Source organism: Macaca nemestrina, chromosome 12 (genome assembly GCF_043159975.1).
Source record: "Macaca nemestrina isolate mMacNem1 chromosome 12, mMacNem.hap1, whole genome shotgun sequence".
Lineage (NCBI taxonomy): Eukaryota > Metazoa > Chordata > Mammalia > Primates > Cercopithecidae > Macaca > Macaca nemestrina.
In genome coordinates, this window is record NC_092136.1 from 125851706 (window position 1) to 127005138 (window position 1153433).

The following is a 1153433-nucleotide window of genomic DNA, read 5'->3' on the forward strand; positions in this document are numbered from 1 at the left end:
CTGCAGTGAGCTGTAATCACAACACTGCACTCCAGCCTGGGTGACAGAGCAAGACCCTGTCTGGAAAAAAAAAAAAAAAAAGGTCGGGCACGGTGGCTCATGCCTGTATGCAATCCCAGCACTTTGGGAGGTTGAGGTGGGCCAATCACTTGAGGTCATGAGTTCCAGACCAGCCTGGCCAACATGGTGAAATCCCACATCTACTAAAAATATAAAAATTAGCTGGATGTGGTGGCGAGCACCTGTAGTCCCAGCTACTCGGGAGGCTGAGGCACAAGAATCACTTGAACCCAGGAGGCAGAGGTTGCAGTGAGCTGAGATTGCACCACTGCACTCCAGCCTGGGTAATGGAGTGAGTCTGTCTGAAAAAAAAAAAAGAAAGTCCCACGTGTGAACACAGGGGCCACCCTAGGTCTGCACCATAGTCTCCAAACCTCTTTGAGAACACTGTTTTGTGTCTATCAAGCTATAAATGAATTATATTCAGGCTTTTAAGTGACATTGTCCTACAAACCGGAATTAATCCTACCCAAATGTTTTAGCAAGTGACTGAGAACAAAACAGCCTTTGAAACCAAAATTCTTTTAAATGTAAAGTCAGGTGAAGATGGTAATTTATTTATTTAAATATGTAAAAACTGTTTCAAACAATTTGAACCTTTAAACAGACCAGTTTTTAGCACTCAACTGAAATCCAATACTGTCTCCATTCATTGGCCTGATCTCATCAGACATAGTGTCGTAGTTTCCTATTGCTGCTGTAACAAATTGCCACAAACTTAGTGGCCTCAAACAACACACGTTGATTATCCTACCGTTCTAAGATGGCCATCAGCGAGGCCGTGCTCCTTCTGAAGCCTCCAGGAAAGAAACCAGGGACTTGCCTTTCCAGCTTCTAGAGGCCACCTACATCCCACTGGCACCTGCTTCCCTCGGCACAGCTCTTTCGTCTGCCTCAGACCTTCCTGCCTCCCTCTTGAAAGGATCTTTGTGGTTACATGAGGCTCACCTGGGTAATCCAGGAACCCCCTCCCCATCTCAAGGTTCTTAATCACAACTGCCAAATCCCCTTTTGTCATGGAAGGTAACATAGTCTCAGTTCTGGGGATTAGGATGTGGGCCTCTTTGTGGGCCACTATTCTGTTTACCCCAGATAGTGATTCCTGCTTAACGGAAATCGCATATGAACTCTAAGAGATACTTATTCTAATTATATGCCTTCACAGGCTTCAGTACATTTCCTATATAATAGAAATTGGAGACCAGTTTGATATTGGATACTAAATACACTTTGGATTTTTTTTTTTTTTTGAGACTTGACTCTTGCTCTGTCGCCCAGGCTGCAGTGCAGTGACACAATCTCGGCTCACTGCAACCTCCACCTCCCAGGTTCAAGCGATTCTCCTGCCTCAGCCTCCCGAGTAGCTGCAATTACTGGTGCGTACCACCACGCCTAGCTAATTTTTGTGTTTTTAGTAGAGATGGCGTTTCACCATGTTGGCCAGGCTGATCTCAAACTCCTGACCTCGTGATCCGCCCACCTCAGCCTCCCAAAGTACTGGGATTACAGGCGTGAGCCACTGTGCCCTGGCCCACTTTGGGTTTTATACGACAAAACTCTGTAGTGTTTCCTTTACATCAATTTCTGCACACAATATTGGAAAAGCATTCTAGAAAGCACTAAAGGTATTGTGTTACTTCTTGTCTGAAGAAATTCTTTACTAATTTTTTATTTTTTTGAGATCGAATCTCGCTCTGTCACTCAGGCTGGAGTGCAGTGGCGTGATCTCGGCTCACCATAGCCTCCGCCTCCCAGGTTCAAGGGATTCTCCAGCCTCAGCCACCTGAGTAGCTAGGATTACAGGTGTGTGACACCATGCCCGGCTGATTTTTGTATTTTTAGTAGAGACAGGATTTCGACGTGTTGGCCAGTCTCGTCTGGAACTCCTGAGCTCACATGATCTGCCCACCTCGGCCTCCCAAAGTGCTGGGATTACAGGCATGAGCCACCATACCCGGCCTCTTTACTCATTTTCTATCAAGTCTTTGTTCTTACAAAGTGGGCATTTTTGGTATGATTCTACTTTATGAATTTTTTCAAATCACAAAAAAAGCGACTGCATATTATACTACACAGCAAATCAGAGAATAGGCAGAGCGAATGAGTACAGCTTCCAGTTGGATATTTGGGTTCATTATCTTACCTACTTGTCAGCCACATCTCAAGATATGATGACAGTTACCAGGTCTTGGAAACATTAACACGTTTGAATGTGTGACAGTTCCACAGCCCCAGCTACAAAAGAACTGAAAAGGAACAAGGAAGGTGCGTGGCATCTTGGATTCCAGGAAGTAGGCAGTGTGTATGGTTACTGGAATTTACCTGCCATCTTGCTCAATTATCCTGTCAAAGGTGCTGTTATTTTTCTTAAAACGTTTCCATAGTGTTTCTCATGAGGGCTTATACCACCCCACTTCTAGTGGCATATACTGCTGGACAACTGGATTTCTTCTTAACCAAGCAATGCAAAAGCAATTTCCCCAAATCAGCATGTGTTGCCAAAAGGGCAAGTCATTTTATAAAATGAGAAACTGAAACTTTTAAATCTACATATATTAAGTAGATTAACATATTATGCTAATTTTTAACCTTTAGAATATTTAGAAATCAAATGATGCTTTAGTTTACAAGTGCACCAAGGCCAAATAATGAATATTAAAACAGAATTGAAAAAAATATTTAAATAATGCAAAAACCAACTGACATCATGTTTACTACTAGGGGCAAAAAGGCATTCTGAATGGCCCTAGCTGCAGCCTACCACTTAGGCTGTCTGAAATCCCAAGCATATTAGGAAAGAAAAGAAACTCATACGTATCAGTCAACTTGCAGTGCCTTTTTGGTGGCTTCCCATTTAGCTGTGTTGCTTTTTCAGATGTCTTCTCTGGTTCCTGGACCCATTCCAACTCTTCACTCTGCCTCCTTTGCTGCTATGGTTTAAGTTCTACTTCTTTTTTGAACTTTGATATATGTTCACAAATCCTCAGCATCCCTTGTCTTCTACACGTCAGTGAACAAAGCATTAATGTGCAGCATAGAAAGATGTTAATTTTTTTTTTTTTTTTTTTTTTTTTGAGATAGAGTTTCACCCTTGTTGCCCAGGCAGTGGTGTGATCTCAGCTCACTGCAACCTCCGCTTCCGGGTTCAAGAGATTCTCCTGCTTCAGCCTCCCGAGTAGCTGGGATTATAGGTGCCCGCCACCACACCCAGCTAATTTTTGTATTTTTAGTAGAGATGGGGTTTTACCATGTTGGCCAGGCTGGGCTTGAACTCCTGACCTCAGGTGATCCGCCGCCTTGGCCTCCCAAAGCGCTAGGATTACAGGCATGAGCCATCGTGCCTGGCCACATTCTTTAAATTTTGAAACGTTTTATTTTAGTGTGTCTAATAATACTTGTTTCTATGAGTTTTCAGGTTTGTTTTGATCTCACAGATCCACCAGAGAGAAAGCAGCCCCGTGCCAGTTGCTCTGCTAGCCTTTCACAGAAGTGTCACTAGCATACTACAGCCCCCACAGGCTCTGCTGCACAGAAACTTAAGGCTGAAGGAGTGTCCACTGTCAGGGGCGTCCTCTGTCACTATGGTGGGAAGAGAACATGGGGGGTTGCCTTTCTAAGGGAGTCTTGGGCTTTCTTATTTCCATATAAATGTAGAAGCAGTCTGACAACCTCCCCACCAAAAAACCTAAAAAACAAAAATCTTCTAGACTTTGCAACAGCACTGAATTAATAATCAGTTGGGGAAACATTAATGTTACAAGCTTTATAAACCATGAACATAATATATCCCTCCAATATCTAGATTATTTTATATACATAGTAGCCCACGTTTTCTAAGCATTTATTACATGCCAGGCACCATTAGGACTTTACATAAATTATTTCATTTAATCTTCACAATAATGCTGAGAAGGAGGCTTTAGTACTTCCATTTCATGGATAGAGAAACTGGAGTGTAGTAAGATGGCCAAAGGCCACGGTTAACCAGAGATGAGAATCAGGCCCTCTACCTGCAGTCTGCAGTCTTCACCACTTTTTGACATGACCTTCCTGAGCTGCTGGCTGCAGGAGCGATGGGTCTACGGATGGAGTTATTCAGGGGGAGGCAGACTTGGAGGAAAAGTCTCCCAAGATTTCCTGCATGAGCTCGCTCTCTACTGTTCAGCTTCTGTCTATCTGGATACATAATTATTTGTCCAAATAGCAACTGTCCTTCTTCTACCATTTCAGGCCTTACATAGGAAGTCCTTCTAAAGAGCTGCCTGACAGCTGCCCTTCCCCAGATCCTGAATATCCTCCTGGCCAGGTGGAGCAGAGAACAGTCCCTCAGCTGGTCATGCTGAGCTCATACCCTGTAAGTCTGACCACACTACACAGCTCTGGCTTTATCTAGAACCCAGCTCCAATCACAGTCGTGTCTGGCCCTAATCTCATGAGGAATGAAGGACCCATTTAGAGAGGAAGCGTCTGTCAGGCATTAGGAGAAAAACAGAACTTCCCAGAGCTCATCCACGGGGAATGAGAGCAGGGTAAGTGCAGCCTTTGTGATTCTCTCTCTCTGCCCTCTGTAGGATGGCTGCTCCATGAGGTCAAGACTGGGTCTTCTCCCTCCTCCCCCTTTACCGATGCCTGGTCTCACGGGGCTAGTTTTGACCCCCACGCTATGGCATCATCGACCTCCCTCCCAGCTCCTGGCTCTCGGCCTAAGAAGCCTCTAGGCAAGATGGCTGGTGAGTGGAACCGGACTCGCGACTCTGCTGTGTTCCTGAGGGTAGTGCTCAGTCTCCACAGGGCGTGGTGGGAGGCCTGCCTGGTCCCAACTCAGAGAGAGACGCAGGAAGGCTGACGGGGGGACTCCTGACCTGACTTCAGGGCCTGGACGCGTGGTGGAGTGAGGAGAGGAGGCCTGCGTCAGCTTAGCCAGATCTTGATCCTTTTGGCTCAGAGGTTTTCCAAGGCTGCTCAGCTAGCTTTCCCAGCCTGGAAACCACGGTGCTGAGGGCTTAACACTGTCTCTCGTTGTCTAAATCTTTGTTCCAGAACCATCTGGAGGAGAAGCCAAGCAGAGAGAGAAAATGAATCAATCCCCACCACTATCTGTCCTTATCAAAGGCTGGGGAAGCTGGGTTTTCATCTCCTTACGGAGTCCCCACAGCACACCTGACACTGCATTCTCAGTGAACTTTCAGCACCTAAGACAAACCCATTTTACAGATGAGGCAATGGAGACACAGACTAATTTGCTGAAGGTCATGGAGAAAGTGAGCCACAGTCAGAACCGTGTCCCTGACTCCCGAGTGCGGGTTCTGAATCGCGCAGCTCTCCGCTCCTCAGCAGCTCCGAGCAGTAGCCTCTTCCCCATCTGGCGACAATCTAGGATTTCTTGGGGCCATGCAGATGCCAGTCCTCCATGCCCCTTCCTTCCTGCATAGGTAGCCCTTCCTAATCGAAGTCCACCTCCCCTCGGTGCTGGAAGTGGGCTCTGGGACTGGTGGATCCTTGCTCGCATAACGTAGCTCTGCCTGCAGACTCCCGGGTGGCTGACGAGTCAGCTCTAGTGGGAAGTTCTGCTTAAGGTGGGCTGGGGGTGCCAGGTATCAAAGAGCCTGGGAGTAGTGCAAGGCCATTTCTCTTACCCAGGCTGGTGGAACACTCTCACATAAGGATTCCAGAGTTCTGACATACGTCCCAAACCTTTACCTTTAGAAGGCACTTTTAGGCAAGTCCCAAAGGATATACAAAAACAGCGGAGTGTCGGGCGCGGTGGCTCACGCCTGTAATCCCAGCACTTTGGGAGGCTGAGGCGGGCAGATCATGAGGTCAGAAGTTCAAGACCAGCCTGACCAACATGGTGAAATCCCGTCTCTACTGAAAATACAAAAATTAGCCAGGGGTGGTGGTACGAATCTGTAATCCCAACTACGCAGGAGGCTGAGGCAGGAGAATTGTTTGAACCTGGGAGGCGGAGGTTGCAGTGAGCCAAGATCACGCCACTGCACTCCAGCCTAGGTGAGAGTGAGACTCCATCTCAAAACAAAAAAAAAATAGTGGAGCAATAGGTCTCTGAGAATACGATGTTTCCCAGTGCAGGGACGCGGACTGCAGTCTGTCTGTCCTCCCTGTGAGGCGGGGCTCCTCCCTGTGTGGGCAGTGAGAGGGCACCTGTTAAGAAGACACAGGCCTGAGCAGTGTTTCTCCCCCACAGACTGGTTCAGGCAGACCCTGCTGAAGAAGCCCAAGAAGAGGCCCGACTCCCCAGAAAGCACTTCCAGCGATACTTCACAGCCTGCCTCACAGGACAGACTATCCCCAGGCCTCAGCTTAGTCACGTCTCCCAGCCTGCCACCCACACATGCGAGTGACAGTGGCAGTAGTCGCTGGAGCAAAGACTATGATGTCTGTGTGTGCCACAGTGAGGAAGACCTGGTGGCTGCCCAGAACCTGGTCTCCTACCTGGAAGGCAGCAGCACCAGCCTGCGCTGCTTCCTGCAGCTCCGGGATGCAACCCCAGGCGGTGCTATCGTGTCCGAGCTGTGCCAGGCACTGAACAATAGTCACTGCCGTGTGCTGCTCATCACGCCGGGCTTCCTTCAGGACCCCTGGTGCAAGTACCAGATGCTGCAGGCCCTGACCGAGGCCCCAGGGGCTGAGGGCCGCACCATCCCCCTGCTGTCGGGCCTCAGCAGAGATGCCTACCCACCTGAGCTCCGATTCATGTACTACGTCGATGGCAGGGGCCCTGATGGTGGCTTTCGCCAAGTCAAAGAAGCTGTCATGCGTTGTAAGCTACTACGGCGGGGAGAAGGGGAACGGGATTCAGCCACAGTATCTGATCTACTTTGACTTTTAGGAGACAGCCCTGTAGCCTAGTAGTTCAAAGTGCAGCCTCTGGAAAAGGCTGTCAGGGTTTGTATCCTGGTTCCTGCACTTATTATTAACCCATAAAAAGTAACCTGGGCAAGTTACTTACCCGCTCTGTGCCTGGTTTCCTCACTGACCACTAGGTTTCCATTGCTATGAAATGAGAACAGTATACAGACTAAGGCCTCAGAACATGGCCTAGCACATGTATTCATAATAGGCAGAGCCTAGCACAAATCAGGTCCCCAATAAATTATTAGCTAGTAGTAGTAACAGTAACAGCATTACGTTTCTCTGAGATCAGGCTGGAGATGTCCATCAAGAGCTGGGAAGGTGCCAGGGACATTGGTTTAGTAAGGCAAAATGATGCAAAATAATCGGAAAGAAGTGCATATGAGTGTATCTGGGGAGGGCCATGCTATTGCAGTAGGTTTGGAAATGTGATAACAGATAAAAAGGTAGAAGAGGCAGGACCTGTTGGGGAAAACAGAGATGCTGGGTTTGGGAAGGGTGACAATGCTGTGACTGGTCTCTTTCAGATCTGCAGACACTCAGTTGACACTTTTTATATCATGGGACCCCAGAAGTTGGAGTAAAGCTGGAAATAGAAAACCCACGCAGGGCCTTGGATTCCCACAGATGTGACAAGAGGTATAGGGAGCGAGTCTGCAGCACTTTGCCCGTGTCCCTGGGATCACAGCACCCATCAGCCTTCCATTACTGTGGGCTCCCTAAGAAGACCATGGAGAGGTTGGGGACTCCCCCAGGAAAGCCATGAAGCTGGGGATTCCCCCTAGGAAAGCCACGAGGAAGCAGGGGACTCCCCAAGAAGGCCATGAGGAAGCCAGAAACTGGAGGTGGTAGGAGGTGGTACTGACCAATGATGGCCAGCAGGGCTCGTATCCTGCCTAACTGGACAAGAAGCCTGGCACACACTTCTGTCTTCCCCTGGAACTGGGTACTGGCGTACACTGGTATCCCTCCTAAAGAGGTGACTCACCTGACTGATCAGCAAGAAGCCGAGACTGCAGGCCTCACCGTGGATGGTCTTCCCAGTTGCCTGGGGAAACCCTGGAATGGGCGTCAGGAGAAAGCAAGAGGAATCCAGTCCTTCACACTCACACTACTCTGTTCCTCCTTCCAGAGACATCGATTCACTTCAGAAAGCTGTAAGGAAGACGCAGTCAGCACTGCAACTATACTTTTTATTTATTGCCTAAGTGCCATTAAAGACACAAACCTAGAAGCCATTCTGAATGTGGGGGTGAGGTGGTGGAGGGAGCAAGTGAAGAGACGGGAAGCCAGGGCTCAGGGTTCAACGCCTTCACCTGAGATCACAAGCCCATGGATGCTGTGACATCTGAGAGCTTCATCCATGGTCTGGCTAAAGCTGATACTTTCACAGTCACCATCTTCACCTTTGGACTGGGAAGAATCAGCATTTTTCTTCTGGCAGATGACTGTATTCCTTATAGGACAGGCAAGGTCTCATTCATCTGTTCTCAGTAAGTTTGCTGCTGAACTGAAATGAATTTCATTATTTCCTCCAACATGTACTCTTGTGCCCCCTCTCTCACTTCTCCCTATCATGACCCCTCTTTTGCTGAAAAAAAGTTTTATTATTTTTTCTATCTCCAGTTCTAGAAAGAGAAAATTTATTTTTTAAATTATAAATTATTTTGCCAGGCACTGTGGCTCACACCTGTAATCTCAGCACTTGGGGAGGCCAAGGCAGGTGGATCACCTGAGGTCAGGAGTTCAAGACCATCCTGGCCAATATGGTGAAACCCCGTCTCTACTAAAAATACAAAAATTAGCTGGGTGTGGTGGCGGGCACCTGTAATCCCAACTACTCAGGAGGTTGAGGCAGGAGAATTGCTTGAACCTGGGAGGTGGAGGCTGCAGTGAGCCAAAATCACGCCACTGCACTCTAGCCTGGGCAATTAAGCAAGACCCTGTCTCAAAAAAAAAAAAAGGCCGGGCGTGGTGGCTCATGCCTGTAATACCAGCACTTTGGGAGGCCAAGGTGGGCAGATCAAAATGTCAAGGGATCGAGACCATCCTGGCCAACATGGTGAAACCCCGTCTCTAGCAAAAATACAAAAATTAGTTGGGTGTGGTGGCGCGGGCCTGCAGTCCCAGCTACTTGGGAGGCGGAGGCAGTAGAATTGCTTGAATCCAGGAGGCAGAGGTTGCAGTGAGCCAAGATCGTACCACTGCACTCCAGCCTGGGTAACAAAGCGAGACTCCATCTCAAAAAAAAAAAAAAAAACAAACCAAAAAATTATTTTAGTATAAAAGGATTAACAAATAATGTTAATTTGTTAACAAATGTTAACAAATTAACACTCATGTGCCGACCACCCAGTTTAAGAAGCAAAACCTTATCATCTCTTATAGTGGTCCCTTTGTGCCCCGAATTGCACTCCCCCCTCCCCCACCAGAAATAACCAATATTTTGAATTTTGAACTTCTTGCTTTTAGCTTTTCTGTATACATTTACCACATATGTATGCACCCCCACCAGCATATTGTTTAGTTTTACATGGTTTTATGTTTTTTTTTTTTTTTTTTTGAGACAGAGTCTCGCTCTGTCGCCCAGGCTGGAGTGCAGTGGCCGGATCTCAGCTCACTGCAAGCTCCGCCTCCCGGGTTCACGCCATTCTCCTGCCTCAGCCTCCCGAGTAGCTGGGACTACAGGCGCCCGCCACCTCGCCCGGCTAGTTTTTTGTATTTTTTTTAGTAGAGACGGGGTTTCACCGTGTTAGCCAGGATGGTCTCGATCTCCTGACCTCGTGATCCACCCGTCTCGGCCTCCCAAAGTGCTGGGATTACAGGCTTGAGCCACCGCGCCCGGCCGGTTTTATGTTTTATGTAAACAGCATTACGATGTTTGTATTCTGCAGATTCCTCTCCTTGTTCACCAAATGTTTGTGAGATTTATCCATGCGGATAGATGACATGCCAGTTAATAATACACTTTCATCCCACGATGTAAATATGCCACCATTTAGTTACACATTCTTCTCCAAATGGATATTTGTTGTTCCTAGGTTTTTGCTATTAAAAACAATGAGCCTCTGAACTTTTTTGTACATTTTCACAAGCAAGATTTTCTAGGATTTAGCCTAGAAAATCCTGCTGGGCCTGGGCGTGGTGGCCCATGCCTGTAATCCCAGCACTTTGGGAGGCTGAGGCGGGCGGATCACTTGAAGTCAGGAGTTTGAGACCAGCCTGGTCAACATGGTGAAACCCTGTCTTTACTAAAAATACAAAAATTAGCCAGGCGTGGTGGTGCATGCCTGTAACCCCAGCTACCTGGGAGGCTGAGGCAGAAGAATTGCTTGAGCCTGGGAGGCGGAGATTGCAGTGAGCTGAGATATCGCACCACTGCACTCCAGCCTGGGTGATAGAGCGAGACTCCATCTCAAAAAAAAAAAAAAAAAAGATCCTGCTGGGTAACAAATATACTGCTGCTGGGTAGTAAAGAAAATACATGCTGTTCTTCTAGAAGATGCCACAGTTTCTTCCAAATTGGCTGTACCAATTTAAGTTCCTACCATTTGTGTTTAAGACTTCCCACTTTTGGCCGGGCGCGGTGGCTCACGCCTGTAATCCCAGCACTTTGGGAGGCCAAGGCGGGCGAAATCACGAGGTCAGGAGATTGAGACCATCCTGGCTAATACGGCGAAACCCTGTCTCTACTAAAACTTCAAAAAATTAGCTGGGTGCGGTGGTGGGTGCCTGTAGTCCAAGCTACTCGGGAGGCTGAGGAAGGAGAATGGCGTGAACCCGGGAGGCGGAGCTTGCAGTGAGCCGAGATGGCACCACTGCATTCCAGCCTGGGCGACACAGCGAGACTCCGTCTCAAAAAAATAAAAAATAAAATAAAATAAAAGAGTTTCCACTTTTTCATGTTCTTGCTAACACTTAATCAGATTTTTAAATGTCTGCTAATCTGGTGGGTGAAAACTGGTAACCTATTGTAATTTTTTTTTCTTTTCACCATTTTTGTGGGGAAAAAAAATCAAGCATATACTGAAAGGAAAAAGTTTGATAAATCCCTATGTACCCATCAGCTAGCTTCAACAATTACCAACTCTGAGCTAATCTTTTATCCAGAATACCCTAACCATATCTCTCACTCCTCCCCAGATCATCGGAAGCAAATCTCAGAAATCATTTTACTCCTAAATATTTAAGTATGCATCTCTAAATTATTAAACTTTTTTTGGTTTTGTTTTTTGTTTTTCTGAGATGGAGTTTCGCTGTTGTTACCCAGGCTGGAGTGCAGTGGCACAATCTTGGCTCACTGCAACCTCTGCCTCACAGGTTCAAGTGATTCTCCTGCCTAAGCCTGGGGTTACAGGCATGCACCACCACACCTGGCTAATTTTTGTATTTTTAGTAGAGATGGGGTTTCACCATATTGGCCAGGCTGGTCTTGAACTTCTGACCTCAGGTGATCCACCCGCCTTGGCCTCCCAAAATGCTGGGATTACAGGCATGAACCACCATGCCCAGCCTAAAATATTTTACCTTTTACTTTGTGCTTTTTGTGTTTTACTCAGGAAGTCCTCCCTACATCTGTATATTTTCTTCTGTCTTTAATCCACCTGGATTTTCTGTTTGGGTTTTTGTTGGTCTTTAGTCAAAGATCCAATTCTTTTTTCTATTTGAATAACCATCATTTACTGACTAGTCCATCCTTACCCCACCCCTGCTGATTATGATGTCACTGCTGTGACATACTATCATACGTTGGGGGCTATTACTGGGTTCTCCAGTCTCCTCCCTTTATCTGTTTGTGTAACCCTGTGCTGGTGCCACACTGGCTTGTTTACTGATGTTTTTAATAAGCCTGGACCATTTGTAGGTCAATTCTTCCTGCTCTTCTTATACATCAAAAATCACTTTTTCGGCCGGGCGCGGTGGCTCAAGCCTGTAATCCCAGCACTTTGGGAGGCCGAGACGGGTGGATCACGAGGTCAGGAGATCGAGACCATCCTGGCTAACACAGTGAAACCCCGTCTCTACTAAGAAATACAAAAAAAAAACTAGCCGGGCGAGGTGGCGGGCGCCTGTAGTCCCAGCTACCTGGGAGGCTGAGGCCGGAGAATGGCGTGAACCCGGGAGGCGGAGCTTGCAGTGAGCTGAGATCCGGCCACTGCACTCCAGCCTGGGCTACAGAGTGAGACTCCGTCTCAAAAAAAACAAAAAAAACAAAAATCACTTTTTCTTGTTCCTTTACTCTTCCATATAAATTGTTTATTCAACCACCACGTTCCAGGAAAAAGCCTGTTAGTATTTTTATTGGACTTACGTGGAATTTATAGATTTATTTTGAAAAAACAGATATGTTTATGAGTCTTCCTATTCATAAATATAGTATGTCTCCATTTACTTATGTCTTTCAGTGTATTTCAATAAAGCTTTCTATCTTTTCCACATTGGTCAGCTCCTCTTTTTATTAGAATTATTCCCTACCATTTCATATTTTCTGTTGCTGTTGTAAAGGGTAATTTTACATTTTTATCTATTACTGATATAAAGAATTGTAATTTATTTCACATATTGATCTAGTATTAAACAGCATGCTGAATTACTTAATTCTTTTTTTTTTTTTTTTTTTTTTTTTGAGACGGAGTCTCGCTCTGTCGCCCAGGCTGGAGTGCAGTGGCGCGATCTCGGCTCACTGCAAGCTCCGCCTCCTGGGTTTACGCCATTCTCCTGCCTCAGCCTCCTGAGTAGCTGGGACTACAGGCGCCCGCCACCGTGCCCGGCTAATTTTTTGTATTTTTAGTAGAGACGGGGTTTCACCGTGGTCTCGATCTCCTGACCTTGTGATCCGCCCGCCTCGGCCTCCCAAAGTGCTGGGATTACAGGCGTGAGCCACCGCGCCCGGCTGAATTACTTAATTCTATACGACTATAAACTTTGCAGGGTCTTGCTGTTGCCCAGGCTGGAGTGCAGTGGCGTGATCATGGCTCACCACTGCCTCGACCTCCTGGGCCCAAGCGATGATTCTCCTACCTCAGCCCTCTGGGTAGCTGGGACCACAGGCCTGTGCCACAACTCCTGACTAATTTATTTGTACTTTTTGTAGAGATGGGGTTTCGCCATGTTGCCCAGGCTTGTCTTGAACGCCTGGGCTCAAGCCATCTGCCTGCCTGGGCTTCCCAAAGTGCTGGGATGATAGGCTTGAGCCACCACACCTGTCCTGTCAGATTTTCTATAAACAGTCATACAATTTACAAAAGAAAACAAAAACTTTAGTTCCTTTTATGGCTCCTAAGGCCTCCAATAAAACAAAGTGACAATAGCAGCCATCCTTGTCTCATTCCTTCCTTAAAAGGAATGCTTTACACATTTCTCCACTAAATGTGTGCGTTGTAGGTTTTCTGATATGTAATTTTTTCTTTCCCTTTTTTTTTTTTTGAGACAGAGTCTTGCTCTGTCTCCCAGGCTGGAGTGCCGTGGTGCAACCTTGGCTCACTGCAACCTTTGCCTCCCGGGTTCAAGCAATTCTCTTGTCTCAGCCTCCCAAGTAGCTGGAACTACAGGTGCGTGCCACCACAACAGGATAATTTTTTGTATTTTTAGTACAAACAGGGTTTTACCGTGTTAGCCAGGAGGGTCTTGATCTCCTGACCTCATGATCCACCTACCTCGGCCTCCCAAAGTGCTGGAATTACAGGCGTGAGCTACTGCGCCCAGCCTTTTTTTTTTTTTTTTTTTTTTTAATTTGAAGAATTTAAGATTGGAATTAATTGCTCCTCAAATGTTTGTTAGACTCATCTGTAATACCATTTGGGCCTAGAATATTCTCTGTTTTTTTTGAGATGGAGTCTTGCTCTATTGCCCAGGCCTGAGTGCAGTGGGATTACAGGCGTGAGCCACCATGCCCGGCCAGAATATTCTTTATTGTAAAATTTAAAGCTGTAATTTCAATGTCTTGAAGAGTTACAGATCTATTTAGATTTTCCATTTCTCCTGGAGTCAATTTGGTATAAAAGTCAATAAAGACTACAAGACCAGTTTAAGTAGATTTTTCAGTCTGAGTGTCCTGGATCATGTACACAATCATGAATGTGAAGTCTGTCTGCATGAAGAATCATCTGTGGTTATAAATTCTTAGGAGGTTTTTTCCTTCTTCCCTCTGGGACAACGGTTGAAGCAGCAAGTTTCCTAATCACCTTCTCTCCTTTAGTGGGGCAGCATTTTTCTTTTTAAAAAATAGTTGGCCTGGCCAGCCACAGTGGCTCATGCCTATAATCCTAGCACTTTGGGAGGCCAAGGCGAGATCTCCCAAGGTCAGAAGTTCAAGACCAGCCTGACCAACATGGCGAAACCCTGTCTCTACTAAAAATACAAAAAAATTAGCCATGCGTGGTGGTGGGCGCCTGTAATCCCAGCTATTCAGGAGGCTGATGCATGAGAATTGCTTGAACCGAGGCGGTGGAGGTTGCAGTGAGCCAAGATTGCGCCACTGTACTCCAGCCTGGGCGACAGAGTGAGACTCCGTATCCAAAAAAATAAAAAATAAAAAATAAAAAAAATTGTTGGCCCCTTCATTGAGCTGGTGGACCTTCAGGGATCTTAGCTCTATGGAAAGTTCTGTATCTTAATTCCTCTTTACATAAGCTCAGGTCTTGTCTCTTGTCCTTTGAATCGTGTCCTAGATGTCTAGAGATCAGGAATGGCCCTTAAAATAGCTTCCACCTTAAAAATCCCCTTACCACTCTATAGATTCAAACTCCCACATCATTTTTGGTTCCTGCAATTTTTACTTTTTTGAGAGCCCAGCAACGTAACTAAAAGAATGTTTTAGTTATGTTTGAGTGTTTTGTAGCTGACTTGTTTTCAGTTTAGTCTGTCATAATTACTGAAATGGAGGTGGGAAGTATCCAGTCCTTCTTTAGACTAAAAAAGAAAAGATTTGGGAGGTTTTTTTTTTTTTTTTTTTTTTTGAGACACAGTCTCGCTCTGTCACTCAGGCTGGAGCGCAGTGGCGCGATCTTGGCTCATTACAACCTCCGCCTCCAGGCTGAAGCCATTCTCCTGCCTCAGCCTCCCGAGTAGCTGGAATTATAGGCGCCTGCTGCCACACTCAGCTCATTTTTGTATTTTTAATAGAGATGGGTTTCATCATGTTAGCCAGGATAGTCTCAAACTCCTGACCTCAAGAGATCCACCGCCTTGGCCTCCCAAAGTGCTGGGATTACTGGCATGAGCCACTGCACCTTGCATGGGAGAAATTTTAAGATTTCTAAAAAACTAAACGATTGAACAGGGCTTTATAATAAATGAGTAACCTAACATAGCATTGTCTAGTAGAACTTCCTTTGATAATGAAAATGTTCTCCATCTGTGCTCATATGGTAGCCACTAGTCACAAGTGGCTATCAAGCACTTGCTAAGTGGCTAATGTAACTGAGGAACTGAATCTTAACTGTGCTACCATAAAGATTCCTTTCACTCTGAGGTCTGGTATTTAATAGAACTTCTGGTAGCTGAGGCTTCCTATGAGCTCATCCTTTCCTTGAAACAGGCATTCTTTTTTTTTCAGAGACAAAGCCTCGCTCTCTTGCTCAGGCTGGAGTGCAGTGGTGTGATTATAGCTCACTGCAGCCCCAAACTCCTGGGGCTGTAACTACACCTGTAGTCCCAGCCTCCTGAGTACCTGGGACTACAGGTGTGAGCCACCACGTGGGGCATGAGCCAGACTTTTTGAAGAGCAGAATTCTGGTTTTATATTTTAATCAAAATTATACCCATATTGATGAATTTTGCTTCTAATGAATACATTCCTCTACTATTTCATTTCAAATGTTTCTCTTTTGCTCATTATATTTTAGCTACACAGGTCATTCCTTTTTTTTCAGACGGAGTCTTGCTCTGTCACCCAGGTTGAAGTGCAGTGGTGCGATCTTGGCTCATTGCAACCTGCACCTCCTGAGTTCAAGTGATTCTCCTGCCTCAGCCTCCCAGGTAGCTAGGATTACAGGTGCACACCACCACACCCGGCTAATTTTTGTATTTTTAGTAGAGACTGTGTTTCACCATGTTGGCCAAGCTGGTCTTGAACTCCGGACCTGAAGTGGTCCGCCTGCCTCGGCCTCCCAAAGTGCTGGGATTACAGGTGTAAGCCACTGCGCCCAGCAGTCATTCTTATTTTTTAAAAAATGTCAAGTACGTTACTGCTCTAGGGTCTTTGACAGCTAATATTTACTCTGCCTGGGCTCTTCATATGGCTGGTATGGCTGGTTCCTTCTCCTCATTCAAGTCTCAGCTCAAATGTCACCTTTTGAGAGGCTGACCACGATCATCTTATCTAAAGGGCTTGGCCAGGCATTGTGACGCATGCCTGTAATTCCAGCACTTTGGGAGGTGGGCAGGTCACCTGAGGTCAGGAGTTTGAGACCAGCCTGGCCAACATAGCAAAACCCCGTCTCTACTAAAAATACAAAAATTAGCCAGGTGTGCTAGTGTATACCTGTAATCCCAGCTACTCTGGAGGCTGAGGCAGGAGAGTCGCTTGAACCTGGGAGGCGAAGGTTGCAGTGAGCCAAAATTGCGCCACTGTACTCCAGCCTAGGTGACAGAGTGAGACTCTGTCCCAGATAAAAAAAAATGCGGGGGGCTCCTATCCCCAGGCTCTTTCACACTGTCCAGTTTTGTTCTATTAACAGTACTTGGCCTGGCACAGTGGCTAATGCCTGTAATCCCAGCACTCTGGGAGGCTGAGGCAGGCAGATCACGAGGTCAGGAGATCGAGACCATCCTGGCTAACACGGTGAAACCCTGTCTCTACTAAAAACACAAAAAATTAGCCGGGTGTGGTGGCAGGCGCCTGTAGTCCCAGCTACTTGGGAGGCTGAGGCAGGAGAATGGTGTGAACCCGGGAGGTGGAGCTTGCAGTGAGCTGAGATTGCACCACTGCACTCCAGCCTGGGAGACAGAGCGAGACTCCCTCTCCAGGGGAAAACAAAACAAAACAAAATAACAAAACACCATACACAGCACTTAATCATTATCTTGTTTATCTCACGTACCCCATTTGAATATACATTTTATGAAAGAAGAGGCCTCGCTGTCTTGCTCAGAACTAACAGTGGCTGGCACATGGAAAATGGAGACCTGGAGAGGTTAAGAGACTTTTCCAAAGTTGCACAGCTAGTCAGTGTTGGGGCCCGACTTCATGGCTCTCAATTCTGGGCTCTTTTTGTAAAAACGCAGCTACTTTGGCAAGGTGCGGTGGCTCACACCCGTAATGCCAGCACTTTGGGAGGCCCAGGCGGACGGATCACGACCTCAGGAGTTCGAGACCAGACTGGCCAACACAGTGAAACCCTGACTCTACTAAAAATACAAAATATTAGCTGGGCTGGTGGCACGCGCCTGTAATCCCAACTACTCAGGAGGCTGAGGCAGGAGAATCGCTTGAACCCGGAAGGCGGAGGTTGCAGTGAGCCGAGATGGCGCCATTGCACTCTGGCCTGGGTGACAGATCCTAAGTCTCTCCTAATAATGCTTTCTGCATCACACAAAAAAAGCAGTCTTTTATCCAACTCCTAATCTATATTTCTGGTAGAAGTAATCCAAAAATCAAACTAACACATGGTACACTTTGTTACTGACCAAAACTGACTGTAAGTTGCATCTTGTTGCTAATGTTGAAAATGGCAAAAACTGTCCCATTAGATCTGTCTGAAAACTAAACTCAAATCACTGGCAAAAATAATGTGTGGCTGACTTAAACGATGTAACTCTTTTTTTTTTGTTTTTGAGACGGAGTCTTGCTCTGTCGCCAGGCTGGCGTGCAGTGGTGCTATCTGGGCTCACTGCAACACTCCGCCTCCCGCGTTCAAGCGATTCTCCCGCCTCCGCCTCCGCGAGGCTGGGACTACAGGGGCCGGCCACCACGCCCGGGTAAATTTTTAATTTTTGTATTTTTAGTAGAGACAGGGTTTCACCATGTTGGCCAGGATGGTCTCGCTATCTTAACCTCGTGATCCGCACACCTCGACCTTTCAAGGGGCTGAGATTACAGGCGTGAATCACCGCGCCCGGCCGTAAGCACCAACTCTTGACAAAATTTAGATCTGTTAAATAACACCAGCGAAAAACGGGCTAACCAGAAACAATGGTCACTAAAGAAACCCTCAACAGCAGAAGTTACAAGTAATAATTTCATACAGCAAAAAAAAAAAGAGAAACGAAACCCTGGGAGACGAATCATTCTGCAAATCATAACCCCAGGTAGCGGGGCAGAAATACAGGCCAACCAGAGAGAGAGGCATGGGATGCCTCCAGCCCGGAAATAAGTGGGTGATGGAAATGGTTCTTCTGGCCCTATTCGTTTACCTTTCTTGTCAGCGGAAAGGTGCTGAGTCTACAAAGTAAAAAACTGATCACGACGAAAATTTCTGCAAAGTAATTAAAATGGAAGAAAAATGGAAATGACCTAAATACTCGGTATAAAAAATCGACCAAGGAATAAAATGGGTTCACGGATTTGCGTCAGAAACGTTGCTTCCCTTATAATTGGTCAACGTCGGTGAAACCATGATTAAAATGTCAGTATTCAAACGAGGCCTCCAACACTCCCGTGGCCCAAGGGGGTCTTCGGCTCCCACCCCGGGGCACGGGCCTGGGGGTCCCTCTTCACTGCGCAGCCACCTCTAGCCCGCCGCTTTCGGGACTCTCAACCTTCTTTTCCCTTCCCTGAGGGCCGGCCAGCACCACAACCGGGCCAAAGGCAGTAACTTGGTTGAAAGGCGCGCCCTGGGACAGGTCAGCGGGCTCCGCTTTGCGATGCACGCAGCCCGCAGGAGCCGGCGCCAGAGCAGGGTACGCCGGGAGTTAGCAGCCCAGCCAGGCCGCTAGGCTGGGGCGAGGGGCGGGGCCGGCGCAGGGCGCGCAGGCGCACGGCGCCTTCCTGGCAGCATGGCGGACGCAGCCCCTCAACTCGGCAAGAGAAAGCGTGAATTGGACGTGGAGGAGGCCCACGCCGCCAGCACAGAAGAAAAGGAGGCAGGAGTTGGAAATGGTACCTGTGCTCCTGTGCGCTTACCATTCTCGGGCTTCAGAGTGCAGAAAGTGCTGAGGGAGTCTGCGCGGGACAAAATCATTTTCCTACACGGGAAGGTACCAGGAGGCAACCCTGAGGCGGGATGCGGGAAGCGGTGAACCAATCATCGCCTTGGAGGCGGATTTTTTTTCGGATCTCGGCCGGAAAATACCAATCATTATCACTCGGGGGAGGTGGGAGTGCGCTACTAGAATGCATAGAGGGTCGGTAAAAGGCGGCAAGATTGCCCTTGAAATTAAGGCAATGAACACATCTAGCTCTAATTTTTCTAATGTCTCTTTCACTAGAAATATCTACTAGGAGAGTGTATTGTAGATTAAAGATCACATGTTACATTCCCCAAGCCGTTCATCCATTTATGTGTATAGGGACTAGGAACCCAGTAAATGTTAGATGTCTTGCTCATCCCTGTCGCTGGAAACATGTCCCTCAGTCCATGAGACTGTAGGAGATGTGATCTCTGCCTTACACGACTTCAGCCCTAACAGGAGAACAACAGAGAACAATATATTATAATTGTTAATTCAGTTCTACACGCGCGCTTTCAAGCATGCCAGACACTAACCTCGGTCCTGAGAATGTGGAGATGAAAGTTACCATCCCTGATCTTCAGGACTACGGAATATTTCTGGCGAGACAGATACAGCTTGCTCCAATACCAGCGTGCTTAGCAGTCTGGCAGGGGCTGAGGAGAGATGGAGACCATTCCAGGAACTAGTGAGGAGGCCTAGCCAGGGCAGGTATGGGGGTTCCCCAGAACTACTAGCAGGAACTCTCACCTTTGGGAGGATCAGGGAACCTTGGCCTAGGCTTCCATGCGTCTGTATCTGTTTTTTTTTGTTGTTGTTGTTGTTGTTTTTATTTATTTATTTTGAGACGGAGTCTCTTCTCTCTGTCGCCCAGGCTAGAGAGCAGTGGTGTGATCACTGCAACCTCCATCTCCCGAGTTCAAACGATTCTCCCTGCCTCAGCCTCCCGAGTAGATGGGATTACAGGCGCCCGCCGCCATGCCCAGCTAATTTTTGTATTTTTAGTAGCGACGGGGTTTCCCCATGTTGGCCAGGCTGGTCTGGAACTCCTGACCTCAGGTGATCCGCCTGCCTCTGCCTCCCAAAGTGCTGGGATTATAGGCGTGAGCCACCGCGCCCAGCCTTATTTTTTATTTATTTATTTTTTGTATGAGGCTCTGTCTGATTTTCTCAGCCCAGCTGTCCTCAGTGTGCAGCACCTGTTGAAGGTGTTAGCCACGAGAGCTTTCGAGCTAGGAGTCACTTGGGAGACCCAGGTTCTAGTTTCTGTTTCAGTGCTGACTGTTCGTGTGACTTTGGGCAAGTCACTCAAGATCTGTTTTTCATCTTTTCTTCTGAAATGGGGAGAACTTGACAGAAGTCTTGTAAGCCTAAAATGGAAGACAACTGAGAAGCCTTGTATTCTGGGGAAGAAAGGTGTGAGAGCTGCCACAAGGATTTGTGTGGAGATGCCTTCTCTGTCTGGGCACGGTGGCTCACGCCTGTGATCCCAGCACTTTGGGAGGCCGAGGCAGGCAGATCATTTGAGGTCGGGGGTTCAAGACCAGCCTGGCCAACATGATGAAACCCTGTCTCTACTAAAAATACAAAAATTAGCCAGGTGTGGTGACCTGCGCTTGTAATCCCAGCTACTTGGGAGGCTGTGGCAGGAGAATTGCTTGAACCCAGGAGGTGGAGGTTGCAGTGAGCCGAGATTGCGCCATTGCACTCCAGCCTGGGCGACAGAGCAAGACTCCATCTCAAAAAAAAAGACAGATGCCTTCTCTGAGAAAAGAAATGTGAGTGCCATTGGCTAGACTTCCCAGAAGGAAAACTTCAGGGAAGGAAATCCCAAGTACTTTCAAAGTTGATTTCAAAGGCCCTGGGAGCTTCTGTCTCTGCTCTCCACAGTCTCATTGTGGTTCTGCCCTTGAGCCCACTGATGATGCCTCTACCCACAGGTGAATGAGTCCTCTGGGGATGGGGATGGAGAGGATGCCGTTGTGATCTTGGAGAAGACACCATTTCAGGTGGAACAGGTGGCTCAGCTCCTGACAGGCAGCCCTGAGCTCCAGTTGCAGTTCTCCAACGATATCTACAGCACCTATCACTTGTTCCCTCCAAGACAACTGAGTGGTGAGCAAGAGGTGGCCAAGGTGGCTGTATGGAGGGAGAATGGGATGGTGGGAAATTAGGTGGTATAGTGACCAGACTTTCTATTTGCATATTCTAGTACAATAGAGAGATTTCCTCCCTAGTGGACATTTGGCCATCGGTTAAGACATTTTTGGTTGTCAGAATGAGGGGTGGTGGTGGGGTGTTACTTCTGGCATCTAGTGGGTGGAGACCAAGAATGCTGCTAAACACCTTACAATATACAGGACAGGCTCCCACAGCAAAGTAATGTCAATAGTGCTGAAACTCAGAAACCTGGCCGGGCGCGGTGGCCTTTGCCTGTAATCCCAGCACTTTGGGAGGCCAAGGCAGGCAGATCACCTGAGGTCGGGAGTTCAAGACCAGACTCTTGGCCAACATGGTGAAACCTCATCTCTACTAAAAATACAAAATTTAGCCAGGGTGGTGGTGCTCACCTGTAATCCCAGCTACTTGGGAGGCTGAGGTGGGAGACTCGCTTGAACCCAGGAGGCAGAGGTTGCAGTGAGCTGAGATTGCACCACTGCACTCCAGCCTGGGTGACAGAGCAAAACCCTGTCTCAAAAAAAAAAAAAAGAGAGAAACCTTGTTCTAGTGTAGTATGTTTTAGGGAGAGAGTGTGATTTATGGGACAGAATAATAGATTTTTTTTTTTTTTTTTTTAATGGAGTCTTGCTCTGTCGCCTAGGCTGGAGTGCAATGGCGTGATCTCAGCTCACTGCAACCTCCGCCTCACAGGTTCAAGCAATTCTCCTGCCATGGCCTCCCAAGTAGCTGGGATTACAGGCGCCTGCCACCACGCCCGGCTAATTTTTGTGTTTTTAGTAGAGATGGGGGTTTTCATCATGGCCAGTCTGGTCTTGAACTTCTGACCTTGTGATCCACCCGTCTTGGCCTCCCAAAGTGCTGGGATTACAGGTGTGAGCCACCGCGCCCGGCCAGAATAATAGATTAATCTACTAATTGAATGATAAAAATTGTCAACACTTGGCTGGGCGCGGTGGCTCAAGCCTATAATCCCAGCACTTTGGGAGGCCGAGACAGGCCGATCACGAGGTCAGGAGATGGAGACCATCCTGGCTAACACGGTGAAACCCCGTCTCTACTAAAAAATACAAAAAACTAGCCGGGCGAGGTGGCGGGCGCCTGTAGTGCCAGCTACTCGGGAGGCTGAGGCAGGAGAATGGCCTGAACCTGGGAGGCGGAGCTTGCAGTGAGCTGAGATCCGGCCACTGCACTCCAGCCTGGGCTACAGAGTGAGACTCCATCTCAAAAAAAAAAAAAAATTGTCAACACTTAGGAAATCCTTACTATTGTGCCAGTCAGCATTCCAAGTAATCTACATGTATTAACGCAGTTAATCCTCAAAACAGCCCTCTTGTGAGAGGACTTTACAAGTCAGGAAACTGGCTTTTGAAAGTTTAAATAACTTGTCCAAAGTCACACAGCCAGTAGGTGGCAGGAAAGCTAAGGCTTTTCAGTAGACTGGGGTCTTGCTCACCATCCTCATTCTGTGGGCCGGACAGCTTGTCGGGTGCTGCAAAAATCAGTCACTTCCCTGAAGGAACCTACTTTCTGGTGGGAGAGACAACTAGTGTGATCAAGGGGGATGGGAGAGAAGGGCAGGAATTCATGGGTTAAAAGGCAGAGATTTGTTTTTCATTGCAAACATTTCTTAATTTATTAAAAAGAATATTCCATGCCAAAAGCCAGGTGTGACATGGGCATTTTTTCTCAAGATGGTTAGATTTTGTAGGCAGCTTTGTTAGAAACATGAGGGAGACTGGTTGACCTTAAAGATTCCTTCCAACCAGCAAATTCTGGAATCTGTTTTACAGCACATGGTGACTTTGTCATATCCTTCTATCTCTTTGTTTGCCCTCCAGCATTTAATAGCAGTCTGGCTTTACAGATATCCTGCCCCACAGTCTTTTGATAGATATTTTTTTCTGCCCTCCATGAATGGGTGCTATTATTGTCCTTTGGAAATATATGTGAACACTTGATGGTGAGACAAGCAAACCTTTCATGACTTAATGCAAAACAGCCTTGTCTTCCATTGAGCAAAAGCCAGATTAATTGGTACAAGTTGATGGAAATGGACAGCTGTATTTACTTTCTCAGGCATTGACATTTAAGCAAATGTATTCCTCAGCACAGGGCGGCAGAAGCATGACAGAAGGCACTGTGGCCAAACACAACTTGGGGTGGCCTCCACATTACAGGCTCTGAGGCTGTTATTTTACTGCCACACCCTTTTCCTCACCTTCCGAAATCCCTCTACCTACCTTCCCCACCCTTGGCCAAAATTCAGAAGGTTCTGCCCCACAGATGTACCCTGTGGAATTCACAGGCTCTCCTCTTTATTTTCCCAGTTCTTCTGTGGCACTGCACACAAATGGAGGTAGTCCCTGCCCACTCCTTCTGTTTCTATTGTCTTTTCCAAGATAAGCACTGAAAGAGGCAGTGCGTTATTGGCCTACCACAAGTCCTTGTTCCCACTCAGAACCCCAGGTGTCTCCATAACCATTTCCCCAGGGCCACCCCCACCCACCTGGGAGCCTCAGATGTTAGTTCACTTTTTCCTGCCGCCTTTTTTTTTTTTTTTGAGATGGAGTTTCACTCTTGTTGCTCAGGCTGGAGTACAATGGCGCGTTCTCGGCTCACTGCAACCTTCGCCTCCCAGGTTCAAGTGATTCTCCTACCTCAGCCTCCTGAGTAGCTGGAATTTACAGGTGCATGCCACCATGCCCAGCTAATTTTTGTATTTTTAGTAGAGATGGGATTTCACCATGTTGGCCAGGCTGGTCACGAACTCCTGACCTCAGGTGATCCAAAGTGCTGGGATTACAGGTGTGAGCCATTGCCCCTGGCCTTCCTGCCTTCTTGGCATATAAGTCATCCCTCAGTATCCACTGGGGATTGATTCCAGGACCCTCCTCAGATACTAAAATCTTTGGATGCTCAAGTCCCTGATATAAAATGGTGTAGTATTTGCATGTACCCTAAGCACATCCTCCCATATACTTTAAATCATCTCTAGGTTACTTAACTACCTGCTACAATGTAAATGCTATGTAAATAGTTGTTATACCATGTTTTTTAGGTAATAATGACAAGAAAAGTCTGTACATGTTCAGTATAGACGCAATGTCCTTCTTTTTTTAAGTATTTTTAATCTTCATTTGATTGAATCCGCAGATACGGAACCCACAATACAGAGGGCCGACTGTACATGTGGTGCCTTGCACTCCTGCTTTTCCTACCAAAACTGGGAATGGGGATTTGGAAGTCACAGCGGTTTGCTTCAGGGCCCAGTTGCTCCCTTGTTTAGCTGCATGCCTTGTCCCTGGGTGATATTCAAGGTCAGGGTTGGCAAACTTTTTCTGTCAAAAACCAAAGAGTGACTATTTTAGGCCTTGTGAGGCACAAATGGTCTCCCCAACTCCTTCTTCTGCCTTTTCCACCTTCTCCTTCCTTCTTCTTTTTCTCAACCCCTGTGAAAATGAAAATATCACTCTTGGTTTGCCGATTGTACAAATAGAGGCCCAGCTGGCCATCGTTTGTTAACCTCTGTTCCAGATTTTTACCACTCAAAGTGTGGTTTGTGAACCAGCAGTATTGGCACCACCTGGGAGGCTGGTAGAACCAGAATCTCCGCTCTGTTTCAGAGCACAGAATCATTGGAGTCTGCGTTTTAGCACAACTCCCTGGTGAGCCATAAGCACGTAAAACTTTGAGAGGCACTAGTCTTTTAAAAAACACCATCTGTGCGCCTTCGCCGCCCACCTTTATTTCCCCATCCCTGACCTCTCTAAGAACTCCAGGCTCGTATTGAAATAAACCTCTCCTTGACATCTCCATTTGGAGGTCTCATAGTTGCAATTCACGAATCCGATGCACTAATGTACTTAAAAGCACTGAGCACGTATTAAGTAGTAGCTGCCATTATTAGTCTCAGGTGCCAGGCCCTATGCCGCGTACCGTAGCTTCAGAGATGAGTAAGATACCATCCTTGTCCTCACAGTCTTGTTTGGGGTCGGGGTGGAGACACAGTGGTGAAAAGCAGAGAGTTTGGTCACTGCCTGGATATAAGGAGTGAGGTCCTTGAAGGTTGGAGCCATGTCACCCATATTAGGTGCTTTCAATAAGTGAAGAATGAACCCACAGACTGACCTGTGTAGATTTTTTTTCCTGTGGGCTGGGCATTCCACAGCCACAAGGTGGCAGCATTGCCAAAATAGTCCTGTGGCCACTCCAGCTGTCCCCTCTGTGGGAAGGCCAGCTAAGTCAGCGCCTGGGACCTCCCTCTCCAGTCCCAGCCTTGGAGTCAATCAACGCTGCCCACCCCAAGGGCCCTGAATGTGCAGTCCTGCAGCCTCAGCCCTCTGCCCCCCTGCATGGTTGCTCGTTTGAGTTTTTCTGCTGTCTTTGGCTGCTTCTCTAGATCTCCTTTCTAGAATACTGTTTGCCTAGGGGAGCCCCCACCCCTCATTTCTGAGCTGGCCACAGTGGAAATCATGGGCTCAACTGATTTTTTTCTGGTATTTCTCTGGTCACTGGCAGCTTTCTTTTTCTCTTCAAGTCTGGAGGTTTTGCAGTCTCCTCATTCATTTATCCCCTCCACGTTCTCAGCTCCTGTGAGCCACTCATCCTGCCAGCTGCAATGTCTGTTCCAGTGACATAACGGAGAGAGCACAGGCTTTAGGAGTTAGTCATGCTGGGGCACTCATGCTTTCGCATGGTGTGCACTGGGGCAGCAACGTGCTGTTTCTGAGTTTTAGCACGGCGCCAGTGCTGAGAACAAGCCTCATGTCAGACAGACCTGGGTGTGAATCCTGCCTTTGCCATTTGCTAACCATGAGGACCTGGGACATTTCTTTATTCACTTAACACATGTGAAGTGTCTGCTATGTGCCAGCTACTCTAGTAGAAGCGAGGCCTGTGTTGGTGAAGATAAGCAATGTCTCCCTGTCTCTGCAGTTCTAGTGGGGAAGGCAGACAGCAAACCAGGAAGCAGATGTCTGAGTGGCCATGAGCAGGAGAGAGCCTACTCAAACCAGGGCTCTAGGAGGGCTCTCTGCAGTGGAGATGATGCCCAGGCTGAGACCTGAAGGATGGGAAGAAAGCCAGCCGTGCAAAGAGGGGAGAACACTCTGGGCTGAGGAACAGCATGTGTTCTGGGGAAGGAAAGAAGAAAAGAAATGAGGCTGTTATGTCAGGAGTGATGGGGTGGGATGGTGGCAGTGGTGTGTACTACAGATGAAGTTGGGGAAGTAGCTTCAGTTATTTTCTCTGTTCAATTAGATTAGAAACTGAACTTACCTCAGTAGGACAGTTACGAAACAGGTAAGGAAGTTTTCACAACGCTCTTTAGCCACCACCCGCAGGGAGAGATACGTTTCACTTTATGGTCTATTACACATGGACTAACAGACATGAACAGAAGTGAAACTTTATTTGTTTATTTAGTTTGTTCGTTTGTTTTTGAAAGGAGTTTCGCTCTTGTCATCCAGGCTAGAGTGAAATCGTGCAATCTTGGCTCACTGCAACCTCCGCCTCCCGGGTTCGAGTGATTCTCCAGCCTCAGCCTCCTGAGTAGCTGGGATTATAGACACGTGCCACCACGCCCAGCTAATTTTTGTATTTTTAGTGGAGACGGGGTTTTACCATGTTGGCCAGGCTGGTCTCGAACTCCTGACCTCAGGTGATCCGCCTGCCTCGGCCTCCCAAAGTGCTGAGATTTCAGGTGTGAGCCACTGCACCTGGCCAGATGTGAAACTTTAAACAATACTTATCCATCCACTATGACGTACTGTCTAGTATTTTCTATCTAGTTTCAGTCTTACTGGTTTCCTTTTTTATTTTTTAATTTTTACAATTATTCATTTATTTTTGAGGCAGAATCTCTCTCTTGCCCAGGCTGGAGTGCAGTGGTGTGATCTCAGCTCACTGCAACCTCCGCCTCCTGGGTTCAAGCCATTCTCCTGCCTCATCCTCCTGAGTAGCTGGGACTACAGGCACCCGCCACCACGCCCAGCTATTTTTTTTGTTTTTTTTTTTTTTTTTTTTTTTTTTTTTTTTTTTTTTTGAGACAGAGTCTCGCTCTGTCACCCAGGCTGGAGTGCAGTGGCCGGATCTCAGCTCACTGCAAGCTCCGCCCCCCGGGTTCACGCCATTCTCCTGCCTCAGCCTCCCGAGTAGCTGGGACTATAGGCGCCCGCCACCTCGCCCGGCTAGTTTTTTGTATTTTTTAGTAGAGATGGGGTTTCACTGTGTTAGCCAGGATGGTCTCGATCTCCTGACCTCGTGATCCGCCCGTCTCGGCCTCCCAAAGTGCTGGGATTACAGGCGTGAGCCACCGCGCCCGGCCTTTTTTTGTATTTTTAATAGAGACGGGGTTTCACCACATTGGCCAGGCTGGTCTCAAACTCCTGATCTCAGGTGATCCGCCTGCTTTGGCCACTCAGAGTGCTGGGATTACAGGAGTCAGCCACCACACCCAGCTGGTTTCCTTTTTTAAAATGCTGGTCTTAATCCTCTAAATTGACTTCATGGCCACTGTCCTGGATTGGGACCCATTAAGAGAAGGCGTATAGAGCATGTGGCACAGTAGCTGGCATATGGTCTGCATCCAATCAGTGTAATTATGGTGTTGCCTATAATTTTTTTCTAACTGTCCATTTATGTGAGCTTTAAATGGAATAATATATATAAGATGGAAAAGTGACTGGCTCTGCCCATGGGTAGGTTTCCTTTCTTCTTCCTGTTGCTGTGTGGCACATGTCTGGAGCCAGTGGCCTGAAGGCTGGCATCTGAGAGCTTCCTCTGACCCTCTAGGCAGGGCAGGGCCTGCATCTCCTTTCTATCATAGCTGTCACCCTGCCGCCTGTCAATGGAGCTCTTTCATTGCGGTCTGTTCTCTTTTACCTGGGGAGATAGCAGGGAGAGGGGTGTGACTCAGAAATCCCAGCTACCTCTTAAAAGGCCAATTGTTTCCCCTTGTAAACCAGGAGATGGAATCTCAAGTTCAGAAGAGGAGACAGGCATTTGTGAGTGAGGCCAGGGCGGGGAGCAGAGGGATGGGATCCTGGGAATCATGTCTCTGGTTGCAGAGAACTCCCGGTACTGTAGCCACAGGCCAGGGTTTTCCGCCCTGTGCTATTTGCAGAGGCAAAACCCAGACCTCCTGAGGGAGGGGTGAGGACTTGTTTGGAAGGAGCGTTTTAAAAGACAGGCCATTCTCCAAAGAGTTTGCTTGGTAGCATTGTTAATGATACAACAAACTAGAAACAAATAACAGTAGAGTAGGTAGATAAACCGAGGTATAGCCCTACAGTGCCTCTCTACAGTAGCGAAAATGAACTACAGCTGCCTGTATCAATGAAGGATAAATCTCACCATGTAGGGCAAGAAAAGCAAGACACAGAATACACATGGTGTGATTCAAATGGTACGAAGTTGAAAGACAAGCAGAACTGAACAATATACTGCTTAGGGATGCATACACGTGTAATAAGACTATGAGGACAAAAAGGAAACGATTAACCCCCCAGTCAGGGAGGTGATTATCCCTGGTCGGGGTGGGGCAGGACAGACAGAATGTTAAAATTTCTGGTTATATTCTGTTTCTTGGATTGTGTGTTCTGAGCATATGTATTCTTTTTATTTTACTTAGGTCTTTAAGTGGTACATATTTTACATACACACACACCCATGTTTTATATGTGCAATGTATTTCACAGTTGAAAGTTAAGACAAATTGGCAGGTCCTTAGATGGACTAGAAGAATCATCCCATGAATTTCAAGGGCTCCATCCTCATTCTGAAGTATGGTTTTCAGTCACAGTTCTGAAAGTGAAAGTATTTGGTTTCAGCCTCCTACTTCTAGGTTTTGGGCATTTGTGGACTTTCATTTCTGCATGCTTCCCCTTCTCTGGGGTGTGGGGATGACTGGGCCAGCCCCTTTTCTCCCCAGTGATTGTTGTTCTCTTCTTTGTGTCCATATGTCCTCAATGTTTAGCTCCCACTTATAAATAAGAACACACAGGCGGGGCGCGGTGGCTCAAGCCTGTAATCCCAGTACTTTGGGAGGCCGAGACGGGTGGATCACAAGGTCAGGAGATTGAGACCATCCTGGCTAACCTGGTGAAACCCCGTCTCTACTAAAAAATACCAAAAAACTAGCCGGGCGAGGTGGCGGGCGCCTGTAATCCCAGCTACTTGGGAGGCTGGGGCAGGAGAATGGCATAAACCCGGGAGGCGGAACTTGCAGTGAGCTGAGATCCGGCCACTGTACTTCAGCCTGGGAGACAGAGTGAGACTCCGTCTCAAAAAAAAAAAAAAAAAGAACACACATATTTGGTTTTCTGTTCCTGCCTTAGTTGGCTTAGGATAATGGCCTCCAGCTCCATCCATGTTGCAGCAAACGACATAATCTCACTTTCCTATGGCTGTATAGTATTCCATGGTGTATATGTACCACATTTCTTTATCCAGTCTAGATGTTGGTGTGTATGCATGCAGTGAAAAGGGAACACTTCTACACTGTTGGTGAGAATGGAAACTAGTACAACCATTACGGGAAACAGTGTGGAGATTCCTTAAAGAACTAAAAGTAGATCTACTGTTTGATCCAGCAGTCCCACTACTAGGTATCTACCCAGAGGAACAGAAGTCATTATATGAAAAAGACAATTTGCACTTGCGTGTGTATAGCAGCACAACTTGCAACTGCAAAAATATGGAACCAACCCAAATGTCCATCAATCAACAAGTAGATAAAGAAAATGTGGTGTATATAATACCATGGAATACTACTCAGCCATAAAAAGGAATGAAATAATGGCATTTGCAGCAATCTGGATGGAATTGGAGAATATTATTCTAAGTGAAATAACTCAGGAATGGAAAACCAAACATTGTATGTTCTCATTCATATGCGAGAGCTAAACTATCAGGATGAAAGGCGTAAGAATGATACATGGGACTTAAGGGAAAGGGTGGGGAGTGGTGAGGGATAAAAGACTACACAGTAGGTACAATGTACACTGCTCAGGTGATGCGTGCATCAGAATCTCAGAAATCACCACTAAAAAATTTATTTGTGTAAGTTCCTACCTGTTCCCAAAAAACCTATTGAAGTAAAAAAATAAGAAATTTTAAAAAATTGCTCTACTGTAAAGACACATGCACATATATGTTCATTGTAGAACTATTCATGATAGCAAAGACATGGAATCAACCTAAATGCCCACTTGACAGTGGAGGGTTGGAGGATGGGAGGATCAAAAAACTCACTATCAGGTGTTATGCTTATTACCTGGGTGATGAAATAGTTTCTATGCCAAACCCCTGCGAGACAGTTTACCTGTAAACAAAGCTTTACATGTACCCTTTAACCTAAAATAAAAGTTAAAAAATAAAAAGAATATTTCTGAGCCGGGTGCAGTAGCTCATGCCTGTAATTCCAGCAATTTGGGAGGCCAAGGCAGGCGGATCACTTGAGGTCAGGAGTTCGAGACCAGCCTGGCCAACATGGTGAAACCCTTTATCTACTAAAAATACAAAAATTAGCTGGATGTGGTGGCACGTGCCTGTAGTTCCAACTACCCAGGAGGCTGAAGTTGGAGGATTGCTTGAGCTCAGGAGGTCAAGGCTGCAGTGAACCATGATTCTGCCACTACACTCCAACCTGGGTACAGAGCAAGACCCTGTCTCTTAAAAAAAAGAGAAAAGAAAACCAGTAAAACCAGTTAGCAGTGTTTACATGATTGAGGCCATATTAATATGCCTGCTCAACCACAGTGCTAAGGTTTTAGTTTTTTCTCCACCTGCCCAGTGTATAATCCCCATGCCACTCAAAGGACAGTGCTTTTTTTTCCTTCGAGACAGTCTCACTCTGTTGTCCAGACTGGAGTACAGTGGTACATCTTGGCTCACTGCAACCTCCACCTCCTGGGTTCAAGCGATTCTCCTGCCTCAGCCTCCTGGGTAGCTGGGATTACAGGCGCCCGCCACCACACCAGGCCAATTTTTGTATTTTTAGTAGAGACAGGGTTTCATCATGTTGGCCAGGTTGGTCTTGAACTCCTGTCCTCAAGTGATCCGCCCACCTTGGCCTCTCAAAGTGCTGGGATTACAGATATGAGTCACCACGCCTGGTTGGAGAGTGCTTTTGATGTCCAGGTTGAGTGGATTCTCTTTTCTTGCATTCTAACAGTCCTTCAAATCATGCTACTTTTTAGTTTGTTTCATGTTTGAACCACTGTTTTATTAGCTTTTACTTTTTCATGGAGTTTTTAGTTGCCTCTTTTTTCATTGTGGTTAAAAGAATAATGCACCTTTACTTTGCTCTTGAAATTATCCAGTTTGATAATCCATTACATCAAGCTTGTCCAGCCCGCAGCCCAGGACAGCTTTGAATGCGGCCTGACACAAATTTATAAACTTTCTTAAAACATCAGATTTTTTTCATGGTTTCTTTTTTTTTAAGTTCATCAGTTATTGTTAGTGTTAGTATATTTCAGGTAAAGCCCAAGACAGTTCTTCCAATGTGGCCCAGGGAAGCGAGAAGATTGGACACCCCTGCATTACATCATATCTCCTTCCTTGCTGGCAACATTGTTTCCAGAAAGCTCTTTCCTGCTTCTCCAATCTGAACAGGTGATTCTTTAAGCAAGTTGTTCAGGTATCAATCTGAGACTTCCTTTTGCAACTTTTTGGGTTAGATGTTTTCTGGATTCTACATCTTTTTCTTTCTTGTTTTACTCTCTTGATTAGCTAAAGTACATTCTTTTTTTTTTTTTTTTTTCTTGTTTGTTTTGAGACAGAGTCTCACTCTGTTGCTCAGGCTGGAGTGCTACGGCCTGATTTCAGCTCACTGCAACCTCCACCTCCCAGGTTCAAGCCATTCTCCTGCCTCAGCTTCCGAGTAGCTGGGATTACAGATGCCTGCCATTACGCCCAGCTAATTTTTTGTTTTTTTAATAGAGGCGGGGTTTCACCTTGTTGGCCAGGCTGGTCTTGAACTCCTGACCTCAGGTCGCCCGTCCGCCTCAGCCTCCCAAAGTGCCAGGATTACAGGTGTGACCCACTGTGCCTGGCCTCTTTCTTGTAATCTGGTAGATTGTCTGCATTTTGTCTTCTAGACCTTTTAGTGAAGGTGTTAATTTGACAGTCATATTTCAAATTCTCCTCTCTCTGGTTCTCTGATTATTTCATTCTCATAGCATTTTGCTCCTTTTTTTTTTTTTATAGAGGCCAAATTTTGTTGAATTTCTCTGGCACACTAATTAGAATTATTTTTAAAATTATCTCCTGACCCTCAAATTATTTTATTTCCTCTGGGATCTGGTTGTTTATCTTGGTCATCCTTATTCAGGCTGCTAGTTTCTTTCAATGGCTGGTGATTCACAGGAGCTCACTCCTATTTTACAATGAAGCACAGTATGGCATGTCCAGGGACAAACATTGAGACTTGGTACCCGTGCCCCTTTCAGAGTGAACTAAAGACATGCCTTCAGGCAGGAAGTCGAGAGAGGCCATATTTTGGAGTGTTCAGCCTACAGCTCTTATTGTGGTCTGGTCCACTCAGCCCCAGCGTTGTTTCTTTCTGTGTGTGGGGAAGTGGGGGGCTTGCAACTCTAAGGCCAAGTCTGTCATTTCATAGCTCCCTGATGCACTGCATATCAGCTCTTGCTCTTCCTATTCACGTGGAGCTTTGCAGAGTGCCATTAGCCCCACAGCCATCCTGAAGTAGCATTTCCCACTCTCTATCCATTGTAACCGAGGGCTCTTCTGCCACCCCAGGGCTGCGTTTGGAGTTACCAAATTTGCTTGTGGGCCAGGAGACCCTGGGGTTTTGCCATCAGGTCCTGTTGCCTCCCTCCCCCCTCTGCTTTCTGGACTTCAGAGGACTAGCAAGATGGGGAGGGAAGGAGCTGAGGGTTTGTACAAGAAGCCTGTCAGATCCAGGGTCTTGCTAAAGTCAGCGTCTGCCTCTCCCCTGTCTCTAATAGCAGTTCTGTGCTTTCCTAGAGACAGGTAATTAGTGGTTAGAGGCTTGCTGTGGAGTGGTTGAAGTTTCCAGTAGGATCCTGACCACACCCTTCAGCCGTGTTTATCCTTGACGTGGAGGTCTCTTTGGGCTTCACTTGAGCACTTCCAGTATCTCTGTAGTGTAGGACAGAGAACACCCTGCCTTGCTTGGCCTGGGGCCAGAGGATGACTTAAGATCCATGGCAGCCAGCCTTCCCTCCACCCTCTGGCCTGGTCTCCCCGTTACCATGCAGCCAGGGCTGAGGAGAGTGTCACCCAGCCAGGGGACATCCCACAGAGGAGGAAAGAGAAAACAGATCCAGGAGAGCCTCCCACCAGCCTCGTTCTTTCAGGCCTTCTCTGGCATGCCTCGCGAAGCCTGGTTATCTGACCCATCACCGGCTGGCTCTGCCTGGCTCTCGTGGAGAGGACATGGCGGGTGGGCTTCAACTCAGATCATGCATTGCTGTTGCTGCTTCTCAGTGCTGCTGGGCCTGCACATCTGGGTTAAATAAGTTAAACTGGCTCCTCCGAGTGAAGGGGAAGCAAAAGCCACAGACCGAGCCATAGAGATGAGCTCATCCTGTAGAAGCCATCAGCAACGGCTGGAAAGCAGTCTTGTTTGAACATGTGTATGGGAAGGAGAGCAGACTGTCTGTGGTTTGTGTTTTCATGTTTCATGTGCAGCAGCATTTTCCTGGGGATTTGGCTAAGCTAGCTTTGGCAGGGAGCAGAGAGGCAGCTGCTCTTAACTTTCCTCTAGATAGCTCTGCCTCCCACCTCTGAGAGCAGTTGGGCTTTTGTGTCTAGATGGGGGACAAAGGGTGGCTTTATTTATTGGAGAAGGGCTTGCAGCAGATCCTCAGGGTCTTGATGGACAAGTCAGAGCTGTGTTAGTCCGGGGCACATCAGCCTGCTCATCTGAGCTGCAGAGAGAAGGAACATATGCCTAGAGGGGGTGCTTTTCAGCTGGAGACATCACTATCATCATTCTGGCCGCTAGAACATCCTGTAGATGAAGAGCTGCTACCCTGAACTTCACCAGGCCCCTCTTCTGGGACTTCCCCCCTTATGCCTCCCACCGCATAATCTAACACTGCCGTACTTGGTGGGGGTGATGGTAGGGTACAGGATGGTACCACAAATGTAGGCCAAAACAGCTATTGCTTCTAGTTGTGAGCCAGTCTGGAAGAAGGTCCTCTTCTGTCCCTTTGAGCTCCCCCCAGAACCTGCTCTCCCGCGGCATTTGGCCACAGTATCCCATGGTGCGGCTGTCCTCACACGGCTCTCCAGAGCTCAGGGGAGTGGACTGTCCTTCCCTGAGCTTCTCAGGAAGCATCGTGGAGAACACAAGCAGAGCATGAGCAGCGCCATCTCTGCATGCTCTGACCGCACCCCTCTGTCTGTACCTCACTTGCTCTGGCACCTCATTTTGCCTTCTGGTTTCGCTGACAGCTGTTTATGTGTCTCTAGGAAGAATTGGAACTAGTCATGCTTCTCCTATCTGATAGGGCTGCTTGTGGAAAACATGACCCCAGCACAGGTATCCTAGGAACGGCCCAAAAGAGGATGGGCCTTTGGGATATGGGAGTACTGCATAGAGGAACCAGACTGCTTGGGTTCAGATCTCAGCTCTGCCACTATTAATAGCTGTGTGTCCTTGGGCAAATTACGTAACATCTCTGGGGCTCAGTTATAAGGGGTAGCTTCCTTTTAACATATTTTTTACACAAGTGATACGTAAATATATATAACTCTATCACCCAGGATTGATTGCTCTTAACATCTCAGAGTATGTCCTTTCAGATTTTTTTTTTTTTTTGAGATGGAATCTTGCTGTGTCACCCAGGCTGGAGTGCAGTGAGGCAGTCTTGACTCACTACAATCTCTGCCTCCTGGGTTCAAACGACTCTCCTACCTTTGCCTCCCAAATAGCTGAGACTACAGGCACCCCCACAATGCCCAGCTAATTTTTGTATTTTTAGTAGAGACAGGGTTTTACCATGTTGGCCAGGCTGGTCTCTAACTGCTGACCTCTAGTGATCCGCCCACCTTGGCTTCCCAAAGTGCTGGGATTACAGGTGTGAGCCACCACACCCAGCCTGTCCTTTCAGACTTTTCTGTGTGTGCATATGGTATGCAGTTGCATGTGTACACACTTTTTTTTTGAGACGGAGTCTTGCTCTGTTGTCCAGGCAGGAGTGCATTTGTGCGATCTCTGCTCACTGCAAGCTCCGCCTCCTGGTTCACACCATTCTCCTGCCCCAGCCTCCCGAGTAGCTGGGACTACAGGTGCCCGCCACCGTGCCCGGCTAATTTTTTGTATTTTTAGTAGAGACGGGGTTTCACTGTGTTCTCCAGTATGGTCTCGATCTCCCGACCTCGTGATCCGCCCACCTTAGCCTCCCAAAGCATGAGCCACCGCGCCCGGCCATTCCTGCCATTCTTTTTTTTTTTTTTTTTTTTCAGCCGAAGTCTCACTCTCACCCAGGCTGGAGTACAGTGGCACAATCTCAGCTCATTGCAACCTCTGCCTCCAAGGTTCAAGTGATTCTCTTGCCTCAGCCTCCTGAGTAGCTGGGACTACATGCGTGTGCCACCACGCCCAGCTAATTTTTTGTATTTTTAGTAGTGACGGGGTTTCACCATGTTGGCCAGTCTATCCTAAAATTCTTTAGCAAAGAGAAAAAAACAATTTTTGAGACAGGCCTTACTTTGTTGCCAGGTTGGAGTCCAGTGGTACAGTCATAGCTCATGGCAGCCTCAAACTCCCGAGTTCAAGTGATTCTCCCACTTCAGTCTCCCGAGTAGTGGCGACCAGAGGCAGGTACCAGCACACATGGCTAATGTATTATTTTTTGTAGAGATGGGGTCTTGCCATGGTCTCGAACTCCTGGGCTCAAGAGATTTCCCCCCTGTTTCAGCCTCCCAGAGTGTTGAGCCACCACACCCAGCCACCGAATTCCTATGTGTGACAGTAGAATAAATATATTTTCAGATGTTTCAAGTCTCAAAATATATCTCGCTTGCACCATGTCTCTGGACCCAACTTGAGTTTGTGATTCACAGTTTACAAATTTGATGATTCTGTACTGTTACCAATAGTTACAAGAGACCTTTTTAATCCTCTTATCTGGGAAACAATTTTCAAAATACAATTATTGTTTTACCTTGAGCAGTAGAAAGTTCAGCTTTAGAAACATTGTGTTTATTTTCATTGTAATGTTATATATGCAAGCCGATGCATGTATTTTTCAAAGCAGGTATACGTTAATGATTAAAAAAAAAAATACACGTGATGCAAAAAGTTCTTTGACCAAGTAAGGCATTCAAACAATGCTAAATGTATTAAAGTTGCATTTCTTTCTTTTCTTTTGTTTTTGAGACAGGGTCTTGCTCAGTCACCCAGGCTGGAGTGCACTGGCACGATCACAGCTCATTGCAGCCTTGACCTCCCAGGCTCAAGCGATCCTCCCACCACCTCAGCCTCCAGAGTCACTGGGACTACAGGCATGGCCTATCACAGCCAGCTAATTTTTGTATTTTTTGTAGAGATAGGGTTTTGCCATGTTGCCCAGGCTGGTCTCGAACTCCTGGGCTCAGGTGATCCAAAGTGCTAGGATTATAGGCATGAGCCACCAAACCTGGCCCTAAAGTTGTTTTTTTGTTTTGTTTGTTTTTTGAGATGGTGTCTCGCTCTGTCGCCCAGGCTGGAGTGCAATGGTGTGGTCTCGGCTCACCACAACCTCCACCTCCCAGGTTCAAGCGATTCTTCCGCCTCCACCTCCCAAGTATCTGGGATTACAGAAGCGAGCCACTATGCCTGACTAATTTTTTTGTGTTTTTGTAGAGACGGGGTTTCACCATATTGGCCAGGCAGAACTTCTGACCTCAGGTGATCCGTCCGCCTTGGCCTCCCAAAGTGCTGGGATTACAGGTGTGAACTACTGCACACAGCCCTAAAGTTGTATTTCTACAGTTCTTTATTGTATTCACATAGCAGATTGCAGTAGCAAAAAAATTTTTTTTTTTAGTATAACTTTTAAATTTTAACTGACAATTGTGTATAATGATTTCTGTTTTATGCTGTGGTGGAACTTTGAATACCTATTTGCTGATCTACTTGGTAAATTATTTCAGAGAATTGAAAATATTTTCTCAGTTTTCCTAATGAAAATTCCAGGAATTGAATTTATAATAATAATAATGCCACACTAAAGTTTGAGAATTACTTCTGGGGGTGGCAACCGGAAGTTCTGGGAAGACACATTGTTCATGTACCTGATGAGGTTTTTTGTTTTTTGGCAGGGTCTTGCTCTGTCCCCCAGGTGGGAGTGCAGTGGCGAGATCTCCGCTCATCACAACCTCCGTTTCCCTGGCTCAAGGGATCCTCCCACTTCAGCCTTCTGAGTAGCCACTATGCCCAGCTAATTTTTCTGCTTTTTTTTTTTTTTTTTTTTTTTTGTAAAGACGGGATCTCACTATGTTGCTCAGGCTGGTCTCAAACTCATGGTCTCAAGCAATCTCCCTGCCTTGGCCTCCCAAATTGCTGGGACTATAGGCATGAGCCACTGTGCCTGGCTTGCCTGATGAGTTTAACACATCAAGAGATTTATGTAAACAGGGAAGTGGATTTGGGAATGAATTAGTGTCATGTTTATAGAAGATTAAGCAAGTGGCCAGGATTTGGGTGGAGATGCCTTCTCTGGCTGGGCACGATGTCTCACACCTATATTCCAGCATTTTGGGAGGCTGAAGTGGGTGGATCACCTGAGGTCAGGAGTTTGAGACCAGCCTGACTAACATGGTGAAACCCCATCTCTACTAAAAATACAAAAATTAGCAGGGCATGGGGTGGGTACCTGTAATCTCAGCTACTCACTTGGGTTGCTGAGGTGCGAGAATTGCTTGAACCTGGGAGGTGGAGGTTGCAGTGAGCCAAGATCGCGCCATTGTACTCCAGCCTGGGAGATAGAGTGAGACGCAGTGTCAAAAAAAAAAAAAAAAAAGGAAGAAAAACAGAAAATTAAACAAGTAAAAATGTAATTACTTATTCCATACACCAAAGATTTATGCTGAAGAGAAAAAATAATCACAATAAATTTGGCAGTGAACAGCATGTACATCATCATCATAGCATCAATATTGAATTCTGATTTATCAAAAATTGTGGTAAAGTTGTACTCTGAGGTTGAGGGTTAGGAAGTATCTGTATATGTGTGTGTGTGTGCATGTGTGTACATTTGGTGGAGGGACGGTAAAAAGAGGTAAATCCTCATCTTCCTTAATGAGAAGTCAGTAAGTAATAGAAGTTAAAAGTCAAGTAGGAACAAGATAAAAAAATATAATTTAGAATTCTGGAAGTATATAACCAAAGAGGTGGCCAGAAGCGTTGAAAGTGGTGCCTTTGAAGGAGCTGAAAATTGGGAGCAGGGAGGAGCAGAAAAGTGTTTTTGAAAACAAGCTTCGTTTGACTCTTTGACATATATGCAAGTACAATTTGAATTAAAAAGACAAACACAATGTTAAAAAGCATGACGGGGAACTCTGTAAGGAGTGTTGGAGGTGCTCTTAATATATTGTGAACATTTTCCAGGGATAGGCTTTTGAGGGTTATCCCGGGCTGTTACCAGAATGCCAACAGGAAGGCCAGGCGCGGTGGCTCACGCCTGTAATCCCAGCATTTTGGGAGGCTGAGGCAGGCGGATTACGAGATCACGAAATCAAGGCCATCCTGGCCAACTTGGTGAAACCCCGTCTCTACTAAAAATGCAAAAATTCAGTGGCTCACGCCTGTAATCCCAGCACTTTGGGAGGCCGAGGTGGGCAGATCACAAGGTCAGGAGATCGAGACCACGGTGAAACCCCGTCTCTACTAAAAATACAAAAAAAATTAGCTGGGCGCGGTGGCGGGCGCCTGTAGTCCCAGCTACTCAGGAGGCTGAGGCAGGAGAACGGCGTGAACCCGGGAGGCGGAGCTTGCAGTGAGCCGAGATCGCGCCACTGCACTCCAGCCTGGGCGACAGAGCGAGACTCCACCTCAAAAAAAAAAAAAAAAAAAAAAAAAAGCAAAAATTAGCCAGGCATGGTGGCGGGGGCCTGTAATCCTAGCTACTGGGGACGCTGAGGCAGGAGAATCGCTGAAACCCAGGAGGCGGAGGTTGCAGTGACCTGAGATCGCACCACCGCACTCCAGCCTGGTGATAGAGCAAGACCCCATCTCAAATAAATAAATAAATACATAAATAATTAATGAGAATGCCAGCAGGAGGGTGGGACTGGGGAGTTGGTCAGTTCTCTGGCCACTGGGAAGAGCTCTGGGTAGGGGTATCACCAGTATCACCCATCCTGAGCAGGTGGTGCCCTCAGTCCACTTGCCAGGCAGCATGTGGCAGGAAGAGCCTGGCAAGGCCACCAGGCCTCAACTGCTGACCTGCCGTGGGCAGACGGGGCTGCTGGTGTGGGGCCCGGCCCTGAGCACCACACAGGGCTGTGGGCCCTTGGGGGCCACTCCAGGCCCTGGGCCTCAGTTTCCTCATATGTAAAATGCAATCATAGTAATACTTGTTCATGTTGGTCATGAGGAGTAGATGAGCTCATGTGCGTGTCAGGCTTAGAATAGTGTTATAGGGCTGAGGTTCCAAAAGGTATTAACACCTTTAAAAAATTTTCCTACGAAAAAAAAATTCCAATCCTGCAGAGAAGCTGTAAGAATAGTACAAAGAACTCCCTTATTAAAGGACTTTGCCTGTTAACATTTGCCACGTTGGCTTTTTCTGTCTCCACATATATACATATAATAATGATAACGATGGATATAAAAAAGGGTAAAATTATCAATTTCAGGAAATTTCCCATTCGTATGAGACTTCTGTGACATACAGTCCATTGTTAAGTTGTGCCAGTTGCTTCAGTGCAGGGTGCCCCTCCCCGGATCCCAACCCCGGATGTAATCCAATCCCTTTAAGTCCCGTCTCTTTAGTCTCCCTTCATCTGGAGCAATTCCTCAGCCTTCTTTGTCTTTCCTAACTGTGACATTTTTGCGGTGTTATAAAGCCACTCGTTTTGTTGAATGCCCCTGGATTTTGGTTTGCTGATATTTCCTCGTGACTAGACTCAGGTTATGCGTTTTTGGCCAGAATTCCACAGGATCAGGAGGCACGTGATGTCAGCGTGCCCAGCAGGGGTGACGGTGACTCCCATGGCCTGGCTGAGGTGGCAGCCTTTTGCTGCTGTAAAGCGACTACTCGTGTTCCCTTTGTAATTAATAAGTAATCTCTGCGGGGATATTTTTGAGACTGTGCCTGTGTATCCTGTTTCCCCACATGTTTTCACCTGATGGTGTGATTGTTTATTGAGCATTGACTCTTGACCAAACTCCTCCTGAAGTTCAGCTGCAGGTCAACATCTTGACGGGCATTGAGGTAAACACCAGCGTTCATTTTTTTTTCGGCTGCCAAGGTAAACTTTAGCATTAGGAAATATATTGATTTGTATCAAAGAGGTTTTATTCCATTTAGGACAAAAATGTTCTTCCTGGGTTTAAAGTCGAAAAGGCCAGATTCATTTATTCATTTGTTCACTAAACATTTATTGAGTGCTTACTGTATGCCAGGCACTATTCCAGGTGCTGGGGACAATTTTTTTTTTTCTTCTGGAAGCTACACAGTAGTTGGGGAGTCAGTCAATCCACATGCTGCTGCGAGGGAGTGAGAAGTGAAGAGGAAGCAGGTTGGCGGAGGAGACAGGGCCACGAGGTTAGGGCTGCTGTTTTACCAGGGCTGAGCGAGCCTGAGGATCTGGCCTCAGAGCAGAGGCCTGGATGAAGCAAGGAGCAGCGTGGCTCCATGGGTAGGAGGGTCAGCCTGGCCGTGGGGGCGGCCCGTGCACGGCCCAGAGAGGAGCCCATAGCTGACGCGAGTGAGTGGGTCCGTGGGGAGCTGGTGTGGCTGGAGCAGAGGCCCCAGGCGGGAGAGAGGCAGTGCATGAAGGTGGAGAGAGGGCCAGGGCGAGGTCACCAACAGCCTCGTAGACCACGGCAGGAAGCACAGGAGCTGTGGAGCAGGGGACAGTTTGAGGTGGCAGCCCCCACCTCAGTGTGACCCTGACGGAGGCTTTTGGTGGAGATCTGAGGGAAGCCAGGCCCCTGAGGAGTGAGTGCTCTCGGGGCCGTGGGGAGCTGTGAGAGTGCTGCAGTGGGGTTCCCAGCCCTGCAGGCGCACCTCAGGAAAGGCAGGAGGGTGGCAGGAAGTGAGCAGTTGGAAAATAAGCGCCTGTGGATGCTCTTGCTGCTGAGGGGAGGCGGGAGGGGCTGGCTCAGTGAGACACCAGTTTCCCTGCACCCCGGGTGACTGGGGCGGGCCTTGCACAGGCCTCGGCAGACCAGGGCATGCTCACAGGCCAGGTGGCTTTCTGATCTGGAGCAGCCAGGGGCTGGGAGCCCGGCTGGGTGACCCTGCCCACAGAGCCCGGCTGCTCTCCAGCGCCCGCTCTGCCTCTGTGCCCTGCCCATCTCGCCCCGACTCTCAGGGAGCTCCACTGCCCAACCCAGGCAACTGAGGCAACAGTGGAGAGAATCCAAGCTAGCCTTGGTGGAGCGCTTTTCTCTGTGTGAGGCACTTCCTGAATCTTTCCTTCTACTGACTCATTTAGTTCCCCCAACAGCCCTGGAAGGTCGGTGCTGTTATTGTTACCCCAGATTGTAGAGGTCAGGAGACTGAAGCCACAGAGAGGGCCAGTCAGTTGCCTGAGGTTACGCAGCTAGTAAGTGCAGAGCCAGGACTTGCATCTAGACTGACTGGCTCGAAAATCTCTGTTCTCATCCACCAAGCTCCACTGCAGATGTATGAATTTCCCTCAGGTCCACTGCAAGGGCCAAGGTGGTGCCGTTCAGTCTACTTCAAGCAGTCTCCCGCCTCTTGAGATCTTGGTGTGCCTGACCTCTGACCTCTGCCTTCTGGCCTATGACCCATGACCCTGAGCTGTTAGAGAACAGAGTAAGAAGCAAGGAACAGTTTTTTTGCTGCGTTCTCAGAGAGTTGTGAGGAGGTCTTCATGCCCCCTTTTCACGGTCAGATCCAGGGATTCCCAGGATTGGGTGACATTTATTTAGCACCTCCAGTGATCCAGGTGACATGTTTTATTTAATGTAAACAACTCTGTAAGGCAGATTTGATGACCACCCTTTAATAGGTGAGGAAGCCAAGGCTCTAAGACGTTAAGCCCCATGCCCAAGGGTACACAGCCAGTATGGAGAGTCGTGTGGCCAGCCTGGGGCCAGCGTCCATGTCTTCCCACTGTGCTGCTGTGCCTCCCAGAGCTGATGGACTGGGATGTTTGATGGGACAGAAGCCATGTGCCTGGTATGTCATCTCTGTACATCCTCACTGGGACTTGGAAGTAGAAGTTGAAAGTAGCCTGTGGTGTTATAGGAGCGCTGGCTTTAGGGTAAGAAGGCCTCAGTTCCAGGCTCGCCTCTGCCACATTTCACAGTGTGATACTGAATGACTCTTTTGAGTCCCAGCCCACCCTTGTCACTGATGTATGAAAGTGGGGTTAAAACCACCTATGACCTCAGACCAAATATGGAAGTATAGATGGATAGTTCTTAGCTGGGGTTCGCGGTGTGTGAGTGAGCATGAGGACTTCGTGGTGGTAAAGTGTCCCTGCGGGCTTTCGGCTCTCTCTTGGGTTTCTCTGGGACAGCCTATCTGAACCCAGATTAAGAAAGTCAGAGGGGACATGGGTCTTTTGAGAAAGATCCAAGCTGATTTTGAAATACCCCTAAGATCTGTGTTAAAACACTATGTATAAATGTTAGAGTAATGATAACAATTGTACCAGATGTTATTAAAAATAAGGGAAAGGACTTAACCAAAACCAGGTGGTTTTGGACCAGGACGCCAGCCTAGAGTCTGTTTAGGAAAACTGCAAGACGTCCTTCTAGTTTAAAACTGTAGTTCTCACCTGGGGACAGTTTTTCCTTTCAGGGGACACATTTGGCAAAGTCTGGAGACATTTTGCGTTGTCACAACTCGGGGAGGGTGCTACTAACATCCCAATAGAGGCCAGGGATGCAGCTGAACATCCTTCAATGCACAGGACAGCCCCCGCAACAGAGAATTATCCAGGCCAAAATGTCAGTGGTGCTGAGATTCAGAAACCCTGGATGAAACATCACAGCATTTATGTGGTATTTACTGTGTGCCAGATATTGTTCTAAGAACTTCACAGGTAATTGACTTGTTTAATCCTCCCAGCCTTGTGACACAGGAGCTTTTACTATCCTCATTTGACAGATGAGGAAGTAGAGGCACCAAGAAGTTAAACAAGAAGTTAAACAGCTGAACCTTGCTCCCGGGTGATGCCAAGGTCCCATTCAGAATAAGGAGCAGGCAGAGCCAGTACTTGAACTCAGTCTGGCTCCAGAGTCTGTGCCTGGAACCACTGCGCTGTGCTGCACTGCCCATCATTAAGGGGACTACTGGGTTTTAAACCTTTTTTTTTTTTTTTTGAGACGGAGTTTCGCTCTTGTTGCCCAGGCTGGAGTGCAATGGCGCCATCTGGGCTCACCGCAACCTCTGCCTCCCAGGTTCAAGCGGTTCTCCCGCCTCAGCCTCCCGAGTAGCTGGGATTACTGGCATGCGCCACCACGCCTGGTTAATTTTGTATTTTTAGTAGAGATGGGGTTTCTCTACGTTGGTCAGATTGGTCTCGAACTCCCGACCTCAGGTGATCCGCCTGCCTCGGCCTCCCAAAGTGCTGGGGTTACAGGCGTGAGCCACCGTGCCCAGGCTTTAAACCATATTTTCAGCTTTGGGTCCAGAAAGCCACATACCTAGAAATTTGGCATGTGAGAAGAGTTAGGGACCTCTCATTCCTGTGCCTGGAAGGTGGAGCAGGAAGGGCTGGGGCTTGCCTGACGAGGGGCCCCGTGTTTTCCAGGTTCTGAGTGTGGCTCAGCTCATGAATGCAGTGGCACAAGGCACTCTGTGGGGGTGGATCTTGGGTGCGTGATCCTCTTGGATTTTGGCTTCCCTCAGGGAATCAAAGCCAGGGCGGGAGGTCTCTCCTCACCGTGGTGCCTGTGGCGTAGAGAGTGGGCATTGCTTCCGTGTCACGGGCTGTGCTGTGTCGTTGCAGATGTAAAGACGACCGTGGTTTACCCTGCCACAGAGAAACACCTGCAGAAGTACCTACGCCAGGACCTCCGCCTGATCCGAGAGACGGGAGATGACTACAGGAACATTACTTTACCCCACCTGGAGTCCCAGAGCCTCAGCATCCAGGTGACTGGCTGCATGTCTCAGATGCAGAGCACTGCTCCCGTGGCTGGTGCCTCCTCTTACGAGTGTCTGTTGGGGTCGTATTCGGGGCCAGGCGCTGTGCTCGGTGAGGGGATGGGGGTACAGTAGAGAGCATGGCGGACAGAATCCCCACGTTGTGCAGCTTACATCCCATGCACGGTCACACAGTGTGTGACCATACATAGATATCTCAGGATCTGTATGCTCTGTGAGATAATGAGGGCTGCGGAGAGAAATGGACAGGGTAAGTGCGACCAAAAGGCCTGGGGTGGACAGTTGCCATTTTATGTAGCATGGTCAGAGAAGGCTTTGGGGGTGAGGGAACTGATGCTGGTCTTGGTCCCACCTGATGTGCTTGGGCATGCCATGGAGGCTCTCTGGGGACCTCAAAGCAATCCAGTCCTTTGGAAGAATGTGTGTCTGCTCTGCAGTAGCCCTGATCCAGCCTCAGGATGACTGTGCCTTTGCTTTGGGTCCATGAATGGGTAAAAGGCTGATGTTGAGTTAGTCCCACCCAGTCCAGACTCTTATTCCTGGTTTTACCTGTGGCAAACTGGCCTGCAGGATCTCAGTCTCAGAGCAAAAAGCTCTTCACTCACCCACTCCCCCTTGCATTCGTCCAAAAGAAGGCAAGACTCCATTGGCCCCGGGGATTTGGTGCAGGGACTCCATTCACAAGCTGGCAGTCGTCTGGCCAGGCCAGATGCAAGGCCATTTAGCGCCAAGATCCTGACTCCTCCCTGGGCCTAGGCCCAGTGCCAACTGGAGCCTCTGCCTAGAACTGGCCCCATGTGAGTACTCAAAGTTAAATATGATTGATGCTTATTGATGAGTCAGTTTCTTGCCCACTCAGTGACTCTCACACTGTTCCTTATCTTTATCGTTCACCCTTGTTCTCTTTGAGCATTTCTCACTTTTGTCCCCAAGATTCAGGTCACTGTGGTGGAGGGTGTTGTGATGTGAGGAACTCACAGCCACTCCTCCCTGGCCCAGAAGAAGGGAGGGTGTGCTGTGTCTGTGGGCACTGCAAGGTGAATTGTACTCGAGAGGAGTAAGGAAGGGGAGGTTGGCAGGACCTGCAGGAACAACGTTTCCTTGGGAGGCCTGTGTGCCGCCAGCCCCCTTCCCCAGCCTGGTTCAGCCGTGGTGTCCCTGGGCGGCAGTTTGCACGGGGTGCGTCTGGCTCAAGCTGACTCACTTTTTTTTGTTGTTGGTTGGTTGTTTGTTTTTAAAGTCCCAGCACTTGTTCTGTTTTCCAAGTGGAAAGGAACTACGTCTCCACCTTCTTAGACTTTCCGCTGTTCAGGGTCCTAGGGAATCTCCTGGAACAGTTGTTCTGTTGTGCTGGTTGCGCAAACCTGAGATTCAAGTAAGGAAGGCCTGATGTGGTTGGTGTGAGTAGCTGGGATTACAAGCGCGCGCCACCATGCCTGGTTAATTTTTTGTATTTTTAGTAGAGATGGGGTTTTGCCATGTTGCCCAGGCTGGCCTCAAACTCCTGAGCTCAGGCAATCTGCCTGCCTTGGCCTCCCAAAGTGCTAGGAGTACAGGTGTGAGCCACTGTGCCTGACTGTGTATATTCCTCATTATACACCATTCTGCAGTTCCACTTGGAGAAGAGCACAATGAAAATTCCACTACTCTTCCAGCTCCTGACAGACGGGAGCGCTTTATGTATTCCTTCTTGGCTATTTCTAGTTTACAAGCACTCAGCTTCACTGGCAACAGTCGTTATGTTTACTGAGTACCTACTATGGACCTGGTCCTATGCCAGGCTTTGGAGAGTCACCAAGATGATGAAACCTAGACAGGATCCTCACAGTCTAACAGGGAAGATAGACTTGTAAACGGGCAATTGTGACAATGGGATGAGCACTCTGATCCCTAGATGAGCTACCGTGCTGATGCAGAGGGACAGTGACCAGCACAGACAGTCGGGACTTCACAGGGAGAAGATCCTCCCCTTGGGTCTTAAAGGACAAATAGAAATTTACCAGGAGCACAGAGGGAGGGAGGAGCAAGTCCAGAGGCACACAGAGCTGGAATCATCTGATGCTTTGGGGGAGCTGCAAGGAGTTTGGTGTGACTGGGGCTTGGGCTGCTGGAGGGTCAGAGGCGACAGCACAGAGATGGTAGGCAGGGGCCAGGCGGAGGCACATGGACTTTGTCCAGGGGGCCAGGAGTTCCTGAACCTTGCTTACCATTAGGATTGCCTGGGGATTTTCATAAATACTGAGCACGGAGCACTATTCCGTATCTGCTGAATCTCACCCTTCAGGGAGTGGAGCTGGGAATTGTGCATTTAAAAAAACCTCTCTCTCTCTCTCTCTCTGTCTCTCTCTCATATTTCTAACAACCATCAGATGCGAGAACAGTTGCCATAGGCGGTGAGGGTGCCCTAAACGGTTTTAAGCATGTGGACAATATGGTCCGATTTGCAGAATTAATTGGTGGCATTGGGGTGAGCATAGAACAAGAAGACTGGGAAAGCCCAGTGTGGGTATGAACCAAGGTAGGGACAGTGGGAAAGGATTCTGGAGCAATTTCAGAGGTAGGTCTTCACAGGGCTGGGTGGGGCTTAGCAACTGGTTGATGTGGAGAGGGGAGGGAAGAGGTTAGGTGATGAGTGGATAGAAGGATAATTCATGACCCAGTATAGGGGACAGAAACAGAAGAGTGGGTTTGCATGGAAGACAGTGAGTTCAGTTTGGAATTTATTGAGTACTTACTATGCATAGTGCCAAGAACTGCTCTAAGCATTTATGTGCATCACACCTCATTTATTTATTTATTTATTTATTTATTTATCTATTTATCTATTTTTGAGACAGAGTTTCACTCTTGTTGCCCAAGCTGGAGTGCAATGGTGTGATCTCGGCTCACTGTAGCCTTCTTCTCTCAGGTTCAAGTGATTCTCCTGCCTCACCCTCCCAGATAGCTGGGATTACAGGTGCCCACCACTACGCTGGGCTTATTTTTGTATTTTTAGTAGAGATGGAGTTTCACCATATTGGCCAGGCTGGTCTCAAACTCCTGACCTCAAGTGACCTGCCCACCTTGGCCTCCCAAAGTGCTGGGATTATAGGTGTGAGCCACCGCGCCCAGCCTCGCACCTCATTTATTCTTCACAGCAGCCATTTTGGAGACAGGTCTCAAAGCCCGGCAGTCTGGCCCTAAGCCAGAGATACTATTTGACTCCTTAGATGTGAGGTACTTATAACTTCCCAGTAAAAACTGCAGTGGGATGTCTGGATCTGGAGCCTTCGAGATCATCTAGTTACAAATGTCTGTCTGTGAGTCATCCAGCTAGACTTCAACCTCAACCTGGTGTTTGGATTCTCTGTCTGTCATCTAAGAGCAGCGTGACATTGTCCTTAATTTCAGAGCCTTGGTTTCCTTGTCTGAAAAATGTAACTAATGGCTCCTCCCTCCTGGGTGTTGTGGAAGTTGAGAGAGGTGCCATGTATCATGTGCCTGCTATTGTTTCCAGCACAGAATGATGCCAGGATGGTAGCCACCATTCTCTACTCCAGGTGACTGTTCAGAGGAACAGGCACAGCAATGTGCAGAGCTGAGACACCTGGGAGACATGGTCACACCACACATGGCTAGAGGGGAAGTGCAAGGCAGCAGGCAGAAGCAGACAGCAGGAGGTGATGAGGAAGGAGCAAGATGTCTCATGGGAGGTAAGGGCGGGAGAGAGGGTACCGAGGGAGCTGCTAGTGTCACCTACTGCAAAGAAGTCCAGCCAGGTGAGTTGCAGAAAGCTGATGGCATCACCCACTGCCCAGTTTATCCGCAGGGCTGGCCAGGTCTCTTGGGCTTGGTTTCAGATGGTGGCACTCCCCATTACATAGCCCTCTGTGTTTGTGTGAATTTTGTTCTTTCTTTCTCCTCTTTTTCTTATCTGGGCCTCTGGCCTTGAGGCTTCCTGTGGATGCAGCTCCCTCCCACTTTCCCAGCGGCCTCTCCCAGGAGGCAGCAGGTACCCTGGCCCAGGGCGCAGGCTCAGGAGCCAGATACTCATGGTTGGAATTGGCTGACCCAGCGTGAACATCCTTGCACTTGCATTCTCCTTACCTGTAAAATGGGGACAATGTCCAGGCGCGGGGGCTCACGCCTGTAATCCAGCACTTTGGGAGGCCAAGGCGGCAGATCACTTGAGGTCAAGAGTTCGAGACCAGCCTGGCCAACATGGCGAAACCCCATCTCTACCAAAAATATAAAAATGAGTTGAGTGTGGTGGCACATGCCTGTAATCCCAGCTTCTTGGGAGGCTGAGGCAGGAGAATCACTTAAACCTGGGAGGCGGAGGTTGCAGTGAGCCAAGATCATGCCATTACACTCCGGCCAAGAGTGAAACTCCAGCTCAGAAAAAACAAAAAGCAAAAACAAACAACCCATCTCTACTAAAAATACAAAAATTAGCCGGGCGTGGTGGTAGGCACCTATAATCCTAGCTCCTGAGGCAAGAGAATCACTTGAACCTGGGTGGCGGAGGTTGCAGTGAGCCGAGATCACGCCACTGCACTCCAGTCTGGGCGAAAGAGCAAGGCTCCATCTCAACAACAACAAAAAAATGGTGACAATGATAGCAGCCACCTCTCAGGGTTGCTGTGACACTGAGAGCAGTGCCAGGCAGAGTGTAGCTGCTCTCACGGTCATCACCCCTTCCTGCAGTCACTCGTCCTCCAGCCCTGCTCTTATTACCTCTCTCACCACCTCCTTTGCTTTCACCGCCTTTCCCTCTTTTCCTGTCCCCAGTGACTCTTGTAGCTTCTGGCATACCATCCCACCACCTTTGCCACTCGTAGGGGGCCTCCCTTATGCTGGCTGTGCTGGGCGCTTTCATGCGCATGTTCTCTCTGAAAGCCTTCACCATGCTTACGTATATATCATCAGCCCTATTTTACAAAGGAGGCATCAGTTGCTCACCCAGTGACAGCTGGGAGATAAAACCAGGTCTCCTTGGCTCAGAACCTGCTCACGCTCGCTCTACCAGTCAGAGGCAGATGCCGCTTTTCTGTGAACCAGGGACGGACCGTGGGGAGGCTTGCTTATGGGTGCATTGGGGCTTTCCGTAGGGAATGCCATCTCCCTCCCTCCCTTTTATTTCCGCTGGCTTTTTCCTCCGGCAGCACATTCCCAGGAGATTTCAGGTCAGAGAGGAAATGCCTCTGTGGATGTGCTGGCCATGCATTGCTCTGGCCCAGGCACTGCATGAGGAAGCGGCTGTTGGGTGTCCTCCAAACCCCTCCCAGGAAGGGGCCTCATTCAGTTTCTTGGGAACTGCCTGTCTTTTGTTGTGAATGGACCACATTGTGACTGGCCTGTGGGTCTTGTCAGGGGTTTGGGGCCTTGTGAGGGGTTTGGGGCCCTCTGAACTGAAATGCTTCCTGTGGGTAGAGAGCTGCAGGAGACCTCGAGGCCCAGCTGCCCTCACCCCTAGTCCGTCGCAGCTGAGAGGTGAGGATGCAATGCAGTGTATTCAGCCCTCCGGGCTCAAGGTGTGAGGTTGTGTGGACCCTAAGGCAGTCCCCGTGTCCCTGGCCTTCGGTGATGATGCCTGTCCAGCACTTCTGGGAGGAGAAGGAGGATCATGGATGGCTGCCTGGTAGTGTCGGTTCTCTGGCCTCCCCAGCCTACCTCCTGTCCGTGGCTCCTTCTCCTACATCAGTGAGCTCGGAGACTGTTCTGACTATGAGGAGGAAGGGGCGGTAGTGTGTCCTCAGCCACTCCCCTCTCTGGTTTCCCAGCAGGTCTCTCCCCCGGATGTAGGGCTGAGTTCACTGTCCTGCATGAGTTCATGTTTGCAAAGGGCCCTGAGAGCTGGGGGAAGTAGAGAAGAGCTGGGGGTACTGAGGTTTGACGCCTGTGACCCCCAAGGCCTTCTCAGCCCAACCTCCTGCAGCCTCCTAACCTCAGACAGGCCTCCAGGACCATCTCTGTAAAGTGATGTCCTCGGGTCCACATAGGCCTGGGAAGGGTCCTCTGCAAACTGTTGACAGCAGATGATCCAAGGGTGACACAAGGGCCAGGAGCCTGGGTAGCCCTGAAAGGTCTTGGTGAGGTCGCTGTCTCTGTGTCTCCACACAGCTTTCATTTCTGCTTTGCCATGCGGGGCCTGTGTCAGCAGAGACTGCTGATTAACCGGCATCTGCAGCAGCTCCAGGCGGGCCAAGGTGCTGAGCCCGCTGCTGATGAGAATCCCGGTGCGGCGGGAAACCTGCACACATGAGCTGCTAGAGGCAAAGGCTCTCACTGCCCTGGTGGGTAGCCGGCCCTCCACAGAAGGAAACCTTGGTGCCCTCAGCCTCCTACCTTGCTTTGCCCCATAGTCCTGAATAGAGTGAAATAGGATCCATGGAGGCAGCTCTTCCCCTGAGTCCTGTGGGCAGTGGAGGGGGTCACTGCTATAAAGGGCAGACACAGCCTGGGTCTGCGAGGCCTCCGCTGAGCGCGTGCACTATGCTGACCAGGAAGAGCCTGGCCCCATCCGAGCTGCAGAGACCCTTGTGATGACTCATGGCTGAGTGCCAGCTGGAGTGGGAAGGGGGAAAATCACTTCTGGACCCCTAAAGACAGATGCTTAGGGACAGGGCAGCCCGGATGTAGATCCTCTGAGTGTGGCGGCCTTTTATGGCTTGGTCCTGTCTCCTGGAGAGGCCAGGGAGTGCACCTAGCTCAGTTTGGGGTGTCTCTCAAGGGGTGATGAGTATATTTGTGAACCATCTCTCTCCCCCTCCTTTCAGTGGGTGTATAACATTCTTGACAAGAAGGCTGAAGCGGACCGGATTGTTTTCGAGAACCCAGATCCCTCTGATGGTTTTGTCCTCATCCCTGACCTCAAGTGGAACCAACAGCAGGTAAAGGTTTCTGGCTGGAATGCCCTGGTCTCTGGCCACCCTGCTGCAAGTGCGGGTCCTTCTGACTGTCCTCTTTCTCACGCTGGCCTGTCTCTAAGCAGATTATAATTAACCAACAAGGGTTGGCCTGAGCTCTCTGTGGGAACCGGGTGGATACCTGTCATACCTAAGTGCTTTTGCTTTAATGGGTCAGCTTAAAACCCTTTCTGGCTGTCCTCCCACCCAAGAGGTAAAATGGGGTGATGTTTGCGCCCGTGACTACATAGGCCATTCCTTACCAGCCAAGTGGTCTGGGCAGCCGCCTGTGCTTCCAGCTGCACCTGGAGCCCTCAGTGGGGTGTTTCCATTTTGTCTGTTCCCCATGACACCAGCAGATCCAGGCAGGCCTGTGTTCTGAAGCACTGGCAGGCAGGAACCCTGGTGACCAACACAAGGCATCACCTCCTCAGCCCGAGCTGTGGAGTAGCTTAGTCCAGACTTCCACTCGGGCCGCTCGGCCCCTTGCCCTGGCCTCCAAGCACCTCTGCTTCTCCTACTTTCCTAAGGAGCAGGTTTGGGAGGAGCCGTCCTCCCTCACAGGTATCCCTTTCCAGTTCCCTATGCGCTTCTGTCTCCCAGACCAGCCCACCACCAGGGTTATCACTTACCACCACCTCTTTTACACCTGAGAGTTCACAAACCTTTATACCCTGACGGGGTCAGAAACTGGCAGAGCCACTGTGTTGCAGAGACTGCTGTTCTTACCACAGACTGGAACCTGGCTGAGCTCAGCCTGCAATAGAAGAGGGGCCTGGATAAGGCCGAGGTAGGCAGGCAGGCATGGACACTGGGAGCAGACGGACATCTCTCCTCCACTTTCACCTGTGGAGTAATCCGGGCTCAGATGTGCTGTTCTGCTCTTGGTGGGCCCATCTAGTTTTTGCACCCCTCACAGGCTGGAGAGACTCGCAGAGAAGGTCTGCCCCTCCGTGGGCTCATTCCCTCTGCTTTCTCAGTTGTGGCTGCCCGTGAGGCCTTCAGTTTTGACTTGGGGTTTAAAGGGGTGGGATTTTGGCTCAGAGTTACACAGGCAAGTGAGCATAATTCGTCTCTTGACAAGTGGCTTGTGGGAATTCCCAAATGTGGCCCAAGGGGTGGAAAGAATTTGAAGGGATTTTCCGAACTTGCAGCATTGATTGATGATTTCCTAGAGCAAGTAAGTTCAAAGAAGAGGGCTCTCCTTGTGTGGGGCGCTGCAGCGAGAGGCTAAGGGGACGCCTGCATCCACTCTGCCCTTCCCTGCAGCTTCTCTCTGCCTGTGCCACCTTCAGGCCTTGAAGGAGGGAGCCAGGACTGGCTCTGTAGGCATTTGAAGAGGTAGGACCTGAAGGCCCCTTGTCTCAAACTGAGCGGTGGCTCTGCAAACCCCCATCTGTCCGCTGGGGCTGCTCTGCACCTAGAGATCCAGGGTCAGAGCCTGGGTCACAGGAGGTGGGGCCCACCATTAATGAGAATCCCAGCAGGGCCATGGAGGTGTGGGGTAGGAGGACCTTCTGCCGCACGAGACCCTTGAAGACTGAGGAGCTTGCCAGGGGATTGCAGTCTTAAGGCCAAGGAGGGACAACAAGAGATAGACTTATCCGTCTCTATTCCAGAAACCCTGAATGCATTTGAGCCCATGGCAGAGAAGAGAAATCTGCCATCCTTCTGACTCCAGTGCCGGCAGGCTTTGCTTCACCTGCCAGTGGACCCTCCCTTTCTCTGTCCCCTTTAAGACAGGAAAGGCTTTAGGAGCTGCACTGTGGCTGCCAGCCACAGGGCTGGAATTACTTGTCCTCAAGGGTCATGAAAGGGCCAGCTTAAATGTCACACTTTGCTTCATAGCGATGGCAGGTGTGGTCCTTCTTAACCTTTGCTTAATTCTTTTTTTTTTTTTTTTGAGACAGAGTCTCACTCTGTTGCCCAGGCTGGAGTGCAGTGGCATGATCTCAACTCACTGCAACCTCCACCTCCCGGGTTCAAGCAATTCTCGTGCCACAGCAACCCAAGTAGCTGGGACTACAGGCGTGAGCCACCGTGCCCAACCTTAATTCTTACTTGACTTTTGATGATGCCCTATTTTAGTGTCTCAAATATTTGACTTGTGACAGCACTGAATTTGATAATTCTCTTTGAATTAGGCAATGTATCCAGCAGGAAGACAGGCCATGCCTGGGCTTCTATTCTTTGTCTTTGGGACAGGGAAGGGCTGGGGATAGGGAGGCACCCTGGTGTTTGCTTTGAGGAGCTTTCCTAGCCACCTTGATTCTCCTGCCACTCGTCTTGAAAGTTACTGTCTCCAAACTGATGGCCCTGAATTAAAGAGATAATCCATTTTTTCATCCATTCAACATATATTTATCAGGTGCCTGTTTGCTAGAGACTGTGCCTCCTTAGAGGTAACATCCCTTCTTCTGTTCTCTTAAAGGATCACCTATGTATTCTTTTTTTTTATTTGTTTATTTTCTTGTAGGTTTAGTTTATGCATGTGGCAAAAATGCACACAGTACAGAGGATATTCAGTGAAAGTATGCTCCCTCACCTCACAGCCCTTCCTTTCCCTTCCCCAAAACAACTATTGTTGCTATTTCTATGTCTTTGGTGACCTTTCTGTATTGGGTATATAAACATATATGTACATGTGTATATGGATACACACGCATGTTCAGTTCATATGATTTAAGTTCTTTGGTCTAAAGTTCTCAGATCAGGCAACTCTTCTTTTGAGTCACCCCAGAGGTTAAGAGCTGAGTCTCCAATGCTCCAGCAATTCTCTTTCTTCCTGCCAGGAAACTATTACTTTGATTTTACTGTCTTGACTTGTAAAAAGAGACTGACGATGTCTATCTGTCTTCCCAGAGTGACTGATGGGCCACCTTCTGGGGCGCCAGCCTGAGGCCCTCTCCTGCCCTGGCCTAGCTTTCTTCAGATCACTTCTCTGAGCGAGCAGGCCCTTTGGCTGCCAGCAGGAAATTTTGGGTCATGTCTAATATCAAAGAATGGATTATTTTCCCTGCCTTACCCAGCCTGTTAACTGACACCCAACACCACGGGCTGACACCCAGCACCAGGCTCCATGCCCTATTCTGTGCCAGTGGAGCAGAGAGTTGTGAGTTAGAGTCATGTTTGTGACTTGTCAGCAGACATCATCTGAAACAAATGTTACTATTATTTGGGAGTTCCGTTACAGTAACACATAGAACAGCTGAAAACATACACATCCACCACCACATGCACATGCGTGCATGCGCACACACAAAATTCAAGTTCAATTTTGTTTCTGGGCTTCTCTTTGCACTCCTAAGTCCAAAGTGAGAGAGTACATTTCTTGGCCACAGGCCATGAGAGAGTACACAGGGGACTTGGGGCAAACTGAGGCCTGGTGCATGCAGCTCGGCTACACGTGGGAGCTTCCTGTGGGCTCATCTGCAGAAGGTCTGAGGCAGAGAACACAGATTCTTAGAACTCTGGCAGGAAAGAATGTTCATGGCATGTAAAGACCATGGCATAGTTGGATATCAGGCAGTCATATAGAAAAGCCCATCCTGAATTTTCAATTTGAGGCCCCAGGAAATTTGGTTGGGCGAGTCATGGTCCTCAAATTATCTCCACAAGGAATCTGGTAGCTCAGACAGAAGGGCAGGACACTGCTGGGTTCTCCCTGTGCCTGGCCCCTCAGAGCCTTGATGTCTGGGGCCTGCCAGGCGCATGGATGTAATTACCAGGCAAGGCCAGGGTTTAGGTGAGCAGGGTGGGTTTTCTGGGCAAGAGGAAGAGTTCATTTGCTCTCTGGCACAAGATCTTGACTTTAATTCTTTGTACTGTTGTGACCTCCAGGTTTTTAGCCAGGCTGTGCTCAGGAAGGACGGCCAGAAGGTGTCCTGTGAGATAGGGGAAGAGAGCAACAGGCTTACTGCCCTGGTGTGTGTGTGCTGCTGAGCTGGCCCTTGGCTCCCTTCTTGGCCTTCAAACCCTACTCCACCCCTTCATGAGCCTTGACTCCAGATAAATCAAGTTGCTTCCTCTCCCCTTATGTATACATTCTATGCCCTATACATTTGTACCCTATACAGTCTTGCCTCCAAGCCTTTGCTCTGTTTCCTTTACCTGAATATCCTTTCTCCAAATTCTACCTCTTTTTCTAGACCTGATCCTCTGCCTTCTCTTCCAGGAGGCCTTCCTGGGTTCCTCCAGGTAGCTAGAGTCTTTCCTTCCTCCTGTGCTGGGATTATGTTGTGTCTTACAGCAGAGCTACCTGCATCCATGCGATGAGACTGTAAACTCTTGGAGGGAGAGAGTTGCCCTTGCTCTTTCTTGAACCTCCTGGCTCCCTGCCCCTGACAGCTCTGGGGAGTGAGTATATAGAACTGTCTGCCGGACGTGGTGGCTCACACCTGTAATCCCAGCACTTTGGGAGGCCGAGGCGGGCGGATCATGAGGTCAGGAGTTTGAGACCAGCCTGGCCAATATGGTGAAACCCCGTCTCTACTAAAAATACAAAAAAAAAAAAAAAGAGCCGAGCATGGTGGCACGCACCTGTAGTCCCAGCTACTTGGGAGGCTGAGGCAGAAGAATCGCTTGAACCCAGGAGGTGGAGGTTGCAGTGAGCCAAGATTGCGCCACTGCACTCCAGTCTGGGTGACAGAGCGAGACTCTGTCAAAAAAAAAAAAAAAAAAAAAAAGAACTCTCACATGGTATTCTCTGGCAAGAAGCATACACAGAAGGCCTGCTTCTCAGACCATCCCACACGCCCGGGGTATGCGGATGCGCGCATTGCCGGCGCGTCAGTCCTGCTGCGGGGTTTCTCCTGGCGCTGTAGGCCTCAGGGGTGGGTGCTTCCTGGCTTATGTGAGAACTCCGGGGTTGGCAGCCTCCCCAGGTCTGTTCCCTGCTGAGCCTGGTCTCCCCTTGCTCTCTACGCAGCTCGATGACCTGTACTTGATCGCCATCTGCCATCGCCGGGGCATCAGATCCCTACGCGACCTTACTCCGGAGCACCTGCCGCTGCTCAGGAACATCCTCCACCAGGGGCAGGTGAGCGGCTTCACCAAACCACGTGGAAGCCCAGGGAAATTAGACTCAGATTCCAGTGTGTTCCCGGGCCCCTTTCCTCACCCTTCCCAGAGTCCATCTTGGAGAGACTTCTCTCTGGATGCCAGTCTCGGGGACCCCATTAGGCTCTTCAGGTTGAAGAGCAGGGCTCTTTGTCCCTGGTCCTGCCTGGCGCCCCAGCTCTGCTTTCAGCCACCTTTCCTCACCCTCACACGCCTTCCTCAGCCTTTCTGCATCCGGGATGCACTTCCACCCCTCACCCCATAGACTCTGGTCCTTAAGTCCTGGCCCCTCCTACTCCAGGATCACCTGTCTCTCTCACAACCATGACAACCACATCATGCCAGAGTTTCTTGGGAGTATGGGCACATGACTTCGATATGTGTGTACACATGTGTCTCCTTGTCTAGATTGAAAACAGGCTGAATTCTGTAGCACCTGGTGTTCTGGGATACTTTCTGTCTGGGATATTTGTTGAATTGAATGAAATTATCGGGGCTCTAAACAGAGCCCAGGAGCAGGGGGGGATAGGGGAAGAGTGTCTAGAATCTTGGGTGTGGTCCTGGCCTGACATTTGGACCCTAACCAGCCGAGTGGCCTCGGGTGGGTCACTTCACCTCCCTAAACCACATTATCTAGATGGATCCCTTCTAAATCCACCATCCTAGGGGCTGGGTCTCAGTCTTTTTTCTACTCTGAAATGTGATGATCTGCCTAACACGCCAGAGCTAGCAGTCACAACGATGCCCAGCCAGGAGAGAGCTTGGCCCCTTTTTGACCAGTGCTGCTTCGAGGTGTTAATGCAGACCTGGAGGAAAGGCTCTGCCCACACCCAGCTTCCCCCTGCCGCTGGGCCCCAATCTGTCTTCCCTCCTGCCCACCCATGGCACCACCCCTCGGCTGCCTTTACCTTTGTGGGGTGACTTGTTCAGATCCTGAAGCAGTTCCTGGATATTACAAATGGCAGAGAATGGTGTCTTTCTCTTGGGGAGATGCCAGGTCAACACTTTGATCTGCCCAAGGAGCTCTGACAGCTCCGCCCTGGCAGGCAGACCTCACTTACTCCAGGATGCCCCTTGGGTGCCTTGGCCCTGGTCCCACCCTGCTGCAGAGATTCCTGGGGTGAGCTCCAAATGCAGAACACAGTTCTGGGGTGTATACTGAGCCCACTGAGGCCCTAGTATTTTTCTCTTCACCTCTGACCACCTCAGTGATTTGCCCACAGTGGAGATAAGAGTCTCCGCTTAATTCTATGCCTTGCAGGCTCCTGAAGGTGGAGGTTGGTAGAAAAATACCCACCCCTGAGCAAGGTGGAGGTGGGCAGAGGGAGCCAGGGCCACAGTCAACGCTTTCCTCTTCTGCGAGGAGCCCACCGAGACTTCCCCGGGTCTGTGTGGGAGCAGCCCCTCCCATACCCCTTCCACAGTCCTTGCTCTTTCACCAAATTCTCAGCATAGCCCCATCCCCATCTTCATTGTTTCCAAGCTCCACCCTGTCCTATGCTAAAAGAGAGAATGAGGCTTCCTCCCATCCACTTCATGACTGATTAAAGGCTCCTAAATCATGAAAGTCCCCATAGTCTTGGGAGTCTGGGGCCTGTCTGTAGACACTGGACCTTCCAAGATTCCCGGCAGCAGCTGTTTGAGGAAGCCAGTGTTTTATCCACGTTGGGTGGGGAATGCTGATTGAGGCCACTCCCCGCTTCCTTTGGGAGAAAGAGTCTCAGCTTTGCTGCTGTCACCTGCACTTGTGGATTTCCTAGACTAGAAGACAGAGGAAGCTGAAGCGGACAGCAGGCAGAGAGCTGTTCGGAGGGTTTTTATGAGCTGTCCCAGGCCAACCCGGGATTCAGACGGGAGGAGGGTCTCGGTGGGGACATGGCGCCGGGCCTCAGACAGCACGGTGACTCCTGGCCTGCCTGCCCCTGTCTCATCAGGAGGCCATCCTGCAGCGCTACCAGATGAAGGGAGACCGTCTGCGAGTATACCTGCACTACCTGCCCTCCTACTACCACCTGCACGTGCACTTCACTGCCCTGGGCTTCGAGGCCCCCGGCTCAGGCGTGGAGCGGGCCCACCTGCTGGCTGAGGTGATCGAGAACCTGGAGTGTGACCCCAGGCACTACCAGCAGCGCACGCTCACCTTCGCCCTCAGGGCCGACGACCCCCTGGCTCAAGCTCTTGCAGGAGGCTCAGCAAAGCTGAATTAACTCAGGCAGAAGAGCACAGATGTATGGGACTGGGGGAGGAGTGGGGACAAGATTTTTTATCTCCAAGTGAATTTTCTAAAAATGTATTTTGTACCGGCTTATTCCTAGTAGTGAATAAACTAGTGGGCTCACTCAGTGTGGACAGTGTGGCCTGGGAGGCAGACAGATGGTGGGGGAGAGTGGGTGGGTAGAACCTGTAGGGAAGGCCTTGAGAATGGTGGAAAGTCTCCAGGTGGTGGTTTCAACTGACGGGTGGGAACTGCCCTGGAAGGGTGCCAAAGGCCTTCTCCAAGCCCCAGGGCTCACCGTCCATGGTGGCTTCTTGTCCCCACTCTGTGCCTCTCCTGTTTGCACTCCTTATTCTGCTCCTCCCCCTCTCCCCTCCTCCTTCCTCTGCCATCCACCTCTCCTTTGAGGAGTTCCCCAAAAAACCAAACTTGGAACCTTTCAGGAAATTATCTATAGAGGTTTCTGATGGCACTTCCTCCTTCCAGCAGTGAGGTCACACCTCCCTGTGAGTCAGTCAACCCTGTTGATAAACTTCTTGTTGACGAGGATAGGGGCTTGGTGCCTGGAAATGGGCGGGTTTTAATATGAATCAGATTATGCAAGCCTGAAAAGCCTGCCTTGCTTTGTTATTTGGTCAGTGAGTCCCCGGCCTTGAGTTTTTATCGCGGCAGAAAGACAAAACAGACTCACATGAAGCAGCCAGAAGATCAAGTGCCAAACAGTGAATCAGCAAAGGGCAAATGATATGGTTGCAGTTGAATACAAAAGCCCGGAGGCGGCTCAGGTTCAAGGCCTATCAGAGGCAGACGTTCAGAGGATCTTGAGACCAGGAAGGGACCTCAAAGCATCAGAGGCTGAAGACCAGTTAGGGAGCCATCAGGACTTACCTGGGAAGGGTGACACCTGCCACTGCTCAAGCAGAGCAGGGACATGGCTTGTATAGGCGGTCACACAAGTAAACACACAAGGCTTTCTCTCCAGCACACAGGACCAAGGCATCATGCTGCCAGAGGGGCTGGCATTTGCCACTTTGTCAGATTAGGGCTGTGGATTTTGTGCCTTGCTTGGGAAGCTCTCAGGGATGGCAGGATGGTAGGCTCTTAAGTGACAGCAGGGGGGAGGCTTGAGGCACAGTGGGTGGTCCTTACTCTCCATCCCCTGCCTGAGTACCAGGCAGCCTCATTCAGAGACTAGCCCCTGCACGTGCAGGTGGTAGCGCAGGTGCAGCCAACCTGCTTCAGGGTCTCAGGGCCTGCTGTGGACCCCTGTGGCCCTGGGAGAGACTCCTTAGAAACAGCAGAATCACCAACATGGTGAAACCCCATCTCTACTAAAAATAGAAAAATTGGCCAGGTGTGGTGGTGGGCTTCTGTAATCCCAGCTACTTGGGAGGCTGAAGCAGGAGAATCACTTGAACCTGAGAGGTGGAGGTTGCAGTGAGCCACTGCACTTCAGCCTGGGTGACAGAGCAAGACTCCGTCTCAAAATAAATAAATAAATAAATAAATAAATAAATAAATAAATAAATAAAAAGAAACGGCCGGGAAGTGGAGGATGTGGTCAGAAAGCCTCAGGGACCTGCTTCAGCCTTCAGGGAGTTCGGATGAGGCACAACGAAGCCACTGGCCTCTACTCAGCCATTCTTCCCTGCAGCTGTATTTGTTTTGTTTTATTTTTTTGAGACAATCTCGCTTTGTCACCCAGGCTGGAGTGCAGTGGCGCATCTAGGCTCACTGCAACCTCCGCCTCCCAGGTTCAAGTGATTCTCCTGCCTCAGCCTCCCGAGTAGCTGGGACTACAGGGGTGCACCACCACACCCAGCTAATTTTTGTATTTTTAGTAGAGATGGGTTTTCACCATGTTGGCCAGGCTGGTCTCCAAATCCTGGACTCAGGTGATCCCCCTGTCTCGGCCTCCCAAAGTGCTGGGATTCCAGGCATGAGTCACGGTGCCCAGCCCCCTGTAGTACTTCAACAGTCCCTAGATTCAGGCAACATGGAGTTGCAGCCAAGGAACTTTGAGGTGGTGACCGATGCAGGGAGGTCTGGCAGAACCAGCAGGATCCATTTCATGGCCACCACACATCTGACTGACTCTTGGGCTAAGCAAATACTTCTGTGGGCAGTGACACTAGCAGCTGCTGGGGTCTTGGGGGCAGGAAGCTGGATGGAGGTCTTCTCCCAGAGCAGTGTCCCGCTTGCAGGAATGCTCCCTAGGTCTCAGTTGTGCCCATTCCAGGTCCAGGGGAAAGAAGTGACCCGCTTCCCCTCTGAAAGCAGATGTGGTCCCGACAAGCAAACACGGGCTCCATCTCCAGCACCGCCACGGAGCAGAGGGAGGCCTCCCTGTGGAGCAGCCCTTCCCTGCGGCCTGAGCCCATGCCCTCCTGCCCAGCCCCCAATGGTGCCGCTGGAGGGTCTGTCTCGGTGGCCTCCTGCTGACCTTGCCGTTCCTTCCCCTCCTCTTGTAGCGCCTGGCCCCTGGAGGAAGGTGGATAGGAATTTGACACTGGATGAATAAAGGTTTGAGGGGCAAGAGAGATGGGACAGAGTTCACCCAATGGGACAGACAAGGCTGGAAGTCACAGCAGACGCCAGGCACTCGGGTCTGGAGAGGCAGGGCATGGAGACAGGGACCCACACGCTGGAAGGCTTCTCCACTCCCCCAAGGGGCTGGCCAGTTCTGTCTTCCTTCTGCCCACTCTGTGGGGAGGGGCCTCTCTGGGATGGCATCCCCTGACTCCTCTCCCAGCCCCGTTCATCTTCACCACGGTACAGAAGGGGGCCCCTCTCCGGGCCTCACCACTTAACTTTTCTTGTACATGGAAAGATAAGCCTCTGCTAGAAGCCTGGCAAGGGTTCCCCTTCAGAGCCAGTCAGTGCTCTGCTGCTGTAATCGCCAGGGACCCTGCTCTGCTGCTGTAATCGCCAGGTCCCCATGCAGCTCCCTCCCTCAATCCAACCCTCTTTGGGCTTATCACCCTCAAGGTCTAGAGTGCACCAGGGATGGCTGCTCTGCCAAGCCCTGTTGAAACTCCTAAAAGCATAGTCTGTCTTTGTAGGGTGACCTTCATATCAGACTCCTGGGAAACTCAAGATGATAGCTTTGCATATAGTGCCTCCTTTTGTTCCTGTTGGTGAGTTTTCCGCTTTCCCCACTAGACTGAGAGGGTGTTGAGGGCAGGAGCTTTGTTTTAGTTATCTCTGTATCCCTGGCCCCTAAGACACTACCTGGCTCAGCAAACCAACCTTTGAGACAAAGCAATATTATAACACTACGTTCATATAGCAGGTCATTTCATGACCCACATTCTCACTCCTTTTTACAAAGAAATGGGCTCAGGATGTCTTGTCCAGCATTATGGAGTGAACGTCAGCTCCAGGAAGCAAGACTTCTGGCCTTTTGTTCACCGTTTCCCCAGAACCTAGGGTGGTGACTCACCTATAAGTGCTCAATAAACATGTGGTAAATGGAGGACCAGAGCTAGGCTCTGAATGAGGCATCCTGGATCTCAGGCAGGGGATGGACAGTAAGGACCTGCCCCTCTACCTCATGCTTTCCTCCTGCTATCACTTAAGAGCCCATCATCCTCCTGTCCTGATCAAGCCACAATCTGCAGCCCTGCCTTGACAAAATGGCAAATGCCAGCGCCTGTCTGGTAGCATGACACCTTGGTCCTGTGTGCTGCAGTGTGCCTCACGTGTTGAACTGTGTGCCCACAGAAGCATGCCATGCCCCCGCTCTGCTGGAGCAGTGGCAGATGTCACCCTTCCTAGATAAATCCTGGACGGCTCCACGACTGGCTTTTAGCCCCAACACTTGGCCTACATTCTTTCTGGCTTGGTTGAAGAAGGAAAGAAGCAGTTGGAGGCATGACTGCTATTGTTCCTTGGCTTCTCTCCGTTTGCCTCAAAGTTTCCTAATAGAGCAAAATTGCTGAGTGGTCTCTATTTATCAACATGAAACAGAAAAATACCATCTCAGGCTCCCCATTCCATGTCCCTGTTGAATACAGATCCCCGAACTGAGAAATAAGAAACAACTACATATGAAGTAATACTTGAAAATGTTTCTCTTGTAATGCTCCCAGACCCAAAACATTTGAATATATTTATTTTATTGATGTAGGTCTGCCAACTCTTCCTTCTCAGGAAGGACTGTTTTTATTCCAAACATGTGTATAGATAAGGTTAAAATGTACTTTTTAAAATAAGTAGATAGTGATAATTATTGATAGTTGTTTTTAAAATAGCCTTGCTTAACAAAATAAATGTTGGCAACCCTAAGTCTGTTCTATTATACTATTATTGACATTACATTGAATTTGGAAATCCATGTCAACTTGAAGTTACCAAGTTTTAACCACTGTTAGAAAATAAGCAGGAACGAAATCTGTTTCAAGTGTTTCAATATGATTTAATAAACAGGTTTGGAGCATCTACCCCCACCCCCTTTGGTTTTTTTTGCAAGCACTTGGAGGCAGAGCTCATGTGGAGCTTACAATTTAGTGAGGAACAAAGGCATTAATTACAAAGTAATTACAATGCTGATGAGTGTGTTGAAGTGGAGGGGCTATGAGGCTTCAGTCCCGAAAAGCTAAACCTGCAGACTACAACTTTAAAAAAAAAATTATTTAATTGGCAAATAAAAATAGTATACATTTATGGTGTACAACATGATGTTTTGTTATATGTATACATTGTGGAATCACTAAATCAGGCTAATTAACATATGCACTATCTCACATACTTACCATTTTGTAATGCTGAGAACATTTAAAATCTCTGCGAGCAATTTTCAAGTATACAGTATATATATATGTATTTTATTTATTTATTTTTTTTTTTGAGACAGAGTCTTGCTGTGTCACCCAGGCTGGAGTGCAATGGCGCAGTCTCGACTCACTGCAACCTCTGCCTCCCGGGTTCAAGTGATTCTCCTGCCTCAGCCTCCCGAGTAGCTGGGATTACAGGCATGCACCACCACGCCCGGCTAATTTTGTAGTTTTACTAGAGACGGGATTTCACTATGTTGGCGAAGCTGGTCTAGAACTCCTGACCTCAAGTGATCTGCCTGCCTCAGCCTCCCAAAGTGCTGGGATCACAGGCATGAGCCACCGCGCCCCACCCAGTACATTGTTATTAACTATTGTCACCATGTGGCACAATAGATCTCTGAAACTTCTTCCTCCCACCCAACTGAAAGTTTGCATTCTTTCACCATCTCCCCATTCCAACAGATAACCACCACTCTACTCTCTGCTTCTGTGAGTTCCACTTTGTTAGCTTCTACACGTGAGATCACGCAGTGTTTGTTTTCTTGTGCTCTAGGCTGGATCTTGGTCATCAGCCCAATGACAAGCAGAGCAAAGGCCCAGAAGTTAGGGAGACCAGGGCTCAGTGTGGCTGGCACTGAGAACTGAGCTTCGAGTGTGGGCCCCCACATACATTTAGGACTCTAGCCAATTTTCCCTTCAGAACCACGATGAAGAAATGAAAGCCAAGGCCAAGAAAATCTTTAATGTTCTGTTCCTCCCCTGTTTGGGAAGCAGAGTGGTCTGATGGCTCCAACAGAATCTGTGCCATAACCAAGTCTCATCTGGGGCAAGTTACATAACTGCTCATGAAATAGGAGTGATCACAGTGTTTCCCCCAGAGGGTTTTTGTGAGGGTTAAATAAGAATTTTGTGGGACATAGTAATCACTCAGTAAATGTTCTGGTCTGAGAGTGACCAAAAGGATGGAACTAGAGATATTTGGGCATGAATGTCTGTGTTCCCCTAAAATTCATATGTGGAAATCCTAACCCCCAAGGCAATCGTGGGGCCTTTGGGAGGTGACTAGGCCATGAAGGTAGGGGGCCCCATTAATGGGATTAGTGTCTCATAGAAGAGATCCTAGAGTCACCCCTAGGCCTTTCCCCTCACTGTGAGGTTACAGTGAGAAGATGACCTTCTGTGAACCAGGAAGCAGGCTGCTGGCATCTTGATCTCAGACTTTCTAGCCTACAGAACTGTGAGAGATTTCTGTAGCTTATAAGCCACCCAGTCTATACTTCGTATAACAGACCAAACAAAGACAATATTAAAAATAACTTCCTGATTAGAAGCACTATGAAATGCTAGACTACGCATGGAACCAAGAAGTTTTATTTATTTATTTATTATTTATTTATTTATTTTTTTTTTTTTGAGACAGAGTCTCGCTGTGTCGCCCAGGCTGGAGTGCAGTGGCTCGATCTCGGCTCACTGCAAGCTCCGCCTCCCGGGTTCACGCCATTCTCCCGCCTCAGCCTCCCGAGTAGCTGGGACTACAGGCGCCGCCACCTCGCCCGGCTAGTTTTTTTGTATTTTTTAGTAGAGACGGGGTTTCACCATGTTAGCCAGGATGGTCTCGATCTCCTGACCTCGTGATCCACCCGTCTCGGCCTCCCAAAGTGCTGGGATTACAGGCTTGAGCCACCGCGCCCGGCCCTATTTATTTATTTTTTGAGACAGAGTCTCACTCTGTTGCCTAGGCTGGAGCGCAGTGGCTCAGTCTCGGCTCACTGCAACTTCCGCCTCCCGGGTTCAAGTGATTCTCTTGCCTCAGCCTCCTGAGTAGTTGGGATTACAGGCACCAACCGCCACGCCCGGTTAATTTTTGTGTTTTTAGTAGAGATGGGGTTTCACCATGTTGGCAGGCTGGTCTCGAAATCCTGACCTCAGGTGATCTGCCCACCTCGGCCTCCCAAAGGCATAAGCCACCGTTTCTGGCCAACCAAGAGGTTTTAAGGAAAAAAGCCATAAACTTTTGGTGGTTAATTGACTGTGGCCCTAAACAGAGGCAGGGGCTGCGTGCAATGACTTCTCAGGATCTCTTTCAGCCTACAGGTTCCTGGAATGCATTTCAGCTAACACAACAACACTGATGTCCCTTGCTATTGAGAACCCTGGGAACAGCTCAGCTCCATGGTCCAGCCATATAAATCTGATAAAAATAGGAGCTGAAATACCATCCTGGAGTTGCTATTTTTAAAAGCATCTGAGATGCTGGATGGGGTGTATTTCTTCCTCAAACACATCTTGCTGTTCCCTCCTCTTGGTGGGCAGGATACTAACGTGGCACATGAGACAGGAGCTGTTCCATGCTGCTGCTCACACCCACTCCTGCCAGAGAAGGGCCGCAGGGCCAGGGCTTCCCAGGTCTAGATGCACCTGCTCCTCCCTCTGCTCCTGAGGCCCCTCTGGTTGCCCCAGCACAGAGGTGTCCTGCCACTTCCACCAAGGAGAAACACAGGAGAGTTTGGGAGGCAAAGGAAATGGGAATGGAGGCAGCACTGGTGGCTTGGAAGGGGCATGTTCCTCAGGTTACCTTGGCCCCACTTTGGCACAGTTAACATCCAAAAGAAATGGTCCCCATGGGCCAAAGCCCTGCTTACCCCATCCTACTGCCTCTTGCTGAGCTGCTCATAATGTGCTGTAGTTGCACCAAAGGGGTGCCTGGGGTCAAAAAAGCAGAAGGAGAGGAGAGAGGAGAGGAGAGGAGACGGAAAGGAAAGATGGAAAGAAAAGAAAAGAAAAAAGAAAAGAGAGAGAAAGGAAGGAAGAAGGGAAAGAAGGAAGAAAAGTGTGGGGAAAAGAAAGAGATCAGCCTGTTACTGTGTCTATATAGAAAGAAGTAGACATAAGAGACTCCATTTTGTTCTGTATTTGAGATGCTGTTAATCTGTGACCCTACCCCCAACCTTGTCCTTGCAAGAGACATGTGCTGTGGTAACTCAAGGTTTAATGGATTTTGGGCGTGCAGGGTGTGACTTTGTTCCTAGAAAAGCTGGGTATTGTCCAAGGTTTATTCCCATGTGATAGGATGAAACAATGTTGCTAAAAGGTTTATCTCAAGGCACAGGATTTTCCTTTAAACTTATTCATGTCACAGATCCTTGTTCTTATGTCTTACTGCTAATTTCCTCCCTAAAAATGATCCTATTGTCCTGCCACTCCCTTATCTTTAAGATGGTAAAGATAATTATCTATAAATACTAAGGGAACTCAGAGGCCGGTGCCGGCGTGGGTCCTCTGTAAGCTGAGCGCCGGTCCCCTGGGCCCCCGCTTTTCTTTCTCTATACTTTGTCTCTGTGTCTTATTTCTTTTCTCAAGTCTCTCGTTCCACCTAACGAGAAACACCCACAGGTGTGGAGGGGCAGGCCACCCTTCAGAAAAGAGAAAGAAAAAGAAAGAAAAGAGAGGAGAAAGAAAGAAGAGAAGAAGAGAGAAAGGCACCAGAATTGCTTCCCTCCTGCCCCAAAGATGATATGGCTTCTAGGCAGTGAGCTAAGCTTCTGGCCGTGCTGTTAAGAAACTGGAGGGAAAAGATCATCATGAGTAAGCACATTGTGGCCTAACCTGAGGGGAGCAGAATTACAGTTAGCTTCTGGGCACCTAGTAACCAGGCTTGGGATAAGCTGGGGGAAGGAGGGGGAGAGGCCTGAATACAGCTTATAGGTTAGAAAAGGCATGCCACCTGCATAGTAACAGCACACACTTACATATAGCAAGTTATGCTTTCAAAGCAAATTCGCATCCATTGCCTGATTTAATGCCAACAAATAGGCCTTTCAATAAGCAGTTATTTCCATTTTTCCCCCCTAGTAAGAAAACTAAAGCTATTTAGTGGCAGAGATAGAGTTGGAACTCAGGTCTCCAGGAACAAATGCTGGTTCTTAAGTTCCATTTTCTGGTAGAGTGACATTTACGTGATTCACGAAAAGAACTGCAAACTGTGCTTAGATCTAGTTCATCAAATGGCCAAGTTTAGAGGCTGGGCTGATGCTTGGATCAGTTCTGCCAGATTCACCTAGTTATTGAGGGCAGCTGCTTACTCCCTTTGGGCCAGTTTTCCCATCTGTAGAACAAGGAGGCTCTTCCCTCTTCCTCGACTTGCCCAAGGCAGGGACTTAGTCATTGTGTTCTTTATACCCAGCTTAATTCCAGGCCTGGAGATGGCATGCAATAAATAGTTGTTGAATGGCTCATGCCTGTAATCTCAACACTTTGGGAGGCCAAGGCGAGCAGATCACAAGGTCAAGAGATCGAGACCATCCTGGTCAACATGGTGAAATCTCGTCTTTACTAAAAATACAAAAATTAGCTGGGCATGGTGGTGGGCGCCTGTAGTCCCAGCTACTTGGGAGGCTGAGGCAGGAGAATCACTGGAACCTGGGAGGCGGAGGTTGCAGTGAGCCAAGATGGCGCCACTGCACTCCAGCCTGGCGACAGAGACTCCGTCTCAAAATAATCAATCAATCAATAAACAGTTGTTGAATCTATGTTTGACTGATTAAGCCAAAGGAACCATATTCAAACAAAATGAGACACTGGTGAAATGCCAAACAGCTTCTGCCCGTGCAAGGAATGATTTAGGATGGAGCACAGTCAGCTGCAGAGGAACAACTTGGAGGCAGACTCTCCTTATTCAGCTCATTTGGAGCAGAGCTTCCTGAGTTGGGGGTTCTTGACAGATAAGTCCTCCAGCTTCAGCTGAAGCAGGCTTGGAGCTGCCACTTCTCTGAACCCCCTTGCACTTACTGTCAGTTACTCACACTTTGCACTTAGTCACATCCTATCCTGCCTCGTTCTTGAATGGAGTCCATGGTGAGCCTTCTCTGTGCCGCTGGATGGTAAGCTTCCTAGGGACAGGGAACGGGTCTGACACTTTCCTTGGAGCCCCTGGCGCTGCCGGCACAAGGCTGTTCACACTTGGGGCTCCGGAAACACCGTGCTGACCTACGAAAGGGACTGGCCTAGGGGGCTGTGGATTGTCCTGCAGGGTGACTTCTGAACTGTTCTGCAGCCTGGGCAGTTCCCAGGTTTATTGGGGGAATGCCTCGGTCTAAGGAACCAGAGTCAGGGGCCCAGGGGTTTCTTCCTGGAGACAGGATGCCTGGCGCCTTCAATAACGGAAAGGAAACTGAGAAACTTTCTGAGGCCAAGATAAAGAGTATGCAAGTGAGGGGTGCAGAGGGAGCAGTTGGGAGGTGGCAGGCCCCAACCGAAGCAGAGGAAGGGCCCACGTCTGGGCCCAGGGGACTGATTGGCTGCCTTGCGTGCATGGGGCATGGGAAGCATAGGCTCCCGGAAGAAGGACCTACCTCCCCTCTGCCTCAGTTTCCCCAGTGAGGGAAGGACACGGTTGCCTGTGCGACAGAGCACTGAACCCTTTCTTGATTTCTCATTGTTCCCGGGAGGGTGCGCATTGGCTGCGCTGGCCATACCCACCCTGGCGCCACTCACAGGCAGCGCCTGCCCTGGCCCTGTGCTCACCCCATCAGGCCTCCTCTTCCGCCTCTCCGCCCCTCCGGGACCCCCGGCGCCCCTGCTCGCCTCCGTCCGGGCCTCGGAGGCGCGCACACCATCCCAAGCCGGCGACCGCGCAGCATCGCCCCCGCCCTTCCCCCCTTCCCCCCTCCTCCACCCCGCCCTTTCTCCCCCGCCCGGTAGCTCCTGGGAGTCGGGCCGCCGTGTGCGCAAGCGTGTCCAACCCCTTCCCCGCCCTCAGCCCGGGCCCCGGCCCCCGCCTCCCCTGCAGGCGGACTCGCCCGCTCCCAGGCCGGCCCCGCGCCCGGGACAGGGACCGGGCCGAGCGGAGCCGTCGCGCCAGCGCTGCGCCGCCGGTCGGTGCGCCTAGCGGATCGGAGCTGCGCGCGGAACTGTGCTGCCCCGCCCCGCTCCACCCGCGAGGGTGAGTACGCGGCGGCCGTGCGCCGGGGCCCGCGGGGCGGGGCGGGGAGCCGCGGGGTCCTCGGCCGCCTGACCTCAGCCGGCGCCGCGCCTCCAGGAGGGGGTCGGGCCCGGCACGTGGGCGCAGCGCGGGTCGGGGTGGGGCGGCCACAGCCCTGCGGAGCTGCTTTCCGGGGTCCCTTTCCCTGGACCAGATTTTCGCGGGAAGCCGGATCATCTCCGCTCCCATGGAGTGAGCAAGCGGGACAGTCCTGCGGAAAGTTTCCGCCCCCACTCCTCCAGCCCTGCGCCCGGACTTCAGCGGCGGCCCCCACCTCCAGCATCCTCGAAAAATGGTTTCTCCCACAACTACCCCGATCAGGTCCAGCACTTGGGAGCTGACTGTGCTGGAGGTGACAGTCTTTGCGGGGTCCGCCTGTGTGCAGGAGTCGCAAGGTCGCTGATCAGGACCCAAAGGTGGAGTTGTCAGTGGGAGGCCGACAGTGCCCAGAGTCCTAGGGCCAAGTTATGGGGGTCGTCAGGCCTAGGCCACTGTGCCTCAGAGCTGCATGGGTGGTGAGCAGTGGGAGGGATGCGATGGGGGAGTGGGCTCCGCTGTCTGCTGTGGGTGTTTCCTCAGGGGCCTGGCTGGCAGGGACCTCCCGGCCAGCTCAGAACTGCCAACATGTCTGCCAGCACTGCCCCTCCATTCCCAGTCCTGGGGGGAGGCTCTGTCTGGGCAGCGTGAGGCCTGACCTACTGTGGCTGCTTCCTCTGCTTCCCAGCCTGGGTCCCGAGGGCCTGGCTTAAGGGAACTGCTGCCAGAAGGCTGGGAGTGTAGGCAGTGTTCGGGTGCCCAGCTGTGCCCTGTCTGACCTCATGGCCACCCACAGGCTGGCACCCCCACAGGCTTCTTGGGGAAGCCTGTACTTTCCACCGCCGGAGGGAGGTACCGCGTGGAAGCCAGGCTCAGGCGGACTCGTTCTTTGTGAACTTTGGGAACAGGCCTGGTACAGGCTGAGTTCTCACAAGAGACACACACGTGTGTCACTCTCTCCTGAGCTGTGACGGACCCGTCCCCCTCCTCTAGGTCCTGGCCCTGGCATCTGCCAGGGAGATTTTAAATGAGTTGATATGTGCTAAGTGCTTTGAAAGGCACCTTCACGGAGGAAGAGCTGTATCAATGTTCACTATTGGTAGTATTTCTCCCATGCTGTTACTCTCCAAAGCTGCCCGATAATTCTAGAGCGGGTTCCGGGGACGCGCCGGCTGTTTGGGGCCTAGAAATGAACTCGGGAGGCTGTTTTGCTTGCTGAGAGCTGGTCTGGGAATGCCCCTTGACCAAGCTCAGGTGTTCCGGGTTCCTGGGACCGTTCCCTGCCCTGCTCCTGGCCCGCTCCCAGACTGCTCCTGTGCCCCGCCCATTGTGCTGGGTGGGTGATCTTAGGGCCTGGGCTCCGTCAAGATGTGGGGAGCTTGCCAGGAGTTGGGACCAGATCCCCCAGACTCCAAGATGGCAGCCGAGGTTGTGAGGGTGCACACATGGAAGGAGAAGTTAGAAAAGTGAATTCGAAATTGCCAGCTTGGACTTTGGGCAGAGTGGGTGTCTTTGGTTGGGGGATAGGTTGTTGTTCAGAGACAACAGGGCCGCTTTCCCTGTGAGTTGAGGGCCCAGGCTGAGGTGCCTCCGGACTGTCTTCCCTACTGAAGCAGTGACTGGCCCTCTGCTTCTCAGGAACAGAGTGCGGTGCCCCCGCCAGCCTCCCAACCTCGTTAGACTCCTAGAATCAGTTTTCTGGATAGAACTAAGAATCTGCTCCGTTCTGGACTTTTAATCCCCGGCAGGAGCAGAGGCCAGACCCCCTTTCTGTGCTCCATCTTGAGGTGTCATTCTGTCCTTACTCCCCACTGGCCGCCATCTGCCCTTGCCTTGGGGGCTACCCCAGGTCTGACTTGGGCACGTTCTCTGGGTCCCTCCTCAGAGGCTGCTCCAGGGGTTGTCCCAATGGAATTGGGAATTCTTCTCAGAATGGCTCAAAGCTTTGCACCACCTGTTGGAGGGAAGGGACCCCTCTAATACCAATGTTTCTATGCCTGCCAAGTTCCAGACCCTGGGCTGATAGGGAAAGGAGCTGGCTGAGGGACCCGCAGAGGATGGAGAGGGAGCTTGGGCCGCAAGTGGGGTCTGAAGTCCAAGCCTACAGATTGCTATCTAATCAGCCATCAGAGCCTAGCCCAGCTCCTGGCTCCTCGGAGATGGATCTTGGATGCTGGAGGTGGGGCAGTCTGGCAGTGCAGGGTGGGACACCCCAAGCACACAGTCACTGCTTCCTGCCCCCTCAGCTCAGTCGCACTGGGCCGGCTGGACGTTTCCCAGCAGCAGGCCGCTGCAGGTGGTTTAGCTCCCGCTCTGTGTTCCCCTCACCCTGCGATCCTCCTTCCTTCTCAAGACCCACAACCTTGACCTTAAGCTTTTGGTTGCCGGGAGGAAATGGTGAGTGCAGGCGGATTTGGGTGACTGTTGTCATTAACCCCCTCTTCTTTGTTGCCCCCTTCCCAGAGGTGTTCAGTGCTACTGTATGAGTGTCCTGAGTGGCCCTGGATGGGCTACTGGCTGTCCCTGGCCTCAGAATCACCCCTAACCCCTGCCACATTTCAGGGATGGAGGTGTGTGAATGATGTCCTTTATTCTGCAGACTGAGGAAGTGGTCAGTGTAGCTTCACGTGGTAGCAGCAGCATGCGATGCCCAGGCCCTAGCCAAGTGTTTGTCCGCCTCTGACCGGAGCCCCTGAGCCCTGCAGGGGCTGAATTTCCCCCAAAGAGTTGCTTGGGTTGTTGCTTTTCGGGGTTAGAGGGTGTGAGCCTCCAGAGCTGTGGGTTTTTAGCGTAGGCTGAGCCCTTTGCCTGGGACCTACAGCCAGGCCACAACCCCATCTCTGTTCCCCTGCATCTCACACTGCCCTGCAGAAAGATGATAGGATTGCCCTAGACGGAAGCCCTGGGTTCCGCTGCTGGCCCAGCAAAGAGGAGGTTGCTGCTGCTTGGGCTGAAGTGAGGTGTGGGTCTGGCTGGGCCTTCAGTTTCCCACCTGGGCCTTGATTGTGAGGAAGGCCTGGCTGCAGAAGCCCAGAAACACCTGAGTAGGAGAGTCCCTTTGTCCCACCTGCAGCTCATTCAAGCCTCTGCATGGGGGTTGGGGTCCTCAGGATCTTGTTTTCCTGTTTAGGGGAGGCAGCCCCAAAGAGTGCTGGGACCAGTTTGGAGAGTGCTAGGGCATGCTGGTCTGCAGCGACCCTACTTGTGCTCTGCGTCCTCTGCCAACTGCAGCATGGGTGAACATCTGTCCCCATAATGAAAATGGCCTCAGCAAATAACAAAAATATTACCGTTTAGCAATCAGGCACTTATTAAAAACCTGGCTCAATAAACTTTAAAAAAAAAAAGATGTGCTAGACGCTTTACATCACTTCATGTGAGCCTCACACAACCCTGTAATTAAGCCCATTTATAAATGAAGAAATGGAGGATTGAAGGATTAAGTTACTTGGCCAAGGTCACATAGCTCGTAAGCAGCTGAGCTAGGACTCAAATCCAGGCCTGCTTCCAAAACCTTCACTTTTCAGCCCAGTTCTCAACTGCCCCCTGGAGTTTGCTCATTTTGCCTGATGAAGAAACAGATCCCAGCTCAAAGGTGTGAAGGGGTTTGCTCAAGGCCACAGTGTATTAGCGTCAAAGGTGGAACACAAACCCTGGGCTCTGAGTGCTCTCCCGAACCCTACATCCTGGCTGGGCCGGCACCCTGAGCACAGGCTCGTTCGCTTTCTCGGTTGGGCAGGGTGAGGCAGGACAGGATTCTCCTCCCTCCTTCCTTCCTCCTTCCCTCCTTCCCAGCGGGCCCTCCCAGCCCCCCAGCCCCCCAGCCTCCACCTCTGCTGCTTTCCCTTGGCAATTGCTTCCATCTGGCCTGCCTGCAGCTCCTATTCCTTTGGAAATGTGGCTGCCGCCCACATGACTGCAAGGCAACCACGGCCACACGTGGGAAGGGGAGGGGCCTTATGGGGTCTAAGCACAGGGAACTCAGCCAAGGTGGCTGCTCCCGGCATCTGGCATCCTGATTTCCTGCCAGGCAGAAGCACCTTGGCTGCCTGGCCCTCCTTGATGCCTGTCCTGGGCTGGCTCAAGGCCAGAGAGGCTCCCAAAGACCCAATTCTCCTTCCAACATGGTGAGCTGTTTCGCCCACAGACAAGCTCCGCACCAGCAGCCCTCCCTGTCTCTTAGAGGTTGCTCAGGTTGGGGGAGGGATTCCTGGCAGGAGAGAATTAGGGGCCAGCCGGGGTATACCCTGGATTCCCACTGGGTTCTGATCATTTGGAGGGAAGTCGTGCAAGGGACTGACGAGGGCAGAGGCTGAGGGATCCGCGGAGTTCTGGGCAGGCGAGGAGGCGGCTGACTTGCTTCATGACTATAGGTATGCGCCACCACACTAGGCTAATTTTTCTGTTTTTTGTAGAGACGGGGTTTTGCCATGTTGCCCAGGCTGGTTTTTGTTTGTTTGTTCAAGATGGAGTTTTGCTCTTGTTGCCCAGGCTGGAGTGCAGTGGCGCGATCTCAGCTAACTGCAACCTCCACCTTCTGGTTTCGAGTGATTCTCCTGCCTCAGCCTCCTGAGTAGCTGAGATTACAGGCCTGCGCCACCATGCCTGGCTAATTTTTGTATTTTTAGTAGAGATGGGGTTTCATCATGTTGGTCAGGCTGGTCTCGGACTCCTGACCTCGTGATCCACCTGCCTCGGCCTCCCAAAGTGCTGGGATTACAGGCGTGAGCCACCGCGCCCAGCCGAGCGTGTCTGGCTTGTTCACTGGTATATATTCTTAATGCCTGGAATGATGTCTAGCAAACAATAAGCGCTCAATAGATTCTTGTGTGATGAGTGATGGAAATGCAGCTCAGGTAAGCTAATTTGTCTTTGCTGCATCTTTACTGTGCTTCCTCCTTCTCCCAGGGCAAAGGGAAAAAGTTTCCCTTTTGCCAGGTGAGCTGTTTGCCAGAGAAAGGTCTGGCCCCAGCTGTGTGCTGCCACCTCGGGGGTCTCTGTTCAGACACCAGAGAGGCAGGCAGGAGTCCAGGTGAGGATGGGCAGGAGCTTGTCCCCTGGGGAGTGCATGCCCCGTTCCACCCACCACATTTCTCTGCCCATCACCCCTCCCCGGTAACCTTCAGATCCCTGCAGACAGGTCCTGACCTCAGCTCCAATCCCTATGTCAGTCCTCTCCTTATTTGAGGCCCAGGAAAGGTACCCCTATGGTAGAACCCTCACTTGGGCGGCTCTCAGGAGTGACGGCTTTGGAAGAGCGAGGGGTTCACCCACATTTGCCTCCTCCTGAACAGCTCCACTTTTATTCCTTGTACATACTGCTTTTCCACTTAAATTTTGTTTGAAAATGCGACAGAGGGTTTCTTGGCTTTAATTTTTTTTTTTTAAACCCCCTTTGAGCTCTAATTGTGACCCCCGTGGTTCTCATTTTCTGGTAGCATGCCATGTATGATCTCACCTCCTCGCCTTTGCTTCCACAGCCCCCTCACATGGCTTGGGCATTGCTGGTAATGACCTTGCTAGACTGCAAATGTCCTTCAGTATCAACTGAAGTCCCAATGCTGGGAAGCCTCCCTGGCCACCCAGCACCGGCACTTCCTCCCGCTGCATTCTCCACTCCCTGTAGGTCCCATGCCTGTGACAGGGAGGGAACCCTGTGCTGGGGTGACCCCAGCATGGACCTCAGTGGGGCTCAGGCTGAACCAAAGGTAGGTGGTTCTGGGGGTAGTACCCGAGGTGGTGGTATGGAGCTGTGAGATTTGTATTCCTAGAAGCAGGTTGGAGGCTCTCAGCCCTTCCCTGCATGCATAGCCTTGGGTACAGCCACAGCCTGCCGTTGTAGCCTCCGTTTCCTTCTCCTAGAAATTAACACTTTTTTTTTTTTTTTTTTGAGACAGAGTCTGGCTCTGTCGCCCAGGCTGGAATGCAGTGGTGTGATCTCAGCTCACTGCAACCTCTGCCTCCCGGGTTCAAGCGATTCTCCCGCCTCATCCTCCCGAGTAGCTGGAATCACAGATGTGTGCTACCACACCTGGCTAATTTTTGTACTTTAAGTAGAGGTGGGGTTTCACCATGTTGGCCAGGCTGGTCTCAAACTCCTGACCTCAGGTGATCTGCCCACCTTGAGCCTCCCAGAGTGCCAGGATTACAGGAGTGAGCCACTGTGTGTGGCCAACACTTTTTTTTTTTAATATAAAGACAGAGTCTCACCCTGTTGCCCAGGCTGGAGTGCAGTGGCACGATCTCAGCTTACTGCAACCTCTGCCTCCTGGGTTCAAGCAATTCTTCTGCCTCAGCCTCCCAAGTAGCTGGGATTACAGGTGCCCACCACCACGCCTGGCTAATTTTTGTGTTCTAATAGAGATGGGGTCTCACCATGTTGGCCAAGCTGGTCTCGAACTCCTGACCTCAAATGATCCACCTGTCTTGGCCTCCCAAAGTGCTGGGATTATAGGCGTGAGCTACCGTGCTCGGCCTGGCCAACACTTCTTAATAAGATAACATTTCAGATAACATCCAGTGCCTGGAATCCAACACTCTATAAATGCTGGCTGGTGTGCTTTTCTGGGATTCCAGGGTGGGGTCCAGAGACTGAAGAGGGTCTATCTACTTTCTGGTCCAGGGGAAGAGGGGAAGGTGGCTCACTAGGAGCTGTCCTGGCATCCTTTGTCCCTGTCCACTTACCAGTTATGTGACCCCAGGCAGGTCTTGCACTCTGGTACTCAATTAGCATCTGTGTTAATTGGGATAAGAGTATCTGCCACATCTCACAGCCTGGTGATGGGCAAACAAAACAAACATTTTTCAGGCTGGGAGAGGCCTCAGAGGTTGGCTGTCATTTGGCAGTCGAGGGAGCAGACACTCAGAAAAGTAACTTAGTTGTTCAAGGTCACAGAGCACCTCTCTCACCACAGGCAGGGAGCAGGTGATTGGGCTGAGCCTCAGGAGTAACCCTTCTCTCTCTGCCTCTCCAGCCCCTACCTCATGCCTGGCCCATTCAGCTGGTCTGTTCTCCAGGCCCCTAGGACTGGGTGGGCTAAGCTAAGCGGTCTAGAAATCCCTCCCCAGCTGGGCTGGACTGAATGGGGGGCTGGCCGAGGAGGGGGTGTTGATGGAGCGTGGGAGGTTGTCCTCACAGGCAGTGTGGGCCGTTTCTCTAGACCTCCTGCCCCCATCTCCTTCCTGTCCCTGTTTGAGCTGTGCTCTTCCTGTTAAGTCCCTTTCTGCCTGCCTTCCCTTTCCACCCCTAGATTTCTTACCATCTTCAGTGATCTCTCTTCCTTCCTTTCTGCCTCCTCTGAGTTCTCTCCTTGCCCTTGCTTCTCTGATCCGCCTTCTTTCTCCAGCCTCAGCATTCAGGTTGTCCTCATAGTGGAACCGGGACTCTGGGGGTGGCCGGGTTGGGTTGCCTGGGTCTGGGGATGTTCAGGAGAGCCTTCATTGGGAGCCCGTGGGAGCAGGAGTCAGCTCCTCCTGTTGGCAGCTCCAGCATTTTCGAATGAAAATGGCTCCTCCAGGAGTTGAGTTTGGTGAAGAGACAGTGCCTGCCCAAAGTACGCAATGCGTTTATCGTTAGCTGAGCTCCCGGGCCCTCATGCAACTCTTTGGACATCTTCCTGCAAGAGACGGTGGGATCTCATCTTTCTGGGGCCTGAGGGTCTCCAAAGATGGGCTGAGCTTCCCTAGCCTGGGACCTGAACCCTCCACCCTCCTCTCTCTTGAGCTCTTTCTCCCAGGGGAACCTGCTTGAATGAGGGAAGTTGGCCAACACAGAGAGATTTCTACTCTCAGACCCCATTGAGGTAAGCACACAACAGTGTGCTATGCTAGGGTCTGGATACACTCCCCGCCCTCCCACGCCCGGCACGGTGCCGCCCTGCCCCAGCCCAGAGCTTGCCTCTATTGGCTTTGTGACCCTGGCTTTGTACTGTGGCTTTGTTCTGCCTTAGGGACCAGCTGGTCCCCTGCTGTGGTTCCACACAGTGGAGATGATCCCTGACCACCCATTCAGCTGCCTGGCAGTCCTGGGGCAAGTGTTTGTCCCCCATCTCCCAAAATGGAGGGGTTTAGGGGCTCCCTGCCCGGAGTCCCAACCCTGCCAAGGCAAAGGGAATGGGGAACAGCTGCGTTGGCCGATTCCGGCTCCATATGGATTTGGTTTGACAACAAAGCTCCCTCTGTGTGTTCCCAAGCCCCTTACATAACCGGGGGCTGTGGGCAGAGGAGGAAAGGAGGAGGAGGTGGAGATGGGAACCAGGAGACACCAGGATGGGATGGCTGGAAAGGACACAGGGACCAGGAGGAGAGGGCAGGAGATGAGGGCCAGAGAGGAGGAGAGAGTGGGAGCAGGAGGGGAGAGTGCTGGTCTTGACCACCCAGTTCTACCTCCTGCTTCCTGGGGAGGGGAGGGTGGAGGCCAGCCACCGACCTCTGCTTGTGGATGCTTTGTCGTCTTTTCTTTGGACCTTTCTCACCAGTCCTGGAAGGGCTGAGGAGGGGGCTGTGGGACTGTCTGGGGTGAGGTGAGGTCAGGTGTTGGGCTGGACTTGGGAGGCTGGTCCTTGGCCCCAGCCTGTAACTGAATAAATGCCATTAAAAGGGGAATCAGTTCCTGGCTTCCGTTGCCTCCAGCCAGGTGCCAGCCCTGGTTCCAGAACCCCTCTGACCACTCCTCTTGCGTGCTCAAGAGGGCAGAATCACTGCAGCTTGTCCGTGTGCCCTGCCAGGCTGGTCCGGGGCCCCCTCCCAGCCCGCTCATCCAGGGATGCAGCTCTGGCCTTGGCCCACCCCCATCAGAGGGCCTGTGGCCCTGATCACCGCACTCCCCACTCCGTGATGAGACGTTCTCTCCTGAGCATCACTGACCCTGCAGCTGTCCAAACAGACCAAGAAGCGAATGTTCTCTTTGGGGCACAGCTGGACTGGCAGCCCTGCAGGGCCAGGTGAGCTGCCAGTCCTGGGTGTGTTCTCGGGGGTGGGGGTAGGAGGATCCTGGGCCACGATCCCTTCAGCTTCTCCTGAGCTGAAGGAAACAGCCATGCAGGGGTGGCCAGGAGGATTCGGGCCGGGGGGCGCTCTGAGCTCTCCCGGCTTCGATTGGGGCCGGGACCCTGGGGGATGTGACCCTGGGGGGCGTGCTCTTCTGGGTGTTCCCAGGCTCTGTGTCTGGTCTGTGCCTCAGTGTCTGGGTTTTCTGGCACCAGGCTTCCTTGGGAAGAGCCTCTGGTTGTGCACCAGCCCTTAGGGTGGGTCTTATCCCAGGCTGCAGGGGACTGAGGGCCGAGCTCTTCCACCTTGAGAACAAGGATGGTTCCTCAGGGCTGGGAGGAGGAGGAGGCGCTGGCCAGGACCTTAGATTACCCAGGGCTGGGTTTGGGGCCTCACAGAAGATGGAGAAGCCCGGGTTCAGGCACTTGGCATGACCCCTGGCACCTCCTTCAGTTGATTTAGTGTCTCTGCCCTGGGGTATTCCATGGGACCCTGGGCTGGCTGCAGTGTGCAGAAGTGGGTGTGGGCCATAGCCCAGACCTGCTGAACAAGTTGTAGGCTCTGGAATCCTCCGTCCCCAGGCAGTGACCAGGCCCTGACAGGCCTGAGTCTGTCCCTCCCATCACTCCCCCAGGTATGGGTGCAGATGACCTTGAAATTGCTGAAGCCTCAGGGCTTGAGCCCAGAAAGTGTGAGCAGTGAGCAGGCTGGCGGGGCCGCTGGAGGAAGGCCTTGCAGGTTCCTGGATTTGGGTGCTGGTTGGGCTGGGAGGACAGTCCCTGTCACTGGGACTAAGCACAGGTGCGGAGAGGCTGAGACGGGCCCAGAGGACAGTGAGTGTGTGTTGTGTGGGTGCCGGGCCAGGGAGTGCCCTCCATGGGGCAGCAGGTTCTGCAGTACCCTCGGCCAAATGGCCACAGGCTTCCCCGAGGACACTCTCCAGGCCCGCTGGGGACACACCTGTGGAGCTAATAGGTGTGGCTGGGTCTCCGGTCAGGAGCCAGACTCTTCCTGGGAGCTGAGTTTGCTGGACAGAAGGTGAGGAGCCCAGGGCTCCCCTTTCCCTGGCTTTGGGGGATGAGGTCCCTGAGGGCTGGCACGGCCACTCCCTGCCCCTTAGAGGCTCCGGGCTGCCAGGTGATAGCTCCAGGGAACTGCAAGCTGACAAACAAAGTCTCCAGGAGCCAGAGCTGGGGTGGGAGGAACCCAGTGGGCCTGGGGGAGGTAAAGCATCAGCTGCTGCAGCTGAGTCTGTCTCCCCCTTCCCCACCAGCCCTGAGGAATGGAGGAAGAGATCACCCTGACTGGGGGAGCCCCGCAAGCCCTGGAAGCTGTATGTGGGCATGGGGTGATGAGGAGGGGGCAGAGAGGAGGAGGACTGAGAGCTGGGTGTGAGTGTCTGTGTGATCTGGTTCCTGGGTGTCTGAGTAGGGACCAGTGTGTTTGTGCTGGAGAAGCCTGTGTAGGTTACTGACATGGGCGGAGGAGGGGGCTTGCTTTCCTTACTCCCCCCTCCCCCATCTTCACTGAGTCCTCATCTGGGGGCCCTACTCCACTCTCCCTCCCATGTGCAGGGCCCTCCCCTGGCAAATCTGCCTCTCCCTTGTTGAGCCCCTTTAACCCTGCTGGCTCCCAATGAAACTTCAGGTGTGGACCCTTGGACCCTCAGCTGCACAGATCCAGAAACATCCTTGTTCATCAAGTGCCAGGCTGACCATGGTGTCCGTCTCAGTGCCCAGCAGATGTTCTGGTGAGGGGAGGCGGGAGTGCAAGACCTGCCGAGTGAGGGTTCCTTCCGGGAGGAGGCAGAGTGAGCTCAGAAACCACTGCTCCAAAACACTTAAAAGCAGAGCTGTGAGCCCGAATTCAGAGGCTGTGCTGTGGGGCAGGGCTGGAATTTGTGGCACCTGTGTGGGGACTGCAGGGCTGAATGTTGCCTTTGCTGTCCCTGCTTGGGGATTTTGGGGTACTGGGTTTGGATAGAGTGTGTCGTCTGCATAGGGACCACTGTTCTGGAAGTGGACTTTGCTCAGGTGTGGGGGGCCTGCCTGTCGGGGGCACTGTGGTGGAGATGGAGCACCGCTCATGACAGGAGGCTGGTGTCTGGTCAGGCTGAGGGATCCATGTGCCAGCCTTTCTGTGAAGGCTGAATGGGGTGAAACTGGTCAGGGCCTGGTGCCAACTCCAGGAGGTGCTACACCCAGAAAGACAGAGATGGAGAGCCACCTCCCCAGGGGCCTCCTCCTCCTATCCCTCCTACCCTTCCACATGCCATTGCACCCCAGCAGCATCCCCTGAGGCTGGGCCATGGGTGATCTGAGTCAGGGCAGGGTAGAGTGGGAGTGGCAGTGCCTCTGCCTGTCGCCCTGGCGGCGGCAGGTCCTGTGTCACATAGAGACCAGGAGGGGTGAGTATGATTGTGGTAGTGGCGGGAGCTGTGGCTGAGGACCCCTCTCTTTGCTGGGCTGGGCAGAGCTTGAATGGAGAGGGGCGGGCTGCCTTGTGCCTGGGAGGAAAGGACCAAGTGTTGCTGGCACCTTCCAGGTCCTGAGTGCTTGTTCTGTGCCCAGCCCCTGCTGAGGCTGTGGAGGTTAAATACCAGGATATGTTTTGAGGCTCAGGACACCTCTGAGGACTTGCTGCTGTTACCCCCATTTAAAAGATGAGGACTCTGAAGCTCTGAGGTGCATAGAGTGTAGGGATTAAAAGTAGTTCTGGCTGAATTTTAGATCCTGGTTCACTGTTTTCGAGCTTGGGACCCTCAGTGTATTCCCTCTGTGTCTCAGTTTCCCCATCTGTAAATGAGAATGAAAGAGTACTCCCACATCTATTGGCTGAAAACTTCAATAAGACTACGCTTAGCAGGCTGGGCGTGGTGGCTCACACCTGTCATCCCAGCACTTTGGGAGACCAAGGTGAGTGGATCACTTGAGGTCAGAAGTTCGAGACCAGCCTGGCCAACATGGTGAAGACCCATCTCTACTAAAAATAAAAAATTAGCTGGACGTGATGGTGCGCGCCTGTAATCCCAGCTACTTGGCAGGCTGAGCAGGAGAATCCTTTGAACTCAGGAGGTGGAGGTTGCAGTAAGCCGAGATCATGCCACTGCACTCCAGTCGGGACCACAGAGTGAGACTCTGTCTCACAAAAAAAAAAAAAAAAAAAAAAAAAAAAAAAAAAAAAAAAAAGATTTTGCACAGCAATTGCAGCACAGCCCCAGAGATGATTAAAAAACGAATACAGGGCCAGGCGTGGTGGCTCATGCCTGTAATCCCAGCACGTGGGGAGGCTGAGGCAGGTGGATTACCTGAGGTCAGGAGTTTGTGACCAGCCTGGCCAATATGGTGAAACCCCATCTCTACTAAAAAGAAACCCCTGTTTCTGCCATGCCACAGTGCCCGAGTCAGTGACCTGCTTGCAGTCGGCCCTTAGGCCTTGTGGCTCCTGTTTCTGCTGACCTGTCCAGCCTCTTGGTCTGGGGAGGCCTTGGGGTCCCCAGCCTGCGCTGGGACAGGGGTATTATTCCACTAGCCCTTCTGTGGAGCAAGTAGGGAAGGAGTGATGTGGCCTCTGTGGCTCTCCTGGGACCACACAGGTTAGTCTGTGGGTGACCTCACTTTAGAGAGGGCTGGCCAGCTGTCCCGGACTTAGGAAGTGGGTACAGCTGGACAAAAAGTGGCTGGAGTCAACTCTGCAGAAGCCACACCTGCTCATGAGAAGGATATCCTTGTGAGTACAGGGGAAATGACATGGAGAAAGACAAACACTGATGGGTGGCTCTGCCAGCTTCCCCTGGGGTGCTTCTGGCGACTCCCAGGTCTGTGCACACCCAGATCTTTGCACTGTGCTGTTTTAACTTGGAGAAGAGAGGAGGAAGTTAGCTGCTCTGAATGGTGTTGCTGCTAATCTCTACAACACTTTCCTGTAAATTAGGAAAGGGAACATACCCCCCCACCTCTCTCTCCCCCGCCCCGTTGGAGAAGCCCTGCGCCAGAGTATACAGTTTGGCAAGCAGGGGGAGGGCTGGAGCCCAGCCTCACTTGCCACCCTGGCCAGGCCGTGATTGCCCAGGGTGCGTGCTGTGGCTGGTGCTCTGCCACTGCTGTTTGTGTCCTCAGGGTAGGACACAGGTAGGCAAGTAGGGCCTGTCAGTGAGAGGCGCAGGGGATGCGTGTTCTAGGGTCTGAGATCGGCTGCTTCCATTTCAGTGATTGTCTTTGGAGCTACGTCATTTGCTCATACAACCTCCCTTCAAGATAGTGCCTTTTTCTTTCTTTCTTTCTTTTTTTTTTTTTTGGAGACAGAGCTTTGCGCTCATCACCAGACTGGAGCACAGTGGTGTGATCTCGGCTCACTGCAACCTCCGCCTCTGGGATTCAACCAGTTCTCGTGCCTCAGCCTCCCGAGTAGCTGGGATTACAGGTGCGTGCCACCATGCCCAGCTAACTTTTTTATTTTTAGTAAAGATGGGTTTCCCATGTTGGCCAGGCTGGTCTCGATCTCCTGACCTCAGGTAGTCGGCTCGCCTGGCCTCCCAAAGTGTTGGGATTATAGGCATGAGCCGCCGTGCCAGCTGATAGTGCCATTTTTAAAAAATCCCTATTTACCCAACGGAAAACCTGAGACCCGGAAAAGTCATTCGCAGAAGTGATGGTCAGTCCAAAACTCAGGTCCAAGTGTGAGACTTCAACATTTACATTCCTTATTTCTTCGTCTTCCTTTTTTTCTTTTAATCAAATGATTAGTTGAAAATGTATCACACTCATCAGTTTAAGACAGTTAAGCAGTACAAATGGGAATATGAGAGAAAGTCACTCTCCAGCCTGCCCTCTTGAGAGGCAATAGCCTTGTTTTGCATCCTTCTGAGTACTCTGTTCACATAAGATGTATCTGAATATGCATGTAATTCTTTTGTGAAAGTGCATTTGGAGAGAAGATCACTGTTTTACGCCTGCCTTTTACGTCTTAATATTATGCTTTGGAGCTCAGTTGACATCAGCATGCATTGATTTGCATCCTATTTTTCACAGCTGCATAGTGTTTAGTTTTGTGTGCCTAATTTTTTAAAGCAGGTGCCTGTGCATAGATTTCAGGTTTCCGTCTTATACTGTTAGAAAAAGTGCTGCAGTAAAGATCCTAACAGACAAGTGTCTTTGCAAATTAGGAAACTTTTCTGTGGAATAAGCTTCTGGCCACGGAAGCCCCAGGGTAAAGGATATTTTGATAAATATTGTGAAATGTCTTCCTAGAAGGTGGCCTGGTTTTCACTTCCAGCATGTGTCTGTGAGACGTCCTGCTTCCCACACTCCCCCAGCACTATGTAGCTCAGGACCCTTGTTTTTTGCTGTTACTATTTATGAAAAATGGTGTCTCAACCACACTGGAAGTTTTAAATGTAGATAAATGTCTTATGTGCCATTTATATTTCTCTAAAGTATATATTCATAGCCTTAGCTTATTTTTAAATTATGTTCCTTCGTTATTTGGGGAGGAGGGGTGGACTTGCATGAGTATATTATAGGCTAAGGAAATTAACTGATATGTTAATGTATGTACATATTGCAAATCACTTCTTAGTTTTTCATTCTTTTAAGTATGAGCTTGCTCGCTTGCTCTCTGTATCTCACTTAAACTATATGTGACTGTATTCATCTTTCATTATTTAGCTTCTGAATTTATGTTTCTTCAATCTCCATTCTTTTTTTTTTTTTTTTCTTGAAATGGAGACTCACTCTGTCACCCAGGCTGGAGTGCAGTGGCATGATCTCGGCTCACTGCAACCTTTGCCTCCCGGGTTCAAGCAGTTCTCCTGCCTCAGCCTCCCGAGTTGCTGGGACTACAGATATGCACCACTACGCCCAGCTAATTCTTGTATTTTGTAGTAGAGACCATGTTGGTAAGGCAGGTCTCGAACTCCTGAACTCAATCAGTTCACTTGCCTTGGCCTCCCAAAGTGCCGGATTACTGGCGTGAACCACTGTGCCTGGCCCTCATTCTTTTTTTATATGAAAATATTTCAAATATGTAAAACTTAATAAACAGACTTCCATGTGATAATCAGCCAGATTTATCAAGTGTGAACCTAATCCCATATGATATTAGATTTTTTTTCCTTTAAGAAATAAAATATTACAAGTAGAGAACTAAAGATGTGCCACTATGATCTATTCTATTCTTCCCCATATTCCTTTTTTTGTTTTTTTTTGAGATGGAGTGTCGCTTTGTCGCCCAGGCTGGAGTGCAGTGGCGCGACCTTGGCTCACTATAACCTCTGCTTCCCGGGTTCAAGTGATTTTCCTGCCTCAGCCTCCTGAATAGCTGGGATTACAGACGCGCGCCATCTTGCCTGTCTAATTTTTGTATTTTTAGTAGAGACGGTGTTTCACCATGTTGACCAGGCTGATCTCAAACTCCTGACGTCATGATCTGCCCGCCTCGGCCTCCCAAAGTGCTGGGATTATAGGCGTGAGCCACCGCGCCTGGTCTATTCTTTCATTATACACATAAGCACACACTATTTACAAATGTACACAAACTTCTTGCTGTTTTCAGATTCATCCTTTATATATTTGCAACACTTTAAACAGTTGATGTTACGTTTTCACATTGATCCCAGTTGACCCATATGGATTGATTTCTTCAGTTGACATGGCTATATAGTATTCAGTTGCATGAATGTAGCACCACTTCTGTAGCCATCCCTCTCCTGAGGATAGTTAAAGTTGTTTCCATTTTTTGCTCTTGTAGCACTGCTTAATAAACAGGCTTGAATGGGGTGTCCCGTACAAGGGAGGGTCACTCGAGGCTATGCCTGGAAATGCAATCACCAGATTGTAAGGTATGCACATCTTCAGCCTGACTACATATTGTGAAGTGCTCTTCTAAGCCTTTGTATCAACTGGTACTCCCACCAGCAATGTGTGAGAAACTAAATTTGGTTTTAATCTGTATTCCCTGGTTACTAGTGAGCCTGAGCATCTTTTCTTATGTCTATTAGGTGTTTGAATTTATTCTGTGAATTGCCTTTTTGTGTTCTTTTTTATTCCTTTGATTGTTTTGGTGGTTGTTATGGTAAAATGCACAAGCACAAGGTTCTATTGACCATCTTAACCTTTTTTATGTGTGTAGTTCAGTGGCATTAAGTACATTTAGAATGTGCTACCATCCCGCCATCCATCTCCAGAAATCTTTTCATCTCATCAAACTGAAACATCCTACCTGCTAGTCAGTAGCTCATTTCCTTTTCCCCTCAGCCCTTGGCAGCCACCATTCTGCTTTCTGTGTCTATGAGTTTGACTGCTTTTGAGTACCTCCTATAAGTGGAATGATACAGTATTTGTCCTTTTGTAACTGGCTTATTTCACTTTGCATAGCAGTCTTCAAGGTTGATACATGTTGCAGTGTATGTCAGAATTTCTTTCTTTTTCTTTTTTCTTTTGAGACAGTTTCATTCTTGTTGCCCAGGCTGGAGTGTAATGGCACGATCTCAGCTCACCGCAACCTCTGCCTCCTGGGTTCAAGTGATTCTTCTGCCTCAGCCTCCCGAGTAGCTGGGATTACAGGCATGCACCACCACACTTGGCTAATTTTGTATTTTTAGTAGAGACGGGGTTTCTCCATGTTGGTCAGACTGGTCTCGAACTCCCAACCTCAGGTGATCCGCCCGCCTCGGCCTCCCAAAGTGCTGGGATTAAAGGCGTGAGCCACTGCACTTAGCCCACTTTGGATTTTGTACAGCAAAACTCCATAATATTTCCTTTACATGAATTTCCTTTCTGTTTCAGGCTGAATCATATTCCATTGTATGCATAGATCACATTTTGTGCATTCATCCGTTGATGGACACTTGGGTTGCTTCCGCATCAGCTATTGTGAATAATGCTGCTATGAACATGGGTGTACAAATCTCGCCTTGATATCCTGATTTCAGTTCTTTGGGGTATATACCCAGAAGCACAATTGCGAGATCTTATCTTGTCTCTTGTTTTCTCTTTGATTCCATGTTTTTTTCTCTTTGTTTCATGGGAATGCTGATATTATATATTCAAGTATTTGTTGATTACATGCACTGTACCTGACTTGTTCAAAGCCTGACATCTTGAGTACTGTGCACCCCTGTGCCTGCTGAGTCATGGAGGAGCTTTGAGAGCGTCTGTTCTGGAGAGGGGGTGCTGCTCTTGAGAGGGGGTGCTGCTTTGGAGATGGATTAATCAAGAATTTGGGTGCTGACTCTAGGAGGTACTGCCTCTAGAAAGATGGGAGGTGGGGAGTGCAACTTCCCCAATTTTGCCTTTAACTTCAAATCCTTGGGGTGGGTGCATTGCTTTTCCTGGGACGGAGGGGTGCCGGGGAGCCCCCAACCAGGACCTGGAGCAGGTCCACACAGGCACTGGATTTGTCCTTTACTTTGGGCCCGGGCTGCGCTCTTGACTTCTACCTCCTCACACTGGCTTCAGCTTTCTCACCCTGAGAATGGAATTCAGAGCCTCTGCCCCTCCCAGGCAGACACCAAGGTATGATTTTCAAGTGTTTGGTGTCTTGTGACTGGCAGCTGATAAACGGGTGATACAATGTTTCTATACAGGAGTCTGCAGAGCCAGGCTGCAGGGGCGGATGCGGGGGTAGCCTGTGGAGCCCGAGGGTGGGAACAGAGCGCGCCTTTTTCTGTAGGTGGAAGCCTGGCTGGCTCCTTTCCCTCAAAGGTCAGACAGCCTGAGAGATGTTTCCATCCTCCCATGCGTGGCCCTGAGGCAGTTAGCTGGTCAGTTACTCACTGTGCTCTCTGCCAACTCTATGAGCCAGGAAGCCTCCCCGTGCCCAGGCGTGCTGTGATCACAGTGTTCAATGATGGGGTGAGGCTGCAGTGTCCAGCCAGGGGCTGTGCCACAGGGCCCAAAGGATATCTGACCTGCTGTCACTGCCTCTTCCATTCTATTCCACCGTCACTGGGGCGATGCCATCCGATGAACAGATCCATTTATTAATTCAACATGTTTGTATTGAGAGCCCACTGGGTGCCGGGCACTGTTGTCGACACGGGTGATAAAGCAGCAAAAAAACAAGAGAAGCATTTTTGCAAGCAGGGGAGGGGACCTGCAGTGTTGGGTGTGTGGAGTTGTTGCTGGGAAGTAGAGAAGCTGAGTAAAGAGCTGGACAAAGAAGCCAGGCACAGTGGCTCACCCCTGTAATCCGAGCACTTTGGGAGGTTGAGGCTGGTGGATCACTTGAGGTCAGGAGTTCGAGACCAGCCTGGACAACATGGGGAAACCCCATCCCTACTAAAAACACAAAAATTAGCTGGGTATGGTGGTGCACGTCTGAAATCCCAGCTACTTGGGAGGCTGAGGCACGAGAATTGCTTGAACCCGGGAGGTGGAGGTTAGAGTGAGCCAAGATCACACCACTGTACCCCAGCCTGAACGACAAAGCAAGAGTTTGTCTCCAAAAAAAAAAAAAAAAAAGAGAGAGAGAGAAAAGGAAAGCTGGATGAAGAGAGATAACCAAGCCCATGTCTAGGGAAGAGCATTCCTGACTGAGTGAACAGAAATTACAAAGCCTCAGAGGAGGGAGCATGCCTAGGTAGCCTCCGAGACCTGGTGAGGCTGGTTCGTGGAGCAGCCTCCACGGAGAGGAGTTAGGCAAGGAGGGAGGAGGTGCTGGCCAGTAGACCTCATGTGTCTCTGTGGGTCAGAGCAAGGACCCGGACTCTCCCCGTGAGTGAGAAGAGGAGCCCATGGAGGTTTTGGAGCTGAGGAGGAGTTTTACAGATGACCGGTCTGTTCTGGGGACTTGCAATTAGTGGACCATCTGTATCCGAGTGGCGTCTAACCCTGTGGGAGAACTCCCCAGCCTGCTCTCGCTGTACCTGGCAGTTGTATTAATGACGTTAACTGCACAGTCCAGCTTGAGTCCCCTGTAGAATGTGGGCGGTGGACACTAAACCGAGAGGAATCGCTGTGGGTTGGCAGACACAGTGGAGACTCACTCCTGGACAGGCTGTGGAATGTGTGGAAGCAGGTACAGCCCAGGCCGGCGCTGAGGTTCAGCAGGGAAGCCAGAGGAGTCCGTAGCCCGGGAGACCTGGCCTACAGCGGAGAGAGTGAGTCCGTGCCAGTGGTGGGATGTGGCTGCAAAAAATGGTCAGATTCATGGAAGTCTGGTGTCCAGCTGGCAGACGTTAGTGATCCCACAAATACAGCTGTGTGCCTTGAACACGCACTCCAGAGCTTCCAGAGAACACCTGGGCTGTGGGGGCTAGAGACTGTGTCTCGTGTGGAAGCGTGGCTGAGGACGGGCTCGACAGGCTCTTTGTCACTGTGCGGAGCCTCTGAAGGACTTGGATGTGCTCGAAGCCCCTTCCCCTAATTGCTGTATAGGTCAGGGTGGACATCCCAGGGATCCTGGAGGCTAGGGAGCCAGTCTGCACAGGATGGTTTTAGAAGAAGCTGTAGGGGCCAGGCACGGTGGCTCACGCCTGTAATCTCAGCACTTTGGGAGGCCAAGGCGGGTGGATCACTTGAGGTCAGGAGTTCGAGACCAGCCTGGCCAACATGGTAAAACTCCATCTCTACTGAAACAATACAAATATTAGCCGAGTGTGGTGGCGGGTGCCTGTCATCCCAGCTACTCGGGAGCCTGAGGCAGGAGAATTGCTTGAACCCAGGAGGCAGAGGTTGCAGTGAGCCAAGATCATGCCATTGCACTCCAGCCTGGGTGACAGAGCAAGACTCTGTCTCAAAAAAAAAAAAAAAACCAAAAAAAAAAAAAAAAAAACAAGAAGCTGTATGATGTGGGGGTTTGGGGTGTGTTCTGGGCAGAGGAGGCAGAATTCTAGCCCTAGCTCCACTCCTCACGAGCTGTATAACCTGGGCCCGTGACTGACCCCTTTCTCACCTTAGTTCCCTGGCTCCACAATGGAGGTAATTATCATGTTGAACCCACCGGGTTGAGATCTTACTTAATACTTGCACAGCCCTTAGAAGCATCTAGCACAGTGGTCTTCAGCATCTGGAAACGTCTGGAAACATTTTGTCACACCTGAGGAGTGGGATTTCCTACTGGTGTCTGGTGGGTAGAGGCCAGAGATGCTGCTAAACATCCCGTAATACACAAGACAGACCCCGCAGCAATGAACTCTGTGGCCCTCAAAGTTAGTGGGGCAGTGATTGTGAGATCCTGATTCCTTTTTCTTTTCCTCCTTTTTTTTTGTTTTTTGCCCCCAGCCATGAGTAAGAGATCCTGGTTTCGCATAAAGTGAACGTGCAGTATGTTGTTTCAGTTGTTTTTTTTTTTTTTTTTTTTTTTTTTTTTTTTGAGACGGAGTCTCACGCTGTTGCCCAGGCTGGAGTGCAGTGGCGCGATCTCGGCTCACTGCAAGCTCCGCCTCCCGGGTTCCCGCCATTCTCCTGCCTCAGCCTCCTGAGTAGCTGGGACTACAGGCGCCCGCCACCGCGCCCGGCTAATTTTTTTTTGTATTTTTAGTAGAGACGGGGTTTCACTGTGGTCTCGATCTCCTGACCTTGTGATCCGCCCGCCTCGGCCTCCCAAAGTGCTGGGATTACAGGCTTGAGCCACCGCGCCCGGCCCGTTGTTTCAGTTGTTAATTCGCCATGCAATACATCGTTATTCACATATTATTGTTTGTCAAATGTCTATAAAACATCTGCCACATTCTTGGCAGTTTAATAGAACCTAGAGATATAAAGAAGTTCCTGACCACAGAGGTCATAGTCTCACAGGCAAGACAGGAAAACACAGAATTATATAATACGAAATTACATTATATCATAGAGCATATTCTATAGTAAGTTACTCCGATTGGCTCTTGGTATTAAAATGTCTTCAGTTTCAGAGGTCACAGGATAGTAGGCAATACTTGAAAGCCAGTAATGATATAAAATAAAATATATTACCTGTGTGAAAGAGAATTTCAGGCACAATAATATTTTAAAGAGTTTATTTGTGTGAGAAGTGAATTGGGAAACAGAAAACCAAAAAAGGTTTAGTGGCCCAATGACAAAGTTTCAGATGCAGGTGTTGGGAGGGTGAATGTGAAAGCAAAATAAAGAATTTATTTGATTTAGTTGGTTGCAATTACAAAATTGCCTTGTTTGGTTTACCTTGTTGGAAGTTTCCTAGTCACATAACCATATGTTAGTTGGCCTTTTATGATTGGCTGAAGTTTTATTTGTGTCAAACAGAAGCATTTACCATAAATAACCCCAGTTAAGATTTGATTATGCTGTCTTTTAAGCAAGGTTAAGGCTGTTGTTAAGGCCTCATTGGTTTTGTTTGGTAAGGAATTTTTCAGGCCTGTTCTCCAAATTTTGCTTTAATAGTTCCTTGCTTTTTGTTATTCTCTCAGCAAGCTGATAGTGTGACTAGATAACACAGCGTTACTCTCTGTTACCACCACTGATGTAGTCGCTGGGACAGAGTCAGGTAGATGTTCTTGTTGTCATGATCAGCAGGTAGGTTGGGGATCAGAATTCCTTGGCCACAGTTAGCAGTTACATAGTCAGTGTTGCTTTCCTCAAGTTGGATGATCCTCATGGTAATCATTTGATGTTCGAGCAGCTGTTGGAAATCATTTAGAACCCTTGAGAGAATACAAGGCACCAGGGGGGTAAACATAATAATTATAAGGAGAGTAATAGCCAAGGGTTGAAGGATTCCTCTGAGCAAAGATTCCCAGGAGCCAAGACTTAACCAACTGAGTGAATCAATGGAGGAGGCAGTGCCCATGTCATGAAAAACTCTTGTGTGTTCTTTAAAGTTTTTTAAATTTTCGGTAATACCTGATTTGTTAACATAAAAACGACACTTTTTTTTTTTTTTTTTTGAGATCGAGTCTCACTCTGTTGCCCAGGCTGGAGTGCAGTGGCGCAATCTCAGCTAACTGTAACCTCCACCTTCCAGGTTCAAGTGATTCTCCTGCCTCAACCTCCCAAGTAGCTGGGACTACAGGTGTGCACCACCACACCCGGCTAATTTTTGTGTTTTTAGTAGAGATGGGATTTCACTATGTTGGCCACGCTGGTCTTGAACGCCTCACCTCAGGTGATCCACCCACCTCAGCCTCCCGAAGTGCTGGGATTACAGGTGTGAGCCACCGGGCCTGGCCAACAACAACTTTTTTTTTTTTTTTTTTTTTTTTGAGATGGAGTCTCACTCTGTCTTGCCCAACCAGGCTGGAGTGCAGTGGTGTGATCTTGACTCACTGCAACTTCTGCCTTCAGGTTCAAGTGATTCTCCTGTCTCAGCCTCCTGAGTAGCTGGGAATACAGGCATGTGCCACCACACCCGGCTAATTTTGTATTTTTAGTAGAGACAGGGTTTCACTGTGTTGGCCAGGCTGGTCTCGGACTCTTGACCTCAGGTGATCCACTTCCCTCAGCTTCCCAGAGTGCTGGGATTATAGGCATGAGCCACGCGCCCGGCCAACTACACCTTTTTACCAATTAGGGAACAGGGTCTCCCTTTTTGAGCAGTTAAAGTAGCAAGAAGTCTTCTATGGTACAGCACTACTGAGGCCAATTTATTCAGCCCAGATTGTACTGCTGAAGATAATTCGAAGTGTCATTTAAACTTTTTTTCAGAGGTTGGTAAAATTTAAAATATTAATTGATTTTTTTCAATTCAGACATTCTCAACTGAGAGAAAAGGGCTCTTACAGAAGTATGAAATCCAGAACCCCTTCATAAGATTGTGTCTGGGATATTATGATTCTCTTTTGTGAGGGGTCACTTTATGCACAAATGACTCAAAGGTTAAGGATTTGTATGGCAGTTGAAGAGTCATATCTAGTCATTTTAGGTAGAAGATAGCCCAAACCACAGATCCAGACTGGCTAGGTGGAACATCTTTATATATGTTGTTGCTGCATAACATGAATAATTCAGTGTTATTGATAGAAAGGGTCAAAGTGGATCCTATTACCCACCAGTTAGGGGTGATACAAATGTCATGGTTATTCTTGGTCACATCTGCATCTGCACAGTGCCACGTTGAATGGTTATGGTTTCAATTGGAGTAGGAACAAAAAACATTTCTGTGAATTTGATAAAATGACTGTATGCCATCATCAATTAGGGATGATTGGTTTTCTTTTTCTTTGAGATGCAGTCTTGCTGTGTCACCCAGGCTAGAGTGCAGTGGCGCGATCTCGACTCACTGCTACCTCCACTTCCCGGGTTCAAGTGATTCTCCTGTCTGAGCCTCCCCAATAGCTGAGACTACAGGCGCCCGCCACCAGGCCCGGCTAATTTTTTGTATTTTTAGTAGTGACGGGGTTTCACCGTGTTAGCCAGGATGGTCTCAATCTCCCGACCTCGTGATCTGCCCACTTCGGCCTCCCAAAGGGATGATTGGTTTTCTTTCCAAATATGACCTGAGCATTGATCTGTCCAATAAGCAAGATGATTATTTACTTTATATAGCAGATCTTATTGAGGCATACAGTTTTCCTGTAGTGTTTCCATTGAACCAATGTCTAGTTCTAGTAAGTTCTCTGATGATATGGTTGAGGCTTTCGTGGTCATGTTCTGATTTTATATGTGTCATATATAGGAGTCTAGTCTTCATAATCTGTGTCAAACCTAAGAATTTGATTACAGAGGGATTCTGGAACACTGCTTAGATTAGGCCCAGTTCCATTCGTGTTTTCTGTGCATAGGGATAAGTTACCATTCATGACATCAATCATCGTTGTGGGCCATCCCTTTGCCTCTATTGCTTCTTCCCAGTGCTACCCTGGTTGATCATAAATATCAGCCAACCTGCCAAGGGAAGGATACCAACCCTTTTCATAGGGTTGAAATGCCATTTTCCTGAATTGCTCACTCAAGTGTGTATGGGAGCAGGTTCTAATATTAGTTTTGATTGTTTCCATTTATCTAGAGGATGACGTAGCCAGCAGTTGTTTGCTTAGTAGTGAGAATGGCTTCGTGTTGAGCAGTAGATCTTAGAGGGTATTCAGTTTGAATAATGAAATTCCCTAACAAAACTAAAAGTGTGAACATTTTGTGCTAAAACCAAACAAAAACAAGTCTGAGTCAATGGAAGGGAGCGACATGGAGTCTTGTTTCATTGTCTTGGGAAACCTGTGTCTATTTCGTGGTATCATCTACTTTTTTTTTTTTTTGAGACAGAGTTTCGCCCTGTTGCCCAGGCTGGAGTGCAGTGGTGCGATCTCGGCTCACTGCAAGCTCCGCCTCCCGGGTTCAAGCGATTCTCCTGCCTCAGGTTCCCAAGTAACTGGGACTACAGGTGCGCACCACTGCACCCAGCTAATTTTTGTATTTTTAGTAGAGACAGGGTTTCACTATGTTGGTCAGGCTAGTCTGGAACTCTTGACCTCGTGATCCGCCCGCCTCAGCCTGCTAAAGTGCTGGGATTACAGGCATGAGCCACTGTGCCCAGCCAATATCATCTACTTTTATGGAAGAATTTCTCTTGGGGATCCTTAATTTTATTTTTATTTTATTATTATTATTATTATTATTATTATTGAGACGTAGTTTCTCTCTTTTTGTCCAGGCTGCAGTGCAGTGGCACAGTCTCAGCTCACTGCAACCTCCGCTTCCCAGGTTCAAGTGATTCTCCTGCCTCATCCTCCTGAGTAACTGAGATTACAGGAATCTGCCACCACACCTGGCTAATTTTTGTATTTTTAGTAGAGATTGGGTTTCACCACGTTGGCCAGGCTGTTCTCAAACTCCTGACCTCAGGTGATCCACCTGCCTCGGCCTCCCTAAGTGCTGAGATTACAGGCGTGAGCCACCACACCCGGCCGGGTATCCTTAATTTTAAATCACATGTGGGTTGACAAGTCCAAAAGTCTAAGAGAGCTCTCATTAGCTGTGAAACATGTACCCAAGGTTCAAGATCCTGACATTTTACTACGCTGAGAATAGTAAGAAGAAACTGGTGTAGTCTCTTTCAACAGGGCTCAGGGGCAGTTGTTCTCTGCTGTCTTTTACAAAAGAGCTAGTCTTGGTTGGGCGCAGTGACTCACGCCTGTAATCCCAGCACTTTGGGAGGCTGAGGCAGGCGGATGACCTGAGGTCAGGAGTTTGAGACCAGCCTGGCCAACATGGTGAAACCCCATGTCTGCTAAAAATACAAAAATTAGCCGGGCGTGGTGACGCATGCCTGTAATCCCAGCTACTTGGAAGGCTGAGGCAGGAGAATTGCTTGAACCCATGAGGTAGAGGTTGCAGTGTGCTGAGATTGTGCCACTGCACTCCAGCCCGGGCGACACAGCGCGACTGTCTCAAAAAAAAAAAAAAAAAAAAAAAAAAAAGAGCCAGTTTCCAGATTCCAGGTCACAGAAGGTGGGATCATCAGTAGGCAGGTCACAGAAAGCCTCCTTCACCTGGCGGAATATACTTTGGCATAATAAATCAAGGCCTTGCAGGATTGAGTCGTATCAGAGCCAACAGTGCATTGGATAAATGAAGTTCTATTATGAAAGGCACAAGTCGTTCAGTATTTATTTCATGAAGGGCCACTTTGTGTGTTCCACTGGGGGTTGATGTTCTTGCCATAAAGGTCGGTGGTAATTCTTTTGGCCAAGATAATCCAGTTGACTCTGTTAATTTAGCTCATTTTAGTTTTGTGATGCCATTTCTCCATTCAGCCTTTCCAGAAGACTGAGAGTGATAAGGGCAATGATAGTGCCGTTAGGTCTGTAAACTCTTATTTGGTGGATGACCTGTCAAATAAAGCGAATCGCCCTAGCACTAGAGACCTCCTCAGCAGGTAGGTGGGATTTCATCTTTCTGGAGCCTGAGCATCTCCAAAGAAGAGCTGGCTGATGGAGCTTCCCTGACCGGTGACCTCCACCCTCTTCTCTCCAGAGCTCTTTGCCCCAGCGGTATCTGCAGGAATGGAGGGAGTTGGCCAAAGCAGAGAGATTTTTACTCAGCCCCCATCCAGGTGAGCACACAACAGCCTTTTGTGCTTGGGCTGATGCGTGCATTTCTGTCTCTACATGCATGCCTGGAAGTGTGCAGATGAGTGTGTGAGAGAGGGTATATGGCCACGCATCCTTGCACAGACAAGAACATGGGTGCACTTGTGCATGTGCACAGCCCCTCCCCACCCCAGGCCTGCTGTGGTGCTGCCCTGCCCCTGGCCCAGAGCTTGCCTCTGTTGGCTTTGAGACCCTGGCTTTGCACTGTGGCTTTGCTTTGCCTTGGAGACCAGCTGCTCCCCTGCTGTGGTCTCTCATAGTGGAGACTGATCCCTGGCCACCCATTCAGCTGCCTGAGAGCCCTGGGACCAGTGTTCATCCCCTGCCTCCCAAAACAGAGGTGTGTAGAAGTTCCCTGCCTGGAGTCCCAGCCCTGCCAGGATGGAGAAAATGGGCACCAGTTACTGTGACCCATTCCGGCTCCATATGGATTTGGTTTGACAACAAAGCTCCCTCTGTGTGTTCCCAAGCCCCTTACATGACCGGGGGCTGTGGGCAGAGGAGGAGAGGAGGAGGAGGTGGAGATGGGAACCAGGAGACACCAGGATGGGATGGCTGGAAAGGACACAGGGACCAGGAGGAGAGGGCAGGAGATGAGGGCCAGAGAGGAGGAGAGAGTGGGAGCAGGAGGGGAGAGTGCTGGTCTTGACTACCCAGTTCTACCTCCTGCTTCCTGGGGAGGGGAGGGTGGAGGCCAGCCACCGACCTCTGCTTGTGGATGCTTTGTCGTCTTTTCTTTGGACCTTTCTCACCAGTCCTGGAAGGGCTGAGGAGGGGGCTGTGGGACTGTCTGGGGTGAGGTGAGGTCAGGTGTTGGGCTGGACTTGGGAGGCTGGTCCTTGGCCCCAGCCTGTAACTGAATAAATGCCATTAAAAGGGGAATCAGTTCCTGGCTTCCGTTGCCTCCAGCCAGGTGCCAGCCCTGGTTCCAGAACCCCTCTGACCACTCCTCTTGTGTGCTCAAGAGGGCAGAATCACTGCAGCTTGTCCGTGTGCCCTGCCAGGCTGGTCCGGGGCCCCCTCCCAGGCCACTCATCCAGGGATGCAGCTCTGGCCTTGGCCCACCCCCATCAGAGGGCCTGTGGCCCTGATCACCGCACTCCCCACTCCGTGATGAGATGTTCTCTCCTGAGCATCACTGACCCTGCAGCTGTCCAAACAGAGCAAGAAGCGAATGTTCTCTTTGGGGCACAGCTGGACTGGTAGCCCTGCAGGGCCAGGTGAGCTGCCAGTCCTGGGTGTGTTCTCGGGGGTGGGGGTAGGAGGATCCTGGGCCACAATCCCTTCAGCTTCTCCTGGGCATGAGGAAACAGCCACGCAGGGGTGGCCAGGAGGACTGGGGGGACGTCTGAGCTCTCCTGGCTTCGACTGGGGCCGGGACCCTGGGGGATGTGACCCTGGGGGGCATGCTCTTCTGGGTGTTCCCAGGCTCTGTGTCTGGTCTGTGCCTCAGTGTCTGGGTTTTCTGGCACCAGGCTTCCTTGGGAAGAGCCTCTGGTTGTGCACCAGCCCTTAGGGTGGGTCTTATCCCAGGCTGCAGGGGACTGAGGGCCGAGCTCTTCCACCTTGAGAACAAGGATGGTTCCTCAGGGCTGGGAGGAGGAGGAGGCGCTGGCCAGGACCTTAGATTACCCAGGGCTGGGTTTGGGGCCTCACAGAAGATGGAGAAGCCCGGGTTCAGGCACTTGGCATGACCCCTGGCACCTCCTTCAGTTGATTTAGTGTCTCTGCCCTGGGGTATTCCATGGGACCCTGGGCTGGCTGCTGTGTGCAGAAGTGGGTGTGGGCCATAGCCCAGACCTGCTGAACAAGTTGTAGGCTCTGGAATCCTCCGTCCCCAGGCAGTGACCAGGCCCTGACAGGCCTGAGTCTGTCCCTCCCATCACTCCCCTAGGTATGGGTGCAGATGACCATGAAATTGCTGAAGCCTCAGGGCTTGAGCCCAGAAAGTGTGAGCAGTGAGCAGGCTGGCGGGGCCGCTGGAGGAAGGCCTTGCAGGTTCCTGGATTTGGGTGCTGGTTGGGCTGGGAGGACAGTCCCTGTCACTGGGACTAAGCACAGGTGCGGAGAGGCTGAGACGGGCCCAGAGGACAGTGAGTGTGTGTTGTGTGGGTGCTGGGCCAGGTGCCCTCCATGGGGCAGCAGGTTCTGCAGTACCCTTGGCCAAACGGCCACAGGCTGCCCCAGGACACTCCCCAGGCCCACTGGGGACACACCTGTGGGGCTCTTAGTTGTGGCTCGGTCTCCTCTCAGGAGCCAGAATCTTTCTGGGAGCTGAGCCTGGCTGGGCAGAGGGCGAGGAGCCCAGGGTTCCCCTTTCCCTGACTTTGGAGGAAAGAGGTCCCTGAGGGCTGGCACAGCCACTCCCTGCCCCTTAGAGGCTTTGGGCTGCCTGGCGATAGCTCCAGGGACCTGCAAGCTGACACAGTCTCTAGGAGCCAGAGCGGGGTGGAGGCTCTGGGCTGCCTGGCGATAGCTCCAGGGACCTGCAAGCTGACAGAGTCTCCAGGAGCCAGAGCTGGGGTGGGAGGAACCCAGTGGGCCTGAGGGAGGTAGAGCAGCAGCAGCAGCTGAGCCCAGCCTCGGCCAGCCCTGAGGAATGGGGGAAGAGAGTGCCCCGGCTTAGGGGGGGCCCTCAAGCCCCGGAAGCTGTATGTGGTTATGGGGGGCGGGGGCAGAGAGGAGGAGGTCTGAGGGCTGGGTGTATGTGTAGGGGGGTGGTGAGTGTGTGTGTGTGTGTGTGACCAGGCTTGCAGGTGCCTGAGTATGGACTAGTGTGTTTGTGCTGGAGAAGCCTGTGTAGGTTACTGACATGGGAGGGCCTGTGTGAGCAGACGGGACCGGAGAGCTGCTGGAAGGGGCTATCTGTGCCATCAGGCTCTGAGTGTGGATGCAGCTCTGCCTGTTCAGGCAGATTCACTGGAGGGGCTACTGCGCAGAGCCTGGGCCCTGGACACCTAGAAAGGCCCCTCCTCCCCTCGTCTTCCCTCCCTCATGGCCCACCTTTACTCTGAGGGGTTGGACTCCCTGCTGGGGGCAAGCTGGAGAGGGAATCTCTTGGCGCCTTCTCTGTTCCCAGGGACAGGCTGCTGCAGGTTGGAGGGCTTGCTTTTCCTGCCCACCCTCGTCTTCACCAAGTCCTCATCTGGGGGCCCTGCCCCACTCTCCCTCCCAGTGCAGGGCCCTCCCCTCTGGCGAGCCTGCCTCGCTACTCCCCAGCTCAACCCCTTTAACCCTGCTGGCTCCTAATGGGACTCATGGGACTTCAGGTGTGGACCCTCAGACCCTCAGCTGCATAGTTCCAGAAACTTGTTCATCGAGCGCCAGGCTGACCATGGTGTCCATCTCAGTGCCCAGCAGATGTTCTGGTGGGGGGAGGTGGGAGTACAAGGTCTGCCGAGTGAGGGTTCCTTCCAGGAGGAGGCAGAGGAAAGGGGTTTCTGAGCCCAGATCTGCGATGCTCCAAGGCACTCAAAACCAGAGCTGAGAGCCTGAATTCAGAGGCTGTGCTGTGGGGCAGGGCTGGAATTTGTGGCACCTGTGTGGGGACCGCAGGGCTGAACGTTACCTTTACTGTCCCTGCTTGGGGATTTTGGGGTACTGGGTTTGGATAAAGTGTGTCACCTGCATAGGGAGCACTGTTCTGGAAGTGGACTCTGCTCAGGTGTGGGGGGCCTGCCTGTGGGGCACACCATGGACAGGAGGCTGGTGTCTGGTCAGGCTGAGGGATCTGTGTGCCAGGCCTTCTGGGAAGGCTGAATGGGGCAGAACTGGTCAGGGCCTGGCACAAACTCCAGGAAGTGCTACTCCCAGAGAGAGAGAGAGATGGAGAGCCACCTCCCTAGGGGCCTCCTCCCCATCCCCTTCTGCATGCCACCGCACCCCAGCAGGCTGGGGTGCATGCCACCGTCCCTTGAGGCTGGGCCATGGGTGGATCTGAGTCAGGGCAGGGCAGAGTGGGAGTGGCAGTGCCTCTGCCTGTCTCCCTGGCCGTGGCAGGTCCTGTGTCACATAGAGACCAGGAGAGGTGAGTGTGACTGTGGTACTAGTGGGGGCAGTGGCTGAGGACCCCTCTCTTTGCTGGGCTGGGGCAGAGCTTGAATGGAGAGGGGCTGCCTTGTGCCTGGGAGGGGAGGGCCAGGTGTCGCTGGCACCTTCCGGGTCCTGAGTGCTTGCTCTGTGCCCAGCCCCTGCTGAAGCTGCAGACGTTAAATACCAGGATATGTTTTGAGACTCAGGACACCTTTGAGGACTTGCTGCTGTTTTCTGCATTTAAAAGACGAGGACTCCGAGGCTCTGAGAGGTTAAGTACCTGGTCCGGGTCACCTGGTCAGTTTCTGAGCTCCAGACGGCTCATCCCAAATTTCATGGGTGCATAGGGATTACAAGTAGTTCTGGCTGAATTTTAGATCCTGGTTCCACTATTTTCAAGCTGTCTGGTCTTAGGACCGTTGATGTAGTCCCTCTGTGCCTCAGTTTCCCCATCTGTAAATGAGAATGAAAGAGTACTCCCCCATCAATTGGTTGAAAACTAGAGTGAAATTATGCACAGCAGCTGCAGCACAGCCCCAGGGATGATCTAAAAGTGAATTCAGGACAGGACGTGGTGGCTCAGGCCTGTACTTTCAGCACTTTGGGAGGCTGAGGTGGGAGGATCCCTTGAGCCCAGGAGTTTGAGGCCACCCTGAACAACATAGTGAGACCTCGTCTCAACAAAAAAAGTGAATCCAGTGGTGTCACTCTTTGTTATTAATGCCCTCCGGTGACATTCATGACACCCAAACGTAGAATCTTAGCTGTTAGGGTGGCCTGTGACATCTATACCATGTGTCCCCATGGCCTCCCTGGCACTCCCTCTCCTTCCTGGCTGTCTGCCATTGCATGGGACTCCCTGCCTTGGACCCAACAAGCTCAGGGTGGTCTTGGGCACTTCTCAGTCTGGAACCTTCTGTTGCCTACCCCGTCTTCCCATGGCTGCCTTTCATGTAGGCCTCCGGTTTATAGCCAGCTCCTCGGAGACATGGTTCTAACCCCCTAGTGGCTAAGGGCTGGCCCTTACTCTCTGCCCCCATGCCCTTTGTTAGTGGTCCTGTGGTTGTCATTGTCCCGTCATCTCCACCATATCCTGTTTGCTGTCTGTCTGTGTCCCCCGAGGATGAATGCCATGAGTGCAGGCGTGTCACCCTGTTTCTCTCCTGCCATGGTGCTCGAGTCAGTGCCTTCCCTGCTTTCATTCGGCCGGCAGGCCCTGTGGCTCCTGTTTCTGCTGACCTGTCCAGCCTCATGGTCTGGGGAGGCCTTGGGGTCCCCAGCCTGCGCTGGGACAGGGGTATTATTCCACTAGCCCTTCTGTGGAGCAAGTAGGGAAGGAGTGATGTGGCCTCTGTGGCTCTCCTGGGACCACACAGGTTAGTCTGTGGGTGACCTCACTTTAGAGAGGGCTGGCCAGCTGTCCCAGACTTAGGAAGTGGGTACAGCTGGACAAAAAGTGGCTGGAGTCAACTCTGCAGAAGCCACACCTGCTCATGAGAAGGATATCCTTGTGAGTACAGGGGAAATGACCTGGAGAAAGACAAACACTGATGGGTGGCTCTGCCAGCTTCCCCTGGGGTGCTTCTGGCGACTCCCAGGTCTGTGCACACCCAGATCTTTGCACTGTGCTGTTTTAACTTGGAGAAGAGAGGAGGAAGTTAGCTGCTCTGAATGGTGTTGCTGCTAATCTCTACAACACTTTCCTGTAGATTAGGAAAGGGAATGCACCCCCCTACCTCTCTCTCCCCCGCCCCGTTGGAGAAGCCCTGCACCAGAGCATACAGTTTGGCAAGCAGGGGGAGGGCTGGAGCCCAGCCTCACTTGCCACCCTGGCCAGGCCGTGATTGCCCAGGGTGCGTGCTGTGGCTGGTGCTCTGCCACTGCTGTTTGTGTCCTCAGGGTAGGACACAGGTAGGCAAGTAGGGCCTGTCAGTGAGAGGCGCAGGGGATGCGTGTTCTAGGGTCTGAGATCGGCTGCTTCCATTTCAGTGATTGTCTTTGGAGCTACGTCATTTGCTCATACAACCTCCCTTCAAGATAGTGCCTTTTTAAAATCCCATTTACCCAGAAGAAAACCTGAGACGTGGAAAGGTCGTTCGCACTCACTCACAGCAGTGATGGTTGGTCCAGAATTCACCTCCAAGTGTGAGATTTCAGTATTTTTTTTTTCTTCCTCTCTTTTTTAAATCAAATTTTATTTGAAAGGATATCACAGTCACCGGTTTGAAAAAGGTAAGCAGGCCAGGTGTGATGGCTCATACCTTTAATCTCCGCATTTTGGGAGGCAGAAGCAGGCGTGTCAGTTGAGCCCAAGAGTTTGAGACCAGCCCGTTCTACGTGGTGAGACCCCAGCTCTCCAAAATTTCCAAAACCAGCTGGTCGTGGTGGTATGTGCGTGTGGTCCCAGCCACTGGCGAGGCTGAGGTGGAAGGGTTACTTCAGCCTGGTGGGTGGCTGCAGTGAGCTGAGATTGGGCCTCTGCTCTTCAGTCTGGGCTACAGAGCAAGACTCTATCTCCAAAAAAAAAAAAAAAAAAAATTATAAAGGTAAACAGTACAGATGGGAATATGAGCATAAGTCACTCTCATTCAGACCTCTGGTCCCCAGGACTTTTCTCTTGAGAGGCCATAGCCTTTGTTTTGCATCCTTCTGAGTAAACCTATTCGTGTACAGACATATCTCGGTATGCATGTAACTGTTTTGTGAAAGTGCATTTGGAGATATGGATATCATTGTTTTGCACCCATCTTACGTTTTGATACTATGGATACTATGTTTTGGAGATTAGATGATACCAGCACTTTGCATAGGTTTGCACCCTCTTTTTCACAGCTGCGTAGTGTTTCCTTGTCTGTGAGTAGATTTCAAGTTCTTTCCATCTTAAGCTCTTAGAAAAAGTGCTGTTGAAGATCTTGATAGACAAGTCTCTGTGCAAACATAGGAAACTTTTTAGAATGAGGTTCTGGCCATGGGCCAAATTCCCTCCGCGAGGTGGCCCTAGTTTTTACTTCCTTGTACATCCGTGAGAGCTCAGGCCCCTTGTGTTTTGCTGTTATGATGAAATACGATGTCTCCGTCACGTTGGAATTTGTAGATGTAGATGACCATAGTTTCTTATTTGCCATTCATTTCTTTACATTAAGGTAAATATTCATGTTCTTTGCCTATTTTATTTTACTTTATTTTTTTTGAGACAGTCTCGCTCTGTCTCCCAGGCTGGAATGAAGTGGCTCACTCCTGGCTCACTGCACCCTCCACCTCCTGGGTTCAAGCAATTCTCCAGCCTCAGCCTCCTAAGTAGCAGGGATTACAGGCACCCACCACCACGTGGGCCTGGCTAATTTTTGTATTTTTAGTAGAGGCGGAGGTTTCACCATGTTGGCCAGGCTGATCTCGAACTCCTTATCTCAAATGATCCACCCACCTTGGCCTTCCAGAGTGCTGGGATAACAGGCGTGAGCCACTGCGCCCAGCCCTTTGCCTATTTTTAAATTAGGTTTCTTGTTTTGTTTTTCTTCCTAATTTACGTGAACATGTTATAGGCTCAGGGAATTTACTGATATGTATAGGTTGCAAATGTACTTTAGTTTTTCAGTTTTTTTTTTTTTTTCTTTTTTTTGAGAAGGAGTTTTGCTCTTGTTGCCCAGGCTGGAGTGCAATGACACGATCTTGGCTCACTGCAACCTCCACCTCCTGGGTTCAGGCAATTCTCCAGCCTCAGCCTCTTAAGTAGCTGGGATTACAGGTGCGCACCACCACGCCTGGCTAATTTTTGTATTTTTAGTAGAGACGGGGTTTCACCTTGTTGGCCAGATTGGTCGCTAACTCCTGACAGGTGATCCACCCGCCTTGGCCTCCCACAGTGCTGGGATTACAGGCATGAGCCACTGTGCCGGGCCTCAGTTGTCTTTTAAGTGTTTCATTTGTCTTCTCTCTACTCCTCCCTCTCTCTTGTGCACTTGCTGTCTCACTTAAATTTTATGTAGATGAATATATTCATCTTTCTTTGTTTAGCTTCTCAATTTATATTTCTTCACTATCTCTATTATGAAAATATTTCATCTATATAAATATTAATGTAACAGACTTGCGTGTGATAATCTGCCAGGTTGAACAAATGGGAATATTATCTCTCATATGATGTTAGATTTTTCTCCTTTAAAAAATAAAGTATTACAAGTATAGAACCAAAGACATGCCCCGTGACCTCTTCTATTCTTCCCAATCTCCCCAGAATATAATTATCACTTAAAGTTGGGTGTGTACCTGTATTTAATTCTTTCATCATACACACAAGCACACACTGTTTATACACATAAATAGTGTTGTTTTGGACTCATACTTTGTTTTTACAACACCTTTTAGCATAAGTTTTTACTTTTATTGTTTTATTTAAGATAGGATCTTGCTCTGTCACCCAGACTGGAGTACAGTGGCGTGATCGTAGCTCATTGCCACCTCCCATCTCCTGGGCTCAAGTGATCCTCCCACCTCAGTCTCCTGAGGAACTGGGATGGTGACAGTCATAAGCCACCAAGCCCAGCTAAGTTGTTTATTTTGTTTTTTTATTTTTTAAATAAAGATGAAATCTTGCTATGTTATCAAGGCTGGTCTCAAACTCTTGGGCTCAAGCAATGCACCTGCCTTGGCCTCCCAAAGTACTGGGATTACAGGCATGACTTTAAAAAGTTAATATTATGTCTTCAGGTTTATCCCAGTTGACCCATATGGATTGATTTCTTCAGTTGACATGGCTATATAGTATTCAGTTTCATGAATGTAGCACAGTGTATCTAGCCATGGCTATACTGATGATAGTTGTTTCCAGTTTTTTTTGCTATTGCAGCACTGCCTAATAAATATCCTGGAGTGGGTTGTACTTCTATACTTCAAAATGAAATTACCAGATTGTAAAATATGCACATCTTCAGCCTCACTCAATATTGTGAAGTGCTCCTCTAAGCCTTTGTGTCAATTTGTACCTCTACCAGCAATGTGGAAATGATCCTTGGTTTTAGTCTGTATTCCCTGGTCATGAGTGAGCTGCAGCATCTTTTCATATGTCCATCAAGTGTTGGGGTTGAATCTGTGAATTGCCTTTTTGTGTTCTTTGCTTTTTCTTTTATTTTTTTATTCCTTTGATTGTTTTGGTGGTTGTTATGGTAAAATGCACAAGCACAAGGTTATATTTACCATCTTAACTGTTTTTGTGTGTATAGTTCAGTTTTCATTAAGCACTTTCAGAATGTGCTACCATCCCACCATCCATCTCCAGAACCCTCTTCATCTTGCCAAACTGAAACATCCTACCCACTAGTCAAAAACTCCTCCTTTCCGTCTCCCCACAGCCCTTGGCAGCCACCATTCTGCTTTCTGCGTCTATGAGTTTGACTACTTTGAGTATCTCTTATAAGTGGAATGATACAGGACTTGTCTTTTCGAGACTGGCTTATTTCACTTTGCATAGTACCTTCAAGGTTGATCCATACTGGTAGCAGAATTTCCTTTCTTCAGGCTGGATAGTATTCCATTGTATGCACAGACCACATTTTGTTGATCTGTTCATCCACTGATGGACACTTGGGGGATTGCCTCCACATTAGCTATTGCGAAGTCAATAATGCTGCTATGAACATGGGTGTACAGATACCTCTTTGACATCCTGGTTTCAAATATTTTGGGAACATACCCAGAAGTGCAATTGCTTGATCCTGTCCTGTCCCTTGCTTTTCCCTTTGCTCACTTGTTTTTGTTGTTGTTTTATGGGAGTGCTGATATATTCAAGTATTTGTTGATTACGTGCATTATGCCTGACTTACTCAAAGCATGATGTCTTGAGAACTTAGCAACCCTGTGCCTGCTGAGTGGTAGAACAGCTCTGAAAAGGTCTGTTCTGGAGTGGGGGTGCTGCTTTGGAGAGCGATTAATCAGGGGCTTGGGTGCTGACTCTAGGAGGTGCGGCACTTAGAAAGACAGAGTGTGACTTCCCCAATGTGGTCTCCTTCCTTTTCCTCACTCCTTCTCCCACCTAACCCCAACAATGAGCCCTTGAGTCTGGCTCAATAGGTGGATCTGCATTCAGTGCAGGGCAGAGCCTGGGTGGCAGTGCCTCTCATTGCCTCCCTGGCTGCCACAAGGTCCTGTGTGGCATATGGTGTGGACCCAGCAGCCAGGAGGAGGAGCTGAGTGTGGTTGGGGTCGTGGTGGGGCCAGTGGCAGTGGATCTCTCTCTTTGTTGGGCTGGGCCAGTGCTTGAATGGAGAAGGGCTGCCATGTGTCTGGGGAGGGCAGAACCCAGTGTCACTGACACCTTCCAGATACAGAGTTCTTGCTCTGTGTTTGGCCCATACCTAATGTTGTGAAGTTGAAATACTGGGGTGTGTTTTGAGGCTCAGAACACCTGTGATAACTTGGTCATGTGTTTGTATATACACATATATATACATACACACACACACACACACACACACACACACAAATATATATATATATACACACACGCACAATTATTTTCCTTAACACCACTGACCTGAAGGCAGTTACCCATAATTTACAGATGAGGAATCTGAGGCTTTTGAGATTGTCAAGGTCACCTGGCCAGTGACTGGAATGGCCCATGGGTCTGAGTCCGTACCCCTTTTCACTGGCTCCCGGAGGCCACACGTACCTTACGCTTCCTGGGGCTTGGTCCTGGGGTTTCATCTCAGGTTGACCCTCTTTAGGGGGAAATAAGTAGGGAGGAAGGAGATTTCCTGGTATTAGGGTGTCCTCAAGCCTTCAGCTCTCCTGGGACTGCACGGAGTTTATTGTCTGACATCAGTGACGTGGGGCAGCAGACATGGAGCTGGTAAGTGGTTAAGATCAGTCGGACATGACAGCCCAGTTCTGCAGAAACCACATCATTTGCCTGGGGAAAAAGGGGGTCCTTGTGAGCTCGTCGACATGCATTTGGCAGAAAGTGTTCTGGCTCTGCCAGCTTCCAGTATAAGCTTCTAGCAAGCCCCTTGTGCCTTAGATGCCCAGGTCTTTTCAAAATAAACCTGGCATGTTTTAACTTGATGACTTTCTGCTCACAGTCATCTTATTGTTTGCTGATGAATTCAGACCTCCATTCATTTAAATATTTGTCAATTATCTACCATGGGTCAGGCATTAAATTTAGTGCTGGAGATACTATGGGACATAAGAAGTCCCTGCTTGCTCGGAGTGTGCAGTCTAATTGATATTTGGAACAGTATGGTTTAACTGCCACAAAGAAAATAAAGCAGCAGGATGTGACAGAGCTGGATGGGGGGAGTGAGGAGGCTTCTCTGGACCGGGCAGTCTGAACCCCATGCAGGGAGAAAACTGTGGCTGGGAGGAGAGGAGGCCGGAAGAAAGGTCTGGGCTTGGGTCCCAACCACTGATTCCAGATCTCTCAACATTTATAACATGACCAACTCCTGTTCTTTTTTTTATTTTTTTTTGAGACAGGGTTTCCCTCTGTCACCCAGGCTGGAGTGCAGGGGTCGATCATAGCTCACTGCAGCCTCAATCTCATGGACTCAGGGGGTCCTCCTGTATCTAGGACTACAGGTGTGTGCCACTACACCCAGCTAATTGTATTACTTTCGTAGACATGGGGCAGGGTCTGCAGTCACATGCCTTGCAAGTGGCAGAGACAGGGTTTAGTCTCAGTAGCCAGTGCCTAGGGCACAGGTCTTGGCCAGAAGAGAGAAGGCTCAGGTGAACCAGTTTCATCTGACCTGCTTGATAACTCAAACATGGCTGCCCAACTGTGCGGTCTCTGGCAGGGTATGTGAGGTGGGTAGCTGGGTGGCCTGCCCCTTTCAGGCACTGGGGCGACATATCCGGGGATCAGGAAGAGGTTGGGTTTAGGCAGGGTAGAGGTGATTGTGTAGGCTGGCCGGGGGAGCAGTGTCACCTTGAATGTGTTTCCATACCCAGGGACCAGATGGCCCGGGAGGAGGGGGATGGAGGCAGGGGGAAGAATGAGGTCTTTTTGACTTTGATGTGCTTTGACTGCAAGTCAGAATGAGCGGGACACCCCCACAGGCATCTCAGCCCTCCTAATTTAGACTTTCTGAAGTGGAGCCTTGGGAACCGATGAAGCTTAATAAACTCTCCTGGTGCTTCCAGCAGGCACTTGAGGGTGAACACCACTGTCTTTGGGTCATAGGAAGTGTGAGCTAGTAGGAATCCTGGAGATTTTCTAGCCCAACAGTGTCCAGTCAAAATAGAATGGGAGCCGGAAATACAAGCCACATGTAATTTTAAATTACTTTTAAAACATTTAAATTTAGCCATGGTTTTAAAAAGTAAAAATCAATAGGTGAAACTCATTTTAATATTTTAACCCAATATAGCCAAAATCTTGGCATTTCAACATGGGATGAGTATAAAATAATGAAGGTGATATTTTATTCTTTTTTTTTTTTTTTGGTACTAAATCTGTGCACTCCAGTGTATATTTTCCACTTAAAGCACATGTCAGTGTGGACTGGCCCCATTGCAAATACTCAGTGGCCACTTGGGGCTGGGGTGACCAAGTGGGACGTGATGGGGCTGGTGCAGTCCACCATTCTCATGACAGGCATCTGGGGTCAGCGAGGCAGGGCACTGGCTGTGCTGGTGGGAAGCCAGATTCCAGCCCCAGACACCAGAACCTTTGGCTTTAGATCCTTGGGGTGGGTGCGTTGCTTCTCCTGGGAGGAAGGAGTGCCCGGGAGCCCCTGACCAGGACCTGGGGCAGGTCCACACAGGCCCTGGATGTCTTCTGTATCCTGAGCCTGGCCCTGCTCTCCTGTCTCCCACCTCGTCACACTGGCTTCAGCTTTTTCACCCTGAGAAGGGAATTCAAAGCCTCTGCCCCTCCCAGACAGACACCAGGATATGATCTTCTTTTTTCTTTTCTTTTTGTTTGAGATAGGATCTCACTTGGTCTGGAGTGTAGTGGCCTGATCTCAGCTCACTGCAGCCTCCACCTACCGGGCTCAAATGATCATCCCACCTCAGCCTCTGAAGTAGTTGGGATTACAGGCACATGCCACCATGCCTGGCTGATTTTTGTATTTTTTGTAGAGATGGGGTTTCACCATGTTGCCCAGGCTGGTCTTGAACTCCTGACCTCAAGCAATCTGCCCTCCTCGGCCTCCCAAAGTGCTGGGATTACGGGCATGAGCCATGGGGCCCTGCCCTGGGTATGATTTTCAAGTGGTTGGTGTCTTGTGACTGGCAGCTGATAAACAGGTGATACAATGTTTCTATACAGGAGTCTGCAGAGCCAGGCTGCAGGGGCGGATGCGGGGGTAGCCTGTGGAGCCCGAGGGTGGGAACAGAGAGCGCCTTTTGTTGTAGGTGGAAGCCTGGCTGGCTCCTTTCCCTCAAAGGTCAGACAGCCTGAGAGATGTTTCCATCCTCCCATGCGTGGCCCTGAGGCAGTTAGCCGGTCAGTTACTCACTGTGCTCTCTGCCAACTCTAATGAGCCAGGAAGCCTCCCCGTGCCCAGGCGTGCTGTGATCACAGTGTTCAATGATGGAGTGAGGCTGCAGTGTCCAGCCAGGGGCTGTGCCACAGGGGCCAAAGGATATCTGACCTGCTGTCACTGCCTCTTCCATTCTGTTCTACCGGCACTGGGGCGATGCCATCCGATGAACAGATCCATTTATTAATTCAACATGTTTGTATTGAGAGCCCACTGGGTGCCGGGCACTGTTGTCGACACGGGCGATAAAGCAGCAGGCAAAACAAGAGAAACATCTTTGCAAGCAGGGGAGGGGACCTGCAGTGTTGGGTGTGGAGTTGTTGCCGGGAAGTAGAGAAGCTGAGTAAAGAGCTGGATGGAGAGAGATGGCCAAGCCCATGTCTAGAGAAAAGCATTGTAGACTGAGTGAGCAGAAATCGCAGAGGCCCAGAGGAGGGAGCATGCCTAGCTAGCCCCCTAGACCTGGTGAGGCTGGTGTGGGCTGGGCAGTGATACGGTGTGACTGTGTCCCCACCCAAATCTCATATTGAATTATAGCTCCCATAATTCCCGTGTGTCATGGGAGACACTGGTGGAGATAATTGAATCATGGTGGCGGTTTCCCCACGTTGTTCTCGAGGCGGTAAGTCTCACGAAAGCTGATGATTTTGTAAGGGGTTTCCCCTTTCACGTGGCTCTCCTTCTCTCTCGCCTGCTGCCATGTAAGATGTACCTTTTTTCTTCTGTCATCATTGTGAGGCCTCCCCAGCCACGTGGAACTGGGAGTCTATTAAACGTCTTTTTCTTTATAAATTCCCCAGTTTCGGGCATGTCTTTATCAGCAGCATGAAAACAGACTAATGCAGGCAGCCTGCATTGGGAGGATTTAGGCAAGGAGGGAGGAGGTGCTGGCCAGTAGACCTCGTGTGTCTCTGTGGGTCAGAGCAAGGACCCGGACTCTCACCGTGAGAAGAGGAGCCCATGGAGGTTTTGGAGCTGAGGAGGAGTTTTACAGATGACCAGTCTGTTCTGGGTACTTGCAATTAGTGGACCATCTGTATTCAAGTGTTGATTGGGTTGTTTTAACCCTGTGGGAGAACTCCCCAGCCTGTACCCTGCTCTCGCTGTACCTGGCAGTTGTATTAATGACGTTAACTGCACAGTCCAGCTTGAGTCCCCTGTAGAACGTGGGCAGTGGACACTAAACCGAGAGGAATCGCTGTGGGTTGGCAGACACAGTGGAGACTCACTCCTGGACAGGCTGTGGAATGTGTGGAAGCAGGTACAGCTTAGGCCGGCGCTAAGGTTTAGCAGGGAAGCCAGAGGAGTCCGTAGCCCGGGAGACCTGGCCTATAGAGGAGAGAGTGAGTCCGTGCCAGTGGTGGGATGTGGCTGCAAAAAATGGTCAGATTCATGGAAGTCTGGTGTCCAGCTGGCAGGCATTAGTGATCCCACAAATACAGCTGTGTGCCTTGAACACGCACTCCAGAGCTTCCAGAGAACACCTGGGCTGTGGGGGCTAGAGACTGTGTCTCATGTGGAGGCGTGGCTGAGAAGGGGCTCGACAGGCTCTTCATCACTGTGTGCAGCCTTTGAAGGACTTGGATGTGCTTGAAGCCCCTTCCCCTAATTGCTGTATAGGGCAGGGTGGACATCCCAGGGATCCTGGAGGCTAGGGAGCCAGTCTGCACAGAATGGTTTTAGAAGCCATAGGATATGGGGGCTCTGGGTGAAGGAGCCAGAATTCCAGCCCCAGCTCCACTCCTCACGAGCTGTACAACCTGTGCCCGTTACTGACCCCTTTCTCACCTTAGTTCCCTGGCTCTACAATGGAGGTAATTATCATGTTGAACCCACCGGGTTGAGATCTTATTTAATACTTGCACGGCCCTTAGAAACATCTAGCACAGTGGTCCTCAGCATTTGGAAATGTCTGGAAACATTTTGTCACACCTGAGAAGAGGGATTTCCTACTGGTGTCTAGCGGGTAGAGGCCAGAGATGACTGTTAAACATCCCATAATACACAAGACAGACCCCGCAACAATGAACTATCTGGCCCCCAAAGTCAGTGGTGCAGAGATTAAGAGATCCTGGTTTCACGTTTAGAGCGTGCAGTACATTTCAGTTGTTAATGGAACATGCAATACATCTTTATTCACATGTTATTACTTATTTGTCAGATGTTTATAAAACATCTGCTACATACTTGGCAGTTTAATGGAATCTGCAGATTCAAAAAAGTTCCTGACCACAGAGGTCATTTAGGCAAGCTAGGAAAGCACAGAATTATATAACACAAAATTACATTATACCATAAAGCATATTCTATAGTACACTTACTCTGGTGGGCTCTTGGCATAAAAATGTCTCCAATCTCAGAGGTCATGGGATAGTGGGCAAGACACGAAAACCTCATATAATATAAAATTATGTTACCTCTAAGTGCTGAAATTAAGGTATAAACAATGTTTCATGGGAACCAAAACATCAGTCATTTGGAAGTATAGGTCAAGCCTTCATAGGAGAGGAACCATTTGAGCCAGATGTTGCCAGAGTGGGATGGTCTCAGTGAGCGGGATGTGGAGGGTTAGGATGTTATCTTAGTCTGTTTTGTGCTGCCATTACCACCAAGTAGGTAATTTATAAGGAGCAGAAGTTTATTTGCCTCACAGTTCCAGAGGCTGGGATGTCCAGGATCTACAGGCTACATCTGATGAGGGTCTTCTTGCTGCATCATCTCATGGTAGATGGAAGAAGGGCAAGGTGGAGAGAGAGAACAGGAAGGGGTCTAATTGTCCTTTTATAAGGAACCCACTCCCATAATAATGACATTAACCCATTCATGAGAACAGAGCCCTTAACCCATTCATTAGAACAGAGCCCTCAAGTATTGGGGGAACCCGCCCACAATATTTCAACATGGGTTCTTTCTATTTTCCATAAGCATTGGCTGACTGAGAAATAGAGACAGTATAAAGAGAGGAATTTTACAGCTGTGCTGCTGGGGGTGACATCACATACCGATAGGACCATGATGCTCACCTGAGTCTCAGATCAACCAGTTTTTATTAAGGGTTTCAAAAGGGGAGAGGGTGTAAGAACAGGGAGTACGTACAAAGATCACATGCTTCAAAGGGCAAAAAACAGAACTGATAAGGGTCTAATAAACATTACATGCTTCTGAGGGAACAGGACCAAGGGCAAAAGCAGAATTACTGATAAGGGTCCAACAAAGATCACAAGACTAAGGGCAAAAGCAGAATTGCTGATAAGGGTCTATGTTCAGTGGTGCACATATTGTCTTGATAAACATCTTAACAGAAAACAGGGTTTGAGAGCAGAGAACTGACGACAAATGCTGCTAATTTGTCTGACCACAAATTTACCAGGGCAGAGTTTTTCCCCACCCTAATAAGCCTGAGGGTACTGCAGGAGACCAGGGTGTATCTCAGCTCTTAACCACGTAAGACAGACATTTCTGGAGTGGCTGTTTATAGACCTCCCCCCAGGAATGCATTCCTTTCCCAGAGTATTAATATTAATATTCCTTGCTAGGAAAAGAATTTAGTGATATCTCTCCTACTTGCACATCCGTTTATAGGCTCTCTGCAAGAAGAAAAATATGGCTCTTTTTGCCCAACCCAGCAGGCAGTCAGACCTTATGGTTGTCTTCCCTTGTTCCCTAAAAATCGCTGCTATTCTGTTCTTTTTCAAGGTGCACTGATTTCATATTGTTCAAACACACATGTTTTACAATCAATTTATACAGTTAACACAGTTATCATCACAGTGGTCCAGAGGTGACGTACATCCTCAGCTTGCAAAGATAACAGGATTAAGAGATTAAAGACAGGCACAAGAAATTATAAAAGTTATTATTTGGGAACTGATAAATGTCCATGAAATCTTCACAATTTATGTTCCTCTGCCACGGCTCCAGCCAGTCCCTCCGTTCGGGGTCCCTGACTTCCCACAGCACTCATGGCCTACTCTTATGAGACCCCACCTCACAACATTGTTACGTTTAGGATCAAGTTTCTAGCACGTGAACTTTGAGGGACTACGGACTCCTCCATTCCAAAAGGGAGAGATAGGCAAGAAGAAAGGGGCAACTGGTCCAAACAACTCCAAAAACCCAGCAGGGGAAATAATACTAAATCCCAACTTGTCAAATAATCTTTTTCGACTCCATGTCCTGCCTTCCAGACACACTTGGGTAGGGACGTGGGCCCCCAAGGCCTCCGGCAGCCCTGCTTCTCTGGCTTTGCTGGGCTCATTCCTGCAGCAGCTCTCACAGGTTGGAGTCTTGTGCCTGCATCTCCCCCAGGTTGCTGTTGCACATTGGTAGCTCTGCAGTTCTGGGGTGTCAGGACGGCCTTACTCCCACAGCTCCACTAGGCTTCCTGGGGACTCTGAGCAGCTCTGACTCCACAGTTCTGCTGGGCATTGCCCTACAGAGGGCTCCCTGGTTGTGGCTCTGCCCCTGCAACAAGTCTCTGCCTGGGTCCCCAGACTGTCTGCAGTATCCTTTGAAATCTAGTTGGAAAGAGCCAGGCCCATAGCCCCTGCATTCTGTACTCCAGTGGCATTAGGACCATGTGGATGCCACCAAGACTCACCACTTGCACCTTCTAGAGTGCAGGTCAAGCTGCATCTGGGCCCATTTGAGCCATAGCTGGGGAGGCCAAGGAGCACTGTGCCCAAATGTGGGAGCAGAGACTTGAGGTGGCCCTGGACAGTGAGCCACAGGTCCTGAGGGTTCCCAAGACATGGCTTTTGATATAGTTACTTCCTTCAGATTTTGGTACTCTGGGACTGTGATCACAGGTCATCTTTACAGTGCCTTTGGGATCATTCTCATTTCTTGATGAATAGCCTCTGGCTTCATTCTTATTGTACTAATATTCCTATCAAACAGTGGCTCTGGCCAATACTAATCTCCTTATCAAGTGGTCCATACTAATATTCTTATCAAACTATCAAATGGTAACATGCCTGCACCCTTGCTTTCCTCTCCTGAAAGTTCTTTCTCTACTACAGGGCCAGTCTCAGAATCCTTCCAGTCTCTAAGTTCTGTTTTGCTTTTTGTTATAAATTCCTTTCTTTCTTTTTCTCTTTCTCTCTTTCTCTCTCCCTCCCTCCCTCCCTCCCTCCCTCCCTCTCTCTCTCTCTCTCTCTCTCTCTCTCTCTCTCTTTTTGAGATGGAGTCTCCCTCTGTTGCCCAGGCTGGAGTTCAGTGGTACGATCTCAGCTTACCGCAACTTCTGTCTCCCAGGTTCAAGCCATTCTCCTACCTTAGCCTTTAATAGCTGGAATTTCAGGTGTGTGCCACCATGCCCAGCTAATTTTTTTGTATTTTTACTAGAGATGGGGTTTCATCATGTCAGCCAGGCTGGTCTCGAACTCCTGACCTCAAATGATCCACCTACCTCAGCCTCCCAAAGTGCTGGGATTACAGATGTGAGCTACTGCACCCAACCCTGCTTTTCTTTATAAATTTCATCTTTAAAGTATTTATTTCTTCTCAAATTTTACAGTTAAGTATACAGTTAAAATAAGTTATACAGCAACCCAGATGCTTTGCTGCTTAGATATTTCTTCCACCAAATAGCCTAGTTTATCACTCTTAAGTTCTGCCTGCCATACAGTTTGAGGACCTGGACACAATGTAGCCACATTCTTTGCTGCTTTATAACAAGGATGACTGTTACATCAGTTTCCAGTACCTTAATCTTGAAATAGAGAGACCTCATCAGAATGCCCTTTACCATCCATATTTCTACCACCATTCTGATCACAACCACTTAGTCTAAGAAGTTTCAGACTTTCCCTACAGATCTTCTAATCCCTCTTTATTGCCTCTCTCCCTCCCTCCCTTCCTCCCTCCCCTCCCTCCCCTCCCTCCCTCCCTCCCTCCTTCCCTCCCCTCCCCTCCCTCCCTCCCTCCCTCCTTCGCTTCCTCCCTCCCTCCCTCTCTGCTCTCTCTTTTCTTCCTTTCCCTCCCCTCCCCTGCTTTCCTCTCCCCTCCCCTGCTTTCCTCTCCCCTCCCCTGCTTTCCCCTCCCCTCCCCTGCTTTCTCCTCCCCTCTCCACTTCTTGGCACCAATTTTCTGTCTTAGTACGTTTTGTGCCGCTGTAACAGAATACCGCAGATTGAGTACATTATAATTAATAGAATTTTATTTGGCTCATGGTTCTGGAGGCTGGGAAGTCCAAGATCAAGGGGCTGCTCTGGCAAGGGCCTTCTTGCTGCATCATCCCATGGTGGAAAGTGGAATGGCAGGACAGATCAAGAGGGGACCTAACTGGCCTTTTATAAGGAACCCCGTCCCACAATAATGGCATTAACCCATCCATGAGAGCAGAGCCCCATGATCTAAACACCTTTTATTAGGCCCTACCTACACTTTGCACTGGGGATCGAGTTGCAGCATGTGGACTTTGGGGGACACATTCAAACCATAGCAGGCACCTTAATAAAGGTGGAAAAGGGATGTGGCAGCTACAGTGGGAGGGAAAAGGTGGCTCCCTTAGTGTGCTTGGGAGGAGGGTAAGAGATGCATTTGCAATTCTCATGGCCACAAACTGAAGGGGCCTGGTTACCTGATAAGGAGCGTTGGCTTCGTGTAAGGAATGTGGAGCAATTGAAGCGAGAGGGTGGTTTGATCCGTATCATTTCTTAGAAGGATACCATGTTGGCAGTTTCGAAGAAGAGGCATGAGTGAGGAAACACTTGTGGTGAAGAGACCGGTTAGGAAGCTGTAACTTGGGGTGGGATCTGGAACCAGGCTGTGACTCTGGAAGGGGAGCTGGAGGGCTGCACTCTGAAGTATTTCTGAGGGTCTAGATAATGTGACCTTCACACTGGGGCTGAGTTTTGTAAAATCTGGCATCCCCAGTTTCACCTATGATGCCAGGCCTGTGGTAAGGAGCTTAGCAAGCATTTGCTAGAATATGAGCAAATGGGGGTATAACTGATAATATTTAGTAACCATGGCGGGGGTGAAAGAGGGAGGTGTTGGGAGACTGGGTTGATAATATGGGGGTTGGGAGCAAGGAGAGAGGCTAGCTTTGAACATACTCCATTTGAGGAATTTAAGATCATCCAGCTAGAATATTAGAAATATTAGGATGGGATGTGGAAGAGAAATTAGCACTGAAAATAAAGAGCTCAAATCATCAGTGTATGAATAGTAGCTAAACCTCTGAAAACAAGTGAACTTGTCCCGTGAAAATGTGTAGCAGGGGAGAAGCAGAGGTTCAAGGACAGCGCCCCCGAGAATGCCAGCATTTAAAGGGTGGACCCTTGGTGGCTCACGCATGTAATCTCAGCACTTTGGGAGGCTGAGGTGGGCGGATCACGTGAGGTCAGGAGTTTGAGACCAGCTTGGCCAACATGGTGAAACCCTGTCTCTACTAAAAATACAAAAATCAGCCAGGCATGGTGGTGGGTGCCTGTAATCCCAGCTACTTGGGAGGCACAAGAATCACTTGAACCTGCAAGGCAGAGGTTCCAGTGGGATCGTGCCACTTCATTCCAGCCTGGGTGACAGAGGGAGACTCCCTCTCAGAAAAAAAAAAAAAGAAAGAAAAAGAAAAAGGGTGGGCCCCAGCAGCACAGCCTACTGTCCGGGAGTCAGGAGGAAAACCTGGAGGGAATCTTGACCTTGACTTAGAAGCCAAGGAGGAGTCATGGCCAACAGCATCAAAGGCCTCCAAGCACAGTGGAGACTGACAAGAGACCTTTCTTAGGTTTGGCAATTAGAAGGTCCCTGGCCTCAGCAAGAGCAATTTCAGAATAAAAACAAGGGTGGAAGGACTGGTGTAGGGGTCGGGGGATAGAGTAGGAAGTGAGGGTGTAGTACAGGTGAAGAAGTTTGATCACTGGAGGGAATGAGGGAGATGCGGGGGTAGCTTGAAGAGCAGAGAGAGGTTTGTTTGTTTGTTTGTTTTAGGAAGAAGGAAGCTCGGGCATGTTTATAAGTCAGAGAATAGAGAAGGAGAGGTGGGAGACACAGGGCAAAGACGAGTCGGTTGGAGACTATTCTGTGAAGGTGAGGTGGATCTGGTGTCTAGGTGGAAGGATTTGGGGCGAAGAGGGAAGGTAGGAGAGTCTAGAGGTAGGCAGCAGGCAGATGGGGGCTCCAGGTTTTCCCTACAGAACTGAGGACAGTGATGGCCAGGCATGGTGGCTCACGCCTGTAATCCCAGCACTTTGCGATGCCACGGTGGATGCATCGCTTGAGGCCAGGAGTTCAAGACAAGCCTGGGCAACATGAGAAACCCCATCTCTACTGAAAATACAAAAATTAGCCGGGCGTGGTGACACATGCCTGTAGTCCCAGCTACTCAGGAGGTTGAGGCACAAGAATCACTTGAACCTGGGAGGCGGAGGTTGCCATGAGCTGATGGCACCACTAGACTCCAGCCTGGGTGACAGAGCAAGACTCTGGGAAAAAAAAAAACAAAAAAACTGAGGACAGTAAGAATAAGTGATCGCTAGTGATCACAGACCCAGCAAGTACACCACGAGCTTCTGCCCCTCTGGTCTTCCCAGACCCCTTCCCTAGAACATTAAGCCGTATCACTTTTATGGGTCCAGGGTCTCTGAGGGGCTGGGCACCACACTGTGCCCCTGGGGGCATATCTAGTTCTGCCCCTCTTGGTTTGGCGGGTACCTGCTGAGTACTCACTGTATGTTAGGCCATGAATGCTGGGCAGCAGGAGGCATGGTTTCTGCCTCCACTGGGCCTTATTTTTTCACCTTGTCTCCCAGTTCTGCCCTTGGGCAAGTTCTGTGGCAGAACTGACCAGCTCCCTTCAGCCAGGGACATCTTGGTTCCTGGCAGAGCACCAAGAAGAGCAGATTGTCTTCCTACCCGGGGGCACCTTTGCCCAGCAGGTCGGGTGAGCTGGCCTCCTGGTGAGAAGCTGGTGCCCTTGGACATGAGTGGATGTGATGCCTGCTTTCCCACCCAGATACTCTACTGCGGCTTTTCTCCAGCCCTTTATGCTCAGAGCTAGACCAGCAATGTGGGGTAGCCGCTGGGGGAAGGCGTCATGTTGTCTTGAGGCAGCAGCCAGCCCCGGAAGCCCCGGAATGCCTGGGGCCACTGAGCAATCCTCTCGCTTGGCCCCACAAGGGGAGGGGGTGGGCTCGTGAAATCCCTCGTTGGGTATAGCAGAGCAAGCCCTAAGACTCGCCCAGTCTGCTTAGCGCAACACTGACGCTGTTTTGGAATGAAGACAAGACCATGTAGAACTTTACTGGGGAAGAGGTCGAAGAAGGGCTAATTGTCTTGTTGTTCAGGTCTGGTTAGGGCTGCTCACCTCTGACGCCAAAGGTCTTTTCCCTGGAGGACAGCCCTGGAGGATGTCTGAGTATTTGTCTTTCGCAAAAGGTGAAATGAGTAGTGTTTCCCCACCCAGGCTGCATTTTAGAATCAGGGGAGGTGGGTCACTGGTTTGTTTCACTATTCACTATTCATACTTGGGCCCCACCCCTAACCAATTAAATAAACATCGTGGAGAGTGGGGCCTAGTAAATGTTGAAGCTCCTCAGGTCATTGCATTGTGCAGCCAATGCTGTGACTTAGGAATAGAAAGGAAGATGAAATGCACGCTGGTCATGCAAGGGAGATGTAGAGAGGGAGCAGGGAGGGTGAGAGAGGCTGCAGTTCATAATGTCCTGAAATGTTAGAGCTGGAGGGATCCTGGTTCGGAGCACTGCAACTCAAAGAGTAGTTCCAGCCACACAGCAGGCCCCATTAGGGAGCTGCTTAGAATGCAAATCCCCGCCTGCCCTGTACCCCCATCTGGCACCCTCTGAGTCACAATGTGCGCATCAAGGTTTGAGAAGTGTGCTTTCAGATCACCCACAGATCATCCAGACCAGTGGCTCTCAACCTTGGCTGCGCTTTAGAATCACCCAGGGGGCTTCAGCGAATTCCAGTGCTGGGCTACATGAATTAACTCAGAATTTCTAGGTGTTGGGACCCAGATACTCATTTAAAAAAAAAAATGTTTTTTAAGTCTGAGTCTCCTCTTCAGCCATAATCAAGAACATGAGGCTTGACCAGTGCTTCTCAAACTCGGACAGATACATGAATCGCCAGGCTATCGTGTTCAAATGCACATTCTGATTTTATAGGTCTGGAAGGGGGCCAAAGTATCCACTTGTCTAAGAATGGCTCTGGGATGCCCATGGGACGGATCTGGCCTTTTTTGAGCAGTGGGAATAGGCTGACTTCTCAGTTTGACAGCAAGGAGACTGCAGGTCAGAGAGGGAAGTGTGATCGTCCACGGTAACCAGCCTGATACACATTCAGTACTTTCTGATGTACTCTACTGTGTGCCAGGCAGCGTGCTACATGTGGGACTAGAGCTGCGAACGGGACAGACCCCATTCCAACCCCCCCAGAGCTTATATCTCAGTTGGGGAGATGACAGAAAGCAAATAAGTAACTAAGCTGATGACAGATGGGAAATGCCATGAAGGCAAGGAGGGCCGTGTGTAGGGAATGACTCAGAGACTGCTGTGGGGTGAGGGGTAGGGAAGGCATGCCCCTTTCAGAAGAGCTGTCTGGGGAGTTACTAGGACAACACCTTTAACTGGGAACTTGTGCTGATTACAAACCGATCACTTTTCTTTACTGGACGGGGCCAGGCTTCATCCCCTCTGGGGTTTGGGGATGGTGCTTCTGACTCTCCCAAGGGAGTCTGACCCTGGTCCCTGCCTGCTTGTTTCCTCTGACTCAAGACTCTGATTCTTCAGTGTTTGTGGGCTCAGAGCGGGGCCTGGGAATGAGTCTGCTGGGGAGCAGGACACTGACTTCATCACAAGCCAGGGCTGAGGGTCATTGGTTAATGGTGTGTAAAATGGACCAGACCTCATCCAGATGCTATCCCCAGCCCCTATGAAAACATGGAAGGTTTCCATTGGTGCACAAACACTAGTGTTTGCCTCCCTTTCCTGATCGACCGTCAGATTCACATGGGCTATTTGTGAAAAGGCCCGTCCCAGGCCATACTCAGGCTGACCACGGTGGTCTCCAGGGAAGGGACCTGAAATGTGTTTTTAGGAAGTGGTCCAAGTGACTCTTCCGATCCAGATCATCAGGAAGCATGGCGTGGATGGAAGAAACTGGCACCTGGCATCTGGTGCCTCTTTGTGTGGCTGTGGAAGCCACAGAAATTTCTTCTGCAGTCAGTCTGCGGCGTGGCCCTGGCTGAGCTGGTGGTGCTTGTGAGGAAGCCTTTGCTTGTGTGATGGGGGAACAGCAGCTCACCCCTTCCCGTGCACAGTCCTCACCTTACTGTCTTCGCCCTTACTGGAAGCATCTCCTGACTCCTCTTTGGCCGGCCAGACCCTCCCAGCTCCCTGTGCTCCCCATTCAAACACCTTCCCTCCCTGAACTTACCCCATGGCCAGGTGGGGAGGCGTGAGCACTGTTTGCATTTGGTCAGAGTCTAGAAGGGATCAAGGAGCCCTCATGAGGACCATGTCATAGCCCCACCCTCACTCCCAGCCTCTGGCCTGAGCAGACCTGTTTGGCTGGATTGATGATGGAGAGGCAGGCACTGACCAAGGGACGCCTTGGATGGTGGAGAATAGGTGACCCTCTGTTGGGCAAAATAGGACTCAAGCCCTCACACAGTGAGTTGGCTTGACTTTCGTGTCAACAGTGGGCGGGGGTAGCTGTCTGCCTCCTGGAGCTGGCCCTTCCTGGGTCAAAATGCAGAAGGGGACGGTGAGAAGAACCACACATAGAGGCTGCAGTAGGCCAGCCTGGCTTGGGACCAAGTCTGTGAGGGCTGGACCCTCGGTTTTCCCTTCCATGGCAGGACTCACCTGGATCCCTGATGCCACCCTTGGAGGCGTTAGGAGGAATCCTGGATGAGAAAGGTCACCCTCAGGATGACTGCCCCGGGGAACGGCTTCCTGCTTTCTGGAGGAAGGGAGGGGCGGACAGTGGGTGTGTCCTGCTCCGGTGTCTAGGCAGGAGAGTTTGTAAAGCTGACCAGACACCTGTGACTCCTATTTCCTAGGTGGCCCGAGGCAGCCGGGATGACAGCTCTCCCCAGGAATCCTGCTGCCTGCTGAGAAACATGGTCAGCAAGTCCCGTGAGTGTCGTCCGAGGGCTCCCCCACCCTGGAGGACGGGCCACCAGAAGCCGTCTTCAGCAGGATCCTGGGACCTCTGGGGGCTGTGGAGGGACAGACAGGGAGCCAGGAGCCCTTCTCTTCATCTTGAAGGACACTGGGTACAATCAGCGTCAAGCCCTCAGCCAGGGCCAGGAGAGGACCAGAGACTGCTCCTGTTGAGTTAGGGGTCAGAGGGGCTCAGAAGGGGGCAGATGGGAAGGTGGACGGGGGCTGTACCTGCCTATTTCGGCCTCTAGCTCCTCTGTGCATGTGTCCTGCAGGCTGGAAGCTCCTGGCCATGTTGGCTCTGGTCCTGGTCGTCATGGTGTTGTATTCCATCTCCCGGGAAGACAGGTACATCGAGCTGTGAGTTCACCTTCCATGTCGTTCCACTGGTTCTTGTCAGGGACGGGGCTTAGGGATGGAGCATCATGGAGCGGGGGACCTAGGGGGCAGGAACGTTTCAAAAGCCGGCGCATGACCTCATCCCTTCAGCTACTGGTACGGAGTGTTTCCGTGAGGGTGGATGGGGGTAGGGCCTGGGATGTCTCACTGGACCCTCACCCAGGGAGTACAGCGGCAGGAAGACCTGGATCAGTGGAACTTAACTTGAGATGATTCCTGCTTGGCACCCTGGGACCTTCACGCCATGGGAGAAGGCTTAGGCTGCCTGGAACATGGGCCCCTGGGTCTGACTGGGGCTCCTGCCTCCTGTCCTTTTTTCTCTCCAGTTTTTATTTTCCCATCCCAGAGAAGAAGGAGCCGTGCCTCCAGGGTGAGGCAGAGAGGAAGGCCTCTAAGCTCTTTGGCAAGTAAGTACTCGAGGATGAGGAGGGTAGAGCAGGGCATGGAGCGAGCTGGGATTGAGGGCAGCCTCAGTGTGAGGAGTAGATGGAAGGAGCAGCCTTGGTGGTGGACATGGGTTAGGTGAAGCCAGGGAGGGAAGTGAGGGCCTTATAATATTAGTCATGGGCCTAACCCTGCTTCTGGCATCAAGATTAATTCTGTTCTCATCCCCACCCGGCTTTCACCTCTGTGCAGCTACTCCCGGGATCAGCCCATCTTCCTGCAGCTTAAGGATTATTTCTGGGTCAAGACGCCATCTGCTTACGAGCTGCCCTATGGGACCAAGGGGAGTGGTAAGTTCCCACCCAGCTCTGTGGGAACCATGGGCTCACCGTGACCAGAGTGCTGCTGCTTCTCTGCTGTCCCTGGCCCCAGTGCCCAAGTTCTGAGCCCGGCTCCAGCACCACGGTCAGGGGAAGAAGGGCTCTGAGGAGCAGTGGAGGGAGGGCAGGCAGCCTTCAGAATGCTAGCTGTCGCATCAGTCCCTCCGCCTGGCTCTTTTTGTAGAGGACCTGCTCCTCCGGGTGCTAGCCATCACCAGTTCCTCTATCCCCGAGAACATCCAGAGGTAAGGCGGCACTCCCCCGACTCCAGTCTGGGCACCTTCTCGTCTTTCCTGGCCCTGTGTGAAACAGTCATGGCCTGGCCCAGGGGTGTAAAGCCAGCATGACCGTAAGCAGGACCATGGGGTGATGCCTGCCCCATGGGGACCAGGGGCTGAGGGGGCCTAGGAAGTGGTCCTGAGGCGGGCGCAGGCAGATCCAGGGCAGCGAGCGTGGGGTAGAGCAGGGGTGACTTCTGGGCTTGACCACTCCTCTTCCTATGGCAGCCTCAGGTGCCGCCGCTGCGTGGTCGTGGGGAACGGACACCGACTGCGGAACAGCTCACTGGGAGATGCCATCAACAAGTATGATGTGGTCATCAGGTGTGTGTGTGGGGACTTCCTACTGCTGTTTGGGAACTGGATATCCAAGCCAGGGACTGTTCACAGGCCCAGGAGGCCTCTAGTGATGGGAATCCTCCCCCCAACCCCCAGATTGAACAATGCCCCAGTGGCTGGCTATGAGGGTGACGTGGGCTCCAAGACCACCATGCGTCTCTTCTACCCTGAATCTGCCCACTTCGACCCCAAAGTAGAAAACAACCCAGACACACTCCTCGTCCTGGTGGCTTTCAAGGCAATGGACTTCCACTGGATTGAGACCATCCTGAGTGATAAGAAGCGGGTAAGTTGGGGGACAGACTGGGGGCTGAGGCCTGGGGGTGGGGACACTGCCCGAGTCAGGACCTCACGCTCCTTGATGTCGGCCTGGCAGTCCTAAAGAGCCTGTGCGGGGATAGCAAGAACTAGGCTCCCGGCAGTCAGCGCCTTAGGCTGCCCTCCAATGGTAGTGTTCGGGTAAGCCGCCCCAGCAACTGGGTATAAAAGCCTGCAGGCGTCAGGTGGCAGCAGCCAAAGGCACCCATGCTCCAGGGCTGTCTGCGACAGGAACGCTTTCTGAGTAGGTGTTTGCCTGTGAGGAACTCGGGAGCCGAGGAACCCTCCAGCAGCCATCTCTAGGCCGAGGGTAGGTTAGAGCAATGAGGCGTGTGTCCTAACAGACGGTCCCCAGAAAGAGTTCACTACATCACTTTGCCATCGGTCACAGGCTGAACTGTCCCATCTGGCTTTTTTGTCAAGTGTTTAGACAGCCTAAAACTTTTAGTTCCTTCTACCTGTGTGGATGGTCTTGGAAGTGGTCCATGGCTTCGACCCTCTGCTTTATACACCTGGTCACCTGGCCTCCCGAGGGGGCGCCTCTCTTTCCCTGGTCCTCTCCTGGTCTCCCATCTCTGGCACAGACTTCACCTCCCTTTCCTGTCACCTTGTGTTCCTGAAGGCCTCTGCCATCACTTGGCGCCCCTCGTCTGGCTGAGGACCACTGGGTTGGATTTGAGAAACAGGGCTTCACCTGCTGCTGTCTCTCTTCTGACCCCATCCTCCTAGGTGCGAAAGGGTTTCTGGAAACAGCCTCCCCTCATCTGGGACGTCAACCCTAAACAGATTCGGATTCTCAACCCCTTCTTCATGGAGATTGCAGCTGACAAACTGCTGAGCCTGCCAATGCAGCAGCCACGGAAGATTAAGCAGGTGATGATGGGAAGTCGGGTCCGAAGGCTAGGGTCCTGGGTGGGATGTAGGAGGGACGTTCCTGTGGGCTTAGGAAGCCGTGGAAGGACCCATAACAGAGGCAGTGGTTTGCATTTTCCCTCCAGGAACACACCTGTCATTAAAGTTGCTGCCGCAAAGGGGAGTCCACACTCTGGAGAACTAAGGGGCGTTTACTGAGTGGGGAGGGATGGGGACGGCCTGGATGTGGTTTAGGGGCTGGTATGAGAGGATGATTTTGGCAGGCACCGGTCAGAATTTGTCAACTGGGGAGTTGCTGGAACAATCAGTGGTCTGATCTGTGGAACAACTTGAGCCATGCGGTTACTATGAGATATGCTTCATCTGTGATCTGATCTTGAAACCCTGGTCTGAACGAGTTCTAAGAGTTGGAGTTTCAACAGTTTGTCTTGCATGTCATGGTTTGGGATGGTGTGTCAATTCAGGGAGTCAATGCAGTTTTGCAAGTTATGGGTTTTTGTTTTGTTTTAGAGATAGGGTCTCACTCTGTCACCCAGGATGGGGTACAGTGGTACAATCATAGCCCACTGTAACCTCGAACTTCCAGGCTCAGGTGATCCTTCTGCCTCAGCCTCCTGAGTAGCTGTGAGACTACAGGTATGCACCATCACACCTGGCTAATTTTTAAATTTTTTTGTAGAGATGGGGGTCTCACTGTGTGGCCCAGGCTGGTCCCAAACTCCTGGCCTCAAGTGATCCTCGTGTCTCAGCCTCCCAAAATGCTGGGATTACAGGTGTAAGGCACTGTGTCCGACCACAAGTTATGTGTTTCTTCTTTTTAACCTGATGTCCTTGAGCCATAGCAAGTTATGGTTTTGAGTGCAGTGCCCTGGTAGTCTTCAGCTGGTGGGCTCTAACCCACTTTGTAGCTTCCCAAGTACTTCCACCCATATCTTGGAGCCCCTTGGGGAGGCCGTGTGGGATGGTGAGAGACAGGTACCAGCAGACACAGGTATGGCGCTTGGCTGTGCTGTGTACTGTGTGTGGCTTGGCAGGTCAACTGCTCAGAGCCTTGTTTTTCTTGCCTGTATAGTGGGATAATATCCATAATGACCTTTTAAGGCCTGTTGTAGGATTTTAAAAAATAATAATGATGTAAAATACCTATTCTGGAGACCGATACACAGGGCCTGCTCTTTAAATATTTGCCAGATTTTGAATAAATGCTTTTATTGTTTCCTGAGCATCTCCTGTTATTGCATGTTCGGTGGTGAATAGCTGCTTTTGTGACTGCTCAATGCCAGGCCCCGAGTCTGCATGCTTGGTGAGGAGGTTGTGCTCCTTGCCCTACGGAACCTCAGTCCAACAGAGTAAGAATGCAGCTTGCACTGTGGAGTGATAAAATTCCACAATGGAGAGTTGTTCCCAATGTCGTGGAATCTCAGAGGAGGGACAGACATCTGCTGAGAGATGTCTGGGAGGCTCCCCAGAGGAGGTGATGCTGGAGCTGGGTCTGGAAGGATCAGGCAGAGAGCTGGGGAAAGGCATTTGGCCAGAGCCAAATTTGGCCAGAGCAGGCGGCATCTCCAGCACTGAACTGTTCCAGTACAAGTGGCACTGAAGGGCAACAAGGAGGAGTTTCATGCCATGCATAGGATTACAGATGGAGAGGAGGCTGGAGAGGGAGATGAGAGAGGGCCAGGACCTGAACCCAGCTCCTGGCGGTGGAAAGGGAAAAGGAGGAAATGGACTCAACATTGTATTGGTTTTTTTTTTTTGAGACTGAGTCTCGCTTTGTCTCCCAGGCTGGAGTGCAGTGGTGCCATCTCAGCTCACTGCAGCCTCTACCTCCCAGGTTCAAGCGATTTTCCTGCCTCAGCCTCCCAAGTAGCTGAGATTACAGGCACACGCCACCACACCTAGCTAATTTTTGTATTTTTAGCAGAGACGGGATTTCGCCATGTTGGCCAGGCTGGTCTCGAACTCCTGACCTCAGGTGACCTACCCGCCTCAACCTCCCAAAATGTTGGGATTACAGGTGTGAGCCACTGCGCCCAGCCTGTGTTAGCTTTCCATTGCTCCTTAACTAATACCACAAGTTTAGCGGCTAAAACAGTACCCACGTACTGGCTCGTAGTCCTGTAGATCAGAACAGCAGGGTTTGGCTGGTTCTCTGTTTAGGCTGTCACAAGGCTGGACTCGGTTTGTCAACCAGACAGTTCTCATCTGGAAGCTTAGGGGAAAATTTTGCTTCCAGGTTCATTCTTGTGGTTGAAATAATTTGGTTCCTGCAATTGTAGAACTGAGGTCCCTATTTCCTTGCCGGCTGTCAGCTGGAGGCTGGGGGCCGTGCCCGGCTCTTAGAGGTGGCCCACATTTCTTGCCATCCAGCCTCCATCTTCAAGCCGGCGATGGCACAGTAGATCTTTCTGTGCTTCAGATCTCTGACCTTCTCCGCTTCTGGTCTTGACACCCGGATTTAAACGTTCAGGTAATTAGGTCAAGCCCAGCAGGACAGCCTCTCCTCTTATGTTCAACTGTGCCATATAAAGTAACGTCACATAATCGCATCATATTCACGGGCTCCCCACACGTGCCAGGGAGGAGATCACACGAGAGTTAGGGTCACTGGGGTTCTCTTACAATTGTGCCTTATATGTTTTACAAGTGGAATTGAGAGATTTCTGACCAATTCTGGGTTTCTAGCTTGGACAGCATTGGGGATGGTAACATATTTAACTAATAGAGTGGCAGGAAGAGGAGGAATTTGGTGAGTATAAGGAGCCTGTGACCAGGCAGAGCTGGCTAGAAGGCCATGGAAGTGTGTCAGCCCAACTGGATGAGATGACACACTGGTGGTGAAAGCAACAAAGGTGGAAAAAGAAGGCCCAGCCAGGGAGTGGAAGATGAGAAGACAGGAGAGCTCCGAGAGGGAGAAAGTTGGCGTGTCGACAGGCCTGATGAGGTCCAGGAATGGCTCCCAAACGGGTATGGGCAGCTGAAATTGTGTGCAAAGCAGGTTACTGAAGCTGAGGAAGGCGAGGTTGGAGAAGTGAGAATATCAGGCTGCCCATCACTGCGGATGAACTAGGCATGAGCAAGTGAGGTCCTCAGAGCAGCCAGTAAGGTGGATGGGAAAGGTACTGCTGTCCTGCTTTGAAGAAGGAGAGGCCAGGCACGGTGGCTCATGCCTGTAATCCCAGCACTTTGGGAGGCAGAGTGGGCAGATCGCTTGAGCCCGGGAGTTCGAGATCAGCCTGGGCAACATGGTGAAACCCCATCTCTATAAAAAAAAAAAAAATAGAGCGCCACCCCCATAAAGGGTCGCACAGCTAGTTCATGTCAGAGTCCCCAGGTCTTCTAAATGAGGTCAGGCTCTCCAAGGAGGAGGACAGAACACTTCCTTTCCTTTGAATGAGTTGCTTAACACTTTTGTAAGCCCCGGTTTTCTCATCTGTAAAAGGGGGCTAATAATAATATGTACCTCCAGGTGTTTTTGTGAGACTGGATGAGATAATGTCTTATGGTAGGTAGGTAAAATACTAAACATAGTGTCTGGCGCATAGTGTTTAAAAGGTAACTAATATGATGATGATGGTCATTCTGATTGTTAGTCTTATCTCTAGAGGCCCCAGGCCTCCCCCAGGTGTATGGAGCTGGACCATCCAGAATGGTAGCCACTAGGCACATGTGGCTATTTACTTATTTATATTTGTTTATTTTTAGAGATGGGGGTCTTACTATATTGCCTAGGCTGGAGAGCAGCGGCTTTTCACAGGTGCATTCTTAGTGCATGACAGCCCAGGACTCCTGGGCTCAAGCAGTCTTCTGACCTCAGCCCCCTGAGTTGCTGGATCTATAGGCATATGCACCTCTGCACCCAGCACATGTGGCGATTTAAATTTACAATTTAATTAATTAAAAATTAATAAAGTAAATTCAGTTCCTCAGCTGCCCTGGCCCGATTTGCATGCTCATTAGTTGCATGCTCATTAGTTCATGGCTCGTCTTGCTGGACAGCACAGATGGAGAACATTTCCAAGACTGCAGAAAGTTCCAGTGCAGAGCGCTGGCAGAGATGATGGAGGGAGGAGCAGGGCTCCCGCTAACGCTGTTTTGCCCCTGTTCCTCAGAAGCCCACCACAGGCCTGTTGGCCATCACGCTGGCCCTCCACCTCTGTGACTTGGTGCACATTGCCGGCTTCGGCTACCCAGATGCCTACAACAAGAAGCAGACCATTCACTACTATGAGCAGATCACGCTCAAGTCCATGGTGGTAAGTGCCTAGCTCGTGAGCACGGTGGGGCAGGGGGCGGATGGGAAGACAGTCAGAGGGACACTGGGTGAGTGGGAGCAGCGCTGAGACCCAGAGGTGGCTCCTGGAGTCAGAACTGGAACCGAAGCATCTGGACTCCCTGGCCAGCATCGTCCATGTTCAGCCACATGGATTTCGTCTTCCTTCCAAGAACCAGCCTGGGAAAGGGAGCTCCCAAGAAGTGTGGGGCCATGGGGAGGGGCAAGGAGACTTTCCTGGGGACAGAGAGGTCCCTGGGAGTCCCTCAGTTTATTTCCTTGGCTGTCTCCACAGGGGTCAGGCCATAATGTCTCCCAAGAGGCCCTGGCCATTAAGCGGATGCTGGAGATGGGAGCTGTCAAGAACCTCACGTCCTTCTGACCTGGGCAAGAGTTGTAGCCTGTCGGTTGCCTACTCTGCTGTCTGGGTGACCCCCGTCCGTGGCTGTGGGGGTGCCTGGTGCCAGTATGACCCACTTGGACTCACCCCCTCTTGGGGAGGGAGTTCTGGGCCTGGCCAGGTCTGAGATGAGGCCATGCCCCTGGCTGCTCTTATGGAGCCGAGATCCAGTCAGGGTGGGGGCGCTGGAGCCGTGGGAGCCCGGCCAGGGCAGGGGGCTCGTTGCTGTGGCACCCCCTCTCTGCCAGCACCAAGAGATTATTTAATGGGCTATTTAATGAAGGGGTAGGAAGGTGCAGCGGGCTGGTCCCATGCATCCAGGAAAGAGGCCAGTAGAGTATTCCGCCCACTTTTTATAAAAATCTACAGTGATGGCCCCACCAAGGCCTAGACACAGCACCGGCCTCCCAGGAGGGCAGGGGCATTGGGAATGGGTGGGTGCCCTCCAGAGAGGGGCTGCTGCCTCCCAGCGGGCATGGGAAGGGCACTGGTGTGGGGGTTCCACCGAGAAGGGGACCTCATCTAGAAAAGAGGTTACAAACCTACCATTAAACTATTTTTCCTAAAATGGAAGCAGTTGTGATGTCCTGTGTCCTTTCAGGTGGGGGAAGGCATGGGATGGGGTGTAGCAGTGGGCAGGCTTGTTAGACCAGAGCAGGGCATGATCGCTTGGGAAATAATTACTTATTGAGTCCAGTGTTGGGTGCCTGGTCATGCATTATCACCCTGGCACAGCAGGAGAGCGAGTGGTGCTCGCAGCAGCCCTGTCTGCAGACACCCAGCCTGGCACCCTGCATTCTGGGTTACTGCCAGAGGAGGGAGGGGCTGGAGGATGCCAGATGAGAGTGCCAGAGTCTGCTCCCACCTTCCTTCCTCTCTCCCCCACCATTCTTCAGTTACCCAAATCTCATGCTTGGGAGGTACGTGTTTTAAGGACAGGGGTGGGGTCAGACAAAGAAAGCCAAGTTTCCCTTCTCAGATTAAGTGGGAACCAGAAAATGGAGTTTACGGAAGGTCTTGCCAGCAGCCCAGGCTGCCAGGATGGGGTGGGCAGGCCTGGAGGGCAGCGTCGAAGGGATTTGGCAAGGCCTATCAGCCAGTTGCCGGGCCAGGGGATGAAATGGTTTCTTTCCTGGGTCTTTAGAATCATAACAATCCTGCCGTTTGCCTGTCTCTCCCGCCCTCGTTCTCCATCTTCCCAGATCCTGCTTAGCTGCCAACTGGGCTTCCCGCCACCCCACAGCTGTTCCTTTACATCTGGAGCCAGGAGGGAGAGCTGGAGCTCCCCGCTTGGGGAATGGAACTGGCAGCTGTGTTCCTGGCTTTCTCGGAAAGACTTGCAGCCTGGAGGTTTTGAGACAAGCCAGGCTGGGACAGGACAGATAAAGAGGGGCAGCAGTTTGGGAGGAACAGAGGAAGATGACATGGTTCTCCACAGAGTGTTGGAATGGCCTTGAGGACACCCACCTCATCCCCCAGAATGGCCCCAAGGACCCTCCCAGGGAATAGAAGGCCTGCTCTCTCAGTGGCCTGGCCGCTTTGCTCGGGGAGATGGGAGTTCTGAGGGTGAGTAGAGCCCCAGCATCTGCAGCCCCAAGCCTGCTCCCCTCCACACGGGCACCCTTTGTCTTGAAGGCTGTGTCCTGGGGAGGGAGCCTGCAAACAGCAGGGGTTGTGAGTGGGGGGGGGGTCTCAACTCTGCTCACCCCTGATGCATCCCCAGCTGCCGCTCATGCAGAGATGCAAAGGAGTGTCCTTTTTCCCATCCAGGGCCATTGAGAATGGCTGTCTGCATACATGATCCAGCTGGCCTGGACTGAGGCCACTGCCTGTTACTGAACGTGCCTAAACTCAAGCCAGAATCCGGCACACAGGGGTGGGTCAGACCCCTCCAAACTCCACACACGCACACATGTAGACATGGGAGCATTTTACATTCTTGGTGGGTTGTTTGTGATTCCGTGTGCAGACAGTCCTTCCTGCTCACATACTGAGAAGACTGCGAATGTGGGGTGTGTGTGCACCCAAATAGGCCATTGTTTGCTTGGGAGGTGGGGATAGCTTCTCCTGGGTGCCCAACATCCTACGCATATTGAGGCAATACTGGCCAAGGGTCGGAGCTGAGAGTGGAGCTTTGATGTGGGGCTGTTGGATGGGGTTCTTTGGTTTTCTGGGAAAGGGACTTTCAGTCTTCAATTAGCCCAACCAATGCGAATGAACTGCCTGCCAGCCTGCCTGGGATTGATTAAACCATGCCCTGGAAATGAGGAAGGGAAAGAGCACAGTAGGGCACGTGCTTGAGGGCAAGTCAGGAGATCTGGGTTCTCAACCAGCCTCTGTCGCCTTATTCTGTAAGTACGTGGGCCAGTCATTTCTCTGCAACAAAAGGGTGGGTCCAGCTAAGGAGAACCGCTTATCTGGGAATTACCTAGGGAGACCTGGGAATGGAGATTCCCGGGTCTCACCCAGGCTGCTGGGGACAGGACCCACGAATCTGGAATTTCATCAAGCACCCAGAAGCACCGCTCTAGGAATCTAGACCCAAGGATCATCGTACGAGCCTCTTGAGTCTACGGTCTGCGTGTCAAGCCTGCGCTAATCCCCGGCGTCCTTAGGCGGCGTTAATTAAGCGCACGCGCAGTTTCCTCCCCACCCCGGCGGGCGGGCGTTGGGCGGGGGAGGAGCTACTGATGCAGATGGCCCCGCCCTGGCGGCGGGCCGTGCAAGCGCTGTCCGCACCGGCGCCGCGTCGACCCTCGCGGCCGTGGGAACCCGCCTGGAATCTCGCAGGGTCGGCCGGGCTTCGTCCAGGTTGCCGGCCTCCTCCCCGGGCTTCTCGGGATGCTGGCCCCGGCGCCCCGCCTCAGGCGAGGCCGGCCCTTCCCTGGCAAGCGGCTCAAGGCTTGGCGACGGCTCAGGGGAGGCCGGGCGGACTGGGGAGCCGCGCCCCTCCGAACTCTCGCTGGGCCTCCGTCTTACGACCTGCTTTGGGTTCACCGCAGAGGCCGAGGTGAAACCGCCTTAGGCTGCGAGGGAGTGGAAGAGCTCTGCCCCATTGAATTTAGATTCTGAAAGTCCACAGAGGGGAAACTGAGGCCCGGAGAGGAGAAGGGACTCCCCCCTCCATCACCTTGCTGGGCAGGATAAGAGTCAAGGTCTGTACCACAGGAACACGTTTAAATGTTACTCTATGTTCACATCACATGGGGTGCCTTAAGTTTGGACGCTTAAGGTTTTATTTACATTTTCCAAGGACATAAATACATCCCGTTGCTTTCCTCCAGAGGCTGCCTAGCCTACGAAGAGTTTGAGCTTGGAAGCGGTGCACACCAAATAGGGACACGGTTGGACTGTGAGTTCAACTCCCTACTCTGTCGTTTAATTAGCCGAGTAAACCTCTGCTTCTCCATCTGCAGAAGAATGATTATGCATGTCTCTCTCACAATGAGGTTTTAAGGACCTAATGGGAATATGATCATAAAAACATTTTGTAGACTGTAAAGTATGATATCAATATTAATTGGAAAGCTGCCTTGCATCATGGAAAATGCCAGAGGGTTTGAAACAGGTGAGGTACATTTGTAGGGCCAAATACTTGTCCAGGAAGTAACATGGCTGGTTACAGAAAAGTCTTTGTCTTCAAATCACCCACAAGCTAGGCAGGGGAAGGTAAGACATCAGTGAAATGACTGCAACACAGGCTTTGCGTAATCAAAACATGAACATTGTTTAAACTGCTTTCTATTGGTGGTTTTCTTTTTTTCTTTTTCTTTTTTCTTTTTTTTTTTTGAGACAGGGTTTCACTCCTGTCACCCAGGCTAGAGTGCAATGGCACGATCTCAGCTCACTGCAACCTCCACCCCCCAGGTTCAATAGATTCTCCTGCCTCAGCCTCCCGAGTAGCTGGGATTACAGGCACCCAGCTAATTTTTGTATTTTTAGTAGAGATGGCGTTTCATCATGTTGACCAGGCTGGTCTCAAACTCCTGACCTCAGGTGATCCACCCACCCTCAGCTTCCCAAAGTGTTGGGATTATGGGCATGAGCCGCCGCGCTCGGCTGTCAGCGGTTTTCAAGTTGAAGTCGGACACCTTTAGGGATTCTTGGGGAAAGAGTTTTCTTGGGAGACACTATCCATTTCAGTGGTACCTAGCATGCCACAGTAGATCCCTAAACAAAGGTTGAGAAGTGTAACCTGCGTTTGTCAGCTCTGTTCTGATCTCTCCAACCTTTTTGAAGTCTTCGTTATAGCTTCAGAAAACTGTTTGTTAGTTTCCAACAGTCCCATGATTCTGTACCAGATGTGGTTCCAAGAAATCAGACCTTTCTGACCTATAAGTTTAAGGAGGGTATGCAGGTGGTGTGGGTGTGGGTGTGTGTCTGTCTGTCTGTAGTTATAGCCAGTTTTCCTGTCCAGTTCATTCTCATTGAGTTTATCTCTCTTGTTAGAGATTTTTGGGATCCTGCACCCAATAAATAAGAGGAGATGAGCCTTGAGTCTCATTAGATGACAGATTTTTGAGAAGCTCAAATGTATGGGAAGGTTCCACTTCTTCACTTCAAGGGACTGCAGATGGTGTGAAGCAGGTGGGAGAGACCACAGTGCAAAGAGGGTTATTACAACAGGGCTTGGCAAAAATTTTTTAGGGAAAAATGAACTTCGGGAGGCAGGTGCTGTTTTTTGCCCCATTTCGGGTTCCCAGGGAAGGCTAACAATTTAGACCCCCACCACCTGAAAAGAGATATAGCTTCCTCTCAAGAGCCTTGGAAAGCTGGGAGGGTAGAGCTGGGTGGAGAGAATGAGAGCAGTCTCAGATGTTGAAACAACCCTAGGGGTTTGGAGTTGGAATTGCTGAACTGAGTTAGTCCAGAACCATCTATCATTCTGAGTCTTCCCAAAACACTGTTTACACACATCACCAACTTTCAGACTTAAGGAGTGTCTCTCCCTGTTTCTCTTCTTACTAAGCATAGAGCTAGTAGAGTCTGGTTGGAGATACCCTTCAGGTCTGTGCTCTTTTTCTCAGTGAATTTATGTTGCACTGATGGAGCCCTTGCGTGGCAGGAGAGCTAGAGAAACTTTTATTTATTTATTTATTTTTATTTTATTTTATTTTTTTGAGACGGAGTCTCACTGTGTCTCCCAGGCTGGAGTGCAGTGACGCGATCTCGGCTCCACCACCAGGGTTCACCCCATTCTCCTGCCTCAGCCTCCCGAGTAGCTGGGAGTACAGGTGCCTGCCACCATGCCTGGCTAATTTTTTGTATTGTTAGTAGAGACGGAGTTTCACCATGGTCTCGATCTCCTGACCTCGTGATCCACTCGCCTCGGTCTCCCAAAGTGTTGGGATTACAGGCATGAGCCACCACACCCGGCCGAGAAACTTTTCTTTTTTTTTTTTTTTTTTTTTTTTTTTGAGATGGAGTTTCGCTCTGTCGCCCAGGCTGGAGTGCAGTGGCCGGATCTCAGCTCACTGCAAGCTCCGCCTCCTGGGTTCACGCCATTCTCCTGCCTCAGCCTCCCGAGTAGCTGGGACTACAGGCGCCCGCCACCTCGCCCGGCTAACTTTTTTTTTGTATTTTTTAGTAGAGACGGGGTTTCACCGTGTTAGCCAGCATGGTCTCGATCTCCTGACCTTGTGATCCGCCCATCTCGGCCTCCCAAAGTGCTGGGATTACAGGCTTGAGCCACCGTGCCCGGCCGAAACTTTTCATTTATATTAAAAGTCAAATAGGAATCCCTTATCTGAAAATTCTGCTTAAATCCTTATCTATATCACTTTATCTCTACTTGTCTTCTTCTTTTATTCTCTGAAGTGCAATGCCCATTATGTCAGGCCTCTGAGCCCAAGCTAAGCCATCATATCCCCTGTGACCTGCACGTATACATCCAGATGGCCTGAAGCAACTGAAGATCCACAAAAGAACTGAAAATAGCCTTAACTGATGACTTTTCACCACTGTGATTTGTTCCTGCCCCACCCTAACTGATAACAGTATATTCTCCTCCGCCCTTAAGAAGGTAATTTGTACGCCTATCCCAAACCTATAAGAACTAATGATAATCCCATCCCCCTTTGCTGACTCTCTTTTCAGACTCCGCCCGACTGTACCCACATGAAATAAACAGCCTTGTTGCTTACACAAAGCCTGTTTGGTAGTCTCTTCAGACGGACGGACGTCACACATTAATGTCTCAAATGTACTTCCTAGTCCTTGGGCAGCAGAGCCTAGCCCTTTAATTTCCTTCCAAAGGTAGTGAAGGTGGTAACTTTTAGTCCACCTGGACTTTGTCTCATTGAAAGTCTCATCTTCAGACTGGGCATGGTAGCTCATGCCTGTAATCACAGCACTTTGGGAGGCCGAGGCGGGTGGATCACCTGAGGTCAGGAGTACGAGACCAGCCTGGCCAACATGGTAAAACCCCCATCTCTACTAAAAATACAAAAAAAATTAACTGGCCATGGTGGTGGGCACCTGTAATCCCAGCTACTTGGCAGGCTAAGGCAGGAGAATCATTTGAACGCGGGGGTGGAGCTTGCAGTGAGATAAGATCACACCACTGCACTTCAGCCTGGGCAATAGGGCGAGACTCCGTCTCAAAAAAAAAAAAGAAAAAAGTGATCTTCAGAGGGATGAATCCCTTCCTATATTCAGCTTTTATCCAGAATAGTACTTTTTCTCTTGCATAATTGGGAATAGATTTTGGATAAGCTCCATTTAATTAAACTCCAGTTCTTTCCAGGAACATCTGGACTTCCTGAGACCTCACTAACCTTCTTTTTGAGCATTAATAGAGCACCATAAAGAAGACAGTTAGAAAGAACCATTTTTTGAATGTTTTCAGCATTCCAAGATATTGCCAAGGCCGTAAGGTTAAGGAACAGCGGAAGGAAATGCTATTTCTTGTCTGGTACTCTCCAATCAGGGAACTCAAGGAAGCTCTCTACTCAGGGATTGAGGATGTCTCAGCCCCGTGGGTGGGCTGAGTGGACTGTTTCCGAGAAAAGCACTGGGAACACAGAGTGGCAGGCAGATATTGGCAGAGACATAAATATAACCAGGGAGGTAGATGACAATTTGGTGATGTATCTTGTGAATGGTGTATATTCACAGAAGGCCTTTTAAAGATGGAGGCTGTGGGAGTAGGAAAACTTTAGGGCTTGTAGTAATGAAAGCTTTCAGTGTATGTCAAAGAACTTGCTGTTAGTGAGGATGGGAGGAGGGCCAAGGAAGAATGGCAGTTAGAGAGGGAAATAATTAATGGTTTTGCAGCAAACATGGACTTGGCCAGGAAAACAATTCCTTATTTCTAGAAAGAAGAGGAGCGTTTAAAATTTTTAAAATTTTTCTCTGTTTATGACCTGGTTAGGAGCACTGAAACATAAGGAGTCGGGGAAAAGATGGTTGGAGGCTCACTGGAAATGACAGGCGGCTATCAGTGAACGAACTCTTTATCAATGACTCCCAGAGACTGCTGCTAATTTTGATTTGAAAGCTGCAAATCGCTGGTATGTGGTTACAGTTCCTAAGAACAACTTAGATAAGAGGCTTTCAAAAGAGGTTTTGAAAGGGGAAGTGAAATTTAAGATTTAGTTGTCATTGGTCTACATCTAAATGTTTGTTTCTTTAGATATGCACACCAAGGAGCATTTAAAATAAAAAATATTTGCCGCCGGGCGCGGTGGCTCAAGCCTGTAATCCCAGCACTTTGGGAGGCGGAGACGGGCGGATGACGAGGTCAGGAGATGGAGACCATCCTGGCTAACACGGTGGTGAAACCCCGTCTCTACTAAAAAATACAAAAAACTAGCCGGGCGCGGTGGCAGGCGCCTGTAGTCCCAGCTACACAGGAGGCTGAGGCAGGAGAATGGCGTAAGCCCGGGAGGCGGAGCTTGCAGTGAGCTGAGATCCGGCCACTGCACTCCAGCCCGGGCGACAGAGCGAGACTCCATCTCAAAAAAAAAAAAAAAAAAAAAAAAAAAAAAAATTTGCAAATTAAGATAGTCTTTATTTAAATTTTATATTTTTATTTCAGTAACAAGTGTGTTTTATAGGGAAAGATCCCAGAGAATAAACTAATCTCAAGACTCCCTTTTATCTTTTTTTTTTTTCTGGTGCCAGGACAAACCACACACATAATACCTGGGAAGAACTAATCAAATGTGTGTGTGTGTGCGTGCACGCGTGTGTGTACCTTGTGCCTTTGGTTCTGATTCCATAATAGCAAATGCCCCAAGCAGCATGGACTCCTCTCCAACTAGGAAATGAGAAATAGAATTTTGGTCAGCTCCTTTGTCCTGTTCTAAGAAATCTCCCAAGGACTGCACCATGTTTATTTTCATTTCCCTGGCTCCTTTCCATTCTGGAAACTTAAAATCGGCTTCATGGCCTCTTGCTTTATATAATTTGTTCAAAAAGGCTTCGTCAGAAACGGATTTGATGTGACATTTTTGCTCTTCCCGTGAAAGTACTTCCTATTCCATGAAAGTAGAAGAGGTGGTGGAAATAACCCTGGCCTTGGCAGACTGATCTTGAACCTGAGAATTAGAGACTGGGCTCCCATCCAGTGACTCTGAGCCAGTAATGAAGTTTAAAGCTATTGGAAGACTGGATGCTGGCTTTGGTAGAGGTGGGGGTGATTTGATACACAGAATAGCTTTGTTTCCCAGAGCGTTGCGGTCTTTCAGGTCATTTGAGGACTTAGGGTGGAGGAAGCCAGTCTTGCCTTCCTCATGGAGCTATGCTTGTTCTTGCCTGGCCTGCACCAGAGCGCATGGCCTTTACCATCAGCCACTTCCAGCCACATTCTACGATGAGTGTGGCCTGGAGTTTTCACTGTATGGCGGAAACATCTCGTGGCGGAAATCATGTGTGTTTAAATCTCATGTTTGTCACTCGTTAGCGCTTGACCCTGGGCAAGTTTTTTGACTTCTTTAAGCCTCAACCCACATTTGTAAAACGGTGATACTTTGTAGAGTTGTGAGGATTAAATAAGATTACAAATGTCGAGCACTCGTTTTATTTAATGTGAAATCACCTACAGGGGAATTCGGGGATTCCCACTGCCTTTGTTTGTTGGCACCTCCCTTCACCAGCTTTTCTGCACCCCCACTCCTTTGTGAGAAGTAGATAGTGCTGGAGACAGCTGAGGGATGCACCCAGCTCAATCCGGGCTTCTCAGTACCCCAGAGTCCTCCACATCCCCCTCATTTTTTCCCTCTCTGCTCTTGTCTCTCACAAAGATCATCCTTGCGACCTCCTATCCCTTGGGCTATTCTTCGCTGCATTGGGCCTTGGAGAGCGCTCAGAGGGTTGGGCATCCGGCAGCCTAGTGTTTGCACTTGCCCTGGAGCGCTCTGCTCAGTCCACATTCTTACCCTGGGTGTGCTGAGGGACAGGAAGAAGGGCTCATTTTATAGAACACATTTCTTCCCCATTCTGCTGGTTTATAACTTTGGCTCCCAGGAAAGAATGGAAGGATGGACACCTCCACCCTATTAGTGCGCTCTCGCTCTCTCTCTCTGTCTCTCTCTCTCTCTCCTCCTCTGTGTGCATGTGTGTATAGCAGGAGCAAGGGGCAGGGTCAGCTGTGTTGAGGACTAGGAGGTAGATGGTCTACCCATATCCAAGGTGGGAAGACCAGGAGAAATAAGAGAAGTAAATGGACAGATCCTCTAAAGTCATCTTTTCCTTATTCCAGCACACCAAGGCATTGTGCATATGGTCTTGGATCTTTGTTCTCTGTTAGCCAAGGGAAAACATATATGGAAAGAAAGAAAGAACGCTTGCTGAGATTAACCTAGAGGGGGCAGGGGCCAGCATCCTGATGTCTATGCTAGGCCAGCATGGTACCAGCAGCAGAATGTGGGCTGTGGACGTGCACTTACCATTTCTGATCAGTTTTTACTCCCTCAGGCTTGGGGGCTGCAAAGGAAGCTAGCCAGGTTTCTGGGAAATTTTGAAGTACTTGGAAATATGATTGAAACAGAAAATTCCTCTGAGTGGAGGAGCTATGTAGGCTGTGTATAGAATCTGTGGATTGGGACCATCCAAGGAATCAGTGTCTGGAAAGCAGCACAAGCTGGTGTGGTGAAGGTTCCCATGATGAGTAAGGACTACCAGGGAAGGTTGGAGAAGAAAGGTTTAAAACTGACGAGGAACCTCCAACCCACCTTAGGGACAATTTGGGTTCTTTAAAGTTCCATTTGGATCCCAGTCCCTCAACAAGCACTCGAACTTGCCCCTGTTTATCCATCCCATCTGCCATGACCACATCAAGGCTCTTCTTAGAACATTATTTGAGTTGTATATTAAAGTGTTAGGGTGCCTGGTGGTCTAGACTCTTTCTAGGGGGTCTTGTTCTCTGAACCTTTAGAGGAGGAAATTTTCCCTGCTGAATATTGCTGAGAGGAAAGGTCCGGAATGGCCTGGCCAGTGTCTAGTGTGACCACTCTGCCTCTGAGCTATATTTGACTGAGTCAGGTGGTTGGTGAGTCCCACGCGTCCTCTGGATTGGGTCTACCCGCAAAGGAGAGGACTCAGCCTGTAGATTTTATTGCCACCACAACCAGAGCTGTCAACTGCCTTCAATGTCTAGGAAGATTGAATCAAAGGAGGGCAGAGAACCTTGGGTCCCCAACGCGTTCTATGAGCTCTTGGGTTCTTCCTGTGGTGCTTTGTAGGAACAAAAGAACAGAACAAACATGTTGGAGTACTGTCCCTAACATTTATTCTCAGGTGGTGACTGGGAGGGGTGAGGTGTAGATATACTTCCTCTCTTCTCGTGGAGCCTTACTGAAGACAGGATTGTCGTTCTTGTGTTTATCAGCTGAGAAGGGCAGTCTCGCCATCTTAAAGACCTGCCCTCCAGCCCCTTCAAATGCCACACCTCGCAGGAAGCACTCTCTCCACAACTGTTCAGAGAACCCTGACCAGAGAAGCTCCCGCACTTCTCATATTAACTCCGATTGTGCTGAGGGGGAGGGGAGGAGTACACAAAGCAGGAGGTGGGTGGGGAGGCTGGGGTCACACAGCCCAGGAGGGGCACGCCGGGCCAGGTGCTCCGTAAGCACAGGCTCCCTCCTCCCTCCCTCCCCCCCAGTGCACCAGGCTCTGGTGGGGCCGGTCCCACCGCAGAGTTCAGAGGCATCAAGTCCAAGGACAGAACTGCAAGAGTATGGACACGAAACACCAAACAAATTGGGGGTGGGCTCCCGGCCATCCTGGTGAGAGGGAGGCTCCTTTAGCCAAGGCCGTTTCTGGCTTCTCAGCCTCCAGGGTATGGGCTATGAGCAGCCGTGGGGAGCCGGGGTTTCTGGGGCGGCTCAGTGCTGGGAAGACCTCATCCCCCTCTCCCCAGGGCTGTATGGGAGCACAGGCACAGGGGCAGGGAGGGCTTGTGGTCAGCGAGGGGTAGAGCCCACGGAGAGTCCAGAGAGTGGACCGCAGTTTCGTGAAAGCAAAGTTCTAGCTGCCACTTGTGCCTGTGGGCAGAGCAGGTGGTAGAGGGGCCTCCAGGAAAGGGCCGGGGACATGGTGTCCAGCACTGAGCACAGCGCACTCGGCCGCGCCCTCTGTCTCCCCACCCGCCCACCTCTGGCACACCGCACCTGGGGACCCAGATTTGTGCTTGATCAGAGCTTCGAAGGAAGGCGGTGGCAGAGGCGCTGGGAGGCTGTCCTGGAGGTGGCCAGTTCTGGGGTCCTCTGCAAAGTACCCCTCGTCCCTGGACAACCGGAACCTGCCCTGCCCTCTTCCCTGGCCCATCCCACCCGCAGTGTGTGATCCTTAGACGTGAGTCTGCATCCGCCGCTGCAGGGGTCGGCTGGGGTCAGAGTTCTGGGACGAGGACTGGGAGTGGTGGGAGGAGGAGGCAGAAGCCTTGCTGGCCTTGTCGAACTGCACATAGCCGTCCTGCTTGCCGCTGCTGCTGACGCTGCTGTCACACTGCGTGTCCAGGAAGGAGCTGCTGTCGCTGAGGGAGCCTCTCTGGAACTCCCGCTCACAAAGCTCGATGGACGAGCTGCCCATCCCCAGCACGAACCGCTGCCCGTAGTCGTAGAGGCGGCCCTGGCCGCTCAGGGTGCTATAGATGTTGGTGAAGGACATGCCTGTGGGCACACGCTGCTTGCCCGCAGGACGCAGGTCGGGCTGGCAGCTGGAGAGGGAGATGGTTGGGGTTGAGTGGTGCTCTTTGAAGGTGTTGACGCTGTAGTAGCCATTGGTGGGGTCCTGGGTGGGCGAGAGAAAGAGGAGCATCACCTGGTGGAGCCTCCACTGAACATGACTGGGGTTTCCAGGCTGAGCCCGTCCTCTTATGCGGGGAGGGAAGAGGGAAGACAGGAGGAAGGGAGTGACCTGGTAGGGAGCAAACTCGGGGGTGAACAGCTGCGGGGAGGGTGCAGGGGCAGAAGGACACTGAGCAGGAGATGGCAGAAGGGGAACTGCGGACCCCAGGAGGGGAGGGCCGGCAAGGGTGAGGGCTGAGGGCCAAAGGAGGGAAGCAGAGGCTCTTGACTGGGTTTATGTCAGGGTGATGCAAGGTCATTTGGAAATCAGACTTTTTAATTGTTTTTATCCAGAACATGGATGCTTCATTTTGAATCTACATGTGAGGAGGCTATGGAAGAGAACTGGGGAGTCTCAGCATTAGCTCTCTCAGCCTCCTCATCGTTGGGGTGGGGAGAGCAGGTGCCTTAGGCAGGGACGGGTACCTGCCACCAAGCTGGCCTCTGGCCTTCTCTTCTCGACTTGCTGTCATTTGTTGTATAGATTTGGGGTTTGGGCCATCAGAGCTTAAGACCGGATTCCACGGCTGTGTCTTATAACCTGGGGCCCTTCTTACCTTCAGGTTCTGAAACTCTTTCTCCTCTTCTTTGAGCACCTCCAGCTGTTTCAGGACTGAGTCTTGCTGGAATTCACCCCGGTCCATCTGCAACCCAAAAAAGGCTGCTCAGTGGATCGGAGGTGGCTACACCTCCACTTCCCCCAGGGAAAAGATGAGATCAGAAACTCAAAAGATTGCCCTATATAAGCCCCACAACCCCTCACTGCCTGGACCATGTGGAAGACTCAGGATGAGTTCCTGGACCCCCATCCTAGGAGACAGGAAAGCAGCTGAGGGGGATGGGTAGGTCGGTGAGGTGAGGGGCAGTTAGGGGAGGCAAGGGGCAGGTATCTGAGGCCACACTTTCCTCGCTTGGGCGAGGGCATCACCAGAGATCTCACATGCCTGATTCAATTCCATTCACTGAACGTTTGTTGTAAAATGCCGGCCAGGTGCTCTGCTAAGGATCAGGGATCCACAGATTAACGTACATTAAGATACAGCTTTGCTCATCAGGGAGATGGACTTGTAGATAAATAATTTCAGAATATCAACCACTGGGCACGGCCAGGCTCCTTAGGGCAGTTTCTTATCCAGCGTGCAGGCCTAGTGCAGGCCTTAAGGAGTCACAAGGAATAACCATCTGTGAGATGCTGGCGACATGGGCCACACCTGTTATTCTAATGAAAAGTTATCTTCCTTAGAGATGCCAAGCAGCCTGAGGGCAAGGATCACTTCCTGCTTGTCTCTGGGTAACCCCACACCTGGTTCAGTGCTTTGCATGTTGTGGTCACTGACCTTGCATGCTTTTGGGATGGAATCTCTTAATTATTTGATTTGCCAATGCCTAGCACAGTGCCTGATACACAATAGAGCTGCTTCAAATCGTATGTATATGTTGAAGGAATAGGCAAAGTGGCTTAGCTCTAAATTACTAAAAATTAACATAATTATTAGACGTAAGATGAAAAAGCATACTCCACACACAGTGGGCGTATGAATTAATCTGAATAACCACAGTGATGCTTAACCTGCTTGCCATGTGTCTCTCTGCTAGTTGCATGGTATAGGTAGTAGGTTCCCTCCTACTCTCTGGGCTGGGATGTTTCTTCTCTCTTGCAACTTGCTTTCCTCGTTTCTTTTTGGAGCCCCGTGGAATGAGCCAAGGTGCTGCCACCCTGCTGCCTCCTCACTAAGGAGACCACGTGGTTCATTTTTCCAGTAAATGCTCTGGCACTGTCCGGCTTGGAGACCTTCTTTCCCATCAGATTCAATTGCTAAGTCTGCCTCTCCTTGCAGATGGGTCTGTCTTGGGGCCAGGAGGTGAAAGGAATGGGAGAATGACGATCTCCTCAAGGGGTGGCTTAGCCCAGAGCCCACAGCAAGTCCCTTCTGCTCCCGCCTGACGCTGAGCGGCCCACACTCTTGCTGTGGGTTTGGACTAAGGGATGTGGAGACAGTCTGAGGCAAACAGAATGTCCCAGTGGGAGAGAATTCAAGGTCCCATTTGGGATGAAGGACACACCTGATTAAGCTTAAGTATAGAGACATCATCCCTTCTGAGGTCTAGGCTGTGGTTTCCTCCCTCATAAAATTAAACACTCCACTGTGTCAGGCCCTGTGTTAGGCCCCGGGGGAAACAGATGAGCGTAGACTCGAACATGACCTTTGCCCTCGAGGAACTCTGGGATAACTGGGGAAGCTAACATGGAACGGGGGGAATGCACTATAAAGGAGGCACATACAAAGTGTTTTGGGAGAGCAGAAGGTGCACAGCTCTGCCAGGGGCGGGGAGGACAAGCCCGGAACATCTTGGAGTTGATTGTTATAAGAGAATGTGAAATTCAACAGACAAAATTAGCAGGCAGAGGGAACAGCCGGTGCACAGGCCTTTGAAGTCTAAAAGACTCGAAGGCCAGGAATCAAGCTCTTTGGCATGTCTGGAAGGCCAGATGCACTTGGCCGGAAAATGGAGCTGGAGAGGTTGGTGGCTGCCTGGCACTGAGGAGCCCTGATGACACACCAGGAAGTTGGACTTTGTCCAGCAGATGTGGGGAGCCGCCGAGGAATTTTAAGTGGGCAAGTAACAGGACCAGATTTGCATTTTAGAAAGACTCCTTTCTCAAGGCTCTCGAGGGTGGATTGAGAAAAGAGACAAAAGACTAGAAGGCTGACACCAACTGGGAGGCTGCTGTAATCATCCAGGGGAGGAAGGATGAGGCCGGAAGTCAAGAAGTGATGGTGGAGGACAGGTGGGGCACACATTTGAGACACTTTTTGAAGTGGAATTGACAGGACCTGAAAATCAATTGGAGAGAGAAAGCGTAGCCAAGGGAAAAGTCAGTTTGACTCAGTAAACGTCTCTACCGGGGTCTGTGTAAGGCTCTGAAGACCCCAGGATTAACACAGCAGCAGCTGCTCACCCTCTAGCAACATAAATAGCTAATATTTGTTGAGCACTTACTGTGTTCCATGGGCTTCAAGCCCTTCTGAGTTTTGCCCACTTCACCCTCACCACAGCCCTGTATACTGTGGCTTTCAGACCCATTTCATGGATGAGGACACTGAGGCACCAAAAAGCCCATCTACTTTATCCCTTGCTTCGCCGCCTCCACTCCAACATGTTACAACCAAGGCAACTAGAAACTTCTAGCATAGGCCGGGCGCGGTGGCTCAAGCCTGTAATCCCAGCACTTTGGGAGGCCGAGACGGGCGGATCACGAGGTCAGGAGATCGAGACCATCCTGGCTAACCCCATGAAACCCCGTCTCTACTAAAAAAATACAAAAAACTAGCCGGGCGAGGTGGCGGGCGCCTGCAGTCCCAGCTACTCGGGAGGCTGAGGCAGGAGAATGGCATAAACCCAGGAGGCAGAGCTTGCAGTGAGCTGAGATCCGGCCACTGCACTCCAGCCTGGGTGACAGAGCGAGACTCTGTCTCAAAAAAAAAAAAAAAAAAGAAACTTCTAGCATGGTTGTCTAGGTTTCTGCCTGGACAACTGGGTAGATGATGGCCCATAAATGGGGATTCGGAAGGGGAGGAGCAGGCTTAATGTGGCTGGAGAAGTGATGAGTTCACTTGCAATCCAGTCCCCAAGGAGGAACCTGTGTTTCGTGCAGACTTCGTTTTGGTGGGGTGTGGCGGATGAGGGAGAGGACTTGTATTGAATATCTATAATAGCTATGTGTGTGTGTGCAGTGGGTTGGGGGGGATTATATGTTATATAACAACATATTGTGGCAATTTATGCATATGTCTTTTCTCCTTACGGAAGAGCCAGGCTCTCTGAAGGCTGGACTGCAACTTTTTCGTTGTTATTGTTTTGAGATGGAGTCTCGCTCTCACCCAGGCTGGGGTGCAATGGCCTGAGCTCAACTCACTGCAACCTCCACCTCCCGGGTTCAAGCAGTTCTCCTGCCTCAGTTTCCCTAGTAGCTGGGATTACAGGCGCCTGCCACCACGCCCAGTTAATTTTTGTATTTTTAGTAGAGATGCAGTTTCACCATGTTGGCCAGGCTGGTCTTGAACTCCTACCCTCAAGTGATCCTCCCAACTCGGTCTCCCAAAGTGTTGGGATTACAGGCGTGAGCCACTGCGCCTGGCCTGCACTGCATCTTAGATGCCTTTGAGTCTCCCAGAACACAAGCACAGTATAGCAGGCACACAATCACATTTGTTGGCTGACAGTGTGTGCCTCACCTATTGTGGGGTGGGCGGGGGGCATCTTGACCGCTGCTTTGCTTTTTGGAAGCATCTAGGTCATTGAGAAGCCTCTAGTCCCAGGACCTTCTGGGAATGGGTCACGGGATGGGATGGGGCGTAATCGCATTCTTACCATTAGCTGCTTGATGGTGGAGTGCTCCTCAGCCTCCCGACCAGAGGCCGGTTCCTTGTGGACAATTTCCACTCGGATATCATTTTTGGCTGACACAACACCTTTGAGATCTGGAGATAAAATAGTAAAGTGTAGATGATAGATTTAGTTCTTACTTTTGAGATGTCAAGCTCCCTTGCAGTCCCCTGCCTCCGCTCTGCCACCCTCTGCTTTTCCCCTTCAGCCCCTGAACTCGGCAGCTTCACTGACCCGCCACCAACAGAACCTCCATATGGAGATGCTGTGGGCATTTGGGCCTCAGAGGAGGCTGACCCCATGGGCGGCCTGGCTCCTGTCACATGCCCCTCAGCCATGCACCCTTGGCTTGAAAGATTGTCTTCAGCCACTTGTCCACCTTACTGAGCTAGGTCCTTTTCATCCTACTGAATTCTCACTTCTTTCTAGAAGTCTTCTCTGACTTACTCTACCAGGCAGACTCCGATCCCTCCATTCATAGAACCACAAATCTCAGTGTTGGAAAGGACCTTAAATTGCCCATGGCCAACCCCCATCTAAAGAGAAACACCCCTGAGGCGCTGGGCAGCTTCTCTGTGGACGCCTCCATGATGGAAGCTTTACTGCCACTTCTGCAGGAGGCAGCCTGTTTCTAGTTGGAGAACTCTGTTAGAACATTCTTGGCTGGACGCGGTGGCTCACGCCTGTAATCCCAGCACTTTGGGAGGCCAAGGTGGGCAGATCACGAGGTCAGGAGTTTGACACCAGCCTGACCAACATGGTGAAACCCTGTCTCTATTAAAAATCCAAAAATGAGCTGGGCATGGTGGTGGGCACCTGTAATGCCAGCTACTGGGGAGGCTGAGCACGAGAATCACTTGAATGAACCCGGGAGGCGGGGGTTGCAGTAAGCTGAGATTGTGCCACTGCGCTCCAGCCTGGGCAACAGGGCAAGACTCCGTCTCAAAAGAGAAAAAAAAAAAAAAAGGGAAATTCTTGAGGAGCTGGCGCTGTGGCTCATGCCTGTAATCCCAGCACTTTGGGAGGCTGAGGCAGGCAGACCACTTGAGGCCAGGAGTTCGAGACCAGCCTGGGCAACATGGTGAAACCCTGTCTCTGCAAAAAATTTAAAAAATAGCCAGGCATGGTGGCACACGCCTGTAATCCCAGTGACTCAGGAGGCTGAGGCATGAGAATCGCTTGAACCTGGGAGGCAGAGGTTGCAGTGAGCTGAGATCATGTCACTGCACTCCAGCATGGCCAAAAGAGAGAGACTCTCTATCAAAAAAAATCATATGTATATATATGCATATATATGTGTGTGTGTGTATATATGCATATATATGTGTGTATATATATGTGTATGTGTATATATTTATATGCTCCCCTATAATTTCCACTGAGAGGGTGGTGATGGAGGTCCTGAGACCACATTATTGCTGGGGTGGTCATGAGAGCCAAGGCTGCTTAGCTCGGAGTGCAGGAGACACAAGGGGAACAGCTTTCTTCAGACATGTGCAGGCTGCTGAGTGGAGGAGGAGACCATCCCGGTGATTGATTTTGTGCATTACACTCATACAATATTTTTTTTTTTTTTTTTTTGAGACGGAGTCTCGCTCTGTCGCCCAGGCTGGAGTGCAGTGGCCAGATCTCAGCTCACTGCAAGCTCCGCCTCCCGGGTTCCCGCCATTCTCCTGCCTCAGCCTCCCAAGTAGCTGGGACCACAGGCGCCGCCACCTCGCCCGGCTAATTTTTTGTGTTTTTAGTAGAGACAGGGTTTCGCCATGTTAGCCAGGATGGTCTCGATCTCCTGACCTTGTGATCCGCCCGTCTCGGCCTCCCAAAGTGCTGGGATTACAGGCTTGAGCCACCGCGCCCGGCCTACACTCATACAATATTAGTGCCAGATGGGGTCATCAGGGTCGTATCCTCATTATAAATGATTAAGCCAAGGCCTGGAATCGCTGTAGCTGGCCCAGGGTCATGTGGCAGAAAAGGTGGGACTGGAACACTGTGTCTCCATTGCCTTCACCTGTTCTCTGCCATCCAATCTCTCACGCATATCTCCTGGGTGCATGCAACTCTTCAAGCATGCACTAACACTAGAATTTTATTGGTAATCACTGAAGACCTTTACAAGTTTGCTATAAGCAATTCCTTTATTGCTTCCCCACCCACTCCCCCACAGCTCTGTGAGTGACCCGATTTTTCTGGTGAGACTAGCAGCTCTTTAGTTTATTTTTATTTTGTTGTATAGATGGGGTCTTCCTAGACTAACAGCTCTTGTAGAGCAAGGATCAAACCACAAACCACTTTTCCCCCTATCTTTCTGTACAGTTCCTGATCGAAAGAGCTATGTGTTCAATCCAAAATGCTGGCTGCCCTGCAGATGAAGCTCAGTCTAGTCCAGGTCAACCTCAGCCTACTGCCCACTCTGCCAGAAGCCATGTTGCCCAGGCTCACATACACCGATACATCAGACCCACTCCCTGCCCAGGAGCTCACAGCACTGTTAGGACCCCTGTTCATTGCACTCCTGCTTACTTGCTCTCCGGGGCAGCCTAAGCCTGGCCTTTTTCTCTGTCCCCCTCCCTGAGATCCCGGATCTCCCTCCCGTACTTCTCTGGGAACGGGCACAGCAGAAGGCCACGATGGTTGCCATAAGGACGAGGAAGGCCACACCAGCTCCTACGGCCACCCCAATGATGACGGCCATCGGCACAGACTCTGTGGGAGAGAAGCGGGCACAGCTGACGAGGGATGGGGAATGGCCTACTATCCCCCCAAGATCTCACCCCGTTCCTGTGGGTGCAGCCCCTGCCACATGGGGCCCTCCTGGGAAATGCCTCAGTCGGGCCTGGGCAGGCACAGGCCGAGTCCAACCGGGGTCAGCTCTAGCTGGGACTGCAAAGACCAGGGTGGAGGACACGGGGGCTTGGTGGGTGGAGGAGAGGGCGGGGGAACTGGGGCAAAGGGCAGAGGAAGGAGAGCGAGGCAGGCAGACACGGAGAAGGGAGGGCCAGGGAACAGGAGGACCGGAGATGAAGGGTGAGGCTGGCACGATGGAGCTCTCTCTGGCATTAAACAGGAATGCTCTATCACACTTTGGCCAGTGAGTCATAGGCCCTGGCTTTTTTTTGAAAAACGACTATGGTCACTGCCCTTGTTTGTTCAGAATGTTCTCTCCTTCCCTTCCCTTTCTCGGGTGAATACAGAGGACATCCAGCTCTTAGCATTTCCAGGTCTAAGCAGCTTCCCTGCAGGTCTGCTGGGCATCAGTTGTGGCCCTCAGGTGTCCAAGTCTCAGGGGCCAGGGAGCAGGGTTACAGCTTCTCCACTGCAACCTCTTTAAGGAGAGAGGCCCCTTTCCCTCCATCTCCAGGTCTGCAGCTTCTCCCTGGAGGCCTCCCCTCTGAGCATCCTTGCACCCCTCCCGGCAAGAGAGGCCCACACACTGGGCAGGCAAGGCCTCACCCCTGCTGAGTCTCTGCCGCCTGTCTCCTGCCCAAGCCGAGTGGGGGTAGGGATAGGGAGGGTAAGGATGGAGTTGGGGGTGATCTTCCAGACAGCTCTGGCCCTTCTACGGCTGCAAGTGGGGCCTGAGCACACGATCTGGGGCCATGAGGAGTCCATCAGGAACAGAACTAGAGAATGCTGGGGCAGGGAGAGCTTGGGGCTCTCACTGAGGTCCAGAGAAGTCAAGTGATTTGGCCAAGGACACACAGGAGCTGCACAGCCAGGGTCAATCTAGGTCTCCTGTCACTGCCCTCGCCCCTCCACTCACCCCACTCCCACCCTGTCCAGCTCCACCCACAGAGTGACATGTGAGATCCTCTACATCTCATATGCTCGGTACCACCCAGGCTGCCGCTGCTCCGAGTCCTGGCTCCATCCCTTCTTCTGAGCAACGGACTTTGCCTTTCTTATATCTGTAGAGTGGGGATAATGCTACCGCCCCTCTGAGAGTTGTTATGGGCTTGAGCTGGGTGTGTGGGCAGAGGCCTCGGAGCAGAGTCTGGTACCCAGCCCTGTTTGGTGTTTGCTGTTGTTGTTACCTGGGAAGGGGTCACCAGCAGTTCACAGTCCTTTATTTTTGGGACGAAGTCTGGCTGTGACGCCCAGGCTGGAGTGCAGTGGCATGATCTCAGCTCACTGCAACCTCTGCCTCCTGGTTCAAGTGATTCTCCTGACTCAGCCTCTTGAATAGCTGGGATGACAGGCGCCCACCACCATGCCTGGCTAATTTTTGTATTTTTAGTAGAGATGGGGTTTCACCATATTGGCCAGGCTGGTCTCAAACTCCTGACCTCAGGTGATCCGCCCGCCTCAGCCTCCAAAAGTGCTGAGATTACAGGCGTGAGCCACTGCGCCTGATCAGCAGTTCACAGTCTTAAAGGCCAGGAAAGCTCCTTTTAAAGACTGAGCCCCTCCCCAGCCTACCCTGCGTTCGTCAGTGTGGGCGACTGGGGACAACTAGGTATCCGTTCTGGGTTACAACCCAACAAGCCTTTTGTTGTCTTTTTCTTTAAAGAGAGGAGAAAGACCTCAAACCCTGGCCTCTGAAGATGCTGGTGGGAGGAGGCATCGAAGGGTGGCGGTAGGGGGGCAGCCATTTGCCCTCCGGCCAGAGGAAGCTGGCGCCCCTGGCTGGCAGTGTTGTTAGTTAAGTTGGCGCATCCCTTTGCCACCCCAGGACTTGCACACGAAGCCATTCGTTACCTACCGATTAGTGGCCAGGACAACTGCGGGGGTGACGGGGAGGGGACCAAGAGGAAGAGGTAGACACTTGGGGGTTGAAACGCGAGGTGCCCAAGTTGGTTCAAGAGTCAGACTGAGAAAAGGGGCTGGGACTCAGCTGAGCTTGCCTTGCCCAATAGATGACAGTGTCTCTAGGTTTCAGTTCCATGAGGAAAGGGAAACGGCTTTGGCAGCTCATGGACTCTCTGCTTTGGAATTGGATGGATTTGGGTTGGTTTCTCCTCAGATTCCTGGTAACTTTCCTTGGAAAAACACAGGGCTTGTCTCAGCAGAACTCAGAGCCAAAGTATGCCCATGGAAGGCTCCTTAACACCTCTGGGCCTCAGTGCCTTGTCTGCAGCCTGGAGAGCTGGGCAGCGGCATTGAAGGTGCCTTCCGATCCTGGGATCCACAGCCCGTGTTTCCACATGCTGCTGACGGCTGGGGGGGGGCGCCCTCTTAGCGGGACAATGGTCCCTGGGCAGGTGGGCAGGGGGAGAGCAGGGGGTCCTGTGGGGGTGAGCGCCCCGGGGTGGCATCCCTTTCCAGTCCCCAGCCTGCCCGTGTGTGTTTCTTCCTTGCCTGGCTCCCTCAGGTTTGGCCTAGGGTGATGTGCAGGCCCCTCCTCTCTGCACAGAGCCTTCCCTGCATGGCCCCTGGAGAGAGACTGGAGGGAGGGGCTGTCCCCGCTCAGCCTCCCCTCCATCCAAGGAGGTTGCCAGGCACCAGGAGTCAGCCACCGAGGGGAGAGGGTGTTAGGGAGCTCTGGATGAGTGTCAGCAGACACAGGAGACACGGAGACAGGAGACACCACCCTTAGCATTAGCACGGACCTGGGGAGAATGCAGCGGGAGGCTGGCAGCTTTCTGGGTTGCCCCAGCGTGGGCTGCAGGGGCCTCTGTGAGCGACCTGTGCCCTGGGTTGGTGCTCTGATAGGGGCATGTCTGCCAGGAGGGGCAGAGGCAGGGGCACGAGGATCCCACGTAGAGCTTGAGGAGGTAACACGGGCCAGGGGCCAGTGTGGCAGGAGGCCTAGAGTGGAGGACCACTCAAGTCTTCAGCATGGCCATAGAGCCTGGCATGCTGGTCCTGATTCTCTTTTCTGTTTTTCTGCTTGGGGGTGGGGTTGAGAGCAACCCAGGGGGCATGATGACTGCTTTGCTGTCTGTGCCTGGGGAGGGAGGCGCTGCCCTGCAGCCTCAGCCTGGGGTGAGATGACACTTCCACGGGGACTGCAGGAGTAGGGAGGGGTGGCAAACAGCAAGCATGGATGCACAAGCCACAGCAGGGGCTGGGGCCCCCGGTGTCCTGGGAAGCAGTGGCCAAGCTGGTGATGATGTGGAGAAGTAGGAAGGGTCGGAGAGAGCCTGGAAGCAGAAGGCAGTCAGGACAGGGACCAGCTGACCCCAGAGGCCAGCTGACCCCAGAGGCCAGGAGTCAGGGCTCCCGAAGAGAAAGGATGGAAGGAATGGAGCAGGGAAGAGTGAGAGCCAGTGTCCCAGAGCGGAAGGAGTTGTGGGTTCCAGCGGCAGGCAGGAGACAGGTCTCTGGGGTCCCTAGGCCCAAGATGGCTGGGACCCCCCCGCCCCGCTGCTCTGACTACACTAAACCCTCAGGACGGGGGAGGGCAGAGACATTATTGGCCAGCACAGGCCTCCCTACCCCCTGCTGGGTTCCCTCCCCAGCTAGCCAAGAAATCCCTTCCCCCACCCCCTGCCCAGGGCCATTCTCATCATCTCCTTCCGTACCTGCTTCCAGCCCGGCTCCCGACTTCATTTCCGAACCTGTTTGGAAATAAAGCAAGCGTCTACAGCCAGGGCCTGGCTGGCCAGGGTAGGGTGGGACTGGGGATTAGCTGCTTGAGGGGGGCTGGGTGAGGGGTTCCTTTCCCAGTCATGTCTCTGGGACCCCCAACAGATCCAGGCTAGCCCAGTTGAACTTGGAGTTCATTCAGACTGACTTAGAGACTGGAGGGGCTAGGGACCAGAGAGAGAAATCATGTCTCGGAGGGGTCTGGGAAGGTTGGGGTGAGAACACTTGGGGGAGGGCATGGGGGTGGGGGCACCAAGGAGAAGACACGGAGGGTAGGCAACAGGGGACCAGGAAGGTTTGGGATGATGTGTGGATGATATTATGCAAATTATGTGCAAAGCATTATGCAAAGCAGCATCTATTAGGGAAGAGGTGTTGGGAGATACTGTGTGATTTGACCCATAGGTGTGATCCTGGTGTGGTCCACTGAGGCCTGGGGACCCTACTGAGACCACCCACTTGGCCTAGAATCTCTTGCTGGGTCTGACAGCCTGCGAATGGGCCTTTACGTAAGAGGGTGTCAGAGACTGCCAGGACTGAGGCCTCCTGGGCGCCCGAGGCCCATCCAAAGGCCCAGGCCCAGCTGAGCACGAATCCCTGGTCCACCATGGCTTAGCCCCTGCTGGCAAAAGGGCAAGATTGACCACCCCTCTCAGAACCCGGCTTGCTGCTGGCTGTGGTGGAGCTTCCGGAGCCACCCCTCCGGGCCCCTCCAAGGCTCCCCATCCTGCTGTCTGTGCCTGAGAGCTCCAAGCAGACCTGGAGATCTGAGCATCTTTGACCAGGAGCTGGGACGTCAGTGCACGGGGGCTAGTGGGGTGAGCCTTCTTCCTCCTCCTTCTCACCCACCGGACTGCTTTGCCCAGCGCTGCCTTTGCGGCACAGGGGTCCCTGTGCCTCCTAGGTCTGCAGGTGGTGTGAGCCCAGCCCCCGGCCCTAGGGATCTGGACAAACAAGCCCGACCCCTTAGCTTTGGAGTGGGTGCCCTCTGTGGGACTTCCGTCTGAGTAACTGGATGGGCTTGTCATCTTCACTGTGGCTGGGCCAGGTTCCCAGCACACCCATGCCAGTATATCCCACGCTCCACCCAGGTATGACACCTCCCAAAGGGCACTTTGGTGTCAGACCAGGGCCCACGGCGGAGGGCAGGGCGCAGAAGCCGAGGCCTCTGGAGGCTGCTGGGCAGCTTGTCATTGCCACCCGCCTGCTCATTGCTGTGGTCACCTCCTACTGAAGTATCGCCCTCAAGGGCTGCCGCTCTGAGCTGTGTGCTTCCCTTTCTTGGTTCCTGGTGGAGGCTGGTGGCCCTTGCTTCAGCGAGAGCCTGGCTGAGGAGGCTTGTGGCTGGCTAGGCTGTGTGGTCGGCCAGGAGGAGCACTGTGGCTTGTCCTTGGGCCCCGGCCCACCTTGCAGCCACCTGGGCCCTGCCCTAGGCGAGGAGAGGGCCCCTCTGGTTCCATCATTCATCGTTCCCTCACGGCCCTGGCAGCTCTCACCTTGCTCCTTGAGCCGGATGATCTCAGTATCGGAGCCGAAGCTGTTCCAGGCCGTGCAGTTGTAGATGGTCTGGAAGTCGGCCCGCACGATGTTGCTGATGGTCAGGGTGGAGATGACGCCCTCCTCGGTGCTGATGGTCTCCACCGTGTAGCGCCCCGATGTCCCCGACTCCAGAACGTTCTCCTTCCAGGACCAGGCCTGTCCGGGGGCGCAGAATCAGGAGCAGACTCCACCAGAGGGGCCCAGGACACGCCCACACCAGAGTCACAGTGCCACTGCCCTGCTCATGTTCATGCTCACTGCCACACACTAACACATGTACACTCGGGTATGTATGCAGGCACACACGCCACACACCACAAATATGCACACATGCAGGTGCACACACAACACACATCACCACACATGTGCATGCACAACATCCCACACAGCACAAACATGCATGTACACATGTGCACACACAACACACAAACACATGTCAATGCACAGCACCGCACACATGGTCAACACATTTATATACATACCACACACCATAAATGTGCACCCATTATAACACACACAACATACACATACCACCAATGTGTATACACACAGGCTTGTGCACACGCACCACAAACATGCATACGCAAGTACATGTACCACAACACACATAAACATGCATCACAGCATATGCACACACCAAATCACACACATCACATCGCACACATGCCTGCATACATGTGCACATGCCACAACATGCATACACACCTCACAATACATGCACATCACACTTCACACTAAAAACATGATACAGACATGTACATACACATGGCAGACACGATACCACATCTACACGCAACACACAGACACTCCCCCAAATACATGTACACATGCACACACACCAAGATGCACACACTATATGCCACATACAATACAAGCATGCTTACACGCATGTATGTACCACAACACACACTGCAACACATGTACGCATTCGCCATACACACACCATCATGTGTACATACAGGTACACACACTGACATACACACACACCATGTGCTCACACACACAAGTACACCACCGACAGATATACATGTTCACATATGCCATGACACACATACATGACAACACACCCACACCACACATGTACACAATCCACAAGCACAAGCACACACACATACTCCGGGGCATCCTCAGAGGGTCTTTCCATCCCAGAAGGGGGCCTGGGGAGCATCATTCGGGGCAAAGTGGGCACCCTGCTGGCCTGCGCCCTGCGCCTCCACACAAGTGTCCCCTGGGACTGCGGCTGCCTGGGCGGGTGTGAGTTAGGACAGCAGCCCCATGAATGCGTCTACCTGTGTGACATTGTATGTCTGTGTGAGAAATGTGTCTACAGAGCTGTGTCTGCGATCACCTTTGTCTACCTTAGTTTACAGGGCTGCTGGTTAACAGTTTTCAGAGCCGGCCACATACACTGTCTGCACCTCATCGTGTAAGCGCCTTGCACACCCTGGTTCAGGGCTGATGAGAGGGACTGAGTTTCTCAAACTCGGTGCTGTTGTCATGCTGGACTGACCCATTCCTGGCTGTGGGGCTGTCCCAGGCAGTGCAGGATGTCAGCAGCACCCTGGCCCCTACACACCCAGTGCCAGGAGTATCCTCCAAGTAATGACAACCAAAGTGTCCCCAGGCACTGCCAAATGTCCCCTGGGGCCAGCGAGAACCGCTGGCCTAGAATCAGATATTTCTGGAGAGAAGGTGCGAAAATGTCCAAGAGTGAATGGAATATTTGACAGTGAGCTTGTGTTACATTTATAATTAAAAACATTAAAGAATAAAATGAATGACGAGGCATAGGTATTAGTTTTATTTGTGAGTTCTTGCAATTTTTTTTGTGAATCTTTCAGAAAGCGAATGAACTGAATGCTTGAGAAAGTGTGTAGCGGCAATAATACTCTAATAATATCTTAGTTTACAGGATGACAGTTTCAACTGGTGCAGCCTGGGTGTCAGCCCCCGCATGCACAGATTAGGAGTGACCTCAGCTGCTCCATGTCTGGGCCAACCCCACCCTCCCTGCACTGCCGCCTTGTGAAAAGGTACAGCTGCCCTGCCCACTCCACCCCTGGGCAGTCTTCTAGCAGGATTTTGCCAGACACTGGGAATTACTACAAATAATAGTTTTCCCCAGTAGTGCTATAAAATGCTCACTTTTCTTTGTTTTCATGCCTGAGATCCCTCCAGTTTCAGATGGATTTGGGTACAAGACTCTGCCCCCTGGATCACTAAAAATACAAAAAAACTAGCCGAGTGTGGTGGCAGGTGCCTGTAATCCCAGTTACTGGAGGTCGAGGCAGGAGAATTGCTTGAACCCAGGAGGCAGAGGTCGCAGTGAGCCAAGATTGCGCCATTGCACCCAGCCTGCGCCATTGCACCCAGCCTGCGTGATAGAGTGAGACTCTGTCTCAAAAAAGAAAGAAAGAAAGAAAGAAAAGACTCTGCCCTCACCTTAAACTTTGTTGTAGAGACAGGGTCTCACTATGTTGCCCAGGCTCGTCTCAAACTCCTGGGCTCAATTGATCTTCCCACCTCAGCCTTCCAAAGTGCTGGGATTACAGACATGAGGCTCCGTGCTCAGCAAGACCCTCCCTTTAAAAAAATGCAAATGCTGGCTGGGCACAGTGGCTCATGCCTGTAATCCCAGCACTTTGGGAGGCTAGGGTAGGAGGATCAATTGAGCCCAGGAGTTTGAGACCAGCCTGACCAACATGGTAAGACCCCGTCTCTACTGAAAATACAAAAATTAGCTAGGCATGGTGGCAGATGCCTGTAATCCCAGCTACTCAGAAGGCTGAGGCACGAGAATTGCTTGAACCCAGGAGGTAGAGGTTGCAGTGAGCCGAGATTGTGTCACTGCATTCCAGCCTGGGTGACAGAGCGAGACTCCATCTCAAAAAAAAAAAAAAAAAAAAAAAAGGCAAGCAAATACCTGGTAGGAGGTGCTGAGGGTGGACTCCTCAGTTGCCTTAGCTGCACTGCAAGGATAAGTTCTTTGAAGAAGGGAGGGAGACTGGAATGGTCACTTTAGAGGGGATGATTGATAGGTAACAGGGCAGGCTACCATGGACGGTAAAGGCCGTGGAGACCTGGCAAGGAGGACTCAGGGAGGCACAGAAAGGAGTTGCTAACTATTAACTGCACTCTAAGATTTTGCTAAATACTGGCCTGGAGCCCAGGAAAGGGAAGAAGTCATTTGTCTTTTCTCTCCACTACCCTCGTGTGCCCCTCTGCCCTTAGGATGCGGAATTTGGTCAGAACTGTTCATGTCAGAGCTCAGCAGAACGGCAGATGAATCCTGGGAGAGCACTGCCTATTCTGAGAAAGGCCTGCAATTTGGTCTTCGCGACGCTTTTCCAAGACAGCCAAGGCAGGTATAATTTTCCTCAGCAAGGAAAAGGAGCCTCGGAGGTGTGCATTGCCACCGCCTGGCTGGCCACCCAGCTATTGGCAAAAGTGACCGTCTGGCTGCTGGCCCGGCCCCCGCCTGCCCCTGGAGCACTCACGATGCGGTCCGGCGGCGGTGTGCTCCGGATGAAGCACTTGATCTGGCCCTTCTCGCCGTGGAGGGCGTGCTGGGTCTGGGTGCTGGAGATGATGGGGGGTCCTGTTGAGAGACAGCGTCCCATTAGGCACCTGGGAAGGGCACGTCCCTGCTGGCGCCCTTTTGGGTGGGTTCAGAAGTGTATTCATTAATCCAAGCATTCAGCAAACATTTGCAGAAGGCCTGTATGTGCAAGGTAAAGTGCAAGGTAGGAACTCAGAGATAAAATTGGCATTCAGTCATAAACCTCTCAAGGGATCATGAGTGAATGCTTCTAAGTCAAAATCCCCAGAAGATATAAATAACTGTAATAAAAGGTGGTGAGTCTTAGTACTACAGGAGCGGTGCAGATAAAGTGCTAACTGACTTCAGAGGAGAGAGAATAATTCTATCTGGCGGACGGGGAAAGCTTTAGGGAGGAGGTAGTAAGCCTGGAAAGGAGGTGGGAAGGTGTCTGGATGAAGGAAGACTCCCCCTGCCTCAGCCAGCTGCACCCCTGCAAGCCATTCCTTAGACATCCAGTAGAGGGCACCCTTGCCTAACAAACGGGAGGTCCTCGGCCAGCCGGGCCAACGAGAAGAAATGGTTGATGTCCCCCTCCTAAGGGCGGGGATCACCCTGGACGGTGGAATGCATACGCTGTGAGGCCATGGTTCCCAAACGGACCCCGATGTTATATCACAGAGTGTGGCACATGTTCATGGGTCAGGTTCTGAGAGCACCTGCCTCATTCACCACATTGCACAGGCAAGAGAGTCTGCCTGGTGGAGGGGAGCCTGTTCCCCAGCACCTCTTGTCCAGTTCCTCCTGTTACCTAACCCAAGTCTTTCCCGTGTGACGCCTGCCTGGCCGTGAAAGCCAAAAGGAGCCGCTAGTTTAGCTTCGCTCTGCTGGCTTCCTGGCTGGGCTGGGTGTTTGAAGGATGGGTGTAGGGACGGAAATGGTCATGCTCCCTTTTCAATCCCCGGGGTAACAGTTGAGACTTAGGTGGTAGATACCAGAGGAAAGAGAGCTGGGAGCAACGCATCTGGAGAACAGGCAGAATTATGCCGGGAACAAAACAAAAATTGCTGCAAACATAATTGCTGTTTATTAGCCACCTTAATTAAAGCAGATTTGCATTTCTATGAGTAGCTCCCAGCCAAAGGAGAAAAGGTACTGGAGACACTCCGGTGACTTCTGTTGAGTCTGAGAAGGCAAAGGGCTTGGGGCAGCGTGAGGTGGGCGTGGGGAACCCTCCATGGCTTTAAGAATGGGCTGAGCGCTGCCCTCCTTCCTACAAATCCTTTAGCTCCAACAGGTCTAGGACCCAAAGAGATGAGGAGATTGATGTTTTCGGAACCGGATGGTGCTTTGTTTTGCTGCTGGACTAAAAGGTGACAATACTATAAAACCTTTTCTGGTCAGGCGCGGTGGCTCACGCCTATAATCCCAGCACTTTGGGAGGCTGAGGCGGGCGGATCACAAGGTCAGGAGTTCGAGACCAGCCTGGCCAATATGGTGAAACTCCGTCTGTACTAAAAATACAAAAATTAGTCGGACGTGGTGGCAGGAGTCTGTAGTCCCAGCTATTTGGGAGCCTGAGGCAGGAGAATTGCTTGAACCTGGGAGGCAGAGGTTGCAGTGAGTCAAGACCACCCCACTACATTCCAGCCTGGGCGACAGAGCAAGACTCTGTCTCAAAAACAAACAAATAAAACCAAAAAAAAAAAAAAAAAAAACCCCCAACACACACACACACACACACACACACACACACACACACACACACACACACAACCTTTTCCTTGTGCTTCCAGGAGCTAGGAATTCCCTGAGGGGTTTTCAGGATTCTAAAAGGCATCATCAAATGCATCTGCTTCTTAAAAGAAAACAAAAACCAGATAAAGGGAAACAGGGTGAGGGTTAGTAAGGTTTCTCTCCCCTTCCTGCAGATACCTGATTTGAGCCAAATCGGTTGAGGTCTGTGCCAATTTCTTTCCCAAAGGATTGCTGCGCTGGTCAGCAGTTGTCAAAAACCTGATCTCATTTGAATGCTTTCATAGCACCAGCTCCCTCCAGCCCATGCCCAGGTCCCATCCACTGGGTTTCACCCTCCCTCTGCCTGCTCTGCAGAAACAGGGACAGACAGTTCACTCCCAGGAGGGTCTGGCGGGCTCCTCTCCAGGGCCACTGAACTCATCCCCCTGCCTCCAGGTGTGTGAGGCCACCCTAGTCCAGCAGAAATAAATGAGCAGCTTCTTTGCTTCCCTCCAATCCCTCCAGCTTTTCTCTGCCTGGAAGCCTCGGGGAGCTTGTGCTGGCAGGGGTTGAGGCAGAGGAGGGGAGAGAAAGAGACCTGGAGAGTGCAGATTCAACCTTGGTCAGCACCAGGAACTGGGTTTCAGTGTCCTCCCCATCCAAGAGAAATGTCCCTCCAGGCCTGTGTTCCCCAGGGGGCATTCTGTCCTCAAGAAATCTCTTTATATCTCCCTTGGAAATGCCTGAACATCTAAAGTGACAGCAGATGTCAGCTCCTCCTTTATCCACCTGCTTTTTCCCAGAAACACCAATGCTCATTTAATGCTCCAGGCTTGGGGGCCCTGGAGTGTGTGAATGAGCGTGAGGGTTCTGGGCTGGTTGGTCATGGGGCCAGCAGAGCAGAGCCGGCTGCAGGCACGGACAGCCTGACTTCCGAGTGCCCTGGCTGGTGCGGGCTGTGTGGAGGCCGCTGGTTTCACTGGGGCCTGGAGCTCTGAGCCGAGTGTCAGACACCTGCGCTGAAAGGAAAAGGCTGCAGCCTGTGTTGCCATGGATATACGGAGGCGCGATCAGATGCTGTTATTTTTAGCCCTGCAGTGCCAATTTATTGGTGGCGTCCTGGGGACACGCAGGAAAGGCAGGAGGGCTCTGAGTCAGGGCTCTGCCAGGACAGGTGGCTGGGAACGTGCTGGGGTCTGGGTAGACTCAGCCTCCCTCTGGGGCTGCCACGGCTCTGGGGTGGGGGGAGAGGAATGGAAATGCCTGGGAAGTGGGGGGAGCTAGTGAATGGGGACAGCAGAGAAGGCTGAGGAGACACCAAGCTGGTTTTGGTTTTCTAGCGAAGGGAATCGATGAGGCCACCAGCAGGTGGCTTTCTGGGTAGAGAGGACGCTGAAGCCCACTGAGCTCATTTGGAGACCTCAGCTGGCCCCTCCCTAAGGCCCTGCTCTGGGGCCAGGACCCAGATGCCCTGCAAACGTTGGTGGCTCAGTTCCTGCAGGGGCCCAGAGCTTTGGGGTTTTCATCTGAGGCAGGCTATGGTGGGAACAGGGGCCTCCCAAAGGGCGGCGGGCATGACAGAGGTTTGGGGGGAGCCTTCGGAAATGGCAGAGGAGTCGAACTGGCAGCTTTGCTTTTTGCCTGTGGCCAAAGCACCTGATGGGGCAGGGATGTCCGCATTTGCGTCCTGGTGCCACAGCCTTCTTGGGTCTGGCCTGAGCCAGGTCCCAGCTTCTCCATGACTGTCTACACCCCATCATCCAGGCCTGGTCTGACACCCTTGTCCCTACACATTTCATGTAATAGTCATTCATCTACTAACTCCCACCGTGAAAAGACTCCCCTGCTGTAATTATTTGTATTATATATAATAAGACATGCTTCCTGCCCTCGAGGGGGCCCCTGAACACGTGGCCTGGTGGAGATGGTGACAGGGCTCCCTGGCTGGGTGGCTCACACGTAACGGAAAGAGGCTGGTCAGGAGGTGCAGAGATGCTCTCTTAAATTCCCATGGGGCCAGGAGAGGTGGCTCCTGCCTATAATCCCAGCACTTTGGGAGGGCGAGGCAGGCGGCTCACTTGAGGTTAGGAGTTGGAGACCAGCCTGGCCAACGATGGTGAAACCCTGTCTCTACTAAAAATACAAAAATTAGCTGGGCATAGTGGCACATGCCTGTAGTCCCAGCTACTCAGGAGGGTGAGGTTGCAGTGAGCTGAGATCGCGCCACTGCATTCCAGTCTGGACAACAGAGCGAGACTCCATCTCAAAAAAAAAAAAAAAAAATTCTCATGGGCCAAGGCCATGGTGAGTGGATGAAATACATTGGCCACCTAGTGACCTCCGATGCTTTTTTCCCTGGCCAGGATAAAATTCATCACCCACCGGTCTTAGGGCCGAGACCCCTTCGAAGGTAACAAACAAAAAGGTGACCAGAAAACTCTCCAGGCCCTTCCTCCCCTGGCCTGGGTCTGACAGGGAATCCAGGAGGTGGACCTAATTGCTATCTACCCACAGCTGGAGGTGACAGCAAGGCCCAGAGCCAGTGACAGCTCCTTTGGGGCAATGCCAAGATGCCTGAGGTCCTTCTTCCCTCCCTCAGGCCTGGCTCACCCCAGTGAGGGTCTTACCATTGACAGTGAGGGTCACCTCTCTCTCCCCGGCTCCCACACGGGGCACCACAGCCCGGCACACGTACTTGCCCGCGTCCTCCTGGCGCACGGATTTGAGGGTCAGGGTCTTCTCATTGCTCAGGACCTAGGAGAATTGGCAGGCTCAGACACCAAGAGCAGGCGGAGGGGCGCGCTCCGTCTCTGGGAACAGGGCAGCTGAGAGGCTGGCCTGGGGTAACTGACGCAGTCTCCCGCATCTCAGTAGGAAGCAAGGTGGGGAGGAAAGAGGCCAAAAATGTCCTGGCACAGACAATGCCTGTGGGCTGTACAGAGGAGACTCCGCCGGCAGAGAGGCCGCCCCGTGTGGCTGAGGATGTTGCATCCCAGGTGCAGCCCTGTGGGCTGGGGGCACGCGGGGGTACATGTGCCGGAGGAGGGGGATGCCTGCCTGGGGACTTCCAGGCTTCCTCCTACAGGAACCTCCCTGTACCTGCGGTGGCTTCTCCTCTCCCAGGCTAGCCATGGGTGACCTGATCCTACAGCTGAACTTCTTTGAGAGCCCCTGGACCTGTTTTCAGAGTCATTTTCAGGATCCCTTTGGGTTATAGCTTGGAGTGATGAAAACAGGCTCTGGCATGAGCTTGGTCTGTGTTCGAATCCTGGCTCCAGCAGTGAACACCTGTGTCTGTCTGGTCAGTTGCTTATCTTCTCAGATGCTCACGTTCTGTCTATGTGGGGGCCTGGCAGGATAATGCAGTATCTGCTACGTAACAGGCCACACAAAGGTTGGTTTCCTTCTGGTCCCCCTGCTTTCCCACCCGAGGCTCTCCCTGCTTCTTCTTATGTGAGGACACCTGACAGCCTCTCATGCACTGAAGAATACGTACATCTTAAAAGAGGAACACAAAGGCCGGTGGCTCACGCCTGTAATCCCAGCACTTTGGGAGGCCGAGGTGGGCGGATCACTTGAGGTTGGGAGTTTGAGACCAGTGTGACCAACATGGAGAAACCCCGTCTCTACTAAAAATACAAAATTAGCTGGGCATGGTCGCCCGTGCCTGTAGTCCCAGCCACTTGGGAGACTGAGGCAGGAGAATCTCTTGAACCCGGGAGGTGGAGGTTGCGGTGAGCCAAGATCACACCATTGCACTCCAGCCTGGGCAGCAAGAGCAAAACTCCACCTCAAAAAAAAAAAAAGGAACACGAGAAAGTGAAGCCCAGGTTCAAGGCTAAAGGGTGGCTTTATTTGGGGGAAGTTACAAAATTTCTTTCTTCTCTCTCTCTCTCTTTTCTTTTTTAAGGTCTTGCTCTGTTGTCCAGGCTGGACTTAAACTCTTGAGCTCATGTGATCCACCCACCTCAGCTTCCTGAGTAGCTGGGACTACAGGTGTGTACCACTGTGCCCGCTTGAAAAGCCCTTCTAGTGCCTTCCCTCCCAGCACGTTGGTGACCACCAACTTTTCTTATAAGGTTTAGGACAGGGCAAGACTGCAATGGCTGAATGTGGTCAGGGTGGGACAGGCACATGAGGGTACCTGGGTTCCCCCTCCTCTTTCTGGGGTCTTTCTCCCTGTGGCTTACACTGGAGGCTGACTCCCCCAGTCTAATAGTGAGAGAGGCCTGGGCAGCAGTTCCTTCTTGCCCCACTGTCCCCCACCCCCTGCCAGGGCGACCCGAAGTCTGAGCTGCAGACTTACCACTCCAGAGCCCCGCTTCATCCAGACGATGGTCAGGGATGGGTTACCGGTCCAGGCGCAGTTGAAGACGGCATCAGAGCCCAGATCCACGAGCAAGGATTGCGGTTCTGTGGTCATCCGGGGCCCAACTGCAATGCGGGGAAGAAGGAGACAGGTTTGGGTGGCTGGGGAGCTCTGGGATCCTCCTTGCTGCTGCCTCCTTTCCCCCCCAGACCTTGACTGGGGGAAGGGAGGCAGCAGGGTACTTGTGCCACCTCAGTCGCTTCCATTTTAGTCCTCTGCCCGGGCGGGGTCTGGGGTCTGGGACTGGGACTCAGGAAGTAGGGAGCAGACCCCTGTCCCTGAGGCTTCGCCTCTCTTGGGCCCACGGAGGTGGTCGGCAGCGTGGGGCCTGGGAAGAAGGTGCTGGGGACCAGGTTCTGCCTGGATTTACCCCCAGGGCTCTCATCCCCTTCCCTCTGTCTGGATCCCAAATGGTGCCAGAAAGTTGGGGAAGCCCTTCCATCCCAGCGGCAGGCATGGGCCCTCCTCCTGTCCTGGAGGTCTGGGCCCTTGGGATCTTCATGCCTCTGTCTTCAAGCTGGCTCCCATCTCCTCCAGCCTCAGCTTTCATGACCTGGAATCGAGTGACTGGTGCACCTCTGGGGTGGGATGGGGGCTCTGAGATGCAGGGTGATGGAGGCAGGGCTCTTGTGATCCACTCCTCCTCCCCCAGCGTTTCCCACCCAGTGCTCTCAGGCCACCCTCCTATTCCAGCTATTCTGGTCTCTGTGTCAGCCCCACTGCAGCAGAGCAGCCCTGGGTTCCACTTCCCACCCCTCTCCTAAGCATTAAAGAGCTGAATGCAGGCTCCTCTCCACCTTCTCCAGCATGTCTGGAGCTTCCTGTAGACCCAGCTTGGTCTACACAGTGGGGGCTGTGGGGGGATTCCAGGCCCAGGGTCCGGCCTTGGCCAGGCAGGTCTCAGAGTGCTCCTTCCAGGGAGCAGACAGAGCCTGAAGCCTGGTGCCAGGAGACTGGGATTTGTCCCCTGATGTAAAAAGGGAGTAACAGCACTTTCTTCAGAGGCTTCAAGGGAGAGGGGAAGGGTCAGATTTTTTAAAGTTTGTAAAAGCGAGTTTAAAACTGTAAGGGGCAGTGTATGAGCTAATGATGCTTGTTTTGAACACATCCAGCCAGTTAGTCCATGGCGATGCGCTACCTTGCTGTGGGTCCCTGCCAGCCTCCAGTGGAAAGGAGGGGATGGGCCAGGCGCGGTGGCTCACGCCTGTACCCCAGCACTTTGAGAGGCCGAGGCGGGTAGATCACAAGGTCAGGTCAGGAGATCTAGACCATCCTGGCCAACATGGCGAAACCATCTCTACTAAAAATACAAAAATTATCTAGGTGTGGTGGCAAGTGCCTGTAGTCCCAGCTACTCGGGAGGCTGAGGCGGGAGAATCTCTTGAACCAGGGAGTCAGAGGTTGCAGTGAGCAGAGATCTTGCCACTGCACTCCAGCCTGGCAGCAGAGTGAGACTCTGTTTCAAAAAAAAAAAGAAAAAGAGAGTATATCCATGAGTCCCCTCAGTGGAAGGCAGTGGAATGTGTGGATGGGCAATGGATTTGGTCATTGCCCAGGTTCAGTTCTCATTTGGCCACTTACTGTGTGACCTCAGACCTCCATCTCCTCATTTACATGATGGGAATAATAATATCTACCCATGATGGCCTGCATGCTTGTGTCCCCTGTCAACCCTGCAATTGAGCTCATGTGATCCTCCCACCTCAGCCTCCTGAGTAGCTGGGACTACAGGTGTGTACCACTGTGCCCGCTTGAAAAGCCCTTCTAGTGCCTTCCCTCCCAGCACGTTGGTGACCACCTACTTTTCTTATAAGGTTTAGGACAGGGCAAGACTGCAATGGCTGAATGTGCTCAGGGTGGGACAGGCACATGAGGGTGCCTGGGTTCCCCCTTCTCTTTCTGGGGTCCTTCTCCCTGTGGAAGAAAGTTGAAATCCTCGCCCCTGTGGGATGGTAGTAGTAGGAGGAGCTTTGCGGGGAGCAGGGGGATTAGATCATGAGAGTGGAGCCCTCATGATGAGATTAGTGCCCTTGGAATAAAGGCCCCAAGAGCTTGCTTTTCTCTTTCTCTGCCATGGGATGCCACAGCAAGAAGGCAGCTGCCTGCAAGCCAGTAAGGGAGTCCCCACCAGATCCCACCATGATGGCACCCTGATTTCAGCCATTTAAGTCACCGAGTCTATGGTAACGTGTCATAGCAGCCCCAGCCAAGACCCTGACTCATGGGGTCATTACGGGGATCGAAATAAACACGAAACACTGCACAAAGCAGGTTTTTGTTGAGTGCAAAGCATCCTACGTCATGACGCATGAAGCTTGTGTTGTGTGCAATGAATCAAGCCCTGGTTTCTCCAGCTCTAAGCAGAAGCCACTGGATGCCTGCTCGCCTGGGGAAGCCTGCACCACTGCACTCACAGTAGACGTCAACCGTGCGGCTGAGGTTGGTGCTGCCCAGGGCGTTGGTCACCTCGCAGGAGACAGGCTCTGAGAAGTACGTGTAGTCCACTGTGGTCCTGTACACCTCTCCAGATGCCTCCTTGATGATCTGGCCCCGCTTGGCCCACCTGCAACAAAGGCCAGGGGCTGATGTGGGCCTTGAGTGGCAAGGCCAACCCTCTGGGAGCTGGATGCATCCATCCCATGGGAAAATGAAGCCTGGGGTGGGCGGCAAGTTGTGGGGGTCCTATGGGGTCCCTCGAGGGGAATCTTCACAGAGGGGCTACTTCAAGGGCTCAGAAGGAGTTGGTTTTGCTCCCATCCAGGCAGTTGTGAAGGTGGCGGGCTTTGGTTTGTGGTCACCAGGCAGTCAGTGGCACTCAACAAGTAGGTTATTCTGGAGGGGGTGAGTGGATTACTCGGCTGGTCAGCCCATCTGCTGGCTAGATGATGGAAAATCCAACTGTCAGTGGGCAGACAGCTGACTGTCCTGCTCTGAACTGGATCATGGGCCCCTTTGGAAAAGAAGGAGGCCAAGTCCTTGACCTCAAAGGCCAGGGTCAAATGGAGCACACCCCTACATGCATGCTCATACGTGTGCACGAGCATGCACACACACACACTGACAAGGCGAGAAGCTGTAGGAGAGGTATGCTGTAGGGGTTCCATCTCCCATCCAAACAGTGGAATACTAATACCCATCAGGAGGAGTGGCATGAGCCAGTGGCCTTGGCTGCCCCTCTTTCCTCTCGACCAGCTCTCAGCTCTCCTGTCCTGTTCTGCCTCCTGCCTCTATGGGGTTCTGCATGGTGCCTCCTCACCCCAGAAAGTCCTCCCAGTTTCCCCAGATGACACTTGCTCTTCTTCCTGCCTGGCCTCTGCCCTTGCAGCCTGGCTTTGCTCCTCTGAGGCAGTGGCTCCATCAGCACTGGATTGGTGAGGGGATGTGAGTCTTAAGGCTCTTTTGTCGGCCAATCGGTACCATAGAATAAGGGAGGACAAGAGGCCTCTGACTTGCTTTGGATCTGGTTCTGGGGCAGTGGCCTCTGTTGGACCAGTGACCCAGCAGCCTGCTGTGTGCAGGAAGCACTGGAGCCTCACAGGGGTGTATATGTGTACACATGTATGTGTGTGCATGTGTGTGTGCAGGTGTGCATATGAAAGTGCATGTGCGAGTGTGCATGTGTGTGCATGTGCATGTGTGTGTGCATGTGTGAATGTGTCCATGTGCACGTGTGCATTCGTGAGTGTGCATGTGTGAGTGTGGGCATTGTGTGTCCATGTGCATGTGTGCATGTGTATGTGCATGTGTGAGTGTGGGTATGTGAGTGTGTGCATATGTGTCCGTGTGTGTGCATGTGTGAGCGTGTGCATATGTAAGCATGTGCATGTGTGTGTGCATGTGTGTCTCTGTGTGTGCATGCGTGTGTGCATGTGTGTCCGTGTGTGCATGTGTGTGCATGTGTGCATGTGTGAGTGTGTACATGTGTCCGTGCATGCATGTGTGAGCATGTGCATGTCTGTATATGTGTGTCCGTGTGTGTGCATGTGTGAGCGTGTGCATGTGTAAGCATGTGCATGTGTGCATGTGTGTCCATGTGAGTGTGTCCATGTGTAAGCGTGTGCATGTGTGTCCGCATATGTGTGTCCATGTGTGTGTGCATGTGTGTCATGTGCATGTGTGAATGTGTTCATGTGCATGTGTGCATGTGAGTGTGTGCGTGTGTGTCCATGTGCATGTATACATGTGTGTGTCCATGTACATGTGTGTATGTGTGAGCGTGTGCATGTGTGAGAGTGTGGATATGTGGGTGTGGGCATGTGCATGTGTGAGCGTGTGCATGTGCATATGCATGTGAAGTTGGGGGCTTCCTTACGGATCTCCAGGGAAAGAGTTCGTTTCCCCTGGTTTAATCCTATTCTGGCCAACATTCTGTTTTTGAAACCACGGAACTTCTCTTTAGGCTCCTCCCATTGCAGGTGACGTGTCTTTCGGAGAGTTTGTCTTTCCAGAGCTTCAGCGGCTCGTTGCCTCCAGAAGCGTCGCCCCGCAGCCACTGCTCCCTGGAACTGCAGTGTCTCTGCCCCCTGCTTTGCCTCCCCTTTATCTTATTCCTGGAGTCTTTCCTGGCACCACAGATGCCGTCTCCTACCCTTCCCTCCATTAGCTTCTTGCCTCCGTCTGGCCCATCCAGCCCCGAGAGACGGCTATTTCTCGGCATCACACAGAACACCTAGGCTGGCACCACGCAGTTGTTATTGCAAATTAATATTGGGTAATTATTAATAACACAATTAATAATAACAATTGTAGTTTAACAACAGAGCAAACCATAGCTCCCTTAGAGCTTAAGGAGCTTCCCAGTAAGCTATTATGTGTTAACTCATGTGTCGTTTCAATTTCTAACTTTAATTTAATGACCAGACTTAAGAGTCAAGCCGGCCCCTGCCTGCGGCAAATGAATTCAGTTCCAGGCACAGCTGGGGAAGTGCGTCCAGCCCTGCAGTTCCTTCCACCCTGCTGAGGCGAGGGGGCCAGGTGGTGGATGCAGCGGGAGGCCAGCCGGGGAGCTGGCTGGGCTGGGAGGACAGGGATCCCCGGCTGCTCACAGCTCTGGGTGCCGGGCTGGGGCTGGAGGGTTTGGGCGCAGGTGATTGGGCCAAACATGTGTCTTCCTCAGGGCTTCCTGGAGAAGACGCAACTCTCTCCTCTCCTTTCCTCCCAGGGCCCCTCACCAGGAGCGTCATGGAGGGTGGAAGCCCCACGTGCTTGGCCCCAAGTTATCAGCAGAACTGCTGCTGGCTCCAGGTGCCAAGGTTCCCTGCCCTCCCTGTCCTCTCCTCTCACGGTGAGGGAGCCGGAGAAGGAAGAGGAAGGGGCCCGCTGTGGGGGCTGGGTCTGCAGGAGCCCAAGCCAGGCCTTCTGGGGAGGTGCCTCCGCAGCCGACAGAGCCCCCAGCTCACATCTTGCCCAGCCGGTCTTTCTTCCCCTTCTGCATTGAAAAACCCTCTGAGGGGTCCCTGCCAAAAACACAGACACTCAAACCACTGCATCCACGCAGTTGGCCAAGGATCCAGGCCAAGAGCTAAAGAGCGAGTCCTGCCCCACCCTCTTTGTGCCTCTTCTGATTTTGGTGCAGTTTCTTCTTCCCTGTCCTTTCTCTTCGTCTCCTCCCCTTTCCCCACCTACCTCCCCCGACTCACTGTTGCTTCCCCACCTCTCCCAGCCCCTCTGAAAGTGGAGTCAATTTAAGCCTCTCCCAATCAATGTCTAATTTGGTCTGAACAAATGTAAGATGATTATTTATATCACAGAATCAGGGGACCCAGCGTGTCACAGCAGCCAGGTTGTCCTCAAATAGCCCAAAGTTTCATCTCTGGTGGGGGGGGCCACATCCCGCTATCTGCTGGGATAGCTGAGACTCTCAGAGGAAAGGGCCCCAAAGCACTTTGGGCTCCTGGTCCCTGGGAGCATCTGCAGCGACACCCTCATGCCACTCAGGCCTCCTTCCCAGACACGGGGATGGAGGAGGGCGTTCTCTCTAGTTTCAGAGATGACAGCCTCTTAGTGAGAGCAGGGAGGAAGTTATCAAGATGAATGAAAGTAAAGAAACAAAGATTCCTGTAATCTTGTCAGTTAGTTGGGAAAAATCAATGCACTTATGTGATGAGATTTGCTTATGACTTTCTTCGTGGATCCCAACATTGTATCTGAACACCTGGCTGCTTGGTGAGACCTTGCTGGAGTGAAGGGGCTGAGCGAGTGTGGGTGGGTGCAGGCGCCCACCACCTCCCTTCTCCGTGGCCCCTCCACCTCCTCCCTTCCCAGGCCACTCCAGCTCTCTGGCATGAACCTGGGGGCCGGAAGGCTCCCTGAAAGCCTCTGGAGTCCTGGAGGGAGATGACCCCTCAGTGAGGTGTTTTCTGGGCCCTTCACTAATCAGAAGGCCATGAGGGAAGGTGACCAGTAAGAACTAGAGAGTCTCTGCAGGGCACCCTGCGCTCCCAGCCTCTCAGCTCCTGCTTGGTATCGGAGGGGCTGGCTGTGATACTGTGAGCTCCAGGGGAGTATGAAAGGGAGGACCCACAGGCCACCTGTAGCCCAGGGAATCCTGCATGTTCTCTGCTTATTCATTAACTTTTCAGCTTGCAAAAAGTAAACTTCGGAATTACAGAAAAGTTGTAAGAATAGTCCCATTAACTGCCACCCTCCCATCGCCCAGATTCACCAGTCGTTAACATTTTCTCACACGTGCTTTGCAGTGACCTCTCCTCTCCTCCCACCTTCTTCTCCTTCCTATTATTGCTGTTCTGCTTTTGGGAGGTTGGTGACTCTGGGAATTGGGCCCAGCACTTGGTTTCCTGGGTGTTTGCTCAACCTTTCTGGGTCAGTAGGCAGGTGTGTGTGGGGGGAGGCAGGCCTGGGGGTGGAGGGGTCAGGTCCCAGGGCGTGCAGCCCTGCTGTCTGCCCAGCCCACCCATCACTAGGTCCCCAGGTGACCGGAGCCTGGCAGTGAGGGGAAATGAAAGTTGAAAGTTGTGTGTCCTGGTCTCTGGGGCACCCAACAGGCATTCTAAGGGCGGCTGTGAGGGTGAATCGGGTGCTTACGGGGCGGTCTGTGAGTGTGAAGGGCTGCCCTGGGAAACTAGCATGACAGGTATTTTCTGGGCATGTTGTACCTGGTGTTTAGGGACCAGAAGCAGAGACCTGGGAGCAGACAGAGGAGAGAAGCTGAACTTGTACAGAGGAACCCAGGCCTGGCAGGTGCGGCGTGGACGCCCAGGGCCAGGAAGTCTCATCGGGCTCCTCTCCTGTATCTTCAGTGGCTTCTGAATAGATGCCAGACCACAGCCAAACCAGACTTGCCCCCTGGACCTGGCTGGATCCACATGATTCCAGGGAGCCTGGAGTCCTTGGCTCAGAAGGGACCCTGGAGGTCACCTGATCTTTCTTCTGACTCCAGTCAAGCAAATGGTTAAATTGGACAGGACAGTTGGATTCATCCTATTTTAAAATATCCTTAGAGATAGGGACTGTGTGCTCTGCCTCTGTCTGGGTTTCTGACTCCAGTGCTGCTTAATTATGCACTCTGCAGGGAGCACCTCCTCATGTCCAACCTGAATCCCTGGCTGTCCCTGTGGCCCATTGCCTTCCATTCTGCCCACTGGGGCCACACTGCCTCTTGTCTTCCCTGTTCTCCACTCCCCCAGGCCAGCTTATTTCCTAGGCTGGGACCATTAGTATCATTGGCCTTTGCAGATGCTGCATCTTAATGACCCAGATCAACGGCAGAGGTGCCACCTGGGCTCCACCCCCAAGCCTGGTCTGGTGGAAAGAGATCAGGCTGAGTCAGGGCCATGGCACGTTCCACATGGCACCCAAAAGGATGTGAGTCTGCCCTTGAGTGCCTCCAAGGTTGCTTAGTCTCCGAGAGTCCTGTGCAGTGACAGTGCCCAGGCAGAAGGGCGCCCAGAGGAGCAGCCCTGTGTGTTTACTGGATCAGTCAGACACATTTAAGGACTTGGTTTATGCCATGTGCTGTGCCGCATGCTGAGAGCCATCAGTGACTAAATTGCAGTTTCTGCCTTCATGAAGCTCTGTCACAAGGCAGAAACAAGTTAAAAAAAAAAAAAAACAAAAAATAGGGATGCTTTGGCCGGGCGCCGTGGCTCACACCTGTAATCCCAGCAGTTTGGGAGGCCGAGGCGGGGGTATCATGAGATCGAGATCGAGATCAGGAGATGGAGACCATCCTGGCTAACATGGTGAAACCCCGTCTCTACTAAAAATACAAAAAAAAAAAAAAAAAAAAAAAAAAAATTAGCCGGGCGCGGTGGCGGGTGCCTGTAGTCACAGCTACTCGGGAGCCTGAGGCAGGAGAATGGCGTGAACCCAGGAGGGAGAGCTTGCAGTGAGCCGAGATCATGCCACTGTGCTCCAGCCTGGGCGACAGAGTGAGACTCCGTCTCAAAACAAAAACAAAAAAACACACACACACAAAACAAAAAAAACCAAACAGTGATGCTTTTATCCATATTGTGAGCAAGAGACACACAGGGGCCATGAGCATGTGTGATCCCGGATGCTCACTGGACCGGGCTGGGGCCCAGACATCCTGACCCACCCAGGTGAACCAGTTTGATGGGCACAAGACTAGAACGGAGGTTCTGATCTTGCTGCTTCTCCTGGTTGTTCTTTTTTTTTTTTTTTCTCCTGAGCCTTTCCCACGTTCGGAGTGTGGGATAAACAGGCTATTCAAGCAGAAGGCGTGAGTCCTGCTTCCTCCAGTGGAAGAGGGCATGTGCATGCACAGAGGATAGGAAGGGTCCACCCGGCCACCAGGCAGCCGGGTGCTTCCCCCGGGAAGGGAAGAAGGCTACTGGACACGCAATGTGGACCAGGCACACACTGCGGCCATGCTAAGGACCCTAAGTGACATCCCACCTGAGAGGCATAGGGGTGGGGGCCAGTGGCCAGGCCAGGCCTCCTCAGCAGTGACTCTCACCTGTACTGGGTGACAGCTGGGTTGGCCTTTGCAGAGCAGTGGAAAGTCACGACGTTGTCCTCCAGCACTGGCTGTGGCTCCACCGAGAGGTTGACCAGTGGGGGGTCTGCAGGGAGAGGGCAGTCACTTGTAGACCCGAGAAAGAATGGGGGCAGGGAGATCCTGGTGACTTGGAGGGTAGAGCCAGAGACTCCACCACCCAGGAACCCTCAGAGCAGCCACCACCCTGGTGGTCTCCAGGAAGTTGGGGGCTCCATGGGAGGTGCCTGCTTCAGACAGTCCTGGAAGTGGGATCAGGGCTCCCCCGTGGACTTGGGGCCTGGTGTTGACACGAACCCCAAGCCAGGAAGCCTCAGCCTTGGGTCCAGGGGTTTCCCATCCTCCAACTTTCGGGCAGAACAAAATACTCCAGGAAGGAGAAATGGGAAGAGGGGTGCAGGGCAGAGAGGGGCGGGTGGACACTCAGCCTCACTTCAGTGCAAACTGTCTTTGAAATGTCTGTTTATTATCTCTTTTCCGTAAAGGTTCTGGGGCATTTGTTAACTTGAAAGTGGCATTTATATCCTTTCATCAGCCTAATCATCTCCACTCAGTCCTGGCTGGTGGCCCACGGCCTCAGCTCCCCAGGCTGGGGCTTGCTTTCTCATTTGACGTGATAAGAAGCCAGGCTCTGAAGTGCTAAATGGTAGGAGGGGGAGGAGACAGAAAGTCAGAGAGAGAAAAAGTCAGGGAGACAGGAGCCAGAGACACAGAGACACACAGAGAGATCTGTACAGAAGGGACCAGAGGCTGACAGTGAGACATGTACACAGAGGAGAGACATGGAGACCACAGAGGAAGAGAGATTATGTGTGTGTGTGTATGTATATGTGTGTGCATGTGTGTGTATATGTGTGCATGCATGTGTGCCTGTGTGTATGCATGCGTGTGTGTGTTGTGTGTAGAGAGAGAGAGAGAAAGAGAGACAAAGATGAGGAAGTGACAGGGACAGAGAGAGACATAGGCTGAGAGACAGAAAGACACACACATAGAAATTGAGAAGTGCAGAGAAAGGGTGAGAAAAAGAGACAGAAATCTAGAGAAGCAGAGAGCAGAGTGATGGAGAGACAGAGAGACTGACCTGTTTGCAGAGACTGTGAATCAGACAAGGATTTCAGACCAAAAGCAGAAAAGGCCACAGAGACCCAGCACACAGGGCCGGACAATGATGGTGTCAGAGAGAAAGACCAAGTGAAACAACGAGGAAAAGGAGGAGCAGACACTGCAGGATAGAAAGATGGAAACAGCTCGAGAGGGCTGCAGTGGAGAGGCAGAGGTGGGAATGGCTTCCGTCAGCCTGTCCCTGCCCAGCTCAGGGGCAGCTGGCTCTGGACCCTCTCCAGAGGCTGGTGTCACCTGGGCTCCTGGTGGCCCCCAGGCCTCAGCACCCCTGGGGCATCCACACACCGAGGGAGGGGGGGATGATGGGCCAGTTCCCATCCTTCTTCCCTGTCACGGCCCAGATGTCTGGCTGAGTTGAGTGGGCAGCCCAGGACCTGGTCCCCATGGACAGGCTGGGCCCTGGGCCGCATCTTCTGGGTCAGTCCCCACCAACAAGCAGAGCAAATTGCAGGAAAGTCACGAGGACTTCTAGGGGTCCAGCCCATTTCCAGAAGAAGAAGTAAAGAAGCCAGTTTCTCAGAGGCAATGAGGAAAAATGCTGGTCTCTCTGGGTCCCCATGGGGGCATCACAAAGGGACCAGCTGGCCCAGTTGGTCTGGGCTCTGGTTGGAACTACGGTGGGGTCCTGACACCCTCAGAAAGTCATACACTCAGCCTCTCAGCTGCAGACCGAGCCGGCCTTACCCTGGAGCTGGGATCACATAACTGCTCAGCCGCCCTCTGCCTGCTGGTGCCCAAGAGTGCCAGGCACAGGAGCTGGCCTGGGAGATGGCCCCAGGGGCTGCACTGGTATCTGCCGGCACTGGGAAGAGAGCTCTGTTTTCTGAGTAGCAGGTGGCCAACTGTGCCGGGGAGCCTGTTCTCCCACATTTTCCCCAGTTCCGGACGGGGGACCACAAATCCAGGACACGTCTGCTCCTGGTGCGGCCGGCCTGCCTGCCTTTCGTGGGGAGTTACAAGGGAAGTGAGGATATTTCTGTGATCTCAATCCCAGTTTTAAGGCATAATTCGAGTGGTCACAAAGATGGGGTGACAGGGAATAGCCACAAGAACTCTCCTCCCACCCCGACAACCCCCGGCCTCTCCTCGAAGCTGCACCCTAGCTTCCAGGGCAAGGCTGAATCAGGAGCCCCAGCCCTCTTTCCGTGCAAGGCTGACTGGCTGAGCTGGGCGTCCGTGGGACCCTACGTAGCGAACATGACACCCAGGGAGGAGCCTGCAGTTCGCCATGGGCTGGAGAAGCAGCGGAGGCAGAGGCACCTGGGAACTGCCACCTGGATCCAAACGCATGGCCGGCCCATGCCCTCGCATTATGAAGGCCAATGCTGGGAGGTGAGTACCTACCCCAAGTCTGGTTTGAAGAGGTGAGTGCCAGTCCCATAGACTCGAGGGACCTGTCAGAGAACTTGGGGGGCTGTTCCAGGAGGCCCTTCCCTCACCTGGGGGTCCTTTCTAAAGTGATGAGGTCTGAGAGGCAGGGAGGTGGGGCACCCACCTGCTGTAGGACCTTCCTGCTGCCCGATGCCTTGTCACACCCCTGCCATGATCAGCTCACCGTGAGGCCTCTCTCCTGCGCTTTCCCTTCCTCTTAGCATCGTCTTTGGTGATCACCTGCCCTGAAGCGATTCACAAGGGTTCCACACTCACTGGCCTTATCTGCACCTCCACCCCAAGACCAGAGGTGCCCAAGCTTCTCTCTCCACTTCTGCTGGTGTACAGAATATAAATTTTCAGGAGTCTGCCAAGCTCCAGAGGTATAAATAGTTTATGTCATATCCAACTATTAAACATGATTTTAATCCCACTTGTGATGTCGGCAGCATAACTTGCAGGAGGGCAGCTTTGATGTAGCTGGTGGAACTGAGATCACATTGAACAGATGTTACAGCTGAGAGTCTGTTAGTGTTTCTATCCACCCGTGTGTGCGTGTGTGTGTGTGTTTTCAGAGGAAGTAGTACACGGAGGAGAGGGTGGGAAAAGAGAGAATCTTCATGACTCAGTGATTTTATAGCACATTCATTTGAAACTTGGCAGCTGGACACAGAGTCCAGATGTGGTGAGGCTTTGGGGGTGTTAAGCTTTCTTTCCCATTACTCAATCTGAGGGCTTTGTCTTGCGTTGGGTAACATATGAAGACCAAGAGAAACAAACAACAAATGTGCTTTTGCTGAGTTTGGATGCTTCTTGGTCGACGGAGAAAATGAGCAGGTTCGCAAAGGCAGCTCTGATGCAGCCCATGGTGTCCTTAGTAAACAGTTGGATGTTGACTGAATGAACAAATGAATAAATGGAGGAGGAGCTGAAGCAGGAGGAGGGGGAAGGAGGGAGGGAGCGGGTGGACAATGTGTGTTTGCTTGGCAAGCACATAGAAGCACCTTCAGGCTAGGGGTGGTGAGTGCGGGGACACATGGATGAAGATCCCTTCCTGTTAGGGCTGTGGGGACACCTGATGAGGGTCGCCACTCACCTCTGGCTCTGTGTCCTGACAGCAGCTGATAGGTGTGGGGCATTCACAATGTGTCGGACACTGCGCTAGGGGCTTGAGAGGAAGGATTTCATTTAATCCTCCCTGCAACCTTAGGAGGTGAGCATGATTACTTCCATGTACAGAGGAGGAAACCGGGGCACAAGGAGGTTAACTAACCGGGTCAGTGCCTCTCAGTAAGTGGCAGAGAGTTCAAAGCAGGAAGAATGCTGTGGCCTTCACCACTATTACCACTATTACTGGTAGTACTACTACCCAGTACTGCCTTGGATGAGGCTGGTCTGGGAAACTGGGCTGCTGGGCTCCAAGTGTCACTCTGACCTCATTCCAGTGCCTCCAAAGGTGGCTGAGAGATCCTTGGAAAGGAAGCCAGAAAGGGCCCAGAGGCCTGGCAAGACCCAGTGTCCTCCCGGATGCAGACTGTCACCTGTGCCCTGGTGAACAATCCTCTGTGGGCCTGAGTGCAGAAGGCCGGGCGGGCTGTGGTTAGGAGGGCGAGTTTCCCGCTGCCTGGAGAGGTTCTCCTGGGGTAAACGGATGGTGGCCTGGAGCAGGAAACACCGCTTCTTCCCACTTCTCCCTGCCAGGACCTACGCTGCTGTCGCAGGGGGCCAGCTAGATTGTCGCTTTTGTACAGGAGTCTGTAACATTTTGTACAGGCCTCCTGACCAGGTTGGGCATGGGCTGGGGAAGAAGGGAGCGGGGTGGTGGTGGCGGTGAATCGAATGGCAGCCTGGAAGTAGGGAGCCTGGATGCTCGGTGTCTCCCGCCCTCTCCCCTTCCTGATTTGGATTGCATCTGGACAGAGAGCTCTGATCCATGGCCAGTCCTAGGGCAAGAAGGGGCCTTGGATGTCATTTGGCCAAATCAGAGAAGGAACCAGAGTCCCCAGGGGTGATGTGAGAGGCGTGGGCCCAGCCCGCCCGTGGGTGGTGGAGCCGTCCTGGACGCTGGACTGCTGGCCTCGCAGCATCTCACCTCTTCCAGCAGTGGGGCTTACTGCTCCATGCCGACTGCTCACCACACAGGGGGAGGTGGTGCTCAGACCCAGGACCCAGGTCAGGGCCAGGGCCAGTGGTGGGAAGAGCCGAGGGACAGAGATTAAGCAGGCCTTGCCTCCTTAATTTTCAGGGCCAGCCTGCCTTGCATTTTGTGCCCTGGGGCCTCGTTCCATCACCGTAGCTCTAGGCTTGGCCAGAGCTCTGCTGCCCTGGATCCTTGTGAATGAGGACTGCAAGAAGGCTCCTTGGTCCAGGGGTGTGTCAGGGGTCATGGGGGGGACAGGGATATTTGTTAATAGCTGGTGGCAAGACAGTGAAGATAAAGTGCCCTCCTGCCTCAAGAACTCAGCCTTTGTGTGTGGGTGCCTTGAGCCTACCTGAGGTTTTCAACCCTTTCTTCTGCCCTCTGGAATCTAAATGGTGTCTGTCGGGATTCTAGACACTGGCTGGGAACTTCTGTTCTCTAGCTGCCAAGATGAGCTCTCAGAACCCTAAGACCTGAACCCCATCTCTGGACTCTAGGTCCTTGGAGAGCCACTCAGAGCCTAGAATCCAGAAGGCTTAGATGAATCAGGGCTGTTAGGAAGTGTTTTTAAATGCACTTGCCTTAAAATGAATAAAAGGCTAAGGAGGACACGAATGCCAGCCTGCAGCTCCAGCCTTGTAATTCAGAGACCAAGCCAGAAGCAGCCACCAGCTTGCGGTGGCATTACGCTTGGCGGCAGGGAGGGGATCTCGAAGGAGAGAAGTCCACTTCTGAGTCCCGACCCTTTAAACTGAACTAATCCAGTCCTGAGAGGAAGGCCACTGGAACACCTTGCTGAGCTCTTCTTGGTTCTGGGGCTGGCGGGCACCTTAGGGAGACTTTTAGGAGACCTTCAGGGGTCTCTGTTGGGTGGTTTTGGGATGCGATGCTGGTGGAACCCTAAAGCATCATAATTGTCAATATCAATCCTAACACGGTCCACTGAGGGCTGGCTGTGCAGGAGTGTGGAGAGGACGTTACCAGGCTGGGCTCTGGAAAGCTATGCTGCCTGCATTTGAAACATAAGTGGCCTTGGGCAAGTTAATCACCCTTTTGGTGCCTCAGTTTCCCACAGTAGGGACCACAGTCACACCTTCTCCAAACAGTTGTTGAAAAGATTAAATAAGGCTGGGCGTGGTGGCTTACACCTGTAATCCCAGTACTTTGGGAGTCCAAGGCAGGAGGATCACTTGCGGTAAGGAGTTCGAGACCAGCTTAACAGGGTGAAACCCTATCTCTACTAAAGATACAAAAACTAGCTGGGTGTAGTGATGGATGCCTGTAATCCCAGCTATTCAGGAGGCTGAGGCAGGAGAATCGCTTGAACCTTGGCAGCGGAGGTTGCAGTGAGCTGAGATTGCTCCACTACACTCCAGCCTGGGCAACAGAGCGAGACTCTGTCTCAAAAGAATAAAACAAAAGATTAAATGAGATAATACATGTAGATTTCCTTCCTCATATCCCTTGATCGACCCTTCCATGAGAGTGGCCGGTGCACCCTCTCCAGAGCACAGCGACGCTTGCCGATTCTGGAGCCTGAGGACCCTTCAAATATCAGCATCTCCACTCAGACTTCCTCTCCAACAGAGGGGCCACCGGCTAGGCCAGCAGGGGCAGCAGCTGACCATATTTATTGGTGTGAAAGTCCCACCTTGTACAGGTGTTGAAATGTGGCCTGAAGATGTCCGTTGCAAAAGACCCTCATCTGTGAGGTTGCATCTCATGACAGTAAGGAAGACAAGATGGTCCTTCCTGTCCATACCTACAAGCTGGCCGATCCACAGAGCTGCCTGACCCATTGCCTGCCATCAGATGGGCCAGGCTATAAGCAGGGTTGCTGGGTGTTTCACCCCGGGCCTGGCAGGGCTGGGTTGGGGGAGGGGGTGGGTACTCACGCTGGATGTCAATGGTGACCGACGTCTCCTTTCCTCCGGGGATGGCTTTGTTGGTGGCACGGCACACGATGCTCTGGCCGTTTTCCACGTCACCAGGGGAAATGAAGAGGGTGCTGACGATGCTTTCCCGCTTGCCGTCCCGAAGCAGAGTCTTGGGAGAAGGGGAGAGGGGAGAGAAAGCTCCATGTCATTTGGCTGGGGTGGCCAGCCTGGGTTGGGGGTGAACAAGCACTAGCTTAGACAGAACGGGGAGCTGAGGATGGAGGGGTTCAGCTCAGGAGACCCGGTCTGCCAATGTCTATGTAGAGCTCGGGGGTTACCCTTGGCTCCCTGGCCTGGGTAAGTGCTGGGCTGCGGAAGGAAAAAGGAACTAGCCAGTTTTCCATCGTGTGAAAATTAGCCTGGATTCACATGCTAAAAGCACAAAATAAACCAGGATAGGCTTCTTGGAAACCAGGCTTCAGGGGGGTCCCATGTTGAAATGAACTCTCATTTGTTTTGCCTCTGGTGCCTGAGTGAGTCTCAGGCTCTGTAGGACACAAGGAGATGGTTTGCAACCAGCAGGGACTGTGGCCCCTGAGCAGGGACAGTCTGCAGAGGGGGCACAGTTTGGGGAATGGGAGTCAGAGTGGGTGGGGACATGGGCAGAATCAGTGCACATCAACTTTTTGATTATTTGCCTATGTAAATCCTTTCAACTTTCCAAAGCATTTCACTCCCTGATCTCATTAGAGCCTCAATCAAACCACAGGTGGGACAGACACCATCATCTCCCATTGGATAGGGGAGAAAATAGGTGGGTTAGACAGTGGCTGTGGAGCTTGACCAAACTTACACTTCGAGTTGGTCCTGAAATAAGTACTAGGCTCTTACAGGAGGTTGAATGGTGTCATCTCCAAATTATTTTCTACCTGGAATCTCAGAAAATGACCTTATTTAGGAATAGGGTCCTTGCAGTTTAGTCAAGCAATTAGTAATTAGTTAAGGCTCTTGAGATGAGGTCATACTGGATTCAGAGTGAGCCTTAAACCCAATGACTGGTGTCCTTGGAAGAAAAGAAGACAGTCTGTGGGGCATGGAGGCTCATGCCTGTAATCCCAGCACTTTGGGAGGCTGAGGTGGGAGGATTGCTTGGCCTAGGACTTGGAGACCAGCCTGGGCAACATAGGAAGACCATGTCTCTACAAAAGGAAAAAAAAAAAAAGAAAAGAAAAAAATTAAAAAAAATTTAGCTAGGCGTGGTGGCTCGTGCCTGTAGTCCCAGCTACTTGGGAGGCTAAGGTGAGAGGATCACTTGATCCCTGCAGGTTGAGGCTGCAGTGAGCCGAGGTTGTGCCACTGTACTCCAGCTAGGGCCACAGAGTGAGACCCTGCCTCAGAAGAAGAAAAAGGAGAAGGAGAAAGAGAAAGAGAAAGAGAAGGAGAAAGAGAAGAGGAGGAGGAGAAGAGGGGAATGAGGAGAAGACAGAGAGACAGAGAGACACAGAGAAGGCCAGGTGAAGTTGGAGGCAGAGATTGGAGGGATGCTGCCACAAGCCAAGCAATGCCAGGAGCCACCAGGAGCTGGAAGAGGCAAGGACAGATTTTTGCCTGGAGCCTTTGGAGGGGCATAGCCCTGCTGCCACCGTGATTCCAGACTTGTTGGCTTCTACAACTGTGCGATAATTGATTTCCGTTGTGTTAAGCACCGAATTGTGGTGCTTTGTAATGGCAGCCCTGGGAAGCAAACCCATCTTAACTGCTGGTCTCCCATCTTCCCAGGTCATTGCTTTACTCTACTGGGCCACAATGTCATTCTGAAGCTACTTCCCCATTGTGGCTGCTACCTCCTTCCCTCTCCTGCTCCTCTTTGCAGCTACTTCCCCATCACTTTGGGGCCCACTAAGTCAGGTGCACCCCGGGGAGGGTGTGCTGAGTGTGGGGGATGCACTTGCAGATTGGGATTGGAGTCTGGTCAGTGTGCAAAGGCTTCTGGTACTAGGAGGTACCAGGAAGGGGCTTCAGTACGGGTGCAGTCCTGTTTCCCCCTGACTGGAGCCAGGGAGTAGATGAACAGACCACTCCTCCCTCAAAACCTCCCATAAAGTGACCATGGCAGTGTCTCTAATTCTTATGAGGGCCCGGAAGAGAGCAGCATTATCTTTGATTAGCCAAAGAGAAACTTGCTGGGTGGAGCTAGGATTTGCACTTAAGAATGGGTGAACCCTGAGCCACAGCCTCTGCCGCAGCTCCCGGGGTGCTGGAGGGTGGGTACCGTGCTCTTGGCAGGACAGGTGGGAACAGTTAGGGCCACAGGGAGAAACCTGTAGGTGCCTGGAACCCCACCTTCTGGGTCCTTAATTCAGTGCAGTTTTTCTCAATGTGGGGCAAACCTCATGGCCTCAGGAGAACAGGGCCAGAGCCTCTATCTAGAACAGCACATCTTGCTGGAGGCAAAGCCAGACTGTGACATTCTAGAGAGCCACGCGGTACAGCTGCAGGCCTGGGACTCAGGGTGCCAGCCACGGCCCTGGGCAGAGGGGCTGGAGGAGAGTGATGTGGCCAGATGCAGCAAGCCGGGGGCAGGACCAGTGGCACAGCAGGTGAGAGCCTTCGATCTGTCCCGGGGCTGGCAAAATCGGGCAGAGGAGTGAAGTTGAACCCCAAGCCTAAGCCCGGGCGGTGAGGAAGCAGCAGCCGGCACCGCTTTACCACCCTGGCTTGGGCTCCTCAGCAGACCTCACCGAGTCTATAAATAGCCAAGTGATAATAAGAACAATTTCCTGGCTGAAACTAAGACTTTGGGTAGGGTGAGCAGAGGCGGGAGGTGGTGAAGAGCGGGTCGGTATTGTTCTCTTCTCCTCTACTGTTCCGTTGTGCTAACAAGGGACATTTACATAAGCTTGACTCTGCCAGGAAAGCTTCCAATGGATGGGCTCTGGGAGGTGGGTGCCAGCGGGAGGGGAGTGAGGGGCCCCAGCTCTAATTAGGCCCTCTGACTGCTCTCCCTCCTCCCTGCACCCAGTGTGCTCCTCCGCCGCGGAATGATGATTAATGACATATTTACTGGGTACGGGCGTGTGCTTTTCTGGGAAATAAAAATTCTGGTTCAAGTGTTTGTTCCACCTAATTAGAGAAAAAGGGAGATGTGTTCATTAAACAAAAGGAGGGTGAGGCGAAGGCGCGTGCCCCAGCACCAGCACCCTCTCTGTCCCCGTGGAAGGCCCCAGCACCTCCTGGGCCCCCAGCTTGCCGGGGACCCCAGACCCCATGTGGCAGGCGTCCCAGGGAGGAAGGCTGGGTCTGCCAGCTCTGCTACAGTATGACTGAGGGGAGGAAGGTGGGACAGAGCCAGGGGGCCAAGGGGGAAGGCTGGAGGGAGCCCTGCATCTGAAGGGCAGGGCGGGATGCTGAGGGTGCAGGGGGTCTGCATTCTCTGGTTTCTCTTCCCCTCATTCCTTTCTGATCTCACCTCTCGTTTCTTGTTTCTTTGTTTCATTCCTTTTCAGAAATGAATCTCCCCTAGTCGTCACTTTTCTCATACACAAATGGAGCCTCTGGACTTTGCAGTCTTGAAGGTACTGTCCAGGTGAACATTCTATCATCCACAGGTTCTAGCCACAGCTCTGCTCTGCCCCTCCCTTCTCTGCTTCCCTTCACCGAGCTTGGCTCTGGGGACACGCCATGGGCACTGAGCCCCCCACCTCCTGCTTCAGGCAGTTTCATGGGTTGCAGGTGAGCTCCGGAAGGAAGTGAATTATTCATGGTGGACCACTCGCTTTGGGGGCCACCGCCTCCAAGGCCTCCCTCCAGTGTGGTGAGCACTAATGTGCTGCCAGTCCCCGGGTCACCCAGTCACCATGTGACTGCCATGGTGGCTCCTGAGGGTCCCCGAGGACCCAGCCCCTGTGTGTGCAGATAGGGACCAGGGCCAGGCGTATAGACGGTGTGTGTCCAGGAATGAGCGTGCTGGGGCACACACCCCCATGGGTATGTGTGCGTACCTGTTTTTGTCTGTGGGTGTTCATGGGCCTCTGTCCACTGACGGCTGTGACTGTGCAGGGCCCCAGGTTCTCTCTGGACGCTGCCTGCTCAGATGTTGCCTCAGGGCTGTGCACACACCCTCACTGCCCTTCCCTAAGGGCAGGGATTTGGCATTCACCTCTCTAGTTTCCCAGCGCTGGCCTGGGAGGCTGGTCTTCCCAGGTGTGGTGGTACACAGGGTACCCCACCCCGTGGTTTTCCTACTTGGGTGGCAGTGGCTGGCCACTCTGCTCTTTCCAAAGCCCCCAGGGCCTCCGCTGGTCAGTGGAGAGCCAGGCCGAGCCCTCAGAGATGGGCGGGCTGGAGGGCAGGCAGGGAGTGGGGACCCAAGCACTGGTGCTCAGTGTGGGATGCTCACTGATATGCAAACAGTCTGGAAAGGCCGAGAGCAGGCCTGATCGCCTGGCAACAAGGCCGCCTCGCTTCTCCCCCCTACTCACCTTCCCCACCTGCTGGGTCCCCTTTAAAAAAAAATCATCACTCTGCTTCCCCTTTTGATAGCTGCTTGGGGCTCCATGTGGGCTGGTTGCCACCTGGATTGAATAAGGGTGTGTGGGCCAGGTGCAAGATGCACAGTGCTATTTGCTGCAGTCCCTGCATCCAGCCTTGAGGCCAGAGGCCAGAGGGGTGCCCTTCACAGAGAAGGCCAGGATGAGCCTCGGCCACACCCAGTAGACTCTTGGCCCCTAAGCTGGGCAGATAGGTGGAGGGTGATGGGATGAGTGATCAGGGAAGGGGTGCCCAGTGGAGGGGGAGGGCCTGTGCATGTGGACACTTATCCCTTTCCTGAGTGGGGTGTCCAGAGCTCCTCTTAGCAAAGGTGGTAAAAGGCGAGGCCAGTGGTCCTGGTGGTAGGGGTAGAGGGCAGGGCAAGGGGCTCCAAGTAGACACGGACACGACTGTGCGTGGTAAGACCACGCAACCCTCTTGCCTGGCAGGAAGCTGCTCTTAGGAAGGGTTCTCTCCGGGCTCAGCCTGTCCTCTCACTGTTCCGTAACCCATCCTTCCTCCCCGGCTGTGTGGACTTGTGGGCTTTCCAGAAGAAAGAATGTGGCCTCCACTCTGGTGCTGGGCCCTCAGAAGTACGAGGAACAGGGGAGGAACCCACTGTCCCCAGATGGCTCAGGGTTGAGTCTCCAGGAAGAAGCTTGGAGGGGCCTTTCCCTGCTCCGTGCCTCTGCTGCTGACACCCCTGGGAGCCTACAGTGGGTACTGCCCAAGGCCCCATCCGGCAGTGTGGCTCACCCGGCACGCTGGGGGCTGTGACAGTGGCCTGTTAAGGAGAAGCATGGCCAGTCTGTGCTGGGGGAGGGGCTGAGTGCTTCCTCTGCTGCCCTTCCTCCTGGCGAAGGGGCCAGGTGCCCTCCAGGGATGAGGCTCATCCCTCCCCTACTGGTCCCATGGTGGAGTCACAGAGAGGATGGTCGGTGAGCAACCCAGAAACTTTGAGAACAGGCCTGGTATTTTATGAAATAGCTGTATGACCCCTGGGGCGGGGGACTGGGGTTCCCCCTGTAGGACAGGAGCCAATAATAGTAGCTCACATTTATCCAGCCCTTACTCCTGCCCTTGACAGGGTACTTCCGATACATAATTTCTTGTAAGTCACTCTGTAACCCTGATAGACAGCTGTGATCATTACCATTGCATTTTGTAGCTGGGGAAACTGAGGCAGAGGGTGACTCACCATGTTATGTTATGGATCCTAGGTTTGAGCCGGGCCTTCAGAACCATGTGGCCATCCTAACTATGACACTGATGTCTGCATACGGGAAACACAAGGTCCACAGCAGGGTGGACCTTGCAGCTGTGTGGATCCAGTGAGGGAGTGACAATCCCAACAGCCATGCTTGTTGCAAGCTCGCTCTGTGCCAGGCGTGTTTCTCATTCAGTCCTCACAAGCACCCCTTGAAGCGGGTGCTGCTGTCCTTCCCACTGTATGGCAAGGACAGGGAGGCACGGCAAGGTTAGGTCACACAGCTGGAAAGTGGCAGAGCCCGGATCCGAACTCAGGCTGCTGGCTCCTGAGCCCTAATCATCCACCATGTGGACAGCCACTGAGGGCGTCAGACCCGACAGCAGCCAGGGCTGCCCTGTGGGGTCTTTTCTGGGGTTCTTGGAGGCTGCTTGATTTTGTGTGTGCTCCCAGCTTCTCTCTCTCTCTGCGGCTAATGCTCCGGCCCCTCCTCATATGTAGCCTCTCTGGGGAAGTCAGGAGTGCTGCTGGCCTATGGCAGGGCTCCTTGCAGCCCTGGGGGATGAGGAGGTAGGCTGGGCCCCTGGGAGGGGAAGCAGAGGGGTTGCTTGGACAGCCCCTAGAGCCTGATCCATAGGAGCCCCAGACTGTGCACCCTGCTGGGTGTACTCCACGTCACAGGCTTGTAGCTTCTCCATGCCCAGCACAGAGCCCTGTGCCCGGGGAAGCTCCACTGACGTGTGCTGGCTCTGCTGGTCACCCCTTTGGTCTCCGTGAGAACCACTGGGCATAGGGTGGACAGGTGCATAGGATGGTGGATGACCATGGTTTGGAGGAGAGGCCCAGAGAAATGAAGTGCCTTGCCTCGGGACACAGGGCCTCTTCCCATGCTCATGTCTAGGGACACATTGAGGGTCTCAGGCCTCTGCTGCTCCCTGGACAAGCCAAAGAGGGGCAGGAGACCATCTGAGGTAACTGTCCCCCGAGGAATCTGTTTCCCTTCCGGAGTGTCTGATCCAATACCTTCATTTTGCAGATGAGGAAACAGAGGCCAAGGGAGGGGGTTGTCTGAAGTTATGCAGTGGAACCTGGAACCCAGGCCTGGGGCTGCCTGGCGCTGCTGTTGACGTCACAGGCCCAGGAGCATGGACGGGGTCCCCCGCCCTGCTGTGCAGAAGCACGGCACCAGGCTCTCCGAGGGGCCTTCATGATGTAGACAAGGACGACATGCTGAGCTCAAGGTGATCCCAGGACAGGTCCAGCAGAGTGACCCTGACCTCTCTCTCCACCTGATGGCGTGTGTCCTCTGCAGGACATTGACCCTGCCAGGGGCCAGGCTGGCCTATCTTCAGGAAGGGATGGGACAGGCGCTCAGACTGGAAGGAAAGCCCCTGTCCTTCCTTTTCATTCTCCTCTGGACAACCCTCTCTCTGTGTCTTATCCTTGTATTATATAACACGACACGGTGGCTCCAGCCCAGGACAGAAGGGAGGGGTTTGTCTTCCAAGAGGTGGCCACCTCATCCCTGGACTTGTGTCTGAGGGCAGGAGTTTGCCCTGGGTTCTGGAACCAGGTGCTGGGTGCTTGATCAGCAGCCCTGGAGTGACTTCTTGGCAGGTGGTCAGTTTGGGACAGGAAGGACACACCCTCAGAGCAGGGACGGGCCTGTCTCACATCCTCCTCGGATGGCCAAGGTGCTGGTTATCTTTCCAGGACTGCTGAGAGGACCGGTGGGTCGCGGGGACCAGGCCGTGTACCTCCCCAGTCTCTGAGTCTAAGGAAAACCTCAGAGCTGGGGCGAGAAGGCGTTCTGGAGGCGTTCAGTTGCAGAGCTTGGGGTCGGCTTGCCCTGGGAGGAGCATGGGCAAGGGCAGAGGCCGGGGCGTCAGGAGATTGTGGTTCCAGGCCTGGCATTGCCCACTCCACCACTGAGAAGGACAGCCACTTCCCCACTAGGCCTCAATTTTCTAGCTGCAGACAAAAGAGGTCGGCCCAGCTATCCTGTAAGGCCTCGTTCATCTTAAAGTCTCTGCAGTACATTAACCCCATGTGGGACTCTATGCAGTTTTGTTCAGTGGAGTTTGGTGGGGGCTGTTTAAAAAGGTATCTGAAATTTTGTCTTTATTCAGGTAGAGGGAGACCAACAGATCAGGAGACAACTGCCGTTGAAAAGACAGTTTGCGGCTGGGCACGGTGGCTCACTCCTGTAATCCCAGCACTTTGGGAGGCAGAGGCAGGCGGATCACCTGAGGTTGGGAGACCAGCCTAACCAACATGGAGTAACCCTGTCTCTTCTAAAAATACAAAAAAAGAAAAAAAATTAGCTGGGCATGATGGCACGTGCCTGTAACCCCAGCTACTCCGGAGGCTGAGGCAGGAGAATCGCTTGAACCCAGGAGGCGGATGTTGCGGTGAGCCGAGATCACGCCACTGCACTCCAGCCTGGGCAACAAGAGTGAAACTCTGTCTCAAAACAAAAAAAAAAAAAAGAAAGAAAAGACAGTTTGCTACTCCTGTTTCCCAGAGGAAGGGGAGGCCCCAGGGTCAGTGGGGGCCGGGGTGGGAGGTGTGGGGACAGTATGGGCAGAGCCCCTGCTGTGGCTTGCTTTCTTAGGAAGGATTGGTGAGGCAGGGTTGGTGGCTCAGCAGGCTTAGGATCGGATAGCTTGAATAATTTCCCTGGGCCCTGAGCTGTAGGGGTGGTCTGATGTGTGGCCCTGGGGAGATTTAGGGTAGGGGCATAACATCCTGGACTATAGAGCCTGATGAAAAAGGCTGTGGGGGCCTGGGCTCCGGATTGGTTGGTCTGCTTTGATACAAAGCATGCTTGCTGTCTCTAGGAATTAGCTTACCCTGGTCCTTTCCTGGGTCTGCAAGGCCCCAGATGTCAAAGCATCATAAAATACACAACATTTTAAAGACACAATTAATACGGGGGCCAGTTCAGGGTGCTTCCAGCCCTTGGTATCGTGTGTGAATTAGAGGCAAGCACCCCTGTTGGTAGACACAGCAGGGCCAGGGCTGTTGGGCAAGGGATTATGGGCTGGATTTCAGCCCTCCCTGGCCCCTGAGCCAGGCACCTTGGAGATGGTGGAGCCTAAACAGCTTCACCTGGCAGCCCTGGAAAGTGGCCAGGTTTGGCAAATAAAATACAGGATACTCAGTTAAATGTGAATTTCAGATATTTAATGACTATTTTCTTTAGTATAAGTATGGCTTGTATGTCCCATGCAGTATTTGGAAGATATTTATATTAAAAGGTTATTATTTTTCTCAAACTCAAATTTAACTGGGCATCTGTCGTAGCCCAGTTGGGCTGCTATAACAAGACACCATAAACTGGATGGCTGAGAAACCACAGAAATGTATGTCTCACTGTTCTGCAGGCCGGGAAGTCCAAGATCAAGGCAGATTTGTTTTCTATTGAGGGACAGACACCTGGTTCACAGATGCCCTCTTCTCACTGTGTCCTCACAATGTGGAAGGGACAAGGGGTCTCCCTCAGGCCTCTGCACTGATCCCATTTATGAGGCTCCACCCCCATGACCTAATCATCTAGTAAAGTCCCCACCTCCTAATACCTGGGGGTTAGGATCTCGACATAGGAATTTTGGAAGCCACAAAGATTCAGACTGTGATTGCATCCTGCGTCTTATCTGCACCCCTAGACCCTGGCCACTACTGTGCCTGAGTCTCCTCATCTGACCATGGTCTATTGTTAGGGTCTTCCCCAGCAGTTACCCTAGGACATAGAGAGAGAGAGAGAGAGAGCGCGCGCACAAGTCAGATAAAGGGATGGACACACACACAAATGAGTAGGAGAACCACAGCATGAGCGAGAAAAAGTGACACAGAGTGAGAGCGCAAAGAAAGATACAGGGAGACAAAGAGTGAGAGAAACCAAAAGGGACAGGACAGAGGGACAGCTGCAGAGACACACAGGGGAGCTGGTTCCCTCCCCATTCAGACCCCACTATCCCCGTCTCTACCTAACCCCTCAGTCCCTCTTCCCAGCCCCTACCATCTCCCTCTCTACCTAACCCCTCCAGCCGCTCCCAACCAGGCCCCACCATCCTCCTCTCTACCCAACCCCCCAGCCCTTCCCAACCAGCCCCCACCATCCTCCTCTCTACCTAACCCCCCAGCCCCTCCCAACCAGCCCCCACCATCCTCCTCTCTACCTAACCCCCCAGCCCCTCCCAACCAGCCCCCACCATGTTCCTCTCTACCTAACCCCCCCAGCTCCTCCCAACCAGTCCCCCACCATCCTCCTCTCTACCTAACCCTGCAGCCCCTCCCAACCAGCCCCCACCATCCTCCTCTCTACCTAACCCCCCAGCCCCTCCCAACCAGCCGCCACCATCCTCCTCTCTACCTAACCCCGCAGACCCTCCCAACCAGCCCCCCCGACCCCTCTCTACCTAACCTCCCAGCCCCTCCCAACCAGCCTCCACCATCCTCCTCTCTACCTAACCCCGCAGCCCCTCCCAACCAGCCGCCACCATCCTCCTCTCTACCTAACCCCGCAGCCCCTCCCAACCAGCCTCCACCATCCTCCTCTCTACCTAACCCCGCAGACCCTCCCAACCAGCCCCCCACCACCCCCCTCTACTTAACCCCCCAGTCCCTCCCCCCAGCCCCCACCATCCTCCTCTCTACCTAACCCCGCGGACCCTCCCAACCAGCCCCCCACCACCCCCCTCTACTTAACCCCCAGCCCCTCCCCCAGCCCTCACCATCCCCTTCTCTACCTAACCTCCAGCCTCTTCCCCACCAGCCCCCCACCATTCCCCTTCTACCTAATCCCCCAGCCCCTCCCCTGTTACCCCCCTCCCCACCTAGCTCCCTCTCTACTTAACCTCCACCCCTCCTAGTCCCCTCCTCATCCAGGCCCCACTCCTTTTAGCCCCCTCCTTACCTAGCCTCCTCCCCATCAACTCCCTGTCCCCCTAGCCCCCTCCCCGCACACTCCTCTTGAAGCCCACCCACACCCACCCCCTCCCCTCCAGGCCTCACCTTGGAGTAGGTGGCCCCATTGATGACCTCTCCCTTTCGCAACCAGATGATGGAGGCTGCAGGCTTGGCATTGTCTGCGTGGCATGTGAGGTTGAGAGGGTCCCCCGCACGCAGGCTGATCACAGGGCCCCCCAGGATGACGGGGTCATCAGGCGGCACTGCGGGGAGAGAAGCAGAAGGTCAGGCTGAGGCTGCTTCCTCAGGTAGGACGGCAGGCGGGCTGGGAGGATTTTGTGGAGATGATGACAAATAATAATTATCATACGTTGATAAAATGCATCATCTGCTTGTATCGTAACGATGAGAGCAGCACCCGCAGTGATCCCTGACATGTGCACTGCGTGCTTACAGTGGAGGCTATTCCCGCCAGTCATCGCATCCCTGCTCAGGCCCAGCCGAGAGGGGACAGGGCCAGCAGCCTCAGCCTGCACTACCAGGCCTGGTAGCAGAGCTCTGTGGCCCAGGCGATGTCTGTGGCTTCTTTCTTTTTAACTTCTTTTTTCTTTTTATTTTTTTGAGACGAAGTCTCTCTCTGTCACTCAGGCTGGAGTGCAGTGGCGCGATCTCAGCTCACTGCAACCTCTGCCTCCCAGGTTCAACCCAGGTTCAAGCGATTCTCCTGACTCAGCCTCCCAAGTAGCTGGGACGACAGGCACGTGGCAGCACGCCTTAGTAATTTTTTTTGTATTTTAAGTAGAGATGGGGTTTCAACATATTGGTCAGGCTGGTCTTAAACTCCTGATCTCAGGTGATCTGCTTGCCTTGCCTCCCAAAGTGCTGGGATTACAGGCCTGAGCCACCACGCCCGGCCAACACCTGGCTACATTTTGTATTTTTAGTAGAGACGGGGTTTCACCATGCTGGCCAGGATGGTCTCAACGTCCTGACCTCAGGTAATCGGCCCGCCTCAGCCTCCCAAAGTGCTGGGATTACAGGCGTGAGCCATGGCGCCCAGCTCTTCTTTTTTCTTTAAATGAAGCACTGTCACACCTGCTGTCTGTGTTAGTCCTCACAATAGTCTGGTGAGGTCCACATTATCACCCCAAAGACACAGATCCGGAAGCCGAGTTCCAGCAAGATTAGCGACTGGCTCAAGGTCACATGGTGGCAGAGCCAGGGCTGGAGGCCAGGCCCAGGGAACCTGGGAGCACCAGGCCGGCCCCTTCCCTGGCAGGGGGCAGGGTACAGGGCAGCCCTTCAGGGTGGAGCCAGCGCTTCGGAGGGCTACGCAAGTGCTGGCATCTCCTGAGCTCCTGACTCCTCCGGAGTGGCTCCAGCTCCTTCATCCCCAGAGGCGGCCTGATTCTTTCCTGTCCCGGCCTTCCCACTGCATTTTGTAGCAGGGTCAGAGACGGGTGGCTCCCGTCAAGGGATCCCGAGTGCCAGGAGCAGGGGGCATCCACGTCAGAGCACGGTCTCCGCAGTGCCCAGCACAGAGCCCTGTGCCTGGGGGAAGCTCCACTGACATTTGCTGGCCCCAATGGAGTCACCCCTTTGATTCCCATGAGGACTATGGGCCGAAGGACGGCGGATGGTCATGGCTCGGAGGAGGGCCTGGAGATGTGAAGTGCCTTGCCTTAGGGCACAGCCTCTTCCCATGCTTGTGCTTGGGGACATGTTGAGGGTCTCAGGCCTCTGCTGCTCCCTGGACAGGCCACAGAAGGGACAGGAGATGAGGCGACTGTTCTCTGAGGAATCCCTGTTTCCCTTCCCCCGGGAGGAGCTGGACCCACAAGCTCTGGAGGCTGAGAGAGGCCCAGGGCTTCCGGACACATCAAGACGTGAGCCGTCTGTGTACACAGCAAACAGAGAAGGGGTAGTTGGATAACAGGGGTCTGGGGACCTAGCACAAAGGGTCCTCTGTGCCTGGTGGCCAGAGAAAGCCCACCCTTCTATGCAGGCTCTGTGCTCGGGACTCTGGGCTGGAGAAGTTCAGAGCCGGACAGTCACAGCTCCAGGCCGTCCTGACTCCGCTGGCTCAGCCTTCCAGACTCGGCCTGCATGGGAGTTTCCCTTCCCTTCCCAGGGCATCGCCCCATCAGCACCTCTCCTGGTCCACTCCGGCTTCTCCGAAAGCTCCAGGAGGGACAGGAAGCCCCCATGGGGGCCCAGTAAGAAGCCAAGAAGCAAACCTTCAGACCAGCTGCCTTGCCCTCCCTGCCCAGCCTTGGAGGCCTGCTCCGACACTAACAGCACAGCAGTGCCATTTCCTGAGGAATCAACAACCTCCCCCGGCTTCCAAGAAGCTGATCCCAGGGGCAGCGAGCCCTGGACTCCACCGAGATCCTGGCTCAGGAACAGAGTCTGCCTCATGCAACCCTGCCTGGCCCTGGGCTCTCGAGCCAGGCCTTCTGGAGGCCCGGAGGAAGCAGGCGGGAATGGGGTGGATGGAGAAGACGACCCCCCAGCCGCCCGCCCCGCACCCTTCCATTAGTGCCCACGGACCTCCTTGGGGTGGGCCTGGCCACAGGGCAAAAGGGAGGCAGATTAGGGCTTTCCACCAAGCAGGGGTGGGTGCAACCGCTTGCGGAGGAGGGGAATTGCATCTCCACGCGGTGGGTAGGGGCCTTCCAGTGGGAAGAGCCGGGCTCAGAGGTGACCAGCCTTCAACCTTCTTTCTTCGAAGCAGCCTCCCTGACCAGGATGGAGGAGCTCAGGCTCCATGAGCTAGCTGAGGGCCTGGAAAAAGAGCCACGTGGAGCCCTGGGGACAGCCTGGATACTTGGGGCCTCAGCCTTCCCAGTGACTGTGGAAAGTGCCTGAGAGCAGAGGGTGGAGCAGGAAGCCCCTTCTCTCAGGGTGGCTTCAGGTGCAAACGTGAGAGCAAGGAGGATCTGGGAGCTGACTGCTCTCCAGCACTGACATTCGCTGGGCCTTGAGCAGGGGTTTGAAGTCTTGACTGCATACTCCTCTGCAGAGGTTTTCAAACCTCACTGGCAGGCGGCACCCTGAGCAGCCAAGTCCAGTCTCTGGAGGGGACCCCAGGCATCAGGACTTTGGGGAGCTCCCCAGGGGGTCCCATGGCAGAAACAGCTTTCTGGGCTCTGGCCTGAGGTACAGGAGCCACTGCTTGCTCCGAGCACAGTGCAGCCACCAAGGCCTTCCTGAGAATCCAAGACCCAGAGGACAGGCCCTTCCTGCTTGTGGCTGGAGTGTTGTGTTACTGGAATATTGGATTAGAGGGAGCATGGACGGGGGAGGAGGGAGTGGGGTGTGTTGTGGGAGTGCTCAGGCACACACACAGCCACGCACACACAGCCACCCTCAGAATGGGGCCTGATTACATCTTCCCAAATAAGTGGTTATCACGCTGGGTATTCATGTAGCCATGCATTATTGATTGGTCTTCGCCTCACTGCACACCAGATGGGGGGTGGGGGCTGGGGTGGGGTGGGGGTCGGTGAGGAGGGGGGATGTTTGGGGGCCGGCAGGCTGAAGAGAAATCAGCAGTCGCTCTTGGCAGCTGTGTCTGGCGTGGAAGGGGGCTCCTCATTACCTCCCCATTCAGACTCGGCCAGGCTGGGCCGGGCAGTGGGCAGGGGAGGAAGTTTTGGAGCAGCCCCCACCCGGAGATGCATTATTCATCACCCCCTTGCAGGATTGGTTATTATCCTCAACCACTATAGAGTTTGGGCTTCTAATTTTTAATCACAAGGAAGGTGGAAGCGTTAGCCTTTTCGTGATTAATCCAGAGATAAAAATAGTTGACTGTTTTGGTGGTGTGCTTGTTGTCAGTCAGGGAAAAAATGGCATTAACTGTTGGGGCACTGAGGCCTGGGGAGGACAGAGTGGGTACCAGGCGGAGTGGGTCCCCAGAGCTGGAAGCTGGCCTGAGAGGCCACAGCGTGGCCTTAGCTAGGGGTGGCTGAGTGACACTCCTGCACCCAGCTGGCTCCTGGAGCATTGATTATGAAAGAAACACATCATCATGGGATGCTGAGCTCTTTACAGTTTACTCTCCCGTTGGCCATTCTGTAGCAGGCAGCTTCGGTCTCCCTCCCTGCTCTGCCCTTCCCTGCCCAGCTCCGAAGACTTTGCCTTGTGTGGGTGGGCAGTAGGGGCACCTGTCCCTTTCCCTGTGTGTGGGAGGGAGCCCCCAAGAGCTTTCCCCAAGTTCTGCTGCCAAAGACAGTGGGGTTTCTGGTGGAGAGGTGGCATGGGGAGAGGGAAACTGAGGCCAGAGAGCGCAAGAGGCTGACCCAAAGTTACCAATGATGAGAGCAAAGAAGGGTGAGGGTGGGCTTGGGATGCACATCCTGGCTCCAACTGGAGAGGTAAAGTTTTCATCTATTTCACGCACTAAGGTTCTCTCTAACCTCTATACTCCCTGTTTTTTAGAGACAGTTTGTCAGGCTGGCCAGCCTCGTCTGAGCAGGCTGGAAAAACTCTCTTGGTGCCAGGACAAGGACAGCACTGAGGGAATTCCCTCCAGTGTCCACTTGGTCACCCAATGGGACCTGGCTGGGCTTCCAGGAACTCCTCGATGCTCCATCAGCCTGGATGGCCGGCCTCTGAGCATGGCTGATCCACCGACCAGCTGGAGGGCTGGGGGACCAACAGGGCCACCGTCCTGCCCCGATACTGCATGGAGGAGAACCTCACAGATGCCCAGCCCTTTGGAAAGCAAGACTGGTTCTCATTTAACTCAATGAGCAATGAGTTCCCCACAGAGCTGGCAGAGTGGCCCATCACGAACACAAAACCCTCCAGGGGCTTCCTGCTGAAGGAGAGTAGGCATTGCCTGCAAGCACTGGCACCCACAGCCCTTGCTGCCCCTGGGGCCTCAGTCTGTTCCGGCCACTCCTTACTCAGCAGGCCCTGGCCCCACTGGCTCTCTGCTGCTCAGCAAACCTGGCTCCTTCAGGGCCGGTCTTGCCCTGGTCCTCTCTGTCGAATGCTTTTTTCTGTTCCTCACTCTGCTGGCTCTTCCTGTCAATGAAGGTGCAGCTTCAAGAGCCCCTCACTGACTCTCCACTACCCACCCCTGCACTGTCTGGATCACTGGGTTCATTTATTATCTGTCACCATTCTAGAAAGGACAGCAAAGACCTTATCTATCTTGGTCATTGTGATATTGATGTATCACATAGCAGGCGCTAAAGAAATATGTGTTGAATATTATTTGTTAAATAAAAGACCCTCAGAAGGGGAGTGGGGATGGGGCTGGGGGTGTGGTTATCATGGGCTTTGGCTTCTGAGGTCAGCGTTTTTAATCTTGTGTGTGTGTGTATGTGTGTGTGTATATATGTGTGCACGTGTGTATATGTGTGTATGTGTATATATGTGTGTACACGTTGTATGTGTATATGTGTGTGTGCATGTATATGCGTGAATGTGTGTATGTGTCTATGTGTGTGTATGTGTATATGTATGTATATATGCATGTGTGTATATGTGTACATATATGTACATGTGTATCTACTTGTGTATACATGTGTATGTATGTGTGTACACGTGTATACCTGTGTATGTAAGTGTGTGTGTATATATGTGTATATATGTATGCACATGCATGTGTGTGTGCATTGGGTAGAGTTGGGAGTGGGCTGGGTGAGTAGTGGGAGGGAGGAGGGCAAAGCGGGGACCCTTCTGAGGCCAGCTGGGATAGCAGTGTAGGAACTCTGCTGCTTGCTGTGGCATCAGGGTTGGTGCTCATGCCTCTCCTGGAGAAGGGGAAGCCTGGCTGAGGAGGGCTTGGCGCTGGGAGCTGGTTCTCAGCCTGCTTTTCCGTGGCTGCTGTCCTCTGATTTGTCTGGAACATAGGATGGGAGAGGTGGCAGGCTGAGTGTGGTGACAGATCAGAGACACTTGGCTGAGCAGGGAGGAGGACGTTTGTGGGTTCTTTGCTTTTGTTCTGCCGCAGGGGCTCTGGGAGAGTCGGTGCTAGGAGTTCCAGCACTGACTACAGTGGAGGGAGGATGCTGAGGCCTCGGGGTGCATCTCCCTCACCGTCAGCATCTTCTCTGTCCCCACATTCCCTGCTGCAGCCCTGCAGTCAGCCTGCCGTGTGCCCTGCCCTCCTGCCTGCCTCCCTCCCAACCTTTCTCTCACCAGCCTTCTCCACCTCACAAGCTGAGGCTATGATAGCTGAGTGAAGCCATACACGGGCTGCCGTCTTAGAGCTGATGGGGAGGCCCTTGTCACTCCAGGCCGGTGCCCAAGATGGATGTGTGTGCAGCCTTGGCACCTCCTGGGAGCTTGTTAGAAAAGCAGACTCTTGTTCTCCACCTCAGACCTCCTAAGTCAGAATCTGCCTTTCAAAAGACCCCAGACAATTCATATACATTTTCAAGCTGGAGGAGCGCTGCTCTAAGGGTTCCTAGGTAGAAATCATGACAAACTGACAGTGCTATGAAGGGAAGACTCGCTGGACGAAGAGCACGTATGGGGACCCTTGATCCCTTCACAGGCTTCCTGCTCCCTTCGCTCCCCCGGGGCAGGCCAGAGAAAGGAGTAGACTGCTCCCTGCTTACTGGCTTTGGAGTTACACAATCTTGTTTCAGAACAGGTTCCTTTGTGTATGCCATTTCTTTAGCTTGGAATGTTGGCATTCTCCTGGATCACTGGTCTTCTCCTGGGTCACTCTTACACACCCTTTGAGAGACTTAGTTCAGAGGGCACCCTCTCTGAGGGGCCTTTCTAGAATCTCCCAGTTGGGCCAAATATATAGGGCTTCTGTCTACGATCCCACAGCATCCCGGGCATCCCCTGACTCACTAGCTGCCACAGCCTATGGAAATCTCTGTGTGTGTGTCTCTTCCCTGAACCATGATCTCTATCCGGATCCCCATCTCCCCGCAGAGTGCCCGCCCGCTGCACAGGGCACAGGGTGGCATATACATTTGCTGAGCTCAACTTGACTTGAGTCCATCACTTTATGAACCATATGATTGCGGACAAGTTATATAATCTGACAACCTTAGTCTTCTTATCTGGGAAGTGAGATAATAAAAATACCTATCTTGCACCGTTATAATGAGGATTCCCTTACACTATGGAAGATACACAGAGAACATTGTAAAGGGCTACACAAATGTTGGTTATCATGTCTACTTTTTAGGAGTAATATTTAGCTTTGTGGTTGTGTGAAAAGTGCTGTGCCAAGGCCCTCCCACTTTATTCCCAATATCTTTTGAGTCAGGGACTATTAGGGTCTTCATTTTATAGGTTAAGAAGCTGAGACTCAGAGAGGGCAAATTACTTGGCAAAGATCACACAGCCATAAGTGGTGAAGTTGGAATTTAGACTCGAGTTTTTTTGACCCTACAATATGTTCTGTTGGAGTTAGAGCAGCTCCCAGACTGTCCCCGCAGCTGCAGCAGCCCTTCCCTTAACCCCTGCCTTTGTCCTGGCCCTACAGTTCTGCAAAGCAGGCTCTCTGCCCGTCCCAGGGGGCCTTCAGACCTGGCAGGCACTCTCCTCCCTTCCCTCCCGCAATCTGAATTTCAGAAGGCCCCAGGAAGCATGAGCCTGGCTCGCAGTTGGTGCTGCAGCGATGTCTGCTAAGGGAACGGACGAATGATGTTTGTGGTCCCCCCAAGTCTTTGCTCCCTTTTGTGGTTGTGCGCGGTTTTCACGTTCTGGGCCGCGTGTAATCCCAGCCTCCGGTTTCCTCACTTACACGGATGCGCCACCTAATGGCCACGATGCAGAACTGCAGGAGGTATAGACAGGAGGGAGGGGACCTGGTTTTAAAGGGTCAGCTTCCCAGTGCTACCTGAACATTCTTTGGAGAAATTCGTATTGAGCCCCTACTATACACTAGTCCCTTTCTCTGCACTAGGGACAAGAAGCTTCTGCCCTAGTGGAGTTTGCCTTCTAGTGGGAGAGAGAGACCATCAATGAATAAACAAATACGTACATAATATAAGGTTAGGTGTTGATAAGCACTAAAAGGAGAATAACACTGGGTGGGGAATAGATACATCCTAAATTGGCCTCCAGGATTCCCTCCTGGCTTTTCTCCTTCCTCTCTGGTTGTTACTTTTTGTTTTCTTCCCACCCCTTAAATGTTGGTCTTCCCTAGTTAGCTCTTGCTGGCCGTATCTCATTTGACACACTATCAAATGAAAAACCTTCACTTTTCTGTGAACTCAACTCACATCTTTATGCTGATAAATTCCCAAGAAGCATCTCGGGCCAGACCTCTCTCTTGAGCTCCAGAGTCATGACCCAACTGTCCACGGGCCTTCAAAGTTCAGCAGGTGTGACACCAAACTCACCACCTCTCCCGGACACCCATCCCTCCCCATATTCCGTATTTTGGAGAACGGTCCCACTGTTTGGGGACCAAGTCAGAAATCTGGGGCTCTTTCTGGATTCCACTCTCCGTCACCTTGCCTTGCCAACCAGCCTGGTTAACCCTCTGAAATATCACTCAGATTTGTCTCTTTCCATTCTCACAGGCTTCCTGGCTCAGCCATTATCATTTTTTGCTTGGATTATAATACTGCATCTCCCCTCCAACTCCAGTCCTCTGTGCTTTTCCACAGTGACTGTTACAAAAGTCTGATTATTCACCCATCCAGTCAACCAGTAATTCACCCACCATGTGCTGAATATCTAGCATTCCTCTGTTTCAAATCCTCTGAAAGTCCCTCTTTGCCATCGGAATAGTCTGAACTTCTTGGCCACTGCCGACTCTTTAGCCTTGCTTTCCATCACTTCTTACCTCAATTCCTCCTTGTGGATAAGAGCCACCTGCAGTTGTTGGAGTAAATTACTCTTCCCCAATTGCCCCTTTCCTTTATTTATTTATTTATTTATTTATTTTTGAGATGGATTTTTCACTCTTGTTGCCCAGGCTGGAATGCAATGGCATGATCTCGGCTCACTGCAACCTCCACTTCCTGGGTTCAAGCAATTCTCCTGCCTCAGCCTCCTGAGCAGCTTGGATTACAGGTGCCTGCCATCATGCCCGGCTAATTTTTATATTTTTAGTAGAGACGGGGTTTCACCATGTTGGCTAGGCTGGTCTCGAACTCCTGACCTCAGGTGATCCACCTGCCTCAGCCTCCCAAAGTGTTGGGATTACAGGCGTGAGCCACCAGTCTGGCCTGCCCCTTTCCTTTTGCGTCGCTAACTTGAAGGTTGGGCAGCTTGGGTTTAAATCCTGGGTGCTATGTTTACTGGCTTGTGGCCAAGGGAAAATTGGTTAGCCTCTCTGTGCCTCAGTGTCCTCATTTGTAAAATATGAAATAAAATAACAAAACCAGGTTCACTGTATAGTTGCCAGGGTCAAGGAAGATACAACATGGGAAAATGCTTTATAAAGGGTCTGATATATGATGTGGCATGTTATTGGTTCTCTAAGCAGACTGGGCTCATTCCTTTGAAAGGTGATAGATGGGCAGGGGAGCTGGGACTTAGACGTCCCAGATTGTCCCCTTGGTAAAGCAGATGTCTATGTCCTTTTCCCTGCTCTGTCCTGCTGGGAACTGGGTGAAGACCCTGCTACTCCCATGGGTGATTCCACGCTGCCCTGCTTGGCTTGGAAACCCCTCCCTCCGGGCCCCCCGCATTCTGTGCCTACTGAGGCACACACTACTTATGGGCTGCCAAGGCACATATGAGTCCTGTGTGATGAATTGTCTTAGCTGAGCTCAGCCCAGATTGCTGACTTACAGTTTTGGGGTGGTTTATTATGTAGTATCAGTGCTCAGAACACAATACTCCAAGATATCGTATCTTAAAAGTTGAGAAAACAGCAGAAGCAAAAAGATTACTCTCCAATCCCCTGCCTTCCTGGGCGAGAGCTAGCTGTAAAAAATTCTTTGACCCATCTCCCCTGAAACTAGGTCATGAGATCCTCATTCCAGAGGGATCCTGCCCTACGCTCAGAGGAAAGAAATGGTGCACAGGAACTCCAAGAGGAATGCAAGCAAGGCCTTGCTAAGTTCTTCCAGTTCGTTACCATGAGGTCATAGCCCCTTTTTTGTCCAGTCACATTTCTGCACAATTGCCAGTTCTTCATTGAACATAAGCCTGCAAATACACAGTTTCCCCATGGCGCTGAGGCCTTCATTTCTGAAAGCTCACATAAAACTTTGGTTAAATACATTTGTTGCACTTTTCTCTTGTTAATCTATCTTTTGTTACAGAGGTGTCAGCTGCAAACCTTGTAATGAATGAGGGAAATATATTACTTTTTCTTCCCTGCAGCAGCAAAAGCTAACTGATGTAACCCTGTAGTCCCCTGCTGTTTGATTCAGAACTGGGCCCACGGCATCAACTGTCTCTCCACTTCCCTCCGATCCATTCTCCCTCCACTTCGGCCAGGTGACTATTCTGGACGCTCCGTCTGCTGCTCACAATGTTCAATGACTCCCACTTCTCCAGCACAAAAATCAATTCCTTATCATGGGGGCATTCCCCGGTTCTCTCCAGTGAGGCGTCATCTCTGTAGCTTTCTCCTGTGTGACTGTTCACTCTTCTATAAGGATAGCCTGCCCTCTTACAACTACACTCTTTGGCTTGTGAAGTTCCCTTTGCTGGGAATCTCCTTGCCTGAGTCTTAACTGGCTGGAATCCCAGCCTCTTTTCAATCAGCTCAAAGGCCTATCATGCCTTGTTAACTCTTGGTTATTCTTTAAGACTCAGGCTATTGTTGCCTCCTCCAGGAAGTCTTCTCTCAATCTCGACCCCTGCCTCTCCTGCCTGCAGCCTCTGCACTGCCACAAGACCATGTGCCCACCTCGGCAGGTACACGTGGTGCCTGGCGCCATTACTGCCTGCTGTTCCCCCGAGGCTGTGAGCTCCTTGAGGGCTGGCTTGCCAAATTCTCTCTCTAGTACTTAGTTCAGTGTCTGGCATAGTGAGCACTTGATAATTACTTGTTGCCTGGTGCCTTGCCTGACCCCATTGAATTAGAAGCCCCCCTCCCCAGCTGAGCACCTCTTACACCACGTCACATTGCATTGACCTGTGGACTTGTTTCAGGTTCCCCACAGTTGCAGGGTAGGAGTCTTGATGCCTCTTTGCCTGTCTCCCACCGCCTAGTGTATTATCTTGGATGCAGTCATAAAAAAACAGCACCGATAATATGAATAATAGCTAACATTGATATAGGGCTTACCACAGAGCAAGAACTCTTCTGTGTGCTTTACAGATATCCTTTGATCCTCACAACTCTATATAAGGTAGATACAACGATGATGCATATTTTGGAGGTGAGGAACCAGCCACAAAGTAGTTAAGTTACTTGCCCAACATCACATAGCTAGTAAGCAGCGGAGCTGGGATATGGGTAGGGTTGCCAGACTTAGCAAATCAAAGAACAGTATGCCCTGTTAAATGTAAATTTCAGATAAATTAAAAAATGGTAGTGTATGTTTATCTGAAATTCACATTTAACAGGGTGTCCTGTATTTTATCTGGCAATCCTGTAGATGTGTTAATTATGTATATGTGATTTAATTAATGTAGGTATGCTTTCCCCCTCTTCAGACTCTCCCCACCTCCACTTAGGTCTACATTAAGAAGATGTGGGGCAAGATGCAAATGGGATTTTTTTTTTTTGAGATTGAGTCTCGCTCTTGTCACCCAGGCTGGAGTGCAATGGGGCAATCTTGGCTCACTGCAACCTCTGCCTCCTGGGTTCAAGCGATTCTCCTGTCTCAGCCTCCTAAATAGCTGGGATTACAGGCACCTGCCACCTAATTAGCACCTGCTAATGTTTTTTGGTACTTTTAGTAGGGATGAGGTTTTGCCATGTTGGCCAGGCTGGTCTCAAACTCCTGACCTCAGGTGATCCGCCCACTTCGGCCTCCCAAAGTGCTGGGATTATAGCCGTGAGCCACCGTGCCCGGCCACAAATGGGATTTTTAAAGGATATGGCATCCAATATATTTGGCGGCACAATAGCACAGACATGTCTCCAACGAGGTTGGGGACAGACAGAAAAGAGGAACAAGGAGCAAGATGCAGGTTTAGGATGATGGCATGTAGCTTGGGGAAGGTGTGCTGGAGGCTGTTTCAGTTCTGCCCCTAACCTGGGGGTGGGGGGACCCTGAACTAGCTGACTTCAGAGGTCCCCTGCAAAGGTTTGGGACACTGGGACGTCTACTTCTCAGCTGGAGCTCATATTGTTTAGGGGATAAGAAGGGAGGCCCTGAAGTCAGAGTGCCTGGCTGGGCTTCTGGCTCCATCACTCACTGGCCGTGTGACCATGTGCAAATGCTCTGTGCTGGATGATATTAATGTCATAGATATTATAGTAGCTATTGTACAGGGCTGGTGTGCTGTTTAAATGAGTTAATGTAAGAGTTATGCAGTGTCTTGTCCCAGAGCTTGGCACTGTAGTAAGAACCCACTAAATTTTAGCTCTTAGTATTATTATTGTTTATTCAATAAGTAACTCCACATGGGGGCAGAGAGTAGCATATTGCATGTAAAATGGGCTTGTTTCCATCTCATGTTCTGCTATTACCTTGTTCCATGCCCAGCCCTGAACTCCCAAGATGGAACGGTCAGTACCTTGCCTCAAAGCACCTTCAAACCACCAGAGTGATGACAAGGAAGTCACAGACCCAGAGATCCCACTGCTGTGCAGATGCGACGGGCAGCCTCGCTGCCTTTAGGCAGGAGCCCCCAAGGGAGGGAGGGCTGGGCCAGTGCAAGGGAGCCAGGTGCTGTCAGGGTCAAAGTCAGCGGTGGCTTGGTTCCCTCCTTAAATTAGGGAGGGTGAGTGATCTGTTGATTTTTGGTTAAACCCTGAAAGAGGATCTGAGCATCTCAGGGTGGAGCTACTTGTGAGGAGACGGGTGTTTCATTAATACTGAGCAGGCATGTAAATCCTAGGCTGTATGTGGAGTGGAGGAAGGGAGGTGGGTAGAGAAGGGAGCCGCAGTGATTTGCACACACGCAGACTAGCGTGCTTGTGCCGGCTCCAGGTGACAGAGGACACTATGTGGCCGCCATGTGCACAGCAAGGGTGAGAGGGCTTGGGAGAGGCCAGCAGAGAAGGGACAGTGGGATGGGGCAGTGCATCACACTGGAGAGAGGAAGGGGCGAGTAGGGCCAGGGCAGGGAGGCCAGTGTGTGGTGCTGGGTGGCTTCCAGTCACCCTCCCAGTCTTGTGGAGCGAGAGACTTTCTCCTTTCTCCAGCCCAGCTCCTATGCTGATGGCTGCAGGATGGGTGAGAGCACTTCTTAGGGTGTGTTTGCAGGAATAACCAGCACATGCCCCCTTGCAGCTGCTCACAAAGCTCTCCAGGTGGTTTCGACCTTAACCTGATTTGGTTCTTTTGCTCAACACAGCTGGGTTGGTGGAAAAAGCCCGTCATGGTGGCTGCCGTGGACTTGTATAAATCCGTGCTTCATGGTATGGTGGCCCTTGCAGTAGCCTTATTTCGTAGGTGGGTAAACTGAGGCATAGACTAGTCAAAGCATTTGGGGCAAGTCACACAACTGGCAAGGAGTCTGGCTCAGATCCTGCTGCCCCACCCACCCAGCCCTAACGGTGGCACCATAGGCTACGCTAGCACGAGGATCTGCGTTGGTTCACTTCGGCAGCCATCCTGACCCAGCAAAGGGGCCAGGTGGGGACTTGGAGTGTCCCCGCTGGTCCCATAAATAGAAAGCAGAACTGATATGGTTGGTTTTGCTATGGGCTCCCCATCCGGCAAATCCACTTCCTCAAGGAGCCTCATGGTTTCAGTAAGGACGAAAACGAGGCCAGTTAGAAATCCTGCCTACCGACGCCCTGGAGCCTCAGAAGGTTCAACAGACACAGAGGGGTGCAGGAAGAGGGTCATTATGTTAAGGGGTTTAAAAAATAAGCGTAAGACATTCCAATAGCTTTCTTTTGAGATGACAGATTAGGAACACTGCGTTTTGCAAGATAAAAGCATGCATTTGTTCCATATCTTAGTTGGTTACAGGCCAGCAGGGCAGACGGAGGAGGGAATAGAGAGGTGACCGTGAGACAGAAGGGCACAAATAAAGTAAGACAGGCAAAGAGGCAAAGACACAGGGGGCGTGGGGTTCCAGTCACCTGCTCAGGAAGAAGATGGATGTGGGGAGAGACACAGTCCTTTGGGATGGAGGACCATAAAACCAAATGGCAGCATTCAAAGGAAGGAAACAAGCAAAAACACGTTCTCTAGGTCTCTTGCTACAAACAGTCGTTTCAGGGAATCCCAGAAAATCACTGAAATATACCTTTCAACTTTATGCAAATTTACCAGATCCACTGTTTGCCAGAATCCCAAGAGGAAAAAGTCAACATCTTTTCCCGACCTGAGCCTTCTTTTTTTTTTTTCCCCCAAAAAGTACAAGCCTCTACATTTGAAAAGGGCACTATTTTTAGAACTCATTAGATGAAAGTGCTTTAATTCTCATTTACAGTCTGGCCTTACAGTTATTTTTTGAAATCCCCTCTCTTCCTCATTTTTCACATTTGCCCCATTCTGGGGAGGGAGGTCTGGCCATTATACCCCATGGGGACAGTCACTGGAAGTGAGCTTCCTCTCTTTAGCCACAGGTACCTCCAGAGTGGAAGTCAGCAGGGAGCTGGCCGCCCCGCACTCCAGCATGAGTCCTTCTGTCCTGTATTGAAAGGGGTAGAGAGAAACTTGGTGGCACCGCAGCTTCCACCACGGGTGCCGCTCGCAGGAGGCCGAGGTGGAGGGAGGGAATGGCCTCTTCCCCCAGGGTGTCTTCTTTGGCTCCATCACTGTTGAGGTGGGATGGGGCTGGTTTTGCCACTAGAGTGCTTTCTATGAGAATAAGCCCCTTATTCAGAATAAGAGGAGCTTGGTAACTGGGTAAGGAGGGGACTGTGGGCTTCTTATGTTCGTCTGAGCCATTTTCACTGGGGCAGGGAGGGACTCCTCATCTGGCTCTGATCATCCCTTCAATTAAGTTTGCTGGTGTTGGAGGGGCTGGCTTTGGGGCCAGCCAGGCTCCTGCATCTCCAGCCCTTGGTAGGTGATGTCAGGCAGGTGAAGAAAGGGCACAGCTTTTGCTCTCAGACAGAGCTGGGAATGACCCCACAGGGTGACCCTGAACAAGTTTATCAACCTTCCTGAGCCTCAGTTTCCTCGTCTGTAAAGTGGAGCTAATACGTGCCTCGAATCACGCAGGATTAAAGGAGAAAACGTAGTAGGTCCTCGGTCATGGAGGCAGCCAGCTGGTCAGCCTGAAGACTGCCTTCCCTCGTGTTAAGATGAGCTGCTCCCCTGGTTAAGGCAGAGTGTCAAGGAAGCTCAGACCAAATGCATATGTGCAGGAGAAGAGAAGCATCACGGAAGGAGCCACGGCTCCCAGTGACCTGACCTGTGGCGCAGGGAGCTGCAGATGGAGGCTCCGTGAGCTGGAGCCCATACTCTCACCACCCATGAGCCACACAGGGAGAGCCTGCTAGGTGACTTCTCTCCTCTGGCCTCTCCCTGCTCCCACCCGTTTCCTGTTCCCCACAGGGGATCCCCCAAAATGACAATGTAATCAAGTTGTCCCTCTGCTTATGGTGTCCAAACCCCATAGTACGCGGGCCTGGTCACCTTTGCAGCCTTACCCCATGCCTGTCTCCAGCCACAGGGCTCCTCACTGCAGGCCACAGTCACACAGCCACGGGCCTCAGACCCCGGCTCTTCGGCTCTGTCCTCCGAGACTGTGCTTCCTTCCCTTTCCTGACTTGTGGACACCTACACGATGTTCAGTCTTTGCTCAAATGTGCCCTCTGACCTCCACTAGACTGTGCTTAAGCATCTGGAGTGCAGCAGTCAGTGTCATCCTGGGGTGTGTCCCAGGGCTCAGCCTGGGACCTCGGCACAGGGCTGAGCTGGACGGTAGCTGTAGATGGATGCGCTGCGTTTGCCGTGGAGAGCCGGCTGCATGGGAATCACTGCTGGCTGGACCCGGGTGCCTGGCTCAATGGGAGCTTCCCGAGGGAAGCAGTCCCGTCATGTTCCTCTTTGTCTCTCCTGCCCCAGCTCAGCCTGCACGGAGCAGGTGCTCAACAGATGAGCACCCCATCAATGATGGAAGGATAAGAAGAGATGCCTGCATGAAGTGGGAGTTAGGTGGGGAAAACAAAGCTTCCAGAGGGGATAGTTTGGGAGGGGCAGATCTAGAACACGTTGATATGCATTGAATGTCAACTATGTTCCAAAAGCTTCCTGTTGGCCCTGTTGTTACTCCATCTTGGATTCCTGGGTCAATTTTGGGAGATGCTGAGATTTGCAGTCCATAAGGGCATTGCTGGAGGCAGATGTGTGAATCACCATGAGTTTGGGCCCAGGACAGCTGGTGTCCCCTGACTTTCCTGAGGCCTTGGACATGTCCCTTCCCCTCCGCATTCCCCACTCTCCACCTTCCACCACCCCTTTCTCGGGGACCCATCAGCGAGGCCTAACAACCCTCGGATCCTTAACCACCTCTGTTACTTTGCTGGCTCTCCCTGAGGCTTCCCTTTCAGTTTTGATGAGCAACTCACTTGCCATGGAAAGTGTTGTTCATGGCGGATCCTCTATCAAAAAACATGATGGTGTCGAGTTGCAGTGGGTGTGCTGGGATCAGTCCGGGTTAAAATATACGTCTCAGCTCAGATCTCCATCCCTGGCACTGTGCAGGAGTCTGGGCGTGCTAGTGCTGCACACGTTGGGGAAAATGAGACGCGTTGCTTGGGAGCAGCCCATGAGCTGTTCTGAGGAGTGGATGGGGTGAGGTGTCTAGTGTTGCTTTGAGGTGAAATGTATTGGGTGTGTCTTAAAGTCACATTTAGCTCCCGTGATGGGCACTTGTGTTTGTGGCCAGAGGCATACATAATCCAAACCTGGTCTATAATTGAAAATATTATTTGCATTTGACTTTGGGAATCATTGTGTGCGTGTGTGTGTGTGTGTGTGTGTGTGGTGGGGGCAGGGGAGGCAACGCAGCTTTACTGTCTGAGTATGTTTATTTTAGACTCCCATTAGCATTAATTTGCATTCACTGGACACAACCACGAGGGAGAGGTGAGCAGAGCTTTCTCTCCATGAAGCATTCTTCAGCCTGGCCCTGTCCACGAGGCAGGTTATTGGAAATAGACCATGTAGGCCTGTGTTCCACAGGTGCTCAGAAATTCTGGGGGCTGAGATACAACATCAGTGAACATGCCCCTGGGCCAGGGATACAGAGCTGTGTTTGCAGCGAGACCTGGGATTGACTCCTGGCCTCCCGGCTCTGGGCTGTGTGGCCTTGGATACATTAATTAGGTCTTTGAGCCTGTGTCTTCATCATAAAATTAGAGGGATAATAATACTGTGAAGGTTAGGGGATGCTCCATGGTGAAGTCCCCAGAGCAGGGCTCAGTGAATGCTCATTCCTTTTCTTGTCTCTCCTCCCTCCTCATCTCCCAAAGAATGGGTCTGCCTCCTTCATCTCTTTCGAGTCTGGGACTCCAAGGGCCGAGCAGAAGCAGCAGTAGCATTTGGGGTCAAAAAGGAAGACACCACTGCTTCCTCCCGGAGTGCAAGGTCAGGCGGGGACGCTCATTTCCTCTTAAGGGTACAGGGGGTCCACAAATGCTGGAGAATCCACAGTCAACCTGCCTGGGGAGGGGGCGTTTGGAGGGTGGAGGAGAGCCTGTTGTCTCTTTGGAGAATGGGGCAGGGCTCTGTCTGGATTTCAGGTCCATCCCGTGGTGGAAAGGGGTCTTGTGTGAAAAGAAGGGAGGGCTTCAGATAATCCTGAAACCGGAATTCCAAAGACAAGCCCTGAGTCTCCAGGCCACCACTTTCTAGCTGTGCGGACTCGGGCAAGCTGCACCTCCCTGAGTGTCAGCTTCTGCATCTGAAAGTGGGCACGGCAGTGAAACTGAGGCTCAGGAAGGCTGAGTGAAGGCCAGAAGCCTGTGAGCCGGGAACTCCGCTCAGGTGTCCGAATGTAATGTGAGCCCAGGTGTCCGAATGTAATGTGAGCCCAGGAGGCCGGGCCCGTGCTGGCTCTGGGTGGGGGCTTTGTTGTGTGACGGGTGGGGACACTTGCTCTCAGGGGGAAAGAAAGCACCCTCTCTTCCTGCAGGACTGGCTGAGAACCAATTCAAGGCCATGTGACTCTGGCTAAAGCCTGCGTCCTGGTTCTCTGCTCCCCTCTGGGCCAGACTGTAGGACTCCAGTGTTGTCTGTCCCCGAGTCGAAGTCTGTGGCAGGTAAGAAGACCATATTAGGAACACCTGCCCATGTCTGTCCCCAGAGAGAAGACCCAGGAGTTCCAGCATGGTGCAGAGAAATTGAGCAACATGCCCAAAGCAGCCAAGGTTACCATTTCTTTGGGTTTCCCACAGCACAGATTTGGATTTTTTTTTTTTTTTTAATACGGGGTCTTGCTCTGTCGCCCATGCTGGAGTGCAGTGGCATAATCTTGGCTCACTGCAACCTCTACCTCCCAGGTTCAAGTGATTCTCCTGCCTCAGCTGCCTGAGTAGCTGGGACTACAGGTGCGTACCACCACGCCTTGCTAATTTTTGTATTCTTAGTAGAGATGGGGTTTCACCATGTTGGCCAGGCTGTTCTCGAACTTCTGACCTTAGGTGATCCTCCCGCATCATCCTATCAAAGTGCTAGGATTACAGGTGTGAGCCACTGCGCCTGGCAGATTTGGAGTACTGATAGAGTGATCTCAGAATCCGGACTTTTATTTTCTCACTTCCCTTCAGTGAACCAAAGGGCTCCATCCTTGCTTACCTCAGTTTCCTCCGGGCTTATAAAATGGACAAAAGAATAAGTTGCAGAGGGCCACCAAGGAACTGAGAGAATGATCTATAGATAGTTTCCTCTCCACTGAAAGGGGAAGATGGGCTCAGGCCGCAGCGTGAGGGAGTGAGGTTGGACATCTGGAAGAACTGTTGTTGGAGGCACAGTTGGGGAAGAGAGGTCAGGCCTCTTTTTCTCAAGCCTGTTCCCATTACCCCCATCAGGGATGAGGTGGATGTGACAAGGTGACATGACTCTAAGGCAGGGGGATGGACCTGGTGGCTCTGCAAAGCCCCTCTCAGCCCCTGTCCACTCAAGTACTTCCTCATTAGTTTTGCTGAAGTTACTTCCCTGCTCCCAATTAGCCTTTGTCTGTCCAGTTCTCTGAGAGGTGTTTCTATTTGTAGGGGCCGAGGGGCCAGGGAAGCATGGGCTGGAGTGGGAAGGAGGAGGACCAGGGGATGGGGTTGCTAATTGCCACTGCCAGACAGCAAGCTCTGGCTCGGCTGTTGGAGGGGAACAGCCACCAGGCCATTTTTATGACTTCCTATCAAACTTTGATAAATTGACTCTGAAAGGGCCTTTTCTTCCAAGCAGTTCATGCCTCAGTGGCTGTTAATGGTGAAATATCAAGATGTTCAAGGGGCTCTGAGCTGGGCTATGCAGGGAGGACTGGCTTCTTATCTGCCCCAAGACCCTGCTCTTTCCTCCTCTCGGACGCTCTGGAGAGGGAGGGGGCAGGACTAGATAGAGACCTCCAGGCAGATGGCAAGGCTGGCCTCCAGAAAAGACAGACCAGGGGATGAGGGTGGAGGAATTAAGTTAGACACACAGTAGAACTTCCTGGCCCTGGGCTGAGTGACCCAAGAGGCCGTAGAGCAGCCTCGGTGCTGCAGCTAACCGACAGGGGAAGGAATTGGCACTGCTTGTTGCAGAGCAGTTTCCCTGCAGGGATTGACCTGGAGCCTCAGAAAGACAGTGAGGTAGGCAGTGAGGTAGGCAGGGTAGCAGTCTGCCTCTATCTCATGGCCTCTCAGGCCGGGCAGCAGCCCTCCTGGACTCAGGAGGAAAGGGCTCAGTGGGGACCACTGAGTCCAATGCCTGTCAGGCATTATGCAGTGAGAATTGGAGCTGAACCTGAACTTCAAGTCCAGAGAGGTTTCCCTACCCCCTCCCCCTCCCCCACAGTAGCCTGCATCTTCTACTCAGTCCCCAGCTGGCCCCACCTGGACAAACGCATGGTGACAGGGCAGTTGCTGGCCCAGAGCTGGTTTATTCCTACTTCTCCCTTCCTTCAAGGGTGGTTCTGTGTCCCAGAGCCATCCTTTCCTGGTTCAGGCTGGGCGCAGGCCATCCAGCACCCCCTCTCTGACTCAAGGCTAGGATTAGGGGGAGGTGAGTGAGGCTCTTGTCTCGGGCACAAACTTTAAGGGTGTACTCAAAACCCTGGTAATGGAAATAAATAATATCTTAATGCAAATTTAAAAAATCAGAACAAATGTAAAAATATCCATGATGAGCAAAATATCATAATTTTAAGTAAAGGCATGATCAGGGAGCTGCAGTTAATTAAGAATTATTTAAGATGGTCACTTGGTCAAGAGAAATGGTCAAAATGCTAATTCTCTCAATCGAAAATGAGATAAGCAAAGAAGTAGATGATTACTATTACTGGTGAGTTAGCTGCCATTAAAGCCAGGAAAGTAAAATGAAATACATTCTGTTTTTGCTGTAAATAAAACATTTAAGAGTAACATAATGTTGTGGGTTTTAATACACCAGCTTTTAAATGTTTCAATATTTTTCCAACTACTTCAATGTTCTGGAAAACATTTACCACTTAAAGAATACGTTAAAAATATAAAATATAAATGGGGCGCACGTTTTTCCTCTTGCTGCAGGGTCTGTTGCGGCTTGGCTCGGCGCTGTTGCTGATCCTATCTTTGTCTAATATTTTGGTATTTTGTTTATCATGGATTTTTTCATATTCATTTGCATTTTAAAAAATACTGCTTTAAAATGTTGTCTAGATTATTGATTTTTTTGGTACCCTTTACATTTTGTGCCTGAGAATGATGCCTCACTCTGAACTTAGTTTTACTCTGTTCCCAGGGAGGGAAGCTACCTCTCTTTCCTGTCCTTGGTGGGGACAAAATGGAGAAGAACCCCCTCTCGGGCCCCGGGATCCACCTCGGGCGTGTTCAGGCCTGGAACTGTTTTGGGGAGGTGAGCGCTGGGGCAGGCGCAGGCTGCCAAGGAAAGATGGATGGGCTCCTGAGGCACCACAGATAGAGACGGGCAGCCACTACCGAGCTCATCCATCAAGACCCCTGTGGGATGACACTCACCTTAATCAGGCCACAAGCCACAAGGCCCCGGGCCTGAGGGATGCAGGTGGTGCGGGACGGGGAGAAGCCAGGTGAGCAGACGCTCTTGCAGGCTCTAAGTTGGTGTCTGGAGAGGAGTGAGAGGTTCAACCAGGGTGGCTAGGCTGTGCACTGGCCAATTCCAGTGGGCACTGAGCACTTAGCTGGCCTCATAGGCCCTGACCTCCAGGCAAGTCCCAGGGCCTGTTGCTCGGACCCTGCGCTGTGCTGTGGGTGCGGAGGGACTGCGGGAAGGGAGGAGAGCAAGTGGAGGCAGATGGAGGAGGATGCTTAGGGCAGGGCCCGTAAACTGGCTCTTCTTGCCTTTCAGGAACTCCCAGTGGCTTTCCCTTGTTTGCAGAGTGCAGTGTGACCCATCAGGTTGACTTCTGGGCCCTCGGTCCCCCAGCCCCAGCCTCTGTTGCCCTCTGAGCCCCAGAGATGCTCTACATGAAACCCCCTCTCTGTGCCCTACCTCCAGGGCCCTCTGACCTCCCTGCCTGACCCCAGAGTGGTTCTGCTTTCTCCCCAAAGCCTCCATCAACTGTCTGTGTTCGTCTTCTCCGCTCATCCTTGCTGGCCGGGTTTCTGGTTGTGGCTGTTGTGTGTGTGGACATGTTCGGAATAAGGGCCTGAGTTGTTGTTTATACCTGGCCTTCCTCCTCTGGGTCTAGCGCCTCCCTGGCAACAGATGCCTCAGGAAGGAAGTGACCCTGTTGTGTCCTCCCTGTTGTGACACCAGGTATAAGCAGTAACTTATGGCCACAGTCAGGACCGTGGAGGAGGAGGGGCACTCAGAGATTCACCTGCCCTCTCGGAGCCCATGTGGGTGCTCCCTGCCCTTCTCACTGCTCTCCTTGTAAAAGGCAGTGCTGTGCACCAGCCTGAGGCACAGGACACCAGGCCTCTGGTCCTGACACTCAGCAAATGGCAACTGCATGCTACCAGGAGCTCAGGCCAAACACCTTGGGGTTGTCCTTGACTTGCCCTTTCTCTCATATCCTAATTGCTGTGGGCTCCACCTTTGAAACATGCACAGATCTCATCCTTTCTCAATATTTTCACTGCTACTACCCCAGCACTCCAGCCCCCAGCTGTTTGCATCTGCCCAGCCCGGGCACCAGACATGTGACCCCAGCCCCTCCCATGTCTGATTGCAGAGATACAGAACCATCCAGCTAAGCCGGGCTCAGCTTCTTGACCTGCAGAAACTGTGAGAGCTAAGAAATGATTTCTGTAGTTTTAAGCCACTGAGCTTGGAGGTGATTTGTTATGCAGAAATCGACAACCAGACAGATTTTGCAGAACTAGCCAGTCAACTTTCAAAGGTACTTTGTGCTCAGAACATTGAGAGGCACTGTGCTATTTACAAAATACTTTCTATACACATTCATCTTTCTCTTTACCATAACCCTGAACACCGGTAAGGCAGGCATTCCTAGTCCTCACTTTATAGAGGAAGAAACTGAGGGTCAGAGAGGCTCAGTGGTTTGGACACGGGTACACAGCTGAAAAATGAAAGGGTCAGTCTTAGGGCCTAGGAATTCTGATGGTAAGTTCAGTGCCTTCCTTTCCACCCCATGGCTGCTGTTTGTTCTCACTCCCTTCATACATGAGAACCCAAGGTGTCAGCCAAGTTTGGAGGGAAGGGTGGGTGTGATGGAGGCAAAGGGAAGGAAGACCACATCCACAGGGTCTTGGGAGGTGGGGTGAAGGGCATTCCTGGAGAAGGAGGCTAAGTCTGGGGTAGGTGTCAAGAGACTGAGGGCTACTCTTGGCTTCTTGTATCTGCCAAAACCCAAACAGAAGCCCTCAGAAAAGTTGGAGGGCCTGTGTGTGAACTCAAGGCCTGCGGCTGTAGGCAGGGAGTCAGGCTGGGGAAGCCGGGCTCAGCCAGGGCATGGAGACACAGGTCACAAATCTAGGACACTTCTTTCTGGGGCCTCTGGAAGCTGGGGCCAGTTCTCCAGCGCCTCAATGGCCCGGAATTGCTTCTCGGAGGCCAATGAGAGTGGGCGGAACTGAGCCATGGAGGAGGAGGCCCACCCTTGCTGTAGGGAAATGGCCAAGGAAATGCATCCCAGCCTGGGAATCCTGTCAGGGAGTGGGGCCTAGTGCACACCCAGAGCGGCTGCATACAGGACCACATGTGACACAGTGGGCATATGTGGCTCTGCATGTGCCTGGGCTTAAAGCCTGCTTGGCTGTGCGTGTGTGCGTGTGTGTGTGTGTGTGTGTGTGTGAGAGAGAGAGAGAGAGAGACTGTGAGGGTGTGCATGTGTAACAGAGAGTGTGAGAGAATGTGTGAAAGAGTGTGTGTGACAGAGTGTGAGTGTGTGAGTGTGAGAGGGTGTGTGAAAGAGTGTGTGTGACAGAGTGTGAGAGGGTGTGTGTGAGAGTGTGAGAGGGTGTGTGTGAGAGTGTGAGAGGGTGTGTGTGAGAGTGTGAGTGTGTGTGTGAGAGTGTGAGAGGGTGTGTGTGAGAGTGTGAGAGGGTGTGTGTGAGAGTGTGAGAGGGTGTGTGTGAGAGTGTGAGGGTGTGTGAGAGTGTGAGAGGGTGTGTGTGAGAGTGTGAGAGGGTGTGTGTGAGAGTGTGAGGGTGTGTGTGAGAGTGTGAGAGGGTGTGTGTGAGAGTGTGAGAGGGTGTGTGTGAGAGTGTGAGGGTGTGTGTGAGAGTGTGAGAGGGTGTGTGTGAGAGTGTGAGGGTGTGTGTGAGAGTGTGAGAGGGTGTGTGTGAGAGTGTGAGAGGGTGTGTGTGAGAGTGTGAGGGTGTGTGTGAGAGTGTGAGAGGGTGTGTGTGAGAGAGAGAGAGCAAGAGAGAGACAGCAAGAGAGAGAGAGTGAGAGAGAAAGAGAGAGAGAGACTGACTCCCTTTTCCCCAACACATCACCAAGGGGGCTTATTTTCTGTGTGCCTGGCATCTCTGCTCCCAGTCACCGGCATACTGCAAGTCAAAGGGAGCCCTTTCTGGTGATTCGAGCATTTCCAACAAATAACTCTGGTGTCCCAGTGCACCAGCCCACAGTGACCCCGGGGCCACATAAGGGCCACAATGCACTCTTCCCAGAGCTGCTGGAGCTCACCTCTGCTCTTCAGCTCAGGTTCTAGTTGGGATCTGTTACCACAGGGAGCTCTCTTTGGATGAAGATGCTCAAGCTCAGAGAAGTGAGCAAACTCTCCTCTGGTTGCCCAGCGTGCTCTCAGCCTTCCCACTTCCGGTAAGCTGCTTGAACTGAGAAGTCACTGACTTTTCTCACAGATGAGGAAGCCGTGCCAGTGCATGTGGAAGCATGCCGACTGATGTTTAGCCCCACTTCCAGGTGCTCTCTTGGGGAGGGAGGGGCCCCTCTACCGGCCCTGGCTGGGGGTGTAGTGCAGTTCCTCCTTCAGTTGCCAAGCACTTTCTCTGTGCCAAGCTTGAGCCTGAGCCTGGAGATTCCCAGATGATGAAGCCACGGTCTCTGATCCCCAGAGAGTCTGTGGGCCTCTGTGGAACACACACAGTCGCTTCCTAACCTTCCTAGAGGCCCTGCAGATAAATGAGTCAGGCATCTGGCTCAGTAAAAAGTGTCTTCTCCATTTTATGGACAAGGAAGCAGAGGCTCAGAAAGGGTAAATGACTTGCCCCAAATCACACAGCTAGAAAGTCTGCTTATTAGGTCTACTGTATCACACTGGTCTGGACCAAGCTGATTGACAGAAAGGGGGCAGAGTTGGGGTGGCTATCAAACCCCTAAAACCTGAGGAGGGGAAGAGAGGTGTAGCACAAAAGAGGATTTACCTTCTTCCCCCAAAATGATGTCATCGATAGCTAAGACAAAAAGAAAAAAAAAATGCCCATTTTCTCACTCAAAGTTTCCCCCTCATTAATTTTAATCTAATTTGCTCACAACATTCCTCAGTAAACAGCAGCCTCTCTTTAATAAGCCAGGCTCTTCCCCGCAACCCTGCAATTGTGTTCCTAATCAGCCAGTGTATCAAGAAAGACCTGCTGCTAATTGTCGCAAGGCATCACACTATCCTGTGTGTCAGGTAAGGGATGGCAGTGAGAGATAATTATAATCAGATCTAATTAGTAATTATAACAGATCCTGACTAGAAATTGTTTTCAGTTAAATATTCCCAGAGAGGTGCTAATGGTCTCCAGGGCATGCCAAGTGTCACAGTCAGGAGGGGAAGGGGCCTGTGACCACCTGGCACCCTGTCTGTGACGACAAGCAGAGGAGACTCAGTGATGAGAGGAATGGTGAGTCCATGGGGACACTGCCGACTGGTGTCCCAGTATCCTGCTTCCTTAGGAGGAGCACTCACCTAAGGTTGAATCCCCCTCCCACAGACCACCTTCATGGGCCCTCAGTAAATGCAGGTTCTTCACAGGCTCAGGACCCCAAGCATGGAAACTTCTGGATCATTTAAGAAGCTGTGTGGGCCAGGTGCGGTGGCTCCGCCTGTAATCCCAGCACTTTGGGAGGCTGAGGTGGGTGGATCACCTGAGGTCATGAGTTTGAGACCAGCTTGGGCAACATGGCCAGCATTTAATACAAAAATTAGCCAGGTGTGGTGGCACACTTCCGTAATCCCAGCTACTCGGGAGGTAGACGCATGAGAATCACCTGAACCTGGGAGACAGAGGTTGCAGTGAGCAGAGATTGTGCCACTGCACCCCAGCCTGGGCAACAGAGCAAGGCTCCATTTCCAAAAAAAAAAAAAAAAAAAAAAAAAAAAGCTGTGCGTTGCTCAGGCAGCATGGGATATTTCAGCTGGATTCATCATTGAATTGAATGGGATTAAAGGCTTTACCTAGGAGTTCCCTGGCTAACAAAAATCAATCGGGTGACTCTCCGCCCCACTTTAGCGCCTTCTGCCCCGGGACTTTCCCGTTCTTTTTCATCTCTAGTAAGCGTCTGCAAACTCCCGGTTGCCCTACTTACTTTCTGTTAACAGGACCTAACTACCCAACACGTCCCTGCCTTCAGATTCATGCCCCATGCTCTGCATGGTTCTGTTCCTGGGAACCTCGGATCAGGCGATGAGCTCTCTTAAACACGTAGGACGGCTCCACACTGCCCACAGCCAAATTCAAATGCTCTAGCGTGGCTCAAAGCCCTTTCCACTGAGCCCCATCCTCTTGACTGGCCAACGTCTGACTACACTTGCTCAAGCATTGCACGTCAAACACCCCAAACACTCCTGTTAGGGAGTGGGGGCTTCTGTCTTTCTGTGCCTTTGATTTTGTGACTATGATTACGTTTTCATTTTCCAGCTGCTAAAACCCTACCCATTCTACCAAGGGAGAGTTCAGGAGTTACTGAAGTCTTGTGAGGTCATCCCAGATTTTCTGAGTTGGAATGAACACTCTCAGTATTGTGCTTATATAGGTGAGGGTTTCTTTTATCCTGCCTCGGATGGTAGTGAGTTGTTTCTATGTCTTCTCCCTCCTTTGGCTGTAAACTCCTTGAGGGCACAGAGGGCATTTTGCTATTTCTGCATCTTCCCATTGGGTCTGATACAATGCTTTTGCACATCATAAGCGTTTAATAAAGATTTGAAGGATAAACAAGTGAATGTATTAATGGGAGGCTTCTGCCCACTGACTGCACTGTGATTTCAATGTAAATGCTTCTGGGAAGCCGACCTCTAGTTCCCCAAGTCCAGACCCTTGAACCTGTCCTTATTATTAGATGTTGTTGGGTTGTTGGAGTATGATTAGGTGGAATTTGGCCAGAAGACCCAGGAATCTCAGCCTCCCCAAAGCCACCTGATGTGAGGCTAGCGTCACTGAGGAGCTGTATTTTTAGTCTTATTTAATTTGAATTAATTTAAATTTAAATAGCCGCTGTGGCTAGCGGCTTGGTGCATCTCAGCTGAGAGTCCTTGGAGACACCTCTATGTAGGGCAGCCTGGAGAGTCTAGACTCAAAGCCTGCTTGGTGTCAGGTGAGCCTGGCCACAAGTGACTCACATTAATTTAGTTGAAAAACAGGATATCGTCGGTGCAGTTGCTCATGCCTATAATCCCAGCACTTCAGGAGGCCAAGGCGAGCGGATCACTTGAGATCAGGAGTTTGAGACCAGCCTGATCAACACGGTGAAACCCTGTCTCTACAAAAAGTACAAAAATTAGCTGGGCGTGGTGGCGGGCACCTGTAATCCCAGCTACTTGGGAAGCTGAGGCAAGAGAATTGCCTGAACCCGGGAGGCAGAGGTTGCAGTGAGCTGAGATTGTGCCACTGCACTCCAGCCTGGGCAACAGAGTGAGACTCCATCTCAAAGGAAAAAAAAAAAAAAAAGAAAAACAGGATAATTTTCACTGCATTCTTATTTATTTCAGTGCTGATATCAGATCAGCATACTCAAAACTCTCTGTTCACCAGAATGGGAGACTAAGTGGGGAGACGCCACTCCCTGACCATGTGAGGAGTTCGAGTGTAATTTACTTCATTCACAGCCTCTCCAATGGCTGCTGCAGGTCTGTTGCATTTGTACACCTGTTTGCATCTGCACGCGGATCCCAAAATGTCAGCCTTTCCCCTTCTGACGCCCTCCATCCGCTGCCGAGATACCTCCTCGTGGCTTTCCTGGCTCTGCCTCTCCCAGCCTCCTCCTCTGGGTTTCATTTCCTTGCTGCGAGCCTTGTGGCAGGCAGGGTATCTCCAGCACACGGACACTACTGGCAGACAGCTGGGCCATCCCACACTTTTCTCTGCAGGTCTGAGGAGTCCAGGAGGACTTGGGGACGACTGGCTGAGGCTGCAGGCAGGAAGCTCAGTTGGGTGAACCCAGGCAAACCCAGGAGTCAGCTTGGCTCTGGTCTCAGCCTGAATGCCTCAGTCGTAGTTCTAAAGCCTATTCATTTCCTCCATGTTCACATCTTTAAGAGGGGAAGACAGGGCTGCAGAGGGAGAGGAGCCAGCTCGGGGCCTGGGGTGCAGTCTTAGAGGCTGAGGAGGCTCTTCTGGGGAGCGAGGGTGCCCGGGAGAGGAAGGCAGAGCGCAGGTTGAGCAAATTCTTCCGCAGCCCATCCCCGGTCCTGTTGATGTGCCACACATTGTAGGGAGCATTTTCATCCCAGGTGGTGTGAGACAGAGAGCTAGGATTTGAACCCAGGCTGTTCAACTCTGAGTTCTGGGCTCTTTAAAAAAGGACAGCTATCAGCAGGGAAGGAACACACTGGCCACTCATCTATGACAAATCAATTAATTTGTCCAAATTGCACTCATGCTTTCCACACTCAAACTCTCCTTAAAGCCTACACTTGCCAACTCGCCTGGCCATGGGCACTGCTTGTCTCTGCCTGCCTTTGCCTCCTTTTCCTGCTTCTGTTCCTAGTTCAACCCCCATCTGCATTGTGAGCTCCCTGAAGGCAGGTCTGTGTCTGGGGTGGGCCAGGTGAGGGGTGGAAAACGTCAATGCCAGAGACAGGTACACCCAGGTGCCAAGGTAAGCACTGGTGAGCGGGGACTGGTGGGCCACACCCCGCCAAGGGAGCAGCCATTACATAATTGTTGGCAAACAGGCAAACAGGCATAAGCTGACCATGTCTTTGTAAGAGAAGCCAGAAATCAGAATTTTTTTACATAAAAACCCCCAGAATCTTAAATGTGGATAATGAATGTAAAACACTCTACAGCTGCTCCGGAAGCTCACCGGATCCATCCACGCGCCTGCCCTGGCCTGCTAATTGTCAGCTGCTGCTTATGAATCCAGGTTCAGCCATTCAAAAGTTCTCTGCCCACTTGAAGAGGGTCTCACCTTGGGCAGACCTCATGCTGCCTCGCACAGGGGATGCATCCACCCACCGCACTGGACCAGCACACCAGCTTGGGAAGCAGTTTGAGAGCTCCTGGGACCTGTCCTGGCTGTGCTGCCCACAGCCCCTCCTCCACTCCTCCTGGCAAGAGGAGACAGGGCAGCTCCTCCAGCCCAGACACAGTCAGAAGCAGCTGTCCCTTCTGCGCGGGCACACCTCAGAGGGAAAGCAATTCAATTAAGCCCTGGTTCACAGTGAGTGCTACAAACCTCCCTCCGGAGAACCATTTTCTGCTATAGATTTTTAAGACTAGCAGCTGGAGAATCACTCTTCCTTTTTCTCTTTTGGTGCTGTGTCTCTAGTCAATAAATAAGTGGGAAATAAAGGATTTGCAAGAAAATAGAATGCAGTCAAAAGGTAAATTGTGGGCTTAAAAGCCCCTAAGAGACTGGCACAGACTTGCAAGTGTTTCCTAGTTTGACACCTTTTGCTTCTTTCTAAGCCCAGCTTCTGGCTCTCCAGTTTGCATCTCTGAAAGGTGATCTTTAAAACTGATTTCCTTCAGTTGCATTTCATTGGTGTAGAAACTAAGCAGGCTGTTGCATTACAGTAATAACATCAACATTTCACCCTACCTTGGCCTTAATTATTTTTCTGTCTTGCTGATGGAATCCATTTAATAAGATTTATAGGTGGCAAGGAGGTGGGGTGAGCTGGTGTGCAGCTCAGATAATCGGCCAGGCTGATTTCTCCCTCATTGGGTGTCACCAATATAAAAACATGAACTAAAAGCTTTGCAGTGCTTAAGTAATAATAATGTCAGCATTTCACCTGCCTCCCCTTAATTATTTTTCTCCCTCATTCTTGCCACCTGAACCTGTTTAGATAAGATTGCCACACAGATAGAAACCAAGGGCTCTCATTCTCTTGGATAAGCTGCTGTTTTTCTATGGTTTGGTGTGAAAAGGGAGTGTTGCTGGCAGAAAGGTTCTCTCTCAGATCTTCCTGGTGGGGGTGTCAGAGCCTGTGGATCCTGGGTGGACCAAAGGCAGCAATGGAGTAGGGGGCAGGCGGCTGTTAAGGTGGATGTGGGCACTCTGGTACTACCCTGGCCTAGGAGCAGAGGAGGGACCATCTCTAAACATCTGCTCTCTCCCCTAGACGCCCCTAGGGGATCCAGACTGAGGTGAATGGGTTTCATTTGTTGAGGGGAAGGGGTTCTGATTATACAGCACAAGGCAAGTCCCCGGTTTAGTGTAAAAAACGTTTGGGTAGCCCTAGCTTTACAACTAGTTAGCTGGGTGGCCACGGGGAAAGAACCCAGCCCTTCTGAGCCATAGTTGCCTAAAAGCAAAGAGGTGGGTTGCTATGGACTGAATGTTTGTGATGGCCCCCGGCTGCAGTTAATATGTTGCAACTCTAACCTCCATTGTGATGATGTGGGAGGTAATTAAGCTCATCAGGGTGGAACCCTCCTGATGGAATTAGTGCCCTTAAAAGAGGAAGAGAGAGGATCTCCCTCTCCCTCCCTCCCTCTCCCTCTCCCTCTCTCTCTTTCTCCCTCTATCTCTCCATTCCTCTATCTCTCCCTCCCTCTATCTCTCCCTCCCTCTATCTCTCTCTCCCTCTATCTCTCTCTCCCTCTATCTCTCCCTCCCTCTATCTCTCCCTCCCTCTATCTCCCTCTCCCTCTATCTCTCCCTCCCTCTATCTCCCTCTCCCTCTATCTCCCTCTCCCTCTATCTCTCTCTCCCTCTATCTCTCCCTCCCTCTATCTCTCCCTCCCTCTATCTCTCCCTCCCTCTATCTCTCCCTCCCTCTATCTCTCCCTCCCTCTATCTCTCCCTCCCTCTATCTCTCCCTCCCTCTATCTCTCCCTCCCTCTCTCTCCCTCCCTCTATCTCTCCCTCCCTCTATCTCTCCCTCCCTCTATCTCTCCCTCCCTCTATCTCTCCCTCCCTCTATCTCTCTCTCCCTCTATCTCTCCCTCCCTCTATCTCTCCCTCCCTCTATCTCTCCCTCCCTCTATCTCCCTCTCCCTCTATCTCTCTCTCCCTCTATCTCTCTCTCCCTCTATCTCTCTCTCCCTCTATCTCCCTCTCCCTCTATCTCCCTCTCCCTCTATCTCCCTCTCCCTCTATCTCCCTCTCCCTCTATCTCTCCCTCCCTCTATCTCTCCCTCCCTCTATCTCTCCCTCCCTCTATCTCTCCCTCCTCTATCTCTCCCTCCCTCTATCTCTCCCTCCCTCTCTCTCCCTCCCTCTATCTCTCCCTCCCTCTATCTCTCCCTCCCTCTATCTCTCCCTCCCTCTATCTCTCCCTCCCTCTATCTCTCCCTCCCTCTATCTCTCCCTCCCTCTATCTCCCTCTCCCTCTATCTCCCTCTCCCTCTATCTCTCCCTCCCTCTATCTCTCCCTCCCTCTATCTCTCCCTCCCTCTATCTCTCCCTCCCTCTATCTCTCCCTCCCTCTATCTCCCTCTCCCTCTATCTCCCTCTCCCTCTATCTCCCTCTCCCTCTATCTCTCCCTCCCTCTATCTCTCCCTCCCTCTATCTCTGCCTCCCTCTATCTCTCCCTCCCTCTATCTCTCCCTCCCTCTATCTCTCCCTCCCTCTATCTCTCCCTCCCTCTATCTCTCCCTCCCTCTATCTCTCCCTCCATCTCCCTCTCCCTCCATCTCCCTCTCCCTCTATCTCTCCCTCCCTCTATCTCTCCCTCCCTCTATCTCTCCCTCCCTCTATCTCCCTCTCCCTCTATCTCCCTCCCTCTATCTCCCTCTCCCTCTATCTCTCCCTCCCTCTATCTCTCCCTCCCTCTATCTCTCCCTCCCTCTATCTCTCCCTCCCTCTATCTCCCTCTCCCTCTATCTCCCTCTCCCTCTATCTCTCCCTCCCTCTATCTCTCCCTCCCTCTATCTCTCCCTCCCTCTATCTCTCCCTCCATCTCCCTCTCCCTCTATCTCCCTCTCCCTCTATCTCCCTCTCCCTCTATCTCTCCCTCCCTCTATCTCTCTCTCCCTCTATCTCTCTCTCCCTCTATCTCCCTCTCCCTCTATCTCCCTCTCCCTCTATCTCTCTCTCCCTCTATCTCCCTCTCCCTCTATCTCCCTCTCCCTCTATCTCCCTCTCCCTCTATCTCTCCCTCCCTCTATCTCTCCCTCCCTCTATCTCTCCCTCCCTCTATCTCTCCCTCCCTCTATCTCTCCCTCCCTCTATCTCTCTCTCCCTCTATCTCCCTCTCCCTCTATCTCTCTCTCCCTCTATCTCTCCCTCCCTCTATCTCTCCCTCCCTCTATCTCTCCCTCCCTCTATCTCTCTCTCCCTCTATCTCCCTCTCCCTCTATCTCTCCCTCCCTCTATCTCTCTCTCCCTCTATCTCTCTCTCCCTCTATCTCTCTCTCCCTCTATCTCTCTCTCCCTCTATCTCTCTCTCCCTCTATCTCCCTCTCCCTCTATCTCCCTCTCCCTCTATCTCCCTCTCCCTCTATCTCCCTCTCCCTCTATCTCTCCCTCCCTCTATCTCCCTCTCCCTCTATCTCTCCCTCCCTCTATCTCTCCCTCCCTCTATCTCTCCCTCCCTCTATCTCTCTCTCCATCTCCCTCTATCTCTCTCTCCCTCTATCTCTCTCTCCTCTATCTCCCTCTCCCTCTATCTCCCTCTCCCTCTATCTCCCTCTCCCTCTATCTCCCTCTCCCTCTATCTCTCCCTCCCTCTATCTCTCCCTCCCTCTATCTCTCCCTCCCTCTATCTCCCTCTCCCTCTATCTCCCTCTCCCTCTATCTCTCCCTCCCTCTATCTCTCCCTCCCTCTATCTCCCTCTCCCTCTATCTCTCCCTCCCTCTATCTCTCTCTCCCTCTATCTCCCTCTCCCTCTATCTCTCCCTCCCTCTATCTCTCCCTCCCTCTATCTCCCTCTCCCTCTATCTCTCCCTCCCTCTATCTCTCCCTCCCTCTATCTCTCTCTCCCTCTATCTCCCTCTCCTCTATCTCTCTCTCCCTCTATCTCTCCTCCCTCTATCTCTCCCTCCCTCTATCTCTCTCTCCCTCTATCTCCCTCTCCCTCTATCTCTCTCTCCCTCTATCTCTCTCTCCCTCTATCTCCCTCTCCCTCTATCTCCCTCTCCCTCTATCTCCCTCTCCCTCTATCTCCCTCTCCCTCTATCTCTCCCTCCCTCTATCTCTCTCTCCCTCTATCTCTCCCTCCCTCTATCTCTCTCTCCCTCTATCTCTCTCTCCCTCTATCTCTCTCTCCCTCTATCTCCCTCTCCCTCTATCTCCCTCTCCCTCTATCTCTCTCTCCCTCTATCTCTCCCTCCCTCTATCTCTCCCTCCCTCTATCTCTCTCTCCCTCTATCTCTCTCTCCCTCTATCTCCCTCTCCCTCTATCTCCCTCTCTCTCTATCTCCCTCTCCCTCTATCTCTCTCTCCCTCTATCTCCCTCTCCCTCTATCTCCCTCTCCCTCTATCTCCCTCTCCCTCTATCTCCCTCTCCCTCTATCTCCTCTCCTCTATCTCCCTCTCCCTCTATCTCCCTCTCCCTCTATCTCCTTTTTCTCTATCTCCCTCTCCCTCTTTCTGTCATGCTGGCACTGAACTCAAACTTCCAGGCTCCAGACCGAGTCTGGAGAAATAAATGTTTGTTGTTTAAGCCGCCTAGTCTATAGCATTTGTTATAGCAGCCTGAGCTAAGACACTGGTCTGGAATATCTTAAATTTTAAGCTTGAAACTTTTGGGGCCTTACTGAATGACTCCTTTGAGAATGTGAAATCTCTCCCCAGAAATGTGCACATATATTCTGAATATTGCATCCAACTTTGTAGCGATAAAAGGCCCCACACCAAAAACCTTGGCATCCTCTGTGACCCCTCTCTTTCTTTCACACTAGCTGTCTGCTATCTCTGCTGCTACTATTCCAGCCTGAGTCCCTCATCTCTTCTCTGTATTACTGCAAGAGCCTCTTAACAGAGGCTCTTGTCTTCCCTTGTCCTCTTACAGTCTCTTCTCAACCTAGCAGCCAGGGTGAGTCTTTTAAAATATCAGTCAGATCCCATCACTCCTCTATTTAGAACCCTTCCATGAGTGATTTTCTCTTTAAATAGAAATTTGGCTCTAAGATCCACGGCTGACTTCTTTACTTCTATAAGTCTTTGTTTACATGAAGTCAGCTTCTAGAGGAAAAATATGAATTGACCTATATCAAGTAAAGAGATTGAACTAATAAAAATCTTCCCATAAAGAAAACCCCAGGCCCATTATTTGATAGGTGAATTCTATCAAATAATAGCAATCCTTTATGAAATCTTCTAGAAAATAGAGGAGGAATAAACACTTCCCTACTGATCCTACAAAACCAGTGTTACCTGATACTAAAGTCAGACAGACATTATAAGAAAAGAGAGCTATAGATCATTGTCCATCATGAATTTAGACAAAAACCCTTTAAGATGTTAGCAAACTGAATCGAACAACATATAAAAAAGATCATATGCCATGACCAAATGGGATTTTTATCCCAGGAATTCAAGGTTGGCTTAACATCTGAAAATCAATCAGTGTAAGACACTATATTAATAGAATAATAAATAAAAACTACATTATCATCTCAGTAGATGTAGAGAAAACATTTCACAAAACCCAACACCATTCGTAGTAAAAACTCTCAACAAAGTAGTAACAGACAAAAACTTCCTCAACCTGATATAGGTCACCAGTGAAACATTTTCTGCTAACATTATACTTTATAGTGAAAGACTGGATGCTTTCCCCTAAGATTGGAAACAAACCCAGAATGTCTGCTCTCACCATTTCTATTCAGCATTTTACTGTAAGTTCTAGCCAGTGCAATAAGACAAAAATGTATTAGGTTGAAAAAGACTAAAACTGTCTTTCTTCACAGACAAAATGCTCCTGTATGCAGAAAATCTTAAATTTACAAACAGCTATTAGGTTTAAAAAATGAGTTTATCAGCCAGGTGCGGTGGCTCACGCTTGTAATCACAGCACTTTGGGAGGCCAAGGTGGGCAGATCACTTGAGGCCAGAAGTTTGAGGCCAGCCTGGCCAACATGGTGAAACCCTATGTCTACTAAAAATACAAAAAATTAGCCAGGCATCGTGGTGGATGCCTGTAATCCCAGCTACTCAGGAGGCTGAGACAGAAGAATCACTTGAACCCAGGAGGCAGAGATTGCAGTGAGCTGAGATTGCGCCATTGCACTTCAGCCTGGGCAACAAGAGTGAAACTCTATCTCTTAAAAAAAAAAACAAAAAACAAAAAACAAAAAACAAAACAAACAAAAGAAAAACCAAAAAAGAGTTTAGCAAGATCTGAGAGTCATACACAAAAATTAATTGTGTGTGTATATAGATATACCATATATATATAAAATCTTAGCAGTGAACAATCTGAAAATGAAGTTAAGAAAATTTCATTCACAGTAGCATCAAACAGAATAAAATACTTAGGGATAAATTTATCAAAGGAAGTACAAGATATACACTGAAAACTAGAAAACACTGTTGAGAAAAATTGAAGACCTAAAAAAATAAAGAGGCATTCCATATTCATGAATGGGAATGCTCAATATTGTTAAGGTGGCAATTAATCCTAAACTCATCTGTAGCTTTCATGCAATTCCTATAAAAATTCCAGCAACCATTTTTTTTTTTTGCAGATGTTGACAGACTAATCCTAAAATTCCTATAAAAATGCAAAGGACCTAAAATAGCTGGAACCATTTTGAAATTCACTGTGGGAAAGGACAGTCTTTTTAAACAAATGATGTTGGAACAATTGGATATCTGTATGCAAAAATGAATTTAGGGTCTTCACAAATCACTAAAACTTAAAATGAATCAAGATGAAATATAAGAACTAAACTTGTAAAACTTACAGGAGAAAATACAGTAGTAAATTTTTGTGACCTTTGATTAGGCAGAGTTCTTAAGAGACAATATCAAAAACACAATCTATAAGGAAAAAATTATCAAATTGAACTTGATTAAATTAAAAGTTTTTGTGCTTCATAAGACACCATTAAGTAAAGGAAAAGGCAAGCTACAAACTGAGAGAAAATATTTGCAAGTCATATATCTGGTCAAGGACTTATATCCAAGCTATACAGAACTCCTATAACGTAGTAAGACATATGATTCAATTTAAAAATGGGCAATATATTTGAATAGACGTTTCACCAAAGAAGGTATACAAATGGATAATTATCACATCAAAAGATGCTCAATATCATTATTCATTAGGGGAATGCAAATTAAAACCATAATGGAACACCGCTTCAAACCTCTAACAGTGTTGGCAAGGACGTAGAGAAACTGGAATGCTCATTTATTGCTGGTGGGAATGGATACAGCCACTTTGGAAAACAGCATGGCAGTTTCTTAACAAGCTGAGCATAAACTTTCCATATTATGTAGCCATTCCACTACTAGGAATCTACTCATGAAAAGTGAAAACATACACCCACACACAGACTTGTTTGAGAATGTTCATAGCAACATTTTTGTTTTTGGTATTTTTAGTAGAGATGGGATTTTGCCATGTTGGCCAAACTGGTCGTGAACTCCTGGACTCAAGTGATCCACCCGTCTTGGCCTCCCAAAGTGCTGGGATTACAGGTGTAAGCCACCAAACCTGGCCAGCAACATTCTTTATAATAGCCCCAAACTGGAAACAATCTGACTGTCTGCCAACTAAGTGAACAGATAAACAGAATGTGGTATATCCATATAATGGAATACTATTCAGCAATAAAAAGAAGTGAACTACAGATACATGCTGCAACACAGAAAAATCTCAAACACATTATTCCAAGAGAAAGGGGCTAGACACACAAGGCCACATACGATATGATTCTACTCATACCATATATCCAGAAAAGGCAAATCTAAGAGAGAGGCACTGCACTGGTTGCCTGAGACTGGGTGGAAGTGAGGATTGACCAGGGATCATTTTAGGGTGATGGAAGTGTTCTAATACTGGATTGTGGGGGTGTTTGCACAACTCTATAAATTTATTAAAATAATTGAGTTGTACACTTAAAATGGATGAATTTAATGATATGTAGCGTTTACCCAAATAAAGCTGTTAAAAAATAAGGGGAAAGAAAAAGATCACTTCCCCATGAAGTCTATTCCAACCTCTCAACACCCCCTTTCCCTAGGAAACCCAATCCCTCATACTGTGCTCTACTTTTTTGAATAGCATTGATCACCTTCTAATATATTATAAAGTTTTCTTTTTATGTTTTTTGTCTAACTCCCTCTGCTACAATATGTTTCACAGAGGTAGGAGTTTTAAGTCTGTTTTCATTGCTAACCCATATTCCCGGAGTCTAGAACAGTACCTGGCATGTGGAAGGTATATACATAGATGCTGAAAAATGAAATGAATGAAAATTCTTGACTAAAGGGCTCCTTCATCTCTAAAATTATCTAATCAAAGGTTTTTGAGGGTCTTTCTGGCATCTTGTGTTTCTTAGCAGAACTATTGCCCAGACCAAGTTGGCATTTTGGGCTGAACCTGGACATGAGACGGGGAAGTCCCAGGGGACCCTGGCTAGGGCTCGGCATTGTCTGGAAGAGTTAGAGGACCCGCTCTCCCTTGCCCATGCCGTGTGCAGCCTCTAGCTATTTCCTTTCTTTGTTGACCTCAGTTGACCCATCTTTAAAACGAGTTCTCTCCAGCAGCCTAGTGACTTCGTGTGTGTCTGTCTGTGTGCGACAGAGGGGAAGGGGGCAGTGGGATTGGGGTTAGGGCAGAGACAGTCCTTCCTAGGGGGTGGCTGTGTGGCCATCGGCCTTCTCCTCCCTTTCTTGCCTGCACCACTGAAGCTGCTGGGTGATCTCTCAGCTGCTAACATTGTTTCTGACATATTTTCACATGAAAACCTCTTCCTTTATATAAACATTTATAAACACCTGGATCGACTTGTGAAAGTGCGACACTTTTTTTGGAAACCGGTTTTTATGGGTCGTGGGACTCAGCTATTTATTTTTGTGAGATGGAGGCTTCCGGGTGCCTGCGAACCTCCCCCTTGCAAAAACCTCCTTCACATGGACAGAACAATTTAGAGGCTCAGAGTGATGGAGAAAGATGTGGCTGGTGGCCGCCCAGAGGGTGATACTGAATGGAATGGCAAATAAATGCTGTGGGTTTCGGGGCTCCCCAGGTTCATCTGAGGAGGAGGGGCTGCCAGGAAGGGTTTTTGGAAGCCTTGGCTTTGCTCTTCGAGCTGACTCCCCAATTCCGTGAGCCCTAGTTCGGTGGCAGGGTTCAAGCAGGGCTCCTGGAGTTCCCAGGGGCTAGAAAGAAGCGTGTATCATAGTCCATGATTTTAGGGGGAGTCAGGCAGCAGAGAGAGTGGAGTTTGGGAAAGAGGAGGGGCATAACTGAGCATAAAGGGCAAGGGTTTCAGAGCCAGAAGCGCCTGCATTCAGATTCTGGTTCTTTACCTTTCTTGCGTGTGACCTTGGGCAAGTTAATGAGCCTCTGTGTCTCAGCTTCCCCGTCCTTAAAAGGGGACATGGGACCTGCCTGGCAGAGTTGGTCAGAGGGCAGATGAAGGCATGCGAGTGGGTTCCCCAGCACAGTGCCTGCCATAGAGTGGCAGCTCACCAGCGTCACCCTCGCCCTTCTCTCTTCTCTGCACTCAAGCAACTCACCTACTGCCCTTTCTGTGCATAGAAGGTGTGGCTGAACTTAGATCTTCTCATCCCTGCCTAGCGGGGCACATGCAGGGTGCAGCTCCTGGAGTTTGGGACCATCAGGATCTCTGAATGGGGGCTTTGGAGCTGTGTCCAGTCCCTGTCTTTCCTATTACCTATCAGAACTTCTGGTGAGTGAAAACCAGTCTCCCAGGCATGGGCATCTCATCTCTGATGAAGCCCCCAGCTTTTTGCTCTGATATCCTGCCACTGTTTCTCATCGTTCCATGGGACATACCTTCTGTTCCTGCTGGGGGCCCTCACTCACAAGCCCTGTTCTGCCTGGACTGATTTTCACCTTGCTGTTTCACCCAGGTGAACTCTCAGGCCTGGAATGCCCTCACCCCTCCTTTGTACTAAATCACGTCTCTGCCACCCTCCTAGGTTGGCTTCAGGTGGAGTTCCTCCAGGAAGGTAGCTGTGTTGAACACCTACTGCCTGACCTTTTCACGTTCTGTCCAAACTCTGAGACATTATTGTAGCTGGTATGTAGGTCATGAGGGTGACATTAGAAAGAATGTATCGGGTTCTCCAGCCTCTTTTTTTCTTTTTTCCCCCAGCCATTCTGTGTGTGTTCGTAAATGTGACATTCCCATGATGGACCCAGATTTTGCCGGCAGTTTGCAGAATGGTAAAGTTTTGAATCAAAGTCAACAGCTTCCAACTATCTGTCACTTTCCCGCCTTGTGGCATCCTGCCACCACAGAGGCACCAACATATCTCAGCACTCAAGCTGGGCCTGGTGTGGTAGCTCACACCTGTAATCCCAGCACTTTGGGAGGCCAAGGTGGGGGAATCATCTGAGGTCAGGAGTTCAAGACCAGCCTGTCCAGCACGGTGAAAACTTGTGTCTACTAAAAATACAAAATATTAGCTGGGCGTGGTAGTGCACACCTGTAATCCCAGGAGCTTCGCAGGAGAATCACTTGAACCCGGGAGGCAGAGGTTGCAGTGAGCCGAGATTACACCACTGTACTCCAGCCTGGACTGGATGACAGAGTAAGACTCCGTCTCAAAAAAAAAAAAAAAAAAAAAAAAAAAAGAAAACACACCACTCAAATTGAGAACTTTGGATCTGGGCTAATATTTCACCTGGGGCTGAAATTGTCTTTGCAGAGCCTGCAACAAACTGTGCTCTGGGGACAGCTGGATAGGAAGGGAACATCTTTAAATGGTTCTGGCTCTCTTCTCTCTGAATCTTCCCCCCTCTCTTGGGCCAGCCCGTGACCTCACTCAGCTCCAGAACTGGCAGACTTGCTGCCATCATCTCGTCTCTGGAGATGAATCCACTTCCTACCTATAGAAACAAGCATGCAAGAAAACTCAACGTCTGCTTGACAACTCCCAGAGACAGGAAGCTTACTACTTAACTGAACTCTGTTAGTTTTAATTGTTGAGATAAGAAACGTCCTCCCTGGTGTTTTTCCTTTTCCTTCCTTCCTTCCTTCCTTCCTTCCTTCCTTCCTTCCTTCCTTCCTTCCTTCCTTCCTTCCTTTTTTCCTTCCTTCCTTTTTTTTTTTGAGATAGGGGTCTCACTGTTGACCAGACACTGTACCCTTTGCCTCTTGGGTTCAGGCAATCCACCCGCCTTAGCCTCTCAAAGTGCTGGGATTACAGGTGTGAGCCACTGTGCCCAGGTAACTTGGCTCTGTTTCCATCTTCTGGAGCCCCAGAGTAAATCTAATGTGCTGCTTTAGATATTTGGGAGGGACCCTATTCCCCTACATCTTCTCTTTAGTGAGCTGAACCTCCTCATTTTAAAAAATTGTGTACACAGTATCTCTCTTGTGTCTTTTATAGGTGCTGCGTCCCTGTTAGGCTTCAGGGACTTTGCACTGGCCATGGTGCTGACTGATCACAGGCTGCCTGGACCAAGGATTGGGTCTGGTGCTGCTGGAGATACTGACTGCTTAACTCTTTCTCTGCTGTTGCTCCTCTTCATCTACTCGCACTCCCATGGCCTGAGTTAAATCATGACAGTTCTCTTGGTGCCTCCTGGGCTAGTGCACATAGGGAAGTAAACGGCTGAAGTAGGGAGGAGAGGAACACACAAGGGCCAATGCTGGGTTCCCTGGAGATCTGCAGTGCTGTGTATATGTTTGTGTGTGTGTGTGTGTGTGTGTGTGTGTGTGTGTGTGTGTGTGTGTGTTTGTGTTGGAGCAGAACAGTGAGTTGTTGGTTGTGCCTCCATCTCTAGAGTCTGCAGGGATGTCACCAGGTATGCCATGATGAGAAGAGTGGTTTCAAGAGCTATACAGGCCAGGCGCAGTGGCTCACGTCTGTAGTCCCAGCTATTCGGGAGGCTGAGGCAGGAGAATTGCTTGAACCCGGGAGGTGGAGGTTGCAGTGAGCTGAAATCGTGCCCCTGTTCTCCATGCTGGGCGACAGAGGGAGACTCTGTCTCAAAAAAAAAAAAAAAAAAAAAAAAAAAAACTACACGAAGAGTGGACTCCCCAGGCTGCCTGGAGAGGCAGTGGGTCATGGGTCCCCAAACACCTCTCTCCACTGGACCTACAACACAGGTCCCATCACAGCAGCAAGATAACAAAGCTGTGGCCATTCCCACTCTGAAGGCAGCAACGCATCTTTCCTCTGCAGAACACTGACCACAGCTGTCAGTCCTGGCTCCCGGTTCACGGGCATCTCTCCTCTGCTTCTGTGGTGTCCTATCCTGCCCCGAAACAGTGGGAGCGCCCTTAGGCTCTGGCCCCTGCCCATCTTCCGGGACCTCTCTTTCTCCCAGGCTTGGCCTCTGCGAGTCTACTTTGGGTTGTGTGACTTCGTCTCTAAACTCCCTCTGAGGATGACACCCCTCCTCACCCCGCTGGCTGCTGGGGAAAGGCTTCCATTTAGTGGCATTTTCCTTTCTCATTTCATGCTGTAATGGAGATTCATTGCCAGTTTTAAATCCATAATTTGCCGTGAAACCCTTGTTTTGGGCCCGGGCTGAGGTCGGAGCGGAGAAGTGGGTTATTTTTAGCCCTCAGGGGCTCCCTTTGCAGCTGCAGCTCCCCTGGGCTTCCCTCAGGGCAGGCCTCAGACAGCGTCCTGGGTCTGACACTCAGGATACCCAGGGAGCTGGAGCCGGGATGGGGGTGAACACTCACGTGGGACTGGCTGGCCTGCCCCTCCCTCAGTTGGCTCTGGCTCTCTTCCTCCTCTGTTTCATGAGATGAGGGGGAATCAGTAGAGAAACAGGGCCTCACGCCGGTGAGTCTGTTCTTCCATTACCCCCCTCTTTCCTGGGCCTGACAACGAGTGAGAGTCAGTACTTCAGTCCTCCAAGAATGTGTCCATTTCCTAACAGTGACTGATTCCCCTGGCCGAATGTTCTTGTGTCTTTCTATGCGGACAACACTGATGATTTGGCTCTGAGGTGTGTGTGTAAGTGTCCACGTGCGCCAGTGCATTTGTCCTTGAGGTGAAGCTGTCCATGTGTATATCCATATGATTGACGCATACACAGGGAATCCTGTCAATGGCCAGTGGCCAGTGGGCCTTCCTGACTGAGGATCCCGGTAGGGCGCCAGGACATAGGTGGGCTCTTGTCTGTGCTTTTGCAGGCTTGTGGGGATGTTGAAAGAGATCCCCAGGCCGGAGGAGCAGCCGTATGAGGGGTAAGTGGGTAAGGGCCTCCTCCAGGCAGCTGCCCCCTGCATGTTACAGGAAGGTGGCTTAGATGTCACTTGCAGCCCTGGAGCTGATGGTTCCATGTCGAATGGCAGACACCCAAGGATCGAGGTCCTGACGTTTGCAATTCTCCACAGTCTGAGCTCACTCTTTGCTGAGCTGTTGAGCCTGCTCAGCATCTCCCAGGGTCACGCTTGGTTCCAGCAGCGGAAGGGTATATTATCCTTGCTCTCAGGAGGAAGGGAAGAGGCACTCAGGGAACGATGCCCCTCATGCCCCACCCCCAAACCGCAAGCAAATGAGAGAGAATCACGGTCAACCTGTGAAGTGGGTTTATACTTCATCTCTCCTGCTACTGGCTCCACCAGGGAGAGGGCGGGCCCTGAGAGATTAAGCATCATCAGCCCATGTCTCACAGCTGGACGGTGGCAGGACCGGGGCAGGGGGGAATGTGTCCCAGCTCCCCAGCGAGGGCCCTTTGTCCTGCTTGGTTCTGGAGAATTTCCAATGCCCTGGGGATGGTGGTGACACACTCCAGGACTGCCCTGGGCTGTCCTGAAGAGCCTGTCTCTTGGTGATGGGGGTGTAGACACTGGGGCCAGGCAACAGCAGGAGGCTGAGCCCCTTCCATGAGCAGTAGACCCCAAGTGGGCTCCTGAGAACCTCCCTGCCTTCCCTTGTCCTGGTGTTGGGAGAAAAAGATCCTGGGGCGTTTGAGGAGCTGGCCCTGGGGATGGTCATTTGGGACACCACCCCCAGATTTCAGTGGCGAGTGAGCACTTGGATATAGGCAGTGTAGAGCTTCTGGGCTCCTCCAGAAATCACCCATGGTGGCACCGGCTGGGATGGGTGGGGCTGCGTGTTCCTTGCATCAAGTCTTCTTCTTGGAGAGGCCCCTGCCTGCCCCTCTCCACACTCAGGCAGGGAAGGGAAAAGATGCGCTGAGTTTACCTCCATCCCTGAGGGATCCTTGCTTCCTCCAGGCCTTGGAAGTCATTTAATGTTTGAGTCTCCTGCCCCCACCTCATTTCCCAACATGAGGGATGGCCCCAGGCTGGGGAGAGTTTTGACATCCAGCCAGGCTGTGATGAGGATCGGAGAAGGGGTGGGTAAAGAGACAGAGGCCATGCTTGCCCATGGCAACATGCATATTATGGGGACAGGCAGACTGGGTGGGGGGGTGACCTTGGAGTGCAGCAGGAGGGCAGGGCTGGGGCAACCTGCACACCTCAACTCAACAGCTGCAAGACATCCAGGGAGACCTTCTATCTCATCTGGCCCCCAACAGCAACTACTCAGCATGGCATTATGGCATTGAACCCACAGGGTGGACCTCAGGGAGCTATAATGTAACTTAGAGGTGAGAGACTATATGTCAGCCTCAGATACCCTTGATGGCCCCCAGCTCTGCTCACTTTGTCACCCGCCCAGCAGGTGAGCTCCGAGTTAGATGGGAGGCTAAGGGGTGTCAGTGGCCAAAGGGAGAAGGAGGAGAGGAATCTGCTTCTGGCCCAGGGGATATGGGGGCATGGTCTGGGCTGCCAGGAAGGGAGCTGGGAGTGAGTTGGTGGCAGGGGTGGGGTGTGTGGGGAGAGCGAGAGGTCCAATAGCTCTGACACAGCTCCCGTGTGGAACCTCAGGAGATAAGGATGTTTTCTGCTCCTGTCTTCCGTCTCCGGCTTGTTTGTTACCCCTATTTGGGGATTATTGCAGGGTAATGAATGTGGCAGGAAACAGCCACACAGCACAAATGAGATACGGCACCTAAGACCAGGCCAGGGCCCAGGCAAAACACGCTTAATAAGCAGATAAGGAAATCAATTCTGCCTTTCTTCCCAGGTGTGCTGCCTGCCGGGAGGGGCCTGCAGGAATCGCATCTTCCTGCCTTGCTTGATGCATGGAAAAGCTTCTCTAGGATACAGGGTCTGATCCCCCGGGATGCAGGGATGCTTGTTGGTGTCTCATAACATTGTGCAATAATAGCAATAACGAAAACAGTTATAATACTAGCAGCCAATGCTCCTATGCCTTGCTGCATAACAGGTGCTATTCTGAGATGTGCTTTACATATATTATTTCATTAAATCCTCTCTATAACCCTGTGAAGGCAGTTATGATTATTTCCTTCATTTTACACAGAAAGAAATAGGCACAGAGTGGTTAAATAACTTGCTCAAGGTCACACCACTGGCAAAGTGATACAGCTAGGCTTCAAGTGCAGACAACCTGGCTTCCAGAGGCTGGGTGCTTAGCCACAAAGCCACATTGCCTCTCCAACACAACACAATTGTCATCATGTTTGGGGTTTACTATCTGCCAGACTGTGTTCTCTGTGGTGAGGTTCAGTGTAAACTCCCCCTAAATTTCCCCTAAGCCTTGTTGTTTCAATTGCCATGAGGAACATTTACTGAACACCCAGTACATGATTCTAGGCTGTGCTAGGCGTGAAGGATGAAAGATGCTCCCAAGAGACCCAGTGGGAGAAACAGACATGAAAACAGTTACTATAAGCATAGCACGTTGAGACCTGTGATCAAGGTGCATAAGAAGGCTGGGTGTCATGGCTCACGCCTGTAATCTCAGCACTTTAGGAGGCTGAGGTGGGTGGATCCCTTGAGCCCAGGAGTTCAAGACCGGCCTGAGCAAAATGGCGAAACCCTGTTCCTACAAAAACAAAACAAAACGAAACAAACAAACAAAAATTAGCTGGGTGAGGTGGTGCCTGCCTGTGGTCTCAGCTACTCGGGAGGCTGAGGTGGGAGGATCGCTTGAGCCAGGGAGGTTGAGGCTGCAGTGAGCTGTAATAGTGCCACCGCACTTTGGTCTGGATGACAGAGCAAGACCCTGTCTCAACAAAAAAGATACCTAAGGAAGTGAAAAGGACCACAAGGGGACACGCAGGTCATGTGGGCTCCAGAGAAGCTCCAGAGAAGGCTTCCTGGAGGAGGAGATGTCTAAGGTGAATCTTGACAGCTGAACACAAGTTAGCCAAGGGAAGAAAGGTAGGAAGGGCACTCCAGGAAGAAACACAGTGTGAATGAGGGCCCAGAGGCTTGGTGAGTGGAGGGAGATGCCAGGTGCTTGTTAGTGCGGGAGCAGGTTAGTGGTGGGTCTGAGGCTGGGGACACAGCTGGGGGCTGGCCTCGGGGGGCCTTGTTCGGCCTGGCAGGGAACTTGGGTTTTGTTCTGTGGGGGCACTTTCTCGCCCCTGAAGAACCCCTCAGACTGTCTCCTACTGATTTGCCTTTTTATGTCAGGGTGACTATGGATGGGTTTCTTGCAACCAGTTTCTGGAAGAATGGTTTAGAAGCCAGCACCCTCGGGGTCTGTTTCAGCTCTGCCTTCCCTTGCTGGCAGACTCTGAGTTATTTACCACTGTTCTCTGGACCCATCTCCCCAGAAGATTCATGGATGGGAGACGGGGGGAGGCTGCCAGTGCGGTGGGCTGAGGAGGCCCTGCAGCTCCGCTGGTAGAGCTGTGGCCAAGGGAGCTTGCGGTTTTGAAAAACAAACTAGCTAAGGACACATCACAGATTGGACCTTATCTGTTTTCCTCTCCCAGTTTTGGGGCTTGACATCATTTAAAAAGATGCCCTCTTTATTTGAATTGACTTAGTCTCCCTCTTAAATAATTCATGTTGATTTAGGAAGCTTTATTTCTAACGGGAGCCACAAGACAGCAGAGTTAATATTAGAACACGCCAGGAAGAAGAGGGAAATGGGGAGGGAGACTGGGAAAAATGGCTCTCTTAATAATTAATCTGATGCCAGCACCCCCTCCTCCCACTTCTGATCCCCCCATCGTGCTCCACTTTTTCCTTTCCATAGCATTTATTACCACCTCGCATCCGGCACAGCAATGCAATTTACGGTTTAATCTGTGCATCACTTATCGACCGCCTGCTCTCTGCCAGAATGCAAGCTCCACCAAGGCAAGGATGGTTTTCTCTTTCTTTTCCTGATGAATCCCACGTGTCTAGACTAGTGCTTGGCATATAACAGGTACTCAGTAAACATTTATTGATCGAATCCTTGGTACCCATTTGCTGCCTGCCTGGGATGTCCCAACACCTTGCTTCCCAAGTGTAATGCCACCCTTACAACTCTGGCCCTGGGACAATTTCCATATTTTTCAACCCTGGGATTCCTGCAGGTAGAAAAAGGAGCCATCTGTGTGTATATGTGTGTGTGCACAACTTTAAAATACAGGCGTGGTGGCTCACGCCTATAATCCCAGAACTTTGGGAGGCCAAGACGGGTGGATCACTTGAGGTCAGGTGTTCAAGACCAGCCTGGGCAACATGGCTAAAAATGCAAAAATTAGCCAGGTGTGGTGACACATGCCTGTAATCCCAGCTACTCGGGAGGCTGGAGCAGGAGAACCCAGGAGGCGGAGGTTGCGGTGAGCTGAGAATGTGCCACTGCACTCCAACCTGGGTGAGAGAGCCAGATTCCATCTCAAAAGACAAAAAAACAAACAAAAAAAGTGTATGACACTTCACTGTTAGTGATTGAGAGAGAGAGAGACAGAGTGTTTAATGCTTACAGCAATTCTATGACTTTGGTATTTTTAACCCTCTATCTTACAGATGAAGAACCAGAAACTTCATTCATTCATTCATTCATTCATTCAAAAAATTCTGCTCTGTGGTAAGGGCTGGTTATAGAGGCTTGAGCCAAAGAGGCCCAGTTCCAGCCTTAAGGACCTTGCCCAAGGTCACACAGTCAGTGAGCAGCAAGAGCATATCCTACTTCCTGGCCCAGGGCTCTTCCTACCCCATCACAGCTCTCTCTGCGCAGGTGCACCGGGGTCCTCTGATGCCCAACCAAGCTGAGTCTTTGGAGAGGGCTAGGTCTATGTGGAAGCTGGCTACAGAGGGGCAGTGGGGTGGGGTGGGGGGTGTCCTTTGCAGGGAGGACTAGGGTTGAGGTCCTCAGCCAGGGCCAGGACCCCAGGGCTGAACAGGACTTGGAGAGGTCCCATCTCCCAGCCTTGAAGTGGGATGCTGTTTAAACCACCGTAATCAGTTTCCTTCTATGCCTTAGTTACCGCGCCAGTCTCGGTTCCAGGGAGGGCTGGCCCAGTTTCCTGAAATAGTTGGTACAGCCTGTTGGACCCCTTACAGTGGAAGTCATGGCCTTTTGGGAGCGAGATAGCTCTCAGTGATCATCTTATTTACCACCACCTCTCATTCTACAGATGAGGAAACTGAGACCCAGGTTGAGAAACAAGGGCCACCATCACACAGCTGGATACTGGTAGAACCAAGACCACTGCCTCTAAGTCTAATGCTGTTTCCGTGGCGCCGTGATTCTCCAGATGTTCTGCAGGTGGAAAGACGCGTGTCTTGACCCGAGCTGAGTCAAGGCAGAGTCCTTGGCAGCTGGCTGGGCCGCAGAGGTCGTGCAGCCTGACTGTTGATTGACCTGACCTAAAATCCCCAGTCTTTGCCTCTCTCAGCTTTGCAAACTCAACGCCTTCCCCCGTCTTTCTCTTCTCATTTCCTAGCTCCCTCCCTCTGCCTCCCGAGGTAGCAAATGCTCAGATCCGAAGTTGCTCCTTGCCTGATTGCATCTGAGAGCTGGAAACACAACGCTAATTAATGTGTCTGTGACTCTAGGCTTGGCTGCCAGGCCGAGTCCCCTGCCCTCCCTAGGGCCCGGCGGCTCTGCGAGCTGGCCCTCTGGCTTCATCTGAGCACGCGGCCGGCAGATGCATATTTTAACAATGCACATCTGTTGGCTATATAATCTCTCGTATTTGCCCTCCTCACTTGGTACTTTGATGGAAGACCCCCGGGGGCCTCCCTCTGTTCTAGCCAAAGTGTTTGCTTTGCAATTTTGCCGGAATACCATCTGATTCTGCTCTCGCATCTTCCACAGGTTCTAATCAGGCTCTTACTTTATTTAATTAAAAATCTATCTCAGGCAAATACAGACTAAATTAGGAAGCTCTCTCATTCCTGGAACACAGGGAAAGCAGCCCCCCTTGGGGAACTGGCTAGGACATTTTCCCGGGCTGAGATGTCACAGCAAAGCAGATGGGGTCTTGGTAGGGAACGTGGCTGGACCAAGGGGCAGAAACACCTCTCCCCCATCTGTGGGAACAGCCGCTCTGTCCATCTACCTTCCCCAGACCAGGGGTCCCTTTCCAGCTGGCTGGGTCGACTGCTGCATTGGGGGCCTCCTTGCAGAGCAGTAGGTGGGGCGCTATACCCCAGGACACTCAGCCAGGCGGAGCCCTACAAGACCAGCTGGGGTGGGGACCTGGGAGTGTCCCAGGGAGTCAGGGAGGACCACAGGCAGAGTGCTGGGAAGCACTGTCTTGCCTGGGGTTTTAGTTCGTTCAGGATGAATGGTTTTTGTGGAGCTGCCTGAAAGGCTGATGGACAAGATGCTGGCTCAGGCTCCCTTTCTGGCTCTCAGGAATTTCATGGAGGGGACCCTGCTGGGGCACCATGGAAACTTCCTCTGCCCTCCTTCCGCTGATCTCCAGACTTGAATAAAACATCTCCCCCACACAAACCCAGCTCTGTGCCCAGAGGGCGGTGTCAGGCCATGCCACTGGAGAGGAAAGGGGAGCGAATGCCTTTTAGACATGACCTAAGACAAAATCGGGTCTGTTCAGATTGGATCCTGAGGCCCTGCTTTGAGAAGCCTGGCCCCTCACCAGCCAGACAGATGAGGCGCTGCTGACATCTGGGAACAGAAGGCTAGGCAAAGAGCTTGGAGCTGAAAAATCTGGAGTTGATTTTGAAGGTTAATTAAGCTGTGTCACCTCTTGTGAGTGCCTTTGCCTTTCTGAGTTTCCATTCTCTCATCTGTAAAACATTTGAAATAATCTGGACTTTTAATACGTTGGACTTTGTTACCTAACATAGAGCAGAGAGGAAAGGACGTGTAGTGATCACGTCAGGACTGGGGAAGTCGATACAGCCTTAAGGATGAGATGTGGCTCCATCTATTTTTGGTCCCTGTGAAGTCAGAGGAGTGGACAATGCTCATGTTCCTGTGGTTCCAGCATCCTCTGGCCCCTCTAGAAGGTGTATGAGTCCGTAGAGGCAGATTCTTCTGAGGAGGGAGGGGCTGAACCATCTCTGAAGATGAGGAGCCTACAACTTAGCAAATCTGTTCTGGCATTTTGCAACCCTCAAAATCAGAAACTAATTCTTCCTCCTCTCCTCCCACAACCCCCATACCACATGGCAGACTCATTCTCATTTTAGTCACCATCTTGGGAGAAATGAGAACGGCGCTGCTGCCTTTAATACCCCAATTACTCCTCGGAAGGCCTGCTTCCTGGCCATGGAATCCCAACTTATTTACCCCCGCCGGAACAGGTTGATTTTCTCATTCCTTTCATCGCGGGCCAGGGGAGATTTCAAAGGTTGCAGAAGGTTTCTGAGGCTGGCCCCAAGTTCTTCCCCTGTGTCTCAAGAAGCCAAGCTCCGAGCTTGGTAAGGGGTCCTCCAGGGCCTGTCTGCTGCACTGCTTGGAATAATCTGCCCTGGTGTCTTTGGCCGTGTAGATCTGAAGATAACCTGACATGCTTTTAAATATTTCATCTCTGAGCAGCCGCGTGCTTTAGCTGCCAGGAGAGGAGGCAGCACCCCAGCTGCTGACCCTGTTGTTGAACCTTCACAACAGCTGCTAAGGGGTGGGCCTGGGCTTTCCCACTTCCCTCCTGTATGCGTGCCTGGCACAGACTCATGTAAGGGGGCAGCGAGGTGAAGTCCTGGAGCCCTGGCCAGGAGCCCATGGGCCAAGCCCTTTGCATCTGTGGGCCTTGGTTTCTCACCTGAGGTAACAGTCCCTGTCCCACCGAGTAGCGTCAGAAACAGTGGAGGTCAAGTGCGTGAAAGAGCCTGGAGAGCTACGGTGAACTGCTTGGCAAATGTGAGCTCTCATGACTTATGTGCAAGGCCTGGTTCCCAGCAGCCTCGATCCTCAGTAACCTTTGGCCAGAGGAGGGAGACTCCCAGGACTGACCTCTAAATCAGAACTAGGTGGTTGAAGAGGTCACCGAGCCCAATCCCCTGCCTTCAGGTAGGATGATCCAGGAACGCTGGGCTCCTGGGAACATAAGATGAAGAAAGACCAAGGGGAAAAGTAGGATTTGGAATAAGGACCTGAGATGAATTTTCCTAGGAAGGCCCGGTCAGCCAGGATTCCCAGGGAGCAGTGGGGGGTGGAGAAGTCACGGGGGTCACTGGTGTCCACATAGATACTAGAATCATGGGGAGACTCTCGCGCTGATTCTACAGAGAAGGTGGACACATAGGGCTTTATTAGCACTGGAGTGGGGGTCAGTGCAGAAAGAAGGGACCCACGGCCTGTGCCACATTCTTCCTGGCAAGGAGCCTGGCTTAGATAACGTGTGCAAAGCATGCTTTCTGATGGAATAAATAAGCACGTAGGAGCCCTAATTAGCTGCCTAAGGTACCATCAAACACACTGGAGTTGGACTGAGTCCGCTGGCACTGGCTGTCTGGTTTCCTAGGGAAAGAGCCGTCGCCTGTCCCGTTTGGGTGGGAAGGTGGGCATGGACCTTGTAGAAGCAGCAGTGTCTGGAGCCCTGTGGGATGATCCCCAGAGGGGAGTCTCTCCATGTCTGACCAAAAAGATACCCTCTTGGAGCTGAGCCCTTGGTGCTTCACGTAGTGTCCCTGCCCCGTGTGCAGATGGTTCTTACCCAGGACCGTGAGGCGTGCGGGGCGGGAGCGGATGGCGGCCTGGATGGCCTGACACTCGTACACCGCATCGTCTTGCAACTCGGCCCGCAGGATCTTCAGGTGGTGCTCCCCCGACAGGTGGTTCCCCACCACCAGGTACTGTGGGTAACCTGTGGAGACAACAGGCAGGTCAGGGAGCTGGGGCGGGGTGGAGGGGACTCCCATGACAAAGAGGCACAGAGTGGGGGACCCAAGCAGGGGCCATTCTATAAGGCTGGCAGAGCAGGTGATTGCTCAGGGCTCTGATCTCAGTTCAAGGAACACAAATGCAAGAGCTTTCCTAAGGCATTGGCGCACGCTCTCTCTCTCTCTCTCTCTGTGTGTGTATAAGGGCATTTTGTTTGTTTGTTTTTGAGACAGGGTCTTGCTGTGTCACTCAGGTTGAAGTATAGTGGCAGGATCATAGCTCTCTGCAGCCTCCACCTCCCAGACTCAAGTGATCCTCCCACCTCAGCCTCCCAAGTAACTGGGACTACAGGCATGCACCACCACGTTGGCTAATTTTTTTTTTTTTTTTTAATCTTTTGTAGAGATGGGATCTCACTATGTCACCCTGGCTGGTCTTGAACTCCTGGACTTAGGCAGTTCTCCCTCCTCAACCTCCCAAAGTTCTAGGATTATAGGCATGAGCCACCATGCCCGGCCATGTAAGGGTCTTGTTGGTTTCAAGTTCAGGAAAATCAGAGGAGCCACTGTTAGAGAGGAAAGAGGGAGAAGAGATGGAAACGCTAAGTGTGGACAGACACCGCTGGGTTATTATTCTGGAAAGTGGTGGGCTCAGCACTGTGGTCTACCGAGCAGACATGCATTTTGATAAGATAGAGTGGAGAGAGAGAGAGACAGACAGAGAGACCCAGGCTGAGAATTACAGAGAGAAGACAGTCAGAGAGAGAAGGAAGGAAAAAGAGAAATATTTAGAAAAGGATCAAGAGTGACTCTGCAAAAAGTTTCGTTTCAGGACGGACAGGAAGTAGAAATCTAGGCCCACCCTCCCAGTGTCTAGGAACCTCGGGTCACTTGGAGCCACAGTGGCCCCGTCTCATCATTCCTCATGTCCCGCCACAAACCCCAGGGCCTGGTGACGCACTTAAGTGCTCAGGACACTTCAGAATTGGGGGCCCCTTGTACCATGGGCAATGAATAAGAGATAAATAAAAGTTTGAGAATATAAATCATTAATCAGCGCTCCTGCTGCTGTGTAGGGTTGAAAATAAATGCCGACTGAAGTCGTGGCTGGCCACGTTGGGCAGATCCTCTTTTTCCTGGGTCTCAGGACCTAAACCTCCCTACTTTCTCCCAGTAGGATCCACTTTCCATCCATCTCCTCACCGAGCTCTGCCCTCCCCTGAGTCCCTCACTGTGTGGATTTACAACTGCACCCCAATCCCCGCCATTCTTCATCTCTGTCCTCATTCCCTTCTCTCCTCAGAGGCTGCCCTCAGCTTCCACTCCCCTCTGGCAGCCCCAGACTGCTCCTCCTTTTGAAGGACGCTCACGAGCACAGGGAGTGTTCTCAGACAGGTGCTGTGGGAGAATGAGATGGGACACATTCAGCCTTTTAAAGAGAAGATGAGGGCTTAAGCTAGTGAGAGACAGAAACAAAGACAGACAGGGAGACCTGCAAGAGCTTGCCTCAAGTATTTCAAACAGTCTCTCGTGTGGGTTAGATGTGTTCCTGAGCTCCCAAGGGCGACGCTAGCACCAACAGGCAGAATTAACATGTGGTGGGGGGCGGGATACGTTAGAATATTCTCAAGTATTTGAGGTATCCAACAAGGATCTGGGCTGCCAGAGACGGTAGTGAGGTCCCCATCACTGGCTGTATTCAAGCAGAGGTTGGATGATCGCCTCTCAGGAATGTTGCAGAGGTGATTTTTACACAAGGTGAAAGATCAGGCTAGATGAGCTTGAAGGCCCCTCTCACCATCATAAGTGAAGCGTCTTCTGGAGGTGGGGCAGGTCTCCTTGGGGGTGGGCTGGACAAGGGGCCACCAGCACTCGTTCCTGGTCGGGGGAGGTAGCCGTGATGATCCTCTGCCAGCCATGCTCTGGAGTGCTTCCTGTGCAGCAGGGCCCTTCAGACTCATGTCTTCATGGCTCCCATCCTCATCATGCAATAAAATGGCCCTGTCATCCCCTGCTGTGCAGGCCTGGCCAGAAAAGCTCACAAGGCCTCAGCTGCACCCCTGAGAGCACGGCCTCTCCTCTTGCCCACACTTCCTGCCTTCTGCCGGGCTTTGGGAAGGAGCCCAGGTGAGTTAAGCTGTCTTCCTCCGAGGGCCAGGAGAGGGGCTGGAAATGGGTTCTAGCCCTATCCTCTCCCTGCTGCTGCTGCCTTCGTTGTAGCTGCCTGGCCACCCCCAGCCCCTCCAGCCCAGCCTCTGGATCCCACTATCCTGTGATTAGTCTCTGGTCTCCTGCAGGCATTTTGGCTGGAGCTTCTGTTTTTGTTGTCTTGCAAGCTATCAACAGCAGGATTTTGCTCTCACGAGCTGCTGAAAACATCAGTGATGGGTTGGTTTGTATTTGCCTAATTAGGCAGCGAGCTGTGATGCTATCCCAAGGACTGGCAGCATCTTTGAAAAACAGACTCGGAAGCATGGATTCTGAGAAAGTTCTAGCTCCTTCCACAGTATCATTACTCTCTCTTGCTACTCCCAAAGGAAGCAAAATTACTTAGAGTCTGGGTTCTGCAGTCGAGTTGCCTGGGTTCCAGTGCCAGCTGGATCACTTCCTAGCTCTGCTGTCTTGGGTGAGTTACTTTAACTTCTTTGTGCCTCATAGACTACTTACTATGTGCCAGTCCCCATTTTATGGGGACAATACCAGTACCTTATAAGGTTATGGTGAAGGTTAAATAGGATAATCTATGTAAAGTGCCTGGCACATTGTAAGTGGTCTATAAATGCCAATTTAAATGAAGAGAAAGGTAAGTCATGAGGTCAGGTGGCCACACAGGTCTTCATCTTTAGAAGGGAGAGCATACAGCGTATCTGGGCCCTTTGGGTTTAACAGGTAGGTCTCATGCACTGGGATTGGTTATAGAGTTGAGTCAATTTCTTTCTCAGTTGTGACTTTGTTTACCTGTCCAACAAACGGGAAAATCCTTCTTTTCTCCCTCCGGATCACTGTAGATTTATGAGATAATGTCTGTGAAGTACTTGAGCTTCTTAGAAGAAAAATGTTCTATCAATATGAGGAAGTGCGTTTATAAATCATTTTCTTTGACTCTTTTTTCCAGCTTCGGCGACTAGAAAAACATTTAGGACTTCAGGGAGGGTGTCATTTCTGGGAGATTCAGGGGGGGCCACACGGTTACAGTGGGAGAGGACAGAGATGTAGCAGGCTGAAATCCCACAACCCTGGGCCTCAGTTTCCCTGTAAGAGAGCTTTCGCAGTGTTAAGTGCTCTACAAGTACTTGCTGAATTGAGTTGAGGGCTGTCCTGCCTGTTTCCACATCAGGCAAGCGAGCAGAGTTAATTGAGCATGTAAGTATCTGTCATGATTGCCATGATGCTGTTTTTGGGACAAGTGATAACATACAGGGCAAGTATTTTATCAGGAGTTTGAGGTCGTTGGCTCTGTACGGAGAGGCAAACCAAGTCAAGCTGGAGAGGACACAGGCCCCAGTTCGTCAGAGGCTGTTGTCCTGCAGCCCTGAGCAGGTACCAGTCCTGGATCCCAGAAAGCCCTTCATGCCACTGGATGCTAGAGAGTCAGTTATCCGTGCTGGGATGACCACCCTATGCACCATCCCTGCTGACCTGAGCCTCCTCTTGGCCACTGACCCAACAAGACCCCAGTCCCTGATGGAAGTTGGAGACCCACTGACAGCGACCTCAGACAACCTCCTTAACTAGCGGCAGTGCTCACCCCAACTCAGAGCCATCCAGTGCACCAACTATTCTAGTTTGGGAAGGTTGTATCACTCCCCGAGTTTCTCTAGGGTAAAGGCGTTCGGAGTCTCTGAAATTGACTGGTTCCCATAACAGTTAAACTTTATGGCAGCACAGTATATTTTGGAGATATTTTTGTGTATTTTATCCATGCTCAGCTGGGCTGCAGCATTCAAACCTTGTGCCTGCTATTGACCATTGCTATAATGTTTCAATATACATTTTTGGCAAGACATAACTCACATTTTAAAATATTAATTTCCCAGCCATCATGTTCCTGAGTACACTTCGATTTTTATTTTCCTGCAGGCGTACACCACGCGAGACGCAAAGTTTCTTCTCAGTTGAATAATATTTTTCTCTCCTCCTCCACCCTCAGCTCTTCCCAAATCCCAGGGGAATGACACCCAGGGGTCACTCCTTCTGAATTTTACTGTGTATGCCAAGCCTAACAAACAACCACTGCCTACCTGCAGGACAGAATAATGATAGCTGAAGGGTGTGTGACCAGGGGCAGGAGCCATTGTTTTTTTCTCCAGGGAAGAGGATGGATTGGAAAAGCATCTGTATAGTCTTACTGGGTCGCTATTCACAATAGTTAACAAATGATCTGTTGTCGGCACTGGCCAGTGAGTTCACATGTCAGCCATCAACAACCACCGGAACCCTCACTGCCTGCCCCAGGGTAGCTTTGCTGAACACCAGCCTGCCCAAGCCGAACATGGTTTGAAATTTATTTTTAATACTTCCTGCATTTTCTTCCCATCTTGTGATAGCTCCTAAGATCAACCAGGTGTCTTTGTGAATTTTCAGTTTACTTGGTTCCCTTTAATGGGTGAGAAGCCTGGAAGAACCAGGTTGTGACTTGTATTTTCTTAATAATCATGCCTTAATAAATGCGGGGGTGCATCTTGGGCCAAGACACAGGAACACTTGATTTCTGGAAACTGGACTTTACATGAATCATGTTTGACTTTGGAGTAGATGCTCGAGGGCATTGTCGAGTTAGGTTAGGACCCACCGCTAGACTGAGGGTTTGCTCATGGTTCATTATGCACATCCGAGGCCCTCAGAGTCTAGGGATGCTGGGTGCAGTGCTTGTCTAACCTCATCCTGCCTGAGGAGTTGCAGTGAAAGCTGGAGATTTGATACCCAGATGCCTGTGAAGATGGGTGCTCCCTAGGAAGGCGGATGGGTTAGTAAGGGAGTGACAGCCCCAGGCCCGCCCCAGGAGGTCTGGAGGTACTCACTTGAGAGGTCCCTGCCCACACCCAGAGCCAAGCCGTCCTTGATCCACAGAACAAAGCCATCGTATTCAGGGATGGCGCACAGTAGCGTCACTGGCTGTCCCGACACCACCACTTGGTCCTGGGGCTGCTGGCTGAAGGAATAGACTTGACCTGGGAAGGAGACAAACACAACGGTCAGTTACCTGCTGGCTGCAGGGGTGAGAAGGCTCCCCTCCAGCTATGGAAGCAGAGCAGCAGAGCAGGGCTGGCCCAGGAGACTGAGCCTCCTGAATCACCTGGCTTTTCTGCTGGGGGTCTGGTAGAACTTCCTAACTGGTCTCAGCCCCAGCTCTATGCCCTCCTGTGAGGAGCTGGCTTCCAGCTCCAGCCCCTCTGCCCATGAGTCCCTAACACATGGACTGGTCTAGCCACACCCCAGCTCCCTATGGGCCATCTCCTTCCACCGTTGGGATGTGCCACTTCCCATGCATTGGTGAGCTCCTACTTAATGCCATGTGCTGGGCACACAGTTCCACAGGGCAGAAACAGGAGAGAGAGAGAGAGACCTCTAGCTAGAAGCATTCTGTGGTGGCTGTGTGTTAAGAAGGTGGGCGATGGAGGGTGGTGTGGCTTTGGTTAAACCTGAGAATTCAGGAAATCATTTTGTTGTTTCATTGGCTCCTGGGGTGGGCTGAGAGCCAAGTTCAGAGGGGTGGGTGGTGGTGCAGTGTGGCAGGAGGCATGCTGAGGGGGTGTGCTGTCCCACCATGTCCTCCCTGTCCGTTTCTTTTCCGCAGCAGACCTTACTCCAGCCTCACAATCACTTGGGAAAAAATCATTAGGAACACCATGCCACATCAAAATGAGATGGCCAGAACCATCAAAGAGAGTCAGTTGACAGTATTTTATTAAACAAACCCACCCACAATGCTTTTAAGATGCCATGCTCTATTTTGAGGCTTTAAAATATTAGTTCATTAATATTTTCATCCTCATAACAACCTAAAAACAGTAAGCACCATTTTTATCCCCATTTTCCAGATGGGGGAATGAGGCACAGGGAGGTGAAAAATAGTAATGGGAGTTGTGCTTGTGAATTGCTCACCAAATACAGCACATGCCCTGACTCTAGTTATCACTGTGGCAACACTTATATGGGGCATTGTCAACCCCATTTTACAGGGCTTTAGGAAACGGAGGCTCAGGGTTAACTGAATTGCCCAGGGAACTGTCTAGTGGGAGTGGGGGTGGGGGGTGCTGTGAATCCAAGTCTTTCTGGCTCCAAAGACCATGCTGTCTTCTACTGAGCTACATACACTATGTGCAGATCCTCATGCCTGGCCTTGGAAGGAGTTGCTGATGAGGAGGTGTGATGTGATCTGTGTCTCCTGGGAGTCCACAGTTGAATGGACATATGGGACGCTGACATTCACTGAGCATCTGGCCCACAATACGACCAGTGCTTCACACAACCCCTTCTCCTGTGATCCACTTAATTATACTTCAGAGCAGAAATAGCCCCATTTTACAACAAAGAAACCAGGATCAGAGAGGCACAGTAACCTGCCCAAGGTCACACAGCTAATGAGTGGTAGAGCGGGGGTTTCAGCAGGGGCCCATCTGCATTCCAAGCCCTCCCTTTTTCCTTTATCCTACCTCCTGCTCTTCAGACCCAGACCTGATTGAGGCAAAATGGAACCTGGCACGCCAGCTGCTGATGCTGTGGCCTCTCCTCCCCGACCTGGGAGAGTCAGGGGCAGCCACAGAGGTCCTGGACACTGGCTACTGCCCATCTTGGGGACAAAAAGCCCCAGGCTTGGGCCACACCTAGGACTGAGCTCTCAGCAACAGATGACCCCAAGAGGGGGACACTTGGTGTGTATCAACCCAGGGGAGCCTGGATGGCAGCAGAGCTTGGGGTGGAGGCTCCCCAGAAGGAGGGGTGAGTTTCACGGTGGAGAGCTGGGGGCAGGCAGGAAGGTGGCCGAGTTCACAACCTGATGAGAGCTTGGCAGGGTCTCTGAGGAGTCTCATTAAAAATCCAATTGGCCTTGAATTGTGGGAGTAACACTTTTTGTTCTGATTTGAGCTTTACAAATTAGATTTCATAGGACATTTTAATCAGCTATGTATGGTAGGGTTTTTTTTTTTTCCTCTCTGTCTCTTCAAGCTCTCTGTTGTAATTAGACTGTTTCTGGCACCAAAACAGGGTAGAAAAGGAGGGAAGAGATGAGAGAGGAGAAGAGGAGAGGAGGGAGGAACTGGAGAGAAAGCAGAGGAGTGAAGTGAGGACGTGGGAGAGAAAAGGTGAGGGAGAGGAAGAGAAGGAAGCAGGGGAGGAGCGTGAGGGGAAGCATGGAGAGGGAGGGCGTGGGCGGAAAGGGCTCCTTCTCTAGGCTCCTTTTACTCTAATGATGATTTCACAGCTCATCCTTTTATCTCAAAATCTTTCTTGCAAGAAGGACAGAGTCAAGACAGCCGCAGTGACTGCCGAAGATTGTGCTATCAGAGAGAATTATCAGGTTGTCAGCTGGACGCGGAGGGGGTTATAATGAGAGCGCCTTAAATGAAGCAGTGCCCGAGCCCTCTGAGATGTCCATTATTAGGAAGCACCCACAATGGGTAACAGTCCCGGTCTCTCTCCATCCCGCATCCTCTTGGAGGAAGGTGTGGGAGGTACTGGGTGAGGGCCCCCGGGGAGGTGGGGTGCAGGAAGCATCTGAGGGCCAAGGGTAAATTGTGGACTGGCTGGAGCCCCCAGGGAGAGGAGGGGGCTATCACCATGGAAACCAGGCTCTGGAGGAAGGCAACGCTGGGAGGGGGGCCCAGTTAAAGCAGGCCGTGGAGGTGGACTCTGAGTGGCTACAGACCCTTTTGGTGGGTGTCTCAGAGTCAGGGGTGGCAGCAGGCACAAGATCCCTGGAATAAGACCTGGGGTCTGCAAGAAAGGAACCTGACGGGATGGAGCTGAGTAGGACAGGGCCTTTCGAGGAGGAACATCGCCTGATGCCATCTGAGCAGGCTTGGAGGTGTAGAATCCCACAGGTTGCAGTGAGCCAAGATCGCCCCACTGCACTCCAGCCTGAGTGACAGAGTGAGACTTGGTCTAAAAAAAAAAAAAAAAAAAGCCTTCCTAGAGCCTGTCACATTCTGTCTGCTTGGATCCACTAGCTTTTCTATGGAAAGACTGTTTCTAGGGCAGATGAGTTCACAGGAAAAATCCACCCAAAGGACATGATTTACAAACTATTATTTTTGGGGATGGGACACAGTACTCTGACAATTTCCCTTTTCAGTCTAATTTTAATTTTTGCACATTATATTTAAGTCACTATAATTACTTTTCTCTTTTAAACCAATGAGTTTTTTTTTTTTTAAATGAATTTTAAACTGTTACTGAGTATCTAGAGTGGATAAAAGTTGAGGTGCCATGGATGAAGGTGGAGATGGAGGGATGGAGCCCACTTTTTTTTCATCCATCTGACAGATCTTGAGGCCTCTCATTTGGGCTCAAGAGCCCCTCAGAGCACAGCTTTTGAGCCATGGCTGTAAGTTATTGCCAGAAGAATACTCCTCACCCACCAACTCTTTATTTTCTTTTGAGACTGAGTCTCACTCTGTCGCCCAAGTTGGAGTTCAGTGGGGCAATCTTGGCTCACTGCAACCTCCACCTCCCGGGTTCAAGCGATTCTCCTGCCTCAGCCTCCTGAGTAGCTGGGGTTACAGGTGTGCACCACCATGCCCAGCTAATTTTTGTATTTTTAGTGGAGACAGGGTTTCACCATGTTGGCCATGTTGGCTGGTCTTGAACTTCTGACCTCAAGTGATCCTCCCACCTCGGACTCCCAAAGTACTGGGATCACAGGCATGAGCCACCGTGCCTGGCTTCTACTTGCTTTATTTTCCTCATTTTCTTTTCTACTCTAAAGAAGTGAAATGCGAGTGAACCCAAGGTCATTCTCTGCAACCTCCTGGGTTAGTACCTTAAGTAGACAGTGAGCTTCTGAGAACCTGTTTCTTCCACACACACTGACTGAACCCTGCAGTGAGGCAGGCACTGTGCTGTCTGGTGAGGAGCAGGGGAACAGGCCTGGTCACCCCTCCAGGAGCTCACAGCTATGCCCCCTCCTCATCACACCTGAGGGTCTCAGATGGAACACAGAGTAGGTGCCTCCCAGGCTCGGGTCCTGCTCTCGGTAGAGATGTGGCACACCTAGCACCTTCCACCGGCCCAAGACTTCCATCTTCTCTGCTTCCCATTTTCCCCGATGACGTTCCCCTGGTGTAAAGCCTTGGCGGTCGGTGCAACCTCCCCATCCCACACTTTTATTTTTATTTTATTATTTTTTTTAAGATGGAGTCTCACTCTGTTGCCCAGGCTGTAGTGCAGTGGCGCGATCTCCGCTTACTGCAACCCTTGCCTCCTGGGTTCAAGTGATTCTTCTGCCTCAGCCTATTGAGTAGCTGGGACTACAGGCACGCGCCACCATGCCTTCTAATTTTTGTAGTTTTAGTAGAGATGGGGTTTCACTGTATTAGCCAGGCTGGTCTCGAACTCCTGACCTCGTGATCCACCTGCCTCGACCTCCCAAAGTGCTGGGATTACGGGTATGAGCCACTGCGCCCGGTGCCATGCTTTTTTTTGAGTGTGTCACCATCACTGAGCCTAGCCCAGCAGGCTGCACATCTCTCAGACTTCCCCTTTCCTCTCTGTTCCCACTGCTACCACCCAAGTTCAAGCTCTCATTGCCCCAGCCTGGGGTCTTGCCACAGACTCTGAATGTTCTCTTTGCCTGATCCATTAATGTGCTGAACCTGGATTTCCTTCTTAGTTCACCACTTGCTTTAGGGCTCCCCTCTTTTAAAGGGTGGGACCTCTCATGGCTCTCCACTCTCTCCGGGACAACGCCCAACCTTCCATGCTGGATTCTAATCTCCAAAATCCAGCTCCTTTTCTTCCTGGGAGCTCCACAGCACCCCTGTGCTGGCTGATCACTAAGGCCACCTGCCCCGAGTTCTCCTCGCTGTTTCATTGTCCTGGGATGCACCTCGCTCCCTGACCCTGCCCAAGGCGCCCCCTCCTGCTAAGCAACCCCACCTTTCATTGAAGGCCCAGTTCTCTTCCTAGGCAGCTCCTGTGACCCACAGGGAATCTTCTTTTTTCTCATCTTCCCTCTAGTTTCTCATTTTGCCTCTTCTTCATCAATTTCTCCAAACCTTTATTGAGCATCTACTATATGTCAGATGCTGATGAAACAAATAAGGAAGAAACAGGGTACACTTCTTGAGGGCAGGGGCCACAGCTATCTTTTCTGTCTTGTGTTCCCAGCTGTGGGTGAGCATCGGTTACATGTCTGTCACATGTGCCTTTGCACTTAGAGTTTGCCTGCTCTTGTTGGTCCGCTGAGATCGGTGGTCACTGCAGGAAAATTGCTTTTGCATTATAAACTCCTAACCCGGCAGATACTATGCAGAGCACACCACACAGGAGAAAGATGAGAAATCACAGGGTGGGCTGGAGTCTCAAGGAATCAGGCTTGACAGGAGAAAACAAGAATGCTGTTCATGGAAGATTTCCTTGATGCCAGGTCTTTGACCGTATACGTTGTTTCTGGCATGCACATTAGCCATATTACCCACATTTTATAGATGAATCGAGGCTCACAGCAGGGACTTGCGCAAATTCACTTAGTTAGCTCAGGTGTTACTCAAACCCCAGTGATCTGGGTTCAGCCCTGTTTTCTCACCACTATCCGATGTGGGTTGTTGAACCAAGGGTCTCAAACGCAGATTTTGATTCTCAAACAAGTACTCACCCCACCAACAAGGCAGCCTCCTCAGATCATTTATTTTTATTTATTTTTGAGATGGAGTCTTGCTCTTGTCGCCCAGGATGGAGTGCAATGGTATGATCTCAGCTCACTGCAACCTCTGCCTCCTGGGTTCAAGGGATTCTCCTGCCTCAGCCTCCCGAGTAGCTGAGACTACAGGTGTGCACCACTATGCCTGGCTAATTTTTGTATTTTTAGTAGAGACAGGGTTTCACCATGTTGCCCAGGCCGGTCTTGAACTCCCGACCTCGAGTGATCTGCCCACTCTCAGCCTCCCAAAATGCTGGGATTACAGGTGTGAGCCATTGCACCCGACCCCTGTGCAATTCTCTTCCCATCCACGCTTGGAGGCAGTTCAGAGTCAATCAGGAGGTAGCTCAAGGGTGGGATCACTCCCTGCCTCCCCTTTCTCCACTGGTCATTTGGCCTGGCCTTTGTTCCAGCAGCAGATTGAGGGGACATGGCCACTCCCCTTAGGATTAAACCCAGCCAGACCTGGACAGGAAGTGAGGGTCACTAATATAAGGTCAGAAATGATTGCCCTTGCTTCTAAGGAGCCTGGTGCTAACACATGCACACACCCGCCTGCATGCCTGTGAGTGTGGGCAGCCCAGCTGAAACCCTACCTGCCCCCCTCAGCTCTCAGGACATTCTGTGAAACTCGCTGAGAGCCTTGGATGGTCACATTTGACCACAGGTCACTGGATTACAAGGGATAAAGTGGTCTCATAGAGAAGTCATATAAAGCTTTTTGGGGGTTTAGGAGAGTCCTGCTTCAAGCAAGGGAGTTGCAGGGAGGAAGCAGAGAAGGCATCCTGGAGGAGGAATCATCATATGGGGAAAGTGATGGAGGAGAAATGTCATTCTGGGGTAGGAAAAAAATATAAGCAAGACCATGAGTGATGGGTAACCCTCCGTCACCTGCCCGGAGTACCCAACCGATGGCTCACCTGTCGGAGCCTGGGTCCTGGACAGTAGGAAGAACACAGGGTCAGTCAGGCCTGGGAAGGAACTCTGACCTTGTCCCTAGCAGTGTGATCTGGGGCCAGTGCCTCACCCTTTCTGAGCCTCAGTTTCCTTATCTGAAAAATGGGGAGGACACACCTCCCTGGCAAAGCTGCTGTGAGCATGAGAGGTTTTATATGTAAATAGTCTTGGTAGACAGGTGTTTTACAAAGGGTCATTCTTACTTTCATCACTATCCATAAGTCTTTCCTGTGCTTGGGACTGTTAAAACAGGGACAAGAGGAGCACCTGTCTTGCGGAGTCCCCGAGCTGAGAACGGAGGCTTTGCAAATCTGAAGTTGTACCCATTAGAAAGCTGTGTGGGTGGTGCAGGAGACAGTGGGTGAGCCCTCCCATTGGCTCTGCCTCTTCTGCTCATCCCAGTTGGCTTCACAGTCTCCTGGAGTGTCGGGTCAGCCATGCAGAAAGGGCTCAGATGTCACTGTCTGCCTTTTATTAGTGACCAATTGGAAAAGGCTTAAGAATACTTGTGCTGGGGATATTTATTGCCGACTTTCTCCCAGCCCGGAGCTTGCAAGTTGCCTCTTATGGGATTAAGGAAAGCTGCCCCTGTCCAGAGAAGCAAGCAGATAGGAAGAAGAGAAGGAGAGAAGAAGCCAGCTCAGTGGCTGCTGGTGACATGAGAACAACATCAGGTGGAATGGGAAAGACAAGGGCAGCATGATTCAGATCATACCTGGAAACCCAAGTCTTGAATTCTGCTGTGTTCCTGCTGCACAGTACAGGGCCAGCATCTAACACAGGAGGATCAGCTTTCAGACATTTCCAGAATGCCGTTGGTGACCTGCTCAGGGGAGCAGGATTGGGGGTGGTAGAGTATGTTCTGGCCCACTGATTGACTAATAAAATGGATTTTTATGGAGGGTCTAGGGAGTGTCAGTCATAGTGCCAGCTCTCAGGATGCCATGGTGGCCTCAGGCATGGGCAGGAGCTACTTCAGCAGTCTCCAAGTCCCCAGGTTGGGTGTGGGGTGTGCAGGAGGGGCCGATATGTCTTCTGCTGAGTAGGCTCTGACCTGTGGGGAGGCAAATATGTGCAGAAGAAACTAGAATAAAAAGCTCTACACTATAAGCATCAGAGTGAGGCACAAAGTCCCAAAGAAGGAGTCACAGAAGGGTTGGCTTCTGAAATGGCCAGGATGAAGACAAGGCGGGAATGTTCCCTGGAATGGGGAACAGCTTACGTCAAGTGTGGAGAACAGATGTGTTCATGGAATAAAAGCAGCAGTGCCACATGGTCTGGGCTTGATCTCTGGCCCTGCCATTATGGCTGTAAGTTCCTGAGAAAATTGCTTAGTCCCTCTGAGTCTCAGTTTCCCTATTGGGTTAGCAATCAATACTTGTTGAGCTGTTTGTGAGAATGAAAGAGGTCATTCTGTGTGACGTGCACAGGGCCCTGCCTGCCTTCCACAATGGCAGCTGGCAGTATCATTGCAAGCCTAGCAGGCTGGGTGCATGGAGAATGTGTGTGCAGACGCTCTTAGTAGAATGTAAATCTAGAAAGTCCTGGTGGGTTGGACTGTGTGGGCCCTTGAACGCGTGCCGAGAAGTTCGCACTTCATGAGAAGTCATCAAAGGTTTTTGACCCACATGCTCAGATCTGAGTTCTAGAAAGATCACAGTGGTGACAGCAAGGAGGATGAATGAAGGAGGATAATCTGAAGACAGGGAGACTGATCAGCAAGCTTTTGCTGTCATGAGGGCTCAGGCTAACACTGCATCCATGGAAAGAAGAAATGGATTTAGGAGCCATTTGTGGGTAGAACTGATAGCACTTGACTGGAGATGAGGAGATGAGGAAGATGAAGGCGTAAAGGCCCCAGTCTCTGGCTTGCAGGACAGGATAAATAGAGGACGGAGGAGATATTTGCTGCTCAGGAGGAGAAGCGGGCTTGAGCTGAGGCAGTGAGTTCAGTTTTAAATGTGCTGATGGAGAGGGGTCCAGAATCCCTCAGGTGATGCTGTCCCAGATGTAGCTGGGTCAATGGTTCTGGAGCTGGGAAGGAGGTGTGAAGAACTCACACTGACTGAGCACTCTCTATGGGTCAGGCAGTAGGAGAAGTATTTTCAGATGTCCTCTCACTTGATGTTGACCTGAGAATTCACCTCCAAATATGGAAAGTTATAGATGTTGATGTGACTAAGAGGGACAGGGTTCCTCCAGTCTGGGAGTGTTGGAAGTAGCTGCCTTGGGTGAAACATCTAACTCTTGTTGAGGTTTGCACAGGTTTTGAACCCTATTGGGATGGCAAGAGATCATCTAGCCTAATCTTCTCCCTTTAGACTGGGATTGGAAATATAAACAGGGAAACCAGAAGAACGAGGCAGGGGTGGAAGACAGCGTCTTTTCTCTATTGTCTGTTTCTCCTAAATTTCTACTGGGAGAGAGACAAAGAAACATTTTCCATCCCAGCGTCACCATTTGCAGCCACTGGTATCTTGATTCTGATACACGCGTGAGGAGAAGCTTGCCAGTCTCATGAACATTCCTGAAATTGCACTAGAATTTCACTTGGACTTACAAAAAAGAGGCTGACCGCTCTTCGCAGGGCTGGATGAGGGGGTGGAAAGTCTGAGGGCACATTCCCCTATGCTTGCTCCTCACACGGGTGGGCCAGCGTGGGCAGCCTGCGATTCTCCCGGCCTCACACTTCTCTCCCCAGGACACAAAATCCACCAAGGTTGTCCTGGACAGTGTGGATCTTTAATGAAGAGCAATTGGGTTGGCCGAGGCAGGGTGAGTCCAAAGTCACTATAAATCCTTTGCCTACTGATGATCAGGCTGGCAGCCCCGGCCAGAGCCTGCACTGTGCTCATTAGTGGCAAGGAGAGGGATTCTTCCATCGATCCAGCCAAGGCCTGGATGCCACGAAGACACTGATAAGTGCTGCTGGAAATACGGGCTCTTCAGTGCCCGTGACGGAGCCCATCCATCCCTGCCCGAGGTCACCTGGAGGTCTAAATGAGACGGGATGGGCATAGCAGAGTGGGTTTATGGTGGGGGAGTGGAGATGGGAGACACTCCACAACGTATGAAGCAGAGACCCTGTCTGTGGTCTCAGGCCTCTTGCTGGCCAGCCATGGGACCCCAGCTAAGCCCCCTTTCTTCTCTGAGTCTCAGGCTCTTGTGTCTTCCGACTGGAATATGCCCTCACTGAGCCGGCACCTTGGGATGTGTTGGAGCAGCATGGAAGGAAGAGAGTGGCACTAAGGGGCAGGGATGGAACTATGCCATTAGCCCAAGAGGGAGCTGCAGACTCGGCTACAGGCAGGCTTGGCTGCAGGCAGAGAGAGTACCCATCAACCCTTCTCAGAGGGCATTGACATGGGCACCACCAGGAGAGGCTGGAGGCTAGGCCATGGATTGGCTGACTCCAAGATGCCCAGCACCTCTTGCTCCCATGTCTAAGGGGTACCATGTGGACACACAAAGCTTTGTCCTTGCCCTGAGCACCTGGGCCCAGAAGGTACCAGTTGGTGCTGCCTCTGCCACCTCTTAACTGTGTGCCCTTGGGCCTGACTCTTCCCTTAACTAAGGCTCAGATGCCTCATCTGTAAAATGCAGGGTTTAAGTCCCTTCCTCCCAACCCTGATGCTTGATGTTCTAATTTATCCAAACTCCTATTTCGGGGGGCGAGGGATGGTCCTAAGGTTGAAAATAATAAAATCAAGGTGCAAGGAAGTCAAAGCAAGTCTCTCAAGGACACTTGGTCTTTTGGGGGTCAGATCTATATCCTAAACCTTAAAAAAAGTAAACAAAATAATCATTTATGCTGCTGTAGCCTTGTCAGTCAGACATGGTTCTGAAACTTCCATGTACATGAGGATCACCTGGGGGACTGGCTAAAAATAACAGTTTCCTGGGCTCCAACTCAGAGATTCTGGGAGAGTGGGTCTGAGCTGGGTCAAGGAATCTGCGTTTTAATAGCTTCTGGGTCATCCTTCTGCAGGTGGTTCCTGGACCACATCTGAAGGGCACTGTTGTGTGCCCGCAGCACAGGCCTGTGGGCCTGGGTTATTTCTAGTTCTGACTCTGTCACTGGGTGGCCTTGATCAAGTGACTGTCTCTCAGGGTGCTCTTTGGTGTTCCCACTGCACAGTGAAGGCATTTTCACACATTTTGAAAGTTCATGCAACCCTTTTTGTCAGTAAAATCTCACAGGGAACCCCAATGTATAAAATGGTGAAGGCAGAGCTGAGGCAGCACTGGAAGGACTAAGTCCTGCCCATGGCAGCCCTGAGAGGGCCCTGAGGACCTCAAGGATTCCAAAGGCCCTGTGCAGTTCTGATGCTCTTCAGGTGTCCTGTGAAGGGCTACGTGGCCACATCCCACTGACAGTGTGAAACCTGGCCCACCCGGCATGCACTGTGTGGCTCAGGCAGGCCGGCCTAAAGCATAAGGTACCTTGTTCTTGCTCTCTGAACCTGCGTGGAGAATCACAACTCAGACCTGGTGCTTATAGATGAGTCTTCTCATGGCTCCTGGAGTTGTTCCCAATTGGACACAGACCATCTTGGTGCAATGCCCTGGATTTCTCCCCTCTTGGAGACCAAATACAATCAACTCTTAATTATCTTTGTTAATGGAGAAGAGCAAGGGTGTGAATAATCTAAAATGATAGACAATCCAAAACAATGAATAATCCTAAGTTACATTCATTTTCGACTTTGGAATGCATTTTGATATTCACATTTCAATATGGATATGTTTGATGTTCTAGGAATTTTTAATACTTAAAAAAACAGTCAACCCAAGGATGGGGCTCCCTGTCTGCCTCCTACTGAGCTGAGGGGAGAACATCACCTCTGGGACTGGCCCAAAGCTAGAGTCAGGTGCACTCCACCTTCCCCAACTCCTGTCTTTATGGCTCATACCTTATCTAGGAGGGGAGGGGGATATTAACAGATTTTGCCTTTAAAGGACTTTTATTCCCTTTGGACCTCATGCACATAAGAGCAAAATAAGAAGCTGTGAAATGTTAACAGAGGACTTCATTAAGCAAACTTGGTGATAGCATTTGCCAGGAATGGGGACAATTTGCCAACAGATAATTGAGTGCTGACTATATATGTGTCCTAATTAAAAAAGTGATTCTTCTTCTCACTGCCCTGGGATTGTGGGCCGTCTTCTGGTGGGTTTGGGATATTAACCACAACTAACTCCTATACAAAGCACTTCACATACATTATCTTACCTAATCCACCCTCACAGCACCCCGTGGAGCAGGTCCCGTCATCAGCCCCCCATGTAGAGACGTGAATATCACAGCTCCAAGCCTGATGTCCCCTGTGAATGCACCCTCCCAAGTCCTCCCTCTTCTACCCCACCCTGCCTCTCTTGTCACCCACCAAACAGGGGCCCTGCAAGGCCTCAGCTGGTCTGCATCAATCAAAGAGAACAAAGCAAAACTAACTTGCCATTACTGCCCCAGTCTCTCTGATTGTTGGAAGTAGAGATGTTCGTCAAGGAGAAATTTTGTGCTGGAAGCCCCTTGAGAGGATGGAGAGGGAGTGTGAGGGCTGCCTGGGACGCCCAGCCTGGGAAGGGAAGTTTTCTGTTTTTCCAGTAGGACAGAGCTCCTTAGAAGCAGGGGTAGCCCTGGCTCACATCCACCATCCTGAGAGATGGAGAATCTTTCCCATTTTATGGACAAGGAAACTCAGAGAGGTTACATAACCCATCCAGGGTCACAGCGTGTGGTAGAGCTAGGGTTTGAGCCATTTGACTGCAGGCCTGGCTTTTTTTCCCCCAACAGTAGCAGGTCAGCAGAGGGTGCTTGATCTGTGTGGTTTCCTCTTCAGAAAGCAGAGACTCACTACTGTGCCACCTACCTGTCCCCGGTTGAGCTCCAAAAACAGCTATAAAGCCAATGGGAAGCCGATAGGACAGTCCCTGCCCTACCTGAAGACCACGGAAACTTCTCCCACGGTGCCCTTGGGGCTGAAATCAGCTCTGTCAACAATATTTTAGGGCAAAAGTCGTCTGCACCACTTTTAACCCTAACTCTCTGTGGCCCTATTCAGAAGCCCTTTGCAGAGGCCGATCCCTGGCCATAGCTCTCTCTGCTCGGCCCTGGGCTGGGTGAATAATGACTTCCATTCCCTGCCCTGTTGGAGCCTTGGGCCTTTGCCACCGCCACCATGGTGCTGAGCCACTTATTTGTTGTGAGATGACCCAAGGAGGACCAGCCGGTACCTGCTAGACCCTTCTGCTGGGGCACAGGGTCAGGGGGCAGCACGTGGGCATGTGGCCCCACTCCTGTCTGCTCCCCAGGACAGCTCTATTCTCCAGCCTGGAGTGCCCCTGGAGATGGCGACAGCTCCTCTAATAAGAGAGTTACTCATGGCTTCACTGGAGAGAAGAGAGCAGCTTTCAACCCCCCTCCCCTAAACACAACAATATTTGGTAACACTTGGCATCTTGGGGAGAGAATTCATGTCTGTAATTAGTTACTGTATATCACCGTTAGTACTCTGCTCAGAATTTACGGGACAAATACCATTTAACTGCACAATAACTACAGGTCCTTGCTGCTTATTGGGTAATTTACTAAGGCTGGAAGAACGGGACAGGAGGGATTCTGAATGGGAGGTATTGTAACCCCTTGAATCAAACTTTATGAGTTTGGGTTTGGCAGGGAGGCAGCTGCTTGCAGCCAGTTCTCTTCGCTTTGTTTTGCAGAGTTGGCTGGCAGACTGCTTCCTTCCCTTGATTTATTGCAGGATGATAGGTCTGGGACTGGGGGTGGGACTGCCCGGGGCTACCTAGGGCTATAGAAGGGACTTTCCATAGAGGGTCTTTGGCTGAGAGTCTGCAGCAGGAACCTGGATTCGGTGTCCTGGGGGCTCCATCCAGGACAGTAAATGGGCCCTGTCATTTACTCCCTCCACGGGGCTGCTTTTTGTATCTGGGCCAGTGGGTGGGGAGTGCAGGGAGCTGTCCTTGGTTGGCAGCATCAAGATAATCGCCTAAGCCCTTTCTTCTCTTGCAAGTCTGGTGCTGCTTGGGAAGCAGCCATTCCTGGACACTTGGCTGACATTCCTGGCCTTAATCTGCTTGAGCAAAGTCTGTCTTTGTTTGGCCGTGCACTGTCTAAACTCCTCTAACCTATTTAGGCCATGGAGAGGGGAAAAGACACAATAACGAAAAACTCAACGTGCAACATTGCCTTACGCAATCTAATAAATTACTCGGTACCCGGCTGCCAGCTCAGACTAAGCCCAATATTGCCTGCAGTAATTATTTGGATCAAATGCAGTTTATCTGCTTCATATTTGTGCTTCTGTGCTCAGTGGTAACTTATAAATGTCATTGTGGTGTTTATTTGTTATAATGAAACTTAATGGCATTGGAAGCCAAGAGCAGAGCTGGTGGGGCGGCAGGTTTAAAACAATCTCTTCATCTCGGGAGAAGGAATGAGCCAAGATAACATGAAACTGCCCTACAGGGTAGAGATTTGCAGATATGGTGGTGTCCTCGTGCTGTGTGGTGGGCGGGAGTGAGCCAGGAGCTTCGAGCTGGCGCCAAGGGGAGCCGTCTTTGCCTCCAGAGACATCTCTCTGGAGCGGGGAGACATGGCTGAGCATGTTCACCCTGCACTGCCTGGTCTGTCCCTGCTGCTTTCAGGGGTGGGAGGTGTTCAGTCTTTACACCGCCTGATGCCTGCCTGGGATAAGAGATGAATAGGGATGGAAATTAGAGTCCCCAGGCCAGGCTCGGTGGCTCATGCCTGTAATCCCAGCACTTCGGGAGGCCACTGAGGGAGGATTGCTTGAGCCCAGGAGTTTGAGACCAGCCTAGGCAACATGGTGAGACCCCATCTCAATTTTTAAAAATAAAATAAAATAAAGAAATGAAATAAAAAAGAACCCCTGGATGACTGCATCATGGAGAACAGTCCTTCAAGGAGAAGGAAGGGAGCAGAGTTGGAGAACAAAGGAGGGTATCCTCAGGGCCCAGACAGAAGGTGGCAGGGCTTTCTCTTCTGGTTCTGGAGGGGCACTGGTGGTAGGAAGCATGGAGCATGAGCAGAACAGGGAGGAGCTGTCAAGGGTTGCAGGGCAGGGCCCCCACTGGCACTGCAGAAGTACTTGAGGCAAGGATGGGCCATTTAATGTAGAGCTCAGGGTTTTGGCTTCACACAGTCCTGGGCTCTGCCATTTCCTAGCTGTGTGGCTTTGGGCAAGCTATTTCTCTTTCCTAAGTTTCATTTTCTTTATGTGGAAAACGGGAGTGATAATAGATACCTCTCAAGATTCTGGTGATGATTAAATGGAGTGATGTGTGTAAAGTGATGACTGTGGTGTTTGGCACACAGGATATATGATAAGGGGCTGTGGCAGTGATTGGCACATAGTAGATGTTCAGTAAATGTTGAGTGTATACATGAATAATAACACTTCCCACTTACGTGCATTACAAAGCCCTCCTCCAAACAGCTGAGCTTGGATTTAGACCTCACAATTGTTCAGGGTTGATCTTCTCATTTTACAGTGTGGAAATGGAGGCCCAGTGAGGTTATGGTAACTCGCCCAAGGCTTTCCAGCTGGTAGAGGGAGTGGGATCTTAGTTCTCCTACCTCCCAGGGCAAAGTTGCTGCCACCAGTCCACCTGGACAGCTCCCAGTCTGTGCTGGGAGGCTGAGCTCATCCTTCCAGACCAACTGCCCCGCTCCTTGGAGACCAGGCACAGAGCCTGTGCTGACCTCCCCAGCACAACCTGGAGGCAGAGGCAAGCGGGCCGCTTTCTGTGCATTTCATCTTAATACAGCATTCAGCGTTCACTCATAAAATATTCATTTTCTCTCCTCAGTGACATGCTCATACAAGGCTCCTAACATCATAAATATGGATGAAGATTATCAGTCATTTTTGTTTATGTCACTAGCCCTCTCCTCCCCAGCACCCCTTTTGTCTTGATCTCAGCACAAATTGGACTGAATTGGGGGTATTAACCTGGATCTCTGATAATAACTTGCATTCTGTGGTACTTCATACTTTTTTTCAAAGCATCACACAATCGTGATGCATATTTTCTCCTTCTGACAAATACATGGAAGAAAGAGTGCTAGCATCATGAGTATGCCCATTTCGCAGATGAGAAAATATAGGTCAAGAGAGATCAAGGTCAAAGTCATATACTGAGACAGGAACAGAACTAATTTTTAAAAAACATTATTATTATTCTTTGTTTGACCTCCAATGAAAGGTTCTCTAGGACACTGAGTGTGTTTGCTTTACACAAATAAATAATCTGTCTAGTATTTTACAAGTTTATAAAGAGTGTTCATCCATGTTACTTTGTGAGTCCTCACAAGGCAGTTATGATTTACTCTTGTTTGACAAAGCTCACACCACCAGTTAGTGGAAGATCTGGGCTCTAAAACACTAGTTTCCAAAGTGCATTCCAGGGAACACTAGTCCTGACACATGCTACAGGAAAAATGTTTTGTGGTCAAATGAGTTTGGGAACTTTGTGAGTTGTATCTCCTTTGGGCGGCTCACCATGGCCTTTGGTGTATTAGTGTCTCCGAGAAGTTCTGCAGGAAAGACTCTCATTTTGTTAGGTCTCATGTAGCTTCTCCCCACCGTGTCTAATCATGAAGGCTGCATCTGACAGAAAACCTATTAGCATGCTACAGAAATGCTGCCTGTGTGTACGCGTGATCCCTCCTCCCCCATGTTTTTGGAGGCAGTGAGGCTTAGAGCGCGGCTGGGAGAGGAGTGTGCAGGGGTGAGGACAGGGGAGGGGACCCACTGCTGGGGACTACTAGAGCTGAAGCTCCCCTTCCCAGGCTGTGTCCTCTCTTTTCCTCTGGGCAGCGCAGAAAATTCACTCAATGTTAGGCACACTCAGCCCAGCCCATACCTGGGGCAGGATCAGAAGGGCTGCCTGAGTGGCTGAGGGGGGGCGTCTGTGGTCAGTGCGTGGTGGGAGATTTGGGGACGGCAGTCCTTGACCATGGGGAAAAATCAACAGGGACCCACGACAGGGGTTCAGTCATGTCTGCCCTGGGTGATGACGGGGAAGTCACCCCATCCTCATCGCCCAGACACAAAGCTCCGAGGCAGGGTGGAAGTAAGAAGGCCAGGCTTTGGCGCTCTGCTGGTTTACTCTAACATCTGTGTGCCTTTAGGTGATGACCTCGTCTTCTGAGCCTCTGTTTAGTCCTCCTCTGAATGGGGGTGACACTACCCACTTTGTGACGTGGTGAGGATTAGATGGTGCGAGTGTGCAAAAGGGCTGCCTTGGCCCTCGTCTTTATGTGTCAGCTCCGTCTCTCTTCTCCTGCTTTTTTGGAGCCCCTCAGTCAGAACAAACAGCTTTCCACCTCCAGTTCTCCATGAGCCTGTCATCTCTACCTCCTTTTCGTTCTCCCATCGCCCTGCCTTCTGCCATTTTATTATATGCCCATCTCCCCAATGGACCTGAAGTTCTCTGCAGGCTGCCGCCGACTCTGTCAGTGCCCACTTGTATCTGCAGGCCCGACCATCTCAAGTCTTCAGGCCAATCTCCCATTGCCGGTGCCTGGACCCCTTCTCTTGAGGGCTGTTTCTTTAGCTGCGGATGCTACTGTGCCCTCACACAGAGCAGGCCAGACCCGCTGGGAGGAACACCCTCACCCAGCAGCCCTCCACCCATGCCTCACAGGAGCTCCACTCAATACCCCACCCCTTGGGTGCCCTAGCTGTGAGGTGGTGTTCAATAGCACGTCTCAGAGTTTCTCACTGGGACTGGGCTCTGACTGCCCACAGTGGTAGCAGGCTTGGGGTCCCCCCGTGCCGACGCCTCCTTTTCCATGTCAATTTCCAACCCTCCTGCTGGCACCTCTGCACCTTCATGAGGAATGACTTCACTCCAGCTCTTGCTTAGGGTCTGCTTCCAGGGGAGCCTAAGCTAAGATAAGGGCATCCTCCATGTGTCATTCATCTCTGTGTACACAGTGGGTGCTGATGAATCTCTGAATCCAGCAGTAATGAGCCATAGGAACAGCACAGGAGTGACTATCAATCAAGGCAATGACGTCAGTGGGCTCACCAAGCGGGTGGGCCCTGGGAGCAACGAGATAGAACGCCTGCTATCTTTCACACCTGGAAGCATCCACAGCCACACTCATGCCTCTGTACCTTCCCCACCTGATATTTGGTCAAACTTTGGCAGGCACAGAGGAGCTGAGGTCCAAGGTCCTTTCTCCATGAGCCGAGAGCAGGTTAGTGTCATGTTTTGAGATCCTTTCATGAAAAATGGTTGAGAAGTGCTGCTCTTTAGTACTAAGAATAGTGGTTATTCCTAGTGCATTTGACTCGGAGGTGGTGACTATTCCATTGCTCTATTTATCCCGCACTCGGTACACAGTTACTGAAACTGTCACCGTGTCCTATATTCCATAGGCCATTATGTGTATTTCAAACCATTATATAAATGGACTTGATTTGGCACTTCTGAATGTCATTAAACTCCTCCCATACCAGTAACAACACAGTTTCCATAGAAACGAATACATTTCAGAAAGGAAGGCACGGGGAAGAAAGCAGATGGAGTTGGGGGGAAAACGCGGCCCCCTGGTTCCTACTTGCAGAGCGCAGGGCCCAGCACTGTGACATGAGCACTCTGTGGAGGTGGGGCGCGCTCCTTTGGGTTTTATTGACTCCCTTTGATAAAGGCCCTGGATCATTCATCTCAGCCTGAACCTGCTCATTCCAGTGCACAGCTCTAAAAACTTTATGGCACCGCAAGCCATTAAGCACCTTCATTTATTCCAACTTCTCTGGGGCTTTCTTCAGACCCTGGGGAGAGGGCTGGGGGAGGGTCTCAGCACTCAAAGAATTCTGTGATGAAGCCTTTGAGGCTGGCTGGGGATGGAAGGAAGAAGCAGAGAGAAGAAAGGAGGCCCCCCTGGTACAGTTGGCATAGTGGAGACCCCAGGATCTTGCCAGTGGCTGCTGTCCGAGTCACTGGGTCCCCCTGTCATCAATAAAGCTAGAATGAGAAAACTGCAGCCTCCTGGGGTGGAAGGGGTGTGGTGTTTGGAGAGCCTGGCTGAGGAGCTGCCCACCGCCTCGGCAGGCTGCAAGTTTCTTGTCTTTGGAGGGGTTCAAGCATAGACTGCAACGGCCTTTTATAATAGAACATCTCAGAGGGCTCAGGCAAATACCACTTTCTCCAGAAACCATGCTGGACACTCCTCTCCTGGCCAACGGTGTGATTGGATTCTCCTTTTCTGTTTCCATAGCTACTTATTCATACCCAGTTACCGCAACTGCGACATTGTATTGTAGTTGCTGACGTGTTTGTCTCTCCCCACAAAAGACAGTGGTATTCTTGGGGGCAGGGACTGTGTTTTTACATGCACAGTGCCAGGCACAGAGCGGGCACTGGATGCATGGTTGGTGAATAAATCAGCATGCAATATGGCCGTGTTCACAGTCTTTACCTACATTGGTACTTGGCAGGGATATGGAACCAGATGACCTTGGTCCGTTCTGGCCTGGAGAATCTGTAATGATAGGGGTCTAAGCCTGCCCTGACTACACCTGGGATTTGAATCTAGATTTATTCTACTCCGAAGCCACAGGGTGTACATTAGGAATATTAGTTGCACGCCTGTAATCCCAGCACTTTGGGAGGCTGAGGCGGGCAGATCATCTGAGGTCAGAGTTCGAGACCAGCCTGCCCAACGTGGTGAAACCCCATCTCTACTAAACATACAAAAAATCAGCCGGGTGAGGTGGCGGGTGCCTGTAATCCCAGCTACTCAGGAGGCTGAGGCAGGAGAATCGCTTGAACCTGGGAGGGGGAGCTTGCAGTGAGCCGAGATCATGCCATTGCACCCGAGCCTGGGCAACAAGAGTGAAACTCCGCTTTGTCTCAAAACAAACAAACAAACAAACAAAAATTAGTAACAATGCTAAAAGGAAAACCAGAACCAAAACAGCCACAAAAACAGCTGGGTGTGAAATGTTGGAGAGAACTCTCTCCCCAACTGCATTTTCCCTCTACACTCACCACAACACTCAACACAGGAGACTTCTGTGATGGAACGGGTGGGAGCAGCGGACACCAGCTGGGTGTCCTCCAGTTCAATTCTGACACTGCCTACTGGAGATAGTGGCAGATCCCCCAGGCTGGGGGCCCAGTCCCCAAGACTTCCCCCACACCCCAGCACCTGTCGCAAGTTCAGGCTTCCAGAACTCCTGGCAGACCCGCTTCACGTTGGGGGTTCCCATGACCTCCTGTTTGGGTTTGATTAAGGTGCTGGAGTGGCACGGAGAGCTCAGGGAAACACTTCCCGATGTTTACAGTTTATTCTAAAGGATATTACGAAGAATACAGAGGAAGAGGCCGGGGGTAAGGGGCACGGAGCTTCCACGTCCTCCCTGGGTGCACGGTGCACCACCCTCCAGGAAGCTTTCCATGCTCAGCTGCCCAGAAGATCCTGAAACTCAGTCCTCTTGGGTTTTTATAGAAGCACTCCTTCCCCCAGGATGTGAGGCGGGACTCTCTCAGGGGAGGGTCTTAAGACCCACAGTCAGAAAGGTGGTGAAAGATCAGAGTCCTGCGATGGGGCAGGGGAAAGGAGGGCCAGAAAGAGATCCTGTTTCCCGAGGCCTGCCCGAAGCCTAACACACCCAACATATGACAAAAGATTGTAGCAAGGGCTATGGGAGTTATGAGCCAGGAACCGTGGATGAAATCCCCCCATCCCATGCCCCTCTATATAGAAACATGTCTAGATACATCATAACACCTCAGGCCATGCCCTGGTTTTCAACCACTGATCCCTTACGTCAAAAGAATATGTATTATCATTTAACAATTAGTCCAGTGCACTGTATTGCATGAATGTCTCCCAGGGTGAAGCCACTCAGGTTTGCAGGCTTTTTTTTTTTTCTGACACGAAGTCTCACTCTGTCTCTCAGGCTGGAGTGCAATGGCGTGACCTCGGCTCACTGCAACCTCTCCTGGGTTCAAGCGATTCTCCTGCCTCAGCCTCCCAAGTAGCTGAGATTACAGGTGTAGGCCACGATGCCTGACTAATTTTTGTATTTTTAGTAGAGATGGGGTTTCACCATGTTGGTCAGGCTGGTCTTGAACTCCCAACCTCAGGTGATCCACCCGCCTCAGCCTCCCAAAGTGCTGGGATTACAGGCATGAGCTACTGTGCCCAGCCTGCAGGCCTTCTTTAGATTTGAAGAAAAGGTTCCAAAACCAGGAGTGGTCCCAGCAAACACAGCTTTCCCCTTCCAGGCATCTGGGGATACCAAGCTAAGAGACAATGTCCTCTTTTGGTTTGAGACTGTTTCCAGTTGTTAATGTAGTATTGGATTTCCTTCTTTTTATAATCCATTATTCATTTCTTTACCCTCAGGTACGATTCTTCATTTTCTCCACTAGTCATTTATTTTTACCTGCACTTTTCCACCTTTGGAAGGGACATTGGGTTTGGCCACTGTGTGGTCCAGATGGCTGCTGGCAGCACTAGTCCAGCCAGTGCCTCCCCTCAGTCCATTTCCATTCATATCCGGGAAGGTTATGTAGGTTCCAAACTAGTGGATTATTTTTACCACGAGACACCCTAGTTGTATTTATTCTTAGCCCTAATTTTGCTAGACAGGGTGAAGGCACCTCCCACCCCCATCAGGGCCCTAGGAATTCTGACATAAGGTTTAAAAACGCAGTGACAGTTTTTTGCTTAGAAATTATCTCTGCTTCCAGAACTTGTAGTTGCAGCCCTGATCCTGGGATCACTGCATTAGGTAGGGGACAAAGAAAAGTTTTTTTTTTTTTTTTTTTTTTTTGGAGACGGAGTTTTGCTGTTGCCCAGGCTGGAGTGGAATGGCGTGATCTCGGCTCACTGTAACCTCCACCTCCCGGGTTCAAGTGATTCTCCTGCCTCAGTCTCCTGAGTAGCTGGGATTACAGGCACCTGTCACCATGCCCAGCTAATTTTTTTTGTATTTTTAGTAGAGATGGGGTTTCACCATGTTGGCCAGGCTGATCTCAAACTCCTGACCCCAGGTGATCCATCCACCTCAGCCTCCCGAAGTGCTGGGATTACAGGCGTGAGCCACCGTGCCTGGCCAAGAAAAGTTTTTTTTTTTAAACCAAGTTGGGAAAGAAAGAAAAAAAAAATAGTCATTATACCAGTGTACTCCTTCCTTGGCAAGAATTGCATAGTTATCTAGCATCCTTCCCACCTCCTCGTCCCCAGATCAGCCAGAAAAACAGAGGGAAAATCTAGTGGGGACACTGGTACCACTCATGGTGCGTGTGAGCACACACTCGTGAAGGCGTGCAAGCCACCCCTTCATGCTTTTGTCTCCCCATTTTAGACAACCAATGTTTCAATTGCCTGTTGCATTTCTCTACCAAATTCTTACTCTAAGGAGATCTCTCTGTCCATTGCTGGACGTTATGGGCTTACAGTGTGTCTCTTGGTCTGAAGAAATGATGGTCAACTGTCCAAATGCATACAATATCTTCTGTTCTGTTTTTTTTTTAAATGACACTCTGAGCACTTCTATCTTCTACTGAGTAAGGAAAACCCACTCCAGAGTCAGGTCAGTGTCTATTCTAGACAAGACCCACTTGTAGACCCCCAGCATCAGTCTCACTTGCCAGCTGTGTTTAGAGCCTTCCCACCAGGGAATCTTCCACATAGCCACTGGCAGTCTCTGTCTCTCTTGCTGGCAGACAGAATAGCTCTTGCTGGAATTATGTGCCTGAGAGGGTGCAAAGGGAACATGTCTAGATTCAGCCCATCTCTACACTGCTGCCGTGTCTCCATATCTACCCATTTCATGAGCCCAGGTGGCCACCTCAAGGGAGAACCCGGGGCTATCTGTGTGTCGATTCCTGTCACCTTCTGAACCTCAAAGGGAGTTCTTCTGATGGGAACTGACTTGTTCAGCTTTAATGCACCCCTCAAATTTCCATAGGGCTGTGCTTCACATGGGCATCCCATTAATAGGCCAGGTTTCCATTGCCCTTCTGCCTGGCCACATGGCCAGGCCATTGGTCACTGCCCATGATTCAGTAAAACCTAAACACAGAGGCTTCTACCATTGTTCGTTTTTTCCATCACTATTAGGAACACAGCATGCAATTCAGTTCATATGCAGACCTGTTTTTACCTTCTCTGATCAAAGTAGTAACTTTCGGAACAGGTTGGTGTCCCTTCACACTGGAACTGCTGTCAACCAAACAGCTCCTGAGTCAATCAAGAGCTGTTCTAATGCACTGTCCATGTGTCGATCAAATCCAGCAGCACCTCACACAGCTCCAGAGTCAGTTCTGGGGGAGAAGAAACTCCCTGCCTGAGAGTGTCTTGTCCTTGAATTCCACAGGCAGCTTGATCCTCTAGAAACCATTTCCATTTTATGCATCTTCTGGGCACTGCTGTCCCCATTAGAATGTTTCTCTGACATCACCAAAGACAGGATGAGTATTTCAGGTGGGTCCTGTGCACCCACCTTCCAAGACAGCTAACATTTCATAGCAAGGGAGTAAATGCCCTCAGGTGGAAATTCTCTAGTCCGAAGTCCTGGCAATTGTTGCTGGGAGGTGCTCAGAGGCGTTTGCCATAAGCCCCAGGAAATGCTCCACGGAAGTACGTTGAATCTCCCCACGTGGAGGTAAACTTTCTGGGGACCAAGACAATTGCCCGCTGCCTGTGTTACTTTGGATGAATCACATCCCTTTCCTGAGTCTCAGTTTTCTCCTCTCCAGGTGACTACCAGTGTTCCTTTAAAAAGTCTATGATTGTCAAATTATCCAGTCCCAGCATCTTGGAGCTACTGACTAGGGGCAGAGAAGGTCACTGTCCTCACTTTGCTGTCAACCTCTACTCTATTCAAACACTGTGCTGGGCTCCTTGGATCTAATGGAGACCAAACAGAGACAACTGACTGGTAGGGGAGACAGGAGTTACTGACATGGAACAACTGGGCTCCCAGCTAAACCCCACCCTTAAGCCTGGAACTGCAGCCCTTAGTGAAAACAGGTGACTCAATTTTTCTCCCAAATGTTGCTTGTTTGGACTGCCACATCCCTATCCTGTGCCCATAAAAAGACTTCAGCTGGCAGAGTAACACAAGCAGCTGAGCATCGGGGATACAAGCGGCTGAGTGGTGAGCAGGGCAGCAACTGGGTGTCGGAGACTGTGGATAGATGAGGCTAACTTCAGAGAGTGCAGTGTCAGGGAACGATTGCCTTCTTCCTGCACCATCCCCTTTCCAACTCCCCATTCTGCCAAGAGCCCCGTTCATCGCCCAATACCTTTCTCTGCATATACTACCCTTCAGTCCGTTCATGTGACCTGATTCTTCCTGACGCTGGACAAGAACCTGGATGCCGAGAGGGCAGGAGCTTGGACACTGCTGTGGGGCCGCACAGAGCCTGCTCCTGCCAGAGAGGAGCAACTGGCCGGTTCCAGCATTCATTCCCTCTGGTTCCTGCACTCGCTCACACGCTCCCTCTCTCAAGGAGTGGCCAGAGGTAGGCTGAGTGAAAGGAGCCACTCCAATTCCCACCCATAAAGAGGGTCAAGGGAATTATCCCATCTCATTAGTAAATAATTGCAGTATGAATGTGTATGTACAGACTGAGCTCAGAGCTCTGAAAGGAAGGATCTTGTTCTACAGGACCATGTAACACAGGAACTGGATCTTGACCGAGGAGGGGTGGGTCAGAGGAGGCGTCACTGGAGCAGAGACTTGAGCTGTGATTTGAAGGATGAGCGGGAATTACCACGTGAAGGGTTTGGGGACGGGGTGAATGTGGCAAGCACCCCAAGAAGAGGGAGCAGGGTAGACAGGCCCTATGACAGGGGCCCTGCTTGAGGAGCAGCGGGAAGGCCCATGTGACTGGAGCACAGGGTGTTTAAGGGGTAGGATGAGGTCAGATGTAGGTAGGAACCAGATCACATGGCACCTTGTAGAACATGCTAACAATTTGAGTATTCTTTTTTTTTTTGAGATGGAGTCTCCCTCTGTCACCCAGGCTGGAGTGCAGTGGCACGATCTCAGCTCACTGCAACCTCTGCCTCCCAGGTTCAGGCGATTCTCCTATCTCCGCCTCCCGAGTAGTTGGGATTACAGGTGCATGCCACCATGCCCAGCTAATATTTTATATTTTTAGTAGAGATGTGGTTTCGCTATGTGGGCCAGGCTGATCTTGAACTCCTGACCTCAGGTGATCCACCTGCCTCAGCCTTTCAAAGTGCCAGGATTATAAACATGAGCCACTGTGCCCAGACTTGAATATATATTTTTTAAAGCCATTCAAATATTTTCAAAAAGAACATGACGTGGTCCAGTTTGCATTTTGAAACACTGCTCTGACTAAAGTGTGGAAAACGACCTGGGCATGGGGATTGGGCATGACAGATGCAAGGAGACAGTTAGGAGAGCCCTGATGCAGTCCAGGGGAGAGAGGCTGGGGACAGGGACTAGGGTGGTGGCACGAGATGGAGAGAGGAGGGTGGGTACAGGAGGCACTCAGGAAATAACATCCATAGGACTTGGTGAGGATTGGGTATGAGTGTGAGGGAAAGGGAAGTTTAAAAAGGAACTTTGGCTGGGTGCAGTGGCTCATGTCTGTAATCCTAGCATTTTGGGAGGCCCAGGTGGGAGGATTGCTTGAGCCAGGGGTTTGACACCAGTCTGGGCAACATAGTGAGGCACTGTCTCTACAAAAATTTAAAAAATTAGCTGGGCCTGGTGGTACATGCTTGTTCCTCTAGCTACTTGGGAGGCTGGGGTGAGATGATTGCTTGAGCTTAGGAATTGGAGGCTATAGTGACCCGTGATGGTACCACTGTCCTCTAGCGGAATGAAGCCTTGTTTCAGTAAGAAAAAAAAAAAAAGGAACTTGGCAGGGTCTGTAGCACAGGCATCCACAGTCTAAGAGAGGCAGGACTCCTGGTAGGAAAGGTGGCTGGAGGAATGGGCTGAGAAAAAGCTTTGGAATGTTCCCTCAGATCCTGGCTGGAGAGTGGAAACGGCAGGTCTCTTGTTCCAAGACACCAAGCGAATTAAATAACAATCATAAAGTGCCCTGGAAATCTGAGTCTTGCCATAAATAATAAACAGGGACGTTATACAAATAACGGGCTTTGCAGCCCCAGTGGAAGAAAACACATCAGTAAGAAAAATGGAGTTAGAAAAAAATGCACCCCAAAGCCCCAACTAACAAAATGACGGTATTAGCCAACATCCCGGGGGCTCAGCAGGCAGTGGAGGAATGGGCTCAGGAAAATGACTGCGGCCCTTAGCGTGAGCCAGACTGTACGGCTGCAACAGAGTGAGAAGAGCTGCCGGCAGCAGGGAAGCCCGCTCACCGCTGGGTCTGGTCCCCAGGCCAAGGACCCTGGCCTCCTGCTTCCCCTCTGCCCTGAAAAAAGCACAGCTTATCCCGCAGGCCTGCCAGACTCTTGCCCTGCCACCCAGCGTACAGCTGATATGACCTGAGTTCACCCTTAATGACAGATGGGAGAAAGAAACACGGATCCACCTTCAGAGGCTCCCAAGGAAAGCCAGTCCATTGACTTTTTTCTACTGGTTCCTTTGGTGACCAAGACATTTAAAATTATGGGATGGGCTGTGAGAACAGGGTGTGGGCTGGGTGTTGAGAGCCAAGATAGATTTTTGAATCATCACATTTTAAAGACATACAGGTCATCTTATGCAACATGATTCCATTTTGCATATGAGAAGGTTGAGATCTGAGTGTCTAGGGACTTGTCCAAGCTCACACAGCCTGCTCCTCACTCTTAGGTGCTCCTCCCACTACACATCCCAGCTGAGAGGCACCTCTCTTTCTATAGGCAGGAAACAGTAGATGCTTTAGACTCATTTTTTTTAAGTTAGTGTATAAGGGTGCAGAAAGAACAGGCTCTCACGCCATCATAAAGAATTTTAGAGCTGTCAGAAGAAGCCAGATTCCCAACCTCCCAGGGCTCTGACTCCCCTGTAAGGCTTGGAGGTGAGGACAGGTGCTGCTGGCGAGGGGCATTTGCACACAGAGCCTGGACTGGGACCATGGTGCTGTTCAGGAGCTGTGGGCCATACAAGAGGCTGCTAGTTATTTATGGAACCAGCCTTCCCCTTCCTGGGTGCGCCAGTTCTTCCCACAGAGGGCTAGAGGTCTCCAGCAAGCAGAAGCTGCCTTTGCTAATCACTCACAAGTGTTTCGCCCTGAAAGATGAAAGGGACAGCGCCCAGAGGCATTTCTGCTCTCCTTTGCTCTCTTGAAGCAGCCATCATTGCAATGCTGAAAGTCCAGGGAAACCGACACCCACCCTGATGGGCAGCCCGAGAGGGCACCAGTGTGAGGGAGTAGAACCCTCCTGTGCAGGCCCCCCTTGGCCCCAGGGGGATGGCTGGAGGGAAGGTCAAAACTTGGGTGCCTCTGCTTCTTCCCTCCTTTAAACATCCTCTTCCTCATTTCCCTTCTCAGGACTCCTGTGGCCTGCCAGCTTTTCGGGTTCCCTAGGAATGGCCTTCTCTGTTTGTGTCCCTCACTCCAGGTCTTCCCTGATCTTCTGCATGTCAACTCAAGTTTTCCCTGTGTTCTGCCCTCTCTTCTCCCTGCCTTGCCACTTTCTCTCTTTCCAACCACCCTGAAAAATGAAACCAAGCTAAAGTGTTAGAGGCTTCCCCTCTGCTCATGGCCTCAGCCTCCTCTTCCTGAATTCTAAGACCCCTGGGTGCCTGGAGCCCTGGGCTGTGGTCCTGGCTTTTCCAGCCACTTCCCATGGGCCCTGGGCAAGTTGCTGCATGCTCTTGGGCCATGCTGAGTTATTGGGTTGCACTGTTATCTCTGGGGTTGTTGACAGTTCTAACAGAGGACCTCTGAGCTCTCTGAGACAGGCAGAGCCCCTTTCCTGATACATGTGACAGCTTTCTACTTGGCCTGGGAATAGGATCAGGTCTGGGGAAGCCATGTGCTTTGAGAAGGTGAGTGGTCTGGATCTCCAGGAGGGAAACATCATAAAGGGGGAGGGCCAGTAAGGGGAGGTGAAGGGTGTGTTCATGTGTGCACACATGTGGGTGTATATGTGCATGTGTATACATGTGTGCAGGTGTGTGCATGCGTGTGCATGCATGTGTGCATGTATGCATGTGCATGCAGGTGTGTGCATGTGTGTGTGCATGCTCATGTGTGTGTTGGAGATGTGACTGAGGAACCAGTGAGAGCAGGCCGGATCTGCTTAAAGATTCCCTAAGAGCATGGGCTGGCAGTAGGTGGGGTTAGGAAGGAGAGCTGGTACAGAAAGAAGGGTAACTGCCCCTGGGGAAGGCCTCCCCACCCAGCCCTCCTTCCGTGGCTTGCCTGGACCCTGCCTCCCAGGAAGGGGCTGTAGCACTGGAACTGGAAGAAAGCCTGAGAGTGAGCACCAAGGTAGACTCTAGGAATCACCTAGAACAGGGAGACCGTTTTGTGGAGTGTTCCACATTTGTCTGCTCTGTCTGAGGTGCTCCTTTTCAAGACCTACCTGACACCTGCGGGGGACTTTGTACATTCCTCCATTGTCACTCAGGGCCCTAGTTAATTACCTAAATGAAAGTTGAGCGACTACTCCCTGTGTACAAGACACTGGGCGAAGGCCCAGGGAGAGGAGAGGAAGGAACAGGAGTCTTTGCCCTCCTCCAGCTGATTCTCTAGGTGAGACTGACAGCACATGGGGAAGCAGTCCAACAAATAATCACACATCATAATAGCTGCCACTTGATATGCTCACTGGCTGTTGTGATGAGCACAGGGTGCAGGGAGAGGGGTGTCTGTGTAATTTAGGTAGGTGGAAGGCAGGATCTCTTTGTGGAGGTGACACACACTGAGATGTATTTTTACTGTGAGCTCTTTGAGGGCAGGAAATGTGTCGTACTGTACTTCTTCTATTTTTTTTAGATGGAGCCTCACTCTGTTACCCAGGCTGGGGTGCAAAGGCAGGATCTTGGCTCACTGTGGCCTCTGCCTCCTGTGTTCAAGCAATTCTCCTGCCTCAGCTTCCTGAGTAACTGGGACTACAGGTGTGCACCACCATGCCTGGCTGATTTGTGTGTGTGTGTGTGTGTTTTTAGTAGAGACGGGATTTCACCATGTTGGCCAGGCTGGTCTTGAACTCCTGACCTCAAGTGATCTGCCTGCCTCGGCCTCTCAGAGTGCTGGGATTACAGGCATGGGCCATTGTGCCTGGCTTGTGTCTTACTTTTATAGCTCCAGTGCTTAGAACAATGTCTGGCACTTGTGAGAAATTGGTATTATTTTTATGGTATTCAATAAATGTTTGATGAATAACTGAATGATCACTCATCAGCAGTTCCTATATAAAGCACATGTGCTTAATCACAGGAAGACAATGATCTCAAACAAATGTGATATTGTTATGGCTAGTCTGTCTTCATTTCCTCCTTTCTTGCCTGCCCTTTGTTGATTTTTGCTCATATCTCCTTTTGATGGCTCAGTTGTGTTGAGTTCACACAGTAGAGAATACACACGCACACCCACACATACACTCTCCATATATTACCAACCACCTCCATTCCTGCAAAGACTGCAGATTCTATCCACGAAGCTATTAAGCACTCCCAAATAGAGCAAACCTTTCATTGACTATCACATGCCTCCTTAAATGATCTTTGAATAGCATTTTCTTTTTATTGCTTTGTGTAGTTTAATGGCACCAATTGCGATTACTCTAACTTATGATAAACCCCAGATCTATAAAGCTCCTGTTCATTCATTATTTTCCTCTCGCTCCTTCTCAAGCTGTTATTTTTTGGAATGTAGTGAGGAGGGAGGAGTGGAGAGAGAAGAAAATAAAAGGACACCAAATTAACAGGAAAACAAATAAAATAGGGAAGCACTTCTCCCTGGGTGACAGGCACCCTATTAGATACTGTTAAACAGAACAAATATGCTTTAATACAGCACAAGTAGGTCTTTTATATTTATTCTAAATGGGAAATATAATGATCACCAACTTATCTTTAAGGGAAGAAGAAGCTAATTGTTCTAATATCTCACTAATCCTAGCAACTGGGAGAAAAATAATTGTTTTTCACTATTATACCAATTGTTCAATTTATACCAAGGTGTGTTGTGTAGCATGGACAGAGATTTCTATTTCTTGATCTATGTCATGGCTGCTATTCCATTTTAATTATTAATATGTGGAAATTATAATTATTTTGAGTATTGGTATGAGATAATTATAAATATAAAACAGCTTCATATGCTTTCTGGTGCTCTTTCTTATTTGCAGACGTGCTGGAGTTTGGGTGCATGAGCTTTAGAGGGAGAGAAACGTATAATGTGGTCCTTAGGGTAGCAAGGCTGGCTGGAGTGGAAGCAGAGGAGCCTCCTCCCTCCAGGGCCCTCCCTCTCCTTCACCTCTGCCTTCCAGCCCTCCAGAGCCAAAGCTGACCCACCTGTGTGTCTCTCCTCTGCCCCACTGCCTCACCCTCCTCCTACCTGTCTGAGTTGTTAGTTGAGATTTCTAACTCATCACACACGTTGGCTCAGCTTGCATCCCAACCCCTCATCTCCTCAGCAATCCAGAAGCTGAGGTCAGACACCTGGAGCTTTGGGTTTCAAATCCAGCCCAGCTCCTGACTTTTTTGGCTTCCCCAATCCCTACAAACCTCTTTGGAGTTTCTCTAATGAGCTTTGCCAGCAAGAGAACATGTCTATTCAGCACCACGGACAGAGGCACGCTGTCAGTTCCCACAAATTAGAAGTGACTGCCCAGCAGTCTTGTCAAGGCAGTGGTGTTGGGGAGGGAAGGGGAGGCTGAGAAAGAGAAAAGTCAGTAAAGGCAACTGACTGGCAGGACACAGAAAATGCGGCCCCCAACTCTGGCTGTACTCAGTCATGGAGTTCCTACAAATGGGAAGTAGCTTTTTGATGCTGTTGGCTTCTTTCAGGCAGGCAGCAAATGGGGAAGGTGATCACTTCCTGTGCTTAATTGTGTTGGCCTAACTCTTGTCAGATTGTCACCATGATGGGTGCTGGAAACAGGCCCCAGAGCTGGCAAAGTCTCAGGCATGGGGAACGCATGGGGATGTGGGTGTCGTGGTCGGGGTTGGGAGGAGAGACAGCTGAGGAGCTTGGAAAGAGGGCACTGAGACCATGCTATGGTCATGCTCTGGGGGTAGAGATGGTAGAAAGGAGCTGCCTCCTTCACACTGGAAGGGGGAATGAGGAGACATGGGCCCCGGGCCCTGGAAGGGGAGGGGTCCAGCTCATGGCAAGCATGGCTGGTGGGATCCAAGGCTTCATTTGTCTGACTTTAATGAATAAATGGCATCCCCAGCCATTGTTTATCTACTTTTGAATCCTGACAAACAGCCTGTGGCATCTGATGGAAAGGGTTATTAGCTGCATGGAGACAGATGGCTAGGGATGGAAAGGATTGGTTCTTTATTACAGCAGACCCGTAAGTGACAGCACTCCTTCTCCCAGCCTCCATGCCAATGTCAATACGTTTCTCAAGCCTTCAGTGACCCAGTGAAGCCAGTGCAAGAGGAAGACAGAATGGCCTGTGAGTAAGAGTGAGAAGTAGGGTCAGCGGAGTTGGGAAAAGGGGCAGGTTTCCAAGGGTAAGTTCTTTGGGAGTAAAGACATTGCCTTATTCTTCTTTAGTATTCTCCTAAGTGCCTGTATAGTGCTGTTTATTCAACAGGCATTCAAGAAACATGAGTGATGGAGGAGGCAGGTAGAGAGGTCCGGATTAGAAATGAGAATAGGAGCAGATTTAATTGGGCTGGCTGTGGGGTGGGGTGAGGAAGAAATGGTAGGAAAGAGAGAGGAAGAGAAGTAGGGGACACAAAGGGAGAAGGGAAGATTGCATAAAGAAAATGCTCCTGAATAAGCATTCTGTGTTTTAGGCATTCACTATGCTTCCCCACATTATTGAACAAATGGCTTCATGGAAACAAAACTGGTCTTCCCACTGTCCCCTTCAGAGAGGTCCCAGGTTCTTATTCCTGGTTCCTCTGTCCTGTGGCTGTAGGGGATAACTTCCTCCCTCCAGATTACCCCCAGGACGATGGGGAGGTTCTTACTGACCTTCATTCATTCTCCGAAACTTGTCCTTGGCCATGTAGCCCAGCACCAGACAGCATCCTCTCTTCTGGAGGCCCAGCTCTGGAAGAGAAGAACAGGTGGGTGAGTTGGGAATGGGAACAGGTCAGGCATTAGGAGATGCCCCTCTGCAGGGGCCTGTGGAGCTTGTTGCTCTTACAAACAGAGGTACTTTTTTGTTTAGCCAACATTTATATGGAACTTATTAGGTTGCGGGCATAATTTTAAGCCAGCAATTCTTCATTTTGATTTTTCATAACAACCCTGTTTCCCCATTTTCTATCATCCCCATTTACAGATATATGAAGTTAGTGGCATTGGATGAAAGAGCTAGCAGGTGGTAAAGCAAGAGCTTTGAACCTAGGCAGTCTGGCTCTGAGTCCATGCTCATAACCATAACTCTGGGTTTTTGAGGCCCTTTGTATCTCAGGCTTGGGGACTATGCTCAGATCAACTTGGGACTGTGGCCAGACCTGCCAGGGATGATGCAAAATCTACCCAGTGGTGTCTAGGATGAAACAGTGCAAGCAGACACAGTGGGTGACTCAGGAGGATGAAGAAGTGATCGTGTGAGTTTAGGGCAGTGAGGTGACAGAGAAGTTAAGGTATAGGCAGAAGAACTCTTTCTACCTTTTAGAGAGGATGCATTTCTGGTGTTAGAGATTCCTGTGCCTTCCCATATCAAGGCCCAATTTAGCACCATCATCAAGCACTTATGAAGTGTAGACTTAGAGCACAGGGGTCGAGATAGCTGAGAGACACAGACTCCACAGGGCTTTGACCCAGTTGGAAAAACAAGATGGAATAACAATTCCAGGTAGCAGATGCAAGAGACAATTTTTTAAATTTGTGCAGTATTTTGTAAATAGTGTCCATTGTGTGTGTGAGCATTAAATTGGAGTCCATCTGCCTTACAAGAAGGCAAGCTTTCCTCTCTGGTATTTGTGCTTTTATCCTGATTTGTCTTAAGCACTTTATGGGTTCTGAAGCAATGGCCCACTCATTTTTTTGACCCCCTCTACCCCCAAACAACCCCCTGAGGTGGGCAGGTGGGCCACTGCAACTGATATTACGCAGACGGGAACACTGAGGTTCAACCATGTTAAATGACTTCCCATGATTGTATTAGACCTCCACCCCACCTTGTAGCATACAAGTCATACAAATGTGACAGCTGCCACAAACTTGGTAAATAGATAGGGAATTTGGTTTCTAGAAGAGGGAATGTGATTGCAGCTCTACCCGGCCCTTGCCAGGATTTCTGGGCTCCTGCCTGCTCCTTCCTTTGGTTTCTCAGAGAAAGAGGGTCCCAATGAGTGATGCATCACAGCACCTTTTCCCACAACACCGAGTGTCTCCCTGAACCCAGCCAGTCAGTGTCCAGGCTCGAGAGGTTAGACAGAGCGGGTCATTCCTCTTTCTCCTTCTCCATCCACCATCTGCAGCCCAGGTCCACCCGCTAAGCATAGCAGGATGAAAGGGAGTGCAGGGCCCATGAGACACAGATAAGTCAAGCTCAGGGGCTCCTGCCCTAGAGAAAAACAAAGCATGGCAGGAGGTGACAGAACGCCATGGCCCAGGGAGGTCGCAGGCTTTGATCTCCTGATTCTTTAAAGGGGTTTATTGACTATCAGTAAAGAGCAGAGAAGCAGATCTGAGGGCACCGTTTCCAAAGGCACTCACTTCTCTTCCTTCCCCTCCACACTGGCGTCTGAAGGCTCAGCCAAACCGCCCTCACTTCAAACGGCCTTACATCTTAGGCGCCCAAATTGAGGATGTTAAGTTCCCTCATTCAAGGCCTTGGCCCTTTCTTCAGGGGCTCCTGCTCTGTCGCGGGCCTCATGGATCAAAGCCCCTTTGATGTTTACTTACTATATTTGTGGATTCTTTCTGACAACCACCTTCAAGAGGCAGGAATGCAGCCTGCCAGGAGGGGGCCAGCGGAAGTACAAGCTGCGAGGAGGTGCTGAGCCCCCTGGAACAATAGCCTCTTGAGGGAGACTGTATTGAAACCTCAACACGCTGATGACAGGCAGAGTTAACCAGCCCATTATAATTGCACACACATTGTTCATCATTAGAATGATACAATTGCTGATGATTCCCATTATATTTTTGCCATTGACTTCTTATGCCCATCTAAAGCACATCAGCAATGGCTCCTAATAAGAAAAGGAGTTTGGGCTCCTGGACTAAGCCCCAACTCAATCCAGGAGCCTGGGAGGGAGGCAGGGGAGCACTGAGTAGGAAGGGCAGAAGATGCTGGACGGATTTAGGCCAATGCTCCAGCTGGTCTACTGGACTGTCACTGAACGCTCAGGCAAATGGAAAGGCGAACAATTCTTCTACAGATTTAGAGAGTGTGAGCAATCTGTTGAATCTGGATTATCTCAGTTGGGTAGAGAACTCAATCTCTCCTATGCCACATACTAGGACACCCCCCAGGGCAACTGCTTGAGGAGAGGCTGTGTGGACAAGCGGTTATGATATAATAACTAAGAGTCTCACTGACTATGTTTGATTTTTACAAATGAGCAGGAAAAGAAGTTTTAAAAAACCTGATTAATAAAAGAAACTGAGAATGAGGCAATTTCTCAATGTATTTGGCTCATTTAATTTGACACGTGTGGGTTAGTCTTAATTATTTAGGCTGCTACATTACAAGGCGCTAATAAGCACACTGCAGAAATTTATTAAGTGCGAGGGCTCTCTGACTGAGACTTTGTAGAGAAGTGGGGAGAAGCTACTGGGATCTTTGCAAGAACGAGCAGGTTGGAGGATGAGTGAAGTGAGAATTAGTTGTCCATATATGAAAATCTGGGATGTCCTTTGGAGAGATTTGCAGAGGTAAATTAGAAGTCATTTGGTTCACATGAGGAAGTGTGCCAGCAGGGAGTGAAGTGGGGGAAGGGAGGAGAGGCTGGAAACCCAAGTGGAGAGGTGAATATTGTCCAAGGTACTAACAATAGAGAGAACCAGGAGGAAGCTGGAGGCAATTGCTTTGGCTTGGGGAGACTCCACCAAGCCAAACTAGGTTATTAGGAGAGAGATGATAGAACATGACAGAAAGAACAGGAATCTCTCTTTTTGAGGTAGACCAGCCACCATCAGACTGTCACCTTCCTTATCCCATAGCATGGAGATGAATGGGAGAGTCAGATCACAGATGCCCATTTTGGAACTGTAAGATGATGGGGTCTTTTCCAAGTAGGCTTTAGGGGTGCTGTCTTTGGCTTTATCAGTGGCAGAACCACCCAGATACTCTAAAAGTGGCTATGGAAAAATAATTACCATGAAAGGAGTTGGTCCTGGCTTAAAAGGACAAAGAAGTCCACAGTCACCTGCAGATGGGGTAGTGGAGGGCACTGTCCCAGGAACGAGGAAGGTTTAGGAATACTGCCTGTGCAAGGAAACATGGATTGGAGCAGGGCATGTTTCTTAGGGAGAAGAGAAGGTTGCGCCCTTGGGAAGTCCTGGTCTCTGGCCTCTAAGCAACAGAAGTGTTAGGACTGTGCCTTCTCCTGCTCTGAGCCCGTAGGACCAAGCACAGTGCCTGACACATGGCACTTGCTCAGGAAAAGTCTGCTGACTTAATGAAAGGGCTGGTTACAAAATAAGGGGCAGCGAAGTGTTCCCTTTGACTCAGGTCAGAATGGAAATAAGTGGGCTTCACTGTAATACAATGTTTTTAGGTTAGTGGAGGTTGGTTGTAGAGTGAATGAAACTTGTAGCTTAAAGAAAGAGAAGCCTAGAGAACATAGTGGGATTTCCTCCTGGGAGGAATAAAAGGGGATGGCTTTTTAAATGGGATGGGTTTTCTTCCATTTCAGAAGGTGCAGATGGGATGTTTTCTAGCCTTAGAATTTCTTCATTCTTACTAATAATGTAGTGATACAGTGGTATTATTTCATATTTGTGGGATACTTATTTTTTAATGATGCTGTCATATTCCCGTTCTTTTTAGATGCTCACAGTAAGTAGTTCTGTGACATAGGCAAGTCAGAAATTATTTTCTCCATTTTGGTTTCACAAATTGAGGCTCAGAAGTAAAGTGACAGTTTAAGGCCAATGCACTAGTAGCAATAGTGCCCATGCTGGAACCCACGGCTGATTTCTGGCTTGGTTCTTAGGGTAAAGTACAGGGTCACAGGGCTGCAGATGCTGCAAATCAAGACAAACCAGAGACTAGAGCACAGATCAGTGGTGTGGGCTGAGATGGTGCTATGGGTGGAATTCCTCACTCTCCTAATAACCTAGTTCTGCGTTCCCCTCCTGCACCAAATTCATACATCGAAGTCCTAATCCCAGTCCCTCAGAGTGTGCCCTTATTTGGAGACAGGAACTTTGTAGAGGTGATCATGTTATAATGAGGTCATTAGGATGGACCTTTATCCTATGACTGATGTCCTTATGAAGAGGAAAATCTAGGGATAGGCACATATACAGGGACACGCCATATAAACTTGAAGACAGCCATCTGCAAGCCAAAGAGGGTGCCTGGGACAGATCCTTCCCTCCCAGCCCTCAGAAGGAACCAACTCTACTGACTTTGGACCTCTAGGCTCCAGAACTGTGGGACAATACATTTCTGTTGTTTAAGCCCCACAGCTGGTGGTGCTTTGTAACAGCAGCCCTAGCAAATGAATACAGACAGGACAGGGTGGAGTGGGTCTTCTCTGAGGCCTCGCAATTTCCACTGGCCATGGTTCTCTGGAACCCACCCCCTAGGGCACAAAGCTGCCTTCGGGGAGCAGCATCACACCCTGCTAAGGAGACCCCAGGTGACTGGGGAGCGGCTACCAGGGTGGGTAAGATCTGATGGGGGTGGCGGCTACAAGAGACAGGAAAGAGGGAAGGTGGGGAGAGAAGGCTGGTTACGTGTCTCACGCCCGGCACCCAGTGGCAAGCTGGAATGCCATTAGTGTTCCTGCTTCCAGGGTGAGGACCGTGTTGGCCAGGACAGCAGTTGCTGGTTGCCCGGTTGCTCTGTTCAGACACTAATGTACCCTCAAGTAACTGCAGATGGAGCCAGTGACAACGGACAGGCACCAGCCTCTGCTACCGCACCATTTCTGAGGCCATCAAGTGCATCTGGATGGCTGCTTGTGGGAGGCCTTCCTGTCCTGTCCCCAACTTGCCCAGTCATAATAGTTCAGGTGTGCTTGCTAAAGACTAACCTCTTCCCACCTAAAGCTAGTAGACTTGAGCACATCCCGGGAAGCCTATCAAACAAGAAACAGAGTATTATTGGCAGGCAGTTTGGTGTGGCTGCAGCAGAAGGAAAAAGATGAGGCAGGAGATCTAGCCAGGGACCAGATCCTGGAGCAGCCAATGAGCCTCACCCAGGAGTTTGTGCTCTCTCTTAAAGGAGGTGGGGAGCCACGCAGAATGCTAGGCAGGGGAAAGACGGGTGAGACTTGCATTTCATAAAGATCCCTTCAGCACTGGTGCAGATGATGGATGGGAGGAGATGAGCTCAGAGAAGGGAGGCCGGCTGGGAGACTGCTGCCATATTCCAGGTGGGAGATGGTGGGCTTGCCTCTCCTGCTTCTTCCTGCTCTCTGAAGATGGCCAGAGATCAGAAAGCAAGGGAAGAACCCTCAGTTTTATCCTGGCATTCATCCCTGCCATGCTGACACAGAGAGCAGGGGAGGGGCTGAGAAAATAGCTCCCATTCCCCAGACAGTGCCTGAGATCATCTGGAGGAGACACCAGCTGGGCTTGGTTGGACTCACAGGGAGGCCACATGGGGCAGGGGAGGCTTCAGAACTAACAGAGCTGGCTGGAGCTGTGCTGCAGCACTTACCAGTGAGCAACTCTCAGGCTTCTCTGAGCTTTAGTTTCCTCACCTATAAAACATTGATTCTAATAGTAAGACCCTCCTCACATGATTCATGTGAAAAGCAAATGAGCTGACACATGGGCAGAAGTGCCCAGAATGAAGTACCTAATAAGGGTGAGTTCAATAAGTAGAAACAAAATGCCAAAGTGTGGTTTAGAGATCATCAAATTCTACCCCCTCCTTTTTTCCTTTTTCGGATATGAAAGTGGAGATGCAGAGAGGTGGAGTGAGTTCTCCACGGAGACATAATGAACTATTAGGTGGCATACTTCCCAGGTTAGCATGTAGCTACCAGTGACATAGACTGGAAACGTGAGGCCAGTCAGGAAGACCAGCCACATGGGAGACGCCAAGGGACCAGAGGGCTTGGGAATGGAGAGGAAATGATGAATCAGAGACATTCCAGGAAGAGACAGTGGTGCTAAGTGACAGAGTGGGTGAAGCAGAGGAAGAGGGCAAGGATGACGCCAGTGTCTTTTGTTGGACATATTGGACAAAGAGTGATGTCTGTATCAGAGTAGGGTGATGACAAAGGAAGGCTATTAAGTCACAGGTGATAATGGTACATTTCTGGACTTCCTGTGTTCGAGGTGACAAGGTTCTAAAGTGAAGAGGACTTGGATGATCATGTGAGAAGGAGTTCCAGGCTAAAGAAATATTTTTAACCAGCTGCATTGACCTCAGAGGGTAAACATTTTGTTGGGGGAAACAGCAGTTGGATCCCATGGGTAGACTCTGCTACAAGCATTAATCCTGCCCCTCTGGAACCAGGACATATTAATGTGACTGGTATAAAGTTCAAAGCACAGACACTCACAAAGAGGCCACTAAGTGCTAGGCACTATGTGCAAGAGAAAAAAACAGTAGGCAAACTTTCTAGCCCAAAGATACTATAATCCAGTTGGCTATACAAGACATATACTTGTGAAAAGGTAACTAAAAGTCAGAGACAGGTAATAATTTGGTAAAGAAAGTCTTGAGGCAGCACACAAGTTATTTCTGCATGAATGGCAATTCTTACTGCAGGAGTCCCAGCGAGGAAAAGAGAGCTTCAGGCTGTGGGAGGCCCTTGCAAAAGGCCTTGAAGGCTGGAGATTGTCCCTAGTTTCGTCTTTGTTTTGGGTGTCTACCAGTGGTCTCTCTCATTGGTTATTGTCTATCAACAGCCATCAGTAGCCATTCTGCCCAGCAATGCCATGCTGATTGCAGAATCCTGGGGTCTCCTGTTTGGAAAGTTTTCACTTTGACTGTGATAACTGCTTTCTGCATCGGTTCTGCCTACTCCTATTTTCAGCATAATTACTCACATCCCAGGCAATAATGATGCCCATGTATCATGCAAAGATCATAATTTTCTGATCAACCTCTATCATAAAGAGGCCTGAAGAGTGGAGGAGCAAAGGTATATTAATCCTGACTAGTGCCTGGCCCTGGACCTCCAGGACAAGTGATAAATGTTTAATAGCCCAATAATACCTGTTTTATAATTTTTGGATCTCATTGCTTGCTAATTCTAAGTTTATTAAATAACTATAAACTTTACGTTGTTGTAAAGACATAATTGTTACTTCATTGCTTATTTCATATGAGTTAATTATACTAGAACCAAGTTTTTCCCCATTCATATTAAGTATCAATTAGTTGTTTTAAACTATTGATTTGTATTTAATTAACTATGCTATTACATACCAATTAAATTCATATAAGAGGAATCTGAAACAGCTGTGGTCTTAAATTAAGTTTTTGAAATAATGAGTTCTATAACATTTCATGTCAAGTTATTGTCAGTTAGGAAGAGATGACAGTCATTTGTGATAATTCCAAAAAGTTGTTGTGACCCACCAGCCCCTCTCACTAGCTCCCGCAGGTAGCAAGTTTCCCTCACACACTTGCTGATCACATGCCGATCAGCACCTTACAGCTTGGTAGGCAGTGGAAGTGCTTAACACTGTAACACTGGGGTAACCCTTTGCCAGCCCTGCCCTCTCCAGCCTGCTCCAGCCATGCCATTATTTGGCTGGCACAGCTCCATCCCCCATGCGGCCAAGGTAGGCATTATTAGCAACTCCTCACCACCAGTTGTGGGGTCTAGAATGATCTGTGCTGTTATGTCTCAGATCCCGTGTGCCTGCAGGAAATCTACATGCCTGTGTGGTCATCTATCCTTTGGCTTCTTCAAATCTCTGCTTACTGGCTTAAGTCTGTACATCTCAGGTGGGAAAAAAGATGGCAGACATTTGCTGAGCCACAATGGGCATTAACTTTTCTCATCTTATTTCACCCTCACAACACCTTTATGATCACAGATGTTATTCTCCTTGTTATTTTGCAAGAAACTGACATTTTAGAGGAGTGAGGAGTTTGTCCTGAGTCCCACAGCTGGTGAGTGGTGAGGCTTGCCATATACCTGCCTCTATGTTGGTGCTTGTTGGTGCGTCATGCCATGCTCTGTCTCCATTCTCTGTGAGATTTGACTCCTAACTAATTCGGAGTCTCAGCCCTTTGGGCTGGGTTTTCAACACCTTGCCTAGCTCTTGTCATCTTTCTTTCCTTGGAGGGCTGGGTTCCTCCCCTGCCCTCAGACACTGCCTGGGATCTTTCTCCCAACTGATGAATGGCCTGGAATTCCAACACAGCCATCATCTTTCTCTGGGGCACTTGGCCATCAACATGGGACCCAAGGTTGGCAGAGTTCACCCCACTCCTCCGTACACCGAAAGTGGGACACTGGTTACTCCCTTTGGAGGCTGGGTGCAGCCCAGCCTTGCCCCTCTCCCTTGGCCAGCATCACCAAGGGTCTGCCCACCTGGGACCAAGTTCATGTAGTTGACCATCACAATGAAAGCTCCCATGTTCTGATTGTTATGCTTCATTAGTCTCTGGGCTAAGCACTTTACATGCCTTACCTTCTTTATTCCTCATCAAAACTCTATAAGGTAAGTGCTGTTATTATTCCTATTTGACAGAAAGGAAACTGAGGATCCAAAAGGTTACATAACTTCCCCAAGGTCACATAGCTAGTAAGTGCTGAGGTTAGTAAAGCTAATCATGAATGAGATTCTTTGGACTTCCAGTATAATCCCTTTGTGAGAGGGGTGGAGGGTGAGGGATGTTAAATAATGTTGGTTAAATAATTTTATGGCAAACAGTTTTATCCCATGTACAAGGATGCCTCAGCCCGTTTCTGACTTAAGGTGTCTAATCCCAGTGAGTTACTTGCTAGGTGGGGGAACAGAGAAACAGGATCGGGAAGGCCATTCTTGTCCTCCAGTCTGTCTTCCACTCACCCTGTGAGGAACAGGAACTGCCAAAAGCCACATGCCTGAGGGCTGTTAGACTTTTCCTAAGAGCAAGTTGGAAGTGGTGACTAGTGTTTGAATGGGGCCAGATGCTTGACAGCTGTGTGTCCTACCCCTGGGGAGGCTCAGCCTGGTCCATTCAGTCCGTCATAGCCGGGAGGCCACGCAGGGAAAGGCATCTCTGTTTTCCTTATTTCTAGAAGGACCAAGAGTTCCCGAAAGACCAAGACTGAAGGCAAAAAGGAGGCAGGCAAAGTCCCGGCCTGCCTCCAAGTATTCCCTTCCCCAGCCCCTACAGTTCTTTTGAAGCCAAGATTTTGCAAAGCCAGAGACCCAATAAGAGGTTATACATACAGGATTGATTTGTGAAATTAGTCTTTGCACAGATTGGCGAATGTATGGATTATTAGCTTTGCTGCACAGGTGAGGCTCAGGGAAGTCAAGCAATTTTCCTAAAGTCACACAACTGGGAAATGGAGGACCCAGGATTAGAACCCAGGCCCATTTGGTGCCAGAGCCCAGGCCTGCTGTGCCCTTCTTCCAGGATGCAGTCCCAATGTCATGCATACAGCCCAGCTGACCAGCAGAGACCCCAGTGGGAAGAGGGGAGCCCCCAGCAGTGCTGCTGATGGAGTCACGGCATCACTGTCAGGTGGTCAGGAGCACTGAGAAGCCCTGTGGGCATGAGGCCCCTGGAGAGCTCATTTCTCAGGGACTGGAGAGGCAGGGAGGTGGGGTGAAGTGGGGAAGCGTGGAGAGTGCCTGCCTACTTGGTGTGCGGGCAGCAGGGGTGGGGCTGCTGTTTAGTGATGGGCTTACAAACCTTCTTGTCACCTATTTATGGCCCACATAAAACTCTGAACACAGAGGATTAATTGAGAGGGTCCCAGAAGGGCCACACGCTGACTTTAGATAATTGATCACTGGAGTCAGGCAGGAAGGTCCAGCCCTTGCCCTCAGGCCCCTCACATGCTGCTGAATGAGTAGGGGTCGGGGGAGATGTCTGCTCTCATTTGGCACAAGGGAAGAGGGCAGAGAGAGAACAAAATGTCCTGCGAGTAGGGAGTGCAGGGTTTTTAGGGGTGGAGAGGGTGGGCTAAGGTCCAGTGGGCTGCGAATGCCCCCTCCACATTCTGGGTGGAAAAGCAGCACGGGAGAGAGGCCAGCGGACAGCACGTCCTTGCCCCCAGCCAAGACACAGTCACAGCTGCCTGGTTCACAGTCCAGTGGGCATGCCTTGCCTCGCGGGGTGGGTCCTGTTCATCCAGGAATGCTGCGCACCTTCACTGGGGTGGAAGGAGGGAGGGCTGTCCAGCTCTCCCTGCTGTCTCTCCTCTCCCACACGTTTCCGCAGAGAGGACTGTCCTCTAGGGCACTGTAACTTGGGCCACCTTGGGAGCTGAGGCCAGTGAGAAGCAGAGGACGAGGAACTGGTGCCATCTCCCCAACAGCAGAGCCAAGCCCAGGCAGCTACCCGCTTCCCCCACCCACTCCAGCCCACACAGCAAGGAGGGAAAGTAGGTGGTGGGGTTAGGAGAGGACCCAGAGGAAAAGGCGGGGAACCCTGCTGTCCTCCCATTACTGAAATCCTCCTTGAGCCTTACACACCCCATTACGACGCTGTATCTTATAATTAAATTGAATCTGCCAGTTACCTCTCAGCACGGCAGCAATTCAAGCTCATTGGAGGCTTTCTTTGTTTATTTTCATTTATTTATTTATATAGTAATTATTTATCTAGCTATCCAGATAGCTGGATGGAGGCCCTAGCCCAGTGTTTCTTTTGTCTTCAAAAACAAGAAAGCTCAAATGCAGTCTCTCCCACTTCAGGTCAAGACAGGAGAGGAATAACAGAGACCACAGGGTGGCAGTGGATCCACGGGGGGACCTCTTGCTGGGGGGATATGGCTGGGACAGGGTTAAGGTCAAGATTGCAGGGGAAGCTTTGTCTGCCTGCCAGGTGTGGCCTGGATCCTGCTCCTGATTCTACCCATTCTGCTCTTGTCAAAGATACTTTATGGAAACTCCACACATTCCAGAAATCTCCATGGAAGCCCCTTACAGGCCCCAGACCAGGAGCCTCATTCTGAGGGACTAGAACATGGGTTGCAGAATGTGGAAACCAGGTTAACTGAGTATTATCGGCAACTAACACACCTGCAGATCTTTGCAGTTGGAGAAGCAAGTACATGTTCTTCTTTAACCCTGAACATTCATGGAGGACACTGAGGATCAGAGAGGTGCCACAACCTCCCTTGCTCAAAATCACCCCGCTGCTAATGGCAGGGCTGGGATTTGACCACAACGCTTGGGGTAAAACCAAACTCCCCCACCTCCGTCAGAGCCCCAGATCCAAGCTGGTGGCCCAGCAACAAAAATCAAAGCTCCTTTCTTCTCTTTAATGATAACCTTTCAGCAGTGAGGGGGCAAAGGAGAGCATGATGGCTTTGAGCACGGAATCAACCTCAAACAGATCCAGGGGAGTGATTCGGAGCCACCAGCCATCACTCAATCAGAACATGAAAGTTTATTTACCACGAGGCCAGCCCAGTGGGAGGCAGATTGCTAATAGGCATGCCACAGACTGCACAGACCCTGCACGTCAATAGCTGAGCCCCAGAGAGCTGACTGCTTTTGGGGTTATCCGACCTAGCAGGCCCACCAGAGCAAAGGATGAGGGTGGTTGGGATAGTGTGTGCTTACATGTGTGCATGCATTTGGAGAATGGGAAGGAATTCCAGACTTGAGATGGCTCCTTAGACTTAAATCTCCCTTGAAGAGAAAATGCTGTTTATGCACCACTTCCACCCTTGCCTACATACTCCTGCCAACCCATTCATTTGGTTATTCATGAGCTGCTTAATACTTCTTGGAATAGGAAGGAATGGTACCAGAAAATACCTGGGTCCACACTGGCAATTCCTGGGTCTATTCAGGAACAATCATGCTTACAAGGTTTTCGGTGCACATGGGAGGTGGGGATCCGTGTGCCTCTGGGACCTATTTACCCAGATGAACCACTGGGGTTCTTGACTCAGGCTCTGTCAGTCCACAGGGGGTGGTCACGGCAATGTGGAGGAGGCCGGTGGCCCAGGGCCTGAGCTACAGGAGAATTTATACCTCTTGTTCATCTGGAGAAAGTTCTCTGGACAGAGGACACAGTGAGGGAGCCTGGTTTAAAAGAAAGGGGCTTAAGCTAAGAAGCCCAGGGAGTAGGAAGTTCTATGCTACTCTGGCTTAAAGCTTTGGACAGTTGGGGCAGGTTCTCTCTTGGCTCCTGAGGCCAAGAGAAGCCAGCCTAGGAAGGTTGGACCATTGATCCCACAGCCCTGGGGCCTTCTCACACAGTAGTGTGGGCATCACAACCACCTCTTAGCTCTTGATCACAGATGTCCGCCTTCAGTCTCCTCAATGTGTACAATGGAGAGGTCTTGGGCTGCAATGAGGACTGGAGATAATACTGGGAGGTAAGGGTAAAGAGAGGTGTGTTCCTAAACCCTGTCTAAATGTATGGAACCAAGGCTGGACACGTCGTAAGCCCCTATAAATGGTACTTAGTTAGAAATATAATATATTATTAGAAAGTACAGGGGTATGCTAAAAGTCCAGAAAATAATAAGATACTCTAAGATTAGCCTGAGAATTCCAGTTCTGTAGCTTGAATAGAGACTGCTATGCTGTTGGAGTTAATACCCATAGCAGCTCAGGGAACAGCTTTGTTCAGCTCTCAGAGAAAGGGGCTGCCTGGTGGCTGTCCTACTGGGGCTGCTGTTCCTTCTATCGGGGATTCTCATACCCCTCTCAAACATCACATTTCATTCACAGTTCAAGAGCCCCCAAGAAACTCCTCTGTGTGTGGCCTTCTCTACCCCTACCATTGCAGATGGGCATCCCGTCCTCTGGGCACACCCCAACTGCCTTATTCATACCTCTTCATTCATTCATACCTTTGCTATGAGACTGCCTTATAGATGCAACCATGGTTTTGTATTTTTGCTCCACCCCTCCCAGACTGTGAGGTGGGAACCATCTCTATTAATCTCTAGAACCTGGCACAGGGCCTGGCACATCGTAGGCACTCAGTGCACATGTATATGTGACGAGTGACTCCACAGACAGGGATGATCTACTCTAATTCAACAGATTAATATTTGATTTGGCACTGTGTGCCCCTTCAAAATTCTGGGGGCCAAGATGAGGGCTGAGGTCTGAGATCTTCTCTGCTGGTTTGAGAATGGGACTCTGAGCAGGGCTCCAGCCTTGCTCCTTCCTCCTACCTTCATTTGTCCTTCCTTTTACAGAACTATAAGTCAGCCTCAAGTATGGGTCAGCTTTATGTAGTTAACCTTCCAGTCATTCAGGTTTTTATCTTTGAGTTTATTCTAATGTCATTCATTCATTCTCATTCATTCGTTCAAGGATAGCTCACTCTGTGTCAGTTCTGGCTGTTATGAATATTGTGATGAACAAGATAGACAAGAATTTTTGCCTTCCTGAGCTTCCATTTTAGACAGCCTCTATTTAGGTCCTTTCCCTTACATGTAATTTAGTTGTAGGAAGTTTCCTGTGGGCTTGGGCAAATTATTAAACATCCCTGGACCTCAGCATCCCCAAAATGCTCTCACCAAACCCTATCTCAAGCTGGCAGTGTGCCACCCACCACAGCTTGGCCTTGCATGGCTGGTGCTTGGTACCTCTAGTTGGTTTGAATGTGGGTGCACACGCATGTACGAGTTCATTAATTTGCTTCCTTTCTTCTCGGGCACTTAGATTTTTGATGCACACTGAGAGGGTCCTTTTTAATCAGCTGAGGAGCAAGGGATTCCTGAGCCACAGATGAAGCTCTCCCTACTGGAATGCAAAAGGAAGGACAAGAGATGGGCCTTTACTGAGATGCTGCTACGTGCTGGGCACTTTACACACACGGAGTTCTGCCATTTAGTCCACACTGTAACTGGGCAGGGAGTTGTTGCTTCCTGTACTTCTCATACGAGAAGACTGAGGCTCAGAGAGGCTCAAGGGCTCCCATAACTGAGGACCTGTGCCTTTGCTGCTGATGGCCACTCAACCTCTGGGCGGGGGTGGGGGGAAGGGCATTGGGGCTCAGTCCACGTGGAAGGAAGAGAGAAATAGAATGTCACAGAGCCCTCTTTCAATAAAGGGCTCAGCAAAATGTTTGTCTTGGCAGTGTTTCATATCGACCCAGTATGTGGCACATGGATTAAGTATGCAGTTTGGTGGTCTTTAAAGGATGAACATTTTCTCTAGGATCAATAAGCTGAGTGAGTTTGGGTCTGAATTCATCAAAATGTCACCTGAAACAAATTTAGTATCAGGACTTCTGCACTCAGGTCAGGTCGATGGGAGGGGGCAGGGACAAAACCTAAGGAATACCAGGTCTCTGGGAAAAGGTCCAGGGCGCCTGTTGGACAAATTTGGGTGTGATAACTCAGAGTGGGGAGGGGGCCCTGCTGGAAACCAGCATCCTAGAAACTAACCGCTGGCCTGGCACAGTGGCTTATGCTTGTAATCCCAGCACTTTGGAAGGCCGAGGCAGGTGGATCACCTGAGGTCAGGAGATTGAGACCAGCCTGGCCAATGTGGCGAAACCCCATCTCTACTAAAAAAAAAAAAAAAAAAAAATTAGCCAGGCGTGGTGGCAGGTGCTTGTAACCCCAGTTATTTGGGAGGCTGAGGCAGAAGAATAGCTTGAACGCGGGAAGCGGAGCTTGCAGTGAGCTGAGATTGTGCCACTGCACTCCAGCCTAGGCAACAGAGCAAGACTCTGTCTCAATTAAAAAAAAAAAAAAAATAAAGAAGAAACTAACTGTCCTGCCTCTGGTCTAGATGTCATCCTTACCTTCAGAGAGAATAGCTGAGTGAGAGGCTGTGTGATGACCGCCCAGTTCTAGATTCATTGAACAAAAAGGGTCTTTGAGGTTAATCAGTGCCGTTCTCACACCCAGTGCTAAAGGATTCCCTTGTTAGCACCTTGGAGAAGTAGTCACATGGGTTTCCCTTGGATCATTCTAAAGACAGGGAGCTCATTACTTTGGAAGCTGTGCTTTTCATTTTTGGAGAGTTTAAATAATTTTAGAGTTCTTCTATGTTGAGTTTAAATATTCCCTACAGCCTTGCAACTTTGCCTCATTAGTCCCAAATCTGCACCGTGAGGCAACACAGAATGAGACTAATCCCTCTTCCACTCAACTACTGAGAAGTTTAACAGACAATCTTTTCTTTTCCGAAATAAACAACCCTGAGGCTGTTTGGGTCCTGGGACGCTTGCAGCCCAGGAAATGCTCCCTCCCTCTCCCCTTAGACTCTGGCTTCATTCCCTGGTCCTTCCTCAGCATCTCACAGAGAAAGAGGAGGGCAAAATGGTAATTCATTGGAAGAGAGCGTTCGTTCACATACTAGGAAAGAAAAGGGATGATCGTGGGCTTGGCGTGAACTTCCACATGAGCGCGACTCGGCGCCTACCTGCTAATAGGAGCGGGAGTGTGTATTGTGCACACAGGTGGGGACGGGGTGAGAACTTGGGGTGTGGCATGTCCCTGTGGGTGGGCACATTGTGAACAGTAAGTATCATGAATGTGTGACAGCATGTGGAGCACATGGGTGAGCGCGTATGCGTATACACATGCTGCCTGCTTAGGTCCTGGGGGAGGGACTCAGAATCCGCCTCACACCATGGACAGTTCTGGCAATGGGTATGGCAAACTATTCCTGACCAACAGGCTTCCGGACTTCTGACTCAGCACCAGTCCTGCTCCTTCTGTCTCAATGACTGTCCCCTGTCCCTGGAGATGTAAGAGTTCCAGGGTCTCCTATCACACCTAGTCTGGACTTACTGATTCCAAGGTGAAAATGAGCCACCACGTATTGGCCATCTATGAGCAAGTATCTTCCCTGCAAAACGCTTTTCACACACTCTCTCACTCAGCCTCATCATGCCTAGAGAAAGGACTTTCTGTGACTTATGAAGACAACGAGGACCGGCAAGGCGAGACAACTGTCTGAGGCCACAGCAACAGAACGAGACTGGATCAAACCCAAAGCCCATGCTCTGTCTGTGTGCTGCCTCCAAGAAGCCATGGCCAAGAAAGCCACGCACCAGAGCTCACCAATGTCGCAGAGAGGCCCTCCCTTCCTGCCAGCCATCGACGGTCCCGGAGGACGAATGGGTCGTCTGAAACAGATGACGGTGGTGCGGGCCCCAGGGAGTTCCACCAAGAGCCTTAGGATTTATCACGTGGGAGGGCAGTTAGCTCCCAAACGCAGGTGAGTATAAAATCCAGTTTCTTAAATTGCATCCAGGGCCAGGGGGTGCGAGCTGCTCTGTCAGTTATGACTTCCTTGGGTACCTGAGAGTGCAGCTCCTCATTTCCTAAATCCTCCTGCTTGTTGTCTGAGCTTTTATCGCTCTGATTTACTTATTAGATTTCTACTAAGTCTCTTCTGTGCCGAGTGCTCAGTGTCCCTGGGAACCACCCTCTAATTTAACGAATAACTTCTCTCAGGAACAAACGGGGCCCAGGTTCATGCAGGAAGCCAGTGGAAGAGGAGAACTGGGGAGACAGAAGAGGGGCAGAAAAAACAGGGCGGGGTACAAAGGAGGCAAATGCACCTGTGGCCCTAGAGTGGGGAGCCCTGAGGGGGATGGCATTTGTATCTGGAGTTGTACCTGGATCTGGACAATGCTTCCAGGTTACCACTGCTGGTAAGCAATGTGCCCAAACACCCTCTCTGGTCTCATGACCCCCTGTCTCTCTCCACCTCTGTGTGATGTTTTTCTGTTCACCTGTCTGTCTCCTTGAATTGTGAGGTCCTTAAAAGAGGGAGCCAAGTCATATATATATATATATATATATATATATATTTTTTTTTTTTTGAGGCAGAGTCTTGCTCTGTCCAGGCTGGAGTACAATGGTGCGATCTTGGCTCACCGCAATCCCCGCCTTCCGGGTTCATGCCATTCTCCTTCCTCAGTCTCCCGAGTAGCTGGGACTACACGCCACCATGCCCGGCTAATTTTTACTAATTTTTTGTAGAGATGGGGTTTCACTGTGTTAGCCAGGATGGTTTCAATCTCCTGACCTTGTGATCCACCGCCTCTGCCTCCCAAAGTGCTGGGATTACAGACATGAGTCACTGAGCCCGGCCCCAAGTCATCTTTTAACACTTTTAACACTTGTCACTGTGTCTGGTCCACAGTAGGAATTTGACACATACTTGCTGGAGGGGCCAGTTATGGGGCACAGCTGAAAGCATAAAGATGCACTGGATGGCACTGCAGCCTCCAGAGGACCCGCAGTTGGGGAGACAGGGTGTGTACACAAAGGATAGCCACAGACACCATGGCTGGGCTGGCCAGGGAGGTCTTTGTGGAGGAGGTTGGACTAGACCGGGCCACCTGTAGTGCTGGGGACTGGTCAGCCAGAGAGCAGGAGAACATTCTAGGAGGAGGAATGGCTTGAGCCAAGGGTTCAGGTAGCGATGGGCAAGGGTGGCCCTGAGTGGAGGGCAGGACCTGTGCAGGGAAGTCTAGAAAGGTCAGTGGAGGTATACTGTGGAGGGCTTTGAGCACAGAGGGTGGAGCCTGGAATTTCTTCTCCTGTGTTGGAGCCTCTTGTTCGCCCTGGCTCAGCCCTGTGTGCTGTCAGGCACATTTGTTCACTGCCCTCCTGCAGGAGAGGGCCTGGCACAGTTTCTGTGCACCCTGGACAAGCAGGGCCACATGTGGTCCAGGACTGCTCTGCCCTGTCTTCCCCTCTGATTCAGGAAGGAAGAACTTGCCCTGGACTCTGTCTGTCTAAAATAACCTCCCTCCCCAGCCCCACCTGGCCCTACCTGTTCTAGGAGTTTCTAGTTTTTTTTTTTTTTTTCTTCTTCCTTGACGTTACAGTCTCTGGGTTGCACTTAAACCTCAATGGCATCCCCTTTCAGTCTTTGCATGTGCTTCATAAATAAATGACTCTTTTGTGCAGATCCACTGCCTATGGTGAAGTAGGTGCTCACATAAATGCCAGGTCCTAGCTCTGGAAAGGGTTAGACAGCCCTTCTCAAACCATGCCTGCAATGCCAGTTTAAAGAACATGGAGGCGGGACAGCAGCCATGGGAATGAAGAGTGGCAGATAAAATCAGCGCCCCAGAAGCTCTGGGGCCTCCCCTCATTGCTTAGAATTTCAAATATAATTTTGCTATAGTTTGGGGGTTTAGAGCTGGTCACATTATATTCTTTTTTTTTTTTTTTTTTGAGACAGAGTCTCAGTCTGTTGCCCAGGCTGGAGTGCAGTTGTGCAATCTTAGCTCACTGCAACCTCTACCTCCCGGGTTCAAGCGATTTTCCCGCTTCAGGCTCCCGAGTAGCTGGGGTTACAGGCACCCGCCATCATGCCTGGCTAATTTTTGTATTTTTGTAGAGACAGGGTTTCACCATGTTGACCAGGCTGGCCTTGAACTCCTGACCTCAGGTGATCTGCCCTCCTCAGCCTCCCAAAGTGCTGGGATTACAGGCATGAGCCACCACGCCCAGCCTGTATTCAATTTTAAAACTTGCATTTATTTTTAAAATTGAAGCTAAAAGTTGTAGATCTATTTATGGTATACGAGATGACGTTTTGATAAAAGCATACATTGTGGAATGAATAGATCAGTGAATTAACATATCCATTACCTCACATACATATCATTTTTTTTTGTGCATGGTGAGAACATTTAAAACCTATTCTCTGAGCAATTTCCAATTATACAATCCATTGTTATTAACTATAATCACCATGTCCTGCAATAGACAGGAGTCTCCTCTTAAACCAGGGTTATGTCTCAGAACCGGAGTAGGAGGCAAAGCACCTCACACGAGAGCCTCTGCTGTCCTGACGCGGCAGGGAAGTGAATGACAGGGACAAGGGGAAGGTGCTGGAAAGGGGCCAGCTATGAACTGAGCACAGGTAACAGACCACACCCGGCCTCCTGGATCCCTGCTTACACAAGGGCGTGTATTCATTGTTCCATTCCACAGATGGGAATGGAACAATGAATACAGAGAGTCCTGGAGCTTAAGCAGCTTGCCCAAGGTCACACGGCTATGTGACAGAAGGGCTGGAACCTAGATCCTCACACCCCAAAGCCAGGCTCTTCCCTGTGATCTGGCCCTGGTTTTGCCTGTGTGATTCCTCTGGCCTTACTGGGTGATATTGAGCCAATCGTGGAGTCTCTTTGGGCTTCTGTCTTCTCATCTCTCAAGCGAGGGGTGTACTCTCAACTGAGCGTCCTCTGCACAGCCTGTCCTCCCACTCAGGCCAGACCAGGACCGACTCCTGCCACTGTGCATTGCAAGGATGCACTGCTTGCTAGTGGGCCTGAGATTCACCAGCGGCAACACAGTGGTGCCTTCACCAGCCTTGCTGAGCTCTGGTGTGTGTTTCTGCCTTGGTGTTTGGTATCAGAACGCATTCCCCTGATGCTGCCGGAAGCAATAATCCAGACACGGTTCGGGGGTTTAGTGGAAATCCTCCGCTATAGCGGAAGAAAATGAAACCCAGTGAAGCAAGGATTTCGGCAGATGTGAAAATCTGCCCATTTACCTTCCCAATCTGAACTGCACGGCAGGGACAGCTGAGAAGCAGGCGGATGGGTGACCTGAGCGGCAGGTCAGGTGGGGGAGGGGTGAGAACTGAATTCAGAAGATTGGGGCTTCTGCAGGCCTAAAGCCCCACGAGGATGGGAAGGGAAGGTCACCAAGTATTTGCAAAAACGTTGTAAGATCAGCATTGACCTTAATTGAGTGTTGACTGTTAAAGGTCAGTGCTTCATGCAGCGACATATTTTCCTTTTAAGCTCTTGCAACACTGACGTATTGAAGAAGTACTAAAGAAGTATTATCCTTAATTATCTGACATACTGAAAAAGTATTATGCTGAATTATCTGACTTACTGAAGAAGTATTATCCTTAATTTTGGTTTGAGGGCTTAGATAGCCTAAGTGACTTGCCCAAAGCTACACAGTCAGCAAATGGCAGAGCATAGCAGAGATGCTCATTGCTAACAGAGGGACACTGCTATCTGTTCTTGATACTCAGACCCTCCTATCTCTCCCATCCACACCAGTTACCCACCATCGTGGAAGAATGTGGTTCCAGATGTGGACAGCTGGCTCCCTGGGCCCCATACCTCCTGTGTGCTTCTGGAGCCTCCTCCATCTGACACGCCATGCCAGATATAGTCCTGGACCTTCCTGCTATCCTCAGCTCACTATGGACTCTTTCTGAGCCAAGGGTATTGTGCGGCTACCAGGGAAAATATGCCCCCGCTCTAGGCCTGCCAGCAGCTCTAGAGCAATAAGCCGTCTTTCTAAAATGAGATTTCCTATTTCAGGGACTCTGAAATCTCCAGTTCTGCCAAACCACAGGTCTCCTCCTCAGCTTAGGATAGCTGGGATCATGGCTGAGGTTGAGCTGATCACAGACCATCCCTCACTGAACCAATGATAACACCCTGCCAAGGGCCTCAGCACGAGCACCTGGAGCTTCTCTGTTCATACATTTACATATCGAGTTAGAAATGAATACACGAAGGAGTCTAGCATGAGGAGGACGGGATGCGCTGTGGAGTTAGACGCACTTAGGCTCAAATCCCAGTGTCATCACTTATTAGTTGTGCGACCCCTGGCAAGACATTTAACTCCTCTGTGAGTCTGCTTCCTTCTTTGTAAAATGCAAAGAATCATCCCACCTACCTCAAGGAGCTTCTATGGGGATAAACGAGAACAAGCCCTCAGTACGGTGCCTGGCACACAGCGAGGCTCCCGAAATGGAGGCTCCTGCTGTCACGACCCTGGCCCGGGGAAATGCCTGTCTCCTCCATTTAGAAAGTGACAGCTGACAGCAGGCCCGAGGCAGCCAGGTAGGGAGGCTGCCTGTGTGCAACCCGCTGTGGAGGCTGCTGGTGGCTGCAGGCTTTCAGAAGGCATTACAGGCCATTGTTTTAATCAATACTATATTATTTCCTCCACGGCAACTATCCCCATGTTTATTATGTGTAAATAGGGCTTTTCAATGATGTGAATGTGTTAGCTTAATATAGCTGACATTCAGCGTGCACAATCTGGTGGCTGCCCCTCAGGACTTCCAGGAAAATGAGATGATGCATCCGTCACAAAGCCATCCTCGTGAGTAAAATTTGAGCAGTGGCGGCAGCCAGGGCACCCGACGAATTCTGCATTGTGGGCTGCTTGCTTGAGCAAGGAAAACAGACCATCACCATAGCCTGGGAGCACGGTCCACAGGCAGTGTGGACGGTTGGTGCCCTGGAATTAGGGTGTTGGCGTTCCCATCTCTTTGCTGCCATATCTAGATCCTATACAACTTATTCTAACACTTCTCCAACGTCTGGTCAGCGCCTGTGGATGCGCTCCTCTGAGTGCCCCGGGAACTTGTCAAGGTTTGCCCTCTCTGATGGCAGCTCCTTACTCTCCTGGACTCTAGGATGGGCCCCTCCCTTCCCCATACAAAGCCCCCAGTAGTCTGAAAACTCATTTTGTCCATGCTCCTCAGCTCAGCCCAGGCCTGTGAGTATGATTGAGGCTGGCTGCAGAGGCAGGCAGAGGGGAGCAAAGGTGGCCTTTCTCCATGTCCCACGTGGGCTTAGCTCTCCTCCTCCTGTACCAGGGCACTCAGAATAACACCGCCAATGACACTACCAGCTTCTCTCCAGTGTCTAACCGGACTGAAGCCGAAGCAGGAGGGGTGTCGTTTAGAGCTGGGGCAGAGCTTCCCCACTGTGACACCCTTGAAGTGGCAGGCCAGATACCACTACCACACATGGGTCACTGTCAACAGGCCACAACCCCAATAATGGGCACTTAACTCAATAATATCAGATATCAGACAACTGTGACTTCATCCGTTAGCCAGGCTGGAGTGCAATGACGCGATCTCAGCTCACTGCAACCTCTGCCTCCGGGATTCAAGTAATTCTTGTGCCGCGCCTCCCCAGTAGCTGGGATTACAGGCACTCACCACCACGCCCGGCTAAATTTTGTATTTTTAGTAGAGAGGGGTTTTCAACATGTCGGCCAGGCTACTCTCGAATTCCTAACCTCAGGTGATCCGCCCGCCTCAGCCTCCCAAAGCGTTGGAATTACAGGCATGAGCCACCGCGCCCGGCCAGGAATTAACCTTTACCAAGACAGTTTGTGGAATTTTATCAAGAGGCTTCACTCCCAGCCCCTGCTTTCTTAACAGAGTTTGGAAGCAGTGGACTGGATAGGAGAACTGCTTGGAGTTCCACCCTCATGCCAAGTGGCAGAGGCCCTGGGGGATGCGCCTCTGTGGAACGTGGGAACGAAGGGATGCGGTGCCTAGCACTCTACGCCGGTCTGTTTGTCTGTCCTGAAGCCTTGTCACACTCTGGGGGGCCATCTAGCTAAAAGGTACTCCATCAGTGTAAACGACCGTCGCTCTCGTTAAGTTCCGTCTGTGTCTTAAACCTAAGGCACGGAAGGTGATTGGAGTTGGGCTTCGGCTTCCCTGAGCTGCCTGAGACAGAGGAGGGAGATGTTTTTCTTGGCAAATAAATATGATATCATAAGCCCTGGCAGGATTCCAGCCTGAGTAATGGCCGTCTGCCTTCCTAATTCCCTCAGCAGCTTGGAACAGGAACATTATTCTTTACTTCCTCTCTTTAAAAACAAACCCTCTATTGGAGAGCATTACTCAGCCACAGGATCCCTCCCCGGACGCGTTCAGATGATGGGAGAAGGGGATGAGCTCAGATTTCGGCGCACATTAGGGAAAACACAGCAAGACATTTGGTCCAGAAAAGGCACCTGAGGACCTTGAATTGGAGAGACCACTCCTCATGTGTCCTTGTTCATGAAGAACATAGAGCTAAAATCAATAAAAATCACATTGTCTAGCGCTGCCATTTCCCTGTTTAAATCATGAAGGAGTAAGTAGGTAACTAGGTAATCCAGCTTGGACTGGATAGTTACATCAAATAGGAAGCTGTCTTGCTGAGAGCCTCTCACTGAACTTGAGCGGGTGAAAGGGTCTCACAGCCTCTCTACTGACGGGAGCACTGCTGCCTCTAAGCACATAACCGTGCCCTCTTTCTGCTTGTCATTAGTTCTTCCTAACAACAGAGGCATCAGGTATTGTTACTTTCCATTTTATAAACCTCAGGCTCAGTGAGATTAATTAGGTAACTCGTTCAGGACCATAAACTGCACGTAGCAGAAATCAAGAGTTGAACTCGGGTCTTTTGGCTTCAGATTCAATGTTTACAACGGCACATCAAGCTTCGTCACTTTCTCTGGCTGTGAGGACTTGGGTGCTGCCTCTTGTCCCTGTTGAAGTAGCGGATACAAGGTGGCACTGTGAAGGCACTGGGTCAGGAGCTGGGGCATGGCTTCGCATCACTTGGGCACTGTTCTGCTGGGGGCTCTTGGTGACCAACCATCCAGATGAGGATAAAACCCGACCCAGCTTGTAGGGAGATCTGGAGGCAGGCATGCCGCAAGGGCCCTAAAAGTACTGGGAGAAGGGCAAGTCACTGTTCGAAGGCTTGGGGTGGTGAATTCAGTCAATGAACATCCATTGAACACCTACTATGGCTAAGCATGGGGGCACAACTGTAAACCAGAGAGAGTCCCTGCCTCAAGGAACTGGGAGTCAGTGGGAGAGATGCATCAACAGACAGTGACGATGCAGTGTGACGGATGCTCTAGTGGAAGAGCCCAGAGCATTGTGGTGTTGTGTAGGGAGAGCCACCCTCCAGACATGGCAGTTCTTGGAAAATGTCCACTGGGGGCATGACAGCCAAGCTGAAACCCGACGGACAAATAGGAGACAGGGAGATGAAGACGGGGCTGCAGAGTGTTCCAGGCTGTGGAGGCAGCATGTGCAAAGGCTGGAAGGTCAGAAAGAACACGCTCTGCTCTGGTGATGGCATGTTGGGTCTGGCCTGGAGCAGAGCTGCAGGGGAAGCTGTGAGGCGTGAGGCAGAGAGGTAAGCCAGGAGCAGTTCGCAGACCCTGGCTGGGCAGCTTTCCAATCAGGAGCAGTGGGTCATGAAGCCGTCACATTCCCAAACCCACAGCCCTTCCCTCTCCCCAACCCTGTAGCCTGCAGTCTTCATTGTGCTCTCCACTCCCCCAGCCTTTCACTGTGTGTGGAAGAGGAGCCAGAAATGCACCCAAATCGAAAGAGGAGCAGGCAGCACCAATTCCTGAATTTAAAAAAAAAAAAAAAAAAAAAATCTGGTTGCACTTTATCTCGCTGAAGGACTGTAATCTGGGAGATGTTCATTTAACATATTTCTGCCTCTGAATGGCTTTTACTTTTCACTAAATTGAAACCGCAGTACAATATATGTGAATGATTAGGTTGTGTAATACATTCCAGCAAATTTAGATTAGGAATGATTATGACTTAAGTAAAATAGTTGAACACAATTCTCATTGCCATCTATCTTTTCTCTTCTTTTCAGTTTTTGTGGGAGTGAGTGAATGCACGGAATGAATGACTCTAAGGGGAGCTGGGCCCTGGTACAGGGAGGGGCAGAGGTCTGTCTTTGGAGGGCTTTAGGAAGAAGGGAGAGGTGGACTGCACGGCTCAGATCTAGGGCTCAGCGGGAGAGCATTGGGCCATGTGGTAGATTGTGGACAAGTCCTATATCTGCCGTTTGCTAGCTGTGTGACCTTGGCTAGTTACTTAAACTCTCTAGTCTTAGTTTCCCATCAGCAAAATGGGATTTATTGTTTCCGGCTCATGGAATCATTGTGGGATGCAATGAGATCATGGACGTGAGAGTAACACTGGCCGAGAGGTCAGATGGGGAGTCAAAGTCCTGATCAAGGTCTGGCTCTACCACTTATTAGAGATGTGTGGTGTTGCCCTTTGATACTCAGCTTCTCTGACCCCCAGCTTCCTAATCCACAAAATGAGAATAAGTGTACTTGGACATGGGTGTCCTTGAAGAGGGGCTTAAACAGGATGTGTTTGCATGTTAAAAGTGCTTTGCAATATGCAAGTTACCTGGGAGGGCTATGCTGGCTGGTAGGGGTGGGAATAGGAATTGGGGACTCCAGTGGAATCTGGGGACTCCCCTTCCCTGGAACAGCAACCTGGAGGGGTTTGGGTGGAGCCTTGCTGGGGGCCCTGAGGCAGGGAGGGGAAAGAGAGGAGGAGTCCTTGCTGGAATTTCCCTTTGGAGTCCAAACCTTGCACCTGCCCTGGGCACTCCAATCCTCCTCACTCCCCTGCTCTATTTTCCCCATAGCATTGAACATGCTATAACATTCTATATAATTTACCAATTTATTATGCTTTTGTTTAGAGTCTGTCTCCCTGGTTCAAAGGTAAGGCCTACAAGGACAGGGAGCTGTTTTATTCCCTGATAAATCCCAAGCACCTAAAGCACAGCTTGGCAATTAGGAGGTGTGCTCAGGAAATATACGTCAAATGAATGGATTTATGAGTGGAGCTGGAATTCTGTCTCCTGAGAACAAGTGAGCTGAGGTGGGAAGAAGGTGGCGCTGGTGGGGGACCAGGGGAGACCGAGGGCATCAGTCATTCCAGCAGGGAGCTTGCTGCAGGGAGAAAGAGAGGACAGCACTTTGGGCTGTGGAGCCTGGCACTCATTCTTCAATGGGGCTGCAAGCCCCCAGGATTTTCCTGGAACCCAGGGCATCCACGCACTAGCTGCCTCTCCCAGTCCCTTCCAGCAACCTGAGGAAACGCCTTCCAATCAGAGCAATTACTGCTGCCCTGGAGCCGCTGCCTCTCGAGGTGTCTGCCTCCAGAGGCTCTGGCTGGAGACAATATTTCTCCTCTGTTCATCACGACAACAGGGACAACAAATAACACAATGGCAGATGAAGGGCCCTCCAAGCCCTCCAGAGCTGAAGGAGTCTGGGCTGTCGGCAGCGTCTGAGTGCAGGGGAACAGAAGCTACAGCCTGGTGGGGTGTGGGGACGCCCTCTGACTCCTCCTGGATGGGGGCACTGTGGCCAACTTTGTCCCGGAACTGTGCTGCTCCTGGTCAAGGCAAGCAGGGCTGTGGCAGCCGCCCTCCGCCCGCCCACCAGCAGGCTGGGACTCAGGGCCCCATGGGCTTGGGAAACTGAGAGAGAGCTATGCATGTCAGTTGTCTTAAGTTTTTTCCCCTTGGTCTTAACCCTGTAGGTACTCTTGTGTTCAAAGGAGGAAATGGAATCTCAGAGAGGCTGAGTCACTGGTGCATAGTAACACGGCTCATCACATAGCAGTGCTGGGACAAACACTCCCACGTTTCTGAACTCAAAGCACATCCCGTCTCTCCGGCACTGAGTCATCCATGACACAGAGGTCCCTATAGGGCGTGAGTGCAGCCCCTTACCTCCCAGCCTCAGTTTCTCGACGAGTGCACCAGTCATTGAAGCTTGGGAGTGTGCCAAGCTTTATCCTGCCACTTTATCCTGCCGCCTCACCTGACCTTGCTGGCATTTCATCCCTGCCTCCTGGGGCTGGGGCTAGACCTTGCCTAGTGTCTCAGCTGCTGGCTGAGGCTCTGCTCAGCCACTCCTGGACACTCCTTTTTCTGCTGTGCCCCATCCTTAGGAGCAGGGGCTCCCTCGGAACCAGCCAGGGCCACTACAGCAGCGCGTGCCACCGTCCTTTGGAAGCTGATCTCAACACCAGTCTGGACACTAACTCTGGCTTACATTGTTGAGCATTTGTTGAGCTCAAATGTAAACCCAGGAACTGGACTCTGAGGTCTGCCTACCTAACTATTATACAGACTTGCCTCTTCCTCATTTGATACGGTTTTTTTGACCTTAACTACCTTGGTTATTCTGTTTTGTTAATATCTCCTTTCAAAATGATTTTTAGAACTGAACCCAAAATTCCAGATGTAGCCCGACCAAGCAAAGCCCAGAAGAACATTACCTCCCTCTGTTTTAAAAATTGCTTTGCAATTTTTAATGCAGTCTAAGATTACACCCACTTTCCTGGGCCCCCAGTTCCCAGAGTCGACTCCCATGAGGCTTTTCAGCCAGCCCTGTCTGCAGGGCTCTGCCTTAAATCCCTAAGTCTTCCAGAAATTAGATGCTGTGGCAGACCTTTTGTGTGGCTGAGGTCTGCAACACCCCAGCGGTCCCCACCTCAAGGGCTGTGTCTGCCATGGCTACATGCGGCCCTGCTGTGGCTCACTGTGGACGCAGCAGAAGAAAGAGAACATGGTCTCAGGTAAGCAGGGGGCTGGAAGGAGGAGAAATGGTCTGTGAAGGTCACTGCCACTGCACGGTGAGTGATCTGCCCCAATTTCAGCCTCAGTGGGAAAGTGATGGAGGGTGTAATTAGGGCCTGAGCTGTGCCTGTGGGGGCTGCTGCACCAGGCTCAAGGAGGCTGGGGACGCAGCCTGTAGTCTCTGTCCTCCTAGATACCTTGGTAGCAGGAGCCGCCCTTCTTGGGATCATTCCCTCCCTGGCCGTCCTACCCAGGTCTTCCATCCCTGTTCTCCCCACTCCTTCTTTCATCTAAATTTGTCCTGTATGTCTCATTTCACCCATTCCCTTGAGGATTTGCTTATTAGAAAGTGATCTGGCTGGGTGTGGTGGCTCACACCTGTAATCCCAGCACTTTGGGAGGCTGCTGAGGTGGGCAGATCACTTGAGCTCAGGAGTTGGAGACCAGCCTGGGCTACATGGTAAAATTATGTCTCTACTAAAAATACAAAAATTAGCTGGGCGTGGTGGTGTGTGCCTGTAGTCACAGCTTCTTGGGAGTCTGAGGCAGGAGGATCGCTTGAGCCCAGGAGGTGGAGGTTGCAGTGAGCCGTTATTGCACCACTGTACTCCAGCCTGGGTGACAGAGGGAAATCCTGTCTCCCCCACACCTGTACCCCAAAAGTCATCTGATTCGAATGCTGTATTAAGGTGTTAACATCTAACGATTGGCTGGACGCTTGTAACCAGCCGTATTCCATAGGTAACAATCCTTCGCCAGGAGAATCCCTTAACCTAAAGGCATACATCCTTTAGGGGGAAATCCTGTGTGTTCTGGTGGGAAGTTTGTGCAAGGTTGGCCCCAGCTGGTCGTAACAGGCAGGGCATTACTGCACACGTAACCTGCACTTTCCAGTGATGAGGAAATGGCAGCTTAGAGGGCTTCTACATCTTGCCCAAGATCTCACACATGCTCTTTCTGTCCAGCCTCGTGTATCCCTGCCATGCTCTGCCTTGCACCTGGACCTGAGGTGTGTATCCCAGCTATGCTCTGCCTTGCACCTGGATCTGAGGTCAGCTCTGGGGGCCCCATCAAGGTGGTAGTGCTTCTAGAAGAATCTGGCTATTCAGAGGAAGTTCTCTGTCCTGAAGGCCTGAAGTGGGTGAGGAACAGGAGAACATCGCTACAATTTCTTCATCACCTGCCATGTCCTAGGTACTAAGTCAGGCTCTTTACAGTTCATATCACGTTGTCATATATATGACCATGCTCTGTTTTACCAGTGAGGAAACTAAAGTTCAGAAAGTTTAAGTAACTTATACTTGGCCACTAAGTAGGAAGTCCTGGCAGGAGGAAAGGCAGGCCTGAGTCAGCAGCTGGGCCCCCTCACCACCCCTGGAGCCCAAGCAACACAGGCCTCTCATAGGGCCAACAGCTCCCACCCCATCACATCCTTCAGGGTGCAGTGCCAGGGCTGGGGGCTGCTTGCCTTTGGACTCTCCAGGGAGGAGTCCCTGGGACCACTGAGGACTTGCTCACAGCCCTAGGTGGACCGTGAAATAACATTCCAGGACTTTTGGTTGAGCCCCTGGGATGGGGACTTGCGTGTACTGGGTGCCTGTGATGCCTCGGGCCTTGTTCTAGGTATTTTCCAGTTAGTGTCGTAATCCTTCTAACAACACCATAACTTAATCCTTATAACAACACCACACTATAAAGGTATCATTGTTGCCTTTATATGGATGAGAAATACTATGTCTTAATCCTTATAATACTATGTCTTACTATACAATGCTATGTCTTAATCCTTATAACAACACAGTACTATGAAGGTACCATTGTTCCCTTTATATGAATGAGAAAAACAAGGCCAAGGGAAGTCTCAAGTTACCTAGCTAAGAAAGTGGAAGGAGCTGAGATTTGACAGTTTCCAGCGATTCCAAACTCACGCTCTTTCTCCTACACCCTGTAGCTTCTCCAACAAGATTGGGGTCTAAAGGGGCAGAGTTTTCTCCAGGAGCTTCTGGTCCATTAAGGGAGATGGAATACATCAGGATGGAAATGATCATGGCAAAAAACCCACACAGTACACCCTGTGTGCCTGCTGTGCAGGGACCAGTGCACCTGGGGCCAGAGGGAAGGGAGGAGGGAGCCAGGGTGGGGAGCCCAGGAGGCACATCAGGGGAGGCCTTGGGGAAGATGTGAATTTGGCACCAGTCCCAGGTAAGGCCTTTTTCTGTGTGCTCTGGGAAGAGAAAGCTGCAGTATTGAGCTGGGTGTGGTCAGAGCAGGGAAGGGCTGAGAGCAAGACACTCTCAGCTCAGGCAGAAAAGGCCTGTTGTTGAGAGAACAGATGCAGGCTGTCGCTCATAGCAGAGGGCTAGACCTGGCATGCCTTTCTTTCCTGTGAGAGGACTAGGAGCCAGCTGGGGTGGGAGGGCTGCGGGGAGCAGGCACATGGTCCAGCCATGTTAGGAGGCTTGCACAAAGGGCTTCTAGGCCTGAAGCCTCCAGCTCCCATCCCTTCAGCTCACTTGCAGCTTGTCTGAACGCTTCTCCAATAGGAAAAATGCCAGGGCTTTGGAGAGACAAATGCTGTGGGCTTGGCTTCCCACGGAACCAGGATGCTGTCGTCTGCAGGTCACCCTTGTGTGGACGCAGACCATAGGCCAGGAGGCTCTTCAGAGCGTATCCCCCACAGCTTGCCCTGTAATTGACTGACTCATCGGTCACTGCTTGTGTGCTCAGCCATTGTTAACTGGTGACTTGAAAATTACCTTTATTTAGCACCGTTATCGGGAGGCTGCAGGGGCTCCAGCATTTCCACACCACCAGCTCTCTCTGGCTGATGGCAGCAAGCAGCCTCATCACACTGTCCCCAGCTCCAAGCCACAGCCACTCTCCGCCCACTGTGGAGAGCAGGGAGGGGGCCTTGTGCTAATTGGATGCAGTAGGCAGGCCAGGCCAGCACCTCCCAATCTGCTGTAACCCCCTCTAGGTACAGGTGGGCAGTGAATACCCGGCTGGCCCTGTGGCCTGCTGTCTGTTCTCCTCACCAACTTGCTTGCCTGCTGGTCATTTCTCCATGGCCACGTTGCTCTGTGTGCATGAGACAATCTAGAACGGGGGTCATCCATGGGGGTCTGGGCCTGCACAGAGTGGAATGATTTGCAGAACTTGTGCAATTCCTTAATTCTGAGTGAATGTGCATCTTAGCCTTAGGGAGAGAGAACATTCATAGCTTTTAGTAGATTCTCAAGAGGATTTTTAAGCCCTAGGAAGCTGGGAAGCCAGGTTCTGAGTCATGGTTCTCAGATCACCTCTCCAGGAAGCTGCTCAGGTTAGCCCATTGCACCGTTGCCATCACTGCGAGACTCAGGGGATCCAGTGGTGCAATACAACTGTCCCTCCCCACCCAGAGGGCAAGGCCAGGTCTGGACTCTGTCCAGTGGTGGATGCAGATGAATGCTTCCAGACTGACAAATCATAAAGACAGAACAAAGGGACGACATTTGCCGAAACTCCTGCCTTTCACCTTCTGCTTTATTGGGGAAAAGAAATCACATCCCCAGGCTCCCTTCCCTCTGTCCATTGGCACAGTGTATCCTCCCATCCTCGACCCCTGCCTCCTGGTCACAGGTCCTGCCTGAGATCTGAAGTAAGCTGTGGGACTCATCTACCTGGAGAAGAAGGCGGGCGGAAGAGGAAGGGAGGGAAGGATGGAGGAGTTGGTGACAACTAAGAGTAAGGTGCAGGGTAGGACTGGGGACTGGATCGGAGCCACAGGATTCATGGCGTACTGTGATTTTTTTTTTTTTTTTTTTGGTCCTTTCCACCTGGATGAATTCCATCTCCCTCATTGGACCAGAAGCTCCTCAAGGAAACTCTGCCCCCTTTAGACTCCAATCTTCTTGGAGAAGTTACAGGGAGTAGGAGAAAGAGCGTAAGTTTGGACTCGCTGGAAACTGTCAAATCTCAGCTCCTTCCACATTTTTAGCTGTGTAACTTTAGAATTTCTTTAGCCTCATTTTCCCTTCTTTCTTTCCACACAGCACGGGGAACTGCTGGAGAGTTTGGGCGATCATTTATCCTTGCTGGGCCTCAGAGGCCTCATGAGTGGTGCCTTTAAGAGTGCAATGAGGCCGCAGCAGAAACTATCTCTAAGGCCAGCTCTTAAATTCTCTAACCCACGCTCCTGGCCAACTCTCCTCTGTCCAGCTACAGGTCCTCATAGAAAGGCAGAGACTCTGAATAGAACATAGAAGGGGTCGTTGTCCTAAAGCTCATATAAAATTCTGAAGCCTCAGCGACAGAACCTGTGTTTAGGAGCCGCTCGATCTTTTCTGTTAGTGTTTCCGCCACGTGCGCTTTGCCCTAGTTGGCCTTCAGCCCCTGGGAGGGGGAACAGTGTCTCCTGGTGAAAGTCACCTTGCAGCTGCCCTGGGCCCTCTGACCCTCAGGGGCCTTCTGGGTTGTGAGGCGTGGAGCACCCCGTCCTAAGCGTGCCCCAAAGATGGGCACAGAGCTCCCCCAGCTGCCGTGGCTCTGTTTTCATGCAGCTGTGGGGATGGTGACAAGGCCTGTGGGCTGTCAGCCCGGCTGAGAGCACTCGAGAGCCACTTCACTGACCTTCTCTTCTCTTTCCAAGGCTCTTAACCCACTTGTGGAGGGGGTGGGGGTGGATGTCCACTTTGGGCAGACAAAGGAGCTGCAGTCAGCCTCCTCTCCAGCCTGGCTCCAGAGATCTGGAGCTGAGGGCAGTGTAGGAGCTGAGGGCAGTGTAGGAGCTGGCAGGGCCCTTGGCAAAGTGGAGCCCAGCAGGCTAGTTGTCCCAGGAGGTTTATCGCCCAGGACTGGGGGGCTCTGTGTGGCTCCTGTCTTAGCTGATGACTCAGGTCTTGGACTATTTCTCCCTTATCAAGGTCTTCCTCATCCTAAACTTGGCCTTGATTGAGCCTCTTTAGTTTACCAAGTGTTTACCTGAGTTATCCCATTTAATTTCACAACAACCAGTAAGGGATGCATTGTGAGCCCCATCTTACTGAGGACTCAGCTGCTATGACTCAGAGACTGTGTCCTTTGCTTAAGGCCACACAGCTAGTCAGTGGCATAGATAGGACTAGAATGAGTTCTTTTTCTCCCAGGGAGATCCAGTGGCCACCAGGCACCTACAGCCAGGCCACACCACCCCCTTAGGAGTGATGGGGGACAGCAAGAACTGACAAGCCCTGATGACATAAAAGCCTCCAGGTGACCAGCAGTGACAGAAGCCAGCCAGGACATCCTTTCCAGAACCTTCTCTAGCTCTGCTGGCATAAACAGCATCTGGTTTTGCAAGGCTTTCTTTGGTATGTGTCTATGGTCATAAAGAATTGTAATCAACAATGATTAAGGGTCAGAATATAGGCTGGTGCTGTGTTTCATCGCTTAGGAGCAGAGGAAAGTGGTTGAGGTCTCCAAGCAGGTGGGGAGCCCTTGGCCCCTAGGAAGGCAGGAAAGTCCCCCAGGATAAATCTCTCTGTTCTAGACTCTGGTGAACCCAGCGGAAAGCCCTATGGGCCTGGCTAGTGACTGAGCTGCCTTCTCCATAGGCTGTTCACCAGTCTTGAGAGTCACCTGCCCATGAAGTCCCAGGAGCTCTGACATCCGGTGTTCATGCCCATGGAGCAACCAACAAGAATGCTCTGTTCACTGCCTCATCCTTCGATCTAATGCAGCACCTGGCATATGGTAGATGCTGAGTACATTGTCAAACGTAAGTGAAAGGAAACCTACAAGATCATCATCTGCAGATAAGCCACAAGGTATCAGCCCTATTTTTAGAGGTGGCAGCAAGGCCCAGAGAGGTAAAGTAACATGCCCAATGTCACACAGCCAGTTAGTGAGGGAAGTGCTAGACTCTAGGTCTCCTCTCACTATACTCTCTTCCTTCTGAAGAGGGGAAGGTAGGAATGTGATGACCTCGGCCCCAGGGCCAAGATCTGTTCTTGCCATGTTTCTTAGCCGCATTGAGTTGACAGTGATCTGATGTGGCCGGGTAAAGAAGAGATGGGTTTTCTCCGGAAAGTGACTCTGCTCCCTGACTTCTGGCAGGCATGCAGGAGTGGGGAGGAGGTGTCTCTGCATGGAGTTCTACATTCTGTCTTAGGAGCACAGAGCTCTTCACAGCTCACCTACGCATCTTGAGCCCAGCTTTCTTCTTCCAGGAAGGGGGAACTAATGCAACTATTAATGAGGTAATAAGAACCGAATCAACCATCCAGCCTGGTCTTCCAAACGAGTTTGATGGCTTCTGGTCCTGGGCAAGAGAGACAGAGCCCGCGCTGCAGTTTCCTGGCCTAGAGGATGAGTGTCTGCAGGTCCATCTACCAGTTTCTAGAATCTTTACAGCAGCAGGAGGAAGCAGGATGGGGCTTTATACAGGCTCTAGTCTCTTTACAAAATCACTCAGAGGAAAGCAGGGACCTAGGAGAATTTCGGAGTGTGGTAGCCAGACAGACCTCTGAGAAATTCCCTTGATCTACACTAGCCATCACCAATATCCCTGTGCCTCCATTCTCTCCCTTTGGAGGGCCATTCCCGGCACGAGTTACCCAGAACTACCCGCCCAATCAGAGTCCTTGGCTTTCTGTGGCAGGGGGTTCTCTCGCCAAGAGCAGCCTCACCAGTCCTGGAGCCTGGGCCAGAGCCTGCCTGTCACTCTGCAACTCCGCAATGTCGGGACACCAAAGGGCAGTGCCAGTAGCCCGCTGCAAGCTGACAAGGCTGAGTTCACATCAGTGCCGAGGAGTCGACAGGACCATCTGAATTAAGTGGCCAAGTTTAGTTTTTAATTAAGTCCCCGTGGTCTTTTAAAAAGGTCACTGACGACACCATCTTCTTTAAGGCCAATATGAAAAGACATTCAAAGTCAAAGTTCTGAGATGGGAGCCTTGTAACTTGAAATGTCACAGGAAGAAATTTGGAAACAGGGAAAGAGGAAGCTGGTGGGAAGGACAACCCTGTCACATTCTTTTGCTGTCAGCTTCACAGTTCCCACATGGAGCTCCAAACTATTTCGGTCTCAAAGGGCAAGTGGTCCCAAGATTCTCTCGAGTGCCTTCCCTGACAGAGGATTGTGGAGCCCCTTGTTTGCTGTGCCAGTGAAAAATGGAGCCCCTGTGGTCCCTGACATGGAATAAGTGTTGATAGCAATGGGGCAGAATGTGGCAACTTACCCCTGATGGCTGGGGAATTAACAAAAATGTATGCAATTGGTCACCATCCTCTGCACCCATTCCTGTGTTCACTTTTCTACTACCTTGATCAATACTGTATCATCTGGAAATACAGTTCTGTCTAAAGCAGAGCACAGCAGCCACTTAAGTCACCCATAGCATCCTATGAGGATTGTACAGTGAGAACAAAGACCTGTGCCTGGCTTATACCCCTAAGAGAAGTAGAGACTTGAGGTAATTTGAGCAGAGTAGAACACACCTCCTAGAGAAGAGATTTGGACTAGCCAATAGCTAATGAGCAGGTGCAAGAATATTTTCCTGGAGTTCTTGGCTCACGCCAATGTCTGGGCAGCGGGACTTTCTGAATGGTGAAGCGTTCAGAGACTTTGCCAGGGTTAGAGGGTTTGGAAGTGCTCAGTAGTCTGTGTCACATTTTGTTCATGGTTTCAATAGACCATATAGGAAGTGGAAAGAATTTTGGATTTAGATTCAGGAAATTTGGGTCTTGGGGCAAAGAGTGCTATTTGCCTACCTAATATACATTCTCCTATTTATTTGCCATTACAATACTTTCATTGTTGGTGTGGCAAGTTACCCAAGTTAACCAAATATGGATTTCCTAGCCTTCCTTAAGAAGCTAGAAGTGATTAATGAGAAATAATCAGAAATCACCGGTAGCCTTCTTTAAAGATGGCTGATTCACCTGGGAGGTGCACCTCTTTTGTCCTTTCCTCTTCTTTCTTCTTCCGGCCTGAAATGTGGGGCTGATGACTGGTGCTTCAGCAGCCATTTTATGATCATGAGGTATGACCTAAGAATGGAAGCCAGTGCTAAGGCTGGTCTGCCCGCCTACCCCTAGGCTTCATTTTATGTGAGAGAAAAGCAAATCCCTAATTTGCTTATGCCACTCTTACTTTGGATCTCTGCTACACCCAGTTGAATGCCAAACTGATACACATTGATTGCCCACTCTGTCATTCACTCCTGAGGGACTTTGGGCAAGTCACTTAATTTCTCTGAGCTTCGGTTTCCTTACCTGTGCAGTGGGAATAATAATTCAAGCTTTGCCTTGCAAGCGTTACTTCTGACCTGTAGGGCCCACTCTTAGACTTCTTAGAATGTTCTCAACCCCAGTCTGAAGATCATGTGGTCTTTTGCCTGAGCAGTGGCTGCCTCCCTCCCATTGTTTGGCCAGATAATTGTTCCCAAACTAAGGAATGTGCCTGCCTTCCGACTTCAATGGCTGTTATAAAGTCCCCTTGTGGGCTCCCATTTTCTAGAGACACAATAGCTTTTCCCTGGCTTGCCCAGGCCTCACCCCTCCTTGCTGGGTGCAGAGACATCTGCTGTTTCAAGCTGCTAAAAGGGAAGCTTCAAAGAGCCCCATATTGGCCCCTCTTAGGGCTCTGACTCATATAAATGTTTCTGGAAATCCTCAAAAGCCTTATTAATCTGTGAAGACATCCCAGAAGCGGGAGTCTGCACACCCAATTTCCAGGGCTTTTCAGCTGCTTCCATTGTCTCAGGCGCATTGTCCCTGCTCGGTGTCTTGGCCCCTAATGGACTCTCTCTGAGGCAGGCACGCTTTCGGCTGCACCTGCTATTCCATTGCCTGACTCTTTTCTTCTTCTTCTCTGTTCTTTTTAACTCTTAAAATGAAAAGGTGACCAGCTCTTCCTGGGCTGTTTATTCCTCTAGCTCCCCTGTGCGGGTCTCTGCTTCACCCCCTTTCTCTTCTGGTATGTGGCTAGATCTGAGTCAGAGACATAGAGGCCCACATAGAAAGTAGGGGCCCATTTGTCTTTTCCATCAAATGGAAGCCACTAGGGGTCTGTCATGCCTCATGCCTAGCCAAGATACCTGGTATCCCCAAAAGCCTCTGAAGGGGACCTGCTTACAGCTCTTGCATATAGAAGCTCTAATCAGGCTTCTCCAGGAACCCCCCTGTCTCTGGTCCATACAGTAATGACCCTCTGATGTGTAACCTTCACTGTGATTGAAGGGCCCTGGAGAAAGAGCCAGAAGACCAAGGCTCTGTTCCTGGCTTGACCCCAGCTGGTTTCTATTTTCTTAGTCTAGCATCAGGGGACTTAACTTGACAGCCAAGATCCCAAGGTGGGCAGTTTGCCAATTACTCCTGCCTCCTGGTTTTCAGACCCCTGTGTGCTCCCTTCCCTTGAGTATGGGCTACACCTGGTGACTTGCTTCTACCCAGTAGAACACAGCGAGAGTGATGGGCTATCACCTCTGTAGTCAGGTTATAAAAGACTGGTTTGCGCGTTCTGTCCTGTTGGCTCTCTTTTTCTCTCTGTCTCTTCTTCTCAGATGCTTGCTTTGATGAAGAAAGCTGCTGCATTGGAGAGGCCCACGTGACAAGAACTGAGTGTGGCCTGTAGCCAGTATCCAGTGGGCAACTGAGGCTCTCAATCCAACAGCCTGCAAGGAACTGAATCCAGCTGACAAGCATTGGAGTGAGTGAGCTTGGAAGCCAACCCTGCCCCAGGTAAGCCTTGAGATGGCAAAGCCCTGACTTACTCCTTGATTGTAGCCTTGGGAGCGACCTTGAAGCAGAGGGCCCATCTAAGCTGTGCCCAGATTCTTGACCCACATATATTTAAAGATAATAAATATCTGTTGTCTTAAGCTGCTAATTTTAATACAGCAAGAGATAATTAATATAGGTCCTTATTAGCTAAGAAGAAATGTGTTTCTTGCCTTGTTCCTCTGTACTTAAACTGTAGGTCCTTAAACCTTTCGTACCCACGAGCTAGCCACTTGGGCGGTGCATGTGCACCACCCAACTCCACCAACCACCCCACTCCAACACTCAAATCTATGGGCTGTGCAAATCCCTTTACTCTTACTCCAAACACACATGATCAGAAAAAATGGAAGAAAGATGTAGCTGAAATAGAGCTCCAATGAGATGATTCCTGGTTTCTACTAGGAAGATAAGTAAAATTTGAATTTTTGCCAGAATCCAAAGTATGCAACGAAGAGCTCCTTATACACTTCTGATCATTCACTTCCGATCATTCACTTCCAAAACTTGGCTTAAAATTTCCTTCTCTGGGAAAAAGGACCCTGACTTCATCAGTTAGGGTTACTGTTCCCTCTCCCAGTCACCCATCAGTTTTGTCTATATCAGAGCATTCTATTTTAATTATTTGCATGTTTCCTTCTCTCTCTCACCCCTCCACGGATCTCCTACTCCAGGAAGGTCAGCATCCAGTGACCTCTTCAGGAAATTACCCACTATTTCACAACCCTAGTCAGAAGCGAAATTTAAAACCCTTTGTCCTCCCTCCTCCCCCAGCCCCACGATGTTCCAGGAAGCCAAAGCACACAGCAATCTTTCCAATCTAGGAAGCAATAAAGAAATGTATTTATGAACCAGCCTCTATCTAAGGGAGAGAATTTATGTCTCTTCATGCTCTTGTTGACAATAATAACTGATTGCTGCATCAATGTGATGCAATATAATTTTAAAACCCTCCAGAACAAGGATCAGAAAACAACTGGCAGAGAGACTGAGCGGCTGCCGTGGGCACCTTGGGTTTTGCAGCTCAGCCCTGGGCCTGCTAATGCCCTGAGGCGATGGGAACACAGCTCCGGGAGCACCTGCAATCTCATCTCGTTTCTTTCCAAGCACCGGGGAAGAAAAGCAATTTGTTTGCTCTCATACTCTAAAGATGAACTTCCCGTGCTCAATCAAACGTTATTATCCCAATGTAAGTCAATTTACCTTTGAATTTGAAGGCTATTTTCTTCCTAAATGGCTAATTATGGGAGATAGATGGCTGTAAACAGAAGCCTTCTACCTCAACACTCAGCCAGGTTTTCTCCTTATGGCACCTGAGAGAACCAGAGAAAGGAGGCCTCGCAGTGTCCCGGTCCCCTCTGCCCTCGTGCCGCCCCTCGCCATTCTTCTCATGCATCCTGCGATGCCATTCTGCCTCCCCACCTACATTCCTGGACACCTATTTGGAGTTTCATCCCCCTGAATTCTGTCCCCTGCCGTGCCCATTTCTAGGAACTCCGTTCCCTCGTGCCATCTCCCCTTTTTAAGGACAGGACTACAGGTGGGGGTCTTGGCCTGAGAACCGTGCATACAGGACAGCATGAGTTTTAGGAGACAAGGGGTCCTGTGTGTGTTTGAGATGAAACAAGGTCACCTGAGGCTGCCTCTTTGATTTGCCTGGCGGAGTCACAGAAGCAGACCGCTGTGAGGCAGGGGCTGCGGCCTGTTCCCGTGGCGTGATCAACACCTCACAGGAACTAATTGAATGGCTGAGTTTGTTTACTGAGAGGAGGAGCAGCCCCCTCCTTTCTCGCAAAACAAAGTCTTTCCCCAGGAGCGGTGGCGAAGAGGTCAGCCCTGGCGGCATTTCTATTTGCCTTTTGATGAATGCCTATTGTGGCTGCTCTGAAGAAGGGAGCTCATTGTGTGCTCACTGTCAGAGGTGGCTCCCACAGGGAGGCCACAGCCCTTGGAGCTTTTTGGGCCTTAGGGTTATGGAACCCGGCGTGTGGGGTTATCTACCCGGACTGAGCTTTCCAGTTCTTCTCCCAGAAGTCTGGCCTCTGGTCCTCTGCCCTTTACACCTGGGCCCCAGAAGCCATAGTAATAGCAACCTGCCTTTGTCTGGTGCCTCGTGGTTTATGCGAGTCTACATACTTTATCTCACTTGATCCTCACAACCATCCTGTGGTGTCATCCTCCCCGACAGATGAGGGAGAGGCCCAGAGAGGTCAAGTGCTCTGCCTGAGGTCACACAGCTAGGAAGTGACATAACTGGGACCTGCCTCCAGGCCCTTTGGCTTGAACGCCTCTGATATCTCCCATCTGTCACAGTCCCATCACAGAAAGGCAGGCGCGTGGCCCCGTGGTTGGAGTCCTGCCCCAGCTGTGGATCCGCGTCACCTGGGCCAGGCTTCCAATTTATGATCCTTACTGAGACCTTGGCACCACGGTCTTGATAAAACCCTCTTCCCCGAGTTTGAGCTTGCTGTTCTGTCGGGGGCAGTTTGCGGGGCTGGGAGGACAGGTAAGAAGGGAGGAGCTTTTCATGAACTGCTCTGGAAAAGTTTAAGGCCGTGGTAAGGTCAGCTCAGGAAAGCACAGCAGGACAAGGGGCAGGTAGGCCTGTCCAGCTCAGTTACGGATACAGAAATCTCAAGAAGTAATGATTGGAGGCCTGACTGAGGCATGGAGGCCAATAGGAGACACTCTTTCTCCTAGCTCAGACCAGGGAACCTAGAACATGCTCCTCCAAGTTCACCCACCGTCACCCTGCAGGGGAGGGGTCTGCCGCCCTCCAAAAAAGAATCCACTGTGCATTGTGTGGACTGTTATTTAGAGATCTCCCTACAGATTCCTGGAGCTGCTGGGCCCCATGCCGGGGTGAGAATCCCAGGACTCCCTGTTAAGCTTGGTACTTTGATTAAAACAATAAATTCCCATTGAATACTGATGGGCAGGCAAGTGGGGGGCTCCTGCCAGCCTCGGCTCCCTCCTGGCATCATCTCACAGCAACTGGTTTGGGGAGAAATACCTCCCTCCCCTGTGATGAGAGCCCTCATTCCCAATGGGTGAAGGGGAGAAGCTGCCTGGGAGTCTCAGGAATGAGGGCATCATGGGCAGGACAGGGTAGGACTGGGGCAGCTGCAGACAGCACTGAGGATATGGGGGCCTTGACTAAGCAGGGAGGGGCAACAGAAGGGGAGAGAGGGAGCACATGGAAACCTCAGTGGCTGGCCCCTGTCTGGTCCTCACCTCCTGACCCTGTCTCCGCAGACATGCTGAACCCGGAGGAACACACTTGGGTCTTGGCCCCCTGAGCAGCTGTGCTGGAGCCACGCCTCAGTGCCCAGCACTGCTGCTTCTGCTCTCCGGCAGCACATGGCTGCGTGTTTCTCTGGGCCCTGCCTGGTGCACAGCAGCCGTATCCTGGGCAGGTGTGCTGGGGCTGCTGCCTCACCTGGCCCTGGGTCGCTGGTAGCTCCGGATTGACCCGGGTTTCTGACGGGAAGGGCCGTGTGGGAGAAGCCAGGGAGTGGAAAGAGAACCCATGTTCCCTGGTACAAGGCTTTCACTCGTGTCTCCCCACATAGGCCCCCTCGTCCCACTGGCCTCGAGACTAGAGATCAACATCACAGTCCCATCTTTAAAAGGAACCAGGATCTGTTTTGAGATGGCCGATCAGCCAAAGAAAACCATAATTTGCATTATCCATTCACTTTTCAGTTGACTTCCTTCCTTCCTTCCTCCCTATCTTTTCCTTCCTCCCTCCCTTCTATCCATTCAGTAATATTTACTGATAATCCTTCACATGAGGCTGTGGAAATTGAAGATGAATAAGCAACAGCTTCTGTCCTTGTGCTGTCTCCTTCTGGTGTCCAGTATTATGACCACTGTATTTCTGAACCGAAAACAAGGACACAGAGCTGACAGGGGTGACTGTACACATAGGAACGGGCAGGGAGACCACCCTGAAGGTCTGAGGCATTCTGCTCCTAAGCTAGGATGAAACCAAGTATTCTATACATACAGGCCGCAATGCATTTTTGTCTAGCATCCTTTAATAAGTACAGTAAGAGCTGCCATTTGTTGAACATGTACCATGTGCCAGGCTTGTTCAAGATAATGTATATACCATATCTCATTTAGTCTTCACCACAGCCCTACAGAGAAATTCACTGTCCAGACAGGGCAACTGAGGACCAGGCTGTTCACAGTCAGTGTCAGTACTGGCTACTCTTCTTGGCTACTCTAAATCCTCTGCTGCTCCTATGGCTGGAGGGTTCTGATCTGTTGGCGTATAGGTGTGTCCTGTGGGCCACATGGGGTGGGTGGGTGTCCACAGCACATGGCCTGGAGCCATGGTGCACACAGCAGGGTGTCTAAGGCTGTGCAGAAAGGCCCACTTCTAAACAATGTGTCTGAGCTTTGCTAGGTGTTCGCGTTTGGAACATAATAAAAGAGGAGGTCTTCGAAAGGAGGTGACTCAGAGAAGCAACGCTAGACTCACCCCAGAGCTGCAACCTGCTAACTTCACAGACCCTCACAGCAGAATTACTTAACACCCCCACCACCCCCTGAACCCCTCTCCTCATGGGGACAAAAGAGAAATCAGGCTGATGCTATCTTCCTCACAGCAGGACTTAGGAGGAGCAAATGAAACAGCATATGTAAAAGTGCCTTGTAAATTGCAAAGTGGCAGATGAGATTATTATTACTGCTTCCTGCACCTTAGCAAAGACCCATAATCACAAACGATGCATTGAGCATGGCGTGGGGTGGCCTTTCTTGGCCCTGCCCTTTCTCCCTGGTTCCTCCCACCCTCTTGGCTTTTCTCCTGGATTCCCTGCTCTCCCATCTGCAGCAGGTTGGGGCCCCACGGATAACGATATCTAAGAACCGACTCCTGGGATCTTCTCAAGTCACCTCTACAGTTGGTGCCTCCTTAGTCACTGCCAAGATCCCAGGCAGGTATAATGTGCCAATCGGGGCCCAGTGGGCAGCTTCATCTTCAAGTGCAGGGGGTGGGAGCAATGGAGCACCTGTGGTCTCCAGGTCTCAGGCCACTCGGGTCTGGGACTCGAGGCTCAGAGGGAGAAGTCCTGTGGTGACTGCTGTGAGGGAGTGGAGTGGGGGCTTAGGATGGGACCTACTTCGTGGGACATGATGGATGAGACTCGGGATGCCAGGAGGGAGGCACAGCTCGCACTCAGCAGCTTGGCGCATGCAAGCAGGAGCTCTGCTCACAGCCTGTGCTGGGCACTTCATTTCCCAGAGACAACCAGCGCGTTTTAATAATGTCTACTTGGGTTAATGGAAGTTGTCAGTTTCGCTTAATAAATACATCGCCATTCTCGGCCATACATATCCGTCATGCTGGGCCTGGAGCTGTGCGTCCCGCCTGAGTTAAGTAGGGATGCTGGGAGTGGGAATGGGGTGGGAAAAGCATGGGGCATATGGGTAGCAACTGAGGTCTGGAGGGCAGGGGACATGGTCCCTCTTGGGAGTTAAGCAGAGGGAGTCCTGTCATTGCATCTTTCCTCTGGGATCCAATCAGAGGCACAAAGGGCAGAAGGGAAGCTTGGAGGTTCCTCCTGTTCATTCTCTGGCTCAGGGAAAGGACACACAGACTGGCCCCTTTGGAAGGGAGAAGTGAGCCATGGTGTGGCCAAGAGGGATGCAGCCCATCTTGGGAAGGAATCCCAGTTGACCACTCATTATCTCTGTAACTAAGTCAGTTATTCAATCTCCCTGAGCCTCCGTTTCTCATCTGTAAAATGGAGCTAATAATCATATTTGCTTCATAGAGCCTGTTTCGAGAATTCCAACATAAGCCATGGGAAGCTCTTAGCATGCACCCAGCATCTAAAGCACTCAAATCAGAGTCGGTAGTATTATTAATGTGAAAACATTATTTTTATGAAGGCACAGTTTACTATGGTGTTTATGAGTGTGGGTTTGGATTTCGGTTGTATCACTTACTAGCTGTGTCACTTTGGACAAGTTACTTAATCTTTCTGTGTTTCAGTTTCCAAGTCTGTAAAATATGGGGAAATAATACCTATCTTATGGAGTCGTGAGGATTGAGCAAATTAAGACATGCACATCCTTTGGACACAGACCCAGTAAATGTTAAGAATTATTAAGTTGTTGATTTCACAGGGCCATTGGGGAGGGAAATCTGGGCTCCCTGGGAACTGCCTTGCACATATCCCCACCAGACCACATCCCTGATGACCTTACACACCCCAGGGGTAATGCCAGGCAGAGACCCTGGACCTTCCAGGGAGGGAACCGGAGGACTCTAGTCAGAGTTTCCAAGCTGCATAACTTGGTTCATGGCTGGCAGCGAGGGGAGAGACCCAGGGAGGGAGCATGTTTCACATTCTGGGGACATTCTCCTTGAACTCTGCAGGGGCTTAAAACGTCCCTAAGTACCATACATCTACATGCTGGCCTTCTTCTGCACTCTTTTTTTCTTTCTTTAAAAGCTTAGACTGATTAAAGATGGGAAGGGATTTGGGGGGTCAAGGGAGGACCTTGGATGGGAAGGGACGGAAGCTCAGATGACGTGGAGGGGTGGGGGTGGCCGGGCGGTGCTTTCTAGCTGAAGTAAGCAGCTTCGGAACCTGCCTACCACGCGGCCTGGTATTCCAGGGTTTGTAAACTGCATGCCACATGTTTATCCTTATTAAGCAGTTGTTCTCTTCCAAGGGGCTCTCTCTGGCAGCCAAGAAGCAACCACAGGGCTTGTCGTGGGGCTTATGAGTAGCTAGGGCCTCCCAGGAGGTCATCAGAGTGGATGGGGCGGGGTGGGGGGCAAAGCCAGGTAAATACCTGGAGGCTTCCACTCCCTAAACCCAGGGAAATGATGGAGTAGCTGAACCGAGATTGACCCACCTCCTCCTTGTACGGAAAGAAAAGCTGTGGCCAGAGGGGCAAGGCGAGGAAGTCGCCATAACACATTTGGTGTGGTTTTGGGCAGACAGAACGGGCTTTTTAGGGCTGGGGCTGCTTTCTAATGTGAATATGAGAACTCTTGGCTGGGAGGGGAAGGGCTGGAGGAGAGGTCAGGAAGGAGAGATCCACATCTGACTCCAGGCTGGCTCTCGGTGACCATGACCACCTCCTTCCACTGGAGGGAGCAGCCTCTCCGCAGGTGGGGCGGTCCCTCAGGAGCAGGAACTGGGCTCCCGCTGGAGAGAAGCAGTGCTCCACGTTCAAAGACCATTGTTGCCATTATTAATTGATCTCTGTTATTATCATGTAGGCATTAAGTGGCTTCCTCTGCCCTTTGAGTTGTAACACTTAGGGCAGCTGCTAGTGAGGACAAAACAAAGCTTCCCTACTGCAAGAGCTTGATCTGGGTCCCTGCTGCTGTGTGGCCTTCTGCAATGAGCCATTTTACAGATGGAGAAACTTAGTCCTCAATGATTTGCTGAAGGGCCGAGTTGCTTAGCCCTGCAGGGTACACAGATGAATAGGGAGGGTCGCTGAGCACTTGCAGCCGAGACAGGGTTGCCACCCACTGCAAGGACAAAAATCACTACTGGGTCAGCTCTGCAGCTGCAAATCTGGGGAAAAGGGACCCACCCAGGCACTAGGGCAACTGCCCAGCTCCATTGCATCAGGGTCCCAAGGAACAAGCACATCAGCTCTCTCCAGAGCCCTTCTCACCATCTCACGTGCCTGCCATGCTGTTTCTTACCAACCCAGGAGGCAGAGCTGGTGGCTGCTGCTCCACCCTCACCCTTTGGACCTCCCCACAGGGTGGGACAGGGTGGGCCCAGGTGGAGTCTGAGCTGGGTGCCAATTCCAGGAATGCAGCTGGAGGTGGGGGTGGGCGGTGCTGGGCCTGGACAGGTGGGAGAGAAAGGCAGGAGGCAGCTGAAGGGGGCGGTCTCAGAAGCCCCCACGGGGAGACTCCTATCCACCTGGCAGGCATTTGGAACAACGTGCTTAATAACGGCAGCATTTGTGAAATCTAATTAGTGCAGGCCCAACTTCTGACTTCCTGCGCAGGGGCTCCTCCTCTAGCCCTAGGCTATCGAGCTGAATTAAGCTGCCTAAGATCACCTCATTAAATTCACTAACCTTGCTTTTCCACCACGTTTAGCCCCTGGTGCCCTTCCTCTGTCTGTGGGAGGTGCGCGTCTGGCATTCCTCCAGTGCGTTCCCAGGCAGGTGTTTTGAGAAACTCCCCTCCTCTTCCCGCCTCTTCCCTCCCCAAACGGCTCCCTTAATCACGAGTTGCTTTCTTCTGAGCTCAATAATCACCCTGGACTAATCCGTCCACAAAATCCTGTGGCTGCAGTAGGAGCCCTCTTCCCAGCCCTCCCTGGCTAAGAGATGGTGGTCCCAGAGGGGCTGAGGACTCCTCCTGGAGGCAGGCAGGGGGCTGTCTGGAGGCAGAGCGTTGGGCCTGCTGGCAAACTGGTAACTGGCACATGTGACTTGCATTTCCTGGGGCCTAACTGCTGGGAGTGCACTTCTGGAGTAGAGATGGGCGATGGGGATGCCTGGTGAGAACAGTGTCCAGGATAAGAGGGGAGGGGATGGAGAAGCGGCTCTGGAGCCCAACTCGCCGTTAGCCCTGATAAACAAACGACTCCCTGTGGGTCAGAGTACAGGGTAGGTAGCAGAAACAATCAGGCCAGAGGGGTATTCGTTGCAGAAAAGAAATGTGATGCAATTAGTATGCTAGGGGAATGGAAAACTCTAACGTGGAGACAGGGCTAAAGTTACTGCCCACTCAACTCTGCGTGGAATTGTGCTGAATGGAGGAGCACTGCAGCAAGGGCTGACCACCGCCCAGTCCAGGTTGGGTGCGTGTGCCCTGCTGTGAGACCGGACCTCAGGAAAGGGGTCGGGGGAAGGTTGGGTTGGGAAGGAGAGGCTCTGTAGCCACACCTGTGAAGCTCCAGGCAGCTTCCCTAATGTCTCTCCTTAGCCTCTTGCAGAGAGGGCTGATGCACGTCTTCCCCGCCCGGCTGGTGTCTGGGTTAATTGGACCTTGTTTATATAGCATCTATTATTTATGATTTCCTTTCGTCTCTCCTGAGTGTGACAACCATGGTTAAACAACCAGAGTTATTCCTGCCTTGGGACATGTATGAGGACGGTCTCCTTTGCAGCCTACCTGAAGTGAATGTGAGGCCGAGAGGCTTTGTGAAAGGTTAGTGTGTGGGGGGCCTGCTGGGAGAGATGGGCAGGGGAATGTGCCTGAGACCAGACAGCCTTGCACTAAGCGCAGCTCCTTTCTGGGGGGACCTCTGATGCATGCTCACTCGTAAAAAATCCAGCTGGAACTGGGATCTTGGATCGCATCCCATTCTGGGGGGTCCGAACTTTGGCTGCATATTGGAATTATTTGAGTGGTTTGAAAACCTGACAACCAGAGATTCCAACTTAATTGGTATGGGCGTGTGACTACAAGGTTTTAGAGCTCTCCAGATATTCTAATATGCAGCAAAAGTTGAGAGCCACTCGCAGCTCCAACACATTCTTACTGTGTCAGTTTTTTTTCTGTTAATTATGAACAATAGCAGCTAACTTTAATAGAACCCTGATGAGGCCGGGCGCGGTGGCTCACTCCTGTAATCCCAGCACTTTGGGAGGCCGAGGCGGGCGGATCACGAGGTTAGGGGATCGAGACCATCCTGGCTAACACAGTGAAACCCCGTCTCTGCTAAAAACACAAAAAATTAGCCGGGCGTGGTGGCGGGCACCTGTAGTCCCAGTTACTTGGGAGGCTGAGACAGAAGAATGGCGTGAACCTGGGAGGCGGAGCTTGCAGTGAGCCGAGATCGTGCCACAGCACTCCAGCCTGGGCGACGAGCGAGACTCTATCTCAAAAAAAAAAAAAAAAAAGTAAAAATAGAACCCTGATGATGCAGTGGGCACAGATAATTTTATGTAGATGGCTTCAACGAATCCTCAGAACAACCCAATGTTGTTGGAAGGTGCAATGATCGTCTTCCCTTTACAGATGAAGAAACTGAGGCTCAGGGAGGTTAAGTAAATGAGGCCAAAGTCACACATTGTTTCAGTCACAAAGTTAGGCCTGACCTGACTCCAAAACCTGTGCTGTTAACTATTTTTTTTGAGACAGAGTTTTGCCCTTTCATCCAGACTGGAGTGCAGCGGCATTATCTCGGCTCACTGCAACCTTCGTCTCCCAGGTTCAAGCGATTCTCCTGCCTCAGCCTCCCGAGTAACTAGGATTACAGGCATGCACCACCACACCTGGCTAATTTTTGTGTTTTTAGTAGAGACAGGGGTTTCGGCATGTTTGCTAGGCTGGTCTTGAACTCCTGGCCTCAAACGATCTGTCTGCCTTGGCCTCCAAAGTGCTGGGATTACAGGCATGAGCCTCCTTGTCTGACCTGTAAGAGGATTTTAACAGTTTCCCAAGCAATGCTTCATATTCACAAATTAACACGTTAGGCTCAAGGACAGAAGGGACATACTTAGGATGATAGACTAACCTGGCCCTGCCTGCGACCTCATGGGAATGTGGGATGATGAGAGAGAATGTTTGCATTGGAGTCTGTGGGGATAGAGCCCTCAACAAATGTCAAGCACTGGTGCTATAATCAAATGGGGAGAGGGAGCCAGCTATGCATGTCTGAAGCAGGTATTCTCTTCCCTGCAGGTGCCAGGACTACAGACAGGGCAAGGGAGAGCAGGGGCTTGCTGGAGAAATCCATCCTTCTCTGAGATCTCTTGGAGGGCTCTCCATCTCTCTTAGAGCAGTTTCTTTCATAGACAGTTGAAGCTGCCTCAGTGGTCTCCCCAGATCATGCAGGTCGGGGCAGAAGCTTCTCACTCAGAGAACTGAGAATATAATTTGTCACAGAAGGCTAAGGTGGAACTTAGACCAAGATGTTCTTGACCTTAGCAGTTTGACTTGGGTGGGGGTTTGGAAGCTGGAACTTTTCAACATATATCTCCAAGCTTCAGGAGGAAGCTAGACACATCTGAAAGCCTCTGAACAGCCTGTGATGAAGATTCTTGAAGAAAGAGACCGTTTGCGTTAGTGACTAAGAGTACAGGTGCAAGAGGCAGACCGCCCACGTTAAAATCTGGCTCCACTCCTGAGCTGTGTGACCTTGGGAAAGTTTTTCAACTGAAGCCACAAAGACCTAATCTGGGAGGTGGGAATAGTCATAGGGAAGGGTCGTGGGGAAATAAAATGAGAGAATGCATGTAATGTTCTTGGCTGACAGTGCCCGGTGAATATTAGCTGCTATTACGGTTGTTCCTACCACCACACCCTCTCCCATTCGTTTCCTTCTCAATTCTATTGACATTTTCAGTGTCTAACTCCTTTTGAGGGATCATGGATTTTGTAGAACTAGGCTGCTTTCACTCTTCGAGGGTGGTCTTTCTGATTGATCCATCAGTCTGTCTTCTCCTTGCCGTCCTTGGTATGCACACACATACGTGGAAGCTATATTCCTCCTTCATACTGGACTTTGAGGACAACATTTTCATGTTTCACGTTTCCCACTTCATCTCCTTTGTTTTCCACTTGCTTAGTTTCCTACTCTTCCCTTTATCCTGAGGTGTTGTGAGGGGAATGGCCTGCAGAGTCCAAAGGCGGCTCTCGTGTCATTTGTCCATGTTTGCATTCCCGTGCCCTCCCCACAGTTGGTTGATCTCTGGGCTGCACGCATGTTGGGTTCACTGATCGCAGAGCCTTTTTCTGGCTGCCAAGAGCACGGGAGCCTCCCAGAGGCTGTTGGCATGTGGATGCTGCCTCTGCGATCCACAACCCCACCAGGCTGATGCTTCAGGAACAGATCACACCTCGGCTGAACCCATCAGGCTGGAACACTGGATTCTTAACCAACCGTAGGTGCTACTGCCGCTCTATGACCTGCCGATGCCCTCTGTCCTTCTCTGGTGCCTTTGTCCACATGGGTCTTCAGTTCCTTCAACATGCATGCTTGTGGCCCCTTGGAGCTCACCTCCTCAAGCAAGCCTCCCAGCCCAGTCAGCCCCTGCGCACTCTCACGTTGCCTGTACGTCTCCTTCACAACTCACGTCACTGATGGACTTACACAGTTGGGTGTGTATTTGGAAACTTGTCTTCTTCATGCTGGAATATCAGCCCTAAGAGGGCAAGAAGTGTTCCTATTTGTTCACTACAGTATTATATGAACACCCCTGGCATATAATAAATGCTCCCTCAGTAGTTGACTATTATATGGACACCCCTGGCATAGAAAAAATGCTCCCTCAGTATTTGAATAAATAATTGTGGTGTCAATTTAGATTAATTTTCTTGATCTCATACTTGCGTTCACTATGCAATCCTATCATCTGGCTCTGCTACTAACTGTCTCATGAACTTGGAAGTTTTAGGGGATAGTCTTTTTAAAGTACGTTCGTTAAAAAAGAGGTATTATTCATATAACATGAAGTTTTCCCCTTTAAAATAGACAGTTCAGTAGTTTTGAAGTATATTTACAACATTTTGCAACCATGGCCATGACCTCATTTTGGAACATTTTCATCACCCCAAAATAAACCCCATACCCATCACTTGCCATTTCTGTCCCCCTGTCGGTAACCATTAACCCACTTTCTGCCTCTATGGATTCGCCTATACTGGACACTCCAAATAAATGGAATCGTACAACATGTGGCCTTTTGTATCTGTCTCCTTTCACTTAAAATGCTTTCAAGGTTCCATCCCAGTTGCCGTATGCATCAGTAGTTTATTCCTTTGTAGGGGTGAATAATGTTCCATGGCGTGGCTATAAGCACATTTTGTTCATTCATCATCTGCTAGACATTTGGGCTGTTTCCACTTTTCAGCTATTGTGAGTAATGCTGCTGTGAACATCTGTGTAAATTTTTTGTGTGAACATATTTTTTCAGTACTCTTGGGTAGATACTTAGAAGTGGAATCATTGGGTCATATGGTAATTCTATGTTTAATTTTTGCAGAACTACCAAACTGCTTTCTGAGGAGTTTTTATTTGATTTTTTTTTTTTTAAATGAAAGGGGTGGGCCAATTTAGTGTCCACCCCCTTACCTTTTAATTTTTATTTGATAAAGAACTCCTTTAGAAACATATTAAAAACCATGGAATCTCCAGATAAATGCATATGTGTGAATACATATCATTTCAGGGGTCCCAGAACCATCAGAAACTGGCTATGGATCCCAATGTTTCGTGATTACAGGCTCGCACACGGCAGTGTTTTAAGGTAAGATGATTTTCTCCAACACAGAACTTGGCTTTTTCACATGGATATTGGAGATGGATAATTTGGCTAATGAGTTCTGATCCATGTTCTGATTTGCATCTGGGATCAGAACATTCAGCAGCCATTTAGTTGCCTTAATTTTTTCCACCCACTCTGCAATCATTTGATTGATGTGCAATTACCTCCCCCTGCTTGGACACGCGCTTTCTCCTGCTCACGTGTGTTATCCAATGCCTGATAACCTTCATTTTTTCCCGTTTATTTTGTGTGTGCTGGCCACTGTTTGATGTAATTATTTTTGTAATCATCTTCTATTAGGTGAAAGAATATTGCAGTAGAGAAAGAAGGAAAAAGAAAATAAATGCCTTCCTGACAAGTTCTAATATTTTATGTTCACAAATCTCCCAATATCAGAGCAATAATATTATTTTCTCGATGTGCATTTATTAAAATGTAAAGTAGCTCCACACATAGGGAACGAAAACCCTTGCATTACCTTGGCCAGAAAATATCACTTATTTATTTCAGATTGCATTTCTGGAATGTTAATACTGTTGCTTTTTTTTTCCCCCATAGCCTTTATCTAGCAGGGGAGTGAACCTGAAGGTCTGATTTCTAAACAGGCCTTGCTGAATGCACAGGACTTTAATTTGGTTTTAAGAATTGCTTTTGGCTCTTGATTGACGATGAGGTTCTTTTCTGTGTAATTCTTTTGGCTGAAAACTGAATAGAGTTCTCCCTTTGTGGATGGCATTTTGACATCACATTGTAAGACAGGGTACAGATGTAAATGGGGAGTAGGGAAGATTTATAAAAGAGAAGTGGGATTAACATGTGGACTTTAAGGGTTGGAAGAGTTTGATCTGTTATCGATTTCTCTATGGCATCAATGGCACACCCCTTAGATTCCAGTTCCTAAGTCAGAATGTTCATTTCCAGGTAGCCTAGTAAAAGAGATACTAGATTGGAAGTCAGAAGCCAGGAGTTCTAATCCTATTTTTCCCTCTAAGTAGTTTTGTGACCTTGGACAATTCACTTCCACTCTTTGGGCTGTTTTCTCAAGTGCAAAAGGAAATGTTGAACTAAGATGCATGGGTTTTAATCTTAGCTGCATATTAGAATGCCCTGGAGAACTTTGAAAACTATAGTGATACTCAGGCCCTTAGATCAATTAAATCAGACTTTCTCGTGAGGGTGCATGGACCTGGGCATTGGTGTCTCTACTAAACACCCCCCAGGTGGTTCTATCATCAAGCCAGAGATGAGGACCCCCAGTGCAGGTGATCTCAGATGTTCCTCCAGATTTCTGATTCCTCAACGTTATGAGCTGGGCAGTGATGTCAGTCCAGCCAAGGTTGGTGAGATGTATTTGCAGACAAGTGGGCCACAATCACAGGATTGTGATTCTGTGCTGGGGTTTGAGGTGTCTCTGCTGGGAGACTCTGGGGAGATCCTGAATGGAATTGAATTTCTCTCAGTATCAGGTCTGGGTTGGGGCAGGTAAATCTTCCTTTCTTTGTGGGCTCTTGGTGCTGAGAAGATGGATGAGCTGGGGCCGGTAATATAGCTTTGTTCCTTGGAGAAAGGCATGTAGAGAGATAAGGTAGGCTTATTATTTTTAGAGTGGAACTGGGACTATTTAGCCTAGAAAAGAGGGGACTTGGGGAGAGGCATGATTTGTGGTCTTCAAGAGGCTGAAAGCCTGTCATGTGGAAGAGGGATTGGAGTGATTTGAGATGCTCTGGGGGGCTGAACTCAGGTCAGTGGGCAGAGAGTCAGGGAAAGACATTTTGGTGCATTATGAGGAAGAATTGTAAAGTAGAGCTGTGCTCCATATTCCCTGTGCATACTTCTGTCTTAGCACCTGCTTTTATAACAGTCTTCTCTATAATGAGACAACGTCTTTCTCATCTCTGTATTCTCAGCACCTAATCCGGTTCCTGACATAGTCCTCAATAAATGTTTATTGTCATTCATATGATTATTAATTACTGTCATGAATGCCCACTATGCAGAGTACTTTTTTTGCTTTATCTTGTTTAACCCTCCTAATGCTTTAGGAAGTAAGTATATTTATTACCCCACTCTACAGTTAAGGAAACCAGAGCTTTGGGAGGTTAAGGAATGGGCAGAATCACAGCCAGTATGTAGCAGAGGCTGGATGTGAACTTAGGTCTGTCTGACTAAAAAACCTGTGTTCCTAACCATCATGCAACCCTGCCCACCAGGACCCTGGAGGTATCAAGCTGAAGATAGACAACCACTTAGGGGACCTAGTTATGCCATGGCAATAAATATGGATTGAGTTAGGACAGTCCCAGATGATGATGGAGCCAGGAGCTGAGTGATTTTTAGAGTCTGAGGTCACCCTGTTACTGCTCTATCAGCCTCCTACCCCACAATCCACCAGTGAGGCATTGGCCCGGTCCGGAGGCAGAGCCTTACTACCTTTGCTACATAGGCTCTGGGATGGCACTGCTCTCTCAGCAGTTATGGTCATTTGCAGGTAATAGGTATTGTGGCCTCCTCTGCCACCTGCCTGCGTTAAGCCTTTTGGTCACATGTCTGGGGAGCAGTCTTCTTTGTATGCCCCTGGGGACAGGGCAGGATGGAGGGAGGAGCCCCAGGTGTGTGTGTGGGGTGCGTGGGTGGGGAGATGCATGACTGCTTTGGTTATGAAACTTTGTGTTAGTGTGTCCGTTCATTTCACACAGACACAGTGATTGCATTATCACGCGGCTGAGCGTACATGGCAGAGGGTGGAAGCAGCTGAGGAAGGAGCGGGTGCTCCAAGGAAATCTTTCATCAAAGTGATGGCATAGCTAAAGGCACAGAAATGCATTACTGAGATGGCCTTGCCCATTAGTGGGCGGCCGCAAGGAAGGCTGAAATGGTGGTTGGGGAGAATGAATGGGAGAGGGGCTGGAATTGACTGGAAAGACAGGAAAAGGAAAGAGGGGGAGAAACAAGTTGGTGGGAATGGTGATTCCTTTAAAATGGGGTGCACTGCCTGACAAGTTGTGCATTCTTCTTAAACACAGCTCAAATCAAGCCTTAACTTGAAAGAAAATTAAGTCAGATGCAGTCATGACCCTCCTGTTAGCCCAGTTGGGCATAGAGGCTTTCCAGAAAACTCTCTCTCCAGAGCGGTTGGGCGGTGGTTGTAGTAGTGATAAGCATGAAAGAGGGAGCCAGCATTTGAGAATCAAGCGCTTAAAATACATCATCCCATTTGTTTCTGATAATGAACACACAGAGTGGGTGATACGATTATCCTTTTACTGATAAGACTGAGGCTCACATGGTTTTTGTGGTGGTTGTTTTAGAGATGAAGTCTTGCTCTGTCACCCAGGTTGAAGATTCTTGGTGTGATTATGGCTCACTCCAGCCTTGAACTCCTGGACTCCAGTGATCCTTGAGTCTTAGCCTCCCAAGTAGCTGGGACTACAGGCACACACCACTGTGATTGGCTATTTTTAATTTTTTTGTAGAGGCAGGGTCTCACTATTTTGCCCAGACTGGTCTTGAACTCCTAGGCTCAAGTGATCCTCTTGCCTTAGCCTCCCAAAGTGTTGGGATTACAGGTGTGAGCCACTTTGCCTGGGTTCACAGGTGTTTTAAAGCTTAAATTATAAATGAAAGCGAGCAAGTCTTACTTAAATATGACTTAAAAAGTTGTTTATTTCACCACACCATGTGATCTTCCAGTTTTCCGTCAGGGAAGGCAGTTCGGAGGTTGGGGACTTAGGAGTTGGCTTTCACAGCCAAACAGCTTTGTCGAGTCACTAAATGAATTTTGGGAGGTGACCACAGATTCTAGCGGGCCTGTTAGCCTGACTAGGTTGAGATTGCTGACGTGACCCACAGAACAGGAGAAGCTGAGTTACTTGCAAGTTGGAAAGATGCTATCATCATGAAACAAAATAGATTTGGTTGGTTGGCTTGCCCATGCAGTTAGATGGCAGGCCATGAAGAAACATGGCCTCGTCTCTCTTATAGCTCTGAGGGGCAGGAGGAGAGAGCTGGGAATCACTAGATTCACTGCAGAGAAGTTCAGGGCTGTATCTAGGTCATGGGTCAACTGATAATTGGAAGAGAAATTCAAGGTTGGACATTTGTTTTGATTTTTGGTTTTCAAAATTTATACTTATCTACTTTCAAAAATAACTTGAAGAGACATACTATTTTCTCAGGAAAAGAAAAAGATGCCCTATAAATAGTTTTCTTGCTTGAATGTTGCCAGCAAATCAGCCATCTCATCGCATGTTGATGGTTGTAGACCAAATCATGAATGGTTAACTAGAGCTGCCATTTGTTGAGTTCCTACTAGGCATTTGACTCTGTGTTAGGTACCTTGCACATATTAGCTTTATAAACACTCCCCACAACCCAGCAAGATAGGCATTTTTATCTCCATTTTTCACATGAGGAAACTGAGGTTCACGGAGGTTAACTGACTTGCCCAAAGTCCCACTGTATATAAGTAGCAAAACTAAGATTTGAACTCAGATCTCTCTGACTTCAAAATCAGGTGCTCTTTCTACTCTGTGACATGAGGCTATGAACATGTGAATCTCAGAGGTAAAAAGTAGAGTTTGGCTCACTAATATGGTTTGGATCTGTGTCCCCCCCACCAAGTCTTATGTTTAACTGTGTTCCTCAGTGTTGGAGGTGGGGCCTGGTGGGAGGTGATTGGATCACGTGGTTGGTGTATTCATGAATGGGTTAGCACCATCCCTTCAGTGCTGTTCTCATGATAGTATGTGAGTTATTGTGAGATCTGGTTGTTTAAAAGTGTGTAGCACCTCCCCCGTCTCCTCTCCTCCTGCTCTGGCCATGTGAGACATCTCGCTCCTCCTACGCCTTCTCCCACGACTGTAAGTTTCCTGAGGCCTCAGCTATGCTGAGGCAGATTTATAGTTAGGCATTGGCCAGGGTGGTGCTAACCCATTCATGAGAACTCCACCCACATGATCCAAACCGTATTAGTGAGCCAAACTCTACTTTTTAGCTCTAAGATTCATGTGTATAGAAACGGCCATGCTTCTTGTACAGCCTGTGGAACTAGGAGCCAATTAAACTTCTTTTCTTTATAAATTACCCAGTCTTTCTCTTCCTTCCTTCCTTCCTTCCTGACAGAGTCTCATATGGAACCAGGAGCCAATTACACTTCTTTTCTTTATAAATTACCCAGTCTTTCTTTCTTTCTTTCTCTCTCTCTCTCTCTCTTTCTTTCTCTCTCTCTCTCTCTCTCTCTTTCTTTCTTTCTTTCTTTCTTTCTTTCTTTCTTTCTTTCTTTCTTTCTTTCTTTCTTTCTTTCTTTCTTTCTTTCTTTCTTTCCTTCTTTCTTTCTTTCTTTCTTTCTTTCTTTCTTTCTTTCTTTCTTTCTTTCTTTCTTTCTTTTTCTTTCTTTCTTTCTCTTTCTTTCTTTCCTTCTTTCTTTCTCTTTCTTTCTTTCCCCCTTCCTTCCTTCCTTCCTTCCTTCCTTCCTTCCTTCCTTCCTTCCTTCCTTCCTTCCTTCCTTCCCTCCTTCCCTCCCTCCCTCCCTCCCTCCCTCCCTCCCTCCCTTCTTTCCTTCCTTCTCTTCTTTCCTTCTTTCTTTCTTTCCTGACAGAGTCTCATTCTGTTACCCAGGTTGGAGTGCAGTGGCACAATCTCGGCTCACTGCAACCTCCGCCTCCTGGGTTCCAGCGATTCTCCTGCCTCAGCCTCCTGAGTAGCTGGGATTACAGTCATGCACCACCATACCTGACTAATTTTTATGTCTTTAGTAGAGACAGGGTTGCACCATGTTGGCCATGCTGGTCTCAAACTCCTGACCTCAGGTGATCCACCTGCCTTGGCCTCCCAAAGTGCTGGGATTACAAGCATGAGCCACCGTGCCTGGCCTAGTTTCAGATATTTCTTTATAGCAATGCGAGAACAACCTAATATACTCACCCTTACCTCTTCAACACAGAGTATTCCCAGGGCATCCCTAGTAAGGGCTGTGACTTGACTCACCTTCCTCTACTAATGGAAGACTCGTTAATTACTCCATGAGGCATCAGGTCCACTGTGTGATCCTGCATTTGTTCACCCAAGGAATATTTAATACATGTCTGCTGTGTGTTAGGTACTATTCTAGAACTTGGAAGGCCAGACAAGGGCCTGGTTCTCGTGGATCTTGACTTCTAGTTGGAGAAGCAAGCACTTGAAAACAAAGTAAATAGACAAAGAGTTCCGGGTGCTGACAAATGCATTGGAGATAATGAGATAGAGATCTAGAGGGTGTCTGGTCATAGGGACCCCTTTAGATGGAACAGTCAGGGAAGATTTTGCTAAAGAGATGGCAACTGAGTTGAGACCTGAATGACAAGGATATGCCTTTCAAAGATCTGGGGGAAAGGGGATTTAAGGCAGAGGAAACAGGAGATGCCAAAGCTTTGAGGCCAGACTGAGTTTGGCACATTAAGTAAGCCCAGTGGCCTGGAGAGAACAATCAACTAGGGGGAGAATGGGACGAGATGAGCCCAGAGAGGAAGGCGGAAGCCAGATGGTGTAGGGCCCACCTGCCATAGTGAGGGCTTTGGATTTTATCCTAAGTGTGGTGGGATGCCATCGGATGGGTTTGAATGGGAAAATGACATAATCTGATTCACATTTTAAAAAAAGATCCTATGTGGAAATTGGATTGCAGGAAGCACTTCTAATTGTTGGAAGGACTGTTCTCTCTCCTACTGATCAAACTTGGTTCCTCAAGTAATGACCCTTGTGAAACTGTCCTCACAACATTAATGAGAATTATAAACCAGGCTTTAGGCGGATTTGTAGTTAAGCATTGGCCAGGGTGCACTGGTGCACTTCAACCCCCTTGCCAGCAGCTGCTGACTGACCAAGAGTCACACAGCATGCTGACCACCTGCTCCCCCATTGTTCCTATAGATAGAATCTCTGACACTGGACCTTTTTACCCAAGAATTACTTAAGTTATTTTTCGGATCCTGAAATCCAGTGGAATGGCTCAGGCCCACCAGTCTGAAGACCCCCAACCAAGGAACTGACCCAGCACAGGCATGTGGTTTCTTCATCTCCCTGTCTCATGACTTCATTCCTCACTTCTTGACCAATTAGTGATCCCCACACTTTAGTCTATTCCCTTACAAAATCAAACTCCTTAAAAATCCCATCCTAAGTTTCTCAGGGAGGCAGATTTAAGGTTTCCTCTCGTTTGGCTGCTGTGTGATTATTGAACTCTCTCTCTGCTGCAACTTCCACTGCTTTGCTGTTTGCCCACACAATGTGCAATAGAATCTGGTGGTCTTATAACACTTGACCAAAAACCAATCAGCAAAAACAAGGCTACTTTCTTCCTTCTTAAAATTTTTCCAATCAGCTATTATAATTCCCTTTAGTTCTTTCTAAACTTCCCTTGTTCTTTGAATTGATCCTTGGATTCTAGACCCAAGGTGGATTCTAGACCCATTATCTTGATCGTTCTTTATCAGTGGATCTCTTGCTTCTCCATGTCCTTATTAAAACGTGGCATCCAGTACCAAACACACTTTCACCAGCCCAGGATTCTGAGGGGCTGTGAATTCCAAGGACATCCATTAATGAAGAGTGTTAGACTAAGTCTTTGTTGACTAGGACTTCTTAATGTGAGGCTCTGGGTTCATGGAAGGGCCCACATAACACCACACACCATTGTCTATGGGGTGTGTGTGCATGTGTGTATTGTGTATGCATTTCTCGGAGGAGAGTCCATAGCTCTGATTAAAGTCTCAAGAAGAGCCTCCTCCTTGAGAACCACTGCCCTAGAAAGTTAAATCAAAGGATTTCTCTACTAAGCAGATGTTACAATGAATTCCTTCTTGGTCCCACATTCATTCCCTTGCTGCCTTCTTCAAATGCTTTTATAGGTCTCTTGATCTCTTCTTCCTGCCTCATACCCCACTTTAAATTCCTTCTTTAGCTTCTTATAAATCATCCAAACCTAGAGAAGATATCTTCTGCTTTCTTCTTGGAGCAGAGACTAGTGAGGAAGGCTGTACCCAACTGGCTGGATGAGAACATACTGACAAATAGACCTAGGACCAGAGGCTTATTGCTTTTTCTTCTCTCTGGACTCATAGGTCTTTGGAACTGACCTGTGTGCCTGACTTGCAGACTTCTTAAGAGCAGGGCCCAGAGAGACTGGAAAGTGCTTGAGTGTTAGCGAATGCGAAGGGCAAAGTCATCTTAAAAGAATTATTATTCATTTCCCATTGCAGTTAATTTTGGCACCTTCATCAGGGTTTAAATTCTAGTACCATATCATATCAAAGGAAAAAAGTATTTGATGTACGTGTTAATTACTGCTAAGATGTAGCTACTTAAATCAAGAGTTTAATCTTCATTTGACTATTCAGAACAGCTCTGAGTGGGGGATGGGGAGAACCCCTTTTGATTTGGGTTATTTAAATAGGTGATGAGAACTTCAAGCAAAATGGCTTCCTAATTTCAGTATTTGGACGTCTTGCAATTAGTACAAGCTAAAGGAAAAATAGGAAAATCAGGTTCCTCTAGGAATTCCTAAGTTTTCACTTGTTCTGTGAAGTGGAAGAATGTTCTGAATAATATAATTTCATGTGCTCAGAGGCTTGAGAATCTGCAGAGTGATAGCCTAATGGTAAGTGATATCTTAAAAGCATGTGAGAGGCTTAAAAAGTAGATCCATGTATAAAATAATATACTATTATTTAAAAGCACAAATTGTCAAAATGATACTACTCTTAGATACACTCTTTATAAGAACCATCTTGGTTGAATCTCCAATGTGTATTTTTTTAATACCATGAAACTATAAAACCCATTGAAACACCACATTATTTACCAAGTGATTAAATCATAGTAATCTATTATAGTTTTACTAGAACATTGTTTTCTTGGAATTCCAAGGTTTTATTGCCTCAGATATAACACTTTACTCCTAATAATCCCTATTGATTTTATTATATTACCTTACATTTTTAGATTTGTTTTAGTGCCTTGCATTAAATTTTAGCCTTAATGTGCTACATAAAATGAGATATATCATCATGTTTCTCAAACCTTCTCAAGGTAATTATCTTACCTAACATGGATGAAAAATGCTCATGGTTGGCTGCTGACAGCGGTGGGAGTCTGGGGGTGGGGAAGGTACATCGTAGTCTCTGGGACTGTTGGTTGTATTTCTGGACAGTTGAGGTGCTGCCCATGGGCTGGGTGAATGCTGGTGGGTGTGGTAATGGGGCATTGCCACAGATTAGAGGAGGTATCTGGTATCTTATTTGTGTCATTATTTTGCTATCCTTGCTAATCTCTCTTGGGGTTTGTGGCTCACACTGCATTTACAAGGTGTTTTGCATACAGTAATTGTTCACTTGCTAAATCAGCCAGTAGAGAACTTGGTGTTCTTGGAGAAAGTTATTGCACCTTTGGGTGCTGTTTTAATTACTTTTTCAAGGTGCCTTCTAAATGTTAAAAGTGGTGACACATTTTATCTCAAGTTGAACTTTCCATCCCCATTCTCTGGATTTGGGGTCATTCTCTTGCCTTGGAGTCTGGAGGGAGGAGAGGAGTCAGTTCTGGCTTGTGAGCCATGGTGCTACTGGTCCCTTTGGAGGAAGGGTAGCTACTGATGAGCCTTCCCTGCAGCAATTGTGTCCCAGCAAGATCTGACACACTCTTATCAGGGCCCCGGCAAATAACTCAGCACCTTCATTACAAAAGTTAGCCAGGTATGGTGGCATGTGCCTGTAATCCCAGCTACTTGGGAGGCTGAGGCAGAAGAATCGCTTGAACCCGGGAGGCGGAGGTTGCAGTGAGCCGAGATGACGCCAATGCACTCCACCCTGGGTGACAAGAGTGAAACTCAAAAAACAAAAAACCAAAAACCAAATAAAACCCCACAAAACTTCAGTGGGTACTAGATTCTTGACTAGTAGGAGCTCAAATTTTAAAAGGAGAAAATAATCACACCAGCTACACTTTTTATAGTGCTAATTATACTTTTTGTAGAGTTAACTATATGCACAGTTTTATTTGCTTTATCTGTATTAATTCTTTTCATCCTTATGAAAAGCAGATACTATCATTAGCTCCATTTCACAGTGAGGAAATGGAAGTACCTAGAGGTTAAGTATTTTCCCCAAGGTCACACAGCTAGAGAGTGGTAGACCCAGAATTCAAACCCAGGCAATGTGATGCTCAGAACCTAGACTCTTAATTACACAAATATGATATTTATAATTTACAAAGCGATATCCCCTAGTTATCTCACTGATTTTCCCAGGAGACTTTGGCTCCACTGTAGACACAAGAAAACAGAAATAGATCATCGTTTGTCTAAGGTGACACAGCCCAAACCCACTAACAGGACAGTTATCTTCCTCTTCAACTCATCTCCATGGGTGGAAAAACCTACCCACATACTATGAAGATGGGAAGCCAAAGTGTCTCTGCACATAAACAGACTGCCTCCCTGGAAACCACACCTGTCCTTGGTGGTGTATGACCAGGCCCCTGGGATCGACACATGGATGAAGACACACTCTGAATTCTCCCACATCTCTGGGCACCCCTCTAATGTGCTCTTCTCAGCTTGTTGCTCCTTCACTGTAAGTCCAAGTTCTTTGAAGGAAGGGACTATGTTGGTATTCTGTGATGTAGGCGGCTCTGTGTGCTGATGAGATTTTGTAGCCACTGGAATGATCAGAAAAACATCTGTGTGAATCTTGCATGATGGAAGAGGAAACCAGGTAAGAGTGAGCAAGCAGGAAGGTAAAAGGGGCAACAGCTGATGGGCCAGCAAGGATGCGGGGAGGATACCTGTGGTCATGACTAGGCTGTGTACAGGGCAGCCCTGCTTGCTTTCTTAACAGAAAGCACAAGACCAGCCAAAGCAGGCGAGGAGAAAGCCATTGAATGCATACTAAGCTAGGAAACAAAGACATATGTTGAAATTCTAGGTTCTCAAGAAGATGAACAAACCAACCTACAGAAAATCCCTTTCTCTGTGTTGGGGCTGTCTGTTGAACCTGGCAATAAAAGTTATGCCTCTCCTCAGTCCCACTCCAGAAGGGGCTGGCAGGCACCTCTTTTTACTCATTGAGAAAGTAGCAGTGAGCAGTTCTGTGAATTCTGTGAAGGGAAGAGCTAATCTCTTCTTCACCTGTGGTGACAGTTTTCCCACCTGTGGCTTGGGAAGGACCATCCTTGCTGGTGATGGATGTTGATTTAGTGCTTTGAGATCCCTGGAGGACAGGTCAGGCAACTAACAAGGAAAATGGCATTTTGGGTCAAGTCAATAAGAATGAAGAACTAGAACACAGGGAGCCAGGGGGTGGTGGTGGTGGGGAGGCCAGAATGAAAGATAGGAGGATCAGAGAATGGAGATAAGTTTGTATAGCTGGGATCATCAGTTATTCTCCCTAGACAGATTATTCTTTTCTTCTCCTTTGATTTCCACTAGGGAAAAACAAAACAAAACAAAACCTGAGGTCTTTCTTAGAACACGAAGCATGAATCACTCACACTAGAGATGAGAAAAGCACCATCAGGTGCCTAAAACACAATTAAAATTGGAAAGACCAAGAATTTTTGGTTCATTTCTAGCAGGTAAACAAATGTGTGTTTATAATGGTGTAAAAACCCTGGCTTCCCCTTCCTATTCCGGGTGCCTTCCCAGTGCGCTTGGAACACTCTACTGTGTTATTCACCTGAAGGATTAAGCTCAGCAGAGGCAGGCTGCCTAGGCATGTCGTGTAATTCAGCATTAAGTATCCTATTGATTCACTGAAGTGCTGCCATGGATGTTAATGGAGACAAATATTGTGGCTGTGATTTTTCAAAGGGCTGAGTAATTCCTGAGCATCAATAACATCTGTCATGATGTAATACAGGGCGACCTCCAGATGCTTGACTTGAGGCCAACTATGGAGGGCAGGGCTGATGGAAGGAGACCTTGGATACTGACCCAGGGCTTGGGGAGACAGCCTGCACTTTCTCCAGACCCACCATCAGTAGGGATGATGGAAACTGGGGTAGGGCAGGGACTGCTGACAGCATTTCCTAGTCACTCATCACAAGGTCACTGACTGTTGGATGGTGTGGGCACCCTTTCCATTATGGAAGCTTGCTGGGCCTTACGAACTCATACCGTACCCTGTTTCAGGGAATAGGGTGGGTTTTTTCCCCTCTTCAGTTGGAAACACTACATATCCCTGATGATAATGCAGCAAAGCTACTATCTAATCTTAACAGCATCTACCCTGTGCCCTACTTGATCTGAGCATGTGACCACTTCAGGGCACGATTCCAGTGACTGCTCTCAGAGAGGTTAGATGCCTTCCTCAAGGTCACTCAGCTTCCTCAAGGTCATGGACTAGGCTACAATCCAGGTCTCAGGATTGCTTCCCCTGGTCTATTCTCAGTCACCTTTAGGTAGGGTCTCTGGAAATCATTTGAGTATATGGCCTGAAACAAACGGTATTTTCTTCTAAAAAGTCTCTGTAAAAATCTCAGGGTTGGTCATTGTAAGGAATCAATTACTCCCAAACAAATCTCATTTCAGTCAAATTCTACAGACTGCCTTATCTTTCCTACACTCCAATTCATTCTCCATATTGCTACTTACATTATCTTGAAACAAGACAAATCCAGTCTTGTCACTCCCTAGCATGAAGACTTCCATCAGCCTCTCTCTGCTGACAGGATAAACTCCTTGCCTGATATTCACAATCTCTCCCCCAAGCCTGCAGTGTGATGTCCTGCCCCTCCTGTCCCTGGCACTTGGAACATTGCTGACCACTTTATGCCCTTTGCCCTCTGAATATTTTATACAAGTGATTCCTGGTGTCTAGAACATCTTTCCCTCACCTGCTGCCCAGAAAACCTCAGCCCATTCTTCAAGAGCCAATTCTACTATCCCATCCCAGGAAACCATCCCCACCTCTCCAGGGTAGAGTTAGGAGTGGTCCTTTCTCTGAGACCCCACAGAACGCTGCTTATCCCTTTATTACCCCTGTATATGACTGTCTTCCTGTTGAACTTACTGATTTATTTTCTTGTGTATCTTCTTGCATTGGAATTTGGATTTCTGTGGTTGGGGGATGTGTCTTTGTCATTTTTGTCCTCTTGTTGGCATGCAGTAAGTGTACGACATATGTTTATTCACTGAACGGATGAATGGATTCTGGAATCAGAACCCTGCTGGGGTAGGGACTATCAGTAGGGTACAGGGCATATAAATTGGCCCTGTGAGATACATGTTTCTATAGTTCTGGGTCCAGAAAGGACCCTTGGGGGCTTGAGAACTGGAGGCAGAAAAACAGTACTTCAACTCAGCAGCATGTTGGGGTCTTGGAGAGAGACTGTGGGGCTGGGTGTGCCCTTTTACTACCATGTCCCTTGAATATGGTAGCCCTGAGAATATATGCAAACATGTATTCCCTTGGGGAACAGAGTCTGACATTCTAATGAGGAACCAGCACACCTGACTTTGATCGACATCAGCCTTATAAGCAGCATGGATATTGAAACATTCAGTAACCAGCATGGCATGTGCATGTGTCAGTCAGAATGCACACAGGCCACGGGGCTGAAGCAGAGGCCTGGAGGGCTCCATTGTGCCAACCATTAACTCTTTAGTAGCTGGACAGTAGGGGGTGTCTTGGAGGAGGATCTGAGAATAGCAAGAGAAACACGAGTAAGGGGGCTTGCAGCGGTGACTACTGACCAGCCAGTATAAAAATATTTCGTTATTTTAACAACTGGCCCTGGTACTGCTCCACCAGTGCCTATCAGCCCGTTGATAAGTCTTGTTAAAGAATAACCACAATTTTGTCTGGGCATGGTGGCTCATGCCTGTAATCCTAGCACCTTGGAAGGCTGAGGTGGGCAGATCGCCTGAGGTCAGGAATTTGAGACCAGCCTTGGCCAATAAGGTGAAACCCCATGTTTCACCCCATGTTTCTATAAAAAATACAAAAATTAGCCAGGCATGGTGGTGCATGCCTGTAATCCCGGCTACTCAGAAGGCTGAGGCAGGAGAATCGCTTGAACCCGGTGGGGTGAAGGTTGCAGTGAGCCAAGATTGCACACCATTGCACTCCAGCCTGGGCCACAAGAGCGAAACCCTGTCTCAAAAAAAAAAAAAAAAAAAAAAAAAAAAACCACAGTTTTGAAGCCTCAAAGGAAGGTGTGTATGCAGGAGTGTGTGTGTGTGTGTGTGTGTGTGTGTGTGTGTGTGTGTGTAAGAATGAGGCAGAGCTCTATAAAGGCAGTATTGGAGTGGAATCTTTCATTTTTAGTTGTATTTCAATATAAGCATAAGGAGGTGGAGGTGAGAGAATTTCAGGCCGAGGAACTGAAAGAGCCAGGGCACAGAGTGTGAAAGGGACCTATTTGGGAGAGGTGGTTGTAGGACGCTGGGGATTCCTGGGGGAGATGAGGAAGGAGACAGAGGCTGGAGCAGGTTGCCAAGGGCCTTGAAAGTCATGTTGAAGCATAGTGACCTGGTCTGTGTTCCTACAGGCAGCCCTTTAGGCAAATCTTATTGCTCGGGCTGGCTTTTGGGTGGTCCTTGCTGGGACAACCAGTGACGTCGTCTTCACCAAGTCTAGGGTTGTCACCTGGTGATGGGAACAAGCTTCCCCTTAATTAAGAATGTCATAGCAGCCTCCCCGGCTCCATGATGACTGACGCTGCCAGTCCAGCTGCCATGTGGCCAATGTGTCCTACCATGGTACATCATCTCCTAATTAACATGTCTTGTCAGGTCCAGCGGTTGGCTTCAGTAAATATGCCTCAAGCAGCTGTCACTGGGACCCTGCGTGGGGCCTGCTGCCTCATTAGCTCCAGAGAAGGGAGATGGCATTGGCGGCAGGAGGGAGGGAGAAGAATGTTCTTTATGGGAGGTGTTGGCAGGATTAGAGGGATGTCAGATGCTCAGAGAGAACTCACAGGCCCCAGTAGAGGGCTTGGATTTGACCGCCATGAGCCTCTCTCTCCCACGTGTAGTGAGAGGATAGGTGGGTAACTGTGTGGGCGGGAAAACAGCCCAGGAGTCGGCAGACCCACATCCTCATTCTGTCTCTCCCACCACCAAGCAAGGCTCGGTCTCCTGGTTTGAGAAAGAGGAATGATCCCAATCCCAGCTCTACCTATCCTGAAGTTTGTTGAGTGGTTCTAACGAGCAAATGACCTATACTATTCCGAAGGATAAAAAATGCTAAATATTGCAGAAATCAAGCCAGGGCCCGGTTGTAATTTGGGGCTATCAGAGGGAAGTCTTTGGTCAGACAAGACTGGTCCCTCTGAACACACTTTGCACGCCCCTCCAAGGCTTCTGGCCTGCGTCCCACTGCACTGTCTGAGCACTCATCAAGACCTGCTCACCACCCACCAATCCTGCCAGACTCTCTCTCTCCAGCCTGGCCTCGCCTTCTCCATGAGAAGGAAAATGAGAACATTCCAGAAGGAAGCACTCTCCTTTCTCTGGCTGATGGAGTACCTCCCAGGCTGTGGGGGCAGTGAGCTGACTTCACAGTGACTGAGGAGACATACCTTAGCCCACCCCCAACTGGATTTTGAGCACATGCGTAAACTTTGTACCCATGAGAGCACATAGTAGGTGGTTAATGAATGTTTGCTAACCAGGAAGAACAGTATATCCTGCTCTCCTAGCTCTCAAAACAATAGTGGGTGATCTCATAGTTTCTTTCTTTTTTCTTTTCTTTTTTTTTCTTTTTTTTTTTTTTTTTTTTTTTTGAGATAGAGTCTAGCTCTGTCGCCCAGGCTGGAGTGCAGTGGCATGATCTCGGCTCGCTGCAAGCTCCACCTCCTGGGTTCACACCATTCTCCTGCCTCAGCCTCCCGAGTAGCTGGGACTACAGGCGCCTGCCACCATGCCTGGCTATTTTTTTTTGTACTTTTAGTAAAGACGGGGTTTCACCGTGTCAGCCAGGATGGTCTCGATCTCCTGACCTTGTGATCCACCCGCCTCGGGCTCCCAAAGTGCTGGGATTACAGGCATGAGCCACCGCGCCCGGCCCGACCCCATAGTTTCTTTCAGCAACTTGTTCTATTGCCAACCTTTCTATAGGCCTTCTTCTGAGGTCCAGCCCAGTCTCCTTGGGCAGTGTGTATCTGTTTCCTCTTTGTCCCCAGCAGAGAATAGAAACGGATTGCCATTTTCTCTGCTTCTCCTGTAAGACTGACACTAAGCTCTCTTATTTCACCCCTTCCCATGTTTCCTATTCATCAGATTTCCTGGAGCCCAGCCTGCTACCTGGAGCCAGGGCCTCGCCTCTACTGCCCCCTTCACTTGCTCCTCCCATGCAGGGTCCATCCTGAGGAGAGTCTGAGCAACTGAGGATGTTGTGAAAGCATCTGACAGCAGCAGGGAGACAGGCTTCCCCAGCCCAGCAGAGGCACCAAACCCATGCAATTTGTAAATCTTTGATAATGAGCATTTAAAGGGCACGTCCTAATGAAGAGAGCCAGGAATGGCTGGCCATGGAATGCAGGCAGAAGATTTTAATTAAAATGCTTATCTTTTTAGTTTTCCTCTTCCCTTGTCTCTTCCAAACACCATCTCCCCACAACCCCTGCCAATGATGCACATGTCTTGCTTCTGGACCAGGCCTGTGCTAAAAGTGTGGATCTCCTATTTCCCTTGATTGAGTTGCTCTCTGGGGGACTGGGAGCTCTTCTTCAGCTGGGTGTGCTGTGTGGGTTTGACAGGGGCTGTGCACATGTGGGTAGAGGCGGACCAGGACTGGGCTGCCTGCAGCCAAGCAGATGTCCTCACCCCAGGAAGCACAGTGGGGCTCTAAGAGGGCTCATGAATGAGTGGCAGCTGCCAGCCTTGTGAGCTTCCTGTAGTAAAGCTCTGGGGGGAGCTCTGGGGGGCCAGCTGGGAGACTTCTGGGCCAAAGGGGCGTTTTCTGGGGCCTCTCACGATACTTTTCTCTCCAAATGGCTAAATGGAGTGTGGAGGCAGAGCAGCTGTGAGGGGCTTTGCACTGCTCTCTCTGCAGGTGGACGGACCGTTGGCTGGATACCTTTCACGTGCTCCTCCAGATCCATGTCCACCCTGCCCTGTGCCCTGGGAATCTGAGCTGTGTGGATTCCAGCAGCAGACTTCCTTGCCGTAGGCTTCAGATTGGGTCTGGCCAATGAGGAGGCCTTGCAGGACAGGTGGAAGTAGGAAAATGAGGTTGGACTATATTTTCTGGTGCTTTCTCTGCAGAATCATCTCAGGGCTGGTTGTGTCTTTTGATTGAAGTTCACAGTGCCTTGTCAAGGTGGCTTCTCTGAAAGATGCTCTCCTTCGTGGTTCTATGAGCCACTCTCTCCCCTCACTGCTGCCACCCTTTCTAACCCCACGGTACTATACTCTTCCTTATATTACTCCCGGAGTAGAACCTTGTAAACAGTCCCTTTATTAAACTCTCCAGATTCCCCAATTTGAGTGTATTGTCTGCTTTCTGCCAGGATCCTGATAGAATCACCTGTTCTTTTCCAGACGGGTTCCTTCGCACCAGACACATGGTCAGAGGGATCCCCTTGGATTTGGGTTATTCCTGGGATCCTAGCTCTGATGTGGAACATAATGTAGTCTGGTGGGTGATAAAGGTCCCTACTTCCACATAGATGAACTGGGTTTAGAAAAGTGCTTGTGAATTTGTTTCCCAGGAACCAATGATAGTCTTTGGACTTCTCCAAAGGTCTATGTTGAATGGAATAGAAGCCCCCTCTCTGTGTGGGATGAGGTGGGAGTGGAATTTATTCCTCCCCAACATGTTTTCATCTGGGCTGTGATGCCATTCTCATTTTATAGATAAGGTCACTGTTGTTGAGTGACTTGCCCAGAGCCTAAGAGGCATGTTCTCTTCAACTGATATTTAGCAAAGAATTAAAACAGGTATTGAACCAGTTGATGGAAATCTCTCCTCCTTTTGTTCCTTGCCCCTTTTGTTATTTGTTCACTTTGAAGACCTGGCTTCAAGGATCTTGTTGGGAAGTGAGTAGGGCATTGGCCTTGGACTGGGAAAACTCCACTCAGATACACTGTCAGTCAAGCTCTCAGGCTTTTCCTTATCCAGCGATGACTTACCTCTTACCTCTGCCTGGAGCTGGCCCCTGAGTAGGGTTTCTGATCTTGGCTTAGCAGACTGATTGCCTCCTGCTTGTGCCTCAGGGCCCTGAGGTTTTAGAAGCATGCCTCACTCCCAGCCTAAGAGCTTGTCTTTGACTCCTGATTGTCCCTTTTGCCTAATGTGTGGGTTGGTGTTCTCGACCCCACAGGGCGCTGAACTCCAGTTAGAACTGCCACCCATGGCAACACCACAACGTGAGCCTGTCCTTTGGAACTGACACTGTGCCTGATCACTCCTTCACAGACTTCCTCCTTCCTTCCCACTCCACTCGAGTCAAAGCTCCTGACCAACTGGGAGACAGGCCCTTTCTCCTTGACACATCCTGCCTGAAGTGTCAGCTTCCATCCCCGCCTGGTGTTTCCCACACCAAAATATGAAACTAATACTTCTTCTCATACAAAGTGACACAGTAGCTACTTCATGTTCCCTCTTCATTCAGTTGTCTGTGCAATCAGTCCGTATGCATTAATTCGCTCATTCATTCATTCATTCTGCTATGTATTCAGCAACCTCTAGGTGCCACAGTTTGCAAATATCCTCTGAATTCGTCCTCACAGATCTCTAGCAGATCTCTAGTGTTCACTGTTACTGCCATTTTACACATGAGGAAACCGGGTCAAAGAGTAACTAAGTGGCTGGATGAGCGCCGCACAGCTGGCAAATGTCGGAGCCAGAGTTTGAAGCAGAAAGTACGGCATTCGCACTCGAACTCTCAAACTCCAGCACAAGGCGCCTATTCACAGACAGTTTGAATTTGTTCATATGCAGAATCGGAAGATCCTGAGCAGATTCCATCCCTCCTCCCCATAAGCCACACTTCCATTAGCTCTGCTCGGGGCAGGTGGGCCCGGTGTGTGGGAAAGAGAGAGATGGAGAGACATGAGGAGAGAACACCCTGAGGGAGAAGTGTGTGGGGGTGGTGCAGGCAGGACCAATTCACCCTGAGGTGATTTGCATCTTTAGCAGGAGTACATGTCACGCTGTCACAGCCTTTTCCTGTATTGACATAATAACAATCCCTTACTTTTGTTAGCACTTGGTAGCTTTCAAAGCAGTTTCAAATCCATTAGCTCGTTTTATCCCTACAACAATCTCACAAAAGGCAGAAATTATTATCCTTATTTTGTAGATGAACATGCTCCGTGAGGCTATATAACTTCTCCAGAGTCAGGGAGCCTCGATGTAGGCTCAGATCCCTGACTCCTGGTCTTATACCTTGTGCACCTTGCCTCACTTTTCTCATTGTTACTTTCTGATTTTGAGCCATTTAGGGGGAAAGGATGGCTTCCTAGACTCTCAGAAACGCCTCACTCCTGGGTTCCAGGCCACCTAGCCTATATAAAGCAGTGGTTCTCAAATTTTATTTGACACCAGGATCACTTGGAAGGCCATTACATAGACTACTAGGCCCCACCACCAGAGTTCTGATTCAGGAGGTCTGGGAGGGCCCCAAGAATTTGAATTTCCAGTAAGTTTCCAGGTAAGGTTGATGCTGCTGGTGTGGTCTCACACTTTGAGGATCACAGATATAAGGCAATGCCTACGAGTCTGAATTTCTCTAACCAGGGCTCATCTTCTGGGCTGCAGAAACCTCAGATACAGAAAGAAATGTCCCTGTGGGTGAGAAATTTGTGTATGTCTTGCTTCACTGACTGTGGTGTGACCCAGAGAATGGGAAGAAAACCTCAGGCTTTTTGGTTCATACATATACACAAAAGGAAAATGTCCACACATGAGATTATTAATTCATTGTTCAATTAAGTTATGATCTCTAAAATTATCACAATATTTGGCTCGGAGGAAGGCAGCACTGAATAGCTTGTTACACGTAATGTGTGAATAATGTAACTTTATTACTTTTCCTGCTCGTAAGTAATTGTGACTGACACATTGGCAATAACACAGATTGCCTTCTTACCCTCCCCTCTCCCTACTCTCAGCACGGAGCGTTTACTTTCTCGTCTCTATTCTTTTCTTGCTCACCCTCCTCCCTGCCACAAGCCTCCTTCCCTGTGCAGCTGCTTTTCTGTCCTGCCCAAGAGCAGCCCTGGGGAGGGGGCAATTGAGTGAGGGACTGTGAATACCAGAAAACATGGGTGAGCAGCATGTCTGCACCTCCCACCCGACCTGATGGGAATCCTGTAAAGCCTGCCTGAACTCTTGTTCACATCATTGCTGCATACTCTCCCTCGCCCTCCATTTCTTCCAAGTCCTGACATGTCTGCTCAGGCAGACCAGCTGCAGCTCAGATGTCCACTCCATGACAGGTATGAGCTGACCTGGGTATGCATTCTCTGCAGGGAGACAATTACTGTTGCTGTGTGTGACAGGGCTGATATATCCTGCTGAAGGTAGGCGTCTCTGTGTTTCCTTATTTTGTAATCCTTTCAAGCCTTCTGAATCCAGCCTCTGTCTCCAGTTGTCCAGTTCTGGACAAGCCTGCTACGGAACCCCTCATTTCTATCCCCAGTTGGTCTAGGCACTGAGGCTACAGAGCGCTGTAGAAATGAGCGGAACCCCTCATTTCTATCCCCAGTTGGTCTAGGCACTGAGGCTACAGAGCGCTGTAAGGGCTGTTGTCAGCACCTTGAACAGCCCCTACCCCACCCTTCCTTCCTTTCTTCCTTCCTTTCTCTCTTTCTCTCCCTCCCTCCCTCCCTTCTTTCTTTCCCTTCCTTCCTTCCTTCCTTCCTTCCTTCCTTCCTTCCTTCCTTCCTTCCTTCCTTCCTTCCTTCCTTCCTTCCTTCCTTCCTTCCTTCCTTCCTTTCTTTCTTTCTTTCTTTCTTTCTTTCTTTCTTTCTTTCTTTCTTTCTCTCTCTCTCTCTCTCTCTCTTTCTTTCTTTCTTTCTTTCTTTCTTTCTTTCTTTCTCCCTTTCCCTTTCCCTTTCCCTTTCCCTTTCCCTTTCCCTTTCCCTTTCCCTTCCCTTTCTCTCTCTCTCTCTCTCCACAAGCCACTGCATATAGGCCACTGCTGTAACAAGTATACTAATGTCTCCTCAACAGTTTTTATCTCCCAGTGCCCAGACACTTGGAGTCTAAACTAAAAACAACAACAACAACAAACAAAACAAAACAAAAAAACATCAGGCGCGGTAGCTCACGCCTGTAATCCCAGCACTTTGGGAGGTCGAGGTGGGCGGATCACTTGAGGTCAGGAGTTCAAGACCAGCCTGGTCAATATGGTGAAACCCCTTCTTTACTAAAAATACAAAAATTAGCCGGGTGTGGTGGTGCACGCTTGTAGTCCCAGCTACTTGGGAGGCTGAGGCAGGAGAATCTCTTGAACCCGGGAGGCAGAGGTCGCTCTATCACTACTGCACTGAATTCAGCCTGGGCAATAGAGTGAGACCCTGTCTAAAAAAATAAATAGACCTAAAAAAATCATTCTCTGTTAAAATCTAGTTTAAGCTCTGCCATGGTTTGGGTATGGTGTGTTTGGCCATGGCAAGTCCCAAGTCTCTTGTTAAAATCTGATTCCCCAACACACACCGGGGCCTGTTGGGGAGTGGGGGTGAGGGGAGGGAACGTAGAGGATGGGTCAACAAGTGCAGCAAACCACCATGGCACACATATCCCTATGGAACAATCCTGCACATCTTCACACGTATCTCGTTTTTAGAAGAAATAGAGAAACAAAAAAATTCCTAGTGTTAGAGGTGGGGGCTGGTGGGAGGTGTTTGGGTTGTCGGGGGATCTGTCATGAATGGCTTGATGTCATTCTCCTGGGAGTGAGTGAGTGAATTCCCATTCTTAGTTCCCACAAGAACTGGTTGTTGGAAAGAGCCTGGCACCTCACTGCCCCCCGCTTCCTCTCTTGCTCTGTGATCTGCACATGCCAGTTCCATTTTCCCTTCTGCCATGAGTGGAAGATTCCTGAAGCCCTCACCAAAAGAAAATGCTGGCACAACGTTTCTTGCACACCCTACGTAACCATGAGCCAAATAGATGTCTTTTCTTTACTAATTACCCAGCCTCCAGTATTCCTTTATAGCAATGCAAAGGAACTAAGAAAAACACTGTCTTGTGTTCCTTTTCCATCATCCATCAGCGTGTGTTTTTGTACCAGCAAGTATGTTTATTTAGGCAGAACCACAGGTGCTGGCAATGTATCTACAGTGTAGACATGAAAAGAACAGGAACAGCATAAGGAATAGAGATTTTGTTCACATAGTTTAGTCATGTTCCCACCGAAATGTCCCTCTTCATACACCATTTCTTACTTCCTTCCACCTCTTCAGAAAGTAGAACCTACACCACATGAATGAGACCTGAGTGCACCGGGGCATCCTTCCCTCTTGCTCTGGGGGTCAGGTTTGGTAATCTGGCTTAGCTTCCTCCAAAGCTTCCGCTGGAAGGGAGCATGTTCTCTTTTTCTGGGTTGATCCAGTGCCGAAGGCCAATTTACATGCAGACTGGGCGTGTTGCCTGTATCGCTCTGTTCACCGGTACCGAAGGCTCTGAGTAGGGTGGAATCAGACCCTACTCTACTTTCCCTGAACAGTGAGAGCAGCAAGAGCTAACCGCTGAGCATCTACTTTGTGCCAGACCCTATAACATGCACTTTCCGTGAATGATTTCATGCGGTCTTCACAATAATTGAATGTGGAAGACGCCATCGTTCCCTGCATCGTACCTCTGGCAAGTGACAGAGTTAGAAGACTCTGCTCTTCACAATACCATAGTTTTCAGTCCCCAGGCTAACATCTACCCTCTCTCCTGGTGCCTGGGACCCTTCTGGACCTGATCGAGGTGCCGTAGCTAGTAGACTCGGAACAAGTCTCTGTGGAGTTAGGTGGAGGCACCACTCGGGCTGGGGAGGCTGGGAGGGGCTTTGCAGAGGAAATGAAGCTTGATTCTTGGCTCCTCAGGGTTTAAGGTTTGCCTTTTTTCTCAAAAAAGTCTCAGAGGGAACCAGGTCCCTTGTACCTGCTGTGTGCACCTGGCAAAGAGTGCATTGGGTGGAATGCAGTCCTCTCTCAACAAGCCCTCCTTGCACTCTTTCCCCCTAACCTAGAATACTTGTTCCCTGCTCAGTAAAGAATCAGATTCCCCCAAATATCCATCCTCGGTCATAAGCTATAGGTCTGGGCCCTCTCGGCAGCCCTTGCTGGTGCTCTTTCCACTAAGCCTCACTGCTTCTCCTGTCTCCAAGGGGGCTGACTGCATTAGAGAAGTATGGGGGGAGGGAATATGCACCCAGGGAAGAAAGCCGCACAGCACTTCTCACAGCCCTGGTCTACAGTTGCTCCACTCAGCAAATAGGGACAGTTCCAGCTTCTGGGCTCTTCTTGCCCCTAAACTTCTCCTCGACCAGGAGTAATGCTAGTCTAAGAATGAGCATGAAGAATACTTTTTCTTTTAAGAATTGACCTTTTGCTCAATGAGCAGAATTGAACCTTGAACCCAACAAAAGGGTCTGCAGTGAGGTGGGGCTGGACAGTTCCACCTCTAGGCAGGCACAGCAAGTGTGGGCATTGCTTCCTGCAGAAGGGCTTCCCTTCTAAATCCACTCATGGGGGGTGCCAGGTGCTTCCCTCCAAGGCAGACGATAGCCCCTCCCAGTCCAGAGCAAATCATAGTCTCCATGTTTTTCCTCCCTGGTCCCGCATAAGTGAGTGATATATGCAGAGGTTTGACCTCAGGGTTATGTTATGGATTGGAGGGAGCAGAGAAGCTTCCTCATTAAAAGGGCTGAGCTGGTTGGCTGGCTCCAAGGCCTCAGCACCTCTGGGCTTCCGAGCCATGGGAGAGTTGGGCAGAAGGCTGAATGGTGGCTGATGGCCTGGAGGAGGAGATAGGGAGGGAGGAGAAGGCTGGATGCTAGGTTCCCATTGTACACCCCCAGCAACTAACCTCACTGGCAGCCCAGAGTAACCAGAGATCTCGGGCCACAAGTCAGACAGACTTAGACAGAGATGTGGCTTTGACGCCAACTTGATATCTGCTCAAGTCATCAAAGCTCTTGGGGCCTCAACTTCCTCATCTGTGAAATGGGCCTGGGAATACCTGCTCTACCTATCTGAAGAATTGTTGTGGTAATCTGAAGAGGCGATGGATATAAAAATACCAGGTAAAAGGCAGAGTGTGTCCCAGGAATGAGACACCCTGTCCTTTTCCCTCAAGAAGTCCTCTATGTTTCTCACTCCCAGTATGAAAATAACAAATCATTCTAGGTTATTTTTGGGTCATGGGAGGGGCCAGCAGGCCTACAGGTAGTGGGAGGGATCAGTGGAGGAAGTGATGTGATTCCTGTAAGACTTGGATGCCCCTGAGTCAAAGTCTGCTCTGAAGAGCATCCCCCTTAGAGTGACAGACATGGGGCTACATCACAACTCTGCTACTTACTATTTTTAGGACCTTGGGGAAGTCATATAGAATTTTGAATTTTAGTTCCTTCATTTGTAAAAATGGGAAGGGTAATAGCACTGTCCTTAGAATTATAATATAATGGATACTTATGGCATACCCAGGTTGTGGCAGGTGCTAAGCATTCAATCATTGTGGACCATTATTGTCATTTTCTTCTTGAGCTAGTTGTCTTTGCTTACTACAGAGGAAATACCCATTCAAAGAACTGGGAGGATAAAATCAAGAGACTTGTAAGCAGCACCTGCCATTTAACAGATGCCCTGTAAGTGAGTGCCTTCCTCTTTCTCTCTTCTGGCACTTGTTCTGTTGAGAGTCTGTGATGCCCAAACCTTGGAATTAACCCTGATGGAAAAAGGGCATAAAGCCATTGGTTTATGTGGCAGCTCTGCCTTCGTGTTGGGCTCACATTACAGAGATTTGAGGGTCTGCCCCTCATCCTGCCTCCCAGATCTCGCTGCTCTCTGAGTCTTGCCTTAGCCTCCTGTCTTTTCTGCTGCCCTCCTGGACCCAGCTTTACTGCCTGCTGTGCTGCCAGCACCCTTTCCTGTGTCTTGGTATCTGCCTGAGACCTTTGTTTTGCTGGTTACGGTCTTGGCCTGAGGGGGTAAGCTAGGCCCTTTGCACCACCTCAGAACAGCAGGAGATGCAGCAATAATGCCAACTAGGAGTCTGGATGATCTGGACTTGAATTTGAATCCTGGTTTAACCACTTACTGTGTAGCCTTAGGCAAGGCACTTAATGATATTGCGTGTCATTATCACATCATGACGATGAAGGTAACACCTACATCATGGCATTACTGGAGGATGAAAAGAGATGACCGAGGGATAAAAAGAAGATGTGAAAGTCCCTAGGAGGGTAGGCACTTAATGATACTAGTCTACCTCCTTCCTTCTCACTCCTCTGGTCTTAATGCCTGCTTGGGTGGGGGCGTAGAGATCAGGCTGGTGAGTTCCCTCCTCTGCAGGAGGACTCAGCCCCTACTCCCCTACTCTGTTACTGCCATTGCCTCATCATACTCTGGAAAACCTAGACCAAAGTAGGTTTTTTAGCTGGACTTATTTTTGGAGGTGGAGAATGGAGCTTCCTCACTGGTATGCTGAGTTTTGATTTCCATATGGGCTGATTTCAGAGTAACTGGGAAAATTCAGTAATTAGCAGTAGCAGCATTAGTGAATCATGTTGTAATCATCCTCTTCTCACTGCTTCCCTCTTCTGCATGTTCCAAATGCTATTACCAACACTGCCTTGCCCTCCACTGGCGCTTGGCCTCGTGTTCCCACTGCAGACATTGTGCTTCCTGCTTAGCACTACGGGTCAGCCTCTGGGCGTGCTCCTCCTTCCCAGCTCCAGCCTCCTGCCCAAGCCTCTGCCTATGTGTCCAGAACGCTGGTGGGCATACTTAGCTAGCTTGTCCTCTTGCAAATTCAACCTACAGGTTTATTTCAATTCAAAGAAAAAAATGACTCATCTAAATCCTGATAAAAACACGGCTGGTGCCGTCTGGGCCGATGAAATCTACTTGGAGAATGGAGAACCTAAGAGAACCTTTTCTCTCTAAGTCTGGATATCTCTGCAGATGGTCACTTAAAAAAAGATAAAAATGCAGAGGAGGGTTTTCCTTAGCAAAAACTAATAATCAGTGGCTCCATCCATTTATCCATCTATCTGTCTAGTAAACATGCAATGTCTACAATGTGCCAAGCCTAGCGCTGGGCTTTGAGGACATACACATGATAGCTGAGAAGACCAGCAAGTAAATCGATGACCCCTGTACAGTGGAAAACCTGCCAAGAGCACAGTGGGAGCATGAGTGAGTGAGCAGAAGGGGCAGCTTCCCTGAGAAGGAAACGCTTAAAAGATTGAGGAATGGAGAGAATTCAGCTTTGCAGAGTTTGCTTTCATTGGTATGTGTGTGGAACTAAGGATCAACAAATGGAAACCTGTAAAATCTATACTTACTCAAATTTTTGTAGAGCATTGTAATGTGCTGGGGATGGGAAGCTCAGAAGAGGAATAATAATGGGCTTTGCTTTGGGGTTTAGCACTGACTTCTTAGAATTTGAGAATTTAGAACATTTAAGTAATCCCATTTCCTCTTGACAGAATTTTCCTAAAACATGCCAGAGAGATGGGAATAGAAACACCTTGCTTGTTCTTAAAGAATCTAAAGCTCCACAGTGTTCCTGTTTCATTCCATCATCTCCTGTTGTTGGAAAAACGTACTTGTCTGTCCTCTGGCTGCAACTAAAGTCAGTCCTCTCCTTAGGGCACCCAGGAACACTTGATGTTTCATCAGCCTTCTGGCTGAACTAAACCCAAGAGTTGTTCTATATTCTACACTGAGTCCGGCCTAGTCTCACAGAATCTGTATGAGACGTAGAAATAATTACTGCATCAATGTGGGGCAATATTAACAAAAAGCTGAAGCACTCAGATGAAGAGGCAGCTGTTTTGCCTTAGGCGGGCTGGGGTAGGGTAGCCCCATAGTCCACGGATAATTCTCCCTCCTTCTCTTTCCCTCACTTATCCTATATGTTCACATCACTGCAGTTATTTGGTGGGCAGTTGTAGTCTTAGATCAGCTTTGGTGAATGGGAACCCAGCCTGAGGGCTTGGAATTCATTTAGTGAAGGAACCTTGGTGAGCAGGTTGCTGCTGTGGAGGGACCACTATGTGAAAGGACTTTAGTCTTCAAGAGCCACCTAATGACCCCAAGCATCACCCTGTCTCCCCATGGCTTAATTACCTATTTCCTTTTCTAGATGATGTAAGCTCTATTTTGCTTACCACTGCATCCATGGGGGCTGGACAGTACAGTTTAATGAATTTTTTAAATTGAATGAATTAAGATTCACAAGTAATTTGAAAGGAATCTCTATTTATCCCGTTGGTGTTTCTCAGTCCTGAGCTGCATTGCCAAAGTTTCCAGTTGCTTCATGACTTGGCCAGTCCCCAATTGTCTCAAAGCCCAGTTAAGAGAAACACTTCAGTGCTAATAGATCTGGAAACTTAAGCTCTGGAGCGCCACCTGTCAGATGAGATTTGCCTTCAAAGGCCACTGGCTCTGACCTTTTGATAACATTTAAAAAAAAGAAACCTTACATATTGACTGAATCAGGCCTGTCTCCAGTGAAGATCTAGGCAGCTATTTGTATTTCTGTTTGGATTTTTGGGTCCTTTTCTTTTTGTACTTCTGGGTAAGGATAAAGGAAAAACGTTCCTTTGCTTGACAAAACCTCATTTAAAAGTTGTTTGTATATATTTTTTAATGGAACCCAATCCCTTAAGCCTTTAAAAGCAACCTCTACTGAGCTCGATAAACCATTTCCAATGTGGCAGCTTCTAATCCAGGAGAGTTAAGAAGGCAGATGCTAACCAACCACCAATTGCATCCCAGGACAGTTGCTGGAAGTCTCAAGGCTCTGCAAGCTGAAGATGAGATCGGCTAATCCTGACTCTATTCTTTCATCTGCTCTGTTAGCTGGCCCTACTTGTACAATTAATATTCTCCCTGGTGTTGATTTTGTTCAAATATATTGGGCCCATCAATCACCCACTTTCCAACTCATCTGTCTGCATCAGTCAATTACAAAGTTATTTTTGAACCACTAGGATTCTTGTGAGATAGACACAAGAAGGAGCTAAACTCATTTCAGGTTTGACCTCTGTGGCTGGGATCTGAGAAGGCTTAGTTTGCTTACACTTCATGGCCATCCAATCCAATCTGGCTTGTAGAATAGAAAGGCCACTTGCTTAATTGGGAACACTTTAATATAGATATCCATTAACTTATGCTAAATTACAGTAAAACATCTATGGAAGAACTTGATGTGACATCTGCATGAATACTAAATAACTTCATTACAATCAGTACTGTGACAATGAATATGAAATGAACGTGCCCAGAGAAGACAATTAATCTCCCACCTTCCCAAGCCAGCACTGTTTTATTTTACCCTGCATTGTACTAAAAAAATAAGGTATAGAAGCTCTATGATTTTTCTGTCTATCTCACTCACTCTTCAGCTGGTGAGTGGACCCCGAGAGCTCCTGTCATTTGTAGAGTGGAGACTGACCCACCCTGAGGAATAGCCATGGGCAGTGGGTATGTGGGGCTCCTGGGGTCCCACTTTGGTTTGGGAAAGGAAGCTGTCAAGACTACCTGAACACAACACACACACAGACGCGTGCGCACACACACACACACGCACGCACACACACAAAATTAAAAGACGTCCTCATCCGGAACTAGCAAACAGACTGTCAGTTCAGATTAGCAACATCAAAAGCATTCCAATCTGTTCCCTGCATATATTACATGCATAGATCTGAGAGAAGAATTTGGCCTCTGAATTAAGTCAACTTTTTCCTTCTGGGCTGCTTGTACCTGAAATGTGTGGTGAAGAGCGTCCAGCAGTCAGATGAATATACCTCATAGCACTTAGTCTGAACCTTACAGCATGGTCTTAAAGAGACGCCCTCTCATATTACTTGCTGCTATTTCACATGGGTTCTTTCTGAATCCAGGAAGAACCATGGGACCCTTGGGTTGAAGACTATGCCTAACTCTGTATGAGGGTCACTCAGAATGGAGGCATGCATGAAAGAACATTCCTGGGTTCTCCATTCTAGTCATTTCCCTCCTATGTCACTGACTTATTGCTGGCATCTCCTCTCCTTTACCTTCATATTGGAGTCCTTAGATCTCTTCTCAGTCTTATGGCTTTAAACATCAACTCTACTCTGATGTCTCTCAATTTTGTATCCACAGCCTAGACCACCCCTTAAATTCTGGACTCATCTATCCAATTGCCTAGTCATCCCCTCCACTTGCATGTGTAATAGGCATCTCAAATTTCACATGCTCTGAAAAGAACTCCTGATCTTCTCCCACAGGTCTGCCCCTCTCACGGTCTTCTTCATCTTTGAAGAAGATGATAAACTTGTCAGTGGCAATTTTATCCTTCCAGTTACTCAGACCAGGAAACTTGGAGTGAGTGATCCTAGACTCTTCTCTTCCTTTCACACCCACATCCAATCTGTGAATATAGCCTGTTGTCTCAAAATATATTATAAACCAACCACCTCTCACCACTTCCTCTGCTACTTTCTTGGCCCAAATCTCACCACTTGTTGCTCAGATGGTTGTTACAGTCAGGGTTCTGGGTTTAGCAGGGTCTCTACTCCAGGCCTAATCTCTGAAGAGCCTCTTGGTGGTCACAAAGCTACTTGCCACTCTCATCAGATCAGGGTGCAGAGTGTCATGAGGAGTTTTACAGATTCTGGCTACAAAGACCTGAGGTAAAAAGATACCTTTGACGTTAGTAACAACAGAAAGTGAGAAAATTGCTATTACCACCTAGACTGCAAGCAAATAACATTCTGGCCAGTGGGATATGTCTCACCAATACATTTACAGGTCGCAGACATCTATGACACCAGCCTCTTGGCTTCTTATGGGGATAGTGGCTGCATCATGTCCCACTGTATCCTTGCAGCTGACTCCATTTCCCTATTACATAACACAAGTCTTTCTCCCTCTCTCTTTGTATCCAGAGGCTCCAGCATATTTACATAGCATAATCAATGCTATGTAAATACACAATTATATATGAATTCATAGCATATGTGAGAACTCAGAGTAAATCCAATTCCATTTAGAACCATGTAATACTCACTGAGGTTCCCATCACAGTCCCCTTGCTTACATGTGTACATCCTCAACTTTCACTCTTTCTCAGGTCAGGAGAGTGTCAATTCTGCAACTTCAAGTGGCAGTTAGGGAAGGATCCTCTCTCCATTATATGAAAAGTAGGTGTCTAGTGGGGAGGAGCTTCCTTCTGAAATGCTCAGAAATGTACCAATGTCCTTGGATGCTGCAGATGGAGCCCAGATCCCAGTGGGCCACTGCTGGGCTGTTCACAGAGAGCCAGAGACCCCTTTGGAAAGGGTGGATCTCCATAACCCATGGGAGGGGAGGGAGCTCCAACAATCTTGTTAGTGTATCAAGTAATAGATTTTTGACAGACGATTTCCTGCCTTCTAGTCCCAACTTCAAAATGCTTCCTGCACTGGTCTCACTGAGGTTGGTGATTAGTTCTCACTTTCCCCTCTTCTGAGACCAGCAAGAGGCTCTGTTTGTGCCAAGTCTCCCTGTAAACACTGTGGTTATGCCCACACTAGGCAATGCCTTCCCGGGAGATAACATTGCATTTACTCCAGGACTCCTACAGGGAACAGGAGGGGAAGAAAATTGCCTCTCTGTGAAAGCACATTACAATGTGGCCCAAGCTAGACTCACCAGAAATGTTAACTCTGCCCTGCTCTTTCCATTCCCTACCGCCTTTCCTCTGCCTTTTCCAAGTAAACTCTTACTCTAGGAAATACAGGTTTGATTTTCTTGGGTGACCACCATCTCCAAGAGAACCTCTGGAAGTAGGCCAAAGAACAAAGAGGAAGCCCCAGAAAGTTCAAGAGCATCTTACAGGAAAGGAAAGTGGTTATGGCAGATTGGAGTTGTAGGAGGTAATGACACAAAAGGGGTAGGCTAGAATCAGAGTCACGTAGGAGCAGTCTTCTGGAGGCAGGGGGATGGATGAAAGAAATGTCTTTATGTCCCTTCCAGGGTTACAATTTTGTATGTGCAAAATTCTTAACTGTACATCCAGTTGAACAAAGTAAACATTTATCAAGCATCTCCTCTGTGTCAGGCTCGAAGTGAGAAATTCAAAGGTGAACCAAACATGGTTCCAGAGTGCAAGATCCTACAAAGTAAAAGGGTAAAAAAAAGGCATTTTGGCTTCTTTTCCTCCCTCCCATCCATCCATCCATCCATCCATCCAGCCAGCCAGCCAGCCATCCAATGCAAGGCATATTGTAATAAAGGAGACACAACTCTAGGCAGATGTCATAAGTACTAGAATCAGATTGAAAAACTGACTCTACCACTTACTAACTCTATAATATTGAGCAGAAAATGTAAACATGCATAGCTTCAATTTTCCCATTTCTGTAGCAAGAATGTTAATTATATCTATATCATAGGGTTAACATGGGAATTAAAGAAGATAATGCATATTAAAGTTCTTGGTACATAGCAGATGCTCAGTAAATTAATATTTATTAAACTAATGAATTACAAATAAAGAAAATGTTAGGGAAACACAGAGGGGAGCTCATCAATAGTTGAAGAGATTGGGCTAAAATTTACAGGAAGGATGGAATTTGAGATGATCTTGAAAGGTGAAGAGGATTTTAACATATACAGATGCAAGCTATTTCAGACAAAGGGAAAAAACGTGAGTATTGAAGTGGAAAAGAGGAGGTCATGGTTCAGGGAAAGGTGAGTAGTGGGAAATAGGACTGAAGATGTAGGCTGAGGCGATATCATGGCAAATCTTTATCGCTACACTGATGATATGGACTTGATCCTTGGACAAAAGTGCATTAGCAGGGATTCTGGAGCAAGGCATAACTGTGGTTTAGGAAGATCAATGTGGCAACACAATGAGTAGGATTGTACTGAAGATGAATTGGAGATAGGGAGAGGAGTTTGGAGGCAGCAGTAATCTCAATGAGATTACATGAGGATTTTAACAAAGCTGGTTACAGTAGAAATGGAGGAAATAGAAACAGAGTTGTTAGGAACTGGTGACCAAAAAGATGAAGAGAATGAGGGGAGGGAGAGCAAAGCTGACCCTGAGCATTTAGGGAGAGAGAATAGAGAAGACCATGATGTCAACTCTAGCTCGGGAACACAGAGAAAAGGCAAGAGTTTTTGCAGGAAGGTAAGCTATGTGCTAGATGGAGAGTTAGGGACCTTGTAGGAAACCATGTGCAGATGCTCAGTCTAGCTTGATCTATGTGCCTACATCCAGGCCATGGTCCAGAACTGGATATAAGGAAGTAGCATCAGCCTCATAGGGGTAATGGCTGAAAGTGTGGGGAAGGATGTCATTGAGAAAGGGCTAAAATAACTCTTGGTTTAGGGGACTAGCATGGTAGATTGAAGTAGATCCAATGAATAGTGGGCTCTGAGTACTGGGGACTGGAAAATCAAGTAGGCAGAAGGACTAAAAGCTGAGTGTTAGTAATAGTAGAGGTAAAATGTGAGGCTTATAGGATTCAGATGGACTGAAGCCACCAAGGGAAGTGGGAAAATAGGAAAGGATGAAAAGACTGAAGACCAAGGGAAGGCCAAAAAGTAGGTCAAGAGGGAGTGAGAAAATGAGTGAGGACAGAGAAGAACTTTGACAATTGGAGCTGAATGTTCACTAGTTTTGAGTTGTGCATTTCAAGATGCAAATGGGGTAGATGCAGGTCACTTGGGGGAAGACTGCTGGGACCTGAGGAGGGCAGAGGCTTGGGAGGGACTGAAGTCACCAAGGATGAAGCTGGTGATGACATGGGTTGGGGGTGGGGGCTGAGAGCCTGGTACTAAAATCCTAGAGGAAGATGGAGTCCTGTCCAGAAAACCAGAAGATGAGGTGAGAAGAATAAAGAGATGGGACAGTGGATGGAAATATTGGGACAAATTGCTGAAACTGAAGTGGGTCTGGGGAAAACAACATGCAGGATGAATTTATCGATTCCTATTAAATGCCTCAAAGAGTTAAAGTGTTTAAGTTGGAGGGTCAAAGAACATCTATGAAACAAATAATAATCTATAGATGTATAAAGCTAGCAAATATTTTAAGTGCTAAAATGTGTGGTGCTGGTCACATATAGCTTGAGCCTAGTGCCTTTGACCAGCCCTCCTGACAAACAGCAAACGTGCCAAGTTCCATAAGGCACCATTGCAGCCCAGGAGAGCTAAGATCTATGCCCTGAGGTGAGGGCATAGATGAGGTGAGGACTTGGGATGAACCTTGAGGGAGGGGGTGGGATTGAAGGGGGAGGAGCATTTCAATCAACGGGAGAGTGGATAAATGAGCAGAGGTGAGGTGAACACAGCATATTCTGAAGATATTGCAGGAGGGGTGCAGGCTGGGGGTTATGAAGGAAAAAGCTGGAGGAAGATAGAGTGGGACCAGAAAGCGAAGGGATGCAGACTGACATCATAACAATTCAGAAGCCAATGAAATATCCTCAACTTGATTTCCCTGTGGTTGTGGTCATGGGCCAATTGCAGCATTTAGTTTTTATGTGGACCTCCAGCGTCTTCATGTGTGGTCCTCAAATCCTGAATACTTCTATCCCAGAGCATTTACCACACAGTGCTGCTGGTATGCCAGCCTTTCTCCCTCCACTGTGAGCCATTTGAGGGCAGAGACCAGACCGTCTCCGCAGCCTCTCAGGCTATAGGATACCCTGCATTATGCAGACTGAGAGCTCTAGAAATATTTGTGGCATGAATGAAACAATTCATGAGTAACAGCTGGGCATAAATCAGAATATGCACTTGAACTGGGCTACAGCGTTCCACCAGAGGCCTTCCACATCTAAATGGAAGCATCGCGGCGCAAGGTGAAATTCTAGGTTTCTGAAGAAGAAAAGGTAAGAAGGACTCTCAAAGCCTTTGTTAATTAAAAACACACACAGCTCTTCAGGGAACATTTCCCTGCCTCCCATTCTCCCTCATTGCACTGAGCGGCAGATAAGGTGGTGTCTTCACCTATGCTTTGGACCACATTTAATTAAAAGCCTACATTACTGCTTCTTCACACACCTTGTTTTATTTCCTTTCCTTCCTTCCATGCTAAAGAGGGCCAGGGCTAATACTAATGCATATGCTGTTAAACCTTTTTAATTAACTTCAACTTCTCCCAGAGATTTATGTTTAAACAGTAAATTTTTTGTTGATACTCAAATACATAGGCGGCACTCGGAATGATGTACGAGTACTCTTGTCCTCAAAATGATTCTTCATGAGTTACCACCAGAGACGTTTCCATGAGCCTCTTTTATTAAAATAATAATACTCAGCAAGGCAATAATGCTTTACAACCGGCAGCTAATTAACCCACACCACCCCCCAAACAGGTCAGCATTAGCATCTGCAGGTTCGCGATATGATCGCCCAGTGGGTCCCCTTGTACCTTCGAGTCAGCACTGAATCGGTCTGGGTTTGTGCTCCGGCATCTGTGAGTAATGATTTTCATTTAAAACACATCTTTGTTCTTAGACTGTAGCTCAATCTATTATTATCGTTATTTATTTTGTTCTTGTTTAGTGCCTTCCCTGCACTGGGTATCAGTATTTCTGATCTGCAGTTGACCTCTTGAAACAGAATTTAACCATGCCTTGGAAAATCCAATTGATTTAAAACTCTTGTCTAATTGCAAAATCCATTTATTTTTCTGCAACTCTGAATTTGTGCCCCAAGTATTTTTTTTTTTTTTTCAAACAGAGTCTCATTCTGTTGCCCAGGCTGGAGTGCAGTGGCACGACCTCGGCTCACTGCAACCTTCATCTCCTGAGTTCAGGTGATTCTCCTGCCTCAGCCTCCTCAGTAGCTGGGATTATAGGCATGCACCACCACACCCAGCTAATTTTTGTATTTTTAGTAGAGACGGGGTTTCACCATGTTGGCCAGACTGGTCTCGATCTCCTGACCTTGAGTGATTCAGCCGCCTTGGGCTCCCAAAGTGCTGGGATTACAGGTGTGAGCCACTTCGCCTGGCCACCCCAAGTATTTTTAATCATGATCTATGCTGTCAATTGTAATTTCCATGTAGCAATTCTTTGCCAACAAAACCAATCTACCTACCCAAGTTCCTGTTCTTTTCTTCATGTTGAGACAACGTTTTTCTCCACAAGCTGATGTGGTTATATTCCATGTTGCACCACCGATGAGCCAATTATTTCAATTTTGGCATCAGATTCAGAAGAGACTTTAATGATCCTCAATGGCATAAACTGAATTTTTATTCCTACAGCAATTTAGTAATGATGATGACACTTAAGCACTTAGAAAGTATTACTCATCTTCCAACCACTGACAAACAGGAGGCTGGGCACTTTTCATTTTAGACGCTTTTCTAGGCAGGCCTGATGGGCACCTCAGCATGGACAGCATTTCACAATATTTAGGGAGCCCAGGCTCACCCCTGCTACTCTGCCAGGAGCTATAGAAAGAAAAATCTCCAAGCCCCAGTGCCTGTCTGCTGGGGTTTCTAGCTGGAAGTCAGAATGAGCTCCCAAGCCTTGCACGCCCATTTTAATTAACTCGTCTATTCACGCATCCAACAAATATTTAATGAGTTTCTGCTAGGTAAGGAAACCCAGCCCCAGGAGGAAGACTGAGATAGATGAGGTATGCCCCTTTCCCTCTAATCAAATTCAACCCCACCCCTCTCACCAGGGTCCAAGTTATTTGAATACTTCATTTATGCATATGTTTACTCCTTTCATTCAGTAAACGTTTATCAGGCACCTTTTAGTGTAAGGTACTCTGCTGGGAGCCCAAAAGTTTACCAAGAAGATCAAATCTGTCAGCAAGTCCCTTTGGTTCTTCCTTCAAAGTAAATTTGGAATCTGATCTTCTTGCCCCTCCAAGGCTACCCCCTGGACCAAGTCACTCGGACCCTGTGCCCGGATGGCGGCCAGATCCTCCTAATTGGTCTCGCAGCTTCCATCCTTGCCTTCTGCTGTCTAGTTTCAACAGAGCAGTCTGAGTAGTGCTTTTAAAAACCTAAGTCAGAGGGAGCCATTCCTTTGTTCGGAACGGTGCAGAGCATCCCATCTCACTGAGAGTGAAAGCCAGCACCCTCTTCGTGACTCATGTTACCCTCTGGGGTCTGGTCTCATTGTTACACTTCACTCTTCCTTTTGCTTGCTGATACGGTTTGGATTTGTGTCCCCACTCAAATCTCATGTCGAATTGTAATCCCTAGTGTTGGAGGACGGGCCTGGTGGGAGGTGATTGGATCATAGGGGTTGATTTCCCCCTTGCTGTCCTTGTGATGGTGAGTGAGTTCTCATGAGATTTGGTTGTTTGAAAGTGTGTATCACCTACTCCTTCACTCTCTTCCTCCTCCTCTGGCCATCTAATATGGGCTTACTTCCCCTTCGCCTTCTGCCACAATTGTAAGTTTTCTGAGGCCTCCCCAGATATGCCTGCCTTCAGAACCGTGAGTCAATTAAACTTCTATCCTTTTTATCCCATCTCAGGTAGTTCTTTATAGTAATGTGAGAATGAATGAGTGTACTTGCCCTGGCCTCTTTGCTTTTCCTGAAACTCACCAGGCATGCTCCTGTCTCAGGGTCTTTGCATTTGTGCAGTTCCCTCTGCCTGGGATGTCCTGTCCTCGGGCTCTCCCCTGCTTCAAGACATTGCTCAGTGGCTACCTTTTTGCGGACTGACCACCTTATTTAAAATGTACACCCCACCCCTATAGGAGTACTTTATCTCCCTCTCCATGTTTTGCCTGCCTGTAGAGTGCTTATCTCCATCTGATATGATTCATTTTTATTTGTTCATTTCGTGTCTTCCCCACTAACATGTCAGCCCCATGAAGGCTTAGCTATTTGTTTTATTGACTGATGTATCAATGCCTAGCACACAGATATTTAATACTTGTTGAACATATATATGTATGTAATGAGTGCATGTAATAAATAGTACTGTCATTATCTTCAAGCAGAACATGGTGAAACAGGAGTTATATCTAAAAATAAATAATGAGCTATGTTTTAAGAAAGCTGGAAATAAATATGGTAGCTCAAAGGGTAGAAAATTCATTTTGCCTGGTTGAATGGGTGGCTAAAATCAGAGTCCTACAATTTCAGGTGTGTCATGTTGGAAAATGTATTAGTCCGTTTTCACACTGCTGATAAAGACATACCCGAGACTAGGAAGAAAAACAGATTTAATTGGACTTACAGTTCCACATGGGTGGGGAGGCCTTAGAATCATGGAGTGAGGTGAAAGGCAGTTCTCACATGGTGGTGGCAAGGGAAAAATGAGGAAGATGCAAAAGTGAAAACCCCTGATAAAACCATGAGATCTTGTGAGACATATTCACTACCCCTAGAACAGTATAGGGGAAACCACCCTCATGATTAAAATTATCTCCTATTTGGTTCCTCCCACAACACGTGGGAATTATTGGAGTATAATTCAAGATGGGATTTGGGTGGGGACACAGCCAAACCATATCATTCTGCCCCTGGCCCCTCTGAATCTAATGTTCTCGTATTTCAAAACCAATCATGTCTTCCCCTCAGTCCCCAAATTCTTAACTCATTTCACTATTAACCCAAAAGTCCACAGTCCAAACTCTCATCTGAGACAAGACAAATCCCTTCTACCTATAAGCCTGTAAAACCAAAAGCAAGCTAGTTACTCCCTTGATACAATGGGGGTACAGGTATTGGGTAAATACAGCGATTCCAAATGGGAGAAATTGACCAAAACAAAGGGGTTACAGGGCCCATGCAAGTCTGAAATCCAGTGGGGCAAATTTTAAAGTGCAAAATGATCTCCTTTGACTCCAGGTCTCATATCCAGGTCATGCTGATGCAAGAGGTAAGTTCCCATGGTCTTGGGTAGCTCTATCCTTGTGGCTTTGCAGGGTACAGCCTCCCTCCCAACTGCTTTCATAGGCTGGCATTGAGTGTCTGCGGCTTTTCCAGGTGAACGGTGCAAGCTGTTGGTGGATCTACCATTCTGGGATCTGGAGGACGATGGCCCTCTTCTCACAGCTCCACTAGGCAGTGCCCTAGTAGGGACTCTGTGTGAGGGCTCTGACCCCACATTTCCCTTCTGCACTGCCCTAGCAGAGGTTCTCCATGAGGGTCCCACCCCTGCAGCAAACTTCTGCCTGGGCATCCAGTTTTCATACATTTTCTGAAATCTAGGTGGAGGTTCCCAAACCCCAATTCTTGACTTCTGTACACTCTCAGGCTCAACACCACATGGAAACTGCCAAGGCTTGGGGCTTGCACCCTATGAAGCCATGGCCTGAGCTCTACATTGGCCCCTTTCAGCCATGGCTGGAGCAGCTGGGATGCAGGGCACCAAGTCCCTAGGCAGCACACAACACAGGGACCCTGGGCCTGTCCCATGAAACCATTTTGTCCTAAGCCTATGGCCCTGTGATAGGAAGGGCTGCCGTGAAGACCTCTGACATGCCCTAGAGACATTTCCCCATCGTCTTGGGGATTAATATTCGACTCCTCATTACTTATGCAAATTTCTGCAGCCAGCTTGAATTTTTCCTCAGAAAATGGGCTTTTCTTTTCTATTGCATTGTCAGGCTGTGAATTTTCTGAACTTTTATGCTTGGCTTCCCTTATCAAACTGAATGCCTTTAGCAGCACCCAAGTCACATCTGGAACTCTTTGCTGCTTAGAAATTTCTTCCACTAGATACCGTAGATCATCTATCTCAAGTTCAAAGTTCCACAAAGTTCAAAGTTCTACAAATCTCTAGGGCAGGGGCAAAATGCTGCCAGTCTCTTTGCTAAAACATAACGAGAGTCTCCTTTGCTTCAGTTCCAAACAATTTCCTTATCTCCATCTGAGACAACCTCAGCCTGGACCTTATTGTCCATATCACTATCAGGCTTCTGGTCAAAGCCATTCAACAAGTCTCTAGGAAGTTCCAAACTTTCCCACATTTTCCTGTCATCCTCTGAGCCCTCCAACCTCTCCCTGTTACCAGGTTCCAAAGTCACTTCCACATTTTTGGGTATCTTTTTAGCAATGCCGCACTCTACTGGTACCAATTTACTGCATTAGTCTGTTTTCATGCTGCTGATAAAGACATACTCAAGACTGGGAAGAAAAAGGTTTAATTGGACTTACAGTTCCACATGACTAGGAAGGTCTCAGAATCATGGCAGGAGGTAAAAGGCACTTCTTACATGGCAGTGGTAGGAGAAAAATGAGGAAGATGCAAAAGTGAAAACCCCTGATAAAACCATCAGATCTCATGAGACATATTCACTACCATGAGAACAGTATGGGGGAAACCACCCCCATGATTCAAATTATCTCCCACTAAGTCCGTCCCACAACACATAGGAGTTGTGGGAGTACAATTCAAGATGATATGGGGGTGGGGACACAGCCAAACCATATCAGAAAAGAACTGCAATCCATGTCGAAATGAGAAAAGGGTTCCTTGCTATAGGATTTCTCAGTTAGATTAAGAAAGTCTTTTGGGAATTGGTGGGATGGTGCACAGTTTGTGTGTTTCATTGAACCTTGATAATTATTCCAACCAGGAATCCCTCTCCATCTTCCCCAAATCTCACAAACAAATTCCAACGATAAACTCCACTCCATGTTTCAAACAGGGACTATTTTCGAGAACCATGCATGCTCTTTCCAGATGTCAGTGGACAGCATCCAGGGGGCAGAGTCAGTGTAATTTCTCACGGCTGATTTTGACAGGAGATGTCAGGTTAGTCTTAGTTATCCTGGAGCCTAACTGGATCCTGGGAATAAATCTCTTATTTTGGTAGCACTTTAAAATAAGTGGCAGCAGTTCATGCATAATTACTGCTGAATTATCTAGGGGATTTATCAGGTTTGATTATAGATGCATAATGAATTTACCAGATTTGTGGGTATTAGGGAGATATTAATTCCATATGAAACCTCACAATTCATTCATGTGCCATTTGTTTTCATTCTTTTTTATAATAAGAGTTTAAATTATTAGTTTAATTAGTTTAAATTATTTGTACTTGTACAAGGTCTTGAAACACATATAAGGAATGATTATACCAGAGAACCCAATAAATGAGAAGTTTTGGAGACAGCATTAATTGTGATGAAGGGTTCATAAAGCAGTGGATGTTCAATTTTCCCATTTGGGGTGGTAATAACAGGTCTAATCATGACACCTCTATAAAGTCGTGGGAAGTCCCTAATTAACGTTTCTGAATTCAGATATTTAAATGAAGGTAGGGTAAGTCATTATGCCAGCTGGAGAATGAGGCAAAAAGGGGAGCTCATCCTTGTGCTAACCAAAGAAAAGATGAAATGGTGAGGGCTCATCGATTCTGGGCTGGGAGGAAGATAGGCACTAGTATGTCTGATCCGTCTGGAGGATTCCTTTAAAAAAAAACCCCAAGGTTCTGGAGGTCACTGGCAGGCTGGAATTTCAGCCTCTCAGAGTGAAGGGATGGGCTTCTTTGGGTTGGGTTCCAGCATCTGTTAACCCCCACCCCTTGTTCTTTGTGTGAAACCAGCACCCTCTAGCCAATGAGCCCAGGCTGGGCACTCTGTGGGTTGATGGATATAAACCATCTTCTTTCCTTAGGGCACAAAGAAGAACTAAGAGAGGAGAGGAAGCCTGGGCCAAGCCTGCCCAGGGAGTCTGTGGTGGTAGGAACAAGAGCTACCATGCCTTGAGCCCATTCTAAATGGTAGGCAAGTGCTAGATACTTTGCTCACACATTTCATCCTCATAACAGCCCTATGGTGTAGACAATATCATTATCTCCACTTCACAGGTCAGGGGACTGTGGACAAGAGGTCAGGCCATTTGCCAAAGTCCCCCACTCAGTCTATAGGTAGCAGGGCTCAGTTCCTGAGGATGTCTGATTCTAAAACCTGGTCCTTGATCTCTGTGCTCCATGACCTTCTGTAATCCCCACTGTCTCCCAAACATCAATGATGTCATTATAACCCCATCACCTACTCTTATCCATACCACCCCAAAGAGATACTATTTTTTGAAATCTGAATCTCAGATTTTCACTTTCCAGGCAATTCACTAGGACAGAGGCCTTTCAACTTTCCTCTCTGAGATCTTCCTCCATGAACCAATGACAAAAGGACCAGCCACCTCACTGTTCCCCTGTTGCCAGTAGAAAAAGCCCTACAAGGATTAATGCAAGAGGAAGTTCTGCTTTGGGTGAGACATCAGTTTAATTTATATTTGATTAAAAAAGTCATTCATTCATGCATTCAGCAGCCGGTATTTGTTAAATGTCTCCTACACTCTTAATTGGGTTTTGTTGGGTTGTGGGGGTGGGGGAGGGGAAAAGGAGAGCAGGTATAATAAAGCTTATGCCAGACACCTTGTTTATAATTTTCTTGTAAGGAATATATGTACACACCTGAAAAGTTAAGTAAACAAGAGAATGATGGAATAACTAGGCAAGCGAGAGAGTCAGATGGTGCGCTGTCTACAGAGTCCAACAGAGGAGGTGGTACTGGGGCCCGCGGTGGCCGAGGATGATGGCTTTGCAGAGGCAGAGGAATGACTGACTTGCTCGGTGAAGGATGGGCAGGGTTGGGGTGGCAGAAGAGGCACCAGCTGGACCTGCCCAGCAAACCAAGCCCCTGTGCTGCCTCGGTCTGTAAGTAGGCGTTTGACCTTGGGGGAATCACTCTCTAGCACCTCACTGTCTTTGCTGTAAGATGAAGACAATGATACCTCATGGGGTTGTCATGAAATTCAAATCGGGAAATGGATATGAAATGGTTCTGAAAGATGTAAAGAGCAATATAAACGCCACATATGGAATGAGAAAAAAGCAACACCGGAAGTGGCATTTTGCAAACTCCAATCTCCCAGGACCACATGTGGAGGAGCTCTTTTCAAGGTCACGTGGACACTTTGACCCGACTCTCTCCTGGCAGCATTCAGTGTGACATGCCAGGGCAATGAGAAATGGGAGGGGCTGCATGAGACATGGCAAGGCCGAGGCCAAGCCCCCAGGTTCATGGACATTCCATAAAAAGTGCATGGTGGAACCTGAGAAGGAGGAGAAGGGCAGGGATGCCTCTGACATTTTTTTCATCTCTGGTGCTATCAAACAGAAAATGTCACTTTGTTCCTCTGTAGCCATTTTTAGTTGCACCAAAAGGGGGAATTGAAAAATAGACCTTGTAGCTGCCTCCATGAGACTCAGGGGAAGGTGATACCACTTCTGCCTAGAGGGTGATCCCCGAGCCCAGCACATATCTCACCCTCAGTCACAGCAAGGCCACAGCCTTTGATTCTAGAATCTGATGTCCTTGAATCTCCCCATCATGGGCTTCCAGTTTCAAGGGGCACCTGGCCACATTAGTTTCTACTTTGAGAATCAGTTTGGCTGTGTTTCGATGTCTGCATTCAGCTTCACAAGGCTGGTGAGCGAGGGCTCATGGTTGGGACACCTGACAGGTGGCGGGGAAGACCTCTACTGGGGACACTGATTTTATTGTTAAAAGTTGCTAAAGGATGAGCAACTTAGCAGCTAGGACTTTTACCACTTCAGTGATAGAATGTAAAGTCAACCCCGAGAAGATGGATCTAGGGTACCTAAACTGAAAGTTTCCCCCCCCCCCCACAGCATATTGCAATGCAACAGTGAAAGGAATTTTAAATGGGCAGCTTCTCCTTTTCTCCTACCTCCAGGCATCTGCCTCTGAAATATTGAAGGTGGAGGGAGATAGGATTGGCATTTCTGGGAAGACCTCTAAGAAAGCGGTTTCCATCGAGAGGAAACTACAGGTAACAGTTAAAGAGGAAGAGCATGTGTAATGTAGGAAGCTCTTTTGCTTCAGATAGATGTCCTTCCCTCACCCGAGAGCACAGTAACCCTAAAGCGATATCCTGCATCTGTCTGGAGGGATTGTCTAGCCTGGCCCACATCCTGAGCCCTCGTCACCTGGGCAACCACACAGCCGACATCGTGAGAGGTCTGAGCCCCTCATACTCTTGAAGGTCAATGGATATTGCATATACTGCTTCAATGCTTTTCAACCGTTTTTGTTTTTGTTTTTTACAACCTTGAGTATTTTAAGGATATGCTTCTTTAAAGGCTTTGCTTCCCTCTGAATATTATGACTAGCCTATTGGGTCAGAGGCCAGGAGTCTGCAGAGGACGATTCATTCACCCCAGAGGCAGCTCCTTGCTTTTATCCTGGCCTCAACATGGTAGCTCAAACTGCCAGATTTTACGTAGGAGGAAGGAAGACACCGAAGGATGTTCCTAGCTGGCACAGGCTGTACTGAACACAGGTCTCACCCCACCGTGGGCAGGTGGTGGTGGAGTACATCTGTCTGTCTCTGTGTTGGTGGCTGTGATTTGGCAGCTCTGCCGAAGATTTGTGAGATGGAGAAGAAAGTTCAGGGTTGGGGTACGGGGAAAGGGATAAGAAAGAAGATTAGTCACTTGAGTCAGGATAATTTTTCCTGATGTCAAAGCCTCACCCAGGAGAGCTCTCGCTGTTGCCTGCTTTTATCTGGAAAACAATGTGAGCAGTATCTCTCAAAATTAGGTCAGGGCTTGCAGAGGCAGGGGCTTGCCAAGGTGCTAACTGCCTGAATCCTCGGTGGGTTTACACAGCTCTCTGCTCTGACAAATGCCTCCTTTGTCTCCCTGAAAAGCCTGCCTCTTTTCTCCTTCACCCCTTCACTCCCCCCACAAACAACTGAATTTGGAAGGTTAAAAATCACTTCGCTTGACAAGTTGAAAGCTCTCCCTCCCCCATCACATTGTTTCTCTTCCTGCCCAGGGAAGGCAGCTACTGTGTGTCACCCTGGGGACTGGAATCACTTTGCAAAGAGCGCAGATCTGCAGTTTTCACAATCGCAGTTGTCATCTTCGGAGCAGCGTGTGCCTGTCCACCCTGGGAGAGCCTTATGAAGGGTGTGTCTCAAGCATTTCAGGGGGCTGCAGAATTAGGGGGACAGTCCTGGTGGCTTGGTCTCCTTAGGCTTGTCTTGGCTTAGGTTTCTGTGTGACAACAGCATGATAAAAATTCTGTCCACCGTACCAAAGCAAGAGAAGCAATAGCGGGATAACAGGGCAGCAACAGTCAGTTCTTGTTTGGCTTTCCAGGACAACGTGGCTTTCTCTTATTTTTTGTGGCTGACACTGTTTGCACTGACTAAGATATCATGATGATGAAACACTGTTGAATCTAAAAGGTGGGTAGGGCCTCAGAAGGGGTGAGAGGAGGCCTTAGAAGCTAATTATAATCTTCTAGAAGTGTGTGGAAATGGGAACCTGAGCCAGGAAAGTCCTGTGGATTCACTAGATTCTGGGACTGTACCTTATCTACGCTGTGCAAAGCAATAAGAAACCAGAGCCGTCTTGGGAACCAGCAACATCAGATGTTCCCAGGAGCAATGTTTGCAGGTGAGTGAGGTCAGGGAGGGCGACAGAGTTAGGACTCTGAAGTCAGAAAGATGCCTGTTGGTTCTGCCATTCATATCTGTCAGATATCAGGCTGGTTTCTTAACCATAACCTCCATGATTCAGTTTCTTCATTTGCAAAATCATTAAATAAGATAATATATCGAAAACTCTTAGCACCCAATATGTCTTCAAAATTATGATAATTGTTTTGTATGTTTTGGCTAGAAAATAGAATAATAATGTTATTGGAGTCTCTGGAATAACAGGTTTGGAATAAAAGGTTTGGAAAAGGTTTCCAAACCTTTCACCTTAAGTAGATTTTTATAAAATGAGACTTTACATGGAATCTCAACACACAAAATTGGCATAAGTGGGGGATAAGGCAGCAGGTGACAGTGGTTGCAGGTTCCTGGGCACTGTCTGCTCAGCCCCTGCACTGATTGTCTTACCCACAGGGGCAGTTTAAATCTTCATGCTTTTACTACCTTAGACTGAGTAAGAAGATGAATTTGCACAGATTTCTCCTGGCATAATTTCTCCATATCTTTAGCACCGTTTGGTGATGACTTTTAAGCTTTTACATCATGTACTCATAACCTATCTCTTATGAAAATAAATGAAACTGGCTGGGTGTGGTGGCTCACGCCTGTGGTCCCAGCATTTTGGGAGGCCAAGGTGTGTGCGTCGCTTGGGGCTGGGAGTTCCAGACCAGCCTGGCTGTCGTGGTGGGACCCTGTCTCTACTAGGAATACAGGGGTTGGCTGGGCATGGTGGTGTGCGCCTGTGGTCCCAGCTGCCTGGGAGGCTGAGGCATGAGAGTTGCTTGAAACCAGGAGGCTAGGGTTGTGGTGAGCCAAGATCATGCCACTGCACTGCATCTAGCCTGGGTGATGGAGCAAGACTGTGTCTAAAAAAAAAAAAAAAAAAAAAAAAAAAAATCAAAAAACCAAGCAAACAAAAAAACCAGAAAAAAAAAAAATGCAACCTTGATTTTCTCTCACACTGTATTATGTTTAATTTTCATTTGTTTATTCCATAAACACAACAGGCTTTTGAACTTTGTATTACCTGTATATTTTATAATGGATCATGCACAATTTCTCAGGAGGATAAAATGAGAATTCTAAATTAAAAAAAAAATAAATCTTCATGGAATCTCAAGGCTCTGAGGGGCCTAGTAAGACAATTGCTGGTTTAAAATATTAGAGAAATAGTGGGCCATTTCCAAAAAGGTAGAGCCCTGATGACATCCAGCCAGTTAACACATTTTAGTAACCAAGCAAACCAACCCAGAAAGACATGGATCAGGAGAAACCTCCATATGTGGCAGGGGACAGGTCTGAGACATGAGTGCAGAGGAACCGAAGTCAAAGTGGGACATGCTCTTTAGAAAAGAAGGGCAGTGTCATTCCTCTTCTCACCCAGAGTGTGGCTGGGACGTGTGGGAACCCAGGGTCTGTAGATGGGTTGGGGGTGAGGTGGAATAGGGAGATGGAGACAATGACACAGAGACTGTCTGTCCCCAGCCTGAAGAGGACTGTGCTAGCTTGGGAGGGAATGAGACTCAGTTGGCATTTCTGCACATGGGCTGGGTGGACCTGTGCAACTCTGATTGTGTCCATGTAGAAACCTGTGCTGTGTTCAGTCGCTGCAATGCTTTTGTAGTTCTGTGACTTTTTCCCCTTTTGCTTCCCCTTAGTTTTCAGAGAAATTCCAATCAGGCTTTACTACTATCTACTGGAAGAGACAAGAAGGTAATTTGACCAGATCAAGACCATCCAGGCCGGCAGAGCACAATTCATGACCAGTCCATAGAGCTCTCCTCAAGGATCCCACCAGCTTCACACAGAAGATGGCGTTGCCAAAGCCTGGGGCTCACCCCATCCCTTTGTGTCTGTCACAGCTCTCCCATTTCTGGAGGAGTCGAGTTAGCCCCCTCCTCCTCCTTTGAATCTCTTCTCTTTAAGACTCGCAGCTTCAATACCCAAATGCTGCCATGTTTGTAGTGGTAATGCATGGAATAACAAGTAGTTATTGTCATACAAGAAGAATAAGGAAGCTTTTGATGATCTCAAATAATGTGGATATCTACATCATTTTTGCATGCCAGTGAGTATATCCAGCTTTGAGGAGATGGTTATTTTTATACCTTTCAAGACTTGGTATACTTAATTATCTAGGGAAACTCATAACCCCAACTTCCTAAGCCACTCCTAAAGAAAAAGCACAGATGCAGTGACTGTGCTAAATGCAGTGACTAAAGGCTTTCTGGCCTCCTTATACTTCATCTCAGGGCTGGAGGTAACTCAGATGTACCTTGCTATTTTCATGATCCATTGGTGTCTCAGTAATGAATGTTCACCGCTGCAGTGCCCTCATTTAGCCTAGTAACCTCAGTAAGGTAATATTTGATTTGTGCTAAGTATCTGATTAAACAACATAAAGTATTTAACCTATTGATCTTTTATACTTTGCCAGCCCTACATTGCTGGATATACTTTAATTACTGATGTGGAGAACTTTCCTGAATGGGATTCGCATCTCGTTAAGACCTTCTCTTTGTCTTTAAGGTGCCATGTCAACAACTTCTCCTTCTTGTTGCCTCTAGGCTTTTTTTCCACCCACTAGACCCTGCTTGATTCTGCAAGACTGACATTTGGTTAATCTACTGAAAGTAGAGTCCTTTATGTAACCATGAATCTTACTGCTTATTTTAGAAAGTCAATGACCACATAAACAATCGGACTTGTTACTTTGTCCACCCTGATCTTTGGAGCATGGGAAGTTGTCCAAAGTGACAACCCCATTTTAGGCAACTGGTCACAGCTGTTGGATGGACCTAACCCTTCTATCTCACAAGGAGAAGAGGCCAGTGGGCATCCGTCAAGAGAAATCACAGGAAACCATTTAGACTGGTCAATTGGTTAGCTAATTGCTCTAGTCTGAACCACTTCTTAGAAAACTACAGAAAAATCATACATTTTTCCTCTTGCCTGCAAGGATATAGTAATGAATATTAATAATGATTAGCTGCTTTACATGCTGTCTTTTCTTCAAGAATCTCAGACATGGTAAGTTTATTTATTTTTTTCTCTTATTTTAAAACTAGATCTACAAAGGCTGAGATAGCTCTCCATTGGCCCCCCAAAATGAGAGTGACACCTCATAGGATTAAGAGAATTCAATGAGAAAATTCACATGGAACACTTACCATAATGCCACTGAGTAAGCACTAAAAAAATAGGAGTTATACTATTAGTTATTATTATATCTTCTAAGAAGCCTGTGACTTGTGGGTTGCCCAGGAATTTCTGAATAGAGTCAGGCTGGGAGGAAGGCACACTGGTCCAAGTGTCTAGTTACTTTGCCCAGCCTGCCTGGTAAAGACCGTCCCACCCTGCATGCCAACATCCTTTGGTCTGTACTGGCCCATCACACATAGGTCTTGGACAAAAAAGAGTGGTTTGTGGAGGATTAAAGGCCATGAAAAGGCGAACGTTCACCTTCACTCAAGATGCTGCCCGAAGTCAGATCAGAAGCAGAGTCTGAATGACTCTCTAAACAGCTTCTCAAAGGATGCTTTCCATGGGCTGATGTGCTTGACAACAACGCAAATTCAAGGAACATGTCCCAGCCAACTGAACTGGAATTTCTATGAGTACGGCCTAGGAATTTGCAATTAAATCAAGCTCATGGGTGATTCTTATGTTCAATAAAGTTTGAGAAGCATACTACTAAGTGGTGCCTTTAGAGGCAACTCAAAAACTTGCAGAAAACATCTACAGAAGGCTGGAGGTGGCCTGGTGCTTACTGTATAAGAGCATCTGACAAGCTCCACCCTGTAGGTGGCATTCTAGTCTTGAAAAGCATGATAAAAATTTGGGGTTGCTGCTAAGCAGGGACAACTGCACAGCCTGTAGAGTGGCTTGGAGACCTACCGATAGCCCTGCTAGGATCTGGGGCAGACAGTGGGCACCAGCCAATGCCAGGGTATGTGAAGGGCAAAGTGGGCCCTTTGGGGTAAGAGAACTGTGAGGCCAGTGGTGCCCATAGGACTATTGAAATAGTGCTCCATGACCTTCTCCATTGCCTCTGCAAATACCCCGGGGAGCACTTTTACTCCCTTCTGGCTTCTCTGTCACTTGGGATGCAGTTGGGATGCTTACTTTCACTTCCAAAGGATGACACCTCAGAGAATGCAAACTCTAATACACATAAGACACAGACAATCCATGGAAAACACGATACTGCTGAGATGTATGCACATGTGCACACTGATGTGCACTGCATCATTGCATTTGTTCCAAAGCCAGTAAAAATGATTTTCAGATAATCTGCTATTTTGGATCGTCTGCACTGCTGCTTACTTCCATTAGCATGGCTAATTGAGAACTGACTGTGTGTCTTGGACTGTTTCCAGGAAAGGAACCCATTGCCTGTATAATACAGGCTCCCTGAGAGAGCCAAGTAAATGGCTGGAAATGTCAGGTTGAATGCCCATTGGGAGAGCAAACTTTTAAGGACGACCTGACCATTCTCAGGCCAGAGAAGCAATCTTGTTCAGCGTGTCACATTGATTGCCAAGTCAGTAAACCATAAAACTGTCCCACAGCTAGAGCATGCACTGACTCTGAGAAAGATGAGGCTTGGTTGGTAAAGGATGAAGCCATTCCAAGACCAATAAAAGATGCAATATGGTTTTCCCTGGGCTGTATATTAACACCATCCTGGAAGCTATAGGGGATAGAGGCTTGGCAAACAACTGCGTTTTGCTTTGACTTTTGCAAAGTGAGGATGAGATAGAGGCCAATGGGGAGATCATCTGAGGCCAGATGAAAGGCTTGGAAAGAGTAAGTCTTTACAGAAACCTAGTCTCTAAAGAAACCACTGATGTTTATGTGTCTTGGCCAGTGTCTTCTGTCATATAACATCTTGGTGAAATACCCCGAATAGATCTTAAAACCAAAACATAAGAAGAAAAAAGGAAAATAGAAAGCACAATGTTGTAACTGCCTTCTGGGTAACCATGTTTTGGATGGTGTCATTTTTCTTATGACATAAGCTCCCAGATGGCACAGACAGTGTCTCTCAGGAAAAATAGCAACTAGCAGAGGGTCATGCCTTGTGTGAGTTTCTGATACATATTGTTTGGTTGTGTGTTGTTTATCACAAAGAGAACAGATATTATTGTCAGACAATCTCACCAGCTGTGTTTTGCAAGAAGAATGAGAGAAGTTCCCTACAACTTTTACAATTCTGTGTTCTGTCCCAAATAATGATGAGAGATGAATCACCTGGGCTGAAGGATGATTGAAGAAGGAGGTACATTGCTCAAGAAGGTCAGAAAGCCTGTGTCTAGGGTTAATCTGTGCTCACGGAGTCCTTTCTATGTGTCGCTAATAGCTAGAGGGTCTGCTGATTTCATTTGTGCCCAGTCAACTCCCTGGGCACACCCCTAATCAAAACCAGAGGACATAAACTGTGAAGATTTCCAGGATGGGTTTCTGAGGACGGCTGTCTATAGCTTCAGATATGGCACTAGACACAGTGGTGCTCATGATTGGCTGCACATTAGAATCACCTGGGGGAGCTAGAAAACTATGGATACCCAGACTCCAGCCCCAAATACTCTGATTTAATTGGTCGGGGGTGGGTCCCCAGTATGAAAAAATTTTTAAATCACCTAGGAGATTTTACTTGCAAGCAGGGTTGAGATAGCCTGAGCTAAAGCCTCTTTAGTGGTATGAGGGAAAACAGGAGGCTCTGACTCAGTTCACAAAGTTGAAGATCAAATACAGCCTTTGAAACAACATTGTTCCTCTTTACATTATGCCAGGAAATAAATGACTGTGGGAGATGGGGTGTAGGTAAAAAGGAATGAAGGAAAAGGAGAAAAAAGGAGAGAGCCAAAATGCCCATTGAGAGGAGAGGAATAAGATTGATTTTCCCCTAATAGTTTTTATTCAACCAGGGTCTGAAATATGCTCAGTCTACCTCATGAAAAGTGTGTCACCCAGGGCACAGTGGTGTTTCTATCGCCAGTCACGGAGGAGTCAGGCAACTGCTGAACTGCAGCATTAGGGACCCATAAAAGGAAAAACGCATTGCTATGACTAACAGCCCATTACCATAACAATTGTAAATGACTTTAGGGAGTCTGCCCATTGACCATCAAAGAAACCAGAAAACGGGGCCAGGCCTCTTGGAGAGCACTAGAGGCTTATGAAAGCTGTGCACTGGGAATCTTAGTGTCTTAGTTCCTTCGTGCTGCTGTCACAGAGTACCTGAGAGTGGGTAACTTATAAATAACAGAAATTTATTTCTTACAGTTCTAGAGGCTGGGAAGTGCAAGATCAAAGCACTGGCATCTGTTCTGGTGAGAGCCTTGCTGTATCCTCATATGCAGAAGGTGGAAGGCAAGCTAGAATAAGTTAGCCAAACACTGCATGAGACCCCTTGCATAAGGGCATTAATCCCATTAATAAGGAAGGAGGTCTTATAGCCTAATCACCTCTTAGAGCCCCACCTCTCAATACTGTCACGTTGGCAACACCTGAATTTTGGAGGCAATTAGGTTTCAATATGAATTTTGGAGGAGTCAAAAACATTCAAATCCTAGCAGTTGGAGATAGCAAAGCACATTGTGTGATGTGACAAGAAAGTCACATGGGGGCAGAAAAAGAAGAGAACCAGTGGGTCACCCCAACTTCAAATGGGTTCTCAGCATTAGCTTTCTAGAGTGTAGGATTTTACTTTTTCCAAAGTCCTTTCTTTTTTCTTTGCTCCATCTCTCTACTTCTTACTCGTGTATTTCTACTCAGAACTGGAGCCAGGAATCCATACTCCCTGTCCACTGTCCCTTCTGGCAGAAATACTGTGGAAAAGCAGATGTCAGTAATACTGCCCAGTCTTGGCAAGGGAAGAACCAGCAAGAAGAGTGCAGGGCATCTCCACACATGGGATTGATGAGCATGGGGAGTGTGGAGTGTGAGAGGCAGGAGGGGGATGTGGGGGAAGTTTTGATATCGTGTCTGGCTTATTTATTTATTTATTTATTTATTTATTTATTTATATGAGACGGGGTCGCCCAGGCTGGAGTGCAGTGACATGATCTTGGCTCACTGCAACCTCCGCCTCCCGGGGTCAAGTGATTCTCCTGCCTCAGCCTCCTGAGTAGCTGGGACTACAGGCGCCTGCCACCATACCCAGCTACTTTTTTGTGTATTTATTAGAGACGGGGTTTCACTGTATTAGCCAGAATGGTCTTGGTGTTCTGACCTCATGATCTGCTTGCCTCAGCCTCCCAAAGTGCTGGGATTACAATGTCTGGCTTTAACAAGACAAAGCTTTTGATGGTTTATCTCCTACGATTCCTGGTTTTCTCTAACGTGGTGCTGGTTTCTACCACACAGGGAGAGGGATCCACTTGTCATATTTAAAACATCTCATGGAAGTGTATGCTTCTGTGCTCTCCTGGAAAATGTACAAATAGCTGGGGATGGCAGGTTCCCAGGGAAGTGGCACATGACATGTCAGGGGAGTCTAGCAAGGGGGAGGCACAATCCCTAGGCCCTTAGATTTGTAGCCTCTGAACCCATTGCATCCTGGAGCGAGTTACAGATTTCATCTGAGCGACAAAAGGAGAGTGAGAGACTTGGAGGCTCCCTTTGGAGCTCTCTGGCAATTCATGATCGCTGAGCAAGAAAGACAGGGAACGAGGAATTAATTTTCACTGAAGTGCCACAGGGCCTGCTCTGACTATAAGCATGGGAGAGCTGCCCCAGTCCTGTAAAGCCCTAGAGTTGGGCTAGCAGGGGAAAGCACAAGGTCTGGAGATTGGAAGGAATTTTCCTGAGAGTGTGTGTGTCTGTGCTTTTGAGCCTGTGGCCCCCGGCACAAGGGAAATTAACCAGACTCTGCATGTTGTGGGAATTCTGCATGGCAACCTAATAGAGGCTTAGTTTTTCATTAAAATTTCCATTAATACTGGAGCTGTTTAGAGCAAGTTGAGTGGGAATATCCATAATGCACCTCCCATCCTCTATTACCATTCTGAGGATCAGAGTGAGGTTTCAGGCTTTTGCTGGGGCCATTAGCATTTTTTTTTAAACCATCATTATGATCATCATCCCAGCACCTATTATGTAGAGCAGGCAAAGTACAAAGAGGATCACACAGAACCTATCCTTGTCCTACATGACAGGCAGGGCAAGAGTAAGAGAGGAGGCACGCAGGGGCAGAGAGTGAAGTCTGGTGAGGCCTCGCGGACACGGACTTTCCAGTATTGAGAAGCACCTCCCTCCTCCCACCTGCCTACTTTAAATGAAACAGCTGTCGTACTGGGCTAGAGCAATCTCAGGTGCAGGGAAGGCATGGATTTTCTGTTGGAACTGGGGATACTGAAAGGGATGAAGAAGTTCAGGCCTCACCTCTTGGGATCATTTCTATAGCAGAGCTGCCCAGAGGATCACCATTGTTACCAGCTCCGATGTGCCCTTCCTGCATGCCAAAGCCAGTACTCTCTTGGAGATGGCCACTGTTGTTCTCTGGGCTGTGGGACATCTAGGAAACTGGGGTCCTTGTTTCAGGGTCCTGGGAGGCTGGTTCAATGACATCTCATAGAGACAGTTTCCTTTCTATCCCTGGCTGCAGCCTCATGGCACTACTTCCTCATCTATGAACTTCTTGTGCCCTTAGGGGTGCGCTTCTGCCTCACCCACAGGTAGCTGGAGCTCATTCTACAGTGTCCAGAGTGAAAGCCACCAACCTGTCCCCTCCAGGCAGAATGAACTGTGCTCTTACTCTGCAGCCTTCCACATATTATTCATAACATGAAGATTATTTTGGAGTGCGTTCTTTCGCTTCTCACAATGAGCAGATACTCTACTTTATCCAGCTTGTATCCTCTATGCTAAGTGCAGGGCAGATCACATGGTAGTTCCTTATAAATTTTAAAAAAATTGTTGTAGATTTTCTTTCACCTGCCTGAGGTGAGGCTCAACACTGTTACTGATAAAACCGTCTATATGTAGAAAAACAGAGCCCATTAAAAAGAAAACCCAAACACAGCTAATAGTCTGGGAATGGTGTCTGCAGGATGATGCAGTTCACACATTCTGTTTGTGCCACACGTGTGTTTTGTCACTGAGACTGCCAGCTCTGAGGGGAAAAATTCTACTATAAGAATATTTAAAATAAGATTGAGTACTGTGGCTCTTCGCCAGGTATGTGTTTCAGGAGGCATTTCAATGAGAACATGCTGTCATAGTCTGAATGTTTGTGTTTCTCCAAAATTCATGTGTTGAAATCCTTACCCCTGAAGTGATACTATTAGGAAGTGGGGCCTTCGGGAGGTGATTAGGGCATGAGGGTGGAACCCTCATGAATGAAATTAGTGCCCTTGTAAAAGAGGCCCCAGAGAGCTGCCGTCTTCCACCATGTGAGGACAGAGAAAGAAGGTGCCGTCTATGAACCAGGAGGCGGGTCCGGCCCAGACATCAGATCTGCCAGCACCTTGATCTTTGACTTCTCCACCTCCAGAATGGTGAGAAATACATTTCTGTTGTTCAGTCTAAGATTGTTTGTTACTACAGCCCAAGTGGACTGAGGCACGTGCTGCAGCCCCATTGGTGAAGAGCATAGACTTTGAAAACATGCTATGTGGCCTTGAGGTCTGCCTGCAACACTTAACTGTGTGACCTCAGGAAGGTTTCTTAATCTCTATGTGCATTCGTTTTTTCACTTGTAAAATGGGAATCATAATAGACCCATCACCTTGTGCCATTGTGAGGATGACATGAGGTAAAAATATATACAAAGCTTAGAGTAATTTATACTTACACCGTGTCAGTCTAAAGCGTTGTTGCTATTACTGAATCAGAATGCCTGGAATTATGATCTGGACCTTTTTATTCTGAAGGTGCTGCTCAGAGATTCTGATTTGCATCCATGGTTCAGAACCACTTGCCTACTGGACTGTCTGTGTCATCGAAGTTGAGGAACCATTAAGCATTACCAAATATGTACAGCAGGATCTTGGTTCAGCAGGAAAAGTGTGGATTCTTGGAATGCAATTCTCATGTGGCAAGTTATTTCAGGTTTTCTTGTCATCCTCCTCCCTGTATCTATAATGGACAGCCTTGGGTTTTACCTCTTGTCCAGGCACCAGTTCCTCTTTCTGCAGGGATGTGAGTGAGCAAGGAAGTGCTTAAGCACCAGGGAAAGGGGAGAAAGAAAAAGTGGAGGTAATCCACCAACTGTCTAACCAGTTCCTGAAAAATAGAGGGCCAACTACCATTAGAGCTCTTAGAGGATTGCTGAGCCTTCTAAGAGTTTACCAAGAAGGGAGAAATCTAATGATAAGAAAGTTACAGCCAAGTTTATTGAACAATAACCCATTTCCTTCACACAGAAACAATGAAGAAACATTTTTTCTCACATGGCACAAGGAAAACAATATCAGTGATTTGTGCTGCCTGGTTGTCGAGTCTCTTTACCAACTTGTCTTATTTTCTTACTGCATGATAGGAACACGTAGGGTTAAACACAGCTCCCTTTTTCTCTCTGGTGAGGTTTTTGCTTTTCCCATTTTTATTTGTGTTGACTAGGAGGTCTTTCATCAGAAGAATAAAAGACCATGCTTTTGAGGAGCCAGTCACTGAGTTTCTGTGTTGATCAAGCAGCATTGCTGGTGCAGGTGCATTCATTTTGGGTCTGGGATGGATACAGGTTTGTTGAAAGGTCCCTGGGGAATGAGAGGGCTTAGCCAACAGTCTCAGGGTCAGCATTTCCTAGTCCTACAAGATTCAGATCCCTGATGTGGAGCCAAGGAAAGGCTTGAGTGACTAGGGAGCTTTTTGACCAAGGCACTTTAATTTGCTAAGAACTCTACATCATTTTGTACAATTTATTTCAGGGAGAGATATCACTTTACGTTAAAAAAAAAAAAACAAAGGAAAAAAAGCTCCAGACTAGTCCATGATGGAGGACAAAGCATCTCAGTAAATAACTTTGAAAGTCAAGAGTTACAGGAAATAAAAAAAGCAAACAATCAGAGAATGTGCCGCTAATGAATTCAATCGCAGCAAAAGTCCATTTCCATTCCCTTGAACTCTACACAATTTCCAGTTGCAAATATCTTTCAGAAGTACTGTACACACACAGTTGGATACTGAGTTGCTTGACAAACATTTCTGATCAAAACTACTTGCCTAGAAATGGCTGCTGGAACAACAATAATGTGGTTTTAAAACGAGCTGGGCTGTTTGCACATAGGTGTAGTCTAGGAGTTTAATGGAGTTTTGCAGAAGGGAATTGCCTAGAAAATAGTGGGTTTTTAAGGATGAACTTTTGACTCCCAACACGAGATGAAGGGAAGATCGGGGGAGAATAGGGAGAGAAGGGCTGTCTCTTCTGTTTTCTCTGGAGCACCATGGCTATACTAACTTCTACTTTGCTGTACTGGACTCAGCAATCAATTTCTTCTACAATCTGTTCCCAGACACACTCTCAACTCACGTCGGTTTAGTTGAATGGTTGCCCTACCTGGATTCTGAGACTCTTCTTGGGGCCTTATCTGGGATATTTACAGCTTCCATTTTTGAGAAGTGTGTGTGTAGGGGCACTAATTTAAGAACTAAAAAGGCCGGTGACATCTAGGGAAATGTCTTCACTTTGGGCAGGAGTGGGATGATCCTCTGAATGCTGCACAAAAGGCCATGGATCTGACTGATCTGAGGAGGCTGGTGTTTTCTGATCTTGGGACAAAGCAGTTACCTGGAGCTCTTGCACCCTGGAGAAAAATCTTGTAACTTCTTTCTCTGGGGCAAGGGGCAAGGCTGTTTGGTCACACTCTTTAGTGATTCACATCTGGGAATCTTCTGTCTCTGAGCAATTGCAGCACCTCATAAGGGGTTGATAGCTGAGCCCCTGTGTCTTAGTCATTTTGGGCTATAACAAAACACCATAAACTGAGTGGTTTATAAACAACAGTAATTTATTTCTTATAGTTCTAGAGGCTGAAAGATCAAGATCAAGGTGGTGGCAGATTTGGTGACTGGTGAGGGTTGGCTTCTTCATAGGCAGTGCCTTCTCTCTGTGTCCTCACATCGTGGAAGGGACCAGGGGCCTTTCTTGGACATCTTTCATAAAGGCACTAATCCCATTCATGAACTCCATTTTCATGACCTAATCACCTCCCAAAGGCCCCACCTCCTAATACCGTGGCTTTGGAGGTGAGAATTTTAGCATGTGAATTTGGGGGAACATAACCATTCAGAATAAAACACCCTGGCTATAGAAGAGAGGTGGCTTTTCCTCTCCCCAGACGGCTTCCCTTTCCCCACAGTCCAATTGGCTGTCTAAGCTTAGAGAGCTGCCCCTGGGGAAGAGTAGCCCTGTCAACTGCACCCGGAATGATGGCCTTTCCTCCTGTTCTTCCTCATTAGTTTCTTCCCGCTTCTATAGGATGACAGAGAGGCCCCCCTCTCAGTTTTCACTGTGGCTGGGAGCCAGTGGATAGCATGCCATTTGCCGTCTCAAATCTATAAAGAGCTGTTGGCAGGTCTTTCTTTTCTTTTCTTTTCTTTTCTTTTCTTTTCTTTTCTTTTCTTTTCTTTCCTTCTTTCTCAAAAAAGTTCAGTTCTCCTAGGTGGTTCACCTGGGCTTTTAATAATGTTTGGCTCCGTTTTAGATGCCTGGCTCTGAGTGTGCTGCTAAGCATCTATTCCTACAGGCATTTGGTCATTGCAGGGTTGAGAAAATTTGAACCGTTCCTTTCCTGCCCATTTTGGGGTGCTGTGCACTGAGAATAAGAGTGTCTAGGACGAGGGAATGCATGTTTCCAGTGACACCTGAAGTTTTAGTCACCTATTAGGGCTTTCCATCCCAATTTTCATCCCTTTTTGACAATCTTGGTAAAAGCTTTGCTAGTACAGAGCTAATCAAAGGATTTCTGCCTCCCAACTTGTCTGCTCTTTGTTTTGTTTTTGCTTTGGTTTTTTGCTTCTCTGGGATATGGATCTTCAACTTGTTTGTTTTGTCAGGAATTCCCTTTAGTGACTAGTGTTGGGGTTGTTAGACCCATTGAACAAAATGAAAGTAAAAGGGGTCTCTAGATCTGTGATCCTGGCCCTGAGTCAAGCTTTCCTTCAGGGTATTTCAAACGCGTGCAAGGTCTTCCTCCTTCCCTGAGACACTTGCCTCTCCTTTAGTTCTCAGGTCTTGGATCATGTCCTCTAGAAAACTTTTTCCTATTTAATCCCATGTATTTTTAACCCATGAATGTATTCCCCAATCTTTCCATATCTTTAGTTAATTCTTGTAATATCTATGTATTTAACGGCTTAATTGTGGGCGGTTAGATTTTTAACTCCTGGTTCGGACTAATACATCTTTTCCAGTGCACGGCTACAGATCTCAGTAGCACACACGGAACACTTGCTAACTGTGGTTGACTCATTCAAGCCCTCCCACGAGTCAGATTACCCAGTCAGCCAGTAAATGTTGGAGGACTCCCGCGCTTCATTGTGGGCTTTTCTCTCTTCTCCATTTACCTTTTTCTCCCAAGGTATTGCATGAAATTCCAAGGCTTTAAATACCATTGAGATACAGATGACTTTTTAAATTATAAATCCAGTCTTGACCTATCCCTTGGGCTAAAGATTTGTAAATTCAACTGTCTTCCTAAATCTTTTTTTGGAGGTCTAATAGTTACCAAAAACTGTACCATGTCCAAAACAGACTTGTAGGCCCCACCCTGCATATCTGTCTCTCTCTCAGTCTTCAGCATGTCAGTGCACTGCAGCACCATCCACCCTGTTGCTCAAGCTCATGCCTCAGTCTCCTCTGATTCTTCCCATTCCTCCTCCCAGCACATTCCACGCACCAGCATGTCCTGTTGGCTCTTGTTTCAAGATATACCCAGAATCTGTTCACTTCTCTGCACTGCCACCATTTCAGTCCAAGCCTTCATCAACTCTTGCCTGGGCTTCTGTATTAGTCTTCCCAACTGGTCTCCCTGTTTCTCTTCTTGCCCCCTAAAATCCATGCCCCACATGGCAGGCATAACGATTTAAAAAAATCAGCATTTGACAAAATCTAATGCCTGTTCATAATAAAAACTATCAAATAACTAGGAATAGAAGAGAACTTCATTAACTTAACATAAAGAGTATAAGAAAGACCTAGAGTTAACATCATACTTAATGGTAAGAGACTGAATGCTTTTGTCCTAAGATTGGAACAAGGTGAGAATGTCTGCTCTCACCATTCCTATTAAACCCTGTACTGGAAGTCCTAGCTTAGCGCAATAAGACAAGTAAAAGAAATAAAAGGTGTAGAGACTTGGAAGGAAGAAATAAAACTCTCTTTATGCTCAGGTAACATAATTATCTATGTAAAAAACCCAAAGAAGCAACAAGAAAAGTCTTAATAAGTCAATACAGCAAGATTGTAGGATACAAGGTGAATAAACAGAAGTTAATTTTTTCAATAGAAAGTCAGAACCATGGTAAGCTGCCTACGTTGCCTCACCCTTGGAGGCTACATTTTAGCTTTTACTGAATGGAATGAAGAACGATAAATACAAACTTGTGTCTGTAATGAAGAAAAAATTAACTGCTTTCCTCTACACCAACAATAATGGTCCGACTAAAAAATGGGCAAAAGATCTGAACAGACGTTTCACCAGAGAAGATATGCGGATGGCAAAGAAACATATCAAAAGATGCTCCGTAGCCTTTGTCATTAGAGAAATGCAAATTGAAATTACAACATACCTCTACACACCTCTTAGAATGGCTAAAATCCAGAAAAGCTGACGATACTGGCAAGTATATAGAGCAATAGGAGCTCTCATTCATTGCTGCTGGGAATGCAAAGTGGTACAGCCACTTTGGAAAATAGTTTGAGAGTTTCTTATAATGCTAAACATAATTTTACCACATGATCAAGTAATTGCACTCCTAGGTGTTTACCCAGCTGATATGAAAACTTATGTGCACACCAAAACCTCCATGAGAAGGTTTATAGTATCTTGATTTGCGATCATCAAAACTGGAAGCAACCAAGATGTTCTCCAGTAGGTGAATGGATTAATAAACTTGGGATTTTTAAATAAACAATCAAGCCACAATTAATAGCATGCCCCGTGCATAATCACAGAGAAAAACAAGAAAGGCCCAAGCCCGTTAGGTCAAACATGCTGAGTGCTGTGGAATAGCAAAAATCTATTACTAAAGACTTGAACAGTAGCTGGAAACATAAAAGGTCAGATCATTGGCTCAGTTAGACTTGATTATATGAGACTAGCGTGTAGATAAAGGCCCTAGCATTGGGAGGATATGTTTAAGAGATAAATGAAACCAGCAGGACAGGGTGGTGCTGACATCACTTTACTACACATAAAGTTGTTATAAATCCATATAGTGGGATACTATTGGGCAATAAAAAGAAATGAGCTATCAGGCCACAACACGGATGAATCTTAGATACATATTGCTAAGTGAAAGAAGCCAGTCTGAAAAAAACACATTGTATGATTCCATTTAGATGACACTCGAAAAGGCAAAACTATAGAAAAAAAGCAGTAGTTGCCAGGGGCGTGGGCACAGGAGAGGGTTGAATAGATGAAGCACAGGGGATGTTTTTAAGGCCGTGAAACTATTCTGTACAATACTGTAATGGTGGTGGGGTATAATAAAAATACATATATTGAGTCTTTGTCCTCGGTTCCCAGCATGGAGCTGGGAGGATACAAAGAATAATACCAACAGCTCTAAGAGTACATAGGGAATTTGCTATCTAGTCAGATACCTGTTGGAGTCTCTTTTCTTCTATGTCCAATGAGTTCCTACTTTACTTGTTAAGGACCTAAACTGACAATCTAGTTAATTAACCAACTAATTCCCTCACTGGTATTTGAATTAGTGTTTCAATTGCTTTGCGTTAACCTTTTCTCAAGTTTCAAAATTTCTTAAGCCAGTTTTCAGTAATCTGCCCTCCATCAAATTGTAGAAAGTAGCATAACAAATAGGCTTGAGTTTCCTCATCTCCTGGCCCTCCTCCATCTCTGGGGAAAATATGAAAGACAGAAATGGTCCCCTGGTGTAGAGCTGGAGCCAGGAAGGAGGAATACAGTTGAGGGCTAGGATAACCAAATGAAAAGCAGAGCTGGGTGATGGGCAAATTGTTCATATTCTGTGAATTCAGACAGCCACACCTGCAAAGACACAGGAACGCAGATGATCAGATAAACCAAGTTCAAAGAAACGAGGCCACACTTGGCTCGGAAGGGCAGAGAGGTTGGTGGGTCAGTGAGAGAATTGTGCTGCTTGTTCAGAATCTGAGCCGGTCCCATCTGTTATCTGGTCAGGACAGGTGGCTTGCAGGCAGAGTTTGGGCTCAGGCAGGTGGCACCAAGAGGAAAATTTATGGATAGACCTTTAACTCTGGTCACTTTGGAGCCCAGCAGCTCTGGAAATTGGATCCAGATGGATAGTATTTTGATAGCTTCTCCTAACCAAGGAATTTATGCTGATTTTCAGGGCCCAAGGGGAAGGAGGGAGCACCTAAAGGCAAGGAATTCATAATTGCTTCTTACCATGTTTCCAAAATTCATCTGTGTTTTCACTCACCACCACAGTCAGGGCTGGCACAGGGACTGGGGAATTAAAAATAAATGGGGGCTGAGGGCCTCACTCATCACACATGCGTCTTCCATGGGATGTCCTGGAGCAGAACAGGGAGGAGTGTGGGGAATAGTCTCCTAATCAAGGAAAAAGTCTAGGTTGGGTCTGTAAGATCTTCCTCCACTGAGAAATGTATTAATCCTTGCCCTGCTCATAGAAGCATTGAAAGAAGCTCTAAACACCGGGACAGATTTTCCTCCCTCCACATTTGGGTTTTTCCGTGAGTTAAACTACTGGAAGGGTGGAGGGTTCTCCCTCTGTACGGGGCTCAGTACAGGCCAGGAAGGCCCGTCTATGTGAAGACTTCTCTGAAAATGAAGCTACTTCTGGTCATAGCTTTGCTGCTAACTGTGTAATGTGGGTAACCCTTTAACTGCCTGTGGGCCATGGTGTCTTCAACGGACATTTGCATGAGAGCCGGAGGACGACCAGGACCCGTTCAAGCTCTCATCTTCAATGCTCCTAGAATCTCCGTTGGAAACCATTTGGCTCTGCTGGAATGTTACAGAAAGAAGGCAAGGGTGATTCTTCTTTTCTCATGAGTGTTTTGGGAATTCTGTTGCTTGGAAAAGACTTCAAAGACTGTATCTTCTGCCTCTCTGTGAGATTCATCTCCAATTTATGTCACAGGGAGATGGGATTTTGAAGGCATACTAGGTGATCTCCGTCCAGGTTTTCATAGCTTTTGCAAGCACTTACTGACACCTGCTATGTGCCAGACCTTGTTCTCATAAGTCCTGATTTCATACTAAGACATCCAGACGAAGAGGTAGCATAAACAAAGGGCTTGAGCCAGTAAAGATGATCAACAGGATGAAGAATACTGTTGCTCAGTCCCCAGTCAGATACAGCATCAACAACAGCCTGCCCAGCTACTCTCAGAATCCTGACACTGTGGCCCAGTGCCCATCTCCCTTCCTAATTCCAAGCAAGAAATCATCCCTAGTACTGACATTCACCAACAGCCCTTGCACTGCTTGGGGACCTACAAAAGGAGATTCTTTTCCTTTCTTTTCCAAATTTCATGACAAGGACATTTGGAGGAGTTAGTGGAGACGGATGGCAGGGGTTTTGAGTTGTCATCTTTTCTTAGGGGCTAAGAATTTTAAATTCTACTTAATTGCTGGTCACAGTCAATGGATTCTAAGAATCCAGTGTGCTTACCCTGCACGCTCCCACTAGTCCCTCAGCCTGGGTTAGCCATAAAAACATATTACTGGTGTCTGTGCCATTTGGATGGCTGGAGGGGATGGCGTAGTGAGTTTTATTTTTACCTGAAAAGTGGGGAGCCAGCTGACATAGTGCACCTCGTGTTAACCAATAAGCACCTGATGGGATCTGCCTCACGTCAAGAGGAGGAAGGGGCTCTTGACTCTCTCTACTGGGCCACATCCTGGTTCAGGGTTTGTGGAAGGCCTTCACCTTGGAGCTTGCTGCCTGCCAGGCCCCACTCTTAGGGCCTCTTAGATGCTGGGGAGAATGATGTCAGCACCACCCCTTCCTGCTGGTTTCATTTATCTCTTAAACATACCATCTTGGCATTGGAGCCTTTACACGCTAGTCTCATACAATCAAGTCCAACAGAGGCAACGATCTGACCTTCTATGTTTCCAGCTACTATTTATATCTTTAGAAATGGTTTTCTACATTCCACAGTACTCAGCATGTTTGACCTAATGGGCTGGGTCTTTCTTGCTTTCCTCTGTGATTATGCACCAGGCATGTTATTAATTATGGCTCAATTTTACATTTTAAAAGCCCACAACTTTGGACTGAGGTTACCATGAACAACATTTAGCATTGGCTTACCTCTGCTTTCACGTGGGGCTGAGAGATGGAGTGGGGTAGTAGGGAGTGAAGTTTGCTATGATAGGAGTGAAACCTGCAGGCAGCAGTATTAGATAATTTTTCTCTATCTGGGGATCTGGGGGTGGTGGAGACCAAGAGGTCAATCACCTGCATGCAATGTGGGGGCATCCCCACATTGTGCCTACTGTCTTTGCCACTCCCAAGAACAAAGAGCCTGCTTGCTGGATAACTGGGAACCAACCATGGTGGAAGTAGGGAGTAAAAAGGATGAACTAACAGGGTCAGCTCATGAAAGGTTTTGTAAGTCAAGCATAGGAATTTGAACTTTATTTTGTAGGCAACGGGAAGTCATTTGAAGCAGGGAAATGATCACTTCAGCAGCTGTATGGGTAATGGATTAATGAGGAGAGACTGGAAGCTTGGAGACCACTTAGGAGGCCACAGCAGTAATCCAAGCAGAGAAGAGGAAGCTGTTTAATAGGCAGAATTGAATGAACGTGTTGACTGAAAGATAGAAGGAGAGGGAGGTGTTGATGATTCCAAGCTTTTGGTTTGAGAAACTGGATGGATGATGATAACACCCAGAATAAGAAATCCAGTAGGAGGGAGAAGTTTGAGAAAGGAAGAGGATGCCAGGTCCAGTTTGGGACATACTGAATTTCGAATGGTTTGGGTACATTCAGGTGTTTCATTGTTTGTCCATGTAGGTCTAGAGCTCTGGAGAGAGACTTCATTAGAGATTACAAGCAGGGGTGTCATCAGCATCAAGGTGCTGGTAAATATCATGGGCAAAGATGAAATCAGCTGGGAAAGAAAGCACAGAACCATCATGAGGGAAACTCTCAGGGCGAGGCTGAGGCAGAGAAGCTTTTGGAGGGCAGAGACTGAGAAGATGCTTTCATAGCCTGGATGAAGTCCGCCCCATCTGTCCTATCTCAGTTCAGGCTAGAACTCTCTCCTACCCTGGGGCCTCTCTAGTTCCCCGGGGCCACTGGGCTGGCTCTGCAGATGGCCACACTGAGGCTACTCTTTGACCAGTGTTTCTCAGACTTGCACCTGCAGATGTATTGTTTTGCTTTGTTTGAGTTGGGGGGAGATGCTGAGAGTCCTTTAAAGAACCTCCCATAGCAGTCTGTGAATGCGTATTCTGAGGGACCTTTGAGTTCTCAGGTTCAGAAACTCAGTCATGGCCCTGGAGTCTCCTTGCCTGGACTTGAGGTAACTGTCTTGGCTTCCCTAGGCCAAAGATGCATCTGAGTCCCACGTGTGACCCAGGGTTTCCCATGGCAGCATGTGGTGCTGTTTTTACTACTGCAACTTTTTATTTTTATTTAGAGCTGATCTTTTTTTTTTTCTTTTGAGGCAGAGTCTCCCTCTGTCGTCTGGGCTGGTATACAGTGGCTCAGCCATAGGTAACTGCAGCCTCGATCTCCCAGGCTCAAGCAGTCATCCTGCCTCAGCCTCCCAAGTAGCTGGGACTACAGGCATGCACTACCATACCACGCTAATATTTGAATTTTTTTTTGTAGAGACAGGGTCTTGCTATGTTGCCAGGGCTGATCTTGAACTCCTGGGCTCAAGTGATCCTCCTGCCTTGGCCTCTCAACATTTTTTTTTAAACAGCTGTGTTAAGATATAGTTCACATATGGCCCATTTAAAGTATACAATTCAGTGATTTTTAATCCATTCACAGATATGCACAACCACTACCACAGACCATTTTAGAACATTTTTTTTGTCACCCCAAAGAAACCCTGTACTTTTAGCTGTCCCCTTAGCCTCAGCCTCTCCCTCCCCATCATCCTGGGTTTTAGGCAACCACTAATTTACTTTCTGGTTAATGGATTAATGAGGAGAGGCTATAGATTTCCCTATTTTGGACATTTCATATAAATGGAGCCATAGATTGTGCTTTCTACTGTAACTTTTTTAGGATTTCACGTTCCCATCTAATAACTGAATCTTCATTCTGGAGAAAGGATGTTGGCATAGTCTGGGTGCTTTTCTATCTATTATCTCCTCTAATTCTCACCATCTCTTTGGAAAGCTAGGCTTATCAACCCCATTTTACAGTTGAGAGAGCTGTGGTTCAGAGGTTAAATGACTTGTCAGAGGCCCCAGAGACAGTAAGTGGAAGCACGCTGAACAGGGAGGGCACCCAGCTCTGTCTGGCTGCAAACATTCACTGAGCTGCTGCAGTGCTAAGTGCTGAAATGGGGCGGGGGTGGGGGGCATGAAGACAAAGATCCACCAACAGCTTGCCTGAGTGAGTCCTCCCAGAATGAGTCCAGGGGAGCCCCTGGACCAAGGCAGGACAGAGCTAATTCCAGGAACAACCGCACATTTGCCCAGTGCTTGGAGTGAACCTTCCCGTTTTACTGCATCTCCACCAGGCAGAGGAAGCGGTAGTGGCCTGAGCCCTCAGATACCTGCTGCCCTGGGAATGTGCCCAATCAGATGATTATGGCTGTTGTCACCACCAAGCCCTGTCTTGTCATCAGCCTCAGTGTCAAGCCCTGGCACCCAGAGACACACCCCATCCCCAGGCTCCAGCTTCATGGAGCTTCAGAATCGGGCCCTGTTACATCCACTGCAGGGAACTTATCATCTCATTATAAAGGATAAGGCATATTTTTTCAGTATGGTTATATGCGGTAATGAAGCATGCAGAAAACCACACAAGATAGATGGCAGCTTTCACTAGTGAAGCTGAAAACTTGGTTAACTTAATAGTCTATTTATTACACTCACTCTCTGAGCTTGCAGCACCTGATTAATATTTCCCATCTTCTCCCTTGCTATACAATTAAAACTAGTAATATGTGATTGCACATGCTGACTCCAGCACAGATGGGTGTGTGGAGTTGGAGGCCGAGATAAGATGTGGAGAAGGGGCCAGGCGCAGTGGCTCACACCTGTAATCCCAGCACTTTGGGAGGCTGAGGTGGGTGGATCATGAGGTCAGGAGATTTGAGACCATCCTGGCTAACACAGTGAAACCCTGTCTCTACTAAAAATACAAAAAAGTAGCTGGGATTGGTGGCGGGCGCCTGTAGTCCCAGCTACTCGGGAGGCTGAGGCAGGAGAATGGCGCGAACCTGGGAGGCGGAGCTTGCAGTGAGCTGAGATCGCTCCAGTGTACTCCAGCCTGGGCAACGGAGCAAGACTCTGTCTCAAAAAAAATGATGGTGGAGTCAGATCCCTTGCAGGTTTAATAAGAACTGCTGCTAAGGGAGTGATCTTACAGAATTAATTACACTTGAGGAGAAAAGGACCCTTTGTCCACTGCCCAGTCTCACCCATTGCCATGGCTTCTGGCAGGAGAGTGGTGAAGAGAGGGTATCAGTGGAGGTGGCCACACGGCCTTTCATCAGCAAAAGGAAAGACGGCTGGGCTTTACCTCATTTGCTTGGATGAGAATGTTTGAGGTCGAATTCGATTATAATGATGTAGCTACTCAAAAGCCACTCACAACTTCCTGCTCCCCTGCCCACCTGCTCCTGAAATGCTGAGCATTTGGCCAAGTTCTGACAAATGAGATGTAAAGAGAACTCTGCTGAGCGGTTTCTGGGAAAGATGCTTTGCTTTTTGACAAAATGGCAAGGCACACTATGAGAACCTGCTGGTGCTGCCCTCTGCCCCTTCTTCCTGAATGTGGATTTGATGCCTGAGTTTGGGCTGCCATCTTGTGAGCATGAGGATGAACATGTAACATGCCATGGATGGTGGAGAATCACCAGGGAGAGCCTGGGTTCATGACTACATCACCCAGCTGGCAGCCCAACCCTGGGGCCATCTACTTCTGGACATTTTGTTAAGCAAACAATATATAGCCTTATGGTTTAAGCCACAGATAGAAGGGCATTATGTTCCTTGAAGCTGAGAAACATGCCTACATAATCTAAATGGTTCCATTTATTGAGCAGCATGTGCATGTCCTTTGCTAAGTGCTTTGTGTTCGTTTTGAAGCTTCAAAACATGTTCCCTTTAAAGGAGCTACTATGACCTCTATTTTATAAAGGAGGACACGAGTTTAAGTGTGTAAGGTCACACACCTATTCCAGGAAATAGCAAGCTAAGATTTGAATCCAAGTCTTTCTGACTAGAGAATTATTACTATGAATCATAATATTGTGACTTTGAAGACAGTTCACCTCAACACTGAACTCTGGAATGAGTGTTACTTAAAGTCTGGTTGACATAATAGTACTCAGTATAAATCATGAAGTTTTTCTACATGACCCACTAAAATAAGGTGAAATTCAGCCTTACTGGTGATTGGAAATTGCGTGTTTTTACCTGCCTCAACCCACTACAAATAGCCCGGGCTGAAATGAGTTAAGCAAACCTAACTTGCCCCAGTCAATTGGATGACCCAAAAGTGAAGTGTATGTGAAGGGAAAAGGTCCCAGAGAGAGAATCTGAGTTAAAAGACCACCAGTCTAAGCCTGTGTGCATCTCACAACTTTTGAGTACAAAGCAGGAAGCCTCTCTTTCCGTGGCATTGGAAGACTCGGAGCAAGGTTAACATGGCTTTGAAACCTGGGCCTGGTCCTCCCAGACACACTTCCGTTGCTTCTTCTCATTAAAGAAAACAATCCAAGTGTGCAATTGTTCTCTGAGATGATTTTCTCAAAACACGTGTGAACTACTTGAGACTATTCTAATTCCTGGAGGTGCCTAGTCAGTGCTGACCATATAACAGATGCTCAGTAAAGATTGGTTGCCTTCATGAACAGTGAGGGCAACAGAAAAAAAAATATCTCTTAATGAATCTGATTCATCCTCCCAGCCTCAGTGAAAAGGCATAAAATAGGCTGCTTTCTTGGAAACGTGCCAGTTAATGGTACTTAGCATCCAAGGGACCACTTATTGATCCACTCCCATTAGCCCAATGCTCATCAACTCTTCTACTGGAGATATATATATATATATATAGCCAGCAGCCAGCAGAGGGACTTGGCCACATGCTGATTCTCTCTCCCCTCCCAGCCCCTCAGACCATTATTCAGCAGGAGGTAGAAGAGTCTTCTCCCTCTTACGCCCTCTAGGGCAGGAATTATCTAGAGAGGGGAAAAAAGTCAGAATAAACATATGCAAGGACTGGGGTTTAAACATCCCAGGAAGATTAACTTATCTGGAGTAATTGCCTTAACTAGGGGATTTTTAATGCTTTTCAAAGTTTTTTAGAGGAAGAAAAATATGCAGAATGAGTCTTATAGCAGCCAACAGAGGAGACACTTAGAGAAAAAAAAAAAAAAGGTATCAACCGTAAGAAGCCCATAGCTAGGAAATTTTAAGGCACTGATTCTAGGGGATTTAATAAGAATGTAATTTGTATAATTAACCATTCATCAATGTCAATTTCATTAAATGAATGCCAGAAATATTACCTTCAGCAGCATGACCTAACAGGATTGGAATATATTATATGAAAAATGAACACTTAGTGGTTTCCCCCACTGCTCTGTCTGTCACAGCAAGATTTGCAAGGCTCAGAAATAATTTAAAGGGTAGTAAATGAAACCGGCTAAGGCAAATGTGTGCATTTTGGTAACTAACCTCCGTCATGATGTATGAGAGTTCATGTCAAAACGTTTTCCTGCAGCAATGACTAAAGGGACTTGTAGCTCTCTCCCAGGTGGCAAAATGTGAGAAATAATGCCAGGAGCTTCCCAAAGGTCCCCCTTGTCACCTGCCTGGATACAGCTTACTTGTTCCCTAGATAGGCTGCCTAGAGTCTAAGAACAAAAGCAATGGGTTTTTGTGTCCAGAATTTGTAGACCTTCCCTTCACACCTCCAGGGTAGCCTTACATCCAATCACTTGCCTACCTGTCCAGAAAAAGTGATGATTGATGTGCAGGAGAGAGAAATCATTCTGAGTTTTATTTATGTTATTGCCTACAGTCATCAGGGGAGCATGAAGCTTGAGGTAGGTGGGCTGATGAAATATTTGTAAATAGGACTTATTTCCAAGGTTGCTCATGAGGGAGGCAGTTTATGGGGATTTATCCATTTCAGTTCATCATAGGAAAAGTGGAGGACTTGGAGGGGCGGGCTGTAATAACCTGTCCATGTGTGTGCTCCTGGGAATGTATATACAGACAGACAGACAGACACACACACACACACACACACACCAGATCAAGCCCGCACTGGAGGTTAGTGCTTGAGATTTGCAAATTATTGTCACTGGAGTTGGCCTGGTGCCTTGTGTATAGTAGGTGATCAATAAATATTTGTTTAATTGAATTTCTCTTAGTTTTAATTCCACTCCCATTCTCTTCTGTTTCAGGGTTCTATGAGGCTGATAATATTGGATCAGTATTCCTGAGGAATCTCCTTTTCAGAATCCCAGGTCCTGAAGGACAAAAATACTTTGCAAAAAAATCAAATGTACATTTAGGAAGATGAAATAATGCAACAGAAAGATTTTTCAGAATTCTTCAGCAACAGATTTTACACACAATTCAGAAGGAAGAAAGAACAGATGAGTTTGGGAATCAGGAGACCAGATGTCAAGACTGGACTACATCTTTATATTCATTTCCAGATTTAAAGTTCTATGTTGTATTTTATTTGATGCAAAGCAGTGAAATATTCTCCCTCCCGTAAGCACTGAAAAGGTCATATTTAGGACCTAGGTGAAGGAAGAGTGGGCATGACAGAGCTGCTGTGGAGTATGTGCACGAATTCTGTGTACTAGGTCTTTGGGCTCTGCAGGACTCGAAATCAATTGCTGAAACACTTCTTAAATGTGTTTCTTCCTATGCATTCTCCTATGCATAGTCACCCTCTCTTCCTTTTAGGTTAGCCTGGGTCACACTGAGCATGTAACCTATCCTCTCTGAAGCACAATTTCCTCATCTGCAAAATGAGGATGATAATCTCCTCCTCCCAGGGTTGCTGGGAGAATGAAGTGAGATGAACCTGGTGATACCGAGTAGGTGTGCAATCAGTATTTGTTTTTCCGTCCCATTCCTTTACCAGGCCTTTTTTCCCCTCAAATGAGTGATGACCTCTGAGTGCTGAGCTCTTTTGTCAATTTTTTTTTTTTTTTGAGACAGAGTCTCGCTCTGTTGCCCAGGCTGGAGTGCAGTGGCGCGATCGGCTCACTGCAAGCTCTGCCTTCTGGGTTCTCGCCATTCTCCTGCCTCAGCCTCCCGAGTAACTGGGACTACAGCGCCCGCCACCACGCCCTGCTAATTTTTTGTATTTTTAGTAGAGACGGGGTTTCACCATGTTAGCCGGGATGGTCTCGATCTCCTGACCTCGTGATCCACCTGCCTCGGTCTCCCAAAGTGCTGGGATTATAGACGTGAGCCACCACGCCCGGCCTCTTTTGTCAATTTTTTAAAGACAGTGGTCCCCAGCCTTTTTGGCACCAGGGACAGGTTTCATGGACGGCAAGTTCTCCTTGGACCTGGGTAGGGGTGGTTTCTGGATGAAACCGTTCCATCGCAGATCTTCAGGCACTAGTTAGATTCTCATAAGAAGCACACATCCTAGACCCCTTGCATGCACAGTTCACCATAGCGCGGGCACTCCTACGAGAATCTAACACCTCTGTTGATCTGACAGGGGGCAGAGTTCGGGTGGCAATGCTCACTCACCTGCCGCTTACCTCCTGTTGTGTGGCCTGGTTCCCAAAAGGCTGCGGACAGGTACCCCGGGTCTGGGGACCCTTGTTCTATGAGGATGGAAAATCTGGTAAAGTAATTCACCCTAAGATGCCATTAAATTACTCTGGGCTCAAGCGATCCTCCCACCTCAGCCTCCCAACTAGCTAGGACTTCAGGCATGCACCACCATGCCTGGCTAATTTTTTTGATTTTTAGTAGAGATGAGGTCTCACAATGTTTCCTAGGCTGGTTTTGACCTCCTGAACTCAAGTGATCTTACAGCCTCAGCCTCCCAAAGTGTTGCAATTACAAGTGTGAGCCACAGCACAGGGCTCTACTTTGTTACTCTTTAGGAGTATTGGTAATATTAAGAAAATTCAGCAGGGAGAGATTGATGTTCAGGATTTAAAAAGAAAAAGAACAGAGTTCACGACAGAATTTCAGATAGCTTTCCGTGAGATCTTTTTAGAGATAAGAATTAATGTCAAGCCCTTTGATCCATACTATATGAATATCATGACCTACATTTTCTGACCCCAAAGGTGGGATATATTGAGTGACAAGAGTTCTGGGAGCTACTTCCAAGGGCATGAACCAAATCTGGAGGTAGAGTAGGGGTTGTGAAGTATTAGAATGTGTGGATAGTCTGATGGTTTGCAAGTAAGTGGGATCCACCATGGTGTCTCTGGACAGCTCCCCAGATGGCTGTGGTCCACAAAGGGAAACACGGTCCCATCCAACTCTGAGAAGTGGGTCTGGGCATCCACTGCTTTCACCGAGGGTCTCTGCAGGACTTTAGGAAAGTCACTAGACTTCTGTAACCCTCTGTTTCTTATCTGCAAAATGGGAAGAGTAAGGGCAGCCATCTTGGAGAGCTGCAGGAGGATAACAGGAGATTTGGCACGTGACGCTCAGCACATTGCCTGACACATAGTAAGGGTTCGATCAATGCTCATGATTGGCGGGGCATTGGTGGCAGAACCACAGGGATCACAGAGACCTCAGGAACACGGGTCTGAAGGACGGGAGCTGAAAATCAGTGTGCTGATATCGGCCCTTTTGTCTATGAGGAGTGCATGTCTCCAATTAGGCTCCATTCAGTAGGCCTGGCAGCCTCCTCTCTTTTGGGATGCAAACTGCTTATGGAGTAGAAACAGGAAGCTGTCTTGAAACCCTGGCCAGGCCCCAGACATGCGTAGGTCCACCTACTGTCCACCTACTGGGGTCACTGAGTCACTCCTGCCAAGGTCCCCTTTCAGGGACTGTCATGGGCTGTGGCCTCAGAGGTCCCTTACTGGGTAGTGGGACCCAGGGCCCAGGGTTTGGTTTTGGGTTTTTGGGCAGCCCCGCCTTCATTCTGAAGGCAGCTTAGCATGGCACTGTCTCATCTGCTGACAGCTGTGAACCTGCCACCTGCTCAGTGGAATGGCATCTTGGGGGAGCACCTTGGGCAAGCCTGCCAAGAGCCCTGGAACTGGACTCTCCCTGTGCAGGGCTGACGGGAAGGAGGTGTGTTCAATATGGTGGGAGGAGCCAGGCTGGAAGCTGCAGACACCATGTCTGTGCCCTTTCTGGGAAAGCCCCTGAGCTTGCTGGACCCCTTTCTGCCCTTCTGAAAGAGGGAGTTGGACTAGATTGGGGCTTTCAACATTGCTAGTATTTTGAACAGCAGAATCCTTATCACAAATTCGATGGAAACAGAGAAGTGATACATACAAACACGTCGAAGCAAAACTTTCTGGTTAAAGTGGCTTCCCCACACACCCAAAGTGGTTCCACGATGCCTCCACAAAGCCTCAGGGTTCTGAGGGTGTTAGGGAAACCATAGGTGTCCACGGTGCCTGCCATGCTATGATTTCATCCAGCTGACGTGTCACTTCAGGATTCTGATGAATTTCCCCTATCAGGGCCAGTCAGAATTGACTCACTAATGATCAAATAAGAGAGGACACTTAGAATTAAATTCGTTTATTTGGGTCGGTCTCCTCCTTTGTCTGTACTTTCTGAGAAGGCATTTATGATCCCAGTGTGACTTACAGTTATCCTGGTAGGTACTGAAGCTTGTAAAGGCCACCTAATGGCTTTGCTTTGATATTCATTAGTCATTTTACACCTCTAAAGAAAGGAACGGGGCAGCTGGTTGCGTGTGCAGGAGGGGAGGGGTAGTGTTAGCTTGGACCATGGGCGGTGGGACCTGGGAAAAGGGAGAAGTTGATGGTTTGGTCACTAATGGTCCTCAGCAGGACAGGCTTCTTTGTCCTGGTCTCCTCCTCCCTTTTGTCCTCTTCTCTCTGTCTGTCTCCCTCATTTCTGCCTTCCCTCTTTTTCTCCTTCCACTGCTCCTCCTCTACTATGAAAGGAACGTTAGACCCACATTCCTGTAGATGCTGGAGTGGAAAGGCAGTTTGGAGGAAATACAAATACAAAGGACATAGTCAATCTTTTCAAGGGGCTCATGGCTAAGTGTGCAAGGGGACCTGAAGAAGCCCAGTGTGACAAGGATTGAGAGGTGTGCTGAGAGCAGAGGATAGCCCCAGCTCTACACTGGGGAGTCAAGGGCTGGGTGGCAGGTGCTTAGGGTCATGTGAACACACAATGGAGCAACAAAACATACTCACACAGGGCCTCTCTCACACCCAGCACTGGGCAGGTTTTGTGCAGGAGAACTTCTTGAAGGAGACCTGGAGATAAAAATTCCCTGGGAAGGAGATGGGGTAGCTGCCTTGTCAGAGGGAGCGGGATTTCTCAGGCAACACTAACTTCCCACCTCCACACAAGCTGATGAGATGGCTCAGAAAAGGGGTCTGCCCCCGGTGCATAATAATAGCAGTGATAATTAATAATCTATAGTTAATAAGATTAAGTTAATAATTATTTTAATTGTGACATGTTTTCCTCCTCTCTTCCCCCGCCGGGGCAGGTTTGGCACTTCCCAGGATTACAGTCATAATGGTAACAGATAAACCTTAATTAAAACATTCCAAAATACCATGACTGAGTTAAAGTGCTGTGACACGTCGTTTCTATCTCGTTTTGAACTCTTGTCTATGACAGCAAATGTCTCCCCACCGTCGGCAGCGTCTTGGCCGTTCAGAGCTGTTGCCCACACAGCATTCAGTGATGTTTGCCAGAGTGACTCCACGCCCCTTGGGGGCAGATGGCAGACCCACTGGATTGGGGCCACTTGAGCCTTTTCCCTCGTGCTGGGCTCTTCACCGCCTGTGCCTGCTTGATGCTGAATCCACTTCCCATGTGCACAGCTTACTCCTTTTTCCACCTGGCTCTGCCTCTGTTCCCTTCTCCTGCTTCTTCTCAGGCCAAGGCAGACCTGAGGAAATGATGGCCTGCTCTAGCTCTGGGCACTGCTCCTGAGGTGTGAGCAAGTAAACCCTGCCTCAGGTGGCCCCCGAGTGCATCAGCAGCTCCTTCCCTCTGGTCGGAGTTACTGGCAGGTTCTCCGCGTTCTGCCTTCGAGTTGAGCTTCTCCTCCATAGCCCACCCACCTGCAGGGGCTTTCTCACGTGTGGCACAGGCGTGGAGGCAGGATTCCATGGATTGTACGGCTTTCCCAAGGCCTGCTCCAGACTGGTGGACTTTTAACAGTGGTTAGCGTTCTTTCGTTAATCCACTCACATATTTTCACTCATTACTAAACACTTATGGACCATTCTAGGCACTGTGCTTGGTGAAGAGCTGCAGAGACAGAAAACACCATCCTATTTTCATAAGCCTTTTGGGTCCGTGGAAGAGAATGGAAGATACACGAACAAAGGGAGTCCCAAGCTGAGTGTTTTGATAGAGTCAGTGCTCGCCAGTGAGCGGGGAGGATGGGGAGCGACTGTGCGTTCCTGCGCATGTGACCCTACACTGAATTTTATTTTATTTTATTTTAATTTTGAGGCAGAGTCTCACTCTGTGGCACAGGCTGGAGTGCAGTGACACAATCCCGGCTCACCGCAACCTCTGCCTCTTGAGTTCAAGCAGTTCTCCTGCCTCAGCCTCCCAAGTAGCTGGGATTATAAGTGCCTGCTCCCACCCCTGGCTAATTTCTGTATTTTTAGTAGAGACGGGGTTTCACATGTTGGCCAGACTGGTCTCGAACTCCTGACCTCAAGTGATTCACCCACCTCGGCCTCCCAAAGCGCTGGAATTACAGGAGTGAGCCACTATGCCTTGCCCCTACACTGAATTTTGAAACATAAGAAGGAGTTATCCAGATGGTAACGGGGAAGGAAGGTCACACTGAGAAGAGTCACATTCAGAAGGCCTAACAGAGATGACATCCCTGGAACTGCAATAGAGGCGTGTGGCTGGAAGGCAGGATGATGAGGATGACAGGCCAAAGGTGAGGTTGCAAGTGTGGTTGGGATCAAGACCACAACACGTGTTCAAGGCATGTCTAAGAGGTGCATCAAAGAGCCACACCCCAGAAAGAAGCTAAGTAATATCTACAACACTGTCATCAAATGTGCTGAGCCCTTCCTTGTGCCAGGCAGCAAGTTAGTCCTTATTTTCACGTCTGTCGTTCTTGCCTAAGCAAATTCAGAGTCGCCCTAACTTGGGTCATTTGCATCACAAAGTTGCCTTCAAATTAGCACAGAGAGGGAAAAATTAACACATACCTCCCAACATAACATCCCCAAATTTACCTAGCCCACAGTTTAAAAAAATTTATATTTTTTAATCATTATACCCAAGAAAGCAGGCAATCTCATCCAGTTGGAAGCTCTCCTGTACAGAGGTCACAAAAATACACCCCAAAGCCTCTAGATATTCCCATGGCCCTTTGGAGCTGCTAATTCTGGAGACACTATGGGGGAAATTGTAGGATTTTCTATTAGTTTGAAGGAGGTTTTACTACTTCCTGAGACATTCTTCTGCTACCATCTCTTGCATGCTCAGTTCATTGATTGATAGATTAAATCATTGATATTTTTCCCCATTGCTTCATTCAACAAATTTACATTGCACTCTCCTACATGCCAGGCATTGTTTTGGATGTTGGGGATACAAAGATAAATACTCTGAGGCTCCTATTCTCACAGCGCTCAGTCCAATGTGAAACTAGAAAAGTCTGCAGGTAATGACAGGCAAAGAGAGATGTGGTGAAATGGTTGTGGGAGCACAGCCTTGAAGAGATGCCCATGTGAGAAACAGGCTCTACTGCAAGCGAGGGAGAAAGCCCTCCTAGGCCCCAAGCAGCAAAAGAAAGCATGTAGAAAAAGGAAATGAAGGGTTGTAGGTGTATCAGAGGTATCCCACTGCTAGTTAAATTTGAGAGAGAAATCATTTTATTTATGAAAATGTCAAGGAGAAGAAGATGCATAACTTCTTTAAGAATGACTCCTGCCTCTGCTAGTATGTCAATACCGAGTGGCCTAAAATAATTTGGGCTTGAAGATGGATGGAGGTGGAGAGCTGGGCCTCATTGCCAACACTGTTAATTAGCAGCACCAAGAGCAGCTTTCTCCCGCCTGTCCCACTTCAGGTCTCTGGCTACCTCTTCACCCAGCTCTGGCCACAGTCAGATGATCTCTGATGAGCGCATTCAATCACCTTCCTCTTCCATTTGGAACATGATTGTGTGCATGCTGCACATAAGAGATATTCATTGCAAATAAGTCGTTGACTGGAAGACATGCCTCTGTGGACATGTTTGGGTGGTGGGTGGAGGGGAAATAAAATTAAACAGAGAGTAAGAAAACACCTATGGCCCCCAGTTGGAAGCTTCTCAAATATTTGAAGCTAACAGTGTTTTGGTTGCCTATTTCTTTTTTCTTTTTTTTTTTTTTTCTAGGAGCTAAACATCAATATTGCATTTATTGCTGAACAAACTAAAATCATAACAAATATAACAAAAGGAGAGAGTTAGCCTCAGCTTTCTGCAGAGAATGATTGGCACTTTTGAGCCCTGGATTGGTTGGGCCTTTGTCTTAGCTGCGTCAGCTCATAATTAAACAATAAAAGGAGGAATTGTTACTTGCTTTGAATATATAGAGTCAGTTTTACATAAGGAGGGGGCAGCGTGTATTTTATAAGCCCTTTTGCCATCCCAGTTTTCTGTAAGAAGGGAAATGTGGGTATTTTATGAACTCTCTTCTTGTTTCTGTCAGTGCTGAAAGACTCAGAGATGACATGATAGCTGTCACAAGACATTTTTGCTTAATAATGATGAACACTAACCACCCAGAGCTCTTTAGGCCCCAAAGAGGAATGGGAAGATGATGAGGGAGGAGGCAATAAAAGCAAGAAAATGGTAGGACAGGAAAGTTTTTTTTTTCTGCTCTCAATCTTGTTTTTGTTTGGCTGACCATAGAGAAGCTGTGTAGAACTGTGTGTGTGTGTGTAAGGGGGAGAGGAGAGAAAGAGGAAGAGAAAGAGAGAGAGAGAGGGAGAAAGAGAGAGAGAGAGGGAGGGAGAGAGAGAGAGAGTATTGTAGTAATGTGTTGAGCGTGAGCTGCCAGATCTTCACCAGGTGATAAACTGGCCCACTGTGATCTTGCAGGAAATGTCAACAGTCTGAGAATTGTTGTTTCAGGGACTAGAAAAAATCCTGGAAATAGTTAAGAAAGATGATTTTCCAATGGGCCAATACCGTCTCCCAGTGGCTTCCGAGATTAAGATGTGGTAGAGGAATTTGTCCCATCTAGACTTGGAAGAATGAGTCACCTTGGAAGATGAGGCTGACAGGGCCGTGAAGCTGCCTAGACCCTCTGGGAACCCAGAGTCCCCAGCCTTGCATCTCATGATCTATCATTTAACAGCCCGGTCGAAAGCGCGTGCTGGAGATCACAGGGCTAGGCCACTTCTGCTCCTTGCAAGCTCCAAAGAGGAGGTCTCCTATGCACCCAAGGAGGATGAGTCTTCAGAGTTTTCAGCTGCTTCTTGTCACCTGGCTCGATCTTACCTTGACACTCCCAAGTGTAGACATGCCTGATTATTCTATCCAAACCCAGCTGGGAGATGGGAAGAGGCACCTTGTTAGCCAGTTGCTCTGGTAGCTTGCATTGCAAGGGCCTGGCTTTTACACAGTTTCGCTTCAAGTCAGTGCAACTAGCTACCTGTCTTCCTGTCACTTTTCTCTGGCCACCTGGGTCTCAGCAGAGGCCTTCCTAAGACTGACAGGTTAGCACGGAAGGTATAATCTGCTAGTCAGATTTCACATGGCTGCTCAGGGAATCGGTGCCCTTGACAGGTAAGTGAATAAATATGGGAAGACATTTGCTGTTAACTGCAAATGGCAAGCAGCATCTTAGAAAGCTAGTTAGTGAAACAGGGACGGGAGTGTGAGAGTTGATGCTTATTTTAGCCCCTGTTTATCTCCCGGCCTCACACTGCCTTCCTCTTGCTTGGACGTTCCCTCTTGCAGTATCTCCTAAGCCACTGGAGGAGGCCCGAGAAGAAAGTCACAACCCCCATTTGTGTGACTAAGATGTTTTCCTAGCATCAGTCTCTCAACCTCCCCAGCTTCAGCTGCCCTACTTCAGAATGGGACCTCTCCCGGCTTTATCTATAGTGCAGACTATGTGTAAGATCACTGGCCGTGAGTGTTTACGTGCCTTAATTCATGTATTTGCTGATAGCTTATACCCCGTCTCTGTATTCTCCATCAGAAACCCACACCTCAGCAGGGAAATTCTTTGAAGCCTAAATACTTAACCATTTCTTTGGCTCCAGGGAATGTTTGAAAGAAATTAGTTCTAAGTAGGGGTTGTTGTTTTTTTTTGTTTGTTTGTTTGTTTGTTTTTTCATTAGTTTCAGAGCAGTTTTAGGGCCAGAAGAATAATTCCTCTTTCCTCAGTGGATGGATAATGATGGGGTCACCTCCCTTCCCCTGGGATTACTCTGGAAGGGCTCTGGTTGGGAAAATGTTACCTGATTCTTTGGGGAAGGACAATGGTTTTGTGCCTTACGTTTTGGGGTTTTCTGGGTGTCCCGAGGCAACCATCTGTGAGAGCAAGTTTTCGTTACTGTGAACACCTTCTTTGGACTCAAGTGAAGTCTCCAGTGGGCAAAGGAGGGAGTGCAGGCTTCTCTGACTAAGCCCTGAACCAGCTAAGGGCAAGGCCTTGGAAAGTTTCATCTACATTCAAGAAGCTTTTATCTGATGTCGAGGAATCTTTACCACTAGCCGCTGTCGGAAATACAAGTGCACCTTTATGGCTGACAGTAAGCACTGGGGGGTTTCCTGTGAAATCCTTGTCATTTCTTTTACCCATTTTCCTAGGAGGTGAGTTGTGCTCTTGTATATGCTCTTCACACTGTGCAAAGTCAGTTATGTGTGTGGCAAAGAACTTGCCTTGGTTTCTAACTTGTTTTTCACTTTCTTTGCAGTGTCTTGATGAACAGAAGTTCTTAATTGGATTAAAGAAACACATATGGTCAATAAACATATGACAGGATAGTCAACTTCATTAATAATCAGGGAAGTGCATATCAAGGGCACATGCGATACCAACCTCACCCACTCGGCTGTTAAGAGTATGGACATGTGACAATATCGGGTGTTGGAGGGAGTGTGGATCTGCAGAAGGTTTTGTACAGTGCTGATGGGAGGGCGAAATTGTACAGCCACTTCGTCGTGATCTCGTAAAGTTGAACACTGAAATGCTCCATCATCCATCAATCCCACTCTTAGGAAGTCAGGCCAGGGCAACTCTTTCTCATATATACCGGCAGACATATATGAGAACGGTCATATCAGCACTACTTATATAAAGCAAAACTTGGGGGCAATACAAACATTCTCTGACAGGAGACTGGATCAATATACTGTGGTGTGCCTATATAATGGAATAATAAACCTCAGTCAAAATGAATGAACAATAGTCCCACGCAACAGTATGAATCAGTTTTAGTAGCAGAATTCAAGTGAAAAAAAGTCTCAGAAAAATGCATATTACATGATAGCCGTTGTATACAGTTAAAATAAATCCAAACTGAAAATTCTTTTTTTTTTTTTTAAAAAAATATGTAGCAGTGATAAAACTTTATTTGAAAAAGGGGAAAGCAAGTCAATGGTGAACATAAGATTCAAGAAAGTGCTTACTTACTTTGGGCAGAGGAAGAGAAAGAATGCATTGCAGATTGATTTGCTGCTCTAGTTTTCTGTTTGTTTGGTAATTTAAAGAATATTTATTATAGTATTAAAGAGAAATACATAAATGCAACAATAAAAAAGTCAAATAACCAGATTTAAAAAATGGGAAAAGGACTTGAATAGACATTTCTCCAAGGATGATTTACAAATGGCCAAGAAGCATATGAAAAGATGTTAAACATCGCTAATCATCAGAGAAATGCAAATCGAAATGACAGTGACATATCACCTCACACCCATTACGATAGCCACTATAGAGAAAAGCCAGAAAATAGCAAATGTCGGCAAGAACAGGAGAAATTGGGACCCTTGTTCCCTGTTGGTGGTGTTGTAAAATGGTGCAACTGCTATGGACAACACAATGATGGTTCCTTAAAAAATTAAAAATAGGACTACCATCTGATACAACAATTCCACTTCCGAGTAGACATTCAGAAACATTAAAAGCAGGGTGTTGATTCACACACCCATGTTCACAGCCACACTATTCACAATAAATAGCTAAGAGGTGGAAACAGGCTGGGCACGGTGGTTCATGCCCGTAATCCTAGCACTTTGGGAAGCTGAGGTGGGCGGATCACTTGAGGACAGGGTTCGAGACCAGTCTGGCCAACATGGAGAAACTCCGTGTCTATTAAAAATACAAAAATTAGCTGGTTGTGGTGGTACACACCTGTAGTCCCAGCTACTCAGGAGGCTGAGGCAGGAGGATTACTTGAACCCATGAGGTGAAGGTTGCAGTGAACTGAGATTGCAACATTGCACTCCAGCCTGGGTGACAGACTGAGAGTCTGTTTCAAAAAAAAAAAAAAAAAAAAAAAGAGGTGGAAACAACCCAAATGTTCGTCAATGATGAACGGATAAACAAAATATAGTATATACATACAATGGAATATTCTTCAGCTTTAAAAAGGAAGGAAATCCTTCCACATGCTACAACATAGATGAACCTTGAGGACATTATGCTAAGTGAAATAAGCCAGTCACAAAAGGACGAATATTGTATGACTTCACTTCTATGAGGGTCTAACCTGGTCAGATTCCTAGACAAACCAGAAAGTAGGATGTTCATTACCAGGGACAGGTGACCCCTCCTTGGATCTATTCGCTTTGCAATGTGACTCTGCAGCTCTTCCCACCAAGGGGTGGAGACTGTTTTCCCAGCCCTTGGATCTGAGCTGGCCTGGTGACTTGCTTTGGCCCATAGCCTTTGGTGGAAGTCAGGCTGTGCTGGTGCTGAGCCAAGGCCTCAAGAAGCTCACGTGCTCCTGCTCATGCCCTTGGAAACCAGACACATGGGGCCATCTTAGACCAGCCACTCCCTAGGTGACCCTCCAGGTGAGTGCATATAGACGAGTGAGTGCAGTTAAATTCAGCTGTGCCAGGCCAGGCGCGGTGGCTCACACCTGTAATCCCAGTACTTTGGGAGGCCGAGGTGGGCGGATCACGAGGTCAGGAGTTCACCACCAGCCTGGGCAACACAGTAAAACCCCGTCTCTACTAAAATACAAAAAAAATTAGTTGGGCGTGGTGGCACGTGTCTGTAGTCCCAGCTACTTGGGAGGCTGCGGCAGGAGAGTTGCTTGAACCTGGGAGGTGGAGGCTGCAGTGAGCTGAGATTGCGCCATTGTATTCCAGCCTGGGTGACAGAGCGAGACTCTGTCTCCAAAAAAAAAAAAAGCCATAACGTAAAAAACTGGCTATCAGGAGATGAAGAATGCATTTGAAAGTCAACAAGGAGTGAAAGAGACTCTGCCAGCATGCCATAAAAGCATGCAAGTCATGGCAGGGGAACATGTAAGTGCGTTACATCTGTATGTACATGCATGTGACTGTCTGTGACCACACACACACACACACACACTCATAGTCAGAGGAAGCCTCAAATCAGGCTGAGTTTCCAAAGGGAAAATCTCATTTGTCCACCAGTGATAGCCTATGTAGCCTTCTACATTAATGTAAATTGAGGCAGGATTATCTTCTAGTGATAAAGTCACATCTGGCAGCAGAGAAAAAGTCAGTGGAAACGGACACATTTCCAACCATGCTCTGGCCTGGGCTGCAGCCCCACTCCACTGAACACCTAGATTCACCTTTATAAAACCCAGGATCCTTCAGGGTCAGCCTCTTAGTCCCTGCCCCTTCCCCAGATCCCACCCCTGTCTGCCCACATTGTCTTCTTGGGCCCTTGAAACTTAAGCTGGAGGTCTGGGCAGGTCAGTAGAGGAAGGAGCCAGGGCCCAGGCAGCCACAGGTCAAAGAGGTGGAGGGAAGGGGCCCAGCTCATAGTCACACCAGGATAACTTGGAAGTTGAATTGGCAAGTTGCAGCAGGAGATGGGAGCATGGGCTCCATCCCTAAGGGAGCCACATTCGTTTTTTTCCTTTCAAAGTCGTCAGGCAGTAAAAGAAAATTGCAGGAATGGGGAAATAATGAAAAAGGCTCTTTGCTTTCCCCCCAGTCCGAACTCCTAGCTCATCAAACCTTGGAAATGCTCACTGCAAATGGCTGTTCTTGTTTTATTGCTTATTTATGGGAATCTATTTAAAGTGAATTGCACTTTTCCATTGTATCCTAGTGAGCGTGTGCCGGAGTTGTGTCTCCCCTGGCTGTGGGGCTGTCTGGACTGGGGATTCTGTCTGATTGTGTCAGCATCACGCTCCGTGACATTTAAAAGTGGGGAAGGAAAATACTGCAGAGGAAGCAGGGCGAGCATGGAGAATGATTGCTCAGGCCTCCATCAGCTCCAGGCGGGTGCGGGAAATGCTGTTCTAGGGCAGGTTTGGGGGTGCTGACCAGGCCTTCACACAAAGAGGAAGCTGCTCTTGTGGGTGAAGGAATGGCGTGACAAATCAAACTTTAATCTGGCTCTGCTGTAAGCATCGTGACCTTCAGGCAGTTACTGACTTCTGTGAGCCACTTTTTTTTAAAAAAAATAATTCTCTACAGAGAGGTGAATACTGGGCTGTTGTTAATAATAATGATGGAATTCATCATACATATGAGAGTGCTTACTTAGTATCAGGTAGATGCTTACTAAATGTAAAAGTCCCTTCTCAGGGCGGCTGGAATGGGGACTGGAAGAGATAGGGAAGCCCCCAACCTATCTTCATTTTCTTAACCCATGCCTTTTGACCCAAAAAGAATGAAGGCTTCCTCACTCCTTTGCTTTGATTGGGAGATGAGATGCAAGGCTCAATGCCTAGAATGCTCTACAGCAGGGGTCAGCAAACTGGCCGAATCGGCTGCTGTTCCCGTAACTAAAGCATTATGGGAATCCACCCCTCACCCCCGTCTGCCTGCGAGCCATCTATGACAGCTTTCTTGCTACAGCGGCAGAGCGGAGTAGGTGTGAAAGAGATCATGGGGCCCACAAAGCCCTAAGTATTTACTTTTTCACCCTTTACAGAAAAAGTTTGCCAACCCCTGCTCTAATTCATTGGTATCTTGGGGTTCTCCTATCTGTGTGATCAGAAGGTCTGAGCCTCAGAGAAAGGAAGCAACAACTTATCCAAGATCGCAAAGTTCATGTTTGAGTTGGAACTGCAATCAGGTTTCCTGATTCCTGGCCCAGTGCTTTTCCATTGTTTAACTGTACCATTTCACAGATTCCTGATTCCTGGCCCAGTGCTTTTTCATTGTTTAACTGTACCATTTCACAGATTCCTGATTCCTGGCCCAGTGCTTTTCCATTGTTTAACTGTACCATTTCACAGATTCCTGATTCCTGGCCCAGTGCTTTTTCATTGTTTAACTGTACCATTTCACAGATTCCTGATTCCTGGCCCAGTGCTTTTTCATTGTTTAACCGTACCATTTCACAGAGACCCCAACGCCTTTGGGATTAGCTTTACCAAAAAAAAAAAAAAAAAAGAAAAAAAAAAAAATCTCTAAGTCACTTGGCATCTGAGCTCCATTTGATCAGTAAAGTTGGCATTAGTCCCTCCCACATTTCCCAAGGCCCCACCTTCTATAACCCTGCTCACCGCACCACTGTCTCTCCAGGCTCAGCAAATACTTCTAGGGACACCGATGTGTCCTTGTCCTGAAATCTCTGTGAGTCAGCTGCATTGATTCCTGCTCCAGGAAGCTGAGGGCCAATCCCTGGTGAAGGGCCATCTGCCTGTGTCTGGCTGCCTGTGGGCTTTCGTGTCTCGGGGGCTCTGCTGCATTGTGAGAGGGAGCTGGGACAGAGCTCTGAGAGAGGGGAATGAGGCAGGGAGAGGGAGTTTGGTTCCTGAAGAATCTTCCTTTTCCCATGAAGACAAGCAAGCTGATGGCCACAGCCTGGAAAACTTTATTTTTAAATTTACTTTTGATGGGGAAAGAGTTGGGTTAGCTCTAATTCATGGCAACCTCCCCAGTTCCCTGACACTGCTGCCTCCTCATATGCTTTGCTAAGAAAGCCTGGATGGGCCGGGCGAGGTGGCTTATGCCTGTAATCCCAGCATTTTGGGAGGCTGAGGCTGGTGGATCACCTGAGGTCAGGAGTTCAAGACCAGCCTGACCAACATGGTGAAACCCCATCTCCACTAAAAATACAAAAAAAAATTAGCTGGACATGGTGGCATGTGCTTATAGTCCCAGCTACTTGGGAGGCTGAGGTATGAGAATTACTTGAATCTGGGTGGCAGAGGTTGCAGCGAGCCAACATCCTGCCACTGTAACTCCAGCCTGGGTGACTGAGCAAGATTCTATCTCAATTAAAAAAAAAAAAAAAAAAAAAAAAAAAAAAGCCTGGAAGGCCTAGTGCTTGCTTCTTGCTTAATTTACCCTTCTCCCTTTCTTTGAACCTTCTCCTCCTTGGTTGCCTAGCGTGGTTAATGGTGACGTCATCCATCCAATTTCTTATTCTGTAACTTCCAAGTTACCCTTAACTCCTGCCTTTCCCCCATCCCTAGCCTCCTATCAGATACCACAAGCAGCCTGCAAACTCCCACCGTTGTACTCAGGCACATGGCCTCTTGCCTCGACTTCTGGCCCCACCGTCCAACCCATCTTCCAGCCTCCAGGCAGGTCCTCACCTCTGCCGTCCTCCACGTGATCCCCAAACATTGCTGATCAACACACCACAGCTGTAATCCACAGAGGTGCCCCAGTACTGAGAGGGTGGCTCAAACCACGCTGCATGGCTCATAAGCCCCTTGGCAAGTTGACCTCAGGCTCCCTCTCCCACAAAGCCACACCGTCTTCCTGCAAGCACCGCCAGTGGACACACCGAACACCCATCTTGTCCAAACACACTGCGCCTCTACATACAAAGGGCAGGAGCTAGACTGTGGAATGAGATTGACCAGGGCTTACATCCAGACACTACTGTAGCACTTGCTTCCCCGGGCAGATTATCTTCCCTTTCTGAGCCTCAGTTTCTTCATCTGTGTTAACGGAGACTACCTAAGAGCTGCCCGGAGGATTACGTGGTATAATGCACTTAAACAGGACAACAAAAATGCACTAAATAAGTGTCATCTCCTTCCTTTCCAGCCTCTGCCTGCACAAACCCGCTGTTCCTTTTGCTCAGGACGCTCTGCCCTGCAACTCTGCCTTCTTTGGGCTGCGGCTTAGCATGCTCCCCTCAGCCTCCTTGCAAATGAAGCCTTAGTCACTTCCTCCGCTGTTCCCCCAGACCTGTGTTCACCTGGCTCACAGCCCTCCTTAATTACAATCGTAATTGTTTATGTGCTTGTTTATGCAGGAGATGACAGTACAAGAAGGCAAGTCTTCTTCTATTACCCTAGGCCCTGGGGTGAACTGCAGCCAGCACTGGCTTTGCCGGCTCACTGCACAGCGTGGGTACTCAGTCTCTGACTTGTGCAAGCCACTCAACCCCTAGGAACCTGTTTTCTTATCTAGAACATGAGGGTAATAGTTCCCAGTTGCTAAAGCTTTTCCCACAGACCCTGACTCAGAGGAGACGTTCAGTGAATGTTGGTTCTACTCTACCTTTCCAGTGCTGAGTTGCGACTGTGACACAGTTGATGCTCAGTGGCTCTTTGTTTAATGAATGAATACGTGAATAGTGATGAGAGATGAGGCCCCAGGACCTGTAGCTTTAGATCCAAAAGAGGTCGGAAGATTTAGACCAACCCTAATAACCTGAACTCAGGTAAAAGTGGCTCTTTCCTCCCAGTCCAAACCACAGATCCTAAATGCTCATCCAGCCTCACTTGCCGGGGACTCAGCTTCTCCTGGGGCCTCCAGGTGGGTCCCATGATTGCTCTGGTCACCTCCCTATTATTGGATATTAATCAAGTCCTACTCAGGCTACAAACAAGCAGCTGTGCTCTTGACAGGGGTCTGAGGATCTTTGTTGGGGATGAGGGAAGCGGGAGGAAGGGAGAGTGAAGGAAGAAGAGAGGGGAAGAGATGAGAAGAGAGAGTGCAGGGAGGCTCAGAGACTGAGCAAGTACCAAGAAGGGAAGATGGCAATGCTGGTGAAGTCTGAACAAATGCAAAGTCAAGCACAATAATAATTTGGGCAAAATGGCAAATGGCACAGCTGAGGAGGAAATAGCATTGTGAATGTAAAAACTCCTAAATGGAGCGCAGATGGGAGGGAAAAGTGTAATCTTCTGGAAAAGCCTCTAATTGTCTGCCCACACTAATAATTTCAGCAAACGCTCCCTCTCTCCCTCCTGCGTATAATTACACCATTCCATCTGTCTATCAGCAGGTTTTTTACTGTGCCTTACTGCTACCGCGTTCTCATGCTCACGGAGAGATGAGGAGTTTTTGAAGATTTAAGAATCCTTCTGACACATATCCTGAAGAAAAGACACTCAGGAGAGGCAAATCCCTCTCCCAGGCCTGCTAAGACTCTATTTTAAAAAGTCGTATCATCTCTCCAACCGCTATTATGGAGGCCAAAGGAGGCAGGACCACATGGTCCCTCCACCTTGGAGGTTCTCTTCTGCCGGCTTGTCTTAGTAGGTCAGCTCTGGGGAGACCACAGGTCAGGGGCTGCAGGGAGAAAGGGGCTGGCAGAGACACCGGTCCGTGCATCCCGCAGGTGGCAGGCCGTGAGAGCATCTGCTCAGGCCTATCCCTTTAGAGTGTCTTAGGTGTCAAGGCCAGGGTTCTGCTGCATGAGGAGGAAGAGGAATGCAAATGGAAGAGAAGAAGCCAGCCGGGAGTGGTGGGGGAGGGTCTGTGGCCACCCATTAGCTCAGCTCAGCTGGCCTGGGGAGTGCTGCCCAGCGCCCACGTCCAGGGCTCCGAGTGACTCCAACTGCCATTGGCTTCTCTCCCTGCTCTGGCAGTGAGTCCCAGAGAAGACAGGTGGCCTTGTGCACAGAGCCCAGTGGGAAAGGCTCCAGGTTTCCCGCCCAAGTCACTGCCCTTCGTGCAGGAGGTGCAGAGCTTCTCATCTGCTTGCTGCACGGGCCGGAGCTGAGATCTTAGGGGGCTGGGAGGTTCTTCATCAGGGAGTTTTCTTTTCATGTGAAAAATCACATCCCAGCTCTTCTCCCTTTCCTTGCCAATAAGTGGGTCCTAAGTAGTTACTGGGAGGGGTGCCAGGAGAGAGGCAGGACCGGTCAAAAAGGGGAATGAAGGCCAATGCCCCCGAGAGGATCTTGAAGGCTGAGAGGTGATGGTGGCAGTGGGTGCCACGAGGTGTGACCTACTCACCAGATGTGGACTGGGCCAAGGAAATGACACACAGAGGCGATTATGACAGAGCCAGAGCCCCTCCATCCAGCTTGTCTTCACACAGCCTGATATCCTAACTGCATCTTCCCCAGAATTGCTGAGTGGATGGGGAGAAGAGTTGACTCACATCACAATTCATTCGACAAATATTGATAGTGTTCCCACAAGGTGCAGTAAAGGCTGAATACAACACGTTTCCAATTCTCCAGGGCAGCAACATCTAATAGAAATATAACACGAGCTGCAGCTGCAATTTTAAATTTTCTAGTAGCCACATTCAACGAGTAAAAAGAAATGTGAAATTTATTTGAATAGTATGTTTTATTTTAGTAATATTTCAAAATATTATTAATTCAATATATTATAATTACAAAATTATTTGTTATCTATTTTACCTTTTTTTAGGTAATAAGTCTTCAAAGCCTGGTATATATTTATATTTCCAGCATACTTCAGTTTGAGCTGGCCATGCTTCAAGCGCTCACTGCCACATGTGGCTAGTAATGAGTGTATTAGATGGTATCGATCTAGAGCTTACTAAGGAGAAAAAATTGTATATATAATTATAATTATAGTATGTGCATTACTATTATTATAGTTTAAGCCCGGAAAGTAATTCGCTAAATACTTTCACATACATTATCTCTGATCTTAGCAATTTTGTGAGATGATTAGTTACTGATATTCCTTATCAGATACATAAAAATGAGGCCAGACATGGTGGCTTATGTGTGTAATCCCAGCACTTTGGGAGGCTGAGGTGGGAGGATCACTTGAGTTCAGGGGTTCGAGACCAGCCCGAGCAAGAAAGTGGGACCCCCATCTTTACAAAAAATTAAAAAATTCATTGAGCGTGGTGGCTCATGCCTGTGGTCCCAGCTACACGGGAGATCGAGGCAGGAGGATGGCTTGATCCCAGGAGGTTGAGGTGCAGTGAACTATGTTTGTGCCACTGCAGACCAGCCTAGGTGACAGAGCAAAACCCTGGCTCAAAAAAAAAAAAAAAAAAAAAAAAAAAATTCAGAGAACTGAAGTGACTTGTAACTTCAGAGCATTAACTTGATATCCTTATTTCCTACTTTCTGAAACAAGTACAGGTACACACACATTTTTCTGCATGACTCACTATGGCACATTGGACGAGGCAGCATACCACCTTATTTTCCCCTTCATTACAGCTGCTTTCTTCTTAAGAACCCTCTGAAGAACAGGACTGGAAAACTATGTGAGGTCACCACACTGTGTTCCACACACAATTATTAGGTTGGTGCAAAAGCAATTGGGGTTTTTGCAATTACTTTTAATGGCAAAACTGCAATTACTTTTGCACTAACCTAATATCTCCCTTTACTAATCTCTGCTGCTGTCTCCAGATCAGCTGCGGCCCCACCTTTGGCCGATCCTCTGCCTCCTAGCCTTTCTGGCGGACCCCATTCTCAGAAGGCTGGGGAATGGGCCTCAGGAAGCAGCTGGGCTCTGGGGAGCCCAGGCATTGTCTTTTCTGTGAGACTCATCCCGCTATTCAGCAGGTGAAACCTCTCGCCCTGTAATCCCCTCCCCGCCCCACAGTGTGCCACAGGCCTGACTTGGTGATGGGCAAACAGCTCTCTGAGATCTTCTTTACAAGCATTCACCCCCCACACCCTCCTCAGCAGTCTTGAGCTAATGAGCTCAGTTCCTTTAAACTCAGCTCCTGCCTCAGCCCTTCTCAGAAACTTATATCCGGCCACGTAGACAAAGCCAGAATTAAGGCCTCCAGATTTATTTCATTTAACAAGAACCCACAAAGCCAGCCCAGTAGCCCATTCATCCCAAAATAGCTTCTGAAAGCCTGAACATACGTCAGTGTCTCTTTGCAGAAACCACACTGCATTGCCATGAAAGGGCCATTTGAACAAGGTAGCTACAATGAAATTATCTCAATGCATTTCAATCGCTTTGCAACATCAAGGTTCATTTCTCAGTAACACTCTCTTTGACAATAAATGAATTACGTGATTGGTGTGTGTATGCGTGTGTGCATGTGTGTGACACCCCTTCATGATGAATTCCTGGATATGCCAACGTTACAGGTGATTGGTCTTTGCATCCATCTCTCAACATAAATCCCCGGCATCAGCGTGACATGTTGAGCAGCACTGAGCCCCCTGGATTCTCTCAGTCTTGGTGGGAGAGGGAGCGGGGGCTGTGTTCGCGCTGTTACAAAGGACTTCTAAGAGGAACAGCTGGGAGGAAGCTGGGCAGAAACGCTCTGAATCAATAGTTCTTCCTTCTTGGTAGCTTGGAGCTTGCGATCTCTCAGCCTGTGTCCCGTCATCATGAAACTGAAGAATCCTTGGAAAGTCATTGGGTTGGGTACTCTTAGAAGTAGAGTCTTTTCTGTTCTGCTTAGAAACTCTCATGGCATGCTACAGAGAAAAGAGGAGCAGAGGCCCACAGAACTCCCTTCACCAGGGAAGGCAGTGAGGAGGTCAGAGGGTGGAGGAGATTGCCTGGGACCTCCCAGGGCAGCACCTGGGCAGAGTCCTGGAGCCACTCCCTGCCTGGGGAGAAGCCCTGCCCCTACTGTTTGCTAGAAGAATTTGGACAAATCCTTCTCTAACCTGTACCTTAGGTTTTCCATCTATAAAGAGGGAAGACAACCATCCTATGGAGGTGCCATAAAAGATTCTTAGGGGGAGCTTAAAAGGTTCTTTAGGCGCCAGTCAAGTCCTGGGGTCTAGATTTGTCATTAACTTGCTGTGTGGTCTTGGGCAAGTTACTTGACACTTGTTAGGTCTCCTTCCTTTCTTTATAACAGGGTAATAACCTACCTCCCTATTCACTTACGAGTAAAGCGGAATGGCTGTGAGAGTGGGCCTGGAGCCAAAGATACCTGACTGTAAATCTGAGCTCTGCTCCATTATCTAGGGAATTCTGCTAAGGTCTCTGTCTCCTGTCCAAACCTTCATCTGTAGACAGGGGCAAATCCTCTCTATCTTGTAGATTTGTTGTGAGAATTTAATGATAATGCAGGTAAAATGCCTAGCAGGGGCCTGCCACATAGAATGTACCCTATTGATGGTAGCTGCAGGTATATTACAAGGTTGTGCTGAAAAACCAATGAAAGAAAGCAATCTTTCCTGGAAAAATGCACAGAACTCCACAAATCTATGACATCATGATGATGATGATTATTGTTGCAAATGTCACATCTTTGTGTGAAGTCGAGGTAGACATTAGCCACACTGTTCCCATTACTCAAACCCCGGATGCTCCAATGACAGAGACTCTGCTGACAGGCTGATGTTAGGGAGAGGTGGAGGAGGGCAGAGCTCCCAACCCTTGGCTTTCACCAGCTTCCTCTCACCATGGCGCCCTAAGGCCTCAGCAGACACGCTGCCTTCTTTTCAGAACAAAGCACAGCAAAACAAAACACACAGCAGCTGCCGAATGGAAAACACTTGCACTCTAGAAAGACTGGCAGATTCCCTGCCTCGTCCCACCCTGCACCGACAGGGCCCTCTCTGCCCAGCCGCCTCCTGGCGCACCCCGCTGTATCTCTGATCACACTTTAAATGTGCACTCTAGAGGTGGATGGTCTGCAGAGAGTGTGTGTGTCTGATCTGAGGCCTGTGGTCCTCTGAAGAAGGATCAGCGGGACTGGGTGCCATCCTGTGCCCAAGTTGTTCCCAGGAGGAGAAAGCCTGTAGCAGGGGAGCAAGCCCCCGTTCTGCCTCCATCCATTGCAAGGTCAGCCAACTGCAGCCTTTCCTCCGGCTGGGCCCCTGAGGACACTTGTTGCTTTTTCCTCTTGAGGAGTCTTTTTATTTTCAGAGTGGCAGGGAGGACGGCTTATGGTGAGTGTGGACCTACATGAGAAGGGTGAATAGTAGATGGCAGATTCTCTGGGCTCTGAATCCTGGTCAGGTGGGGGGTGGCTGGGCTGGGGCAGGAGACACTGTAAAGAGCCAGGAGGCCTGGATTCCTTCCAGCTGTGCTGCTTCCTGCCATTTACTCCATCTGACCTACTTCACAGGCTGGGCTGCCGTGGGCGGCTGCTGCAGGCTGTGCACTGCACAAGGCCGAGGCTTGCCATTTGCATGGTCTGTGGATGAACCGTGTTCCTGAGGGCTGTTCTCTGAAGCAGCTTTGCTCACGGGGTGCTTGCGAGCAGCAAACAGAATCATCATCTTCATCACCAGGAGCAACGACGTTCCAATGATTGATAGTTGTTATGTGCCAGGCTCTGTGCTAAGTGCTTTGCACTTTATCCTCCCCTCTACCCTATATCAGGTAAGTTCTGTTATTATCTCACCCCCATTTTATAAGTGAGAAGACGGAGGCCAGAGGGATTACATGATCGGTCAGAGGTCAGTCAGATTGTGAGTGATGGGGCTATAATCTGAATGCTGGGCTGGCTGACTCCTAAGTTCACACTTAGTCTTCATTCATGACACGAAAGAGACGTCTGTTTTCCTGAGGCCCACGGGCAGGGAAGGCAGGACTCCTAAGCCTGGGCCCTCTGACTCATGGGGCCAGTGTTTCCCTGCCGGAACCCCTGTCTCAGAGGGCAGGAAAGAGAATGGGGAGTCCTTGCAGAATGTGGCTGGATCCTTCTCTCTTGGCTCTGTCATCCTTGTCTTGGGAAGTCCCCCCAACACAGGCCGTGAATCTCACTCAAGGGCCGGTGCTGGCAGCGGTTATGCTGGGGACATCTACATATCTTGCGTTCCTCCCCTTTCTCAGAAGGGAAGAAGAAATGGAATTGTCTGTCAGATTGCTTGAACTCGCTCTCTGGAATCACTGTGCCCGTCTTTTCAGAGATGTTGCTACCAGAATCACCGCCCCCCTTCTCTTATTTATATACACTCACACAATTAGATATAACTATATTCACACATAGTCACACGTTACACCTTGAACTTAGCACCTGCTCTTGATATGTATGCCCAGAAGGCTGTCACACAATCCTGCACACACCCACACATTTGCACATGCCCTTCCAGCTGAGCAACATGTATTTACACAGCACACACATTTGCATCATATCCGTTCATGTGCATGCATGTGCACAGCTGTTCCCCTTAACTGCAGAATCCAGTGAGCACAGCAGCACAGAATAACAGCTGGTAGGAGGCATGTTTGTCGGGTGTGGGGAGTGCAGGAGAGAGGAGGTGGGGTGGGGCTGGAAAGAAGTGAGTACCAGCAGAACAGAGGCTTGCAAAAGACTGCAGCAACCAGTCCCAGCTGACTGCAGGGGCTCACAGTCTTGCCGCTTAGAATGTCTGTCTGAGAGACCTTGGTGGAGTGCAGCTTCAGTTTTGGGGCACAGTTCTGCAGGGTTTTTCTCTAGGAGGCTGTCCTCTTTGTGTTGTGTGTCCCTGCACACGTGCGTATCTGGCTCAAGCTGACTCTCCATACACAGACAGGGCTCTATTTTTGGATGTCTTGGTTCTCATGAGTTGTGGCTAAGTGAGGAAGTCTGAGTCTCTCCTGATGCCCACGCTTCCAGGATGGCTCCTGGCTGTCTGTGTTAGCAGGTCACTTTTGGGCTAGCTGCCTGTACCAATCCAAAGGCTTGATACAGGAACCATATCAGAACTGGTGACAAAACAAGCTGGGGGCCTCCTAAAGGAAGATATTGGGATTCTCCATAGGCCATCACCCAAAGGGAAGCAGTATTCTCCTCCTCCGACCATGCCATGGGATGAAAGCCTCTGCCCTTTATGTCTGGCCAGCTTGCTAAAAACTATCAGCCAGCTCTAGGCAGCTTCAGAGCTGTATGATTGGAGTGGGAGGACTCTCGGGTCAGAACTGTGTTTGTGGGTGGTAAATTTATAGCTCACCCACTGAATATAGCTTTTTATGGCTCAATACATACGTTTGGTTTTCTTAAAAAAAGGTTTTCTTAATTCAAAAAATGTACACATTTATAGTAAGAATACAAACAGTACAAAGATGTCAGTCCTTTTCCACTGGTGCCAAGACTACAAACCGTTTATTTGCATCATTCTGCAAATTTTATTTATGTCTTTGTGAAATGGTTTGGATGTCTGTCCTCTTCAAATCTCATATTGAAATGTGATCCCCAGTATAGAAGGTGGGGCCTGGTGGGAGGTGATTGGGCCATGAAGTTCCGCTCCCCCAGGAACGGTTCGGCGCTAACCTCTTGGTGATAAGTGAGTTCTTGCTTAGTTAGTTCACATGAGATCTGGTTGTTTAAAAGTCTGGTACTTCTCCTTCCCTCTCTCTTGCACCTTCTCTCCCCATGTGATATGCCTGCTCCCGCTTCACCTTCTGCCATGATTGGAAGCTTCCTGAGGCCTCACCAGAAGCTGAGAAGATACTGGCAACATGCTTCCTGTACAGCCTGCAGAACTGTGAGCCAATTAAACTCCTTTTCTTTATAAATTACCCTGCCTTAGGTATTTCTTTATAGTAATGTAAGAATGGTCTAACACTATGTATGTGCAAGTGTATATGCATATGCAATGTATAGCCATGTATATTTGCATAAATGGAAAATGCACTGTGGTAAGCTACAGGTGGCTATAAACACTTAGCCACTCCTCCCAGAAAGAGGTGGAGGCTACCTCCCCTGTTTTAGAACTGCCATGGCACTGTGACTTGCCTTGATCACTAAAATGTGGAGGAAGTGATGCTGTGTAACTTCTGGGAAAAACTTGAAGAGATTTGCTGTTTCTGCTTGCAGGCACTTAGAATGTTCCTTTTCAGAATCCGGCCACTATGCTGTGAGAAGCCTACCCCACATGGAAATACACACGGAGGAAAATGGAGGCAGTGGCCAAAAACATAAGCCGAGCTCCTAGTCAACAGCCAGTGCTGATTGCCAGCCATGTGAGTGAACCATTAGGGCCTTCTAGCCCAGTCAAGCCTTCAGGTGACTGCAGCCTCCGATGTCACCATAAGGAGCAGGTAAACCACTCAACTGAACATTGCCAAGCCACAGAAACATGAAAGATCGTACGTGGTGGGTTTTATTTTCAGTGGCTATATTTTGGGATAGTTTGTTACATAGAAATAGAGAATTGAAACATGAAGATTTATTTGATTCATTTAAATAAATATCCAATAATTTGCTGATTGGCTTTACCATTTTCTTTTTAATGAATACCATACTTAATAGGTAAATATACAGCTATGTGTATAATGGAAAGTGTACTGGGGACATGCAAACATCCTTTCAGTACATTTAGGTTTTTATCTAGTTATTTGCAAAAATGCAGCAATAGACATCCTGTATGTGGATATTGTTTGCATTTATAAATATATACTTCTAGGTTAAATTTCTAGAAACAAAATGCTTAGTAAAAGACACGCAAATTTAAAATTTTAATAGATATTGCCAAATTTTCTTCCAAAGGTACCATGCCACCAATGGTGTGAATGTGCTGGATTCCCCACTTCCTTGTACACAGGGCATGGAGATATGCTCAAACCTTTCATCTTCCCTTGTGTAATAAATTTTTATAAATCATTTATTTTGCTTTTCTTCAATAACAATTGAAGTGGTTCATCTTTTGATATGTTTATAAGCTATATTTTTCTTTTTCTGTAAACGTCTTTTGCCCATTTTTCTACTGGTTCATAAGAGCTTTCTTCTGTACTGAATTTTAATAATTCCTTTTCCTTTTTGAATTGTAAGAACTCTCAGATGACAAATGAAAGAAATTAGCTCTTTATCAGCCATTTGTGCTATACATTTTTTTTTTCCCACAGATTGTTTTTTGACTTTTTTTTTTTTTTTTTTTTAAGAGACGGGAACTCATTCTGTCACCCAGGCTGGAGTGCAATGGTAATCATAGCTCACAGTAATCTCAACTTCCTAGGCTCAAGCAATCCTCTTGGCTCAGCCTCTCGAGCAGCTGGGACTACAGGTGCATGCCACCACACTTGGCTAATTTTTAAATGTTTTTGTAGAGATGGGGACCTTGCCCAGGCTGGTCTTGAATTCCTTTCCTCAGGTGATCCTCTCACCTCAGCCTCTCAAAGTATTTGGATTACAGACGTGAGACACCTCATCCATGTCTTTTTTTTTTGGCTGTTGACTGTGCATACACTCACACGCATATACATCTGACACATTTTATTTTTGTCTGATTTTATGGTTTTGGCTTTCATCCAAGTGGATGTTTGTCTTGCTACAAGGGGTGAGGAAGGGATCCTGTCTAATTTTTTCTCCACAAATGTTGGGCCAGTTGCCCATAGCCTTCATTGATCATTGATCTATCCCCCCACTGCTTCAAAACACTACTTGGTCATATATTATCTGCCCAGGTATATATTTGGGCCTATGTCTATACCCTATGTCAGTCCATTGCTCTCTCTGTTCATATGTCAATACTGAAGGCTGCTTCTTAGCCTTTTCAGTCTGCATTTCCTCTGAGACTGCAGTTTGCTCTTGGAGCCAGGGGCTAAGGTACTCAGCCTGTACTGCCAGTCCTGGATAGAATGCTTCCATTTAAATTCTAATCTAACTCATTCTTTTCACCCTGTGGATTCTTCTCAGCACTTCTTTAGAAAGTCTCCTTTCCCTGGGTCATTGGTCCCAGACTACAAAAATTCCTTCCCATAATGGCTCTTAAGTGCTTCCTCTAGGTCCTTGTGATGAGCTTTTTCTTCTTTTTTTGGGCTTTCCTAGGAATTCTTCCACTCTGGGCCAAAACTTCACCCTTCTTGCCTCCCCTGAGAAAGCAGTTCTCTTTTTGTTGGCCATCCCCATACATTCATTCTCTTGCCTGTTCACTCACTTGCAGTATTACATGGGGTAGTGGGGTCAAGTTGGTGGAGGGTGAAACAGGCGATTGACAGTACTCTCCTCCCTATCCCTGAACCAGGTGATGATCTCCATAGGTCCCAGTGTATCCCTGTGCCATTTGATCAGAAAGAAACACACCCAATCTTCCTCCTCCACTGACTTTTCCCATGTGAAAGGACTCCCTTGTCAGGGAGTCAGAAATATCCATGCCGCCTGAAAACTCATCTGCCTGTGCTGCTGCTTTTTCCTGGCAGTTTACAATGTTATATTGCTACCAAAGCGGGCAAAATGAGGATGTGAAGTCAAGCATCTGAGAAGGCTCAGAAAGTCTGAATAAGCAAAACTGGAATGACAATGTCTTCCTCACCAAGGGCATTTAGCCAGAAAAGTGCTCTGCTTAGGAATTCTATTTGTTTTTCTCTTGGAAAATGGGGAAGTAGATGGGTAATTCAGCTGTGAATACCCTATTTTCTTTGGAGGGGAAGACTGGAAATAGAGTCCTTTATCTCAGATCTCAAACCCTGGCCCAGGGCGCACAAGACCAGGAGTCATCACTATCAGTAGCAGCAGCTTAATTAACAAGTTGCAGTTCCCACGTGGGTTCTGGGGTGGGGAAGGAAGGAGGGTGTGCAGCTCAATGTCCAGAAGAGGCACCAGCGAACCAGAGAGCCAAGAACGGCACTCCCAGCTGGGCACTCCTTGCTGATGGACCGGGACCTCCTCTCCCATTTCTCCAGGGCCTCCAGGGCCCTGCCACACATTCAGCATGACCTCTGAGGAGTTCACTAACCTTCCTCCCTCCGCTCTCCAGCTCCCGTTTCTATCAAATGCACCAATCACCACTAAGCCAGGTCTAAGGCCAAAGGATCAGCTATGATCTCTCCCTTTCTTTTTCATCCTCCTCTCCTCATATCCAAACTGTCATTAAACTCAGTGTTTCTTCCTTCAGGGTGTTTCTCGAATTGGTTTCTTCTCTATCCCAATGTTACTGTCCTGATCCGTGCTAATCCAACAGTTTCTGCCCCCAACCAAGGACAGCCTGTGTTATCATGGCCAGGTGGATCTTTCTAGAACACCAAACTCAGCGTATCCCTTCTGATCAACAGAGAAGGAGAGCAGAGCCTACACTGTGCAAAAAGGTGAAGAGATTATTAGATCAATTTCAAGTCCTCTTCCTGGCATTCAAAACTCTCCCCAAAATATGGGTGCCTTGACTATTTGGCTTTATCATCTCCTCTATCCCAAGATGACCTCTGGGGTTCCAATCAGCCCTATCTCTTCCCTGGGAGTAGGGGTGGAGGGGCAGCACCTCCGGGCAGAAGATGCAGCCAAACAGGAAAGACAGAGTTCACGCCTAACTGGCTAAAGTACAGCAAACACCTGCTAATGAGTGCTGGTGGTGGTGATAGGGAGAAGATTGAACTGAGCCCCCAATATTCATATGCCCCAATACTTCAGAATGTGTCTATATTTGGAGATAGGGTCTTTAAAGAGGTGATTAAGTGAAAATGAGGTCATTAGGGTGGGTCCTAATCCTGCATAACTGGTGTCCTTATAAAAAGAGAAAATTTGGACACAAAGAGGTACAGAGGGAAGACCATGTGAAGATAAGGGAAGGCAGACATCTGTAAGCCAAGGGGAGGCCTCAGGAGAAACCAACCCTGCAGACACCTCCATCTCAGACCTCCTGCCTCCAGAATTGTGAGAAAATAAGTTTCTGTTGTTTAAGCCACAGGACTGTAGTATTTTGTTACAGCAGCCCAGGGAAACTAATACAAGAGGCCAGGCAGGCATTGTCCAAGGGAGCTGGAGAGGCTGAGTACTGGGGCACGACGGTAGGTAATGATGTGAGCTACCTTTACTGAGCGTCTTCTATACAGCAAGCACCAGGCTACTCTGTGAACATTCCGCATTCATTATCTCTAATCCTTACACATGGCCTGCCAGGAAGTTACTGTCACAGCCATTTTAGAGATATAAGATCCAAAGCTCAGGGTGGAAAGAAATATTCCTAGGAGATATACATAATGAGTATCAAGTCTGGCACTGGAATCCCAATCTCCTCCTCACTAAGCCCATGCTCATTCTACTATTCTGCCCTGTGTCCATCAGCAGATGGGCTGGCACTGGTGGACCCCAGACCTGTCCACAGGCAGCAGGGCCCTGACCACCAGGTGGCTTCTCGGAGCAGTGCCTTGTCTTAGGGGGCCGTGTTCACCGAACTCATGAGGTCAGAACACAGGACTTCACAAAGCTGAGGAGAGAAGGGAGATAGCTAGCTCACTGTGGCACCCTATTCTTCCCGTTGAGCCCTCCCCTCTTCCTGTTTAAGTTCAGCGTGGTTCCGGAAGTACCTGAGTGGGAAGTAGCTTTAGCTTCCCAACACCGTTCAATAGCATTCAAGTAACCCTTCATGGCATGCCGAGATTCCTAATGAGATGAGAAGGCAGTCTTTAAAGCTCCAGTTAAAGTGTATGCAGATGGAAGCTTGGAGAACTATTTTGCTAAATGATGCACCCTGTGAATAACCATCACCCTCCATATATACTAGGGCAGGAGCCCCTTCTCTGTCCTCAGCTGGGGACCCCTCTCATCCCACTTGGACTCAGAATCCCTGGTGCCCCGAAGGAAAACAAATCAGCCTCACTTATAATTAAGTGTCTCAAATAAAGGTTTGTTTTAGGCTAAATAAGAAAAGTGATTCCAAGTCAAGCAGATCACAATTGATTATTAAGAACAGAACTACTACAGTTTGACAACTGCCACAAACATGAAGGTTATTTGGGAGTTGCTAAACCTCAATAAATACCACTTTAATAATCAATTAAACTTTAATTAATGCATGACTGTAGTCTCAACCTGATAGGCCTCTTCACAATGTGCAGGCTGTGATGAGGATGGTGGCTGCCGGGACAGCCAAGGGCAGCTAGGTTTCAGGTGTCCCCTCCTTGGAACAAGGAGAACTAAGTTCGCTTTCCCCCAAGAAAAATCTGTGGTCTACACGAAACAACCTAACCACGAATCATCAAACACTCTGAGTATTCAGGTTACCAACAGTGACTGCAGGAGACTCTAAAGTGCTTTTGGATCCTGAGAGAAAAATCTCTGCTCCATCTTTTTATGGATCCAGTGGGTGGCAGAAGGAATGGAGTTACTGCAATAGGACAGTCTCCATCCTGCCTGATGCGCGAGCACACAACCGCCCAAGTTTAAAGAGAATTCTGGATATAATTTATTATATAAGCCTGTAATCCCAGCACTTCGGGAGGCCAAGGCAAGTGGATCACCTGAGGTCAGGAGTTTGAGACCAGCCTGGCCAATATGGTGAAACCCCTGCCTCTACTAAAAATACAAAAAGTAGCTGGGTGTGGTGGCTCACGCCTATAATCCCAGCTACTTGGGAGGCTGAGGCATGAGAATCACTTGAACCCGGGAGGCAGAGGTTGCATTGAACTGAGATCACGCCACTGCACTCCAGCCTAGGTGACAGAGCGAGACTCCGTCTCAAAAAAGAAAAACCCAAAAAACAAACAAACAAAAATTTATTATATGAGTAGTTCCCAAATAGCAGAATTAGTATCATGTTAGCTGTAAAATTAAACAAAAAAGACTTCTGTCCAGTTCCCTAGAAATTCTAACTTAGTAGGAATGAGCCAAAAGGTCTGATTTAGTAAGGTGAGAATTTGGTAGGCTCAGGAATCTATATTTTTAATCAGTTCCCACTGTGCGAGGATGCTGTGCCAGCAACCGGCCTCTTCAAGCCACAGAGCCTCCCCTCCCAGCTGCCCTCTCTCCGGTGAACCTGATGCATGGGCGGCGGTGGGATCCGCTTCATTATAAAAAGCAGAACATCCCTAACAACAAGATATTCCAGGGACACCAAAGAGCCGACACTCCACTGGAAACGACTCCTCTGGGGTCCAGGAAGGCCGCTCCGCAGTGGCGCTGACCTCCTGTTTCTTAGCAAGGCGGCCCGGGCCTTCTGCCGTCAGCCAGCCACGCCCCACTCCCCGTGGTCCTCTTCCGACATGAAAGATGCCAGGAACGGGAAGAGCAAAACAGCGCGCGGCGACTTTCCTACTCTAGTAGCATTTTCTTTCTGTGTCTCTGGTGAGTCAGAGTTTGTTTGAATGCGAATTATCTGCAATCACGAAAGTGACAGTACAGCTGGCTGCCGGGCCCGAAGGAAATGTGTGCTCCAGATAAGGGCGAGTGTGTGTGGGGTGTGTGTGTGTGTGTGTGTGTGTGTGTGCACGTGCGCACATGTATTTTGGGGGGCTGGGGCTGTCCTCACTTATCAAAGCAACTCCTAAGGCGGCCTCTCTGAGTGAGGCAGGGTCTGGGAGGACGGAGCCCCTCAGAGCCCTCTGCCCAGATGCTGCTGTGCCGGGAAAGGCCACGCCTCTTCAATCTGGGGCACCCCTGCTGCCTGCTCCACCTCGTCAGCCCTTGCGTTCTGGTCAATGTTGGCTTGCCCCCTTTTCCTAGGGATGTGGGAGGAGAAGAGAAGATGGAGGTCTATATTGCCACCTCATTCTCCGGGTGCGGGACCTTTCCCTCAGAGCCAGGACACAGGCAGGTGAGGGTCATGCGCTACAGCTTTTCCCACTCATGGCATGAGTCTCAAGAGGAGGGAAAGGGGGTAGGGCCTCTAAGTTTGGTACTGTGGCCTTCTGAGGTTGGCGACAACCTGAAAGCTACCAGCAGAGAAAAGTAGGTGGAGATAGTGTTTTTGGCCACGACCCGTTTTTGTCATCCTTGTTCCTCCTACAAGATGAAAAACGGTCCAGAGGCCATTTAAATCCCCCCACTAGTCACTGAAAAGAAACCACAGTTTAGGTGTCCAAGGCTTTTTGGTCATGTACGAGACATTTATTGAGTGCCTTCTAAGCCCTGGTGTGGTGCTAGGTATTAGGTGCTAGGTGCTAGGTGTTGAATGTTGGGTGCTAGGTGCTGGCACTGGGTGCTGGGTGCTAGGTTCCTGGTCTCAGGGTGTTCATTCTCTCATAAGAGTGGCAGATAGGTAAACAGCTATAGCAAGGTGTGAGAAACCTGAAACTGAGGAAGCACAGGGGGCTATGGAAGCCCACATTGCTGATTCCTAACCAAGACCGGAAGAGTTGGGGCTGTGAGGACGAACGGTCTGAGAAGGCCATTTAGGGGAGCTGATGGTGCAGACTGATGCTGGGATGTGCACAAAGGGAGAAAGGAAGTTCCATGCAGAGGTCACAGCCCATGCAAAGGCCTGGAAACCAGAGAGCCTCATGCATTTAGGAAGTAGGGGACAATGGGCAGGGCAGCATCACTGAAGCAAAGCGAGTGGGCCAAGGCGGGGAGGAGATGAGGGCAGAGCTAGGGGCAGGGCCCCAGATGTGAAGCGCTATTTATGCCATTCTTAGAAGTTTGGACGTTCTCATGAAGATAATGGGGAACCCCAGGATGCCTTGAGGTATGCAGGAAGATCAGGCAGGAGGCTGTTGCGGACCTAGGTAAGAAATGATGAAGGCCTGGGTCAGGGTTGCGCTGGGTGGTGAGGAGCGAAAGATTCCAGGCTTATTAGGAAGTAGACGCAACAGTCCCTGGTAACTGATGGGAATGTACATTTTACAGAGGGTGACAGACATTCAACAACAAATGACACAATTAACTATGCAATTACCATGGTGATAAGTGCGCTGAGGGAGAGTGGAGGGTGTGGGATTCTGTAGGGGGATCTGACTTGGCCAGAAGTGGGCGAGATCTCCTTGAAGAGGTGATGTTTGACCTGAGGCTAACAGGCGAGTAGGAAATATCCAGGTGAGGTGATGAGTGGGGAGCACGGAACAGCATCTGAAAATGGGGTGCGGGGGAGCATAGGGCTTGGAGGACCTAAAAGACCAGTCTGGCTAGATAGGGCGGGTCAGCTAAGGACTGCAGACCAAATTTGATTCCCTGACTGTTTTTGTAAAGGAGGTTTTGTTGGAACACAGCCACGCCCTCTGCATTTGTATTGGGTACTGCAGCTTTTGCATCACATAGGGCCAGGACTGGGGAGGGGAGAGGGAGGTGCCCAGGGTGCAACATTGAGGGAGACCCTCACTCCCAGGGTGGTGCACAAGCCACAGCCCTGACGGTCAGTGCCTCCCTCAATTTTGTACCTAGAGCACCTTACCTGCCTTACACAGCTCTGGCCTCTCTGCCACACTGCACTGGCAGAATCAATGGAGGAGTTGCAGCAGAGACCTTCTGGTGGCAAAGCTTAATGTATTTACTCTCTGGCTCTTTGTAGAAGCTGTAGACCCCTGGGCTAGAGCAGCATAAAGAGGGGAGCATGTGGCCGAGGCCAAGCCCTGATGTTGTTGCAGCCCTGGCCACAGCCTCTTAGCATTCAACTAGACATGCGGAAGGCACCTGTGCTAAGGCCTGTGATTTTCTGTGGGACGGCAGGTGTGATGGAGTCGGGATGTGATGGGGGGCATTTGGGAACATGCTTATTCTGTCTTGGGCAAATGGCATGTGCTGGAGAGTTTCTGTCCTGGGAGGCAGCCCTCAACATATGATGGGTGTGGAGCTGGTGGGGATAAATGCCCCAATTTCCTCACTTCTCCGTGGGGAGTATGCCATGTCCCAGAGTTGCACGGTGGGCTGACTGCCAGTCCCACACAGTGGTATCTACATGATGATGAATCCTTTACTGGCATCTTTCCTTCCTTTCCTATTCACTTCCTCCCTCCCCTACCAGGGTTTCCTGGGATCACCTCCTGAAACAAACTACTTGCATTTGAATCCTTGTCTCTGGGTCTGCTTTGAGGGAAGATGTGGGATATCCTTGAGCTGCTCCATGTGGGAGCACATGTACCAAATCCCACCATAGAGAAGGAGGCCCCTTCTGGGTGATCAGCGGAGTTTTACTTCCATGAACTTTCCTCCTGCTTCCCCACCGCAGGCACCCCGGGCCTCAAGCCACGGGATGAAGACTCAGGCTTCCTCTTTTTCTCACATTCTAAACTCACAGCCCACCTTTCTGCGTGGCTGCGTGGCTGGGGACTCCACACTCCTAACAATTAGGTTCCTGTGCAATCCCATGACACTTTCACCCCGTGACAATGCCCAGACAACTGATAGAGTCTCTGTTTTGTCACCTGATAATTGTTTGTTTCCTCTTTCAAGGGAACTGTGTAAAGGAAGAAATCGGTTGAGAAAAATAGTCTTGAGCTACTCACCCTATCCCCCTCTGTTTTGTGGGGGAAGAAAACTATTCAGCATTTTCAGGTTCCTTCCTTTCAGATCTTCCCAAAGATCTCAGTGCACAACCGGGGCCGGTCTGGGCCAGTTGCTGTACTTCCGCTCTGCCCTGGCCAGCCTCTGAGGGGGTCTCCAAATTAAAATGCAAGTTTTAAGTCAGTGCTCTCCTTTCCTGTGGATTGTTGACAGCTCAAGACCACATGGGCTCATCACTGTGATCTTAAGGAAAGAAATGATCTGGGCAAATGCCTCCAAATGGAGATGAAAAAGCTTTTACAGTGACAGGGAAGAAATATTGCAGGCTGCTTGAGAAAATGCAGTTTGGGAATATAAGAGAACATGGGCCATTTTGCAAATCAAAAACAAGAGGAAAAGGGACTACAGCACATGAAACGTACAAAAGAGAAGAGAAAAAATGAGATTAGAAATAAGGAGAGGGCAGGCAAAGGAGGAAAAGAGAATACGGGGGAGGCAAACATCAGAGAGAACGCACAAGAGCAAGAGGGAAGACAGAGAATGTTCAAACACCATCCACGATGAACACGGTGGCAGAGGGGCCAGTGTTCCACTGTCAAGTACGCAGAAAAGCCCTTGGTGCTCCTCTGAAGAATACAAGAGCAATCTGCAGTGTTATTGACTAGTGGAAAAATGGCTCCTCTCTGACTTAGCACAGGATGCAATTTATCTTTGGAGAGTACCCTCCATACACCCAATGTTAGTTCTTAGGCACGAGGTTGGGCAGGAGAAGGGCGGAGGAAGAGGTGTGGGAAAAAGAGGCAGACAGGGAGGTGAGGGGAAATGCGAGAGGTGATGAGAAAGAAGGAGAAAGAAGAAAGGAGATGGAGAGAGGGAGAGGGAGACAGGAGGGGAGAAGGAGATACAGACAGGAGGGAGCTATGAAAGAAAGAGAAAGGTTAGGGTGAAGATTTGGGAAGAAGAGGGAGGGGGAGGAAAATAGGGGAAGGGAGGGAGCTGGAAAGCAAGATTTTGAAACCCTTAAACTAAAAAGAGCAAAGCAGCTAGTATGTATGGAGCACCTGCTAGGTGTCACGCATTGAGCTAGGTGCCATTTCGTTATTATTTGATCTCACGCTAACACTGCCTTGGTGTTATCTCCCGCATTTTTATAGGTGAGGGATGGGGGCTGTGAGAGTTTCAACAACTTTGCCCAGAACCACAGCATTGAGGAGGTAGGGAGGTTAGCATTGGAGCTCAGGAGACAAAGGCAGTTTCAGATGACACAGCTCAGCCACATCCCAGGGAAACAGGCAGGGACTGACTTTTATGGGTCTCTAGCTCCCATCTAAGTGATACTGGTTGAGCACAGAAGATTCCTGGGGACACTCACTGGGGCCTGTGAAAACCTGGGCCTCCAAACACCAGGGGGAGCTATCTCCCCAGAAGAAACAGTCAAATTCATCTAAAAACTGGCCATATCAGTCAAAGAAGGTATTTGCTAGCCTGAGTGTGAGTGCGAGTGTGTGTGTGTGGCGGGCAGGCATGGGGGAGAGTAACAGCTGATTCACGCCAGCTGATTTTCATTTTATCCTGGACCTCATCTAGATGGGATCCACCCATTATTTGCAGTGGGTGCCTGTTTTGCTTCCTTTCCCTGGCTTGTGGCTGCCGACTTCTTTGCTCTGGTTACCGGGGAAGGTGGGGATGAGCTTAGGGCAGGAATAGAGCTCAGTGCATGCTGAGCTGGTTGGGTGCGTTTTTGACAGATGAATGACCAATGGGAGGATGAACATGTGCTTGAACCGGAAGGGATCTGGAAGAAGCATTTGATCCTTCCTCACTCAGGTCAGATCACCATCTCAAACATCACTTTAAAACAAAGAACACCACAGAGGGAGCTTCCTTTGCTTTCCTTAGACCTTCACGCTGGTCCTTACCTTCAAGGTTGTCCTCCCTGGACTTTAACTGTTGAACCCACTGGTATCCTTTTGGGAGGCTGAGGTTGGGAGTTAGGAGGGAAGCTAATTATTCTATGGTGTCTTGGATATGTTAACAATAACAGCTCCCATCCAAGGCTGTCATGTTATTTAATGAAATAGTGGAAGTGTGATTATAGTTTATAAGCTCAGGTACTTTGACAGTGGTCACTGCTCTGAAGGTGCCACTGTTGTACAAGTGGCTATGTGAACCAGCAGTGATAGAATGTTCCACCTGTTGGCTGCTCCTTACCCTAGATCTATTGACTTAAATGCTCTGGAAGTTCTCGCGGGGAACTGCTCCTTGTAGACTCTGCTCAGGCAGGGTGGCGTGGCCAGGCTTGGGAACGGCTGTCACCACACACCTTCTCCTCCGTCCTGACTCATCTCTGTCCTCCTGCTGGCCAGTCACCCCCACCTAGTGGTTCTCGTCTGTTTTAGTGAGTTCAGGGTCATTGCCAAACTAAGAAGTCCGTTTCCATCAGTGCTATTCTTCATGTTGAGCCACAACATAAAACACTTTATTGCAATTACAAATAGCAAAATGATTTTCTACTGAGCCTCAGCATCTGAACTTAATGGCATGCTGTAATGCCACCCTGCGCTGATGTGTGGCATATTTAATATCCATCTTTCTTAGAAATAACAGTGTTCAGAAATTAGAAGGGACTTTAGCAGTGAAATAATTAATGTGGATAACCATCATAAACGGCACAAATGGAACAAATACAGATGGTAGTGAGCCGTGATTGCTAATATGCTAACCTGTTTTGACAGAACTTTACATTTTTTCATTGGGAGGTTCGTGGATAGAAGTTAAAACGTCCCTTTCCTCATGACAAGAGCTTTGTCTTTCTGGGTCAGAGATTCAGTGATCTGCTACCTGGGCAAGGTAGCATCACCAGAGTTTGGGCTGAGAGAAGGGCTTGCATCCCAGCTCTGGGCTCTCTCACACCCTTCCATCTCCTGCAGCCACATTTCTGCCCTTTGCCTCAGGCTCAGGCAGGCGGGGCCCACCCAGAACTGCAGCCAGACACCCACCTCTTCTGTGCTGTGGCTCTGAGGGAGGGGCTCCCTGGCTGGGCTCACTCAGTGGGAAGCAGCTCTTTGAAGATCCTAGCTGCATGCAGGTGCAAGTTGCGGAACCCAACTCCAAGAGGCTGCACGGAAATGAAAAATTGCCATAGAAAGATGACTCACCAAATCATAGACACTAAGCTATTGAGACAAATATAAGGACGGGGGTGTTTGGGGGCACTGGAAGCACTTGGCTGTGCCTGCTTTTGGCCCTGCTGGCCTTTAAGCAGCATTAGCAGCGGAAGGGCCATCCAAGTTTCTCTGGATGAGTCAGAAGTCCTCAGAGAAATGCTGGAGGGCAAACTGGGGAAAGAAGGTAGAAAGGATCTAGCCTTAACTTGTTAAGGATAAGTGCTGTGCTTTACACATATTCTATTTACTTTCAACAGTAATCATTTGCCGTGGGCATGGTAAGTTAATATTTAAGATGAGGAACCTGAGAATTAGACAATAAGTGATTTGCCAAGTTCACCAGGGGCAGGGAAGCCATGGGCAGAGCTGCTAAGGATTAGGGTCACACCGCCCCAGCCAGGAGCCCCATTGATATGATACCAGGGGGCCTCACTGAGTCTTTCTGCCCCAGGAAGCCAAGCCCTCCTCTCTGATGCTGAATCCTAGCCCGCTTCTCCCACTCAAGGGCATTGATCCAAACGTTTGTCTCCTTTCCCTCCAGAGTCATCATTCCCCCTTTATTTAATCATCTTCTTAAAAATATGCTGTAATATCTCTAACTTTTTTTTTAATGGAGAAAGCTTTCTCAATGTTTGTTTTCCTCCTGCTATAGCTCCTTTGCTGTGTTCTCTTTTACAGAACTCAAAAGAGCTGTCTCTCACTGTCTCCATCTAGACGAACGCATTTCCCTTCATTCTGATGCTCGGTAACCCACTTATTCTGGTTTTGTCTCAAATCTAAAAGTAAGCCACTGAAATGGCTTCTTCCTAAATTACCAATGACTCCATGTTGACAAATCCAATGGTCAACTCCTTATTGACACAAATGGCCAGCTCTTATGTTAGAACACCTTCTTCTCTTAGCCTCTGGGAAAGCAATCTCTTATGGGTCTACTCTTACAGCTATGCCTTCTCCATCTCCTTTGTTAGTTCCTCCCTATCTCTATTATTCCTAAATGTTGGAGGACCCCAGGGCTTCTCCAGGCTGTCTACATTCACTGCCTGGGTGATCTTACTTAGTCTCATGGCTTTTGTTCCACCTGCATGCTGAAGTCTACCTCCTTGCTGGGCATTTCCATTTGAACGTCTCCTAGGTTTCTAAAATGTAACTCATCCACAGCCAACTCCTGCCTTTGCCACACAGCCCCTCCCTCCAGACCTTGTCAAAATCATCCCTATCTCAGCCAATGGCAACTTATGCTTCCTTTTGTGGCTTCCAAGGCCACAACATTAGAAGTCATCCCTGATGCCTTTCCTTCATGCTTCTCATTCAATCTTTTATCCAGAAAATGACCACTTCTTACAATCTCTGCTGCCCCCACCCTGGTCCAAGACAGCATCACCTTGCATCTGATGAGGCTCCTGAGAGACACCCTGCTTCTTCCCTGCTTCAGCCTCTTCTCAACCCAGTGGCCAGAGGAGCCATCCTTATTCAATGTAGCAATGTCAGTTGAATCCAATCGCTCCTCTCTCCAAACTTTCGATGGCTTAGGGTCAGGGTCTGGTGTCTCTGCCTCTCCGATTTCAGCTCCTACCCATTCCCCTTTGACTCATCTGCTTTCGCTGAACTAACCTCCTTGCCACTTCTCAAGCCAATCTGCAGGCTCCTCTTCAGCTTCTTGGTCCTTACTATTTTTCCTGCCTCTTGACTTTGTCTTATGTTTCTTCATTGAACTTATTGCCTGACATAGCATATATTTATTTGTAAATTGCCTGAGCTCCCACTTGAATGTAAGCTCTTTGAGGGCAGGGGCTTAATCTGTCTTGTCCACTATGTCTTTCCAGTGCTCAGAATAGTAGGTGCCAAATAAATATTTGCTGAGGGGATGGATTTGGACCTGGTGAGACTCTGCCGTCCTTGCCTGTCCCACCAGCCCTCATGGTAGTGTTTGCATGCAGGAGGTTCTGTGTTTGCATGGTGGGGCTGTATCTGCCTGATTCCCTGGAGATATGAAGTTCTAAATGTCAGTGAAATCCCAAATCCCTCAAAGAAGGATTTTACCACTCTAGTTAAAAATCAGGCCTGGAGGAAATATGCTACATTGCAGGGTGTATCTAAGGAAGTAAAAATATTAGGTGGGTGAAAAATTGCAAAAAACAAAATTATTTTCAACTTAGATCTGAGGGTTTAAATTAGTGTTCACTCCCATGCCCAGTGTAGGTGAAGATATTCAGCACCCAGACACAGACACTCTTGAGAGTGAATGAGAGTTATAATAGTTATGTTAGGGCCACAGGCACAGGCCAAGACTGTCCTGGGAAAACCAGTTATGATCACCCTCATGAGAGAGAAAGGAATTGGCTTGTGGCTGGGCCAGGGGACACGCAGGTGATGCTGTAGGGCTGGCATTGAAGAGGATGCCTGGGAGAAGGTGGGGGAAGATAGTGAGGGGACCTGGAGGAGAAGAGCGTCCAGTAAAGGGCAGAGGAGAGCAGGAAGATCTGGAGTCATATGTTAAAGGGTGGGGGCAGGGAACAGTCTGGGAGAAAGGTCTATTTCATGTGCTTGAGAGAGGGGAGAGAGAGAAACTGGGATTCCTAGGGAAGAAGCTAATTGGGCACCAGCCGAGCTGGCAAGGGAGGGAGCCCTGAAATGAGAACAATTTTGGCTGGGAGCCAAAGTGCTTTCTGAGACAGATTGAATGAGAAACAACATGGCGATTTGGAAAGAACTTTGAGACTAGATTGACTTAGTCTCAAATTCTGGCTCTCATTTGGTTTGACTGTGGGGAAGACACTGATTGTGCTTAGCCTCAGTTTCCACAAGACAGCACCTTCCTTAAAGAATCATGAGGCCAGGTGTGGTGGCTCATGCCTGTAGTCCCAGCACTTTGAGAGGCCGAGGCGGGTAGATCATCTGAGGTCGGGAGTTTGAGACCAGCTTGACCAACATGGAGAAGCCCTGTCTCTACTAAAAATACAAAATTAGGTGGGTATGGTGGCATATGCCTATAATCCCAGCTACTTGGGAGGCTGAGGCAGGAGAATTGCTTGAACCCAGGAGGTAGAAGTTGCGGTGAGCCAAGATGCGCCATTGCACTCTAGCCTGAGCAACAAGAGTAAAACTCCGTCTCAAAAAAAAAAAAAAAAAAAAAAAAAATCACGTGGAATAAATAAGATAACACACGCAAGACATCTAACACGGTGCATGGCACAGAGTAGGTGCTTCTCTGGCAATAGCAAAGAAGCCTGCTCAAGAAGACAGAGACTGAAGGCCAAGGCTTTATTTTGGATTTGCTGAGAGAAGTCAGGGGAAGAGCTTGAGTCCCCATAACTGCACTCTCCCCTAGGATCTGGCAAGGAGGCCCTGATACTGAAGGAAGGATGGTAACAGGGTGCTTTGGAGGGATAGCTGCAGCTTCACACCTGTGCAGAGCCACCTGGGTCACCAGCACAGTCCCTGATGTAGGACAGCTCCATGTGGCTGATACCAGGATGGTGACTCACAGTCCAAAAGCCTGTTTGTGTTCTGGAACCATTTGTGAGTGCTCTGGTCAGAAGAGAAGGGTTCTCAGGGAAGTCCTTCCCTATGAACAATGTCAGGACCCCTTAGCATGGCAGTCAAGGCTCCCAATGATATGTCATGGTTTCCACTTCCAGCCTTGTCTTCTGTCTATAACTCTACCATATACACCTCATGCTCCTGCCAAACTGTTCCTCAAGCACCTGCTGTCACTTCTCTCCTCCATCCCAGTCTGTCTGCCTGAAAACATCCAGTTTCCAGTCATCAGCCCTCAGCTGACACTTGAACTTGGCAGACTCATTCCACTCCCTGGGGTCTGGACTAGCTGTTCCCTCTGCCCAAAAGGCTCTTCTCCTGGCCATCTGCATGGTTCACTCCCTCACTTCCTACAGGAAGTCTCGTTCACCTTTTGGGGATTTTTTTCCCTACTGAAATTTGAAGCCCTTTCTCCAACATTTCTTGTATGTATTTATTTATTCCTGATTTATGTTTTCTGTTTAGCTCTTCGGACTATCTACCTTACACTGTATCGGGGGTTGGCAAACGATGACCCTTGGGGCCAAATTCAGTCCACTCCCTGTTTTTGTAAATAAAGTTTTATGAGAACACAGACATGCTTATTCATGTATGTATTGTCTATGACTGCTTTCATGCCACAATGGCAAAACTGAGTAGTTGCTAAAGAGATCACAAGATCTATAAAGACTAGAATATTCACTTACTAGTGATTAGGCTTTTCCAGGAAAAATGTGCTGAGCCATGCTCTAACTCATGTATGTCATGTACTTTATGTCTTCTCCACTAGAATGTAAGCTCCGTGTGGGCAAGGATGTTTGTCTCTCTTCTAAATTACTGCATTCCCCTTATCTGGGAAAACATTAACTACTCAGTATATATCTGTTGGATGAACGAATGAATGTTGAAAATTTTATTCATTGGCATGGTCTAGCTCAAATATCACTTTTCAGGAAGCACTCCTTTGCATCATGGGGATTTCTGCACAAAATCTCATTTCTCTTACTAGATGGTAAGCTTCGAGTGTCACCTCTATCTTGAAACCATCCTTTGTCTCCCACGATGGAACTGACCTTTCTTCATCTATTCCTCTTACAGTCTTCTGTGGCTGCACATAGTGTACGGTCGGTATTGAGGTATTTGACACATGTTGGACTCTCCACTTGACTGAGATTAAGTGGGTGGGGACTGTGGTTTGTCTCTGTCCCAGGCATATATCACAGAGCCTGCAGCCTGGCACATTGCAGGTTCTTAGCATACGGAGCTGGATTTCCCCCACTGAAACCTTCACAGCCCTCCTAGCAGAGACAGACACACATTTAGTAGGGGCTAAGCTATGTTTGTGGAGTAGAATGAAAGGCAAAGGGAACAGTGCTGAGCCAGAGAACACAGCATTAGTGGGAGCTGTGGAGAGGAAGCTAGAAATAGGCAAAGAAGGGAGGGGACAGGCTCTGTTTCATTTCACTCTAGCATAAAGAGGTAACAATTAAAAAAAATCAACTCTCCTCGGCCTCCAGACACACATGCTCTGTGGCATCATTAAGCAGCTGGTGCCAACATTTACCTCACACCTCCCTTAGTAGGCAAGAAAGCATTTCCTAAACCCTTCTCCTCTACGCTTTTAAAATAAAGGCCTTAGTGGATCTCAACTTCAGCAAACATAACATTTTCTACTCTTCTATACTGTAAGATTTTTGAGAGTAATGACTGTGTCATTCTTTTATATTCCTAGTACCTAGACCATGATTACATAATAATAGATGCAGAATTAATTTTCATTGAGTTACACAAATGGTACAATATGAAAAGAGAAGGGAAGAAGGAAAGATGGAAGAAAAAGACTTGCACAGATGCTTGTTGTGACTTGGAACTTGGGAAGAAGTCCAACAATCAACAAAATACTCAAAATACTTTAAATGAAGGTAAAAACCATCATTGTTTTCTCTCTGCCTAAGGTTTTTAGGAATTTTCTTCTATTCAAGAACATAATTGCAGAAAACTAGACCGATGATCTGATTGCTTTCATAAGCTCCATGATGATTAAAAGAGGTGTAGGCAGCTCCAAGGCCACACATGAAAAGAGAAATGCTGAGCCTGTTCCATTTGAGCCTTTGTGTCTTGCTTGGCTCTTTGTCAAAACCAAGTCTCCTTCTGGAGATAGAGATGCAGATCACCACCTACCCCAACTGTTCCCACTTGACTTAAGAGACAATGAGGGGAAGAACATCACCCCCACTTCACCCTTCAGAGGCAGGTTGCTTCTGCTATGGCAAGGAGAAGAGAAGATCGCTTTCTATGTAAGATTTCTTATTTCTGTCTTCCGGAGGTTGGTTCATTTTCTTTTAAACACCTGTGCTGTAATATGCTAACCTGATCCTAAGACAGGCCCCAACTAGTACACACACAGATCCATGCACACCCACACACATACACAAGCAGACTTATTGTCATAGCTCGTGTCTCTTATGGACAAGATGCAGAGTGAGTGAGCCAGCAGATGGACACCCTGGAGGTTTGGAGCCATGTCACTCCCTATCAGCTCTCTCCAAACATCCAGGCAGGATCTGGGAGGGACTGCCCTTGAGATGGGTGGGCACCATGAATTTCCAGCTGGAGCAACATGTTTCTATCCCTGAGGGGTGAAGAAGTTTCTTCAGCTGTTCTGTAGATATGTCATGTTGAGAGTGAATTCAGGTGTAGTTTTAGCTGCCTTCCTTCTTAAAACTTCCCTCTTCCTTTTTGAATTCCAATGAGGCATCTTTTGAATGCTGAGATTGGGAAGCAAGACTGAGACCTGCTTATGGGCCAAGGGTTCTAACTATCAGATAAGGGTTAGGATCATTAGACCTGCCTATGGGCCAAGGGTTCTTACTAATAGATTTTGAATAACCATAAAAACAACTTTCCTGCATTCCTCTTTATCACAGATCAACTGGTTAATTAATCATTCACTTAATGATTCACTACCTGACTTTGTGTCAGGTGTCAGGTAGTATGCTAGGTGCAGAAGTAGATATTCTTATTTCGGTGTTTCAGATAAGGAGAATGAGGTTCATAGAGGTGGGGGGTTTAGGTGGAAAGTGGCCGAGTCAGGAACCAAAGGCCTGTCTTCTGGTGCCTGCTTAATGGGGTTTTAACCAATGTGGGTATTAGGTGAGAGGTGGCCAGGAGAAGGCAGGACATTAGGGGTTATTTCTTAAGCCTGTGGGTAACCACTGAGGCAGTAGGCCAGAAAGTCACGTGACCCAGTGTGATGTATGGGAGAGGACAGCGTGGTGCCTTGTATGCCATGAAGAATTAATCTCAAGGAGATGCTAGTGTGCTCCAGAGACTTAACATCAGTGCCGAGAGATCAAAGATATGATATCTCTGGCAGAGTGCGCTATCAGGAGCGATCAAAGCAAAACAAAAGGGTTCATTTCAGTGCCCTATGCAATAGCGGCCTGACTCACTGACTCTGGGCACAAAGGAATCCGTCATGGTTTGGGAACGGTGCTAACACCCGCATGGGCGTTTTCTTCTTGACATCTCCATACATCTCACTGTTGCCTGTCCATAAACAAAAATGTTATCAGGCCCATGGGTTTGCCCCTGCTCATCCCCAAGCTGGCTGTCCTCACCTTCTTCTGAGTGTGTGTATGTGCTCAGTAGCTTTCCTGCCTTCCTCGGATGATGGTGGTAGAGGCCATCCTTGTCTGGAGGAGGCTTGTCAGGGTGCACTGCTGCAGGCTGGACCCTGAGCCTGCCCTGCCCTCGCTGCAAGGCTGCTGCTGGACTGGATGTGCCGGGCTGGTGATGCTCTGTGTCCTGGGTCCAGCCTGCACAAACGCAGGACCAGGGACTACAGAGAGCATCGGGGGAGGCGTCAGGATTGGCCACCAACTCCCTGAGGGACTTTGGTCAAGTTGCTTCACTTCGCTGAGTCTCAGTTTCCTTATCTGTGAATTAGGCAGTTGGTCTGTGTCAATAACTTTCACCCCCAGCTTCTCTGATGATGTAAGTTTTCCAATCAAATTATAATAACCCAAATAGAGGAGATGCCCCATAAATACTTCTTGAATGAATCAAAGCAAATCTATAAAGATAAGCATGGAAACACGTGGACTGCAATGGACAGGGCCCTGGAGAATGCCCTTCTGAGTGCCCTCTCTCCATTCTAACCCCTGGCATCCCAGTGTGGGTCTCTAAGGCCCTTCTGTGGAACCCCAAGGCTCCACTGAACCCAGCCTGACAACCACAAATATGTACTTTCTTGTTTCTTAAAGCTCTGACATTCAGTGATTCTAGGGGAGCTGATAAGTCTCAAATCTCTCACAAATTCAAGAAAGATCTCTGACATATTTTCTACATTTTTTTTGCAGAAATTTCCCTGGACTTCTCTGGGGCTCTCCTGCTGGCTTTATGAAAAAGTCTGAACTGCTCAAGATGCCTCCTTTGGTTTCTTTTTAGATGGAGTCCCCCTCTGTTGCCCAGGCTGGAGTGCAATGGCGTGATCTTGGCTCACTGCAACCTCCACCTCCTGGGTTCAAGCGATTCTCCTGCCTCAGCCTCCTGAGTAGCTGGGATTACAGGCATGTACCACCACACCTGGCTAAATTTTGTATTTTTAGTAGAGACGGGGTTTCGCCATGTTGGCCAGGCTGGTTCCGAACTCCTGACCTCAAGTGATCCGCCCGCCTCGGCCTCCCAAAGTGCTGGGGTTATAGGTATGAGCCACTGTGCCCAGCCACAAAATGCCTCTTCATAAGAGGCTCCAGCCTGCCTTTCCAGCTGTTTCTTCCCACTCCTATCATTTCCCTTCTCCTAGCAAAACTCTGTATTGGCTTACGCATGCCATGTGTTCTTGCGCCCTGCATCTTTGCTTTTGCCATTCCTTGCGCTATTGCTTTTCCACTTTCTTCCTGCAAAACTCCTGTTCATCCTTTAAGACCTGGCTGTGATGTCCCGGCTCTTGAACGGTTCTACCTCTCACTCACTCACACAGGGAGGTCAGCTGCTTCTTTCTCCGAGCCGCCTTACCTTCTGGGACAACACAGATCTTTTGGTAAGCCGCCTTACCTTCTGCCTCCAACACAGATCTTTGCATAGCCTACCTTGGCTCATCTGGATATGTTCATCTTCCCTGACAGATGGAGTGCCCTGAAAGGCAGAGACTTAGCTTTGAATTCCCAGTGCCTAGCATGGAGCCTGATCCATAAAAACCACTCCATCCTTGTTCGTGAAATGATTGACAGAAACAGCAAGGGCTCCTGTGCATTTGGGTGTGGCCCCAGAAGAGGCAGCTTCTGCGGCTGTTCCCTGTGGAGGCCAGCCGGCCACTCTCCCTGCACACAGCAGGCTGGCTTCGCCACCACAGGCCGCTTCTAGAAGCTTGGCTGTCTCTCCTTCCTCACCTCCCAGACCCCTAGGAAAGTGTTTCCCACCAGAAGTGTCTTTTTGGTGGCCTCAATCTGAGAAGAAAGGCTACAGAGCTTACAGATCTTAAACTGAAATGAATAAACAATTCACAGTGGTCTCCTGGCTTAGGCTGAATCTCAACTTGGAGGACTTGGTGTCCACGGTAAGTCACCCACCTGAAGGTGGGAGGCGCTCAGTTGTCTTCAGCGGCTGTACCCTGCACCCTGCCTGGCTACACAGCTTTCCTCCCCCGTCCCTCGGGGGTCTGGCCCTCCCACCCTGGGTTAGTTGCATTTTCGTGGTCCTCCTCCTTCTAATCTCTCTGCCTGCCTCACAAAGTGGAGAATTCAATTTTCTTCCCAAAGAAAATCAGATTTGACTCAGCTCCATCCATTTTCACAATTGCTACTGAAACGCTAACTGTCTCTGTGAGGACAAAAGAACCACACGAAGGACTTTCGGAGGGGAATGAGCATGTGGACACAACTGTGCCTGACTGAGAATCCCTTACAGACCTGGGAGAGACACCTGCAGGCAGTGGGATGCGGATTGGAAGCCCTGGGTCTCCAGAGTCTGGCGATGAGGAGACCCAGAGGGAAGGAATTGGCTTGAAGTAGGGCTGCCTCGGGGGTGAGCATTTCTCCCGCAGCCCCACACCCAGCAGCTCTGAGAGAAGCCGGAGCTTCCTGATGCACCTGGCATGACGCTGGGACAAAGGCAATCCATTATGTGACTGGTATATCAGAGTCACAGAGGGCCTGGGTGCAGTGGGGTAAAGAGGCTGCAAGGCCACAGATGGACAAGGTGTGGCTGTCACAGCTGTGGTGGCTGGCCCCATGAAATAATTGGGACACCAGGAGGTACAGGGTCAGAGCACCTCTAAATAGCTCTGTAACCTTGGATGAGTCACTTGAAGCCCCCGAGTCTCACCATCTGCAGACCAGGGAGAAATATCACCTACCTGGTGGGCTGTCCCGGGGCTCAGTGTTCTCCTGCAGCACACTGCACATGCCTCTACTGCGCATGAGAGTGCGAGGCCCAGGTAGTGCATGGATAAAGCATGGTAAAGCATGTTGACTATGGATGTGCTCCCCAGGGGAGTGTAGGCTTCCAGAGCAGGAAGGGGTGCATCTTACTCACTGCTTTATTCCCAGGGTCAAGCACCCTGCCTGGTCCCTGTGGAGCTCAGGGCGTCCGGTCGCCTGAGTGAGATGATGTCATTTCGACTGCTTGCCACCTGCTGCACGCAGGAATTAGCTTCCAGGCTGAAGTGGGGCCAGTGTAGGGCCCACAGGAACCTGGACCATCCTGACTCTTTATATAGGGCGGGGAAAGGAGGCAGGAGAAGCCCTGAGTACTTGTCAGTGGAGTGAAGCCTGTTAAGCTTTAAGCGGGAGGATCCAGTTCAGTAAGTAACTTGGTCCCCTGGGAGGGAGGGCCCCCAGGTCCCTTCTGTGTTGGCTCCACGGCCTCTCTTCTCTCCTGCATTAATTCAAGTGGGGAAGGCCTGAGCTTGCCTCCCCGAATTCCCTGCACCCCGCAGACGCTGCCCCATTCTCAAGGTGCCATGTGTAATCAGGAAGCAGAGGCTAGCTCCAAAGCTTTCGGGGCAGAGGGAGGAGGGCAGTGGCTAGGCAGTGGGTTGTCCTGTTGCTGAGGAGACCTTGAGGAGGAGGCTTTTGGGGCAGGCATGCCTGCTGCAGGCTTGGAATGGGCCTTGGGGAGGGGTAGTACCCTCTAGGCCAGAAAACACACTGGCCCATCTTCCCTCATCTCTGGCAGAATGGCTGCCTTCTTAGTCCAGACTGAGTCCTGTGGAATGTGCGGTTGGAGCAAAAAGATGAAGAATAAGTCTAAGAGGTCGTGAAGAAAGACAGACCCAGTAGACTGTGGCTCAGCCTTTCTTAGGAAGTAGACTTCTAAGAAACAAGAATGTTGGTTTAACAACAAATCGAATTGTTTTAGGGAAAAGAGGTAGTGCACGGATAAAATGTGGAAAGATATAGAAGCAGAAACAGGAAGTGGAGCCTGGTGAGGAACAAAAGGTGTCACAAGGGTCATTTTAGGGACATGTTGCGGGAGAGACAGGAAGTCGAAATTGGCGCCATTCTTCTAGATTGCCCAGAGCCCCCCAGCATCACAGGGGGAGTCAAAGGGTCAATAGGTGCTTCTCCTTTGCAGCCTCAGGGAGTGATTACCTGCAACAAGCCCGGGTACTGTCCCTGTAAACAATGAGACAGGCAGGCAAGACAGGAGCAGCGCCCTGGCGTTCTGCTGCTGGAGCACGGAAGCAGTGCTGGCCAGGAGCTCACAAGTGGGTGTGAACCTGGGGGCTCCGTAGATATTCATGGGACCCATAGCACTCCACCCGACAGGAGAAAAACTCACAGCCCAGGGTCGCCTGTTATTTTAGGAGCTTGGGAGGTTCCTGCGGCTAGAAGCACAAGGGAGGGAGCCCTAATCATAATTACTAAGAGCACGCCATGTTTGCTGCTTTTAACTGTTTCCAAATCCTTCGAGTTCATAGGCTCATGTGCTCCTAAACCAGTCCTTTGAGGAATCTGGCAGGCACTTTTCCATCCTTCCCTTCCTTGACATTTCTGTGACATTTGGCTCTGTGGTGGCTTCCTTCTTCGCTTCCTTCTTCTGGAAACTCTCTTTTGTTGTCCTCTTTCTGGGGCACCCTCCTCCAGAGTTTCCATTCCTTCTCAGTCCCTGTCCTCACTCTCCTTCCTGTCCCCAGCCACTTAAATATTGATGTCCCTAGGTTCTATTCTCAGCCATCTTCTCGTTCAGAAATCGTCTCCTCAGAGTAGACTCATCACTCCCTGAGACATTTACATCATGTCTCCACCTAGCCTGTGGCCACGGCCCTCAGCCCCGCAGAGCCCGCTGCCTGCCGACTAGACCCGTCCACATGGGGGTCCACAGGCCCCTCGAATGTGACACATCCAAATGAGTTACTCACCTTCTCCTCCCTCTTGTCATCATCTCTGCACCATCAACATCCCATAACTGTCCACCAGAAATCAGGGAGCCATCCTGGCCTCCAACCTCTCCCCACCTTAAATGTCTGGTCAATCACGCCTTCCTCTCAACCTGACTCCTGCAGGTATCTTCAATCTGTGCCCATCCTCGCAGCTCTGAGCTCATTCCATACTTCGTAAGTTTGCTTAGACTGGTGGTTCTCCACCATGGTTGATTTTTGTCTTCCCCGCCTAGGGGACATTTGACACCATCCAGAGACAGTTTCTGATGGTCACAATGAAGTGATTGCTACTAGCCTTAAGTGGGTAGAGGCCAGGGATGCAGCTGAACACGATACAACGCACCAGGCCGCCTCTGCAACCAAGAACCAAAATGGCGATAGTCCCCGGGTAAAGAAAACCTGGCTTACAACATGCAATGCTTTTCTTTCTTTTTTTTTTTAGACAGAGTCTTGCTCAGTTGCCCAGGCTGGAGTGCAGTGGCATGATCTCGGCTCCCTGCAACCTCCACCTCCCGGGTTCATGCTATTCTCCTGACTCAGCCTCCCAAGTAGCTGGGACTACAGGCTCCCACCACCACGCCTGGCTAATTTTTTTTATATTTTTTGTAGAGACGGGGTTTCACCATATTAGGCAGGATGGTCTCCATCTCCTGACCTCGTGATCCACCTGTCTCAGCCTCCCAAAGTGCTGGGATTACAGGCGTAAGCCACCGTGCCCGGCCAACATTCAGTACTTTTCTAACTGGTGTCTCTGATAATCAGGTTGGTTCCCCTTCAAGCCCCTCTTGCTGCCTCCTGCGAGAATGCTTAGCTTACAAATGAATCTGTCTGCATGTCTCCATTTCCCAACTTCTCAGCATAGTTTACAAAGCTCCCTGAGATCTGGCCCTGCCCACCTCTCCAGACCCACCTTCCATTTCCTCTCTTAGTCCATGCTCCAGCAGTACTAGATAGTCTGGCATTCTCTGAGTAAATAATGCTCTTCCATACCTCTGGGCCTCTGCCTAGGTCTCAAATGACCCTATCCCAGGGTCCATCCCGCTGTGTCCACTGTTTGCATCGTGTCAGAGCTTACTTAGTCTTTCAAGACTCAGCCTGAATATCACTTCCTGGACAAAGCCTTCTCTTGGCTATGCTTCTACCACAATTTGCATGTATTCTCATGTCTACCTCTCACATTTCTGTTTCTGCAATCTTCTTGAGGTCACAGATGTGATTTTATTTATCTTTACAGACCCAATGCGTAGCGCCATGTCTGGTGAGTAAATGCACACAGGAAGAAAGCTTTGCCAAAATTTGCACACCTTGTTGCTAGATTAGAACTGGCATTCAGGTCTTTGGACTTTTAAGCTATGCTCACCTCATCAGACCTGATGCCTCTAAGTAGGTCAGTTTTAGGTCCTGAGCTACTTGATCCATCTGGCTCCCAGTTAGAGAAGCACAAGAAACTAATCACACACGGTGGCTGCTGCCTCCATAAGTGCTTCCATTTATTCACAAGCTGAAAGACAAGAGCTTGGCCCCCCAGCATATGCTGGATCAAAAGCAAGGAACAGAAAGGATTGCAAAAGAAAGATGCAGGAAACAGTAGCTACTTTGATGCAGGCAGCTCTTTGAGGAAGCAGCTGAGGACTGTGCCCCCAGCAGCGAAGAGAGAGAGAAGTCACTGTCAGAGGGTGAAGGAAATCGCTGCAGGAAGGGTGGTACCTCACTAGCTTCTCTGCTGGTTTCCAGCGAGTGCCAGGAATGGGGGAGGGGTGTCTCATTAATCTCACCTCCTTGCTGCCCTGCCTGGGGTCTTTACAATCTGCTCCATTTGGAGACTAAGGATTCCTACAGGAATGGCAATCTGAGCCAGAGATTTAGGAAGGAGGTTTATAAGTAATCGCCAGAGCGATAATTAATAGGAAACTATTATTAACAATACAATGATTTCATAATGATTCCACAATTTATAATATAAATGTATACATCATTTGATGAATTATTGTATTGAGCCCAACGATGCAGGAATGCCCAGACCCTGTCCTTGAAATAGCCACCCCTTCTCGTGAGGACCCCTCAGAAAATATAAGCACATAAAGAAAGGAAAGCAAAGCAATCCTTCATTGTTAGCTGGACTTGTGATCAAAACCCTCACGCTCTCTGGTCAGCTGGACTAGGTGACATTTTCCACTAAGCAAGTTAGGACTAAGCAGCTCATAACAACAGCCAATCGAGTGCACCAGCTAGCCTCGGGAAAGTGTAGTCAGCTGCAGAGACAGTGAGAGTTACTGTTTCCTTCAAATTCCTGTTCTATGGAGTTGACTTGGGCAGCCTGGCTCTGAACCAGGACACCATCTCTGGGTTGGCGGCCGTCTGAGAAAACATAGAGAGAAGACACTTTGAGGAAGGCAACCTTGTAATGCTGAGAGGAAACTTGTGCTCAAGGAGACTCCGAGGAGAATTTGGATCTAACCCCAAGGCACTGCAGAGTGGAAAAGGCCGTTGGGAACCCCTTGTCTTACCAGAAAACCAAGCAAAGGAGACGATAGCAAGAGACTGGACTGAAGTTAAAGAATAATGCTTAAGTGTTTTGTGTGGCACTCAAAGGGCTTGCCTTCCCATTGTATTCACAGATACTGCAGAAGACTTTGGTGAAATGCAAGGTGGAAGGAGGAGGATTGGTTCCCATTGTGAATATTGAAAAAATGAGTCCCGGGGTTCTGAAGGCAGCTTGAGATATTTTGAGCGTTTCACCTCTGAAGTAAGAGTGCAACCCTCCAATTCAAAACTGTAATTTCTAGTCCCTTTGTTGAAAAGTCATTTATGAAACTTTACAGTTTTACTTTTGGCTTTGGGCTGAACTTTTCAGAGGCTTTAAGGCAAGGTGGGTAAGTATTTTTAGAGATGGTAATGAGGCCTGGGGGCTATGCACACAACTGGAGCTCAGCAGGTGTCTCTGAGGAGAAGGATAAGGACCTCAGTCATGGTCAAGACCCCTCTCCAGATGGCTTCTCATCCCTCAGACCCACAAGAGAGGTGCACCGTAAGCTTAAGACACCTGAGACACCTTAATCCTCTTCCCCAGTCCTCTGTCTGTCCCTTGAAGGGATGCAATGCGCTGGGGAGATGAAACCAGTTTGCATCTTAGGAAGGATATGGATTGTTTTTTTCCTTTTTCTGAGCTGTCACTTGCTATAAAAACGATCATTGATATTCAGCCATTATACTTCCATAATCATTAATATTCTTAAAAGGCTCTTGGAAACACATTTATACAAGGCTACATGATCAGTTCCTACATTTACTTTCAATTTAAATAACAGTTTTAGCCAGGGTTTTGATGTGCTGTTTACTTTAATTACCATTCTGCCCCTTTCTGTGTCTTGACACAGTGTCATTTAATATTTTATGAATTTCCCTTAGCCCTTTTTTCCCTGATATGTGTGATTTGAATGGGTTGCTGCTTTTGTTTTTGTTTTTTTTTTAAATTGTAGTTTTAACTTTTCTGAGACTTGCTGTAAACAAGATGTGGCATGCTTATGGATTCTCTTCCCCCAGTGATAATGGGAAGGAATAAATAAAACAGCAAATAGCTGCTTTACCCAGATGGCACAGGGATGCCAGGGGGTTCTGGCCCTGCTGCAGGCACAGAGTGACAAGCCAGCAACTTCAGGTGAGGTGGGAAGCAGCCCAGAGGAGGTCAGTGCCTGCCTCTCAGGGTGTGGGCCATCAGCATGAGGATCACCTGGGAGCCCCACTCCAGAACCACTGAGGCAGAAGCTGCCTTAGAACAAGATCCCTAGGTGGTTTGTTTGAACACTGGAGTTTGGGAAGCACTGCACTAACGGAAATCAATCAGTGGATCTGAAGAAAATAGGCGTTTCTCAGCTGTTTTCTCCCAAGTCCCAGGCTTTCATCAGAAAAAAGCTCTACTTTTGGGATCTCTGGCAGGTTCTTGGGGTCATTTATAAATAAGTGCTATACTTTAAACACTGTGTTCATGATCTGTTTTTTCAGTGATCCATTGGTTTACTTAAGAAATATATGGCCAGGTGTGGTGGCTCATGCATGTAATCCCAGCACTTTGGGTGGCCGAGGCGAGTGGAACACCTGAGGTCGGGAGTTCGAGACCAGCCTACCAACATGGAGAAACCCTGTCTCTACTAAAAATAGAAAAATTAGCCAGGCGTGGTGGCGCATGCCTGTAATCCCAGATACTCAGAAGGCTGAGGCAGGAGAATCTCTTGAACCCAGGAGGTGGAGGTTGCAGTGAGCCGAGATCATGCCATTGCATTCCAGCCTGGGCAACAAGAGCGAAACTCTGTCTCAAAAAAAAAAAAAAAAAAAAAAAAAAGAAATTTAGTATTTTATGTACTAGGAACCACAGAAAGTGATAAAGGAGACTGTGTAATATGGTCAGTAACAGAATGTGTCAAAGTGCTAAGGAATCACAGTGGTGGAGACTGATGAGCAGGTCAGAGAAGTTTTCGTTGGAAGGGTACTTTCTGAACGATTCTTGAAGGATGCATGGGAGTTAGGGGTGGTTGGGGAGGACAGTGTTAATTGCGGCAGGATGGGGTTGGTGGTTGGAACGGTGCTGTCTTCTGGTCCAGCTGCGCCTGGCTCCGGCCAAGGGCAGGGCCAATGTGTACCACCTGCAGCAAGCATAGCAGTTTGGCAGGGAGGCTCATAGCGGGACGTTTACCCATCCTCAGAAAGCAAGGGCTTTCCTATGGGACCATTGTTGGCTCCTGCCCTACAGAAGAGCATGCACTGGAACTCGGAGCTAGGAGGTTACATGCAAACTCAGTTCTACCAATTGCTAGTTGGGGCCTTTGATGACACCTTTTATGTCTCTGTAAAAGTCATAAAATGTGCTTCTGTGAGGGCTAGATGAGATAAAACCCATGACACAGACTGGCAGTCAGTAGTAACATTAGCTGGGTCTGAGCGTGAATCCGAGGTTGATGAGTACGGGAAGGAATAATAGCAAAGATAAGGAGAAGAATAAGCCCATGTAAGCATCTCTGGGATCCTAGAACAACAGAGACCGATGCGTGACCAACTGGGGAGAGAGAGAGAAAGAGAGCTTCCACCGGCCCCATTTCCCGCCTCCTCCACCTACTCTTTGTTGACACTTAATATAGAAACTAGGCCTGTAACTGGCGACAGATCAATACTTCCACTGAAGAATAAAACCTCTCATGGGACAGGCCAGACCAGGTATATGATCTCAATAACGCGCGTCGGGGAATTGGGGCTTATTGGAAAACGTGGCTTTGGAGGTAACAGGCAGCTGTCAGGCCCCAGAAAATGGGAAAGAAGTGGATATCAAAACCTGTAACTCTGGTTTAAGGACAGACATTATTTCCTTGTCTCTTTCTGTGGGAACTGAAGTAAATTGCCCTTTAGGCAGAACCAAACCAAAGAGGAGACATAAACTCATTTTTGAGTGGGCAAATCCAGCTAAAAATTACTTTCCCATTGCTTCCTTTCTCAGATATGGCATTTATCATGGGTAACAGATGAATGGATAATCTTCATTTAACGGCAAAGATAAGGGGGATCCTTCCTGATACTGAAGGTACAAAATAAACATCCCGGTGTTTCCAGACTCCCACCTTCCAGGCACTGGCAATTCAGCAGAGGTCTGGGTTTATTCTCTGGTCATCACTGCATTTATGAATCTTCAATTAGTCCTGACTTAGCTTGAGAGTTTTTTAAAACTGCCTAGCGTAGTGCGTAGCAGAGAGTGCATGTCGCATACGTTTGTTAGTTTCTTTCTTTCCACAGCTACTGCTGGGGGCTACCTTGCGTTTGTGAGGATTTGGTCACAAGAGGGATTGTCTAGAGAGAGCAGATGGTCTGGTTTACTTTCAGTTGTAGTCACAGCAACAATAGCACCATTTATGGGGCCATACACTATATGCCAGAGGTTTTACACACATTTCCTCATTTAATACTCCAATGAACCCTGTGAAATGGACACTATCACCTCCGTTTTGCAGGTAAGCAAACCGAGGCTCATGGCAGTGAAATCATTTGACGAGTCATACAAAGCTGAAACGTAGATGCCGGAGCCAGGATTTGATGAGAGGTCCCGTGACATTTCAAACCAAGCTGTTGTTGGTGTTCATACCACTTTCTAAACAGAGAACTGGAGAGCTGGAAGGACCCTCAGAGATCATCGGGGCTGGTGGTTCTCACCCGGGGGCGATTTTGTCCCCAGGGGACATTTGAGAACATCTGAAGATTTTTTTGGTTGCTACGACTAAGTGGGGGAGTAGGGGCACCTGCTCCTGGCCTCCAGTCGGGAGGCCAGGGTGCTGCTAACCACTCTGCAATGCGCAGGCCAGCCCCCATGACATGAATTATCCTACCCAAAATGTCATTCATGCTGAGGTTGGGAAACACTGGTCTAGACCAATCTCCTGATTTTACAGATAAGAAAACCTGGGTGTGGGTAAGGTTAAAGGTCTTGCTAATTTCCTTGGGACAGAGGCTGCTGGGGATCACCATACATCCCCACAGTCCTCCCCTACCCTGCGCTGCCAGGAAGAAGAGCTCAAAGGGAGTGCCCCAGACTGGCCGTCAAGCATGGTGTGGAAAGGTCCTGCTTAGTTTTCCAGGGAGCCAGCAATTGGTTACATCAGAAAACTTGGTTCTCAGGAGCAGTGCCCTTATTTAGATTTCAGGGAAAAATAAAAACAGCTAAAGTTTTCTCAAATAGTGAGTTTCCCAATTTGCTCCCGTTGGCAATTTTCTAATGTAGATTCAGTGGAATCTGGGTGAGAGTGTGCTGCTGAGTGGGGATGTGCTTGCCAAGGGGAAAATGAATGTGTCCCCTGATTGGAGGCCAGCTTGCCAGACAACTGTGACTGTCAGCACACAGGGCTGGGGCCCTGGCCTCAGGAAGGGAGTGGGGAGGAGCAGGGATGGGGCCTGGGGCTCAGGAAGGGGGTAAGGAGGAGCAGGGATGCACCTTCAGGGCAGAAAGGGTGCTGGTGGAGCCCAGCTCCGAAGGACAGAGAGGGGACCAGGCACAGTGGGCAGGGAGAGGGCAGAGGAGGGAGTGAACTGTCCCCCTCCTCTGTCATGCCTGCATCACTGCCTGGGCAGTCTCCACAGTCCTGGGGGCCTAGGGAAGGAGTGGAGGGGAGAGACGATAGTTTCCTAAGTCACACTGTCCCATGGATTCTGGGGAAGGATCTGGGCAAATCTGTAGCAGCTCCGAGTCTCAGTTTCTTTCCCTGCTGGTAGGATGATGGCAATAATACCCGTGATGGATAAAGTGAGAGACTCTTGGGACACACAGTACGTGCCTGCTTCTTCCCCAGCTCGGAATCCTCCAGTAGAGGGGGGCATTTTCAGACACAGTGAGCTAGAGGAGGCTTTTTTCAGTTTCTTAATTCTAAATGTTTAATTATTATAGGCACCTAATAGTTGTATATATTTATGGGGTACCTGTGATGTTTTGACACAAGTGTACAATATGTAATGGTCAAATCGGGATAACTGGTATCCATCAACTCAAGCATTTATTATTTCTTTGTGTTAGAAACATTCCAATTCTACTCTTTTTGTTATTTTAAAATATGCAATAAAATACTGTTAACTACAGTCACCCTGTGGTACTACTGAATATTAGATCTTATTTTCCTATTTAACTGTATTTTTGTCCTCATTAACCATCCCACTTTCTCTCTCCCTTCCCACTACCCTTCGCAGCTTCTGGTAACCATCATTCTCCCTAGTGAGGGTTGCTGTTTGCAGAATGTTGGCCAGGGCAGGAGAATGTAAATACATGAGTATACCTAGACCTTCCGACACGCCAGCAGCCAAGCATGTACCACCAGCAGCCAAGCATGTGCCACCAGCACCTAAGCCCAGGAACTAAATCCAACGCATTTTCGTTCATAGAGGAATGAAGTTAATTAATTAACTTTGAATTAATCATAGGGGAGAAGCCTCCAACAGCCCCTGTCGCCCCCTCCACCCCTGTCTCGCCTTATCTGGTCCTTTTCCTTTGAGCAGGTGAGCGATCTCTTGATTCCTCACTCTGAGATTCCCAGCCACGGGCCGCAGCTGGAAGCGGGTTTCACAGAAGGTCCCGGGCTGGCCTCACCTGACATGCCCTGTGTGTACCTCACTTGGGTCCTCAGTGTCAAAGGCAGGACTGTGCGTGACGTGGGGTTTCCACAGAGCACTAATGGAGTCCGTTAGTATTCAGACCGAGTTTCCTATTTTTTTTTTCCCCCTAAGAGTGCAACGTTGTGGTTCAATATTTGCTGGGTGGTAATTAATAGCACTTAATCTGTAGATCTGGAGTTGGTTTCTCATCTGCTGAGAAATGAGGTTACCATAGCCACCCCATGTTTGGCTCCTTCTCTCCTTTTCCCTTCCCAGAAATGTCCTTTTGTGTTTTTCTCAGCCCTAGGAGGGCTCAGGACAAGAAGGCTAAAAGCACCCAGAGAGATTTGCTGCTGCATTAGCAGGCAGCTACCTGAAAGAAAAGTTTATGAAGACAAAGAAGAAATGGACTTCCACCCACCTCAGCGGCCTGATGTGGTGTCAGACAAGACATCCTCACAGGCGGAGGGGCCTCTTATTCTTCCACACAGGGTCCTAAACAAAGCACCTTCAGTTATCAAACTACGATTTTTTGACTGCGTACTGTGTTCCAGGTGGATCAGATAGGTATTTTATCGAATTCTCATAACACTACAACTATCTTGAAAGGCAGGTATATATGATACAAATGGTACAAATGAAGAAACTGGCTTTCAGAGAGACCAAGTAACTTGCTCAAGGCCACACAGCTAGAAATTAGCAGAAAGAAAACTCCAATCCAAAGTCAAGCCCTTCCCCCCGTTCCATGCTATTGTTGAAGATGTGAATTCCACCGGTGTGAATTTCTAGCCTTCTGCATATGACTTGCCCACAGAGCATTAGGTGACACGTATAGTATTAATTCGACCGCATTTTGGCATGGTTATGGGGCTTCTCTGCAAATCGTTTCATCATCCTCTGCCTAACACCTTTGTGTAGGAGGCTGGGTAGACATCACTAAATTACTTTCACTTTACAGATGGAGACACTGAGGCCCTGAGACATGGAGGGATCTGGGTAAAGCGAAACAGCTCTTGAGTAGTGTTTGCTCTGTTGGTCAGTGTGTCAGGTGCAGGTAGCATCACGTGCCCTACCTGGGTCTTAAGGAATGATGAGATCCAGGCAGCTGGTGCTGACAGTGGCCTGTGCATTCTCTTCCTGAAGGTATCTCACCTGCCTTTGTTTGACAGCGTGTTAGCAACATCTGTAATTTGGGCAGGAATGAGGAGAAGGAAACCACAGTTAAGGTGTGTGCGGGGTGCTCTGCAGGCAAACCAGCCCACAAGGGATGCTCCGGTCACCGGTGCAGATGATGGCAAACACCTGAAGGAGAATCGTAGCCAACACTGCAAATCAGGCAGCATGTATCAGAGTTTAAAAACCTCAGGGAGTTTTGGGCCAGCCAATAAAATGTGCTCCATTTTGCCAGAGCTGAGGGGACTGGGCAAGAAGGAGCACTTAGAATTTTGACACTGCACTTTGATCAGTTTGACGGGTTTAGTATTATAGAAATATTCCATTGTTTCAGCAGAGACGAGGAAATCTAATCATCCATCCAGCTGCCTCTGAATTTGTCATGATTTGCTAGAAGCGGGGGTGTATGGAGGGGGGGCAGAGAAAGAAAGAAACAACTGATTTAAAATGCAGTTTAACCTGAGGTAATTTGGTCCATTAGTTCAAATTGTGTTTTTTTCTTCCCTCCTTTTTTTATTTAAGTCATTGCTCTATTTTCAAGATATTATTTTTTAAAGGTGGCATCTAATTATGTTTTCTCTCCACATTCATTTTGAGCAGGTAATAAAGGCTCAAGATGGGGGAGTTCTACAGTGATTAATGGAAGAAAATGCAGATGGGGCTGAATTGAAGCAACAGTGTAAAATATGATTTTATAAATAGGATAGAAAGAAATTGAAGTGCTCCATTGCTAAACTCAGTGGGGATGGTATTCATTCTGTGTTGGGTGATGCAGTAGTGGTCTGGAATTTGTCTGGAGAGAAGTCTTTCTGGATATACCAGACCTGCCTTTGGTGGTCACTAGGTCCTCTGACTTGGGTGTGATACAAAAGCCCCCCACTTACAGATCCCTCTCCTACCCAGGAGATAACGTTGCTTATATTTGTGATGTATTCCGGTGGGCAAAGCGTTGCTCTATCCCAGCATCCCCTTTTATCTTGAGAGGGAAGGCCAATAAGATTATAATCCCTTAGTCTGATTATGGCTCCAAGGAGGAGGGGCTGGTAGAGGGGCCCTAGTAAGGTGTCTTGATGGGACACAGGGGATGGGGCTAGGGACAGGGAGCACAAAAATGGCCTGAAAGACACATTTAGATAAATTTTTATTTTTGCATTGCTGGGCTAAAATATATCCTTTTCTTGTTGGGAGCAGAGAGGGTAATCCTTGTTAGATTTACCTTAGAATGAGGTCATGCTTCTTGGAAACAGCCACTCAATGAGAAAGAAGATACCCGTTGTTCCATGAGAGCCCCCATGGGAGAGTGAGTGACAAGGTTCTTGGAAATATCATCAGAGAGTGCCTACTTTGGGGCTGAGTGAGAACAGGAAAGTGGCAGAACAGGGAAAAGGTTTCACCACAAGTTGCTCATTCCTGCAGACCCTGAATGGAAAACCAGCTCTTGGCATTATATAACACAGGCCAACTTTCTCTTCCGAACAACAGGAAGAGGCAATTCAGGTCAAAGACAGACTCTCCTTTCCTGTGCAGAGGCCTCTTGTCACTTTGCTAATTTCTTTGTTTGTGCTTCACCTTCTGTTCTCCATTTTCACTTTTCCCATCCCACTGGAGCGCAGATCCAAGTTTTAATCCAGATGCCCATAATGCTGCTCGCCCATCACCTGCTTGTGATATGGATATTAATATGCATATAATTTTAATGATGCAGTCTTCATGGTCTTTCAATTCCCTTATTTAATATTTTTGTGTTTGTTCATAGTCAATGGGCTCCTGTGGGGCCAGCACAACGACTCTTGCAGGGCTCTGTAGTTCATATGGAGCCAGACACTGAACTCCACCCTTCAGATATCCCATGCCCATGTGTTGAGGGTGACAAGGAATGATTTCTTCCATCTAACCAGAGTGCAGCAAATGCATCTTGATCTTCAAAGAAAACACCCGAAAGTCCACAACAGGGGACATAGGATGAATGGGAACTGCATAGGAGAGTTTAAAAGGCAGATAGGGGAATATGAGTTGAAAAGGGGTACTTGGCAACAAATCGGACTCTTACGCATAGAAAGGAGAGACCGCTAAGTGGAGAGGATGTGAAAAATTCAGATTGTGGGGCTTCGCTCTTGGAGATTGTAATTCAGTAGGTCAGGGTTAGAAGTCCAGAATCTTCTCCTCAGGCAATTCTAATGCAGCTAACATTTGGGAACCACTGAGGTCTTGGATGGCTCCCAAATGAAGAAACTGAAGCCTAGGAAAATTCAGTGGCTCATCTAATGCCATACGGCTAGGTAATAGGGGAGGAGTGAGACTATCATTCCATTGCTCTTTCCATTCACCTTAATTCTACCACTTAGCATTTCACTAGTAGAGAAGGGCTGTTGGTCTGGGGGTACCAGGAGGTTGAATGGAGGACGCTTGTGTTAAGAAGGGAGAACTATTTAGAACACATGTGAAACTCTATTTACACCAAGCTTTAAATTGAACTTCCCATTTCCCAGTTTCAGCTTCCAGAATGCAACCTTAATCTAGTTCATTTGCATAAGCTTTAAAATAAGCCTTTAGAACAAATGTAAATGGATCTTCAAAGAACAATATTATGATGGGTTCAGTGTAAATGACTCAAAAACATATGGATGGCATTTCTTGAGGATTTCCCAGAGAGTCTTGCTGTCTGTCTGTATGCAAGGGAAGTTTATTATCAAAGCAAAACTAGGGGTTGGGAGAAGTGTGATATTCTTAAGATAGTGTATCCTAACCTGTCTGTGGTTCTAATTTATTTTCATGCCTCAGTGAGCTGGACTGATAACATAGAATGGCCAACATGAAGCAGAAGTCAATCTCTTCATCAGGCTTAATGTGGCTCACAGAAGCATCTGACACCCCAGGTCGTAGGACACATGACATAGATCTCAGAACTGAAAAGAACAAGAGATTTTTCCCGTAAAGCTCCCCTCACCATGGTCATGAGGAAACCAAGGTTCAGAGAGGGCAAGTGACTTGTCAAGGTCGCAAAACCAGAACATGGTTGAATTGGGATATCAGCCTAGGTATGTCTAACTCCAAATTTTATTTTCTCTTGAATATATCACCTAGCAGCTAAGAAATCAGCAGACAGTGGGCTTTAGAACCAGACAGGCAAACACAGCTTCAGGGCGAGGTTAGGCAGCTAGAACTTTATTGATCAACAACTTTGCCACATCACTGGCACATTGGTTGCTGCGCAACGTGGCTCCTCTCCAAAGAGGCAAGAAAAAGATTCTGAAGATGATGGATCTGCATTAAGCAAAACCCAATAACCAGGCACTTTCAGGTCAAAAACTTGGTTTGCTGTGGTTTGGAGTTTCTAGGTCAGCTACCCAGAGGCTGTCCTCTGCTCAGCTTGTCTGAGATGAGGCCATCAGTAAGGACCTCCTCAGAGAGAAGAGACAGGAAAACCAATTTAAGATCCCCTTAGACAGAGCAGATGGAGATATGGGCTTGTTTTCTACTCAATGTTAGTACTGTATCTTATCTTACAGCTAGGTTGAAGTTAGAGGAATTGGCAAAACAAACAAACAAACAAACAAAAAAACAAAACAGCACAAAGAGATGACTTAGGAATAGGAGGTGGGTGTTGCTAAACAGGGGCAAGTCATTTACTACTTGGGCCTCAGTTTCCCTATTTATAGAATGGTGAGCCTGGGCTAGCTTCATGCTAGTCTATCAACAGGTGCTGGCTGGCTATAATAATCACCTGGAATGTTTGTTAACCTAGAGACTCTGAGGCCCCAATTTCAGCTATTCTGATTTAGGTTTGACATGATACTCAACAATAATTTCATCCGTGCTATCAGAGGTATTTACTGCATGTCCAGGAGATGTTCTGGGCTCTGTGTTAGGTACTGGGGATATAACTGTGAATGCATATTGAATGCAAAGCACTGTATAAGGCAAATGGGGTATTTAAATCTTTAAAGGAGAATTCTTGTTGGATGAATGGCAGTGTAATATTACATACATGAGATTTAGTCAGAATTGGATTTGAATCTTTACTTTTCTACTTACTAGCTGTGTGACCTTATTTATGCAATTTACTTAACCTCTTTGATCTCATCTATAATATGGTGATATGATTACGGTACCTACTTCGTAAGATGGTTGATGATTACATGAGATAATCTGGCTGAGTTGCTCAGCACAGTTCCTGGAACACAGCCAAGGCTCACCAATGGCAAATATGCACAGATTCCTGGGGTTTTAGGAGCTTGTAGGAGTGTGTGCAGTATGTATAAGAGTGTGTGTGAGACCCACATCATGCATGCATGTACAGTGTGTACGTTTCTCGAATGAATTTAGTGATGGGGAGACTACTCCTATATTTCTGCTTGGTTTCATCAGGATGGCCTCATGGAAGAGGTAACATTAGATTTGGGCCTTAGCAATGGGCAGAATTTTAATAAGCAGCAATGAAGAGGAGCAGAAAATGTTCCAGAAATTGGGGTACTAGCTAAGGGGCAGAGAGCCCAGGAAGGTGGAGCTGTGCTTGGGAAAGTGGTGGACAGGCCATTCGTGGAAGGCTGGCCAATGGCAGAAGGGCCTTGGGTGCCAATCAAGGGACAAAATAGACATTGATTTGTCTTTTGAAACACACAACTTTTTTTTTTTTTTTTTTTTTAAATGAGTGGAAAGCCTTTGATAAGCGTTTGTTGAACTAATGACTGAGATGTTGAGCAGGTGAACAGCCTTTTCTGGGAAGTTCACCTGGAGGAGGTGTGCTGACCAGAGAGGATGAAAGGGAGGCTGGAGGCAGGGAGGTCAGGACTGCCATACTGTCCCAGACATGCAGAACAGGCTGCTGGACTAGACAGGGACAAGGAAATAGAGAGGTGGGGCTGGTGCGAAATGTATCTTGATGGAAGCAGCACCAAGTTGTGGAGACTGATCACGAAGCAGGTGTGGAAACAAGCAGCAGAGACCTCAATTTTCAAAGTGTGTATCTGGAACAATACAGAAGAGACAAGGCCACTAAATGGGGCTGAGGAAAAGCACTCAGAGCCTTTCCAGGTTGAGCCAGGGCTCCCTGTTCTGTGCCCCATGGTGCCGGCAATAGTGTCTTATAGAAACTAAGGACCCGATGAACAGTAGTCATATTACTATTCTTTATAATACTCATGCCAATGTCAATGTTTTGAATGCTGCCTTCCCTGCTAGAATACAGGCTTCATGAGGCAGGTACTGCGTCTGCCCTGTTGCTTGCTCTGTCCCTGACACATAAAATTGTGTCTGCCACATAGTGAGTGCTAAAAAAAAAAAAAAAAAAAAGGTGGGAAAAGTAGCTGAGAACTGGTTTACTGAGGAAGGAAGTTGACTCACTTTGAGACACATTAGGTTGAAGGTGATGGGAACTGTCTTGCTGGAAGTGTCTGCTGGGCAATTGCATATTCTGGTTAGAGGTCCAGTTTCAAGGAGACCCTGGTCACCACTGGGCACTTCCTTCCATGCCAGGTATCACCTGCCTGTGGCCCTTCCCTTGAGAGGATCTCATGGGACCTCCTTCCAAATCCATCCTTACTCTCCCAGCCACACATACTGGTTTCTCCCCTGAAGGCTGTGAATTTGAGCTGTGATGATATCTCTGTGATACAGGATAGCCTCTTTTGCCTAAAGAAAACCACTCTGAAATTGCAGGCTTTCAAATGAAGCTTTGTAGTACACCCTATAGCAATTCAAAACGGGGTGGAGGGAGGGGGGAGAAGTCTGAACAATTGCTTAGCTCATTAAAAACAGCAGTTGGATCGCATTTTAACATCTGAAAAAAAAAAGACAAAATGGAATTTTACAATGTGGTCACATGAGCTAAGACTAGTGAAGCAAGATCAAGACAGATAAAAAAAAAAGAAAAAGAAAAAGAAAAGAAAAGAAACAAAGCCCAAACAAAACCCCCAGATAACTGGTTGCATTACTGTGAATGCTTGGTGCGGCCACTTCCAGTGGCTCTTTGTTTCCCCTGTAAATTTAAAGATACCGGCATGAAAGCCAAAACAGGAGATGAGGAGATAAGAAAAAAGGTATCCAGGTAGTGTCAGGTGGTCTAACCACTGAGCTTCACCCCCTTGGTACTCTAGGCGAGAGCTTAGCCTGCAGTAGCTCTCCTGGATTCTTCTGGTCATTCATTGCTTAAAATGTGGGTTTCCATAACTTCACAATTCACCTCCAAGGTGTAGACTGCATGGATTCCCAAGGAAAAGAACATCTGAAAGTTCCAGAGGCCAGGCTTGGTGTTGGGTGTTTATCATTGTACAACTCCCTCCCTGCCTTACTCCTGAAAGGGGCACACTAGTGGTCACTGTGACTAGTTGGAGCCTGCTTGGCCTCTGTAGCAACTGAAGCTGTTGGCCACCCTGCCATTCCTGAAGGGTTTTTTTAAATCCCTCTTTCCTCCTTGTCACTCTTTTCTTTTGCTTTCTCTCCTGCTACTCCATCCACTTTTTGTTAGGTTTCTTTGTAGACTTCTACCCACCCTTTAAATGTTGGTGGTCCCTGAGGGTCCATAGAGATTTTCTTAATTTTGTCTACATTCCTTATTCTCTTTCATCTCTCCGGCAATTTTTAAAAGAAATTTCTATGTGCCAGACACTGTCCTGGGCATTTGGGGATATGAACATGAATGATGGGCCCTTGCCTTTAATCAGCCTGTGGTTTATTAGAGGAGAAAGTATGTAAAACAAACACAACAAAGTGTGACATGTATTGTGCAAAGTGTCATGGAAGTGAGAGGAGAGCGGGGGTAACTCTGCTTGGGACTTCAGGATCAACTTTCAGCAGGAGGTGGCAATACATTGAGACTCCCTAATTCATTTCTCTGGCCATGACCTCCCCCTGTCTTCTAGCTCCACACTTGAGTTTCAGATGACTTGCCAGACATCTCTACTAGCAAATCCTGCAGATACATCAGACTCACAGTTTTCAAAATGAAACCCCAACCTCCTTGCATTGACATTGCCAGCCACCCAGCCACCCAATCTGGAACCTGAGCCTGATCCTGGTCCCCCCTCTCTCTCCCTCCCCTAACCTGCACCCTGATGATAGTATCTCTATGACAGTTCTGACCTGCCTCTTTCTACATGACCACGAGATCTGCTCAAGTTCAGGCCCTCGTTATCTCCAACCTGGAGTATTACAAGTATTGCAACTCCTGTCCAGCTCTTTGTTCTCAAACCCCGTTGTGCTTAGGAATAACCTGCAGAGCTGATCACACACACATCCTGCAGTCACAGACATCCTGCAGTCCCTCCCCTTGAGATTCTGGTTCGGGAGGAACAGTCTCAGGTGGCCCCAAGGGGAGTGGTTTGTGGACCTCACTGAGCATAGACAGTATCTCTCTGCTTTTAGTGTGTTCTGTTCTAATTAGTGCTGGCTACTTCCAGCGTATATTCTGAAGCACAGACATGCTCCTGCCATGCCTTGGATTAAAAACCTCCAGTGGTTCTGAACATCTTAACCAAGCATTGAAGACCTTTCCCGAAATGACTGGAATCGCCTCAGCTGTGTAGCTCACTTGTTTTCCTTCCCCATAAATGAGCAAGTTGACCTCATGGCATAGAGCTTGGTGCTTGGTTTCATCCCAGGCCAGCAGGACTCATACCTCTACTCTACCCTGACAAGTTGTAACTCTCAGTAAACAACACAATCAGTGAATACTTCCAAAGGTGGTTGTATGAGGTTAAATAAAATATTGGGAATAGAGCTCTTCGCTCAGTATCCAGCATAGAGTAAGGCCTCCATACTGAAAGCTAGTACGGCCGTCCCATGTTCTTCCCCATTATGTCCTCTACACCCCAATTATCCCAGACCATTTACCATTCCCTGATTAAGTCATGCAACCTCATCGCCGCTACCTGGGACTGTCCTTAATTGGAAAACTCCTATTCATCCATCAAAGGCCTGCTCACATGCCACCTCCCTGCAAAGCAGTGCTCTCTGTGGTTGTGGCTGTGCTCACAGAAAAGGCACTGTGTATCCCTCTTTTGTGGTATTAGGAACCTGGAATAACTGAGAGTGCATCTCCCTTGAGCTTCTTGAGACTAGAAACTGTTTTATTTATTTTGGAATCTCAAACCTAGCAAAGTGCCTGTCACAGAACAGGCCCTCAGCACCCGCGCATGAAGGAATGAGGTAAGGGAACGTCTGTGGGCAGAGAGTCATGAGAGAACCCCTGTTCCCCTTCCTCTGCTTTGCAGAACTGTCCTTTGTAGAGGCGACTCTCAGTGGCCCTTGCCCCTTAGAGACCTCAGGTCAACTGGAAGACTCCCCTCCAGATGGGCGTTGCGGTCTTTTCCTATCCCGCAGGTCCTAGACGCGGCCTTCCCAGACTCTTTCTCAGTCTGCATCTGACCCGTGCCTAGCATCGTGGCCCCCGTAAAGGGCTCTTCCATTAATAATTGCCTCCCTATAGTGACTGATTTATCTGCTCCTTGAATCTGAGGAGGTTGACCTTTTAAGGTGAAAATGGCCAGTCACTGAAAAGCTGAATTGTTTTTATGTTATTCCCATTCCAGTGACTTCAGAGGTGGCCCAGGGCCCATCATTTGGGGGCAAGAAGCTGCCTGGATGCTTTCTGGCCTTCTGGGTGTGCAGACAATCTCACTGTTTCACCAGCCACTTCCTTTTACTCCCTTGCCCAGGCTTCAGCGGCAGAAGACAGTGTAAGCCCCAGGAAACTGTGAAAGCAATAAAAGAACTAAATGTTTTCTAGGTCACCGCCTGATCAAGTCCCCACTTAAACAATAATCTTGCCATTGCATCTGCAAAACCCCAGACTCAGGCCCCAAAAGGTTATTTCATCAATAATTCTTGAGCTTGCCTACGGCGAGAATTATTCCCAGCAGGCGTTTCAGGCCATCTCTAAACAGGCTCTGTGGAGGCGAGGCCTGGCTCCATTCGCGTGCTTAGGCAGGGACCATTAATATCGTTGAAGGGCAAGGGTGGGGCAGGAAGGGAGGGAACTGTGTGCTGTGGCAGGAAAAAAGAGGCCTTTTTGGGAAGCGGGCAGGGGCAGGAAGGCCAAGGCTGATTCGGCCTTGGTCTGGCAAGGGAAGCTGCGTTTCGTGCTAACAAATGAGGATTAAACCAGGCCACGTGTGCCATCCAGCACGGTGATAAAAGCCTCTCTGCCCACCGAAACTGTGCATGGGATCCTTTTGTAATCTGTAAGCTTCAGTCTACCCAGTCCCTAGCTACTGTGTTGTTGAAACGAGCTTCTTTGATTTACTCAGTGTATTTACCAAGCAATTTGCAAGACCAGGTAATTACTTCTCAGTTCATTGACTCATAGGTGGGAGAGCCGCTTGGGTCCTCTTATGTGACCTCCATCCAACCTTCCTGGGCCTTCCTCGAGCTTTTCATCTCCTCTCCCTCCAGTCTTCAGGTGGCAGGGGGTTGCGACCACCTCCCCTAGAGAGCCTGGGCCTCTGCCCAGTCACTTCTCTGAGCCATGAACTTTTTGCTATTGTGCTTTCCATCTCCCGCTCCAAGCTGACGGCTGTGGCACCTTGTCCTCCCTGCTTTGGAGTCGGTGATGAATTCCCTCCCTTCATTTCGACTGTTTCCGTGGAGGTATTTATAGACCCTGATTGTGCTCCCTCTGAGCCGGATCCTTTCTCAACTATATAAATTTGACTCTCTCGCTCTCTCCCGATGTGACTTATCTGCTAATCCCTAGAACATTTGTTGGTATTTATGTCTTGCTTGGATTTTCTACACCTTTTCTAAATTGCTCCGACTTGCGTGGTTCAAGTTACCCCATTCCTTGGTGCTCAATAAAAAGAGCCTCATCTCCCCATCCTCGCCGGTTTGCTCCTGGGGACATCAGCTGCTGAGAATCAGAAAGATCATGCACGGGGGGAGAGGAGGTTAACAGATGGCTCGTAATTGTATTACAAGAGCATCTCCAAAGGAAATAGGATCATTTTTCAAGTGACTTCTTTATGAAAGTCTTCTGTTTCAATTCGTTCTCCCCACCCCAGCAAAAAGTCCTTCTTTTTAAAAAAAAAAAGTCAACAATTCTTTCGAGAAGAAAATAAAAAAGTCCACTGAGTCTTTACAGGGGAAAGGAGACAACTATTAAGGGGTGGAGGTGAGGGAGGTGAAAGTGACTGTTGCGATCATTTTCGTAACCCGACCCTCATCATGTTCAGGCTGCCTGCTGAAGCTAGGAAGTCCAGAATGAGATTCCTCGACTCTCAAGGCCACAGAAGACCCTAGAGATTGTTGTCTAACTTCATTTTCTAGGTGTGGAGACCGAGTCAGGGCTGTGTAGAGAAACGAGTGCGTGTTTTGATGTCACTCATCCTGGGTTTTGAGGTCCGCTCATCTGTTTACTAGAAACAAGTGGTTCTTGATGAAGTTTCCCGACTTTACTGAACCTCAGTTTAGTTTCCTCATCTGTAAAATGCAGGCTGTGCTTCTTACCTGGGGCTTTTTGTGGATATCGAAAATAACGGATGGAATAAATCAGTGCCTTGCACACAGTAGGCACAGATTACATCATCATTTCTTCTGAGCCACAGAACAGTGAAGCCACCTGCCTCAAGCCACTTTGTCAAACCTGGGGCCTGAACTTGAGGCCTTTATTTCTCAGTTCGGGACTTCTACTATGGTACCTCCTTCTCCACAGCCACCCCATTGAACATGTTCCTGTTCCTTGAAGGTGGCACGAGGACATTCTGAACTATGGCACTCTGGCTGTAAATATGTTTGATGCTCTTGCGTGTAGGTGCTCAAAGCCCACAGTGAAGCTTCAAGTGAGGTTAGCCAGAGAGGAACACTCTTACCCTCTTTAGAAACAGAAGGGACTGGAGACGTTTGGCTGAGAGACTTAAGAATGTAGTATAAACTTATCAGTGAATGTAGCAGCTAGGCCTTTCTTAGGGCAACTGGGCTGGGCCGGGGTCACTAGCCTAAGCTGGAATGGAAAAGCTTCTACAGAACTTTTTACTGGGAAAAAATCAATCTGTGTTGCCAATCATTCTGCTGTGTGATTTACAAATGCCATCTAATTTAGTGGTTCCCCAGCTCCCAGTTCCCTGACACCAGGAAGTAGGTGTAGTTTTTTTATTTTATAGGTAAGGAAGCTGAGACCTAGCTATATCACATGGATTGTCCAAGCTAACATTTGAACTCAGGTCCTCGGTGACTGATGCTCATATATTCTTTCCATTTTCATGAGTGCTAATCAAACACATGATGGTTGTCACTCTAGGGATGGCTTTGATTTACAGGGCACCCCTCCCTAAGGTGTTAAACACATTTATAGATTTTTATAAATCCAATTAAGTTTATTATCTTAATATGATCTTGTCTAATTTCTCTATATGGATGTGTACACGTGTGATTTGGACAGGAAAATCAATTTAGATGATTTGGACCAAATGTATTTTATCTTCTGTCAATGCTGTGGAATTTACCAGAGAATTGATGAAACTTCATGTCAACAGTATAGACACACTGTCGGAATGCATCCTGTAGCGCCATAGGACTCAGGTTGGATGAATTTCCCCCTCAGCTCATGCAATCCACTCCTCTAGGTCTAAAAGGAAGCAAACTGTCTTATTCTGAAAGGTCTTCAAGGACAACCTTCCTGGGTGCACCATCTCCTTGTCTCACAATTCTTCACAGCCAGAAAGTTCTTATGCCTAAGCAGAATGTCTATTGCTTTGAGCAAACCACTTTTCCTTCTGTTCCATTCTTGCTGGCTAAGGAGAACAGCTGGGAAGGTTTCAATATCTCTGTTATGAACTTGAAAGCTGTTTTAAAAACACTGCTCAAGTTTCTCTTCTGCTAGCCAAATACACTTGATTCTTTTAGCATTCGTCACAGGGAGAGATGATTTTCTACACATCCAACCATTTGTTAAGAGAGTTACAATAATTTTGGAATGTGAGATCTTAGGGGGCAAGAGTGACCACTGGTTAAAAAGCTGCCCAAAGTAGTTATTGCAATAGCTGCTACAAGTAGATCCTCACTAAATATTCTTTTTGAGAAAAAAAAGAAAATAGTGAGAACTATTGCTAGATCCTGGTGTCTATCTGTATGGGAAGGAAAAATCATAGAGGAGAAAAGAGTCAAATGAAAGGAAAAAAGATAGTCCATGCTCCAAAATTTGTATTTCTCAGTAAGTCAAGGTAGTAGAATATTATAGTAAGCATGTGGAGTTTATTTTTTGTTTATTTTTATATTTTTAGAGATAGGGTTTTGCTATGTTGACCAGGCTGGTCTCAAACTTCTGGCCTCAAGCGATCCTCCCATCTCGACCTCCCAAAGTGCTGGGATTACAGGCGTGAGCCACCATGCCAAACTTAGAATGTAGAGTTTAGAGTAAGAGAGAAGTGGCTTCAAATTCCAGCTCTGCCTTGGTGTGTGACTTCGATTGAGTTGCTTCATCTCCTCGTGTCTCAGTTTTTTCTTTGCAAAATAGGAACAATGGTGATACCTGTCACTGAGTTATGGAGACGGGGTAAGTTGATGTGTTTAAAGGATTCCCCAGGCTCAGCATGGGTTGGTGGGGGGTTTATTGAAACCCTGTAGCTCCCATTATTCTCTTAACCCAATAGTTGTCTATGGGTCTTGGGTTTTGAAACTATCTTTAGGAACTTCCTCGCTTTTGGATTTTGCAGATTCCTTTCCTGAGACTCGAAATGATGGCTTTAAAAAATGTCAGGATTAGTTAGGCATTTATGAGTTCAAGGGATCCTAGATGCTAACTGGATGATGAGTTAATTATGTAGCTGTGGAATTAACATTATCATTACAGTGCTAATAATAATAATAATTACATAATAGCATTATTCTTACAGCAGAATAAGACCACTGAGTGTTGTTCTTGAAAACTGATGCAGAACTAGAGAATACTTAACTCTCTCAAGTTTGGGTACAATTTCTAGAAATCTATAGTTTAGTGCCTCATTGGCACTCTAATGACTACTATTCCCCCACCACCCACTGCCTCCAAGATTCACATGTGAAATAATGCAAATTCAATTCCTCCTGACAACAGATCTAAATTCTTGGATTTTCCCAGGTGTACCCTTGAACGAGAACTTTCCCAAAGTGAAGAGCATGGAAAAAAGCAATTGGTTCTGCATGCTTCCTTGGGAATTTCAGGAAGAAATGCAGCTGGAAAGGCTGAGATGTTGATGGAGAAAAGCCCTCTTCTTTCTATAAAACATGTGCCCTTTGTTGAAGGAAGTGTTAGAAGGCTGCCATGAACCCAGTTTTCTGAACTCTTCCAGAATCTCTTGTGATAACATTGCTCTGTTTTAGCTGAGAAACCTTTGGGTTTTCATGTGACCCATGGGTACAACGGTCATGATGGAGACATGAGCCCTCCACAAATATTCTACCTTCCTCAAGTCAGCATTTAGGGATATGGAGTGAATGAACTCGAGGACCAGCACCCATCCAATAAAACCTGCTCTAGGAAAGACAGAAGAAACAAATAGGCTAAACGTTCCCCAGGGCATGAAGTCTTGGTAGATATTTGTTTGCCCGTTCCTCACACCAGAGGAGGCCTCTCCATTCAAAGCGACCTGGCTCAAAGCAGACGGAGCATCTGGGGCTGCCTCAGAGGGGCTCCATGGCTTCCTCTGCAATCCACAGCCAGCCAGTCAGGCCTTCCAGAACCAAACAGGAGGGTGCTTCAGTTACTCCCAGGAGCTACTTCATTCCATCCTGTGGGATGTAGACAGCGCCCTTCTTTAGATTACTTAGGAAAAAACAACAAGCAGAAATCACAATTGAAAAAGAGCCTTTTGGATTGCATGGTGATTTTTTAAAATAAAATGAAATAAAAGACAATTGTGGGGGACACGAGTCTTCTCTCCAACTCTCCAGATGGAATGTCTGTGTTGATTTGTTGACTCAATAACAACTCAGGGTTCTATTTTCTTGGACAGTGAAGACCTAGTTCAGATTATATTAAGATCTAGGGAAGGGTGACAAATGGAGTATCGCCCTATAAAGCAGAGGACTGAGAAGCTGAGCATTGGGTCTGAGCTCGTGCCTCCCATTTCCAAGTTCTCCGTATGATGCTGGGTAAATCTCATCACCACCTGTCTCCTTATCTAGAAAATGGGAATCATCACATCTGTTCCCTCATGAGGCTCCATGCATCTTCATTACATGCTTAGAGATGATTAGATAGAAGGGTCCACGGATCGTATTAGTCTTAACTATAATGGTCTTAATAAATATGTGTGCTGCCCAAGATAGGAGTGTATGGTGTTGAAAGGGTTCATGTGTTTTCTGTTTCAGACTGGGACTGGGAAATGAGAGGAAGAGCCTATTTTGTCGCTATTTATCATTCTAGTTAACAACGTAAGATATATGATGGCTGCTAAACAATTTGGTGGCAGAACATCATAAATGAAGTCTGTTTTCCCTGGAAACTGCATAACCATTTGAATTAATTTAATTTGAAATATCAAATTAAATTAAACTGTAGAATAATCCCCAAGGGAGAGCATATTTCATTTGCAATGTCTTTTGATAGAGTAGTCCCTGCCAAAAGTTTTGCTTTGCATCTGGCTACAGATCTAAATTTACTGCATTAGCTTTGAGAAGACTTTTAATAGAAAGTGAGATTAAAAGAAAACTTGATGGAAAATAAAGATGTTCACTGCTGAAAACAGCATTCCTCAGAACGTACCTCTCTAACTTTACGCTCTCTGTATGTCTGTCTCTGGTCTCCAATTCAGACCGTGTAACTAGGCTGGTTGAAGGGCTTTCTTTTGATAATGCTAATTAACATGCACAGAAAGTATCAGCACAAAATGGGCAGAGTCTACATGGTTCAAGGCCTACAAACTGCATGTCTTTGCCAGACACTGGTGAAGGGGATCGTCTGCGAAGCCAAGAATAGAGATACGAGATGAATTAAAGAGATCACTCTTAAAGTCACCAGGGAGTTCGTGTGCACTCAGTGGTGTCAGGTGGCTGTGTTGTCTTCTTTCTGAATTGTCTTCTCTCTTCTCCTTCTTAATAATCTCCCCTCTAAGTGCAGGTCTCGATTAAGGCTTTGGGTTTACAGGTTGGAAGGATAGAAGCTGATGGTGAATCCAACAGTTTCCTAAAATATAGGTCACCCCAAATCACCACTTAGGAAATGACTGGTCTCTTTTTCCATGGCCAGACATTGATGAAAATTGTACTGAGCAGCTGCCTGGAAGTTGATGCAGTGGGAATAATTTATTTCTTCTTCCTGGTGAGCAAATACACAGCAGGAGAGGCGGATGTGAAGAAAAGGTGTTTGCTTGAAACAAACAGAGCCGGCCCTTTAAGAAAGGTTTGTATGAGTTTAAATGGGGCCCAAAGAACCCAGATAAGAGTATCTTAATCAAATAAAAAAAGCATTAGGCTTTAATCTCCAGCACTTTAGTAACCTCCTAGTTTGTTTTAAATCTTGATTGGAAGAATTATTCTGACAAGAAAATTAGCAGTAAGTCAATAAGTCTGTGGCCCAAAGATAGGGCATTAAGTAACCAGAGGGGAAAAAATTTATTCCCGTCCAAGGCCCTTGCCTGCCCTCCTTTAGCCACAAACATAGCCCTGCAGGCAGTTCTCTCTTGATCCCTTGCACTGGGCTGGGTGGAGAAGTTCATTATGATTTTAGCCCTGAAGTCCTGAAGTGCAGGTAATCATATTTAAAAAGATAGGGAACATGACAGGAAAAGAACCCAGCTTCATGAAGAAATTCTAATTTTCAGCAGTCATGGGTGGAAAATCAATACTACTCTCTGATGCAAAATGAGAACTGGACTTGATAAAGCTACCTCTTCCCCCTACTCTCTTTAAAAAAGACACGCACAAGAAAGAAAGAAAAAAAAAAACAGAAAAAAAAAAAAACAAAAAGGAGAAAATGGAGAAGAAGAGAAAGGCCTACAATAGGAAAGGTCTGCATGCTGACACTCTCAACTTCCCTGAGTGCCTGTACACTCCCACCCCCAATTCTTGTTGCCGGAGAGCCCTCCCCTGGCAGCAATCTAATTCCAGCTCTCCTTGTCAGAACGTGTCTTCCTGCCAGCTTCAAGCAACTCTTTCCATGCCCCTTCTTTGCACTTTTTCCACCCCCTCACCACTACCCTGAATGTTTGCTCGCCATCTGCCATTCAGGCAGAGAGAGAGGAGAGAGAGAGAGGGAGAGAGAAAAGACAGAGAGAGAGAGAGAGAGAAGACTGAGCCAAGCACCCAGCACCTAATTTTGGAAGCTCACTCAGGAATTTCAATCACATATAGGTGTTATCTTGATATAAGAGAAGGTTTCATTAATGGACTAGCAATGGAATGGGAGCTCTTTTATACTTTATAATCCATTTAGAATGGCAGCTTTAGACATATTGGGAGATTTCTGTTTTAATCACTGATTATGTATTTGGCCAATAAAGCTCATATTGTTAACATTAATATATACATATTTATAACTCGATGAAGCCAGACATAATTAAGCAGAAATGTTCAAATTAACAATGATGATAATCATTCAAAATAAGATTCTCATGATGTCTCCCAGTAGATGACTCCACCCCCAACACTGCCGTGAGAATTGTATGCGCTGAGATGTTGTTCTTCCCACCCTTCAAAATGGTCTGTCAAGTTTAACAAACGGTAAATGGAATAATGATGAATGTCTTCATTGTGTTGTATTGAATGTCAGCTGTATTCTAAAACCTCCAGTGTGGGAGGAATTCTTGCAGAGAAAGGGGCTTCCAGGAGGGCCTGAGTACAAGGCCCATGCCAGTATGGCAGGTCCCTTAGAAGGCATGTCTTCTGGATGATCGGGCCAACAGTTGACCAGGACCAGGACAGAAGTATTGTTGGTCTAGGCCCCTGGAATGCCAGTGGTGTTATCTCACATCCCTGGAAGGGAGTGGAGCCATCTGCTCATCTTGGCTTCAGTAGTTACATGCAACAGGTTCCCCAAGGAGGAGGCATGCAGCTCTGAAGTCAGCAGGGAGACAGGAGAGAAGTAAAGCCTTTCATCTGGGTCAGGCTGACATCTGCCCTCCATTCCACCTCCACTCCCAATGTGCCAGCACAGCTTTCTCCTTCCTTTGCTTTGAGCAGTGTATACTCTGAATTCCATTTGGAGTATATCCCTGTGTCCCTGCCAAATTCACTAGTGGGGAAAATTGGTGGTATTGTGGGTAAGCTGACTTGGGACTGAAGTCCATTTCTTGAAGGCGCCACCTGCACTCAAGACATTGGTTTCTTTGAGTGCCTGGCCAGACATATCCACTGAGACTCAGGGGTCTGTCTTCCAACAAATGCGGCTCCAATTCTCACATTTTTATATGCCATGTTACACACATCATTTCTGAACCTCTCAGAAACCCATGCATTTCTGAGCATTGGCAATCAAGCATAAAGTTCTGGGGCAAGCTGTGAAATCTCTGAAATGAAAATCAATTCCATCTCCATTTCATGGAGACTAATGTGGCATTTACAACATAAACAATCACTTCTGTTAGGGAGGAAAATTAAAAGCTGTGCTACATAAAGGCACAATGTTTAAAGTTCTGGTGGAAATGAGCACTTGGCTTTGAGATGATTACAAAGGGAATTGGAAAAGGAAAATAAAAAAAGAAAAAAAAAGAAAAGAGAAGAAAAGAAAAAGCCAGTCCCAACAATTCAGAAGTGCAGAGGTTTCATAACACAAATTTCCTATGACTGAAACCACTGGCCTCAGCTCAGACCTCTGGGAGAAAAAGAAAATCCTTGGGTATTTCCTAAGCAATGTAGGAAAGGTATTTCAAGGGCCCAGGAAAGTCACATCTGTTTCCTTTCCTGATGGTGTTCGGAGACACAGACAATTTCCTATGGGAAAGGGCTTGAGACCTACAGGATAGGCAGAGGGCCCAGTGGTTTTAGGGTCCCCTCAAAATATAGGTCTTTTGAGTCCTTGATCTGGTGAAATTTTTCATTGTATCAACCTTCATTTCCCTGTAGTTATAATAGGGCTCATGAGTGTCTATGTGCAGAATACCAAGATTTACAGATTGAAATAAAAATTAAAGGCAAGAAAAAAAAAGTCTACTGTTCTTTTAAAATCCTGGAAATTAGCTCATATTTACCATTAGCTAACGAAGGAAATCTAGTCAAGGATCTCAACATCTGAGGACTCAGTTTCCCCATCTGTAAATTGAGATACTCGACCATGTGATTTCCAAAGGGGGCTGTCTCTAAAATTTTATCATTCTCTTATTCTGTATGGGATGACAACCAAACATTCAATGGGTATCATTTGCAAGGGTGGTGGGGAAAAGCATAAGTTGTGGCCAATAGGGAGGTGCTCATTTGCATAATGACTGATTTCCTAATTAGGCAGAAAGACGTCCAGTGTCCCCATATAGGAGCACACCAGGGTTCCTGCTGTGACGTTACTTAGTTGAGCTCTCTGATTTGGCTATTAAGACTCTCAAAGTACTAGCCAGCCACTAACTGACTTTTCGATAAAGCTGCCCAGGCAATTAAGAGCATTAGCGTAAAAGAATCTTTCTGAATTAGCTATTTTTAGAGTGGGCTGGAAATGCTATCTTGCAGCTTTTTAGAAATTTTTATAACAGTATTGTGTTTGTTGTATTACCAGTGTATTTTCATTCTATTTTTGTTCTGCATCAAATAATTTGTAGTAATACTATTTTGAGGGGTAGTTATTTGCAAACCATTTGAAGAGAAGTCAAATGAACTTCTGATAAAGGCAGCCCTCGTTAATTCCAATCTGAACAAGGGACAGCCCAGGGTATGGCTTGTATACCTATGTCAGCCAATCATCTCATCAGACATCTTGATCTGCCTTGATCAAAGAAGCAATTTGTGAGGCAGTCCCTCCCCTCTCCCCACCCAAGTGCTAATCACCTTTTCCAGGTGGAAGATAGATGGGAAACACTGCACAAATTGCTTGCCATCGCCCCAAAATGCTAATCACTTACGAACATCTAAATTATGACTTGAGGCCTTGCATGATAAGGTAAGAAAACAGTATCGGTGCATACAGAACTATTATTTACCAGCGTCAAAAATAACTATCGCATTTGCATAACTGTGGTGCTAGATGACAATTTCTCCCTCAAAACTGCTTCTGTAGCAGAAAAAGCTTTGACCGATATGAAGTGTGGCATGCCCGTTATTTTTTTAACCCTTACAAAATGGAATGAGACCTCTTGGAATTAGACGTTAGAGCACTGATTTGGGAAACAGGAGCTACCCAAGAAAAGCAATTTAAAATGCTTTCTTTGATTATATTTCCTTTGGGTGCATTGGTTGCTGTCTTGTGTAAGTCAATGGCCTCCAAAGTGGGTCATGTACACCCCAAGGAGTCATTTGACCCTTCCGCATACAGGAAGAAACTATTTTATTTCTTAATTCTGTAATGTCTACTTTGTGGGTATTTTTGTTGTTGTTGTTTGAGATAAAGCCTTGCTCTGTCACCCAGGCTGGAGTGCAGTGGTACATGGTGCGATCTCGGCTCACTGCAACCTCCACCTCTTAGGTTCAAACGATTCTCCTGCCTCAGCCTCCCAAGTACCTGGGATTACAGGCACCCACCACCATGCCTGGCTAATTTTTGCATTTTTAGTAGAGATGGAATTTCACCATATTGGCCAGGCTGGTCTCGAACTCCTGACCTTGTGATCTGCCCTCCTCAGGTACCCAAAGTGCTGGGACTACAGGCGTGAGCCACCGCACCTGGCCATGGGTATGTTTTTTAATGCATGTCATATATTAGAACCAGAGCACGTATATATAATTTACAGAGAAATGCATATATTCTGGAGGGATGCTCATAGTTTTTACTGATGGATGTTAGCGATAAAAGAAAAAATCTGTGGAGATCATTAGGCAACACGTAGCATGGTGCTGGCCAGGAAGATGACCTGCTTCTAAGGAGAAGTTTCTAGAGGGACAAGCTCATTAGCTGTAGCTACAATTATATTGTTAGAGAAGGTATTTCCATGACATAAAGAAGCCTGCTTATAAGCACTGGACATATCTAACATGTTGTACCCCTTTCTATTCAGACAATAATGAAATTTACTTTCCTACAGTTATAAATATAGTCTCTCAAAGTGAAGAATCACAGATTGAATTCTTTTCCGGGTAGGAAAATACATCTAGAATAAGAGACACATCAGAGAAGAAGGGCCAAGATGAAGAAGTAGCAGGAAACAAAACTAGTTTAACAAGCCTGAGAACCTAGGCTTCCTATATGAACACAGACATCCCATGCCAACCCCAGCTCAACCCCAGGACTCCCTGCACGGACAGAAAGACCTCTGAGGTTGCCCAGGCAACTGGTTTTGATCTAGCACAGTTTTCTTCTTATCCCCACGGCCCTGCCTCTTATCTCTCATTCATTCAATCACAAATATTTATTGGGTGTTTAGCATGTGCCAGACATAGTTCTGGCAATCTTGAGATTTTTCTTTTCCTCCCTCCTCTCTGTCTGGGGGTCACCCATGGGTCTCCATGCAGGAATTTCGAGAGGCTGCAAACTCATGATTCCTATTTATTGTTCATTGCTGCCCTACTGAGATACCTAGATCATCAAATACGTTTCAAACAGAGCTCTAGCAGTGGGAGTAGAGATGAGAACTTATAGACAGAGGAGTCTTCTATGCTCAGCTGAACTGCTGTCTCACTTTGGAATGTTTCACCTAGCTTGGTCTTTCAGTTTGCATTTCTAGGGAACATCAACAAATACTGTATTCGTTTCTGAGAAGCACATTCATGGTCAATCTTGAGCTTGTTGCTGGAGAGATCCAGAGAAGCACCGAAGGAGAGTCAACCCCTGTTCTCATCGAGCTTGCACAAGAGTTGGAGGAATTAAATACACACCTAAGACTATTCAGAAGCACTCTCACAGAGCAGGACATGGGTAAGTGGGAGAGCTCTATTCAGGATCTTCAGGAGTTGAGAGACTATTGTGATATACTGGAAGCAGTCTAGACCTTGAAGTCAGACCATGATGATTCCAGTCTTCGTTCCATCACTTACCAGCTATGTGACCTTGGGCAAACCACTTCTTTCTCTGAGTCTCAGTTTGCTTATCGATAGAATGGGAATAATAATACCTATTGATAGGATGGTTTTAAGGATTCTGTGAAACAGTGGATATGGAAAAGCACTTTATAGGCTGGAAAGTTGCAATGCACATTTTAGGAATTACCATTCATGGAGGGAAGTCACTGTGGTCTGGTGTGGTTAGGGAAGGCTTTATTCTGTTATCCACTGATACCCTCCAGGACAGATACCGTTAAACATAACTGAAAGAGGGAAGATGAAGCCCAGTTGCTCTATGCACTCTTTGCTGCTGGACCATGGAAGATATATGGAATGGGTGTGGGGGTGGCCCACTTTCTCCTACCCGCTTCTTCTGAAGAATCTACTAGGACTTGGAATACCTGTCTTGATAATTCTGAGAAGAATGGAAACACTGGAAAGATATGGTGTTGGCAGCAACTCGGGACCCTGCAAGACCCAGTGGGAAAGGAATGGTGGTCAGGTTGTCAGGCCCCTGCACTCTGCCCAGGCAAAGGTATTCACAAGCCTCCCTGGGGGCTCACCAGAGGGGACTGTGCTGAACGGGCTTCTCAGAAGCTTCTTACTCTCTGGGGCCTGTGATGCATGGCAACTTGCCTGCTTGTCCCCAGCAAAGGACAGTGTCCAGAGTCCATTCCTCCTGCCTCATCACTGAGGAGGAGCAAGACAACCCCAGTCCCAGCCCTGCTCCTCTCTCCTTCAAGGCACGGTTAACTGTTGACAGTGCAATGTAAATGCTGGGAAGTGTCAAGATTAGTAAAAAGGAAGAGGATTTAGAAGCTAAATGCATGCCTAACTCATAGGGCAGATGATGTGGTTACACCATTATTACTTTGAGACATAGTTACTCTTTCTTCCAAGGAATCCTGTAGAAATGTGATTACGGTGTAGTTTCTGTATATCACCAGATCTTATGAAGTAGACCGGTGGGCCCCACTCAGCCCCTGGGGGCTAGAGAAGAGTTATGGGCTACACTAGTTTGTCTTGGTTTTATCTTCATTCCTATGAACTCTCTTGGGGAGAAGCCTGCCTAGGAAGCTGCTCCCTAATTTCAACCTCATTTTCTGATATCTAGTTGTGAATTTCCTATAACTAAATATAGTTTGGGCTGGGAGAGGTGGCTCATGCCTGTAATCCCAACACTTCGGGAAGCCAATGGGGGTAGATCATCTGAGGTCAGGAGTTGAAGACTAGCCTGGCTAACATGGTGAAACCCTGTCTCTACTAAAAATACAAAAGTTAGCTGGGAATGGTGGTATGCAACTGTAATCTCAGCTACTCGGGAGGTTGAGGCATGAGAATCACTGAACCCTGGAGGTGGAGGTTGCAGTGAGCCGAGGTCACAACATTGCACTCTGTCTGGGTGACAGAGTGAGACTGTCTCCAATAAATAAATACATAAATAAAGTCTGATGTCCTGGTTGTTCACCGTGGCTTACTCATCTTTCCTTTTGTAGATGCCCTGGTGAGTGCTATTCTGAGGCAAGACCAGTTGACCACGAAACCAGGTCAGGTTATGTACCCAAAGCAGATTTATTAGAACATTTATTGCAACATTTATTAGAACTAGTGCCCACTGAGACAAAAATTCCTGGCTGTTCTTTAAAATGCATTCTTCTACTCTTCTTTAGCTACTGTTAAATATTAGTAGAAAACAAGACTGCTCAGCAAAGGCACTTCATTCCCCAGCCCCCCTTGCTGCCATGTGATCAAGTCTTGGCCAATGGGATGGGAGCAGAAGGGCTGTGTAAAACTTCCAGATGAAGCCTTTCCCATCTGTTTCTCTCCTCCCCATTGACCCCAATCTGGTCACAACAGTGGGAGCTGGAGCAACCCTCGTGGACTCAGAGATGGAAATCAGGCTCTTCTGTGTACCTCCTGAATGTTAGTGACAGAGCAAGAAGCTCTTTTCTGGTTTCAGGGTTGTTGAGTTGAGCCTTTGTCACATGGCCCTCAATGGAGACCTTTGCTCTGGAGATCTTCAGTGGAATACCTGAGAGTGTAGACTCATGTCACAGTCTCTTTCGTCAACCTGCCTGGCAGGCTATCTGTGGCTTAATGCCAAGTGGGATCTTGAGCAAAACTCTATTGAATTTGGGACCATCTTTTGCAATAGCGTCTGCAGCTCACACTTGGCCCCAAATTTCTCCTCTGTTTCATTTCTCTTTGTCTGTGGCTGACAGCTGTGGGGCTGCACTCTCAGAGGCCACCCATCCTCAGGGCTCTTGGGATTCAACTTTGCGAGCACACCTAGGTAGGTGGAGAGGGGCTATCCCCAGGAGTATTGCCCCAACTTCCAAACATATTTCTATCCTAGTCTGGCATTGAGAGGAGAGCGCAGGACTGGGTTTGAGAGCTGATTCTGGCTCTGTTGTCAACAAGCTGTGTGATCTTGAACAACTCCTCTTCTCCCTGAGCAAAATGAGGGGGCTAGATGAGAAGATTTCTGGAACATCTCCCAGTGTTAGCATTCTGTGATGTGACAATTCCATGACCAGCCTCATGGCTGAGGTGCCACCTTTGATACATAAAACAAGAGTCCACATCTGTGCCAAAGGCTGAGCAGGGCAGTGCCCCTCACTTCCTCCATCTGCTCAGCACCCAACAGTGCTCTGGTGCAGGGGGAGAGGAGAGGGAGAGGGCATGAGGGTGCGGTAGGTGGAAGGTGTTACAAAGGGGACAGATGGTGGAGTCCTTCTTTTGAGAAGTCTAGTCTTTCTGGGGCCACATGACACCCGAACGCACAGAATCTGTGGGAACAAGTGACCCAAGAAATATGCTCAGGCTGAGGGACCAAGGCCCGGTGAGAGTAGGTGGGAAGTGGGCAATGGCTGGTGGGGCCAGTGTAGGTTTGAAATCTATCCTCCACATACTTGCTGCATGACCTCCAATGAGTTCCCACACTTTTGAGCCTTTGTTTTCTCACTTGTGAAACAGGGACAATAGAAACATCCCCCTCAAACGTAGGGAAAGTTTGTCCACAAAGCACCTGACACACAGTAGGTACTGAGTAAATTCTAGCTTCCCTGGCATCCCCTCTCCTTTCCTATTTTGAAAACAGCAGTCTGTCTGATTAAGTATCCCACTTAGTTTTCAGCTGCCATTCCCACTCTTTTACCTTCTGCCCCCTTAATTTTTCCTCTCTTTTTCCTGTATCTTTTTTCCCCTACAACTCTGCATTCCCCTCCCCATCCATAGCAAAGTTCTCCCATCATTCCTTCTTTGTAGGGGGCAAGGAAAGGTGGGTTATACAGATGCCCAGTGATATTTCAGAAGCTCTAATTAAGGGGAAGATTATGCATGCCATTTGAGTTTTAAAAGAGATTCAGATCAGAATGAAAGAAATGCTAACTTTTCCCCTGTCTAACCCACTCACCCACATACCCTGGGGCAAAATGAAACATAACTCAGTTTTTCCTGGAAAGGCATCAGACAGCAGGTCGCTCTGGTCAACGGGCCCATGGCAGCACCCACCGTCTTGGCAAATGTCCGTTCCGTCAGGCTCCCTGCTTCTTACCACCTCTTTCTCAGCTAGATACAGATGGAAAAAAATGACAGCATTGTGCTGACTCCTGCATCAAATGGAAGCTACACATTTCTGTCCTACAGATAGGTGGCAGTGTGGATTTGGGGCTGTGTGGTTCAAGATCGACTTTGCAGAGAAACACTGTTTCCAGAAGCAGTGAGGATCTTTCATCATATGGGCCTCTGATGCTCAACCTCCTTCTTTGCTGCACCCGCCGCTGCCTCATGAGGTTCCTGGCAGCTATTACTGCACCAGTAAGGGTGCAGATTGAATCTCATCCTTGAGATTTGAATCTCAATCCCCAAAACAATTCCCTGCTCGTTGTGTGAGTTGCAGTTTAGTTAATCTTTGATTAGCACATGCACATGTGGGCACGTGCAAACTCACTCTCAGTGTAGGCTCTGAATGCTGGTTTTATGTTATTGCACACACGAGTGGGACATACTGCCCAGCTTCTTAGGGCCTGTGCTGTCAGCCTCTGGGACCCTCTAAACATGGCTGTTTTCACAGTCCAACTTCAGAACCCAGAGGGGCAGCTCTCCTTTGGACTAGGCCTTTGGCGGGAGTCCTCTACTCTCGGCCTGGATCCTCTTCAATGAACCACCTGTGTGTCATTTATGTCAATATCTCAGCTCGGTTTTTCAAGTGCAAGGATTATTTGCTATATTTTGGAGACTTCTGAGGGTTCAAATAGTAAACAGGTGAAAAAGTAAAAGATATCAGCTTAGAGAATACAAAGCAGGCAATCATGACATTCCTAGAGATGGACAGGAGACCATTTACTGGAGATCAGAGAGTAACAAAGAGTTTCTGAAATCTTCAAGTCATCTGTGGCTGCAGAATGGTAACCGAGAAGCCCCTTGAGGGTCACCAAATACCCTGGCCCAACTACACCCCATGGCTCTGCCAGTTCTTTTCATTGACTAAATATCAGTTTCCTCATCTGTAAAATGGAGACCGTGACAATGAGCAACCTTCTCAGGTGGAAATAAGAAGAATCTTGTCAAAATTATTTTCAAGCTTATCTACACATGAGAATCAAACCCTCACCCAGACCCCACAGAGCTAAGTCTCTGTGTTCTATACCCACTCACTTGCCAGTGTCTCTCCCAGCCACAGGCACTGCAGAGGTTAATGAGACAGTAATGAAGAGTGCTCTGCCAATGCCCCCACCTGGCCGGTCCTCCTGAGGCTCGAGGTGTGTGTGTGAGGAGGCATCTAAAACAAAACCAGCAGCCCACTGCCATGCCTGCTCAACCAGCCCTCCCACAGCATATGGCTTTTAATATTCCTTATTATAGGTGTTCATAATGCTTTATCTCAACGGGTCTGTGGCCCCTGCATTTAGCTGTGGAATAAACAATGCTCCGATAATTGCCGGGTCACCATTATTTACTACTACAGTTGTTTTTATTTAAGAAAGCCCCTTTCCTTCGGGCTCCAGGAAGAGAGCAATACTATCATTTTCTTCACTGTCTCCCTTTAATGAGGTCGAAGGCCAGGCAAAGGGAGTTAGGCAGTTTTCGAAGAGGCAACCCAGCCACAAAGCTGACCTCAGCCAGGAGAGTTAAACACAACTCAGTCTTCAGGCGGGTTCACTGCTCCCGGCTCCTGCAGCCTGGCTGAAAGGTGAGGAAACGATGGCAGCCAGGCACTCTAACTAGGTTCAAGCTTGCCATTTCTTTTTCTAGTTAAATCCTTCCCCCACCCCCAGCCCCAATTTGCTACCTGGGCAAGGAAGCCCCTCCCTTCCCCTCCAGTCCCATCATCAAGTGCTCTACAATTTCCACTGTAACTTCATGCTACAGAATCCATCATCAGCTACCTGAGCTTAGCCACCCTGGGAGAATGATCTTAGCTGAGCAAATGCACCTCCTTGCTTTGCTGTTTACTTCCAAATTCCCTTAACTCACTGCTTTTGCCAGCCCTCCTGGGATGGCATCTAGTATCATTTCATCTCTAATGTTGTGAGTGAGCTAAAACAGTCATCTCTTAGGATGCCCACACTAACTGGAGTCTCTATCTCCCTCCTCCGCCCCTGTCTTCTCCTTGTCTTCCTGGCCCTCGGTTGGCTGAGAACAGTAGGAGCCCATAACAGACAGCATGTCATCCATTCCTGACAGCCTTGGGGCTGTAATACGGTCCTGCCAAACCCATTACAGTAATGACAGCGTTGCAGAATTAGAACACTCACTCCTACATGGAGAAGAAAAAACTTGGGGAGAGAGGGGCAGAGTTGGAATTTTCTGCTCTTTTGCTTTTTCTCTCTTTTCTCCTCCTTAGATATGGCATTGTCCCTTTTCTTTCTCTTTTATTCTATTAAAAAGGTAAATGAGCACAAAACCATGTGGTGCTAACTCAGCAAACAGGTTTCCAGGGCAGGTGATGGTATCTTCTGGGTTTTGGGAAACCTTCCAAAAGAGGTTATTGTGCCTCATGATGGTGCCAGTGGTATCATTCCATTACCATTTCCCCAAATGGGGTGTGTACACACAGAAGTTCTTTGCTGGGGCTTCGATAATCTCAATAGACACTTACAGAATTGACTTTTCTGCCTTGGCCTGGAGGAGGCGGGTGTTGCAAAACTTAATGATCATCTTTCTGACTAGGGATTATAAAGTGCTGTTGATAATTGTGTTAGTTAAAGTGATTTGCTTACAGTAATTAGTTCCTAGGGCTCCCTTGTGGAGGTAAGAGAAAGAGATTGCTCTGTCTTGCATATGGGCAAAGTGAGGCACAGAGAGCTGGGATCTATTACGAAGAGCTAGTCTTGCTTGACCACCAGAGCCTGGTCTAGGCACACAGATTAGAGACTCCGCATTGAGGAGGGGGTACTTGGTGGCTCTTCGTGGGTAAGGGGGCATGCATCATGAGAGGTACAGGGCTGATTTAATGTGACAAAGAGATATGCCTGGCCCAGAGACCCCCAGAGCTCCTGCCGAATGTGAAAGCATATCAGTGCAAAGTCTGGGAGACAAAAGGACCAGTAGTTTACACTAAGACACAAGAAGAGAGCAAGCCTGGGAATCAGCCTCCCACCCAGTGCTTTTCCTCCCTGACATCCGACCCAAGGGTCAGAGGAGCTCTTGGAAAAGCGAGGGCATTTTCTACCCAATCTGACAGGAGGGAGCTGGTAGCATGCTTGGGACAAGAGGCAGAACTCACATCAGCGGTGATCAAGCTATAGAAACCTGAGGGAGACCCCCACCCCGAGCTCTTGCCTCCGTTGTGACTACCGAGTCAGCTTCTGGGACAGACATGTCCAGGGACTCCTAAAGCCAGGAATGTAGATGACAACCAATTCCAGGGCAGCAGGGAATAGCGGAAAGAGCCCTGAGCCTTAGTTTTGAACCCTGGCCCTGTTGCTAGTTGGCTGTGTATAATGATATACACCGTGTATAATGACATACACTGTATAGACCACTGTAGGGACTGAATATGTGAAGCACCTTGCCCAGGGTTCAGGTCATTGTCATGCTGATACATGTTAGTTTCCTTCCTTTTACTCTTTTAAGGAACCCCCTCAGACATTCGATCAGTCAGCAGATATCTATTGAGAATCTACCATATGTTCAGCCTGGTGCTAGAGAAGGCTGAAAGAGGAAACTTGCCATAAGAATCCAGTAAAATAATGGACATTGAAACACTACATAGAATTCGCTTCTAGAATTTGTTAATGCTATGTGGCTGACAATTTGATTGGTGAGATAAGGTTCAGGCATGAGAAATCGTCAGAAGCCAGTGCAGGGCGAGAGATAATCAAATGCTAAATTGTCTGGTAGGAATGATAATTTCTCTAATGTCCCTATCGGCTACTATAGGGTGAAGTCCAAATAATCTTCATGACATCCAAAGCCCTGTGTTCTGCTTCGGAAATGTCTCTCCATCCTCAAAATTTTATGATTCCTCTTATCAGCCATTTCTGGCAACTGTCATTCATTATTTCATCCATCTGTCCATCCATCCATCCATCCATCCATCCATCCATCCATCCATCCATCCATCCAATTCATCCATCCATCCATCCATCCATCCATCCATCCATCCATCCACCCACCCATTCATCCAATCTGTCCATCCATCCATCCATCCATCCATCCATCCATCCATCCATCCATCCAATCTATCCATCCATCCATCCATCCATCCATCCATCCATCCATCCATCCACCCACCCATCCATCCAATCTGTCCATCCATCCATCCATCCATCCATCCATCCATCCATCCATCCACCCATCCATCCATCCATCCATCCATCCATCCATCCATCCATCCATCCATCCATCCAATCTGTCCATCTGTCTATCCATCCATCCATCCATCCATCCATCCATCCATCCATCCATCCATCCACTTATCCCACAAATACTGAGTGCTCATTTTATGCAGGAACTGCATGTCCCAGGTCTGGAAATGCCTATGAATCAGTCAGGCAGGCCAAGGATCTCATGAACTTGGTTTGTGAGATACTTGGTTTAATCTGTGTAGAAGAGACCGACAATATAAAGACTAGACATACACAAGACAGATTCCAACAGTCAGAGTGCAAAGGAGAAAGAAAAACAGGGGCATGAGCTAGACAGGGACTCGAGGGGGGTTGGAGGACCACTTTGGATGGGGTAGTCAGGATGGACTCTTGGAGGATGTGACCTTTGGGCTAAGACCTGCATAGGAGAGCCCATCCCTCAAAATGAGAGAGTTCCAAGCAGCTGCAACAGCAAGGGCAAAGGCCCTAAGGTGAGAATGAACCAGGTGCCTTCAGGAACAGAAGGAAGGTCACTGTGACTGAGCTTGATGGTCCTGGGGGTAGGTGGTATGGCAGGATGTCTAGGCAGGCGGCGGAGACCAGACATAGAGCTCCATGGAGCACAAGAGCCATGGCAAGAAGGCGATGTTGCTTCCCACATGTGTGGGAGCCAGTGAAGTGTTGTAAGCAGAGAAGTAACATGATCTGCTTTGTGTCTCAACATCTTTTTACATGATCACGACTTGTAGTTTCCCAAATACACATTTCCGCAGCACATTTCCATGCCTCTGCATAGGCTGTCCCTTGGGGTCTCCTTTCCGCATCTTGTTTACCTGTCAGACTCCTCGGGGCCTTTGAGCTCTAAGTCAGGTATCTCTTCCTCTGTGGGGCTTCCCCTCTTCCCACAGGTCCCATCTCTGCCAATCACTGCTTTTCCTTGCTCCTATGCTTCCGACACATCTTTAATATGGCACACGGCATAATACATTGCCATTGCCTGCTTACGTGTCCTCCCTAGCAAGGACCCTGCAACATGGTAGAGGCTTAATAGATTCGATAAGGGCCGGTAATCAGGGTAGGCTCTGTGGAAGCAAATCTTGAAGAATGGATAGAATTTTGGTGACAAAGAGAGGCCAGAGTCTCACAAATCCTCCAATATCTGTTCAAGGCAACATGAGACATTATTGGATACATATTGCCATCAAGAAGAGGAGCCCACCCCCCGTGAAAACCATGCACCCCTGTCTTCTCTCTAACAGTTAATGAGAATGATAGGCATTGATTTGCATATGATATTCATGCATTCTGCATATTTTCATTTACCACTGAATGCATGGACAGATTTCTCAATCCTCTCTTTCAAGCCTTCCTTCCTTCATTTAGCAACTTTTAATTAAATGACTCCTGGAATATCCTGCACAATGCTAGGCCCTGTGAAGGACAAGCAAGCAGACATTTGTCCTTGGTGAGCTCACATCTTACAGCTTCCAGGGGCAAGGTGGAGGGTGCAGTGGTTTCCAGCTGGGGTTCTGGAATCAGATGATGTGGATATGCGTCTGAATATTGGCCCTGATGAGGTGTAGGATCTTTAGCAACCTGCTCAACCTCTCTGAGCCTTGATTTCCTCATTTATAAGATAAAGGTAATACTCTATACCCAGTGGGGTTGGCTTGACAGAGTGTTGGGCACATAGCTAGAGCTTTGTGGATATTAGCTGTTGATTACAATTGTTTTTCCCAGATCCCTGTATGGGAAGATGTGGAGATCCCATTAAAATACCCTGGTTGGGCTCTGGGTAGGTGTGTGAAGCCTCTTTTCTTCCCCAATTCCAAGCCTTCCGAGTCCAGCTAAACTGCAGTTTAACTTGGAATAGGCACTGAGCAGTCCAGTGGGAAGCCTGAGTTGCGGGGGGGAGTTGGGGGAGCCTCCCTGTTTTGTGCTTGTCAAGGGCCCACCTCCCCTTGCTTCTTCAGTTGCAAGCAGAATCTACCCGTTCACATCCTTTCTCTTGTCTTGCCTTAAATATACCTCAGAGAGATCACAAATTGATTTTCACCCTGACCTACAGACACCCGCAAAAGTCTTCTGGTTGGCCCCCAAGACTTCTGCCCTGTCTCTGCCAGTCAGTCACTGTTCTTGTCACTACAGTCGCAGCAGCACTGGGGTCAGTGCGTGGGTTGAGAGAGCTCAGATAGGATGTATGGTGTGATTCATTTGCACCAGGGGATTCTGAATAGATAATAATTGTCTGCAAATGGCAATTAACAGAATCTTTTTAAAAATGCTTTGATGGTTGTAAAACGGAAGGCGAAGCACATCGTCCCTCTTGTTGCAAGTAATTATGGAGGCGGCCTGTTATGCACAGGTTTTGAGTGACCTGATATTTCCACTCAGACACTCGGCACAGAGACACTCCCTCAACTTCAGTCTGTGACCCTCAGACCTCATCCTCAAAGATGATATTTGAAGAAGACTCACTTTGACTTCTTCCTGAAGCCCTTTCCTTGGCTTCATACGGAGCCCCAAAGCAGGGAAGAGAACTGAAAATCAGCACTCATGGAAGATGGAAGGGGCAGAAAGAGGCACAAGCATTTACTCATTTATTTATTTTCTTTTGAGACAGAGTCTCGCTCTGTCACCCAGGCTGGAGTGGAGTGGTGCAATCCCGTCTCACTGCCACCTCCACCTCCCAGGTTCAAGTGATTTTCCTGCCTCAGCCTCCCGAGTAGCTGGGATTACAGGTGCTTGCCACCACGCCCGGCTAAGTTTTGTATTTTTAGTAGAGATGGAGTTTTGCCATGTTGAGGGGTCTTGAACTCCTGACCTTAGAGTGATCTGCTTGCCTTGGCATCCCAAAGTGCTAGGATTACAGGTGTGAGCCACCCCTCTGGCCAGAACGATCATTCATTAAAGAGTGTTGTATACCAAGTCTTGTGTTAACTGCTTTTACAATCATTGTCTCAGTGCATCCCTAAATAGCCTGGCAAGGAACGGAATTTTATTCCCTTACTTTTTTTTTTTTTAAACAGATGAGGAAACTGATGCTTAGAGTGGTTAAATGACCTGCTCGAGGCCAGTTAACGGACATGAGATTTGAACTTTGAAATACCTGCTTACAGAGCCCATATTCCTTTCCATTCCGCTGGTGGTAATGAATCATTGGAAGTGACCAATACAAGATTATCTGATGATCAATCAACACCTTTATTAAAAACAATGTTTTCATGTGAAGCCACAGATTTGACACTGGCTAATCTAGGCAGGCATGGATGGTATCTTGCAGACATCTACCCTGAAATAGAGATCTGAAGCTCATCTCTGCAATTCCTTTGTTGACAGGCTGAGCATGCAGCAATAGAAGATGAGGTCCTCTTGCCTTGGCTAGATTCTAATGCCCTCTAATTCAGTCCAGCTTTCCTAAATGCCTCCTCTCCTCCTGCTTTCTAAGGTAGAGGAGGGGAGGCACTATTGGGAAACCATGACCTTTCCACCTGTCAGAGCTCTAGAGCACTAAGAGGTGCCAACTGATTCTCGGGGCAGAAGAACCAGTGTAGGCTCTCATTGATGGCTTAGCTCAGGTCTGTTCTAGATTCCTAAACCTGAGCAGGTTCACAAGGTTTTGCTGAATTCTCCAAGTGTTAGTTGGGAGGGAGGATGCACTACAAATCAGAAAGAACAGTGCTAAGATATGAGTTGGGGAGTTGAGGAAGAATGTCAATGTGTTTCTGGTCAATGTTTGTAAGACCAGACCCTTAAGCTCAAGGCAGCTAAGGCCGGTTCTGGGACAGAGAACAACAAGGAAGAGGCAAGAAGGTGAAACGCCAGGCTTGCCAGCACCACGCAGTGTGGGGATGGCTTATAATTTGAGGAGAACATTTGGGAGGAGGATGTTTCAGCCGCTTGTCTTCTAACAGCTTTTGACAACTCTGCTATTCTTATGACCTGAAATGACATGTGTGTGGCATGTGTGTTTCACCTCCGGAGTCAGTCAATGTGGCTCACAGGGTGGAAAGGGCAGGTGAGCAGAATCAAGGTGGGCAGGAAAGAGCAAAGGCGAGTGGCAAGTTGCTAACTCACGTTTGTCAAAAAGCATCCCGTTCCTGGTACTCATGTCCACCCCCTCACTGCCTCAGCCTTGAAAGCTCTAGAGAGGCCACAGGCCACCAGGGAAGTCACTGCAGCCTCTGGGGGTGCCATCCTGGTGCCTTCTGCTTCCTCCTGCCCTGAGGGGTTTCTTCCTCTGCTTCCTTAGTTTTGAACCTTTGCCCCTAATGCTGGCACCACAGCTACTGCATCTGGATCTTCATAGTTTGGCCAGAAACCTGCTTGGCCAACAAGCTCCCCAGTGATTCTTATGGACATCAGGACTGAGGTCCTGGGGTCCTGTCATCCGGACTAAGGTAGGGGTGAGCAAGCTATGGAAACATTTAGTGACATTAGTGATCTTGTGAAAGCCACTAAAGATATCACGGTTCTCCAAAGAGTTTCCAAATGAAAAGACTGTGTGTTGTTGACCAGAGCCATTAGCTCCTAAAATACTAGGAATGAGGGAATCTTCAAAATCACTGCACTTTAATTCATTGGTTTTGTAGGTCTGTGATGATTGAGTTTTTGTGTCAGCTTGGCTGGGACATGGTGCCCAGATATTTGGTCAAACATTCTAGACATTTCTGTGAGGGTGTTTCAGGATGAGGCTAACACTCTTGAATCAGGGGACCGAGTGAAGTCAATACAGTGTGGGTGGACTTTGTCCCATCAGTTCGGGGCCAGAGTGGAACCGAAGGCTGGCCTCACCGAGCAAGACGGAACTCTCCAGCAGATGACCTCTTGACTTGAATTGCAATGTGGACTCCTTCCTGGGCCTCAGGTCTGACAGCCCACCCTTCAGATTTTGTACTTAACCAGTCTCCATCATTGTGTGAGCCAGTCCCTTAAAATAAATCTGTCTTTCTCTATGTATCGCTTCCTGCTGGTTCTGTTTCTCTGGAGAATCCTGACTAATTCAAAGCCAAAGAGTGTCAGAGCTGGGTCTAGATCCTAGATCACAGAGATGTGGGAATAATGAACATAATTGACAGTTCTCCTTACAGGGAGCACACTAGCTTCTGCCATAAGAAGAACATCAAGCTGTGTGTGTGTGTGTGTGTGTGTGTGTGTGTGTGTGTGTGTTTTCCTGTGAGCTCCTTGGAGGCTGGGGCCCACATATCTTATTTATCTCTACTTTCCCAGCCCCAAATACTGAATCTGGCAGATACTGGGTGATGCATAGATGAAAAGTAAAACAGAATGTGATTCCAAATTGTTTGAATACTTCTGGGACTTTAAAAAGTGCAAGCAGCAGAACACAGCCCAGGGAGGTGAGGAGATTGTGCACTTGTCCACTCTCTACTCTTTTTTACTGTTGAATATCTTATCAAACAGGAACAAGGCCAGGGACAGGGTTAGTGCCTCCAGCTGGAGAAAGAAGTGATGGGGTCCCTCGGGTAAAGTGAGTGAGCATCAAGGGCTGAAGAAAAGGAGGGAGGAGAAACGCCTCTTCGTGGCTGCCACTCTGTTGAATACTTGCATGTCGAAACTTGCTTTTAATCTTCATGTCAACATAAAGAAGGAGATAGTGAAGCTTTTTTTTTTTTTTTTTTTAAATAAATGAATTGGGATAGGAAATAGAGAAGAGGAGTAAGGAAAAGGGCTCTAAAACCTAAGTCTAACCCTGCAGGAAAATAGGCCCTAGGAAGAAATCTCTCATTGCAGAAGAAGGGGGAAAGAACTCCGAGTCCACTCTGGAGGCCATCTCTGTCCCCTCTAGCAGGTTCCTTAGAGCTTGCACACTGGTTCCTCTGTGGCAGGAGAGTGGGGCCTCCTTGGCCTTTGACTTTGTTCTCAGATAAACAAACAAAGAGCTATGGGTGAGATCTGGTTTGACTTCAGTGGAATTTTGCTTTGGTCCTCCGCGCTCTGGGCTACCTGGACCCAGGACAGTGTGCATGCCTTCACCCAGGCCTGGAGCAGTGTGAGTGTGCAGTATGCAAACGGTGGGGCTGAGAGTGGGCTTGGGCTGCATGCTCTGCACCCCAACGCTGCATTTATGTGACTGTATCTTCCCCTGGGCAGAGGAGGAAAGGGGCTTCCATCAAGTTCTCTCAGGTCCAGCTGAAAAAATACTCTCCTTTGAACGACCAAACCCATGGGCTGGGTTGGTTTCTCCAGGGCAGGGCTCTCTTGGAGACAGAGACGCTGACCCATCTTCTGAACCAATTGGATCTGCATCCTAAATGGAAGCCAAGCTGACAGCCTGGCTCCTGCTGAGCCCAGCTTCATATTCCCTCAAGCTTCTATTTTTAAAGTTGCTACTCCTGCTCCTGTCTGCTCTGTAACAAGCCTTGGACTAGGTGTCAGAGCCATCAGTAGGGTTAATGCAGGTCCCTGAAGAGATATAAAGTCCTTCTCTAGCAATAGGCCCTAGCATGACTCAAAAGCTTGCAGAAACACTTTAGTTTATAAGCTGCTCCACCCAACAGCACTCCAGGATGAACCTCTGCTGTACCTGAGAACTCCTAGATGCAGTCTGTCTTAATAAAATAATAACAGACTTTCCCAGTATGCAACTGGTAACCAGTTGTCTGCTAGGCTTTAGTCTTCCCGAGCAGTTGGGGCAAATATCCAACAAATACCGAACTCCCCAGGTCCCAGAACAGTTCCCCCTTCTTAGACGTCATTGCCTTTCACCTCCCGGTGTATCTGTAAAAGAGTATGCAAGCCATGGGAGGCAAGCATGAGGAGCTCTGTGCCAGATGTGCTCACTTAAGGAGCTGATCGATTTAAAAAATTCAGGTAGATGCATTGGAAGCTGGTTCCCGACAGCAAAAAGAAATTCTCCGCTGTCCCACTGAGTTAAACACCACGCTGCATATTTTTCCTGCCAGGATGGACACTTCCAATAAAGCAAACTTTGCGGAGGTGACGCAGGCTGGTAACTCCTTGAAGGGGGTGCCCATCTTGACTCCCTGTGAGACAAATATAAGTCCCAGGACAGTGTTACTATCCTTGCATCCCCGTGACAACAGGCTTGGCCTTATTTGTGACCCTCCTTTCCAGCTCCCTCAGTTCATCTTTGTAAATGAGTCTGAACAACCCAGTTTGGGGTCTGCCTGGCTCACTCGCTGCTGGGTCCTTAGGGCCTATTAGCATTCCTGGTGCATAGTAGGTGCTCAAGAAATACTCCCTAAGAAAAGAATGCCATTGGTGTACCACATACTGGGAATTGTCTTGTGTATGTGCTGTTTCAATTTTTGTTTTTTAGCCTAACACAGATCTTGGAGGTGGAAGTGCTGTTCTGTGCATTTTATAGATGAGGGAATTGAGCTGGGCTGTGGAGCTGGGGTTTGAATTCTTATCTTTTCAATCCAAGCGTGGGCTCTTCCGCACATCACAATGGCAATGTCTCTGCTCTTTTTGCCTGAAGAACTCTGGGAAAGGGGCTGCCTTGAGACCCCTGACTCCTATGGCTTGGGGGAGATACAATGACTGAGGCTGATGGACAACAGCCCTTTCTGCAAGCTAGGGCTCCTGGATGGGGGGCCACACTCCTGAGGCAGCAGAGTGGGAGCCTGGGGAAGCTCCCCCAGAGGGAAGTCAAGCCTGGCCTGGGGATTGTGGGGTCTTCTCTTCAGGGGATCCCTGAGTTTCTGTCAGCTCTGCCGGGAGCCCTGACCTCTAGAAACTGGTCCAGGCTGGTTGGCAGGTGGCTTCCCTCCTGTGGCTGCTTTCAGGGGCAGCCCTGCTCTCTCTTAGGCTTCTTTCATGCTCTCTGAACAGGGAGGAGCTGGAGCACTTGGAAGGGAATGTGTGCTTTAGGTGGAGTTTGCTGAGATGCCATGGAGGGAACACTAGCCTGAGAGTCAAAACACCTGAGCTTCAGGTCTGTCTTCCGCAAGTCATGAAACCTCGCTGAACCACAGTTTCCCACTGGTAAATGCGCTGATACCTCCTTCTCAGGGTGGCTGTGAGAATTAAATGAAACGATATACAAGTGCCATGAAAATATATCTTAGCAGAGATATGGTGTTGCAGGGCGCTGGCTACAGGCAGGTCTCTACTAGGTGTCAGAGCCATCAGTTGGGTTAATGCAAGTCCCTTAAGAGATATTAAGTCCTTCTCTAGCAATAGGCCCTAGCATGACTCAAGAGCTTGCAGAAACACTTTAATTGAACAAGTCTCTGGGACAAACGAAGGATTGTTGGGTCGCAGAAGTCAACTGTTAAAACCTTATGGTAATCCAAAGAGAGCAAAGGGAATGCTTATGGAACACCAACACCATTTCTTCTTTCACAAAGTCCTCTCCCTGCTGCTTGTTCCTATAGGGAGGGAGCATTTTCAGAGGAGCCCTGAGAGATGGGAGCTCATACCCAGCCAGCAGTGCTCCAGCTTTCATGGCCCTGCCTGGGGTAGTCCAAATAGAGTGCAAGAGACCAGTGCCCATGGGAAGCCCCCAAAAGTCTTGAAAGTTTGGATTTGCAATCACAGATGCCCCATGTGGCTTCTTGAGGATATCAGCACTGCCATTTGTGAGCTGTGCTAAACCTCAGATGTCAGAAGAGAAACTGTCTCCTTTCCACAGGGTCCTGGAACAGCATAACCAGTAGGACTGTAGTATAGGAATGTCCAGGGCCACCAAACTGGACCCGTCTTGCACAGTGGAGTGTATTGCTTGCTAATTGCTGGATTGCAATGTCTGGGGATTTTTTTGATTATCATGACTGAGGGATGCTATTGAATGCGGACATCCTACAATGCACAGCGTGGTCCCCCATAATCAGGAAGTATCTGGCCCCAAATGTCAATACTGCTGAGGTGAAGAAACTAACATGTGCAAAGCACTGGGCCTGGCAGGTCAAGGGAACAGTGATAATTCAGGTGTGAAGCAGGAGCATGGAGTTAATGAAGGCAATGGCAAGAGATGAGGTTAGAAATGTAGGTTGGAGCCAGAGAGAGAAGGGTCTTGGACACCAAATGACGAGGTTTTACTCCAAAAAACCCAAAGCATTCCAGGGTTAGTTAAAAGGCCAGGACAGAGCTGACTCCCAGCCCAGTGCTCTTTCCATCCTATCATTTGGCCTCTTTCCCCACCATGTGTTAGACAAGATAAGAATGATTCATGGAGAACAGGACTAGCAGCCCAAAGCAAGTCACTTTTTACCACCTACAGGATAAAATCAGACCCCTTTGTGAACACATAAAACCACGTAGATATTTCTATCACTGGTTTACCATCTGCATCTTTGAAGAGGGGCTAAATCAGTGTGAACATCTTTCCATATCCATAAATATACTTCCTCACCATGCTGTAACTATTTATCTCTAGATCAGCCTTCTTGTTAGATTGTGGGCTCCTTGAAGACAGGAACCATGTTGAATCATCCTCATATACCCGGTCCCCTTCCATGATGGTAGAAATACTTAGTTCATCAAGCAGGAAGCCTGGACAAATGAAGCAACAGGAAGGAGCAGACTAGCCTGCTGCATGGTTGCAAGGACTGGGGAAGGCTTCCCCCTACTCTCTTTTCCTGGTATATGAGAAATACATGCTCATGGTAGAAAAAAAGAGAAAAGCTGTAGACAATCCAAAAGAGTAAGATGAAAATTATGCCAGTCCCCTGACTTCTCCACCCAGAGATAAATACATTTAACATTTCAGTGGATATCCTGCACCTTTTCTAGGGTTGTATATTCATAAGATTCACATGCAGGTATTTTTCTTTTTAATTAAAATGGGATCATATTATACATGTTGTTCTGTATCTTGCTTCTTCACTTAAAAATATTTTGGAAACTAGTGCAAGAGGAGGCCAGGGGATTTGTCTTGAAGTTGTATTTGCATAGCAATCACCCATTTTTATTGAGACTGCATCTTTGAAGAGGGGCTAAATCAGTGGGAACATCTTTCTATGTCCATAAATATACTTCCACACCATAGCATTTAATGCCTGCAGGCTATGCAACCGTGAGGTTGTGCTATAATGTATTAAGCCAATCCTCCATTGTTGGAATTTGTATTACTTTTATGTTTTCACTGTAACAACAATGCTGCGGTAAATACCCTTTTACTGAAATCTTTGCACACATCCCAGAGTTTTCCTTCGTTTGAATTTCTAGAATAGAAACTGCTGGAACCAAAAAAAAAAAAGGCATATATTACAGCTTTTTAACAGTGTGATCACATGGCTTCCAGAAAGGTGGTACCAACATATATTCCCCCTAGTGATGTACAGAGAGTCCTATGTTAGCTCTTTGTGAACAAAAGCTATCATGCAGGGCCCATGTAAACTCCAAGATAAGCTATTTCCATTCCATTCAAGGACCTATTTATATAAGTCTAGCATGGAAAAGCTGTCATTCTTGTTATTTTATAGTCTACCAGGTAAATGTACTCAGTTTTGGTAAGATGAGCTATGCAGTTGTTTACCTGTTTCTGAACACACACACAAGGTAATACATGTAAGAGCACCTAGCGTGGAACTCGGAACACAGCAGAAACTCAACGAATGCCTTCCATGCCCAGAATTGCTGCTGTGCTTATAGCACTACCATCCTTTATCTGGATGGCTGAATCCAGCTTCCTGTCTTGGAAACTGATAAGCCAATCTACATACCTGCCAGAGTGAATGATCAAAAATGTAAGATGGAGTATGTCCCTCCCTTGCTTACACATCTTCAGGTGCTCCTCATTGTCCATACACGGAAATCTGGACTGCTTGGTAAGGCTTGGAAAGCTCCACGACATGCCTTGAGATCCCGCAGCTTTATCCCAGACAGATACCACCTCTCCCAGCTCCCCCAGGTCCCAGCCGTGCTCTCCCAGTGGGCCACCCAGTAAGATTCAGCCCTTCATTCCTCTGTGACCCAGCACAGGGCATTCTCTCTCCCTGAAACCTGTTGTCTTCCTTCCTCCCTTGTTTGTTTGCAGAATTGCCTCCTGGGAAACAATTCCATATGCTGACAGCCTTTTCTACTTGCCTCACCCAAGCAACACAATCCGTTTCTTCTATATTCCCAGAAAATCTTGGACAATCGTTATAACACATCTCTCATCGCACTGTAATTATTGTTTTTATGTGTATATCTCCAGCTAGGCTGTTTAGAATCAGAACCTTTTAAAATTTATGTCCATAGTCTCAACACCTGGTATCAATCTTAGGACACAGTAGGTGCTTAATAAATGCTTCTCACGTGAATGAACAAAATTATAATGTCCTTCCTCTCTTCCTTCCATTTGTCTAGGCATTGCAGGGCTCTGTCCACCGTAGTTACTATTGGTACTATCAAGTTACTACCAAGGCATCATTATGATGCTTTCTCTTTTTTCAATTGGTGTTCCAGTTTCCATGAACTGATGTACGTAATACTCCTGTCTTAGGATCAAGCAGAATCAACTGAACCAAGTGCTTTGCTACCATTGAACCTTTAGAAAGAGACAGAGCTGGCAGGAAAGGAGAGAGGGTAGGTGTGTCACCAGAGGCAGAGCACACGGGAGCGGCTAGTGGGGAAGAGTGGGCTGAGTCTGGCTCTGTGGCATCAACAGGGAGCCCCAAGCTGTATCTGCAAGGGAGGACTGAACTTCAGAGGGAGAAGCAGGAGGCATAGTACAGGAAGAGACCGAGAGGGAGTAGGATAGAGGAGATGCACATGGAAGCACAGGGAGAGACGGGGCGGGGGGAGAAATTCAGGTTCAATGAAAGGAAAACATGAAAAGACTGCAGAAGGAAGAAGATAAGGAAGCAATAGAAACCCAAGCTAGCGTGGGTGTGTGGACTGCAGTTTTGTGAGAGCAGCCTGTCTTCCGCCGAGTCCACTAGAGGAGTGTGGCGCAGGAGACAGCCTTAGCTTTTTACTCAATGTAATTAATGACATTGTGGCTTTAAATAAAAACCAGCTATTCGTGGGGAAGCCTGACAGGGTTTCTTTTAACTTAATGTTTGCTGAACCATCCCTTCTATCTCACTTACCTGATGTGGAACATATGCTGGGATCAGAATGACAGAGAATAAATCACCAGATTTGCTTGGCTTCTTTGAAAAATGAATTTGGGGGCTGAGATTTCTCATCAGTGTATATCTTCCCCGAGCATCCTCCTGACAGAGCATCAAGCTTGGGGGATGTCCCGTGCAAAGGTAAACGAGTACCCAGAGGTTGCCAGATGCCTGCATCTGGCAACAGATCCATCTCCTTGAGACACAGGCCAGGCCTCTTGTGCTAGGCTGGCAGGTGTATCCAGGGCAGGATGTGAAAGCCTCCTGCAATCTCAGGAATAGGATACAATTGTGGTCTTTACATGAAATCAACAAACATATATGGAGCTTTCAACATGCATCAAAAACACCACACAGCAGGAAGGCTTCTTAGCTTTGCCACTGAGAACCATGAGCATGCACCAGTCTGTTCATCTATAAAATGGGATGAAGCTGCCTTATGGCTTAGTTTGTTATCAGTTTAAATCTATCATAGATGCTAAATAAAAGTTTGTATTTTCTCCCTGGATACACCTAGCAGCTGCAAGAGCTCCCAGGCCTCTGTGCTGAAACAGAGGCAGGGACCAGGAAACAATTTTAACTCTGGAAACTTTGGATGAGGGTGAAAAGGGTGGGTGTGGACGTGCACGTGGTGTGGGTGTGAGTGGGGGTGACGTCTTCTGGGCTCTTAGTCTATGTCTGTGAGACTGTCTAACTTGGCTCCTGACCTTTCACTATAATATCTGTGTGATGTTGGACACATAATTTAATCTCTCTGGGCATCAGTTTCCTCATCTCTACAATGGGAAGATGAGTTGGATTGAATACCTTAACATTTTTTTCTTAACATTCCTTTTCAGGTTACAAAAGTTCACGCATACTCATTATAGAAAGCTTAGAAAACACATACAAAGATACAAACAAGTTAATTTAAAACACCCATTATTCTGCCACCCAAAGGAAACCACTGCTAGTGGTTTGGTGTATTCTGCTTTCTGTTTGCATGGTGTATTAGAGAGTGAAATCATACTGTGTATACAATTTTGTTTCATGCTCCCTCCCTTTAATGTTAAATTATCATAAGCATTTTATCTGTGTCATTAGAAAATTATCTGGACCTATTTTTTAAGGTTCCTCCTGACACTAAAATTCTATGAATAATGGGGCTTATCTCCTTTTCTATTAAAAACATTTATTCTCTTACAGCAGCAGAAATCACCTTGTGGAAGGTGCCCTTGAATGGTGCCTCTAAACTCCCTTTGGCCCATGCATCATGCAACGACACCAAAGGGCTCTATGGGCCCCCTGGCTCACCCACTTTGATTTACCATCTTAGCTCCCAAGAATAAAAGGAATGATGATGCTTTTAAAAAAATTGAATATCATCAAAAATGACCTTATTCATTGGTAGAAATAGGGGCCATTTATATGATAGATTTTCAAAGGTGGGGTTGCTAAAAGTTTCCCTAAACCTTCTTTTCCCTTTTCCCTTGGCTATGAGTGTTTAAAATTCCTTTTAAAACAAGACCTTTTGTTACAAAGTTAAGATTTTAAATAAAAGTGATTTGGGGAAAGTTAACACATTGACTAAAATTCACACTAGGATTAAAGCAGAGACAATGCGATGTGCTCAACATATAGTTTCCTGGGTTCACAGGAAGACTAGCGTTGCTCAGCCTTCCTAGGAATTAGGTTCAGGCCACGAGACTGAGTTCTGGCCATTGGCATCTGGGTTGAGGGAGTATAAATGACTTTCAGGCCTGAATCTTAAACGAGTCCTGTGTGATCTTTCACACAGCCCCTCTTCCCTCCTGTCCCTACCCTGGAGGCCACGAGTTCAAAATGATAAAGCTAAAAGTTGAAAAGGGCTGCCCACGCTGCCTTGGAATCTGATAGGAATAAGGAATAATGCTTTGATGTGCTAAGCTGAGATTTTTTGATGTTTATTTGTTCCTGCAGCTTTGCCTAGCTTATTCAGACTAATACAAAGATATAAATAACTGATAGCAGTTCCCTTTGTGAGACTAGGTTTGGGCATTAGAGAAAAATGAGGGAGAAAGTACAGGCTCTTGAACTCAGCTGGGAGGAAGTTCAGTTTGGAGAGGAGGCAGGGGTGCCACTAGCTGATTTAGCAACTTTTGTATTAATTCAGAAATGAAATTCCCAGGTTAACAATTCTATATGCTATACATGTGCACTGAAACTGAACAGTTAAATAACCGGATGGCAGATGGTGGGAGACAGGCTTTTCACTGTTGGAGTGGGAGGTTACAAATAAGCAAAAGGAGGAGGCTAGAATGATCCAGATCCATGTGGTAACGAATTAGAGTTGGAGACATCAGTATGAACTTATATTTAGCCTAATATAGATATAGATGTTACATATGGCAATATTTATAGCTATGTATATGTGAAGGCTAGTATACACACAGATATTTCCAAGCTATATCTCCTGAGAAAGCCTACTAGCAACAACACTACAGTAGCAACAAACACACCTAACAATCCAGAGTTTGGTTTCTAATACCATTCTGTAATAAAAGAAACCAGGCTCCTTGAAGAAATGGCCAGTTCTAGGGCTGGATCAGGAAATATACAAGTTGAACCTGGAGCATCTTGTAGTGCCAGAAAATAAGGAAGTGCTCTGTGCTAGTTTCCTAGAGATGCTATAACAAATAACTACAACTGGGTGGCTAAAAGCAACAGAAATTTATTCTCTCACTGTTCTGGAGAATGCACGTTTAAAAATTAAGGTGTCTGCAGAGCCTTGCTTCCCCTGAAACCTGGAGGAGAGAATCCTTCTTTGCACTGTCCTGTTTTCTGGTGATTTTTGGTATTCCTTGGCATTTCCTTGGCTTGTAAATGTGTCCCTACAATCTCTGCCTCTGTGGTGACATGGTTGTCTTTTCTCCGTGTGTCCCTCTTCTCTTCTTATAAGGACACTGGTCACATTGGATTAAGGGCTTACCTTACTCCAGTATGACTTCATCCTAACTAGTTACATCTGCAATAGCCCTACTTCAAAATAAGGTCATATTCTGTGGTATTGGGTGGTAGGACTTCCACGTATTATATTTGAAGAGGAAGACACAATCCAACACATAATATATTCTCTTCCAAAAAAGCCACATTAATGAGGGTCTGTAAAAGGGACACAGAAGCCAACTGAAAGAGCTCCCATCAGCCAAAGATGGCATGCTTTGAGCAATAAAATTTTGAGTGTTGGATTATAACCCGAAGCAAGTCCATACTGATGTAAATAAATGACTGAACGAACAAATACAGAAATAAATAAATGGAGGAGAATAGACAGACTCTGGTGCAGAATTCCAAATAATTCATGTAAATGCCTTGCCCTCAAGGAAGTAGAGTATAGCTTCCCGTTCCTTAAGTGTGGGCTGCACATAGTGACTTCCTTCTAAAGAATACAGTGTGAAAACGAGAGAAAAAGAGGAGCTTTGCAGTAGAGGAAACTGACCAACAGTCTCAGCTAGGTGAGCAAGGCTGGCAGCAACAGTGATTCACCATAATGATAGCACACACCCTTGAAAGGATACGATGGAAACAGCATTTGTCTTTGTGGTCTTCCCCCTCAACCTCAATGTAATCTTGAAAAGAGCATCAAACAAATCCCCTTCGAGGGGCACTCTGCAAGACACCGGGCCAGTACTCCTCAAAACTGCGAAGGTCATAAAAAACGCACAGAATCTGAGAAGCCGTCACAGCCAAGTGGAGGCTAAGGAGACAAGACTGCTAAATGCAATGTGGTATCCTGGATGAACTCCTGGGGCAGAAAAAGGACATTATGTAAAAACTAAGGAAATGTAAAGGAAGTGTAGACTTCAGTTCATAATAATGTATCAATACTGGTTCATTAATTATAACAAATGTACCATACTAATGCAAGATGTTAACAATAGAGAAAACTGGGTGTGGGGTATATGGGAACCCTCTGTACTATTTTGCCACTTTCATGTATGCCAAATCTAAAACTACTCTCAAGTAAAAAGCTTAGCTTTTAAAAGGGCACTGCTAGAATAATAATAATAAGTGAACATAGCCTCATGTTAGGGTACATGACTTGGTTAAAGGTAAAGGCTAGTAGCCTGGGTGTCAGTCTCCACTTACGTCCTCAATCGGGTGCCCTTGTGCAGTGAACAGCCTGTACAACCTTGGTAGTCCTAAAGTCAGACATACCCTCTAACATTTTACTTAGCGCTTGTCCTGCATCTGAACATAGTACTAACTGGTGCTAGACATTAAAGCATAGCCAACTGCATCATAAATAGACTACAAAGGATCACCTATGACTGTCGAGGAGAAAAGGAGAAACCCCGTGACCATCCATGGGCAGCGAATTTGTTCTCAAGAAGCGCTTCCTTTCAAACCCGGAGAGGTTCCTACCTGTGTGGAGGTAGAAATGCCCAGTGTGTTAAGGGGGATAGTGTTCTTGTGGAGAAAGTGTCCTCAAATCACATTTTGCCTGTGAAGATGAAGTAGAGGAGAATCTTATACTAAACTCTACTGAATCCTCGTGGGGGCAAGGGAACGTGGCAGGTGCAGGCGGGGAGAGTGATGGAAAGGAGGGGGATTCCTTCAGAGTTTTGTCCTCAGAGAGTTGTTTTTCGTTATTTACACGTGGCCTGGTGACAGCAAGCCGGGTGTCTCCTTATGGAAGTATCGTAATACAACAGAAACAAGCATTTTGAGTTATGCATGCCAAGTCTGACATTAATTTTCTCCTTTTCAGCCTTACAAAGAAATGCACCAGTATATTTCTTCCCAAGACTGCCCCCACCTCCTGCATGGTCAGAGCCTCACTTGTCCCTTCCTGGTCCATCACATGCCCTGTGGTATGAAGCGCTCCAGGGGAGTGGGAGGGGCTTCTCAAGAAGCCTTCTTTCTAAGGGCTAGGAGAGCCCACATGGTACCATCTGATGCAATGTAAGGGTCATATTGTGTCCCTCCAAAATATAAAACAACACTGCTGATTAAAAAGCCTAGAGAAGGCCAGGTGCGGTGGCTCACGCCTATAATCCCAGCACTCTGGGAGGCTGAGGTGGGCGGATCATGAGGTCAGGAGATCAAGACCATCCTCCAACATGGTGAAACTCCATCTCTACCAAAATACAAAAATTTAGCTGGGCATGGTGGTGTGCACCTGTAGTCCCAGCTACTTGGGAGGCTGAGGCAGGGGAATCGCTTGAACCCAGGAGGTGGACATTGCTGTGAGCTGAGATCATGCCACTGCACTCCAGTCTGGCGACAGAGCGAGACTCCATCTCAAAAACAAAAACAAACAAACAAACAAAAAGCCTACAGAATACACAGAATACAGTTAGGCTAAAATGTGGATTAGAAAGCAATTTGGCAATGTGTACCACAGTCAAAAAAATGTTCATGCCCTCTGGTGCAGTAAGTGATGCCACTTTTGTCAACCTGTTCCAGGAAAATAATCCTAAACACTAAAAAATCTGTAAACGTAATAGCAAAAACAGCCTAAACATTCAACAGTTGAGAAATGGTTAAATAAATCATGGTTCATAGACTTGATGGAATATTATGGAATCATTAGAATGATCATTTATGAGAATTATATAATATGAAAATTGCATATGATAACTATACTAAGTGAAAAAAAGGGGAAGATAAAAATATGAGTAAAGATAATTACTATCATGTTAAAATATGCATAAGAAAAAGACTCAAAGGAAATTCACCAAAATACTAATAGTGTTTGTATTAGACTGGTGGGATTTGAGTTGATTCTTTTTTCTTTTCTGTAGTTTCTAAATTTTCTAGAATGTGGTAATATTACATTATAATAAAACTTTTTTAAAAAAAATGTGTTAAGTCCTGTTTCCTAATACAATTAATCGTAGACCAGCATTCCATTTTATTTGTAGAAAAGCATAATAATGGTCATCAATAATAAAATAACCTTCATAAAAATTAATAGCATTAAAAGAAATATGGCCTGGAAAAAAATAGTGTAATGGTTTCCTAATAGAGACACACTGACTTCCTCCAGGATCTTGTCTGGGAACCTTTTTCTTATCAAAATGACTGAAGTTTTGTCAATTAGGTTGGTTGAGGAAAACAGTCCAACTCTAGGCCTGCATGCTGCTCACAGCCTGGCAGCCCAGAAGCAAATGTACTGCCACCGGGCTCCTTAGGCTGAAACCGTGAAGCATGAGCTGGCCTGGTCTGGGCATCTCTGTTGGTCTGCTTGGAGGGCACTCTGGATGAAGCCCTCATTTGGTTTCCTAATAGGGCTGAGGCTGCTGGCCAGGCAGTCAGTTGAGATGGAGGGTATGCAGGAAGGGAGGACGGGGAACAGAGCTGGTCTTTCCTAATGAGCAGCAGGAACTGCTATTCCTGTGAGCAAGGGTTGGAAGGGAGAGGCAGTGGCTCTCTTCACACACCCTTTTTTGTAGTTAGAGGAAATATTAGCTGATAGAGCAATGGGTTCTGTCTTTTGCCTGCATTAATGGCAAGGAAAGGGCCAGCACAGGGGGCCAGTTATGTGATCGGTAGGAGTGTGGGCTGAATATAATGTTAGTTCAGCCCGAGGGCCACTCACAAGAGAGAACACCTGATGACAAAATGATGAAGTGATGGAGCCAATCAACCCCCACATAGATGGGTTTTCTCTTCCCCTATGGCACATATTTTCAAGACTCTGAGTTGCAAGACATGGACCAGAAAAAGACAGCCTGCTTTATGTGTGGGGAGTTTGCACAATTAATAATATAATACTGCAAGGGCCAGCAATTTGATGGTATTTATTATTCACATAATTTAAATCATTGCCAAATGCTAAAAACAATATAGTCCACCCCACCCAAATCAGTATAAACATATCCCAAATACACAGCAGAACTTTCTCCATATTGTTTTTCTTGCCAAAGCTGAAGAAGGGAGACCTAACTTTTCATGCAAACTTCTGGCATCTTCTTTTCATGTTTTTCACTAGAGGAAAAAAGTCTGGTTCTTTTTTCCTGGAAAGATAAATTTTTAATGAATGTAAATGTTCTTTCAATTCCTTAGTCTGGTGGAAGGGATGGTACAGCTTGGACAGCCAGTCTCAGGAATATAATTGACTTGCTTCTTGTTATTTCTTTTCCCTTTCACTACCCAGTGAAGCACAAATGCTCTCAGCTTGTGCCTTTGTTTCTGAGCTTGTCATACCCTCAGCCAGCAGATACAGGTTGCCTTACATGGGAACACTCCTGATGAATTGGCCTCACTGCATTGTCTTCTAACAATGGAAGCAGGTCTACTCTGACATATCTGCTCCTCACCCTGCTTCTTCTTGGCATTCATTAAGTTTGTATTTATCAAATATCTATTATGTGCCAGGCACTCTTCTATTGAATCCTCACAACTCTATGATGTAGCTTCTATTATTATCGTCACCCCCATTTTACAGGCAGGGAAGCTGAAGCACAGAGAGGTCAAGTCAATTGCCCCAGCTGATCCATGACCAACTTGGCAGCCTGGCTCCAGAGCCCATACTCTTAACCATGACAATATTCTGCCTCCCATAGCATCTAATATCTGCTAGACACTGTGTGCGAAAGGAGTGGGTGATGGAGTTGGGGTTGGGACAAATGCAAATCTGGAAGGAAATCATTTCTAACCATCTCTTTTTCATTCCTATGGACGTTGCCTCCCAGGGCTGCTCTCCAAGTCTCAATTCTTTTGCATACATTTGGGCTTCCACTTCCACTTGCTGAGATATGGTTTTTCTCACTGTGCTACTCAGACAGGGTATGCAAGTTGCATTTGACACTTCTGTAGGGTCTGTGGCCCTTGGTTTTGAGACTGAGACAGGGCTGTGCTCCTTCCCTTGCCTCCTCTGTCCATTTTCTTTTTTTTTTTTTTTTTTTTTTTTTTTTTTGAGACGGAGTCTCGCTTTGTCGCCCAGGCTGGAGTGCAGTGGCTGGATCTCAGCTCACTTCAAGCTCCGCCTCCCGGGTTTACGCCATTCTCCTGCCTCAGCCTCCCGAGTAGCTGGGACTACAGGCGCCCACCACCTCGCCCGGCTAGTTTTTTGTATTTTTAGTAGAGACGGGGTTTCACCATATTAGCCAGGATGGTCTCGATCTCCTGACCTCGTGATCCGCCCGTCTCGGCCTCCCAAAGTGCTGGGATTACAGCTCTGTCCATTTTCTAACAGGAGCTCTGCAGAGTGGCAAACACTCCTGTCTAAGAAGTCCAAGGGAACATGAAGTCCAAGAGAATGGTGCAGCCACTTCTCAGGGTATCCACCCGGAGAGAAGCCTGCAGCATTAAGCTCACCTCTGAGAGGGCTGCTTTAAGAATGGAGGAAGGACCTCTGTTCTGCCAGGCTGTGCTGCAGTTGCTATGTCTTGGGTTAAAATCTGCTTAACCTCACCAGACCCACCAGCACTACTCCTCCACATTAGAAACCACAAAGGCCCTACAATTGCTATCAAAGGAACTGATTGTTTTGATCTGGAGGCAGTCAGAGTTCAATCTGGAGTCACCCAGGCAGCTGCACGTTGTATTATCCACATCATAGGGCGAGGAGAGAGAAATAATAGACTCTTCTGTAGATTTCAGTTCCCAAATCATGACTTCCATGTGTAGAAAATCTGCATCGTAAATAATCATTATCATCAAAGAGTGTCATGTATTATGTACCTACTGGAGTGTGAGGCTGGGCACCTGGCCAAACAAATCCCTGTCAAGATTTCTTCAACCCAACAATGGTCTGGGTTGTGCCCTTCCTTCCCGCTCCCATAAGGTCCTCTGAATAGCTTCGTCACTGCAGGGGATGGTGCTGTAACACAGGTGTCTGTCTTCCCCATGTGACCATGAGCTCTTTAGGGACATGGACTACTCTTCATCACCTTTGCTTCCCCAGTGCCTAGCAGCCCTGGCATACAGTAGGCACTTAATACAGGTGTGCTAAATGTTGACGACTCTCACATTTCCATCACCAAACCTGCCACTGCTGCATTCATCTTTTCTTCTTCCTTTCTCCTAAATGTAGTCTTTCTCATGACCAAAGCCGACCCTCGCCACGTGCAGTGCCCCCTTCCCCTTCGCTTTCTCAAGGTCTCCCTCACTCAGTGCCTCTCTTTCTTGCATCTGAAGCTCTTTCTTCCTTTCCCGGACCATTCCCACAAAGCAGAAATGAGCAAACCCATGTTCAATGATCCCTCACTCCTGCAATCTCCCCTGGAACTCACACCCTGTTCTGGCCGCCATTCCACTTCTCTGTATCCCCTCCTAGAAAAACTGGAGAAAGTTGTCTGCACACCTTGCTTCCACTTCACCTTCTCTCATTCGGTCTTGAGCCTACTCTTTCTGGTTTTTACTCTCTGGTTCCAAAAAATGTTTTGCCCTTGTTAAGACCCTTGCCAACCTCTCAAACTGCCAAATCTTGAGGTCCCTCTGTCTCCATCTCCCTGGAGTTGTAGGAAGAATCCCACCACAGTGGCCTCGTCTAAAGTTCTCCAAATTCATTTGTCTTCAGTATGGAGACAGGGTACCACATACTGTGTGGTTTTCTGCCCACACTTCTCTTCTAGCCTCTTCTCAGTCTTCCTGTTAGCTTCTTCCTCTTTTCCACTCCCTAAATATGGAATCCCATCCTTGACCTTTCTCTTTCTAGGCTGTACTCTCTTTCATAATCTAATCAATTCTGAAAAATATAGCTGACCATTCCCGTTATTTATACCTTCAGCCCAAACCTGTACATTATATCTGACTGCTGACTGGACACACTTTCTTGGATGTCTCATAGGACCTCAAAACGACCCAGTCCTGAACCTCTTGAAGTCTCGTTGCTCTCCCCAGACCACATCCTCTTCTAGTCTTCTCTATCTTAGTAACTAAAACCTCTGTTCACTTAGTTGCTCAAGCAGGAAACCTGAGTGTCATCCCTAACTCCCCTCACCCACTCTATTGCAGCGGTCCTCCCATGACCTACAGGTTTGTTCACTTGTTTCTTGTCCACTTGCCTCTCTTCCCACAATCTGAGGTCACCGAACATTGCGCTGGGCTTTAAGCACACACTGACTGATTAGACAGACTCAGTCCACATGCTTTGTTGGATGAATGAATGGATAAAGACTGGTTGGAGAAGAACAGGAAAGGCCCAGAGCCTTAGATTCCCAGTCAAAAGCATAGCCTCCCAGATTCCATGGCAAGAGGCTCTCCCCTGGTTAGCTTGGTGACATTGGTCGTCAAAGTTAGCCTTCCTAACACTCAGTTTCTTGATCTATAAAATGAGACCAGTAATAACTCATGAGGTTATTGTAAGGATTCAATAGCATAATACCTACCATATAGTTAGTGCTCAATTCATGTTTAATAAAAAAATACTGGTTAGACAACTACCTAACCATGTGATCGATTTTTTTTTCCTATTGTTTTGGCCTGTGTCGCACCCAGCTTGAGGTGAACGTAAACAACATAACCAGGAATGAGTACACGAGCAGAGTCACTGCCAGTGAGTCAGAGGAAAGAGTGATTTCCAACCCTAATCGCAGACGTGGGAAGAGCCTTGCTGTGCCGGCAACGACTGGAGCTCAGCTCTGTGGAGCGGCCACGTCTGCGTGGGTGGGGGCACTCTTCCCACCTTCTCTGTCTTGCATCTACCACCAGCTGGGCTTTGCCACTGTCTCCTATTCCTGCTCCCAGGGGGCAAATGATGGATGGAAACGTCATAAACAAGAACAATGCCTATTGTGCTCTGCTTAGAAATGGCCTGTGTTCTTTTTAAAAAATATGAATAAAATAATATACTGAGTAAATTGGGTGGTGTGGAGGATTTGCCGATGAGAATGCAAATGAGCATGCTGTCACTTCTTAGCTTTGGGAGGAAAAAATGAGTGATCCTTGAAATGGTCTTTTTCTGCTGTTAGGACAGGAAGGAAAAACCATCTTTGGTAACAAAAGATCAGAAATTGCCTCCTGAGTGCTGCCTGTCTGCTTCAGAAGAAAATCTGTGTTTAGGAAACCTCTTATTGAGGAAAGAGTACATTTTGGGGGGCCTGTACAGGCAATTTAGTGGTATTTGTTGACCTGATGAGATGGGAAATAGTTGAGGTATTAAATCGTAAAGGGAAGGCAGGTGTTATAATAATAGAAAACTCCGATTCATCGTCCCTGGCCTGGGCTGCATGCAGCCGGCTACCCGCTTCCCAGGCTTCTTCTCACAGGATCTTCAGCTTGGCCTCAGCTTATGCGGAATGAAAGCCCAGCCACTCCTGATGGTGACAGCATTTGCAGAAAATTGTACATATTGTGCAGATCCATCTCCTTTTCTTCCCCTTCTTTCAAAAGAAATGAATTCACTGGGCACTTATGAAAATAAATGACTGATGGGAGGAGGCTGGAGCCAAGCCTTTTGTAGGCAAAGGGATCTGCGTGCAGTTTCGAAGCCCATAGTCAGGGGTCAGCTATCCAGGCCACAGAGTCCAGGGGCCCAGATTCCCGGGCCCAGGCCAGGTGTGAATGAGTCTGAGCCTAGTGGAAGAGGGAGAGGGAACAGAGAGGGATGGCCAGACCTTGCCTTCTTTGATTTCTAGAAAACTTCCTTTCCTCATGGAAACCTTTAGCAGGTGGAGGGACACTTGTGGGGCTGTAGGGCGGTTTCTCAGAGTGCGAGATAAGGGAATGTGGAGGTAGCCTTGATTCACACTTGCTGTCTGCTGTGAAAACAGTTTAGAGGGAACAGGAGGGGCCTAGGGGGAGGGGGGCGGGGCTGCTTTCAAAGAAAACCAGGTGAAATTCCTTGGTGGTGTGGTTCTCCTCTTCTCTCTACGCCACTCTTCCCCAATTCCTGGTGCCCCTGCCAACCTTCCCAACCCCAGCCTCCCTTTTTGGGGAGACTTGCTCTTAGGTGGCTACTAAGGGAATTGAGCCAGCAGAATGTTAAGGATGGGAGGCAGCGAGATGTAAATCAACCCAGCTCTGAGGATAGATGGGCCAGGAATCAGATCCCCTTTCTGTCACTCATTGGCTAGCAGATCACTGTGAGTCATTAACCTCAGTGCCTTCCAATCTGTAGAATGGGCACCATCACGGCCGCCGCACAGTGTTGTTGTAAACATAAGATGAAATCGTAGGTGGTATTGGCAAAGTTGTAGTCATTTAACCCTTCACACAACTTTAGTAGATAGGTACTATTATTATTGTTATTTTTCAGTTGAGAAAATGGTGATGCGGAGAAGTTAAGTAATTTTCGCCAAGTCACACAACTTGCAAGCGATACAACCTAGGCTGAAACCAAGCAGTTTAGCACCAGAACTCATGTGCAAAACCACTGGACTCCACTGGATTGTTAAGTTGAATCTTTACCTGCCTAATGGCCCAGCAATTCTTCAGGTATAAATCCTATTGCCTCCGTCAGAAAACATACACAAGGCAGTTCACAGCAGCCATTGTTTATAACAGAGCCCAAATTGGATACAACTCAATTACCCATTAATAGGAGAAGAGATACATAAATTATGTTACATGCACACAGTGTGATTAACAATGGTTACAAGTAACAACGTGGATAAATCTTAGAACATGATACGAAGTGGAAAAAGCAAATTGCAAAATGCTGTATAAAGTCTTAATCCAGTTTTACAAAGCTCAAGAGCAAGCAGAACTAAACTATATTGTTTAGGGATATACATGTGTGATAAAGCTACCAATAACAACAGCAAAAAACTAATAAGAAGATGAAAAACAGTGGTTACTTGTGGGGATGGGGAAGGATGACACAGGAGTGCGGTGGACAAGCTCTGGTTATTCTACCGGAGTGTTCACAGATGGCCATTTCCTTATTAAGTTTACATCTCTGCTGTGCGTTTTCCTTTGGACCTTTCAAATATTACACGATACAATTAAAGTGTTCACTATCTCACATGCGTTAACTGATACCTTTTTAGCTCCCCACCCCCACCCACCTCCAATAATGTCTTGTAAGATTTATTGTAAACCAGCAGAGGACAAAATAATGACCTCTTTAGGGAGACAACAGGTCAGGGCATGTAAAAGTCGCTGGAAATTCCTTCAGACTGTGGAAGAAAGCCACTGTGCACGGGGCTTTCTTGGTATATTCATGGGCACCATGGGTCTTATTTTAGTTTTGCTAATGCAATAAGGTTGAAATCCTGAACAGTGCAGGTAATCTGGGTGGAGTGAGCAGTCAGGCTGAGGAAGGGTTACTTTTGTTCTTTCAAAGCGCTCTTGGTTCCCTTGGACGTGAATGCTCAGCCAAAGGTCCAAGGAGTTAGCCAGAGAGTGAAGGAGAAAGGGAGCAGGAGAGACAGATGACAACGGGTGCAGCAGCCCAGATGTCACTTGCAGGGAGCTCCTGCAGAAGGTGCTTGGCTGCGGCAGATGCTGGGTGGACAACTCAGGTCACTGGCAGCGACTCACACAGAGGAACCAGAGCAAGGAGAGCGCAGGTCCTTCCTAAGAGGGAGCAGTTGAAGGAAGAGGTTGGAATTCGAGAGACTAAACTATTTCACCCAAAAGGACTGAGAATTAACTAAGGAAAATGTGTAAATGATTGCACTGGACCAAGGTTACTGGAGTGGACTGGAAGCCTGCTCATGCTCATGAGACACTCAGATAAGGAACAGGCAGATGTGAAGAACTCGCATTCCTCTGCATAGCTGAGCTCCACTGTGAATAAATTTGCAATCCAAATACACATGTTGCTTCTCTTCTCTCTCCCCCAGTACCTAGATTTTAATAGGCACCTACTGAAAATCTGAAAAGTTATATAACGGCCTGAAAGAATGCTTTTCTAATGGTTGAATTTCCAATGCCGGTGATAGACTAGGAGATAACTTGACTAGGGAGAGAGCAGGGCTGGATTAAAGAATTTAAAGGATAAAACACTGAAAACATTATAGTATGCTTTCTTATGTTATTTAAAAGTAAAAGTGGTCCTGAGACATAAAATAATGGTAAGGAAGTCCAACAGAATTCAGATATTTCTCATGATGGCTGGGATTAATTTTTAAAATAAAATATTAAGTATCCAATTTTATTCAAAAGATGTTTAGGTGCCTTTAGGAGTTACCTTGTCTATCTCCTGGATAATTTAGTCCTCGTAGAGCATACCAGCCTGGGCCATGGTTCCCTGCACAGTATTTTTGGCTTTCCCTCTGTGAAGGCTGGTTCAGTGGGGTGGACTCAAGAGGACATGAGTTTTTTAGGTAGAAGACCAGATGCCAGCCCCTGCTCTGGGCACTTTGTGTAACCTTGGGTTTTTCATATAATCAGTCTGAGCCTCAGTCTCCTTATCTATAAAATAAGGATGATAAAAACTCCCTCACAGGGTGGTAACACAGATGACATGAGAGAATATAGGGAACTTGTCCAATAGTATTGATGTGTATTACAAAGCTATTTTAACCTGGGTGTTTTCAGAAAGTTAATTACAACCAAACACTGGTGAGAAACAACAGGAACATCCCTGGAACGAATGCAAAGTGCTACGGCCACTTGGAAGACACTTCGGCACCTTCTTACAAGACGAAACAGAGTCTTACCGTGGGATCCAACAATCGTGCTGCTACGTTTAAATTCCAAAGGAATTAAAAACTTCTGTCCACCTAAAAACTTGCATATGAATGTTTATAACAAATCTATTAATCATTGCCAAAAATGAAAGCAACCTAGATGTCCTTCGATGGGTGAATGGATAAACTGTGGTACCTCCGCACAGTGAAATGTTAATCAGTGATAAAAAGAAATGAGCCACCAAGCCACAAAAATACATGGACGACTTAAATGCACATTGCTAAGCAAAAGAAGTCAGCCTGAGAAGGCCAAATACTATGTGATGTCAACTATATAACATTCAGGAAAGGCCGACAGAAGAACGTTCCGTGTTTGCCAGGGGTTGGGCAGGAGGACGAGGAGAGAGATGAACTGTGGAACACAGGTGCTTGTTAGGGGACTGAAACTATTCTGTATGATTGTGTAACGGTGGATGCGTGTTGTCATATATTTGTCCAAACCCATAGAGTGTACAGCACAAAGAATGACCTCTAATGTAAATTAGGGACTTCAATTCATAATGATGTATCTATATTGGTTTACCAATGGTAACAGATATACTACACTAATGCGAGATGCTAATAATAGGGGACACTCAGGGCAGAGGTTGGGAGGGAGAGGACACATGTAAAAATTTTATTTTGTTTTATTTTTTGAGGTGGAGTCTCCATCTATTACCCAGGCTGGAGTGCAGTGGTGTGATCTTTGCTCACTGCAACCTCCGCTTCCTGGATTCAAGTGATTCTCCTGCCTCAGCCTCCTGAGTAGCTGGGACTACAGGAATGCACCAACTTGCCTGGCTAGTTTTTTTTAAAAAATATATTTTTGTTAGAGACGGGGTTTCACCATGTTGGCCAGACTGGTCTCAAACTCCTGACCTCAGGTGATCCACCTGCCTCAGCCTCCCAAAGTGTTGGGATTACAGGCGTGAGCCATCGCACCTGGTCACAAATATGTAGAAATTATTTGCACTTTGTGTTTAATATTCTTGTAAATCTAAAAATGCTCAAAAATGAAGTTTTTTAATTAAAAGGAATTAATTACAGAGCCGCTTCAATCACCAACTCTTCTCCCCCACCATGAACCCCTAAGAGCATCAACTCTTTGGAGGAGCATGTAGATACCCTAGGCCAGCCCAGTCTCTGGACTGCCAGGCTCGTCCTCACCCTGGAAAAAGGCTCATGCAGGCTTTGGGAAAAGCATGAATCAGAAATGAGAGTACATGTTTCATGTTGTGCTAGTACCTTGTCTGGTTAAGTTGCTATTCACACAGCCAGTAATAAGCCACTCCTCTGTCATGTCTTTATTTAATTCGTTGTTTAGACTAACCTTTCACTGGGACACGTTTTTGGTTTTTTTTTTTTTTTTTTGAGACGGAGTCTTGCTCTGTCGCCCAGGCTGGAGTGCAGTGGCCGGATCTCAGCTCACTGCAAGCTCCGCCTCCCGGGTTCATGCCATTCTCCTGCCTCAGTCTCCCGAGTAGCTGGGACTACAGGCGCCCGCCACCTCGCCCGGCTAGTTTTTTGTATTTTTTAGTAGAGATGGGGTTTCACCGTGTTAGCCAGGATGGTCTCGATCTCCTGACCTCGTGATCCGCCCGTCTCGGCCTCCCAAAGTGCTGGGATTACAGGCTTGAGCCACCGCGCCCGGCCACTGGGACACGTTTTTATCCATGGGGCCCATGGGTCTTATTTCAGTTTTGCTAATGCAATAAAGTTGGAATCCTGAACATTCTTTTCAGGCTCTAGAGGTCATGAGGGGAAGAAGCGGGGAGGGGGAAGGCAAGACACAACATAAAATCAGACTGAGTATATGTTAAAATGGTGAACAAAAACACCAAGGACTTGACCAGATAAAAAGAGAGGGGCTCAAACCATGTTAGTTCCCTGGCTTGCTGATCCCAGACGGGGCTGACCTAGGGCATCAGGGCCGGGGACTGTCTCGGATGGAAGGATCTCATTCTGCCGGTCCTGTCCCACAGCACTGGGTTTGGAGGACGGCTGAAGGAGGGAACTCACAGTTGTGGGCAGCTGACCTTCACTTTAAATACAGTAAGTTGCTTGAATGGTGCGATTTGAAAAGCCTCCGGTGTCTGCTGCTGACACCTGAAGTTCCCCTCCTTCATCATGTGAAGTGCCTAGCAGGTATCCACTGGGCAGTTGGGCTCTAGAAATGTTAAACATTGCCGCCAACCCTGCTTTTTATTTATTTTTACTCTTTTATTTTTATTTTATTTTATTTTGTTTTTACAACAGGGTCTTGCTCTGTTGCCCAGGCTGGAGTGCAGTGGCACGATCTTGGTTAACTGCAGCCTCAACTTCCCAGGCTGAAGCTATCCTCCCACCTCAGCCTCCTGAGTAGCTGGGACCACAGGCGTGCCCCACCGCACCTGGCTGATTTTTTCCCACCCCCGTTATTTAAAAATGTTGGTGCTCCAATCAGAGCTGCACCTTAGGTAGAGTGCATGAAATCTGATTGTCGGCAGAGCCCTCAGACTTAGAAAAAGGCCTGCTTGATGGGGGTTGTGAACTAGCACAGAGCAGGAAGTGGGGAAGAGACCAGGGAAAATGTTTCTGGGGTGGGGGTCATAACAGGGCTGGGGACAGAAAGGCTGATCCTGTGAAGATTCTCTGCACTCTTTTGGGGGAGCTGTCTGTTGTGGGAGGGAAGGAGAAGCAACATTCAGATCCCTCACAGCCCATATTTGGGACCACCTGGAGTTAGCAAACCAGAGCTCTGGGGATGTGGCACTGAATTTGGGGGCTGTGTTACTGTGCAGGGAATATGAGCCTAGGCTCTGATTATGGGACCGGTTTGAATGTAGATCCCACCTCTGCCACTTATTGACCTCTCCGAGACTCCATTTCTCCTCGATGAAATAGGCCAATAGCAACACTGTTTCACGGAGCTGTGGTGAGCATCAAATGCGTCTGATTCTCAGCGTAATATCCGGCACAGAGAAGCACTGGGTGCTGATAGTTTTGGTGGTGTGGTTTTATTGGTTGGAAGAACCTGCTGGTCAGTGTCGGGGGCCCTTCAGCTTCTGCATGCAGAAGCCCCATTCATCTGTTACCTGGGAAGCTAAACTGTCCACACCCTCCTCCCGTGGTGATCCCCAGAAGAAGCTTTCAGGGGCACTCCAGTTTTATCAGTGGCTTACCATGGCACTTAGTCCCAATCTACTCCACAGCCTGTGACAGCTGGGGCTGTGCGATGGGGCTTGTGATGGGGCCCTGGCAGCGGGAGTCTCAGCATCCAAGCACAATCAGCACTGGGTTGATGTATATGAGGAAAGCACAGAATCATATGGTTGAAAAGAACTGTAATTGTAATGGAAATTCAAATCACTCCACTGAACCTGTTTTCTGCATTCGTATTTTGTCCTTGTAAATCAGAAGCACCGGGAGCAATTTATTTCTAAACATCAACAATCCAGAATGCAAAGAAAAATGAAATAATTGCATTCTGACTTGCTCAAAACAATTCATCTGCATGTACATGCTGATCCTGAGGGGCTTTGGACACTGCAAAGTAACACATGGGCTCTTCGTGCTGTTGCTAACTCCTGTGCTCCTGGAGAGGAGGAGGAAGGCTCCTATCTTGGGGCCAGGTGGATTTCTGCTCCCCACTGTGAGACTCTGATGACTGTGGAAGTGATGGCTCATTGCACCCACCACAGCCAGGTGGAGAGGAAAGATGTTCCTGTGCTTGGGGGCTCTGGGCAGCATCTGTGCAACCCCCTTCTGCTTCCCTGATTCCTGAGCCCCCAGGGGTGGCCTGGAGAGGCCCCAGGTGACCTCCTCTCTCTGAGATCCCGGGTGCACAGCTCCTTCCTCTCTCGGAACATGCTGATTCTTCCTTTTCTTTCCAAGACTTCTCCTTTGCCAGCACCCTCGCTTATTGCTTTCTGGGGTTCCTAACCTGCTGGCTGATGTTCAGGGCGCCTCCTGTGATTCTTGTTCAGGGTTTGAGTATCTAGTGGGTGGCAGAACTGAATGCTCTGGACCCCAGAAAAGCAGAGGTAACCAAAGAATCAGGAAAACACATTTTGGAAATAATTTTCCATTTGATATTTCATTAAAAGAATTATCATTAGGAAAAGCAAAACATTGGAGGGTTTCCTTGTACTGGCTTTATGGATTAGTATTATTTGTAAGTACATTTAGCCTGGAGCTCAGGGGGGAGTATGAGGGAACCCATAATATTTTTAACATGTAGAGCCTCTAAATTTCCCACCGGGGTCCTGCCCTTCCAGGTTCTTCCAGGTCCTTTTGGTTTCTAAGGTTCTAATGGATGGGTGGCCACTTATTTGGGGTTAGCATAAGGGATCTCTTTAGAGAAACCACATGGAGCAGCATTAGCCTAGGAAACACTTTTTGATTGAGGAGGCAAAATGCTATGAAAAGAAAGAACATGGGTTTGGGTCTAAAGCTGGGTTCAAGTTTGTAGTGGCTCTGTGATTTTAATCATGCTGTGCCTCAGTTTCTGCATTTGCAAAATGAAGAGTACAACGGGCCTACCACAGAGGAGTACATGCAGGGACTCACATGAAAGTACTTATGAACTACCAAGTGTGAGTGCGTGTATCATATGTGTGTGCGTGTGTGTGTGTATCTGTGCGTGTGCATGTGTGCATCTGTGTGTGCATGTATCTGTGTGTGCATGTGTGTATCTGTGTGTGTTCCTGTGTGTATCTGTGTGTGCTTGTATCTGTGTGTGCATGTGTGTATCTGTGTGTGTGCATGTGTGTATCTATGTATATGCATGTATCTGTGTGCATGTGCATGTGTGTATCTGTGTGTGCATGTGTGTATTTGTGTGTGCCTGTATCTGTGTGTGCATGTGTGTATCTGTGCGTGCTGTGTGTATCTGTGTGCATGTGTGCATGTATGTATCTGTGTGTGCATGTGTGTATCGGTGTGTGTGCCTGTGTGTATCTGTCTGTGCATGTGTGTGTGTGTGCATGTATCTGTGTGTGCATGTATGTATCTATGTGTATGCACGTATCTGTGTGCATGTGTGTATTTGTGTGTGCATATGTGTATCTGTGTGTGTGCATGTGTCTGTGTGCATGTGCATGCGTGTATCTGTGTGTGTGTGTATCTGTGTGTGTATGTGTGTATCTGTGTTCACATGTGTATCTGTGTGTGCATATGTGTATCTGTGTGTGTGCATGTATTTCCGTATGTGCATGCATCTGTGTGAGCATGTGTGTATTTGTGTGTGCATGTCCATGTATGTATCTGTGTACGTGCATATGTGTATCTGTGTGTGTGCATGTTTGTATCTGTGTGTGTGCACATATCTGTGTGCATGTGCATGTGTATCTGTGTGTGCATGTATGTGTGTGCCTGTGTGTATCTGTGTGCATGTGTGTATCTGTGTGTGTGCATGTGTGTATCTGTGTGTGCATGTATCTCTGTGTGCATGTGCATGTATGTGTCTGTGTATGTGCATGCGTGTATCTCTGTGTGTGTGCATATTTGTATCTGTGTGTGTGCGCATGTGCATCAGCTGTCCCCCAGATTTCTCCTGAGTATGAATTTTGTTGGAAAAATAAGAGGATAAGAGCGTGGGGAAAGATGATGAGACTCCTAGGAACTTGAGCCCATGTGGATCTCAGCATTCTGCAGAAAACTAGGGGAGGATCTTGTATCATTCCTTAGAGCAGGGAGCCAGGAGGAAGGAACGGGGTGGAGCAGGAGGAGCCAGGAGAATCAGGGAGATGGCAGAACCTTTTCTTCCTCCCTGGAAACCCCTCTGCCCCCAGTTTTTATTAACTTCCAGTAGAATAACGGAAGGCTTGCCCTGAGTGATTTCTTATGGAGACATTAAAAGGAGCTAAGTCTGCTTTCCAGGGGTTGGGGAAGTAACTGAACAAATACACCTAAAAGCGCAGGCACCTGGCTGGGATGGTGAGATGCTGGGACTCAGGGAAGGCATCAGCAAGTGGTCTCAACTCCAGCTGCTGTAGAATATCATCGCAGGAGTTAAATGACACTCCCCAGTTCAATCAATCAGGATCTCTGTGGGTGGGGCTCTGAGCATTGGCGTTATTTTGTGAGCCAAAGTTGAGGACCATTCCTGACACCGTCTCAGGTCACCTCTAACCAGATCTCCAGGGGCTGGGCCCCACTGCATCTAGGGCACAACAGTTATGACCTCGGGTCTGGCATCACCAAGAATGTCCTGGTGATCTCAGGGAAGTAACCTAGACCAACTGAAGACTAATTAACTTGGGCCATTTAGAATCTGACTCCGTGAGATAAAGAGCCTGTGACTTGGCGTCCCAGGGCTTTGGAGCAGCCCCGTGTCCTCATCTGAGCACTCAGCCACTTGCTTGAGCTCCTGCTCTGTCTTCTAGTCTGGGGAAAGATAGGTTCTCACAGTAAAGCATTGTGATCACCTGGGTCAGAGGAGCTTGAAGACTGGTGGCTACAGAAACAGTCTCATTAGGGTATTAGCATAAGTGGTACAGAAGGCAGGTAGGGAGGTCTCCAGGGAAGGATTTCTCTCTTGATTAAGATTCAACTGCAGTGAAATATCAGCAACCTTATACCTCTTGTATGTATCATAAAAAAGTGCTAGGATTCTCAAATATCCTTCTCTCCTCCCTTTGCTGCCTGCAAACAGCATTTGATAGTGCAACCTTCAGGATTACCTCAGGAATAATGAGCTCCAGGCACCCTTTCAGCTGTGTTAGTGAGGGAAACGCAACACTCTGTTCCTGGCACACAAACAGGCCACCCCTACAGCCAGGTGCGAACTCCAGGCTTTCTGGCTGCACAGAGTCATTCAACCCCTGGACAATGAGTGAGCAAACTAGAAGCCCAGGTATCACTTTACAGTGGATTTGGCTGTGATGGCGGATAATCGGATGGTGGAGCAGAGTGGCTGCATTCTGAGCCACAGCGTGGGAAGCTCTGGTTAATAGGATGTCTGCTTGCTGTTGGAAGTTGGTGAGGGACAGGGACATTCAGGAGTGAGGACATGGGGAACACTGCTTTAGCAGCTGATATTTGTGGTGCATGCATGCTCACATACCTGACATTTGCAAAAATTCAATCCCATTGGGTTTTCTGGTGTTTAGAAAAACCTTGATTAACTTGAGTGCTTGAAAAAGATGTAGATTTAGGGTTACCTAAATGTATTCTGCATAATTGGGAATTAATGAGAAACTCACCCCTTTTACATTTCAATTTTTGTGAAAAATGTTTCTTAAATACTCTAGCTTTCTTTTCTATCCTAAGGATTATAGTTAATTGACAATTTTTGGGTCTTTGGGGACATTGGCCTGGTATATCGTTTTTCATCAATTAATTTACTTAAATGTTTTGAGTTTCCATTTTAAGTCAAACACCATGTGAGCTGCTGGAAGAATGTTGCCATAGGTATAGTCACTGATAGGGGTGAGGTAGCCCCCTGAATACAAACCTCAAGACAAATTCCATAACTCAGAGTATTTCAGTGTGGGGTAACCATCCCCAAATCTCTCATATGTGGAAGTCAGATGAGAAAACAATTCTACCCAAATATGAGCCATATTAGCACCAGGATGCAGTGCAAAGAGCACACGGTTTGCATGAGAGGCCCTGGGTTCAAATCCTTGCTCTGCCACTCACCAGCTGTGGGACCTTGGCCAGGCACTTTCTCTCCCAGCCTATTTCTTCGTCTGTGAGATGGAACCGTAACACCTACCCTAGAAAGTGGGAAAGGAATAAGTGACAAACATGCCAGTGGCCAGCATAGCTCCTGGCCTGTAATAAATTCTTAGTTAATATTTGTTTGAAATACAAAGTTGTGCTGGGAGTAGTGGTGCCTCAGTAGTCCTAACTACTTGGAGGCTGAGGCAGGAGGATCGCATGATCCCAGGAGTTCAAGGCTGCCGTGAACTCTAACTGCACCACGGCACTCCAACCGGGCTACAGAGTGAGACGCTGCCTCTTAAAAAAAATTGAATCATTATCCTAAAATCTAAGAAAAGCAAAGTAAGCTTTCACCTCACTGTCACCAAACACCCCCAAATCAGTTGGTAAAAACCCAATTAATTGCTTTTCCATAGGCAAATGATGCTGCCAAACAGTCATTTGTGGCTGTGAGGAAGAATGGCCAGGACAGTAGACATTCAGAAACTCAGTTTTAATGTCACAGGTTGTGACTGTTGTTTACCAGGTGCCTTAACCCTCTGCTTGCAGTTTTTCTTCCTTTCTTTGCCTTGGCCCTACCTCACCTGGAGAAGTTAACCAAAGAGGAGTAAGAGATCCTCCAGGTGGAGTGGGCCATGGTCAAGGCAGGTGGGGGCAGAAATAAATAAAGAGCAGCCCAGGGAGATGGCGTTAGTACTAGGCGGCCCGTGGAGAAAGGCTTTCTCTCTACTGAAGGTCTGTGAATAATGGTGATCGTTCAATGCCATTAACTATAACATTGATGAGAAAACCACATCACTTTCCAGCTGGGTCCATAGTCTGGGTGGCGTCGTTCTCCCCGTGTCTGCGTGGATTTTCTCTGTGTCCTCCAGCTTCCTCCCACATCCCAAAGCTGTGCACATGAGGTGGCCTGGCATGTCTGCATGGCCTCAGTGTGAGTGAGTGTGGGCATGTGTGTGTGTGAGTGACCCTGTGATGGGAGGGTGTCCTGTCCGGGGCTGGCTCCCACCTGATACCCCGAGCTGCCGGGATAGGCTCTGGCCACTGCAACCCTGAATTGGAATAACTGGATAAGTAACTATCCTACTTTTTAAATCAATCTTTCTTAAATGTATGTATAGATCTTTTTTAAAATGTTTAACATTACGAGTATTTTGGTCTTTGTTTAGAAGTTCAATGATATTTCTGTGACCAGGAATATGCCATAGGAACTTAACTCTTGTTTATATAAATTAGCCTATGGGAAAATTGGCTTTGTTGTATGGTGTTTTGCTCAAGGTTGTAGTTTCCAAGAACCTATCAACAACGTTAAGTGAGGACTTACTGTGTAAGGGAGCTGTATTCCCTGGGAGCTTCCTACATGGGTATTACAGAGTTAGCTAATTGATTCCTCCATTCACGTGAAAATTAAGTGCCAGCACAGATAAGATTCCAGGTGCTTTGAGGAACTGAGAAGAGACTGAGGGAGCACACCTGGCTCTCTGCAGTGCCCTGTCTGAGGGGTCCAGCCCTAACTGATTAAATGCAACATATGCTCCAGCAGTGGCAGGCTTATGACTCAGGGGACTTCATAAGAAAGTGTGAGACATCCATGCTGTTTAGGGAAGGTGGAAAGGCCACATAGGGATGAACGCAACCGATTTGGGGCCTGAAAGTGAGGAACAGAGATCACCAGGCACAGAATTGGAGAAGTGGCTTTGGAAGTAGAGGAAACCGCGTGTACAAAAGCAGCGAGGTATGAGAGGTGCCTTGGAGAGGTGCCTAGTCCCATGAGGATTGGGTGTCAACAGAAGATTGGAGTTAGGAAACTCTTACTTTCTAAAGAAAAAAAATACATATTCTCTCAATCATATATATGTATTATTATACATAAAATAAATATTTATTATTGTGTATACAAATAAATCTCACTGTTAATGGTATTAATAAAATATACAAATTATAGTATTTGGCTACTATAGAATCAGATTAACATTAGCTGGAAGAAATGGCCTCTTAATGAAAGGAGGGCTCCCACCTCAGAATGATTGAGTTAACTTTCCCCACACACTTCCCTCGGGCAATTGCTGGCTGTCACCTGTGCTATTCCCCAACATCGACCCCCCAACTCAGTACATGGAGTTTTTACCTCTTTTCTAACCTGCTTGTTTTATGTTCAATTTCTTTCAGCTATCAACTAGATACACTCAAGGGTAAGAGCTCCATAGGGACCTGGGATGCTACTGCCACACATACAACATCTATATCTGTTGCCAAGGCAATGGGTAATAACATCAAATTGGAAGAGGGCCCTTTGTGGTTGGACATAGCTGAGTGGTACCTTGAAGACTTATCCAAACCAAAGAGGGAAGACAAATGGCATTTGTGGCTATGCATATGTCTATGTGTGCATATATGTGTCATCCGTGTTTGTAAGTATGTGGACATGCATGTTTGCTTGGGAATATGTGTGTGTGTGTTTCACTCTGGCTGTATTTCAATAAGGGCACGTGAGGTACAGTTTATATCTCAGTCAATAGCCAGCAACATGCAAGGAAATAAACCTGATGAAACGAAAAACCTGTGACCATTGAGGTCTTAATCTGTGAAGGAAATTACAGTTTAGGAGTGTGTGATTTCTCAACTTGCTGTCAAGAATCTCCGAGTTCTGTGGAGTGCAAAAGTCTGAAGATGACCTTTTCCTGGCAGAGGCGAGAGTGGAGAAGCCTATTACAGAGCATAAGCCAATTTACTTTGTACAAATAAGTGGCAATTTTCTTTCTAAAATACATAAGGGTGGAAGGAAAATGTGTATAAACTGAAAGATCCTCTCCTATGGTAAATCTCCTCTTGTTTGTGGAAAGTAAAAGATAGCAACCCATTTAGGGCCTTGTGGGAAGATGTCAGCAGAAGTGAGTCTGAGTCCTCCGCTGAACTTCACCTTGAAAAATATTTCTGAAACTGGTTTTTGGTTGGGGAGGAGGAGGAAGTAAGTATATGAGTAAATATCTCTTGGCAAAAGCATTTTAGTGGAAGGAGAAAGGAGCTATGAAATATACCTCCCTGCTTTAATTTGTCACTTCTTTTTGTTTAAAAAATTCATGAGGGTTTGTAGGCTGAAAGTAACTGAAAATCATAGATCACAATCTTTTTTCCAAGCAGGGGCTTACAACCTGAGAATGTTCAGATCCCTAAGAGTGGATGAACTATGCTGGGTGCAGGCTTCCGGATTTCATTAGGTTTTCAAAGGCACCGCCGATACAAAAAAAAGGTCAAGGCTCACGTTCTTGTGACTTATTCTGCAATTTTTGGCTAGGGGTTAAGATCAGAGGGCGGATGAGGTTGGGTCCACGATCATTTTTGGTTGTGGGAAAGGGTTATGAGGATATTAAGATTCAGAAAAGTTGGCTTATCATTTAAGGAGCACAGTTCATAGTGTCTGAGGAGTTTTAGCAGGTGTTTGGTAACCTGCAATGAAGGAGTTCTATATGTGTGCATGTATGTATTCATACATTAACGTATTAAGGTATCATCTTTGTATTCGGATTAATCCCTTCATAAATTAATACATGAAACAATGCAGTGATGACAAGTGTTCTAAAAACTGTAGAGGACTTGTTTATGAAATTAGGGCTCATACTGAAAGTCGGGAGAAGGGCTACCATTCATTAGCAAGCATTGATATGGAGAAGGAAAAGAGATTGACCTATTACAAGTCATACTGGGTGGAGGAGATTAATTACTTGGATGATCTTCTCATGCTCCTCAGAGGTCCTAGCGCACCTCTTTAGACAGTTTCCCCCACCAGCCTCAGCCCATCTCATCTGGTTTTGTTCTGAACCCCAAGGTTGAGTCAGCTGTGCTGTCCCATCAAAGGAAAAGAAATCTTGAGCTGATTGCAGACTGTTTCCAGGTTGTCATCCATTAATTAATGAATAAATTAAACAATGCTTTCCCACTCTGTCATCTTGTCACCTGAAGAACATTTATTTTCAGGGTGATTGCTAAACTCCACAGTACAAAGTGTGTAATAGATATTACGTATTTATTTACTATGTACGTAAATGAAAGAAAGAGAAGGGAAGGACAGAGAGAGGGAGGAAGAGAAGCAAGGAAGAAAAACCAAGGGAGGAAGGAACTCTTGATAGTCTCTGTCTTTTATGATTTTCCTGCTCAGCTTCTTCATCCAAGTTCCCACACAACACCCAGCAGACCAGAGAGTCAAACCCAACCCAGTGGGCCTGGGCAGGTGCCGTGCCATCCCCTCCACCTTACCTGTGCGACCTGTCCCTTGACTGTCCTCTGAATGTGCCTGTGCCCCCAAATCCTCCCTTCAATGACATCAACAAATGTTTAAAAACCACACCAAATCTGTCACCTGTCAAATTAAATGCCTGAATAGTCACCAGCCCGGCAGTTGTATAAACATCCAGACCTTGAATCCCAATTTGAGTTTAAACTGCAAAAAGACACAAAGAGAGGCTGGGGACTGAATAAGATGAAAGGCCAGCTAAGATCTTCAGGGAAAGCTATTGTCTTGATTTTTCAGCCTTGATGAGCCTCATGGAGGTAATAAAACCATGAATAACATTCTCCCTCATGTGCTCACAACAACAATATGACTACTAATAGTGATGCTAATAAAAAGGACATATTGCCTCAAATGCCATCCTTTGCCTCGCATTGCCCCCAGTAGCCTTGGGGCCCTGGGCTAGCAGTCATCTACTCCTACAGATCTCTATCTATAAACTAGGTGGACTGGCAGGAGAATTAGTACTCTTCAGTCCTAAGATTCTATAATTCCATGACAGGGAGCTCAACAAGTTTGAGTAATTATAAAAGTCTTTCCTTCATGTTGTAGTTTCAAGTCGTAGTTACTCTTCACAGGTTTTTCAGTGATACTCCCTGAGTTGAACTCTTAGTTGGACCATGTGTTGGCTGCATCTCCAACTCCTAACCTATCAGTTAGGGATAACACGAGCATTACTAGGTAAGGATCAGATATTAACCATGTTGTATATTTATTTATTTGTTATACTTTAAGTTCTGGGATACATGTGCAGAACGTGCAGGTTTGTTACATAGGTATACATGTTCCATGGTGGTTTGCTGCACCCATCAACCAGTCATCTAGGTTTTAAGCCCCGCATGCATTAAAAATTTGTCCTAATGCTCTCCTTCCCCTTGCCCCCAACCCCCAACAGGCTCTGGTGTGTGATGTTCACCTCCCTGTGTGCATGTGTTCTCACTGTTCAGCTCTCACTTATGAGTGAGAACATATGGTGTTTGGTTTTCTGTTCCTGTGTTAGTTTGCTGAGAATAATGATTTCCAGCTTCATCCGTGTCCCTGCAAAGGACATGAATTCATTCCTTTTTACGACTGCATAGAATTCCATGGCACTATGTGCCACAGCACCATGCTGTACTCTTCAAAGGGAATGAACCTGAGACCCTACAAGGATAACTACCTTTTCCAAGTTCCCAAGCAAGTTTGGGAGTAGGATGTGGTCTGGGAAGGGAGGTGGGCTGACTGCCCCGGGCCCCACCTCCTGCTAACATTTTATTTTCTCTGATTTCCACTGAGAAAATCCTATACTTCCAACAAAGAAATGTCATCTGAAGAATGGAGCACAGGAAACTGCCAGGTCACTAAGGTGAATTATGGGCACATTTCCATGTGGTGAAGATGGCAGGAGAAAGGGCAAACCTGGGGAATGAAACTCTGCCATGTACACATGTTCTAACCTGTACTTTGGCTTCTAGTGGTTAAGACCTCATTAGCTATGTGTCTCACCATTCGTGTCTAACTATTCAAATTTAAAAATGTGTTTCAGTATAAAAATATAAAAAGTCACCCCAAATCTCCCAGCAATATGTGCACCACGATAGGGAACACAGGTTTCGTGCATTCATAGACACAGGGAACCTCGTGTAGGTACTCGATTATGCTGTGCCCTTTCCCACCTCCATGTCTTTAAACTTGCCACTGTTCCTGCCTGGAGTGCTTTTCCCCTTACCATTCACCTGGATTTTGCAAAATGGTCCTTTACCCCATTTCTAGGAGGCTTCTGAGATTATTCTACATGTCTCCTTTGATGTGGTTGGGGAGTCCTTGAATGGGTGCTGCTGATGGCTATCACTGACTTCGTGTTTACCCACTACCAGGCACTCTGTCAGGCACTTTACATATATTGTCTCAAATAATAGTCCTCATAGGAAGATGATGAAAGGAAACTCAAGTTGTGTGAGTAATATGCCCAAGGCCATGGGCTGTAGCCTTTTTATCTGTATCCCTCAGTGCCTGGCATGGTGTATTTTTTCCCAAATGCACATTTGTGTGAGGCTCCGCGCTGGATAAATATGGAATGAATGAATGAATGTCTGAACTGGTGTGGATTAGGAGGAAGGTGAGCCAAGATTTGCAGGGTAAATGGTAGATACTCTCCAGGCCAGCTGCAGGGCTGCAGATACTGACCCCGGGATGAGGAGCAATTGTCTGCAGTTTGGAGAGTGGGGCCCTCATCTTGAGGAAAGAAGGATCCATGGAGTAAGAGGTCCCTGCAGGGGAGTCATTAGCAAAAGAGAATCCTTATTTGAAAATTAAATGTCTTCACTTCTTTTCCAGGAGGCTCCATGACCTGTTTTTCGCAAGCTGCAATGGAGGGTGCAGCTTTCAAGGAGTCATTTCAGCAACTTAGTCCTTGCTCCAGGGCTAACTCCCCCTCCCCTGCCCAGTGCAGTCGGAGGGCTCTGCTAAGATGTAGGGGCGTTGTTAAGGCCTTAAGATAAAGGCAGTTTTTTTTCACGGGGTCTGTTTTTTTCCCAGTGATCTCCTGAGGCAGCAGACTCCACAGGCTCACTGCAGGGCTCTACAGAAAGGTATTTTATGTCCTTAGCCTTATAAATCAATTTTAATTGTAACAACAGAAACATCAGCAGCAAAATGGAGCCCAATGGGCTGGGGCCTTTTCTGCGCTTTTTAACCATCTCAAATTAAATGCTGAATTGTATTTTGGGGCCTGAGTTTTGTCATGCAAACGAAGAAAAACAACTTGCTTTCCAATTTCCACATGCAAATATAGAGTGAATTGTTGAGACGGAGAATATATTTTGCCATCTCAGTGCTTCTAGAAAAGATAAGGGGCTCTTGTAAAAAGTTCTACAATTTGTCAGCTGGCAGCTTATTAAATACCCAAAACAAATGTTTATATAGCATGAGAAGGCCACTGTCAAGGTCGGGAGGTTCCAGAATGGACTGATTCTGCTTTATTCATAACTGTTTGCAAAATCTCTTGTTCTTTTCTTTCCCCCCCAAAAACAAATGCAACTATTCTGTTTTCTTTGCCTTAGGAAAAAAAAAAATAACAGGCAAGGAGCCAGCCCTTGTGTACAGGCCTCTAATAATAAACCCGCATGCATGGCTAGTTGTTCAGCAGTCATGAGCAACCCTACAATAACAGAGTCTCACAACATGGAGCCTTTGGCTTCAGCAGAACCTTCATTAAGGGGTGGCAGAGCAGACGAGGGTCACCCTATCTTGAAAACAAGCTCTGACTCACATGTCCTAGGAGCAAATGAAATTGGGCAGGAGTCTGAAGAGAAGATGGAATCTCCTCCGTGCTCTGGGAGGGGCGTTATAAAGCCATAGGTCTTGTTAATAAGAGAGACCCTAATTCAATCCAATGACCATTTATTTAGGTGCCTGCTAAGTGCAGTGTATGTTGGGTGACACAGAAGACAGACAAGGAACTGACTGTGCCCCCAAAGGGTCTTAGAATCTGTCAGGGAGATAGGGGAGACAGGCACTGAAGTAACTGCAGTGCCAGGTAGAATAATAAGGGTTATAAGTAATAGCAAATGCGAAGAAGGGAGAGGCAACAAGAACAAATTAAATAGCCTCATTCCTTTGTCTTTAGACCAGTAACTTTATTTGAGAGCTTTAACTAATTCATTAATTCAATCTCTGTATGCTAACTGTAGAGGTTAGAGGACTCACAGAGGTCACTAGCTGCTTAGAGGTTGGGGCACAGTGCTTAAGACCCTGTCCTGTGCAGGGCTTTGCTATCATCCCTACCTCTAGAGAAGAGATTTGCCCTCTCCAAGATCTATGTGTCCAGTTAAAGTGGGATTAGAGACAAACCCTCCTGATACTGTCTCTTGTCTCCTTGCATCTCCCTCCTTCCCTTCCCCACCAAATCTCCAGAATCTTTTCTCACAGTCAGTTAACTTGAGATGGTCTGAATTTTGGCAAAACAGGTTGTCCTGGGGGCTCTGGGGGTCTAGGTGTGAAAAAGTTATCTCTCTTTGATGACATGTCATTTGCCTCAGCTTGTTTCATGGCTCGAAATAGATGTCTCTCATTGTTAATGATGGCCCCGTTTGGTTTGGGATAAGCAGCATGTTGAGTCACTGACCACGCAGGGCACTGGAGCAGCGAAGTGAAGGATGATGGGGAGGGGGAGCGCTGTCAGCCCCTTGCTCACACTGGACTAAAAGCATATAATTCGCAACTTCCGTAAGCTTGGAAAGTTATCATTTGGAAGTTGTTGCTCTAGAATGCCTTGACAGTCTAACAATACAAAATAAATCTTCTATTCACGCCTCTCCAGCAAGCGAGGATCCCCGGAATATGCAGCAACAGCGGAAAGCAGTGATAAGTTCCCTGTTATGTTGTCGAAACTTACAGCAGCTTCACACTGCCCTGATTACCATATATTAGCTTTCTGCAGACCCACAAGGACTTGCTGGGAGGCCTTCTTTCTGGTCAGCACTTTAAAAATATTTTATGTAAACTCCCAAGTCCCTTTGGATCCCTCCAGAATCTCTGATTTCCACGTTTCCAAGCTGTAACATGCTCCTCTCGTTAGGTTAAGTAGCTTGCAAACATCCGTAAATGGAAGTATGGAACTGCAAGGGAAAACAATAAGACCGGAGATCATCTCTGTGCTCAGGCTCTACACCTGGGCATCCCTAACATTTTAGAGGCTGCTTGCAGCCAGAGGTGTTTATGTTGAGGAGGGAAATTGCTTCCCAAGGAAAGGCGCAGGAATGGCTCATAAAATGGGCATCTGCTTGGAGGAGTAATGGGAAGAGATGAAGTCCTCATGGACTACTGAGTCTGAAACACCAAATTAATCGGGGAGGCCGAGCAACAGAGAGCAGCTTCCAGCTTTGGTTGCAGTCCTGGCTGCAACCCTGAGAGTGTGATGGTTTTTCTGGAGGTTGTCTTAAGCACCTCAAGCCCCTGGCTCTCTCCCTGACAGCTGTGGGTGTGTGTGCACATTGGAGTGTGTGCAGAAAGGAGGTAGTATGTTAATGAGCCTTGCAGCCCGTCTGACAAACCCCATCTGCTTCATTCTCTTGGCCACCCAGGCTGTCTGCCTTCCCTGGCTACACCCCTGGGCACCTGGTGGCCCTGCAGAGGGCCAAATAAGAGTGTTTACATCCCCTTCTAAGCTCCTGCAGCAGCCAGACTCTTAAGCAGCCAGCTAGCAACTCCATGTTTTGTTGCTCCACCTGAGAGTTCACCATTGCCTCTTTCCTCCAGCTGAGAATTCTTCTGTTTTCCAGGAGGTGTCTCTATACCCTCCCCGTCCTCTTTCATCCTCTTTATTCAGAGAGAACTTTGACCCAGAACCAAGTGACTGTTACGGAGCTATGAGGTCCTTGTCTGAATTCTCCATGTGGTTGCTGGCCTGTAAGCACCAAGAGGGTAGGGGGCTGTGTCTGAATTTTGGTTAATTGCTGCGTCCCTAGAACTATGAAAAGTGTCTAGCACATAGCTGTTGATGAACCAGACAAATGTGTGAGTAATGAATAGGAACCAGTGCATTGGACAGGGACGGTGCCAGCTACAGCTGACCCTTCTCTCGCAGCATCCAACATTAGCAATGAACTTCTTTTTTTTTTTTCTTTGGAGATGGAGTTTTGCTCTTGTCACCCAGGCTGGTGTGGAATGTCATGATCTCAGCTCACTGCAACCTCTGCCTCCTGGGTTCAAGAGATTATTCTACTTCAGCCTCCCGAATGACTGGGATTACAGGTACCTGCCACCATACCCAGATGATTTTTGTACCTTTAGTAGAGATGGGGTTTCACTATATTGGCCAGGCTAGTCTCAAACTCCTGATCTCAGGTGATCCACCTGCCTTGGCCTCCTAAAGTGCTGGGATTACAGGCGTGAACCACTGCAACCAGCCAGCAATAAACTTCTAAGATAAATCAGACCAAGCCCTCAAACATTAATTTACAGTTAAGAGACCATCTCTGAATCCAACCCTCCCCCTCCCCCAGCACTGGTATTGACATACTGCAGACTTTCTATTGTTGGTGGTAAAGATGAGCAGGTTACGGCACTTTTCAGGATAAAAGAATCTTCAAACTTGATTTGCATTAAGAATCATTTATTCTGATGATCAGATAGAATAGATTCTGCCCATTAAGGCAACTGTTTGCCATTTGCTACTATTTAACCCATTCTTTCCATTGTGATCACAAGAAGAGGAAGGCCAAAGGATCATTGCTTTCCTTACTTTGGAACTTTGGGGCTCTTAGGATAGCGCTGTGTATATGGCAGGCACTCATTACTATTGTTTTGTAGATGTGGCTGGTGATGATAATGGGAAGGACTGGGGGAAAATGAAGTATGCTCTCCAGACTAACCATTGGTGGTTTAGGCAGACAGAGCTCCTCTCAGGATTTATTCAGATTCAATGATAGCACTTCTTGAACTCCGACACCACTCCCCAATTAATATTGTCCAGTGAACAGAATGGTGCACCCTGAGCATCTTTCCCAAGGAAGGCAAGACAAATACACATGAGTCAATTCTGCATCTCCTGTACTCCACACAGTGTCTGGCACACAGTAGACACCTTCACAAATGCTAACAACAATTTGACAACTAGATTCCAAGCTGTAGATTTCAGATGCCAGGCAATGGTTAGTAACTAGACTTTCTTAGTCCGCCCTGACTTTGGGCCTCTGTCCATACAGTACTATACTGGGTGTCAAGGTCCTTTTGCTGGGATGAGTGGCTCTGTCATTCTTTCACTGAGACGAAGGCTCAGGCAATCAAGCAATGCATTTCAATCAGCTTCTACAGTGATCCAATTTCTGGGTCGGGCTCTGTTTCTCCATTTCCCATTTACTTGCCCAAGAACATGGCTCCATCTAAAGGAAGTGGCCTGTGGGAATCTGCGCACCTCTGCTGTGACCAGAAAGCTGGGCTCTCATTGGAGGGTGTTGGGCTTCTGTTCACAGCCCAGGTGAGACCACACTGCAGAACATAATGTGCAGATCAAGGCAATAATGCCTGTTTCTCCATTTCATTAGCCACAGCTCACTATGTGTCAAGTCCTGTTTTCTCCAGTTTAGACTCAGAAACTGACTTCCATCATTGAAATAGGGCTCGTGTCTCCTTGTAATAACTGCAAGGCTTTAGGGAGGTAGAAAAAATTTAGTGAAAATAATTCAGCAACTCGTTTGAGCTGAAAATAACTTGACTCAAGGACTGTGCCTTCAGATACTTGGGACGCATGAAGATGAAGGCATTTGCAGTCTTGTTTTCCCTTGTGACTGGGGCATTAATAAGGCTTTGGAATTCACTTCCAAATCATTAAAAACATGTTCATTAGTGCAAAGCACCTCTCCCACCTGTGTATGAAACAAATGAATTGGTGGGACCTTGGATCCTCGTAATTTGCTTCTCCTGGGGTAGTCCCTCACTAAGCTCCTTATCACACATTTGCACTGCCAAGATGATGTTTTTGGTTAAAAAGTTATAAATATTTTGGACCAAAATATTACCTTGAGATTTTGTCCACCTGACATCCACTTCATTGAGTGGGGATTCTGCACAAAGAATTACTGAAGAATGAATTCCCCTGTTTATTTAGAGCTTGATATCTTCATAACCATTTTGACTAACATTAACCATTTAGTCATTAGGACCCAGGAGCACAGATAATTGGTATTGAGGTTCACATATGTGATGAATTTCAAGCAAAGAGGTCTCAAATATGAATAAGCGAATAGTGCCCTTAAAGCTTCTTATTCAGAATCTACAAAGTGATAAACAAAGGCCAAAAAAAAAAAAAAAAAAAAAAAAGTGGGATACTCGAAACTCTAAAAACCCTAGAAGAAAATCTAGGCAATACTTTTCAGAACATAGGCATAGGCAAGGGTTTCATGATGAAAACGCCAAAAGCAATTGCAACAAAAGCAAAAATTGACAAATGGGATCTAATTAAACTAAAGAGCTTCTGTACAGTGAAAGAAACTATCATCAGAGTAAACAGACAACCTGCAGAATGGGAGAAAATTTTTGCAGTCTATTCAACTGACAAAGGTCTAATATCCAGAGTCTACAAGGAACTCAAATTTACAAGAAAAAAAAACCCCATTAAAAAGTTGGCAAAGGACATGAACAGACACTTCTCAAAAGAAGACATACATGTGGCCAACAAATGTATGATAAAAAGCTCAACATCACTGATCATTAGATAAATGCAAATAAAAGCCACAATGACATACCATCTCACGCCAGTCAGGATGGCTTTTTTTTTCTTTTTTTAATTAAAAAGTCAAAAAACAACAGATGCTGGCAAGGCTATGGAGAAAAAGGAGTGCTTTTACACTATTGGTAGGAGTGTAAATTACACCATTGTGTAAATTAGTTCAACCATTGTGGTCTCAAAGACCTACAGGCAGAAACACCATCTGACCCAGCAATCCCATTACTGGGTATATATCCAAAGGAATATAAATCATTGTATTATAAAGATACATGCACTTTATAGGTTCATTGCAGCATTATTCACAATAGCAAAGACATGGAATCTACCCAAATGCCCATCAATGATAGACTGGATAAAGAAAATGTGGTACACATACACCATGGACTACTATGCAGCCACAAAAAGGAATGAGATCATGTCTTTTGCAGGGACATGGATGGAGCTGGAGGCCATTATCCTCAGTAAACTAACACAGGAACAGAAAACAAAACACTGCATGTTCTCACTTCTAAGTAGGAGCTGAACAGTGAGAACACATGGACACAGGGAGGGGAACAACACACACTGGGGCCTGATGGGGGTGGGGGTTGGGGGAGGGAGAGCACTAGGAAGAATAGCTAATGGACGCTGAGCTTAATACCTGGGTGATGATGATGGGTTGATCTGTGTAGCAAATCACCATGGCACATATACCTATGTAACAAACCTGCATATCCTGCCCACGTGCCCCAAAACTTAAAAGTTGAGAGAAAAGAAGAAAGAAAAAGAAATTAAAAAGTGGGTTCCTTTAGGTCACCTTCTTGCAGTTGTACCCTAAATTTAGAGGGTTCATCACTGACATGCAAAACACCTAAACTTGTTGATCCATTCTTTTGGGTGTAAAGCTTTAAAAGAAAAAAAAGTCTCTTATAGCATTGACTTATTTAAAAACAGATGACAAAAGACACCTGGCTAGCAGTTTTGTCTTTATTTTCCAGATCCATGAGGAGCAATGAGCTTTTACAAGTTCATTTCCATAACAACCTTTAGCACACGATATTTCTGGATTGAGTTAAGGATGGGGGCATCAAGAGATGACTTGGGTCTACTTAAGATTCCACGTGGAAGGAAGGGACAAGCCTATTGAAAGAGACACACCCTGATTCTGTTCTAACTCTCACTTCTCCCACTGTGTGACCTGAGGCACACAACTAACTTCTCTAAACCCTCATCTTATTTCTCTGTAACATGGGGAAGGATAGCGGCTATTTTGTGAGGTGTGGAGGGGATGAATGGGACAATTTTTGAAAGCACACAGTACTTGGCATGTAGTAGCATTTCATAAATGTGAGCTATTATTATTATTATTATTGAGACGCAGTCTCCCTCTGCCGCCCAGGCTGGAGTGATGTGGCGCTATCTCAGCTCACTGCAAACTCCACCTCCCGGGTTCACGCCATTCTCCTGCCTCAGCCTCCCGAGTAGCTGGGACTACAGGCACCCGCCACCTCGCCCGGCTAGTTTTTTGTATGTTTTTAGTAGAGACAGGTTTTACCGTGTTAGCCAGGATGGTCTCGATCTCCTGACCTTGTGATCCGCCTGCCTCGGTCTCCCAAAGTGCTGGGATTACAGGCGTGAGCTACGGCGCCTGGCAGAGCTATTATTTTTATTATGAGGTATATTCTTTGTTCTCTTTTCCCTTTGCGGCAGCTCTTATTGACTCTTACTAAGCAAAAACCGCACGATGACAGTTTTAACTGGCTTAAGTAAAGTTCTTATAGGCCCAGAGCTGAGTTCATCCACTACAGATTAAGAGGAATTAGTGTGTCTTTTGAATATTAATGAATAAATAACCTCTTTCCTTGTTATTTATTTGTATTCAAAATGTTATTGCTAGTTCTAGTGATAATTATTGAATTTTCAACATTTATAGAAAAACGGCATATACCGTATAAAGATAATTGCCCTATTGGAGTCTTAAGAAAGAGTTAGTTTTGTATAAATATGGAATGCCAGTAATTATCACTAGTGCTACATGTTAAAATTAGAAAATAGGTAAATAACAGATAAGGACAGTATTTATTCATTATAATTCAAATGCATGTCAGCTCAATTATCCTAAAGTTGCACAGACAATAGGTGAACTGTTTTTCTCCTTTTAGGGGAAGAGTTCTTTCTGAGTTTACATTTCCTGAAGTTGAGTGAAGAGTCCATTGTTTGACAAGCCAATAGTATTACAATGGGCAATATTATTTAGGAGTGGGCTGATGGCAGGTTTGATCTCTCTGTGTTTGGATTCACTGCCTCAATTCTGAGTTATGTTACAACTGCTTAGAATTTTAAAGTTAGAGACTCACTGTGGAGAAATAAAATCCTGGCTATGTTTCCATTTTATAATCTCTCAGGCTGAATTTTGAGGCCAGACCTGAGTACAAATCTCTAACCCAGGAATCTCCCATGTGCTCACAAAGTTCCAAGGATACTACTTAATCTCCTCCTTTTCACCCACCCCATCTGCACCCTAGCAGGCAGGCCAGTGGCTATATGAAAGCAAAATCTATGGCTCTTCTTTGCGCCAACGCCTGGTCTCCATGTTGTTACAGACCGAAGCCACTCTGAAAGCCACAGGAGGCTGACCACAATCAATAATTGTTCAGGAAACAAACGCAGGGAAGAGAAATAAGTGACTTATTGAAAAGGCACCCGGAAATGGCATTAGCACAGCACTGCTTCTAATCATAGACTGAGCACCTCAGAGGAACAGCTGAGCAGAGCCTTGTTAAGCAAATGTAGATGTCATGGGCATTTAAAGGAAACATGTTACTTTAGGGAAGGAAGAACCTGTTGCATTAAAAATAGAGCTAAGTTAAAGAGCATGTACTTGTAGGTCTGCAGGGAGAAAAAGAACAAATGAGGAAAAGCCAACACTATTAAAATTAATAAGAAAGAGAAAAAAAATTAAGCAGCTGGACCATGGTTAAATAGCAAAAAAGCCAAGTGTATAAAACAGATCATCTAAGACCAGAGGAGGCAGAGGGGATAAACAGCTCACTCTGTTGAGGATGTTTACTTTTGCATCTGTCAACTGAAAAGGAAGGAAACAAGGATTTGCCTGAGTCAGAATGAGTTTCCAAGGGAAATGCAGCGAACCACAGGCAATGGTGATGACGACGACAGTGAGTCAACAGAAGCTGATGGTGACTTAGCTGGCATGCTGGCCATGGGATGCGAGTGACTGAGGCCTTCAGCTTCCTCATTTTGGGGGACAGAAGGGGATGGTTTAGCAATACCCTCAGGCCTCTACCTTCTCATTTCTCCCACCAATCAGGCATTAGCATCCCCAGTCCTCTGGTGTCCTGTGGTTGGAACCCCTGCTCAGTACTCCCTGTCCCATGCCCAGAAGGGGATGCCTTGCTTTCTCATCCTTCCAGTGGCTGCAAAATGACACTTGTAAAATGACATTCAGAAGAGCAATCAGACTCAATGCCGGATCCCAGAGGGGTCAGGGAGCTCCACCGAGCTTCCCTAACTCGTTCATGTCCTGACACACCAGCTAATGATAGTATTTGTAGGGCAGTTGGAATAAACAGGTGATGGACCCATATCTAGAGGTGATTCTGGCACTCTGGCTGCCCCAACCCCACCCTGGTCTGAAGGTTGACGGGGTCATTATGTGGACCCACTACAACCCACGGCAGGGAAGCTCTAGATCTTGGCACCCCTTCTGCTTGGCTCCGGCTGAGCCACTCAGCTCTCGAATCAGAGGCTTCAGCAGGAGGAGACGCTCAAATGAGCCCAAGCTGATTAAGGAAGTGGCCATGCTCCACAGAAGTACAGATCCATCTTGATTAGCGTATTAGGAACCTTTCGAGGATGCCTTGACTTAGCAGACAACTGGCACGGTGGCTCTCTCGACAGGGCAAGAACATCTGTCAAAGATCAGCTTGTGAGGTGAGTCTAAGTGTCTAGGGCCACGGACACTGCACAACCAGGGGAGAAGCCAGCTGCGTGCCAGACAAAGTGTTTTCATAGCCAGGGGAAGGAAAGGCACAGATGATAGGACAGCTCTTTGCAATTGCTTCTGGCCCATCAATAAGGCAAACAGCGACTTAGGAATGGGAAGAGTGAAGACAGTAAGTGATTTTAGGCAGGCAGTGTGGCAGAACAGAAGAGGCTCAATAGACTTTCACGTAATGCAGAAGGAACTTGAATCCGGCCTCTGCCATTTACTAGCTGTGTGGCTTTAGGCACCTTCCGTAACCTCTCTGAGCCTGTTTCCTCACTACTTATGATAACATCTCTTTTATGGAGTTGTTGCATATATTAAATAAAAACATGTATACACCTAGAATGCTATAGAGTTTCAATAAAATGTTAACCATTCCTCTTTACTATGTATGCTGTTTAAAAGCAGAAATTATGTAGTAGTAGTGTGTGTGTGTATGTGTGTGTTGGGAGGAGGGAACATTAAACTTATCTGAAGGCTTAGAAAATACTACAGAAAGACACATCCTTATTGATTGACAGATATTCTCCTGCAAATACTCTGTCTTCTCCCCATTGTGTAGACTCCAAAAAGTTATTGTAATTGTTGATTTCAGGTCAGCCTCTACCTGCAGCTTGGTCTCTGGTTTTCAAATTCTGTAGAAATTTTTACAGTTGTTTGACTTCCTTAGACATGAGACATGTATTAGATGGCAATGGAGGGATGTATCCCCTACACTCCTGTCCTGGTCCAATGCCTAACCCATGGGGAATACTCAATACATTAATGTGAACAGAAATGAACTTGGTTGGTGGGCCAAGCTGCTAGGGGTAGAGGCAGTTGGGGAGGAAGGTGGCAGCCATGTGCATGTTGGAGACATGTGTGTAGCTTTAGGTATCTGGACCCCAACCAGCCCAGTGAAAAGAGGGTAGAGATGCAAGACCTGTAGAGATGACATCAGAGGGTGCAAAGAGTCTGGGTCCCTAGCATGCTGGGCAGCCTGAGGTGACGGGCCGGTGAGCCAGGCTCAGCCAAGCCCCTGAGAGCATCTCCCAGGAGGTACTGTTCTGTCCCCAGCTAAGAGGTGCTAAGGCTTTCCCAGCAGAGGTCCAGCCCTACCAGAGCCGCTCAGGGGAACATGCAGAAGGAGGACAAGGGGAGCAACTACCTGACATCGCTCTGCCCTGCTTGTCAAGACAAAACAACATGAATATTAATTTCTCAGGCATAATGAGGTGTGGAGGCGCGGGAGTGGGCAGGGCCATTGTGTGGGAGGCTGCTCCTTCCTGCCATTTGTCACTGGCAGGAGTGATAGATGGTTCTTCTAGGCAGCTTCCCAATTAGATGGATGCAGCCACCCCAAGTAAGAGCATGTCGGCCATCTCCTCCGCAGGTACGATGGCATTAGGTGCTTTGGGCAGGGCTCAGGCCAGACTTTGCAAGACACTAGAGGAGGCAGGAACACTCACATACACGTTGGTGAGCAGAGGCTACAGGCATCACTGAGGTCAACCCCTAGGCCTGTCAAGAGGAATGTACCTGCAGATAATCTGTCAATGTACTTACAGCCTTTTGCCAGACTCACAACCAATAACAATTCTCTGTAAGACAGTGGCTCTTGAAATTTGGTGAGCATCAGAATTATCCAGGGAGAGTATTTAAGAATACCATTTTCCCGACCCTCCCCAAACATTCAGAGTTGGACTTCCCAACTTGATCAGGGTCCAGGACACCTGGGTTCCACTTGATTATGACTAATTAGGTTGTTCGTTTAATGAACAGCTCATTAAGATAGTCATCTGAAATTTGAAGGGCTTTCAACAACTGTCATTCATTCTCTCATTTGTTGGTGGAAGATTTTTAGAGCACCTACCAGGTGCCGGGCACTATCCTAAGTCCTGCGGGTACACCAGTGAACAGAACAGACAAAACCCCTGCCCCATTCATTTTGTTCATGTGAACACTTTCTTGATGAGCATGATTTCAGCTAGCACATAGTTTAGAGAGAAAGCTGCAGAGGGAGGCAGACAGCTGAGTTTCAGGGTTAACCCAGAGTTGCTGAGTGGCAAGGCCTGCTCCTGAACTTTCTGAGTGAAACTTTGTAGCAAGCCTTAAAAAAAAAAGTAACCATGAAGGTCTGAAGATAAAGTAAGCCAACCTTTTGTTGCAGGAAAGGATACACGCATAGAGGATCTGTGCAGCCAGTGCTAAATGGCAGCTTCTGTGATGATCCCAAGTGGAATAACTGTTTAAGGTGTGGATTCTGACCCAGAGGAGTTTACAATCTATCCTGGAGAAATGAATAAAACCCAAGAACAGAGGAAAATACAAACACATGATAAGAGGTATAAAATGTTGTTGAAGGAGGGAGCAGAAAAACTTAAAGCAGCTGGGGCAGGCTGCATAGCAGGCAGGTGGTAGGGTGTGGATTTGGGCCTGCAAGGACGGATGGGAGGGTCTGGACAGGTGGGACATGTGGTGGGAGATATGTCCTCAGGGAGGACAAGGCACAAGCAGAGTCTCATCAGGCAGAACAGCAGGCTAGAGGCAGGACACAGAGGCCAGAGCTGGAGTTGAGGCCAAACAGCCCTGGGTTTGAATTCTCCTTTTGTCACTTACTGGCTATTGTAGCTGTGGAGAGGATACGTATCCCCCTTTTCCAGGTGCGGAAACTGTGGATAAGAGAGGTTGACAGCTCCCTTGAGTTTTCGTGAGGATTAAAGGTTGTATATCTCCAGGACCTGGCGTGCCTCCAAGGTGCTGGACGGGTGTGTTTCGAGCTTACTAGCTCTGAGATACCACGGGCACACACAATGTTTCTAAACAACTCCAAAACATTCCCTCTTTATCTCTCTTGGGACTGCAAGGGTTGATGCACTGGAATGATTTGTGGCTTCACTATGAATGGAGTCCCCTTATCACAGAGTTCATTATCGGAAGGTTTTAGTGGATATGAGAAATGTTGTTTCTTCAACTCTCGGGGACAGATAAGCAAGCAATGTCAGAGGGATTTTCCTAGACAAGCCTTCTCTAACTTTTGTTAGGGCTGAAGAAGCTGGCAGGGGGACACGCCCCAGCAGTGCTTCTCACCATTGTAAAGCTGATAGAATATTAGATTTTCATGGGTCAATGGATAGACACAGTATATATATATTATATATACGTATATATAATATATATACACATGTATTAGACATGTATTAGATGGCAATGGCAGGGGATGTATCCCCTACACTCCTGTCCTGGTCCAATGCCTAACCCATGGGGAACACTCAATACATTAATTTGAACAGAAATGAACCTGGTTGGTTCATATACATATAGATATGCAACTTCCAACCAACATCCCTGCCTTTGGAAAGGGCTTATCTGGCCATTTTTGGAAATTCTTGCTTTTTAACCTGGGACCCTGTAGTTTTCAGGAGAAGTGACATTTAATATGTGTGACCTGGGTAAAAATTATTTAACCATTAGGGTCCCCGGCTCCCTCATTTATAAAAGGGGAGACATCATTATTTCCATCTTATAGGGTGAGGTAGGCAGAATAATGCACTCCCTCCTAAGATGTCCATGAATGTGTGAATGTGTTATGTTACATGGCAAATGGGAATTAAGGTGCAGATGGAATTGAGGTTGCTGATCAGCTGAAATTGAGATGAGGAGAGTATCCTGGGCCATCTCAGTGGCCCGACGTAATCACGAGAGTCCTTATAAGTGGAGGAGAGAGACAGCAGAGTTCAGGTCAGAATGATGCAAGGTGCAAAAGATCCCACCAGCCCTAATTGGCTTGGAAGATGGAGGTAGGGGACACATGCCAAGGAATCCAGGCAACCTCTGGAAGCCGGAAGAGGCATGGAAGCAAATTCTCCCTAGAGTTTCCAGAAGGAACAGAGCCTTGTGGACACCTTGATTTCATCCCAGTTAAATGCATTTTGGACTTCTCACCTCCAGAACTGTAAGATAGTCAATTAGTGGTGTTGTGAGTCACCACATCTGTGGTAAGTTGTTACAGCAACGATGGGAAGCAAAAGCAGAGTTAATGAGAGAATGACATATTACAATGCTTTCGTAATCTGTAACCTTGGGCAAGCCCCTTGATATCTCTGTCCCTCGTTTTTTTTTAAGTGTAATGTGGGTATGATAAGAATAACTATCTTATGGAATTGCCTAGTACACATGAAGTCTTGGAACGCTGAGACATAGTAAGGGCCCTGGACGTGTTGGCTAATGGTACTACCATTATATAAAGCACATAGACTGGCCATGTAGTATGTTCTCAAACATAACTATGCTTATTATCTGTTGTATGGGAAGGAGAAGGAGCCTTGGTGAGTGCTTTAGAACTTCCCCTAATTTCAGTAGCTCCGCTTACAATGAGGCAACTCAGCAAATCCTGAGCCCATGGGCCTGCCTCACACTAACCATTCTGGATTCAACTAACATTGATTATCTACCATTTAGAAGGACTGGTGCTAGGTACTCATATACTTGATGTCTTTTGCTGCTTTGAAATGAAAGCGTTGTACTTCAGCTAAGGGATAAACCAAAGCCTGGAGGACAAGTGGGGGTGCAATTGAAAGTTGCTCATCTAACCTCCAGGGCCTTTGCTTTTCATTACAGGCTCATCTAACCTGGGCTTTATGCCTCCATTTTTTCTGACTCTAGGCAGACGGAATGGCCTCAGCAGGAATGCAGCTGTGTTAGACATGTGTGTCCTGGGAGACCCTGGGGCACTTTGAATCCTGGTCAGAATGGACCCTAAATGAGCTCATGTTTCTAAAGTGCTCTGCGCTCCTCAGAGAGCAGAATCCATTTAACTCCAGAGCCTGGATGGTCTCATTGGTGGGTCCCTGCAGTGGGGGACATGGTTTGTCACTGCTAGCACCAGGCTGGGGCCTTGGATAAATAGGGGGAAATCAGTCTCCAGGCTTCTCTCTCTGCCATCTTTTCAGCCACAATAAATTAATCTTCAGAAAGATAGAACACAATAAAAGAAGAGGGGGAAAAGAAACAATGACCAATCTGATAAGGCTGAAAGGAAAACACGCTTTCTGCTGCTCCAGTGCCCCAGGTGAAGTAGGGGGCTCAAGCTGGCAGGCGGGTCTGAAGGAGCAGACCAGGCACCCTGGTGCCAAGCACACTCCAGGAGTTGGGGACAGGTGGGCAGGGACCAGGTGAAGAGCCAGGGGGTGTCTTGCTGGAGCTACCTGTAGATTGTTCTGGATTCGTTAGCATCTCTCAAAATAAGATCAACTTGATGCTGATTAAGGCTGAAAAACCCCACAAGCCTAGCATTCTGAGTGTCTGACTCTAGGGCCCCTGAACAAATTGTTTTCCCTTTTCATGCTGATCCTTGTGAACTCTTCGGTTCAGCATGGCTCGCCCATGGGGACAGGGCTGGAAATGGAAGCACAGGTTTCCTCTTGGCACCTAGCTGTCAGAGCTGTCCCCCCAGGAGGCAGACAAACAAGCATTCTCATCCTGCAAGCTGATGTCTGTATATGCAAATGGACTGAAGAGCTCTCAGCCTTGAATCCTATTCAGAAAAGGTTTACAGAGCACCTACCTGTGCCAGGTGCATTCCTAGAAATGAGCTCATTTCATACTCACAACAGCTCCGTGAAGCAGCTAGGTATTATTTACCTAAGATTTGTTATGAGGACACTCGAGTTCAGGGAGGGTAAACAACTCACCTAAAGTCTCACATCTAGCTGTGGCTCTCTGAGACAGGTCTCAATCTATCTAGAAAGTTTATTTAAGGGCGCATGCCCAGGAGGTGGGTCTGTGGCTTTTTCCAAAGATGATGTTGAGGGCTTCAGTATTTAATGGGGAAAGGGATGATGTTAGGAAGAGAGGGAGACATTTTTTAAAGGTGTGGGTAAGTAAGAGACAAACGATTGCTTTCTTTTGAGTCTTTGATCAGCCTTTCGCTGAATACCCAATTTATATGTGAGAGGGGGTAGAGGAATAGCCATTTATGCTTTGGTCTAGCTCAGTAAATCTGCATTTTTACATGAGAGGAAGCAATCAGATATGCATTTATCTCAGGTGAGCAGAGGGATGACCTAGAGTTCTGTCTTTTGTCCCGCACCTGTGAAGACAAGCTGTCGATTTACACTGTCGGGGGTAAAATTCAGTGGAACCATTTTAGAGTAAAGATCTTGGGGCCCACAAGGAATTTCCTAGTGGAAAATTGTGAGGGAGGTATGTAGCTTTTTTTAATCTTTGTAGTTATCTTATTTAGGAATAAAATGGAGACAGGATTGACTGATGAAGTTCCCAGCTTGAATTTTCCCTTTGGCTTAGAGATTTAGGGGTCCTGAGATTTATTTTCCTTTCATAGTGATTTCCAATTATAAATATGGGTGCCTGACCCAGTCTAGGGTACTTTCCACCATCCAGTGGCTACAGGTAATGTGGCTGTATGTAGACCAGTGAAAATGAAGCGCTTGGGCACAAATGCCCCTTGGAATTATGCTTCGAGTCTGTGCACTTGACCTCAAACAGGAATTTTAAACTTTGACAGCCTGGCGATGCTATGACCCACTTCTCAGAATAATGTTTCAAAATATGAATATAAATCAAAATACCTAGGATTACAAAAGCAAGTTATTACACTGAAATACAATCATAAAAATATTAAAAAACAAATTTGTGGTATGGTAATGCGCCTTCTTCTTTATTAATACAATGAATAATGAGATCTAGCAAAGGTTTAATAACTACGGTAATTTCAACTAGTGATGAGCATAAATAACGTTTTGAGATTTCTGCAAAAACATTCACATGGTCTGAATACACCTGAGATTTTAATTGGTGACAAAAATCACAGGCCACGGCTGTTACCACTGGGTTTATTGTCTATACTTACAAGGAAAGGGAATGCTGCATTCCTGTTAGAAGTTACTGAAAACAAAATGTGATTTTTTTCCACCGTCCAGGCTCATTGGTCCCTTTGATTCCCTTGGGTCAAGCACTTTATGTATTTTTACATGTTTAATCCCCACAGCAACCCAATGAGGTAGGTAGTTTTACTATCCGCATTTCACAGATAAAAAACCTGGGGCACAGAGGGATTAAGTATCTTGCCGAAGGTCACACAAGGCCACTGAGTTGATACGGTGAATCAGGTTGTCCTTCTCTCTCCAAGGGGGGATTCTGCAACCCTCTTGAGGAATACCATGTCAAGGAAAATCTTTCTTTTGGATTTTTCCCAGTTGGGTTCAAACTTTTCTAGTCACTCCCCTTCCGGCAGAATTTTTCGAGTGCTGGTCCCTCCTCTCAGCCTGGTTAGCTCCTAGTCACCCATCAGATGCCCCCTTGCCAAGGAAGGTTTCCTTGGATACTCCCCACCCCATTACATTTGCCCCCAGCTCTGGAATGTCTTTCCCACGGTATTTGTGAAACCTCTGTCTGTGTGGTCATTAAGTTATCACCTGCTTTTCTTGCTAATAGTGCACGCACAGGACAGAACTCTGCCTGGTTTGGATCACCTTTGTATACCTAGCACCCAACTGTCTGTCTGGAAAAATGCAGATGCTCAGTAACTGCTTGCAGATTGAATGAATGGAGAATAAATGAATTACTAGTCACAGAGGTAAAACTGGTTTCCTCATCATGATTACCTACTTCCTTGATTTCCCTCCCTCCATATGACCACGTAGCCAATCATCAGCTATTCTTTTATTGCTCTTTATTAAATGGGTCTCTTTGTCTCTCTGGCCTTCAGAGCATCATTCTTTCTCTCCTGTGAACCCTCTCCAATTTTTTCAAACGTTATTTCTGCTTTCAGCTTCCTCTCGGCCGGCTTTGAACTTCCACGTTCTGCGTGGAAATTATTTCTGCTTTGAACTTTCACGGCTAAGATGTTTTGGGAAATACATGTTGGAGGTGTTGGGAGGTATGACTCCACACAGAAGCTGGCTCTCCTCCAGAGTTCTGCGTTCTGGTCTGCGGCAAGGTGGAAGCCTATGGGGTTTCAACCTGAGAGCACCGTTTCTACTCACCTCGAGGAACGTAGCTGTAAGACAGGAGTCAACAGTTTAGGCTGGGCAACAGATGGGTATCTGGCAAGATGCTTAAAGTGCTCTCCCCCAAAACAAATGTTGTCATTAGGACGTTTAATTTCGGACTCTAGAGTCTCTCCTGCAGAGGGAAGACCTTATTCCTCAGCTTCTTTGCTGCAATGTTGAAAATGAGGCAGCGTAGCAGTGGTCAGCCCCCTCCCTTTTCAGGCTGCTGGGATTGCGGTGGGCAGAGGGCTTTCCTTAGTCTGTTTCTGGGGTGCTCCCCACCCAAGCGGCCTTTAATTTAGTCCGTATTTTCCTGTTTTACTGCTAGGTGTTTAGATAAATAATAGACAAGAACAAAATGACATCCACTCCTCAGAGCCCCCAAACGTGAAGAATCGATATGGAAGTCTTCCCCGATTCAGATTTTTTTTTTTTTTTTTTTAGATGGAGTCTCGCTCTGTAACCCAGCCTGGCGTGCAGTGGCACGGTCTTGGTTCACTGCAATCTCTGCCTCCCAGGTTCAAGTGATTCTTTTGCCTCAGTCTTCCACGTAGCTGGGGCTATAGGTGCATGCCAACACGCCCGACTGATTTTTGTATTTTTAGTAGAGACGGGGTTTCTCTAAATTGGCCAGGCTGGTCTTGAACTCCTGACCTCATGATTCGTCCACCTCGGGCTCCCAAAGTGCTGGGAATACAGGTATGAGCCACCGTGCCTGGCTAATTAAAATATTTTATTACATTTTCTGGGGGCAATTTAGATTACCTTAGAGAATTATAATATTGTCTCTTCTAGGGGTGAGAAAAACAGTAATGCACTTTAGAGGATATTCGTTTGAACCCGTTTTGAAAATAATTCTAAAGGATTTCTGAAACCATATAAATGTATGGCTGCACCATTACATAGGTGGGCATATCCCAAAGTGACTGCCTTAAAGTTGATAGCAATCATTTGGGTGTGTAAGTTTAGGTGTGTCATGTACTTTGGCTTGCACCTGCCTAAGTGAAAGGGTTCTGGGTGTGGGAAGGAGATCTTCAAATGACAGGCAGCAGAGAGGGGCAATTTTCTTCCTGTCTTTATCTGAGCTACTCTGAAAGAGGAGAGGGCACTGCCTTGTCATCTGATTGCCACTGGATAACATTCCAATAAATTACACAATGGTAAGAGCATTGGGTTTTGGAATTAGAATGACTTGGATTCAATCTTAGCTGATTTGTGACCTTGGGAGCAATGTGACTTATCTTCTCTGACACAGTTTTTCATCTGTAAATGGGGATAATATGACTTACCTCAAAGGATTATTATGAGCATTAAGTAAAATAAAGTATGTGAAGCATTTAGTAGAGTGCATAACATATGGTAAATATTTGTTAAAGGGCAGTACTTTCAAAAAGAGGTTATTCATCCAATTCTTCATCACGCATGCTGTTTATGACTCAGTTTACTGAGTGCTTTAACATGCAGGTTAACCTGCATTAATCAAGTTAATCCCAACGTCCCCCTCCAGAGGGTACATTCCTTTCCCTATTCTGAGCTGAGAAGTGATGCTAGCAAGGTGATGTGACCTGCTTGAGGTGGCCCAGGTAGTGGCAGGGAGGAGAGGTCTGAAAGGCAGGTCTCCTGGCCTCATCTGGGGTGACTTTCCCTACATCAAGCCTTGGTCTCTCCTACAAAATTATCTTGGAAGTCATTGAATAAGAGGATCTGGACTTCTTAGAATGTGGCAGTATAAAATAATATGGAATTCTAAAAATGAGTGTGGTTGTCCAATGTGATTGGTAAACAGCAGGACCAGGGGAGCAGGAAGCAAGCCAGGTGTCAAAGCAGCAAACATGAAGGGAGCACCCTGCTGGGCACAGATCTGCCCTCATCGGACCTGGGAATGGTGCCTCCTTAGGTCTGCATCCCTGTCCTAGTCTTGCACATAGGCTCTGCAGTCACGCTTAAGAATTCCTGGATCAATGGCAGCTTCTGGAAAGAGTGCACAACCTTTGAATGTGCCAGCTTGGAAATGCATCCCCATCTAGGTGTCTCAGTTCTGAGAGTTTTTGTTTAATTTTTATGTTTTTAAGACCAGAGCTTAGCCAGACTGAATAGTTGGGTTCCCCTGAAAGTGGTGGTGGTAGATTGGGAGGGAATCCAAGGAAGCAGATCTGAAGGAGAGAGGACAGTGAGATGGGAAACCAGGAGAAGCCAGTAGGAGAGATGGTACTGAGGCCACTGCTGTGATTCCTCTGGACCTCTTAGGAAGTCTACAGAATGCCTCCCAAATTTATCCCTGAAGGACAGGAGGCTGGAGGGCTTGTCTGTCTGTCCCTGCAAGTGTTCCCTGAGCAGTAACTTCTGGACCCCTGTGGAATACTTGTGTGAAGGCTGAGGGGACTTCCACGGTGCTGGCGAAGGCTCCGAGGTGGGAAGTAGCAAGGTGGAAGCAGGAGGAGGAGAGCCTGAGCTCCTGCAGAGTGTCTAGCCCAGTTCGGGCTAAAATCAGTGGTGGATCAACAGGATCTGTCACGGGTGCTAATGGCAAAGCCAAGAGGGTTTTTCTGCTTTTCATCAAAGGTAAAGGGTAAAAGTTACAAGACAAGGAAATAGATGTGAAAAAGAATCAATTTGCGGGTATGCCCTTCATGAATCAATAACTTTTGCTAATCAATCCTAGTTGATTAAAAAGATCTTTTTGACCAAGTTTCACCCACTAGATTCCATAGGCATTGAGAATCCAGCTCAGAGGTAGAGTAGGCTACCTCTGTGATTTCAAGGGCCTCAGGGTGGTCTGGTGCTCCAAACTACCTTCTTACCTGCCCTGGAGTTACTTAAAATCCTTGGCTTATAGATTGACCCTTTGCATTGGGAAACCTACTTCCCAATGTTCACGTGTTCATTTACATTGTCATTCATCAAGAAATAGTTAGTGAGAACCTACTAGGTGCCAGGGACCAAGCATAGGGACTATAGTGTGGTCAAAATAGGAAGAGGGGAGGTAAGAATGGGTCCATTTGAAGAGCTTACAGTATATATAGGAAACAAGGAAATACACATGTGAAAACCTTTATCATTAAAAGGCAAACTCTGGTTAAATTCTGAGAGAGTGTAACAGAGTCAGACAAGTGCGATGGGAATGTAGAGGCAGGGTTCCAGAAGACTGGATTTGCCAAGAAAGGCTGTTGGGAGGAAGTGAGTTTTGTCCTGAGCCTGGAAGGATGTGCATAGTCTTTCCACAGTTATTTCTCTAACCACACAAGCACTCTGCCTCTTTTCTTTTTCTTCCAGACTATTTCAAGGTACCAAAATAAATCCAAGAGTATGGCATTAATAGCCATGTTATGATCTTAAACCTTTGGTTGCCTTGCAAAAGCAAAAAAATCATCCCCTTACTGCTGGAAATCACGTTGCTGGCTTACCTGGAAGTTGTTCATGAACGAACAACCCTTGCTAATCACTCTGGTCGATATTTATCATAGGTACATTTTACGAGATGAATTCTGTCACCAGTGTTGGCAGCTTCTCACCAAGTCCCACCAGCAGCTGCAAATATTCATTAATAATATTTTGTTTGGGTTCCCACTTGCCACTTTCCATCCTCCTGCTTCATAAGTATGAACAGCATCATTACCAAGTGGCACCCACAGAATGGAACACAAAGGCAACTTGGAAATTTTAATGAAAACAGATGTTGAGAAATGCCATTATCCCATGCACGCTACAATAAATAGCATTAACATTTCTAAGTGACAGGCCTCTGAATTGGACTGCAAGGAGCTCACATTTACAATTAAATGAGGGACTTATCCTTTTGCATCCCTGGATTCTACAGGTGGCTCGGTGACAGTCATCTCTTAGTGTTTCGATTTTAGTGCGGCTGTTAAGAGCCAGCTAAGCAGGGATTGGACAGGCAGGCACTTAGGAAGGTGTTAGTGCCAGATGCATTCATTGTCTAACTGCCTGGATGCAAAACTAACTTAGCATAGCAGCTGAATGTGAAAGCTCTTGAAATGATTTCTTCTTAAACAGGGCACTCCCTGTGCCAAGGAGGGGCATCATTGTTTATGTCACTAATGACTACATCCTGGGCCTCCGTGCATTTTGTAACCCCTGTTCCTTTATTAGAGCAATCAGAAAAAAGATCACATAATTACCAAGATGTTGCTTTATGGGCAAGGGGTATGGCCACATATGCCTTCATAGATGTGAATAATACCACCCTGGGTATTATTATCATCCAGATTTCACAGATGCTAAACCCCAGCATAGCAGTTAGGAGCACGGACTGCGGATCGTAGGAGATTGAGGTTGAAGCCTGGCACTGCTACTTACTAGCTCTTGGTTCTCAAGCAAATTGTTTATTTGGTATGGGCCTCACTGTCTGCACCTGTAAAACAGGGGACAGTGATATTTACTTTCAGGATGTTGGGTGAGTATCAAGTACCCGGCGTGATGCTCACTGATAGCTGTTGGCTTAGGCTCAATTTTGAGGTCACTATTATCCCACCTATTCACCGGTGTAAGATCGCCTTTACCAAGGTAATGTTCCATGAGAACGGTGATGGCCAGAGAAATGTTGGACTCAAGCAGGGCACAGCTTTCTTGGAGCCTATGCTCCTTATATGTTAAGTCAATCTCTATGACTCTTTCTATCTCACTCTCTCTCTCTTTACCCAACGACTCATCTTTTGAATAGCCATCCCAGACATCAGGTAAACCTTGCCATGACTGAAAGCATTCTTTGAACCACTTTCTCCAAGCAAATAGGTACATTTAATTCTAAGAAGACCAAGACACCTTACAAGCAATACATGGAAACCTCCTTAATTGACTCAGCAATTGCAGAATGCATCCCTGAATGACTTTTACCCCAAATTTAGAAGTTGGAAAGGGGTCACATGTAACAGAAAATACATATTTTCTAGTTTTTTTTTTGAAGTATACTTGGCCTATAGTATTTCCTGAGGGGATCCTAATACCTTTCTATTAAAGTGCCAACCTGAAGCTGTAAATTTAGAGAAACAATTTGAGGTGAGGGTTTGACACAGCAGATGGCAGTTCAAACTCTTGGCTGAGCGTTTGGAACATCTCATTATTTGTAAAGCATTGTTTAGAAATTGCCTTCCTGGCACAGAACTGGTTGACACACAGATATTAATGCATCTAACCCTCCAAACTGTACAGATAATTTGCTCCTTAAGTCTTTATATTTAATTGATTTAATTGGCTTTATACTATATAAATATTGGAAACTGAAAAATTCAATGTTATTTCCTTATCAAGTATTTCTGCATTTACACTTTTAAGATGAGGAAAATGAGCCACATGTCCCAGATTCCACAGCAAGAGGGAGTCCAAATGGGACAATAGGGTCAAGTTATTCTCACACTTGACAGCATATCAGGATGATCCTAGGTGTGCACACAGTGTGAACAGACCTTCCTCCCTTTGGCTCAGTGCTGTATGAAATGTGCACACTGAGAATCTACTAGTGTAAGGCCAAGGGGTCAATGTATGTTTGCTTTGAACGTGAATCTCTCACAATGATTACACGCCAGGGAGATAAATGCGATGGAGAAAATAAATAAACAAACATGTGAAAGTTATAATAGCTTTAGAATAAACGTGTTCCTACAAGGAGATCCCTGGAAGTTCTTGTACATAAAGGCAACCTCCTCCCTTTCCCAGACCTGAGATTATCCTGAAAGAAGCTTGAAGCAGGACTGTATTTGAAGACAGCAGGTTCCTTGCACGTTCAAAACCACTCAGAGTTAGTGCTCTGTATCTCGTTATGGCAGAACCAGATCGTGAGGTAAGCTTGTGGTGCTACAATATTACTGTTGCAAATGCGTGGTCCTAAAGGGTCTTCTTTGGAAGGGCTCTGCTCTCAGAAACGGCCTTGGGCTTGCAGGCTGGGAATGTTTTCATGAGCGGACGTGGATTCGGAAAGGGTCGGTGTGGCTCAGGATGCAGCAACTGGGGAAATGGAAAACCTACTCTGTTTTGGTCTGGACTCCTTTCTCGTGCTTCAATTCTTCAAGGATCAGACAGTGTTTGTTTCGTGTTTCTGTTTGGTGTGCAGACGATATATTCCCTTTAACATGGATTTGTTCAAGTAGACTTCACTGTGGTGCACAGATCAAGCTATGTTAAAATAATGTGAAAGGTCTGCATTGAAGCAATCTGAAGCAGAGAATTCCGCGTTTCAGGCTGCTACACCACCTTTAAATCAACTGAATGTGTCCGTGTGTGGCTGTCCATAGACTCTTCTCACTGCTGTTATCCTCATAATAGGATCATTCAGGTTCTCTTATCTGGTCTCCTAGATGCTCGTCTCCAACTATTTCAAAACGAAATGATTTGTTACCCAGCACCACCCTTCTTCCTGCAAGAGGCATAAGGATGAAGCAAGTTTGCTTTAATGGGGGACTCAGTTTTCCCTGTCCTTAGTTAAGTATTTTATTTACAGAGCTAATGAGCCCTTAGAAGCATGAAATAGACACACCCACACATTACAGAAAAGGCACACACAAGTGCAAGTTAAAATAATTTAGAGCAGACTGGATTCACTGGTGGCTCTGAGACCAGTTTGCCCACTGCAGGTCTGCGCAGCCATGTCCCTGTTGACAGAGATGCATTTGATCACCTCCACCTCCACATCATTTGCTGTATTAGCCAAGTGTGTGTCTCTTCATCCACTGTGGCTCCCACTTAATTGGTACCCTTTGAATATCAGCAACCCTCCCTTTGGAGAGCCGGGGAATGGGAGTCACAAAAGTGTTTTCTCATGCTGAAACACGCAAATTGGAATTTCTTTATGAAGACAGTTGGTGATGTGCTAACATGTACAACAGATGTACGCCCTCACACCTTTAGCCCCCGAGCACAGCACGTCTCCAGGTAGGCAGACAGGCTGCAGACACACAGAGCTCCCCTGCTGCTGTTCAGCAAACCCTGATTTCAAATCACACACCGCCCATCTTCCTGAGGGTCACATTTCTCTTTGCTCATTGTTTTTGTAGGTCTGATTAAGTCTTATATTCCTGAAAATGAGGTTCAGCCTATATCTGACTCCAGATTTATGAGGAAGAATTAACACCCTGCTGCTTCCTGAAGCTTTATTCCCTTGCAAGTCTACGTTTTGTTTCAGCCCTTGGAGTCGACCACATATTTTCTTGCAACTTCTGTTGCTGTCAGAGTCCATGTCTCCAAATGCACTGACCCAAACGTACCAGTGCTTGGGAGAAAGCTTGTCTTCTATTCATTTAAGATTTTTTTTCCTACTTTATAATTATGCACCAGGAATAGCCCAAATATCACCAAAATGTAACCTACTGCAATACATAAAGAAATTTAAGTTGCAGTTTGAGGTTTGCCTCTAATTCCTGGAGGCACTTTTTAGTGCTTTCCGATCCCAGCACATTATCTGTTTTGTAAGCTGGGAGGTGAGGTTGTCATAGGTCATTTGGCCCAGAATTTGGGTGGGCCTTTGATTTCTTTCCAGGGTTTACTTTCCACACATCTGCAGCCACCAGAATGAGTCAGAGCTAGGCTGAAACTATTAATCGGTATCGTGGTTAACATCTTATCCAATTTTGGCCTAAGAGAAAAGCCTGACTCATAGATACAATGTGGAATTTATTTGCCTTTTCGGAAGCCCCAGGAATCCTTTCTATCAGACTCTGGCTCCCGGCAGAAAAGAGAAAAAACTGATGACATTGGAGATCATCTCATCTGCTCACTATTGAGGAAAAATTAGAAATCACATCACTCAAGAGCACTGTGAATGCCATGACAAAAAATTATTTTGAGATGCGATTGGCTTGAAATTCTGATGTCTAAGAATCTTGCCCTATCTGATTTGTAAAGAAGAGAATTCTCAGGACAGGAGTCTCAGCAACATCCTTGAAGGCCTTCCTCACTGGTGCATGCACCCCATGCTGGACTGCACAGAATGGCACTGCCAAAGCACTCCCATCCGTGCAGCTGGCCCTGCGGCCCCGGCCTATGCCACCATTCCAGACACACGAGGAACGCACCACAGCTGGCACATAATTAGAAGCTCACAGCAAACAGATCATTGCTTTTTTGTCAGTGTTCCTCCTACTGACCGTGCTCAGAGCATGGCAGATCCACCCACATGCCAACAAAGACAGGGCAACAAACAGATATCAGGGAAAAACAACCCAGGTGCCTCCAGTCGTGTGTTTTGCAGTGGTTTCCCTGCCACTTCCCTCCTGTCCAGGACATAATTTTGTTTGAAATTTTCTGTCTCTACCATCGTGGAGTTTCCCAGCAAAAGTCCTGTGATGAATCCTCAGTGAGTTGAATTCTCCTGAAGACTTATCTTTAATAACGTCACTCCATGCAGAAAACAATTCAAAGCAAAGAAGAGCTGCTTTAGGCTCTATACCTCCCAGGGCTTGGGAGTAATTTTCTCCTATAAACATCATTGACATGCCCAAGAAGGTATGTGGCACTTGCTCAGATTTAAGAAGGTCCTTTGACCCCTTGTGGATGCTAAGATATAGCCAAGGAATAAATAGGCTGGTAGAAACTTTAACAATGTGTGATGTCCAGAACTTGAATGTAGGAAAAGAATTACATTAAAACAAACCAAAAGTCAGCCAGAAAAGAAAAGCAAAGCAGCCAGAAAGATTCAAGCTCCTTGCAAATCCAAAGATGGGCTTCCCTATCAAATTTTAAACAAACACAACTAAAATTTATGAAAGGCCTACTACGTGTTTAATCCTATATGTGTTGAGCATTGGAGGCAGAATGAGAATTCTGATGTGGTCCCTAGCCCCAGGGAATTTATAATATCATCAATGTGAGCAGAGGCTTGAATAAAGCACTATGGGGGTTCAGAGGGGGACACAGATTCTGCATGAAGGAGTGTACCTAGGAGATGGGTGTTGAAGGGTGGTGTTGTAAAGAATATACTCCCCTAAAGAGGTCTGGCTTCTGCCAGTACCTTTGCTAGTGTCTCTAGTGCCTTCCTTTGCCTAGGGGATTTGGTTCACACTTGGATAGTCTAGCAATATGATTTAGGATGGGGGCTTTGGGTCACGAGGCACCAGCGCACTAGAGACTGAGATCAACCATATGGGCAATCAATCAATCAAGCTTGCCTCTGTAGTGGGGCCCCAATAACAACTCTGAACACAGAGGCTCAGGTGAGCCGCCCTGTCTTTAATGATACTTGGTGTGAGTTGTTACACATTGATACCAGGAAAGTAACATGCCCTGACTCCAAGGGAAGAAGACGGGCAAAGCTCTGTGTTCTGTACTTCTCCAGACCCTTCCCTGTGTTCTTCTTTCTATGGCTTATTTTAATCCTTTCCCCACAATAAACCATAACCGTGAGTATAATAGCTTTCAGTCGGTTCTGTGAGTACTTCTCACAAATTATCAAACCTGACAGTGGCTTGGGGACCCTTTTGCCCTTGCAGCTGATGTCAGAAGTAATGTGGTCTCTTGAGGGACCTATTCGTTCTAATGGTTCAGTTGGCGTAACTCACACAAAGATGAACGGGATTTTGTAAGGGAGAGGAGAAAGGTGCCACAGGAAAACTACTCAATCTGATACCTTTAAGGTTCCTCCCTGATATAAATCCTGACTCCAACAAAGCCTTGATAAACAGCTTTTGTGCCCTTACCAGGATTCTAAAGTATATGATAAGGATCTGAGCCAAGCCGATATATGGAAGATGAACAGAGTGCCTGAACTGAAGTTAAACCATACAGTTCAAAACATCTTTACTGTATTGACAATCTGGTTAAAGGTGCCTGTTTGAGACTCCCGGAGGATAAAGTTCTTTTTCTTATTTACCAAATGAAAGAATATGGTAGCAAGAAAGCCAACTTTTTGTTGTGTATATGACTTGTGGAGAGAAGAGAAAATGTTGAGAAATTTTTTCTTAACTCCTCATTGCAGAATGAGTCAATGAAAGAGTTGTCATCTCCTAGTGCACAAAGTGGACATTATCTAGGGGGATGAAGCATGCACGTGCTGTGTGGTGAGATTTGACATAGGGCTGCATCCTTGAGGAAGCTTTCTTTGAACCTGGTGGTCATGGAAACCTCACATATGTTCTCATGACACCCTGGGCATGACTCTGCCATACCTCTTCTTATAGAACAACAAACTTATTTGTGTGCTGCCTTCTAACAGAACCTGAGACCCCTAATGGTTGGATCAGTGTGGTCCTTGCTTTGGTATTTTTAGTCCCTCAGACATTTATGGGCCTGACCCACAGAAGATATTTGTTAAGTTTTTTTTTTTTTTTTTTGGTTGAATGAATGAACTAACCAACAGCTTCAGAGTAGTGTGGTTTAGAGGAAAGAATGGAACTTTTGGATTAAAAAGCCAATTGGGTTCAAATCCAAGCTTGGTCTTTAACAAGTGTGTGGCCTTGGGTAAATGACAACTTCATCCAAAATCCAGTTTATTCAACTGTGAAGTGGGTTTAATATAACCAGTCTTAGAACCTTGAGGGAGGCAATACATATAAGAACACTTGCTCTGGGTCTGACAGCTAGTAAATGTTCAATACCAATTAATCCCCTTTCTTTTTTCCTGGAGTACAAAAAAGAAAACAATCAAATATAGCTGAGATAATATTTCAAAACCCTGAATTCAAAACTATGAACTTGTTAGACAAAGACATGTCTAGACTCAGAGTGGGAATAGAAACCTGGTGAATTGGTGGGTAGGAGTCTCTATCATGGGATTACTTCCATAATAATTACGAGGGAATCAGATCTTGCCTAGGACACAGGTCCAGATTTGAAAGAACCCCCCTTCCCACCTTTTTCAATGCTCGCTACATCCAGGGACATACTCTGCTGTGAAAGTGTCACAGCAACACAGGGAATAATGACTCCATCTCCTTTGAACTGAAGCATAGGTAGGCTAACTAAAAGTAATTTTACAAAAGATGTCAGTGGTCTGGCAATGGTACCTTAGTGACAAACTGTTGTGATTAAAGGTGATTTTGTCAAAGCATAACACTACCTCTCACAATGGAAGCTTTGTTTATTTCACATGGGACAGCAACTTGCTATCCATTTCTAACAGCTTGCAGTCTATGTCCAGGCATACATCCTATCTCTCTACACTCCTAAAGCCCCAAAGAACTGCCATTTACAGAAATACGTCTAGGATATAATCTGAAGTTAAATGCGTAGTTGATTCATCATTATCTTGGGTTATTTGGAATTCACATTATGTTACTAATCCTGTCCCCAGACCTCTAAGTCATTGCCCATCATCCCTCTAACAAATAATAATAACAGAAAAATCTCCCTCAACGTTATATTTGGACATCATCTGTCTGAAAGGTAATAAGATACTGCAACTACAATGATTGAAATGAAGGGAAAAGATTGTTAATATAATAGAGTTTCTACTGGGCATGCTTTAAATCAACGTGCAGAAGCAATTTAAACGACCCATCCTGTCATCATGTTTACAATACATTGATTTCTCTCTTTCCTTTTCCCCCCTGTGGTTTTTATCTCTTAGGTTATTTTTCCCCTTCCTGTGAATTTGGATAGCGAGCCAAAGGAAAAGAAACTTCAACAAGAAGTCTGGCTCCAATCACTCTACGGCCAGACTGCACCTTTTATAACATTTCTAATAAATCATGAGGAAGAAGAAATCTCTGCCATAGTAGCACATTTGACAAATTGAAATTAAATTTTGCCAACTCTGGAGACACCAAGATAACCTGCTTTGATATTTCTTCCCTGTTAATAGTTAATGGGTAAGAGGGAACATTTGAGATTTCTGTTTTTTAAAGCACCTCCCTCTGATCAAGTGTGATTCTCAAAACCTCAAGTCCGTATTCAGCAAGGAGTATGAGTTCAGGGGCTAACAATAAATGTGGATATTTTTGCATATAGATGTATATGTATTTTTTCCTTTAATTCTGAAATTATTATCTCAGAGAGTGGTAAATGGAAGTTTTTGCTGGCAGTGAATTTTCAGTGTTTTCAGCTGTCAGGTTGGAAAAATGTATGGCAGTAATAAAGGGGGGAAATATATGATCCATGCATAAAGAAAAACGGGACTTGTTTGGCATTATAAAGTTTTAATGCCTCTAGGTAGCAAAGGCTCCAAACAAATTCCCTTCCTTTAAATCTTCTTATGCTCACTTCAGATTGTGTCTCTCACATTCCTGCTCCCAAGCCTGTAAACAGTGCTGTGGCTGCAGAGACCTGCATATCAAGGAGGAAGAGGCACCGCACCGGCTGCCTCCACGGGAGGACTTGGCTTTTCTTCTTCTGTACGGGTCAGGGTGAAGAGTGCGTCAAACCTCTAGCCGGCAATGAGCCATGAAAAAGTTTTTCACGGAAACAACGTTCATGGAGTGTGCCTTTGTGCCTTTCTAGAAATTTCCACATGCTGCTGAAAAATAATGATCAAGATCATCAACATGTATTGATCACATACAATTAGACCATGGTCAAGGTTGGGTGCAGCAATACTAGGGTGACGGCACCTGCCTTCAGAGAGCTCATTGTCTTTTGGGGGAGAAAGATAAGATACCCTATGAGGCCGCCGACATAGCCTAGAATAGTGTTTACATGCAGCACGGGGATGAGGATTATTAGTTGAATAAACGAATATGAATGTAAGGTTGTCATTAATTAATTGGTAGTGGAAAGGGTATTGAAAAGTTTTGTTTTGTTTTGTTTGGGGGGCTGGAGGAAAAGAGGTTGGATGTGTATCAATGAAGGAAGTGACTCTTGATCAGGGAGGAGAGGAGGAAACGCCACACTAGTTCCAGAAAGCTGTTCTTCAACATCACTTTATATGACATACATTTTGTTTTTAATGACAGGTTTGCCTTGGGTAAAAAGATAATGATGAGTCAGCATATTATAGGCAAACAATCCAGGCCATTGTGTGAAGGTCTTCGCTCTGGTGGAAATGTGTTATCTCCCTGAAACATCCAGGCGGGTTCCACTGCTGTCACTGTACAATTTGCATGCTTCGGTAATGTTTTATGTATTATGCTACTTACACGCTAAAATGTACATGCACGCTCCTGCAAATTTAGGTAAATTATGAATAAATTAAATCTTATCTAAATAAACAAGTGTCTTTTTGAACCAAAATGCAAGCTGTCATGAATATTTAAGTGGACAAGGATGAATCCTCTTCCTCCTGCACTTCTTACAGAGTGCATTCTGTACTCTTGATTGCAGGAAGGAAAGTGTGCACAGCTAGAGAAACAAAATCGACTGCTCACTAGGGACATGAACGTTGAGAAATCTGATCTGGCGGAGCGATACATTAAAAAATAAGATGCATTATGGAAATTAAGTTATATGGGTGTCTCCTAACCCTGGTAATCTCTGCCTTTTCACACTATATTGGAGATGCAGAGTTTGAGCACGGAGTTATTATTTTGATCTTTCTTTTAGTGGAAAGAGGCATCTCATGCATATTTCAACTCCAGAACCTAAGGAAATCCGGACTAGTTGCTTGTTGGTTTATATCATGAGCATAAGGATCGGCTCATTGAAAATCTAAGTTTTCAAGAACATTCAGCGCCCAGGGTCAAGTCTAAGGATCTCAGTTAATGTTTTCAGGCCGCATTTCCATAGTCTTGTTTTCCATTACTCATAGCATCTGAGAATCTGAGTTGAAAGGGCAGATGGGGATGGAGTTAGAAAATAATCAACAGGGAAGTTTTATAAACTTCCTTCAAAAGGCCATGCTTTCCCACCTACACACATTAGCCCCCTTCATCCAAGGTTTCACGCTCCGATGTCAGTTCTCTCACAACTGTGGACTGAAAATATATGTGGGAAATTCCAGAAACAAAAAATTCCTAAGTTTTAAATGGCACGCCATTCTGGGTAGCATGATAAAATCTTGTGCAGAACAGCTCCATCCTGCTCAGAACCTGAATCATCCCTCTGTGCAATTTCTCTGGGCTGTCTGTGCTATTTGCCTGTAAGTCACTTGGTAGCCCTCTGGGTTTTCAGATTGAATTTCACAGTATCACAGTGACTGTGATCAAGTAACTTTTATTTTACTTAATAATGGCCCCAAAGAGCAAGACTAAGGATGCTGGCAATTTGGAGATGCCAAAGAGAAGCTGTAAAGTGCTTTCTATAAGTGAAAAAGTGAAAGTTCTCGACTTAAGGAAGGAAAAAATTATATACTCAGGTTGCTAACGTCTATAGTAAGAATAAATCTTCTATTCGTGAAACTGTCAACAGTACATTGCTATTGTTTAATTTTATGATTGTTGTTGTTAGTCTCTTACTGTGCCTCATTTATAAATTAAGTTTTATCATAGGTGTGTATGCATAGGAAAGAACATATATAGGGTTTGGGACTATCTGTGGTTTCAGGCATCCCCTAGGGGTCATGAAACATATCTCCTGCAGATAAAGGGGTCAACAGTCCTCTTATATATTCTGTTCCTTCTGTCTAGAGGCCCTCATCCTCTTTGTCTGAAACAACTGCAGCTTTCTTGCTTCAAGACTTGGGTCTTCTCCTTCATGGAGCCTTGTCTAAGTTCCCCAGGCAGAGCAAGGCATGTTAACCTAGTTGGAAGCCCCAGGAAGGCAAGGCCTGTGTCTGCTTCTTCTCCATATATCCCTGGCAGCCAGCACAATGCCAGGCATGTAGAAGGCGTTAAAAGGAAATTCCTCCTAAAAAATGTGTCTCCTGTGGTGTCTGAGCTTATTGAATAAATCTCTCTATGGCACCACAAGATTGCTGTAATTCATTGTTTGTTTACAGGTTAGTCTGGCCCAATGGATGGCTGTGCCCTCAAAGGCAGAGGTCCATCTTATTGATCTTGTATTCCCAGGACCAAGTGCCGCAAGTATTTGATAGATGTTTGTTTACTGAAAGAAGGAAAGTTATATCCATTACATTGCAATTAACTGCAGCAACAAACCTGAGACTTATTAGCTCCTGTGCACCCTACAATATCATCTTTGTCATAGTCAGTGTCTAGGCATCCTCTTTCGTGATTGTTGACAGTGGTCTTCTGAATCTCAACAGGCCCCAAAGGTCTTAGTCATGCCCACCTATACAATAGTTGTCTGTTTTCTACTTAAATCCTTCAGGAAAAGACAAAGGCTTCATGCATGGTCAAGGTGGGCCACTGGGTTGAAATAAGGAAGCACAATAACAGTCTTAGGGAGTAACCTTGCTTCCCTTTTATTTCTCCAGCTCTGGATCAGCTCTGGGCAGACCATGTACCAGGTTAGAATGGGGTAGGGTGAGGAGTGGACGCGTGTCCATTGAACTCTGCAGCAGAGAAGAGGCAGGGCAGAGGAGAGAAGAGAGCGCTTTCAGAGGAGGTGGTGAGGAGGGCAGGGGAGCTGCTGAGCCTGTCTGTGTGGGGTTGCTGTTTGGAAGACCAACTCTGTCACGATCTATATCTGGGCTCTGCACTTAGGACAACAGACAGAGACAGCAAATCAATGTCACATCCAGTCTGCCCCTTTCCACATGGATGCCCCTGCTCAATCGGCCATGTATGAACTTCTATGGAATTTCTATGAACTCGTTTTAGAACGTAACTCTCTTTGCCATGAAAAAAACTTCCCTTCGTATCAAGTCTAAATCTCTCAGGGCTCTGTAATGTAAATCCTCTTCTATCTACTCTGTTCTAAGCGGAAGGGCTGACACCTGTCCCCTTCCTTCTCACCATAAGCATATATCCACTGCAACACCATGACCATACTGGGGTTCTTACTCTTCTTTTTCAGACTAAGTCCCCCAATATCGTCCATCCACCTTCACTTGGGACTTCATCCTGGGAACACAATGCTCATGTGGGAGAGGTGGTCCTGCCTCTGCAGAGCTTCAGGGTCAGACCTGGCCTGGTCTACATGTGTTGGTTTATAAAATAATACTAAAGACCTCATGCCCACTAGAGGTGACGTGGAAGTGGTGGAGACACAATTAGGGGGCTGTAATGGGCCAGTTAATGTTGTCGATAATGAGGATACATTTATTCACAGAAAGAGGACTGCCACCTGCCAAATGGCCAATGTCCCTTTGAACCCTGTCATAGACAGAACACTGGGCCGACCATGAGTTTGACTCTATCTCATATCCTTTCAGTCAGACTGAGAGCTGGCCTCTCCATCGGAGAGAATATGGGTCAAGTTCAGAAGGACCAAGCATCACAGATTTTTTTTTTTCTTTCTGTAAATGCAGGGCCTTTACTTGGTGCTGTGAGGAACTTGTGAGTTCTGAGTTCATCTGATCCCCGGACTCCCTGCCTAACTGCACACAATCCAAAGTCAAACTGAGGGGCTGGCCCACATTTCTATATAACAGTGTCCTCGTTCCCGCCTGCCCTTTAGGACAATATCCTGCATGATCAGAGCAGCAAGAGATGACACAGAGCAGCTCTCTGGGAGGAAGATACGGTCTCTGAGCAAGACAAAAACAAGAAAAAAACACTAATGGAAAACCCACTGATGCAGTTCAAACTGTGTCCCCATCAGTATGAAAGGCAAGTTTGCAGGGCTGGAGACAGGCTTTGATCTTGCCGTGAAGTCAAAGGCAATCTGGAAGATCTCCAAGTGTAAAGGTGCATGAGAAATGCTTCCAGAGAGAGAGATTTCATGGGAGGTTGGAGTGGGGTGAGCTCACTCACTCTGCCGTATATCCTACTGGGAAGAAACTCCATTCCCAAAGTCCTGTTTTCAACTATGATCTGCCCAGTCTCATCCCACAGAGACTTCCAGCCTAGTCAGTTGTGCAATCAACCCGAAGTGTGCCTAAGTGCTAACTGGAGTTCTGATGGCTAGTGAGTGGGACTGTCAGAGGTGTTTGAACCAGAGCAACTCCATCTTGAATAGGGGCTGGGTAAAAAAAGCCTAACTTATTTAGCTTTATTTAGCCTTAAAATAATTTTCCCAGTAAGTTAATCACAGAATGAGATAGGATCAAGATACGGGTCATGGAGACTTTGCTGATAAAACAGGTTACAGTGAAAAAGCCGGTTAAAACACACCAAAATCAAGATGGCGACAAGAGTGACCTCTGGTTGTCCTCACTGCTACACTCCCACCAGCGCTATGATGGTTTACAAATGCCATGGCAACATCAAAAAGTTACCCTATGTGGGCTCAAAAGGGGAGGCATGAATAATCCCCTTGTTTAGCATATTGTCAAGAAATAATCATAAAAATGGGCCACCAGTAGCCCTCAGGACTACTGTCTATGGAGTAGCCATTCTTTTATTCCTTTACTTTCCTAATAAACTTGCCTTCACTTTACGCTGTGGACTCGCCCTGAATTCTTTCTTGCACGAGATCCAAGAACCCTCTTTTGGAGTCTGGATGGGGGCCCCTTTCCAGTAACATCTTCTTGGTGACCCAGATAGGACAATAGTGTGGAAACCCCTGATCCAAAGGCTAACTTTGGGTAAGTGGTGGGGGTCCGGTAACATCTTTCTGGTGACCACAGAAGAGACAATACTGAGTAAACCTCTGACCCAAATGCTAACTTTGGGTAAGTGGTGGGGTCTGGTGACATCTTTCTGGTGACCACAGAAGGGACACTACTAAGGAAACCCCAGACCCAAAGGCTAACCTTGGGTAAGCAGTGTGGTGCAGTAACATCTTTCTGGCAAACCACACAAGGGATGATACTGAGGAGACCCTCAATCCAAAGGAAATAGACTGCAGCACTGATTGGTGGACTTTGCGTAGGCGGTGGTATACCCAGATAAAGGATGGGATTGGGTTAGGGGCCTGACTTAAGGGAGTTGGAGTCTCTGCTAAGACAGAGACCATTAAAGGCTCCTCTCAATAAAAGGCAAGGACACTTGACCGAACTTGGGTTTGAGGTCCAGCTTAGGAAGGTTAGAGTCCTTCCTAAGATTTAGGGAATTAGAGGCCTCTCTTGGTAAATAACTAATAAAGGGTTTGGCACTATAGGATGTTAACTGCTATTATCTTTGGACTATTTTACTTGGCACTCTTTACTGAAGGCTATGGGTGACAGAATTAGGCATGTACAGTATCTTGGGATATGGGGAGCTTTTTCTTCCTTAAAAAGGGAAACTTGAGAGCCAACAGGTCTGCTGGAAGAGATCCCTTTGCTACGAACAAGTGGCCACCTGAAATTTTCAGTGTTGTTGCAATAGGTGGGTCTTACTCTGGCCTCTCTGAGCTCTCTGCCTTCCCCACCCTGCTGCACACAATGCTTTTTACTCTCTTTCTCTTTTCAATCTTTTCTGTTACTCAGGGCAACCATCTTGGCCAGCGACCACAAGTTGAAACTTCTGGTCAGGGGGTGGATTAACGATGATGGGCCCAACTAGGTGCAAGTTTGGGCCTTGCCAGTTTGATATTGAGTACTAAGCAGAGCGGCCAATGTCTGTGTTTTGTCACATGTATTTTGCTCTGGAAAAATGGAAAAAGATAATTTTCTTTTATGTTGCAGGTTGGCGCCCAGGGCTATGGTGCTGTGAGCTGGGTCACTAGGGCTGCTCAAAAAAGGGAACCCAGAAGCCTGGCATGCTGGCAAAAGGGTAAGAACTTCTTACTAATCAGGCTTCTGGGCTCTCTCTCTCTCTTTGTGCAAACTGGTTGAATGCATGGTAAAAATCACTGTTTATCTCCTCTGTACAAAGTTTTGATTAATGAGAAAAAGAATTTGTGAGGCTAAGCTTAAGCTGTAGTGAATCTGGTGTGCTCTGTGTGTCTTTTTGTACTGTTCTCTCATAACGAGGGGTTCCTTAAGACAGAATGAGGGCCTAGGACCCCATAAGCCTGCTGTTCAAGATGGCCCAGAAAACTGGTCAGCCATGTCTTCAGAAGTTTGACCTTGTTACCGTGTGGCCGTGCTTTCTTTTTTCAGAATGGCAGCCTGGGTTCACCGTTCAATTCCCAGCTGAGGGAATGGGTTATTCTTGGTTTAATATCTGTTTGACCTTTACCATTTGTTTATTCTCTTCCCCTCCATGAACCACCTTAAATTTTCCTTTTTCTGAGCACAGAAATGTTGGCAGTTTGGCATGGCTAAAGTTGGATTAAAAAAAAAGGTTTAAAGGACTTTTTAAAAGAGTGCTATATTTAAAAGTCAGCTTAATTAAAAGCAGATCTTCAGGCTCTAAGAGCCTGTAGTTTCTTGGGAAAAACAGAGAAGGCATCACAGACCTCATTTGGGGGGAAAAAAAACCACGAAAAATAAAAAAAACTCTGTTTTCCTCATGGAACCCCAGGAATTAAAAGTGGATCGATTCCTCTCAAAATCTAAGGTTCTGTTCTGTTTTGCATTGTGTTATCTGATGGTTTTAACTTTTGGGGATATCAGAAATTACTCTGCATTATGAGAGAGCTTTGATGCGTAGTATCTAGGTAGGAAACGTACTTTCCGGAATGGGCTGATGCACTTTTTGGGATTCAGGATCTGGTATAAAAATGGGACCCTTAATATCTGGAGATCTGTTCTGCCTTCCAGCTGTGCCTGCTTATTAGGCCCTAGAAACTTTATGCTTTAAAGAGAAACTTAAAAACTGGCAAATGAAAAATGTTACAACTACTGAATCTTCTTCCGTCTGCCTATTTACACGTTATGTGTGTGATGTTTGTATATGAAAGAGCTTTAATTAATTCGTTTAAAAATAATACAAGCTTGAATCAAGTATTTTAAAAGGAAAATAAAAATTATCATGCCTTTCTGTTCACAGGACTTTAGTAATCTTTGGGAAATAAAAATCGCTTTAAAGATTATCGGTAAAATAAAGACATTTGGTCTTCTGTCTGGTGTCCTAGGCTCCACACCTAGGACATAATGAAAATCCCTTACTTACCACAGTTTTCACCAAAAGTAAAGGTCGCTAAGAGTTAACATTGTGACAAGTATTTGAGACTACTAAAAAAAAAAAAAAAAAAAAAAAAATTTCACATGCAAGGTGTGTAAAGAAAGTAAAATGCATTTTTGGTAAAAGATTATAAGAAGGTGTGAGAATATGGATTTCTTACCTGAGTTTGGAATTTTAAAGGATTGTTTTAAGTTAGATAAGATAAAACTGAACAGTTGAACAAATTGTGAAAGATTTGTAAAAAATTATTCTTGTAAAAAAATTCTGTGTGTGAACATACTGGCTAAAGTTAAGAGGGTATTATACAGTTTTTCCATAAATTTGAATAAAAGCATAATGAGTTTTTCTTAGAGTGAAAACCTGCTTATAATCTGCTCTTTAACAAAATTATAAAGGGTTATAAAAGGTTTATAAAGAGCTTACCTTATGGTCAGGCATTAAAATTGGATAGATTTATCTATAAGGTTTTATTAAGAATTTAACAGTAATAGTACACCAACGGAAGGGTGAAATTTGGCTTACTTGGCATAAAAATCATACAGGAAGCATTGTCAAATATGAAATAGTGTTTGGCTTTCTTTGGGTTGTATTTGTATAAATATCTTATTGGTATGTGGTCCAAAATTATGTGAAACTCCTATAATTCGGATAGGACTTAGTGTAGATTATCAGTAATAATCATAATTGTTAAATAAAATCATTGTATGCCACATAGGTAACCAAATTTCTTTGTCAATCATGTTTTTGACTATGGCCGCCCTAAACATTTTTGTTGTCCACAGACAACTGTTGTCTTGTTTTAATCCTCTTCAAAAGGTGGCTTATAAAAAAAGGTGGCTTATAATCAATATAGGACCTTAACAGGTGCTCTTAAACGCAAGTTTCTGATAACTTTAGAGATTGTGACATTAGAATAGAGGAACAAACTTTCAGGACTCATGGAGACTGAAATGCTCATGAACATCAAGCAGAATAGAGTTAACTGCATGGACTAAACTAATACTAAACATATGGAAGTCTGAAGTAATCTTTTTTAACTTTTTGTTTAAAACATTGCTAATCCTTTGTTTTTCCGAGTTAAGAAAAATCTTCTGTTGAGCTATTTACAGCTTGAAGCAGTTAAGTAAAGTATACTCCTGTAAACAAAATTTGGAACATATTTTTTTCCTTCTACCTGATTTCTAAATTTGGAAGTTACTTGTATTCTTAACTTATGGCAATATAGTTATTTGCATAAGTGCAATACGAATCTATTTTCTTTTGTAACAGGACCCAATTGGAGAAACTGGTTATTTTACCAAGGCTTTGACTGGGATGGCGTGCTTTCTTTAAGGAATCAAACTTACAGAGTTAATAAAAGCCCCTTGGGAAACTGGCCTCATACCTTCTCCACACAGTCCCTGTACAGGGTTCCTGACCTGTGGTGAGTAAAGAATGTCACTTTCTGACACGTCCAGGAGCCCAAGTCATCTTGGGACCTCAAAAGGAGAGGAATTTATCCAACTCATAGGTATTTGAGGGTACAAACCCACAACAGGGCTTGGCTTTTAAAAAGCCTTATCTGAGATTACTTAGGGAACAGAGTTTCATCAAAGCCAATTTTAAAAGCCTATGTGAAATAATTATTCTTGCTGCACTTTATACAAATAATCAGGCCAAGTATAATAAAGTAAATCAGTCTTACCATAATTTGTCTTTAGTAAAAATGGAAAATTGGAGAGAGAAAAATTATGTTTCAAGAACTATGGTATACCTGTTATTAAATTCCAGTCTCATCAGTTGTTTTTAAGTTTTTAAGTTTTTTTCCTGCATTGTAGGCTGACCCTGCTTATTCCTGTAAACCAGCCAGTGATTGGTTGCTTCTTCTGGCTGCTACTCAGAAGAAACAAGACTGGGTAATGTAAAAATCTGGATTGGATCAATATTCTAATCCTGGACATATACTGGAATCATCTAGCAACTCCATACCAGTTTGGTTCCAAAAATTGCCCAGTTCATGGAAAACCTTCTAATTTAGTTTACATGGGATAATTTTGCTTATTTTGTTATGTTGCTTTTGGACTCCCTGTGTAGGAATGCAGAATAAGCTTGCTCAACGTTTTCTTAAATGGAACACTTATCACTCTTCCAGATACCACCTTTTGTCGGAACTCAAGAGTTATAAATGGCCCTTGACATACCAAAGCTTTCTGACTGAGCTCCTGTCTACCCTGAATACAAGAGACCTTCATAGTTTGGCAAAAACATCATCACCTCTATTCAGCATGAAGAAGTTATGGAAGATGGATCTTCGTCCCTCTACATCCCTTAGGATTAAGGGTTCTCTTATAAAAGGGAGTTGGGAATCATCAGAGGTGTTTAAACCAGAGCAACTCCATCTTGAACAGGGGCTGGGTAAAATAAGGCTAAGACCTGTTGAGCTGCATTCCCAGTAAGTGAAGGCATTCTTAATCACAGTATGAGATAGGGGGTCGACACAAGAGGCAGGTCATAAAGACCTTGTTGATAAAACAGTTTACAACAAAGAAGCTGGCCAAAACCCACCAAAACCAAGATGTCGATGAGAGTCACCTCTGGTTGTCCTCACTGCTACACTCCCACCAGAGCCATGACAATTTACAAATGCCATGGCAATGCCAGAAAGTTACCCTATACAGTCTCAAAAGGGGAGGCACGAACAATCCACCCCTTGTTTAGCATATCATCAAGAAATAACAATAAAAATGGGCAACTAGCAGCCCTTGGGGTACTCTACCTATAGAGTAGCCATTCTTTTATTTCTTTACTTTCTTAGTAAACTTGCTTTCACTTTACTCTATGGACTTGCCCTGAATTCCTTCTTATGTGAGATCCAAGAACCCTCTCTGGATTGAGGCCCCTTTCCAGCAACAGGACCACACAGTTTGGGAAAGGAATGGGGTCCCGACGGCCACCTGTTCAGGTAGAGGCTTCCTATTTCCCCTGTCCCTGTTGACCAGAAATCAGGTGCAGGAGAAAGGCTTGGGCAGCTCAGAGATGTCTAGTCACAGACATTTGACTAAAGGGCAGTGGGGAGAACGGGCACTTGAGGTCATGATGGGACACTACAGAGAAGGCAAAGAGACTGAAGGTGGAGATGGTGTGAAATGGGCAGCACCCAGGAGGTATAGATTCAGCTTTTCCAATGGATGCCCCTGTTGAGGATGGAGATGACTGGACACATGATCACCATGGCACAGGCAGCAGTGAGTTTCATCCATTTTCAGGAGACTGACAGAATACCGACAGCCTGTCTCAGAACTTTACTTAATAAATCAAAGCTGACAACTCCTCCCAAAGTGATATGAAAACGCTCTTTAGTGTCCATGACCGGCATACGTTGTATTCATTTCACTTTCTAAAGTAAGAGGTGAATCGTAATCACAAACAATCCATTTTTGTCAGATATCAACAGTACATCTTTCTTTAGCCACCAAAGCGGGGGTCCCTGTAATCTGGCACTGCCTGGGCCTGGGGCGAAGGAGTCAGAGTGAAACAGCAAACAAAGCAGAGACAACAGCTCCCATCTGCAGAGCACTTTGGAATATCCAAAGATATTTCACCCATATGATTTCTTTTGGGAATCATGACCACCTTATCAGATGGATTTTATTAACTTCCCTTTTCACAAGGGCAAGTGCAGGTGGAGAGGGCATAGCTGGCACTCTGTGCACGCCACGGTCCTTGTGGTGGGCAGCCCTATGCAGCAGGAGAGCCTTGCCCTCAGACACCTGCCCTCCTGGTGCTTGCAAGTGAGCTGCCGGGTGGGCTCCCTTTGTTGGCAGCTCTAGGCCTTGAGTTGGGATAGAGGCAAAGCTAACCCAGGCCTGTCCTCATGGGTGCTCCCAACTCTTCCTCTACCCAAACTGCTGCCTCTTCTTTAACTCTTTGATTCAGGGTAGGGTTCCCTGTGCCTTCCACAGAGGCCATGAGCTAATCATAAAAACTAGTAAGGGTCAAGAGGCAAGAGTGTGTGGTTGCCATCTTTGCTGCCAACAGAGGAAGACTTTACCAGGAACTTCAAAAGGCAGAGTTCCAGTCACTGTTTATCACCAGAATAAGAGGAAGGACTCAACTGGTTGAAATGAGCCTCACCTGTGAGGGGGTCTCAGCTGTGCAGGGGACCCGAGGATAATAGATTAGAACCCTGGAGTACTCTGCCTGCGAGAAACCTTCATCTGGTTCACTAGGAGATCCCATATCCACAGCCAGGCCAAAGTGGCAATCAGAACAAAAGACCAACAGATACTGGACAGGCCCAAGCCACACATACACTGTGAAAGAAACCTTAACTCCAATCGAGTAAGAGGCAGAGCAGCAGTAGCTGTTGAAAGTTCAGCCAATTAATATGGCCAGCCCACCTGGGTCTCACTAGGCACTCTCTGAAGGTGATAGGGCCTTGAACTGTCCCTGGTGGGGTTGGGTAGGAAAATAATTCTGTATAAAGAAGGTTTTGATCTCAGATCATTCCGTCAGTGTCCGATTACACTTAGGACCCGACTGCCATTGAGTGAATGTGTACTGTGCTTTAAGGTGACATAGTGAATGAAGGAGCCACATTTTGGTAGAGTGTGTGGGTCACTTCACCTAGATGATGTGCTGGTGGTTCACCGGAAAAAGTCTGAGACCAGAGGTCAGGGCATCACTTATACCCTAGTGGCCCTGAAAAGGCTGCTCAGACATTTGGGGTGCATATAGGACTGAGTCCATGCAGGGAAGGTACCTGTCTTGATTGCTGCTTTCTCAGCGATATCACCTTGGTGCTACATGTGCAAATATTTATATGTAAATGCAAGGATGTGATTTATTGTTGAAATTCCTGAGGGGAATACCATGGAAGTCACTCTGGAGCAATATCTACTCCCCGACTTTCAAGCCACACAGTGTGTTTCAGACAGAGAGACCATCTCAAATGTCCTCTCTGCCTGGCCCTGGGAACCACATCTTGAATCCCCACCAAGACCAAGGTGCCTTTATTCAGGCCACCTTCTCTATCTCAGTGTGGTTTTCTGTCTTTCCTAGACTGCAGGATGCAAATTGTGGACTCAGGCTCCCAGTGAGAGCGATTAAGACATCCTGGCAGGGAGGCAAGCTCTTTATTTGCCCATTTTTGATGGGACAGCATAAAGCTGATCGTTTCTCTGAGCTCCCTTGGGACCATCAAAGTCTACATGGACAGATGGAGCATATAAGCAGGCCAGGCAACTCTCCAGGAGAGTGGGGCGGGTGGAAGTCAGGCACAGAGGCCTTTGCACCTGCCGCTTCCTTGCCTGACCCTACTGGCTTTCCATTTGCCACTCTTCCATGATCACATGGATTCAGAAGATCGTGGCTATAATCTTTTTTTTTTTTTTTTTTTTTTGAGACAGAGTCTCGCACTGTTGCCCAGGCTGGAGTGCGGTGGTGCGATCTCGGCTCATTGCAACCCCTGCCTCCCGGGTTCAAGCAATTCTCATGCCTCAGCCTCCCGAGTAGCTGGGACCACAGGCACGCGCCACCACACCCAGCTACTGTTTGTATTTTTAGTAGAGACGGGTTTCACAATGTGAACGTCTCGATCTTTCAACCTTGTGATCCACCCCCCTCGGCCTCCCAAAGTGCTGAGATTACAGGCGTGAGCCACCGGCGCCCGGCCAATGGTGGCTATAGTCTTAGCTCTACTATTTATTACTTACCTAGCCTAAGACCAATCATCTAATCTCTCTTAAGCCCATTTGCATAACAAAATGTTATTCATACCAGTTTGCATGGTAGGAAAGGAGGAAACTGACTACTTCTGAGCACCGACTGTGTGCCATATATATAGTATCTGGAGACAGTAAGTCCTCTGGGAAGGTCAACCAGCATTGTGACTCCAAAACTTGAGATACCTCCACTTTAATATGATGAGGGCTGGGATCATCATGATGAGGTGAGCAAAGAAAGCACTTGATAAGCTCCAAATACCTATGCAAATTTAAGACATTACATGTGAGCTGAAACACCTGTTGTGCTTTTATCACACTAATTTTCAAAGGAGAAACTGAGGCCTGGGGTCAAGGCACTGTACTAAAGGTCCCCCAGCAAGGCAATGGCGGGCTCTGAACCCTGGGCTCTTTGCTCTTGGCTTCCTGCCCAGCCCTGGAAGGCAGGTGGACTCCCTGAGTAGAGACTGCGCCATCCTTGGCTGGACTGGAACCAACTGCCCTCAGAGAACGTCCAGGGAGCAGACGCTCTTTCCATGTCATTTGCCAAGTTCCTCAGGGTGTTATTTCTCCAAGGAAACCTGTTATTCCTTCCTAGAGTCACTAAAAGCTCACAACGGGAACTTCATGTAACTTAGTTTTTTGTGTCGTGCAAGTTTTTTTGTGTTGTTGCTGTCTTTTTTTTTAAATGGGAAAAATACTTCCTTTTTCCAAATGCTATCAATTTCAATCAAACTGTGTATACTGCTGAACCAAAAAGGCTGTTCAAATCGCTGTGTGTGTTTTTTTCCTTCAGTTTCTCTCAATCCTTCTACTCAGCTTCTCGAAGAATTAAGATTTGATCTTTTCAAATGTAAATTAAGCAATTTACAAAATATGTATTTTGGCATATAGGAAAGTTGGCTTTCCAAACAAACTGGAGTTTTATTGATGCTGTGAACTGCCATGGAGTTATCTTGTGGCCGTAATTTGAATCTCTAATGTGAGACTTTTCATTTATAACAAGAAGTACATTCTGCTTTTATCTAACTTCACTCTCCATTTCTGCGTTTTTAAATGGGTAAAATAAGTGATGTCAGTTTTAATATGCTTTTCATGAGTTTAGTTTCTCAAATGTTATTTTTATCGTTTTGTCAATTTTACTTATTACTGAAACAATATTTGATGCCACAAAAGAAATTGAAATATGAAAAACATCCACCCACAGCTTCCCCAGCCTGAGACAGCTTTTCGTATTCACCCATGCTCTCGCCAAGTTTTTGACACCCTGCATATGCTTTTATGGAGTTAAAACAATTCTGGAAAAGTAATTCTCAAAATAAGTTTCACACAAACTCAAAAAACAAAACAAAACTTCCTTGACTTCCTTTTCAAGGTCTCCAGCTCAGTTTTGCATAAAACTTTTCTGTATGTTTCATTCTAAGTATATGACAGGGACTTTACATTTCAGAGATTAATAATACATTTCTCAGTGTCTAGTTAATGATATTAACAGTGGGGCAGAAAATATTAATAAATGCAGTGCAACTGATCTTCAAGGTTAATTATTCAACTCTTTGCATCAACAAATAGTACACATGAATCATCCCACACAAGTCTCCTCTTAAAGCATTCAGGGAAAAGGGTTCTCCAGTCTGGATTGTGGATCTTTTTTTTTTTTTTTTTCTTTTTTTTTAAGTAAAAACAAAGCTCCTGTTCACATATGGCCTAAACTCTTCCGGTAGTAAGTTTCTTCTGTGTGTGTGTGGTTTTTCGGTTTTCTATTTTTCTCTTTAATAGTTGATACTTCTTTTTAAAAATTGTGTTAAAATGCACTAAAATAAAATTTACGATTTAAACTATTTTAATGGTACAGGTCAGTGGCGTTTAGTACATTGTACATTCCTATTGTCATGCAACTGTCGCTACCACCCATCTCCAGAAACTCCGTACCTGTTAAATCCTAACTCCTCATCCCAATACCTCCAGCCCCTGAAAAGCACCCTTCTACTTTCTGTCTCTATGAATTTAACTACTCTACAGACATCATATAAGTAGAATCATACAACATTCATTCTTTTGTGTCTGGCTTATTTCACTTAGAATGTATTCCAGGTTCATCCATGTTGTAGCATAGGCCAGAATTTCCTTCCTTTTTAAAGCTGAATAATATTCTCTTGTTAATATTCACCACATTTTGTTTATCCATTCATCCATTGATACTTTGACTGTTGTAAATAATGTTGCCATGAACATGGATGTACGAATACCTGTTTCAATCTCTGCTTTCAATTCCTTTGGGTATATACCTGAAAGTGGAATTTCTAGTTCATATGGTAATTCTATGTTTAATTTTTTGAGGAACCTCCATATTGTTTTCAACAGTGGCTGCACCATTTTTATATTCTTACCAACAGTGAGCAAAGGGTTCAATTCATCCTCTGCAGTCATTTCAATCTCTTTCTCTGTACTTGGAATAACTAGCCACAGCCCTCATTATAGTCCTTCACAGATGTAGGTTCACCCTTGTCTCTAAGTCATGGCTGTGGTACAGATGTGGAGTCCGAGGCACAGAGATGTTCAGCCCCAGCCCGAGGGCCCAGGGCAGGGCAGAGGCAGGAGCCATTCCAGCGGCAGTCTGGCTCGGGAGCCTGGACACTTCATCATCATCACGGTGTTAGATCGGCTCTCAGAGAAACTGCTCTTAGCCCCTCTTGCAACCTTATTGATATGGTTTGGATTTGTGTCCCCACCAAAATCTCACGTCCAATTGTAATCCCCTATGTTGAAGGAGGGCCCTAGTGGGAGGTGATTGGATCATGTGGGGAGATCCCCCTTGCTGTTTTTGTGACAGTGAGTGAGTTAACAGGAGATCTGGTTGTTTAAAAGTGGGGAACCCCCGGCTCCTGCACCTTCTCTTTCTTCCTCCGTCCCCAGCCATGTAAGACGCGCCTACTTTCCCTTCACCTTCTACCATGATTTTAACTTTCCTGAGGCCTCCCCAGTCCTTCCTGGACAGCCTGCAGAATTGTGAGTCAATGAAACCTCTTTTCTTTCATAAATTACCCAGTCTTAGGTGCTTCTTTATAGCAATGTGAGAACAAACTAATATACTTATTTTTCAAATTTGCTGTTTTTCAACTCAGAACTGCTTCATGAAAAGTAGCATCATGTGTGAGACTCAGTGAGAGGTGAGGCTCTGGCGGCCAGATGGGGCAGGCTTGCCCATCAGCTCCATCACCAGCCTTTCCAGTCCTGAGAGCTTATCCTCCTTAGCTTCCTTGGCTGTGGGTTTGGGTGAGGTCTAGTGCCAGACTTGACACGACCAACCTATGACTCTAGGAGGTGGTCCGTGTCCTCTTCCTTCCCACCACCATCTCTATGCCCTCTGGGCTCCTTCGTCAGGGTTTCCCTGGACCTGGTCTAGGCTGTGAGCAGGGAGGAGGGGACGGGGCCTGTGGACCCAGCAGGGGCTACATAGGGAGATTTGGAGGCACCAGAAGGTATTCTTGCCCTCAAATTTCTTGAAAAGGACACCAGAGACCCCCATCTTCCCTCTACCTTAAGCCTAGTATTTCCCAAAGTTGGTTCCTGGGATGAAAGTCCCTCAAATGCACCTTGCAAAAAGGGTTCCAATGCTAAGTAAGTTTGGGGAACACTTTGTGGACTATGTGTCTCTGCAGAGTCATATGCACTTTGATATGGTAAAGGCTCCGGAAAATTCCACAGTAATGAAACCTGTTTAACTGTATTTAAGCCACAGTATCCACCAAGATCTTCGTTAAAATACAAACACATAACCAGGATGGTAACTAATCAAAGATAACAATCTGTCTACCTTGCAACTTTGCTTCTGCATTGAAATGTAGGAACTGGGAACAAGTGAAGACAAGATGGCCTTTAATTTTTTTTCTCACGTTATTTAATTAAACTACTTGATCTTTCTAAGTCTTCATGTTTTAAAGTATGATTTAATATAAAAGTAACACTTGCTCATGACAGAATAATCAGACAAGTATAAAATTAAAATGAAAAATAACTCGTAATTTCAACAGCCAGAAATAATCACTATTAGCATATTGAGTATTTTCTGATAATATTTTCTAAGTATATATGTGTATATATACACACACTTTTTTTTTTTTTTTTTTTTTGAGATGGGGTCTCGCTCTGTGTCCCAGGCTGGAGTGCAGTGGTGCAATCTTGGCTCACTGCAAGCTCCACCTCCCAGGTTCATGCCATTCTCCTGCCTCAGCCTCCCGAGTAGCTGGGACTACAGGTGCCCGCCACCGTGCTTGGCTAATTTTTTTGTATTTTTAGTAGAGACAGGGTTTCACCATGTTAGCCAGGATGGTCTCAATCTCCTGACCTCGTGATCTGCCCATGTCAGCCTCTCAAAGTGCTGGGATTACAGGCGTGAGCCACGGCACCAGGCCCATATTTTGTATTTTTATGAAATGGTGAGCATGCCAGGGATACCATTTTATATTTTGATTTTTTTCTCACCTAACATTACAACATGAGCATCCAATTTAATTGAGTGGAACTGTCTCCTGAAGGTGTATGGGAAAGAAGGCACTTACATTTACGTGCACCTATGAGGTGAGAGACCATCTGCATTTGAGGCCCCCTTTTATTCTCACATCAACTTTATGGTACACATATTGCCCCCTCCATACACTGAAGGGCATGAAGCCCAGTGGGGTGAGGGGGTGGAGAGCACACGATCGATGCTCCTCCCAACCCCCCAACATCTATTCCAGAATCCTGGGTGCCCAGCCCACCCACCTGTGTACCTTGCTCCGATGGCCCCCACCTGTGACTGTGTGCTGTCTGATGTCCTTGGGCCAGCCTAGGTGCTTCACTCTCCTGTCTGCCCCAACTTGCAGAGAATGGGAAGTGCTTGGCAGTTCATTTAGCCAATGATTGCTGTGGGCAGATGAGTATTTGCTTAGAAAGTCCAATACACTGTAAGCTGTATGTTACATCCTAGAGCTTCCCAGCAGGATCAAGCTTAGACTGGGAGTTTACTTAAAATCACACTTCTGTTTGGCGTCATCCCTGTCTCTATTCTGCTTCCCTTTTTTCTTCCTGTTTCTCCTGGGAGCATCTGCCTAGGAATCCTTGCTCAGGGTCTCCCTCTGGGGATTGATCTGAGACTGGTATTTCCTTTATGGTCATATGTCTTAAAGCAGAAAAAGCAGCATTTCCAGGACTCAAACTTAGGTCTTCCTGACCTCAGAGTCAACCGTTTTTCTATCACAGACCCTTCCTTGCCTGATTCCTAAGAGGGCAGCCGATGTGTGTGGGAGGAAAGTCTTCAGGCTGTGGGGGGTGAGGCTGGGCCCTCTAGATGCCCGGGATGTGAGTGGAAGGAGGACTGCAGGTGGCTGTGTGCAGTGGGAGGCTCATGAAGGATGAGAAGCCTACCGCTATCCTCTGTATACACACACCTCGGGGAAATTCACTGTGTCGTGCCTCAGCCTTGCCCCAGACAGCCACAGGGCACACAGCACATGCTGCAGATGAAAGAAGCAATGGGCTTACCACTCTAACATACTGGCCCCCAGCCAGGTCCCCACTTACCGTGCGAACGACCTCGCCAAATGTGCCAGGAGCCTCCTGTACGAAGGCCAGAGAAATGTGACTGTGGGCTCATGCTGGGAAGCAATTTGGTCCATTTCAACCATCATGTCATGGCAGTGGAATACACAAATATAGACTAGACTTGTCCAAGGGAGCTTTTCTTTCATTAACCTTGAAGAACGATGCACATCCCATTGACGGCTGCTCTAGAGCCTGTGATTATGAGTGGCCAGGTTCGATGAAGCAATAGGACTTCAACAGCAAACATTAGTGCTGCCAAATGCATTTTTCCTCTTAATACACTAAAGATCCATCATAAATGCTGAGGAGGGGGTGTGTGGGAGGGACAGAAAGGCTGGGATGATGTGGCAGGGTGCAGACGCTTGCCATTGGGTGCTGTTTGTCTTCAGCAAAAGAGATTAATCTCTCAGTTCTGACCTCCTAAGAAGTTAGCAATCTCTCTTTCTCTCTCTCTCTCTCTTTTTCTCTCTCCACATGCACACACCTCCAGTGTGAGTTCTCATCTGTCATTCACAATGCAGACTCATATTTTGACTTTGATCTCATAAGAGGTCAGCAGCAGTGACTGTGGTGTGTGTGTGTGTGTGTGGTGTGTGTGTGGTGTGTGTGGTGTGTGTGTGGGGTGTGTGTATGTGTGGGGGGGGTGTGTGTGGGGTGTGTGTGTGTATGTGTGGTGTGTGTGTGTGTATGTGTGGTGTGTGTGTGTGGTGTGTGGTGCGTGTGTGTGGTGTGTGTGGTATGTGTGTGTGGTGTGTGTGTGTGGTGTGTGTGGTGTGTGTGTGTGGTGTGTGTGTGTGTGGGGTGTGTGTGTGTGGTGTGTGTGTGTGTGTGGTGTGTGATGTGTGTGTGTGGTGTGTGTGTGTGGTGTGTGTGTGTGTGGTGTGTGTGTGTGGTGTGTGTGTGTGTGGGGTGTGTGTGGGGTGTGTGTGTGTGGTGTGTGTGGTGTGTGTGTGTGTGTGTGGTGTGTGTGGTGTGTGTGTGTGGGGTGTGTGTGGGGTGTGTGTGTGTGTGTGTGTGGTGTGTGGTGTGTGTGTGTGTTGTGTGTGGGGTGTGTGTGTGTGTGGTGTGTGTGTGTGGTGTGTGTGTGTGTGTGTGGTGTGTGTGGTGTGTGTGTGTGTGTGTGGTGTGTGTGGTGTGTGTGGGGTGTGTGTGTGTGTGGTGTGTGTGGTGTGGGGTGTGTGGTGTGTGTGTGTGTGTGGTGTGTGTGTGGTGTGTGTGGTGTGTGTGGTGTGTCTGGTGTGTGTGGTGTGTGTGGTGTGTGTGGTGTGTGTGGTGTGTGTGTGTGTGTGTGTGTGTGTGTGGTTTTTGCATGGGTTCTGTGAGCAGAAGAAGGGCAGAAATGCTTGTGATGAAGATGCGTAAACAGATCTGTGCAGAGACAGCTGATAGGCAGTGTCTTCTGCAAATGACACGAAGGGAAAGATGTCCTCAAAGCCATCCCAGTCATCGTGCTATTTATGACTGGAGTGGCGGAACAGTCTTCACCTGGATGTCAGGTTGCTAGAAAGGACTGTGGATTTTCCTAGGAAAAAGATTAATTCAGGAAGGAAGCATGGTTTAAACAAAGCTGAGGTTCTGCTCCTGGCTCTGGCATTTAGGACAGAAGTGGCAGCCGCTGAGGGACGAGGACTCCTGCTATGTACAGGGTTCCTGGTTTCCCACAAATTGACTTCATGTGCTGCTGAGGCACAAACACTCTCTTAAAGAAATTCTGCAAAGATAACTGTTGACCTTTGCTGAGCTACCTTGTAGGTAGAGTCTTATAAAGGAGACTTTATAATACACAAAAGAAAAAAGAGCCCTATCGTTGGTTCCAAGGATGGGAAGAGGGGAGGAACACAGGCTATCTGGGGGTGAAAAGTGGTAATGATAATAAAAGCAAATATGAAATGTGTTAGCTTCTTTAATTCTCACGATGGGCCCAGGAGGGAGCTTCTATCATTATTCCCATTTTTACTGAGGAAGAAACTGATGCATGGCAACTTATTCAGGGTCACTGAGCAACATTTAGCAGAGCTTGGATGGGAGCCAAGGCAGTCTGGTTCCAGGGACCACACTTTGAATCACGGTGCTATACAAGCCATTCTATAAACAAAGAGACAACTGAACTGGACAATGGATAGCAGCCTCAAAGGAAGCCAGGCCAATAGGAGGAGGAGGAGACCCCCAAAGTATATCTGAGCTGCCAAAGTTCATTCATAATCTAATGAGAGAAGCCACACACATAAACACTCATGGAAAAGGCTTCTAACTCTGACAAAAACATACATAAATTGAATTGACATTAAAGGTAAAACTATACCTCAACTGGGGAAGGACCATAGTTGTGGAAATAAGTTTCTCCCCAACGTTTCTTCCTCTTCTTCTTGGAAGAGGAAGTGACCTCCAAATGAACCAGGTTTGAGGAGAGGAAGGAGGATGAACCGAGAGTCCATGAGGCAACTGGAGTTGCTTGTTATAGCACCAACCTTAACCTGAGTCTTGCTATTTCCGTTTTTGGCCATGGCAACATATCACTCCTTCTTACCTCACCCTCCTTTCTATCTCTACATATCTCAGTTTAAAACCAATCTTTTCTTTTTGGAATTTTCTTCATCATTTACTTCTTTCCTGCTCCGATTTACCCTTTAGAGCTGTAATTAACTCTGACAATCTACTATTGTATAAGAAGCATAATCTGAAAGGGGACAGACATTTTTTACCAATAGCTTCAGTAGCAGGAATTCAGGAAGGGAGTAAGGAGAAGGAGGATAAGGAGAGAAAGAGGGGGGATGATATCGGAATTAATTTCAATACAACAAACAGGTAATGAGCATTTGTGACGTGCCAGTTGCTGGTGCTTGGTGCTGGGAATACAAAAGACGAGTTCTCCAACACCAAGCTGCGAGCTCCCAGAGGGTAGGAACTGACACTTAAATGTGTAATGACATGACAATTTGATTAAATTTAATAAAGGCGTGGGCAATGTGTCTGGGAGCACAGAGAAGGTTGCCTTTATTTATGTTTCAGGCAGAAAAGCTGGGAAAGTTACAGAAGTGATATTTAAGAGCCTCAGGTGTTGGGAAGGAATTTGCTGAATGAAGGGAGGAAGAGCATTCCAGGCAGAGGAAAGAGTTTGAGCAAAGGAGGAGAAGTGCATGACCTTCTCAAGACGTAGTGATTGCTCTGGGTGTGGCCAGGCAGCAGGCTGCGTGGAGGCAGAGGGGCCAGACAGCCAAAGGCCTGGGATTCAGGGCTCAAGAGTTGGGACCTGCCCTACAAACAACATATAGTTGTTGAAGGTTTCCAGACAGAAGAATGGCTTGGGGGGTTGTGTGTTTGAGAGACTTCTTCCCAACCACAGGGTGGAGAGTGGGTGGCAGGCCAGTGAGGAGGTTCCTGCCCTGGTCTAAAGGAGAAAGGCTGAGACTCTTAGAATCTCCAAGGAGAGGGCAGAGTACAAGCGCAGGACGGCATCCGTGGACATGTTGAAAGTTTAATGATCCTACACTTGATTCTTCTCACAGTTTCAGAAATACTACCTCCTTTGTACCACTCTAGGTACTTGCCACCTCCTGTACAAAGCCTTTCCTGGTACTCCCAGAGGCAGACAAATTCTCCTTCCTTTGTGCCCTCCTGCTTTATGTGTGTGGCCTTTCTCTCAGGGTTCTCTAGATTTATATTAATTTGTGTATTGGTTTTGTTTGTTCTCACACAGGTACAGAAAAGGGCAAAGCTCTGGAAGTTTGAAAACTTGTTTTGCACTAAAGATATAGTTCTCGATTGCTGCATTGCCCTGGGAAAATGAATTTACCTCTTTGAAGGCTTGGTGTCATCATTTCTGGGAATGTATCATTTAGGCTGCAGGCAGGAAAACAGCGTTCATGCAGGTGTCTGCAAGGGAGAGTGAGGCAGCCTAGAGGTTAGTAACAGTAGGCAGCCAATCCTGGACTAGAGGTACAAAGGAAGGAGGAGGTACTTCCTGAACTTCCTGAAGACCACTTAGTGGGAACTGACACTACCCAGAAGAACTCAACTACTCTCTTAGAAGCCACCTGGGGCAGAGATAGAGAGATGCAGTACCCTACGTCTCCCGTCCTCTACCCTCCAACCCCTTGACAGTGCCTTCCGTTGGCTGAACCTACACAGTAATCAGTTGACCAGGAGGTTTGGGAGGTGGAGTTCGCAGGGAAGAGCGGGAATGGATCTGAGTGTGACAACTGGCAAGTGACCAATATAAAAAATTCACAAAAAGTCTCTGGCCCTACTTATTTCACAGGATATGAGTTAGAATCAAATGAAATGATACATGTGAAAGCCCTTTGTAAATTACAGAGAGCTATGCAAATGTATGCTCGTATATTAACGTTTTATCTGGCAGTCAAAAAAATCCACATTTAGCTGTTATGAATTCTCTGCCCACCTGGATCTGAAGTGGAGTGTGGACTGACTGCTTCTCTAGGGATAGTCCCTGAGGTGTGGACGTCCAAAAGTCTGCCAGGGATGTCTGGGGGCACATGGACTGTACTGCGTAACACAAAATCTTCTGGGCACCTGTCTCTAAACTTTTACCATCAGACCAGTTGAGTGCACATGAGCACGGCCGGTAGATACCTGGGCATGGAAAAGGACCTCTCCAACCCCGCCCTTCTTGGCAGTGAGCGGTGAGTGGCCCTGAGGAATGAAGCCACAGCCAAGTGAAGGAGTTCCATGCTGTCCAGGTGATGGAGGGAGGAAATTGAAAAGACATTCGAGAGTTTTTTGAGCCGAGCTCTTCCTCTCGCATCGTGCTGGGCACTCTACACATGCTGTTTTGCTCCTGATGATAAAGGAGATGCTAGGGTAATAGGGCTGACACAGTTGAACCCTGTAGTCTCTTCAGCCCCATTAACCCACATCCACCCAAATGGATTCTCAGCCAGTCCCATTAAGACATCCTGTCAGAACCATCCCACGTCATTTGCAGAGTGAAGTGAATATCAATAAAATTGTAATGAGTAATTTTCCCAGCTTCACTGACTCTTACTGGAAATGAAGCCAGCCCTCTGCTGTGGGTATTGACAACAACTTCATTCCTCCTGGGAGCTGCTTTTCTTCCGCTGGGTAAATCAGAATTCATCTGAGCAGATACCAGGTGAGCTAGTTTAACATCCATGGGCACATGGGCAGCAGGTTTGGAAAGGGGACTCTAGGCCCTGTCCCTTCTGGGCAGTGAGCAGCCCTGATGAATGAAGAGGTTCACTGCTCTCCCTGCTACGTCAACAGAACGATTGTTGCACCAGGAGGCAGGGCACCTGGCTTCCCCAGCCACTGTCGACTACTCCCACCATCCACCCCAACTCCATCAGGCCTCGTTATTCCTTCTATAATACCATAGGTCCCTTCCAGTTCTGGCATTCTGTGATGCTGAGAGACAGAACAGCCACAGAGAAATCAATCTGCCAGAGAGTGATGCATTTGACAGTGTAGACCCTCAAGGCCCGGTCGACATTGCCAGGCATTTGCGAAGCAGACAGAGTGGGAGCTTTGCTGGCAGTTTCTCACTGTGGCTTTCTGACCACAGAGAGCCCGAGCATCACACCTGCTCCATGGTCATGACAGCCGGCACTGGGATACCAGAGCTGTAAGTGACAAGGTGTTAATTCAAGGCTTAGGAAGTGTGATGGTTAGGGACTGGCCCACCCTTTCCCGTTCTCTGCCTGCTGTCTGAAAGGCTGTCAGCACCTCCTGCTGATGGCTGGCTGCTGGTGACTTGCTGCCTGCTTCCCCCACATGAACGTGTGGAACACGGCACGAAGGTGTTTCTGCAGCACCTGGGCTGCTGGTTTGGAATGTGCTACCTGTGGGGGAAGACTGGAGGACTGCTCCGTTGGTGTTCTGTGCTGGGATGCCAGCCTCTTCTTCCCGGCTGCCCAGGAAATGACAGCGCAGGCCAAGTTGGGGTTCCAGAAGTGTGAGTGTGTGGGGAGGTGTGCATGGGTGCATGTGTGTGTGTGTTTGGGTGCATGTGTGCATGTCTGTAGCCGTGTAGTAGTGGAGGAACAAAGAGGTACAAAGAGGAATGGAATCAGTGAAGCTCAGATCCTTAAAGTCACTTTAAGTTGGGTTTTCAGGGGGGATTTACAGGCTTCTGGGGAACCCGAAGTGGGTGGTATTCCTCTGCCCTGCCTCCCTCCCATGCCAAAGCTCACACAACAACGGTAGGCTGCAGGTCTTGCCTGGCTGCCAAAGCTTTCTTAGAGCCAGGGGGCCAAGAGCAAGTTCTGTGGGGACCCCTGTTATGTGGCTACACCGCGTGTTAACCCAGTGCTGGCCAGGTTGGTTCGGATGGCACAGGTGGTGAAGTGGGTACTGGTTTCCTCCCCTCCTCCCCCACTGGGCATCCTGCTTAAAGCTGAACACTTGGCTGAAGAGAGGGTCTGACCAGACAATTCACATTACAAAGTGTAGAACAGGATGCAACTTATAAAAGCCCTTCCTTATCTATTTTTCATGTGAAGTGAAGTTGAGAAGGTGGAGTTATTATTCTCATTTTAGGGATAAGGAAACTGAACCCAGCAATGAACTTGGAGTGCCAAAGTTCAAGCCCAGTACCTCACTCCATCCCAGGATCTGTCTCTTACATGAGCGGACAGTGGCTTCCAAAATAATTCCAAGGGTGCTGATAAAGGAGCATCTTCCTTCCTCTCTCCTCCACGAAAGTTGGAGAAAGGCAGGTGTGGGACCAGGAGGACTGCACGGCTTGTAGTATGCCTGCCTGGCCATGGTGACATGTGACAGTCACACGGTAGAGGTGAGTGGCACAGTTCTGGAATTCTTATTCCCTGGGAAGGTGCATTGCCCTTTTAGCAGCAAATATAAGACCCAAGCTATGTGTCTGAACTGGTCCTGGGTAGTCTCCATTTCACAGACTCCAGTCTGAATTAAGCATCAACCTGCTTGATCTTTTTCCATAAGAAGTAGTAACCTACATTGAATTGCACTATGTGCTTCACATGTATTTTTCTCTCACCGTAAACCCATGCATTTGGTATAGAATTATCCTTGTTTACAGATGAGAAAACAGGAACAGAGGGAAAATAAATTGCCTTGAGTGCATGCCTCTAAAGTTGATGGAGCTAGGATTCAAATCCAGGCCGTGTGAGCTACTTTGGATCCTCCCTCTCCATCATGCATATACCGCACTGTCCTTCCCTTGCAGCTCACCCACCATCATCTGCTCACCTGCCTGTTTTCCTACTGGCCTTAGCTGTGAACAGAGTACATGTCCTATTCCACCGCCAGATCAAACAGAGAGCTCCTCCTCGCCCCTCCCTGCAAGCACCTGTGCATGGACCCACCCATACCTGGGGCACTCGTGATAAGGCTCAGGGAATTATGTGACTCGCCTCCAGGCATCAAGGCGTCTCCAGCTTGGACCAGTTTCCTGGATCCCAAGGCCTCTTTCTCTTCTGCCCCTGGGCCACATTGCTAAATATATCCCTGTATGAACCCATTTACCATCTGTAGCTAAAATGCCTCTTGACTGTTCTGAGCCAAGATTAGAAGTCTGTCTAAACGTCAATGATTATTTCATCGGCTAAAAGCAAATTGACCAAGCTCACCCTCCCTGCAGACTAAGAAGGCTCTCAGTCTATTTGTAGCTCAGTCTGATGTGCAAGAGGCGGCTGCTCTGAGTCAAGGCTGCCTGCTGCTTTCTGTACCAGTAGAGTTTGCTGAGCGAGTCATTGATGTGTTTAGTCTGGGATTAGCAGATACCGTGGCATAAGTCAGGTGGGCTTCTTAAAGCAGACTCGGGTTATCAAAGCAACAATGCCCCGGTGCTTGCACACCCTGCAGGGCCACCACAGCAGAATCCCATGGGGGTGGGGAGCTCAGGTGGGCAAGTCCCTCCTGGAGGTCTGCACACCTTGTTCAGCACTGGACGTCCTGAACGCTCACAAGGAAGAGGTTGAACTGAACATGGTCTTTGAGAAATGTGCAGAAACATGACTGATTGTACAGGACCCTGAGGGATCGAAGAAGTCTGTTTCTGTCTATTGATGAAGTTAAGGAATGAGAGCAGGGACTTGGGTGGAGGAAAAAACGCACAAAGAAGTACAGAAAAGAAGTTTTCCTTTCCAAAAAACTTCTGCAGAGTTTTTTTTTAAGTGAGAGCTAGAGAAAACGACTTGTATATGTTTCAGAACATATTCTTTCTTTTTTTAATTTTAACTTTGTTTTTCTTTGTAATCCCAAGCTTCTCACCTGCACTGAGTTTCCGGCTGCCTCCTCTGCACTGAATAATACAGTAGCCAGCCCAGTAGACACAGCCCATTGCTGGGCAAGAGGCTCCCAATACACAAGGAAGGGATTGTTCATTTCATACATCATTTAAAGCCTGCTGCAGTGATTTACCAGTGTCAGCCTGTCTTTGGAGCACAGAAGGAGAAGAAAGAGAAATATGTATGCTTCCATTGTGTATCTGGACCTGGATCCTAGAGAGTGATGGGGGAGGGAGGTCGACTGGGTTTTCTTCCTTATCTAAACACTATGGAGAAGCCAAAGATTACCCCACAGTTAGGGAGAAAGAGGATAGGAAAGTGGTTGATGCCTTGCAGGGAGATACTGCTTCCTTTTCCGCCTGAGCTGGCCAGGCAGGGCGGGCTGCCTGCCCCCAGCCTGTGTATAGTCTCCTCATTCCCAGGTGCTTGCACTTAGATTCACCCTGCACCCCATAAAAAGTATCTCTCAAAACCATGCTGCTATCATGCTACTAAGGACCTAACACCTTTTCCCAAGGCAAATGGAATCACTCCTTGCCAGTGATAGTGATACAGGAGGGGGGCAGGGAAGTGCAGGAAGAAGGATGGGGTCCCTGGGGAGGGCTCCACCCTCTGGCCTGTGCCCACGGACCTAAGTGAGGACAAGCCACTCCTGTTTTCATGCCCAAATGTTGCATTTTCCAAGACCACTCTGGCCTGCCACCCTCCTCACTCACCACCCCCCGTCCACCAGCCTACAAAAACCCCGAGACCCTAGCAGGGAGGAACACACCAGCAGAACACATTGGCAGACGCTGGCAGGCCATCAGCAGCAGAACGAGAATGACGCAGACGTCGAGGAGAATTTATTTGGTCAGAGGAGAGTCTGACCACTGGGTCAGACTGCAGGGGAAGACCACCTTCCCACTCCATTCCCTTTGTGGCCTCCTCATGTACGTTGCTGAGAACCACCTCCAGTTAATAAAACCTTGCACTCATTCTCCAAGCCCACATGTGATCTGATTTTTCCGGTACACTAAGGCAAGAACCCAGGATACAGAAAGCCCCCTCTGTCCTTGCAATAAGACAGAGGGTCTAAGTGAGCTGATTAACACAAGCTGCCAACCCAATGGCTGAACTGAAAGGGGACACTGTAACACACGCCCACTGTGGCTTCAGGAGCTGTCACACTCAACCCTACATGCTGCCTTGGGGCCGGAGCCCAAAAAATGCTCCCCACAATCTGCCCGTCTGCCTGCTCCTCCCCCTAGGGGTTTGAGCAGGGGGGCTCCTATGAAGCAAGCCTCATCCCTGTTGCACAGCCTGTGATGGGGATAAGGGAGCGACTCCCATTTCTTTTTTTTTTGAGACAGAGTCTCGCTCTGTCACCCAGGCTGGACTGTAGTGGCCAGATCTCAGCTCACTGCAAGCTCCGCCTCCCGGGTTCACGCCATTCTCCTGCCTCAGCCTCCTGAGTAGCTGGGACTACAGGCGCCCGCCACCTCGCCCGGCTAGTTTTTTGTATTTTTTTAGTAGAGACGGGATTTCACCGTGTTAGCCAGGATGGTCTTGATCTCCTGACCTCGTGATCCGCCCGTCTCGGCCTCCCAAAGTGCTGGGATTACAGGCTTGAGCCACCGCGGCCGGCCACAACTCCCATTTCAACAGCAGGTCTTCAGGACCTGTGCCTGGACTCTCCCCTCATTACCTATACTCCAATGGGTCCAGGTGCCTCGAGGTTCTACACACTGCCTGCCTCAGCCATCAGGCTTCCCATCCGGCTGTTCTCCAGCTTGGAACGCTCTTTCTCCTCTCTCCCGTTTCCAAAACTCTTTCAAGGACCAGCCTAACACCCACTCCATCTGTTACTCTTTTTGTAACTAAGCTAGCCCTTTCTGATGAGTCACTTCCCCAAACTTCCATAGCACTTCAAATCAGCAATGACTGGGATTAGATAATAGATAATACTAGTGTTAGTTAATAACACTAATACATTTCACTGAATGATTACCGAGTGCCACGCCCCATCGGGATGTGCTGTTAACATTTCCAGGTGAAAGAAATGAAGGCACAGCCTCTCTTGGGTACTTATTTAAAGCTACATTCAGCTAAGATGTAAGTTGGCCAGAATCTGAACCCAGACTTTCTACCTGTTTTTATGAGCCTTTAACCACATTTTTTACTGCCGCTCAGTCCAGTATTACTTCTAAGGTAATTGATTTTTAGGTTTGAGTTTAGTTTTGCAATAAAACTGTGGACTCCCCATGGATGCCACGCGTGTCTTATATATCTGTATCCCCTACAGCACCTAACCTCAGAGCTAGACATGCAATAGGCATTCAATATAAACTTGATCATTCATTGATTGACCAGACAGCTCCCAGACTTGAGCATTTCTCTCTCTTCCCATTGTGGAAATGTCTGAGTAATACAGCTCTCAAGGAAGACTGGGGGTTGGGGGTGGGTGTGAAGTGGGGGTGGGAGAGCATAGCCAGTTTGTTTTTAGGAGAGTCTCGTATTGGACTACTTCAAATTAACCAGTCAGATGTCTATTAAGCATGTGTTATGGCATACCACACACATGGAGGATGAGAGAAAAGAAAAAACATTCCTGTTACAAAGGTGGCAATGCTCAGATCGGAAGAAGCTGCACCAGGCGGTCCAGCAGGGCAGCCCTTGATGAGGGCTTTGCTGTGTGGGGCAGAGTGTGGATAAGGGCATTAGAGGACCCTGTAGATCAATGTGGGTCATCAGCAAGGCTGGAGAGGGCTCAGGAGAAGGTGCGGCTGGTGGGGCTTTGAGGGAGGGCCACATCACCCTAGGTGGAGAGCAAAGGAGGGCTGGAAGAAGGAAATTGCCCCTGATTTACAGCCTTCCCTCTTTGGTGACTGTAATGGTGAGGCTGGGATTCATTTAGCCTTTTCCCCCACTCCTGACGACTACTAAGCTCTGCTGCTTGCTCAGTCTTTCTTACAGGTTGGTCAGGAGGGTAAAGTGTAGGAGTGTCGTATACTATAACCCTGGATTCCATCCACATGTAAGGGCCGATCATTATTTGTTATCGTCTTTGATGCTGTTCGTGCCCTTTCTTATCCTCTTAGCAGCATTCAACTCTGCTGGCTGTCTGCTTGGGGCTGCTATATCCGAATACCATACGCTGAGTGGCTAACAAATGACAGAGATTTACGGCTCACACTTCTGGAGACTGGGACGTCCACAACTAAGACACTGGCAGATTAGGTGTCTGGGGAGGGCCTGGCTTCCTGCTTCATAGACAGCTGCCTTCTGGCTGTATCCTCACTTGTGGGAGGGGCAAGAGAGCTCCCTGAGGTTTATTTTATAAAAGCACTAATCCCATTCATGAGGGCTCCACCCTCATGACCAATCACCTCCCAAAGGCCCCATGTCCTAATACTTCTAATACCATCACCTTGGAGACTAGGTTTCAACATATGAATTTTGAGGGGACAGAAACATTCAGTCCATTGCATCTATATACAAAAAGCTGTTTGTGGTGAACATTGGTGACCCTCTGCCTGAGGGCTTTTTTTTTTTTTTTTTTTCCTAGCAGGACATGGCAGAATCCCTGGGTAGTTAATGCCTCAAATGCAGTCCTCAGCCAGTGACAGAGGGAGGTGGGGGGATGAACACCTGGCTTCCTTGCCCCTTGGTGGGGATGCTCTGAGGGCTATTCTGTACAGCGTGAGGCCTGGCTGCCGTAGTCATGACTTGCTGGATAAGGAACCTGTTGCTGCCTACCTTCCCTCCCTGTCTTCCTGCCCACTCTCCTGCAGTGTCTCCAGGGATCACCCCTGACATGAGTTACTGGCAGTAGAATTGCAGGGTTTATTTCTGGGGGACTGAAAGTAGGACATGGTAGTCTTTAATAATTGAAGAGATATGCATATTTGGCGAATAGATAAATTCCTCTAATTGTACAAATGGGTCCAGCTCAAGTCTAATAAACCAGGTGGACCCATTCTCACTGTCTAGACTCAGCCCTGCCATGTCGTCCATGTTCACAGGGAGCTGGCTGCATCCGCCTCAGGATGCTCTCATTACAGTGTTCAACTTACCCACCCCCGACCTCACCCCACTCCCAACTAGGATTGTAAAGTCCTGGAAAGCAGGGGCCTTGCCACACTGAGTCTTTACTGTAAGACCCTCACTCAGAGTAAGTGTTCGGTGAATCACTTTCTAATTGGATCCAGTTAGGCAGAAGAAAGCCCCCCCTCTGTGAAAAGGCAAAGCTATTTCCAGCGCCTTTCTCTGGCTTCCAAAGTGATGAAATTCAGTTCCCAAGGCCACAGTGGTTCACTACAACCTTGTAATGGGTTCATTATTTATCCCGTTGTACCACCCCTGAGTGACCTTTCAAATGGTCTCACAAATGTCCTTTCCACAATTCATTTCAAATGCCCCTAAACAGTCCTCTAATCTTGAGTAAAGTTCATCGGGTCCATGTACAGCCAGCACCTCCTTTGAAACAGGGGACCATGAGCACTGTGATTAATCACCAGGAGTGAGTGTGGGCGAGTGTGGGGCACAGGGGTGTATGTCCCGGGGCATAGCTCCCTGTTCATGGTCTAAAGCCACAGCCTGTCTGCTCCAGGCTCATATTCTGCCAGGGACCACACTGAACACCCTCCTCAAGATGCCAGGGCTGCCTGTGCCATGCATTCCACAGCCGACCCGCAAGACAGCTGGGATTGTCATGGACATCAATATGAAAGGCAGTGCAGAAGCCAGGCTGGATTCCAATGCCGTGGCTGGCTGGAGGCCCCATCCAGTCAAGTGGCTCGCCACTTAGGTCTGAACCAAAGAGCTAAACAGGAGCTGGAGGGCTCTCCTTGAAGCTTCCATCTCCGGCCTTTAGAGATGTAAGTCTCCTGAAAGGCAGGTCCTTATGAGAGGTAAATGGCTCAGTAGAATGCAGCTTCCTGGCCCAGCCCCCATAGTGGCCCCTCCTGGCTCCACCATACCCTCACCATGCCAGGCTTGGCAGGCCCCAAACTGGACAGACAGAAGCTCCCTCCAACCTCCTTTCCAATTCCACTCATGGCTGCCATCTATTTGCACAGCTTATCTGGGAAGGCAGCAGTGATAATGTGAGCAGGAGTCCAAGAGGCCACGAGGCATACCCAGCCCCTGCCATTACAGAGGAGGACAGCCACACAGAGCACAGTTCCTGCCCCCACCCTCTTGCAGTGTAGATGTGGGCCCCTGTGCATGTGGTGAGACCTGGAAGTGGGTTCCCTGCACGGGAATTCTCTGCCTACCTCAGAGAGAGACTGGACCAAAACTGCTCTACATGGCCACAAGAGGCTTGGATCTCATTGCTCCAGACAAGCAGGTCTGCCCAGGCCCTGGAAGCTGGCTCAGTTTGGGCTCTGGAGCCAGGAGCAGACATCAAGAGCATCCATGGAGCCTCTTTTGATGAAAGGAGCAGATGATGCCGAATATAGTCCAAATGGACTCTTCGGAACCAATTCATCCCTTAAACAGCTGTGTACTGCCACTCAAAGCACGCCGAGGACACTGCCATCTGCCCTGACGCCTGAGTTTGAGTTGTGTGTCCTTTGGAAAGAAGAATAAGCAAAAACAGGTGACTCACCCTTACCACTCATAAAGAACTTCTAAGTCTGAGTGGGGAGGGACATGCAGGACCACCTTTGAGAGAAAATCAAGAAGGAGGCCCTCGGCACAAATGGCAGGCATGCTGGGTTGTTTAGGTCCTGTTTCATGCTACATTATGCTGTGTGACTTTGGGTAAGTCACTTACCCTCTCTGAATCTTCAAAGGCTTCATATTTGCACAAAATTCTCCCACACTCCACAGAGTTTCAAAAACCACCAGAAAGAAAGGAAGAAAAACTTTTATCCAAGAGCAGGTATGAGGCTTCTGAGTAAAGCTGAAAATAGTCATTTTCCTGGACTCTTTCAGGAGAGCTGAGTAACCTTGTAGATCTACTATGAGAAAACCTGGATTATTGAGGGGAAAAGGGCCTTTTTGGTCATTTGCAGTAGCCTCTCCCTTGAAGAAGCAGGAATCACCCTTGTGGCATTTGTTTGAGCATCTCCATGATAATGGGCAGAAAGGAGCTTGTCTTTCTTGGATCAGGAGCAGGGAGGGGAAGAGTGATCAGAGGAGACCTGAGTCTGGCACTGAAATCAGCTCTATTTTCAACCAACACATTTCATCAAGGTCCTGAACACTGGAGACACCAGTGAACAAAGAAACCCCCAGTGCCTGTCTTCATGGAGCTTACGTCTGTAGGACACTCTGCCATCAGGGAGTGGAAGAGGAGGCGTGGTCTGGAGTGACTCAGGATATCCTCCTATTTGACCACAGTTCCCTGGACTTTGCACTTAATGCAGACAGTGGCTGTGAGGTAGGAAATCAGCAGAGCTTGTTTTCCCAGCAGTGGTCACAACCTGGGTTGTCACCTTGCTGATCGGAGCAGGATCTGGTAGAAACAAGGTGCAGTGAATAAGCCGACCAAAACCAGCAGACAGTGATGAAAGCGACCTCTAGTTGTCCTTGTTGCTCATTAACATAAAAGACACTTCTAGTAGTGTCATGGCACTTTACAAATGCCACATCAATATGCCATGGCAATGACCTGAAAATTACCTTATATGGTTCCAGAAACTCCCTGCCCCTTTTCTAGAAAGTTCTAAATAACCCACCCGTTAATTTGCATGTAAATATAAGAGGGTATAAATACAGCTGTCAACAGCCCATATGCTGCTACTCTGGGCATGGGCATGGGGCTTGTGGGGTCGCCCTGCTCAGCAAGGAGCAGCCCCTCTGCTGCTGCTGTATGCTGCCACTTCAGTAAAATTGCAAACTGATTTCTTTCACCATCATCTCCCCATTGGATTATTTCCTGGGTGAAGCCAAGAACCCTTCCAGACTAAGCCCCAGTTTGGGGGCTCACTTTACCTGCATCATTTACATCAAACAGCCCCTTTAAGGGACCTTAGGCCTTGTTATCTTTTAAAAAAATGCTCCAGAGTGTCTAGCTTTTCTTTCTCTGCCTCCCTCCTATCCCACCCCATCCTGGCCTTGTTTTCATCTTTGTCAGTGTGGGTACTTTCCTGCTCCGTGCTGCCAGAATGGTGCTGAATATGAATGAGAAAGTAAATTAGATACTGATCAGGTCTCCATTTCCATCGTGTGTTGAATAATACCCCACGACAACTGGGGTTTGAAAGGTAGCCCAGCTCTGGGAGCAGGCCTCCTGGGCATCCAAGTGACGGCCACTGTTCACCAGCTGTGCCGACTTAAACTACACAGCCTGGAGGTCAAGTCCTCCTCCCGTAATCACTTGGATGGAAAATTAAAGCAGCCTGCTCCCTCAGTGGTTACACATTCTGGCATGGAAATTAACAAATTCCCCCAGAATCCATAACAGATACATCTTTGTTCAGCCAAAGAACTTTGATATAAATTGTAGCTTTTTAGGATGGCTCTGTCAAAAGTGTAATATATCATGGAATAGTGAATACAAGTTCAAAAGTACATATAATAATATAATTAAGATAGCTTGACAAGAATGTATTTTAAAAGCATAAAATACCTGCAGGTATAATAGCTTCATAAAGTCTGTCAGATTTACTTCTGCTGTGAAGAAATTTAAAATGTTTTACTTTAATGTGATGCAAATGAAGGTTGAGGTATGCATATAACACAGTCCTTAAAAAATAGGTAGAGGGAAAAGAATAAAAGTCAGGTTCAGGCCAAACAAGACATTCAACTTTGCAGGTGACTGGGTAATAGATCAAGTAAACAGATTGGGGAGCGATGCCGGGCTGTTTGTAGAAAACACCAATTTCACATTTCCCTCCCTTGTTGGCTGTAGAAAAGTATGTGTTTTTATTCAAAATTAATGATTCCCTTTGTGCATTTTTCTTTTTGCTCAAAAGAGTCAAGCATAATTCTTGTTTAAAGCAAAAGCAATTTTTATATAATTACCAGCTCATGAAAAATTATTTTTCAATGTATTAAAAGCTGAGGAGAAGAGTGGGCGAGTCATACCCTGCACGCACGTGTCTGGAACACCTCGTGTCCACAAAGACGAGCTACCTGGAGTGACCAGGAGTCCAGGCATCTGTCCAGCCTCATCCAGACACTGAGTAACAGTATCCTTCACTTGGCTGACTGGGTGCTTGGACTAAAATGCTTTTTCAGGCAAAGAAGCAGTAAGTGGCTACCCAGTGTACAGGAACACCAAAGTATGGAATTATAAGATTAATGCAATCAGCAGGGCCACATATTGGGGCACCCAGACCACCTTCCACTTCTAATTCCTCTGCTAAAATTTTTTTTTTTTTTCCTAAGAATTCTATCTCCCCAGCCTGGTGGTTTGCACCATCAGGACAAACCCAATAATGTTCACATCTTTGCATCTCCCCTTCCTGTGCAGATCTGATGTACTAAGGTGATACAAGGGCACCTATCCCCAACCATTATTTAAATGAAACCCTCTGGCCTGATAGCATTTGCCAAGCCTTCATTTCTTTCTCATTTTCTCATTCCCCATTGGCATTAGATCAAAAGGTCTCTGAGTTAGCTAGCTACCTGGTCTCAGCAACTCTCCTAAACTTCCCCAGCCTTGGCCATGGTTTACAGTGGGGTCAAAAGTCCTTTTCCTCGAGACATGGCAGAAAATTCTGATATTTCAGCTCTCCAACCGTGCTTATGAGGGTAGGTGCTTGCCAAAGCAAAAAAGTTGAAGAATGGCGTGGGGAAAGCCTTGCAACAAAAGGCATCTCTTATTCAGGGTAAAAATTAGAAGCTCGAATCATGAAGCAGCGTAGTTTAAAAATCAACACTGCCGGCGCCTGTGCTGCTGCTGACTGCACCCGGAAGAATTTCCAAAGTAAATGTACTTTTCACCATTATCTCACTCATTTGCATTCTGCTCCATTTGGATTCTGAAACTCGACTAGACGCTTTATTTTCAGGCTAGGTCTGCATGATGGCAAACAAACAGTTCGGGAAGGAATTAGCCATATGGGCCCGGGCATTATTTTCTTAATGTGGGAACTGGGTCAACCCTCTACAAAATGTTTCCTCAAATACTTAAACTGGCACATTTTCCTTTTGAGAGGGGAGGTTTTCAGAATTAAGCATCCCAGTTGGCTGTGCGTGGAATGGTGCCTGCATAGCTTCCAGCCCCGAGAGGCTCACGAAACATCAAAGGCGAAGCCCGGTCCAGCCTCCTCATTTTCTGACTAAGACATACAGGCCTAAAGAGGTGGAGACCTGGGCAAGATCATGCAGCCTAGGACCGAGTCCATGTCATGCTTCCCTGTGTCTCACTGCCTCTAAATTGGGAGAGGTCTATGTCTGCCCCTTCCTTTCCTTCCTTATGTCTAAGAACACTTGCTTTCCTGTAGGGGACTCCTCATCTCCATGTCTGGGTCCCAATCCATTCCCCCAACCCTGTGTGGTTTTAGAGGTGGCAAGTGTATGTCAATCAATCAATCACAATCAACCAATATAGTCTTCAGCACACCCTCCATGTATGGCCTTGTGTCCAAAGCATAGACCATTGGCTCATTTTCTCCTTGTCCTTTGTCTGTTCTTCAGAACCAGGGACAAAGTGGAAAAAAAAAAAAACACTGAGGGGACCCCCCAGGAACCACACTTCTCCCCTAGTGACAAACGAGAGACATAAAGTGGGGAATGACACTGTCGGGGCGTCAGAAGTGAAGGATAACAATATATGAAACAGACCTTTTAAGGGCAACCCATTATTTTTGTAATTTGTTTAAACAAAACCGAGTGACTCTTTAAACTCTAATTCATGTCTTGGAAAAGCAATGTGGCTATCTCTCGTTTCTCTCTCTGGAGTCGTGGCAATAATTTTAATGCCAGCAGAAGGCATTAGACGTTAGAGGTGAGCAAGGCAGAGGAGTCTGGCTTTTATCAGATAATTAAGATGCTACCAAAGTCAAACCTTTATCAACATTAGACTAAAAATAAGCTCCTTCCATCCAGTGGGCTTTCTAGCAAGCATTCAAAGTGACACTGCTCTGGATAAGGGTTTGCTTTTAAAAATGGTTCATTGTTTTTCAACTTTTATTGGCAATCCATTCTCATTATGCCCGATGTATTTGTCTTCATAATATGTACTTCACAATTATAATATCAAAGAGTTTGTATCTACATAATAAAAATGATCTATAGAATAGTACAGGGAAAACATAATAACACAGTGTGATCATTAATGAAATGAATACTTTGAGGGAAAACATGGCATCCCATGAGAGAACTTGTCCCTATATCATAAGATGCTAGAAACAGGCAGAGGCTGGGAGGTGAAACTGAAATTGAATCTTGGGTTCCCTGGAGGTAGGGAGTGCAGCATGGCACTGCTTGGCCTTGGTGATGGGAGGGGTACAGGAGGGGTATTGGAGGTGACCTAGTGTTGGAAATAATGACTTCAAAGGGCATCCATCTTCTATCAGCTCTTCAGAACTTTCTGGCCCCAACACTACCAGCTCAACAGATAATTGAAATGAAGCTCAGGTCTTTTCTCTCAAGAATAACCATTGGCAAATTCTTTTCAGGGACCAAGACTTGCTGCGGCTGACCTGCAGAGGTGCTGTTCGGGAAGAAACAGATCTGCTGGAGGCAATGATCTCTAGACTCAGTTTCTCAGCCTGAAGGCACTGACTAGAGAAAGGAAAAATATGGAGAAGGAGATAGCAATGTGGTAAAAAGATGCTTGGTGCCCATGTGGATAATTTCATCCTACAGCACACCCAGGGAGAAAGAAGTCAGCTATGTCGATAGCTACCAAGTGGGGATGCACTGTGCCATCCGTGCTCACTGTTGCATCTGAAGTACCTACCCTAGTGCTCACAGGGTACGCTCATAAATATGTTTTTCTTCTTTTTTTGTTTTTGAGACGGAGTCTAGATCTGTCACCCAGACTGGAGTGCAGTGGTGCGACCTTGGCTCACTGCAACCTCTGCCTCCAGGGTTCAAGTGATTGTCCTGCCTCAGCCTCCCGAGTAGCTGGGATTACAGGCACCTGCCACCACGTCCAGCTAATTTTTTTGTATTTTTAGTGGAGAAGGGGTTTCACCACGTTGGCCAGTCTGGTTTTGAACTCCTGACCCGATCTTCCTGCCTCAGCCTCCCTAAGTGCTGGGATTGCAGGTGTGAGCCACCATGCCTGGCCATAAATATGTTTTTAATGAACACAAAAAGAATGTCTTCTTTATGGAGCCAAAATTTTCACAATTGATAACCCTTACAGTAGATTGCAGAAATCTGTAAGACAGACTATCACTGAACTCATAAAAAAGTGTTATATTACTGGGCACCCAGGAAAAGGAATAACAGATAAGGAAGGAAGGGGTGCAAGCTGCTCAGGTTTGCATAAGAATAAAGGTTGGTTGTGGATCTTGGCCAAGGCAGGGTTGGGGACCCCTTGCTGGGCGACAAGGAGACCTGACAGATGTTCCAAATGAGAAAGGGGAAGCCAAGCAGACGTTCAGCTCTGTTAAGAGACCATTGATTGAGAAGGAGCACTGTTACGCTTCTTAGTTGACAGGCAGTGGCATGAATCCACTGGTGAGAGGAGCTCTCTTCCCCAGCCAGTCAGCCAAGAGCTGCATTACATCTGGAACTGGACTCAGATAGCAAAAGTGGGTTCTGTGTACACATGCATTTTCAAAATATTGTGGCTTCTGTACATTCAAGTCAAATGTAAGTCAGGTTGGGCAGGGTTTGGTCAGTAACGGGGCAGAGGAAGTAAATCACTTGGTCTCTGAAACCCAAGCAGTCTGTAGTGAAAGTCTGCAATCCTTCAATGGAAAGTATCTCTTTCCCCCACTCACTCACTTCCCTCTCCAGCTTCCCATCCACACCTATATGGACTCAAGGTCTACCTCCAAAAATGAAATTCATTACATTTAGAGCTAAAATAATTCCAGAATCAATTGATGTAGATGAAAGCATTTTTGACTTGGCTTATTTGAAAAATTATCCGGATTTCTCAACTTTATTTGGCTAGCATAACTGGTGCATGTGCAAGTATAATTTTGAACAGGGAGAGAACTTAGCTGAATTGTAACTAAAATACCCCTGGGCACAGGATGGTATATAAAAACACAGGCATGATGGAAACAATGTAACAGAAAAAGTGACATACAGTAGTATGTAATAACAGAAGGATCTTGAATCTATCGTCCACATTTTTTTTTTTTTTTTGTGCATGGAAAAGCAGAATACTATGATAATAGGTGCAAAAACAGTTGCAGTGTATTAAGGCTGGATTTCCCCCTAGAGACACAGTCCAAGCTTCTCACTTCACCAATAATGGGACCTAGAATCAAACATGTGGAGGTGACTTGTCCAAGGTCTTAGAAGTGGGATGAAAACCTGGATACCCTAGGTTTCTAAGTCAGTGTTTTTCAATTCTACTATACGGCCTTTCATTCACAGAGAGATAGGCAGATAGGTATGTTGATGGAAGACAGATAAATACTTATTCTCTAGGTAGTGTCAGCTTTTAGACACAATTATTCTGTCTTCAGATTGAACATCCCATAGGCACATCAAAAACTCCCTGTAGGACATTTAAACTTTACAGCAGAGTTTAAAACTGTGGAGAGTTAAAAGTCCCCTGCAGCTATTAAAATAGTGTGTAGTGAGAACATTGTATTACAGGTGACTAATGGGGTCTCACCACCTCCCACCCCCATTAGATATATATACTATTGCATTTCTAAGCAAGATGTCCAGTATTTTTAATCCTGGGGGAGGGAGCAATTGCTGAGTACTATTTTTTTCAAAACTGCACTAAAACTTTCTTTTGTAAGAAAAACGAGAGAAAAAAAATCAATAGAGCGTGAAAGGACATGAAAAATGCATTTTAACCCATATATAAATTTTTTCTAACAGTGCAATTTTTTAAAGCTCTCTGCAAAGAAAATAAAAGTCAATGTGATTCTCAAGGAAAAAAAAATGCAACATAACCCTGAATTCAGGAGCAAAAGCAAAAAAAAAAAAAAAAAAAAAAGAAAAATCAAGAATAATGAAGATCTAAAGATTTGACCCAGTAATTTGAGGCACAGATGAAAAACGTTGTGGGCTCTGGCCACCTCTGGGATTGGCAGGTCAAAGGGTACATTAAATGTGATGGGAAACACATTCTGTTTTTGGATAGTTCAGCATATATCCATATTAAAACTTTTAAACCTCCCATCTCAGTGAAATTACTCCAAGAAACCAAGTGTCCCCTTGTGGACCTGGCTGCACTTCTTATTTCTTCCTCAAAGAGAAATGGCATGGCCAAGAATGTGAGACATCCCTTACAGGGCTCAGGTGAAAAGGAAAGGAGTAGAAAGAGTGCAGGTTAAATGCAACATTAAAGACGATCTCTCTCCTAATCAGTGTATCTTTCTTCCTTGCAGCTAAGCAATCTTTGTCAATTACAGGGCATTACTCTGCAGGCCAACTGGCAATTACAATGGCATCTTTCTTCCCATCACTGACAGCAAAAGGAGGAAATAGTCTGAGTCCAGCTAAATGTAAAGAGGGAAACTGGAGCTCATCGCGGAGGTAATATACAGGGAACCTGTAACCAGGATGCAGATGCTATATGCAGCTGTTATGCAGAGAAGCTCCTGCTCTCAGAGCTGATGTGTTTATTTAGACTAGTGCTAAAGCTGAGTTAATGCCGATTTCCAGAAAGGATTAATATACACTAACGTGGAATTATTGAACCGTCACACACATCTGGAAATGCATGTTTCAACTCTTTCTTTTTTGTGGCAGCCAGCTGTACTGGAGAAGCAGCTGATGAGGTTGCAGTTGCTCCTGGGCCCCAGCTGATTTGATGTCATGCCATTAAGATAACTATAGGTCCTTCTGATCAAGGCCATGGTCCTTTCTCCCCTCTGATCCTTTCACCACTCCTCTTTACTTTGGTCTCACAGTGAGTTTCTCACCTTCATTTTCAAGTCCAGTCTGTAATCTCTTCCATTTCTCCCAATTCTCTCACCTCCAAACCACTTTCCATGTAGCCATGAGGCCTCTCAAAAGAATGGAAAGATAGCCTTGATATTTGTGGTTCAGTCATTTAACCTTTGCCCATTTCTGCGTGGGTCATCTGAGAGAATCATCCTTTGGCCAAGAGACCACTTAGAGGAATGGTAAAGGTCATCTCAAGGACCTCATCTGATCTCCTGACCCAGAACCTTCTATCTCCAGAGACAAACAACATTATGCCCCTCACTGAGTGGTTAGCCTGCTTTTTGTGCTCCCATTTCAGAACAGACCATTCCCCCATCACCCCTCCGTCATCTCAGTTATTCAAGAAGGAAGCCAAGGTATTTATTGGGAAGTCTTGTGCCTATGGAAATCCCTTGAGATAGAAAAGCTAAAGGCATGAGGTGCTGTGAAAGCAATTTGGCTGCCCTACTCCTCTCCTTTCTCTGTGCCTATCTTTTCTTGGATGAATGGATTAGCCAATACAGATGTGCAAATTATCCTTAAGTATCCTGGAAAGGTTTTGCCTATTTGACCTTGGGTGCGGCTGTAAGGGTTTGCTCATCAATAATCGCAAAGAGCCTGGCATCTAAAAGTGCCTTCCTAATATCAACCACAAAAGCAATTTCTAGTTGAAGATTCTGCTGGGGGCTCTTCGACAACTTTTCTTTGACCCACTCACCCCCACCTTTTGCTTCTTAGACATCCAACTGTTCAGAAGGATCCCACTGAGAGAACATCAGTTAAATCGTCCCTTCATCTCTGGTTCCGAAGTACCCTGCAATCACTTGTGCCTTCCTCCAAAATACCTCTTTCACTGCCACATCAGAAGAGCTCTTTAAACGCTAACAAGAACAAATATTTTAGATTCTACTGCTAGGCATTTCAGCTCAAGTCACTTTATTGTAAAATTAGATGTCATTGTGAAAAGCATGGATATAAATATAAGAGCGAAAGGCCCTTTCCTTAATGCAGAAACCAAGGTAACAATATCTTATTTTTCCTTGTTGTCAAAAGTTGTGTGTGTGTTTTTTTTTTTTGATAGCTCAGCCAATATAATGCACTGCATATTTACACTTAGCATTAAATAACTATTATGCAAAAGTACTCCACAGTAAAATCTAAGTATATTTATGGAAAGCTAAATTATATTGCCAAGTTTATTTTAGACCAGGGAAGCCCCTGGGAAGGGATATTGTGTATTTTAAAGAGTAAATGTAAACTATTAAATAGAAAGAGCCTTTGTGGAATGTAACACATTCTACCTAGGTAAATCACAGAGCAATTACACAGTAAACTTTTCTTTGATGAAGCACTGAAGTGATGACATGTAATTACTTTTCCAATGCTGTGCCGTGTGTTTATCAAAATGTTAATGCAAGCATAATAACAGGCTGTATGTTTGTGCTGAGAATGTCAGAGCCATCCAGCTGTCAATCACATCTGAAAATAAAATCGCAAATAAGCAGGCAGCTTGATAACAGGAGTGACAGCCAATACTCACTCTGCTGACAAGTACTTTGCTCCCCTCCACCAATCACAGTGCCACTGTAATGTACCTAACAGGAGGAATATATCTTTTATTAGCTGGAATGAAACCAAGTGGCATAAATGGGCTGAACTTTGCATGTGGCTCCCCCTGCCCCTCTCTGTTCTGTTAATGGGGCTTCTTTTTGGGGCCAGCAGACCCCATTCCCTCTCTCCATGTTCCTTCAGATCAGTGCCCTTGTTAAGGGCTGCAGAGCCCACAAGTGGGCTGGCATTGTGAAAACTTGATTCAGACCAGGCCTCCCAGTCAACTGACCTGGTTTAATCAGTCAGCGTCAAGCCCTGCGGTACTTTCCTTGGTCATGGTCAGCAACATAGGAAGTCCCAGCCTAGATCTGTCACAGCCACTGGCTGAGCTAGTTTTTCTTAAAGCTCTTAATGTAATTTTAAAAAATCATTTTAATTTTTTTTTGAGACAGAGTCTCACTCTGTCACCCAGGCTGGAGTGCATTGGTGCAATCTTGGCTCACTGCAACCTCTGCCATGTAGGTTCAAGCAGTTCTCAGGCCTCAGCATCCTGAGTAGCTGTGATTATAGGCACCCACCACCATACTCAGCTAATTTTTGTATTTTTAGTAGAGACGGGGTTTCTCCATGTTGGCCAGGTTGATCTCAAACTCCTGGCCTCAAGTGATCTGCCTGTCTCAGCCTCCCAAAGTGCTGGGATTATAGATGTGAGCCACTGAGCCCAGCCAATGCAACTTTAAAAAAACAAAACAACAGGTGTCTGATTTTAAGGGACAAGTGCCAAAAGTGCTTGGGAATCAGGATGAACTAATTAGTGCTTGCAGGGATACAAGGCCCATTTGAGAGGCTTCCTGGGGTGTACGTATATATGGGTGTGTGTGTAAGGGGGGATCAAGCCCCCAATAGGTCCCTCATTGGTCAGGTCATTTTCCATGATCATTTCCTTGTACTCTGGAACATCTAGGAAATGAGCACTTTGATCCTGGAAACTTTGTTCACCCTGACTCCCGCCCTCTTGACTTTCTCTGAGAACACTTTTCACTGAAGGATCCTTTGAAATGTATCTAAAAATTGCCAACCACTTGTTAAAGTGTAAGCAGGTGCATACATCTCCTTCTCCTTTAGATTAATGATTGCAGATATTCTTTCCAGTATGGGGCACATTTTAGAATTTTACCTTGCTGTGTGCAGCAGAGCAGAAGAATGGGCCTAAATCCATTGCTGAACCTCCTCTTTCTATCCTTATTGTTACAAAATTCACCTTCTTGGTTAACTGAACTCACAACACAAATCATACCTACCTATTTGCATTTTGCTGTTGTAAAACGTGGAAATGGTTTGTCCACCATGTCCTATACAATTGTAACCAGGAAAAATGCTCTGACTCCTGGTACAAAGAGATACTCTGGAGGTATCCCAGTAGAACACAAAAAGCAGGGAGGAATTATGTCCCTCAACCCTTTGGTCTGCAGAAATCTTATTTCCATTATTTTTCATGCTTTCTGGTGATGCCAACAAGTGCTGCAAAGGCAAGAGCCAATCTTTGACATTCTTGACTGCCTAAAGTGCAGCAAAGAGCTGCTTTCATCACCCTTTTGCGAGTGCAATGACTGGAAGAAAATTTTCGATCCCATGCTTGGACTGACTAATGGTGCATTTTGAGTGGCAGCCCTTCCACTTCTGCAGAAACTGTAAAACTCAGCCAAACCTGGAAACATTTGAATTTTCTGGGTTCAAGAACCATGGGTTCAGAGACCTTCACCTCCATGAGTATGACTTGTTGGACATTCGATGACTGTGCAGTAGAGACAACAAGGGGTGAGTGTTTAGATAGACCCGGTAGCTCTGCCTGCTAAGCTCATCTGCCAGTACTCAACTTCAATGGATGTGCATGATTCTTCCATTGTAGCAACTATCATTGTAGTTAAAAGCAGTACATCTCCTCATTTAAGTGACAGCAGGTAGGATTTGTTACTTTAATTCACTTTGCCTTTCTCTTCTGAAAATGAATTGAGTCAGATACTGAATCTGGGGCCTAAGTCCTTGGCAGCTGGGCAGGAGACAGGAGGATCATCACCTGCTATAGAGAGTTCTTGAGAAGCCAGGAATAGTTAAGAGGAAATTGAGGCAACTTGGAAAGGCAAAGCAGGTCACCAGAGGTGGTAGGAGAGAGATCTTCAAGCAGCACAGCAGTTAAAGACCTTTGTAGCCTTTTCCCAACAAACGCTCATCGTCACACTTCCTGTCACCTCTCTCTCCTGCATCCCTCTCTACCTACGTTCCATGCACACAGGACTTTGCGTTACTTCCAAAGGTCGTGGTCACTGTCACAATTTCCATGACCTTACTCATGCTGGCACCTCTGCTTGAAATATCCTTAACTCATCTTCTCCTCCGGAAAAAAATGCAAACCTTTGATGAAGTTTGGGTAAAGTCACTTTCTGCAGTGGAGAATGCTCCAGGAAGAATGCATTGCTCTTACATCTCTTACATCAGCACTCCCATAAAACCTCTATTTTAGCATTTACTTCCCTACACATAGACTTTTTCCATTTCCACGTCACAGTATGAGGATCTCCTGGACAAGCATTAGTCTCAGAGCTTATGTTTGGAAGTGTTACACAGGCTGGATTATAGATTTCTAAAAGGTACTCAAAAATGTTGTTTGAAATTAAAGATCCAATATTAGAAAGTATGTTATATTAAATCCTATATTATCCAGACTCAAAATTGGAATGGAGAGGCGGAGATATAGGTTTTGAATCAATGCAAAGAACTTTCTGATCATTGGAGCAGTTCCACAGTGGAAGCCTCTCCAAGTCATGAACCCCCTGTTCCTGCAGGTATTGAAGTGGAGGATGACTGGCCACCTGTGGAGATTGACAAGTGATTGCAATGATCCTTATGATGCTTTTCAATCTTAACACTCTATGAGGCATTGGGCCTACATGGATAAGTAAACAAAATTGTTCAAGTCTACTAATTAGAAAAAGTTCTCTAGTACCATGGTTCTCAGTGTGTATACGATTCACTTGCAGAGCTTGTTAAAAAGCCTGGGTCCACCCCCAGAAATTCTGTTCAGTAACATGGAGGTGGTCACTGAGAATCTGCACTTTAAACAATCCCTCCAGATGACTCTGTTGGAAGCAGCTCTAGGATTGTCATTGGAGAAGCACGGTTCTAGAGTGTGCCAATCGATGGGCCTCCGTAAGCCCTCTGTTATTTAACACATCTTTACTCATGTTGACATAAAGTCAGCCCAACCTGCAGGTATGTCCCAATACATGTACATTAAAAAGTTTATAATTTGGGCTCAAAGTTCAAGCACAGAGAGAACTGCAAGTCTACAAACCCTGACTGTCAGGATGAGGGGCTATCCCTGGGAAAATAACTAGGAGAGGTCTGAGGAAGGCTGGCTGGGTTCATGACAGACACACCACAAGGGGATGCAAGGTCTCACCTCTTTAAAGTCAAAGACAATATAGCATGCCACAGGGTAAAATAACAAATGCATAAGCAAGCAAGGATCATGACCCAGGAAAGTAATTAATCGATTCATCAAATGACAGGTTTTGAGGCATCTTCTAGAGAAACGAGATAAGGAGATTTGCCAAGATTGTGGAAGTGCTCAAAAGCAATGATGTCATCTCTCAGTGGAGGATAATGAAGTGGAAAAGTGTAGCAACCATCTTTCAGCACACAGCTGCAGTGGTGAGTAGATGTCAGAAATGCAACCAATAGCCACTTGGCAACGGAATGGCTTCCAATTAGACAGTCAACAGATGACAGAGTCTGAAGAATTAAACATCATTTGGAGTTGAAAACTTAATGTTGAGTGAAAAGGCAATAGGTTAAGAGATTCGTGTATTATATTTTAAACTAAAGACTCTTCCACAAATCCAATTTAATACAGAATGCCCTTGGATTCAGATTGGACAGTGGTAGGAAATAGGGTCATCTCAAAGACTGCTAAGGCCTTGCACATCGGAGAGGAATATGATGCCCATAGATGACCATGGGTACTATATTCTTCATTCTTGGACAGCCGCTTACTTTTTCATTTTTTACATTTCAGCATTGAGAAATATCCCAGATGCAGGGCTGTGTGAAGTCAAGATCTTTCAAGCGTAACTGGATCCCAAAATAGGAACACAGTGGGAAGCATAAGAAATCCCAGTATGGTGCCATCTTCTACAGTGTCAATGTTGGCTTCATGAACATCCCAGAGAAAGAAAGACGGCAACATGAAAACAGAGTATGTTCTCAAAACGGACACTTGGAGACATTTTCAGGCATATGATTATCAAATGCATTTGGTTTCTTAGGAAAGACAGCTTAAGTACAGATAATCCTGGAATCCCAACATCCCTACAATCTATTTAAATTTTGTTTGCACTGTTTGTGAATACCATGATCATATTAATCATCATTGTCAACCTCATCATCATTATCATCATCAAAATTATTCTCTCAGAAATAACTGAGAAAAAGCCAGAAATGCTGAATCTGCCTTATTTTTTTCTTGCAGGTAATTTTCATGGTTACTGGGAGTCCCTTCTTTTCTGAATAAGAGAGTATCACTTAGCTGAAGGACAGAGCAGAGGGCAGCAGGCTGACTCCCGCGCTATCTCAGGTTGTACGCCTCAGGCATGCCCCACTGCGCTGTCTAATTCTAGGGTACTTTGGTCTTTGAAAGAGGTTTCGCTTTTCTATTTGACAACAAACGTTTCATCTAAAAAAGTGTGAGGCTCACAGGTAAGCATAATTTTATCACTGTCTACATTAACTGATTATGGGTTATTGAACCTCATCAGTAAAGACGAGGAATATGACTAAGAAAGAGTTCTCTTTCTTCCCACATTTAATGTGTTCCTCACTTTAATTCTGCGTTCTCGTCTGCTCTTCTCTAGCTCAATGTCTTGACTCTTTTCCACTCTTTTCTCTTTGCTGTGCTTTGATACTCCCTGCCCGCATGACATTCCTGTTAGTCCTAGTGAAGAAGCTAAGTGGTTTTGACCCACAAATGCTTACAGAGGGTGCTGCAAACCCAGCTCTGAGGATGCAAAGGGTGCAGAAATGTCTCAGTGTTGGGAGATAGCCCTGAAGTATACAAATCCTAAGTATATCTCCCTGCATGATGATAATGGACTCACTAATGTCTATTTTCAGTAGCCCCACACTGCCTCTTCGAAATCTCTCCTGAGGCCTAAGTGCATGGATATTTCATTGACTGACTTCATTTGTACTGCCTCAGCCCCACTGTATCTCCTACCAGTGCTAATAAAAAAGTATGGCTCATTAGACAAGAAGCGGGCTCACCACTTCCTGTCTGGGTTAACTTTGTTCACCAAAGATAAACTTCATTTTTAAACTGAAGGTCTTCTGCCTGAAAACACAGCCATGTTTTGTGCTACATTCCAAAACAGGTGTTGGATAATTCAGTAATTAGTATGCAGATCTAACTTCATGCAGCCTCTGTTGATCTCTCAATTATAGTTAGCTGGGTCCTCTGAAGTTTTCTGTAGTTAATTAGAGCATTATTGAACAGTTGGGCTGGAGAGCTAAGCTCTGCAATCAGTTGACAGCTTGGTCCCATGAACGAAGCATTGGGCTGGTCCTTGACTGGGGAATGCCAGTCTGCAGGGTGACCCAGTGCCAGAACGGGTTAGATTGTCTTTTGAATAACAGCTGGAGGGAGGCCTCTTTTATGAGCTGAGAATAATGGTCACATTCCTTATTCTGTCCCACTCTTGACAGGAAAATTCACATTCCAACGGTGATCAGTTTCAGAAATGTCTCCTCAGGGGGAAAAGGAAACTTTCAACATTCAAGAAAAAAGGATAATGGTTCTGAGCAGGCTCCAGAAAGTCAAAATCTAAGGTGTGCTCAGTCTCCCTATTCCATATCGTTTCACCTTGACTACCCTCCCAGAAGAATTCAGGAAAAGCACAGGGTGATAGCAGAAGGGTGCATGAAGGGATGCACATGAGATGCACTGCACACCAAATTCTAGAAGGCAATTTGGAAATGATTGCTTCTGAATAATTGAGGTATCATGTCATCTGCAACATCCAAGTCTGATTGTCCAAAGCTCCTGATAATTGCCCAGGTTCTATTTTGAATGCAGCCCATGAGTATTAGAGCAAGCTTGCATTCATCACTTTAAGACCAAAAGACAAGCGTGTCTTGTCAGCGGAACGGAGGGGAGATGCTTTGGGGACTGGAGGCTAAGAAGCAAGAAGCATTACTGATTATGGTCACGGTCAGCGTGCTTTCCAAGGAGGATTCTCCCCGCTGCCCAAATTTAGCTTCTGTACTGTTCTTTTTCCAAATTTATGAAGTCAGAAGGGTCACTGCTCTCTCCTCAGCAAGCTGTGAGGCATGTTATTCTGTAACCCACCCCTGACTGCAGGGGTCTGGGCTGGCTTACTGAGTAGGTTTTCATTTCTCAGCCTCTGTTCTTTCCCACCCCCACCAATCAAGGGTCCCCAATTTGGCCAGGAATGTAAAGGCAACAGAATGACACACATGGCTGAAATAATGTTTAGATTTAACTAAATGTTGGAAATAGAATTGGTACAGTGAAAAGAAGGCTGCATTTGGCAGGATCTCCTCTCTACTCAACCACTGAGTAACCAGTGTAAGTCACATTACTTTTCTCCATCACATTAGAAAAATGAGGATAGGCATAACCTTCAGAATCAATTAACCATAGGTGAGGTCACCTGTCTCCCTGGGGATGGAATGAGATAGCACAGCACAGGAGGAGGACGGGGGGAACAGTGGTCAGAAGGTAGAAGCTTGATTCCTATCTCTCCTCTTTGCTCAGTGAGTGGTCTTGGGCAAATCTTGTATTAATGTGGACATCAATTCCTTTAACCATAAACAGGAGTCATAATAGGACCTGTGCTATACACCCACAGCACCAAGGAGAGGACTGAAAGTGAAAACTACTGTGTGCGAGTACTTTGGAATCTGCAAAGGGTGATATAAACAAACCTACAGCACATACTGGAGTGAGGCAGGTGTGTGATCAAGTGGGCTGAACTGATTGCCAGGAAGCGAGGGAGAAAATTCTGAGAGTTTGGGACACTAGACAGCAGCCACAAAGGCTGACATTAGACAATTTACAATTCAGAGCTCTCTGGGGCCTAGAGGAGTCTTTGAAGTGAGGGAGCTCAGTTCAGCTCTTCCAGCTCAATCCCACTCTGCTGTGCTGTGAATTTAAAGGGCCTGTGCCAGATTCTTACCAGGCTGCCTATAAATCAGGGAAGAGCATAGGAGGGCACAACAAAAGTTCTAGGACGTCTGTCTTGATCGCCACCCCGCACTGCTCTTTCCTTCATTAATCATTATTTATAAAGGCTGGACGAGAGGCCCTGAATCAGGCACTAGACTTTGCTAAGTCCCACTTACCTTAGGATGTGTTGCTAAGACTCTCTTGAGGCCCTCCCATTCCAAGATGTACCCATTTCAGGATTCCATCGTTCCCAATTGGAAATTCATTAAAAAGAAAATAATTAGACCAGATGATGCCGATCGAAGTTTACTAAGTGTCCTTCAGCTCAATTCAATAAACATTGTGGATTGACCATGGGCAAGACAACAGACCAGGCCTTAGAGCAGTAGCATTGGCCTGTTTCATTGTCGACAGTGATTAAAGTTGACAAAACTCATTTGTGAGTTTATGAATGTATACACACCTGGATTGCTGGTGCTGTTGTTTTCTCACGTTGATGGTCCCAACACTCCTATGGGGTGGGCAGGGAAGGCCTTATCATTCCCATTTTGCGGAGTAACCCACAGTCCACAGAGATTAAGATCCCATACTTAGGCAAATGGTGGAGCCAAGACTTACCCAAAGGGTGTGCCTCTGTTCTAACAGATTTACTGAAGTGTGATTGCACACAATAAATAACATCGTTAAAGTAGTATACAAGGTGAGGGGTTCTGTCGTGTGTACACTCATGAAACCATCACCACAATCAGGACGGCAAACACATTACCATCACCCCCACCAAAGTTTTCTCTTGTCCCTTGGTGATCCCTCCCTTTTTCCCTCCCCCTCATTATTCTCCCTCTGCCCCTCAAGTGCCCAGGGATCTGCTTTTTGTCTCTAAAGACTAGTTTGCCTTTTTAAAAAAATACTTTGTATAAATAAAATTACATAGTAGGAACTTTTTGTCCAGCTTCTTTCACTTGGCATAATTACATTGAGATTCATCATGATCACTGCGTGAATCAGTAGTCCTTTTTACTGCTGAGGAGCATCCCATTGTGTGGAGGCACCATGATTTGTTTTGGTTTGATGTCCAGTGATTTTTAAAAAATTATTCTTCTTGGAAAAAAAAAAGGAGAAAAAAAAAGTCAATTCCCTCTTCTCCTCCCACAACTCTAAATGATTACCACTCAAGTCTTGTTCTCAAATATTTCCTGATTAAATGGACAAATACATTACAGGTCACATCAGGGCTTCTATGCACAGCTTCGGGAAGAATCGTTTTGAGCAGGTTTTATTGGAACCTGCACATTGAGACGACAGCTTCCTTGCTTGTAGACAAGGAGAACTCACAAAGGCATAAACAATAGAGAGCTTTGGAAAAATTACGAGAGCTATTTAAGAGTGGATAATTAGATACCTTTTGCAGGGTGTTAGGGAAATTAAATTAGCTTTTTTAAAAAATCAAGTTTCGTGGGGATCATTTCATAAAAAATATCTCCATGACTGATTATTTTTCTAATATTCTTCACCTTTCTTCCTTGCGTATCCAAGGAAGTGGCACTTTTAGCCCTTAGCTGTGGCAGCCAATCATAGCCTCTAATTGCATTCACTGCATAAATTGTCAGTGCCATGAATAATACAATTAGTTTAAATAAACCCCCAGCCACAATCACAAATAACTATGTTGGAGGATCTTGTGTCCTTTCATTCTAGGGGGATGGGTCAGTGCAATCTCTGTAGTTAAATTCTTGAATTAAAATGAAGATAAAATTATTAGGGAGGCGGGGATGGAGCTGAGGGGTGAAAGTGGGAGGAGAATGGTTTCTGGCTCCCAGCAGGTTCACGAAAGAGAACAGGTCTTCTTCCTGAGCAGCTTTCAGAGAGTGCCTCATACCTAAGACAGTCAGCCCTGACCAGCAACAATAGCTGAGAAAGGGCTTGCACTGGCCATGCCAGAGTCTAGAGGGAAGAGCTTGGGGCCCAGAGGCTGAGCAGTCCTGTGTGCTCCTGTGGTGGCCTAATGTGACCTGTTATCCAGCAACTCCCATCTATTTCTGAAAACTCCACGTGCTGGTCTGGCACTCTAATTGTCCAATCTGCTGCTCAATTTTCAACAGGATCTCATCAAGAACTTTGCCATTTAATGGCAACCAATCCCTCCAGTTTCCTGCTCCCTGGCTGTGGACAGAAGGCACCTGGAGGGGTGCTGTGGGAGTCCAGTGCCTGCTCCCTGGCTTGGACAGAAGGTACCTGGAGGGGTGCTGTGGGAGTCCAGTGGCTGCACATCCTGGCAAAGGGAGTTCATTTCGATGGCCAAGCAGCTTCTATCAGCTTCTCTCTTTCTTTACAGGCCCTGCCCAAATACTCTGCCTTCTGCAGACTCTACTGAAGCCACTAGGGTGAGTGAGAGAGTAGACGACTGCAAACCTGAGTGTCCCCCAGTCCCAGCACCACAGTGGCCTACCTATGCCCAGCACTGCCCCAGCATCCTCCTGACCACTGTCCTCAGCGTTGTTTCAGTGTGGGTCACATGATTTTCCAAAACGCAATCCCTTCTTTCAACCTGAGCCTCAGCTCCCTGATATGTTAATTCCCAGGCTGATTCCGTGCCATTGGTCCCCCACTTGGCTCATTACATTTCTGAGCCCACTCTGCTGGCTTTATTTAATGAGGTTTATTGTTTGTGCTTAGTAATTTTCAAAGACCCATCACCCTCTTTGAGTTTGCCCTTAGATCTTCAGTCTGCCAAAGAGGTGGGCTTTTGAAGCTACCTTTATTAATTCAGTACCTAGCTTCTGCATTTAATGGCACATGGATTTGAAGTGTACATAAGCCACAGTGGAAACATCTGAGAAGCATCCCAAGATACTGCAAATTATAAAGGGTGATTAGGAAATAGCATGGCTCTCTATCTTCTCATGCCTTAGAACTTTATTCCTTATATCAAAAAGATCCTGGGATATCAAAACATCTCTGTCTGACTCTGATAATGACTTCCCAGAGTTTCAGACATTGGTGGAACAAAGATATAATTTTAATTATCAGCAGCTCCACTTAAAAAAAAATCTTCAGCTATTGTAAAGGACAAGGAGCTGGAAGGAAGGGGCAGAAGAGGAGGCAAGAGGTGAGCCCATGTCCTGTTAAATGCCTGCAAAGTGGCTGTCGTTGACAGGGCTCCACACTCCCTACCATGGATGGATTCCTTAGAAAGAGACGCACAGGGTGCTCTGTCAGTCTGTCCTGCTAGCACTATCACTGTCAGGGAGCAAATGGCAGGAGCCAGTCTCAGGGAAGCCAGTGGCCTGACAATTAAGGCAAATGCACAGACTTCAGAAATCACACCAGAGCAATTTGGCTTCTAAGATCCAGCCCTGACTGGCTGACTCAAAGGAAGTTGGCTGGCAGGGTCCGCGATCCCTGGAGGTGGGCAGGGCTGGGGTCAGACTGGGGTGACAGCAGCAGTGGACACAATCCAGGACCCCCCAGTGAGGTCTGTCTTTTCTTCGAAAGGGACAGAGGAGTGTGGTCCTTGGGACATCTAGCCCAGGGAAGGAAATCTTGCCTAAGAATACATACGAATATCTGCAAAAACAAAGTTGGGGTTTAATGTCCTTTAGGAAGCCTAAGAATTCTAGGCCATTGCCAGCATTGGGAATGGTGGCTCCCTTCCCCTTCCTTCCGTGCCCAACTGGAGACAGAATGCTGGACTCTGGGTGCCTCATTTCTGGTCCTGGCTCTATCAGTGTCTCCGTGCAACCGGAGAGAGGCCACACAGCCTCCCTTGGCCTCGATAGTTTCTTGGTGATCTTCTAATAATTTTTAGCACTAGAAGCTTTCCTTTCCTAAATGAAATTTTACAGAGAACAATATTTAAAATAGCTATGAGAGGCTGCCATGCCTGAAGGTGGTCCCTGCCTGCTCTGTTTTCTTCATCCCCTTAGTACCCCCCTGCTCAGCAGAAGCTGAGGGACTCCAGGGGACCCCAGCCCTCCTCAGGACCCACCATGAAAGCAGAGCTCCCAACTCTCTTTCTCACTGCTTGTGGTTTGTAAGTTTTATGACTCGATTTTAATCTGTGCCATTTAGGATATGTACAGGAGGGGCCCTGGGAGAGGTACAAGTGGTAGCTTTTTTTTTTCTTGAAAAATCAGCTATTATTTATCCTTAAGGAGGAGAAAAACCAATCCTGAGAAAATGATTTTCTTTTCACAACCTTATTACAAATTTTGAACACAGCTGAAAGTAAGGCCTGGCTCTGTGCATGTGTGTGTGCATATGCACGTGTGTGTATGTGTATGTATTATGTGTGTGTGTGTCTGGTGGGCAGGTGTGGCTGGAGGCATGACCCCTTTTGCTCTGGTTGATTTCATCTACAGTAGCCAAGTAGAGAGAAACTACAACATGACCTGACTTTTATGCCACCGGCACTATGGCCATGACAGCCTCCAGATGGGGGAGGGGGTCTGGTTTCATTGACATCTCCACGGTAGTGCATACAGCCCTTGAGACCTACTCAAGAGAGGACAAAAGAGAGATTCAGGTAGAGCTTATCTAGTGGATAAACCTGCTCCTAGACACAGAGCACTGACTGACATCCTTGCTGCTGGGATAGGGCTGAGTATTCTAATTGCCTGTGGGATAGGATTTCACTATATGCCTGCACAGCTGTTTTCATGCTGTGGTTGGATTTTGACGCTATCGTAATTTCCCCCATTGTTTAGTATCCTCGCGTTCACATTAAAGAAGTACAGGAGAAGAACAGTGTTCTCGGGAGAAAATTTCAGCATTTAGGATTCATACAAATAAATGCATGGACTGCCCACGCTTCCCTCACTTCCATCAAACAACTCAGTTAAAAACACCTTTTCAAAAGGCTCTTCTATAATTTTACTTCTTTCAAAAATAGTGATGGGGTTATGTCTGATGCCCTGGAACGTCCATCAGGCATTTACTTTATCGAGTTCAGTGCCAGACAGCAATTAGCAAAGGTAACACTAATTAGGTTTTACAATGTAATATGTGTCCTTCTAAACTTAAGTCATAGCATTTTAAGCTTCTAATGATTGCAAGGTCATTTTGCTATTCTTCATAATAGCAGGGATGCTAATGAGTGCATTTGGTATGCATGGGGATGCCCCTGTTTCCTCCTGGGGCTTATTAGCATTTACTGGGGACACTTTACCTAATTTGTTGCTGAGCTCATGCCCTAAATGGTAACATTGAACCAGCCACCTGAAGGCCTAGAAGTTTTAGACTCTGGAATCAGTCCTATGGAGGGCCTGGCTACCTGGGTCACCATGAGCTGATCATTTGTTTTCCTCTGGACTTAGAAGCTCCGCATCCACTCTGTCCAATCTCCTCAGCTGGCCAATCTCCCTCTCCCACGTCTGAATGCACTTAAATGTGCTCCTTCCCACTAAGAAAAATGTTATCCTATTAAACGATGCATGTTATAAACACCTTAACATTTATAGTTTCATGTTTTAATCTTGCTGCTAGCATATTCTGGGCATGTTGACTGGAATCAGTTTTCTATTTCTTAGACTGTAAGTTCTTAGGAGGCAGATTAAAAACTCATAAGATGGTCTCTGTAAAATGTCTTTCCCAGAGCCGCGTGTGACTTGGTATTTCATGTGGGTTTTAGATGTGGCTGTAGACAATGAGATGGTGGGTATGACAGTGTTGAGACTCAAGCAGCCTCAGCAGGCTCTCCCCCCGTGCAGCTGGAAAACATGACAAAATACATTTCCACTGTTGACACGTCCACCTCATCCTGTTGGGGTGATCCCCCAGGGTGGTGTGGATTTGAGAGACATTGTTGGGACTCAGACTTCCTGCCTTCCTCTTAAGGAAAAATAAGGAAGTGATGAATTGAGGGAAATACATTCAAAGTAGAGAAAGCTAGGGTTGTCTGAATTTCATTTATTTGCTGGGTAAGTTTCTATTCACTTGAAGCTACAGTCCAGGCGTTGTGTCAGGTGTAGGGGTGTCGTGGTGAGCGAGACAGGTATCATCCCTGCTACAGAGCTTACAGCCCAGGGTGGGGAGTCCACAGCAGGCAGCAAATGCTTTGAGTGATTCTTATTTCAAATCGTGTTAAGTGCTGGGTGTGGTGCCTCATGCTGATAACCCTAACAGTTTGGGATGCCAAGGTGGGCAGATCCCTTGAGCTCAGGATTTTGAGGCCAGACTGGGCAGCATAATGAGACCTCATCAAAAAAAAAAAGAAAGAAAGAAAGAGAGAAGGAGAAGAAAGAAAGAAAGAAAGAAAGAAAGAAAGAAAGAAAGAAAGAAAGAAAGAAAGAAAGAAAGAAAGAAAGAGAAAGAGAGAGAGAAGCGAGGTGTGGTGGTGCATACACCTGTAGTCGCAGCTACTCAGGGGGCGGAGGTGAAATCCCTGGAGCCCAAGGGGTCGAGGCTTCAGTGAGCCATGATTATACCACTGAACTCCAGCCTGAGCAACATAGAGAGACCCTGTCTCAAAATCAATCAATTGATCAATCGTGTGAAGTATAATAAAGAGGTTCCAGATGCTATGAAGGAATAGTGGGCCTGATCTATTCAGTGGGGATCAGGAGATTCCTAGAGGAAGTGATACTTCTGCTGAGCTCTGAGGGATGAGCAGAAAGGACTAGGCACACAGTGGAGCGAAAGCCATTCTAGGCAGAGAGAGGCATGTAGGAGGGTCCTGAGATAAGATCATTCACAGTGTATTCGTTCCTCTCTGGGGATTTTCAAGGGGAGCACTCTGCAAGAGTTACAGGATTAGCCTAGGAAAGACCAGGCTTTAAAATAAGGAGCTCGCAGGCACAGAGATTCTTGGTTCTCAAATGTCGCAACCTGTGACCATTCCTAGTGCTTCAGGATGGCTGCTTCCCCACACGGAGCTTCCTCCTTGTGAAAGGAAGAAGAAGGCCAGGTGCAGTGGCTCCTGTCTGTAACCCCAGCACTTTGGGAGGCTGAGACAGGAGGATCACTTAAGGTCAGGAGTTCAAGACCAGTCTGGGCAACATGGTGAAACCCCATCTCTACTAAAAATGCAAAAATTAGCCAGGCATGGTGGAGGGCACCAGTAATCCCAGCTACTTGGGAGACTGAGGCGGGAGAATCGCTTGAACCCAGGAGGTGCAGATTCCACACTGCACACTGTAGCCTGAGCAACAGAGTGAGACTCTGTCTCTTGAAAAAAAAAAAAAAAGGAAAAAGAAGGAAGGAAAGGGAAAAAGGAAAGCAGAGAGGGCATGAGGGAAAGAGATGAGAGGAAGAAAGGAATTTCCAAAGCAATGCTCTGGGACAAGGCTTTGGGATTTTCTTGCCATCCCTTTAAGGGAACCGAAGGCCAGAACCCGAGAGAGAGACATTAATTCCAGGTCTTAGACCCAGCAAGGGACAGGGTTACTACTGTTCTGGTTACTGAAGGCTCCTGTGCATAGAGTGCTGCATTCCCCCGCCTCTGGAGCTAGTGGGGGTTAGAGCTTCACAGGGTCACCTTCCTAACTTCCCCTTTACTGCTGTCCTGAGCCTGGTTCAGAACTCATTCTGTCGGGAACCTCAGTGACCATATGACCCAGCTGCCCCCAGTGGGTGGCTGTCTCAGACTTCAGGCACTAAACACTCCTTGCAGGACTCACTTAATATGACATAAAGAGAAGAAACCGCAGCGGCATTGTCACTAGAGCGAATGGCAAATTCTCATAGCTAGATAATGCAGAAATAAAGTGCATTTGTAACAGACAACAAAAGGATTATCCCCCATTCATTTCAAAGCACCCTTCATCCCACTCAGGGATTACATTTTTCTTTACTTATCTTGCAAGTAGTTTTTTTTTTTTTTTTTTAATTCTTGTTTTCCCTGAAGAGCACATGTATAGCTTATAGCAAATAAAAAGCTGGACCTTCTAAAGGCAAGGCCTTCATTAATCAGAGAGAAGTCATTCTCCAGGACTCTGTGAGTTCTCTAATCCACTGCTAAGCAATTGGATACCTAAGAAACTAACCCTATACTGTCCAAGACAGAACTCTGCTAGTCTGCAGGGAAGGACATGGTCCAGGAGAGCATTCACGAGAGTAGCATCTCCCAGCAAACCTGAGCAGGTCAGGGGCTTCTCTGACTCCTCTCCACATTTGACCTTGGTCTCTAAGATGCTCTTCATGGCCCTCCTGTATGTCCTCTCGAGGTGCCCATGCCCTTTCCAAAGCTACAGACAGGCATGCTGTCATCAGACTTCTGATCTTTACTCTGAATGAGAAAAACATCAAAATCTGAGAAGCAGGAGAGCTGAGGGTATCCTAGTGAATGGAATGATGACGCAAATATCTTAGAAAGCTGTGTAGAGAATGTGGGACCTGTCCATGGGCTTCAATGCCCACCACACAGTGCATGGGAGACTGAGGGGATGGCTGGGACTTTAATTCTTTTGAGGGGCGTTGCTCTGCTCAGACACTCAGGTGAGGGGTTTCATGGCCACAGCAATCTCTCTGGCAGACTCTGACATGTGGGGATTCATTTTCACCACGTGTTCCAACTCTAGAACTATGTAACTGCTCAGGTCTTACCCAAGCGTGTGTTCTCTTCTTTCATAGCTTCCACTCTTACCCCCAATCACATATCATCATGTGCTCCACACGCAGTGGGGATCTTTGCAGGCATTGCCATTTCTTTTGCTTGATATTTCCAGCTCCTTTCTTTTGTTACTCTAAGACTTTGCAGCATCAAAAGATTCTAAGAAAAGGCCAGGGAACGAGCAGACCTTCCAAGTACCAAGAATCCCTAGTGGGCAGCCTTGGCCTCTCTTTTCCCTGCTCTTCCTCCTATCCACGTTACTAAAATAAGAAAGCTCATCTCACGAATATGGGCTACAAACAACTCCACAACTAAAACAAACCCTTCTGGTCACCCTGGGTCAGAGGAGCACACGTGGTCCCATGGGGAAGGGCAGCAATTTGGCCCCACGACATCAGGTTGGTGGCAGAACCTGCTGAGTGTTTTCGCAGGCTAGTGGGGCATCTCATGAGGAGGAGATCAGTCCTGGAATGTGGGGGGAGATGACACAGTTTAGGACAGACTTCCCTTTAAAGTATTTAACTTTATGGAAAATGGAAAACCTTCCCCAAGCATTCTCTTATTTTGGGGAAAAAATGAATGTGCAATTCAACTGTACCCCAGAACAGTCCATCATGAACTTGGACCTTTGTCATTCACCTGTCAACCCCACCTAACCTCACCCGCAAAAGGGGTAGAACATGAAACCAGCTCCCACAGAGGGCTAAAGGCACAGCCTCCTCCTGTTTGTATATAACAGACCATTAAGGTATTTTTATTTCTCTTCTCTCCATAGTGCACAATACCACATCAAAAATACATTTGCAGCAAAGCTTATTTTCTGAAGATAGATAATTTGGTTAAATCTCTTCCACTTTGATTTCATCTCCAGTTTCGGACGAGCAGCAGTATAACATGCAGCAGCAAAAGCCCATTTTATTCTCATGAAAATGAATTTAATGACCCTCTGATATAAAATTGATCCTCCGATAAGATGGCATTTGTGGGTTACTTTGACAGAAATGTTAAACTAAGTAAGTCTGCACATATCCACTGATGTATGGCACCTCGAGTTGCTGCTGGGACTGCGGAGGACACATCATTCTGCCTCTGCTTGGGAAGTGGGAGTGGGTGGGAGCTTGGACTGCCCACACTGGTCTAGCACTATTGTGTCACTGAATTCCTACAGAATCTTAGCAGTCATTGTGCGGCCTGGAGCTCACATGGGTTGGGAAGTTTGGACAACTGCCTTGTAGAATCAAACATTTTATTTCGGGTATTCCCAGGTGGTGTTTGCCCTGGTTCCAGTCTCTGATGCCACAGTCGCCTAGCTCATGGACAGGTGGAAGTAAAGAGTGAGGATCAAAGTTATTAATAATGAGGACAATGAAACACTACTTTATGCCAATTAGGTTAGCAAGAATTAGAAAACTGAAGAATACCAAGGACTGGGGAGCAGGCAGGGAAACTGGAGCCCCCATGAACCAGTGTTGAAAATATAAACGGGTCGGGTATTTTAGAATATTCCCGGCAGTACTTCATGGAATTGTGCACGCATATATCCTAAGGCACAGAAGTCTTGTCTGGGGGTATGAATGCTAGGATTCTCACACAGTGGGAAATTAGAAGCAACCTAGAGATGCATCGAAACAGAATGGATAATGAAATTTAGTGAATGCAGCAATTAGAAACAATGAAGTGGGCAGGTATCTAACAATACGAACTATTCCTAAAAGCAGTGTTAGGTGAAAGCAGAAACAGAATTATATCTGCAGCACAATGTCCTCTAGGTAAATTAGAATCATGCATATAGATAACACCCTGTACTTTACATATATTTTTGAAGACTTTTACCAAACATAGAATAGTTACCTGTGGGTAAAGGAAGGGAAACGGAAGTGAGGACCAGAGATGAAGATGGAAAATATAAAAAAAGAGAGTTCTTAGATGGGTTATGATGTGCCATAAGCTGAGAAATATGACTAAGTCAAGTCTTTGCAGCTTATATTCAATTTAAAAAAATAGCACATAACTTAGAACACGAAATAAATGCCAACTTAAGTGGTGATTTTGATGGCTACAATCCAGGCCCCCTTTCCCAACTGTCCTCCAAACCTCCTTTATCCTCTTGATCGTAGGGGGATGCTGTAAGATGAGACCGAAAAGTAGCAGGGTCGTGGTGGGGTGGGGGGGTCTCTCGCATTCCTGAGGTCCCTTTGACTATAGGTAATAAAGGCGAACAGAAGGTGGAAGGCCAGTTAGAGTCAATTACAAACTAACTGACTCACAAAGACGGGACAAAACCCAGGAGATGCACTACGGTCTTGTAAAAGGGAGATTTTATATATATTTTATATATATTTTATATATATTTTATATATTTTTCTCATTTGGGGAGTGCATTGGCTTTCTGACTTGCGTATAATGATCACTTGGAGAGGCTGATCAAAACAGGAGCCTGCCTGAATGCTTTACAGCCTTTCACTCCTTGTAGACATGAAGAGAGCTAAGAAAAAGTGAATGGAGGTCATCAAAGTCATTTCCACTTGTAAAATGTGACCCAGCAACTATTAAACACAAAATCTCTGATAATAGCAGTAAAAGAAAAGAAGTGTCACCTATCCTAACTGACAAACGAAAAGAAGGAGGGAGCCGAAAGTCAGATGCAGAACACGGATTAGCTTCCTCTTCTTAGAATTAAAGTGGTGCCCACTTTTCTCCTTCCATCTAACCAATTGGAAACAAAGACAAGGAAGGCAAAGCTTCCTCAAATCTGGATCACCACTCAACCTTTGAAAGGCCGTTCCATTGTCCCCAATGGGCATATCTGACCGGTCAAATCAAGGACTGAGGTTCCGGAAACAGCTGTAGCAAAAGGTGCTATCAAGTGAAAGGGCTGAGCAGGAAGGTTGATTAAACCCAGGCTGAGTAGGAAGGTTGATAAGCTAGGGCTAGTAAAACAGCTGCCCCTGAAGTTCTGTAACAACTGGGTATACCACGTAGTTTACGAGTAATCCCCCAACCTGGCCAAAAGTGTTGTCATTGAGGCCTAGTGGTTGAGTTTTTAGAACAGAAAAGTAAACAAGTGGAGACTCTGGAAGAGCTCCTAGACACAGAACATCTTCTTAGAGCTTTCCTAGTGCTCAAATCTTCTACAAAGCCAAAACCACTCTTTAGTTCAGCAAATTTGCGATGAGGGGAAGTAACAAATAATCATAATAATTGCATGGCAGTGGTTGTTTTGTAAAAGGAATAGCTAACTGATGGGCCACTTTCTCTGCTCTCCAAATCAATTGTTTTGCACAATGGAGACACACCGCTTGGGTCAGGAAGCTAAATGTGAGTGTGTCTGTTCCCATGTGTGTAAACACACAGCTCTCACATGCCTAATTTATAGCAAGTCACCTACTACTAGAACATCAGCCCTTCGGTTTTGGATCACTTGCATTATTCAAACCAAAGACGCCTTCACCACCAATGATCAGAGGAAAAGTGATTCAGATAAGGTTTAGAACTACTCAGAGTCTTCCTTGAGTGCAAGCAGTTCCGGCTTGTGAGAAATTCAGAGAAGTCTAGAAATAGAAATAACAAAAACAAAAAAGAAAGCCTGCATGTTTATTGGTAACAACCTGATAGGAATGCATATTCATTCTCCAATTCCCTTTCCTTCTGCAAAGAGTTAAACAAAAAAGTAATTAAACAATGATTTCTTTGTGAGTGCTGGACTTCTGAGGCCTGTTTTCTCTGTTGGAAAAAAAATAGATTTAAGATAATGGCCCTATTCTCCTCAGAATAAATTAAGCTCAGAGATAAAGAATTCCATTACTAATGCCTTTCAGCAAAGCCCAGGCATCTTTTAAAGTCAAACTTTAAAGTATAATGCGCCGTGATCTTGTTGAAATCTTTCCTGTAATGATATTTAAGTGATGGGCAAGGGTATCAATGGTTCAGGCAAAGTATTGATTGTATATCTTCAGGGCTGTTGAGCTCTTTCAGAGTATTCTGTTTGAGGGAATGCATTGCACTTATTTAAAGACATTTTCAAAACAATTGCAAGTTAACTTGAGTAACTGATTTTTTGTATGTAAGACTGTAAGAAAAAAGGATAAGTTGGAAGGGGAGGATAGAAAGATAGGAACGTGAAGGATACTCAAGTTAGAAATCAATGACAAAGACCAACAGTAAGTGGATCATGAGGTCAGGAGTTCAAGACCAGCCTGACCAACATGGTGAAACCTCATCTCTGCTGAAAATACAAAAATTAACTGGGCATGGTGGCACACACCTGTAACCCCAACTACTCAGGAGGCTGAGACAGGAGAATCGCTTGAACTTGGGAGGCAGAGGTTGCACGTGCCATTGCATTCCAGCCTGGGTGGCAGAGTGAGACTCAGTCTCAAAAAAAAAAAAAAAAAAAAAAAAAAGACTCTGGGATATTGGCTATAACTAGCACAGCACAAAGTACCTGCTTCAAGTTAATGATTCTTTTAGGTGTTTAGCTCTCACCATTTTTCTTTTCTGTTGAAGTATTGACAAAGGACTCATCTTCACCCTTGTGGTAAGAAGTTGTCCCTTCTTCCTTGGGGAGCAGGGGGTTTCGTGGAGAGGAGATACTTAGTTGCTAGTCTGGAAAATCTGCAGAGTCTCAGCAAATCCAGCTCCATTCTCTCCAGAAGAGAATGTGAAGAATCAGAGGGAGCACAGGAACAATTCAGTGAGCAGCAATGGCGGATACTGTCTGCAGAAAGCATGGGTGATGGCTTGGGACTATGGTGGTCCTGTGGGAACCTCTTGGTGGTGCTGGAAGCTCCTGACAACCCATCCAATCACCTGAATCATTATCCTATTTAAGTCACAACTTGGATGTCTAAAGCCATCATATATGATGTCCACATAGAAATGATGATCCCTTGAACATGGGTCTGTAATTTCCATTCATCTCCCCTATATGACTGTATGTGTTTTAAGGACAGAGTTTGAAAATCGTCCCTTCCTCACTTGATAGCCTGAATAATATTCATGCCTCTGGAGGGCAAACTCCTTCAAAAACTGGTTTTCCTCCTTGAAACAAAGAAACAATCAACGAATTTTCCTAGAACTAATGCCATCCTAGAGTTCACAGCTAAAGTGACACCAGTTGTTTGCCAGGTGGCTTCAGGCACACCCCAACTGCAGCATGGAATATCTCAAGGGTCATAGAGCTGGGACCTGCCTCTCCACTCTTCTCTTATGCAGGAGAATGACTACCATTCCCCAGGTGTTAGTTGGATTCTGCACTTGGATTCTGCAATGACCATCCTGGCTCCTGGGCATCAGCTTTCAGTTGGAAGGAGCTATGGAGCCTTGTTCCAGTGGTCTCATCATCCTGAAGCATGCACAGGGCTTTGGGGCTATTTGGCCTAATAGCTGGTCTGCCAAAGGTGCTGTCATTGATGCCGGCAAGGAAATACCCACTGTGGGGAGGGCTCTAGATATCCTACAAAAGAAATCCAGTTCCCGGTGAGGTGGCACACACTTTTGTGTCTTTGTTAGAGAGGAAGAGGATCCCATTGCTTAACATTTCTGGCTTACACTTATTCTGATTCTTTGGACTGAATTCATCTATTTGAAATATGTGCATGCACACACCTATATGCACATATTTATGGGATATATAGTTGCTTACGACTTTAAAATGTATATTTCTTATGAAACTAGGTTAAAGCTTTATAGAGGGGAATGTGAAAGAATGTACTCATAAGTATATCCCCCTAATGTAGTGAATTTGTTTAACAAACATTTGTTTGGTTCTTGCCATGTGTTAGGCAAGGCGCTAATCCCTGTGGATACAGAGAAGTGTGCAGCCAAGTGCCTCTCCTCCGGAGTCCACAGTCTATTGAAGTAGATGAATGAGAAAACCTACAAAGTATGTTAGGAAGCAGACAGGATGCTGGGCAAACACTGGGACACAGCTCCTTTCCAACATTCTGGATGGAAAAACCTAGTTCTTACAGGACTGTAATCAAGGAAGAGATGCAATTTTGTATTCTGTTTTCCTCCCACTTGTGTTTTAATCACATTTCCTTCTGAGGTTACATGGTTGCACCCTCATCTCTCAGAAAGGCTTTTCTTTAAATAAACAGAGATCCGGATAGCAAAATGCTACCATCCAATGTCTTTGCCTATATTTATTTCATTACTTCATCTGAATAACACTTTTTTTTTTTTAAAAAAAAGGAAGTCCAGGGTCCTATGACCTTGTGAAATAAGCAAAAAATTGTATCATTTACTCAGCAGCACATTGTACCTCTGCCTATTGTTTTCTTACTTGTCTAATTATTTAAAAAAGAATAGCTGTGGTAAAGCACTCTCTCTTCGGTAAATATGCTTTTGATTTAAGAAATTATTATAGAAAAATGCTGGAAGCCTTGTAGTCATCTTTGCTATATTTAGAGGGAAAATAATGTCCCTCTGCAATTACCATTTGGTATGAAGTTTAGGCATTCACATTTTCTTTTCTTTTTTTTAAACTAATTTTTTCCTCTTTTTCTCTGGGTTAACAACGCAGGGATCATAGTTGCACAATTATTAAAAAGAGGCCACTTAAATTCAACCCTCCATGGATACAGTGTCTGTGGCAATGTTTAATTAGAGATTAAAATTGAGGAATTGAATAATTGAGGTTGCTAATGAATTTGAAAACTCAGCAAAGCAAGGAGAGCTGAGCGTTTTTCCGACTTAGCTTTTCTTTCTCTAACCCTTTTCTCATTTCCTACTATTATCACATTTCTGGCCTTGACTGCTGAGTTTATTACTACCCATAACCCTGGCCTAAGTGGAAACAAAAAAGCTGTAGCCTCTTTGCTGAGCTCATGGTGACATTTGGTCTATTGGATTTATGACATGTTCAGAAGCTTGCAATTGCAGGAGGCTGACAATGATGAAAATGAGATATGTTGGGCCACCAACGCTTTCTGTAATCACCTTAATAGGTCAACATAACAATGGATGTTGCTGGTGGGAAAAATAAGAGGAAGGTCCTAAATCAAAGAATATTTAATGTATGAGAAGTTCTGTTGCTACCCCCTCTAGGGAGACAGGATTATTTGGGTACCTTGCTTGGTAGGCTTGCATTAGCTTCAGGTGCTCAACAATGAAAGTAATCCCTTGGTTCACCCTGGAACAGAACCAACTCTTTACAAGGTGACCCTATAATAGCTATCCCCTTGGTAGATAGCACATCTCAATTCTGGCCTGGAGGTAATTCTCAAGTAGGGATTTCTGCATTGGGAGGAGGCCGGATTACAAGACCCTGAAGGTCTTTTCCAACTCTAAATTGCTATGATTTTATGAAGATGGCATAGAGCAAACTGCCCCACTCTAAGAGGACCATCCCCTTTGAAGCCTCCTTTTAGCACACAGGTAAAGTTTTCAGGACTATTTTTATCATTTGGACACTGAACTTCAGATGATATATTCCAAGTTTCATTTAGCACAACATGTAGATGGTAAACCATTCAAGGTAAATGTCTGTATTTTATGGCCCGAAGCCCCCAAACTCATGATTATTTGCTATTTTGCCATTGCTGGTTAAATTGGATCTTGAGGTTTACTGCACCTCTGACTCCAATAAGACAGATCACCAGTGGGGATAGCACAGCTGATCAAAGGAACCTGCTCCAAAGCCGTGTTAACATAGCAGATATTTGGTCACAAAATCTTGTATGAATTAGAAGTCGTTCCTAATAACATTTCTTTAAAACTTCTTAGCCACACTTCTTAGCTCAGCTGCTGATGGCTTCCTACTAATGACTTTAAATATATGTTTTTGACAGCAGGAAAAGAAATCATCTGTCTTACAAGGCTGTTCTTACTTATATCAAGAACGATCTGTCTCTTGCTACAGTTTAGCACAGCTATAGCTTGGGGGTAGAGGGTCAAAGGAGGAAGTATGCATAATGTACATGTTTAATCTTGTCTCTTCTATTTTTATCCTATGTTCACTCAATATTTGTAGCATTCTCTTTATGTCTGTAAACATCAATGCTATTCCTCAGAGACATTAAGACCCCAGAGAAGAGAAACTGTAAAAATGTTATTTGACGGTATCTAGGACAACTCCAAGTATAGCTAAATATATAATAAATAGTTGACTACCCATGATGGGGCTGCTGCTGCTGCTGATGACGATACAGAAATAGTGGGTAACGAAAATTCATCTTCAGATGGGTATTTGTGGCAATGCTTCAGAAGGGAGAGAAGTTTCAAGAGACTGGGTCATTCTCTGGTTTGGCAAAAAGGGCAACATGATGGTTGGTGTCTATGAAGACAGCTGTGTGTCATCAACAGAAGGTTCTGATACTACACAGCTCAGCTTGTAGAGGAGGAACAGGGCTTGATTCCATAGCTTCTCTACTTGAAGGCAGGGCTTGGCTTACCTCCAATAAATTACCTTCCATGGCAAGCGGAGGGTGGGTGATATTTCTTAGTGAAGGAGATGCTTCCACAGGGGGCTGCAAGCTGAGGGGCTGCACCAGGTACACAGACTTCCTGGGAGTTGATGGGAAACTTCTAACCTTCAACTGCCTTGTTTTCTCATTTACACAATGCTCTCATGGGGTAAAGAGCCCTAAATAATTGCAATGCATCAACTTGGCAGAGAGCTGCACATTAGGTAGGCCTTTCCACAATGTCTTTCTCATTAAGATTCTAAGCCCATAAGGCAATTTGTGGCATTACTGTTCGTTGCTCAGGGGTCAGAGGGTGGGGAGAGGGACCTTTCTTTTTAGGCCTTATCGAACCTGTCCCGCTTGTGACCTGCAAGAGCATTGCAAGCCCCATCCTGCACAGTGGCTTGGTGTGTGATTCAATGTGCTAAATGGCATCTCTCCATTCTCGAATCTGTCTGGCCGTGAAGCCTTAACAGAACACGTCGCACTTACCTGGGTGAGATGGAATTATTGTGTAGCGTCACAGCCTGACAACACAGAGACCTATCTACCGCTGCCAATCCGGGCGGATGGCTAACAAGCACACTGGGGAGAGCCTCCAGTGGGGACATGACTCCCCAAAGCGCTTCAGGGGTTACTTTGTCCACACCCGGCCATGCAAAATTCCTGGTGCAGCAGAGCTAAGTGAGGATGCACGGAGGAGATGAAACAGGCTGACAGGCAGAGCCATTCTATTTGGGGTTTGTCTACAAAATTGTCAGTTCAGGTCTCCAGGTCAAAAATCATTTTATCTGCTGAAGCAGATGCTTTGTAGAACAAAATGCCAGGCCGACTTCAAGGCCGGGAGGTGTGCAGAGCCCCAGGCGCTGATCACACTGCAGCAGGCTCCAGCCCATCCTGCCCCTCCCTGAATTCCCTCACTCAGAGACAGGCTCTCTTTTCCTCTCTGCACACTCCAGTTCCCTGGAAGACTCTCTGACGGCTCCCTTTCTGTGGGCTGACCGCTCAAGAAGCAAGACGTGGCTCCCAGCCTTGGAAATCCAAACCTCACGCCTTGTGTGACTGCAGAGCCACCTTTCATTGTTTGCTTTCTTAAAGTGAAGCATTAAAAGGTAGGGAGGTGTTGGGAGAACTGGAATGATCAATCTTATCAAGAGAGGGAAACTGAGGCTTAGGGCATGGGAGTACTAGCAGCAAGGTTACTCCCAAAGAGACACGTTACAGCCCCTACCAGATGGCTGAACCTTATTTTATTGCTGCCTCTGCCCAGTAACTTTAATCTCCCTCCAGCAGAGAAGTAGATAGGAACCCCCCCCGCCATGAAAAACAGCGTTGTTTTTTGTTTGTTTGTTTGTTTTTGCTTCAGATCTCATTTCCTTTCACTGTTTTTTTAGCATGTATGGGAACATTATATTCACCAAGAATCAGGACTAGCATTAAACAGAGAAGATGTGAACCGCACGCATTATAAGACAAATTAGATCCCGGAAGTCTGCACTGCACTCGGATCCCCAGTGCCTCCTCTGCAGCCCACAGTGCAAGGCTGCCTGTGGCTTCTTCCTGGGACGCCTGTTCTGCCTCCTGAATGGATGGCTTTGCCTTTCTGAGGTCCACGAAGGAAAGCCAGAGTGGCTTGGCTGAACCCTACATTTTCTTTTTCTGTGTAATTCTATTCGATGAAGAAAAAGCATGAAGAAAGATTCATTGTTTAGATATCGAAAGACAGGAGGGAAGCAGACCCAGGAAGGAATCCTTAGTTTCCTTTTGTTATACAAGGACACTGCTCTCATGCATGCTAACCCATTCCTTGTGGGGCCCACCACACCACAAATGAATCAAGCAATAAAGGGTCCTACTAGTACCACCGTCAGAATATCTAAATTTTGAATTAAAACTTGGTTGAAATACGAAACTACCTACCTTCCATTTGAAGTGTCCCTTGAACTCTTTCCCTAGACCCCCACTGATTGAATAAGGTGAGTGAACCTGAGCTCCAGGTGCCTCCCAAGTCCACTGTGAAGATGCCCTGAACACGATGTGGAACCTAGGCGAGGGAGGGGTCTGTATTTTATCAGATCATGATCTGTGTCAAATATAGTTATGAGTATTTTCATCAAAGAATATCATAGTTTCCCCCACACTTTGTGATGGCTGCGATAGAGAGGAAATTGAAAGGCAGGGTCATTTCCAATGGCACACAACACAGTGAGCTGTAAGAAAAAAATGTCTTGCAGACGCCAGGCCAGGCAAAGAGAGTTTTGCTGGAAGGACAAGTTGAAAAGCATAAGAGAACTTTGGCAACCACATTTTTTAAAAAGTATCTACCATTTGCTCAAAAAGCGTTTTGAGTACCAACTATGGCAAGGCTTGGAGCTAAAGTCTAGAGCTATAAAGATCAATACATCTTTTCCCTTAGTCTAATGGGATAGACAGGCCTCGAGGACAGGAAATGAGACTGAAGTGACGAGATGGACACGAAGCCAGCCGGACAGGGCCCCTGCTGCCCTCTGGCTCATTTTGCTCCAACCACACTGAACTTTTGAGACCCCTTTCCTCCGGAGGGTCTTGGCATCTGCTCACCCTCTGCCTGGAATGCTCTTCCCCTGGGATCCGCGTGACTCGCTCCTCACTTTCTCCAGATCTTTACTCATACATCACCTTTCAACAAAGGCTTTCTTGACCACCTCCTGTGATGTCACACCGCCACCCACAAGACGCCCCCCAGATTCTTCCCTGCTTTCTTTTCCTCGATAGCCTTTATCAGTACCTAACATGTAAATCTGTTACTTATGTTGTTTATGATCCTGCCACCTCCCATCAGAATGTAAGTTCTATGAAGGCAAATATCTGTTTTGTTTACTGCCGTATTTTCAGTGCCTAGGCACATCATAGACACTTGATAAATATTTATTAAATAAATAAATCTAGGTGGGCATTCCAATTCATTGCTTTGATGTTCATGGACGCCAAGACTAAGAGATCTTTATGATCATTTCATCCAACCAAAGCAAGGACTCTGAAGCAGGACTGCTTATGTTCAGAACTGGCCTCCATCTCTTACCAGCTGTGTGACCTTGGGCAAGTCACTTTAACCTCTCTGTGCTCTGGTTTTCTCATATGCAATGTGGGGACAATAATAGTGACTTCTTCACAGGGTTGTTGTAAAGGTTAATTGTAATTATTATATAAAATACCTGGAACAGGGCAAGGCATAGGGTAAACGTTCCAGAAACATTGGCTATTACTATTAGTATTATCAAGAAAACTGAAGGCCACGAAAGATAAGTGATTTGCTCAAAATCACAAATTCATTCATTTAACAAATATTAAAGGGCTTCCTATACACCAGAAACTGGGGATTCTGCAACAGCTTAAATATAACAGTTTCTGCTTTTATGGGACCTATAGTCTAGGTAGGAAGATAAATGTTGGACAAAGACTCAGGCAAATGTATGCAGTCATCCCTCGCTATTCAAGGAGGACTGGTTCCTGGATCCTCTTGGGTATCACAATCTGTGGACGCTCGAGTCCCTGATATAAAGTGGTGTAGTATTTGCATATAACCTAAGCACATCCTCCCGTACACTTTAAATATCTAGATTACTTATAATACATAATAAAAGTATGTGCTATGTAAATAGTTATTTAAATTTGTTACGTTATTTAAAGTTGTTATGTTAAATTTGTGTTACATTTTATTGTTGATTTTTATTTTTCAAATATTATCTATTCACAGTTTGTTGAATCAACTCTGAAGGTGCGGAACCCAGGCGACACGGGGCCAACTGTAATTGCAATCTGAATGACCACCGTGAAGACAGAGGTCACCATGACCATGAAGTGTGGGAGACCTAATTTCTCTTCTCAGGCAGGGAAGGAATGGGGTTGGAGAGGGAGGAGTTCATGGGAGGTGTGGCACTAAAACTCAGCCTCCAGCCTGGGACTCTTTACGTTATAAGTGTGTGGTTCTTGGATCAAGTGTGGACTTCTTCACTAGCTTGAGAGTTCCTCAAGGCAAGAGAGCAAGGACACATTGCGCTCATCCTTGCATATCTGTAGCTGCACCTCAGGCAAGGTGCCCAGCTCCCAGGGTATCCACAGAGTGAGAGCCATGCCTGTTGCTTCAGCGCATGCTAAGCACCAACTCTCAGGGCATGGCTCTGAGGATGGGAGAGTGTTCTGAGTTGAGATATATACCCCCACAATACACCCCATGGGTAATTAACAACCGAGAAAGGGCTCTGCTGAATGGAGTCACAACAGCACCTGTCTCTGGTTTCCTCCACCCGTTCAGCAGGCCAGGAGTCTCTTGGGAAGCCTATCCGAGAAGAGAGAAATGTCCTTTTCTCTCCACAATCCCAGGAGAGGCAGAATCTTGACCTCAGAGATGAGCTTTTGCCATCATTGTCTCAGCATTCATGAAAACAGTTGTGCATGAGGCTGAAGCACTGCCATTATAAAAAACTTGGTTAAAATATGGATTAATCCCTGGGAGGGTGTTATGCAAGATTCAGATATATGGTCTGTGATATGGATAGGATATATTTTTTTATTGCAATAATAAGTTTCTCAACTCCTAATAGACCCTGTATTAACTGAAGATGACAGGGAGCGAGGGATGGAAAGCGGGCAATTTGTTAAGGTTGCAGAGCAGCAGTTCCAGGGTTGTAAAAGATAAAACATTTCAGAGTCATTAAAATCAGCCTAAATTGTCTATCTGAACTCAAAGCAACAAACCCAACTTGGCCCTGAGTCTATCACCAGCTATTTTTTTCTTTACAGTGTTTTAATTCTCTTGGACTAGACACACAGTTCAATCTTCTACTCCCAGAAGGACCAGAGCTTTGAAAAGACCAATCTCTGGACTTCCTGAAGGAGGTGGACTTTGAGTGCTCAAGCAGTGAAAGGGAGGCAGCCTTTGATGGACACATAGTCCTTTATAGAAAGGCTCTCACATGCAAGAAGAGGCAGCCAAGGTACAGTGGGTTGGCTGGAGAGAAGGGATCACTGGGGGCAGTCTTAAGGCCTTTTTGGGGTTGGGGCCTAGTGGGTAGAAAAGATCTTGAAGCTTCTGATCGGGACTTCGTAGTTGTCTGTATGAGCCAAGAGGAGCATAATGAGGATTTGAGGACTATGGTCAGACTCATGAGTTAGTGGGTAGTTCCAGTGAAGAGTCTGGCTACTATTTGCTAAGAGCTTACTAAGGCCCAGGCTCCATGTTGAGGGATTTTCATAAACTAACTCATTAAATGCTTACAAGAATCCCATGAGGTAAATAATAGTATCTGCATCACATGGATGAGGAAATCGTGCAAGTTTCTCCACCCCTTTAAGACTCCACGTCACATAACCAATAAGGTAGCTGGACTAGGGTTCAAACCCCAACAAACTAACCTACATGAATGTGTTAGCTGGGAGATGCCCCTCTTTATTCTGAGAGAATGCAGTAAACTCCCACATGTCAGGCTCCATTCACCTGCTAGGGGCAATATTTCTGATGGCAGGGACTGCCAAGTATCCTTGCTGTCAGCTGATGTCAGCAGCAGGAAGGTCCAGCAGTGATGCTGGACTAGACCCCTGGGCTTAGCAGTGAGCAAGACTGAAAGACAGATGTTCTTATTGCTGGGGGAAGGAAAGGTGGGCTTTATAACACCCTCTGCACCTGCCCTGGGCCACAGGGACTCTTTCTGCATTTTATCTTCTGTGGAGGAGAAAGTCACCATGAACAGAAAGGGTTGGCACAGAAGGGAGTGGGAGGGAAGCAAGAAGCAGCCCCAAGCTTCAAGGGATGACACAGAGAGAAAGAGAGGGTGGTGCTGGTGATGACAATGATGACTGCATATTTCTAGACATGGCCTCTCCAAGTAGGAGACATGGGCAGAAAGGAGGCCGGCAAATGAAAAGCAGCCACCATGCTGAGACTCTTCTTTGAAAATGGCATTGTTTTCAAACTTAGAGAACAGTTTCCCGCCCTGAATAAAACACTGACATTTGTCTAATTAAAAAACCTAATGGAGATTTTGCAGACAGAGGGAAGCCGCCAGTGCATCTGCTGGTGAAGTCTCCATATGGCCCGATCCAATGTGTACTCTGCTGCAGAGATAGAGCAGCACTCTAGATTCGAAGCTGCCCAGCCATTAAATTACCTTCATGGCCTCACTGGCCACGGACCAACAAGGCAGGAAAGCTCAGCCCAGATTTCTGCTGTGCGCCTCCTCTCTCCCTGCATCAGTAATGATCTGGCCTGTGGACCACCCCTCAGGAAGTGTTAGCAGCAGGAGGTTATGGGAGAGAGGACAGTCAGGAAGGACTTTCCTCTTCTGGGCCCCAGCGGATGGTGGGATGTGTCCATAAGAACAGCATCTGGGACGACTCAGTAGAGACTGGGAAGGAAGCCCTGCAGAGAAGCTGCCAGCCCACATACTCATGGAGAGGCCCAAATCGTCCTTCAGACCCTTGGCAGTCTGGAAGCCTAGATGACGTGAATCAAGCCTCTGGCAAGGACAGCGCAGTGACCAACCCTCTTTTCAGAAGGACAAGGTGGGATGAAAGCACAAGCCATCATCAGCATGGCCACCTCCCTGGAGATGTGCAGATACCCTACACCTTCAAGCAAGCTAAACTGGCCCAGAGTGGCTCTGAGGACCTGCAGGTGCTGCCCACATGTGCCCTGGGCTGGTCCTCCCTCAGCTCCTGCTCCTGTCTTCACCTCCCTGGGCCGTGTCTCTCACCTTTCATGGTAATTCTTCACTTCTCTCCACACTAAATACCCCTTTCCATCTCACATTCTTCCAGCTGGTTCAGCACTTCCGATGGCTCCAGTCCTAAGCACCACTCATAGTAGGCATCAACCAAGAACACATCGCACTCACCTACAAAACAAGCAACCCACCATGAGCTGTGAGATAGAAATAACTCATCTTATCTATTCATTTGGAATAAGATCCTGATGAACAGGAGAAGGGAGAAGAGTTTCACCTTCCTTCAAGAGGCCCTGCTGGGTAGCAATGGGGCTCCTACCCCTGCTGTTCATTATGTTTCTGGGGTCTTTGTTTCAAATGTGAGGCACAACAGAGCATCCTGTTGTACCAGCCTAATTACCAGCCTCTCCCTCCATCCCTGCCAGCATGGCAGGTGAAGCACAGCCGAAAGGAACTTGGCATGATAATGGAACCTACTGATGAAATTTCTTGACCACTACTGGCCATTCATGATCATAATTACCAATGATGCTTTATCATGATGACAGAGGAGGGCATGCAGAGTGGTGACACCTGGGGTGCACCCATCAGTCTAAGTTCAAGAGAGGAAATGCCTTAAGGAACCACCTGGTCCCTTGAAGAGACTCAGCTGAGTACATGTAGTTACCAGAAGTGGCTGTTAGGCAGGTGAAATGTACAATGTTCCTCTGGCCTTAACTACCCAAAGATTAGAATGCTGTTGTTCTACAACACCTGGAGCTGAGGCTGGACAGCTGAGCACACATCACCCGTCTTTCAGATAGTTCCTGAGATAGTTCGGGTCAATAGTGATTACAGGTGACACACGGTTTTCCAAATATGGTTGGGGAAGGAGGTGACTCCCCAAAATCCATTTCACTTCTCTTCCATTGAATAGTGGCAGTATTATTTAGGGAAATGACCAGCTCACTGGATGAGTCAATTGTTCTCAGGGCTATTTAACCTCCTCATCACTATGCAGTTCAGAATTGGGCTAGTGACCTTTTTTAGACTAATGAAATGCAAGAGAGGATTGCTGAAGGGTGTCTGACCCATTATCTCGCTCTTAAGAGAGAGGATGGAAAGCCACACAGTTTTTCCAACTGACTGTAAATGCAGGATGACCACCATCAGCTATCTGATGGCCATGAAGGAGGCTGGCCTGGGAAAAAGGCAGTCCATGAAGAGGAAAGAGCTAAGACAAAGACAGAAAAAGAGACCCATTGCCTTCGTCGAGCAGTACCTAACCTAACTCTGACCTTCTGGTTACGCTAGTCAACAAAATTCCTTATTGCTTTAGTCAACTGGAGTCAGTTTCTCTTATTGGAAGCCCAAAGAATGCTTTCCATAAGAAAAAGTGCCTCCTCTTAAGTCTGCTTGGAAAGAGACTACCATACCCGAGCTGAGTGAAGAAGCTTCAAAGTGGCCTGGCAGAGTAGAGTGTGGGTGGAGTCTGGGGACTACACAGTGGAGGAGGGGTCTGTGTGGTTGACACCTCATCAGTGTGCTTCAGAGGAAGCTCATTGCTAGGCAGCACATCTGTCCAGACACATGAACAATAGATCACCCCCACTCCACCTTGAGGGCAACAAGTCAGCAGCATTACGGTGGATTGTATTTTGTTTCCAACTATTTGCCAGGACAGCATCAACGTTTGCTTGGCTTTGTGACTTGCTATGGCCAATGGAATATGAGTGAATGTGATGCCACATGTGAGCAGGTGCTTTGAATGCAAGCGTCTGATTTGGCTTGGCCAATTCCTGCCCTCTGTCATGAGAAAGGAATGTTTCGGATAGGTGCTATGCCTGTGGCCAGGGCCCTAAAAGGAAAGGGCACGTGGAGTAGGGTGACAGCTGACCCACAGCTCACTTGTGACATGAATGAGGGAAAAACATTTCCTGTGCTAGGTTACTGGGATTCTAACATAGAAGTGTATACAAAACAATACTCTAATTCCTAGGACTGTAAGAGTGATTTGGAAGATAAAGAACAATGAGACATGGTTTCCATTCTCAGAGAATTTATAAACACAGTAAGCCCCAGAAAGAATTATAGAGAGTGCAGAATTCTAGAATACCTTGCCCACACAGAGGAAAAGAGTATACTAGCTGGGATGGCCTACAAGAATGGGAGAATGGGTGAGCGCTGAACGGCAGTGGATAGAGTTAACAGCAGACAGGTGTCACAGCCTGAGCTGAAAATTCGCAGCTCACCTTGTCAGCTGGTCTCATGAAAGGAGGGGCATTGAGAATGCCTGGGTAGCATATACCACTTTTTCTTCTGTCTGCCAGAGGCAAAGATGCTCAGACTTTCACTTTCATGTTTGAATGAAAATATCTTAGTGTACAAATTATCACTTTACAATTAATTATGCAGAGCAAGTAATACACATGAGACCTCAATATTATGACAGCTTGGAAATTTACTGTTTTCGAACTTAACATGCAACAAGTCTTGCCAAATGTACGTTGAAAAGTAGCACGAGATTAGACAATTAACATTTTAATTTTGTATATTCACAGCACATCTGTGGGTCAGTGTAAACACCACAAACAACTTGGCAGACGATGTCAAGTTGACACCCCCCTAAGACTCTGACCTTAAAAACCAACGCTCTTTAATTAGGCCTTTCCTTCCCCTCTGCCTTTGGGGAGAAGAGATTGTTATGAAAAAAGATACAATTACACCATATTGGAGTTCTCCAGGCATCTCAAATGGTTTGGGTTTGATAAAAAACAGCAGATTTCATTGCTGGAAACTTCCCTCCAGAATTTGTAAGCACCATGTGGATATCAAGGGGAATTTCATCAGAATGTTTCTGATTCCTTTACACTTAAATCATTAAAAGATTTTTGAGGGTTTTTGAAGTCCAATAACTCTCCTGAGCCCTTCTTCCCTCCGCCCCCAGCATATTTTTCATTTCTTTTCATTAAAATTAGGAAATTGAATTTCAGGTCTGTATTTTTTTTTTTAAGCCAGCTGCTTGTAAATAATGGTGGCTAAGGATTGAATCCCCAATTCTAAACATTCATCCTGAGATCCATCAAGCTGATGAACATTTGTGTATCCTCATTGGGCCCAGATCTCAGACAGGAGAGACGTGGCCAACTGTGATTTGAGAAACGAGCTCAGGCATCATAGGCTTCCCTTGCCTCTCTGTAGAATCCAGCTTTGTCCAAGCGAGACAGTATCATTGACTCACATGAAGAGGGTGGAACTGTAGTGTTGGAAGCTGAATGAGCACTAAAGTGCCACTCATCCAACTCTCCTGCCCTCATCAGGCCAAGGCTCAGCTTTGTATTTTTTAAATCTCTTTGTAAGTTCTCTCCTGGTAGCTGATAACTGTTTTAGTCACATTGTAGTCAACCCATTCTTTGTTATTTCTGACATAAAGTGATCTTACCTTTAGGTAAGAGCATTTCACATTCTCTTATTCTCTTAACAGATCTGAACCTAATCTTGAAATGGGTCACATAACCATTTGCAAATGTAAAAAAAAAATTCTTCACAAAGGTTCCAGTCTGGATATAGGCTTCATGACAGCAGGGCCTCATCTGCTCTCTTCATGCAACTTCCACCAGACACAGAACAGTCTCCAGCACATAGTAGATGGTGCATAATATGTGTTGAATGAATGAGTGAATAAAATTCTAATCATATGTAAAACATATTCAACCTTTCACAGTGCTTCCACACCTAGTGATTAATAGCGTTCTAATGATACCCTGAATGAGTGGCAAAGATAGAGTGATCCTTAGATTATTTATAAAGCAGATGAGCCCAGATACGGAGTAACTTAAGATCTCATGGCTGGTCAGTGGTCAAACTGGAGTAGGTTTCAGATCACCTGATTCTCAGAATACGCTGTTTTCATATAGACCAGCGCTTCTGAAGGTTGAGTTAGGCATACATCAGAGTCACCAAAGGATTTATTAAAACACAAATTGCTGAGCCCCACTCTCAAAGTGTCACTTCAGTAGGCCTAGGGTGGGCTGCCAGAATCTGCATTTTTAACATGTACCCAGGTGATGTCAGTACTGCCGGCCCTGGGACCACACTGTGAGAACCACTCAGAAAGGCCATAGTTTATGAACTGCAAAATAAAGGAATACGAGAGAGAGAGAGAAAGACACTTCTTAACATCCGCCAAGACTATGTTTAGAGTATGAAACTCAACTGATCAGTACAAAAAGCCAGGCTGTGTGATTTAATCGCAGAAGCTTTTGCTATCCATTAAAAAGTAAACAAACAAAAAACCTACTAATGTAGATCATGGGACAGGAAATTCCAACTCGGGGGTATTCTAACTTAGAATGAATGTTAGCTGGAGTCTTTCTGAGTATGAATTTATGTTTCAAAAAGAGATTTTGGAGCTGGATAAGGCATTAGTAATGTGGTCCAACCTTCTCATATAAACACCTGCAGAAAGAAAAGGGTTAGAAGGGTGAGGTGCCTAGTCCAGTGTCCCAGGCTCTCCTCATGCCTGATTCTTCAGCTGTAAGGCATAATCAATGGTGGGCAGGATGTCCCCCAGCTTGGTTCTCCTGCAGTAGTTTCTGCAGGGATGGTTGGTCACCCTATACCTGTCAAATTCTTTTAACTTGTACACCAATGTTCATTGCAGCAGTATTCATAATAATCAAGAAGTAGAAGCCACCCAAGTGTCTAACAGATGAATGCAAACACAAAATATGATAGAGTCATACAATGGAATATCATTCAGCCATAAAAAGGAATAACGTTCTGATACACAGTATGATAAAGATTCACCTTGAAAATATTATGCTAAATCAAATCAATCAGACACAAGAGGACAGATATTGTACGATTCCACTTATAGGAAGTATTCAGAATAGGCAAATTCATACAAATAAAAAATAGATTAGAGGTTATCAGGGCTGAGAGGGAAGGAATTGGGAGTTATTGCTTAATGGGTGCAGAATTTCTGTTTAGAGTGATGAAAAAGTTCTAGAAATAAATAGCGATGATGGTTGCACAACATCACCAATATAGTTAATGCCACTAAACCACACACTTAAAAGTGGTTAAAATGTCAAATTTCATGTTGTATATATTTGACCACAATAAAAAATTAAAAATAAACAAGGAAAAACCTGCAAACAACAAAAAACTTTCCAAACCACTTAGCACCTCCATACCTATCCTGCCTCCCTTAGAGCACTGCTCAGTTGTAGGCTGTGTGGGGAGCGAGTAATGATCACCTGGTACTATCTGGTTTCCAGTATGAGGTGCTTCCACTCATACTAGAAACCATATACATATACCACAGACTAGAAACCATATACTAGAAACCACTCACACTAGAAACCAATAGTGAGGTGGTTGCCACTCTTTCCACTGGCAACCAATACTTTTCTGCCACCCCACTCATTGTCTAACCTTAGGCATGGACTTCAGAATTGAGGTGGTGTTTCTGGAGAACAGGATGGTAAAAACAGTGTCATTTCCGTTCCCTCCTCCACCCCAGTGGCACGCTCTGGAAATTGTTGAGCTCGATTTCACTTGGTGTGTGCATTTCTGTTCCCTCCTCCACCCCAGTGGCACGCTCTGGAAATTGTTGAGCTCAATTTCACTTGGTGTGTGATGACACATCTTACAGTGACAGAGCAGAATTTAGATGCTGTGACTCATCTCTCCAAGCTGGGTTTCCATAGGACTCCGCACTGATCTCTGGCATGTTTCTTGCTGCCACACTGATCTCTGGCATGTTTCTTGCTGCCTGAGAAACTGGTTTTGTGCATTCTCAGAAATATGAGATTGGCGCATAATGATATGTACGCCTCTCAGAGGGAAGACAGAGACTCACGGTACGGCAGTTGAAGGACACATGACTTGAGGGAGATGGATGTTACTGAGGCAAAAGAAATGTTCATCATCTACTCGCTCATCATGATGCTTCCCTCCCATGTGCCTGTCCGGTTGGGCCTCAGTAACATCCCCAGATGCTGGGCAGATCCAGTGAATCAGAAGTAAGCAAATACACATGATTTAATAGTAGAAGAGAAGACTTTGCCACACCACAGTACCTCCCCCTGCATTTATTTTGGCAATTTGGTGCCGAAATATTTACAACAGTGCTTTAGACCATCCAGGTAGTTTTAGCGTAAGGAGTGAAGTCTTTGTAAACTAAGCTGCTTGTTCTCTGACTGGGTGATAAGCAACCTTGTGGTAGAGGGCAGTTACCGGATTGTAATTAACTAGCTGAATTATTACGTTTTTGCATAAACATTCTTCACCATCATCCACTCATGACATAGGTTAGGTACATTTACATAGAGAACTAAAATGATACATTCTCTGCCTCCTAGGAGTTTATAATCTAAGAAAGGGATTGCAAATACCTAGAAAGGCTATTCCATTCTTCATCCCTGTGCCATGGCAGACATTACTAATCAAGGATAGTGCCCCTTTTCAAAATATTTTCCTGCATTGGATGTCAGGCAGCGATGGCTATTCAATTGCAGGGTGTGCACGGCCTTCCTGCTGTCTGCATAGTATAAAGAATGGGGAACTAGCTGCCAAGACTTTCCTATGACACCAGATGGGGAATGTATTGTTACACGTATTGTAACAATGTAACAATATTGCTCAGACCCAAGGCAATATGGTTTCATAACATCATATGTTATAAAATATAATGTATTGTTACATTATATTATATTATTATACGTATCATATATGATATGTATGTATGTATTATGTGTATTAATATTATATATAATATGATGCATTGCTACAGACCCAAGGAAATATGATTTTATAACATCAACTTAGGTTTTCATACCTTCCAAGTGATAAATACATGTGTAATTTGTAGAATTAAGGCATAGTGCTTTCGTGGGTTTCGATAAGCCTGACTTCTCAGTGTGGCTGCTCCCATGTTGTGGGTGAGATTGAGCGCTGCGGTAGGTGCAGCCATTACTAATGTCTTTGCCCCTAAGACAGGAGCATGCTGGGCCCCTTGGTTAAACACTGATCACAGCCACATACTCTCCTCACTTCCTCCTTTCTGTAGTTCCAGTTGAGTAATTAAAATCACTTCTGTTAAACTAGCGTGGTTGGCTCAATAAGCCAAGGGCAAGCTTACGGATCTGGAGGATGGAAACTACTTTCAACCTTGGTAGTTCTGGCTGTGGTGAGGAATAACAATTAGAATAATTGATAACCAGGTCCTTGATGTCCAGTCACCATCCAAGGCCTGCAACACATCAGAGGCAAGCCCCATTCTCTGGCTGGAGTAGATAACAGAGCTGGGGTTGGGCTATTCTGGTTGCTTAACCTGCAGTGGCCAAAGACATGTTTCACTTTAGTGACACCAGTTGTGCAGAAGCTTTTGAACTCACACAGTCACTTGAGGTTCTTGTCGTCTTGGAGAGAAACCCTTTCCCTGATATGTGCATAAGCATAGGGCTAAATAGGTGTGCATGACTTTCAGATTACATGCAAAGAAGTTTCAGAGGTTAAGAGATCCAAAGAGGACAGATAGGATTTGCTGGAGCAGGCCTGGGGTAATACAGAATATTCTAGTAACAATAGTGTAACTGTACTTCTACAGTATTAAGAGTAACAATATTGTTACAAAATAATAGTAGGATACTACTAAGCAGTAACAATGCTACTACTATCACTAATTGTGTGTCATTTATTGAACAATTGCTACATACCTGATATGATGCTAAATGTGTTTATAATGATAGCATTTAATTTTATTATTTAATTATATCATGTAACCTTCATATCCACCCCATGAAGTACTTGTCATTCTTCTTATTGTACAGATGAAAGCTTTCAAAGATGAAGTAATTTTCCCAAAGTCAAACAGACAGGGGGTGGCTTGGTTAAGAATCTGCCCCCAAAACTCATGCTCCTAACTACCATGTCTTATTGCCGTTGCACAATCCGATATGCTCTCCCACAACTGACTCTATCTATAAATGCCTCTTTTGTTTATATCACCATAAGATGCATCTTTAGATCCCAAGAGGTCTATTGATTAGGCAAAGATAAATGCTCAGGACCATAATCATGCTCTCAAATCATTGAACCGAAGAACAAAAGGTGGAGTTAAATCTCGCTCAATGTGAAGATCCTCACTGCACTGTGGAATTTAGTCCATTTGATCTGGAGGTGGGATTCCAGTTAAAGAAATCTTCATGTGAAGAGATACTACTGCTGCTCACTTTTTCTTGCCGGGCAGTGTCAGTACTCTGTTTGCCTAAAGGATAAATTCAGACACTTTATTTTTTGCCCATAGCGTCCTATTTTTCCTGATCTTACTTGGCTATTTCTCAGGATGTGTTTTAAGACAGATATATTCTTGGATCTCATTTTAACCTTCCTCTTTGGTCTCTCTACTTTCTCCCTGTCTTACAGACCCCTGTACAATCAGCTCAGACTCCACGGTCCATCACTTCAACCCTGTAGTTACATCCTTGTCCTAACATCGGACCTTCCTAGAAAACCCCGTGCCTGGGTCACTTTACAATTGGCCTTCTCTTTGCCTGATTCCAGGATGCTGAGAGCTGCTAGACACTCAGATTGGCCCTTGTGATGGTTAATGTTAGGTGACAACTTGACTGAATCATGTGATACCCAGGTAGCTGGTAGAGCGTTATTTCTGCGTGTGTCTGTGTGAGTGTTTCACGAAGAGACTGGCACTTGCATCTCTCTCACCCGCTGTGGGCACAGACCACCAAATCAGCTAAGGTCCTGGATAGAACTGAAAGGGAGGGGAAGGGCACATTCTCTCTCTCTCCCCTGGAGGTGGGGCACCTTCTTCTCCTGCCCTTGGACATCAGCACTCTAGCTTCTCCAGCCTATGGACTCTGGGGCTCACACCAGGGGCTCCCCCAGATCTCAGGCCTTCAGAGAGTTACACCATTGGCTTCCCTGTTTCTTATGCCCTTGGGCATGGACTGAGCCACATCGCTGGCTTTCCTGGGTCTCCAGCTTGCAGATGGTTTATCGTGGGACTTCTTCATAATTGTGTGAGACAATTCCCCTGATAAACCCCCTCAACCCCCTCTTGTATCTATCTATCTATCTATCTATCTATCTATCTATCTATCTATCTATCTATCTATCTATCTATCTATCTATCTGTCTGTCTTCCTATCTATTATCTATCTATCTCTTTCTTCCTATCTATCTTCCTATCTATCCATCTATCTTCCTATCTATTTACTATCTGTCATCTATCTATCTATCTATCTATCTATCTATCTATCTATCTATCTTCTATCTTTCTATTATCTATCTCTACCTATCTTCCTATCTATCTTCTATCTATCTATCTATCTATCTATCTATCTATCTATCTATCTATCTCTATCTTCCTATCTTCTCTCTCTCTTCCTTTCTCTCTCTTCCTTCCTTTCTCTCCCTCCCTCCCTCCCTTCCTTCCTTTCTTTCTTTCTCTTTCTTTCTTTCTTTCTTTCTTTCTTTCTTTCTTTCTTTCTTTCTTTCTTTCTTTCTTTCTTTCTTTCTTTCTTTCTTTCTTTTCTTCCTTCCTTCCTTCCTTCCTTCCTTCCTTCCTTCCTTCCTTCCTTCCTTCCCTCCCTCCCTCCCTCCCTCCCTCCCTCCCTCCCTCCCTCCCTCCTTTCCTTCCTTCCTTCCTTCCTTCCTTCCTTCCTTCCTTCCTTCCTTCCTTCCTTCCTTCCTTCCTTCCTTCCTTCCTTCCTTCCTTCCTTCCTTCCTTCCTTCCTTCCTTTCTCTTTCTTGTCTCCCTAGTTAGCTATCTCCATCGGTCATCTATTGGTTCTGTCCTTCCCGTGAACCCCGGCTAACGCAGCCCCGCTTGTCACATATGATCTCCCACCTCAAGTGGCCCCTCCATGCTGCCTCCAGTCCCTCTGTGCCTCTGTGGTCAGAGCGTCCATTCTCCATGAAGGCTGAATCAAACCTTCTCTACTTTAGAAACTTTACTACTGCATCTCCTCACCCCCACTCTCAGTAGACGACTTCTTCCTGCTTCTTAGAGGAAACAGAAGCCGATAGAGAAGTATTTTCTCCGTGTCCATCTCCAAACTCATCATCACGTACCTGATCTGTGCCCACTCTCCCACTTTCCCTGCCCTTACATGAGAAGTGTGTAATGTTCCCTCCCACACAAGGTGAATTCTTCCATACTCCATTGGTGCTGCAGACCCCCTTCCCTTCCCTCCCACTTCTAGGGACCTTGTTCTGTCAAGTTTACCATCTCCCCTTCTTCTCAGTAGAGAAAGTCTCTAAATTATGTTCAGGTCTCTCCCACCCTAAAAACAAACAAAAAGCAGCAGAAGCAGCAGCAGCAGCAGCAGCAACAACAACAACAACAACCACCTCCCTTCACTCCACTTTCCTCTGCAGCAACTGTCTTATTTTCTCTTATTCAATACCAAGTCCCTTGAAAGAGTTCCTTGCATTTTCCGGACTCATTTATTACCCACTCTTCCCACAACCCACAGTGCTCTGGTGTCCAGGTCTACCCTCTTCCCAGATGGTTCTCTCCGAGATTGTGAAGGGCCTCATCACTCTGAGTCCCTGTGGCCACCAGGCAGTCTTTGCATTCCTCGAGTCAGTGCCCTTGCACCAAGCATTCGTGCCCTGGCTCTCATGGCAGCATGCCCTCCTGGTTTTCCTCCTCCTCCTTCTCTGGATGCTTCTGCTCAGCTTGCCTTGTGGACCTTCTTCTTTTACCTACTTTTTTTTTTTTTTTTTTAAGACAGAGTCTTGCACTGTTGCCCAGGCTAGAGTGCAGTGGAACGATCTTAGCTCACTGCAATCTCTGCCTCCAGGGTTCAAGCAATTCTCCTGCCTCAGCCTACCTAGTAGCTGGGATTATAGGCGCCCACCACCACGCCCAGCTACTTTTTGTATTTTAGTAGAGATGGGGTTTCGTCGTGTTGCCCAGGCTGGTCTCGAACTCCTGAGCTCAGGAAATCCACCCACCTCGGCCTCCTAAAGTGCTAGGATTACAGGCGTGAGTCACTGCACCCGGTCTGCCTACTTCTTAGGTGATGGTGTATCTTGAGAATTCTGCCCAGATCGTTTGCATAATCATAGAGCAGGTTTCTCTACTGAGCTCCAGCCCTGGGTACCCGAATATTTACTGGACATCTCTACTTAGAGGCTTCATAAGTAATTGCAGCTCAAATGTGTCCCAAATGGAATTCATTGACTTTCCCCCCAGACCTTCTCTTCACATGATCCTGATGGGGCGCACCCACTTGTTCAACCCAGGGGCTACAGCATCACCCAAGGCCTCCCCATCTCCCTCAGCCCCTGTGACCAGTCACTAACTTTTAAAAATCTTGCTCCTGAATATTGCTCCTCTCTCTATTCCCAGTACTTGTCATAGTGCCTTGTAGACACTTGATAAGCAGTGGTCTTATGGCTGGTAACCCAGGCAGCTCTTGATCCTGTCCCCTGGGTTCCTTCTCCATTTCCCTGGCTCAGGCCACCATCACCTCTGACCTGAATGCATCCATGCAACTGGTTTTCCCACCTTCAGTTTTCCCTTCTAGCTCGCTCACTCTCCACACCACAGAGAGTAATCTTTCGAAGCACAAATGAGGTCTCATTCTCCTGCTTACACCCGTCAGAAAGCTGTCTCCCAGCACCTAGCATAGCTCCAGGTCCTTATTAAGTACTCAAAAAACATGCGTTCAATGAAAAAATAATTGGGATCTAAAATAAAGAGGATTTCCAGGCACACAGGAAGTCTAACACCCGTTAATCCTGTGCCATTATTGTACTTGACCATTTGCAACAAGGAACATCTTTGGCTTCACACAACCGATCCACAGACTGCACTTGAGCTGCTGCTGACTCCCTCCCAGAACACGGCCCCAGAGTAGCCTGGATTTAAAGGCAGGGCTGTGGGGGGATTTGGAAGAAGTGTTAAAGAAAAAGGAGCAGCTTTGCCCTATTAAAATCCCTGCCTTTCCAAGCAAATACGGCTGCTCCTGAGCTCACCCTGGCTTCTGCCATTGCTCGGCTAAGGTGATTAACTGGATGCCTGCTGTGTGCTCATCTCTGCCCCATTAACACCCTCACCCCAACCCTCCTGGTTAGCGTCTCTGATGTTGAGAATGAAAGTTGTTATTAACATGATTCACTCCCCAACAGCATGAATATTTGGTGTGACTGTGGCTCTGTGTATGTGTGTGGGTGTGCACGCTTGTGTGTTGTGTGTGTTGCAGTGGAAGGTTGGGAAAAAATAAAAAAATAACAGTCCTAAGAGTTACGCCCATAGGGTGAAGGGAAAAGGGGTGCTCACACCCTTGTTCTAGAGAGAGATGCACACTTTTGTACAGCTTCCTCCTCAACATAAAAAGGTGGGGGGGTGTTGGTCACAGGATGGTGCAAAGCCCTGCAAGAGTTTGGCTGGTGCACCTGCTCTTCTGTGTCTCCACCTGCCACACACCATTGCAACCCACTGGTAACAAAAAGGTTCCCTTCCCTTCCCCAGGCTGTTGGTGCTGTGGGATCTAACATGCATGTGTCCTGACGGGATGAGGGAGCGGGCACACACATGGGGCAGCGTGGTGGCAAAGGCCCTGCTCTTCTCCAGGATGCGTGTGGTGGAGCGGGGAGCCTGGCAATGAGGAAGGGATGGGACAGTGATCAGGAAACCTTCATGGCTGCCCTATGATGACATAGGCCTGGAGACACAGAGGCTGCCTGAGGACGGCTTGGGGGATTTATGAACTAAATGGAAGAGGCTGTCAGGTTTGAGCTGAGCTCAGCATGAGGGCTGAGGAGAAGAGCAGATGTCAGGGACTGGGAGCTTGGCCAGCCCTGCCCTCTCCTCCTTGGCAGTATGTTTTCCTGTTGTCAATGGCCACCAGCCGTCCAGCTTCACTCCCCACTGGGTCCATAACTGCCAGCATCCTGGAGCCACTCCCAGGGACTGGGTTAAGGTGAGAACATTGGGGTCACCTCTGCTGCCGCCTCCCACCCTCCCCGCTCCTGCACTTCTCTCTGGCCCCAGGCCCCAGACAGCATGGCGGCACTGCAGCAGCCTCCCTACCAGCCCAGGTACCTGCTTTCTCCATCCTCTCCTGCCACTGCCTGTCCCCAGGCACTCCTTCCTCCTTTATCTGTGACAGTCAGAGAACAGGGCTTTCTGCCAGGTTGACATCAACAGCAAACAGACACCCCCGGATCTGAGACATCCATGTCCAGAAACATATCCCATCCTATGTACTGCAGTGACTCAGTCATGGGCAGAGACACCTGGCTCTCTCCCCATGATGTTCTTTATATGACTCACCACCACACCCCTCTGCCTCAAACCCCTCGCCCACACAATCACTTTGGGCCTCAGCCCATCACTCCAGGAGTGGAGGAGATGATTGGTAAGCAGAACGTTGGAAGAGCACACTCCCTGGCAACAATGGAGAGGTAGGAGGCAGACAAAAACTTGGGGCCTGGCACGCCTGGGTTTGAACTCTGGATAGAACATCTACTTGGAGTGTGACCTCTGTGTTCAGTTCTTTCTTCTGTGAGACGGGAAAAGAGGATCTAGCTAGTGGGTTGTGGGAATGAAAGTTAACATTAAGCATTCCTAACACAGTACCCCACATTGCCATTGACTGTAGTTATGCTCATTTGAATATTTCCCTGTCATGTGGTAATGAGCAACTCTCTTAGGAGCCATGCACCTTCCTCCCTGGGCTCTGCCAAGGTAAGTCACGGCTCTGAGAGACTGCAGGCAGGCTTCTCAGAGGAGCTGGTACTGTGAGGGGTGACTCAACTGGGCTCCTGTCTCTACGCGCGTCCCTTGCCTTTGCAGAAGCCTCTCGCCAGCACCCTTCCTGCCCTGGTGACTTGCTGCCAGAGCTCCTCGTGGAAGTGTGACGGAAGCCACCTGGCAGGAGCCTGAAAGGAACTGTAAATCTCCAACGAGCACGCTCCCCCTGCTCTGTGGTTGGGATGCAGCGCACGGCCAAGCAGCGTGGAAACCTCTGATGTTGGGTGGCTTCTGAATACTAAAGAGGGCGAGGAAAAAATGAAAGAAAAAGGAGAAAGATGTCTTGGTCCGAAGTTTTTCTAATCGCTATGGATTTTTCCCCCGTTTTAGTGGATTTGAGAGAGGGTGTAGAAACAGGAAGAGAAAAAAATCAAAAGCAGATTATTACCCTGAGCTGCTCTTCCTTTTTATCCTGAGCCATGACAGCAGCTCTCTGCCTGCCCTATCTGCATGCTAACGGCTAAGGCATGATGCAGGCAAAATATTGACAATCGAGCTGAGATGGTAGATTACTTGGATCTTGAAAGGTAGAATCAATTAAAAGAAAGCTTTCCACTCACTGGCTAAATTAGCTTCTGGAATAAACGAATCTGTCTTTCTTTTCATTGACCAGAATGTGCTAAGGACAGCTGAGATGGGGTTACCCAAATGACTGAAATGACAAGCTCCCAACTGCAGCACGTGGCCCCTGGGGAGCAAGTGCGCGCACACACACACACACACACACACACACACACACACAGACGCACATGCACACAACACACTATGCACTTGGTACACAGCGGTTACTCAATGAATATTTGTTGAGTTTATGATTTTGTGTGTGTACACACTCATGCTTATGTATCTTACCCAGTTATATATACAGCATTCTATAATTATTTCAACTTTGCAATGCTAGGCGTGAGCTCTGCCAGGCTTCTTTTGAGTTTCTACCAGGCTTACATTTTTCTTTCTCTCTTTATTGTAACAATAATACATTATTTTAATAAATACAAAAAGGAAAGGTTTCCTTTGACTACTCTGCCTTTGGTCTACTTTTACAGAAAATGTGGACATTACAGAAAATTTTACAGAAATGGGCTTTTTACTAAGCCACCTAACAATAGAGTAGAAAAGTAACCAAGATTTCTAGTGCTTCTCCCCTCCACCCTTCACCTCCTGAAACTTCAGCAGCATTCACAGAAGAACCAAGCATAGGAATGTGCTTTGATATCCACTTGGGGCTCTCCCACATTCTCAAAATCTCAAGAGTTGCCCTTCTTAGAAGGTGTGGCCTTGGAATGTGGAGACACAGCACCATCCAGACAAGGCCATCCAGGAAGGAGGTCCTGCACATCCACCTTGCCATTCACTTAGGCTTTGACTCTTTGGGGATCTACAGTTTTAAATAGCTTATGATGAAACCTCATAACTTTTTCATTTATAAATGGAGAACTTCAATGAGGAAACAAATAAAAAACCAATATTTGTTGAGTACTCCTGTGCTTCTCCATGCTGGTTGGAGGCTCCAAGATGGTGTCTCACAAGGAGTTCAGAATCTAATGTGCTCAAATCACACAAGTCATTGTCATAAGTGCTACAGTCAATGCATTTTAGAAAAGAACCCAGAGAAGAGAGATTTGCTCTGCATAAGAACTTCACTGGCCTTAAGGATGTGCAGGAGTTTGCTAGGTAGAGAAGAGATGGGATAGATCTCACCAGTGGGAAGATCAGGACAAAGCTCAGATATCTGGATGTGCACCCAGTGTTTAGGGAATGGTGGATGTGGGGTTAGAGCAGGGGTTGGGAAGCATGGTCAGAAATGAGGTGGAAAAGTTGACTGGGGCCAGATGTCCTTGGGCCTTGAAATCCTTCCTACTTCATCCTTTAGGCAACGGGCAACGATTCCCAGACTTAGGTCCAGAGGCTGGGATTGCCCTGATCAGGGCTGGTTTTGGAAAGACAGCTCTGAAATTAGAGCAGGGAATGAACTTGAGAAAAGAGGCCCTGCAGGTGGACACAGTCATGAGTTGGAGGCTGAAGCCCGGGACCCCGACATAGTGGCGAAAATCAGGGAAAAGGCAGGACTGGGGTTATTTCAGAAGTATTAGCTATGCTTGGGGGAGATCAAGGTCTCAGTTAATGCAAAAGACCTTCACCTGCATGACTGGGTGGAAGAGGATATGTTTTAATGGCCATAAGGAATAGAACAGAAGTAGAGTTTTATTTTTTTTCTTTTTAATGCTGGTTTGTTTTGTTGATTGGTTTGGAGGCAGAAGAGGCCATGAAGGAGAGGGAAGAATTAAGTTTAGTTTGTGGTGCTTATGAGCTATGTGGATGGTGGTATCTAGTTTATTTCTCTGAGTTTGGTAAAAGATTAAGGCCAAACTATGGGCTTGGGAGCCGTGAGCAAGCCCACGATTGGTCAAACTATGAGAATGAATGGATGAAATAAGTCAACATGGACAGAAAGAAAGAGTAAAAGAAAAGAGAGAGAGAAAAAGTCAGAGATAGAAAGACAGAGGTCAAGTTCAGATGTACATACCCCTTTGGAGCTTTTCAAGGACGTGGGCAGGGAGCTGGGTTTACAGAGTGGAGAGGACACATTCGTCAACTGTGACTGAGCATGGTCAGAGGGAGGAGAAAAGGCACAAGAGAGAAAATCATCTTGCAAGCTAATGGAGAACAGAATTTTAAGGAGGACAGAGAGGTCAAAGTCTCCAGCAAGTCAAGTGACATGATGTGGTCACAGCATAGGGATGAGTCCCAGAGCCTCCTCCGGGGTCCAAAATGTAGCTAATGATCCGAATGAAATCTAGACAGGGAGTCAAGGCAGGGAAGGTATAGGCTTGTGAGTGCTGAGGGTGTGGACAGCAAGAGAGGCGGAGACTCAGAGTGAAGGGGAGAGGCGTTTTGTGTACAGAAAGAAGGAGGTCAGTTCCACATATGCTGCTGTCTGGGATGCAGAATTTTCTGACTTGCCTAAAAAGACCAAAACACAACCTAAGAAACAAAAAACAAATAAAAAATAGGACACTAAGAAAACAAAACCAAATAAGACCACGTAAAAGCAAACAGAGGCTCCTCAAGCCAGAGAGGTGCCTGACCCAGTTGTGCAGCAGCAGCCAGACCCAGAGCTCCATCCAGGAAGTAGGCTGCCGCAGCGAATCGCCCAGACCTGGAAACCAAAAATCCAGCCTGCCTGGAGTCCCCTTGGGTATGAAAGTTCCTGGAGAATCTATTCACGGCGTCCAATTTCCATTCATCAGGCTGCACATTTGCCTAAGAGCAATTCCACGCTAAACATAACTCAGCCCAGAAAAATGCTCCTCCGCGCTTTCTTTCCATTGCTGAATTTCAACTTGGCTTAAGTAACACCATGTGACATAACACAAAGAGGTGAAATGAGAGCTCATAATTGCATCAGAGGGCTGTGGGCGAGCCACCCCACCCCCACCTCACCGATTCCTAACTACACTTGAGGGAGGAGGAAGGAGGGGTGTGTAATTTGTTCATTTCTTACATTTTATGGAACACTTCACTTTGCTTTCATCATAATTATTGTTGTACTTTCTGCTGATTCCCGTTTGCTGTGCTTAAAAAAACCTCTTCACTCCCCCCTGCACACTTTTCTTAATGCATTAAAATTAATAACTCGTAACAGTGACCTAATTTGCTTTGAGTACTGTAACTCAGGGTTGTTGTATGTGTGTGTATTTTTTTTTCTTTCCAGATCTGCTAAACCCTTGACATGTTACTGTGGTAACAGAAGCAACTTGGTAAGTTTCATGAATGAACCTCATTGTGTTCTCCCAAGAAAGCCCTCTCTCCCACCATTCTTTGCAATGTTTGGAGCTCACCCTTGCCCGTTGTGCCCATATTCAAGGCATTAGAATTGGGCTGCTCCAGACTGTCTCCAAATCCATGCTCAATCCCCATTATCTCGCTGCCCTACTGCGGAGGTAGCTGCCAGTCTGCCCTTACCTTTCCTAAATGCTGCAGAGCTCTGTGTCAGGAGGGTTCCCCTTCTCTAAGAAAATATACTTTCTTGGTTTAAATCTTCTGCCCTTCCCTGCCATGCCTGTCTGGGCCTTCAGCTAAGGAAGCCTGCTGATGATAGGAAGTAGGTCACTGGATTGCTTCATCCCCTGGCTACCACCTCAGTCCAAGCCACCAGCTTCTTCCCCAATTGTCTCCCTGCATTCCGCCTGCTCCCCCAACTCCCTCCATATCCAGTGCAGTTAGAGGGGTCTTACTAAACCAGGTATCTGGTTGTGTTACTGTTCTGCTCAGTGATCTCAGGATTGTGTCCTTACCCCTGCACACAGCTGACCAGGCTGTACTTGCCCAAGGCCCATTGCCTTCTCTGTACACGCTTCTCCCGGCTATTCTGAATGACCTGGAGTTGCCAGACTATGCCACAGTCATTTTTCTTCAGGCTTTCACATTTGGTTCCCTCTTCCAGAATTCCCCTATCCATCTCCCACTCTCACACAGGACGAGTGTAGACAGCACCTTCTCTCAGAAAGCTTTGGGCAGTTGGATACCCTACCTGTGAGTTCTCATAGCCCTCTGTGCTCATCCCAGCATGGAACTTATGTGTACTACCTGTGTTTGTCTGTTGGTCTATCTGGCCTCTCCAGTAAGCTCTTCAAGGGAAAGGCCTATTTCTTGGACACTGTTGTTATCTCCAGAACCTATTGCAGGGTCTGGCACATGGGATGTACTGAAATCAAAATTGAATGAATGAATGAATGAATGGATAGACTGGAATCTATTACCTGCCTTTCCTTCCTCCCTCCCTACATTTCTTCTTTCCCTCCTTCCTCCCTAAGCCCACCTTCCTTTCCTGTCAATCACTCCACAAGCATTCACTGCTGGTTATATGAAAGGGAAGGAGGATATAAAGATGGACTTTGTTATCTTCCAGGAACCCATAGCATTGTGGTATCCAGACTTTGGGACAATCTTAGATAAGTTCTTCTGAAGTCTCCCCTAAGTAAACCCTCTTGGCTAGCCATCCTAGAGAATGAGGCTGTTTTATGTCCAAATCTACTTTCTAGTAGCAAATATAAGAATGAGGATCCTAAGTCCTAGTTGTCTAAATAATTTACATATGGAATAGTGGCAGACACCCGTATTCATTCTTCCTTACAGCATCCTGGGGAAGATTATCACCATTTACAGACAGTAGCAATGAGGCCAGAAAGGTGGATTCAATTCCCTTATGGCAAAGAGAAAAGATGGTGAAAAATGATGCTAGTAACTGAGGCCTGCCAGCACCCTGGGAGCCCCATGACACATGTTGCTTTCTCACCCCAACGGGAGTAGATGGATGAGACATACTCGTACCAAGGAGGGCATAAGGATTTTATTTCCACAGCTACCTCGGAGAAGAAAATTCAGCACCACCCTCAGCAGACAGCAAGAAAAGAAGAGAAAGAATAAGAATGTATCAAGGAGGCTTGGTATTGATTTTGAAATCCTGGCTGACAAGAAAATGATTGGAATCCATTTCCATTTTGTGGCTGAAGCGTGGTGCATTCTTTGCCTCTGCCTGACCTCCCAGAGCAGAGTTCATCAAGAATCCCCCCTCTGCTGACACTCCAATCCTGATTCTCAAACAGCCTCTCACCTGTTTGTCTCTGACAAGCAAGGACATGCACGTGAAAGGAGCAGTATGACTTCAAGGCTGATTCCAAATAGTACATTTTAAAAGTCTGCTTAGCCTCACACAGGTATGAGCATCAACATTAGTATCTTTACGGAGGTTTTCAGCCCACACAGAAAGGGCGAGGCTCAATGCATTGAACCCAATAAGCAGCAGGTCCCTGTCTTGGACGCTCCCTGCTACAGCTACCCCCAGCAGGCTCTTCCCGCCAGGAACTGTGCTTCTGCTGTGAGTCTCGGCTCTTCGCATGGCCAGAATCCTAAGTAAGGGCAAAAGGCCTATGTATTTAATTTACTTGTAAGTGAACAGCTTCTATGTGTTAGAAAAAAATAAACTCAACCTACAAAACTGTAATTGCTTGAGATTTCACCTCCTGGCCACGTTTCTCTTCCTATGGAGTTATTAAAACCCACACAATATGGTCTAATAATTTATTAATAGTCAACATAAATAGATAACAGCTCACATAGCCATAATAGCCAATGCATGTTAAATAATGAGGGACTATTTAAAAGGCACTTCGCTGGAGAGAAGGAGGCATGGTAGTTAGAATCTGCAATTACTGCTGCAGTTGCAGATAAGTTCATGTACACAAGGCCTTCTTGGCTGTTCAACTGGCTACCTTGTGTCCCTATTACTCCATCTGCATTTGGAAGGGGTGGAGTATCAGCCAGTCCCTGCTTAACAGAAAAAGACATCTAAATTAATTGGAAGGGAACAAACTATTTGTTCACAGGACAAAGGAAAAATGCTGTGTAGTTCAATTTCTCTGAAAGGAGTTCAACAATCCTCCATCTCCTGTCCCACTATCAAAGTCCCTACCATCAAACCTAGGCATGTCTTTCTCATGGCAGTTTCTTTACCCTTACTCCTTGGAAAATAAGTGAGTGAGCCTAAGCTCATTGCAGCCTAATGAGGGACTCCCTGATCCCTTCTGTCATTCTAGCCCAATTTGTAAGCCCTTCCTCCTTCAAGACATCATGTTATCTGCCGTTGGGGAACCTCCTTTGTACTCTTCGCATGTTTTAAATATTTTCAAATTCAATATCAGATGCTTGGCAACCAGACTGGCAGGAAAGCAGAAGGAAAACTGTCTTTATTTGTAGATGATTCTGTATGTAAAAAAATCCCAAGGAATCTACAAAAAAATTACTAGAACTAGTAAATGGAGTCAGCAAGGTCACAAGATCAATACACAAAAATTAATTTGGTTTCTACACACAGGCAATCGTTCAAAAATGGAATTAAGAAATCAATTCCATTTTTACAATAGCATAAATAGCATTAAAATAATCAAATTCTAGAAAGGAGTTTAACAAAAGAAGTGAAATACTTGTACAATTCCCACCAAAAAGGAAAAAAAAACCAGAAAAATTAAAGAAGTTGTAAATAAATGGAGAGACATTCCATTTTAATGGTTAAAAAAAATGTTAAGATGACAATTCTTCCCAAATCATCTTTAGGTTAAACACAATTTCTATTAAAATCTCAACAGGCTTTTTTCTCCCCTAAAATTGACAATCAAGTTCTAAGATTTACATGGAAACGCAAAGGATCTGGAAAAGACAAAAAAAATTGCAAAAGAACAAAGTTGGAACATTTAAATTTCCTGGTTTTAAAATATACTACAAAGTTACAGTAATCCACACAGTGTGGTGCTGACAAAACTATAGACATATGGATATACAGATCAGTGAAGCAGAATTGAGAGCCCAGAATTAAGCTGTTATATTTATGAATTTTTTAAAAGAAGATACCAAGATAATTCAATGGAAGAATAGTCTTTTCAACAAATGGTTCTGAAACAACTAGACATTCACAGGCAAAAATATGAATTTAGACCCTGGCTTCATACCACAAGCACAAATTAACCCCAAATTGATATTGACATAAATGTAGAAGCTAAAACTATGAAACTTTTAAAAGAAAATGTAGTAGAAAACTATTGTGACCTTAGGTGTTTCTATACACACCAAAAGCACAATCTGTAGAATAACATGAAGAATGTGAACTTCATTAAAATTAAAAACTTCTGCATTTGAAAAGACAATATTAAGAAAACAAAAAGAGGAGCCACACACTGAGAGAAAATTCCATAAATTGTATACTTGATAAATAACTTGTATGTAGAATGTATAAGAAACTCTTAAAATATAATAATAAGAAAGTAAATAATTCTGTTAAAAATAGATGAAAGTCAAGAGTATTAAAGGACAGGTCAGAATGGGAGAAAACATTCACAAAAGTCGTATCTGACAAAGGACTGATACCCAAAATATACAAAGAACTCTTAAAACTCAGCAATAAGAAAATGGCAACTTGATTTTAAAAATGAGCAAAAGACGGCCAGGCACGGTGACTTACACCTGTAATCCCAGCACTTTGGGAGGCCAAGGCGGGCGGATCACGAGGTCAGGAGATTGAGACCATCCTGGCTAACACAGTGAAACCCTGTCTCTACTAAAAATACAAAAAATTAGCTGGGCGTGGTGGCGGGTGCCTGTAGTCCCAGCTACTCTGGAGAAATGCTATCAACACAGGAGTTGGAACTTGCAGTGAGCCAAGGTGACACCACTGCACTCCAGCCTCCAGCATGGGCCACAGAGCGAGACTCCATCTTAAAAAAAAAAAAAAAAAAAAGAGCAAAAGACACCACCAAAGAGATATAAGCATGTCAAATATGCATATGAAAAAATGCTCAACATTATATGTCACGAGAGAATTTCAAATTAAAACAACAACAAGATACCACTACACACTTATTATAATGACCAAAATCTAAAGCACAGGACAAGAGCAAATGCTTGCAAGGATGTGGAGCAACAGACGCTCTTGTTCACTGCTGCTGGGAAGGCAAAATGGCACAGCCACTTGGAAGACAGTGTGGCAGTTTAAAAAAAAAAACCAAAAAAACGAAACATACTCTTACCATATGTTCCAGCAGTTATGCTCCTTGGTATTTATCCAAATGAGTTAAAAATGTAGGTCCACACAAAAACCTGCACGCGGATGTTTATAGTATTTTCATTCACAATTGCCAACACTCGGAAGCAACCAAGATGACCTTCAGTAGGTGAATGGAAAAATAGCCTATGGTACATCCAGACAATTGGAATATTATTTGGTGCTAAAAAGAAATGAGCTATTAAGCCATAAAAGACACAGAGAAAACTGAAATGCTTATTACTAAGTGAAAGAAGCCAATCTGAAAAGGCTCCATATATATGATTCCAACTAGATGACATTCTGGAAAAGACAACATTATAGAAATAATACAAAGATTATGGTTGCCAGGGGTTGTGGAGAGGAAGAGAGGAATAGTAGGGCACAGAGGGTTTTTAGGGCAGTGAATCTATTCTATTTGATACTACAGTGGTTAGATGAACGTCATTATACATGTGTTCAAACCCACAGAATGTACCACACTAAGAGTGAATCTTACTGTTAATTATAAACTTCAGATGGTAATGATGTGTCAACGTAGGTCCATCAATTGTAACAAATGGGCCACTCTGGCTGGTGTGAGATATCAATACTGGGGGAGTCTGTGCCATTGTCAAGAGCGGGGTCATATATGGGACTCCTGTACTTTATGTTCAATCTCTTGTGAGCCTAAAGCTGCTCTAAAAATTAAATCTACTTTTTCAAAAATGGGCAAAAAGTCTTCAAAAGATATTTCACCAAAGAAGATATATAAACAGCTAACAAGCACATAAAAAACTGCTTAACATCATTAATCATTGGGGAAATACAAATTAAAACCACAATAAGATATCACTTCATACCCACTAGAATGGCTATAATAAAAAAGGCAGAAATAACAGATGTTGGTAAGGATGTAAACAAACCGGAACCCTCAATACATTGCTGGTAGAAATGTTAAATGTTACAGTCACTTTGGAAAATAGTTTAGTAGTTTCCTAAAAACATAAATTTACCATATGATCCAGCATTTCCACTCCAAGATATCTGCCCAAGAGAAATGAAAATGTATGTCCACACAAAGACATGTATACAAATGTTCAGGGCAGCATTATTCATGACGGCAACACAGTAGAAAAAATCTAAATGTCCATCAACAGGTAAAAGAATATACAAAATGTGGTATATCCATACAATAAAATACTATTCAGCAAAAAAAGTGGCAAATGCATATTCATGCATGCTACAACACAGATGCATCAAAACATACTAAGTGAAAGCAACCAGATACAAAAAACCACAAATTGTAAAATTCCATTGATGCGAAATGTCCAGAAAAGACAAATCTTTAGCAATAGAGTATAGAGTTGTAGTTGCCCACAGCAGGGGGTGGGAATGCAGATGGTCTGCATATGGGCATGAGGGATCACTTGGGAGAGATGGAGTTATTCTAAAACTAGATTGTAGTGATGTCCGAACAACTGTGTAAATTAACCAAAATTCATTCAATTGCAGAGTTAAAACAGTAAATGTGATGGTATGTAAATTATACCTCAAAGCTGTTAAGGCATAGCAGATGCTTATTAAGGATGTCAGGAGGGTACATGAATGGGGAGGGCGCACACTAAGAACACTACCTATGATTAATTTAACATAACCCCATTACTGGTGGATGTGTCTTTCAGGAATACCTCCTGCTGTTGCTGTATTTATCTAGGACACAGACTCACACTTACATCAAGCAGAGACAATTGAAGCCACCAAGTTCAATCCAAGCATCATCTCACTGGCAGAATGAAACAGGATAACCTCCAGCTTGGCCAGAAAGAGGATATGACCCGTCAACTAGTACTGAACAACCACTGCCTTCCAAATGCCTCCCATTTATCTCAGTGTGGGTTAAAAGGCCTAAGCAATATAGTTATCACTTGCCAGTTGACTGGCCTCTCCTTTGTACAAGGGCTTGGATAAGGATAATAACTTACTTTCGTAAAGCACTTACAAAGTGCCTTAACATACACTAGCTCACCTATTCCCATAGCAGCTGTATCAGCAGATGTAGCAGGTGCTCTTGGTTGACAGGCCCCGTCATTATATCAGCTCCAGTCAAGGACACGTGAGCATATGTTTCCTGGAGGAGCTTTGGAGAAAGCTTTTGCCTTACTGGTGCAATGAGACAGATATTCTGTCCCTTCCTCTTTTCCCTCCTCAGTGCCTGAAACAAGGATGATGCCATAAAAAACAGCAGTCATGTTGGGACTGCCAGGGGAGCAGTGGATAGAAAGGGCCAAGAGAACCCCAAAGAGTCACAGAGATGCTGCTTCTGACATGGGTAAACTGCTGGACCAACTCAGGCAGCATCTCACTAGAAGCCACGTTAAGAGAAACAAATAAATCCCTACTTGTTTATACCATTGTGATTGGGTTTTCTGTTTGTTGTTGCCAAACCTATACCTACCTGGCAAAGTAGGAATTATTAGTCACACTTCATAGATGTAAAAGCTTGTAAGTCTTTGAAAAACTCTGCAACCCATCAAACCAAGGTCAAAATGCCAACAACTTGCACTCAGGTTCCTGAATTTAAAGCAGAGTTAATAACAGCCACAACCACAAAAGCCACCTACCTATTGGGCACCAAGTGGTGTCAAGGCTCTGATGCCACTGGGCACTTGACTGTTTTCTCTAATCTTACAACTCTGTAGGCTGAGTGTTACTATCTCTATTTTATGGATGAGCACATTAAGGCTAAGAAAGGCCAAGTAAATTGCTCAAGATCACATAGGTAGTAAGTGGCAGGGCCACCATTCTAAACTGGTATGTGTCTTGCCTGCTATGAACAAAGTTTAAAGGAATAAAACATCCATCCTAGGATTAGGCAACCAGTTACTCTAGGTCTCCACTGATTAAAAACATGTATAGGAAATGAACCCGGATGATTGCTAGTGGAAGTCAGGTTAGCTAGCCAAACTCATAATGTTTGCTTTTGTGTTGCAACTGTCATACTCTAAACTGTAACATAAAGAAAATTTCTAGACACAATTGTCTTTTCACCATTTACAACCACTTTTGTATCTTATAGAAATAAAATAGAAAAGTCACACTGATTACGAGATGTACGGTGCCTAGGAAAATCTCTACAGGAGATGTGAGATACAGCTTTTTTCCAGAGAGAGAGGTAACAATTAAAACACCACTTTTGTCAACACCAGGCCTAAGGACAGCAGCCTGGAACCCAGAACAAGCAGGACGAGACAGGAGTCTCTAGGTATAGGGTAAAGATCAGCCTCGGTGCCTGCCAGGGAACAATCTTCAGTGTGAGAAGGAAGCTCCTAGCCAAGCCCCACCTCGCCAGGCACAGGCAGTATGGACCCCCAGTGATGCCTGTTGTTGTCAATCTATGGATAGTATTGGTAGTTTCTAGTCTACGTGAGCTGTTGTAGGGGTCTGTGCATGTTGGATGGGACTTAGAGGAGGGTGGTAAAAACCAGTTCAGAGAAATTTGTGGATGTTGATTGCAAACTGATGTCTCTTCACCAGAAGTAATCTGTCCCTTCTGAGATAGGTAGCGACACCATTCACCGCCATCAGGCCCAATGGGTTGCTCCACCTTCAAGCGCTTAATTAGGTTTTCTTTCTGGATTCTCTGTCCTCCCCCAACAATGACGAATAATTGATTCTCTTAAACAAGGGCCATCCAGAACTGATGGATAAATCTTTTCAAGGGATCATGGAACTCTGTGCTTGGGAGAAGACAGGTCTCAGATTCTGTCAGGTTGGGCTCTAGATGGTGCTGCTGAGAGCCTACCTTATTTTCACAGGTTGCTATGCTAGCAGGGACTCTCCTGGCCACCTCAGCCGGTGTTTCTAGGAGAAAGGCTGCTCCCCTGGTAGGCTGCAAGCATCACTTGGATTTGTGAGGTGAGACAAAAAGGATAGTTGAACTAGGAGGATCACATTGGTGCCTTTGTGAGGAACGAGCATCTCTGCTTCCCTCAGACAGGGTTGTTTAGACCCAAACTTGCCCTCGGTCCTCCCAAATGCTGCTATTTCCCTCTATATGATTAAGTCATCATTTCTACTTTAAAGAAACTGATATTACCATCCTGGCTAACACGGTGAAACCCCGTCTCTACTAAAACAAAAACACAAAAAACTAGCCGGACGAGGGGGCAGGCGCCTGTAGTCCCAGCTACTCTGGAGGCTGAGGCAGGAGAATGGTGTGAACCTGGGAGGCGGAGCTTGCAGTGAGCTGAAATCATGCCACTGCACTCCAGCCTGGGTGATAGAGCGAGACTCCATCTCGAAAAAAAAGAAACTGATATTATAGCAAATCTTATCACCATGAACGTAATGAATCTTCCCGCTAAATTATCATCCTGTGTCTCTCAGAGGTGTGTCTTCTTTCCCAAGGTCACTCTGGGCAACTTGAGTGAGCCACAGGGTCATACAGGGGCCTTGGGACAACCATTAGGAGAAACCCAGTAGAAATAAAAATCTGATTAGACTTTACCTCCTTTGACTTCTCACCACCTCCTCTATCCTACTCTGCCAACCTTCAGACTCTTCTAACTAGAGGCTTTCCCAGAGTCCATCTCTAGGAATACAATGGACTCATTTAGCTCATGGAACAGGTCATCAAATGTCCACGCCCCCAGGAAAAGAAGCAGTTTGGACCACAGGCAGGTCAGAATGCCCTAGCACTTCCACAAACAGCCTTCTCTCAAAGGATTGTGGAAGGTGCAACAAAGCAGTGTTCTCTTATCAAAAGCATCATGACTCATTTAACATTGAGGCTATATCTTTTTAACTATATCCTTTTTTTCTAGATTAGAAAAACAATAGTTGTTTCTTTTTTCTTTTATTTCAGCAGGGTTCCAGATAATAAAAAGATTTATAATTAAGTCAGTAGATTTACTTTTGCTATGCCGCCCTAGATTATGAAAAAGTATAATTATATGCAATTAAAAAATGAACAGTATTTCTTACCCGAGTGAAGCTTTAAAAGGCATTATGAATCCATTAGCTCAGCAGACCTTACAAATGGCCTTCACTACTCTAGACTGCATTTAAATTTACAACAGTGAGAAGTAACCTTTCCCCATTTCCATGATGTGTGTGTGTGTCTGTATGTGTGTGTCTGTGTGCGTGTGCATTTTCGCCCTCCTCAGCCATGCCCAGAAGTGGCCATTCATTTTTACATTCTAAGGCCATGTTCTTAGCATTGAACTTGACCATGCAGCTCATAATGCTTTAGAAGCCTCCAGCTAGAAAACTGAAGAATGACCTCAGAATTCATCTACTCAGCCTTGTCCCTACCTCTTTACTCCTCTGTAGGCAGTAATTCTTTTTTCTTTTCTTTCTTTTTTTTTTGTTTCGGTGTAACAGTATCAGATGAGCGAAGATTGTCATGAAACTATTTGGATACTGTACTCTGGTTCCCTCATCTCCTCCAGCTGCATCAGCCTAAATTGTCCTAGTGAGTTCACTTACGTCTGGGTTACTGTAGATTTGGGTTTTGCTATTACTAGTTGTCTCACTTATCCAGAAAATTACCTAGCTTGATTGAAGCTTCATCTGTTGACTACCAGAAAACAACGCGTATAGGAGAATTGATCTAGATAATTTAGACCCCATTCATGATTTTATTTCAATTGAGCATTCATGTGTGACAAAAACTGGTAATTATTGAAAATTTCATCTGCATAAAAATAATAGATCTTACCCACAAGTCCATTTCCTCTTGTCTCTCAGTGTTAGACTCACCCTCAGCATCATTCTTGGCAGTGGCCCAGCAGTTATAGTAAAAACAAACAAACAAAAAACCCTCCATTGTCTTTTATTTAACTGGCCAAAATTGCCACCTGATCTCTCCAGTCTCACTGTATTTGATGCTGTTAGAGCCGTCTCTGCAGTGGTGGCAAATCTGCTAATAATCAGAATCACTTCAGAAGCAAGTAAAAGTATATAGAGATGAGTCCTAACCCAGATTTACTGATCAGAAATTCCAGAAGTGGAGCTCAGGAATCTGCATTTTAAAATCACTCACTAGGTGATTCTTAGGCAGCCAGCCTCGCGTGGTGCATAAACTGACACTGACACTCCGGCAGCCTAGACGATGGGTCCACTCAGGTGAATGAGAGACATGCTCTCTTCTCTGGTCATTTTTCTACTCTTACCTCTTCATCCTTTCTTAGTCCTCTGATTCAAGCCTGGATGAATAAGGATCCCAGGAACAGAACAAAATACCTGCAACTCTCGCAGTCTTCCCAGAGTGGGCTGGATGAAGGGGCTGTCCCCAAGTCAGGGGCCATGCCCTGGGGAGGATGGTTGGCCTCCAGGGATCTACCTCAGTGTAACTGGAACTGCTCAGTGGGCACTAACTTTCCCTCTTATTTTCTAGTTTTTAGGTGTTTTAGTTCTGTTGTACCCTTTATTCAATGCAAACCATCAACAAGTTCCTTAAAAATAAAACACTGTGACACTCTAAACTGCCAGACGATGTGACAATAAGTAAGCCAACCTGAAAAGAGCAAAGGACCAGGGTTCAGAAGAACCGGCCTTTACCAGCTCTGTCATTTTCCAGTGGTGTGGCCTTGCAGAAGTCACTTCAGTGCTCCAGGCTTTGGCTGGGCCAAAGAAAGATTGGGGCAGATGATACCTTTCCAGCTCAAGGATTCTGGAATACAGCATACTCCCATGAAGCCCTGCATATGTTGGAACTTCGTAGCTGTAATCAAGGTATTAATCTTTCTGAGCCTTGGTTTACTCATCAATAACATTGGAATAATAGTATTCTCAACCATATAGTTGAGTAAGAATTAAGTGCATCTAAAACCCCTAGCATCATGCCTGGCACACAGTAAACACTGAATATATATATTTAACACGATGTCATCATCATCATCATCATCATGAAAAACATACTTTCTCCTGTTCTAAAGGGCCCAATTCACACTGCCCACTGTATCACTCTGACAAGGTAACCAAGTGGCCTCAGAAACCCAGCTAACAAGGGATCAAGGCATAACCCTAGCCATGGATTCAGAGAACAGAAGCTGACCCTTTGTGGAAGCCCCGGCTGCCCAGGTCCATGTCATAGCTGGCTCTCCCAGTTGGAGGGGGTCACTCAAGCACTCTGGAGTGACAGCCAGAGAGGAAAGCAACTGCATTTGTCCTGGAAGTCATGTGGCGTGTGCTGGACGGTGTTTTGAATAACATTTTAATGAATCAAACCATTCCATGTTATGCAACCTCAGAGGTCTGAACATGCTGGCCTTCTCCCCTGCACTCTTTTGTGGCTACTCCAAGAGCAGACACGCTCCCTTGAGCCCTGGAGCTTGCTGGGGGTAGCCTCTCCCTCCAGTGTTTCTGCTTTCCATGCAATCTCCCTTTTCCTTCTCTCTCTGAGAATCTCAAAGCCAAGTTGTTTGTAAACTGCTCCACACCCCCAAATGGCTCTGTTGCAAGGCTCAGCTCATTAACATGCAGGCAGTAAAGTATGTCAGGAGCTCTGATTTGTCATATTAAGGAGGCTATATGACTGTGGAGAGGAACATTAAAAGATTTTATTCTAAGATATTCCCTCCAATTCCCACCCACTGCAGACAAAGTCTCTTGGGACAAGCCTCTGCTTCAGTGCTCATGATTGTACAGATTTCTGATAAATGTTCTCATCAGTGCCATAGGCCTGGGTGCTGCTCCTGCTCCACCGGGGCCTTTTCTTTGGGGTCTCAGAATTGGCTTTTGAGATGTTTCTGGGCCTTAAGCAGCTCTCATGGTGAAACATTCACCGTCATTCTTTCTCTCCTCTCACCCACTCACTTACAGTTAAAGCCCTGTTCCGGGGAAGAGTGGAGGGAGATTCCATCTCCACCACGGAACGCCTCACGCCTGGAACTAATCACAGCATTTCTCTACCCTCCTCGGAACAATCTGATACCATTATCACTGACATCATCAAAAGAAGTCCCCTTTATAGATTGCATTGTACAAATAGAATTGCCTAGATGTGCCGGCTTTGCCTATTAGGAGTGTACAAGCCTATTTACACAATGCCATGGAGCATGGGTGAAGGATGAGCCCAGGACAAGATTAAATCAGCAGACTGGATGATAAATGAACAGTAATGCATTCATATTGAATACATCTCAGAGCGTAAGTGCCATCTGGGGTAGAAGGCAGGGAAAGGGCATGACTACAGGGTCACCAGGGTCAGAATGACTGATGCGAGGGGGCAAGGGCAGGCTTTGCCTCCAGGGGAGGCATTAAAGGGCCACCTCCTATAGTGAAAGGAAGGCTTCCACGTTTCCCTATGCCCCCTGAGTTTTAGAGATACCCTATTTGAATGAGAGAAAACGTAGAGAGGAAATGGCCAATCTCAAGGTTTGGGAGGTGAGGGGGACATAGTATCATTTGGTTTGGTCTAGGTGGAGACTTCTCAATTTAGATATTGATGTGGTTCAGGACATACCAAAATATGTCACCTTGGCATTTGACAAAACAGCAGAGGCAGGAAGGTTGCTCTCACCTTCCCTTCACCTTTCTCCCCTGAGGCAGGTGGTAAGATTCTCATTCCAGGAGCCCTTCCTACCTGGACGAAGGGAATATCCTTACCTCTGAAGATACACGGACATAGAGAGGAATCTGAATAAATGGGCTTTGCTAAGTTCCCCAGCTTACCATCCTCAGATTACACATTCTTTTGTCCTCCTATCATATCTCTCCACCACTGTCCATTCCTCATCAAGTCTGAGCATAAAAATGCATAGGTTTCCTTGTATCTTTGGGTCTTCATTCCCTTAAGAAGGTTCTTGTGTCACGTGAGACTTACATTCCATACGTGTATGCTTTTCTCTTGTTAGTCTGTCTTTTGTTATAGAAGCCTCTGCCATGAACCCAGGGACAGGGGAGGAAAGAAATTTTTCCTCCTTTACAGTATCAAGTGCCAGACCAGGGCACTTTGTCCAGGGCTCACTGTGAAGAAAGAGTAATGTTAAAGGATGGCAGGAGGAAGGTGAGAGGATGAAATCAAATGCTCTTGGAGGGCATAGGGCTCGGTTGCCACTGAGAACTTCCAGAAAAGGTAGAGCTCAACAGAGAGTGCCAGTCACTGCCATGCCTTCCTGTCCCAGTGGGCTGACTTGAGACAAAGCACCGCTGTGGTCCAACACCATGAGACTTCCGCTGGGCAGGGAAGCTCAAGTGAGACTCCTTGCACCTCTGCCACCTTCCCCCACACCCACACCTGCTTACCTGGGGAGAGTGACACCAGCCTCCCCCAGCTCCTCTCTCAGTCTAGGCTGGAGCTGACTTGGAGAGAATTGAATTCCCTCCTCCATTGCTCCTGAGGCTGCTAATTCATAGCGGCATTAGCTTTCATTTGGGTAACAGCATGGGGGATTGTCAGGTATTGGCTCTGACCAGATTTAATCTACAGGCTGTGTTCTGCCCTCTTTCCACTTGCCTCTCATTCAGGACCCTAATGAAGAGGTTTATCTGATTGGTTTACCGGAGTCCTGTGTGGGATGAATAGCTTCAGCCTTTGCGCTTCCACCTCTTTGCTGTCCACTCCAATCAAGAACTGGGGCCCTCGCAACTCTCTCAGTTCTGAAACAAATTAAATCTCAGTGACAGACTCTATCTGCCTCGAGTTCTCCATTATGCTTCGCTTTAGGTTTGCTTTGGCGATGACAAAACTGCTTTGACATGTTTGCAGATTCTCAGGCCCGTGTTCTCGGTGGCCCCACCCCCACCTCTCTGCTGTCCAGTGTGATTTTTGTAATGACAAAACCAGTGCGATCCTTCTCAGGCATCCCAGTGTCTATAGCTTTTCAGCTACATATCAGCAACATTCAGACACAAGTGCGGCTCCGACAGGCTGTGGGGGGCAGAGGCAGGAGAATGCCGGGGACTGGGGAGTGGTTTCCTAAGCCTCCTTCCTCACCCTCCTTCCAGCAGTTCACTCCGTTAAAGAGAAGTGGTTCTCTCCCTTGTCTCCGCAGGTCCCTGGAAGAACGTGGCCTGGGGCCCTTCAGTACCATTTAAATCTATGCTTGCAATTTAGCAAATCTTTAGATCTGTTCCCCCAGGCTGTGGGGAAACAGATCTCAGGTTTCCCCTGATGCCTTCAGGGAAAGCTGCAAAACTACCTGCACCCTAATCACCTGCCTCATTAGACTCACAACAGACAGATGTTCCCTACTCCTTGAGGGCTCCTAACTTAAGCCTTTCTCACCTAAGTTTCCTTATGATGGTGGGAAAAGAGGGGAACAGAATCCCAGGTAGGCCATCAGTCATCTTAACGTTGACAACAATAAGCATGCTGATGGTTACAAAGTCTGCGTTTTCCAAGCTTCTGTTAGTGTATTAAGAGTTGCCCTGTTGGAATTAATAATTGCAATGATATTGGTGTTGTAGTCATCAACTTGAGGCCTATTAAGGTCCCTTTTAGTTCTAAAATACTGTTCATTCATTGCCTCATTCATTCATTCACCAAACACATATTGAGCATCCACCATGTATCAGAGCCTTTGGTCAGAGTTCCCTGGATGGAAGTCCTGTGGTGACTGCTGCTCCATCTGAGTCCCTTAAAATCTCAGAGACTGAGCTGGGTGTTTTAGAATTTCAGGTAGTCACAAATCCTGACCAGAATGGCTGAGATTTCTGAGCTGGCACCCAGCACCCTAGAGCTAAAGCTCAAGCCCCTTGTGAGAACAAGAACCCTAAGCTTAGATGCCAGAATTCAAGTTGCAGTTTTTCCCCTTAAAATGACCCTAAATCCCCTAAAACTCCAAAATGAGTGGTCACGCCTCAGACTGTGGCCTCCAGGCTCTGCCACTAGCCAGCCACCCTTGTCATCTGGAAGGGAAGATTTGGTTGCTACAACATGCCACCATACTGGGAGTTGCAAGACCTGGGCTATGATCTGGTTTGGTCCTCAGCCATTGGATCACCTTACTCAAACCACCTTGGCCTCAGCTTCCTCACTAATGAAATGCTATTAGACTTTATTTACACACAGTCGAAAAAGGACTAATAGAAATGCCTGTAAAATCTACAGACTGGACTAGATGTTCAGTAAGGTGACTTTCCACTCTAAAACTCTATAAATTAATTGATTCATTTATTTCACATATCTTGAGAACATGTTTTATGTCAGTTACTATGATAAGAACTCATAAAATATGTCCCAATATCCATAACAAGAAGGACATTACTTCATAATAAGATTAAATGGCTGCAAAAAATTCAATGCTTGGATATCCTAATAACAGGTATAATAATAATCACTATTCTTATTAATTTTACACTTATTATATGCCAGGCAACAGAGTAAATGTTCTATACAGCTTTTGTTGCAATTTATCTTCACAAAACAACCATATAAGTAGATGCCATTGTACATTGTTCAACCAATATTTATTGTGTAACTAGGGTGTGGTAGGCCTTGAACTAGGTATTTGGTATCACAGATATTGAATCTGCAGGCATTGGGTGACTAAATAACTTCCCAGGCACACTGCTGGTAAATGGCAGAAAGAATCAGAAATCTTATCTGCCAGGCTCTAGAGCCCAAGTTCCTAACTGCTAACTTTCATGCCTACCTCAGCTTGGTTTTTGTGATCCTCATTATGTCAGCCAATGCCAGTGTTTTCTGAATCAATAACTCCCTCCCTCCCAGGGTCCTTTTCCAACTTAGCTCCTCCCATTTATGAGCCAACCATCTCCACGGCAGTCCCCTTCACTATGAAATAGTCATCTGTATTCTCCAGGCTTCACTAGTTCTCATTTTCAATTGCCTCCTGAACACTGCTATTTTCTTCTTGTCTTCCACTCTTTGCTCTCTCCTTCACCTCTTCTATAACTCTGCAAAAGATCTGTGAATTGGCTAAGCTGAAGGACTGTACCATAATCTGATTCCAGAGAAGAAAACTGTGAACCCTTTTGAAAACTTTAGCTGCAAATTATGGAGCTCAGAGCAGAAGTAGTGACCAGGAATTCAAGACCAACTTTCAATGAAGCTGGAAGTATGCCTGTCTTGGAGGATTTAGAAACTGGACAGCTCCTTCCTATCTTGAAACCACATTTGATTTGACAGTGTAGCTAAAAGGAAAAGGACAAATAGGAACTGAGTTGAGTTTTATGTGCACATGGAACGTATAAACACAGCTTCAAGATAAAGAACTTTGAGTCAGATTTTCACATATCATGTGGGAGACCATGCAGCAAACAATAGAGAAACGGGATGGGATAGCTGTTGCAGACTGAGATGGGATTAAAAAGGGATCCCATGGCTTTTCATTTAGCTAAAACAATCTGGAAATGTTCATGTCATAAGGCACAACACCACCTTAGGGAGTTCTCCAAAACAATGGCTGGCTGTTCAGACTAATCAGACATTGGCATAATCTTTGACCCCCGCCTAGATGGGTAGCTCTCAGAATCTGTGTGGCTGTTCATGCTGTCAGGGGCCATGATGCTGGAATGGGAGGTGAACTGTAACTGTGAAGCCATGAGATACTACTTGATAAAACATGGTGTTGGGCTCTTTAAGAGTTAACTCAGATATCCCAGTTGCTGCTTGGCTACCCCAAAATTCCAACGCAGCTCATTATTTCATAAGAGATGTTAAATGCAAATTGTTCATTAAAATACATATTATTGGATGTTAAACTACCGTGTAATTGATTTTCTATCCATTGCCTAGTGGTTAACCCTCAATAAATGCTTTTTGTAATCAACTTAAAGTATAATACCTACCACGCTTGATGTCTTTCTCCTTTGATTTAATAAGAAACCAATTCCATATTATTGAAATTGTACTTGATAATGAAAAAGTTGGTCAAATTTCAAGAATAGCATTAAAAAAAACTTAGTTGGCCTGAACCCGTCCGACTTTATAGAGGGACCTCAGTACAACGGAGAACTGAGGGGAGCCTAGGTCCCGTTCCAACCATGGGGTATTAGCTAAGGTCCAAGAGAGCCAAGTGCTATGCTCAGAGCTAGGAGAAGAGTAGGGTGGACTAGAAATACCATGCAGGGACTCTTGTTCATAGTGCAGTGCCCGAAGAACTAGCATAGCTCTTCCCTAGGGTTAAGAGATCAAGAAAACTATGAGGGATTTTAGGCTTTCCAAAGCACATAAAAAGCAATTAAGCATTTAAAAGGTCTATGGGACTCAGTTTCCTTATTCAGAGCTTGCCCAGTGCTCTTTTCTGCTTTCTTCAAAATCCTGCTAGGATTTCCACCTCCTCAGGGAGTCTGCCTTGACTGAATGGAAATACAAGGTGATTGACGCCATTCATAGGGTAAGCAAAGTGGTATAATGGTTTGTTCAGCTTCAGCAAGGCAGACAGCTGGATATAGGGAGGAGTTCAGAAGCCAGGGAAAGATATGTGAGCTGACCCCCAAAGCTTCTGAAGTGTCCACATAATCCCCAACTCTCCAGCCTCCAAAACATAATCCCATATACATATACCATATAACATGCTGGGCTAGGAGAAGAATGCCTGAAAGAAAACATGCACTGCTCCCAGAAAAGTACTAGGCACAGAGCAAGTGTTTAAAATGTTAGCCTTTCTTGTTTTTTTATATTAATGTTTATTATTCTGCAACATGATTTTTAATTTGCTTAAATAATCTCTTGACTAATGGACATTGAGAGGAATATTATAGTTATTTATTCATTCATATATTGCCTCAAATTTCTAAACATGAATTTGCTGGGTCTACAGGTATAATTTCTGGTGAGCTTTTAAGACATGGAACTCACTCTTACTAGAAGTGCTGTACAGAAGCAGTGCATGAGATCATGGTGGCTGGGTGATCTGACCATGTGGTTACTGTGGCCTAGGAATCTTTGTGAGGTGGTGGGTCTTCTGTCAGGGAAGGTAGAAAGAAGAAGCAGAATGACTCTTTATCAGAACTGCTGTAAAGGGACTTTATGTGATTAGTAGGCTTTGGACCCTCGCATCCCTTCCAGTTCTGAAATGCTCTGATTCGGACCCTTCTGGAACACAGAGATGCTGGTGCACATGCCCCTCCCCATGGAGGGACACAAAGATGCATTTCCACCTGGAAGCACTACAGGCTGCTAAGCTTTTTGCCTGGATGCTCTCGCCCTTGGAGATCAGAGGCTGAGCATCTCTCCATTCAGCCATCAACAAAAGGGAGAGATTGCCTGAGCAGCGTGCTGTTGTTAGACAAATCGGAATCCTCTTCTAGAAAGGCTTTCTTTTCTGCATAGTGAGTGGGAAGCCTGCTGTATCTAGGACACGTTCCTAAAATAAAATTCAGTGGCCACCAACTGACTCAGTGTAGGAGACTTCATTCTCTAAGAGAGAAGGGCTGCTAAGAATGGCAGGAACCACCCACAGATGGTCTGGGTACCAGTTGCATCAACAGATGCATACACAACACAGCCCTTTCCTCTAAAGCATCCAGCCAAGCTCACATCGAGTTCTCCACTGTGTACATTAAAACCAAAATAAATAATCCAAGAAAATCTGCAAGTCAGTGTGTTTAGAGTTCAAGACGAATCAGGCAATAGGCCCAAAAGGAATGTAAGACATTTGACCACTACTTTTTCTTCCTTGTTTTTTAAATGGAAACCTAAGCATTAGATCACTTTCCAGCCTTAAAATATGCAAGGATGGCCAGGCACAGTGGCTCACGCCTATAATCCCAGCAATTTGGGAGGCCGAGGCAGGCGGATCATGAGGTCAGGAGATAGAGACCATCCTGGCCAACATGGTGAAACCCTGTCTCTACTGAAAATACAAAAATTTAGCCAGGTGTGGTGGCGGGTGCCTGTAGTCCCAGCTACCTGGGAGGCTGAGGCAGAAGAATTGCTTGGGAGGTGGAGGTTGCAGTGAGCGGAGATTACACCACTGCACTCCAGCCTGGTGACAGAGCAAGACTCCATCTGAAAACAAAAACAAAAATAAAAACAAACGAACAAACAAACAAAAACAAAAAGCATGCAGAGACAACCAATGTCTGCAATACCAAGGCTCACCTCTATGGGCAGGTGGTAAAGACCTTTCAGAATCTGGCCCCATTTACCTAACTCATTCCATACCTCGAAAATGGTACAGCTCATCTGGGCTGGTGTCCTCACTACATCCAGCCTTCTCCCATTGTTCATTCTTATTTTTGACTTCAGGTCCCTACTCATGCCTGGTGTATTACAAAAGATGTTTTTCTTCTCCATGTAAAAAGTTACATCCTCCTTAATGTGGATGCCTTCACCAACTGCTGCTCTCTTTCTTCTCCCATTGTACATCACACAGATGAAAGAGGAGGTGGAGAGACACCTGTCTGCACGCTTAGCCTGGGGATTCTGGAATGCTAGAACAGCTTCTTAAGAGTCCCATTTGCATAGAGCACCAAAGCTCCTCATTAGAAAACTGATGAAGAAGATTTAGACTGAAAGGTCCTTTGAGGGAACAAAGATTAATCCTCCCAAATAAAGGGGAGTTTCTAAGAACAACCCAGTTAGAGAGATTGTTTCTGCCCCAAGAGGGCAAAGAACTTACTCAGAGGTAGGACAAAGATCAAACACATGTGTTATGTTAAGAAAAAAAAAACAGTTCCTGGACGTGGACAGCAGACAGAAATGTTCCCAAGTTCTTAACCCAATCACGTCTCCCAAGCCCATTTGCCGTGTACGGTCACAAAATCTCAGGCTCTGGAGGTTAGGATGTGGATAACTTTGGGAGGGCCATCATCTCTCTACCTGCCACGTGGGGTAAGGCACACGTCGTAACGCTAGCTTCAGAAAAGAGGAGCCTCATGCACCTCTTGCTTTAAGACAAAACAGAAGAAACAGAAAAGGCCCATCAACCTGGAGACCTGAGATTGCAAAGAAAGGCGAGTAGATCCGTTGAGATGCTCTGGGTATTTGATAATGGACTCTCATATTTTTACATTTTCTCTAACTAGAACATATGCTTTAGAGGGGTAGAAACCATGTCTTACATTTTCCAGTTTATTGCCCACAGCATCTGGCTCACTGAAGGACACACACAGTAGATGCCCAGTAATGTCTCACTGATCAGTGTGAGAAGGAGGTATCAGGAGATCACGGGAAGTGTCTGCTGCTAGAGATGGTTGTATTCTGCTTAGGAATGATACAGAATAGCAGACAATCCTGAATAGGAAGAACTTATTGTGTCGAGGGACACCAGGGTATAAGGCTGAGGCCCCAATGAGAAATGCATGCCTACCTCCTCCTTCTCTTCATGGAATGAATAATTGAACTTCAAGTGTCAGGCATTATGCCAAGACAGCTGTGGCAATCATTTTGTTAATACATGAGATGCTGGAGCCAAGGTAACCAGAAAGAGAAGCAAGTCTTTGAGTGACAGAAACAAAGGTAGGAGCCACCAATCCATGGGTCCAACCAGTCCCGCAAAGAGGCAGAGGAATTGGCTAAATGCTCCCTGGTAAACGTTTCCATTTTACTGAAATCTGTAGTGATGAACTTATCTCAAGGGAAGAAGCAGTTGACCAAGGGAAAGGGAAAGAAGAATGGAAATTATGCTTTAGAAAAGGTCCATGATGAGCCAGAGTTCAAAATCACTTAGGAGAAATAGATACGTATTCATCATATAGATCTGTCTTGGAAAGAACAGAAAAAAAGAGAGGAGATAGAGGAAAATTTTAAGAATAAATAGAGTTATGGCCAGGCGCAGTGGCTTACACCTGTAATCCCAGTGCTTTGGGAGGCCGAGGAGGGCGGATCACCTGAGGTCAGGAGTTCGAGAGCAGCCTGGCCTAAATGGTGAAACGCTGTCTCTTCTAAAAATACAAAAATCAGCCAGCTGGGTGTGGTGGCACATGCCTGTAATCCCAGCTACTCATGAGGCTGAAGCAGGAGAATCTCTTGAACCTGGGAGGCGGAGGTTGCAGAGAGCTGAGATAATGCCACTGCATTCCAGCCTGGGTGAAAGAGCAAGACTGTCTCGGAAAAAAAAAAAAAAAAAAAAAAAAGAATAACTATTCATATCCTTCGCCTGCTTTTTGATGGGGTTGTTTGTTTTTTTCCTGTAAGTTTGTTTAAGTTCTTTGTAGATTCTGGACATTAGCCCTTTGTCAGATGGATAGATTGCAAAAATGTTCTCCCATTCTGTAGGTTGCCTGGTCACTGTGATGATGGTTTCTTTTTCTATGCAGAAGCTCTTTATTTAATTTGTCAGTTTTGGCTTTTGTTGCCATTGCTTTTGGTGCTTTAGTCATGAAGTCCTTGCCCGTGCCTATGTCCTGAATGGTATTGCTTAGGTTTTCTTCTAGGTTTTTCATGGTTTTAGGTCTTACGTTTAAGTCTTTAATCCATCTTGAGTTAATTTTTGTATAAGGCTTAAGGAAAGGGGTACAAAACCAAAAGGTGAGATACCATCTCATACCAGTTAGAATGGTGATCATCAAAAAGTCAAGAAACAACAGATGCTGGAGAGGATGTGGAGAAATGGGAACGCTTTTACACTGTTGGTGGGAGTATAAGTTAGTTCAACCATTGTGGAAGACAGTGTGGTGATTCCTCAAGGATCTAGAACCAGAAATACCATTTGACCCAGTCATCCCATTACTGGGTATATACCCAAACGATTATAAATAATTCTACTTTGAAGACACATGCACACATATGTTTACTGCAGCACTGTTCACAATAGCAAAGACTTGGAACCAATCCAAATGTCCATCAGTGATAGACTGAATAAAGAAAATGTGGCACATATATACCATGGAATTCTATGCAGTCATAAAAAGAATGAGTTCGTGTCCTTTGCAGGGACATGGATGAAACTAGAAACCATCATTCTCAGCAAACTAACACAGGAACAGAAAACCAAACACCACATGTTCTCACGTGTAAGTGGGTGAACAATGAGAACACATGGACACAGGGAGGGGAACATCGCACATTGGGGCTTGTTGGGGGGTAGGGGGCTAGGGGAGAAAGAGCATTAGGAGAAATACCTAACATAGATGATGAGTTGATGGGTGCAGCAAACCATCATGGCACGTGTATACCTATGTAACAAACCTGTACATTCTGCACAAGTATCCCAGGACTTAAAGTATATATATAAAAAAGAATAACTAGAGTTTGTTTATCTTTTCATAATAAACATGCTGATAGTTCCAAAGAGAGGAGCCTGCAAAAAAGATCATGGATGCAAATGTGGATCAAATACACGCACACACACACAAGCACGCACACATGCGCGCACACACACACACATTTGGGAGAGATTGAGAGACAGAGAGAAAGAACGGCCAAGTACGATGACAAGACAAAAAGGCTGATTGCTGACAGAAAATAATCAAATCGTTCTCCAGTTTTTTGCAAAAGAGTAATTCTTACACGTTTAAACCACAGACTAGCAGGAAAGAGTTTCCGTGATTTCTGCCTCTCAGAGGTCTCTCCAACAGCTTTTCTGATATACTGTTTTTATATAAATTCTGCAGTGACTTTTCCCTGGTGTTATTAGTTGTTTGGGTTTTTCTCTGCCTGCCACAGGCTTATTTATGTGACCCTGATTTAGATCTTTTCTTTTCCCCTTTCTTTCTTTGCTGAGGCTGGGTTTCACAGGGCAATCTGCTGAGTGACACAACGACAAGAGGACATCTGCCAGAGGTGTGAGCCTGTGTGTGTGTGCACAGGGATGTGTGTGCACATGTGTGTGCATGTGTCCATGGGGGGTCTAGTTCTCACCAGGGTCTGTGAATGCCTCTGATACCCTATGTGGTTTCTCGAGATTTCCAAATGAGTGAGGTGGGGGTGGTATTGAGGTATTGAGGTCATCAATTATAGGTAAATACTGGAGGATGTTGAGTTAGCTGCTGCCTGGACTCAAGGATTATAGAGAATTCTGGGAAGCTTTTATCAGGCCTCTTAAAAAAAAAAAAAAAAAGCCCTGCCTCAGAGTTGACATTTTATTTTATGGTCACATTAGAGTTGAGTTCAGACTTATTTTGTGCTATTATAGCCGATTGATTATTTATCACTTCAATGGAGAATTTATTGATTTACTTAATATTCATTGCCGATAGCATGAAGGATCTGTAAATTACAAATCATCTGGGGCCTCAGAAATGCTTAATTATGCCCTGCCTTTCTTGTTCCTCCTGTCTATCTCCCTCCTCCCCACCCCCTCGTCCTCCTCCAGGCCTTTATCCAGTCTGGGTAGAGCAGATGGCCCAGGAAGCGCAAACCCAGCTTGTCTGTGATGAAGGTGAGAGCATCTTCCCAAACCCTGCAAGATGGCTTGATTCACAACACTATATTTCAACCTAGGAAGCGCCCTTAGAGGTCATCTTGCAGAATCTCACAGGCAGTTCATTTTAACAGTAGTCATATAGTGAGTTCCTACCATGGTAGGCTTCATCTCTGTAGACAGCCTGGCTTACCCTTGAACAACTTTATCAGAAAGTTTTTTCTCCTAGAGGGCAGAAATTTATCTCCTGGAGTGTTCACCTATCATCACACAGTAAGCAGCAGCTCTCAGGTAATGAAAGCAGAAAGAAGAGCTACCGGAAACATACCGTGTAGGCAACAACTCTGTCTCTTGCATTCCCTCTCCTTGGCACGTTTGAGCCGTGGTTCACACAGATGCGTTCCATGTGCCCTAGCTCAGCGGAGGCTGAGAGGCTGGCCAAAGCAGGAAGAACTGACCCTCTCTCTACACTGGCCTTGCTCTGAAGATGTTTGTGCCCTGAAGGCCACTTCTGCCTGAGGGGGTACTGCTGCGGGCGTGTGGCTTTTCACTGTGGGCTTCCTATTGCGGTCAGTTTCAAGCATGAATTAGGGGAAGGGGCCAACAGGGTAACGCGGTAATGAAGGAGATGGCAAAGCGAAAAGCAAGTTGCTTTAACCCTGAAAGAAAGTATTTCTCTAGCAAATAGCAATGGCTTTGAAAGCAATTGACAGAAAGCTGGCTTAATCCTTGTTCTGGAGATACTTACAGCTGCCCGTGGTTTTTAATTAATACACTGGGCTCCCTAACAAAGGGGAGGAGGTTGGAGAGCATTAACAGATTTACTCACCCAAGCCAAGGAAAGTACTTTGGAAGAAATGCCCTGGCCACCCATGGGCCTGGATCTGCCTAGCCCTCCCTTCCCTGCATGGCAAGGCATGAAAGTGGTCTGATGTGGACTCCAGGGGGAAGGCGATTTGTCCTCCAGTGTGTGCGGGCCAGGGAGACTTTCTTGCTGCGTTCTATCCCACTCCACCCCAATCCGTTCTTTCCTTCCATCATTTGCTCCCTCACCCCACACATATTTATTAAGTAACTACTGTACACAGACCAGGCACAGCGTGTGAACTGGAGAACTACATTTAAGCCAAAGGCTTGAGCTAGGTGCTTTAATGGGATCTAAAAACGAACATGATGCTCATCCTCAGGAAGCTCAGCTCTAGTGAGAGGGAAGCATTCAGGGCTGATGTTCTGAACGACAGTGCTGGGTTCTTACTGCCGGTTTCCACTCTGATGGTATCTGTTTTGACTGGTCGGCACCACTGATGCCCCAGTTCTTAAGTATTTTTCATATTACCCTGGAAACATGAATTGAATCACACAACAAAATGCAAAATGTTAAATGTTTTATGAAAAAAGGGAGAGGGAACAATGGGGTCATGTTGCCATCAGGGACCCATTGTTGGGCTCTCAGGGTTGTTTTCTGTCATTGAGAGACACATATACCCACCTGCTTGCAAGTCCTGCATCCCATTCCTACCAGCTTCCCACACTCTGCCACCTCTCTACTTCCGTCACTCATCTGTCTTGTTCATTCATTCACTCATTCATTCATTCACTTACTTACTCAACCAATGAGCACTTGCTGAAGGCCAGGCATTGAGCCGTGCATGGGAACACAATGCTTCCTCCCCTTCCCAATGCCTCCTGAACTTCTCCCAGAGACTGTGTTCAGCTCTCCTCCTCACTCCTTCCTTCCCATAGAGGGATCTTTCTCCTTTGGTTAGCGAATCTGATGTCAGAGTCATTCCATCTGACAAAGTCTCTCCTCATCGGAAACTCCCTGTCTCCTCATATCTTCATCAGTCCATTTCCACATGTCTAAGCATTTTAATGGCATATGGTTCCAGAGGGAATCTCCAAATGAGGGAAAATTAGCAACTGTGCTTATTGGGCTAAAGAAAATGACTGGAGAGGAAGTTTTCTTTAGAAATATCCACAAGAAGCAGCAGGCCAAGGAGATGTGACTACAATAAAAATGATGATTTTTGTTAGGGGTGGTAGTGGGGCTGGCTTATCAATCGCATTTTCTTTCCCCTGGAATGCGTCACAGTCATTAATTTGTTTAATTTATTTTTGCCTCCTCCCTAGTGAAGCAGCCCAATCCACTGTCTGCCTACCCATCAGAACAAATTACACTTTGGAAATATCCGAGCGCTTCAGTTTTCCATTAAATATAATAAGAAACCACAATGCACCGTTCTGGCCTGCTGACTCCTCACCAAGGATCTACAAGCACTTTTTACAACTGCTGCCAGGCAATTTTAGTTGTCACCCTTGGTGACACAGAGGTGTGAAAACAGGTCCAGGATCACCAGGCCCTGTTTTAGTTTGCGCTCGTGTGCATGCCTCTTGGGTCGTGTTCTTAATCTGCTTCACATGCACATGATCTGATTCTGCAGCACAGTTCCAAAGTCTTCATACAGGAGACACATGTCCTGCTTCTGTGGTGTCTCCCCACTGTGCCTCAGTTAACCCCCATGTGCCAGGGCCAATGACTGCTATTGACTGATGAATTAACAGAGCTCAGCCCCATGAGGACGCAGCTAGCTTGTGGTTCGTGGAAGCTGGCCTTCCAACTTTCAGCCTCTGCCACGTATCACAAGGCTCAAATGCTCATCCTTCTTCTTCCTCTGACTCTCCGGCTGCTCCCTTATAATCAGCCTTTGCTCAGGTCGTGAAAACTGCTCATGACTGCAGATCAGTCTGTCCTAAGGAACACTGCTAATTGATGATCACATTTCATTTTCAGGATGTTATCTTACTTGAGCAGGTTGGAAATTGAAATGTCCAGGGGTTACACATATGGTATATATGGCTTTTTCAAGTCAGAGATTAATTGTTGAGTATTAATATTTAATTTTTTATTGCAAAAGCTTGTCAAAGGTTGCCATGCTAAGGTGAGAGCTCAGACTCATCCTACCTGATTCAGCGTACTCAAGAATAGAGCCTCTAGCACTGCCAGCTCTGCAATTTCTGTGTCAAAGAAGGAGCAGTCTAGTGAGTTGGACTATGGCAGTCTAGTGAATTCTTGGATGGGAGAAGTTTCTAAGATGCAGGAGGCAGGATTGGACCTGTTTCAGGGAGCAGGTGACCTGCTGAGTCAGTGCTGACCTCTGCTTGGACAGGAGAGAACTCTAAGGCCAGGTCACCTTGACCTCTGTGTACACAGACAGTTAGGCATAGGCGGAGAACCAGATGTCTGGTGTCAACAGAACTAGATGTCTGAAGACCTGGGTTTGGTGCCAACTTTACTATTCACCAACAAATCATCTCAAGGAACTTCTGTTTTCTCTTCTGTAAAATGGTCAGGGTGCCATCTATCTCAAGGGCTGCTGTGCCATTCAGTCATAATACTGTTCAATTGTGTGTTACTTTGCAGTTTTCAAGGCACAATGAAGAATGGGGATCCTCTATCATCTTGAAAGCCTTACAGATTCTGATGAGCTCACATGGATTGAAACTGTAGCTTTGTTGCACTATAACAAAGGATTGCTAAAAGAGTTAAAGGAGATAATGTATGTACAACACAGTGCCTGGCACTCAACAAATGTTAACTGATTTATTCTAGTAGTTGCAGTTTAAAAAAATAATAATAAAGGGTGTCTGGGAGTGTGACTATGAAAGAATAATTGTGTAATTGTGACCATTAATCAAGCACAAAGACAGAACGTTGGAAACATGGAGATATCCCCGGAGGAGCCCAGATCCTAAGTGAGTTACATGGAATTACCCTCCTTCTGACATTGGCCAAGTGTCTATAAGAGGCTCCTCCATTTGAGCCCAACTCCCATCCTCTGGCCCAGGGGGGCCCTTTCTCATCGGCCACAGTGAGTGATGAGGTCTAACAGAGACCCACATTCAAGATCCTGAGACTGGCCAGCCTGACATTCAGCCACACTCAGCACTTGGGTCAGCCCCGTCCCTACCCGGGTGTGTTCACTCACTCTTTCATTCTGTCTAGGGGTATGCCTGCCTCTTTCACTGAATTTGATGGTATGAAATGGTCTTCATTTGTGAATTCATGTACAGTGCCTAGTGCAGTGTCCTTCACACATAGTTTTTCTGCTCAATCATGATAACATGTGCACATAAATGCACTCAAACAGTCATGCAAAACCTCCCTAGCAAAGTGTGGTTAGGATGGTTTTGGGGATTCTTCCTATTCATTAGAGCATTTCTCCTACCTTTCAGTGCTTAGTCTTCTTTGTCCCTTCTTCCTCCTCTGCATGTCCCTTGTGATGGTTAATTTTATGTGTCAACTCGACTGGGTTATAAAATGCCCAGGTATTTGGTCACACATTATTCTGGGTGTGTCTGTGAGGATGCTTTTGGATTAGATTAGCATTTTAATCAGTAGACTAAGTGAAGAAGACTGCCTTCCTCAATGTGGATGGGCCCCATTCAGTCAGTTGAAGGCCTGAATAAAAAAAAAGACTGACCTCTCTATCTGTCTCTCCCCTGAATAAGGAGGGTACTCTTCCTATCTGATAGCCTTGAGCTGGGACACCAGTCATTCTCTGCCTACAAACTGACTGGAACATTGGCTCTTGTGCCAGCTTGTGGACTAGAACTGCTCTCCTGGGCCTCTAGCTTTCCAAGTGCAGATCTGGATATTTCTTACCATCCATACTTACTAGGCCAATTTTTAAACAGTAATTCTCTCTCTCATCTATCTATGTATCTATCCAGTCTATCTCTGTATTATCTATCTGGGATAAAGACACACATGTGCATGTACATGCGAGCGCACGTGCACACACACACACACACACACCATTGGTTCTATTTTTTCTGGAAACCCCTGACTCTTACACCCCTAAATGTTGTTGTTGTTGTTGTTGTCGTTGTTTTGGCCTGGGTTCTGTCTTAGCATTTTCCCCTCACTCTGCATGCTATCCTTGAATAATCTCATTTACTCCCATGGCTCCCAAGACCACACCTATGTTGGAAAATTGGAAAATTCCAAACATTTCTCATCACTCCAGATCCCTCCTGAACTCCAAGATACAATCTCATATGTTCAGTTATCATCTCGGTATTCCTCCTTGGATATCTCAATGTTCTCCCAAATCAGGCTGTCCAAAGGAGATAGCAGCACTTTCTACATAAGCCTGCCTTTCCTCTGCTGCTCCTGATTTCACACTTTGCCCTACCTTTCACTCATTACCCAACCTGGGGGTCACCTCTTCTACCCTCTTTGGATCCTATTAGTGCTCCAGGATGTGGACTGTACCACTGTGACCCCTCTCATAGCTAACCCCTCCCTTTGACGGCCATTAGCATTGCTATAGACCATGCGTCACCATTGCTTGTACTCACTGCACGTGTTCGTATAGGCCTTTCTACACTGGATTCTGTGCTCCTTCTGAGCAGGAATCTTCACTGATCCACTGTTTATTATTTTTAATCCCTCAGTTCTCAGCAATCTACTTAGCAAATATATACTAAGCACATGGCTAATGTCTGAATGAATGATTGAATAAATGAATGACTTCCCTTGGAAGTCCATGGGGTATAGGGAAGGAGGCAGAGCATATGATGAGAACTTGGCCTGATGCAGGAGACAAGAAACAGAAATAGAAGTCAATTTGCTTGCCATAAATAAAAGGCATATTCTCCTTGATTAAATTTGAAATGAGGAAAACCGAAACAAGCAGTTATCTTAAGAGCAGGGTGGTTTAATATCCCAACTACCCACCATGGGATAGGACAAACTGCTATGGAAGGTTTTTATTTTTGGGTTTGTTTGTCATTTTCAGATATCCAACCGAGAACACTGAACCAAACGTAGTTTTTTACTGAACCAAACATAGTTTTTCTAAAGAGGACCTAGGTTATATTTAAAGTTCTCCCAATGCTCACTGCCTGGGATCTTAAGGCTTTGATTCAAAAGACCAGCACAGAGCAAAACTCCTGAAGCTCAGTTTATCTAACTCATCAGAATGGATCTGATTTGAATTGTGGTTCCAGGCTGCCACTAGTAGTCCAGAGACAAGACTGCTGAGTTGGCTGAGGGGTGGAGACAGCACAGCCTCGGATACCCAGCAAAATGCCAGGCAGAAAGCTGACAACAGAGCAAAAAATTCAGATTTCGTAGATCCTACTTTTGAAGAACTCCACCCCTCTCTTTTCTTTCAACTATTTATCAATGTATTTTTTTTCACTTACATGCACACCTTGTTTTATTGTGCTTTGCTTTATTGTGCTTCACAGACATTGCATTTTTTACACGTTGAAGGTTTGTGGCAATCCCCTGTCCAGCAAATCTATTGGAACCATTTTTCCAACAGCACATGCTCACTTTGTGTCTCTGTGTCTGACGTTGTGGTTATTATCCCAATATTTTAAATGTTTTCATTATTATTATAGCTGTTACGGTGATCTGTGATCAGTGATCTTTGATGTTACTATTGTAATTGTTTTGGGGTGCCACAAACACACCACGTGAGGTGATGAACTTAATCAATAAGTGTTGTGTGTGTTCTGACTGCTCCATCAACCAGCCTTTTCACATCTTTCTCCCTTTCCTCAGGCCTCCCTATTCCCTGAGACACAACTATATTGAAATGAGGCCAATTAGTAACCCCACAAAAGCTTCTAAGTGTTCAAGTGAAAGAGTCGCTCGTCTCTCCCTTTAAATCAAAGGCTAGAAATGATTGAGCTCAGTGAGGAAATCTTGTTAAAAGCTGAGATAGGCCTAAAGCAAGGCCTCTTGTGCCGAATAGTCAGCCAAGTTGTGAATGCAATGGAAAAGCTCTTGAAGGAAATTAAAAGTGCTACTCCAGTGAATACATAAATGACAAGAAAGCAAAAGAGCCTTATTGCTGATATAGAGAAACTTCTGGTGGTCTGTATAGAAGATGAAATCAACCACAACATTCTTTTAAGCCAACACCTAATAGAGAGCAAGGCCCTAGCTGTCTTAAATTCTATGCAGGCTGACAGAGGTGAGGAAGTTGCAGAAGAAATGTTGGAAGCTAGCAGAGATTGGCTCATGAGGTTTAAGGAAAGAAACCATCTCCATAACATAAAAGTTTAAGGTGAAGCAGTAAGTGCTGATGTAGACGCTGTAGCAAGTTATGCAGAAGATCTAGCTAAGATGCTTGATAAAGGTGGCTACTCTCAACAACAGACTTTCACTGTAGATGAAACAACCTTGTGTTGGAAGAAGGCACCATCTAGGACTCTCTTAGCTAGAGAACTCTCAAGGCCTGGCTTCCAAGTTTCAAAGGACAGGCCGTCCCTCTCATTATGGGGCAACATAACCGGTGACTTTAAGTTAAAGCCAATGCTCATTTATCATTTTAAAAATCCTACTGCCTGTGCAGAGTAGATTGGAACAACAAAGCCTGAAGGACAGCACATCTGCTTACAGGTTAGTTTACTGAATATTTTAAGCCCACTGTTGAGAACTACTGCTTAGAAAAGAAGATTGCTTTCAAAATATTACTGTTCATTGACACTTTACCTAGTCACCCGAGGGCTGTGATGGAGATACGCAAGATTAATGTTGTTTTCATGCCTGCTAACACAACATCCATTCTGATTTCTGTTTCAAATCAAAAAGTAATTTTGGCTTTCAAGTCTCATTATTTAAAAATACATTTTGTTGAGGCTCTAGCTGCCTCGGATGGTGATTCCTCTGACGGATGTGGGCAAAGTAAATTGAAAACCTACTGGAAAGGATTCATTGTTCTAGACGCCATTAGGAACATTCCTGATTCATGGGAGGAGGTCAAAATATCAATATTAATAGGAGTTTGGAAGAAGTTGATTCCAATCCTCATGGATGACTTTGAGGGGTTCAAGATTTCAGTGGAGGAAGTAACTGTAGATGTGGTGGAAGCAGCAGGAGAACTAGAATTTGAAGTGAAGCCTAATGATATGACTGAATTGCTGCAATCTTATAAGACTTTAATGGATGAGGAGTTGCTTCTTATGGATGAGCAAAGAAAGTAGTTTCTTGAGGTGTAATCTACTCTCAGTGCAGATGCTACGAACAAAGTTGAAATGACAAAACATGATTTAGAATATTCAATAAGCTTAGGTGATAAAGCAGCAGCAGGATTTGAGAGGATGGACTCCAATTTTGAAAGAAGTTCTACAGTGGGTAAAATGCTACCAAACAGCATCACATGACACAGAGAAACCTTTCATGATAGGAATATTCAAATTGCTATGGCCAACTTCGTTGTGGTCTTATTTTAAGAAATTGCCACAGCTGCTCCAACTTTCAGCAGCCTCTACACTGATCAGTCAGCAGTCATCAACACTAAGGCAAGACCCTCCACCAGCAAAGAGATTATAACTCGTTAAAGACTCAGACGATTGTTAGCATTTTTTAGCAATACAGATTTTGTAAATTAAGGTCTGTAAATTGCTTTTTAGACATAATACCATTAAACACTTAATAGACTATGGTATAGTGCAAACATAACTTTTATATTCTCTGGGAAACAAAAAAAAATTGTGTGATTTCCTTTATTGCAATGCTCACTTTCTTGCAGTAATCTGGAACCAAATTTGCAATATCTCTGAGGTATTCCTGTATTTGGAAAGATCTAGCCAAATAAAAAATAACCTTTTATAGCCTAAATGACTGAGAGCACTGATAATGTAATGGAGAAGACAGGAACAGTTGTGGAAGACAGCTAGCCTTCTAACACTTAGTTTTCTGAAATAAAGGAAGTGTTAGCCTTCTCCCTTGCCATCCTTCACCAAACAGAACACACACAGACACACACACACACACACACACACACACACACACACACACACACACACGTTCTTGAAAGTTTGGAGGCACCGATGCTTGCAAATGGGCCCATTAAAAGAAGATAAATCAGTTGGAAATGCATGAAAAAGTTTCATTTATCGTAAGACGTGTTGGACAGGGTTTTGAGTTTTACATACATTTATTCTAGAAATCTGTTTATCTGTGCAACATTTCTGAACAAAATGCTTTGTGATGAACCCTCCTCTCCACTTGAATCTATATGGAAAGCAATTAAGTTCAAACCCCAAAGACAAAACGTGATAAACACAGCAGGCATGCTATTGATTTGGAATTTCACAATAGCCCTTCTTCCTTTTGGATATCATCTCTTTATACCCCCAAAACCCTCCTATATCTCCCACATTTATGAAGTGTGTTTCCTATGTCTTCAGACAAGGCAAATTCCCTGACTACTCCCTGAGGACTACAAACAATGAGTTACTGCAACACGTCTGGAGATGATTAATCTGAAAGTGGTTAAAAGTGCTGCCCCTGGAGCGAATGACTTTCCTCAGGATATGACAGGATATGACTCCAATGCCAAAGATTTGCACATGTCCCATCTCCCCACCTACACTTGTCCATAATGGAAGAGGGATGTGTACTTGAGTGAGGGGAGGTACAGAAAAAATGAGAAAGCCACTCAATTGTGTCCATACTACACTTTCAAATTCCCTCAGTGCAAGGAACCTGTCTCATGAATTTTTTCATTCTCCATCTCTAGCAATTATTGGGCAACTACAGGGTTTGAGAAAGAGAAGAAATTCATCTGTGCACAGGGCCTGGCTCAGTAGTTTCTTAATAAATATTCAATGAACAGCTATTGAATGACTAAATCTGTACATACAAAGCAGAGGATTCCAGCCCAGCTGATAGACTATTCCAGCCATACTCATAATCCAGGGTGAAACCAACACATCTGTTCCATCATGAAGAGTGTTATTGATTAGCATGGTCAGATTGGTGTCCAGTGTCTGACATCTACAGACACAGGCTGGGTGGCATGTGGGCAACACCCCCTTCTCCCCAGTAGATAGATAGTTTTAGGTATTGTAATTGTCAGTGTGACAGACTCTGGTAAGAGTTTGCCTAGTCTGCACTTTATTCCATGTTGGGTAGGTCCTCCTAGAACCCCTCCTCCAAAGAAGAGAAATAAGAATCTAAGGTTAGGAATTCTCTTAGAAACACTACAGTAATCTCTCCTCAGCATTTCTGCACAAATGCCCAGGGGTACACCCAGCAACCTCACCCCCTGAGGGCATGCCAACAGCTTGTGCTATAAACTCCTGCAAATAGGATTTATTAGAACATAATCAAGTGACAGACTCAGAACGAAGGCAGCACAGATGAAGAAGACCCTGAGGTTCCATGCAGATGTTGACTTTTATCAAGGTCAACACTGAGATTTATTGACCCAAGAGGTAAATATTGATGGAGGCTCGGGAGGTCAATATTTGCCCCAAGGCAAATAAATCTTCCCAATGACCCTCAAATAGAAATCTGTATAGAGCAGACTCCGTTCCAAAATGAATTAGCTGTGGCATAGATTAAGATACTATTTCATTAGATTGTCTAGGGCATTGGAAAGCAATATTAATACTAAGCACTTCATGTTCAAAATACTTTCCAAACATTCATTAAAGTGCACCTCCCTCTAGCAGATGCATAAAAGTGTTGTACTCCCAACTCAACAGATGGGTTATTAGAGCCAAGAAAAGGTTAAGTAATTTTACCTAAGCCACAGAAAAAGCAACTCAAGAACAGAAAGATAAAATGGAGATAAGGGTGAGTTAGGAGTTCTGGGGATGAGCAAAGGTCTACAGAACAGTGCCTTAATTAACATTCCTGGTCAAATTAATAAGTCCACTTGGTTTGATTACTTTCATTTAGTTAATTTACATCCCATGTTCACAAATCTTCTTGGGCTGGTCGATTGTATTGCTTAGTTACAAAGATGCTTTTGGGCATTTACCCATGATAAACTCTACCTTTGAACATCGGTACTCTTAAGAAGTGAAGAGTGTGTCAGTGGTCACTGGGAAGGAACAGATTGGTTTACCTGTGTATTTGCATAGTCATCATCATCACATTCCAATTCTCATACAATACCTCTTCTCAGTACCAAGATGCTGGTACTGAGAAACCAGTACCCCGGAAGCCTATTGTGAAAGACTAACACATGTGTCATTGGCATTTGAATTCATGGATCCAGTGATCCCTACTTTTGCATTGTCTCAAAACTGAACTTTAAATGTTATAAAATTTTGGTTATCTTCGCTAATGGAGAGGTCAGAGCCATGGATAATTGAAACATCGCCAAAAGAAGATCAATAAATATTATTTCCTTCTGACTTTGGAGTGCATTATTTTCCCGTGTTTTATGTTGGCCTCGTTGCTTTTCTCTGGAGAGTTAACATCAGAAAATAGTGAGTGCTTCTAGAGTGCCAGCGATGACAGCCAGACAGGTAACAGAACTCGGTGTGTGTGGGTATCAGGTCAGCAGCTTTGAGGCTGTGCTGATGTAATCCACAGGCAGGTACTTGAGTGGACTGGTCTCAACTTGTAGAATTTAAAGTTTTCAAAGTGACTTCAATCTACTTCAAATCTGTTGGAAGGAACAAATGGGGTCTTGAGAGTGTGACCATTTGGTTCACTTGAAAAGGAAACAATTTGACTTGAAGAGATGTAAATGGTTAGCTGATGCCAGGGTCTGAGAAAAGGATTTAGGGATTTTGACCCCAAGCTGCTTAGATACCTCATTATTTTATCCTGCAATAGGATTTTGGAATTGTAGCTGTTACCCAGGGAAGTAAGTGATACCAATATGATCTGATACTGTTACAAAGGGTAATTTGACTGACAATATGCTACAGACAAATGAAAGTGTTTACAGGGTTTAATATTTAATAATGTAAAATGAAAAAGTCGGCAAAAGCAGGCTGGAGATGAAAAGATCTGTATCGAGTCAGAATTTTTGCCGATTGTCAGAGCAGCATGCGTCTCCTGGGGACCTGAATAAGCAAGCTGCTATTCTGCAGAAATTGTTATCTTGGGCGTATTGATTGAGTGTGCACCACTCAAGCTGTCAGTTTCTCCCTCCTATCCTTGCTTTATATTTTACATCATGGTATCCTCCTAAACCCTCACATACTGCCTGGCCTTCAAATTTTAGGCTGCAGAACTGTAGTGTACTCTCAAAGCAGACCTAGGTGGTGTGCCTGACATGTTAGTTCTGTCTGTGAGTAGCATCTCAATGAATCTTCTCTAGGGCATACTAATGGACTCATTCTGTAGGTGGCTGGGTGCTTTGAGTCTAGAGACATGCCACTGGCCCTTCTCTTAACTAGCATGGCCAAAATACCAATAGACTTGCTGTGTGGACAGTTACTTAACCTGTATATGCCTCAGTTTTCTCATCTGTAAAATGGGAATAATGCTTACCTTACAGAACTGTCAGGAAGATTAAGTGAGATAATAAACCTAAAACAATTGGCACACTTTCTGACACAGAGCTGTCCTCAGTAAACAAGAATGACTGTTATTTATTAACGCAGTCTACAGACATCTGTAAAGTAAATAAGAAATTGTTTAGATTGCAGAAGACCTAGCCCTAAGCCCAGAATCCCAGAATTCTTGAGCGAGAAGGGCATTTGAGAGGTGATCTTATCCATCTACCTGCCTTCTCTGTAAGCCCAGAGAGCTGACAATCTCTTTACTTTTAAAAGGCCATTAGAAATGATTCTGAAACTTTCTCTGACCCGGAGCTCAATGTTCGTACAACCTGACAATAGCTTGAGTAGCTCAAACACCTCTGACACCTGGAGCAGAGACTGGAACCCTTTGTCCACCTCCTCCTCTTTGTGCGTAACACTATTCTATTTCTATTAGCTTTTCTTCAGCATTACTTTCCTCGGTGCTCCTTCACCATGCCCGCACATCCCTCCAAAGAGCACTGCAAGTTCCAACTGCCCCTGGAACCTTAGAGAGCAGGAGAGCACCGTGCTAACGAGGCCAAAGTCAACAGGTTGCTTCCTATCAGGGAATAGCTTCCCGTGGGGAAGATCCGCCCTGTGGCTTCCGAACCGCAGCCTTTCACTTCAGGAGCTATCTTGCAATAATAATAATGATCACATCTAACCTTCAGGGTGCCCTTTTCTATATTTGAAAAATCTCCACGTCTCAGTTGATCTTCACAGTAACCCCGAGAAATGCCACCACTGGGCTTGTTACATCCATCTCAGAGACGAAGAAGCAACCGTAGAGAAATGTCCAGGATCGTGTCCTCAGAATGAGGCAACGTCCACTCAAACCCAAGCCTTCTGAGAGTAAGCCCTGGGCTCTTTTTCTCCACATTACACAGCAAATGAAAATGACAGTGGTTCTCAGTTGGGGGCAATTTTGTCCCACTCCCTCCCTGGGTACACTTGGCAGAGACATTTTTGCTTGTCACAGCTGGGGAGGGGGGTGCTACAGGCATATACGGGGTAGAGGTCAAAGATGTTGCCTAAGCTCTTGCAATGCACAAGACAGCCACTCACAACAAAGAATTACCCTGCCTAAAATATCAACAATGCCAAAGTTGAGAAGTCTTGTCAGATTTATAGTAAGAGGAGAAACAACAGAATCCAGCCACCTGACTACCAGTCAAGCCCTATTTTCCTGCCTATCGTACTAGGCCAACCTGCTTCTCCCAAAAAAACTTCATAGACATTTGCAAAGGACTTTGGGATACTCAGAAAAAAGTTAATAGCTAAATGTAGAGTTGCTGGATTTTGTAAAGCTGCTGGTAAAGTTATTTTCATTTTGCTTTTTAAATTAGTTTGGGAGTTGGTGTTCTTCTTTACATAATTACAAGCTGACAAACATGCTTCTGTATTTTTTTTTAATTAACAGATATTTGTATTCAAGTTCTCCAAATTACATGCCACAGCTTGCATATTACAGGACAGCTGCCATGCTCCAGATGTAGGCAATAACCAGAACATGGTAATGGCAAAATGCAAAAGAAAGAAAGGGAGAAGAAAAGAAGGAAGTTAATGTATCAGGATGGAGAAGAGCAATTTCAGTCAATGGGTTTGGATTTTTTACAGAGATGAATACCTTAGACTCTCCCAAATTTTCAGCTCAGTTTGAACATTTGGGACGAAGCCGTCTGGGTCATTCATTGCTGCCATCAAAGGCTCACCAGCGCCTTGTAAAAGCAGATTACAGATGAAATGGGGCACATATAAATGCTAACAGCGTGCTGGAGAAACTATTCAAATTGCTCCTGTTTACAAGTGCCCTATTAAATGTGCTCAGCTCCTCCTGAAGAAAGCTGCTCTAAGCTAGGCAAACTGCTCTATTTATTTAGCCCATTTATAACACGGCACCCCCTTTTGGTCACTCAATCCCAGACGCAGGCTCTCTCACGTATCCACAAATCAGGAACCCTACACGAAAGGGGCTCTGCAGTGAGAAAGGGGCAGGGGCAGTAGATGAAAGTCCCAGTCCCACGCCAGCCAACAAGTTTACTGTGTGACTCTAGGAAAAGGACTGTACTTCTCTGAGACTCAGTTCCCTCATCTGTAAAAAAGGGGGCGTGACCGGACAACCTCTGAGGTCCCTTCGACTCTCGCAGGTTACCAGTGGTTATATTTTTTCGTATCTCTGCAGATATGGGAAAACCCTGCCTCTCCTTGCATAGGTGTCAGAAGTAACACTTCAGGCCGGGGCGTCTGAGGTTCGCGCCTGAGGCAATCAGGTGCACTGCACAGTCATCTTCTGCTCAAGACAGAAGAGGACGCTCAGGGGCCAATCAAGCGACTTATAAACTGGGAAAAGAGGCCTGGGGCAAAAGAGTCTGTGGACACTGCAGTCAAGGGGAGATTCACTCCATTTACTGACACAATAAACATGGAATACCTCCCACGGACACAGGGAATGAAGAGATAGACAGATGTCCTATCTTGGGGAATGCTGGTCTTCCAAGGAGAGAGTTGTCTAGTGGGGAAGACGTCTGGGCAATTCCTTGCAGTGTGGCAGGTGTGAAGGTGGAGGTAAGTTGGAGTGCTATGGGAACTCAGAGGAGGGAAAAAAGTCACTGAGGAGGTGACACCCAGCAGTATCTGGAAGAATGAGCAGGTGTGAACCAGGGGAAGAGGGAGTAAGAATGTCTCCTGGGGGCGGAGGCTGTGGGTAGCAATGGAGCATGATGTGCTCAGAGCCAGCCAGGCAACCCCACAGGAGAACACAAGAAAGATCCACATGGCGCAGCCTACCCAAGTGAGTAAGGCAGGAAAGACCTGTAAGCAGTGAAAAAGGCTCAAGTGAACTGTGATGGTAGCCATGATGCTTTTTCACGCCCTTGATGACACAGGCTCATTTGAATAATTTTACAGTGGGACCTGGCTCACTTTTGTGGATCCCTTCAAAGCTGGAGATTGTTGCCTTCCAGGATTCTGCCATTGAATAAAGGAAAAAGGTAGCAGAGAGCCTTTTCCTTCTCTTCTCCCTTCTCTCTACTGTAGACTGCATGCAAATGCAAAATGCTGGAGTCCAAACACATACATAAAATAATTTTGTAGGGCTGGTAGTTAGTTCCAGCAAAAGCATTGAGGGGAAACAAAGGAAGTTTTGTGTTACTGTGATTAGTCTATGACTCTATCTGAGTTCAGACAACACAATACAAAAGAAAATCCGGCTAAAATTAGCCTTCTTCTACCAGTCACAGCCAAGCTGCCTTAGGTTGTCACCTAGGGATGGAACCAGAAAATGCAGCCTCTACCACTGCCCCTGCCCCTTCAGGGATGTATCATGCATTTGAAAAATTTTTTCTTCTCTCAGATTTTCACTCTTCACAGTTCAGTCAATTCCACTTAAGACATTCCTTTTTCTGTATTTTTACTCATTTCCTTTGGTTTCCTTTTTGTTTTTCTTAATTTGAGCTTTCTCAGGAAGTTCTCTTCTTTTCTTCCCTTTCTTTTCTCTCTCACATTCTCTTGTTTATTAAACACTGCTCTTTATTAAACACTACCTTAAACACAAATAGGTAAGTATAAGGTTAAGTGATAGGTGTGTCAATAAACAGAAGACCCTAGGTGTGTAGCAACATTGGACATAAAGTTACCAGTATCATCAATCTTTAAAGCCCCTACAGAGACCTGTCAACCCCACAGAGGGTCCAGAAAAAAGTCATGAATTGTACCAGTATATTGTCATCAAAGGAAATCTGATTTTTATTAAGCATCAAATCACAGAACACGTTTGCTTTTACCTTTGTGTATTCAGTTACCGAATTGCTAATGAATTTACTAATGTTGTGATGGGATGTTTTTCAACTATATGTAAAATGATAAACATATAGCATTTCAACCACATCCCTAGTTAAGTGAAATTTTGTGAATTAGTGAAGGAACTCCATTTAATTTAGAACATTGCTTCCATGAGAACAGTTTTCTTAGTTTCAAATAAGTGATATCTAAGGACCCATAGAAACACTTGCAAATTAGGATCCGATGAGGCTCACCTGCTGCCAGGTATCTACGTAGTAACGGAACCACAAACAGAAGCACATGGCAGTGCTATGGCTTCTCCCCCACCCACCAGTCTCGCTTACGGTAGCTGCGAGGTGCGCAGGTAGTTTTAGGATTTAATATATTGAGGAAACATTGCTTTTCCATTTTCATTTTATTTATTGCTCCACACTCTCAACATAACAGTTTTTGCCTTCCTTCCCATCTCTTTATTGTCATTTCCCTCTAAGAAGCAGATTCTTATTTGGGTGGTTTTTGACTATTTACAAGTACAAAGTATTATCTACATTTCTGGTGGCATAAATTCCAGAAACAAAACTGAATAAACATTATGAAAAGGGTAATGTTTGGGAGGTTAAACCATTAGTGAAAAATCATCAAGGTATGCTTCTGATTCTTGAATGAATAGAGGTGACAGAGGCAACTCGTTCAGTGCCCCAGTTTTCCCAGCTATCACTGGAGAATAATGATCTTTATCTAAAAGATTGTAATCATTACAGATTGTTTGGAAATTCTGAAGAGATAACAGGTAGGTGTGAAAATGAGAGATGTAGAAACCACTGGGAGCTGGACGGATTTTTATGTTCTGCTCTGGGTGTTGTCTTCCCAGACTGTCATTTGACCTTTGGCATCACTGAGTCTGTCTTTTACTGAGTTTGGATTGGCACCCATAAAAGTATGATCACATTACCTTAACTCAGCAACCCTATAGGAGAGGGGGTTCCTGTAGTGAGAGCACTGAAAGGAACCACAGAAATGAAAATATCATCAGTCCGATTCTTTGCTTTGGGCCCCACCTAAGATGTTATTAGGGAAGGAACTTGTCATAAATCGTCCGTAACCCAAATTTGCAAAGGGCATCGAAGACAGTCCTCTGCATCTTTCCTATAGTCCACTCAAAAAGCTTGCAGGGAAGAGGCAGGAGAATCTTATTTATTTTGATTCACTTGCATTGATTTTCCAGATAAGCCTGTTCTGGGTGACTTGGGCTGAGGGCTTGGTAGAGAAAAGATGACAAGCAACTGAACTCAAGGAGGTAAGAGCAATGTCAGAAAAATCCAGTCAGTCCAGATAGACAGATTAGTGTTTGAGAATTTACATGACCCTTTATCCAGTTCGTAACTGTAAACCCACTGCTGCAGAAGTGACACAGAATCTTATCTGATTTCTCTGGTTTGGAAAGTTGAAATCTCCAGATGAGTTAGAGGGCATGATGCTTCAGTGCCTTTTTCACTGGAAAATATCACAGGGTAAAATGAATTTGTACATTTTCCCTAGACCTGGTGCCTATGCAAGAGTTTCTGAGATTGAGAGAGAGAGAGAGAGAGAGAGAGAGAGAGAGAGAGAGGAGAACTGTGCATACACATTTCCACGCACACTGATCTCTCCCAGGAATCAGGGTAAAAGTCCCCAAATGTATCAGGGTGGATATTTGTAATACCTTTGACTTTCTAGATGGGAAGTAAATTATTCCCTTTATAAGTCTTTGTGGGAAACAAGGACTCCTTCCCACTCTATGCAGAAGCTGACAAATTCCAATCTTAGCTTTTCCAGCCTCCCTTGCAGCTAGAGTGCAGGCCACCATGATTCTGTCACTGCTAATCTGACCCACTTTCCAGGCCCAGCCACAAGAATTAGTGATGATGAGAAAGGGGTAGGCCAGTATTCCTTCCAGCAGAGCTGGCAACTGTGGAAAGATCAATACAGTCACGTTACTGGAGGAGCAGGCATTCTGACCATTGGTCTGGGATATTATTTATACTGCCACAGAGCCTGGCTCCTCAGCTCTTCTGGAAATTCTGTGACATGCCCAATATTGTTTTCCATTTATATCAGCCCATTGGCTTCTGTTGCTTGCCGTTAAAGACACTGCCTGATGCTGTGCCCATATTTGATTGTGTGTATGCCACATGTATGTATACACACGTTCTCTTCCTTCCCTACATATTCTTCTTTCCTTACCTTGACCAATGTTATGGTGCACCTAGCTAAAAACAACTGCAGAGGAATAAAGAGGAAAAAAAAGTCCTTTTCTCATTTTCCTCCATCACGTACATAAAAAGTGACAGAAAAGAATGAACAATGTGCTGCCCTGGTTGAGTTGATAGCCTTAAATTCTACTCACCCTTTCACTAAAGCAGGACACCAGCCAAAGTCAATTGGAATTCTATTTGGATAACTAAGGGCATTGCTGAACCCAGAGAGACTGGAGAACAATTTAGCAGACAACTTATTCCACTGCCAATTCTAAGTGTTGAAAAAAAAAAAAAAAAAAACCAGACATGGAGTCCCAAGGCCAATCTGCATGAGCATATTAGTCACGGGTTTTTGAATAACAGGCTGAATGGCCTCTGGCATATAATTCTGCTCATTTTTATGCCGAGGGAGTCTTCTTAGGGCTTCTATATCACCAAGATTACCACTCCCATATTGCCAAGTTCAAGTTGACCAGGGTTGACTTAGCCTCAGGGGCCACCACTCAGTTGCATAGAGAGCTGCCTAAGGCATGCATTCCTTCTCTGTGTGAAGACCAAGGGTCTGCAGGGGTCAGCGGAATCAAGTCGTGAGGGGACAAGGTCAGCTACTTGGAAGCGAGGAAGAGTTCTGGCTGCTGCTGAAATCATTGTTCAGAGCTTAGGTCTAGATCCATTTCTGTTACAGAGTATCATGGTGACCCTAAGAAAGTCATTTCACCTCTCTGAATCTCAAGTCACTTATCTGAAAACGGAACTATCAAAACTACTCTAACGTAGCAGAAATGGCATGAAGTTAGGAGACACATAACTCAAATTCAGAACTTCAGTTTTGTTGTTTACAAGTTTATGATCTTGGGCAAGCAACTCAACAGCATGTTTATTTCAGCATCTGTAAAACAAGAGTAATAACACTTTTTACAGAGTTTGGAAGAATTAAGAGTAATGATATACACAAAGTGTGCACTACACTGCCTGGCAAGGAGGGACTCAATAAATGTTAGTTGCATTCATTCATCCATTCATCAGATATTTATCGTTGCTCCCACTGTGCCAGGCACTATTGAAAGTGCTGGGAATATAGCAATTTATGTGACAGATAATGTCCTTCCCTTGCGGTACTTGCATTTTCTCTCCCTACCAGAAGAGTGAGATTCATGTTCCAAGGGCAAGACTAGGGCTCATGGTCTCTTTGGTTGTCCTGTGTTCTCCCTGAGGGCAGATGCCACATCTAACTCTGCTTTCTGTGCATAGGAGGTACTCGCTGCATGTTAGGGGTTGAATTCAGCTACATACGATGCAAAATATTGCAAATGCCGTCTCTACAAGTAAAACATTTAAAGCGCTTTATGCAAAGTGCTTCCGCAGACTTGACCCTCTCTTTGAGTTTCAAATGTTTGCTTCTCTTTTCTGTAGTGCTCATTACCATCTTTGCTTTCCTATCTAGACCTCTCTGACTTCATTATCTCTGTGCTGTAGTCAAATAATATTTTCAGTAACAGTCCTGCGTCACTTAACGGGGATACGTTCTGAGAAATGCATTGTTAGGCGACTTTGTCTTTGTGCAAGCATCACAGAGTACACTTACACCAACCTAGATGGTGTAGCCTATTACACACCTAGGCTACATGGTATGGCCTATTACACACCTAGGTTACATGGTATAGCCTGTTGCTCCCAGTGTACAAGGTTTGGCTCTGTCACTCAAGCTGGAGGGCAGTGGCACGATCTCAGTTCACCACAACCTCTGCTTCCTGGGTTCAGGTCTTCCTCCCACCTCAGCTTCCTGAGCAGCTGGGACTACAGGTGTGCACCACCATGCCTGGCCAAGTTTTGTGTATTTTTGTAAAGGCTTAATATGACTTATTTATTTATTTATTTATTTATTTATTTATTTATTTATTTATTTATTTATTTATTTCAGAGTCTTGCTCTGTCACCCAGGCTGGAGTGCAGTGGCTAATTTTTGTATTTTTTGTAGAGATGGGATTTCACCATGCTGCCCAGGCTGGTCTTGAACTGTGGAGCTCAAGCAACCTGCCTGCCTCTGCCTCAAAAGTGCTGGGATTACAGGCATGAGCCACTGTGCCTGGTCTCCAAACACTATTATTATCTTTTAAGACCAGTGTGGTATATGCAGTCTGTCCCTGACCAACAGTTATGTGGCACCTAACTGTACTGTACTTCTTCAACTGAGTGGTAAGAATGTGAAAATCCCAGAGGTCACCTTAGTTGAGGCTTTATTCCAATTCAGCAAACCCCTTTATGTCATCTCTGATGCACTATTATCCAACCTCCCTATCGAGACAGCTGTGAGTAGAGGGCTGGCTGCCCACCAGGCCCACTTACTTCATGTTCACAAAGCTTTCATTCTTGCAAGGTTCTTTCTCCTACCATCCTGAAATTTCCTTAAACAAGTATTTTCTGACCACCTACTGTGTGCCAGAACAATATTCACAACTAGGGCTACAGAAGTGGGACTACCAGTATTCCTACCCTCCCATAGCTGCTAGTCCAGTGGAAGATGTGTTGATTAGAATTCTGCTCTTTCCACCTAAAAGAGGCTTATTATATAACGGAGGAGAGTTATACTGTTCTCTTCTAAGCCAGTTTTCTTTAAGTATGGTCCATGAGTCACTGGAATGAGAGTCACCTGGGATGTTAATTCAACTGCAATTTTCTGGGCCCTCCTGGAACTAATTAATCAGACTCTCTACAAATCTAGGGACTGGAGCAGGTAGAATCTCCAATTTTAAAAAAGCACCCCAGTTGATTCTCATGCACAATAAGCCTGAAGAACTCCTAAGCCTTGCTTTTCTGCCTTAATAATGCTAAGTTCGCTAAGTTCCTCCCACCTTCCTCATATTACACAATTTCCAGGTTTTTCTTTTCCCTCCCTCCCTCTCTCCCTTCCTGCCTTCCTGCCTTCCTGCCTTCCTGCCTTCCTGCCTTCCTGCCTTCCCTTCCTTCCTCCTTCCCTCCCTCCTCATCTCCAAGCCTTCTGTATATGCCCCAGTTTGTAAATGGCTAAGGTGTGGCTCTCAGGACAGAGCACACCCATTCCAGATGTGTCACATCAGCAGAGGGTGCCATGGGGGCGTTAGCATCTTCCAAATGAACACATCGCTTTCTACAGAGGATGCTGAGAAGCACATTATTTGTCACCATTGCCACATTGTTAGCTCACATTGAGATTTCAATAAGATAACACTCCTCCAATTAAGACCCTGCAATATACCTGACAGAGGAACATTTGTTTATCAAATTCGTGAATAACACAACATCACAAAGGGGAGACAGATTATGAAATTATAATAACATATTTTTTTTTTCTTAAATGAGACGTTAGCATGACTTGCTTTTAGAAAGCCCAAGGTAGCTTCCAGGGACCACAGATTATTTTCTGAGTGTTTATGAACCATTAAAATAATCTCCCGCAGATTTTTTTTCTGGAGATTTATATGACGTTTACCTGTTCACTGTTTCTGAATCTACTGTCATCTACAATTTTACTTTTTAAAAAAGTGTGACATTTTTCCAGACTCTCTTATTTTTCAGTATTTCTTGACTGTTATTCACCCAGAATGGTACCAGAATCATATTTTCAAATAGTTTCAGTGTTCTGGGAAGTTAATTTTATTGAATCTAGTAATCAGATTTGTTTTAAACATACCATAAGCATCATCATTATTATAATGATAGCTAATATTTATTGAATTTTTCTATGTGTCAGATAATATGCTATACTTGCAGTGTATCATTTAATCTACCCAACAAATCTATGACATACATACTCTTGCTATGTCTATATTATAGAAGGGTAAAGGAGAGGGGAGGTTACTACTGGCAGAAGGTTATTACTACATGGTGGAGTTAGGCACTTAATCCTTGATCTAGGTGACTCTAAATCACCACCTTACATGAACTCTTACTGTCACATCCCCTATCTCAAGTTTTAATTCTTTCTCAGTTCAGCTGATCATCCCTCAACTATGAACAGCACGATAGAAAAGAGAGTGCCAAGAGAGTTAAGCAGAAGTTCTCTATAACTGATAAATATCATGCTGCATTTCCCAAGAAGGACTGCCCTTTTTATTCTTCCTCCTTCTTGAAACCTAAAAAAATCTCTCTTTTCCTTTTTTATTTTTCTGCAGGCTTCAGCTCCTTCTGGGTCTTCGTGTCACTTGGCACCTTTGTTACAGGCTCCTGTGCCTCTTTTGTCCTCTTCTCCTGCCAGGTGCCCCGCCTGCCATCCTTTGTACCTGTTTTTCAAACCTGAGCTCCTTGGAGAGTTGTCTGTGCAGTCACGTTGGTTTCTTTGGATGCTGCCGCCCTTTCCTTCTTCATCAGGATCATTCGTTTGGCGCTGTCAAAACACTGAAGCTGCCATCTTTCTTGAGCCTCCTTTCTTTTTCATCACCCGGCTTTTCATATTGTTTTTTTCCTACTGCCTCTGGCGATGCTCCTGATCCTCTAGGATCAGTGTCTGGTCATGCCCAGTGTCCTGTTTTTATTATGAATTCCTAAGATTAGCATTCACTTTCTTTCCAGATTGCCATTATATTAATTCCGTCATTCCTGTGTTCTTTCAACAAGCATTTATCGGATGCCTATTATGCACCTGTCTATTTCATCAGGTTTATACCTCGTTGGCACAATGCCCGGCACACAGTGGGTGCTCGATAAATATTTGTGGAAAAAGTGAAAATGAGTTAGACTTGAGCCCAGAGTGACAGAGTCCCCTTGTTGATTTTTCCCCAACCTTCTGAGCGATCAAGCTGCTTGTGAGGCAATTAAAAAGCATGTCAAGAACACTGTTTCAGCAGGAACAGCCTTGCAACCAGCGTCTGGAGAGCTGAAGTTGTCCACGCCGGCTGCAACTGTCTCCTGCGCCTGATGTGTGGTTGATACTCTGGATGAGGAAAGAGCATGAATTTCCTGTGCACCACACAGCCAGAGGCATCTCTGCCTCCTCTTTCTTGGTGTCCTCACTCCGTTTCTGGGCACAACATGTCCCACTCTCCATTGAGTGGATTTCCGTACTACCACTCTGCTGCCAGACTACTGACAGCCACTTTCTCCAGCATGGCAGCCCACCAAAAGTGCCTTCTTCCAAGCCTGTGGCCACAAGCCCCAGGGATAATGGTCAGCGCACGGTGGTGTTAGATTTTTGTGCTACTTAAATTTATGATGATGCAGGGCATGCAGGTAATCAATTATGCGATTCTTTCAGTGTTGCTTCTGCCACTCCTCTTCTCCAACATTTTCTTTGAAAGGTGACCCAGCTCCACTTCCTCTACCAACATTCTTCATGTGTCAGATCTGTGGTCCGGTATGGTGGGCTGTTCTTCACCCTTCCCTTCACACTTCAGCCAATTAGGTTTCCTCCATTCTTAGGTGTGTAACCTCCAGAACGAACCTGCATTCTTTTCTTTGTTAACACCAACCCCTGGCAGTAATTATGTCCTAAAGGAAAATCCCCTGGTAACCTCAAACAGGTTGTTCCCTCTATCATCCAATATATTCCTGTGTTTACATGCACTGGCCGGAAACCTTCTTGGCTTCCAGGTCTATGCCCAGTGCATTCAGCCACTGATGTTCCTTGGTTTTGGCTATTCCCAGCTCCTTGGTTCTGACCACACTCAGCTCCATGTGGGTCCCTGTGTGGGCTGCATTGTCCCATGCTTCCCAGGCTTTAGCACATGCTACTCCCTCTTCTCCCCCTCCCACTCTCTGCCCATTTTCTTAGCTAATGTCCACTCTGCCCTGGAGCGTTGCTTCATGGTGGAAGTTTCCCTGAGCTCTGTTCCCCCAAGGTGGGCTAGGCATGCCTAGTGTCTGCTCCCACAGGAACTACCATATGTGGATGTCCCCTGGGTCCCCACCTCTCTGCACCCTGGGTGCTTATTCTCTTACCTGGCTTCCCTGCTATGCTCTGTGTCCCTGAATACCTTGGGGTACACCTGCCTTTCTGAAAGTTTGGCAGGTTTCCCAGTGTGTACTGAGAAAACAACAAGGGTTGCCAGATATGGGAAACACAATTTCGAGGGGGAGAATGGCGAATGTACAACTCTCCAACAAAATTGAACTCCCAAACACAGTGAAAAGCACAAACTCTCAGACAAACAGCTATTAAGGACATAGAGTCCGAATTCACCCGGAACAAAAGACCCGTCTATAACCATTATTTATCACTCAGCAAACACTCTCTTTTTGTTCCATTGTCAATGCTCCACAGACCACATCTGCCTTTGGGCAGAGGGGAAAGAGAGAAAGGGAGAGAGAAATGAATAGAAATGAGAGTATGAGTTTCGTTTTATTTATTTATTTTACATATAAATCAGCTAATCTGTTTAACATTCATATTAAAGTTGTAATCACCTTTGCACACATTAAAATACAAACTAGCACAAGTAATAGGCCTTAAGAACAACATTACAATAGCTATTAACATATAACAGCTACCTTATCAACTTACAACATCCCTATAAAATAATAACTGCATCCAGGATTGATTTGCGGGAAATTCATTCTCCCAGAGCACTGAAGCCTGACTCGAAGTCTGGGGAAGGTGAGCGTCTGGTTGTTCTTTGGCTGATGCAGAGAGGCGGCTCTTGGGGAGTGAAGGGAACCAGATGCGGAGATAGAGGCTTGAGCTTTCATTTTGGCTCTATTATCACTAGAGAGATGACCTGGGGAAAATATCTTAACCTCACTGAGACTCAGTTTCCTTATCTGCAAAATAGAAATAAGGGTGTTTCCATCATAGTGTTTTTGGGAAAAATTAAATGAAATCATAGGAGAGTACCTGGCCTTTGTAGCAGGTGCTTAAGAAATGTCAGCATCTTTTCAAGACAACCAGGTGCTCTTAGAGGGGGTGAAGGCTGGACCAGAAGGATGCTGCTGAGAACATAATATTGTATCTTTCCTATTCATTCGTTTACTCATTAAACATTTGTTGAGCACTGTCAGAAATGATACGAAAAATTTTAAAACATTAGAGTTTCTTTCCTTAGGGGACTTACCATTGAGTTGGGAAAATAGCAAGTCAAGAACAAGCTGGACAGGATTGAACACATGAAAGGATAGAATATATACATTATATCAGCAGAGAAGAAAGGGCAGAGTGACTGTAAGTGGGAAACAGGAAATAACTGCACGGAGAGGTAACCTTTGAGCCAAGCCTTGAAATATGAAGCATATTTCAGTAAACGATGAGGAAAAGGATATTTTAGGCTAAGGGAACAGCATAAGCAAGGACACAAAGGCATGGCATATCCAGGGAACTTCAAATATTCTTTTTCTGATGGAAGCTTGGAGAGCAAGGAGGGGTGGAGAGGAAGATGGGTGCTGGGAAGAGAGTTGGTGCCAGACAGAATGAACTGATGGAACAAATGCAAGTATCTACAGATTGTAGAGGACCTTCAATGCTGGGTGAGGGTGGAGGTGTCAGATACCAAGTGAAGGTTTTGGGGCTTTGTTTTACAGGCAAAGGGTAGCCAGTGGGCTTGCTGAGAAGGGGAGGAGTAAATTTTGTACCCTATGAAGATACAAGTAGTAATGAATGACAATGGTAGGAAGGGTGGCTGTGAGAAAAAAAAAATCGAGTAACTTGATAGGGTGCTATAATAGTTTTGGAGAACATGAGTAGGGCAATGGAAGAAAAAATGTAAAGGCAGTATATGTACATGTGAAAGGCAATAGAGATTAAAATGTGTCGTGACAAGAGAACTAACTGGCTATGGGAGATGAGACAGAGGCTGGTGACTTGGCTTTCACACTAAGTGTTGGGAATATAGGATGCTCTTTACAGAGATTAGGACCCCAATCAGGGAGAAAATAATGAGTTTAGTTTTCAGAATGTTGTATTAAAAGTGATCCTGGGCTACACATGAGAGCATCATCAGTCAGGAGACTCAACGACTCACAAGCATATTTTCATTGTTACTCTCAGAATTAGCCACCAGAATGGGTGCTAGGAGTGTAAATGTGGAAAGAACCAAGATTCAGTTAGGACACAATAAAATAATCTTGAGATCACTTAGAAATTTTCATCCTCAGTACTTAGCAATGAGAAATTGTATACTCAGATCTCTATACCATTGACTGTCATTTCTCCAACTTAAATTGTTACAAAATACTATTCTTACATGATTGGCCTGAAAGCCTTGATGCTGAGTTCTAGATATTTGAAGCCTAATACCACAAACGTACCTCTCCGGACAACCTATCACCTGGATTTTTAGACAAAGGAAGGAAAGCATGGCCCGTTGGACCACAGCAAGACCTTCTTATTTTTGCAAGCTATTCTATTTTATTTGTTCTTAATGTTCAGCCCAGGACCTAGGCAGGTTACAGATGTTACTGCTGATGGCTGCAGTGACCAGTATCAAGTGATTTCTTACGAGACCCTGAAGGAGGGGGGCTGATGGCCGTTGGGCCCACTGAGAGCACATTGCCTAATCGCCATTATTCTGTAGGAAAACGCTCAGGAGGTGTTACATGTGCTCTAGCTTAGGATTCCAGGCAGAAGACAGTCCAGTACCTTCCTGAGTAACTGAGGAAGAGCTAAACACGTAGTCCCTGTCTCACTGAAATGAGATCTGCCTCTACCATCTGACTCTATGAAGCAAAGGCAAGGAGGTATTTCTTAATCTGAGAAAACATCTTGCCTTTTATGGCACTGTTAAAACCACACATTTGGGTGTCTGAGGAGGTCTCAGCCACACGTGCTCAGGTGGTCTTTTATCAATTCACCCCCCTCCTTGGAGTAGGTTCCTGAGCTTGGTGCCTGGGGAACTGGGGAAGGCCTCCATTTCTACCAAAGAGGGCTTCTCTCCAAGGTGCCTCCCAGCTCTGGGCCTGGGGTTTCTGTTGACAGTGCCTGGAGGAGCCATCTGAGCTTCTGTACCACACACTCCCTTGCTTGGGGGCTCTGCTGGGATGACAGCCTTTAAACGCCTCATTAATATTCAAATCTATTCAAGTCATTTCAATTTGAATTCTATGCATATTATCAGATAGAACAAATGCAAATATATACAAATTCATCCATATGAAGAAATAAATAGGGGAAGCTCTGCATAATGGGATTATAATCATTCTCAGGCTTGTCTCTTTCTTTTAATTCCTCAGAGCCCAGAGATCCAGAGCCAGCCTCAATGCCCCCATCTGGAACTGTTTAACAGCAACCAAACCTTTCCAGGACACAGGTTCCTCAAGGGCTGTACATTTGAGAAACCTGTTTAGAGATGTTATCATTGTCTACTGGTTGCTTCTCTCTCTGGGCTTGCTAAGGTAAAGCTGTCAGAGATTTGTAAGGTGGGTGTGGGCATGGAGTTGGACTCAGAGATCCATCCGTAGGCTCAGGGGCTGGCCCTAGCCTGGGCATACAGGCCTTCAGGCCTAACAGCCTCAAGTCTTCTATGGAGTCTGAGGCATCTGGTGGGAAGATACTGGGGAGGTCCCAGAGCTTACTGGGGAATGAGTTCCCTAATTTCTTAAACCTTCTCAAACCCGAAAGAGACTTCATAAAGCCTTTAAAGTACATTAACTGAACTTCAACACCTGGGCAACAGTGAGTGGCATCTAATGTTATCATCGTATCTCTGCTTTGCAGCAAGACACAGAAGCTGATCCAGGACTTGCCACTTCTCCTTTACTTCCACGCACTGTTTCTACCCATTCCCCCAGACCAAGGCCTCCAGGCATGACTCTTTTCTAGCCAGATCCTCAGCTAAATGCCAGAAACACAATGCTGTATGCAGACAAGGAGGGAAAAATCAAAGTGCAGTCACTAAGCCTCCTACCCTGCAGCAAATCAAACATGGACAAACGCAGGGCCCATTCATCCCTTCTTTCACACTGTTGTTGCTCATCTCTATTTCATCTCAATTACTCCAAAGTCAGGAGGCAGCCAGGGTGTATGGTATTTTAAAGGAGAGTTCTCACACTCTAGACTAATAAAGCCAAAGTAAATTGCCATTAAGAATCATTTAGTGAGGTTTAACTACAGCGTCTAATAGATGCACCCCCTAATCTCTCCCCCATGGGAGATAGTTGCATCTAGTAGTAACTCCATTGATTATGTAAGCATAATTTGTGCCAAGTCATAGTATAATATTATAATAACCATTTTGTACTAAGCACCTATTATTTGATAATCCCAGTAGATACACATGGGAGAAGGTCATTTTCTCTAACTTACATGTAGTGAGGCTACTTGTAAGTACAATATTATAATAACCTTTTTGTACTAAGCACCTATTATTTGATAATCCCAATAGATATACATGGGGAAGGTCATTTTCTCTAACTTACAAGTAGTGAGGCTGAGGCACAGATTTCTTACACGGTGAGGTAGGATAGGAAAGCCTATATTTTCTTCTGAAAGCGAGGGCTCATTTAACTTCTGCCTTTGGTTCTTGTGGTAGACAGAATAATGGCCACCAAAGATACCCATGTCCTCATCCCTTTACAGGGCAAAAGGGATTTTGCAGATGTGATTAAGTTAAGGTCTTGAGAGAGGGAGATTTTCCTAAATTATCCTCTGTGGTCTGATATAATCACTTGGTTCCTTATGAGAGAGAAGCGGGAGGATCAGAGTCAGTAGTAGGTGAAGTGAGGATGGAAGCAAGAGGTTGGAGTGAAGAGAGGAAGGGGCTATGAGCTGAGGAGTGCAGACACTCTGCCTCTAGAAGCCAGAAAAGGCCAGGAAATTGATTTTCCCTATAGCCTCCAGAAAGAAACAGCCCTGCAGGACCTGGACTGCAGCCCGTGAGACCCATTCTAGACCTCTGACCTCTAGAAACTAAGACAGTACATTTGTGTTGTTTTAAGCCACTACGTCCATGGTAACATGTTAACAGCAGCAAAGGGAGATAAATACACTCCATACACAGCCTTTCTCAACTGAAGTTCCTCCTCTGAACCAGAGAACCCTGAGAATAATATGATTAACTATTTTTACTTCTCCCAAGAATAGTACATATCTAGTATCATTTTAGATGCCTAGGAAATAATTTAATTCGTTGCATACAATGGATGCCTTTTATGGCATTAGAGGTTAATTCACCCCATGAGCCCCACTGAGAAAACTTGCACGCCCAGAATGCCACATGGCACCTTGTCTTGAAAATAGACTAAGGATGCCAACCAGATCCATTCTGACCTTGGGCACCAGCTCAGCACATCTGGAGACACTGACCCAGAGGACGGCAAGTACCTCACCTCTGAATAGTGCCCTTCATAGAGTTTCAAAGCCCTCACTAAGAGGAGTTCTCTCCAGAGATTCACAACAACTTCATGAGGCAAGAAGGAGAAAAAGCCTCCTTCCCTCTTCCATACCAGGGCCATGCACCGGGCAAGTGACAGAGCCTCCTGGCCTCTGGTCTAGGGTTTGTGTCATGTGCTTGGAGGATGAGGAGTTGTGATGAGGGTTCTATGCCTTCAAGCAGGTCTTCCTTGAGTGACGGGGGGCGGATGGATACTTCACGGTAGATGCAGTGCAGGGGGGTCACAACCGATGGACCCAGTAAAAGGTTGCCCTGGGAAAAGTTTCCAGGCCATTCCTACTGGCTGCTGCCAGGCGCTAAGTCCATACGATAATGGAGCTACTATGTTTTCTTTGTTATGCCTCATTTACAAGAGAGGGCCTCAGTCAAGAGCCGGTTTTCCCTCAGCCTCTGCACAGAGACCCTTGTGCTGTGGTTGGAATCAACTAGCACTTTTTACCAGGAACTTTGTCCAAGCTCCCTGCACAAATTGCTCTCCTGCCTCTCAGTGAGGTACTCACCCCACCAAGCTCCACGTAAGCAGGCAGGAAGTGCCCCCAGGAGCTTCCTCTGCCAAGAACCCTCTAAGCACATGCTCTTTGGGGGCAGGAACCCAGGGAGGAGACCTGGAGGAGGGAGATGGAAGAGCCCTGGGCTTGGAGTTGAACTCCTAGGTTTTCCTTTTAGCTTCCCCCCCCACTACCTGTGTGACCTTAGAGAGGCCATTTAGAATAACCTGGCCTTATTTTCCTTACTCTTTAAAGGAAGGAGAAGAGTTGATTCAGGGAGGAAGACCATAATTAATGTACAAGTGTTCTGGAAACTATAAAGTACTATATAAATGCAAGGAAGGATTAAATTATTATCACCTTTTCCCCAAGGAGGACTTGGTGCTCATAGGTACTCGAGTTGTAAAAGGCAATAATGATGATAAATAGAGCACATTCTCTGATAAAACACTTTCGTGGGTTGGCAAGTGAAATGCTGGGCATGGAAAGGTAGGAGTTGTCCAGAATCCCTGACACATTATGCTCTTTTCCTGTGTAAGAAGTACTGGTTGTATCCGACTCTGCACCCAAGTCTAACAAAGCCACTGCACAGTAGATGGAGGTGAGCAGGACCCAGCCCTGGCCGCCAGGAAGCTCACAATATAGAAGGGAAAGCAGACCAGAAGCAATCTACATTGACATATTGTAGTAAGAGCTGCAAAAGGCTTCCTGGGGCGCTGTGGAAGAAGGAAGGAAGGGCATTTAAATTAGATTGTGGGGAGGGAGGTCAAGGAAACTTCCACCAGGAGGCAAAAGCAGTTGAGTCCTTAGGGTACAAGTCATCTGGACTAACGTAGGGGAGAGGAGATGGCCACTCCAGAGGGACAGGAGGCACGAGGGAGCAGAGCACATTCAGACAATGTCAGCGGCTCTGTGTGGTTGGAGTAAAGGGGCATAAGAGAGGGTGGGGAGACTTTCATTCTGAGAATCTTCATCCAGAAGGTGTTGGGATGCTATCAAAGAAACATACGCCAATGAGAAGACAGCAAACGTTGCAAAGCTGGTGATTTGGTTATTGTCACAGCGGAGCTACTGACATACTTCAATGATGAATGGAAACTTCAAAACCTTGAGTATAAGGTATGCGCCTTCATGACCCACTCCTGGATGGGAGAGGGTTAAAGCTGTTGTTTTTGGACCCTGTATAGCCTCGTGATCTCCTGAAACCTAAAATGTGTGTCTTGCACACACGTCAGCTCACTTAGTCTTTCTGTTTCTCTGTCTTTCCTCTCTGGCCTGTACAACCCACCACCTGTGCCTCTCCCCCTTCTTCTGCCATCACTACAGTACTCAGCCATCTGGGGATGTGCACAGGATGTACACGGCATCCACTGTGGGATGAGGGGGCCTTTAAATCTGTGGCTCGCTCCCCCCAAGGCCCTCTCAGTTGCTGGGTTCATCAGCTCATGTATTTGGTTTCCCATTGGTGATTTGGGTTGAAGAAAGAGGCCCAGATGCCTAGCGATGGGAACATTTTTTTTTTTTTTTTTTTGAGACGGAGTCTGGCTCTGTCGCCCAGGCTGGAGTGCAGTGGTCGGATCTCAGCTCACTGCAAGCTCCGCCTCCCGGGTTTACACCATTCTCCTGCCTCAGCCTCCCGAGTAGCTGGGACTACAGGCGCCCGCCACCGCGCCCGGCTAGTTTTTTGTATTTTTTAGTAGAGACGGGGTTTCACCGTGTTAGCCAGGATGGTCTTGATCTCCTGACCTCGTGATCCGCCCGTCTTGGCCTCCCAAAGTGCTGGGATTACAGCCTTGAGCCACTGCGCCCGGCCTTTTTCTTTTTTTTAATGAATTGAAAAATAAAATGACAATAAGCAGCTAGAAGATCCCAGTTCACAATGAAGTGAATATCAATCCTTGTGTTTGTATTGACCTTGAATATTTTTTTTTAAATACAGAGCAAGAATTCTCGGGGTGCATTATTATATACATTCTGAATCTCTTCACTGTACAAAACAGAAAATCTATCCTTTATGGACAAGAGCATCTCTGGTGTACAACATTGACTTTAAAATCAACTTTCTAAAGTGCAGGTAGAAGAAAATCTATGGCTACTCTTAGAGACATTCTTCCCTGTCAACATAGATTATGACACTGCTTCCCTGGGTTCCACTGGGGTGGGACAGGGATGAAAGCCATGCTGATAGGAAGCGCACTTGATTTCTTTCCACTTGTGAGAGGAAGGCAATGATGTCAGTGACGGATGGCCATAGCTGCTGTGTTCCACATTATCGTAAGTTTGGCTTCCTGTGCTCAGGACAGATCCTGATTCCTGATGTAACATGAAAACACGAGAGGCAGCTCCCATGAGTCACCTTAAATTCTCTGATTAGAAAGTGACTTTCGACTCCCTTGTAGACTTACTATCAGTAGTGTCCACATGGAGGTGAAAATGAGGGGACACTGTAAGGCAAGCGAGACTCAGCCTTGATGGCACCTGTGCTCAAAGCTGAGCAGGCCTCAGGAGCAGCTGGTGGGCTCAGTATAACTGGCTGCTGGGTCAAGTCCCTTCTGATGTAGAAGGTCTGGGCTAGGACCCAAAAATGGGGATTTCTAACAATTTCCAAGTTGACCTGCAGGCCACACTTGAAGAACCACGGTGATAGAGAATCTATGAGCTCAAATAACCCAGAAACCATAGAAAGACCCTAATACTTCCTTGATATGTGAGATAATTACCTGTCAGGAACACATAAAGGGAGTCCACACCTAGAATTAGGGGGATACACTGACCCACAAAGATTCCTTTTCCATTGCAATTGTGAGTGAGCAAATCTAGCAGAGTCTATATCGTATGCATAAAGTCAACAACTAACAAGACTAAGACAATTTAACTAAAAAAATACAACAGTCTATGTATTTTCAAACTTTCCTTGGCATGAATTCAATGGTATGGATCTTAGAATATTTGTTGATAATAAGAGTGAAAGGTAGATTTCCTATTATTTTCACAAATAAACAGGTGAGGTAAATGTTCAGATTTTCTGGTTGGTATGTCTTGATTCTGAACAGTTCCAGTATTCAGTTGTTTTCACCTATAACGTATGGATTTCTCTCTGCAAAAACCTCAGCCCCAGTCTGATGAAGAGAACACCCAAAGCAAAGCTCATGACCAGAGAAAGGGGCATCGATATGGATTTGGAGCCCTGGCATCAGCTGCTAAGGCTCTGTTGATAATGATGGCAGGTCCCACTGAAGTAAAAAGAAGGCATTTGAAGTATTCTCTGCAGAGATCTATCTTCCTTGCATTCCTCCTCTGTATTGCTCTGATTCGATCTAAAGGAGCTTTGAAAACTTCAAAGAACTTTCATGTTTTGATAGTTTATCATCAGTGTCTATCTTAAACCAATATTACAATTTTAAGCATGGCCTGGGTAGATACGTGCCATCTTCTGAAATGATTTCTGACACAAGGTAAGTTGTACCAGCTGAGGCCAAAGTGAAGAGAATCATAGGCTGTATGACACTCAGGCTCTCCTACATTCTAAGAGTCCTTTTATTTCCCCCTAATGACCATTATTAATCATTTCAGAAACATGTAGTCTCCTGATATTTTTACTTCTAGACTTGACAAAAAGGAGGGTTTTGAAGTCCTGGAACACCTTTTTATGTAGAGTAGCTCCATTCTTCCAGCACACAGCTACCACAAGGCTAAACTCTCCCTAAGCAGAATGGGATTTATTTATTTATTTTTTAATCCACTGAGGGGAAGTTAGGTGGTGAGGAATTCTTTTTAAGAAATTAGCATTTGGCTTTCAAAATGTTAAGCTACACTGGAAGTGGGTTGTGGAGGCCGAGAGCAGTCACTAGCCATGGAGGAAAGCTTCTCAAATTCTTGTCAGTTTTGGTTTTGGGGAAGAGGTTTTCTTCCTTTTTTATCAGCTCTCTGTCCCAAATCCTATAAGTTATGAAGGAGGGGACCCACCGGCCAGGGCAGGGGTTTCTGTGGCTTGCTGATAGTCACACAGCTGTCCAGGCACCAGTATTTCTGAAATCCTTCCTGAAGAACTTCAGAAAATAGAATTTCAGAAATACTGGTGCCTCAATAGCCATGTCGCGGGCACAGCTGGGCACAGGCCTGGAGGCGGCTCCTGAACAGAGTAGCAGCAAGGGCTTTAAGGGGTCTGCACACGGGTGTTTGATTGGCAGGTCTGTTGACTCTCCGGTCGGATGACTTTCAGGCAAGTTACTGAATCTGTCTAAGCCTCAGTAGTTTTCATCAGCAAATGGGTCTAAGCATCCCTGCTTTATTAGATTGCTAGGGGATGTAATAAGCAAATGCATGCAAAGCTCAGCAGAGGACCTAGCCATAGGCCTCAGTACCATCTCCCCGTGGCTGGTCCCCATTCAGCAATCACAAGGCTTTGGGGGTAGAGAAACATGCTGAGGCCAGCATACGGAAACTATTACAGGTTTTGATTTTTTTCTCACCACTCTCCTCCCTCCCCAGTTCAGCTTTCTATTAAGGGATCCCCAAACAACAATGCAGCTCTTGGTGAAAGGAGAAAGAGGAAAAGTGGCCACATCAAGGGCTCAGGGGGCAGCAGGGCCAAGGTCACACGCCTCGTTGGTACAACATCTTTTAATTTGAGGAGGAGCTCAGTCCCTATTGTTTTTAGTAAATTCTCAAACTATGCAGCTCTAAGTTTCCTCTTCGACCCATGTAGCATCAACTCTGCAGTTTGAAATAAGGCTTTGTAAAACTTAGGCAAAAAGTTTTCTTTCCTACTAGAGATGCCGAAGAAGTCACCTGGCATTTGCTGGTAGAACTATCAGTAAAATGAAGACAGCAATCCTGCCCTCAGCCCAACTCCACTGCCCAGAAAGGCTGGCACTGTGGGGACAAAGGGGGCAGTGGTAGCTCACCCTGATGCAGAGAGAGCAGCAAGGGAATCTGATGGTGAGTCAGGTGAGGGAAGCTGCTTGGGTCTCAGCACACCTCGTAGAAAATCCCTCCAGCAACCAAAACCGAATGAAAGGCCAAAGGTAACATAAACCGCCAGCTCCACCAACCACTCAGGCTGCAGCCAAGGGAGTGGATTGTTCCAATGGTGGCCGCACCTTTCCTTCATTCTATTCCCGCTATCTTAGTTCACGCTGACTATGGATCAACTCTGGGATTTCAGACACATCTCATCATAATTATCAAGTGGCAAAAAAGGCGAGCCGCCATCCCCTTGGAGGTAAAGAGAGGCATGATGAAGTCTTAGGGCCAAGAAGGTTCCGCTGGTGTCTCTCCTGCAGCATGAAGGCCATTGTTCCCGGGGGCCTGCGGCCAGCATCCTGTTATCTGGTCTGGAAGGATGTTCAAACAGCCATGATCGTGGTTTTTTCTAGTGGTGTCGCTGGAAATTAATAATTCCGTCCAGAGGTGAAAACAGAGTAGCACCTCCACAGCCTGCCCAGGAGATCAGGAATAATCAGGGATAATGAAGCCTCGTTTTAGCATCTGTTTGTTTTGGTTTTTCAGCATTGGCGGGGAATGACAGCAGAAATATTGGCTCCCTGACCCTGGAAGGCTGGAATAACTCCTTGTGGAAGGGAAAACGCCTGGAGGGGGCAGCGGGCACAGGCCTGGAGGCGGCCGTAGGGAGGCAGGGGCTCCGGGCTGGCGGTCCCCCTGCTGGGGAGGACTCACCTTCACATACAGGACAGAAACATCATCCCTGTGGCAGGGAAACCCGTGCGGTGGGCTGAGCTTCCTCACTCCCTCTCTTTGAAGCTCTCTCAAGCCCCTCTGAGCATTTTCAATTGTACCCCCTTAGCTGCTGCCACCCTTCATCCGGATGCCCCCAAACACTCCACCCTGACACCCTGCAGAATCAGGAGAGAGGATCCGCCTCCTGCGAGAGCTGCCCCATCTGTAACGTTGCCCTCACCACCCAGAGGGAGGAGGAGAGCCCACCTATCCCTCTCGTCCCTTCCCAGCCCCCTGCGGCCACTAGGCTTCCCCCTTCCCGGTCCTAAGGGACCTCCCCGGCTCCGCTCGCTCTGGGCGGGCTCAGGGCTTTGCAAGCGCTGCTGCTGCCACCATCAGGCTGACTGAAGCACTGCAGCCTTCACCTGGCGTCAGGGCCCAAAACAGTGCCCCAGCCCCTGGTGCGGCTTCAAAAGAACAGCTCGTCTCTGCCTCTGCAGTTGCCCCTCACTCAGGTGCAGCTTCCTATGTAAGAAAAAGGCTTCGGAGGGCATTCCCTGAAGAAACAGAGCTCCTTGTGAATGTGGGGTGGACCCCAGCGTCCTCTAGCAAGACGCAGGAAAGTGCAGGTCCTAGGATTTAGGGAACGCAACCACTGAGGGATTCAGTGGTGGTTTTGCTTTCTTTGCCACAAGGTCAGTGAGGCAGCGAAGGGTGGGAATCACTCCCGGATGAACGTGCTAAGCTTCCTGTGCAATGAACCAACCGGGCCCCAGTGTTACTCTGAAGCTGTCATTGCTCCCAGCATTGCCAAGGGTGACAGGTGGACTGTCACTGTGCACCAGAGCCGAGTCACCTGTGACATTTGCAGGTGACTGACAGAAATGGGCACTGACATGCATTAAAGAACAGAAGGACGCGATGGTTTCCTGTGGAAGCTGAGCAGTGGGTGGCTTGGCAGAGGATGTTTCTCTTGGCGTTGTCTCTGGTGACCCAAAGGACATTCAAGGCCTTCCAGAAAGGAACAACTTCCTGCAGGGCGCGTCCACACTTCACTTAGTCAGGTTCTTCTGCCTCCTGCCAGGGGCCCTCTTAGCATGTGCTGATGTCATAAGCACTGCTGGCTTCTCATTACCCCTCATTTCATTCCACTATTTCCACACTTATTCACAGCCTTCTATGTGCCCAACAGTGCGCTAGACACCCGGGGTGATAAAAGACTTGGATTTTAATCAACCGATTAAGAGAAGCAAAGTCCCTGCCTTCGTCTCCTTTATCATTATTATTATTATTATTATTATTATTATCAGTCAGAACAGCCACAAAAGGAGCTATTCCAGGAGTAAGTCCTTAATTACTCTTCAGCCCCAAAGCCTGGCCTGTTATTTCCTCTGGAAACTTTGTACCCCGAGGTAAAGCTGAATGCCAGAAAGATAAAGAAACTGACTCAGAAAGAGTATGGAATTAAAAAAAAATCGAGCTACGATGCTACATCCTTGTTCAAAGGTCAGACCTGGGATTCAGTTCCATGATTTTCATAGGAAAACTCCCTAAAATCCTTTTCCAGGCCTAGACACTGGGGATTGCCACAAATTATAAGACCACGACCTGTCTTATGACGTCACAGCTTACGATACTCTCCTGCATTTTTTAGTGTTGATGTGGAACAGCTGGATCTACCAGTATCTTGAGGAGCATCAAGGCACATGAATAAGTGAACCAGACTGAAAATGACTTTAGTCAAGCAAAGTAACCTCTCTGGGGGTATGACAGCATTATTGCCCACTTCTCGTTACTTCTGCTGATGAAATGAGGTAGTGCTTGCAAAAGTCACTCTGCAACTTATGAAGCTTTATACAAACGCTAGTTATCATCACCATCATCATAAGAACATAATTACTGCCACGACTAACAACACCCTCAACAACCAAAAGAATTTGCCAGGCACCTACAAGAAAATTTGCTGGCAAAGAGCAAATAGAATGCATCACCTACCCCCTAGAAATGTGTCATCCAAAATAAATAGATTGTTGCTAAGAGATAATATTCAGAGAATCTTACAGTTGGAGAGACTTTGGACGTCATCTAGTCTACTCTGTAACCCATTTCTTAGGAATTGACTCCTACATTCCTGATGGCCTGAATTCCACTGTGAGTCAGAACACTCTCAGCAATAAGAGACTGTTCAGTGGGCCAGCCTTAGACATAAGACTTACATATCTGCAGTCATGGAAATAACACCGTCGATTTCTTGCGGAACAATCGGGGTTTTGCTTCACCATTGAGCTTGTCCTGCTAGCCTTCACCAGTTCCTGAAGAGAACAGGCCAAAGTGTGGAACATACAGGTAGATCTGATGACATTCTCTAATCTTAAACGAAGGGTACTCAGTGCCAGAGCCTTGTAAAACATTTCCAACATCTTCTGAGTAGAATCATTTAACTTGTAACCTTGGTTTCCCTAAAGCCAGTATAACTTAGCTTCCTCTTGAGAACAAGAAAGACATCATCAGCAAAATGTCCCTAGGTTTTTGTGCTCAGCTGATTCAGTGCTGTTTCCCCTTCTGGTTAGCACTCATCTTCAATGTTAGGCTGCCTGCGTCTCTGACTAGCCTTCAAGCAGACCCACAAACTGGCAAATCCCATTCCTCAATGCACGCTGTCTGCTCAAGTACAGTATGCAGCCAGCAGTCCTGCCTCTGTGTGCTTCCATGATCTTTTTTCTTCTCTTCCACATTCTTTAGCTAACACATCGCTCTGGCATTCATCTACCTACCATCCTTCTGTGCCTCTTCTGTGGAATGTAGACTAACCATTAAGGTCAGATCCCCCTATACTTATTCTCTTGCTCACTTCAACCATCAGCTAGAAAGAAAGATGAAAAGGTATATTTCCGTTCAATTTTACTTTTTTTAGCCCCATGTGAAACAAAAGAAATAATAAGAAGTAAAAATAACATGTTGATCCCTAAACCCCCTTAGAGAGGACCACAAACCAATAGGCTACTAGCAATGTTTCTCAGGTGTTTACTTAATTCTCTCAATCCATCCTCAAAAGATGTATAATGGTACCCATGGCCATTCACAAGTGGACTCTTCCCTTCCCAAGCTTCCTCTCCCACTTCCCTAACACAGTAGCACTCTAGCCACTCATACTGCCATGGCTTCTGAACATACCACATTCTGTACTGCTTTCTTGTATTTGCAATCAAGGTATGTAAGAGACTGGAAATCTCTTTTCATGCTTCATTTAGAGAACTCTTGAGCATCCTATAATATCGAGCACGATGTCATCATCTCCTCTTGCAACCTTTTCTGATACCTTTGCTGATCCACCTGTTTTCAGAACACTCTGACAGCTCTGAGCCCATCATGTTGTAACCTTAATGGAAGTGTCTGCTCCCCAACCAGACTAAGAGCTCTGGGGCAGAAATATCATCTTCATTATCTTTGCATCAAAAGCCCCAGCACAGTGCCTGCTGCATAGGAGGCCCACAGTGAGTGCTGGCTGAGTGGCCAAGGGCTGAGCCTCAGTGTCATAAAATGGTATTTGATCACAAAGGAAGGAGCAGTATATTTCACCCACTGAGACACCAGACTATGTGGAGCCCTCGGGGAAAAATGTGGAATAGTGACAGTGATGTTTGTTTGTTATTGCTGCAACTCCTGGCCTCAGATTTCAAATTTCAGTCGTCCAGGCATAAGTTACAAATAATCTGAACTTGCAACAACTATCCAGTGAATACAGGCCAAGTGAGCAGACCATCTAGATAATTCAGCATGATACGCACACATCCTTTCTGATACTGACATACATAGGCCATCCATTGCAGTTTTAGTTGCAATTATCAAAAAACAATCAGCCTCAGATAAATCTACTTTGCTTTGCCTATGAAGACAGGCAAAGAGTAGGGTGAGAGCATAGCTCCCATTTGAGGAAAGTGGCTGATTTCTTGTAAGTTCTGGAGATATCACACTGATATAACATTAAGTGGTGTGTGTGTGTGTGTGTGTGTGTGTGTGTGTGTTCAGTAAGGGGGTCAGGAGGGCATGGGAAGGCTTCCAGATGCCAGGAAAAACCTGTCCAGGGGATGCAGGCAGGTGTCTATGTTTGGTTGCTTCCTTTGCAGTTATTTCCAAGGAGAAGAAGGATGACTTCTTCTTTCCACCCTTCATGCCCCAACAGAACAGCTTAGCACAGAGCAGATTCACCTGTGCTGGCCACTATTTCCATGGCTTTAACTTGTTACCAAGTATGCCAAGGAATAGCTGACATTTATTTAATGTTCATAGTGGTGTTGACTGTGTACTCACTGAAACATTGTATGCTTACCGAAGACATTTGTTTCCAAGCAGCTTATGCTAAATTGCAGTGATATAAAGGAAACACTTATCCAATATTGACATTTACCAACTTCTAGAAGTATACAGCCAGAATACTCATTTTTACCACTGGGAGAGGAGAGAAAGAATTAAAAAGCATAATGGTCCTAGTTCCTTCAGTGGGTTAGAAGCTTTGAGTGAATGAAAGTTAACGTGCAGTTGGGGGAGGTTCAATGAGGGAGAAGATCCCCCACCCTCTTGTGACCCTTGGCTGTATGACACAGTGCTTTCTGGGAGGACTGAAGCCCTTCCGTGCTTCATAAGAAAGCTTTGGCAGATGGCAGGACATAGCACCCCTTCCCCGACCGGGAGAGAAGTATTCTGATGATCTATAAGGTCTCTATATTCTTACTTGACATGCACTTCTAACTGGGTAAATTCTGATGTTCTCTTGGGAAAAGAAAATGACATGCAATGACGTATGGAACAGTACTGTGTCTCCATGCAGTCGATTCTCACATCATTCCTCTAACTGGAAATAAAATCCCACTCTACTTGGAATACAGGATGAAGCGATTACAACCTGGGCACAATATACTGGCTGGCTTTGCTGCTCACTCCCTTATGAATAGCTGTGATGGGATATGAAATCCAAGGGAACAGTTAGCCCCCAGAGCAGCTGCTCCCACCGACCCTGCTCCGAGAATGCTGGGATGTCTCCTGGCCTTGAGGCAAGACTGGAGCTCCAATCACTCTGCTGCAAGCACCACCAAAGTCAAGATCACTGTGGTGGGGAGAGTTGCAGTGTGCATTCCAGTATGCTCATGATCTTACTGACCTTCTCCACTGATGAATTAGAACACCCCTCTTTCCACACACAGGACAAGTTCAGTGCCTGTCTGTTTCTTGATGGACCCCAATAAAAAATGCCTGCACTGTTTTTTTTTACCTAAGGTCATCTCAACAATTTACAAGGATAAGGACTGTAGCTACAAAATAATGCCTATGCCCCTCTAGCCCCCTTAGCACCCCCCATATATGTCAGACCATAAAACCAGTGCTTTTGGCCCTCCTCCTCACTCCTCCATTATGGGCAATTTTCTTTTCCTTATCCATGTTTCCAAAACAGTTTATCTTTTTATCTCCTTGGAAGGAAAGTACTCCGCAAATCAAAGGTATCATTAGTATTGTTATTATTTTGCCATTGAAATCTCTTCAATTCGCTCTGGATTATTCATGTGCTTTTTTGGGTCTGCAATATAATGCTGCCTAAGTCACCCCCACTGGGCTGAACAAAAAAGAGAAATTGCATCTTCAGGCCTAATCTCCTGCTCCACCCCATCTCCTGCTGGCCCTGGCTTCCACCAACACAGGCGCACACCAGGCAGGGCTGCTCCTTGGTACCAGGCCTAGCTTGTGGCTGCCTGTTCCAAGTCAAATCCTTCTCTGTACACCCAAGAGGGGGACCCCATGGTATCCTCTTAGAGCAATGTGAATGCCTTGACCCCACCCCACCCGTCCTTCCCCTAGGGAGCTTCTTTTCCATCCTCAATAGGTCTGGCTGGCAACTGAGGACTCCCTACTGAGACATAGACACGCAGCCACCCCCATTTCCAACAGACATGCCCCAGTTCCCCCACCCGAAGATCTGTTAAAGAAGTGGTCCCACACCCTTGGCAGCTGTGCATTGACCTTCCGGCACAAAAGAACTGATTCTTCTTCCTCTAGACAAGACGTCATCCCACTTGGGGTTCTGGTAGGAGGGAGAAACACACATTACTTCCCTCATCTTTTGTTTTATGGCATTTCTGAGCGAGTGTAAGTGTTTCCAAAGTTGCTGTTCACTCCCCACTTTGTTTCCTGATTCCTTCTCTGCCTGTACCCTCTATGATCGCTCCATTCCTTAGGCCACCTCTGATGTGTTCAGGCTCTCTTCCGATGCCTCCCACACCTTGGCCCTCCCAAGGGAACTCCTTGCTAGTTCAAGCCTCTTGCAGTGGCTCCTCCCTTTCCATGCTTCTTGTCATCTCCATGGCTCCCTTTACCCTGGCTTGCTCCCTCCACTCACTCTGTTTTACCTTTCTGTCTACTAGACACCTTTCTATTCCCTAGGAGATTCAGATCACCATGACCCTCTGCCCTCTGCCAGCCACTGACAGCCCCTTTTGGTGTTCCCAGCCAGGCAGGAGAGCAAGTGGGCTGCTTAGATTCTTCCCAGTAGGGAGATGGTACCTCAAATGCATCCTTAGCCCAGGGATGCCATTAACAGATCAATGCAAGTTTTCACTTTTACCCCAATAGAGTACAGTGTGCATGCAAAGCCAAGATATCTGGGTTCAGCAGAATTAGAACCTTCAGAACCGCAAAATCACAAGGCAGGCAGGACACTCTAGGAATGCCAGAACAAAATGCCAGAGAGCAAGGGAAAGAACAGCTTTCTTACGAGTGTCTGGAGTAGAAGGTGCCAAGTTCTTGCTACTGTGTCTCCCCTGTCTCAGAAGTGGAGATCGGAGATCTCCCTGGAGGCAGGGAGTCATCAGTCCTCTAGGACCTTATTCCCTTCAAGCTACCTAAGATGTGCATGTGCAGGCTGGATGGGATGGGGCTTGAAGCTTAAGGAGGGCATGGAAGGAAATAGTTGTGGCTGAACTGAAATGATAAAAGGGAAAAAATATAGCAAGTTCTAAGTTTATGGATGACAAGATAATCGATTATTTTTTCACCCAGGGGCAGAACATGACTATTCTCAGCAGGAGGGAAATTGTGCTGTGACATTATCCCTCTTTGAACAAAGTACAACTGTCCTGACAGCTGAGGGAAGAGGTATCTAAAAAAAGGGAGAAGCCCACAAACAGTACACACTGGCAGCTCTCCATTCCCTTGTTGGGAGCCAGGCCCAGGGACGCTGGCAGGGGTGGAATCGGGAGGAATGTTATTTAGCCTTACTACTGCCACCTTAAGAAAGATAAAGAAATACTTGATCTCAATCTACATGAAAAGCCCAAACTTTCAAAGAATAGGGACCCACCATATTACTGATATTAATTATATGTTGATTTCTGTTCTCTGTCTCTCTAAAGGGTTATGAAAAAAAGTAAAGGTAAATAAATATTTGACAAATTAGGAAGAAAAGGATGACTGGAACGGACTTTAAGAGTTTATTTGTATCTTGAGAGCACTGCTTGGAGCACTCTCTCTGCACGGGGACCAGGATACTGGGAGCATGGAGCTGGGGAATCGTGTTCCCAGAAACTCCTCAGTGCCACGCAGATTCCCACTGTGAGAGGTGTTGGACAGCAGATGGCCATGTCATCGGAGTGCCAGATAAGGCACTAAAAACAACCCTGGACATTTGTTGTCTCTGAGGGAAAGGCCATCCCCTGAGTCTCTTCGCATTTCCTGGGAGAGGCATCCCAGCATGCAGGAGGCAGGGGTCAAGCAGGTGGCTCTGTGAGACTGCCAGGTAGGGGTGTAACCTCAGACCTCAGTTCAGGGCATGAGAGTGGAAGCCATGTAGAGCCATGTGGGCTGGACCTCCTATGACCTGTTAGACATGGATGCGTTCTATCCAATAAGTTGATGAATGCATGACACTGGGTAGGGGTGGGGCACAGTACATGAGCTAAGCATATATGTGAAGATGGTCAAATAGAATCCTCTGGGGAATTCATAATGCTCAAAACAACACCCACACAAACAAATGTCCACAGATCAAGGCAAAAGATAACCACATCATATTGCAGTGAAGTCCATAAAACACCTTCTCACTTGATGGCTTGACCCCTTTATTCCTGTAGTCAGAGGCTGTCTATTCAAGAAACACACCACGTACAGGGATGCAGGGTATCTGACCAGCCATGTCCACTTGGGTCTCCTAATCTTTGTTTAGACCTGTTTTCCAGCCTCTGGACAAGGTATCTACCATTTGGTAGGGTGGACAGTGACGGCCAAGCTCAGAATACTCCAGGAGCACAAGGCATTAAGAACTGCATGATGTTATGGTTTCTTCCTAGCGCTCTCAGGACTCGGGGTAGATAAAATAGAGCATTTAACCTCCATAGATAAATATTTAAAGATTCACATGAAGCAGTCAAGAAACATCTCCAGACCAAGAAAGAAGTAAGCACAACAGAAGATGTACACTGTAATGATTCAGACAGCCACAGGGATACTTAGACACCTATAGCCTTCTTATGCCAATCTAGGTAAGTATCACGGATCAAGCTTCTAAACACAAAAAAGACTGATTAGAGTATGCACTGGTCCCATGCAAATGTGAGTTTGTGTGTTTATGGGGGGTTGGTTGGAAGATTCCCTCCTTCTCTCAGGGGTTCTATATTGAAACTTCCTGAGTGAACTAGTAAGAAGCAAAGAATGGGAGTGAGTGAGTGTGTGTGTGTGTGTATGTGTGCTCATAAGCAAGCACACACACATGCAAGAAAGAGGGTAATCTTACAAAATGGTGATATAACTGAACCTGTCTTTATACCAGTGTTCTGAGATAGTTCTTATTCATTCAGCCTGAAACTCTGGGGAAGGCAATTTATCTTCCTGCTGCTGTAGGGAGCCCTGGTGAGAAGCACACAACCATATGAATATATGAGAGTGTGTGTGTGTGTATGTGTACATACATTATTATCATTATACACAGGCATTAGTATGCACATACAAATACGAAGAAGGGGCCCCTTCGGTTTCATGAGGAGGGCCAGAAGCAAAGTTTGAATTGCACAGATAAGGAGAAAATCTGCAGTGACCACAAGTACTGGTGGGAGAACAGAAGAAGGAAGCCAGGTTTTTGCTTACATTTGGCTTCTCCCCCACAGGGGAGAAACAGAAGACATGCTGTTTGCTTGCAAAGCCAGCCACCCTTGGAGGTGCTTTGCTTTCTCGAAAACTTTTACCCTTCATTTAATCAACAGATGGACGTGCTCTGTTGTGGATTTTTTTCTGAGAGTCTTGCACCTCTAAGAGCTGTGTTGGCTGGCATAAATGCAGCCTCAGATGGCAGAGGTGCATTGGCATTCCAAAAGAGTGGGTAGGAACGCATGTACTTGCCCCTTCAAACTCAATTCCACAGGTGACTTTTGATGCCTTTCTCTAAACAGGCACTCACATTCCCTCTCCCGAATTTCCCTCTCCTTCCTGCACCACTACCAGCCCCAGGGCTCCCAGTGGCAAGGAGCCTAGAGGTGGCAAAGTTCTTTCTGGAGAGTCCACCTGCTTCTCTGCCCCTGCTAGGCTGCAGAAAGGAAACAATCAGCACCACGGGCGAAATTTCATTTTATACCCTGAATTCAGTGCTGTGTAGGATTCAGAATTCAACCTAATTTAGAGAACTCATTGACGTTCAATGAAACTCTTTACAAGCTTTTCCCAACCACTGCAAGTTACCCCCCACAATGCATTCTGTAATTGCAACCCCCTTTTCAACAGTGCAAACCACACACATTCGCTTTCGAATACACTTGTGCAAGTCAGACCCTATTCAAGCTGAAATATTCACCTAAACCAAGCTCCCCCTCCCTGCCATCTCCTTCCCTGGCCTGGGTCTGAAGGAGAGGAGGTGCCCAGAAGTTCAGAGTGGCATAACCACAGAGATACTACCTAATTAACATACCAGAAGCATAAAGAACTCATTTGCATTGGAGAGTTTGAGCTGGATATTGACAAGTGAAAGGAGAAAGTCATTCCCCTCCCCTCCCATACCCCTTCTTTCCAAAGGAAAATAAACAGTACCATTTTGTTGCATTTGCAAAGGCAAAGAGGCAATGCCAGGGCATCTCAGCCCGGCACCGAGAGACGCATCCATCAGTCCGAGTTCCCGAAGCCTGCCCACATTCCTGCCCACAGCCTCCCGCGCCCTGACAACCCAGCCGACTTTCTTCCAACTCCAGCAGCGCAAGGGTCCTACCTTGACTGAAAAGGAAGAAGCAGATGAAGAGCAGGTCGAGCTGGAAAGGTTTCATTCCTTAGCGCAGCGAAGGAAAGCCGGCGGGGTAACTTGGGTATGCAGTTAGTTTCTCTTCCTTGGCGGCTCTCGGTGCTCAGCCTCCGCCGGTCCTCTCGGGTTCGCGCCTACCATCTGTCCGTCCGTGGGTCCCTCCGGGTGGCTTCGGTCTCTGTGCCTCTGGGTATCTACAGCCAGCAGACACAAACTGCCTGCTTTCAGCCGCCTCGGGAAGCCGGGATTGTCAGCAATGTCCCCACTCGGAGCAGATCCATTCTCTGGCTCTTGGCATCCCAGGCACACGGCTTCCTCAGGCGGGCTCCTCCCACAGTGAGCGAGCGAGCTAGTGACGAGTGACAGAAGGACTCCTTTCACTGAAGCTGAGGCGAGGGGAGAGGGAGGGGAGACAGGTCATAATTAAAGAGGAAACAGTCGGAAAAAAAGAGATCTATGCAAAACGGACAGTGGGGGAAAAGGCTGTGTTCTTTCTTTTCCCTAAATAGGGAAAAATTCAGCTTTTGTCGTCATTATTGACCAAAAGGCATCTTGAGCTTGGAGCGGAGCTGTGACTTTTTGTCCACACGGCGTCCTGTTTAACAGTGAAATTAAGGATGGGTATATGCATGCATGTGCACAAAAACATGCATGCCCTGCCTTTGCACAGGAACTGGAAACTGGGCTGAAAGGGAACTAGGAAGGGGGGGTGTGCATCTTTCCCTAGGAAGGACTTGGCCAATGTGTGCAGCGGGAGGCTCAGAGTTGGAGGAGAGATAAGCATGCTTTGCATTTCTGAGAGTTTCCTGTGGGTGGGTGGGTGGAGGGGGGGAGGTAGGTAATAAAACCTGAACATTTGGATCTTAGTTTGCTTTGCACTGCTCCTGGAAGACAAAATGCAGGAACTAAAGGAAAGGCAAGTAGGTTTGTGACACACACCCATTTATTATTATTATCCTGGTTTGTGCATTTCCTAACGAGGACAGGAGAGCAGCCTGTCTTTGCATTCAGAGCCTCTCTAATGAGCGCTCCATCACTCTGAGCCTGTGTTTTCTCCAAGAGGTGCTGTGAGTCCAATTGCGAAGGAGAGGCCAAGGTCATAGGCAACCGCTTCCTAAGGATCTTCAAGTCTTTTACCTGTCATGAAATTCACACTCCACTCTCAAATCAAACTCGATTTCCTCCAGGATACCAACATGAATTTATCCGGGTCTATTTACTTAATAGACATTTAGGCATGCTTGGTATAAACAGGCCATGGAGGGAAGTAAAATAATAGGCACAGACCATGCCTTCAGAAGCTCATAATCTAGTGTGCAAGCAGAGTATACACAGAAGATACAAACTCTAAGGACGTAGCAAAGCAACACAGAAAAATATTCAATGTTATGCAGTGTGAGAAAGAGAGGCGAAGAGAGAGGAGAGGAAATGAAAGAGGCTCCCCTGACATGTGCCATTTAGCGTTCAATTCTAAAATCAATCATTGCTTTCTTCAGTCCCTGGACCTTGGGGAGGTCTTCTGGAAACTCTGAGCCTTTCCTCCTTCAGTAGCACACCTTTTGAGGACTCTGCTGACTACCAGGCACATTCCAACTCCAAGTTTCCATGCGAATGTTAACTTTAAGAAATTATCCCTTGGTATTTGTGAACAAGAAAGAAAGAAGCAGAGGCATATAGAAGTGTGCTAGTAGGAGCTGATACCTGGTAGTTGACACCAAAGATCTACAAATTGGTAGGTGTCTGCTTTGTTGACTTTTCTATTCTTAACTTAATAGTTTATTTAACTGCATCGCTTAGAGGTTGTTAAACATATCAAAGGGAAATTTGTAAGCAAACTTTGGGGGGGGGGAGAAAAAGAAATGCTGAGCAACAGAAGCTAAGAGGACACAGAAGAGGCAACCCATTAGCTAAATTAACAAACAAGTTACTGAAGCAGTGTCAGCTCCGCCTGAGTCCATTAGCCTGGTATAAGAGATCATGCAATAAATGGAAGAGGCAAATCAGAAACACACACAGGAGATGAGGAATAATTTTCAATAACATATGCCAAATAACACATTAAGACTGAAAATAACTATGTATAGCGCCGTCACCTTAGTACTAGGTTTCCATTAAGCCTGTGGGGTTGTTGGGGAGAAATTTCAGGTGTCTGCGTGCCATTCTTGCAGTGAATAAGATACATATTAGAATGCAGATTCTTCATCAAATTTAGCAACATTTGATGTTTTAACTAAAGATTTATCCTTTAAGCTGTTGTTTAATTTTGAGTGCTAATTCCTCAATGGCCCAGGGACCAGATTTGCTTAATTCGGCCCCAGAGGGAACTGTTACAAAACCAGGGTCACAAGGCTAGTGAAGTGTGCAATACGCAATAATCAGGCACACGTACAGGCGTGCGCACTCCACACTCGCACTCACTCTTGGAAAGAAGAGGGGGGCCTGGGAGATCCGGGTTGGAAGGATCTTGTTTCGCTCTCCCGTTGGTCCCCAACACTGGCCTCATGGCCCCCTTACTGGCTCCAGGTACCCCCCTCACCCCCACCGCCCAGCCAGCTGGGCCTGTTCCCCTCTCCACTCCCCTCTGGTCCCTCCCTGTAACCTCCGGTCTCCGGCAGAAAGAAAAAAAAAAAAAAAGCTTGGATTAAGTGATGAGCTGCCCGCCTCTAAAAGGACCAGGAGGCATCTCAAGCCTGAGTGCCGGAAAACCCACGGCAATCTTAGGCAGCCACCACGTGGGGCAGAGAACGCGAGCAGTACCTGCAGGACCCACAGCCGGTCGGGCTCTGGCGCCAGCCCCGACGGCGGCCCCGCCATCTCCGCCCGGCTGCCCGCGGCCTCACCTCCTCCGGGGGCTCGGTTAGCCTCCTGGCGCTGCAAGGCTGCCTGCGCGCGGTTCGCTCCCGAGGAGGGAGGAGGAGGGAGACGGCGAGGAGCCGACGGCTCCACCTGATGGAGAAGCGCGGAGAGTCCCTAGACCTCGGAGTGCGCTGCAAGAGGGGAAAGGAGAGAGACCGCCGCCCCTGCTGGAAGCCTTCGCGTCTGTGGGGCGGCGCGCGGGGGACGGGGTCTCTGGGGACAGTCGGTGGAGGCGGCAGCCCTAAAGAGACAGCCGAAAGCCAGCAACTTGGAAAACCGCCCGAATTCCGGTTTTCTGCACATCCAGGCTGGCTCCAGGTCTCTTGAGCCCACCGTGCAAGCCGGTGGGATGCCAGCAGGTGGCATCCTCTCCAGCGTTTCTTCACCAGGCGTGGAGCCCGGAGGCCGAATCCATCGGTCCCCAGCCCCCTCCCCAAGCCTCCAGTGCCAAGTGCTTTGTCCTGTGAGCCCCTGGCCCCGCCCCCCACCTCCGCCAGCAGGGCGAGCGGGAGCAGGGTGGCCCAGATGTAGGCGGGAGCCTACAGAGGAGGGCGGCCCGCCCCAGGTTCTGCTGCTGGCTGGCCAAGAAGTGAAAAGTGAAAGGAGGGCAAGGCTCCCCCGGACAGCTTCCAAGCCCTGCTCTCCTGCTCTTCCAAGCCTTGCTGCCTGGAGGCAGTAAGTTGCTCCCAGGGTTTTCTGAGATCTGGGACGAAGAGAGTGATGTGCAAGGTTCTGGGTCCCGGTGCAAGAGTGAGGGGTACGGCTGTCGAGTGCTCTGAGCAGGCTGGCATTCAGGCACACTGCAGACCTCAGCTCACCGCCACTTTCTCCTGACTTTCCTCGTAGCTGTCAGCCCATTGTCTAACATGTGTTATTCCCTCAGTTTGTCCAAAGGCCTGTTTTGGATACTTAAAGACATGGGGAATGACTATGAGAATTCCTGTTCCTGGAAAGTTTATCCTCTAATTGGAAAGAGGTATATACAGGTGTGTATGTGAGAAAAGATTATAAAACATCTCAATGGCATTTTAATAAGAGAAATTGCCCTGGATGGCATCTGCCTGGGCCCTTCCTTTCCATTAGAGATGCATCCTTCTAGGTTAGCTTGCTTGGGGCCCTGCAGGAAAGCTGCAGGCTGAGGCAACAGTCCAGGGCCCCCATCTGGGCCCAGTGTCCCTACTGTCCTATCCTTCTCCATCTCCCCCACAGCCATGCTGGCCAGGCTTCCTGTCACAGTTATTCCGTGTTCATGAGACACCATTATCACCAAGGAGAGGGAGCGGCTCTTTTAAGAGACGGGCAGTCATCATGTACAGAGAATTTCCTGTTTAATGCCTCTTCACAGTATTTGTTGCAGAGATACATTAGAAACCACATTCCCTTTTTGTTTTTCATATATCCTGCCAGTACTGGTTAAACCTCTTTTGTCCAGGAATTTAACACATTTTGAACAGCCTCCTACTGGGAGTTCAGGGTAACCTGACTCTCCAGTTGTAGGTAAGTTAATAGGGACTCCAAGCTCCGTACACTTCCAGAGAGTCGTCAGAGGTCCTCGCTGGGTGGCAGCCTTTATGACCTGGGCAGTCACAGTCTTCTGGCCTATTTCTTTTTCGTTTATCTGAAACAGATTTCTTCCTTACTTCTGTGAAGGTGGATTACGAGACCTTAACCCCTGTTCCCTGCAGTTGGTCTTTCCATTGTAGAGGGAAAGTATCAGAGAACCAGATATTCAACTTTCAGAAGCATCCCCCAAAGGGCAGGGTTTCTGCTCCCCTGATTCATCAAGGATGAGGCCTCATGGAGGGAGTCTGGTGAGCCTTTTGATGTGGTGCTGGCCTGGCCATTGCTAACCATTGTAGCCCTTTAATGAATCTGGGCATACCTTTCTTCATCTATTAAATGACTGGTTTGAGCCAGTGGATCTCCAGGATTCCTCAGAATCCTAAAATCCCATTGTCTTCTGTTCCAGAGGTCACACCTTTCCTCATGCAGACATATGGAAGTGCTCTTTAATGCCATCAGGGTTAGGGCAGATGATTTCAAGTGGTGGGTCACCATCCCCAAGGAGACAAGTGAGCAAGTGACAATCCTGAGATCTGCGTGGACCTCTCTGCTGTGATGGGTTCTGACTTTTCCTCAAACTGCTTCGTGTTCATTCTACTCAGTCTGAGAGCCCTCAGTCTTTACCCAACTTACTGAACTCATGTCTTTCCCTTGTCTCCTTGTTTTCCCTAGAACCAGACTCCACATCCAGACTTGGTTCTGGGTTCCAGAACAGACTTCCTTCAACATACGTTCTACAACCATGTTGGATGCAAAATGCAAACATTGTGTTAAAGTAAGAGTGGTGATGCCAGAGTGGCTAACTGGAAAAGACTTCCTTTAAAGGGAGCGAGGACAAAGATGCCTTGTATTTCTTGTGTCTTAATGTGAATCACACTTTACAGTAAAAAGTGTCTAATCCTGTATTTTCTCTGGTACCCTGGCAGCCCCATGAAGGTAGGGACAGCACCTCTCTAGTTCACAGCTGTGTCCACAGCTCTTATCCAGGTAAGCAGTAGGCTCTCACTATATACTGTTGAATGAATAGTAAAGTTTTACCTAGTGCCCCACATCCTATTTCCTGTTTTCCTGTTTTCCGAATCCAATTTAACTTATTCTTCCCTCTGTTATTAAACCATTGTCAAACATCTGGCATGTGCCTGCCACTGCTCTGGCTGTATTTTATGAGGATGGGTAATGAATTGAGCCTATATATAGTTTGCAAAATGTGGAACACACTTTAAGAGGCATGGCACTAAAGAAATGAAAGATATTTTTATCTCTTCAGCATCATTCTGCACAAGGATACAATTCTCTAGCAGCACTGTTTAAGAACAATAGACCTGTTTAGCCTTGACACACTCATGCATGCAGGGCACTGGGTATTCAATTCACATGGGAGCTGCATTATCTGTCTCAGCAAAGACCTGAAGAGTGTGTAATTTACAGGGAAGAAAAGATATAAGAAATATTGTGAAAGGAGATGGCAGCGCTCCATGCCTTGTGTCATTGCTGGCTGGGTGCGTAGGCCAGGACCTTCCAAAAAGCTCTGGGGATGGCACCAAAGACAAGCTTCAGCTTCCCTCTTTAGGGTTTGAAACAGGTCTTGTGTCATTTTGGAATATGCCATGTGCTCTTTTTGTGTATATGAATAGGCTAATTATGTGGAAATTATTGGAAGACAAAGTGATATTCCAGTTACATGACTCATTTGTGATATTCAAAGTCTTAGAAATTATACTGCATTTATTCTTTTCCTCCATTCTTCTTTTTCATGCTCCTCCCCTGAGCCATCCCCCATACGTCCCACCTATGTTATAAATTAGTAAACTTTTATAGCAGCCAAGGAAGTGAAAGGTCTCACTCAAAGTTCCTTTAGGCTTTCTTCTTAGATGACAAGTTTTACTTTTCTTTTTGTTTATTACATACAGTATTCCTTTTTCCTTCCCATCTTTATATAATAAAATTGTGTATATTAGCATATTAGATATAAGTTATATATGTAACATGTAACGTTATATAAGTTCATATATATATGCAAAACTTTACATACACACCCAAAAAACTTTTCTATTACCATGCTAGCAATCAATGTGCCTCCTACCCAAATATTCCAAATTGCTCAGCCCTAGACCAGATTTTCATGATCTCTATCTGAACTTACAGCATCCTCAACTCACTGCCTAGTCTGCAGACTAACAAAGACCCTCTCCACTGCCTAAGCTACTGTTCTACCACATAAGTGCATTTCAAACGCAGTTCTGTAATATCATTCCCTTGCTTGAACATGTGGATGGTTTCTGCCCTGATCCACTCATACTGCCATAGCAAAATATCACAGGCTGATGGCTGAAATAACAGAAATCCATTTTCTCACAGTTCTGGAGGCTGGAAGTCTAAGATCAGGATGCCAGCATGGCCAAGTTTTAGTGAGGGTTCTCTTCCTGGCTTGTGGATGGCCACCTTTTGCTGTGTCCTCACATGGCCTGTCCTCAAATGGGAGACATCGCTCTGTCCTCCTCTTCTCATAAGGACACCAATCCTATTGGATTAGGACCCCACCATATGACCACATTTAACCTTAATCACCTCCTAAAAGCCCTAGGTCCAAATACAGTCACATTGGAGGTTAGGGCTTTAACCTATGACTTTCAGGAGGATACAATTCAGTCCATAGTAGTCATCAAGATAGAGCATAAACCTGTTATCATGATATATAGGGAGAGTCAAAGCAACATAGCTTTCCTGTCCCATTGCCAGTTCCCTCCTTCACAGCCTGAACCTCGGTCTTGCCAAATGCCTCTTTATTGATTAGAGACAGCAGACACTGTTACTTTTCCAGACCTTTTGTATACTTGTTTCCTCATCCTGGTGTGTCTTTCTCCCTTCGTGTGTCTTTTTGCCTAAAGACACTCATTGCTCAAGAGTCAGCTGGAATGTCATCCATGAGAAGTTCGCTTCACTTCTTCCTCCCCGCAGTCAAAAATGAACAGCTTATTCATCTAGGTTTCCACAGTATTCTTATGAACTCTTATTATAGAACTGTCAATATTCTAACTATTTATTTATATGTTTACCCTCCAAACTAGATAAGAGATTTTTAAGGCCAAGGACCATCTTTTCGAATTTATTTTTGCCTGTTTGAGTGTATATATGGCCCAATTCCTGGCATATAGTAATTGCTTGCTAATGGTGTTTAAATAAAGCAAAATTCAGCAAAAACTCCTGGTGTCCTTCCTGTGACCAGCCAAGCCCAAGCTTGAACTTTTCTTTCTTCATCATCTGATGCCTTTAGATCAAACTAGATCTAGGAAATTTCATAGCCATCTTCTGGATATGCAACTGAAGGACTGCAGAGGAACATTTCTGACTATACATTTTGAATCCGACCCACGTTCAGACAAATGTGGGTAGTGGCGCCATCAATCTGTATAAATCACAAGATTTATACAAAGGCCTAACTCCAGGTCTTGCATTAAAACAATGACAACAACAAACAAACAAGAAACCCAGCTTATTCATATTTCTTAACTGCACAATTCTAAATCAGTCGAGAAGCTATCACACTCTATAACAATTATGCAGACATAGGTTCAAAGTAAAGAGGAAAGCCAACATTAATTTTTTCCATATTCAGTCCAATTTGAATTGAATTGATGGTTCAGTGTTTTTCTGAGGTCTGCATCTCTTCTTTGTCTTCTTCAGCTGCTGTCTGCCTGAGATTGGGAGCAGGCAGAGGCAGAGACTCCTCCTTCATCTTGTTTTGTTGTGCTAGCTCTTATTGGCACAACAAAAGAGCTTTTTTTAAAAATTTTTATTTATTTTTTTTTATCAAGTAAAAATAGAGGATATAGAATAACACAGTGGTTCCCAGCAAGGGGTCCCTGGGCCAGCAGCCTCACGTCCCCTGAGAATTGCAAATTTTTAGGCACCACCCTGGGACCTCCTGAATCAAAACCTTTGAGGTGGGACCCAGATACCTGTTTTCTAACAAAACTTCTAGATAATTCTGATGCTTCATATTACATTTGAGAATCACTGTTATTGGAACCACCATGAGCCATCACTTGACCCCAACAATAACCAAGCTATGGCAAATACTGTTCTCTCTATCTTCCCCGCTTCCTTCTATCTCACTGGATTATTCTGAAACACACTCAGATATCATATCCTTTCATTCGTATTTCCACATGCGATAAGGGCTTTAATATGGATGGAGATAATACTTCATCGTATACAGTTGTTAAATATCTGATTTATCCTTAGACCATTCATCCTTAGAATACTCAGCAGCCTTAATATGGTAGTTTTGGGTCAAAAAAGACAGTTCAACTGGATAATAGTGAAAAAGGACCTCTTTTTTGGAGGATTAAAAGTTCATTATTTTAAAAAGGTTGAGTTTGATCCTTATTAAAAGATGATTCTGACAGTCTTAGTCTGTTCAGGCTGCTACAATGGAATATCATGGACTGGGTGGCTTAAACAACAAATTTATTTTTAGTGTGTTGGAGGCTGGAAGTCCAAGATCAAAGTGCCTTCAGATCCAGTGTCTGGTGAGGGCTTCCTGGTTTGCAAATGGCCATCTGGATCCTCATGCTGCAGAGAGAAGAGAGAGGAAGCTCTCCCGTCTGTTCTCATAAGGGCACTAATCCTATTTGTAAGGCTCCGCCCTCATGACCTATTTACCTCCCAAAGGCTCCACTTCCTAATACCATCCCACTGGGGTTTAGGATTTCAACACATACAGTTGGGGAAACACGAACATCCAGTCCAAAACAATGGGGAAGAAAAATGAACCCACAAGAAGCAAGTCCTCAGTTGAGACCCTGGCAAGATAATGCATGTCTTCACCTTGAACGAGACCGACTCCTTACCGTTTATAAAGGTATTGCACTACCTCCTATGCATAGAGTACGTCAGCTGATTGTTTCCCCAGAACTGTGATAGATTCACAGTCCTTATCTGTACTCTTCTGCCTGATCTTCTGTCTGATCCATTTGCATTTGTATAAAAAGTGGTTAGAGTTAAAATGCAACCCATGACTTGACCTAATCTTACCTGAAGAATCCAGGGGTAAACCCATGACCCTCTTCTCATAGGCTGAGTGTGCAGAGATTACAAGGTAGCCAGTTAGGCTCATCACAGGCCTATGTCACTCCCTGGTCTGCTCATGTCCTATTATAGTCTACTAGTACTTACTACACTCTGAGAAACTCAAGAGAATATTTGCTCTCTTCTTCAGATGTCTGTGGCAAAAACTGACACTTGCACGGAGCATGATTTGATAGCAATATCTGCAAAGTGTCAGAAAGGGGAGGGGATCAATACACTTAATTTACTTGGAATAATTCATTGCCTAACTGGAGTTTTCAGTGAGGGCAGACAAATTCCACACTAAACTAACTCACCCACCTGGATCGGGAGGAGGGCAGTGAATCCATCTTTTGAATGAGATGTAAAGCTGAGTTTCTTGCTTTCATTAATGACTCCCTTGGTCCTTCCTTCCTTTCTTGAGAAGAGGTGTTCATCCAGTCAGCCATGTTTCAAAATGGGGGATGGATGCTACTGACTGACAGCTTCCTTGCTTTTCCCCTGAGCTGATTACTTTTGCAATCTGCCCTGATATTTGGGTACGTTGCTTGCTCAGAGGCTGTCAGTTTGGAGCTACATTCCACCTCAAGAGGAAGGAAAAGTGTAGAAAGATTTTCTGTGCTGGGGAGTGATGGTGATTTTTCTTTCCTTTTAAGGCTAAATAATAGAAAGCCCATTTTTCATGAGATGGGAAGTTAGAAATAATGAAGAACTGTGTATGACAGCAAGGGGAATCCTTGGGATGGTTTAGTGAAGTCATCGAGTCCCTTTGTGATAAATATTCCAGAGGCACCTGGGTTAAATTGCTCCAAGGTGATCTCTCAACTTCCCATCTCATTGATCTGGCCAGTGTGTAAGATGATTTGAACTAGAGTTTTCTGTGTGGTGGCAATGATAGACCATGAGTTCTGAGTTTTTGAGAGACAATCCATTGGAGTGTTTCTCCCTTATTAAGATACAACCATCTCCGGTAAATGCCTGGCCCAGGCATTGCGTTGACATGGGACCGGCTGTGGACAGGAACTTGAGATCCCAGTCAAGGCAGCTAAGGAGCTTGGGGAGGAGGCATGTAATTAAAGGCACTTTCAAATAATTATGCTATTACTACCTAATTAAGAAGTGCCACTTTCCACTTTAACTACCTGAAATTCTGAGATCATCTAGCAATGGACCCTCTACTGAACTTTGGCCAGCTCCCCATGGGAGAGGAAAAGGCGCATAGTCAGAAAACATTGGGCTCTTGAGGGGGCCACAAAGGTCCCCAGAGAGTAACCTGAAATGGTCAGGAGGTGAATCTCCCTTCTCTTCATTTGTCAAACGTCTTACCTTTCTGTGCCTCATTTGAATTTGAATTATCTGCAAAATGAGGGAAAGAATGCTTCTCTCCCTGGCTTGTGTGTCAGTAGGCTGGTAAACAAATCAAAATATAAATCTCTGTGAACATGTTTTATCATCTGTTAAAATAGGGAAATTGATCAACAAACATTTGTTGAATTTTTACTTTCTCAAAGTACCGTAGGGGATGCGGGAAGTTCAAGACATATAGTCCTCTGACTTCAAGTACCTTTCAACCCAGTTGAAGACCCAATACAGAGGCATTGATCGTTAGATTCAGCCAGCCATTTATTGATTCATTCAAATGTTCATGCTACAAATATTTCTTGAGCACCCACTTTGTTTAAGGTGCTTCATATAGGCACTTGCAACACAGAGATGAAAAAGATATCTATTCTGTCCTCAAGGAATCTGTTATGGTCCGGTGAGCTACAAAATACAACAGTGTAAGCTTTTAAGGGAAACGAAAAGTGATCCAGTGACACAGATATTCTGAAAAGGAAGCATTTTCTGTGTTTGGACAGAAGAATTTCACCAAGGGCCTCAGAGCAGAAAGAAACAGGATTCAAATCTGACATTAGTCCCAGTTAAATTAAAGACCCCAATACCCACTGCCCCATGGTTCTCCATTTCATGTTCCATCTTCCAAAACGCAAGCATTAAAACCCCATGGGAGAAGCATCATTGTGGTAATAGAGGAGAAGATTAATTCCTAATTTTGATTTCCTTTGAACCATTTTTACTTGACTGAGTCAAACTTGCAATGGAAGATGATTCATTACTATCTATTTTAAATCATGATCAGGAAGCACAATGACACCCCAAAATGACAGAGGATGTGTTTCAAATGAAGAAATCTTAATTTTTAAAACTTTCTTTTTGAATAATTTGGTCCTTCCTTTTAGAACATAAGGGAAAGAAAACACTTAAAAAATTGTTAAAAAATTCACTACTGGTGATGGAATCCATATATTACTTAAGTCAGCAAAAACTTAAAAGATAATCTCATTTTGAAAAAAATCAATGATTACAAAAGAATACTGAATAAAACGTGAATGCCTTCTTTCACTCACCCTCATTCCAAATCCACTCCCGGGGTAACCACCACCAGCACTTTGGTGTGGACATTCCTAATCTTTTGTTATGTATTTGAATTCATATATAAGAAGGAGTTTTTACATGCACGTGCATAAATAGAATCAGAAATAGGATGTATTATTCTGCAATTACATCTTCTTCAAATTTAGCATATCTCGCAGGTTTTTCTAATGATAGCCTGCTTAAATGTGCCTGAAAGAAACAGAAATTGAAGTCTTCATTTCGTTTTGTGCTCTGCTTTCCCAGGGTAGACTTGCTTCTTTCATCCATCCACATCTGATCCAGTCTCCCAAGAAAGCAGTAATTGCTGTCCAGGTCAGCAAAAGGGGGCAGAAGGGAAAAGGTGAGGGTGCAGAAAATAGTATGAGCCACAATGAGTCTCCAGCCTCCCCCAAATACAGGGAATGCAAAAAGACCAAACATTAATTCTTGAAACTTTTAGGTAAACAATGATTAGCTGGCCTCAGGGAGTAAGGCAATCCTGACCTCTAACTAATCATGATCAAGCCCACATTTGTTGGTCAGTATCTACATCCTAAAATGTGCAAGTGCTTTAATGGTATGCTGCCCATTACTGCCCCTTTGCTGACAACAAAAAGGAAGAAAGGGAGGAAGGAGGGGAGGAAGGAGGGAGAGAAGAAGGGAGGAAAGAAGGAAAAAGAAAGGAAGCAAGGAAGGAAGGAGGAAGGCAGAAAGGAAGGAGGGAAGGAAATAAGGAAGGAAGGAGTTTTAAGGTGCTCTTCTTATGGAGGGGTTGGAGGTTCCAGGAGCACACAAACAAGGCACAAAAGGTTTTATTCTGAGTTTATGGTATGATCATCTGATGTTTATTAGGTAAACTCTCTATACTCAAATTATTCCACTCTGGAGTGAGATGGTCTTTGAGGAAGCGTTTTTTTATTTGGTTTCAGACCCAATGAATCAGATACCTTGTCATCCACTGGGTCCTTATCTACTATCCTCCTCCCCATCTTCCAAAAAATAAGCAATAAAATTATACAGGAGAAATGTTATTTTTGTATCAGAGAAGGAGATTCCTAAATGTACAAGACTTTTTGATGCAGTTGTAGGAACAATCAAGTCTTTGCTGACGATTCACTCAGTCCTGGGAGAACACAAGAAAATCACTACTCAGGGCTTCTCTGGAAACCATCATAGGGTATGTGCTTATGGAGCCAGTTCAAAAATTCAGAATGATTCTCATCATGTGTCATCCAGACGTAAGTCTGGAGCAAAAGCCTTGGTGGCCATGTCAGTCTGCTTCCTGGCATAAAATAAGGTGTGCTCAGATGAGATTCTGAATAACATTTTATAAGGTGACTCTTTATAGAGGTGTGGGCAGGGTTAGAGTGGGTGTCGAGGCACTCAGGGATGAGGAACAATCGTAAGCCCTGGAGTAGTGAGGGAGGAATGAGTGTTATTGGAGCCTGTTGAGACTGTGGCCACTGGGGAAGGGCCACCGGCCAGGAGCTATAGTCCTGGAGGGACAGAATGCAGCCAATGGCAGAACTCTGCACTGAAGCAGGAGGGGAGCAGCGGGGAGAAATACTCCTGCCTCCCCCTCCTCTGGCATTCCTATCTCGCTTTGTGACTGACGGCTGAGCCCAACTGGAAATCAGACAGAAAGGAAATCTGGAGCTAATTCCACAGGATCAGCACCTCAGGGCACAGAGCCAAGTGGAGAAGGTCAGATAATGAATTTTGGTGGTGGTAGTGATGGTGTGATGGTGGGGTTGGATACAGAGAATAGCCATCATTTCAGCCTAATAGAGATTCAGACTAGAGATGAAAACAGATCGGGAAACGAAACCTTGGCAGAGTTTCATTAGGCTCAGGATTAAATCAAAAGGGCAAAGAAAGTGTTGTCTGTGTCACCCTCATGTCCTTAGGGCTTGAAGGGTGGAGAGTAAAGTACCAGTCACTGAACCTGGAGAGTCCTGCTCTTTTGGGTGTTGACACCATCGTAGACTCCCTGGGCTGGGAGAGAATCCCGGGGTTCATCCCCCTGCCTCTAGGAGGGCACTGATAGACTATTCCAGGGAGATGGGAGGTCTCAGTCTTTTTATTCACACTATTTTATGAGCTGTACGTTTTGATTCATTATTCACCATGCAAGTAAAGTGAAAAAAATCATTTAAATTATAAACACTTGGAAATTTACTATGGGACACACAAAATTTTAGACTTTGCCCTGGATATAAACAAGATATGCTCTTTGCTTTTCTGAAGCTTATATTCTGCTGAATGAGACAGATATGTGCAAAGCAAATTATAATTTAAACTGAGATGTGATTAGTGTTGTAATGCAGGTAAATACAGTATATTATGGGAGAATAAAAAAGTGGGAGGTCACTCTTTATGGTGAATATTAAGGAAAGCAGAGTGATATTTCAGTTGGGTCTTAAAGAAGTAGGGGCAAGGAGGTGGGCAGAAACAGAAAGGCGAAGAAGCACAGCACATGTGTGGGAGATGTGGATGGCCCTGGAATGGTTGGGATACAGAATGAGTGACTGGGGGTGAGAAAGGGCCTGGAAAAGTCTACTGGGGTTGGACCATAAAATACTGAATATCAACGCTAAGGTATTTGGGACTGAGATTCCAGTTGCCTATTCAATATTCATTCCCTGCTTCATCCTTACTAACAGAACACCATCCATGGTTTTTCAGAGTGGCCTCATGTTCATTTAAAATGATGAACTTCCCCAGCTACCCTTGCAGGTAGGTATAGGAGTATGATGTGACCCAATTCTTACCTACAAGATGTACACAGGCATCTACTAGGTAAGGTTTCTGGGAAAGCTGTAGTATGACTGCTAAAAAGGGACTCAGATAGCGCATGGCTTTTGTCCTTTGTTCCTCTTTCCATCTTTCTGTCCGGAATGCAAATCCAAGGCCTGGAGGCAGAACAGATATCCTGTGACCTTGAAACAAAGGCTCATGGTTGGGAGGGCAGGAAAGGAATGAGAAAGAACATGTTTCCTGATGACTTCCTGTAACAACGGTATCCACCCCAAAAGGCCCACCTTCAGACTTCTTAGGTGAGAAAAGTAAAGCCCGATTTTTTCCAGCCTCTGTGGTCATATTTCTGCTATATGAAGCCGCATATAATAGCTCAGTGCTTGATTTTATGCTATAGGATGTGTGGAACCACTGAAGTCTAAGAAGTAATAGCACAGACATGGGGTCAGGGGCCTTAACTTGTAGTCCAGCTCTATCCCTAGACATAATAAGTAAAGACCTGGTGTTTGGTCATCTGGCTGCTTTGAGTTCAGCTCTATTCCAGGAGCACCAGGTAACTCAAGGTGATTCACTTAGCTTTTCTGGGAATTGCATCCTCATTTAGAAAATACGAATTTTCTTAGAAATTCTCTGAAGGATCATCTAGCTCCATGGTTTCCTGACTGGGGCAACATATTAGGAAGATGGCAGGTGGAAATGTGGAGGCTGCCTGCGGAGAGGAGAGTTCAGAGCAGGAAAGCCAGTAATGTGGTTATTATGCTTGGATAGGTAGAAGGTGGTGAGATCTTGAATCAGGGGCATAGAAATGCAGAAAAACATGTTGGTTGTGAAATCATTGGGTCTCCAAGATTGATTGGGTGGGGGCTGTGCTGTGTAGAGAAGTTGTAGTTGACTGACCCAAAAAGTGATTAAAACATAAAGAATATAAAGACTGAGTCTTCTTCAATATTACAAAGGTTTTAAATACATTTTTGGAGATATAGAAATTGCACATGACTTTATTTATTACTCTTAGGAAGCCATAGACGTAGAAGCGAATGACAATAAAAATAACTTCAATTCATGTTAACACTTTTCCCCTCAGGAACTCCAGGCATGTTTATATAGTTGTTGCAAGTTTATCATTGCAATGCCCTTGCACTGTGAAGAAGGGAGGTGTGTGTCATCTCTTCCCATTAGCCCGACGGAGAGACTGCCATCTGAAGAAGCAGGGATCTGCCCAAAGTGTGAAGGTGAGCCGGGGCAGAGCTGGCACTAGGAATTAAGCCAGCCTCACCCCTGACCGGGTGCTCCTTGAGGCCTGTGAGACATGAGAAAACCTAGGATTTGGGAGCTCCCTCCCCCAACACATTAATAGTTACAGAGTGCATGCTCTAATAAATAATATCTTTATCTCTTTTTCTGTCACTTGACACATTATGTTTCTCTCTGGTGTCAGATCTGGAGGCGCTAGGACATGAATGTCTTATTCAAAGCATCAGAGTTTATATAGAAAACAAGAGCAAAGGTGCCCTGCCTCAGTTTCCCACATTGATGAGGCGTTGTAAGGCCACCGTGACCCTTGAAGGTGTTTCTTCTTAGCTTGCTCTTTCAGTTTGCTTACCTGCCAACTTTGCCTATTCTGGGACTTCAGGTCTCTATTCCTATTTTTTTTTTAACCTACATTTCAATTTGGTACAATCTCAGACACAACTCCTTTCCCAGATCTCTCTTATAAACAATGGTGCATAACTGGTATATTTTGATCCCAAAATGGCATCCGAAAGCGTTCTGCAATGCCGCCAAGCCAGCACTTTCGGAAGCATCTGACGATATTAATTTCAGTCTATTTCCTGAGGTTTGCAGGAAACTAAAATGAAGAAAGCGCTGTGGCAAAAAATTAAAGCTTCATGGAAAAAAAAAAAAAAGAAGATTGACAGGAAACGAGGCTTCAATAGGACAGCTTGCACTGAGTAGTGCTGTCCTCCTTTCTGCATATCAACATATGCATAGGGAAAAATAGCTTTCTCTCCTACTTGCAGCACGGAGATTGGGAAGGGGCCTTGCCCACACGCTGTAGGTATGTAACAACTGGGGTAAGTATACACAAGAGACTGAACCTCGTGTCCTTTAGACGGGCTTGAAAATTATCCCTGGTGGCCAGACTTTTTCAGAAGAACCAAGATGCATTCAATGTTTGTCCAATTTTTAAAAATCTAGGGAGACAATACGATCAGTTTTGTGCTACAATCCACAATTTTGTGGTACTTGATTTTTCTACCTTCCCTGTTTTTTATACATTTGAATCTGATGTTTCAAATTCAGGCCTTTTGGGAAAGAAATTCCTTCTAAATCTTCCACGTGCAATGATAACTCGAAGCAAATTCGACCCCCAAACACACTGTCTTTCCTTTCAGAATATCTTTCTTTGTCTGGTTTTCTTTTATTCTGATGATCCATGTCCCAGTTTTCTTGACGGTTTCCTGCATGGCATGAGCCTTCCCTCGCTGGGCTCCTTCGAGGGTCTCTTCCTGTTTCTCACCAGTAGGTGGACACAGTCCTTCTCAGCACTGTGAGATTTCTAACGTTTTTACTGATAGACCCTGCACAGTCTTAGGAATCTCCAGGAAGAATGAACAAATGAGTCATCGGTCAGTTACCCCAAAGCATGTGAAGATAGGAGGTGGGGAGGAACAAGTGCTGTATCTTTCAAAGAAAAAAATACTTCAGGTGCTTACCTCCACTGTGACATGCATTTTTGAAAGTAGAGCCTAGTCCCTCGTGTCTTCTGCAGCTGTCTTTGCTCGTTGCGATGACACCTGCAAGAAGGAGGTGGCCAAACCTGGAGGCATGCGTGGGTCTGCAAATTCGTGGCTACGACAGGACACCTGGGATTTTAGGGAAAGACTAAGGAGTCATTGTGGATCACGCAAGGGGCATTGGACCCTACCAGGCTGGACTTTCAGAGGGGCCACACTGTCGAACAGGTGAGTTCCTAAAGCAATTTAGTCAGGGAGTGAGGGAAGAGAGAAATGTGGAAGGTGCCCAGGCTGGGCTGAACTGAGATATGACACAGCCTTGAGCTCTTCTCCGTCCAACTGTTTACAGTCCAACTGAGACTTTCCCTTCTTTCTTTTCTTCTCAAATCTGTAAGTGCAAGACGTGCCCCAATGCCACCATGGATAGTGTTAAGCCTATTATGATTTGTTGTTATTGAGATGAGGTGAGAGATGGGGTGGTGAGAAAACAGTTCTACCTCACTCCTTGCAGTAAGTTTTAATAGAGATGGGGAATTAAATTCAGCACACGCTTATGCCTGCAGTGGCGGTTTTTTTTTTTTTTTTTTTTTTTAAGACGGAATCTTGCTCTGTCACCCAGGCTGGAGTGAGTGTTGTAGCTCTATCTTGGCTCACTGCAACCTCTCTCCTCAGTTCAAGCCATTCTCCTGCCTAAGCCTCCCAAGTAGCTGGGATTATAGGCACCTGCCACCACACCTGGCTAATTTTTGTATTTTTAGTAGAGACAAGGTTTCACTATGTTGGCCAGGCTGGTCTTGAACTCCTGACCTCAAGTGATCCACCACCTTGGCCTCTCAAAGTGCTGGGATTACAGGTGTAAGCCACAGCACCTGGCCACAGTGGCCCTTTTAAGGACGCAATATGTTATCTCTTTCAAATATTCCAATACCCATATGGGGTCTCTGACTATTATGATCCCCACAAAATGGATGAAAAATAGAGGCTGGAAGAGGGAGTGGTTTGTCCAGGGCCCAGGGTAATGGAGTAAGGAGTGGCCACTGGAATGAATTCTTAAGAAAGTGCATGGTTAAGTGTAAATCACTCTGCAAACTTTGCTTGCTCTTGTTATTCTCAGATCAGATGCCAGGATGGGTGGTAAGAAATAACAATGGCAATTGGGCCCACTGAGTGAGTAATAGGGTTAGAACAAGACTTTGGAACAGTCACCTGGATCCCTACAACCTTTGTTCCTCTATGATGTGGGCCCAGATTGTGTCACGGTGGTAATCTGGATCCTGGTACCGCCTTGGAAAGGCTTGGTGACATGCCAGACCCAAGGCAAGGGCACGGGTGGCCCCCAGCAGTGCTTTCAGGGGGAAGGAGGGAGTGGATGAGTGGCTGCATTGAGGAGTGGATATTTTGGAAGGGGAGATTTCCTCTGGGACTTCTGAACCTTTAAAACTCTGACGAGTTAGACGAAGGTGTACCCAGTCCTGTGGCCCACGTCCCACCTTCCTGCTCAAGCTCTGGGACATTTAGTCCTGGCTTGATGGTTATTGGCACAGATGTTAAAGGCCATTAGGGGGGAAAATGGAAAGCTTTTTCTGAGCTAAAAAGTAAATGTGGGTTTGGCCTATTGATCTGAGCACAACAGACAGTTTTCATAATTTGAATGCTTATGTTGTCAGACACACAAAGGCATTTGTTCAATCACAAATACAGTAAACATGATTTGCCAGTGTGTGAGTGGCAGGCATGAGCCAGAGAGAGGAGACAGGGGGTGAAAATGTAGGCTGAGCATTTGGAGAAGTAGCTCTCAAGATTCTGAACACTTTGTGACCATAGTTAATAACATTGCATTGTACCCTTAAAAATTGCCAAGAGAATTGATGTTAAGCATTCTCACCACAAAAATGATAGTATGTGAGATAAGTAATGCATATGTTAATTAGCTTAATTCGGTCATTCCACAATGAAAAACTTATTTCAAAACATCCTGTTGTACACCTTAAATGGATACAATTTCTATTTGTCAATTAAAAAAACAAATAAAAATTTAAAAAGAGAAGAGTCCAATTATTCTCCATATTTTGATCAGTTCTAAAGAAACTGGCATTTTTATAGAAGTATCATGAAAAAGAAAAGACAAAGTCTCGATGGAAAATGAGCTTTACAAAAAATATAAACAGAATATAGTCATCTTATGCTTATATATATATTTATTGTCATACAAGTAAATGTACACTTTAGAAAATGTAAAATCCCAAAAATTCTCTAAGAAAATAACTGAAAATAAGATAAGCACCTGCAATATTCATGTACCCTAATATTTTCCTATGCAAAATTTTCAACATGGCTGAGGTCAAAGAAAAATTAGTTTGCTTTCTATCATGAATGTTTACCCATACCACTAAATATTCTTCCATGTGGGGAAAAAAGGGATTCAGAACACCTGATCAAAAAGCTGGTGCTTTACAACCTGCTTTTCCAGAACAGATTTGGGCCATCCTGTCTTCTGGTTTAACCAAAAATTCAGAATCGTGGCTTCCATAAATGGCTTTGATACTGTTTTCTCTCGTCGGTGAGCCTAGGGGACCGTGCTCATTTGAACAGGTTGGTCTTAGTTTCAGATGCTCTGGGAACTTGCATTTGTGAACCTTCCTTGGCATGTTCCTAATGGAATCTGGGGGCAGAATGGGAGCCTGGGATGGCAGGTGTCACTGGCTGACTGTGATTGGATTGTCCAGGCTTTGTGATCCCCTTTCGTGAGCTGTTCCTATTTGGGACCCAGGTAAAATCATTTTAAAAGTTGAAATATTTTGAGTAACAAGTGACTGCTTTTTTTTCTCTTCTCATTTCAGGCATGCTGAGTTTTAGTTCAGAGTGGTTGCACGGGGGCCTCTTCATCATGAATCTGGAAACCCTCTGTCATTAAGGATTAGTTCACAGATTTCCTGAAAGTAAAAGAAAAATGGAAAAGGTAAAAACTTGATGTTTTCCAAATGCTTGACCTTTGGAGCATATGCTATTGCTGCACTTTCTACGAGGACTGTTTCCATAGAATTTTCTGCTTCCTTACTTTATATCACTCCTTAATGCCCTTCTCTGACTTCCTAATTCTCAGTCCATTCACATCCATCCACTGATTCACAATTCCGATGTGAGCTCCAAACTTCCATTCTTTTTCTTTTTTGTCATCACATGTCCCTGTTAGAAAATACGAAGACACCAGCCACCATCTTGCACAGACTCTGGGATCTAAGACCACACAAAGAAAGGGAGAAATCAGTGGCTGAAGGAGTCGCTTCATGACTGGGGAGTACAAATGATCTAGACCTGCACCGCCCGCTGCAGTAGTTACTATCCACGTGTGGCTATTTAAGTTGAAATTAATTGAAATTAAATAAAAAATACAGTTCCTCAGTCACAGTGGTCATATGTCAAGTGCTTAATAGCTGAATGTGGCTAACGGCAACTGTATTAGACAGCGCAGATTTCATAGACCATTTTATAGGCCATGTCTATCAGCACAGAAAGTGCTACAAGACAGCACTGATGTGTCTCTTTACACAATCAGGTTTAAGCTGGCACTGTCTAGGGTAATGGCTGACAATCAGGGTTTGTTCCTTCTGAATGATAGTGGGAGAACTGGTCAACCCTTGGTTTGATAATAATAATGCCTTTGAAGGGAATAAGCCAGAGATAACTTCTTCACAAAATTAATGGTGTTCGTATCTAGGTCTGCAAGCCCCAATGAAAGGATTTAAGATTAAGAAATGTAAGCCTATTTGGAAACAAATGAACAGGCAATCATCTACCATGACTGCTACAAAAACTGAACTGTGTCTCCCCAAACATTCCTGTGTTAAAGCCCTAACCCCCAATGTGGCCAGATTTGGAGAAAGGGCCAATGAGAAGGTCATAAAAGTTACATGACATCATAATGGTGGAACCCTGACCTAATAGGACGGGTGCTCTTAGAAGAGGAAAAGACACCAGAGCTCTCCCTCTCTCAGCTTGCACAAGGAGGAGGTCACGTGAGCACACAGTGAGAAGGCAGAGGACCATCTGCCAGCAGGAAGAGAGCCCTCGCTAGAACCCCCACGGTGGCACCTGATAGCGGACTTCTAGCTTCCAGAACTGTGAGAAAATACATTTCTGTTGCTTAAGTCACCCAGTTTATGGCATTTTGTCATGACAGTCTGAGCAGACTAACACGATGAACTTGTATTTGGGTTGCTGCTACTAATAATGGCTGACATTTGTATAGCACGTTGCAAGGTGATTTTATATCTCTGATTTACTTCTCACAAAAGCCCTTGAGGCTGGTATTAATGTTGCGATTTTACAGATGAGGAAAAAGCCTCCTAGTAACTCTCTGACAATCAGTGATCAAACTGAGATTGGAAATCGGGGCTTCTGAGCCCTACTCCTGTGCTGTAACCACTCTGCAAACTTGTTTCACAGATCTCCTGTGGTTGCCCAATACAGACTGTACCTGGGCAACGCTGAACATGAGAGTGAATCCATGGCTGCTCTCACATTTGAATCCACTCAATAGAATAATCAAAAGTTCAGGAGCATGGAAATCAATATCACAGAGTTAATAAGGGGTCTTTTCCAGAATATCAAAATTATTTGTCTACAAATGCATATTTAAATGCAAGCGTGTAATTGACACAAAACATGAATAAGAAATCTGCAGACAAGGAAGTTCAAATGGCTAATAATTACTTTTAAACATGCAAACTTCTTAGTAAAAAGAAAGAGAGGTCATTTTTACAATTGTCTAATTAGGAAAAAAATTTAAAATCTTGTAATATCAAGCATTGAGGAGGAATCGTCATAAACTGGGGAAAGGACTATAAATTAATTCAGCCTCTTTGGAGAACAATTTGTCCATATCTAGTGAAGCTGTAGATGTATGCACACCCTACATTCCAGGAGTTGACTTCTAGATGTATATCATAGAGAAAATCTTTGTGTACACAAACAAATATGATCAAAGATACTCATTGCAGTCTTCTTAGTAATCACAAAAAAATTGGAAGCAAGCTAAATGTCTATCAATGAGGTAATGGATAAACTATAGTCCATTCATATAAAGAAACATTCTCTAGTATTTAAAATTAACGGATTTAACTGCATCCATATAGATACATCACAAAAACGTGTTGAGTGAAAAGGGAAAGTTACAAAAAATTATGTGTTCTTAAAAATTATTCAGGGACCAATTGATATTATATATTGTTTGTGAATACTTAAGTAGTAAAAATATAAACATAGATATAAAGAAAAGCCACCTTTAAGGCGATGATTACCTTTGACGAGGGAGAAAAAGAAATAATAAAAGGGAAGTTCAATTTTATCTGTGACTTTTTACTTCAGACTTTTTTCTAAAGCAGATAGGAACAAACAATTAACATGTGTTAAATCTGAGTGTCACATGGGTATATGCTGAATTATTCCCTATACTTTCATGTGCATATACATTTTTTATAATTAAAAAACTCAAAACGTTTTGGATGATCAATATTCTCCTGACAATTCACTCTCAGCACTCACAGCCCACGTCCAGGTATTTATAGTCTCCAGAGCAAACAAGTGAGGACCAAAAGAGGCACTCAGAGAAAATGCCTTCTGAAGGGGTCCCAGCAAGTCAAAGGTAGATTGGAGTGTGGCAGCCTAGCCAGGATCAGGCACCATGCCCACCCTGTGCTAAACAGAGACGCTATACGGGGCCTGAGACCCTAATTTACAATAGTGGGGAAGAGTCAGGAACAACTTCCCTCGGCTCTGCCTGTCTTCACCCTAGATTAGAAGTCACCAATTGCCTTATGACTTGGCTCTAACACTCACGTAACAGCTTGAGAAATCCAAAACTTAAAACTATCTCTTAAAAGCAATTAATGTGAGTCTCAGGAAATTTTTTTCTTGGGTCTACATAAAGCTTAGCTTTGCTAAAAGTGGTTTGTTTGTTTTGCAGGGATAACAAGAATAAAACATTTAGTGTTTCATGAGTCACCCAGCTGACATGCACCTCTTCCTTTTAAAAACAAACTATTGAGACACCTTCACCATTCAACACCTTCCCTTTCCCTGCTGACTCCCTTTTCCGCACTCCGAATTCAGGGTTCTCCTAGACTTTCAGAAACTTTGTGTGATAATGTTCAACATTTACATCACCTTCCTAAAATACTTGTTTTCTAGATTCTTCTTGGACATCAGCTAACTTAACCATTGAGGAGATAAATGAACATCTATCAAGCACCTGTTATGTGCTGATGCTTGCTCATTACTTGTTTCATTTGGCTTTACTGGATTCTGATAACAATCCTTTAAAATGAGTGTAATCATTAACATTGTCTGCATTGCAGAACTAAGAAAACTGCTCTCAGAACGAGTAAGTAACTTGTCTGCGTTTACAAAGCTAACAAATCTACTAGGTGGAGTCAGGATTTAAAAGCCACACTGGGACTCAAAGTCCTGGGTTCTGATTCTGAATCTGCCACTCATGAATGTGACCCTGTGTGGATCACTTACCTGTCAGAGCTTTAGTTTTCTCATTCCTGAAATGAAGGGATAGGACTAGATGATATCCAAGTTTCTTCCTAATTTTATGATATTTTCTGTGGCAACTGTATTATACACAAAGGACAGAAGAGACCACTTATTTTACCATCTATATTTGTTTTCCAGCTCTCTGTGGACAATGCCTCAAGGAATGAGTTTACCAGTCGAAAAGAGATCAGTGAGCCAAAAGTGTCCTGCTCAACCAAATGTTCATTAAGCCATGATTTCTCTGGGCAGGACTCATATCCGGCTCTTTGTTCTGTGAAATACTGACACATCTGGCAATCAACCTGTGTTACTACAGTTACTGAGTGTCTAGTAAGCACAACGAATTAGAAGCTGAAAGAGACCCTGTGCACATTAAAAACTTGAAAAGCAATGCCTTGAACTGCATCCACTTGCATTACTTTGAAATCCTCTTAATTTGGAGATGAAGGTACCTGCTTGCTATTCATAGCATGGCGGTGTCACCGTTTTTCTTTTCTCCTATTTGTCCACAGTGTCAAGTTCATATCAGGTACCTGGAGCTGGATAATTCAGGACCAGGGTCAAATAAACTCTGGATATGAAAGGACAGATGTCTATTTACTCCAGTGGTAGCTCTGGTTTTAGTGAGACTGAACGGGTTGCACTTGAGCTGGGTCCCAAAAGAGAAGTACAATTTGGAGATTGTGTCAGAAGGTGGTGTGTGTGTGTGTGTGTGTGTGTGTGTGTGTGTGTGTGTGTATAAGAGGGGTAGCAAATCAAAACCCAGGTGGATCTTGACAAAGGCCTGATAGTACAGAAATGAGACTCTCATGAATGAAGGAAAAGAAAATAGAATAGAGGACACAGAGGGTCTCGCATGAGGAATGATGTTAACTTTATTGAAAGGCAGCGTAGTAAAGATTCTGGCCTTACGCTACTTGGATGAAATTATGGCTCTATCATATATCAGCTTTTGGCAAATCATTTAACCTCTAAGCTTTAGTTTCCTCATCTATGGTATCTACTTCACAGGGTTGTCATGAAGATTAAATAAGAAAATTCCTATTAAGTCTTTTAGCACACAGCACTCAATAAATGTGCATTATTACTAGCACGGGGTTAGGGATCACAGACACGGCTTTCGGAAGGAGCTACTGAACACTGGAACATTTGAACGTGGGAAGGATGTTTCCAGGGCACTGGCAGAATGCAACTGAATTCAGAGGGAAGCAGGAGAATTGTTTGGAGGTCATTGCAATGATCTTGGTATGAGGTAATTGGATCATCGCTTAGAATGATGTTAATGAGAATAAAAGGAAAGGGCAAATGTGATAGACATTTCAGTGTTTAAACATTTAGTGAATAAAGAGGACACAAGAGAGAAATGAGCCCCAAATGACTTCTAGCTGTTGGACTTGACCTACTGAAATAGGGGCATCACTGAATAAGAGGAGGAACTGGTTTCACAGGAAAAGCCAATCTGAGATTTATTTCCTAATGTTGAGGGTATGGGGGGCCATCCCACTGGATCTTTCCAGGTGACCATCAGAATTATTGATCCGCTAAAGAGAATGGACTGAGTTTACTCTTTGAAGTTTCCTTATCTCCATTTGTGTACTATTTACATTTTCCCCATCTCATACCTACTGTAGTATTGTTGATTTAATTTTTTACTTTAATTCAACTTAAACTGATTTATTTGCCTTCATCTAAGCAATAATATCTGTGAAATCTCGGGCTTTATATGCTAGTTATATTTTGTCTCAGACACATTAAAATAAAATCATGACTGTTAAAATACAAATACTCATTCGTATACCTCCTGAAATCATTCCCAGTACTATCATTGTTATACATACATTTTGTGAGACAGGAATAAAAATAAAAATTAAAGCCATACAGAGCACTTACTTTCTCATGGAAATAGAACACTGAAAAGATTAGGAAGCTAAAGTGAGAGAGAAAATGTGGCCTGAGAATTACAAAGAAAGAAAGAAGAACCAGGATGAAACGATGTCATGTACATAGGTTGGGGGCAGAATAAGACGGAGTGTTGTGAGAAAGTTTCAAAGAAAGGGTGGTAAAAATGCCATTATGTAGAAGAATGAATTTTCAAAAACCTATGGTATCTAGAATTAGATAACCAAGGTGGGAGTGAGGTCAGATTCGGGATATATTTTCAAAGTAAGCCCGCATGCATGATTTACTGATGAATTCATTGTGGGGCATAAGCAAGAGAGAAGAGACAAGAATACCACTGCATTCTGAGCCTAAGCGATGAAAGTATTTTAGCTGTGATTAACTGAGATGTGGAAGATTATAGATGATCCAAGTTTGGGGGATGGGGGGAGATCAAGAATTCCATTTTGGACATGACAATTTTGAGGTGTATATTAGTGTTCCCAGAGAGGATTCAGAGAAGACAGTAGGATTAATAGGTCAGGAGTTCAGGGCCCAGGATCAACCAATAGATACAATTTGGGAATCACGAAAATATAGATTATAACTAAATTCACAATACTAAATGTTTTTATTGTATCAGAATAAACTTGTTTATGCTATGGCAATGAATCCGCTTCAACTCTTAGTGGCCTATAACTTCAAAATCGTTCTTTCTTGTTTATACTGTATGTCCACCTGGTTTGACTAGAGCTCTGCCCCACTTTCCTCACTCCAGGACTCAGGTAGATAAGACAAGGAGAGGGAAGAGAACTTGGGAGGGTTTGCTTCAGCAATGAAATTCTAGTTCAGAAGAGACGTGTGTCACTTTTGCTCACAATCATTGACAAAACTAGCCACATGGCCTTAGCCAAGTATAAGAGGTGTCAGGAGATAAAGGAAACAGGACCCAACCATGCACTTGGAAGCCAGAGAGGGAGATACATTTGGTGTACTGGGCAGTAGTAGTCACCACGGTCACCAAGGGAGAAGGCAGGGTGGCCAAAGGGTAGTCCTGGGGCACTTGCACATTCAGAGGTTGAGAAAGTGAGGAGGAGGCAGCTGAGATGGAAGGCAAATGACAATGTAGTTCCCTGCAAGTCAAGCGAAGTTTTTGTCACTTGGATTGAGAAATTGAAGAGAATGAAAAGGATTGGTAGGGGTGAGTAAAGCCATCAAACCCTACAGAATGAAATAAAGCAGAAAGAAGAGAGAAAGGAGCTCAGGAGTTAGATGAAGAATAAGGTGTATTCAGCACCTTACACCAAATCAAAACATCTGGGAGGCCATGAACACAGGGATTAAGAGATCCAGCTTTCCAGGGACAAGGGCCCAGGTTGCAGCTGCAGCTGTTACCTGGTATTATCTTTGATGCATCCCCTAGCCTCAGCTTCCTCATCTGAAAAAGGGTCTGCTGTGAAGATGAATGCCAGAAGTGTTCAAGTGGTAGCTGGCGTCACCATGCCTGTCGAAGTGTGAATTGCTACAGCCACTTTGGAAAGCTGTATGACAGCATCAGTGAAAGCTGAAGATAGGAGTTACCTATGAACCAGTAACTACCACCCTATGTAGGTACCCAACAGACCTGTGAACATAACTCACCAAAAGACATGTTCTAGAATGTTAATTGGAGCACTACTTACAAGAATCCCAAACAGGAAACAAGTGAAATGCCAACCGCAGCCCTGATAAATGAATTGTGGTACAGTCAGGCAGTAAGACTGCACAGCAGTGGGAGTGAATGAAGTAACACACAACAGCAGGCATAGACCTCACCATGTCATGCTGAGTGACAGAGGACACACATTTAAAGAGCACATTCTGTATGATTCCATTCACATAAAGGACAAAAACAGTCCAAACCGAATCGTTCTAACAGAAGTTAGGATAGTTGTTACCCTTGGGAGGAGAAGGGCCAGTTCCTGGAAAGGGAGAGAGGTGGACTTGTGAGGTGCTAATAAATGGGTGTATTCAATTTGGAAAAATTGATTGAGCCATATATTATGGTATGTGCCTTTTTTATTAAAAAGATAAATTTTTTTTTGAAAAAAAAAAAGAATCAAATGTATTTTAGCCTCTAAGTAAAGCAAAGTCACTTTACTTTGTTTGTGGAGACACCTGATCCCACTTGTTTTTTAATTACCAGTTGCTGTCTCCCCTGCCAAGATGGCTGGTTCGAGCCACGAGGAGTAAATATTTGCATAAATAGGAGGCATATCATTTTGGTGTGATTGGCAGTTTAATTAGGTACATGTCCTCTCACTGCCATTGTAATTAGATTGGTGGAGAATCCAGAAATTCCAGGTCGTTATATTTGTCTCTTTATTGCTGGATTTTTAGACAAGTACTTATTGTACTTATGAACATGATTGGTGGTCTTGGCATGGGGGAAGTCACACTTCCACTGCAGAATGAAGTTAATCTCATTATGTTAACCACGGAATTCACATGCTAAACAAGGAAGTAAAATGGGGAAAAATTGCCCCCTGAACTCCTTGCCGATTCCACTGAGTGTCAGTCAATAGCAACATAGGGCTCCTGGAACATTAAAACAAGCCTTGAATTTAAGCGCGCCAGCAAAAACCAAGTGAAAGTCCTTGCCAGTTTTACAAGGCAATCTCCATTTCCCTATCGCTTGCTTTTTTTCCTTGTTTTACTGTAGCTAGTTTAACGTGATGCTGTAACTCTACCAGGAATGAACACAAACCAGGTTCAATGCTCATTCAACAAGAGTGAATGTAGATGCAGATGAAATATTGAAGGGCCATGTGGTTTATGCCCCCATCTCTGGGCAGGATTGCTTGAACATCACCACTCAGGAAGCCAGTCACCTGAATCCAATGGCAGTGTCATGACAAGGATTTGCTCTCTTCCTTTGCTCATCCTGACCTTTCTGGATTCAGCCTAGGTGATCTCAGCTAGTTAATTTTAATTTTGCATGCACAGGAATTAGGCAATGTCTTTTTTTTTTAAAAAAAATATTTTTTTCTTAGATATTTTTACTTAATTTAGAGTAAGTAATTAGAATCTCATTTTCTCCTAGAATGAACTAGAAGATGTTTGGGTATATGTATGTGTGTTTTTGAAATTTTTATGCAGATTTCAACTCAAACCTACACACTTTAAAAATACATGCTTTTTAGATATTAGTCACAATATATTACTTCCAATGCAAAAGCGAAATATAGTAAGGCTTACATACTAAATTAGATCATCTTTTGGAGAAGACAACATGTGGATAAACTTTTATCACTAATTCTTAGTTATTATCCATTCCATCCTTACCTAATTCTGATCTGATCTTAGATTGCTAGAATGCTCCTTTCTAAATTGTCCCTAATACTGACTTGGAGACAGAGGCAAGTAACTTCATTCATTGAACATTTACTGAGTGCTTACTATATGTCAGGCACTATGCTCAGTACTAGAGATGGGGAAATAAATAAGAAACTGTCTCTATCTTAAAGGGGCTCAAATTTAGACAAAAGGACAAACATATAACAACAGAATGTTAGGGAATAAAACTCTATGTAGAAATTACCAATGAAGTACAGATGAGGGGAGATTAACTTTAAGGGTAGAGGGATTCAAGGAAAGGCTTCCTAAAGAAGGAATGTCTGACTGTGTTTTTTAAGGTGAAGAGGAATTTTCCTAGCGGGCTTCTAGACAGTAAGGATGCAATGACCATAGGCACAGATACTTGAAACAGCCTAGCACATTCTGGGAACTGGATGTAGAGGTTTGATAGACAGATAGAGGTAGAATAAATATACCTTGGCAGAAATCATAGACCTTATTCTGTTGGTGAGGGGACAAATATGAAGGTTTCTACATTGGTAGTGTGATTGGCTCACTCTGGCAGTAGTGTGGAGGAAGGACTGAGGGTGTGCCTGGAGGCGGAAATGCTATTCCTTCAGAGTCGGAAGAATAATTGAAAGGTTTTTACATTAGTTTAAGCTAGCCATGATGAGAATTTGGACAAAAATGTGAGGATGTTTGGAAATGAGAGAACAATTTGAGAGACGCTTAGAAGAAGGACCAGCAATACTTGGTGAAGAGATAGCCTTAGTTTAACAATCTGTCTTCTAGCTCAATTCACAATCTTCGCAGCATTTCACTGGCTCCTCTTCGTCTGTGATTCCCAATCACGCAGCAATGCTACCCAGAAAGTGAAAGCTCCCAGCCCACTCTCTTCAAACCTAGAAGGTTTCTCAAGTTTTTGTTAGAAGGCGAATAGAACAACCTGGAATCTTTCTCTCCATATGCTCTCTGAGCTCTGGCTGGCAGCTGCTAACTAGGTGTAGCACCCTTTAAATAATTTTTCTTAAGAACATATTGAGCTCGTGATCTGATTTACTTTACAGAATACCATTTATACACCTCAAAACATTAGAATAGAATCTCTACAAAACGTATTTTTGTAAAACAGGAAACAGAGCATTTCATGAACAGATATTAATGGGCTTATTTATATTTCAATCACAAAAGCAAATACTCCAGAAAAATCCATTTTAGGTCTAGCAGTTAGGACTCTTTGAGTTGCAAATAACAGAATAGCTCACTCAAACTGGATTAGGCCCCAAAGGGAATTTATTAGTCTGTGTAGCAAAGATAGAGGCATGGTTTCATCTGGGCAAATAGTGTCATCAGATGCAGTCTCTGCTTCCTGGCTCTCTTTTTCACGCTGGCTTCATTCTTACCCTCCATCCATTGGTCACAAGATAGCCAATAATTCCATCCCTACATACATACCTGGTTTAATTCCCAAGATATGAAAGGAGTCAAGCAGAGTTGATAGACTGGAGAAAATAGAGGAGATTCCCCAGACAACACGGACTGTGGACAAGTTGTTTTCCAATTCTGAGAACTGGTACCAGAAGTAAAAACGAATAACAAGCAGGTAAAGACAAGAAATATCTACTCTACTAGAAAGTTCAAAAATTCTGAGCGGAGCATGAGATTCTGTGTTTACTGAGTCTGCTGCTTCATTTGTAATTTACTCAGCAGTTAGCTCAATGGTGGGTGCATGACACCCATGCTCATTAAATATTTTTTGAATGAATGAATAAAAAATGAATGAGTGAACACAATATGCGCTTCATGTCAGAACTCCCACCCAATTTCCTGAATCTGAGACACGTAATTGCATGCAAGACTTACGGCTCTGTGCCCGTCCCTCGTATGTCCCACAGCACTATCATAGAACGATTACACTGTGCCTTGGTTATCTGTTTACCCATCTGCATCTCCTCTCCTAGACTAGAAACCCTATGAGAGCAGGGGCCGTGCTATTCCTCTTTGAGTCTTATGGACCTAGCATAGCACTGGCACAGTCTGTCCTTAGTAATTATACACACATGAATAAATAAATAAATAAATAATCAATTGAGAGGTGGCTCACGTGAATTCTTCAAAATACAACAGTTTCTCTCCCACCTCATTGCCGGCACTCAATCAATATAGCCTATACCAGTGATTTCCAAACTTGCTGGCACTTTACAATCACCTGAGGGTCTTTAAAAAGAAAGTCTAAAGCCCAGGACACACACCCAGACCAATTAAATCACAATATTTGGGATACCAGACATTACTAATTTTTGAAGCTCTGCTGGTGACCCCATGTACAGACAAGTTGGGGAAGCACCACTCTATAGGCTTATCAGAAACTCTGTGAAGTAGAAAGGATATTATGGTTGCCTTTACCGGTGGGCATCATGGGTAGTGGTAGGGGCTTGTGATTCTACATTTTCAGGAAGCTCCCGGGTGTTGCTGCTGCTGCTGCTGCTGCTGCTGCTGCTGCTGCTGCTGCTGCTGTTGGTGTGTCAAAGGTCCTCAAGGTGCGTCTCGGGACTGGCATCATCAGGGAGCTTGTTTTAAATGCACGTTCTCATGTCCCACTGCTGATTTACTGAATCAGAAGCTCTGGCCATGAGGCTGAGCAATCTGTGTTTTAGTAAGTCTCCAATGTGATTCTGATGCAAGCTCAATTTTTTACTCTACAAAAATTTTCCTTACAAAATTTAGCCAGGCATGTTGGTGCATGCCTGTACTTCTAGCTGCTTGGGAGGCTGAGGTGGGAGGATCACTTAAGCCTAGGAAGTCAAGGCTGCAGTGAGCCCTGATCATGCCGCTGCACTCCAGCCTGGGCAATGGAGTGGGATCCTGTCTTTGTTCTGTCTCAGAACCACCTGATGGCCTTGTTGAAAATGCAGACCAACTGAATCAGAATCTGTGGTGACTGAGTGCATATGTGTTTGGGGGTGAATGTGAGGAAAATAAATATCTATTTTTCTGAAAAAACACTCCAGGTCATATTGCTGGGCAGCTAGGTTTGAGAAGCACTATTCTTGAATGTCCCTTAGAGTCATCCAGGTTGAAATCAATCATTGCAAAATGTTCCATTTATAGCCAGCTGTCCAGTGAGCATTTTGATTAACTGAGAACTTCATTTTTTTCCTCCCTTCTGCACTCCTTACATCCCCAACCAACTGGGTCATTCTGGACTTCATATACTACTTGCCATTAGCAGAATGTCATTGAGCTAATTTCATTATGTCCTGACACATTTGCCCTGCAAGTCTGTGATGTTCTGTGGCTCATCTTTATGCTAAATGAGTGCTCATTCACCTGAGCTGTTGACAGCTTGTCGTTTTACATTAACTTTTTCCTTTACCATCTTGAATAACCCCCCTCCCACATGTACCTGAGCTCTATGGTTTGCAGGCTAGGTCACATTATACTTAGGATAGCTCGCTTACAAGGCATCCAGTTGTGGCACATCATAATGAAGGCTGAGACAACATCAGAAAGATAAAGATTAAAAAGTTTGATAATACTCAGTGTTGGTGAGGATACAGGGAAACTGGCATTCTTATGTACCATCAGAAGTCTAAATTGGCACAGCTTATTTGGAGGGCAATTGGATGATATCAATGCCCCAATTTTTTTTTTTTTTTTTAAATCACATACTGGGCTGGGCACAGTGGCTCATGCCTGTAATCCTAGCACTTTGGGTGGCCAAGGTGGGTGGGTCACGAGGTCAGGAGATTGAGACCATCCTGGCTAACATGATGAAACCCTGTCTCTACTAAAAAATACAAAAAAATTAGCCAGGTGTGGTGGCAGGCCCCTGCAGTCCCAGCTACTTGGGAGGCTGAGGCAGAAGAATAGCATGAACCCAGGAGGCAGAGCTTGCAGTGAGCTGAGATCGTGCCACTGTATTCCAGCCTGGGCAACAGAGCAAGACTCCATCACAAAAATAAATAAATAAATAAATAAAAAAAATCTCATACTATTTGGTTCAGCAATGTTATTTCTGGGAGTTTGTCCTGCAGAAGTACTTACATAATGCACAAAAATGTATGGAGAAGAATGTTCATTGCTGCATTATTGATAATGGCACAAAACTGAAAGCTACTATAATATTTATCATTAGAAGAGTGTTTAGATAGATTGTGGTATATTTGTGTAACGGAATATGTTAACTAAGATAAGTAGCTCTACAAGTGCTGGGGTTGAAAGGCTGGACCCAGCGTGCCAGAATGTAGCCTCTCCAACAAGGCTGAGTTTTTTATATGGCAACTCAACGTTCTCAGAGAGTGCGTTGGGTGAACAAGGTAGATGCTTCGTGGTCTTTCATGACTTAGATTTGGAAGACACAGCATCACTTCTACACTACTCCATGCGTTGAAGCAGTGTAAGGCTACACAGATTCAAGGGGAGGGAAATAAACTTTGCCTTTCAGGGACAGAAGTGTCAAGTACTTGTGTCCATGTTTTATATCTGTGACACAATCCTTACCTCTAGGGAGTAGGAGGTGGAGAAAGAAGATTTTGCTTTTCATTTTATACCTTTCTATATATTATTTGATTATTTAAAAATTGCCTGCATTGGTTTTGAGATTACAAGAGAGGTAAAATAAGGAGAAAAGAATTGGAGGAAAAGAGAGGCCGGGGGTAGATTTGCAAGTGGAAGAACAGGTAGAAACAAGGAAGAAAGGCAGATAGACCTGGCAGGGAGTGGTAGAGGAGATAGATATGGGATTGATAAATGTGGAGGGTGGTAGCAATTTGGTTTCGTGTTCATGCTGGGCACACATGGAATAGTCTTCTACCACTGCCCCCCATTGTCTATCTATCCTGCCCTTGGAAATGCTGCTCATCTTTTAAGGAACAACTTAAATGCCATCTCCTCTGTGCAATCTTCTCAGTCCTCTCAGAGCCCGAGCAGTCTCACCCTACTCTGTATTTTCATCGCATTTGTGTGAGTAGACCTGCATAGAGCTCATGCCAGCTTGGCTCCTTCAGTTATTTGAGTGTTCTTCTCTCCCTCTCTAGAAGCTGTCCTCAATGGCTGACATAATGTTTTGTCAATTTCTTACATTTTCACAGTGCCTAACACTATGTCACACAGTGGGCAGTGGTATTTTGTAAAATATTTTTCAAATTAAAAAATTTCTTATTTAGAAACATTTATACAGTATTTAGTACCTGCTAGGTAATGTCCTCAAATATGGGCTCATTTACTCTCTCATAACAACCCCCATAAGACAGGTACCATCATAGTCCCATTTTACAGAGGACAAAATTCGTGCATAGAGAGGTCAAGGAACAAGGTCATAAACCTAGTAAATGGTAGAGCTTAGAGTCAACCCCAAATACTTGGCTCTAGTCCTCTTAGCACTGCTCTTCCCTTCATCAGGACATAATGCAGCATATTTCTACATTTTCACATCTGCAAGTCAAGAGGAATTGTTTCATTATATTTTGTAAAATGTACCAGCAACCAATCAGAATTGAAATTCCATATACAAACCACTCTCTGGATGGACATGCAGTAAAATAGGTAGAACAGCATTTGGGCTACTTGATTAGAGCTTTAGTATTTAACTTTCTCTTTCTCTTCATTGACACCAACCTGGACTAGACAAGGTCTCCCAGGCAGTGCGGAAAGATCCCAGAACATGATCAATGCCTTAGAAGGTCTACAGAGGGAACATTAGAGAAATATCGGAAGAAACCACTAAAAGAAGGGAACAGAGGTTCAGGAAAGGGCTGGATGTGGGTAGGAAGTAACTTGAAAAAATATTCATTAGGTATTGTATGAAGCAGTCTTGTGGTTGAAAACTCCAAAATAATGAGGTCACACATTTATTTTTACCAACCGACCTTCCCAATGATTGCAGAGATACTATTATACAAAGAAGGAGAAGAATTAATCAATTTCCATGTTTGTTATCATGGCTGGTGTTAAAATAGAGCAGGGACCTTGGACAAGCTACTATCAGACAAAGTGTTACAAAGTTGGAAGGAAATAGGGGAGTCAGACAGTTTCATCAAGGCTATTTCCACTTTATTTAGAAGGGGGTTTAATTTAGAGGCAGGGATTGGCATGAAGGTTATGTCAAATACAGAAGTGCTTTGTATCAAGTTTTAGTTCCACTTTGCTTTGAGGTTGCACAGATAGACAATGAAAATATAGGAGTGTTGAGTATTAGTCCTCTTGCTTGCTTATTGCTTTTTATTATCTGAATGACTTGGTGCTAATTTCTAACATTCAACATTTATGGACTTCCAGGAACTCATAAATGTCACATCAGGCTGCCTCTTGGTGAATTTTTAATCAAGGGGGAGAATTTCAGCTACAAATAGACCAAGAATCAAGAGGCCCGCTATTGATCGGTCAAAGTGGCACTTATGAGCCTGAGGTGGAAGCAGTTTGGATAAAAGGATTCTGGGCTTTCTATGGCCCCAGAGACATCTCTTTCCATCAAGTCCACGTTAGTATCAGATACCCCTTCCAAGTTATTGAATAGTAGCAAATAATATGAGGTCTCCTAAAGGCCCATACGAATAAATATGAGAAGAAAAGTCAAATGTCTGGCTCAAGCCAAATATCATCTCGACCAGACAGCCTCTGGATGTTACACTCCAATCCCCAAGCAAATGGTCCCATTCTTCCTTCCATAGGGCAGAATGTCTCCTTGGGTAGTGGGTCAAGGCTCAGATGCTCTGGCTAGTCTGTGCTGGACAGGGGCGGACCTCTAAGTCTGAGGCCTTGAGTCGTCCCTGCAGAGATACAGAGCGGTGCTTGTTATGTCAGGGATCACTCAGCCCAGTGAATGATGTCTCTCACTAATGCCAAGCCATGAATCATTGGTCTGTGGTACTGTAAAATTAACATGCACCACTATAAATAACTCATCTGTAATGGGCTGTCATTGATGGCTTTTTGGAAAGGTTTGACTCAGGAGTAAGGGTTTTAATGACTGTAATTGAAATTAGATGAAAAGCATCAGTATTGTGCTTTTATCCTGACCCATGCGAGGACAAATTCCATCCTATGTCAAAACAATTATGCTGTGTCAAACCTGAGGGGCAGGATGCCGCGTCTCTTCTCCTCAGCACCTTGGACTGCTGTCTCCTGAGATGTCACCTGGTGAGTGACAGGGCACATGCGAGTCACTCCTCGGTGCTGTTTCTTCACAAAGGGCTCCGCTGTAACGGAGACGGGCACTGCTGGAAAAGCAACCCCACCCCAACTCGCAGATGAGAGCTATTATCAGCAGGAAGGGCCGTTATTATTAATAACAAGGACAGTCCTTTGTATAGAGGAATATGGTTTACAAAGCTCTTTCACTTCCATGATCACATTTAATCTTTACCAAGGCCCCAGAGGTAGGTCAGATGCTATTGCTATTATCATCCTCAGATGTACGAAGGGATGGAGACTCAGCGAGCTAGGTGACTTGCCCAAGGTCACATAGCTAGTGAGTGATCAAGTAGGAACCAGGAACCTTTGATCTGAAGCCTTTCTACACCCTAGTGCCCCCTAATGATGGCCTGGTGGTTGCTGTTGAACGTCTTTCTCCTCCAGTCCCACCAGCATGCTTCTGGCTTCTGTAAAACACTAGATCCTAAGTGATTCTGGGAGACCCTTCTTCTTGATCATTAACAGGAAAATCAAAACAGCCGAGGGAAAAAGTAAACATAGTATATTTTTCACTGACTGGCTGTAATGCTAAACAGCTTTTTCTAGTACAATTTGAGTCACGAGTGGAGGTTCCAAGCAAGTCAGTGAAGAGTTTTTGAAACAGGCTGCAGTGCTTCAGTCCTCTCTTTTCATTTTGCTTCTGGTGTAATAGAGTGCTTCAAGAGTTTCATTTCAGGGGATGCTGAGTATTAGGAGGGAGCTGAACTGTCATAAGGAAAAGTGCCAGGATCAGGGAGCAAGGCCCTCAGGGACACTCCTTCAAAGCCCAGCCCCCTCCACTTTCCCTAAAATCAGAGGCAGCTCTACATAGAGATTTTCCAGCCTCCTGCCTGTATCCCAGGAAGGCTGGTGCCCAAGTCACTGCCAGGCCCTTCAGCCCTGTGGTGACTGTTCCTGGCCTTGATCTCAGGAGACAGACAACCTTAGAAGCAGGAGAAGCCATATGCTTCAGCCATTATCTTCTGAACCTCTGGCCCCCAGACAATTAATAGGTGGAGCTGAGCTCACGTGTGTCTACAGCCCTAACATCTCCCCAACAGAGCCCGTGCCACTCTGGTGGAGGTTTGCAAATGAACACACAGCATACCTTTGTTCATACAGCATGTCACCATTCCCCACCTGGAGACAGCTCTGTAATCCTCCTGTGCAAAAATAACAAGTCCCACGTAGGACTGCGTACATGGTCTAATTACACGTAACAAAACATCTTGTCTCAGGAGAGAAGGAGTGTTTGGTAGTAAATTAAGAGATGCAAAAGCCACTGCGAGCCATGCTGATTAATCCAGCTCTCTAGCAATGGGGAAGGATCCTTGAGAAATGGGTTTGCAGTTGGATGATAATTATATGCCCACTATGGGGGCTTTTCATGTACCACTAGCTTTTGTGTGAAGGGGAGGGAATGTGACTGAGATGGAGACTGCATAGCTGATTTATTCAGTGCTGTGTTGACAGAATGGAAATTGCTTCAGAAAACGCTAATACTTATTAAATGGATAAAATACCAGGGAGCCCACCTGCACTGGCTCAAGATGCCTCACGCTCCCATTTCAGATGGGACTGCATCTGTGCACACTGAAACCTTTATCCAACTTTGCCCATAAGAATTGTGGATTTATTTGACTTTCCTTACCCCTTTCAGCACCAAGCTCACAGAGCCACTCTGAGCTCCAGTCCATGGGGACCTTATCTATTAAAGGGAAAACAGAACAAACACTTTAGAAAAACAGAGAAAAACATGCTTACAACTAATGAAAACTATAAAAATAGATGGTGCGTGTCAGGTAGGGGCTGGGGGGAGGGGCACATGCATAATGCTTTATGGTTAATACCCAGTGCCTAAGCTTTTAAACAAGATGTGTGTTTGGAATTTTGGCTTTGCCACTTCCTAGCAGCCATCGGACTCTCTGGGCTTTAGCTTTCTAATCTGCAATATGGGATTAGTAATTATTTCTGCCCTTCCTACCTTGGGGGTTGTTGTGGAGATCAAGGAGGAAAAGTGATGTGAAAATGCCTTCCGAACTGGAAAGCACTGTACAAAGTCACTTTCCCTGATATTAGCACAATGTCTAGCACATAGCAAGTGTCTAATAAATATGCTAGTTGATGGATTGATAGACAGTTGCTAAGGGGTGAGAATGGAGTTATTTGAAACATTTGGAAAATTCAAGGGATATTTGCTATAAGTCATGGATTTTTAACAAAATTTTTAAATGGGAAGGAGGGGTGGAACCTTGCTAGGAAGAACAGAGAAATACTGACTGTAGAGATAAGAAGATCTAAGTGAGAAGAGCATATTTCATTGGCTAGAATCTGAGTTGAGAAGAAGTTGAAGGAAATTAGGTAAAGGATGGAGAAAAGGAAGGCTGAGGGGTCAGAGGGTAAATGCTGGGGTAGAGCCTGTCCTTGAGAAAACAGCTGATTGCATGGAGATCTATGCAAAGACGGGCATCCATGCAAAAAATATGGGCATCCATGCAAAAAATATGGGCAACCGTGCAAAAAGATGAGCATACACGAGAAGGTGGGCATCCATGCAGAAAGATGGGTATCCATGCAAAGATGAGCACCTATGCAAAATGATGGGCATCCATGCAAAAAGATGAGTATCCATGCAAAGATGGGTGTCTAGGCAAACATAGACATCCAGGCAAAGGTGGGCATCCATGCGAGGCAAGAGAAATGCAGGTTGCAGTTGGGGAACCGAAGAGACGGAATGAAGACATGTAGTACTCAGGGACAGAATCTTGAATTCGATTGCTTCCACAATCTTTTGTGGTGGTGACAGTTGGGGATTGGTAGATAGGGGATGGGATGGGAATAGATAGGATGGTCGTGAACTTGATCTCTGACGTTCCCCAATAAAGTGCTTATTGGAAAGTCCCATCCCAATAAAGCGTTCCAGTATTTTAGGGAATGAAGTAGTTCAAGGATCTTAGTCTACACCAAAAAAATTCCCAGGGAGCCGAAAACAGCCTGTGAACTTTCCAGGGGAGGTGCACCCCCTACACTCCATAACCCCTGCTTTTAACACATACTTTTCTACAGAGTCTGTAATTCATAAGGATAAGAAAGAAAATACATTTTCACTACAATAGAGAGAAGTTCTGTGAGAATGGAACCGTGTTTTGAATGTTGTAATATACAGAAATTGACACCCGTCTACTTCCTATTCAAAAATCCTCTCTCTGGAATAGCATAACAATGCTTTCTCCTCTATATTTTCCTTGCATGCTGCCACGAACTGCTGTTGTGAAGCAAATCCTTCTGTTGCAATCTTTTATTTTTACCTCCCCCTACCACTTTGTAAATCTCTTTCTTTCTCTAAAATATTAAAGTGTGGCAAAAGCTGCTAAGTGACTAAGAAATGGACCCTTCTGAGTCAACAGATCTGCCCCCCTATAAATCTTTGAGTCATAGCTGCTAACATTTCTTGACACAATCCAGTATTTCTTTTGATTTTTTTTTCTCTCCTGGTAGCAAGGCTTACAAAAATTTCAAAGTGTTTGAGGATGGGAGGTTTCAGGCCACCCTTACCATCATCAAGAGCTCCTGACAAGTAGCACAAGAATATGAAATATGTTAATTTCTTGGCACAGCTCGGATACCCTTTTCCTCCTACTGACAAATCGTTTTGGGGGGCTGTAAACACTGCTCTTAGTGTGCCTCCAAGAGTTCCAAATAGCCATTTCCATGTGGTGACCACCCACTCCCTGCATGTTCACATCATGGTGCAGAGAAGACAGTGGAAATTCAAATCTGCATCCTATACTTACTAGCTGAGATCTCTGAACAAGTCACTTTACCTCTCTGAACCTCAATTCCTCATCTGTGAGATGGAATAAAAACATAGAACCCCGAGGACCATTGTGAGATAAAGCGTGACAATGTGTGTGTGCTTAGAACCCAAGGGTCTCTCATTAGGTATGAATTAATTCATTTGTCTCCTTTTTCATTTAAAGTCTCTCTCTCTCTGTCATTTTCTCTCTCTCTGCAAAGGCATATATCATATTTGGATGGATGCATAAGAAACTGACAACAGTGGTTGCTTCTAGAGAGGCTGTACTCTGATATAGAAAGATGATTTTATCTTTCACTGTACAACTTTCATACTATTTGAAATCTTTGCCATGATCATGTATTGCTTAAAAATATTAAGCAAAATATGTACATTTAGAAATACTGAGTTCCAAACTCTTGGTCCCTTTTTATCAGTATCCTCTCTTCCTTTCAGTTTGGATGTTTCATATTGAACAGCCACAGAAAGAAAATCCCATATGTGTTTGTTCCTGTTTTGACATGCCAAATATTCACTGTAGGACTTACCTTGTAGTGTAGAAGGCCTCCAAATTTAAGAAGTACTGGGAAATAGATGGACTTTAAGTAATAAAGGGTTGGACAACTGGATAGCCATTTGGGAAAAGATAAAAATGGATTTATATCTTACATCCTCACCCAAAATAAACTCCAAACAGATCAGAGAGTTAATGTTAAAAAAAAAAAAAGGAGCCATGAATGTACTAAAGAAAACATGGGTGAATTACTTTATGTACTAGAAGAAAACATGGATGAATTACTTTATGTGTATGGAGAAAGCTTTGCTAATCCTGATTCAAAATCCAGATTTAATATATGAAAAGATTGACAAATTTCATTCTATTAAAACTCAAAATTTTTGGTATGGTACAGTGGCTAACACCTATAATCCCAGCACTTTGGGAGGCCGAGGCGGGTGGACCACCTGAGGTCGGGAGTTTGAGACCAGCCTGACCAACATGGTGAAACCCCATCTCTACTAAAAATACAAAAATTAGCCAGGGGTGGTGGCACGCGCCTGTAATCCCAGCTACTCAGGAGGCTGAGGCAGGAGAATCGTTTGAACCCAGGAGGCGGAGATTGCGATGAGCCGAGATTGTGCCACTGCGCTCCAGCCTGGGCAACAAGAGCAAAACTCTGTCTCAAAAAAAAAAAAAAACAAAAAACAAAACAAAACAAAAAAAAACCCAAATTTTTGCATGGCAAAAACATCACAAATTCAAAAGACAAGTAACTAAATTGAAAAGAGTATATGCAATAGACATTACAGAGAAAGGGCTAATATCCCCCTAATACATATAGAATATTTGAAAATCAAGAGATGAAAGTCCAAAAACTTGAAAGCAACATGAGCAAAATAAATAGATGTTTCACAGAAAAATATATGCAAATGGCTTTTAAACATACAAAGAATTACTCACTTACTTACAATAAGAGAAACAAAAACAAAATTACACTTAAGATACTATTTTTTACCTCTTAGATTGGCAGAATTCTAAAGGTTGACAACACACACTTTCAGTGAGTCTGTCAGGAAAGAGATACACTCATAAATTGCTGGAGAGAGTGTAAAATGATCAGTCTCCAGGGAGGAGAATGTGGTATATCTAGGAAAAGTATGCATTTACCCTTTGACTTAGCAGTTCTTCTTGTTGAGATTTACTCTGAGATACATTTTCACAAACATGAACCACTAGTGATAAGGTAATTTTTTGAGACGTTATTTATTGTAACAAAATGTTGGAATTATTGTTGCCCTTGTGTAGTAGATAAGTTGCATTATCTGTGGTACATCCATACAACACAATGCACACAATGTAAAAAAGAATAAAGCAGCTCTATGAATGGATAAGAAATGACTTCCAGGATATGTTGTTAAGGGCAGGAAGAAAGATGTGAAAGAATGCATACAGTATGTTATCCTTTGTATAAGAAAAAAGGAAGAAAAAACCCTCCAAACCCATGTACTTCTTTGCTTATTTTTGCAAAAAAAAAAAAAAAAGAAAGAAAGAAAAGAAAAAAAGTAGGATGCATGACAGAATCTGATGAAAATGGTTGCCTATTTGGGGTGTGTGGGAAAAGGGTGGCAGGGTTAGGGATGGTACTGAGACTTCTTTGAATATATCTTTTAATATAACTTTGACATATAAATCATATAAATTTTTTATATACTGTATGTTAAAGTAAAATTAAATCAAATCAGTAAGGGTGAATACAAAGCAAATCTTAAAGCTCAATATAAAATGAAACAAAGAAAGCCAACTACATATCAAATTGACAACCTAACTGTACAGAAAGTAAATAACTAATTCAAAAACTTTTCAATGCAGCATTCTGACTGTACATTCTTAGTGGGTGATAGTCTAAAAAAAAGATCTGTAACGGCATCTTAAACGTATTTAGTCGGCTTGTTGCTGGTGGTTGTTTTGGTACAGTAATCCCCAAACTATTCTGAATATGTTGTAGGACTGAGCCAATGAGTTAAACATATTGATGGTGTTAGGAATCAGGGAGGAGTATGCAAACATAGCACAGGGAAAGATGAGGAAGAATCCTGGATGTTTCCTTCCAGTGAAAGGAGTCAGTCTAAACTCAGATGTGTCCACTGAAATGTCCTAGAAGCAACAAACTCCAGTAACAATCAGCTCACTTAACACCCAGACTCGGTTTCTTGTTTTTAATTGGCTTAAAACAACAACAAACATGTATTACCCTCATAGTCTCTGTGTAGCTAACATCTGGGAGTGGCATAGATGGACAGCTCTGGCACAGGATCTCTTGTGATGTCATCTGAAGGCTGACCTGGAGCTAGCTGGATCTACTTCCAAGATGGCTCATCCCCATGGCTGGCAAGATGATGCAGGTTGCTGCACCGAGACCAGTGTCTGCCTACGTGCCCTTCTCCACAGGCTGCTTGAGTGCCCTCACAGCATGGCGGCTGGCATCCCCCCACTGAGTGAGCAGCACAAGAGAGGCTAAAGCTGAGACGGGGATGTCTTTTACGACCTAGCCTCAGCAATCCCACACTGTCACTTTCACAGTGTTCTGTTGATCACACAGAACAGCCATGATTCAGTGAGACAGGACTGCATGAGGGTATGAACAGTAGGCAGCAAGGATCATTTAAGCTGAGAACTAAAGGCTGAGTAAAGCAGCTAGTCGAGTGAAGAGAATGCAAGAAGTACACTTCTTATAAGTCATGGGACAGAACTTTGAAATAAGTTTATATGACTAGGGAGTAAAGATGAGTAAAGTTCTTGCAAGTTTTGTTAAGAAGCTTAGTTTTTACAATAAAGCCAATAAACCAACAAAGTGTTTATATTTTAGTAAGATCACTCTGGTTATTACATGGAGGGTGGACTGAAGGAACAAGGATAGGGAACAGGAATAGCAGTAAGGAAACTAGGAGACTATTGAGATGATCCTGACAAGAAATGGCAACTTTGACTATGATGGTGGCAATAGAGGTGAGAAAAGTGGGCAAGTGCTGAGAGACTTAGGAGGCAAACACACATGACCCAATGTTTGGACATATGGATCAGACATTAGAGAGGAATCAAGGTTGGCTGTGAGGTTTTTGACTTGTGCACATAAAAGGAACAGCAAGTTTGGGAATTAGAAAAAAGTGTATTTAAGATGTTGAGTTTGTAGTGCTTACACACATGGAAATGTCCAGTAGGCAGTGGGCATATGGGACCTGGGATCAGGAGATACATCTGGACATCAAAACTTACGGTTACCAGAATATCCAGATCTTAGTTCCTAAATACCATTCCCTGCTAAAAGAAACCAACACTTCTTAGAGACACGGCTAGTTACAGGTCTGCAGCCTCGAACATCTTCTTGTTCCAGAAAGCAAAGGGGAGCTGAAAGATGGATGGTGGCTTATCAAAAAATGTCATGAGCTGGCTTGAAGGAGTCCTCCCTAGTTAAACTTCAGACAATGTGAGCATCAAAGAGAATAATGATGGTAATAGAGTATAACATAATAAACATAGAGTCCAACATGATACTAAGAAATTAAAATTAAAGTTAGCATTTTATAAAGTGGTGAAATCCAAGTAAGATCTGTAGTCTAGTTCATCATGTTGTGCCACAGTCAATTTCCTGGTTTTGATAACATAATATGGAAGGTGTTATTATCACTAGGGGAAGATAAGTTTTGGGTACACTGGATCTCTCTGTAATATTTTTGCGACTTCTTGTGGACTTGTTGTTATTTCAAGATAAAAAGTTAACAAACAAACAAAAAAAGGTATATGTGTGTGTGCGTTGGGGGTGATATTCTTCATGGAAAGATTTCTGCCTGTATTTGCAGCAATCAATGGAATCATTGATTCATGCAAAGGTCATTAATGCATGACAAAAACCACTGGGTGAATGCTATTAGAGAATGGGATGTTCCCATGGTCTCACTCCCTGGATTATTCATTACATACAAAGGGTAAAGGAGCATTTATGGTGGAGAACTCTGGCTAACATCACCCTAACCAAGTAACAGAAGGAAATGACTGCCTCTCTAGTTCTTGCTCCTGAACTTTTGACACCAGTGCAGGATTGTTATCAATATTGACACAAAATGACATTTTGAACTTCCTGATATGCTGGGATGAAATATATGCAGCACCACCTAGGTAGCATTTATGCCAAACATGTCTAATCTGAATTCAATAATGAAGAAACAAACATACAAATTTAGGTTATAGGACATTCTACCAGACAACTACCCTGAACTCCAAAATTATCAGCCACGAAAGATAAAGTGAAATAAAAAAATAAGTAACAGACCGTTGTAGATTAAATAGACTAAGGAGACTGAAGAAAGTGACATGCAATGGATGATTTTTTTTTTACTGGATTCTGGGTCAGAAAAAAAGTTACAAAGAACATTAATAAGAAAATTAGAAAGTGTATATATAGACAGTATTTTAGATAATATTATTGTATTAATATCTTGGGAAGTAAATGTCTTGGTAATGCAAAAAAACACCATGCTTATGTAGGATAACACCCTAGTTCTTACAACATTTAAGATATCTGTAACTAATTTTCAAATGGCTTAGCAAAAATATTCAATTGAGGGAGACACACACACACACAGAGAACACAAACAAACAGATCAAAATGTTAGCATAAAGGAAATAGAAAAATGAGTTTTCACCTTGTTTTCAACTTTCTGCAGGTTTAAAATTTTTCAAAATGAAAACTTGGGGAAAATAAGATAAACTGGCATTAGTTTATAAATTATGTCATTATCCTGCATCTAAACTGGAATTCCTTCCCTTTCAGCTCATCCTTTTCCCCACATCTCAGCATGATATAGCAAGAGTTGCCTGGGGCCTCATGGCCCAATGGGGCCCAGGCCTCGAACAAATTTGCAGAGAAGTTTTGCAGCCTTCTGCCACCTCTGGACTCTGCTGCTGCACCAGCAGAGACTATTCGTGGAAGCTGTTTGACTCATCACTGAACCTAAAAGAGTGTCTGGGGAGCTGCAGGGCCTCAGTGGCCTAAGGCTTCACGAGCCCTTCTGCTTAGAGAGTTAATGCCTGAGACTAAAATTTGGGGTAACAGGACAGATTTCTGCTCAGCAGCAAAAGCTGCCCCAGCCTTTCTTATAAAATGGAGAGTGCAAATAAAGAAGTTGATTGTTTCTAGGAGAAAGGTGTATACACCACTGTATTTTTTTTTTTTTTTTTTTTTTGAGACAGAGTCTCGCTTTGTTACCCAGGCTGGACTGCAGTGGCAGAATCTCAGGTCACTACAACCTCCGCCTCCCAGGTTCAAGTGATTCTCCTGCCTCAGCCTCCCGAGTAGCTGGGATTACAGGCATGTGCCACCATGCCCAGCTAATTTTTTTATTTTTAGTAAAGATGTGGTTTCACCATGTTGGTCAGGCTGGTCTTGAGCTCCTGACCTCAAGCAATTCACTCCCCTCGGCCTCCCAAAGTGCTGGGATTACAGGCATGAGCCACTGTGCCTGGCCCACCAGCTGCTTTTGGATGGATCCACTATTACTGTGGAATATTCAAATAACCAGCCATGACCATCTAACCAGCCAATAAACCAACCAATAAATGCATCTACTCATTCAACACATACGTACTGGGCTGCTTGCTTTGTACTGTATATTGGAGCTACAAAGATAAAACACGGTCTATTCTACTGAAGAGTGGATTGGCCGGGCGCGGTGGCTCATGCCTGTAATCCCAGGACTTTGGGAGGCCAAGGCGGGTGGATCACCTGAGGTCAGGAGTTTGAGACCAGCCTGACAGACATGGAGAAACCCCGTCTCTACTAAAAATACAAAATTAGCCGGGTGTGATGGCGCATGCCTGTAATCACAGCTACTCCAGAGGCTGAGGCAGGAGAATCGCTTGAACCCAGGAGGCGGAGGTTGCGGTGAGCCGAGATCACGCCATTGCATTACAGCCTAGGCAACAAAAGTGAAACTCCATCTCAAAAAAAAAAAAAAAAAAAAAGGGAGAGAGAGAGTGGTTTGTGTATTATTATTGCCACACAATAATTAGTAAATGCATGACAGCAATTTTCATATTGTAGCAGTGAGGTAGTGCACTTAACCTAAATTAGGAGGAGAAGGCATGAGAGAAAACTTCTTGGAGAGAAAGAATATTTTCTTTCACTTTTAAAATTATTTCCTTTTGTCCTCAAAGTTAAAAATAAATCAGGAACTAGGGCCCACAGTAGGGGAGGGGTGAAAAGCGGTTTTAAAAGTTTAATCAGGCTTCTTTCATTTTTTTCCCATCTCTGCAACTGGGCTAGAGTGACCATCTCATCCTCATTTGCCTGGGACTTGCCTGGTTTTAGCATTGAAAAGTCTTGAGTCCCAGAAAACCCTTATTCCTGGCCAAACTGGGACCATGGGTCACCCTATGACCCTCCCACCTTACCACAGCATCTTTCTGTTATGAAGAATCGTATGTGAAGAAAGAATTAGATAACATGCTAGCTTGAGAATTCTGAAGTAGATGAAGAGAAATGAGAAGGGTAAAAAAGCCAACTTCATTTCTTCATTTTCCATACAAATCAGATAGTGAACAAGCATGGTGCCTGGAGGGCTTGCTTCTCCTGCCTACTGTATTTTGTTGCTGCACGCCATTCCTCCTCAAATGTTTTCCCTTCTTCATAAGTATATCCCAATCTTCCCCGTCCAGGCCTAGCTGAAACCTTTCCCAACTGTTCTAGCTGAAAATGGCCTCCTCCACCCGCTACCCCGTGAAATGTGGGTGTTTGTTGTCTGTGTGCTCTTGTGGTACATGGCAACTCTTAGAGTTAGAAAGCCATAGAGAACTCGAAAGGAGTTCAGAAATTTATGTGCTCATGTATAGTTTCATTCATTCTTTCATTTGCTCATAACTAGTTCTTAGAAAATTTAAGATATTTGTAACTAATTTTCAAATGGTTTAGCAAAAATATTCAACTGAGGGAGATAAACACACAAACCCAGAGAGAAAGAGAGAACACAAACAGATCAAAACGTTAGCAATCAAGGGGAACGAAATATGAGTTTTCATATTTTCAACTTTCCACAGGTTTAAAAATTTTCAAAATAAAAACTTGGGGAAAATATGATGAACTGACATGAGTTTATCCATAAATTATGTCATTATCCAGCATCTAAATTGGAATTCCTTCCCTTTCAGCTCATCCCTTCCCCACATCTCAGCATGATATATCAAGAGTTGCCTGGGGCCTCGTGGCCCAATGGGGCCCAGGCCTCAAACAAATCTGCAGAGAAATCTTGCAGCCCTCTGCCACCTGGGCACTGGAGATTCCAAGGTGAATCGGGTCCTGTCCTTGAGGAGCCCCTACATGTTAGGGAGGTGGTTGGATACATGAGCAGATACAACACATGGCAGAACGTGTTGGATGGAGGCTGAGCACCGGTGAGCAGTTGTTACTGGAGCAGGTACTGAGAGCGGTAGATACTGTGCTATGTGATAAAGAGGTACAAAGACCTTTAAGATGGTACAATCAGTGTAGGGTCAGCAGCAGATCTGAAAACACATGATTTTAATACCATATGGTAAGTGCTACAGAAAACATAAGCCTAAGGTTCTCTGAGGATGCAGACAGGAATATTGAACAAAGCAGGGGACTGAGTCAGGGCCATGGGGACTGAGGATGTGGCATCCAAGGTCACCGGTTGGAGGTCCGGAAAAAAGATGATAAGGGCAATAGGCACAGTGAGGGATTGGCAGATTAGGGACAACTTTAGCAGAGGAAATCAGTGGGGCTTCGTGACTGATTATAAGCGCAGGGAAAATCGTATGCCTTCTTGTGCTGTGTCTTCTGGGATGTCTCGTACAGTACGCTGCACATGGTAGGCGTTTAGCATATCTCTGTTGATTGAGTTAGTTGAGGCATTAGGCAGAGTCTGAAAACCCCCCAGACCGAGAAATGGCATTTAAATTGTGTGTGCATCTGTGTGTGTGTGTGCAAGAATTATAAAATGCAACAAATTTTAGGAAATGCCGTAATGCTGTTGTGGACTCTTCTTGGAAAGTAGTTATGGCATGAAGAAAAGCGAGAGAGCCCAGTAGAAGAAATATTTCTCTTTATGTCTTTGTCGTGTTTCTTCACTATCTGTAAGTCCCATCCTTACTCATTTAGAACTGATTAAGAAGTAAAATAAAATTGAAATATGTAAGTGTCCTATCTCCCTATCCCTTCTATGTCAATGTATGCATGAGCTTGTGTACACACACACACACACACACACAGATTTTTGTTGTTGTTGTTGAGATGGAGTGTCATTCTGTAGCCCAAGCTGGAGTGCAGTGGTGCCATCTCGGCTCACTGAAACCTCTGTCTCCCAGGCTCAAGCAGTTCTCGTGCCTCAGCCTCCCGAGTAGCTGGGACTACAGGCACAGAGCACAACACTTGCTAATTTTTTTGTGTTTTAGTAGAGATGGGGTTTTACCATGTTGCCCAGGGTGGTCTCGAACTCCTGAGCTCAGGTTATCTGCCCGCCTCGGCCTCCCAAAGTGCTGAGATTACAGGTGTGAGCCACAGCACCCGGCCACACACATAGATTTATTGTTTATTTTTTCTTCTGTGCTGAGTTAATATATTCCCTCGATAGTCAAAATATAAATTTATGTGGTTGGGAGTGGCGTGGACCTTTACACTTGGGCTTTAATAAACATGCTTTGATGTCGACCTCCAGGGCCACATTATCACTTGCCTGGATTTGAAGAGGAGACACAGGACATTGCTGGATTCAGATGAACAGCTCCAATCTCCAGTCTATCACCCGTCTCCTTGAATTGCTAGGACAGTGGGAAGAAGGAGCACAGAGAAAAGTTCCCCTTCTGCCTTTGCATCTGTGCCAGAGACTTCCCAAAGCACTTCTCAATCTGTTCTCTCCTGTGTGTTCCTCTCGCACACCTGCCTGCCGGGTGCTGCTGCAGCATCAGCGGCTCCAGTGGCTGGTCTGCTGCAGATGGACCCGGCACAGCAGCTCCTGTTCCTCTGAGTTCCCGTGGCCAGAGGCAGGGAGAGAAAAGCCAAGGTTAGAGGTGGGGACAGAAGATTGGCTCTGGATCCTCCAACAGAAGTTGGGTGCTGCAAGGAGGGCAACTGCTTTTGTCTGGTTGTCTTGGCTTCTACTTGGAGAAATGCAGAATTCTTCAGTTGTCAACGTTGTTACTATAACATTTGCATCTTGGGATACTGTGGCTAGGACTCAGGTGCCATCTAGGAATCAAAGGAGGCCAAGTCCTCCCCTCTTTTCAGCCCCTGGGTCACTGGATGCTTTCCACTACACCCTTAGTCGTAAGTGCCATCAGTAACACACGTGGTGTGTTAATAGCTATTGAACGCTGCCAGTGTGGGGGCGCTAGGCTATGCACCCTGTATGTATCATGGTATTTCATTTAATTACACCAGCATTTTAAGGCGGGCATTGCTATCCTTGCTTTACAGTTGAGGAGACCCAGGTCCTCAAGGCCAGTAAGTAGTAGAGTCAGGATTTAATCCCAGGGTGGCCTGGCTGCGAAACCCCTGCTGCACTGTCTCCCAGCAGGTACAGAACACCACGTTAGCAGTGGGCCGAGCAGGGCAGCTCTTTGTATCACAGGCCTGTCTTCGGACCCTGTTAGGTCATAAATTGGTGGAGAGTACGGACCATGCCTTCTAATTGTTTTATGACACAGTCTCATCACCTGTGAAAAACAGAGCTAATCTGTTTATTCTCCAGTGAGTCAAACCAAATAATGTCCATGTGAGCCTTTGAAACATGGGGAAGAAAGAGGGATTAGGGCCTCCGGCACGAAGAAGAGCCCATGTAGCTCCTCTGGAAGCCCACCCTCCGCCTTCTCAGTGCCCCATTAGAGCTCGCTCAGTTCTTCCGCAGATTCCTCCTGGTGTTCGGCGCCGGATAAACAGTCTCTCAAATTTCTTACATGTTATGAGGCATTGCAGATGACTCTGTATAATCAAATGTGCCATTCCACATCTCATTTGTAATTTCACAATTTAGCTCTCTGCGCCATTTAAGCACATATAGAGCCTCTAGAGAAATCCTTATTTTTTTGCTAAAGCTTTTATATGTGAGTTTTGTGCTGATTTTGGTCTTTGCTATATCTAATAAGATTCTCCCAAAGTTTTCTCACCACGAAAGGCTTTATAAAATTTAAGGAACCATGGAAATAAACCCCGGCCTGTTACAAATCAAGTAGGCCAAGGAAGTATCAGGTAAGAGGCCCCAGATTAGAAGCTGAATGTTCATTTCCTCTTGTGTCTATTGTCCTATTCCCTCTGCTTCATTTTTTTCTCTGATCATGTTTAATAATTTTGGAGCAATTTGTAACCAGCTCCCCCCAAACACTTATTTATAACTTATAATTATCATCAGTAGTAGTAATGTTTATTTTTTCAGCATGGCTTAGAGTTTATAAAATGTCAATATTACTTCTGATGAGTAGCATAATAACTGTGGTGGGCAGGGATCAGATTTATCAATGGAGGCACTGAGTCTTGAGGATGTTAAAGACCTTACCCACCTTCATGTCCTGAGTAAGTATTAGACTCAGCATTTCGGAATCAAGTCTTGAGAATGTAGTTCAAGCAACATCATGCAACCTGTCCGCCTTGTTTATTAGCTTCTATAAAGCATTTTTAGGCAGACACTCTAAGGCGCCATGGAAAACTGGGCTGCATTTCATGGACTAGAAAGATTTACATGAGAAGTGTTCCCAGGCAGAAGGATGAGAGGCACAAAGAAAGGGTGAGAAACAATGGTCTGAAACAGCCAGCACATGGGCTCATTAACCTCTTCTAAACAATCGCTCATCTCTCCTAGCTCCCTGCTGACCAGAAATAAGTCAGAGGGGAATTTGTGTGGTAAACTTTCACCTACAGGGACCTGATCTCTGGAGAGAAAAAGACATCACCAGTGGACAGAGTTTGCTTTCTGTGCTGAGTCATGGGGGTAGTTCTTCTTTCTTGGAATAATTGGGAATCATACTCCTGGGGAAAATACCTGTGTCCCCAGCAGTGTTGCTTAAATGACATGAATGCCAAGGGCAATGTATCTCCTGTTAAAATGTCTAACTTCCTAATGGCCTTTTCCAACTCACTTAGCATTCATTTATCACATTCTCATGTTACCCACTCAGTAATAATAAAATAATAATAATAATAATAATAATAAATAATACTCTGGAGCAGAGTCAGGGAAAGTTGGGACATAGCCCTGCAGGTTAATAGTAAACCATTTAAAAGGAGGAGGAAAAGTACCCAAGCAGGGGTAATGGCAGAAGCATTGTGTGAAGACCCCAAAGTAGTCAAAAACATGGCAGATTCTCAGCAATTTAGAAGATGCAAGTCCCAGGACTTACAAGTTGGTTGACCTGGCAGAGGATGAGGGAGGGACGAGCGCCAATGGCTCCCAGGGGTCTGGCAGAGCAGCTGCATGGGCCACTGAGTCATTTCACAAGGTGGGGGATGAAAAAGCGAGTTCTTTCTTTCCTTCTTGCTTTCCTTTCTTCTCTTTGTTCTTTCAGGCTTGCTGATCGGTGCAGCTGAGAACATGTCGAATTTGATGTGTCTGTGGATATTTGAGTCTGGAACATTGAAGACAGGTTTGGTCTGGAGATGTAGACTGCGGATATCTCAGCACACAGATGATCACTGAAACGATGGAGCGGATGATATCACCTGGAGAGAGTCTAGTGTGGGAAGATTCTTCCCTGAGGTGGTTGAAGGATGTACTTCTTACTCCAAAGACTGAAACAGAGACAAGAGAACCTGAAGTTTCAGGGTTTTGTCACTGGGAAGGCAGTAGAGTGTGTCATATCCCAAGAGTGAAGCAAGGACAAACCAAAGAACAACTGGGAAGATCTGAGAGAGAAAGGGTGAGGGCAGTGGCTAGGAGAAGTGAGAGAAGGTTATGTGAGGAGCAAAAAAACTGGGAGGACTGAGTGGCTCTGGATATTGTCCTTAAAGAAGTTCCACACTCGAGAGGCCCTTTCACATGACGGCTGATGTGTGCTTGGAAGGTGGTCATGGGCATTTGAAAGGGAGTACTGGGCTGGGTGCTATTATTCCTAACATTACCATGTGATCCTTGTGAGGCTAGCTTACATGGAAAAGACCTTCAGATTTGTGCTTTGTTGAGCACATTGTGTCCTGCCTTAGTTTCCCCAAGGTCCTCATTTTTTTTTTCTTTTTTTCAAGAGACAGGGTCTTACTTTGTTTGGCTGGCTTCAAACTCCTGACTTCAAGAGATCCTCCCACCCATCCCACCCAAAGTGCTGGGATTACAGGCATGTGCCACTGTGCCTAGCGGGTCATCAGTCTTTGGGATGCTGTTGACAAAGCCATTTGATGATATCAAAGAGAGAATGAAGCAGAAGGTTTTTTGGCCCCTCTACTTGGGATGCCACTTGCAGACAGAACTCTCCACAGGTTTACCATCCAGTAAAGGATCACCTGTTTATAGCCTGTGTAATGTCAATGATGATTCTTGGAAACAATTCCATTCTCATATACATCTTGACGTTTCATGGCTGAGCCATTTGTCAGAGTGCTCTGGCTTCAAATATACCTTCAAATCTTAAGACATGAATTTTTGAGGTGCAGGAATCAGCAATTCTAAAAGTCACAGGTCTTCCATCCAATGTCCTGGTTGCCTTCTAGATCCTGCTCTAACAAACGTATCTCCAAATCTCAGTTGCTTAACCCCATACAAGTTTATGTGCCGAGAACATCAAGATGAAGGTATGGTCCATGAACTAGCAGCATTGGCATTACCTGGGAGCTTGTTAGATAGAATTCAGAATCTCAGACCCGCCTCAGACCTACTGAATCAGAATTTCATTTTAACAAGATCTCCAAGTGGTGTGTAAGCACATTAAAATTTTGGAAGTGCTGCCCTAGATTACCAAAGTATCCTTGATGGTTCTCATAGCTGAGGGATAAAAGGAAATCAGACACAATAAAATAGAAATAGGAGAAAACAGAGGCAGTTCAACCTGCTGGCAAATCTTGAATTATGCCAAACTATGTAAAGTCTATGCCTGAAATCTCAGCATACGAGTGCCCAGGGCATGAGCTATTGGAGCCAGCCTTGGCTCATGACCAGTGCATTGTTCAGTTAGATGGTCCTTCTTCTTCTATGCTTGATTACCTGGAGGACAGATGCCAGGGCAGGCTGATTTCCATTTCTTCAGCTTACCTCTTTGCCATTACTGCCTGGGTGTGCAGGTGGGAAGAAGAGGAACTAATTGAGTGCATTTGATTATAAATGGAAAATACAGCACAGCTTTTCCCCCATGTGGCACCCCAAAGAGCTAACATTAAGGGGGTGATTACTGGCCCTTTATTATTTTTGTTTTGGTAAATCTGGTTTTCCTGCACCCCCACACCTATGTTCAAGGTTAATTCTGTGTTATTTTCTCCCTGCAGGCCTGTGCTGAGTGCCACAGGGAACAGCATTTAGCAACATCAAGCAGGAGAGGCAGAGAAAGCAGCAATAACTCCACATATGACTTGGAAATTGGCTCAGTCTCATGGCAGGAGATGTGTGTTTTTATGGTGTTAAGTGTGAAGGAGTGAAAGCAGCCAGTGATCAGGAGCGCCAACGCAGCTCCTTCCCAGGAGCCTTCCCGGCTGCTTCCCCTTTGTGGGAGATGTGCTGGAAGGAGTACTAAGAGGAGAGGTACTTTGCTTTAGTAGGATGGCAGCTTTGGGAAAGAGACGTGAGAGTGAGTGTGCAGAGAGCTTGGGCTGAGTGCAAGAGATAAGTGGGATGCATCGTGTCTTAGAGGCAATCAAGCAAGAGAGGATGGGGTGGCAGACGCTTCAACTCTCTAGCCCCTCCTTCCAGGGCAGAGCCATTTTAGAGACCCACGCCTTTTCCCATCCATAGGCTGCTGAAGCCAGAAACAGCCCAGCACTTAAGAGGGGAGCAGACAATTACATCACCGGTCTGGGCAGTATCTTCTCAGCCTAAACCATTATTTCCTCCCTTCCTTTAACAAAGACTCCTAGTTTCCCCACCCAATATCCAGTCTCCATTTTCTTCCTAACTGAATGTTGACTTCTTCCCCCCGGGGAACAAGATATCAAGGAAAATGATGCACCTTGCTTGCCTCCCTTGCAAGTGGGCCTGGCTCATCCATCAGAGGTAAGCAGAAGTCAGCAGGTGGAACTTCCAGGCAAGTCCTTCAATGCAGCTGACTCCGCTGGGGGATGCTTCTTCTCTTTCTTCTTCTTTCTGCCTAATATGTGGACATCTGTTCGGATCTTGAGGCAAATTCGATGACAGAATCACATCCTAGAGGTAATAAAGCAGACATTTAGGAGGACACTGGTATCTGATGACTGCTATATCTGCCTACGACTGGATTTCAGTGTAAGAAGCCACTTGTTTGAATTTTCTGTGCATGCAGGGAACTCCATTCTCAGTGCTATATCTCTTGCCTATGCTGCCTATATTAGGTAGGGAAAGTAAATTTATCTGCTGTAACAAACAACTTCCAAATCTTAGTAGCTTAACCCAACAAAAGTTTGTTATTTATGTTGAGACAAATGCATACATAACTGGTTGGCCAGCAGCTTCCCTGGGACCCAGGGACACGTGGTCCTTCTGTCTGTGTCTCTACTGAACCATATGCCCTTCACATCTTCTATGTGGCCGCAGCTGGAGAAAGTAAGCAGGACGAGCACATGAGTGGTTTTATGGGCCATGCTCTGATGAGGCATAGTCAGTGTTCACTGAGATTTCATTGACTGGAATTCAGTCACATGGTCACAGAGGGTGCTGGGAAGTGTAGTTTGGGTATATGCTCAGGAGGAAAAGGAAATTAATTTTGGTGAATACATCATAGTTTGCCAACCACACCTAGAAGAAAGGAAGAGGAAAGGAAAACAAAGGAAGGAAAAAGAAAGAGAGAGGAAGGAAAGAATGAAGGAAGAAGGAAAAAAGGAAAGAAAGAAGCAAAAAGAAAATAAAGAGAAAGAAAAGGAAAGAAAAAAAGAGAAAAGGCCAGCAAATGCTCAATTGCTCTCTAGAGGTAATTAAAACATGTTTTCTGAGGCCCAGAATATGTCAATTGGTAGAAGAATGGAATCAATGAATGTCATTGATTCCAAATGGATTTATGTGTTATCCAGCGTTCCCTTCCTTCAGAAGGGTCTTGTTCAGCACCTCCATGCACAGAACACTGTGGCTACAGTTCACTGGGGATGAGGGGAAGGCTCTCTATGAAAGCCAGTGTGGATTCACAGCCCCAGCAGAGGCCAGACTAGTGGAGCCTATTCTGTTCAGGAAGGCTAGTGGCCCAGGAGCTAGATAGGTCTTGGTCAGAATCTGGGTTCTTTGTTGTAACCAAACCTGAGGCTTACCCTGAGCAGGCAACTCCCCTTTTATGGGCTTTGTTTTCTCTATTTCCTGATTTGTAAAGTAGGAATAATAATAACTGCCCTATGTGTGTCCCTCTCTCGTTAGGAGTAAGTAATGTAATAAAGCTCTTGCCCCAGAGTAGAGGCTCAGTAATTGCCAACTGTTGTTCTCACCTACTTCGGCCTTCTCTTTAGTTGGCCTCTTGTTGCCTATGGAGCAAAACGTCACAGCCTGGTGAATGAGACGGTTCTCTCTCTGGCTCTACCTATATTTCCAGCCTCATCTCCTGCCACATTGTTCGTTTATAGTTCTGCTTCACACCTGAACTTCTACTGTTCCCTAGGCCTGCCAGGCCCTTCTGACCTGCCAGGCCAGTTCTGCAACCTGACACCTCTGTTCCTGTCACTCCCTTTACTTCTAAAGTGGGGTCTCTCATTCTTAGCACTACTGCTGACATTTTGGCCCAGGTCATTGTTGAGGAACTGTTCTGTGCATTCTAGGATGTTTAACAACATCTCTGACCTCTACCTACTAGAAGCCAGTAGCACTCTCCTGCCCATAGTCATGACAACCAAAAATGTCTCCAGACATTGCCACATGCCCCTGGGGGCACAATCACTGCCTGCTGAGGACCCCTGTTCTAATGTCTTGCACTCCCTCGTCTGGAAGGTACTAAGAGAGATGCTTTGCTTTAGCAGGAGGGCAGCTTTGGGAAAGAGCCTACACATATTTGAATCCGTACCTATAATGTCAGTCCCCACTGGAAAACTTCCCCTGTCTTCTCCAAAAATAATCAAATATGAATCGCCTTGTCCTCTGTGGCCTCATGGCGTTTCATTTGGTTTTTTTTGTTTGTTTGTTTAGCATTTACTTCTCTTGTTCTCATTTATCTGTCCACTAGACTTGCTGCTATCTTGTTCATCTCTTTATCCTCAGCATCTAGCATAGTTTCCAGATGCTTTTTTTAAATCACAAAGTAAATTAAAAAATATTTAAAGTTAAATGAATAAATTAATGACTGCTGAGTAAATAAATGCCTTCTCGAAAGACAGATTGCTGTTTACGATTAATTTGAACAGTGGAGCTACTGTCTGATTAAAATGAAAGCTGAAAGTATGAGTGCTGCTGAGCGCTTGGGTGGGTTCAAGGAACCATAGAACTCAGGAGGTGTGCTTTGTCCGTAACATCTGGATTCCAGGAGGCGATGGAAAGAAGCTTGGGAAGTTAGAAAGGAGGGAGGGTTGGGATGACCATGGGGCTTGAAAAAGATCTGCTAGGAAATCTGGGGAAACTTCAACTGCTTTGGGGAAACAAAGCACAAGGGTATGAAATGGTGAAGCAGGTGACAGACAAGGTCCAAATGAACCACTTGGGGCAGGGCTAATAAGGGAGTTCAAAGAAGGGTGTCAGTCACGGCTAGAGAAGAAAGGGCTTCTGGTCAGAGGCCCCCCTCCCTCTCTGGCCACATCTATTACCATGACAACACACTTCCCGCAAGGGCTCCAGTCCAGCCCAGCTGGCCTCCTTGCTGTTTCTCCACACCTGCTGTGCTCCCACCTCAGGGTCTTTATGCAAAGAGACCCTGGTCTCCTGCTTATCTTGCTCCCTCATTTTATTCAGATTTCTGCTCAGATCTCAAGCCCTCTGACCTCTAGATCTACAATATTATCCCTCTCTACCCCTTACCCATATTTATTTTTACTCATAGCATTAAATATTTAACTGCCTGTGATCTACCTCCTAATTGAATGTGAGTTACATGAGGACAGAGATTTTTTTTTTTTCCACTGCTGTATCTTTGATGCCTGAAGCAATGCCTGGTGTACAGTAAGTGCTCCACAGGTATTTGCTGAATGAATAAATAGATGCATGATTGGAGGGAGTTTGGTTTCAGCTGGCCTTGAAAGAGCGGAAGAAGAGGTGGGTGTGGAGCCAGCCAGTGAATGGGGATGGAGGAGGCTGCAGATTCAGGGCCCCTTCCAGTTGTGGCCTCTACTCATCCCCTCTTACAATGTGCCAGGGAACCAGGATGCCTTCCTCAAAAGCTGGCAGGAAGAAGGGAGGGCAGAAGGATTCGCATTTGGCCTGCTTCTTCTGCTAAGGCAGACGTGTTAGAAAAGATAATTGCAAAATATCAAGTGCCATGGAAACACTTATTAATACCAGGGGCTGGTGCTTCGATGGAGCCGGAGGCTTGCTCTGGCTCCAATGAACAGCCAGCAGTTCTGAAGCTCATCCAAAGTACTTGGTTTCTTGGACCCAAAATCACAATGCTCAGTACACAGTGATTTAGTGCCTTCTGTCAGAGCTTCTCAGAGCATGTCACCAGCACTCACCCTGCCCACGTCCTCGGGAGGAGGTGGCACTGAACAGCGGGTGCGCGGTCCAGTTTGTTTGTGACTAATGTGTTTTTGGAAGCTTATACCCCCTCTTCAGCTACCCAGTTTTCCTTTTGCTTTGCGTGTCTCTGAGCTGTCCATTTGTTCTTCACAGCCAGGAATAATAACCTCTTTAACCTCCAGCATCAAAAACCTGCTCCCCAGCCAGTTGTTTTAGAGGCTCAGAGCCTCAATGGGGTATGGAAGGAGGGTATGGGAGGCAGCTATAGGGACACTCTGTCTCTGTGTTGCCCACAGGAGGAATCTGAGTGGTAGCTTCCCTAATCCCATGACTCAGCTAGGGACAGAGGAAGGAGAAGGGAACAGGGAGACACACTGGGGGTTCAGTTTGCTCCTGGGTGGTGCTATGTGGGATCCATACACACTTACTCCATTTCCGGGGAGGCTGAGCTTCTCTGAGTGGAACAGCAGAGGGGCTGGCGCGTGGGAGACAGAGATGGGTAGGTGATGCCATGGGATGCCAGAAATAGGAAACACTCAGGACAGCCGTGAGTCACACCGGCCTCTCACATTTTTTCCTAAGTGTGGGGAGGGGAGGCAAGTTCATGTAGACTGTGCACTCAGAAAGCAGAAATATCTAAATATCTTAGCCATTCCCCAAGGATGCTGGTTTCTCTTAAGGTAATCCCTACGTTTTCTTGATTTGATGGTTCAGGAGTGAGCAAATCTGCTGTCTTGCATGAAAACATTTTAGAGTCCCATAATGGGTACATCTTTCCTCCTTCATAGCCATTCTTGTTTTCAAAAAATTTTCTTAATCACATCATATTTTCTCTAGCTGACTTTATTGTAAGAATGTAGTATATAACACATATAACATACAAAATGTGTGTATACCAGTGCTGTGGGCCAGTGCTAGCTGAGAGGTAGCATTGTTATAATTCTTTTCTTCATCTTGGTTTTAATTTTAGAGGCCAAAGTCATGTGCTTATGTTATTAGTAAGGCTTCCGGTCAGTAGTATCCTATTAGCAGTGAAGTGTTAGGAAAGTCAAGTTATAAGTGAATTGTTGACTGAGCAGGGATTCAATGCACCTAACTCCCATATTGTTCAAGGGCTATTGTGATTCCTTTTGTTTTTTCTTTCAGGATGCCCTCAATGTTTATAATAGCCAGAATTTGCCTGTTAAAAAATTAGGTAGCTTTGGAGACAGAAGCGTATGATGTGATTTGTCTTATACCTTGCCCCATTTATTTTTATTATTTTTTATTTTTAAAGATTTAGTGACTACAAGTGCAGTCTCCTTGCGTGGATATATTGCATGGGCTTTTAGTGTAACCATCACCCAAATCGTGTACATTTTACCCAATAGGTAATTTTTCATCCCTCACCCGCTTCCCGCCTCAAATCCATTCTAAGCATATGTGAACCATCTCTCCAGTCCATGCAGGGCTGGGTAGCTGTGTGGCCACAAGGCTTGGCAGAAGAGCTCCAAAACTTCTCCTTGATTTGCTTTGGCTCCTGACTAGGTTGCATTACCTGCAGGGGCATTAGCTTCTGCCCTGTTCATATTTGTTGGGCATTCAGCCACGAGCAGAGGAGCTGGAGGCTGTTGCTCAGTGAACAGTGGAATCAGGTGCAGGGAACCGAGACCCCTTGTTGGCTGGGACTGATTTAGGTGAGCAGCTGCTCTTACCAGGGGCCACTGGGCATGCTAGCCACAGGCCAGTGCTGGCTGGGAGGTGGCATTGTTATACTTCTTTTTATCATCTTAGTTTAAATGTTAGAGGCCAAAGGTGGGTGGTGGAGGGAGGAGAGACTGAAGACAATGAGGGTATGCCGAAAGCTTACTGGAGAGTGCATGGGAGGTGGATTATCTGCTTTGCCCAGTATACTTCCCTATTCTGAGCCTGCCCCCATCTTCTTTATCCCAGGCCATCTCCTTCTGGCCTGAAGACAATTCCTCTGTCCCATCCTCCTCACCCTCCCTACCTGCTCCCAAACCCGTCTGCTGTTATGCCTTTTGATGACTTCTCCTTAGTTGCCACGAAGAAGTGCTCATATCAGCAAACAGATGGCGGCTGAGGCATGTAGCATAAAATATATTTATCAAGGCAAACAGCTGTAGCCCATTTCATTCGGCAGAATTCTATTAAAAGTTCTCCAGAGCTACAAGCCGCTCGGAGATGGCAACCTGAACGCAGCCCGGAGAGCGGCGGCTTTGTGCCACTTTCCTCCCCCTGCTCCTTTCTTTGCGAGGCCAAAGAGAAGGCAGCCAGTCTCTTGTATTCTTCCTTGCAGGCTTCAATTAAAATGCCACAATTGCATTGGCAGCCTCGACTCTCCTGCCTCCTTGGGCTGCTGGGGGGCCCTTCCTAAGTGCTCCCACTTTCCAGGCAGACAATAATGACTCCCAGCTGCACCATTACAATTACTGGGCACTGTCTGGGGCAAGTGGCTGCTCTCTGGGCTCCTGTCCTCTCCTGTCCTCCATCAGAGTGAACAAAAGTTTACTCACTGGGGACCAGGAAATGCTCCCTGTCCCGTCTTCAGCTCTCATCACACTTTCTTGCTGTGCTTCCTGTGTTTGGGGGGATAGCCAGGAAACTGCCATGATTTCCCCCGTCATGGTTTGGAAGAACACTGATCTAAGAGTTGGGAGACTGGGATCTATTCCAGATTCAGCCATTAATTTGCTTTGAAATTGGGCAATCCTTCTCATTTGTCTGAGCTCTTTGTTTCCTCTTTGAGGGGTGCGACTAGATTAAAGGAGCACATTCAAGTATGTTTAGGAGCCAGACAAGTGTGAAATGTCCAGGTGTAGAAAATGCCACAGTGCATAGTGTGTGCTTTTCTGAAAGGCAGGTGCTATTCTAAAAACAAGAGCTGTACCAATTTGTAGGAGCACGTTTGGTACATGGGACTCTAGTTTGAGACCCACCAAGACTAAATATTTGCTAACATTCCATTAAGATTCAATTTTTTTTTTTTTTTTTTTTTGAGATGGAGTCTCGCTCTGTCATCCAGGCTAGAGTGCAGTGGCACGAACTCTGCTCATTGCAACCTCCGCCTCCCAGGTTCAAGCAGTTCTCTGCTTCAGCCTCCAGAGTAGCTGGGATTACAGGCACCCACCATCACGCCTGGATAATTTTTGTATTTTTAATAGAGACAAGGTTTCACCATCTTCGCCAGGCTGGTCTTGAACTCCTGACCTTGTGATCTACCTGCCTCAGCCTCCCAAAGTGTTAGGATTACAGATGTGAGTCACCATGCCCGGCCAAGATCCAATATTCTGTAATAGCTACTAAGTTACACTTGGGAGAAAAACTGAACTCCAGAGAAGGCAAATGGATATGAATTGGTAGTCTATAGGAAATTACCACCTTTTGCTTTTTTTTTAGAGGAGTAATAAAAGAGATGATTGGAGACCTCGGACATTCTACCCATCCTTGTGGGGAGTATCCATCACCTTGACAAATCACCTTGGTTTCATGGGACTGAAATAGGGGCTCTGGTGCCAGACAGGGTTCAAAGCCTCACTTTGCTCCTCGACAGCTGTGCAGCCTCTCATAGGTCGTTGAGCTATGCCTCAGTTTTACCTCAGGCAGGTTATTTAACTGCACCCGAGTTACAGCTTAGTTTCACCAATTGTGAAATGTCAGTGAAAGTAGTACTTTTTCTTCACAGAGCTTATATGAGGATGAAATTGATGAATCTGAATAACTAATCCAGAATCATGCCTGTTGTAGAGTAAGTGCTCAATAAATGCTAATTGTTATTTATGGAGATGACCTTCCAGCTTTGTTGTGTTGGCACAAAATTGGACAAGTGTGCAATGAGTGGTTCTGTGGAGCTAATATTTACAAATCCCTGGCAACTGTGGTGGGGTTTATCTCATCTCCACCAAACACATCATTGTATGGCTTCTGCTGGCAGCCAAGACTACTGCACACTGACAATTCCTCCCATAGATGATACACTTTTACATGCATCTTCTAATTAGATTCCTTGGAGAGAAAGAGGCAAGTAATGCCTTCCTCATTTGACAAAGGCAGAAGTACAAGTTCACAGAGGTTACGTAATTTGCTCAAAGTCACCCAGCCGGTGAGTATTAGAGTCAGGATCTGAGTCTATGACATCTAATTCTCTTGACAGTTGTCTTTCCATGTTATGGGACTACTTTTACACACATTAACTACTTGCTCATGATTGGGGTTAATTAACATGTTATAGCCAGAATAGCTCTGTTCAGTTGCAGGGTTCTCTAAACTTACACAAAGCGTCACTTTGGGTGCTTGTTTCGAACTCTTGATTTCTGGGCCCCCATCCAAGCCTACTGAATCAGGATTTCCAAAGGTGAGACTCAGTAATCTGCATGTTTACCAGGCTCCCCAGGTGATTCTCATGATCACGAATGTCTAGGAAACCCTGGGCCAGAAAATTCTGCCCAGGAAACTCACCAATCAACTTTCACCTGGTCAGATATTAGAACAGCTATATAGAAACATCTAGTAATTAGCTACTAGATGTAGCTAATTTTCCCACAGGAAGTGGGAAAAGAGTGTGACTAGCTCGAAGAACTAAAAGAACAAACAAAGCAAAGTCCATGGCTTGTTAATTTAATTTGCAACATTGGTATTGCATTCTTATTTACAAGCAAGGTGCCTTGTTAGGTCTTGCATGGTGAGTCAGGAGTATCATCTTGGAAAATAAGACACTTATCAGAGCCAAAGAGCATTTAGTGGTTGAAAACAACTAATGTGCTCACTTGCCTGCTCTACTTCCAAGGAAAGGTTCTGACACAAGGTGAGGTTGTTGTCTTGCAACGTCTATTAGATTGTGTTCAGTTGAACACTGCAATGAGCTTTAAGCCACTTTGTGATCAATGAGTCTTTTGGGAACATCCGCAGAATACAGGACAATATGCCAAGAGCTGGGGGTACAGAGTAAAGGCTATGCCTAACCTCAAGAAGCCTTCTGTTCAGTAGGCGAGAAAATAATTGAAATATGTCATTGAAAGATGTAATTCAAGCAGTTATAATCTCATCATAATAACACTCCAGGTAATGGTTAGCCCCCTCTTCAGTTAATGGCTTATTGACATTTTGCAAGAGAGAGACAAAATCCTCTTTGAGTTCCACACTCAGTGTTAGCTTAGCAGTAGTACTTTCCAGCTTCTGCCTTTTTGCTCCTGCTTTGTTTAGTTGGCATGCTATCCTTCATTCGCTACTTTCACTCATGGAAACTCCACCAACATGTCAAGGCTTAAATTAAATCCCACTGTAACAAAATGATTTTTCAGTACAACAGGACTTGCTCATCCCGAGGACCATCCAGTGGTTCCCCCGTCATGGTCCCATGTTCTGCACTAGCTTGCTTTCTGTGTTCTTTCCCTGTCACCTTGCCAGACTTTACACTTCTAGAAGCCTGGAGCTGGAATTACTGAAGTTTCACTAGCACATTTTAGCATCGAATCCCACTCACAGCAGGTGTTAGATGATCACATAGTTTGTCCGTAGCCTATTTGTGGATGACGCAGCTATGACAAGCCTAAACCTCTGATCCTTGAAGCTGGTCTGTGTGAGCTGGACATTTTTGATTGCACCAAATGGAAATCAAATTCAAATCGTTTCAAGTAATAACAGGGATTTCATGGGTCACGTAACTGCAAAATCTGTGGGGGTAGTTTTGCTAGCTTTAGGCACAGGTAGATCAGAGTTTATAAAAGTTGTGAGGAGTCTATTTATCTCCATTTGTTAGCTCTGCTTTTGTTGAGGTTGATTTGGTTCTTGTGTAGACTCTTTACATGTGGGGGCAGAGATGGTTCCCAGCATTGCTGGGCTTATGTTCTACCTGATTAATAATCTCAGAGGAAAGAGAGCCTCTGTCCTATTCTCGACAAAATTCCAAGGCCCACCCTTCACTGTGACCTGATTAGCTACTTCCTTACACAAAGGTGAGGGCTCATTAGACTCCACTGGAACTGCAAGAATGCAGAGTGGGGAGAGGTGTACACTCTTTTTTTCTTTTTTTGGAGACAGAGTCTCACTATGTCACCCAGGCTGGAGTGCAGTGGCACAATCTCAGTTCATTGCAACCTCCGCCTCCCGGGTTTAAGCGATTCTCCTGACTCAGCCTCCTGAGTAGCTGGGATTACAGGTGTGTGTCACCACACCCAGCTAATTTTGTATTTTAAATAGAGACGGGGTTTCGCCATGTTGTTCAGGCTGGTCTTGAACTCCTGACCTCGTGATCCGCCCACCTCGGCCTCCCAAAGTGCTGAAATTACAGGCGTGAGCCACCGAGCCCTGCCGAAGTGTACACTCTTAAACAGAAATGAGGGGGATGGAGGCTGAGCAGGCAAGAACAACAGATATCTCACCCAGGGTTATTTAGCTTTTCATGGGAAAATATTCCACAAACTACTTTCTTTAACACTGACATCACTTCTGATGCTAAGCAGGCATTGTAAAAAATGCACACATTAATCATAAGATGAACCAATCCTGCAGCATGGAAAAAGCTCAGGGCACCTTGTCTTCTCTATGGAATGTCACAACCCATGCAAACTTATCCTAAAGAAGTAATCTCAGATGCATACCAAGAGTCAAGGCTGTTAAATGCAGCAATATTTAAATATAGATAGCAATAAAATATTGGAAATAACATAAATATCCCAAATAGAGAAATGGTTAAATACCTTATAGTTTTTTGCTATTAAAAGTGCTGTTCCTAAAATGTACTTGATATAGAAAAATGTTCAGGAAATTATGATACAATGTTCCACAAAAATGCCAAGATGCAAAAGTATTTATATTTGACGATCCCAGATTTGTGTGAATATACACAGTTTCACTAAAGGCTGGAAGGAAATACTCTTTGGTGTTAAGAGTTCTCTGAATGGTAAAATTGCCAGTGAATTTTTTCTTCCTTTCCACTTTTCCACAAAAATTTGTTCTTCCCAAATTTTTGCACAAGAACGGTATCATTTCATGATTGAAAAAACACACTCAATATTTTTAAATACATACTTCAGTGTCAGTGCAACGGAAAACACATCCCATTGGATTTACGGTGATTGCAAGTGGGAGGACCCATTCTTTCTGGGGCAGAGGCCAGAATACACACAGAGAGGAGCTTTTTGGCTTGCACTGCCCCAGGCTAGGCAAGAGGGCATCACTGGCTTCTATTTCTCATGGGCCAGGGTTCCTGTTATTTCCATATGGGTGGTTTCTTCATTTGCTGCTCACTCAGGCTGCCGGGGAGATATCCACCCCCTCCTTATTTACTAAGTGGGGGAGGCAGAGCAGGAGGAAGACGGAGAGAGAGAAGAGAGAGTGCCGCAATCTTTCCCCCCAAAGGACTGCAATAAAGGAGCATATGTATCAACTAAAAAAATTCCTTGGCAACAAAAGCTTTTTAATTGAACACAGTCTCTTCAGCCAACTTATGTAAATTCTATCCCAATTTTGGGCATCTATTTTGAGCACAGAGAGAAGCGGTATGAATCTTGCCCTAAAATTGTGCTCAACAGAAGGGGTGACGCCATATGGATGCCATATTATGGGAGCCTGTCACCTGCTAACCGAGATGAGAAATTACAGGTTATAATCCCCTTCCTGCTGTCTGAGGAGCCGAGGTGGGTGGGGAGCGCTTTGGGTATCAGGTACTGGGTGATCCCTTGATACTTGCCTGGGACCTTCCCACAGGTGTCTGAGAGGTCACTCGGTGAAGGGTAAGAGAAGCAGTGCCTCTAGATGGGGCGGCAGGGTCGGGGGCGGAAAGGGCTTGCTTCTGAACCCAAAGGAGCTGGATTTCCTTCTCCTCAGCCTAAATGGGAACCTGGCTGATCCTATAAAACTAACCAGCTGAGAGTTAGCGAGTGGCTCTTTGGGGACTAGACCAACCGTGAGGAATGGCCTCGCGTGGAAGTTGGGAACTGGGAGGAGGGTGATACACCTGTTGCATTGTACTATTAGTGGAAAAGATGGACAAAGAGATCCAGGGAGGACTGTGGGACCACTCTGAGTATTCTCCTCCATGGGGAGTTGTGAGTACCGCCCACATTTCCCTCTGTGTCTTAGGGACATGACGAGTTTTGGGATCTGCAGGAGGTTGGCTACAAGTCAGATAACAAAATGTGGGTAGTAGGAACTGCAAGTTGCCTGGTTTTTGTAAATGGCTTCTAAGAAATCTGGAGATTTTCTCTGGAAATGCATTTATCATAGATAAAATGATTGTTTAATATGACGTGGGAAAAATCATGTGGACACGTGTTACATTTATTTGTCTATGCCTAACTTGTTTTCCCCCAAAGTCACTCCAAATCACAGGCTAAAATCCCAGGCCAATTCAATTTCAGGCGTTTATTCTTTCTCTCTCCTTGCTTCTTAAGTAGGTTTAAAAGCTTTATTGGCTACCTGAGCACACAGGTGGCTCCACCATTAACACCATGTGCTAACTTTGGATGGTCTGAATCGTAGGCTGCACGAAAATGGTGTATAATTGCCTTTCTGGAAAGCTCTTACAGGACTGCACCCTGTGTCCCCAGTGCCTGGTAGAGGACCTGGAACAGAATTGATAGTAAGAAATGTTATTAAATAAATAGATACATACACAATTTCCATTGGTCCTGCCCACTTTTGCTTGGAGAGATAAGGCATGCAAGAGACCAGTGGGGTTGTCAGTGAGAAGTATTGTATCCAAGAGTTAAAGCAATAGGATAGAAGTAAAAGAGTTCTTTGTCTAAGGTCAATTGAGAATATGATGGTTGTTTCACTAAGATTCCCTAGTTTTTTTCTCTGTAAAATGAGGATGATTGTCATGTAGCAAGTGATTGATAACTCACTAGTTATAAATGTCCAGATTTATTAGAAGCTACCTATAAAGACACAAATATGCCCACTGATCTTGCTGTTTTTCCTTTGCTTGACTGTTTTCCATGAACCAACTCACCTGGTCCATGGAAAATATTGTTCTTTCTCTCTTATTTCCTCTCTTCCATTCTTCCTTTCTTCTTTCCTTTTACCATACATATTTATTTAACACTTATTATATTATAGGCACCATGACAGTCATTTGGGATAAAAAAGGGAAGGGGCCATGCCTGACTTCAAGGAATTTCTAAAGAAGGAAGCAAACAACCAAATCAATAGTTATACTAGACTAAGATGCACTTACATGGACATATGCAGGGTACAGTGGGAATACAGAAGTGAGATAGCTAAGTCAGATTATGAACCCCTAAAAATAGTAAATGAGGTTCCGAGATGGCTTATAAGATTGCATGGATGTGTACGAGAGAGAGAGAGAGAAGTGGAAGAGAGTAATAATTTATACAATACATTATCTGTGAAAGATAACGGACTAGAGATGACATCTATGATACTTCCACATTGTTTTGAGGAAAAACTGAAGAAATACACATGAGGCACTTGTCATAATGCCTGGCTAATGAAAATTCCAAAAATAGTAGTAATTAGTGGTGGTCATAGTAATATTACTATTGTATCTTATACACATCAATGAACATTTAAGAATATCTATTATAGGTTAGGTACTGTATTAGGCCCTGAAGAAACATATGGTGTGGTAAAGAATGTGGATACACAAATAATTCATTAGCTTATAGAACATCATGTGTGAAAATAGAAATATGGAAAAGTAAATCAATAGTATAGAAAAGAGAATGCTTAAAATGGTTGGAATAGTCAGCTGGGCATGGTGGTTCACACCTGTAATCTCAGCACTTTGGGAGGCCTAGATGGGTGGATAACGAGTTCAAGAGATCAAAACCATCCTGGCCAAAATGGTGAAACCCCGTCTCTACTAAAAATACAAAAAAATTAGCTGGGCATGGTGTTGCGAGCCTGTAGTCCCAGCTACTCAGGAACCTGAGGCAGGAGAATCGCTTGAACCCAGGAGGCAGAGGTTGCAGTAAGCCAAGATTGTGCCATTGCCCTCCAGCCTGGGCAACAGAGCCAGAATCCATGTGAAAAAAAAAAGGTTGGAATAGTCTGAAAAGGGTTTTAAAGGATGAATAGGAGTTTGCTATATGGACAAGGAGCAGTAGAGAAGGGCATGGCAGGTGAAGGAATTAACCAATATGGCGTATCCAGGGAATTGCCAGAGAAGATGGGTAGCAGCAGTAGTTGAGGATGAAAAGCCTGTCAACAATGGGATAACATTTTAAACAAATTACCCTGTAACAAGGAGCCACTAGATGCATATTTCTATTATCAAACTCATTCAACTGTATTGTAAGTTGTCTACATTTGTCTTCCCTTCAGGAATGTGAGCTACTTGAATAAATGTTTATTATTTTTTTCATCCCCTAGTGCCTAGCATATACTATGTACTCGATATTTGTTGAATGCTGAATCAATTAAAATCAATTCCTAAGAGGAATTCCAGACTTTCTTGAGGCGATGTATGGTTGGCATTTCAGAAGTCTGGGCACTCCTCCCAGGGGCATTCACTGGAGGGGGCTGAGTGACTATTCTCCATGTATTATGAAAATGAGATGGTGAAATGTTTTAGCTGCAGTGGAGAGACTGATCTTTTAGCATCAAGCATCACCTAATAATAAGATTTTATGGGGTACCAAAAATGGGGTGACTGAGAGTGGCCATGGGATCATTTTCTCGATTTTTTTTAGGGACAAAGGACAATGTATTAGGGTTCTCTAGAGGGACAGAACTAACAGGATATAAGTATAAATGAAAGAGAATTTGTTAAGAAAAATTGACTCACACGATCACAAGGTCAAGTCCCACAGTAGGGTGTCTGCAAGCTGAGGAGCAAGAAAACCAGTATTGGTTTAGAAGCCAGTCCAAGCCCCAAAACCTCAAAAGTAGGGAAGCTGACAGTGCAGCCTTCAATCTCTGGCCAAACCCCTGAGAGCACCTGGCAAGCCACTGGTATAAGTCCATAAGTCCAAAAGCCAAAGAACTTGGAGTCTGATGTTCGACATCCAGCATAATAGAAAGATGAAGGCTGGAAGACTCTGCAAGTCTGCCCCTTCCACCTTCTTCTGCTTGCTTTTTCTAGCCATGCTGGCAGCTGATTGGATGGTGCCCACCCACATTGAGGGTGGGTCTGTCTCTTCCAGTCCACTGACTCAAATGTTAATCTCCTCTGGCCACACCTAGAAACAATACTTTTCATCCTTCAATCCAATACAGTTGACAATATTAACTCTCACAGACAATTTTGCTGAAAGGGTCATTTTGGGGATTAATTCTACCTGGAAAGACTCTGCTAGGAGACAAAATCTGGGGGACTTACAAAAATGGTTTTTCCATAGATAAACATGAGGTTGAAGAAACGTGGGATAGGCTTTTAGTCTAGGGGACCAGCTTTGACGTCTGGTTGCCTTGGTAAGCTCAAAGGAAGGCTCAGAGGGTGCCTCCCTTCCCCTGCCTCTCAAGCAGCAGGTCAGTTTGAGCTAACCTCTCAACTCGGGAAGTGGGAAATTGAATGACTGCTCTTCTCACTTCACAGGGCAGGTTTTTATCCTCTGGGGAAGTCTCTGTGAATGCCCACAGATTCTGTCCATAGAGTCTAAGTTCCTTGAGGGCTAGGAGGAAGCAGGCCGCCGTTGTCCACTGTTATGTATTCAATGCCTGGTACATTTCCCAACACTTTGTAAGTGCTCCCTACATACTCATTGCAGTGAATAAATAAAAATAACAACTAATACTTTTATACCACTTACTATGTACCAGACACTGTTGTAGGAGCTTTGCGGGTATTAATTTATTTAATCCCCACTACAAACCTATCCAGATGAATGGGACTAGTGTGAATAGAAGAAATGCTGATGATGTGATGGTAGACAGAGCAATCTGAGCATTGTCCGAGCCCAGCCACAATGATGGTGCTGGCAAACAGGGACCTTCTCTTCAGTAAATAAAGGGCAGCCTAGAGTAGATGTGAGATCTCAGTGGTAGCTCCCTGACTCTAACAACAAGTAAGGAGGGTTATCTGATGACTCTCCATGATCTAGTCCAGACAGAAAAGTTTATGATAATGATATTCGCAGCTGCAGCAAAGTCAGTCCCTCTGTGAATGATCGCACTGATGATGCAGGTCTCAGGCTCCCTGTGCGTGAACACATAGGTGGTAAACATGCTGCTTTCCTTGAAAGTGAAGCTCTCTCTGAGCGGGCCTGTGGGGCTGAGTGCATGCGGGAGCCCCTGGGGAGGGCAGGTCCCCCTAGACAGTTAATGCAACCACAGCTGCTATCCCTGTGGAGAATGGTCTCTTAGTAGCAACTGCTGGGCCCACAGTCGAATCAATGTTGTGCAGTGTAGCTGATGGGAGGTGTTAGTTCTCTTAAGTCTTTCCTTTTCCAGGATTATCCCCTCACTGGACCTGAGGAGCAGAGAAGAGCTGGCCTCTGAGCAGGGTGCTGGGGAAAAGTGCAGGTTACATGTCTTGCACCTGCTTCTCCCTCCCCAGGAGACTGAGGAGCTTAGGGAGGCTTGAACCATCTGTATTTGACACGAATGTTTTCTCCCTAGCTGACCTCACCACTGTGACCTCACCTTGGTGGAGAGCAGCAACAAACTCATAGCTGCTGATAATTGAAACTCAAGGAGGGAAGCAGAAATGTGTGCTATTTGGTAGAATGGGCAATTCAAGACCAATTTGGTTTTGGGATGCATTAGCTGTCTTATTTCACATATGTAACACAGATGTTTAGAGATGGATGGGACCATAGAGGTGATTCATTCCAAAATCTTCATTTTGCAATGGGGAAAAGGAAGCATCAGGAAAGAATTGATTAAATAATGCCGTTTTATTGGGTAGTAGCTGACTCCCAGTCCATTGCTTATTCCAGTAAACAAAATTGTTTCCCAGATATAAACAACTATGTCTACAGAAAACAAACAAATGTTTTCGGGAATCACTGCCATAGACAATCAAGGTGAAGAAAGATTTCTGAATTCTTCAGCCAGCAGGACCCAAAAGTCTAAGTTTTCCTGGAGAGGAGGTGCCTTTGCCTTGGGTTTGCCATTTCAGCAGAGATCAGCTAGTGAGTTGTATGTCTGGTCTGCAGAGCTTGTGAATGGCACAGAAAATGAGAAGGGTTTTGAAGCCAGCTGAGGCCAGGTTTGTATTCTAGTTCTGCCATTTTCCTATCTACTGTGCAACTCCAGGCAAGTCAGTTCGCTTTTCTGAACTCAGTCTCTTCTTTGGAAAAAGTCAATGACATATGCTATGTACCTGTTCCTTCTGTCTTGTCAACAATGGTCACGTACCAGGCACAAGATGCTCAGGTTTGCTGTCTCTATGTAATGTCTCACTACATCTTCACAGTTTTTTAAATGAGGCAGCAGTTAATATTATAATGTCTATTTTACAGGAGAGGAAAGCCTGAGGTTTCAAGAACTCAAGGTTCAGTACTAGGTTGTAGAGGAAGACTTTGTTTTAGCTTTGATGCTCTCTGCTAGGCACGGAGACCCCTGAGCAGAGTGACAAGACCTTCTGTTTGAGTAACTCATGTTCTGACCAGAGAGACAGACGTGTCAGCAAGAGGTCACAATACAGTGCGCTCAGATTCTTCAGCACTTGGAGCACTTGTTCCAGAATGGAAGGCCAGGGAAGTCTTCCAGGAGTAGGTGGCGCCTCTGCCGACCTGAAGGGTGAGGAAAAAGTGTCCAGTTGCAGAAGGTACGATACTGATAATATAGAGATAAGATAGCTTTTAAAGACCTAGATGTGTAGACTAGTTTGAAACAGATTGAGGACCTACAGGTAGTTGTGTGTGACTAGAGTAGGGTTGGGATGTGTGAGGAGAATTAGAATTAGGCGGGAATCCGACCGCCAAGTGCCACACATACCATGTGGGGGAAGGATCTTGACCCTAAAGCATGGGGAATCTGGGAAGAGTTTCAGTAGGGAGTGACATCATCAGATGCGAGTTTTGGCACGATCACTACCTATCTCACAAGATTTCTGTAGGAACAGTACAGTCTACTGTAAAACTGTTTCAGATTGTGGCTGAGCAAGAAGCCAAAATAACATACAAGGCAGCTAATTAACAGCGTTTTCCAAACCTCCGACCTAGGTGTTTCTACCTCAGCTACCTTGCATTCCTTCCTGACCTCATCACAGACACTAAGCCCAGTCTGAGTGCTATTGTAGAAGTCCAAGGCTGGCAAGAAACAGAGCAGGAGAATGGGAAACCACAGGGTGGACGGTTGCATCTCTGCAGCTCCTCCCCTTCTGGCTTAGAGAAACCTGGGTGCACTGACTGGCAGGCAAGGGTATCCTGCTCCTGGGCTCTCATCCACCCTTCAGGGAACAGCCTGGTTGGCCTACTTGCTGCAGGAGCATCTGCATCTCTGCTTAATTGGATTCTCATCTTTTTAAAAATATATTTTTGTGCAGTTGCCTAGAGGCATTCAGATAATGGGTGCATTTTTAATAGACCCAATAAGTAAATAACTGTTATTTTCTCCTCAAGAAATCCAGGGGGGACTAGAGTTCTATTGCAGCTTTGAAAACAATCACACCAGAAATTGGACTAGGAGACATTCTTGCACAGACTGGGTGATTCTCATTGTTGTTGTCAGGACAGATGAGACCCAGGTGTCACCAGACACAAGTATGAATCAGCTTGGGAGTGTGTGGCGCTGGGGCAGCTGCCCTGCCGCAGACACCTGAGGGTTCACATGCTGGCGGCTAACCCCCTCTAGTGTTGATTAGAATAGACTATTTGCAGCTGTGGGAACAGACTTGCATGTTGAGGCGGTAAATCTGTGAGTAGATGCCCCACCCCATACCCCACTCTGCGTCTCAGGCCCACAGAACTGAGACCAATGGTTTAGGGTTTCTAATTTTGTGTTGCATGGTGACTCCATGACCCTTTTGGTAGTCTGCCCTGATTGCTCCCCCACAACCAAGGCCTCTCTCATTCTAGGCTGCACTGCCCTCCCCATGTCTCCCTGAGGTGTGACGCTCATTCTTATCACCACACTGTGTTCATGCCACGCTTTCTACCTGAAATGCCCTCCCCTACTTCCACTCTAATTCTTTACACTTCAGATTTCAGATCAGGTTTCACTTCCTCTTTCCCTCCCCCACTACAAGTTCTTCTCTGCAAATCTTGCAGCACTTAAGCACCAATGTCTTGCATTTGAGATAAGCCACCTCATGCTTTTATTTAGCTCTTAATGGTTACAGAAGCTCTTGCGGGGGCAGAATGTTGACGGGCATCTTGCATGTAGCAGTTAACCCCACTTTGTTTATCCCAGGAAGCTGATGGACTACAGCAACCATCATTTAACTCTTGCGTAGGAGCAGCTTAGACATAAGGTAGTTTCTCTGCCTGCCCTCTTCAGCTTGTTGTCTCTGTCACACCAAACCCAAATCTTCTCTGACAACTTTCCAAAAAATTCTGGGTTACCAGCACTGCCAAACCCAGTGTGAATTCTATGCCTGAGCCTAAAGTATTCCAGCCTAGTTCCAGACTTATTTTGAATTTGTGGTGAGCGTGCAACTTAAGTGACATAAAGGGTGGTGGTTTGAGAGCTATGTCCTGTGCTGTGTATTGATTGTTTTATGCTGTATCCAGCCACATTCTTCCTCAGAAAAAGAAAGGAGGTGAGCTTGGCCCTAATAAACAGCAAAGCTCTCATTAGAGGGAAACTCTCCAGGCCTGACCCCTTATTAAATTGATTGGATCCGTTTTACAGATTTGTCCACTGAGGCAGCCATGCCCTGATTGCATTTTAGGAGGACCACAGAAGTCAAGAAGTTCAGCTTCTGAACTAGCCAGACTATCACCGGTTCGTTCTGCACCCTGAACTTTTACCCCTCCTGTTTTGCTAATGGAAATAGGTTAATTCAAAGTCACAAGAGCAACTTTGAAGTGGAGGCTTGCTTGAGATGAGGATTATAGACTTTATTTCTAATGAACCCTAATGGAACCTTTCTTCCCGGGAAGATGTAGAGCAGCCCTTCTGTAACTCTCCATTCAAACCTCTGCAAATGCTATCAGCCATTGCTAAAGCAGATCTCAGCAAGTTTCTTTGGGGCCTTATGCCTCATATGTGCTCTCCTTCCTTTCCTCCCTCCTTCTACCTATGGTCTCTATTCCACTTTAACCACCTCTAATTCCTTCTTGTCCAGATTTAACAAGGTCCCTCTCAACTCCTCTCTCAGAGAACAGAAGTTAGTAGAGGGAATGCCACAGGGTCCCACTGCCTGCAGAACCTCTTCAGCTGAATCCCCAAGGAAGCTCAGCAGCTGATGGGGAAGTGATTTATAATCCTAAACACAGTTCTTTCACTGTTGGTTCTGGCTTCTTGCATCGCAAATCACTTTGCATATTAGCATTACATTGATGACATTCAAAACAGGTGCAACTGCCTATAGAACAGCTGCCGCGGCCCACTGAAAGCTTCAAGCCGAGACCCGAGGTGCATGAACCCTCCTTCTGATAAGCTTCAAAGCGGGTAAAATCATCATTAAAGGAAAATTGACTTGTAAGTACGTGAAAGATTGTAGTTATTGCATCTAACCAGAAAGAAAAGCAAGGAGCCAGCAGCCAAGGGAATCTTCTTTAAAAATGTATTCAACTGAACAACAGAAAAGAAATTGCCATCTCAAGAGTGTTATGACACAACTTTAAGATGCCAAGACAGCAGACTGTTTGTATTTTCCTGGAATAGAGGGGTCACAGCCTGGAACTGGGGCCTGGGAGGCAGCATGGTATGGAAGGCCAAGGAGCACAGGGTATAAGGTCCTACTTTAGAAGATATGGAGCAAGAGGTTGTATTACGGGAAAAAAAATGCAACCCAAAGAAGCCTGTGAATATCAGATTTGGAGCCAGCCTAGCTAATGCTGGACCCTAATATGTCACCCATGATAATTTTGATCCTGAAGGATAATTTCTAAGATGTATTCCATTTAAAAGAAAGTGACCTAAAATTTTTCACAAAAACAGGCTGAAACTCAGAAGGAGGGTAAAACTTAAGGTGGCCCTGGTCTGACTTCCACATGCAATTCTGGCTTCTACTTTTATCCCTATACTACCATTTACTGAGCACTTACAATATGCTGGGGGCCAAGTGTGTGGTTGTGAAGACCACAACCATATCTGATAGGTATAAATGTCATCTAACAAATGAGTTTAACAAATGAATAAACAAATAACTAACAAATGAGTAAACTGAGGATCAGGGCAATTGTTACCTGTCCCAAATCACACATCTCGAAAGAGGCAAAATCAGGATTTAAACACCAGCTGCCAACCCTAAAAGGGGTTGACGCTCTTTTTTCAGAGTATCATGTAATTTATTTCACAGCCATAACGAAGCAAGAGAATGTGAGCGTAGATAAAGCCTCCTCCACAATCCTCTCCTTCCTCTGGCCTGTATACAAATAGCAAAGTGATATTGCAAAAATGATGGGGAAGGCCAGGTGTGATGGCTCACGCCTATAGTCCTAGCACTTTAGGAAGCTGAGGAAGGCAGATCACCTGAGGTCAGGAGTTCAAGAGCAGCCTGGCCAATGTGGTGAAACCTGTTTCTATTAAAAATATAAAAATTAGCCAGCAGTGGTGGTGGGCACCTGTAATCCCAGCTACCTGGGAGGCTGAGGGAAGAGAATCGCTTGAACCTAGGTGGCAGAGGTTGCAGTGAACTGAGATCACACCACTTCACTCAAGCCTGGGTGACAACGAGACTCCTTCTCAAAAAAAAAAAAAAAGATGGAAAATAAGTAATAAACAGATGTTCTCTTAGCACAACTTCATAAGTAACACTTTTTCAGATTTCAGCAGTGTTACTGATGGGTAATTGACACAATAAAGGGCATGTGTGTAAACCAATGGATAAGACATCAGTTGGTTGGAATGGTCTTTTGATAGACTGGCCAGGGCAGCCCCTCTTCCCAGCACCATGGCTCTGTGGGATGTAAATCCAACTGCTCAGCTGTAGTCACACCTTCATTGCTGCCTGAGCTGTTTTTGCCCATGGTTAGGAAAGGGACTGGGATGGAGAATTCTGCAGAAATAAAGCCCCAACGTGTGGGGACAGACTCGGTTTAACCCAGGTTCATGTCACTTCTGGCTGCCCTCCCATCTTCCTTGGTGAGTCAAGGAATCTTAGAAGTGGGAGGAACTGCAGGGATCACCTGGCTTACATCCTTCACTTTATAGATGAGGAAGTTAAGACTCAGAGAGATGAAGAGAATGATCCATAATGATACAGAGATCATGACCCAGGTCAGCTGACCTGAGGCCACATCTTTCAATGACCACTTCCTCATATGTCCACACTGCAAAGCTCTGTCCTAGTTGTTTCTCTGGAGGGTGTGGATGAGTGGGGGAAAGGGATCACTTCCTTCAAGAGAAGAGGACCTCTGTGCCCGTGCACAGCCACTGCCCAATCTCCTGCCCCAAGCCCGATGGACCAGCGGCATCTTGGTAAGGGCATTGGGTCAAGCTTTCCACGAGGTTCTGCAGGCAAGGAGCTACAGCAACGCAGATCATAGGAAACGGAGAGGCCAGAGCACCCTTATACAGTCAGGTACTGCGAGAATGAAGGAGAACAGCTCAGGCTATTGGCTCATATCTGCGTTTTAGACTACTATATGCACCAGGCCATGCACTTGGTGTCACAGGGGCATTCAGACACGAAGAAACGAACAGCATACAGCAGACAGAGGCTCAGAGATCTTACTGCATATGGGAGGTAAAAAGACATCTACACAGAAGAAAGAAAACAGACCACTCGCAATGAGTGGGGGCAGAGCTCCCTGTGGACTGGGGTCCTCAGGGCAGCATCAGGGAAGGGCGAGCTTAGGAAGGTCTCTGTGGGGACAGCATCTTCATTGTCAGGAAAAAGGGCTAGTCTGGCTTGGTCTGGGACTGTCTCTAGTCCCACACTTGTACAGCTGTCACTAGAGAAATTAGTGTTCACCTGACCTCCACTTTAGACAGAGACTCTCCCCTTCCACTCTACCAAGACTTCCACTGGGCTCCATGGCATTGCAGGATCGATTTTCCCCACCTTCTGTGTCTCCAAGTACCATCCAAATAATCACATCCGTGCAATGCTTTGGGGTTTAAAGACTCTTCAGCACCCATTGCCACAGTTCTTCCCATTACCTGTAAGGTGCATGGGGCAGTGTCATTATTATTATAACAGTGGAGGACATTCAGTTTAGGTACCTTGACTAGTAGAAGAGAAAGCTGGCCTTACGATTGTGTTTTCCGGATTCCTGCGTGAGACCATACCACCTCTTTGCCACCTGTCTCTGTGCTGATTGTAGCTGCACCCTCCATGATCTGAGACCAGCTGAAACGTGGGCCAGGTCCTTAGGTGGCGGGTTAGCTGGAGTGACAGGCCTGGCGTGGAGACTGCGGACCATGTGAGGTGCTTCTTTTGTCAGACAGCTGTCCCAGCACAAGCGGCTGCCAAAGCCCATGTGGAAATACGGGGGTGTCTGGGAGAACATTTAGGATTTTAATCAAGGAGCCGAAGTGCATTTGCTTTTTCATTAATCCCCACATTAATTAGTGTCATTTGCAAAAAGAGCCTGATGCACACTTGTGTCTGCTGGAGCCTCAATTGACAATCCTGGGAGGCTGTGATGCAGCCTCATTCCTGCATGCTGAGTCGGCCCTGTGCAGGAAAAAAATGTAACTTTGTTTCAAAACCTAGGGAGGTCTCAAGGTCTCTCTAATGGAGACAAAAACAACAACAACAAGAAAAATATGAGGTACAAGCTTCCTCCCGACTTATGCCTTGGCCCAACAGCAGTAATTACACAGATTAGAAGTTGTGCTTAAAAAATCATCTTTCCCATGTGCCCCCACCTCACTTCCTAGTGCCCCTCATGGCTCCTACTTACCTTCCTGACAGATAAATACCTGGGATCCCCTCATTCACGCCTCAGTGTGGCTCCTTGGCACTCAACCAATTCAGCCTCTGTATCTCCCCTGGAATATTCCCCTGTCTCCCTTCCTCAGGGGCTGATGCAGCATTTTGGAGACTTCCAAGGGAGAGGAGCAAGATAAAAACTGGGGGTCTGGGGGAGAAGTTCTAACAATAACAGCTACATGAAAATAAGATTAATATCATTTGCTTATTAAGGGCAAGCCACGGGCCCCACTGTTTTCAGCACTTCACCTGTACTAACACATTTAGGTGATGAGATCCTTCTCATTTTAGAAATGATGCAACCGAGTCACAGAGAAGTTAAGTAATCTGCCCGCCAACACTCGGGTCGATGCGGTCTCATTCCATCACTCGGGTGATGGAGCCAAAGGCCACGTTCACAGCCACTAGGCTGTCCCGGCCCCTTGGTATGATTTGTCCCCTCCTAGGGTATGCTTCTCTCATCTCTGGTCTTATTTCTAGTTGTTTCTTGACCCTTCACCATTTCCCCGTTGGCCCACGACCTTCATCATCCTGGCAGGTGGCAGGGCCTTGCCCTTTGACCTCCTCCTACCGTCACAGGAATCAGCGTTTCAATATTTGCCTTTCCTAGTCTCTGGATATCAAAACTCATCAATTCCATAGCTCTCCCCCCGTGCCCTGCTACAAGCTTAGACAGCATGGTTGTCAGGCCAGAACCCCGGCAGCCTCCCCGATTGGAAGTGCCCGGGGTGGGGTGGGGTGAGGTGGGAGCTGAGTGGGCAGAGTTTCATCCGCAGCGCCATGTACCCACTGTCTTCTGCCGTGCGGTTCACAGAAAAGAATGTTTATTTCACTCCTAAAAGCCAACGTGAGAACATTGGTCTCAGAATACCATGAGTTAACCTAACCGACTGTTAATGTTAATGATGAAACCCCTCCCAAATCTCCCAAATGATGCTTGGCTTCAGTGGAGACCTTGTTTAATGAGTTAGGACAAAGGGATGTTTCATTTGTAAATTTCAGATGCTGCAGTAAAGCCCATAGAGTGTGACGTTCATGGTTTTGGGGAGTCTGGGGGATCCTGAAAATCATGCCACCCTCAGTGAAGCTAGTGTGGTGGCCCTTTCATCTTAACTCTGGGTGGGCAGAAGGAGTGTGTGTGTGCGTGTGTGTGTGCAGGAGGTGGGCAGATAGGGCTGAATAGCTCCTTCCTGCCTGCTCACAGCGTGCCACAGCCTCAGCCTCTGTTCTAGGTCCTCAAGCTTCCTGGGCGCTCTGGGTACACATTTGTTTATCCATCTTTCTCCTCCACCCCAAGCAGCTTCCCGTAGGCCACCTGAACTCCGCCTCTCCAACTTGTCAAAGAAGAAAGCTGCAACCATGTAATTATGACATCCTGGGGGTAATTTTAACTATAAGTCATTATTCTCAAACAGCCGATGCAATCCCTATTTGCCAGCACAAAGAGATGATTCTCACTAGCCTGAACTCACTGTCAAACATGCCAGGAGAAATAAAAAGGTGCTAATGCAATATAGCCCAGAAATAGAAAATAAGATTAGAGGCGACGCTTGAGATTTCAGGCTGTTGGGCGGGGGAAATAGCACAGGGTTTAGTTACTAGCAGAACTGTCAGACAAAAAGCCTCCGAGGTCATTAATACCGGAACCTTCATTAAGGCAAGTGGATAAAATTAAAGGGTGTTTTGTGAGGATTTAATTTTTCCTGGAGGTTCGCAGTCTCTGAAGGGCATCTGGGGCTGGCTCTGAGGCCAAGGCAGTGGGCCCTGGAGTGGGGAATCAGGATGTTGGAGTTCTCATTCTTCGTCTTCTCAGTGGGCCCGCTGAGAACAGGCTGCATGAGGGGTGCCTGTGCAGTGCTGAGCTGCAGCATCGGGGAACTGCATCTCCTCATTCCCAAGCCACGTGCTTTGAAACAGCAGGGAGTCTCCTGCACAGCTGGAACAAGCATAGCTCATCCTTATCATGGGTGGGGCGGGGCAGAAGAAAGGCTGTGGCTGAACAGGGCATCTCTGTGAATTCTGAAGACCATCCAGAGACTCAGGGCTTCTCGGGCAGTATTGGTGGAAACGTAGAAACAGGTCTGGTTTTATGCAAAGCGGAGAAGTAGGCAATGGTAGTCTTTGGTGACTTCTCATGGGTGCTTTTAGGGGTCCGCTCTTACTGCTTGTACCTGTCCCTCACCCTGTTCTGGGAATGTCTTTGTGTCAGCTGGTTGTTACAAGAAATCTAATACATAAATTCCCTTGATCTTGTTAAATGATTAAGGTTCAAAGGTATTAAACAGTCCTCCCAGGAATGTTTATAGTTGGAGAAAGACATTTCTGAGGGTGAAAAGGACTTAGTAGAATATGCTTTAATGTGGAATGCAAGCATTGTGCTTAGTCAGTCAGGGGGCTAGATGGGAACTGGCCTTTCCTCTGTACTCTTCTTTCTTAAAAAATTATACTTAAGTTCTTGGATACATGTGAAGAATATGAAGGTTTGTTATACAAGTGTACACATGCCATCGTGGTTGGCTGCACCCATCAATCCATCATCTAAATTAGGCATTTCTCCTAGTGCTATACCTCCCCTAGTCCCCCATCAGCTGACAGGCCCCAGTGTGTGATGTTCCCCTCCCTGTGTCCATGTGTTCTCATTGTTCAACTCCCACTTATGAGTAAGAACATGCAGTGTTTGGTTTTCTGTTCCTGTGTTAGTTTGCTGAGAATGATGGCTTCTATCTTCGTCCATGTCCCTGCAAAGGACATGAACTCATCATTTTGTATGGTGCGTAGTATTTCATGGTGTATATGTACTACATTTTCTTTATCCAGTCTATCATTGATGGGGATTTGGGTTGGTTCCAAGCCTTTGCTATTGTGAATAGTGCTGCAATAAACATACGTGTGCCATGTGTCTTTATAGTAGGATGATTTATAATCCTTTGGGTATATACTCAGTAATGGGATTGCTGGGTCAATTGGTATTTCTGGTTCTAGATCCTTAAGGAATCACTACACTGTCTTCCACAAGGGTTGAACTAATTTACACTCCCACCAACAGTGTAGAAGTGTTCCTATTTCTCCACATCCTCTCTAGAATCTGTTGTTTCCTGACTTTTTAATGATTGCCATTCTAACTGGCATGAGATGATATCTCATCGTGGTTTTGAGCCCATCTCCCAGCACAGCACTCGAGCTCTGCTAAGGGACAGACTGCCTCCTCAAGTAGGCCCCTGATCCCTGTGCCTCCAGACTGGGGGACACCTCCCAGCAGGGGTTGACAGACACCTCATACAGGAGAGCTCCGGCTGGCACCTAGTGGGTGCCCCTCTGGGATGAAGCTTCCAGAGGAAGGATCAGGCAGCAAAGCTTTGCTGTTCTGCAGCCTTCCCTGGTGATACCCAGGCAAACAGGGTCTGGAGTGGACCTTCTCTGTACTCTTAATGCTATTGTGTAGGGTCACAAATCAGGGCATTGGGATTGATCTTTACCTTGCTCTGGGATGCCGAGTAAGATCCTCCTTTGGCATTCCGTAATTCTTGGGAAAGACTGGATGGTGGTAACGTGCCTGTTCTCCCACCCTGGGTGGGGGGCAAAGATGGTGATGGAGTATGTTGAGGTTCTTCACGTTTTCCTTGTATGTTGATGGGAATGAACTCTCTATGGAGTCTCAGTGTTCCAGGACCTTTTGGGGGGCTTCATCACAGTCAAATAAATCCAAACAAGAAATCCTCTCTGGGCTTCTTCATGTGGGGCCTAGGAGAGGATGTGCTTTGATTTTGTACAAATGGAGAAATGGAAATCCAGAGAGGGGCTGGGACTTTTCCAGGGTCCTAAGTTGGGATTGGGAAGGTGTCTCCCGCAGGTGATTATGCATCTGGGAGCTAAAGACCACTCAGTCCTGACTGGAATCTACTTGTGACATCTGGCCTAGGATTTTAGTAGCTTAAAAAATGTCTGGCCAAATGAAGAGCTTATAACCTGACTTTTATGGAAACCCAGCACTCATGGATATGGTGTCCAAAGCTACATGATTCCACACCTATAAGGGGCTCATTTGGGAGCATGTTAGAATGCAGAATCCCAGGCCCTATCCCACACTTGTGGAGTTGGAATCTGAATTTCAATATGTGCATACTCCAGGTGATGTTTACATAAAAGCTTGAGAAGCACTGTCCTGAAGTCACAGACTGGTCATAATGGAGATGGATTCCAGGCTGGGGGGATATTGGGCACCGGCTAAATTCCATGGCAGAGGAGTAACAACCCCAGTACTGCTTACTCACCTTGGTGCTTGGAAGATCAAACGGCACAATAAATGGGAAAGCACACGGAGGAGCACATAGTGCTTGGAAAACGCACAGCATTTTCATGCTCATTGGCAGCTGGCCGGGCCCCACCCTGTTAGCCAGGGAGTCCTCTTCATCTCCACAGCCAAAATTAATCTATTTCTCTGCTCTGGCGCCTCTAGTCTTTTTGAAACAACATCAATTTTGGTTGCTTTCATCCAAACTGCAAAGAATATTTGAATTCACATAACTGCCTTTAGTGAGATTCTCTTTTTTCCCTCCTTTTTTTTTTTTTTTTTTTTTTTGACACACATTTGCCGCGGTGCCTGGGACCCAGTGCAGAGGAGATTAGCTCTGTGCTCAGCCACTGGCCATGCCTCTGAGGAGCAGAGCTTTCTGTTTATCTCTTAGAAGCAGATGCTTTGGATTTTATCCCTGGGGGAATTTATCAGGGTGCCCTGAATTCTTTCATTCATTCATTCTCGTATTCCTCTCCACCCTGAATACACACACACACACACACACACACACACACACAAGCACACACACACAGCTCTACACATCAGCCATGTCACTGTTGTTTGCTGTATATTTGGGAGGATGTTTGCCATTTAGAGTCATTCTGGAATTGTCTGTAGTTTACTTCTCTTCCCTCTAAGCACATTCTTAGCTTGGGTTTCTTTACCCCATCAGTGGCAGCCTGTCTTGGCCCCAGTCCTCAGATGTAGCCAGTGCATATGGATTTCTTCCAGTCCCAGCAGCTCTTTCATCTGACCTGGCCTTTTCAGAGCAACACCAGGGTTTTCATTTTCTTTCATAGAGGCGCCCGTGTTAGGATGACTTGAAGCACTCAGAGAGAGAGAGAGAGTCATTGCCCATTTGTTCAAAGGGTTCATTTTTCTTTTTTTTCAAGCATCAATACACATGGGCATGCAGTTACAAATGCACGGCTCTTACCATGAGCACATTGTAAATGCATGGTTAAGTGATTGATTTATATGGTGATTTATTTATGCTTTTGTCTCCATGAATGACTGTATGTTTAGTGAGCAAGGTATGGTACTCATACAAGTATATGAGTCCATGCATGCATTAGTATGTGCTCATTCAGTACATATTAAGCACTAATGTGTTCAAGTGTTGTGTGTCACATACAGATACAGGCTCTGCTTTCAAGGGCTTTCAGTCTCCTAAAGGGGATGAGATAATACCATGCAACTTTCATACAAAGTTGAGGTTTTTTCCTCCCAAGGTTGTGGTTTAGAGGCTTTTAGCATGCCTCAGCCACTTGGAAATAGCAAGAAAGTACATAAAGATCAGCCATGTGAGCTTTAATTCAAGACAGAAAATGAGAATCCACTGGAATCATGAAGGACATCCCAGATCCCAGGGAGGAGAACACTGGCAAACAGCCCCCAAAATAAAAGTGACTGGCTGATAAAAGTGGATGAAGCCTAGTACACAAGAGAGGAAAAGAGCCTCCATCTGTGACTCACCTTCCCACTGGGGATCCAAGGAACCTAGGCTAAGGGGTTGGGGGGGCACTTTTGTTTCTTCCAAGCCCTGGAACTAACTTGGGGAGAGGCTTAGAGAGGCTGTGAGGGAAAGACACTGGGAAAAGCTGCAGGCATTTTTCCAGAGCGGGACTGAGAGCAGGATGCCATTTTTAATCCAGGAGCATAACAAGTCAGTCATTCTTTGGTGACCTAGCAGCAAGGCCATGCAGGCATTTTAGTCTCGGGCCAGAGACTGGATCACCTGCTCTTTAGCAGGATAGGAGGCTCCACAGCCAGAACTGTGGAAGGTGCTTCAGCAGTAGGTGCTAGAGTTGTCCTCTTCTCCCATAGCAACTGGGGGTGGGAGGACAGCTACTAGAGCTGCAGTTTCTCCTGGGTGGTGCGACTTGCAGCCAGGGCCAGTTTGGCAACCTGGAACCAGTCTGCATGTGACATTGCTAGGTGCCCCAGCCTACTCCCCTAAGATCGTGGTGCATGGGGCCCTCTCCACCTCACCCTCAGGCAGATCTCCAGGCATTTGGAACACCCACTTGCTTGGACCAGCAGCCTGAACCACTCTACCATTCCTGGGCATGGATCACGGTGCAGCAGGGCTTTCTCTGCCCCATGCCCAGGCAGATCTCCAGGCATTTGAAGCACCCCCTCACCTAGATCAGCAGCCTGACCCATCCTTCCCTTCCTGTGTGGTGATCTTGGTATAGGGTGGGGTGTCCCTCTCTGCTCCACATCCAGGCAGATCTCCAGGCATTTGAAACATCTGCTTGACTGCATCAGCAGCCTGAGTCGCTCCAACCCTTCAGTGCAGAGATCTTGCTGCAGGGGCCCTCTGTGCTCCATGTCCAGGCAGATCCCCAGGCATCTGGATCACCTACTCTCATGGGGTTTAGGCTGCCCCCATCCCCATGCAGAGACCTTGGTGCTGAGGAGGTTTCTCAGCTCCAAGCATAGGTACACCTCTAGGCATTTAGTGGCCACCCACTGGATTCTCCCTCAGTGCTGGTGCTTGTCCCTGCCATCAGGAGACCTGATGTAGGTGGACCTGCCCAGTCTGGCCCTGTCTTTTGTGGCCCCTGCCCTCCCTGGGGTTGAGTAGGGGGCTCAGACCACTGTGCATTCCATGAGTCAGCCCAGAGGCAACAGAGATCTTCTGTCAGAAAACAAGAATAAAGTATATCCCCAGCCATATTGGCCATAGCAGGCTCATATCTATAAGTGCCGTATATTGGCTTATAGGTTAAATGGCATAGCCCAATACAAAACCTGCCAAAAGAAATATGTAGGGCTATAGAAGCAAAGCCAAAAGACCCTACCCAGCATTCTCTACAGTCACACCCCCTAGGAGGGGGGAAAAGGAAAAGGAAGGAAAAAAATAATACTCTAGGGAAAGAAAGAAAAAGAAAAAAAAATCCTATCTGCACAAAAATAATTACAAAAATTAGAAGTACCAGTATCTGCAGATGAGAAGAAGCCAGTGCAAGAATTCGGGCATCATGAAAACTCTGAATGTAGTAACACCACCAAAGAATCACACTATCTATCTCTCCAGCAATGATTCCAAACCAAATGGAAACTCAGAAATGACAGATAAACGATTCAAAGCATAGATTGCAAGAAAGATCAATGAGATACAAGACAAGGTTGAAAATCAACACAAAGAAACTTCCAAAGCAATCCAGCAAAGGAAAGAAGAGATAAACATGTGAAAAATCAATCAGAGCTTCTGGAATAGAAAAACTAAAGGAATTTTGAAATACAATGTAAAGCTTTATCAATAGAAAGGACTAAGCAGAAGAAAGAATTTCAGACCTTGAAGACCAGTCTTTTGAACTAACTCAGCCAGACAAAAATACAGAGAATTTTTTTAAAACAAAATCTTTGAGAGAGAAGGAGAAAAAGCAAATAACCTTGAAAACATATTTGAGAAAATAATTGAAGAAAATTTTCCTAATCTTGCTAAAGAGGTAGACATCTAGATACAAGAAATCCAGAGAAGACTTACGAGATGCAACACAAAATGAACATCGCTAAGGCATATAGTCACCAGGTTAATGCTAAAGGAAAAAATCTGAAAGGCAACTACAGATAAAGGTCAGATCACATGGAAAAAGAACCCCAGCAGGATAACAGTTGACTTCTCAACAGAAACCTTGCAAGTCAGGAGAGATGGGAGGCCTATTTTTAGCTTTCTAAAGAAAAGAAATTCCAATCAAGAATTTTTGATTCTTGGAGAAATAAAAGTGTATCCAGACAAGCAAGCACTAAGGGAATTTGTTACCACTAGACTAGTCTAACAAGAGACCCCTAAGGGAGTTCTAAATATAAAAAGAAAAGAAATCTGCTACCACAAAAACACACTTAGTGCATAGCTTGCAGACCCTATAAAGAAACCACACAACAGAAACTACAAAGCAATCAGTTAATAACTTTATAAGACCAAAACCTCACATATCAACATTAACCTTGAAAGTAAACGATCTAAACACCTAATTCAAAAGGCACAGAGTGGCAAGTTGGCTAAAAAAACATGACCTGTTCATCTGCTGTCTTCAGGACAGCCATCTCACAGTACTGACACCCCACAGGCTCAAAGTAAGGGTTGAAGAAAGCTCTATCATGCAAAAAGAAAAAAAAATTACAAGGGGTCTATTCTTATATCAGATAAAACAGCCTTTAAAGCGACCACATTAAAAAAGGACAGTGAGATCAGGGACCCATAATGATAAATGGTTACATTTAACAAGAACACATAACTATTCCAAATATATATGTACCCAACATTGGAGCATTCACATTTTTTTTTTAATACAAAGAGGTGGTTCTTTGAAAAGATAAATAAAATTGGTAGACTATTAGTGAGATTAACCAAGAAAAGAAGAGAGAAGACTCAAATAAACTCAATTAAAAATGAAAGAAGAGATATTACTACTGATACCACCAAAATACAAAAGATTATTCAAGGCTACCATGAACACCTTTATGTACATAAACTACAAAACCTAGAGGAGATGGATAAACTCCTGGAAGTATACAACCATCCTAGATTAAACCAGGAATACGTAGAAAGTTGGAAGAGACCAACAATAAGCAGCAAAATTGAAATTGTAATTGAAAAATTGCCAACAAAAGAAGTCTAGGACCAGACGGATTCACAGTTAAATTCTATCAGACATTCAAAGAAGAATTAGTACCAATCCTATTGACACTATTCCACAGGGTAGAGAAAACCAGGGAAGGACATAACAAAAAAAGAAAACTACAGACCCATATCTCTGAAGAACATAGATGCAAAAATCCTCAACAAAATACTAGTTAACTGAATCCAACAGCATATCAAAAAGAAAATCCACCACGATCAATTGGGTTTCATAACAGTGATGCAGTAATGGTTTAACATCTGCAAGTCAATAAATATAATATGCCACATAAGCAGAATTAAAAACAAAAATCACATGATCATCCCAATACATGCAGAAAAAGAATCTGACAAAATCTAGCCTCCCTTTATGATTAAAACCCTCAGCAAAATCAGCATAGAAGGGACATACCTTAAGGTAATAAAAGACATCTGTGGCAAACCCACAACCAACACTATACTGAACAGGGAAATGTTGAAAACATTCCCCCTGAGAACTGGAACAAGACAAGGATGCTCACTTTCACCACTTCTATTCAACATATTACTGGAAGACTCAGCCAGAGCAATCAGACAAGAGAATGAAATAAAGAGTATCTAAATTAGTAAAGAGGAAGTCAAACTGTCGCTGTTTGCTGATGATATGTTTGTATACCCAGAAAACATTAATGACTCACCCATAAAGCTTCTAGAACTGGTAAATGAATTCAGCAAAGTTTTAGGATACAAAATTAATGTACACGGAACAGTAGCTCTGCTATACCCCATTAACAACCAAGCTGAGAATCAAATCAAGAACTTGACCCCTTTTATAATAGCTGCAAATAAAAACCCACCAAAAAACAAAAACAAAAAAGCTTAGGAATATACCTAACCAAGGAGGTGAAAGACCTCTAGAAAGAATACTACAAAACACTGCTGAAAGAAATCATAGACAATACAAACACATTGTCTATGGAAACACATCCTATGCTCATGGATGAATAGAATTAATATTGTGAAAAGGACCATACAGTACTGTGAAAATAAATCTACAAACTAAATGCAATTCCCATCAAAATACCACCATCATTCTTCACAGAACTAGAAAAAAAATCCTAAAATTTATATGGAACCAAAAAAGATCCTGCATAGCCAAAACAAGACTAAACAAAAAGAAAAAAACCTAGAGGCATCACATTACCAGACTTCAGACTCTACTATAAGGCCATAGTCACCAAAACAGCGTGGTACTGGGATAAAAACAGGCACATAGACCAATGGAACAGAATAGAGAACCCAGAAATAAAGCCAAACACAGCCAACTAATCTTTGACAAAGCAAACAAAAACATAAAGTGGGGAAAGGACACCCTATTCAATAAATGATGCTCGGATAGTTGGCAAGCCACATATAGAAGAATAAAACTGGATCCTCATCTCTCACCTTATACAATAATCAACTCAAGCTGGATCAAAGACTTAAATCTAAGACCTGAAACCATAAAAATTCTAGAAGATAACATCAAAAAAACCCTTCTAGACATTGGCTTAGGTAAAGACTTCATGACCAAGAACACAAAAGCAAATGCAACAAAAACAAAGATAAATAGGTGGAACTTAATTAAACTAAAAAGCTCCTGCACAGCAAAAGTGTCAGCAGAGTTAACAGACAACCCAAAGAATGGGAGAAAAATATTCACAATCTATACATCCAACGAAGGACTAATTTCCAGAATCGACAAAGAACTCAAATAAATTAGCAAGAAACAAAACCGAAGGGTCCTACCAAATAGTGGGCTACGGGCATGAATAAATACTTCTCAAAAAAAGATATATAAATGGCCAAGAAGCATATGGAAAAATGTCCAACATCACTAATTATAAGGGAAATGCAAATCAAAACTATAATGCGATACCACCTCACTCCTGCAAGAATGGCCATAATCAAAAAATAAAAAAATAGTAGATATTGGTGTGGGTGTGGTGAAAAGGAACACTTTTACACTGTTTGTGGCAAAGTAAACTAGTATAACCACTATAGCAAACGGTGTGGAGATTCCTTAAAGAACCAAAAGTAATTCTACCATTTGATCCAGCAATCCCACTACTGGGTATCTATTTACCCAGAGGAAAAGAAGTCATTATATGAAAAAGATACTTGCACATGCATGTTTATAGTAGCACAATTTGCAATTGCAAAAATATGGAACCAGCCCTAATGCCCATCAATCAAAGCATGGATAAAGAAAATGTGGCACACACACACACACAAACACACACACACACCATGAAATACTACTCAGCCATAAAAAAGAAACAAAATAATGGCATTCACGGCAAGATGGATGGAATTAGAGACTATTAAGTGACGTAACTCAGGAATGGAAAACCAAACATTATATGTTCTCACTCATAATTGGGAGCTAAGCTCTGAGGACGTGAAGGCATAAGAATGACACAGTGGACTTTGGGGACTTCGGGGAAAGGAGAGGAGAGGGTAAGAGATAAAAGACTACACACTGGGTACAGTATACACTGTGTGGGTGATGGGTGCATCAAAATCTCAGAAATCACCACTAAAGAACTTATTCATGCAACCAAACACCACCTGTTCCCCCAAAACTACTGAAATAAAAAATAGAAAATAAAAAACTTATAGACTTACGAAAAGACTTAGATAGCCACACAATAATAGTGGGAGACTTCAACACCCTGCTGACAGCATTAGACATATTATTGAGACAAGAAACTAACAAAGAAATTCTAAACTTGACACTTGACCAGTTGTACATAATAGACACCTACAGAATACTCCACCCGTCAACTACATAATATATATTTCTCTCATCTGCACACAGAACATACTGCAAGGTTGACCACAGGCTTGGCCATAAAGCAGTCACAAAAAATTTAAAAAATCACACCAACTCTACTCGTGGACCACAGTGGAATAAAAATAGAAACCAATACCAAGAATATCTCTCAAAACTATACAAGTATCTGGAAATTAAACAACTTACTCCTGAATGACTTTTGGGTAAACAATGTAATTAAGATAGAAATTTTTTAAAAAACTTTGAAATAAATAAAAACAGAGATACAACAAACCAAAATCTCTGGGATGCAGCAAATGCAGTTTGGAAAGAAGAATAAGTGCCTACTTCAAAAAGCTAGAAAAATCTCAAATTAACAATCTAACATCACACCTAGAGACACTGGAAAAACAAGAACAAACTAACCCCAAAGCTAGCAAGGAAAATTAGTGAAACCAAAAGTTATTATTTTTTTTTGTAAAGATAAGCCAAACCACTAGACCAATAGCTAGATTAACAAAGAAAAAAGGAGAGAAGATCCAAATAAGCTCAAATGGAAACACAAAGGTGATAATACAACTGATCCCACGGACATACTAAAGATACTCAGAGAGTCCTATGAACATCTCTAAGCAGAGAGATTAAAAAATCTAGAGGAAATCAATAAATTCCTGGAAACACGTACTCTCCCAAGATGGAATCAGGAATAAATTAAAACATTGAACAGATTAACATGGAGCTCCAAAATGGAATCAGTATTTAAAAACCTACCAGTGAAAAGTCTTGGACCAGATGGATTTATAGCCTAATTCTATCAGACATAGAAAGAAAATCTGGTACCAATTCTATTGCAACTATTTCAAGAAATCAATGAGGAGGTGCTCCACCCTAATTCTATAAAGCTGACATCACCCCGATACCAAAACCTGGAAAAGAAACAACAACAACAACAACAACAAACTACAATATCCCTGATGAACATGGATGTAGATATGATCAACAAAATACTAGCAAACTGAAATCAACAGCATACCAAGAAGTTAATTTACCATGATCAAGTAGGCTTTATTCCTGGTATGCAAGGTCAGTTCAATATACATAAATCAATAAGTGTGATTCACTAAATAAAAAGAATTAAAAACAAAAACCATATGATCATCTCAATAGATATGGAAAAAACTCTCAATAAAATCCAGCATCCCATCATGATAAAAACCCTCAAGAAACGAGGCGTTGAAGAAACTTACCTCACCATCATAAGAGCCGTCAATGAAAAACCCACAGCCAACATCGTACTGAATGGGCAAAACCTGGAAGCATTCCCCTTGAGAACGGGAACAAGACAAGAATGCCTACTTCACCACTCCTATTCAACATAGCACTGGAAGTGCTAGCCAGTGCAATCAGGCAAGAGAAAGAAAGAAAAGGCATCCAAATAAGAAAAAGAAGTCAAGCTATCTCTCCTCATGGATGATATAATCCTATACCTAGAAAACCCTGAAGACTTTGTCAAAGATCTCCAGGAACTAATAAATGCCATCAATAAAGTTTCAGGATACAAAATCCATGTACAAAAATCAGTAGCATTTCTATACATCAATAACATTCAAGATGAAAACCAAATCAAGAATGCAATGTAATTTACAATAGCCACACAAAAAATAAAATACCTAGAAATGTAACTAATTCAAGGAGATAAAATATCCATAACACTGCTGAAATAAATCATAGATGACACAAACAAATGGAAAAACATTACATTCCATGTTCATGAATTGGAAGAATCAGTATCATTAAAATGGACATCCTGCCCAAAGTGAAATACAGATGCAATGCTATTCCTATCAAACTACTAACGTTTTTTACAGCACTAGAAAAAAACTATCCTAAAATTGATATGGAACCAAAAAAAGGGCCTGAATAGCCAAAGCTACCCTAAGTAAAAAGAACAAAGCCAGAGGCATCATATTAGTCTACTTCAAACTATACTATAAAGCTACAGTAATTAAAACAGCATAATACTGGTACAAAAACAGACACATAGACCAATGAAACAGAAGAGAGAACCTGGAAATAAAGCCACACACCTACATCAATCTGTTATTAACAAAAATAAACAGTAAGAAAAGGACTCTCCTCTTTTAGGAGACACTCAATAAATGGTGCTGAGATAGCTGGCTAGGCATATACAAAAGAATGAAACTGGACCCTTACTTTTCACCATCTACAAAAATCAACACATGATGGATTAAAGATTTAAATGTAAGACCTCAAACTATGAGAATCCTAAAAGAAAACCTAGGAAACACCATTCTAGACATTGGCCTTGGGAAAGAGTTTAAGTCCTCAAAAGTAATTTCAATGAAAACAAAAGTTGACAAGTGGCACCCAATTAAACAAAATAACTTCTGCACACCAAGAGAAACTATTAACAGAATAAACAGACAACCTAAAGAATGAGAGAAAATACTTGCAGACTATGCATCTGACAAAGGTCTAACATCCTGAATCTATAAGGAACTTAATTCAACAAGCAAAAAAACAAAACAAAACAAATAATATCATGGAAAAATGGGCAAATGACATAAACAGACACTTCTCAAAAGAAAACATGTAAGTGGTTGAGAAACATATGAAAAAAAAGTGCTGTACAGCACTAATCATCAGAGGAACACAAATCAAAATCACAATGAGATGTTATTTCATACAAGTCAGAATGGCTATTATTGAAAAGTCAAGGCCAGGTGCAGTGGCTCATGCCTGTAAACCCAGCACTTTGGGAGGCAGAGGCAGGAGGGTCACCTGATTCCAGAAGTTCAAAACCACCCTGGGCAACATGATGAGACTTAATCTTTCCAATAAAAGAAAAAATATATAAAAATTGACCAAAAAAAATAGCCAGGTGTGGTGGCACATGCCTATAGTCCAAGCTACACAAGAAACTGAGACAGGAAAGTTGCTTGAGGCCAGTGGGGTCAAGGCTATAGTAAGCAATGTTCATGCTGCTGCACTCAGCCTGGGTGACAGAGCAAGATCTATCTCAAAAAAAAAAAAAAAAAAAAATGATCTAAAAACAATAGATTCTGGTGAGTCAGTAGAGAAAAGGGAATGCTTATACATTGTTAGTGGGAATGTAAATTAGTTCAACCACGGTGAAAAGCAGTTTGGAGATTTCTCAAAGAACTTAAAACAGAACAAACATTTGACCCAGCAATCCCATTACTGAGTATGTATCCAAAAGAATACAATTATTTATACCAAAAAGACACATGCACTTATATGTTCATCACCACACTACTCACAATAGTAAAGTCATGAAATCAACCTAGGTGCCAATCGATGATGTACTGGATAAGGAAAATATGGTGCATATACACCATGGAATACTATGCAGACATAAAAAATGAAACCACATCCTTTGCAGCAACATGGATGCAACTGGAGGTTATTATCCTAAGTGAATTAATGCAGAAACAGGAAACCAAATACACGTATTCTCCCTTATCAGAAGGAGCTAAACATTGGGTACCCATGGACACAAATGTGGCAACAACAGAAATTGGGGACTATGAAAAGGGGGAGGGCAAGATGGACAGAAGGTTGAAAAACTAACTAGTGGGCACTATGCACAGTACCTGGGTAATGGGATCATTTGTACCCCAAACCTCAGCATCACTCAATATGTCCAGGTAAAAAACCTGCACATGTACCCACTTAATCTAAAATAAAAGTTGAAAAAACAAGAAAATGATTAGGGTCAGGAAAGGAATAAATACAATGAGAGCAGAGGGATATAACCTTGCTTTCAGCTGGATATCAGGGATAACTCCTAGGAGTAGATGGAATTTGAGCAAAGGATTTGAACCTGTGGAAATGGACACTGCTTTCCAGGTTGAGTGAACCTGAAGGACAATGGCACCTAACTGGAAATGCTGATATACAGTGAATGGCAAGCAGTTCTGTCCGGCCAAAACACCTGGGCTGGGTGAAGGGATGGGGAGAGATGTAGTCTGTCTATGTTAGATTGTGGGGAGCTCTGGGTTCAAATTCAGGAAGCTTAAATTTTGGACCTAGAGTAACAGGAGATGGGACGGTTTTGAGACAGATGAATAAGATAATCAGAGTAGTGCTTTAGGAAGATCACTCTGTAGGGATCTGTAAAACAAATTAGAGATGTAGAAGACTAGAGGCATCAAAAGCAGTTTAGAAGCTATTACAGTAATCCAGATGATGACGAAGGATTGTGTGAATTAGGGTAGTGGCAGAGGTAGGTAAAGGAAATATGAAAGACCCAACATTGACAAAGCTCAAAAAAGGGAAAGACGATGACAAGCATTTGGGGCTTGAGATGAGATGATGGAGATGTCATGACACACAGAAGGAACACAGCCTGGAAAGCTTATTTCTTTTTTGATTGGGGTAAAGGATGAAAGGTGACTTTAGTTTGGCATGTGTTGAGTTTACCATGCTGGTGGGAACATTTAGATGGAAAACTTCAGCAAAGAATTGAACGTTTGGAAGTGGCACTCGGGACTGATTTCAGAACTGAAGTTAAATTTGATGATCGTATTTATAGAGGGGCTAATGGAAGCCTTAAAAGTGAATGCCTTGTTATGAGAAAAGTTACAGAGGAAGGATTAAAGGACTGGCAGAGTTAAATATCTATGTTCAGGATGAGGGAAAAGAGGAAGGAGAACAAAGAGGTAGAAACACATCTGTATATTGTCTCTCGCTAGCCTGAGCACGAACACACACACACACACACAATTTAGACTAAAATTCACACATAGTAAGATTACTGTATATTCAATTCCACATAGTTGGAAGAAAACAGAAGAGCAATAGTGTCTCAGTAACCAAAGAGGTGAGGATGATTGATAGTGTCAAACATGGATAGAAGAGCAATACACGAAGAGAAACAGCTGGTTTTGTGCATGAAGATGGTATGTTTACATGGGCACAAGCACATGCATGCCTGTGGGTGTATATCTGAGTGTTTTGAGGGGGAAGGTATTATATAAGTAGAGACTAGAAAAGGAATGAGATGAAGTTGTCAATCAGGAGACAGCAATAAAAAGAATCATCATATATCAGAACAAATGGATATCCAACAAAACGTTTTCTTGATTGTTATTTTGATTCCTTAAACCCTGAACTTGGATTCTGAACCTTGATTTGATTCTGTGTGGTGTGTTCAGCTAATCTTGCTTCATTTTAGGCCTCGAGTCTTTCAATAGGTGTGGAATTACTAGGTGACTTGCTTTGCTCCAGTTCTTCCTCATGTCAATGAGGGCCTTTAAGTAATTAGCCTCTTGATTATGAAATGCATTTTGAGCAGGAGCCTGGTCAGATTATTTAGTTTGTTCCAGCATATACTATACCGAATGGTGGAGATGGCACTTTATTACCCATCTGAATTATTCTTTTTAAATAGGATGGGCTGTGTACTGCTTACTTTTCTGGGTTTGGAATCCCCTTACCTAAATTTAGTCAAATACACAACTCACACTGAATGTGGAGAGGAACTAATTTGGGACAAGAAACCAAGGCAAAGAATCTTAATTAGCAACAAATAGGATAATGGACTTAATTCTTAATAGTGTCTCATCATTTTTCTCCATTATATTGCATTTGATTTCACTTCTATTTCAGGCTCTCATTTCCTTAAAGTTTAGTTAACATTACACTCTCAGAACCCAATCCCAGTGAGGAATGGCTCAGGGGATGTAACTCCAGTCAATATTTAAATGCCACTCCTCCAAAGACGATGAGACAGGCAAAGAGGATGAGATGATTTGGCCTATGTGTTGGTCATGCGCACTTTATTCCCGTAATTATCATTTTTCATTTAACAGTTATTGAATGAGGCACACTCCTCTGTGACTGCAAGAGTCCTCCCTTCCTCCCAATTTTCCTCCCTCCCTTTCCCTTCCCTCCCTCTCCTCACCTTGCCTGCCTTCCTGCCTTCCTTCTTTAATTATAAAACAACATGTTAAAGATTCTGGTCCTGAAATCTCATTCGAGTTCATAAAAAAACTAAATTCAAAGAATCTTGATTTTTTTCCCTCTTCAGGGACTTTGTCATGAATTCTTAGCTGATTTCCCTTGTGGCATACCCAGGTCACATGAGAGAGAGAGAGAGAGAGAGTGTGTGTGTGTGTGTAAGGGATGGAAACGGGCCTGTCTTTATGGAACAGGTACAGTATTTCACAGACGGCTGACTAGTAATGGAATTCTTCTATCAAAAGCTTCTTTTCTGGATCCTTAACTGATTAGCAGATGCAAATTCTACACTGAATGCTGATAAGACCAAACCACACATATTTGTGTATCTGTGCACACACACACACTATTTTTATTAAAATGCAGACACATCTATATTACTGCTGCATTCACTTCTACATAGTAGAATCTCCTTCTTCTTGCAGCTTCAAAAGATAGCCAGGCAGGAATTATTTTATAGAATGGAAGTAATTTCTATGGGGCCAAACAATAATAAGGAAATTGGAAGTCAAGGGCTATCATCCGAATGGAGCTGGAGAAGAAGCTCCATCAACCATGGAAGGAAATTATGATCACTCCTGTCTTCCTGCTCCTTTGTGTATCCAGGTGTCCTCTATCAAGAGCACGTGTTTCCCTAGGCCTAGAATGGGCCTTTCTTACATCACTGTGGCCCACTCCATTCTCCAACAGAACTCTTAGCAGCTTAAACTTCAATAATGATTCTCTAATAATTTGGTTGTGTGGCTATTTCCACCACCTCCTGCCCACCTTGGAAAGTTGTATTTCCAGAGGTTAGGTCCTGGCAGCAACTTCCATGGACCCTCTGTGCTCAGAGGTGAGGGCCGAGTCAGCACTTTCCTGGCTGGACAGTTCCTCGCCCAAGCCTCTGACTTCGCCTTCCCTGGCCTTCCACTCCCTTCCTCTGGTAAGGCTCTGGCATCAGATGGAAGGACCCCAGTGGCTACAGAGGCTGGTGAATGAACAGTGAGCCTGCTGCAGAGCCTTCATTTCTCATTGTCTCTTCATCCAGACCAATTAGCCCTTCCACTACCCCATAGTGAAAAAAAGAAATGATGCATGTGAACTTGGCATTATGGGGAGGCCCCTGAGGTATAGATATTAAGTACATATGAGATTTCCTCTTTTATCATTGTCGTGTATTTTTCACAGACATTCATCTCAGGACTTCCCAGAAGACAGACCCACCCCAATTTTCCTGTCCCTTCTTGTTTCAGTCACTGCTCTCTTACCTTGTCTTCCTTCTCTTCCCAGGATGAAGGGGAGAATTGGAGTCTTGCACAATGAAAGGACAACATTGCTGCCAAAAGAACCATCGTGACTGTAGGCATATTTTCCACCCCCATCCTGCAGGTTTTCTGCCTCCTGTTGGCCCCTGACTAATTTTGCTCCTGGGCAGTCTGAGGTGGAATATAATTTGTATAAAACAAATTATGCTCAACCTCACTTATAATCAGGGAAATGTGAGTCAAAACCACAATGAAATATCACCTCATGCTATTTAGGATGGCTGTTATCAAGTAGACAAGAAAGAAGTGTTGGTGAGGGTAAGGAGAAAATACAATCGTGGCAAACTGTTGGTGGGAATGTAAGTTGGTAAAGCCATTATAAAAGGCACTATGAAGGAATTTCAAAAAATTAAAAATAAAACTGCCAAATGTTCCATCAATTGGTCTTCTGGACACATAATCAAAGGAAATGAAGTCAGTATCTCAAATAGATATTTGCACCCCATATTCGTTGCATCATTTTTTGTAATAGCCAAGATATGTGAGCAATCGAAGTGTCCATCAACAAATGAATGGATAAGGAATCATGGTACATATATACAGTGGAATATTATTCAGACATAAAAAGGAAGGAAATCCTGTCATTTCTGAAGACATTAATGAACCCAGAGGACATCATACTAAGTGAAATAAGCTAGAAACAGGAAGACAAAAACCACACGATCTCACTTACATGTGGAATTTTAAAAAGTCAAACTCATAGAAGCAGAGAGTAGAATAGTGGTTGTCAGGGGCTTGGGATAATTGAGGAGATGTTGGTTAAAGGGTACAAACTTTAAGTTATAAGATGAACAAGTTCTGGCACTCTATTGTACAGTATGGGTGGTGACAGATGTGTAATTAATTTGATGGTGGCATTCATTACACAATGTATATGTATATCAAATCATCACATTGTACACCTTGGATAAAATCTACCTTTATTTATCAATTAAATATTTCAAAAATTTTTTAAAAATGGAAGGCCAAAAGGGGCAAATGGAGAAACTTCTTTGTGTAGAGCTGATGTCCAAGCTAGAATTTCTAAACTTTTTCTGTAACCTAGAGTCTCTTTTATACTTTTGACTTACCCATCATTCATAACAGATCTCAGGAATGCTCATCACACTGCCTATTGCTAAAAACTCAAATAAGTTATTGTTATATGAACAACCCAAGTTAATGCAGTCATTAAAGGAAATACAGAGTCTTGACTGAAAGAGGTCATTTCTATTTTTCGTTGTGATACTCAGATCATAACCCGTCACATGTTTTAGGGAGAATGAAAATAGGCTGGAGTTCCTTCAGCAAACAGCATGCTGTGGAATAAAACGTTCTACATGAGAATACTTAAACAACTTGGAGTGCCTGGTGCCACCATGTAAATTGTGAGGTGTCATACAGGCTGGTCTTTAGATTAGAGATTGGACTTAGTCTCTGTAGTCCTATGAGTAGAGCAGGTCGGGGTGGGGCTGGGCAGGGAGGAAGATCATCTTAAAGTGATAGACTTAGGCTCAGTGTGAGGAAGGATTTCTAAGAGTTGGAGCTGCTCAGAGGTGAAATATCAAGAGAGTGCCCTTCAGGAGCAGTGTCTGAAGACAGACCACATGGCCAATAGGGAGAGATAAGAAAGCTGGGTGGCCTTTAGCGCTTTGCTTCCAGTCCTGGGAATCTCACTGAGATATCTAGTGACCACTCAACCCAAAGAACAGACACATGTCTGCCGTGTCTCTCTGGGCTCATCCTGCTTATTGCAAGTGAGGCCCAAAGCTGGGGCTGTTATTCCCTGATGTTTCAGGTCCACATGCAACTTATTCTCAGATCTTTTCCGAACAAAACAGAGAGACTGTTTGCCAGACAGCTGGACCAGAATGAGGGGAAAGAAGATAAGGCCCAACCGAGAAGTCAGAAAAGCTTCACTTTTCATTAGCTCCACATTCCAAAGTGAGAAATCCATGTGCTTAGCTGCAATTTGAAGCAATTAGTCTTTGTTCTCACACATTCTCAAAGAATGACTTAAAGAAGCCCAAATAAATATTTTCAGAAAAGAGAGTAAATTTGTATTACTTAACCCAAGGAATGCAAACAAGTGTAATTAAAGTGAATACCCATAAATAAAGTAAATACATTAGTTAGGAAATGAATTAATTAGTGTTTAATTACTATCAATTACTAAAATCACTACAGAATTACTTGTAGAATGGATTGAATCTCTTGCTCCTATTAATAATTTCCATTGCTAATTGTATGCACTTGTATTTTCTTTTCTTTGGGTGCATCTTAGCAGAGCTAATAGGAGGAAGCAACAGCACAGTGAACAATGACAGGGACATTTTTTTTTCTTTGTTCAGTAAAAAACAAAAGTGGTTTGAAATATATCTGCCTGGTTGTCAAAAGCCAATGCAGGTAAGGAACAGACGCAGGAAGGAAGGTGGTCCTCGTGACACAGGGTGACCCTTGCCATTCCCTGCTGAGGGGAAGCAGCTGATGTTTGTGGCAGAGTCGTAAGGTGAGGGGTGTGTGTGTGGGTGTGTGTGTGTGTGTGTGTGTGTGTGTAGGGAGGAGAAAGGTGGGGACTGGGAGGCTCAATGCCTGAGCTCACTTCCAGCATGCTCTGTGGAACGCATATGTAGACTGGCAGCCAGGCATCTCTACCCACTGGTCTTGGCAGGTGGGGGAATAGGTTTGATGTTTACCTGGAGAACAGAGTACATCATTTGCTGCCTTGCAGGTGGAGACAACACATCTGACATCATGCTCCCTAAGAGGCAACACACTAGCTAGTGCGAGAAACTGATGTATGCAAATGACAGGCTGAGGGTAAGGAGTGCCTTTCCTGGGATCCACTCTGCCTGCTCACCAGCATTCTCATTTTCCTGTTTACACAACATCCCCTTTCCCCTTCCCTGCCCTCTCCTCCTCTCCCTCATGCACACAGACTCTCAAGCCAGACTGCCTAGGTTTGATTCCAAGCTTTCTCACCTGAAAGGCCTTGGGCAAATTACTTAACCTCTGTGAGTCTCGATTTCCTCACCTGTAAAATGGGGAGAATGACAGTACCTACCTCTCATGGTTCTGGTGAGAGCTCAGATCAGTGGGTGACACATCACAATCTCTGCTTTATTCATTTTCTTGGTATTTCCGCCACATATTTCTTGTGGAGTAGTTGAGGGGGTCATATGATGTGGAGATAAACTAGCTGGGAGGATGGGAGGAGTGATTTGGGAGGGAAACGAAGTTGAGGAGGAGAAACTGGTCCTTAAGTGGTTGTTCTGTTGATTAGTTAGGGTTCTCCAGAGAAATGGCACCCATAGGAGGTTTATTATGAGGGATTGGCTCACATGATTATGGAGGTGGAAAAGTCCCATGACCTGTTATCTGCAAACTGGAGGCCCATGAAAGCCGGTGGTGTAGTTCAGTTGAAGCCCAAAGGCCAGGAGTGCCACTGTCGGGGGGCAGCATAATATGGGCATCCCAGCCGAAGGAGGAGAGAGCAAACTCACCCTTCTTTTGCTTTGCTGTCCTATTCAGGCCCTTTAAGGAATAGATAATGCTCGCCCACATTGGTGGGGGCAGATCTTCTTTGCTCAGTTTGTTTATTTAAATGCTAATCTCTTCCAGAAACACTGTCACAGGTATACCCAGAGATAATGTTTTTTCACCTATCTTGGCATTCCTTAGCCTAGTCAAGTTAACACATAGGAACCTAAAAAACAAAAAAGTCAGAACCTCAAAAGGAGAGTAAATGGTGATCACTAGGGCTTGGGGTTTGGGGGAAATGGGGAGAAGTAGGTTAAAGGGCAAGTACCTTCAGCTATAAGATGAATAAGTTCTGAGGATCTAATGTATAGCACGTTGACTCTAGTTAATAATACAATACTATTTATTTGAAACTTGGTAAGAGAGTAGCTCCTAAGTGTGTTTTATGTGTGCACACGCACACACACACACACACACACACACACACACACGGTGACTATGTGTTGTGATGAGAGTATTGATTAATTTGATTGTGGTAACAATTACACAATGAATATGTATATCAACTCATCATGCTGTACACTTTGAATATATACAAATTTTATGTGTCAAATACACCTCAATAAAGCTGGACATTTAAAAAAAGAAAGCTAAGGGAGAGACCAGGAGTGAAAAGAGGTCTGCCATTGCTTGACACTGGTCCCGAATTCATTTTATCATTCTGACGCATCCATTCCTGACTTTCTGGGTAACCATCAGCCTGTTAATTATCCCAGCTTAATCCCAGGATTTTCATTTGTAAAAAAGAATAATATAAATATTTGTTTCATGGCATTGCTGTAGGGCCTACCACTGGAAGTTTTTGAGTCACCCGCTGTAGTGCGAGGTGCAAAGGTTAGACTGAATAAATAATAACTGGTATAATTGGCACTGAAATTAAAAAGCTGAAACACAACATTAAGCATTGCACTCTGTTGGTGTGAAGATAACAGGGACTCTTGCATAAGGGCAGTGGTAACAGAGCCTGTCTCTGTCCTGTCCCTCCATCCCCACTCACCTCCCCCACACCTTCCTGGGATGCTATTTGTAGGCTCTTCCTTTTCAGAAAGTGTCAGGGCCTAGGGCTCACAGCTCCATGAATCAGATCCTTCCCACAAACTCACCTGCTCTTTACCATCGGGCTGGGCTGTAGTTATTCTAGTCACAGCTGAGCTGCGGTCACTCACCTCTGCTGCCATGGCCTCAGCACTGGTTCAGAATGAGATTATCATCCTGGTGGGCACGTACAATGACTAAGGAGGAATGCTGCCTCTTCAGGTCAACTTACCATTCACCCACGACTGGGAAGTGCAAGGCTGAAGAAGACGCTGGCTGCCTTTGAGAAGCTCAACATTTTGAGCACCCCATTGTCACTGCACAATTCTGCCCTAGACCAAAAATCAGAGTCCCCAACACTGGGAAATATCTTTTAAAAGTCTCTGTGTCCTAGATGGCTGTTATTTCACCTTCGGGAGGCACTCAGCAGTGATTCCGTTGAGGCTGACCTCTTGCCAAGGGAGTGAATGACGCTAATCTCTTGGATGTCTTCTGTGTCCCATGTTATTTTAGCTCTCATTGTAAGCTCATTCATTCATTCTTTCATTCATTCATTCAATGTTCATGAGATCCAGAATGCATAACAGTAGAGAAGACTCATTCCCTGCCTCTAAAGGTACAATTGAGTACGTACTAAAATTCATTCATTCTTTCATTCATTCATTCAATGTTCATGAGATCCAGAATGCATAACAGTAGAGAAGACTCATTCCCTGCCTCTAAAGGTACAATTGAGTACGTACTAAAATACAGTGTGATATACACCATGAGCTTTTTAGAAGAGAGTAAAAAGAGGTGAAAGGTCAGGGAGGCTTCTGAGAGAAAGCAACCCTTACGCAGAGGTTTACGTGTCAATTATACCTCAATAAAGCTGGACCAGAAAGAAAGAAAGAAAGAAAGAAAGAAAGAAAGAAAGAAAGAAAGAAAGAAAGAAAGAAAGAAAGAAAGAAAGAAAGAAAGAAAGAAAGAAAGAAAGAAAGAAAGCAAGCAAGCTAAGGGAGAGATCAGGAAGAGTGGGTTGAGATCTGCCATTGCTTGACACTGGTCTTGAATTCATTTTATCATTATGATAAATCTATTCCTCACTTTCTGGGTAACTATCTGCCTGTTCATTATCCCAGCTTAATCTCAGGATCCTTGTTTCAGAAACTGGAATAATATCATATTTGCTTCCCAGCATTGATGTGGGACCAGCAGCGGGAGTGTTTTTGAGCCACCTTCTGTAGTGCTAAGGGAAAAGGGGACCATGATAAGGTAAGTGACAATCAGAGACAAGTGAATTACAGCCTAAGCTCCCACAGAGCAGGGAGGACTTTTTCCATTTGAGGTATGAACAAGGGTCTGTGTGACTCTAAGGACATTAACTGTTCAACCACATCAAGCTATCTTTTGTTCCTTCCCGTCTCCCCTTGAAGCAAAATCTTCCTTCCTCTTCTGTTTCTTTCTCCTAATTTTTGCTGCAACCCTAAGCACCTGTAGGAAAGGGTGAGGGGGGCCGACTGCCTAGGTTGGACTCCTGACTCTGCATTTATTTGGTGTGTAACTCCAGATGCATTGCTAAACCTTTCTGAATGTAAAATGGAATACCTGCCTCAGAGCTGTGTGAGGATTAAAAGGAAAGAAAAAAAGGAAAGAAAGATATTGTTTGTAGAGAGCTTAGCATAGCGCCTGGTACATAGTAATTATTCAACAGATCATAGATAATATCATTATTGTGGATGCTAAGCTTCATTTTTTGTCTCAGTTGATTGTTATTAAGCCAGGCTAATGTGTTGCTTGATGAGGCATTGGCCTAAGTTGTATTTGCATTTCAGATGGAGAAACCTGAAGACCAAAATTTATACCACCCCTAAGGAGAGCAGCCATCTTCCTCCCTGTCCTGAGCAGGAATAAACAAAGACTGAACAAACTCTTGCAGCGGGGCGGGTGGCAGGAGATGTTTCCAAGCTTTACTCAAAGAAAACGGAGATGCCTTTGTACATGTAAGTGATTTGCCACCTGTGCAAAGTCTGCAAGATAGCCCTAGGGGGAGAGTTCCTGAGACACCCGAGCTCGTGTCTGCAACCCTCATCTCCTTTCTGTGCCGACTCAGGAAGAAAATAAGCCCCAGCAGGAAACTCACCCTTTGAAATGTCAGAGTCCATGAAGTAAGGGCGAGGTGCCCTAAAGCATCCAAATGGCATCTTCTGCCCCAAGAACTTATCCAAGCCCTCATCCTGACACTGGGGAGGCTGAGTTACCTCGGTAGGTGCCCCCCACAAGTGGGAGACAAGCAGCGGTCATTGGTTTTCATTTGCTGAAATCAGCAACTTAATCCTAACTTAACCAGAGCCTGAATCTCCCCCTTCCAAGGCAAGGCCTTCCCTGGGAATGATTGAATTTCGCAGGGTGCAATAAAACAAAGGGCTTCTGCTGAATCAGGCGCCAGACTCATAAGCCTGTAAATCTCCTGCTTACTCTTCAAGGTGGGGATGTTATCTCCACCCCAGCCATCCCCGTCATGTCATGGCGCCTGCTGTTTCCACAACCTCTCCTGCTAAGAAGATGACCCTAGGTAAGGCATTCTCTCCAAATCGAAGCTATGCATGGCCCTGAGTCATCATTCAGGAAGCTGGTGGCAGTGGGGAGCTCATGTTACAGACACGCTCTCTAGATTGCCAGTCCGGCTAGTTTCAAAATATGCCCAGGTGCTTATTGCTGCATGTTCATTGATGGGGTTGAGAAGAGGGAAAGTGGAAACCAGACCATCTAGGGGAATTCCAGTCCAGGTGTTCCCAGAGACCTAGGCCGTGAATAGGAGAGCAAGGATTGTACAATCGATTCTCCAGAGACCTTCAGCTTAGCAGAGTGTGTTCAATAAAGACTGTTGGTTAAGATAAAGCAGAGAGCTAATCAGCCGAGGGAGATCTCCTTTAAGTGAGAGTTTTCAGAATCTGGTTTTAGCAAGTGTCAGGCTTGGGAAGAGGCAAGATTGACAAGAGCTCAGACCCCTGAATCACTGCTTGTTGCCCGGTTTGACTTAGTAGATAGCACACATAAAAGCCAGTCACTCCCATCTCTTGAGATGTCCGACTTCGTATTAAGACTTCTCTGGTGAGCTCCAGGTGGGGGTTTATCAGAGGGTTGGGGCCCAGGAGCCGGGGCTAGAGGTCCTGCCTTGCCTCTGACTATGGCCCATGGTGAGCTCACTTGAGTCTCAATCTCCTTTCCTGGGAACTAGGGGATGGGAGTGAATTACTTGACTAGGTTCTCTCTAAGGCCTCCCCCAGTTGAAATGTTTATCTCCCCTTTAGGAGGCAGAGAGCTTGGGGTATCTGGGAAGCCAGGGAGTGAAAAATATGTCCCGTTCTTGGACACAGGGGCCAATCCAAATGGCGTGTCTTTTTGTCCCTGTTTGTAAGCTGGCCCAGGAAAGCTGCCAGGTGCTTTTGGTGGAGCAGCCAGAAACAGCTCTCCAAAGCCCTCTGACAGAGACTGTGGCAGCAGAAGTGACGAGTGACAGGTCTTTTCTCTGAATGGGCACAGCCCTCTGTGGACATCTGATCCCACTCCTACCTCACTGTCTGTGTTCAGTGATGGCTAAGAGCACGAGCTCTTTGGGCAGAGAACCAGCTTCCAACCTTAGTGTTGGCAAACCGTGCAACCCTGGACCACTCAGTCCTTGTCTCGTGGATCTGCTTGGAGTCAGGACATAATATCTGTGAAGCAGGAACTACCGTGCCCAGAGCTTGCTCTATGACGATCAGCTCCAGGAGGGAGACGGTGATGTCATGGCTTCTGTTAGGTAGTAAACTTCTAGGGGGCAGGGTCTTCATCCTGTTTATCTCTGCATCCCCTGCTGGACCCAAATGGTTGGCCCAGACTTGCTCAACACAAACCGATGGATGAATAAGTGAGTAAACACAGTCGGTTCATGGCCATGGGTTTCTGGCACCTGTATCAAGATAGAGATGACTTGTAGAGGAATTACCTCTGCAAAATGCCTTTCTCCAAGAAAAGCTGTTTCGGAAGCTCCATTATGCTTCTAAAACAGGGATCTCCAATCCCTTGGGGCCATGGACTGCTACTGGTCCATGGCCTGTTAGGAACCAGGCTGCACAGCAGGAGGTGAGGGGTAGGTGGGCAAGCAGTGAAGCTTCATCTGAATTTACAGCAGGACCCTATCACTTGCATTACTGCCTGAGCTCTGCCTCCTATCAGATCAACAGAGACATTAGATTCTCATAGGAGCTCAAGCCCAGTTGTGAATAATGCGAACCAGGGATCTAGGTTGCCTGCTCATTATAAGAATCTGCTTATTATAAGAATCCAATGATCTGTCACTGTGTCCATCACCCGAGATGGGACCATCTAGTTGCAGGAAAACAAGCTCAGGGCTCACATGGATTCTACGTTATGATAAGTTGTATAATTATTTCATTGTATGTTACAATGTAACAATGATAGAAATAAAGTGCACAATAAATGTAATGCAGTTGAATCATCCTGAAACCATTGACTCCTCGTAATGGTGACAACCATCACCACCACACCAGTCCATAGAAAAATTGTCTTCCACAAAACCGGTCCCTGTTGCCAAAAATGTTGGCTGCTCTAAAATAAGGCTGACCCTTCCAAAATTCTACTGATCTACCTGGCAACTTCTCAGTTCTTGCAATGCCTCAGTTCTTGCAATGCCCCACTAGACAGTCAGGGGAAAGGATTGTTATGCCCAGACCGTTTATTCCCCGAAGAAGACCACCAGAGTCCAGAGTCAAAGCTAAGCAGCAAGGATCTTTATTACAGGTTCGAACCTGGAACTCTCACTCGCTCGTGAAACGAGACGGGCAGGAGAGCTCCCCCACTGAGCTCCGAGCAGTGTTATATAGTCTAAGAAAAGTGGACATAGAGTTATTATACAAATCAGATATATGATTGGCTAGTGTTTGAACAAGGCAATTTGGCTAACTATGATTGGTTCCCGCCATTTCTGATATTTCGGTTCAACCTTTGAGGCGGGAGAGCAGGTTTATGGCAGCAAGAGTTTATCTTACTTAAATACGTCTTGTGACCTTGCCTCAGAACTTACAAAATCTCTGGTATGTGCAAAACAAAATCTCTGGTACGTGCAGAAAAACAGGTACTCACAGAACTTACGAAATCTCTGGTATGTGCAAAGATTAGAGAGCAGAACAAAGGGTGTAGCGGGGTGGGGGGGCGGGTACACATCTATCTTTGTGTCCTTTCATTTCCCCCTCTCATAAGTAACTGGATGTCCAATCTTGGATTTCCAGAGTCTTATAATGTAGCCTCACTTTCTGGGTGCAGGAGAGGCTGGTGATGGCTACGGAGGACCATTAGTTGGATGGTATCAAACCTTTCTCTGACAAATTGTAAAATCTTATTTACTACACAGGGGCCTATAGTGAATAGAAGCAGCAAAGACATTAGTGGGTCTAAAAGGGGTGCCAGAAGGGAAAACATTGAAGAGCTCCACCAATTGTTAGCGGCTGTAGTGAATTGTTGCTTTTTCATCTCTAAGCTTAGTTTGTGTAGGCTTTGGACTCTTTCCTCAACTAACCCTGACTCATTTATATAGAAACAGCATTCTTCTTTGAGGAACATACAGGTACCTCCTTTCTCAGCCATGAGTAAGTCTAAGGCTCTGCGGTTTTGGACTTACACTCAACACTTAACAATAACGGACAGACAGTGACAAACGATGAGCCTTCGCGAGCGTGTGTCGGATTTCCGACTTGAGTCAGACGGGGCAACCAAGGATGGAGGCCCCCAGATGGGCACTGGGGGACGTCTCCCACCAGTCCCGAGTGGCTGTCTTTTAGCGCGTCCGCCAAGACCGTGCCACTTACGGAACAGACCAATACAGATTACAGATTACAGGTTTCGCGAAATTTCAGGGGGACAGACAGAGATAAAGACAGAGACAGTGACAAAGCCGGCTTACCTACAGATTAAGATCCATTGACTTGGGGGTCTGGTGGGCTTGGGGGAAATCCCGGATGAGCCCCCATTTGTTATGCCCAGACCGTTTATTCCCCGAAGAAGACCACCAGAGTCCAGAGTCAAAGCTAAGCAGCAAGGATCTTTATTACAGGTTCGAACCTGGAACTCTCACTCGCTCGTGAAATGAGACGGGCAGGAGAGCTCCCCCACTCAGCTCCGAGCAGTGTTATATAGTCTAAGAAAAGTGGGCATAGAGTTATTATACAAATCAGATATATGATTGGCTAGTGTTTGAACAAGGCGATTTGGCTAACTATGATTGGTTCCCGCCATTTCTGATATTTCGGTTCAACCTTTGAGGCGGGAGAGCAGGTTTATGGCAGCAAGAGTTTATCTTACTTAAACACGTCTTGTGACCTTGCCTCAGAACTTACAAAATCTCTGGTATGTGCAAAACAAAATCTCTGGTACGTGCAGAAAAACAGGTACTCACAGAACTTACGAAATCTCTGGTATGTGCAAAGATTAGAGAGCAGAACAAAGGGTGTAGCGGGGGGCGGGGGGTGAGTACACATCTATCTTTGTGTCCTTTCAGGATAACAACCTTCCTGGGACATGCCAAGTGGACTCTTGATGCCAATGCTCTGCCATCCCCTGACAAGGAGCTTTTTCCTATGGAAGAGTCTCTAACACCTCTGGAAGTTTCTAAGTCCTGTACAGCAAAGCCAGAACTCAGAATACATCTCTCAGAAGAAATGGAATAAGGAGCTTTCCTATGGGACCAATGCAGTGACATGAGAAGCTAAGATGTGCTGCTGTGGTGGTGAGTTTTGCAGACTGTTGAGGACCTGAGGCGCCCCCTCCTCCCACACACACTGTGGGCTGTGATTCATCTCTTCTGGAAGCCCAGAACAGGAGGCTCCCCAGGGTTCTTTCACACGGACCCTCTCTGTGAAAGAGAGGTGTGTGCCTTTCCCCATAAGCCCCCACTCATCCTCACCTTCAAGGCCTTTCTATGCATTTCCAGGAGACATTTCGAGGGTTCACGGGGTGCCCTGGCTCCCAGGCTGTGCAGGCTGTCGTGTGGCAGCTCCAGAAGTAATTATGAAGGCAGAATGGGCAGCGGGAGGACCATCAGTCAACTCTGGACAGAGGCGCCTGTCCTGTGACCCACCTAGGGGCCTGTCAGAAATAGAAATAATTTTAATGAAAAGGCACAGTCCTTAGTCCTTCTAATGCTGGCCAAGCAAAATGGAGGGGAGATTTTCGTAAGAGGACAGGACTCTGCTTTTAGCAGCAAAGCAGCCCTGAGAGGTGGGAGTGTAAGAAATTTAGGGGAAAAAAATCCTGGTGTATGTTAACAGTTTCTTTCCCCTTCTGCCTTTCTCTATCTCAAGTGACAGCAGGGATAAGAACAGAGGTGCTTTACATCCTCGGAAGTCAAACAAAGAGGGAGCCATTTGTCAGGAATGGGACCAGTTTGCGACACAAATGGAAAAGCACAGAAATGTCATAGAAGTGTATCTTCCAGCTAGGTGTGGTGGCTTATGCCTTTAATCTCAGCACTTTGGGGAGGCCAAGGTGGGAGGATTGCTTGAACCCAGAACTTTGAGACCGGCCTGGGCAACATAGCAAGACCTTGTCTCAAAAAAAAAAAAAAAGAAAAAAAAAGAGCGTATCTTTGGTGCTCTTCTGCTTCCTGTTTTTGCTCCTTCCATCCTTCCGTAGAGCTCAAATTTTCTGTTTCTCCACTTGGCGCCCCTTCCCTTTCCCTGAGCAGCAAAACCCACTGACTGTGAACCTCTTTAGGCCAGGACTTCTCCTTGTTCTGGCCTCCCCAGAACCAAGCACGATGCCTGCCTGGCAGCTGCTGCTTTTACAGTATTTGTTAAAGGAATGAAAACCTCTTCTCAAAGCTCCCAATCACACCTCGATGTAGAGGACTGATAACAGCTGAGAGCTTTGCCTCTTCTCCTGGGACATCAGTATTTTAAAAACAGATCAAAGCGACCTGGAAAAAGTTCAATTACATTCAATGGTAGAGTTCCAGACAGCATTTGATCCTTTCCTTTGAGCAAAGGACCTTCTCCATCCCTAAAACCAAATCACAGAAGCCTGTGGCCTGTCAGGGCCACTGGAAATGGGTGAGTGTAGCCTTTTGCATTTGCAAAGAACAGCTGTCAATTTTAATGCATTCATGGCCTTCTCCTGAAGGGGGAGGGGTGAAAAGCCTACTCTTTGTTCGGTGCTCCCTGAAATCATTCCATTTAAATGCAGATTGGGAGCCTTCCTTCCTCTAAGTGGTCACAGAGAAGACTGAGCAAAGTTGAAATGATAATTTTCCTTAAGAAGAAAGAGAACAGTTTGATTCATTTCCCCATGGCACCCACTGTCATTTCTTTTTACTGTAGCACTCTTCTCTTTCTGTCCCCCCCCAACACCCCTTAGGTGGCCTTTCTCATCCCCAATCACCCCAGTTTTTGCATCGATAGGCTCCTTTAATTATGCAAATCTTCCAAGCCTTTAGTATCTTCCTAGTTTAAATGGAAAAAATCCAGCCCCAAGTCCTGCGGTTATCTCCTTCCTCCTATTATTTCTCCACCAGATCCGGGCCCTTTTATATTGAACCCGAGGAAAGATGAAAGGCCACATTGCTGGGAAATTAACAGGAGGGGGCCTAGATCATTAAAAAGAAGACCTTTCCCAACTTTTGATTTTCAAGAGACATTTGAAAATCTCTCCGTTCTGAGCAGCTGACTAAGGCAAAGACAACCTCTCCCAGAACAAAGCCAGAGCTTGCTCTGGTGGCCTGAGAATCCGGGCCCTTGGGGCTCTGCTCCTGACTCTTTCATGATCTTGTCCTGGAGAAGGAACTGACTGGTTTCTACTGTCTGTTCTCACAATATTTAGGGGCTAGTTGGGTAGTTTGGCCCCAAGTCTGCCAGGAAGTAATGAGCAAATGAGAATTGGGAAGCAAGCCAGGCTCTGGCTGAAATGTCCGTTGACTTGCCTCTTCTACACGAAGCTCACTGAGGGTTACGATGTGAGAACTGGACAGGCGTCCAAGATCAGAGTCAGATTAGAGTCCCTTTTAGATGCGTGTCTGCTGCCAAATGCTACCTGTGGGAGGAAGATAGTTCATTTCCTGGGAAATGCTAACAAAGGGCCTGCCCTGAAGCCCCTCCCAAAACAAAGTCCTTCGCCTTTAGATCTCTCTCCTAAGTTGTAAGGCCCCTGACTCCCTCAGGAGGAAAGAGGTCAAGGATCTGAGAATGCACAAAAATAAACCCCTTCACATTCTTATCTTCCTCCATCTCAGTGGTTTCAGAGTCTTGCTTGGGAGCATGACACTGAAAACAGAAATAGCTTCAAGAAGACTTCAGATAAGTTCATGGATAATAGAGCCAAAAATGATCACTAAAAGGGAAGTCAGAAAGATTCAGAGCTCCATCTTTAGACAGGTCAGTAGAAAAAATTCCGAAATGTGGGGGGTCAGGATGCTCGGATTCTAGTTCCAGTTTACCCATTGGTTGGTTTTATGATCTTAACAAGCTACTTTTCTTCTCCGGGTCTTAGTTTCTGCATCACTGAAATGAATGGTCTGGTTTATATGACTTTGTGCCTACCCAACACGGATATTCTCAGTCTGAAATGCGTGTGGGTGTGCAAGTGTGTGTGTACACAAAAACAGTGAATTGTTTTCCAATTCTTCCCTCCCCTCCAACAAAACCAAAAACAAAACGAAGGCCTGAGTAACCTGCGACTGGACAAGGGCTTGCTCTCTGCCTGTCTGACCTTTCTGCAAACCTCCTCTTTCTTTTCTTCTCCCTTTAGCTGGAAACCCAACCACCAGGTCTGTGAAACAAAAACAGGGGAAGGAAGATGCTCTGAAATGCTTATTTAGACAGTGCCAACAAATCAAAAGAACAGTTGACACAAATGGGGTATCTAGTTACCATAGATCTTATGAAGCTCATTCAAAGAATGTAATGAAAAAAAATCAAATAATGAATCATTCAGGGAGATGCAAAGGATGGCTCCCATTCTTTTGTTCTCCTTCGCATTTCAGAAGAGAAAAATAGAAAGGAAATTAGAGCAAGAAGTTGGGGGATATTTCAGAAAGCAAAAGGGGCAATGATGAGAAGGATACAAAAAAGATCCAAGGTTAGGAGAAGAGTAGAAACGACGACTAAGTATGTCTAACAAAATAAAACATTGATGAAAATCACACAGGTGAAGAATTTTCTCAGGATGGATCTTTAAAACAATCACGGGAGGGGAAAACAGAGGGAAAGAGACGGTAGCGTGTCGGGTGGAAGGATGAACCAAGGTCAAGCTTTCCTGCTTCGTTGTCTTGCTGAAGGCACAAAGACCTGAGCCCTGGGCTAGAGAAGGATCAGTGTGATTCAACAGGGCACCAGAATGTTCCTAGGACCCTGCTGAAGCCGGGCACTCTACTCTGTGCCACACTCTCAGCTCAGGGCCAGTTCTGCCTCCACAATCCTGAATTGACCTGTGCTGAATGCTTGATTCATCAAACTCCCACTTACCCAGACATCCCTTTTCCAAAGCGCTTTGCCTGACATCTGCAATGCCTTTCTTTTGGCCAACTCTGTTCTGGCATCAGTTTTTGTCTTCACAGCATGCTGTGGTGGAAGCGGTCTGGGGCATGGATCACACTGATGTGCCCTTGACTCAAACCCCTATTGGGTTTGATTTTAGGCAAGGTAGTTTCTTCCTTGATAAAGTAAGGCTGATAATAATATTATCTACCCTGAAGGCTTGCTGTAAGGATTAAGTGAGATCACAAATATGGAAGGATTTAGTACAGAGAGGTACTCAGAAAACCTGGGTGGCCTTCTCTCCCCAAGCCAAATCTAGCTACAGAGATGAGGAAGTAGCAAGAAGCCCTAGGAAGATAAGAAATGTGTCTAAATATGCCGGTATCCAGAGCTCCCCATTCTGGTCACCAGTGTGCTAATGGCTTTCTGTAGGATTTGGATCCATAATCTCTGAGTGTGTCTGATTATGCTTGTGTGATATGAGAAGATTAAAGGCAACTCCCCTCAAGTAGTGGGAGGCTTCTTGATGAAAGTTTTAAAGCTCTGTGAGCCCTCAGGTACATCTGCTGATCATAAAAAAGGAGTTGTTTCCAAGGAGAGTGAGAAGAGCTATCCCAAAGTTGCAGTGATCCCTATCCTCCTGGGAGCCCAGGCATCAGGGGCAAACACCACTGCTCACAGAATGCAGAGCCCAGTCAGCATCCATCCTCCCCTTCCAAAGGCTGTCACTACCTGTTTTCACTCCCTTCATCAGAGGTGACAGGTTGGAGCAGGAGAGTGAGAGAAGCATAGGCAGATATTATAACATTTCTTCCTTTCATCTTTCACCCTTTTCCAGGTGGGAGTCAGTACATTGATAACTTCCAAAGAAGTGTTAGGTTAGAAAGATGTGCCCTGCGCATATCTCCTGTAGGGATCTCCTGGGTCTGACCTGGGCTAAGAAGCCAGATAAGGAAGCCAAAGAAGGGCAGAAGCCCAGCATTTGTCCTGGGTCTCTTTCCTTCCTCAGTAGAGGAGTCCTTTCCCCTGGGAGGTGGTAGGAAGGAAAAAGTTCGTGTAGAACACAAAACTTAGCAGTGCATTTTATGGGATGTCTTATATTGTTTGCTTTACTTTTGTTCTCTTTTTTGAAGCATGGATTATTTATTGTCCTCAGATAAATTGTAAACATATCAAAACTCATGTTCTATAGTCAGCCTGATTCACTACTACTTGATGATTACTTCTCATGGTGAGAATGTGCTTTTTTATCTTTTCTCTCCTCCTTTCAAAATCTGCATATAACTCGTTTTCCTCCACCGGTAAAACTTCTTCAAATAATTTTGAATGGCTACCATTCCTCCATATTGTTCCATCTCCTTAGCACATCTTTACATTTTTATGCTATAATAATGACTTCTATTAATACATATCATATATGGGTATTATATATATGTATATATGTACGTGTGTGTGTGTATATATGTATTCCTTATATGCACTGATACCTCATTGGATTGTATGTGCTTGCCTGTCCATTAAACCATACATAGAGCCATTCCTAGCAGGATATAAGAGGCCTAGGAAATTACCCCATGATTTTTTTTTACGGGTAAAATCTGATTGAACAACAGCGGCTGCCTTCATCAAGGGAGCCTGGAGAGCAAACAGCAGAAAAACAGTCATCTGGCAACATGTTGCAGGAAAAAGACATTGCAAAAGAATAACAAGCTTGAGGTATGCCAGGAGGGACGGGGTTGCTGCCACAGCTTGTAGCCTACTTGCTAGTTGACCCTTCCTCTTCTCTATGAGGAAGTGCCGTGGGAGCCGGAATGTGCCAAACCCTGCCCATTACTCACATTGGCTTTTCTGGGATGGATTTGATAATAAGTTATTTGTGATGAGGGATGGCAGCCACTGGGGCCTGAGTATTACACCAAGTATTACCTGTAGACTGTAAACAGGAAAACGCAACTACTTTTCTGCACAATTTGTAGATTTCTTTGGCTATTTCTAGATTTTTTTTTGGCTTATATTTGAAAATAATAGTGAGAATTATTTAGTAAGTAAAAAAGTAAAGCCAGGTGCAGTGGTTCATGCTTGTAATCCCAGCACTTTGGGAGGCTGAGGCGGGCAGATCACGAGGTCAGGAATTCAAGACCACCTTGGCCAACACAGTAAAACCCTTGTCTCTACTAAAAATACAAAAATTAGCCGGGCATGGTGGCAGGAACCTGTAATCCCAGCTACTTGGGAGGCTGAGGCAGGAGAATTGCTTGAACCCGGGAGGTGGAGGTTGCAGTGAGCCGAGATTGCACCACTGCACTCCAACTTGGGCGACAGAGCTAGACTCCGTCTCAAAAAAAAAAAAAAAAAAAAAAAAAAAAAGAAAGAAAGAAGAAGAATAAAACCTCTGTAATTATGCTTATTTGAGGTGAATTCCAGGTCTTGCTCTTTCTAACCATATGACTTCAATCAAGTTACTTCACTTTTCTGACACTTCGGGCAAAATGGGTTTAAACAATGCCTATTTTGAGGGGTTGTTGAGAGAATTATATATAACCTACAAAAGTGTATAGCACATCCTTGGTGTATAGTAAATGCTCAATGATAGCTATTGGTATTAATATTTCCCCACTGTACAATACCCACAGTATCCAGCAATGGTATTGATGACCTGCCATCACGCTAACATATTAATGATAGTAATACATGCAAACATCACTGGCATTAAAACCATGGTCCACCCTGAGTCCTTGTCCTTGCCCTTGCCCTCATTGTGTTGTTGTCCCCCTGATTTCTCTACAGGCTTTCTATGTGCTCCTGCATCCCTCTAGCTACCTTCTGTGAAAATGAACCTCGCCCGGTCTTAAGAGCAAAGACGTGAACCCTGGAACCACTTGAGGAGCCAGAACGAGGGAGCCCCATATCCTTCTTAGACCTTGGTTATTCTCTCCATGACACCTATTCATTCACATATTGTGGGATTTCCCCATTGTCTCTTTCTCATTTAAAAGTCATGTATAACATGAATCAAAATAAGAAAACAGGGACAGTCAATAACAAAGTGTGTGGAGAACAAGGGACATAAGAGAGCACTCTGGTTCTCCAGGCTATCCGACTGGCCATACTGCTTAAGTCCTATCTTGTACCCACTGCAGTGAGTAAATTGGATTGCTGAGCGAGAAAAAAAAAATGGCATATTTTCCTTGTAGTGGAAGAACCTAAAAGGCTCTTTTCCGATTTTCAGATTCAGGTCACACAGTCCAAAACTCTTCTTATCTGCTTTCAGTATATATATATTTAACATCTTATGATGAGGTTTGATCTTCTTTAAGGCTTTGATTAAATAGTCTTTTCACTTCCTGATGTGCAAGTTCATCATTTTCTATCAGAAGATGCCTTGATGCCTCACATGGATGTTAGAATGAAAATGTTATTTTCACCCTCAAGCCATAATGGATTTTTCATCATCGACATTATTATTATTATTATTATTCTATTTTTTGACAGAGAGACAGGGGGGAACGCCTCTTCCCGCCCAGCTGGGCCCTGTGGGCTCCCCTCCGCAACCCTAAGGCGGGAGGCCGAGAACGGCGGGGAGTCGCGCTTCATCTTCGCCCCTCGTTTGACCCATGGACTCATTAATGGAAGAACCGAGGCAAGCAAGTTCACGGGAAGAAATGCGCCCTCCCAACTGGAGGCCATCAGCTGCCCACTCGGGAACATCTCAGGGTGCCAACTGCGTCTCTGCGGGGTCACCAACCATTTCTAGGACATATGTTTGTCCTTGTGGTATTTGGGCTGGAGGACTCCAACAGAGATCAGGTGTGGAGAGCAGTTCCACAGTCTCAAAAAGAAAACCGCGGAAGTCTTGCTCTCATAGAAGTCATGACAGCAGTCCTTTAAAGAAGCTTGTACCTGTCAAATGGGTTTGTGGCATTAACAAAAAAGGATCACAACAGTCTTCTATTGAGGTGTGGCAGTGGGTTATGTTGCACTATTTTCTTCTCTAATTGCTTTACATATGTATATTGCTTTATTTCCCCACCCAGGAGTGTTAGATCCTCAAGAAGAAAAACTGTATCTCCCATTTTCCCAGTATGTCATTTCCACTCAGAACAATTTGATGCACACAGTTGGAATTTAATCCATATTTGCCAGTGAGATCTTAGAGTATCAAGGAAAACGATTCCTTCAGTTCTGTGACTTTCTCCGAGGTTTGCATGGATACACTTCCGTTGTTGACATTCGATGCATGTGAAATAGGCATCAGAGCTTTTTACCTGCCTCACCGGGGACTGGGAGGCTACATGAGCTAATGTCTAGGAAGAACTCAGTGCAGTTAACACACGCACACACACATACACACACACACACACGCACGGCGGGAGGCTTATTCCCACCTCTCAGGCTTGCTAAAGTGGAAGTTTAACAAACTCCTGGCACTTTCTCCCGGAAATTGTGTGAGAATGTGCTCCGGGCCCTTCCTTCAGTTTTTGGTTCCCTATTCTATTGTCCAAAGTTGGAAAGTAGGGGTCAGAAATAATGAAGAGAAGGTTAACCAGAGTTCATTGTATCTCAGATAATTAAGAGACCCAAGTACAAGGAATTATTCATCTCTCTGGTCTCCATCAAATGCCGGGCTATATGTTTTGCTGTAAGCCTTCCACTATAATTGGCTAAGCAGGGATAGCTCTGTTCTTAACCTGCAACAACTGCCCCCAAAACAGAGGCTGATTCAACTGTGGTAATGGGAGGAAGCTAATGGCCAGGCAAGTCTACTCCTCTGACAGCCATGGACTCTCTGGACATATGTCTTGAGGCCTGAACCTTATCTCTGATGTTCAAACACAGGCTCACATTTGGGTGAGGCACTGAAACCTCACAGCTTGATTTTCCAAACCGTGAGCGTGTACGATCAATGATGGGGTCACGGGGAGACACATACCTGATTGATCCATCAGGCTACTCGTTTTTCCAGATGTTTTCTGACTTGGATTTCAGACCTGACTTGGCATTTGAAGAAGGTCGAGAGCATAGGTTTGCCAACTCACGTGCTTTTAAAGCACATATCATTAAAGCACATATCATTCAGCATAATGACAGCCCCTGAGATAATTCAATTCACCTCCAGTGTGTGTGCGTGCACGCATGTGCACGTGATTGATTGATTGCTGGTTTTGAAGCTATACAATACTATGGCCTTTTATCCTGGCCTATGTTTCATAGCACATTCCAGCTGTTCAGAGCCACAAGTTGAAAAGATGTGCTGATTGAAATGCTGACTGTACACTAGACATGCAGTCAGCCCCGTACAATTAACAAAAAAAAGGGCCCCTCCCTGCTTTTCCCACTGTTCTTATTTTTCCCAAAACTATTTCTTTCCTTCCACAGAAAAGGGGAATGTGCAGAGAAGCAATTAGTTATAATTATACATGTGCTGGAGTATAGGAAAACCAGTCAAAAAGAATTTTCAAGTCCCAAAATTGTCTAATAAAAACTACCCAACAACATCATAATTTTTGGAGGAAGTTAAATATTTATGGAGTTTGGTGATAAGAAAAATTTGCTAAAAGAGAGTGCTCTTAATCATTACACTGTCACTTTGCAAAGTAATTGTGGAATTAGGAATAATTACACTCTAAAGAAGGAAAATGAAACAATCTGCCTTATGATCTTTTAAAATAGAATTATGATTTGGGCTTTCTCCATAAATCGAAAAGAAGAAAGGCATGAACTTGTGGGTGAGGTAATAACCTGGGGTCTTGGAAACCTAGGTTTAAAGCTTTAAGTACTCAATGCTGGGACTTTACCTACTCAGCAATGGGTAGCTATACTTGAGATAATAGGTGGGATTTTATGTGCAGCAATGTAGAGGACGCGGGGGCCCGGGATGGGCTGCCAGGTCTTCCAGCAAGTGCTAAGGCATCCACCAAGGATCATGAATGTGAACAGGATAATGAATCACTGTCTACTTCCTCTTTTGGAAAAACTGTCATATCTCTGCCAACTGAATCACACTATAACCAGTCCCAGGCAATTCAAGATGACAAGTTCCACTTCGAACAGCGTTGGGAGTCATTCTGAGGGTCCCCATGTATAGACATAAAAAGTTCCATTTGTTCTTACACTGTGAAAATGACAGAACAAATATTATGGGGATTATGCCTGGGGAAAAAGAAATCTATCTCTAGATATTCCTGCCACCATGGAGAGAAAATCAGCAAAATTTAGAATCTTGGATCTGTTCCACTCACACTAGGATGTTGTTTCTAGAAATCTCCCGAAAGTATGGTATTGACTCTTGGTGGTAAAAGTGGAGAGGCTTAGAACTGAAATCTGGTCAGTAGAAGACTGAGGGTTAAAAGTGGACGGTCAACCCATTGAATGAAGGCCTAGCAGGAAACAGAGAGACAAAAATATAGGCATTAACGGAATAATAGCTGAATAGTAATAATAATACATTATGTCAACAGCGGTGACAAAGGAAACACTCAATGTATTTATAGAGCTAAATAAACGACAGATCTAGGTCCCTCGTTTTGACTCTGCACAACCTTCTCAGTTGGATTTTGCTTCTGCCTAAGGATTATTTTGGAAAGAGCTATTATTATCCATGATTTATCACGCTGCACTGGGGGGAACTCGTACTTTCCACGGAGACAATTATTGAATTCTCACTGGAGGCTCTTAAAGGAGCCAGGACCTGTTCTGAGGGTTCAGGTGGGAAAGGTGTGCCAGCAGGGGGCTGCAGCCTGGCACCGTGGGACACATGTGCTGTTGACCACTTCTGTGCCCAGATGCCTCAGATGCTTTCTCATTAGGTGCACCCTTTAATCTCCTGGTTACTATAACAGGACTGGGGAGAGGAATTCACATCTATGGTTAGTCCATGCAAGAAGTTCCTCTGCCAGGTGCCCATCACTCCCAAGGAGTCACTGGTTGCAGCCCGTTCCAAGGCGTCATTGAAATAGAAACCAAGTCAAAGCCATGGCCTAGAAAGACAGTCTGGGCAGAGTTCTGCAAGCAGATTCTTTATTTGAGTAAGTATTCCTTGAAGAAGCCCAATTGTGCAGCTGTGTTTGGGTGGAGGCCATCAGAGGTTTAGAAAAAGAGAGAAGTCATGGGTAATATTAGAAAAGAGCTCTGAGAATCTGTAGGAAGGAAAATGCATTACTAGTTCTAAGCAACAACTGCGAAAATAAACAATGATAAACACCTTATTAAATCGAAAGAGTTACGCTAATAGATAATAACAAGTAGGAGAGCTAATAGCTAGCCGTTAATACAGGCCAATTTATTATTTAAAACATTTATTAAGATTTAACAATAGTCAAATAATTTTTTGTGAAACAGTTATTAAACTGAAGCTCTGCATACATTAATCAACTGATATTTATCATTCAGAATGTATCTCATTATATCCAGAAGGGTGTGTGCATATGCTTCCAAAACAAACTGGGAGATTTAAAATGAACTGTAGTTCATTTTTGCAAAGTGTACATGTGTAAAGATTATTATGTTTGCCAGCTGGGTAGCCAGACAGCGAAGTGGACTTGTCTAATTAGGAACAATTGCTGATAAATCAATTCTTTCCTTTTATAGGACAATTACAATTTGTGTGTATATGTGATTGTGTTTTAAATTCTAATTGGATTTTGTGCATTGTTCTGCAACCAAGTTAATTCTTTGAAGTCCTTTTAAATGGTACAAATTTTCCGTAAAATATAAATAGGTTTATTGCTGTTTTATCAGTCACGCAAATAATCCAAGATCCATCTATTCACATAATTCAGGCATTAACTGTGTATAATTACTCACACGAAGCCTTCAATCTGGCTTACTATACAGAACCCCAAATACGACTTTAAATTGCTTGCCTACTATTTTCCTCTGTTATTTCTCTCCTTCTCTTTTCATCTTTGCCTATTAAAATTCTTCCTAGTCTTTAAGCACAGCTCAAAGATCACTTCCTTGGTTTCTCTCATTTAGAAGGGATCTTTCTAGCACTTGCCTCTCCACTTTTATCTCTCATTGCATCTAGCATAGTGCTCTGCATTGGGACATTAAAACGATAATTTTTATTATTTTGTATTTATTTAGTTTTTTATTTTTTGAGACGGAGTCTTGCTCTGTCGCCCAGGCTAGAGTGCAGTGGCGTGATCTCAGCTCACTGCAACCTCCGCCTCCTAGGTTCAAGCAATTCGCCTGCCTCAGACTCCCAAGTAGCTGGGACTACAGGTGCACACCATCACGCCCAGGTAATTTTTGTATTTTTAGTAGAGACAGAGTCTCACCATGTTGGCCAGGATGGTCTTGAAATCCTGACCTCAAGTGATCCACCTGCCTTGGCCTCCCAAAGTGCTGGGATTAGAGGCGTGAGCCACCACACCCAGCTACTATATATATATATATATATATATATATATATATATATATACACACACACACACACACACACACATATTTGAATAAATGAGTTTCCTGAGGACAGAAGTGCCTAGTCACCCTGTTCTGGCTGACACCACAGCTCCTGGAATAGACACATGGAAAGAAGATGGACACTGAAGGAAACTCAAATCCACATGTGGCCAAATGAATTCAGGGGAGTGCAATTTACTTACAAGGAGAGGGAGGATGTACAGCACATCCTAGAATAACATAGGTTCTTTCAATATCATTTTGTTATAGTGTTGAAATCCATCCTGTGTGGAGTTGGCATGTTCTCCCCATGTCTGCAAGGGTTTTCTCTGGGTACTTCGACTTCCTCTCAAATCCCAGAGATGTGCCTGATAGCCTCACTGGTGTGTCTATGTGGTCTCAGCATGTGTGTGTGTGTGTGTGTGTGTGTGTAAGTGCACACCCTGCCATGGGACAACATTCTGTCTGGGGCTGGCTCCCACCTGGTGCCTTGGACTGGATGGACTGAACTAGGTGGGTTGGGAAATGAATGAATGAATGAATGAATGAATACAATGATTATACAATAAAAATTTATAAAGTCTATGATAGTAATACAAATACATGACAATAAAACGATGCTGTATAAAAGTGTTCAGCGAGCTCACCATGTTTCTGATCTTTTTTGAACTGCATGATGGTAGGAGGTTCTCTGACAATTTCCCCTTTGCAAACATTTATTTATTCCTGGATTTAACTCACCACCACTATGACTGCCGACTCACTGATTCACCAAAAGGTGGGTAAATACGTATCTTACTTGTTTGTACTAATCTTTCTGAAATGCATAGATCACATGTATTTCAATGTTTACTATTAGAAGTGTTTTGGGTCTTTCTTTAGAAGTTCAGTGACGTTTTTGTGACTAGAAATATGCCGTAGGAACTTTGCTCTTGTTTATATCAATTGGCCTACAGTAAAATTGGTTTTGTTAGATGGTGTTTTGCCTAAAGTTGTAGTTTCTGAGAACTTATCGACAAAGTTAAGTGAGGAATTGCTGTAGTAGTCATCATCTTTCTTCCCAAAGTCTGTGATTTGATTGGCCATAATTGCCTGGGGGAAGTATTTTTACTTTTTGGTTTGCAAATCTTAATCTTCAACAATTAAGCAGGAAAACATCTGCCACCCACAGTATGGGGCAGCAAGGTTTCCATCTGGTGGATGAAGTACGAGGCCTCTCTGTTCACGCATACTCAGCAGAGGCAGCAGTGGGTGACAACCTCTGGGCTGTGCAGTCCGGGTCAGGAGACCTGAGAGAGCCTGCTGCCCCTCTGAACAATTGCACTCACACACCACACGCTGTACCTTGTCCAATTAGTCTGCAAGGGAGCAGAGACCCGGGGCTTGCATTGTTCTAACGGCCTGTTTGTGTACGGTGTGGGGAGCAGTTTTAAATATGGTTTCAGTGTTGCAGAACCTTGAATTCTAAGTGACCGATGTTTCGGTGCTCCTCACAGGTCCGAACGGCCGAAGGTGTTAAGAAAGAGAAATGCGTATTGAATTTCAGCTCTACCTTCTGGTCAATTTTACCTATAAATCACCTTTTGGGGATCAGAGGAGTCTGTCATCATCTGATCAGACAGTGTCACTGGCTCTTTCAGTGAAGTCTTCTATTGTAAGAATTTAAATGCCTATCCATGAGTAACTTGATCAGATTCCCTTAGTTGACATCACACTGGCAGAGAATAACATATGTTGGGTTCAACCTCCTAAACTTGGTAAGTACAACTTGACCACTTACAACTATAAGAAGATGTCATCAATAGGATAAAACGTACAGAAGATTTCAAATCACTGAAGATTTTATCTCTAAAATATTTCTCTCTGAAATGTTTTGGTCCCCATTATGTAGCTGTCACCACTTTGGTTCAGGACAGATGACTTCTTGCTGAGGTTAAGATAATCTTTGCTTGGTTTCTTCACTTCTTAATTTTCCCCAGTCCAATCTAGTCTTTCCATTTTGTCAGAATTTTCTTCCTGAAGTTCTGATCAGCTCTCCCAGTTACTTCCAATGACTCTGCTGTGGGTTTCATGCTGTTACACACCATGGCTCACTCTTTCTCTCAGACTTTATCTCCCCCATATTGACTGCAAGTATTTTATGAGTTAGTCTGATGGAGCCAACCCACTGTTCCACACTCTTGGCCTCGTGCCTCTCCCGGTCTGTGTTAGCCTTGCTACAAGGCATTCTCATGCCTGGGTATCAATAGCACAACATTTGATCCATCTGTTAAGGCCCATCTCAAACCATGTCTCCCCCGACACCTTTCCAGAATCTTACTAACTAGGATATTTGCAGTTTCTACTGAGCTCTTCTTACATACCGAACTTCACTCAATCTGTCCTAGAGTCATTTGTGTATTTATTTTAGTTATGTACTCCATTGTTTCCCGAAGTGTTTTCCTGGAACCCTAGACCTATGAGATACGATGTTAGTAGAGTTCAAAACTTAAACAAGGCCGGGCGATGTGGCTCAAGCCTGTAATCCCACCACTTTGGGAGGCCGAGGCGGGCGGATCACGAAGCCAAGAGATCAGGACCATCCTGGCCAACATGGTGAAACCCTGTCTCTCCTAAAAATATAAAAATTAACTGGGGGTGGTGGCACGTGCCTGTAATCCCAGCTACTAGGGAGGCTGAGGTACGAGAATCACTTAAACCCAGGAAGCGGAGGTTGCAGTGAGCAGAGATCGTGCCACTGCACTCCAGCCTGGCGACAGAGTGAGACTCCATCTCAAAAAAACAAACAAACAAAAACAACAAAAGAAACTTAAACAAATTTGCAAAGTGCTGTAGTCATTTTTCTCTTCTTAGAGCTTTGCAAGGCATATCAGCATGGCAATGGTTATGAGAGGCTGGATAGTGAAAAAACCTGTATACTTGTGTTTAATCTGAAGCTTCTGAAATTTAATTTGTTCACGAAATACCTGTTTAATGTAACATCTCTTAACTAGTATTCCACGGAAAGAACTCATTCTGGGAAATCTTTTCTAGTGTATTATAAAGTCTTTGAGAGTAGGGAATCTCTTTTATCTTTGACTGTCCCATAGTGTCTAGCAAAGTTCTTGTATGTAATAAGTGCTCACCGAATATAAGCTGAAATAAGTTTTATTGGCACCATGAACCATTTGGGCTCCCTAGGAATATAATTTATTATTCTGATTTTATAATTTGTTTTTTTGTATGTCAACATGGGCAAGACATTTTTTGTTTCTTTTCTTAATTCCATGGTATATTATTCTATTTATAAGATAGTCATGAGGTTATAATAACTATGATGTACTGATAAAAGACATGAGAAGGGTTGGGGGCAAAGGAGTAATAATATAAGGTGCTAAGTAAAATATCATATGGTATGTCGCATTTCTCTGAGATGATCTTATTTTTGTCTTGTCTAGTTTAGTGATGATTGCAGATGCTCTTGTTTATAGACAATTATATATATCTGTGCCAGATACCACATTGAGCATTTTACACATATTATCTCATTTTGTCTTTGTAAAACCCCCAAGAAGTAAGCGTTCTCATTCTTATTTTTTAAAATAAGGAAACTGAGACTTCAGTAACAAGGCACAGGGTTCCAGACTTGGTAAGCATTAAGGCTGTTTCACACCGGAGCCCACTTTCTTCACCATCGTGCTAGGCTCACTCACGGGGCTGAACTTGGGACCTCGTGGGCATCTCTCTCCCCATTCTTCACTGTCTCTGCTCAGTTGGACCATATTTCCCACCTGCTTACTAACGACAGTCTGTCGCTATGGGCAGCCTTCAGCGTTAAACTGTTTAGGTAACTGAAGCTCCTCTTCTCATTCCATTCCTTGACTACTTGGTAAGGTTGTGGGGAAGGCAGAGGAAACAGATCTGGAGCAGAAGCCTGTGCAATGCACTGAAGGTTTGTGTTTCTCCAGATTCATGTGCTGAAACTTAACCCTCAATTGAATGGCATTTGGAGGTGGGGTCTTTGGGAAGATTCGGGAAGCTCTGCACTCATGAATGAGATTAGTGCCCTGATAAAACAGGCTCAAAGGAACTCATTCTACATGTGAGGACCCAGCGAGAAGGCACCAGCTGTGACAGTAAGTGAGACCTCACCAGATACCAAATCTGCCAGTGCTTCATTCTTTGCCTTGCAACCTCCAGAAGTGTGAGAACTAAATTTCTGTTGTTTATAAGCCACCCAGTCTAGGGGACTTTGTTATATCAGCCTGAATAAATGAAGGGAGCCTATATCCTGGGCTTTTGCTATTTAAACATAGTTGAAATATAAACCCTACCCCGACAAACAGTCTGAAATATTTAGATTTACACACCAGGTAGATTCAGTGTGTAATGGATGTGATGTCTAAAATTTATACAGTTTGGGGGACTCTTTTTAAAAATGCAAAATTACCAACATAAAGTCCGTTATGGAGCATAGGAATAGATTCTTGCGAGACGCACTGAAGTTCACTCAAGTTCAAGATTTAGTAACTTCTGGTTATAGTCCCACCGTCTACCCCAAAGGTAGAGTCCTACACCAGGGACTCTGCAAGTTTTGAAAAGTAGAAGACACTTTCCTTGTCCATAGTGAATTTAGCATTCTTATGCAAACATGGTTTGAGAAGAGTTACAAAGTAAATTGTCAGTGAGTGGCCATCGACTCAGTGCCCTGAAGAGATGCTGAGTGAAAATTGAGTAATTTACCAGATTAGATCATCTCTCTGCTAAGAATACCGCGAAGTCCCTTTAGACATGGGTGGTCACTTGTCCAAGTTAGAACGTAAGGAAAAGATGCCATAACTATATTAAGAATTGATAGACTTATGTTAGTCTCCATATTTGTAATTATGACATCTGGTATCACAAATGGAAATGCAGAGACTTGACTTTACATGGTCCTTACAGAGCAGTTTTGCTGTTTCAGGACAGAGGCAGTGGGTCTGGCTTTCCATGACCCACCTGCAAGTACACTCCTGTGGAAGATGACCTCATGCCTGTAGGAGATCTGTGACCTATTTGTGGGGCATCTCTGAAATGTCATGCTCTGACCTCTCAGGGTTTTCTTTCTAAGCCATTTACATTTATGCTCATCTAGCAAGCAGGATACCCATTACAGGACACTCCAACTCTCATTTCGAGAATGCTCCAGTGGCAATGTCCTCCAGGGATGCCTCAAAAGCAGATTATCTGCCCATATTCAAAGCTTTGCCCAGCCTCTTTCTAAATCTCCATGACCTTCAGAAAGGTCAAGGAAATGTTACAGAAGATGGATCAGATGCAACTGGAGGGTACAAGTAACTGTTACCACTCCAGAGGGCATCACTGCAATTGTGCTATACTTTGCTCATTTCACTCCCTCCACCAGAGTTTTCTTAAACCGTGAGTCTCCCAGGCTTGGCATGTATTCTGTGGACCTTTATTCATATTTGTAGGATTAATTTAATATTAAAAGAGGGGAGATAGAGAGATTGACATCAAGATTGTAGGCTCATAAAACATTCATCAAAACTTGGAGATTGCCTGGTTCACCTTCCATTTTACTTTATTTTTAAAAATTTTATTTGATTGCTTTTATGCTAAAAAGACATAAGTCCAATCTGGCCATATTTTAGAACTTCGGAAAATGGAGAAAATCAAAAGAATATCATTCATCATCCTAATGTCCTATTATAGCCAATGTTATCAATTACCATATGCATGTTTTACCTACTTGTAATGGTAGCAATGAGAGAGCATTGTTCACTTTTATTCTTGTTTTTAAACTTAACAAGACAGATGAGGTCACTGAGGCCCTGGATCACACAACTGTGTAATATCCACCATACACAGTGGATAATATTGTTACCTTAACCAAAAATACGCATCTCAATTTCTTTTCTTTTTCTCCTGGGTCTCCCTTTCTTGAGCTCACTCAGTGGACAGGCTCTGAAATAAAACTACCTGAGTTTGACTACCCACCCATTCCCAAACAGTGTGGCATGAGGCAAGTTACTTAAACTTAGGCTGACTCTTTCCTCATCTGTAGTATAGGGTTGGTGTCAGAATCAATCAATACAATGAAAGTAAATACACCAATACTGGATTCATCCCTTGTTCCCACGGCCTTTGGTTTGAGCAGTTAGTCAGTAGGGAGCTCTGGCAGGTAATGGAAGGAGGAAGAAGAGTGAGGTCAGGGAGTTAATACCCTGGCCTCTCTTCCTGGCAAGTACCCTGGAGCTGGTTGTGTCCCCTGATTAAAGATCACTGCTTCTTTCAAGGCAGCCAACTCTAAAGAATTCTTTCTCACCAGGCTTAATAACTGCTTCTTCCCTTCCTTGTTCCTTGTGGCCTAGGGGTGCTATCAGCTTAACTGCAATTAAGCCCCAGCTTACTGTACTGTCCCTTGTGGTTCCCCTAACACCCACACAGTGTAAACCGTCCCTTTGTTATAAACCCTCCTAGAATGTTCCTATTTTGAGTATACCATCTGTTTTCTGTTGGGACCCTGACTGATACAACATGTTAGTGTTACTTCATCGCCTTTTCAATGAAAAATGAAAGTACAGGTTTTAAAAGACACAAAATTAAGGTGGTCTATTTAACTCTTGCACGATCTGGTATGAAAACTGCTAAGAAAACAAAGCTGGGCCTGCCGAGAGCAGGATGCAAACAGCCACAACGGTGCTTCCCATGTTCCGGATAAGAGCCTACAGACTTGGCATGTGTCGTACTATTCATCTTCATGGAAAGTCTGCAAGGTAGATATTAATGTTGTGGGACTTTTCCTTAGTTCAACTAAAGGCGGGGTCCTTGTCACACGGCCATGCAAAGTTAGGCTCACAGACAATTTGAAGAGTGAGAAAAATGGATTTATTGGGCAAAAAGGAAAAAACAGGGAAACAGAGACTCTTAGAGAGCGAGAGAGTGTGCTTCCTGCCCGTGGACTTCCCACCTTGCAAACTGAATTCCAGGTACCACACAGGAAGAGGAGGGGCCAGGCTCCTCCCCACCGCAAATGGTGCGGACTTCTGTGGCTCCTTCCCAGTGTGCTCCCCAGTCCACAGGCCAGTTGGAGTTTTGCGAGGGGACTCTTCCCACCTGGCTGTCTCAGTGACAGTATTTACATTTTGGAGGTGAGAAGAATTAAGATGCAAGCAAACTCATTAAGTCAGCAGGGGCGGGCCTGACTTCTGAGCTCCCTCAGAAGCTTTGCACCACTATACCAGCGGCTCTCAAAATGTGGTCCAGGCCAGCAGCACTGACTCCATCTGAGAAAGTGTTAGAAATGCAAATTTGGGGGCCCCACCCCAGGCTGACTGCAACATAAACTTTGGGCTTGGGGTCCAGTAGTTTTGTTTCCGCGATTCCTGCAGGTGATTTGGAGACATGCTAAAGTGAGAACAACTGCACCAGTTGGTGGTTTAATGGTTCCCCCTTCTCTACTGGATTTGTTTTGAGGTCACTTTGAGAGCTGGGAATTACACTCGGGATGTCACATCTTGATAAGACAATACAAGTAACCATTATTGTGCAGTCCCTTAGAATTTACAAAATGCTTTCATGTCCGTTACCTTTTTTGAGGCAGTGAATTCCATGGCTAAGTGAACGGAACTCTCCTAAACCGTGTCAGTTGGAAAACCAACTCTGTTCTCTTGAAAGTCAGTTCTCTAAGCTGTAAACTTCAGCTTCCTCGTCTGGAAAGTGAGGATCATCATAGTGGGCGCCTACTAGGATTGCTGGGAGGATTAAAGAAGAAACTCACATGCAACACAATGCTGGACACATAATAGACACCCGATCAATGCTGCGATTATTTTCATGGAAATCTTGAGAAGTGGGGATTCTTAAAGGTGAGAAAACACTTGCTCAGGCATGCCGACCTGTCTAAAGTGGAGCTGAGAGTCAAAATCAGATCTCCTGAATGTAAGTCCTTCTTTTTTCATACTCCTTCTGAAGCTGCCTTGAAAGTCTAGTTCTTGCAATGTCCTAGTTAACTGATGGATGATGACTCTGAAAGATAATATGCCCGAGGAGTATTTGAGGACTCAACTATGTCTTCAGCCCATACGAGTAACATTCCCCTCAGAGTCTCCAACCAGATTCTGTCCAGTCCACCTCCCTCCCAGGTGTCTGGTGAGCCTCAGAGCATCATTTCTGAGGTTTGCCCTTTTCCCGTCCTGCTCTGCTCTCTATGGTGACTTCTCATACCCCAGGCACACTTTCTCCTGGAGAAAGTAGAGAGCTATGAGCCAATGGTCACAGAGAAAATGGTTCATTTGGCCTCTTCAGTCCAAGAGACTTCCAGAACTATTGAGAGGGGGGCCAAAAAGGAATGGAAAAGTTAATAACTTCCTTATTTTAAAGCTAAACCTTTATAAACTTATCACGTGTGCTTTTCCTCATGGAGGATTAACAGCCTGACAAGGTTGAACTTTGAAAGAAAAGCTATTTGTGACTTACGGGGGAGCTAGCGGGAAAAAAAAAAAAAAGGTCTTGACTTTAAAAACAAAACAAAACAAAAAATGCCCAAGCAAACCCAAACACGTTAATTTTTCTCAGGCCTGTAACTCAGAAAGGGCACTTCCACTTTGGTTGAAACTTTGCAAATGACTCTCCTCTGAGTCAAAGTGAGGTGGGAGCAAGAGGCCTCCTGCAAAGAATTGGTCCAGCAATATTTATAAGAGTTGGAAATAAAGGTCCAGAGGGGAATTGTTCTCAAAGCCTGAAATGATGGAACTGTTCCTGGCAATTCCTTCCTTTATTTCCAATATCCCAAGGCAATTATGGTAACGTTTCACCAAATCTGACCAACCTCTTTTCAAATTCCCAGTGATTTACATAAGAGTTTGAAATTGAGCTTACTTTTATAGGGATTTCAAAGCAAGTTAATAACATAAATAAGGCGTTAGGAAGTGGTGTTAAGGACAGAAGTGCCTCTGACATTAGTTTGTGTCCCAGAATTTATTAGCTGTACACCTCTGGGCAGATTACTTCTTAAGATGTCAGTTGCCTCCTTTGTAAAGTGGGATAATTACAATGCACTGTTGTTAGACTCAAATGGGAACAGTCTGATCTGATAAAAGTTAGTTATTCCCATTACTATTCGTAAAAACAAGCATTGGAAATTGTTTTGGAATCAACAGTGAAATGCTAGGTACATAGCATTATTTCTGTGAAAGCAAGCCCCTCAGGAGCTCTATTCAACAACAATTTTTAAACCTGAATTTCGTGGTTAATCATACTTAAAAGAAACTATTTTTATCCAGCAGAACTACTTTATTATATATGTTCAGATTTTAAAGTTTCATTAATTTATTAATTCAGATTTTAGAGAATGCAGAATTCCTTCCCCCACTTCCTCTGGTCTACAATAATGAGAATTTTTGTATGTACTATTTTTGTCATCTTGGGACCTCCCAAGGTGCTGGAAGAGGGAGCAACATGAATTCAATGTATCACCATCACTATTAGCATTTCTGGTATTATTTGTCAAGGTGGGGTTATTGTTTCTGGCCCCATAAACTTTACAACAGGAGGGGCAGATGGAAGAATCAAACCTGAGCGGTCAGATGGGCACAGCTAACAGCACACAAGGGCACAAGGGAGACTTTGCATGGGAGGCAAAAAGGAAAGATTTGTGGTCAGGGTAGTTGGTTTGGATGGAGTTTGTTAGGCTAAAAATTAAGTAGGGTTCTAGAGGAGATGAGTGACATCAGAAGGGGTACTGCCTATTTTACAGAAATGACTCGTCCATGAGAAAAGGCAAAGAACCTCGGTAGAAAACCTGAATCGTTTATTATAGTGTTATGTCTACAATTTATGGTCAGAGTCAGTTTGACTCTCGTCTTTACAGAGAAAATAACACTTGATAACTCTGAATCCAAACTGAAGGGGGAAATGTAGTAAGTAGCAGGGAAATAGTGGTGGGGCACAGGAAAATTGTAAGTGAGCTTCTAAACATAATCGTGCTCCAAACTGTCAAACATCATAACTAGTGTGTTTTTTATCCAAAGTGCTTGAAGCTGTTTCATAAATTCCCTAGCACCTCATTATTTGGGTTGAGTTTCTAAATTTTGGATTTTTTAAAATGCAGTTTTGTTATTTTTAAGTGCTTGAGATACCTGGAAGAAGAAACTGATCCCTCCAGGTTGTGACTTAGTATTTTTCAAACCTCAGAATACATCTCGTTAGTGGGTCACGAAATCAGTATGTATGGGTTGGGCTAGACTATTTCTTGTATTCTTAATTTGGGACATTTTTCATGTATTATTTGTTATTTGATCATATCAATATCATTTTGATACTTATTACATCATCGACTATACAAGTATTATGTTGTGAATTTTTCAATTTGCTTATATACGTGCAGTTTCACACATCTGTGTATTGTGTGTGCATACCAGAATGTAATGTAAAATATATTTCTTACCATAGGTCATGGTAAAAACAAGTTTGACTTTCTTTATGCAAAGAATACTTGAACATTAATTTATTAGTGGTTTGAATAAACAGTTCTAAAAATAGACTATTATTTAGTTTAAACAGTGCCACTACAAACTCATTTACACTCTTATTATGTGTACTTGGCCCAGCCCAATGCTGTGCAGCTGGCATAAGAACCACCTGGGGAATGTTTCCAAAGCCTGTGTTCTAAGGCTCTGCCTAGCTCAGTAGGTCTGGGGTGATTTCCAGGAATCCGTAGTTTTAAAAACAAGTACCTCAGGTGACTCTGACAGATTGCTTGGGTAGTACATCACTAGTGCAGGAAACAATTTCTTTGGTTGATGGGGGGCGGTGATAAAGTAAGCATTATCCTGGTGCCCTTCCAAATTTTTTTTAAGTTGATTTGAGAATGTCCAAGTTAATAAGCTTCAACTCTAAAAGTGATGCCATTTACAGATAAATGAAGCAAAACCTGAAGAGAAGGACTTAGGTTTAAGACCAAGGACTTGTGACCAAGGACTCTAGTTATGCCCAGGGAATTTTGCAAACCTGCCCACAATCTCTACCCCTTGATAAATCTTTTCACGTTTTACTTTAGCCAAGACATTTTCAGTTAGTTTGCATTTTGAATGATTTATATTTTTTCGTAAGTTTCATGGGAGAGAAAGATGATGGAAAAGAAACAGGAAAGAGTATAAAACAGCAGTTTGTGCAGACAATGTGATGCAAGTAAATTTGAAAAGCATTGTAGAAAAATGCCGAAAAACCCAACCAGGCTGTAAATGACAAACTGTGATCTTTCTGTATTTCTAAATCTACATCTGTTAAAAGTTGTTTTCTTACTGAAGCCTAACATTGGCTATCATGGGCTTTCATTTAGTTTTCTTTTTTCTTCCTCCTTCCCTCTCCTCCGTCCCTCCCTCCCTCCCCTTGTTCCCTCCCTCCTTCCCCTTGTTCCCTCCCTCCCTCCCTTCCTTTCTCCCTCCCTCCCTCCCCCCCTTCCTTTCTCTCTCTCTCTCTCTCTCTCTCTTTTGTAAACTAGTTCAACCATTGTGGAAAACAGTATGGCGATTCCTCAAGGATCTAGAACTAGAAATAATATATGACCCAGCCACCCCATTACTGGGTATATACCCAAAGCATTATAAATCATGCTGCTAAAAAGACACATGCACACGTATGTTTATTGCGGCACTATTCACAATAGCAAAGACTTGGAATCAACCCAAATGTCCATCATTGACAGAGTGGATTAAGAAAATGTGGCACATATACACCATGGAACACTATGCAGCCATAAAAAAGGATGAGTTCGTGTCCTTTGTAGGGACATGGATGCAGCTGGAAACCATCATTCTCAGCAAACTATCGCAAGAACAGAAAACCAAACACCGCATGTTCCCACTCACAGGTGGGAATTGAACAATGAGATCACTTGGACACGGGAAGGGGAACATCACACACCGGGGCCTATCATGGGGAGGGGGAAGGGGGGAGGGATGGCATTGGGAGTTATACCTGATGTAAATGACGAGTTGATGGGTGCTGACGAGTTGATGGGTGCCGCACACCAACATGGCACATGTATACATATGTAACAAACCTGCACGTTATGCACATGTACCTTAGAACTTAAAGTATAATAAAAATAAATAAATAAATAAAATAAAATAAAATAAAAAGATTTGTAGGCCAGGTACAGTGACTCAAGCCTATAATCCCAGCACATTGGGAGGCCGAGATGGGTGGGTCACCTGAGGTCAGAAGTTCGAGATCAGCCTGGCCAACATGGTGAAACCCTGTCTCTACTAAAAATACAAAAAAAATAGCTGGGTGTGGTGGTGCGTGCCTGTAACCCCAGCTACTTGGGAGGCTGAGGCAGGAGAATCACTTGCACCTGAGAGGCAGAGGTTGCAATGAGCCAAGATTGTGCCACTGCAGTCCAGTCTGGGTGACAGAGGGAGACTCCGTTTCCAAAAAAAAAAAAAAGATTTGTGGTCAGGGTAGTTGGTCTGGATGGAGTTTTTTAGGCTAAAAATTAAGTAGGGTTCTAGAGGAGATGAGTAACATCAGAAGGGGTACTGCCTATTTTACAGAAATGACTCACAATGAGAAAAGGTAAAGAACATCAGGAGAAAGCCGAAATCATTTATTATAGTGTTATGTCTACAATCTATGGTCAGAGTCATTTCAAAATAACATTTCAAATAATACTAATTACATATCTAGTCGCTGTCTGCATTGATACAAGAAAACCAATAATCTTAATAACATTCCTACTTGCTGCTAATCTGCAGTGAATTTTTATTAGGCATGTGCTTTGGATCGTATACTGTTCCTAGGATGCGGTGGTAAATAAGATGAGCAAGGTCTCTGTCAGCATGGCATTTACTGTCTAAGCGGGGAGACTGATAACGGACAGTCAAGATAGCAGCAGATAATGGTGACCACTTTGAAGATGACAAAATAGGATAATGCCATAGAGTGTTGGGGAGTCATTAGGGAAACCTTCTGCCCGGGGGACAATGTCATAGTGAGGACAATACCACAAATGAGGACTGGGCAGAAGGACCTGTGTAAAAGCAGCTGTCACATTAGTCAGGCTTCCCACTTCCTTGTTTAGTTTATCCAGTACATACTTGCAGGGTGTAACAGTTGGCATGGTCCAGCTGTTGGGGCAACTTTCAACACGGCAGGGTGAGAAGGCATCAAATAAATAGTCATTTGAACACTCTTGCAAACAGTGCGAGTGAGATGTGGATGATGCGCTTAAAGGTTAGAACTCAGGAACCCAGTTGACACTGAAGGATTAGTGAGATTTCAAATGAAGTTAAGAGTTTAACAAATGAGCAAATGGATTTTAGGTAATGGGTGCCAGATTCCTCACTGTCAGAGAAAAAAGTTATCAATAAGTAACTTTTTTAAGTGGAAGAAAGCTAGAATAAACCCCGTGGTGCTGGATTCATGCCAGGACAAGAGACAGTATTAACTCATGTTTGTGTATAGACATGTATATGTATGCACACATACCTACAGATAGATACAGATATGTGTCCATACATGGGTTCACTTTTTACATATGCTGTAGCTGAGTTTGCTGAGGTGGTCTAGAAGCAATGACACCTTAGTAGCAAGGAGTACAGCCAGTATCCAGATCTTGGTTACTATTAATATATATCATTCTCCAATGAAAGGAACTACAGCTCCTTGGAGACATGTCTGCTGATAGGGCTGGGGCAAGATGAGCTTGGAGTATAATGTACTGCCAGAAAGCCTGAAAGCACTAAAAGATTTAAAAAGAAAGAAAGGAAGAAAAGAAGAAAGGGAAAGAGGGCAGTAGGAAAGAAGAAAACTAGAGGCATGTTAAAAGGACACGGGTCAATCTGAAAGAACTTCCAATGGCCAAAATTGAAGCACTCTGAGCAAGAAAGAAATAACATAGCATTGAATTATAACCCAAAGTCTAAAAAATATATACATGGAAATCCATATTGATATAAATAAATATAAGGTGGGGAAGGGGCCTATCTTTCTTACAGGAGCATTCCAAATAATATACACAGACACCCTCTTCAGGAGATGGAGCTTAATTCCCCTCCTCTTGTGGCTTGAACCTAGTGACTGCCTTCTAAAAAATAGAATATGAACATGGAACTGTTGTAACTTTACGGTGGTGAAAGCTGGAAATCAATACCTTAACCATGTAAGTGATCAACGTTAACATTGCCAGTGGTAAGTCATGCTGAGACCATATGTATTCATCTGTTCTCACCCTGCTAATAAAGACATACCTGAGAATGGGTAATTTATAACGGAAAGGGGTTTAATGGACTCACAGTTCCACATGGCTGGGGGCATCTCACAATCATGCAGGAAGGTGAATGAGGAGCAAAGTCATGTTTTACATGGCGGCAGGCAAGAGAGCTTGGGTAGGGGGACTCCCTTTTATAAAACCATCAGATCTCATGAGACTTATTCCTTATCACCAGAACAGCATAAGAAAGACCCACCCCCATGATTCAGTTACTTCCTACAGGGTCTCTCGCACTACACGTGGGAATTATGGGAGATACAATTCAAGATGAGATTTGGGTGGGGACATAGCCAAACCATTTCACCACATATCTGCAGATATGTGATAAGAAGGCACTTCTCTTGTGATAGTCATTCCCCAAACCTATAACTCTAGTCTAATAATGTGGAAAACGTCAGATAAATCCAAATTGAGGGACATTCTATAAAATCCCTCATTAGTACTTTTAAGAACTGTCAGGGTTATGAAAAACAAAGAAAGACTGAGAAACTGCTCCAGATTGAAAGAGACTAAGGAAACAGGATAACTAAATGCAATGTGGTATCTTCAAGCAGAAATAGAATATGAATGGGAAAACTGGTGAAATAGCAATGAAGTCTATGGTTTAGTTAACAGTGAGGGTAAAAAATCAAGAAAAAAACCCCAAAAGATTAAGAAGGAGAGGCATCTTAGAAAGTGGATAACACCATATTTCCTTTCAAAAGGAAACTGACCTCCAGCAGATACTTGCAAGTTGTTAGGGGGCTGAACCACCCTTATGTTCTATTTACCCACGGAATATGCCAGCCTTTGGAATAGAGATCGGGCAGAGGCAGGCTGCTCCTCAGAATACTCAGGGGGCCTCTGAGTCTGCCTTGTACAGGTGTAAGACAAGTCCCTAGGCCAAGCTCACTGTTACCGAGCTACACAGGGAAGGACATGAAGTTTTAATGCATGCGGGCGGTGTGTGACAGTGTGTATCTGGAAATGAGGAGTTCTGGGCTGATGAGCTGCTGCGTCCAGCCCTGCTGGGTCTTTCCTATTCAATATCTTCCTGCATACACAGACACCACAGGGCTGTACTTATTTGCAAATAAATAGCCTAATGTTATTTAGCCTTTCCTGTTTGCCTGTTCATTTCTCTCTTTGCAAATAAGCGAATAGCTCCTACAGGGCAGGAAAAGTATACATACAGCCTTGGATCTCCTTTAATATGGAGAAACCAGTGCCTGTGAATTTCCTGACCACACCCATAGTCTTGGCTTCAGCAAGTTGACCACTAGCTAGATTTTTCTAAGATCAACATTTTTCTCTCTGAGTTTATTAAAATACAAAAGTGCATTATGTTATTTATATTTAAAATAGTACATTGGAGAAATTGGAACTTTAAAGACAAGAGCCTTGTTGAGGGTCACAGAGAGAGTCCACAAATGAGTAAGGAACACATTTCCTGAATGCTGAATCCACTCTCCAAACCCCTACTCCACCTTTCTTTGCATTTGTAGGCGAGGATTATCCATCTTTCCTGGGGTTTCTATGACTTGCTTTTCCCAGTGGCTTTTCAAAGATACATGTTCAGTAGGAAGAGATTATATGTTTCAGGTCCCCAGCCCTATGGTAGGGCTCCTTGGGTGTCAAATGCTATTAGATGCAACAATAATACTAATGATGGCGATGGTGCTGGTGGTGGTAATGATGATGGTGATACTGGAGCCCACAGAACGTTGTTACAAAGCCATTGCTGTTATTATTATCACATTGGCGGCAGCACAAATAATGATTTCAAGTGCTGCAGCCCAGGAAGAATTTCATTCCCTTCCCACTTTGAGGAGCCAGAGAGAAGCCTAACAAAAAGATGCTGAAAGCAACCCCTCCATGTGGTCCCACATCACAATACAGGCTGCAGAGCTCTAAAAGGAAGTCATCTCAGCAATTTGTCACTGTCATCATGTCTCCATGGCCAGTGTAGCGCTTGATCATCTGCAAAGCTCTTAAGGCTGCAGGGCAGAAATGAAGGAAGGGGCAAAGGGAATGGCCATACTCAGGAAAAGCTGGAGGTTCAAGACTCCAGATTGAGATCTAACAATAGTTGTAGAGTTTTCAGCAATAACTACAACTTCTCTTCCTATGTGTTTTGTGAGGGTACTTTGTTATTCTGTGATAACAAGAACTGCCCTAAATCTCACTCATGCTGCAGGTCCACTGTGTGCCATCAGGGGACTCTGCTCCATTTCATCCTCACCCCCAGATCTGGGCTGATGGGGGGTCCACCATCTGGAACATCTCTAGATGAAGAAGTAGAGAGATGAGAAGACACCAAGAAGTGCGCACTGGCTCATAAATGTTTTCATCATCTGCAGCTGACACACGTTACTCCTGCATGTGTGGTACTGGCCACTGTACCTGGCTTCATGTGGTGGGGAAGTGCTGTCTCTACTATGGCAGATAGAGAGAAGAACAGCAAATGTCCTCTTATCCTGTGTGTGTGAGACAGGTAGCGCAATAGGCAAGCTGGGGTGCAGATACCGCATGTTGAATTGGCACCCAGTCTTAGAACGTTTCTACTTCGGCTCCTTTTCTACAGAGTCTGGAAAACTAAACAATGGACTTTCCAGCGAATCTTGTATCACAGGTTGCCAAATGCAGGTTCTGGAGACATAAAATGTAGGCAGCAGTAAGATGGGTGGGCATCTCTTACTTAAGAAAAACAAAGGCTGGGAGACTGAGGCGGGCGGATCATGAGGTCAGGAGATCAAGACCATCCTGGCGAATACGGTGAAACCCCATCTCTACTAAAAATACAAAAAAATTAGCTGGGCGTCGTGGCGGGCGCCTATAGTTCCAGCTTCTAGGGAGGCTGAGGCAGGAGAATGGCGTGAACCCGGGAGGTGGCAGAGCTTGCAGTGAGCCAAGATTGCGCCACTGCACTCCAGCCTGGGTGACAGAGCGAGACTCTGTCACAAAAAAAAAGAAAAAAAAAAAAAAAAAAGAGAAAGACAAAGGCTCAGGAGGAGGAGTCCTTACTTGTCCATTTGTTCTTGTAGGAAACACGGATGCCACACCTGAAAGGCAGTAGTCATTTTGTTAATCACCCGAGGCAAGATCAGAAAAAAACTAAAAGAATTGCAGAGATGCTGACGTTGATAACTTCAAGCTACTGAACCAAGGTCAATAGCCGCTTCTCTCTAGATTTCTTGTAATGTGATACAAAGAAACCCATTTGTTCTGTTACTTGGAGTAAAATGTATTCCTAACCGTTAGAGAAGCAGGAAGAACTGGAGATCACAAGGCTGTCATTTAGCAGATTAGAAAACTGAGGCCTAAGAAGTTAAATGACATACACAAGTCTCCCAGAAAAATGAGCAGACATGCTGGTCTAGGGACTGGAAATATGTGGTTCTTTGATGGCACTTGTTTTTGTTGCTATTGTTGTTGTTTTGTTTTGTTTTACTTTCTCTGGGTCCAAACCAACTCTGCCATAACACTGACAGACATATTTTATGTAATTTTTGCATTAATTTTCCCATCCCTAATCTCTGTAGCCCGTTCTAGCCTTCCCCTCACACCAGAATCTTTCCAATCAGATTGAAAATCCACCTACAGAAGAAACACCATCTTCCCAGTCAGAAACCAAGCCAGCTATGGCTACCTTCCCATCAGGCAAACGTGATCAGTCTGAGACAGGATGTGTCGTATCCCCTGAGAAGTTTTCCACTTTCAAATTACCACTCGGATGTCAAGGGCAAGAAGAAAAGGCATCTGAAGTCAGCGTGCTGAGGTGTAGCTCTGCCACGACAGCGCATGCAATATAGCGGGGAATCATAATTGATTTCTAATGGCAGAGAACATTTAACCCGGCGGCGCGCAGAGAGAGGAACGGAACGAGGAGGAGAAAAGAAGCTGAGCTCCAACTCCCACTTAAAAACTTCTTGAAGTCTCAATTAATTTGGTCCTATCTCACTTACAGGGAAAGTATCTATTTTACTTGCAGCTAAAGTGAGCGTTTGCTTAACCTCTTGGGGTATAGGCTATAGCTGCACGTAGACCTTTGCAAGAAGTGGCACGGTTATCCAATTTCCCTCTAATTGCTCTAACAAGGATGAATTAGGACTTTCATCAGCAGGACTGAGTGATCAGTTTGGAGTCAGCCATGGGCGGTGAAGCTGGTTATTAAACAAAACTACAGTGTTAACTCCTAATAATACACAGTGAGGGCAAATTAAGCAGAAGACAAATATGCCACACTGGTGACACTGGAGAATATGTTCTCTCGACTTTATATTTTAAAGTGATGCTATTATTAGTGCCGTCTAAGTTCATTTCTGAGGCATAATAGGGAAGTAAATGTTCACTTGAGCTTTCTATGTAGTTAAAAAGAAACCATCTGACAAGGGAACACGGTAGACTGTTTAAATGCCCACTCGGACTAGGCTCCACTTTGAGATACATTAATTATTCCAATAACATCGCCTTAGGAGAGCGGACAGAAAGCCTGGGCAACACTGTAGTCCCCTGATAATTGTTGCTGGCTGAGGAGGACTGTGGCTACCACTGGCTTTGCTGTCTTTGCTCAAAATGTCACTGTGCTTATCTAAGGTAGCATAAAATAAAACACTTCTATTTCCACCCAGTTTATCTCCAGCTATACTACCCTGTCACTGACTCCCTTTCGCAAGTATAAGTTACAGCAGACATGCTGACTCTGGAAAGACAGGGCTATTGAAAATGCAATTTGAGTTAAATAAATTGATCATATATCATGAGAGTGGAGGAGGAGAGAGAGAACTATTTTCGCGTCTCATCAAAACCTCAGAAGCCTATTCTGGTAGAACCTTGTTAATTTGCAGTAAGGGCTAGGATCGACTTGACTAATTACTGAGCAGTGAGCAGCCTGGATTAGAGGCTATAGGAGCAAACACAATTTAGTAAGTTGGGATCGTGCATCAAACAAATGGACTTTATTGTACAATTAAAAACCTACTTGAACACTGCCTGGAATGAAATCCAATCGCGGAATAAGTGCTTTCGCAATAACACTTTCCAGGGTGTGGTCTCGTGACGAGCACAGTGCCCTTGAAAGCCAGAGTCTCTGCAGGCTAGACTTGGCCCAAGCGTTGAATCCCTGTTGACCTTCCAAAAATGACATACCTCTTTGAGGCCCTTCCATTTTACTCACTGAGGGAGAGCAAGTGGGTGCAAACCCTTTTTTCTCCCTACTAGCTCCACAGTCATCATGAGTAAACGTAGGGAGAACATTTTGAATTTAGCTAAGTTGAGTATATGCAGAAGCCCATCCTCAGAGCATCTGTTTTCTTTCCCTCTTTTTATTTTTTATAGTCCCAGGGAAATCAGGATTATAGTTGTTGGACTGTTTCAGACACACCTGCTGGTCATTCACCACCTGAACCCACAATCGGGTATTTGGACTCAGCAGTGAGTCCTGCCATGGAGGCAGCTCTGATGCGACCGGCAGAGGATTAGCACTTCAGGTGGGAAGACGCAGCAGGAACGAATGAAAATCTTGAGTAGCAAAGATCTTGTTTTCATCTCCAGAACTCCAGTAATAATGGCCGGTGGCAAGGCTCTCACTAGTACCAATGTCTTGAATTGCTTTCCCCAAAAACTTTTCAGCCAGATTTCAGCACTGGCTTTCTGCTTTCTCCTCCACCTGCTTGCCCCATTTTTGTATACCCACCAGGCTGGGGGAACGTCAAGAGCTAGGCTGTACTACACACACGGTCACTTACTGGGCCCTGCTCGTTTGCTTGTGTGTTGAGCTCTCAAACTCCAGAATTGTGCTGGGCCAAGGCCAGGCAGTGATCACCACAGTTAAGCTTCCTGGGGGTGGGTGCCGCCTCCTCTGACCTCCCTGGATACCTATTTAAGCACCGTGGGAAGCTGTCGGGCTGTAGGGGTGTGGTAAATAGAATAAAGTTATGCATCCACATGACTTTGCAGTGCAAAGTAGATGTTCTCTCTCTACTGACTTCAGGCTTTGTTATGTGCCAAGCTTTGCCCAGCGGCATAGGATGTGACATGGCCCAGGCTTTCGATGTACTTGATGGTGTGGTCTGACCTCTTGCTTTCCTGCTATTGGCACAGGAAGAGCCTGCTCCAGGGGGCTGCTGCTGCTTTATCCTGGGTCCCAGGTTGAAAGATCTGTGGAGCAGACCTGAACTCAGCCCAGCTGATTTTCAAACCCAAGTCAGGAAAATCACTGTTGTGCTTGTGAGCAAGGGAAGCTTTGGGCATATTCATTATATACCATTAGAACAACAAACCAACCACCAAAACACCTGACTAACACAGGAGGATCCCAAATAAATCAGATCTATAAACCCTGCACTCAGAGAACTTGGACATGAGCTGGGGAAATAAAGCCAATACACTCAATGAAAAACATATGAGATAAAACATGATAAGTACCCCAAGAGAAGTAATATTAATAAAAGTTTCCTTCCAGCGTGAGAGTGGGGATGAGCGGGAGGGAGGAGCAGAAAGAATGCTTCGTGGTGGATGTAGTATTTGTGCTGGATCTTAAAGCGCTGTGAATCTTGAAGCTCTCATGGAGGGATGAAAACACGTGAAAGGCGAGGAATGCATGCACCTGTAGTTCTAGCTACTCAAGAGGCTGAGGTAGGAGGATGGCCTGAGTCCAGGAGTTCAAGACCAGCCTGGACAACGTAGGGAGAACCCATTTCTACAAAAACAGCCTGGACAACATAGGGAGAACCCATTTCTACAAAAAGTGAACAACAACAAAAAAGCCAGGCATGGTGGCACCTGCCTATATTCCAAGCTACTCTGGAGGCTGAGGTGGGAAGATCACTTGAGCCCAGAAGTTCAAGGTTGCAGTGAACTATGATCGCACCACTGCACTCCAGCATGGGTGACAGAGTGAAGTGCTGTCCTTAAAAAAAAAAAGGGGGGGGGGGAAGGAAAGGCAAGGAATAGCATCTCTGGCACCCTGGTGGATGGAACAGCATGCATGCAGAGAAAGTCAACAAGTGTAAGGGGTAGGGAATTCCTGAGACTACCAGCTCCATTTTGATGATCTCAAAAGGCAATGGTTAGCCTATTGCTTTCTATTCATGGATGCATACCTCCCTTGCCATTCAGATTTCCTAAATTATTTCCCAAATTTGAGCCTGAATCTTGCTGAATTGGAGAAGTGGGACAGACATGGTACATTTTGAAACCTAGCCATTATATCTGTAAAGAGAAGTACATTTCTCCCTTCCACTTTGTTCAGTGTATGGAATATGAAATTCATCTCCAAAAGCCCCAGAGATGACTCTATCGACTGTCCTTTAAATAGAATTAAAATTGACTCAAGACATATCTGCGAATCTATTGAATTACATAGTCCACAACTGAGCTGCAGCTGGTCTTGCAGGAGGAAATTAAACAGACGAGGAGAGAAATAAAGTGGACAGACTGCCATTGGATGCTGAGGTTTCTTGGAGAGGGCACGGAAGGAACAGGTTGTGTCAAATGTGAAACTTGTATCATACCATGAGATTTTTAGCTGATCCACTGAACTGATGGGGCCAGGTAATTTTCTTCATTTATGTGAGGAAACACAGCATTCGGGGTTTTGTTTTCTTCCTCTCTGACTTCAGGAAGGTGTGGAGTTTTGAATGGAAAATTCCAATATTCCATTTGTGTCATTGCACACTTACCATGTGCTGTTTCCTATTCAAGGACTGGAGACAAAGTAAGCCCGAGGTGCTCTCCGTTATCATTCATTTACTTATTGCCCCAATCAGCATCTTTTCTTACACCTTCCCACTTACCACCAACAGACATTTCTCCAACACTGTACTCCTGCTCAGTGCTGACCAGTCCTCTAGGCTTTGGAGTTGCTGGTACAGCAAATGCCCCATCTGAGAAGAGCTCAGCCTCCAGAGTCAGACGCAGGCCTGGACTTGGACGCCCTGCATTTTATAATAGAGTAATGATGGCTTTTAGCCCCTTGCATTGAATCCGGCCTGTCCCTTCCAGAGACTAATAGCACGGTAGAGAGGTGACAAGTCTGCCCCAAATATCCTTTGCCACAAGAGTGGTGACTCTGCTCTGAGACAGGATGAGGACTCTACCTTATAATTTATTGCCATGTAGAAAACCAACAACTTTCTTTTTATAGTTACGTTTTTACTCTTAGAATAAAGAGTGGCAATCACAGTAAACAAAGATTGATATTGGGGTTGAAGGGTGGGATGGGGGCAGTTTTAGCCTGTGAAGGAGCAACTATGGACTCTCTGGGTTTGTTTTCATTTGTAGAGAGAGGGGGAACGCTTTAAAAAAACTGAGGGAGGGCTCAGTTTAAACTCTCTGCACACCACACCACAACTCTCACAGACTTTTCTTCTGAATTTGTTCATTCAATTCACAAATATTTGTGGAATGCTTCTGGTGAGTCAGGCACTGTTTCAGGCATTGAGTATGAAGTAACGAACGAATCTGTGATCACAACCTTGCCGTCATGAAGCTTACGGCAGCAAGTGACAGATACTAAGCAAGCAATTGATTAAATAGATTGTTAATTACAACTCTAATAAGTGCTTTCATGATCTGATTTATGCAAGAACAGGTAGAAATTCATATGGTGTCTGCATTTTGTGCTTTTAGCTCCAAAAAGAACCCAACTTAGGTAACAGGACTGTGTTTCCCACGAACAGGACTTTGTGGGCATCACGCTTCCTTGGAAGGGGCTCTAATGTTAGCATTTTAGATTCCGTAGATTTCATTGCAGGCGTAGGTATATTAGGGTGACCTGGTTTTCCCAGGTCTGAGAGGTTTCTCAGGACATAGAACTTTTAGTACTAAAACTGGAACACTGAGACAGTTGGTCACCCTAGCATGATGTGTGTGCGTGTGCATGTATACGTGTTTATGCATACAATGAGAAGTCTCATACATACGTTGGGAAGTGGTCAAACGAAGCTTACTTCCAGCTGTAAATGTCGCTGCTTCCTTACAAGTACTTGAAGAGTCTGTATATTCCGTAGGCTGGTTGCGAGAGCGTCTCTGTAGCTTTTAGTGTGTAAGGTTGAGGGTTGGGTATGGTCTGCATCCACAGAGGATGTGTGGTATCCAGTGTATGTGACATAAAACACAGCCCCTCCCCATCATTTTCTGTGAATTGCGATTGAATGTAATTTCTATGGGAGCTTTGAGCCTGATGCTAAACAGTTTAGCTGCCTTTGTGCCTTACTAATCTACTGTACTTGATTGCAAACGGGCTGCCATTAGCCTTGTTTTTAGAGCTGGAAAATCTGTGTAATTGCTTAGTAATTTATTTTAAACTTTTGAATGGCGTGTATGCATGTGTGACTGTTCAGCGCCCATCTATCTATAGGCCATCTAATGGGTTCCAACGGGAGCGTGCACAGCATACTTCCAGCCTGGCGACTTGCAAACTCATCAGTGCTTCAGGCGTGAGTGGCATTTTAAAGGACCTTTACCATCAGCGGAATTAGCATGCACTATCCCTCTGGAGCCTGTTAGCTTTTCGATTCTGACCCCCATGGTGAAAAACAAACACATGTAGTTTATTTGGAAAAAAATGTCTTCAGGGCATTTGTGCTACTCTTGGTTTTGCTTTATAGGGCAGATACTTTTTTGTTTTTATCAAGTCTCCAAATGGCAGTGGCCAGAACTAATATAGGTCACTCTCATCCAGGAGGAGAAGAATCATGGCAGCACTGACCTGCTCTCTCTGCCAGGGCACTTAACAATAGCCCTTGGGTTTCTGTCACCCAGCTTCCGCAGCTTTGGTCCTCTGCTGATGCCCTCCTGTATGTGATCACAAATCTATAGCTGGTTCCAACTGACGAGGAATGAATAAAATTTGTGAAGATCAAACATTGCAGGAGTATGCTTAGCTTTTAAAAACAAACTATTTCCGAGAATGCTAAGGCCAGGAGTGGGGACTATGCTTTACTGGACTGGGACTTCCTGGTACTACTTAGAACGTCACTCAATTTCCATTTTTTTCCAGTTGGGCTGTGGCTCATGCCTGTAATTCCAATACTTTGGGAGGCTGAAGTGGGAGGATCACTTGAGCCCAGGAGTTGGAGACCAGCCTAGACAACATAGTGGGATCCAGTCTCTACAAAAAATAAAAAAGAAATTAGCTGGGCATGGTCGCACGCACTTGTGTCCCAGATACTCTAGAGACTGAGGTGGGAGGTTCACTTGAACCCACGAGGTCAAGGCTCAGACACAGTGAGTGTGTGCAGTGAGCTGTGATTGCACTACTGCACTCGAACCTCTGCAATAGAGTGAGATTCTGTGTCAAAAAAAAAATCACTTTCTCCTGCCAACTCACAATGCATCTTCCTCCTCTGAATTCCTAAAGTGATTGTGCTACTTACTGAGAACATTTTCACATAGTACCTTGTGTCAACTCTATTTAACTACTGGAATCTATGCCATACCTCAGAGCCAGAGTGATTCTAAAACTGCTTGTCACCTGCCCTACCCTCAGTCTTCTTGAGCACTAGGGTCATCCTATGTATTACAGACCTGGGCCTGATGCATGTCAGTTTCATTTCTAACTTTTCATTCTGTTATTCATACTTCCTTGAGTGATGAAATGATGGAGGTGAGGGGACTTATCAGATGGCAAATGTTTAAATAGTTTTGGAATCTCTTACTTACCCTGGGACAAATTCTTTACAGAATATATTTTCTCTACAACCTTCTATGGCATTAAAAAATATAAGTTACCACCAAGCTATGATTGTATAGAATCTTTGTTATCCCAGAATTCATTAGTACACTAACCAAGATGGGACTTACACATGATATCTTAGAGATTTTTGCACAGATTATAACGAAACACTCTTTCATGATTTAGTATTTTTGAATGCATTTTATCAATAATTTTATTCCTCTTCCCCTTCAAGCCCCAGTGCCCCATCTGGCCTTTAGTGGAGAGAAACAGGGCTAAGATTACAATGCATCCAGATTTATATCCAAACGCAATCTAGTTGCATTTGGAGCTCCAGAGAGTCAGTCAGTCAAGGCTATTATTGGCTGCCAGGATTTTTAGAAAATACATAAATCTCCCTTTGTGCCATAAATACATTTCTGCATTCAGAGCTCAGAGAGAGACCTCATTATACCACATCCTGAGAGAGGGAGAGGCACATCTCATTCCGAGTGACAGGTGACATGTTCTCTGGAAACATGCAAAAAGATTGCAAGCTAATTTAATTCCTTTCTCATTTTTAACCACGGTTGAAGTAATTGCAGCTGTGCAAATGATGCTCCGTAGCCTGGAACACAGGAGCTTGGGCTAGGTTATGTCTAAAGTGCAGGTTGACTTTGTGACCAAACCTCAGTGGCATAGGCCTTTGACAACATGTCCCTCTTTGCAAATGGCCTACTGATTCATGGATGAAAGTTTGCTTACGAATAAATGAGAGCAAGATTTATAAAAGTAAAATTATTCAGCATTGAGGTTCTCAATTATTGGCTGCATATTAGAACCACCTAGTAGACTTTAAAAACTACTGAGAAGCTTGGGCCTCAACCCCCTGGGTTGTGTTTTAATTGGTCTAAGGTGGGCCTTGCATTGGTGTTTGTTGTGTGCTCCTTGAGTGATTCTAATGAGCATCTAGGCTTGAGAACCAGTGATTTAGCAAAGTGGTTCTCAAATTTATCATGCGTGAGAATTCTCTGGAGGGTTTGGTAAAACATAGATGGCTGGACCTTACTTCTGGAGATTTTGACCATGTACATATGTAGTGGGGTCTGAGAATTTGTGTTTCTGGCAGGTTTCTGAGTGATGATACTGCTGCAAGTCTAGGAGTCATACTTTGAGAACCATTGATGTGGTGGGTTAGGATTTGAGGCAGTCATTCCGGTGCACATTTGGGCTGAATTATAAATTAACTTGAAAATTCCCTGCTTTCCACTTTATGTTAACCTGTTTTAGTAGTAATAATGCTAATCAAATAATTAGTCATTTTCCTAAAAATGGACCTCTGGAACATGTCTTCCCACTCTAAACATCAAAACAAAATTTCAATCTTCCAAATGTCTCTATTTGGTTATGAGTTAGAAAATGAAGATGGCAAATCCTGTGCTTTCGGGAAAATGTATACATGAATTTCTCATAAAAGATGATAATGCTGAAATGCCAAAAACAGTCTTTCTGCCTTACCTAGAGCTGACGGGATATCCCTGGAGAAGAAGATAATTTTCGAAGACCTGAGGTCGATTCCTTTTGATCCTTCAGAAAACCTTAGCATCAAGCATTTAATAAGTTGAAAGAAATCTTTCTAAACTAGAGAGTCTTCTAAGTCAGGGTGTTCCTCATCTTACGTGGTGTCTGCCCTCTCTACCTGTTCCCATTGAGGGGTCTGTGTATCAGAGTCATGACAGTCAGGGGAGCTGTTTCGTGTCTTAGGGGCTCTTAATATCTGTTTAAAGTCCCTCTAGCACTCTTAATGCTGCCTAGCAGCAGGGCCCTCCAATAATAGACATCCTTTAGCTCAAAATCATAGCTCTGATCAATGTTGTAATGTTTTCAGTAACTGGAGTCCAGGGACTATGACTCAAGGATATTTTGGAATAAAGTAGTAGGACTCCCTCTACCTGTACCTACCAAAAGAAATTAAATAGGAAAAAAAAAACCTGCATTTGCAAACCATTATAGGATATCTGGGAACTGAGTCTCAGTTTAAAACACATTGATTATTTTTCAGTTTCTTGACCTACTTTCATTGGAGTAACAAAAATCATAGCAAAGAGGGCGTGTTCTTTGATATTGAAGTTGTGTTTCTTGTGATCATCTGTGGTGCTCTCTCACATCCATTCAAGGGGCAGGAAGATGGACTTGAAATAACTGGGTAGCCTCAGTTGGGGCTGAATGATTCACAGCCAAAATCAGATTGATCGTTAGCCACCAAACATCAGGAGGGGGAGGTTAGGCACCAGGAAGCATCCCAGGTCATTGGTTTTGTACTCTGTGTACATCTTTAGGGCAGTGACAGAGGCCCAGGCTGCTTACGGCCAATATTGTCCCTAGATGCAGGTAAGACAGACCTCTGTGGGGCTCCACACTTCACAGCAGCACTTCTTTTTATATTTCTCTGGAATTTATTTATTTATTTTTTAAAATTTATCTTTCAATAGTTTTCGGGGTACAGGTGGTTTTTGGTTACATGGATAAGTTCTTTAGTGGTGATTTCTGAGATTTTAGTGCACCTGTCACCTGAGCAGTGTACACCATCCACAAAATATAGTCTTTTGTCCCTCACTCCACTCCCAGCTTCACTCCCACAAGTCCCCAAAGTCCATTATATCATTCTTATACCTTTGTGTCCTCATAGCTTAGCTCCCACTTCGAAATGAGAACATACGATGTTTGGTTTTCCATTCCTGACCTACTTCACTTACAATAATAGTCTCTAATTCCATCCATGTTGCTGTGAATGCCATTATTTCATTCCTTTTTATGGCTGAGTAGTATTCTGTGGTGTATATATACCACATTTTCTTTATCTACTCATTGGTTGACGGGTACTTGGGTTGGTTCCATGTCTTTGCAATTGCAAATAGCAGAACAGCACTTATTAACCATCATTGTACACTGAATTCACCTGGGGATTTTGTTAAAAATGTAAGTTCTGAATCTCTCGGGTGATGTGAATGATGCTAATCTATGGGCTACTTTTTGAGGAGGTAGCGAGTCCTACTTCTCTTTGTGGAGTCTGTGGGGCGAGGGACTGAGCATACCCTGAGCCTGTATCCCTCTTTATAGATTTTTCTATGGGTACTGAGGATTTGAAAAGTCTCTGCTCAGCAGCCTTTTAGCCCACTTACTGCACCTGAAAGGGCCTCTTCCTTGGTGTGTGTTTTGAGGATGTACTATGCCGCTGATCTGCACACTGCTAGGCCTGCTGGTGACCAAGGAAGGCTTTAGGCAGTGAGTGTGAATGGAACTTTGGTGTGCAGGCTAGGGGAGCCATAGACTTGTGCATGAGGTGCTTCATGTGGATCAAAGCCAGAGGTACGAAGAGAAGGGGTATGGGCTAGGTGCCAGCTCTCCCTCAGTGCCAGGTTGCAACAGTGGACTCAGAGAAGTCCCACAATTCTAAGTTTGAATCTGACATTTCAGGTCACTGTAAATTATGTTTATTAAGGTAGCAGAAAGAAACAGATTTTAACTAATTGTTCATTATTTTGTTTAAAGCTTTTAAATATTGAGACATATATGTGGTTCTCTTCTTGCATAGGGCCCCAAAATACTTAGGGTAAGTCTACTTCTGGCTGGTATATGTGTGTGTGTGTGTGTGTGTGTGTGTATGTGTGTGTGTGTATGTGTGTGTGTGTATGTGTGTGTATATGTGTGTGTATGTGTGTGTGTATGTGTGTGTGTGTGTGTGTTTGTGTGTGTATGTGTGTGTGTGTATGTGTGTGTGTGTGTTTGTGTGTGTGTGTGTGTGTGTGTGTAGTTGACATATATCCAACTGGTATTTTCCAATTCAAGAAACTAAAGTAAATCCAACTGGTATTTTCTAACCTGCATACACATCTCACATTCATTGGTAAAATGTAAGCTCATATTATTTTTTCCCTCTTCAAAATTATCCTTCTTAATTGGTCTTTAAGACTCTTATCTGAGTCACTGGCTTAAGATAACAGACTTTCTTTGTTCTACTAAACCTCATTCTTTATTAGCTTTGTTTATTTCATATTCAGAAATTTGAATCATGTGTAGGCACAACACAAACCCAAGTTAAAACAACTGCAAAGGAAAAGTAAATCCAGGTCCTTCTGTTCTTTTTAGGGAGACAGAGAGAGAGGGAGGGAGGCGGAGAGAGAGAGAGGGAGAGACCATTAAAGGTTAAAGAACCACTGTACTCTGATTATCTGTGTTTGCAATGCTAAGCAAGTATGCATAGCAAATAGAAGAGCTGACAAACCATTATGAACAAGGTAGAGGAAAGACCAGGCAGAAAACAACTGGGAAATACCAGTGTACCATGTTGAGATATATCCCAAACACTTAGGAATATGTCTTGTTCATCCTTGGTGCACAGATCTTGTGACCATTTTAAACAGGTTTGTTTATTCTCTTGTCACCGAAAGTTAAGCTAGGAAGCAAATTATAATTACCACATCAGCAACCCATTTCGTTTCTCATAAATATGGTAGAATTCTTGTTTTCACAAGAATTCAGCAAGTCAACAAAGCAGCAATATTTACTCGTTGTGTGATGATGACCAGCCTTAGCTGTGTTCTCACCATATGTTAGGTATTTGATATGCATTATGTTGTTTGATCCAGACAATCATGTAGAGGCAGGTGATATTTATTCACTCTGTATGAAACAGGCTCAGAGAGGTAGACTACCTTCAGGGAGAAGCCTCTCTTCCCCCCACTCTAAACTATCAAGCTTCTTGAGGACAGGGACTTCTTCTACTTTTGTATCCTGAAGACTGTGTTAGACTCAATAAATACTTGCTGAATTAAATTGAATTGAGAGTAGAATTTGTCTCTACTTTTTCCCTCTGGGCTTACTGACAGAGCTAATGCTTCTTCTAAATTCCTCTGAGATCTTTCTTTCTAAAGGCAGTTCCCAGGAGGGAATCAGTGACTCAGGTCCCCGTGGGGAATTGATGATTTCCTAAGGATTTCTAGCACTGAGAGCTGTCCATGCTTCATCGGCATTCTGTTGTGTCTTATGCAAGACTATGCTAAGGGAGAGGTCTTGTCAAAGGCAAATAAACCCTAAATGGAAGATAAGCAGATTTTTAAAAAAATCTCTCTTGCAATGGCTCTACAATAGATTATAATCACCCCAAGTATGAAATACCTACTGCCACTCTCCTCTACCTAAATATAGCTGGTTTCTGCTTTTTCTGGTATGTGTCCTTACAGCTACAGCCTGCATGAGATACAGAACATCATCACAAAATTTGCAATTTATTTACAGTCTGTGTAAGACACAGAACATCACCATCACAAAATTTGCAATTTATTTAAGATGTGCCAAAAAAAAAAAAAAAAAAAAGAACGAAAACAGGCTGATGCTTATCACAGAGTGGTGTTGTAAAGATTTCATGAGCTCAAGTATCAGAAACTGTCTAGCTTAGAGTCAGGCTTATAGAAAACATCATTTAATATCTAACTGCAAGTGTTCATTAATCAGAAAGGAAGCTAGACATTACCAATTAGCATAGCTCTATCAATGCACACCCATGATCATCAGCCCTGGATTTTACCAGAGTCTCAGGTCTTTGCTAGTTTATTCATATTACTTGGTTTCAATGGTTACTAAGACAAGACTAGTTAGCAATTTAAATATTTTATTGATGTAATTCAGCTTAGCATCAAGACAGGCATAAAGGTTACTATTAATCTAGAATATTTGTAATGCATATACTGTCATTCTGAATCATTTAGGTTTCTTTTACCATCACCATTACTCTCCCACACTGCCTGATATAGAACCATCTGAAAATTTCAGGCCAAAACAGCTTAGGATAGATTCCAATATATTAAAATAAAATCTGGCTTCAAGATTCTGTTCTTCCATGTTTTAGCTGTGCAATTCTTGTTGAGCCTGATCTTTAGTTTTCTCATCATAAAATGAGAAGAATAACAGGATCAAACTCATAGAATTGTTTAAAGAGCACATAAATAAAATGTATTGGGTGAGAAAGCGTTTTGTAAACTTTGGTAAAGGTGATAGTGTCAAATTATTGTTGTAAATGACATTTGACAGAAATGATTATGCTTTTAAAAGACCTTCCTATTGTTGGAGAAGAAGTTCCAATTAAACACACACTCTTTACCTTCAGTTCTTGAGTTTGGGTCAGAAATTCATTGGATCTAAAGTTTATTTGGGGGCTTGAATACTCAGCCAATTTCTGTCACTAATTGGTTGATATCCTTGTGCTAAGAAGTTTCACACTTTCATAACATTTCTGGCAGGATAAAGTCTCTGAATCTGATCAGAATCATTTAGAGAATGTACACAAAAAAATGTAAATTGCTTCCAGTGTTTAAAAAAACCCTCACATTTATTCAAACCTTTGAAGTGACTATTTCTAATAAAAGATGATTCCCTTGGGAAAGCGTGAAGTTTGAAAGTTTAGTTTTGTTTGAATTATTTGTATGCACATATCCCTATGGGCGAAACAGAAAATAGCTATTTCCCTGCTTCTTATTAGAGGGGAAGACAGTATATTTTCCATAAATCAAAATAACTGATTACATATAAGAACACTTTTTTTTTTCAGATTTAGTTAGCTCTGTAGCTTCTTAACAGCTCCTGCCATTAATTAGCTAGTATGTTTAACACCTACCTCCTTAAGCTTCTAGACGGCAGGGGCCACACATCCTCTGGGTTATAAAATCTTTAAGGATTTAGGTTCAGTACAAGATATCCTGTGGTTGCTCCATAAATATTTATTGATTACAATGACAATAGTTAAGATGGCACCAATTAAATGGCATTATTAAGAATGAGAAGCATGAAATTAGGCCAAGTGTGTGATATTTGAAGGAGAACTGGTACTAGAATTTGTTGCTGCATTTGTCTAAAAACTAAGGCAAAATATTCAACAAAAGAGCAGGTATAAGGTTTGCTTAGTCAAGACTGTCAATCAATGAAACTCAAGTTCATTAGATAATTGCTTCTGCTGAACTCTGTGTAGAACCAAGCTCATTGAGGAATGAGCTGTACGAGTGAGTATTTTGAGTTTAGGAGTTCAACAAATGTTGGTTGAATGAATGAATGAGTGAACAAATGCTCAGTATTGTCCATGTTTTGTCTTTTCTATTATTCAGCCACCTGCAAAATAATCCATCAATTATTCAATCACAGAAAAACACAGACATATGTTGTGTACTTTGTGTGTGTATAAATTTGTACGTCTCCCAACTGAACCAACCAGGTGACTTCCTAGTGACAGATCTCTGGGTAACCTTTGGGGACATTTGAGCATACATGTTACATTCTCCTGTGTAAATTCCTCTTGGAGATACAGGCAGAATGTAATTGACAGAGACAAAGTCATGAGACTACAGTTGAAAATAAATCCTTCAGCTTAGAGTTAACAAGGTGAAAGACAGTCTAGGTGAAAATGGATGTTTGAGGAGTGCAGGGAAATGTGGCCAGATATGAGCCAGATGGGAAAATAATTGCCCCATTGCTTAAAAATTGATGCTGACCTCTTTCAAGAGGTCAGTATTACCTGAGACTTCTTCTCTGACCTCTGAGTCATTGTTTTACAACAGGAAGTCCAACTCCAGCCACCCAGTGCTGCAGATGTAAAGAAGTGAAAATGGCAAATAACTAGCAAGTCATTGTCTTGTCTCTGGGGAAGGAAGGCTGGTGTGTTCTTCAGTTTAGGTTTAAATTGTGCCCATGATGGAGACTGTTTTGGAGAACCACATGTCATTTACAGGACATCTAAGGTCATATGTAAATTTCCAGCTGGATTCTGTGCAGTTTCTATCCACTCTTTGCATCCTCCCCTCTTTGGTCTCACTAATCAATCCCTTTCCTCCTGGCATTGCTATACTTGGAGTGTCTCAGATACTCATCATTCAGCAAGCTGCCACACACACACCCCTTCTTGTAGTCTTCCCTTGGAAGCCAGCTCCTCAGTCCTCGGCAGTTGTAGACAGTGGAGCATTCCCTGAGGATTGGCAAAAGGACTTTTGGCCAAATCATAGTTCGTGTCTCAATTTGCCCCAACCCAGTAGAAGCTTTATTGATTGTTTTTTCCTTATAAAGCACTTTGCAATTATTGAGTGAAAACAAAATAAAACAAACAACGATAACGAAACCTCCAAATAGCTGCATCGCTGCAACTGCTATTATGACAGCACTTTAAGAAAAAGGCACCTGAACCCTGGTGACTATTTACCTTTTGAAGTTTCTATGCTTAGAAGGAACATTTTCCTTCAATGTTAATAATTAAAGTAAATTCCAAGTGCATAATACAGGCTCTTCAAATAAGCATATGCAGAGAGGGTTTTTAAAAAGTTTTCTTGATGACTTAGTTTTTTTTTTTTCTCTTTCCCTTTTTAGTATTCTATGGAGCACTCTAATCTTTGTACTACAAAACAGTTCTCTTTAGCATTCAGAACTTGCCAACAGTTGGATAAGATGTAATAAAGTCTCCTGTTGTAATAGTACTGCTGACACAGGCACAGATCTAAAAGGAATAGCAGAGAATTAAAGTCTTCTGGCTTTAGAAGGTTTGCATTCTTTCCCAGAAGTCGAATCCAGTATCAGGGACCTATTACGGGTCATCACTGCCTCTCAAGGAAAGAGAAAGTTCTAAGGTTCATTGTGTAGGAGAAGGAGTGGGGAGTTGGTAAAACACACCAAACGTACTTTCAGCTATGCTGATTAAACATCTGATCTTGTCATTGCTGTTATTATTGGTTGATAACATAATAAAATATTTTTATCAACCAATAATAACAGAAAAAGAAAACGTGAAAGAAAGATGGAAAGCCCCAACCCTACCTTTTTCTCCTGAAAAGGAGAATGATGAGAAAATTGGTTATGGCTGGCCATCCTGGTGCTACAGTGTCCGTTAGTCCTCCCTACTGCCCCATGCTGATTGGGTTTTGAGGTTAGTATTCTGTGGCTCTCGTTTTTCTTGTCCTTTAATCCTCAGGTTGGGCAACAGAAGGGACAGCCATTGAGTTCTTTTCTGAGGTTGAACTACACAGATGAAATTCGATTCAACAACTTTTCATCCAAACTGAGTTTTCCTTCTGATATTATCTACTTCCATCAAGAGAATCCTTTTCTTTCCAGTACCCACAGATGAAATGCTGGCATTATCCTTCAGGTTTCCATTTCTTCATGTGTGCTAATGTATTAAGGCCTGCCAGTTCCCCACGTTTCTCCTTCTTTTTCTATCATTACTCTTGTCCTCCTCCAGAGTTTCATGCTAGGATTATCAAGACAGTTTCCTAACCTTTTTTTTCCTCACTTTGAGTTTCTTATCCTCTAGTTCATCCTGAACACCACTATCAGCCCCTATTTCTTTCTGCTTTGTGGCCCAGTTCCCCAATGAGAGACTTACAATGGTTTTCTATAACCCATACTATAGATTTTCAGTGTTCTTTTTGTGGTAGAATCCTTGTAGACAAAATATTAACACAGAACCCAAATAAATTTTTTAACTGCAGAATTGTTCAATTTAGGGAGTTCTGAGAGAGAAATCTGGGATTCCTGCTAAGGAGTTCCCCTTAGCAGCTTCTACCCTCTGGTGCCTCAGTGGTCACTGAATCCTTGCAGATCCCAATCATTCAAGATGACACAGCATGAGAATCGTTGCTCAGCGGTGGGTCAACAAACTTTTCATAAAGGGCAGATAGTAAATATTTTAGGTTTTGTAAGCTGCATACCCACACTGGCTCTGCCTCACAGTTCAACAATCCATTAAAAATGTAAGAACTATTGTTAGCTCATGGCCTATATAAAAACAGGCCATTAAGAATCCACCTGCAGAGCTCCACAGAGGCATTTCTTAACCTGATATTACTGAGACAGAGGATGATCCAAAACTCCTATGGCACAAGGGGCCTTCCACAGTCTGCCCCTGAATTCCCACCACTGTGTCTACGAAAGGCAGGTGAGTGAGGTGCTTCCAAGCACAGGCCCTGGAAAGACTGTTTTTCACTTACTATTTTCGGACAAGTTAGATAGATTCTCTGTGCCTCAGTGTTCTAATCTGCAAAATGGAACTAATACAGATGGTAGAGACCTCCGAGAAGTATTGTGAGAATCAAGTTATTGCACATAGAGTGGTCAGAACAATGTCTGGCAGATCAGTATTGCATACAAATTAGCCAGTAAAGTCATATTGCACTTCTGTTCCAGCAAACTTTTCCAGGAATATTGGCCTTACTTACCCAAGAGCCTTTCTCATATTGCTTACCTTCTTCCTCCCGTCTCTCTACATTCTGGATTCTAGAGCCATAAAGAGGAAACCCCAACTTCACCCACCTGGTTAGTAGTTAGAAACATGGACTACACTGATATCCAAGAGCAGACAATCAGTCTCTCAGATGCGGCTCTTACTGTGATGTTGCTCCCGAAATGGCCCTTGCAAGCAATGGAAACATGATAGAGAGCGAAGGCTAGGAATTTGGGCCTTAATATTGAAAGGGAAATGCACATAGCTTTCTGGAGTAGGCACCTGCAGAAGTGAGACAGTGCTGCTACTAGTGGTTAAATATGTGTGCTGGATGGGAAGGGTCTCACATGCAAACTTGTAACAGGATGGTAACACAGCCTTCTCCTAGCTCAGTTTTCCCTGAGGCCTCATAGGCTGAGGAACATAGACCAGACCCTAGCAGCTCTGCCTCAGGAGGGAGTGCTAGACCACCTGCCCAGGACCAGCTAAGAAAGATTATGAAACTGCTTCTTCCATAGGAAGGGGTTACCCACATCCAGCCCATAGGAGTAGTTGAGGTTGAGAAGCTAGAAGGGAGTTTTTAAAGTGAGGAGGCATCTCTCTTTCTTCTTATCTTCTAGCATATGAGAAAGGCTTCAAGGGGGCTACTCAGGCAGCTTGTTGCGAGCCCTCTAGAACTTGAGAAATCTAGAACTGGTGTTTGGTTTCTGCCAGAGGAAGACTAATGTTGCTGGTCACCTGGTGCCAGCACAAAGAGGCTGTTAGGAATGACTCCCTTATTCCCTCCCCTCAAAGCAAGATACTTCCCAGGGCCCAAATGTCAACACCACAGCAGGAGCTGGCCTGGGAATGTTAAAGAAAATTTTGCTTGGAGGGAGCACAACTCCCACAGTGGGAGCTGGCTGGGCTGGGTTTCTGAAAGGAAAGTCCTAGGTTGACCCCAAGAATACAGACTTTGCTCATATCAAGAAAGATGCATCGGGGGTCTCAGCAGGAATTTTTTTAAAAACAAAGTACAACAAACAGTAAAAAAGCTAGTAATCATACTTCTGCTACTCAGAGAGTGTTCATGTCCAGATTACAACCGTACTTTCCATGAAACACTGTGTCTTTTCCTCCTAATTTCCTCTCACCTTGGGCAGGGAGTGGGGTGTAGAAAGAGGAGAGCAGGGTAGGGAAATAATACCCACGGCCCACTTCAGGCTTTGTCCCTAAAGGAAGCCAGACTTGGCCCTAAGGGGAATTCTTAAGCTGAATGAAGTATGGCATTTTCATGATTACAGTGGACTGAGTGTTTTAATTACTACATTGAGACTGCTTTTGTGATTAAAAGGAGCCTAGACAGCTTATAGACTTTCTTGAAATTTTACCCCAGGGATGGAAAAGATTAATCCACAGTGATTGTTTTAGGGACTGTGGAAGAAAGAGCACATTTACTCTTTTGGTCGCACATTATCAAGTCAGTTTATTCAATGAAATAGGTAATAGTATGTTTATTAATGTTTTATTATACATATGAGACTGTCTTTCAAATAATACAAAGGTTACTGTCACTAAAAGATGAATTCAGCCAAAATTGTGTGTGTGTGTGTGTGTGTGTGTGCATGCATACATGTGTGTATGTGTGGTGTGAAAGAGAGAGAAATAAATGGATTCTAGAATCAGAACTGTCTTCCTGCCTCTTTTGCCCTGCTAATAACTTAACCATTCTGAGCCTGGGCTGGTTTCCTCATTTGTGAAATGGGCATAATACTAATGTTTATTTCATGAGAGTCTAGCATTTGATAAAGAACCTGTTACACAGTAAGCACTCACAAACATGCGATTAGTACGATTATTCACTTCTCATCCTCTTCTACTCACTCCCCACACCTTTCAATCAGGCACACTTTCTCTCCCACCAGCACCCCAATCGACATGTACACCAGAGGGAACAGCACGGACCTGATTTGTCTTTTTATTCTCTAAAACCCTTAGAACACTGAGTATCTGATAAACATGTATCCAATGAGTGATGTAAAGATGAATTGAGCACAGGTTCTGCTCTAAAGGGCTCATTACTAAGTTAAAAATAAGTATAATAAATCAGAGTGGCAACTGCCATAGGAAGCATAGATAAAATCTGGGTTCAGACAGGTGATATTCCATGCAGCTCTGATTAGATTGTGAGATGGGGAATTCCAGATTCACCATTAAATTCCACAGGAAAAGCCCTTTATTCCTTCATTTAACAAGCATCTGAATGCCTTGTCTGTGTCGGCAGTCTTCTACCCACTGGTTATAACCAAACAAGTCAGACACAGGCTGCTTCTTCGGATCTTGAGGGTTCCTTGATCAGAAGGACGGGTTAAGAGCCTCAGGCTAGGAGAATACACAGTGACAATGTGAGCCACATGTTCCTGGTGAAGTTCACGCTTCTTGGGTGTGCTGGGGTCAGCTAGGAGAAGGCAGAATGAGATCAAGGCCTGAGTCAGTCTCAGGATAACCCACAAGATGATCAGCCTGCTGTTGTGCAGGATGTAAAACAGCCCGAGGTCAAGGTCATCTCAGCAGGAAAGCCTAAATTCAACTGGCATTAAAGGTAAGCAAGGAAGGGCAGGTGTCCACCCACAGCAAATTCTGTGACCATTTTCCAGGAAAACTGTTGCTCCTTCTTTTCTTTCTTTGTTTCCTCTATATATTTGGCATCCTTTCTAAAAGTGCTGATGATGACCAGCGAGGCTGCAGAGCTGGGTGTCTGGGCTGTCGATGTGCAAGCCATGTGTCTGTCAACCTGTCAGCCCTTGTGAAGGAACGGTGGAGCCCACCTAGGCCAGATCGAAGGCCACTGTGTTCTCGGTGGCCTCTCTGGAGTTGTGGGGAAGGGGAGAAAATGTGTCCACAGCAAGCGGTGGAACAGATGACCATGATAGTTGTAACTTTCCTTCCTGACCTGTCAAATGGTCCATCACCTTTCCCTGTTTAACTCTATCTCTCAGTCTCAGAAACATGTATGACTCAAGTCACATTAGTTTTCTCTGCAGTTTATCTGCTGCTACCTTGCCATATGTTCCCAAGTTTAAAGTCTTTTTTCTTTGAGGAAGAAAATAGGTTTTAGGTCAAGTCTTCAGATATTTGTAATGACCCCAGGCTATTGACCATGAGGCATAATGCAAACCTGTCTTTTTGGTGCCAAGCTGACTTGATAGACAATCATTTTTTACGCCATTTATATGTGTTTTAGAGAAATGTGTATTTATTGACTGTTCCCTGAGAAGAGAATATCAGGCAAAATTTTTAAGAGATGCATTATCCTTCATAGATTGACATCCACAATAGGAAACAAAAAGAAACAAAAAGTTTTTAAAAAATTGCTGTCAGGTGGCAATGGGAATGCTTGCATGGCTAGACTCAGAAATTCCTTGACATCTTTCCAGCTGGAAAGATACGCAGGGAGCTAGAGAGCCCCTTGGCCTGGGAGTCAGAGATCTGGGTTCTTTCTCCATATATTCTCTTAACTGAGTGACTTAGATTTAGAGCGCTTGAATAAGACATGTGACATTACGGGGAAACAAGGAAGATGATTAATTGAATTCTAAGTTTTCTTGCTGTATGAGAGCATCCTTGTATCACTGTAAAAAATACCTGAGACTGGGTAATTTATAAGAAAAGGGGTTTAATTGGCTCATGGTTCCACAGGCTGTATGAGTAGCGTAGTAGCGTCAGCATCTGGGGAATCCTCTGGAAGGTTCCAATCATGGTGGAAGGTCAAGATTTGGAAGGGAGATTTCAAGTCACATGGTGAAAGCAGGAGCAAGAGAAAGAGAGGTGCTAAATACTTTTGAAGGACCAGGTCTCAGAAGAACTCACTCACTATCACAAGGACAGTACCAAGAGAGATGGTGCTAAACCATTTATGAGAAATCTGCCCCCATGATTTAATCACTTCCCACCAGACCCTACCACCGACATACATCTAAACTAGATCATGCCACCCCTGGTCCCTCTCAAATCTCATATCTTGCCTGCATTTCAAAATACAATCATGCCTTCCCAATAACCCCTTAGTCTTAATTATTCTAGCATTAACTCAAAAGTCCAAAGTTTGAAGTCTCATCTAAGACAAGGAAAATCCTTTTTACCTATGAGCCTGTAAAATAAAAAACTAGTTAGTTACTTTCAAGAAACAATGTGAGTACAAGCATTGGATAAATATTCCTGTTCCAAAAGGAAGAAGTCAACCAAAAATAGAGGTTACAGGCCCCATGCAAATCCAAACCCAGCAAGGCAGTCATTAAATCTTAAAGCTCCAAAATAATATCTTTTGACTTGATGTCCCACTTCCAGGGCTCACTAATGCAAGGGCTGGGATGCCAAGGCCTTGAGCAGTTCTGTCTCTGTGGCTTTGCAGGGTTCGGTCCCAGAGGTTGCTCTCTCAGGCTGTTTAGTGCCTGTGGCTCTTCCACATTGAGAGTACAAGCTGCTGGTGAATCTACTGTCCTGGAATGTGGAGGGCAGTGGCCCTCTTCTCATTGTTCCATGAGGCAGTGCCCCAGTGGGGACTCTGGGAGCTTCAATCCCTCATTTCCCCTCCACATTGCCCTGGTAGAGATTCTCTGTGAGGGCTGCACCACTAAAGCAGGCTTCTGCCTGGACACACAGGCTTTTCCATACATCCTCTGTAATCTAGGCAAAGCTCTCAAGCTTCATTCACTCTTGCACTCTGTGTACCCACAGGCTTAACACCATGTAGAAGCCACCAAGGCTTATGGCTTGCACCCTCTGGAGCTGTGGCCAAGCTGTACCTGGGCTGTTTTAAGCCACTGCTGGAGGTAGAGTGGCTGGAAGGCAGGGAGCCATGTCCCAAGGCTGCTCAGGGCAGCTGGGCCCTGGGCCTGGTCCATGAAACCATTCTGTCTCTGAAATGCCTTCAAAGCTTTTTTCTCATTGTCTTGGCTACCGGCACTTGCCTTCATTTTAGTTATGCAGCTTTCTCTAGCATGTGGTTTCTCAGAAGCCCACTTGAATTCTCCTGAAAATGGGCTTTCCTTTTCTGCTACATGGCTAGGCTGCCAAAATTTCCAGACTTTTATGCTCTGCTTCCCTTTAAATGTAAGTTCCAGCTTAAAGTTATTTATTTGCTCCCACATATAAGTATAGATTGTTAGAAGCAGCCAGGCTACATCTTGAATGTTTTGCTGCTTAGAAATTTTTTCTGCTAGTACACTAAATCATCCCTTTTAAGTTCAAAGTTCCACAGATTCCTAGGGCAGGAGCACAATGCAGCCAAGTTTTGCTATGAGAACCCCACCCTCGTGATCTAATCACCTCCCACCAGGCCCCACCTCCAACACTGGGAATTACATTTCTGTATGAGGTTGGGTGGGAATACACATTCAAACTATATCACTTCCATCCTAAAGCTCTTTGGCCACCCTAAGCAATGCTTAGCACCTTTCTTCTCTAAACTCTAAGGACTATAGAATTGATAGTTTGAACAATTCAACTTATTAGTTATAGTCTATCCTTATTATCTGTTTCTTTTGTTTATTCATGTGTTCATTTATGTGCTTATTCATTCATTAGATTTTTCATTCGTTTGTGGAACGCAGATTTCAAATGTTTGTTTTTTGATCAAATAATGGAGGCATCCATAGAAGGGCTGCTGTAAGATCAGAAACTCAGGCAAATTTCCTGCCTTTCTCTGAAAGCTGCTTTAAGAGTGCAGCCCTTAGGCAATGGACACATGTTTTATAGCCTTAAGGAAGCCCCATCTCTATAACATTTTATCCAAGTACCCACTAAGTTTGGGTGGTAAAGGGTACTGAAGTAGAGACTGCCTAAGTAACAAAAAATGAAACTCTCCTGACATCGCCCATTAGTTAGTTGCCAAAGTTGCCAAAATAAATATCTAATAGGTGATACTGAGACAAAACTAACAAGACTCAAGCCCACTCTTGAGTAAGAGTATTTGCTTCAACTGAGATTTGACTAAAGGAAAACAATTCTTCCAGATCCTTTCAAAGGTAATAGACTTGAATTGAAGACCAGGCAATGAATTGTGAGAACAGAAGAGAGAAAAGGCACTATTACCTTTTTCACAATCTGCTGGAATTTGATGAATGCTGGAAAGAGGTCAGAAGGACCCAGATGGAAAAGTTCATTCAGGTCCGGAACATTTGCTGTGACCTCAGTCTACAAGGGAACAATGCCGTCCCAAAGGCAATGCAAAGGAGTGGATGGTGCTGCCAGAATTTCGAGGCAAAAAAATGATTCAGTTCTTAGTATAGAAATGAAAACCTTGGGAGACTAGAATAGGTAATATAGGTATTCATTTACCAGAAAGGAAGCGACGTGTCTTGGCACAGGAGCAAGCAACCTAAAGTGAAAGCGTATCTGCCCCTAAGTCTCTGGGTTGCAGGGTCCTCATCAATTAAAAAAAGAACAAATACCTACAATGCTGGGTAGGTAATACACATTAAAGAGGGAATGGTGGGGACTGTGTTGAATTGGGAGACTGAAAAGTGTGTGCCGCTTCTGAAGACATTCAAATACATTTTGAATAAATTCTGGACCCAGTTTCATGTTTAGCACTGGGTCATTTATTAATTTGCAATCCTTCGACTAAATTTATCTGTTTAACAAACCTTTGTGTCTAGAGTTTCCCTAATTTTCTATCGTTAAAAATCTATTAAATTCCTCTAAATTTAACAAACGTGTGGTTTGTTGCCATATTGCTGCAAATAATGTACTGATTGGAGTCAGATTTTATGGAACTTAAACAACTTCCTCGCAGTAGCCTTCCCCAGGAAAGTCATTCTTCAGCCTCAGCACTTTCTATTCTTTGCTAAATGACCCCTAGGAAGATTAGAGGAAGATGCTGGATAGAGAGCCAGTCGCCGAACACTCACTCTCGGTGGGTATTTGGTTGCCTCTGTCATCCAGAAGCCTGGCTTTGAGCTTTTGCCTGTGGTTGCTCTTCCCATGGTGGCCCGACTGCCAGCTATTGTTTCACAAATGGAAGCTTCCCTTCATCTTCCCTTCCTCTCTGATCCTCCAGCAGCAGTGGCTTAGCTTCCATTCCCTTCTGGTGCCATCCCCTTTCTGGATGAACGTGTGCCTTTTAGCTCAGCCCTGCTCATCCCTCTGAGAACTCGGCATCATCTCAGACTAGGTTCAGTGAACCGCCTGCTATGTGAACCCACCTTTGCTGTCACGGCCAAGGTTCTTCCACTCCTCTAGGCCTACAATGAGATTTAAAGCTTCCCTGACTTCTATCTTTGGCAGGACTGCGCACATCCTCCACAACTAGGGTCCAGGGCACCCTGGCTCAGCACTTACGAACCATCTTTCTTCCTGCCATTTCTTACTCAGGGCTGGAAGGCACAGTCAGGGGGAGGTTGGTTCCTACTTGTAGCACTTCTGTGTTTGAATTTGCTAGATTGTCCAGAACAGCCAATATGAGGTCATTGAGCTAAGAACCCCAGGGGCCGGGACAGCTCTTCAGCAAATAGATATTTTCTTCAGATTCCCCCGGCAAGCATAAATGCCTCATTCTTCACCTCTGGATAGAAGAGGCCTTTTCTGTACTCTTTCTAGCAGGGCCTCAGCTCTTTCTATTTTGGTTTGGATATCAGCCAAAACAGCTCACTTGTACCTTTTTTTTTTTTTTTCCTATCTGAAAAGCTAAAAGAGGTAGGGGGAAAGGCTTGGCATTCTAACTTTATCCCTACCCCCTCTTGTTTTTCTGAAGTCTGGAGGTGAGGTGGCTGAATGATTGAAAATACCCACAGGGGATCTTCGTCTTCCCGACAGGCAGAAAACAGAATGTGGGCACAGCCTGGAACTGTGTTGGGGTCCTGCCAGGCTGGGGGACACTGAGTGAGAATCTGGGCCCCTTCAGTGAAGCCAGGTGCCATGTTATATACAAGGTCTCATTTGCATCTTTAGATGTCACACCAGCCCTTTTTTTTTTGGTAATCTTTCCTGTTTGAAGGATTTCTGACCCTAATTGTTGAATTGCTCTTTGAGGAATATGCAGTTTCTTACAGTTCGGGGTGGGTTTTCTCTGGAGGTGGGATTGAGGGGAAATAGAATCAGCATAATTTGATGTTGGTCCTACAATCACTCGCTCCTCCTTGAAAATATGTGACTTCATTCTCAAGATGTAACTGCATGCTTCCTGGGGGACGCCCACTCACAAAGTATAAGAACCCGTTCGCAAGTGTGTAGCTAGCAGGCAGAGTGCTCAGGTTTGGCCCACGGGAAAATGTTTGGGTAGGATTCTAGATAATTTTCTCTACCTGTAAAATGGACATTATACATTATAGCTTCATAAACTAATGTTTGCAAGAATATTCTAGGGTAGCATTATTCTGCAATGCTATGCCTGCCTGTGTACATACACATGTGCGTACACACATTCACATACACACATACACATAACTGATTCAGGAACAAAGTAATTTTGCACTGAAGAACTTGCTTACATATAACACCAAGACACAGAACTCAAAGAACAGTTGGGCAGAGGCTTGTAGACTGCACAGCGGCTGACTGTAGTAATAGTTGTTACAACTAGAATTTCTGACTTTGACTCAGACACTGGAAACAGTTCTCTTCTCCGCTGCAAGTCACACTGCACGAGACAGTCTCAGTTTTTCTGCTCAACCCATTTGACAGACAAAGGAGTGGAAGCCGAGATAATCAGAAGGCTGAGTTTCAAAGTAAAACCAGGAGAACTGGCTTTTCTAGTTGGATTTTATCCTAAAAACTGGTAAGTCTGAGTTTAGATGAAGTTTTAAACTCAGGCAAATTCTTATTACATGAGCTTATGACTTGCTGGAAATGAAAGCACATTAGAAACTGCTTATCCAGCCACGTTTTTATACATAAAAAAAATGGAGTCCCAGAGGAGTTTGTCTGCATCCCTCTTGCCATTACCTTTCTCTAATAGTTTCTATATTAGTGCCCTCATACCCTACCCCCCAGATTCTCAGTGCTTCAATTCTGTCTAGGGAAAAGCCATATTAACAACTCAAAAAGAATGAAATCATGTCCTTAGCAGCAACGTGGACAAAGCTGGCGGCCACTATTCTAAGAGAATTAACTAAAAAATAGAAAACCAAATACAGCATGTTTTCACTTACAAGTAGGAGCTGAACAATGGAGCCACATGGACACAAAGATGGAAACGATAGACACTGAGGAGAGGGTGGGAGGGAGGTGAGGGCTAAAAAATTACATTATTCAGTATTTGGGTAACAGGTACACTAGAAGCTCACTCCCCATCAGTGTTCCATACTCATGTAACAAACGAGCAGACCCACTCCCTGAATCCAAAATAAAATAAATAATTAATTTAGAAAACCCCCCTCAAACTTACCAACATTTTAGAGACCGAAGGTGTTTCTCCACTCAAAGGTTTTGTATTCAGAAAGATCAATAATTAAAGGAGAAAATTTCTTATTGAAGGATATTTAATCTTTACATAAAATTTTGATTTCAATAAGGGGGATATGTTTAAAAAGAGGGATTTTTTAAGTGTCTTGAAAATCACAATTTTTTTTTCATAAAGGACAAATTGCAGTGACTCGATGTAATAATATTAATAATATTGGCTGAGGCGGGCTGATCACCTAAGGTCAGGAGTTTGAGACCAGCCTGGCCAACATAGTGAAACCCCATCTCTACTAAAAATATAAAAATTAGCCGGACATGGTGGTGCTTGCCTGTAATCCCAACTACTTGGGAGGCTGAGGAAGGAATAACTTGAACCTAGGAGGCCGAGGTTGCAGTGAGCCAAGATCATACCACTGCACTCCATCCTGGCCAGCAGAGTGAGACTCCATCTCAAAATAATAATAATAATAGTAATATCAACTATTATAATAATGGATATCACTTATTGGACCTTGACTATGGCCTATCATTGATTTCATGCTTTAAATGTTTAAATTCACTTCATGCATCATAACAGTAAGATCCTGTGAGTTAAGTATTTTAATTATTCGTGCTTAAGATAGGTAAGGAAACCAAGACACGAAGCTAGTAAGAGGCATGTATGGTGTGCCTGCTCTGTGCCAAGTTCTGTTCTGCTAGACACGATGATAACAAGGATGACTTAGGTGGATCCCATATCCTCATGGAGCTCATTGTCAAGTAGTGGAGAGTGAGGCCAGGAAGTAAATTGATTCTTTGTGTTGAACAAAGAATCACCCTAGGGTCCTGGAGGATTCTGTAAGGTTAGAGTAAGAAGGATCCCGAATGGTCTCCCTTGTTCTCCCTTCAGGTGTTATTTACTAAACAGTGGGTACAGGGCTCACTAGCCAAAGTCCAGGAGAGGCTGGAGGGGACGCTCAACTGCATTGCCACCTGTGTAGCTAGGGGAGCTGTGGAGGGCAGTGCTGTGGAGGGCAATTCACCAGCAGTACTCCTATTCTTATCCCACCGTTGCCTCTGCTCTTCCCCTAATCTGTCCTTAGTTTACAGGCTTTCTAAACAATTCTTTGCCTTCAGTCGGGCCATCCAAGGTATTATGAAGAGATGAAGTTGCTGAATGCCGTAGACTTCCTAGTGTCTTAAGGAGTGTCTTAAGACTAGCTCCTTTCTATTCCTTGCAAGAGGGGACAAAGTGTATGTACGTGTATGTAACCTCAGAACAGGCTCCACCACACTGTAACCTAGTCATGGACTTTTCCCATAAAGAATTCCAGCTGCCTTCTCCACTGGCCTCACTGGGAGCTCTTGAGGGCACTGGGATCCAAGGCATCTTGGCTTTTGCTTTCTTCTGTTACTACTGCTTTGGGGTTTGTGCTGTTCCAACTTGCTGCCTTCTGGAAACTTTCCAGAGATGCACAGTCTCCATTTATTATCATTGTGCATTTCGTTATTTATACTAAGAAGCGTTTGGGTGTGAACAGCTGCAGATTAACATTCATTATGCTTGCAATTGAGTGCATCAACATCTTTAAGAGTTGCATATAATTTTCTTTGCACCAATATCAACAGGTAAGAGCCAAGGGGAGTGCCCTATAGCTACAGACAATGCTTTTCTTTTGTTTCACTTCTTCCCATCTGAGACAGGCCTAGTATTGCTAGAGCCATTCTAAAGAGATGTATTTACTAGTCCAGTAGATTTCTACAGATCTTTAGCTACTCAAATAGAATAGTTCCCTCTTCTCAGTGCCGTATTTTTTCTGTCCCTTTAAAATGGACAACTTGGACAAAACCCGATACTATAAATCGATCAACAAACTTTGATGTTAGGAGTAGCAATTTCTTCTGAGATGAGGTTTAGCAAGTATATAGAAATCACGGCGAGGCTTCGCAGTGCCTCAGAACTCTTGCTCTATTATCAGAGACGCTATGATGTAAGATTAGTGAAATAAGAAATTCATCAAGAAGTGTTTACGGAGTACTTCCGCTGTGATAGACATTGTAACTGTACAAAAATGTATAAAGCATGCTGCCTAATTTCAGAGAGACTGAAATCAACTTGGATAATGCAAGATATATGCTGTGCAAAAGCAATCTAAAGCAGGGCCAGCCTGATGTTTTGTAGAAATGAGAAATAGTGGAGTGGGCAAGGAAGCTTGAGCTATGCCTGGCGGGATGAATTGACTTTTATGTGTGTGGAAGGAGGAGAAAGCCTTTTTAAATAAAAGCAACAGTGTGTGTATATCTTTGACTTCTCCCATATTACTAATTAATTTATAGGTTTGTCAATAAAATTTCTGCAATGTTACTCAACCTGTTATCACATTTCTAATTTTATGTTTTGTTTTAATTTTTTTCCTTGGGCTCAGACCCTAGTATATATTCCAGGTAAGGTGGAATAAACTTGGATAGAAACCCTCAATCATCTTATCTTGAAGAACCAGAGAACAGATTTCGGAGCATTTGCAGCAGCCAGAATTGAAGAGGAGGGGGGATTCTTGAAAGGAGAGAGCCAGAGAGGGGGAGCCTCATATTCTGTGTAAAAACAAACTTTGCCCAAATATCTGAGTCGCTTCTGAAATGTACATTCAAAGAGCATACTTTAAGCACCCCAGCTATGGCATAAAGGAAAGAACAGAGCTTTCAGTTGCCTACCACCAAAAAATTGATTGAGCTTTGAGTCTGAGTCCAGTTAAGGTAATCGATTACTAAAACAAAAAATTTAAAACTCTTTGTGGAAACATAACTGATCTACAGCACACAGTGTTTAGAATACAATTCAAACTTACAGACATAGGGCAAAAAGGAAAATGTGACAACCTGTATTCAATAGAAAAGGGAATCAATGGGGACTGGACCACATACTGGATTTAGTAGATAAAGAGTTAAAGCTGCTGTTACGACTATGTTCAGCAATGTAAAAGAAAATAAACTCATAGCAAATGAATGAGTAAAACTAATTTCAGCAAAGAAAGAGGAATTATAAAGAAGAATAAAATGAAAGTTTTAGAATAAAAAACACAGTAAAGTAAAATTTTGCAATAAAAATTTCTACAGATAAGCTTAACAGCATATTGGCTATGGCAAGAGAAAGAAGAAAGTGCGAATATATTTAAAGATAGTGCAATAAAAATTATCCAGTTCAAAAACACAGAGTAAAAATAGTTTTAAATGAAGAAAAGTCCCAGAGACCTGGGGAGCAATAGCAAAACTCTAACATACATGTAACTGGAATGTCAGAAGGAGAGGAAAAAGTGAACACAGCAGAAATACTAGTTGAATAAACTAAGACTAAAACATTTTCAAATTTGGTAAAAACATAAATTCACAGATTTAAGAAGCTCTGAAAACTCTAAGGAGGACAAAGACAAAAAAAAAATCACACCTAGCACATTAATTCAAACTGTTAAAAACCAACGGTTAAGATAATTTTCAATGAAAAATGACACAATACTTGGAGAAACATTATATAAGCTGACTACAGAATTTCCTTAAAGTGCTGAAGGCAACACCTGCCAACCAGCACTTATTGTAACAGTATCCTTCTAAAATGAAGACAAAATAAATATTGTTTATAGATAAACAAAAACTAAGAGACTTTATCACGAGCAGATATATGTGACAAGAAATACTAAAGGAAGTTGTTCAGGCTGAAAGAAAACTACCTCAGATATAAATTTGGATTTTCAAGAAGATACAAAGAGTGTAGAAATGGTAAGTACAGGAGGAAATACACAAGTTTGATTTTTAATCTAAATTTGAAAAATACATATAACTAAGCTAAAATTATAATATTGTATTGTGGAGTTTATAATGTATTTGTATGTAATGCATATGGCAATCAAAGCCCAAAATACCAAAAAGCTGTAAATAGATTCATATAGTTACTGGGTTCTTACATATTATATAACATGGTCTGATAGTAAATCTAATTATGCTACTAAAAATTAAAGATATATATCATAATCTCTACTAACTATTATAAAATGAAGAGATATAACCAAAAGAGCTAATGGACAAGTGAAAATTGAATTCTAAAGTGAAAATAATTTTTTTAAAGTCTGGAAAGGTAAATATGAGAAACAAGAAACAGAAGTATGAACAGGAATAATAATAAAGTGATATATTTAAATCAAACTTATTAAAACTTACATTAAGTATAAGTGGACTTTAAACACTCCAATTAAAAGGTGGAAATTATAAAAATAAATTTAAAAAGTAAGACACAAGTATATACTATCTACCAGAGATACAATTTAAATGTCAAGATAGAAATGATTTGAAGAAAAATGAATGAAAAAGATATACAAAGAGTTGGCATAAGGAAGTTACAGTGGCTACATTAATATCAAATGAAAAAAGACCTTAAGATAGAGAATTACCAGCCGGGTGTGGTGGCTCACGCCTGTAATCCCAGCACTTTGGGAGGCTGAGGCAGGCGGATCACGAGGTCAGGAGATGGAGACCATCCTGGCTAACATGGTGAAACCCTGTCTCTACTAAAAATACAAAAAAATTAGCCAGGTGTGGTGGTGGGCACCTGTAGTCCCAGCTACTCGGGAGGTTGAGGCAGGAGAATGGTGTGAACCCGGGAGGCAGAGCTTGTAGTGAGCCAAGATTGTGCCACTGAACTCCAGCCTGGGCGACAGAGCGAGACTCCGTCTCAAAAAAAAAAAAAAAAAAAAAAAAAAAAAAGATAGAGTATTACCAGAGATGAAACAGCACATTTCATAATGACAAGAGGGTGGATTCATACATAACACAATACATAACAATATTAAAGGGTTATGCACCTAATAATAGAGCTTTAATATGTACGAATATAATATTGATAGAATTCAAAGGAGATATAGAAAAGTTCACAATTTTATATCACAATTTTAGCATCCTTCTCTCAGTTATTGCTGGAATTACTTGACAAAAAACTACTAAAGATATAGAATTACCTCAAAAACACAATAAATCATTGCGATCAAATTAATATTCATAGACTACTGTACCTAACAACTATATACAGCTTTTTTTAAGTGCCCATGGTGTGTTACCAAGATAGACCATATGTTGGGTCATAAATCAAGCCTCAGTAGCTTAAAAGTATTGAAATCATATGGAGCATGCTCTCTGATCACAAGGGAATTAGATTATGAATAAATAATAAGATATATATAAAATATTTGGAAATTAATAAACAGATTTCTAAATAATCAAATAGTCAAAGAAGAAGTCACAGAGGACATTGGAAAATATAACTTGATGATAGCAAAATACAATATATTAAAATTTGCTTGCAGCTAAAGCGGTAACTAGAAGGTAATTTATGACATTAAAATGCATCTATAGAAAAAGAAGGAGGGTATAACATTAATGACCTAATATTGCACCTTAAGTTAAAAAAAGAGGAGCAAAGTAAACCCAAAATAAGTAGAAGGAAGGAAACAACAGATAATAGCAGAAATCAATGAAAAAGAGAACTGACAAACAGAAAATTAATAAAGCCCAAAGTTCTTTCTATGACGAAAATCGAGGAAATGGATAAACTTCTAGCTAGACTTACAAAGAAGAAAAGAGAAAAAAGACAAATTACCAACATCATCAATAAGAGTGGATGTGACTATAAGTTTTATATAGACCCTTAAACAACATGAGGAGTAGGATTGCCAATCCCCCTGCACAGTTGAAAATCCAAACGGGAGTTTTTACTCCCCCAGAACATAGCTACTAATAGTCTACTTTTGACCAGAAGCCTTACTGATAACATAAACAGAAGACTAGCCTGGGCAATGTAGTGAGACCCTGTCTAGAAAAATAGCTGGATGTGGTGGCCTGCTTTAGTCCTAATTGCTGGAGAGGCTGGGGTGGGAGGATTGCTTGAGCCCAAGAGTTCAGGTTACAGTGAGCTATGTTCCCATCCCTGCACTCCAGCTGGGGCAACAGAGTGCTCTTGAAAAACAAAAACAAAAAGAAACAGTTGATTAACACACATTTTGTATGTTATATGTATTACACACTGTATTCTTACAATAAAGTAAGCTAGAAAAAATGTTATTAAGAAAATGATATGGAAGATACAATATATTTACTATTTATTTATTTTGTTTTTTTAAATTTTTATATTTTTATTTTACTTCAGGTTCTGGGATACATGTTCAGAAGATGCAGGTTTGTTACATAGGTATACCTGTGCCATGGTGGTTTGTTAAACCTGTCAGCCCGTCTTCTAGGTTTTAAGCCCCACATGCATTAGGTATTTACCCTAACGGTCTCCCTCCCCTTGACCCTACTCCCCAACAGGCCCCAGTGTGTGATGTTTCTCTACCTGTGTCCATGTGTTCTCATTGTTCAACTGCCATTTATGAGTGAGAATATGCAGTGTTTGGTTTTCTATTCCTGTGTTACTTTGCTGAGAACGATGGTTTCCAGCTTCATCTGTGTCCCTGCAAAGGAAATGAACTCTTTTTTTTTTTTTTAACGGTTGCATAGTATTCCATGGGGTATATGCGCCAATTTTGTTTATCCAGTCTATCATTGATGGGCATTTAGATGGGTTCCAAGTCTTTGCTATTGTAAATAGTGCTGCAGTAAACATATGTGTGCATGTGTCTTTATAGTAGAATAATTTATAATACTTTGGGTATATACCCAGTAATGGGATTGCTGGGTCAAATGGTATTTCTGGTTCTAGATCCTTGAGGAATCGCCACACTGTCTTCCACAATGGTTGAACTAATTTACACTCCCACCAACAGTGTAAAAGCTTTCCTATTTCTCCACAGCCTTACCAGCATCTGTTGTTTTCTGGCTTTTTAATAATCGCCATTCTAACTGGCATGAGACAGTATCTCATTGTGGTTTTGATTTGCATTTCTCTAATGAGCAGTGGTGATGAGCTTTTTATTGTATTTCTTGGCCAAATAAAAGTCATCTTTTGAGAAGCTCATATCCTTCATCAACTTTTTGATGAGATTGGATCACTTTGTGATCCAAACTTTGTGATCCAATCCTTGTGTATTCTGGATATTAGACCTTTGTCAAATGGGTAGCTTGCAAAAATGTTCTATTCTGTAGGTTGCCTATTCACTCTGATGATAGTTTCTTTTGCTGAGCAGAAGCTCTTTAGTTTGATTAGATCCCATTTGTCAATTTTGGCTTTTGTTGCAATTGTTTTTGGTGTTTTAGTCATGAAGTCCTTGCCTATACCTAAGTCCTGAATGATATTGCCTAGGTTTTCTTCTAGGGTTTTTATGGTTTTGGGTTTAACATTTAAGTCTTTAATCCATCTTGAGTTAATTTTTGTGTAAGGTGTAAGGAAGGAGTCCAGTTTCTGTTTTCTGCATATGGCTAGCCAGTTTTCCATTTAATATGGCTAGCCATTTATTAAATAGGGAATCCTTTACCCAATATTTACTATTTATCAAGTGGAAGTGGATTATCATAAAGGTCTTCATCCTCATCTTTACATTGAGTAGGCTGAAGAGGAAAAGGAAGAAGATGAGGGGTTGGTCTTGTTGTTTCAGGAGTAACAGAGGCAGAAGAAAAGCCATTCTATAGTGTAAGAGGGTGTAAGAAGACCCACACAGTTCAAATATGAGTTTCTCAAGGGTCAACTGTTTGTGTATATATATATATAAGTAAATATATATAAGTATATAAATAAATATGTATATGTAAATATACATGGAAAATATAACTATATAAATATACATATAAATAGATACAAAGTATATGTAAATAAACACATACAAACATACAAAATAAGGGGACATTATGAAAAACTTAAGGTCACTTAACAACTTAGGTGAACAAGGAAATATTTTGGAAAACGCAGTTGCCAATACTAATGCAAGATGAAATAGAAAATCATAATAGTTCTTTATCTATTACAGAAATTCAATTTATTATGCCACAAAGAGAACTCCATACCCAGATTGTTTCACTGGTAATTGTGTTCAACTTTTAAGGAAAAAGATAATTCCAGTCTCCATGAACTATTTTAGGAAATAAAAAGTAACTGTTACAGAGTACTTATTTACTCTCTGTGCTAAGAATGTCACACATATTATCTTATTCTCCACATGTTCCTCTGAGAGAGGTCATATTCCATCCCTACTTTGCCAATGAGAACATAGGCTTATGGAGGGTAAGAAAATTGCCTCGGGTTTCATAGTTATTAAATGGAACAGCCTTAACTTGATCTTGAGGAATCCGACTCTCAATTGTACTCAACAAATGTGCCATACTGTTTCTCCTACAGTTCACCATTGAGCTTTCTATAATATATATGGTAGGCTCACAGTGTATATTCATTGTATAAATGAACATTGGGCCCAGGGGTAATATTTTCACAAGGAAATATTTATTCTCATGACTTACAAGACAAGAAGGCAATATACCAAGAGCGTCATACTCAATGAGAACCTTGGATTGTCTCTCATTGATAATTCTTGTTTCTTGGCATTTTGAAGCAATTTCTAGCCTCCAGGCTTTTTTGTTTCTTGTATCTTACATGCCCTTTGCACTCCACTGGCTTATCCAAAGGCTATAAAGATGTCCTCTATGCTTCCAGGATCACCTGACCCCACGTGCTTCCTGCATCCTCACTTCATCTGCTCACATTGGGGAGGCTGCACTTAAGATTCTGTTATCTGGAGTTTGATCATGGACAGGACTTGTGATGTCACGTGTTAACGGTAGGTGCACCTACTAAAAAATTGATCTTTGTTATTTAAGGTAAGAATGTCGTAAGATGTAGCTCTTTACTAACTTGGTAAAGATAAGATTAGAAAATGCCAGTTATTAGAATAAGAGATATTTTTACATGTTATTGCTTCAAAATCTGTTTCTGGGATTCTCTTGCTCTTCCTGTGGGCCTTAAAAATTGCAGCTACAACTCATTTACTCTGTGTTTATGTTACAGCAATAGAGGTGCCAAGTGTCCGCGAAAGGGAAAAGCTGAAAAGTTGATGAACTAAGCATGATGTTACTAGAAATGGAAAAAACTGGAGATTCCTGGCTGAAGAAAAATTATATTTACTTACTTAGTTACTTAAGCATAGAAAAGAGGCCATATCTTAAAACAAGTGTTACTTGAGAGTGGTTTTCAAGGATTTCTACTTTTTGTAAAAAAATTTATTTTGGGAGGGTGGCAAGTAATGCTTTTAACTTTAAAAAAATTGTTTGAGTAATAATTTGTGTATCATGACATTTATCTACTTTAAGTGAATAATCCAATTATTTTTTGTACATTTACCCATTTGTGCAACCATGAACACAATCCAGTTTTAGAACAGTTTCATTGCCCTGGTAAGATTCTCCATGTCCATTTATAGTCAATTCCTGTTTTCACTCTAGCCCTAGGCAACCACTGATCTACTTTCTGTCTCTATAGATTCATCTATCCTGGACAATTAGTAAAAATGGAATCATGCAGCATGTGGTCCTTTATGTCTAGATCCTTTCATTTAGCATTACGTTTTTGAGGTTCATTTGTGTTGTAGCATGTATCAGTATTCCTTCCTTTTTTATCACTGAATAATACTCCACGTTACAGACACAGCACATTTTATCCATTTACCAGTTGATATTTAGTTTTTTTTTCATATTTGGCTATTATGAATAACTTCTTACACTACAGTGTAACTTGTTTTATTCCCAGTCTCAAAGCCCAAAGGAGCTCAAATATAAATTTAAATGTGTGATTATGTACTAAATTTGAACAAGTAATTTATATTTCAGAAGTGAAAATACCTTCTACAATCAACACAGGTACATTGAGTATTTGTTATGTATTAAACACTATTTGATATTGTGGGGAATATGGTTAAGATAGAGATGGTTCCCATTCAAATGGAGCTTCTGTTCTATTGGAGGGAGACACAGTAAGAGAGGGAGAGAGAGAGAGAGGGAAGGAAGGAAGGAAAGAAGGAAGGAGAAGAAAGAGAAAAGGGGAAAAGGAGTAATGACAAGTGTTATGGAGACAATGAAATTAATTAAAATTAATAAGTAAGTAGGTGATCACTTTAGATTTGGTGGCCAAGAAGGGCTCTTTGAAGAAGGATATTTGAGCTAACGTCTAGATAATATAAAGAAGGCAGGGTAGAATAATGAGGGGGCACTGTGATATGGACAGAGGAAAGAGTGTAAAGGTCCTAGAGCAAGAATGAGATTGCCATGCTTGAAGAAAGTCAAAAGGCCAGCAAGACTGCAGTGTAAGGGCAAAGGGACAAGTATTAACAGTAAGAGGTGAAATGTGAGAGGCAGGTGAGGTCCAAATCACACAGAGTTTTGTTAGGCAGCATTTGGAATTTGAATTATACCTAAATTCAAAGGGAGACCATTGCAGGATTTTAGGCAAGAGAGAGCCGTCATATTCTTTAGAATTAAAACTTTATCTCTGGCTTCTAAGTGCAGAGAATGGACTACAGGAGGCAAGAGTGGAACCAAGAAGACCAGTCTGGAGTTACCACAGTAGTTCAGGGGAGCCATGAGCACAGGTCAGATAGGGTGAAGGCAGCATGGTTTCAGATAAGATTTAGGAGTAGCTAGAACTTGCATGTAACAATATGGGTGGTGGATTCGGTGATTAAAAGATAATTTGCAATCTTAAGGCTTGAAGAATTCATTGGAAGGCAGTGCCATTTATTTTGATGGGGAGGACTGGGATGAGTAGCAGATTTCTGTAAGGGGAAGGATACCAGGGACCGAATTGAGTTCTGTTTGGGCGGTTTGTGTTTAACGTGGTTCTTAGACATCCACGTGGAGATATTAGGTAGGAAGTTGAAACGTACATGTGGACTTGGAGGGAGGGGTCAGGCTGGAAGATGGGGATTTGAGAATCACTGGCGGATAGGGAGTATTTAACACTGAACAGGATGATCTCCAGGGAGAGCTGGTAGATGATAGGAGAGAAGGGGGAGCAAGAAGCATCCTGACTCTTCCATATTTGGATTTAGGGGCCTTTCTCTTACTCAAGGGAGTCCACTGATTGAAAGTCATAAAATTCTACCCTCATTCTCCATGGTCCTAGTAATAACATCATTCTTTGAGAAAAAGCGGATATAATTGGATTCATTCTTTTACAGTTTGGGACAATTGACCATTTACATCACTGGCTGGGAGTAGGTGATTGGGTTTCTCCTTCAGGCTATGTGGTGGCCTCAAATGAGGAAGATCAGTGCCTCCACATCACAACCTAAGCCACGGCCACAGCAGCGGCGTTACCTGGATTATCCGATGAAACAATGAAACTGGAGGCAAGAGATGCTTTTGCCTCACCTTGTCAGGTTTTTTGTAACTATTGACTCGAAAATCTACTGTCAACGTTAGTTATGTAATTTGTCTGTTGCTTTATTCATTCTTTCCACTCATTTGCATTTAGTTTTTTTTTATTATGGTGAACTACATATGACATAACACTATTTTTAAGTGTACAGTTTTGTGGCATTAAGTACATTCACAGTGTTATGTAACCATCATCACCATTGATCTCCAGAACTTTTCCATCTTCCCAAACTGAAACTCTGTACCCATTAAACACTAATTCCCCATCCCCTACTCCCATGACAGCCGCCATCCTACTTTCTGCCTCCATGAATTTGACCTCATCTAAATGGAATCATATAGGATTTGTCCTTTGGTGACTGGCTTATTTCTCCAGCATAATGTCTTCAAGGTACATCCGTGTCGCAGCATGTGTCAGAATATCCTTCCTTTTGTTTCCACTCATATAACAAGGGCTGTATATTACTGCAGTTAAGTGCATGTGCTTTACAGCCAAAATGCTGGACTTGAAGCCTGTTCTGCCATTTATTAGCTATGTGACCTTGAGCAAGTCACTCAGGCCTTAATTTCTCCTCTGTAAAATAGATTTTATAATAGTAGTGACTTCTAAAGTTTGTTGGACGATTGAACAAGTTAATACATGCAAGGAGCATAGAACCTGAAACATAAGAAAAAACAAAGTTGTTATTACTATTTATTAAACATTAAGAATAAAATAAGAATAAAAATAAGAATTAAACAGGAATACTGCCCTCAGGATGCTTATAGATGGAGAAAGGAAATACACCATGTTTAGAACTAGCCATTAGGCAAAGAAGAAATTGCTAAGAATATATAAGGTTTATATAGGAAGGGCAATATGACTTTGGGGAGGGATAAATCACTACCACCTTCAGGGCTAGAGAAGCTTCATTTAAAAGCTGACTTTTGAGCTTTTAATGAAGGACAAGCAGGGAGAGATTCTGAGCAGAGGGAGTGTGTGAAATAATAAGAAATATATATGTGTCTCTGCTCCCAGTTCCTGACGTAGAGCTCCTGAAAACCCTTGCAGATAGAGGCACTAGAAGTGTCTTTTGTTCTAATATTTGGTCTTTGACTCTGGTTTCTGACACAGAGCTCCTAAGACTTTGTAATTTCCTGAGTAATAGGAACATCTGACACAGAGCTTCTAAATCCCTTAGAATTTCCTGGGTGATAGGAAGCATCTTTTGTTCTAATGAGATCTAAAATTTCATTCTAATGAGACTTGTGGTGGGCTCCTGGAGAGCTGCAGGGTGGCGGTTGCCAGGGAGATTGATTAGAGGGTTGGAAATTTTAGTCCTACCTTGGCCCCAGACATCCAAAAACGGGAGAGGAACTGGAAATGGACTTAACCACCAATGACCAATGATATAATTGATTATGGCTAATTCAATGATGTCTCCATAAAAACCCAAAAGGACAAGATTCAAGAACTTCTGTGTAGTTGTCATGTGGAGGTTTCTGGAGGGTGGTGCCCCCAGAGAAGGTGTGGAAGCTTTGTGCCCCTTTCCCCACACACTGCCCTGTGTTCCTCTTTATCTGGCTGTTCATCTATATCCTTTGTAATATCTTTATAACAAACCAGTAAACATGTTTCCCTGAGTTCCGTGAGCTGTCCCAGAGACTTAATCAAAACCCAAGAAGGGGGTCGTGGGAACCCTGATTCAATAGCTGGTTGGTCAGAAGTGTAGGTGACAAGCTGGACATGGCCATGTGACTGCAGTCTCAGCTATTTGGGGCTGAGGTGGGCGGATCACTCGAGTCTCGGAGTTTGACACTAACCTGGATAACATAGCAAGACCCTGTCTCAAAAAAAAAAAAAAAACAAAACCATAACAACCTACTTACAACTTGTGATTGGTATCTAAAGTGGGAGGCCGTCTTGGGCAACTGAGTCTTCAGTCTTTGGGGTCTGACTTTAAGTCCAGGTACACAGTGTCAGAATCAAAATTGAATTAGAGGACAACCATTAGTGTCCACAGAATTGATCACCAAATCCCACACATGTTTTGGTGACCAGAGGTGAAATACTCTATGTTGAGTGTGAATGTAAAAGGAAAAAAAACAGGTTTCCTCCTGTTATACAGAATAGCACAAAGAGAAAGCACCATGGCAAGAAACCATGAAACTAGAAAGTATATCAGTCAGGGTCCTGGCAGGAATTAACACTCACAGCCAGGATAATTAAGGAGAGCTCAAAGTTGTGGGGTTGTGGTCAGGGTTAAGAGAAGCCAGCAAGGGATAGCCAGGGTTAAGAAAAGTCAACAAGGAATAGCCAGCCAGTACCTTGGGGTGAGTAGCAGTGTGGAGTCAGCACCCCTGAGCCTGAGGGGCATGGGAAGGAGGCCCTCACTGAAACTCAGAGAGAAGCTGTAGCAAGAAGGCTGCCTCACAGGCACTGTGACTTTCTATAGATGGATGAAATTACCAATGGCAACTCTGACCTAGAATCTGCTTTCACAAGTCGTTTTCTTTTCTTTTCTTTCTTCCTTCCTCCCTCCCTCCCTCCCTCTCTCTCTCTCTCTCTCTCTTTCTTTCTTTCTTTCTTTCTTTCTTTCTTTCTTTCTTTCTTTCCTTCTTTCCTTCTTTCCTCCTTCCTTCCTTCCTTCCTTCCTTCCTTCCTTCCTTCCTTCCTTCCTTCCTTCCTTCCTTTCTTTCTTTCTTTCTTTCTTTCTTTCTTTCTTTCTTTCTTTCTTTCTTTCTTTCTTTCTTTCTTTCTTTCTTTCTCTCTCTCTCACTTTCTTTCTTTCTTTTATACAGGGTCTTTCTCTGTTGTTCAGACTGGAGTGCAGTGGTGTGAACACGGCTCACTGCAGTCTCCATCTCCTGGGCTCAAGTGATCCTCCGTCTTCAGTCTCTCATGTAGCCTGTACCACAGGCAAGTGCCACTACCTCAGGCTAATTTTCTAATTTTTTATAGAGACAGCGTATCCCTATGTTGCCCAGCCTGGTTTAAATTCCTGGGCTCAAGTGATCCTCTCACCTTGGCCTCCTAAAGTGCTGCGATTACAGGTGTGAGCCACCAAGCCAGCCTCATGCATTCTTTATATACTCTGCAATACAAACAGGTGATGTCCTCAACGCCCCCTGTGTATGGGCTAAGCCTTCCAGGGTCAGGCCTCATACTTCTCTGTCTGGAATCTAAATCCTGCTGTGGTCCTGGAGGCAACGTGGGTGGTGGAGCTTGGAGAGAAAGATTCCTCAGGAAAATTAGTGTTGCCTTGTGAAGTAATTGCCTCATTTAAGTTACTAAAATATTTTATGCAGGGGAAGGCAGGTCCTACCAGATAAGGGTGGAAATGAGAGGTTCAGAGGGATTTGTAGATTCAGAGTTCCCAGGCTCTTCTGATTTATCTGCCAAATGTCCCCACTTCATGCCAGGGGATTCCACTCCTTTCCACCAATGTCTTTACCTTGACAGAAGACACCTGGCAAGTTTTGATGTTTAATTGCCACTGTGACTTTGCTCAGCCATATCTACCCAGCAACTACAGGGACGAAAAGTGTGTTCAAAGGTGTCATGAAGCCTTTTTGGTTTTTCACCCAGGTACTAAGCTGGAAGTGGAAGGCCTTCAATGTGTCCTTCTCCCTGTAGACTGTATGGCTGTCGGAGGCAGTGCCGTCCAATCCCACAGCTTCAGAATCACTATTGTCATTACAGCCCCACAGCTCCTTGACTGCTGCCTGTTTTATGCCACCACAGGTATTAGTCTGAGTTATCCTAATGCCACTGAAAGTCAGATAATCAGTTTCTGTTTCCCTTTTGCAAGATTAGCCTGTGCTCCTCAAATCCATCCCCTGAATCACAGTTGAGGGTTGGTTTCTTGGAGCCACTGCTGGTACCTGTTACCATATCAACCAGAGTCCCAGCAGGGACTAGATGAGTACAAATTACTCAAACTGTGTAGCTAAAGATAGTTTAATAAAGGAATTGTCTACAAAAAGGGTGGTCAGGCTTTAGGAAACCTGACAAGGGATGGTCTAGAATTCCAGGTGTTGCCTGAAGGGCAAGGAGAGGGATTAGTTACTGGAACACGATTAGAGAGAATACAGAGAGAGCTTACAGGAAGGACATCCTGACACCTGTGGCTTTTAGTAGAGGAGCATATAAAATCCTATATTAACTTTCCTCCCACTGTCTGATCTCTTATTTGTGTTTTCAAATGACCAAACCCAGCTAGAAGCCAGAGAGCAAGAAAGCCTCCACAGGTCAGCTTCCTGGTGCAACAGGGCGGAGAAGGTAGAGAGTGCAGTTGGAAAATATTGCACAAATATGCAAAGGGAAAATATTCATCAGAGCCAAAAAATCTCGTTTGACTAGCAAAGAAAGTTGATGAAGAGAGTAGTGGAAGATAAGGTTGGAAAAGCCATTTGGGACCCAGCACGCAGAACAATGCCAAGAACTTGTATCCCCTACTCCTGCTTTTGGTAGGTAATGGGCATAGACGACTTTTGAAATGACATAAAGTGAGATGTGCCCTTGGGAGATTAATATGACAAAATCATGGAGGATGGATTACAGTATTAACAAACCAGATAGGGGCCATTGTTGTAGCCCATGATAGTAGTCTAGATAAGAATTGGTGGGAGCCTATGTGAAATTATAGAGAACAGATAATAGGTAATTAAACGCAGAATTGACAAGCATTGGAAACTAATTGATTGCAAAGGGAAATAAAAGGAAAATAGTCCTAGATGACTCTGATACATGCTCCAAAAAGAGGCGCTTGAAGCTTGTCTGATGCATGCAGTGTGTCAACTCAGCTGGCTGTTAGCATTCTCATTAGGAAGAAAACTGAACTCTTTGCTAGGCAAAGTTAATACAGTTTGATGGGAAACTTCTAGCAGCCTAATTTGATTTTCTTATCACATTATTAAGATACTAAAGAAAATGATTAATAATAGAGAATCCTATAATGTGAAAGAAATCTCAGCTTAGAGGAAACATTCACACAATGATATTAATCCCTTGATATGGAGATGACATCTTTTCTAGAACTGAGTGAACATATTCAAACATGGACTATTAATATTTGACATTCCAGTTGAAACACTTGCAACCTATACTCTGAGTATGCTACTCTGAATATGATAGTTCCTACACATCTTCTAGTCTAGAAGGGCCATATGTTCACTGACATTTACTGGATCCCTAGCTAGGTCTTTCAGTTTTAGAAGTTAATGGGCCTTTGAGAACAAAACTTTCTTCTTTATCTACACTACTGATGATGAAAAATAACAATTACAATAACAATAATGGCAACGATAAAAATTAACGAATGCTTCTTGACTCCTTATTACATGTCAGGCGCTATGGGAAGGGCTTTCTAATTTAATTTTCACACATCCCTCTACTATAAGTACTATTATTAGTGCAATATTACGTAAGAAAAAGTCAAGGCACAGAGAAATTCATTAGTCACCCAAGGTCACACCGCTAACAAGCAGTGAAGCCCAGTTGACAACTCAAGAGCTGGAACTTTACTCCGTGCTACTCTGATCCAGAATACCCTCAAAGGTTTCCCTTGAGGTCAAGGTATGAAGCCAGAGAGTAGTGACCGAGGAAGCCTGCCTGAGTAGGCTGGGCACGGTGGCTCAACCCTGTAATCCTAGCACTTTGGGAGGCTGAGGCGAAAGGATCCTTTGAGCCCAGGAGTTCAAGACCAGCCTGGACAACCTATGGTGAGACCCTGTCTCTACAATAATTTTTAAAAAAAATTATCCAGGCATGGTGGCACCTACTTGTAGTCCCAGCTACTCAGGAGGCTGAGGTGGGAGGATTGCTTGAGCCCAGGAGGTCGAGGCTGCAGAGAGCTGTGTTCACACCACTGCACTCCAGGCTGGGCATCAGAGCAAGACCCTGTCTCAAAAAAGAAAAAAAAAAAAAAAAAGAATGGTGAACTTAGGTAAATGGAGTAAGTCAATTCGTAGAGGGAGCTGGGGAAAGAGGAAATATTCTTGTTGCAGTCTCCTCCTGCCCTGTGGACCTTTTGTCAGTTCTTCCCATTGGCTGAACCCAATTAGAAGCTAAAGAGGAAGAGGCCCCATTGATACAGGCCGTACAAGTTGACTTTTGGCAGCACAAAGCATCTTGGGGAACATCCCAAGCCTTCCTGAGACTTGGATGAGTTTCTGGAGAGGTATGATCTTTTGACTCTTTTTTCCTCTAAACTGCTTTGCCACTATCTCTAAACCATAGAGACCCAGAAATGAAATTTAGCACTTCTGCCAGTTCCTCTCCTAAAGAATCCACTCCTACAAAAGCATTAGGGTACAAGATAAAAACAAATATTCCATTAGGTAAATCTGTTCTTGTAAGTATCTGGCTTTACTTCGTTCAGTCCCTAGGCCCCAGGTGTTCCCCCACCCGTCTTGGTCCCCCCGCCCTTAATATAGTGTGTGCTTACTCTTTTATTCAGTGCAATCTAATTTTATTTGGCTCTAAAACTTGGACTCACATTACTGACAAGTAGCTCAGCAGATCAAAAGTCCATCTGTGGCTGGGCACAGTGACTCACGCCTGTAATCCTAACACTTTGGGAGGCCAAGGCGGGCTGGTCATGAGCTCAAGAGATTGAGACCTTCCTGGCCAACATGGTGGAACCCCGTCTCTATTAAAAGTACGAAAATTAGCTGGGCATGGTGGCACTCACCTGTAGTCCCAGCTACTTGGGAGGCTGAGGCAGGAGAATCACTTGAACCCGGGTGGCGGAGGTTGCAGTGAGCTAAGATCACACTGCGTGACAGAGCGAGACTTTGTCACAAAAAAAAAAAAAAAAAAAAAAAAAGCCCATCTGTTGTCCTGATCCACTCTCTTTATCTTTTCTCATTACTTATGGGGAGTAACATCCATGTATAGGAAGTTAATGTTTGTTGTTTCCATTACACCAGGACTGAAGGAGATGTAGTTGACTAGAGGGTATGATTTAATAAATGAAGCAATATTCATTGTTTCCAGATATCGCCTCAGTCTTGGAAAGGCAGCATAGAATAGTAGAATATGAAATGTAGAGTGAAAAGGCCTAAGTTTAAATCCCAAGCCAACCACTTACTAGTTATTGTTCCATAGAATAGGCTACTTAAACTTGAGCAAATCAGCAAACCATAATTCATGCTCCACTTAGTATTGTGAGACAATTCTCCATCAGTCTTTCTGTTAGCACATTTTGCAAACAGAGATATTGACTGCCTTTGTTCTTTCAAAATGATGTTTGTAGAACAAACATCTCTCTGGAAGGAAAGGTAGGTTCTTCCTGTCCAGTGTAATAGAGGTAATGTCTATCTTCAGAGCAAAGAGCAAGCATGCTCAATGCCCCGTATAGAAGGCTTGGGTTCCCTATAATGAGAGTTATTGTTTTGTAATATAAGTTATTGTATGTTCAGGAGTCATCCTTAGGGAACTGGGGTTATGGGAGCTGAAGACAAAATGATGTTATTCTAGCCATGGCTATTGCTGTGGATAATACACTTTCATCTTTGAACCAGGGGTTTTCTGTCTTCTGGCGGCATTCATGAGGCTGTGGAAGGCTAGCTTATGGGATACAAACTGTGTCACTTAATTTCTCAGTTCTGGACACCCAGTATCTAGGAATGTCATGAGAGATTGTAGCAGAGAGAGCAGTGGATCAGGAGTCAATATAGCTGACTGTGATATTAAAGGTGTGACTTTGGACAAGTCACATAACCTTGCTAAACCTAAGTTTCTTTGCCATGAATGTGGGGATAATAAAACACGCCACACTTGCCTCAGAGTGTCTGTGAGATTCAAATACAATAATGCCTATGCAAGAACTTTGAATAGTGATGTAGGTACTCTATTATGTTTTTTAAAGATGGTGGTCATCCTACCATACTCTTCAAAGGAGCATGACCTTTATGGGCATGATAGCATGTACCTGTAGTTCCAGCTACTCAGGAGGCTGAGGTGGGAGGATCCCTTGAGCCAAGAAGCTCAAAACTGTACTGTGCAATGATTGCATGTGTGAATAGTCACTGCACTCCAGTCTGGACAACATAGTGAGACCCTATCTCAAAAGAAGAGTGTCCAAAGGAGCATGATCTTTCTAATGTAGATATTGGGAAGGACCATACTAGCTGTACAGTGGGCAGTAATGAGTACTGCCATTTCTTGATCATTTTATTTGCTTTCTATTAGATTTAACAATAATGTTCAATTAACTTTATGTTCATTTAACAATCGGAACTAATGACTTCAAAGAATAAATGTAAGTGAACTGCACAGGCCACTTAAAAAATGAGCAGAAGAGATTTTTGCGATTTAATTGATTACAGTTCCTAAGGAGAGAGGAACTTGAGTAGACATCAGGCTCTAAGAGTGAAATGCCACCATGCTCAGGACCAAGTTGAATACATATTATTTAGAAGGTCAAAACGTATTCATTTTGAGTGAAGATCTGCTGTATGGCATATCACATTGACCAAGCCACTGGCCAAAGAGTGATCCTAGGAAATTTTTTTTTTAAGAAGTAGGTTTAGATAGAACAATTCTACACACTGAGAAATTAATTGGGAGAGTACAGATAATCAAACCATGCCTGCACTATCCCAATGAATTTTTCAATGTATTGCTATGACCAAAAGAAAATCAGTTTCTATGACCCCTATAGCCAAGAAGAGAGTGTATGCTTCCCTTTCTTATCTGGGCATAGCAATAGCATTAGCTTGTAGCCCCTTAGTTTTGTACTTGTTTATGCTTTCCATTGCTCTCAAACAGACCAAGTTTCTTGATCACATAGATCACGCCTTATATTTTGCTTGTAATTCCCCAAATGACTTGTGCAACATTGGGAATATCACAAGCTCGGTGCTATTCAGTTAGAAGAAATTGCTTAAAAGGAAAACTGGTAGGAAAGCAGAAGCTTTTCTTAAGCTCCAATAGGAAGATGGCAATGAACTGTGCTAGAGAAGGTGCTGGAGAAATACAAAGGAATCAGAGTGGTCACAGGAGTGGAGGCTCTGGCTGCAGTCCAAGTTAAGTAATTGCATCCTGTCTCTTGAAAGCCCCCTGCAGTTCCAATCAGATATGGTACTCAGCTTCATTTCTTTTCTAATGTCTGTGCTCTGATAAATAGAGGCTGCACGCAAGGATTGGGTGAAAGGCCCAGGAAGCTGAGTAACTGACAGAGAGCCTCAATGTTTCCCTGCAGCTTGCTCCATCCCCACGCTTGAATGGCGAGTCTTAAGTCTCATTCTCATCTTCAGATAGGTGGCTTGCATTATCTCCTGGAGAGAGGGCATAAAATCAGAGGCAAACATTCGTGAAGAAACCCAGTTTTTGTTTTAACAATCTCCTCCCTTGCAAGCGAGAACAGTATAATTATTTAATGAGCTGTAAGCCACAGAGACAGATATTAGGTTTTTGGAAACTCAGGGCCTCCCACCAATTGACTTTTGCCTAAATTATTTAGATATTTCATCTAGTTCTGGTCACCATGTTGCCGTCAAAGAGATGGAGGAAAGGAGGTGAGGAGATAGAATCCCCCCACCCCCATAACATCCCCCATTGTACTCAGGTCCATTAAGAACAAGTTCCTCAATAATTTCCTCTTCTCGGCCCATAATGAAGTCAAATTGACTCTGATTGTCATCAATAATTAATGAGTCCAATGGTTCTCTGCATCTCCAGGCCATTTGGTGATGACACTGTCGATTTACTATTGTGCCTGCTACTCTGGAAGCTTCCCAAAGTGGTTCATGTTGTAAAATCTAGTTACAAAGAGTTTTACACTTCAGGCGTTCTCTGGGTTTTGACATTCTAGGCGTTATTTTTTCTTCCTGTGACTATGGCAGAAGAGGAATAACCAAGTTATACTGTCAGAGTTCATTTTTGCCCTCAACTGCAAGTGAACAAAATAAGACAACATATGTGTATTTACAGCCAATGAGAAAACACACTGGTTAAGATAAATGGCACTGTAGGAAGGTATAAAGCACCTAGTGACCCAATACCAAAAAGAAAGATTTATTTTGAAAGGTGAGACATGTCCAAGGAGCAGTATTCAACCAAAATTTGAAAGCTTACAAGCTTAAAAAATTCTTTTTCGATTCCAAGCTAAGATAAATGGCTCAGGTATTAGTGAGAGCTGAGTGAGCCTGGGTGAAAGTTTTAAGTAAAAATAACACACCGGGATTGGTAGATACATATTACATATTAGATGGCCTTAGGGAAAATGTTCACGGAACCTTTTATTGTCAGCGGGGCTGGGATTCTGTCATAGGACTTTTCTTTGACTTTCCTTATATTAATTTGGTGTCAAAGAAAGAAGAGCAGGTGAGGTGGGGTGCCCAGCAGAATATACCTAACATGCAGTCATGCCAAAATAAATGTGCCCTGGATGTAAAGAAGACCTGGGATAATTTCTAGGTTCATACTATAAACCAGCGTTCCCTTTCCAAAGGTCTTCCAGAAAATTAAAACTTGGTAAATCCCATATTCACCAGAGTATATTACCTGAGATTATACTCTCTTGTTTGAAGCCATTCTTCTGGTTAAGAAACAGGAGTCTGGGGCTAAAATGATTTCTTAGAAAATAAGCATATTTTCATTCAGAGGCTTTAAAAAATATCTACTGGGGATAGAGTTCCAGAAAAGGTAGGTCTAAGAATGAGCTTTTCTCTGCACAGATCCTGTCTCTGGGGAACAGGATAAATTACGGAGTTTGAGAAATTTCTTTTTATCTTCAGAGCATTCACTTAACTTTACCCATAGCTAGCTTACCATAAAGTAATTGAATTACATTTTAAGTCACAGCTTCATAGGAAACCTACTTTGTGACCATCAATTTACATTGCAGTTTCTTCTGATTCAGCCCACAGTGTCTGGAAGGTTTAAAATACGTAACTTTTCTTTTTAGAAAAATATTTTTGTGCACTTATGTTGGAGCAGGAACTCTCAGTATACTTCACCTAGTACAGAAGTGGTCCCAGATACGCAAATAGTGGGGCCAGTATGGTTGAATTGCGAGGACTGACACCTGTAAGTACTTAAAAATACGAAAAAGTCTGAGGGGGCTTTTCCCATTCTCTCTGGGAAGATTGGGAGCTTGGTATGAACCAGCCAGTGTTTGGATAGAAGTTATATCTTTTAAAAGAGCAATGAGCACATCAAAGTACAGCTGTTGCACAGAAAGGCATTGTTTTTCGTAAACCTTGTCTCCTCCTTGTCCACCATCAGGTGCCATCTTCTACCCAGGTTACACTTACTTTGCACAAGGCCTTGATATGTTGGCTCTGCCAACCCCACACTGTTAAAACATCTGCTAAACTTCCCTCAATGGTCACTGAGCATGTCTCCTTCAAGGACAAGTAGAAATAAATTATCTATTGACCTTAGCTGTCAAATGATTGAGAGAAGACATGAGAAAGTTCATGTGAATTATGAATGTGGACACCTCCTTCTTCCTCTGTCTTCTACTGTACGGGGCCTCATCTTTATGCTCACCAACATGAAATCCCGGTTTTTCTGCACAAAGAGATGAAGTTGCCAGTATTTGGGAAAATGAAGGCATTAGGAATTAGGCATGATCTCCTAGAAATAAAATAACTCACATGCTTATTGGTCTCTTACAGGTTTTCTGTCCCTACATTTACTCATCATCTGAGAAGGCAGTTCTCTTGGTAAGAAAGGAATGAGAAAGTGCACATATAGTCGTTCCTAGCACTTGTAATCTTTGTTTAAAACTGCATTTTGTGTTTTTTTTTTTTTAAATTACGAAATGTTACTTAATCATTATTGCAAACTCTTTTTTTTAATTTCTGAGACAGGGTCTTCTTGCTCTGTTGCCCAGGCTGGAGTGCAGTGACACAATCATAGCTCACTGCAGCCTTGAACTCCTGTGCTCAAGCAATCCTCTGTCCCTAGCCTCCTGAGTAGTTAGGACCACAAGCACATGCTACCACATCTGACTAATTTTTAAACTCACTATATTGCCTATACTGATCTTAAACTCCTGGCTTCAATCAATCCTCCTGCCTTGGCCTCCCAAAGAGTTGGGATTACAGACATGAGCTACCACGTCCAGTCAAAAACTCTTAAAAGACAAAAATATTAAAATCAATCATAACCTTTCAATGCAATGATGGATATCAAAATTTTAAAATAATTATATTTTGAAGTTTTCATATTTTGGATACTAAATACATACACAGCACAAATAATTGGACTCCTGCCAAAGAGACCGTTTTGTATCATGCGTTTAAAACAATAATATAGCAGAAGGGTTTTGTTAGACTATTCAAACTCATTAACAAGGCAATTTTTAAGAGCTGCATACAAGGTATTTCATTATAGGATGTCACATGTTTTATTCAATACTGGCAATTTTGAGAGGTAGAAAATATGGCTATTGTTGAAATAAACAGAGAGGTTCCAGAGCATAAGAATGGGAGGAATTCAGTTTGATATATTTGACAACACAAAACATGTTGAGCATCTCTAATCTGAATATCTGAAACCTGAAAGGCCCCCAAATGTAGAACTTTTTAGAGCACCAACGTGGAGACCAAAGCCTGCTGCCATTTGTTGCTGCTGTTAAAGCCAACACAGATACCTGGCGATGCTGCCGTGTTGTTCTGTCACCTTGAACACATTATTTTTTTCACTGTATTCACGATATGTCTTTTTTGTTTTTTTTTTTTACTGTTAAGTACTTATGTGTGAATAAGTATAAGAAAAGGATTGCTTATCAGGAGCATATAAATTCAAAGTAAGAAATCACAGTGATGCCAAACAGCCAGAGATTGTCCACATGGGTGGCTGAGATAGTGACACCTTTCCTTTCTGATGATTCCATACGCACAAACTTTGTTTCATGCACAAAAGTATTAAAAATATTGTATGAAATTACGTGCAGTCCTATGTATAAGGTATATATGAAGCATCAATGAATTTTGTTCTCGGGCTTTGGTCCCATCCCCAAGACATCTCGTTATGTATATGCAAATCTTCTAAAATTTGAAAATATTCTTAATCTGAAACACTCCTGGTCCCAACATTTCAGATAAGAGATATTCAATCTATATTGTAACACCCTGCCATGTGCAAGGTCGTCTGTGGATTCTGGAGTCACAGGATGAGTAAACATATATCTTCTTGTCAAAGGAGATTTCATTAGTCATAATAAATACCTTATTTTATATCACAGGTTATAGTTATATTAACCTTTGCCACACACTCTTCATTTGATCTTCACTAAGAGATGGGTAGAGCTTATGATGTCCATTTTGCAGATGAGGCTCACAGAGTTAAATGACATGTAATTAGCTACTAAGCAAATCAGCAGCCGAGCCACTTTGTTACCCTGTGCCCTCTGTTCTCCCCAGCACTGTCTCCCTGGCAGAGCTCTTGGTCCCATTCCTCCTTTTTACCTGCCTTTCCTCATCTGTTGCCTCTGTCCAGGGGGTTGCTATGAGGATGACTAGCTAGTCTCCTGATTCCTTTGCTCTTCATTCATAGCTGTCTTCACCGCATCCTCAGAATGTTGTTCTTCCTAAGAATTACTAAACCTAGGACCTTGCCTATGAGCCTTTGGCACTTTGGGAGGTCAAGGCGGGCGGATCACTTGAGGCCAGGAGTTTGGGATCAGCCTAGTCCACGTGGTAAAACGTGTGTCTACTAAAAATACAAAAAATTAGCTGGGCGTGGTGATGCGCACATGTAGTCCCAGCTGCTTGGGAGGCTGAGGCCGGAGAAGGGCTTGAACTTGGGAGTCGGAGGTTGCAGGGAGCCAAGATGGCGCCACTGCACTCCAGTCTGGATGACAGAGCAAGACTCAGTCTCGGGGGAAAAAAAAAAAAAAAAAAGGATAGGCCATGAGATGGTTAAAAGGAACAAAGACCAAGGCTGTGAAGGGAAATCTTTCAAAGGAGGGAAGGAAGGAAGATGGCACAAAGGAAGGAGGGAAAGGAAGGTGAGAACCAAGTTAGCCAAATAAGGAAAATGAAAGCATTGAGGAAAAGAGAAGCGAGAAACTGGTGAGGTGGGGAGGTGGTTGAGATAATGGGAAAGAGGAGGAGGACTCCTTTAAGCCACTGCCACATTCTGAGCTTTGGTTTATTTTGTTTTTTAATGGGCTTTGGCTCTTTTTCTGTTTCTCTTTCACTGCATTAGAGACACCATTCAGATAGGATAGAAAAAAAATAGGATAGAAAAAAAATAGCAAAATGGTAATAGTCAATTTAGAGGGAAAAGAGAAACCACATACATAGGGGAAAAAATTGCCAGACGCCAGCACAAAGAGGCACTCACCTTTTCACAGGGGTCTTCCTGCCAGCTGGTACAGAGGAGCTGACACAGCTCTTCTCAGAGGGTAGTAGGCACAGCACAGCTGGAGAGGCAGCTGGACAGGAGGACTGGGAAGGGGCCAGAAATGGGGCTTGAGAGAGGACGGGGGTAAAGCAGCAAATGGGACTGGAGAGGTCTCATTACAGATCTTGGAGGATGTCTGACTGTTCTCCATGACCTATGGGGCGGGGGCAGAGCAGCCACAGGTTAGAGCCGGCATCGTGGGGCTCAGGAGATTGTATGTCCCTAGACTTGTGCAGGATGAATTTCTCATCTGATTTCTTGGTGGCTGTCACTGACTTCTCCTCCCCTGCGGACTTTGTTATTATTACTGTCATCACCTTTTTGTCTCCACTGCTGGAAACTTTCATTGCCAGCTGAGTAATCTTATTTATCCCTCAAGATGCCCCATACCCAAGAGGGCTTGTGATGCACATTGTCTGATGTCAAAGTCTGGCTCTTTAGAAATAAGCTGACCAAGAGTAGAACAGAATTCCTTGTTTTATTTTTAGATATTATTATAATTTATAGACATGCAGTATTATTAATCCTATTGGTTAAATATATTATCAATGTATTCATGATAATGATGATGATGATAGTTTACACTTACCAGCATTTTGAATATCTTGGCAGCTGTCAGAAGTTACAGACATTATTGCATTTACTTTGCACAATTATCCCAGAGGCAGGTACCATTATTATCATCATTTCATACATGTGTAAATGGAGTTCTAAACAGGATAACTTGACCTAGTTATTAACCAAGATTGGAAGCCATCAGAAGGTTTTGAGCAGAATCATGACATGATGCAACATATTTTTTAAAAAGATCACTTTGGCTGCTGTGTGCACTGTAGAGGACAGGGACAGAAACCCAGAGGTCATTTAGGAGGTGGGAAGTGATGGTGGCTTGGACCAAGGAGAGAACAGGGTAGCTGATGAAAAGCAGTCACATTCTCAGCAATTTGATGGCAAACAAAACAAAAATTCTGAGTGATTGGTTGTGAAGTGTAAGAGAAAGAAAGAAGTCATGAATGAAGCTATGGCTTTGACCTGAGCAAAGAATGAGATGTTATGAACTGAAATGGGACTAATTGTGGCAGAAGCATCTGTGAGAAGGAAGATCAAGCTTTCACTTTTGGAATGATTAAGTTTGCGATGTCTTCTGAGTATCCAGGGCATGGAGTTAAAGGTAGATATCTGGGTTGGTTGTATACATTTGGGAGTCACTCGCATGCACATAACATTTAAAGCCATGCTAGTGGATGAGATCATCAAGGGAATGATTATAGATAGAGAATCTATCTAGATAGAGAATTATTATAGATAGAACTAAGGCTCAAGTGTTGGGATGCTCAAACACTCAAATACTTAGAGTTTGGAGAGTTGAGGAGGAAGCAGAAAAATGACCAGGAAAGATCCACCAGTGAGGATCAAAACCAAAAATGTTCTTTTGAGTCCTGGGAGCCAAGTGGAGAAGGTGTATCAAGGGGGGAAGAAGTCATCCACCCTATCAAATGCTGCCAATAGATCAAATAAAATGAAGACCAAAAAATGACCAAGAATGAGAAGCTGGATCTAGCCACATGCTGGTCATTGTTCACCATGATAAGAGCAGTTTTGCTGGAGGCAGACAGAGTGAAAGCCAGATTAGAAAGTGTTCAAGGAGGAATACAAGAAGAGAAATTGGAGACAGTAAATATAGACAATACTTCCAGAGACTTTTGTTGTAAAAGAGTGCACAACAAAGGGTCATAATGTTAAGGAGATGCAGGTATAATTTAAAGATAGTTTTTAAATGTGAAAATTCCAGTATGTTTGAATGGAAATGGGAATGGCCCAGGAAACAAGGAACAATGCATGGGAGTAGAACTTCCACAGTGATATCCTTGAGGAGGGAGAGGTGAAGAGATCTGGTACCCAGGGTGAGGGGTTAGTTTTGGCTGGTAGCATGCTCTGTTCATCAATAGTTAACATAAGGGAGGGCAGAATCAGGGCCCAGATGTGAGTCGATATAGGTTTATGGAAGTTCTCTGAGAACTCTTAGAGCAATGGGAAACCATGTCATCAATCAAGAGTAAAAAGGAGGATGGGGTAGTTGGAAATTTGAGAAAAGAACAGAAGATATGAAGAGTTAACCTATTAACAGTTCTGTTGATTATTTTTTGTTTTCCAAATTTGACATTGTATATTAGGAAAAACCATCAAACTGACTGTTTTCTCCTGCTGCATTCTCACCACAACACTCTCAAGACTTTACCTCTGTGATGTGTAGTTCTCCCTCCGCACCCGCACACACCAAGCAATTCTCTGACAGACACCAGCAGGGTGTCCTAAATTTAATTCAACTCTGACACTGTCTGTCTGGAATTAGAGCCAGATCTCATGGATCAAGGGCTCAGTCCCACAAGACTGCCCTCTACTTCGGATACCAATGGCAAGTCTGGGTCTCTGAACTTCTGACCAACTGGAGATGAATTGTGGCCTCCTATAAGCCCCTCATCTGGTTCAACCATTTGTTGGAATGGTTCACAAAACTCAGGAAGGTACTTCACTTGTGTTTACCTGTTTATTTTAAAAGATCTTACAAAGGATACAATTGAATCGCCAGATGGAAGAGATGCCTAGGGGTATGGGGGTAGCGGCACAGAGCACAGAGCTTCCATACCCTCTCCTGGGGCACACGGCCCTCCCAGCTCCTCCAAATGTTCAACAACCTGGAAGCTCTCCAAACCCCATCCTTTTGGGTCTTTATGGAGGCTTCATTATGCAGGCATGATTGATTACATCATTGGCCTTTGGTGATCAATTCAACCTTCAGCTCTTCTCCCCTCCAGGAGTTGGGGTGGGGTGGGGTGGGACGTGGGGCTGAACATTCCCATGGCAACCAGACCCCATCCTGAGGCTATCCAGGAACCTCCAGCCAACCATTATCATTAGCATACAAAAAGACACTTATCACTTCAGAGATGCCAAGGGTTTTAGGAGCTGTATGCCAGGAAATGGGAAGAAGACCAAAATATATATTTCTTATTATAAAACATGATATCACAGATACTAGTTATTTTATAGCATAAAATATACCATGGAAAATAAGCATGAAGATCTTTTCTTTTGAGTCAGATGCATTTGGATTTTTTTCCCAATGGTAAGCATATGTAGCTGACATATTGTGTTACCTTTCACGGCATGCCACTGGCTTCATATAGGACCCAAGTGTGAAGCCTGTGAGTTTGACTGCACTGCAGGAGGGCCCCCTACAGCTACTGCTGCAAAATGCTCCTAGGGCAAAGGCCCTTCAGGGTCCACGTATGAGAACTCTATAGCATTTTCTTGGTCCTTGAACTTTTTTTTGGTTCTGGATTGAATTGGGCATTTCATTTCTGGGATTCCTGTGGATTTCACAACGGTGAGTGTGAAGCACAGCTTAAACAAAGATGTAAAAGGCTGTAGGGAAAAAGGAAAACTGAGAACACAAATGCATTGCAAGGAGATGCTGCTGGAAGCAGCTGCTACTGTATTTTGAAGTGCCACTTATTTTAATTGAAGGGCAATAGGATAATAATATTGTGCAATAACGGTGCACCTTTGTGTGAGACCTTTGGAGACCTCCCCACGCGTGAGGTAATGTGGCCCCATATAGTCAGAAGAGTCAGGTATAGCTGCCTTATTTTGTAAAACAAATGAAACTGGGTCTGCATCTTTTAAGAATATTCTGAAAGAACCATTTCTCTAGGCCCCTGATGCAGCAGTGCAAATAAGAGTGAGCATCTGGAGAAAACTGCTGTTGGGTGACTCTTGAGACAATCCAGGGCAAAAGTAGCCAGGAGAGCAGTCAGTTATGCATGTAAATTTTTCCCAAGGTAAATAGGTTAAAAGGGTAGGGTGGTGTCAGATATCCAGGCAAGTAAAGATTCTTCTGAAAGCAACGTAGAAGAAGGAACTCACACCAAGAATGCAGCATAGAAGCATAGGACCGTAGGATTTTCCGTATGCAAGGTATCTTCAAGATGATCTAGGTTAGGTCTAGTTCATTCCTCTTTTAGCTCTTTGAAGTCTATTTCTAAGGAAGTTTCCCCCAGCTATGGACTCCTTGGATATGCCTTGTCAGGGCAAGAAAGAGCCAACTGGGATTGAAGTAGAGAAACTGATATAGACAATTAAATGGATGTGCTCAGGGAAGGGGTGAATGTAGGCAATTAGCTAGGTAGATCCTAAAAATCCAGTAGTTGAAAGTAGAACTCTTCCCTGACAAGATGAATTCAAGACTATCAAGGGCAAAATAATTTCCTTTCTGACTTATTCTAGACCAGTGCTCCTCAAATATTAATCTGCATATGAATCGCTTGGGGGTTTTGTTAAAATGCAGATTCTGGTTTACTGGGTCTGGAGTGGGTGCCAAGATTCTGCATTTTCATAGTGACCCCCTCTTTTGGTCCAATCACACAAGTGACCATGGTACTGTTGGTTTGGAGACCACACTCTGAGGGGCCAGAATGGAGGCAATTACTCAGCCCTCCATTTTTGTGTTAAATGCATTTACACCCTCACTGATTGTTTGGTTTTACATTATCTTCTTTCAAGGAGAATTCATTTGCATGAGGTATTTCTAGCTATAAGGGTTCTCTTGATGAAGCACAAGCAAATGTTTCTCTTTCCAGAGGAATGGCCATAGCTGGGAGGGGCATCCTCTGTGGTGGCTGTGGAGCCTTTTACTAGTTGCCACCTACTGGTTGCATGACGTTGTATGACCGTGGGCAGGTCACAACCTCTCTGGGCTTCAGGTCCTTCAAGGATGAGAATGAGATGGATACACCTTGCTCCGTTTACTTTACAGGGTGGTAATGGATGTGAAGCTACTTCCCAGAGTAAAATGTGTTCTCACCATCCTGTTATTTATACCCAACATCCAAAGCGTACGCCCCTTTTTGATTGACAGCACTTGGTAGATTTGTAATGTGTGACAGGGAGGTTAGGCATAATGGTTATCGCTGTGCTCTGGAATGCTTGCTTATTTCCTTAATTTGACTCATTCCCGCTTTGAAGGGGGTGAGGCATGTCACCTCCCTTTCCTAATCTCTGAATTTCTGACCCTTCTGAGATGACAATGTCCCAGGCCGTCAGGACCCAAATCCCGCATTTAAGGAGAGGACTGTGATTGTGTTGAATCAAAATTATTGCACACGCTGTCATTTTCAAGTCCTAAGAAGCAGTTGGATGTTCTACACATGCATTTTTCTAGTTACTTCAAAGTACTGAGTATGATTCCCATTCCAGAGATGAGGCAGCAGGGGCCTCAGAGAGTTTATGTAACTGGTTCAAGGTCACACAGTTGATCTACACTTCAGCAGAATTTCAAGTGTTGGTATGTCTGACTTCAAAGCCTGCCTTGATTTCATCATGAGAAGCTACCGTCCCTCTTCTTGCCCAAGGATTCTTGCAGTGGAGTTCTCGTGAAGAACCTTGGCCAGAAGCCTTGCTTCAGATGGCCCTGTGGCAGGGCAGAGAGAGAGTGCTGGGGACACGGTGGCCTGGCTGCCTGATGACGCGTGCCATATTTGAAGTGGCTCACCTCCACGTTACAGGGCCTGGATATGGGAATAAGGAGCAGGGTCTGGCTCTTTCTGAGGTAGAAGTTATTAGTGACAGCAGGAGATCAGTCTTTCCTACAGGGATGTTGCCCAGCTGTCACTAACAAAGGAAAGGAAAGCCACTATCAGGAAAGGAAGAGGTGACCTCCACTCATGTACTGAATAGACAGAGACTGGAGAACAACTCAAGAGGAAGAGTTTAGGGAAACGCATGTAAATTGGATTCCCTAGGAAAGGCCAGTGCGGTCAGTGGTATCTGGGTATTTATCTTCCAAACAGTGGTTTCCATCCTTGTCATGATATCTGTATTTGTTAGTCACACTGCATTTGTCTTACTTTTGCAGGCTTGCTTTGGGGGGTGTGTTTTATTCACAACAATCCTCAGAAGTGTTATTTCTATGATTTATTGCCCTTTGGTGTTTATCTTCCTCTCTCGGTTTTACCTTTCTTCAACCATCGTCTAACATTTTAGAGTTTGACTTTTTGTATTTCTCTAAGAAGAGATTTGTCTTCTTTTCATATTCATTTTACCATTTGTTTTGTTCTCCCAACATCTTTCACTCTCAGAATTTATCTCTCTTGTTTTGAAAATATGACTCAGAGTATGGTCTTTTTCTTTTCTCTACTTGCCCTTCATTTGTTTTAATATTTTACATCTTTTCTGCGCTTTGCTCCTAGCCTGGAGCCTGGGCTTTCTGAAGGGGCATTCTCTGGGGTGGAGAAAGCCTTGGCTGTTTCCAGCAGACATGGATTTGGTGCAAGCTGCTTTATATCTCCACGCGCCTCAATTTTTCAATCCATACAAATGGGGGATATTAAAAGCCCAAGAGATAAACTGTGATCTCTGCTTTGTCTCAGAATAGCTCTGAGAGTTGCCAAGAATGAATATTTAGTTTGACGACAGTAAAAGGGATGTTCTTGCTAAGGATATAGTCCGTTTTTCATTTTTCTTATCAGCGTTAGAGGGAGGGCAGGTCTACTTGAGTCATGTTTCTGTAATTTTCTTTTTGACACAGCTAGACTGCTACAGGTTCCTCAGCAGCGGCAACAGTTACAACATCAGCATTTTGCAGCTTTTAATGAATATGCAAATATATGTGTCAGAATCACCTTTTTATCAAACATAATGATAATCCCAATTAATGGACATTAACATTTGAATAGCTGCATTACAGCTTACTAGGCACATTCACAGGTCTTTTCTCCTTTGATGCTCACAATAATCATGTTAGTTAGGATTATTATCCCATTTACTAGGGTGAAACTGAGACTCAAGGAGATTAAGTAACAGCTAATAAGCGGCAGAGCCAGTATCTGAACCAATTTCTTCTAATTCCCAATTTTGTGTGCTTTCCCGGTATAATGTTGCATCCACATTTATTTTTGTCTATAGCATTGGATATACTTTTGCAAATCACTTCTCATTCCTTGGGCTTTCTTATATGGACTTCCTTGTCTGGTTTCACTTAGCCTAATTTTTTTCATCTATCTGCCTCTCCCTCTAGGCCAGCAACTGTCACTAATGCGTGCCAGAATGGGTGGGTTGTGGTGGCTGCTGCTTTCTAACATCATTAATTTCCAATCTCTTTTCACACTCTCCACTGTAGAAAATGCTTCATCCTTTCCTGATCATCTCGAGTTGTCTCTGATGGCTGAGTGCAGGAAAGTTTCCAAGGAGAAGGTTAATAAAACATTCCCTTCTAAAACCAACCCCTTCCCTACCCAATGACTAGCTCATAAAAGTTCAGCCTGACTTTATGGTGATAGTGGCTGCCCAGACCTGGCCTCCCTTTCTGCTCTGTGCCTTTAAGATTTCTCTGGACTGGGACCTAAGCTTTCACAGGGACTGGTACTCTAAGAGGCACCCTGCTGCTGTTTAATAAATATCAAACTGCTGCCCTGATCCTCCTGAGCAATTGGAAGAGCCTGCGTGCTGCGATGAGACAGTTCCATCCTGGGTACGTTTTTAACACTTGGCCTTCCTCTGGGGACAGCTGTTAGGGGACTTCCCTCATCACGCCAACTGGGGCAGTGCTGTTCAAACTCCCAACACATCTGCCTAAATCTCTTGTCATTTCAGAGTGAACGTTGGCTGTGAATATCTCAGGCTGCTTTTGTTTTCCTAGTCACATGCTACAGCAAGCTCACAGGTTCACTGGCACTCTGATGTGGCAGCTCACCACCCTCGTGGCTCACATCCCTCCCCACTGACCTCACAACCCAGCCTTTCTGAGGTGCCTATGCAGCAATTTGCAGAGGAACTGTTGCATGACTTTCCCTTCTCCTTTCTTCTTGTGTACTCTCTCTGCACACTTTTTGTTCTCTCACTATGGCTCCCTTTTTCTAAGAAAGGGGAGAGAGATAGAAATAAATGTATGCTGAACAAATAAAAACATATCCACACTTGATGTACTTTCACTTACACCTACTAAAATTTTCTTCCTGAAATTCGTCTTCCAAAGATATTGTTTTGCTCTCTTGCTCTGAGAGTCCGTGCCATATATTTTTCCTTATGTTATCTGTCATCTCCATCTACTCACTATCCATCTCCAAGTCCAATTCAGAATTGTCTCCTATGTGCACAGGACTCTGCATAGAAATGCTCTTCCTAGCATTTGTCTTTAGGCCAAAATACTTCTAAGCATTGTACTGCATTCTCTCTTCTTGCCTTCCTTTCTCTTTAGTTCACTTTTTTTCCTTAGTTTCATTTATACACTTAGAATTTCCCTGGTTTTATATATCAAATATTATAATAAATATAAAAATGCTTTGTAAACTGCTGAATTCTGTATCAATATGTAGGATTATAAAATCAGTATATTATTATATTCAAGGTACTTTGACCAGAAAGCACTTTCTCCTAGTCACAGCCTGGCTGCAAATATTACTCAAGAAAGACTCGGAGAACAGCTACATGCTCCTAATACTAGAAGGGGTTAATAGTCATCAAATTAGGTTGCAGATCATAACTGAATTATTATTGAGACTTTGCCGACCTGTTTTGTAAAGGAGTAATATTACCTTCATTAATTGCTCCTATTAATGGCCTCTCCAGGTCCACATCTTTTGCAGGGTGAGTTGCCACTTTTCCCATCATGGGGTGGAGTCTATTTCCCATTCCTCGAATCTCAACTAGACTTTGTGACTTACTTCAGCTAGTGGAATGTGGTGAAAACGATGGTGTGCTGTCGCTGAGTCTATGCCTCAGGAGGTCTTCCATTCACTTTCTGGCTTCTTCACCCTCACTGTGATAAGATGCCTGCAGGAGCCTGACAGCAAGCCTGGGATACCTTGCTAGAGCATGAGATACCAGTCTGCAGGCATCTGACACTCATGCATGTGAGAGTGCCTAGTGGAGATCAGCAGAATCACACGAGTGAGCTTAGCTGAGACTCTAAAAGAATTACCCACCTGATCATGCATATTAGGTTCTATAGAGAAATAGAACATATATATATATATATTTACATATGTATCATTTATATATATTTATATTTATATATGTATCATTTATATATATATTGTATATAAAATACACACAGACACACATAAAAGTGATGTGGAGGAGAGAGAGAGGGAGAGATTTTGAGGAACTGGCTCACACAATTGTAGGGGCTGGCAAATTTGAAATCTGCAGGGTGGTTCAGCAAGTAGGAAATTCAGGCAGGGTTTCCATGTTGCAGTCCTGAAGCAGAATTCCTTCTTTTTTAGAAAACCTCAGTCTTTGCTCTTAAGGCCTTCGAGTGACTGAATGAGGCCCACCTGCATTATGGAGGGTCGTCACCTTTACTTAAAAGCTACTGATTGTAGATTTAAAGTGTGTCTAAAAAATACCTTCACAGTGACATCTAGACTGCTATTGACTGAAAACTAGGCAAGGTAGTCTAGCCAAGCTATTGCATAGAATTAACCACTGCTGCATGTACCTGTGAACAGTGAAAAAGTTTGTTTTTAAGTGCTGGATTTATTATATTGCATTTTTGTGACAAAAGATAGACTAAGTCAAAACACCTCCTTGCTTTTTATGACCTAATTTGATTCTCAATAAAAGGCTGATCCCCACTGACATGGTGAAGCGCAGAGTCCACTGTTAGGCTGCACCCCTACCTGTGTTTAATCTGCTAGAAATCAGACATGCTAAAACTGACTCAGGGTGGGAGCTAATATTTGCTTATTTTACTTTCTAGCAGAGAGGCCTGGCATCTGGACGAATATCACTCTGAGCTCCCAGTCCAGTAGACAATGCAGCAGCCACCAGCCTAGTTCAATCGTATCTCCTCTTTCATTGCCTTTCAGAGTATGACAGCCTGGCAGCAGTATTTTTTTTTTTTTGATCTGCAGTACCTGATGCCTCCAATTTTCCCTCAGTTTCTTTCTCTCACAATTAGCTTCTACACAAGACTGTTATCAGTCATTTACTCCTTATTATAACTGTTCTGTTTCTATTCCAAGCCATAGTTGCATCTCTAATCTGGATGGAAAAACTTTATTCCTCATAAAAAATGCTCAGGCAATACACCTAGGTGTGGGAGATCTTTTTATGAAGATAAGGGGAAAGGAGGCCTTCCCTGACCTCTGGAATCACCCACTCCTATGTATAAGCCATGAAGGGCCACTGCCTTTTGGCAATGTAAGGCTGGGTGCAGGGTTCTCACCTGTTGTTTGTGATCTGAACATCATCTCCTCTTTTTGAGTTACTGAAATGAGTTCAACGGGAATGTTCAAAAGTCATCTTCCCTAGGAAGTTTTATCTACTTTTTCCCAGAGAATAAATCACGTCTTTTGCACTGTTGAAGAAGGCTTGTTTTATTCTATTTATCCCTGATTATTTTGTCTTGGGTTGTAGTTGTTTGCATCATGCCTGGTCTTCCACTGGATGGTGAGCAAGTTAGGTGCAAGGATCCCTTCCCTCCCTCTCCTCCTTCTTCCTTCCCCATTCATATATTAGAGAAAAATCTTCTCCTGGTGCTGGGCTTGGCTTCCGGAATAAAGATCTAATAGAGTCCTGAGTTTATGGAGTTCAGTTGTTATTGGGAAGAACCTTGTACACTGGAAATTCTAATGCAATGTAATGAGGGCAGTGGTAGATATTGATTTGAGTTTGATCAGCTATGATAGCCAAATGCTTCATCTCTGGATTGAGGCTTAGCATAGGAAAGAAAAGAACACATCCTTTACACCATTGTAAAGCTTTTCCTTCCTTTTTTTTATCCTTTAATTCTAACCAACAACTTTTTTTGAATTAGAAAACAAAAACAAATCTTTCTCCTCCAGGCATATAGTGGAGGTCAGTTGTCTTCTCTGCAGGTTGCCTCACCTCTCTTATGGAACTGCCATGGAACCCCATCCATGGGCAAAGCTGCTATTAGATCCCATTGATCACAGGGATGGTCACGTAACCTATGTGGAGACAGTTATAATATTTCTCTGGGCCTTTCTTTTGAAATGAATTCAAGGAAAGAAATTATCTTACACTTTGACTGTAAAGATGAGAAGATGTAAGTTCTTTAACTACCAGTCGCCTTGAGTTCAGCCGCCTCGTGGAGAAACACAGCATGAAGAATTGAAGGTGACATTCACAAAGAAGCTAGTGAGAACAACAGCTGGATCAGCATTCAGTCTTTGGCACGTTCTATCTGTGGTCTTATCATGTGCCAAAACCTTCCCCATACTGCCTAAGCTTGTTATGTTGAATTCCTTGGGAAACACAAAATTTTGACTTATTCAAGCTCTTGACTCAACAGTTTCACTCCAGCCCTACTAGTACCTCACTTTTCAAGAGTCCCCCTCATACCTTGAGTATCAAAGACATGCACTTTGTTTTTCAATTGAAAATGTGATAGGAATAAGTATTTTATATCTTCTTTTTTTACAGACTTGAATTGTATCAAGGATTGGATTTAATGGCATATTATGGAGTCTATGATGGAACATCATTTGGCTTTTCAATAATTTGTAAAACAATGGAATATAAGCAGGAACATTCTTGGATTTGGCTTGTGGAATATGAGAGAATTAGGCTTTGTAGCTTAGAAGATAAGTTCCTGAGAGCAGAGAAGCAGACACATCAATATATTTGATTACCAACCAACAGAGAAAGGAGACAACAGGACATTCTTAGTTGACATTGAGGAGAAGGGAAAAGGAGAGAGCAGAATTTTAAAAAAATGAAAATGTATGTTTAAATTACGATACAGCGGTCCCTCAAGTCAATTTCTGTAGTTTAACTGCCATTTCTTCTTCAGAATCATGAAGTAATTTATAATAATGTAGGTGTCCTAGTTTGAGCATTAGATGTGATACATTTGAATTTATTATTGCATAAATATTTTATTATTATCATCTCTAACCTCACAAAATTATTGAATTCTTACTGTTTGCTTAGTTCTACTTCATGTATGGTCATATATAAAGAAATGCAGTACATGGATTTTGCTGCCACATTTTTTCTAACATTATTGGAAAGACCAGACATACACTAAAAAAGATAAAGAAATTTGCAAGGCAACTTAAATTACATAGCCAAGAGATGTTATCTGCAAAGATGTTGAGAATACTGGTTCAGGGGAGCTAATGGAGGTGAAATTTGAAGAGTAGAGCTTTGCTAGTCAAACTACAAGAGGAACACTGGGTCAAAAAAGAAATGAAAAGGGAATTTAAAAAATATTTTGAGATGAACAAAAATAAAAACATACCTTAAGAAGAAAATATTTTCTTTTAATTCAGAAGAGTTGTTGGCTGGGTTGGAAGAAAAAAAAATAAAGAATAAACTTTATAATAGTGTATTCTTTCCTTTCCTATAGTGAACCCCAATACAGAGATGAAGCACTTTGCTCTAATAGGTGATAAAACTCAAATCAATATCTACTATAGCCCTCATCACTCTGCATTAGAATTTTCAATCTACAAGACTCTTCCCAACAACAATTGAACTCCTTAAACTCAGGACCCTATTATATCTTCATTCCTGAGGCCAAGTCCAGCACCAGCATACAGGAGAAGATTTTTCTCTAATATATGAATAAGAAGGAAAATGGAGGAGAAGGAGGGAAGGAATCCTTGCACCCACTTGCTCACCATCCAGTGGAAGCCCAGGCATGATGGAAACAACTACAACTCAAGACAGAATAATCAGGGATAAATATAATTAAACAAGCCTTCCTCAACAGTTCAGAAGAAGGGAAAAATTAGATAAAACGTCAAAGAGAAGATGACTTTTGAGCATTTTCACAGAACTCATTTCATTAACTCAAAAAGAGATGATGTTCAGATTATAAACAATAATGGGAGCACTGCACCAGAGCCTTAGATTGCTAAAGAGAAGCCAGTTATTTAAAAAACAAATAAATTGGAAGACCTTTAGCTAGCCTAACTAAGATAAAAAGACAGAAGGCAAATAAATAAAATCAGAAATGAAAGAAGAGGCGTTACCATGGATGCCGCAGAAATGAAAATAATCATTACGGACTATTTTGAATAATTAGATGCCAACATACTGGATAACCTGGATGAAAGAAATAAATTCTTATAAATGTGCAACCCACCAAGAAGGAATTAAGAAATATACAACCAAACTCGGGAGGCTGAGGCGGGTGGATCACTCGAACTCAGGAGGCAGAGATTGCAGTGAACTGAGATCGTGCCGCTGCACTCCAGCCTGGTGACAGAGCGAGACTCCGTCTCAAAATACAAAAAACAAAAACAAAACAAAAAATATATATACAACTGGAACAAATTGTTGGGCAAACTTTCCAAGAAAGAAATGTCCAGTATCAGATGGCTTTGTGGCTGAATTTTACCTAACACTGAAAGAAGAATTAATGCCAATTGTTCCTACACTCTTTCAAAAAATAATAGGACCAGGAATACTTCCAAACAAATTTAATGAGGCCAGCATCACCTCGATACCAATGCCAGATAAAGACAGAAGAAAGAAAACAAAAGCTTCAGGCCAATATCTCTGATAAACATAGATGTGACTATTCTCAATAAAATACTAGCCAACTAAATTTAACAACATATCAAAAAGTTATACACCATGATCAAGTGGGATATATTCTTAGAATGCAAGTTTGGTTTAAAATATATAGGTAAATGTGATAAAGGACATAACAGAATAATTTCAACATCCTTTCATAATAAAAATTATCAACCAAATTTGTGTAGAATTTTTTTCAACACCATAAAAGCCATGTATGAAAAACTCCCAGATAATATAATCAATGGGGATAAATTGAAAGCTTTTTCTCAAAGATCTGGTAGAAGGCAAGGATGCTCACCCTCCTCACTTCTATTCTACATAGCACTAGAAGTACTAGCAAGAGTAACTAGACAAGAAAAATAAATAAAAGGCACCCAAATAAGAAAGAAGTAAAATTATTTCTATTTTAGATGACATCATCCTATATGTAGAAGACTAAAGACTCCAAAATATAAAAGCACCCCTACATGAACTAATAAACAAATTTAGTATATTTGCAGGATACAAAATCAATATGCAAGAATTGGTTTTGTTTCTTTACAGCAATAACAATCTATGCAAAAAGGAAATCAAGAAAACAATTCCACTTATGATAGCACCAAAATGAATAACATACTTAGTAATAAATTTAACCAAAGAAGTAAAAGATCTGCACACTAGAAAATTAGAAAAGGAAAAGGTATAAATAAATGGAAAGATATGTTCATGGATTGGAAAATTAATATCGTTTAAATGCCCATACCACCTAAAGCAATATACAATTTGTTTTTTGAGACAGGATCTCACTCTGTCACCCAGGATGGAGTACAGTGGTGCAATCTCAACTCACTGCAACCTCTATCTCCTGGGTTCAAGGGATCCTTCCACCTCAGCCTCCCAAGGAACTGAGACTACAGGCACACACCACCATGTCTGGCTAGTCCTCATATGTGTTGTGGAGACAGTTTCATCATGTTACCCAGGCTAGTCTCAAATTCCTGGGCTCAAGTGATCTACCGCCTTGGCCTCCCAAAGGGCTGGGATTAGAGGCATGAGCCAGCATGCCCAGGTGCAATGTACAAATTTAGTGAAATGTCTACCAAAATTCAAATGACATTTTTCACGGAAATAAAAACAAGAATTCCAAAATTTACATGAAAACACAAAAGACCCTGAATAGCCAAAACAATCTTGAGAAAGAACAAAGTTGGAGGCATCGTATTTCCTGTTTTCAAACAATATTGGGAAGCTATAGCAATCAATATAGTGTGCTACTGGCATAAAAATAGATATATAGACCAATGAAACAGAACAGAGAGCCTAGAAATAAACCTAAACATATATGGTCAACTAATTTTCAGTAAGGTCACCAAGAGTACAAAATAGGAAAAGAATAGTTTCTTCAATAAATGGTGCTGGGAAACTGCATAGAAAGAAAAATGCTGCCTGGTTAGATTCCACATATACGTGAGATCAGGCATACATTATGCAGGTTTGCTATATAGCTAAACTTGTGTCATGGGGGTTTGTTTTACAGATTATTTCTTCTCCCAGGTATTAAGCCTACTACCTATTAGTTATTTTTCAAGATCCTCTCCTTCCTCCCATCCTTCACCCTCCAATAGGCCCCAGTGTGTGTTGTTCCCCTCTATGTGTCCATGTGTTCTTGTCATTTTGCTCTCACTTGTATGTAAGAATATGTAGTATTTGGTTTCCTGTTCCTGCATTCGTTTGCTAAGAATAATGGCCTCCAGCTCCATCTATGTTCCTGCAAAGGACATGATCTCATTAGGTTGATTCTATGTCTTTGCTACTGTAAATAGTACTGCAATGAACATATGCATGCATGTGTCTTTGTAATAGATCAATTTGCATTCTTTTGGGTATACATATAGTAATAAAATTACTGAGTCAAATGGTATTTTTGTTTTCAGGTCTTTGAGGAATCACCACACTGTCTTCCACAGTGTTTGAACTAATTTACAGTCCCACAATCAGTGTATAAGCATTTCTTTTTTTCCACAAGCTTGCTAGCATTTTTTTTTTTTTTTTTTTTTTTTTGCTTTTTAATAATGGTCATTCTGACTGGTGTGAGATGGTATCTCTTTGTAGTTTTGATTTGTACTTTTCTAATGATAAGTGATGTTGAGTTTTTTGTTTTTTTTTTTCATATGATTGTTGGCCATGTGTGTTTTTTTTTTCTTTGAAAAGTGTTGTTCATGTCCTTTGCCTACTTTTTAAGGGAGTTGTATGCTTTTTTCTTGTAAATTTGTTTAAGTTCTTTATAGGTGCTGGGTATTAGACATTTGTCAGATGCATAGTTTGCAAATATTTCCTCCCATTCTGTAGACTGCCTGTTCACTTGATAGTTTGCTGTGCAGAAGCTCTTTAGTTTAATTAGATTCCATTTCTTAATTTTGGTTTTGGCATCTTTGTCACGAAATATTTCCTTATTCCTATGTCCTGAATGTATTGCCTAGGTTGTCTTTTGGGGTTTTTATAGTTTAAGGTTTCACATTTAAGTCTTTAATCCATCTTGAATTTATTTTTGTATATTATGTAAGGAAGGGGTCTGGTTTCAATCTGCTACATATGGCTAGCCACTTATCTCAACACGAATACTTTCCCCATTGCTTGATTTTTGTCAGGTTTTTCAAAGATCACATAGTTTTTAGGTGTGCCTTATTTCTGGCTCTTTGTTCTGTTCCATTGTTCTATGTGTCTGTTTTTGTGCCAGTACCATGCTGTTTTGATTACTGTAGCCCTGTAGGGTAGTTTGAAATTTGGTAGCATGATGCCTTGAGCTTTGTTCTTTTTGCTTAGGATTGCCTTAGATATTAGGGCTCTCTTTTGGTTCTACATGAATTTTAAAATAGTTTTTCTAGTTCTGTGAAGAATCTCAATGGTAGCTTAATAGAAATAGCATTGAATTTGCAAATTGCTTTGGGCAGTATGAAAGTGCCACCTCCAAACACCATTACCTGGAGGTTAGAATTTCAACATACATTTTCAGGGATCATAAATATTCAGAACATAGCACTGTGCAAATCAAAACTTTCAGTTATCTCCTTAGAACTAAAAATAAATAAAAGAATATTTAAATAATTAAAACATGAAATGTACAATATTTAGAAAACCTCCTTTTTTTTTTCTCTGAGGTAGGTTAAGCAGGTGCTCCTAGGCCAGGTATGGTGACTTACGCCTATAATCCCAACACTTTGGGAGACCAAAGCAGGAGGATCATTTGAGAATTTGAGACCAATCTGGGCAATATAGTGAGACCCCATCTCTACCAAAAAAATTAAAATTTTTTTAAAAAGTGGGGGACAAGATGGCAGACTACAGCACTTCATGTGAGCAGCTGTCACAGAGAGGAAACAAAAAGACTAGTGAACACTGACCCTACCGGCCAATCATATGAGAAACCATGTCAGGATCTATCAAGGCAGCAGATGTCACAGAGAGCAAAGAGAAGCAAAGCTGGACATTGACCTCTCTGGGCTTATTTGGAAGCCAGAGAAACTCTTCAATATGGGAAAGGGTGAGTGAATGAGAGCCCGTGGGGGCATTCACAGTCTCCACAGGGACCTGTGCAAGACTGGGAATGGGAAAATTCCCTTGGTCCTCCTGCCCTCTCTGACTGTACTTCTAGCCTGAGACAGAGAGCTACCTGGACATTTTACAGGAGCAACTTTTGAATCCAAAGGGAACTTTACAAGCTTTTGGTCCTTTAGCAGACCAGCACTGGTGCCATTGACCCAATAGAGGACACACTTCTGGTGCCTGGCAGCAATAAGATTGCTCCACCTCCATTTGCCAGTCAGGGCTGGTGGCTTCCAGCCCAGAAGTCCAGCTTTGAACTGCACTCACTGGCCACTCTACCCACACCCACCACTGGTAGCTAAGGAGGCAATGCTTGCTACAACTTCCAGTCCAGGGATCCCACTCTCATGGGTACTCAGCAGGAGGGCACAGCCTCCTGTTGTCCTGGGAAACACCAAGATGGTGATGGGTGACTCTACTCACCCCCACCACTAGAAGACAGGCAGACAACACAAAATAGAGCTTCCAGTCCAGCAGTCCGGCTTTTGTATGAACTTAGCTGGAGGGTGCAGCTTCCTGTTGTCCCAGGAAAGACAGTGGCAGGGTGCGTGACCCCACCTACCCCAACTGGTGGCCAGGTAGGCAATGCTTGCTGGAGCATGCAGCCCAGTGGTGTTGCTTCTTATGAACTCGCCAGCAGAGTGCAACCTCCTGTTGTTCTAGGAAACACACAGACAGCAGATCTTGTAACTCCACCTGCCACCACCACTGGTAGCCAGGTGGATAATGCTTGCTAGAGATTCTGGCACAGTGGTGCCACTTCTGTGTGGGAAGAGTCCCACTTCAGCTGGAGGGTGCAGCCTCTTGTCCTGGTAAATACCTGGATGGCAGGGTGCATGACCCCACCCACTCCTGGCACTGATAACTAGGTGAGCAATGGCTGCTAAAACTTCTGGCTCAGTAGTCCCACTTCTGTCGGAACTCTGCTGGTAAGTACAGCCTTCTATTGTCCCAGGAAGCACACAGATTTCAGAGTGGGTGACCCCACCCACCCCCACCACTGGTAGCCAAGTGAGCTGCACCTATTACAGCTTCCAGCCCAGCAGTCCTGCTTTTGTCTAAATTTGCCAAGGGGTGCAGCCTCCTGTTGCTCTGGAAACACCCAAGCAGCAGAACAGCAACTTCACCCAACCCTGCCTCTTGTAGCTAGATGGGCTATATCTGCTAGAACTTTCAGCCCAGTGGTCTTGCTTCTGCCTGAACTCTGTGTCCCAGGAAGCACACAGACAACAGATTAGTACTGACCCAGCAAGGATATGGCTTGTTTGCCAAATGCAGTTCCTCCTGCCTGAGGGAGCCCAGTGGACAAGAACATCCAAAAAGAGAAATGCAGACATGAAGACACTAATTGGTGGGGGCTTCTCCAAGTCCCAAGAATGGACTAGAATTGAAGCCATTTGACCAAACCCACCTTATAACATAATCAAACCCCTAAGGGCATCAAAGAAGATAAAAATAAAAAATAACTCATCCAAAGGACATTAGTGTCAAAGAATGAATAAACCTGATCCCACACAGATGAGAAAGAACCAGTGAAAGAACTCTAGCAATTCAAAAAAAGCCAGTGTGTCTTCTTACCTCCGAATGACCACACTAGTTCCCCAGCAGTGGTTCTTAATCAGACAGAAATGGCTGAATTAACAAATAGAATTCAGAATATGGATAGGAATAAACATCATCAAGATTCAGGAAATAGTTGAAACCCAATCCAAGAATTCTAAGAAATACAATAAAATGATACAGGAGATGAATGTTGAAATGGCCATTTTAAGAAAGAATCAAACTTAGCTGATAGAACTGAAAAATTCACTTCAAGAATTTTTAAAATGCAATCATAAGTATTAACAGCAGAAGCAACCAAGTTGAGGAAAGAACCTCAGAACTCGAAGACCTGCTTTCTGAAATAACTTAGTCAAATGGAGATAAAGAAAAAACCAATAAAAAAGAATGAACACAACTTTTTAGAAATATAGGAGTATTTACATACCAAATATAGGAGTATTTATATACCAAATCTATGACTCATTGGTGTCCCAGAAAGCAAGCAACATGGAAAACATTTCAAGATATTGTCCATGAAAATTCCCCCAACAACACTAGAGAGGACAACATTCAAATTCAGAAAATGCAGAGAAGCCCTGTGAAATACTACATTATAAGACTATTCTCAAGACACACAGTCTTTGGATTCTTCAAGGTAGAAATTTAAAAAATATATATTAAAGGCAGCTAGAGAGAAGGAGCAGGTCACCCACAAAGGAAACCCCATTAGGCTAACAGTGGTCCTTTTAGCAGAAACCACACAAGCCAGAAGAGAATGGGAGCTTATATTCAGCACTCTTAAAGAATTTTCAACCAAGAATTTCATATCCAGCCAAACTAAGCTTCACAAGCAAAGGAAAAATAAGATCCTTCTCAAACAAGAAAATGGTAAGGGACTTTTTTAAACCATCAGAACTGCCTTACAAGAGGTCCTAAAGGAAGTGCTAAACATGGAAAGGAAAGGCTGCTACTGGCCACTATGAAAACACACTTAAGCACTTAAGCACATAGACCAGTGACACCATAAAGCAACTACATAAACAAATTTACATAGTAACCAGCTAACTACATGATGACAGGAAGAAATCTGCATATATCAATACTAACCTTGAAGTTAAACAGCTAAATGCCCCAATTAAAAGCCACAGAATGGCAAGTTGGATAAAGAAGCAAGACCCAATGATATGGTGTCTTCAAGAGACCCATCTCAAATGCAATGACACCCACACGCTCAAAGTAAAGGGATGAAGAAAAATACACCAAGCAAATGGAAAACATTAAAAAAACAGAGGTTGTTATTCTAATTTCAGACCAAACAGACTTTAAACCAACAAAAATTTTAAAAAAGACAAAGAAATGTATTACATAATGGTAAAGGGCTCAATTCAACAAGAAGATCTAACTATCCTAAATATATGTGCACTGAACGCAGGAGAACCTACATTCATAAAGCAAGTTCTTAGACACCTGCAAAGAGACTTAGATAATCACACAATTATAGCAGGAGACTTCAATACCCCACTGTCAGTACTAGACAGATCATTAAGGCAGGAAGCTGGCAAAGATATTCAGTACCTGAACTTGATACTTCACCAGAAGGACCTGTCCTTCTGGTATCTATGGAACACTCCACCCAAAGATAACAGAATATACATTCTTCTCATGTGCAAATGACACTTTCTATAAAACTGACCACACAATTGGACATAAAACAATCCTCAGCAAATTAAAAAGAAACAAACAAACAAAAAAACAAATGACATCATACCAAATACACTCTTAGACCATAACACAATAAAAATTGAAATCAATACCAAGAAACTCACTCAAAACCGTATAATTACATGGAAATTAAACAACCCACTCCTGAATGACTTTTGGGTAAATAATTGAATTCAGGCAGAAATCAAGACATTCTTTGAAACTAATGAGAACAAAGATAAAAAATACCAGAATCACTTGGACCAGCTAAGGCAGTGTTAAGAGGGAAGTTTATAGCATTAAAAGCCAACATAAAAATATTAGAAATCTCTTAAATTAACAAGCTAACATCACAACTAGAGGACATAGAGAAACAAGAGCAACCAATTCCACTTAGCCAAAGACAAGAAGTAACCCAAACCAGAGCTAAAATGAAAGCAATTGAGAAGCAAACAAAACAAAACAAAACAAAACAAAAAAAACCCCAAAAAATGCAAAAATCACTGAATTCAGGAGTTGTTTTCTGAAGTAGTTAATAAGATAGACCATTAGCTAAAATAATGAAGAAAAAAGGAGAGAAGACCCAAATAAACACCATAAGAAGTGACAAAGAGGACATTACCACTGATCCCACAGAAATACAAAAACCCTCATAGACTTCTATGAACACCTTTATGCATGCAGGCTAGAAAACCTAGAATAAATTAATAAATTCCTGGAGAATACAACCTTCTGATTGAACCAGGAAGAAACTGAATTCCTAAACAGACCAATAATGACTTCAGAAATTGAATCAGTAGTAAGAAACTTACCAACCAGAAAAAGCCCAGGACCAGACCGATTCACAGCTGAATTCTACCAGTTGTATAAAAAAAGCTAAAACTGAGGAGAGACTACTCCTAACCCATTCTATGAGGCCAGCATCATCCTGATACCAAAACCTGGCAGAGACACAACAACAACGGCAACAACAACAAAATTTCAGGCCAATATCCCTGATGAACATTGATGCAAAAATTCTCAACAAAATACTAGCAAACCCAAACCAGTACCACAACCACGTAAGCTAGGCTTTATTCCTGGGATGCAAGTTTGGTTTCACATATGAAAATCAATAAATGTGATTCACTACATAAACAGAACCAGAAACAAAAACCAACAACATACACTGGGGTCTACTTGATGGTGGAGGATGTGAAGATGGTGAGGATTGAAAAACTTCCTATCAGGTGCTATGCTTATTACTTGGATAATGAAACAATCTATATGCCAAACCACTGAGACATGCAATTCGCTCATATAACAAACCTGTACATGTAACTCTGAATCTAAAATAATAAAAAAAAATCTTTAAAAAGAAAGATGAAATAATTAAGCCCCTGATTTCTTCCCTTCTTTTTCCCCTTTCTATGATATTATCAGACCCCAATGTGGTCTTTTCATTCATCCATTTCTATTCTACCCAGTTCTAGTTTGCCACTAACTGGTAGACCAGTAGAACAGGCTGAGCCTTGCCCAAGCCCCTCTTTTCTCCTCCTTTTTGATGCAATATCCATCATTCACTTGCTTAATAAATTTTCTCTTTCTCTTTTTTTCTTTCTTTCTTTCTTTCTTTCTTTCTTTCTTTCTTTCTTTCTTTCTTCCTTCCTTCCTTCCTTTCTTTCTTCCTTTCTCTCTTTCTTCCTTTCTCTCTTTCTTCCTTTCTCTCTTTCTTCCTTTCTCTCTTTCTCTCTTTCTTTCTTTCTCTCTTTCTCTCTCTCTTTCTTTCTTTCTCTTTCTTTCTTTCTTTCTTTCTTTCTTTCTTTCTTTCTTTCTTTCTTTCTTTCTTTCTTTCTTTCTTTTTCTTTTTTCTTTTTTCTCTCTCCCTTTTTTTAAACAGCATCTCACTCTATTGCACAGGTTGGAGTGCAGTGAGGTAATCTTGTTGGGGTTTCACTTTGTTGGCCAGGCTGGCCTCAAACTCCTGTCCTCAAGTTATCTGCCCACCTCAGCCTCCCAAAGTTTTGGGATTACAAACATGAGCCACTGTGCCTGGCCCCAGATTTTCTTTCTTCATAAGTGGAGCCAAGGTAATTTTCAGGCTTGCCAGTGTTTGAGTAATCCCATATTGTTAATCAATGGTGTCAAAATGTAAGTTCTCAAAACGTTGTTAGAATCTGATTCCTGCTTGGCATACTTAGCATAACTGAGCTTCTTCTCGTTCTTTCTTTGGAAACAAAATCCCACATGTCCAAAAAAGAATGACACAAAACTGAACCTGAGCTTTGGAACTAGATATCTGGATTTAAATCCTGGCTCACTATGGACTAGGAACCTGCTCTCTCTCAGTTAGTGCTCTGGGAACCAGGACTGGACAAAGGAGCTGGGTGCTGGGCTCTTGGCTGTTGCTGTTTAAACCAAAAGGAATTGAAATCACATCATGAATTAAGGTGGGCACTGAATCAAAGGAGGAGAATAACATGAGAAATTTATAAGAGATAGGCAAACAAATCCAATGTGATGATTCACAGCAGGCGTCTGCAAGCCAGACAGGACAAAGCAGTGCAGAGAGTAAGTAGGAAGGGGTCCCAAGAGATGTGACTTGATTACTCTATAAACAAAGAGAGCTTTTTCAAGGGCTGCTGTGGCCTCCCTCAAGCTGGGAACTGGGACCTTTTTGAAAACTATGTGTTTATTCTTGGACAGATAACTCTAGCCTCTATTGGCTTTCATATCTGCAAAGTGGTTACGCTGCCTACCTCACAGACTCAAATGAAGTTAGCTGGCACATAGTAGGTGTTAAAATAAATAAAAGACATGCCCTCAAGCAATTCTGCATGGCTCTGCTTTGCTCATTTGAGAAGCTTCCTGCACATGCAGGAGGCTGAACATAATCTCCCTGAGTTACCCAGAACCTCATAATGGCCTGAATCTGCCCGCTGCCACCACTGATATTTTTCAACTAGTTGGGCACAGGTTCCTGCTCCAAATCTCTTCTGTCCTTTCAGAACTTTCCTTTTATATTTCTTTCTTAAACTTTTCACCCTCATTAAATTAAGCTCTGTTTTTTGGCAAAACCTTGTTCCTGGGGGAATTCTTTAAAAGTCCCATGCTGAGTTAAAATAAAATATTTCTTCTGCAAATACTGTGGTAGCAGACCTTGTCTGTGTTGAAAGACCTGGATTCCATGTAGCCTTACGTAGCCCATGGACGTTTCAGTTTGATATCTCAAATTATCCTTGCACTGAAAGCACCGGGGAGGCTGGCTTGTAACTAGTAGGTTCTTTTAGATTTGCTTTACTTCTTGGATAGAAGCAGCTCATTATAAATCCATTCCTTATTGTGCATTTGAAGACAAGAGGAGGAGATCATTCTTCCCAAAGCCTCGCCTTTCTTTTTAGTCACTCGAGCTTTCTGATGTCCTGTCCTGTATCTCCACCAGCGCCTGCCAGAGCTGAGAGAAAGGGCTGCCTTGAGGATAACAATGCCACGTGCTTTCAAACAAGCCTGTCCTCACATAGGCCACTTTGGCCTTTCTTCTTTTTTCCCTAATAACTGTGATTTGACCATTATATTGGCTAAGATTAGCTTTTGTTATTGAGTGTATTTTCACAACGCTCACACATCTTGTGGCAAGGGGACATGACCAATGCATTGTTACTGTAACAATGCTTTACTGGGTCATAAAGCCAGTGCGAAATTATACAACTGCTAAGAATTGTAAGGACATTTGAAACTAGCTATTTTTGTCGTGCATTGGAATGATGTTGGATGAGAGGCTGAATGTCTATGTGCTGTGACTCCTCTTCCTAGCAACTCCTTTGTTCCCTGCTGGTATCTGCTCAATCCTAAATTACCTCTAGTCCATTCTGAGACTCCAGGAGTGTTTTTTGGGAGCCATGAATATTACATGCAGGTTGAAAATGCAGAGTTTATTCATTTAAATATTTATTTCTTTATTCGTGTACTCTCAGAAGTTTCTCAAGCACTAGTATTTGCCTGATCCAGTGTTAAGGATATAACAAAGAATACCTCTCAGTTTACTAAAGAAGTGAAACTGAGTTTTAGTATAATGTGTGACAATAAACATTTCTGTGGAAAACACTGAATACAGCACAATAGTCTGGACAAAAGCTGTGGGCAGAGATAAGAAACATTTTCATAGAGAAGGTGATTTGCGAGTTGTGTTTTGGGAATGAACAGGAGTTTGGGACATGGCATGTAGGTGAATGGTCGTTGAGATGCCTGATAGCTGGAACCAGGTACCTAGCCTTGGATGTGATACAGCAGAGATTCTCAGTCTTGAATGTGCATCTAAATAAATCATTTGAGGATCTTGTTGAAACGTAGATTCTGATTCTGTGGGTCTGGGGTAGGGCTTGAAAGTCTGTCTTTCATTAAATTGCTGATTAAAGAACCACAATTTTATATATCTCTTAAGGTTTTTTTATATAACTAAAAACGTTGGTATTAATTTCAAACACACAGCTGGACATGCCTATAGTCTCAGCTACTTGGGAGGCTGAGCCTTGAGTCCAAGAGTTTGAGGCTGCAGCGAGCTATGATTGTGCCACTGTGTTCCACCCTGGGCAACAGAGAAAGACTCTGTCTCTTTTTAAAAAATAACAAAATAAAATCCAGCCTGACTGTTAAAAGCAAATTCAAACTTACATAAAAGTTGCAAGAAATAGTAGAAATAGTACGTTTGCCCAAACTCAAATACATCAGTTGTTTATATTTTGCTCTATTTGATTTATTATCTTTTCTCTACATATTTATATACAATTTTTTTCTGAACTGTTTGGAAGGAAGTTGGTGACATTTCCCCCTCTAGCTTTAAATTCTAGAGTATATGTTTCCTAAGAGCGAGGATAGTCTTTTACATTTATCACAATCAGGAAATTTAACATCAATATTAAGTAACAATTATTTAATCCACAGGCCATAGTCTCATATCAAGTGTTCTAATAATGTCCTTTATAGCAATTTTTCCTCCTTGATCTAGAATCCAAACCAAGGACATGCATTGCATTTCGTTGTTGTCTCTCTTGAGTCTCTTATATTTTAGACCAATTGCTCAGCTGTTACTGTCTTTCTTGACCTTCACAATTTTGAATAGTACAGGGCAGTTATTTTGTAGAATGTCCCTGAGTTTGAGATTGCCTGGTATTTTCTCTTAAATGAATTTTAGTAGGTATTATTGGCAGGGATATCACAGAAGTGAGGTTGTGTTACAGATCAGTAAGAATCTGGTGAATGCAGGGTTCAACACCAGGAATGACTGCCAGTGTCTCAACCAAAAACTGCTCCCCTGCCAGAAGCTTTGCATTACCTGCCGCATGGCTTGGCCCACCCTGCCTGGGGAAGACACACTGGATCTTGGATTCGCTTTGAAACTTGAAATAATAGATCTTAGTTAAGTTCCAGGCTTGCCTTTGTGTCTCTGCCTTATGTTATGGCCGTTTTTCCTTTCTTAGATAGCCCACTTCTGGCTTCTTTTTATGTGGCTTGCAGTTCTAAGTGGTCAGGCTCTGTCTCCATCTCTAGCATCCTCTCTTAAAAATCTTGCCCTAGCCATGTTATTAGGATGTTATTAGGATGGAACTATGGAAGACTGGATGCTAGACGAGCCTGGTGACTTCGGGTTCCCCCAATGATTGTGCTCCTCTTCTCTCTAATTCTTCATTTCTGCTGTTTTTTTTTTTTTTCTGTCTGTCTAGAAATCCCTTTTCAATTCACCTCACCCCTGCCAACTCTTTATAAAGCTCTTTCATTCCCCAAATCACCCATGAGTAATTCCTTTGCTTATTAAAGTTTGAGATGCCCTGCATAAATATCAGGATCAAGAAATGCAGTCTTGGCCAGGCGCGGTGGCTCATGTCCACAATCCCAGCGCTTTGGGAGGCCGAGGCAGGCGGATGACCTGAGGTCAGGAGTTAGAGACCAGCCTGGCCAACATAGTGAAACTCCATCTCTACTAAAAATACAAAAATTAGCCTGGTGTGGTGGCAGGTTTCTAATCCCAGCTACTCTGGAGGCTGAGGCAGGAGAATCACTTGAATCTGGGAGGTGGGGGTTGCGGTGAGCCGATATAGGGCCACTGCACTCCAGTCTGGGCGACAAGAGTGAAACTCCATCTTGAAGACTGGTATCATGCAGAACTGCTACAGGACAGCCAGAGGCAGGGCTGGGAGGCTGTGGTATGGGTGCAGTTAAAATCAAAGGCTCCATGTCTGGCAGATTGTCTTCCTGGCTATGGGAACTTGACAAGATATTTCACCTGTCTAAGCTTCAGTTTTCTCATAGTTAAAACAGGAATTATACAACTACCTATTTTATAGGGTTTTTGAGAAGAATAACTGAGATAACGCAGGTCACTGATTTACAGACTCTCTGTATTAGGACGGAAATTGCAGAAACACTGACTTGGTGCTGAATCAGGGAACTTGTATTCCTCTTGCCTAGGGACAGAATCAGTCTTAGAGGCTGGGGTAGGGATAAGCCTGCAGATGGTGGCAAAGTGGCCCTAGCTTCACTGGCCAAGAATATTCAGCACCCAGGAAATAAACCAACCCTTATGAAACTGTCAAAGCCTTGGCAGCAAGGGGATTGGAGCTGGACAGAGCACATTCCAGGACAAGAGTGCTTGTGTGGCTCCTATCCTCAGGAACAGTATTTGGGATCAGAGGTTTGGGGAGTAACAGAAGCAATACTTCAACAAGATTTTTAATGAAAATCACCAGTAACCATGTCAATCTGTTGTCAGAGTAAACTTCCTGTGGTGCCTAAAAAGAAGTGTAAAGGAAAACAATTCTGATCAAAGCCTGAATTCCTTTGTCACAGGCATTTTCTCTGCAACACACCCAAAGGCATTTTGTAAAATAGCAGCAGTTTCTGAAAGGAAGATGTGTTAATAGGATGCGGTTTGGGTGTCATCAGCTCGTTCCCAGAATGGGTTTCGCATCAAGGCAGACATCAAAATGGAGAGTAGAGATGAATTCACTCACAGGCTGGCACTTGATGGCGAAAAGGAGAAAATCGAATGTTTTAGTGGCCTGGATACTACAACACTTGACGGGAACATTTTTAGCTCCATTTAGCTCTCTCAGACTGACGGGGTTATCAAATCATTCTGCAAGAGTGACACCATTATTGGGTACAGTTCTATTCTGCCTTGAAGTTTGAAAGTGTAACAATTAGCAAATATTTACTGAGCGTCTACTATATACCAACACTCTGCTAGGCGTGAGAGGGGATTGGAAATTTATGTAAAATCAGTTCCTCCGTGCACATTAGTAACAAAAGTAGCTTCTGCTTGGAATATCTGCCTTAGGCTATTTCAAATCATCATCTCATTTGGCCCAGGGGTTGATAATTCTTATCCCCTTTTAGTAACAGATATCTGAGGCACAAAAAAGTAAAAAAAAAAAAAAAAATTGTCCAAGGTCATTCGACAAATGGCTGAGCTGTTATTCTCAGCTGTTATTCCGCTTTTTTACTATACTATGCTACCTGGGAAGAGAAGATATTGCACATATTAAAGACAGATTCAAAAGAGTATATGATATATGTGAAATAAAAATGAATGTTCTTTTTTTTTGCAGTCAGTCCATTTAAGAGATGGAGAAACTGAGGCTGGTACATATTCTCAATAACTGTAGAGAAGCTGTTATTGAGGGAGGAGGTCTCAAGTGCTTTGATGCCCAGCACTGCCTTCTTCCCATTAACCCTTGGCATTTTGATGTTTGCTTGGCAGGATGCACTCTCTACTTTCTGGACATCTGTGTCCTGCACAGATGGTGTCTGGAGTGTTAGTGTGACTCCCCTCAGCTATAGTTTGGAGTAGGCCAGTGTCATCATTCATTCTGGGTGGCCCACCTCCTGCCAGGGTTCCTCAAGGTGCTGGAAGCAAAGCCGCTGAACACTGCCAGAGAAAGCCTGTCTGCCCCACTGTGAAGTGGATGGAAATCCCGATAGGACGGGAAACAGACTGCTGGGAGATTGATGTGTGCTATCCGCCCTTGCACGGAGAGGAATGGCCACCCTGCTATCGCGCCCTCCTTCCTGCTCCCTGATGAGTGTAGCTGGCTGTTTGGGGTGGCATTGAAGGAGTGTGTCTGGGTTGATTCAATGAGGGACATGGCTCTGAGATGGAACATTTCTGTCCAGAAGGGATGAGAGAGGCATGCCAAGGAGTCGTGGTGGAGACATAGCGCTGTCCAATGAATTTATCACTGAGCATCTTGTTCCCATTCCCTAGAAAAAGAAAGAGAAAGAAAAAAAATAAAAAAGCTAAATACCAGGCAAAGAAAGTTAATCTGTGTCCACAGCATTTTGAAATAATAAAATCAGAGCAGGCTCACTGGATACCATCCATTTCCATTTCACGCTCTCAGAGTCTGAAGACAGACCGATGAGTTTGGCTGGCAGAGTTCTTTCTTTCTTTATTTGGCTAGCTCCCTGACTTCGTTCTTCCCGCTGGAAGGATGGGAAGAAGTCTTAAGGGCTGGAAGTTTGACTTAGGAAAACAGCACTCCAGGGGTTCACATCCTTTCTCTAGCATGAAGCAAATCCAGTGGGGAAATTTCAGCATCCATCTTCTCTGTTCTGTCTTTATTACATACTTCCAGATGGGCTGGAAGGGCACCATCTCCAAGGGCACTGCCACAGAGAGCTTCTTGTTCTGATTATTCCACTGAGTCATGATGAACAGACTGTCAGGGGGAGCGTGACCTGTGTGCGAGTGGCTCAAGCTCTTCTCAGGCACAGCTTGCCCTGGTCCCCAGGCCTGCCCGAAATCCCTGAGCCTGCTGCTCTGGGGTGCACTCAAGTTCCCTGATCTTCTGGGATGGAGGGAAAAGGCAGGTCAGGGATAACCTGGTTGCCTTATAATATCCAGACAACTTTGGTTCTACAGCCCAAGGAGAAAATGAATAATAATAAGAAAAAAAATGGCATCTAAATCCTCTTTAATCAAAGCATTTGAAAGGACCTGACATACAGTCATTGTACTCCAAATTTATTACTACAACAGAACCTGGGAAATACTAATGAAATAGCAATCTGCTAGAACACAATGCGCTATTTATGGAAATGCAGCTCTGCAGTGCAAGGAGAATACAATGGGGCCTGAGGTGGGGAAAGGACTCTCATACTTTAGGGGTTTCCTTTGCCCCTCATCATCATCAGGTCCAGAGCAACAGCAATAACAACCGTCTTTAAGAACACTCTCTTTTCAGGCCCTTGCAAGGGACACCAAGCTTTGATGTAGGCTTTGCTATCACTATCTCCTGTCTCTGGCCTCTGAAACCATGTGTGCACTTAGGAAGGGATGGGGGAGGAAGTGCTTATAATTACCATTAGTTGAGGGCTTACCATGAAGCAAGATTTACAAATTTTATTTTAGTCAATGCTCATCGTATTTCCATAGTCCTAATTTTGCAGATGATGCAATTCAATATCATAGGTATTAAGTAATTTTTACCCAAAGACACATAACTTGCAGCCGGACAGGAATTTGATTCTGGCCAGTCTAACTTCAAAGCTTATGCACTTATCTTTTCCCCACAGACCATGCAATGACTTCAGTTCATGATTTTTGGACCCCTTTTAATAAGTGAATGAAAGATTTCTTATGAATAGCATCCTGTCTCCTACCTCTTGTGCTGTGGGATGACAAAGGAAATCCTTTGCTTCAAATCTCCTTACATGCTGGGGTTCTTTCTATGTGAAGTACAGAGTTAATTAGATAATTAATTAAACAATTAAACAAATACTGTTGAGTACCGACTATTTGCCATGTACTGTGCTAGATGCAAAAGAAGCATTTGAAAAAGGCACATAAAGTCCTATTCTGGAAAGGAAATAACAAAGTTAAAAAGGCACTATTAAAGAAGAATCAAAGTTATTACAGTGTGTGAGTAGTGCTACTTAAAAACACTGAAAGAAAACAGGGTACCAGGATAGATAATAATGAGAGCAGGGAAAAAAATGTTTTCATTGAATGCTTAGGAAGCTGAATTCAGGTCTGTTGGATGAGACACTTTCAAGCAGTTGCAAAACATGGGAGAATAAATGCTAGGCAGAAGATATATCCATGGTAAAGTCCCTGAGGTGGGAAAGAGCTTTCCACATTTAAGCTAGGAAAGAAGGGCCAAGAAACTGGGGCAGGGTGAACCAGAGGGAGAGTTACACAGACTAGACACAGCAGGGTAGCTCAGGCATGTCTCGTTGACCATGCTGTGAAGTTTGGAGCTGGTTGTTCTAAGTGCAATAGTAAGCAATGTAAGGATTTACAGAAGGAAAGTGATACATGCTGATTACATTTTGACAATTATGTTTTAATAGGAAAACATGTCTGTGCTCCAAAATTTAAAAATGAGTTTTTATGGTGTTTCCTTATCTCTGGCCTTCAGCCACCCATCTCCCTTACCAAGTTAGTGTATATCCTTTTCTGTATATTCTATATACATATTCTATATATATTGCATATATATGTGTGTATATATATATTGGATTAAACATGGATATATTGAATTAACACGCATACATACCATTCTGCAGCTTGTCACCCTTTTTTTTTCTCACTTTATAATATATTTTGGAGATTATTATATATCAGGACACATAGAACCATGCCATTTATTTAACAGCTGTTGGTTGGTCAGCATAACATGGTGGTTAAGAACATAGGCTCTGGAGGCAGACTGCCTGATTTCAGATCCTGTTTTGTATGACCTTGGGCAACTCAACTTCTCCATACCTTGATTGACACATCTAGTAATGATAAGACGAAAGTGCCCACCTCATAGGATTGTTATGAGCATTAAATGAGTCAATATATGTAAAACATCTAGAACAGTATGTGGCACACATGGTGTGAATAGGTTCCTGCATGTGGCCCATGTGGTGTGAATAGGCTCCTGCATGTGGCACACATGGTGTAAATAGGCTTCTACATATGGCACATGTGGTATAAATAGGCTCCTGTCTGTGGTACATGTGGTGTAAATAGGCTCCTGCATGTGACACATGTGGTGTGAATAGTCTCATGTATGTGGTACATGTGGTGTGAATCAGCTCCTGTATGTAGTAAATATGTTGTGAATAGGCTCCTGCATGTGGTATATATGGTGTGACTAGCCTCATGTATGTGGTACACATGGTGTGAATAGGTTCTTGCATGCAGCCCATGTGGTGTGAATAGACTCCTGCATGTGGCATATGTGGTGTCAATAGACTCCTGCCATTATGAGTGTACCATAAATTAACCAGCCCACTGTTGATGGTCATGTCAGTCATTCCCAGTGTTTGCTTTTATAAATGTGACAATGAAATATCCTTGTGGGTATGTCATTTCATTCATGTGTGAGCATGTCTGTATAATAAATATTCAACAATGAAATTATTGGGTCAAGAAATGATATCTCTAATTTTGACAAGTGTTATGTTAATAAATATCTTTTTATAGACTATTTTTCAAGTTACAAGTTGACCTACTATGTTTCATCAAACTTTTTTATGTTTGCCAACCAGAGAGGTAAATAACAATACCTGATTATAATTTTATTTTCTGTTTCTTTTAATTTGATTGAGTCTGAGCATTCTTTTTTATATTAAAAGTTATTGTACTCCTTTTTTTTTTTTTTGTAAGTTCTCTTTTCAGGTCCTTTGCTCATTTCTTTTTATGCTGTTTCTCTTTTTCTATTTAACTGTATTTGTGTAGGGGATTAAGGATGTGGGTTCTGGAAGAGACTCTCTGGCTAGAATAATGTTTATGCCTCTTATTAACTGTATGATCCTGGGCAGGTTAATAAATCCCTCTGTGCCTCAGTTTCCTCTGGATAGCCTAGTATTTATGTTATATGGTTATTGTAATGCTTAAATGAGTTATGAGACACTGCAATATACAAACAGACAATGGCCAGATCATTAATAAAAATAGAACTCTGACCCACAATCTGCAATAATGAGGCCGGGCAGCCAAGACACATTCTTTGTAGCAACTGGTCCTGATTGGAAGTTGAAGCAAAAATTAGGGAAGTCATCAAGTACTGATTACATCTTGGCCCCAAATCAGTACTTGACCTTTTCCCTAATTTTTGCTTTGATTTCCAGTCGGGACCAACCAGAAAAAGGCAACTATGCTCCCCTAGCCAATAACATAGGTGCCCTGTTTCGGTTAGCCTGCTACCAGCTTGCCCACACCAACAATCTCCAAGTAGGACACACCCGAAGCCTTCCCTTGGTTTCTCTACAAAGGTTTCCCTCCGCCTGTATCTATCTCTGCTGAACACCAGTGGTGGTGGCTGACTCCCTCACTATAGCTAGCTCGGAATAAATTGCTTGTTCTTTCAGTGGTCTTCATTTATTTCTGCAACTGCTCTATGTAAAATGCTGAGAAAAGAGTTTGGCATATAGTCAATATAGTAAACATCCAATAGCATCCAAAACACCAATGGTGTGTGGTGTTATGAATCATTTTTCTCTTCTTCAAATGTAAGCTCCTTGAGGGAAAAGGCTGCTGCTAATACGTTTTGAAATCCTCCACAGAGCCTAAAATAATGCCTTAGAGCTGAATGAATCATGCCTGAATGTCAAACAAGCCTCGGAGTTCAGAGGCTAGTAATCACATTGCTGTTTCAAACATTAAGTTCATACATTAACCATGGGGAAAATTAGATAGAGGAGGGGCCATTGGCTCCATTTATGCTAGTGTACGGACAAAAAAATAGATGGAAAGGGCTGAAAGATAGTAAGGTATTGTAAATCCAGATGTGTGAGCTGTGTGATTGCTAGCAAATAATAAGTATCTTTAGGTTCCTTCCACGTAAATTAGGGTAATGCTAACTGTACAGAGGTATTGTGAGATGTGTGTGAATGACATCATAAGCAAGTCCCCAGTAGGGTTATTTTTTGATGAGTATTTGTTATCTGCATTTACATAATATCTTACTCTTTGCCAAACACTTTTCTATCTGTGAACTCATGTATTAACCACAGTATACTGTAAAGGTAGATAGAACCAGAATTGTTACTCCTGTTTGACATGTTAGAAAACTAAGATTCTCAGCCATTAAGGACATTGCCCAAGGGTGCAAGGCTAGTGTGTAAAGATGGTGCCAAGTGTTAATCTCAGGCTTTTGTTTCCAAATTCTGTGTTTAGTTCACTAAACTCTACTGCTTCATAGATCCTCTTTGCATATTTGTACCTCTTTTGGATAATTTTTTTAAAATGAAAGTTTACTGGGCTTCTAAGACCCTCCTGGGGAAAATCTAAAGACCAAAGTGCCAGGAACTATGTGTCTCTGCATCTCTGACATCATTTCCATGAGGGCCAAAATCCCCGAAGTGGAGCAAGGGCTGCAGAGTCTGTCCATGCCCACCACGCTCCATTCCCTGCCCATTTGATTCACCCCTGCTCACTGGTGCCATTTCCCCCAAGGCCCTTGGCCACTGCAAGAAACAGCAGCTGTGGCCATCTAGTTCATGCCATTGATTAAATGGAATTTATACTTCAAATTTGGAAATAGATGCCTTCTTTCCAAGGCAAAACAGCTATCCAAAATCAGGCAACCGAGCTCATTGAGCTTCCAAAGACACTTCTTTGACCATATACTCCTCATTCCATTCCAATCAGCCTTTATTGAACGTGTACTATGTGTTAAGGACACAGAGACTATAAATCTCTGCCAAATCACCCCCGCAAATGTTTCCTGAGCACCCACAAAGTGTTAGTCCATATGCTGTGTTCATGTATAGAGAATATGAGGAGAAACAGCTGAGGATATACAGAATACAAAGAAAATGGAACCCTGGATTAAAAAGTGAACCCACTGAAAAATGAGACACTGGGATACAGCAGAGCAAGAAAGGGTAGCGGAAGTCAAGAAATGACTGAGATCCTAACTCTCCATCCATGTATTAAGATCTTTAACGGAGATGAAGCCCATACCATTTTAACAACCCCCCAAATTATACTGCTTCTGCTTGCTTTTGAATGGTTTTTAAGGACCATTCTATCTTTGGAAGCTGCGTTGAAGACAGCTCAGAGATTCCAGAATCCCGTAATCCCACATCCTAACCATCACATCCCTAACTTACACTAGACTCCAGACTAATTTTTAAAAACTAATTTCAGGCCGGGCGTGGTGGCTCACGCCTGTAATCCCAGCACTTTGGGAGGCCGAGGTGGGCGGATCACAAGGTCAGGAGATCGAGACCATGGTGAAACCCCGTCTCTACTAAAAATAGAAAAAAAATTAGCCGGGCGCAGGGGCGGGCGCCTGTAGTCCCAGCTACTCGGGAGGCTGAGGCAGGAGAATGGCGTGAACCCGGGAGGCGGAGCTTGCAGTGAGCCGAGATTGCGCCACTGCATTCCAGCCTGGGCGACAGAGCGAGACTCCGTCTCAAAAAACAAACAAACAAACAAACAAACAAACAAACTAATTTCAACTCCCCTTTCCCAGTTATTCTGCTTGCAGCTTATTGAAACCACCCATTTTGGCCCTTAATCATATGTAGCCATGGGTCTCCTCATTAGACCACTGGCTGGTGTGAACATAGACCCATTTCTTTCAGGCATCCACACTCTGCAACAAGACTTACTGTGTTAACTTGACTTATGGGATAAGAGAGGAACTTGGGGCTCCCCTCCTCTCCTGCCATCCTCAAGGGATTCAGTACTGCTTCATGCTGTCTGCTTTTGTGAATATCTGCAGGGCTTTAAATAGAATCCTGTGGGAATAACTCATTTTAAAGGGAAGTTGAAAGCACTTAACTCAGCCAGAACTCGGTATGCATCAAAGGTATGTATCTGCACAGCAGGCACTGTTCTCTTAGTCCTGCTCTGGTCAGAACTGACCACAAATGTCCTTTCATTAAGTGGTTGTTAAAAGCCTTATTTTTGAAACACAGGAGGAAAAAAGAATATAAAGAAGAAAGGAAAAAAAGGAGTCTGAAAGTTTTCTTCAGAGGCTTCATAATTCTAAAACTTATAGGAATGCTTTCCTAAAATTATGGGAATGTGAGGACAAGAAAGAAGGTAAGCAAGGTAATTATTATAGTTCTTAGTATTATCTCTGAAGAAATATAACTTGGTTAGAATCCTTATTATTCCTGTTCCTAGCTATGTAACTTTGGGTAAGGAATTGGGCATCTTTGAGCCTCAATTTTGTAATCTATTAAACAAAGGTAATAACTGTAGCTTCTTGCAAAGGTTTCCTGAGTGGATTCAATGTAATGAGCAGTGTGAGGAACCCAAGAGTAGGTCTGTAGGTTTGTGGACACACAGTAAACCTTTGCTAAATGGTAGTTGCTCATCATCGTCGTCGTCACCGCTGTCATCTTCCATTCATTTTGTGAACACCTGATTAGCCTTCTTTGTTGGTCACTGTGGTTGTCTCCACCAGGGTATAAAAATGAATCCAATTGTGGTTCCCACTATTGGGGAAGTTGAATCAAAAAGGGAGGATAAAACACATACAGAAATAACGTGAATACAAGACAGGAAATGAGAGTGCAGTATGGAGTAGGTAGGAAGTGCAAAGAGAGAACAGAGCAAGATGAGATTATTTTCAGCCGGCAGCAGGGTAAGAGGTGTGTATTCAGGGAAAGTTTCATGGAAGAGAGGAGTGTTTTGTCTGGGTCTTGTTGGATAGATAGGATTTGAAGCAGCAAAGGAAAAAAGTCATTCCATGGGGAAGACACGGCACCATCCAAACCATCAAAATTCAGAGCAAATGGAAGGAAAATGGAGTAATTCAGTTTCGATTGAGCATAGGTTGTTTAAAGAGAAAAGAAAAGTGGGACAGACTAGACAGGCAGATTGAGAGCAAATCATGGAAGCACTGTCATCAGTTTTAATAAACATATTCTCATCAAAGACTCTCAGAATTCTTTGTAGGCACTCAGAAGAATTGGAGCCAGAGACCCTTGGTGACTGTCCACCCTGCTGTCTGGGGAGAGCTATTTCTGCGGCCCTTAGATGTGAAATCATGACTGACCCTATGCTCCAGCTTTGCAGGGGCGGCAGAGCAAGAACTCTTTTGGGCACCTGATCAGGTGTCTCAGGGGCTGCTGAAGAGATGTCATCTGGTCTCCTTTGCTGAAATGTAGTCATATTCCGAGTACCCATCCAATCAATCACCCTGTTTCTTCTTTCTATGCTTCTTTTGTTCGCTTATGTAAAACTATATAAGACTTTATGCCTGTGAAGAAAATCAGGGTGCTTGCCATTGACTTTTAGGATGGAATGTGGTAATGGGAACAAAAATAAAGTGTATTGAACTCCTGTTATATCACAAACCTTACCTTAGTGGTTTTCTTGTATTAAAGTTCACTTGGTTTTCACGACTACCCCAATATACAGTATGTACCAATGTTTTCCAGATGATGAAACAGATGCTCAGAAAAGTGAACCTCCTGAATTTCCCAAAGTCTAGTAGCCAAAAAGTGACAGAGGATAGTTTCATACGTAAACCTGCCTGGTTACAAAGCATAAGCCCAGTCCACTTGAAAGTCCATCACTGGGTCCTTTGAGGAGTTATCGAGTTTTTTCAAACTAAAATGAATTGCCTAATTGTCAAAGGATAGCCCTGGTAAGAGGTGGCCAATATTTCTTTGTCCTTTTCCAGCTTATAGCTCCTTAACAACTTTACCCAGGAGGAGCAATTATGTTTGATTTGTTTATCATTATATATTTAGTATCTAGCATGTTCTCAATAAATATTAATAGAATAAATGAATCCTGGTCTCAATCCAGCTTTTCTAACTCCAGGAAGTAGCGTGGTACACTAGTCAGTCCATTGACTTTCTACTTACCAGAGTCCAAAGACTTGACTTTACTACTGTTTACCATGTGCACTGAAGACATTTTAAATCTACCAGAGCTTTGATACCCTGTTCTGTAAAACAAAACATCTAAATCTGTTGTAGCTACTATGCAGAATTGTAGTGTGAGGGTTAAATGAGATAATTTCGTTGAATAAATATTTTCTAAGCTCTTGCTTTGCACAGGATAAGGCATGGACGATGACTACCAATAATGAGCCTGTGAAGAAAATTATTTTTATACAAATAAAAGTCAAAGGGCTGTTATTATATACAAGGCATCATCAGCTTAATATCAAGAAAACTTCACCCCCAAGACCTGCAGAGTTCCCTACTGATTTTTTTCCCTCCCTGTTGAAAAATTGAGCACATTCTTTTTCTCATGACATTTCATCTAAATCAAGTTGTCAGGAAGGTGTAATTTCTTCTAGGTGTGCGTATGAAAATAGATAGGCTGCTTTTTCCTTGGGGTCATTAGCACTTACCTATTTTCTGGATCCCTGGTTTGCTGAAAGCAACAATGGATGACATTCACAATCAGAAGGACTGGCTGAACGTGTTTCCTGGTATTATCACAGTTTTGTCCCTTGGCTTCCCCCAGAATGCCTAGTAAGTTTATCAGAGGCCTATAACACAATGTTTCTCCTGAATATGCCCATATTCTTATTTCTAAGATTGAGACATCTCTGAAAATCAGCAGTAAACCCTAACCCAGAGATTAGGTAAAATTTAGATCAAAATTTCAGAATTAGAAGACAATTTAGTAATCATTTAGTTTTACAGATTAAGAACCTCAGATCCATCCACTCATCCATCCAGCCATTTATTTACTCATTAATTCAACCCATATTAATTCAAGCCCCTGCTAAATGCCATGTACTGGGAATAAAATATTAAATGAGTTGGGGGTTCTTAATTACCACACCTGGATGATATTTTATTATCCTGATAATAAGAACAAGGGGAACTATTTTTTGTGTATGCCACATGATCCAGAGGGGTGCTTTCTCATGCATTATTTTATTAAATTCTCATAAATATATATGAAGTAGGTTTTATTATTTCTCTTTACAGATGGTAAATCGGAAGCTTAGGGAGATTAAGCAACACACCAAAGATCATGTAATTAGTAACCGAGTTAGCATGGCAACCCAGCTCTAACTCAGACCCACACTTTTGACATTACACAGGGAAATTCCAATAGTCCAGAGAAGTGGAGGGATTGCTCATGACATCACAGGAAAGCTATTACAAGAACCAGGGTCTTATGATCAAGTTACTGTGTGTGTGAATGAGAATGTGTATTTATGAGTGTTTTTCTTCTAAACACTGCTATTTTCAATCAGTTAAGAATTTTGCCCTCGGTACCTGTGCTAAGTCAATAATCTTATTTTTTCTTTAAATAATCTATTAAACTATTCAAAATATTCCTTTAGTGTGGGGAAGGAAAGTTTGAAATACATGGAGTGTATGGTGCAGAACTTCTAAATATTTCTATAGGAAAATCATATCAACTACCTGAAGCCTTATAGAGGACAAATGTGATGACATCTTTGAAAAAAAATTACCTTCAAAATTGCAGTTCCATCAATACCTGGGCATTGATAGGGCAAATCATTAATCGATCAATTTACAATCTCTCTGGAAAGCGTAAGATACTTTATAAAAAGGTCATCTAGATCAGTGAATTTCAACTTGAATATGCTTATGAATCATCAGGATCTTGCAAATGAAGATTTTTATTCAGTAGGTCTGAGATCAGACTTGAGAGTCTGCATTTCTAAGATGTTTCCAGATGATGCTTACTCTGTCCATGAACTTGGAAAAGTGAGTCATCTAGGCCAACATAATTTCCTATTATGGCTCTCAGATGAAGCAGACAAAGATCTTAGTCTCAATAAGGTTTTATATTATGTTGAATATTATATTTTCAACTATAGGTTTAAAACATTATCTTGATTTTTGACCGAATCATCCTTTACAAGACTATTCCAGAAAGGTAGTGATTGTCAAGCAGACCAGAGGCACATTTCAAGTGGCATTTCAGAGAGAGGTTCTATTTGATAATCTAATCATTGCAGGTCTCAAGTACAGAGTGAGAAAATGTGAAAATAATTATACCATGCACCTGATTTCAAAGAAAAGAAAAGATTAAAAATAAGCTTGACAAATTAAAATCATAAGAAAACCGAAAAGAGGTACAAAGTAGTACATTCAAGGCCAGAAACCAAAATATAAATGTAAGGTGTGATAAGCCAGGGACATATTAAAGGAAAGACCTGAAGTACACACCCACTTACAAGCTATGGATGAATCAGCAAGAAGATGCTACAGTGGGATGGACATAGAAGTGCCACGGTACGGTAAAATTTTAAAGTATTCTTTCAGTGAGAGCTTGCCCTGTGTTATCAGAAAATTACATATGACATTATTTTATTTTATTCTATTTTATTTATTTTTTGAGATAGAGTCTCACTCTGTTGCCTAGGCTTTAGTGCACTGGCACGATCTCAGCTCACTGCAACCTCCTTTTCCTGGGCTCAAGCGAATCTTGTGCCTCAGCCTCCCAAGTAGCTGCAATTACAGACGTGCCCCACCACACCAGATAATTTTTATTTTTTTAGTAGAGATGGGGTTTCACCATGCTTGGCAGGCTGGTCTCGAACTCCTGGCCTCGTGTGATCCAACCACCTCAGCCTCCCAAAGTGCTGGGAGCCAGTGCACTCAGCCAAGTATGACATTCTAAAGAAGATGTAGAGATTTTAAAAAGTAGCAACCTCACATATCTTTAGGTCAGAGAAATTTCCTCCATCCCTGAAAAATTCTTCACTGTACCCTCTTTGCTCAGATGGTTTATTCTTTTTCTCCTGTCATTTACATTATATAAACCTGAGCTGTACTTAGATCCTTACTCAACAGGAGGGGCTGTTAAACTTATTGGTGTACCCGCAGCATACATACCTATGAAATCCAAGTCATAAACTAGTAAGATTCCTACTTTGCCTATGCAGTTTCAGATGTAATGTGTCAAGTCTACTAAAAAATAACTGGTATTTATAGAGTTATTACAACAGAGACTCAAAAGATTGGATCAATGTCTCCAACAGAATGAGTCTGGGAGCAAATTCTTTTCTGCCCATAGACTAACACTTGACATTCATTTAGGACTTTTTGGTTGAAATGCATCAGTGAATAGAGGTACATTAGACATCTGGGAATTCACATGAAAAGCAAAAATTCAGGAACGAGTTTAGGGCCTCTTCTAGTGCTTCTTGTTTTAAGTTAATTTTATTTTTGTTCTGGCTTATTATTGGGATGCTGTCTCAGAGCAGTGAATGACCTTGTAGGTAAAAGCTTAATGGTTGAGTTGATTTGACTTGATTTTAGGCAGCAGGCGTTGACTTCTTTCTGTTTCTTCCCATACGGCTGGACGTTCTTTCGGGTTCTGTGCTGGTCTAAAATTTCCCTCCGTGGATAAAATTAGCTGTGTAGTAGGGGTACCAGTCATGCAAGTAGTATATTCATTCACTGAAGAAATTTCATTCATTCAATCAGTCATTTGAAAAAAAAATAAATGCTGGGTTTTTGCTCTTCAGTTGGAAGAACATATGTTTCTACCCATGTATCTTTAACATCTTGCTTTCTCCCATCCCACTCAGCCAAGAAGGAAGCAGCATTCCTTGTTCCCAAGGGGAAACACAGACACCCAAAAGCAGATCTGTCTAAGGTGCCCTCACAATGGTTTCATCAGGCCCAGAAGTAGGTCCAGGTAACTGGCTGGATCAGACTTTCAAATATTTTCAGTTTCTAGAAGAGAGTGGGTGTGTGGAGACAGTGAGTGGATAGATATATGGGCATTTTTATTGACCTCTAATGAGTCGGCTGCTGTGCTAGAAGCTTGTATTTTTCTTTCTTCCCTTAGTATTCTTAAGATCCATGAGAACGTCCTTGTTGTTATTCTCATTTTATTGATAAGAATGATGAGACCCAGAGAAGCTACAAATTGTCTAAGCTCATCTCATGACACAACTTACATACACAGATGGTCTCATTTAATCCTTCCTTCCTTCCTTCCTTCCTTCCTTCCTTCCTTCCTTCCTTCCTTCCTTCCTTCCTTCCTTCCTTCTTTCTTTCCTTCCTTCCCTTTTCCCCATTCCCTGGATTGAGTTCTATTGTATGACAGACTCTACAGAAAGGTGATTGTGGCAGGTATCCTGCCCTTCAGGAACGACAGAGAAGTATTACCGCACTATTCCAAGTGCCACCCCAGAAATATGCAGGCACCACAGCGCCTTCTCCCAGGCTCCCTGTGTGCTCTGGGCTGCCTTCTGTGTCTCTGGCTGCTCTGGCTTTGCTCCCCAGAAGGCCTCCCTGTGCCCCTTCGGGCCCAGGGTGACAATGGATTCTTAGTGTTGCTAGTTCCTGGATTCCTCACCAAACTTTGTTGGTTTTTTGTTGTTGTTGCTTCCGTGTTTTAACTTCACTCACACCTCTGTGAATAGCCCTTTCACTAAATTTCTTTCAGGTAAATCCTTTCACATGTGCCATCTATTTCTTGTGGGGACCCTGACTGACCTACCCATTGATCGTCAATGTTAACTGAAGTATTTGTATTATAATATGTACAAACATATTAAACATGCCATCCTTGTAGTTTTAGTACAACTAGAAAATCAAAAGGAATGTATTACTGAAAACACATGAAACTAAAAGCCAAATGAAATAAACATTTCAAACATACTTAAATATGGTATACTAGGTTGTTTGCCTAAACTACATTGCGGTTATGTGTGGGTTACTGAGAGCCATGGAGTGAGATCCCTTGTGTTTGGCATAAATCTATCACCATGTCCGATGTGGTGACTCAATTCTGCCACCAGATCTCTCTGATCAAATTACTGGGAAATCTTTATTCCTGTAGTGAACATTGAGGTCATTTGACCTTCACTTTGAAAGAAAGTATTATTTATGTATTTAGTCAGTCTCTGCTCTTTCTCACTAGCTTTTAGTATTAAAGAAGTACAACTTGTCACTATCACTATTGTAAACACAAACACAATCCCAAGGACTTTAATTGCCTGAAAGTACTCTATAATATGAAGGTGACCATCCTGATGACCTAGAATGTGTTATTAATTTTTATATTATCAGAAATAAAAACATAAATCTAAAATATTTCTAAATGATTGGATTATGTCTGAGGACCCTCAGGTGCCAAGACCTGAGGCCACATGGAAAGTCATAAAAAAGTAATAAATGGGAGACCAAGAGGATCAGACTTGCACATGGTGTGGAGGGAGAGGAGATGGGGGATGGGGGATAGGTAGAAAAACATCCCGTCCAAGGTTTGTTTTAGTGCATCTCAGATATAATTTTAAAATATGGTGGAGGAAAAACAGTAAGACTTCACTCTCCATCCTTTTTTCCTACCATCCCACCCCAAATTAATCAGATCACACTTTCAATTTTCTTCCTGAGTGAGGAGGAATACTGCAGGCAAGGAAGCAGGAAGTTGGGGCTGAATATTGGGCAACACCATGGAGTAGACATGACTTAATCCCTCAAATATGGAAAACGATAAACCAAAAGGTTATGTATGTTTATATAACCATATATACATATATATAATATATATATAACTGTATAACCGTATATAACTATATAACAATATATATGGGGAGACAAGAGAGAGAGCGAGAGAATCATCAGCAAGGCAGCAAGAACACGCCACAAGGTTTAGAAAGCCTGCATCCTGACTCGGCTCTGCTAATAACGTTAACTTCTTGGGTGAACTTCAACAAAGCATTTCACCTTTGAGGACTCATTTCTCTGACTTATAAAACTGGGAAAGAGGATCGAACTGGACTATCTTTAAGATATAACAGTAGCACTCTAACCCAAGTTCTAGTAAAAAAAAAAATACATCGTGTGGGTTTTTGCATGTGAGCAAGTGTGCCTGTATATCAGTAAGTTCCCCCTAAAAGTTAACCTTTGAATTGGTTCCCAAACAAGCCAGGACTCACTGTGGATTTCAGAGTCTCCTGGACCCTGACTTTGTTGTGGCTCCTCTCCCCAGGCACCCATTTACTTGGCTGCAGGGTGAAAACAATTTAGAAGGAAGGGAGGTACTCAACCTGGCAGAAGAAGTCAAAATGCTCTGAGCCTGGAAATAGCAAAATCTTCCACCATCCACTTTCTGAGGTGACCCCGAGAGGAGAGGAAGCTCTAGGTGCATCCCCATCTTCTTAACTGATGACTGGTTGGGTGACCATGTTGGAAAGGGAAACTAATCTTCCCTGCTTTCTGTTCTAGAAAGGAGAGCACATTTTCTGTCTCTTCCCACACCAGAGAAATGTTGTAGAAATCACTTTCCACCCTTCTCTCCACTCCTTCTCTCCCACGTGAGTAGAACGAATTAAGCCCAATATTCCAAGTTTGAGGTCAACAGGCCATATTTGCTATTGTATGGAGTTACATACCTGGAAAGTACGGGTCAGTTCGTCAGTGTCCTTTTCCTTGATTGTGGCCTTCTTGGAGGCTTAGTGCAATGGACTTTCGTTTCCTCTCTCTGTGCAGGCACACCTGGAGAGGTGTTGATATAGTATAGGAAGTAGGACACTTCATTTTGACTTCAACATCAACATAAAAAGCTGTGTTCTACCATTACTCAAAGCCTTGCATTTCGGGCTGGGAGGGTAATTGTCCAGAGAAACAAGAGGGCTGTTCAGTTCTTAGTTTGCTGGTGATCTCTGTGTGTCTCCATTGATCAGATCTCTGGAAGGAAAGAGGAGAAAGATAGGAAGGTCCAAGCATGTGTCACCGTCAACAGTGTCTGGATCAATCCCACCTCTGACTCCCCATCTGTAAACACTGTTGCTACCATAGTGGACTGAGTGCCCCTCCAAACTCGGTGTGCAGTTCCCTGGGTGCATAGACAGCTGCAAGATTTGTCTCAGCCCCGTGTCCTGACCTTTGGCACGACTTTGCGCAGATTGGTGCTGCAGAGCTTGGATTGGCTGAACATTGCTAGCTGTCTGCTGCTACCTCTTCTTGGAAAAAAAAAAAAAAATCTATTATTGCTGTGCCTGATCTGCTCCCGAATGGAGAGCTAGCAATTACCATTCACCAGGTGGCTCTAAGCTTTTTCTTTGCTTTTAGGGGCAGAAGCAACTGACTGAAGCATTAAGCTCATTAAAACTACCCCATGTGGTATGAGCATGTCATGGGTCTTTTTCTACCTGCTTCCAGGAGGCGAACATCTCGCTCCTTGGTAGTGCTCAGATGGGATTAACTAGCTCTGCGGCCCTACACAGGTGTTGCCCTGGACTCAGCACATTCTGACAACTGCTGCTGACGTGGAATGTGTAGTCAGTTTCCCAGCCATGTTCATGGTGCCCTGTGCCTGCCAGTAGGAGGGCATTCACTTGTGTTTCTCCAGATTAGCAAACGATCCTGAGGGATGTGCGAGTGAGTTAGTGAATCCCGTGTCTCATGTTTTTAAAGTTTCCTTTTTACATAACCTGACTTACATACATGCATATGAATCCAGGGCATTCTTCAATAGCCCCCCATGCTGTCTGCCAGGTGCAGAGACCCCGTCTCAGTGACATTCATTCATGTGTCAAGCCCCTGACTCTCCAGAACTTTGGTCTCCAAGATCTTCCTACAGCCCCTATTCCGGTTGATATTTTGTTTTTCTCAACTTTCTTCTTCCCCTGTCTCTCCAATTACATTATCAGAGATAATCATTATTAGCATGATAAATCTGGCTTTCACATTTTCCTGTGTGAAAACTCACTAATATGTCTCTCTTTCATCTGTCCATCCATCCATCCATCCATCCATCCATGCATCCATCCATCCGTCCGTCCGTCCGTCCATCCATCCATCCATCCTTCCAACCATCCATCCATCCATTATTAGCTTGTCTATCTATTTCTATCTACCTACCTACACACAGACACAATCAAACACCTGTCCACATTTCAAAGCTTCCGGTTTATCTTTTGATGAGTTTAAGCCTCTGAAAGGTGAGGGCCAGATCTGTTTATCTACATATCTATGAAATGCCAACCCTCCTCCCAGATGGCGGAATTGAGAACCGTGATGAAAGCTGTTGGGTCTGCCCTGCCCTCTCTGTGTGCCTGGCACTGTGCTCACCACTCTGTCTGGTTTCTCTCACCTACTCCTCATGAGCCTGTGACAGAGCTGCTAGCGTCATTTCTGCTACGTAGTGGGGAGCAATAAAGCCTGGAGCAACTCGCCTGAGTTCATGCAGCTGGGCAGCGGCTGGGCAGTGGCTCAGACCCTGTGTGTCTGACTCCATGGCCCATGCTCTCCAGCACAATTACTTACTGCATCCTGATTTAATTGTCATTCTCTGTTAGGAACCTATTTTTTATTTCATTTTGTTGTATTTCTTATTTTTAGGGCAAGGAGCTCTAGAATCTCATTTTTGATCCCTCTAAGCTTAATGGCAGAGCTTAGAAGTAATACTTATCTGTGGCAAACAGTTTCTCAAGTATTAGGAGAAAACAAAACATAAATAAAAACAAAAAATAAATAAAGAAAAATCCACCTCAAATATATGCTGGCTTGCACAAAAAGCATCTACTTGAGCCTCAATCACAAAAATCTTATTTTTTTCCTTTTACAGATGTAATTGTCACATATGTTCATTATGAATTTGTAATGAGGGCCCAGAACAGATGGTGCAGACTTAAAATGACATACACTGTGGGCTCTGCTTTCTGTGATGGGTGGGGCTGCTGCCGCCCTCCCCGGGGAAGGACTCTGTGTATGTGGCGCTGGGGAGGAGAGGATGTCTTCAGAGAGGCCCCTGAGGCCTGTCTGGCCTGTGGAGGGGCTGGGTAGGAGGCTGCTGGGCGCAGGCCACATTTAGCTAGATCTTGGAGTGGAAGTTTGGAGCTGATCTTTGCACCTTTTACAGCTTTCTTGGTGTCCTAATTAATATCCTCTTGCTGCAGGGTTAGAGCAGGGTATTTATTTCGCTCAGAGTTAGCTCAGGCAGAATTGTGGAGGTGACAGGCAGGGCTTGAGCCTGGTGTCCATGAGCCCCTTAACAGGAGCTCACTCATGATGACCTAAGAAGGAGCACTCCAGCAGGCTCTGTGGCTTGGTGCCGTTCTGCTCCGAACTCATCTCTTCTTCCAGTGAGCTTGGCCTGCTCTGCCTTTTATGCCTGGGGCTGGTGGCTGGGGTGGGGTCACTCACATCGGTGATCGGGCGTATTGGTTCATGCTGACCATATTTATGGAGCAGGGTTGACACATGTGTCATGCCACTTTATATGCACTCTTTCAAATTATGCATACTTGTATATATTTTGAATCTCATTTGAAGTGACGTGAGATTTGAATGGAGGCCTGGTGTGGTGGCTCACGCCTGCAATCCCAGTACTTTGAGAGGCTGAGGCAAGTGGATCACTTGAGGTTGGGAGTTCAAGACCAGCCTGACCAACATGGAGAAACCCCATCTCTATGAAAAATACAAAATTAGCCGGGCGTGGTAGTGCATGCTTGTAATCCCAGCTACTCAGGAGGCTGAGGCAGGAGAATCACTTGAACCCGGGAGGTGGAGGTTGCAGTGAGTGGAGATCACGCCATTACACTCCAGCCTGGGCAACAAGAGTGAAACTCTGTCTCAAAAAAAAAAAAAAAAAAAAGGTTTGAATGGAGGCCCATTTGCTTGCAAAGCCCATGCATTGTCTAATAGAGTCTCTTGCTAGTGTTACATTTTGTTAAAGAATAAATTTGTAATTTTCTTCTCCAAGAACATTAATGATTTTCAGGAGATTTTTTAAAAAGTTAAATTGAGGCAAGAATCCTTAAGATGAGATCTATCCTCTCAACAATTTTTTTAAGTGTGCAATACAGTATTGCTAGCTGTAGGCACAATGTTGCATAGCAGACCTCTAGAACTTAAGTGAAAGTCTGAGATGAGACAAGTGAAAATTCGATGGTGGAATTTTAGTTTTGAGAACCAAGAAGTGGCTCTGACTGGGGACTATTCAGATGATAATCCTCCAGTCATATCACTAACACTGTGCCTACACTTAAGGATAAGTTCGTGTTAATCCTTCTATGCTCCCCTTCTCCATAAGAACCAGAGAAACCGCAGAAATCCCTTGTCCTAGGAGAAGTCATGGTCCACTGTGAGGAAATGAAAACACATCATGATTTTTCCATGTTCTCTCCCAAATATTCAGGTACTACGTGTGCAGGTTGGTGAAAGGAAACCAAAGCACAGGGAGTGGGCTACAACTGCGAAGGCCATGTACTTGGGCTCCTTTAAAACTGAAGGTATGGTCAGGAGCAGTGGCTCATGCCTATAATCCCAGCACTTTGGGAGGCCAAGGCGGGCAGATCACCTGAGGTCAGGAGTTCGAGACCAGCCTGGCCAACATGGTGAAACTCCACCTCTACTAAAAATACAAAAATTAGTCAGATGTGGTGGCTCACCCCTGTAGTCCCAGCTACTCGGGAAACTGAGGCATGAGAATCACTTGAACTGGGAAGGCAGAGGTTGAACGAGCTGAGATCATGCCACTGCACTCCAGCCTGGGTGACACAGTGAGACTCAGTCTCAAAAACAAAACAAAGCAAGGAAAAGCAAGCAAACAAACAAACAAAAAAACCTGAAGGTCGTTTTGCAGGTGGGAATTTTTAAAAATCTGACAGATGAACTAACATTATTTCTCCCACCTGCCAGTAACATGTTCTATGAAAGGAGGAGAGGCAACTATTAAATTGGGTCTGCTTGCTGGTGAGGTGGCATTCATTGATTTAAAACATAAATAGAACTTTTATTTATGTAAGACATGTCTCACAAACTTCAAATTATAAGGCCTTATCATATTATCGATAATGAAATAAACATTTAGTCCCTATTATATTCATAGACTTTTGGAAGAGTTTGTAACAACATAAACTTTTCCAGACAGAGGCAGTTATGGCATATATAGCATATGTAACAGCATGGCCATACTGCAATGTGGGTCTACACTCTAGGCAGTGGACTGAGGATCCAGACCCATGCGTTCTAGTGTTGGTGCTGCATTTGCATCACTGCAGCTAAGTTGCCACCATCTCAGGCTCTTCTTCATCAGCTAAATGAATATTGTGAACTCGGTGCTTCTTACTTCGGAGAAATGTTGTAAGATCAAATGAGGGAGCACAGTCAAAAGCCTTTGGTAAATTTTAAAGTGCTTTACAAATGTCTGTGGTTTCTAGAATATCATATTAATACAGGGGTTCTCAACCTTGGCACTATTGATATTTTGGGCCAGATAATTCTGTTCAGGGAAGGAAGGCTGTCCTGAGAATTATAGAATTTCGAACAGCATCTCTATCCTTAACCCTTAACTGTCCTTAACTAGATGCCAGTAGCACCCTCAGTTGTGACAACCAAAAATATTTCCAGACATTGAATCACCCCCAGCTGAGAACCACTATGTCACTATGATGCAGCTTCCTCATCCTGGAATTTATTAAGAAGAGAGGTGATGTTTAAGGAGATCAGATTCTTAGTCCCTGTTTTCCACAGGAGGTTTTAAGAGCAGCCTGACAAGGCTTTTATTCAGAGAAAGAAGCCATGGACTGAAGATATTCATTTAAATTATAATTTGTTGAGTATCAACTATGGATTTATCCACGTGCAAAGTGATCACCATTTATGTTGGAATGCCAGGGAGGTCCGGGTGCAGTGGCTCAGGTCTGTAATCCCAGTCCTTTGTGATTCTATAATACATATATATTATTATAGTTATATAGTTATAATTATATAACTCCGACTTGAGATCAGGAGTTCAAGACCAGCCTGGGCAACATAGTGGGACCCTGTCTCCATAAAAAGAAGAAAAAAAAAACTAGCTGGGCAGCATGGCATGTGCCTATAGTCTTAACTGCTTGGGAGGTTGAGACAGGAGGATTGCTTGAACCCAGGAGTTCAAGGCTGCAGCGAGCTATGATCGCGCTACTGCATCCAGCCTGGGCTATACAGCAAGAAGGCCCTGTCTTTTAAAAAAAGACCAAAAAAAAAAAAAAAGTGCCAATGGAGGGAGGTATGGTGTTAACCTTCAAAAACAAGGCAGTTGTCCACAGAGAAGCCAGGGAAGTTGGCAAGTAAAATTCTAGTGATAAATAAAATCTAGCCCAGAGTAGATGGGAAAAAAGAATGTCTTAGCAAAAACAAAGCAAAACAAGTTAAGAACTTACCAGGCCTTATCACAGTTTTTAATGACTAAGCAATGAGACAATTAAGAAAAGCTCAATACAAAAAATAATGCAGAATTATAAACTCGAAGCAGATTCTTAAGTTTTTAAATCTATGTGGCAGGCATTAAGCCTACTGCATTCCTAAAAGTGACCACTGAGGACAGGTTCTATGATGTGAACAGTCTCCCAGGGTCTTGGATTGTCGTGCCAGATGGTGTAAACAGGTTTGAATGAGTGGAGGAGAGCAGAGGGGAAAGCTGCGGTGATACCATCACAGGATCACAGTTTAGTGTCAGTCTCCCTCAATTAACATTGACCTTGGATGCACTGCTTAAATTCCCTGAGCTTTGGCCTCCTCATATGTAGACTGGGAAGAATAAGCTTAATGACACTTTTGAATATGAAGATGATTCTCATGAGCCACCATCTATAGAATATGCACCCAAAGTGTCTAGTTAAGAAATGGGATGCAGTGGCAGTAGCTGCTCAAGCTATGACTGTCAGTACAAGTACTAATAATAACATCTAACACTTATTAAGCTCATATTGTTTGCTAGAAAATATGCCAAGTCTTTTGCATGTGTTATGTTCTTTCTTAGTTCCACAGAACAATTTTACAAGATGATTACCTATAATAATTTTCCATATGAGGAAATTGAGGCTTAGCAAAAAGTTTCCTGATCAAGATTATACATGTCCAAAGTAGTGGAGCTGGAATTTCAAGGTGAGCTCCTGGTCCTCACAGCCCACCCTCTTATCAAGCATGTCAGCAAGAGCTTGGCACCTGTATCTCTAGCATAGCTTCTTATTCGTATGTATGTTCATTCTTCATTCATCCTCTTTAAAAGGGACCTTGGCTTTAGATATTATTCTTATGCCTGAAGAATAATTTATATATTAATAGAAAAGAAAAGGGGATTGAGGGATTGATTTTCTCTGAAGCACCTACAGGCGTGTGGTCTGGAAAGGGCACTGACATGTGTCTTTCCTGAGTCAAGCTATCTTTTCTGAGTACTCTGCAACCCCCTTCCTTATCTGCATCCTTCTGCTGAGGAGCACCATCTATTACATTGCCTCCAACCCTTCGATATCTTGCTAGGGCTTTGTTGCTGTCTCTCCTTTCCCCAAACCTGTTTCTAAGAAGAGATGTGATCAGCTTATTCATGTCAGGGGAGGAAAGTCAATGGAAGCTTACCATGCACTCTTCTGTGGTGCATTTGAAGTTTTCAAAAGGATTTTAAGTCAAATAATTTAATTTAAGCATTGATAGCACAGTAAATTACGTATTTCATGAGTAATAATGCCTTGGAGAGTTTTCCATGTGTTCTGTTCACTGTATTGGTCCTGAGGTCATTCTATAGTTATGAAAAAAGCCGTGCTCAGTGGCACCCCCATGAAGTGAGCTGAATATCGTGTTATCAATGTTACCGATTTTAGGGGAAAATAAGTATTTTTGTTGTCAGTTAAATTTAGCGGACCAACAATTATCTTTCTGTTCTCCCAAGTCTGGGACCATTTGAGGGTAGATAGAGGGATTAGAGATGAAATTTTAAAAATTAATCTGTTTGGAGAGGAAATAGTTTAGACACTGTAGCTTTAGATTTACTGCCAAGAGCACTAACTTCACCCTAGAAACAGACAGACTTACAGGCCTTTTACTCACTGTCATTGCCCCCAGCTGTCCCATAGGGGTATGAAAGAGAGCAAATGCAATGAGGGGTAGAGAGAAGCCAGATGCATTTTTCTAGTGTAAAACATAGAAACAGATAGCCAGAGAAGTGATATGGCTTCTTTAACACCGCTGACTTCTGGTCACCTGCGCTCCTAATTCTACAAGATGCTTGCATATAATGTACACACTGACTATACATCAGTATTTTTCCATGTGCATTCCTGTGAATGATTGTAAAACCAAAGTAGGAATGACTACAATAAAACAAGTTTGAACAAGCCTGGGTTTTTTTTTTTTCTAGGATTTCTCTGAGCCAACAATGCATAAATGTATACTATAAGTGGAGGTTGTTCACCACTCAGACTTTGCCAAACATATGTGCCTTTCTTTTTCTCCTGGGACATCAAACACACCTTGACAAATTCTGTTTCAAGCTAATTGTGGAGGAGGGGATTATTTTCTAAATTAGTGAACCATTCAAAGAACACTGGAACTCTGCTAATAGAAAGGAAGTCATGAAAAAATTAGCTAAGTTGTCCTCATCCTGCATGAGAGAAAGACTGAGACTGACACATTCTGGTGTGGCATTCTGTTATATCACAAGGATATTTGTATAAGGCACATGCAATGTAGAGATTTTTTTATAGCTTTTGAACCAAACATGTGTATAAAGTATGTATGTGTATATATAGATATATACATTTATATACATACACATATGGGTGTGAGTACACATACACAAATGTGTAGTGTGTATATATATGTGTGTGTGTGCATGTATATACATACCAGATATACGTGTGTGTGTATATATACATACCATATAATGCATAAATATACACTATAAGAGGTTGTTCACCACTCAGACTTTGCCAAATATATGTTCCTTTTTTTTTCTCATGGGACATCAAACCCACCTTGATAAATTCTGTCTCAAGCTAATTGTGGAGGAGAGGTTTATTCTCTAAAGTAGTAAGCCATTCAAAGAGGACTGGAACTCTGCTAATGGATACATAATGGTATGTGTATACACACACATACACACACAACACACTACATACACTACACACATATATATATATAGCTTCTGGGTTATGAAGTGATTATTTTTATTTTCTGCTTACTTTGTTCTAGCTGATATTCCATGTAAATTTCAATTTTTCTCTCTTGTGATTTGGGACACTTTTACTAATTTGGTGAAGCTCCATATGATCCATTTGATCTTGGTATATGGAAGTAAATCAATGGTCTAGTTTATATGGCTGTTGGAATCCTGTCCCCTTGGTTCTAAACTCCAATGGAATGTTAAGATTACTGGCTCTGGGAAAATACCTAGGCCCTGCTCAAAGGTTCAGGGGCTGGCCAGGAGGGAATTGAACCCTGGGGAATGCTTCAAGAGCCCTGAGGTTATCACAGCCTCCTTATGACAGTTGCCTCAAGTCAGAGATCAGTGTCCTTCATAATTGATTTTTCTCCAGTTACAAAAGTTTTTGTTCTTGCACAAAGTTTTTCCCCATGAAACTTGTGTGTCTTTTTAGGTGGAAATGTGAGAGATTGGGAGAGGTGATGATCTAGAAAGAGATGACTACATATCCTGGTTATCCTTCCAAGTATCATTTAAATGCTTCTTCTTCTTATAGTGCTTGTGCTTGAGGACAGTGTCACACTTCCACGGCAATGTAGTTGCAGTTGCGATGGCACTTCCATTATAAACCCTTGTTTTCAGGCACTCATGACAGCCTTGGCAAAAATCACTCTTTGGGTTGAAATTTCTCATATCCGTTCTCACCTCAGAGGTGAAATTCTTGTTTTGAGTGTCTGGCAGAAAGCTCTGTATCTGTGACTGTGTAAGTCCTCTCAAATGGCCCATGGGGGTGGGAGTCAGGGGACTAGGGATTTAATAGGAATGAGGTCTAGGATGTTTGAGGTCCTCATTGGCATGGTATTTGGGAATTGGGACCCCACGATCACTTTGTGGACCCTGCTCTGGAGCAACTATGTGATTCTGCAAGTGACCCTGATTCCCGGGTATTGAAGAGACTTTGTTAATTCTAGAAGCAGGTCAGTGAAATGATTCTGCAGGGAAAGAGTGATTCTCACCATATCCATCTAGGTACACTATGTGGAAGTAGACAGTAGTCTAGGGCTACAGTCTGGCCTCACCATCATTTTCATTTCATATTATTCATACAGAGTTTGCAGCCCGGAATCCCTTTCCTGCCATATTCTACCAAAGCTTTAATCCAATTCATATGCCACCTTCTCTGTGAAGCTCCCGACTTGTCTTCTCCGTTGAATTTCTTCTTCCTTGGTATTCTGATAGCGTGGTATTTGGACTACTGATGTAGCACTCATTTGCTTTTATCTCCTAGCATCCTAATTTATGTGTTTTCTGCTATGCCCCACTCTGCTATTAGCTTGAAAGCTTCCTGAGGAAAAGGACTCTTGAACTTCTGTAGACATTGCAATACCTTGTATAAATTGAGTGCTCAATAAATGCTTGTTGGATCAATTCATTTCATTATCACCACTTATTGAACAGCAGCAACATGCCTAGCACTCTTCGAAGCAATAGGACAACTTTTTGAGATTTTGAACCAAAAGACCTAAATAGATATGGTTTTTGTCCTTCACAAACATGCAATTTTGGATGCGTAGCAAGGCTGCAGACAAATAAACTCATATTTAAAATATAAAGCTGGCAGACCAATATAAGACCTAGTGGTAGAGTTTCAACACCTGCCTTTCATGGACAGTACCTGTTTGAGTGGGAGACCGCACGTGTGCATCACCGAGTGGGCCACGGTTGAGGAAAGAATCCACCAGATGCTCTCTGGCCTGGATCTCTCTGCTTCATCAATGTAATTGGAAGCTTTATAAAAAAGTTCTCAACAGAGGTGAAACTAAACTGTTTTCTATGGTGGTTTTCAAATTGTTCTTGAAATAAACTAAATTGTTGTGAGATCTACGGCAAACGTTAGCACTTTAGCAGCAATTTACTTGGGGAGAACACATATTCTTTAAAATGGGCAGGCTACACTGTGCCCCTGTTCATGTAAGATTATTGAAAAGTAAAGATAACTTGAAATACGAAGTGTGTCTTAAAGCAAGGTTTTAAAATATCTTTCCTGCCCCATTTTCAGCACGTCTATTATTAATGTCTCCGCAACGATTGATTTCAACTGTTCCTTCTCTCTTCTTGTGTCTCTGTTGTATTGAATTTGAGGTTTGTTCTGCTGAGGAGACCCAGCCTGTCAGGGAGGACGTGGGAGAAGGATCAGAGCCAGCACTTGCTCCTTTAATTCTGTCTGGCGTGTTGCTACCTAAAATGACACCAGGAGCCAGCTCGTGGATGATCCCTTGTAAGTTCTCGCCCCTGTGCAGTTGCCGCATTTGTTACCTTATTATTGAACAAGCTATCTCTTTGGATAGAGTGCCCCTCCAGTCAATTTCCAAATGGATTTGGATGTTGGAAGATCATCTCAGCTCCTGTGATTAAATCCAACTCAGGATTTAAAAGCAGGCATTTTGCTCATTGGGATAATTAACTAAAGCTTATCCCACTTTATCCCAAATCCCTGTTGACCTATTTTAGGTGTAATGTTTTAGGAGTTGTGATCCAGAGGTGGAAATGGAGTCAATCAGCAGCATCTTGCTGCCCTCTCAGTCCTGGTTTCCCCTCCCCAGATTTCCTCCTTGATAGCCTGACTCTCCAACCTGCAAGTTAAACTGAGTTCAATGCTCTTTTTTTAGAAAGCCCGCCAGATGCAAGCTTGGCACTAGGACTCTAGTGGAAAGGAGCACTGGGACTGAGTGAATCAGAGAGGCTCTGGCTCACCTTGAAGGCACTGAATACTCCCATCCACACGACCTTGAAAATGTTAGGTGTGATGCTCAAAGCAGTACAAGAAAAATGTCCCATTCTCTAGCAGTGCTAACCATTGCCATGCTGAAAGCTTCCCCTCTCTTTTCTCTCCACTTTCTCACGACCCCCCATCACAGCCAGATGCATGCGAACACATGCACATACACGCTTACACAGAGTTAAGGGAGGGAAAGGAAAAGGAATAACAAAGGAATCCAGCAAGGAGGTCTGAACACTCAGATAAAACAAAACCCATCCACTCTACTCTCTATTCTTTCCTTAACTCCGGAAGGAAAAACAAAACTAGCAAACAACCCAACTAATTTTACAATTGTGTAATGAGGCAAAATAGCATGGAAATGGTCATGGAGAGTTGCTCTTTACATAGAAAAGTTTTACCGTTGCATGGCAGGCTCAGTTTCTTTTCCTTCCTTCCTTCCCACTTTTTTGACCTCTGCCGTTATCTCTAGATTTATCAGCAATGCTAGATGGCTTTTTCGCATCAGTAAGCACCATCCAAAATATAACAATCAGAAAGAATCAGAGTAAATAAATCAATGTCCACAAACAACCGACCAATTTTGGCAAGTACAATTTATTCATAAAAGCTACAGTTCACTGGGGATTCTCTTGCCTTGCATCCACAATGCCCTTGATTCAGATGCCAGCCTGGTGAGCGCCAGGTGGCAGCCAGGAAGGGAAGACATGCATTGTTCCATCCAGGTTGCTTTGTTCCTCTAATGCCTCTGGTCTCCCTCCTTTTAATCTCAGAGGCATGCTTTATTCTAGAAATTCTATACGATTGTTATCCTAACTAATTGAAAATAAAAATTAAAGTTGAGTTGCCTTTTTTTTTTTGGAGGGAGTGGTAAAAAGGAGGATGCCGGGTTCTGTCAATAGGCTCGCGAGCTCTGAGAATTTCCAATGCCTTCCGATCGTGCGTATCATTGCTCTTCAGAGGTCATGATCACGCATCGGCGGAAACCATCTTAGCAGAAAGACTCCATGTTTCAGCTCTGTATTCTGCCTAGGATTAATTGCACATTTTTCCCAGCGGGATCCTGTGTTTCCTGTTTCTAGCCGACACTACAGATCTTTTGTTTCAGATACCTCACTTGTTTTCCAGCTTACATTTACATTAAGAAGGATGTATCTTCTTCTCTTTGTGAAAGCCTGTTTATGTCCAGGGTGGGAGGTAAGGCTAAACATGCTGCTCTCCCATTAGGAACATGAGGAAGGTAAAAAGGAAGTAAGACAGAAGAGAAAGACAGACAGACATGATAGGCCACAGTTTGGGTGGGAGAAAAGGACAGGAAATATGGATAGAGAACATTCTTTTACCCGTAAACATGAGCTCCTGGACCTGAAAACACAGTGTAAATAATTCTGCTGACAATAATTAATTAACAATAATAGTTTGCACTGAGAGCTCAGCTTTCATCGGGCAACCTCAGAGCACTTCACAAACCACACTTAATTAAGCCTGCGGCCACCCTGTGGAAGGTAAGCAGGTATTAATAGCACCCTTTTTCTAGTGCTGACACAAAGGCATGGTGGCGTTCTATGGCTTGCAGTAACTTGTTATTCTGAAATTGCCACTCAGTGGGGAAGAAAGGAGGCTTCAGTTAGTTTACCAGCGTCCACATTGGTGTCACTGAAGTGGCAGCCGTGACCTGCCTGAGTGACCAGTGTGTACAGCTGGCAATTAGTTGCCAACCTAACACAAAGTGCACTGTGCATGCAGTCCATGCCTCTCTTTCTCTTCTAGGCTGACTGGCTGGCTCGTAGTCTCTTCTTATCTGGCCGGAGCACGGAAAATCCCGTCTTCCTGTTCCCAGAGCAAGCTGGGATGAAACTCTCCCACACAGACAGCGTTTAATTTGTGATGGTTGATGAGGTTAGTAACCTTGCTCTTTACCGCTGTGTTCTCCTGGCCGGACTTTCTATCTGCTGGTGACTTGTCATCTGGGGCTGATGGAGAGAGATCCAGGAAGAACAGAAGAGAGATGCTCACGTCTGCCTGGGTGGTGCTGACATTGCCCTTTCCTGCTCATCCTCTGGTTGGCTCTCGGTTGACAGCTGCTGCTACACCCCTACTCTCCCACCCCCCGATCCCCCCAGCTGGAATGGAGGCAAGATTAGCTCTCCTTGCATCTCATGCCAGGGCTGTGTGGTGGATTAGGCTGGCAGAGAGACCTGAATAGCTTCATCTTCTGGAGCAGGAGAATCTTCTTCAAGGTCACCCTGTGATGCGCACATGCTCGTGAATTTCTCAGGGAAGCCACCTTCCACTTCCACTCAGATCCCAGCTTGACACCAATACCCTAGGTTTTGACTTATACGAGTGATCCCCCAAACCTTTCTAGTATTGACACTGCTTTTTATGTCAAACATTTTGCAGAACACACCCCTTGTCAATTCCCCCACAATAAAATTTTATGTTACTATTAATCCTTGTAATACAAATGTTGTAGCGAAATGCATAATGGCAAACAGCTATTATAAATTCAGTAATGATTTCATATAGAAACTTCTTTTGTAACAATATATAATACACTTGAAAGTAAAGTAAGTGTGGCATATTCACAAAGCACAATGTTTTCAGGCAAGAGACAACATTTAATGAACACTCAAATTTGAAATTGCTTGCAATAACTCCATCTCATTCAAGGGCACTTGGCGCCTGAGTTGGAAACTTTTGGTTTATAATGTCTAACCATATAAAAGTTGGGGTTACTAAGCCTGTGAAGATTTCCTGAAGTGTACCTAACTCAGACCAAGTGGCTGAATTTCTACTGCCAGGGATGTACCTGTCCTTTCTGCAGAGAAGCATAAAAGCTGTATCCGCACAGTCCATCTGGGAAAATGCCTTGAACCCTCTTCGGTAGGTTTCTGTTTACCTCTCATTACTCTTGAATTTCTTTTAAATGACTTTTTTTCCTGAGAATATCAACATGTTTTGCTAAAAGTGACCGTGACATGGATTGCAAAAGCCGTACTAAACAGGACATGTCAATGGTGGGTCCGCAGGGAATCAGAGGTGGCTCTAAGTATGCTCATTACTTGAATTAGAATTCTTCTTTCCTTACATCATCAAGGTCTAGGAGGCCAACAAAGAGAGGCAAGAAGAATTCAGGGCTGAAAGAAATCATTAAAAAGAGAACAGACTGTTGTACAGACCAAGAATAGCTTGATGCCACTCATGGCTAGCATTTATTGGGCTCCTGCTAGGCCAGTATATTTACAGAGACTCAATAACAAGCTATATGAAAAATGTAGATATGATTACTGTTGTTGCCGTCTGTTTTCTTCACAAGATTCATGAAGGGTGGCTGTCTTTATTCCTGTTGTGGAGAAAACGCAAGCTCAGTGTGATGTGTGACTTGCTCAGGGACATGAAGCTGGTAAGTGGCAAAGCTGGAGTCAAATGCAAGCTCAAGTCGAGATGAGAAGTGCAGGTTCTGGCTCTGTGTGTCTGTTAGGAGGCACAGTTGTTTCTAAGAGGGTATAGAAAAGCATAACGTGCTGCGCGCAGTGGGGGCTGTCAGTATCTGGTGTCCCTCCCAGTGGACAGCTGGGTGCCCCACGTGTGGTGCAGTGTGAGCCCACCACAGGGTTCCGCCACCCTGAAGAGGAGCGACGGCTGATAGTTTCCGCAGAGATGCTGCTATGAGGAGGAATGAGAGATTCTAGTTTTTGCTATAAATGAAATATCCCAGAGCCAGGAGTTTTAAGTTCCAGATATATCAGTGCTGGACTTTTTAACTTATGTAATTTCTCCAACTCTCACTTTCTTTTTCTGTAAGTTGACGTTTCATTCATACATCAGCTAATTTTTTGAGTTCCAGCTTTGAACTAGCTGCCCTGTTGGGTGGTTTTCTTGACATTTTAGGAACTCAGTGCATTGATATATTTAAAAAAAAAAAGGTAATAATAATACAATGTAACATGTAGAGTAGCAAAGACCTGGAAAAATTGCTATGGGTGCCTGGTGAAATCAAGGAAGGCTTCACAGAAGAGGTGATATTTGAATCAGGTCTTGAAGACCTACAACCAGACAGGGGATTGAACTTAATTTTACTGCTCTGTGTGTGTGTGTGTGTGTGTGTGTGTGTGTGTGTGTGTGGGTGTGTGTGGTGTTTCTACTATGTACCAGTTACTATGCAGGGCAGGGCTTGCGGTATGTAACTGTGAAAAAGACAAAAATCCTATTCCTAAAATGCTCAGTCTTACTGGGGAGAGAGACAACTACTATATGCAACAAAATATTGCAATAAGTACACACAGGAGGACCTCCAGAGGAGGGGGAGAATTTCAAGCAGAGAGAACAGGTTGTGTCAAGATGATAAATCTTGAAAGGGCTCAGCATGCCCCAGCATAGTGTTTATGGATGCACATGCAGATGGGGAGGCTGGAAAACAATGCAAAGGACACGCTGTGGAGGGTCACACAGGCTTAGTTAAAAGCTTGGATTTTAATCTGAAGAAAATGGAGAACGTTAATCAGAGAAACAGGCTAAATAAGAGACTTTGTTTCTTGCTTTTGTTGGTGGAGGGAAGGGGTCTAGTGAGAGATGGAAAGAAAGATCCCTCTGAAACTGGAAATGATAGCCTGGGGAGAAGGTGGCAGAAGGAAGGCATCCACACAGGACGCTATCACCATGGCAGCAGCAGGTGGGCTGGCGGAGGGAGAAAAGCTGCCCTAGGAAACGGCTCTGAATTAGAAGAGGCAACTTGCAGATGGAAGAGGGTTGGGGTGAAAGGAGGACTCAGGGGGTAATTGATAGGTTCCCATCTTGGAAGACTGGGTAGATTAAGTATGGGATGTAGTTTTCCAAAAATCAGCACTACAGCTGAAAGAGAAGGTCAGAGGGAGAGATCCCGAGTTCACACCCGGACATTCTCCGCGATATGCTGTTGGTTACTCAGGTGTACGTCCCCTTGGTCAGGTGGCGAGTCATGACCAGACCTCAGCAGAGAGAAGCTGGAGGCTTGAACTTTGTAATTATAAGGACAGGGGTGCAACTGCAGCTATGGGAGCGAGGAGAAAGGAAGGCCAAGGATAAATCCCTGGGAAAGGGAACATTCGGGGCTTCCACTGAGGCAGATAAGTGTTACGGAGATCGAGGAGAAAAGCCAGAGAGCTATGACTAAGATCCCGGAGGCTGAGAGAGGATGGGAGGTGGGCAAGGCAGCAGGGCTGCAGAGCAGGATGAAGAGGGACAATGACTCATTTTTTTGGCAATTAGGGGCCCCCTGGGGGATTCAGGAAGGATGCGCACCTCTTATATAAGCTTTGTGAGGCTGCTCTTGGGCCAATGAGACAAAGCATGTAAAGGCAATAGACTGTGAAATGCTAGACAACGTCACGGAGGAGTTCTCTGCCTGTATTTTTTCTTTCCCCTTCTCCACCTCTCATACACTCCCAAACACTATTTTCAGCTGCCAACCTGTATTGCCTATGCCCCACCCTGCAACTGTGCTGGTGCCTTTCTTCATTTCTTCTCTGTGCTGTTCTGTCTGCCAAGAAGACTTGCCAACCACACCCTGTGCTTTACTGCCTCTTCCCTCTCCTTTGAGACTCATTTTGAACATCTCCTCCTCCAGGAAGCCCTGATTCTTAGCACTGGAGATCACCCTCCTCTCCCGACCTCACATACTCAGGACAGGCTAAAATGCTCCTCTTCTGTTCTTCCATAACTCATCATAATTCCACATTTATCGTCTATTAACTGTTTACAACATGTCCATTAGGATGTCCATTATCTGTGTTCTCTTTTGAGCACATTTCCCTTAGGAACCCCATATTCTAGCCCGATGTCAGACACTTAATAGGGCCTTGACAAATAGTTGTTGAACGTGAATGAACAAATAAGATGCAGACACCCAGGCACTGTTTTCCCTTTGTAGAAATCAGAGTGCTTAATCACTGAAGAATAGTCTTTGACCACTCACCTAAGAAGTGAAGCAGTCAGTGGGGAGCTGTGACCAGACAGGCTGACAGTGCTAATTAAAACATCCAGCCCACGAGTATGCAAATCCAGAAACAGCATGTTAGGGAAGATAATTCCTGATCCAAACCCGTCCCCAGAGCTTTTCCCTGAGCCCAGCTGTTTAGAAGCAATCTGCAGCATGGCCATTTGATAAAGTTATTTCTGTTTGGTAAGGGTGGGTGGGCATGCAAGTGTGTGGAGCCAGGGCAAACAGGGCCGGAGTTGATGGGAAGTCAAATTGTAAAGGCTTAAGGAATGAAAGCACAATGAAAATAATCCCTGGAGACCTCATCAAGTTTGGGGTTAGAGAGCATGAACAAGAAAAGAATTACCTGATTGGTATATTTCCCTGAGACTAGATGACTTCAATGTTCAATATAGCATCTGGCCACAGACCCAAATTCAGAGGCACAAACCTTAGACAAATGATCTCAGCAGCCTTTGGCCTTCTGGAGTTGGTGCTTAACTCCTTCTAGTCACCATGTTTGACAGAGAGCAAGACCATAAGTTTATTTGGCAGAGAGAGTTGTCTTCCAAGAATCTGAAATGCGATTCAGAGGAAACATGGTGGTTGAGAGAGAGGGAGGTTTGGGTTCTCATCCCAGCTCTATTGCAAACTGGCCATGTGAGCTTGTGCAAATCACTTCACTTCTTTAAGCCTTTGTCTCCTCATCTTTAAAATTAGGAATTTTGGACTAATAGATCACCGGGATTCCTTCTTCTATGACAATACAATGCTACTGTCCTAATTTAATAGATTAGGAGACATGCTAAGTCCGGGTTCAAGGGTGCCATCTCCCAGCCTACTGGTTTGGACCACTCTCTTTTCCTTACACTGAGTCCTGTTTTTGTCATGTCCATACATTCCCAATGTATATATTTTGCTTAGTCTCTGTTGTCTTCGTCTCCGGGCCTTTGAAATTCTCCTTTCCATGATCTGCCTTTCAGCAATACTGCTAGGCAATTGTGAGCCTCCTAGACCTTTCATAGAGTAGGTACAGAGAACAAAAAAAGAAAAATAGGAATTTGGTACATTTATGCCAATGCATCCTCGTGGAGCTCACACAGTTCTCTGCAGCTGCACACAAACCCAGCCAGGATTACTGTCTAAAGAGCCTCCCTCAAGTGTCTGCAATAATATTCTATCATAGTGTCAGACCTGGAGGAGTTCACCCTTTGATGCATGCACTCTGGACTGCTGTCTTCAGGCTGATTCAGCCAGTGGGCATGTCCCTGGAAGACACCAGGACCTGCTCTGTGTGCTATTGGCAATGGTGACACACCATTCTTTTTAGCTATGAAGGAGGTGGCTAGAGTTTTCAGCGAGCTGTACAGAACTGAAATCCCTCCTGCTCATAGAGAAGCAATGCACTAAATTGATAACTCTTGAAGCAGGGCCTGAATTTTACCTGGGTTTCTTTCCAAATTCTCAAATGCTAGTCCTCTAACAATTCAGCCTTCATTATCTGTGCTCAAGAGCATCAGCAGGGACTCAGTAAGTCACGGGAATCTGTGAGATTTATGTAATAGCCTCAATTTATTCAACAAATATGTATGAAGTGCCTACTATGCACCAGCTTTTCTGCTACAGGCCATGATTACAAAAATGAATCAGCCATAAATTCTGGCATTCAAGATTCTGAGTCCTGGAAGAGAGAGAATCAAAAAAATGGGAGAATTTGTCATCAGAACTATGGAGTTGGAACCTGCTATTGGAGCCAAGGAAGAAGATGGCCAACTGTCCTTTGGGAAATTGGACAAGTTTCTTATTAGAGGAGTTTTTAGAAATGGAGAGTGGGGAAGGTCACTAGAGGAAGAAGAGGATTGCCCCGACAAAACACACATGTGAAAGGTACGGCTGCGGGGGAGAAGGTTTCAGGGGCTGGGCACAGGGTGTGAGGCAGGAAGAGGCAGGAGAGGAGGCAAGATGTGAGTTCATAAGGGAAGGAGAAGACGGGTTACCAAGGTTGCATGTTCCACGTGGTGCTAGGGCATTCCTCATACCTCATCTCATCTGATCCTCTCAGACGCGCAGGGCTCAGACCCTTCTCTAACACTCAAATGTTATGCATGAAACCTAGGACAAGTTGCTAAACAAAACTAACCTTTTAAAAATCATAGTGAAGGCTGGGCGCAGTGGCTCATGCCTATAATCCCGACACTTTGGGAAGCCAAGGTGGGTGGATCACGAGGTCAAGAGATCGAGACCATCCTGGCCAACATGGTGAAACCCCATCTCTACTAAAAATACAAAAAGTAGCTGGGCATGGTGGTGCACGCCTGTAGTCCCACCTATTCAGGAGGCTGAGGCAGGAGAATCGCTTGAATCCAGGAAGAGGAGGTTGCAGTGAGCCAAGATTCCACCACTGCACTCCAGCCTGACGACAGAGCGAGACTCCAGCTTAAAAAAAAAAAAAAGAAAAAAAATAGTGAAATGAGTATAATAATATCCTCTTACGGGGCTGGTATAAAGCTTAAACCCAGAAACATGAGGGATTTCTGTTTCTGGCTGTTAAAGTGGTGCCTCATCAATGTGCAGGTTCTGACCAGCCAACTCCTCTCCTTGGAGGTCTGCTTTGTGAGAGCTGAGCAGAGATAGAAGCGGAGGAAAGAAAAGAATGTTCTCTCCTTAATACTCACAAAGTCACATGTACATAAGAGATGCCTGGAAGGCTGAGCTGGGGCAGTGTGCAACATTCAGGTCCTCCACCCAGGTGGGGTGTGGTGCTTCGGGGAGAGTGGCCCAGTGCAGGGAGAAGGGCAGCTGGCACATGTCTTGAGTCTTGTTTCAGGCATAATATCAGTTATTTTAAATTTTATAACAAAACCACAGCTAATAATAATAATAATAATAGTATCATCTACTATTTGCTGAGCTGTGACAAGACACAAGATGCTAAATCAAACTTTACTATGTGACTTATTTATTTTCTGTATGTTCGGTTTAATCCTCACAGAGGCCTTATGAGGTAGATATTATTGATTCCCATTTTATAGGTGAGGAAATTGAGCCACAAAATGATCAAGTCTTAGAGCCATTCAGTTCATTAACTACAAAGCAAGGATTCAGGCTGCACAGGCTGGCGAGTTTTGGAGGAGAAACTCAAGAGTAAAGATTTTCCTCCAAAAGGGAACAAGGGGCCTCAGTGTTACCTCTTCCAGGGAAGAGTCTAGACTCCTGAAGTCTTGTCTGCTTGCAGTGGGAGTGGAGGAGAGTCCATAATGGACTGGACGCAGCACATCAGCCCCGCAGAGAGGAGATAACTGCCTCAAAATAGTCACAGGGCAAGGCAATGCAGAAAAACATAATATAGAGGCTACCGGGGGAAGCCCTGTTCTGCTAACCTCCTTGTGAGCTTGCTTATAACTATGTATTACCACTCAGAGTCACAAGCAATAATTACTAGGCAGGAATTGAGACTGAAAGGTGAGATGAGAGTGGTTGGAGCTGCCTTGTCTCCCTTTTCCAGGGCTAATATCCATGGGCAGGGGATGATGGATCCCTTTGGATACAGAGGAGGGGATAAATTTTGAAATTCCAGATGTCCTGTGCCCCTGATTGTAGAAAAATCTCCAGCAAGTCTATCCAATACTAAAACTGTCATATTCAAAGCTTTTGACAAAATGACCAAAGCAGGGTATTAGAATGAATAAATCTGACTTCTCTGCTGCCTCATTAGGACAGAGCTCTTGTGGGGGCCCCAGTCCCAGAACCTCAGCTCCCCTGCTGCAGGCTCATGAGAGGACCCTACCCCACCTTGGATGCTTGGTGGATAATTTCATTTTAACTTTTGTTTTCCATTTTTTGATTTGGCTCTTATTGCCTGAACTTCACTGTGTTGTTTCACGGCTACTGCTATTTTGGGTTTGTGAAGTCATTTCTATTCTTAAGTGAGGAAGTGTGGTCAGACAGTGAGAGACCACAGTCAGGAGCTCCAGCATGTCCTCAAGCTAAGGAAGCACACAAAGCTAGATCCAATCCCGCATTTTGCTTTCCAGGAGGCAACTGAACTGTTGTCTCTAGAGGGTAACCCAGGGGACAGGGAGGCCTTTGTGCTAGGCTTTGGGGGCTACTGATCAGTTGGATTGGTTTGTGAACAGGCATATCTGGACACATCAGGCCTCCTCCCCAGTGCTCCATGTGCACACGGGGAGTGAGTGCCACAGCCTGAGAGTGGAGGCCCTCCCTCCAGTTGTGAGATCCCCAAAATTCAGATACAGGGTGTCTCTGCTGCACCAGCACAGTCAGAGTGGGCCTGCAAACCTCTGCAACTTCCTGGCCTAGTTCAGGGACTGGCCTTGCCTGGAGAGGACCAGGTATCCCCTTGTACCTTAGAAATAATGCTCAGCTGCCGTCTCACTCACCAACACATCCATTCCTATCCCAGATTTTGCGGACACAACCAAGGCGCCTGGCAAGCTGGCTCACCTCCTTCTCTCCTTCCTGTATCAGCTATAATTGAGAAAATGCTTTCCTGTCTTAAAAATGTATGGACACAGAAGATGAATGGAGACTAAGAGCTAAATCCACTATTACTATTCTACTCGAACCTGCTCTTTATTTTCCTCGGAAACTAAATAATGGATCTAAACTGTTTGCTATTACTTTAAGGAGCTGCTGATGCATCCTAGAAATCTTTGAAAACGTTCTCTTTAGATTCACAATTCTACTTCAAATACAGCCATTTTCTACCCTCTCCCCTCTCCCTTATTGTTGTTATTATTATTATTAGTGTCTTGCAAAATCTTTGCAAGGGAAAGGAACCTTGCTTGGCCAGGAGTTCCAGCAAAGGTTTTTCTTTACCTTGACTGAGCCAGGATATTGTCAATGATGTCAGGGCACGAACTCCACAGACACTTGTCTTATTCCTAATTCTGGTGACTTTGGTGCTCTTCTAGCATTTATTACTTTCTGTAACATCTTCCCTTAGACATGCGAGCACTGAGAAGAGAAGAAACTTAGCCAAGGTCATACAGGAATCTGATGACAGAGTTAAAACTGTCACCATGTCATCATTTTGCTGCTGGACAATGAAACCAAGGACTGATATTCCAAAGGAAAGGAAAAATTAAATTCATTAAAGGTCTATTACATAATTGCTTAATTACACAATTTTGCTGCTACTAAGGAACTTCCTAATCATTTATTCCAACTCCAGCTTATTGCTGGTGAAGAAGTAAGATTAGAGAGGAATCCAAGTGCCTGTCTAGCTCAAGGTCATCTGCGTAGGTGATGATAGGACCACGTCCAGACTCACACATCCCAGTTGAGGGCTTTTGTCTCCCTTCTATTTGTACTCGTGATTTCTGCAGGAAACAGGAGGATTTAATCGGCTTACTTGATTATTTGGGTTATACATCTATTAAGCAATTGCTGTGCAAAGACCAATCCAGTGAAACAGATTGCACTGGTTCTAATGACTACGGCATGTTAAGAAGGCAAGGTCCCTGGCTCCTAAAGCTCAAAATGTGAGAGACCACCAGGGCACACCCGCGTCTCTCCTTTACTCTCTAAAGTAGCAGTTCTTAGTCATGAGCTCCTGTTCCAGCCACCAGAGGACATTAAAAAAAAAAGTGCCCCCTCCACCTTTGGCTGCTGGGTAAGAATTTCCATGGGGAGTCCTAAAGCATGTGCTTTCTGCACAACTTCCACTGGGGACTTTGAAGAAGTGCATTGTTAAGAGTCACAGCTCCGGCCAGGCATGGTGGCTCATGCCCATAATCCCAGCACCTTAGGAGACTGTGGCAGGTGGATCACCTGAGGTCAGGAGCTCAAGACAAGCCTGGTCACCACGGTGAAACCCTGTCTTTGCCAAAAATACAAAAACTAGCCAGGTATGGGTATGGTGGTGCACACCTTTAATCCCAGCTACTTGGAAGGCTGAGGCATGAGAATCACTTATACCTGGGAGAAGGAGATTTCAGTGAGCCAAGATCATGCCACTGCACTCCAGCCTGGGTGACAGAGGGAGACTGTCTCAAAAAAAAGAGTCACAATTCTAGAGCCTCCTGATGACTGACAGTGATGTTGTAGGGAGGAACGGAGTCTGGGTGGAGGCAGGGAGATGGGTAGAGTGAGTGAGTTTCTCTTGTAGTCTGGAGGAAATCCCCAGGGCGGGAGAAAGACTCACCACACTCACTTTTCTATTCTAACCGAGAAAATCTCCCAGATAATATGTCTGCAAAGATGTGGAACCAACAAGCTTATATGAAACATCATCCCTTGCAGCCAATTTAATCTCTTGGACCTCAGGGCGTCCAGAAGAAATAACAGGTAAAGATCAGACACAAGATGTTTGAGTATTTCCGAAACCATGAGGCATAATGATGGGATCGATGTCAAAAGGTAACACCTAAAGCATCCTCCTCTGTTCTCCGTTTCTCATTCTCGGCCTCATATTAGAAGATCTCTCTGAGTGGGAGGAAGCCCTGGGCCTGCAGAGATGGTCAGCATGAATCAAAGGCTATTTCGAGTTTCTAACCTCCAGGATAAAGGCTCTTCCACAGAGAAAGCAAATTTCACCTAATTTGCTTCTGGGTTTGTCTACAGGTCAGCAGTCTGTTGTTACAAGACTCCAATCCAGCTCCTGGATAGCTAGAAGCAGTAAAGATTCTCTCCTGAAAGTCTAATCATACGGTGTGGTCAAGCTCTGATCTGTAGGAATGCAGGCAAGAGGAGACCAGCGGCATCCCTGAGCAGAAGCTTGGTTTGTAGACCACTAAAGTCTGCATCCTCGGCCGGGCATCCTTGCCAGTTATCCTCTCAGTCCCTAGACTGGGCCTCACAGAAGGGGTGAGAGGGAGGAGGGAGGCACAGGGCTGCTGCAGCCAAAGGAAGCTATGGAAGCATGTGGACCTGGAGATCCTTGCCAGCCATCATCAGGCTTCAGCTGTGAATCAGCAGTTCTTCCTGTGCTCAGTGAGGGAAGGCCTCTGGCTCTGTAAGAAATAGAAAGCAGCCAGTTTTCTGAGCAGGCTTTTGCTGCAGGCCAGGGATCCTTGGAGGGGTCTGGAATGTCTGAGCTGGGGCTTCCTCTGGAGAAAGCAGCAATAGCTAAACAACCACATGCCTTTCAGGGCAAAGCATTGTCCTGTGGCTTAAAAATTGGTGTGCCGTAGACCATGATTGACAACCAGACACAAACTGATCAGTTTGCTTTAAATAGAATTTAAAACGCTTCATGTGGGGCATGTGTTTTCCAGTTTGCTCCAGTGCCCAGTTTACTATTATATTATACCCAGCTGAGTTCAATGTTTGTCTTATTGCCTGGGTTCTATTGTCAGTTTGGAGTGTTTGACCCCTTTACTATATTTGTGATTCTGCACAATAACTCTAGGGGCAGGCATTACTATTCCCCTTTTCCAGTTGAAGAAGCTGAGGATGGCAGAGAATACTTGATTTGGTTGAGGTTACAAAACTGCTAAGCCTCAGAGGGCAGGACTCCAGCCTTTGACCAGCAAATGAAAAAAGTATTTATTTTTTCAGTATACATAAACTGTAGGCTCTCTGGAATCGATTGCTCACCGCATCCCAATCTCCCGATCTCTCTGTCCACTGGCCCTTTTCTATACAGAGAACACGCATACATGATCTGTCGGCATCATTAGATCTGGAGTCACACTGGTACCTTTCTCTTTCTTCTCCTTTGACCTCAAGATGACTCAAAAACTAAGGGGGAAGATTTGCTTTGCCTGATAATTAGCAATGTTGCATATCGTTTCATCTGTAAGCCATTTGTCTGTCTTCTTTGAAGAATTGTCTGTTCGGTTCCTTTGCCCATCGTTTAATTGGGCTGTTTGTTTTTTTGCTATAGAGTTCCTTCAAGATCATAAACAGAGTAGAATAGTGCTTTTTAAGGGCTAGGGGAGGGAAAATGAGGGGTTATTATGAATGGATATAAGGTTATAGTTATGTAAGATGAATACATTCTAGAGATCTGTTCTACGATATTGTGCCCAAACTTAGCAATGCTGAATTGTGCACGCAAAAATTTGTTAAGAGGGTTGATCTTAAGTTAAGTGTTCTTACCACAATTTCAGAAAACAGGAAAGGAGAGGAAGATGAAATCAATGGAGGGTGATGGAATTAACACTACGTTTATTTTCCAGGATCCTCAGACAAGGTAGGAAAACCTGGAATTGTTTGGACTGGAATCTAGTGCTTACCCTGCTCAATCTTGTTACCGAAAATTGAACCAGCCCTTGTGTCAAAAATTTGTCCTGGAAAAAAGTCAGTTGCATGGAGAAAATTAGATAATAGCTCAATTTACATTTAAGTTTAGGCAGTCATCCGTAAGTTCTGGGGATGAAGTTGATGGTTTTAAAATCCTCAATGGTGAAATTCACTTGTGTCTTCTCTTTAGAGTCCACATCACCGTGGATCTATGTCAAGCAGGCTAAGTCACCTGGCAGCAGGTAACGGGCGTTTCTGGCTGATGGAAATTGCTGGGTTTGCCCTCCACTGAGAAAAATCTGTTGGTCCCAAATTACTTTCTGCACAAGTTTGAATGAGTGACCCTGTCATCCTGCCCCTTGAGGCTAAGGTAGCTCAAAGGTTTAATCTTCCTCCTCATCCCTGCAAAGGGTTTTCTGTGATGAAAGAAGAAAACGTGTTTACTTTCTTTTGAGAACCATTCTTTTTTCCATATTGAAGGCTGGGGTCATTTTCTGGATGGCAGTGAAGCGTGAGAAGGTTTAGTAGCCACCAGGATGAGGTCGGCCGGGGACCAGGAAAGATCTGCTGTGGAACCGTGTCAGATCTGGAAGAGGGTGTTACCCTGTCTTCTTGTCTCTACGGTGGAATTCACTTTGAAGGACTTATGCACAGTGACATTAGATAGGAATGTTACTTTACGAACAGATTTTCTGTTCATCCCATTGACAAACTACACATCCAAACCAGCCCGATTTTCTTCTGGGTAGCCTTAAGACTCTGATGTGGGGCCACTCCCTTCCAACTGCGTGCTGCGGTAATTCTGGCGGTGAGAAGGAAAGCTGCAATGAGCGCCCCCGAGTGGCTGAGGTGTCAACGCTGCTGGCCTTCTGGGTGTTTCACAGCTTGTCCTTCCTGCCTGACCCAGGCCTCACTGAAGACTTCTTTTTTTTTTTTTTTTTTGAGACGGAGTCTCGCTCTGTCGCCCAGGCTAGAGTGAGTGGCGCGATCTCAGCTCACTGCAAGCTCCGCCTCCCGGGTTTACGCCATTCTCCTGCCTCAACCTCCCGAGTAGCTGGGACTACAGGCGCCGCCATCACACCCTGCTAATTTTTTGTATTTTTAGTAGAGACGGGGTTTCACCGTGTTAGCCAAGATGGTCTCGATCTCCTGACCTCGTGATCCACCCGCCTTGGCCTCCCAAAGTGCTGGGATTACAGGCTTGAGTCACCGCACCAGGCCACTGATGACTCTTTTGAGTAACCTCTGCCTGTGACCGGGAGAGGGGCTCATTAAGGGTGTGGACTGAGCATCAAGGAGGGTTGGGCTGGGTGGGGGATATACCATCAACAACAGTGATGGAAAGATGCCCACCTGAAAGGAGGATTGGATGTGAAAATGAAGACGAGGAACCAGAAACAGGTTGGCACCGAGGGTTGACCTGAGGATGGGGCTGAATTGGGATGACAAGTCATGGTCAAAAATAAAAATGTATATTTATTTGAGGTTTAGAACCAAAAAATAAGTCTGATGAGAGAGCGCAGTGATTGACTGGAGGGTGATGGAAGGATATGTTTGTTTGGCACCTAGTAATCTATTATTTAGCTGTAGCTGTCATTCATGTGATGTGGTTTCCACCTCCTCTCTCTCCATGCCTTCTCCCCCTCCTCCAGGCACACTGAATGTTGTTCTGCCTCTCAACCACCCTGCCTCTCACCATCTGCTCTTCCTTCACATTCTCTGTTCTCTCTTTTGAGAACATTCTAACCCCAACCTCATCACTTGGCTAATGATTGATTCTTCACTTCAGACACTAGTCTAAATGCCACTTCCTGCAGGAAGCCCTCCCTGACCACTGTTTCCTCCTCAGTTTCGGCTCCATGCTTCCTCCATGTGCCCTCACAGCTGCTGTACTTACTTGTTCCAGCATCTGTCACTCCTCTTTACAATTGCTTATTCGCTGTTATTCTCCCCTACAGACTGGAAGGGCCAAGAGCAGGCACCAGGTCTATATTGCTATTCCTGTGGTCCCCAATACCTAGCAAAGTATATGCCCTCAGTAAACAGAAATAAAATGTCATTTATTCATATGAGGCAGTTTTTCTCCCCTTTCCTGAAGGTAGAGTTAAACATGCTTTCTGACAAAAAAGATCAAGGTTAGCACTGTAAATGATCATTCTATTGCCCAAACGAGATAGTTTTGTCTTCTGGACAGTTCCTGGATGCTAGAACCTCTGTGTTCTGACTCACCTTTCTCTCTGCCTCCATAGGCTGTTTTCTTGCGCAGAGTCCCTCAGTACAGTACTAGATCTACGGTAGGTGCTCAATAAAAAAGCATTATCTGATTGCAACGGTTAGCTATCAGAGAGGAGGGAGTATTTCTCCTTTACAAGATAAAACAATTTGCTTCAAACTTGTCTGAGTGTTTGAGATCAGACAAGACTCTTTTTTAAAATGGGAAAATGGGACTGTACTAGGTCTTGCCCTCTTTCTTTGCCTACAGAAGATGAAGCAGCATTTCATTCAGTTGGAGATGCTGTCTGTAGCAAATAACCCTTGGGATCTGAGAGGGATTATCTGGCCACTGGAGGGCTCTTACATTTTTCCATGTAACGCAATTGAAACCCTATTCAGAATGACTCCATACTTAATGCCATATTGTACAAAGTGTACACCCCGTTCCCATCACAGTTTTTAAAAAATGCATAAATTCAAGAAGACCAGACTTAATTTACTGTATGTTTTGCTTTTTCAACAAAAACATCAGATGAATAATTTCCCCACATCATTGCTTTACATTTCCCCATAAACAGGGCATCTGTTAACATGGATTATTATGGATGCAATGCTAAAATGATTAGGGTCAGACACTCACCCAAAAAACTAATTTTTTTAAAGGGATGACTCATGAATAAATGAAAACAAGATTAAGGAAGAAAAACTATTAAGAATAAATTTGATAAGGGCTGGAAGTTATGAGTATTTCAGGGTCAGAGGATGGTACCATTTGTTCAACAATGTTTACCATGGGCCTACTAGGTGTTGAGCACTGCGCTGGCTACTGGGTAAACAAATGACAGTAATCATTAATAATAACAATAATACTAGTAATGATGACAGCCTAGTCCACCAAGGGTCAGGACTTGGTCTTGTCCACCACTAAACCCAGAACTTTAAATCAGAGCCTGGCATGTAGTAGATATGCAATAATATTAAACACATAAGCAGTGTTTACTGAACCCCTTATATATGCTTTGGTTATAAGAACTTGACATGTGTGCTATCATTGCTAATCCTCACAAAAATATTAAAAACTTAATAATAGTACTATCCTTATTTTACAAATGAAGAAACTGGGGCTAAGCGAAATTAAGTAGTTTGCTTGAGGTCACTAGAGATGGAATTAATACCCAACTTTATCTGATATTAAGTCTGAGAAAAAATATGTGCTTCCAGGGATAGGGAGAGGTTGGTTAATGGATGCAAAATTACAGTTAGATGGGAGGAATATGTTCTAGTGTTCTGCAGCACTGTAGGGTGACTATAGTTAACCATAGGTTATCACATATTTTCAAATAGCTAGAAGAACAAATTCTGAATGTTCTCAACACAAATAAATCATAAATGTTTGAGGTGATGTGTATGCTCATTACTCTGATTTGATCATTGCGCTTTGTACACATGTATTGCAAGAGCATTCTGTACCCCATAATACGTACAATCACTGTGCCAATTAGAAATAAACAAAAAAGTGGTTTTTAAAAACATAAAAAGGTTAAAAAATAAAATTTGTGTGTCCGATCATTTAGCTACACTCTATGAAGACAATGTTCTTGCAATCCGGGCATTCACAACTACTCTAAGGAATCTATGTGCAAGCAAGTAGCCAAAACAAAAGAAATACAATTGGAGAAAGACACTTCGGTTGTATCACTTGTCTGCCTAAAGAATTCTGGAAAGGCTTCATGTCAGAGTTAAAACCGGATTTGGCTGGTGAAGATGATATGAAGGAGAGCTGCAGCTCATCACCCAAAGACCCATTGCATGGGTGAGACGTAAACTTTGGTTGCCATGGACTTTCTGGGATCATTTGTTACGACCTATCTTACTCTCACCGCTGCACCATGATGACTTTAAACTTCTTTCAAGTGGAATAAAGAGTAATTATATATACTTTTTACTTTTTTAAAGTTAAAAATATATGTGTATATATACATATTGGAAAGTGCACCTATGGAAAAGTGTACAGCTCAATGAATTTTTATAAACTTAATATACCCACTCACATAGAATAAAAACCAGAATTTTAACCTGCATGTCAGTAGCCCCTCTTGTGTCCCTATATTTCTTGGGAATGCTATAAAAGTTATCAAAACTGGGTGGCTTAAAACAACAGAAGTTTATTCTCTCCCAGTTCTGGAGGGCAGAAGGGTAAAATGAAAGTGCTATCAAGGTTGGTTCCTTCTGGAGGCTCTGAGGGAGGATCTGTTCTGTGCCTCTCTCCTGGCTTCCTGTGATTTCCAGTAATTCTTGGCATTGCTTGACTTGTGGATGCGCCACTCCAGTCTTTGCCTCCGTCTCCACGTGGTCTTCCCTCTGCGTGGCTCAGATCGCCCTCTCCTTTCTCTAAGGAGACCAGTCATTAGATTTAGGGCCCACCCTAAATCCAGAATGATCTCGTCTTTAGATCCTTAACTCAATTGCATGCTTAGAAACCATATTTCCTAATAATCTCAAATTCACAAATATTGAGAAATATAACTCACCACAGACCCCTTCTAATTACCACCTTTTGCCCTATTTCACCTGTTTCTCTACTTCATACAAATGGAATTACACAGTTTGTACTATTTTGCATTTGGTTTTTCTCTCCTCAAAATTATATTTGGGAGATTCATTTAGATTATTGCATATAGCTCTAGAAGATTTATTGTCATTGCTGTATAGTACTGTGTGCATATAACACAATTTATCCCTAATGTATCCATTAAGCAGTTATGGGCATTTAGGAAGTTTTCAGTTTGGTGCTACTACAGATAGTGCTGTTCTGAAGAGCTCTGTGTGTTTTTTAGGTGAGCTTGTGCATGGATTTATGTTGGGTAATATATTCAAAGAGAAATTGTAAGGTCAGAGGGTATTCATATGATCAGCTTTGGGGGAACTGCCAAACAGTGCTCCAGTATGATTATATAAGACACTGGAAGGCTTTAACCAGAGGAGCAGCATGATCTGACTTATGTATTTAAAAGATCACTGGCTGCAGAGATACAATGGCACAGAGGTTTAGCTTCAACATAACATTCACAAAGGAAAGTAGTAGCACACAAATCTAAAAGAAAACTGGGGTCAGAGTATGAAGGGTTTTCTAACTCTTAGCCTAGAAGTGTGGGCTCCTTTTGTTTGGGAAAAAAAGGATAGTTTTTAAAAGTATAAGAATGATGTTATTACGTTTATGCCTTCGGAAGATGGATGGGAGCCAGTTAGGAGAAGAAATTACACCTTGAGGGAGATGTTGAGTACATGATCCCAGGAGTGTGGTAAGAGGGATGCAGAGAAAGAAGATGGGAAAATGTAGGGGAGTAGAGCCAACACATCCTGGCAGCTCCCCAAGTGTGGTGTGTAGGACAAAAGGAGCAGTGAGTGGTGACTCTCAGGTCTACCACCTCTTTGAGTTTTTTTCTTTTTTTGAGACAGGGTCTTATTCTGTGGTCCAGGATGGAGTGCAGTGGCACAGTCATGGCTTACTGCAGCCTCGACCTCTTGGGCTCAAGTTATCTTCTCACCTCAGCCTCCCAAATAGCTGGGACTACAGGTGTGTGCTGCTGCACCTGGCTAATTTTTATTTTATTTATTTTTTTGTAGAGATGGGGCTCAGTATGTTGCCCAGGCTGATCTTGAACTACTAGACTCAAGTGATCCTCCTGCCTTGGCCTCCCAAAGGGCTAGGATTGCAGTCATTAGCCACCACACCTATCTACAACCTCTTCAGAACATTTGTCCAGGATAGTGAAATTGAAAGAGGACTCAACTTATCATTTTATGCCAACATGCTGAGTGTGGCATGGTTGAGGTTTGAACATACGCTGTTGTGGCCATATTTACCAAAGAGTTTCCCTCTGGGGCAATAAGGAGCTTTGTGCCACTGACATGTCCATCTGTCAGCATTGCATAGAGAGCCCTGAGGCTACGTGGAAACGTACTGTCACCTCTGTATTCTTAAATATTAGGAAGGAGATAAAAATTAAGTAGATTAATTTGACTGACATTTACTATGAGATCTTCGTAAAACACAGTATCTCAGCAAAGCGTTAATTTGCTGAGATTTTGTTAACTCCTTTAACAGAAACATGTTAAGGGAATCAAGAAGCTTCAGAGAAGGAAGCACTTGATCTTACTGTGGATGTCAGGGAGGGTGATAGTGGAGAACAGCTCAGCTCAACTGTGTTTTGATAGATGAGTAGGAGTTCTTAGAAGGAGAAAGGGCTGGAAGATTGAGGCTAGAGAGTGGCTGTGGGCAAAGGGCAGAAGGAGGAAGATCATTCCCAGCACAGGAAACAGCATGTGTAGATATTACAGAATGAAAAATAAGAGCTGAAAAGTGTGGTGCTCTTACTGCGTGCCAAGCACTGTGCTAATTCAATCTAGAGTTACTCATTGAATCTTCCCCACAACCTATCAAAGCAGGTATACTTACATTTTCTTTTTAGAGGTGAAAAAGTAGAGGCCTACAAAGGTCAAGCTACTCAACCCAAGGACACACAGCTCCCGGAAGATTGAGCAAGATTCTAACCCTAGGGCTGAGGCCTCCAGCCACTGTGACCTCCCCTGCCCTGAGAATGTGGGTAGAATTAGCATGGACACTAATGCAGGCAGCTTGCAGCTTTCTCACAATGAAATCAGGGCAGGTAAATGCTTTATCCTTAGCCATGATGGCTGCAGCAGATCGTTTTCCAAAATCCTCATATAGCCCATGCCCAGAGAAATAGAAATGCCACTTTAAGACTTTAAAAAATGCTGGTGACATTTACCTATGTTGATACATCAGAATAAAAATAGCCCCTCGTGACCTCCTCATTTAACCCCATTCTCTTTAACTCAACATCTCTCAATTTTGCCTCTGCTTCATTTTCCCCCCTTTGAAGATGCATCAGGTCTCAAGTTCAGCTTAATTCAACTGCTAGATGTATTATTCATTTCTACGCTTTAATGATGTGATAAGGTTTCTGGAAATAGGAAAAGGCTCATTAAACTGTCATTTGAATATAGATCACACCTAAATTCTAAGGAAGACAAAGTCTGCCAGCCAAGGATGCATTTTCTTTCCCAACACAGCTCTCTATAAATTGAGAAGGCAGAAAGAAGCATTTCAAAGAAGAGATCCCCCGGATTAGTATGTATTCTTGATTTACTCTGTAATTAATAACTCACAAACAGAATGAGGGATTCAGAGAGACAGAGAATGAATACTGGCCAAATGAAGAAGGGATCTGGGATGTCAAACACAGTGAGGTGTGTGTTTTGTTCCTGTGTGTGATCACTGGTTTGATCAGGCAGGCTCTGTTTGAGGTAGAGGAGTATGTAGGGATTTTAATTTGACTCGCATGGTTTACAACAGAACATCATCCCTGCCTGTAGAAATTGATTTGAAAATACAACATCTTGCTTGTAGATTTCCTTCTCTGTTTGCCTTCAGGTTTGAGAAGATGCTAGAAAATGCAGAAGTGCAAGAGAGGGATTCAGGGCCAGATGCTGGAGAATCTGGCAATATGCCCACCTATTTCTCCAATTCTCAATCCCTAGATGAATGACCTGAACATACTAAGAGTGAGCCTCTTAGTACATTGTAATATTAACGTGTTGCATATGTAGACCAGGGTCTGGTACATGTAAGTTTGTTTGTTTGTTGTTTGGCTGGTTTTCTGAGATGGAGTCTCACTTGCCCAGGCTGGAGTGCAGTGGCATGATCTCGGCTCACTGCAAGCTCCGCCTCCCGGCTTCACGCCATTCTCTTGCCTCAGCCTCCCAAGTAGCTGGGACTACAGGCGCCCACCACCACGTCCAGCTAATTTTTTTGGTTTTTTTGCTTTTTTGTTTTTTTTTCAGTAGAGACGGGCTTTCAACCTGTTAGCCAGGATGATCTGGATCTCCTGACCTCATGATCTGCCTGCCTTGGCCTCCCAAAGTGCTGGGATTACAGGCGTGACCCACCGCACCCAGCATGGTACATGTAAGTTTTTAACACATGTGTAGAACCTGGTCTACACAGGCAACATGTATTTTCTCATTTATTTCTTACCACAACCTTTTAAGATAAGTCAGACTTGCCCTTAGATTCAAACAACAGAGGACCCCACCTGTACTCTCTGCTCCAGCGGGACTGTGTGGACTACCTCCAGCTGTGTCCTTTTCCAAAGGGTGTGAAGGGTATGAAGGGTATGAAGCTGCTTTATGGGGCCAAGAGGACATACCCACCATGTGCCTGGCGCCCTGGAGTTCCATTTTCTAACATCCCCAAGTCTAATCCAGGTCTGATGGCTTCTTCTCTGGGTTCATCCTGATGGTAGTCTGTGTCCATAGCATGATCTTAGGTCCTGAGGCCAAGGGGTGGCCATCTGTGTGGCTTATGGCCAGAGAGTTTTGTGTGGGCTGGACTGTCAACAACTGACTTGTATGACTTGTGATATGGGATGGAGAGAGAAGGGTAGGGGTGGGGAGAGAAGGGTAGGACAGTGAGCTATGGGCAAAAGCCTGCAGTGCTTTCCCTACCCCATCACATTCCGAGAGGAACTCCATGGGGTACAAGAATGCTGAATTCAAACCTTATGCTTCCAGGTCATTTTAAATGTGTTTTTGTCAAGGTGGGAAGATAGAGCATGTTTTATTTTGTGCTTTGTTGGGTTGATTTCTACTTTTGAGTGTTTTGACGTGTGATGCATGGGCTGCCATTTGTACTCTTTATCTAGGCCCTAAAAATATTGAGGGTGGACCTGATGTAGAGATACCAATACCTGCATTTTACATATGGGAAAATAGGGAGTTTGATCACTTGCTAATGAGTGTTGAAATCAGAATTCAAATTCAGACAGTCATATTCCAGGGTCTACACTATCCATCAGCATCCGGTCCTTTCTCTTATGGGAGACACCGTGAGGAGGTGTCCATTCAAGTCTGCTAATATCATGATGGGATTAGAGCAATTAGACAAACATGGGCCAGCTTTGGTGAGGAATCTTTCGCTGTTGTTGTGTTCTTAGGAGAAGTGGAATGGGACTCCATGGCCTCTGGTAGGATGAGTGGACTGTGTCTGTGAGTGGAAGCTGGGGAGAGAAACCAGGGGTACTGGGAATAACAAAACCTGCTTGAAATACCTCATCAGTAACCTTGTTAAATGTGTTTAATTTGAGTTTAACCAGGAGGAAATAGATCAAACAAATCAGACAACTCTAAAGTGGAGGATGTGATAGATGGAATCCTAAAACAGGCCCCAAGATTCCTGCTTCCTTCTGCCCTACACAGTCCCCTTCCCTTCAGTGTGGGCAGACCCAGTGAAGGATGGGATGGATAGTCAGTCCCTTGAGTATGTTACATACATGGCAAAAGTGAAAGGGTTTTACAAATGTAATTAAAGCCTCTGAACAGTTGACTTTAAGATAATCAGTTGGCAAAGTCTCTGGGGTGATCTGACTCATTCAGTAGGAGGTCTTAAATAAGGGTTTAGCCCTTTCCCTGGGGGTGAAGCAGCAGCAAGACTGTCTCTTTTTGACCTTGAAAAAGCAAACTGCTGTGTCATGGAAAGGACCACACGGCAGGGAACAGTGGGTGGCCTTTAGAAGCTGACAGTCTCAGACCTACAGCTGCAGGGAGATGAACACTTCTAACAATGAGTGAGCTTGGGTGAAAACCCTTACTTAGCCTTAGATGAGAAGGTAGCCCCAGCTAACACCTCAATTTCAGTCTAGTGAAGCCCTGAGCAGAGGACCCAGGCCCACAATTCTGACCCGTGGAAACTGCCTGTGGTGAGACATTTGCGTTATTTTTATTAATTTATTTATTTTGAGATAGGGTTTCACTCTTGTTGCCTAGGATGGAGTGCAATGCCACAGTCTTGGCTCACCGCACCTCTGCCTCCTGGGTTCAAGTGATTCTCCTGCTTCAGCCTCCCAAGTAGCTGGGATTACAGGCACCTACCACCATGCCCGGCTAATTTTTAAATTATTATTATTTTTAGTAGAAATGGGGTTTCACCATGTTGGCCAGGTTGGTCTTGAACTCCTGACCTCAGGTGATCTGCCCACCTCAGCCTCCCAAAGTGTTGGGATTACAGGCATGAGCCACGATGCCCAGCCGACATTTGTGTTATTTTAAGCTGCTAAATTTAGGGTAATTTGTTTCGCAGCGGTAGGAAACTAATACAAGAGACATTCTTCTATAAAACAACTGGTTGGGACTCTTCAAAAAATCATTGTCATAAAAAACAACAAGCATAAAGGTAGGAGGAGGATTTTTGTTTAAGGGTGTTTAAAAAGCAAACAGATAGCTACAAAGAACACCACCACCACAATCCCTCTGGGCTGGCAATGGTTGATGAAGGTTTCTCAGACTGAGTTTTGGAAACTTAATCTTTGTTTTCCTTCCTTTTGAATTGAGATCTTGCAGAGATCTCTGCCCTGTGTTTTGAGCCAAGAGTAGGCACCATGGTTTTGGCCTCACGGCGGATAGGGATAGTTACATAAAAATAATCGCACTGTCTCTTAGCTCTAGAGAAATGCCCTCTATCTCCCGGCAGTGGCTGGAGGACCGGGACTTAATGGATGTTGTGGGTCATAAAAATGAACGTTAATGGCCCACACCCAGCCTCCTCTCCCACAGCTCTGAAGCTTTGGGGGTGGCAGCATGAACAGCTTTGAAAAATTTATAGTATTAGAACAACACATTTGGACAAGGACGATACTATTGCAAGGAGGAATTTGTGCTCAGTAGGCCCTAGATGAAGTTTGTCTGGAGACTCTAGCTTGTCATTCCCTGACATATACAAACCTACTCCCTGCCTAGCCTACTGGGTCTTTGAATGAAGGAAAAAATACCTGAAAATTGAATTCACATTAAAACATGAGTGATCAAGATACAGGATTTCGGCATTTAAAAAAGACAGCTGGGTGAATCCGATGCTTAACCCGCATGAAAATATTTCTAAGGGCAGAATTTAGTCTTTGTAGCACCTCGATATCGGAAGTCCATTGTAAGATCGCTGGAGAGATCTAATTATTGCATTTACAGGGTTGGTCTATTGGATGAATTGCCAAACACTCACTCATCTGTGTGTGCACACGTACATACACTCAAAACACACACTCACACGCACACACACACATACACACACAGAAAACACCAGAAGAGCTGTGTGGCAAACACATTAATTGGAATACTGAGACATCCAAATAGACCACAGTGGTAGAGATGCATTTAGAAGGGTAGCTGGAGTCCAGGTGAAAAAGAAAGGGGTGAGAAGGAGGAATTTAGGGTGGAAAGGTTCAGGATGCCAAGTGGCCAGGCTCAAAGCTGGTGTCCTAATCAAGGCCATAGCTGGCTGGTGCTGAAATTGAAGTAGCAGGAGGGAAGAACAATGAGAGAGAGAGTCCCCCTCCCATTACTGCCAGACAGGATGCTGGGGCCTGATAGGCCATGCTGTTGTGGAGGGAAAGGAAAGGGATGAGGACTGTTTCAGATGACAGTGAAGAAGATGATAATGGTGTTGGTATAGATCACATTGAATAAGCACTTCATATGCACCATGGCCCGTAAGGGGTATTGTTTTGGGTAAACTCACAACAACAGCTCTGTAACATAGACACTATTAACGCCTTCAGTTTCCAGGTGAGAAACAAATTCCAAGTGGTGAAGCAATTTGTTCAAGATCCCATAGCTCACCAGTGACAGCAACAGGGCCTGAGCCCAGGCTGTTGAGCCAAGAGCCAGAGCTGAAAAAGTGGAGAGATCCCCCTGGCTGTGAGATTCCAAATGTGGCAGGTCTTCAGGGATTCCTTCTGATTTGTAGTCCTGCAGCCCACACCACAGGGGCTGTGGTGAATATATGGAAAATACTGAGCCTCCTAATTGATGTGAAGGCTTTTGAAAATGTCTCCGTGTCCCTCCAAAATGAGGAGTGCCTATTCCTCACGCTGCTTCAGAACTTCTTTATCTTTTAACCATTTTTCCCTTCAAATTTAACTCTGCTGCCTTCTGCACTGAGGATTACCTAAAGGCCAAGTTTGACATTCTTAATCCAGCCATTTCAGAGTTATCTGAGAACAGAAAAGGTACAGGGATAAAGGCTTAAAGTGTTAACTCTGGGAGTGCCAGAGGAAGTTGAGATGGGCAGTGTCCTTCCCTGAGTATCCTGCAGGGCTCAGACCTGTGGGACGCCCCCATGAGCTTGGCTGTGTTCAAGATTGTTTTAGATCCCTGAGTCCCTTGTTTATTTGGCCTGTTTTTAAAGCTGCATACAGATAAACTACATAGCCACTGAAACTGCTGGGAAGATATCATTTTCCCAAAAAGCTTAGCTGGAGAGACAGGACCCATCAGAAGGTATTGACTTGACAGAACCCAAGCTGTCAAAGGAAATCAACAGGAGTTTATTGTACCAGTGGCTACTGTGAGACCAGTGAAGTAAGTACTGGGCTAGGAAGAAGATTCAATGTTCTATGGAAATCATCCAAACTGGAAGGAATTTTTATATCGGTTCAGCTGCTATTATTGAGCACCTACAACACACCAGACATGAAGCTCTGTGCTGACTGGTAAATCCACAATGAACAAAACAGATGTTGTTTCCTGCCCTCATGGAATTAATATTTCAGACTATTTATATGAAATTAAGTCACATTTTCTTTTCAATTTTATTCTGAATAGCAACAGAAAATAACAGAGAGGCGCAGCAGAAATGCATTCTTCACTTGGATTAAAAGACCATACGAGATTCTCACACATTATTCATAGGCATGATTGGGACACTGGCAGTGGAGCATTGTGATCAAACACATACACACACACACGCACACACAGACACACACACACCTTACCTCGTGCATGCTCTTTATTTAGAATTAGAGGAAAGAATAGTATTATAGGGCAAACTCCTCCCTACTGAGGATCTTACAATCAGTTTGAAAAGGCTCTCACGTGTGAGACAGCTAGAGAACAATTCAAAACAATATATAGTCAAGTAATCCTATTACTCAGTCCACTTACATCAGATTTAAACATAGATTCTGCCTCCTTAAGGGAGCAGACTGCTTCTAAGAACTTGGCATTAATTACTGGGAGGCAGATGGGTACAAATAGATGCTGCCAACTATAAATGAGTCTTATCCATTCAATACATTAGGTCTCATCAGGAATGTGTTATATGTACTGAAAGTCATAAAAGTACACTTTAAAAAGATTGCAACACTTTCACATTTTATTTTAAAATTTATCTGCATTGCCTGAGTTCACTCAACTATCTGAAAGCCTACTATGTCCAAGGCACAATCGTGGTCCCTGGGGATAACACAGTGAACAATATGGTTCCACATGACACCTGTCCTCAGGGAACTTACATTTTAATGTATGAGCTAAGAACAGGTTAATAAACACACATCAATAATTGCAATCTGTGAGAAGTCTATGAAAAATAGAGAATTGTGGAAGGGATTTAGATAGGGTAGTTCTGCCTCACCTCTTATTTCTTTTCAGTCTCCATCCTCTTTCTCACCTATATGCCCTATGCCATGGCCACTAATATTACTGAGTATGGCTTTAGTGCTTTAAATAGGGTAGTTCGGGATAGCAGAGTGCTTTAGATAGGGTAGTTCGGGAAGGCTTAGGGATGTATAAGGTTAGCAGCATTGCAGCCAGGCTAGAGAATGAGAGAGAAAGGCCGATCTGATAAAGGTAATGACTGTGAAGGTGGAGCATGTGGGAAACAGATTCAAGGGGTATTAAGAATGTACTGTTCCAGTGGTTGATGGGGAAGAAAGACAAGAGGAATCAAAGAAAACTGTTTTGTTTTGTGTTTTTGTTTTTTTTTAACTAGAGTAAATGAGTGGATGGGATGCTTATTGTTACATGAGGGAAGAAGAAGATAAATAAAGGAGAAATGTATTTGCCCACATGATGTTTAGAGGATGAGGAGCTTTATATGTGATGGTTTCTGTTTTTTTAATATAAGATGAACTGCCGGATCCAAATTTTTGTTGCAACATTTTAAAAACCAATGTCTTCTTCTCTAGGTGTCCCCCAATCCCAGATATTTTTTTGGCTAGTTCTGACTGAGTAGCCATTTTTTCAATTTGCTTTTCTTGGCACTTTAACTTCCCCTTCCCCTCTTAGCACGTCTGCCATCTCTTCTGCTCTGGGTGCCAGTTAGCTCTGAAAACACAGGCATCGGAGTGTAGCAGACTCACTCAGAGTCCTCCCAAGATGCAGATTCTACTGAAATCCAGACCCAAGGGGTCTACAAAATGGGTATGTTCAATTTTTCTTGTTGTTTTCATTACTGACTATCTCCTATTTTAAGGCACCCATATTGCTTTGGGGGAATGTAAATCAGTGCTTTCTTCCATTACCAATTTAATGACTCTATGATGTTAATTGCCTCTTTCTCCATAATATCAACTCTTCTCCCCATATCTCTCAGACAAATTACCTAACCCTTCAAACACAATCCAAGAGGACTTCCCCATCCACCTAGGCAGAATGCAACTATATCATGCTAGAGTTTGTGTGTGTGTGAGTATATATATAATAAGGTAAAGAGGAAACTAATAGGCTAAAAAGAAATATAATTCTATTATATATTCTATTATTATATAATTCTATTATCAAATATATTCTATTATTATAGAATTATACACTATAATTTCTGTATCTATAATTATAGAACTGTAATTTCTTACCATTAATCGCAAAATGGGAGGTCCATCAGGTAGAAGGAGGGAAGGACTCCAGTTTCAGCAGTTTGTATTCAGAGTAGAAACATGAAGGAGAATGACATGGTGATAGAACCCAGCTTAGGAGAAATAAGACTTACTAGTCTACTTCATTCAGCAACTCTTATCTTGAATGTTCACTAAACCCTTATTAGGTGCTCTATGGTCTTACTTTATGTTCTTGGCATTGGAAATTTTTTAAATGAATAAGAACTGATTATAATAGAAGAACAAGTAGAACTCAACTCAAAGTGTCATGTGAACTTGGATGCAGGAGAGACAGCTGTACAGCTGTCAGAGGGCGTGTGGAGGTGTGGGGAGTGCAGACAGTGGTCAGAGAAGGTATTCACAGAAGAGGTGACATTTAAGCCATACTCAGTAATATTAGTGGCCATGGCATAGGGCATATAGGTGAGAAAGAGGATGGAGACTGAAAAGAGATGAGACAGAAGAAACATGCCGGAGTGATTTATCTACCTGGAGAGGTGCCCTGCTCTGCCTTTCATAAATAACTTCTATAAAAGACCTCGTAAACCTATGTTTACAAGTGTTTGACCACTCTAGATATTATATTTCTATGCAACTCACTCTTTAGTCTTTATTTGCTTGGATACTCTCTTTCAAAAAGATGTTCCATAATGTTTAATTGAACTTATGATCACAATTTCAGAAAAAAAGCAGTTCCTTCTGCCGAGGCTGACCCCTGACCCTGGCACTCTCTCCCTAATCAATCAGCACTGTGTATTGTGCATATGCCAACACATGGGGTATTCATGAAGTGTATCAATTCATTCTTACATTGCGATAAAGAAGTACCTGAAGCTGGGTAATTTGTAAAGAAAATAGATTTCATTGGCTCACGGTTCTGCAGGTCATACAGGAAGCATAGTGGCTAGCCAACTATATAAATTATGGTAAAGGGGGAAGTAATATAAGTATATATTATAATTTCTATAACTGTAATTATAGAACTGTAGTTTCCTACCATTAACTGCAAAATGTGAGACCCATCAAGGAGAAGGATATAAGGACTCCAGTTTCAGCAGGGAGGCCTCAGGAAACTTACAATCATGGCAGAAAGCAAAGGGGAAGCAGGTTTGTCTTACATGGCTAGAGCAAGAGGAAGAGAGATGGGGGAGGTGCTGCATAATTTTAAACAACCAGATCTCGTGAGAGGTCTATCATGAGAATAGCACCAAAAGAATGGTGCAAAACCATCAGGAACTGCCCCCATGATCCAATCACCTCCCACCAGGCCCCACCTCTAGCATTCAGGGTTGCATTTCAATATGAGATTTGGGTGGGGACACGGATCCAAACCATATTTTGAGGTGTGGTGGTGTTGGAGAATTGGAGTTAAGAGAGAGGGATAGCATAATCCAGAATAAAGAAACAGAAATCTGTCTTAGTCCTCAAATTCCTTAAAATCTCACTAATGGAGAAAACATGCTATCTTGAGGTGACTAAAGAGCACTTAAAAAATAACCTTCAGGCAACTGCATGTTCTTCCCATTCCAACTGAGTGTGAAGTGGAAGAATGAATTACTGTCTGCATCTGCATGGATACCTTAGGAAGTCTTGCTGAGCTGGCATTTGATGCATTCCATGTTTCTGTGGGGGTGCAAGGAAGGAGTAAGCCAGTCCAGGCAGGGAGAGGAAAAGGAGGTGCCCAACGGAAGGACCAATGCCTAGTGAAAACGCTGGGGAAGCACACTAGACTCAAGAAGTCCTTGGATGCTGAGTGCCTGGCATGGCTAAGAAACTGGTGCCCATTTGTTTTCCTGACTCAGAATCAACATTCATAGAAAGATTAAATTTTTTAAAAAAAGGACTTAGTTTCTTTGGCAAACCAATAACAGGCTTTGGGATTTTGCTTTAAACATTTCGAATAATCCTATTAGCAGCTTAGAAAAATGGGGTTATTTTAATGACAGAGTATATATATCTATATATTCCCTTCCACCAGTGTCTGAAGGAGATTATCCACACTAGCTGAAGTCTACCCTCTTTGCAGGGTTTATCCCTGTCACCAGGTTTGGAGAGGCAGGAGGGGAAAAGAGCTGCTCAGTTACTCTTCCGGCACCAAGTGTGCTGGATAATTGCATCTTTTGCCCACTTGCCAATGGCATTTAGACTAGTTCTCATCTATGTCAAGTCGGTCCAAGCCCAGGAGGGGCAGCATGGTGCATAAATCATGTTTATATCTCGTTTCTGGCCATGACATTTCACCCACAAAATGGGAATAGCAATAATATTAAAGACATGAGGCTGTCTCAAAAATTCAACAAAACTATGTGAGTTGAAGCACCAGGTTAGGGGAGTAGACCACTGGTTCCGGTGGCTATTCATGTTAGTCTGATGTCTCTAAAGTTTGAGGGCCTATTTTGTAGTTACGTTTTTCCAAGCAGCTTCCTTGACTTGGACCAGGTAGGGTTTATTTTCTGGTTTACCTGCTGGCAGGTAGAGAGTGTAAAAGCAGACTTGCTCTTGTGTTATCTTCCAGCGTGAGGATCTAACCAGTGAGGATCATGGTTCAGCAACATCATGTTGGTATGAGAATATACATAATTTTTTAATGAGTGTGAGTTGTATGATATTTTAAGACAGAATATTGCTACGTGATTGGATTTTCTTAGCAGTCACTTTTATGCCACTTAACCACTTTTTTTAACCTCAACTTCAAGAATTGCCTGAACTGTGGACAAGAGAAACATAGACGCTTACATGAGAAATAGGCTTGGATTTCTTCCAGTGCCTTCCTATCTCTTTGATGTTGTTACTTGCAGATATCAGACTTGCATTCTGCCAGGAACATTTCTTCTGTATGTTGTAATGACTCAGGCCCCCAGGATAATGAACAAGACTTGGCAAATGCTGGGCCCTGATACCTAAGCCAACAGAGAACATCCACATCAGGGAAGCCAATAGTCAGAAAGCCCGACTAGGAACGTCGTTTAGAATTTGCAGACAAAAAAGTCATTAGCCACCAAAATCTCTTTTGATTCTAGCAAAGGTCAGATCTGGTCTGTTTCTTAGATGTGTTTTCCTTTACTGATCATTTACATTTTCCATTATGAATCTTTATTTCAATTGATGAGAGATAAGAAAAATTTTGAGAGATAATTCATCATCAAGGAAATGTATGGAGAGGCATGTATAGACACTTTCTTCTTATTAAAAATGTGATACTGTTGAAAATAAAGCTATGACTTCACTTTCATTTAATAATCAGGCGAGGTTAGGTTATGTTGGGCAGGGGTGGAGGGAGAAAAGGGACGATGCAAATACAGGCATACACAGAGTAGATGTTGCTTATGTGTTGGTCAAGTCAATAAAGAGTGAGAGCAAACAAAGAAGATATCTATAGAGGAAGGGGAAGAGAGTGACAGTCATGCAGAAGGGAAAGAATGAGAGAAGCATGGAGTCAATAAAGGAGATGGCGGAGGATGCGGAGACTGTAGATGCATCTGGGGAAAGCTGCTGGGAGTCATGCACAGCTTCTCCCCTTGTAGTTTCAGGGGCCTGTTGCCTGTTGAAATGTTAACCGATGAACTTTTTAAAAATACTCTTTCAAATGTTAATCTTTACATCAACTCCCCTGTAAATTGGATAACCATAGCAATCCAACACAGGGTAAATTGTTCCCGGCGGGTAGCAGCCCATGATGGCGGCTAGAGGGTCAAGGAAATCCATGGAAAAGTCAGATGCCCCTGGGGCAGAGATCCCCATCCCAGGCTGAGAAAATTACCTTTATACCTTAGAGGCAACTGGAGTCTAAGTCATTGGTCTGGCCAGAGAGTGGCCCTCCAGGCTGGGGGGCATGGAGTTGGGTGCAGAGCAGGACCACACCAAGGAAGGGCCTCTCTGCTCTTGCACATTCCACATCTGGCCGGCCTCAGGGTTTAGCTGCACTCCAATGCACAGGGCAATGTAACAGAAGAGTTATTTCCTCCCAGGCAGAAAACAAACAGCAACAAGAACAACGGAAGATTCAACACCGGAGCAGCCTACAAAATGCAGGCTGTAACCTCGATGGTATTGATTGAGTGCACCTGTCCGTCTTCATTTTAAACTGTGAACTTGATTGCTGGCAAGTTTATAGGATTATGGGTTTAATTGGATGCCTGTGTTTTACTAGATGTAAGTGAAATTTATGGCTGTGGGGTTTGTGGTGCCAAGGTTTACCTCAGTCATTGCCTCTCAGCCGAGAGGGCCGAGACTTCTGGAGCCAATCGGAGCGAGCTCAGGGGCTTGCGTGCCAGGGAGGCACCTCTGGGCCTGCTTGCAGGCTGGGGTTACATAAGGAGCAGACAGACCAGGTGACAGGGGCCAGAAGCTCTCGCTGCATCACGGACCTCCCTCGCTCTATAATCTCATCAAATGCTAAACGGAATGAGTAACAGGCATCCTGGAGAAATTATTGATATTTAGTTAGATCCCCAAGTGCTGGCAATGTACAGAGACCGGCTCACTCAGATGGCTGCCCTGCTTTTTTCTGCACATTACTGCCATAAAGAGTTTAGGAAAGGCTTTTATGAGAGGCTGAGGGCTTTGGGAAGATGAAGAGGTGTCGTGAAATGCTTAAATCCTTTGAACCTAGGCGTTCGGGGTACTTATCATCTGGTTTTTAATAACGTGTGATATAGATTTAAATTATTGTTTCATATTTTGAAGGGTGATTGCTCTTAATAACTCATCTGGCCTCATAGCAGCTATTTATTCACTGAGTACATTGTTTGCTGAGTACCTAACATGTGCCATTCCTGGGGATTTTAGGTGAGAGTGGGGGAAATTCTTCTAATTTTCTTTTTTTAAAATTTTACACATAAGAAAACTTAAGCCCAGAAAATTTATTTACTTCAACCTGGTCACACACAGATCTCCTGGTATATTCAGAACTAGAACTCAGATACTTGATTCCCATTCAGAAGGAACCTGGTCAGCTGGTTGGGGGTTAAAGAGTTAGAACAGAGAACACCAATGGAAAAACCTCCACTGAGCAAGGGAGCTACCTTGGACTTCTATTTCGCTGCTCAGAACATTCAGATGCTCATTTTCTGGTTTTATTGGTTTTGGACTCATCAAATTAAGTGACCTCCAGAAAAGTGAGAGATTATAAATTACATGGCTAGTTTCTTCCAACCAAAGACAATAGAACACTGGCTGATGAGACTCAGTCCCAATTCTCTGTTATAGAAATGCATTGCTTGCTTATGCAGTTGGTTTGGGATGAGGCCAGCTCTGGGTGGGGCCCAGATTAAAGTAGCAAAGATACTATTGTAAAACAATTTGACACGGCAAAAACAGTAAATATTTAAACTATTACTTACATGCTAGGTACTGTGGGCAGCGCTTTGCTTGCACTATTTCATTTAATTCTTAAAAGCACCCATTTTATAGATGAGAAAATTGAGGCTTAGAGAGATTATATAATTTTCCCAGGGCATACACCTTCCAAATGGGCTGAACTAGGACTCTAAACCGCTTTATTATGACGATAGTACCCATGCCTTTAATCGCTACCCTCTCCTGTAGAATATTTAGAGGTATGTTGCAATAGACACCATTGTTTTATAAACGATGTTCACACACTGTTTTCATATAATTTAAACTTTCAAACGCTGGTCTATCAGGTAAGCGAATAAGTGCACAATAAAAGATGAGATAATGCTGAAAAATTAGGGTACATAAGACATGGAAGAAATTGACAGTCAGTTCAAAAATGTTGGGTTTGATGTGGTAGCAGTAAAGAGCCTTTGAAGGCTCTTGAGCAGAGTAGTGCTATGATGACAGCTGCACTGTATGTGCTATTGACGTCCAGGTAGAGGGCTAATGAGAGAATTCAGTAGGAGTGGGAGTGCCAAAGCAAAATTTGTGAACTTGGTGCTTTATTGTGCTGAGGAATGTGTGGTCTCAAACACAGCAATCAGCTAGTTATGGTAAAAACTTTGTTTGGGGGCCCAGGTTTCGATGTTGGGTCTTAAATTGTGTGCAGTTTATGGAGATATCCGGGAGCACTTTGGCAATTCCAGAATGGAGATCCAGGGAAAGTAGGAAGAGGCTGAAAATATGCATTTGCATGTAAATTTGCATAGAGGTGCCAATTTGCAGGAGCTTAGAAAAAGCAAGGGATCTAATGGAACCAGTTGATAAAAGACCTCAAGAGTCTTTTTTTGAGAAAGAGGAATTACAAAGAAAGAGAAGAAAGAAAGAGAACAAGAGACCCATGTGGGATAAAATTTCATGAGAAAGAGAATAACGAAAGATTTCACATTCTTTAGAAAATCAGAGAATGAGGGCTAATAAACAATTGCTGGCTTAGTGATGTAGAGATCACCGGCATCCTTGGGAGAACCATTCGGAGAGATTGATAAGAGGAAGCTATCTTGCAAAGAGTTAATGGATGGTTAGGAAAGGAATGCAGTTTTCTTCACTGAGGGGGCACACAACTTTTTTGAGGGGCTAGGTAGCAGTTTAAAAATAACCAGAGATAGATAAGAAAGACAGCAAAAGGGAATTTTATTTTATAGGTAAAGAGAGATAGAAATATGTTCGTACATAAAGCAAAACAGCTAAAGCAGAGAGAATGTCTCAAGCTATGAGACAAAGGGTGGGGGGATTTTTGATACAGCAAGATCTTTGTGAAAGGAGAAAGTGGTAGGAAAACAACCTAGGTGGTGAGCTTTGTTTTAAGAGGAATCATGGACTGCTTCTGTTTACGAGCTTTGAATGAGAGAGTGAACAAAGAAAGGCATTCTAGGCTCATGGCAGGTCAAGTACATAATTTTCAGGATCACCTGGGAGTGAGATGTGTGGGATGAGATGGGCGAGAAAATGGGTGGGCTGGATGGATGAGGAAATAGAAACATAGGCAACTACCAGGGAGAATGAAATGTGGAGGTGATATGAGATAAGGAGGTGATGAGGTTAAGATGAGATGGAAAGGTCAGCTGAGTTCAATTCAAATGACTTGTTAACCTTTTAGCAAAATGGCTAACAAAAATTAAACATGTTTTCATGCAATTCCCTAGTTGCATTTTACAGCCTTGGAGGGCAAATAGAAAAAGCAAAGGATAGTTTACTAAAGTTGAGAACTATCAAGAAGAAAATGTCACAGAAAGTGAGGTATTGGAAGGTGGTGGTGAAATGACTACATATAACATTAAGGTGAGTAGGAAGAAGAATGAACCAGGAATGGAGTTACAAGAGAATAAGGAATGGCATGGTTACTGGAACTTATGGCTAGGAAAGAAATCCAGTTCAATAGAAGTGGTAGTGAAGGAGAAGTAAAGAGTAAGAAGAGAGAAATCATTTTTAAAAAGTGGTTGCAAGTTCAAGAACCTGAGTGGTGGTGATGTGTGGCTGTGATGGTAGATAGATTAGGGAGTCTCTGAAGGTGCTAGAGAGTTATGAGATCATCAGAATAAATGTTGGCATACAAGTTCAGAGAAAGATGGCAGAAGCATAATGGAATTCACATGCTGATATCAAGGGAGAAGCTGTGAGTGTCCTGGAGCTAGGTTGATGGTGAGGACATTATGATATGAGCCTCAAGTAGCAGCAGATGTCTGGGGATGGTGAGGGACACTGTTCTGGATGCTGTAGTGTGCACAATCTGATCCCTTCTGGTTCTGGGTGTCCAGGATCGGGGTGGTAGAGTGGAGAAATAGAGCTTATTAGGAGAGATCTCTGAGGAAGACAATGTGTATAATGGTTACAAGCATGGGTTCTTCATCAGACTACCTGGTTTCTATGCTGTTTCTGTCACTTCACAGCTGGGTGGCCATGGATAAGCGATTCAGTAACCCTATGCTCAGTCTCTTTATCTCTAAAGTAGCAATAATGGTGAACTCACCTCATGGGATTGCTGTGATGATTGATTAAAATAATTATTAAAGGAGACTAGTATAAAACCCACTATATGGTATGTTCTCAGTGAAAAGTAGCTTGCTGCTGCTTCTGCTGTTGCTTCTATTTTTTCTTCTATTTCTCCTTCTCCTTCTTTCTCCTCCCCCTCCCTGTCCCCCTCTTTCCCCTTCTCCTCCCCTTCCCCCTCCCCCTCTCCTCCTCCTCCTCCTCCCTCTTCTTCTTCTTCTTCTTCTTCTTCTTCTTCTTCTTCTTCTTCTTCTTCTTCTTCTTCTTCTTCTTCTTCTTCCTCTTCCTCTTCCTCTTCTTCTTTTTCTTCTTCCTCCTCTTCCTCTTCTTCTTCCTCTTCTTCATGTTATTGGAAAGGATATATAGGAAGAAAGTGGTGTTATCAAGGAGAAAAGTAGTTTTCAATTTATGTGGCCACCTGGGAAGGAGTACTTAAAGAAAGTATCAAAGATATAAGGGATTTTGTCTATAACAGAATTGGGATTCCAAGGTTCACCCTGGTTCTGCCCCTCAGGGGAGCAGGGCTCTTCAAGAGATAAAGGGTACAATTATTTGGGGAGGTGACCAGGGGTTGATAAAGGAGGAAAGAATTTCTGTTGGGCTATCAAGAGTGAATCATGCAGTAAGGGAAATACGGGTTTGAGAGGATAGAGAAAGAAACATTTTTGATCAGATCATTTTCTCCTATTTTTGGTTTTGATTTGCCTTGTAATCAGTTAAAAACATGCTTTGCTATCTTTTCACGAGAATAGTAATCTGTAGTACTGCTTCAGGAAATTTTAACTTTTGAATGCTGGGAGTTTTTGCTGTAGTTTTACCAATAAACATTACATTTAATGAAAGTATTCTGTTTTACTAATCATAGTAGTTTCTAAAATTTTTAAAAATTATTTTGTTAATTCGAAAAAGTATGTATTAATATTAGTATTTACATTCTTAATAATCCCTCGGCCTTGTAAAATAACAGATACCAAAGAAGAGAGAAAGTTTTTCTTGCTTTCACTGGGAAAGTCATAGGCACCCAAGGACATGGCTCTGAGGGAAGCAGGAGAAAGAGATTTCTGAGAGATCAAAGAGATACGTGAGTCATAAGTGTAGATTTCTGTGACAAAAAATACTTGGGGGTGGGGGAAGAAAGATTTTTAAAAGTACTCTAACAAAAACTTTGTTATGAAAATTTTCAAGTTTACAGAATGGTTGGAAAAACATTTCAACGAATAACAACATATTTGCATCTAGATTTGACAATTATCAATGTTCTATTGAATTAGTTCAACCTATCTATCTGGCTATCTTTACCCACATTTATTTGGAACCATTTAAAAGTAAGTTAAAGATATCATGGGGACAGTTTTAGCTACTTTTTCTGTTTAACAAACCACTCCAAACTTAATGGTACAAAATAACTACTGTTTCATTACACTCATTCTATGCATCAAGAATGCACAGAGGAATGGCTTGTCCCCAGAAATTCCACTATCTGGAATTTCAGCCAGGAGTATTCACATGTCTGGGGACTGAAATTATCTGGAAGACTGTGAGCAAATACGCTCAGGAATGGCTCAAACTTTGGGTTTAGTTGGGCCTGTGGACTGGAATAGTCAAATGTTTCCCCTCCCTTTACTCTCATCCTGGGCACAGTTGTGAAAGGGAGGCATCTCACATCGTGGTGTTTGGGCTCAGAATGGGAGCCTCTTAAGAAAGGGACTTTCAGAGAAGGATGTTCTAGGAGAACCAGATGGAACCTGCATGGACTTTTCTGGTATCACTTTGGAAGCCATGCATCTCAGTTCCACTGAACCCTGACAGTCAAAGTAGGCATAAACATACTCATATTCAAGGGGAAGGGACAAAGATCCCCCTCTTCAATGTGATTGTGAAAGAATTCGTAGCTACATTTAAAAATCACCATAAAACAGTCTTCTATATAACTCAATTCCATTTTCATCTAACAAAAATACTTTCTGAATTTCATCTAATATCAATTATCTTCCAATTATCTCAAAAATGTCTTTAATATTTAAATTTTATTTTCAAAATAGCATTCCAATAAAGGACAATGCATTAAAATTCTTATTCTGTCTCTTAGGTAAAGGGCAGTTTCTTAAAAGTCTTCTGGTATAATATGCAATATGACGTCATTCTCCATTTGCCAAAGTGTGGACTCAGCAAAAGTCTAAACAACTCTTTAGTGCTTGCAGGGACAAATTGGAAGTGTGCCTTTGTTTTGGATGCCCTAGGTATGCTGAGAATAGCCTCAAATCAAACGGATTACATTAGGATCGTTCATTCATTCAATAATAACTAATTGAGGTCATATTATATTCCAGGCACTGTGCTAGACACTAGGCATGAACAAAACAAAAGTAAAATGGAGAAAAAAAATGAACAAAATCCTTGCACTCAATCAACCTACACTCACGCAGTGTAGACAGAAACTCAACAGGCAATTACAACATAGTGGGATACCTGGCATCATGGAAGGAGTTAGTAGGAGTCACGGGAGCACAGAGATACCAGGTCCTCCGTGCTGAGGAGTCAGTTCAGATTATAATGGGGATATAGCTATGTCTGTTGGTAACTCACAAGGCAAGTGCTATAACAGGTATAAGAATAGAGTGTGCTGTAATCCCAGCACTTTGGGAGGCCAGGGGAGGCAGATCACGAGGTCAAGAGATCAAGACCATCTGGCCAACGTGGTAAAACCCCCGTCTCTACTAAAAATACAAAAATTAGCTGAGCGTGGTGGTGTGCCCCTATAGTCCCAGCTACTTGGGAGGCTGAGGCAGGAGAATTGCTTGAACCTGGGAGGCGTAGGTTGCAGTGAGCTGAGATCACACCACTGCACTCCGGTCTGGTGACAGATCCAGACTCTGTCTCAGGAAAAAAAAAAAAAAAAGACTAGAGCCTGGTGAAGCAAGCACGTTTAGTGACTCATTTCCCATAAAATAAAATTCAAATGACTTGTGACCTAGCATATTTTGTTTTATGTCTCCTTTTTTCACTCTTCTTTTCTAATTATCTTCCTATGTCAAAAAGTGTGTCCCTGTGTATTGAGTCTTGATTCTTTTGGGCTGTTGTCTGGTCTAGGCCATTGCCCCAACTGGTTTGTTTGTACACTTTATTTCAAAAGTTTAGACTTATCACTATTATATATTTAGACTTATTTCTGGGCCTAGACACAAAGCCTCCAAATTTTCCTCCCCGCCTCTTTGTTTGCCTCCCCTCGGGTTTTTCCTGTGGAAGTTGGGAAGCTGATGGGCTCCCCTCTGACTCTGCCATTTTGGACAACATCACTGCTGCTCACTAGGGAAGCAATAAAGCCTGGCTCATTTGCATGAATCTCTGCAGTGGCTCTTCTGACCCCAGGGCGGTTAGAAGTACTCATTAGATCCTCTTTAATTAAATATGTAACACACATCATGCCATCGAGCATAGAAAAAAAAAAGATAGAAAAATAGAAATCTAACAACGGTTCCTGCTTCTAATTAAAAGCAGGCTGTTTTTGCCTCAGAGCAAGCTGAGGACAGTGCTTTCATCCTGGGCACAGCCGTGGAACCCCTGGTGCCAAAGCCCAGGGGGCAGGGATGTGAAACTTTGGATGCGCCAAGGGGGCTGAGCTTTGTTGGGTGACACAGGCTCTCCCTTCTCAGTGGGTGGGATCTAATTTCAGTTCCTGATATGTGATTCAAGGTGAGAACAAGCTTTCATTTCTTTTCATTCCACTTTTCAAATGCCCTTCGACTGAATGCCATATAGTGGCATTGTAGGTAAACAGAATGTGAACACAGTGGGATGGTCTTACCAACCAAAACCTCATAAAAGCTCAAAGAAAATGAGCCACATGCATCAGCGGCTTCTATGTGATGCTGGTAGGAAGTGAAGGGGCAGTTTGGCATGGGGGCAAAGAGACAGTCTCCTAGAGAGTCTTTGTTATATGTGGAACTGAAGGTTGAAAATAACATCCATTAGCAGGAGACTTCTCCATTCACCTTCTCATAATCTTGGTTCTTAGACACCCCTCAAGTTTTCCTCCTCGTCTGTCCTAATCTCTCTCATTTAAACTCCATCCTTGTCCATTCTCTTTCCTCTAGTGAACCTCAGAACCTCTCCATCCCTACACTGGAGCTGCCTTTCTTATTAGATCTGAATTTTGAAACAGCTTCCCCATGCTCAACGAAGTCAGACTGTCTCTTACTTACCTCTTCGATAGTGTGGCAGGAAAGGTGGATAAAACAAAACTTATCCTGAATCTACATATGCATTGCAAGCCGCTTTTGATTGTTTGATTTTTGTTTGTTTGTTTGAGGTATCCTTGAAGGAATGATGGATATTCCCACCTTAGGTGCTCTCTCAGATAAACTAGGAATTCTGGATCCTTTATAAGACTTACTTGAAGTAAAAAGGAATTTTACTTTTCAGTCCTGCTGTTCTCCCTGATTTTTCATTTCAGTTGTCATCCAATGTAGTGTCCTAATGGCCATCGGGAAAAGCAAAGATGGAGGAAATTCAGGGTGTATATTGGTCAGATTTTCTCCCAGCTTGTTGGACACAAGACCTGTTACATCTGTCAGGATCCCTCAGCTGCAAGCACATTCATGTAGCAAATAGTTATTATGCTGTATTACGTGTCAGGCCCTATTTCAAATGCTGGGAACACATCAGCAAACAGAAGAGACAATGTCCCTCCTCTCATGGAGTTTACATTCCAGTGTGGAGAGTCAGATAAAACAAACACCCAACTATATGAAATGTCAGGTATTTAAAATGCTGATGAAGGGGGGAAAGGCAGGTAAAAGGTGGGAAGTGATAGTTTCTAGTTTAGACAGAATGGTGGAGAAGCCCTCTCTGTTGTATGCATATTTGAGCAAGGACCTGTGTGAAGTGACAGAGTGAACTATGGGATGTCTGGGGAGAGAAGAGTGCCATAAAGAATGGACAGAACATTCAAAGGCACTGAGGCTGGAGCTTGGAGTATTTGAGGTTATCAAGGAGGCTACTGTAGGTGGAATAGAGGGAGGCAATAGGAGAGGCTGTACGATTCTTCCAGTTAATTCTAAAGCATCAAATCCCTTTTTAACCTTGCTGCTGCTTGGAACCACACCTATGTCTTCCTTCTAATGTGGGAAGATTGTCATTGGATAAAGGAGATGATTGTCTACTGTTTGTCATATTCATAGTGTGGTGGCAGTTTAAAAAAATCAGTGTCTGAAACTGTGATCTTGGACTACAGGAAGTCCTTCATGGGTGCACTGTTTTACAATCCAGGCAGGGAAATGAGAGACATCAAACGTAGACAACAACGCTCTCCATATTTTGAAACTTGCAAGACAGGAGACAGACACAGTCAAGGAAGAGGACAAATTAGGAATAACAGAGACTTTAAACTTTCTATGTAATTTAGGTAGAAGGGGATGGATTTGGATAGAAAAGCCTTGAGTTGATTCTAGGCACAGATAAAACAGCCAAAGTAGAACTAGAGGCTTTGTGGTTCAAAAGAAAGCAGAAAATAGCTAAGTAAACAAATTAGTGTAGAGATAGGAAGAATGGCATCAAGGGCATAGCTTATGTGTTAGAACTGAGAAAAGTACTAATTCTCCGGGTCTTGAGAGGAGAAAGGACTCATAGGAGGAATATGCAAGTGATATGAAATATGGAAGAAATGTGGAAGAAATAAGAAATATGGAAGCTCCAGTCCAGGACTCTCTCCCACACTTAGGACTTGTATATCTAGATTCATATATCTAACTACCTCCTCAGCCTATCCACTTGACTGTGTAACAGACCCCTCAAAATTATTACATCCAGAAGCAAACTACAAATCTCCACCCACTTTGAGATCCGCTTCACCTTCAGCTTCTCAGTCTCAGATGGGAATAACTCCATCTTTCCAGCTGCTCAAGTCATCATCAACTCTTCTTTTTTCAATACCTTACCAGCAATTCTGTTGGCTCTACTGTAAAAACATATCCAGAATCCAGCTACCTCTTACTCCTTTATAGCTACCACCTGTTCCCAGCCATCATCTCTCACCTAACTCACTGTGATTACCTCCTAACCAGTCTCCCTTCTTTTTTTTGTTTTGTTTTGTGTCACTCTGCCACCAGGCTGGAATGCAGTGGTACCATCTTAGCTCACTGCAACCTCCACCTCCTGGGTTCAAGGGATTCTCCTGCCTCAGCCTCCCCAGTAGCTGTAACTACAGGCATGCACCACCACACCCAGCTAATTTTTGAATTTTTTAAGTAGAGATGGGGTTTCACCATGTTGACCAGGATGGTCTCAATCTCTTGACCTCGAGATCTGCCCGCCTCAGCCTCCCAAAGTGCTGAGATTACAGGCATGAGCCACCAAGCCCGGCTCAGTCTCCCTACTTTTACACTTGCCTTCTCATCTCCAAAGTCTACTCTAACTCAGCAACCAGATGGTCCTTTAAAAATTAGTATCAGATCATGTCATCCCTTTCTCAAAATTCTGGAATGGCTTCTCATTTCTGTCAGGGTAAAAGCCCAGGTCCTTACAATTGCTGAAAGACTCAACTTGATCTGCCTTCTCTGCATGCCTCTTCTCTTTCTTAATTCATCTACCACCACTCTCCACTTTACTTATTCTCCTACAGTCACACCGGCTTCTTTGTTGATTATTAAAGACATCAGGTATCCTTTCATGACAGGACCTTTGCTCTATTCCTTTCCAATGACTGAATGGTTTTGACTTAGATAGCTACCTAGTTAATTCCATCATCTCCCTGCTAAAATTTCTCCTTCTCAATAGACCCATAAAACTCTCATTTTAATACCTATTCTTTCCTGCCCCCAGGAACCCCCCATGCCCTTTATTCTTTATCATAGTACTTACCATCATTTAACATATATGTTAGCAATTTATTATGTTTAGTTTTTACCCCCATGTCAGAATGTAAGCTCCTTATGGACATGTGACTTTGTTAACTTTTAAAAAAATTTTAATTTACAAATATATCCTAAACACTTATAAGAGTTCTGGTATCTTATTAATGAATTGAAGTAATGGATAATAGAGAATCATAAGCAACTTGTACTGAGTGGACTTGATTTTTCTTGTGAAATATGAGGCAAGATCATGTGCTGAAAGTAATATTCAAGTGATATGAAATATGGAAGAAATAATAAACATGGAAGCTCCAGTACAGGAATTGAGGAATCATTATTTTAAAAGATTTTGGAACTAGCTCTAAGTAAAGAGGTAGGAAGTCTTCCAGGAGGAAATAAAAAGATAAACAGACTAAAGGTCAGCTTTTCCTTAAAAAGATGCAAATGTATCATGATTCCAATATGCAGGATTATAATTTTATCTTCAGAAATATATTCCATCTAATCTGTAGTGAGCTGATTAGTGGCCCCCAAAAGACATGTCCATATCCACATCCCCAAAACAGATGAACATTACTTTATATAGCATAAGATGTGATTAAGTTAGCAATCTTGAAAGGAGGAACTTACATGAATTATCTGGATAGACCCTAAATTCAGTCACATGCGTCCTTATAATAGAGAGGCAAAGTGAGTTTGAATTTTGAGATAAACACACAGAAAACAGACCAACAAAATGAAACACATACACAGAGGAGAAGGCAATATGAAGATGGAGGCAAAGATTAAAGTAATGCAGCTACACACCAAGAAGTGCCAAGTATTGCTGGCACCTACCAAAAGCTAAGAAAGAGGTATAGAACAGATTGTTTCCCAGAGACTCTAGAGGGGTATGGTCCTGCCAACCACTTTATTTCAGACTTCTGGCCTCCAGAAGTGTGAGATAATATATTTCTGTTGGTTTAAGCAACCCAGTTGGTGGTAATTTGTTACACCAGTCCTAGGACCGCAATACAGATTTTGGTAGTGGGAAGTGTGGTGCTGCTGTAACAAATATCTAAAAATTTTAAAGTGGCTTTGTAATTGGGTAATGGCTAGAGGCTGGAGAAATTTTGAGGTGCATGATAGAAAAAGTCTAAATTGCCTTGAAGAGACAATTGGCAGAAATATGGCGATTATCTGTTAAAGGCTCAGAAAAAAGTTAGGAGCACTGTAGAGAAAGCTTCTTATAGTCTTAGAGAATAGCTCTATCTATCTATCTATCTATCTATCTATCATCTATCTATCTATATATCTATCTATCTAATGTTGTTATAAATAAGAACATTAAATACATTCTGGTAAGGGATTCGTAGAAAATAAGAAACATGTGATTGGAAACTAGAGGAAAGGCATCCTTGATATATGGTGACAGAAAACTTGGCTGAATTATATCTTACACTTATGTGAAAAGCAAACTTGTAAGTGATACACTTAGAGTTTTAGCTAAAAACATTTTCAAAGAAAGTGTTGAAAGTGCAGCCTGGTTTCTCTGTGTTGCTTATAGTAAAATGGGAAAGAAAAGAGATGAATCAAAGAAAGAACTGGTAAGCACAAGGAACCAGCATTTGATGATTTGGAAATTTCTCAATATATCAAGATTGAAAAAGATGCTAAAATTAGGAGATTCACTGTTAGGAAAGTGTGCCCTAAATAGAAGGTCAAGAGTGTGGTGGGACAATCTTTTTCTGAAGATATTTGGTATATAATAAATAGATCCACTCAACCATTTTAGTAGAAGCAAGGAATAAAGATGGAATTTTACAGGAAAGATCTGTGAAGAACCCTCTTTTTAAATAATGTGAATCCTCATTGCATACATGGAAAATCCACAAGATTTTTGAGAATGTTATGTCAGCGGAAGCACTGCCAACTTGGGCCAACAGGGAAAGAGACAGGGTAAGATGAATGAAGGCTGTCAGATTCCTAAAAGGTAGGCTCCCAAAATTAACACACAATACAGAAATGGGTATTGCTAAACAAACAGTAGCATTTTTCCAAGTTTGGGAATAGCTAAATGAGTGTAACAAAACTTCAAGAATGTGAATTCTAAGACACTAGGAAGGATAAGTAAAATGGCTTGCTAAGGGTCCAATCATGTAGAAGCAGCAAGTGGCTCCATAAGCACACAATGGATTAGTGGAATAAAGCGACAGGAATTCTCAATAAAGGCAAAGAGCACATTAACTAGGAGAGACACTATGGGAGAAATAGAAATATAGGAAATTGGCGTAAAAATGATTTATTAAACGTAAAATATTGAAGTTTTATTTTTTACTTTTTTCCACGACGGTAGAATAAACGTTTTGTCAGTATGCCTCACCCACTTGGAAATATTAATAGCAAAATAGTGTGTAGAGAGTCACATTGTGAACTTTTATCCAAGAAGAAACATGGGAGTTCAACGGAAAAATAAACTAAAACTTCAGATACTGGATCAAAGAAGGTGGGCACAGCCTTTGTGGTGAACTCTGGCTGAAAACCATGTGTGAATCCCTAGTGGGGAAAGGGAGAGAAAGAGTTTCCACAATACACATTCTTACTGGGAAACCATGCAACTTAAGTCACAGGGAGTACCTTGAACCTTCTAAGCCTTTGATTTAACTGGGTGGACTGCTGGGGAGACTGTAAAAAGGAACAGCACTGGGAAGTGTCCCACGTATACTCCCAGACGTGGGCTCCCACAGAAGGAAGCAATTCCTGATTCTAGCTCATGCAAACCATATAGGAACCTGCCAGCTAGTGGGGGTGGAAGCCAATGGTTTTTAGCATCTTGAGCTAGGGATTGTGATCTGGACTTGAGCAGGGGAGGAGCCCTCATGGCCAGAATGGACAGTACAGTACGGCATAGGCTCCAGCCATGGGATCTGGAGTTGGGTGTTCTCCTTCTTCATGGGAAAAGAGCAGAATAGCTGTGGTTTTGATGGGCACAGCAGCAGTTGCCTTGCTTCTTGCTGGGGCATTTCTCCAGGGCTCAGAGGACTGCTCCCTGACTCGGGTCAGGGCTGGCACTTGTGCCCAGCACTGAACTACCTGAAGGCAGGCTTCACCACCCCAGCCCTGCTCAGATTGACTGCCTCTAGCCTCATAGGCAGAGCATGGGACCCAGACCACTGAGTGTTCCACCATCCAACCCATTGCCTGGGACTCCCAAATACTTCTTCTGGTTAGCAAGGCTCAAGCATAAACCCTACTGTCATCACCCACTGCAGCTTTCTCTCACTTGCAAGCACCACCTACTGGCATGAAGGTCAACCTGCAGAGCCCATTACAACATCTGCTGACACAAGCAAACAGCTCTTAGAAAGGAGACAAGCTTCTCATGACCTCTGCTGCCACCATTCTCCACACCACTCCAGCTACCCAGGAGGTCATAAGCTTGCTCATCCACCTGCACTGCCAGTATAATCAGCATTTGAGAAAGCCACCATACTCAACACTAAGACCACTGGTAACTAAGGAAATCACACAGAGTATTCACCATGGAACACACCCAGAAGTAAAGCCTAAATGGCCCTACTTAACATATATTATAGTCACAGCCTCAAGAAGAAAAAAGTCTCACCCCAATGAAAGTCAATTCAAAAAAAAGAAGTGACTGTTTCTCCATATGTGAAGACATAATAGTATTGAAAGTATGAAAAAGCAATGTGGGCCGGGCACAGTGGCTCACACCTGTAATCCCAGCACTTTGGGAGACTGAGGCTGGTGGATCATGAGGTCAGGAGATTGAGACCATCCTGGCCAACATGGTGAAACCCTGTCTCTACTAAAAATACAAAAATTAGCTGGGCCTGGTGGTGTGTGCCTGTAATCTCAGCTAGTCAGGAGCTGAGTCAGCAGAATTGCTTGAAGCAGGGAGTTGGAGGGCAGTGAGCCCAACCTGGTGACAGAGTGAGACTCCATCAAAAAAGAAAAGAAAAAAGAAAAAGCAATGTATGTGTAACCTGCAAAGGAATACAGTAATTCTCTAGTAATGTATCCTAACCAAAAATAAAGTTTTGACATGCTGGATAAATAATTCAAAATATTGACATTAAACAAACTCAGTGATATTCAGGAGAAATCTGAAAACCAATATAAAGAAATGAGAAAGTCAATAATCAATTCAGAATATAAACAAAAAAATTTATAAAGAGATATCTTAAAAAATAAAACAGATTTTCTGGAAATGAGAAATTCATTGAAGGAATTACAAAATACAATTGAAAGCTTCAACCTTAGACCAAGCAGAAGAAGAGACTTTGGAGTTTGAAGACAGTCTTTTTTTTTTTTTTAATAATAATCCACTCTGACAAAAATAAAGAGAACACAAAAGAGTGAACAATACACATTCCTACTGGGAAACCATGCAATTTATGTCACAGGGGAGTACCTTGAAACTTCTATTTTTTTTTGAGAAATATAGGACTACATAAAGTGACCAAACATATAAGTCATTGGGTATTCCAGAGTGAGAAGAAAAAGTAAAAATGTATAAAACCTATTTTAAGAAATAATTGATGAAAACTTCCCTAGTCTATCAAAATATTTCTATATCCAGATACAAGAGACCCAATAAGCACCAGGAAAATACATTGCAAACCAGCCTTCACCATGACAAATAGTCCTCACATTGTCTAAAGTCAACATAAAGAAAAAATCTTAAAAATCAGCAAAAGAAAAGCACCTAGCTACCTCTAAAGGAAACCTCATTAGTCTAACAACAGACTTTTCAGCAGAAACCTTACAAGGCAGAAGAGATTGGAATCCTATTTTCAAAGTGCTTAAAGCAAAAAAACAACAACTGCCAATCATGAATTTTATCTCTTGCCAGAATAAGCTTCATAAACGAAGAAGAATTTGTAGGCTAGCCCTACAAGAAATGCTCAAAGGAGTAGTAAACATGGAAATAAAAGGTCTAAAATTGCCATTATAAAAATACACAAAAGTGTAAAACTCACAGGTCTTATAAAATAATTACAGAATGAAGAAAGAGAGAAATCGAGTGGTAACATGACAGAACTCCACCAAACTACAAAGACAAACACACAGAGAAAAAAAAGAGAAACAATGAATCTACAAAACAGTAACAATTAACATTATTACAGGAATTAAACCTCACATATTAATATTAACCTTGAATGTAATGGATTAAATACAATACTAAAAATATATAGAATGGTGGAATGGATTTTTAAAGAAATGAACCAACTGTGTGCTGCTTACAAGAAACTCAGCTTTCTGGTAAAGACACTTATAGACTGAATGTGAAAAGGTGGGAAAGATATTCCATGCAAATTAAAACCAAAAGTAAGCAGGAGTAGCTACACTTACATTGATAAAACAGATTTTAAACTAACAGGAGTTTTTTAAAAAAGAGAGAGAGAGATGAAGAAGGTAATTACATAATGGTAAAGGAATTAATTCAACAAGAGGATATAACAATCCTAGATATTTATGCACCCAACACCAATGCACCCAGATTAATTTAAAAAATACTATAAATAAAGAAATAGAGAGCAATACAATTAAAGTGGGGATTTCAGCACTCCATTCACAACAGTAGACAGATCATCAAGACAGAAAATCAACAAAGAAACACTAGACTTAAATTATACTTAAGACTAAATAGACCTATTTACAGCAAACATTCTATGAAACAATCACATAATATATATTCTTCTCAACAGTACACAGAACCTTCTCCAAGATAGAGCATGGTTTTTAAAAATTTAAATTATATCAAGTATCTTCTCAGACTATAGTGAAATAAAACTTGAAGTCAATACCAAGAAAAACTTATAAAATTATAAAAATATATGTATTAAACAATACACTCCTGAAAGATCTTTGAGTCAATGACAAAATTAAGATGGAAAATTTAAAAAATTTGAAATGAATGAAAATGGAAACATAATATATCAAAACCTCTGGGATACAGCAAAAGTAGTGCTAAGAGGTAAACTTATAGTGTTAAATGCTTACATAAAAAAATACAGAAAAATGGCAAATTAACAACCTATGTCACATGTCAAGGAAGTAGAAAAACAATAACCACCCAAACTCAAAGTTAGCAGAAGAAAAGTGATAACAAAGGTTAGAGTAGAACTAAATAAAATTGAGACAAAAAAAAAAAAAAAAAAAACCAAAGGAGCAACAAAGCAGAAAGTTTCCTTGAAAAGATAAGCAAAATTAATAAACTGCTAGCTAGAATAACCAAAAAGAGAGAAGATCCAAATAAACATAATAAGAAATGAAAAAGGAAATATTATAACCACAAAAGACTACTATGAACAACTATATGCTCACAATTGAGAAAATGGAAAGGAACTGGATAAATTCCTGAAAACATGCAATCTCCCAGCATTGATATAGAATGAATTAGAAATTCTGAATATACCAATAATGGGTAGCAACATCGAGTCAGTAATTTAAAAAATCTCTCAACAACAACAAAAACAACCATGACCAGATAGATTCACAGCCAAATTCTACCAAATGAACAAAAAGGAGCTAATATCAATCCTCCTGAATTTTTTTTCAAAAAGTCAAGAAGGAGGGAATTCTCCCTAACTCATTTTATAAAGTCATTATCACCCCAATTTCCCACTTGCACCACTGCTAGTCAAGATAATATTGAACGTTCTAATCCCAGCAGTCAGGCTAGAGAAAGAAATAAAAGTCATCCAAACTGTAAAGGAATAAGTCACATTACCTCTGTTCACTGAAAATAAAATCTTATACCAAAGCCATATAAGAACACAAGAAAAACTATAAAACAATTACCCTGATAAACATAGTTGCAAAAATCCTCAACAAAATACTAGCAAACTGTATTTAGTAGTATATCAAAAAGATAATACAATTAAGTAGGTTTTACTTCAGGAATGCAAAGATGGTTCAACATACACAAATCAATAAATGTGATTAATTCCACAGACAGAATGAAGGTGAAAATCTGTCTGATCATCTTGACAGATGCTGAATATTCATTTGATAAAATTTAGCCTTTCATGATAAAAACCCTCAACAAACTAGGGATAGAAGAAACATACCTCAAAATAATAAAGGTCATACAACATATCCACAGTCATTATCATATCAAATGTGGAAAATTTGAAATCAATCCCCCTAAGAACTAGAAGATGACAAAGATGCCCACTTTCCCCACTCTTATTCAACATAGTACTAGAAGTTCTAGCCAGAGCAATCAGATTAAAAAAAGAAAGAAAGAGCCGGGCGCGGTGGCTCAAGCCTGTAATCCCAGCACTTTGGGAGGCCGAGACGGGCGGATCACAAGGTCAGGAGATCAACACCATCCTGGCTAACACAGTGAAACCCCGTCTCTACTAAAAATACAAAAAAAACTTAGCCAGGCGAGGTGGCAGGCGCCTGTAGTCCCAGCTACTCGGGAGGCTGAGGCAGGAGAATGGCGTGAACCCGGGAGGCGGAGCTTGCAGTGAGCTGAGATCCGGCCACTGCACTCCAGCCTGGGTGACAGAGCGAGACTCCGTCTCAAAAAAAAAAAAAAAAAAAAAAAGAAAGAAAGAAAGACATTCAAATTAGAAAAGAGAGAGTAAAATTATTCATTTGCTGAAAATATAATCTTATACCTAGAAAACCCGAAAGACTCCTCTAACTTTTAGATTTGACAAATGAATTCAGTAAATTTTCAAGATACAAAATTAATACACAAAAATTTGTAACATGTCAATACATCAATAACAATCAAGTAGAGAACCAAATCAAAATGGCCATTACATTTACAATAACTACAAAAAAAAACCTAGGAATATATTTAACCAAGGAGCTGAATATTCTATACAAGAAAAACTACAAAACACTGATTTGAAAAAAATGTGAATGACACAAAACAAATGGGAAAACATCCTATGCTCATGGATTGGAAGAATTAACATTGTTAAAATGACCTTACTTCCAAAAGCAATCTACAGATTCAATACAATCCCTATCAAAATATCAATATTACTTTTTACAGAATTAGAAAATACAATTCTAAAAATTATATGAAACCAAAAAGGAGCCCAAATTGCCAAAGCAATCCTAAGCAAAAAGAACAAAGCTGGGGGCATCACATTACCTGACCTCAAATTACTCTACGAGGCTCCAGTAACCACGACAGCATAGTACTGGTATAAAAATAGACATGTAGGTCCATGGAACAGAATAGAGAACCCAGAAATAAAGCCACATATTTATAGACAATTGATACTTAACAAAGTCAATGAAAACATACACTGGGGAAAGGACAACCTGAAGCTATAAAGAATACTAAAGAAAACCTAGGGAAAACTCTTCTGGACATTGGTCTAGGCAAATAGTTCATAACTAAAACTCAAAAACACAAGCAACATAAACAAAAATAGACAAGTGGGACTTTATACTACAAAGGTGCGTGGCAAAAGAAATAAGAGTTCACAGACAATTGACAGAATAGGACAAAATATTTGCACATTATGCATCCAACAGGTGACTGATATCCAGAATACACAAGGAACTCAAATAACTCAACAACACAACCTCAAAGATCACCCAATTAAAAAGTGGGCAAAGGATGTGAATAGATGTTTTCCAACAGAAGACAGAGAAATGGACAATGCCTATATAAAAAATGCTGAACCGGACTAATTGCCAGAGAAATGCAAATTAAAACCACAGTGAGATATCCTTTTTCACAAATCAGAATGACTATTATTAAAAAGTAAATAATATAACAGATGTTGGCGAAGATGCGGAGAAAAGAGAATGTTTTTATACTGTTGGTGGGAATGTAAATTAGTTCAACTCTATGGAAAACAGTATGGAGTTTTTTCAAATTAAAAGTAGAACTACCATGCAATTCAGTAACCTTGCTACTGGAAATCTTACCCAAGAAAAAGAAATCATTTTATTAAAAAGATATCTGTACTTGAATGTTCATTATAGCACTATTCACAATAGCAAAGATATGGAATCGACCTAAGTTTCCATCAATGGATGATTGGATTAAAAATGTGGTGTATGTACACAATGGAATACTATTCAGCAATAAAAAGAATGAAATCATGTCTTTTGCAGCAACATGGATGGAACTGGAGGCTATCATCTTAAGTAAAACAACTCAGAAACAGAAAGTTGAATACCACATGTTCTCAACTATAAGTGGGAGCTTAATAATGTGTACATATGGACAAAGAGTATGGAAGAGTGGACATTGGAGACTTGGAAGAGCATAGAAGGGGTGTGAGGGATCAGAAATACTTAATGGGTAAAATGTACATTGTGATGGCAACACTAACAATTCAGACTTCACCACTACATGTATATTCATGTCAACAAACTGCATTTGTACTCCTTACATTTACAGATCTTAAAAAGCCTGATTATACTTGCTTTTTATAACCTCCTATGTCAACTTGTCCTAATAGGTACCAGTGAAGAGAGAAACATGTTCTAATAACATATTCTTAAGCTTTGCTTACAAAGGTGTTTTTCTGTCAAACACTTCCATTCACTGAAAGAAAATAGCTTATGATACATCTTGAAGAAAGCATGCTGACATTTGCCTTTTATAGATGGATATGTCAACTAGTACTGCTAGATAACAATGGAAAAAAAATATGTTTTAATGACATGTTCTCAGGATTTGCTTACAAAAATTATTGAGGGCCAAGAGTTTCTAGCAATTAGTGGGTGATCATCCTGTGGATAGTTGAAGCATAATAGAGGTGAAGATCATTTAAAGGGATGAGGCTGAATAGTTGAGAGATTGGGGTACATGAGAAATAAATAAGGTTTTCAAAAATGAAAGCTACTTTTGGATAGCATACTCATGCCATAATTGATTGGATAAGGATGTGAATATCCTGCATATATACCAGGGTGCTGTACTCAAAGATTTGGAGCTTAAACCAAGATAGCTTAAGTCTCATTCTGTAGATGCAGAGATTCCGAGACAGAGAAAAACAAACTGTGTAGGTCGCCATTTTAGGATCTGACTGTATTTAGATCTCTTGGCTTCATGATGTAGCCCTAAAACTTTATCTCTTTTTTATTATGATAGTTGGTGGATTTTTTGTGACTTAAGAAAAACTCTAATATGCTTTGTCCATCCTCAAAGCTTCAGAATCACTCTCTCTATTTTTAAAATCTCTGTTGACCTTTGTTTAGGTGTTAATGCTCATACTCTCATGCTAAAATATGAATTGATTACATTATTATTTTTCAATTCAATTTCATTTTATTATATAGACCTAATAGAGTTATGATATAATATCATTGTCCCAAATAGCTTGATCTTTACAATGGCCAATGATTTTTCATTTTATAATATTATTTTTAAAATTTAATTATGTGTATATTTTAACCTTTTTATTTTTGAATATATCATACATACAGAAGAGTCTACATAAAGCGCACACACATATATATGTAGTTTACATACATATATAGAGTTATATACAATGTAAGGGGTAATTATAAAGCAGAACCCACTAACCATCAGCGTAATTAAGAATACATGATTGTCAGTTCTCTACAAGTCATTGCTGTGGGTCTCAAACCCAATCTTGTTGCCTCTCCCCAGAGTTAAAATAATACTTTTTGATTTTTGTGATAATCATCTCTTTTCTTCTCCTTCTTCTTCTTCCCCTTCCCCTCCTTCTCCTTCTCCTTCTTCTTCTTCCCCTTCCCCTCCTTCTCCTTCTCCTTCTTCTTTTTCTAATTTCGTCTGTGTATGTATTCTGATATGGTTTGACTGTGTCCCCCACCAAACCTCATCTTAACTTGTAGCTCCCATAATCCTCACATGCTGTGGGAGGGACTGGGTGGGAGATAACTGAATCATGGGGGCAGTTTCTCCATACTATTCTCACGGTAGTCAATAAGTCTCATGAGATCCGATGGTTCAATAAGGGTTTTCCCCTTTCGCTTGGTTCTCATTCTCTCTTGCCTGCTCCCATGTAAGACATGCCTTTTGCCTTTTGCCAAAATTGTGAGGCCTCCCCAGTTATGTGGAAACTATGAGTCCACTAAACTTCTTTTTCTTTTTTTCTTTTCTTTTCTTTTTTTTTAGGCGGAGTCTCACTCTTTCAACCAGGCTGGAGTGCAGTGGCGCGATCTCGGCTCACTGCAGGCTCCGCCTCCCGGGTTCATGCCATTCTCCTGCCTCAGCCCCCAGGTACCTGGGACTACAGGCTCCCGCCACCACGCCCGGCTAATTTTTTGTATTTTTAGTAGAAACTATGCAGCCATAAAAAAGGATGAGTTCGTGTCCTTTGTAGGGACATGGATGCAGCTGGAAACCATCATTCTCAGCAAACTATGGCAAGAACAGAAAACCAAACACTGCATGTTCTCACTTATAGGTGGGAATTGAACAATGAGATCACTTGGACATGGGAAGGGGAAGGTCACACACCGGGGCCTATTGTGGAGAGGGGGGAGGGATGGCATTGAGAGTTATACCTGATGTAAATGACGAGTTGATGGGTGCTGACACGTTGATGGGTGCAGCACACCAACATGGCACATGTATACATATATAACAAACCTGCACGTTGTGCACATGTACCCTAGAACTTAAAGTATAATAAAAAAGAAAAAAGAAAAAGAAAAAAAAAAAAGAAACGGGGTTTCACCATGTTAACCAGGATGGTCTCTATCTCCTGACCTCGTGATCCACTCGCCTCGTCTTCCCAAAGTGCTGGGATTACAGGGGTGAGCCACTGCACCCTGCCCAAACCTCTTTTTCTTTATAAATTACCCAGTCTTGGATATGTCTTTATCAGCAGCCCGAAAACAGAGTAATACAGTAAATTCGTACTGGTAGAGTGAGGTGCTGTTGTAAAGATACCCAAAAATGTGGAAGCGACTTTGGAACTGGGTAACAAGCAGAGGTTGGAACAGTTTGGAGGGCTCACAAGAAAATAGGAAAGTGTGGGATGGTTTGGAACTTCCTAGAGACTTGTTGAATGGCTTTGGCCAAAACGCTGATAAGATAATGGGCCAGGCACAGTGGCCCACACCTGTAAGCTTAGCATTTTAGGAAGCCAAGGTGGGTAGATTGCCTGAGATCAGGAGTTCAAGATAACCCTGGTCAACATGATGAAACACTAGCTCTACTAAAATAGAAAATATTAGCGAGGCGTGGTGCTGCGCACCTGTAGTCCCAGCTACTTGGGAGGCTGAGGCATGAGAATCGCTTGAGCCCAGGAGGTGGAGGTTGTAGTGAGCAGAGACCATGCCCCTGCATTCCAGCTTGGGGGACAGAGCAAGACTCTGTCTCAAAAACAAAACAAAACAAAACAAAACTGCTGAAATGATATGGACAATGAAATCCAGGTTTAGGTGGTCTCAGATAGAGATGAGGAATTTGTTGGGAATAGGAGTAAAGGTGACTCTTGCTCTTGCTTATGTTTTAGCAAAGAGATTGGTGGCATTTTGCCCCTGCCCTAGAGATTAGTGGAACTTTGAACTTGAGGGAGATGATTTAGAGTATCTGGCAGAAAATATTTCTAAGCAGCAAAGCATTCAAGAGGTGACTTGGGTGCCATTAAAAGCATTCAGTTTTAAAAGGGAAACAGAGCATAAAAGTTTGGAAAATGTGTAGCCTGATAATGCAATAGAAAAGAAAAACCCAGTTTCTGAGGAGAAATTCAAGCCAGCTGCAGAAATTTTCATAAGTAACAGGGAGCCAAATATTAATCCAAGACAATGGGAAAAATGTCTCCAGGGCATATCAGAGATGTTTGCAGCAGCTCCTCCCACCACAGGACCCCCCTGCTGTGTGCAGGCTAGGGAATTGATGCCCTGCATCCCAGCCACTCTAACCATGGTGAAGAGGGGCCAAGGTACAGCTCAGGCCATGGCTTCAGAGGGTGCAAGCCCCAAGCCTTGGTAGCTTCCACATGGTGTTGAGCCTGCGGGTGAACAGAAGTCAAGAATTGAGGTTTGGGAAACTCCGCCTAGATTTCAGAAGATATATAGAAATGCCTGAATGTCCAGGCGTATGTTTGCTGCAGGGGCAGGGCCCTCATGGAGAATTTTTGCTAGGTCAGTGCAGAAGGGAAATGTGGGGTTGAAGCCCCCACACAGAGTCCCTTCTGGGGCACTGCTTAGTGGAGCTGTGAGAAGAGGGTCACCATCTTCCAGACCCCAGAATTTGTAGATCCACTGATACCTTGAACCATACACCTGGAAAGGCTGCAGCCACTCAACACCAGGCTGTGAAAGCAGTTGGGAGAGAGGCTGTACCCTGCAAAGCCACAAGGGTAGAGCTGCCCAAGACCATGGGAACGTACCTCTTGCATCAGTGTGACCTGGATGTGAGACCTGGAGTCAAAGGAGATCCTTTTGTAGCTTTAAGATTTGATTGCCCTGCTGGGTTTTAGACTTGCATGGAGCCGCCTGTAGCCCCTTTGTTTTCACCAATTTCTCGCATTTGGAATGGGTGTTTTTATCCAATGTCTGTATCCCCATTGTATCTAGGAAATAACTAACTTGCTTTTGATTTTACAGGCTCATAGCTGGAAGGATCTTGCCTTGTCTCAGATAAGACTTTGGACTGTGGACTTCTGAGTTAATGCTGATATGAATTAAGACTTTTGGGGGCTGTTGGAAGGCATGATTGGTTTTGAAATGTGAGGACATGATATTTTGGATGGGCCAGGGGCAGAATGATATGGTTTGGCTGTGTCCCCTACCAAAATCTCATCTTGAATTATAGCTCTCATAATGCCCACATGTTGTGGGAGGGACCCAGTGGGAGATAATTGAATCATAGGGGTTGTTCCCTCATACTGTTCTCATGGTCGTGAATAAGTCTCATGAAATCTTGTAGTTTCATAAAGGGTTTCCCCTTTCACTTGGCTCTCATTCTCTCTTGCCAGCTGCCATGTACAATGTGCCTTTCACTTTCTGTCATGATTGTGAGGCCTCACCAGCCATGTGGAACTATGAGTCCATTAAACCTCTTTTTCTTTATAAATTACCCAGTCTCAGGTATGTCTTTATCAGCAGCATGAAAATGGACTAACATATATTCTAAACAACATATTTTGATTTTTGAAAATTATAAAGTAGACTATACCTGTATTGAATATTTTCCTTGGAATTGCTTCTTCGTTCAGTGTTACGTTCACTATTCATTCCTGTTGATACATGTAATTGTAGATCATTCCTTTCTCTAGGCTAATTGTAAGTATCATCTCTTTCATGAAATCTTCCCAATCCCTGTGTCATAGCCTTTGACAGAACATTTTATTTTTCTGCTTTGTAATACAATTTTGCATCTTTTCTTATATTTACTCTTTCTTAATTAGTCCTTTGAAGGCAAAGTGTTTGTTTCAGATTTCTTTGTATCTTCAGTAGCACCAGACCTAAAGAATATACATAATTTATGCTTTTAAAATAACTTATTAAATACATGATATTGAGAACTACAGTATATATTTGAATGGCAGACCCTTTACTACATATTGCTCAAAGCCCAGCTAGTTCAGTAATAAATACATCTCATCTCTTTCTCTTCAGACTAGGTCATTGCTTAGTGCTTGACTTCAATTACATTCTTAATAGCACTTTTTTTTTTAACTTCTCAAAAGCTGTGTTTTGTATTTGCTAACCTGCATTTGTCTAACGTTGAAATCTTCACTCAAAAGAAAACAATTGGGTAAACAAAGTGTAAGTGGGTGAAGTATTTATCAGAGTCTGGGCTTTTAATTCTGTGCTTCTTGGGCTACATAAATGTAATGAGGGGAAATCCAGTAATAAATGCATGAAGAGTAAGAAACAGCCCTTGAGGGCTTGTGTGGAGATGCATGTTTACTTCCATCCCTGTTGGAAGGAGCACAATAGTTCCCACGACTGAGACTCTCAGAGTTCCAGAATGGAAGCTTTCCTGAAATATATCTTCTAGAAGATGTCTTTGCCCCATCTGAGCCAAAGAACAAATATATTTGAGAAAGCTAAAGTGAATTCCCTTAAGCTCCAAGATATAGAGCAAAACACAGCTTCCTTCTGAAAAGGAAATGAAGTGTTTTATTTCTTTATTTATTAGATTTGTTACTAACTGTACCTTGTGCCAGAGGCCCCAAGGCAGAAAAGCTTATTGTAAAATAATAGAGATAATTAAATTTTATATTATGAAACAGCAATCAATGCAGCAAAACTAGTATCTAGTCCATTGGGGATATTGAAACTAAAGAGGTGGGTTCTGCATGATGTCCTAAGGCCAAACACCATTGCTATCTCTATTTCTTTCTCCCCTCCTCGTCCATTAATATTTATTTAAGAACTGTGATTGCTGGGCACTTCACATATTGTTTTTCCTACAAAGTAAGACTGGAGTTTAATTATATAAACGACAGAGGGTAACCTCTCCTGGATAATGTTTTGGGTATTGACCCAATAAGAACCTCAAGAGTATATACCATCACCCTGACAAAAATTTGTAAAATAGGTTAATTTTGTCCTCATAGAGCTTTTACCTGATGCTACTGCTGTTTTCCTCTTGAAACTTTCTTCCTCAGAGCTCCCAGTGTACAAATCATAGTCCTACTCACCCACGTGGAATTCCACATAGAACTAACTTCCCACACCTCATTCCAGCATTCTCCTAAAATCCTACTTTTCTCTTAAACTTTATTTGCCTTGTGGTATGGCACTTGCATTATTTTGTAGTAAATATATTTTCAAAGGGGTAATAATGTAGAGATTAAAAATAGAGGGTTTAGTGTGTAGAAGACTAGGGTTTAAATCCTGGTTTTCTCATGTATTGGCCATATGACTTTGGGAAGGTTACTTAATTCCTTTTATATTTACTTCCGTTTTTTATCTAGAAAACAAAACTATTCAGCCATAAAAAGGAATGAATTAATGGCCTTCACAGCAACCTGAGTAAGATTGGAGATATTATTCTAAGTGAAGTAACTCAGGAATGGAAAACTAAACATTGTATGGTCTCACTCATAAGCAGAAGCAAAGCTATGAGGATGCAAAGACATAAAAATGACACAGTGGACTTTGGGGACTCAAGGGGAAGGAGTGGGAAGGGGGTGAAGGATAAAAGACTACAAATTGGTTGTAGTATATACTGCTTGGGTGATGGATGCATCAAAATCTCACAGATCACCACTAAAGAACTTTCTCATGTAACCAAACACCACCTGTTCCCCAATAACCTATGGAAATTAAAAAAATAAAAAAGTATAATTTCACCTTTCTTTGGAAAGAAAACTAAACCAATAACTTGTTTATTGGGTATGAAAAAGTTGTTCTCAGAGGAAAGACAAGGCAGATTCTGCAAAAGACAGTAGGCATTCAGTTCAGAGACAGAGACTGAGGACTGCAGTCTGATGGATACTCCTCCAAAAATTAATTGCAATATCCAGCAAACTAATGAGCCAATAGCTGTCTCACTATCATTGTAGCAATGTATCAGTAGATAGGAAGCTTATGGTAACTTTTAGACCATCCGTAGAAATACTCATCAATTTTCAAACCCCACAATTCATTGACATTTGAGATCTTAAGGGGGCTTTGGACTTACATGGGAGCTATGAACATTAAGGTACAACTCTGTAGAAGATGAGGAAAAGGAGACACAGAGAAGCTCGTAGCTTGGTAAAGAACAGATAACTAGTAAGTGGTGGAACCTTGAATCCCATGCAAAGTTATTTGATTTACGACGAGCTTCATAAGACGAATTAAGGTTGTTTGACTTTTGGCATAAATTTGGCTCAGCAGAGACTCAGTTTGACAGCGTAGACATCCAGTTTCAGACTGTAGACACTTAGGAGAATGAATTAAGTGAAATTTTAGGTAATAATGGTGTTCATTTAAAGAAAGAACATAGAACATAATTCTTCATCTCCTTAAGTACTTACTAGTGGGCCGGAGAGATTTGACTCCAAGGATTTCTATTTGGGCATGACTATACAATCTTCAACTGTTTTCTTACTAACTTATAATAAGTTATAAGTTACAATAAGTTAACTTATTGGTGGTACATCTTTCTGTCTGTACTTCTATCCCTGGGCAGTAAATATAATATCCTTAAAAGGGCTACCTAAGGGGCTAGATTATCTTCCAATAGAGGACTAAGCCAAGACGTTTTCAAAAGCAGCAGCATCCTGTGCTACCCAGAGCAATATAGCAGGTATACAGAATCCTATTATGGGCCCAAAAGGACAAGATGTAGGAGCAGCACGATGCCCATGGTGAGTGACACAGAAATGGCCAGTGCGTATATAACAGGGCAAGCTGCACTGTATCAACAAATACTCAGAACACTACTTGTTTCATTTGTTTTACAAGGAAAAAAAGTACGGTTAAAAGACTACTAGAAAATGCCTTCATTGAATCTTAAACCATGATAAGAGACTGAAAACATAGGTTTTGTAAAACATATTTCCTTCCTATCTTCCCTGGGATAATAACAAGCAAGGGACCTTAAAACAATTTGTGAAGTATAATCAGTACACATATTGCAACAGTGAAAAGAGCAAAAGATTTGGAGCCAAATTTAGCATGAATGGTGGATCTGCCTCTTATTAGTTATGAGAACTCAGTCTTCTTAAATTACAAAAGAGCAAAAAAGTCCTCATTTATTATGGTTCTTACTAGGATTATACGTAATGTACGTAAAAAACGTGCTGAAGCACAGAAGAAACTCAGTTATTCATAACTGTATTGTTGTTATTTTATTATTACCAAACAGAAAATGTGAGAAATAATCTGCTGACTGAGAATAAGGAAAAAATTCATTTTCTGGATCACAGTTCATTATAAAAGAATGACGTTCTTTGAGCAAATGGTGGAGGACATTGCTCAAAACCTGGAACACTGTGGAAACGTACTCATCGATGTGATTAGAATAAGCAAAATACACATTTTAAGAAAAGGCAGAGAGGAAGGCTTCGATTAAACTGCAAAATTAATAGTGTGGAAAGCAAACAGTGTACCTTGGCGTGGGGAAGGGATGATGAGAAAATAATGAATATAATAGAAACAATATCAGTGGGCCTCAGACATCAACATGCCAGACACTGAACATTCTCCATAAATAAAATATGGTTTTATAGTTTGATACAAACATACATATATGTGTGTATGTGTACATATATGTATATGTATATACACATTATACTCACATACACACACTTACATGTGTATATATACACACACACACACACATATATATATATAAAAACCTCATTGAAGTATCACTGAAATTTAGTGGGATTTGAATATGACTACAAGGTAGTAATAGACGGATATACTTTATTTAAACAAAGGTGATCTAATTGAAGGGGCAGGAGAATAGTGCCTAATGTTAAGATACACATATCTGCAGAAATCTGTCAGTCAGAGATTGGAAACATGATATCTCATGTTTGAATGTGAGACAAAAGCAGAAATGAACAGAAATTTAACAATGGCAGAGGGTGCTACAGACTCTAGACTCAGCATATCTTAAACATAATACAAAACTTCTGAGGGGAAAGACACTGACCTAGTAGGATATTTTGATTTGTCTGGGCAGCTCTTGAGAGTCTGAAACATCTAAAAGTGGAGTGTCTTCTCATAGTCATAACATAAAATGCTCTTATCTTACATTTTAAATGAAAAAGAAAGTCACAAGGAGGAAATTGTTGCAAGGATTTAACTCTAATCAATGAGATAAAACTGGTTGCTGTCATGAGAACAGCAGGGACCTTGGAGAGAGTAACCCCTTTGATGTTACCGAAGTCCTAGACTTGACTTCAGAACAGCAAAGTTAAAAATAATCAGAATATGTGTGTGTGTGTGAGTGTGTGTGTGTGTGTGTAATTCCAAGGAAAGAGACTTGAACAATAACATGGCTTAAGAGAGGTAGAAAAACTCAGGAAAAAATTCCACATAATCAGAAATTATTCTAATAATAAAGTGAAAAGATTTAAATCTAAGCAAACTGGTATAACTGCAACTTAAGACCCTATTATAAAAGGACTTACATTAAATATTGAAGGAGGAGAATAAACACAAAGTAGAAACACAAAAGAACAGCACCAGGCTGTAGGAATAATGTTCAGTAGCCAAAATGTTAAGACAAGACAAAGATTTGAGAAAGATCCTTTAAAAAGTATAAGGAGATTTGAGAGCTTCATGCAGAGCAAGAAATTGAGCAAGGAAGATGTCTTAGCCTGGGTTTCCCAGAGATCAGAGCCTGGGACAAAGGCTTTCATGCAGGTAATATTTTTGGAAGTGATCCCAAGGAACAGGCACTAGGCACAGAGAATATGAAGCAGAGAAGGAGAAAAAGCTGTACAGAGACACATTATGGAGTTGGTCACTGTTAAGAGACCCCAAATGGTGGCTACTGAGGTACCTTTGGGGTGGATCTCATGTCGGTCTAACCTAGATATAAAAGTTAGATGTGTTATCCATCTGTTCCCATCCTTCAGTGGTCAAGGATGTCATCCTGGGTATTCACCCCCCTTCACTTCCAGATTTGTGGCTGGTGGAAAACCAAATTGGATACTCTGGTTGTCACAGTAGACACCAGGCAAGAAGGAGGGGACATAGTACACAGGTGCAGTGATGCAGGTTGGTGCAAGCCTTCTTGGAGCTGCTTGCTGCAGCTGTGGCTGGAGTAAGCGATGGGACCTAGAGGACCTGAAGCTTGGTCTAAAAGGTGCGTGATAAAGAAGGGCGGTGACTTGCTTGAGGATATTGTAATGTACACAGAGAGCAGAGTGGGAAAGTAAAACAGCTCAGCCACGACTTGCTTGAGGATATTGTAATGTACACAGAGAGCAGAGTGGGAAAGTAAAACAGCTCAGCCACAACTTCGCATGAAGGGGAGAAAAGCATGAAGCTAAATAAGATAGGCCAGGCATAATTGAGGGAGGCAGGATTGAAGCCATTGAAAAATGTCTGGCTGGTGGTCCCAGCTTCTTTTACAAAGACACGATAAAATAAGACACACTGAAAACTAAAATGAAAAGAAAAATGATAAAAAGCAAAACACAAAATAATGTGTATAGAAAGTGCAGTATTGATAGAAGCACTTCCATTTCTTTTAAAAGGAGACATTTATATACATGCACATATGTGTGTATGTATACATATATATATGCATATGTCTCACATATGCTTTACTGGGTGACTTTAGAACAGTTATTTTGCTCTCTCAGTGCCACCTGTCCCAAGAGGTCCTCCTGCCTGTGGTTCATTGCTGCATCCCCAACACCTAGAAATGAGCCTAGCACAGAGCAGGTGCTTAGTAACACTTGTTAAAGAGATAAATGAGAACTTGACTGAAACACAGTTGTTATAGGAAACATTAAAATAAATAAACCACTTTAATATGAATACATAATACAACTTTAATATAACAAATTTGAAACCATGGATATATTGAACTTGGTATACACAGTGCATATATAATATTTTCAAATTTCATAGGTATAAAAATTGATTATATTCTACTCATTAATAAAATTATTAAATCAGAAATTGAGCAGAAAATTGTTGCCTAGTTACAATATAATAAATCACAAATTAATAATCAAAATTTAAAAAACAAACAAATAAAACCCAGCAATTTGATAATTTAAAGCATTCTTTAAAAAGCCTATTAGGACAAAAAAAATCAAAATTACAATAATAGGCTATTTAAAAAATACTAGAAATAAAACAAACATTACTTATTATTGTAGTATCATGTAGCCAAAGTTATTCTCAGAGGCAACAATCTTAAAAGCTCTCATTATTAAAATAATGATAAAATAAAGGAATTTAGTAATCTGTGGAATAAGTTACAAAAGCAACCACAGAATAAACCAAAGGACACAGAGAAGTACCTGTAATAATTACAAAGACAGATATTTAATGAATTTAAAAACAAAATATAATTTCTCAATAAATCCAAGAGTTGTTTCTTTAAACACAACAGTAATACAGTAATATTAATGGAAAAGGCAAAAAACAAATCCAATCAAGATGAAAAAGGAAAGCAAAGCTATTTTTTCAAATAGGGATATAATAGCAGATAATTTTTTTAAATCTACACACAAGCTATTTTAAATAATTTTAAGACTACACTAGGGGAATGATTACCTAGGGGAAAAAATCAATGCCCAAAATTAAGTTAAGGACAAGTAGAAATTTTGATTTGACCAAAAACAGAAAATAAGTGATCAAAAAGTCTTTCAGTAGCAGACCCATGATCAAATAATTTTACTGTTAAAATTTCAAAGAGCAGATAATTCCCATGCTACATAAACTGATCTAACGCTTTGAAAAAGACAAAGTGGTATCCACTTCATTTTCTTCAGCTTGAAGCCACAAAAGGCCTCTATGAGAAAAGAACCACCTGCTGGGGGAGGGGGGGAAGACAAAACTATAAATGAGTTCTCTGAGAAATATTAATGCAAAACTCTTAAACTATTAGCAAACCAAATCAAATAGTATCTTCAAATAATCATTCACCATGACCAAGGAGGATCTGTCTGCAGATTGAAAAGCTAGTTTGTTATCAGGGGAGATTTGATTATAATATACAATACCACTTAGCCTAGTACAAAAAAATCCCCAGAATAATCTGAAAGGACTCTGAAAAAAGTCCAATAGCCACCTAATTTCTTTCTTTCCCTTCCTTCCTTCCTTCCTTCCTTCCTTCCTTCCTTCCTTCCTTCCTTCCTTCCTTTCTTTCTTTCTTTCTTTCTTTCTTTCTTTCTTTCTTTCTTTCTTTCTTTCTTTCTTTCTTTCTTTCTTTCTTTTCTTCTTTCCCCTTCCTTCCTTCCTCCCCTCCTTCTTTCTCCTTCCTTCCTTCCCTCCTTCCTTCCTTCCTTCCTTCTTTCTTCCTTCCTCCCCATCACCGTCCTTTCCCTTTCCCCTTCCCCTTCCTCTGTTCTTCAAAAAATAAAAAAAAAAACCCAAAAATATATTGAGGAAACAAGTTTTAGAAGAATAATCCTCCAATTGCAAAAGGGTATCTTGAAAATCAACAGCTACCATCATACTTGAAACATTAGAGACAATCCATTAAAAAAAGACTCATATTGACTGTCTTCTTTGTCTAATGGGTTATTTATTACTTAACCCTATTCTTTTATAATCAGAAAATAAAATAAAGAGGAGAAGAACAGAGGTAAAGAAAGGAGAGGAAAACAGTAATATCAATAAAGCTGATAAAAGAATAACTTTAAATTGTATTCAAGTTACTTGGTGTAAACAAATTACATCCAGAGTATAGAGAAAAATGGTAAAATCAATTGGGAAACCAATTGTGACGTAATTTGAGGATTGGGGTCATGCCAGAGGCTGCTTGAGATAGACAAATGCTGTCTAATTAATTATTTAATACAGAGAAAAGATACATTTCAGACTACAGACTAAGGTTATTAATAGTAATCCCTGGAAATAAAAAAAAATGATATGAGTGCTTAGCATAGGCGACAACTGAATTGAATTTGAGTTTTATAAGATTACTAAGAATTTTTAGATTGCTAAGAAATTAAGTTATACCAAATTCAAGTCATTAAAAAATACAGGATTAAAAAGGTAGCTAATACAATAATGCTTTAGATTTTAGTTCATTTTCACTTGCAAGTAGAATTTTAGCAAAACTTATTTTGATATCCTTTTGGATATCAATATAAGAATATATAGTATATGAAATATAATGTTGATATCTTCTTTAATAATATGGCAAGTATGGGCTAGGGATTGTAGGGTTTGGGTTGGTTGAGCAACCATATCCAAACCAGGCTGTGCATGGTTGAAGCAACAGAAGAGTTTAAGTTTGGGAGCCAGATGGACCTACGTTACCTTACTAGTTATATTTGTGAACCTTGGACAAGATGCATAATTCGTGCCAAACCTGAGTTTTCTCATCTTTCAGTGTGGGTAGTTACGTTAGATGGCGATAATGAAGATTAAAGTGAGCTCGTGGAAACTGCCTGAGACAGTGTCTGGTGTGAAGCAACACATGCCAGAAGAGTTTCTGCTGTCTTCGTGGCTATCTCAGGTGGTTTGAACAGAAGATTGTCGTGGCTTGTCAGAAGACTCTGCTGCTGTCTGTGTCATTCACCATTATTTGTAAAATCATAGAAAATGTTTCAAAAGTGGTTCTGATTCACATAAATCAAAGCAGGAGTAAATCAATTTCTGGATAAGAGAGTTAAAACTCTAAAAGGTCTTGACAAGTTGGACAAATAGCACAGGATGAAGTTTAAATATATAAGTAAATTTTCTGTATTTTTAAAAAATGAGCTCCATTAAATGCAGAGTAGGGGAAATACAGCTTAACAACCATCCATCGGTGGATAAGAAAGAATATTTACATTTAGATGACTTTGACTGTGGGATAAAGCTGACAATGTGATGTGACTCCTAAAATGTGGGTTGTGCTAATAGTTGTAGACACAAAGTAGTGTTCTGTGCTTGTTAGACAAAATTTGGAGCTTTTTTTCTAAGTCTTCGGCATCAGGGAAAACAATTAGAGTTGGAGAATTAGAATAGTTAAGGCTGTAAAATAATGTTGAAGAAATTATAAAGTAAAGCAATATAGTTATCTTTAAGAATCTGAAATGTTCTCATGTGAAAAAGATAATAGAAGTTCTCTTCTCTCTTCAGGAGGTAGGACCATGTACAAGGAAAGGAAGCTCAAAAGAGGAAAAAGAATATTCATCTCAGTTAAGAGATTAGGGAAAGAATGAGAAGGAACTGACATTTCATTCGTTGGGCCTGTATTACATGCAATATATTATACAGTTTTTATACTCATTTTTACCTTACTTTCCAATAGCTAATGTTCTCCAAATACACTATTGTCATTCTTCTAGCAAAAGCCCAGAAAGTATTTAATAGGGAGTCCCATGGAAGATAAGATTTGATATCCTCTATGGCCTCTTCAAATACTAACAGTTTGTGATTTGCTAGCTAGCAGTAATATGCCAGGGAATGAGGCTGAGTCAGAGGCTGGGATGTCTCTCAAGGCTCCTTAACATAATATGGCTGTAATCATGAAGAACAAGAAGGAGTGAAACATTTTCTTTTTCTCTAGGAAATTAAAACTTTGCTCCCTATTATATTTAACATAAATAAAAATTTAATCTGCTGAGCTCTTAAAAAAGGATCGTATACGTAGTGATTTGTATTTAACTGGAGTTCACATCAAATTCAATATTATTTTCACAGGTTAAGTTAGTACAGTTGGCTGTCTGAGGCTGGGCCTAAGCACAAAATATCCAACCAAGATTTGGAGCATTATTAATTAATTCAGATTATCTTCATCTGTGGTCTAAAATAGCTAGACATCGAGGTATTCTTGAGTTTACAGTCTGCTTTACCTATTTGTAACACAGAAAAAAAAAAAAAAAACCAAGAACATCATAATAGACAATTGCCACTTTGGCTCCTAGCAGAGCGGTATGATTATTTCCTAAGATGATCACCTTTTGTTTAACAAAATATCTTGATCAGCCTCAGCTCCTAAAGAAGATGATGAAATAAAATTAAAAAAAAGCTAATTTATATTGCATGAAAGGTAACATTTATTTGAGAAAACGAGATGTAAGGAGAGGCGAAGTCGTCTGAGAAAAAGAGATGGGTCTAAGCAACTTAAATTCAGGTATGTATGAGATTAAGTTCATAAAGAATTGATGGGCATTGAGAATTTTCTGGTGGCAGCTATGGCTGAGGCAAGTTTAGGAACATATATGTCTAATGCACTTAATTTTAAAATTATGTCTGTTTAGTGCTGCAGTGTAATAGCTATTGGCTATACTGAACTGCCTTGTGAGAATAGTTTCAGGAAATAAAGGGATAAGGGGCTGTGTTGGTGTATGAGTTATCACCGGGCAACAAGAAGAGGACAGTCATGAAAGAAGCAATGGAAGTTCAATGGGAAGAGTTAATTAAAAAATACAGATAACCATGAGAAGGTACATTTCAGATGTGTGCAAAAATCTCAGAGAGGATATTGGACTTCTTATTAAAGATGAGAGTAGTGGTTGAAGTTAATTTTGTGTAAGTCTCAAAGGACTGATTACCTCAGCTGACATGTCGATTGACTATATAATTGCCTCAATTCTCTTCTTTCACTCTGCTTTTGTAGAAACATCTTGAAAGTCAAGTTTGTGGAACAATTACAAACACGTTCTTGTTATTCACAAAGCTCAGGCTTTTTCTTGTTTTCACTGAAAGCCCAAATCCACTGTTTCATGTTGAAAGTAGAAAAGATAATACGCCTATTGGATGCAGTTTTCCTTCCAAATGAACTTACTGGATTTGATCCTTATATACCATGAGATTGTTTGGAACTAGTTTCGTAAATTGGAAACACTTTAATTTTTAATATGGTCCCATTAGTAAAAAGCTAGGGTGAGTCAAAACGCATTGCTATAAAAAGCCAAAGCAAGATTCATGCTACTACCCCAAAGATTTCCCTGAGGTTTTTAATCGGTAGTTAAATACAGTTTCTAAACCAAAACCAGGTAGAAATCCTACAGAAAAGTGGCCTCACAACTTCCCATGGCCCAGGCCGTCTGATTCCTCCTTGTCTCCCATCTGGCAAGCTCCAACTTCAGCAGATAGACCATATATTGGTAAACTTCTTCCTGTATTTTCTTTATTGATCTAGTACAACGGCATAGAAACATGTTTCCAAATTAAAGAAAGATGGAATTGACACCCTAACAGCTTTAGAATAGTTTCTGCTTTACTAGATTCTGAACTATTTTTTCCCTCAAGTTATTTGAATGTGAGCCGAGGTGTGAACAAGGCAGGAGTGAGAATCAATAATTAAGCCTGTTCTCTTTATACCCACTATGCTGGGAAATCCATTTCTTTTTCCCAGTCTGATTATTATTTAGCATTTTTCCAATATCCTCAAGCCCAGTCTCCAAAGAAGTAAAATAAAACTGCAGTAAAATGAAAGAAAAACACAGATAAGAACAATCCACTTTACTGTCTTGGAGTGGTCAAGTCCTGGGGGAGGAGTCTGGGGCAGCATAAATGGAGAGACACTTTGTTGTTTCCTTAGGATGTGAAATGTCTTACTCTATCCCATGGGGCCACTGTTGTGTGACTGCTGGAAAAAACTGCTGAAACAAGAGCCTCCATAGAGATGTCTATTCCAGTTTCTCCAGTCTACCTTGTACGTCCATAATTTCCCCCAGAAAGGGTGAGTATTTTTACCTCTGGTTGACTAGAGAGAAGGTGATAGCAAATAAGAAATGTGGCCGAGCGCGGTGGCTCACACCTATGGTACGGGCACTTTGGGAGTCCGAGGCGGGTGGATCACAAGGTCAGGAGATGGAGACCATCCTGGCTCACATGGTGAAACCCCGTCTCTGCTAAAAATACAAAAAATTAGCCGGGTGTGGTGGCGGGTGCCTGTGGTCCCAGCTACTCGGGAGGCTGAGGCAGGAGAATGGAGTGAACCTGGGAGGCAGAACTTGCAGTGAACTGAGATAGCACCACTGCACTCCAGCCTGGGTGAAAGAGCGAGACTCTGTCTCAAAAAAAAAAAAAAGAAAAGAAAAGAAAGAAAGAAAGAAAGGTTTTGTCATAAGAAAGTCTGCAAGCTGAACTTTGAGACTACGTCACAAACCTTGCTGACAAACTTTCCAATGAATCGGTTATGGATGATGTAACAGTGTTCTTAAAAACAAAAGGCAAATCATGACCTCAGAAAGATGCGATGCTTTCTTATACCCCCATGACTGGGGAATGACATATACCTGGAGCTCAAATCTGGGTTTGCTGGTCTCAAGTTGGTTGCCTTAATGCAGTGTGGGGAAATTGGTCCCAGCTGAAGATAAACCCTGCTTTCAATGTTTCTCTTTTCATTATTTCTCCCTAGAAGACTGCAAATCATCAAAAAAAAAAAAAAAATGCCTCCCACAATGACTTCCTGGCCCTTGATCTTGTTCCACCACAACCACAGGTATTTAATGGCTCTGTACTGGTGGCCAAGCATGGATAGATATTTTGTTCCAAGAAGAAATGGGGCCATTCTTTATGTAATCCAGCTGTCAGCTGAGGTCATGTTATCCTTTGAGATTGAGTAATGTCCTTGTAAAGCTTTTCACACTTGATGCTTAAATCCCCTAAAACCTCCTCGCCCTGTGTTTTTGCTTTCTTGTCTCTCATTATGTCTCTATCTACCTGAAATTTGGCTTCCAGCCTGTAAAAAGTAAGTTACCAGCATCCTGCATGGTTTAGTACTATATGGTTTATCTTAGCTCTCCAGTGAACTTTCCTGGCTCTTCTTATCACCCCAGCCATCGCTCAACCTATGTTGTTGTCTCCTTCTCCCGTTAAAACCCATGTGATTTAGGTGTTTGTTCAATCTTTCTTCTTCTTCTAACCATTTTTGGGATAATCTCTTTCATTTCCACTTCATTTATTGATTGATTTACTTATTTAACTGTAGCCTCTATGTGAGAGGACAGGAGCTCCTGCTTTCACATCAGGTTTGGGCTTATGACTGGCATTTCCACCTAATCCATGCCTAAAACTAAACCTGTTCCAATCAAACTCATCTTTTTCAGCATCTATTTCAATGCCACCTAGTGCAATTAGGGACATCACAAGTTGCCATTGCTCAGTCTTGATATCCTAAAATATCTTAGACCCTTCCTCCTCTTCTCGTCCCGTCAAAGATAGGCTGGCACAAAACCTGGCAATGCCTCTTTCACAATACTTTTCACACTTTCCCTTCCTAATGGCAATTCCCTAATTAAGGATGATTTGGTCTCATCTGAACTATTTAGAGAACCTTCCAATTGGTTCCTTAATTTTGAGTCCTCTGGTCTTTCTTATAATTTGTTCTTCACACTACCTCAAAATTTGCCTGAAAAATGTCTGAGCACACCACTTGCCCATTCCAAGCCTTTACTGTTTGCCAATCATACTCACAAGAAGGATTAGACTTCTCATCCTGTCATTCACACCAGACTGTCACTGACAACCTTCACCCCATTCTTTCCCTGCAGCCAGGCCAAACTACTGACTCATTCCCAAACCTACTCTGCTTTCTTTGACTTCTGTGCTGTAGCTCTCTGTTGCCTCTGCCTGAACTCTGCTCTTGCCTCTAATTGTTCAACTCAATCACTCCTTCCCAAAAAGGCTCTACATCTTTCCAATTAGAAATAATCTCTTCTTTTTATAAAAACCTATACATTTTGTTATTATGTCTGATATAGCATATACTAAAACCTGAATTATATTATTTTTTATTTCACAGAACACTTTAAAATTTATAAAATTTGAATCTGGCATTTAATGGACTGTATCTTTCTCACTTTTCTGTGACTCTCTTTGAAGGTCAGAGATTTTTGATTATTTGCAATTGTATCCCCTTAATTTTCTAACAGCCTATCTTTTATGAAGTAGGTAGCAGTAAATCATTGTGGGTTATTAGAAGTTTTAAGTTTTAACTCCTTTTTTTTTTACCCAGTCCAACATTTCTTTGCATAGCTCAATGCTTCGATTATTATTTGCAACTTCCAATTTTTTTCTCGTTTCTTATGCCCCAAAATATTAGACATATTTCATTTTTGTGAGTCAAATATGAATATAGGACTTTTGTGTATGATGAGCATTAGTATTAAAAATATTGACAATGGTTATAGATACTAGAGAAATTTTTTAAACAGATTGATTAGAAAAGTAACACTAATTCAGTCATTTAAATAGACTGCATACCATGCAAACCAATGGTAATGATTTATAACAGTGATGCATGTTAAATTAACTTTGTTATATATTTTACTTAATATTATTTTCTTGATAGCACTGCTAAAATATATATATATGTATTTAATTGTTTCAATTTTTACATGGTTGTCTATTCAGAATTTTAAAATAAATAGATGAATTTTTTCTTAGCACAAACTTCAGTATTGTTAGTTTTACCTGAGGTATAAATAAGAGATGTAATCATTAAAGAGATTGTAATGTCACTTAAAAAAATTAACAGGCTGTAAAATTAACTTGTTGTGAGAAGTTCTATGAATTTTAACATATGTATAGATTTAAGTAGCTGCCTCTACAATCTGGATACAAAATAGTTACATCAATTAAAAAACAAAATTCCTTGCACTATCCTTTTGTAATCTGCCTCCTGCCCTTCACAATCACTTACCTATTTTCAATCCCCATAGTTTTGCCTTTTCCAAAGTATCATCTAAATGGAATCATACAGTATAGAACCTTTTGAGGCTAGATCTTTTCACTTAGATTCATTAAACTGTGTGTGTTGGTAGTCACTTCCTTTTTACTTCTGAGTATTATTCCATTATAAATGGATCTGTTTATTCACCCATTGAAGGACATTTGGGTTGTTTTCAGTTTCTAGCAATTATGAATAAGCTACTATAAACAGTTACATGCAAGTTGATTATAAATGTGTAAACATAAGTTTTAATGTTGTTTTTAAGTTTTAAGGATTAAATATGCTGTATTTTTACCCTTAAAACATTAGTGTAATTGTCAGGTCATACAGTAATTTTATACTTATAAGAAACTGCCAAACTTTTCCAGAGTGGTTATATCATTTTGCATACCCACCAACATATGTGAGAGTTCTCATTGTTCTGCATCCTCACCAATGCTTGCTTTTTAAATTATTTATTCTAATAAATGTGTATTAGCATTGTATAATGGTTTTAATTTGTCTAATGATGTGGAGCATCCATTAATATTCTTCTTTTTGATTCACATATCTTATATGGTGAAGTGCCTGATTACATCTTTTGCCCAATTTTTAAAACTAGGTTTTGGAAAAAGTAGTACCTTGCTGTTTTGATTACTATAGCTTTGTAGTCTATTTTACACTAGATAGTGTGATGTCTCCAGCTTTGTCCTTTTTGTCTAATTGCTCTGGTTAGGACTTCCAGTATTTATGTTGAATGTAAGTAGCAAGAATACGCTTCCTTATCTTGTTCCTGATCTTAGAGAAAAAACTTTCAACTTTTCACCATACAGCACAATCTTAGTTGTTGATTCTTCATATATGGCCTTCATTGTGTTGAGGTACATTCCTTCTATATGTAATTTGTTGAGAGTTTTTATCATAAAAGGATGTTGAGTTTTGTCAAACACTTTTTCTAGATCTATTGAGATGATCATATGCTGTCCATTCTGTTAATGTGATGTATCACATATGTAGATTTGTGTATTTTAAACCATTCTTATATCTGTGGGATAAATTTCATTTAATCTTACAGAATGATTGAGGTTTGCTCATATTTTGTTGAGGATTTTTGCATCTATGTTCAGGAATATTGGCATGTTCTTTTTTGGCTTTGGAGCAGGGTATTATTAGCCTTGTAAAATGAGTTTAGAAGTACTTCTTCTTTTTAATTTTCGGGAGAGTTTGAAAAAGTTATATATTTTTTTCTTTAAATGTTTGGTAGGATTCAGCAATGAAGACCTCAAATCCTGGGCTTTTATTTGATTGGAGATTTTTTAATACTGATTCAATCACCTTACTTATTATTGGTTAGTACATTAAATGTAATGTACATTTTGGGAATTTAAAATAATAAAATTGGTTGTTATTCGAATTCAGATATTTAAAATTTCTATTGTTCTTCCTCATTCTTAAAATGCCAAGTTTCTCTCTACAGTATTTCCCTTCTACTTGAATTTTCTTTAATAGCTCTTTCAGAAGTTGTCAATTGGTAAAGAATTCTCTTGGTTTGCTTTCATCCTAGAATTTCTTGACTTTGCCTTTATCTCTGAATAGGAATAGAATAACTGAATATAGAATTATGGGTTGGCAGTTCTTTGCTTTCAGCGCTTAAAACACATTGTTCCGTTATTTTTTGGTCTCAATGATTATTAATGAAAAATCTGCAGTCATTTGAATTTAATGCAATCAGTTAAAGGTGTACCCTTATATGCAACATGTTGGTTTTTTCTGGTTGCTTTTCAGAGTTTTTACTTATCTTTTGTTTCAGCACTTTGATTGCAACATATCCAGGCATGCATTTCTCTGAGCGTATCCCATTTGCAGTTTGCTGGCTTCTTTTTCTGCCAGTTTGTCTTTCAACAAATTTTTAAAAGTGTTTAGTCATTATTTCCTAAAATATCTTTTCTGTACCAAAATATTTCTTCTCATCTTCTGGAATTCTGATAACATATGTGTTAGCTCTTTATATTGTCTCACAGATACCTAAGGCTTTGTTCCTTAAATACAAAATCACTCCTTTATTTTATTTTATTTTATTTTATTTTATTTTATTTTTGAGACAAGAGTCTCGCTCTGTCACGCAGGCCGGAGTGCAGTGGCGCAATAAAATCACTCCATTTTTCTAACACTTGTACAGATTGGAAAATTTCTAATTGCTCTATTGTCAAGTTCACTTACTCTTTCATCTGTGGTTTCCATTCTGCTATTAAGTCAATCCACTGAATTTTATCTCAATTATTATATTTTTCAATTCTAAAATTTTCACTTGATTCTATTTTATAGCTTCTATTTCTTTCTGCTGAGACTTCCTATCATTTAGATTGTTTCAATAGTATTTATTTTTACTTTCTCATGGCTATAAAAACAACTTTAAAACTTTTATCAGATAATTTCAACAACTGGTTCAAATTATCTGATAAAATGTGGTTGGTTTCTGCTATTGTCTTTTCCTTTAAGAATTGTTAAATTTTCTTGGTTTCCTTGTATGTTGTATGATTTTTGTATTGGATACTAGATGTTTGTAAAATTATGTTGTGTAAATCTGAGTCTTTTGCAAGTCTTATGGAGATTGTGTTTTTGGTTTTTATTTTTTATCCATTAACCAATCTGGTTAGGTTCAAATAAAAAATTCAGACTCACCTTCCAAGGACTACAATTCAAGTTGAGATTTGGGTAGGGACACAGCCAAACCATATCCATCCCTTTGATACCAAATGAAGTGGTAGGTGGGTAGACTCAATCTACCGTTTCCTTTTAGCATGCCACCCCACAGTTTTCTGGGAAAGGTCTAATTATCTTCCAAGTTGGAAGTATCCTAGATGCTTGCAAAATAGGTAATATGAATAAACTATTAAAATATCAACTTGCAAAGAGTATGGAGAACTGAAATTTTTCTCACTTTAGTAGTTCAATGCAATTAACTAGAACCTCAAACCAATTGATGATAGTGAGTCATGAGTGACCTTATTGTTGTAAATATTTATGAAAACTTCTAAATTATTCTCTGAAGTAATAAGCTGAAACTTATTGTTGTAAATACTTATAAAAACTTCTAAATTATTCTCTGAAGTAATAAGCTGAAAACATAACAAGCCAAAAGGTTATGCCAAAGCACCCCAACTGGTTAATTATAATATCTGACTCATGTATCAAAGGAATGTGGGTCCTAGAATTTTCCACCCTCTTCCTTCTCTGCTTTGGAAGACATCCACTCATGCTCATACCCCAGTATGCCTTACCTTGTATTAAGTCATTGGAAAAGATTTCCTCCTTATGAAAATGTAAAGACTGCTGGACTAGATTGGCAGGTGGAAAATTTGTTGTTAGAATGATACCCATGAAACATGTTTTCCTATTAGTTTCTTCCTAATCATCTCAAACCAAGCTTTTTCAAAGAGAAATAGTGGAAGTTAATGAAATTAGTCACAACTATTAGTATTTGTGAGGCAATACTGACTGTTACCAAGGACAGTGTAGAGATAGAGCCATAGCTATGATTGAGAAATATTGTGTTACTATTATCTCAAGTCTCTAGCTATTTCTGCCATGCGGTATTCTCCATTTGGGAAATTCATGAGTTCTTGACTTTTTGAGGCATCATGTTTTGGTTAGATGACTCTGGAGAAGATATGAAAAAAATGCATTTTGTGGATGAAGAGTTGAACAAAATGAACCCTAACATCATGTTCAACCCTGCTCTTCTGTTACTTAAATAGCTTTGTAAACTTAGCCATATGGGTTTGTTATATTTAAATTCTTGCAAAGATGTTCTACAAATTAAGAATAAAGTTCATTTTATTCAGTCCAAAGGACAGAGCTGAATTAATAAAACTCTAGGAATTATATTTTTGTAATTTTATATATAACCCAAGAGTACACTATAAATGAAATAGCTTCTCTTAAATGGTGTTAGTGTCCAATCATTCCCCTCAATATAACAATATGCCAGTCCACCATTGTGTTTGGAGTGTTGATGTTTGGGCCTTCATTGTTTTCATTATTTTAGTTGTATTTGTTTATCCTCATCTCTGCCCTTTCCACTCTGTATTAGTCCGTTCTTACACTGCTATAAAGATGCTACTTGAGACTGGGTAATTTATAAAGGAAAGAGGTTTCATTGACTGACAGTTCCACAGGGTTGGGGAGGCCTCTGGAAACCTACAATTATGTCAAAGAGTGAAGGGGAAGCAAGCTTGGACCTTCTCACATGGAGGCAGGAGAGAGAGAAGTGCAAGGAGCAAAGAGGTAAGAGTCCCTTATAACACCACCAGATCTTGTGAGAACTCTCACTGTAATGAGAACAGCATGGGGGAAACTGCTCCCCTGATCCCATCACCTCCCCTCAGGTCCACCCCTCAACATGGGGATTATGAAGATTACAATTAGAGATGAGATTTTGGTGGGAACACAGAACCAAACCATACCATTCCACCCCTGACTTCTCCCAAATCTCATGTCCTCACATCTCAAAGCACAGTCAAGCCTTTTCAACACTCCACCAGTCTTAACTATTCCAGCATTAACCCAAAAGTCCAAGTCCAAAATCTCATCTGAGACAAGGCAAGTCCCTTCTGCCTATGAGCCAGTAAAGTAAAAAATCAAGTTAGTTCCTTCCAAGACACAATGGGAGTACAGGCATTGGGTAAATATACCCATTCCGAATGGGATAAATTGGCAATCTTACTGCCCACATCTTACTGTCTTCTGAGCCCTCCAAGTCTCCAGGAAATGCCAAACTTTCCCATATTTTCCTATATTCTTCTGAGCCCTCCAAACTGTTCCAACCTTTGCCTGTTATCCAGTTCCAAAGTCGCATCTGCATTTTCAGGGAATATGTGGGCTATAGGCCCCATGCAAGTCCTAAATTCAGCAGGGCAGTCATTAAATCTTAAAGCTCCAAAATGATCTCCTTTGACTGCATGTATCACATCCAGGTCATGCTGATGCAAGAGGTGGGTTCCTACAGTTCTGGGCAGCTCTGCCCTGTGGCTTTACAGGAAACAGACCCTCTCCTGACTGCTTTCACAGGCTGCTGTTGTGTTTGGGGCTTTTCCAGGCCCACGGTGCAAGCTGTTGGTGAATCTAACATTTTTTCTAGAGGATGGTGGCCTTCTCTTCACAGCTCCACTAGGCAGTGCCCCAGTGGGGACTCCGTGTGGGGACTCCAACCCCACATTTCCCTCTACCCTGCCCTAGCAGAGGTTGTGCATGAGGGACCCGTCCCTGCAGCCCACCTCTTCCTGGACATCTAGGCATTTCCCTATAAAATTTGAAATCTAGGTAGAGGTTCTGAAACCTCAATTCTTGGCTTCTGTGCACCTGCAGACTCAACACCATGTGGAAGCTTCCAAGGCTTGGGGCTTGCACCCTCTGAAGCCACTGCCTGAGCTTCACCTTGGCCCCTTTTAGCCATGGCTGGAGCAGCTGGAATGCAGGGCACCAAGTCTGTAGGCTGCACACAGCAGGGGGACCCTGGATCAGGCCTAGGAAACCATTTTTTCCTTCTAGGCCTCTGGACCTGTGATAGGAGGGGCTGCCATGAAAGTCTCTGACATACCTTGGAAACATTTTCCCCATTGTCTTGGTGGTTAATATTGGGTTCCTCATCACTTATGCAAATTTCTGCAGCCTGCTTGAATTTCTCCTCAGAAAATGGGTTGTTCTTTTCTATTGCGTTGTCAGGTTGCAAATGTTTAAAACTTTCAGGTTCTGCTTTCTCTTGACCTCTTTGCTGCTTAGAAATTTTTTTCCACTGGATACACCAAATCATCTCTCTCAAGTTCACATTTCCACGTATCTGTAGGGCTGGGGCAAAAAACTGCCAGTGTCTTTGCTAAAGCATAGCAAGATTCAGCTTTGCTCAGGTTTTCAACAAATTCCTTGTCTCCATCTGACACATTACCCTAGACTTTATTGCCCATAACACTATCAGCATTTTAGTCAAAGCCACTCAACAAGTCTCTAGGAAGTTCCAAAACTCCTCATATCTTCCTGTCTTCTGAGCCCTCCAAGTCTCAGGAAGTTCCAAATTTTCCCACATTTTCCTATATGCTTCTGAGCCCTCCAAACTGTTCCAGCCTCTTCCTGCTACCCAGTTCCAAAGTCGCTTCCACATTTCGGGTATCTTTACAGCAACACCCCATTCTAATGGTGCAAATTTACTGTATTAGCCTATTTTCACTAATAAATACATACCTGAGACTGCATAATTTTTAAAGGAAAGAGATTTAATGGACTCACAGTTCCAAATGGCTGGGGAAGCCTCACAATCATGGTGGAAGGCAAAGGAGAAGCCAAGGCACATCTTACATGCCAACAGGCAAAAGAAAGCGTGGGCAGGGAAACTCTCCTTTATAAAACCATTAGATCTTGTGAGACATATTTACTATCACGAGAACAGCATGGGAGAGACCCACCCCCATGGTTTAGTTACTTCCCACTAGGTTCTCCCATGACATGTGGGAATTATGGGAGCTACAGTTCAAGATGAGATTTGGGTGAGGACACAGCCAAACCATATCAGAATACATAGACAGATGAAATTAGTAAAAAAAAAAAAAAGAAAAGAAAAAAGAAAAAAAAGATGATTATCACAAAAATCTTAATTTTCATTGCTATATAGCATTTCATTGTATAAACATAACACAATTTATTTTACCTTGATGGACATTTGAATTGTTTCCATTTGGATATTATTACAAATAGAACTGCTGTGAATTTTCCTGTACAAGACTTCATTTGGATAGGTAATAAGTTTTGTCTTTAGTAAACATCTTTATCCATTTGGGCTGCTGTAACAAAATACCATAAACTAGGTGGCTTATAAACAACAGAAATTCATTTATCACAGTTCTGAAGACTGAGAAGTCCAATTTCAAGGTGCCAGCAGATTCGGTGTCTGGAGAGGGTCCATGGTGGCGTGGTTCGTAGATGTCTGTTTTCCTGCTGTAACTTCACGTGGTGGCATGGGTGAAGAGGTTCTCTAGGGTTTCTTTTATAAGGGAGTGCCCTTATAAAATCCCTTTCATGAGGACTCTGCCCTCATGAGCTAATCACCTCCCAAAGGTTGCACCTCCGAATGCCATCAGGGATTGGGGTGGACATATGACTTTTGAGGGAACACATCTTCAGTCTACAGTGGCAAATAATGCCAAATTGGTATTAAAAGCAGTCATGCCAATTTGTATTCCCACTGAGGAAGATGAAAATTCTAGTTGCTCTATATCTTTGCCAATGTTAGATATTGATAATATACTTTGTTTTGTTTTATTATAATAATTTTACTCTATATGTGGGGTGTTTTAGTAATACCTCATTGTTTTAATTTACATTGTTTTAATTTTTAATGAGATGGCAGACCTTTATACATTTTTGTTGGACATTTTGCTAATTTATTTTTTGAAGTATTTAGGTTCTTCATCATTTTCCATTTGGATATTGTTTTTCTTTTTGATATACATGAGTTTTTACTTATAGAATATGAGTCAGTATGAATATTGTCTTTTACTTTATGGCTTGATTTTTCATTCATTTAATGATGTTTTCTGAAGAACAGAACTTCTTAATTCTAATTAGCATATAATGATAATAAGATAATTATAATTTATCAACTTTTCATTTATGACTAGTGCTTTTGTGTATTGAGAAAATTTTCTAGATCCTAAGTTTCATATTGTACTATAGAAGTCACAGGTTTACAATTCACTTGAAATTTATTTGTGCAAATAAAGTGATGTTAGAGTCAATTTTCATTTTTTTCATGTAGATATCTGATTGAATAACCCACTTCCTAAAGAGTCAGTTCTTTTCTAATGATCTGCAGTACTAGCATATATCATAAATCAGGTGTGGGTCTGAAATCAGATGCTCCATTATGTTCGATTTACCTATTAACCTATACATGTGCCAATATTACACTCTTTTAAAACAACTGCAGTCTTAGTATCTGATAGAGTAGGTCTTGCCATATTATTCTTCTTAAGATTACCTTAGCCATTGTTTTGCATTTCCAAGTGAATTTTAGAATTGGTTTAAAAAATTTCTACAAAATAACCTCTGGGTATTTTTATTAGAATTGTATTTGATGCATAAATCAATTTGGTAGACTTGATGTCCTTATAATATTGGATCTACCAAATCTTGAACATAGTGCATGCCTATACTTATTTAAGTATTCCTTAATTTCTTTCAATAATATTTTATATTTTTCTATGAAGGGATATTGAGTATATTTTGTTAAAGTCACATGCCGCATAAGGTTTAGGTCAATGACTGACCACATATACAACAGCGGTCTCTTAAGATTATAATCTGTATTTTTACTGTACATTTTCTATGTCTGATGCACAAATATTTATCACTGTGTTACAGTTGCCTACAGTATTTAGTATTGTAACATGCTGTACAGGTTTGCAGCGTTGGAAGAGCAATAGCCACTACCATACAGCCTAGGTGTGTAGCAGGCTATACCATCTCGGTCTGTGTAAGTATACTCTGTGATGTTTGCACAATGACAAAATCACCTGATGCATTTCTCAGAACATAACCTCATCATCAAACAACCACATGACTACATATGTATTCTTGTGTTTTCCAGTGCTATGGCATTATATTATCCAAAATAGGTACCTTAAAATTAATAGACCAATAATATTCAAAATAAACGAATAGAAAAAAAAAGACAGCAAATAAATATGACCCAAAAAAAGGCTTGAAGACCAATTTGAATATGTGAAAGCAAGAATTTAAGGTAATTTTCATTAAAAAAACAAGAACGACATTACATACTGGTAAAATTCACTATGTGAGGGTAAGGAATATTAATCATAAATACATATGGACCTTCCCATACAATCCCTAAATACATTAAAACATAGCTACCAGAACCAAAATGGGAAAAAACTGAATCAAAAATTTTAGATGGAGTCTGAACATACCCTGTTCAGAAACTGATGGAACAAATGGGAAAAACATAAGTAGTGAATTAAGCACATAAACAAATGTATAAATTTCAAGCTACTATACGTAGAATTCTATACCTAACAGATGGAAAGGATACTTTCTTTTCTCCCAAAGTACATATGCAATATTTATAAAAATAAACCATGGATTAGACCTTATGAAGAGTATAAGGAATTCCAAATGTCCAATGCATATAGAATATCTTCTCCAATGATAATGCAATAAAATTAAAATGTAGTAACAAAAGGAGGATCATAAAAAATCCATGAGTTTATACTTCAACTTCTGAGTGAATTGTAGTAACAAAGACTGAATTTACTCTTTCACCTGAAGTAATTAAAGAAATGAGCAAGGTATTTTTAAAAAAAATGTTCTCAAAACAGTGAACATCAGGTGACAAAGAGCAGTGATCTCTTAGAGATGGAAAACAATTGAGGAGAGTGTTACGATTGTCCCAGCTTCCAACCTGGACCAAGTTTCCAGGAGGTATCACCAAATGTGGTCCCGGAGTCTCCTTGGGTTGAGGAGATGAATGCAGGATTCCAAAGACGCCAAGGAAGTTAGGGAAATAGTGATAAAAATGTTCCAAATTTGATATAAACTATAAACCCACAGATCCAGGAAGCTCACGAATCCCCAAGCACAAGAAACATAAAAGAAGCTACAGCAAAGTGCATAAAAATCAATTTGCTTAAAATCAGTGATAAAGAGAAAATCTTACAAGTAGCCAGAGGAAGAAAAGACACATTATGTATAGATGAACAAACAAAAAGATAGCATATTTCTCATGGGAAACAATGTAAGCCAGACAGTGGAAGATCTTTAAAGTACTAAAAATAAAAACAAAAGAAAACAGAAACCAAAAACCCCTGTTAATTCAGAATTCTTTACTGTATGGCATTATCTTTCCATAATTAAGGTAAGATAAAGGCATTTTCAGATGTATAAAAGCTGAAAGAACTCATCACCAGCAGACCTACGTTATAAGAAATGATAAAGGGAGACAAAAATGACACTGAGTAGTAATATGGAACCATAAAAAATGTAAAAATGGTAATTCTGTAGTTAAATATAAAGAAGCCTTTCTTGTTTAAGTCTCTTTAAAATATAATTGAATGTTTAAAGAAAGTAAACATGTATTGTGAGCTTTCTCACATATGTAGAAGAAAAATACATGACAACAAAAGCATAAAAGTAGGGGCTAGAAACAGGAGCACACATTGTAAGTTGTAAGTTCCTGATACTGGATATGAAGTATGTTGCTTGAAGGTAGAATCTGGTAAGTTAAAAATGGGTATCAGAAACCCTAAATATAAGAGAAAGAGCTGTAGCTGGTAAACAAACCAAAGGGGAATCATAAAAATATATTTAATTAGTACAAAACAATGCAGAAAAGGAGGATAACAGAAAACTTAGAAAAATAGAAAATAAACAGCAAGATGGTAGGTTTAAACTCAACCATCTATACCACATTAAGTGTAAATAGTTGAAATGCCCCAATGAAAAGGTAGAGAGTGTCAGGTTGGATAAGAAAGCAATGTCTAACTACAGTTGACCCCTGAACATCATGGCTTTGAACTTCAAGGATTGACTTATACAAAGATTTGCCTTTGCCTCTGCCACCCCTGAAACAGCAAGACAAACCCCTCCTCCTCCTCCTCCTCCTTCTCAGCCTGCTCAACATGAAGACAAGGATGAAGATCTCTATGCTGATAAACTTTCACTTAACAGTAAATATTTTTTGCCTTATGGTTTTCCTAATAACATTTTCTTTTCTCTATCTTGCTTTATTGTAAAAATATAGTATATCATACATACAACACACAAAATATGTGCTAATCAGCTTTTTATGTTATCAGTAAAGTTTTGATCAACAGTCGGCTGTTAGTAGGTAAGTTTTAGGGGAGTCAAAAGTTATACACAAATTTTTTACTGCGCAGAGATTGGCACCCTTAATACCCACGTTGTTCAAGGGTCAGTTGTACTTGCTGTCCAGAAATCCACTTTAAATGTAAAGATACAGTAAGTTAAAAGTGAAAGCATGGGAAAGGTAACCACGTTAACGCTAATCAAAAGAAAGCTGGAGTGGCTATTTTAATATCTAATAAAATAGATTTTTATGACAAAATTATTACCTTAGATGAAGGAGATCATTGCATGATGATAAAGGGTAGATTTCTCAGAGAACATAATCCTATTTTTTTTTTTTGCCAAGTAACTGTTATAAAATACATGAAGCAAAACTAATGAGAAATGGTAAAAAAAAATAACAGTTTTACTTAGATATTTCAACATCCCCTCTCAATAACTGATAGAACAAGCAAGCAATAAAGAAGAAAGAAAGACTGTCTATAGAAAACTTAAAAACCACTATCAACCAATTTGACTTAAGTGACAGTCATACAATAATTCTCCCCCAAAAAGAATACCCAGATTTTTCCTTAGACATAGAATATTAACCACTATAGACCATATTCTAGCCTGATTGTCAACAAACTATGCCCCACAGGCCAAATCTGGCTCTCTTTTCTTTGTAAATGAAGTTTTATGAGAATACAACCATGCGTATTGGTTATGTATTGTCTACAGCCACCATGGCAGACTTGAATATTTGTGACAGAGGTCTTACAATGAATTATGTGGTGTCTAACCCTTTACAGAGAAAATTTCTTGACCTCTGCTTTAGGCCAGAGAACAAGTCTCAACATCAAAAGCACAATCCATAAGAGTAAACTGATAAATGGGACTTCATCAAAATTAAAAACTTAGGCTCTTTACATGACACTATTAGGATAATGAGAAGATAAGCCACAGACTGGGAGAAAGTCCTGGCAAACAACGTGTTTGATAAAGGACTTATAGCCATGAGTTGTGAAAGGCACTCAAACTCAATAATAAAAACAGTCAACCGTAAAATGGATAAAGGATGTATGAATGACAAGAACATGAAAAAATGATGAACATCACCATTTATTAGGGAAATGCAAAATAAAAGCATTAGCATATCATTACAATCTCTTAGAATAACTAAAATTAAAGACTGACCATATCAAATATTGGCAAGGATGTGTAATAACTGGAATACTCATAGATTGCTGACAGAAATAAAAGACAGTACAAAGACTTTGAAAAAGAATTTGGCAGTTTCTTTAAAAAGGTAAACATACAGCCACCATTCAACCCATTTCATACAGTTTGGATCTGTGTCCCCACCCAAATTTTGTGTCGAATTGTAATCCCCAGAGTTGGAAGTGAGGCCTGGTGGGAAGGTGATTGGATCATGGGAGTGGTTTCCCATGAATGGTCTAGCACCATTGCCTTGGTGCTGTTCTCATGATAGTGAGTGAGTTCTCACTAAATCTGGTTGTTTTAAAGCATGTGGCACCTCTCTTCTCTCTCTCTTCCCCCTGTTCTGGCCACCTAAGACATATCTGTTTCTCCTTCACCCCCAACTATCCTTGTAAGTTTTCTAAGGCCTCTCCAGAAACCAAACTGATTTCAGCATCATGCTTCCTAGACAGCCTGCAGAACTGTGAGGCAAGTAAACCTCTTTTCTGTATAAATCACCCACTCTCAGGTATTTCTTTATAGCAATGCAAGAAAGAAATAATATGCCAGTCTTTAATGCTATTGATATATGCAACAAAAATAAAAAAGAATATCTAAGTAAAGATGGGTATGCAAATATCCACAGAAGCTTTATTTATAGTTTCCCCAAACTGAAAGCAACTGAAATATGTATCAATAGGTGAATAGATACATTAATTGTGCTATATCCATGCACTGGAATATTACTCAGCAATAAGAATGAATGACTGATACATGCAATTGCATGGATAAATCTCAAAATAATTATGCCTAAAGAACACCATCAAAACAAGATTACACACTGTATGATTCCACATATGTAAAATTTTAGGAAACATAAACTAACATATGGTGACTAACACAGACCATTGGTTGTGTAGAGTCGGTGGAAGTGTGGAAAGGGAGAAAGGAATTACAAAGGACACAAGAAAATGTTTGGAATTGATAGATACGCTTATCATCTTCTTTGAAAGAAAAAATTAGGAGTTTAACAATGAAGTCATTACATATCAGCCCCTGCCAAACTGAGCACCAAAGTCGCCCTAAATATACATGGTGGTTGTTTGCGTATATGCCTCTGTATAATGCTAGTTCTTTTACCTGGAATGATGACTGTCGGTACCCCAATCAATACACATGAAAAAGTACCGTATTTTTACAAAATTGACACTGAATACGGAATCTGTTATTTTTAGCTTATTTAAAACTCCATAATTATTATTTTTTCTTTTTTAGCACATCAAATGCGATTTTTACTTCATTGTTAATATTATGATCCCCTTTTAAACTGCAAGGTGTTTGAGGGCTTACAAGACTATGTTTTTTAAGGTTTTGTATCCTCACAATCTCTAGCACAACAAGAGTGTCCATTAATATTTACTGAACAAATGGAGGAATTAATGTACAACTGAAAACTTCAAGGTGGATACTATGTGAGTGCCTGGTCTAAATGTTATGCAATGTCATAATTTCAATGGGAAATCTAATTAAATACCCTTTAATACTTTTTACCATCTCTAAAATACTAAATGTATATGAGAATTTTGAATTTCTTCTTTTATAATACTATTCATTTTAATGAAAATTATCTCTAAAGTCAATTTCTATTATTAACATTCTATTATCTTGCTATTCTATTGACAATTAAAACATATTCCTCTAGTGAGTTCCCCATTGGTCCTTATACAGAGTATCCCAAGAAACACTTGGGGAGGAGGAGTATTCATGAAAATAAAGTGATACATGGAATAGGGTTTTTTTATAAAAAGCATTTAAAATATATATGTATAAAAATATTTAAAACGTTTATATTCTTGTTTGTTTTACTGTGCAATAGTCTGCCTTTTAAGCAATGAGGTGCTATCAGGAAGAATGTCAAGATGTTGCATGATTGATCACCTGATGCATGAGTAAATGACATTCAGTTTGTGCATTGATGCATAGGCAGCATTTACAAACTAATTATCATTTTGATGTATGTGGTCTATTTTGTCTTTGCTGGTCTATCTTATATATCTTGTCTTTTTTTTTTAACACATATTGTGACATTTTATTATCTTGTTTATTCTTGTTTTTAATAAAATGTTTTCTCTCTCTAATTTGGATTTTTTCTATTACAAAATAAAAAATACACATAAATCAAATTGTTATGACTACTCACTATAATTAAGTAATATGTGATGCTGTTTCTTGCTGTCTACTTTCATTCATTTGCACATTATATCTTATGATCTTTTGTTGGTGTTACATCAATACATTTTAATTTTTAATCAATTCAATGTTCAAAAGTTTGGGAAATGCTGACTTAGTCAAATAACTATTTGTGTGACTATTTGATTAATGTTTCCATCTCTCTCAAGAAAATAAGTTTCTAAACAGGCTGATGCCTATTTTTTCTAACTGTTATATATCTAGTACTTAGCTCAGTTTCTCACACATGAAAGCATGGAAATAAAACTGTGTATTGGTAGTCATACAATCAGGTAAGTTAGCAAGGATTCCCACTATGCATGAAGCCTCATGAGGGATTAGGAAACAAGTCCTTCTTCTTTTACTGGCATGTTACTACCACTAGGCCTGGGCTGTTCCAGTTTCAGCCAGCCATTTATCTGTCTGTTCTATATGGAATTACCTGTTTCCACTAATTGAATATGTTATCTCTTTTTCTGCCTTGGTCTTTTATGGCAAACCTTTCCTTCCTGGAAAGGAAATGTTTGATTTACCTGGTTGCGTAAAACCTACTTTTAGTGACTTGTGGAATTTAAGCTCACTATTAATGTAGCCTGTTCCTGTATTTTTAAATGTCATATTATCTTTCTAGAATATTTAAACTTGTATTTAAATTGAACATGTCCTTAAACATTGTCATACAGAAGTTGTTCTACAACTTATGAGTACAGATGAATGAGATTTGCGCCCATATACATTGGTACTTTTAGATTTTAAACTGCTTCATTTGTCATTTTATGGGTGACAACTTCTGTCATATTCTATTCATTAGAGGTGAGTCACTCAGTTCAGTCCCCATTCAAGGGGAAGGGAATTTGTCTCTTTTGAAGGATGTAGTGTAAAAGAATTTGTGGACTTAGGTATTTTAAAGCCACCACATAGAGACACTCACAAAAATCAGTATTGTTAAGTACAATACTCCATTTCTAAAACAACTACAGAATACTATAGGAATGGAACAGTAATAAAACAAGAAAGAAAACTCCTAAAAATTAAGAGAAAAATTAATAATACGATTGCCAAAATACACACATAGAAATCTACTAGAAAGGGTAAAACATAAAATTTGTTAAGTTGTTAGAATTTATTATAGAAACCAATAAAGATAATTTTGGGAGGCAAGGAATATGGATATAGATCACCAATAATGAAGACCCAACATTTACCCAATAGAAATTTCAAAAGAGAAAAAGAGAGGATTAGCAGTCATTGACAAACAAGAAGGAGGTAGAATAGAAGTAGAAGAGGAGGAAGAAGGAAAAAGAAATGAAAAGAGAGAAAAGAAGAAAAAGACAAGAAAAAATTTTCCCAGATCCAATAAGTTGAGTTTTCATTAGCAACCCAAAGTGCTAGAAGATAATATGACAAATGGCTTCTAAAATTTGAATTAAAATGACCAAACAAAATACCACTGCGAGAAAAACTTCCTATTGAATGGAAAACAAATATTTTTTAAGACATATGAGGACAAAGAACTTCTATCTTTCACAAAAGCAGGGTTAGGGAATAAACATTGCATACTGGAACAGAAGAATTGATGACTCTGGCCAAAAGTCTCCAGAGGAAAAATGGGGGAAATTATACAAATATCAACATAAAAACGCAACTGAGAATTCCCCTTTTACTAATGCAGACTAGACAGCTTAGACCATCCCTTCCACTGGAAACAATCTAAAAAATCTGGGAGAAAAATCTGTCTGAAGCATTGAGATTTAACAAGGCAGCAAAAAAGTATTAAGCCAAAAAACTTTAATAAAAAATGTAGAGAGGGAGCTTTTAACCTTAGGGACATCATGGATTTGGAAAACATAGTGGGGCAGAGCTGTTAGTAGACTAAAATGACTTGGGAACAGATACAGACAACCTCCGATTTACAATGGTTTGACAACAAATTTTTGACTTATAATGGTGCAAAAGTGATATGCATTCAGTAGAAATAGTATTTTGAGTTCCTATACAACCATTCTGTTTTTCCCTTTCAGTACAGTAGTCAATTAATTCCATGAGATATTCAACACTATACTATAAAATAGGCTTTGTTTCAAAGAATTTTGCTCATTTATATGCTAATGTAAGTGTTCTGAGTACCTTTAAGTTAGGCAGGACTGTGCTGTGATGTTTGATGAGTGAGGTGGTATTAAATGCATTTTTGACTTTGCAATATTTTAAATTTAGAGTAGGTTTATTGGATTGTAATCCCATCATAAGTTGATGAGCCTCTCTACTGGAGTTCACAACCTGCAAGCACAGGAGCTTTGGCAAAGTCCTTATGCTTTTGGTTGAGGCTTGGAAGGATGATATGCTAGGATTAAGGGTAAATTCTAAATAAATAAACCTCTACATGGACTGATGCCTTGCTTTTAATCAAATAAATCTCTTGTTGGATTATAGGGGTTTGGAATTGTTATTTCCCTACTTATCAGAAGAAAATGTTCTGAGGAAAGGTAATATTATTTTAGAATGCAAATATCTCTATGATTTTTATATGCAATGTTCAATATACAATCAAATATAATCAGAAATGTAAGAACACAATTAAAAAACAAGGGAAACAATAGACAATTTTAAAAATACAAGGGATCAAGTTAATGAAATTATCAACTTTAAAATGAGAATGTTTAGTATGTTGAAAGAAGTAAAATGTAAGATTAAAAATTTCAGGCAAGAACTGAAATATACAAAAATGAATTACAATGATGTTCTAGGACTGAATAATCAATAACAAATTAAACTCAATAAATGTATATTTTAAAACAGAATAGATTCACCTAAGTTTTTTAGTCTGTGCCTTTCACTAAATTCCCTTCTTTTGGAACTACAAATACATATATTTTAGACTTTTTTTCCACCATAGCCTTATATCTCTTATCTTTCTTTTTTTTGTGTGTTTCAATTTTGATACGTTCTTCAGATCTGTCTTCTAGTTTACTCATCCTCTCTTCCACTGTATCTAATATGCTTTAAAATTGTCAATATTCGTGTCTGATGAGAAGTCAATGATGCTGAAAGGAATGAAAAGTGTGATAATGGTCTATATGAGAGTGAATCTAAATAAATATTTATTTTAGATAATAATAAGATAATGTCTAAGGAAGTCACACACATTTATAATAAAAAAGACATGAAAACAATAGAAAATAGGCAGACATTAGAAGAGTGTTAAATGTTCTAAGGTTCTAACATTAGCCAAGAATAGGTAAAATTATTAATTCACATTAGGCTTTTGATATATCAAAGACACATGTTGTAGTCTCTAGCATAACCACTGAAAGAGCAGTGAAATAATGTATAGCTATTAAAATAATAAAGGGAAATAAAATACTAAAAAATAGTTAATGTAGAAAAAAACCCTAAATTTAATCTAAGTGATTTATTTTAAAAGAAAATAATCTACAAAGTAAGAGAGAAAACCGAACAGGTGAGACAAATAAAAAAACCACAATGGTATATTTAAGGCCAAATATTTCATTAACATTGAAAGTAAAATAACTAAATACTCTAATTAAAAGACAATGACTGTTATACCTAATTAAAAGTATAACAACCTAAACTGATACCTTTCCACAACTGTTATACTACATTAAAAACAATAACAACAGCATCAACTGCTAAAAGAAACATAACTCAAGTGTAAAAGCACTCAAAGACTGAAAATAAAAGATGTAAATATATATATATTACAGCTAACACTAACCAAGCAAAAGTTGGTATAATCATTTGTTAACAAGGCAGAATATTTTAAAGGAAATAAATTTTCTAGAGATAAATAGAAATATTTTATAATGATAGAAAATTGTTTTCTTTCTTTTCCTTTTTTTTAAAAATGAAACAGTTTTTTTTAATTTTTTTTTAATTTGGAAAAAAAGATAGCCAATGTCTATGCAGACTGAAAATCTCATGGAAGGACTGAGTCTAAATGTCAGATACTCAGATAAGTGTTTCATACAAGAAGATTTTAGGCCAGGCTCGGAGGCTCACAGCTGTAATCTCAGCACTTTGGGAGGCACAGGCGGGCAGATGACGAGGTCAGGAGATCGAGACCATCCTGGCTAACATGGTGAAACCCCGTCTCTACTAAAAATACAGAAAATTAGCCGGGCTTAGTGGCGGGTGCCTGTGGTCCCAGCTACTCTGAAGGCTTGAGGCAGGAGAATGGCGTGAACCCGGGAGGCGGAGCTTGCAGTGAGCCAAGATCGCGCCACTGCACTTGAGACTGGGCGACAGAGCGAGACTCCATCTCAAAAAAAGGAAGATTGGAAATTTTCCCTACAATTATGCTTTCTGAAGGTATTTTTATATCTGATATTTTAGCACTTTAATTCTGTTTTCAAGTTGAAATCTAGAATTCTCGTGTCTTTGAAAGTTCTGAAGGCCACTTTGCTTTGCTACCTCAACAGCGTTATCATTCAGCTTGCCTGACGTTCGTTATTGCATTGCTGTGATGTTTAGATAGCCCCCTCTGCCACTGAGAGCAGTGCAAGCAAGTTACATCCTCGTGTTTTGTTCTTGTGTTAATTTCTGACCAATTTCTTCCCAGAAAGAAGCCGTACGTTTTTAAATTCTATTTTTAATTGAAATTTGCATTGATGTAATTGTAGATTCACATATAGTTGTAAAAGATAATACAGAGAGATCCCTTGCCTAATTTTTTTCCCATAAGAACATCTTGCAAAATTATAGTATAGTATGACAACCAGGAGATATATATTTGTGTGTGTGTGTGTGTGTGTGTGTGTGTGTGTATATTTTTTTTTTTTAGATGGAGTCTTACTCTGTTGCCCAGGCTGCAGTGCAGTGACATGATCTCGGCTCATTGCAACCTCTGCCACCTGGGTTCAAGCGATTCTCCTGCCTCTCAGCCTCCTGAGTAGCTGGGATTCCAGGTATGTACCACTACGCCTGGCTAATTTTTGTATTTTTAGTAGAGATGGGGTTTCAACATGTTGTGTTGGCCAGGCTGGTCTTGAACTCTTGACCTCAAGTGATCCATCAGCCTTGGCCTCCCAAAGTGCTGGGATTATAGGCATGAGCCACCATGCCCAGCCACAACCAGATTGTTGACACTGATACAATCCATTGATCTTATTTCAGATTTCCCATTTTCCTTGTACTCATGTGTCTGTGTGTGTGTGTGTGTGTGCGCACCTGTGCATTTGGTTCTACATAATTTTAACAGCTGTAGGTTCATGAATCTAACACCACAATCATTTTAGTTAGCTTGGATTGCTATATCAAAGACCACGAACTGGGTAGTTTAAACAACTAATATGTATTTCTCATGGTTCTGAATCCTGGAAGTGCAAAATCAAAGTGTTGATGGATTTGGTTACTGGTTGTGACTCTCTTCCTGGGGACTGATGGCCATTTTTTTGCTGTATCTTTATATGGTAGAGAGAGAAAGAGCTCTGGTCTCTTCTTATAAGGGCACTAATCCCTTCATGGGGACTCCCCTTTCAAGACCTCATCTAAACTGAATTACTTCCCAAAGGCCCTGCCTCCAAATACCATTCTTATTGGAGACAAGGGTTTCAACATATTAATTTTGGGGGGACGATATAAACATGAAATCCATAACAACAGCAAAGATTCAAAACTCCTCTATTAACACAGGAATGCTCTTTTATAACCACCCACCTGCCTCCCATCCCGATCTCTAACCTCTGGCAATCACATATCTATTTTCCATGTTCAATTTTATTTTTGTTTCAAAAAGTTATATCTATGGAATTATTCAATGTAACATTTGGATATTGGCTTTTTCCCCTCAACATAATTCTCCAGATATTTATCTGTGTTGTGTGTATCAACAGTTGGTTACTTCTAATTTCATGGAACAATATTCCATGGTGCATATATACCACAGTTTAACCGTTCTCCCAGTGAAGGACATCTGGGCTATTTCTAGTTTTTAGTTACTATAAATAAAGCTCATATGATCAGTTATGTATCGGTTTTTGTGTGAAAATGTTTTCATTTCTCTGGGATAAGTGTTCAAGAAAGTAATTGCTGGGCCATATAGTAATTGCATGTTTAATTTCATAAGAAACAGCCAAAATATTTTCTAGAGTGGTTGTACCATTTTATATTCACATCAGCAAAGTATGAATGATCCTATTTCTCTTCAAACCTGTCAGCATGTGCTGTTTTCATATTTTTGTCGTAGCCATTCTGATGGGTGTACAGTGATATCTCTTTCTGGTTTTAATACATTTCTCTGATGGCTGACAGGTAGAACATCTTTTCATGTGTTGTTTGTCATCTCTATATCCTCCTCAGTGAAATGTGTCTTCCTGTCTTTTGTCAATTTTCTAATTTTTAAATTTAGAGTTTTCAGAGTTTTAAAAAATGTATTCTAGGTATTATTCCTTTGTTGGATATACAAATATTTTCTTTGAGTTTCTCACTTATCTTTTAAGACTTTTCACATGAGTTATCGCAGAACAAAAGTTTTAATTTTGATGAGGTTTAAATGATCATTTTTTCCTTTAACGGATTACACTTTCGGTGTCATGACTAAGAACTCTTTGCTGACCCCTGGATCCTGAAGATTTTCTCTTATTTTTTTTTTTCTAAGGTTTTATAGTTTTATTTTTTCATTTAAGTTACATCCTTTTGAATTAATTTTTATCTGAAAAATACTGTTTTTCTTTCACTGTAGGCCCGTCTCTGTATAAATTCAATTTGAAAACATGGTAATATGTATCTTTCATTTTCAAATGAACAAGCTCATAGATACAAAAATTAAAGGCATAACGAGAAAATTAGATGTTTTATGTCCTTTGATACCTTTGTTTTCTGCTGTGGCAGTTGTCAAAAATACTAAGTACCTAGGATTTTCCTTTCTAAAATCTTCGCTTTCTTTAAAGTCTATCTCTGAGTTCTATTTTCTTGAGGAAATGTTCCATGACCACTTCTCCTAATGTTTCTTCTCTAATGTTCCATAGCATTCATTTGTACAGTTAGTTTTACAGGCAGCTATATTCTAGTATTTTTCTGATTCTTGTAATACATTATATTCTCTTCTTCAGCAGGGTCTTTGCACATACTGTTCCTCTACAGCCTTCAACTGGTTGCCTCTTTCCTATCCTTCAGTTTTTCAGTTCAAATGTTATTTTTTTTTAGCGTGAATTAAGTCCCCTAATCTTAATCTTTCATAGAACTGGTATTTAGTATAGTTGTTAATTAGGATTTATTTGTGTGAGTATTTGACTTTTCCACTAGACTATAACGTCTGTGAGGAAGGTGCTATTTGCTTTTGGTCACTCTTGTGTGTTTTATTTATAGTACAATGTCTGGTCAATAATTGAGGCTCAATAAATGCATCTTGAAAAAAAATAAGTGAATTTTTGATTTGTAAATTTCAAAAGGCAGGGGCTGTAACTTACAACTTAACTGCATAGAACCTAAATGCCAGAGAGACTTACTGCCTGATTTCCAGAGAAGAAAGCTGAGTATTTAATTTATCTATACAAGAAAGTGTTCAGGAGAATAGCAATATCTACCCAGATAATTTTTATTGGGAAGAGAGGGAAAGTATAGAAAACATTTCTTGAAACAGTCATGTAATTAGAGTTAAATAGCGATCATAATTTAAGCAATCAGAGTAATTACTTAAATTGTTTATTTCCTTTTGAATTGTAGAGTCATTGCTAACAAAACCTCTTACTATATTTTTTATACAGTAAAATAAAATTCATTACGAAATATAGGTATGGGCAGGCAAAGGAGGCTAGTGGCCGAATTAGTGGCCAAATTTGTTCCACAGCACTTTCTAAAGACTAAATAAAATTGTGCTGGCCTATTTATGAGTTAAAAATATACACTATCTTGTTTGGCCCATTTTTTGTTTTACACTCTCCTGGGAGCCCAGTGGAACTGTGGCTCATTTTTAGCTCCCTCCCTAGCTCCGTATTTTCCATCCACCCAGGCTGGATGGGAGTGAAAGTCACTTTGCTATTGTCAGCTGCATTGGAGCAGCTGAATCTGTCTGTCCCAGAAGTAGGGAAGGTAAAAGCTCCATGTGGAGGACTTTCCATTTTTAGCTAAAGCTAGTTGCTTTGGCCTCAGGGGCTAATTAAGTATTATAAACACTGATTAAATAAGGTGGGTCATTTCCATCACCATTTTCCAGAGAAGAAAATGGAGGCACCACACCTGGGAATGATGTTTGCAGACTCAGGAAGACAATTTGCAGTTGCTTAATTCCTTTGCTTTGCAAATGCCAGCAGAGAGCACCGGAGAAGTTAGGCATCGTTTGAATACTATTCAAACAGGTCACATTTGGAGGCTGAGGTGTCTCATTAAAACTTCCTGTTACTGCTGTATATCCCGACACTGTATATCCAAATCCATGACAGAGGCGCTGTACGTCTCCTGTCTTAACACCTAATAGTCCTTGCCAGATGGAATGAAAAAGTTGATTATATACAGCTTTGCCAACGTCTCTTGACAGGAAAGAGCAAAAAAATCCTCCTGAACAAATGAAATGTCAGTCAAAGCTCAAACATATTAAAGCAAGATATGCTACATTATTTTCCTAGATTAGAGATTAACTGGTTTCTAATTAATTCTGAAGATGTATAATATTTTAGCATGACTGGTTTTAGGATTCAGGAATATCCTTTAATCCAGTTTTGTTGTTGTTGTTATTTTTTTACTCAGGTGCCTACCTCCTTGTAAAATGGGTATTATCATGCAACTGGAATCTTAGCTTTTCAGAAAGTCACTGCTTTGGGAATTGGAAGAGGGGTAGAGCTCAGGATTTCTTCTTTCTTTCTTAATGAGATGTAGTCTATAAAGTGTTAAAACAGGCCAATATTTGAAGGCGGAAAAGAAAGTTTGAGTTATTCACGTCTTGACAGTCCCCCACTCCCACCCTTGCTCTGAGCTCAGGTTTGCCTCACAGGGATGTTTCAAAGAAATTGGGTTGTGTGGGTGGGAGGCAGGGAGGAAAAGGAGGATTTTAGAATTAAATAAGACTTCTGAAGTGGGTTGCAAATTTTCATTGCAGGGAATGTGTCATTAGAAATCACTGGAATTGGCGCAAGTTCTATCACATTCACATTTAGAGTTTTCACTGGCTTTTCTTGATGGCTGGATGGGGGTGGAGCTCTCCAATGTCTACCCATTGACTCATGGGATCTTAAAGGAGAGACGTGTTTCTAACTCTTGCTGCGGGGAGAAACTATAAAACTGTAGTCCAGAGACCTTCAAATGGCCTCCAGTCTCTTCTTTAGTATAGAATTTTAGAGCTAAATGTTACCTTAAGAATTTTTCTAGATGCTTGCCCCTAAAAATGTAACTGGAGGAGCAGCAACATTGCTGTAACAGAGAAGCTTGCTAGGAATGTAGAATCCCCACCCCAGACCTTCTGAATCTCACCCTGCCTTTTTAATAAGATCCTCAAATGACTCCTGAGTGCATTAAAGTTTGAGAGGCATTGCTCTAGATGAAACTCCTTATTATATAGATTAGGAAGCCGTGGGCCTGATCTGGGGCATTATTAGCTCTTGTTAAAAGAACCACAAATCAGAGCCTACTCTTCTGCCTTCTCTGGCCATACTGCTCTTCCCCATATGACACTGCCCCTCTTGAACCTTGAATTCAGTGTTAATTGTGCATATGTGATCACTAGTAAAAAAGCAACTGGCCCCCCATTCACATAAACAGATACTGTGTCTGGGTTTCTGTGATCTCTAATATCATTGTAAAAACAACTAGCACAGTGTCTGTGTATGTAGTGTGTGCACAATGAATACTATAATAATATTAATATTATTAGTACTGACAGTTATTAGTGTTATGTGCATGGTAAAAGCAAGAGAAAATGGTGAAAGTTTTTCATGCAAGGTGTCTTATCCTCTTATCCACCCAAATAGCTTCAAGACCAGACCAGGAAATGATGGAAGGAAGTGGCTATGGTGGGACCTGGGTTTATTTTCACTTAGTTTCCTGCCAGAGGCAAGGAGGTGATCAGCCAGTGACTCAGAGCTGCTCGTAACCATGAGGATTTTCTTTACCTGCTTCCGTGGCACTGATAAAGTAAAAAGATGAGGAGTCATTTAGAGACACCACCAATGCCTTTTGTGCTTTTGGGTAGAACCTCTACTCTTCTGCTAATTGCAGGTACAGTCATTCTGGGTAAATGGAAAACAACTCACTACTGGCCAGCAATCTGCCTTCTCATATTTTTCCCCCATCCTTCTACACTATCTTTCTTTTTCTACCTCCAATATTTATTGAGCACTTACTATATACCAGGCTCAACAATAAACGGAGGCTAGGCTCACACAAAAATGTATAATGCTTGGCTTCTGCCCTCAGAAAGATCTTACTGTAGCAAGAGGAACGGACAATGTAGAAGGGCCATGAGATGAGAGCTATGGGTGAATATGAACAAACACCATGAGAGAATAAGAGAAAGTCTGATGAAGAGTAAAACTAAGTGAGCGCCTATAATAGCTGCAGATTGTGACAATACGTTACATATCTGTGTTACTGAGTTTTTCAAGGGGTAGGTGATAGGGAAGTCTCCTTGGAGGTAGTAATATTTGAGTTAAGCCTTGCCGATCAAGTAGTCTTTCACCAGTTGGCAGAATGAAGAAGCGTCCTTGTAAGTAGAAAGACTAGCATAAGCAAAGATGGGACACAATGGAAGTGTGTCCAGAGAATAACAAATAGGTTTGTTAAATCATAAGGTATACAGAGAAGAATAGCAGAGGATGGTATTGGAAAGGTAGATGGAGGTTCGATTTTGAATAGACTCGAATGTCCTACCAAATAGTCCGGCCTTTATCTAATCCATTGCCAAATTTTAAGTAGTACAGTCACATAAATGCATTTCAGTTTTAGACATGTATCTCTGGCATTTTGGTTGTGAGGAAAGTTGAAAATAGGAAGAACGAGCTTATAATACTGTTACCAGGGGTCCTTGCTCCCAGAGCTCCCAAGATGGTGGCCGGCCGCTTCCAAAATGGTGGCAGCCCACTTCCAAGATGGTGGCAAGCCTCGTGTTCTCTGACCCAGGGTTCTTGGCCTCACAGATTCCAAGGAATGGAATCTTGGGCCATGTGGTGAGTGTTATAGCTCTATTAGAAGCCGTGGGTCATGGAAGAGAACTGTGGAACCCAGTGACTAGTGTTCAGCTCCATTAGGACGAACCCAGGCACTTAGCCGCGCAGGAACAATGGCAAGCCTTTAACCGGATCCTGAGTGGCAATGGGCGCCTCGCTGGATCAGGAGCACAGCGGACACCCTGCTGGATCCAGAGGGATGGAAGTCAGTGGCGGGTCTGCGATGGCAGCAAACAGCAGTGATGGATGGTGAAGGAAAGCTCAGCTCCAGCTATAACAAACATGGACCAGAAGAGTGTGGTTGCAAGATTTAATAAAGTGAAATAAAGTGAAAACAGAGCTCCCATACAAAGGGAGGGGACCCAAAGAGGGTAGCCTGCTGGCTCGAATGCCTGGGTTTACATCCCAATCATTGTCCCTCCTGCTGTGCTCTCAGGCATTAGATGATTGGCTATTTCTTTACCTCCCATTTTTGCCTAGTTAGCATTTTAGTGAGCTCTCTGACTGGTCGGGTATGAGCTAAGTGGTAAGTCCCGTGTTTAAAGGTGGATGTGGTCACCTTCCCAGCTAGGCTTAGTGATTCTTAGTTGGCCTAGGAAATCCAGCTGGTCCTGTCTCTCAATAATATTAATGTAGTTCAGGCAAGAGTTGCAAGCCCTCGTGTCAACGCAGGTATAGAAGAAACAGATATGGTATGCAAAGATCTCTTCTCGTCCCTTCCTTGTGTCTCCCTGGGGAAGGGCAGAGAATGAACTGCTTAGCTTAAGATCTAGACTTGGGGTTCACACAGGTCACCTGTGGTAGAATCTCCTTTGTTCACACATATTTAAATACAAGAAAAGCTGTAAAGAAAAGGAAATTACATATATGCTTAGTTTTACTTGGAAGTTAATCACCAATTGCAACCTTGGTACTTTTCTCTACTTGGATTGTAAGTTGGAAACAATTTGCATGTTTTACCAAATCCCCTCACCTAGATTCCTACATCAGAACAGCACCAAGATGCTCAGCACTTGTTGATACTCTTTCCAGCTGGCAGTTGACGTAGAACTGGGCTCAGCCTTTGACAATTGTAATGGCGTCTGTGGGATTTCTTTGCAAGAAGCTGGATGCCTTATCTCTTTAGATGCTCTCACTTCTGGGCATGGGATGCCACATCCAGGGCCTGGTGCATGTGATGAGTGGCAGAAATGAGCATGTCCATTGTAGAAGACGTTAAAATTACTTACTTTGGGGTCAGTTCCTTTTTGTGGGAAAGGGGCATACATGATGGGTGACAAGGCAACCCTTCCCTGTGGAGGAGAGAACTAGGACAGTCCTAACTGAGCTGTGTCATGGGTTCTACACACAGGCACGGATCACCACCACTCTACTAACTGCACGTGGAGCAGTGTTTTACTTCAAAGGGCTGAGCCACTGTTACATCTTGTTCTTAAATCACAAGGTTTAAATAGCAATGCCATGTTTAATTAGGGCCTGAGTAAGACTTCTGTTTTGAGACAGAACAACCTCTGAAATGGATCCTTTCATCTCTGAAAGGTATGTCATAAAGTAAAAACCTTATCCATGTGTAATAAGCAAAGGTAGAGTAAATTAGAATTAGAGATCTGAATTCTAGGATTTTGGGAAGGACTCTCTGAAACAATACAGAAGAACATACTGATTGTTATTAAAAGCTATCTCTCATTCTGGCTAACATGGTGAAACCCAGTCTCTACTAAAAATGCAAAAAAGTAGCCGGGCATGGTGGTGCTTGCCTGTAGTCCCAGCTACTTGGGAGCCTGAGGCAGGAGAATCACTTGAACCCAGGAGGCAGAGGTTGCAGTGAGCTGAGATTGCACCACTGCACTCCAGTCTAGGAGACAGGGTGAGACTCCTTCTCAAAAAAAAAAAAAAAAAAAAAAGGCTGGTTTAATAAATGCATGTGTTTTATGGTTTAAATGCAGTTTTAAAAGTGATCAGAAAGTGTGTTTTCTTAAGTAGTGTTAACATATCTCCTTTGAGTGTTTGGGAAGCTGTGGCATAGCAGGTGGGCATGTAGTCTTTGAAAGCAGACAAATGACTTTTCAAATTTTTATTCCTCCATTCATTAGTTCTTTAATCTTGAGCATTTTACTTAGCTGTTCTAAATGCCCATTTCTCATCTTTAACCTGAGAATAATAAAACCCAACCAATTGGAGAGTTATAATAATTCCATGAAATAATGTAAGGTGTCTGTCCCGTAAGAGTGTGCACAATTCATTTTCTTTGAACTTTTCCCCCACAGAATAAAATGTGCTTCCCTTCAGACACATGAAGTTGATGTCATTTGATCTCTTGTCAGCAGGAATTGTATTTAAATTTTTAAATTTTTAAATTAGCATACAATCAAATTGAATCTTTTGGGGGTATATTGTTCTATGAATGTTACCATATTTATAGATTGATATAAATCTATAACAGTTACATGTCCCCCAGAATACTCCATTGTGCTATTACTCTGTAGCCTCTCCATACCCCTAATTCTTGGCAAACACTGATATATCCTCTATCACTACAGGTTTGTCTTCCTGAGAATATCATATACATGGAATTATGCCCTGTATAAGCTTCTGAGACTAGCTTCTTTCAGATCATACAATGCCTGTGGAATTCACCAAAGTTGCATGTGTCAATGGTTTGTTTGTTTCTTTCCATTGCTGAATGGTATCACATTGTATGGATGTGTCACCGTTTGCTTATCTATTCACTCATTAAAAGACACTTGAATTGCTTCCAGATTTGGCAACTATGGATAGAGCTGCTATGAACATTTGATGTACTGGTTTTTGTATGAATATAAGTTATTATATCTCTAAGATAAAATACCCAGGAATAGAATTTCTGGGTCATATGATAAATACTTGTTTAGCTTTATAAAGTCTGACAAGCTATATGTGTTCTCACTAGCTACATGTGCTCTGTGTCCTCACTAGCACTTACCATTATCAGGATGCTTTATTTTAGCCATTCTAATAGGCCTAGAGAGGTGTCTCACATGGTTTTAATTTGCATTTTCCTAATGGCTAGTGATACTGATAATCTTTTCCTGTGTTTCTTCATTTACTTTTTAACCACACATGTCCTCTTTCAAGTAAAGGGTCTGTTTAAGGTTTTTTTTTTTTTTTTTTTTTTTTTTTGGTCTATTTTTAAAATGGGTTTTTTTTACTGTTGAAATTGTGTTACCTGTTAATTTAAGAGTTAACATCTTTATCTTATTGACTTTTCTATTCCATGCGCACTGTATATCTCTCCATTTAGTTCGTTCTTTTATTTCTTTTATCAGAATTTTATAATGTTCAACTTGGAAATACAGTGTAAGCTATGTTACCTTTATAACGAAGTATTTTGTGTTTTTTAAAGCTATTGAAGACTGGTCTTTGAATTCTGAAATTTCATTGCCATTATATAGAAAGATAGTTTGCTTTTGTATGTTGACTTTGCTAAACCCATTTATTCATCCCAGGAGCTCTTTTGTTGTTTTCTTAGGACTTTTCTACATAGAGAATTATGTCATCTGTGAGTGGGGGTAGTTCTTTCTATTTTTTTCCAGGCTTCTCCTATAGTGTTATCTGTCCAAGTTTAATAACCACTTCTTGGTTTTATGCTACTGTGTGTCTACACTGAGAGGGAGGGGAGGAAAAATGTGAAATTCTCTGCCAGTTTCTTGGTACTTTAAATTTGTATCATCTTTCCCAACTCTCCAGCTATTTTTACCACTAGAGTCCTCAAAGAGATGCTCCATCCATTCTGCACAGGTTTTATGGCTACATTCGACAAGAGAGACAATGTGAATTCTATTTACCCATTTTATCTCAAACCAAAACCAAAGAATGATTTGGGACATTTTTTTCTCCAGTAGTTCTTTGTATTTCTCCACCCATACTCTGTTTTTCATTTCTGACCCTTAAGTTCCTTTTCTGACCTTAGTCCTAGATAGATAGCCAGGGTTGTGAGCATGAGGCATGCCAGTGGGACAGAGTAAAACCAAGTGGATATTGAACACTGAGCTTTGGTTTCCTTAGCACTGTGCTCTAAAAAATTGAGTTAAATGAGTCTGGACACAGGACAAGAGAAAACTTTAACTCAGCTTATGTTCAGATTATTTCAAATTAGTGAGTTAATGAACCCCTTAAGTCACAGAGATTATCTGTATCAATTTACAAAACAGGAAATCAATGAACACTTTCTTTGGCTGGCAAGTATGGTTGTTGGCAATTCTGTGACATTTGCGTTTTAAAATGTGAGTCTGTGCATGTGTTGCCAGCATCAGTGACGGGCTGCAGGGAGAGGTGGCTTGGGGACCCAGTCAACGGAAAGAAAGAAATGGAGGAAAGTGGTGATGGAAGCCCTGGAGTGCTTGTTTTGACGGCTTTTACTGGTTTCGTTGGGTTTCGTCTCTTGCTCTGGAGACATCATGTAAACTTTGGCTCTCTGGGAACGTCTTTCCTTTCACAGTGATCTGGCTGTTGAGGTTAAATTAATTTAATCCCATGAAACTGCCTGGTAGCTTCCTGCTGTTTCAGAATAAACTTTGGAAGAAAAGTCATCCCCACCTTTAAGTTGCTGTCCTTCTTCGCAATGCATTTGGCGTTTCGGTAGCGACGCAAACACCAACATATTTCAGGCATCGCTTTAATATTAACACTTCTTTTTATTCTCTCATTTCCACTGCACCCGGAGGCTCTAAGAGCTGGTCTGCAACACCGCCATCTGGTGGCTCCAAAGCTACATGGATGAAAAAAACCAAAATCTTGCTGGTTTCTAGTTTTTTGTTATTTTGTTTTGTTTTTGTTTTGCAAGCCATTTCTTCTGCTGCTTTCAGTTGACTTAGGACGAACTTATGGCAGATTTGTGCACCATTTTATGCCTCTGCTCAAGCCATTTTTCTCTTCCTGGGGGCACATGCCCAGAGGCGTCTGTGGTCAAGAAGAAAGAAAACAGAGGGATTTGGAAAGCAATAGTGTTTCTGATAAGAAACTAAGAATTATACAGAGAAATGGTGCTACTGGGATGCATCTGATGTGAATGTAGTTGTGTGAAGTTTCCTTATCTTCTTGGGTAATTTCAGGAGTTTTTAGTCTTCACACAGACAACAGACAACATATTTGTACTAGGAGATCTTCTTGCTTTTACATTTCTGGGTTTTGGAGTCGTTGGTAGAGAAAATCACTTCCACACCAAACTTCCCCCTGCTCAGTCCCATCCCTCAGCCCCTTCTCCAGCCTTAGCCCCTAAAAGTGCTTTGTTGTTTCATGTGTAATGATTTTTCCTTTCCTTCAAAAGAGATCTGGAGAGTTTTACTGTTCCCTGAAATTTTTAGTATTCTAGTTGAAAATGCCAAAATGAACACTAGCTGCTTCAGTAATCCTGATGGGGACAAAAGTTTGTAAGAAACAGGAATCTGTGCTGTGTTTTTATTTTACTGCTGTGGGCATCTCATCTCTCTCCCCATTGTTCACCTTAGGAATTCCTTTTTCATTTATTTTTCCAGTTTCTCCTTAATGTGATGTGTGTATATTTTTGTATGTATGTATACATGTGTGGGTGGGATGTATGTATGTGTATTATATATTTTCTTTACTAAATTTAAATTCCTGCATAAATAAGAAAAAAAAGAGGCACATCTGCCTTGTAGGAGTGACTGTTCCTTCAAGATTTTTAACTATGCCTCCAGGTTGTGTCCCCACCCCTCAGAATCTTGTCAATTAGAGCATTCACTGCAAGATCTGAAGACGTGGTAGCAAAAGCATCAGCATTGCTGCCTAGCTTTCTCCCCTTCATCATTTGTCCCATAGTTGTCAACCAAGTTCAACCTATTTGAGAGTTGTCATAAAAACCAGCTAGAAGCTCAGAAATTAGTGTTAATACAGCAGCATCTTCACTCTAAGCAATTGAAAGAGACAGGTTATTGGGCAACGGAAAAAATACAGTGAAGATGAAATGGTACCAAATTATCTATATGCTGTATGACCAATCTCTGGACATTTGAGTATCAAAGTGACTTATTATTACACATGAACTTAGAAACATTTAAGGACAGAGACTAAAGCTATTTTATATCCTTCCCGCACCTCCCTGCCATCCAAAATCTTAAGAACTTGGAAATTGCATACTAGTTCACTCAACAACATACATAGAGACTTAATGATCAGTTGGAACCCAAGTTCCAACTTTATTATAGGCAAACTCATGAAAAGTCTATAATTAGCTGGATCACTGATAATAGTTGCATCAAGAATACAAAAGTAAAAGAAAAATTAAAGTTTCCTGACAATCCAAAATTGTGTCACAGATCCCATTTACCAAAACTTGCATTTTAGTTCTTCATTCATAGGTGAATTTCTTATACCCATTGTCAATCTACATAAATGACTTAATTTTCATAGAATTAGCTCAGTAAGTTTGGCCAAAACCACATTAGAGATACAAAGTTTGGCAGTTGAAATTCTGATTTAGGCAAACAAGCTTATGACACTAGGGCATTAGAGGTAACAATTTGGGGAAATTTTTTTAAACACACAAAAATAAAATCAAGAAGTCAAGGTTCCAGTGGCCTGGGCCATTTTGTATAGGAGTCAGTAGCCTCATCAATCACAATACTTCTAAGTATCCTAGGGTATTACAGCATCCCATAAAACATTAACTGTACCCCAGAATCTAGATTACGCTCTTCGTCCTCTGTTTGAAAGGCAATGAATATGTATGATATATTTTAGGGCTATTTCCATAACAGAATGGTTGAAAGGGCAAAGATACATAACAGTGAAACCCTCTGTTTTATAGAAATCAGACATATTACTGATGTATTTCTGGCACCAGAATGGACCTCCTGAAGAATCCCAGTCACTATAAGTGTATAGGCAAAAATGTCTGACAGTAGCATGAATGTTCTGGAAAAATTGAATGTAAGTAGAACTGAAGGTAGGAGAAGAATGTTAATTTCATGGAGGTGATTATCAGTACAGAATTTGGGATGGAAAGGAAGTGATGGGAAGGAGGAGTGAAGAAAGGAGAGAAATTAAAAGCAAATTCATATATTTATGTACCATATTATTTATTAATTAAACAAATTTTACTGAATATCCCACAACAAAAACTAAAACAAATATTGGTCTCTGAGATAGTTCTAGCATCCAAATGTCTTGGCTAATCTCCCAAGTAAATATCTTATTTTAAAGAAAATCGAAAGTCAATGAACAGAAAGTATAAATCCAAAATGTGTGTGTGGGGAGCAATTTAGAACATTTTTAGACCTTTTTTACTCAAATTAGAATCTACGGATCAGTAGCATCAACTTCATTTGGGTGCTTGCTGAAAATGCACTTCAAGGAATTAACATGTGACTCGTGCACTTACACAGGGCCTTATACTCAGAAGGGCTCTGGGATTGGCTTAATATGTTGTTTTTGCCATCTTTAAATTCTTAATTTAGAACAAGGGGTCCTGAATATTCACTTTGCACTGGACTCCACACATCATGTAGGTCCTGTGCAGGCTTTTGGGCCCCATATCTGAGCTGCTGAACAAGAATCTGCATTTTATCTTCAGGTAATCTCTCTGTGCCCTAAAATTTAAGAAACACTATTTTCAACCATACAGAACAATTTTAATAAGTAGTATGTTTTTTTCTCTTGTATCACGTGTGTCATTCACAAGTTTTATTGTTCGTTGCTCCTGCTTCAAGTTAGTGGAGGATTCACTTACGTAACCTGCTATACAGATGACCTTCATTGTTGGTGTTTTGTATAACTGCTGATGAATGTGTGTGTCTTCTTACAGGTTTCTCCTTCATGAAACAAAGGGTGAGCACCATTTTCAGTTCAAAATGTGGGTAACAGGATTAAGTCAGAAAATCAGTTAAAATTGGAAGAAAAGGAAGAAATAAGAGGAAACTAAGGAAAGAAGGCCAAAGAAGTGGAAAAGCAATATTGAAAGAGTGAGATTGTTAAGATTGTTGTATCATAAAGAACTTGTGTGGTCTTTATCTTGGGTTCTTGGTATGGAGCTTTTAAAATCTTTGGGATTTCCTAAGTGTTAAATGTATCTTTGTTTTTTATGAACATCTTGGATCACACCTGAGTGTAGGGTAATGAGGTGATTCACAGCGGGCCCAATGATAGCTTCAGGAAGCAGTCTGGTCAACAGAAAGGACAACCATGTGATTAGAAGGTTGGGCTTTGAGTTGGCCCAATATCCAGGGAGTGGGGAGGAACTGGAGATAAAGTTCAATTACATGTCCAGTGGCTTAAGCAGTCATTCCTATGCAATAAAACCCAATAAAAGCTCTGGACACTGAAGCTCAAGTGGCGCTTCCTGATGGTGTGAATATGTTGATGTGACAAAAAGGTGGCAGACGCTGATTTCACAAGAAGGTACAGAGCTCTGCATTTGGGACCCTCCTAGACTTCACCCTACATGTCTATTTATTAAGCTGTTCCTGATTTGCATCTTTTATAATAATAAAAACGTAATAATAATTCCAGCACTTTCCTAAGTTTTATGAGTTATTCTAGCAAATTATCAAACCCGAAGGAGTCTTGGAAACCCTGGAATTTGTAACCAATAGTTCAGAAATGCTGGCTATCTCAAAAATATGGCTGGCATCTGAATTTGTGATAGGCTTATTGAGAATTGTGCTCTTCGGCCTGTGGGGTCTGCATTAACTACAGGTGGTTAGTGTTAGAATTAAATTGTAGTCCCCAGTGGATAGCCAAATAGTTGGTATTAGAGCAAAGGTGAAAAAGTAAATGCAAGATGTTGACCCTGTTTTATGTCTCCAGTTAGGTCAAGTCCCTTGTCACATAGATATACACTGAACTGCAATCAGTCATCCCCATCACTTTGGGATGACTGATTGCAGTTCAGTATGCATAAGCCAAGCTTGCAGTAAGACAAGCTTGTACTCTGCTATACACACATAAAGCTGGTGGCCTGTACAGGTTATGAGACTCACAAAGAAGATGCCTATTCATTCTCACAGCAAGCTCCCAAAGCTCCTAAAGACAAGAGGCTGGGGGAGGTAAAGAAAGAGAGTGGGAAGTGGGGAAAATATATTGTCTTCTATAGCTGGGAAGTTCTAGCATCACAAAAATGGGACTAATGATCTACAAACCCTTGCTACCTGAAAATCAGAAGTCCTTAATCTTTTTGCACTGCATAGATGGACTTTATAGTAAAAGTTGTAGACTCTTACTTCAAAAAATTCAGCTACAAATGAAATTTTGCTTATAATTTCATCAGGTTCACAGGCCTCCTGAAACCCATTCATGGTTATCTGTTCCAGTGACTCAAGGTAAGAGCCCTTGTGTTATGTAATAGCACGGATTGGTGAATTCAGTGGTGCCTGAATTCAAAATGCTAACTGACCCACTCCTTTGTTTTTTAGACTTGGATATATTGCCTAACTTCTCAATTTGTACCTTTCATAATTTTTGTGAAAGTCACATTTGACATAAAATAGAAATCCAATAAGTAGTAGCCATTATCATATTCCTGAAAACCCATCTGCTAATAATATGCATGTGTATTAGTAGATTTATTTTTTCTCTTCCTTTAAAGAAATATATAATAAACATATATAATATATATGTGCTTAATTATATAGAGAAGTGCTCATTGTTAAATAAAATAAATAATTTGGGAAAAAGAAAATGGGACCAGGTGCAGTGGCTCACACCTGTAGTCCCGGTGTTCTGAGAGGCCAAGGCAGTAGAATCACTTGAGGCTGGGAGTTCAAGACCAGCCTGGGCAACATAGCAAGATTCCATCTCTGTAAAAATGAAAATAAAAAAATTAGCCAGACGTGGTAGTGCATGCCTATAGTCCTAACTACTTAAGAGGCTGAGGCAGGAGGATCACTTGAAAGGTTACAGTGAGCCATGATCATGCCAGGAGTTCCAGGTTGCAGTGAGCTATGATCATGCCAAATCAAAAAAGAAAATAAAAATTCCATGAACTTCCCATCATCCAGAGAAATCCAGTGTTAATTCTATAATCTGTTTTCAATCAATAGTCAGCATTTCATGTGTCAGTAATATTGGTTTATATCATCTTTTAAATATTTGCATAATATTGCATTGATTTAATTCCTTTATTTATGAAGCCAAGCTCCTATTGATGTAGGCTTTTGGATTTTAATTATTGTAATTAATGCTGTAATAAATCCCCCTAATACAGATGCTTTTAAAAAGTTGTCTTTCTTTTTCTTAGAAAATGTTTCTGTAGGTAAAATTTCTTATTCAAAGAGTGTGCACATTTTATACTTTGAAACCTCACCAAATGCACTCTTGAAAAGTTTAATCAAGTTACATTAGTAATAATAGGACACAGAAACAAAAGTATGGCTAAATCCTAACAACATAACACACTGTCAATCTTTCCAATCTTTAGCAAAATGATAGACTGAAAAAAATGACCCTATTTATTTGCATTTCTTTGATTAAATAGTGATTTTGGATCCTTAGCATTTATTATTTGATATATTACCTGTTTGTATCTTTTGTTCCTTGTTTTGTTTTTGTCTTGGGGGGAAGGGAGCTTATTTTTATTTTTCATCTTCCCCCACCAGAGATAATTAGGTATCGGGCATATAAAATTTTTGTCAGGCATGAACAGTTTTGTTTTTCAAATTTCCTGTTGCTTTTCATATTTGCTTGTGATGATACTTTTTGACAAAAAAGTTGAAAAAAGATGTCATCTATAATCAAATTTTAAAGTGCAGTTTCTATATTTTATATGTCATAGAAAATAATATGGTTTTTCAAGCACTGTAGGATGTCAATTTACATAGCATAAAAATATTTTATAATGTACATCTATAACCTAATAATCATTTTTAAAAGCCTAGTCTTGATGTAAGATACTCCTAAATGGAAGATATTGATTACTATCAAAGACTTTCCAAAACTCCCAACTTTGGACTTGCAGTCTCCTGGAAGGCAGGTTAGTTATCAAAGATAGAACAAAATCTTAAATAAAGAGAACTGTTTTAAAATGTTGATTTACCACTTAGCAGTTAGGTGATATGTGGAAAATCAACTCTCTCAGTCTAGATCTGTTAAATATGTTAAAATCATACACATTATCTAATCAAAATATTAATTATTCAATAAATTTTTTAAAAATGTTCAATTTGTTGTGTTTTTTAAAATTTTGCACTCACTGTAGTTTCCTTCCTCTCTCCCTTCTTCTCTTCCTTCCATCTTTCCTTTCCTTGTATCTTTCTGTAATCATATGACACTTTTTATAGCTTGATTTTAAACAAAACTTTCTGAAATATATAATTTATAAAAAAACTGTTTTGATAAATGCACAAGCTTAAAAATGACTACCGACACATAAAAATTAAATTACCAGCACTTCGAAGGTCTGAATGCACTTCCTAATCCATTTGCACCTCTTCTGCCTCCCCCACTTCTTAATAATTATACCATTGCATTAATAATTATAACATTGCAATCCTGGAATTTGTTTTACTTTTTTCTGATTTTCTTTATATTTTATTTAATGTACATGTTTCTGAAGTGTATAAAAGTAAAGTTATATTGAATGTATTATCTGCATTTTAAAAAATTCAATGTTGCTTTATATTTCTGAGATTCACCATATATTTTGAGTTGATTCATATTTATTGCTTTTATAGTTTTCCACTATATGAATGTACTGAAATTCATTTCTACATTTCCTCAAGCATTTCTAATCATTTTTTATGTATCTTTTGGTGCACAAATGCCTGAATACGGTTAGAATTTTTGGAATTCCTGGATTCCAGACAAAGCAAAATTGTTTCTTAAAATCATGACTACCCTGCCAGTAGTGTATTATTATTATTTCCTATTAGTATTATCATTTTAAGATAGGATCTCCCTCTGTCGCCCAGGCTGAAGTGCAGTGGCATAATCACAGCTCACTACAGCCTTGACCTCCCTGGCTCAGTCAACCCTCTTGCCTTAACCTCCCTAGTAATGAGGCATGAGCCACCATGCCTGGCTAATTTTTTTCATTTGTTGTAGAGATGGTGGAGTGTCTCACTATGTTGCGCAGGCTGGTCTAGAACTACTGAGCTCAAGCAGTCCCTCTGCCTCAGCCTCCCATAATGCTAGGATTACAGGCATGAGCCACTGTGCCAGGCCGATTTCCTGTTCTTTTCATCACTATGAAGAGTCAGATTTTCTAATTTTTGCCTATTTCATGACTGTCAAATGCCGTTGTTTTATGATTTTAACTTACATGTACCTCCTTGTTAGCCATGTTGAACGTATTTTCTTATGTTTTTGGCCAATCATTTTTCTTTTCTGTGAAATAATTCAAACCCTTGGCCAACTTTTAATTTGGTTTCCTTTTTTTTTTATTGATTCATATCATTCTTTATATATTATCCATACTAAAACATGTCAAATATTACAAAAGTCTACAAATATAAGCTTCCCATTTCTGGTTTGTCTATTTATTTTCTTTAGGGACCACAATGTGTTTTTTAAATTACATGGTATTTAATCCAACTAAGATAAAATGCTGTGTATGACAAGGCCCAAGGAATCAATTTTGTTTCCTTCAGATGAAAAATTAATTGCTCTAAAATCATTGGTTTAAAACTCTTTCCTTCCTTTGCTAATTGGCAATGCCAGTTCTGACATACATGAATTTTCCATTTATATGCAGGTCATTTTTTGGGCTCTCATCCTGTTCTATTTATCTATTGATCTATTACTGTACAGTTTTACCACAGTTTATAAGTGTTGATACCTGGTAGAAAACGTCCTCCTAAATTATCTGATAGATTCAGAAGTGTCTTGGTTGTTCGTGGACCTTTGCTCTACCAAAAAAGTTCAGAAACACCTTTAGTTACAAAGAAAATTACTAACTTAATGGGATTTTCATCTGAATTAAATCATTCTGTGGGTCAATGCAGGGAGGACTCACAGTTTTGCAATGCATCTGCTGTTCCACAAAAACAGAATATTTCTACATTTATTCAGGTTTCCTTTAATTTCTTTCAATAAATATATATGGTACATACATTGTGTATACATGAAGGTTTGCACACATTTTGCTAGTTTTATACCAGAAGTACTTCATATTTTTGGTTTCAGCAGTAATGACATCTTTTAAAAATTATGTAATCTATGTATTTAAATCTAGTATAATAAATGAAAATGAGTTGTATATAAGAAGCAGAAAACTTGGAAAAATATTATTATTTAAAATGTTGCTGCTTTTTCTATAGTTTTATATTTTTCTGTTTTTTCTACCTCATGAATCTTATCAGTCAATGGTATCAGTTTTATTTCATTCTTCACAGTTCTCTCTGTTTTGTTTTGTTTTTCTATACCCTCCAAACTAACTAGAAAGAATTCTGTTTGTATTTCTGATTTTAAAGAAAATGCTTTCCAAGTTTTACCATTAAACATGGTCTTGCTTCTGTTCCTCCATCCACCATCTTTTTGTTTGGTTGATGATACTAGAAAGGCTAAAAAAGTTCCTTTGAATTTCTAATTTACCAAGAGATTTTATAATTAAGTGCTGGTTATTTTGACAAATTGTATTATTCATCTATTGAGGTGATCCTATGTCTGTTAATGTTATAAATAACATCAGTTGATTTTCTGATTATAAACTACCTTTGAATTCCCACAAAAAGCCAATTAAGTCATTTATTTTTGTAAACTTTTACTGTACAGCTTTATTGGTTGCTAATATTTTGTTTGGGATTTTTGCTTCTATGTTTACAAGTAAAATTGTCATATAATTTTTCTTTCTCATATTTTCCTTATCTGCTTGCAGTGCCATATTAAAGATGGTATTATAAAAATATTTTGGGTGTTGTCTGTTTTTCTCTACTCCGGTAGAAATTGAGTAAAACTGGAATTATTGTTTTCAGATATATTAATAGAATCCACTTGTAAAAGTTTCTGACCTTGGTATTACTTTGGGAAAAGGTTTGGAACTATTGATTTGATTAAGTAAATTATTATAGAATTATTCAGAATTGTCTTTTTAAATTAAGTGAATTATGTAGATTTTCTAGGTGTTTGTCCCTTCCATCTAAATTTTGATCTTTATTAACATAAAGGTGATAATTACATATTTTGAACATTTTGAATGGCTACTATGTCTGTGGCTGTGTTCTAATTTTTATTTCTAATACCATTTATTTGTATCTTCTCTTTTTTTGTGGTCAGTCTGGCTGGTGATTGGTCACTTTTTCAGTCCTTAAAATGAACTCACTTTAGGCCTTTATGTTTTATTCTCTCTAGTTTATCAATTTCTTCTCATATTTATTCTTTCTTTCTTTCTTTTCTTATGATATTCTTTGTTAAATGTCTGAATTTGGATATTTAATTTGTCTAAAAATAATTTCTTCTCCTCTAGCCTAAGGATTTAATGTTTATTTTGACATCAGATCACAAGCATCTTGGTGATTGTGCAGTATTAAAAGAGTAAATAGTATCTTATTGCCATTGTGTTTTTGTCATTGATGCCTATTTATAAGAATTTTTAAATTTCCAAATTAGTATTCTTTTTCCAATTATCTTTTGGCTAATAACTTCCATTTTCATTGTATTATGAGAACTCTCAATTTTTGACATTTGTTGAGATTTGATTTATGGCTCTTTATGTGGTCAATATTTGTAAATGTTTCATGTATGCTTAAAAAGAAAGTATATGCTTCAATTGTTGACTGGTACTTTATAAATGTACACTAGACAAGATTGACACTTTTATTGCTCAAAATTCTTTATCCTCACACATTTTCATCTATCAACGACTAAGAAGGACATTAAAATTTTTCACAATAATGGATGTTGCATCACTTTTCCTCTCAAATTTTGTTAATATTTGCTTCAGATTTCCTCATGCAAAACTATTAGTGTCATAGAAGTTTCAAATTGTATCATATTTGAAAATGGATCATTATGAGCTGACTATATTTCTTGCTAGTAATACTTTGCCTTAAAGTCTATTTTCCTGTTATTAACATAGCCACACCAGTTTTGGTTTTTTGCATTTAAACTCATTTATTATCTTTTATTTTGTTTTATTTTATTTTTTGAGAGAGGGTCTTGTTCTTTTGCCCAGGCTGGAGTGCCGTGGGATGATCACAGCTCACTGCAGCCTTGATCTCCTGTGCTCAAGCAATCCTCCTGCCTCAGCCTCCCAAGTAGGTAGGACTACAGGCATGTGTCAATATGCCTGGCTAATTTTTTTTGGTGGGGGGTAAAGATGGGGTCTCATTATGTTGCCCAGGCTGGCCTCAAACTCCTGGGTCCAAGAAATCTTCCTGCCTTGGCCTACCAAAGCAGTGCAATTACAGGTGTGAGTTATGCTTTTTGTGTCTTTTTGGCAAATGTTTCAATTTTTAACCCTTTAGTGTCTTTATGTTTTAAGTGTATCTCTGATAAAGAACACAGAGCTAGATTTTATCTTTTTGTTCATCCTGACAATCCCCATTTTTAACTAGAAAGTAACAAATTTATGTTTACTATAATTACTGATATTTTATTATCATATTATATTATCATATCCCATTGTCTGTCTTTTTCTTATATTTATTATGTTCCCTTATTTTCTTGTTTTCTTTTTTAAGTTTTTTTATTAATTGAATGTGATAGTAGCCAACCTTCAAGATAGTCTCACTTCTTGGCATTCTCCTCCCTGTGTAAGCCCTTCCCACATTGTACCATTTTTGGTTTATGTGATCAATAGACATGGCTGACATGATGGCACGTCATATCCAATAGTTGGTTATAAAAGGCATCGCAAGTTCCATCTTGTTGCTTTTTCTCTCATGCATTAAAGAGCCGCTCTGGGGAAGCCAACTGCCTGCCAGCTTGTGAGTACTCACATGGAGAGGCCCGTGTGGCAAGGAACTAAGATCCCTGTCCAACAACTAGAAAGGAACAGAGGCTCTCTGCCAACAGTGAGGTGAGTAATCCTGGAAACTGATCTCCCAGCCACAGTCGAGCCTTCAGATTACTACAACCCTGAAAAACATCTTGAATGCAATCTCATAAGAAATATAAAGCCAGAACTACACACTAAGCCACTCCTAAATTCCTGACACCAATTTATATTAATTCCTGATTTATTATCTTATAGTTTCTATAACTACAAGATAGTATAGTTATAACTGTAAGATAATAAATGTTTGTTGTTTTAAGCTTAGTTTTGGTGGTAATTTGTTATATAATAGATAACTAATACAATGTGTCTGTGTGTATATATATGTGTGTATAAACATACAAATGTCTGTGTGTATATATATGTGTGTATAAACATACAAATGTCTGTGTGTATATATATGTGTGTATAAATATACATTTTTTATTTTATATTTCAAGATTTTTACCCCATCTACTAGTTTATAAATTGTATAAACTACTGCTACAATTTTAGTCTTCATCCAACAAATTATATCACATAATAACTAAAATCAGTAAATTTAATAACCAATGAATCAAAAAAAATTGTAACACTTTTTGCTTATTCTCTTTTTTACTGATGTTTTTATTGAATAATAATTCTTTCAATACATTTTAAATCCAACAGATTACAAATTATTACTACTATCTTATTAAATCCATATTTGGTTAGATTTAATGACCTACCTATTCACTAATTTTTTGCTAGTATCTATTTCTTTCATTTCAGATCTTCTATCTGGGTTCAGTTTACTCATTCCATATCAAAACCTTTAGAAATGCCTTCCTATATGGTCTGTTGGTATAATGCTCTCTGTTTGGCTTATCTGAAAATACTTTTATTTGAAGGCTGATTTAATTTTTCAATTGTAATATATCATACCCACATAAAACTGCAGATAGCAGAGATGCTTAGTTTGAAAACAAATTTAAGCAGTGAGTATACCAACGGATGGCAACCTAAATCAAGAAATTAGGACATTATAGCCTTCTAGAAGCTTCCTTCCTGATCCTTCATCTAAACTAGCCCTGCAAAGTTAATAACTATCCTACATTCTAAAACTGTAGATTAACTTTGCCTTTTTGTAAACTTAATACACCATAACTCTACAGTATGTAATAATTTATATCTGACTTCTGTTCCTCGAAGATGTGTTTGTGAGATTCATCATGTTGCTACATTTTAATGTAGTTTGTTTATTTTGTCATTGTAGAATATGTTACTGTTTTTGTTCATTCCATCATCCATACACATTTGAGTTAATTTCAGCATTTGTCTATTAAAAGAATACTTCTGTGAACTTTGTTGTATATTTCTTTTGGCATGCACATATATATATATATATATATATCTGTTTCTTTGTAATCAAATAGAAGTGGTGGGTCATAGATGTTCATAACAGATACTGCTAATACATTTCCAAAGTTCTTGTAGCAATTCTACTTCTAGTTTCTCCATATTCTTGGACTTGGAATTGTCTACCTTTTGTATCTGAGCCATTCTGGAGACTGTGTAGTCACTTTGTTGTTTTAATTGGCATTTCTTTGGCTAATGAAATTAAACTCGTCTTATATCTTCATTGGCTGTTTGGGCATCCTGTTTTGGGGAATGTTTATTCAAGACTTTTGCCCCTTTTTCTTTTAAGTTGTTTACACTTTCATATTAACACGTAAAAGTCTTAAATATTCTAGATGTGAGTCCTCTATTGTACAAATATCTTCTCTCACTCTATGGCTTACCTTTTCACACTCTTAACAATGTCTTTGCTGAGAAAAATTTCCTTGTTTTAATATACTGTAAGGAATCAATTGTATTTTTTATGGTCGGTGATTGTATGCATTATTAAAGAAAACTTTGCCTACTGCAAGTTCATGGGGATAGCTCTTTTTCTTTTTCTAAAATCTTTATTATTTTTATCTTTAATCTTTAGAGCTATGACCTATATGGAATTATATTTACATAGTGTTAGGTAGGGATAAAGTGATTTTCTTTTTTATATGGATATCCATTTGATCTAAAAACTTTTATTGAAAATTTTTATTGTGCTTCTTTGAGCATGGTTTAATTATTCACTTATTTTGATCTTTTACAATTTCTCTTACTAATGTTTTTATTATATAGTCTTGCACATCTTTCATTAGACATTTGAAATGTGTATGCTATTCTAAATAATTTAGTTTAAGTTTTCATTTACATTTCTTTGTACTTGTACAAAAAATAGATTTTTGTTTGTTGATTTTGTCCAGGTATCTTGCTCAGTTCACTAATATTTCTACTAATTTATCTATAGATAATTTTTTCTTTGAACACCGTCATAACATATCTGAAGCAATACAGTTTTATTTCTTCTTTCTAATTTTAATACTTTTTTCTCCTTACTAGTACACTTGCAAGGATCACTAGATCAATGTTGAATAGAATTGGCAGTGTGTATAATTGTTTCTTTCCAAGTTCAAGGTAGAAACTATCAATATTTCTAAAACGAAATGATGTTTTCTTTTAACTATTTTAAAACTGTACCATATATCAGAATAAGAAAGTTTCCTTCTACTCTCAATTTGCTAAGTGCTTTTTATTATTAATGATGATTAAATTATGTCAAGTGCTTTTTCTGCCTCTATTAAAATGATTCTATTACTTTCTTGTTTTCTCCCCACTGTGGTAAATTATGATGATTGATTTTAGAATTTAACCAATCTTGCCTACCTAGAATAAAGTTCACTTGGTATACGATATATTACCTTTTTGATATATCACTGGATTCTGCTTTCTATCATTTTATTACTTATTTTTGTATCTATGCTTATGAATGTTTATGAGAAAGATTAGTTTTAATTTTCCTTGTAATGTCCTTGTTACAATTTGTAATTCAGGCAATTATGGCTTTTTAAAATGAACTATGGAATAGTCACTTTTTCAATATTCTAAACAAATTTTTGCAACATTGATAATGTTTCTTTCTTAAATAATTTAGAAAAAGTTACTGATGAAGTTAACAAGGCCTGAGGACATTTGTGTTTATAATACATCATTATTTTATAGTAAATTCACACCCATCTCTACTAGATACAGGAATATTCAGATTTTCTATTTCTTCTTTTCTCAATATTGGTAAATTATACCCCTCTCCCCTCCCCCAGGGGTGTATACTAGTCAAAACTGATTGCAATAATGCTAAATAACCCCGAAACTGAGTGGTTTGCCATCAGCATTGGTTTTACTGTTGTTTTCACAGATCTGTAGGTCAGATGTGGTTCCGTATTGTAGCTTAGGTTTAGGCCAGCTTCGCAAGCCTATTTTAGTCTACATACGGCCTGTTTTTCTTCTGCTTGACAAGAAAAGATAAGCAACAAAGCCAAACCATGCAAACACATCTAAGACACTGGATGGCAGTTCATGGTTCATTAGCCAAATCAAGGCACAAGGCCAAGCCCAAACTGTGTGTGTGGGATGCATAGATCAAGGGCATGGATGATGTCAAGCGGGAAGAAAAAAACGAGTACTGCCCAGATATTGTTTATGTCATCACAAATTTCTTATTTGTTACCATAACATACATTGTTACATATTTACTATTTTAAAATTTGCTAGTGATATCACTTATTTCATTTCTGATCTTGTCAATCTGTATTTTTCTGCTTTATTTTCTTTTTCAGTCTTGCAAGAGGTCTATCAATTTTATTATTGGTTTCAAAGTACCAAGTTTTCATTGTATTAATTTCTATGCTGCATATTAAAAAATATTAATGTATACATTATCCTTATTATTTTTCTGTACTTTCTGTGGGCTTAATTTGCTATTCTTTTTTTCTAATGCTTGGAGATACACTCTTAGATAATTGATTTTTCAGATATAAATATCCTTCTAAATACATATTTTGTACATCTGATAACTTTTGGTATGCAATCTTTTTATTATTATCCAGTTAAAAAAATTTTTTTTATTATACTTTAAGTTCTAGGGTACATGTGCACAACGTGCAGATTTGTTACATATGTATACATGTGCCATGTTGCTGTGCTGCACCCATTAACTCATCATTTACATTAGGTATATCTCCTAATGCTATAATTTACTGTGATTTCTTCTTGACCTATAGTTTATTTAAAAGCATATTGGTTAATTTCATAATAGAGATTTTCTACCTATCTTTATTCACTTATTGGCAGCTTAAATTCATTTTGTTCAGGCAATACATTCTGAAGATTTTAAGTCTTTGAAATTTATTGAGGCTTGGGTTATGATCCATCATTTGGCCTATTTGGGAGAAATTTTTCTACATGACGTCATGAAGTTGAGAAGAATGCCTATTCTATGTTCATCTTAGTGTTTTAATTGGATTTAATCTAATTTGCATTTGATGAAATTGCTAACATAGTTAAGCATCTATTCACCATTTTGCTATTTGCTTTATCTTTGTTCCAGTAACTTGTATTTTTTTTATTTTAGCCTACTTTTGGATTAATCAGACATTATAATTTATTTTTGTTTTCATTTGTTTGATGATGCATATATTTTACTTAATTTCCGTGGTAAATATAGAGATTGCAACATGCTTTCCCAGGTTCAACAGAATTTTAAAAAATCACTTGAGAAGGCATAAACCACATGATACATTAACTCCATTAAATTCCTCTTTTATGTTAATATTACCTTGCAGTTTAATTCTGTATATGTTTTGACACCATTAACAACAGTCTGGCTATTACTGTGCTCCACCTGCTTTCATCTGGCTCTGGTTTGTCCTTGCTCCAAGTTTTCCAGATGACAGCCTGGAATGCTAAGTCCTGCTTCCACTGGCCGACCTCAAAACCTGATCTTTGTCTTCTCGGCAATGTAAAACTACCAAAAGCATCACTCTGCTTTTACAAGGACATTTGTTTGGTCTCTTAGCCTTCTGTCCCAAGCAGCTTCAGAATTTGTTCTACGTCTTGAAAGAAAAAAAAAAAAAAAGATAACGTTAGTTTCTGATCTTCACCTTTCCCTTCTCACTTAAGCAGCTGGCCCCTCAAGTGTGTAATTTTTCTTTCTGTAGCGTATTGTACTGTCAGAAGAGGCCCTGTTTTCTCCACTTACTGGTTATGATTTGTTTATGTACAATGTTTACTGAAATGCATTAGTTTCTTACTGACCTGAAGTGATTAGCTATAGTACAACCATGCACACATATAAACACACAAACAGACATGAGTTGTTACTGTGCGTGTATACATATAGATGTGAATGCATAGATTTAAATATATTTGATAAATTTAAATGCATTAAAAGCATTCTTTTTACTGGAACAAAAATTGTTTCATCTTTAGCCACTGAGAGTCTCTTCAAGTTGTGTCTGAAGTTCTTGCAAAAGGACCCTGGATGCGTCCGGCTGATCTTGTAAATTTCCTGCCCCGGACTTAGAATCAATTGCCTTTCCATGAAGTTCTGTCTTCTTTTAGTGAGAAGTCATAGTTGAAAACCAAAGTCTAAGTAATAGAAATGCTCATTTTATTTGGTTGTACATCATTTATACATATATTTTGTCCTGAATTTATTTCTCGGCAGGACAATTGCTTAGGTTATTTTTCCTAACACATTACAAGAAAATGAAGTCTATTGTCTGCTGGTTAACTGGAGTGTCATACTACATTTCTACAGCATGACTATTAATTTAAAGTTTAATATATAGATGCATGGCTAAATTATATTTTTAAAGATGATCGTTTTTAGGTTTTTATTCTCCCAAAATGTTAGATTTCTATGAGCAATCCTTCCTGTAACTAAATATTCACATAAAGTCCTAATGAGTTCCTTAGTTTAAGTTTCTTTACACGCAATTGCAGGTACAAATTTGCAGAGTATTCTAACAGCTTTGAAATAGATTTCAAGCCTCTTTCTGCCTTAAGGGTAGAGAATATAGAAGACACGGAGCATGGAACAGGAGTGTTCTAATATTTCTCACTGTAAAATAACCTAATGGCTGTCTGTTTTATCCATAGGTAAAATAGGAACTTGGTCAATATATCAGATGCCCCTAGAACCTAATCAGCACTAAGCAAACTGAGAAACATCAGTTCCTAAATCTATAACTGGAAGAAGCAAGCCTTGGATCTAGGTTGATCCATTTACAGGAGGCTTAGCCAGACCAGCCACACAGTACATAAAACATGTTCCTCTCTTGGCTGGGCCGAGAACCAAAGTGATAAATGTGCAGAAACAGCCCCTTCAGTGTGAAGGCTCCAAACAGTTACCGATGGAGACCACGTATGCTTCCCCTCCTCTGCTGCTCCACCACCAAGAGGCAGCTGGGCTCTGAATATGACTCCCTCCTCACTCCACTCCTATTCCTAACGTTTTCTCAGTGCCAGCAACACAGACTTCATTCACTTAGTTGCTCCACGCCCCCCAAATTAGCAGGTAGTAGTGTGTACAAGGGCCTGTGTGCACACAGCAACTGGGATGAAAATCTTGCTTTCTCCTTGGTGTGGAGCCCCGAGTCCCAGATGCTAAGAAAGGCATAGATTTCTCGGGAAGGGGGGCATGGGCTCCACATCTGACAGCCATTTCACAAGGCGCGACATCATGAAGGAAGGGGGTCAGGCATTAACACAGCTGGAAACCCACAGTGTTAAATTGTCCGTAAAAGCAGTTGTTAAAGCCGGGTGAAAAAAAAAAATAAAAAAATAAAATGCAGCTCTTCTGCAGACACTCCATGGGCTGCTTATTCAGGAATTTTGCAAAAGCTCAAGGCCGTAATGAGGCCTCTGGTACTCCTCAGCGGCCGGCTCAGCGTGACCGGCAGGCCACGTGATCCCTGTACATTGAGGCCTAATTGATAAGGTTTTGATGCTTAAATGGAGCGCTGATTGCGGGAGTTTCAAGGAACTGCTGCCAGTTAGGGCTCCGAGGTGAGAGGAAATTTTTACACTTCATTCCCAGAGCTTAGCTAATGACTGTTATGAAATGAAAACTAACTTAGGGAGAAATGGAAAAGGGGAGAGGAACGAATGCCTCTGGGTCCAATTCTGTAATCTGATAGTCCTTTAGCTGAAAGCGGCTGGAGAACAAAATACCCCTGGAATACCTTTTGCTCATTCAACTCCTGAAGAGCAGTCAGCTTGTTTCAGTTCAGATTGTAGACGGCGCGTCTGGTTCTGGAAGGTTACATTAATTGGAAAAGCAAATGCCTTAAAAATGAGGTGCGGTAGTCGCATCTTGATGAATTGTAAAATGCTTCCCCTGTGGTGTAGAAGCAGACAAACTAGCTCCAATACCGGTTCAGCCACTTACTAGCTTTGGCCTGGTTTCTTCCTTCTCTAAGACTCATTTTCCCCATCAGTGACATGTGAGGTGAGTTGGCACCTTAAGCTTACAGCATTATTATGACAATTCCTCACCTTCATTTCCTCATGACCCCTTCCTTTTTGCTGATAGTGGTGGCAGGTGAGCTGGTTGTTCTGTATGAAGAACAATATCAACCACCAACACAAGAATCGCAACTTACTTTTATTTTGTGCTTTCCATATACCAGGCACTGTGCTCAAACTGGATCATCCCCTGTTATCCCGGTACGGTCCCGAGATGCCACTGTGTGATTAACACCCTTGTCTTAGACGCACCTTGTCATGAGTGGCGCAAGGTCAGACATAACCAGGTCCATGCATGTTTGTGTCATTCCAGAAAATCAGACTTTTATTGATGCAATTTCAATCATAAAAGCCACAAGATACAAGGAATTCCCAAGGGCATTTCTTTTTAGGATGTCCTGTTCACTCAGTAGTCAGAGCTGTGGGCATGCAGGCTCAAGCCACTTCACAAGTCAGTCAATATTGCAAACCATGCATAATAGTGTACTTAATCATTATATAAATGTTATAGATTAAACATTTCCCATCAAACAAAGTAACATTTAACATGAAGAGAAAAGGAGATAGAAAAAAAAAGCTTAATAAACCAGCCCAAGGAGAGTGATGTGGATAAGGAGAGTGTCTTGGCCTGATCCAGATGGATGTCAATGTCTTGCAAGGAACAGTCTCTGATTTGGGCAGAGCCTTCAGCCATAGATGCTAAGTGCTGATCATGAATGACAGCAAGATAGGGCCAATCAAGACAGCTGTCTCAAGGTGGTGAAGTCCTGCTTTTTTTATTGCCACAGAGTGCTCTGGTGAGGACTTTTAGTGAAAGAGTATGCCTGCTTATGTTCTTATCTGGTTGGGTACAATTTTTATTGATTAGGTGAATGTCTGGTCCTAGTTGGCATGATACCATTTGAAATGTAAAATGGAGTCTTTTTCTAAGATGGAGTCACTTATGTCAAGGGAGCTCTGTACACCTCTTCCTATAATTTGCTTCCTTCCTTTCTCATCTCTCTTCTCCATTTCTGGCCTAGAGCTTGCTCTAAGCCTGGGTTCTAGTAGCCAGGGTTGCTGTGGGGACAGTCAGGCTCCTACCAGTGTGGGCTTGACATCCAGGGCTGTAGATGCCCAGGTTCTTAGTGAAGCTGTGTCAAGAAGCAAGGGAAACTCTGAATAACAAGGTCCATGTGTAGGGAGATTTAGATATGAGGTTAAAAATCTGCACTACTCAATTGTCAAGGTAACTCAAAGAGAAGTCAGGGAAAGACCCTGGAAATATCCCAAAAGCCAACTGTATCCAGGGCACAGGAGTCTTCACGGTGTGTCTGTGACTGAGCCTGTGAGGAGGACGGCTTTGAGGCATTTCCCACAGGAACAAGCTTCCAGACTCCTCGGTGAGACATGGTGGGTCTTCCCTATGCTCATGATTTTTATGATTTGTGGTATAAGTGTAACTTGAAGCTTATCTCATTACAGGATCTTGTACCATTGCAATACCTTTATTCAAAAATATCTTCCCCATTCACTCTTCTTCCCACTTCAATTTGGTGTTCCTACACCATCCAAACCGCCCTTATAGGGTTACCAACATCCCCCGTGTTGACAAGTTAATGAGAGTTCTTAGCTCTTATCTCATCAGACACCTCAGTAGACCTTAACTTAATTAACACTAGCCTCACTCTTTGCTCTTAGTTCTTGGAACACTCTAGTGTCCTTCATAGTTCTTGGAACACCTTAATGTCCTTTTTAGTTTAGTTTCATTTTTGCGGAAACTTTAGTTCACTGTAAGCAGATTGCATGGGAGGAGGGCCTCTTCAATCTCTCCCCAAGGCTGAACCTTTCTTGTAGACTGTGTGTTATGATGGACAATGAAGTCACACAGATCATCATCCTCACAGCATACTCCTATTCACACCTACATCCCTAGAAATAACATTTTTAAAGGTAGCCAAAGGCACTTTCTCACTTTCTCATTTATCAACCACTACTCAGCCCAGCACCATCTGGGTTCTCCCTCTATGGCTTCTAAGAAACTTTGCTTGCCAAGTTTCTAATGACCAACAACCTAAATCTAATGATTGCTTTTTCACCTTTATTTTATATGCCCTTGTAGCATTTGAGATGACTAAAGTGAAGTTCTCACTCAAGTTTTCTCTTCTAACACTACAATTTATTAGTTTTCTTCCCACACGCTATCCTTTCAACTCACTCATTCAAGTACCTCCCAGCCCCGATTATGATCCTTTGATATCACAAGGACCTCGGATCCAATGACCTGGCTGTGATCATCTATGTTTGTACCACCTGGACAGGTCTTCGTATTTCCTCATCTTTGCTTTTCTGTTTTCCATCTCCTTTTTACTTTCTGCTACATATTCTGTAAGAGATTCTCAATGTTGTCTTTGAAACTTCTCTTTAGTTTTTCCTTTCCAGTATATGATTTTTTAGAATGTCCAGGGCCTCCTTTTGGAGTGCCTAGTGTTTCTTTACTTGACGTCTATTCCTGTTGCATGGTTGCATTTTTTTCTTATTTAAAAGTATGGAGATACAAGTTTTCTTCTCCTTGCAGAGTTACTGTTTTCTTTGAGCTGTGTCTGTTTATATTTGATTTGATCTGTATTTTTCATAAGTTGAACATATCTAATTCAAAAATCTGAAAAGGAATGCTCCCAAATCCGAAGCCTTTTGAGTGCTGACGTGATGCCAAAAGTGGAAAATTCTACACCTGACCTCATGTGATGAGTCTCAGTCAAAATGTTGTCAAAACTTTGTTTCATGCACAAAATTGTTTAAAATATTGTATAAAATTACCTTCAGGCTATGTGTATAAAGTACATATGAAACATAAATGAATTTCATGTTTAGACTTGGGTTTCATTCCCAAGTTACCTCATTATGTATATGCAAATATTCTAAAGTCCAAAAGAATATATATATATATATATGTGTGTGTGTGTGTGTGTGTGTATAAAATCTCAAAGATTTTTCTTCTGTGTTTCAACTCAAATACATGATTTCTAGGGTGATATAGTCCATCCTTGTCTTTTAGATTTTTCATGATAAAATCAGTCAGTCAATATTTCACATTAGAAAACTGTCCCTCTTCTTTGTGTCCAGTTGGCCCCCCAATCCTGTCAGTCCTATTACCATCTATGTCTCCAATTAGTTTGTGCCCCCGCCTACTTCTTAGTACCCATATCCTGGTATAGGTCTTTGTCCTTGTTACCATAGGCATGTTTCCTGGAGACACAGACCTGGAGATGGAGATTAGCAATTAGCACACAGGTACTTGACTGGAAATGCTTTCAGTATCACCACCTTGGGAGGGAGTGGACAGAGGCAGGGCTGGGCAGGAGGAGAAGCTGAATTTCAATGCAGTCCTAACTTGGGCTGCAGGAGACTCCATTAAAACCTGGGATGGTCCTTCAGATTTGTTCCAAGTTGGAGGTGGAGAAGCTGAGCCTTTCTACACCACACTGAACAGATGTTAGATGTGAGTTGCTCATGGAAGAGGGTATGACATTGGCCACAGCAGTTTTCTCAGCCAAGACAATTCTCAAAAAAGGCTGACAGCTGAGGCCTGTCTTTTGGAAGCACTCCCAGCTGTGGAGGGCACAAGTTCTTGGTCCCTGAAGGGGAGTCTGGGTGGCACATCCTACTGTCCATCACACTTGTTTTCTGAGTCACTGGAGCAACCTCCTAACTGGTTTCTCTGAGCACTCAGCTTCCCCTCCCCTCCAAACCCATTCTCAAACAGCTGCTGGAATGAACCTTTAAAAAGATATTTGGTTATATTACTTCGGTGGCTTCCCATTGCCTTCCAACTAAAAAGCTGAAGCCTATTGACAGTATGGTATAAAGCTCCTTCAGAGTTTGTCACTTACTTTCATCACAAGTGCATCCACACCTGCCACCACATCCACATTTCAGCCATGTGCAAACGCTTGTCATTTTCCTAAACTTTGCATTGTTTTTTACATTCCTATGCATTTAAACATTCTGCTGTCTCTGGTACTAATAATATTCTTCACTTCTCCACCTGACTATCTCCTATTCCCTCCTTTAAAATTCAGCTGGGCCACCATCTTCCCTAGTGAATCTTATCTACCTTCCATATTCAGCTAGGGCACGATCTTCCTTAGTGCATCTTACCTACCTTCCATAGTCAGCTGGGGCACCATCTTCCCTAGCGAATCTTATCTACCTTCCATATCTGATGAAATGCTCCTCCTCTGTGCTCTCACAGCCCACTCTGATGACCTCTTTCATTGCATCTATCACAATATATTTTGTCCCTGTTTGTCTAATTCCTTCGATGCACTGAAATCTCCTCAGGGCCAGGGACTAAGTCTTTTTCAACTTTGTGTAGCTTAATAAAGTTCATACCTCCTATTTATTTTTTGAATTAATTATCTCCCTTACCCCCGCCATGGATAAAGATGTCATCACCATAGTGAGCTGAGCCGAAAGGTAGATTAGCAGTTCTACCTGCCACATGACATTTATCTAGAGGCAGTTCAATTTTGCATGAACCAACTATTTTGAGCGCACCGAACAATGCTTCATGAAGCCAGGCAGAATATTTGGGGTCCCAAGTAGACTGCACATTGTGGTGAAGAACGATACAGGATTTTGAGCCAGAAGATCTGGTATCATTTCCTCCTTTTTCATTTATTAGTAATGTGACTTGGCAAGTAAGTCAACTTCTCTGGCTCCTTGTAAACTAATCTCCTTGTAACATAGTGGGATTGGATTACATCATCCCTAAGTCTTTATAAAATCTGGTGGTTGGATTGTTTGTCCAGCAAATGTGTGATTGTCCTCTGCAAAGTTCCATTCTGAACTCAACTCCCAATTACAGATTCCTGCTTTGTCTTGTTCTATGCGAGCATTGCTCGTATCTTATCTGACAACTCTGGAGTGCTTCTCTCTCCACTCAGCCAGTCTTCTCTAGATTGAGGCCACATACATCTCTGAATTCCAGATAGACCATTTACTGGTGGAGAAGACACAGCAGCTGTCCTAGGATTGCCTGAAACACCTCTGGTCCCAGGGAGTGTAGGCAGAAACTCTATAGATCTACAGTATTACCAAGAGCACTCTGGATGACACTAGGGATGGCAAGTTCTCACTACTCTCTCTCTGATATCTATTAGATTTCCATAGCATTCATGGAAACTGACATGCATTGAAAACTCAATAAATAAGAAATTGTAGTCAAATTTGATTCCATTCCATAATTAAAGGAGAAGGGTAATTTATAACTCCAATTACTGAAATGTTCACTATATTTTTACATTTAAAAATGCTTAAAAAATATAAACACAACATGTATTCCAAACTCAAAGCTCTATTTGTTTGCCACTATATATAACACATATGACACATGGACCACCTTTCCCTTAAATTTTTAAAAATAGGGAAAATTTTTACAGATGGGGAAATCGAGAACCAAAAATGTATGCATCTTGCCTCTCGTCTCTGTGTTTGTTATGATAGAGATGGGAATATTTCAACTCATTGACATGAAGTGCACTAATAGGTATGTATTCTTTTGTTAGAATTTTTCTCTTTCTTTGGAAAACATAATCCATAAATAACTTTGGTCCAGCAGATTGCAAGACATGTTTTTGGCTGTGTAGTTTGAGTATCACTTGAAAGCACAATTCTTGTAAAAAGAAACGTTATTAGGAAATAAAATTCTGCTCTTGATTCACTTGACATCACTATAGCAATATGTCATGGGGTCTTCTGATCACCCACAAGTTTGATTGTTTATGTTTAACAGTATTTGAGTCTAATGAAGGGGCCGTCTACAAAGTGGCTGAGCCTGGGGGTTACTATGTCTCTCCTCTTTACTGCAAAATGTCTCTAGGTTGGTTCTGTGTCTGGCTTTGCCAAGGGAGTAACTGAAGCCTGCAGATACACAGTTTGTGCCTGGAGTGGTCTGCTTCTGATTATGGGCCAAGAGACAGCTACAGTTATTGGTCTTTAAACACACTTCCAAATCTGAGACTTAATTCTATCTATCTGTCTATCTATCTATCTATCTATCTATCTATCTATCTATCTATCTCTCTATCTCTCTATCATCTATTTATATATTTATTCTATCTATCTATCTATCTCTCTATCATCTATCTATATATTTATCCTATCTATCTATCTATCTACCTATCATCTATCTATATATTTATCCTATCTATCTATCTATCTCTCTATCATCTGTCTATATATTTATCCTATCTATCTATCTATCTCTCTCTCTATCATCTATCTATATATTTATTCTATCTATCTATCTATCTATCTATCTATCTATCTATCTATCTATCTATCTATCTATCATCTATCTTACACACACACATACAACCATAATTAAGACTCACCAGCATTGGCATCCAGAAAGGGAAATAATCAAGAATGTGCCTGCCATTTTCCCTAGTGCACAGTAGGCAAAAATGTTAATCTGATGTTCAGGAAAGGGGATCACAAACCCCAGCTTAATAACAGTGTACAGAAAGGACGCAGTTATTAAACTGGGGTGTTGGGGACAGGGGAACATGAAGGTAGTGCTTCTATAACGAAAGGAAACTCTCCAATAACCCTGTTCAGGATGTAGTGACAGTATTAGCTTTTGGAAATGTCCTTTGAGATCATGAATAAAAGGTCTGAGATAAGTAGCAATTACAAAAATAAGAGTGCATCCTGGATGTAATATATCTTACGTATTGGAGTTATTTAATAATATATTTACTGTGGTTCTCCAGCACACAACGCCTGGAATTCCCAAATTAGCCATTGAGAGTTTCAAAGAGTTTTCCCAGACACCTTTATTTCCCTTTATTAGTATGCTGGCTGGATTATTCTTCTGCATTATCCATTTTGTAGAAAGAAAATGCTTCCAACTGTATGAATAAGAGACCAATTTGTAATGTGAGGTGAAATTACCTAAGGTGTCTTTCTGCCACGCACACACTAAACCTTCCTAGGATGTTGATTTGATGTGTTTGTAATGGACACAATCCACTTAGGGAATACTCCAGCAGGTTGTAAGATGGAGACACCCAGAGGACAGCCTCCACCTCCTCCACCTTCCACCCCACAAGGAATCAGATGCTTTGTTTCAATTACATTTAATACCTATTGCTTCCACAACCCTTAGCCTGCTGTGATTAAATATTGATGCTGTTCTTTCAGATTGGGCTTCTGTTTTACTTTTGAGTTGTATTTCTGGGGAAAAAGGGCTTCTTAAATTCTCCCCTTCACCCCCAAAAATTACATAAATGAAGCCAGAACCCTAACATTTGCCTCTTTTAAAGAAATTGATTAAGGCATCTTTATAACTGTCACCACCTGTAAGTATCCACATTGGATACCAGGCTAACCAAGGTCTGTGTTTAAAAGTGAAATTCTTCATGGCAGGTCCATGCCCTTTCTTTGTATCTGTTCTTTGTGTGCTTGCATAACTCCTGGCACATAACAGGTGATCAATAACTCTTCAGTTAACTTAATTAAATAAAAATCCAATAGTTCTCTTCCATCTTCCTTTGTCATTATTCTCACAGAGATTTCCACATCATGTACACTATGGCCAGTTTAATATTTCCATCCTTCTAGAAATGAACTAAGTGACTATGATGGTTAGCTTTAGTGTAAATTTAACTACACTGAGGGATACCCAAATAGCTGCTAAAGCATGATTGCTGTGTATGTCTGTGAGGGTATTTCCAGAAGAGACTGGCGTTTGAATCAGTGGACTGAGAAAAGACGATCCGCTGTCACCCAGTGTGTGGGCAGGCACCATCCAATCAGCCAAGGGCCTGGACAGAGCTAAAAAGGCGGAGGAGAGGTGAATTCACTCTCTTTTCTGGAGCTGGGACACTCATATTCTCCTGTGCTTGGACATCAGAACTCCAGGTTCTCAGGCCTTCAGACTCTGACTTGTACTAGCAGCTCCCCTAGGTCAGGCCTTCAGCTCTGGACTGAGAGTTATATCATCAGCTTCCCTGGGTCTCCAAGCTGCAGACAGCACATCTTGGGATATCTTAGCCTCTGTAATCATGGCAGTAAGGCAATTTTCTGTATAAACTGCCTTTCATCTCCCTCTCTATCTTTCTATATCCTATTGGTTCTGTGTCTCTGGAAAACCCTGACTAATATAATGACTTTTCCAAATTTTACATAAATAGCACTGGTGCTGGGGTTAAAACCCAGGAGTTTTGCAGCCCCACAGTTGTACAGCTGATGTGTAAGATATTTATTTATTTACTAAGCACCTACTATGTGCTACTCCCTATGCAGAAGATAAAGAGATGAATAAGACATAGACTATTCCTGGAGAAGATTCTTTCCTAATAGGGGAGATACTGGCTTAATATATCTTAATGTCAGGTGTATTTCTCTAACGGAAGTGACACCTAGTGAACACACAGTTATTGGCATTCAGTGGATATGCAGTCACTATTTGTCGATTGGGTATTTTGGAATGTCTGGTTTGGTACAACTGTATCTTGATGTAAATACAGGCTCTTACCTTGTTTTATTGCGTGTTACTTTATTGCGCTTTGTAGATACAACTTTTACTGTATAGGAACTGGGAAATCAAAAATTGTGTATGACTCTTTGTATCGTGATTGGGCTATTCTCTTTAGTGTGGTGGCCAGAAACCAAACCTGCAATATGTGAGAGCTATACATATATTTCATTTACTTTCACAGGGAAGGAAAATGAGACTCTGGAGGGAAAAAATAACTTATTATCATGGAACCCTTGGTCCTAGAGGCATGGCCAGAGTCATGTCCAGTCCAGTCCAGAAGGCATGTGATAGGTACATCAGAATTTCTGTAGCGACTCTTGCATTTGGGATATTTTCAAAGTCTAGAGGCAAAGTAACAATATTAAAATCATTCTAATTAAAATTAGAGAATCATATGAACAAAGCTCAAATTAAAACTGCATAACCCAAAACAAAAACAAAAACCCAATAAACTCAAACTCTTTTATCTCTACAGACCAGCCCCTTTCCACCTCTGACCTTCTGCAATAGATTGTGTTACAGGGTCACCACTCAGCGTAAAATATTTGTTATTTCTCTTTTTTCAGCATTTGCACCCAGCTTTTGGTCAAGACTTACCCTGGGCATTCCAGCAAAGATTCACATCAACTCACCAAATGGCCAATTCATTTCCAGAGTCTCTTTAAACGTTTCTGGTCTGCAGGATATAGCTGAACATTTTATTACATATTGCTTCCACTAAGACGTAGAAAAAGACTTATTTGTAACTCCTGCTCTTTCTAAATTCCCCCTTTAGAATGGGCAGCCTAACACAATGCTGCATGATTTTTACTTCTCTCAACTTTACTTCCTGTGCCAACATGTTAAGTGTTGGATGGATTTGTGTTAGAAATGAAGGGCCAGGCCAGGCACAGTGGCTCATGCCTGTAATCCCAGCACTTTGGGAGGCAGAGGCGGATGGATCACTTGAGCCCAGGAGCTTCAGACCAGCCTGGGCAACGTGGTAAGACCCTGTCTACACAAAAAATAAAAAACTTAGCCAGGCGTGGTGGCGTGCACCTGTAGTCCCAGCTACTCAGGAGGCTGAGAGGAGAGAATTGCTTGAGCCCAGGAGGCAGAGGTTGCAGTGAGCTGAAATCATGCCTCTGCACTCCAGCCTGGGTGATAGGAAAAAGAAACAGAAATGAAGCACCAGCCATCATGGCTTTGGTGTTTGAACTATATGCCAGATTAACCTTAATCAGTGCTACCTGCTTAATATGCACAACAAAACTAAATGAAACACAATAATCAACATTATTACTCTATTAGTACTTTAAAAAGTGACTTATTCCTTTAATCTTAAAACTTTCATTCAAACTTTGGCTAACACGGTGAAACCCCGTCTCTACTAAAAAATACAAAAAAACTAGCCGGGCGAGGTGGCGGGCGCCGGTAGTCTCAGCTACTCGGGAGGCTGAGGCAGGAGAATGGCATAAACCCGGGAGGCAGAGCTTGCAGTGAGCTGAGATCTGGCCACTGCACTGCAGCCTGGGCAACACAGTGAGACTCCGCCTCAGAAAAAAAAAAAAATGTTTATTCTACAGAGTTGTTTAGTCATTTTCTTTAGATCATTTAAGTGTCTCCTTACAGATCATACATAAGCCACACAACAGAAATGGAAGCCAGGTATATTTAAAGGTGAAGAGGTAGGTGATGCTTTTAACTGGAAAACAATCAAAGTAAAGCTAAAATGTGCCTTTGCAAATAAATGCAAGTAAATATGAAGTAGGATTTGGTTTACCAAAATTAAATTATACTTAACATTTTTGTTTTGACTGGATCTGCTCTTTGAAGGGAAGTGCCTGTATATTCATTTGACTAAAGAAGAACGAGAAAAGAAGAAACTCCTGTTGCTGGCCTATTGATTTGAAGCATAGTTTGAAACTAATTTGTAGGGAAAGGGATATCTCCAAGTAATTCACAACAGTGTCTGTTCCTAGCCAGTGTAAACAAACTAGAGCAGTAATGAATTCTTGGTGGTTACTGAAGTCAGCTTGCTGTGGAGAAGCAAAATGATTTGCTTTAGTGGATTCCTGATGTGTTGACTGGCTGCCCAGAATTGAGATCCAGTTGCTAGAGGTGGGTGCAGGGAGTAGAGAACTAAATCTCAGATTTCCATGGTTCATGAATGTCTTGTGCAAAGACAGGGTGGAACAATTTGCTGCCCCCATGAGCTGGTATGAAATGAATGATTGAAAGGGTTATGCCTATACCTGAAATAGGAAACGTGATTATTAGAGACTGGCCACCACCTAGGTCCCCCCTTTCAAATGCCAAGAGCAGTGAAAGAGGGAACAAGGCTTCTCCACCTGACCAGATGTGGTGGGTATGTTTCTGCTGAGCCAACCTACCTGCTCCTAAAGATTCTTGACTATGGTAGTGTAGACCTAAAGGATGCTTGGTCTTGTTTTTCACTCATTTATCTTCCTGGGAAGAAGAGCAACTCCTGTGATGAGTGAGACGGGGAGAAATAAATGAGAATGTGCTCCCCAGCTCCTTCCTTTTTGTCTCTTTTGAGTGAGTCTGGTGATTGTCAATCCTGAAAGTACATCATCATCACCTAGTGAGCTTTTGAACAATCCTCAAGTCCAGGTCCCACTTAATTCGTCTGGCGTGGAGCTCTGGGTGTTGATCGTTTCAGAGTTCCGCAGCTGCTTCCGGTGTGCAGCCAGTTCCAAGAAACCATGACCCAAGCTGCCCCCAGGACACATCGCTCGTCTGCTCTTCCTTGCAGCGGTAGCCTGCACTTGTGGAGGCCTGTCTGTGATGTCCTGTGACAGTTCGGTGAGAATGTCACTTTAGGGAAGGTATTAGCAAACCCAACGTGGCAACACATTTGAGAAGAATTCTTAAAAATGTTTTACCAGTAATAAAGCTAAATATTTCCTTGGTCTCTCTGATTGCTATGCTGGGTTTTGTTTTGTTCCAATCTTAGAAATGTGAGAAGTGTGATTAACTTTCAGCCTCAAACCTGGGAGAGGTATTTGCCATCTTTGGCTTAACTTCTTCAGTTTCTATGAGTTACTTCTGCACCTGGAGCTTCTCCACATCATGCCTTGAACATCCCTGAGAAGACGAAGGATGCTAGTCCAAGCAAGGGCTTGGAAATATGCCTAATCTGTGCCAAGAGCATTTCTCCCTTACATTTAAGAAGTGTAGGCCAGGCGGGGTGGCTCACGTCTGTAATCCCAGCACTTTGGGTGGCCAAGGCAGGTGGATCCCAAGGTCAGGAGATCAAGACCATCCTGGCCAACATGGTGAAACCCTGTCTCTACTAAAAATACAAAAATTAACCAGGTGTGGTGGTGGACACCTGTAGTCCCAGCTACTCAGGAGAGTGAGGCAGGAGAATCGCTTGAACCTGGGAGGCAGAGTTTGCAGCGAGCTGACATGGCACCACTGCACTCCAGCCTGGGTGACAGAGAGGGACTCTGTCTTAAAAAAAAGAAGAAGAAGTGTAGCAAAAATGTAAGTAGCTTCTGCATATTGGTCTTCCATTTCTCCTAAAATCTTTAAAACATTAATCTATAGATATTTATGAAATATTTGTATAGAAGAAGAATGTATTTCTAAAGATAAACTGAAACCAAAGAGCCTAATGGCATATGTCTTGATGTTGAATGCCACAGTAGGAGAATTACACAAATATCCTGTCCTCTAAGACATTTCAGGATACACTGCAACTAATCAGAAGCCTTGTATTTATTAAAACACAATTTATTTGAGAAAGTTATTCATCTCCTTGCTTGACAGAGTCAATAAAGTCCATCTTTTTTTGTTTGTTTGTTTTTACTTTAGTGAAAAGCCTCTATAACTCTGCTTTAAACAATATTTACTTATTCTGGAGATGTAAAGAAAGCACATCTTGGTGGAATACATTTCCAGCCATCCAGTCTGCACAGAAAATCACGATTGTGTTGTCTGTGTTGGGGAATGATTGTAAACAGCGCCCCAGCTCACTGCAGTGGTGCCAGCCCCTAATTCCATAAGTGGCTGTGGATGCTTTAACCAGGCAGCACCACACAATGTGTCTAATCTGCTATGCAGCTGCAATGTTAATGGGCCAACTGCGTTATCTCACATTTGCCTGGAAGGAACAGCGGTTTCTAAATGAATTGCTATGATTTCTAATACAGATAGAAGGACCAGCCACCACGGGCCCATGTTAGCAACTGACAGACCATACACAATGATGGGGCCTTGTGTTTATCTTGCTCCTCCCAGGCCCTGGAGAATGACAGATGTGATGCAGGGAGATAAATGAGGAGGAGAGCAAATTTTGAAAGGGAGAAGGTTGTAGACTTTTCTTAAGTGCTCAAATGAGGGAGCAAGGTTCCCATTTGTACCGACTTTACGACAGGACAGGGCACTTGTCTCTAGCTGATGGTTAGTAGGTGTAGATGGATCAGATCATTCTGGTGGAAAAGTGAAAAGGCATTTGGAGTCAGAACTCAGGATCTGCTGTTGATTGTTATTGGTAACTTAGGATATTACCATCATATCTTTTCCGTATTCGAAGTCAATGTTTGTCGCTCATTAATTCCCGGAGAAAGACTACTTATCCTTAATTAATGTTCTTTGTCAAAGCTCAGCAGAGGATGAATGTCAGGTTGGTTCAACACCGTCATCTGCACGCATGGCCATTTCTGCAGCTGTGGCTGCTGGCTGGTGCTGGGCTGCAAAGGCAGAGCCAATGTCTATCCTAAGAGGAGGCTGGGTTTAGGGAGCTTTTCTATTTTTCTCTCTGACTTTACCCCATTATCACAAACGTGTAAAACCTGTTATTCTTTTAAAGACAAAATTAGAGGAAAGTAAACAATTTTCTAGGGGAGTCCTTGAAACAAGAATAAGTCACAGATGGCAAGATTCTGAGCCGTTTGTACAGGACGCATGAAGGCTAAGCCACCTATATTTTTTGGGTGATGGGAGTCAGCTTGCCAACTTGAAGTATAAATGTCAAGAAGAGGATGATATCATTTCTTAACAATAGGAAGCCTTCAGGCTACTCTTTGGGCTCTTGATGAAGGAAGAGCTAGGATCATGGTTACATGTCCTGATAGTACATTGAACTTCTTTACAGTAATTAGTACATTTATTTTTAAAATATTATGTAAACTAATTCATGAGGCTACATACTCTTCTTGAAATATTAGTCAACTTGTTTTTTCTATCTAGGTAGTTTTCTCCTTTTCTCTTTTCCCCCATTCAAGCATGGCCCCAGGAGGGCTTATGAGGGGGTGGGAATAAAGGAATCTTCCCAGATTTGGTTTCTATAAAACGAATGGTTAAAAAAGGGAAGAATAGAGTTTAAGAGTATTGGTAAAAAAATATTATGAAAAAGATGGACCATGTTATCTGAGATAGATAATAATGAAGTAATTTAAGATGGATAAGAAGAGAAAGAAAAAAGAGAGGGGCAACAGGTTAGTTGAAAATAGATGGTTGATGGACTGAAAGTCTCTACGAGTTCAAACAACATGAATAGTAAGAAGAGGATGGGAGATTCTGAGATAGAGCAGTTGTGAGTGATAACAAGGCTTGGGAAGTCATTATGGGAAGGGGCAGCTTATGGGAATGGCAAGCACCATTGGAGATGATGAGTTTTAGAGCCCAGACGGTGCTCATGTTGGAGGAGGTGGTCCACATTAATGCCGATATCTCCCAGTGTCCTGGCCGTGCCCGAGGTGGATATGAAGACCATCCTCCTGGTGCTTGATCCCTCAGTAACTGTGAAGCTTAGAGGTATCCAGTCTCCCTCTAAGAGATCTGCTTGTTTAAAACTCCCTCCACTAGCCTCCATCATGCCTCCAGGCCCCTTCGAAGGCTGCACATGCCATCTTGCTTTCATTATCTCCTGAGTACACGCAGGAGTCTTAAGCCTTTTCAAGCAGCCAGTTGTAGAGCCACCCTTGTCTTTCAGTAATTTGGTTCTTAACAATTGCCCGTCAATGCAGTAAGATGGAGCTTCCTGAAATAGGCAACCGGGGGGAGGCCACTCTGGTTTACTGAACTGTCCCATTGAACTCTGCTGGATGAGATAATTTTAAATGTCTTATTATTAGCTTCATATTCAGGATTTTTTAAAAATCAAGATACTCTATAATACTCTACTCTTGGTAAATTGTCCCCAGTCCTCGTGCTGATGAGCTGGTAAGTCAGTATGTGTTTTCTGAATATGGTCACAACTATCTCTTGTATCTCACAGCTTTTCCTCCAGTGGGACCTTGACATTCCATCCATTAGGGGTGGTGTGTACATCCTTCCCTTTGAACCTGGGAAGAACTGTTTGACTGTCACAAAGGAATGTATCAGAAGTAACACTGATTTCTGAGGCTAGATTAGAAAAGAAAAAAGCTAGGCATTTCTTGATTGTTGTCTTGGAACCCAGCCTGCTTGTGAGGGAGTCTGAACCAGCCTGTGCAGAGAGACCACATGGAGAAGCCATGTGGACGTGTTCTGGTTGACAGTTCAGCTGAAGTCCCAGCAAGCAGCCAGCATCGAGTGCCAGATGTGTGATTACAGGCACCTCTGAGATGACTTCCCGCCCCAGACAACAAACTACCCAGCCCTTGAATTTTTTTGGTTGAGGCCCTAGACACTGTGCAACTGGACACGCCATTCTTGCTGCACACTGTCCAAATTTCATATGCATTGATTCAAGAAGCATAATAAAAAGAGTACATTTTCACTTGCTTTATTATATGGCAATAGATTATCAGAACAACATGGCATTAATAAAATTTTTGGAGTTAAGTGCTTGTGAGTCTGTGTGTGTGTGTGTGTGTATTCACTAAAACACAAGCCTCCTCCTGATTTAACCAAATTCATATCAGCCTAGCAATTAACCTGTCCTTGAAAACTGTCAGGATGCAGGTGGTGCTTTGAGGATGCCATAGAGCTGGAGCCTATGTGAGTACAGCTCTAGGATGGAGAACAGATCTCAGGGAGATTATACTGGATTGCACAAAAAATTGTTTTTCTACCACTCAGCAGATTCTTTTGGTATTTTCTGAGTTATTTACCTTCAGTTTCTCTTTTGTAGCAAAAGCTCTCCTGTTTAACTCAGTTCCTAGGGAACTTTTAGTACTTCACTTCCTATGCCAACCCCCCTTTCTTCCTCTGCATACCTCTGATCTCAGATCTCAGATTGGACATCATGCTTAATATTGGCTTCTTTAGATCCCACACACCCTATCTTTTCCTGGTTTTTATTCTGTCAAATTTATGTATCATATCACATATCATATGATACATATCATATCACATGTATGTATCATACATTTTATCATACATACAAATGATCATATATGCATTTATGTATCATATCACATATCATATGATATATATGATACATATCATAAAAATCTCAAGTATCTGTATCCCATTTTGACCATTCTTTTATTAGAGGTATCTTTACCACTTACACATGATGTATCTCAGTACCTCTTTGTATATAAATGCATAAATGACACACAAAGTGACATGTTGGTTGACTCATTTTATATTCGCTTTGAGCGTGTCATTGGATAGATAACGTAAAATCCTTGGGATAGATTATAACATTAAGACTTCCTTAGGAACAGTGTCTCATGTCTTATTAACTTGAGAGTTTCAAAGACTTTCCAATTGTGTAGCTTAAAGATTTTATACTAAAATTTAAATATATAGCCTCTTGGCTTGCTCTGAGTGGATGTAAAGGAAATGATCACAAAACCTGCTTAACCATTCATGCATTATTCCCTCACATGCTTGAATACTGGCATGAGACGTGGTTTCAGAATGCAGAGAATACATAAACCCACTTGAGGAATTAGCCCTTACCCAATATTCCTACTTTGGGTGCACACAATGCTGCAGAAGTACTTCCCAGCATATTGTTTCACTCTCAGTATCTGTACAAAATACACTTAGTCCTTCACATTTTTTTTTTACAAACAAAGCCTAAGAGAAATAATTCTCCTCCTTAGAAAGAAGAGCATCACTGCAGTTATTAATGATCTGCAAAGGGTAGAGCAGAAGACAAAGCTTTGTATTTTGACCAATCTATTCCTGAGAAAATGCCCAAGAGTTGTTGTTTGTCTGTATGTTTTTTAAGGGTGGAGGACTGTCACTAAAAGGAATAAGCCCTAGCAGAAGAAACAGATGAATATTTCAACCTGGTGCTATTTTGCTTTTGGCCTGGAAAGGCAAAATACATTTTTGCTAATAGATTTTTTTTCTCCTGTCACATGTACAGCAGGTTATAGAACGCAAATTATGGTAAATCTCCTGCTCCTTGCATTAGAAACAAATAAACAAAAACTGCCAACCAAACAAAAGAATATGATTTGTAATCCTCTACAATTGCATCTCTTTCCAGCAGTATATAATCACACTGCCACTCTCATTTTACAGCTTGGGCGGGATGGGAGAAATCACATTTTTTTAAACTTTTGCTGATAAAAAATAATAAGTAGAATAATAAAAGCCATTCGTTTTACTGAGTGTATTGTAGAGAAAGAGCAAAATTCTGTGGCTATTTATTAATCAGCTGGATTTGTACATGCAGAGTATTTGACTTAAGCTCAATCTGCTCCCAAACAAATATCCCCACAGCAGGTTATGCATTAGAGCCATTTTTCTCGGATTTAAATCTGCCAAGTGGAGCCTTCGGTGCTGTCATCGTTCAGGAAGCTGAAGGCTTACTGGAGACTTTTGTTCTGATGGAAGTAGTACTTTCCTCCAACTGCCATTCCCCTGGGCTGCCTCAGGCTCATCAGATGCCCAGAGTACTCTGCTCTGTTGCTCCATCCAGAACCCCAGCTAGAAAGAGTGCTGTGGTTGCAGCTTCTAAAGTGGGGGGGCACTATTTATAGAAAAATTGGAGATCAGTTGAAAACAGGGTCAATATTTCCATTTAATGTTTCATAGGCTATTCATTTTTGTCAGATTCTAATCAGGAATGTCATATGTTACCTGATCTGTGGTATGTTCCATCTATCTATACATCATCATTCATTCATTCATTCACTCAATCAAACATATTTGTTGATTACTTAGCATATGAGAAGTTACATGAATATAATAATGAAAAAGATAGACAAGATCCCTATTCCCCTAAACCTTATTTACCGATGTAGAGACCAACAATTAAACCAACAATTAAACAGACTCATGCATAAGCAGACTATTTATAGATTGCAATAAGATTATGATGGCCACAAAGAGATTGATGAGCTGGAGAGTAACTGAAGAAAGTTATTTCAAATAAAACAGAAATGGCCTTTGGGAGAAGGTGCTCCCTGAGTTGATATTTGAAGAAAGGACCAGCCCTGCTGTACTGCAAAAAGCTGGAGGAAGGGTGTTTCAAGGACAGTGCATGGCAAATGTACATTTCCAGAGCTGCTCAGAAATAAAGGAAAGGCAGTGGAATTGAAGCACAGTTAGAGAAAAGAAGAAATTTGAGATAAGAAGAAAGAAGAAGTAGGCTATAAAACTGAGTGTGGACTGTATTCTAAATGCCATAGGATAGTGTTGAGAGAGTTTAGGAAGTAACGCACGCTGATTCACAATTCTAAGAGATGACATTGGCTGCCCTGTGAGCAGATGTCATAACACTAGAACAGGGAGATTATTTGGCGTCTGTCACCACAATCTGCAGAAACAAGGGTAGCTCAGACTGGAGTGATGGCCATAAAGTTGGAGAGGATTAAAAGTATTTGACATATATTTTGAAAGCAAAACCATTGGAATTTGATGATGGAAGAAAGGTGGGGAATGAGGGCACGGTGTATTTATGTACAATGTAGCAGTGGTATTTGGCTTGATGCACTGTGATGCCATTTTATTAAATGGGAAAAATGGAAAGAAAGAAGGTAGAAAAAAGATGTTTGGATAGGGAAAGGTTATCATCAGCTCTACATTGGACAGATTTTGTTTGATATGTCTATTAATATTTCCAAGTGGAAATGTACAAGTTTGGTACTTAGAGAGGTCAGCCTGAGAGAGTTAGATATGGCAGTCATCACTGTAGCAATGGTTTTTAAAGGCATCACACTGAGTAAGAGTGCCTAAGGAGAAAATGTAACTCACAAAAGAAAAAGGGCTCAAGACTGAGCTCCAGGACATTTCAACATTTAGAGGTCAGCTGGAGAACTATCAAAGGGGCAACTGAGAAGGTGCAGCCAGTGGGGTGGAAGGCAAATCAGAAGAGGGCGTTGTCATGGAATCTTAGGGAGGAAAGTGGCTCAGGATGACAGAAGTGCTCATAATGTGTCAAATGCTAAGATCTGGCAACAGGGAGTACCCTGATTAATTTCAACGAAGTTACTTTAATGGAGTTGGGAGCCAGGAAAGACAGATTTGAATGAGCTTCATAGTAAAATGGTGCCAATAACAAAATAGACAACTTTTGAACATGTCCAGGTGCTTTGCTTGAGATAGTTATGAGCTTAGACTTTGTACTGAACGGAGTTTAGAATCAAGGTCTCAGGCTCCTTTTCTTTAAAATACGGATGTCAGTGTCATCTTCTTCATGGAATTATTTTGAAGCATACTTTAGATAATACATCTAGAAGACTTAGAAGAAGTACCTGGCTCATCATTTGTGCTCAATAAATGCGGGTATTGAATTAGAACTTTTGACTGAAGCATAAAGATACAATCGATATGAAATTCCAAAATGAGATGCCAGCTCACTGTGGGGCATTTGCAAATTAGGATTTAGTTGTGTGACTCTTGAATTTTCCTCACTCGCAGAGCCGCTAGAAAAGAGTCAAATATTTAGGAGGTTTTTGTAAAAGGAATTTCTGAGAGCGCCATGGGAGTCCTGTTGGCCCGTGTCCAGAGGCCTCTTGCAGAACTTCCTGTATGTTTTTGGCAGTTGTGGGATACGGTGGACCCTCATCTGATTCACACTTAGAAAATCAAGAGGGCACCAGAGGAGGGCTTGCGAGCTGCTTTGGAGAAAGGAGACCACAGCTGCTTCAATGGGGTTATGAGCCAGGTGGTAGCCCCATAGAATAAAAGCCAGCTTGGGGACATTGAAATTCTTTCCTAGCAGACTTTGAAGGAGTGTAGATCACCATAGAAAAAGTCTGTGTGGGGTGAGCCGATGACTCTACCAACAAGGAGCAGAATGTGTGGTCCTCTATATGGGAATTGCCTTGTAGGGGCTCAGCAGGAGACACTCTCAAAACCCCAGAAAACATCCCGTAACTAGAGAATCAATGCCTTAAGACAGTTCCATGAGATAAGCACTTTTTTTTTTTTTTTTTTTTTGAGACAGAGTCTCGCTCTGTTGCCCAGGCTGGAGTGTAGTGGCTGATCTCAGCTTACTGCAACCTCCGCCTCCTGGGTTCAAGCAATTCTCCAGCCTCAGCCTCCTGAGTAGCTGGGACTACAGGCGCATGCCGTCACACCTGGCTAATTTTTTGTATTTTAGTAGAGCTCAGGCAATTCTTGAGCTCAGGCAATCTGCCAGCTTCGGCCTCCCAAAGTGCTGGGATTACCAGTGTGAGCCACTGAGAAATAAGCACTTTTCTATGCACAAGTTTAGCATTCCTCTCTTCTTCCTGTTCCCTTCATCAGCCCACAGCAGAGTTGAAAACAACAGTAGTGAGTGAGAGACATAAAGAAAGGCAGCAGAAGCAGTGAGCTACCCTGCCTTTCTACATGACAGACAGATCCCCTGCCAGACAGGCTGGGGAGAAAAGAAGCTTGGTCTTTGCATGGAGAGTGAAGTGCTGATTACCATATTGGATTAGACTTGTGTGAATAAGTCTCAGTAGGTGAGCCTGCCATACACACATCTTCAGCTACTGTAGCAGCCCTTGGTGGTCCCGGCCCTTGGAGCTCTGCTGTACAACTTTAAGTGTGTCAGCTCTGGGCAAGACTGGCTTGTTTAGGATTCCAGCTGCCTTATTTACCACAAGATTCAGTCAGGTTGTCTAACCTCTCTGGTCTCGGTTTTCTCATAATAGTATTTTCTACTTCTTGGCACTTATATGACGATTAAACAAAACAAGGTGGAAAAAGTTTAGAATATTTGTTCTAAATATATCTGATAAATATTATCTATTGTTATGACTTTCACTGAGAGTTCAGTAGAGGCATATTAGTAAACCATCCTGGCATTTCTAACCATAGCAATAACGTAAGGAGGATTGAGCAAAGATGTTGATGAATCCGTATCACAATGCTAGGTAATACAGATTTTAGTCTAGGTGCTCACAATGGGCAGACAATCACTCGTAGCAGCTCCAGGCCTCAGATCTCCCTCATGCTGTATTCAGCCCATCTTCACCCTCAAACGCTTCTCCAGATCATGCACATCAATTTTTCTTCCCAGTGAACACTCACATTAATTCACATATTATTTCTTTATCCATGATCTCAGCCCCAGTTGTACATGACAGTCTCCTTGAAGACAGAGGCCCAAGGACCACATCTGTTCACCAGCAGGCATTGCTGTAACACACAATTCTCCAATTCACTTTACTTGTTGACTCAGCAAACATTTTCCCCAAACACTTGAAGCTTCAGAAAAGAGGCCACAGGCTGGATGGGTGGTTTGTGGATTCAATTCCCCTTTCATTCCTATAAATAGCTATTTTAATTTGAGGCTGGGGCCCATTTCTATGGGAACCTGGCACTTTCACTGCCTATAAATCAAGGATGTCAATCTTCCCTGCTGTCAACCTTTAACCAGAGCCAATTGCACAGGGATTTGCGTTGCCCACTTCAGTGTCCTTGGGCTATTTCCTTTCTGGTTTGCCTGGTCTTGGCTAAAAGTTCTGGATTCACTTCCCAGGCAACATTAAACTTTCTTTCCCATACATGTTCATGCTCATAACTCCTTAGAGTTTGACAAATTGTTTCAGTTCCCACCAAAGCCAGCTTAGCTTGGCAAATCCATCAAACCTGCCAGCATTTCACAGAGGGAGTGTAGAAGGGAGGATATCTTGTCTCAAATGGGAGCTCCTTTCTAGGTAGAATACTAATACATTTGCAATGTTCCAAGTCACAATGAGTGCCTAGCACATTGTAGGCAACAACACTGACAATAGTTTTTATTGTTTGGGGATGCATTATCCAAGGAAATACTCTGAAATGCATTTTAGAGGCATCAACCTTAGTTATATTTTATACTTTGCCATTTCAGTCGTGGCTCAGGCACCTTGGATCTAGTAGCTAGCAGTACCTTTGGTACAATACTTCAACAAATTCATTGAGTATTTAGGGAGCCTATTATGTGAAGACATTGTGCAAAGCCAACAGGGGATACCAAGATGAACAACATGAGGTTCTCATCCTAGAAAGATGTTGATACAGTTTGGTCGTGTCTCCACCCAAATCACATCTTGATTTGTAACTCCCGCATCTTCCACATGTCGTGGGAGGAACCCGGTGAGAGGTGATTAAATTATGAGGATGAGTCCTTCCTGCGTTGTTCTTGTGATAGAGTGAATGGATCTCACGAGATCTGATGATTCTAAAAAAGAAGAGTTCCCCTGCACAAACCCTTTCTCTCTTTGCCTGCCACCATCCATGTAAGATGTGATTTGCTCCTCCTTGCCTTCTGCCATGATTGTGAGGCCTCCCCAGCCACATGGAACTGAGTGTAGTTATACCTCTTTCTCTTATAAATTGCCCAGTCTTGTCTTTACTAGCAGCCTGAAAGCAGACTAATACAGATGCATAATCTAGAAGATAAGTACACCAACAACTAAGAACAAGCCTTTACTAGAACAAGAGCCATGGGAGCAATAGGTGGTGAGCTCCATGGGTTTAGAAGAGGGGGAGATATCATGACTGGTCCCACAGTCAGCAAAGCATTTTTAAGGAGGTGACATTAGTGAAGAAGGATTTTTAGGTGAGAGACAACCTTGGTAAACAATATCTAGGAAGGATTTCCTTCCTAAAGAAAAGAAGAACAGGTTGGAGTGAGTGGAGGGTATTGAAGAAGGAAAGAAAGCCTTGAATTGAGAGTGAGGAAACAGTTTTTTCTCAGCCACTAACAGACTATCTGAGCTTAACAAGTCACTGAAGGGCACAGTGCCCAGCTTTATCTGTAAGATAAGAAGTTTGAGTTCTGTAATCTTAATGTCTAGTTGTCTTTTGTTTTCCTTGCTAAATAGCCAGGACTTTTTAATGCTCTCCAGTTGTGAGATATGTATGTCTGTGGAGTGGTAAGTAGAGCATCTTTTTTTTTTTTTTTTTTTTTTTTTTGAGATGGAGTTTTGCTCTTGTTGCCCAGGCTGGAGTTGCAATGGCGCGATCTCAGTTCACTGCAACCTCTGCCTCCCGGGTTAAAGTTATTCTCCTACCTCCGCCTCCTGAATAGCTGGGATTACAGGCACGCGCCACCACGCTCAGCTGATTTTTTTGTAATTTTGGTAGAGACGGGGTTTCACCGTGTTGGCCAGGATGTTCTCAATCTCTTGACCTCATGATCAGCCCACCTTGGCGTCCCAAAATGTTGGGATTACAGGCATGAGCCACCGCGCCTGGCTGAGTGTCTCTCTTATCTAATAATGGGAAGTTCTCACTGCTTCTCCTTCAAAATGTAATTTTGTTTGTTTGTTTGTTTGTTTTAAGGTCCTAGGTTTGAAAGAGCATGAGCATTTTAGGTTTGTCTTCAGCAAACCCAGCCAGAATTATATTCTCCTGTCAGACATTTTCCGCAGTGTAGGCTGACCTTCTCACTGGCTCGTGAAGCACTTCATGAGCCATTTTTCTTCTCACCTTCTTACTGGTTCTCATGTTGATGGGTCCTCCTGATACCCACCTCACCCAACTGTGCTTCCCCAGCAAGAATTATTTATGCTGCAGCTCAAATCTCACCTTCCTTAAAAATCTTCACTCATTTCAGCAGATCCATGGTTTCTTCCGTCTCTCCTTAAGTAGAGAAGCTATTTTCACTTTCAGGCATCTGAGCTGTGGGAACTGTCATTTTCACATTGTTTCAGGAGCATAAGTCTCCCAGCACAGCAGCCTGCATGCTCCTTGGTGGGGCATATCCCACACTTGCTTAGTGTCAGCAATGCCTTATTTAGTTCTGAAACATCGGTCTGTCAATGCTTACTGATAAATCATTGTATCATGGAAGCCATAAGACTTCTCTAACTTTAAGTACAAATTCAGATAAGCAAAGAGACTCCTTTGGATGACCATGTTACTGTGGAGAGCTGTCAACCAGTTTTCCAGGGAAAACTTGAATTTTTTTTTTTTTTAAATCTCTGGGAGGAAAGGAAGAAGAGGTTATATATGTTTCCTTAGCAAGCTCTTCTTGGTTTCCTCATGTCACCTGACTGCTGTATTGTATGGAGATTCACTGCTATACCTCTCCTTCCTGATGAGAGGTGAAGCCAGCTGGACTTCCTGGGTCAAGTGGGGTGTTGGAGAACTTTACTGTCTAGCTAGAGGATTGTAAATGCACCAATCAGTACTCTGTGTCTAGCTAAAGGATTGTAAATGCACCAATCAGCACTCTGTAAAAATGCACCAATCAGTACTCTGCATCTAGCTAAAGGTTTGTAAACACACCAATCAGCACTCTGTAAAATGGACCAATCAGCACTCGTAAAATGGACCAATCAGCTCTCTGTAAAATGGACCAATCAGCAGGATGTGGGCAAGGCCAAATAAGGGAATAAAAGCTGGCCACGGGGAGCTGGCAGTGGCAACCCGCTCAGGTCCCCTTGCATGCTGTGGAAGCTTTGTTGCTTTCCTCCTCACAATAAGTCTTGCTGCTGCTCACTCTGGGTCCACATTACTTTTATGAGCTGTAACACTCACTGCAAAGGTCTGTGGCTTCACTCCTGAAGTCAGCAAGACCACAAACTCACCGGAAGGAAGAAACTCTGGACACATGTAAATATCTGAAGGAGCAAACTCGGGACACACCATGTTTAAGAACTGTAACACTAACCGTGAGGGTCCGTGGCTTCATTCTTGAAGTCAGCGAGACCAAGAACCCACCAGAAGGAACCAATTCTGGACACACTGGGATGGACTGACTCAGAATGTAAGATCACCGAAAGGAAGCAATCAGCACTTCAGGACTTGCACAGATTTTCCATGACTGAAAATCAACCTGTCTGGTTCATTAAATGAGTTGCAAATAAGGAGAAGGCAATAGACAATTAGACAAGGTGGTGGGATATATTAATTGGCATTGTGTAAAAGGATTTGGAAGGGCTCTGCATCTGAAAGTTCCAGGGCTCTTCCAGTTGCCTTCTTCTCATGGGACTGAAAGCTAGGATGGCTAAAAGTCCCCACGTGAGTTCTGTGCATTTGAAACAACAGAACTAAAACCCTGAAAACATCCACTGCTAAAAACACACACAAAAAATTCCTCTTAAAAATAATTTAATACATATTTAAGAAAGGAATTAGGTTCCCTGAAGGAGGCATAGTAAGTGGTGAAATTCAGCCATGGAGTCTCGGCCCTAATTTATGCTAAGTGGACAGTGATTGATGCCAAATTGCAGAGGAATACCTAAGAAATTACCTACCACAGTAACACAAATATCAGAAGAATTTATCATAATTAATGGTATTGCGTTGGGAACCAAAGGAAGGGTGAGGAGTGTGCATTTCTTATAAAGTGCTGACTATATTATTTGCTTCAGGTAATAATTACAGCACCCAGGCTTACTAAATGGCAGCGGTTACATGCGAGAGTTGTAAACAAAGGCGCTACCTATAGGCAGGTTCAGTTTAATCCTTAGTCTGAATGCGAGCTGCCTGTTTGTGTAACATATCATGTGTCAGTTAGTTCAATCCTCCTATGATTTGGAGCACTGGAGGTTAGCAGGAGCAAGGGAGTGCAGATCCCTAATGCGATCCCACATCAGCGACTAGGCCTTTTCTAAAGAGATATTCGGGGTATCAGAATAAAGTGAGAGCTCAAATAATCACTTTGGATTTCTACAATATCTATCACTCCTGACCTCAAAGCTTACAGAACCGGGAAAGTGGTACACATTTTTTTTTTTTTTTCCAAATAAAAACGAAACGAAGGAAGACCACTGGCATATTTTTATTTGCATGTGTCATCTGAGATACTTTATACCCAGTCTCTTATTAACCCTCATGACCATCCTGCGGTGGTAGAATTATTATGTCTATTTTAGAAAGAAAGAATTGAGGTGAGGGAACATCCTGTAAACTTGTACCAGGTCACACAGCTGGTAGGCAGCAGAGAGAGGACTACATCCAGATTCAGGACCCTCCTGTCTTACCATCCCGGAGAGATCAGCCTGCTGTTCAGGACAGAACCGTGGCTTCCCTCTCGTGGGCCACCTATTTACCGACAATATTTTGGTCCTTACTTCCGCACTACCACAAAGCCCTGTGCAAGTCAATCTTATGCCATATGACTCAGTGCCCATTGTTAAATGTGTGAACCTTTGTTCCAAATATAAATTCAACAGGGTAATTTGGCCAGAGCATTTTTAATAAGATTAATACTATATTACTGCACAGTGCTGTGTATCTAACGTTTGTATGATACACAACGTGTGTGTGTGCGTGTGTGTGTGTGTGTGTGTGTGTTTCAGGAGAGCTCGATTTACATTGATCCATTCACACTCTCATCTCATAGGTATTGGCACATAGATACTGACTGTCACTTCATGGTATCAGTGGCAGGTCATAGTTTTTATGGCCGCAGTGCCCCCAGGAATCAGGCTGGGGACATGCACTGGTCCTCACTAACCCCACTAACCCTGATAGGTATTTGCAAGAAGGACTGCTGGCATCGGCTGAAATCTACCAATCTACCTCGGAGCTTTTTACTCACTTAAAGATACTTTTAGTTGAAATTCCCAGGTTGTGACATGGCTATAACCTCAAGGGGTGGTGGAATTATCCACAGCTCCTCCAGGATGGTTTTTATACATGTCTCATGGAAGGACCACGTCATATTTCACAGTATGTATCTCACTGCCTATGTGCATGACCCCAGAGCCTCCAGCAGGCTGGTGAGGCCCACAGTTATAGGATAGCTAATCCATACTGTGATGACACTCCCATTTCCTGACAACAGGTAAAGCTCTAGGATTGCTCCTCCGTGCCGCCATCAAAGCAGTTTGATTATTCGTCCTCTGATGACTTATTCTGTGTTACTTTACTGTCATTGTCCTGTTTGCATTAAACCGTGAGCTCCTTCCGAGTAAGAACAGCACCCCCCGCCCTTTTTTTGAAACCGAGTCTTGCTCTGTCACTCAGGCCGAAGTGCAGCAGTGCAATCTCAGCTTACTGTAACCTCCGCCTCCTGGGTTCAAGCGATTTTCCTGTCTCAGCCTCCCAAGTACCTGGGATTACAGGCATGCATTACCCTGCCTGGCTGATTTTTGTGTTTTTAGTAAAGATGAAGTTTCGCTATGTTGGCCAGGCTGGTCTAGAACTCCTATCCTCAAGTGATTTGTCCGCCTCAGCCTCTCAAGCTGCTGGGATTACAGGCGTGAGCCACCTCGCCTGGCCTGGCCCCTTTTCAGTTGTGTATTGCCTTGTACTTGATCTGGCACCTAGTAAATGTTCAATGAATGGCCATGGAATGAATGGAAAGGCATAGAACGCCGTCACTGGGCATCGCTGGCATCAAAGCCACAAGCCCAGCCTTATTATTACAGTGCCTGAATCACCAGAGCTAACCCGGAGACATCAGTCTAATTCCCAAAAAGAAGAGGATCTAAGAGCAACACCACGGAGGTCAGAAAATTGGCATCTTGTATCAAGTTAGAATCCGTTGACTGCCTTGTGTTTCCTTTGCTAGTTGTACTTTGGTGTGAGAAATGAGCAGAGATGGAGAACGAGAAAGTGACTTAACTTGTAAGGTTTTTGGTCCCCGCCCTGCCCCCGCAAGGAAGTGGCTCGTTTGTCTTCAGAGTGGCTGTTGCTGTCATCCCGACTGTTGTTCTTTTTCTCTGATAGATACCACGCAGCTCCTTTAATGGAGCGTATAGTATATGCAGAGAGTTGATAAACCTAATGACCAGGAAAGCCACTGTTGGCTTTCTTGTCTTTGGACTGACTTCCAGAGCCTAGAGCCTAAAGAAAGTCAGGCAGCGTTCAACTTTATCCTTAGCATAACTTTGCCAGCAGTTTCCCGAAAAGTTTGAAATAATGGCAAAGGAAAACAGAGAGCTCCATAAGAGATGACATCCCTTATGGAGTATGGAGTAAGAGAGTGGGCATGTCAGAGCTTTTCTAGCGAGGTCTGAAGGGTAGTCATTTCCTAAAAGAAACTGAATTTGGTGCTTATAATCTGACCAGAAAAGAAATGTGTGTGTTGGGAGGAAGGCAGGGGACAGCAAAGGAAAATATTTGCTCCCGAATTTAGTTTCCCATGAAGCAGGATCAACTGAGAAAATTTTACAAAGTATATGACAAGAGAGTACTTACAGTGGAAAGATTAGATAGTCTTTGGGCATGGTTTCAAATTCTGACACAGCTCTTACTGTGTGGCTTTAGGCAATGACGGACACTCTCCAAGCCTTAGTTCCCTCCCATGTCATGTGGAAAAGTATGGCTCTGCAGTGCACTGCAGTAGGAACTAAGTAAAATAACACATTCAAGCTCATAGTGAAATGCGTGTCACCAAACGGGTACTCAGTAAATATTTAGTTTCTGGTACCTATCTACAGTGGTGAACATGCAACTTCACATTCTTTCTACCTGGAATGCTTTTCTGCTTTCGCAGGTGCCTGGGACCTTTTTATCTATCAAACCCTACAAAGGAGGATCCAGTTCTGTGAAACTTTCTTGACTTTCCAAACAGAGTTACTCTCCTTCCTCAGGTCTGCATCCCAGTTTTATTATCACACTTATATTATTGTATGCAACACCATGTATAGCAATTATTTGTATATTTGCCTTTACCTATAATGTGTTCTTTGAAACAAAAGCCTCTTGTCACATTCTTCGCTGTGACCTGAGGTAAGTAGGGGTTGTGTTATGAATACTCTAAGTCATAAGTAGGAGACAACTTGGTAGTTTGGTTGTTTATTTCAGTGTAGATAAATCTGGGAAAGTGGAATGCTTTTGATGGGGACTACAATGGTATATTGGAAGGGAGTATTATGAAAAGATAATGTGGTGGTCAGGGCCAAGGTCAGCCAAACCAAAGCTAGTACTTCCAATAAACTGAAATTGTAGAGAACTGGTTGTACTTTTACCACTGAAGGGAGCCATTCATTCACATCAGGCCTCAGATTATTAAAAACTCTTGTATGCTTTGTTGGGAAACTAAGAGATATAATTAAAAATATATAAATATGTCCTTGAAAACTAGCTCAGCAATATTTATGGGTAATTAGGCGAGTGTAAGAGAAAAATAGGAGGAATAAGGAATGAGTTCAGTGGTTTCCATCTGTGATTCAGGTGAAAAGGCTGTGTGGAGAGAAACAGGGGATCCATCTGGGGTCCTGGGGCTTTGTGTAGGAGTACCATTGTTTCATGAAGAAGTAAACACACCTGTGCCCGGAGCTTGCCAGCAAAGCCAAGCTGTTTTGCATTTTAAACTCCACTCAATTATAAAATCTATGGGTCTCTCTGGAATAGAAGTGTGTCAGAACAACATCCCCCCCATCTCCAAATTGGTAGTAACCACCCAATACCATTGCCCAAGCTAATGCTTTTATCAAATGTGTGTGTCTGCAGAGCTTGCCAGCCTGGATAGCAGCATGAAGATCTTAGTGTGGTTCCCATCTCCTCCCATTGACTAGGACCTCTGAAGCAAAATCAACATGAATTAATAAAAAGGCTTTGAAATTTTGAACAGTGGTTGCCTTTGAAAGTCTGGAAGAGTAAAGGTGAGGAAAAATCATCATATGGGTATTTTGTATAAAAATGAAGCAAAAGAAGAATAAAAAAAAAAAAACAACAAGCCCACCATGTCATTTTCCTAGGACTTTTTTTCACTAGTGTATGAAAAACCATTGTGTATTGTGTGTGTGCATGTTGAGAGGGCAGTGGGATTGGTGATAGTGGTCTCTAGACCCAATTCAATGTGTTCATTCAAATTCTTACGAAGCAAAAGCCCACAATTTTTGAAAACCGGTTTTTAAAATGATTTTTAAGTTATTTGTTTGCTTTTTCAACGTAATGTCACTTTCTTAAGGTTAAGGTCTAAGACTAATATAGGACAAGTATAGAACTGATGCTCCTTACAGTGCCTGGAACATGATAGACAGCCAACAAATGATTACTGATTAAGCGAAAGATTGGGAGGGAGTAGAAAAGGAGAGAAGGGGAGAGAAAGAGGGAAAGAGAGAAAATGTCAATTACTAACATCTTCTGATAATTCCTTAAGTTTTTTGCACTTTTGGAATTAGCTATCCATGGAAATTTATCCCTATGTGTCCCATGATCTAGGATAAGGGTTGACAGCCTATAGTGCTTGTGGTGGCATTCAAACCAACTGGCACTAGTGTATAATCTGGCATAAACTAATACATTCACTCTCATGCCCTGATTTTCTAAGATTCAGAATGTGAACTAACAATCTGACACTTCTCAATTAGAACCTCCCAAATCTCCCCTGATTCATCTTGCCCAAGACTGTCTTTCACATTTGGTATCACCTCCACCCACCAGTACATATAGTTACAGGATTCTTTCCACATAAGTCATGTGTATTCTAATGTGATATTTTAGAGAAAATGGCCGCATGCTTTATTGTGTAAACCAAAGGGGTGACTCCAGAGATGCCCATTTCAATCCAGGTTGTGGAAAAGAGGTACCACGGTTTGTTTGTATATCTTAATGTATCTGCAGTTATTGGCTTGTCAGCTGCAGTATAGTCAGACATTGCTATAAGTGCCTACTCAGAATGTGATAAAAATCAGAAAGTCAGAGAGTCTGAAGCAGAGGCCAGTCTTTCCCATTAGCCAAGTCATTTTGGTGTTATCATGAGCTGTCCAACACAGTAATCACTAGACACACGGGGCTATTTAAATGTAAATGTAAGTGAATAAAACAAAATAAAATAAAATTTTAGTTTTCAGTAGCACCAGTCATATTTCAAGTACTCTGTAGCTCCATGTGGCTAGTGCTGCCATACTGGAGACAGCACAGATGAAGAACACTTTTATTACTGCACGAGATTCTATCGGGCAGTCCTGTAGAACTCATGTGCTTTGGAAAATCTGAAAGAACTGGAGGATACATTTAGGAGACCATCATAATATTTTTGGCACTTGTAGCATTACTGGAAACCAGAAAAAGTTTGTTTATTTTATTTGTGCTAAAAGATTTTCATGATGTTTGAGACCTCTTATTATTAATAAGATAGATAACCGTGGCCCAATAAACTTGTGTTTACTTTGTATTTTGTTATTTTTTTTCAGCTCACCACGCTGTGCTTCTGTTTCTGGTTAAATATTTGCATTGTTGGTCACTGGGCCTGAAATTCCATAGAATATAGAGCTGATTTTCCATTCCCTCTTCTGCCATAACAGATGCAAAAACGGCAGGCTAGTAGCAGGCACGTGTTGGGACAAGTGTGACCTGAATTGTACTTTGCCCATTTTTTTTTTTATATAAGCAAATATCTTAAGGGGGTTATGTGGCCCAAATGTTTATAAAATTTATGAAACTGAAACATCTGAGAAATGTTTCAGCTATATAGTCAACTCATGAGTAACTATGAGTTGTCCTTTTCTTTCTCCTTTCACGCTTCCTTTTCTTCCTCCTTTCACGTTTCCTTTGCTTCCTTATTCCTCTCTCTTTTTTCGTTTCTCTCTGCCTCCCTCCACCCCTAAACACATAGCTGTTGCATGTTGCTGAGATTCTGGGAAGAGGTCAGTGAATATGACAGACACGGTGCCTGCTATCATGGAGCTCACAATCCAGGAAAAAGGCAACAGAAAATTAACTACAAAAGTAATTGTTCAAGAACATTTCTGATAAGTATAATAAAGGAAGAATGTAAGATGATAAAGAAACAAGCAAAAAACCATGATGACGGGGAAACTTGACTCTGCCTGGAAGGTAAGACAAGAAATAATAATGAATACTGATAGGTGGATCTTTGGTTTACCCTTAATTAACTAATGGGACTTTCTTCTTCCTACATGACAGGCCAGGCAAAGTGTGCTGTGCAACCACACAACACTACTGATGTTTCTTGCATGAAGTCTGAGCCCCTCTGAGCTTTGTGACCTAAATTGCAAGGCTGGTCTCACGAAGCTGTTCTCAGAGCAAGAGTTAAGAATTACTGCAGGTGAGAAGTCTGGAAGACAGCTGGGAATGGATGTGGAGTGTGAGGGTGCTACTGTGAGCCATTTTCTATTACACAAAAATAAATTTGTTCTACCTAAGGCTTAGGAGGGGAGAGATGAGGGCACACAATATTTCTTTGTCCGCAGTTATGTTTTCTTGGCAGCTTTGTTACTCTGGACCCATCAATGTCAACTCATTGATCCCAACTTAGCCTGTTGGCTCTCTCCACTGGTTTAAAAAAATGTTTCTAAATTATATTGCATCCCATGATAAAATATATTCAGCTGTCCCCATTTCTGTAGATTTTCCCTGACTTCTGCGGCTACATTATGAGTTGTGCTTTTGTCTTTATTCTTATTCTTTTTGTCTTTATTACTGCTCTTTTTATCACAGCATCTTCATCTTTTACCTCCATCCTGCTCAGAATCTGACTTATGATAAGGAATGTGCTGTTAGTTGCTGATGCCTATGAAATTCGGAATGATTGCTTATTAAAAGGTTCAGGGTAATCCTTTGATGTCATTGGATTTAAGAAATATGATAAGGTGCTAAAATATATGTAACATCTTTTTCTGATTGTGTATGTGCTTGCGTGTGTGTGTGTGCATGTGGTTGGTCTTTCCTCAAATGCGCTCACGCAGTATCACTTTTGGAATGCAGTTGTCTCCTCAAAGTGGCTATCAAGGGAATTAGGACTCAAATTAAGGATTATTAAAAAGACATTCACACTGAAATATGTTATTACTGCAAAAGCTGTTCTTGCATTAGCAAAATGAAGTTAGTGGAACAACTGGCATTTATAGCTGAGGCTCTAAATCAAAATTCTGCAAAGCAGCCTTGTTTTTCCACTCCAATAGCATCCTTCTCTCCTCTGCAATTCTGTCACCATGAACTTTGGCAAGCACTTCATTTTATGGAATACCAGGCAGGCTCAGAAACCAGTAGAATGTTGGCTACTGCTTCCCACATTTCCACCTAACACTAACTGTTTCCTTTTTGCCTTTTGGGATCTTGGCACAGCAGAAATTTGAGGCTTTGGATGGTGGGTCTGGGAATCTAGCACTATTGTAATTTGCCTAGTAAGCTATTTGACTGGCACTGTGATATATAGTGGGGCTACCAAATGAGAAAGACACGTGCCTGATCTTCAAGACCAAAAATGTTGCAGCTTTTCCTAAACTCAGCTTTTCTCCATTATTCTCTAGCTCACTTGTTAGTTCAGATATTATTGGGTCATTCTGTTGGAAATCGGGGCCTAATCCTTGCTTCCTCCCTCTTCTCACCCACCACTCGTGATATCACCCACCTCCCAGACACATCATAACACCTTCTCTTAGTCTCCTTAATCTTTCTTGAATCTGCCCTCCCTCTGGTGTTTGCCTCATCAATATTGTCATCATTTCTTGCCTTTACTATTGCAGTGATCCCTTAACCAGCTACACTATACTCAGTTTCCTCCTCTCTCTCTCCTCTCTGCTTCTATTCTCCCCAAAGAATCCATCCACCAAAAGTCAGAAGTAAAATGTAAATTGCGTCACATTATGTTTTTTACCCCAGTTCCATCAATAGTTACAGTGGGCATAGGATTAATTTTGAGAGCTTGTTTGCAGATTGGAGCAGAGGAGCACAGCTTCTCGTATGCCCTTGGCCGAAGAACAGTCCTCCTCTATGGGGGACAGCCATCCTCTTCGAGTGCGCATGCAGCTTCAGGAGGGACACACGTGGAGCAGTGAGGGGGCAAGGGGACTTTTGCCTGGCCAGCCAGATCAGCCGAATTAACCCTGGGATCAATGGGATGACATATGTTATAGCTAGATCACCCTCAGATCCAAGTTTGAGTAATTTAACTCTATTAGGACCTTGGCTAACTTTTCATCTGATTCTATATTACTTCTGAATTTTATGTAGTTTTCTATGGAATACTCCACCACGACGTGGTCCCTCTTTCCTTCTCTCTCACTTTCTCTGTTACACACACACACACGCACACACACACACTCTCTCTCACATACAAGGATGATGCCTTTAAATTCAATAATTGTTGCCAGAAGAAAGTCTTCACTGAATCCCCAGATGTCTAGGCTGAGTAGGAAATCTTTTTCCTGTGCTCTTAGAAAATGTCTTTATTGAGATACAATTTACACCATATATTTTATCCATTTAAAGTGTACAATAGAATTTTTTAAGCATTCACAAATAGTTGCTAAAGGCATTGCTAAAGGAATGTTTTAGAACATTTTCATTAACGCCAAAAGACACTTTGTACCCATTAAGAGGCACTTCCCACCTCCCAGGAAATCCCCATCCCTGCTCAACTACTTGCTATTTACATCTTGTCTCAATAGATTTTCCTATTTTGGACTTTCCTTATAAACAGAATCATAAAATATATGATATTTTGTGACTGATTTCTTTTTCTTTGCATGGGGTTTTTAAGGCTCATTTATATTGTAGCATATGTCATTTCTCATTTCTTTTAACTACTTTTAAATTTAAATATTACACTGTATGGATATGACACATTTGATTTATCCATTTATCTGTTAATGGTTTAACTTTATCTAGTTTGACTTTATCTAGTTGGGTTATTTTATTGCTTGTGTCTTTGGAGTCATATCTAAGAAATCATTGCCTAATACGAGGTCACAAAGACTTACTTGAATATTTATTTTAAAAGATTTTGTTTAAATTTTAGCCTTTATACTTAGATGTGTGAACAATTTTGAGTTAATTTTGTGTGTGTGTGTGTGTGTGTGTGTGTGTGTGTTTTATAAGGCAAAGATCAACTTTGTTTTTGTACAGGTGGGTTATCCAATTGCCCAGCACCATTGATTAAAAAAAATAATTCTCATACCTCTCTTCCCATTGAATTGTATGGGAATTCAATGCCCTTGAATTCCCATACAAGTAAAAAAGTAAAAAAGAGGGAGAAAAAACATTACAAAAATTTTGCAAAAAACAATGACTGGAAACATCCTAAATTTGACAAAAAATATTAATCTCCACATTTAAGAACATCAAGAGGCTGGGTACGGTAGCTCACGCCTGTAATTCCAGCACTTTGGGAGGCTGAGGTGGGCAGATCATAAGGTCATGAGTTCAAGATCAGCCTGACCAACATGGTGAAACTCTGTCTCTACTAAAAAATACCTTATTGAAAAGTAATTGACAATAAGTGTGAGGTTTTATTCCTGGATTCTCAATTATTTTCCATTAATTTATATGTCTATTCTTATGGTAGTAACACACTCTCTTCATTACTGTAGGTTGGAAGTAGAATTTGAAATTGGGAAATGTGAGCACTCCAACCGTGTTCTTCTTTTCCAAAATTATTCTGGATCCCTTACATTTTTATATAAATGTTAAAATCAGTTTGTCAATTTTGGTAAAGAAATTAGTGGGACTTTTGACTGAGATGGTATTTAATTTGAAGATTATTATTATTAATATTTTGAGACAGTATCTTGCTCTGTCACATAGCCTAAAGTGTAGCAATGTGAACATGGCTCACTGCAGCCTTGACCTTATAGGCTCAAGCGAGAACATCAGTTTTGGAAGAATTGCCATCTTTACAACATTATCTTCCCATCCATGAAAATTGAATGTCTCTCCATTAAAGAAAATTAAAGGTTTTCTTTAATTCTTTCCAATGTTTTGTAGTTTTTCTTTAGAGCATATATTTTCTCCTTTTATTAAATTAATTTTAAGTGTTTTATTCTATTTGATGATATTATAGTTATAATTGTTTTCTAAACTTCATTTTTGCATTGTTCATTGCAAAGGTGTAGAAATTCAGTTGATTTTTGTATACTGATCTTACATCCTTCAACCTTGCTGCACTTGTTAGTTGTAACAGCTTTTTAGTGGATTCCTTAGTATTTTCTGCATACAAAATCATGTCATCTGCAAATAGAAATAATTTTACTCTGGATGATTTTATGTCTTTTCTTTGCATAATTGTCTTGAATAGAACATCCAATACTGTGTTGGACAGAATTGGCAAGAGCAGGCATCCTTATCTTGGTACTGAACTTGAGGGAAAAGTATTCTGTCTCTTCACTATTTAGTGTGGTGTTAGTTATGGGTGTTTTTTTCATAGATATCCTTTGTCAGTTTGAGAATGTTTCCTTCTAATCATAGTTGGTTGAGTGTTTTTGTCATGAATATATGTTGAAGGTTTTCAAATACTTCAGCATCTATTTGGGGAGTTATTTCTCTCTATTTCTACTGAGACAGTATGTCATATTAATTGATTTTCTTGTTAAATTTATTTTACTTTTCTGGGATAAATTCCAGAAAGTCATAGGAGTAATCTCTAGATCACTAAATCCAATAACTGTTCCTTATGCCTTATTCTCTGACCTCTCTAAAGAATTTTGATACAGGTCTATGTACATTTTCTGTTGATTTTGTAGTTTGTATCTTTCTAGGAATTTATACATTTCCTCTAGGTTTTCTACTTTGTTGGTATATAGTTGTTTTAGTATGCTCTTAGTTTTTATTTCAGTAAGGTTGCTAGTAATATCTCTCTTTCTTGATTTTATGGATGTGAGGGAGATGTGGCTGTGACATTTGCCACCCCATTGATCGCCAGGGTTGATTTGGCTTACCTGGTTGGCTCGGCGACTGCCCCCCTCAACACTGCATGTCTGCCCCTCCTGAAGGTGCACGCTCAGTGGAAGAGGATGACCATCCCCCATAGAAGAGGACCGGTCTTCGGTCAAGGGTCTACAAGTAGCTGTGCTCCCCTGCTACAACATCCAAACAAGCTCTCATTCTTGATTTTATTATTTTAAGTCCTTTCTTATTTTTCTTGGTCAGTCTAGCTAAAGTTTGTCAATTTTGTTGATCTTTTCCAACAACCAGCTCTTGTTTTCCTTGATTTTCACTATTGTTTTTCTTTCTGTATTTCATTAACTTTCATACTAACATTTATGATTTCATTTCTCTGTTTTAGGCTAGCTTGCTCTTCTTGTTCTAGTACCTTATTTGGAAAATTAGGTTCCTGATTTTAGATCTTGTATATGTCTTCTTCTTTCTTCTCAATTTATAGCTATAAATACTGTAAGTTGAGAAGAAAGCAGAAGAAATATATATTTATATGATTTTATAATTTTTATACTTATATAATTAACTTTTCTGGTACTGTGTTGTTTTTTTTTTTTTTTTTTTTTTTTGAGACGGAGTCTCGCTCTGTTGCCCAGGCTGGAGTGCAGTGGCCGGATCTCAGCTCACTGCAAGCTCTGCCTCCCGGGTTCCCGCCATTCTCCTGCCTCAGCCTCCCGAGTAGCTGGGACTACAGGCGCCCGCCACCTCGCCCGGCTAGTTTTTTTTTTTGTTTTTTTTTTTTTGTATTTTTTTGGTAGAGACGGGGTTTCACCGTGTTAGCCAGGATGGTCTCGATCTCCCGACCTCGTGATCCGCCCGTCTCGGCCTCCCAAAGTGCTGGGATTACAGGCTTGAGCCACCGCACCCGGCCTCTGGTACTGTGTTTTATAGTATTTGTAGGTATAAATTGAGAAGAAAGGAGAAGAAATATACTTTTTAAATAGTTACATAATTAACTTTTCTGGTGTTCTTTTATTTTATAGTATTTGTAGTTATAAATTTAGAAGAAAGAAGAAATATACTTTTTTATAATTACATAATAATTTTTTCTGGTGCTCTTTTTTTTCACGTTGGTTCAATTAACTTTTTGGAGTTGGTCCTTCTTGGCAAAATTGCATTTTCAGTCCGAAGGACTTCCTTTAGTATTTCCTGTAAGATGGGTCTGCTAGCAATGAATTCCTTCAGATTGTGTTTATCTGGATATATCTTTATTATGCCTTAACTTTTGTAGAATTGTTTTTCTTGTTATAAGATTCTCGGTTGACATTTTTTCTTTCAACATTTTGAATATGTAATTAACTGCTTTCTAGCCTGCATTGTTTCTGACGAAAAGTAAGATCTTAATCTTATTAGGGTTTCCTTGTCCATGACAAGTCATTTCTTTCTTGCTACTTCTAAGATTTTTCTCTTTTTGTGTCAGTGTTTTTATTATAATATGTTTGGATATTGATAACTTTGCATTTAATCTATCTGGAGTTTCTTGATATTCTTTTTTTTTTTCCCCTTTGAGACAGAGTGTTGCTCTTTCACCCAGATTGGAGTGCAGTGGCATGATCTCAGCTCATTGCAGTCTCTGCCTCCTAGGTTCAAGTGATTTTCCTGCCTTAGCCTCCCCAGTAGCTGGGATTACAGGCATGCACCACCATGCCCTGCTAATTTTTGTATTTTTTAGTAGAGACAGGGTTACACTATGTTGGCCAGGCTGATCTTGAACTCATGACCTTATGATCTGCCCACCTTGGCCTCCCAAAGTGCTGGAATTACAGGCGTGAGCTACTGTACCCAGCCTCTTGATGTTCTTAAATATGGAGATAAATACTTTTTGACAAATTTAGGATGTTTCCAGTCATTGTTTTTTGGAAAATTTTTGTAATGTTTTTTCTCCCTCTTTTTTACTCAGCTACTTTTGCTAATCCTGTTACAAGTATTTTAGTACGTGTTATATCATCACCCCTTTCTCTGAGGCTCTTAATTTTCTTCATTCATTTTCTGTTATTCAGATTATATATGTTATATTTATCTTCAAGTTTGCCAATTCTTTCTTCTACAAGTTCAAATGTACTGTTGAACCTTTCTAGTAAAATTTTTATTTCAGTTTTTGCACTTTTAAATCCAGGATTTCCACTTGGTTCTTTTTAATTTTAATTATTTATATCTCTCTATTTATAGTCCTATTTGATTACTGATTATCATTATACCTTCTTTTATTTTCTTTAATCATGTTTCCTTTTACCTTTCTAAATATAGGGAGACTGCTCTTCCATCTTTGTTAAGTCTGACATCTGAGCCGCTTCCAAAGCATCAAAGGTGGTTTCTGTTGACTGCTTTTATGTACAAATCATGCTTTTCTGTTTGTTTCACTGGACATTTTTAGATAATTTCACAACTCTAAATACTGCTCCCTCCCTTCTAGGGCTTCCTGTTGTTGTTTGCTTGTTTGTTTTCTTAGTGGTTTAACTAAACTATTTTTTCTCATAGTGTGAAGCCTCTGAAGTCACTCTTTAGAGGGTGTAGCCTTGGGCATGCGCACAGTCACCCTGGGATGACAGTGTTTTAGCAGGCTTTCTTCGACTGTCTCTCTTCATGTTAAACTCTGCCTATTCTGGCATTATATCCAGCTTTAGCTTCACTAATTGCTGGTTAATTGTTCTATTGTTTTTGACTATAGCCAGGGGCACAGAATTGTTTCATAGTTTTATCCAGTTAAACTTGTGACCCTGTACAGGGGTAGTTTTTGAAGTCAGTCTTTGAGGTTAGTTCTGACTTGGAAGGGCTCTTCTTAGTTGTTTCTTTCTGGTTCTCTCTAAAATAAAATAGCTGAACTCTACTTTATTGTATTGCTCTCATAGAGCTACCAACGTTCTCTTAATTACTTACCACAAAAATCTCCATGGTTTTCAAAGCTTGAATTTTGCTATGCTCTGTTTCAAATAAAGTTTGTTTCTTTGGGAAAGTTTCACATTTTCTGTTCTTATGACCTGCCTTTTTCCTTGGGCAAAATCTTTACACCACTGATCTGGAGCTGGGATCAGGCACCGTGACCTGCTTACACAAAAGTGATACCTTGCTTTATAGGCAGGGTGCTGGATACAGGCAGTAGTTTCTGCTTTGCTCTTCTGGGCTTTTCTCTCACAGCATGGTACCTCCTCCTGATACGCAAGCTGTGGCAAAGAGAATCTGGGCCCCCATGTTCTCAGATGGCCATGCCTAGGCACATAACCTCCGCTCTATGGATGGGAGCTGGGAGGAGAAAGGGAGCTACTGACCTCTTAGGCATACCGAGCTAGAATTTAGCCTCTTTAACAGGAAGTTATGGGTAGTGAGGAATGCCTGTGGGCTGCCCCTCCCGGAGTAGCACTGTAGCCTTTGATTGGGAGTTGCAGGAGAGTGCAGTCTGTTTTCTTAGCAACGTTCCGTGGAGTAGGGCTTTCATCATGCTGATCTGGGCCAAGGGAGCAGAGGGAACATGTCACGGTTAAAGTGTCACAGCCCCTGTTGTATCAGTATTTAGTTGATTTTCTTGAATCAATGTTTCTTCATTTGCCGCATGACCTTATAACAATTTCCAGAGACTTCAAATAGTTGTTTTAAAAATAATTGTCAGCAGTTGTGATTGTTTCACTGTGCAGCGGCCCCTCAAAGCTCCTCAAACTGTTATGGGATCTTTTCTGACCAGAAACCTCTGTGGCTGGCAGCGCCTTTGCCCAAGTTTTGCTGAGGCCCTGCTGAGCTTGTTTCTCCCACTCGGCCTGGCAGGCTGTGCTTTGCTCATGCTACCAACCTGGGTCCCATGCCTGCCAAGGGAAAGTCAGGCATGGAACAGTGAAGGGTGTAGGAGCAAGCATGGGGTCCAGCCACTGAACGCAGTCAGACATGCTGGCTGCTGCAGCAGGTCGGGCAGCTCCAGGTGCTGGCATGAGCACTGGCTCTCTGCAAGGCTGGGATCAGACCAGGTGCACCACAAACAGATTCCACAGCTGGCACTGGGGAACGTGGAGATGCCAGGAATCACAGGGCCTCAAGGAGGGAGGCACATCCCTGGCCTGAGGACCTCCCAGGTCTGGGCTCCCTGAAAGGCCACAGCTCTTCTATCTCTTTGCCCGCAAGTGGCGAGCAAGAGGCATGTCTCAGCCCTGTTTGTGTTATACCTCTTTTAGCCTCACCATTTGGTGGGTCCTGAGTTCTTGTCCTGTGACCAGGAAGAATGAGGTGTGCAGACGAGTGGAAGATGAGCAAGACAAAGAGGAGCTTTATTGAGTGATAGAACAGCTCAGAGGAAACCTGCAGGGGGCAGCCCCTTTCGACAGTCAGGGTGTCCTGATGAATGTTCAGCTTCTAGAAGAGAGGGTAGCTTCTCTGCTAGGCACGGTGCCCTGACAAATGCCAGCTATCAGCAGAGAAAGTGGCTCCTCTCTGCAGCTGGCTGTCTTGTCTTCTGCACAGCTCTCAGCAGAGAGGAAGCCCTAGAGTGGGTGGCTCCTCTCTGCGGGCAGGTCATCCCGTCACCTCCTCCCATCATCTCTCTGTCGTCTCTGCAGCTCTCAGCAGATTGGAGGCCCTAGAGTGGGTGACTCCTCTCTGCAGGAAGGTAGTCCCGTCGTCTCTGCAGCTCTCAGTAGAGAGGAGGTCCTAGAGTGTGCTGCTCCTCCCTGCAGCTGGTCATCCCAATGTCTGCTCAGCTCCGGCTGAGTCTGTGACTTTAATGGGTCCCAGAGAGGAGGAAGTGCACTCCAATTGGTCCGTGGGTGGCCATGGGTGGGCCCGAAAAAGGCATCACAAGTTCCTACTCTGGTCCATGGAACTGGCAGCCTGGCCCCCAGCCTTCAGGCCCTCAGTGGGGACCCACCTCCTTCTACCCAGGAACCTGTGTGCCTCCTGCTGCTGTTCATGGCGCCCAGGTTGGAGGTGCCAAGGGGCTTCTGCAGGTCAGTGCAGAGCTGCCCTCAGCCCCACCCCTCAACTTCCCTCCTTTGCTGTCAGCGCCCAAAGTCCTGAGGAGCCCAAGGCAGCACTGCCCTGAGCATGTGCACTCCCAGTCAGGCCGCAACAGCACCCAGCTTCAGCCCCAACTTTGCTCCAAGACTGGAGTGGGCACTGTCAGCAGGGAAAATCCAGGCAGTGGGAGCAGGGGCTTCGGAGCCTGTGAGGGCAGGGGCACTTCCTGGACCCCAAGAGTGCAGGGGTTCCTGAGTCCACAGCTGTGGTTTGGGTGGCTGCAGCTGCACTGGCAGGACGGGGCTCCTGCCTGCTCCCTGGAGTTGGAGGCCTGGGTCTGCAGCTGAGGTTTGGGTGCCTGTAGCTATACCTGGCTTCTGTCTGCTTCATGAAGCAGGAAGCCTGGCTCTGCAACCACCGTTTGGACAGCTGCAGCTGCGCCAGGAGGGCGGGGCTCTGACTTGCTTCTGGGCCCTTAGTGCACAGATATGCCCATGTCTGCAGCCATGGCTTGGGAAGCTGCACAGGCACCTGGGGTGCTACTGCACTGACTGGGAAGGGATGGGGTTCACACTTGTCCACAGCTCCTGCTGGCTCCAAGCAGTTTGCAGCCCCGGCTGTGCCTCCCGGCTGCAGCTAACGTGATAGCAGCAGCCGCTCCAGATGGCCTGCCACTGCCATCAAAACCACTATTCTGGACATTGTATCTTTGGTTGAGTGTGTGTGTGTTACAAAGCGCACTGTTAAACTCCATTACTATTTATTTTTAGTGTTTTCTTTTACATATGCCAAATAGTATTGGTAGTTGTTTACAGTACTGATATAAAGTTTCATTTTAAAAGCAAATTATTTGTCTATATAATAGGCGTAATAGTAATGAAAATGCTAGCTGTTACTAAAATAGAGAACATTAATTATCATGTTAAATTGAAAAAAAGGAAAGACATGAATGAATGACTCCTTTTAGCTCTGACTTTAAAATGAACCAGCATCATCCACAGTGCCTTTGCCTGTCATTAACATTTATGTTCGCTCCTAGCACCCAGGTTTTCGTTTCTACGGTTCCCCATTAAAGAAGAATCAAGACTTTTAGAAAAATAGCTTGAGACAAGAAAAAAAATCAATACAGCTCTAGAAAAGACTATTATTGACAGAAAGCAGGTATATTTTTAAGAAGGTCAGGGGCAGTAATAGTAAACAAAAAACTGGCTTAAAGAACATTACCGGGAAAGTTATGATAATTTGGATATTAAAGAAATTCATAATATGGTTAATTACAAAATTATGAAAAGCTAGAATGTTTCATACCAAAGAAAAATAAAATCAAAAATAGTTATTTTACTTGTTTAATTAGTTGACAAATACTGTCATCTTTGAGTAATTTATTCTTTTAGGTACATAATTGCAAGGCACAGATTTGTGCTTGTTTTTATATTTTGAAATAGAATTTTGTAAATACAGGAAATTTGAAGTAGGTCTGATAGTCCTAGGCAAGTTAGAAACTGTACCAAGAACTCATTAAGAATTAATCTATAAAATTCATCATATAAATCTTGTTCAACCATCAGTTACAAAAGGGTCTGTTGGTTAATAAGCGAAATTATAACTTATTACCAAATTTTCGTTTGTTTCAGGATAGCATATGAGTCAAATGCCCCACACCTCTGAAAGTAGTCTAAATGTGCAGTGAGTTTCACATTACCTGTGACATGCAACCTCCAACTGGCACTTCTAACTAAAATAAGGTGCTGGTGAGGCATTCGTTTGTTTTAAAAAATGTTAACAAAATGAATAAATATATGATGATGGCAGATAAATATATTATGGTTGCAGGACAGCAACCAATGCCAGGTAAATAAGACTTCAAGAGACTATCATTCTGTGGAAAGATCCCAAGTGGAAAAATACTCAAAGCTCAATAGAATACATGGAGTCCAAAGGCTTTATCAATATAATTAATGAAGTTAAGACGTAAGAAGGAAGTTGAATATGATGTAAGGCCTTGAGGTTGGGTCGAATTTGGAAAAAGCAACCACATGTTGCATCCTGACCAGTAAGCCATTATCTTATAACCCAGGTCTTGTAATATTGGCTGGTCTGAAATGATATTTTTTATCCTTTTTGTCTGGTGAAATCTTCAACCTTGGAGAAATATCTGAATGCATTTAACTATCTTTGGTAGATATCACAATAACTATAGACTAGGTAAGTATTTAAAAAGTTCACAAATAATGAGAAAATAAACTAAACCATGGTACTTATAAGAATAGGTTTTAGACTAAGCATGGTGATTTTTTCAGAACACAGCAATAATATCTATATTTTTGTATATTTTACTTGCTATTAAAGTATTTAAAGCATCTAAAAGAATCAGTCATACCAGATTTGTAAATGTGGCTTAAATTGTTTAAGAAAATATTAATGTGTGTCCATTCCTGTGTATATAAACTTGTTTAAAGATTCTTAAATATATATTTAATAAATTAAGCATTCAATGAAGTGCAATTGTTATGTGTTTCTGTTTAGGCAGATAAACCCCTTGGACATGAATCTAATCTACAGTAAAGAAGCAAATTTATTGAAAACAAGTAAGTAAATATTGATAAAGATGGTTGAGGTTTTAAGGCCAAAAGAGTGAAGAAAACATGTAGATAACTGATATTTGGATAAACTTTTAAAGGGTTTTAAGGGTTAAAAAACAAAACACAGCTATTGGTGCTAGGCAGATTTGGGTTGAATCCTTGGTACATCATTTATTAGCTGTGTACTTTAAGAGACAGTTATCTAATTTCCAACACCTTAGTGTCCTCATCTGTAAAACTAGGATAATAATACTTCTCTTCAAGAGCAAGGACAGCATGCTTAACACAGTATATGAGAAGTGATGACATTTTCAAAGATGGTTGGTGCTATTTTTACCATTCTTTAAAAATGCAAATACTCTTGGGAAAGATAGTATAATAAACTAAACCAATTCATGCTTATTTTTACCCTACCATGCTTCTCCCTCTTGTTTCTTTCTCAGTCAAGCCCCTTAAAATGCTTATGTACATAACATAAGCATGTACATTGGACCCCTAACCCCCACCCTTCTTTCACTACATTCACTTTCAGCCTACTGCAATCTGGCTTCTAGTCTACAATTTTGTTGAAATGTTCTCTACGCTTTTCAGGCTTTGTTAAAAATCACCTATTTGTAGCATTTGACCGTATTACTGTATCTTCCAACTTAATATAATTTCCTTTCACAGTCCCCTTTTTGACACCCTCTGCCATCTGTGGCCTTCCTTTAGCCCCTTCTTTTCAGTCCTTTTGGCTGAAGCATTTATTTTTGCCACTCCTAAATGAGGGAATTCATAAAAATCCCATCTCCTGATTTATCATCCAGCTCTCTCTTGGGGAATCTCATCGAATCCCAAGAGAATTCGAAAATCTCTATTGATGGACTTGACTTGTCCCAAGTTCCATACCTACATAACCAAATAATAAATAATCGAATAGATGAGCTTCTCTAACTTTACAAATTATAACTCAAATGCATTATCTTCTCTGTTTTCCTTAACTTAATTGGAGATCGCACTACTCAAAAGTAAAACCTGGGTTTTTTTCTTACCTTTTTTCCTTACATTATGAAGACCCACTATGTGCCAACCACTATGTGAATGTCTCAATAACACTGGTGTGTGTGTGTATGTGTGTGTGTGTGTGTGTGTGTGTGTGTGAGAGAGAGAGAGAGAGAGAGAGACCATTTCTGTCCCCGTAGAGTTTGCTGCCTCTGTGGAGGAGACACACAGTGTTTTCATGTAATAGTTTCATAGTTTGAGGTGTTAGGTTGAAGTCTTCAATCCATTTTGATTGAAGGTTTGTGTATGGCAAGAGATAGGTGTCTACTTTCATTTTTCTGCATATGGACATAGAGTTTTCTCAGCACCATTTATTCAAGAGACTGTATTTTCCTCAATGTATGTTCTTTGCACCTTTGTCGAAAATGACTTCGCTGTAGGTGTATGGATTTGTTTCTAGGTTCTCTATTCTGTTGTATTGTCCTATGTGTCTGTTTTTATGCCAGTATCATGCTGTTTGGGTTACTATAGCTTTGAGGTATAATTTGAAGTCAGGAATGTCCTTCCTCTGGTATTGTTCTTTTTGCTCAGAATAACTGTGGCTATTCGGGGTCTTTTGTGGTTCTATATAAATTTTAGGATTTGTTTTATTTCCATGAAGAATATCATTGGTGTTTGATAGGAACTACAATGTATCTATATTTATAGATATATTGTTTATATGTATAGATATATTTTCTTTGGGTAGTATGGCCATTTTAACAATATTGATTCCTCCAATCCATTATCATGGAATATCTTGCCTTTTTTGGTGTCCTTTTCAATTTTTTTCATCAGTGTTTTTTAGTTTTCATTGCAGAGATCTTTCACTTCATTGGTTAAATTAATTCCTAGGTATTTAACTTTTTGTGGCTATTGTAAATGGGATTACTTTTTAAATTTCCTTTTCAGATTGCTCAGAGTTGGCATATAGAAATGCTACTGATTTTTGTTTGTATGTTGATTTCTTCTCCTGCAACTTTACTAACTTTACTAAATTTGTTTATCAATTCTAATAGGGTTTTGGTAGAGTCTTCAGGTTTTTCCAAATATGAGGTCACATTTTCTGTTAACAAGGATGACTTGACTTTCTTCCTTTCCAATTTCGTGCCTTTTTTTTTCTTGTCCAATTGCCCTATCTAGGACTTCCGGTACTATGTTGAATAACAATGTTGAAAGTGGGCATCCTTGTCGTGTTCCAGGTCACAGAGCAAAGGCTTTCATTTTTTTCCCATTCAGTATGATAGTAACTGTTGGTCTGTCATATATGGCTTTTATTATATTGAGGTATGTTCCCTCTATGTCCAGTTTTTTGAGTTTGTTTTTTTTTTATCATAAAGGGATACAGAATTTTATCAAATATCTTTTCAGCATCAATTGAAATGACTATATAATTTTTATTCTTCATTCTGTTGATATGATGTAACATGTTGACTGATTTGCACATTTTGAGTCATTCTTGCATCTCAGAGGTAAATCTCACTTGTCATGATAAATGATCTTTCTGATGTACTGTTGAATTCGGTTTGCTAGTATTTTGTTGAGGATTTTGGAAGTAGCCCCTCCTCTGTTTTTCAAAATAATTTGAGTAGGACTGGCGTTAGTTCTTTAAATGTTTGGTAGAATTCAGCAGTGAAGCCATCAGGTCTTCAGTTTTTCTTTTCTGGGAAACTTTTTATTACGGCCTCAATATTGTTACTTGTTATTAGTCTGCTCGGATTTTGAATTTCTTCCTGATTCAATCTTGGTCAGTTGTATGTATCTAGGAATTTGTCAATTCCTTCTAGATTTTCCAATTTATTGGCATATAGTTACTCATAGCAGCCACTAATAACCCTTTGAATTTCTGCAGTATCAGTTGTAATTTCTCCTTTTTCATTTCTGATTTTATTTATTTGGATCTTCTCTTTCTTTTTTTAAGTTACTATGGCAAAAGGTTTGTCAATTTTGTTTAGCTTTTCAAAAAACCAACTGTTTCATTATTCTTTTGTATATTTTTAATTTCAGTTTTGTTTATTTCTGCTTTGTTCTTTATTGTGTTTTTTCTTCTACTAAGTCTGGGTTTGCTTTCCTCTTTCTTTTCTAGTTCGTTAAGATGAATTGTTAGGTTATTTATTTGAAGTTTTTCTTTTTTTGATGTAGGCACTGATGGCTGTAATTTTCTCTCTCAGTGCCGCTTTTGCTGTATCCCATAGGTTTTGGTATGTTGTGTTTCTATTATTATTTGTTTCAAGAAGTTTTTCAATTACCTTCTTAATTTTTTCATTGGCCCACTGGTTGTTCTGGAGCATATTGTTTAATTTCTGTGGGTTTGTACAGTTTCCAAAATTCCTCTTGTTATTGATTTATAATTTTGTTCTATTGCAGTTAGAGAAGATGCTTGATATTATTTCAATGTTTTGAATGTTTTAAGACTTGTTTTATTACCTAACATAAGGCCAGTCCTTTAGAATGATCAATGTGCTGAGAAGAAGAATGTGCATTTTGCAGCTGTTGGTTGAAATGTTCCATAAATATCTATTAGGTCAATTTGTTCTGTAGTGGAGATTAAGTCTGATGTTTCTTTGTTGATTTTCTGTCTGGAAGAGCTGTTCAATGCTAAAAGGGAAATGTTGAAGTCTCCAGCTATTATTGTATTGAAGTCTCTCTGTTTCTTTAGCTGGAATAATATTTGCATTATCTATCTAGGTGCTCTTGTTTTGCGTGCATATATGTTTATACTTGTTATATCTTCTTGCTAAACTGAACACTCTATCATTTTGAAAGGCCCTTCCCTGTTTCTTCTTACAGTTTTTGTCTTAAAATCTATTCTGCCTGATATAATTATAGCGACTCCTAGTCCTTTTTATTTTCCATTGGCATGGAGTATCTTTTTCCATCTTTTTATCAGTCCACATGTATCTTTATAGGTGAAGTGTGTTTCTTGTAGGCAACAGATCATTAGGTCTTTTTTTGTTTTTTAATCCATTCAGGCATTCTGTGTCTTTTGATTGGAGAGTTTAGTTCATTTGCAATCAATGCTAGTATTAATAAGTAAGGACTTACTCTTGCCAGTTTGTTATTTATTTTCCAGTTGTTTTGTGATCTTCTTCTTCCTTTCCTTTCTTCCTGTCTTCCTTTAGTGAAAGTGATTTTTTTTCCCGGCAGTACAATTTTATTTTTTGCGTATTCACTGTATGTTTCTCAATTTGAGTTTATCATGAGGCTTGCAAATACTATCTTATAACCATTATTTTGAACTGATGACAACTTAACACTGGTTGCAAAAACAAACAAACCAGCTAAAAGAAAACTAATAAAAACGTTACACTTGAACTCTGTTACTCCACTTTTCAGCTTCTTGTTTTTTTTTCTCTTTATGTCTTATTGTGCTATGTCTTGAAAAGTTGTAACTATTATTTTTGATTGGTTTATCACTTAGTCTTTCTACTTAAGATTAGAGTAGTTTTTACACCGTAATTACAAATTTATAATGTTCTGTGTTTTTCTGTGTGCTTACTATTACCAGTAATTTTTGTACCTTTAAGATGATTTCTTATTGTTCATTTACGTACTTTTTTCTGACTGAACAACTTCCTTAGCGTTTTTTTTGTAAGACAGGCCTGATGATAACATTTCTCAGCTTTTTTTTTTTTTTTTTGTCTAAAAAAGTCTTTATTTATTCTTCATGCTTGAAGGATATTTTTGCCAGATATACTATTCTAGGGTGAAAGCTTTTTCCCTTCAGCACTTAAAATATGTCATGCTACTCTCTCTTGGCCTATGAAGTTTGTAATGAAAAGTCTGATGCCAAACATATTGGAACACTTGTATGTTTTTTGTCTCTTTTCTTTCGCAGCTTTTCTAATCTTTTCATTATCCTTTGCCTTTGGGAGTTTGGTATTTAAATGCGTTGAGGTAGTCTTCTTTGGACTCAATCTTCTTGGTGTTATATAACCTTTTTGTACTTGAATATTGACATCTTTCTCTAGGTCTGGGAAGTCCTTTTATATTATCCCTTTGAATAAACTTGCTACCCCTATATCTTTCTCTGTCTCCTCTTTAAAGCCAGTGACTCTCAGATTTGCCCTTCTGAGGCTATTTTTCAAATCTTGTATGTGGGCTTCATCCTTTTTTATTCTTTTTTTTTCTTTTGTCTTCTCTGTGTATTTTCAAATAGCATGTCTTCAAGTTCACTAATTCTATCTTCTGCCTGGTTAATTCTCCTGTTAAAGATTGAGTCTGATACATTTTTAGTATTTTAGTTGCATATTTTGATTCTAGAATTTTTCTTGTATTCTTTTTAATTATTTCAATCTCTTTGTTAAATTTATCTCATAAAATTCTGAATTCCTTCTCTGTGTTATCTTAAATTGCTTTGAGTTTCTTTTCTCAACACAGTTAATTTGAATTCTCTGTCTGAAAGGTGACATATCTCTGTGTTTTCAGGGTTGGCCCTTGGTATTATTTAGTTTATTTGGTGAGATCATGTTTTCCCGGATCATTTTGATGCCTATGGAGGTTTGTTTGTGTCTGGACTTTGAAGAGTAAGGTATTTATTATAATCTTCACAGTCTGGGCTTGTTTATGCCTGTTTTTCTTGGGAAGGCTTTCCAGGTATTCAAAGGTACTTAAGACCCAAGCCCAATAGTACTGTAGATCTTGTAGACTCATAGAAATACCACCTTGATGGTCTTGGATAATATCCAATCCAGAAAAAATGCTCTGGATTACCAGGCAGAGACTCTTGCTGTCTTTCCTTACTTTTTCCTAAAAAAAGGAGTCTTTCTTTTTGTGCTCTGCTGCCTGGAGCTGGAGGTGGAGTGATGCAAGTGCCACTGTGACCAGCACTGGGATTGTGCTGTGTCAGGCCTGAAGCCAGTACAACAGTGGATCTCACTCAAAACCCACTATAACCACTACCTGGCTACCACCTATGTTTACTATAGGTCCTAGGGCTCCTCCCTCCAGGACAGCAAGTTCCTTCAGGCCCCAAGTGGGTCCACAGATGCTATCTGGGAGCTAGGGATTGGAGTCAGAAACCTTAGACATCTACCTAGTGTTCTAATCTACTTCGGCTAAGTTGGCCTCAAACCACAAGACAAAATTTTATCTGATGTTCCCTCCCCTTTCCACAGGCAGAGGAACCTATCCTGGTGGCCACCACCACTGGCCCACAGGGAGTTCTGTCAGGCCACCACCAATGTTCGCATAAAGCTCAAGAGCTCTTTAGTCAGCTTATGGTGAATGGTGGCAGGCCTGAGACTCATCCTTCAGGGCAGTGGGCTCCCCTATGGCCCAGGGCCTGTCCAGAAATGCTATCCAAGAGTCTATCTAGATGTGGGGACCCCAAACACCCTCTTGCTGCTCTACCCCAGTGTGACCAAACTAGTATTTGGCTTTTGATTCTTATTATGGTACTTTTTTATATGTAGTTAGTTGTTAAAATTTGTTTTCTGGTGGGGTGTGGAGGGATGATTGGTGGTGGCTAGTATTCACCTATTCACCCGTCTTGCTCTGCCCCTCTGCTAAAGGTTAGTTTTAAGCAGGAGTGGCATGGAAAGGGCACAGAGATTTTAAAAAGTTATATATTGAAAATTATACCGTTGGCTACGGAATGGATAATGACTTTGGAGGAATTCTGAAGTAAATGCAAGGACCAGTTAGAAGTCTATCTCATTAATTCAAGTGAGAGGCGATGGCTCCTTAGACAGGAAGGTGAACGAAAATTCAGGGGAAAAAAATGACGTGAATTAATCCCCCAAATTTTTTTAGGGTAAAATGAAAAGAATGTTTGAAAGACTGGCTATGGGAAGTGAAAGCAAGAATGACTAACATTAGAAGAAGACCAGGTTTTTTGTTGTTTTGTTTTTGTTTTTGTTTTATTTTTGTTACATGGGGAATACAAAGTGAGAGCAGTGTGAGTTTGGCTTTACATACTTTTAGGTATTTGTTCTTATTATATTTATTAAGTCAGCTCAGATACCAGGCATCTGTCTAGGCTCTTGAGATATATCAATGAAAACAATAGACAAACCATCACTGCCCTCTTGGAGCTTACACTCTTGTGATAGGAGGTGGACAATAAAAATTAAGTACCATAAATAAGTCAATCATATAGTGTCCTGTAAAGTGGAAGCAATGGAAATAGAAATATCGAAGCATAAGAAGGATTGAGGCCAACAAAGTGAGGAGGATACAATGTTAAATAGCGTAGTTAGTCTTTGTGGAGGAAGTAATGTTTCAGCAAAGACTTGAAGAAAGTAAATTAGCTAGTGATGTGAACATCTGAGGGTAGACTATTCAGACAGAGGGGAAAACCAAATACAAAGACCCTGGAGCAAAATGCTGATTGACATGTTTATGTCCAAGCAACAGCAAGAAGACTGTGTGAATTGAATGGAGTGAGTGAAGGAGAGAATAGTAGGAATCGTGTCTGAAATTAATGAGTGGGTGTCCATATCGCATAGGACCTTGTGGGCCATTGTAAAGCGCATTGTGGGTTTTCGTTTTAATTATAGGAACTTTGGTTGAGTTTGTGGTGCCTTTTACTTGTTCCCATGGAAATGTTCCTTCAGTCTGAAACTTAGGGGAGAAGTCATGGATGGATATGGATGATTTTTGATTCATCTCTAGGTAGAAATTAAAGCCATAGATATGGAAGATATTATCTAGAACAGGGTCCGGTAAATCTCCTGGGACAAATTGGGCGTGCTGATTGATTTTGTGAATACAGTTTCATTGGAACACAGCCATGCCTATTAATGTACATATTGTCTGGGGCAGATTTCATTCTACAACGGTAGATTTGAGTGATTGTGACAGAGACTATATGGCCCCCAAGGTCTAAAATATTCACTATTTGGCTTTTTACAAAAACAGCTGGCTGACCCATGTCTGGAGACACAAAAACCGTTCAGAGGAAAAGCCGGCCTATGACTGAGTCTTGGGTAATTCTAACATTTACTGTACCAGAAAAGTAAGCTGAACGTGCCAAGGAAAAAGAAATCAAGCAGCTAGAGGAGTAGGTGAAAAACAGTGCAGATTTCACAGAAGTTAAAGAAGAAGGAGTTTCAGTTTTTAAACTGTGATCCATTAAGAGCAGGACTGAGCACTCTTCTTTGGATTTAACAACCTGAAGATCATTGGTTTTCTTAGTGCAGGCTGTTTCAGTGGAGGATTGAGGGTTAGAATTGTAGTCAAATGGAGTTGGCTTGAGGATTGGATGAGACATGAAGAAATTATATATAAGGATTTTAAACATGTCTTTGATATGTTTTTCCAGAGGAGGATAAAGGCAGCACTTTAGCTGGAGATAAGTGTTGGAGACAAGAGAGGGTTTTGTTGTGTTTTGTTACTAATTTGTTGTTTACATTGGAGTAAATCCAACTTAATTAAAAGTTGGTGGAATAATTTGAGGAGGAGATGTTAACTGTTGCAGAAAGAAGGGCTAAAAACAGGGTTAATTTTTTCAGATGGTCAGAAGAGATGGAATTGAAAGCATATGTTGCAAGAACATGGACAAGCCTTGTACTATAACAGAAGAGGAAGAAAGGAAGGATTTTAGAGGATGGAAAATTATGATGTCTGAGAATGGGAAGATGAAAGGTTCCTATCTAATAGCTTCTATTTTCTCTTTGAAATGGGTAGAAACTTAGAGAGTGAGAGAAAGAGATGAATAAAGGAACAGAAGTCTTGATAGTCAATGTTGGGAACTCATCTTAGCTTAAACACGGGGTTGTAATGTTGGGTGTTTGTTTGTTTGTTTACTTTTCTATTTGTGCTCAGCAACTCTGGTGCAGGAATGGAGAACACATTTGCTTGGGGTCTTTCAGTGTTAGGGATTTGAAAGAGACAAGAGGCAAAACACTGAGGAAAAAATGAGTTTAGATTTTACAGTCAGTGTTATTTAAATGGCATATTTTGGATTCCTAAGGTAAAAAGTGAAGAGTGGAGTGTAGATGAATGCAAGGTTGAAATGGGAGTAATTTAATAAGCAAAATGGAAGAAAAAATGTTTTGATTAGAGAAGTGGATGCTTGACTTAGGGATTGATTTTGGAATGTGGAGAAGTCTACCATATAACCAAGTTCAAGAAATAAACTTGAGTAGATTAGAGAGGATCATTTGTAGATGAAGAGGCTAAATAAGTGACCTAAAGTGTTCAATAAATCATTCTTGGGGAATTTGAGGTTATGGGAGTTGATGCTAGAATTCTGGCAGAGCTTGAGTTGACTATAAAGAGAATGGGATGGAATATTTAATGACTGAAAGTGTGTGGGACAGACTACTTGATTACTGAAGAGAAATTGGAGGTCAATAGATAATAATATTTAGAGAACAGTGCACTCAAAGAGTAGAAACGTCAAAGAAGACACTTTAATTTAAATAAGGGGGAGCAAAAAGATGCCACTGGGATTCACAAGGACAGTTATCTGTTCTTCTTTATCTAGAATTAAAATATATGTGAGAAAATAATCATTTATCATTTACAAGGGCCTCAAGGGAGATGAAGTCCCAACCAAGACAAGAAGGTAGTTAGTATAGGGCACATAGGCACATACACACACACACAACAGTATTAACAGTTTCAGAGGGTACAGCAGAATGGTTTGTAAACGGGAGCCTGAGAAAAGAGTAAGGGATTACACAGCATTATGTGATGACGACACAATAGAGTAGATTTTGATTCAGGGGTCACTTTGAAACAGGTAGGAAATCAGTCTACATCTAATAAGTCACCTATGCTATGTCAAAACAACGTCAAAATCCAGACATTATTAAAAAATATACTCAACATCTATCATAATTTCTATCCTTGATTTTACCTTTACTGCCTTAATTTAGATCACTGTATCTCTCATTTGCATATCTTGCAATATTCTCCTAACCAGCCTCCAAGTCTCCACGCTTGACCCCTTTTAACTCATGCTCTACAAAACTTCTTGAATAAACTTTACATAAGTCAGTTTGATCATACAATTGCTCTTCAAAATGCCTATTAGTGCCTTCCCAACACAAGGTTCTGCTAAATAGGGTGACACTTGTTCCCAAATTGCTTATTTCCTTCCATCAGGAACGTTATGCTTTATCAATATAGGACCCATGTATTCCAGAATTTACCATGCTGCTTTTTAATCCCTGAGCATTTGCCCAGGCGTGTTCTGTGTCTGGAACTTCCCTTTTCTCTCTTCTGTCAGACATTTTCTCTCCCACAGTCAAGCATCTAGCTCAAACCTTTCCTTGTTTTTAGTTTTCCAGGAAGAATTCATCAATTCCTCCTTTGTAGCTAGTGTATATGTCTATTCAAATTGCTTTGACAAATGTTTGTTGAATTTATTTTTTTCTTAAGTTTTTCCTGCTAGACAATAAACTCCTTGAATAACAGCAGACCTAGAAAGTTGTCTGTAACACAGAAGATTCTTAATAAAGGCTTGCCAACTTGAAGTGGACTTAACACACCTGCTCTTGCCGTAAGCACATTGCTTTCAAGTAAGTTTTCTCTCTTTTGCCTCCACTCTTGAAATACAAATTGACCTCTCAGAATTTTTCTTCTAATGCCCTTGTAGGAAAATGTTAATAACTGGTCAGTGACAAGTGTGATTAAGCCTTCCCTTTTCTCTTATTTAGATTGGTGTCACTGCACTGGCTCTGAGAGAGCTGTAAAGAACATTAACACTGCATCCACCTTGACAGAACAAACCATTCCCTAGAAATTGATAAGGGTTTTTTTCTGGAAATGAATTTGGTGGTGGCAAAACACACGGCTGCCTCTATTGCCATCCATCTCCCTTCCTTTAATAACTTTCATTTATTTCACCATGTCCCTTTCTCCGATTAATGTAATGAATGCATTTATCTTTGAAGGATGGGGATTAGCAGAATTTTCAAACACCGAGGAAAACAATGTCCCTTATCCAAGCCCTTTTTCATACTTTAAAGTGGCATTGTTTCGGGATCTTGGTTAACCACTTAGAATTCTAGTTCCTATTTGTCTAAAAGGAATCCATGATCCTGAAAAATTATTAAAAGGCAAATTTTAATTCCTTGGCTGGGATCAAATATTCAAACTGATAGTATTAAAGACATTTTCAAGATGGTTTCCTGTGAATGCTGTCGGACGATATGATTAAAGAATAAAATAATCTCTCTCTTCTGGTCCTTGGGGGAAAATAAAATTCAACCCATTGGTATCTTAAAACCATGAGTTTAATAAATCTGGCAAATGTATATCAGGCAAGCATTTGTAAACACAAATTGCTTATTAGAAAATGCGGATCTTTTGTTCCCTTGAATTTTATTTGTCAACAAGGAGTTAAGAAAAGGAATAAACCAGCACATATTATTGCAGTGACAGGTTTACCCGTTTTAACCTTGATTTAAAAGTTTTCCATTTTTTTAAACAAAAATTGATGCTTAGTAGGCCTCAAGCATCCTTTTTGTTTCTCTAGAAAATGAGAAAATTTAGGCCTCAGCAGAAAAACAAAAGATTAAAAAATCTTGTTCATGTTGTTTTTTTGTTTTTTGTTTTTTTTTTTTTTTTGAGACGGAGTCTCACGCTGTTGCCCAGGCTGGAGTGCAGTGGCGCGATCTCGGCTCACTGCAAGCTCCGCCTCCCGGGTTCCCGCCATTCTCCTGCCTCAGCCTCCTGAGTAGCTGGGACTACAGGCGCCTGCCACCGCGCCCGGCTAATTTTTTGTATTTTTGGTAGAGACGGGGTTTCACTGTGGTCTCGATCTCCTGACCTTGTGATCCGCCCGCCTCGGCCTCCCAAAGTGCTGGGATTACAGGCTTGAGCCACCGCGCCCGGCCTTGTTCATGTTTTTAAACTCTCTGCCCTAGTTAGATTCTTTCAGGCAAATGATTTGAAAAATAATTGAATCAGGAAAAGAAAAATACACCAAAAAACAAGAGTAAAGCAAATAACCAAAACAATAGCAACCACAGTCTTATCATTTCCCCAACTTAACCCAGCTGAAAGTCTTCCATGAAACTTGTCAATGGAATGATTTTTTAAATAATTTTAATGTTTAATTAAAAAATGTAATTATACAAGTAGTCTGGGGTCACTTACTGTCTCTGATGACCACCCCTTTAAATGAAAATAATTTTTCATGCCTTATAGCACTATCTTACACCTAGAAAATAGGAATAACCAAATAATTCAGTGTTCCAAGACATTCTCCAGTATCCTTGTGACATACTTTTGACAGAAACTTAGTAAGAACTCGCAGGCCCATCCTGAAAATAAGAAAACTTGTAAGTGAAGGGGTTTTAGTCCCAGGCCACTCGTTACAACTAGGAACAGAGGTCAGGAACATGAATATGTGGGCGAATTGTTTCATGGGACTCATAACACTATTTATTTAATAGGTCATTCTGCATTCATATGCCAGCTGGTAAATAGAATGCAATGATGTCTTATTAATCCAGAATGATCAGAGATAAAGTGTCATACAAAAATGTTCAGACGATAATTATACCTCACACTCATACAGAGTTTTTCCATATGCACGAGGCTCACATTCATTATTTCACTCCATCCTCACAACTTCGGTCATTGCACAGTTCTGAGAAAATTGAGATTAAGAAACTTGCCCATGTTTACAAAATCCCTTGTCATCAGGAGTGAGGTTTGGACCTTGGCAATTTAACTTATAGTCAAATGTTAAAAAAAAAAAAAAACTCAGAAAATCTTCAAGGAGCTGTCAAACATAAAAATTATCTGCACAAGTGCCAGTTTTAATCTAAAGTTGTTTTTCAAAATCCTTTAAACATTTATTATGCCTTTCCTGGTATTAACAGAAAGAGGGCACTGAATAAAATTTAAACCTTTTTTGTGACTCAGGATGGGCATAAGCAATTTCTGTGATTTGTTCTGCTGTGGTAAATACAGGTCTACATCTATTTTTTAGTGTTTCTTTCCTATTTCTCAATAGCAGTTTGTCAAATATCACCTCTCCCGATATGTGTGCTACCTTCAAAGAGCTTTTCCTTTTCTTTCCCATTTCATCTTCTAATGTTATGCTTCTAATATGCTCTAGGCAGAGAGTTTAGGTCATTAATCTTATTTAATGTGTTGGCCATAGTAATAGGTAAGGCAAATCAGTGAGCAACTAAAATTGTCAAACTTTAGTGTCCATAAACACTACTTGGGGAGTGTATAAAATACAAATTCATGGAACCTACTCACAGAGATTCTGATTTGATAGATCAGGATGGAGCTCAGAAATCTTCATTAATAATTTTCATTCTTTATTTTAGATACAGCAGGTACACACATAGGATTGTTACATGGGTATTTTGGACCAAGGTAATGAGCATAGTACCCAATAGGTAGTTTTTAAATCCATTTCCCCCCACTTCTTCAGTGGTCCCCAGTGTCTATTGTTCCCATGTTTATGACCATGTGTGCTCAATGTTTAGCTCCCACTTATAAATGAAAATATGTGATATTTTGTTTTCTGTTTCTGCATTAATTTGCTTAGGATAATTGCCTCCAGCTGCATCCATGTTGCTGCAAAAGACATTATTTCATTCTGTTTTATGGCTGCATGCAGTAGTCCATGGTGTATATAGACCACCTTTTTTTTAAAATTCAATCCACCATTGATGCACACCTAGGTTGATTCCATGTCTTTGCTATTGTGAATACTGCAGCGATTAACGTTAAGCATGCATTGTCTGTCTGATGCAACGATTTATTTTCCTTTGGATATATAGCCAGCAATGGGATTGCTGGGTTCAATAGTAGCTCTGTTTTAAGTTCTTTGAGAAATCTTCAAATGGCCTTCCACAGCGGCTGAACCAATTTGCACTCCCACCAACAGTGTATCAGCCTTCCTTTTTCTCTGCAGCCTCACCATCATTTATTGTTTTTAGACTTTTTAATAATTGTCATTCTGACTGGTGTGAGATGGTATCTTATTGTGGTTTTGATTTTCATTTCTCTGATGATTAGTGATGATGAGCATTTTTTCATGTTTGTCGGTTGTGCATATGTCTTTTGAGAAGTGTCTGTGTCCTTTGCCCATTTTTTAATGGGTTATTTGTTTTTTGCATGTTGAATTGTTTAGATTCCTTATATATTCTGTATATTAGAACTTTGTCAGGTGCATAGTTGGTGACTATTTTCTCCCATTCTGTAGGTTGTCTGTTCACTCTGTTGATGGTTTCTCTTGCTGTGCAGAAGCTCTTTAGTTTAATTAGGTCCCACCTGTCAATTTTTGTTTTTGTTGCAATTGCATGTTAACCAACATCCCATGTACTTCTGAAGGAAGTGTTCTCCTGTCCAGAGTTTAATGAACACTAATTTAGAAGCAAAATTTATATGGTTCATGAGCGAAATAAGTTGCATCAATTTCCTTATCTTTTAAAATGTTTACTTCAGATTCTAGGAGAGACAACATGGCCCACACAGAGTACACAGAATTTGGAGTCAGTAACACCTGGATTGAAATTTGGTTCTGTTCCTTTCAAGTTAAGTGACCTGGGCAGTTTCTTAACTTCTCTAATCCTCCATTGCATCATCTAAAAAATAATTCCTCATCTTCTCGTCTCATGAGGTTGTTGTATCTGATCAAATGAGATAGTGCCTGTAAACATATTTTCATATACTACACAATTTCATACAATTGTTTAGTTTTATAGTTGTTGTTGCCAGAAAGATATATTGATACATCAGTAATTGCTTTTCTGAAGTTATATGGCTTTTCAGTTGAAATGGCCAAACGGCTACTGTACTATAATTACTGTTTGCATCAGCAAGCAACACGTAACATTCATGGCTAGACCCTGGCCACCAGAATTTCAGGAAACATCAGGAGACAATTTTGCTCAAGATTCTGCTAGAAAGTGGAAGAAAAAAAAGGAGTTCAAGCAATAAGAGCCTTCCTTCAGAGAAATAGTAATTGGAAGGTATTATTGCAGCAGATACTTCCTCCAGGTTCAGCACCTGCTCAATCACCCAACCCTCCCAATTTGAATAAGTGATTAACAACTCATTAACAGATCATTAGCTAAATCAGCCCAATGTAGTGAAGAGGGCCCAGGTTCAATAATTTTCCTGGATTATCATCAAATATAGACTCAAAATTAAATGTCTTATAAATATGCTAGTATTTATGCTATTTTTCTATCAGCATAAAGTGGTTTGTGGAAAATGACTCCTTCCTTTACATTGAGGAAAGCATTATTATTGTCCTGTATTGTACCCTTCTGAGTAAAATTTGGGAAGAGTCTGATCCCCTAACTCCCGCTTCATCTCAGATTTTCCCAAGTTGTTGAGTAGTTTCATGATTGCTGCTGGACCATTGGCAATTTCAGTTTTATGTCTACTCCCAGCAGCCTCTTGTGTTGGTCAAAACAGGTCAGATGTTGATTTGGGTTTCTCAATGACCATTCTCTGCACTTCATATGAGAAATTAACTTTTTCCCCATGTTTACAGTCTTATGAAAAGATGACACACAACACAAATGAAACCAGTTAGAGACTACCATCTTGAATACAATTTCTTAAGCAGAGATTTAAAAAGATTGATAATGGTTGTCATTCTAATTCATTACAGAAGTAGGTTTAGGTTCTAATCAGTTGTGGTTTCTGCCTTTAGAAGTGCCTTGGCTTCTGTCTGCATCCAAGTCTGAGTCTTCAGTTTCCCCTTGCTTCTGTGAGTCCCCATTATCTTTCCGATGCATTGCCTTTGCCTAAACTATCCTGAGTCCATTTCTGTTGCTTTCAACCAAAGAACTCTAACTGATATTGTGGACATTTGAGCTCTTATTTTCACACTGGTGGAGAGAAATTGAGATTTTTTTGTTTGTTTGATTTTGAGACAGTCTCCCTCTGTTGCCCAGGCTGGAGTGCAGTGGCATGATCTCAGCTCACTGAATCCTCCGCCTCCTGGTTTCAAGCAATTCTCCTGTCTCAACCTCCCAAGTAGCTGGGATTACAGGCATGCACCACCACATCTGGCTAATTTTTGTATTTTTAGTAGAGGCTGAATTTCACCATGTTGGCCAGGCTCATCTCAGATTCCTGACCTCAGGTGATCCTCCTGCCTCAGCCTCCCAAAGTGCTGGGATTACAGGCATGAGCCACCGTGCCCAGCTGAGTTAGTTCCTAAACTTGGAATCAATGCTCTCACTGTTCCTACTTAGATGGCTTCCTGTTTGAAAGACTTCTTCATCTCAGACATTGCCACTGCGATCCATTCATTGGCACATTCCGGAAAACCCGAAGGCCTTTTTAATTCCTTTCTCCATCAACCCCTGCCTTTAGTCATCAACAGGTCTGATCATTTCACCTCCAGATGATATGTAGACTCTGTTTATTTGTTTCAATCTTCATTGCCATTCTTGCCCTTCTATGGAATACTTTTCACACAGCAACTACACAATCCACATTTTTTACATAAATTGGATAATCTCACTAGACTACATAAACACCTTCAATAGCTTCCTACTGCACTTAGAATTAAATCCCGTGTGACCTACTTACTTATTGTGATCTTTTTCTAGCCTCCTCTCTTGTCATTACCCTTGTAGGGATGCTTTAGCAAAACTGCACCCCATTCAGATCCTTGGACTACCTGAGCTATCTCAGTTTAGGGTTTATTAAACTACCCTGCTATTTCCTCTTCACATGAATGTTTCCTTTTTGTCCTTCAGGTATTCATTTAATCACCTCCACAGAGAGTCCTTCTGTGAGCTTCCTATTCAAATAAATTTTGTTTCCTTTAAAGGACTCATAAACTTATAATTGCATATGTATTTGTTCCTTTGCTAATTTATTGTCTATAATCTCCATTCATAGGATGAGCATAAATTATAGTCTGTTTGGAACAGTTCTATTCTGTATCTGCTGTCCCAGCAAATTATTAAAGGTGCTCTCTTTCACTCTAAAAGTGTCCAGGTTTAGCCAATAAATTAAAGGGTCACCCCAGTCTTTAGACTATAAGTATTATAAAAGCAAAGACTAATGCTTTTCCTCCTTCTTTAATTTCATCAATGCATATCAAGTTTCAAAAAGAAAAACTCTCTTGAGGACCTCACTAATCCATGATTAAATTATCATCATCAAAATCTTCACAAAAGGGATATTCCAGAACACTGTGACACTCAGGTGTTCCAATGCTTATAACTCACCTCATTGTACTGTGGCCCATGAGATTTCTTTTTCCCTCTCTCCCTATGAAAACTTTTATTTCTCCGTTTGTCCTAAACTGCTAAAATTAGGCTAAACAAATCACTAGATGAAAAAAATGACACCATGCTTCTCTTATCCCTATTCACCACTTGTCTCTCTCTCTCTCTCCCATTTTAAAAAACTATACACCATTTTTATCAGGCCACCTGAATTTCTTCCCTCTTTGTCTTCTAAAATGCACTCATCTCTCTGTATGCTCTCTTTAAATTTATGCTTTGACTTCTAGGTCTACACTCTTAATTCCCTCCCACCCTATTTTCAACAACTGGGGCCTTGCAGCAAGGTAATTGAAAGTATTAATGAGTTTTATAATACCAAGATCCAGATTACCATCATTACTATGCCACTTTCTAGCTTTGCGACCTTGAGTGGGTTACTTCAACTTTCAAGTCTTTAATTTCCACATTTTTGTAATGAACATAATATTAAAGAGTTATTTTTGAGGATTAAATTCTATCTATATATCATCCTAAAACAAGCTAATCACATAGTTGATGAGTGCCATGATTATTGTTGTGACTCTTGTGTGAAGCATTTAGCACAGTGTGTGGGACAGGTAGATCCTCTATACTTGCTGTTGTTATAGTCCATGGCCTCAGCGTTCATCCTGATCACCAACATGACACCCAAGAACTCTCACATTCACCACCTCCTTCGTCTTCACTTAATCTCAACTTGAGTCTTACAGGACCAGCACCAACAGACTCCAAATCTCATCTTTACCCACAATAGCATTGCAGCAAGCATTTAAATGATCCCTTTCCTTTTTTTCTTCCTGTCTTTCATCTTTTCTTCATTCCTTTCTATTTACCCATGTTTCTTTTTTCCCGATATTTGTACCTATACCAGCCTACTTTCAAAAATGGTTTTGTGGGCCGGGCTTGATGGCTCATGCCTGTAATCCCAACGCTTTGGGAGGCTGAAGCGGGTGGATCACGAAGTCGGGAGTTTGAGACCAGTCTGACCAACATGGTGAAATCCTGACTCTACTAAAAATACAAAAATTAGCCAGATGTGGTGGCGTGCACCTGTAATCCCCAGCTACTCCGGAGGCTGAGGCAGGGAGAATTGCTTGAACCTGGGAGGTTGCAGTGAGCTGAGATCATGCCTTTGCACTCCCGCCTGGGTGAGAGGGCGAGACTCCATCTCTCAAAAACAAAAACAAAACAAAAATAGTCTTATGTCTCTTAACAAAGGAAATACATTCTGAGAAATGCCTCATTAGGCAATTTCATTGTTTTGCAAACATCATAGAGCGTACCTCACAAATCTACATAGTATAGCCCAATACGCACTTAGGCTATATGATACAGCTGTTGTTCTTAGGCTGCAAACCTGTACAGAATGCCACTGTATTGAGTATTGTAGGCCATTGTAACATAATGGTATTTATGTATCTAAACATAAAAAGGTACAGTAAAAATATAATATAAAAGTTAAAAAATAGTGCACCTGTATAGGGCACTCACCATGAATGGAGATTGCGGGACTGAAAGTTGTTTTGGGTGAGTCGGTGAGTGAGTTGTGAGTGAATGTGAAGGCCTAGGACATTTTACAGTACACTACTGTAGAGTTTGTAAACACTACACACTTAGGCTATACTAAAATTATAAATCGTTGTTTGTATTTCTTCAATAATACATTAATCTTAGCTTATTGTAATGTTTTCTACTTCATAAGCTTTTAATTTTTTGATTTTTCAAATAACATTTAGCTTAAACACAAACACGTTCTATAGCTGTACAAAAATAATTTTCTTTCTGTATATCCTTATTCTATAAGATTGTTTTTATTTTTAAAACACTTTATTTTATTTTTTACTTCTTAAACTTTTTGTTAAAAAGCAGGACACAAACATGTTAGCCTACACCTATGCAAGGTCAGAACCATCAGTATCACTGACTTCCACCTCCACATCTTGTCCCATTGGCACATCTTGTCTCACTGGAAGGTCTTCAGGGACCATAACACCCATGGAACTGTCATCTGTGATAACAATGCCTTCTTCTGGGAACCTCCTGAAGGCCCAGCCAGAGGCTGTTTCACAGCTGGCTTTTTGTAAGTAGAAGTACACTCTAAAATAATGATAGAAGTATGGTATAGTAAATACATAAGTTAGTAACATAGTCATTTACTATTATTATTGAGTATTAGGTACTGTACATAATTTATATGACCAGCAGCACAGTAGGTGTGTTTACACCAGCATCGCCACAAACACGTAAGCAATGCATTGCACTATGATATTATGATGGCTGCAACATCACTAGATGATAGGAATTTTTCAGCTCCCTTATAATCTTTTGAGATCACCGTTGTGTATGTGGTCCACTGTTGATGGAAAGTTGTTATGCAGTGTGTGACTATAAATTTTTTTAATCTCCAGAGAGTTAGTCTTAAAAAAATCCTTATGGAGAGTATAACTTTTTTTTAAAAAAGATTAGAAATGATGTAAATAAATAAATTTGGATACCTTTTAGAATATTAGTAAATTCATATCTAGAGAGTATAGCTTTTTAAAAAAAGATTAGAAATAAAGTAAATAAATAAACTTGGGTACTTTTTAGAATATTAGTGAATTCCTATCTACTGCAATCCTTATCTTATAGGCAGCCACTGAGATGGCCCTGGTGATCCTGCCTCTCTGCATTCACACCCTTGTGTATTCCCCTGCCTTTGAGTGTAGGCCAGCCTACACTCTTCTAGTGACTTCTTCTAACCAATAGGATTAGGAAAATTTGATGGAAAATGAACTTCTATGATTCGCTAACAAGTCAACAAGTTAGTAACAAGAAGAGATTGTAACTTCTGTGTTGCTAGCCAGCTCCCTCATCTTACGGGGTTGAACGCTTAGATGATGCAAGCTGTCAAGCCAGAGACACCACATAATAAGGAACTGAGGGTACCCTTTGGCCAATATCCAGCCAAGAAAAGAGGACCTTAGCTTAACAGCCCATGAAAAATTGAATCCTGCAAACACTCACAGGAGCTTGGAAATAGAATCTCCTCCCCAAGTAAAGCTTACAGAATAAGGACATACAGAAAGTAAAGCTCAACATGTCATACTTATTGTCATGGCTTAAGTGGCTCTGCTACTTCAGCATCCTTTACATCCCATTTGTGTCCTCTGATCATTCCTTTTTTTTCCCCCCAGCTGTATGCCTTCTTCCTTCTACCCACTGAAAGGGGACTCGGTCCTCAACTGCTCTTTTCTTTCTTTCTTTTTAAACAAATATTCATTAAGCACCTCTGTGTCTTAGACATTGTACTAGGTACTACATCTATGTCATCTTCGATAGTTATCCTTCTCCTTTGCTTCTATTCTTACCTTAGTTTTCACCGTGGCCTGAAAATCATTGTATGAATTTCATATTAACTCCTCACAGAAACCTTTGTGACTACTCATTGGTGCATTTTGTCTCCCTCAAACCTCAAATTGTGCTCCTGCCTTCCTCTCTCTCAGCTTGCGGCTAAATCAGCATATTGTCTATTGCGTGACTTCTTGCATCCATTCCCTCCATTGCCTTCCACTGCTATAGCCCTAAGTCAGGCCCTTGCTACTCCCCGCCTAAGCTATTTCATCTTCTCATAGTTTCTCCTTCTTTCTTTTAATAGATCTCTGTTCTGTTCTATTCTGTTCCTCCTTTTCCCCTTTCATCCCCCTCCAAACCTCCCCTTTCTTTCTCTTCCCTTTCTCTGACTGCTATTAGTTAGGTAGATTTGGTTTGATCTACAATATCCCTCCAACCTCTTGTTTCCTTCCCTTCCCTTCCCTTCCCTTCCCTTTTCTTTGACGGAGTTTTTCCTGGTTGCTCAGCCTGGAGTTGATTGGCATGATCTTGGCTCACTGCAAACTCCGCCTCCTGGGTTCAAGCGATTCTCCTGCTTCAGTCTCCAGAGTAACTGGGATTGCAGGTGCCTACCATCACGCCTGGCTAATTTTTTGTATTTTCAGTAGAGACGGGGTTTCACCATGTTGGCCAGGCTGGTCTCGAACTCCTGACCTCAGGTGATCCACCTGCCTCAGCCTCCCAAAGTGCTGGGATTACAGGCATGATCCATCATGCCCGGCCCAAGTATTTGTTTTCATTCCTGGTTTACCAATGCAAGTTTCCATTCCTAAAGATTCTGATTTAATTGGTTTAGAGTGGGACTTGAGCCTTGGTATTTTCAGTTTTAATATATAGCCAGAGTTAAAAAAAATAAAAAAAATTTTAAAACAGAAATAAAAACACTGAATTAGCTCAGATGAGTTTTAGTGTTTTCTCACCAATCACTGAAAGAAGTTCCAGTTTTTTAATGTGACATTTCAAAAGCACTATTGTTCCAAGCACATTTAAAATCTGAATTCTTAGTGCATTCTCATATGGATACTTATCCAGCTGAACTACCTGTTATACTCATATATTACTTGAAGTCTTCTATAAGTATACTTCTGCTCATAATGTTTTCATTATTAAAACTTTGCAATTATAGCAAGCTTGGTATTACTGCCCTATCCTGACTTCTCCACTTGTCAAAATCCCAGTTAACACATTCAAAACTTTTGTAACAATAAACTCAAACAAACTCAAACCCCAGCACTCAAATATTTGGGCAAAGGATATCGATACACATACATAAAAGATAAATTGCCACTGGGTTCTGTGGCTCGCTCCTGTAATCCCAGCACTTTGGGAGGCTGAGACAGGCAGATAGCTTGAGCCCAGTAGTTCGAAACCAGCCTGGGAAACATGGCGAAACCTCACCCCTACAAAAAATACAAAAATTAGCTGGATGTAGTGGCATGCGTCTGTAGTCCCAGCTACTCCTGAGACTGAGATGGGAGGATTACGTGATCCCGGAAGGCAGAGGCTACAGTCAGCTGAGATCATTCCACTGCCCTTTAGCCTGGGCAACAGAATGAGACTTTGTTTCAAAAGAAAAAAAAAAGGTATAAATTGCTCATATCTGAACATAAGACGAAAATTACTGACTCAAATACAGATTTAAATGGCAATAAGATACTTATTTCAAATACAATTTTAGTTCTTTAAAAAATAATATTTAGTTCTGGGAAAAAGCTTGTGAGACTAGCAACGGCATTAACTGCTACTGAAAATGTAACTTGTACTTTTGTTTTTGCCATATGTTGCAAAATGTAGTGAGAATCCTAAAATCATTTTTAATATAGTAATTCCACTCATATAAATTTGTCCTAAGGAAATGATCAGAAACTCAGACAAAGATTTATATGTAAAGATACTTAGGAAAGTGTTGTTTATCACAGCAAAACACTAGAAACAAATTAAATGTCCAATAGTAGGGGAATGGCTAAATAAATCATCCACATGTTAGACTGTCTGCATCCATTAGAAATAATATTTACAAAAAATGTAATGATGTGGAAAAATATAGATGATGCTAAGTGAAAAATTATGTAACAACTTATATACATTATTATTTGGGATGGACACATTTCTTACTCTTGATGATTCCTTCCTTGCAGGAGGCGGAGGGCACATCCATTAGCATTACTTCTAGTCTTTCCTACTTTACGCATTTCACTCCCTGAAAGGAGTAACTGGACAGATGGGTGAGTTTGCACACTCCATTCTTCCTTCTGCTTTTCTATTTTCATATCTTTTTGGCTCAGAGAACCCACATTCTGGACTTTGCCTATATGGAAAAGATTTTCAATGTCAGCTCCTAAAATAGGGAGGCCCACAGTTGTCCCGCAGTTCTTGTCCCCGTGTGGGCAAACCTGCCAAATTTTATGTTCAAGTGTACTAGGTGATTTACATACATCACTTCATTTAATGCTTACAAAAATTGGAAGTCACTATTTCCATTGTACAGATGGGGAAACTGAGGCTAAGCAACTCATTTGTTTATTCAGTGTCCCCAGTTGGAATACTGACTGAGAGAGTATTAGAATTTAGGTCTGACTGACTATACAAGACTTGTGCTTTTAACCATTTGCATCACTGTCTCCCTGACAGAAGACGCTGCTTCTCTTAAAACAAAGCAAAATGAAACAACAAAATCTAACACAGTTCATAGAAAAGAAACTGATTTCCAGGCAGTTTTATTTTGTATTTTCTAGGAACCACCTGGTATAAGTTGAAGTGTCAAAAAATTACACAATAAACGTCCAATTTTCAGAGCGGGGCTCAGAAGAGCAGAAGCCTTAGCTGAGTGGATGATCGTGTGAATGACTGGCCTTTTCATGCCTCTTCCCTGAGCTGCCTCAAGTGCTCACACGGGAGGAGCACAATCTCCAGGAGCTCCTGCAGCAACTTCGCATTCTTCAGTAAGGTGTTCTCCTATAGCACGTGCTGCCTTCAGAATTTCAGTAATTGCTTGTAAATCCTACTAAGCCCCAGAAGCTTTTGGTCCATTTGTTCAGCTCTGGTGTGCTGTGGACGAATAAACCAGAGTGAGACCCCAGTACTTGGAATCAGCTCTTGGGAATTAAACGCCCCAATAAGATGCTGGTTTGTTCCCATCAAATATGATGGCTTAGGTAAACGTCCCTTGTATGGTGGGCTGACATACAATGCCTCATTTCTGGGAAAGCAGAAAGCACCTACAGCCTTCCTCCATTGTGATATCAGTGGAGGTCAACAGAACACAGATCAGAGACTAAATACAGGAATAATTACAACTTCCCCGCACTGCCAAAAGAAATTGGCAATATGCTTGTTTGACTATAGCCCTGGGCTCAACACAGAGGCTCAAGAACTGGACAGTATTCTCTTCATCTTAGAGTTTACAAAGGGAGTTTGCATCCTCAATGTCTTTGTTTTCCCATTGAGAAAATGGAGGGACAGCTCCCAGGTTAAACAGAAGCATTCCTATACCTTTTTGTATGTCTTCCCATAGGTACTGAGAAGTAATGAACACTAAGTCACATTTGCCATCTCCCATCTTTTACTCGACACTGTGTATCCAGTTCCTGTTCTAGATGCAAAGTCTCACTGAAGTAGTGTGATAACTCCTTGTATTTTCTTTCTTTCCATCCATTCCCTAGATTTGCAACCTAAACCTATATAATCTCTGCTGTGCTCTGAATGTTTTTGTCCCTCCCTCAAAGTTGGTATATTGAAATCCTAATTCCCAAGGTGATGGCTTTAAGAGGTGGCACCTTTGGGAGGGGATTAGGTCATGAAGGTGGAGTCTTCATAAATGGGATTAGTTCCCTTATGAAAGAGGTCTAGAGAGAGTCCTCCACCCTTCCATCACGTGAGGTTATAGTGAGAAGACAGCTGTCTATGAGGAAGATGCCCTTACCTGATGCCAAATCCTCTTGTACCTTGATCTAGGACTTCTCAGCCTCCAGAACTGTGAGGAAGAAAGTTTTGTTGTTTATACGCTACCTAGTCTATGGTATTTTGTTATAGCTGCCTTAAAGACTAAAATAATCCCTGAGAAAGTCTTTATAAAACATGACTTCCATCAAGCATGTCTTGTACTCATAAGCTATCACACATCCCAAAGTCTACATATGACAACTAGCATGCAAGATTGAAAAGTCGTGTATAGGTATGCGTTATAACCAAGCTTGATTCCTGGCTATTGTTTAATACAAAGTTTCCCAGCAAAGCTAGATTTTTGATTGTCTCCCAAGGATAACAGGCTGGGTTTCTTTTCTCCCTCTCTTTTTCTCTCTCTATGTTTATATTTATATCTACACCTATATAGTCGTCAAATTAGACTCCCCTCTCTCATTCTCCATGTCCATTTGTATTCCATCCCATGTACTATCTCAAACCTTAGTAAGAAGAAGAACTAAGAAGAACTACCTTATGGAACTATTTCATACTTAATGGTAAGCATGTAGATCTTCAGTCTTTGGGAAGAAATGCCCTGTGCTTCACAGGACGGTTTAAATGGTGTACAAATACTAGCACAAGGGCACAAGGCAGTGTTCTTTATTATCTCCCAACAGGAAAAGAATAATTAGAATAGTCAATCTCTATACTTCAGGAGAGAGGGATGACTATAAGGAAGGGTGGCATGGCAGGCTTCTCATGATTCCAGGGTAGATATTCAAGAGGAATCAGAAATAGATAGTTTTCCAACACACATAAAATTCATTGACTTTTACCTTTCTCCTGGTTAACATGAGACTAAATGATGCAATCAGAGCAAAACTGATTATATGTATCTTTAGTAATTTTGGAGTTCTGGATATACAATTTTTTTAAAAAAGAAAATAACTGGATAGTAAGTGTTGCTTTTTCTACTCCATTTCCAATTGGAAGCTGTCAATTTGGCAGGGAAAATAAGATATGAGTGGGGAACAGCTGGCTGTATAGATGGTGTCAAAGCAAGATTTGTTTTTCTGGACCACGGCTTTCCAGAACAAAGGGTTCCTGGCAAGAGACGGTGTTCACATCACAGGAGACATGGGAGGAGAGTTGCTGACCTGACCAAAGAGTTTTAAAATGAAATTTGTGGAAGAAAGTGAAAAATGTCCAGATAAAACTGCAAAACTAGATGCCCCTGAGGATAATGATGACACAGAGAGAAGCATCATGATGCAGTCTCTATTCTC

At 44.9% G+C, this 1153433-nt stretch overlaps 4 protein-coding genes, 5 long non-coding RNA genes and 1 pseudogene across 51 annotated transcripts; 7 read left to right on the forward strand and 3 right to left on the reverse strand.

Annotated features, from left to right (window-relative positions):
* Positions 1-4664: 4664 nt before the first annotated feature.
* On the forward strand, positions 4665-7593 carry TIRA (TIR domain containing adaptor protein). Of its 2 annotated transcripts, XM_011731969.2 has the most exons (3): positions 4665-4790; positions 6266-6841; positions 7461-7593. In XM_011731969.2, exons 1-3 carry the CDS (start codon positions 4724-4726, stop codon positions 7478-7480), a joined length of 663 nt encoding a protein of 220 aa, XP_011730271.2. In that variant the 5' UTR covers positions 4665-4723; the 3' UTR covers positions 7481-7593. The 2 variants fall into 2 exon arrangements, with proteins under 2 accessions (XP_011730271.2, XP_070932164.1); XM_071076063.1 differs by lacking the exon at positions 7461-7593 and having other exon boundaries at positions 6266-7032.
* LOC139357664 (uncharacterized) lies at positions 4784-19086 on the reverse strand. Of its 8 annotated transcripts, none has more exons than XR_011611273.1 (4): positions 18998-19086; positions 7922-8443; positions 7031-7074; positions 4784-6199 (listed from the first exon to the last, which is right to left on the reverse strand). It is a non-coding gene; the product is annotated as an uncharacterized lncRNA (long non-coding RNA). The 8 variants fall into 8 exon arrangements; XR_011611271.1 differs by lacking the exon at positions 18998-19086 and adding exons at positions 9810-9981; positions 11461-11920 and having other exon boundaries at positions 7031-8443; XR_011611274.1 differs by lacking the exon at positions 7031-7074.
* On the forward strand, positions 18835-66782 carry LOC105476240 (decapping enzyme, scavenger). Its single transcript, XM_011731970.3, is given in 7 exon segments — positions 18835-19071; positions 20985-21159; positions 44359-44504; positions 51275-51388; positions 56331-56441; positions 58396-58629; positions 58631-66782. Coding segments are annotated over 7 exon segments (1014 nt in total). The 5' UTR covers positions 18835-18870; the 3' UTR covers positions 58664-66782.
* A 1534-nt stretch (positions 66783-68316) lies between these two features.
* LOC105476232 (ST3 beta-galactoside alpha-2,3-sialyltransferase 4) lies at positions 68317-129298 on the forward strand. 25 transcript variants are annotated; one of them, XM_011731945.3, is made up of 12 exons: positions 69271-69395; positions 95318-95396; positions 120979-121054; positions 121357-121441; positions 121807-121887; positions 122117-122214; positions 122429-122489; positions 122751-122846; positions 122958-123147; positions 123909-124052; positions 128165-128308; positions 128621-129298. In XM_011731945.3, the coding sequence occupies exons 3-12, from the start codon at positions 121039-121041 to the stop codon at positions 128705-128707; spliced, it is 1002 nt and encodes a 333-aa protein (XP_011730247.1). In that variant the 5' UTR covers positions 69271-69395; positions 95318-95396; positions 120979-121038; the 3' UTR covers positions 128708-129298. The 25 variants fall into 25 exon arrangements, with proteins under 25 accessions (XP_070932153.1, XP_011730246.1, XP_011730253.1 ...); XM_071076052.1 differs by lacking the exons at positions 69271-69395; positions 95318-95396 and adding an exon at positions 68317-68334; XM_011731944.2 differs by lacking the exon at positions 95318-95396 and having other exon boundaries at positions 69239-69395.
* A 10136-nt stretch (positions 129299-139434) lies between these two features.
* Positions 139435-719182, reverse strand: LOC105476237 (kirre like nephrin family adhesion molecule 3). Of its 8 annotated transcripts, none has more exons than XM_011731960.2 (18): positions 719060-719182; positions 716190-716605; positions 277284-277361; positions 245377-245526; positions 240190-240339; positions 189359-189516; positions 178624-178774; positions 172057-172162; positions 165530-165678; positions 163053-163180; positions 161374-161500; positions 156969-157069; positions 153429-153627; positions 151869-151904; positions 147928-148110; positions 145390-145499; positions 141573-141659; positions 139435-140959 (listed from the first exon to the last, which is right to left on the reverse strand). In XM_011731960.2, exons 2-18 carry the CDS (start codon positions 716242-716244, stop codon positions 140516-140518), a joined length of 2412 nt encoding a protein of 803 aa, XP_011730262.1. In that variant the 5' UTR covers positions 716245-716605; positions 719060-719182; the 3' UTR covers positions 139435-140515. The 8 variants fall into 8 exon arrangements, with proteins under 8 accessions (XP_011730262.1, XP_011730266.1, XP_011730264.1 ...); XM_011731964.3 differs by having other exon boundaries at positions 148003-148110; positions 718977-719099; XM_011731962.3 differs by having other exon boundaries at positions 718977-719099.
* Positions 153621-380846, forward strand: LOC105476236 (uncharacterized). Of its 2 annotated transcripts, XR_011611277.1 has the most exons (13): positions 153621-155504; positions 156703-156832; positions 162657-162742; positions 163023-174549; positions 174810-174971; positions 182112-182180; positions 303630-304673; positions 305640-305868; positions 310245-314373; positions 323454-323566; positions 327535-327612; positions 368811-368959; positions 373879-380846. It is a non-coding gene; the product is annotated as an uncharacterized lncRNA (long non-coding RNA). The 2 variants fall into 2 exon arrangements; XR_011611276.1 differs by lacking the exon at positions 153621-155504 and having other exon boundaries at positions 155536-156832.
* Positions 419155-421825, forward strand: LOC139357665 (uncharacterized). The gene is made up of 3 exons (XR_011611278.1): positions 419155-419325; positions 421346-421412; positions 421768-421825. It is a non-coding gene; the product is annotated as an uncharacterized lncRNA (long non-coding RNA).
* On the forward strand, positions 719169-740549 carry LOC105476230 (putative uncharacterized protein KIRREL3-AS3; annotated as a pseudogene).
* Positions 740550-769275: 28726 nt separating this feature from the next.
* LOC105476231 (uncharacterized) lies at positions 769276-838704 on the forward strand. 3 transcript variants are annotated; one of them, XR_011611154.1, is made up of 7 exons: positions 769276-769621; positions 770309-771918; positions 787430-788262; positions 813478-813546; positions 819881-820048; positions 824605-824832; positions 832064-838704. It is a non-coding gene; the product is annotated as an uncharacterized lncRNA (long non-coding RNA). The 3 variants fall into 3 exon arrangements; XR_011611155.1 differs by lacking the exons at positions 769276-769621; positions 770309-771918; positions 787430-788262 and adding an exon at positions 812418-813130 and having other exon boundaries at positions 832064-837879; XR_011611156.1 differs by lacking the exons at positions 787430-788262; positions 813478-813546 and having other exon boundaries at positions 769276-771257; positions 832064-837879.
* Positions 838705-993964: 155260 nt separating this feature from the next.
* On the reverse strand, positions 993965-1020210 carry LOC139357382 (uncharacterized). Its single transcript, XR_011610368.1, has 3 exons — positions 1020071-1020210; positions 1003503-1003693; positions 993965-994122 (listed from the first exon to the last, which is right to left on the reverse strand). It is a non-coding gene; the product is annotated as an uncharacterized lncRNA (long non-coding RNA).
* Between the last annotated feature and the right edge of the window lie 133223 nt (positions 1020211-1153433).

What these genes read in the sequence shown, in the direction of transcription:
- TIRA (XM_071076063.1), top strand. Translation starts at nt 4,724, where the DNA reads ATGGCATCATCGACCTCCCTCCCAGCTCCTGGCTCTCGGCCTAAGAAG. An exon ending in GCCTCTAGGCAAGATGGCTG is followed by an intron (nt 4,791 to 6,265) that starts GTGAGTGGAACC and finishes TCTCCCCCACAG; the next exon opens with ACTGGTTCAGGCAGACCCTG.
- LOC105476232 (XM_011731943.3), top strand. An exon ending in AAACATGGTCAGCAAGTCCC is followed by an intron (nt 121,055 to 121,356) that starts GTGAGTGTCGTC and finishes TGTGTCCTGCAG; the next exon opens with GCTGGAAGCTCCTGGCCATG. An exon ending in AGCCACGGAAGATTAAGCAG is followed by an intron (nt 124,053 to 128,164) that starts GTGATGATGGGA and finishes CCTGTTCCTCAG; the next exon opens with AAGCCCACCACAGGCCTGTT.
- LOC105476237 (XM_071076040.1), bottom strand. Translation starts at nt 716,087, where the DNA reads ATGGATGCGTCTCTCGGTGCCGGGCTGAGATGCCCTGGCATTGCCTCT. An exon ending in GTTTCGGAGAATGAATGAAG is followed by an intron (nt 245,527 to 277,283) that starts GTCAGTAAGAAC and finishes TCTCCTTCCCAG; the next exon opens with GTCAAGTCTATTCCTTCAGC. An exon ending in CATCCGGCTCAAGGAGCAAG is followed by an intron (nt 151,905 to 153,428) that starts GTGAGAGCTGCC and finishes ATTTCCAAACAG; the next exon opens with GTTCGGAAATGAAGTCGGGA.